This window comes from Schistocerca americana, chromosome 8 (assembly GCF_021461395.2).
Source record: "Schistocerca americana isolate TAMUIC-IGC-003095 chromosome 8, iqSchAmer2.1, whole genome shotgun sequence".
In the NCBI taxonomy this organism is placed as follows: Eukaryota; Metazoa; Arthropoda; class Insecta; order Orthoptera; family Acrididae; genus Schistocerca; species Schistocerca americana.
Genome location: NC_060126.1, coordinates 113,089,677 through 114,187,535, shown reverse-complemented (window position 1 = coordinate 114,187,535; position 1,097,859 = coordinate 113,089,677). Strand labels below are relative to the sequence as shown.

The following is a 1,097,859-nucleotide window of genomic DNA, read 5'->3' as shown; positions in this document are numbered from 1 at the left end:
TAGTTCAAAAGACAAAAAACAGAGCCAATTTCAGGTCCCACATCGTCTGTAGCAGCACTACATGAGTGAACAAGAGCTATCCTCCTCCTCCTCCTCCTCCTCCTCCTCCTCCTCAGCTTCCTCGCTTCTGTAATTCTGTCCCCATTACACTCTTATCCCGAGCTAGACAACACAGCAGTAAGGCAGTGGACTTGCTTTCAGGAAAGCAGTTGAAATACCCATCCAGATTTTTCTTTGTATCCCCAAAATCAGATATGGCAAAAGCCAGTATAGTCCCTTTGAAGACAACAGGTCCAGTTCCCTTCCCAGTCTGAGCTGTTGTGTCATTTCAAATGCGTTCGGCATTAATCCATGATCTTCCTTCCTTTTGCACCCCTTAGAACCAAGAATTCATTTACACCTCTCACAGAAGCCACAACACTGATGTTGTCCCATTACTTCAATTAATTACATTATTTTTCAGAATTACGGAGAACTGACCTCAGATAAGCATATACAAAATGTAACCAAGTGACATTTTAAAAATGAGCCCCTAAAGTACAAGTGGTGTAACTAACATTATCTTTGCGTTGAGATATTTAATGTTTTATTAGAATCGTTATACAAAAGTCAGCTAAGTATAATTTCGTGGTTTTTTTTTTTTTTTTTTTTTTACCTTAAATGTCCTCATTAAGCTTAATGTTAACTTAAATTTAAATTTTTTGAAAATTCATTAAGTTTTTGTGTGTTTACAGGTGTGTAACTGTAGTTACACCACTTGTGTCGTAGCCAGGAGGAGGATATTATTAATAACAAAAACATTCATGACAGTAAAAAATACTGTATTGATAAGTTTAATACCCTCGGTTAACATTATTTTGTACTCAATGTAACTGCTTGCATATGAGTTAGGTAGTGGGCCACTTCTTGTAGTAGTTGTGATGAACTGTGGGATTGTACGATAAAAGGTCTATCATGACAACAAAAACAATCAATTATTGACAAAACTGGTGTTATTGACAACATTATTTAAATGGATAGATAAAAAATCCACTCGCCAAGCAGTGGCAGAACATACACATAGAAGACGGTTGTAATTGGCAAGCTTTCGGAGCCAGTGGCTCCTCCTCCAGGCAGAAGGGCTGAAGAGCAAGGAAGAGCGATGAAGGGAAAGAACTGGAGAGGTCTAGGAAAAGGGGTAGATTTTGGGGAAGTCACTCAGAACCGTGAGTCAGCAGAGACTTACCGTAAAGGATGAGAAGGAAAGACTGACTGTTGGGGACTGCCATTGGCTCCGAAAGCTTGCCAATTACAACTGTATTTTATGTGTGTGTTCTGCCACTGCCTGGTGCAAAGGTCTATCATGTCATTTTTTTATTTTCCTTTGTGACCGGGAGTGGATCTCTGTAAAGCTTCTCTTGATCGATATTATGAACGTTGACAGGTTACCCATTTTTCAATGTTGGCGTAAAGTTTCACTTATAAAACAGCACATCTTCTGAAACTGTGTCCTTAAAAAGAAACGTGAATGGTTCACTCCTTTGGTACCGAATCCATTGCGTGGTTAACCACGACACAAGGTATCCCTCACTGTTGTTCCTTTTTAGTAGGTTTTCAGTAGACAAAAAGTCATTGTTGGGCATAACAGCAACACGAATTATATATGCCTATAAATGACCTGTTACCAATCATTAGTAGTGAAAATCTATTACGTCCTGCTGAAATTTTCTAAAGTGAAGTTTATGGTCCTGTTTAAGCCTTCTGTTTTCTTCTTAATCTGTTGTTTATTTGAGTTTATTGACGAAAACACCATGCTTTCACAAGTATAGTGCAGAGGATGGAAGTGGAAATTGAACTCATTGTTGAAAGTTTTACGATAAATGTGCTCTTCCACAGGTTGATTTCCTTGGCTTACAATATGGGTCTTTGGACCCATTGTATAGCAGTCATATCTTTAAATCTTCTGATAAATACTTTCTGTTTGGGTTATGGCTTCTTGTGTACTGTGATTGATAACAGGGAAATGATTAAATTTGTTCCCTTACTGGTACCATATTTTCGTCAGGGGTTTTGTTTGCAGGAATTTTCTTGCCTCATTTGTCATCACCTGGGGACTCTCCAGTATTCACTTTCTTAAGGGCTCACGTTATTCTCCTATCAGTTTTTACATACAATTTCATTTTTGCCATCAACAATCAGATTCATGTATTAGTAGTACTGTTTCCTTTTTGGCATTAGTTGTTGATTTACAACATTGTGGTGATTCTTCTTTGGCCAGGCCACATATCAATGTGTTTTGAGCAGAATAAGTTTCATTTTTCCAAGAAGACTCATAAACACTTGATCATTCTTGCTCTGAAATTCTATTTAAACATCACTTTTTTTTTTACACAGCAGCAGTTGGGATTTCTAAATTCTTTTCCAGCAACAGTTCTTGCTTTTCTTGTAGTGTAAGCTTTCCCTACATTACATTTTCTTTGTCTTTCCTCATGTTTCCACTCACTTTTCTTTCTTTTTCAACTTCTCTTTGGCTAGCCCTCTAGAACTGCTTCTGCTTCAACGCCAACACTTTGTTCGAATTTCTCATTTTCTGAAACAAAGAAATTACCATAGGTGAATCCTGTAAAATTACAAAAAAGTTGTATCGGTCATTATAATTTTCATAAAGGTACAGACAGTAGGGCTACGTGTTTTATTGAACATTTTTGTTTCCTTTTATTTACTGTTATGGTCTCATAGATACCCAGATTTACAACCTCTGCTACACACAGTAGGCTTAAATGCTGACAAGACTAGTGGTGTAACCCCATTTTTAGATTATCTGCGCATTTAATTTTTAATAATGTGACATGTTTTGGCTCTTAAAATATACTTAATATACAAATCTTTAATGTAATGAAAGCTTGTAAGCACATTGAGCTTTAAATAATTAAGAGTAATGTATAAAAAATAAAAGAAATGAACAACTCTTACCTGCAATACAGGACAGACTAAGTTTGATGATAAATACTAATCTTTGGATCCATTATCTACCAAATTACTTGGCTCACCAATATTCTCTTCATCAATGGAGTCCATGGTAAACTATACTGGACTTAAAGTAATAAAGTTCTGTAGTTTGAACAAAAAAATGTACTCTGTGTATCAACACAACTGGATTACAGTTGCACATCTAGTAGTGTAACTCCCAGTTGCACCACTTGTGTTGTCTGCTAACAGATGGAGTCATTGACTGCAAAAACGTCTGCTGCTACCTATGCAGTAGCTGGTGCTTTACAACTTAGTTTGTGCACCATCGTAAATTATTGTATATGTACTATCCAGAGCGTACAGTTTGCAGTGCTGCTCTGCAGACAGTTGTCACCTTATATACTACACCATTTCTGCAATTAACAGAACTATTTTTTTCTGAACAAGATCTTATTACTAGCTGAGAGAGGAGAGAGCACGGAGGGGGGGATATACACAACTTGTGCTTTAAGGTGCTCAAATGTAAAGCACTGCAGGTGACATGCTTAACATTTTTTGCCAGTAAAACTATGACTAAAGGAGATGCGAGAGAGAAACATAAGCAGTCATGTTCTGGAAACTTTTCTTGATTGGGCACTGAACCAATGTTTCAGACTATGGCTATTTTGGTTTGTGCACTTCTAAATAACATTTGCTTCCCCACAATATATTATTCCATTTGGCAGACTTAAAAGACAAATTCTCTTGAGGCAAACATTCAACACATCTTCATCAAAAGTTATCTTCTTACAAATTTCCTAGTAGTAAGATTCATGCCCTCAGATTCCGTAATAAGGTGCTAAAGCATGGTGATGAAAAACTGAGCTAGGCACAGAAGCTGCATTTCTTCTCAGTGCACAGTGCATTGGTATAGTGGTGCTTTTAAATATGCTGTGTGTAGACATCTTCATCATACGAAGATAAATTGCACTAGAATTATAGGTTTCATGGCTGTGCAAATAGCATTTGTTATAATGCTTCTCAAACACAAAGAGCAGTGGCAGTGTCAATATAAACATACAATATGTAGAGGGAATGAAATGACACAATTTTTTTACTATATACGTGTGTGTGTGTGTGTGTGTGTGTGTGTGTGTGTGTGTGTGTGTGTGTGTGTGTGTGCGCGTGCGTGTGTTCATCTCTTTATTTGTAAAATTCTGTACTTAATGACTATTTTAGTAATCAAATGAAAAGTAAATTTTCTGAGAAATGGATGTGTGAGCAAGAGTTGTAGCAAAACAAAGAGTAAAAACTATGGACTGATAAAGCAATAAAATATTGGAAGAATATTAAACCATTGTTTTTTTAATGTAATTGATATGCATTTTCATTCCTTTGTGCTGCTTTCCTGTTCCATGAAAATGAAGTTGACGTGTATTGTGTTCTGTAAAATCAGCCTGTTTTCCTTTTGATATATACGTAAAATGACAAAAAAGAAATTGTTGTGACCAAATATTTTAGAAGAAATCAGCTACTGAAAGAGTGAAGACAACTGCTCAGTGCATAGTAGGTGCACTATCCACTTGAGAGAAGTTTGGCACATAAACAAAAATATAAACACTGTAGCTCTGCTTATGTATTTGCATTCCTCTTCAAACTGTATACTGTTTCAGCTCATGTCTCTTAGATTTTGTGTGCACTGCGTGTGCACATGCACATTTATATTCTTCACATTGAAAGTTAATGGCATGGGTTTGACAATAATCAATCATGCATCAATGATGTTTTTTCACCTCTGCCCATACTACCGCAGTCCTGTGTCGTCCAACTTCAGCAATGTAAAGAATAACAAATAACATCATCCATAAAATAAAGAACTACCCATTCTTGGATGCTATCTCAATGTTAAAAGAAAGCCAATTGGCATGTATCATTGATAGCCAGTTCATCTTGAACTTACTTTGTGTGCAGAAAAATAACCTTGCTGAGAGGCAGTAGTACATTGAAAATAAGTTTCCTATAAAAAAGGCATACAGTTGTAGTCTGCCCAACAAGTTGAATTTCCTCCATGTGGGTCCTGATCCATTTATGTTCCAAAGCAATATGGTAGTAGGTGTTTTTTTGTTCCATAATTTGGGATCCTCCAAACAACTGGCAATTATCTGATGAGAGGTTCTGTTAGGATATAATAGTCTACGATTTTGTAGGGTGGTCTAAGTAGTGCATTATCACGGTAGTTCCAACAAATGGGGTGTATCTCACCCAGATAGTGATTTCGTTGCTCCACAGATATCAGCACCATTGCCAACAAGAGAAGCTGTTATAATGTTGACAGCAGAGTGAAGCAAAAAGATGCACTTCTGTTTCTGGTCCTACTCTGTGTACGTTGTAGTGTTGCAGGAACTTCCCTTTTTATTTATTTTGTCATCAACTGTTTTACACTCTAAATTACATCTTACATCATCTCTTCACTCCCTCCCTCCCCCCCCCCCCCCTCCCTCTCTCTCTCTCTCTCTCTCTCTCTCTCTCTCTCTCTCTCTCTCTCTCTAAAACGTGGGATTTTTCTCAAACCTCTTCTCCAATACGTCAGTTCTCCTGGCATCATTCTTCATAGGAATCTGTGTCCACTAGCACACAATAAAAATTTTAAAAGTCATAACATAATAGAATGTTGGGAGAATATGCTTGCATGCCTTATCCTAAATCATCTTATTTCACTACATCATATTGCTTGAAATCTTTCAGTTTTTTGGAATATTTCTCTGTCATCCATAGACTTTACTTCACACTCCAAAAAATACCAAATAACGTCCTCTATGCATTTGAGATTTACTTCCAGAAATTAGAGGAACTCTTTGACATGTTTAGACTACCTTTTTCAGTTGGAACTGAATGACATTTAGCCCTATTAGATATTTTCCTAAAAAGAGAGAGACTGTCCACAAAAAGCACATTGCTAAATTCTTTTGTAAAAAATGTTTTGTTTGAAGTACTAGTGCGCACTAAGTAATACTATACATTGACAATGTGGTTGAAGCAAGAGCAAGAAGTTGTCAATTAAAATTGGTGTTTTCTGTGTAATACACAATTAAGTCAGAGTTCACAGCAAAAACTTCACACAAAATATACTAAAATGTTAAAAACTACAGATGTTTTGACATTGTTGTTGTTCCATACCATACTTAATTTTGTCAGAAATTAAGAAGTAATTATGGCATGCTGTCAAGAATATTTTGTGCTTCCATGTCAGTTATCAGTTAGTCATAGCTTTTAATATTATAATTTTGTATCATCAAGTGCAGAAAAAAAAAAAAAAAAAAATACATCTCAGCCACAGGGAAAGTCCCATGGGTTGTATGTGCCACTGCCTTAGTTTTTGATGTTGCGGCACAGAAAATTGTATTACATCTTGGAACAGATTTGCACTTCTTTATCAGTTCAGTCATTGTTGGCACACAATACATGCTATCAAATCAAAAGAGATGTAACACACAAAACTGATATGAAAAGAAGTGGAAAAAGAGGAAATTACATTGGCTAACAATGCTTGCAGTACTGCCCTTCTGTGCTATCAGCATATTCTATTCTTAAGTGACACATTGTCCATAAGGTGCCTGACACTGTTTTCCTCAGGGCTAATGCATTATACTGTGTTTATGTGTGCTTTGCCCTAAGTGCTATGAAAGTCTCTGTTCTGTGCCATGTGCTGCATGCATCAGCTGATGTCATCAGGTTATTGTCAGCAAACATTTGTAGAAGAATATTCATCTTTGAAGGTGTATCAGTCATAAAGATGATCATACTTCCATACATGATGCCCCACATTTTATGCTTCATCATAACATTTAAAGCAATGAATGTGTACATAGATAACGAACTTCGTTGTCTTGGTTCATTTGTACTTAAGTTCTCAAAAATGCATTTTCTATTAATTATGTTAATGAGCTGCTGTTATGTGGAGCACATACTCTAGACCTACACCTATACTCTGTAAGCCACCACTAAGTATGTGGCAAATGGTACTCCAGGTGCAACTACCATTTCTTTTTTTTTCCTTCCTTTCCCATTCACAAATGGGGCCTAAGAAGGGGGAGGATTATAAGTAATCCCCCCAAATGGGTTCAAATTTCACTTAACAGTACAGTCATTTTACCATTACAATGTGGAAGCATTAAAAAAAAAAAAAGCCGCACACAGAACTGCGGTTTGAGGGGTCTTGGTGCTCTGTTCCTTTGTGAGCTAGGAATATGGAGTAAACAGTTTTTGGTTGAGCTCAGACCAACAGCCATTTGTATAGCCATTCAAATTTGGACTTACTGTAGCTATATTACAGTATATTAAGCAATGTTTGAAAGACAAACCAGAGCTGGTGCCAAGGCAAATTGGTTAATTCCTTTCACAAAAGGTTTTAATTAGGCTGAAATTAGTACTCTGCTAATGGCACCATTTGGATTTTATGCGCAGAAACGTGAAAAACATTTTTTTTCTGGAAGGTTTTTGGAGCCTGCCACTTCTGTAATTTAAATTTGTATGAATCTGTTCAAACTTTACACAAAAGTAGATAAATGGGTATATTCAAAACCTCACTTTTTTAATCCAGTAATCACTACCCATTGTTGAGATATGATGGTTTAAAGTGTACCTAAATATAGTATGTAAAATTCGTTGTTATGGGTGTTGAATGCATGGAAATGGTATAATGTGAATCAAATAAATAAAAAAATGTCTTCTTATGATAAATCATTCAGATTTTACATGCAAAAACATGTTTTTTGTGAGTTTTATGTGTGCCACATCTGCGTTTTAGACTTGCACAAATCAGTGCAAATTTTGTAAGACAAATACATGTAATTACTGGTTGTTCTTTTGTTCTGTGGAAGCTTTATCTATTGTCATTATATAAGCAACATGGTTCGAAAGACAATAAAAAAACCTTATACCAGATCAGTTGTCGCCAAAGTCGACAAAAATATACGTCAGTTGCCGAACTATATCAGTCTAATGTCAAAATTATGCTAGAGTGAAAGTTGGGAATCAGAATGAACTATGTCCCTATCATAGAACAAAAAAGGCAAATACGGGGTGTTCAAAAAATCTCTCCACGGTGCTGTATGAATGTTATCTGCGCATGCCATATGATTGTACGCCTTCCTGGGTTTTTCAATGAAACAATAAACGCACAACGATACTGCAGTGATATTCTGTACCCATTCATTAGAGAACTTGTGTTGAGTGAAATACTGAACGGTTATTTTCAACAAGATGGTGCAACCGCGCATACAGCTCGCGTTTCAATGTCACTGCTTGCTGAAGTTTTTGGTGATCGAATAATTTCACAGGGACTTTGGCCTCCATGATCGCCTGACCTAACACCACCTTACTTCTTCTTATGGGGTGGAGCGAAAGCAACTGTCTATAAAAACCGTCCAGAATCAATCGATGAATTGAAAACTGCAATATCCACTTTCACTGCTTATGTTACAGAAGAAATGTTACAGCTGGTGTTTGGAAACATGATTAGACGAATTGAATTGTGTATTCAACAACAGGGGGGACACTTTCAACTTTTAATGTGAAAATTTGTAACTAAAAATGAATATTCAGTAAATTAATAACTTGTATTTCACTGAGTTTCATTTCAGTATATTCACTGCAGCTGACAATCATATGGCACAGTGAAGAGACTTTTTGAACACCCCATATATCCTGGACACAGTCAGAGATGTAAAAGTACAGAACTAGCTTTTAGACTTACCTGGCAGCTTCAAAGACATGTAAACCAAAACATCTTGACATATTCACATTTTTTTATGATTTAACCCTACTTCTCCAGTGCAGTAAGCTCTCTCAGCTGCAAGGTGTTGGCACACCTGTATCTTGCAATTTATAGTCTAAAGTCCCTGATCCTAAGCCCAAAATCTGGAAGATTTGCCAGCCATAGTAAACAATGTACAACATATACAAGGTCTGTTCAAAAAATTTTGGAGCATTTGTAATTCTGCACCAATGGTGTGTTGGAGCAAAGTTCGGTTGGCATCCCTGCGCATGCTTGGGTTTAATGTGTACTTGTTTAGAAGTTTCATTGTTTTATATCTGTTAGTTATTGTTCAGTGCTGTATTGAGTAAAATGTTGTGTCGCACAGTTTACTGTTTTCGAGATGGCAGAGTTAGAGGAGCAACGTGTCTGCATTAAATTTTGCGTGAAACTCAAGAAAACCTTTACAGAGAAACGCCGGATGATGCAGGAAGCCTACGATGGTGAATGCTTAAGCCGTACTTGGTGTTACGAATGGTTGACATGATTTAAAAATGGCCAGGTTGAAGTTAAAAATATGACCCTTGTCAGGATACCCTTCAATGTCTACCAGTGATGCCCATGTGTGGAACATCAACAAAACTGTGCATGCCAATCAAAGACTGACTGTACGAGAGATTGCAGAAGAATGTAACATTTCAGTAGGAGCATGTCATAAAATCCTGACACACCATCTTGGAATACATAGTGTTGCCGCCAAGTTCATCCCACAGCTGATGAGTCAAGACCAGAAAGACCTTCGCCTCGCAATCTGTGAAGAGCTTTCATATTGTGCAAATGAGAAAGGGGTATTCCTTACGAGAATCATAACTGGTGATGAGACCTGGGTCTACTGTTATGATATTGAAACCAAGGTTCAAATCTTCCCAATTGGTCGGGAAAGGTTATCCAAGCCCACAAACAGCTTGTCAGGTCAGGTCAAATGTCAAAGCCATGCTGATAGTTTTCTTTGAGTTTGGAGGATTAGTTCATCACAAATTCATGCCATTGGGGCAAAATGTTAATTGATGGTACTATTGGGACATGTTATGATGCCTGGAAGAAAATGTGAGAAGGAAACGGCTTGAAATGTGGCGAGACAATTCATGGCTCTTGCATCACAACAATGCACCCGCACATTCATCCCTGTGTGTGTGTGACTATTGTACACAAACGAAATCGCTGTGCTGCCTCATCCTCCATACTCTACAGACCTGGCCTCTCAAACTTTTTTTTTTTTTACTTCTAATGTTGAAAGCCCCATTGAAAGGACAAACATTTGCAACGATAAACGAGATAAACGAAAATTTGCAGACGGCGCTTCGCCCGATCCAGCAAGAGGCGTATCAAGACTGCTTCCGGAAGCACATATGGCGCTGGGAGCAATGTATCAATTGCAGAGGAGAGTATTTCAAAAGAGACCATACACAATAAGTAAAAGATAAGCATAGAAAAATTTTGTGTACAAAGTCATGGAACTTTTTGAACAGACCTCATATCATTTGGCTGAAGACCATACATGTAATAGTTAAAAAAGTTTTTTGGGCTATCAAATTTCTGGGGGTGGGTTTATTTCTGTGGGAATGCCAAAACAATTTTTTGATTTCTGGGTGGTGGGGAGATAAGGTGGTTAATTTTTTCATTGTGTGAGACCTATCCTCTATTATATGTATGGTGAGAGGTGGAAAAGCAAATACACACAAATTTATACCAAAGTGACAAATGTCATGGGATAGCAATACGCACATATACAGACTGCGGCAGTATTGCGTGTAGGGGGTATGAAAGGGCAGTGCACAGACAGAACTGTTATTTGTATGCAGGTGAGTCACGTGAACAGGTTTTCAACATGATTATGGCCGCACGATGGGAATTAAGAGACTTTGAACACAGAATGATTGTTGGAGCTAGATGCATGGGAAATTCCATTTTGGAAATCATTAGGGGATTGAATATTTCAAGATCCACAGCATCAAGAGAGTGCGAGAATACGAAATTTGAGACATTACCTCTCACCACAGACAATGCTTGTGGCCTTCATTTAACAACTGAGAGCAGCAGCGTTTTCGAAGTGTTTTCAGTGCTAACAGACAAGCAACATTGTGCAAAATAACCACAGAAATCAATGTGGGACGTATAACAAATGTATCCGTTCTGACAGTGTGGCAAAATTTGGCATTAATGGGCAATGGCAGCAGATGACTGACATGAGTGCCTTTTCTGTCAGCGACCATATTGGTTGGAACCTAGATGACTGGAAAACTGTGGCTGGTCAGATGATTCCCGAATTCAGTTGGTAAGGGCTGATGGAAGTGTTTGACTGTTTACATGGAACTGATCAGTGACTGAAAATAGTAACATTCAGCTACTTCGAGACGATCTGCAGCCAAATGACGATGGAGTTTTTATGGATGACAATGTGCTGTGTCTCCAATCCACAATTGTTTGCGATTGGTTTGAACAACATTCTGTTCTGGTCAGTTCGAGCGAATGATTTGGCCACCCGGATCACCCGACACGAATCCCATCAAACATCTATGGGACATAATGGAAAGGTCAGTTTGTGCACAAAATCCTGCATTGGCAACACTTTTGCAGTTATGGATGGCTCTAGGGGCGACATGGTTCAGTATTTCTGCAGGGGAATTCCAATGATTTGTTGGCTCCAGGTCACGTTGATTAGCTGCACCATGCCAGGCTAAAGGAGGCCCAACATTGTATTAGTATCCCATGATTTTCGTCATCTCATCTCAGTGCGTGTGCTTCTAGAGTGGGATGCGTCTACTTTAATGACATGTTGTGTCATACTGCACAACGTGATAAATTACCCGCTGGATGACATGATGTTATATATCATATACAACATGACATCATGTTACCTTACTTGACATGATGCATTGCCTTAAAAGAGATGGGTACTAAAAAAAATATGAATATGTCATGATGTTTTGTTTTAAATGTCTTTGAAGCTGCCAAATACGTCAGAAAGCCAGTTCCCCGACTGCCCAGGTCAAAAAGTTTGACAAATCACTCATTTCTGAGGAATCCACGAGATCTACAAATATAACAAATAAATAAAGGGAAAGCCTCAGGCTAAGCAGATGTAGGTTCCTGTGTCACAGAGAACAATCATCACAGGTAGCAAGGCCACTGGAGAATGCTGTTAATAGTGCATATAATCTTCACACACATGCTAAAGTTCAGTCCAGAAAATGTTAAGTGCAATAATTTCAAGGAGATTATATGGGTAGGGAATGTTAGGAGCTAAATGTGGTGACATCTAGTGAACAAGTCAATATTTTTGTTACATTTATTTGCAAAATTAAGTGTTTTAACATTTTTTACATGCTCTACAAGTTTCACAGCACCCTAGGAATAAATGACGTATATAAGAAGCTAAATATCTGTGACACGACTAACTATAGATGCAACCATTTGTGTGTTAAAATATTTCTCCTACTTCCTAGTAAATCAGGACTGTACTTATGTAGAACCATTGTTCTCTCTGCTTTAATTTGTTACCAAAGTTCCGGGCAAGAATTTTGCAGTTGCTACGTACTATGTAGTGAATGCCTCCCTTTTTTTCCATTCAGAGATAGAATTTATTAAGAGCTCGGCTGTCCAATTCAATCTGTACTTAAATTTCCTAATTTATGACGTGTAAATTAAGTTTTGAAATCATTAGTCTTATGGAAGAAAAGTTTTTCAAAAACTCCTTGCTTCACAGTGTGTGTGTGTGTGTGTGTGTGTGTGTCCCATTTGACTCTTAGTGTTTCTCTCCAGTTCTCAAATTATTTACTCATACAAATGTAAGTCAAGTGCTTATTTTACCATACCTATCTCTGGTCCTCTGTGAAATGATGGCACGTAAATGTGCAGTTCTTAATAATGGCTTTATTATTTGAGATCTTTCATTAAGTTTCACTTTGAGAGAACAACCATCTTAAAATTATCAAAAGAATAATTAAGGATATAATGACAGGTATATATCTTTATGTCTAGACCTATCCTGCACCTGACTTTTCCCACTTCCACAATTTCTCCTTACATAAAAGGCTATTGAGTACTGCATGTTTTATAACAAAATCAAGTTCAAAGTTTTGACAACAATAAGTTGTTTTATTCACAACCAAAAAATCTTTATGTTCTAACAAATTGGACGGATTTTTATGTGTAGTAACATCATAAAGAATACAATACTGTCACAGCAGTTTTATACAGATGTCTGATAAGTGCATTAATTCAGTGACACCATCATTCACAAAAACACTGCACAATGTTTCAAAGATGAAGTTTAACTGAGAATTATCATAAATTTCATTTCATTTTACATATATTTACATACTCTTCACATTTATGAAAAAGAAAGACGTGTAAGTATAGTGAGTATAACAATTTTCTACAGGTCCTTTGTGAAACATTTTCATGAAAATATGTTTCTACTAGTCAATTACACATCTGAATATAAAACCTGAGCAATTACAATAATTAACCTGTTAATGTAGATATAATTTAGAACTGACATGAACAATTACAAAGTTAAGTGTTCCACCGGCTTTTAGACCTATCATTACACCCATCAGCCTTAGTCAATAGAGTGCATGGAATAAAGTTATTCTTACACCTCAGGATGTGACACACATCAGATGTGACACACATCAGACTCTAAAGTACAACAATTCATCAAATTTTGCAATGTAAAATTTTTTGAAAAACCAAGACACTGACTTTAAAAAAGTAGCCTAAAATTACTTGGACTCCACAGGAAATGATCCTAATTGTAAGAATGACCTTCCACATAGTAATAGTGACAATGACATTGTGGTTGTAAATGTTTGGCATCAGAGAAATGCCAGAGTAGAGATTGCACCATTGTTTTACTGGTCTGTATTCCATTCTCTGGTTAAAATTTAATGCTCTAGTATTTATAAATTTCTATTTCTTGTTCTTGCATTATACTGTCCGTGAAGCAAGCAGCACAATATGTTTTCTCAATTATACAGTGTTTTCTGCAAAATCAAGTAAAATTCACAATTATTTCTTTACTTGAAAAAGACTAAAGTAAAACATAAATGTCATTTATGTGCTACTTTTCCAAAGACACAATACTGGCAGTTATTGTAGCACATCACAGCATTAACCTTGCTATTGATCCCCAGCATACATTGATATAAATGATTATCTTCAATGAAATGGAAAATCGTAAACATTTCATTTAACTTTTTGGTATATCACACTCATGTTTGATCAACAAATCGTTACACACAAAAATTAGCTTGTTGTCGATTCAGATGCTACAAATCGTGAAGCATCTACCATGGAACCACCTCTGTCCCATTATACTCAATTCTCAATAAAAGTATAAATGTTAATGACACTTGTTTCACCTTTAAAGACACTCCTGTGTAGAAATTTGCGAGTTTCTTAATTTTCTGAAATATAAATACAGGATACAACTATGGCCTATATAATGTTAAAAAGACAGAATTTGTTCACCAATTATATATTGGTTTATAGGTGTAACAAGCAATATTGGTTTGTTGGCTCATTAAACTTTAATCTTCATTAATTGGCTGCTTGCCAAGTAGTTAATGTAAGTAATGTCTTGTATTTCGGTCTGGCATCAAAGTGCCCACGAAATAAAATTTTTTGATCAAACTCAACAATGTGCCAGAAAATTTAATCACTGAGATGCACTAACACTTGCTAGTCACAACATACTTTAGGCGTACACATTGTAAGGCACACACTAAGCTCATTAGAAGCTATAAGCTTACATTCTTCCAACATATACAAATGTTGTACTCCCTGTCAGTCCATGAACTCTAAAACAGGTTTATAAATGTTGCTTATTTAAAAAAATTTATTTACTGAAACAAAGTCACAGGATATACTTGTTCTTAAGTTTACATGACATAGGCTACACATTTAGTTTTCACACCATTTAAGGCCTCAAAAAATGCAGTACTGTTGCCTTAACACTGTAAAAATTGCAGTCCAGAAATCCAATAGAAATATAATTTTCCTTATATTGAAAAGATTTGTCACAAAAACAGTACCACTGCATAATACGTAATTAATTTCTCTTATTACTATGCTGTACAAAATGTTAAAAAGGCATCACCATCTAAACATTTATATCTACTGTAAAATCCTGTAACAGGTAAAATCCTGAGAGGAAATTCATACCTGAGTAATATCAAAGACACCAGTGAAACTAGAGACTTTGAAATGAACAGTTCTTTCTTTACATACTACAGAGATCAAAGAGAACCTGATGAGCAAAGATGGTATGAGGAAAGAATGCATCATCTCATGTCTGGCCCTTTATTATCAGTTGTGGCTTGACCTCAAAACCATCTGTTGCTACTGAAAAAAATACCAAAAGCTCAGATTCTCAGTTTTACATTTACATGTTCCTTTTGACTAGAATTCAATACATGAGAATCACTCAATAAATTCAGTGTAGGGAGTCCAATACACCCAAGGTTATGTATGTTACATGGGAAAATCTTTGGGACATTTAATTTTATGGTACTCAGTTGGCGACACTGCAACAAACTGAGCAAACATGGAACGATTCTAGCAGCTAATAAAGAGATATTATTTTTTTTTAAAAAAGTGCTGCTGCTGAAAGATGTTCAGCTTTTATAAATTACTGTAAACATTAGCATCTAGAGCCATTTGTCAACAATGTGCCCGGGGTATAAATATTGTGCGTTTATAAAAATGAGAAGCCAGCAGTTTAAAAGAATGTTCTTTCTTCAATGAAAACTGTCCTATTGCTGCTTCCAATTAATCATAAGATTAGTTATCCTTTTCAACAACTCACTGCATCTGCCAACGAAGTACTAGGCCTATATCCCTTACCCCTAAACAAGTGTATACCTCTTCAAAGATTAATCGAGGGCAGCCTACAAGCAGATGCAGAATTATGACACATATGCGAAAGACGTTGACAAAGCAGGTGGGAAACAGAAATTGCCAATAGGAAAAAGCTATGAATGGTGCTAAAGAGAAAAGGTAAATTTATGAAGAAGACAGTCAAAACACTGATTCAGTGCCTACAGATAACAAAACTGGTTGGGGGAGAGTTGCTTTTATCATTACGCAGTAAGAGTGAAGGGCAGAGGGGATAACAAGTAATGTAAAATTTTTCTACCTCATCAAATACCTTAAACTGCATTATTTATTCCATGAACTTCACAACTGTTGAAAAATGCAGTTTGTAAACAATGTCGATTAGGTACCACTTTGATTAAATTAGAGCTCTGTTTCTTTTTAAATACACCAGTTTCATGTAGGTGTTCAAGAAGTGTGTTACATTTTCTTTCCCTTTCTATGCAGAAATATGCAGGCATTTCATAACCCTTTTATTTAAGTGAATTGCCATAACTGAATAAAAATTGCATGTTAGCGTGGCATCTAGTAAAAAACCACTCTGAAACTAGGGTCACATGAAAAACTGTAGGAGTCAACAATGCAGTACCATATAAGCTATGAAGAACGTTTGAAATTAATATTGGTAGTGCTTCCATTGTAGATTAAGGTATATTTTTAACACTCAAAACTTCAGCAATTTACTTTTTTCTAATACGTCATAAAAGGTAGCCCTAAGTACAGTGGTCTCTCCTTAGAGATGGGAACCACAACATGCCAACATTACTTGTAAATAGAGCAAAGAACTGCATTATATCTGTATTATGAACTGAATGTCTGCTGAACTGTGGGGGTGCACAATTGAAGAATAAAATTTAATTACCCTAATGCAAATTTAATATGGTCCAAATTTAGTTCAGCAGCAGTACAAGAAACGATTCCTTACAGTATTACATTCACAGCCTTTCAAGCTCTTCCAGTATTTGATCAGAGATGTCTGTTGGGTTCTTCTTGTACTGCACAGCTCCATGTATGGCATCACGGAAAAGCTGGAAAGGAGTCAGACATTGTGTAAAGGCAAATCAACAAAAGAACAAGGGCTAATGAGCTTTAATTACCTTCACTACATTGGTCCCATCTGAAGCAGACACATAGTACAAAGGCAAGTTATTTTTCTGAGAGAAAGCAAACGACCGCTGGGTAACTTCCATATTGGCTGAAAGAATTGTTTCTTTGTGTAAATGGGTAGCTTACAACGACAACAAAATTATAATCTGTAATGTATGAATCGTACCGTCGATCTTATTTGCTGCACAAAGTACAGGTATTTGTGGCCGGTAGTAGCGTAATTCCTCATACCATTTACCAAGATTTTTGTATGTTATTTTTCTTGTTGCATCAAATACCATAATACACGCATGTGCTTGATGGTAGTATGATGGATGTAACGACTGAAACATTTCTTGACCAGCGGTGTCCCAGAAGTCTGAAAATTTGGAAAAAAGATTAGTTTTCGGCAAAATCGGTGCTCGTTGTTTGTTTGCTAAACTGTTTCACAACAAAACTCAAACTGTTCTCACCTACTGTAACAGACTCTTCGTTTACGTTCGTTTCATAACGAAACAGCGTCAGTGCGTATGTTGAGAGCTGATGCGGTTTATACTTGTCCAACAAAAATCTCTCAACCAACCTGTAGAAGAATCAACATAACAACAAGCTATTCCAACTATTTAATTAAATAAGTCATTATTTTAAAAGATTTACTTTGATTTTCCCACGGCACTGTCGCCTAAACATATTACTTTCACCCTAAAGGTGTCTTTACTGTCTTCGCCGTCATAGTCAATTTCAATATCTCCGCCACCAGCCATTCCTAAACAAATATTTCTAGCGTCGAGCGTAATCGATTGTAGATTGTAGCCTATCGAAAGTTCTGCCTGAAACTGAATGCAGTATATAGATGTCACACGTTTTATGTGCACAGTATGTTGCTTAGGTCATAAGGCAATTGATAGCATATGATATATAATTTACAATGATATTTTTGTTAATTAATGTAACCCTCCTCGGGTTAGTATAACAGCGAATGTCAAACCCAAGCAATTATCGATCCCATTTCTTTTAATTATCTTTCTTCAAACTATAATAATGACTTTTTACTGTCAGAAAGAAAATTAGACGTAAGTGATATTCCACATCAGGAACGAAACAACTGTAATTCTCTAATTTCCTGTCGCACCAGTTGTCGAACGATTCGACAGCATCAATTAATAAAGTAGCCTACAAGCAGTTCTGTAGTGGCGAATGTTTATCAAGCTGTTCTGTTTCTGCACCAATTTTCTAGATTGAAGTGAAGTGGACAGCGGAAGGAATGTTCACATATGTTTGTACTTGTAGGATTTTTTGCTTGTAAGGTTAGTAGACACCTATGAAAGCATGTCACAAAGAGAAGTGGGCGTAAAAGCGCTAGAGCACCAGGGATGTTTCACAGTTCTTCTAGCCCTTGGGACAATCACTTGTCGCGGTGTCGATGGTGTCTGTTTCCGGTGATAGGTCTGAGTAGAAGCCGGAGCGTCCTCCAGATCTTCTGTGGCTGCCAGCCTGGGAGGCAGATACGTTCTTCCCTCCCTCGCCCCCCTCGCCTGCTCACGCCGTGTATGCAAACGCTGTGAACGATAGCCAGTGGACCATCGTGTCCTCTTGATGCGTTCTATGGAAACAATCTTCTCCTTGTCATTCCACCCTAATTTGAATGTGTTGGCGGATCGTTGGAGAACTTTGTGAGGTCGAGAGGCCAAGAGTTAACCATTTACTGTCATCCCTCAGACAGACAGGTGTCGTTGTCAACGGATCCTTGTGAGCGAAGACTGATTTATTTCTCTGTATTTTTGGTGCTGTTGGCTAAATTCCTGCCATTATTCTCCATAGATGTTGGCTGAAGCTCGTTGTGGTGTCTTCATTTAGGTGGTGTCTTGATTTGTAGAAAATGAGCTGAGTCGGAAGTCTTGGTTGTTCTCCATATACCAGCCGTGCTACAGAGTAGTCCACGTCCACTTTAAAGCTGTTCACAGACCTGACAGAACCAATGGCAATGAGTCCATCCACTGCTCTCCCCTGCACATTATAGCTGCCTTCAAAGTTCTGTGAAACCTTTCCACCACCCAGTTGTTTAAGGGATGGCAACTAGTGGTTCTGATATGTGAGCAGCCACATAGGTGTAGAAGCTCATGGAACAGCAATGACTCGAAATGCTTCCATGATTTGTTGTTATCGTCTCAGGCTGGATCTCATGATCCAGCCACTGACAAAAGTTCTTGCCACTGTTTCTGTGTCTTCTCTGTGATGAGTATGGCTTCCAGCCAGTGAGCAAACCAATCACTATTAACAAATAATTTTACTGTCCAGAGCTGAGTAATGGTCACTTGAGGTCGAAACGAACATGCGTGAAACGTACTTTGGCATGTTGATGTCAATTTTGGATAGACATCTATCGCTTGATTGACCCTAGTTTCACCAATTTTTTTGATGCCCAGCCAGATCACCTTATTTGTGAGGAACCTGATAGTAGCTCTCACTCCCGAATATGCTAAGTTATGGTAAGCCTCAAATATCTGACCCCAGCACTTTTTCAGTATACATGCACTACACACTACAGGTTGTGGAATGTGTCACGCCAATACGAAGTTTATAATTTTGGCGTGTAAACATGCAAAAGGTTGAGGCTGGACATGTGCTGTACAAACAGCAAGTGTAATCGCTGTCATCCTGTTGTTGCCCCACTATGCGTGAGTGAGAACGAGACAGCTGCAATGTTTCTTATTGCGGCTGATGTGTCTCATGTCCGTGGTGAACTGAGAGATGTACTCCACCTGTCAATATTGTCTAGGCAAGCCATGTGCTATGTAAAGAAAACGATTAAAGGAGCATGGACCATGTAGATAGTGAAATGCTTGCCTTCCATGGAGCCTCTGAAGTGTTGTACCGTAGTGTAGATCACGTACAGGTCTCTATTGCACTCCACCTTTTTTGTGATCAATCTGCAAAAAAAAAAGTTAGAGGCTGCTAGGCTCCTTTTACCAACTGCTGTAATGCTGCTCATTTCTCTGGAGTCCAATTTATTCTCTGTCTGCCTAACATACACAATCAATAAAAGTTTTGCATCACCCCAGTTCCCACAACTCCTGAAGATGACAGTGGATATTGTATCACAGACACAGTCCCTTTGACTGTTCAGAGATGTCACTAAATCCGCCCAAAGATGTAAACAACCATGCATGAGGCAGGGAGTTCGACGGCTGATCAGTTCCAGTCATTCCACCAGGAAGGAGGTACATAGCTCATGTTGTCTGTAGTTGAACCATGCCTAGACGGTCAATACCGCGGTTCGATCGCGTCCGCATTGTTACTTTGTGCCATGAAGAGCTCTTAACAAGGGAAGTGTCCAGGCGCGTCGGAGTGAACCAAAGCGATGTTATTCAGACATGGAGGAGATACAGAGAGACAGGAACTGTCGTCGACATGCCTCGCTCAGGCTGCCAAAGGGCTACTACTGCTAGCTACGGATTATGGATCGGAGGAACCCTGACAGCAATGCCACCATGTTGAATAACTCTATTTGTGCAGCCACAGGACGTCAGTATTGGAATAAGGTGGGCCTCATTCCAAAGTACCGTTATCCAAGATGGCGGCGATGACGTCATCCAAGGTGGTGGCTGTGACGTCAATCAAGAGGGCGGATTTTGGCGAGAAGTTTGAATTTTGGTGGGAAAGTGCCACGTCCCCTCCCCAGCAGGATAATGCACCACACCCTGGTTATTTCTACTAAGCAAAGAAAATGGCGGGAAATAAGGACATGTCTTTATTATTTAACCAATTTCAGGCAGGTGTGTTCTCCACTGGGTCTGGACTCCAACTGTCTTAGTTCATATCAGTGCCACCAGAGGGCACTCTCCTGATGTCAGATCATGACGCAAGTACTGGTAGTCAAGATAACGGCACCCACTGTGTTCACCGCGAGCTCCAGAGCCCATGTGACTCAGTTCATATCGTGACCACCAGATGGCGCTACTGTGAAGTCGGGTGATGACACAAGATCATCTGCTCTCTCTCGCGCGAGCGTTATAGCTGGACACGCGCCGCATCAGCGGCCCGCATGCGACCAATTACATCACAGCGTCAAGCCCGCACCTTTATACTCGTGCCGGACATAGTCTTCTGTAAATTTGCTAACTAAAGTGACACCAACATCGCTCATCTAACCTATCAATTACCTAAGTACTTAATTCCATTTCAATTTTAATCATATTCAATAAATCAATGTACAATTTCAATATTCAATGATCAAATGAGAAGTTCCGCATTTTCCCACTATCAGATTCATTCATGGCCTAGCACCCTCCAACCCTAGAATACTGAACTCCTATTGACTACTCCGTTAGTCACGTGATTAGGCTTCATAGAACCTAGGACTTGGAATAAATTTTCACCAATGCCACACCCACCCGGATTTGGAATCTAACAGTTAAATTCTCCACCACGATCCTCAACCCAGCACAGCTCCCCTTACCGACCCATGTTGGTGGGCTAACGTGTACTAACATGCACTAACGTGCACTAACCTGTACTAATGTGCAAAGCGCATGATGTCATCCAAGATGGTGGGGCGAAATGGCAGGAAAACAGATCTGGACACAAGTCTCCACCACGAGATTTACTGTCCAGCTGACATAGTACACATTACTGCCATCAGATCGTACTGTCATCCCTCCTATGACCTAGTCCCAGATTGTGGTCTGTAGGGGCAGCAATTATGCTAAAATTACTCTGAAAGCGCTAGGCTGCTGGGGAGAGTAAGGAAGGAGTCCACGCTATTTACTTTCGAACATTTTATTTCGAGATCGAATATATTTATCACACTGAGGCAAAACACTCTCCATCTTATACTTGCGCTCACAATACACAGTCTGCAGACACACAAACAACTCCTAATTTGAAACTTCCCGGCAGATTAAAACTATGTGCCAGACCGAGACGCGAACTTGGGACCTTTGCCTTTCCTCACAGCTTTACTTCTGCCAGTATCTCATCTCCCACCTTCCAAACTTTACAGAAGCACTCCAGCGTACACTCCACTGCAGAGTGAATATCTCATTCTGGAAACTCCTAATTTACACAAATAATTTAAGTACAGACATTCAAAATCCTCCTAAATAATTCAGCACAGTTATGTCTAGACACTCTCAGTACTTGTAAACTGTCCAAATAACTCATAGCACAGCCTACAGACTTGCTCGCAAAATAATTCAATCAATGCGCGCAAGCACCCTCTGCAAACCCCTCTCAAGTAGAGCGCACAGATAGCTCAAGGACGTGGCGTGGCCTTCAGCTGTCAAACCACGCACAGGCCCCTGCCAAGGTCCCGCAAGCATGGGGCGGCGAGATCTCATTCATACTCCATTTCTGAGAAATTCCTACCCAGATATGTGTTCACCTAGACACATGTGCTGACGTGATGGGGCGGGAGCACAGCCGAGAGCTGCAGCCGAATGCAGGCGGAAGTTGTACGTAGGCGCCATTGATATTCGACTGGACAGGGGCGGGCTTATTTACAGTGTGCACTCCAAGCAGGACCACGCGTGTGGGGCACTCCTCGCGACCCCCACTCTAACTGCAGTCCAGCGAAGACACTGCAGAAATCCATTCCAGAATAGCAGAATATGCTTTCTCCTTAGCGATTCTAATGGACCATAACTGCCTGACGCTTCGCTGCGTGTAGCTACATACCATCGCAAGACGCATCTAGCAACGTTACTCAAGTCACATTGCTATCTAAAATAATAACCAAGTCTAACTCTAGTAAATTCCATAGTCCCTCAGAAATACTTAACGTGCGCTTTTGTGCTAGTTTTCGTCTTCTGTCAGCTTTTATGCACGAAAATTCTTGCTGTAACAGAACCTCTTTACGAAAATAACGCACAATAATGTCCAATGTAGTCTTCCTCGTGGACCTAACCCCATCACGTTATACCACCCCTTCTCTCAGCATATGCAAATGTTCGCACAGCTATATCCCAGCAGAAACGATGGAGCATTATGATTAGCTCTTATAGAGTTTATCCGACGAATTACTGACGCCGCTGGTATCGAAGGATCATCCACCTATTCTTTCGGGACCTTTCAGAGGTAAAATTATTTTGCACAGATCGCTAAAGTGCATTACAATTAAACCCTTAAACTTGTCTAAAGATCATAAAATACATACTATACTCAGAAGAACACTCGAAGCCAGGAATATATTTACCATTATAACTAGAATTAAATATTACAATTGCTCCTACAGTCTCACACCGATAGGGAAGCAACATCAGTCTTTCCTGTCATTCTACAGACATGACATTCAACGGTAATTAACTATTTTTCACTGATCACCATTTTGCACCGACTACTAAACCTCGCAAAGTTGTCTACAGATCACCAAATACATACGAGATTCGCAAGGATATTGGACCGTGAAACCGATCTCCATCTCGGCAATATATCACCGAGTACCGTATCGATCTAGTAAACATGCAATTCATATCCCCCACCATACAAAATCATCCCTTTTACATCAGCGAACCGAAGTCACTCTCAGAATTGATGTACAAAGACACACTCGTCTCCCCATCGGTACAAACGCGCTACTCTCTCTGGTCCGGATCTGCCTGCTTGCTTGCGTTTCTACAGGCATCTCCAGACTCTGGGATTACATCAACACACCTATTTTCACCATAATATTATATCGTTTTCGTCGTACTTCTCCATATCAAGCACACAGCAGTAGTCTCCCGATCGCTCACGCAACGTAATTCCGAAGATATACACTGGAAATTATTTCTCTACAAACCCGAAACTTTATCTACGTGGAGCGTGCTCTAGACCACTGAGTAACTAGAAACAAACACATTAAATATCATATTTCCATTCTCGAATACCGAAGTCTATCATGTAACAGATCCCACATCATCCATATAGTTTACAAATCAACTAAGGTCTTTCCCATGTCTAGAGAACAGGCAAACGTGTCTCCCACACACCACATTCGATCTTGTCTCAATTAAACAAACGCGCGAAATGTTCACAAACAGTCAACCGAACAATTTACATGGGAGGGAATATCACTCCATCGCAATCATACCATCTTCTCAAAGTTCCACTTGATCACGAAAGCCGCCCAGCACACACTGAGTATTAGTTCGCTATCTGGTCGTCTAGACAATGGAAAAGTTAACTCATATACATTCCTACAATCCAAGAGGCCTCTGCATTCGCACGGATGCTGCTGTTAACAGCAAACGTGAATCATTACCACCATGGACTTTGCATACATGGAATCATTTCGGAAAACCGGTCGCAATATCTTTATCATTATACGTAGAATTAAATGTTACGATCGCGCTCTCAATTGAACGGCATTCGAGAATGAGCGAGGTATCGGAAATACACCCTCTTGTCGGCAGTGGCTCTGGAAATAGCTGTACCTTCCTTATAACTGGACATACTCCCCCCCCCCCCCCCCTTTTGCTATCACAGTACTCCAAGTCACATCCTTACCTTCCCTACAACAAGGCATAGTCATCTCCTTTCCACAAACACACATACTTTATAAACCTGATGCTCAAATGCGAACATATCACCCACTCACCAATATTACTAAGTATATTACTTCGTCAATAACTGATTGCCTACCATACCAAATAATACTGATCGAAAATCAACGATGGGCATGCATCTCTCGTAAGTTCTTCTTTCGAGTCCTACCACTGTGTCCTAGAAAGAGCCGGCGAGATGTTAAAGAAAAAACCGATCCCAGCAACTACTGCATGTTACTCTCACAATCAATCATGTTTCTACAGGTCCACACAAGTACCCATATTAAAAACTATACCTGCTTTACGAATCGAGGTACGACATTACCTCTGAATGGGATGGTTTTTTCTGGACAAATACCGTGATGGTGATTGTAGAAATACGTATTATCAGCCAACGATGCAGCCTAGGGATAAAATCACTGAACTTGGCACCGAGTTATAGGCGATGTCTGAGAAGGAACACAAACAGTAGTAGTAGATGTTGTGCTGACTGAGGTCGTAAGAAGAAAAAATGTACACTAGCTTCTCAGATCTCTAGTGTTACACTATATGTTCGAAATGATGTCAATGATTTGGAATCACCTCTCACCATTCAAGCACATACATGCATCGGATTACAACCACTACTCAATCATATTCTGGATCCATTAATGGTGTTGCCTTGTCAGAACACAAGTATTAGAATTCCACAGTGATTGAATGCAAGCCTGCCAGAGATAGAATAACATTAGTGAAATTAAACACTAGACCTCACAAGCTAATTGTAGTACAGGCATATGCACTGATTTCAACAGCTGATGATGAAGTGTTAGAAGAATTTTATGAGTCTCTTTTTAATACCTACAGTCAATAACCAAAAGCGAAGTTGCCATACTGCAAGGACATTTTAATGCTAAGATAGGGAAGTGAGACTCATCGAATGAAGTACTTGGCTATCATAGTTTTAGATAAAGAAATGACCATTGATATCGACAAGTTCAGTTCTACCAGGAAAATAAGTTTGTTACATCGAATACCTGCTTCCATCACCATCCACGAAGGCTTTGTACCGGGGCCTCACCAGGTAGAACACACCAAAATGAGACTGACTATTATTTGATTGGCTTAAGACGGAGATCGTCAGTTTAAAAAATAGGACTCATCCTGGTGCTGACTGTGATTCTGCGTCTTGAACTGAGAATTAAACTGTCGAAATATAAAGGGAAACCTCCAAAAGCAAGAAGTTTAGAGAAAAAAGCTGAAAATCAAATCAAATTTTTGGGAATGGAGTCCAAGAAACATTCCCGACCTATCAGTAGGATAACATGATATCTGCAGAGAAATGGAATCTGCTGAAGAAGACACTAGTTAAAACATCTGAGGAAGTAGTCAAGGATAGGAAAGGGTGAAGAAGAAAATAACTGGCTTACTGACGAAACCATTGAGGGCAGAAAGGTATTGAAGAGGAATTACATCAATGAAAACGTAAGAGAATTGAGAAACTCCGAGACTGCAATGAGACAAGATACATATTCAATGAAATAAAGAAACTAACAAGATTCTCCAAACCAACATTCCACTAGCTGTTGATTAGTGGCGAACGTAATGCAACAAGTTGTACATGAATAAAAATGGAAAACTTCGCTGTGCAAAGACCCCAGTAGAGAAAGAACCGAATATCTTAAAAGAAGAAGTCCGAAAAGCTATAATCAAATTGAAAAACAACGAAGCACCTAGATCTGATGTTATTGCTGCTGAAATGATAAAAGAATCTTGAGATTTTGGTTTGAAGTTCATACATGAAATATGTGACAGCATATGGACTAACAGAACATGGATAGAGGTGTGGACCATGTCCACAATGGTTACCTTTCATAAGAATGAAAACGCACAGCGTTGTGAAAACTGAAGAATCATTTCATTAATGTCACATGCCAGCAAGATTCATCTAAATGTCATTCATGAACGTCTCAGAACTTCCCCAGATAAGGAAACACTGCCAGATCAAGCTGCGTTTGCGCATAATAAAGGAACACGAGAGCAGAGTCTCAATGTCAGACAGATAACTGAAAAATGTAGGGCATTCAACACCCATTGGTTCTTTGTCTCTTGGACTACAACGAAGCTTTTGACTGTGTTCGATGGAAAGAACTGTGGAGCGTGCTAGCAGAAATGGGCATTCCTGATCATGTTATTACCATTATCAGAAACCTCTACTCTGATGATAACGCAATAATCAGACTAGTTAAAGCTATTTCAAGCCGTTTTGAACTATGTAAAGGAGTTAGACAGCAGTGCATGCTATCGTTTCCATTTAATATCTACAGAGAACATGGTATGAGAAAAGGTCTTCATGGCTGGACTGGTGGGGTCCGAATTGGAGGACGAAAAATCAGTAATTTAATATTGGTTGATGACATCACACAGTGAGCAGAATCACATGTGGAAATGAAGGAACTATTGGGTGGAGTTAAAGGAGAAAACGAGAAACTTGGATTGTCAGTTAATGCTCAAAAGGCCAAGATTACAATAATTGGTAGAGGTGAGACTACCAGCTAATGATGTATTATCAGAATATAAGAAGTTCATCACTATGTCTACCTGGGCTCGGTGGTTTAGAAAAAGGGTGGTCTTATACAGGAAATATTGACATAGGATTGTTCTGGATAGGGATGCTGCATCAAAGCTGGCATTGATGTGGAAAGACCGCGCACTAACCAGACATACTAGATTGAGAGTGCTGAAATCTCTGGTGTTTCCAGTTCTCCTTGATATGGATCTCCTGAGATATGGGCAATACCTTAAGAGGATCGCAAAAGAATTGGTGCTTTTGAGATGTGGACATATAGCAGGTTGCTGACAATGTCATGGATGGACGAAAGGACCAACAAATCGATCCTTCATGAACTCGGAAGGGGGGGGGGGGGGAGAGAGAGGGGAGAATAAGTTGTCCAGTACTTGTTTCCAGCGAATCCTGCGGTTCTTTATTCACATAATTCATCGACAGGAGGATTAATTGGAAATGAAGATCATTCAAGGCACAGCCGAAGGGAAAATATTGTAGGGAAGACCACCAACAGGATGACGTTCACCGGGCATTCGTCATACCCACACCCTGCCATCGGATCGCCACATTGTGTACGTGATTCGTCACTCCACACAACGTTTTTCCACTGTTAAGTCGTCCAATGTTTACGATCCTTACACCAAGCGAGGCGTCGTTGGAATTTACCGGCTTGATGTGCGGCTTATGAGCAGCCACTCGACCATGAAATCCAAGGTTTTTCACCTCCCACCTAGCTGTCATAATACTTGCAGTGGATCCTGATGCAGTTTGGAATTCCTGTCTGATTGTCTGGATAGAAGATGTCTGCATTACGACCCTCTTCAACTGTTGGCGGTCTCTGTCAGTCAACAAACGAGGTCGGCTGTGCTATACGTGTCCCTTCACGTTTCCACTTCACTATCACATCGGAAACAGTGGACCTCGGGATGTTTAGGAGTGTGGAAATCTCACGTATAGACGTACGACACAAGTGACACCCAATCACCTGACCACATTCGAAGTCCGTGAGTTCTGCGGAGCGCCCCATTCTGCTCTCTCACGATGTCTAATGACTACAGAGGTTGCTGATACGGAGCACCTGGCAGTAGGTGGCACCACAGTGCACCTAATACGAAAAACGTATGTTTTGGGGGGGGGGGGGGGTGTCTGGATACTTTTGATCACATTATGTATGTTCAGTGGAACAGTAAGAGCTAATCGAGAAATCAACACGTAAAAATGGAATTATCAATACACTGTGTTCAAATTCTCTGTCATCAATAGAAAACTTCAGAAATGTCTGCAGATATATGGGTTTTCTTTTATGGCCAGCTGCACTAGTAATTCTCAAGCTATTTATTGGAGATACTGGAAAATTAGCTATGCTGCATAACTGCTCTTGTAATTTCAGCGAAATTGCAGTCATCTGACGCTCCTGTCCAAAAAAATTCTAAGCTTAATTCACAGATTGCAACTGATACGGCAGGCATTGAGATACCATTCATAATAATGTCACATTCTCACATTAAATCTTGTTTTACATCATGGTCATTATCATATCAGACAGCATTTATAACACCGTCTGACCCATTATGCGGTTGTGTCGTTTCGAATCACATCGTATTTGAAACTAAACTCAGTTTTCTGGGTAACGGTACGATAGCACCCTTTCATCATGATTCATTACTACAGATGACATATCGGGTCTTTGTTTGTCATACTGTGCCGAATAATGTTCTTTACTTTGTAGGCATACTTTATTCACGTAACGATTACCTACCTCCTGCCTATCATTTTCATGTTCCCTTCAGTTCTTCTGTGATTATTGTTATTGCAGTGTTGTTCCTGTTGCGAATCCGAATTTTGAATCCATCGCTTATTTTGGTTTCCTTCCTGTACTCATCACTCTTCATTGATGACTTCCATGTGAACAAACGTCAATAACACTTATTTCAAAATCATAGTGTGGCCTTGATACAGATGAAGCAGAGGAAGTTCATCGAGAGTCTTGCCGTGTGTTGACCAGAGGTGAACCAATGAAGAGTAACATCTCGCCCATGGAGAGGATAGCCCTCCGTGACTTACGAGCAGATGTGGATACAGTAGTCTTAAAATCTGACAAAGGAAACGCTACGGTCCTCATACCAAGGGATGACTATATTAATAAGATCAATGTTTTATTATACGACTCAACGTATCGCAAAATCGATAAGGATCCCAAGAGCCGAGTGGTGCGATAAACAGCAAACCTTTTATCAAATGGCTGGAGGAGGTCATCAACAGACTGAAACCAAACAGTTCAGTTCCACCTAGGCTATATGGACTGCCTAGGATCCACGAAGAAAATGTGCCGTTACGTCCAATTGTCAGTAACATTGGAGCAGTCACCTACGACTTAGCAAAATTCTTGGCATCTTTGTTCAAACCAGTGGGAGGCAAGTGTGCACATCACATAAAGAATTCTAGTGATTTTATCTGCCGACTTCAGTCACTACAGCTGCAAAGTAACGACATATTGGTCAGTCTTGATGTGGTTTCTCTTTTCACAAAGGTGCCTCTTGTGGACTCATTACACCTCATTGGCAATATGTTTGGTACAGACATTACAGCGTTGTTTGAGCACACTCTCTCCTCTACATATTTTATATTTAACAACGAATTTTACGAACAACCTGACGGTGTCGCCATGGGGAGTCCTTTGTCTCCTCTGGTGGCCAATCTTTTTATGGAATATTTTGAGGAGACTCGACTCTGCCACTTTTAAACCGAGAGTATTTTGGCGATACGTTGACGACACTTTTATAGTGTGGCTTCATGGTTTGGACCGTCTCCAAGAACTTTTACGTCATACATGAAAACATGAAGTTTACCATGGACATAGAGAAAGATGGTTGCTTGCCATTTTTAGACGTCTTGGTGGGATGTAAGAGTGATGGCACACTTGGTCACTCGCTGTACAGAAAGCCCACTCATACAGACCTGTATCTGCAAGCTACTGGTTGCCACCATCCAGCACAAACAATGGGCGTTCTCAAAACCATAATCCATCGTGCCCATACAATCTCTGATAGTCTTCAAGCGGAACTGGAACACCTGCCAAAAGTATTTCTGAAGAATGGCTTTTCAACTAGGCAAGTGAACAGAGTGATACAGACCTACAAACGACAGAACAAGGAAGAAGAAGAGGCCTTCAGGCCGACTGCTTATCTACCATTTATTGGGAATATTTCGTCACAGATAGGCAGAATATTGAGAAAGTATCAAGTCAGAGTCATCTTTCGCCCTCCTTCCAAAATTTCATCACTGGTGGGATCCGTTAAAGACGACCTGGGCCTGCGTAAATCAGGTGTTACAAGATTCCATGTGAATGCGGCAAATCATATATAGGGCAAACAACACGAACTGTGCAGGAACACATCGTGGAACACCAACGGCATACTCGTCTTCTCCAACCCACCGAGTCCGCAATCGCCGAACATTGTATTGCCACAGACCATTCCATGAATTACAACGACACAAAAATTTTAGACCATACATCAAACTTTTGGAGCTCGATTATCAATGAATCTGTGGAAATAAGATTGTCCGACAACGAGACTCTCATCAATCGAGTTAGCGGTTATCAACTAAACTCTGCTTGGAATCCTGTTATAGAGAAACTTCGTAGTCAACGTAGTTATCTGCATAAAGATGAAAATCGACCTGATATCGATATGCCAAGCTTTCACCGTGGAGGGCGCGAGGCGCAGCGCACGGAGTTGCTTTGAACGTGAACGCTGAGCAGCACATGCGCAATGTCACCTCAGTATGGCTTTAAATGGCAGAGCTCAGCGCGTACCTGCCAGTACTACTACAGTGGTGACCTAAAGATGGCCAGAAGACTCTGCGCTGAAATATCGTGGCAGGACGTTTCTGACATCCGGCAGTTCTCCCGTGTTTTTATGGAACAATCAGTATGCTGGGAAAGCTTTAAACATCACATCAAGCAGAATTATACTTTGCTAAATGCTAGTTGATAGGCATAATAAACACACTTTTTCATGCATGAGTGTTACATATTACAAATCAGAATGAAGTAATAGTTACTAATTTAGATTTTAATTAAATTTTTTGAGCATTCTTGTTCTACAGCTGTACTTAAGTCCTTCATCATTTCATTTAATCTAACTTCCTCATCAGTTTACAACATGAGTTATCAGAGCCAGAAACACTCCTATCATAATATTGGAAAGCTACAGTAAAAATCCTTCAAGTTGAACAACAACACTAAGAAATAAAAAAAAAAAAAAAGAATTGAGTACCTCAGTATTCTTTTGCATGTACAGACTAAAAAGATATATACAATATACATGGCATTAATGGAAAATGTATAATGTATTTTATTGCACAGGCACAGGCTACTTTCACAACAGTTGTCCTGAAAAATTAACCAGCTCAAGTAGATTAAATACTTCTAAATGTTGCATTGCAAATAGAATGAAATGGTCATACAAGAGAAAAGATAGACACAGATAATAATAGTGTTTAATTACATTACAAATTGTCTATATGATCAAACCATTTTTACCACTGTAGGGTGTCAGTTTTATTCCTTTAATTCATTATGAATATAAACTATATTACTGTCCAGTTTGGCCGTAGGTCGTTATCAGATGTCCACATTATAGCACCAAAAGTTCAATAAATAGGTAAGACATATTAGTGGATAACATTACACTTTGCTATTACAGTTGTTGTTTAATTTAATTAAATGATTTTAGTGATGTTTGTATCATATTTAAAAAATGTTTGTTTGTGTATGTGGGTGCACACACACACACACACACACACACACACACAAATCTCGAATGTCATAGATATCATCTTGCACATACCATTTAGCTTACAAGAACGACTTCCACAGCACGTCACGTAGGTAGCTTATTGGCTCTTGCACATTTGTTCAGCAGCGTACCATGTACTTTTCTCCACTCGTACACACAAGTAATTGTTGCAAATCATGGAAAGCAGGCATCAACCGAAGAACATGCCAAAATCTGTCGTTTTTCTGAGACAAAGTTATTGTCAGACGGCACTGCGGTCATGTGATCATACTCTTGCGTAACTATCGTTAATTCTTATTAAACTTCATTCACAGTATATATAATCATAACAGGCACAATTAGACTTTCGTTATTGCTGCTATCTTGCTATATGCTCTTATTACATCAGTGCTACACGCCAATGCTGAAAATATGAGGTCATTTTTTTTAAAAAAGGGAATAGGACCATATAGCAACAATGCAGCAATAACGAAAGTTTAATTATGTCTATGTAAGAAGTTTAATAAGAATTAACGACATGTATGCAAGACAGTGGTCACATGACTACACCTTCCTGTGGCAATAACTTGTTCTTTGCGAAATGACATGTCCTAGAATGCTCATTGGTTGATACATGTTTACCGCGATTTTTAACAGTTATGTGCGTGTATTAGTGTGGAAAAGTACACATTATGCTATTAAATGAATGTGCAAGGGCCAGTAAGCCACCTGTTAATAATGGCTTTTGCCTAAGTGACGTGTGGTGAAAGCTGTTCTTATGAGCTGATTGGTGTGAGCAAGATCGTACATGTAACATTCGATGTGTGTATGTGTGGGAACGTGTCTGTTCCTACATAAACCGAAACAAACATTTTTAAATGTGACACACATATCACCAATATTGTGTACATAATCTAAACAATAATTGTGTTACGCAAGCATAATGTTATCCACTCATATGCCTCACTTATTTACTGTACTTTTGGTACCATATTGCAGACATTTGATAGTTAAGACTGAAATTGGCCAGTAACGTAATTTATATAAATGGTGCATTAAAGGACTAAAACTGACTGCCTACTATGGTTAAAATTGTTAAAATTGTTCTGTCATTTAGACGATACATTTAGGCTATGGACTCCTACATGAAAAACTTAAAAATTGTGTTCTAAAAAATTCTAAGCAAAGTCGTCCAAGCATCGAAATGTATATATTTTCAAGGAAAAATGCGATTCTTCCTGCAACAAGATAGAATTATTTGATACACAGTAAGAAGTTACATGTAGAAAAGAAATCCCTTGAATGAGGATATTTCTTTAAAGGAAAATAATAAACTCATTAAAGATAATTTCGAAATGGCACACACTTTCAGTAAGCTTTTTTGGTTGGTTCAAATGGTTCAAATGGCTCTGAGCACTATGGGACTCAACTGCTGTGGTCATAAGTCCCCTAGAACTTAGAACTACTTAAACCTAACTAACCTAAGGACATCACACACATCCATGCCCGAGGCAGGATTCGAACCTGCGACCGTCGCGGTCGTGCGGTTCCAGACTGTAGCGCCTTTAACCGCTCGGCCACTTCGGCCGGCCTTTTTTGGTTGGAAGCTGATAATTTATGTCTGAATACTTCGAAAACAAAGTCGATAAATTATAATTCCTACTTTCTTATTAGTTTTATTCGACTTCTGTAGAACAACTACCACTGCTCCTGAATATAGTTATTTGTTTGTAACAGGAGTTTACGACACAGCGGTGTTTGGAACGCTGGGTGCAATTGCTTGATGAATTCTTGAGTGTGACCGATTGCAGGAGACACTGCAGGTGTGACACAGCGGTGTTTGGAATGCTCGTTGAAGTTGCTTGATAAATTCTTGTGTGTGACCGATTGCAGGAGACACTGCAGGTGTGGTTGCCAGCAGTCTATCGCTTATATGTGGTGTCATTGCAGCCAACGGCCGTGCTGCAATGGTAACACCAGTTCCCGTCAGATCACCGATGTTAAGTGCTGTCAGGCTTGGATAGCGCTTGGGTGGATCACCGTTCGGGTCTGCCAAGTGCTGTTGGCAAGTGGGGTGCACACAGCCCTTGTTGGGCCAACTGAGAAGCTACTTGACTGAGAAGTAGGGGCATCGCTCACGAAAACTGACAACGGCTGGGAGAGCAGTGTGCTGACACGATGCCCCTGCGTATCCGCATCCGGTGATGCCTACAAGCTGAGGATGACATGGCGGCCGGTCGTGGTTGGAACAGGTCCAACAGGTAACTGAGGACATAGGAGGCTACTCTGAGGTGAGGAATTTGGCACAAGAGAGCAATTGGTGGTGAGCTATATAAAACCTCAGAAGACAGACGAGTAAAAAATAATAACTTATTGGTGTCTGAGGGCACTATGGCCAAGTTCTGATGGTTAATACTAGGGTGTACGAAATAGCCTAAATAAAACGAATTGGAAAACTATTATTGTAATATATGAAAGAAGAATTCAAGAAGTATTTCAGAAATATAGACTGAATAGATGTACCTAACACCATTGGTGTTAATTAAAATTATAGTGTACAGAAACATAGACTGAATAGATGTACCTAACACCATTGGTGTTAATTAAAATTATAGTGTACTCTGTAAGTCAATTATAGTCTTCTGTGAAAACTTGTTTCTAAGACATTTACTGGTGGACGTCGAATCAGAGCAGTCATCAGGGCATCAAAATGTTTGTAATATCAAGAAAAAATAAGTTCCTTCAGCGATAACATAATGTACCGTTTTATATGGCCGCAAGTATACACCATTCCTTGTAGACACATTTGACGCCGGCCGAAGTGGCCGTGCGGTTAAAGGCGCTGCAGTCTGGAACCGCAAGATCGCTACGGTCGCAGGTTCGAATCCTGCCTCGGGCATGGATGTTTGTGATGTCCTTAGGTTAGTTAGGTTTAACTAGTTCTAAGTTCTAGGGGACTAATGACCTCAGCAGTTGAGTCCCATAGTGCTCAGAGCCATTTTTTTGAACACATTTGACAGTCCACACTGATATACCAACAAATGAGGCAACTAAATTTCATCTCTTTCAATCAACGGTCCTTTGAAAACTCTAGAGAACTTCTGCTTCTTTTATACAGGATCCATTGCCTTAATGTCCTACGCTTCTGATATTTCTTTCTTTTGCCTGCAGTTCATAACACAACCTTTCTGTCAGAATTAACATCTGTCCCCGAAAATGCCCCACAGTTACAAATTTGGTTACGAAATCTCTGTCTTAATATTATATAATCTGTCTGAATCCTCTCAATGTCTCCAGGTCCCTTCCACGTAGTAAACCTTCTTTCATGATTCTGAACTGTTACCAATTGTTTTATTAATTTTTTTTATTTTGCTTTCGGTAGCTAACGGCCACTTAGCCAAAGCTGTTTCAATGGTTAAATTATACCAGTCCAAATTCTGCCAGATGGCTTGCCCTCTCATTCCGTTCCCCTCGTCCATATTCACCTACCATTTTTTTCTTTTTTTCGTTTTCCCGTTACCTAATTGCAGTTCTCCATCACAATTACATTATCCTCTTTTTTAACGAACTGAGTAGTTTCTTTAAGATTCTGTGTTGACAAAAATCAGCACAAGTCCTGACTTTCCTGCCATCTCATTTCACTAATTCTCAGTATGTCTAAATTCAGCTTCCCATTTCTGTTTCTAAATTCTCCAACTTATATAGCCGATCAAGAAATCTAGACGTCCCACCTTCCGGCCTGTAGAATGCCAGATTTGTTTTTCCTAATGCCCACACCTCCCCAAGCAATCTGAATGAGAGAGTATTTTACTTTCAGAATATTTTACCCAAGATGATGCCATCGTCACTAACCAACAGAGTAGAGCAGCACGTTCTCCAGAAACATTACGGCTGTAGTTTCGCCAGGCTTTCAGATGGTGACAGTAGCAACATAGCAAGGCTACGTTGGCTAATGTACCAAGAGCAGGACAGCCTGTCACCTAGACTGTAGCCACGGAAACTTCTGAAAAGTCTGATGCCCCTCTTTAGGAATCACTAGTCTCTCTACAGATAACCCGTACCTTACGGCTACCTGCATTCCTGAGACACGCAAGCCATTCTTCTGCGTCAAGGTGTACGGTATGTAGAACCATTCGGAAGAAAGCAGAAATACAATACAGGAACTAAAACGTTATCTACAATTTGCACAGAAATCGGACTACACTTGTGAGAATCTACGGGCGTGTAAGTGAAGCAGTACTTGTGAAGGAATGGAGAAAGCTTTGTAGCGCTTCAGCGATTTTATTCAATTTGTACTTTAAACAAGTAGAAAAGGAAACCATGGGTGAATTTGGGAAGGGACTTAAAATTCAGGATGTAGAAATACAAGAATGCGAGGTTCCCTGGTGACATTTCAAATCTTCAGAGACAGCATGGGACTTGGGAACTCAAGTGATGCTGTAAGATGACTACAGTGTGGGGCAAATAAAAGTGCCCCGGAGGATTGGACGTGAATGTATGCACATAACCACACCCTGCCACATGGTCCACGCCGCTTCAGAGCGTGGTGCAGACTGTGTCAGTGTGAATGGAGCAGTGCAAAGGGAACGATGGTACCTACAGTGGAGCATCGGGTGTTTGTTGTGGAAAATTACGTGACAACAAAGTCGAGGAAACGGTGTGGTCAGTTGTTTGCGGAGTAGTTTAATGGTGTACCAGCAAAGAGTGCGTGCAAATTATCATTCCGAAAAGGCATCAGACATGACCTGTTTTGAACGACGCATGAAACGTTCCGAAACGTGCCCGCACATCGGAAAATGTAGCTGCAGTTCAGCAGAAAAAGCTTCAGAGTGTTACCAAATCAATTCGACGCCTGTCGCAAGAGAGCAGCATATCACGTCGCTCATGCGGACGGAAATTGGAAATTTGTGGTAAGATCTTCGAACTGCTAAGGTCATTGGTCCCTCAGCTTACACACTACTTAATCTAACTTAATCTAAGTTACACTAAGAACAACACGCATACCCATGCCTGAGGGACAACTCGAACCTCCGACGGAGGGAGGCGCGCGGACCGTGACAAGACGCCTCAGATCATGAGGACGAATACTTCACTTGGACCTGTACATGCATCCCTACTGAGTGTCTGTTGTTCATGCATTAAAACCAGCAGATGCTCCTCAGCGTCTCCAGTTTTGTGAGTGGCTGTTCGCTGAGATAAAAATGGATCATGGATCTGTTCTTTATATCTGACGAAGTATAATTTCATCTGAGTGGCTATGTCAACCCACAGGATCACAGTTTCTGAGCGGCGGAGAATCCTCATAACTTCCATGAAACACTATTGCATGTTCAGAACGCTGGGGTTTGGTGTGCAGTATCTGCACGCCGCATTATTTGTCCCATCTTCTTTCATCAGATGCTGACTTCGGCGCGTTACATTGCGAATATTTTGAAACCATTTGTGGTAGCATTAACGGAGAAGGAAAAGATCTCCAGTTACTTCCATGATGATGGACCAATTGCCCATACAGTTGCGAAAACCTTGGAGCACATTTAGACAATCTTCAGGCCTGATGGTGTTGTTAGCAGAGATCAGTCTGGTCGGAGCCATACCTGTCCAACTAGGTCACCTGATCTGTCGGTGTGCGATTACTTCGTGTGAGGAGCCCTCAAGTCTAAGGTGTACCGCAACAACCCTCATCGTCTTGAAGAACTGCAGCAGAACATTTCGGATGAGACTGCAGAAATTCCAGCAGTCCTGGTTCGATCCGCCTTCGGCAATTTGCTCACTAGGGCTCCAAAAGTGCCAGGAGATGAATGGTGGTCAACATCTGCTATAGTCTGGTTAGTACTGCATTTCCTTTCCTCTGCCGTGTTTCTTTGTACGCTGGGAGTGTGTTTCTCCAGGACACTCTTATTTGCCCACCTTGTATAAATAAAACTAAAATAACAGTAATGAAATGTAACCTAATTAAATCAAGCTGTTCTTAGAGAATCACATTATGAAATATGATACAAAAAGTAGGAGATCAGCTTTGCTAGTGGGACGGGAACAAAAACGTTTCTGAAAAAGAGAAATTTATTAGCATCGGAAAATAAATGTAAGTGTTAAAAAGTGTGGTGTGCGTACTGTAAGACCTTCGGTACACACACCATCAGATTATTTGACTTGTCACTCTAACGAAGTAGGCGAGAGTCAGCAATATGTCTCGTGGTCTTATCGTGGCGTGTTTATCTTCTGCCGTTAGGTCAGACGATAGAAATGCCACTTGCACGCTTAGAGAAGCAGATTGATGGTGACCAACTTTAGACAGAACTTAATTAATTTTCACACACATTTATTAAAATAATTAAAATCATAAACCTTTTTTAACTTGATTCTGGATGCTATTTACAATTGACAATCTGAAGTTCCTTTGGTCTTGGTACGTTAATCTTATTCTCACATATCTCTGATACTTGACAAAGTGTCAATGCATTTCTCTTCATGGCAATGTACAGGTATATGATAATCTTATTAGGCGCAGACTGAAACTTGACTATAGACTGGTACAGACAAATGCAGACTCGTACAGACTGGTGCAGATAAATGCAGACTGACTAATCGGAGGTCTGTACAATCATTATAATACCTCGCGCGCTCAGGTATCACTGTGCGAGTGTGATCCGCGAGGAGAAAAGGTTCTACGTTAGCAGCAGTCTCATTGGCTGCGTTACATATTAATACCCGGATCGGTGGAAGCAGAATTTGGTCCATCTCTATGACAGCGCCATCTCGTAGTGCGGAGACGGACGAGCGCTGCGGCTGCGCTGTTGTGCTTAGCGGGGCGCGCTCTAGTGGGAAAGTTGTGTACGCGCGGACTACGCGGAACTATGTACACAACAAAAAAAATTTTTTTTTTTCTGAAGTGAACTGTAGTCTTGTACAGTTTTGAAACTTGAATGATAAGTAGTTCAGAGAGGAAGAGAATTAAAGCTTTTAAAATGTAATGTTACAAAAAACAAGATGTGAAGATTGGATAAGTGATGAAGAGGCACTGAACCGAATTGAGATGAAAAGAGATTTATGGTGTGAATTGACTACAGGAAGTGATCAATTAGTGAGATTCATCCTGAGGTCTCAACAAATCGTAAATTTAATAATGGAAGGAAGTGCTGGAGGCTAAAAATTGTAGGAGGAGATCAAGACTTGACTGCAGAGGGCAGGTTCAGCTGGTTGTAGGTCGCAGTGGTCACGCAGAGATGAAGATGATTCATCAGGATAAAATAGCGTGGAGAGCTGCACTAAAACAGTCTTCCGATTTAAAACCACAACAATTCAGTTCAGTTCACTTCAGTCTCTTTCTTCACCAGGTAATTACATACATCGTATGGGTGCAGTCAATTCACTGCCATGGCTACTTACAATAAAACTTAGTTTTTTACAATCTTACAGATGAATACAATTATTTTACTTCGATATATGGAAATAATGTTACATTTTCATATTCAGATGTTCTTCAGTGTTATAGAAATTAATTGTTTCCGCTCTAATTTTAAATTATGGCCCTTTATTTTCTTTTTTGTAGCGGGTTATGTCAGTTGCACTTTTTGGTAAGGGGTTTTTTGTGGGCGCCTCTGTGAAAATCACCTCTGCTTGTTAGTTTGTACTTATGAACCTGATTGTTCAACGTTGAAAATTCCTGTAAGGTTTTCAGAAAGGACGCACATTCATAAACATATAAGCCAGGAAGCGACATTATTTTAGATTCTCTAAATATTTTCTTGCATGGTTCTCTATGGAGAACTCCTTTCATTAGTCTGATAGCACTTTTCTTAAGTTTGAAAGTTTCTTTTGCCTCACCTGTATTTCCTCAGCAGATCGCACTGTATTTAAGCGGGCAGTTTATATAAGGAACACAAACAATCATTCAGTGCTGCAACAGTCCCGAAGCATTCTTAGCAAATAACAATATTTACTTAGTTTTTTATTTAAAATGAAGAGATACCCTTCCAGCTCAAGTGTTTAGACATCCATATGTCTATAATTTTTTTGTGTGGAGGTTGTGTAATAGCGTAGTTTCTCAACTCAGCTTGTTTGCTGCTTCCTGCTTTACTTCTGATATTACTGAAATTCTTCCATTCCGCTTTGTCCTTAGTTATGACCAAAGTATTATTCCTAAACCACTTTATTGTCTGAGAGACTTTCTGTTGTAAATTATCCTCAGGGCACCCTTTTAGAAAAAGTCTTTGTCATCGGCAAACATAACTGTATCTGCTGCCATCCAATGCTTTGACGAGTTATTTACATTTAACAGGAACAACATGGGGCCCAACATGGAACCCTGGGACAACTCATAGCTATTTTTTAAATCTAAAAGATATTTCTGTCTTCTTGGCATATTTGTGCTCTTTATTGTCTGTCAGAGGGATAGGACTTGAACCATTTGAAAGATCCTATAACAATCTAGTTTCATCAGCACTAAGTCATGTCTGATTTGATCAGATGCTTCTGATAAATCTAAGGATATTCCACAGTTGTTCATTCATATCCAAAACATTCAGGACCATTTTCTTCGTCCTGTTACGCTTCACCTTTATTCTTAAGAAGTAATCGAAATGCGTCAAAACTGACTCTGGACGTATCCATGGTCTGCATTTGAGGGAAGTCCGACGCCTTAGTGTGCAGTTCCTATATCGATTTTAACCGAAGACACACCGACAGCGGCAGTTAACATGAAATAAATCTGGTGATATGATGCCACGATACACGAGACGGGAAAAACATGTCGTTAAGTATATCAGCCGGTGCCTCCAAAATGTAAACATAAACAACATTAGGGCCAGTAACGAACTTCTCGCCTCAGTCCTACCTAGTTATAGCTTGAATCAGTAAATCTGCTTCAGCGCGGTGAAAGCTTTCGGTTCTCTAGTCGGTATCTGTGTTCTGACGTAGCAGAAAGTTCAAGGAAGTGAGATAAACCAGCGATTTATTAGAAATCTCGAGGCGGCGTTGATAGTGTGGATTTCGGCGAGCGCGAAGAGTGAGTACAACCATTAGTTTGTATTTCACAGTAACCTTAACTAGAGATTGAAGGAAATATGTAACAATCCTTGAAAAGTTGCGCCGCGAAAGATGAAACACAATTTGCACACCTGCGGTTCTACGCCCACAGCTGCATTCCGTAAGTTATTTTACGGTGTATGGCGGAGGGTACTTTGAGTGCCACTGTCACTTCGCCCCTTTCTTCTTCCAGTCGCAAATGATTCACGAGACGAAAGATAGCTGGTAAGCTTCTGTGTCGGCTCGAATCTCTTTATTTTCATGATCTTTGTGTGCAATGTAGTGGTTGCCTCTTCTAGGAACGTACACTCTCGGAATTTTTACAGTAAACCGCACTGAGATGTACAACGCCTCTCTTGCAGCATTTGCCACTGGCTGAGTATCTCCATGGCGCTCTTGCGCTTACTAAATAAAACTGTGACGAAATGAGCTGCTGTTCTTTGGATCTTCTCTATTTCCTCCATCAGTACTATATGGTATGGTTTCCAGACAGACGAGCAGTATTCAAACATTGCTCGAAGGAGGGTGTCATTGGCTACTCCTTCGTGAATGGACTACACTTCTTGAGGATTTTTCCAACTAATCTATGTCCGGAATCTGCTTTATCTGTGATTAATGGTATACGGTAATTCCACTCAAAAATCGCTCCGTATAGTACTATTTTATGACTGTGTCTGTTTCCAGTGATTGCTCTGAAGGCGTGTAATCATCCAGTAATGGGCCTTTCAGTCCATGTATAAACAATATGTTAGATTTGTTTGTACTGAGGATTAACTGCCTATTCTAGCACTAAGCGTCGATCCCCCACAGGAGCTTCTCGATTCTGCTACAATTTTCTAACGCTGCGTGCTGCGACCTTTCTGCATTCAACAATATCATCCGCGAAAAGCCTCATGGAATTTCAGGCGTTACCCACCAGGTCACTGGTATACAGAGTGAACATTAATAAAACCGACAAACTGTAGGAACGATTCCTGATGGGAAATGGAGGAAAAAAGATCCTATGGACATGTGTCCGGAAATGGACGGTGCGCGTCAAACGACCCGGACTACAGTAGAGAGCTGTATCGCATCCACGTCACAATAGATGTACAAAGTTCAAAAATGGTTCAAATGGATCTGAGCACTATGGGACTTAGCATCCGAGGCCATCAGTCCCCTAGACTTAGAACTACTTAAACCTAACTAACCTAAGAACATCACACACATCCATGCCTGAGGCAGGATTCGAACCTGCGACCGTAGCAGCCATGTGGCACCGTATCGAAGCGCCTAGAACCGCTCGGCCACAGTGGCCGGCGATGTTCAAAGTGTCATGGAACTGCAGGTGATAGGGATCGTAATGATTGTCATGCAGGATACATATAATCGTACTTTGGCTTACACCACATTGGTGGGTCACTTGGCTGGAGATTGTATTAGGGTTCCTCTCAATATCCTGTGGAACCCTGTTCTCCAGATCTAGAGTACGCATAGTGTCCCGCCTCCCTGCGCGTTCGTCTGTCTGAAAGGATCCATGATCACATAAACGTCCAACAAGAACTTGATGTGTGATGTGATTGGTGCCTGAAAGGGTACTTGTACTGGTATAACCCTGCTGTCTCTCGACCGTTTCCCTCTGCTTGACCGTACACAAACACCATCTCGGTTTATTCCCGGTATGAATACCGGACCATTCCGCTGCTAACAGTACGCTACGTCAGTCACACATCTTGCGGCAGACGACAAACAAACGGCACGTGGTCAGAGGAGCTGACATTCGTTAGCGTCATCTACCATGGCAACGATACATTTCCGGACACATGTTCATAGGACCTTTTTTCCTCCATTTCCCATCAGGAATCCGTCCCTGCAGTTTGTCCGTTTTATTAATGTTCACCTTGTGTATTGTGAAAATCAATAGTTCTATATCACTCTCAACGTCTGAAGATTTCTCTGTTAATAATGACTTCCTGTACTGTGTTTGTTAGGAAGTCTGAGAGCACACAGCTGGTCTGATATTTCGTACGTTTGGATTTTCTTTAGGTGGCAGTGCATAACTGTTCCAACTCCGTCTGGAAGTCAAGAAACACTGCAACAACTATTGATTGCTTTATAGGTCTCGTGAACGAACAGAGCGTTTGGTTTCACGCGACCGTTGTTTGCGCAATCCATGCAGATTTCTACGGAGGAGATTTTCGATCTGCAGAAACGTCATAATATGCGTGCATAGAACTCTTACAACAGACCGACATCAGCGATATAGGCCTTTAGCTGTTCTACGATCCTTCATCTTGTCTAGGAAAAAATCGAGTAACGTCCAAGATATGACCATGTGCATTCGATATTTGTGTGTCATTATTTCTGTAGACTCTGCCAATTTCGATTAAAAACGCCATATTTCATTATGTTCGCACAAAGACACTATTTACTCAGTACACTACAACTACGAGTACGCTTCGTTCAAGCTTCCAACACTATTGGCTTCTGGTGGTTTTTAATGTTCTGTAAATCAATACTGTTCTTTCCATTCGAAAATAAAACTTGCTCTGATAAATACGCACCAACGGTCGCTGATCATACGCTGTCTAAAATCTATAGGAAATGCCTAACCCCTAGCAGAAAATCTGCCTTGCAATTTTGTTGATTGCTTGTATAAACGTTCCGTTTTAGCACCTAAATATCTGCATCGAATAAGTGATTCAAGACCCACTTATTGTACAGGGTGAAGCAGATAAAAATAGCCCATCTAAGTATAAAGAAAATATAGTGAAATTACAGAAACGATGAGCTGAAATGAACTTACCATTTATTAACAATGAACAGTGTAATGAAAAATATATTTGTAGAAGACGCCGAAAGTGGTCCCCTACAACATCAGTACTCAGCTCTGCACGTCTAAGCATATTTCTGTACACCCGGCGTGAAGTTCGGATATCGATGGCGGCAACTTCATGGCTGATCTTGTCTTTCAGTTACAAATGGCTCTGAGCACTATGAGACTTAACATCTGTGGTCATCAGTCCCCTAGAACTTAGAACTACTTAAACCTAACTAACCTAAGGACACCACACACATCCATGCCCGAGACAGGATTCGAACCTGCGACCGTAGCAGTCACGCGGTTCCAGACTGAAGCGCCTAGAATCGCACGGCCACACCGGCCGGCTCTTTCAGTTACAGTATTGTGTGTGTATTTGTTTCACAGACCTTGCTCTTCATGTGTCCCCACAGGAAAAAATCATATCTTATTAGATCCGGAGGACGTGGTGGCCATAAATGTTTGCTGACAATTCAGTCGTCAGTGAAGATATCATGGACTCGTTCCAGGGATACCTTATCTCGTGGCATGTTGCCCCATCTTGCTGGAAGAAGCAGTATTGTCTTTCGTATTCAGTGAGTTGAGCCCGAAAGTATCAAACGTTTCCATACATGCAACCATGTTGAGGGTAATGTCAAAAAATATCGGTACAATGATGCGCATTTCTGTTAAACCTACACCAAACGCCGATGACATTCAATGTTTGGGTTCTCTGTTGCCCAGTACTTAGTCTTCTGTGAATTCACATGACCGGAAAGATGAAACCATGCTTAATCACTCATGATGTAATGGAAAGGGTCGCTGATGTTAATCAAAGGCCGCGTGCAGTAATCTAAATGTTTATGACTGTCATCCTCCCGTGATTGCTGCACAACTGTTTCACGATAAGGCTTCAAGTTGAGTCTTTTTAATGTCCGCTGGCAATTCCTACCTACATACGCCTGCTGGGTCAATTTACGTGTAGAATTCTTTGGGCTTTGAATAGTTCTTCGGCGAATGTGTGCAATAATTTCTGATGTGAAGGAATTCCTTGTCGTTTCACATCTTGCACAGATCCGTAGGTGGTGCGTCAGTTGTTATACGGACTCTGAATTTCTCTCTTTGCTAGTAGTCCTCTATTCGGATCCTTGACCCCGACAATTTTGCGTGTTTCCTTAATTAAACCTGTTTTCAAAAATGCTTTCATAATTTCAATTCTTTCTTCTATCGAGAAAGTCATTTTTCAGACCGCAAGGAGAAACGTCTAACTTCACTGATAAACTGAAATGCTGACAGAAGAATGCTAATCGTCGATTATTGCATGAAACTGTGGATTGTTGTAGCTGTTTACTTTGCTTCTGAAGTCGAAATGATGCATTCGCATTCAAAGGGGAGGAGGGCTACTTTCAACTGCACCACCCTGTACAATTAAAGGCTGTTGTACATTTAAGTCCAATGAAGTATGCTAAATTGCTTATAGTTTAAGTTTTTGAGCTTTTGTCACCTTTTCTACATCTACATCTACATCTATACTCCGCGAGCCACCTTACGGTGTGTGGCGGAGGGTACTTATTGTACCACTATCTGATCCCCCCTTCCCTGTTCCATTCACGAATTGTGCGTGGGAAGAACGACTGCTTGTAAGTCTCCGTATTTGCTCTAATTTCTCGGATCTTTTCGTTGTGATCATTACGCGAGATATATGTGGGCGGTAGTAATATGTTGCCCATCTCTTCCCGGAATGTGCTCTCTCGTAATTTCGATAATAAACCTCTCCGTATTGCGTAACGCCTTTCTTGAAGTGTCCGCCACTGGAGCTTGTTCAGCATCTCCGTAACGCTCTCGCGCTGACTAAATGTCCCCATGACGAATCGCGCTGCTTTTCGCTGGATCATGTCTATCTCTTCTATTAATCCAACCTGGTAAGGGTCCCATACTGATGAGCAATACTCAAGAATCGGACGAACAAGCGTTTTGTAAGCTACTTCTTTCGTCGATGAGTCACATTTTCTTAGAATTCTTCCTATGAATCTCAACCTGGCGCCTGCTTTTCCCACTATTTGTTTTATGTGATCATTCCACTTCAGATCGCTCCGGATAGTAACTCCTAAGTATTTTACGGTCGTTACCGCTTCCAATGATTTACCACCTATGGCATAATCGTACTGGAATGGATTTCTGCCCCTATGTGTGCGCATTATATTACATTTATCTACGTTTAGGGAAAGCTGCCAGCTGTCGCACCATGCATTAATCCTCTGCAGGTCCTCCTGGAGTACGTACGAGTCTTCTGATGTTGCTACTTTCTTGTAGACAACCGTGTCATCTGCAAATAGCCTCACGGAGCTACCGATGTTGTCAACTAAGTCATTTATGTATATTGTAAACAATAAAGGTCCTATCACGCTTCCCTGCGGTACTCCCGAAATTACCTCTACATCTGCAGATTTTGAACCGTTAAGAATGACATGTTGTGTTCTTTCTTCTAGGAAATCCTGAATCCAATCACAAACCTGGTCTGGTATTCCGTAAGCTCGTATTTTTTTCACTAAACGTAAGTGCGGAACCGTATCAAATGCCTTCCTGAAGTCCAGGAATACGGCATCAATCTGCTCGCCAGTGTCTACGGCACTGTGAATTTCTTGGGCAAATAGGGCGAGCTGAGTTTCACATGATCTCTGTTTGCGGAATCCATGTTGGTTATGATGAAGGAGATTTGTATTATCTAAGAACGTCATAATACGAGAACACAAAACATGTTCCATTATTCTACAACAGATTGACATAAGCGAAATAGGCCTATAATTATTCGCATCTGATTTATGACCCTTCTTGAAAATGGGAACGACCTGCGCTTTCTTCCAGTCGCTAGGTACTTTACGTTCTTCCAGCGATCTACGATAAATTGCTGATAGAAAGGGAAGCAGTCTAAGATGCACTTTTATGGTTAACTGCATGTCAGGCAGATGAGAATACACTGGTGGCCGTTAAAATCACGATATCACCAAGGCGGCACGCAACAAATACCAAACCGGTGTGGACCACATGCTTCGTACAAAGACGTGATTAGCATTTATGTGCAACCGCACGAAGTAGGTAGGGTTAACATTATCTACATTCTGCATATAAGAAAAGATTACGCAGTGGGTTCCTCACTGAGAAACCTCATTTGGGTCTCAATTGTCTGTGATAAAATCGTGCTATATCTTACCTAAGAAGGAGATATGTCTACCAGAGCGCGTAGAAATTCATTGGCAGCAGCCGACATTGCTGCTCGAGTTGGTCGGAATCCCATGACTGTCACGAAATCTGTAGGTTCAGGTGGGCCATACTGGTTGCTATGAAGGATCTCAAAGTCCCCACGCGTCTAGCAACGGAGAGGAGAGGTATGTTGTTCATTTGGACGTGCAATATCATACAGCCACATCACTTACCTCGCATTGCGGAATGAGCTTCTTTGCAGCAAGACAAGTATCCACACGCTGGTCGCCATGAAAGATCTCAATGGCCCCACATGTCTAGCGCCTGAGAGGACAGACATGTTGTTCACTAGGACATGCAAGATCATACAGACACGTGTCATACCTTGAGTTAGAGAATTAGCTTGTTTGCAGCACGACATGTATCCACACAGCCAGTCCGATGGGCAGCCGCTGTGGCCGATCGATTCTAGGCGCTTCCGTTAGGAACCGCGCTGCTGCTACGGTCGCAGGTTCTAATCCTGCCTCGCGCATGGATGTGTGTGATGTCCTTATGTTAGTTAGGTTTAAGTAGTTCTAAGTCTAGGGGACTGATGACCTCAGATGTTAAGTCCCATAGTGCTTAGAGCCACTTGAACCACTTGAACCAGTCCGATGACGTTTGGAGTGCCACGGACTATCAGCAAGGTCATTATTGTTGTTGCACCTTCTCTTTCATGGATTAGCAGAGACGCAGGAGCGGTACCACGATGTCTTTGGTTCTGTGTATGGCATCACAATGGATGTACCCATGTGCAGAGGCTCCTGGCTAAATGAAAGTTTCCAGATTGTATCCCTCATCGTCATAAGGGCCGAGCACCTCACATGATAGTGTGGATTGCTCTTGGTCACTCAACACGGTTGCCTCTGGTTCGTATAGCCAGTAATTTGGGCAGTCGCTGTTACATGTATGACGTGTCCTATTTTCGATTTTCCCATGACATATCATTCACAACGTAAGACCGCATTTTGCCCTTGCTATACTGACCTAACTCGATACACCGGTTGGTAGACTTTTGCCCCCACTAACACATTTTACGTCTCTGACCCACTGAGAATACCTGGTGATGGTTTGCTGAGGGTCTTGCATAACGCCTCATGGTACCTCTATGCACTAAATTTTACATCCTGTTCAGCCCAATATCACTTACAACTGGAATACTGTGTCCCTCCTAATATTCTGTATATTTACAATGAAAAATTATTTCAAACTGCTGTCCTTCTCAGAGTCGTAATTTGAATGGCTAGCCATGCATTAAGGTGCCCAGGGGGCATAGTGAACGTTTTGGAGACGCCATTTCAGTGGAACTTGAGGACGCAAAGTGCAGAGAGTTGCAGATTGTGGCTCACGTCTGAACAAACGACGATTCTCCCTTTCTGGCAAGTACAGTTGAAATTACCGGACTTGTTCAAGGTGTTTCGACGGAGCTCACAGTCTGCAGTACCATTTCTAGAAATGAGCACGGGCCTGTCGTTTCAAGCCGATAGGAAGCACTCAACTAATAACTTTAGATGTTTTCTTTTGATGCAGGTTCTGATTTCAGAGATTTGTATCATGTTGTGGAACACGTCGTTATTCCATCAGACCGCTCTCTGCTTTATTAGACGACAACTACCTGTGTAGTCCATCTCCGCAACTAAGTGGCCAGTGCATCTGGCTGCCAGGGATTATCCCCTTCTGGAATGAGTGGAATTATTAGCTCAGACTAGATGTACTTTTCGTTTCAATTGAGCCATAGTGAGTTGAGTCTCCACAATGAAGAACATGGCAGAAGAACAAGAATACACAATAGATATTTAGAATGAAAAATGAATACTAGTATGGGTACATATCTTCCACAGAGCCCAAATTGAATGATAATCATGGATGTGGAATGAGTTAAAAAATTTTAAACATATTTTTGTTTATGAGGTAACAAACACTAAATAGGAGACTCATTTTAGAACACTTATTTAGAAAGATCGAATTACTATGCTGAATTTGTACAGAAGTCACATTGTACTAATATTTGTATTATTGTATATTTTTGTTAAAACACACACACACACACACAGACACAAACACATACAGGCACACACACACACACACACACACACACACATATATATATATATATATATATATATATATATATATATATATATATATATATAGGGTGTTACAAAAAAGTACGGCCAAACTTTCAGGAAACATTCCTCACACACAAAGAAAGAAAATATGTTATGTGGACATGTGTCCGAAAACACTTACTTTCCCTGTTAGAGCTCATTTTATTACTTCTCTTCAAATCACATTAATCATGGAATGGAAACACACAGCAACAGAACGTACCAGAGTGACTCCAAACACTTTGTTACAGGAAATGTTCAAAATGTCCTCCGTTAGCGAGGATACATGCATCCATCCTCCGTCGCATGGAATCCCTGATGCGCTGATGCAGCCCTTGAGAATGGCGTGTTGTATCACAGCCGTCCACAATACGAGCACGAAGAGTCTCTACATTTGGTACAGGGGTTGCGTAGACAAGAGCTTTCAAATACCCACATAAATGAAAGTCAAGAGGTTGAGGTCAGGAGAGCGTGGAGGCCATGGAATTGATCCGCGTCTACCAATCCATTGGTCACCAAATCTGTTGCTAAGAAGCGTACGAACACTTCGACTGAAATGTGGAGGAGCTCCATCGTGCATGAACCACATGTTGTGTCGTACTTGTAAAGGCACATGTTCTAGCAGGACAGGTAGAGTATCCCGTATGAAATCATGATAACATGCTCCATTGAGCGTAGGTGGAAGAACATGGGGCCCAATCAAGACATCACCAACAATGCCTGCCCAAATGTTCACAGAAAATCTTTGTTGATGACGTGATTGCACAATTGCATGCGGATTCTCGTCAGCCCACACATGTTGATTGTGAAAATTTACAATTTGATCACGTTGGAATGAAGCCTCATCCGTAAAGAGGACTGAAATGAGGATTGACACATTGTTGGATGAACCATTCGCAGAAGTCTACCAAGTCTACCCGTGGAGGCCGATCAGCTGCTGATAGTGCCTGCACACGCTTACATGGTACGGAAACAACTGGTTCTCCCGTAGCACTCTCCATATAGTGACGTGGTCAACGTTACCTTGTACAGCAGCAACTTCTCTGACGCTGACATTAGGGTTATCGTCAACTGCACGAAGAATTGCCTCGACCATTGCAGGTGTCCTCGTCGTCATAGGCTGGAATGTTCCGTGCTCCCTAAGACGCCGATCAATTGCTTCGAACGTCTTCCTGTCGGAACACCTTCGTTCTGGAAATCTGTCTCGATAAAAACGTACCGCGCCACGGCTATTGCCCCGTGCTAATCCATACATCAAATGGGCATCTGCCAACTCGGCATTTGTAAACAGTGCACTGACTGGAAAACCACGTTCGTGATGAACACTAACCTGTTGATGCTACGTACTGGTGTGCTTGATGCTAGTACTGTGGAGCAATGAGTCGCATGTCAACACAAGCACCGAAGTCAACATTACCTACCTTCAATCGGGCCAACTGGCGGTGAATCAAGGAAGTACAGTACATATTGACGAAACTAAAATGAGCTCTAACATGAAAATTAAGCGTTTCCGGACACATGTCCACATAACATCTTTTCTTTATTTGTGTGTGAGGAATGTTTCCTGAAAGTTTGGCCGTACCTTTTTGTAACACCATATATATATGGTGGTCCATCGATCGTGACTGGGCCAAATATCTACGAAACAAGTGTCAAACGAAAAAACTACAAAGAACGAAACTCGTCTACCTTGAAGGGGAAAACCAGATGGCGCTATGGTTGGCCCGCTAGATGGCGCTGCCATACGTCAAACGGATATCAACTGCGTTTTTTAAAAAAATAGTAACCCCCATTTTTATTAAATATTCGTGTAGTACGTAAAGAAATATGAATGTTTTAGTTGGACCACTTTTTTCGCTTTGTCATAGATGGTGCTGTAATAGTCACAAACATATGGCTCACAATTTTAGACGAACAGTTGGTAACAGGTAGGTGTTTTTAATTAAAAAACAGAACGTAGGTACGTTTGAACATTTTATTTCGGTTTTTCCAATGTGATACATGTACCTTTGTGAACTTATCATTCCTGAGAACGCATGCTGTTACAGCGTGATTACCTGTAAATACTACATTAATGCAATAAATGGTCAAAATGATGTCCGTCAACCTCAATGCATTTGGAAAAACGTGTAACAACATTCCTCTCAACAGCGAGTAGTTCGCCTTCCGTAATGTCCGCACATGCATTGACATTGCGCTGACGCATGTTGTCAGGCGTTGTCGGTGGATCACGAGAGCAAACTCATTCAACTTTCCCCACAGAAAGAAATCTGGGGACGTCAGATCCGGTGAACGCGCAGGCCGTGGTATGGTGCTTCGACGACCAAACCATTGCTCATGAAATATGCTATTCAATACCACTTCAACCGCATGCGAGCTAAGTGCCGGACATCCATCATGTTGGAAGTACATCCCCATTCTGTCATGCAGTGAAACATCTTGTAGTAACATCGGTAGAACATTACGTAGGAAATCAGCATACATTGCACCATTTAGATTACCATCGATAAAATGGGGGCCAATTATCCTTCCTCCCAAAATGCCGCACCATACATTAACCCGCTAAGGTCACTGATGTTCCACTTCTCGCAGCCATCGCGGATTTTCCGTTGCCCAATCGTACATATTATGCCGGTTTACGCTACCGTTTTTGGTGAATGACGCTTCGTCGCTAATTAGAACGCGTGCAAAAAATCTGTCATCGTCCCGTAATTTCTCTTGTGCCCAGTGGGAGAACTGTAGACGACGTTCAAAATCGTTGCCATGCAATCCCTGGTGCATAGAAATATGGTACTCGTGAAGTCGATGTTAATGTAGCATTCTCAACAACGACGTTTTTGAGATTCCCCGATTCTGGCGCAATTAGTCTGCTACTGATGCGCGGATTAGCCGCGACAGCAGCTAAAACACCTACTTGGGAATCATCATTTGTTGCAGGACATGGTTGACGTTTCACATGTGGCTGAACACTTCATGTTTCCTTAAATGCCGCGCGGGATTAGCCGAGCGGTCTAAAGCGCTGCAGTCATGGACTGTGCGACTGGCCTGGCGGAAGTTCGAGTCCTCCCTCGGGCATGTGTGTGCGTTTGTCCTTAGGATAATTTAGGTTAAGTAGTGTGTAAGCTTAGGGACTGATGACCTTAGCAGTTAAGTCCCATAGGATTTCACACACATTTGAACATTTTTTTTTTGTTTCCTTAAATAACGTAACTATCCGGCGAACGGTCCGGACACTTGGATGATGTCGTCTAGGATACCGAGCAGCATACATAGCACACGCCCGTTGAGCATTTTGATCACAATACCCATAAATCAACACGATATCGACCTTTTCCGCAATTGGTAAACAGTCCATTCTAACACGGGTAATGTATCACGAAGCAAATACCGTCCGCACTGGCCGAATGTTACGTGATACCACGTACTTATACGTTTGTGACTATTACAGCGCCATCTATCACAAAGCGAAAAAAGTGGTCCAACAAAAACATTAATATTTCTTTACGTACTACACGAATATGTAATAAAAACGCAGTTGATATCCGTTTGACCTATGGCAGCGCCATCTAGCGGGCCAACCATAGCGCCATCTGGTTTTCCCCTTCAAGCTAGACGAGTTTCGTTCTTTGTAGTTTTTTCGTTTGACACTTGTTTCGTAGATATTTGGCCCAGTCACGATCGATGAACATATATATATATATATATATATATATATATATATATATATATATATATATATATATGTGTGTGTGTGTGTCTGTGTGTCTGTGTGTGTGTGTGTGTGTGTGTGTGAGTTGATTCTTCTACGGAATTTATCAGTGGCATAGGAGGAGTTGGCACAAATAAATCCTTTAGTTCTTCTTGAACTGAATTTTGTTGCCTGTTAACTTTTTTATGGCTGTTGGAAAGTTATTGAAAATGTGTGTGCCTGACTAATTGACACCCATTTTGCACCAAAATATGTGACTCTAAATCGTTGTGAAGAGATTCAGTTAACTGACTTGTCGATTTGAAAAGACAGTACAGTTTAATGATAAATTTCGTTAAGAAATTACTATATTGAGAAGCAGTAGTTAATATCCCTAGTTACCTAAACAGGCCTTTGCAGGATGTTCTTGAGTCCACACCGCAAATAATTCTTATTACACGTTTTTGTACCCATAAAATATTAGCTTGGCTTGATGAGTTACCCCAAAAAATAATCCCATATGACATTATGCAACGAAAGTAAGCATAGTATGTCAGCATTTTCATTTTTATATTCCTATGTCCGACAATATTTATATCGCAAATAATGATTTTTTTAGGCACTTGAGCAGTTCTAGGGTGTGCTCCTCCCAGTCGAATTTATTGTCAAGCTGTAATCCCAAGAATTTAACGCTGTCCTCTTCTTCTATCTGTTTGTCATTATGTTTTGGTCCTGTACTGGTGGCAAACCTCTTGTAAGTTCTGAACTGCATGAAGTGTGTTTTTTTCAATGCATAGTGACAAAGAGTTGGCTAGGAACCATTTAGTAACATCAGTGAAAATTGCACTGGTTACTAATTATTACAATGTTTATTCATCTGAAAACAAATAAACTTGGTATCTCGTAATATTAATGATGAAAGATCACTGATATACGGTATAAAAAAAGGTAAGGGCGCTAAGATGGAACCTTGTGGGACGCCATCTGTAGTTGCCACTTGGATGATGCCTGATAACTTAGTCCATGTCTCTTTCTTAATGACAGCTTTGTTTCCTGTCAGAGATATAGGAACTGAACCGCTCTGCAGCATTTCCTATTACATCTTAATACTCTAATTTACTTGGAACGATATTGCTATTTATACAGTAAAATTCCTTTGACGAATCACAAAATATACCAGTAATTTAATGTTTAATGAGTTAAGTACATTTTCACTGCGTGTGTAGATAGTCTTCTCAATATCAGAACCCTATAGAATTTCGAACAAATATTTAGACAATATATTATTTGTTGCCAGGTGGTTAAGATGCCGACTGTATACTACTTTTCTATTTTTTTCGAGAACGCTGTCAAAACTGAAATTAGACGAAAAGTTGACGGTCTTTCTTTATCTCCTTTCTTAAACAATGGCGTCCACTCAGACTGCTGAGGAAAATTGAGGAGCTACCTGAGTGCGAAGTAGCAGCTCCAAGATCTTGGAAGCCAACATGGGCCGTGAGTGCATCTCCATACTGACCACAAATGAAGACGTAAAGCACAGGATGACATAATGGCCTGTCAACGCTGGATGACTCGTTAGCTGGTGATTATCAGAGCAACAGTGTATATACACTCCTGGAAATGGAAAATAGAACACATTGACACTGGTGTGTCAGACCCACCATACTTGCTCCGGACACTGCGAGAGGGCTGTACAAGCAATGATCACACGCACGGCACAGCGGACACACCAGCAACCGCGGTGTTGGCCGTCGAATGGCGCTAGCTGCGCAGCATTTGTGCACCGCCGCCGTCAGTGTCAGCCAGTTTGCCGTGGCATACGGAGCTCCATCGCAGTCTTTAACACTGGTAGCATGCCACGACAGCGTGGACGTGAACCGTATGTGCAGTTGACGGACTTTGAGCGAGGGCGTATAGTGGGCATGCGGGAGGCCGGGTGGACGTACCGCCGAATTGCTCAACAAGTGGGGCGTGAGGTCTCCACAGTACATCGATGTTGTCGCCAGTGGTCGGCGGAAGGTGCACGTGCCCGTCGACCTGGGACCGGACCGCAGCGACGCACGGATGCACGCCAAGACCGTAGGATCCTACGCAGTGCCGTAGGGGACCGCACCGCCACTTCCCAGCAAATTAGGGACACTGTTGCTCCTGGGGTATCGGCGAGGACCATTCGCAACCGTCTCCATGAAGCTGGGCTACGGTCCCGCACACCGTTAGGCCGTCTTCCGCTCACGCCCCAACATCGTGCAGCCCGCCTCCAGTGGTGTCGCGACAGGCGTGAATGGAGGGACGAATGGAGACGTGTCGTCTTCAGCGATGAGAGTCGCTTCTGCCTTGGTGCCAATGATGGTCGTATGCGTGTTTGGCGCCGTGCAGGTGAGCGCCACAATCAGGACTGCATACGACCGAGGCACACAGGGCCAACACCCGGCATCATGGTGTGGGGAGCGATCTCCTACACTGGCCGTACACCACTGATGATCGTCGAGGGGACACTGAATAGTGCACGGTACATCCAAACCGTCATCGAACCCATCGTTCTACCATTCCTAGACCGGCAAGGGAACTTGCTGTTCCAACAGGACAATGCACGTCCGCATGTTCCCGTGCCACCCAACGTGCTCTAGAAGGTGTAAGTCTACTACCCTGGCCAGCAAGATCTCCGGATCTGTCCCCTATTGAGCATGTTTGGGACTGGATGAAGCGTCGTCTCACGCGGTCTGCACGTCCAGCACGAACGCTGGTCCAACTGAGGCGCCAGGTGGAAATGGCATGGCAAGCCGTTCCACAGGACTACATCCAGCATCTCTACGATCGTCTCCATGGGAGAATAGCAGCCTGCATTGCTGCGAAAGGTGGATATACACTGTACTAGTGCCGACATTGTGCATGCTCTGTTGCCTGTGTCTATGTGCCTGTGGTTCTGTCAGTGTGATCATGTGATGTATCTGACTCCAGGAATGTGTCAATAAAGTTTCCCCTTCCTGGGACAATGAATTCACGGTGTTCTTATTTCAATTTCCAGGAGTGTAGTAAAGAAGGAACCTCTCCATTCGGTGTCGATAAACATAGCTGCATGGAAAGCGAACCAGCAGCAGGTGTCATGTGGACGGACTGTGATTGCGAGTCGGCCCCTATGCGCAGCCTTGAACACTTTCGCGGAAGGCATAGAATGTAATGACCCATCATAACCGCCCCACGCAATCCACAGGAGCAGCACTACCTGAAAAAAAGCATCTTCCTCCTCTTTCGGCAATGAAGGTCACTAAAATTCGATCTTAAATTGCAATCTACATTATACATCCTCTTTTCTTTTCCACATCCGGCATTCAACAACTGCTAAGACATTACAGAAGAACCACCAAACATAGTGTCTGACCAGAAGTATCCAGACACCGCCATGTAGCTGACCACTAGCTCTCAGGAGAGATGGAACTGCCAGCATAAAAGGAGGCAGGCGTACTGTCTTGTTAGGAGAGAAGCAGTAACAGCCTATTGGGTCGGTCGGGAGCGCTCGATGACTTCGAACGTCGAATATGTCATTGGATGTCACCTGCGTAACAAATTCATCACCGGCCTTTGTGGCCGAGCTGTTCTAGGCGCTTCAGTCTGGAACCGCTCGACAGCTACGGTCGCAGGTTCGAATCCTGCCTCGGGCATGGATGTGTGTGATGTCCTTAGGTTAGTTAGGTTTAAGAAGTTCTAAGTTCTAGGGGACTGATGACCTCAGATGTTAAGTCCCGTAGTGCTCAGAGCCATTTGAACCATTTGAACAAATCCATTAACGACATTTAGACCCTTCTAGAGTTGCCCAAGTCGAGTGTTGGTGGTGTGACTGTGAAGTGGAAATTACGAAGAAATAACCACGGCTAAACCAGTGATGGACAGGGACCGTCGAGCATTGCGGAGGCTGGTTGTAAGAAATCGCATGAAACAGCAGAAAAATGGTTCAAATGGCTCTGAGCACTATGGTACTTAACTTTTGACGTCATCAGTCCCCTAGAACTTAGGACTACTTAAACCTAACTAACATAAGGACACCACACACATCCATGCCCGAGGCAGGATTTGAACCTGCGACCGCAACGGTCGCGCGGTTCCAGACTGTAGCGTCTAGAACCGCTCGGCCACTCCAGCCAGCGAAACAGCAGAAAGGGTAAGTCGTTAGTTCCAAAGTGGTACCAGAAATGCAGTTAACACAGGGGCTGTGCGTAGAGAGTTAAAAAGAACGACGTACTGGTCGAGCAGCTCCTCATAAGCCACACATTTCTGTACGGTATTGCAGTGCCTGTGTCGTTCCTAATTACAATGCAATGTTCCCTCGGACATGCAGGTATGCACTGCGGCGACTGCAGCCGCTATGAAATACATTAAATGTACTCCACAGTTGCGAATATCGACAACTATCAACTATATAATGGAATGACGACAATGACAACTTGTGCTGGATCGGTCCTCGAACCCGGAATTCGCGCTTATCGCTTGCAGTCGCCTTACCATTAGGCTATTCGAGCACGACTCCTGGCCAGAACCAAACAACTATATGCCGCCAACCACGTTTCTGCAACCTGTTCTCGTATATACGTTACGTATATTCCGGTACGGGGGAGACATTTTACTAGAAAGTCGCGTGCCCGGTGTTTGCGGATAAATACGACAGTGCAGTGCCTGTGTCATTCCAAATTACGATGCAATGTTCCTTCAGACATGCATGTACCAGTACAGGTTACAGATGTGGTTGACAACATGGAAGTTTGGTGGCCGTGCGTCGTGCTCGGATAGCCTAACGGTAAGATGACCGTTTGCGACAAGCGGTAAATCCGGGTCTGAGTCCCGGTCTGTCACAGATTCTCATTGTCTTCATTCCATTACACAGCTGACGGTTGTCCATATTCGTCGCTGCGAATACATTTATTGTACACGTTTCTGTAGTCAGTGCTAAGTGGTTCTTGAGATAGTGTAAAGAGTGACACCAGTGATTCGGAGTGGTGGGTTACCTTATATCCTGTGGCAGTGCGATGGAGACGTTTGGGTTGTTGGAAAATGTTTCCAGAATGGGCTTTTCACTTTGCAGCGGAGTGTCCGCTGATATGAAACTTCCTGACAGATTAAAACTGTGTGCCGGACCGAGGCTCGAACTCGGGACCTTTGCCTTTTGCGGGCAAGTGCTCTACCAACTGAGCTACCCAAGCATGACTCACGACCAGTCCTCACAGCTTAAATTCTGCCAATACCTCGCCTCCTACCTTCCAAACTTCACAGAAGCTCTTCTGTGAACTAGCACTCCTGGAAGAAAGGATATTGCGGAGACATGGCTTAGCCACAGCCTAGGGGATGTTTCCAGGATGAGCTTTTCACTCCGCAGCGAGTTCGAGTCACGGCCCGGCACACAGTTTTAATCTGTCAGGTAGTTTCATATCAGCACACTCTCTGCTGCAGAGTGAAAAGGAGAAGATAAAGGAGATAGTAATGAAACAGTAAACTATGATGATTCTTTTGGAAAAAAACTGTTTAACTTGAATCAATGCAAATTCTAGACTAAAAACAATTAATAAATTTATTTGCTATTAACAAGTCCAGGAGAAACAAAAAGTTGGGTAACAACATTATAGATTTTTAAAATAGTGCAGTCAGCAGATAAAAAGAAACCTTTGCTTCTAAATTAGCTAAACAAAACAAAATTACAAGATTTAAGCAAACAATTTATAATTACAATAACACAGATTTCCTAAAATATCAAGAAATCGACCCATTAACAGATTGGTTAGAATTAATAGTAAACAAAAGCAAGCAGTTTGGGAAAACACCTTTTTATTCAGTTTCAACAGCTAAATTGTGGTGAAAATTAACAGATTCCTTATAAAATAGTTGTGTTGGCTTTAATGGTCTCATGCAATATGAATATTGGGATAATAAAAATACTAAAAAATTAACAGGAAAAAATACAAAAATTTGAACAAAAAATAAAGAAAAAAAGAGAAAGACTACTTAAATATAATTAACACAAATTTTAATGTCTAATGCTCATTTATTTAACATGTAATTTTCGTTTAACGTTTGGTTGATCGTTTTATTGTTTTATCATCGTTTTGAATATAATCGATCTTCATTCAACAGAAAAATATATGTTAAATCCATATGCGTTTAGAGTTTAATTGATCTTCATTTTGGGTTTAATTAATTAACCTCCACTTTTAAATTTGATTAATTTCGTCCCTGTTCCAATAAAAGAAAGCTATCATTGATCAATGTATCTTCATCTTGAATTTACTTCTAGTGGTCAATTTTCTGACCACCACTGCAAAAGGTTTTCACATAATTACAAATTAGCAATAAACAAAAGTTGAACTGGAAATTTGTCTTTATAATGTTTATAGCTATCTATTTCTCTTACTTCGCTAGAATCTCAATCGTTTTCTTCCAAGTAACATTTGTTAATTGCTTCAAGAATTTTTTTACATGTTTTATTTTCATGACATTTATTCAGATCTGTTATCTCTACAAATGCACCTTTTTCCTTACTGGAATTTTTACACAACTGTTTTTAAGTAAAATTGAATCCAAACACTCTACTTGGTATTGTACATATAGAAAACTATTTAATTTTTCTCTTGTAGGTTGGTAACACATATTATATTGTTCTAAAAGAAATCTAAAATTTAAGCATTTCTAACTTTGTCTATTTATTACTACAGTTCTTTTAAAGAGTCTGGAAAATTCTTTTTGATTTGTTTAAATCTTTTAGGAAGTAAAATCTTACCATTGGAGTTTCCGTATAAAAATGCTAAAATATTTTTAATTAAATAAATGGAAAAAACTAATTATTCCTAAAGATAATGCAACTTGGGAAATAGATGTATTTGTTTACATAACTAAGGAGACTATAAAAAAAGAATGATTTCTGCTATTATGTAGTTTTTTAGTATATAATGTACACCATAATTATTCTGCAGAAGATGGAAATTTAATTCATCATCATTATATTTCTGGAGACTATTGTATTCATAAACATGTAGCAAGTTTAGTTGGAGTTAATTTAGTATATCCACTATAGATGTTAGCTTTTTTAGACAGAGTAATATAGTTATTCCTGAGAAATTCGAAACAGTTACGATAAATACATAAAAAATTAAACAACAAATACTAATCTTTCTTGATGATTATTTAGTGTTGTGCTAATTTTATCAAGGTTAACTTTTTTCTTGTAATTTAGATCTGTATCTTTATTTCTGATTTCTTCTTCCATCTAATAACTGGAACAATAGATGTGATGTACATTTTTTAATTTAAAAATATATCTACCTTTTCCACAATATTTATCGATGGTAATGTTGGAAATAATTAGTTCTGATTCTTCTAGTTGTTTACGCCTTATTACTTTTATTTTAACTCATTTGACCCATTTTATACTATTGATTGTTTCTTTTTCTTGTTCTTTATACAATAAACTGTCTGGTTTTCGAAAATTGGACGTATTTTTAAGTAAGCTATTCTGGGGAAAGAATTTCATTTCAAACTATCTGTTTTAATTTCAAAAATCGGTTCTACCTTAGGATGATAAAAAATTTCTAATTTATACCTAGAATAATAATATGGAATACAAATAAAACCTTCTTTTTAAAGAATATTGCTGTTTTCTAAAGTTCTATAAATTTATTTTTATTGAGGCCTTTAACAAAATATACAGATTTTTTAGAATTTCATTCATCCAGTACATATACATAAACAAACTTGTGTTTATCATTTACCACAAAAGCATAAATTTTCTTTCATATATATTTAAATTTTCTAGTTCTTTTTCTCATTTAGAGATTTCTGTAAATGCAGCTAGAATAAAAAGTAGCTGAAAAAAATAGCTGAAAGTGTACTGGCTCTATTTTCTTACCTCCCTGATATTTTCCTACTAGAAGCTTTTGAAAACCATTGTGGTTTTTGGTATTATTAATATTACCCTAAGATCTATTGATAAGATCGACTAATTGTTGTTTATTAAATATAGAATAATTTTTTAAATTTTTCGTTTTACAGATTTTACGGAGATCATTTAAAGATATGTTATTCAAATCGTTATCTTTATTATTAATATTGTCCTCAAATCTAATGATAAGAGTGATTAAATTTTATTTATTAAGTATGGAGCACATTTTAATGTTTTTGAATTTCATGACATTCTCTTAAAGATTTTATGTTCTATTCGTTATTGTAATTTGTTATGATGTCTATAGTATTTGTAATAAGATCAATTATTTTTTCTTTATTAAGTCTAGAATAATCTTTTTTAATTTTTTGTTTTTGAAATTGTTCCAAGTTCTTTTATACTTTTGTATCTTAATTCTCTCTTCAGTATTTATTTTTATTAAAATATTCAATAAATTCCCATAGATCTTGTGTAATTAATTTGAATATCCATTTTCTTTACAATAATTTTTTAAATCAGCATAGCTTAATCCACATTGATCTTTAAAATAATTTTGCAAGTTTTGAAATAGCTCAGCTTTGGATTACATTTTTGTTTAGATTATATTTACATAGAAAATACTTCAGACTTTAAAAAATTACAGTGTTCATGATTGAAATGAACTTAGTGTTTTTAATTAAAATTTCAATCGATAGTATAGATAGACAGGTTTTGACATAGCTTATTTATAGAGAGACAAATTTATTAGATTTTTAATTTTTGAGTGAATGAAAATTTTGTGCATGGATATAGATAAACACAATCTCAATTAACCTATTTATAAAGAAAAATTGATTAGATTCTTAATTTTTTTAAATAAATGAAAATTCTTTTGTGGGTATAGATAAACACAATCTGAGATAACTTATGTATAAAGAAAATAGTTATTAGATTTGTATTATTTAAATGAATGAATATTTGGTTTGCATACAAATATGTATTTTTAAATTGGGGAAACGACAAAACTAAAATCTTAGTTTCAAGTCTGAGAATTTTGAAAAATTATGCTGTTTGGTACAGAAACCTCATAAACATGGTACTAATTGGTGTGTGAATACCTTTGACCAGATAATGTGCTGTATTGCAACCTAATAAATGAATTGAACCCATGTGAAAATCAGAGTACTAAGACTCTACTGTTTTGGAACTGGGATACATGTGCCACAGTCTGAATCACTTGTGAGTCAGCCAGGGAACACATGCACAGAACACACATGAGGCTGCCTCCAGTGGCACTGAATGAAGACAATTACATCAGTATGCCCTCAGCCTCATCGTCAGTTCTGCCATTGTGCACAGTCTCCATAAACATAAAGTGAGAATACGTGAGAGAAAAAGGAGATTAGCAGCCCGCTGTGTGATTGCATCTTTGTTGCTTCATTAATTCCTTCCAAAAAGTGGTTTGGGATTGTTTCTATTCCCCACTACACTATCACGAGTTGCATGAAACTCTAGAAGCTTGGTTTCTCAATTGAAACATCGTACACAGCCATTTAATTTTTTTGCACTACTGGAATATGCAGCCATTTCTATATCCTAAAGTTCAAAAGGATTCTGGTAAACTTCTTGAAGGTCTAGTATGGACTAAAAATCAGAAAATTTTTGTAAATTGCGTTTTGGGTCTGATACTGACTTGAATTTCAGCAATTTTTTGTAAATTGTATTTTGAAAGATATAGCTCAATAAAAACTGTTTTCTTTGGAAGAATTCGATAGTACCGTGAATTTCCAGATCTTCTTGGATCCAACAGAGAAAAGGATGGCAACACTTGTTCTATTCTAAAAAGAGAAAATTGTTTTTGAATTTGAAGTGGAAGATAAAAAAACCAGTTACTTTAAAGTGTATGCAAATTCGGATGCTATAGGTACAAGGAGGAATAATCTCTTTACCACATTCCAAAGCGAAAACCCAGCAGTATGTTTCGAAGATGTGCTTGTTCATACAACTGTCTCACACACTGTCTGACTGACAATGACAATGCTGCACAGAGGAATGGCCGTCACTATCAGTTTTTATATTACAGGTGTCATCAGCACTAAATTATGGGGAAAGACGACTCAATAGATGGGGTTTACATCATGAGGGGCCTACACAGGAGATCCACTAGAAAAAAATTCCTCAGATCAAATATTGCAATAGCATTCCTAAAGTGCGTCAGTTGAAACCTGGATTAAACGTACTTTGTGACTACCAAGTATAAAAAGTTGTATAATATTAATATTTAAATTTATTGAACTTGTATGTCTGATTATTATATTATGCTCTTAACAACTGTGGAACTATTTCAAATTGAATAGTTTACCAAACTAAATAAAAGCGTTTATGAAAAATTTCGTCCCAGTGACAAACGAAGACCTCTACAGTTTCAGATATTGTATTAGTTTATTAAAACCAGTCATAGAAAATGACTATAACCCACCTGAAAAAAGTTATGTATTTCGTGGTTTGAAGTACACACATATGCTTTCAAAACATGGAGGACGCTAGAAACCTATTACTTTAAAAGAATACACTCCACATATTGTGTAGTTTCCTTTTACTGAGTAATGTAGATGAAGCTGCGACAGGTAAACTGCTAGTTTATTATAAAACTTTTTGTGGGCAAGAGTCAATGAAAAATAATCTCTATGCTATACAATCTCTATGCTATATTTACATCAGTTTAGAAAACAGTTGATAAATTCCTGTAAACTGAATGTTCTACTACATGGTAGTGGTAAACGTGAGTAAACTAGAATGCATTTTGTAATAAATATAAGGTTGGAACTTTAATAGTGGCAACTATTTATTTACAGCTCGTACAAAATAGATACATGTTTCAAAGTTTTACTGACCTTCAAAGTAGTCACCAGCATTGTGTACAACCCGTTGCCAGCAATGTGGAAGTCATAGGATACTCTTAGCAGTGCCAGTTGTGTTGACAGTTTGAGCGGCGCGGTCTATTGCCTGACGAATTTGTAGCAGTTCTGAAGTGAATGCTGTGAAGTGTTTCCTTCAGTTTAGAAATCGAGTTGAACTCACGAGGGCTTAAGTCATGGGAGTGCAGTAGGTGGTATAGCACTTAGCAGCACCATCAGTCAAACAAATCACTATCAACTTGTGCTGTACATGCTTGAGCTTAAGATCACTTCAGTGTTATATAAGGGAACATACTTGTTACGTTTGAAAGATTTTTCAGGTAGCTAAATGTGTGAATGTGTTTCTTTCTGAGGAGAGTAACTCTTGAACATAGAATTGTCTGAATCCTGAATATATTGTCACAAGAGAAACTGAGTAACACAGTCACTGTAGTGTAGTGGTTATGATACTAGACGCATTCGGGGACGTGAGTTCAAAAATCACCTGAAATGTAAAATTTTAATTTCTATATTTGCTTTGCGTAGATTCTAGAAATATGTTAAAAATCAGCCCCAGTTGTCACTGGTTTTTACCCAGGTTTCAGCTAATGTAGTCTTCTTCAGAAGCATAAAATAATACATGCCAGAATAAGGCACAGTCAAACATAAAAAGCCAAAGTACCATGGTACCATGTCAAGCTACATTACTTACCTGAGGAACAACCTCGCAGCTACTTCGTGGAAAGCGGTCAGTTAGCCGCAGACGCTCCGTTGGAACATTCGAACATAGCGTCCGCAGCTAACCCATCTCTTTCCGCGAAGTGGGGCTGGGGCTGTTCCTCAGCTAATACCGTAGCGTGACATGGTACCATGGTACTTAAGCACGGTCGCTGTCGATTGTGTCTCTAGACACATAATACCTCAATTCAGCAGTCCCCAAGTGCGCCCCACTGGCAAGGGCCTCGGACTCCCATTCAAGGGCAGGTCCCTCGGGACCCTGTAGTGGCAGTGGCAGTGAAAGCGCCGGCCACACCAACCCCCTGTTGACAGCTGGAGACCTGAAAGGACTCGCCCAATCCTGTCCCCATTCATGCAGCCGATGATGTCGTGCTGACCATCTGCCCTGTGGTCACTATGACGGCCGCCGCCTGCAGCGTCTCCCCTGCTCACAGCGCTGGCGTGTGGCCTTGACTGTCTTGACTGAGTGTCAGCCCATCTGTCCATCCGCTACGTCCTCTGCAGTGTCAGCAACCTCTCTCAAAATGCCTGACATGACCCCATCAACTCAGCTACAAACAGTCTGCAAAATCCTTACAAGGAGACTTAATGCCGTGTGTATGAATGTGTTTACAACATAAATACAATGAATTATTATGAGAGACTACTCGAAGAATAAAAGAATAATAGGGTTTGTAATGCCTAAAATATAATCCTATTCTATTACAAAAATAATTTGATAATAGCCATAATTTTAAATGATTAATTTTCTTTATAACTTTAAGTAGTGGTGAAGTGTTGTACTCTATGATTGTGTAGTGTTAATTTCCCACACTCTTACATGCAATCAAAATACTAAGCTGGCTTAGACTTCACATTCACTTCAGTCATTCTCATTCCATCTAAGTCTACTACTTATTCATGCAGCCCAATCACTGTGAAAGATATACAATTAATATACTCCCAGTTTTTGGTTGTCACTAAGGTGGCACTAACGCTGAAGTATCGTGTGAATCTCAGTGAGTACCGACATCACCAATCTGCTCGCTGTCCTAAGTGGAATAAAAAAAACGCGAAATGCTCTCCTTTTGTGGAACAAACACAAAATTTTCTCAGGTGGTTGTACAAATTTTCTTCACTCCATCTCCTGAAGCAAACATAGAAGCACAAGATATTAACAACAATTGACTACCAAGCTACATATCTTCCGTTCTTCTCTTTCTCACAAATTGATGGTGTGCCTCACTCACTCTGCAAAAACATACCAAAGTGACTTGCACATTCCGTGCTCACGCCACATAGTACAAACTATCGCCACCAAGATCAACCACTCAGGTCCACACGAATATCATCACACAACAGTGCAGAAAACTACATTTGAAAGCCACAAGCGAGTAATTACAGTGAACCACAACCGCATTAGACGCGATAGCTCATCTGTGTAAGCCCACTCGAATAAAATATCCAGTTCGCGAGAAACATCATACCAATGGCGACATCCACAGTCAAAACACACCACAAATACATCGCGCCACTGGCGACAACAATAAACAGCCCACAGCGAAGACACATTGCACTCGGCAATGGTCACAAACAACAGCGAAACACACCAGAAAGTCAACACGCATTTAGCGTGAACAATACACGACCATCCAGGAAAATACCTCCAAGAATCTCGCAACTAATCTCAACGACGCCCCTCTTACACACTATACTCGAGTTAAATATACTGGGCCAGCCGGAGTGGCCGAGCGGTTCTAGGCGCTTCAGTCTAGAACCGCGCCACCTCTACGGTCGCAGGTTCAAATCCTGCCTCGGGCATGGATGTATGTGATGTCCTTAGGTTAGTTAGGCTTAAGTAAGTGTAAGTTCTAGGGGACTGATGACCTCAGATTAGTCCCATAGTGCTCAGAGCCATTTGAACCAAATATACCAGATCGTACAACAACATGTAATCCGATGGACACACAATAAACAGAAGAAATATGCTTGTAGGTGATCTCTAGGACGTTACGAGAAGAATTCCGTTCCCAATACTCTGCACTTTATTGTACTCCAAGATATAAAATTCTATCATTGTTGTGACACCTCATTTTGTCGTTCCGTGCAAACTGGAAAACTTCTGAGAGAACATATTAACTCACACGAAGTAGGACTCAAATAAACAACGAAGTTTCCATCGTCAAATCGGCACATCTCTACTCTCAACAATTGTACTTCATTCAGCTCTGGAATTACCATCTGTACATCTATGCACTTGATACATGTTACGAAGAAATACTTGTAGAGTGAAATTCTAACAATACCATCTCTTATGACCAGCAGTAATGGCAGAAGTTCCTATGCTAATTACCATGGTGAATCACAAAAAGATGCACAGAAATGATTGTTATCTTTAAAATTATTATGCCTACACAAACTTATGCTACTATACTTATGTTCGGCTGTAACCGACCCATTAAATTGTCTGTGGCTCGCTCTGCAGGTCAGTGGCGTTGGTTAGCATTTCCTCGCGCCCCTTGACCTGGGTTCGGTCCCCAAATCTCAATTTCCTCGATCGGAGCTCCATTTCCGTTTCCCCCATTGTTCAATTGCGCCCATCTTCTGTTGTTATTGAAACTGTAGCCATGGCTTTGCCATCCATTGTTTTGTGGTCCGTAGCCTTCATTCCTCCTTCCATTCCAGCCTCTGTTGCGTAGTACATAATAATTGCGGTTCCCATTCCAGTCTCTCCATTGTTCAAAATCATTGCTCCCGAAATTTCCCGACCGTGAATGATTTCCGTAAGGCGCTCCATTCCCGCATTTCCGTTCCTATTATTGTAATGGTTATATTGTAGACGCGACATATGGCCTGCGACGTATCTGTCAGACTTCCCTCTGTGTTCTCTGATATTCTCTGCTCGGAATGCGTACTCTTATTCGTAAAGTGTGTTACGGAAAGTGCTGAGCCTCACATTGCACCTGCCAGCTAACACTTGTTGATGGGCTGACGGAAGTTTGGCGTAACAATGACAAATGATCTCACCAGTAGAACATGGTACGTCAAGATACTGATTCTTGTCAATCATTGCATCAAGGAACTTGACCGGGCTTTTGTTTCCTGAACTCTCGAAATCTTTGCCAACAATCATCTCGTATTTTATGCGTTCTTGCGTCTCCTTGAACCAGTAAATACTTAGGAAGCTGTCCTCGAACTCCTGGTAACTTTCCACATGTTGCTGATATTCCACGCATTTTCTCCGCAACTGACCCTTGCAAGTGACCGCAAATGAAGTCCAGCTTGTATTTAAAGACAAATTTGGAGGTAAAGATAGGTCAAATTGCGATATATAAGTGCGTGGGTGAGTAAAATTACCCTCATCTCGGAAAATTTCGAATTTTCGGACTTGTAAGAACTGTTGAAATTCAAGTGGCGTTTCATCGACAACTTCCGCTCTTCGGAAAATAGCAGACCTCTGGAGGTCCTCGTTTGACGTCCCCTCATCTGTGCTCCCTCCCTGGCTTCGAGAAAATGCGATGTTCATCTAACATATCCTCTGCTTGCCGCTAACGGTATACAGTTATCCGCCCCGACTGAATTTGTTTCTGGTTCTGTTGCTTTCGCGCTTGACCGCATTTCAATTTGTTTCCTTAGCGCCTCCTCTAATTTCTTCTCCATGCGTGTATTGATCGCTTCCTGTTGCGCTTTGAACGAAAGGAGAGTCCGGACCTCTTCAGTCTCGCTCACTGGAGTTGCAGTTGTTACCTCCGAGCCTGTCCCTAATTTGCGCTGCTCACATTCTAATTTGTCCATGGTCGCTGAGTCGTCATTTTGCCGCTTTTCCACGCATTCGACCTTCTTGTTCAAATTGATCACCGCCTCTCGTCCTTGCAATCCTATGCGTTTACTCGCTTTCAACGCTTCAGCTGCTACTCGTCTTCTTAGCATCATGTGGAATCTTTCATTGCTTTGGTGTCTACTTTCCGTAGGTTTTCCTGGGGTTTATTTGCCCATGACTTGTGTTCCTCCCGCATCTGATTGACCTGTGCCCCGATACTTTTTACGTCCCACCTCGTTTCATTAATCTTTTCCTTCATTCCTTTTAGTCTATCTTCTCCATTCCCACTAAAAATGCCACTAGATTGAAGTCCTCTTCGTTTTCCTCATTATCGTGATCGACCGAAATCACACATGATTTCTGCGTTGTAGTTTCCGCATCATTGCGTTCTGATATCACCCTGTCTTCCCTGTCCAGATTTCTAATAAGCACATGTGCCTCGATATGTTGTGGTACGCTCACATCACACGCGATCTGACACTGCCCGTCCCCCCAAAAAAAGCCGTCTCGCTTTCGTCTCCCTGATTCCCTTGTTGTGCGACCTCGTTGTTGCTAACACTGTTCAACAGCAACGCTTCCCTACGTCCAAACTGTGCATCAATCGTTTCATTGCGCTGTTCCTCCAGGACGTATGTTTTATTTTCTGGCTCACAGTCTACTTGTCTAGGCCTACTTCTCGTTATCATTCAAATTCTCTATCAACAACAACTTTAATTATCCGTGCAACACGTGGAAAACCTATTATCTAACTCACAAGATATACGCAGTACAATGCAATGACAGTAATACACCAGATTCAAAATCAAAAACAACCAAATACAAAGCAAATACAATGGTAAGCACCACAAAAATAATACGACAACGCCGTTATCAACGACAGGAAATCGGTCGACAAATGCCACAGAAGTCGCTGACACAAATGCACTATAAATAAAACAAATAAACACATAAACAACACAATCAGAGCATTATATATCTACAACATACTAAAGAATCATATTTTTCTTAATAATGCGCACCTGTTCGGCAAGTACGCAAACTCACAGCATCAAAGAAGTGCCAAGGACCAAGATCCTGGCAGCAGTTCGCCAAATGAAAAGCTTGGTTGATAAAGTAAGAGATCCTGGGAGGGAACGCTAAATGAAAGGCTTCTACTAACGTATCTAATCTAGACTGTAATAAAAGAAAATGGGAAGGAACTGTTAATCAGAACTCAGGGAGAAGTCGTGATCTAAATCACAATAGATTTAATCATTATTAACATTACAAGACAACAAAAATGACGAACGAAATATTACACAAACATTGTTTTATTTAACAAACGCTTTCAAATAACATAGGGTCTATGTTGTACAAAGTGATCACCTGGATATCGACACATGACACTAACCAGAACACTAATCGCTTTATCTGACTTCATACACGTGAATCCGGGTTATGGCACAAAACCATGCCACCACCAAGGATCTATACTCTACTATTTAAAAAAGAAAAATATGGTTCGAAAAAATAGGGTGCTAAGGAACATATATTACAGCCCTACGCTGCAACAGCGAATACTTTACGCTCTTGCTGGTCAAGGCGGCACACCACGATGCGTACGGCGACTGAAGTCGTGGACGGCGGCAATTTGTTATTAATGGCGCATTCCCGAAAAATGTAAGTACGCGGTCTCGCGTTCGGTTAATTCGGGATGCAGGTACTTTCCCATGAGCCTCTGAAACACCGGTGGATTCCAGTATTTAGGTGGACCCGTTTGCTGGACTGCCAAGCCAATTTGACTTCGTGCCATGACTGTGTTTGACAGAATTTGTCAAATTTTTATGTTGAATTATTTTACCAATGAAAAAGTATATTTACACGCCATAAAAACGCAGTCGCTCTCTCTATTTTGTTATTTCCCGCCGAGATAATACAAGTTACCCCCTTTCTCACTAGAATAATAATTGTATTGATATGTAAAAATAATAATTTAGATGAGTTTCGGAGTAAATTACATGTAAAATTTTGATGCAAATGTGTTAGTAATTCGGTGTTCAGCTACTGTCGATGTAAAGATAAAATTAGTTGTGTGTCAGTGAACAGAAAATACAAGGGGCCTTGCTGAATGGGGAATGGGCACTGAGAGGACAAGGAGAAAAAAGATCACGTGGACACATGGTCAGAAATGCATTCCAAGGGGCGTACTTCCACTGGAATGTGGAGATAAAAGATCTTTGACGGTGACCCCAATAAGGCCATCAGGCAGTTGGTGTGCCACCGTGAAGTAAGCCAGACGACCGTGCAGAATATTCTCCACACAAGATGCCACTATCCGTATCACTAACAATGCGAGCACACCTTGTTACCTATGGACTTGCCTCTGCGGCGACAGTTTGGAGGTGTTTGTCGCACAGTCCACCACAAATTTCTGTCATTCATCCTATTCACACTGAGGCTACCTTTATGAGTGTTGGTATTGTCGGCCTTTGCAGCACCCACCTGTGGGCTATGGAATATCCCCACAGTACGGAGGCAGCGAACCATCAGCACTGGTACAGCATCAGTGTGGATTGGGGATCACTGGTTACCGCCTCGTGAGAGCAGACATCCTTCCACAATGCCTCAAAAGTGACTCATATCTACACTTCTACAGGCGACTTAGGCTCTCTGCTAAAGACGTGCCTTTGGTGATTTGAAGGGTAATGGGGCGGCAACATGAAGGTGGTCCAGTTTACTGCCCTGTTGAATATGGAGCTAAAACACTGGTGAAAATTTTTCTGGGCTGTATGGCTGTGGTCCATGGAACTCTGCTATCCCTGACGTTTTGTTCAAATCTACATTGAACATCTCAGAAGTGGTCCTGGATGTGCAGAGTCTTGCCGACTGTCTTGTCAGCAGGACTCTGCACAACCAGGAGCACCTCCGAAGATGTTCAACATAGCTTTGGACGAAATGTCAGGGATAGAAGAGTTCCACAGACCACGGCCATTCAACTCGGAAGAATTCTTGGCAGCTGAAACATCCAGTTGTGGAAGCCTTCAAATGGCTCTGAGCACTATGGGACATAGCTTCTGAAGTCATCAGTCCCCTAGAACTTAGAACTACATAAATCTAACTAACCTAAGGACATCACACACATCCATGCCTGAAGCAGGATTCGAACCTGCGACCGTTGCGGTTGTGTGGTTCCAGACTGAAGCAGTAGATTGATTTTGTATGTTCTGGGACAGTAGGACAATTTTGTAAAAAATAAAAAATCTCTCATGACAACATCACTCAAGATTTTCTTATTTTTCACAAAATCGTCCTAATCTCCCAGAACATATAAAATCAATCTACTATCCCTTTTACCTAATAATAACATAATATAATATAACAATATAATAGTTATTATAAAAAATCATTTATTTTATATACATTTTCCATGTGTGAATGTAATGTAATTAAATAAATTATATAATTAACTATTACTTAAAAAAACTTATTAAAAAAGCATTTTTAGATCATTTTCTTAGCCCCAAAAATTGACTATTTTTGACTTACGTGAAAAACGCGTTTATTAAAATTATATTAAAGTATGTAAAAAGAGCTACCCAGAAGAAATATAATAAAATAAATCAGAAATCATTTAATAAGAAACATACTAAAATTTTCAGTTTTTATTTTTTCTATCTTTCTTAAAATGTTTCTGAAATTTATATTAGCTAGAAGTTAACACTTTTATAAATTTTTTAAATATCTCATCCATTTATATAGAAGCAAATGTTAATAATTAAAATTTTTCAGTAAGTAATCTATGTTGTGCATCATATGTAAGATTCTTTTACCATATATAATTACATAAGCAAGTGTATCATTTGGAATTTTATCATTAAATGTTGCGCAAAGTTTCATAGTAGTTTTCTGTGTAGCTGCAACATCCTTTCTGTGTGTCATATTGATTACATAAATTGGATAATTATTTATAGAACTAAATGGACTAATATCAATATCTGATTTTAGTAAAGTAATTTTTTAAAAAGTCAAGAAATGCATCATATGCTTTCAGAAATTTATTTGGCGGATTAATATTCCGCATTTCTTGAGGAAAAACTTCATTTCTACCATTTTTTAAATAAATATTCGGTAGTTTGACATGATCAAATAATGACGAATCAACTAATTGATTATTTTACGATTTGTTTGAAATGTAACAAATACGAAGTACAGCATATCAAATTCTGTAGAGTTATAGTAATTTGAAATATAGTTCAAAACTGTTTTTACCAGATAATCTGGCAACTTCTTGTGTTTGAAGTTCATAAAAAGAAATAGGAATTTTCGGATTTTTTAGAATAATTTCACGTTGTTCAAGTTCATAATTTGGTTCATATTTAACAATTGGTACACGAATTTCCATAGATTCTATAACTATTTTTCCTTCTTTAGGAAGTGTATCTTTTATTTCAATTCCAGCATCATTTTTATCAGACCAACATAAAATTGTGTCTCCAGAAGATGAACTGCAAGTAAAAAAAACAGTTAAATCTCCTTACCACATAATTTCTTTATAATCTTTAAAAAATCCACCAAGTAATGATAGTGGATAAAGAACTTCATTTCTTTTACTATTTATTTTTCCTGTATTAATGATATGTCCTTCTAAACTTATTTTGTCAGTAACAGATGAAGTTAGATGAAGTAAAACAGATGAAGAAATAAAAGGATGTTCAATTCTAGATAAAAGATTATTTCTTTTCTTTCTCATTATAAAATCAAACATTTCTGCAACATAATTATCAATTAATTTTTTGTTTGATAAACTGTGCCATCATTTCCAACAATACTAAAATTCATGTACAATTGTGCATGATTTGGATGAAGCCAACCATCACCAATATTTAATTCAATTTCTGTATCTTTGTTAGGAACATTTAAATTATTTTTGGTTTTCTCATTCACAGGGGATAAATAGAATCGATAACTTTCAATTTTATTCATGTGGCAGTCTAAGATTGTGTTACCAGTTACTTATTTATTGAGGAAAAAATTTATTAGTGTCAGCAAAGCAGACTTCAGTCTGCGACTAAGATATTTCTAAAAAAACTGTTATAGTAGCACCTTTAAAGTCAATTAAATTATCATTTTCATCAGTTATAGTAACTTCTAAATCTTGAATTGTATTAAAAATAGGAACATTTACAGGATATTTTGCTTTATAAATTGGTGCACCAAATTCTGCATTATATTTAAATGAAGCAATAATATTAGTTTCTTTATGAAAATGATCATTACGTTTTACATACATTCCATCAGCAAGATTAAAATTTATATTTATTAATTCAAAAGGAATTATTTTAGGAACATCTTTAGCTACGGCTTTTTCATAAGGTAAAACAATTTGATTAGTAAAACCAAGTAAACTTCCAATTCTATCTGCTACATCCATATACAATTTTACATCACTGTCAATAACAATTCTATTTAAAATTTCATCTGCTTTACTATGTATATTTGGCTTTTTCGAATGAACAAATTTTTCTAAATTTTTAAAACTATATTGACCTATAGGACTTTCTAACGTTTCTCCATCACAATAAAGTTCATCATGTTTTGTTGTAATATTTGGTGTTAAAAAAGTTGAATAAAAACTAAGTAGTGAAACATTAGTATAACTGTCACACATTGGAACAGTTAATCTTTTTAAAAGTTTTGAAGATTTATCACTAAGTTGAAATAATCTACTCATTTACTATTGAAAAAATTATTAAATAAATGAATAAAACAGATTGGGAACCTAAAGTAAGAATTCCAGAAAAGACATCGAAACACAAACATGGTAAACTGTTACCAAATTCTATAAGATGTGCAATAATTAGGCCAAATGGTTGTGGAAAAACAACATTAATGATTGATAATTATATTTTAGCTCCAGGATGGTTGAATTGGAATAAAATTAAACATTAATATATTTATTCAAAAAGTTTGGATCAACCAAAATATCAAGAATTTATTAAACAACGTAAAAAATGGAAGATGAAGTTAACAAACAAATTGTTAGTTTTATTGAAAATAATGAAGAAATTATTCCAGTAGATCAATGTGAAGAAAATTCAGTTGTTATATATGATGACTTTATTCTAGAAAATCAAGATATTGTAAGAGAATATTTTACTAGAGGCAGACACAAAGATTTAGATTGTTTTTATTTAGCTCACACGTATTCAAAAATTCCAAAACAGTTAGTTAGAGACAATTTAAATTTTTTAAATATATTTAAACAAGATGATACAAATTTAAATCATATTTATCATGAGTTTGTTGGTGGAGTTTTGAAGTTTGAAAATTTCATAGAAATGTGTGGTAAATGTTCGAATGATGAATTTGGATTTTTCACAATAGACATGACTAGGAAACCAAATGACAGTAAGTTTGGAAATAAAATATAACATTTTATAAATCTTTAATTATTTTTATCTCTAATAAATGGCCACTTAAGAAAATGATAATACGTATCTGTTAGACCATGATGATGATGTTTTACCTAAACATATAAATGAATTTAAAGAAGCTCTTTATTACTTTAAAAAATATGAATTATCACAAAAAGTAGTATCAATTTATGGTATACATTTTACAAATTGTTGTAATCCTACATGTCGACCAGACACATATGGTTGTTATTATTGTGATAAATGTATAAGTAAAACATGTTACCTTATTAATTTTTATAAACACAAACATTATACATTAACATAAACATAAATGTTATACATAATCGTTAAACATATACGTTAATCATAAACATGAATGTAAACATAAACATAAACATTAAACATAGACATATACATTAACATAACGTTTACATATGCATAACATAATTAATGTTTTTTCTTCCTTAGTAAATGTTAATAAAGTACGATGAAAAAGTTGTTAAACATGCTAAACGAAACAGAAAGAAATCTGAAAATTTAAAAGAACAATTTAAGCTTTGGAAAAAGCAACCAAGAACAGAATATGAAAAATATAAAAAGTAAGATCAACCTGATATTGATGTAATTGAACAAGTCAAACAAGAAATCGAAGGACTAGGAGATAATGTTCTTAAAGCAATTGAAGAAAATAGCGAAGTTGAAAAACAAATGATTCCATATCGTCATCACATAGAAGATTCTGGAGATTTATCACCAATTCAAGCATTGAAAGATTGGCCTGATGATATTACTGGAAAATATGATTATACATGAAGTGAATCAGAAATTCAAGATGTATTAAATAAATACCAAGAAGAAAAAGAATCAATTAGTCATCAAAATGAAAATAAAAAGATAAATGAAACTAAAAAGATAAATGTTAGTGCAAGAATATTAAAGTACATTAATCATAGTGAAGATAAAGTTTTTGGTTTTAAAACTGTTGGCATGTTTAAATATGTTGGTAATTTACCTGTTGAATTCAGTGGAGATAAATTAAAAATTGGTGAAAAAACATACGAAGGTACAGATGGATTAGTGAGACTTCTAACTGAAAAAAAATTACTATAGATGATATGAATGACAAGTTTAATTCTGTTGATTTTTCAAATTATGCAGATATATTATATAATTCTGGAGCATTATATTCTGATAATAATCCAAGTAAAATGAGATCAAGTAAAGGTAATAAATATAAATACTTAATAAAAGAAATTGTTGATGATTATTTTCCAAACTTAAGAAGACAAACTACAAATTCTTCAGGTTTTAGTTCTCCAGAACGAAAAGGTAAAGGTTTAATTAAAAAATATACAGATAAATCAATTGAATATGTTTGGATGAATGATTTTAGACAATTAATTGATAGATTAGCAGTAATTCATGGTGAAGAATTAGCTGGAAATAAGATTTATGATAATGAAAAAGTTAGTATTGCAAAAATGTTAACAAATAAATTTAGTGATTTTATAATTGATAATCCATAAGAAATTGCATATTTAATTAGATTTTTAAATAATCTTCCACATACATTTTGGAAAAGTGATAAATATGAAAAAGGATTTGTTAATACTTTAACTGACAAATTGCCATTTCCAATGCATCTTCCTGGTTATCGATATTGTGCTCCAAGGACGAAATTAGAAGAAAGATTAGGTGATAAAGGTATAAATCCATTAGAAGAAGCTTGTAAAGAACATGATATTGCTTATAGAGATAATAAAGATTTGCAAAAAAGACATATAGCTGATAAAGAACTACAATTAGCTGCAAAATAAGAAATGTATGCAAATGATGCTTCATTTGGTGAAAAACTTGCAGCAACGGCAGTTAGAGGAATAATCTATGGAAAACGAAAATTTGATATGAGAAATAATGTTGATGAAAATGGTTGGGGATTATAAATTTAAAAAATCTCTATAAGATTTTTAACTATATAAATTAATAACTTTACAATTGACTATACTTTGCTGGCTAGTGGCAAAACTAAACCAATGTCAACTAAATTAAAGTTAAATAATGAACTATTAAATGGAATTGAACCATTTTTAACAGATGTTCAAAAAAGAAAAAAAGAAAAGAAAGTTGGTGGAAATTTGCTTGTAACATTAGCTATTCCGTTTGTTAAAAATTATTGAATACTTAACAAAAAAGAAAGCTGGTCAAGGATTAACACTACATGAAGGCGGATTTTTACAATTATTATTAGATGCATAACAGTATTTAGCAACAATTGGTTCTTTAGCTGGTGGATCTGCAGGAATTGCAAATGCAGTTATAAACAAGAAGAATGCTGATAAAGAATTAGACGAACAAAAACGACATGACTTAAAAATGGAAGAGAAAGCAGGAAGTGGATTAAAGGAAACAAAATAATTTCGAAAAAATAATTGATAAATATCCTAATGCATGAAGTAATTTTGATATAGAACATCTTACTAAACAATTAATAATTAAACACTTTCATAGTGTATATATCATTGATGAATTAGCAAGTGAGCCACTTAAATTTGAATGTGGTATAGTAAATTTAGATCCATCTGTTAATCCTGGTACACATTGGATTTGTTATTATAAAAAAAGTTGTTTTTGATTCGTTTGGGTTTATATACCAAAGCAATTAGTTGACTATCTTGGAAAAAGCGAATTATATTACAATACAAAAAGAATACAAAATTTTGATGAAATTATAATAATAATAATCAATCAATACTGGTAGACAAATCAACATTTTCATATGTACAATTAAAAGATTATGTTAAAGATTATCTTAAAACTTTTCTTGTTGATGTAAAGTTAATTATATTTGGTGGAACAATTTAAACTTTTAACTTTAATATATTTTTACCTATATAAATGGAAAATCATACCTCACATGATTATCATATTTATTGTCTGAAAGTAAAATTTCACTGACACACATAATCCGCATAGAGTAACAACTATAAATGAAAGACAAAAAATCGAAGGACTTTGTACAGTTTGTTAATCTAAAAAGAGTAAATTTGTTAAAAAAAATTGTAAGTGCTGGTGAAGGTTTAAATAATATTCGTTCTTAAGATAATTAATGAATTACATAAACCAATGAGAAAGAATTTTAAAACAATAAATGTTGTTACTTTAGGTATAGATGATTTATGGAAAGCTGATTTAGTTGAAATGGGTTCTGGTAATTTAAAAGGTATTTTTAAAATAAACAAAGGTTATAAATATTTATTAACAATAATAGATGTTTTTCTAAATATGCATTTGCTGTTCCTATTAAAGTTAAAACAGCTAAAATATAGTTGATGCTTTTAAAATTTTTTTTATAGATAGACGCCAAATAATTTACAAACAGATAATGGTAACGAATTCTATAACAAGGAATTTAAAAAATTATTAAAGTATTATATTATTAATCACTATTCAATATTTTCAGAATTAAAAGCATCTGTTGTTGAATGATTTAACAGAACACTTAAAGAAAAGATGTGGAAGAAGTTTGCTTTACAAGGAAATACTAAATAGATCAATCTAGTTAAAGATCTAATTGATGAATATAATAACAGAAAACATTCTACAATAAAAATGAAACTAATAGAAGTAAATGAAAAAAATTAAAAATAGGTAACATTGTGTCTAATGAGCAATCTACATTTAAAAAGACGTGATAAAGTTAGATTTAGTAAACTTAATGGTCTTTTTGAAATAGGTTATACAGCTAATTGGTAAATAGAAGTATTTTAAATTGAAAATGTTATTCATTCTAATCCAGTTACATATAAATTATAAGACATAAAAGGAAATTTTTATGTACAAGAACTATAGAAAACGAAATATTTCCAGATGTATATTTAGTTGAGAAAGTTTTAAGAAAGGAAGGAGATAAAGTTTATGTTAAGTGTTTTGGTTTTGATAATTCACATAACAGTTTGGTAAATAAAGATAAAGTCATTTTATAAACGTTTAGTTTAATGAAGACTAATAATATCACTAATCAATTGTTGTGTATAGTTATTCAAAATATTGAAATAGTTCTGATGACAGATAATCATCAAATTTTCTTTCATTCTTTGATAGAGATTTATTGAATTGGGATTGTAATTAAGTCTCAATATTTCTTCACAATTTGGATGTCAATTTTAGATTTTATATTGTTGTTTCTGCAAATTTTTTGTTTGTGTTCTAATGACACAATAGTTATACTTACATTCATCATAAAATAATTTTAAAACAATGAATGTGGGTCTTAAACTGTCATCAATTGTTTTAGGAACTACATGTGGTAATAAACTATTTATTTCCTCATTTATTTTACCTATTATTTCTGAAGCAGTTTGAACTGTTTCCCTCAAATTTTGAATATGATCATCTCTCATTTTAATTCTACCACCTTTTTATTGATTTATTTCTGTGTTTAATTTATTCAATTTTTATAGTTGTTGTATACAATTACTTTCTTGTTTTATTTGGTATTTATAAGCATCAATCATCTCTTTTCTAATCCTATATTCGCCATGTTTTCTAATTGATGGTAAAACTTCTTGAGTAATCCATTTTTTAAATTGTTTTGCTTCTTCTTTTTTAAATGAAAGAATAAGAGAATATAATCCAGATTCATTAAGAAATATAGTTCTTATTTCAATATAAGTTAGACCTGTCTGCCGGATGGGTCTCAAATTTTGTAATAAATTTGTATCATCTTTACCTTCTTTCTTACTAATTGTTTGATCTGTGTATTTATATTCTAATATTTCAGCAATATCTTTTGCTTTAAATCATCGATTATTTTCTTCATCAGTAATCATTAAAACTTATTTATTGTTGTATGTAAGCTTGTTGTTTAACATGTCTACAATAGATTCCAGTAAAGAGAAATATTTTTTATTAGTTTTATGAAATTCGTAGTTTGTATTAATGTAAGAATTAAATTACAAAATGAAAATAACTTTATGTATTATATTATTTTTAATTCTATTTAAATGAAGATATTTTTGTTATTGCTGTTTGTGAAAATAATAACATCTGCACCAGGCTTAGAAATGCAAAAGAATAAGGTAGCTAAATATTTAATTGATTTTGGTTACTTATATATTTCACCAAAAACAAAAATAATCCAAGTTAGTGATGAATAATTAAAGAATCATTCATGTTATTTCAACTAACACACAATCTTGAGGTTACTGGTAAATTAAGTGAAGAAACTTATGTTTTATAAACGAACCTAGATGTAGTGTAAAAGAGTCATTTGATAGTTTTACAAACAGTACAAATCAATGGAATAAAAAGAACATAAAATGGGATTATAAAGGAGCAAATATAAGAGTATTGGAATTAACAAATGCAGCTTTTAGTTTATGGCATAAATATAGTGGTATTCAATTTATTCATAATATCAATGATCCTGATATTTTAATTACAGGTAAAAGACGAATACATTTATATGAATTTAATGGTCAACATTGTCCAAAGGAGTTAGATGGAAAAGGAAATGTGTTAGGTCACGCTTTTTTTCCAAATAGGAATAATGATCCATTAGAAATACATACAGATAAAGATGAAAACTGTTACTTGGAAATTGATAAAAATTCACCAAAATATCAAACAAATCTATTCGAAGTTTTAGTACTTGAAGTTGGTCATGAATTAGGTTTAGAACATTCAGATGATTTTGAATCAATAATGTATCCTTACTATACTGGTTCACACTTAGATTTATCTCAAGATGATATTGATGCTATTAAAAGTTAATATGGAACACAAATAACAACAATAATAACAACAACAAATGCTACTACTATGTCACCTAAATCAATTGAACCAATTGAATCATTATGTGAACTTAAGAAATTTGATCACCTACTATTTGCAAATGAAATTTTGTACATTATTCATAATAAGTGGGTTCTGATTGATGAGAATAAACTGCAATTAATAACTAACTGGTTAACATTTTTACCTCAAGATTTATAAAAAATAGATGGAATATATCAAAGAAAAAGTTGTGAAAGTGTAATATTTGTTGACAATACGTTTTATATGGTAAACACATTACAATTAATTTCAGGATATGCAAAGTCAATAACTAATAGGGGATTACATAAAAGTTTTTTATTGCATGGTATAGTAAACACTTATTCAGGCAGAACATTTTTATTCTTTAACGAATATTTCTATGTAGAATTAGATGAATGTACTTTTAGATACAAATCACGAGGTACTATAACTAGAGAATTTCCAGGATTACCACCAAAAATGAATTCTGCATTTAGATACACAAATGGTTTGTTGTATTTTTTTAAAGACGATACATTCTATGAAATGAGTGAATTTACAAAACAAGGAGTTAGAGCTGGTACAACTGATTTATCTTTATTTGGAATTGATTGTCATAAAACATCTGATTTAATTTCTAAAGTAATAAATATATTGAAAGATACAGTACAAAAATTAGAGAATTTAACTTTTTTATAAATCTAATAAAAATTATTTCGTATAAATGAAGAACCAAATCTAAACGCAATCTAATGAAAAAGATACTTATGTACTGCTTGAGGTATGTGAAATAGATATTGATCGCCCTATTTGTTTAAGCGTTGAAAATAATAATCAATTTGTTAAAACGAGCTGCAATCATATTTTTCATAAAGAATGCACTGATGAATGGTTAAAGGAAAAAGAAAATTGTCCACTTTGTGGAACTAACATTAAAAACAAAGTACCAGAAAAATCTGAAGTAATTGATATTAATGCTATGTTTGATGATCAAGATGAAGCAGCTTATTATGGTTATTATGATGATGATGATTATTGGTGATGATTAATTTTAAAATAATTTATATGAATAATTTAAAATGTAAAAAAAATACTTTTTTACAATTCAAATAAATTTTTTTCTATATAGATGGACACGTTCAAGTTCAACAACATTGTTCCCCAATAACGAAATTTTGTAAATATTGTAATACACGTAAATCAATTGATAATTTCACATTACAAAAGTACACAGAAGATGGTTATAGGACTATATGTAGAACATGTTTAAATAAATATCATGTAGAAAATTATAATAAAAATCGTATTCCTTGTGTATGTGGAAAAAGTGTTGAAAAATATTATTTTAAAGAACATTTAAGACGAAATCCAAGTGAAGAACATACAAAAATGTAAAATGAAGAAAAATCTAAATCTACGATGAATAATGACGAAGTTATAAGTGAAGAAAAAAAGAAATGTAAAATTTGTCAAGAAATTAAAGACTTAAATTGTTTTTGTACAAATCCATCACATCAGGATAAACACAATAATAAATGTAAGAAATGTACTTTAGAATATATTAAGAATAAGAAAGCTTTAACTTTAAATAATAATCCTTTATGATTAATTACCTATCCATGTATTAAATGATTATCATTTTATTTACGAAAAATAATTTTTACAAATCTAATAATTGTTTTTGTAATAAATAGAAGAGCAATATGGAAAGTAACATTGCTGTTCAACTAGAACACCTTGCTAATCAACTACAACAATTCCTGTTATAAGACTTCATGAATTTTGTAGAATAAATTATTTACGAGGATATTCGAGTTTATGTAAAGCTGATTTAATTAGATTTATCATTAGTAATCATTCAATGTTTATTAGTAATCATCCTAATATTGTTAGAAGTAATACATCTGTAGTAAGTGAAAATAATACAAATATTGTTAAAAATGATACGTCTAAAGCAAGTGAAATTCATAAAAATTATTTAGGTGAAGTAAGTAAAAAATATAAAAGTTTCGTTAATATTTATATACCTGAACACAGTTCTAAGACTGCGACAGCTGCCACTCAAGAAGTAAGTGATAATCAAACAAATATTGTTGAAAAATAATAAAGCTGAATATAGTGAAAATCTTTGGAAAAAGTTACTATTTTATGATATCTATGATGTTTTTCTCACTAAAGAAGATAAACCATTAAAATGAATATTTCCATTTTATACAAATATATTTGTAAAACCAAAAAATAGAAAAAAAATTAACGATTACTGAGTTGAAAAGGCATTTCGAAGCAGATTACAAACAATAAATTTAGAAAATAATTTATATATACTTCATTCTAATCATTTCTTAAATACTGTAAAAACAAAATTTTTTTAAATTGATAAAGCCTATTTGAAAGTACATGATGGTGTAAAGATAAATTTTAATTTATTTTGTGAATAGAAACCACAAACGGCAGAAACAAATGATAAAGTTCAAGAATTTGGACAATAAACACCAAAATATACTATTTTGACAGAAAAAGATTTTAATAGAAAATTCAAATATATTTTGGAAAATATATCTAATTTTCATGCACAGGGATGTGGATGGTCATTAAATAGATTAATTTGCTAACAACTAGCAATTAACAAATATGTTCCACTGTGAGGATCATTTTATATTGATTTACCAGATAATATTAAAAATAAAGAAACATGTGTTATTGTGAAAAAATAATCAAAAATGTTTTTTATGGTCTATAAAATCAGCTTTGTTTCCTGTAGATGTACATCCAGAAAGATTAACAAAATATAAAAATGGTGGTCTTGAGCTTGAAAAAAAAACTTGAAAATATTGAATTTCCTGTACTAGTTGATCATATTCCAAAGATAGAGAAAATAATTAATGCGTCTATTAATGCTTATTCGTTTGATGATGTTGATGAAAATTATCAAGTTTATCCATTAAAAATAACAAAATCTAAAAAAGAAAAACATGTTAATCTACCTAATTTTAAGAAAGATAATAATTCACATTATTGCTATATAAAAAATTTATCTAGACTTGTATCAAGTCAAATGACTAAACATACTGAAGAAAAATTTATTTGTGATTTATGTTTACTACATGAACCATGAACCATGAACCATGGACTTTGCCATTGGTTGGGAGGCTTGCATGCCTCAGCGATACAGATGGCTGTACCGTAGGTGCAACCACAATGGAGGGGTATCTGTTGAGAGGCCAGAGAAACGCGTGGTTCCTGAAAAGGGGCAGCAGCCTTTTCAGTAGTTGCAGAGGCAACAGTCTGGATGATTGGCTGATCTGGCCTTGTAACACCAACCATAACGGCCTTCCTGTGCTGGTACTGTGAACGGTTGAAAGCAAGGGGAAACTACAGCCGTAATTTTTCCCGAGGGCATGCAGCTTTACTGTATGGTTAATGATGATGGTGTCCTCTTGGGTAAAATATTCCGGAGGTAAAATAGTCCCCCATTCGCATCTCCGGGCGGGAACTACTCAAGAGGACGTCGTTATCAGGAGAAAGAAAACTGGCGTTCTACGGATCGGAGCGTGGAATGTCAGATCCCTTAATCGGGCAGGTAGGTCAGAAAATTTAAAAAGGGAGATGGATAGGTTAAAGTTAGATATAGTGGGAATTAGTGAAGTTCGGTGGCAGGAGGAACAAGACTTTTGGTCAGGTGATTACAGGGTTATAAATACAAAATCAAATAGGGGTAATGGAGGAGTAGGTTTCATGATGAATAAAAAAATAGGACTGGGGGTTAGCTACTACAAGCAACATAGTGAACGCATTATTGTGGCCAAGATAGACACAAAGCCCATGCCTACTACAGTAGTACAAGATTATATGCCAACTAGCTTTGCAGATGATGAAGAAATTGAAGAAATGTATGAAGAGATAAAAGAAATAATTCAGGTAGTGAAGGGAGACGAAAATTTAATAGTCATGGGTGACTGGAATTCGACAGTAGGGAAAGGGAGAGAAGGAAACATAGTAGGTGAATATGGATTGGGGGGAAGAAATGGAAGAGGAAGCCGCCTTGTAGAATTTTGCACAGAGCATAACTTAATCATAGCTAACACTTGGTTCAAGAATCATAAAAGAAGGTTGTATACCTGGAAGAATCCTGGAGATACTAAAAGGTATCAGATAGATTATTTAATGGTAAGACAGAGATTTAGGAACCAGGTATTATACTGTTAGACATTTCCAGTGGCAGATGTGGACTCTGACCACAATCTATTGGTCATGAACTGTAGATTAAAACTGAAGAAACTGCAAAACGGTGAGAACTTAAGGAGATGGGACCTGGATAAACTGACTAAGCCAGAGGTTGTACAGAGTTTCAGGGTGAGCGTAAGGGAACAAATGGCAGGAATGAGGGAAAGAAATGCAGTAGAAGAAGAATGGGTTGCTTTGAGGGATGAAGTAGTGAAGACTGCAGAGGATCAAGTTGGTAAAAAGACTAGGGCTAGTAGAATTCCTTGGGTAACAGAAGAAATATTGAATTTAATTGATGAAAGGAGAAAATATAAAAATGCAGTAAATGAGGCAGGCGAAAAGGAATACAAACATCTCAAAAATGAGATCGACAGGAACTTAAAACGGCCAAGCAGGGATGGCTAGAGGATAAATGCAAGGATGTAGAGGCTTATCTCACTAGGGGTAAGATAGATACTGCCTACAGGAAAATTAAAGAGACGTTTGGAGAGAAGAGAACCACTTGTATGAACATCAAGAGCTCAGATGGAAACCCAGTTCTAAGCAAAGAAGGGAAAACAGAAAGGTGGAAGAAGTATGTAGAGGGTCTATACAATGGCGATGTACTTGAGGACAATATTATGGAAATGGAAGAGGATGTAGATGAAGATGAAAGGGGAGATATGATATTGCATCAATAGTCTGACAGGGCACTGAAAGACCTGAGTCAAAACAAGGCCGCGGGAGTAGATCACAATCCACTAGAACTACTGACGGCCTTGGGAGAGCCAGTCATGACAAAACTCTACTATGGTGAGCTAGATGTATGAGACAGGCGAAAATCCCTCAGACTTCAAGAAGAATATAATAATTCCAATCCCAATGAATGCCGGTGCTGACAGATGTGAAAATTACAGAACTATCAGTTTAACAAGTCACGGCTGCAAAACACTAACGCGAATTCTTTACAGACGAATGGAAAAACTAGTAGAAACCAACCTTGGGGAAGATCAGTTTGGATTCCATAGAAATATTCGAACACGTGAGGCAATACTGACCCTACGGCCTATCTTAGAAGCTAGTTTAAGGAAACGCAAACGTGCGTTTCTAGCATTTGTAGACTAACAGAAAGGTTTTGACAATGTCGATTGGAACACTCTCTTTCAAATTTTGAAGGTGGCAGGGTAAAATATAGGGAGCGAAAGGTTATTTACAATTTGTATAGAAACCAAATGGCTGTTATGGGAGTTGGGGGGCATGAAAGGGAGCCAGCGGTTGGGAAGGGAGTGAGACAGGGTTGTAGCCTCTCCCCGATGTTATTGAATCTGTATATTGAGCATGCAGTGAAGGAAACAAAAGAAAAGTTCGGAGTAGGTATTAAAATACATGCAGAGGAAATAAAAACTTTGAGGTTTGCCGATGACATTGTAATTCTGTCAGAGACAGCAAAGGACTTGGAAGAGCAGTTGAACGGATTGGATAGTGTCTTGAAGGGAGGATATAAGATAAAAATCAACAAAAGCAAAATGCGGATACTGGAATGTAGTTGAATTAAGTCGGTTGATGTTGAGGGTATTAGATTAGGAAATGAGACACTTAAAGTAGTAAAGGAGTTTTGCTATTTGGCGAGCAAAATAACTGATGATGGTCGAAGTAGAGAGGATATAAAATGTAGACTGGCAATGGCAAGGAAAGCATTTCTAAAGAAGAGAAATTTGTTAACATCGAGTATAGATTTAAGTGTCAGGAAGTCATTTCTGAAAGTATTTGTATGGAGTGTAGCCATGTATGGAAGTGAAACATGGATGACAAATATTTTGGATATGAAGAGAATGGAAGCTTTCGAAATGTGGTGCTACAGAAGAATGCTAAAGATTGGATGGGTAGATCATATAATTAATGAGGAGGTATTGTATAGGATTGGGGAGAAGAGAAGTTTGTGGTAAAACTTGACTAGAAGAAGGGATCGGCTGATAGGACATGTTCTGAGGCATCAAGGGATCACCAATTTAGTATTGGAGGGGAGCGTGGAGGGAATAAATCGTAGAGGGAGACCAAGAGATGAATACACCAAGCAGATTCAGAAGGATGTAGGTTGCAGTAGTTACTGGGAGATGAAGAAACTTGTACAGGATGGAGTAGCATGGAGAGCTGCATCAAACCAGCCCACAAGTCCACAACAACACAACATTTTAGTAGAAAGGAAAAAGTAGATATTCATACAACAAACTGTTTAACTAATAAACCATTAACAGTTGAAATGCCAGATGAAGGATAATCTGTAAATTTTAAAAATTATCAATTTACACAAAAAGTTCCATTTGTTATTTATGCTGATTTGGAAAGTTTACTTTTATGAATGGATAATTGCGAACCAAATCCAGAAACACCATATGCAATGAAATATCAAAAACATGAACCAAGTGGATTTTGTTACTATATATATATATATATATATATATATATATATATATATATATATGGAAATTATAAAGATTCTGTTGTTTATACAGGACCGAATTGTCATAAAAAATTTATAGAATCTATAAAACAAGGAAGTTGAAGAAATTGGTAGATTTTATTCTGAAATTGAAGAAATGAAACCACTTACACTTGATGAATATAAAACGTTTCATAAATCTACAATTTGTACACTATGTAAATGGCCTTATACAAAAAGGAATAAAAAAGTACATCATCACGATCATTTCACTGGAAAATATCTCTCTCCATTATGTAGTAATTGTAATTTAAAACTAAAACAACCTGATTTTGTACCTATTTATTTACATAATTTATCTGGTTATGATTCTCATCCTTTTGTAAAAGAACTTGGTTATGATGATAAAGAAATAGAACTAATACCAAATAATGAAAATAAATATATTAGTTTTGGTAAACACGCAAAAAAATTAAAAATGAGGTTTGTTGATACATTTAGATTTATGGCTTCTTCACTTGATAAACTTTCATCAAATTTAAGGAAAACTCAATTAAAAAAATTAAAAAGTATGTTTCTCCTGAATTGTTTAACTTACAATTACCAACAAAAGGTAAATTTTATAGGGAATTAAATGATTGTGCCGTAAGTGATGAAGACTATGAACATGCAAAATTAGTTCGGGAAAAATTCAATATTAAAAATTTTAGTGTATGTCATGATTTATATATTAAAACTGATGTATTATTGTTAAGTGATGTTTCTGAAAATTTTAGAATAACATGTATAAATACAAATAATATACATCCATCTTGGTATTTTACAGCACCAGATTTATCTTGGGATGCAATGTTAAAAATTACTGATCAAAAACTTGAAATATTATATGACTATGATATGCTTCTAATGGTTGAAAAAGGAATAAGAGGTGGAATTTCATAATGTTGTAAAAGATATGTAAAACAAATAATAAATATTTAAAAGATTATAATACAAAGAAATATCAAATTATACAATGTATCTAGGTGCAAATAATTTATATGGTTATGCTATAAACCAATATTTACCATATGGCAGATTTGAATGGGATGAACCAAATAAATTTAATTGTAGAAAAATAAGTGAAATGTCAAACAATAGTCAAGATGGATATATATTTGAAATGGAATATCCAAAAGAATTACATGATTTACATTAAGATTTACCATTAGCTCCTGAATCAAAACTTGTTCCAGGTACAAATGAAAGTAAATTAATAACTACTTTAAATAAAAAACATAATTATGTTGTACATTATAGAAATATTAAACAATATTTATCTTTAGGAATGAACTTACAAAAATACAAAGTTTTAAAATTTAAACAATCTGATTGGTTAAATAAGTATATAAATCTAAACACACAGTTAAGAACTAAAGCTACAAATGATTTTCAAAAATATTTCTATACATAAATGAATAATACTGCATTTGGTAAAAGTATGGAAAATATAAGAAATAGACAAGATATAAAATTAGTTTCAGATAGTAAAATGTGTGATAAACTTGTAGCTAAACCAAACTTTAAACATAGAACTACATTTAATGAAAATCTAGCTGCTATTCACATGAATAAAACGAAAATAATATTTAATAGACCTATTTATGTTGGATTAATTATACTTGATTTATGTAAAGAATTAATGTATGATTTTCATTATAGAGTTATGAAACCTAAATATTGGGAAAATATTGAATTATGTTATCAAGATACAGATAGTTATATTAACAATATTAGTTTTTATATGATTAATTAATGATTGATTGCTTTGATGCAAGTGATTATCTAGCAGATAATATATTTGGTATTCCACAAGTAAATAAGAAAGTTGTTGGAGAAATGAAAGATGAATGTAATGGAAAAATAATGGAAGAATTTTGTAGTTTAAGAGCAAAGATAAATGCTTATAAAGTTGGTGCCAAAATAGAAAAGAAATCTAAAGGAATTAGGAAACGTGTTGTTAAAAACAAAATACGTTCAGAAGATTATAAAGATTGTTTATTTAACAATGTAGAACAATATAGAAAATTTAATTTAATTAAAAGTGAAAAACATGAAATATATAGAATTCAAGTAAATAAAAAAGCACTAAGTCCTCATGGTAATAAAATATATGTATTGGAAAATAATACAGATACATTACCATATGGACACTACTCATTATTGAAAATGTAAAAAAATTTATATATAAATCTATTAAAATTGTTTCTATATAAATGGAGACTCTGATCAAGAAGCTTAACAATTTAAACGTCTCAAAAGAGATTAAAAAATTAGTGAGTTAAAGGTTAGTGTTTTATATGATGTTACTGGATGTGAATATTTGAAAACTAGATATGAGGAAAAAAATTGTTTGGAGCTTAATAATGAGTTTAAAATATTTTTACCAGATAGATACGCTAAATCAGTTACTAACTGGGATACACAGTTTTTTGAAGATGGACAAATGAAGCTGAAATATAAGGGAATGAAGAAACTTAAAAATAGAAATGATGAATTTCATGATATTGAATTCGTGATGTGAAATTGAAAAAAAAATTATTTTTCTAATTAATTTCATTTTATTTAAATGGACAACACTAAGCTACAGTTAAGACAGTGTAGTCAATGTATGATTAAAAAAGGTATTGAGGAATTTTATAAAGATAAATATCGAATGGGTGGACATTGTTATGTATGTAAAGAATGCTGGAAAGAACATCAGAAAATTAAAGTTACTGGTGAATGTGGTAGAACTGTAAATAAGTATCGTTAAAAAAACATTTACAAACAACAACTCATAATAATCGTATGGCTGCTGAAGCAGAAAGTAAATAATTTTATATACTTATTCTTTAATATAATTTTAAAAGACACGTTTTTCACATAAGTCAAAAATAGGACATTTTTTGGGGTTAAGAAAAAGTTACAAAAATGCTTTTTTTAAAATTTGTTTTAAAAATAATTTTAAAAGACACGTCTTTCACAGAAGTCAAAAATAGTACAAGTTTTGGGGCTAAGAAAATGATCTAATAAATGGTTTTTTTAAATGTTTTTTTTTAAAATGATAGTTAATTACCTAATTTATGTAACTGCATTACATTCACCTATGGGAAATGTATATAAAATAAATCATTTTTATTATAACTATTATGTTATTATATTATATTATATTATTATTAGGTAAAAGAGATAGTAGATTGATTTTGTATGTTCTGGGAGATTAGGACGATTTTGTGAATAATAAGAAAATCTTGAGTGACGTAGTCACAAGAGATTTTTTTATTTTTTACAGAATTTTCCTAGTGTCCCAGAACATACAAAATCAATCTACTTGAAGCGCCTAGAACCGCTTGGCCACTCTGGCCGGCCTGAAATCCTTCATTGTATGACTAAAACACTGGGACAGACAGATCACTACCACTTGCCTGGTGTGTCCGAATGTGTGCTTGCATTTATTAAAACCTACACTGTCAAAGAAGCTATGACTCCTTGTTCAGGTGAGTGAATCTCCATTGGAAAGTATTTCTGGCCAAATGTCCATGTGAGCTATTTTATTCCTCGTAGTTTCACTGATCGTTTCCTACGGTTTGTCCCCATTTAGCAAATCACTCTGTATTCGTAATTTACTGTTCTTTATAAATTTTTCGTTTCTTTTCAATTCGAGTGGTACCGCAATAGTGTATACAAGAACTGTGAACTGCTAAGCGACATAAGAATTACCATTTTATTTAATTCCAGTATTCGATAGGGAAGTTGAGATATCAATTCGTTTAATCGTGTCTTCTGGGCGCTTCACTTTTCTATCAAGCAGTTTATTTAAAGAACGACATCAGGAAGCCACTAAAAGCTACTACTGCAGCTTTCGTTAGGTGACCATCTTCAAGCCAACGATACCATTACTTCAGGAACCTTCCTTTCTTCTGACCGAAACTGGTTGTCTGTACACAAATACACATTACTGTCGCCTCCAGTGGTTTCGCGTTATCGTTCTTTAAACGCTGTTGTGTGTACAGTTATAGCAATGAACGCCTGCAGGTAGGCCACTCCTCTGCAAATGGCACTGCACTTAGCGGTCATAACACTGTTATGACAGGTGTGGACGCGACCTACGTCACTTAACGCACTAAATTGCGAGGCCCCTCTCGTGTAATCGGAATCTCGCCATTTGTGTAAACAGCACAAATCCAAAACAATAAACGAACACAACACTCTGACGAAATAGCATTGTACAGGGTGTTTATAAATGAATATCGGGGTTTTGACGCTTTATAATATTTATTACATTAAAGTTACAGTTATAAATGATGTTCAAATGAAAGAGCAACTCAAACAGTTGTGTTTGGCACCAGTGCGCATGCGCAGCGCGCAATGTTTCCGCCGCTATCCGCTGGACAGTGTACCCAAGCGCTGGATAAGCCGCAAGGGGCCCAATGACATGGCCTCCATGTTCACCCGACCTAATGCCATGCTATATTTTCCTTTGGGGCTTCATCAAGGATCGTCTGTACGTTCCTTCGCTACCAGCAGACCTCCCTGAATTAAGAAACTGGATTGAAGCAGCTGTTACTACAATCACTGAAGACACACTTATCAACGTTTGGAAAGAACCCGGCTATGTGTGCCGTGTGACAAATGATGCCCACATTGAACATTTATAAGGATCTTGGTAAAACTGTTTGAGTTGCTCTTTAATTTGTCATATCATTTATCACTGTAAGTTTAATATAATAAATATTATAAAGCATTAAAACACCGATATTCATTTATGAACACTCTGTATTTGTTGTGGCAATTTGTGATGCCGACTCTCAAACGCAGGTTGGGGCATTCTGACGAGTGACCTGTTTTTACATTGTAGATTGAAAGTATTGCTATTTGTGCATTCATTCTTTCATTTAATATGCTCACTGTTAGAGTGCACCGGCCGCGGTAGCCGATCGGTTCGAGGCGCTTCGGTCCAGAACCGCGCGACTGCTACGGTCGCAGGTTCGGATCCTGCATCGGGCATGGATGTGTCTGATGTTCTTAGGTTAGTTAGGTTTAAGTAGTTCTAAGTTCTAGGGGACTGATGACCTCAGATGTCAAGTCCCATAGTGCTCAGAGCCATTTGAACCATTTTGAACTGTTAAAGTGCCCTTCACGTGAAACACATTCGAAAGCAACGGCACACAAACACCACAACAAGTTACCTGACGCATCCCATCTAAATAGTTCTGTCTTTCAACACAACCATCAAAGATAGACAACGTCTTCACTTTCAGTCTAATAATTCAACTTACCGTAACAGCATTAGTTTATCACAGTCTCGAATGCAACTCTTTTAGCTACACTTGTGTAACATGGCAAAGACCCTCATAAAATAGTTCAGAATCAAGGTTGTGGCGAACCACGTCTGAGCACAGCAAGCGAGGATCGCCTTATTGTGTACCGAGAACGCCGTAACCCCTGCAACATATCATGCCATCCCACACCATTGGTTGGAGACTTTGGAATTACTGTCCTATCGGTCGGCTGCCGTTAACACAACGGCTGCGTATTGCGTGACCGGGAAGTACAGGCTGCTGCCGAATGGCGTCGCACTGCGTCCAGTGATAGAACGCGATTCTGCACTACTCCAGATGACCATCAACAACGAGTACGGCGGTAAGATGGCGTGAGGTCCCATTCTTCGACTGTTTTGTAGAGACAATGGTGTCGCTCCTTGCGTCACGGTTTGGGGAGCAATCGTGTATGGGATTCAGGTTACGGCCGGTAGTGATTCAGGGAACTCTGGCAGCACACATCCCGCGTCTTCATGTGTTACCTCGCGTGTAGCAGTATTGTGGTACCATTTTTCAACAGGACAACACTCGTCCACAAGTGTCACATGTTTCTATGAACTGTCAGTGTGATTTTGAGGTACACCTGTGGCCAGATCTGTCCCTGATAGAACAAACTGTAGATGCTGCATTCTGTGGCACGGCTGGGTGATAATACATTACATTAATACTTGTGCCCTAGATCATTAACATGACATTTCGTAATGATGTGGAACGTGTCAGTTTAGCATACGGTATTTTTTGAAATACTACTTTAAACCTAAAAATTCGTCTAATGAATAGAAGGAGTTGTTACGTAGAAATTATTTTAATTTGTTTTTAAATGCTATTTGCCTAGGTGTCAGACTTTTAATGTTACTTGGTAAACAACCAAAGACTTTTGTGGCAGTATAATTCACCCCTTTCTGTGCAAAAGTCAGATTTAACCCAGAAAAGTGAAGATCGTCCTTTCTTCTAGTGTTTGAGCTACGCACTTCGCTGTTATTTTTGAATTGGGATAAGTTATTAATAACAAGTATCTTAAGTTAATATACACCATGTGATCAAAAGTATCAGAACCCCCCAAAAACATACGTTTTTCATATCTACATCTACATCCATACTCCGCAAGTCACCTGACGGTGTGTGGCGGATGGTACCTTGAGTACCTCTATCGGTTCTCCCTTCTATTCCAGTCTCGTATTTTTCGTGAAAAGAAAGATTGTCGGGATGCCTTTGTGTGGGCTCTAATCTCTCTGATTTTATCCTTATGGTCTCTTCGCGAGATATACGTGGGAGGGAGCAATATACTGCTTGACTCCTCGGTAAAGGTATCTTCTCGAAACTTCAACAAAAGCCCGTACCGAGCTACTGAGCGTCTCTCTTCCACATATTATGTGCATTTTGCTGCCACCTACTGCCACGACATCGTGAGAGAGCAGAATGGGGCTCTCCTCGGAACTCACGGACTTCGAACGTAGTCAGGTAGGTGACTGGGTGTCATTTGTGTCATACGTCAGTACGCGAGATTTCCACACACCTAAACATTCCTATGTTTACTGATCCCGAAGTGAATCGGAAGCGTGAAGGGACACGTACAGCACAAAAGCGTGCAGGCCGACCTCGTCTGTTGACTGACAGACACCGCCGACAGTTGAAGAGGGTCGTAATGTGTAATAGGCACACATCTATCCAGACCATCGCACAGGAATTCCAAACTGGATCAGGATCCACCGTAAGTACTATGACAGGCGGGAGGTGAGAGAACTTGGATTTCATGGTCGAGCGGCTGCTCATAAGACACACATCACGCTGGTAAATGCCAAACGACGCCTCGCGTCGGAGCGTAAACATTGGGCGATTGAACAGTGGAAGAACGTTGTTTGGAGTGACGAACCACGGCACACAACGTGGCGTTCCGATGACAGGGTGTGGGTATGGCGAATGCCCGGTGAACGTCGTCTGCCAGCGTGTGCAGTGCCACCAGTAAAATTCGGAGGCGGTGGTGTACGGTGTGGTCGTGTTTTCCATGGAGTGGGCCTGCACTCCTTGTTGTTTTGCGTGGCACCATCACATCACAGGCCTACACTGATCCTTCCCACTGTTGAATAGCAATCTGGAATAGCGGCTGCATCTTTCAACACGATCGAGCACCTGTTCATAATGCACGGCCTGTGACGTAGTGGTTACACGACAATAACATCCCTGGCCTGCACAGAGTCCTGACCTGAATCCTATAGAACACTTTTGGGATGTTTTGCAACGCCGACTTCGTGGCAGGCCTCACCGACCGACATCTATACCTCTCTTCAGTGCAGCACTCCGTGAAGAATGGACTGCCATTCCCCAAGAAACATTCCAGCACCAAATTGAACCTATGCCTCCGGGAGTGGAAACTGTTTTAACAACACCATATTGAATTCCAGCATTACCGATGGAGGGGGGCACGGACTTTGCAGTCAGGTGGCCGGATATTTTTCATCATATAGTGAATGTATTGTGAAGGTACTGTGAATATCCCTAGTTCTTAAATAAATGTCGGTAAGGTGATCTTGGGTGGGCTCCAGCTACTATTCTGATTACTCTCTTTTGTCCAGTGAATATTTTTTCTCTTAATGATGAATTACCGCAAAATAAGATGCCCTATGAGTGAATGAAAATAGGCGTAGTAAACTAATTTACTGGTATGTTTATTACCAAAATTTACAGTAATGCTAATAGCATAAGTAGCTGAACTGAAACATTTTAGCAGATTATCAATGTGTTTCTTCCAGTTCAATTTCTCATCAATGCACACTTTCATAAATTTTGAATATTCTGCCTCAACAACAGACTTCTGTTCAAATTCTATATTTATCGATGATGTTAAGCCATTTTATTGCACAGACCTGTATATACTGTGATTTCTCAAAATCTAGTGAGTGCAGGGTACAGCTTAGTAATTTTCTGAATGACACTATTTTCAATTTCCTTAGCTAATTCTTGTTTGTTGGTTGTGATTACTATACTTGTATCATCAACTAGCTTTGCATCTTCATGAATATAGAGTGGCAAGTCAGTTATATCAAGAGGAATAAGGGACCTGTGGCAAACCGTTCTTGGTACCGCCCCAGTCAGATGACTCTGATGATTTTTGCAGACTCTCTCTACCGTTAATTTCAACCTTCTGCATTCTTCCAGTAAAATATGAATGAAACCATTTGCGCATTGTCCCACTCATGCCACAAAAGATTATCTAGAAGAATTTCATGATTCACACGGTCAGAAGTCCTTGAGAGAACACAAAAAGTCCCAATGGGTGATGCTCGATTATTCAGAGCATTTAATATTGGATCAGTGAAAACATAAATAGCATTTTCTGTTGAAAAGCCCTCTGAAAACAAAACTGACGTTTTGTTAGTGCTTCATTTTTACAAATATATGAAGCTACAATTGAATACACTACTCTGTCAAGAATTTTGGATAAAGCTGTCAGGATGAGATTGGACAGTAAAATGACAAAAGGAATGGCTGTAATATTAATTTAACTGTCTGCCCCTCATTCCCTTTCATCTGGAACACTTGGCCTCAACTGCTAATCTGCTGCTTTATCGACGTTGTACCACAGGACGTCGTTTCGCCTAGCAGCTGCTTCTCGTTGTTAAACAGCACTTTTTATGTGAGGCAACAGGGTACTAAAGACCAGAAGACAGATAGATATTGGAATATATTTATCATAAACAGAAGAAATGCGCGGTAGGCTGTTACTCCACTCGTAATATAAATCGACAATCTAACATGAACAATCTTTTGCTGCAGGCCGAGAAAATTACTCCGCCCCCACGGTTTGGTCTGACCGACGGTGGTCTTAGATTGCTGGGGAAATTGGTTTAATGTCATTTGTCGATCAATTACTTTAATAATCTGAGCAACCATGGCCTAAATCACTTGGTTCGTAATTTTACGGGCGGTTCTAATCTCCGTATATCAATTCAATCCCAGCGCCAGTATCCAGGTTGTTAAGGAGCAGTTACTACACTTGTCAGCTAACTTGCCTCAGGGGAGGATATAACGGCTATTTGACACACTTCCCAACTAAATTACTGCATTGATCCATGTGAGACGGTTGTAGCGCCATACTCGTAACTGGGCCCATACCGCCAAATTCTTTGCAGACTTGAGTTGATATTATAATCACTTAAATAACTAAATAACATCATATACCATCTCAACCTGATAGGTCTTATTTTGTTTCTTCTTCCACTTCTGGGTAATATATACTACTGGCCATTAAAATTGCTACACCAAGAAGAAATGCAGATGATAAACGCGTATTCGTTGGACAAATATATTATACTAGAACTGACATGTGATTACATTTTCACGCAATTTGAGTGCATAGACCCTGAGAAATCGCTATCCAGCACAACCACCTCTGGTCGTAATAACGGCCTTGATACGCCTGGGCATTGAGTCAAACAGAGCTTGGATGGCGTGTACAGGTACAGTTGCCCATGCATCTTCAACACGATACCACAATTCAACAAGAGTAGTGACTGGCGTATTGTAACGAGCCATCATGATGCTGTAAACAGAACCTGGATTCATCCGAAAAAATTACGTTTTGCCATTCGTGCACCCAGGTTCGTCGTTGAGTACACCATCGCAGGTGCTCCTGTCTGTGATGCAGCGTCAAGGGTAATCGCAACCATAGTCTGCGTGCTTATAGTCCATGCTGCTGCAAACGTTGTCGAACTGTTCGTGCAGTTAGTTGTTGTCTTGTAAACGTCCCCATCTGTTGACTGAGGGATCGAGACGTGGCTGCAAGATCCATTACAGCCATGCGGATAAGATGCCTGTCATCTCGACTGCTAATGACACGAGGCCGTTGGGATCCAGCACGGCGTTCCGTATTACCCTCCTGATCCCACCGATTCCATATTCTGCTAATAGTCATTGGGTCTCGACCAACGCGAGCAGCATTGTCGCGATACGATAAACCGCAATCGCGATAGGCTACAATCCGACCTTTATCAAAGGCGGAAACGTGATGGTACGCATTTCTCCTCCTTACACGAGGCATCACAACAACGTTTCACCAGGCAACGCCGGCCAACTGCTGCTTGTGTATGAGAAATCTGTTTGAAACTTTCCTCATGTCAGCACGTTGTAGGTGTTGCCACCGGCGCCAACCTTGTGTGAATGCTCTGAAAAGCTAATCATTTGCATATCACAGCATCTTCTCCCTGTCGGTTAAATTTCGCTTCTATAGCACGTCATCTTCGTGGTGTAAAAATTTTATTTGCCAATAGTGTACCTTTTTGTATCAGGTATTGTACAATGCGCTGTGCAGCACGGCTCAGACAAAGAATTCGATCATTACCTGGCATAATCCGTCCCCGGAAGCTGAGTGGTCAGCGCGACAGAATGTCAGTCCTAAGGGCCCGCGTTTGATTCCCGGCTGGGTCGGAGATTTTCTCCGCTCAGGGACAGGGTGTTGTGTTGTCCTAATCATCATCATTTCATCCCTATCGACACGCAAGTCGCCGAAGTGGCGTCCAATCGAAAGACTTGCACCCGGCGAACAGTCTACCCGACGGGAGGCCCTAATCACACGACATTTACATTTATTTACCTGGCATAGAGTCCTGTGCTCAGTTTGTCCTGAAGACAGTTTCTACAATCCTTTGAACTTTCCCTGTACCATTCGTTACACTGTGTATAAAGAATGAAACGACTGGCAGGTAGTAATAATTAAATGGTTCAAATGGCTCTGAGCGCTTTGGGACTCAACATCTTAGGTCATAAGTCCCCTAGAACTTAGAACTACTTAAACCTAACTAACCGAAGGACATCACACGCACCCATGCCCGAGGCAGGATTCGAACCCGCGGTTCCGGACTGCAGCGCCAGAACCGCACGGCCACCGCGACCGGCAATAATTAAAAGCCAAAAAGAGCAGATTCTGGATAATATAGTTTCAGAAGCGCAAAATCTTAGTCGATTCATCCGTGTAACAAACTTAACTCAAGTAATCTTGTTGTAATCTGTGAGTAATTGCGGAATAGGAATAAATAAGAGCTCGAGTATCCTCAGACTGATCGCAGTGCTATGGAGTGTGATTCACAGGATATTTTACAAAGCATTCTAAGTGTGAAAGTACTGAACGACTGCCACTTTGTTGAGCCAACAGGTTGGAGAAGGGAGGAAGGTAAATTCAGAGGTTAATGTACTGTAGACGTAGAGGTCATTCGAGATGGAGCACGATAAAACAAGGTCAGGGAAGGAAACTGGTTGTGTCTTTTACAAAGGAACCAACCTGACATTCGCTTTGATCGACTTAGTAAAGTCATGGGAAAATGTGAATCCGCATGGCCAGACAAGGGGAAAAACTCTGCTTTACCCAAATACGGGTAGGGAAGGTCAGAGAAGCCACTTGTTCATGGACTAAAGAATCAGATCAATTACAGTCCTTGGATGAAAAATATTTAAAAAATAAAACAGCTCAGAAACCCAACCGTTATGTTTGAAGACAATGGCACATGTATGAAAATACACGGGGCAAATATTCGAATGGCCTTACGCCACCACCATTGAACTCAGCAAAAGCAAATATTACAGAAATTTAACACCACCTCATCTCCGCTCTCTGACGAATAAATATCGTGTTGGTAGTTTCTTCGTAGTACTGTAGTAATTGCACTGTGTATTCCAGTATATAAATATACGAGGGGCATTCAATAAGTAATGCAACACATCTTTTTCTGAAAGTGAATTGGTTTTATTTAGGATTCCAGTACACTATGTTATTCTCCACTCTTTTGGCTACAAAACCGTGGTTTTCAACATAATTCCCGTTCAATGTAACCGCCTCACGCCATCTTCCCATGCTCGGATGGTAGCACTCTACCTGTCGACGTCAGTGCGAATGTCTTGCTGCGTCGATAACCTCCCCATCATCCACGTACTGCTTCCCGCAAAATGTTTCCTTCATTGGGCCAGACAGCTGGAAGTCATAAGGTGCGAGATCCGTGCTGTAGTGTGGTTGAGGAAGGAAAGCCCGATGAAGTTTTCTGAGCTCCTTTTGGATGTTCATACGTGTGTGAGGCCTCGTGTTGTCTTGAAGCATCGACGTCTTTGATTGTTATCCGTCAGTCACCTCGAATGAGAGTGTCCGAACGTTGCGACATTGGAGGAGTCACAGCTGTGTGCTGTCGGCTGGCACATGGGAGACCGGATAGGTTTGTGCGACCTCGCTGGGATGGTGATAGACGCATCACTCAACGATTCACCGTGCTTTTGTTCACCGGCAGATCACCACAGACATTCTGCAAGCGTCTATGAATACTAATAATATCAAACAACAATAATATGCATAATTTGTCTGTCAGAAGAAAGAATTATGTTCAAATGTGTGTGAAATCTAATGGGACTTAACTGCTAAGGTCATCAGTCCCTAAGCTTACACACTACTTAACTTAAATTATCCTAAGGACAAACACACACACCCATGCCCGCTGCACAGCCCATGACTGCAGCGCCTAGACTGCTCGGCTAATCCCGCGCGGCAATAAAGAATTACTTTTGTGGAATTTTGTTGTTTCGTACATAACTAAGTATAGTTTAGGGCAAGAATAAAATAATGCGTAAGCTTTCGCTACTCTCCGTTTCACTTTTTGTGTAAGGGGGAGTTTTCGTGCTTTTTTATTTTTTCGGATAAGTGTACAAGATCCCTATCACACGCACTAGTCTACAAACTAACTTGTGTACTGAAAATCAGACATTCGTACATTGCACACACACAACAACTCACATATTGTACACTTCTTTGACAAATGTTCGTTTGTAGTCACGCTGATTTGATATCGTCACTTTCTCAATCAACGCCTCTGTTCTGATGGCCCTTAGTTCCTTTGCGGCTACCTTTACCTGGTTATTTACTTTTCTGTTAGCATTTAAAATAGATTCAACAGAGTTCAAGTTGACACAAGTTCCCGCACAGTAAACACCCAGTTCCAAACGCAAACCGCCGTTTGTGCAAGTGATTAAATTCACTTGGTAAAGTTTACCAACAAGGTCACTTGACTGCTGTACAAAATTAGGCGCTCAGAACCATAAGGGCCAATAGCACACCGTCGTCGATTCCATATTTAAGCTACTATCAGAGAAATCAGTGAGACAGGTATTCTTGAAAGTTCATACATACAGTGTGGCCTACGGACCATATAAAGCTGACCCACCATAAGATCAAAAAAAGACTCTAAGCACTATGGGACTTAACATCTGAGATCATCAGTCCCCTAGACTTAAAACTACGTAAACCTAAGTAACCGAAGGACATCACACATATCCATGCCCGAGGCAGGATTCGAACGTGCGACCGTAGCAGCCTCGTGGTTTCGGACTGAAGCGCCTAGAACCGTTCGACCACACCGGCCGGCCTACCATAAGATCAACAGATCCCAGAAGTACGAATAAATGATGTTGTGCTTTAGGCACTTGTGGTTCTCAGCACCTCAAATGGATTTCTGTATAATAAAATCCGAAAGTTCGTATACTATAGCTCATTCAGAAGCCCACAAAATACATTTTTCTATCAGGATAACTACAACATACACTGACGCCTGATCTAATTTTACTATATAGTGAGTGAATTGGCATATTCGAGGAGTATGCTACTGTCTAGCGGGATTTCTGCCAAGCGAACGGGATAAAAGTCTGCTGCAGCCTGCTGTCACCAGGTGACACTTACGTAAACTTGTAGTTGAGTGGTGAGGACCAGCAGTGCACATTGCACGTGCAGAAGTTCCTTAAAAAGTGCACAACTGAAGATGTACTCGCGACCATGATGACAGATTTCACGGAGTCTAGAGGAGTAATAATACATGGAGCGGTAGATTAATGCCGTGTATTTCAGATTATCGTGTCAGTGTCATATTTAACAGAATTCGGAGAAATAATCAATAAGTTGGCAAGGATCAAAAGTTAGAGCGTTCAAGTGCTCTGGTGCTCTTACAAAGCAGCCGCCACCGTTTTTCGTCAAAAGAGAACTCAATGACAGCTCTCTGCGTGGAAGACACCTCCGATGCAGAAAACAAACACTTCTTCTTCTTGTTCTATCTGTAGCGCATGTTCATCTACATACATAACGCCTTAAGCCACTGTACAGTGAGTGCATGGCGGAGGCTATTCTGTACCATTGATGGTTTTTTCTTTTGTTGTACGACTCGCAGTACTTTGATCTAGGGAAGAACCAGATGCCTCTGTGCAAGCGCCTGTCTCCCTCATTTTGTCCATTCGGTCCTTATGTGAGATAACGTTGGAAGCTGCAGCATCCTTCTGCAGTGAGTCACAAATGCTGCTTCACAAAGCTTTTCCAAGTGTGTTACGCCAAATATTGTCTTCGTCTCTCCTATGATTACCACTGAAGCGTACGTAACACTTCCCACGCCCGGGTTCCCGGGTTCGATTCCCGGCGGGGTCAGGGATTTTCTCTGCCTCGTGATGGCTGGGTGTTGTGTGCTGTCCTTAGGTTAGTTAGGTTTAAGTAGTTCTAAGTTCTAGGGGACTGATGACCATAGATGTTAAGTCCCATAGTGCTCAGAGCCATTTGAACCATTTCGTACGTAACATTACTGTAACACGATGGCTTTGTTCGAACCAATCGACAACACATCTAGCATAACGCCTCCGAACGGCTAAAACCGAACTAGTGAGGATTCCAAACACTCGAGCAGTGTTCAAGAAGGGGTTGTAAAAGTATTTTGTATGTGCTTTCCTTTGTAGCTGCCAAAATTTTCCCAAAATTCTCAGATAAAGCGCAGTCGCTATTTGCCTTCCATACAGTTGATGTCAATGCTCGTTCCATTTGATCTCTATATTTAATCGACGTGTATGTTCCTTGAAATAACGATAAGTCAGCTTTGACACAAACGAAATGGCGTGGCAAATAAAATAAATAAGTAAACAGCTTCAATTTCAGTCAGCTCTGACAATACGTGGACTGAAACTTCCTGGTAGATTAAAACTGTGTGCGGGACCGGTTCTCGAATCTAAGACCTTTGCCTTTAGCGGGCCAACCACAACTCACCCCTCCTCATAGCTTTACTTCTACCACACAGATGAGGTAGTGGGAGAAGTAAGGGTGTGAGGAGCGGGCGTGAGTCGTGCTTGGATATCTCAGCTGGTAGAGAACTGTCCCGTAAAAGGCAAAGGTCGCAGGTTCGAGTCCCATTCTGGCACACAGAGTTAATCTGCTAGAAAGTTTCATATCAGCGCACACTCCGTTGTAGGTTTAGCGGTGTAAATAGAAGGTCGTTTTTACTTTTTTTATTTTCTTCCCCCCTGGCACTTTTCCTTCTCTAAGAGTGAGAATTTGTATGTGCCTGTTGAGTAAAGATGGCGGTAATGGTCGTTTGGAGTCATGGTTGTGTTGTTTGACGATAAAAGAAGAAAGTGGATGAAACCCGCTGTCGGCACATAGCCTACACCTCTCGAGTAGCACCAAGGGCCCTCGGGCTCAACGGATCACCATAGACAGCGTAATATGTTCCTCGCGTCGTGAGTCGCTGTGGCGATGTTTGGAATTTAATCGAGGTCATGGGCGCAAAGACGTGCGATTAGGAGCCACAGATCACCTCCCACCCTTCCCTTGCCGGCCAAATGCAGGTGGTGAGATATTTCTTCCACCTGTGGGATTCGAACCGGCTTACCTCCAACTCGAGCGTCAGCACCCAGGCGTGCTTTAGCGACCTCGGCTACGGCAGCGACGGTCCAACCTCGTAGCCCATTTTCGCTTTCCTTCCGAATCTTCAAATTTCCTAGTTTCTCTACCCTTTTTAAAAAGACATTTCACAATTTGTGAGAACTGGAATATTAATAATAACCTCTAGTCCAGTACTGAGGACAACTGGTGTACGAAGCGTAACAGCTGTAACGATAATCACAACAAACAGATAGTCAATAACACCGTATGGCGTTTTAATTATTCACTTCCTCCTGACGAATATTTTCCTCTTTCCCTCCCCTCGGCCCAAATAAAAGACACCTGTTCAAATCAACTACAGACTGCTAACACGCACGGCGCACTGCATCCTCAGTATGCTGTTATTTTGTCGCCTTGGTTTCGCATCTGACGCTGACGTATATTCACCAACTAGTACTTTACCCGCACCTGTGTACTCAAGTAGCAGCCACGGAAGAACGAGAAACGCATCTTCGCACATGTGTCATGTTCCATTATCAACTGATCGCTGCAGACCAAGTACTTCTCCGTCTCACACATTAATTTTAATATATATTATCCATTCTAGATCTACCTCTACGATATTACTCTGCTATTCACAATAAAGTGCCTGGCAGAGGGTTCAATGAACCACCTTCAAGCTGTCTCTCTACCGTTTCACTCTCGAACGGCACTCGGGAAAAACAAGCACTTAAATTTTTATGTGTGAGCCCTGATTTCTCTTATTTTGTCGTGATGATCATTTCTCCCTATGTAGGTGGGTGCCAACATAATGTTTTCGCAATCGGAGGAGAAAACTGATGATTGAAATTTCATGAGAAGATCCTGTCCAACGAAAAAAGCCTTTGTTTTAATGATTACCACTCCAATTCACGTATCATGTCTATGACACTATCTCCCCTACTTCGCGATAATATAAAAAGAGCCGCCCTTCTTTGAACTTTTTCGATATCATCCGTCAGTCCCACCTGATGCGGATCCCACACCGCACAGCAATACCCCAGAATAGGGCGAACAAGTGTAGTGTAAGTTCTAAATTCAGAAAAGTTCTCCAGTTTAAATACCTTGGATCACGTTTCAACAGTAAAAATATCATAATAATGTATATAAATGAAAGAATAGCCTCAGGGTCAAGATGTCTGTACTCACTAATCAACCCACTCAAAAGTAAAGCTTTGTCAGTCACCACAAAGAAGAAGATATCTGCCCCATAGTACTGTACGGTTCAGAAAGCTGGACGCTTACAAAGAATGAAAGAGAAAAACTGAATGTTTTTGAAAGAAATGTAATGAGAAAAATCTGGGGGTGCTGGAGAATGGCGTATGGAGAATTCAAAAGAACAATGAAATTTATCAGTCAATGAAGCAAGGCACTATAATCCAGAAATTAAAAAGTAGGAGACTGCAATGGGCTGGACATGTGGCCAGAATGGAAAACGACAGAATGACCAAGAAAGCATTTGAAGGAACTCTCCAGGCAACAAGACCATTGGGCCGACCTCGTACAAGGTGGAAAGATGACAGAGAAGGACATCGCAGCATTAGGAATTTCCGAGGGTGGAGAGAGGGTGCGAGACATAGAAGGCGGTGGAAACAGATCGTTGATGCAGGGCGTGGTCTACAGGGCCTGTGATCGCTGAGAAGAGAGAGAGTGTAATGTAAGTAGTAGATCTGTTGCACCTTCTAAGTGTTCTGCAAATGAATCGCAGTGTTTGGTTTGCTCTACCCACAGCATTATCTATGTGTTCGTTCCAATTTAGGTTGTTTGTAATTGTAATCTCTAAGTATTTAGTTGAATTTACAGCATTCAGATTTGTGTGACTTATCGCGTAATCGAAATTTCTTTTAGTACTCGTGTGAATAACTTCACACTTTTCTTTATTCAGGGTCAACTGACGCTTTTCGCACCGTACAGATATCTTATCTAAATCATTTTGCAATTCGTTTTGGTCATCTGATGACTTTACAAGACGGTAAAAGACAGGATAATTTGCAAACAATCTCCTATATCGTTAATACAAATCAGGACAATAGAGAGCCTATAATACTTCCTTGAGGAACGCCAGAGATTACATCTCTTTTACTACGAACTGTGACCTTTCTGAAGAGAAATCAAGAATTCAGCGGCACAACTGAGGTGATATTCCATAGGCACCCAATTTGGTTGGAAGACGTTTGTGAGGAACAGTGTCAAAAGCCTTCTGGAAATCTAAAAATATGAAATAAATTTGACATCCCCTGTTGATAGCACTCATTGCTTCATGAGTATAAAGAGCTAGTTGTGTTTCGGAAGAACGATATTTTCTGAATCCATGCTGACTATGCGTCAATAAATTGTTTCCTTCGACGTACTTCATAATGTTCGAATACACTATATGTTCTAAAACCCTACTGCAAACCGACGTTAGTGATATGGGCCTGTAATTCAACGGATTACTTCTACATCCCTTTTTGGGTATTGGTATGACTTGAGCAATTTTTCAGTCTTTAGGTACGTATCTTTCTGTGAGCTCATGGTTGTATATAATTGCTAAATATGGAGCTATTGTATCAGCATACTCTGAGAGGAACCTGACTGGTATACAATCTGGACCTGAAGCCTTGCTTTATTAAGTGGTTTAAGCTGTTTTGCGACACTGAAGATATCTACTTCTATGTTTCTCATCTTGGCAGTTGTTTTTGATTGGAATTCAGGAACATATACTTCGTCTTCTTTGGTGAAGGAGTTTCGGAAACCGTGTTTAATAACTCTACTGTAGTATCAATTTAGTGACTTCACCGTTGTTATCGAGCAATGAAGGTATTGAAACTTCCTGGCAGATTAAAACTGTGTGCTGGACCGAGACTCGAACTCGGGACCTTTGCCTTTCGCGGGCAAGTGCTCTACCGACTGAGCTACCCAAGCACGACTCACGCCCCGTCCTCACAGCTTTACTTCTGCCAGTACCTCGTCTCCTACCTTGCCCGCGAAAGGCAAAGGTCCCGAGTTCGAGTCTCGGTCCGGCACACAGTTTTAATCTGCCAGGAAGTTTCATATCAGCGCACACTCCGCTGCAGAGTGAAAATCTCATTCTAGAATGAAGGTATTAATTGCGTCTTGCCACTGGTGTGCTTAATGTATGACCAGAATCTCTTTGCGTTTTCTGCCAGATTTCGAGACAGAGTTTCGTTATGGAAATTATTAAAAGCATCTCGCGTTGAAGTACGCTCTATATTTCGAACTTCTGTAAAACTTTGTCGGTCTTGTGGATTTTGCGTTCTTTTAAATTTGGCATGCTTTTTTCTCTGCTTCTGCAACAGCGATCTGACCCGTTTTGTGTGCCATGGGGGATCAGTACCATCACTTGTTAATTTATTGCTGTCGATACTATCTCTTTGAAAATATAATTCCACAACTTCCCTACGCTTACATGAGCAGATCGGAAGGAGTGGAGGTTGTCTCTTAAAAGGGCGTTAAGAGCATATTTATCAGCTTTTTTTAAATAGATTCTTTTTGATTGTTGTAGGTGTTACGGCATTCAGCCTAGCAGCAACTACCTTGTAGTTGCAAAAGCCGTATTCGTCACGATATTATTTGTCCAGGATTATTTGTTACTAAGAGGTGAAGTATGCTTTCACAACCATTACGCTTCGAGTTGGCTCATGAACTAATTGTTCAAAATAATTTTCTGAGAAAGCATTCAGTACAATTTCGCATGTTTTATACCTGCCGTCGGCTTTAAGCGTGTAATTTTTCCAGCATATCGAGGGTAGATTAAAGTTATCACCGACTATAACTGTATGAGTTGGGTACCTATTTGAAATAGGTCTCAAGTTTTCTTTGAACTTCTCAGCAACTGTATCTTCTGAGTCGGGGAACGATCTAATTAATAGTTTAGTCCTATTGTCAAGTATAGCCTCTACCCATACTATTTCGCCGGAACTATCTACTTCAATTTCAGTGCAAGGCAGACTACTTCTGACAGCAATAAATACTCCACCACCAGCAGTATTTGATCTATCCTTTAGATAGCTTGAAAAAATTTCGGCTGAACTTATTTCCGGCTTTAGCCAGCTTTCTGTACCTATAACTATTTGAGCTTCAGTGCTTTCTATTAGCGCTTGGATTTCTGGTTCTTTCCAAACACAGCTATGACAAGTTACAGCTACAATACCGATCGTTTCTACAACTTACTTACTGTGTTTTACCTGGCCCCTTTTAGACGTACGCCTTTTCTGTGGTTCCCTGAGACCCTCTAACCTAAAAAACCGCCCTGTCCCACGCAGCCCCCGCTACCGTGTAGCAGCCTCCTGTGTGTAGTTGACTCCTGACCTATTAAGCGGAACCCGGAAACCCACCACCCGATGGCGCAAGTCAAGGAATCTGCAGCCTACACGCTCACAGAATCACCTGAGTCTCTGATTCAGACCCTCCAGTCGGCTCTGCATCAAAGGACTACAGTCGGTTGTATCGACTATGCGTTTAATTTATTGAACAGATGCTAGATCGTTTAGTGTCTCATTTTAACCCGAACGCATAAGTATCTTGCACAGGCTATTAGAAGTATCGTATACACAGTACCGCATTGTCAGTGCCTTCATGATGATGATGTTTGTGGGGCGCTCAACAGCACGGTCATCAGCGCCCGTACAAAGTCCCAGTTCTTTCACAGTCCAATTTTTTACACAGTCCAGTGTAACCACTGTCACGAATGATGATGATGATGACGAAATGATGAGACAACACAAACACCCAGTTCCCGGGCTGAGAAAATCCCCAACCCGGCCGGGAATCGAACCCAGGACCCCGTGATCCAGAGGCAGCAACGCTAGCCTCTAGACCACGAGCTGAGTACGTCAGTGGCTTGGTCTCGGTACTCAGGAAAGACTATTACGCTAGAATTCTTACCCTGCGTTATATGGTACAACAGTGCAAGCCCAACACTTACACGTGACTTACTTTATTGGTGTCCTCTACAAGTAACGACGTCTTGATATGAAAATCCTATAGCCGTTGTATCGTTGTTCGATATACCACACATTTGAATTTAGTTCAGCATTATGGCAATGTTAGAAATGCTATACAATAGGAAACTCGAGCTGTTCCAGAGATAATATTTTTGCTGTAAATTTGCGAAATATGAAAATTAAATAACTGTGTGTATGTTTGTCTGAATGATAATGTGCCGTGACAGCTGCTATGCATTATCTGGTTTTTCCTGTCTTAAGAGCGCTGAAAATAATTTTTTTTTTTTTTTTTTTTTTTTTTTTTTTTTTTTTTTTTTTTTTTTTAACCAGGCGCCTTCCCCTTTACAGGTAAAAAGTCGTCCGTGTTTATGAATTGATTCTTTCCAGATATTGTAATGGCACCTGGTTTCTCCACTCGTTGTTAGCAAAGGTAGCAATGGGATAAAGTTCGATATCCCTTTCACGACACACTTTCTTCGGCTTTTACAAGCCCACCCTAAATTAAAGTAAAAGCTTCAGGAAACCCCCCCCCCCCCCCAAAAAAAAGGCATGTAGTGAAGGTAATACCAAGCTTCTTCCGGCTATAATTTCCGTTAAGAATGAGAAGAAAATCCAGTTGTCATCATCATACATCGAAAGGAGGAACGAACTCCACAATTTTCTCAATTTACTGTATGGTTAAGACAGGAAAAGTCTAAAATACTTGTTAAAACGGTTTTTGTATTTACCCATAAACAATCTGGGGTTTAGTCCGAAGTCTTGTTTGCTGTAGCTCTTCTCGCTGGTCCACCCTGTGGAAGTCTTTTCATCTCTCTATTACTACTGCCGACCACATACATTTGAACCTACTTACTGTAGTTCAACTTGAGTCTCCCTCTACAATATTTTTACTCCACACTTTCCTCTTTCGCCAACCTGTTGAATCCACCGTGCCAAAGCATACGTCCTATAAACCAGTCTCTTGTTTTAATCAAGTTACGTCATAAATTCTTTTTATCCCCAATTCAGTTATCTAACGCAACATTTCAGAAGTATCTGATCTATTATTATGCAGGGTGAGTCACTAACTATTGCCACCAAGAATAACTCCGAAAGTATGATAGGAGCTGAAAAGTTTGTGGGACAAATTTTGCGTGGAACAACGGCGGCCATAATATGACGTTGGTTTTTTGTTGCTAGGTGGGATCACGTCAGAGATATGGAGGTCAACTTTGTTATTTTAAATTTGACGCTATAGTTTGTACTTATTTTGTGATAGCGGCTATCGAGACGAATCCAATGATGTGTAACAGTAAGGCCTTTGAAGGTCAACGAAGGTCAAAAAGATGGCATGAACGTCGATTTACAGAAGGTGCTCGAAGTGATGACCACTGATATCAATGCAGTGCTGCAATCTTCTTATCATGGATTGAGTGGTATTCCTTATCACTTCGGCACTTAGCGAATCACACGCTCTGACAATTCTATCTCGTATATCGTGCAAATAGTAAATATTCGCCGAACACGGCGTATCCATCTAGCGTGTCATTGAAATGTAAACACCATTCGACGGTTTCGCTATACAACACCAATAGGAACGGTAAGGCTAGTATCGTCGAATCACGCGAATGTGAATGATGTATTCCTTCGAAGAACAAGTCGATACGCTTCTCATTCACGGAGAATGCCAGCGAAATTCAGTGAGAGCTAGAGACTTATACACCAAAAGATATCCTCAACGTACTCACCCAACACGTCGTTCAGTTAAATATGTGTATCATAAATTGATGGCTCTGAGCACTATGGGACTCAACTGCTGTGGCTATCAGTCCCCTAGAACTTAGAACTACTTAAACCTAACTAACCTAAGGACATCACACACATCCATGCCCGAGGCAGGATTCGAACCTGCGACCGTAGCAGTCGCACGGTTCCGGACTGCGCGCCTAGAACCGCGAGACCACCGCGGCCGGCTATGATAAATTGAGAACAACTGGATCTTTAACGCATCGGAAACATATCCGGCAAAGGAAAGTTACTAACGAGGAAACGGAGATAGGTACTCTTGCCACTGTGGTTCGAGATCCGTGTGTTAGTTTGCGTCAAATCGATCACAAGGGAATCTGGCAAGAGCCAGAGTAGTGTTGTTCGTGTTCTGTATCGCTATAAATATCATCCTTACCGTATCAGCCTCCACCAACAATTAACTGGTACGGATTGTATGCGTCGCATTGAATTCAGAGGGATGACACATTTATTAATTTGATTTTATTTACTGACGAGGCTACATTCACAAACCATGGAAATGTTAATTTTCTTAACATACATATTGGGCAACTGAAAATCCACGTTGGCTGCGGCAAGTTGCACACCAAAAACCGTGGTTGGTGAATGTATGGTGTGGGATTCTGGAGGACAGAATTATAGGCCCCTATTTCATCGAAGAAAATCTTAATGATAAGAAGTACACCACATTCCTGCAAGAAACATTAAATCTGTTATTGGAAGAAATACCTTTATGAACAAGGAACAGAATGTGGTATCAACAAGATGGATGTCCGGCACATTTTTCTCTGATGGCTATAAATGAGTTGCAGAGAGAATTCCCAAATCGTTGGATTGGACACGGAAGAGATATGTAATCTCCGACTCCTTCGCCATACTTGACGCCTCTGGATTTTTTCTTGTGGGGATTCGTAAAAGACATTGTTTATAAAGACGTTCCAACTACACCTGAAGATATGTGGGAGAGAATTGTCAGAGCATGTGGTTCGATAAGTGCCGATGTGATAAGGAATACCACTCAACCCATGATAAATAAATTGCAGCACTGCATTGATACCAATGGTCATCACTTCGAACACCTGCTGCAAATGGACGTTCCTGCCACCTTCGTGACCTTCGTTGACCTTCAAAGACCTTATTGTTTCACACCATAGGATTCGTCTCGATAGCCGCTGTCAGAAAAAAGTGCCAAACTACAGCATCTCATTAAAAAAAATGACCTTCATAAAACCAACATCATATTATGGCCCCAGTTGTCCCATGCAACTTCTGCCCCACAAACTTTTCAGCTCCTATCATACTTTCGGAGTTATTCTTGGTGGCAATAGTTAGTGACTCACCCTTTATATAAACCTGTTAAAGATCACAATCGTCATAGCGTCGCTGCCTCTAGATTGTATGGTCCCAGGTTTGATTCCCAGCTGGGTCAGAGATTATCTTCGCTCAGGGAATATGTGTTTGCATTGTCCCAATCATTTCATCTCATCTTCATCACAAAGACGTGCAAGTCGCCGAAATGGCGTCAAATAGAGTGACTCGCACGAGGTTGCCGAGCAATCCTAAAGGTGGTTTCCCGGCCAGTAAAGTCGTTTCATTTCTCCATCAACATCACCTACTCTCCTTATCATCTGAACTGTTCATCGTCCACATTTCACTTACGTACAATGCTACACTACACAAATAATTCCAAAAAATATTTCCTAACACTTAACTTTATATTCGTTGTTAAAACAGTTACTTTTTTCATAAATTCTTTTCTTTCTATTACCAATTTGCATTTTATATCCTTATTACGCATGACATCCTCATTTACTTGGCTAATCAAATAGTATAAATCATTTACTACTTTCAATTTCTGATTTCCTAATCTCATTTTCTCATTTCACCTGGTTTAATTCGACTAGATCCTATCGTCCTTGTTATACTTTTGTTGATATTCATCCGATGATTTTCTGTCAGGACTCTGTACATCCTGTTCAACTTATCATACATGTCATTCATGTTTCTGACAGAATTAGCTCATTGGCTAACTCCATGAACTTTGATTCCCTTTATAAATTTCTGCTTGGTTTCCTTTACTCCTTGCTCAATGTACAGACTGTTTAACACTGGGGATAAGCTACAAATTTGTTTCACTCCCTTCTCAACTACCACTTCTCTTTTACCCTTACGCCACGGATCCTAGTGTAACTGGTCAACTTATTTCCCCCGTGAGAGGGTCGCTGATCCATCTGATTGAGTATGGGTAAACTACAACTGTGTGGTGGACCATACCTGCCTGCACTAATGGAGTGCAGGATGGCAGGTAGCAATCAGGGTAAGCAGGTAGAGGAAAGCAGCAAACCAACACACCCAGACAATGGACCTGACCACTATAAAATCGCTTCACAGAGGTGAGCAGGTCATGGCAGACCTGCTCAGCAGGGGTTTTCGGCTGGCTGGTCTGCCTGCGTTTAGCGGCCTTTAAGCTGGCCATTCATGGACTGACACAGTACGCCATTCCTCAGTTAAGTAGTGTGTAAGCCTAGGGACCGATGACCTCAGCAGTTTGGCCCCACAGAACTTACCACCACAAATTAATTTTATGTATGTTTTCCTTTTTGTTTGCTTCATTTACTACATTTATATATTTTCTCCTTCTGTCAATTAAATTCAATATCTCATGAGTTATCCAAGTTTTTCTATTGGGCCTTGCCTTTCTGGCCGTTTAATCCTCTATTGCCTCAACTACTTCATCTCTCAAAGCTACCCTATCATCTTCTCTCGAATTCCTTGCAAATGAAAGAGTTCTGGTTCTCTGGTGGGTAGACAAGGCAGTTCCGGCCACGTTCACCTTGGAAATAGGGGATTCATTTATTTATTTAGAACAGTTTACTACAGGAAAGTCGTGCCTACGTCCATAGATGGGAGACGGGTGTCAAACCCATGATCCTCAGTGCATAATGCACAACCATGAAGACGACTGCAGGTGCTACACCTAGTGTAGCACAGTAATGTGGAGACCGTGCGATACAAGAATTTCTGAGGGGGTGGGGGGTTGCGTCAGATGGTGGCGTAGCGGTCTGAACTATCTGTACTGTTAGCAAGGCATGCTGACGGTCTGCCGTGGCGTGCATCGGAAGTGGAGGCATATGGGAACGAATCCTGCCTTGTATCTGGCTTCGGGGTTCTGTTGTCGACAGGTACCTAGCGGACCAGCAACTGGGAGAACGTCATTTCGATCCATGGTCCGTCGGTGCTGTGGTCAGACCTTCAGGCAGTCCTGCAGGATGGTACGCAGAGACAACTCCTCCAGCAGATGGCAGGTGATAGCTCCATGGCAGTAGTTCACTCAACAGCAGTCGCCGATTTGATCTCACTCCCAACTGGATGGCGCTTACTCTACTTCCTGCAATGTCACTGAATTGTCCCAGGTTTCAGTAGCGCCATTGGTCATCGACCGAGTGTTTGTGCCGGTGTGGCGATATAGATTGTGATAAACAAATATTAGGCAAGCAGCCACTACCTGCTGCCTCTCTTTGGAAACTTTAGTCCTCCGAATTCCTTGCCGTGGTTGAAATTGCAATAGTCTGCTTTTCACACAGTTCATACAAGACACATTTTCACTGAGTCTTTGACTCACATAACAGAAACACGCTTGTAGCTTTGTAATGGTTTTGCTCCTTCTTCGTGTGTGCTGAGATTGTCAGTATAGGTCAACATCTGCGTGGGCAGTGAGGTCAGGAGCTGGGCAACAATGTGCTTGAGGTAGGAATAGACGATGCCTACTGTAATCGAGACTGGGGGTGCAGCTGACGTGAAAGTTCCGAATATAATGAGTTTATGCTGTTTCTTTTATGGTGCTGCCTTATATGCCCAAACAGTTGTTCCATTGGAATCTGACCGTTATGAGCAGGTAACTTGGTCCAGGGAGGCGAGACGTGTCGAGCCCAAGATGGCGTTCAGGTAGGTACCGTTTTCACTACAAGGATAAGGTCAAGTAGGTAAAACAAAGACTAGATAGTGTTCAACGATGTGGTTCCTGGTGATTGAAAAAGTTTGATTCGGATTTGGGGGTGTCCTATAATTTGCGTGGGAGGGGAAGAGTCTAATGGACCACCTCATGACTTTATGGCTTACAGATAGGTATAACTACAGGGCAATTAGCTCATTGCACTGGGCCTTACGCCTCTTCCCCACCACTTTCTTCCCCCCTTCGAAGAAGCAGCCGGCAACTGAGACAGAATGTAAGGGATCCCTTGAAGGGACAATTTACCTCCACACGTACCACAGTGGAACAAATTACGATCTGTAGTTTTATACTACATTGACAGGAACGTCATTTCGATCACCTGATAGCGTCCCAGGCATTTTGTAACGAACTACTTTGTTTTACTTTTCAGAATGTTGGAGATCGTCAGCATCAACGAATGACTGAGCTGGAACTTAGGCAGCTTGAACTTTTCTTTCTGTGCGCCTTCCTGCTGCTCTAGAGGTTTTGTAGTTACCTTCTGTACATGATCCCATACGCGCCTTAATATTTTCGCAAAATTACAGATGGTTTACAGTCCTCCAAATGGGGTGGTTTGCATAATTAGAAACGGAAAGTACGCTACTGGCCATTAAAATTGCTACACCAAGAAGAAATGCAGATGATAAACAGGTATTCATTGGACAAATATATTATACTAGAACTGACATGTGATTACATCTCCACGCAATTTGGGTGCATAGATCCTGAGAAATCAGTACACAAAACAACCACCTCTGGCTGTAATAACGGCCTTGATACGCCTCGGCATTGACTCAAACAGATCTTGGATGGCGTGTACAGGTACAGCTGCCCAAGCAACTTCAACACGATACCACAGTTCATCAAGAGTAGTGACTGGCGTATTATGACGAGCCACGTGCTCGGCCACCATTGACCAGACGGTTTCAATTGGTGAGAAATCTGGAGAATGTGCTGGCCAGGGCAGCAGTCGAACATTTTCTGTATCCAGAAAGGCCCGTACAGGACCTGCAACGTGCGGTCGTGCATTATCCTGCTAAAATGTAGGGTTTTGCAGGGATCGAATGAAGAGTAGAGCTGCGGGTCGTAAAACATCTGAAATGTAACGTCCACTGTTCAAAGCGCCGTCAATGCGAACAAGAGGTGACCGAGACGTGTAACCAATGGCACCTTATACCATCACACCAGGCGATACGCCAGTATGGCGATGACGAATACATGCCTCCAATGTGCGTTCACTGCGATGTCGTGAAACACGGATGCGACCATCGTGATGCTGTAAACAGAACCTGGATTCATCCGAAAAAATGACGATTTGCCATTCGTGCACTCTGGTTCGTCGTTGAGTACACCATCGCAGGCGCTCCTGTCTGTGATGCAGTGTCAAGGGTAAGCGCAGCCATAGTCTCCTAGCTGATAGTTCATGCTGCTGCTACGTCGTCGACTGTTCGTGCAGATGGTTGTTGTCTTGCAAACGTCCCAATCTGTTGACTCAGGAATCGATACGTGGCTGCACGATCCGTTACAGCCATGCTGATGCCTGTCATCTTGACTGCTAGTGATACGAGGTGGTTGGGATCCAGCACGGCGTTCCGTATTACCCTCCTGAACCCACCGATTCCATATTCTGCTAACAGTCATTGGATCTCGACCAACGCGAGCAGGAATGTCGCGATATGATAAACCGCAATCGCGATAGGCTACAATCCGACCTTTATCAATGACGGAAACGTGATGGTTCGCATTTCTCCTCCTTACACGAGGCATCGAAACAACGTTTCACCAGGCAACGCCGGTCAACTGCTGTTTGTGTATGAGAAATCGGTTGGAAACTTTCCTCATGTCAGCACATTGTAGGTGTCGCCACCGGCACCAACCTCGTGTGAATGCTCTGAAAAGCTTATCATTTGCATATCATAGCATCTTCTTTCTGTCGGTTAAATTTGGCGTCTGTAGCACGTCATCTTCATTGTGTAGCAATGTCACTATGGTGACTATTCGCGTACCAGCTTAACATTTAATTCTACTTTTTTCCATCAGCTTGCGGATGCAGTACACTCGCAGACACCTTCCGGCTCATAAGAGTCGACGTAACTGTTTCATCAGCTCAGAAATAAAATTAGTACCCCGATCTGTTATGATGGTTTTCTGTGCCCCTTCAAGGTCCAGTGATTAACCATCGTCTGGCCTGTTGTTTCTGCCCACTGATTTGGCGGGGTGTTCATACATACACAATGTGAAAATTAATCATTAATGGTTAAAACTTGTCGATCCAACACTGGTGTTTCCCCCATCTCAGCCTCCCATTTCCACAATATTTTGGCACCATCCAACTCAAAGGGTTTGGTCCTGTTATCGCAATAGAGGAAGTGGAGCTTAATTCCAACCAAGATTTTCAAATCAAAATACTTCCCATGTCACATATTCCTCCAACCACAACGTCACTGCGCAAAATATTAGTCAGTTCCTTAAAAGCCTGTACATCTGCCACCAAGCACTAATCTACCTCTCTGCTGCTGACATACAAGAGGTGGGGAAAAGTATGGAAGCATGTGAGAAATGAGTGCTTCAGCATAACTACAAAAGCTAATCAAGCTTGCAGGTGGCTATCTTGTATTTGACCATGAATAGCGCCCGTGAACTGCCCTCAACATGATGATGTAAGTGGCAGTCATAGTCGGAACAGTGTTCTATGTAGTTGTGAGTACATTATGTTGCTGTTAATTGAATTGTAACTTGTCAAATTGTTGGTGTTCGTATGGTAGTGCTTTCGTAACCAAAGTAGGCCAAATATTTGACATTTCAATCGGCACATAATCGAAGATTTATGCCACATACAGTTACAGGGAAAACGGAATCACCTTCTGCTAATGCACCGTGTGGAAAAAGGTATGTGTTGAATGATCATGAGAGACAGCAATGAAGAGGATTGTGATGAGAAATAGGGGGATGCCAGCTGCAAAAGTCACTACGGAACGGAATGTCACACTCACGAACCCAGTTGGCATCAAAACAACATGGAGGGAGCTCCATAGGCTGGGAAATGCAGGGCGAGCTGGAAATCCAGAATTACACATCAGTGATGCAAATGTCCATAACAGGAAAACGTGGTCTATGCAGAAATGAAAGAATGTTATTTGGTTGGATGAGTCTTGTTTGACACTGTTTCCAACTTCTGGCAGTTATACCTTGCTTTACATTTCATCTTACAAAATGGTGTCTACAGGCCATCCCAGAATCGTCTGCTGTGCTGAGATGGGATGTGGTAAATTCTCTGACTTCTGCCTGCTTGTGAGCGCCACTTTCAGCTTCGATGCGGCGTGAGCCAGCTAAGAAAAGCTCCAAAGCTACAGAAAATAACGAGTTCCCCATCTCCGCTATAAAAACAAAGAAACAAAAAAATGGTTCAAATGGTTTTGAGCACTATGGGACTTCACAAAAAAAATAGTTCAAATGGCTCTGAGCACTATGGGACTTAACTTCTAAGGTCATCAGTCCCCTAGAACTTAAAACTACTTAAACCTAACTAACCTAAGGATATCACAGACATCCATGCCCGAGGCAGGATTCGAACCTGCGACCGTAGCGGTCTCGCGGTTCCAGACTGCAGCGCCTAGAACCGCTCGGCCACCCCGACCGGTGGGACTTAACAGCTGAGGTCACCCGTCCCCTATAGCTTAGAACTACTTAAACCTAACTAACCTAAGAACATCACACACATCCATGCTCGAGGCAGGATTCGAACTTGCGATCGTAGAAGTTTCATATCAGCGCACACTCCACTGCAGAGTGAAAATCTCATTCTGGAAGCATCCCCCAGACTGTGGCTAAGCCATGTCTCCGCAATATCCTTTCTTTCAGGAGTGCTAGTTCTGCAAGGTTCGCAGGAGAGCTCCTGTAAAGTTCGGAAGGTACGTGACGAGGTACTGGCAGAAGTAAAGCTGTGAGGACAGGGCGTAAGTGCTTGGGTAGCTCAGTTGGTAGAGCACTTGCCCGCGAAAGGTAAAGGTCCCGAGTCAGAGTCTCGGTCCGGCACACTGTTTTAATCTGCCAGGAAGTTTCATATCAGCGCACACTTCGCTGCAGAGTGAAAATCTCATTCTGGAAACAGTGTTACGGCTTAAGGCCAAGGCAAATATTTTCAATGTTTAGTCTAAATAGGCTGTAACTCGGCTGAAGGCTGCATATCAACAAACCAATTTAAAGGCTTAAGGCCTAGGAAGAAGAGCTTTCAATTTGAAAAGGCTGAAAGCCTTATCTTAAAATATTTCGTGTGAAACTCGGCTGAAGGTATCATGCTAAACAATCTTATGACTTAAGGGCAAGACAAGGATTTTGAATTTTTAATTTAAAAGAGTTAAAACTCGGCTGAAGGCCACACACCTTGCAGAAAACAAAGGCCTTAAGGAAAGAGCTTCTAAATTTCATTTAAAATAAGCTAAAGGCTTTATCATAAAATGCTTCACATAAAACTCGGCTGAAGGCCACATACGAAACCCAAACAATCTCACGGATTAAAGCCGAGACAAAGAAATTTCCAATTTTTAAGCTGAAAAACTCGGCTGAAGGCCACATACAAACTAGAGAATATTTGTTACAGCTTAAGGCCTAAGAAGAAGCCTTGCAATTTTAATAAGCTAAAACTCGGCTGAAGGCCACACAGACTACATAAGAATAAAAGGGAAATCACTAAGTAAAAAACAAGAAGCGCCGCTCAGAAGGTTACAAAGGTCGGCCTGGGAAGGTAACACTAACGCACGTTTAGATGAGACAGGCAGCCAGACCGACAACCTCTTAATTGGAAGGTAACCCAACTGAAAGCCAGCCGACAAACCATCCAACAAGATCAGTTCTGCTCCACCCGACCGTCAAAACGACAACAAGATGTCAATAGCACAACGTTCTGGATACTGGTGCCCAATCCAGCCAAGTCAGAATAAACCCCGTAAACTACCAACACACCTCAGCTGTCGAACTACATGCTGTGCTTGACAGCATCAACTCAACGAGGAAAATACTCTGCCGAAAATTACGTCACCGGAACGTCAACGGCCACAAGGCAGAAGATACCGCTGGTACACTTCATTAATGAAGGTATGATTAAAATTAAGTCAAACACCACACAGGAAAACGGCTGCAACTCTAGGCGACTTCAATGCATACACGTTGTTGCTCGGAGGAATATCCTAGAAAGCGGCAACCAGCATCAAACGAAGAGATGTGATAGCAGTTGAGGCTTGATAGTAGGTTAAGTGAGCACTCAACTTTAGTGTCCAGGATCGGTGGGAGACGAACTTCGTAACCCTCGCAAGAAGCGCCTCACAACTCCAACCGGCCGTGCACGCCGCCAGCAGCTCCGGCCTGACTATGCGCCACGGAGACTTCCTCGTTGCTCTGCCCCACCGGCCGACTGCCACACAGCACACCCGGAAAACATATCCGCCACACCAAAGATAGTACAGCAGTACCAGTATCGATACATGTTGCTGCTACCACTCACGTAGAGAAGACAACAACGTTACGGTGGTAACCGAAGAAGAAATAAGACACCACTGGACTGCAACCAATGATTATTGTAAAAAACAAGGCATGATGCGAGCCAGCCACGGCTCAAATCCTCATAATGCTCACCTGAAAATTCTTTTCTCTAACCGACAACTGACCCCCACATGCATTGCGCTTCCCTTTCTCTTCCACTCCTTCCAATTGTCGTAAAGCCCCAGAATGGCACGTCCAATAGAATCACAGTAGCTACATCAACATCGTCAGCAGCACAACAACGCCACCACAGATACAGCTAATCATTGCCACTTCACTTTTTAACGAATTTAGTATGCTCTTTTTCATATTTTAATGTTTTAAAACTATTTTCAGTAGTCGGTGTCTTACAACTCCCAGAATGTGTAGGAAATCATATGCGGATACGCCTAAACATTATGACCACCACCCACCGCGGTGATGGATGCCACCTGATGGCGTTGCGGCTACGTGACACGGTAACAAAAGTATGTAAGGGGAGCAGACAAGGACGGGGGTCACCCCAGCAAAGATATGGGCTGCAAATGGGGAAATACATTGAGGTAAGCAAGACTGACAAACGCAGAACATGTGAACGAGTTGGTTCAAATGGCTCTGAGCACTATGGGACTTAACATCTGAGGTCATTAGTCCCCTTGTGAACGAGTATCGCGAAAACGGCGAAGCTGGTCGAATGTTCACGTTGACATCTACAGTATGAGGTAGAAGGACTACCACTAGGAGCTAAATGGTTGGACGTCCACGACTCTTCATAGGACGTGGGGTTCGGAGGCTTCTGCTCTTTAAAATAGGATAGACGGTGATCTGTGGCAGTTCTGCCGAAAGAGCACAATGCTGGTGCAAGCACAAGTGTTTCGGACCACGCCGTTCACCGTACATTATTGAACATGGAGCTCCGCAGCAGACCACCCCTACGTGTTCACATCTTGACCCAACATCGTCGTCAATTACGATTGCAGTGTCCACGGGCCATCGAGATTCGATCGTAGATCAATGGAATCATGTCGGCTCTTCGGGTGAATCACATTTTTGCTACAGTAGGCAGCTGGTCGTCTCCACGAACGCCATCATCGAGGCGAATGGCGGATCGAAACGTGCAACGCGTCATGGACGCAGGCTGGTGGCAGTTGTGTTATGCTATGGACAGTAGTCGAAGACACGCTGACAGCTGCAAACACCTGAGCCGTGCTCTCTCCCAACTGTGCGTTTTGGTGAACTTCCTGTCTAGCTGTGTTTGCTTTCCCGCCCTTGTCGCGGTTACGTCGTGGTTCTTCTTCCTTGCACGTGTGGCAGCACTGATGTGTATCGATATTTGCGCCGTGTTCCATCTTTGGTTTGGTGCATATAGTTTCTGGTAAGGGGGTCTGGAGTGAGTCGCTCGGTTGTTGCGGACGAGGGAAGTTCTCCACGCGGTGCAGTCGGCTGGGGCCGCTGGCAGTCCCTGGGCAGTGTCGGAGCGTGTGTGGAGCTGTCCGATCGCTACGAGCTTCGTGGTTCGCCGAATCAGGACGCCAAAGTTGAGTAGTGGTTTCAACTACCCAAGCCACGTCTATTCATGTTGTGGTGGTTCGCTTCGGTGATTTGCTGTTGGGGAGGTTTTCCAGTGAGCAACATCGAGTGGTTCTACTGCGGAGATTTAGCCGCCATGCGGTGCAATTAACTATTTTGGTCGACTACAATTTGAGTGCATCAATGGAATTTTGTCTTGTGGCTGTTAGTGTGCTGGTTACCTGCCCTGGGGGTTCTTTTGAGCGAGTTAACTATTACCGTGTTTCAAATTTAAGTGCGCGAGCGGAATTTTCTGCCTAGTGGCCGTTAGTGTTCCGGTTACCTGCCCTGGCCACTAACTTAATTTCAGGCACCGTCCTTTCCTCACCTGTTGTCGCTGTCCAACATGGTGTGTAATTTTGACAGCTAAAACGTACTACATTGTGGATTATCAGGTTTGAAAATTGCCGGTTGGGGTTCTCATGTACTGATTGATGGGAAGCAAGTTGTTGTGTAGGTCGGTCCGTGGCTGCTCCCTGGTTGGGTTCCGATGGATCAAGTATAGTTGGGCTCACCACCTGTCTCACCAAAGTGAAAGAGGGCAGACCGACCTCCATGGAGGCCTTCTGAGTGCCACAGGTGTTTAATTATCTATTGTCAGCTATTTTAAATTTTAGGCTTATGGTTATTGTTGGTTTCTTAAAATTTTGAAAATTAATTTTTAAATTTATCTTTCAAGTTTAAACACTGCGGCCTTCTGCCTTTAAAGATTATGGTAATATATTTTGAAATATTGAAGTTTGATAGTGGCCCTCAGCCACTGGTATTGCATCTTGCATATGTTGTTTCTTTAAATTATTTTACTGCTATCTTAATTGGATTTTTGTCTTGTTAAGATTTCTTGTTGGAGGCCTTCAACCGTGAAAGAGTTGCTAAATTACAATAAATGACAATTAGAAGCAGAAACTGACTTCAACCCTTGGTCCTTTCCACAATCCTATTGCCTGTTCTGCCCAGCGGGTTTAACGAGCGTTTCAACACCTGCATCCCTTAATGCTTGCGTGCGTGTCCGAGTCTCGGATCCGGAACCGTGCTACAGTGGTTTGAGGAGCATTATAGTGAACTCACATTGACGTCTCGGCGACCAAATTCGCTGATGTAAATCCTGTGGAATCCATCTGGTCGCTATCAGGCGCCATCACCGCATACGCAGATCAGTGCCCCGTTATTTACGAGAATTACGTAACCTGTGTACAAACATCTAATGCCACATAGCACCACAAACCTACCAACAAACTGTCGGATCCAAGATACGCACAATCAGTGATGTATTTCGTTCGAAAGACGGACAAACAAGCTGTTATGCAGGTGGTCGTAATGTTTTGGGCCATTAGTGTGTTGTACTACTACCAGGTGCTATGAGAGCCTTTAATATTGCACTCGGTTTCGGTTTTTACTAGGTCGCAATATAATTGCACCAAGCTATTGTGTGAAACTACCTCCAGAAAAAGATTGATAAAATTGAGAAGATAAAAATAAGGGGCGATCAAAAAGTTCCCGTTTGAGGGCATTGCTGCAGCACATAAGCTCCATAGCGCGAGTCCGATGTGGGTATAGAAGCACCGACATGTAGGCAAGGGATCAGTGTAGCATTCATATCTTTCCGACGTGCGTGCGGTAAATGCGAAAACGTGAACTATGGCGAAGTTTTTATCCAATGCGTCCAAACAGGACCAACGTACTGTGATTCTTTTCTTGTTCAACGAAGGACAAGCATCGATAGACTTCGATCGGTGGATGAAGAATGTGTACGGAGAAGCATGCCTGTCGACAACCATCGTAGTGGAACAGTGGTCCGAGGGATGTTACTGGTTCATGATAACGCACGTCCCCACATCGCAGATATCGCAACGGAGAAGTTATGTCAGCTCAAGTGGGAGACACTCAAGCACCGGTCCTATAATCCTGAACTCTCCCCATGCGATTATCACGCCTTTGGGCCCGTAAATAGGACCTTGAAGGGTCGACAATTCCACCCGGACGAGCAGCCAGTTACAGACTTCTTCAGGCAGCAAAACACGGTGTTTTATGAAATGCTGTCTTCAACTTGGAGCGTCGGTGGATGGTTGTTTCAACGCTGACTGTAATTTTGCATGATTGGCGTACGGGAAACTTTTTGATTGCCCTTACTTGTTGAATATTCTGACTAGCATGTGCATTTAACTACCTATTAATCATGGTTTATTAAGTTGCAAATCCTATCACGTCATAAAATGTCTTCTAATGTCATCTTGTAAAAATTAAAAATAAGAGTAAGTATTCAGGAAAAAAATTAAAGTAACATTTTGATAAGTCAATCAAAAATAGATAAAAACTAAGACTACGACAAATTACACTACTGGCCATTAAAATTGCTACACCAAGAAGAAATGCAAATGATAAACGGTTATTCATTGGACATATATATTATACTAGAACTGACATGTGATTACATTTTCACGCAATTTGGGCGCATAGATCCTGAGAAATCAGTACCCAGAACAACCACCTCTGGCCGTAACAGGTACAGCTGCCCATGCAACTTCAACACGATACCACAGTTCATCAAGAGTAGTAACAGGCGTATTGTGGCGAGCCAGTTGCTCGGGCACCATTCGAACATTTTCTGTATCCAGAAAGGCCCGTACAGGTCCTGCAACGTCGTGCATTATAGTGCTGAAATGTAAGGTTTGGCAGGGATCGAATGAAGGGTAGAGTCACGGGTCGTAACACATCTGAAATGTAAGTCCACTATTCAAAGTGCCATCAGTGCGAACAAGAGGTGACCGAGACGTGTAACCAATGGCATCCCATACCATCACTCCGGGTGATACGCCAGTATGGCGATGGCAATGACGAATATACGCTTCCAATGTGCGTTCTCCGCGATGTCGCCAAATATGGATACGACCATCATGATGCTGTAAACAGGACCTGGATTCATCCGAAAAAATGACGTTTCGCTATTCGTGCAGCCAGGTTCGTCGTTGAGTACACCATCGTCGACTGCTAGTGATACAAGGCCGTTGGGATCCAGCACGGCGTTCCGTATTACCCTCCTGAACCCACCGATTTCATATTCTGCTAACAGTCATTGGATCTCAACCAAAGCGTGCAGCAATGTCGCGATACGATAAACCGCAATCGCGATAGGCCACAATCCGACCTAGAGGTCGGAGACGTGATGGTACGCATTTCTCCGCCTTAAACGAGGCATCACATCAACGTTTCACCAGGCAACGCCGGTCACCTGCTGTTTGTGTATGAGAAATCTGTTGGAAACTCTCCTCATGTCAGCACGTTGTAGGTGTCGCCACCTGCGCCAACCTTGTGTGAATGCTCTGAAAAGCTAATCATTTGCACATCACAGCATCTTCTTCCTGTCAGTTAAATTTCGCATCTGTAGCACGTCATCTTCGTGGTGTAGCAATTTTAATGGCCAGTAGTGTACAAATACACTGAGGTGAAAAAAAGTCGTCTAATACCTCCCAATATCGAGTCGGACCTCCTTTTTCCCAGTGTAGAGCAGCAGCTCACCGTGGTGTTGACTCAACACGTCGTTGGAAGTCCACTGCAGAAATACTGGGTCGTACTGCCTATAGAACCACCCACAACTGCGAACGCGTTTCCAGTGCAGGATGTTGTGCACAAACTAAACTCTCGATTACGTCCCATAAATGTTCGATGGGGTTCATGTCGGCCTCAATCGCTGTGGGGGAATGAACAGCCTACCTGTCCTCGTTCAGGAGGTAAACCGTCACAAACAATGAGACGTATGAAAAACTGTCGCATCATGAACGATGTTTAAATTTATTATGTTTATGCTACTAACTCTGTTTGCAATAAATTTCACAGACAGTATCCACATATGCCGCTAAGTGCACTTACGAAATTATAACATGGTATTATACACAGTTGAGGAGATATGGCGTCATAAACACTGAGATGCGTGAAAAGCTGAGGCATCATGAATGGTGTTTAAGTTTATTACTTCTTTGTTACTAACTCTATTCACAACGTATTTCGCACACAGTATCGACATCTGCCATTGAATGTACCTACACTTGTTCACTAATACATGGATATGTTTTTTTTTCGATTTCACAGTACAAAACACAGTTCATTTTTTCGTTTTCTTTTCCAATAGACAACTGACAAAATGCACACCTGGGCAACGCCAGGTTTTGCAGCTAGTAGCCATATAATCTTTTTCATTTTTTTTTAGATATGTATGCATTTATGTTCTATGTTTGTTCTGTTAACACTTCCCACATCATAACATTTATCTGATTATGATATTTGAAACAAGCAACTAACTAAACACATGTTCAGAAAAAACAGAACACCTTGAACGATTAGAGACAGGATGTTCATATTCACTGGAAATGCACATTAGTATGTTGTGCAGATATGGTTAGCATTTCAGTCACCTCCGTTCAGCATGCATCCTGTTGTCTAGTAGGCACAGGATCCGCCATGGGCCCTGAGAACTTATTCCATGCATCGACCCCTATAAGACGCGAATGGCGTCTTGTGGTACAGGCATCCGTGCTGCATATCCCACACATTTTCGATTGGCGACAAGTCTGGTCATCTGGCGGACGAGGCCAAAAGGCTGACATCCTGTGACACCAAGAAAGCATGTGTTCGTGCAGCAACGTGAGGTTGTGCATTGTCCTGCTGAAAAATTGCATCTAGGGTGTTGTGCAGGAAGGGTGTGGCTGCAGGTCGTGGGATCTCATTCATGCAGATCACACTGGTCACAGTGGACAGGCACCGGCTATGATCTGTGGTTGTACCCAATAGCACCCAATACCTTAAGGCCTTGAGTTGCCGTTTATGTCTCGTGCGAAAGCAGTCACTGTGAGCCGCTCCCCCAGTCCGCGGCGAACCAAAATACGCCCATCATTTTCAAACGAACAGAACCTGGATTCGTCCGAAAAAACTATGTGATGCCATTCCTGCCCACAATGACGTCGTTCCATACGCCATTGCCGTCTAGCGTGCACAGTCGTCAAAGGCAGGCGGAGAAGTGGAGGACGGGACCGTAACCCTCAGTAAACGGCGATGGACGGTGTGCGATAGTGTACGATGTGTTACACTGTTGCCCCAGAGCCGAGAAGGACGCAGATTTGCCCTGCAATACCATTAGAATGAGGTATCGATCTTCTCGGTGGTTGGTCTGGGTGGTGCGGCCAGACAGATCTCGTCGTGTTCTGCGGCCTTCAGTGAACCATTCTGCACACACCCCTGGCCCTGCCGAAACGCTTAGTCCTACACGAGTAGCAATTTCCCGGATGGATGCATCACATTGTCTCATGCCAATAATGTGCCCTCTTTGAAACTCACTGATTTGACGGCATGGTTCGCACATACGTCTCCGAGGCTCCCTCCACATCTGCTCAAGTCATTAGCTTCTTTATCTTGGCAATATTGTATTTGCTACAGTTCTCTAAGTTTCTCATTCACAAGATTTGTTATGTGCTTTTCATACTTCCATTTTTCAATGTAGATACTTTTGGGTTGTTATTAAGTAATTACCTGCAGAATGTGAACTATTTACGTTGTTCTTAAAATGTTATTGAGGTGAAATTTTAAAACAGACAGAAAGCCAAGTGTAAATCCATAACATCTGTATAAGTAGTAAAGTAATAGTGTCGATTTTTTCAAAAGTCATTTTTAATATGCCCATGACTGGCAAGCAGTGTGGCAACGTTCGCCATCAGTCATCGCAATAACCTGATTTGGACAGAGTGTTGCGATGGAGGTCTTGAAAAGCTCATTGGTCTCAGCAAACCGTGCAATCAAATGAAGATGATGTGTATCACTGAAGGCTTTTTCTATTTTTTTATATTTTCCCTCCAGAAATTTTTCTGTATTTAGCCATCGTAAACGTAACTGTACGTTCTGTGGTGAGACTGAAAATATTCGATCGAATTGTGACTTTGTTTTATTATAAAAACGACCTGCTTCGGAAAAATTATATCCCCGTCTTCAAGTGTACAAAAGAAGGGAGGAAGTATACTATAAGTCCTCGTAGTGCACACAGAATTGAAAAAGTATCTATCGACGGTAATTCAGTTACAAGCGTAACGGAAAAAGTGCGACTGGGTTAGTTCAGAAAAGAGGGAACAGAAAGAGAAGTGAACTGTAGGGAAGACTCGAACTATATGAGAGAAAAACAAAGCAAGAGTTGAAAGCACTAAAGTGGAAGAGTAGAAAGAGGATGTCACGTAGTCAACTGCGAGGTGGTCGCACGCCGTGGACGCCAGACTGCATTTTGTAAGAGACGGACGTGATGATGTCGCACGGAGCGGCGCGAGAGCGCAACGTGCCGTGATCACTAAACTGGCGACCGGTATGAGGGCCCGGTAAACACCATCTAGCGGGAAAGGGAAATGAAAAGGTGCGACAGCTGGTTATTGCGAACGCTCACAAATAGTTAAAATTACAAACTAAAATTGAAATGAGTGTGAAAATATAAAAAAAAATTATAAAAGGCAGTACGTCTGTAGTTCCATAATGAAGCGATTGATAGTACAAAAAAACAGTTAGCGCTAAAGAAATTAAACTCTTATACATAAAAAAAATGCATTCAACTAGGAAATCTATAGTGATCACTTGAAATTAGCCAAGGAACTTAATTCTTGTAAGTTGGACCCTCTATATATGCACATTCTAAACATTACTAATGTCTTGAGAAACGATGTGTCACAGTCCCACGAAAGGAAGTTTGAGAAATTAGCTGTGACGTTTGCTAATTTAGAACCAGTGGAAACCCTGGAATGTAACATCCAGTTTTACAAAAAAGTGGAAAATGGGACTGATATAAGCTTCAATCATGATGAAATTTGGCTCTTGAATGCCAGCCCTTTAACATTAGACTCATGTTTAATTACAGAGCAGCCACTACTTTCGTAGCCTTCACAACTTCCGCAGTAGACCAGGCTAGGTGAGATGTTACTACCAAGAATCAAATCACTCTTAAGCTTAATAAGGCAATGCGTAACACAATACACAAGTTAAGGATTCCATGGAGGCCAATTACATACAAAAAACTGAATAATTTCTCTATGCTAGCAGTATATCCACGTGCCCTTTAGACTCGACCGCCAAGTTTCCTGCCTAAACTAAAAAAAGCTTTTAATAAGACAAATATTTTCCTAAAGTCAATTTAAAAAAAGGAAAAAAACCAACGCACCGCCAAGGAATTATTCGAATGAGATGGAAATCGGTAAATGTGGTGTACATGTGCAGACAAACAAATGATTACATTTTCAGAAAACTGGATGATTTATCCAAGAGAAATGGCTTCACGGATTGAGCAAGTCAGGTACGCGTTAGTTCACCTCTGACAACTACGCAAGCGATTACTCACCCTGTCATTCATTAACGGAGTCGTTGGATGTTCCCCTGAGTCATATCGTACCAAATTCTGTCTGATTCGCGCGTTAAAACGTCAAAATCCCAAATTGGCGTTATTGACGTCCTCAGTCTGCGAAGCTCTTTCTCTTGAATAAACCAACTTTTTTTTATTTTATTTATTTATTTTTTTATTGTAAACATCTATTTGTTTTCACGTACACATCACATCTAAGATTTACGTCCCATTCAGAAAATTCCTTCGTAGTGAGTTGTTTCTTTTGTTTTCTTTTAAGAAGTTTACACCAGAGCCTGCTGTGCTCTCTTAAAGAACAAACTACGCTAAAGCACTAGGTCCTGTTAAATAGTTACAACTTCGTGAAATACATTCAAGTGTCATACTATATTTCTGAGACATCTTCTCCAGGTTATTGCATCTTACTTATTGCATATTAGATCTATTATTTTCGCATGTTTTAAGTTGTTTTAAACACTGTATTGCCCCTCACCTTCAATCTGCCACTCTTCTTCCTCCCCCATCTACAATGATATCCCCATCCCTCTATCCATTTCCCTTCCATATCACCTTAACTATTTTTGTTTTCGGTTTTCTTTTTTTTCTCTTTCCTTCTTTTAGATTACAATTAATACTGATATTAACACGAAACTAGTAATAGTAGTGTTCTATCCCTCCATTCCCTCACCCTCTCCCCCTTTTTCCTCTTCATTGACATTTTTATACTCTTGTCTGCTTATTCTTTTTAGTCAATATTAGTAAAGTCGTCTATAATGGTCTTCTACGAATATTGCTGTATCCACCAAGAATCATCATGCTCGTTTTATACGTTCTTTTATGAATACCATTTTTCCACAAATTGTACTCATACTGCATTAGAACTGTTCATTTACTTTCAATTTAGAACTATGCAACCCTACTGCCAATTTATACTATCAATACCTTCATAGTGTCAACATAGATTTACTTTTCTTTCTTTCGGCCTCTGTCCCGCGCCAACGCGGGGTGGACCGTGTTATTACGGATTTGGCAGTGTTAGTTGCAGAGGGTGGCTGGATGCCCTTCCTAATGCCAGCCCCAACCCCAGGGACGTAAGTAGTGTACCCCAGTTGTCTACATCTAGAGTAAGTCATAAAATATTGCGAACGTCTGTGAGTCGTGTAACTGAACGTGGGGACCAGCCTGGTATTCACCTAGTGGGATGTGGAAAACCGCCTAAAAACCACATCCACGCTGACCAGCTTACCAGACCTCGCCGTATTCCAGATTCGATCCGGGGCCGGCACGTCTACATCTACATCTACATCCATACTCCGCAAGCCACCTGACGGCGTGTGGCGGAGGGTACCCTGAGTACCTCTATCGGTTCTCCCTTCTATTCCAGTCTCGTATTGTTCGTGGAAAGAAAGATTGTCGGTATGCTTCTGTGTGGGCTCTAATCTCTCTGATTTTATCGTCATGGTCTCTTCGCGAGATATTCGTAGGATGGAGCAATATACTGCTTGACTCTTCGGTGAAGGTATGTTCTCGAAACTTTAACAAAAGCCCGTACCGAGCTACTGAGCGTCTCTCCTGCAGAGTCTTCCACTGGAGTTTATCTATCATCTCCGTAACGCTATCGCGATTACTAAATGATCCTGTAACGAAGCGCGCTGCTCTCCGTTGGAACTTCTCTATCTCTTCTATCAACCCTATTTGGTACGGATCCCACACTGGTGAGCAGTCTTCAAGCAGTGGGCGAACAAGCGTACTGTAACCTACTTCCTTTGTTTTCGGATTGCGTTTACTTAGGATTCTTCCAATGAATCTCAGTCTGGCATCTGCTTTACCGACGATCAACTTTATATGATCATTCCATTTTAAATCACTCCTAATGCGTACTCCCAGATAATTTATGGAATTAACTGCTTCCAGTTGCTGACCTGCTGACGCATTAGCACTCTCGGCTACCCTGGCGGGTGTCAACATACATTTGCTATCTGTTATAATCTTTTACATTTTCACCCTCATTACAATTTTAATTTTTGGTTTTAACTTTTTGTGAGCGTTTGGGCTAGTCAGCTATCGCAACTCTTCTTTTCCTTTTCCCGCTACATGGTGTTTACCAGGCACTCATACAGGTCGCCAGTTTACTGTTCACGGCACAGTGCCCTCCCACACCATTCGGTACCACACGGTCACGTACGCCTGTTCCACAGTGCACTCTGGCGTCCACGCCATGCGATCACCTCGCAGTTGTCTACGTGAGTTCCTCTTTCTATTGTTCTGCTTTGGTGCTTTCAACTTTTACTTGGTTTTTCACTCACACAGTTCGATGCCTCCATACAATTAATTTCCCTTTTCCAAAGTGACTAACCCATTCACACTTTTTCGGTTACACTTGTAAGTGAGTAACCATCGGTAGACTTTTTTTTTTTTTTTTTTTTTTTTTTTTTTTACAGTTTCATGTATACTACACGGAATTACACTATACTTCCTTCCTTGATTCAGTTACATCTACATCTACATCCACACTCCGCAAGTCACCTGACGGAGTGAGGTGGAGGCTACCTTGAGTACCTCTATCGGTTCTCCCTTCTATTCCAGTCTCGTATTGTTCGTGGAAAGAAAGATTGTCGGTATACCTCTGTGTGGGCTCTAGTCTCTCTGACTTTATCCTCATAGTCTCTTCGCGAGATATACGTAGGGGGATCAATATATACTGCTTGACTCCTCGGTGAAGGTATGTTCTCGAAACTCCAACAAAAGCCCGTACCGAGCTACTGAGCGTCTCTCTTGCAGTCTTCCACTGGAATTTATCTATCATCTCCGTAACGCTTTCGCGATTACTAAATGATCCTGTAACGAAGCGCACTGCTGTCCGTTGGATCTTCTCTATCACTTCTATCAACCCAATCTGGTACGGACCCCACACTGGAGAGCAGTATTCAAGCAGTGGGCGAACAAGTGTACTGTAACCTACTTCCTTTGTTTTCGGATTGCATTTCCGTAGGATTCTTCCAATGAGTCTCAGTCTGACATCTGCTTTACCGACGATTAATTTTATATGGTCATTCCATTTTAAATCACTCCTAATGCCTGCTCCCAGATAATTTATGGAATTAACTGCTTCCAGTTTCTGACCTACTATATTGTAGCTAAATGATAAAGGATCTTTCTTTCTATGCATTCGCAGCACATTACACTTGTCTACATTGAGATTCAATTGCCATTCCCAGCACCATGCGTCAATTCGTTGCAGATCCTCCTGCATTTCAGTACAATTTTCCATTGTTACAACCTCTCGATATACTACAGCATCATCCGCAAAAAGCCTTAGTGAACTTCCGATGTTATCCACAAGGTCATTTATATACGTATATTGTGAATAGCAACGGTCCTGCGACACTCCCCTGTGGCAGTTAAATGGTACACTTGAAGATGGGGATATAATTTTCCACTAAACTGGTCGTGTTTATAATAAAACACAGTCACAACTGAAGCGAATACTTCATATCTCACCACACATCACGGAGCTCAGTCGCGGATGTTCTGCTAACAATATCCTATAATTGTACAGAGAAAATACATAAATGCATATTTACATAAATGAAAGTTCAAACTGTCAGTTTTTTTCCACAGTACATTTTTAACAAATATTTCACTGAGGTGAGAAAAGTCCCTAATACTGTGCTGGACCTCCTTTAGCCCGGCATTGTGCAACAAGTAGACGTGGCATGGACTCAACAAGTCACTGGGAGAAACATTGAGGCTTGCTGTCTCTATAGCCGTCTATTATTGCGAAAGTGTTGCCAGTGTAGGATTTTGTGCACGATCTGACCTCTCGATTATGTCCCATGTCGGGCGATCTGGGTGGCCACGTCGAATTGTCTAGAATACTCTTCAAACCAATGGTGAATGATTGTGGTCCGATGACATGGCGCATTGTCATCCATAAAAATTTTATCTCTGCTTGGGAGCACGAAGTTCATGAGTGGCCGCGAATGGTCTCCAAGTAGACGAACATAATAATTTCCATTCGATGTTCTGTTCAGTTGGTGCAGAGGACCCAGTCCATTCCATGCTAACACAGCCCACTCCACTACGGACCCACCACCAGCTTCCACAGTGCCTTGCCGACAACTTCGGTCCATGGCTTAGTCACATCGGCGCCATACTCGAACCTTACTATAAGCTCTTAGCAACTGAAATCGGATCTCATCTGATCAGGCCGCGGTATTCCAGTTGTCTAGAGTTCAACCGATACGATCACAAGCGCAGGAGAAGTGCTGCAAGCTATGTCCTGCTGTTTGCAAAGGCACTCGCCTCAGTCGTCTGCTGCCACAGCCCATTAATGCCAACTTTCGCAGTACTGTCCCAACGGATACGTTCGTCGTAAGTTCCACATTAATTTCTGAGGTTACTTCAAGCAGAGATGCTTGTTACCACTGGCATCCGCTGCTGTCGGTGATTAAGGGAAAGCCGTCGGCCACTGCGTTGTCCGTGGTAAGAGGTAATGCCAAGAATGTGGTATTCTCAGCACTGAATTCCATAACGATTTCCCAAACAGAATGTCCTGTGCGCGTAGCTACAACGACCATTCCGCGTCGTCCGGCCAAAATCACGTAGAAAATCTTCTCATGTGAATTATCTGAGTACAAATGACAGCTCGGCTAATGCACTGCCCTTTTATATCTCGCGTTCGCAATACTACAGCCATCTGTGTATGTGCATAACGCTATCCCATGTTTACTACCTCAGTGTCTATACTAAAAGGAGACATTTTCACGTTATCAATTCACACCGTTTCTTAAATTTAATAATAAAGGCTTCAAACAAATTAAAATATGAATATTATTAAAATTTACTGACTTCGTGCTATTTTGTTAAGAAAATTGATAATAACTTTATAAAGGCGAATGACCTTAGAGAAAACGCCGATTGAAGGAGGAAGTAACTGATACTCATCAAAGTCTCTCGATTTTAAAATAGGAAAACAAGATGTGGTTTAAATGAGCTTCTGACTTAGAATCAAACTGACAAACAGGGGAATCGTGTGTCGATTCTATACAGACGTAAAGGAAAGTTGCAACGTTTACCTAGATTTACCTAGGTTTCAGTCGGGATAACCCGACCTTCTTCAGAATAAAAGTAACTACCATTTGTCCATAGTGGACATCGTCAAGCTAGAACTACAAATCCATACATTATTGTCAGACTGTAAACTATGGACAAACGTTAGTTACTTTTATTCTGAAGAAGGTAGGGTTATCCCGATTGAAACCTAGGTAAATCTAGGTAAACGTTGCAACTGAGGCTGTTGTTTATTAAAATTAAAATTTATCTGGCAGCATTTGATGTCTAATGCTTGAGGGCATCTCTCCATGCATCGCTGTAGCAGTCCACTGTTGTATATCGGGGTTGCACAGCTTCTGTAATAGGAATTAGTTTGGCACTGTGAACTTCGCCATTCACATCATTCATACTGAATTGGCACGAAATAACTGACTATCACGTTAAAAAATAAAGTGTGTGTGTGTGTAAATCATTTATCTAATTCAACAGGCCATGAGTAATGAGGATAGTCGGTAGGTGTTTGAGGAACATAATATCAGTTTTATGTAAGAAACTGAATAATTGTTAATGACTCCAAATTTGTAAAATGTTTAATTTTTTACTGCATTTATGCCGTGCTGCTTACTCGGAAGGAAATGAATCGACAGCACTGCACTACTGCATCTCACCTAAATTACTGTTAAATGCTGTGTTTAACATTATGATGTTTTGGAATTTAAATGCGTGTTTATATATGGATGCTGAGAAATTATGCTGACATGGTATCTTGAGGGAGCTTTCCTGGTCTTTTCCAGACAGCTGTTTGTATCAAGTGAAATAATCTCTATAGTGACGTGTGAATGTATGGCGTTGATCACCTAAGATGGCTCTCAGTCGTGTGGCTGATGGAGTATACAGGTCCAATGGTCTCGGTCGGTAATGGCAGCCAACTTACTCAACCTTAGATAGGATACGACTCTGTGTTCAGAGTACCTATGTGCTGATAGGCGAAGTCAGAGCTAACACACAAGGTTAACGATCATATTAGTGTTACATGTAATTAAGTCTGTAATTGTTTAAATTTATTCATATATGCAATGAAGATATTCTTTACAAAAACCCACGGGTGGTAGCACATAAAAGCAGGAGATTATCAGTCCGAAGTAATGCAAGTATTCTGCCCTCTGTCAAAACAGCTGGTCCTGTCAGTCATTGCAACACGAGGTTTTTTTTGCGATCGATTAATGTTATACGACTACATAATCGTCTCCCGCCCGGTTAGCCCCGCGGTCTAACACGTTGCTTCCCGAGCAGGCAGGCGTACCGATCCCCGGGCGGATTAGTATCGAGGTCCAGTCTGTGGATGGTTTTTAAGACGGTTTTCCATCCACCTCGGCGAATGCAGGCTGGTTCCCCTTACTCCGTCTCAGTTACACTATCCCGGCGATTGCTGCGCAAACACTGGCTCCACGTACGCATACACCATAATTACTGAACCACGCAAACATTTGGGGTTACACTCGTCTGGTGTGAGATGTTTCCGAGCTGGGGAGTCCACTGGGGACCGAAACGCACAGTAACCCTGGGTTCTGTGTGGCGCGGCGGTGGGGTGAGTGAACTGCTGTAGCCTGTTTTGGGGTTGTGAACCACTGAGGGCTACGGCGGGGCCGAAGTCTCTCCGTCGTTTCTAAGTCCACGGTTCCATACAACACAATGCATAATCGTCTACGAAGTGTATGTGTTTACACTGACAAGAAAAGATCAGCCGTTTGACCATTTTAAGCAGAAGAAAGCACGTTTACAAAATATCAGCCCCAGCAATCGATTTCGCAGACGGAGGCCGCCTTGTGTTCATACTGCGATTTGTGCAGAAATGACGTCGGACCCGCTGGTGACCGCTCGTGTCTAAAATTAGTTTCAGCTTTTGTTTTGAATTTATGTAGAAGGGAACATATGTACAAAAGGAACTAAATCCTGAAAGAACTATATCAAACTCTTTTTTTAACTTGAATTGTTAGTCCAAGCTTTATGTTCTTGCGCGAAAATGTCAGTAATTTTCTCCTTGATGTCTGGATGGCAAATGAGGAATTTCTTCTCCATTGAAAGGACTGCAAGGGCTTTCAATCTTTTAGAGTTCGTAGTGTTCCTTAAAAATGTTTTTACTCATTTCAGTGCTGAAAAGTAATTTTTGCCTCTGTTGTTGTCACAGGAACTGTAAATGGTTTTCTTATTAGTTTCGTATAGAATACTATTTACATTATTTTCTGAGATAAATTCCAGCAGTTTAATTAATTTGCAATGTGAAATAACCCATAATTTAATACTATATGAAACTGAAATAATGCAAAAATCATTTTACATCTCACACTGGATTTTACGTGCACAAAGATTTTGCACGTATTTCAGTACTTCAATACAGTGTTCCCAGATGATAGTGGAAACATTTTGCAGCATATTTCTCCGTGCTAAGTCGCTTTATCAAGTAAATTTTCACCTCAGACTGGATTTTACCAGCATATTTTACGTGGAGTATATATCGAAAAGCTGTTCTAGGTTTTCTAAGGAACCACTGATGAACTACTTGTTCCTCCATAAAACTGCAAAAAGAACCAACCATTTTTCTCCATTTGCCAAAGCAGGAAAGAAGTTTGTAATATTCATACTTGAACTTGGACTGTGGAATAGTGATGGTAAGATGATTCTTCTCTTGGGTTGGCCAAGGGCTATCCAAAAGAATTGACCTTATTGTTCTGTCACCAATAAAATCCGAGGTATGAGGCCCGAAACAATTCCATTCTTAAGTGCGGCTTTTTGGATCACGCTAGGCAGCACATGCTCTGGCTTGATTACTAATAGTCAAGCAATAGGAATAGGTAGGAATTCGATATTGACTGAATTTTAGTAAGGTAGTTTTTTACAGCTTGCACATTTTCATGAGATTGGCTTATGGTCTGTATGTTGAAGTTCCATTTTGTAGAGGATGAACGTGAAATGCTGACGAACACAAACGTCTTGAGAAGCGACACACCACCCACGGCGCCCACAGCTCTTTTATGGGTACACGTGGGGCGCACATGCATCCCCAAGCTATTGCAGCACTTCTTCTTTTCTGGGCTGCTGTACCTTCCCCTTCCTTCCCTGTCATTCCTTTGCCTCTTCCGTTCCCTATCTTGGTGTTATTATTTATATCAGCCCAATTATCCTACTGACTTTGCTTCGCCTTGCGGCTTTAGTTGGTTTGTTTTTTGCCCTCCTTTTTGGCTTTTTTTTTTTTTGGCCCCTCTCACAGGTTTGATCTCTGCCTCTAAATCTGAAATCTTTAGTGTTTGCCAGATGGGGAAGAACCCCCTCCCTAGCATCTTTGGCGTGCGTTCCTCTCCTCCTCTTCCTCCTCTCCATTTTCCCCTCTTCCCCTTCCACCCCACAATAACCCTTTCACCTCCTGGCTAGTCACCAGCTTGGTAGCCTGTCCGTGTGGTGGGGTTGTTATGTACCATCTGGCTGAGCTCCGTGACAACACAGGGATCGCACTGCTGGTACCTGCGCTGTGAACGTCTTGTGCAAGCCTAGGAGTGGTTGCCCATCTTTTTGGGGCATCGGAACTCCTGGCAACGATGTCCTGCCAGGCGGCCTTTGCTGTGGCTGGATGGCACCTGGGAGGCGAGCCCCTGTTCAGAATGGGCGGTACCAGGGCGTACGTTTGCCACATGAAACGTGTTTAACTCTGTGGCCGCTCTTATGCGGCTGTGTCTCTTCCTAGAAATAGTTCTGTCTCAGTTTCTGTTTCTGCCTTCCCGTCCTTACCCTCCTTGGTTACCCACTGGGAGGGTGGCCAGTCCCACTGGCTTGGGCAAAGCCCTTTCCATTGTTCCTGGTCTGAGGGGGAGACTTCTTCCATCACCGAAACCATTTTCTTTGTGAAACATACTGAGGACAAGTTCGCTGAGTCGTTAAGCAAGATCAGATCTCGCTTTCTCATTATGAAGACAATTTCTGCCATTCTGGCGGCCTCTCTCTGTGCTGCAACATCCCCACGACTATCTCTCCTCATCAAGGTCCTTGACTGTCTCATCTACTTTGAAGTCCGGAAGAAGTTTCACAGACTTCACCCTGTGATTCCCTCTACCTTTGTGTCAGTTATGTCTTCTTCTCCTATCCACACGTCCTTACCCCCAACCTGCCCTCCTTCCCTTTCCTCACCCTTGGCAGCCCCCTCAAGGAATCGCTCCTTTTCCTCCTCCTCCACCTCCTTCTCAGTCAGAAAAGACGTCCTCTTCTCAGGCTCTTGCTAGGGATGAGGCTACCTCTTGGAATACCCCTTCGCAGCGTTCTCAGGATAGGAAGTCTGAACATGTCAGATGAGGAACCATGCTCTGAGGGACCCAAAGCCACCCACTCTCTGTCTAATGGTTCTAATGGTTCTGAGCACTATGGGACTTAACTTCTGAGGTCATCAGTCCCCTAGAACTTAGAACTACTTAAACCTAACTAACCTAAGGACATCACACACATCCATGCCCGAGGCAGGATTCGAACCTGCGACCGTAGCGGTCGTGCGGTTCCAGACTGTAGCGCCTAGAACCGCTCGGCCACTCCGGCCGGCCCACTCTCTGTCTGATCCCGACATCGCTGTCACCTATTCCCTTACTCATAATGCCTCCTCCCTCCCTCTGAGGGAGAAGAAGAAGCAGCGCAAGTCAAAGAATGTGGCTTCCCTGGCTTCGCCCCCTCCTCCTCATCCTGAATCAGACACAGTTTTTATGAATGTCACCCCATCCTCGTCAGTGGCAACCACTGATCCGGTGACATGACCTCCCCTCAGCTTCTATATCTCTACCCTCTACAAGATAATCCAGTGGAATTGCAACGGATATTATCTTCATCTACCAGAAATTAAACATTTCTTCTTATTTTGCATTTTGTCTCGCTCTCAGGAAATGCACTTTTATGATGACCACTCTCCAACTTTTCGAGGTTATCAGGCACTCTGTCGGAACTGTTCCAGCCCCAGGATAGTCTCTGGAGGGATCTCCACTTTGGTTTGCATCAATGTCATTAATGACAGGATCCCCCTTCACACCAACTGGAAGCAATAGCAGTAAGAGTGTGAAGGATCCCATCAATCACCATTTGTAACGTCTAACTCCCTCCCAGTAGGCCACTTCTTTATGTTAACCTGCCTGCCTTAATACAGCAACTCTCTCCCCCACACCTCCTACTCGGGGAATTCAATGCACACCAAATGTTGTGGGGGAGTGGCACTTCGATGGGTAGGGGTCTTGTAATTGACGAACTTATTACAGACTTTGTGTCACCTCAATGACGGTTCCCCTACCCATTTCAGTGCTGCTCACAGCAGATTTTCTGCTATTGATCTCATGAACTCCTCCCTTGCCCCAACAACTGCCCTACATTGATCACCTCATGATGATCTTTGTGATAGTTACCACTTTCCAGTGATTCTATCGTTGCTCTTCTGCCACCAGGCCGCCAGGCCGCCAGGCCCCCACATTGGCCTTTATATACTCCGTGACCGGAGCTTTCGTGGCCCACTTCCGATTTTTATCCGCGAGTTTTTATTCCACCTGCTTTTCTGGGTTCACATTGACACTTCCCTCAGCATCCATTGGGTGCAGGAGAACGGTATCTCACAGGGTTCTGTGTTAAGTGTCACACTGTTCCCCGTCGCCATCAATAGGCTTGTAACCTCTGTTGGGTCTGTGGTTACCCCACCGTTGTATATTGACGATTTTTGCATCTGGTGCAACTCCTACTCTATACCATCTGCTGAGTGCCGGCTCCGTCAACTGATGGACCATCTCCAAGTTTCCTCCCTCCAAAACATGGGTTATGGATTTTTGCCGTCAATCCAGAACTTTATTGATGCGACCAGCGATGTTCTACCACAGTCTCGTTTCTTGGGCCTTATTTCTGATAAAAAGCTGACATGGCTGCACCATATTCACCACATGAAGACTACATGCATGCATGCAGAAGAGTAATGCTCTCTGTCTCCTGGCTCACAATTCTTGGTGTGCAGACCATGCTATTCTTCTCCATCTTTATTGTGCTCTGGTTTTGTCCAACCTAGATTATGGTAGGCAGGTATATCACTCAGTGGCTCCTTCCACTCTGAAAATACTTGCCCTTGTTCACCATTGTGGGATGCATCTGGCTACTGGTGCCTTTCACGCTAGTCCCATTGACAGTCTCCTCGCAGAAGTGGAGATTCCCCATCTATAAATACGACAGAAGCAACTTTCTAGTTTCTTACACAATTGTCATTCGCCCATTCCTTGACCATCCCCAAATGGGGGATGTCTCCCTCCAGATACCCGCCCTCGGGTTGGACTGCTGGTTGGTAAACATCTCACTTACCCTGTCAGGATCTCCACTCACTGGAATATATCCCATGTATTTCCCTCCCCTCCCCTCCCCCATTGAATGGTGCCTAGCCCACAGATTGTGACCAGCCATGGTCTTCCAGCGTCTTGTACGTTCCATCTTTGCAGAGTTCCATGGTGCTACCATCTTCTATACTGATGGTTTTAAGACAACAGAAAAGGCAGGATACACTTTCATGTCTCCTACTGGTTTAGAACACCATTTATTGCTGGGATCATGTAGTGTGTTGACAGCAGAGCTGCTGGCCATTAACAGAGTCCTCCATTTTGTTTCTCAGGCCTTCTTTCATAGTGTTTTAATATGTACCGACTCAAAGGGCAACCCATAGACTATACATCGATGCTACTCTCGTCACCCTTTGGTCTCTGCTATCCATGGCCTTCTCTTTGTCATTGGCTGTGCTGCCTCCTCAGTTGTCTTTCTCTGGGTCCCAAGCCATGTGTGCATGCCAGGGGACGAATGGTCTTACTCTTTGACTAGAGAAGTGAATATTCCCCTCCCCCCCCCCCCCCCCCCCATTCCCTTTCATGGTTCCAGCTGCAGATATGCGGATCTACATCAAATCTATCTTAGCCCAAAAGTGGAATGACATCTGGTACATTACTGCTCTCAGTAAGGAACTCCGCAAAATCAAGGAGACTACCACGGTTTGCCGCACTTTCTTCCATTCCTCTCACAAGGAGGCCACTCTCTTATGTCATCTACACGTTGTTCCTACCAAGGTCATCCATTGCTTTCTCTTGTGTAATGAGTCACCCCCTCAAATATTGTCCATTCAATACGTATCGTAGAACAGAGACCCCTTGAGTGTGTTCAGAAACATTCGTTTTGTTATCAATGATGACGGGTACAAAGGAAGCTTTTCTATTTCCGTTCTTCTCATGGTATATTTCTAGCAGGCAGTCAATTATCTCATTCTGATTGATCTTAGGAACCATTACAGACCTGAAAAATGTTTCTAAGTGATTCCTCAAATCTGAATCTAATTTAAATCCAGAATTCACTAAAACTCTAAATACCCCTACATTTACTGAAAAGTATTTTTCAGTGTTCTCATATACAGGAGTTTGTTTCCACAACAGAATATGCAGCCTAATATACTGAATGAAATATCTCGGTTCTTTTTAACTTTTATAGGAGTATTATTCACATTGATTGAAAGATCTGTATGCTTCAGTAAGTTTCTCAATGCTTGTCGTTCCTAAAAGTGACAGTAGAACTACACTAACAATGTGCCTCTTTTGGCTTGGCAAACTTTTCAGTTTTTCCTTTAATTTTGCTTATATTTCTAAAATCGTCTTTCATCCACGTTGCATCAGCTCCAAACAGAGGAAGGAAAACTGCATTTTTTACCTCAGACTGTCTGTTTAACTATGGAAAAATGTAATAAATGTCCTTCGGAGAAGTATTAATTGCCATTGTTCCCTATCATTGTAATTCACTATTATTTACAGGGATCGCTTTAATATCACAATTCAATACACTTCCAAAACATTCTATGTGATGCGAAATATTTTCATGTGCGTACGTTCCAATGTTACGGTGTTTAGTAATGATTTTATCCTACAGGAATATTTGTACTGTCCTGGATTTATGTAGGTACTTTATTTCATTTGTCAAAACATTTAAAAACTTATCTCTGAGCTAAACATAATGCGTTCATTTGATAGTTAAGTTCCATGGATGACATTTTAGTCACATTACCCATCCCAAGGGAACAGTACTGACATTGAATATCAAGAGGGAAGTGATTTTTTCGGAATAAAAGGTAGTTTATGTGTTAATACAGAGCATAGGCTATAACCATTGCAAAGTTCATCCAAATCCATCCAGCTACTTCAGCATTAAAGAGTAACAAACACGCTAACTCAGCGAAGAAAGAAAATAATCAATTTCTAGTTCAATGCAGCATAAACTTTGTGATATTTGTATGTGTGACAACGTCATCTGCCCTCACGTGTTTGCCTGATCCGCTCATATGTCAAACTCGATTCCAACCTCACTGAGAGCCTACCACTTTCTACAAGCAAAGGCGCCACATCTCTGTGTCATAAAGCATCTGAGTAACACCATCGTGAGTCTTTAAGCATTGAGGAATGTATTGAATGAGCATTGTATTCAGTGCGTCCAATCGAATTATGTAGTATATATTAAACATTAAAAGCATTTTCACAAGTACGATGCAGTTAAAAATCAGAGTAAATAGCTTTTTCTATGAGTAATTATTGTTCCCTGTTTTCAAATCGATAAATACCTCGTACTACATAGTTTCAAAAGTAGCCTATGTGTTAATTCAGAGAGACTCCGCTGAACAGGGCCCGAAACGCGCAATGATACCGACGGACAGCCGTGTCAGCCGCAGCCAACAGGTGCCACTGAATGTGGGTATGGAGAGGCATGTGGTCAGCACACTGCTCTCCCGGCCTTTGTCGGTTTTCGTGACTGAAGCCGCTACTTCTCGATCACGTAGCTTCTCAATTAGTGTCACAAGGGCTGAGTGCACCCCGCTTGCCAACAACGATCTGAATACCTGGACGGTCATCCATCTCAGTGCTAGCCAAGCCCATCAGCAATTAACTTCGGTGATCTGACTGAAACCAGTGTTACCAATGTGGTAGGCTGTTGGCTTCTTAATTCAGGGATAAACTAATTCTGTTCCAGTTTTTTTCTAAATCTGTCCAGCCCATTCAGCGTGAAGGAGTAACAAACATACACACAAATTTTAGCATTTATGACAAATATGGGATGGCCCAAGACTTTCTTGATAACTCCTCGTTCCCAGGGCCTGTGTATTCCAAAAACTCTCGAACATCATTAACATTAAACTTAGAACGCTGCAGAGAATGGGCCAACTGCTGCGGAGATGCAGCAACTGGAGTATACTACGTCAGCATCCATACAAAAGTTCCGCTGGTGGCTTCTTGTTGCTTGGCTGGGAACAATATGATGAGAGAAAGAGCACTAGCACCTGCTCTCACGTATGGGAAGCATGTAACTTCATCTGCTACACCTGTTGCTTGAATGTTTGGATGAAGCATTACAACTTACCATTACGTTGAAGGTGGAACGCTGTGATGAGTCGCATTGACACTACAAACAGAAACTTACTAAAGGCGCCTGCCACAATGAGCCAACGAGAGTTCCACAGGGACCCTCAAAGTCTATATGCAGATGCTGCCAAGGGTGCTGGGTCTGGGCCAGTCAAAAAATTTCTATGGCAGAACAGCTTGGTGTTACGCAAATGGTGGACATTGTGAAGTCAAATGTTCAATTTCCGCGTCGATGACGACTCATATGCAATAACACTGGGCGAGCTGCTTAGTGTGCACGATGCCCCAGTGGCTTTGATGGAACAACTAGATCACTAATCTTTTTCATTGAATGCTGCCACCTGGTGAAGAGGTACTGCAAGAAAATCGTGAGACTGGAGCTGTCGCCCGAGCAATCTATCGGTGGTTGATGGGAAAAACATCGTTTCAATGTCCTGAATATCAAGGTGGAAACATGAATCTTCAGATGTGTCAAATGCCAAATCAGCGCCAACTGCAAGGTGAGAGAGAGTGCCCGCTTTATAATACTTAACTGTTGGCTTGTACACAATTTTGTACCAATAATTTTAGAGGAAAAGAGATCAACGCAGCGACCTTTGTGCTGTACATGGAGGGATTGGCTTGGAAGGGCCGAGCAATGAGGTGAGTCGCTTGTGATCCACCAACAAGTAAAATTTTCTGCCATATAATTATTAGTGGAATTTAGTTACACCACGTACGATAGTCAGAGCTTCCTCCTCAAACTGTGAGTAGTTGCACTGTGCATCGCTGAGGAGTTTGGATGCGAAGGCAATTGGCCTACCCAGTCATTCAACTTGTGTGAGAGAACAGCGCCAATCCCGAAAGAGTATGCCCCAACAGCAAGCGCGATCAGCTTAGCAGTATCAACATATAGCAAACAATGATCGCTTGATAAAGCATCTTTCAGTTTTTGAAATGCGATCTGACACTCTTTAATCCACTCATATGGCACATTTTTTCATTGAAGATGATGCAGTGGAGCTGCAAGGTTCAGAATGAACCGAATGTAATAACTTAATTTACCCAACACAGCTTGGTGTTCAGAGACATCTCTGGGTGCTGGGAAGAGCTACGTGGTGGTTAAGTGTGGCTTCAACGGGTGAATACCCTGACTGTTGATTACATTTCCTAAATATCCAGTCTCAGCCTGGAGAAAGAAGCACCTGTCTTTATTACACTTTAACCTTGCAACTAAGAACACTTCAAACGATTTCCGAAAGGAGTGTCACCCAAATAGTTCGAGGAAGAAGAAGGTGTAGCATTGAACTGTAACAAATAACGTAGAAAAATTGCAGGTACGGATGCACTGCTGAAGGGCAATCTCGAAAACTTAAATAACCTTGTGTGCGTTAAAACGTAACTGCTTTGTTATGTCATGTAAAATTATAGCTGGCCGCGTGACGGAGCGGTCCTTGGAACTTCAGTCCGGAACCACATGGCTGCTACGGTCGCAGGTTAGAATCCTGCCTCGGGCATGGATGTGTGCGCTGTCCTTTACTTAGTTAGGTTTACGTAATTCTAAGTCTAGGGGACTGATGACCTCGAATGTTAGGTCCCATAGTGCTTAGAGCCATTTGAACCATTTTTTGTAAAATTATACCCAACTTAGATTCCTGATGTTTGATTAATTGGGGTATCTGTCCACTGCAGCTTGCTCTGCGTGAATATTAGATCCTGGATTTCCCATAAGGTCAGGCAGTTTATGTCATTGGCAAGCTTCTTCTATTAAACGATGCTTCCGAAAGAAAGAAATCTGTTTTATAACTTTTTATTGTCTCTCAAGATTATTACAAAATTTGTAATAAAACTGACCCCCTCCAGCTGCTGGTGCCGAACTTTATACAGATTCTAACAATCTTAACATAGATATTTACTTTGTTTAACATGGTAATTTTCATGACTCAATTAAACGTTTTGCAGTTTTAGATGATGACTTACAGAATTTGGATTAATAAGTTATTGCAAACACTCTGGAATAACAAACAGATCGAAAGAACATCGTTAACGTTGCCAGAACACAGAAAATATAATTTAATAATAATACACAAATTACAAAACTAAATAACTAATTACAAAATTAATTTTATTACTAACATGTTTCCTTTGTATGTTCATTAATCTGAACGATAATAACAAATAGGTTCTGCTGTACTGATTTAGTAAGCAAGAGGTTTACTGTGTGTTTACATTCATTGAGTACATCTTTGACTAAAAACTGTATTTCATAACAATTTCACTTTAATTCATCATGTGTGTGCACAGAGTTCGATAACCTCATCAATTTAGCCAATTAATAACATCACAACATGTGCTCATTAAGCTTTGCTACTATACATAACGAAGTGGAATAGAATGGTTTAGTTGGCTGGGAGTTCTCATTAAGAAGCAGCCTATTCTGCTATTTTACATACACCCCCAAAGTATGGCACAGAGAAACCATGGACGAGACTTTATCATAGCATGCAAGTGTTAGGAGAAGTTGACATGGAAAATTAAAAATTCATTTGATGATCTCTCAAAAATTCACAACTAATGTAAAATTGACCTGTGGCAAGTTTCTTCATGAATGCCACAGCCATGGCAAAGGAAAAGAGTCAGTCACAGTCTGTGGATTTACTGCTCCTTTCAAATGTGCACATAAACCTTACCTGCACGAATATTTCTTCATAACCGTAAATGTGATGTGCGCTGGCTGGCTACTACATGGGAAATCACGCCACTGTCCCGCCATAATGAGACATGATCTCTGATAACGCGAGGAATGAGTCGTACTCGGCAAAACTGTGGTTTCGCGCTGTCTTTGATGCTAATTCGAGTCTCAACATTAGTAGCTCTGCCTAGGCCATCTTGAAAAATGTCACTAAATCCGTCACACAGTTCAGGATGTAGGCACGTAAGAGTTCACGGAGAGAACGTTGTCTTCAATGAGCAAACCAAATCAAAAGAGTCCATGCCAAAAATGTTTTCATTGTTACGTGAGCACAAAACCCTATACAAAATTTCACATGATAGCTTATTTTGGACATAATTTTAAGATTTTTGTCTATTTTTGCTAAGTGTTAATTGCAATACAGTTACATTTTTTGACGGATTTGGCGACTGTTTATATCATATACCATTTACGTAAGTACATCACCTGCAGTGTTCAGGTTCACATTACAATACAGACACGTACAACAGTTAAGAATAAAGAAACAACTCACCATAAACAAAGAAATAAAACAGTTACAAGACAAACAAAAATTGGATAGTCACTGAAGAAAATGAATTAGTGACACAGAAAAGCGAAAAACACTGGCCAAAGTTCGGAACTCCAAAGGGTACAATCTTGTCGCTAGTTGTTGGTTCTGAACTGGGGTGGACGCCGAGGAATACAAGGGTGTTGAAACAGAGTCTGTTACACAGCCACCTCCATCATAAAAAATCACAATAACAAAGAGACAAACTGGTAACGCTGCGAAGACTCCAAGTGAACTTCACGATTAGACTGCTGGTGTCTGCGCAGCGTCTTCTTAAGCCAGCTCGATGGTGGCGCTGTTCGCGCATGCATCAGAGGGTGTGACTACGAGCTGGCTGTGGATTGGCAGTGCAGTCACATGTGTTACTGCCAACCTCTGGACATAGAATGTCTAGCGTGGTGTAAATACTGTACAACACCAAAAACAAGATCAATCCTGAATCAACATCCAAATAACAGAGTGTGGAACAGATGTGTAGTTGTACTAAGATTTTAAATTACATTTAGCTTTTGCGCAATACTACAGATTGACAGTACTTGCATGAATCGGCTTCTTTTATGACACAATATTTGCTCATCACGGTCTCTTGGAGTATCCACAACAAGCATACCTTAACACTCAACAACTTCTAGACGAGGTAAGCTACAGTTGACTGCATTTAACATCCTTTACCCATACATGGTCCAGTCAGATCAATGTGACCGTGTCCTATGTTTAGCACCAACGTGCAATAACAACTCACAAACGACGGGTGGCAACACTACAAGTGAAGGGTATATAATGCATGTTGGGGGGATGCGGAAAATCCCAGGCAATCATTGTAGGCAAAACCACCCCGTCCTTCCATCTCCTCGACTTCTATATCACCATTTATGGCTGTCCCCCACCCTCAAGTACCTTGACGTCACCCTTGACTGTCGCCTCTCTTGAACTCCCCATCTCCAGACTATCCAAGCCAAGGCACGCTCCCGACTCCGTCTTCTCAAGCTCCTTTCTGGCCGCACACGGGGTCTGAACCCCTCCACCATCCTCCACACCTATAAATCCCTCATCTGCCCTATCCTCTGCTATGCCCACCCTGCCTGGATCTCTGCCCATCCTACCTTTTACAAATCCCTTCAAATCCTAGAACGCCATGAGCTCCGCCTCGCCTCTCGCATCTGCCTTCCTTCCCCATGCGGATCCTGTATGACATTCCATTCCCACACCTCCTCCTTTTCCTCGAACGGATACGAATCCTCTACAATTCCCGTAAACTTGATCCCCCTCACCCTCTTGTCTCTCCCCATCCTCTCCCACCATCTGCTGCCGCGCCTCTATTCCCACATCCCACCTGCTCTCCATCTCTCCACTCTCCATACCCTCGCCCAAAGTGCTTCCACCAACTCCCCCTCCATGATGACGCCCTCATCCCCTCCATCTACCCCTCCTACCAACTTTGATCCTCCCCTTCCACCCCCTTTTTCTCAAGGGCTCTCTCTCTCCCTTCCCTCCTCCCTTTCCCCCCAGGCGTCCCCTACCCCCCTACCTTCTTTCCTCCCCCTCCCATCTCCTCTGCCACTGGCATCTACACCCTCCCCTCTCCCTCCTCGCCCACCTTTTTCGCTTTGGCAGGTCCCCAGACTAGTACACGTACAGTGAACATTCGTGCGCTGGAGTTCATCGCCATCGGTTTTTTGTGTGCCATCGTGTAAATGCCTTAGTGTTTCACTGCCCATGCTCCATCGTTCACGTGTGTCATTTCAGTCGCCTATGTTTGTGTACCAGTGCGGAACGTTTTTTATTTCACTACGCCTGTGAACGGCTACATGTTTTTTACTTAGTCTGTCTACTGTTTTTTGTCCATCATTTTGTTTTGTTTTTCTATGTCTTCCTCTGTTCTACTTGTATTATCTACGGCCCAAGAGCGGCGTAGTATTTCCGCTGCTGGCCTACGTTGTATAAGGTGTTAAAATGACAATAAAGAAAAATGCGGAAACGGAGCTATTTGTCTGACGTCCAGAAGGCCATGATCATTTGCTTTCGAGCCAAGAGTGGAAGCATTTCCAAAACGGCTAAGTTGCTAAATTGTTCGTGTACAGCAGTGCCTAAAGTATACCGTGGATGGAAAAACGGTGCTATCCAAAACTAGCGCCTAGGGAGCCATGGTGCACCATGTACCATAAATGACAAGGCTTAACGATGGCTCCGGAGATGTGTATGAGCGAACAGACGTGAAAATGTTGAACAACTGTCCGCCTAGAAGAATCAAGCGGCTACTAACAATGTCTCCTCAACGACTGTTCACCGAAAGTTGCCGCGTATGGTCCTCTGCAGCGTGAGCCTGGTTCTTGCACCCGTGTCGACTGCCGTTCATTAGCGACGGAGGCCGGAATTTGCACTTCAGTATCGCAACTGGACGTCACCCAGTGTTGACAGGTGGCCTTTTTAGATGAATCACGTTTTATGCTGCATCGGACAAACGGCCATTGGCGGGTATAGTGTGAAACCTCTGAAAGCAAACAACCTGCAACAGTCGACTGAAGGGTCCAAGCCGAAGGACATTCCTCGGGTGACCTCGTCATTCTGGAAAGCACAGTGAATCAACACAAGTATACATCTATCCTTTGGGACCACGTCCATACCTAAATGTAGTTTGTTTTTCCTTCGCACGATGACACCTACCAGCAAGACCAACGCGCCTCACAGCTCACAGTGTACGAGCTTGGTTCAAAGAGCACCTGGATGAGTTTGAGTACTGTACTCCGATGGTCATCAAACACTCCGGATTTAAACCAAATCGAGAATCTGTGGGACCACCTCATTCGGGTTGTTCGCGCCAAGGCTCCTGATCCAGGAAACGTAGCACAGCTGACGATGACATTTGAGTCAGCACGGCTCCACATCCCAGCTGGCACCGTTCAGAACCTCACCAACGCTCTTCCCACACGGCTCGAAGTGGGCCGTGCTTTTGACAGGTGATTACATTGATGTGACTGGACTGTGTAACACTGTGACTCAGCTTGAACACACGAGTACCAGGAAACTAACATTACGTCTACATCTACGTGATTACTCTGCTATTCACAATAAAGTGCCTGGAAGAGGGTTGAATAAACCACTTTCAAGCTGTCTCTCTCCCGTTCCAGTCTCTAACGGCGCACGGGAAAAACGAGGTCTTAAATTTTTCTTTGCAAGCCCTGATATATCTTATTTCATCGTGATGATCATTGCTCCCTATGTAGGTGGGTGCCAACTGAATGTTTTCGCATTCGGAGGAGAAAAGTGGTGATTGAAATTTCAAGAGCGATCCCGTCCAACGAAAAACGCCTTTGTTTAAATGATTGCCACTCCAATTCACATATCATGTCTATCGCACTATCTCCACTACTTCGCGATAGTACGAAACAAACTGCCCTTCTTTACACTTTTTCGGTGTCAACCGTCAGTCCCATCTGATGCGGATCCCACACTGCACAGCAGTACTCTAGAATAGGACGGACAAGCGTGGTGTAAGCAGTCTTTTAGTAGACCTGTTGCACCTTCTAAGTGTTCTGCCAATGAATCGCAGTCTTTGGTTCGCTCCACCCAGAACATTATCTATGTTGTTTTGACCGACAATTCGCAATTTTTCGCAACACAACTTTTATTGACGTAAGTTCACAAGGTTGATGACTGAACATACAAACGAAAGGTAAGAAAAACGAAAAAAGTCTCCTAATTGAGGCAAACAAAAGTTCACTTCTGATATTCCACAAAGGTTCGTAGTAACACACCCACACCTAGTAACAGACCAATTCCGAGACGAAGATGTAATCTTCGACGGTTGCAATACACGAGATCGACATCCGGCGTGAACTTCGGGCCTGGTTCTCGCCCCTAAATAGCTGTCTCCAGCCAATCAGATTTCGGCGTGGTGATACTTCCTGCAGGCCGTGGCTCGAGCTCCCCCTGCAGTAAGTAGTGCTCGGAATGTCTGTTTCCATTATCTAGTGTGTAAATAGCCGGTGTTTAAGATTGTGCTTTTGTGTACGTCTTTGGGCATAGACAGCATCGTCCTCTGTGGTGTAATATGGGTTGGCGGCCCTCAGGGGCTACTTTGGCTCCGGTACAATATAAGTGATCGTTCAAATTTAGGTTACTTGTAATTGTAATCCCTAAGCATTTAGTTGAATTTTCAGCATTCAGGTTTGTGTGACTTATCATGTAATCGAATTTTAGCGGATTTCTTTTAGTACTCATGTGAATAACTTCACACTTTTCTTTATTCAGGGTCAATTTCCACTTTTCGGACCATACAGATATCTTACCTAAATCGTTTTGCAGTTCGTTTTGGTCATCTGATGACTTTACAAGACGGTAAATGACAGCATCATTTGCAAATAATCTAAGACGGCTACTGAGATCTTCTCCTAGATCGTTAATATAGATCAGGAACAATAGAGGGGTCTAGCTCAAAAGCACTCCGATTATGCTCCTTGCAGTCTGCTGAAGTCGTTTCTCACCTTCCTGTAATTCTGTGTGTGCGATCAGAGAAAAACACACCACTCCAAAAGCTTGTGGGCGACATGCCAGTGTTCCTCGTACTGTCCATCTCCGTCTGGTGGCGATGTTGACGTTAGCTCAGTGGGGGTCTTGGACTTGACCACCTGAAGAACTGGGAGCTCAGGCCGAGCTTCCAGCATCGACCACCAATGCAGCCCTCCGCACCCCACGATGACTGAAGGCGAGTCGCCGACAACTAATCCGGCACTTCCTTCCTGCCTTCCATTCTGCTAGAGACCAGCTGACTAGGCGCCATCATCCGTACCATTCCCCAGCACGATCACGGCGGCACAGCCTTTGGTCCCACAGTAGCCGCTTTCTGGTGGCTCCGATACTACGTAGCCAAGAACAAGATCAGTGGCGCAAGGGAACACAGCTGTGCCATAGGACCTCGCACACTCTGGAGCAGGAGTCCCGAAAGGAGTTGATAAGAGTTCTCCAGGCGTCGATTAAGAGAGTAGGGTCGAAAGGGGGTCGATTAACACCAAAGAGGATCAATTAGACTATCTAGGAAAAAATAGAATATTCCAGTAAAAATATCGTAATATATCGAAAATCGTTAAATGTAGACAATGAAAAATATCTTTTTCCCGTCTAATGTTACTCAATAGCTAGAATTTAGATATAATTTCTTCCTATTCTAAATATCTATTGCTAGCAAAAGGTGCCAACAATGTACTGTAAGAACAGGCATTTCTTTTTTATAGCTCATGTGCGAAAAAGTTGTGTGTGTTACTGCTGCTGTTTTGTTTGGCTGCAAACTTATTGTTTTCATATTAAGAATCTGATTTCAAATCCCACAATGTCGGCTAGCTATGCTAATAAGAAATGCAGATATTTTTAAGGTATTCAGAAGTAGTCGCAAAATTACAGTAAAAGGTTTCTTCATTCAAAATAATTTATAAACAGCCGACCAGTTGCAATGGGTAAAGAATTCTTTACCTAGGTTTCGACAAATACAAATTTGTCTTCTTCAGAAGGTGGCAATTTTACATTAGTAAGGACTAATGTACCATCGCCGTTTTTACAAATTTCGGCATAGATCCATTTGTCAAAAATGAAAAATAGCCCTAGAATTAGGGTTTGTCACGTAAATATAAAATAGTACAGGGATCTTGCAGAGCTCTGCAGAGCTCTTGCATTTTTGACAAATGGATCTATGCCGAAATTTGTAAAAACGGCGATGGTACATTAGTCCTTACTAATGTAAAATTGCCACCTTCTGAAGAAGACAAATTTATATTTGTCGAAACCTAGGTAAAGAATTCTTTATCCATTGCAACTGGTCGGCTGTTTATAATTTTATTACGTGGAACCGTTGCTGCTGTGCAGCTATGTTTAAAATATCAAAATAATTTGTTACATTTTCGAAGGTAACTCGGCTGGTTGGTTGATTTGGATTCGCAAATCATCAGCCCGCTATTTATGCGAATTACATGACCTGTGCGTAGACATCTAATGCCATTTCCACAAATCTAATCGGATCAGTGACACATAGAATCAGTGACGTATATGGTTCCAAAGACGGCAAAGAAGCTATTAAAGCAGGTGGCCACAATGTTTTGGCTCGTCGGTGTATATATTGTACAAAGGACTCATTATATTAAGCGTTATCGATAAGAGGAAACAGAGGGTGCTGCAGCTACACAGCGACTATACGCGATTTGCCAAAGGCACACACTTGAAGAACGACAACATAACATCGACTTGTTGTGCATTGGGATCATTATGCTGTGTTAGCCTTTCTTACAGAAATCTGTGGTAAGTGAAACTCGACATAAAAGTGTGTGGAAGAATGCTAAGAAAACGAAGATGCGCTCGACGATCGCAGAAGCCTGTGACTGTATTTGACCTGAACCTAACGAAGACACTGTCAACTCAAAAATTAATGTCCAGTACAAGAGACAGGGAAACAATAAAAGAGTCAATGACCGGACTAGAGTGGAAGACGAAATTATGTCGACTGATATGTGTATGCCGATGAAAACACAACATATCCGATCAGAGTAATTAATGGCTCCGTTAGCCTTACGAGCGCTGCGCAAGGTATCTCGTGGTCGTACTGCCACATTTAGATATCGCGACCTGCCTAATTTTCTCTCAGGGTTGTCTCGCTTAAATGGCTGCCTTCATGACAGCTATTCATATCAGCCATTTCATACGCACTGCTGGATAAAGGTCCACTCTAGACATTTCCAGGTATCACAGCGGTCATCTTTAAGCATTCATTTGTTTCTAATGTCATCTACCCACTTTCCTTTCGATTATCATCTCGTTCCTTTACTGTCCTTCGGACCGAGCGACGTGGCGCTGGACGGTCACTCTGAATGACCACGGTGAATTTCCTTTTCCGGTCGTAGCTTGTTCTCCGTCTCTAATAGTTTCGCTATCGACGGTACGTTAAACCCTAATCACATTCCTTCTGATCTCTTGGAATTCAGCAAAGAATTTTCTTGATCCCTCTACAAGCCATTCGCGTGGCTTCATGTCCCTCCCATGTCCACGTCAGGTGCAACTGCGATCTTCAGTTTGAAGACTTGTTTGATGCAGATCAACATGCTACTCTACCCGTACGAGTGTCCTCATGTATACATAACTACTGCAACCGACAACCGTTTAATTTCTACCTCAGACCACACTGAAGATTCCTAGAGGCGTCAGGACGTGTCCATTAAACAGAAACATTCTTTTAGTCATGATGTACAATGAATTTCTTTTCTTCCGATTCTATTCGGTGCCTCAGTTATTCGATCTATACATATAATCTTAAACATTTCTCTGTAGCATTGCATTTCAAATCTTCTCTTTCCTTTCTTATCTGTATTGTTTATCACCCACCTTTCAGTTCTGTGCAAGTCTACACTCTCGATAAATACCTCCAGAGAAACCTTCCTAACATATTTATATCGACGTTAGTAATTTTTTTTTCAGAAATTCTTTTCTTGCTATTGCCAGTCTGCGTTTTATATCATCTCTACATCAGCCACCATCAGTTATTTTGCTGCCTAAATAACAGAACTCATTGACTATTTTTAGTTTCTGATTTCATAATTCAATCTCCTCAGTATCACCTAATATACCCTCTTTCCTAGACCCTATCCATTCAGTTCACCTAATCACTCAAATTGTTTCTCGTCCCTGATAGAATTTCAATGTCAGCAACAAGCCTCAGTTTTTAAGTTTTTAGTTCTTCTTTGTGAACTTTAATTCCCTCCCGATACTAATCTTTCGTTTTCATTATTGCTTGTATAACGTAAAAATTGAATGACATGACGTGGGCATCCTATGGAATACAAACTGATCTTCCAAAGTTTTTCAAACTGTAAATAATTCGTGTCATTATTTTGCAACCATGACTTACTACACTGATGTTTCGGTAATAGTCACAGGTTCGGTAATAGTTACACGTTCGTTGGAATTAGGGTTATTGTATAACTCTTGTAGTCTGAAGTCATATCCCATACATCTTGCATATTAGGTGGAATAGTTGTTATGGCATCTTCTACATGGATATTCGTAACACTTCAACAACTTTGAGGGAATGTCGTCTTCTCCAGATGCCTTGTTTCAACTAAGATCTTTTATTGGTCTGTCAAATTTTTCTGGTAGTGTCATATCTCCCATCACATCTTCACATAATTCCTCTAACTATTCCATAATTGTGCACATTCCTCTAAGTACACTTTATATGTCGAGAAAGTCATTTTTACTCAGTAAACACACAGATAAATACTCATTCGTACGCACTAGGCATCATATTTTTTTGTCTGGGACATATAATCCCAGATGGGTACCGTAACAGGCAGTTCCTGCCTAATACCTAAAGAGAAGATGAAGATTAAGACATATCATCCCAGGATCAAATTAAAAATAGTCCGTATTTCTCCGCTCATGATCAAGATTTTTGGGAGATTTACATCGGTTCTAAGGCAAATGTCGGAACTGGAAAACCCGTCCCAAATACAGTGCTCCTAGCTGGGGCTGGCTCTTTTTCACCACCAACTAGCTGCGTATTTGGCTGAAAAGTCTCTTACTGTACCGTGAGTCATTACACGAAAGAACCACTCTACCCTTAGAAGTGGGGAATGAAAAATGATTTTAAGTACGCACAACAAGCGTGCGAAGGATGAAAAGCGTTAGAGACCTGTTAGTTTTATACTCCATTTGCGTTACGCGGAAATACGCCAGAGGTTTTTGACTACGTCATTCTGGGTGTGATTTCGCCTACTCGGTTTCTTAAGCTCGCCGTCACTGGTTTAGGAAGGCTGTGGGGAGGGGAATTTTACGGAGATTACATAGCTTGTTTCTTGTAGAGGCAGCCTCAGCAGGGAGAGTGGGCATTCATGCGTGGAGCTGAAGCAGGAGAGGCTCAAACCAGCCTGTACACTAACGTTTGTTAACATTGCAAGGAACGAAGGAAGGTTAGCACTTAGCGTCCCGAACATGACGCGGTCATTAGAGACGGAGCACAAAGGCGGATAGGGAAGGCAACTGGCCGTCTGCTTCTCAGCGGAATCATCCAGCATTTCGATTCACGGAAACAACGGAAAACGTACAGGGGTTGGAGAAAAACGTGGAAACACCGCAAGAAATTCATGATTGAACATAAATGCAGATTACAATGAAATGAATACCCTTAGCTGCATACAGTCGTTGATAAAAGTCAACGGGGACAGTTGAAAATGTGTGCCACAATCGGGGCTCGAACCTGGGATCTTCTGCTTACATAACAGACGCTGTATCTCTCTGAGCCACCGAGGACACGGAGGATAGCGCGACTGCAGGAACTTATCTCTCGCACGCTTCCCGGGGGACCCACATTCGCAACTTATTGTCCCGCACTATATTCATAGTGTCCCTGCGGCACTGTTTGTGCATCTGCACAGAAGAAGATGGTCAAATGTCCGAAAGAACAGATACCGCACAAACAGTGCCCGAACTCTTACGGGAATCGGCAGTAAAGCCGCGAGTAGTGAGTGTGATGGGCAGGGGCACTATGAATATAGTGCGGGACAATGTTGGGAATGTCGGTCTCACGGGAGGAGTGCCAGAAATAAGTTCCTGCAGTCACACTACCCTCTGTGTCCTCGGTGGCTTAGATAGCCGGCACGGTAGCTCAGCGTGCTCGGCCAGAGAGCTGGTTGGCCAATGTAATAAAAAAACTGAGTGGAAGGACCAACAAACGAACTTGAACGGATGTCATGTGACGTCCGCAACGACCAAACACAACGATCAACAACAAACAAACTGAAAAAAAAGAAAATAAATGGATAGAGCGTCTGCCATGCAAGCAGGAGATCGGTCGGGGCACATGTTTTCAACTGTTCCCGTTGACTTATATCAATGCCTGTATGCAGCTAAGGGTATTCATTTCATTGTAATTTCGTTCTAACGAGCTGAATGGTCACCGATTCACCGATGGTCATATATATAAATGCAGATGCTGTCCAGGAGTCCCACTGTTTTGTTTGACCACGAGTGGCACCCGTGCAATGTCCTCACTACAATGCTGGTGGTCGGAACAGTGTTCTTTGTAGTTGCGAGCGCATTATGCCGAAGCTAAGTGAAATCACACGCGTGCGAATTGTTGGTGTTCGTATGGTGGCTGAAGTGTTTGGTGTTTAAAGAGGCACGTTATCGAAAATGTATACACGGATAGCGGGAAAACATCGTCCGCTAGGTCACAAGGCGTACGATCGCGATGGACGGTCTAAAAAGGACTGTGACGAAAAATAAGAGGACGACAGCTGCAAAAGTCGCTGAAGAACTGAATGTCGGTCTCGCGAACCCTGCCAGCACCAAAACAACAGGAAGGAAGCTCCATTAAGCTAGGAATTGCGTCCCGAGCTGGTATTCCAAAACCACTCGTCAGTGATGCAAATGCTCGAAATAGGGAAACGTTGCGGCGAAGCCATAAAACCTGGCATACGGTGCAATGGAAGAAAGTCATCTGGTCGGCTGGGCTTTGTTTTACACTGTTTCCAAATTCTGGCTTTTCATGAGTGAAACATGGAGGGGGGTCGATGATGATTTGGGCAGCCGTATCGTTGTATTCCATGGGCCTCTTCTTCACGCTGCAAGAGACGGTGTCCTACCAAACGTGTATCTTCATTGTGTGCGTCGGTGGTATGATCACCTCAATGCTTTGGCCGATTTTGCCTGATTGGCACACCTATTATGGACTCTACGGCCTTCGAACGGGAACTTTTCTTCGCCCCTTAGGAGTTAGTTATTTATTTGGATGTTGTGTTGTTGTGATCTTCAGTCCTGAGACTGGTTTGATGCAGCTCTCCATGCTACTCTATCCTGTGCAGCTTTTTCATCTCCCAGTACCTACTGCAACCTACATCCTTCTGAATCTGCTTTGTGTATTCATCTCTTGGTCTCCCTCTACGATTTTTACCCTCCACGCTGCCCTCCAATACTAAATTGGTGATCCCTTGATGCCTCAGAACATGTCCTACCAGCCGATCCCTTCTTCTGGTCAAGTTGTGCCACAAACTTCTCTTCTCCCCAATCCTATTCAATACTTCCTCATTAGTTATGTGATCTACCCATCTAATCTTCAGCATTCTTCTGTAGCACCACATTTCGAAAGCTTCTATTCTCTTCTTGTCCAAACTATTTATCGTCCATGTTTCACTTCCATACATGGCTACACTCCATACGAATACTTTCAGAAATGACTTCCTGACACTTAAATCAATACTGGATGTTAACAAATTTCTCTTCTTCAGAAACGCTTTCCTTGCCATTGCCAGCCTACATTTTATATCCTCTCTACTTCGACCATCATCAGTTATTTTGCTCCCCAAATAGCAAAACTCCTTTACTACTTTAAGTGTCTCATTTCCTAATCTAATTCCCTCAGCATCACCCGACTTAATTAGACTACATTCCATTATCCTTGTTTTGCTTTTGTTGATGTTCATCTTATATCCTCCTTTCAAGACACTGTCCATTCCGTTCAACTGCTCTTCCAAGTCCTTTGCTGTCTCTGACAGAATTACAATGTCATCGGCGAACCTCAAAGTTTTTATTTCTTCCCCATGAATTTTAATACCTACTCCGAATTTTTCTTTTGTTTCCTTTACTGCTTGCTCAATATACAGATCCAATATGTTATCTCTTAACTGTCTAGACCTACGCATAATTATACATCTACAGGCTGCTCTTCTGATTTTATATGCCATGCTGCGCTATCCGTATAGTTTCCATTTCTTTTTGACTTCACCAGTTTTTTAATCATCAGAATCAACATTCTAGCTCATACTCAAATTTTACTTATCTAATTAAGACACCTGATGTCTTTCGACAGCGCTGGTCGAGCACTTTCAGTGGTCGCTTAAGGCCTTTTGAAGTCAATTTTTAAAGAAAAAATGTACACCTATAATACATTTTTCATCGTCTCTAGCTCCAGTATGATTCCACATATGGGACTGATCATTAAAAGCGCTCCCCCGCCAGATTTTTCTCTTTCATGTGCTGCTACTGGCTATTACGTAGCCTTATAGCCACTTGTTCTGTTCTTGCGGCGGGCGTGAAATAATTTACGCCCCTTCCCACTGCTGCCGTATCGCTCCCGTCACGCCACATACCGCCATGAAACCGCCATGCTCCAGGGTATCCACTCGCCCTCCTGACAGCCACGGTCTACTTCGTGGTCGGTACATGGCTACCAGCAGTGGAGGCGTAGTTGCTGTCGGCTACAACACGCCACTTCCTCGCGAATATGTCCCGACTCCCACCGTACTGCGTCGTCCGCCAAACATGCACGCATTTACCGCGCCTGTCATCCTTTTTTACTTACGTTAGTTAGTTACTTAGAGCTCATTTCATACGATCTACTTTGTCTCAAGTGACCACTCGTGACACGTGAATCTACTGCAGCGCCCCTGGTGATTTATTCCTATAAATGAGTCTAGTCTGTGTTCATTTACATGTCAACATCGAAATTGCTCTGCAGTTTGACAACTAACCTTTACGAGGGACTACACTTTTTACGAAAAAATCGAATACACGGGGTGAGCCGGAAGTTACGCAACCTAAAATTCATAGAAGTCAAATCTTTATGAATGTGCTTTCCTACATATATACGATTGCATACAGACAAGTTGTAGTTTAACGTTGACCCAAAAATCTCAAGAAGTCTTTTACCGATTTATTTTAAATATTTACACTATGCTCTTATAAATGTTCGGGCAGACATAAACACACACACACATGGTTGGAACTTTAGTAGTGGATACTATTTATTTATAGGTCGTACAAAAAAGAGACGTGTTTCAAAGTTTTACTGACCTTCAAAGAAGTTTCAAATGGTTCAAATGGCTCTGAGCACTGTGGGACTTAACTTCTGAGGTCATCAGTCCCCTAGAACTTAGAACTACTTAAACCTAACTAACCTAAGGACATCATACACATCTATGCCCGAGGCAGGATTCGAACCTGCGACCGTAGCGGTCGCGCGGTTCCATACTGAAGCGCCTAGAACCGCTCGGCTTCAGAGTAGTCATCAGCATTGTGTATAACCCGTTGCCAGCGATGTGGAAGTCGTAGGATACTCTTAGCAGTGCCAGTTGTGTTGACAGATCGAGCGGCGCGGTCTATTGCCCGACGAATTTGTAGCAGTTCTGAAGCAAATGCCGTGAAGTGTTTCCTTCAGTTTAGAAATCGAGTTGAACTCACGAGGGCTTAAGTCAGGGGAGTGCAGTAGGTGGTATAGCACTTAGCAGCCACATCAGTCAAACAAATCAGTAACAGCTTGCACTGTACGTGCTTGAGCATTGTCCTGCAAAATGATGGTCAGGTCCGTCAGAAACTGTCATCACTTCTGTCTCCATCTCACATCCTTTTCACCACAATTGTGCAGCGGCTTCGAGAAAGGGGTACGTTCACCATCAGCAGGCGTGACTGCGGTGCTCCAAGGAGACGCCGCACAGCCGAATTGGAATGGCCTTATTGCATCACGTTTCCTTTTTGTTTCTTTAGTTATTACTGACTGGAACTGTAAAACAAGTGATGGACTGGGTCACACCTAATAAACTGCTTGTAGAAGTGGTCCCGTTACCTACATGTTTTCAAATGATACGGAAACGGTACGTTTACCGGATATAGGTCCCAATTTGAAATATTATCTATTCAGTTCCCTTTACAAGTCCTACAAATTTTTAAGGGGAATTTTGGAGCACCCTGTATATAATTTATTTCAAGGAAAGATTGTTACACAAGATGTCGAAGATTTCTTGGCTGATTTGCCTCATATTTTCACATGATGCTCTAATAAATATTTTTAAATATAGATAACATAGAACTCCATATATCTATCTATACCTACTGTGTAAAGATAAGTCGTTGATTAAACGATGTTACCAAAAATCTCGAGAAGTACTTGGCCGACTTATTTCAAAATTTTCAACATGCTGCTGCTGTGGAGGATGGGTATGCAAAATAGACTGTTACTCTAATAAACGTACAGACGGACAAAGGCTACATATCTTTAAATATATATAGTATGCAAATACATATGCAACATGTAATGGACACTCGTTGTTCGTAAAAATCTCGAAAGTTCTTCACCAATTTATTTCCTATTTTATACAATACTCTAATAACTTTTCGGATGGATATAGGCTAAATATTTTTTTAATACCGTAAATGAAACACTTTCAGCAAAAATCTCGAAAAGGTCTTGACTAGTTTCTAGTTTAAAAAAAAATGGCTCTGAGCACTATGGGACTTAACATCTGAGGTCATCAGTCCCCTAGAACTTAGAACTACTTAAACCTAACTAACCTAATCCCACACATCCATGCCCGAGGCAGGATTCGAACCTGCGACCGTAGCGGTCGCGCGGTTCCAGACTGAAGCGCCTAGAACCGCTCGCCCACACCGGCCGGTAAGTTTTTAGTTTATTTCAAATTTTTGCACAATGCTCTAATAAACATTCAGAGAGACATTGGCTCCATATCTTTTAAAATATATTTAACACACAATCTGAAGAGCGAAAGAGACTGGTACAATGGCCCAATATCATGTATGGCTCCCGCCAGCACGCAGAAGTGCCGCAACACGACGTGGCATGGACCCGAATAATGAAGTAGTGATGGAGGGAACTGGCACAATGAATCGTGCAGGCCTGCCCATAAATTCGTAACAGTACGAGGGGGTGGCGAGCTCTTCAGAACAACACGTTACAAGGCACCCCAGATACGCTCAATAATGTTCATGTCTGCGGAGTTTGGTGGTCAGCGGAAATGTTTAAACTAAGAAGAGTGTTCCTGGAGCCACTCTGTAGCAATTCTGGGCGTGTGGTGTGTCGCATTGTCCTGCTGCAATTGCCGAAGTCCGTCGGAATGCACAATGGGCATGAATGGATGCAGGTGATCAGACGGAATGCTAAGGTACGTGTCACCTGTCAGAGTCGTATCTAGACGTATCAGGGGCCCCAACCACTCCAACTGCATTACAGAGCCTCCACCAGGTTGTACATTCCCCTGCTGGCATGCAGGGTCCATAGATTAATGAGGTCGTCTCCATACCCGTACACGTCTATCCGCACGATACAATTTGAAACAAGACTCGTCGGACTAGACAACATGTTTCCAGTCATCAACAAAAAAATATGTCCAATGTCGGTGTTGACGGCGAGGCGTAAACGCGCTTTGTGTCGTGCAGTCGTCAAGGGTACACAAGTGGGCCTTCGGGTCCGACTGGTTCGCACGCTGACGCTTGTTAGTGGACCAGCATTGAAATCTGTAGCAGTATGCGTAAGGGTTGCACTTCTGTCACATTGAACGATTCTCTTCAGTCTTCGTTGGTCCTATTCGTGCAGGATCCTTTTCCGGCCGCAGAGATTTCGGAGATTTGATGTTTTACGAGATTCCTCATATTCACGGTACACTCGCGAAATGATCGCACGGGAAAATCCCCACTTCTTCGCTACGTCACTTGTGTGCCGACTATAACAGCACTATCGGCATAATACGCCACTGTAGCAGCAGTAACCGAGCTAACAACTGCGCCAGTCTTATATAGGCGTTGCCGACCGCAGCACCGTATTCTGCCTGTGTACATAAATTTATTTGAACACGTATGCCTGTACCTGTTTCTTTGGCGTTTCAGTGTAAATATATACTAAATATATGAAGTGGAAACGTTGTTAGCAAAAATCTCGAAAAGTTCTTGGCCGTTTCACTTCAAACTGTTACGCTATTATCTACTAAGATTTAAAAAACTACATGGCAGATTAAAACTGTGTGCCGGACCGAGACTGGAACTCGAGATCTTTGCCTTTCGCGGGCAAGTGCTCTACCAGTCGGCTTTCAGCCGTGATACCGGGCGGACGGGCTCGGCGCGCCGGGCAGCGCTCCGCAGGTGTTGTTGTTTACCCGCTAGCGCGCGGTTGCGTCGTTGTATTGCCTTATAGTACCGGTACCGACCCGCCAAGGCGTTCTCATATCGACAAGCTACACTCAAACTAACGTTCAACGCCTCGTACACGAGACCGAAGGCCCATGAAATTGAACGGTTTCTTCGAGACATCATGCACATCGAACGGCAAGAACTGATAGGCATTCATTTGTCTATTGTATCCAGCACAGTGTACCTCAAACTGATTGACGAAGCGGCCTGTGACAGACTACTCCAACGGTCTACAAACGGCTTTCGCTTCTGTCTCGCAGACGGTAATGTGAGCGTGGTAGGAGTTGACCATGCTGGTCTTAGGGTGCGTACCGTGCGCGTCTTTGAACTACCGTTCGAAGTTCCTGCCAACCTTGTCGTAAATGCGCTGCGGCCATACGGCACTGTTCTCAGCCACACAGAGGAGAAATAGAACACATTCGAAACGTACCCAGTCCTTAACGGGGTACGACAAGTGCGCATAGATCTTGAGAAGCACGTCCCATCATATGTTTTCGTTGGTGGCTCCCACGCAATTGTTATGTATGATGGCCAACCGAGGACCTGTTCGGGCTGCGGCCAGGAGGGTCGTGTTAGAACTGAGTGTCTGCAGCGACGCCTCGTTTAGGTGCCCCGCAATGAACTTCCCCAACGATCTACGATTACCTCTCTCCCGCTAACGTATGTAGAGGCGGCGCGACATGATGTGATGGATGATCAAAACCTGCTACCTCCTCCAGCCACTGCGAACTCCGTTGGAGTGTCATCGCCGTCGACGACGCCGCAGCCAAACGGTGCAGAGTTTCCTACAGCCTCTGCCCACCGCAGCGTCGTGGGCACCCAGCCGCCGTCACTGTCGGGATCGGACACAGGGATTCTTGGTGACCGAGACCGTGTCGAGCCCCGCTCTCCAGTGGATGTCGAATCTCGGACCCGCAAGCAAAAATCACCCAAGCGACACAAGAAGAAGCGATTGTCAATTGAAGAACGGGACAGGAATGTGAAGCCGGCGGAAGACATCGACTTCGCTGACTCGCCCATAGTTGCAACGGACTCCAGTGGCATCATTCACTAGAAGGCGCCTGAAGACAATGAACACTCTCCTACATCTGGTGGCCCAGAAAACGAGACGCATTGCGTCGACTCCCAAAATGTGGGCTCCTATGAAAGCGACCAGCCACCACTGACATCACAATCCTCTCTTGGTGATTGAGCAGACGATATGGAGGCCGATGATGCACAGCAAACATAGATATCGCCACCAGAGCCCATGGCTGCCATTGAGCCCGGAGTGCTCTGCCAGTCAGGGGATCATACGGCACAGTAATGCATAGCATGCGGCTGGGTGGTTGTGTGGTGTACGAGATCACTGTGGGCTTGCACCAGCACACTGCCTCCGCCACTTGATATGTCTCAGGCCTACCGTGTGGGAACAGTCAATGTCAATGGTGTCCACTCCACTGTCAAGACCCGCATGTTACACGACATGATCAGAGCGGCAGACTTGGACATTGCACTTCTCCAGGAGGTCCGTCCCGAGCTGCGTTTAGACCTATATGGCTACACCACCTACAGCCTACCCTCAGGCGATGGCGCAGGAGGAACGGCCATCCTTCTCCGAGATGGTATAGACGCGGCGGAGGCATCGCTCTCACACTTGGCGCAGTCCGCCTCATTAACGTCTACACTCCCTCTGGCAATTCGCACCGTGGTGACAAGCATGTCTTCTATTCGGAGGAGGTGGCCCCACTTTTGCTAGGAAATATGGACCATTACATAGTGGGCGGCGATTTTAACAGTGTTCTGCGCCCCGAGGACCAGATACCGCATTACGTCCCACGCCCGGCTCTACAAGCATTGATACGTGACCTCGCGCTCCACGACACATGGCTCTTACATCATGGGAACCAGCGTGGATATACGCACTTTACCCGCCATTCTGCCAGTCGTCTGGACCAGATATACGTCTCACGTGCCATCCGCACAGCGACCCGTGTTGCAGAACTCTGGCCGACGGCGTTCACGGTTCATCTCGCGTATTCTGCGCTATCACCTTACCCCGACAACTCACAAGACGCAGCAGAGGCCCGTGGACGCTGAACATCTCACTCATCTGCATCCTACGTGAGGAAGCGTGTCGGCGAGCAGTTACTGACACGTGGCGTCGATGTATCAGGCGCCTGCCCATGTATGCTTCCACGTTGCTGTGGTGGCTGGGATGTGTCAAACCTGCACTCCGAAAGACCCTGATGGCCTATGGGCGTGACAGATCGAACTGGCAAAGGACAGCATCGGAACTTTACTATACAGCGTTACGTGAGCTGGCGACGCAACCGCCGTCTCACGAACGTCAGATGTCCGTACAACGCATCAAAGCTCGTCTACTTCGCATCAGGGCATAGCAGCTAGAAGGTGTCCGCATCCGTGGGCGAGTGCAAGACTGTATCCCCAACGAAACGGTACCAGTCTGTCACATTGTGCGCGAGAGGCGCCACCGCAAACGTCAGCTCATAACAGCGGTAAACACGGAGGAGGGCGGCCTCGCAGTGACGCAAACGGATATAGCGCACACCTTCGCCCGACACTATGGGACCTTGTACATGGAAGATCCGCGAAACGTACGTGATTATGACGAGCTGCTGCACGATTTTCCCGCCCCGAGGGACGTGGCACCCGATGATAGTCTGCTGTTGCCCATTACATCCGACGAGCTGACACCGACCTTGGCACGTGGAGCACCGAACAAGTCGCCTTGACCGGACGGTTTACCCCTGGAATTCTACCGCACTTTTTGCGACCTTATGGGCGACAAGTGGCTCCAAATGTTTCAAGATCTGATCCGCTCTGATTGCACTGTCTCCACAGAATTCACAGACTGCATCTTGATCCCAGTACCGAAACCGAATGGTGGTTGTAGGTGGCAGGACTATCGCCCACTCATACTCCTCAACAACGACTACAAGATCTTCGCCCGCATCCTCCGCGCGCGTCTCCACACCGCTATCGGGAAAGCCATCCACACCGATCAGACATGTTTAGGTGATGTCAGCAACGTTCATACGGCGTTTGGAGCATACCGCGACGTAATTGCTTTGACGGCGGCCTGCAAAATACGAGGCGCCCTTGTCGCCGTAGATTTTGACCACGCATTCGACCGCATCGACCACGCCTTTTTACGCGCAGTTTTGCAACACATGGGCCTCTCTCCGGAGTCTGCACAGGTGGTCCTTCGACTGGTCGACGGAGCGCGCTCCCGCAGATGGTCAACGGTTATCAGTCTGGTCACATTGTTGTTGGACGGTCAGTGCGACAAGGGTGCCCCCTGTCGGGTATATTATTTGCGGCAGCGCTTGAACCTGCTTTGCATGGTTTACGGCAGCGATTAACAGGCATTTTCACGCGGGACGCGACCTTTCGTTGTGGTGCATTCGCCGATGACGTGGTGTTCCTGGCCAGATCAGAGGATGAAATTCATATGGCGCTACAGTGGCTACGCCAGTACGGGGCGGTCGCTGGGAGCGTCATCAATGTGAAGAAGACAAAATACATGGATGTCGGAGGGGGGGTTTTCCCACGCAACGGCGGTGCCCTTTTACAAGGTGCCCGTACTCAAGTGTTTAGGAGTGCAATTCTATAGCAATGTTCGCCGCACTGTGGCGGCAACGTACCGCCGGCTCCTACACCAAGGTGCCCGTACTCAAGTGTTTAGGAGTGCAATTCTATAGCAATGTTCGCCGCACTGCGGCGGCAACGTACCGCCGGCTCCTACACCAGACACGTGCTCTGCTACAGGACAACAAATTGCGTTGCTTGGATGTGCTCCTCAGGACACGTTATGTTAACACCTATCTTGCCTCCAAACTGATTTTGCGCATGTCCTTCCCTTGACGGCTACGATGGCCGACAGATTTCAAGCACCTGCCTTATTTTTAAAGTCCGATACGCCACCCTGACACTGCCGCAGCGGGCGGACGGTATCGGTTTAATTCATGTATATAAACGTGCGCGATCGCTTTATCTCAACACTATTCGTCGCACGTCGACCTCTGCCCACGCCACCCTGACGGGCACCCTGATAGCGGAAGTGCCATCACACTCTCTGCTTCCCCCGGTTTCTGTAGGACACATTTCAACGGCACTGGCCCAAATCAGAGAGTTCTTGATTGACTTCAGCTACTTACGGTCAGAACTTCCAACGGCACGGATGCCCAGCACGAAAGACTATTATCGCCTCTATCAACAGCAGCAACCTATAAATGCGGTCGCCCACAGACATCCTGAAGTTGCCTGGAACACGGTGTGGCGAGCGGTACATACGCCTTTTCTACCTACGACGGCGCGTTCGTTGTGGTACGTGGTTGTGAATGGGAAGTTCGCTACTCGTCAGAGGCTACATTCCATTCATCTGACAGACGACCCCTCGTGTCCGACATGCTCAGTCGTTGACTCGGATGCACACCGTCTGACGTGTGCCGCGACCAGCGAGTGCTGGCTACTGACGCAGCGCATGCTGGCATTACTCTTGCGGCGATTGCCGGAGTTTATCTCCCCGGATGATATATTGCGCCACGACGGCGTATACTTTCCATCAACCAGGACGAACGCCGTTAAATGGCTAAAAGGCATGCCCCTTTACTGTATATTTTACGATGCTCTCAAAGGCACACTGGACTTTCGGTCCCTCTTGATGACCACACATGTAGCTTTCAGCAGCCACCCGAAGTACAGAACCCGTTTCGCAAATTATTTAGGTTCGTTATTTACGGATCCTCCTGTTCACTGGGGCGTTCCGGGTATGAGACGCTGAAAATGAAGAAGAATCCTCGAGCATATTGATCCTCTACGGACGGAATAGAGGGCAACCCCTCCCAACAGACGAGAAGACGACTCGGACGCTCAACTACGGCGGTTGTAGGATCTTTTTTGTAATGAAACAAAAATAAATCCATAAATACAAAAAAAAATTTAAAATGTTACAAAAAATTAAATAAATAAATAAATAAAACAACATAGACCAACCCACTACATCCTCTTCCTAATCTTTCGGCCCTAAAAAAAAAAAAAAATGGTAGAGCACTTGGTCCCGAGTTCGAGTCTCGGTTCGGCACACAGTTTTAATCTGCCAGGAAGTTTCATATCAGCGCACACTCCGCTGCAGAGCGAAAATCTCATTCTGGATACTAAGATTTAGGCGGACATCACTACACATTTTTAAAAACAGCGGTGTTGCAGGCAGTTTTGGGAGGAAAATGGAATGCTGCTGTGTTTGTGACTTATCAATTTACTATTAGAATACTACCCACCATGTCACGGGATCTGAATCATCAGAAACTTTGCAGTCCTACCCGTTCACAGAATAAAACTATGGGAAAGACTCTCGTTAAAGCAACTATCCTCACAGATCCAGCAGCTGGAGAAGTCTCTCCTTAACCCCTCACACTAATGAAACCAACCCATTTACTCATTCACTCTAAGTGACTTCATTTCCCAATCAAGTTTTCCTTTGCAATAAGAATAAACAATGTTCAAGGTCAGAGCGAGGGGAAGAGAAGATGGACAGAGAGAGGGATGGCGAGAAAATGGATACAGAGAGATACACCTTGGCCGTGCGAATACTTTAGTATTCGTTCGTACTTAGAAAAATTCCAAGTGAAGTGGAACTCTTAACATATGAGAAACATTAGATGACGCGCAGCACTGAACTTTAACTTATTTCGGACGTATTTTGCAAATAATATTGGATATAATGCGGGAATCCACTCGTGATTTCGCGCGTTTTAATATATTGATCGCCGTAGTGGACTTCATGTATATATGATCTGGTGAATATTTTGTGTTTAGTTTAACCGAATGGCACTCTGTTTTTCGAGTACCGGATATGGTTAAATAGTATTTGTGGAATCTGCAACCAATCTAATTATGCATTCAAGCAAACTTTACTGCATTTGAAAATTTTAATTTTTTTCATAATCATTGAATTATTCTAGGACCACAATTTTAACGACTTCATTGATTTGACTGAATAAATCATCAGTTCATTCATTTTAAATCCTTTGGTGTCACCTGCAATAGTTATTCAGTAGAATATAACCATTATTATTATTTCTTTCCTTTCTCAGACGCTATGTCTGGTTAAAAATGGAAAGTGACGCGGACCTTGATCAAGTGTGACTTCCTTTTAGCTGTACGGTATATCTTACATTGCATTTAGGAACTTTCGGGTAATTGAACATGTATCAATAATTACAAATTTCTGTAGTTGTATATATACGTTTGCATGTAGCTGTATTGCGTTGATGTACTGGTGGATATAGTGTGTTATGACTCCTGTAGTTGGTAGTATAATTGGTATAATGTCAACTTTATCCTCATGTCACATGTCCTTGACTTCCTCAGTCAGTTGGATGTATTTTTCAATTTTTTCTCCTGTTTTCTTCTGTATATTTGTTGTATTGGGTATGGATATTTGGATTAGTTGTGTTAATTTCTTCTTTTTATTGCTGAGTATGATGTCAGGTTTGTTATGTGGTGTTGTTTTATCTGTTATAATGGCTCTGTTCCAGTATAATTTGTATTCATCATTCTCCAGTACATTTTGTGATGCATACTTGTATGTGGGAACGTGTTGTTTTATTAGTTTATGTTGTATGGCAAATTGTTGATGTATTATTTTTGCTACATTGTCATGTCTTCTGGGGTATTCTGTATTTACTAGTATTGTACATCCACTTGTGATGTGATCTACTGTTTCTATTTGTTGTTTGCAAAGCCTGCATTTATCTGTTGTGGTATTGAGATCTATAATAATATGCTTGCTGCAGTATCTGGTGTTTATTGTTTGATCCTGTATTGCAATCATGTATCCTTCCGTCTCATTGTATATATTGCCTTTTCTTAGCCATGTGTTTGATGCGTCTTGATCGATGTGTGGCTGCGTTAGATGATACGGGTGCTTGCCATGTAGTGTTTTCTTTTTCCAATTTACTTTCTTCGTATCTGTTGATGTTATGTGATCTAAAGGGTTGTAGAAGTGGTTATGGAATTGCAATGGTGTAGCCGATGTATTTATATGAATGATTGCTTTGTGTATTTTGCTAGTTTCTGCTCTTTCTATGAAGAATTTTCTTAAATTGTCTACCTGTCCATAATGTAGGTTTTTTATGTCGATAAATCCCCTTCCTTCTTCCTTTCTGCTTAATGTGAATCTTTCTGTTGCTGAATGTATGTGATGTATTCTATATTTGTGGCATTGTGATCGTGTAAGTGTATTGAGTGCTTCTAGGTCTGTGTTACTCCATTTCACTACTCCAAATGAGTAGGTCAATATTGGTATAGCATAAGTATTTATAGCTTTTGTCTTGTTTCTTGCTGTCAATTCTGTTTTCAGTATTTTTGTTAGTCTTTGTCTATATTTTTCTTCATCTTCTTCTTCTTCTTCTTCTTCTTCTTCTTATTATTATTATTGCTTGGGTAATTATACTAAATAATCGCAGGTTACAGCTGTTTTTTCGCCGAATTTAGCTGGTGTGCATGAAAACAGACATGTACACCTCAACCCTATGAGTATATCGAGCCTCAAATTTAAATAGAGCCATGCATCGTCCATTGCTTGTAGTGCTTAATCTCATATCAGATTCCACGAGAAGGCACCATCATTCTTTAAGTCCCTGCAGTCAAGTATTTAGGAGAGTGGATATCAGGTAATGAGACAAATCTTGCCAATAAATACCTGATGTCCCAAACGGGAGAAGGTGTACCGCTCCTGCAAGAGCATTTTCATCTGCGAGCACCTAACCGAGAACCGTAAACTCAAACATTACAACTCAGTAATAAGGCCCACAAGATTATACGCCTCTGAACGGCCTCTTCATGAAAAAAATGTGTGTGAAATCTTATGGGACTCAACTGCTGAGGTCATCAGTCCCTAAGCTTACACACTACTTAACCTAAATTATCCTAAGGACAAACACACACACCCATGCCCGAGGGAGGACTCGAACCTCCGCCGGCACCAGCCGCACAGTCCGTGACTGCAGCGCCCTTGACCGCTCGGCTAATCCGGTGCTGCGCGTCGTCACTTGGCACCTCTCATACGACAGTATCATGTTGCCATTTTTAAACAGGACATTGCTTGTCCAGAGGTGACACTTGTATCTTTGAACTGTCTGTGTAATGTTGAAGTACTCCCCTCACCATCAAGAATCCCAGATCTGTCCCCGATGTGTGACCAGCTCCGACGTCAACTCCATCCCAATGCCAGTGTCCGGTATATCAAGGACCAGTTAAAACAGCTGGTGGGCAAACTTGCCTCAGGGTAGGAAACAACGTCTTTATGACGCCCTACCCAAACGAGTCACTGCATGTATCCGGGCCACATGGGATGCAACATCATACAGATAAGTGAGCTTTTACTGCCAAGTTCTTTGTAAACTTGCATCGACTTTATAATCACTGTAATAACATCGCAAACCTCCTGAAACCACAAAGCTTCATTCGTCTCCTCCTCCGATTCTAGGTTTTTTCACTTTTTTGTCAGACAGTGTAAATTGTATTATGATCTATGTTTTTTTTTCATTTTATTTATTTATTTGTGTATGTTTGCTTTGGTTACCGAAATCAGTAATACACTAACTGTTTGATTTTTGTCAGTAGATGCGATATCTCTACAAAAGAACAACCAGAAAATATTGGCGCATTTAATTCTCTGGTTTGCCAATTAGGTTGAATATTTCGAATCAATTATCTCGTTCTGGAAACGATGGCACGAGAAAACAACTCAGTGCTGAGATAAGACATTACACTGAGGTGACAAATTCATGGGGTACTTTCTAATGCCGTGTGGTGCTGCCCTTAGTGGATTGGAAGTCAAAAAAAAAAAAAAAAAAAAAAAAAAAAAAAAAAAAAAAAAAAAAAAAAAAAAAAAAACTGAGTCATGCTGCCTCTATAGCGAAAGTGTTACCTGTGCAAGATTTAGTGCACGAATTGACCTCTCCATTACGTTCCACACATGTTCGATGGAATTCATGTCGGGTGATCTAGGTGGCCAAATCATTCGCTGGAATTGTCCAGAATGCTCTTCAAGTCAATCGCGAACAATTGTGGCCCGATAACATGGCGCACTTTCATCCACAAAAGTTCCATTGCTCCCTGGGAATACGAGGTGCATGAATGTCTGCAAATTGTCTCCAAGTGGCCCAGCCAGAGGACCCAGTCCATTCCACGTAAACACAAGCCACACCATTAGGACCCATCACCAGCTTGCGCAGTGCCTTGTTGGCAACTTGGGCCCATGGCTTAATGGTTCTGCGACACAGTGGAACCGGACCATCAGCTGTTACCAAGTAAAACCGGGACATTTGACCAGGTCATGGTTTTCTCGTATCCATCCGATATGATCACGAGCCCAGAAAAGGCGCTGCAGGCCATGTGTTCAAAAAATGGTTCAAATGGCTCTGAGCACTATGCGACTTAACGTCTGAGGTCATCAGTCGCCTAGAACTTAGAACTAATTAAACCTAACTAACCTAAGGACATCACACACATCCATGCCCGAGGCAGGATTCGAACCTGCGACTATAGCGTTCGCTCGGTTCCAGATTGTAGCACTAAGAACCGCTCGGCCACCACGGCCGGCGCAGGGTATGTGTGCTGTTAACAAAGGCACTTGCATCGGTTGTCTGCTGCCATAGTCCATTAACGCCAAATTTCGCCGTACTGCCCTGGCGGATGCGTTCGTCGTAGGTCCCACATTGATTTTTTCGCTATTTCACACAGCGTTACTTGTCTGTTAGCACTGGCAACTCTTCGTTAACGCCACTGCTTTGTCTGTTGTGAAAGGTAATGCATGAAATGGTGTTCTCGACACAGTCTTGACACTGGATCGCGGAATACTGAATTCTCTAACGATCTCCGAAATGGAACGTCCGCTACCACTAGTTCCAACTATCATTTCGCGTTCAGAGTCTGTTAATTCCCGCCGTGCATCATAATGATGTCGGGAACGTTTTGGTGGGAATCATCTGCGTAAAACGCCGATGCTCAGTCCTTTTATCTCTTGTGTACGCGTTACTACCACCATCTGTATACGTGCATATTGCTGTCTTTTGTCACATTAGTGTACTTCAACCAAGTAAACAGGAATGACAAGTAGATGAAAGTAGGTGTTAGTTTTTGATGAGAACTTGGTAAATGCCGCTATTCGATGTACCGTGTGAGTAGAAGCTCCTGATGGATCGCAAGATGCGAACAAGCAGGTAGGTCGGGAGTTGAGCGTGGTGAAAGTTCCGTGGACTGAGAAGAAACCAGGAGAGTCAAGCGGAACGTTAAGTCCAGTCATCCAGTCTGTGACCGGAGGCAGTCCAGTCGTGATGCTGGCGCTGTGTCTTTGTTTATTGTTGAGAACTAATTGAAGTCAGTTCGTTCACAAAAGCAGCCTTATTGTATTCTTCTTAGAATTCAGTATTATTTGGTTGGCCGATATAAACGTCCGCGAGTGTGTTTGTGATATCAGCGAGTGCAGAAGAGGATGAGAAAACCGACGAACATATAAAGAAAAGCCGCGCGACTTGGCGGTCGTACGAGGTTAGTAAAGCAGTTAAACTATTGTACTTAGCCACGAGGAGGGAACCCCTACAACTACAGTCGTTAATATATCTTGTTGCGACAATGGAAGCATATTTCAGGTTTTTATCGTCTTGAGTCACTCAACAATTAGAACCAGTATTTGCCAGGCTTAACTATATTTCTTTGTACTAAATAGAGGGCACAACATCATGGCGAAGACCTAGCTAAATTCCGTGATGCCACTTATGGATAGAGAATTCAGGTTATTGACTGCTCTGAACAAATAGTCTGACGTGTTTACGCAAAATTATTTCACTCTATTCATAGCATTTCAAAAAGTAAGTTGAATACGTACAAAATGGTCGTAAGTGTACTGGGTTAGTGAAGAACATCAGAAAAGAATGCAACGTTTCAGAGAAAGTTTTACGGAGTAAAAATGAAAAAAATCGCTTGAAGTCTGACACAGTCCGTCTTGCAAAAAGTCAGGACCATTATTTGAATTGGTATCGTCGTCATCCTCACCGGCATTGTTAACAAAATCTTGCTTCAAATCACGGAAAATTTCGTCGTCTGTAAGAAAACTTGAAGCCGTGTATTTCGCTTCTTTACGTACTCAACGAATAGCTACCGGTGTCTAGCAGCTTGGGTTGGGTTGTTTTCAGGGAAGAGACCAAACTACAAGGTCATCGGTCTCATCGGATTAGGGAAGGAAGTCAGCCGTGCCCTTTCAAAGGAACCATCCCGGCATTTGCCTGGAGCGATTTAGGGAAATCGCGGAAAACCTGTATCAGGATGGCCGGACGCGGGATTGAACCGTCGTCCTCCCGAATGCGAGTCCAGTGTGCTAACCACTGCACCACCTCGCTTGGTCCCAGCAGCTTGATTTCATATTAAAAATGGCTTTTTAGAAACTACGTGTCCGCAACACAATGAAGACCGATCGAGCCCGTCAATATACATGATTTCGTATACAAAAACGAGAAAAATTTAAACCTTGTCATATGTCGAGATCGGCAGTCTACCTAAATTTTCGCTTCCCGTCAATAGACGGGATTGGTAGTCAGTGTTAATAACAGCAATAACACTTACATTTAAGCGTATTATGCCATACGAGACACCAACACAAATGTTCAATAAAAAATTTTAATGTCATTTTTCTTCTACTCATTTTGCTGGATTACACAGCCTTAATTTAACTTCGTATTTCTTATTAGAGATGTTTACCGTATGTGAGGTTGATCATATCTATAATACTCATTCTCGAATCCATGATTTTTCTGTTTGGTATTTATACTATAACAGCCGATTGGTACGAGGCACATACGCGAGTAAGTTGTCAGCACTGGAAGACAAACGAGAAAACATTCCCCCTGTGATACCCCTATAACCCTACAGTAGCCGCGCTACTTACCCCTCCACCCGTGGGGTAAGCGGTCAACTTTACTTAGATCACGGCCGAAGTCACCAACGTCAATTAAAATTAAGCATATCTTAAAATACTGCTGTCTCTGTAAGTATTTATGTTCGTTACTGGGCAGGAAAACTACACTCTCAAGAAGCTCTTAACGTTAGCAGACGTTTGTGGATCCGGCTGTTAATTGTTACATGCATATCATTATAGAACAGAACAGCAGCCGGCACAAACACTTGACTGGGGCCGCAGCAGTTTGACGACCACTGTCTTTATGGGTATACTAAGGAAGCATTCTAAATTTGCTCAGTAATTACTTAAAGCACTGAAACATAAATTTTTGTCGAAGCTGATAGGCAATCTGCAACTGGAATTAGGTGACTGGGTGACCCTTTTGTAATATGTACAGCGTAAGAGCGCTGTAATAAATGTCTGATAGGCTGCCCGCGGAATCGCAGTTTAAAGGGAGGGATTCCGATTTTACATGTAAAAAACGCGTTTTTCTGGAAGGTTTCTTGAAGCGCATCACTTCCCTACTTTAAACTTGTACGAATCGGTTCAAACTTTACACGAAAATAGATAAGTGGATAAAGTCAAAACGAAATTTTCTTATCAATAGTATTTGTCCGTTGTCGAGATACGATGCTTTAAATAGGAGCTAAATGTATCACGTGTCCGCCCATCGTGGTCTCGCGGTAGCGTTCTCGCTTCCCGAGCACGGGGTCCCGGGTTCGATTCCCGGCGGGGTCAGAAATTTTTCCTGCCTCGAGATGACTGGGTGTTGTTGTGTCGTCTTCATCATCATCATTCATCCCCATTACGGTCGGAGGAAGGCAACGGCAAACCACCTCCGTTAGGACCTTGCCTAGTAAGGCGGTGCGGGTCTCCCGCATCGTTCCCCTACGCTCTGTAAAGAAGCATGGGAAGGAAGACGAGGATTTCTGGTCAGATGAGTATCAGGTAATATCAACAGCAGCAGAAAATGCTATAACAGGTGTAGGATTCGTTATGAATAGGAAGGTAGGGCAGAGGGTGTGTTACTGTGAACAGTTCAGTGACCGGGTTGTTCTAATCAGAATCGACAGCAGACCAACACCGACAACGATAGTTTAGGTATACATGCCGACGTCGCAAGCTGAAGATGAACAGATAGAGAAAGTGTATGAGGATATTGAAAGGGTAATGCAGTATGTAAAGGGGGACGAAAATCTAATAGTCATGGGCGACTGGAATGCAGTTGTAGGGGAAGGAGTAGAAGAAAAGGTTACAGGAGAATATGGGCTTGGGACAAGGAATGAAAGAGAAGAAAGACTAATTGAGTTCTGTAACAAGTTTCAGCTAGTAATAGCGAATACCCTGTTCAAGAATCACAAGAGGAGGACGTATACTTGGAAATGGCCGGGAGATACGGAAAGATTTCAATTAGATTACATCATGGTCAGACAGAGATTCCGAAATCAGATTCTGGATTGTAAGGCGTACCCAGGAGCAGATATAGACTCAGACCACAATATAGTAGTGATGAAGAGTAGGCTGAAGTTCAAGACATTAGTCAGGCAGAATCAATACGCAAAGAAGTGGGATACGGAAGTACTAAGGAATGGCGAGATACCTTTGAAGTTCTCTAACGCTATAGATACAGCAATAAGGAATAGCGCGGTAGGCAGTACAGTTGAAGAGGAATGGAGATCTCTAAAAAGGGCCATCACAGAAGTTGGGAAGGAAAACATAGGTACAAAGAAGGTAGCTGCGAAGAAACCATGGGTAACAGAAGAAATACTTCAGTTGATTGATAAAAGGAGGAAGTACAAACATGTTCCGGGAAAATCAGGAATACAGAAATACAAATAGGAAGTGCAGGGAAGCTAAGACGAAATGGCTGCAGGAACAATGTGAAGACATCGAAAAAGATATGATTGTCGGAAGGACAGACTCAGCATACAGGAAAGTCAAAACAACCTTTGGTGACATTAAAAGCAACGGTGGTAGCATTAAGAGTGCAACCGGAATTTCACTGTTAAATGCAGAGGAGAGAGCAGATAGGTGGAAATAATACATTGAAAGCCTCTGTGAGGGTGAAGATTTGTCTGATGTGATAGAAGAAGAAACAGGAGTCGATTTAGAAGCTATAGGGGATCCAGTATTAGAATCGGAATTTAAAAGAGCTTTGGAGGACTTACGGTCAAATGAGGCAGAAGGGATAGATAACATTCCATCAGAATTTCTAAAATCATTGGGAGAAGTGGCAACAAAACGACTATTCACGTTGGTGTGTAGAATATATGAGTCTGGCTATATACCATCTGACTTTCGGAAAAGCATCATCCACACAATTCCGAAGACGGCAAGAGCTGACAAGTGCGAGAATTATCGCACAATCAGCTTAACAGCTCATGCATCGAAGCTGCTTACAAGAATATTATACAGAAGAATGGAAAAGAAAATTGAGAATGCGCTAGGTGACGATCAGTTTGGCTTTAGGAAAAGTAAAGGGACGAGAGAGGCAATTCTGACGTTACGGCTAATAATGGAAGCAAGGCTAAAGAAAAATCAAGACACTTTCATAGGATTTGCCGACCTGAAAAAAGCGTTCGACAACATAAAATGGTGCAAGCTGTTCGAGATTCTGAAAAAAGTAGGGGTAAGCTATAGGGAGAGACGGGTCATATACAATATGTACAACAACCAAGAGGGAATAATAAGAGTGGACGATCAAGAACGAAGTGCTCGTATTAAGAAGAGTGTAAGACAAGGCTGTAACCTTTCGCCCCTACTCTTCAATCTGTACATCGAGGAACCAATGATGGAAATAAAAGAAAGGTTCAGGAGTGGAATTAAAGTACAAGGGGAAAGGATATCAATGATACGATTCACTGATGACAATGCTATCCTGAGTGAAAGTGAAGAAGAATTAAATGATCTGCTGAACGGAATGAACAGTCTAAATAAATCGGGGAAAGACGAAGATAATGAGAAGTAGTAGAAATGAGAACAGCGAGAAACTTAACATCAGGATTGATGGTCACGAAGTCAATGAAGTTAAGGAATTCTGCTACCTAGGCAGTAAAATAACCAATGACGGACGGAGCAAGGAGGACATCAAAAGCAGACTCGCTATGGCAAAGAAGGCATTTCTGGCCAAGAGAAGTCTAATAATATCAAATACCGGCCTTAATTTGAGGAAGAAATTTCTGAGGATGTACGTCTGGAGTACAGCATTGTATGGTAGTGAAACATAGACTGTGGGAAAACCGGAACAGAAGAGAATCGAAGCATTTGAGATGTGGTACTATAGACGAATGTTGAAGATTAGGTGGACTGATGAGGTAAGGAATGAAGAGGTTCTACGCAGAATCAGAGAGGAAAGGAATATGTGGAAAACACTGATAAGGAGAAGGGACAGGATGATAGGACATCTGCTAAGACATGAGGGAATGACTTCCATGGTACTAGAGGGAGCTGTAGAGGGCAAAAACTGTAGAGGAAGACAGAGATTCGAATACGTCAAGCAAATAATTGAGGACGTAGGTTGCAAGTGCTACTCTGAGATGAAGAGGTTAGCACAGGAAAGGAATTCGTGGCGGCGGCATCAAACCAGTCATTAGACTGATGACAAAAAAAAAATACCATGATAATTGAAGCCAGCAATTCCATGCACAATTAAATCTTAAAATTTGCATGCATTGATGCACCTTCACATGATCGCACACTTAGAGGAAACACATGCAATGTCAAAATTCAGTAATTTGTTGTGATGCATGTTATTTTCCTTTAAAACAATGTACAACAAGCAAATTCTCCACTGACTTGGGGTATCTCGGCATGCTGGTCCGCTGTGATAGCAACTCTGGATTCGGGAGGCGACGTGGCTTGAATCCATCCGCCAGAAACCTTGAAAATGAATTTCTGTAGCTTCCCATTTTCAATTTCGGCAATGCCGCGGTTGGTCCCTTATTACAGGCCACAACCAATTCCTTCCGAATATCTTTCTTTCCAAAAAGATTCCAGTTCCCTTAAAGAGGCATCCGCTCTGCATAAATGAAAAGGCGAGCTGAACATCTCTCTGGATATCCCCGGCGCTAAAAGCGGTATGACAAATAAATAATAATCAAAATTTTCCTCATTTAAACTCATGTATTCATCTGCTGGGACATTCTTTAAGGCAGAAAATGATATTTTTCACACTGCAAAAAGTGAGAGATGTATACTTGAATGAGGAACCTGGGCAAAGTGTAAGATTGAATAATTCCGGTTTCTTTTGCATTTTCGCCACCAAGAATTGTTTTAACTTCTCTGTTGAACACAGAGTTCTTCGTTCCAAAAACCCTGCCAGTAATAATCATGGTGTACTAAAAAAATTGGGCCCGTCCTTGTGTGATCACTTCCTCAGCTCAAGTCCAAACTGAAAGAAGAAAAGTGCAAAATGATCTTGGAGTGTGAAGGGAGATTGGAACACTTTTGCTTCTTAGTGGTTTGCCAAAATGCGAGGCTCCTAAGCAAGGAAATTGTATCTCCGCTTGGTGAAAACTCCGAGATCACTGTGGAATAAAATGGTGCATCGTTCTCTATGGAAATAAATGAATAGGATTAGTCTTTTTAAGATTCTCTTTGACAGATCGGACCCCCTCCCTCTCCTCTCGGCTTTGACAAAATCCTGGCCACCTCCTTGACGATAGGGAGCTACAAGCACGGAACAAGAAGTAAGCTGCGGAGATCCACTAGAAAATAGCCAACCTCTAACGAGGGCGTACAGACACACAAACAAGTGGTGACGTGATTACTATTTGCTGTGCATTTCAGGTTAGTGGTGGGGGCAGCCGTGCGAGGGACGCTGAATGCCTTACGAGAGGAGGGGACGACTTCTCAATATAAGGCCCGCCCCTCCACACGCTCCAGAGAGACCAACCAGCGCTCGTTAGCGGCGCAGTCTGACGTCATGGGTCTCACCGGCAGCAGAGAGTGAGTACCAGGAAACACTACCGAGCCGCCCCTTCTGCTCGTTAGCTTTGCTGCCTAGTGTATTTCTAAAAATGCAACTGTAAAAGATTTTCTGCAAACGCAGTAACAAAGAGGAAATATTCTAGATCACTACAGGCCTACTCAGGACCGGTTCGAAAACATTTTTCCACACGATTGACATATCATTAGTCGTCCCCTCCCCCATTCCCTCCCTCCCTCTCTTATGCATTAACGGTAGCGCCTTGTGCTCTTTCTGAGACCATTAAAAATAAATCCAGTGACCGTGGAAGCAGATTGTTTTCGAGACTAATTATGATTCACCCTGTGCACAAATCTGAACTGTCGGACGGCAGATGTATTGTGGCGAAGGTGTCAGCCGATATTATCGGACGGACTCGGGCGATCGCGTCTGTCGACCGTTGCAGGTGCCACTGTAAACACAGCCTTAGGCTTCATGGAGGCCATCTCTTACCCTCTTCCTTGGCATTCCCGGGAGTCTCCTACCTGGGGGGATCGAATCCAGGAGCTTCCGTGGCCACTTGTCCCATCCGGGCTCACGACCAGTCCACTGCATTAGCTTGCTTCTCACGATTCATCCCGGTACAGTTCATCCCCCTCATGGTGGTGTCTTACCCTCCATTCATCCGAGTTTGAGCCCGACATCGGACTAAAGATCTTCCGCGGCACTTTGAGAAGTTTAAGAAAGTACTGCTTCCGGATGCTCCGCATCTCGCAGCCATATAGTACCATAGGTTGGATCAGCGTCTTCTATACACGAGTCCTGAATCGTCTCTGGACAGCAGCAGTTTTGTTAGGCTGTAGGAGGGTTGATTTCATGCATCGATCCTGGCACTGATCTCCGCTTCGCATGACGAGCTATCGGTGGAAAAGCACTCCTAGGTATTTAAAATCGCGGCCTCTGCGTTAGGAGCGGCCTCCCGCCCTCACTGACTCCAACTATCCAGTATCTTGACCCTCGTCGACGAGCCAGAAAGAAGCAATCCGTTTTGGCTTCATTCATGAGCAGCCCAAACTTACTGGCTGCCATCTCCAGTGCCCTGCTCGTTTGTTTCAGCTTCTCTATTTGCTGCGTAGACAGATACCATTTGCATAGGCTAAACATGCCAAAGCCTTCCCTTCGATCTACTTGTAAATTCTTTCGAAATTCTCTTTAAAGGTCACGTGTATGGTAGTTTCAAGGGAAAAACTGAACAGCAAAATATATGTCCAAATTTTGATTCCATTCGACCCTGTTTTCGCGACGCTACTGATAACCCTAGCATATCCAATTTGATGTTATTTGACTCCTGTTGTAGCTCCACTAAACTTTTGCCGAATCTAAAATTTCTCCAGTTTGTCGCCGAAAGAAAATTACGTGAATCAATTAGTTTTCTAAAGGTCCATGTTATTGTTATTAGAAATTCTTGTACCGAGATGCAGGCGCTGGAGTAACTGAGGGTGCTCCTGTGGTCTGAAGCCATTCAATGACATGAAGATCATCCACAACCAGATTTTTATAATTTTTTTATATTTATGGTACATGACGCGCATGACACATATCAATAACACAAAGCAGATAGATTCAACTCTAAAAAATTCTTTACAAAATAGACTTCGAAGTTAAGATCATTTTCAGAAGCGGCTGGATGGCTCACTCGGAAGTTCTGAAGAATGGTAAACGGGTAACCAATGAATCGCTGGTTCCAATCTCACTATGGTGTCTCTGTTTCATATTTTTCTCTGTTCGAATACCTACTTCTTTTAAACGTATAATTTAACAAATATATAATAATTAACGCATCTTTAATCACCTTTCTTCTTCTTTCTAATAACATATGGCATGCATTGTAACATAAATCCTTAATTATCGATATGTTATAAAAGAATGTTTAAATTTTTAAAAATTAAAAACTTATTAACAAATTTTTGTAAATTAAGAATTTTTATTTGCAATGAAAAGTGAAAGTTTGCATGCAAAATGTAATTTGGAGGATGATACGTATTTTTAATAAAAAAATGACAACATATATGTTAACTGGAAAATATTTTGTGAATTTTATGTATACGTGATGTAGGTATTCGAACTGAACGAATGAAATGAAACAAAAAAAGACTATAGCAAGAGTTAGGAAGAGTCGAACCAGTGATTCATTGATTATCCGATTACCATTCCCCAACGCTACACAGTGAGTCATACATCTAGTCTTTAAACCTATCTTCATCTTAGTGATTAAAATTTCCTCGGACAAGTTTAAAGTTGATTTTCTCTAGAATTTTTGAGAGTTGTATCATACGGCTTTGGATGGTCAATATTCGAGTTCTGAACTTGATGTACCTTAAATGTAAAAAATAATAAAAATGAGATTATCGTGTGGTCTGCTTGTGAGTGCCCTAGTTCCACCATTCCCAATACTCTTTTATCCGGGTCGTAATACCGACAACCCAGGAACTCGAACGTAGCAAACCAGGGAAGAAGCGGCGGGGCCGAAGTGGTGGTTAGATAAGTCCCTGCCAATTGCGCAGGCACATAAGGGGCACAAAAACTGACAAAGAAACTAGAACGAAACAAGGCTTATGAATTAACCGGTAGAGGTACGTAAGTTCTCCCTCCCCACGTGTTCCTGTCTTCTGTCTATGAGAAGAAGCCTTTTGCTCGGTCAGCGACTTAAACGCATACCGTGTCACAGTGCCAGTTCTACAATGTCGCTTCTTCCCAGTAGCTTCTTAAAAGAGATGAGCAACATCTTGAGAGCTGAAGTTTCAGCGAGCAGGAAATGTTAAAAAGGTTGTCAGGTCGAACACGGGTGAATGACTGTCAAATTTACCTGTCTTATCGACTAATTACGTTATAGCTGCTAAACTTGACTTTAGCGACATAATCAAAGAACTTGATCCATTCCGAGCACGGAAATGCAAAGTAAAATTATGATAAAAAGACACTTCTTAGAAAGTGGCATTTTCTCGACTCTTAATTATAGCACTTTCCCTTTCATTTCTCATTATTATTTTATGCAATGCTATTAATTTATGAAGACCAAATAAAATCTGTTCTTTATTACATGCCATGTTCAAACCAATGAACAGTAAAATATAGATTTTGTTTTATTTTCAATTTTTATAAAGTTCATACAATTTGTAATTTATTGATCAAAATGATACATGAAGCTGTCGTGTGCAGTATTTATCGTCAATGTCCCAGAAGGAATAATCAGTATTCGGGGATATGGTAGGAACGCTTAATCGAACTAGACAGAATAGGCGTAGAAAGAACACTGTCGAAGTCCCTTAGCTCTTCAATGAATGAGTTATTGGAATATGTGGTAAAGTGTAGTTACGTACACAAAGAAGAAATAGCACAGGAGAAACAAAAGTAAGTGTCAGGTGATATTGTTGGCTGGGTTATCCCGAAGGATAGGTTCAGTCACCTAATCGGAAACTATTTTCTTCTTTCCTCACAGTGAGTGAGGGTTCCATCTTTTGAGTATCTGTTGAGTATAATAGAAATGTGCTTAGGATGGTGGTAAGACTGGGAGAAAATGGACAGCGTGAAGCCCAGCCTGCTATTTTTGAACAGCACTAAGCGGGCTACCGAGTTTAACATCCCCAGCCGGTGATCACCATAGACGATGTCTCATGCCCTCACTCCGTGAGACGCCGTGAAATGGTGAGGAATTTAACACAGAAGATTGGCGCAAAATCTGTCGATCAGGAACTTCACGTCTCCTCGCTAACCGGCCCAATGGTTGTGGTGAAAGTGTCTTCCACCACCACGATTCGAATCAGCCAAACTAAACCAGAGTAACAACTTTATACTTCTCATCAAAACGCCTATATACATGATGAGCAACCCCAGAAAATATTTCATGCGCCTTAAGACAGACAAGCCAGCTTACATATACGCATGTGAGGCAGATGAAGTAAGTTGGGTTGCATACCTCTAAGGTGCATGAAGTATTTTCTGGGTTAGTTTTATTTTTCCAATCCTCTGCGCAGCAGTGGCTATCGATATAAAGGAAACAAAGATTTTTGGGAGACATGCAGAATATTTGAATCCTTTAAATAATATAGTTACGAGGAGTGTAATATTGTCAATAGATAATCTTATCTGCATCTATATTAATATTTAAAGAAGAAACGTTTGATAAGTTCTTCAAATTTTTACACAATACTCTGATTAACATTCGAACGGAAATAGGCTATATATTTTTGTAAATAACAACGTACATCTTTCGTGTTAAGACTGACTGTAATAAAAAAGTGCTGCGCTGTGAAAATGTACGGTTTAGTTCTCTTTCTCGCGCTTAGTTTTAACTTCTACTGCAGGGCATTTAAACCATTAGACAAATTGTTCCTGCTACATATTATTGTTCTTCAGATTTATAACTTTAAACAAATATTGTGTACACAAAAATGTGCTGTTTCTTTCCTTCTTCGTAGTCGGTTTTAACTGAAAACAGGAAAGTATATTTATAGGTTGTGATTAGAATGCTACGACACAGACTGAATCATGCAAAACTTTGTAATGATACACATTCGCAGATTATAACTACGCGGAGTAATGTCAATGAAGCCAGTACCCTTCCAGGAGCTAGAGAGGTCGATCACCCCCTCATTTTAGTTAAGTTCATTTCCTAGTCAATGTTTCATTGGCAATAGCAGTAAACAAAGCTTGAGACTAGATATTGAAATACGCTGGAATTGATTTAGGATAAGAGTGGGCAGTTGAACGTTGCCCTTCCACGAAATGATAGTTCAGAAAACCTGTTCATACTCTTACCACACAGTATTCAAACAAAACGAAAAATGTTGTACGTTCTAAAGTATGGTAACTGTACTGTGTACAAAAAAATTAAAAAAAAACTAAAAGCAATAAGTCATTTTCATTCATATTCTATATGATTTATTATAATTTCGTCTACCATACAATCAGTGGGCGAAGTCGCGCCGAGGAGCCGAAATTTTCGTCGTGAAACAATTGACTGGGATAACCCTCATTAGGACATATATCCAATTGCCACACATATTTAGCAGTTGCGAAGCACTGCGGGGTTTGCTAGTAGGAATAGTGGAAGGGGCAGTCTAATGAAAACGAAACACACGTAAAAAAGTAAGTAACTGTTTACTGTTTCAAAAGTGATCGCCCTAACTGTTATTACATTTATCACGCAGTGACACAAGACAGTCAGTGACTTCCTGAAAAAATGTTTGTGGTTGCATACAGAACCTTGACTGAAGCCCGGTGTGCATTTCTTCGTCCGACGCAAATCGACGGCCGCGAATGTCTTTCTTCATGTGTCGGAAAATATGAAAACTACATGAAGAGAGAGTGGGACTGCACGGAGGATGTTGCATGGCAGCTTATTCCCAAACTGTCACGCAACATATGTACATTGGGCATCCACTTGACCCGTTGAGCCACACCCTGCGCACTTGCGGGGCTGTCCTTCACTGTAACCAAAAACATTAATGTAAAGTGGAATATGATTCTGTAGGTCTACTTTTAGTTGTTTGATGCCATTCAGTACGGGTAACTTATGAGTTCCACCGCTTTTCTGGAATATTACTGGTCACTTCCGTGTAAGACGATATTCCTGCAATTGTGGCTTCGAATGGAAATTAAATAATCCGCGTTCTTCTTACACCAAAACTGGCATGGGTAACACTAATTGCAATAACGTTTCCGTCAGATTGTTTGAATTTACAAATTTCACCACTATATTCGACAGTTCTACCATAAAGGTCGGTATTAATCAGTTTGACATTCACAACACTACTCACGATTGACGTGCGGATACTGTAAGGCGTCAACTGATCCACAGGGTCTGGACCGACCTATAGTCATATCGCTTCCCATGGGTTCATGCGGTTTAATAGCAACTGGAGCGCAACAGATTAATGATAGGAAATGGATGGCTTTAGCAAATAGAAGACATGGGCGTTGCATCTCAAAGCAGGTAATAAAAACTGGATCATCTATGAAATGAAATAATGGCCCATATTAAGCCCAAAATATTTTAAAGTTCTCTCCTAACACATATATGAACAAAAATTAATCACAGAATTTGCTCAAGGTTGAAAACTACATAGAACTCGAAAAGTAAGAGTTGCTGAACATAAAATAGTTACGATCTAAAATCTAGATGACCTCCTAAAAGTCGGTTAGGCGAACAGAAAAGACTGGTCTCTTGCAAATCAGTTACAGAAAGACAAATTTGATCGCTTTACTGCGCCAGAGCAATGGAAATCTACTACTACATGCAAACTACATAACTGACAGAGACGTGAATCAATCCTCAGCGTCTCAAGAAAACTGCAAGATTGTTGGAATCCGTTTGACCTTAATAATGAGCCCGCAAACGATCGGCAAGCCTCGTACCCTGCAAACTGCGCAATAGAAAGTTGCGAGTGCCATCATACCCTGGTCTCTCCAACACATCACTTGCTAACTGCGGCAACGTTCCTTCTCTACGTCTGCGATGGAAATCATCTTGTCAAGATCTCCAGACAAACCTCCTCAGAAACCCTAGACGAAGTGTTCGTCGCTGGGAAACAAAAGTGTGTGAATTTCTAAGGGACCATACTGCTGAGGTCATCGGTCCCTAGGCTTACACACTACTTAAACTAACTTATGCTAAGAACATCACTCACACAATGCCCGAGGGAGGACTCGAACCTCCGGCGGGAGGGGCCGCGCAGTCCGTTACATGGCGCCTCTAACCGCGCGGTCACTCCGCGCGGCGTTCCTCGCTGAGAGTTCTCTCTACAAAGCCTTATTTTATGTATACCGCTAACTGCGAGAGGGGTTTATTTTTCTCCCATATGCGATAACGCGCATACATCATAGGAATGGGAAAAACCGATCGAATAAAAGCGATACCTGTATTTTAGATCTGCATAACTGCTATTTTTCGGATTTGTTTGGTCCTGGTTATAAAACGTGTTTTCTTTATTTTTTACTGACAACCGAGTAAAAAAAAAAAAAACGAAATATCAATTATCGATAGCAGCAGTGCTGAAATTTTTCGTTTTGTAAATAAAACCTTTTTAAAAATGAAGTAATTTTGACTCCTAAATTTTGCATTGGTTTGAAATATTACATTATTACTGAACATGGGAAAAGCGATGAGTGCGATTTTAATAACAATGACAAAAAAAAGGAGCAACACACACGTGGTATAAGAATTGGTGCAGCACAGGGGCGGTGGCAAGGGGGGGCTATGGGGGCTATAGAACCCCCCCCTCCCCCCCTCCCCCGCACCACATGGAGTATCATTTTACACTGGATAAAATGACTTTCGAAATCAGCGAATATATTACTTCAACAGATTCAATCATTTCTTTTATAATTATGAAGCAATATAGATTACACTGTATTTCAAACACATTTTAACAAAAGAATTAGAGCGGCAAATAGCTTACTGTCTAAAACAATAAATATCATTTAACTTAAAATGGACGCCTTATTATTTATTAATATACATTGGATGTATATTAATGTACCAGTTACAATAATCAAGAAAGCTAAATATGCTCTTTCAAATATCCATAAAGAGAGATTTATAGACATTGCAAATATCATTGACATATTCAGTAAAAAGAAACAGAGACAAATGAGCATGGCAATTGAGAACAAGACGGAAATATTTAGTGAATTTTGTTACAGAATTTTTTTTATATTCATGTCAAGCTCAAGTCTTTACATTCATGTCATCTTCTGTATCCAGAAAATTAATGAAAACTTATTTGTTGTAAGTTGATCTTTTTGATGGTTTATGTAATTTATAAAATCTTCCACGTTAAAATAAGTTTTTTTTACCCTGAACTCCAAAATAATTACCAAAAACTACTTTAAGCTACACTAAATTTTACCAATTTGTCGGTGGAGGACCCCAACTCTCCTTTTGTTAAGCGATATTCCATTCAACCAACCAACCTTCCTTCTTCCAGAATGGCCCCTGGTGTAGCACTGTTGAGACAATAACGTCCCTGTTGCTCCACGTGCCGTGGCTTAAGGCACGCTTGTAGTGCACTTTGCAAGTCTTTCCTCACCTGGTTTAAATGGTGGTTTCTCGCTGTCTTGCCGGACATCCGTTGCATTGCAGATTGGCACCAACCCTAGCCTGGAAAGATTATTACGAAGTGACGAAACAATGAAGCACAATGCTGTCTGCCGTTTCTATAAAATTATAAAAGAGGAAGGAAATTATGATAACAGAAAAAATTGAAAACTTAGCAACGGGCTACTCACAGTATACAATGAAAATATGAAGTACGAATAGCTGATCTGCCGACTGTGTATCGATAATGACTTTATCTGCTTTCAGCCCTTCAATAAGGACAGATTAACACGAAAAACAAAGTTTATCGACCTCAGTTTTTACCTTTTAGCAGCGACTATTCGCAATGCCCAAATAGTGGTATGATCCCCGACTGAAACATCATTTTTGAGAAGAGTTTCAAAAATTAGAACAATAAGAGAATACTGGTGATTTTTTGTATATCCAAGCACTTATCAATTTTCGAGAAAAGCAGCGAACGGTGAATGGACTACGTTTCCCTTTCTTTTTATATTTAATTTACTACTTTGATTCTATGTAACTTGAAACTGAGAGAGTCTTTGTTCGATGTCTACGTTTATTAAAGGAAATAACAGGAATAAAAATCCGAAAATCCGTTATTTTAGAAACCGGTAATTTTGAGCAATTTTAACAGTCAGGCGAAACTGGCATCGGAAAAACCGCTATGGCCGAATACCAGATGTTTCAGCGATAACCGCCATTCTAACACAGTGCTTTTCTTCGCAGCAGTCTTATTCGTAACTGTTTTCATACAACGTGGCCAACAATTTTAATTCTTTATTAATCCAAGTCGTTTGAGAAATTTGTTTGCCTACTTTGTTGACTTTCATTCCTCATTGCTTTACGTCCTTTATTAAGCCTTCCACGACTACCAATTTCGTTGCGGAAAAATACGAATAAAGAAAACCTGCTGATCACATATGAGAAGCAAACACAGGTTCTCTACTCCACAGCGAGATACTTCGGTCGCTGCCCCAGTGGCGCTTTCCTTGAACAGCGCATACGTTAAGCGACAGTCATAATAGTTATTTGTCTATATTTCTAGGAAATCGCATATATGTTGATGATAAATGCTTAATTCGCAATTATTTATGTAGGAACGGAAAACTTTATCGCAAGTGTTAAACTGTGTAGCACGTAAATCGTCTTCAACTTTAGGGGTGGTTTGCTCAAAAAAATTTAGTCTTTCATTTTAGGTTGTGAGAAGCGACCTGCCAGATATGAGCCGAATCAGTAGGCCGTGCCCGAAACCTTCACCTCTTCAGTTTACAGTGACTACAGGAATACAGTAACCATTTAATGCTGGATGCAGGAAGGTTGAGTACCTACCATGTGTGAACACCTACTGTAGGGTTTTCGACAGAAAGAGGAGAGCTTGGAATTAGAGAGATATTTCAACATCACAAATGTTCACTAAGGCAGCACCAGTCGCTAGTCGGATTTATCACGATGAAGCAGCATGCTGCTTTTACGTGTTCTTTTATTTTTCTAAATTCTCGTCTAGCAAAAAAAATGGTTCAAATGGCTCTGAGCACTATGGGACTCAACTGCTGAGGTCATTAGTCCCCTAGAACTTAAAACTAGTTAAACCTAACTAACCTAAGGACATCACAAACATCCATGCCCGAAGCAGGATTCGAACCTGCGGCCGTAGCGGTCTTGCGGTTCCAGACTGCAGCGCCTTTAACTGCACGGCCACTTCGCCCGGCTCTCGTCTAGCAGTCCTAATGTTTGTACAGGTAACAGTATTTGCTTGGAACTGCACCTGAAGCCACAACAGACAGCCTAGGCACGAGGTGCAGTTAGGCATGGTAATTTTCCGCGCACTTTCAGGAAAAAATATGTAGGAACGGAAAACTTTATCGCAAGTGTTAAACTGTGTACCACGTAATTCGTCCTCGATAAGTAGCGCTGCGAAAACTAGGTCACAGGTGCATACTCTAATCTAAGACAATATTCCACCAAACGGAGTGTGTGTGGCACAGAGTCAGCAGTGCCGTGAGAGAGATCAGTATCTATATTTACATGTTATGTATACCGCAAGGCGAAGGGTACATCGCACCAATATTACCGATTTTCTTTCTTTTCCATTTGCGCATTTGTAACGGATCTATACGTTCTTTTCTACTCGTAAACATATTGTTCTCTAATCATCTTTTATTATTTATTGCGAGTGACTGCCCATGACAACTAAGGTGCTTGACCTTTCTACAACCACATCTGACCTCGGACTCGTTGAGGAAAACAGTAATACTAGCTCTTTGAACTCTATTTTAGAATCAACGGAATTATATTACTAATGTTAACCGCTTTTGTACGACTCCGATTATCAATTGGCCGATTAGACTGGTAGCCAACAGTCTTGCCGCTGTGGTAACACCGGTTCCCGTCAGATCACCGACGTTAAGCGCTGTCGGGCTGGGCTAGCACTTGGATGGGTGACCATCCGGTCTGCCGAGCGCTGTTGGCAAGCAGGGTGCACTCAGCCCATGTGAGGTAAACTGAGGAGCTACTTGATTGAGAAGTAGCGGCTCCGGTCTCGGAAACTGACACACGGCCGGGAGAGCGGTGTGCTGATCACATGCCGCTCCGTCTCCACATCCAGTGACGCCTGTGTGCTGAGGATGACACGGCAGTCGGTCGGTGCCGATGGGCCTTCATGGCCTGTTCGGGAGGAGATCAGACTGCTGCTGGAGCGATTAGTGGACAAACTAGAGAGTAGCTGTACCCAGAAACAAATTATGCACTTCACTCTCACCTTTATTTATCGTTCTGACAAGAAAGGTTTTCGCTATAGCAAAGTGTAAGCAATTATCACTGAGACAGGAACCAGTACTAAATCACCTTGAGAAATTTATTCCAGGAAACAAATAATTCTACTCGCTAACAACGGTCGCCACGTCCTGAAAAGACAAATTTTGAAAGCAAGTCTGTTTATTAAACTTGGAACAGCTAATGAATTTACAGTTTGATAAATTTATTTAATGCTTTTTGTACCAGAACGAAATTAACAATATCTTAAATGACTGTCTTCCCAAACATTGCTTTATGAACATTTCAAGGAAAAATTGTAGTAATTGCTATTAGACTGAAGTTACTTTATTCTTGAGACTTCTGGCAAATTATTTGAAGCAAAATTTAAGCAAGGTGTGTTAAAAATGGTTCAAATGGCTCTGAGCATTATGGGACTTAACTTCTGAGGTCATCAGTCCCCTAGAACTTAGAACTACTTAAACCTAACCTAAGGACATCACACACGTCCATGTCCGAGGCAGGATTCGAACGTGAGACCGTAGCGGTCGCGCGGTTCCAGACTGTAGCGCCTAGAACCGCTCGGCAACGTGTGTTACAATGCGATCCGCTATAGTTGTGTGTCTCCACTTCCTTACTTTAATAAACATCTAAAATATTCAGTTAACTGTAGTTACTTTTCCACACACTAAATAGTAATGTTTAAGATAAAATTTAAATGAAGTAGTGATAGGCACCTGACATAAGATGATAACACTTATAGGGAATTAACTGCCAATGTATTGAACCAAAAATATAGTGATAGAAAAAAATCACAACAGCAAACAATAATTAATATAGAATTATGAAAATACATTAAGTCTAGGAAACAAATTTAAGTGATTAACTTTCCAAGATCACTGATTAATGTAAGAGCGAGATAAGCCATTGCAAATGTGAAATGCTGCTACATTAATAACTAGTGTAACCGCCAGAATGTTGAATGAAAGCATGCAAACGTGCATGCTTTGTGTTCTACAGGAGCCGTATGTCAGTTTGTGGGGTGGAGTCCCATGCCTGTTGCACTTGATCGGTCGATACACTGACGGCTAATGTTGGTTATGGATGGCGCTGGAGTTGTCATCCGATGAAGCCCCATAAGTGCTCGATTGGAGACACATCGAGCGATCGAGCAGGCCAAGGCAACATATCGACACTCTGTAGAACACGTTGGGTTAAAACAGCGCTATGTGGTCGAGCGTTATCCTGCTGGAAGACTTCCCTGGGAATGCTGTTCATGAATGGAAGATCAACAGGTAGAATCACTAGATCGTACAAATTTGCAGTCACGGTACGTGGAATAACTGCGAGAGTACTCCTTCTGTCGTGCGTAATCGCACCCCAAAGCATGACACCAGGTATAGATCCACTGTGTCTTTCCCCCAACTGGCCTACTAATCAACACGTAGACATCACTGGCACCGAGGCAGAACCATCTTTCACCAGAAAACGCAACAGATCTTCACACTGCCCGCCAGTGAGCTCTAGATTGACACCACTGGTCGCAAATGGCAGTGGTTTGGTGTCAGTGGAATTCACGCTACAGAGCGCATGGCTAGGAGCCGTTCGTGAAGTAACGGATTTTTAACAGTTTTTTGAGTCACTGTGGCGCCAAATGCTGCTCAAATTGCTGCTGAAGCACCAGTATGATGTGCCACATCCATACCCCGGACGTAATGGTCTTCCCTCTCAGTAGTGCCACGTGGTTGTCGGAGCCTGGTCTTCTCGAGACCGAGCATTCTCGTGACCACCGGTCACTCCAATCATGTACAGTCGCTTCATTCTTGCCAAGGCTTTCTGCAATATCACACAAGGAACGTATTACGTGACTTTGTTCAAACTCAGTGAGGTGGTAATAATGGCGTCTTTCTCACATTAAAAGCATAGTTGATCAATATCAACTGCCCACGTCCGATCTCAAAGGAATCTAACGCACATGGCCGTCGTAACGTATAATTAAAGCAAACATGATTTGCATCCTAGTAGCGCCACACTTAGGTGACTGGTGCGAAATTTGAATAAACATCATCTTTAAGATGTAGAAACAGGTCTAAAAACTTCCGTTTAAGTCGCGCAACTCTTTATTGGCCAGGTGGTTTTATTTTCGTCAGTGTACTCCTCATAACAACTTTTGTTGACCCAAGTTCAAATGGCTCAAATGGCTCTGAGCACTATGGGACTTAACATCTGATGTCATCAGTCCCCTAGAATTTAGAATTACTTAAACCTAAGTAACCAAAGGACAACACACACAGCAACATTCGAACCTGCGACCGTAGCGGTCGCACGGTTCCAGACTGAAGCGCCTAGAACCGCTCGACCACAGCGGCCGGCTTTAACGCAAGTCTGGTTTTGTTTTACATGAATAATGAAATAAATGATCTGTAGCTTGCCTTGACAGAAGCAGAGCAGTTCAGAAATGGGTGCAAAAATACTTGGCAGATCCTTCACGTGCCTTATTAATTCAAATGGTTCAAATGGCTCTGAGCACTATGGGACTTAACATCTATGGTCATCAGTCCCCTAGAACTTAGAACTACTTAAACCTAACTAACCTAAGGACAGCACACAACACCCAGCCATCACGAGGCAGAGAAAATCCCTGACCCCGCCGGGAATCGAACCCGGGAACCCGGGCGTGGGAAGCGAGAACGCTACCGCACGACCACGAGATGCGGGCCCTTATTAATTAGATAGATGAAAGATCCTATATGTCTGCCTTTGAGAAGAATGGTTGAAGCAATGCGGTATAATTGTCGCAACACCATGTTTACCCTGGAACCGTCTGGCATCCAGAGCTACAATTTTCATGAGTTGACCCAGTAATGCAGAAGTGCTAATTATTGATTTCTTCTGTATGTCGTACCAATGGTAGCAAACAATATTTAAAAACTTGGAGAACGCAGCACTACATGACATCATTTAACCGCTGGTAGCTGGTTACTTCCCAGAGTTAATTCTGTCTGCAGTATAAATGTAACTGTCGTGTGACTAGGCCCTCCCGTCGGGTAGACCGTTTGCCGGCTGCAAGTCTTTCGATTTGACGACACTTCGGCGACTTGGGACGCAATGATGATGATGATTAGCACAACATAACACCCAGTCCCTGAGCGGAGAAGAATCTCCGACCCAGCCGGGAATCGAACCCGGGCCCTTGGGACTGACGTTCTGTCGCTCTGACCACTCAGCTACCTGGGGCAGACGTCTGCAGCATACATTGGCGAGAGAAAAAGTGATGTGATAGCGATATGCACATATACAGATGGCGAAGTATCGCGTACACAAGGTATGGAAGGACAGTGCATAGGTGAAGCTGTCATCACTACTCAGGTGAGTCCGTGAGAAGGTATCCTACGTGATTATGGTCGCACGGCGGGAACTAAGAGACATTGAACTCGGAATGGTAATAGCAGTGAGAGACATGGGGCATTCCACTTCGGAAATCGTTAGGGAATTCAATATTCCGATATCCACAGTGACAAGAGCGAGCCGAAAACACAAAATTTCGGGCATTACCTCTCAGCACGGACAACGCATTGGCCAACGGCCTTCACTTAACGACCAAGAGCAGCGGCATTGGCGTAGATTTGTAAATGCTAACAGGCAAGCAACACTGAGTGAATTAATTGCAGAAATCAATGTGGGACGTAAGACGTACACATCTGTTAGGACAGTGCGGCAAACTCTGGCTTTAATGGGCTAACAACGCGACATCGCCTCCAGCGCCTATCCTGGGATCGTGACCATATCGGTTGGACCCTAGACGACCGGAAAACCGTGGCCTGGTCAGATGAGTTCTGATTTCAGTTGGTAGGAGCTGATGGTAGGGCTCGAGTGTGGAGCAGACACCACGAAGCCACGGACGCAAGTTATCAACAAGGCACTGTGAAGACTGGTGATGGCTCCACACTGGTGTGGGCTGTGTTTACATGTAGTCGAGTGATCGTTGACTGTTCGGCTGGTTGGAGGCTATTTGCAGTCATTCATGGACTTCACGTTCCCAAACAGCGATGTAATTTTTATGGATGACAGTGCCCCATGTTACCAGGCCAAAAGTGTCCGCGAGTGGTTTGGAGAACATTCTGGACCATTCGAGCTAATGATTTGGTCACCCAGATCGCACACCATGAGTCCGATCGGACATCTGTGGGGCATAATCTAAAGGTCAGTTCGTGCACAAACTTCCTGCACTGGCAACGCTTTCGCAGTTACGACAGCTGTAGAGGCTGCATGGCTCAGTATTTCTGCAGGGGACTTGAAACTATATTCGAGTCCATGCCACGCCGGGAGAAAGAAAACCTGACACTATAGTAGGAGGTATCCCATGACTTTTTTCACCTCAGTGTACTTGGTTCCACGTTAAACGCGTTCACAAAAAGGAAAACGATGCTCACAGGCTAACCAAGTCTCGATGTTGTCACTTGGGCAAGCATTCTGTGCGTTTGCTGTAGTGCAAAAGGCGTTCCCGAAATAGAACTACAGGGGAGAAAGATCGTCCATCTAAGGCCTAATGGCTTCGCCGTTCCTTAGACAGAGTACTACTCTTTTCGTAATAATAACATGTAGCATCCTCAGGGCTCAGATTTCCAAATATGGTTGTTTTAAATCCATAATCATATATCAGCGAAATAAATGTGCTACACACAATATGCTTCTAAAGTGGTTTAATAACGCTTCTCTCCCCATAATCATACTTAAAATCATTAATAAATCATATGACATGTCGGCAACTTCTATATTAATAATAACATAAATGTTCGTTTGTACAAAATCGCTAATATTTGGAAGTTCCTCAGCGATTGCTTTGAATTTTTGACAAAGTTACATCCAATGGCGAAATGCCGACATGTTTTTACGTACCTTCCTTATATATAAACACCAAGAAGAAATACAGATGGTAAACGGGTATTCATTGGACAAGTATATTACACTAGAACTGACATGTGATTACATTTTCACGCAACTTGGGTGCATAGATCCTGAGAAATCAGTACCCAGAACAACCACCTCTGGCCGTAATAACAGCCTTCATACACCTGGGCATTGAGTGAAACAGAGCTTGGATGGCGTGTACAGGTACAGCTGGCCATGCAGCTTCAACACAATACCACAGTTCATCAAGAGTAGTGACTGGCGTATTGTGACGAGCCAGTTGCTCGGCCACCATTGACCAGACGTTTTCAATTGGTGACAGATCTGGAGAATGTGCTGACCAGGGCAGCAGTCGAACATTTTCTGTATCCAGAAAGGCCCGTACAGGACCTGCAACATGCAGTCGTGCATTATCTTGCTGAAATGTAGGGTTTCGCAGGGATCGAATGAAGGGTAGAGCCACAAGTCGTAACACATCTGAAATGTAACGTCCACTGTACAAAGTGCCGTCAATGAGAACAAGAGGGGACCGAGACGTGTAACCAATGGCACCCCATACCATCACGCCGGATGATACGCCAGTATGGCGATGACAAATAAACGTTTCCAATGTGCATTCACCGCGATGTCGCCAAACACGGATGCGACTACCATGATGCTGTAAACAGAACCTGGATTCATACGAAAAAAAGACGTTTTGCCATTCATGCACCCAGGTTCGTCGTTGAGTACACCATTGCAGGCGCTCCTGTCAGTAATTCAGCGTCAAGGGTAATCGCAACCATGGTTCAAATGGTTCAAATGGCTCTGAGCACTATGGGACTCAACTGCTGAGGTCATTAGTCCCCTAGAACTTAGAACTAGTTAAACCTAACTAACCTAAGGACATCACAAACATCCATGCCCGAGGCAGGATTCGAACCTGCGACCGTAGCGGTCTTGCGGTTCCAGACTGCAGCGCCTTTAACCGCACGGCCACTTCGGCCGGCCCGCAACCATGGTCTCCGAGCTGATAGTCCATGCTGCTGCAAACGTCGTCGAACCGTCCGTGCGTATGGTTGTTGTCTTGCAAACGTCCCCATCTGTTGACTGAGGGATCGAGACGTGGCTGCACGATCCGTTACAGCCAAGCGGATAAGATACCTGTCATCTCGACTGCTAGTGATACGAGGCCGTTGGCATTCAGCACGGAGTTCCGTATTACCCTCCTGAACCCACCGATTCCATATTCTGCTAACAGTCACTGTGTAATGTCTCTTGCAGCGGTCTCTACGCGATATTTTCAGAAATTTTATAAATTATAGAACTCAGTACATATCTCGAAATATCTCTTCTTATCTTACCGAATATCAATGTAAAGTAGTTTCAAGCCCAATTATTCCTTGGAGCGTCCATTTACTACATGGAATAGCTTCTCTGCTATCTATGTTTTCTCTTAGGAAAAGAATGAAAGACTTCTTGCCGATTAGTCGTGAAAGAAGGAGGATGTATATGTATGTATTGTTGAGCTAGTCGCCATCTTGATAGGATTCTGTATGAGAAGGAATTTAATACATGAACTAAACTAAAGTAAGTGTGTTCGCGTATCTTTTAACTGATTATTATTGACAGTGTCTGCTTACTACGCTGTGTCGCACGGGGTCAGTGGGGAACGTCTGATTTACACTGGACGAACCTGCCGTTTTGTATGCTCAAGATATTCAGTTACTTCAAATAAATAGGCTAACACGGTCTTACCAGCAGATCTCCGGTCTTCTCCATGTGATCACCGAAAGTTAATAATTATTACAAATGTTTCCAGGAGATCGACTGACAATTTTCGTCGCACCGAGACTTCGAAATTGCTTCACTGCCTTATGGAATTTAAGTTAAGCTCAATTTAATCAGGATAGAACAGTATTGAACTGTGTGAATGTGATAAGCCTGCTTTGTGAATGAAAATTCCCTTAACATACGCATGTTTTTACTATCCTGATCAGTGAAGCTAAATCGGGCCGGTGTGAGAGAGGTTTTTAAATTTTAAATCCCACACAAAAGATATTAAAACTGGATCTCGGCCAACGCGATCAGCAATGTCGCGATGCTATAAACCGCAATCGCGATAGGTTACAATCCGACCTTAATCAACGTCGGAAACGTGAAGGTACGCATTTTTCCTCCTTACACGAGGCATCACAACAACGTTTCACCAGGCAACGCCGGTCAACTGCTGCTTGTGTATGAGAAATCGGTTGAAAACTTTCCTCATATCAGCACGTTGTAGGTGTCGCCACCTGCGCCAACCTTGTGTGAATGCTCTGAAACGCTAATTATTTGCATATCACAACATCTCCTTCCTGTGGGTTAAATTTCGCGTCTGTAGCACGTCATCTTCGTGGTGCAGCAATTTTAACGGCCAGTAGTGTATATACACAAAGGGAAAACATTGTTATCAAAAATCTCAAAATGTACCTTTCCGGTTTACTTCAAACTTTTACACATTACTGTAATAAGTTTAGACACACACGTATTCAGACACATACAGACTATATACTGTACTTTTTAATAAGTACAGAATATAGTCCACACAATAGTGAAAGTTTGTTAGCAAACAGGAAAGCTGTATTTATGGCTTTCTGGTTTATAAGTAGAATACCACAACTGAATCTGATTTTGCAATAGCAGTAAGCGAAGTTCAAGGTCAGGGAGAGGGGGGAAGAGGAGATAAGCAGAGGCGTGGGAGGAAATGGACGCAGAAAATGGTAAGGAGGGGACAGGAGAAGAGAGAGAGAGAGAGAGAGAGAGAGAGAGAGAGAGAGAGAGAGAGAGAGAGAGAAGGAAAAAGTGGGGGGAGGATAAGATGGACAGAGAGAGGGGGAGGAAGTGACAGGCAGAGAGAGGGAAGGAGGATGGACAAAGAAAGGGGAAAAAGGAGATGGATAGAGACAGGGGAGAGAAGGAGATTAGGACGTATATCCAGTTCCCATACAAGTTAGAAATGAGTGATTTCTCTTTCCTTTCTTTTCCATTTAAGCAGGCTGAGCCACAGTAAAGAGTGGCCGGGTTCAGCCATTACTTCAAAAACGTAAATGTAGCACTGTTCGCCTACGCATCAGGTAAGAGCGGAGTGACTGTCTGTCTCCGTACGTGCCGCTGTCTCTTTTATCATGTTCTTGTGATCCCTATGCAAAATATACGATGGTGGCAGCATAATTGTCGCACTGTCTTCTTTTTCTTGTGCCATTGTCCTGCAATGACACACGGTTAGCATTTTTGGGAATGTATATGGCAGGGTTAGTTTTAGGGCGTGGCTGGATGCCCTTCCTGTCTCCATCCCACTACCACCCCCACCCGGGAAGACGGGAAGGAATGTGTGCACCCCCAACTATCTGCGTGTAGTGTTGTCCACGTGAAAGTGAGCGAAAGTTTTCTAAAAGTTGTAAATGTTGCAACTTAGGCGGGTCTTTGGTACCAGCCCGTATTCATCTAGCAGGATGTTAGGTGGTTACCTAATAACTGCATCCACCCTGGCCAGCACACTACTATCGTTAATACGCAGGGTGGAATCAGTCTGGGACTGGTGTACTTCCTTCCCCCCCCCCTCCCCCCCCTCCCCGTTTCATGGAAACCAAACTATCGTCTTGTATGCGATTTGAACCCATCCAAAAATATTCTTATGTACCTGCTGTAATATTGATTTTCCATGACCGTTCCATTTAATGCAGTTTCTTTGTTTTTCTCCTAGATACACTTAAATACACTTTCAGAAAAAATCTAAATAACTGTTTAAACAATTTTAATCACAATTTGTTGTCATTTATCATGAGCACACTTGTGCAAGAATACTGGCTTATTTATTTATGGACAAACGTACATTTATATTTATTGTACATGGTCTGAGTATGACTTAATTTTATAACATTACTGTATTTAAATATTATTGTAAACTATTAGTTTAGTCCAGTAAGTGGTCAAGTTGAGTCAAATCATGTCTGTCGAACTTAAGAACCACGTGTTTTTGGTGAGGACGGCGTTCAGCAAACGGAAAAGCAGATAGCAGCGGAATACTACGGAAGTCAGAAGGAGACAGGGACCTTTTCGAATCAATAGCTCAACGGAGTGATTCGTGGCACGTTTTACATGAGTCCTGGAAGGAGGCAAATCTGTCTGTGGTAGTGAACGGTATTCAGTCATGGAGATGTTTCATTCTGGGTGGCGAATGGCTGCTACTATACTTTAACTTCTGAAGCGATTTTAATTTTCGAGAGGTTTCATTGTGTTCTAGAGTAGGCGTCTTAAGTTTCTCCATTTATATGAAGGAACTAAGTATAGACACAGGTGGAGTGTTGTGTCCTGCGGTTGGCAGAAAGAAGAACCAACAGACTGTCTGAACACTCTTCATTATAATTAAAGAAAAAAACGCTTGGCATAAACTAAGTTTTAAACGCAGGAACAAGAAAACCCACAACGCTAGTGATGACAAACCAAATAATGAGACGAGTCAATGGAAAAAAATAGTGACCAAATCTTCTCTACACAATACAAAATACAACGTGCTACTACAATGCTACAACGAGTGAATACAATCCTAGGCCGGCGTAAGTACTTGCCGGAGCTGTTCTTAGCGGTTGGTAAACACTGCCGGTCTAGGCGTACTTATAAAGCCAGGTCGGCGGAGTGCTACATGAGTCGTATGAGTTCTGATTCGTGGAACACTGTCACATGTTGTCTGGCGAAGTAGTTCCGTGTTTATTTGGAAAGTCTGTTATTGTTTCTGTCCGTTGGCGATGTTTCTCTCCACACTCCTGAAAAGGGGTCGGCAACCCTTCTTGCGTGTCTGTTGTGCGGACTCTCTAAAATAAGGGGCCGCTATGACATGGAGAATATTTAGTGTATTGTTATTACGAAATAAACTTAGTTTTCAATTATCTTTGATTAATATTTAGTTTGGGGATTTTGCTACCATTCTCATAACACTCTCAACAAAACTTTACTGCATTTGATAAGGATATTTTCTGCCTGTATTTTAAATGAATATAATAGGGCCACATCCCGCTTATTTGAGATTCCTTTCTTGAATAAATATTATTCAACATTCTCCATCGTCCACATCAATTACAGACATTAGAACAGCATCTTGTTATTAGATTGTTATGAAGTTATTCACTTAACTTTTATTTTGTATTTCTTTGTATTTCATTAACTAGCAGTTCTAGCCAATGCATAGACTATTTGCTTGCAGGATCACAGCTACAGTACAGGTTGTTATTTGCAGCGAATTAGCTATGGGGCATGAGAGCAGACGTGCGTGGCTCCACCCTATGACCACATCGAGCTTTTCTTTTTGAAGAGAGCTGTGCATAATCCCAAGAGCCTAAGGTATGAGTAACCACAAGTAAAGACGCAACTGGTTTGTTCATATGGAATGCTATTTGGAAGAGAAACTCAGTAGCAGTAACCGTTAGGTACTGTCGCTCTCAGCAGCTGAAACCAGAGAAGGTAGTGATTTTGGACACTGCAAACGGTGGGCAGTCGACGTTCTAGCTCATCCAAAACGTGTTCCACTGGGTTCGGATCGGGACTCTGGCTAGGGTTGCTACTGTCCACAAGCCATTGCCTCACTTGTGCTGCTTTAACACAGGGTGCATTGTCGTGCCGATACGATCAATCATCGTCTCCGAATTGTTCCTCCACTGTAAGCAGTGCACAATGCTATACAATGTATTCATATCTTCCTTATTTAGCACTGTCGATACCCAAGTCATAAACTTAAAGACATCCTCAGCCTAAAGGTTGCACTGAACACCTCAGTGCTTTACTGGTAATGGTCCCTTGGAGGTAGTGTCCTTGTACATTTATCCGACCTCTGAATACTTAACTAGCCAGTGATAGGAGAAGCTGCACCTACACGTGGATTCAGAGCGATGGTATAAACTGAAAAAATAAATCACTGGTAGAGGTGAAAATAGCTACAGGTGAGGGGAGAGCTCCTAGTACCTACAAAGAACTGAACCCCCAGGCGTGTCAATGTCTGACACTTACCACTTCACCAGCAATACTATGGAATTATTCTTTTTTTCTGACTGGTGTTAAGTGGCCCACCACGAATTCCTCTCCCGTGCCAACCAGTTAATCTCAAAGCGTGATTTACACCCAATTACTCAATTGTTTGTTTGATGTATTCCAATATCTGACTTCCCCTAGAGTTTATTCCCTCTACAGTCCTTCTAGTGCCATGAAAATTATTCCCAGATGGCGTAACACATGTACCATTATCATCTCCCTTCTTCTTGTCAGTGTTTTCCATACGTTTTCTTGTTCGCCGATTCTGTGAAGCAGCTCTACCAGTCCAGCCAATTTTCAGCATCCATCTACAGCATCGCATCTTAAACGCTTTGATTATCTGATTTTCCTTTTCCTTCATGATACAAAATGTGCTACCATAAAGTGCCCTGCTTAAAAGGCACATTCTCATAAACTTCTTCCTCAGATCAATGCCTATTTTGATATTAGTTGTGGGGAGGAAGGGTTTGTTTTTTTATTCAGTTACTTCACAGTTACACATATCAATTCGACACGTGACTATACCACAAAAGCTTGTAAACTACTTTGATGAGCGCCCAGAAGTAGTCAAACTTGATATAATTCACTTACATTCCCTTGTGTACATAGAGTCCAACTCTTGACCTTGAAAAGGAATAAGCAAACGACGTTGATAATTTAAGAGGTCGCTGTTTCCAAAATAACATATACTCAAAAATTAATATATTGAAAGATCCGCCTCAGTTACGAGAATTTTCTGGTCTTTACCCAGGTTTCGGCTAGAATAATCTAGCCTTCTTCGGAAGCATAAAATTACTATAACATGCCAGCGTAAGGCATAGTCAACTTAAAAAATGAAACCCTATAGTACCGTGGTACCACGTCGCATTAAAACTACTTTACTGAAGACCAGCCCCGGCATCACTTCACCACGAGGTCGGTTGGCAGCGGCAACTACGTTGGCATGTTATAGTAATTTTGTGCTTCTGAAGAAGGCTAGATTATTCTAGCCGAAACCTGGGTAAAGACCAGAAAATTCTCGCAACTGAGGCGGACCTTTCAATGTATTAGTCTATTACAGTTGCTGACGGGGCTGCAGTATATTAAAAACTCAAAAAATAGTTGTTTCGCACACGCGCACATCTTTTATAAAACACACCAGTTATTACTATTTTAACCAGCACATAGCACAGTTCACAGCCCTAAATCTCCTCAACATTCCATTTCGCGTGAATTACAAATTTTAATTATTTGCCATGCGGATCTACGTTTTAATTACACTGACGGAAAAAATTCCAACGCCAAAAATTATTAATATAGAGCAACGAAATTTCTGGAATACGTTTGTCCAGGTAACACGTTTAAGCAATTAAAATTCCAAGATCTCAGGTTAATATAAGCGCAAGATAAGCCAATGCAGATGTGAAATTCTGCGTCATTAATACCGGTGTAACCGCTATAACGTCGAATGCAAGCATACAAACATGCATGGGTTGTGTTGTACAGTTGGTGGAAGTCAGTTTGTTCATGAAGCTCCATAACTGTTCTACGTGGTCAGTCAATACAGAGACGATTAATGGTGTTTGTGAATGATGCTGGAGACGTCTTCTGACGATGTCCCATATGTGCTCCATTGGTAACGGATGTTGTGATGGAGCAGGCAAAGACAGTATGTCGACACTGTGGATCATGTTGGGTTAGAAAAGCGGTATGTGGGCGAGCTTTATCCTGTTGGAAAACACCCATTGAAATACTGTTCATCAATGGCAGCATTACCAGACTGACGTACAAAATTGTTCAAATGGCTCTGAGCACTATGGGACTTAACATCTATGGTCATCAGTCCCCCAGAACTTAGAACTTCTTAAACCTAACTAACCTAAGGACAGCACACAACACCCAGTCATCACTAGGCAAACTGACGTACAAATTTGCAATTAGAGCGTGTGAGACAACCACAAGAGTGCTCCTGTTCTTATACGAAATCGCACTCCAGCCCATAACTCCAGGTGTAGGTCCAGCGTGTTTAGCACACAGACTAGTTGCATGCCCTCACCTGGCTTCCCGCTAACCAACACAAGCTATCACTGGAACCGACGCAGAACCAGTTTTTATCAGGAAACACAACATACCACCGCCCTGCCCTCCCATGAGCTCTTGCCTGACACCACCGAAGTCTCATTTCATTTCTAAATTGTCTTACGAGTGGTCTGTTTTTGTTTATCGGTGTTTAGATGATGTACTGTGGGCACTGATCATACGTGTGCTCTCTAAATATATCGTCCCACAGACCGTACATTCTCATGACCACCGCTGCCAGCAATCCTGTACAGCCGCTACATTCCTACCATCTCTTTCTGCAATATGGCAGAAGGACCATCCAGCTTCTGACAGCCCTGTGTTGACAATGGCGTCTTTCTCACCTTAAAGGCATTCTTGACGAACGTCACCTCTCCACATCCAAACTTAAAGGTAACTTATGCTCACGGCCGTTATAACATGCATTTAAAGCAAACCTGACTTGCATTCTCATCGTGGCGCTAGTAGCGCTACTCTTATACGATTGGCGCGAAATTTGAATGGACAGTATGTTTAAGATATAGAAACACGCGTACCAACTTTCGTTTATGTCACGCAAATTCTTCTTACTGTAGTGATTTCTTTTCGTCAGAGTACTTTATCATCCAACCACTAATATCAGGACCATAATCCTCAGCAACGCGTTTCGGGAGTCAAACTCCTATCATCTGACTGTCTAAGTCAATCCAACATAAACATGCACTTCAAAGGCACAGAAGATCAAAATACAAAGAAAAGCAAAATTATTTTGACATGAAGACCACGCCTTACTTTAAAAACGGCAACACCAGAGTCTCTGCTCCGCTTTTCCCATGCATCAAATTGTTCCTTCCGTAAAGCAGTAAACACTGGTCTGCATTGACATGGGGAAGGTCTCAGGCACAGCCACCGATTCGGGCCATATCTGGTAGATCGCTTGTGTACAATCTACAATGAAAGACCCCAAGATATCTTGGCTTAACAACCAACCGTTTTCGAGTAAACCGCCCCTAAATTTCAGTCGACTCAAAATTGATGGGATCGATAGATACTTGGGAAAATCGAGCATTTTTCATTATGTACGTGGTCCACAAACAAACATGTTCCAAGAGATCGAAGAAAGAAACTTTGACTGCCAGTTATGTGCCCATAAGGTAAACTTCGTGCAACTTATGCGCCCTTGGCGTAGGAACCGAGGCATGTGTTTGAGAGCAGACAAACTGTGTTAGATTCCAAAGCGCATTCATTTGATTCTTCATTTCTATTTTTTTTCCGTTTCAAAATCTCATCGGCTGGAGTAGAATTACGTTCAGGGTTGAGTACTGCTTCGAAACGAGCTCTGATGGCCAACGAAGACATGTCTAGAGACGCCTCGGTGGGAATACCAACCTGACTGTCGCTCACCATACGGTCTGACAACCAGGAGCGACGGTCTGTGATGCCTGTTCTTTTTCTAGCAGGACCCCTTTGGCTGTCAACCACGGTGCCATAATAGGACAGCGGTACGTCGACCACATTCTGCACCCCGTTTTGTTGTCCTTCATGGCAAGCCATCACGGGCTTACATTTCAGCAAGATAATGCCTGCCCACACCAGGCAAGAGTTTTTACAGTCTATCTTCGTGGTTTTGAAACCGTGCCTTTGGCGGAAACAGCCGAATCTCTCCCCAATTGGTAATATTTGCAGCGTTGAAGGCGGGGCCCTCCAACCGGCTCGGATTTTCATGATCTAATATGGCAATGGGACAGGATCTGGCACGATATCCTTCCGAAGGACATCCAAAAATTCTGTCAATAATTGCCAACCCTAATAAATGCTTGCATAATGACCAGAGATGGGCCAATGTGTTACTGACACGCCCAGTTTGTGAAGTTCTTCTGTTGAATAAATTATCCGATTTTTCTGAAACTGTAACCATTTGTTTGTCATCACATCGACTGATCTGCGCCCCACACGGATAATTTCTTAATTTTAATGCATACCACGCATAAAATAACAATGCCTGTAAAAGCACAGGACAGCTTTCGGTAACAGTTGTCCAGACGGTGACATAAATAATTGCTGTGTGGACGAATATGTAATTTTATGTATACCACCTGCGACAATGGTTCCTTTTTCTCCCTTATGTGACAACGTGCGTCGAATGCTCGTCTTGTTTTCATACAAAGAGGCTTAAAATTTTATTTCTTCATTGATCCAAGCCATATGGGAAATTTATTTGCCTACCTTGTTATTATTCATTTAGTTGCCTTTTAAACCTATTCCTAACAATTTCGAAACGGTAGAAAATGCAAATGAGAGAAAATGAATGCTCTTGTGGGTTGAACACAGGTTTTCTGGTCCGCAGCCAAATTCTATGCTCGCTTCGCGACTTTTCTAATCATTTATTTGCATTTCAAGATAGAGATGCAGCTACTTCACACAAGCTTTACAGACACAAGAAAACATATACCCACATGCTTCTTGTGTAATCAGAACCACAAAAGATAAAGCACAATGTCTCTGATCAAACATTCGAGTGCTGAGTTACACATCTATCTGATCACTGACGTAATAAATGCGTTTTAACAAAAGTGATTAAAGGCATGTCTTAATTCTTGAAATGTTTATAATATTATCTGTAAGTACATTTAAACAATGTGGCATCCTTATTTTGTACATGACTGCATAAAAATATGAATTGGAACACTGTTTATTTGTAGAATGATTCATTAAGAATCTTAGAAAGCGTTAAAAAATCCTTTTTTGGCAGTCAGAAACAACAGAACGAATTGCACTTCAACTCAATCACAAAAGGTCTCACCAACTTCAATGTGATACTCTTGAAACATTTCATCACTAACATTGAGATTCGGCATTGAAGTTAGCGCATTTAGTAGAAAAAATGTACCTCTGTTTCACATACTCATTCGAGTTCCACTTCTCTCGATGCGTTACACAAAGACATTGCAACAGCATCCACATCATAACTTTACCAATACGTCCTGTCACACAGTCGAAGTTATGCTTTATCTGGTGGGTCTGGTGGTTCGTCCGCCAAGGATACAATATTGTTTGCTGCCCAGCCGTTTGTCGTAGCTCATGGCGTGCAACACAGTGGCTGGCACAATTTCGTCGTTCTTTCATTTTACTTCCATGTTGTTTAGTATTCGAGACAGAAGTGTACAGTTCATTACTCAGCTTATTTCCTGCTTGCCTTGTCTGTTTTGAAAAATGTACTTTTGCTGTTTTGTGTCCTCGGAATGAACATTTTGACGAGTGTCACAGTGTAAAAGTGGATCTGTGATTGAGCCACTGCCCATGAATTGTTCCAGCATAGTGCTCTTATCTGTCCAGGATTTTTAGTCGTATTTGTTTTCTGCGTTCACAGAACAGCTAGATTCACTGTGTTTCAATTTTGGTTTGCTTCCATTAGCGCTTGCTGTCGTCTGCATATGCTCTTCCACTTCCACAGGCGCAGTCTGACGTTTAGCATCAAGTATGTTATCAGAGACGCTAACGGCAACTTCGTTGATTAGGTTACTTTTCTTGCAGCATTATTCTCACAATTTCGCTGTCTTGTTCTTCGGCGATAGTTTTGTAACTTCCTCATTCACATTTCTCCCATTTTCGGGCGCTAATATGTCCATTATGGGGTCGGTTTGTTGTCGGGAGGGCATAGAAATGCATATTGCTTGTGCGTCATGCGCAGGGTTGGTTTTCATACACAACGATCGCCCTGGGACCGCATGTAAAAGGTGTGTGCTTTCATTATCCTTCTTTAGCCATTCGACTGAGATTTAACTTGCCATGCCAAAAATTACCAGACCGCACTTGTTCCTTGATATCAGAAACCGTCCTGTATAGGCTAAGCACTTTTCTGATCTTCTCGAGTCACACTTCGAACGGTAAATTAGACTCTCACAGAGTAAGTTATTAAGAGTGTGCTGTCAGATCCATCATTACGTTTAAATTTTACGTTGCAATCAGTATTCCTGACTATTCGCTAACAAACGTCGTTATTTATACATTTTTCATAAAATGAGTTGACAAAAGTCATGGGATACCTCATAGTATCATGCAGGACCTCTCTTTGCTTGGCGTCGCGCAGCAGCTCGAAGTGACATGCATGGATTCGACAAGCTGTCGGAAGACCTCTGCAGAAATATTGAACCATACTGCCTCAATTGCGAAAGTGTTGCCAGTGCAAGATTTCTGTGCATGAAATGGCCTCTCCATTATGCCCCATGAATGTTCTATGGAATTCATGTCGAGCTTTCTGGGTGGGCGAATCAATCCCTCGAACTGTCCAGAATGTTGCGAACAATTGCGGCCCTGTGACATGGCTCATTACCGTCCATAAAAATTTCGTCGTTGTTTGGGAACACGAAGTCTATGAATGGCTGCAAATGGTGTCCAGGTAGCCGAACATAATCACTTCCAGTCAATGATCGCTTCAATTGGACCAGAGGACCCAGTCCATTCCATGTAAACGCAGGTCACACCATAACGATCCATCACCGGCTGGCACAGTGTCTCGGTGACAGCTCGAGTGCATGTCTTCGTGGGGTCTGCGCCTCACTTGAGCCCTGCCATCGGCTCTTACCTACTGAAATCGGTACTCATCTGACCAGATCGCGGTTTTCTAGTCATCTTGGGTCCAACTGATGTGGTCATAAGCCCAGGAGAGGCGCTGCAGGCGATGTCTTATGTTTGCAAAGGCACTCGCGTCGACTGCTACCATAGCCCAATAACACCAAATTTCGCCGCACTGTACGAACGGATACGTGCGTCGTATGTCTCACTGATTTCTGCGGTTATTTCACACAATGCTGCCTGTCTGTTAACACTGCAATTCTAAACGCCGCTGCTCTCAATCGTTAAATGAAGGCCATCGGCCACTGTGTTGTGCGTTGTGGGAGGTAACGCCTGAAATTTGGTATTCTCTGCACACTGAACACTGTGGATCTCAGAATACTGAATTCGCTAACGATTTCCGAAATGGAATGTGTGTCTAGCTCTAACTACCATTCCGCGTTCAAAGTCTCTTAATTATCGTAGTGCGGACATAATCACGTCGCAAACCCTTCGTCACGAATCATCTGAGTATAAATGACAGTGCCGCCAATACGTGGCCCGTTTGTACCCTGTGATCGCGAGACGAACGCCATTTCTTCATGTGCTCTTGCTGTGCCATGACTTTTGCTACCTCAGTATACGTTAACAGTCACGCTGATAGCAACCTACTTTTATTGTCAGCATTATCATTCACTATTCCGCTCTCTTGCTCTCTGGCGATAGTTTCTGTGATATCCTCATTCACATTTCTCCTACGTTCAGGTCCTGATGTACCCATAATGGGGCCAAGCCACTGTAAAAGAACATTAGCGTATGTTATTACTTCCGGTTGGCTTCTTTCAGCACTTCAGTGGGCGATTGTACACGGCGTCTATGCGCACTATTTTCCTTCAGGTATTCAGAGTTGGTTTTCATACACGGCATACGCCTTGTGACCGAATACAGTAATATAAGAGGGCATGTGCTTTTATACTTCTACTTTAGCTATTCGATTGCGATTTAACTTGTCATGCCAAAAGATCTCAGTCCATACTTCTTCCCAGATACCATAAACTGTCCTATACAAGCTAAGCACTGGTCTCATGTTCTCGAGCAGCTCTTCGAACGGTAAATTAGACTCTAATAGAGCGCAAGCCAATATCTGTGTAAGTTATCAACCCTTTCAAACTCGAAATATCAAATGTAAAATTTTTTTTAATTTTCTTGTTTTCATTAGATTATAGACAAAAATTGAGACAGAACAATGAGAAAAATAGTTTTTACGTACATTGAAGGAACGAATATGGGATGGTTTCAAATGCAGCCACTGTATACTTTTGGTGGTAAGGTAAAATGTAGTTCTTCCTGCTGTTAGGCATAAGGCTACTTGACAGAGACCACACTTCCATCTGCTTCTGTGAGGTTCCTTCTTTGTGCTATAGTGTCCGCAGTGCCTTCAGCTGCCATGTATTCAAATGCTTTGCTTTTGTTTTATGTTTTTCAGGTAGAAAAACAGTTTACAACTCTCTGAAAGAAGACAAGACGACACTGATATTTTCGTTCAAAAATCAAAATCACTGTCATCAGTTAACACGTGACCTCCAATTTCACTACTACTGTCAATCTGAGTAGACATCAGAAGAAATCCTATCCAAAAGGCACGCCAGAATATCCTCTCCCTTTTCCTGTGAGAGCACATCGGGTAAACCTGGAAAACTGACAACCTGTCACAGCTACTCATGTTGGTCTTAGAGTAGGGTTGCCACATCCAGCTGGGACCTCGTCGGGACAATCTAAGATGAGGGTAAAAATGAAGTAAAAGTTTATTTAATATAATTATTTTTTCTTTAGAACACAATTACTTGGAACTTGTTGCGGCAGGAGTAGTAGTGCACCATATTTTCCCCTTTACGTATGTATAAAACTCCGTGCAAGCTTGTAGTTAAACTGGCACTGTAAAATTGATTCCACAGTTCATGGCAGCAGTCACTTCCTTTTACCGCTCCACTGGACCGACATCAGCGAAAAATCTCTTTTCACAGTTGGCATTTGCGTTCAGGTTTTTCGGTCTCCTTAAGAAAGTAAATCCGCCTTTCTTCCACGAAGTGTTTACGCTTACTTTGTTCGGACTGAAGCTTAGTTTCTAAAACGCTCTTCAGATACCTATATTCTTGAAAACAACTGTCACTTGAAATCTTCACACTATTTTTAGTCAAGTATATAACAGAGTTTTCAGTCATCACCCAATCTGAGCTTTCCAATAGCGTCATCTATTCAAAACTTGACATTTATTAAAAGAAATAGCCCATGTCTCTAAGTAATCAAATGCAATGGTACAGGAAGCCGTTGTCTTTTCCTCAAATTTCGAAATCAGATAATTTATCTTGGTAAGGGTTCTCATTCTTTAACTTCTTCAAATTCATCTTGGTTTGCATGCCAATAAAACTGGCAGTCTTCCTTTCATTGAGACATCTTTGAGTGTCGATTAATATGTCTTCTCCACGCTTTTCATTTTGTTTTCAATCAGAGCCAAGTTCGACTGCAAAAACATGAAGTAAATTTCACTGATCGGACTACTGAAAACTGGAATTATTTTAGGATCTCTCTTCGGCGTCAAAAATTGTTTTAATGGACTTCAAAGCTTAAGAATTCTCTCACCTGCGCGGATTAACGACAGACATCTTGTTTTTGAGTGAGATAGAAGAGTCTGATGATTAACATCAACGTACAAGTAGAACTCTTTCAGCTCCTCTGTCCTTTCCATGTATATTGAAAAATAATTAAATAGTCTCATGACGATTATTTCAATGTCGACAGTTAAGATTCCAGCAGCGCTCGATACAGCATTGTGACGAATGTGAACAGGGCATGCAATTTTTTCTACATTTTTTCCTGGTTCTTTTTTAATTTGGTGAAACCCATTCTGCTGGGCGCCTCGATGAAGACCTCCAAAACTGGTGCTGGTACTGTCTCCAAAAAAAAGCGATTAATTTATCTAGTCTTCAATTGTCTAGACAAAACTTTGCGATCGTCTCCGATGTTTCGTTATTCAGCGAGTCAAAGGTCAACAGCTTCTCTTGGTTTTCGTCAGTTTCAGTAAAGCATTGAACAACTAAAAGAAACATCTTTTCAGCCTTATGGTTCGATGCGTCCTGTGCCGCAAAATGAAACTTCTTGCAATTGTTTTATGCATTCGGACACGGAGTGTGGTGCGAGAATATTTTTAACAATCGCTGTAGCTTTGGTCCTGGCTGTAGATGGCTTTGTGGCGACTTTGCGGCATTCAGTTTTACGGTACATTCAAGAGAACTGAAGGACTGGTGATACTTGACAACTTTATAAGTTGTTGTTAGTTCTGCAGCAGCAACGAGCAGATATTCCAGGGTAACTTCTTTAATCATGAATGTAGAAATAGGCGTTGATGTCGATGCTACCGCGAATCTATTTGTATGATTCTTCGCAGAAATCTGGTGGCTCACATATGTCTTACCTGCCTCAGTTATTGAGATACAACAGATACAAATCGCACACAATGCTGCCTGATCCGTACGTCCTTTCTTGACAAATGACCACTCTTTTGTGTAATCATCCGGAAAGTGCCGCTTTCTCTTCCCATTCTTAGGAATTTTCCTAAGCTACGATAAGTTTATTAAGACGGTAAACAGTCGACAATAACTTTAGTCATCTAAGTACACGTCACCATACACTTCACGCCCTATATACCCGCAGTAAACACTTCAAACATTACTAACCTGCACTCCTTGTTCGTATTACTTTTGGAAAGAATCGTCTTATCAAGACGCTATTCAAATAGGAACTGTCCGATTCTTCCATGTGGCGCTCCTTAAACACACTCCTGGAAATTGAAATAAGAACACCGTGAATTCATTGTCCCAGGAAGGGGAAACTTTATTGACACATTCCTGGGGTCAGATACATCACATGATCACACTGACAGAACCACAGGCACATAGACACAGGCAACAGAGCATGCACAATGTCGGCACTAGTACAGTGTATATCCACCTTTCGCAGCAATGCAGGCTGCTATTCTCCCATGGAGACGATCGTAGAGATGCTGGATGTAGTCCTGTGGAACGGCTTGCCATGCCATTTCCACCTGGCGCCTCAGTTGGACCAGCGTTCGTGCTGGACGTGCAGACCGCGTGAGACGACGCTTCATCCAGTCCCAAGCATGCTCAATGGGGGACAGATCCGGAGATCTTGCTGGCCAGGGTAGTTGACTTACACCTTCTAGAGCACGTTGGGTGGCACGGGATACATGCGGACGTGCATTGTCCTGTTGGAACAGCAAGTTCCCTTGCCGGTCTAGGAATGGTAGAACGATGGGTTCGATGACGGTTTGGATGTACCGTGCACTATTCAGTGTCCCCTCGACGATCACCAGTGGTGTACGGCCAGTGTAGGAGATCGCTCCCCACACCATGATGCCGGGTGTTGGCCCTGTGTGCCTCGGTCGTATGCAGTCCTGATTGCGGCGCTCACCTGCACGGCGCCAAACACGCATACGACCATCATTGGCACCAAGGCAGAAGCGACTCTCATCGCTGAAGACGACACGTCTCCATTCGTCCCTCCATTCACGCCTGTCGCGACACCACTGGAGGCGGGCTGCACGATGTTGGGGCGTGAGCGGAAGACGGCCTAACGGTGTGCGGGACCGTAGCCCAGCTTCATGGAGACGGTTGCGAATGGTCCTCGCCGATACCCCAGGAGCAACAGTGTCCCTAATTTGCTGGGAAGTGGCGGTGCGGTCCCCTACGGCACTGCGTAGGATCCTACGGTCTTGGCGTGCATCCGTGCGTCGCTGCGGTCCGGTCCCAGGTCGACGGGCACGTGCACCTTCCGCCGACCACTGGCGACAACATCGATGTACTGTGGAGACCTCACGCCCCACGTGTTGAGCAGTTCGGCGGTACGTCCACCCGGCCTCCCGCATGCCCACTATACGCCCTCGCTCAAAGTCCGTCAACTGCACATACGGTTCACGTCCACGCTGTCGCGGCATGCTACCAGTGTTAAAGACTGCGATGGAGCTCCGTATGCCACGGCAAACTGGCTGACACTGACGGCGGCGGTGCACAAATGCTGCGCAGCTAGCGCCATTCGACGGCCAACATTGCGGTTCCTGGTGTGTCCGCTGTGCCGTGCGTGTGATTATTGCTTGTACAGCCCTCTCGCAGTGTCCGGAGCAAGTATGGTGGGTGTGACACACCGGTGTCAATGTGTTCTTTTTTCCATTTCCAGGAGTGTAGATCCAGTCTCGTACTACTGGAGACTTCTGGTATTTTCTCGAATAATGTCGCAAGATCTAGAAGATGTTGGCATCCTCGATACGCGATACGCAACACGCAACGCTATCTGTCAACATAAACCTGTTGACGTAAATAAAACTGAGGCTTCATTTAGGTGTTGCGCTACCAGATGGCGTTTCCTCAGTACTGTAACAGCATTTTGCAAAATCGGAACAAAATTTGGTCTTGTCGGGACAAGAAGGGCCATAACGGTGACGGTAACGATGTATCGGAACGGATGGCAACCCTACCTCAGAGCTGCAATTGTTCTAAAAGGAACCACCACAATAATCATGTAAATAAATACATAAATATTTATTGTCACAATACAGAGAGCATAAATTTGAATAGCGCAACTTTCTGTATCTAATCCATATGCAAAATATAACTTATAGAGACAAATTCAGTCAAAATTTGAAAACAGTCAGTAGTTCACCGCATACAAAAATGGTTCCTACGTTTGCTCGTCTAGCTGCTAATCAAAAGGTAAGAAGTAGTTCAAGCTGTAGTCGCTAGAGGGAAGTATCTACTGGAGCCATAACTGGTAGCTACCGTGTGTATATGCCACGAAATGAGATAATTCTAGGTGGCTTCAAACGGAACTATATCGGCCGAAAAATTAAGGTAGATTCATCTTTATGCTTACATATTATGCTACCATCAGTATTACTGACTATTCGTCACGAACTTCGTTATTTACACATTTAGTATGTACACTATTGATTGTGTAGGTAATTTGAATACCAATCACTTCTTCATCAAGCAGCTTTATAAATTCAACCGCCCATTTCCGAATATCGACGGGTGTAGGCTCTCGGTGTTCTTCACAAAACTAAATACCCATGTTCCTCTCCTTGAAGGAGACATGACGTTTTTTATTGGCCTTCGCGCTGTTCCCATGCAGCCATCTTAATAATAATGGCAATTATGACGATAGGAATGTAGGAACAACACCTCACTCAGTCCCCGAGCGAATTATCTGTCCGCCGAACTGACCTCGTAGCTACCGAGGCGGACAAAGACGTTTTACAGTTAAATCCATACTTCCGTTCAGTACAGCCGGCGCTTCGCAGTAAACTAACTCACCGGTGCAGACAGCCCAAACGTACGTCTGCGCGGCATGGCGGCCAAACACGGACTGCAGCGGAGCTTTCGTTGCACAGTTTTCCTTGTGAGTATACTAGCGGCAGTCAGTTTCTTTCCTGGATTTCTAGGAAAAATGCTCTTGTTTGTCCCATACTTGATGATACGTAATACTCTGTGTTTAATTAGCTATCGATCCCGTCAATTTGAGTTGACTGCGCGTCGTTAACTTCAGTGGTGGGTTTCTCAAGAACGGTGGGGTTTTGAGTCAAAATATCTTAGTGTTTTATTTCCGGTTGCGCAAAAGTGACCTTCCAAGTATGCGCCGAATCGGTCGGCTGTATCTGAGACCTTCCCCTTGTGAGGCATCAGCCGTTAAATAACATTCCAAAGTTGTTACACAGGACTTGGGGAGACACAGTACCAATGGTTATCTGCGAAGACCTTTCAAATATACTGTCAACCTCAAAAGAGGTCAAAAAACCATTGAAAAAGGTGTTACCATTGTCGCCCGTTTGTATACTAAGAAGGGGAACTACACCTAAGTGCACAGTTAAGCAATAACCTTAAGTATCTGAGCTATTTCAGAAAAAAACATTAACAGAGAGGTAATACTTTTATTGAACTTCTCAGAAATACAAAACATATGAAATGTGTACTCTTGCGTTCATCTGCGCTTAAGAGTATGCAAAACATGCCCAAAGAGTATGCATTTAGCAAAGGTCACAAATAACGTTATACCATCCTCAAAAGAAGAGCGTTGTTTGTACCTCCATCTCTCACACTTAATGCACTGGACTGAACTCTCTAGAACTGGCTCGTCATACTCCTCGTCACACATTGGACAGAGAATAGCTGACCTGTCTGCTGTCACTTCAGATGCAGCAGGCCTATTCCATCTGCAATGGGATGTTTCCTCAGAAGCAATGTTCTTTATGGAATAGGATGCCTCCTCAGTATTACATCGGTTGCTTTCTGTTGGTATTTCCCTCCAAAATACAGTTTTCATATGTGGAGGATATCATGACCTCCGATCGTCTGGCCTGTCGCCTCATCTTTATTGTTTATTTAGCTTTTGATAAAGACCAGACTTCTGGAGGAGGCACTACTGCTTTTGCTGTATTCTCACTTCCCACAAATCGCGATTTTCCACCTGGGTTGTCATTGGAGTTGCTGTTCAAATCTGCCTCTTGGCGTGGAGGTTCTTCTGTTTCGCCAGAATTATGGATTAGTTTTTCCTGGGGTCGATCCGTTACATTAGATAGAAGTATCTCCTCCTCCAAAAACAGGTCGAGGTTAAATGGGTGTGCACCTGTTGCACATAAGAAATTCTTCGCCTTCTGCAGAGTAGTAACTCATTCTTAGGCATTACGAAATATCACTCAGCGTAACTGCACTCCCTGGGTGGTCATGTATCCATTTTTCAGCTTCAGCTGCGTAAGCGTAAGCGGTTTTCAATGATCCAAAGAATCCATGGTCTGGGAACTGACGTTTATGACTGGAGTGTGGTGGTAGGGATAACAAAGTTACGTGATGATCTCGACAATAGCTTGAAGACTGCAATGTGACATGTTATTGTCGAGTATCAAGAGGACTAGGTCATTTTTGGTTGATCTGGCATAGTCACTGAAGTGCTTTAGCCAGTCAACGAAGAGATCGGAGTTTATGAAACCACTCTCTGCTGTCATGGAGAGAGCTCCTACTGGTACATCTTTGAAGAGCTCAGGCTTCATTCTCTTTCGTTGGAAGACTATGGCTGGAGCTATGAAGAAAACGACAGGATTCATTACACAGACAACTGTGACGGTTTAGCCTCTCTGCAGACAAAACCTTCCCAAACAAACGGGTACTTTTTTGACTTGTGTCCTTAGGGATCTTGTTAGGAACAAAAGATATTCCTGACTCATACATGTTAATAATGCAATGAGCAAAAAACGTTTCTCTTCTACTACCGGCTTCAATTAAAAAAAAAAAAAAAAAAAAAAAAAAAAAACTTTCAGTTTGGAATGTAGTGGAAACAATACTCCTGTCTTAAGATATAGCTACCGTGTGTATGCCAAGAAATGAGATAATTCTAAGTGGCTTCAAACGGAACGACATCGTCCGAAAGATTAAGGTAGATCCATGATTATGCTTACATTTTACGCTACCATCAGTGCTCCTGACTATTCGTTCACGAACTTCGTTATTTATACATTTTGTATGTACACTATTGTATAGGTAATTTGAATACCAATCACTTCTTCATCAAGCAGCTTTACAAATTCAATTGCCCATTTCCGAATAGCGAGGGGTGTAGACTCTCTCATTCCTCTGGAGTCCGAAGTGTAATATCGTACTGTTGTGACTGACAATTCGCGATTTTCACAAACACAACTTTTATTGAGGTACGTTGACAAGGTTGATGACTGAACAAGAAACGGAAGGGTAACAATAACGATCCCAGTAAAAGTCTCCTAATTTAGGCAAACAAAAGTTCACTTCTAATTTTTCACGAAGGTTCGTGGTAACATACACATCAGCAAGAGTCCAACTCAGAGACTAAGACGTAATTTTCATTGGTCGAAGTACGAGAGGTCGGCATCTGGAGTAAACTGAACTTCGGGGCTTGTTCTAGCCACTATATAGCTGCCTCCAGCCAATCAGATTTTGGCATATACTTCCTGCATGCCGTGGCTTGAGCTCCCCCTGCAGGAAGTAGTGGTCGGAATGTATATTTCCATCACCTTGTATGTAAATAGCCGGTGTTTACAATGGTGCTTTTGGTACGCGGCCGGCCGTGGTGGCCGAGCGGTTCTTGGCGCTTCAGTCCGGAACCGCGCGACTGCTACGGTCGCAGGTTCGAATCCTGCCTCGGGCGTGGATGTGTGTGATGTCCTTAGGTTAGTTAGGTTTAAGTAGTTCTAAGTTCTACGGGACTGATGACCTCAGATGTTAAGTCCAACAGTGCTCAGAGCCATTTGAACCATTTTGGTACGCCTTGGACATAGACAACGCCGTCCTCTGTGGTGTAATTTGGGTTGCCGGCCCTCAGGGGCAATCTTGGCTCCGACATTACAGGTACTTTTAGCAGATATCTTGGACCCAGTACTGTCCAGCTGCATTGTGTCCTTATTGGAGTCGTGATCCAAACTTGTTAGCCTCTGCGTAGTCATACGCCAATTGCATGAGCTGCTTCCTGCTGATACTGTAGAACCTAGCAGCAAGGTCCTTGACGTGCTTTACGAATTCTTTTTCCAGCTCATGTAACAAAAATCCTTTTTATACGTCCCAGTGCCCTAAAACAAAACAAAATCTATAATCTTAATATTTTGAACATATTCCATGTATTTCTATAACGAACGTTTAACAAAAAACCCCAAAGGCTCTGTTCTCTGTTCACAGCTTTCAGTCTTTGCCTTAAAGGAGACTCCTTCATACCAAATGCAGTGGCAGCCTTTCGCTTACCTCCACTTTCGATTTGTTGTCGGAGCAGCTCTTCAGTAAAGATGAGCTTCCTGTACTATTTTCATACATAATTTGAAGTTATTTTGAAACAAAATCACACTTCAGACTACATAACACAAGCAAGATGGTACAAATCTGCAGTTGTGTCTTCAAGGATAGGCAGAAGCAGTGCTTTGTTGATGCTCCACATTTTAGCGATTTTGACCGATATAAATTCACGCTGTAGTATTCTTCTTCGGCATGCCAGTGCAGAAATGTGCACAGAAAGAGCGAAGTGAAATATCCGTACAATGCTCACTTTTTTATGTACAAAAGCCGACTTCGGAATTTACCTTTGTGTGACACCACGTGTACAAGATTCGAGTGCCCATTTTAAGTTCTAGATTCACATATTTCACTATTCGCGTGGCTTCAGCATAATCTTTGGTTGATTGTATCAATATCCGTTTGTATTGTGATATATTGTGACATTTACCGTAGGTCTCTAGAAGAGCGTAGCGTTCCAAAGGATTGGAAAAGGGAACAGGTCATCCCCGTTTTCAAGAAGGGACGTCGAACAGATGTGCAGAACTATAGACCTATATCTCTAACGTCGATCAGTTGTAGAATTTTGGAACACGTATTATGTTCGAGTAGAATGACTTTTCTGGAGACTAGAAATCTACTCTGTAGGAATCAGCATGGGTTTCGAAAAAGACGGTCGTGTGAAACCCAGCTCGCGCTATTCGTCCACGAGACTCAGAGGGCCATATACACGGGTTCACAGGTAGATGCCGTGTTTCTTGACTTCCGCAAGGCGTTCGATACTGTTCCCCACAGTCGTTTAATGAACAAAGTAAGAGCATGTGGACTATCAGACCAGTTGTGTGATTGGATTGAGGAGTTCCTAGATAACAGAACGCAGCATGTCATTCTCAATGGAGAGAAGTCTTCCGAAGTAAGAGTGATTTCAGGTGTGCCACAGGGGAGTGTCATAGGACCGTTGCTATTCACAATATACATAAATGACCTTGTGGATGACATCGGAAGTTCACTGAGGCTTTTTTGCAGATGATGCTGTGGTGTATCGAGAGGTTGTAACAATGGAAAATTGTACTGAAATGCAGGAGGATCTGCTGCGAATTGACGCATGGTGCAGGGAATGGCAATTGAATCTCAGTGTAGACAAGTGTAATGTGCTGCGAATACATAGAAAGATAGATCCCTTATCATTTAGCTACAAAATAGCAGGTCAGCAACTGGAAGCAGTTAATTCCATACATTATCTGGGAGTACGCATTAGGAGTGATTTAAAATGGAATGATCATATAAAGTTGATCGTCGGTAAAGCAGATGCCAGACTGAGATTCATTGGAAGAATCCTAAGGAAATGCAATCCGAAAATAAAGAAAGTAGGTTACAGTACGCTTGTTCGCCCACTGCTTGAATACTGCTCAGCAGTGTGGGATCCGTACCAGATAGAGATAGAGAAGATCCAACGGAGAGCAGCGCGCTTCGTTACAGGATCATTTAGTAATCGCGAAAGCGTTACGGAGATGATAGATAAACTCTGCAGGAGAGACGCTCAGTAGCTCGGTACGGGCTTTTGTTAAAGTTTCGAGAACATACCTTCACTGAAGAGTCAAGCTGTATATTGCTCCCTCCTACGTATATCTCGCGAAGAGACCATGAGGATAAAATCAGAGAGATTAGAGCCCACACAGAAGCATACCGACAATCCTTCTTTCCACGAACAATACGAGACTGGAATAGAAGGGAGAGCCGGTAGAGGTACTCAGGGTATCTTCCGCCACACACCGTCAGGTGGCTTGCGGAGTATGGATGTAGATGTAGATTCGCGAGTGCTGCGATGAATTCGTACTGTTATAGTAAATTATGGGTTGAAATTAATTGAGCTCTTTTAAAATTTTTGAGAACACTAGGCCTGTTCTCCTTCAGAACAATCGTTCTCTCATTTCATTATACAATTACGGGACAAATAGCTTATTTCTGAAAGTTTTCGGATGCCTACGAAACTAAATTTTCGTAAGTTACCAGTACGAGTATTTTTGGACACGTAACGCATTTCGTATCAAATCAGCGTTTGTTCCGCCAAAGAATACATCGCCCCTGAATTTGATAGTCTATCAACACAAACGTACGTTTTTGAGAATTTTCGGAAGCTACCATTGTCCTGCGCATAAACTACGAGCAATTTGTAGTAAACCGACGTTGGTGATTTAATTGCTGTAGCACATATTCTAATTAACAGACTGTGCTACGTCTAGCTTTCCATTAGACAGGAGAAGTCCCATATATTATCTACATTTATCGTAAAGTAACTCAGCAGGCTTAATTTAAAGTTATTTGTTCACGAGCCAAAACGCAGCGCCACACAAATGCTGTTCTCGAACACAGGATGAGTTCGTTGATGTTCATAAGCAGCTGCCAATCGCCCTGACTATTGCCAAACTATTGGCAGCTAAGGTGAATCGGTGTGCTGGAAGAGCTCCTGAGAGTCGTTTCCCTGTGATACCGGTACCAGAGGTAGCTCAATTATTGTTCTCTCCTGCGGATCCTGTCACCTGTGCAAATGGTTCAAATGACTCTGAGCACTATGGGACTTAACATCTTAGGTCATCAGTCCCCTAGAACTTAGAACTACTTAAACCTAATCAACCTAAGGACATCACACACATCCATGCCCGAGGCAGGATTCGAACCTGCGACCGTAGCAGGACTGAAGTGCCTAGAACAGCAAGGCCACCGCAGCCGGCTCTCCTGTGCAGAAAGTACAGGGTTTGTCATTACTCGTCCACCTGACTGCGTGTGGCATATCAGTGCCAGATCTTGGCGTCCTGTACAGACTGGAAAGGGACCAGAGAGCACTCAGGATGTCGCACCGATCCTCCCTAACCTACAAATTCTAGCTGCTGTCTTTCACTGAAACTGAGCCACTGGGACTCGCTTCACCTGTTTTGGGGAAATGATTGTTCCGGTGTCAGTAGGAGGCAACCATAAAAGCGTAGGGGGTCCACTAATCGTCAGCAATTCAAACATATGGCGAATGATGGTACTCCTTAAGCCGGCGGCATAAGGAACGAGTTTGCCAACATTGACGCGGCGCTCTGCGAGTTTTCTGACGTCACTTCCTGCTATTTGTCGCTGAGGAGCCATTTCGTCACGTGAAACGCAAAATAAGTTCTGCGATATTTAGGCAATGTGCCACGTAAAGTAGAACCAATAAGAAGAGAGAATGCTCTCTACGCGACAAGTCGAAAGCAAGACGCTATGCTGTATTTGTCGTGTTCAGTAGAAGCCGATATTCAGTGGTTTTATGTTATACGTTAAACCCTACGAATATTTGCTGTTTCCAAGCACCAGCCCACGGAATGTCTCAAGAACGAATCGTTATTCGTACGATTTTTTGTAATAAAATGACGGGAAGCGTTATGTTGGTAATTGAAGAATTTTCCTTTTTAATTATTTTCGCGTTATAACTCGCGTGTTATGAGACAAAGCCATTTTAAGATCTGTTGAAGGAAGTTCCATGAAAACATGTAATTCTTGCTAGGATTTTTTATAGTTAAATGTGAACTTCGCTGCTTTTCATGAGCATTCCAAACTCTGGCACTTCAGTGCGAATGCACCTTCTTTCAGCCGTAGAATGCATTTCTCTAGCTCTGCTTGTCACAGAACCATCGTAGTATCTGGTTTAGTTCTTTCACTTGGCTCAGAACCAAAGGGCAAAGATAAGTTCTGGGGACAGTGCTGCAAATTGTGAGCTTCGTTGAAACTCGAAGCACAAGGCTGGTCTTCTCAACCTTCTTTGCCAGTCGCTGGTATGACCGAAGTATGACCTCGAAGCCCAGCCGACAGACATCACTAGGTCCAACATGCACCAGAGTCTGCAGTTAGTTGCACACTGTTTCCTCAGTGGCTCCTGGAATGGCCACTTCAACATGTTGCATGAGGCCCCCAGGCATATGCAATGAGTTCAGTTGTATGTCAGTTCCCCAATCGTACTGTAATCATTGGTGGAGATTTTATCATCCAACAATTAACTGGGACAATTACAGTTTTGTTAGTGGTGGGCGTGATAAAAAGACATCACGTGAAATTACTAAATGCCTTCTCTGAAAACTACCTAGAACAGAGAGTTAGGAGTCCTGCTCAACATATGGGACGTAATGGCAACAAACAGACCTGGCCTCTTTGAGAATGTCCACATCGAAATTGGTATGTGACCATGATGGGGTTGTGGCAACAATGATTGTTAAACTACATAGTGCAACTAAAACAAACTATATACTGTATTCAGTAAACTAGATAAAATGGTTCAAATGGCTCTGAGCACTATGGGACTTAACTTCTGAGGTCATCAGTCCCCTAGAACTTAGAACTACTTAAACCTAACTAACCTAAGGACATCACACACATCCATGCCCGTGGCAGGATTCGAACCTGTGACCGTAGCTGTCGCACGGTTCCAGACTGTAGCGCCTAGAACCGCTCTGCCACTCCGGCTGGCACTAGATAAAAAATCAGTACTGTCATATCTCAATAAGGAACTTGAAACTTTCAGCACAGGGCAGGAGCCTGTATAGAACTACGCCTCAATTTTAAAAGAATAGCTGACAATGCACAGGGTAGATATGTACCCAGTAGAACAGTTCATAATGAAAGGGAACTTGCATGACATACAGTCAATGTAAAGAAACTTCTAAAGAAACATAGATTACTGCATATTATGGATAAAACAAAGTACTGGTTTGTAGATTGAGAGATACTGAGTTAAAAGCGTTTGGCTGTCACGTGAGCAATGCGTAATGCCTTCAGTGACTACCGTACCAGACTATTGTCAAAAATATTTCACAAAACCCAAAGAAGTTCTGGTCGTATGTAAAGGCTGTTAGTGGCATTAAAATTCGTGTCCAGTACCGAGCGCATGAGACAGGAACTGAAATTGAGTGCAGCTAAGCAAAAGCTGATACGCTTAACTCAGTTTTCAAATGTCCCTTTCCAAATGAAAATCCAGAAAAATTACTCCAGTTTAATCTTCGTACCACTGAAAAGACGAATGATATAAGTATTAGTCTCAGTGGTGGTGAGAAACACGTAAAATCTTTAAAATTGAACAAAGCACCAGAGCCCTACAGAATCACTGTCAGATTCTTTACTGAGTTTGCGGCAGAGTTAGCCTCTCTTCTAACATCACTGAATATCGTATAGGTTCCCTGCGAGCAAGCAGAAGTGCTGCAACATGACGTGACATGGACTTGACTAATGTCTGAAGTTGTGCTGGAGGGATTTGACATCATGAACCCTCCAGGGCTCTCCATAAATCTGTAAGAGTACGAGGGGTGGGGATCTCTTCTGAACAGCACATTGCAAGGCATCCCGGATATGCTCAATAATGTTCATGTCTTGGGAGTTTGGTGGCCAGCAGGAGTGTTTGACTCAGAAGAGTGTTCCTGGAGCCACTCTGTAGCAATTCTGGACGTGTGGGGTCTCACACTGTCCTGCTGGAAATGCTCAAGTCCGTCGGAATGCGCAGTGTACGTGTATGAGTGCACGTGATCAGACAGGATGCGTACATACATGTTACCTGTCAGAGTATCAGGTGCCCTGCATCACTGCAACTGCACATGCCCCACACCATTACAGAGCCTCCACCATCTTGAACAGTGCCCTGCTGACATGCAGGGTCTGTGGATTCATGCAGTTGTCTCCAAGCCCACACACACCAATCCGCTCAATACAATTTGAAATGAGACTCGTCCGACCAGGCAACATGTTTCCAGTCATCAACGGTCCAATGTCAGTGTTGACAGGCCCAGGCCTAGCGTAAAGCTTTGTGTTGTGCAGTTATCAAAGGTACACGAGTGGGTCTTTGGCTCCAAAAGCCCATATCGAAGATGTTTTGTTGAATGGTTCGCACGCTGACATTTGTAAATGGCCCAGTATTGAAATCTGCAGCAATCTGCCGAAGGGTTGCACTTCCGTAATGTTGAACGATTCTCTGCAGTCGTCATTGGTCCCGCTCTTGCAGTATCTTTTTCTGGCCACAGTGATGTTGGAGATTTGATGTTTTACTGGATTCCTGATATTCATGGTTCACTCGTGAGATTGTTGTATGGGAAAATTTTCACTTAATCACTACCTTGGAGACACTGTGTCCGATCGCTCATGCGTCGACTATAACACAACATGCAAACTCACTTAAATCTTCATAACTTGCCATTATTGCAGCTGTAATCGATCTGACAACTGTGCCAGGCGCTTGTTTTATATAGGCGCTGCGCACTGTAGCCGCGCGGTCTAGGGGCACCTTATCGCGGTCCGTGTGGCTCCTCCCGTCGGAGATTTGAGTCCTCCCTCGGTCATGGGTGTGTGTGTTGTGCATAGCGTAAATTATTTTAAGTTATATTAAGTAGTGTGTAGGCTTAGGGACCGATGACCCAAGTAGTTTGGTCCCATAACACCTAACCACAAATTTCAATTTTACTTCTATAGGCGTTGCCGACCGCATTGCCATATTCTGCCTGTTTATATATGTCTGTAATTGAATATGCATTCCATTCCAGTTTCTTTGGCGCTTAGGTGTATAATCTAACGTAGATCCCTTGAACAAAAAATGGTGCCCAGTTCTTCGAAAAAGGCAGAGGTCACACCCATCTACGAGAAGGGTCACAGAAATGATCCACAAAACTACTGTCCAATATCGTTGACGATTGCTGTAGAATCTTAGAACATATTATAAGTTCAGATATAATGAAGTATCTTGAGCAGAATGACCTCCTCAGTGTCAACCAGCTTGGATTCCAAACACATTAATCATGTGAAACCCAACGTACTTTTCTCACATGACATAATAAAAGCTTTGCATCAAGGCAGTCAGGTAGATGCAGCAGCTCTTGATTTCCAAAAAGCATTTGACTCAGTATCAAACCTATGCTTATTGTCAAAAGCATGATCATATGGGATATCAAGTGAAATTTGTGACTGGATCGAGAACTTTTTGGTAGGGAGGACGCAGCATGTTTCCTTGGATGGACAGACACCGTCAGATGTAGAAGTAACTTCGTGAGTACCTTTAGGGAAGTGTGTTATGATCTTTGTTGTTCGTATTGTACATTAATGACCTTGCAAACAATATTAATAATAAACTCAGGCTTTTTGCAGATGACGCTGGTATCTATAAGTATTATGTAAAAGAAGCTGCATAAATATTCAGCTAAGTTTTGATAAGATTTCAATGATGTGCAAAGATCGGCAACTTGCTTTAAATGCTCAGAAATGTAAAATTTTGCACTTCACAAAATCAAAAACGTAGTATCCTATGACTGTAATATCAATGAGTTACTGCTGGAATTGGCCAGCTTGTACAAATACTTGGGTGTAACTACACTCCTGGAAATGGAAAAAAGAACACATTGACACCGGTGTGTCAGACCCACCATACTTGCTCCGGACACTGCGAGAGGGCTGTACAAGCAATGATCACACGCACGGCACAGCGGACACACCAGGAACCGCGGTGTTGGCCGTCGAATGGCTCTAGCTGCGCAGCATTTGTGCACCGCCGCCGTCAGTGTCAGCCAGTTTGCCGTGGCATACGGAGCTCCATCGCAGTCTTTAACACTGGTAGCACGCCGCGACAGCGTGGACGTGAACCGTATGTGCAGTTGACGGACTTTGAGCGAGGGCGTATAGTGGGCATGCGGGAGGCCGGGTGGACGTACCGCCGAACTGCTCAACACGTGGGGCGTGAGGTCTCCACAGTACATCGATGTTGTCGCCAGTGGTCGGCGGAAGGTGCACGTGCCCGTCGACCTGGGACCGGACCGCAGCGACGCACGGATGCACGCCAAGACCGTAGGATCCTACGCAGTGCCGTAGGGGACCGCACCGCCACTTCCCAGCAAATTAGGGACACTGTTGCTCCTGGGGTATCGGCGAGGACCATTCGCAACCATCTCCATGAAGCTGGGCTACGGTCCCGCACACTCGTGCAGCCCGCCTCCAGTGGTGTCGCGACAGGCGTGAATGGAGGGACGAATGGAGACGTGTCGTCTTCAGTGATGAGAGTCGCTTCTGCCTTGGTGCCAATGATGGTCGTATGCGTGTTTGGCGCTGTGCAGGTGAGCGCCGCAATCAGGACTGCATACGACCGAGGCACACAGGGCCAACACCCGGCATCATGGTGTGGGGAGCGATCTCCTACACTGGCCGTACACCACTGGTGATCGTCGAGGGGACACTGAATAGTGCACGGTACATCCAAACCGTCATCGAACCCATCGTTCTACCATTCCTAGACCGGCAAGGGAACTTGCTGTTCCAACAGGACAATGCACGTCCGCATGTATCCCGTGCCACCCAACGTGCTCTAGAAGGTGTAAGTCAACTACCCTGGCCAGCAAGATCTCCGGATCTGTCCCCCATTGAGGATGCTTGGGACTGGATGAAGCGTCGTCTCACGCGGTCTGCACGTCCAGCACGAACGCTGGTCCAACTGAGCCGCCAGGTGGAAATGGCATGGCAAGCCGTTCCACAGGACTACATCCAGCATCTCTACGATCGTCTCCATGGGAGAATAGCAGCCTGCATTGCTGCAAAAGGTGGATATACACTGTACTAGTGCCGACATTGTGCATGCTCTGTTGCCTGTGTCTATGTGCCTGTGGTTCTGTCAGTGTGATCATGTGATGTATCTGACCCCAGGAATGTGTCAATAAAGTTTCCCCTTCCTGGGACAATGAATTCACGGTGTTCTTATTTCAATTTCCAGGAGTGTATTTGTAGGGATATGAAATGCATTGATCACGTAAGTTCAATTGTGGATAAAGTAGGTGGTAGACTTCTGTTTATCAGTAGAACACTGGGGAAGTGCAGTTAGTCTACAAAGGAGATTGCTTACAAATCACATGAGAGATCAGTTGTAGAATATTGCTCAAGTATGTGAAACCCATACCAGATAGGACAAACAGGTGATATTGTATGTATACAGAGAAGGGCAGTACGAATGGTCACAGGCTTGTTTGATCCATGGGAGAGTGACACAGAGATACTGAAGGAACTGAACTGGAAGATTCTTGAAGATAGACGTAAATCATTCCGAGAATGTCTATTGCTAAAGATATTAGGTTAAGCTGACCAGTACCAAGTTACAAGTACTCATTCTGTACATAGTGTAACCAAATGGCACCAAATAAAATTCAGTCGTTCTCTACCACACAGCACAGACGAGATATACCTGGTTAAATAAAGAGTTAAGAGTGATGATTTTGGTTTGTTATATTAAGACAGTTGGACAGGAAACAACTTGTAATTCGACTTTAAAATAAAAGATTATGGTAAGAGAACATGTCACTGCTGCACAATTGATGGTCTTCTGCTCCCCATCATTGTGCTCAAAAATTTTATCCAAGACGGGACAAGATGCTACAATTGTCACTTTTGATGTACCGGTAATTGATTCAATGAACATAAAAACAAAAAATGGTTCAAATGGCTCTGAGCATTATGGGACTTAACTTCTAAGGTCATCAGTCCCCTAGAACTTAGAATTACACAAACCTAACTAACCTAAGGACATGACATACGTCCATGCCCAAGGCAGGATTCGAACCTGCGACCGTAGCGGCTGCGCAGTTCCAGACTGTAGTGCCTAGAACTGCTTGGCCAACCCGGCCAGCGAATGTTAAAACAGCAGCTAAACATTTTTGTCTATAAACATGTTACAAGCACTAAGCCTACTGACTACAGTTTACATACGAACTCTGCAAACAAAATGTTGGTGGTGCTCAGCCAATAGATTTTATGATACTGGAATTAGAGTGTTGGTTAGCACACTGTTAGTTCTCTTTGCAGTTTGTGTCAGTTATGTGCAGTAATTAAGGAAGGTCGATACGTTCAACAACTTAAAATACTGTATTGTTGTATGTCACTTTCAGTCTAGTCTGAGTTTACCAGAAACACAGGATGTCTGTGCTATACAACATCTCATTTAGCCTACATTTTCATTATAATGACACCCCCTACACTTTAGACAGATTTGTGAAGCATTGATTAGCTATTCCTGAGATAGATAAACAGTTTTTTAATTTTGTGTTTTATTATGATACCCCTAAATTAGTATAGGGAACAGTGGTTGCTACTGCCTTTTATGGTACCATAAAGAAATGTCTTCAGAGGTGTTTCTTTCAGGCCGTGACCACAAAAGTTCCCCTTTTGAAAATTTTCTCAGTCACAGTTTACAATTTTAGTTAGAATACTGTAACCAATCACAGGTCACTATGATGCCCAATTGTCATACTACATGCACAAAGTAATTGACACTTGGCACAGTGGCTGATGCAATTGACCGAAAAGGCATTTCCCATTTACATTTGCTCCCATCAGCCACCACACCAAGTGTCAACTTAGTTTTCATGAATCTTACACCCTCCTGCTGTATTATGAAAACACATCTTTAAATCAGCATTGACAGAATGATTATGCAGCAAATTTTATTTCATACATCCTTTTAAAAAGACTCTTGAATAAACAGTTTGATACAGAAATTTTCATTTGTCATTGTAGCAATGGCAGCTATTTTTGTCAAAACTGCAATGGTGAAATAAATGCAAACCTTAATATAATATCCATTTACCTTCTAAATGCTATTCAAATGACTGTAGGCCATTTTTGTCATTAAGTCTACCAGAAATTTTCATTTTTTGCTATATCCAGATATAAGGTGAACCACTGGATGATTTTTGCTATCTGACCTATACTTTTTTGGTGAGCAAAATTTAAAAAAGATTGTCATTCTTAAAAATAAATGATAGTAAGTAACCATCCAGTTCATTCAGTTTTGCATATTTTCATGTGTTCTCATATAGCTCTTGATGTCAATGTCAATAATATATTTTTGTGTCACGGATAGGAACAACAACAAAAACTTTCACAATTACAGCTTTCAGCCATTGGCCTTCATAAACTGCAGTCTCAAGCAACTTAAACCACACTGCCAGCAGCAGCGCCAGTTCATGATGGAAATGGCGACTGGGTGGTGGTAAGGAGGAGTCTGGGGTGGGGAGGGGGAGGGATAGTATGGTGGGGATGGTGGACAGTGAAACGCTACAGGTTAGACGGAGGGCAGAAGACAGATGGGGAGGTGTAATGAGGAAAGTCACGGAAAAGGAGGGAAATAAAAAGACTGTGTGGTGGTGGTATGATGGCTGTGTAGTGCTGGAATGGGAACAGGGAAGAGGCTGGATAGGTGTGGACAGTGACTAATGATGAGGGGTAATCATGCCCTGAAATGAGAAATGTCCTGTCTACTATCCTCCCACAGTGGTATTCTGCCATCCACCGAACCTACACAATATACTCATCCATCCTTACACAACCCCTGCTCCCAATCCCTTACCTCTTGACTCATAGTCCTGTAATAGACCTATACAAAGGACCTGTCCCATACATCCTCCCTCCATCACCTACTCAGTCCATCACTAACATCACTTATCCCATCAAAGGCATGGCTGCCTGTGAAGCCAGTCATGTGGTCTACAAGTTAAGCTGCAACCACTGTGCTGCATACTATGTAGGCATGACAACCAACAAGCTGTCTGTCAGCATAAATGGCCACTGATAAACTGTGGCCAAGAAACAAGTGGACCATCCTGTTGCTGAACACGCTACCAAACATGATATCCTTCATTTAAATGGCTGCTTCACAGCCTGTGCCATATGGATCCTTCCCAACAACACCATCTTTTCTGAATTGCGCAGGTGGGAACTTTCCCTGCAATATCCCATAACCCTCCTGGCCTGAACCTTTGTTAGTCACTGTCCTCACCCATCCAGCCCCTTCACTGTTCCTATTCCAGCACTACACAGCTGTCGTCCCACCACCACACCCAGTCTTTTTATTTCTCTCCTTTTCTGTGACTTCCCCCCCTCCCTCTCCACATCTCTCTTCTGCCCTCTGTCTAGCCTGCAGCACTTCACTGTCCACCACTCCCTCCATACTATCCCTCCCCCTCCCCACCCCAGCCTCCTCCTCACCCCCACCAAGTCACCACTCCCATCATGCACTGGTGCTGCTGCTTGTAGTGTGGTTTCAGTCGCCTGAGACTGTAGACGCATGTATGAGCTGCATTTGCATGAGTGTATGTGAGTGCATGGTATGTGTATTATTGATGAAGGCCAGTGGCCGAAAGCTTTAATTGCGAAAGTCTTTTTGTGGTGCCTATCTGTGACTCAGCATCTCTGCTATATGGTGAGTAGCAACTTTCCTTCTCATAATGTTGTAACATTCCATCCTGGATTTTCCATTATTGATAATAAATTTTTGTGCCATTTATTATGTTTGCTGCATAGAAGTTGAGTTATGGTCTTGCAATTTCCCATAGAATTTTTTTGGATTGTGAACCTTCTTCATTATTAGTAAAGTCTTATCATTTTCCTGTTTTTGCAGGTACGGGAAGGAGGCGGTGTTCTACATAAACGGGGAGAAGTATACTGGTAAGTACATTTTAATATCATATTGATTCCCTTTTGCATAATTCTGCTTACCCCTTCTATAAATTTCACAAATTATTATGGGCTGTCAGCTGATTAAAATCATTAGCAATGAGATTTAAGATGCTCAAAGTGAGGCCTAAATAATTCTTATGTTTCTGAACTGTTTGTGGGATATTGTTCCAGTTATAAAATAGTGTAATATACAATGGCAACCTGAGAAACTAGGTCACAGATAGGCACAACAAAAAGTCTCTCCCAATTAAAGCTTTCGGCCATTAAGGCCTTTGTCAACAATACACACACACACACACACACACACACACACACACACACACACACACACAAGCAAATGCAACTCACACACACAACTTCAGTCTCAGGCGACAGTGTGGTTTCAGTTGCGTGGGACTGCAGTCATGTGTGTGAGTTGCAATTGTGTGTGTGTGTGTGTGTGTGTGTCTGTTGCTGATGAAGGCCTTAATGCCTGCAAACTTTAATTTTGAGAGTCTTTTTGTTGTGCCTGTCTGTGACTCAGCATCTCCACTATATGGTTAGTAACAACTTTTCTTCTCACAGTTCGAGCATGTGTGAACTGTGCCATCTTGTGGACAAGTGTTTCTATTTCATTTTGTGTTACAGAGCATATTCATTCTTGCAGCAATTCTGGATATCTTGGGTTTGACCATGTCATATATCAGTCTTCTGTTTGAGAGCTGCAACTTTTTATGCAGTCATCTGAGTGAACTGGCACCAAGCACAATGGATTGTGCCTTTAGGCAGAGAGTACTGACTGTGGGTAAGAGTTGCCCCTGCAGCTTACCCCTAGTCTTACATATGTACTGGCTCCACATAAGATGGCAATCCAGCATCATGCTTAGGCACTTTCCAGTCCTAGATCAGGTTCCAGATCTTTTGGTGTCCTCCTCATGACGATTATTCTTTGGCTCTTGGCAGCATTTCTTATCGGCCTCCATTTGGTGGCCCATGTGTGTGCACCTCTCAAGTTTGTTGTAGTCTCTGCTCAGCAATGTAGCACTCACTCTCTGTGTAAACTGAGTGGAGTCACCTATTTACTGCCCTAACTATCCATGTACAGCCTTTAGAGCATCAGCAACGTAGAGGCTGTACAGCAAGAGGCTGGGAATAGAGCACTGTGGCATTCGAGCTCCTCATGTAGTATTGTATTTATGTGCTATCCCCAACACACACATGGAAGATTCTGTTTCAGAGGCAGAACTGCAAAAGGCAGATGTGTGATGCTGGAACCAACCATTACAACAATTACTGTAGCTATTGGTTGTTTGTCCAAGCGACCTGTGATTCACAGATTTGAACACCTTGGATACATTTGAGAGAATCATCCCAAGGTACTCATGATGATTCATGGTTGCCATCATCTGCTCCACCAATTGTAGCATTTGGCATGTTGTGCATCTCCAGGACATGAGTTGGTCACCTGGCAGTATGTCTTCTGTGAGATGCTGTAGCAATTTCCTGGGATAGATTCCCTTGAACACTTCAAGAGGACTGTGAGGAGACTGGCTGGTTAGTAACTGTGCACCAGTTGAGGATCCTTGCCACTCTTAAGAAATGTAACCACTCCCATACATTTCTAGATATCAGTTATAATGGGAACACAGGATGCTGTTGAAGATTTTCAGTTAGATTCAAATAACATCTATTGGCTGTTATTTCAACAGCACACTATTCAACTGATCTTGGCCTACTTTCTTGGTGTTGTGCTGACAGAGCTTCTGCTCAGCATATTATTTATAGATGGTTGTGCTGACATCGTTGTCTGCTTGAACTTAAAAAAGTCAGTACAGGCACTGTTCCTTCTGGAAAATATGGTCCCCATGTGCAGGGTTACTACTTTACATGTGGCTCCCTTACATTGTCACAGCCTTGACTGCACAGCCTGTCACAGCAAAATCTTTATAAACCTCCAGGCCCTGCTGCTGTCAGTTCTGTGCATGGCATTCATGCCATCACAGCTCTGAGGTGATGCTTATTGACTCCTACCTTGATGTAGTAGCTTCTCTGTTGCCAGAAACCTGATGTGTTGCCATTTGAAAAAAACATGTAGTTCTTCATCGTGATCATATTAAATATCTGTGGTGTCTGTTGCAAGGGAAGTTTATTGGCCTCTGCTGCACCCCTGGAGTGCCAGTCCTTGTTCTTGATCACATGAAGTCTGTGCAGTGGCAATTGCAAGGGAAGTATCATGGCTGCTGCAGTGCCCTTGGGGTATTAGTTTCGATTGTTTCAAGTACTAAATGACTAAAAGTGAAGTAATACCCCCTCAGCACCTACAGTATCCATGACCAGGTGTCATACAGAAAGTATTGTTGAAGACAGTGTCATATTTCTCTCGAATGATGCCTTGCAGCTGTGACAATTGATTGGTGAGACTGCATCATGGATGTCAGCACGTAAGACCACCAGGAGATGATCTGACATAATGGTCCAATGCATCAAAATAATGATGGAGTGATCCACTTCCTTTGGAAAGGTAGTGTCCAAGGTGTAAGAATTGCAACAGTTGTCTGGGTAGATAGTGGGGTCATGTGGTCCCAGAACTATCACATAATGTATGCAAGTCACTTGGAGTGGATGAGAGCACAAATGTTGACTTGATGTTGAAGTTCCCTGCAATGAAGAGCTTCCACCAAATGGAAAGCAACAAGGGCTGGCACTGGGTTCTGCCTGTGAAGGATGGCTGTGAAGGATGCCTGTGAAGGATGGAGTGAAAAGTTGGGAAGTCTAGGCAATTCATATCCACTGCAGAGAAAAATGTCACGTGGCAACACATTTGAAACCACCACTGCTGCCTCTCTATAAGACTCAAGCATCTGCATTTGTTGTCACTCAATATCCAAAGTCTGCTAAATGCCCCTACTAAGTATGTAGACCCAATCTTTGTTCAGATTGTTACAATTTAATGTAGTTTTTACCACATCTTTTGTAATAATATCCCAATCTGAAGACTTGCAGTTTGAACTTCAGTATGTGATGTTCCTGTTCAAGAAAAGTGGAAACGGAAGGTTGATATCACTAAGATTAGATTCAATAGTAACAATGTTAATCAAAATTATGGTTACATATTTAATGTAAGACAAGCAAAAACAAGGGTGAATGTTTGTCACTTATGTGAAGGTAGAACTGGCACTTAAAAAAGATGGTGCTGGCCCCTCTTCCACCATGATCTCATTTGGTGCTGCTGCAGACTGCTCTGCCTGAAGATAGTAAGTTCAGCTTCCCATGCATGCATCACTTCAGCCTTCCTCTAGGAGGGTGTAGATACTCTGACTCATCCATAAAAACAGAACACAGTAACAACCCTGGCATTCAGCTGATTTACTTGTGAAAAAAATATTGTTCAAAAAAACTTTTTTGCATCCACAAAAGCTTCATACTGCATACTTAGTATCCCAAGTTATAATACATATTTTAACAAGAAATTTTGTGCAGGTCAAAGTATAGTCAACAAAGATCATTGTACAATGAGATTCAATGCAAATAGTTGCAGTGAAGATCAAACAATGGAAAATCCGGAATGGAAAATAAGAATATTACGAAAAGGATACTTGCTACTCACAATATAACAGAGATGCTGAGTCGCAGATAGACACCACAAAAAGACTGTCAGAAAGTGAGCTTTCAGGCAATAAGGCCTTCTTTGTAATTTTAGACAACATAAACACATATGAACACACACACACACACACACACACACACACACACACACACACACAAACACAAACACAACTCACAACTCACACACACATGACAAGTCTCTGGCAGATGAAGCCAGACTGTGAGCACGCACTGTGTGTGTGTGTGTGTGTGTGTGTGTGTGTGTGTGTGTGTGTGTGTATGTCTAATTTCGAAGAAGGCCTTGTTGGCTGAAAGTTCCCTTTCTGACAGTCTTCTTGTTGTGGCTATCTGCAGCTCACCATCTCTGCTATATGATTAGTTTCAGCAAAGGGGAATATATCATTTGTAATTAGGAATGCTGCTCTTTATTGCAGTGGGATCACCTCAAAAGAGGTATCTCATCAACACTCGGCAGGTAACAAAATTATTGTAACATAATGGTGTTTTCTGTGGATACAAGTAGCATGTACCCTTATAACGATGCTATATTCTTGAACATTACTTAAACTAACTTAACTTGGCCTGGAGATCATTTTATGGATGAAAACAACAGTTTCCAACTTCACAAAATTTACTGACAACTGAGCTGCATACTTATCACGTTAACAAAGCACTGATTGACATACTTCACTGATCTCTTTGACTGACAAAACAACAACTCAACAACTAACCCCCAAAAACTGACCTGCTGGCAGCATCGCTGCTTTGCTTTATATAGAATTTTAACAATAAATTACAAAAAAATCCGTTATTAAATTTGTAGAATTTCAATGTTACAATTAAAATTTACAAAACGTAAAGAAACTGATGTTACAGCTGAATAAGGTAAAAATTTACAATATTAATTGATGTAATTTTTACTGTATCATCACTAGTTTTAAATATGAAAATCGATCTGTACTTTAATTATAATAATGTCTCTTGTATTATTTTAGTTATGTAATTAATTACAGTTTGGATTTGGATACTAACATTCAATGACATTACAAATGTTGTGCTTTATCTGACTGCATATAAGAAAGTTACAAATAAGGCCTCAAATTCGGAAAAGTTGGAAAATTGTGTGATGTAAACAATTGGAGAGTTAATTAGAAATGTAATTACAAAGAATATTAATTACAGAGGAGAACATAAAAATAGATAACAAATGAAAACACATCACTTGGTAATAACTTTTAAACCGTTTCTTAAGGTAAAGATGTTTTCTGTGTTTACTCATTATTCAATTCTAATTATGATAATTAGAGGTGCCAGCCATTTATGCCAACATTCCCATGGCCTTTTTACATTTGTTACTAAATATCTGTTAATTAAACTTCTCAACTAGGTTTTTGATTTTTAACCTGTACATAAGTTTGTTAATGACAACAATCCACTGACAATTATGATAATATACGTTTTTCCAGAACTTTCTATATGCTTTCACAATGAATACCAAGTGTTTTAACAAACTGGACAGAATGATATATATAAATACACACATACAAGACCTTAGGAAGCACTAAATTAGATAATTATCCAGATGCATATAAAAAAAGGTGTATCGGACATTCCATTAGAGTCTTGGGGAAGGCTGTATCGTTATACCATCATAGTGCATGAAATTTACATCACCTGAGATGGAGAAGTGGTTCATACATTTATTGCACTTTTATCAATGTCTTATACTGAAATCCATATCTTTCACTGCCTCTCCTTAAGTTGTGACAGAAGATATTATTGATGTGATCATCCTATCAGATTATCATATTATACATAATTTTTCATTTGTTATCTGATTGCAAAGGTTTGTACTAATGTTGGAATTAGAATTTAGATTGTACTTCCTTTCATTACATATTCACAGCAATATAAAAAGAACACTACACTTCACAGGCGTTCATTGTATTAATCCACACTACATAATTACTCTTTCCTATGGATTACATGGGAAGAAGACAACAATAAATTATGCATACTAACAGTTTACTATGGAAATAGAGTGGCATTCCGAGAATGCTCCCAAAGCTCCTTATTGGATATCCCATTGCCCCCAACACATGTTTCAAACATCTCCTATCCACTTGGCCCACTGATAGCCAAATTTGCTGCTCCTAGATGGCAGGTCATTCCTATAAAATAATAAGTGATTCTCTGTGGTACAATGTTCATAAAAGATATTCAGGTTAATACAAAAAAGAAGTCATCAATACCTAAGTGTCATCTTTGCCATGATGTGCAAAGATGTGCAGATGTGCAAAGACATGAGTGTTGCAGTGGCAGTAAATGCATCAGCTGGCAGGGCAGTTGCTGTAGGCAGTGGAGAAGAGGAGTTACCAGATGCAACACAGCAACGCATATGGCTAGTGCAGCTGCTGAGGCAGTCAAGGAGACCTGTGATAAAGACAATGTCCATATGTTGATAACATTGGCAGACAAAGTTCATGCAACATTCTACAGTCACATGTAGCAAACACAACTGTTGTCACAGATGGTTGCACACAGCAACAGACCACAGCAATACAGAAGGGCCAGCACATGGATATTACTTAGCAACTATATGAGCTTACAGAGCAATCTGATGTGCTGTAGAGGAGGATGTCAGTGTTATTGCAAAACAAGAGCAACTTACCTTGGTGAGGAACAAGCAACAACAGAGCTGCCAGGGCAGATTCGATGGTGTCACTGATGGATCAGCAGCAGAGCAATAAGATGCATAAAACTATGCAAACAGCCAAATGGCAACAGCAGCTAGCTGTAGGTGTGGCAGCCATTAAAAAGCAACAGGAATACCTTCAGCAAATAAGTGAGTACAGGAAGGAAACTGGCATGGTAAGTAACTTGTCAAGATTACCTGCCCCTTCAAACACTTTCCACATTAAAGACAAGACATTTGGATGCTACTACCCATTTGATTCAGCATCAGGTGCACTGTCAGCCAGAGATGGAAAAACTGCAGCCACAACCTCACAAATGCATCTCATGGCAGTGAATAAGTCACTAATAATGACATACAGAAAGTGTGAAATGGGGTTAGATTTAAGCTTCGAGCAGAGTTACTGATGAACCTTTGTAGTAGTGGAGGTGGCAGAGTCCATACAAGATGTCAGTTTTCTGTGTCAGATAAGAATAAAGGAAATATCAGTGCTGCACAAATGAGGAAGGATGGAGTATTCATCACAGATATGCCAGGATGTGAAAAAAATCAGACCATGAGTTACACACACAGTTTTGTGATGACTGGTGAAAGTGTCAGCAGCATGGTGCATATGCAAAAGGTGTTACATGATGCACTGTGCCACATTTATACAACTTCAGGTCAATGCCAATGGGCATCACCATTGAACATGGTAAAAAGAAAGATGGTGGCTGGAGACTGTGGCAACTGTCATGTGGTAAATGCTTGCACAGTGCCAGACCACTACCCAGCACCTAACACTAGGGATTTTACTAGTGTTCTAGCAGGAGTGACAATATTTAATGTAACTCACTGCAAGAACAAATACCATCAGATTCCAGTTATGGGAAAGGATATACGACAGACAGCAATAACAACACCATTCAGTTTGTTTGAGTACATGCAAATGCTGTTTAGCTTGAAGAATTTGATGCAGATGTGGCTGCAGTTTACTGATTAGGTGCAAATGGACTGCAGTGTTTTTTCATATATTTTGATGATATATTGGTGTACCCAAACTTGGTGTTGCAAGAAGAGTACCTGAGCACTGTTTCAGACAGCATCAACAACTGTAGAGAAAATAGTCCCTATCACCTCCCCATCAGACTGAACAGTGCAAGTTGGCTTTCATTCTCTGGAACAGAACCAGTTGATAGTTCCTTTAGTTCTTGAATTTTGTTATTGTTCCTAGACTTTATTTTGTGTCTCTTTATACAGTTCATGCCTAAGATTGGTAATAAAATTTATATCAATCCTGAAGCATGGTAATAATTTGGATACAACATATGAATAGTCAGGGTGTCTATAATTTCTTTAAATTATGCCCTCATTTTAACAGTGTGCTGTTTACTTAACGTAAATAGTGATTATAATCTCCTGGTTTTACAGCTGACAGCAGCCTTCCAGCCACCACATCTCTTAATTCTTTCATTCGGGATCATGCCAGTCTTAAAGGAACAAAGTATATGTGCTATGAGGGAGGCTGTGGTGCTTGTATTGTCATGATCACTGCTCTTCACCCTGTCACAAAGAAAAAACAGTCTTTTGCAGTTAATTCGGTAAGCTTTAGTCAGTGTTCAAAAAGGATTGTGTTTTCTATTCTCTTGAAAATAATACAGAAAACTCCTATTTTTTTCCCTATGCATGTGACTGATGGCAATTTATGAGTTTTCTGCATTATTAAAAATTATTATTTTTTAACCTGTAACAAGATAACTGTCAAATTTGGAGATTTAGTGCTTCCATATGCCAATGTTTGCTTACAAATATTAGTTGTAAAAGTCAGATGCTCAGGATAACAATATACTAGGAAAAAGTGCATCTACTGATAAATTGCTCAGACAGGAAGAACCATGGAACTGTTGGAAACACCAAATGTGAAAATATGCACTTAAACCTGATCACTTGTAACTAAAAAAAATTAGTTAATTGTAAAGAAAGGCACAGAATGAAGATCAGAAATGTAGATTAGATAAAATAAGTAAAAGTCTCTTAGATCTTATTGTTAGACAGGAACAGGTAAAGCAAGCTGCTGAAGTAAAGAAAGTGAGAACGGGAATGATAACCTAAATACCTTTAGTGAGATGGAGACAACTAAATTTTGAGAGCCAAGTACTTGAAAGGGAGCACAATACATGTTTGTAGACAGGAAATGTACTAAAACAGAGAATGGTTCTGATATGTCTTATTTGTCAGTAGAATGTGTTTCACATTCAAGTAAATACTACTTGTCTCTCTCTCTTATAATATGCACATACATGTTAACACACAAAAATGTAAAAGAAAAATGTGGAAAAGCACTCATCTAAAACTAACTGATGTGTAGCACATAGACACTTGTAACAGCACAGAGACTTAACTATCTTTCAAGGCTTTGCTAGGTGGTATGCTGATTCAAATCCTGGTGGTGTAAAATTTTTACTGCCAATATTTCACGAGCAAGAGGAGGATAAGTGGTGGTTTCTTGTCAACAGTATGTGTGCCAATGTTCTGGATTAAATTCCAAACCTCTCCACAGTGTCTCATGAAGTGAGGGCATGTGCTACTGTTGATGGTGACCCATGTGCTGGATGGGGATGTTAGGCTTAGGGGCTCCTTCGTACTATTTGAAAGGCTATGTGATGGCACTGACCTTCGCCCTCTCCCTTTCCCTCTCCCTTCCTTCATAGATGACAACATAAATCCAAAATTATGGTGTATATGCACTCATCAGTCATCCATTACAGTTAATTTACAAAAACAATTGCAGAGATACAAAGACATAAAACTGGAAAATAAACAGAAACTAAATGAAAGAAAAATACATCAAGATAGGCACAGCACAAGGATTGACACATGAGGTACAATAGTAAATTCATAGAAGCATAAAATATGTGATCTAAAACTTTGCATAATTGACCTGAACAGGCTTTAGACATTTGTTTGAAATTCTATCTGCTTCTAAAGAGCCTTTGATTTTTAAGGAGGCAGCAGTTGTCTTTACTTCATTTCCAGTAATGGAGTATACACTTACCCCACTTTCAGGGTTGAGAAAATTGTTTCAGAATTAATTATGCACTTTATAAGGAGCCATTGTAGCATATTTATGGAGCCATTGTAGCATATTTATGGAGCAGCAATGAATATTTTAGCAATTATCTCTTGGTTTCTAACATGTTTATGATCAATATTTAAAACAATGTCATTCTTTTTACTGGCACAATTGGACTCTGCCTCACTCTTTGTATCTCAGATTGCTCTGATTTTATTACACCATTGGTTGATTTTGGAGCTAAAATATGAACCTTTTGATTGTTGATTATTTTACTTAATATTCAACACTTTTTGCAATGATTTAAATGGGTAGGGTTACTTGGATTTTCTAATGTAAGGTAAAATACTCATTTTTCTTTACAGGACATTTTTATCACCTTTGGAATCCGAACAAATTGTATTTGGTACTGATATCTCTTTCACAATAGATGGTCACAATTTTTCAGTGGAGCAAATAATCATATTTTCAATAGTAGTACTCTGACCATCATGGTCAATGAGACCACTTAATATTTCACTAATAATGATACTGCCAACTTTCTCTTAGTTGACAAAAATGTTATTTAATAGAGTGCTTGAATTTGGAGTTAACCTGGTATCAAAATTGGCTAGTGGGATTGTTCTGTGATGCATTACGTGTTACTTCATCAAGTGGACCCTCATGTTTTTAGTGCTCCTGGCATACTTATTTCAATACTACACAGATTTGCAATGTGACAAGAGAGCGGCTGTAAACTGAAGTCAGAGATGGGTCACCTATTTTACCTGATGGCAAGTGTGGTGTGCATTTTAAAAGTTTATGTATTTTCTGAATGTCAGGTTATACTTTTCACATTTGAGATTTTAATGTGGTGGAATGGCTGAGTCATTCAATTCTAGTTTAGTGATCTTCCAGCATTTGTAACTGTTATAGTTTCAGTCCGGCCTGTTGACATCTGTCAGTTTTGTCTAAAGTCTTGAGAACCAACCAACTTCAAGTTTTTATTGTGTGGGTGAGCAAGTGCATGTGTGTGCATTTTGTGAAAACCTTTTTAATAGTTTGAGTGGAAACCTGCTGTGTATAATCACTTTAACAACACTAATCTTTAAATGTTTCTGTGAGGTGATAAAGACAGAGATCTAGAGCACCACAAATTCCCTTCCATCATTGTCAAATTTCTGAACTCAAAAACACTTGGTAATTACTCCATTACCATTGCAGGAATAAAGTTTAACAATGAAGTCAGTTCATGAAAGAGTTCATAAATCTGAAGTTAGTTGAGCTACAAATTGGATGAAAATAACTATTAAAGTGCAGAATACAATAAGAAATATGAATGGCTACCTCAGGAAAGAGTATCTACCCTAATTTTGCATTCTGTTTAACAGTTCTACATGAGCACATTTATAATTTATTTAGGATCTACTGAGATTTTCCCAAGTGCAAAACATCTCACCATGTTATACTTGCACATATTATATGTAAAATCACTCATGTACAGATCATTAAGATAAGATTAGTTTAATTACTGCATGCTCGAAGGCATTTATACAATCATTCCTTCTCCACTACATACATGAATGGGATGAGAGGAAGCCCTAATAACTGGTACAATGGAATATACCCTCTGCTGTGCACTTCACAGTGGTTTGCAGAGTATAAATGTAGATATAGATGTAGAAGACTGTGTGACATATTATCTCATGTACTGACTGGTACATATCAACTATTTAGGCTAAGATCTAGTCTGACTGTAAAGGTTCCAATCTATGCTGAAGACAGAAGGATACAATAAATTATAGATACAGAATGTGTACTTTATGTTGAAGTAAAGATATTAGTCAGAGCCATGTAGTAACCAGCATAAGTAGTACAAAAAGAATAGAGTGCTGCTCTACCTCTCACCTTATAGTGAAAACGATAAGCCACTGACAGGCACAACAAAAAGACTGCTAAATGAATAAGCTTTTGGCCAGAAAGCCTTTCCCTGAAGAAGGCAGCACACACACATACACACACACACACACACACACACACACACACACACACACATGAAAATGCAACTCACAAAATGCAACCAATGCTTTTCATGATATTGTCAATATTCTATCTTGCAATGGATTCTCTTGCTTTGAACTGCCCACACTTACAGCTAATGTATCAGTATAAATTTAAACGGGAAACACTTTTTATTGTTGTCAAGCTCTATACTCCACAAGCCATCAAACAGCCATTGAAGGGCCTACAATAACATGCTGTTCCTGATGTTGTAACACCTTTCCCCTAAGACAAAAGATTTTCAGTATTTCATATATTGTAGGAAAAAACAAAATTGAGGTCAGTAAAGCAGAATATAAAGCACTGGCATTATAAACAGCCACCCTTATTGATACTGAATATTTTTAAATGGATGTTGTAAGTTACAATGTTCTTCCAGTCTGCTTCCATTGCACTTGCAGACCCTTAAAGGCAGAGAGAAAGAACAGAAGAATCTTGACAAAGTAGTTGCTTTCCATGTGTAAACAAATTAAATCCCATAAATACCAATCTGAGGAGATCGCCACTAGTCATAAAAGGCTGTTAGCACACTTGACTAAAGTAAGCTGCAGTGGGTATTTCTGGCAGTTAATGTATAATTTGGCTCATTCCTCATTCTCAAAGGCTCTCCTTCATCATCAAATTTGTGAAACACAGTGAGTGAGTGAATGAATAAATGGTCTCATAGTGGCCATGACTGTGAGCAATTGGGTGTCTGTGTGATTCTATGTTTGAGAGTGCACATTTATATTAGACAAAGACTGGTAATTCAAAAGCTAGTAAAGGCCCTGTGTTGTTACATGTGTCTCTTTCTCACATGAATAAAGTTCCCAAGAAACAACTGCGGCTGAAATGATGACATGTTGATATATGAGGTTTGTTCAATAAGTAATGCCCCAAATTTTTTTTCTCAGAATACATTTATTGTTAAGAGTGAGAATTTGGTGACAATATACATCAACATCTCTTGTCCGTGTCCTATTTTTCTATTTAGTCTCCATCACATTCTGTGGCTGTATGCCAACTTATGGAAGAGCATGTATTCCCTGCTGGTAAAAGCTCTTGTCCTGTAGGCGCAGCTGTGTTTTCACTGCATGACTGATACTCTCATCATCTTCAAAGTGTGTTCCCTGTAGAGAATCTTTAAGAAGCTCAAAGCAATGGAAGTCCAAGGATGCGAGGTCTGGACTAGGTTGGATGAGGCAGTGATATCCAACTCAACTTGTTCCAGGGTTCTCAGACTTGTGTGTGGACATGCATTCTCGTGTTGGAGCAAGATTTCTGCTGGATTCTTGTCCAATCGAACAGGTCAGAAATGGTTCTTGAGTTTATTCAGAGTCTTCACGTATGCCTCTGAATTGATGGTTGACCCTATTGGCATCACATCCATGAGAGTGACACCATCACAATCCCAGAAGAATGCCACCATGACTTTTCCAGCAGAGGGGGTTGTCCTGAATTTCTTCTTTTGTGGTGAATGAGGATGATGCCATTCCATGGACTGTCTTTTTGTTTCTGGCACAAAGTGGTGTACCCAGCTTTCATACCCCATAATGATCCATGACAGAAAGGCCTTTCATTGGTCACAAAATGCTCCAACAATTCAGTTGAAATGGCCCTTTTTTTAATCTTGTGGTCTTCTGTGAGCATTCATGGAACCCATCATGAGCACCTCTTTAAATATCTGAGAGTCTCGATCATTGCAGATGCACTTCGAATGCTGACTGACACTTGTAGAAATAATTGTTGAGTTGTGATCCACCAGTCAGCATAAATAATGGCATCTACAGGATTTAGCATGTCTAGAGCAGTGGCTGTGACTTATCATGGCAGTGGCTTATCATGGAGCTTTGTTTCTGCATTTCTTAAGGCTGTAACTTTCTTTACCCATTGCCCAAATCTCCTCCTATCAACTGCAGCATCACCATACACTGCACACAAACATTTACGGATGTTCACCACCATTTCTTTTTCTGCACAAAAGAATTCAATAACAGCACACTGCTTGTAACATTAGTCATATGTAGATGCCATTTTGACACTGCACTATGGCTCTGCCATCTGCCAGAATGGTTCAAAACTTCACTGGTGCACAGACCAAACATCAAATGTGAAGCACCAACAAGGACATTTGGCTATGTATATTAATGACTTTTTTTAAAAAATGTAGGGCATTACGTATTGAATGACCCTCATAATTGACAAGATCATGGATGCACCACAGACAGACATCAGTTACAAATATATGTCCCCTATTATAGGAACCATTATGAAACACTGACTCAGAATGTTTCAAGAACCAGCTTTAAATGATAACTCTACAAATATACTCCAACTCCCTATATAATGCTCACGTAGGGATTGCGTGGACACAACATTAATTACAGCACACACAGAGGCATTCAAGCAATCATTCTTTCTGCGCTCCATACTGATACATGAATGGAATGGAAAGAAACCCTAATAACTGGTGCAACAGGTGTAGATGTAGATGTAGATTCTTCTTGGACGTGTATATGTACAGCAGTAACAGCAGTCTCCATAAATTATGGTAATCAAATTACATCTGATTCCAGGCTCATTTTGCTCTACTTAATATTTTCAAAGATTATTGAATAAAATTATACTAACCAAATTTTCAAGCAGAATTTCTTAACTACTTCTCAGCTTGGGTTCCATAAAGAATGGTATTCAAAAGCAGTCATATATGATGTACTGACAAGAGGTTGGTCCAATAAGACATAATGAAACCTACCCTGAAATTATTTACACAGGAAGAAGACAAAGAAAGAAACAAACTGCCAAAATTTTAAGCATTTTGTAAAAAATGTGGAAGTTACACGTTTTTGGTGTGCAAAGAACAGCTTACAACAGTGGTTTGTACAGCCTTGCTTGCCTGGCATGCGACTCAGCAAATCAGTCATGCAGCGCCATGTAATGGAGTTATACGGAGTTCACAGACACCAATTTTAAGGACCTAAAGCCTGGTTTTCAAAGGAGTGAATGGAAGAAAACACATGTGAACGAACACTTGCAGAAAATTCACTATCACTCACTTGTATATTAATAGAATCATTTATACTATTAGTTTTTAGTTTTTGGAGCTAATATCCAGCATACAGGATACAACTCTATCCTGTTAGAGCCACACTGCAAAACTTTGCTATTCAGAGAGGATTATTTTGCATGGTGAGGGCATTGTTCTTGATGGGTTATGCACAATGACACAGTGTCTCAGTTTGTATGGAACCATGACATGCATGGATATCAAGCACTTTGCATGGAATTGCATTTCCATCTCTCCTTAGCACAGGTCCAAAATTTTCCTCGTATGTTGGCTGCCATTTTTCCTGGCTTCTCATTACCATTGAGGGGAAATTTAGAAACAGAACACTAATTACTGACATTGAGCATCATCTCAAGAGGGGACATGGCTAGCGTATCCACTATGTGTGTAAGTCTAACGGTCATATTCTTTTTTTTTCCCCTAGAACAAAAGTGGTCTAGTGGCAAAGCACGTGCTTCATGATCCAGAGAATGTGGGATCAAATCCCATTCAAACCACAATTTTTTCAGGATGATTTTTAACCAAACATTCACTTCTCACAGATGGAGTGGCCATGTAAGTTCAGATTACATGTTAAATTGCAGGACTCCATTTTCTGATTAGGTAACTGGGCAAGGTTAGGGACACATAACTAGCTGCAGTGGCATCCAGTTCAAAGACCTGCAAGAGGCCTACCAGGTACACCAGACGGAATTCTCTTTTGCTCATGCTTGTTAACTTCTTCGCTCTGGTGAAAACCTGGCTTAAACTGTATTTCGGTACTGGTTTGGATTACCATGGTCGACGGTTTAACATCTGCGTGTGCTTGTATGCTGAATAAGAGAAGTAGACTTGTCTCAGCTTGATGGAATACTTTACTTATGAAACCCTGCAGTCGGAACAGACAATATTAGACTGCAACTGATAACTCGTGCGAATGCGTGAGAAAAGTTCAGTACGGTTAATTATTCCGTATCTGACACACTTGGATTTACGCTTTCACCACGGAGTAGAATGTGGAAACAGAAATCAACAATCAAAGAATAAAACGCAGAACAAATGTTGCTTTTGTATAGCGTCTCTGGTATCCAGCAGAAAAGTTTTGCAGCACTGTACTTTCAAACACCCAAGCATGTCACGGTGCTGGACAATGACAGAAGATGCCACATCAGCCCCCATGGTGGAAGCAGAGCGTCATTCCAAATAGCGTGCTGGAAAATTGACATGTCGTCCATATCTTGAGGTGCATGGTGGTGGGTCAATGGTTGCCCCCCGGCTGCGTTGGTGACAACGTTGACGGAGTGATTGCTGAGTGAGGCGGAAGTTGTGGTAGGTCAGTCATCGTTGCTTCCGGAAAGACGTACGCTGGTTTCACATGGTCAATGGAGACTGCAGTCAGTTTCCCATTGATCAAGATGTCCAAGGTCTTGCTTCCTCTGGTTATGCCACGGTGTGGGCTGGAACATAGTGGTTGGAGCGAGGGTTTAATACCTTCTGTTTGTAACATGACATGTGTGCAGGATGATAGGTCATGATGGACAAACATGGCAGAAGTCCCATGTCAGTGATGTTGCTGCGGATGGAGGCGAGCCACATGTTGTCACAGTTGGTGGAGAAATTCTGGCTGGTCACCCATAGGGTTTGGCAGAGCGTCGGTAGCCACGAATTCTCCTGGCAGGCATAATGCTTCGTCATAAACCAATTTGGCTGAAGAAGCATCCAGGTCTGGCTTCAATGTGCTTCGGAGTCCAAGTAATACCACAGGAAGTGCTTTGGTCCATGTGGTGTCATGACACATTAGAGCAGCTTTTAGGGTACAGTGCCATCGCTCTATTAAACCATTGCTGGCAGGGTGATAGCTCGTCATCCGGTGGTGAAGTGTGCCACAAAATTTTGTCAACTCTTGAAACAAATCTGACTCTAATTGTTGTCCCCTGTCCGTCGTAATGTGCAGCGTGCAACCAAAATGTGACACCCAGTGTGTGATTAAGGTGAATGTGATAGTTTCTGCCGTAACATTGTCCACTGGTGCAACTTCTGGCCATTGAGTGTACTGATCAATCACTGTAAGTACGTAACGATGACCATTGGATGATGACAGTGGGTCAACAATGTCAAGGTGGACATGTGTAAATCATGCTGTCATGATTGGAAAGCTTCCTACTGGTGAGTGGACTTTGGGGTTTATCTTGCTACGCTGGCATTTCAAGCAGCATCTCGCCCATTTGCGACAGTCCGTTTGCATTCCAAGCTACACGTAACACACTGTAACTAAGTGTGTTGTAGCTCGGATTCCTGGGTGACATAAGTTGTGCAGCGAATGGGAAGCATCCTTCCGAAATTCCAGAGGTAGGAAGGGTCTCAGCTTCGATGTGGACATGTCACAATATAGCTTTATGTCGCTTCCAGGAATGTCTACCAGCTTCAGGTCCAGCACTGGTTCACCATTTGACAAAATCACTTGTAATTCCTCATCAGCTTGCTGTGCTGCAGCGAGGTTGGCGTAATCGATCGTATTGGCAATGCTGCTGACTCTGGACAAACAATCGGCCACTACATTGTTGATCCCATACACATGACGTATATCAGTGGTAAACTGAGAAATAAACAAGAGCTGGTTGTGTTCTCTGGGGGAACAGTTCATGTTGTTCTGACGGAATGCATATCTTAGTGGCTTGTGATCCGTAAAGATAACAAAGTCACATGCTTCTAGTTGCGGTATGAAGTACTTGTCAGATTCGTAAATGGCCAGAAGTTCTCTGTCATATGTGCTCCAAAGTCTTTGTGAGGTTGTCAACTTGTGTGAAAAAAATGCGAGTGGCTGCTACATGTCACTACATTGTTGCTGCAACACAGCGCTGACTGCGGTCTGGCTAGCGTCGACTACCAGTGCTAACGTGGCAGTAGGAACTGGATGTGCCAGCAGGGCTGCGTTGGTGATGCTTTTCTTGGCCACTTCAAATGCGGCAGTCATTTCGTGAGTCCAAGTTATGGGTGCATTACCCTTGGCTTTCGGACCAGTTAGTGCTGCGACTAAATGTTCCTGTAGCTCAGCAGAGTGTGGCAAATGGCGGTGGTAAAAATTTAACATTCCGAGGAAACACTGTAGTTCCATGGCTGTAGTGGGTCTCAGAATGTGCAAAATGGCTTCCACCTTCTCAGGTAGTGGTAGAGATCCTGCCGCAGAAATTCTATGTTTGAGAAAGTCTACTTCAGGTTGACCAAAGACACATTTTGAGGTATTGAGCATGATTTCGTAGTGTTCCAATCACTTTAATACTTCGATTAGATGGTGGCAATGTTCCTCAGGTGACATCTAAAAAACGAAAATGTCATCCAAGTATGCAAACGCAAAGGGTAAACCCTGTAGCACAGAATCTATGAAGTGTTGCCATGTCTGTGCGGCATCCCTCAGTCCAAAAGTCATGAACATGCTCTCGAATAAATCAAAAGGAGTGATGGTGGCTGTCTTTGGAATGTCAAGTTCGGCTACATGTATCTGCGTGTAGGCCTTTGCACAATCTAACACAGTGAACACTACTGAACCACTCAATGTGTAATTGTAATCACACAACAAGGGTATGGGATAACGATTGAGTATTATCCAGGCATTCAGGGCTCTATAATCGCAGCACGGTCTCCATGCACCCTCCTTCTTTGGCACTAGATGTAATGGTGAGGACCAAGGGCTGTTGTAAGGCCAGATTACATCTTTGTGCAACGTACACTCAAATTCTGCCTTTGCTATTTTGAGACGATCTGGGGCTAAACATTGCGGCCTACAAGATGTAGGGGGTCCTTTAGTAGTCTCAATATAATGGACGGTATCATGTCTTACCTCCTTAGGTGCACCGGGTGGTCGCATCAGGGCTGGAAATCCTAGCAGCAGCTCCACGTACTCGCCATCCACTACCTGAATTACCTTGGCAGTATGGACAGTGGCATCTCGATGAAATCTGGAAGTTGTCAGGCCGGTGGTGTTGTTAACCAGATGAAAGTTCCTTATGTCAGGCAGCAGGTTGTAATGGGCGAGGAAGTTGGCTCTGATGACTGATTTGGCGACGTCTGCAACGGTGAAGTCCCACGCAAAAGCATGCCGCAAACCAAGGTCAAGTTCCAAGCACATCGTGCCATACGTCATATCCGGGAGTTATTAGCAGCAGTGAGGCAAATGGGCATAGACGGTCGCTTCTGATGTAGCATGGTTCGAGGAAAGATTGAGAAATCAGAACCCGTGTCTACTAAGTACTTCTAGGTGGAACGTCGGTCACTCACAAGCAGGCGCCTGGGTGTCGGACAGCAACCGGAGGGGGCGCTCACTTCTGATCGCTGCTGCCGTTTGGGTAGGCACAGGGTGTTGTACACTTACGTGCTTGCTTGCCAAACTTGTGATGGTAGAAACAGACTGTTTGTTCTGTCCCTGTCATAGTCGAGACTGTCGATGATCGGCTGCATGAGTGACGACGAAATTGATGTCGGCACCTGTTGTCCGTGACACGGTGGTGTAACAGCTCACTGATTTGCCATGATAATAAGTCCACTTTGTTGGCGAGAACATCATAATCTGTGCATGAGACAGTTGTTGGCATGCAGATGCACACCTCAGTGGTGGAGCTAACTATTGACGGCGTCATTGCCTCTTGGATCTTATCATCTAAATCGGCCACTGCATCTAAAGACGTGTCAGTCTGTGACACCAGGATTGCCTTCACTGGTGGTGGTAACCAGCTGCTCCAGATCATGTGCAGTAAGATGTCTGGGACTGTACCTGTGTCTACCTTACTCCGCAGATGATGTAGATACTGTGAAGTTTTCTTATCACCGATGTCCTCTTGGGTAAGCACCTGCCGGATTTGTTCTTCTTGCGAAGCGGACACACGCCGAATGAGTTCTGCTTTCAATTGGTCATAGCTGTTCGTTCCCAGTGGGTTAATTATGATGTCTTGAACCTCAATGGAGTACTGTTGATCATGGCGTCAACTGTGATACGCGCATAGGAAAAATTTGCTTCGACTTGCGCAAACCACAGAGATGGATTGTGCAGCCAGAAGGGAGGTAGTCGCACCACTAGACGCACCACAGAAGTATTTGTCAGCTCTGGTGGATTTGCCATCTCAATTTCTTGCAAGAACTTCTCGTAAATTCAGCGTGCATGCAGGAGATCATGTCGGGGTCACCACATTGTCGGTACCGGTTTGAATTACCACGATCGACGGTTTAACATCTGCGTGTGCTTGTAGGCTGAATGAGAGAAGTAGGCTTGTCTCAGCTTGATGGAATAATTTACTTACAAAACCCTGTTGTTGGAACAGACAATATTACACTACAACCAATAACTCATGTGAATGCGTGAGAAAAGTTCAGTACGGTAAATTATTCCATATCCGACACACTTGGATTCACGCTTTCACCACAGAGTAGAATGTGGAAACAGAAATCAGCAATCAAAGAATAAAACACAGAACAAATGTTGCTTGTGTATAGCATCTCTGGCGTCCAGTGGGAAAGTTCCGCAGCACTGTACTTTCAAACACCCGAGCATGTCACGGCACTGGACGATGACAGAAGACGCCACACTGTACATACATTTTTTGAATAACTGCATATCAACAGTTCAATTTTTGCACATGTAATTCCGATAAAAATTGCTACCAGAGAAAATAAAATCATAGCAGTTTTTGATGTCACAGATGACTTTGCAGAGTATAAATGTAGTTGTGGATGTAGAAGAATGTGTGACAGAATACCTCAAGTACTGACTAGAACATATCAACTATTTAGGCTAAGATCTAGTACTGACTGGACAGGGTCCAATTTATGCTGTTATGCTGAGGACAGAAGGATACAACAAATTACAGATACAGAATGTGTACTTTATGTTGAAGTAAAGATATTAGTCAGAGCCATGTAGTAAAAGTAGTATGAAAATGATGGACTGCTGCTCTACCTCTCACCTTATAGTGAAAATGATGAGTCACTGACAGGCACAGCAAAAAGACTGCTAAATGAATACGCTTTTGGCCAGATAGCTTCTCCTAAAGAAGGCAACACACACACACACACACACATGGAACTCTCAAAATGCAGCTTTCACACTTATGACTATTGTCTCTGGATGCCGAGGGCAGTAAACCTGCCCTTGGCAGCCAGAAACAGTGGTCATGTGTGTGAGAGTTGCATTTGTGTGAATATGAATGTGTGTGCGCATGCATATGTGAAAGTTTACTCATTTAGCCTGTCTGTGACTCAATGTTTCCACTATATGGTGAGTAGCAACCAATCTTTTTCATGATATTGTCATCATTCCATCTTGGATTCTCTTGCACTGAACTGCCCACACTTACAGTTAATGTATCAGTGTAAATTTAAGAGGGAAACACTTCTTATTGTTGTCAAGATCTTTATTCCAAAAGCCATGAACCAGCCATTGAAGGACCTACAATAACATGCTGGTCCTGATGTTGTAACACCTTTCCTCTAAGACTAAAGGTTTTCAATATTTCATTGTATTGCAGGGAAAAACAAAATGGAGGCCAGTAAAGCAGAATATAAAGCACTGGCATTATAAATAGCAGCCATAATTGTTACTGAATATTTTAAAATGGAAGTTGTAGGTTTCAAAGTTCCTCCAGTCTGTTTCCATTGTTCTTGCAGCACCCAAGAAAGACAGAGAGAAAGGACAGAAGAATGCACAAATTACAGGAACCTAAGATTACTGTTCCACTAATAAACCTAAAATGAGAAAGAGGTATCAGAAATAATGTTGTCTGATAATTTTCTGAAAAATGCTTTCCACTGTCAAAATAATTCTTTAATTAGAGGTTGAATTGCACTGATAGTTCCAGGTGGACTCCATGTTACATCTATTGATTTTTTCCTCATCCTCCACAAAAACAGAGGTGTCGTTATGTCCAGACCATGAATCCAACAAAGCAATGAATTAGTTTTTGCAGCTGGTAGGAATACATACAAAATGAAATGTTGAAAATTGTTCTTTTGCATTTTTCCTGATTTTCATATAACGATTACGAGATTTTTGCAACTAAACAGTCCATTTTTTTAATTTTTGGTCTTAATTTGCCTTATGGTTCTTGAAGACAGATATACAGCTGCAGAAACAGTAAACCGCTCATACTTACCTCTGGCATTATCGCATATGAATGTGTCTTTGCGTTTACTGATTCCATCAGTGACGAAAACATGTATGCTTGACTCCTGTTAGTGTCTCCATTTGTTATTTACATTTACTTTTTAAAAGTTAACTAGTGTCCTTAATAGTGATTATTAAAAATATACAGTCTCCTGATTTTAAACATTTGTGTTGTTGGGTTATGATTATCACAGATTTCACTACTATATGTTGCCTTCATTCTTTGATTATTGGGTTCCTTTATTATTATTATTATTTATAGAAAAAATGAACATGGATAAATTACAAAAGTTGAGTGTCTCACCCCATATTGTCATACAGTCAGTTAATAAATTATATGATATTATAATGTGATCTTGGAAAGTTTACTTTGTTAACAAGAAACAAAAACCCCATAAACATTTTTCAATCAATTTTCAGTGCCTGTTCCCAGTATTTGCATGCCATGGATGTGAAATAACAACTGTTGAAGGAATAGGCAATCAGAAGATTGGGCACCACAAAGTACAGAAGACTCTAGCTGCTTTCAGTGGTACTCAGTGTGGCTACTGCTCTCCTGGAATGGTGATGAATATGTATAGGTGAGGATGAATGTTATAAAAGATACAAAGATAAAATGTTGCTCATGTAACATGTTTAATGGATAATATACATGCAAGGAGTGTAATGAAATATTGGCTAATATTAGTCAGTTATTATTAGTAGAAAATATTCCATTGGAACTAAAAGTTTACACAAATTAACATGGTACTTTTAATTATATCAACAGAAACACACAAAACTGAGATAAGAATATGACATATGGAAATCAGTTTTTTAGTTATATTTGCAACAAATGGAGTGCCTGAAAATTGTTACAGGAATTATCACAGCCATCAGTATCATGAGTACTGCTTTCACCTACCTGTGTCCAGTGTTGCTAATACATAGCTCTCCAGTGGTGGCTGGCTTGCAGGTAACTTGTTGAGGCATGTGACACCATTGTGCCCATTGGATGGGGGCAGTAAGCCCAGCTATCCACTTGTGCTATTCAAGAGAGCAAGCCATGTGCTCATACCAGGTTTCACTCTCACCCTTCTCTCATCATACAACCCACACATAGCACCACATTACATACAGTCATTACAGTCATCAATACTCAACAGATATACTTAAGATACAAATTTCATACACCATATCAAAAGGGGTCATTGTGCCTGAAAGAAGAATACCATGTCCCATTAGGATGCTGAACCTATCCCTCAGAGTCTCCCACCCAACAATGCCATATAACTATTGCTTTCTTTTGCTCTCAGCAGCATTAATAGAGCTGACCAACAGATTATTAACAAAGGATATTTCATTGTACCATCATTAAATATCCTGTCACATCTGGAGATGCTTTCAGTGATGGCAGCAAAATGGAAACATCCCACCTTACCAAAATTATTAAATAAATCAAAAGTATGAACATCATTGCAGATTACAACTTAAAATTGGGATCCTTGCCATTTGGGGACAATGGTATTACTACCTGAGCTTCCAGGCATGACTCATAATATGCTCTTATAGATTCAGTTCTGGAAGTATTTATCTTCCTACTTTCCAAACATCACAGATGCTCATCTGCATATCTTCTAAAAGGAATATTCCCAGAGCAAGGGGTGTCATGCAGAAAAGGCTGAGTAAAAGAGATCTTTTGCTCCACAGTGGAATGTGTGCTGTAGTGAAAATTGCTGATCTTATAACTGTGTGACAGATTATGACTCAAACCTGAAACATTGCTTGTGCAATGTTCTCATTGACTGCTCTATCTGGGTATGACTCTCAACTCAGCATTGCACCTTAATTTTTGATGTTACTGCTCTGCAAGATGGAAAGCTAGCAAAGTGGAACAGATGGACTTGCTCTGCTAACACTCATAACATAAACACTATTTTTTTTATTGTCTATATACCATAGTGGTCAGAAATGCCAAAATTATTTTAAAAGATGTATTTCTGCAGTTATTGTTATTTAAAGTATGACATAACTTACATTTGGTCTGATACCATGGTAGTGACATTTTGTATAAACATATTTTGTTTGAAGAAATATTTATTAATTGAGATTTAAGCAGTGGAAAATCTGAGATGGAGGCCTCGTTCTCTCAAAATTTCAACCTTACAGATAAATGTCTGTTGCAGGATGAATATGCCTGTAAAGTAAGGTACAAGGATCATTCAGTAAGTAATGCAACACATTTTTTTCTGAAAGCAGGATGTATTTTACTCAGGTTTAATGTCAGTTCAACACAGTGGTCTTATGCCACCTTACTGGTAGAACCTGTATGCCTGCACCTACCACTCTGCTGGTTGAGACTGGAGCCAATGTCTTGCTGCCTCAGTAACCTCCCCATCATCCAGTTGAACAGTGAGATGTTTGACTGTGATCCATTGATCACCTCAAACAAGAGTATCCACATGTTCCAGTATTGCAGGAGCCACAGCAGTGTGTGGCCAGCTGGAAAACGGGAGATCAGACAGGTTTTGGCAACCTCGTTGCGATGATGACAGATGCCTCGCTCGATGACTCATCGTGCATTTGTTCACTACCAGGACTCTGTAGACATATGAATATTCGTGATGCTCTGGTTTTCTGTTAAAAGAAACTCAGTGACAGCTCTCTACATGGAACGCAGCTCCATTATAGGTATCATTTTAATGGCTACATGCAGTGCTGTCACCTTTTAGTATCTCATTGGTCCACAGAATATTCCACAATGTCCCACAACAAATTCTGAATTTTTACAACCAAAATTGGCTGTAGTCCACACATTTTTGCTTATTTGCTCTCCATATTGTGTTGTGGCATTATCTCCAGGAACAGTACACCTAAACTAAATAAATTGTTTATTCAGCCGAAGTAAGCAGTAAGAACATTGTGTAAAATAGATAGCTGTATATTTGCAGAAGCCATTTTATAGATCTCTGGAGTCTTATAGTCATTTGCAAATCATTTTATTTGGTAATGGTTTTTGTTGTTGTTAGTAAAAAAGAATCTCAATGGAACTGTAATGTACACAATCACAATAAAGACATAACAATAATTTTTGTTTAAAGTTTGCCTCCTTGTTGAGGGTTCATAATGGATTTATATAGGTCTACTCTGGTGCAAAGACATTCAGAAAGCTCTCATCAAACAGAAAGCAAGAAATTAGAAGGTATCAAAATATCTAGATTTAAGAGCTGAAAAGTTATGTTAGCTGTGTGGCTAGTAGATTTGTCATTGTAAAGCTGAATGAAAATACCAGTGTAATCAAATAAATAGTAAGTTACCAATAAGAGATAAACAACAGCTGTTTGGTATAACTGGAAAGACAGGAGTTCTTTCTTTCTAATTTACATTCAGCTGGCATAAGAGTGAATAACACAAGCAGTAAATTGATGATTTATACTTAATAAAGTATACAGATTTATTTGCTACAGTTTTCTTGTTTCTTGTCAATTATACCAGGATTCATTCATATCTTTGATGATTTCACATGATGTGATTTACATAACATGATAAACAAGTGTATGAATTCTTGTAACACACACACACACACACACACACACACACACACATACACACACACACACACACACACACACACACACACACACACACACATACACGTCCAAGAAGGACTTTCTGTTCAGAAACTTAAAATGTTTAGCAGTCTTTTCTTTGTGCCTGTCTGCAATTCAGTGCCCCCTCTATGTGGCAAGTAGCATTCTTTTCTTATCATAATATTATATTGGATTTATGATATTTCTTTGGACTGCACTTCCAATGGCAAATGTCAGTGTTTTATTAGGGATGGAGATTAGTAGCAGTAGTAGTAGAAGCTTTATTTATCCATGATCTCTTTTTACAAGGATGTAGGATTGGAAGTTTCAAACACTGTAATTCCTTGAATCAGAGTGATTTTCATGTCTGTCTCATTTATTGTAATGCTACAAGTTGGATGTTGATATTGTCTGATGCATATGTTAGCTGCTTCATTTTGCTAATCTTGGGAAGTGCATCGAACTTTGAAGAGTGACTACAGTATCTGTATTTTGGGCAGGGAGATTTGAAAATGTCTGATACATTATCATATGATGCTCTAATGTCACCATAATCTGGCAACAGATATAATCTAGTGCATTTACTAGAGTGTGAGATATTTTCTGTATTTTCAGATGTTTCTATCATGCCTGTAAGTTTAGGGTAAAGTAAAGGTGAATATGAGTTGACCTAAGTGTCACAACTAAAGTAATGATCCCTTGAGGTTTGCCTGTAGATTTTTTTTGGCCTCCTTTCAGTTTCTTTGTATGCCAATCATCCAACAGTGAATATTGGGCTACTCAATCCATCAATTTTTATAAAAGTGTACTTGATTGGTATTTTATCATTTTGTAGTTAATTTGTAGAAAATTTCCTAAGTGTAACTATAAATAGGCTTGGTAAATGATGATAAAATAAGTCTCACTCATTCATCACTAAGCACTCAGCTGCAAAGAGTAACTGTTAGCTGCCACCAGTCCGTCAGTAAGAAAATGTAAATGACTAATGTTAAAAACAACCATGTAGAGCTACACTGGAGCACCAAAGAAATTGACATAGGTATGCGTATTCAATCACAGAGATATGTAAACAGGCAGAATATGGCACTGCAGTCAGCAACACCTATATAGGAGAACAATGTCGGGTGCTGTTGTTAGATCAGTTACTGCTGCTACAACGGCAGGTTATCAAGAGTTAACCGAGTTTGAATGTGGTGTTATAGTCAGCACATGATTGATGGGACACAGCATCTCAAAGTTAGTGGTGAAATGGGGATTTTTCTGTATGACCATTTCACAAATGTACAATGATTATGAGGAATCCGGTAAAACACCAAATCTCCAACATTGCTGCATCCAGAAAAAGATCCTGCAGGAATGGGACCAATGGTGACTGAAGACAATCATTCAACATGAGAGAAGTGCATATTTGGAGCAGAAGGCCCACTTATGTACCCTTGATGATAGCATGATACAAGGCTTTATGCCTTGCCTTGACCTGTGAGCACCAACATTGGACTGCTGATGACTGGAAATATGTTGCCTGGTTAGACAAGTCTTATTTCAAACTGTATCAAGCAGATGGATGTGTATGGGTATGGAGACAACCTCATGAATCCATGGACCCTGCATGTCAGCAGGGGACTGTTCAAGCTGGTGGAGGCTCTGTAATGGTGTGGAGCATGTGCAGTTGGAGTGATATGGGACCCCTGATCATCTAGAAATGACTCTGAAAGGTTATACATAGGTAAGCATCCTGTCTGATTACCTGCATTGATTCATGTCCATTGTGCATTCTGACAGACTTGGGCAATTCCAGGAGGACAATGTGACACCTCACACATCTAGAATTGCTGCATAGTGCCTGCAACAACACTCTTCTGGGTTTAAATACTTCTGCTGTCCACCAAACTTGCCGGACATGAACATAGTTGAACATATATGGGATGCCTTGCAACGTGCTGTTCAGAAGTATCTGCATCTCCTCTTGCGGATTTATGGACAATCACACAGGATTTATGGTGTCAGTTCCCTCCAGTACTACTTCAGACATTAGTTGAGTTCATGCCATATCGTATTGCGACATTTCTGCATGCTCGTGGGGGCATACATGATATTAGGCAGATTTACCAGTTCCTTTGGCTCTGCAGTGCATTGTAAAGGGACACTCTCTTCTAGCATTACTTTTATTCAACAGAAGTTACTGATACCAAAAATTCTTTTTACCTTTTAAACAAGTTAATATTATCTCAGCTGTTTAACTAAAAGAATTTTGTATGATTTTATACATGATGTGGTATATTTCAAGTTGTAATCCATAAAAATAAATTACTTTATTTTCGTTGTTACAATTGATATGTACTAACCCTGTATTAAAATTACTTTTCTTTTAGAAACATTTAAAATTATGAATATCTGGTTCAGTTCGGAACCTCATTGCTGCTATAGTTGCAGGTTCGAATCCTGCCTCAGGTATGGATGTGTGTGATGTCCTTAGGTTAGTTAGGGTTAAGTAGTTCTAAGTCTAGGCAACTGATGACCTCAGATGTTAAGTCCCACAGTGCTTAGAGCCATTTGAACCATTTTGAACAAATATCTCACACACATAAAATTCCTATTATTAGCTGCACAATCAGACAATATTTATTGTGTTGACTTCTGGATTCATTTATAAAATAATGGTATAGATTAATAGAAAATCATTTCTCAAGAAAGTTTGTAAACTCTTTGGAATATTGTTAGTACTGCAGAATGGGTAGTAGTGGGCATGCCTCTGATGTGATTGGACGTATTTTTATTTCTGGTAATAAGAATGTAGTTTTTGGTTTCAAAGTGGAAATTGTAAAGACAATGTGATATAGAAAAATGTGAAAGAATAAGACTCAACATAAAAACAGACAATTCTTCAAAAGTTATTATGCCAATTGGTAACATGAGAACCTATAATGTCAAACATTTCAGCTTCAAGAATAAGCCCCTAGACATGAAGAACTGGAGCCAACTATGAGAAAAGAAGATTAGTGAAAAAAGTTTATTGTAAATCTTACTCCTCTCAAAGCTTATTAAAAGTGTTTATTATGAATTGAGTGACAATCAACAAATGAGGGAGGGAGAAATTACAGTATGTTGCAATCAGTAGGAGCATTTGTTATTTACTGGCCTATTTTTGATGAGTATTGGACATGTATTTATTTTATTTATTTATTTTAGTTTGCAGCATATTATCTAGTATTCTAATATAGTCCATAGTTTTTGTCTACAATTTTCTCTTTTAACTTTAAATTAAATAATAACTATACAATCATTGAAAGTACATGAAAAATTACTGTTACTGTTGTATTACTATCACTATTAACATTGATAATACTACTACCATCACCACTGGTACTAGTATTACTGCTACTACTACTACTACTACTACTACTACTGCTACTTGTGTATCTATCTCCAACATTAGCCTATTATTGTGTTGAAGCTAATTTTTTTTTATCTATTACATTCTTTACATGCTGGCTATACGATACAAGCTTCTTGTGCCTGAATAATTCCTTCTAGTATTATATTTGTGAATGTTATTAATGTTTACAATTTGTGGTTCATTGTCGACAACAGACTCCATAAAGTAAATTTTGTTTTAGCCTGTTTACCAGTTTACAATATTTCATCATTTATATTTTGTATAATCTGATTTGTGAATTGAAAAATAAAATGTTCTGTGGAGATACTCATTTGAAACCCAAACTGAGACTAAATATCTTGTTTTGAGATAGTAACAATAATATGAAAAGGGCATACTGCTGCTCACCTCATAGATGAGGTATTGTGTGGCATGCAGGCACAATCAAAAAGATTGCGAAATATTGTTCAAGTATTGGACTAAGTACTCCATCTTCTGTAGACATAACAGAGCTCACTCATATCCACACAAGCACAACTCTCACAAATGTGGGCACAGCCATCTCTGAGCACTAAGTCCAACAGTGAGTGCATCTGAGGTGAACAGCAGTCTTTGCTTAGGTGACTGGGTGGATAGCCATGGGTGGGTGTTGCACTGAAGAGGCATGAGAAGAGAGGAGGGAATAGCAGGACAGGGGTGATATAATGAGCTACTATGTGCAACACTGAGAGGCTGTGCCTTTTGCCTTCCTCCCTGTCTCCCTCCCCCAGCACAGATTCTTGATGCTGCACTGAGCAGCCCGCAATCCTGTTCTCTCGATGTCCTTGCATGCCACTACAGGCAGCACTAGCATCTTCTCTCACCACTGCCCTATTATCCCTTCCCTTGCCTGCCACAAATCACTTCTGTACATTTACTACCAATCCCAGCAAATACTGCTGGGAAGAAGAATCAAAAATTGTCATTGGTTAGTTTTGAGATGTGTCCTGCCACAAGAACTAAATTTTATGGGTGAGACAAAAAACTGGGCACTATATTCCAAAGAATTGATGGTTATCCACTCAGTATTTGCTACAGGTACATTCCGTATGAATAAAAACTCTGCACTCCATATTCCAGGGGAGGAAGGAGCCACGTGCCACCTCTTGTCTGTTCCCCTGCTTGCAGAAATCTAGGGATCTTTAAGAACACACATTCATTTACACATAACTCATGCACATATATACTGGAGGGGAAATAAGAGAAGCATCTCCAAAGGATATTGTTTGTTGCAATTGCATTGCATCTGGGCATTCCCTGGACAGCAGACAAAGACTTTCCCTAAATGGCTGATTCTCTTGCACTAAAAGTAACCGAGATATCTAACATGAAATCTAACAAACAGTACTTTTCAGAACTTAAGTTGGCTGTCATTTTTGTAGACAATAAAGGTATGTCATCATGCAAGAAATATCTTTTGCATGAACTTTGTCATGATAAGCTGCGTCATGTTCTATGTGTTCAGGAAACATGCACGGACATCTATTTGTTCCTGGAATGAAATTGGGTGCTGTATGATCACATGCATAGTACAGAAGTGCCAATGAAACCCAGTTTGCAAGTCTGCAATATGAACATAATATTTCAATTATCTCCTTGGTATTAAGTAACTATTTAGTCACCTTAAGTTATAAACCTCCTGCAACAGAATTTTCTTAGATTCCACACCAGAACTTTGCTGAAGGTAAAGCGTCCATTGTGATAGGCAACTTCAACAGCCACAGTCATTTATGTAGCTATGTACATGATGAAAAAAATGGTGAAGCAGCTCTGTCATGGACTGAAATTTTCCTTTTCACCTTTATTCACAACAACAAACCTTCTCTTTCATTCAGCACTGGAATATGAGGATGAGGCTATAACTTGGACCTTCTTTTTGTTAGAGAAAATATTTAACACACATGCACCAAAACTGTACAGCCACCAATACCAAATACACTACATAGATCAATCCCATGTAAAATTTGCCATCACTGAGACAAGAAGAGGTCCATTTTAAAAGCAGTTGCAACTTTAAGAAGGCTGAATGGGCAAAATTCTCCAGTTTATTTGATAAGAAAACTCTGAGTATTGTGCCAGTTCCTGAAGAGTATGACACTTTTGTTGACAATAATCAAGCTTCTTCAAAGGCATCATTTCCAAGGAGATGTAAAACCATCTATATCAAGGGCATTAAACCTGAAACATCCACTCTTCTTGAAGAACATTATGGGAAATATGAAAAGGGTCCTGTCAGCAAAGAAACATCAAATTTTACATAAAGTATACTTGCCTCAGTACCTGTGGCTATGAGAGATGAGTTGATTTAGTTACTGGCAGATTGCGACATGAGTGAGAGCAATTAGAATGTCTGGAGACTCCTAGGCCATCTCAGTAATGTTAACACTTAAGCAAGCATGCATGCTAATATAAAGGCAGACAAAATCGTCCAATAACTTCTGGTAAATAGAAAACCAACCCAAAATAGAAAGATAACTAAGAAACCAATAACATGGCAGAGCGACCAAGAGTAACATCCTGTCTCCACCTTTTGCTGAAGTTGAGCTACAATTAGCACTGAGTAAGTGCAAACTGGGTAAAGCAGGATTAGATGATATATGAGTAGAGCAGGTTAAGAACTTTGGTCCTGACCCAATGCATTGGATTTAATGAACAACTGGGTCCAGGACTGCAAGATCCCTAAAGTCTAGCAGAAGAATACAGTCATTGCTATTTCTAAATCAGACAGAGATCACCTAGATCCCAAAAGATAAAGGCCTGTTTCCTTGCTCTGTCACCTCTCTAAAGTACTGGAGAGGCTCATCTTTCAGAGACTGATAGGAATAATGGAGTCTTTTTGTATACCACAGCAAGCTGGCTTCAGAGGAGAAAGAAAGTGTACATCAAAGATATTATGCTTGTCATAGCATATTGAGGGTGACTTCAAGAAACAACTCATCACAAGTATTATACCATTTTTATTCAACATCTACACTAATGGTCAGCCATTGCCTGAAGCAGTGGTGTATTTACAATTTTGTTTTTGAGGGGGGGGGGGGGGGGGGGGGGGCGGGGGAGGGGCTGTGCCTTTCATTTATACAATAGCTCACATTCAAAATCAATTTTATTGGTCCATACTAATTTAATGTCCACAATTATAAAGTTTATCATTGGTTTACATTTGTTTCGTTAGAATACTAATGGCATTATGAGAATGATTTAAAACGATTTACTAAGGATATGGATTACACCAGAAAATTAATTTTATAAGTTTATGAAGTTTCAATAATTTTAATAAAACATAATCCAGTTGCTAACAGAATTTTCTGCATCAGTTCTATTAATCATCTATTTTTATAATCATGACTTGGGTTAATTTACTTTGAAGTGCATAAAATCTACTTTTGTCTGATATTTTAGTATATGCAAATAGAAAAGAATGATTAAACCATTTACTAGAAATTTAAAGTACAAAAGCAAGATGGAGGTCTCTTTGTTTTGCCATATCACTTATAGCAGTTTTGACATCAGTCCTTTCTTGTCGAGGGATTGTCATCATGGTGAACCCATTCAGATGTATCCCTTAGGTATATCTTGATTCTCTTAAGGGTGAAGAAACTGCATTAATTTGTGTCAATTGTCACTGGTAGAGCTGCCAAGAACTGTAGAAACTGAAACACACTAACATAGATTTGATGGTTGCATACAGACAAAATTTCCATTCATTTTGAGGCAATTGCTCGAGTCAACTCAGACATTGATGGAAGAGTTTCAACACAGCTGTTTTCATTGTTAAATTGGTGATTAATGGATCTGAAGCATAAAATGAAGATTCTTAACGCCATCAGTGACACCTATGTCTTCAGTTTTTCTTGGTAGAAGACAATTAAAGCTGTTAAAAGGTTTAAAATGTGTCAAGAACCAATCCTGGACTGAACTGATGAAAGCATCCAGAAATGGTATGAACACATACTTTCTAGTAACCATACACATCATCACTGCAATCCTGATTTGCACGACATGCTTTCTTGGCAGAAATGCTTGGTTACTTGATGTTAACTCCATCAGCTGAAGCTAATTCCTTGGCTTCTAAGTAAAGGTGGCAGAAAGTATCATAAACATTTTCTCTCATTGCCAGCAGTTCACTTTTGAGGTCGCTGGCAATGTTGATTAACTCTGCAAAACCTATATCTTGAAACTGAAGTTGATGGCAGATGAACTCAACCAGTCTGAACAGACCATAAAATATATCTGGGCATACAACAAAATCTCCCTTCTGATGGCTGTTACCAGAATCAAAGTGTCATGGGATAAGTTTTGTCATCAGATTCTTGAATATTCCCAAGAACTGAAACAACACAAATGGTAGATTTCAAACTCGTGACTCAAACATCAATTAATGATTAAAAGGCATCATTTAATATGTTCCTGCTCTTTGGTGGCCCAAAGAAATTAATACCATTTCCAGTGTTCCTAGCAAACTCCTGATAAGTGGACTGTTGCATGTGTTCGTGACTACCAAATGAGATTATGAGCTCCACAATGAGAACGTACAACTAAAGGTTAGTCCTGTTGTATGGATGCCTGAGCCTCATGAGCTTTTACTGACAGAGATGCTGCATCCTGTCCTCATAAAAATGACACATCAGTACCAAATTTTACCAAGTTTTCAGTTATAGACCCAGCTAATCCTTTGAAACAAATTGCAGGAAATCTTCACGAATCTTGAGATCTGGGAAAATATAACTGGCATGAAGAGAGAGTTACTCTATTCTAGCAATGTCAGCAGTTTCATCTGCAAGAACTATGAAACCTTTGCCATCATTACTGCACTGAACATCCCTTCCCAGAAGTTGGTTGTTGCTGCAACTGATGATCTGATTTTTGAGTTGGGTTCTAATGTACTTGTCATGTTTAGCAATCCCTTCCAAACTTGCTCATAGGTTTTCATCACCTTTCACATGGTATTTTAGAATAGTGCAAAATTCACCCTTGTTTTTGTCATCCTGTTTGTCAGTTTCAGTAGCCCTGAGGTCCTTATGTCCCTTAAGGTAGCCTCCTGATGTCCGCAGAGAATCATCACTTCAATGTTTTCTCTATTTTTTTCTGCCTGCTCCACTTGGCCTCGGTCCAGACAATATTTTATATCTTTTGTCTTATTCATCATTATGTGAACAAAATTTTCACTGTCATTACAGCAGCTTTATGAAGAGTGTTGCTTGCATGGATGTTGAAATATTCAAGAGCATGGTTCCACTTCAAAAACTGTGAGGTTGTCAGGGCTCCAACATTTTGGTGACTACCTTTTCACGTACCTGTCTTAGTGAAAAATGCACAGTACTTAAAGAAGGCACAACCCTCCTTGGGAGAGTATAATAACCAAAAAGATTTCTCCATCCAAATTAGGATGAACTTATTATATGGCCACTTTGAAAAATGAACGGAAATTTGTTAGTCATTTTGGGCACAAAAAGGTTTTGGAGGTCATCAACTTTTTCATTATTTGATAGCAAACAATCACTTATGTCATACTTACAGCTTGGTAGTGAATTGTCAGAGTTTGATGTGTAAAAAAAAGATAATTATTTTCTTCAGGACCCAACAAAGGGGACCTTTTCTTAGTTCTCAAAATCAAAATTTCATTATACTAGATTCAGTAACATTGGTTTTACAGACGCTGTCATATCAATAACTTAAGAACTGGCAATGCAGAGAGTAGTGTACAACACAGACTAGAACATATCTGGCTCAGTCATGTTCTGACAATGTGTCCTATATCTCTGTAGTGTTCATTGCTTCTCTTCATGTGTGGATACTGTAATATGCTGAAACTGAGCCTGTAAAATTTGTACTGTATTTAATTCACCATTGGTGTTAATATGATATGTGTTACTAGACGAAAACTGAAAACATGTAACTGAAACCATGTAACATGTTATTGTGTAATGGAGTATGTTGTTTAACCCTTTCACATACCATGGGGGTATACTTCCAACTAAAGGTATTTCTGAACAGCTTTTAAGGTATGAAACTTCCTGGCAGATTAAAACTGTGTGCCGGGCCGAGACTTGAACTCGGGACCTTTGCCTTTCAGGGGCAAGTGCTCTACCAACTGAGCTACCCAAGCACGACTCACACCCTGTCCTCACAGTTCCTGAGTCAAGTCTCAGCCCGGCACACAGTTTTAATCTGCCAGGAGGTTTCATATCAATGCACACTCTGCTGCAGAGTGAAAATCCAATTCAGCATTTAAGGTAATATGCATTACCACTTCTGTATGCACCTGGCATCTAGTGCCAGTCACCTACATCAGCTGTAGTTTCTGTTTGTTGTAAAATATAGCCTTCAGGACTGTGGTAAGTATGTATCCCACCAAACAACAGTGTTTTAATAGTTATTGGGAAGTATGGTTACCACCAAAGTAGTTTCTGGAAAGGGCTTAGGAAGTATATTTACCACAAAGTTAATGTCATTTGTGGTCATTGGGAAATCTACTTACCACTAACTTAGGGATATTCCAAATCCTTGGGAAGACATCTTACCAGCTCTTTATATGTCTAACATGTTATGGTAGTACACTGCAATAAGTGTATGAAAACTGCCATAACAATCAGTTTCTGTTTCTCATGGGGTCACTACTGTTGCCGGAGCACATTGCTCTGCTTCTGCAATATACATTATTGTGACCTATATTAGCTCATGCCTTTATTGTATGATAAATTTCAAAGGTCTGTTTTCAAATTGTAGTTAGTAAACTTCAATATTGGGAACAAATATTTTAAAATAAAGCAAAAGAAAACATAAAAACAGAAAACACTGCTCGTTATGTTCTACATGTAATGGCAGCATATAACATCTCATAAAAGGAAAGTGGAAAATTCATTTACCACCACATTTTTAATACCTCAGAAAGGTGCTGTGGTGATATATGTAGCACCATAGTTCTTGATCCTAATTTTCAAAAATAAAATTATCATAAAATAGTTATAGTCTGCTGATCATAATTATAATAGGATAGTAAAAAAATTATCTTCACTCTTTGCTGCAAAAAATGCACTAGCAAAAGAGTTAAATAAACAAGCTGTAATATTTAAAAAACTGTATTTACTATTAACCAGTTACAACTACAATAATGCCATTTGTCAGTGATTCTCTTTTGTGCAGAGATTCATTTAGAAACAGTCTGTCATTAGCATATGGTAGCAGTATACAACCTGCTTCTTCTCATACTGAAGCAGAAATGTTGTCAATTCTTGTTTTCCCCCCATATTATTATGACATTATGTACAGTTGTTTAAGAAAAACACATCTATAATTTCACATTTGGTGGAGGTGGGCTTAAGCCTGGAAAGCATCCTTCCCCCATCCCCCTTCCTGAAATATGCCCCCTTCTCTAAGCTGATGACTGTGCAATCACTGCTCAGGCTGATTGTTTTGAAAATATGAAATTAATCCTCTCTAAAGCCCTGGAAGAATTTACCACCTACCATAAAGGAAATCACTGCATGCCGAAACCTGTCAAAATTCAGACCCGTGCATTCCACCTCAGGAACAAATAAGTAGCTAAAACCCTTCAAATCATCTGAGTAGACTCTGGAACAACTGGGAGTGAGTCTGGACTGTATGTTTACAGATAAGAAACACTGCCTAAACATGAAACAGAATGTTTCTGCCAGAAACAACATAGTGTGAAAACTGACAGGTGCCACATTGGGAGCTCACATGCTCAAGATGAGAACTAGCACACATGTTAGGCATTGCACAAATCTAGCAGTGCTGGAAACTTTGATGCGCTGCATAATCATACCTGTTGCATTATGATGCCTTGCTAAGACCTACACCCACAGATAACCTCCAATGTCTTGATACCGTAGCCCCTCCTGAAATTAGACCCAAGATAGTTGATAGATCTGAAAAAGCAAGGTATGAATGTAGAAACCCACCATTTATATGGTCACCAGTCAGCAAATCCTCAGCTGAAATCAAGAAAGAACTTTTTGGACCTACCGAAGCTCCCACAGGAACACCACAGCAAGTGAGGAGAACTGGCTGGTTCCAAAGGAAAAGCTCCCTCCTGGTCATTCAGAGAAGTGAATATCATGGAAGGCTTTCAACAGACTATACTCTAGTACCATGAGATGCAAGACTAGCTTGCAGAAGTGGCTCTTTCCTGTAGAGTCAGTGTTTTGTAAATGTGGTGCTTTGTTGGCTAACAGCCATCTGCTACAGTGTTTGGCATCTCCAGCCATGTGCACCATGAGAGATCTGATGAGGGCAACATCAAATGCACTCAATGTGGCCAATTTTTGGTCAACCAATGTACAAACTACTCAATTATCTTGTATAAGGAATGTGAAATGTACTCAGCAACTGTGATATGACTTTCAAAATTATGGAGAACAGCAGTCAGCCATCCTTTCCTTTCAGGCTTTATTAAAGCAAATCTAGATTTTGGCTAGTAACTAGTCATTTTCAGTGCAGTGTTTCAGAATTTTAGTACATGCCTTAGTATGTCAGTCACTTGTTGTTTGGGCTCCTGTTACAGTTCATTGGAGAATGCTGCATAATGAAGATATCTATATACTTAGGCCTCAGGGACTGGATATGACAGTGGCCATGTTTGTGTGAGTTGAGCATGTACGAAGGTGTGTGGGTTGAGGTTGAAAGGGAGGAGATGGTCCTACATCTGTTGAAGGACTTTGTCATGTAGCTTAAAAATATTGACTAGTCTACTTTCAAAAGTGCATGTCTGTCACTCAATGCCTCATCTATGTGATGTGAATAGCTGTCCATCCAACTTGTGCTATTGTTATTCCATCCCAGGTTTTCCATTGTTTACTGAGCTTCAATACTTATGAATGTTACCATAGAAAATTCAAGTAGGGCCACATGTTTGTAATTGAACAAGCAGAATAGTGTATGAACAATTTTGTGAATTTCTATCTGTGGAGTACACTTAGTTCATTACATTTTCTGCCAAAGGTACAATAAGAAAGATGTATTTTGAACAGCTTGCTACAAGATGGAAAAGATGTTACCATGGCTGACATTGAGAACTCATTTGGTGGTAACATATGTCGATGCACAGGATATCGTCCAATCCTTGATGCTTTCAAAAGTCTTGCTAGTGATGCTCCTCCTCACCTCAAGGAGAAAGCACAGGATATTGAGGTGAGTAAATAATCATTACACTATGTGATCCATGTGTTTATAGTTTTTGCCTCTCTAATGTCGTGAATACTATTTGAATTTCAGTGTATCTTCCCTGTTAAGTTTCTCTTACTTGCAACAAAGCACTTACCATACAATTATTTGTGAACATGGACAAATACTGGGTATTTCTTTTTCTCTGTTTAATAATTGTAAATATGCCACATTAGACTCAACATTTTTCTTCTTGTCTAGGATATGTTGCAAGACAAAATGTGTCTTAAGAATGGGGAGTCCTGTTGCAAGTTGAGAGGAAAAGGAAGTGAACAATGTGGACTGCAGCTTTCCACAGAAATACCTCCACTCCATTTACAATTTCAGACAAAAGACTGGTTCAAAGTTGATCAAATATCTGAAATATTTAGTATTTTAGCAGAACGACCAGATAAAAAATACATGCTTGTTGGTGGCAATACAGCAACAGGTTAGTATAGTAGCATCATTTTGTTAATAATATTCTATCTTCAGTCACAATATTGTTATTTTCTAATTACTATCATCTTTCGTAGCTCCAAAATGCTTTGGAAAGCAGTTAAAATATAAAAATATTGTGACTGAAGATGGAATATTGTTAATAATAACGTATTAGTCATGGGGATCCCAAGAAAATCTATGTCTATGAATAACATTATTAGAATTAAAATTTTAATCTTAATTTACATATTTGTAGGGAATGTTATTGTAAGGAGTTACTTGGATTTTCCTGGAAATAATTCTGTATTGTGTATGCTTAAATGTTTTGTTTAAATATTGTGTGTATTCAATTCTGCTTGGAAGCTAATAGGTGCCTCATGACCATACTATGACTCTTCCAGGAGCATTTAAATAATGTGATCCCCACAAAACATTACAGAACATAAAACATGAACAAAAAGAGCGAATAAAGAATATCTGATAGAGTGGTAAGGTAATTACAGAACTTGACAAAGGGACGAGGGTGAAAAGCAGTTAGAGATTGATAGGACAGTTTATGTCAGACTGACTGAAGAATAGAAGCACACTCTTAAAGCTAATTATCAGCTTTGAACTCTTTTGGAAATAGGCCATCCAAGTGACCAATTGAAATATGCATTATGTTATTGTTGTGTGTGCTAAATATAAAACACTATAGTTGAAATTCATCATGTACAAATACAGGGACAGATTTTTATAAAGTAAAGGTATGAAATACTCTAACATTAGTCTTATACTGAATGCCTCTTCTAAAAGACATAAAGCATATTTTCTCTAGTGTTTATTTAGATACTTGCAATTATCTTTTAACAATGTGTAGACGGACTCAGTGCAAGCAAACGACACTCATAACATGTTTTGTGTGACACTCATTGTCAGCTGACATTGTTGATTTGTTTCTCATTACAAACAAATATAACTTTCTTTGAGTGGGATTTTATATGTGTTTCAGTAGAGTGGTTCCAAAGTAGTCAGGGTGTGATATTCAGTCTAACAACATGTATTAACTTATCTAAAAACAAAGATGATGTGACTTACCATACGAAAGCGCTCGCAGGTCAATAGACACACAAACAAACACAATCATACACACAAAATTATAGCTTTCGCAACCAACGGTTGCTTCATCAGGAAAGAGGGAAGGAGAGGGAAAGACGAAAGGATGTGGGTTATAAGGGAGAGGGTAAGGAGTCATTCCAATCCCGGGCGCGGAAAGACTTACCTTAGGGGGAAAAAAGGCCAGGTATACACTCGCACACACACCCATATCCAACCACACATACACAGGCACAAGCAGACATTTGTAAAGGCAAAGACATTCGGCAGAGATGTCAGTCGAGGCAGAAGGACAGAGGCAAAGATGTTGTTGAAAGACAGGTGAGGTATGAGCAGCGGCAACTTGAAATTAGCGGAGGTTGAGGCCTGGCGGATAACGAGAAGAGAGGATATACTGAAGGGCAAGTTCCCATCTCCGGAGTTCTGACAGGTTGGTGTTAGTGGGAAGTATCCAGATAACCCGGACGGTGTAACACTGTGCCAAGATGTGCTGGCCGTGCACCAAGGCATGTTTAGCCACGGGGTGATCCTCATTACCAACAAACACTGTCTGCCTGTGTCCATTCGTGCGAATGGACAGTTTGTTGCTGGTCATTCCCACATAGAAAGCTTCACAGTGTAGGCAGGTCAGTTGGTAAATCACGTGGGTGCTTTCACACGTGGCTCTGCCTTTGATCGTGTACACCATCCGGGTTACAGGACTGGAGTAGGTGGTGGTGGGAGGGTGCATGGGACAGGTTTTACACCGGGGGCAGTTACAAGGGTAGGAGCCAGAGGGTAGGGAAAGTGGTTTGGTGATTTCATAGGGATGAACTAAGAGGTTACAAAGGTTAGGTGGACGGCGGAAAGACACTCTTGGTGGAGTGGGGAGGATTTCATGAAGGATGGATCTCATTTCAGGGCAGGATTTGAGGAAGTCATATCCCTGCTGGAGAGCCACATTCAGAGTCTGATCCAGTCCCGCAAAGTATCCTGTCACAAGTGGGGCACTTTTGTGGTTCTTCTGTGGGAGGTTCTGGGTTTGAGGGGATGAGGAAGTGGCTCTGGTTATTTGTTTCTGTACCAGGTCGGGAGGGTAGTTGCGGGATGCGAAAGCTGTTTTCATGTTGTTGGTGTAATGGTTCAGGGATTATGGACTGGAGCAGATTCATTTGCCACAAAGACCTAGGCTGTAGGGAAGGGACCGTTTGATGTGGAATGGGTGGCAGCTGTCATAATGGAGGTACTGATGCTTGTTGGTGGGTTTGATGTAGACGGACGTGTGAAGCTGGCCATTGGACAGATGGAGGTCAACGTCAAGGAAAGTGGCATGGGATTTGGAGTAGGACCAGGTGAATCTGATGGAACCAAAGGAGTTGAGGTTGGAGAGGAAATTATGGAGTTCTTCTTCACTGTGAGTCCAGATCATGAAGATGTCATCAATAAATCTGTACCAAACTTCGGGTTGGCAGGCCTGGGTAACCAAGAAGGCTTCCTAGTAAGCGACCCATGAATAGGCTGGTGTACGAGGGGGCCATCCTGGTACCCATGGCTGTTCCCTTTAATTGTTGGTATGTCTGGCCTTCAAAAGTGAAGAAGTTGTGGGTCAGGATGAAGCTGGCTAAGGTAATGAGGAAAGAGGTTTTAGGTAGGGTGGCAGGTGATCGGCGTGAAAGGAAGTGCTCCATCGCAGCGAGGCCCTGGACATGCGGAATATTTGTGTATAAGGAAGTGGCATCAATGGTTACAAGGATGTTTCACGTGGGTAACAGATTGGGTAAGGATTCCAGGCATTCGAGAAAGTGGTTGGTGTCTTTGATGAAGGATGGGAGACTGCATGTAATGGGTTGAAGGTGTTGATCTACATATGCAGAGATACGTTCTGTGGGGGCTTGGTAACAAGCTACAATGAGGCGGCCGGGATGATTGGGTTTGTGAATTTTAGGAAGAAGGTAGAAGATAGGGGTGCGGGGGGTCGGTGGGGTCAGGAGGTTGATGGAGTCAGGTGAAAAGTTTTGTAAGGGCCCTAAAGTTCTGAGGATTCCTTGAAGCTCCACCAGGACATCAGAAATGGGATTACCTTGGCAAACTTTGTATGTGGTGTTGTCTGAAAGCTGATGCAGTCCCTCAGCCACATACGCCCGACGATCAAGTACCACGGTCATGGAACCCATGTCCGCTGGAAGAATGACGATGGATCGGTCAGCCCTCAGATCATGGATAGCTTGGGCTTCAGCAGTGGTGATGTTGGGAGTAGGATTAAGGTTTTTTTAAGAAGGATTGAGAAGCAAGGCTGGAAGTCAGAAATTCCTGGAAGGTTTGGAGAGGGTGATTTTGAGGAAGAGGAGGTGGGTCCCGCTGTGACGGAGGACGGAACTGTTCCAGACAGGGTTCAATTTGGATAGTGTCTTGGGGAGTTGGATCATTAGGAGTAGGATTAGGATAATTTTTCTTCATGCCAAAGTGATATTTCCAGCAGAGAGTACGAGTGTAGGACAGTAAATCTTTGACGAGGGCTGTTTGGTTGAATCTGGGAGGGGGGCTGAAGGTGAGGCCGTTGGATAGGACAGAGGTTTCGGATTGGGAGAGAGGTTTGGAGGAAAGGTTAACTACTGAATTGGGGTATTGTGGTTCCAGATTGTGTTGATTGGAATTTTGAGGTTTTGGAGGGAGTGGAGATGGAAGTGGGAGATTGAGTAGATCAGAGAGACTGGGTTTGTGTGCAATGAGAGGAGGTTGAGGTTTGCTGGAAAGGTTGTGAAGGGTGAGTGAGTTGCCTTTCCAGAGGTGGGAAACCAGGAGATTGGATAGTTTTTTGAGGTGGAGGGTGGCATGCTGTTCTAATTTGTGGTTGGCCTGTAGGAGGATGCTCTGAACAGCCGGTGTGGATGTGGGAGAGGAAAGATTAAGGACTTTTATTAAGGATAGGAGTTGACGGGTGTGTTCATTGGCTGAGTTGATGTGTAGGTGAAGGATTAGGTGGGTGAGGGCAATGGATTGTTCAGTTTGGAGCTGGTATAGGGACTGATGGAAAGAAGGGTTGCAGCCAGAGATGGGAACTTTGGGGGTAATGCCAAATGTCAGACAAGCCTGAGAAAATAAAATACAGGAGCGTAATCTGGCTAGGGTGAAGGCTTGTTTGCGGAGGGAATGTAAATAAAACTTAATGGGGTCGTTGTGGGGGTGTTGTGAGGGTGACATGGTATTGGAAGGTGGAAAGTGTAACATGAGGCTGAAATGAAAATTAAAATAAAAATATATGGGGAGAGATAAAGGCGAACTAGAAAGCAACTGGAGATCTGGTGTGAAAAAAGGCGAAAAAGTGTTGGTTAAAGCTGGGCTGTGTTGATCCTGTGGTGAACTTGGGTTGGTAGACAACGATGTGCATAAAGGTTAGGTGGTTGTGTTGCCACCAAAACACGTTAAAGGGTGGAGAAATTCGGGAAAATTTCGAAAAAACTACGTGTAAATGTATTAAAAGGAGTGGTTTTGTGATGGCAGATTATGAGAATGAGGCTAACAATTGTCTGACGAAGAAATAATGACGTTAAAACCTGTGGGAACCGGCTAAAAATGATCAATGATGTGGGAAAAACGCAAATGGAAATAAAGCGAAAGTTATTAGAACTAGCCGAAATGGTTGTTTAATAGGTGAAAGGAACTGTTTGTGAACTAGAAATGGTAGATTTTATAGCAGCGGTAGTGTTGGAAAAAAAAAATGGTTGTGGTTTGGAAGTGGGTTACGTATTATTGAGTATATATAGGTGGGATAAAATTGTATAGTAGATTACGGTAAAAAGGAGAAGGTGAATACAAAGTGAACCTACTGGCAAAAACAGAAAGAGAAAATAAGATGACAGAAAAGATTTCGAAATGCAACAGTGACAATAACAAACGTAATTGTTGGGTTCAAATTAATGATATGAATATAATAGAGGGAAACATTCCACGCAGGAAAAATATATCTAAAAACAAAGATGATGTGACTTACCATACGAAAGCGCTGGCAGGTCGATAGACACACAAACAAACACAATCATACACACAAAATTCAAGCTTTCGCAACCAACGGTTGCTTCATCAGGAAAGAGGGAAGGAGAGGGAACGACGAAAGGATGTGAGTTTTAAGGGAGAGGGTAAGGAGTCATTCCAATCCAGGAAGCCGAAAGACTTACCTTAGGGGGAAAAAAGGACAGGTATGCACTCGCACACACACACATATCCAACCGCACATACACAGACACAAGCAGACATTTGTAAAGGCAAAGAGATTCGGCAGAGATGTCACCGCTCAGCCACAGCTTCCCAAAGTAAGCCTGTTGGTTTGAGGCCTCCAGACTCCTCCCGCAGTTGAGGCGACTCCTCTGGAACAGCTGAGGCGCTGGGAGTCCCTGTCCACCGATGCTCCAATGACTCAACAACAGCAAACTGAGACTTCCCTAAAATTACCCAGTGCCAACTCCCCAAGACACTATCCAAATTGAACCCCGCCTGTAACAGTTCCGTCCTCCGTCACAGCGGGACCCACCTCCTCTTTCTCAAAATCACCCTCTCCAAACCTTCCAGGAATTTCTGACTTCCAGCCTTGCTTCTCAATCCTTCTTAAAAAAACTTAATCCTACTCCCAACATCACCACTGCTGAAGCCCAAGCTATCTGTGATCTGAAGGCTGACCGATCCGTCGTCATTCTTCCAGCGGACATGGGTTCCACGACCGTGGTACTTGATCATCGGGCGTATGTGGCTGAGGGACTGCATCAGCTTTCAGACAACACCACATACAAAGTTTGCCAAGGTAATCCCATTCCTGATGTCCTGGTGGAGCTTCAAGGAATCCTCAGAACCTTAGGCCCCTTACAAAACCTTTCAACTGACTCCATCAACCTCCTGACCCCACCGACCCCCTGCACCCCTATCTTCTACCTTCTTCCTAAAATTCACAAACCCAATCATCCCGGCCACCCCATTGTAGCTGGTTACCAAGCCCCCATAGAACGTATCTCTGCATATGTAGATCAACACCTTCAACCCATTACATGCAGTCTCCCATCCTTCATCAAAGACACCAATCACTTTCTCGAATGCCTGGAATCCTTACCCAATCTGTTACCCACGTGAAACATCCTTGTAACCATTGATGCCACTTCCTTATACACAAATATTCCGCACGTCCAGGGCCTCACTGCGATGGAGCACTTCCTTTCACGCTGATCACCTGCCACCCTACCTAAAACCTCTTTCCTCATTACCTCAGCCAGCTTCATCCTGACCCACAACTTCTTCACTTTTGAAGGCCAGACATACCAACAATTAAAGGGAACAGCCATGGGTACCAGGATGGCCCCCTCGTACACCAGCCTATTCATGGGTCGCTTAGAGGAAGCCTTCTTGGTTACCCAGGCCTGCCAACTCGAAGTTTGGTACAGATTTATTGATGACATCTTCATGATCTGGACTCACAGTGAAGAAGAACTCCATAATTTCCTCTCCAACCTCAACTCCTTTGGTTCCATCAGATTCACCTGGTCCTACTCCAAATCCCATGCCACTTTCCTTGACGTTGACCTCCATCTGTCCAATGGCCAGCTTCACACGTCCGTCTACATCAAACCCACCAACAAGCATCAGTACCTCCATTATGACAGCTGCCACCCATTCCACATCAAACAGTCCCTTCCCTACAGCCTAGGTCTTTGTGGCAAATGAATCTGCTCCAGTCCGTAATCCCTGAACCATTACTCCAACAACCTGAAAACAGCTTTCGCATCCCGCAACTACCCTCCCGACCTGGTACAGAAACAAATAACAAGAGCCACTTCCTCATCCCCTCAAACCCAGAACCTCCCACAGAAGAACCACAAAAGTGCTCCACTTGTGACAGGATACTTTGCGGGGCTGGATCAGACTCTGAATGTGGCTCTCCAGCAGGGATATGACTTCCTCAAATCCTGCCCTGAAATGAGATCCATCCTTCATGAAATCCTCCCCACTCCACCAAGAGTGTCTTTCCGCCGTCCACCTAACCTTCGTAACCTCTTAGTTCATCCCTATGAAATCCCCAAACCACCTTCCCTACCCTCTGGCTCCTACCCTTGTAACTGCCCCCGGTGTAAAACCTGTCCCATGCACCCTCCCACCACCACCTACTCCAGTCCTGTAACCCGGAAGGTGTACACGATCAAAGGCAGAGCCACGTGTGAAAGCACCCACGTGATTTACCAACTGACCTGCCTACACTGTGAAGCTTTCTATGTGGGAATGACCAGCAACAAACTGTCCATTCGCATGAATGGACACAGGCAGACAGTGTTTGTTGGTAATGAGGATCACCCTGTGGCTAAACATCCCTTGGTGCACGGCCAGCACATCTTGGCACAGTGTTACACCATCCGGGTTATCTAGATACTTCCCACTAACACCAACCTGTCAGAACTCCAGAGATGGGAACTCGCCCTTCAGTATATCCTCTCTTCTTGTTATCCGCCAGGCCTCAACCTCCGCTAATTTCAAGTTGCCGCTGCTCATACCTCACCTGTCTTTCAATAACATCTTTGCCTCTGTCCTTCTGCCTTGACCGACATCTCTGCCGAATGTCTTTGCCTTTACAAATGTCTGCTTGTGCCTGTGTATGTGTGGTTGGATATGGGTGTGTGTGCGAGTGTATACTTGGCCTTTTTTCCACCTAAGGTAAGTCTTTCCGCTCCTGGGATTGGAATGACTCCTTACTCTCTCCCTTAAAACCCACATCCTTTCGTCTTTCCCTCTCCTTCCCTCTTTCCTGATGAAGCAACCGTTGGTTGCGAAAGCTAGAATTTTGTGTGTATGATTGTGTTTGTTTGTGTGTCTAACAACCTGCCAACACTTTCGTATGGTAAGTCACATCATCTTTGATTTTAGATATATTTTTCCTGCGTGGAATGTTTCCCTCTATTATATTCATATCATTAACGTGTATTAACTGGGATATCTGATCATTTGGTGGTGTATGTGAGGTTTGCCATTTAATTTATGGCAAATTGTGACAATTTCTGAAGACAAAAATAAGGTATTCTATAATTCCAGAATAGAGACACTGAAATGAAATGAAATGGGGTGTGGTAGGGGCCTCCCAGTGGGTAGACCCAATTGCCTGGTGCAAGTCTTTTGAGGTGACATCACACTTTGGTGACTTGTGCATTGATAAGGATGAAATGATGATGATGAAGACAACACAAACACCCAATCCCTGAGCAGAGAAAATCTTCAACCCAGCCGGGAATCGAACCCGGGCCCCTTGGCGTGACAAGCTGGCATGCTGTCCACTCAGCTGTAGTTACATAATTGCAGTGTGATACATCACCAGCATACTGGTGATGCTGTTTGTATACAGTGTTTTGTATTGACTTCCTACAAATGCTGTATTATGCTTTTTTGTCAGTGTAGCCCTGCAATCCAAGGTTTTAAGTTTCCCTATGAAGCCCTCTCTTGTTGCATTTGACCTTGAAAATAATGTTTTCACTTGTCAAGATATTGACAGCTGTCAAAGATGTCCCCAGACTGCAGTTCTGTAAGTTGTTTGAACATCGTTACTGTTGTTCCTTGATGTTTTATCTGTTGTAACATTTCTTTATTTATTTATTTTTTTCAAGAGGGAGTATTCAAAACTGGATTTGTGTCATTAATAAATCTTTTGACATATGTTTGTCACTCCATCTTTGTCACCTTTTCCTTATGAAGGAATAACTTGACTGTAACCAGTATGGACTTAAAGTTCACTCCCAAACGTATAATAATTTAGAAACCATTTAATTTGATTACACGTGTACTCAGCACAATTTGGATCAAAAGACTATGCATTTTTGATGACATATGTGTCTGTGACAGAGTGTTGTTAAAATGAGATACTGACCTTGCCCTGTTGACATAAAGTTTCTACCACAGCTCATTTTTTCCATGACCAGGTTTACTTCTTGTTTTTTATTTTCATATTGTTTGTTTATTTTTCTCTGTACATTGAGGGGTTTCTTGAAATGTGTGTTTTTATGTTGTTTACTGACAAAAAGCATCTCCTTATTAGCATCTTCCTGTAAATTGTATGGTTTTAGTTCATTAACACTCTTAAAGTAAACTTGGCCAGAGTTTTTTGACCCATATGAGTTAATTTCCACCAACTGAAGAACGCAGTTATAACTTTTTGACAACACAGTTAGTAATTTTGTTATCTCCATATGTCTTGAATGGGACAGATATTGGTAAATGTGATGTATGTGTGCAGACGAACAAATGATTACAGTTTCAGAAAAATTAGAGGATTTATTCAAGAGAAAGAGCTCCACAAGTTGAGCAACTCAATAACAATTTGATCCAGGTTTGGTCCTTGTGCAAGCAGTTGTTCAGTTTGGCATTGCTCGATGGAGTTGTTGCAAGTTCTCATATTCTATCCATGTGGTACATTAGATCATCAAAATCTTGAGCTGGTTGGAGAGCTTTGCCCATACTGCTTCAAATGGTCTCAATTGGGGAGAAATCCAGTGAACTTACTGGTCAAGGTAGAGTTTGACAAGCATAAAGATAAGCAGTAAAAACTCTTGCCAGGTATGGTATTGCTGAAATGTAAGACCAGGAGGTCTTGCCACGAAGGGCATCAAAACAGCGGTATGTCAATGATATTCTACTACCTGTTTTGTTGCCCTTCATGGCAAACCATCCTGGACTTGTGCATTTTACCAGGATAATACCTGTGCACACACAATGAGAGTTTCTACTGCTTTTCTTTGTGCTTGCCAAAACCACCCTTGGCCAGCAAGGTCACAGGATTTCTCCCCAACTGAGAACATTTCAAATTTATGGGCAGGGCCATCCAACTACATTGAGACTTTGATGATGTGACACACCACTTGTACTGATGAACTGCTGTGGTGTAATGGTGCCACAGATGACAGCTTAAGTGGTCCTGCTATGAAAAGAAATGGCACACGATTATTCCTGGTTGTCAGGCTGTATGGTGGAAGACAGACAGGTTTGTATCCCACTGCTGCCCAGGATGGCTCCAGATATGTCTTCAGCCTGGAATCTCATTGACTGAAGAAGTTTCTTCCATTTCAAACTGAGCCCAGGTAACCAGCAAAGACATGTCAGGAGGCATCCCAGACAGTGATGGAATACCAACCTGATTGTCACCTGCCACACAGCCTGACAAGCAGGAATGATGGTTTGGGATGTCATTTCTCTTCATAGCAGAAGTGCTTTGATTGTCGTATGCAGCAACCTTCCAGGACAGCGGTATGTCAATGATATTCTACTACCTGTTTTGTTGCCCTTCATGGCAAACATCCTGGACTTGCATTTTTCCAGGATAATACCTGTGCACACACAATGAGAGTTTCTGCTGCTTTTCTTTGTGGTTGCGAAAACCTCCCTTGGCCAGCAAGGTCACAGGATTTCTCCCCAACTGAGAACATTTCAAATTTATGGGCAGGGCCATCCAACTACATTGAGACTTTGATGATGTGACACACCACTTGCACAGAATTTGGCATGTTATACCCAGGAAGGCATCCAATAAGTCTGTCAGTCAGTGCTAAGCAGAATAAATACTTGTACAAGGAGCAGAGGATGATCAATGCATTATTGACTTGCTTGATCTATGTAGCTCTATCTCTTGAATAAATCATCTAATTTTTCTGAAATTGTAGTCATTTGTTTGCCTAATTTTTATTTTGGCTGGAATCACACCCATGGTAAATTTTTTGAATAATGCTACTATCATCTGACTGTAATAATTTTTATTTTATTGTTATATGAATCAGGTTTTGGCCTTAGACAGTTTTCAAGTACAAAAACTGGAATAAACAGTAGAAGCATGATTCGAAAAAACAAGAAACAGAAATAGTGTATAAGTACCATGATTCTCTACGTTGTTTGTAAGTCAAAGGACATCAGATTTTTATGAAATAAAAGTCCTTGTTGAAAAAGCATATCTATTCATATTGGTGAGACTTGTCATTAGTAAATGTGAGAACATCTATAAAGTGCCTAAATGTATTGTAAACTTTCATTTCTGGTCCCTATAGCATAGCTGTTATACGAAACTGCTAACGAATAACAGATAACTGTTTATTGGTTAGCCAATTCACAGTGTCCAGTGGGCACAATATTTCGGTAATCAGACGTGTTGCCATCATCATGTGTGCTGATGAACTGACATTCTGAGGATGCACAGCCATGTTACATCCCCATGTCCCCTGAGCCATTGCCTCCACTATCTGTGCCCGTGGCCACACATTGGCAGTCATGGAGATGCTAGTGTTGGTGTCTGTACCACAGACAGCACTCATGTAGGTGCTCTTCCCACCTTGATCACCAGATTATTTTGTTTGATGAGATTTTCTTAATGAAACACAGTGCTGGTTCACAAGTCTCATTAAGATTATAGCTATAACCTTGGTTGATGAGGTCATCCCTGGTGAGAATCTCTATGGCCTCTCTAATGTTGCTGTCCCACTATTTGGAAGTCTATGACAAGATCCAGGCACATTTTTACTTCCTTACATTATTCTCAGGCAAACAATGTTCTGTGACTGCTGACTTGGGATATGTCAGTTGAGTGTGCCTCCCGTTTCCTCAGAAATGAACTCTGATGGTGCCCACTGTCTGTCCAATATATTTATATTTCCACATTCACATGGAATCTGGTACACGAGGGGCTTCCACACCCCAAGATCATGTTTGACACTTTCCAATAATTCTCATATTTTATTGGGCAGGCAGACAGACAGTTTTTACTCAGTGCTACTTAAATATATGTCCAATTTTTCCCGACATTGCACCAGTGTATGATATAAAGGCAGTGGCTATCTCTTCCATTGTGACTTCTTACATCTCCACAGGTTGTACCGTTGTGGTGAGGTAGAGAGTGCACCTAATCTGCCATTCTGGATACCTGTTTTTTCAGAATACAGTTCTGAGGTGTTCTAGCTCCTTGGGTAGACTCCCTGCATCTGAGGCAGTGCACACCCTGTGTACTAGTGTTTTTAGTACCCATTTCTCTGTGAGGGGTGATGGAGCTCTCTGCATGCAGATCCCAGACGGTGTACATTTTTTTCTGATATACACCATTGGCCAGAGTGTCATCAGCTCTTCTATTCACCATTACACCCAGAAATGGTAATTTTCTTTCTGCTTTGGTCTGCATAGTGAATTTGATGCTTGGATGCATGGAGTCCAAATGTGTAAAAATGTCAAGTCTCATGGGGCCAGATGATGAACATATCATCCATATAATGGAAAAAACATGTGGATTTCCACTTGGATGATTCCTGGGCTCCCTCCTTGAAGTACTCTGTATACCCCTGTTGAGAGTAGGCTGCCCATTGTGGCTCCTTATATTTGTTCACAGTATTACGCATTAAACAGAAGAAACATGGAGATCAGGACATGCCAGCAAAGGTCAATGGTCCTGTCATCAAATTTCTACCTTATAAGCTCTAGTGACTCTTATGGGGGCACCCTGATGAATAATGAAATGAGGACAGAACTCAACAGGATATCTAAGTCTTTTGCTCTGAAGTTATTGAGGTGTTTTACAAAACCCACTGAATTGCGGGCATGATGAGGACACTCACCCACATAAGGGCTTAGTATTTCCATCAGGTCTGTTGCCAGCAAATATGTTGGTGCCCTAATGCTGCTGACAATCATTGTGGATTTTGGGAGTCCATAAAGTCTTGGTAGTATGGGTCCTTGAGGACTGCCTCTGGTAAATCTGAGTCCTTAAGAAGCACTTTAGTTTTGTTCTCTATTTCCTTTCTGGGGTCAGCATTGATCTTCCTGTAGGAGTCATCATCTAGAAGGCTCTGCATCTTCTCAGTGTAGTCCTTGTGGGAAAGAACAACAGTAGCACTGCCTTTGTCAGTAGGTAAGACAACAGTCTCAGGGAACTCTCCCAGATCCCACCAGCTGCTCTCTCTCTCTGCTGATAATGTTTGACTTTGTAGGATTTGTTCTTGTCAGAACATGGTAGGTTTTCTGACATACATCTTCAGCATCTTCAGGCAGTAGTCACACAGCAACCTGTTCAACTGTGCTTGCATCACCCGTGATTTGTGTGAACTTATGGGTGGGAGCAAAATTAAATTCCTTCTCCAGAACAGAAACCGCTTCATCACTCGGCTCCTTGTCAGTCAGATTGATGACTGACTGTCTTGCATGAGGTTTGCAATGATGGTTTGTCAGACAGATGTGAGAATTGTGATGTATGATGTGCTGTGGCCTACCTATGGATGAAATTGGCTGCCACCCAGGTAACATCATCAAACCAGTCTGAGGTACAGGAAAACTAGCTGCACCTGAGATGATGTATGCCCCATGTGCTAGAGTTTTTACTATCCTATTCCTCTGTGAAGGGTGGTGGAAGCTGTCTGCTTGCAAATACTGGTCTGTCTGTGTTTTTTTCTGATACATACCATAGCTTATGGTGTCATCAGCTCTTCACTTCACCATGATGTCCAGTGTGGTGTGCATACTGTAAGACCTTCAGTACACACATCATCAGATTATTTGACTTGTCGCTATAACTAAGTAGGCGAGTGTCAGCAATATGTCTCGTGATCTTATCGTGGCATGTTTATCTTCTGCCGTTAGGTCAGATGATAGAAATGCCACTTGCATGCTTAGAGTAGCAGATTGATGGTGACCAACTTTAAACAGAACTTGATTAACTTTCACACACATTTATGAAAATAGTAACAAGCATAAACCTTATGTAACTTGATTCTGGATGCTATTTACAATTGACAATCTGAAGTTCCTTTGGTCTTGGTACATTAATCTTATTCTCACATATCTCTGGTACTTGACAAAGTGTCTATACATTTATCTTCATGGCTATGTACAGGAATATGGTAATCTTATTAGGTGCAGACTGAAACTTGCCTATAGACTGGTACAGACTAATGCAGACTGGTACAGACTGGTGCAGACAAATGCAGACTGACAAATCGGAGGTCTGTAGACTCATTATAATACCTCGCGCATTCAGGTATCACTGCAAGAGTGTGATCCATGAGGAGAAAAGGTTCTACATTAGCTGCAATCTCATTGGCTGCGTTACATATTAATATGCAGATCGGCAGAAGCAGAATTTGGTCCATCTCTAAGGCAGCGCCATCTCATAGTGCGGAGATGGACAAGTGCTGTGCCTGCGCTGTTGTGCTTAATGGGGCGCGCTCTAGTGGGAAAGTTGTGTACGTGCTGACTACGTGGAACTATGTAGACAACATCCAGGAATGGTAACTTTCCTTCTCCTTTGGTCTCCATAATGCATTTGATAGTGGGATGTACAGAGTCCAAATGTGTAAGGAAGTCAAGGCATTTGTCTCTTCCAAGGGGCCAGATGATGATTGAGTCATTCATATAATGGAAAAAACATGCAGGTTTCCATTTGGATGATGCCAAGGCTTCCTCCTCAAAGTACTCCATATACAAATTCGCAACCACAAGTGAGAGTGGGCTGCCCATTGCAACACCTTATGTTTGATTATGGTATTCTCCATTAAACAAAAATACTTCTTCCCCAGGAGCTGGAACACCTCAGAACTGCATTCCAAAAGAACAGGTACCCAGAATGGCAGTTTAGGCATGCTCTCTGTCCCACCATTACAGTACAGCCTTCGGAGATGAAAGAAGTCATGGTGGAAGAGACAGCCACTGCCTGGTGAACTATTGAGAAAAATTTGATGCATATTAAAGAAGCACTGTGTAAAAATTGTCTCTTGCACATGCAATGAAACATGAGCATTATTGGAAAGCATCACACATGAACTCAGTTTGCAGAAGACTGATGTATACCAGATTCTGTGTCAGTGTGGAAAGACATGTATTGGACAGACAATGTGCCCCATCAAAGATCATTTCCTGGGAACCAGACGCACACTCAACTGACATATCCCAACAATTCAGCAGTCACAGAGCACTGTTTGCCTGATAATATTGAGAGGGAATTAAAATGCACTCAGATCTTGTCACAGGGACAATATCATTAGAGTCCATAGAAATTCACACCAGGGATGATCTCATCAACCAAGATTGCAGCTATAATCTTAGTAATATTTGTGAACCAGCACTAAGTTTAATTAAGAAGACTCACATCAAACAAACCGATCTGATGACCGGCACAGACAGAGCACCTACATTAACACTACCACAGATGCTGATTCTAGTCCCTCCATGAATGCCAATGCAAGGCCACAGGTGTGGACAGTTGAGGGAATGGCTCACAGGGTGAGGAGGTATAAGCCAGAGGTGTGCCCTCAGGAGATCAGTTCATCAATGCATCTGTCATGCTAACCTGTATGGTCACCAAATATTGTGTGTGTTGGATGCTATGAACAAGTAGTACTCCTGTGGACTATTCAATCAACAAATGGGTTAGGAGAAACTGAAAAATCCCATCATATACCTTAACAGGAAGGATATGTGCCACAGCATGAAGAAATTCAACAATATGTGCCATCTGCTGAGTGCTCTTGCATTTCTGAAGAGATGTCATGCCATCGTGTTGTACCGAACTTTGCTAAGGTTAAGCATCACATCAATTCTGCAGCAGCCAGGAGAATTAAGAAGCAGGGCAGTCTTGCCTTGCTATGTGAGATGATGCACCTTACCCACTGGAGCCTTGAGTATAACTCTCAGGAACTATTCACACTACATTTGGAACTGCCCAGTCAATTTAATTTCTGGATCTGGGACTAGATTTATGGTGTTACCTGGTTGGCAGCTGAAGGCCACAGGGCATCAAATATCAAAATTCTCAATTCTCTCTGACAAATCATCTGTGGATGAATGTGACAGACAATAAGCTGAGTGACGATGCAGCTTCAGTTGTGATGAAGTAACTTAACTTTGCTCCCACCCGTTAGTTAAAACCAGTTGCCGACATCATCAGCACAGTTGAACAGGTTGCAGTGCAACTACCACCTGAAGTAGCTGAAGAAGTACATTGTGAAACCTACTGTGATCTGGTGAGAACAAAGCCTACAAAGTCAAACATTACCAGCAGAGAGAGGGCAGCTATTTGGCATCTGAGGGAGTACCCTGAGACTGTTGTCTTACCTGCTTTCAAAGGCAATGTTACTGTCCTTTCACAGAAGGGCTATATTGAAAAGATGCAGAGTCTGCTAGGTGACAACTTGCATAGGAAGATCAGCACTGTGCCCAAAAAGAAGGTGGAGAACAATACTAGGGCTTTTCTCAATGACTCAGATTTACCAGCAAAGATGCCAAGGAACTATTACCTTTAAGATCTGTACTGCCAGAACTTTATGGACCTCCTAAAGTCCACAAAGATGGGGCAGGATTGGGCCCTATTGTCAGCAACATTAGGGCAACTCCATATTTGCTTGCAAAATACCTGATGGAAATATTACACCCTAATGTGGGTAAATTCCCTCAATATGTCCACAATTCTGTTTATTTTGTAAAACATGTTGATAACATCAATGTGGTAAGTTTTGACGTCATTTCCTTTTTCACCAGGGTGCCTCTATAAGTGTCAGTAGAACTTATTGATCAGAATGTTGATGAGAAGTCCACTGACCTTTACAGGTAAGGCCTGATCTCCACGTTTTTTCTGTTTAATGGGGAATACTGTGAACAAATGGAAGGAGTTACAATGGGCAGCTTACTCTTGCCTATGCTCACTTATTTGTATATGGAGTACTTCGAGGACTGAAGCCTGGCATTAGAGAGGTCATAGAAATTCACATCAGAGATGACCTCATCAACTGAGATTGCAGCTATAGTCTTAGTAATGCTCAGAAATCAGCACTAAATTCACTTGAGAAGACTCTCAGCAAACAAAATTATCTGCAAGCAGGGCAGACAGAGCACCTGCATCAACACTAACACAGACATTGACACTTGCATCTCCATGAACACCAATGCATGTCCGCAGGTTCAGACTGCAGAGTGACTGGCCCATGAAGCAAGTCACCTGCATGCCTTCTGGAGCTCAGTTCATCAGTGCACCTGTCAATGGTGACATGTCTGTTGTGCCCATTAGACACAGTGAACTGGTGGTACACCCATAGACTGTTTGGTTAGTGAAACTATTCCTCTTGTTCCACTTCTACATCTACATATATACTCCGCTAGCCACCAAGCGGATTGTGGCAGAGGGCATAATTCACGTCAAAGTCATATTCCCCCCCCCCACCCCCACCCCCCTCCCCACCCATCCACCCACCCACTCACCCACCCTCTGTTCCACTCACGGATCACGTGAGGGAAAAACAACTGTCTGAACGCCTCAGTACAAGCTCTAATTTCCCTTATCCTTGAATGGTGATCACTGCGCAATTTGAAAGTTGGTGGTAATAATATATGCTCTACATCCTCAGCGGAGATCGGGTTTCAGAATTTAGTGAGCAGCCCATTCCGTTTAGTGCGCCGTCTATCTGCAAGAGTGTTCCGACTTTCTATGAGATTTGTAATGCTCCTGCAATGGCTAAATGTACCAGTCATGAATCTTGCCACTCTCCTTTGGACCTTCCCAATCTCTTGAATCAGACCCAACTGGTAAGGGTCCCATAGAGACGAGCAATACTCTAAGACTGGACAAACCAACATATTGTAAGCTATTTCCTTCGAAAAGCACTGCATCACTTCAGGATTCTACCAATAAACCCCAATCTAGAGTTTGCCCTACCAGTTACTTGTGTATTCTGATTATTCCATTTGAGATCATTTCGAATAGTCACACCCAGATACTTGACAGATGTTACCACGTCCAAAGACTGGGCATTTATTTTGCACTCATACATTAATGGGGATTTTTGCCCTGTTATACACAGTAGGTTACACTTACTAATATTGAGAGATAACTGCCAGTCATTACACCATGCATTAATTTTCTGCAAATCCTCATTGATTTATTCACTACTTTCCTGTAGACTACAGCATCATCAGCAAAGAGTCTAATGCCGCAGTCATTACCATCAGCCAGATCATTTATGTAAATCATAAAAAGCAGCGGACCTATTACCCTGTCCTGGGGCACCCCTGAAGTTACACTTGTTTCTGTTGAAGTCACCCCATTCAGGACAACGTACTGCTCCCTGTCTGTTAGAAAAATTTCCGTCCAACCACATATGTCATCAGATAGAACATAAACATGCAATTTTGGAGCAAGCAACAGTGCAGAACTGAGTCAAACATCTTTCGAAAGTTGAGAAATATGGCATCAACCTGGGAGCTGGTATCTAGAGCCTGTTGTGTATCATGCACAAAGAGGGCCAGTTGTGTCTCACATGACCACTTTTTCCAAAAACTGTGCTGGTTTCTGCAGATGAGCTTCTCAGAGTCTAGAAAGGTCATTGTGCCTGAACACAAAATATGTTCCATGATTCTACAACAGATTGATGCCAGTGAAATTGGCCGGTAATTTTGTGCATCCGATTTTCTACCCTTTTTATAGATTCTTCCAGTCCCATGGAACTTCCTGTTGTTCCATTGATCTCTGATAGGTGATGGATAAGAATGGTGCTATATTTGTAGCATAGTCACATAGTCAACATACAATCTTACAGGAATACCGTCTGGGCCAGATGCCTTCCTAGCATCTAAGGATCTTAACTGTTCTACAATACCAGATACACTAGACACTATGTCAGCCATCCTTGCATTTGTTCAATAATTGAAAGGGGGAATGGTGCTGCAGTCATCTACCGTAAACAAGTTTCTGAAAGCTAGGTTTAGAATTTCAGCCTTCTGTCTATACTCTTCAGTTACATTACCCATACTGTCAGCAAGAGAAGGTATTGAATTATTTGTAGCGTTCATAGATTTTACGTATGACCAAAAATTTTTGGGGTTATTTTCAGAATCTGCAGATAAAATATTGCTTTCAAATTCATTAAAAGACTCTCTCATTGTCTTTCTGACAGCTGCTTTCATTTCGTATAATTTCTGTTTGTCAATGGGGCAGTGACTATGTTAAAAACGACTGTAGCTGGGTAACTTCATTTACTAATACCTGATTGATCTTGTTCCCTGCAACCTTTTGCAAGATGAAGACACCTGTTTTTTCAAACCTTTTTCAAAATGTATCTGTTATCACTTGGTAAACAGGATTTTTTTATTTATATTTAAATGTATTTCTATTTTGGTGGACATTTGATTTACACACACATTCAACAAATGATCAGATTTCTAGCTGAGATACTTAACTGGTGCTGAATGAGACCCAGTCTCATGGAAACATGGTTTGTACATACTATTATTTTTACATAGTTCTCTACATGATTTTTTTTGGCAGAAGCAATCTGCAGAGTGATTCCTTGATCCTGTATCTGGCATTTTCATGAAACTGAGAACATAAGGCAATCTGTAGCATTTGAAAAATGCATCTTTCCCTAAGCACTCTTTTGCTGGACAAGTTTGAGAACCACAGTTGCATTGTTAATTTAGTTGTTGACGTTTGAAATGTGCATATGTTTATTAATGATAAAATATTGCTAAAGTATTTAAAAAGATGAGGATTAAAATGTGTGTGTCATAGTGATATCTTGTAAAATCTTTTACTTCCACCATGAAAATGCAGTCATGTGGACCCACTGGATACCTTGGTGGCACTTCAGATGATGTATTTCTTGATGTGGCTACAAACAAGTTCTTGGATAAAGTTACATTTTTGTAGTTTGGAACACCCAGGCAGCACCTGAAAACCTTCAGGTGAGAAAGCACCCAAATGTGCTGAAGCCAAACAAGCCAGATAATAGTCTCCCATAAATAAGCACAACTGTTTAAAACATTATATTCAAGAAACTTTACTAACAAATAGCTTAAAGCTGTCACTGTCTGAGTACAAATCTGCTTGTCAAATACACTGATTGTTGTTAATTGCTCTAAAGTACAGCCAAAGTAAGTAAACTGATACTAATAAAACAATCCATTTTAACAGGTGTGTACAGCAGAGATCCTGACATTGAAGTATTTATTGACATCAACAGTGTCACTGAACTCAAAAGTCACTCTGTAGGTTCAGAATTGCTCTTAGGTGCCAACATTTCACTGACTGAAACAATGAATTTGTTTTATGATCTTGCGAGATCAAATAGCCAGTTCTCCTACACAAAAGTGATTGCAGATCATATTGATTTAATCGCAAATGTTCCTGTGAGAAATGTAAGTATGTTTTATTAATTTTGCAATTTTTTGGCAATATTAATTTATTGTATACATCAATGCAATCAGTAGTTGTATTAGTCAACAATAAAGTTTGAAGTTAATATTCAGAAATTATTGTAATTTTCATTATCTTTGCAGACAGGAACATTAGCCGGTAATCTGTCAATAAAACACGCACATCCAGAATTCCCCTCTGATGTCTTTCTCTGCCTTGAAACTGCTGGTGCCCTAATTACTATAGGTATGTAAGGCTTTATTTTAATAATTACAGAAACTTAACTTTGTAGAAGCATTGTATTTGATACTGAAAAGTACTGTAAGTGAAAATTTGTATGTATCAGCAATTTCTGGAAGCTATAACAAGTAAAACATGAATCCTTTTTTTTTTTTATAGTTGAAAAATCTGGATCAGAGCAAAGTGTCAGTCCAGAAAATTTTCTGAAAGTAGATATGAACCAGAAGGTTATAAAGAATATAAAACTCCCATCTTATGATTCTTCATACTATTTCCGGAGCTATAAGGTATGATTATTTTATTTGTCTTTCCTGAAAGTATTAGCTTTTTACTATGGTGTATATTTTACATGAGGGCAGATGCAGAACCATTATTATTTTGTGCTGTTCCAGCACACACACACACACACACACACACACACACACACACATTGCGACTGTCATCTTTGGGCACTGTATCTGAGGTGAGCTGCAATCTACCTGGAATGGGTAGCTGGTATAGGGAAGAGATGTGGATCAAGGAAGGAGTGGGGGAAGATGATAGTGTTGCTTGTGGGAGTTCGCAGGGGCATAGTGGGGACATGATAGGGCTGCTAAGTGCAGGAGGCTGTGCTGGGGGAGGCCAGGTGGGGGTGGGGGGAGATACAAGTAGAGAAGAGGAGGAGACTATGTAAGTATGTTGGAATAGAGCATGTGTGCCGTATTGGAGCAGGATCACAAAAAAAGGATAAGCAGATGGAGGATAGTCAACTAGTTTGACATAGTGAGCTATGATGGCATCCCATTCTCAACCTTATCTGCCATTCGTTTGAATGATCTAAGTAAGACCTTCAAGCTCAGGCAACTGTTATTGTTTCTTATAATGTATACCACAGTCTGCTCCTTGCTCTCTCTGTGGCTGCCAGAACAGCCTCTTTGTCATGTTGAATGGGACCTCCAGTGAGTGCTCTAGGTGATATTTCTGGTCTCTTGCTGCTGTTTTCCCAAGGATTACCATAATTCATGTATATTCAAACTGTTGTTGACAAACATACCTCTATCCTTCTGGGTTTGCTTCTCTGTGACAAAGGATAAAGCATGATTCCCAAAAGGGAATGTGTGTTATGCTGACTTACTTTCAGTTTCAGTGGGAGACAACACCTCAAATGTGTTGGTTAGCAGGATGGACGCTGTACCTAGAGTTCATCCTTATTTTTGCCTCCCATGTACAGGGCCTTTGACTTACTACCTTTGGTATCTCTAGTATGTCTTAGTAGCTTGCTGAACATACCAATGTGCAACAATTTCCAACTGCTAGACAGCACTCAGAGCTATTTCCACATTATGAACAGCAATTAACTCATCCAGTGTCTAACAGCAGCATTTGCAGTGGGGCTAGACTGTAGCTAGTGCAATGTTTTACTGAACAGTAAACAAATAAATTTAAACTGAGCTTGTTGATCTTCTTTTCTGGACCTGTTATGCTACAAGTATCACATGTTCCATTTAAGAACTTAAGTTATAACACCAGAAAAAGTTAATTTTATCATAAAAAGAGAAAAACTTGGGGTAACATTTATCAATTTCATGCAGACACTTGTAACTTATGTCTTAAACATTTGTTATTGTGAAGCTATGCTGAATAGCAAACTCATATAACAATATCAGAAATAGTGACATCGGCATTTGATAGTTGACCCCTACTTTCTAAACTCTTATATACAGTTGTTCTCCCATCACACAAGTATCACCATTGCAAGGATATTGACAGTAGGCCTGTTTGTTAGCTCAAGGACAGGCATGCTATTTGTGTTACTACAAAATAAAAGTTCCATGCATCTCTCCACTTACTGCAGTGGTCGTATTGGTGTACTTCTAAATATACAAAATAAAATGATTAAGTGACAGTGAGACTTAGCCAGTTTTGGAGATGTGCTTAGCCTAATGGTTACGGCAATTCCTCATAAGAAAACTGGTTAGAGCTGAGCAGGGCTTATGCACAGAGGGTTCCCTACAAAAATAATTAATTTATATAGACCGTTCATCCATTCTGGAAATGAAGAAGCTCAACAATTTTCACCTGTTAGTAGTAGTTTATCCTGTAGTGAAGTAGAAGTGGATAGTTCCTGTGAATTATTATGGGTGGAGGTTACACTAAACAACCAAACTAGGTTAATAATTGGCTCCTTTTACCGACCTCCCGACTCAGCAGCATTAGCGGCAGAACAACTGAGAGAAAATTTGGAATACATTTCACATAAATTTTCTCAGCATGTTATAGTCTTAGGTGGAGATTTCAATTCACCAGATATAGACTGGGACACTCAGATGTTTAGGACGGGTGGTAGGGACAGAGCATCGAGTGACATTATACTGAGTGCACTATCCGAAAATTACCTCGAGCAATTAAACAGAGAACCGACTCGTGGAGATAACATCTTGGACCTACTGATAACAGACCCGAACTTTTCGACTCTGTATGTACAGAACAGGGAATCAGTGATCATAAGGCCGTTGCAGCATCCCTGAATATGGAAGTTAATAGGAATATAAAAAAAGGGAGGAAGGTTTATCTGTTTAGCAAGAGTAATAGAAGGCAGATTTCAGACTACCTAACAGATCAAAACGAAAATTTCTGTTCCGACACTGACAATGTTGAGTGTTTATGGAAAAAGTTCAAGGCAATCGTAAAATGCGTTTTAGACAGGTACGTGCCGAGTAAAACTGTGAGGGACGGGAAAAACCCACCGTGGTACAACAACAAAGTTAGGAAACTACTGCGAAAGCAAAGAGAGCTCCACTCCAAGTTTAAACGCAGCCAAAACCTCTCAGACAAACAGAAGCTAAACGATGTCAAAGTTAGCGTAAGGAGGGCTATGTGTGAAGCGTTCATTGAATTCGAAAGTAAAATTCTATGTACCGACTTGACAGAAAATCCTAGGAAGTTCTGGTCTTACGTTAAATCAGTAAGTGGCTCGAAACAGCATATGCAGACACTACGGGATGATGATGGCATTGAAACAGAGGATGACACGCGTAAAGCTGAAATACTAAACACCTTTTTCCAAAGCTGTTTCACAGAGGAAGACCGCACTGCAGTTCCTTCTCTAAATCCTCGCTCAAACGAAAAAATGGCTGACATCGAAATAAGTGTCCAAGGAATAGAAAAGCAACTGGAATCACTCAATAGAGGAAAGTCCACTGGACCTGACGGGATACCAATTCGATTCTACAAAGAGTACGCGAAAGAACTTGCCCCCCTTCTAACAGCCATGTACCACAAGTCTCTAGAGGAACGGAGGGTTCCTAATGATTGGAAAAGAGCACAGATAGTCCCAGTCTTCAAGAAGGGTTGTCGAGCTGATGCGCAAAACTATAGACCTATATCTCTTACGTCGATCTCTTGTAGAATTTTAGAACATGTTTTTTGCTCGCGTATCATGTCATTTCTGGAAACCCAGAATCTACTATGTAGGAATCAACATGGATTCCGGAAACAGTGATCGTGTGAGACCCAACTCGCCTTATTTGTTCATGAGACCCAGAAAATATTAGATACAGGCTCCCAGGTAGATGCTATTTTTCTTGACTTCCGGAAGGCGTTCGATACAGTTCCGCACTGTCGCCTGATAAACAAAGTAAGAGCCTACGGAATATCAGACCAGCTGTGTGGCTGGATTGAAGAGTTTTTAGCAAACAGAACACAGCATGTTGTTATCAATGGAGAGACGTCTACAGACGTTAAAGTAACCTCTGGCGTGCCACAGGGGAGTGTTATGGGACCATTGCTTTTCACAATATATATAAATGACCTAGTAGATAGTGTCGGAAGTTCCATGCGGCTTTTCGCGGATGATGCTGTAGTATACAGAGAAGTTGCAGCATTTGAAAATTGTAGCGAAATGCAGGAAGATCTGCAGCGGATAGGCACTTGGTGCAGGGAGTGGCAACTGACCCTTAACATAGACAAATGTAATGTATTGCGAATACATAGAAAGAAGGATCCTTTATTGTATGATTATATGATAGCGGAACAAACACTGGTAGCAGTTACGTCTGTAAAATATCTGGGAGTATGCGTGCGGAACGATTTGAAGTGGAATGATCATATAAAATTAATTGTTGGTAAGGCGGGTACCAGGTTGAGATTCATTGGGAGAGTGCTTAGAAAACGTAGTCCATCAACAAAGGAGGTGGCTTACAAAACACTCGTTCGACCTATACTTGAGTATTGCTCATCAGTGTGGGATCCGTACCAGGTCAGGTTGACGGAAGAGATAGAGAAGATCCAAAGAAGAGCGGCGCGTTTCGTTACTGGGTTATTTGGTAACCGTGATAGCGTTACGGAGATGTTTAATAAACTCAAGTGGCAGACTCTGCAAGAGAGGCGCTCTGCATCGCGGTGTAACTTGCTCGCCAGGTTTCGAGAGGGTGCGTTTCTGGATGAGGGATCGAATATATTGCTTCCCCCTACTTACACCTCCCGAGGAGATCACGAATGTAAAATTAGAGAGATTAGAGCGCGCACGGAGGCTTTCAGACAGTCGTTCTTCCCGCGAACCATACGCGACTGGAACAGGAAAGGGAGGTAATGACAGTGGCACGTAAAGTGCCCTCCGCCACACACCATTGGGTGGCTTGCGGAGTATCAATGTAGATGTAGATGTAGATGTAGAATATTGATACTGGCAAGATATTTGTCCCAGGGATTGCAACACTTTGGAGAAGGTTTTAATTTCAAGTTTGATGATAGATAACAAATGGCAAAAGAAAAATTTTTGTGTGATGTAACTGCAAATTAACAGTTTTCTGATCCTTTCCTTTACTTGTACCATGAAACCTCGATTTTTGCAAAATTTTTTGATTCTATGTCAACAGGAAGTGTTCTATAGTTTTTTAATGAATGAGTTTGGGAGAATCTAAATATGTTACTAAATGGCCATATCTTTTGACTGTGTTGACTTAAAAGCTAACAAGAACCTTTGTATGTGACATAAATTCCAACTTGATACGTGTACCCATTCCTGAGAAAAAGGGTTTTAACAATCAGACAGACAGACAAACAGGTGGACAACAAAGTGATCCTACAAGGGTTCTTTTTTTACTGATTGAGATCCGGAACCCTAAAAACAAACAAATAAAAATTTTAAGAAAAAATGAAATCCAGATTCAAGACCTGCTGTTGACACAAGGTTTCATTTGTCAGTCTGTTTACATATAAAACACTCCTGGATCTTGGTTGGCATACATGCTTTCTGCTACTATTCCCTGCAGCCATGCAGTGGAGCATTCTTATAATGGGAGAACTTCTACACAAAAGGATTCAAATATTATGAGGAGACCAATGAATGATCATAACAATTTCTGCCAACTCAGAAGGTATATTAGATTTAAATTAAAAAAAAGGGGGGGTTGGGTAGAGACAGGGGAAGGGGGGTTAAATTTCAGTTGTATAACATAACTGTGCTCATGTATACGAGGGTGAGTCAAATGAAAACCTTAAATTTGTAATAACAAATTAAAATTTCATGTCATTATCCTGTAAGTTGGTAAGCATGCTAGAAACAGCATGCAGAACGGCGTGTAGGTAACAGCATGTGCAGATGCACACATACTGTCACAGTATCAGTATAAAGATGGCCTCCCCACTTGCAACTTGCACCAGGGAGGAACAGCGTTCTGTTATTCAGTTTTTGCATAGTGAAGGTGTAAAACCTATTGAAATTCATTGACAAATGAAGGTTCAGTACGGTGATGCATGTTTGTCACAGCAGCAAGTCTACGAATGAAGTAGGAAGTTCGCAAATGGTGTGACTTCAGTGGAAGATGCTCCTCGTCCAGGTCAGACACAATGAGTTGTGACTCCACAGAACATTGCAGCAGTTGAAGCCATAGTGAAGGAAAACCACCGAGTGACACTGAATGACATTGCAGCATGCCTATAGATTAGTCACGGGTTGGCACACCACATTGTGCATGATGTGGTCCCGTTCCACAAAGTGCCTGCAAGATGGGTGCCACGGCAGCTTACTCCTGAAATGAGAGAACAACGTGTTGATACTTGTGAAGAACTTCTTTGGCGCCTTGAACAAGAAGGTGATGGCTTCCTTGCAAGCATTGTTACTGGGGATGAAACCTGGGTTTACTTCCGCCAACCAAAAATGAATAGAGCGAGCAAGGAATGGCGCCATTCCTCATCACCAAAACCAAAGAAGTTTTGAACAGGACCATCAGCAGGGAAGGTTATGCCGGCTCTCTTTTGGGACAAAAAAGGCTTCATTTTGGAGCATTACATGCCTAGAGGGACCACTATCACCAGTGCATCATACACAGATCTTCCAAAAAATCATCTGCGGCCTGCAATCAAATCAAAGCAATGTGGATTGCTGTCAGGAGGTGTCCTTTTGCAACATGACAATGTGAGGCCACACACTGCCCATAAAACAGTTGCAACAATCACAGACCTGCATTCTGAGTGTCTTCCTCATCCACCATACTCACCAGACCTTGCCCCAAGTGATTTCCATATGTTTGGACCACTCAAAGATGCAATGAGAGGAAAGAAGTTCCGTTCTGATGAAGAGGTACACCACGTGGTGCATGTGGTTGTGTTGACTATGAAAAGAATTTTTTTCTAAAGGAATTTATGCACTTAGTAAGCACTGGAGGACTTGCATTGAGTGAAGGGGAGATTATGTTGAAAAGTGATACAGCTTTGTACCACTTCTGCATGGTAAATAATATTTTAAAAAATATTTAAGGTTTTCAGTTGACTCACCCTTGTATGATTATGGAGACCATTTCAATTCTTTACTGCAGTCGCTCTGCTACTATTATTTTGAAACATTTTTATGACTTACATGAAAATTCATGTGAATTAAGCATGAACATATCTATTCAAAAAAGCAGATAAAATTCCCTTGATGCCTTCCTGAGAAACAATCTCCATTCCTTTCCAATTAACAATGTAAGTGTAGACCAGATGTGGCTTGAATTCAAAGAAATAGTATCAACAGCAATTAAGCAATTTATACCAAATACATTAACAAACAATGGAGCTGATCCTCTTTGGTACACAAAATAGATCAGAACACAGTTGCAGAAAGTAATGCAAAATCTCTAAGACTGGTGATCTTTTACAGAAGCTTGAAATTTAGCACAGATTTCAATGTGAGATGCTTATAACAACAAAACTTTGTCTCAGAACCTGGCAGAAAATTCAAAGAGATTCTGGACATATGTAAACTATGCTAGTGGCAAGACATACTCGACGCCTTCTCTGCATGATAGTAATGGAAATACCAACAATGACAGTGCTGATAAAGCACAGATACCAAACACAGCCTTCTGAAATTCCTTCATCAAAGAAGATGAAGTAAATATTCCATAATTTGAATCAAGAATAGCTGTCAATGTGAGTAACTTAGAAGTAGATATGCTCAATGTAGTTAAACAACTTAAATCACTTAATAAAAGAAAGTCTTTTGCTCCAGATTGTACAACAATCAGGTTCCTCTCAGAGTATGCTGATGCAATAGTTCCATACTGATCAACATGGAAGTAAAAAAACGGAGGGACTTATGCTGTACATTGTTTTGTAGCCAGAGTAAGTGCCATTTTAAGTAGCCCAAGACATTAGCAGATTACTGTTTATGAGTGCTTATTGTTCCTTATTTCTGCCATGTATGTGCAACAACTGTGTTAAATACTAAAAATTATAGAGCTTACATGAATAACATAGTGTCAGGATGGCAATTTCGAATGTTTTTCTGTTCATGAACATGTATTTGCTCTAGTAATAAGACACAGTCAGAGTGACATCACAAGGAAGTGCTACTGTGGTGAATTATGGGAGTATAAATGCAGTGAACCTAATGTTTTGGGCTAGATAAGATGGCAGACATCAGCATCAGTTTATGACATAATGCCACTTTTTTTTTTTTTTTTTTTTTTTTTTTTTTTTTTTTTTTTTTTTTTTTTTTTACATACATGCTTAATTACCATATAAAACTGCTCACTACATGAAAGATCCATATCTAAAGACTGAAAAGTTCCACAGGCCACATCAATATTCAAGAAAGGTAGTAGAAGTAACCCACTAACTTGCAGGCCCATATCATTAGCATTGATATTCAGCAAGATTCTGGAACATATATTGTGTTCGAACATTATGAATCACCTCAAAGAGAATGGCCTATTGAGACATAGTCAACATGGATTTAGAAAATATTGTTCTTGTGAAACACAACTAGCTCTTTACTTACATGAAATGTTGAGTGCTATTGACAAGGGATTTCGAATTGACTGAATATTTCTAGATTTCCAACAGACTTTTGACACTGTACCACACAAGCAGCTGGCAATTAAATTGCATGCTTATGGAATATCATCTCAGTTTTCTGACTGGATTCATAATTTCCTGTCAGAGAGGTCACAGTTTGTAGTAACTGACAGAATGTCACAGAGTAAAACTGAAGTGATTTCTGTCATTTCCCAAGGTAGTGTTATAGGCCATCTGCTGTTCCTTTTCTGTATAAATGATTTAGAAGATAACTTGAGCAGCCATCTTAGGTTGTTTGCAGATGATGCTGTTGTTTATCAACTAGTAAACTCATCAGAAGATCAAAACAAATTGCAAAACAATTTAGAAGAGATATCTGTATGGTGCAAAAATTGGCAGTTGACCCTAAGTAACAAAAAGTGTGAGGTATCCACATGGGAGCTAAAAGGAATCCATTAAACTTCAGTTACATGATAAATCAGTCAAATATACAGGCTGTAAATTCAGCTAAATACCTATGAATTACAAGGTGCGACAATAAAGTAATGAGATGGATGTGGAAAAAAATGTTGCTTACCGTTTTAGATAAGTTTAGTGTTGTCTCCTTCAAAGTAGTTCCCTTCTGACTGCACACACTTTTTCCAGCACTTCTGCCATTGTTGGTAACATTTCTGGAACCCATTTTCTGTAATATCCTCCACGACCCTCGTCACAGCTTTTGGACATCTTGGGTTGTTTGAAAATGGTGTCCCTTGACTGCTGTTTTGACTCTTGGTAGAAAGTCACACAGAGCCATATCTGGTGAATAAGGTGGCTGTGGTAGTCCTGAAATTTGTTTTGACTTTAAAAATTGCTGTACTGACAGAACAGTATGGGATGGTGCATTATCATGATGCAGAATCTAATTATCAACACAAATCTTTCTCATACCAAGACCTTCAGTTATTATTAGATGAAACATTTCTCGATTGATGTTCGGTTCTTCTGCAATCATTTCCACAGATAATCTTTGATAAGATTGTATGAGTTCGCACACCTTGGCAAAGTTGACATCCGTCCGTGAAGTTGATGGTCATTCACTGTGGTCTTCATCTTCAACATTCATTCTGCTTTCGCTAATCATTTTATGCCAATGAAAAACTTGAGCTCTTGACATAACCTTCTCTCCAAAAGCCTTCTGAAGCTTACCATGTTGTCGTATTTTCGCCCAATTTAACGCAAAAAGAAATGGCATACCGTTGCACAGTATTATGCAGTTTCATTTCCATGACAAGAGACAAAAACACATATTAACTTATTACAGCACAACTCATCAATGAGCAGTTGCATGAATCTGCTGCTTAGACTAGAAGCAGCTTATAGACCAAGGTCAAAGATATTGTGCCTACACAAGCCTGCAGGGATGCCACATCCTGCAAAGAAAATCAGTCTCATTACTTTATTGTCAGACCTCATACAATTGCAAACAACTTCAGTTGGAAAAAACACACAGGAAACGTTGTGGGAAGAGCAAACCAAATACTGTGTTTTATTGGCAGAACACATAGTAAATGTAACAGATCTATTAAAGAGACTGTCGCTTACACTACACTTGTCTGTACTCTTCTGCAGTACTGCTGCACAGTCTGAGATTGTTACCAAATAGGGTTAATACAGTACACTGTGAAAGTTCAAAGAAAAGCAGCACATTTTGTATAACCCAAAATAAAGAAGAGAATGTCACAGGGATGATAGAGGATTTGGGGTGGACATCATTAAAAACAAAGGTGTTTTTCATTGCAGCAGAATCTTCTCATGAAATTTCATTCACCACCTTTCTCCTCAGTATGCAAAAATATTTTGTTAATGTTGAGCTACATAGGGAGATATGATCAGCATAATAAAATAGGGGATATCAGAACTTGTACAGAAAGATGTAGGTGTTCGTTTTTTTCTGCATGCTGTTCGAAATTGAAATAATGGAGAATTATTGTGAAGGTGGTTTGATGAACCCTCTGCCAGGCACTTAAGCAGAGTATCCATGCTGATGTAGATGTAGATGTAAATAATGATACTAGAAATCTGCTGTGCTGCTTAAATGATATTAATCTGAAATTATGCTTGCTTTCTTTCCATTTTAGTTAACAGTTTTTCTTGTGGAAACTTGGATATTATACGAGGGCAGTTCAATAAGTAATGCAACACATTTTTTTTCTGAAACAGGGGTTGTTTTATTCAGCATTGAAATACACCAGGTTATTCCCCAATCTTTTAGCTACACAACACTATTTTTCAACGTAATCTCCATTCAATGTTACGGCCTTACGCCACCTTGAAATGAGGGCCTGTATGCCTGCACGGTACCATTCCACTGGTTGATGTCAGAGTCAGCGTTGTACTGCATCAATAACTTCTTCATCATCCGCGTAGTGCCTCCCACGGATTGAGTCCTTCATTGGGTCAAACATATGGAAATCCGACGGTCCGAGATCGGGGCTGTAGGGTGCATGAGGAAGAACAGTCCACTGAAGTTTTGTGAGCTCCTCTCAGGTGCGAAGACTTGTGTGAGGTCTTGCATTGTCATGAAGAAGGAGAAGTTCGTTCAGATTTTTGTGCCTACGAACACGCTGAAGTCGTTTTTTCAATTTCTGAAGAGTAGCACAATACACTTCAGAGTTGATCGTTTGACCATGGGGAAGGACATCGAACAGTATAACCCCTTCAGCGTCCCAGAAGACTGTAACCATGACTTTACCGGCTGAGGGTATGGCTTTAAACTTTTTCTTTGTAGGGGAGTGGGTGTGGCGCCACTCCATTGATTGCCGTTTTGTTTCAGGTTCGAAGTGATGAACCCATGTTTCATCGCCTGTAACAGTCTTTGACAAGAAATTGTCACCCTCAGCCACATGACGAGCAAGCAATTCCGCACAGATGGTTCTCCTTTGCTCTTTATGGTGTTCGGTTAGACAACTAGGGACCCAGCGGGAACAAACCTTTGAATATCCCAACTGGTGAACAATTGTGACACCACTACCAGCAGAGATGTCAAGTTGAGCACTGAGTTGTTTGATGGTGATCCGTCGATCATCTCGAACGAGTGTGTTCGCACGCTCCGCCATTGCAGGAGTCACAGCTGTGCACGGCCGGCCCGCATGCGGGAGATCAGACAGTCTTGCATGACCTTGCGGCGATGATGACACATGCTTTGCCCAACGACTCACCATGCTTTTGTCCACTGCCAGATCACCGTAGACATTCTGCAAGCACTTATGAATATCTGAGATGCCCTGGTTTTCCGCCAAAAGAAACTCCATCACTGCCCGTTGTTTGCAACGCACATCCGTTACAGACGCCATTTTAGCAGCTCTGTACAGCGCTGCCACCTGTCGGAAGTCAATGAAACTATACGAGACAAAGCGGGAAAGTTTGAAAATATTCCACATGAAATTTCCGGTTTTTTCAACCAAAATTGGCCGAGAAAAAAAATGTGTAGCATTACTTATTGAACTGCCCTCGTACATATGGAAAAAGACTTAATTTGCTCTGAATGAAAGGAGTCCTGACCAAGGCTGACCAAGTATGTTGTATAATTTACAAACAAGTGGAAACTTATGCAGACTATTTCAGATATAGGTATGGAAATGAAAGGAAGTACAACAATACTGCAGGGAGCAATTACTTGGAAATGTCATAGTTACCAATGCATCAGGAAACTGTCACAGAAGCATTAGTGTAATGACTCATGCTGTAAGATCAGAGCAATAACATAGCTTCAGTAGATTACAATCCAGTTAATTCATTTTGGATTATTCCTTATTATATAAAAATTATACATTGCAATATACATGCATTCTAATACGTTCAATCTCATAAACAAAATGGATATCCACTCCTATTTTAATCTTCTCATGTCACAGAAATGATAAATCACAAATAAAAACAATGAAAAATATTAAGGTCTGTTAAAATAACTGAACATTGGTATATAGAAAAGTTGCACAACTGATAAAATATGATTTAACTGAAAGTAAATTTTGAATAAGAACTCGATGATAAGAGCATGTCAGAAGATGGAATGAGGGGAAGAAGATGCTAAGAGAAACATGAAAAAAAAAAAAAAAAAAGAAAAAAACACGCCACTGAGCTTACACAGTAAAATATCAAATAATGTTGGTAGGAGTTACGAAATAATGCTATGTTTGCCATGAAACAACCCACTTAGTCATTATAGCTATTTTAATGGTGCAGGGTTGTTGTTTAATCAATTCAACTAAGTCGCTTTGAACTGATGCTTAAGTTGTAGAAGGCAGTGAAAAAAAAAAATGAAAACAAACAGAAATCCTTCCATCCTGTTGCTGCGTCAGGACTGGTATGTTACATTTCCAAATTTTCGCAGAGAACCATCCATACTGGATACATGCTATTATCATGGTGGGCAAATGGTCTGCCCGACAGGAGGCCCTAGCCACACGGCATTTCCATTTCCATTATGGTGGGCTCCCCACTCCCAAAGGCATTTTGAAGCTACTGCCAGCATGCATCCTCCTAATCCCCCTCCCCCCCCCCCTCCCCCTCTCTCAGTGGGAATCCATGTACCTCTCTATCTGTGTCCACTGTACTCAGTGAAGTACATGCTTGATTCTTGAGCTCAATGGCTTTTATACGATGTTTTTATGAAATTAATTAATGACTGTCTTCATGCTCACTCAGTCATATGAAAGTCCCAATTTATCTCTTCCAGAATACATTCCTGAAATCTTAAACAAAGGGATTACAAATGATAAAGAGGTGTAAAGGTTGTAGTTCAGGCCCACCATGTGTTCAGAGAGACATTTATATTTATCCAGAATGAGATTTTCACTCTGCAGCAGAGTGTGCACTGATATGAAACTTCCTGGAAGATTAAAACTGTGTGCCGGACCGAGACTCGAACTCGGGATCAAGTTTCATTTATATTTATCTTCCATCATGAAAGTCAATACCTTGTACAATGACCAGTGGCATCAATATTGCTAAGTGCAATTACAATTGTATTTGTAGTATGGCTCCAGTACAAAAGGTAATGATATTACATGCTTCTTCTCAATGAAGCATAGACACAGTAGAACATAGCATAGAGCTCAAACTCATGGTTTACAGCAGACAGCTACCAATCAAATAATTTTACTGCAGTCAATAAATTGGCTCACTGTCAGTATACGTATTTGATTTGCATACCTAAGAGAACATAATAACTGTTCATGTTAACTACTTATGCTGCTGTCAGTGAGTGGATGAAACTGTAAAGGGGGGAGGGGGGGAGGAGAGAGAAAGAGGGAGAGAGAGAGAGAGAGAGAGAGAGAGAGAGAGAGAGAGAGAGAGAGAGAGATATGACTGGTGAGTGAATGGGTGCTCATGTAAAGGCTACCAAAATGTAAAATGAATGTTCACTGATGACCTTGCGCTTAAAAGCCCATAAGCTGCAACACACACATAAATGAATGTTTTTTTACAGATAATGCCCCGAGCTCAGAACGCTCATGCTTATGTGAATGCAGGCTTCTTGGTTCAGCTCGACAGGACGAAAGCTGGCCACATAGTTGGCAGACCAAGAATAGTATTTGGAGGAATTAACAAAGACACAGTAAGTAACAATTCAAAATTAATGTACTATTAAGTCACATTAACTTGTATCATTATTTGGGAAACTTACTACTTAATTAATGAGGTATCTTGTACAAGAACCATTCCAACAAGCATTCAGTCCAAACACTCTGGTCATGTGAAACCCAATATGTGCTTTTCTTACATGACATCTGAAAGCCACAAACCAGCGAGTAAAGCTGGTTGCAGCATTTCTTGATTTCAGAAAAACTTTCAACTCTGTATCACAATTATGACTGTTAAAGAAAGTACTATCATATGAAGTATCAAGCAGAACTTGTGACTGGATTTCTTATTAGGGAGGCCACAGCATGTTATCTTGGATGAAGAATCTTTAATAGATGTAGAAGTGACTTCTGACATACCCCAGGGAAGTGAGTTAGGACCCTTGCTGCTCATGTTTTATATAATTAATGATATGGCAGACAATATTAATAGTATACTCAGATGTTCCACAGATTATGCAAGTACCTGTAATTAAGTAGTATCTCAAAAAAGCTTCACAAATATTGAGGTAGAATGCATAATTTACTCTGCAGGGGAGTGTGCAGTATTATGAAGACAGATTAAAACTGTGTACCAGATTGGTCTGGTACATAGTTTTAGTCTGCCAGTAAGCTTCATCCACTGAGATTGTGATAAGATTTGAAATCTTGGCAGCTTTGTTTAAATGTTCAGAAAAAATTATACCTTTCACAAAATGTGAAAAGTGATATTTTATGATTACAGTAACTTTGAATCACAACTTGAATAGTTTCAAGGGATGTGGAATGGAATGCTGACTAAGCTATACAGGGTCAGTTTATGGCCCAAGCAATGCAGTGTTTCATAATAATATAACAATAATGTCATGTGGCTAGGGCCTCCTGTCGGGTCGACCATTCGCCAGGTGCAAGTCTTTCGATTTGATGCCACTTCGGTGACTTGCACACTGATGGGGATGAAATGATGATAATTAGGACAACACAACACTCAGTCCCTGAGCAGAGAAAATCTATGACCCAGCCAGGCCCTTAGGATTGACATTCTGTTGCACTGACCATTCAGCTACCGGGGTGGACAGTGTTTCATAATGATGTGGCCTAATAATCAAAATGATTTTATTCAGAAAAAAAGAATTAGATGATATTTTTTGTATTTCTGATACAGTTTCTTCGATGGAAAGTGGAACAAACTGTAAGTAACAGAATTAAAAAGGTCCACTATTAACCTAAAAACATAGCAGAAATATTATATTTTCATTCTTTCCACACAGTTTAATAACAAACACATTTTTTACTGAAACTGGAATGATGGAATAGATCTAGTTCTTTCTGTTTTCACCAAAAGCATTTAAAGATCTCAGGAATTTCCTTAAGTAGAAATGGACTCCTGTAATATTTAGTGCTGGAATAAGAGTCAGAAATTTATTTCTGTTTCAGAGGAATTTCTGTGTAGAACTAAGAAGAGAAAACAGCCCATTTCCATGAATACTAGATTTATATTTGGGGGCAAATGATACGTCACTTGTGTGGGAAAATATTCTCAAATAGGCTGTGAAACTACGACTAGTGTTAATCCATCCATATTAATTATTATTTGAATTACTTCTAGATTACTTTTTATATAGACTGCATATTAATGGAAGATAAGGTACTTTCTAAAAAGCCGCTGGTCTTCTTCTTACAGTACTCACTTGGCATTTTTGTCAACTATTTCATACAAAACACTTATATAACTTTACAGATTTCAGAAACTATTGTCAGATCTCTACATTCTGGACAAGTTAAAATCTATTTACCATGAACATTATTGTATGCAGAATTTACATCACTCCGTAAGTTACAGAAGGAATGGCTAGTAAGGCATCGTGCCTGACGTCTGCTAGCAACCAGTTAAAGAATATTTCATTAGAAATTAAAACTCCATTGTGCACTCTAGACAGGGATGTATAGCTGATAAGGAAATTATTTTCACTTCCAGTATTTTGATTCACCATAAATTGATCATTAGATTTGCGATACTGGCATATGAATACAAGAATCTCCAATGTCCCTGAGATGCTTGCATGAGGTATTCAGTTACTTACTTCACCTTCTGTGTCACATTTCTGTAACATAAATACTGTTTTCCCCATGCCTCAGAAAATCATACCATCAAACAATACTGAAGTCAATCAAAGGTGGCAAGCCACTTCCACCCAGGATTGGGCAGTGGTGGAGGCTTGTGGCAGAGATACAACCAGTGGCAGCTCATTAAAACATTATCAACAAGTCACTTTATTACAACTTATGAAGCTACACTCAAATGTCACAGTGTGGTGGCCATGCAACAAATAGTATGAGGTGAAGTGGGAGCATGCAGCACAGTGTTGGCTGGTGTCTAACAAGCAGGTCTTGATGTATGTGGCTGGCTAGTAACACATGACCCAGTTAAGTGTGCCCTTCTGCATGCAAGTGGCACCAGCAGTTCAAGAGACTACTAGAGCACTTGTAGGGGATGATATAAATCCCAGTGGAAGTTCTCCCTCAGTCAGTGGAGCCGCCACAGTTCCCACACCAACATAGAAGAGTAAGAGATGATGATGATGATGATGATGATGTTTGGATTATGGGGCGCTCAACTGCGTGGTTATCAGAGCCCGTACAAATTCCCAACCTTTTCTCAGTCCAGTCTTGCCACATCCATGAATGATGATGAAATGATGAGGACAACACAAACACACAGTCACCTCGAGGCAGGTGAAAATCCCTGACCCTGCCGGGAATTGAACCCGGGACCCCGTGCTCAGGAAGTGAGAACGCGACCACGAGACCATGAGCTGCATATGGAGAGTAAGTGGCTATACTGCCCTGATAATGACCTGCTGCTCCCTGGGTAGGAGTCGAGCTGCTGCTGGGACAACCCTGGATTGGCCCAACAGTGAAGCAGCACCAAGTCCTGGAAGGTGGACTTGACACTAGTAAATGGTGCGATGTTTGCAGCTGGCCAGGTTTGTGGTGGCAAATTGTTTTCCCATGGTGCAGCAGCACCTGGAGTAGCCCTCTTGTGGTGGTATTTGTACTGCAGGGCTGTGAATATCTGTGCTAAAAAGTCAGAACTATTTATGATAGCAGTTCTTTGGTTGAGCAAAGAAAGATGCCACTTCTAGGCATGTTCCTGCAATATTTCTGTGGCCTGCCTGGTAGGTTCTTATCTATGACCGAGAGTTCTGAAGAAAATTTGTTTAATCAAGGTTTTCGAGAAGCCAAAGAACAACTAGGTGAAGAACTTAAACAGTGGAAAGAAAACAATGAGAGATCTTGCCTGATCTATCTTGAAATAAATAAACAGCCCCATCACTGCAACCAGCATGCCTCTATCCTGTGCCACTGGCTCCCTGCAGTTTCTGCAATGCTGTACTGCTATAGCCTTACATGTATAGAGTTGCCGGTAAAAGTGGGTGGCATCACATTATCCTCCGTCCTTTGATTGACATAGGCCCTACATCTCCATCCTGCACCAATATAAAACATAATTCAACATGCATTGACAACAATGTTCAATGCTAATAAAAATATGCACTCTGTGAATGCCAGGCAATGTGAAACACAATTTTCAATGGCTACAATTTTACCTTACAATGTTTAGTTCATTTACAATGACAAGATTACATCTTTGTTACACTAATTAACAGTCCTGACCTCTACTGATGCTAGCTGGTAGTATGATGGAAAATTCTGCTGAACAGGCTCCACAATGAGTTCAAATTTAGGTGGCAACTCTTCCTGTATCTTCTGCAACCCCATCAAGTACAGCTCTGGTGTTATCAGTACTAGATTCAGCTGTCTGTGGGCTGTCAGCTGTACAGTGAGTGGTTTCCCATATCCTTGCCTTTACCATCTGCACATCCAAAATGCTATCTGCTACTGTCTGGAACAGCTTCACAATTATGATTCTTGTATGCAACACATCTACTAAGACCTGCATAGCACCAAGATCCCAATTCATGTATTATTTAGTACCTCCTGTTCCAGGCTTTACAGCTGTGTGGTATGCTAATCTACCACTGTCTTTCCTTCACCTTTTCTGTGGTATCGTTCAGATCCATAATGTAGCTCTTGTCTATAATTGCGAATGCAGTTTTCAAGATTCTATCCCCAGCATCCAACCAACCCCTTTTCCTCCATTGTAAGACACGCTGACATGCTGCATCACATCTATCACTTACAGCATCTGCTCCTGTAACTGTGTGTAAGACTTATATAGTTTATCCATCTCCTAAAACTTCTCTGAGTACACCTCTGCCCTTTTCTTCCAATAGTAGTTGAGCAAACACATTCTCCAATTTCCTCACCTCATTTCTCATCTACCAGGCATAACAGACTAGCCTCAGTGCCCATCAGTGACTTGTAATCACATCATGTCTGGTAAACAGCACTCTGCTCTCCAGATGCTGATCCTACAGTGCTCCCACTCTGCCCTCATCACATAGTTGTAAAGCACAGCCATGACTAGAGTTCCCCTTCATCCTTATTCCCAAAGTACGGCATCCTGAGAACAAATAGTTGCTGGCTTTATTCACACTTCTCACTTCCTTGACCTGAATGCATACAGTAGCCGCTGTGTGGGCCTTGTAAAATTCTCTCGCTCACTTGTCTGCTGACTTTTTCTTACCTGCTTCTCAGTCAGTGCCCTTTGCTGAGTGGTCAGCACATCTGACAGCCACCCAGTGGATTCCTCTCCCTGCCACAGCTGCCATCAGGAAGGGTGGTAGATTGATGCCCATGGGTGTTGCTGTAGAAGGCCTGGCCAGAACAAGGTTCAGTGGAGCTGCATGGAACTGAATGCTTCACGGGGTATGGAGAGGCAGATGACTGCTGACCAGGATGGCAGAGATGAAAATTTTGGTTATGCCATAGGCAGCCATGGGCTGAAATCACAGCATACATTATGGGATCATGGTGGGTGGAGATCACCCCATGGGTCAAGATTGAGTTGCTCCAAACTCAAGGACCCTTAAGGGGCACCCAAGCAAAAGGAAGAGGTGACAACAACAATTCAACAATCATTGAAATTCATGGAAGGTGAATGCCATCCAATTATCTGAAACCAAAATGCATGGGTTGCCTGCAAGAGAAAAAGTGACCGAAATGATTTAGGACATGTGTAATATGAAAGGGAAATGAAGGAAGAAATCAAAGCCAACCACTTGGAGTCCAAAAATGCACCAAAAAAGTCTAGGTATATACTCTTTCATGGATCTACAGTGTTGGGTCAGCAAGAGAATTTCTAAGGAGGCACAGATAGATGGGCCTGACAGGCAAAATATATTCGGACAAGGTCCATGATATCACAGTCAATACTGGATCAGAACACGCGCTCCCGCATGAAGCTTTTTGCCTACAACATGACCCAACATGCAGTGTGCAGGAAATGCAGCACTCATGGCTGAATAGAAGTATGAAATGGGGCATGTCAGTGGTCCTTGTCCAAGTCCCACAGAAGAATCTCTTGGTTTAAGCGCAGCTGATTTTGCTGTAGCCAATAAGTGTGAAAATTAGACACAGAGTGTATGTCTGGTCACCTGTGTTGCACAGAATCAATGAGGAGGTGTATGGTCAGGTCCTTTTGGGTGGCATCCACAGCATTGTGTTGAGGGGAAAGATAAGATAGCCAAATTGAGCTCAAAGTCAAATGAGAGACACACCAACTCATGTTGGCGAAAATCTGGGTCAAATCCCATGGATATCAGGACAGCACATCTGTGCTAGCATGTAACACTGCTCCCTGGTATTGGATAGAATGATTAAAATCAGACAAGTGTGGTGCTCATTGTTAAGGAATGGACAGTCCAGCCAGTAAGTGATGTTTAGGGGAAGGGAGCTAAAGAGAGGCTTTCTGCACATGTGTAGTGGGTATGACACTGCTGCTAGATGGTACAGTGGTTAAAAGCTGAATTAACTCTCTGCAATGCACTGCATTGAGTTGGAATTTGGAGGTTCTTGTTTCTCTTAGGATCTTGTTTCTCATGTTTTAATTTAATGAGTCAGTATTAAGCCACAGGCAGTGATTAGTTGAAATGCCACACCTTTTTTGATAAGGGATGCAAGGTCTCAACTAAACACCATCATTGCCCCCTGTGGGCACACAGAAGGCCTCTGTTCAGCTCCCAGCTGGGAGTGATATGAATGCTATTTTCATCCAACTGTGAGAACTTTATAGCTCATGCATAATTCCTTTTCATGGCTTCAATAAATTTTGTCACTGCTGGTGTAATGTCTTGCAGAAGCAATGAGAGGGACTACCACTGTCTGATGGTGTCAAACAGTTATTTCAGTAAAATAATACACAATATTGTCTGGCAGCAAACCTGAGGTGTGTGTTTGCAACACATCCATTGGAAAGCCTAAAAAATTAATCAGATTCTGTGCTGTCTAGATACTAATCACTTGTTTAGTATAAGCACAAAACAGATTGTAGTTGTGCAAGACAAAAGTAAGAAGGTGATATTTAACCATAAACTCAATATAATTCAGAGCAAAAATAAGTAAGCTGTGCGGGATTAGCCGAGTGGTCTAGGCGCTGCAGTCATGGACTGTGAGGCTGGTCCCGGCGGAGGTTCGAGTCCTCCCTCGGGCATGGGTGTGTGTGTTTGTCCTTAGGATAATTTAGGCTAAGTAGTGTGTAAGCTTAGGGACTGATGACCTTAGCAGTTAAGTCCCATAAGATTTCACACACATTTTTTTGAGCAAAAATAAGTAAATGTTATAAAATAATAGGTGTAGTGTTCAGATTGTACTATGAACCCTAAAATTACTCTCTTTACCTCAGAGTCTAGGCTTACTTAGCACACTAAAAGCTTACATGGTAGATCATTTTCCATAATCCTGGATATGCAGTTGTATTACATTCTAACATTCATTTTCCTTTAGATACATGCTACAAAAACTGAAGAATTTCTGGAGGATAAAAATGTTTATGATAAGATGGTTCTACTCCATGCCCTGGAAATACTTGATTCTGAACTGAAACCAGACTACACACCACCAGATGCTACTCCGGAATATCGCAAACAACTAGCAGAAGGACTATTTTATAAGGTAAAAGTCTTAATTATGTTAAGTTTTTATATCATAAATACTATTGATACTATTTAACATCCAGCACTGCTGACTGAACTTTTGAGTGCTTTGATATATGGAAAACCAATCTTGACATTTTCTAACCTGTGAAACTCTGTAGTTTGTTCTCAGTATATCTCCAGAAGATGTACCTGAAAGATTCAAGAGTGGAGGCCAGTTACTGAAGAGACCACTTTCTTGTGGAAAGCAAGTATTTGAGGACAATCAGCAGTACTGGCCACTTGGAAAAGCAATGCCTAAATTGGAAGCTCTTGTTCAGTGCTCTGGTAACATATTATGAATACCACATACACAGTGATACCCACATACATATTCAGTCCACACTGCAATACCCATGTTCTGCAATACTTTCTGTGATTCACAGGTGAAGCAGAATATGTAAATGACATTCCAACAACTTCAAGAGAACTACATGGCGCTTTTGTTGTCACTACTGTGGGAAGTGGTACAATACAAAGCATAGATCCTTCTGAAGCCCTGGTATGGTTGATTTATAATCTCATATATTATTACTAAGTTAATTTTAGTTCAGTTATTTGCATATTTCATGAATTATAATGGTACCCGCATTGCAGTGAGTTGGAATACATCCATTAGTTCACAAATATAACATTTTAACAGTGAAAATATAGCTACATATTAGTTACTTACAGTTTTTAGATCTGTATCCTGGATCTATTCAGAAATTGGTCTAATGGCTGATGACCAAAGAATAATTATGGTAAGGAATATTAGATAATATGTGTAGTTAGTTCTGAAAAGTCAAATGCTTTCACACGAATTGCTGACTAACCCAAATGCAAGGGGTGTTCAATAAGCAATGTAATGTTTTTTCTTAGACAGTTTCACTTGAAAAAATTTGGAATATGTTGTGGGACTTCATGGAGTATTCCCACTCCAGCCCCTATAGTTTCACGAAGTTCCAACAGAGGGTGGCACCATACGTAGCCTTCAAAATGGCATCTGTAACGGAGATGCATTCCAAGCAAAGAGCCATCACTGAGTTTCTTTTGGCAGAAAACCAGATCATCACTAATATTCATAGGTGCTTGCAGAATGTCTATGGAGACCTGACAGTGAAAAAAGCATGGTGAATCAGTGGGTGGGGCATCTGTCATCATCACACTATGAGTGCGCAAACCTGTCCAATCTCCCCTGCACTGGCTGGCTGCGCACAGCTGTGACTCCTGCAATGTTGAAATGTGCAGAACTCTCATTCAAGGTGATCAACAGGTCACAATCAAACACATCGCTGCTGAACTGTATATCTCTGTTGATAGTGCAGCAAGACTTTGGCTCTAACCTCACCCAGTACAATGGTACCATGTGGATGCACAGGCCCTCCCAGTAAGGTAGCATAAGGCCATCACATTAAATGGAGATTGTGTTGAAAAATAGGGGTTTGCTGCTAAGAGAATGGGGGATAATAAGCTTCATTGCAATTCTAAACAAAACCAACCTGCTTTAAGGAAAAAAATGTGCTGCGTTACTTATCAAACTTCCCTTATAAGATGACATATCTATCACTTATTTACAAAAGCTACAGTGTAGTTTAGGAAATGGTGAGAAACAAAGTCTGGCACAATTTTATGAAGTGAACCCATATGGGTTTCATGAGGAAGCTGCATAAAGTCCAGTCATAGGCTATGTTGGAAGTCAGAATCATAAATACTTCAAAATTATTATAATGCTAAAGATTTAAGGTACATCCAAACAACATACTCATAAATTTAGAAGGTTTCATTGAAATATCCCCCCATGAATCATGGACCTTGCCATTGGTGGGGAGGCTTAGGTGCCTTAGTGATACAGATAGCCGTACCGTAGGTGTGACCACAATGGAGGGGTATCTGTTGAGAGACCAGACAAACATGTGGTTCCTGAAGAGGGGCAGCAGCCTTTTCAGTAGTTGCAGGAGCAACAGTCTGGATGATTGACTGATCTGGCTTCGTAACACTAACCAAAACGGCCAAGCTGTGCTGGTACTGCGAACAGCTGAAAGCAAGGGGAAACTACGGCTTTAATTTTTCTTGAGGGCATGCAGCTTTACTGTATGGTTAAATGATGATGGCACCCTCTTGGGTAAAATATTCCGGAGGTAAAATAGCCCCCATTCAGATCTCCATGTGGGGACTTCTTGGAAGGATGTTGTTATCAGGAGAAAGAAAACTGGAATTCTATGGGTCTGAGCATGGAATGTGAGATCCCTTAATTAGGCAGGTAGGTTAGAAAATTTAAAAAGGGAAATGGATAGGTTAAAGTTAGATATAGTGGGAATTAGTGAGGTTCAGTCGCAGGAGGAACAAGACTTCTGGTTAGGCGAATACAGGGTTATAAATACAAAATCAAATAGGGGTAATGCAGGAGTAGGTTTAATAATGAATAAAAAAAATAGGAATGTGGGTAAGCTACTACAAACAGCATAGTGAATGCATTATTGAGGCCAAGACAGATATGAAGCCCACACCTACCACATTAGTACAAGTTTATTTGCCAACTAGCTCCACAGATGATGAAATCTACAATGAGATAAAAGGAATTATTCAGATACTGAAGGGAGATGAAAATTTAATAATCATCAATGACTGGAATTCGATAGTAGGAACAGGAAGAGAAGAAAATGTAGTAGGTGAATATGGAATGGGGGTAAGGAATGAAAGAGGAAGCCGCCTGGTAGAATTTTACATGGAGAATTACTTAATCACAGCTAACACTTGGTTCAAGAATCATGAAAGAAGGGTGTATACATGGAAGAAGCCTGGAGATACTGGAAGGTTTCAGATAGATTATATAATGGTAAGACAGAGATTTAGGAACCAGGTTTTAAATTGTAAGACATTTCCAGGGACAGATGTGGACTCTGATCACAATCTATTGAATATGAACTGTAGATTAAAATTGAAGAAACTGCAAAAAGGTGGGAATTTTAAGGAGATGGGACCCGGATAAACTGACAGAACTGGAGGTTGTAGGGAACAATTAACAAGAATGGGGGAAAGAAATACAGTAGAAGAAGAATGAAGAGTTGGTAGCTTTGAGGGATGAAATAGTGACGGCAGCAGAGGATCAAGTAAGTAAAAAGATGAGAGCTAATAGAAATCCTTGGGTGACAGAAGAGATATTGAATTTAATTGATGAAAGGAGAAAATACAAAAATGCAGTAAATGAAGCAGGCAAAAAGGAATAGAAACATGTCAAAAATAAGACCGATAGGCAGTGCAAAATGGCTAAGCAGGGATAGCTAGAGGACAAATGTAAGGATGTAGAGGCGTATATCACTAGGGGTAAGATAGATACTGCCTACAGGAAAATTAAAGAGACCTTTGGAGAAAAGAGCACCACTTGCATGAATATCAAGAGATCAGATGGCAACCCAGTTCTAAGCAAAGAAGGGAAAGCAGAAAGGTGGAAGGAGTATATAGAGGGTCTATATAAGGGCAATGTTCTTGAGGAAAATGGAAGAGGATGTAGGTGAAGATGAAATGGGATATACGATACTGCGTGAAGAGTTTGATGGAGCACTAAAAGACCTAAGTCAAAACAAGGCTCCAGGAGTAGACAACATTCCATTAGAACTACTGATAGCCTTGGGAGAGCCAGCCCTACCAGGCGGAATACCCTCAGACTTCAATAAGAATAAATAATTCCAATCCCAAAGAAAGCAGGAGTTGACAGACGTCAAAATTACTGAACTATCAGTTTTATAAGTCACGGCTACAAAATACTAACATGAATTCCTTACAGACGAATGGAAAAACTTTTTAGAAGCTGACATGTCTGCTTGTATCTGTATGTGTGGATGGGTATGTGCGTGAGTGCGAGTGTATACCTGTCCTTTTTTCCCTCTAAGGTAAGTCTTTCCACTCCCGGGATTGGAATGACTCCTTACCCTCTCCCTTAAAACCCACTTCCTTTCGTCTTCCCCTCTCCTTCCCTCTTTCCTGATGAGGCAACAGTTTGTTGCGAAAGCTTGAATTTTGTGTGTATGTTTGTGTTTGTTTGTGTGTCTATCGACCTGCCAGCGCTTTTGTTCGGTAAGTCACCTCAACTTTGTTTTTATATATAATCTTATTATCAGTAGTATTAGTGTTCCTTTTTTGGGCAGACGGAAGAGGTGAAAGGTATTAAAAGTACAATGCTACCTCCTTCATCTTTGCAGTAAGTGGATTCCTCTTAACCTAGAGACTGAGCTTGCCCCCCTCCCTTCCTGCTGCCACCACCACCAATCACACCACCACCACCACCATCACACCACCACCACCACCACCCCTTTCCAACCTCTACCAACCTTTCCTGTTTTCCTCTCCAAAGAAGGAACATATAATTCTGAAGGCTAGAAATATCGTTTCCTGTTTAAGTGTTTCTTTTGACAGTACTGGAAGTTGTGGTTCTAGAAGGCAAGTCCAGCCAACCTTCTGTTTCTTTTGAAGTTTTTAATTTGAACAAATACACCACTTAAGAAATTGTTTGTGCATAACACCAAGGCTCCAAACATTGCTTTTGATGTTGTGGCTGAATCTTCAGAATATTCTTCCAGAATACTTATTCATAAACCCCAAGCAATGTTGGTAACTGTTGGGGGAAGACCCCAAGAGGTAATTGATTGTGATAGTTATCAAAGTATAGATATGGAAAGCAATTCTCTCGAGTACTGGCAACTGGGTAACAGCACACCTTGTTGAAAAGTGATGAGAGCAGGGTGTTGGATGAGCTGCCAAACGTAATGATGCAAATTAATGGATTTCTTACCTCTCATATTGAGTTGTCCCCTGTGACAGACACATTAGAATGTCTGGCATGAGATTAAATGTGTTTGTGAGTCTAGGCTTATTTTTTCTACAAATTAAATTATAACTTTTGTTAATGATGCTGCTGCTCATTAAGTGTTTGAAGAGACTAAACATCTAAAGTCATCAGTCTCTTTGTCATCCCCCAGGACAGAATCTATGTACTCTATCTTTCTGCATCTATGTGCAAATGTGAAAATATTTTCAAAACGTTTCCATAACATGTATGTGAAGTGGAATGTGGGTATCATTCCAGAATTTATCTATTAGAATGTGGAAAACCACTTAGAAACCACATACAGGCTGGCCATCTCACAAGTCCTCATTGTTAATCTGTGAAGGAGGTTCTATCCAGGTCAGGCTGTCTCCCCAAGTCCCAGAAATGGCTAAGACTGACTGGTGTGGAAATTACCTCACTTGTAAGGAACACCATGAACACACTGCTGTACGAGACCCAGCTTTTTCATTATTAGACCCTATGAAGCCCCAAACATTGCATATAATATAGAGCTTCTTAGGAATCCTTCCAATTTTTGGTGATACTTCTTTGACACAGCAATCTGTTTGGACCATCCAATTGTTATTGCTGCATCCTCTGATTCAAAGGTATTGATCAAAATATACACCAGTTAAGTTGTTCAAAGAACCATTATAGCAAAAAAAATGACTTGTCTCTGCTATAAATCTTCTGAAACCAAAATAGGTTGAACTGTGTTTGAAGATTCTCTGTAATTTACTGTGGTGGGAGGGCTGATGACAGCATGTTGCCTGTAGACACAGGTCTGAGTGTGCATGCTTCTGGTAATCCAAACGGTCAAAAGAACCATTTCATCTTCTCTGTTTAGGACATCCATGTAAAGTAGATACCTTTCTCTTCACCTGCATGTTGATGTCCTTAACTGGCTTTCTATGAAAGATCTTTTGCTTGAAGAGCGGATATTGTATGATCAACAAGCATGAACGTTCATATTTTATGCTACTTCATCACTGATGGATCTTGCTGATGATGTGGCTGTTGTTCATTCAAAGACCATTGAGAGAAGCCACATGCAAGTTTTAAGATTTCAACTTTCTCTATATTGTCTTCTATTCTGAAGACAATTTGATCTATGATTTAATGTGTAGATGATTTCTAACAGTTCTATAATTCTACATAGGGTTAGAATTCTATTTTTTTCTGAGAGATATTTTATTGATGTTTCATGGAATTTGTTATAGGGACCACATATAAATCTCTTCACAGATAAAAGATTTACTGTTTAAGTTTGCTTGTCAATCTTTCAGCAGTACCTTTGAATGGTATGGCACAGCATCAACAGTATAAGATCTTTATTTGAAAACTATTACATTACATGGTTCAACATTTTGGTTGCCAATTCTTGTACTCAAGGTATATAATTAACAGAATCTGGTAAATGGTTAATTGATTTATATTTTTAATCACAATCTATTTGTAATGCTCACAGAGACATTCTGAAGATAAATGAGTCTTTATAGCAAAGCATTTCCTAAACAATTTGTTTAAGGTTGCTTGTAAAACTTGTATCCTGTGTGTAGACCTGATCTTTATGATTCAGTATGTTGAGGGAAAGTTGATCCTAAAAGATACCTTATCAGGGCTGTGCATTAATCTGTGCATCTGAGACATCATCATAACTGTAAACATAAGTATTTGGTAAATATCAATATTTACATATGTTCTTGACATATTCCATAGAGAAGTCATATATGGCACTTATACTTAGTATACTGTACTGTAGTTGATTTGACTTAAGTTGATCCTTGGTTGCAGTGGGCTTGGCACAGCAGCTTTGTGCACTTATCTCAACCAGTAATTTAACACGAATTTGTAAATGTCTATAGCAATGACTCAGCATTGGCACAGATCTGTATACAGCTGTTTTCACTTGCAGCTATTTGTGTTTAGCAGTTGAAGGCTAGTAAAATTGCTGCAAGATTTCAGGTGTCTCCTAATGCCTTCACTTCTATAGTAATGTAAAACATTTTCTACCTGTGCAAATAAATCTTAGATCACTATGCAGGAGTTAGTGACCTAGTAGCAGAATTATTTTCTCCCTGTTTCATTGGTGTGAGTTCAGACTTCCAGCTACAGCATATTTGTGGATAAATATATGCTGTACTCTAGTAAATTGGCCCTTTGAAATTAGGTTATAACTTCTCCAAGCAGAAGGGATTACTGTGCTACATTACCAATCAGTGGACAAAGTTTAGTTTTTCAGCTATAAAAAAAATCTCTTTCTGAGGTAGTACTGCCTTTACTTTTGATTAATTGACAAACAGTTTACATAACGTAACTCATCTGGTATAGACTGATTAACATCTCCAGAACCCAACATCTACACCCCAATACAATTAACCTAGTTCTTTTGAATACCATCTGTTGCTCTCCTAGTTCTTGATCTCTATCTTTCAGATAGCTCCATATAAACTCTGCTCATAGCAGGCACACAGATCTGTGACAGTATCTACGTTTTGATAGTTGCCACTGATTCCACATCAAATAGCTCCTAATCTACAGCCTTAGCATTTGTAAATGCTGCATCTGCAATTAGAAGCTGGAGTTGGCTAAATACACAGATAATCTCGCTGGAGCCTGCACAGACAAATATCCTGCTCTGCTCATCCAGAAACAGAAGATGCCATTTCTTCCTGTGACACCAACTGAAGGTGAACCAGTTACTGACTGATTCTCCCATCATCACCCAGATATTGAAAGGGAAAAGCAGATAAACAGCAGCAACATCGTTTGTCAGGATTTTGAATACTTCTCATACAAAATGCTAATTCCCTCTGTACCAACCTTATCATTTTTGCACCATAAGGGGCATTCCCCAGTGGACAACTGAAATGTGATACCCATCCAGTACTCCAATACACTGCCTCCTATTGTAATCAAGCCACATGTAGTTTCTGTCTCATAAAAGGAATGACAATGTGTGAAATTAGCCACTTTATATAGCAGCAGTGTTGCAGTTACTTTGTCACAAAGAAATGATATTGTTCTGGACTTCCAGCACATCTGGAAGAAATGCCACCATCTTACCCACACTTGATAGTACTATATCATGAGTGAGTACACTTTCCCAAAAGCTGAGTGGCATACAACTATCTAAGAAAGAAATACATCTATACCTGAGACAGAATCAAGAAAGGAATATAAATGAAAAGATAAAAGCTTTAGATAAGACAGAACATTGTGTTGCAAAGCATCCACAGCAAAAATTTGTCCACTTATGTCCAATCTAACTAGTACCTAATTATATGTGACAAAATAGCTGCAAACAAAAACACACAAAAGATCAGTTTGACACACACTAATATTTACAGACAGTGCGGGTATGTAGACGCTTTGATCTGTATATAACTTTGTTAAAATGCCAACTAGTTCTAAAAATGCTTAGAGGGTGTCCAGAAAAGTTAGATAAAACATCATGTGTACCAATAAAAATTACTAAATTTATTGGCCTCAAGAAACTGAGACATCCCAAAATAAGTAATACACTGACAAAGTGGGTATTGGCTCACACAGCATCTTATATAATAGAATGTGCAAAATCTACCCTGGAGAGGAATAAAACATGTCCTAGAAACATAATCTATTAAAGGAGTCCTGTATTCTTGATATGACGAATCAAATAACAGCTGACTCAAACCAATGTTACAATAGAAAAAGAAAAGAAAGGAAGATATGGATGTACCTGGATCAAAAGGGAATGTTAACTGGTGTTTTGAATTTTACTTTTTTTATTTGTTGCCTTCTTATACATTTTAAAAAGTTATTATAGCTACTATTCCAAGCCTTAAGCACTTTAATCAGAAAAAGAAAAACCCTCTTGCATGTTTTGTTGTTATTGAGTGGCACACCCCTGTCAGTGTGATGCTTTTCACCACAGGAAGCTGGAACAAAAGTCAGTTAAGACTTAAATATTCAGAGCACCCAAGTACTATGTTCTTAATCAGTATCAGCCAGTGATCAAAGTGCCAAATCTCCATTATGAAAAAAATTTATAAATCTTAAGGCAAAATTGTTCTGTTTCTTTTTATTGTCCCTCCAACCACTCTTTACTGTATCTATATTTTCCCATCCCAGCTGACACGTTTTCTTTCTCCCACTTCCATACACTTGGAACCACTAATAAACAGTCAATCTTGCAGCATTTGCAAGATTGTGTTGCTGCGTTTCTGTTTTGTTATGAGTATGAGATTATGTGCTTACACTAAAAAAGTGGTAGCTTGAAAGTTAATTAAGTATGTGTACAGCATTACCTTTCCTAATATTTATTTACTTTTATAATGTGAAATACTGTATGTTGTTCTTTATGATGTTTCAGAGTCTACCTGGTGTTGTAGCTTATTATGATGCCAAAGATATACCAGGAAACAATGTATTTACTTCAGCAACAGTAGGACTTGTTGGAGATGAAGAGGTTAGTCAATATAAGTTTAAAAAATGTATAACATAACAAACAAAAAATAATAAACCTACAGTGTTAATGATATTGAAAGGCTTTTTTCTGCCTCCAGATATTCTGCTCTGGGACAGTAAAATTCAATGGTCAGATTGTTGGTATTATACTGGCTACATCACATAATACTGCTACTCAGGCAGCTACACTTGTCAAAATTGAGTACACATCTGTCAAGAAACCTATGATTCATTTGAGGGATGCTGCAAAATCAGGTGATCCTAACAGAGTTTTTGTAGCTGCTGAAATGACACCAACAGATACATCAAGTAAGCACTAATATCTGTTTACTTATATTCATTCTAAACATGATATATGCAGTAAGAGGTAACTATATATTATCATTTTCTTGATGAGTAATTGCTCTCTAGTTATGGGCTTGTTTTGATGATCAGCCTTGTTTTGGTGATCAGCTATGATATACAGCTTTGGAACTGTAAGGGCTCTGTGTGGACACTGAAGCAAAAATGATCACTGACCAACACAGCCAAGTAGAGTTGTGGAACCTCTGAACTTTGGACAGGCAGTTCACACTGGACAACGTGTCAGATCTGTATTGTTAAAAACTGTGTGTTGAGTTTATTTAATATAAAGCCTTGAATCCAGTCACAAAATTGATTCAATACTTGAAAAACTCATATTTTGTATACTAAATGAAAGTGCAGAACTGTACTGAATGTTTTCTGGAAATAAAGGAACACAGTACTAACCTGTACACCATTGTCTCTGTCACACTTGTTCTCATGGGTAATCAGAGTGAACTGTATTTTGTAAGATCTCTGTTTGGGGAATCCACTGATATTTATAGAGGAAATTTCCATTCTTCAAAAATGGCATAATGTGTAAGCACAAAATATGTTTTCTTTTATTTGTTATCTGAGTCATCAGTCTTCTAAGTTGTTTGATGCAGTCCATCATGAATTTTCCTCTCCTGTGACAACCTCTTCATCTCAAAGTAGCACTTGCAACCTATGTCCCCAATTATTTGCTAAATGTATTACAATCTCTGTCTTGCTCTACAGTTTTTACCCTCAACAGCTCCCAGTAATACCACATGAGTTATTCAGTGATGTCTTAGTAGATGGCCTATCATCCTGTCCATTTTTCTTGTCAGTGTTTTCCACATATTCCTTTCCTCTCTGATTCTGTGCAGAATCTCCTCATTCCTTACCCTACCAGTCAACCTAATTTCCAACATTCATCTATAGCACCACATCTCAAATGCTTTGTTTCTCTTCTGTTCCAGTTTTCCAACAGTCCATGTTTCATTAGCATATAATTCTGTGCTCCAAACATAAATTCTCAGATATTTCTTCCTCAAATTAAGCCTGTTTTTTATACTAGGAGATGTCTCTTGGCCAGGAATCCCCTTTTTGTCAGTGCTAGTCTGATTTTGATGTCCTCCTTGCTCTGTCTGTCATTGATAATTTTGCTGCCTAGGTAGCAAGAGTCCTTAACTTCAAGTACTTCATGACCATCAATCCTGATGTTAAGTTTCTCACTATTCTCATTTTTGATATTTCTCATTACTTTCATCTTTCTTTAGTTTACTTTCAATCCATATTCCATACTCTTTAGGCTGTTCATTCCATTCAGCAGAGTGTGTAATTCTTCTTCTCTTTCACTGACAGTAGCAATGTCATTAGCAAACCATATCATTGATATCCTTTCACCTTGATTTTTAATTCCACTCCTGAACCTTTCTTTTATTTCCTTCTTTGCTTCTTCACTGTATAGTTTGAACAGTCCTGTCTTACACCCTTTTTAATCCAGGCACTTTGTTCTTGGTCATCTGTTCTTTTATTATTTGTTCTTGGCTCTTATACGTGTTGTGCATCACCTGTCTCTCCCTATAGTTTACCTCTAATTTCCTCAGAATTTCAAATATCTTGCACCATTTGACATTATTGAATGCTCTTTCCTAGTCCATAAATCCTATGACAGTGTCTTTATTTTTCTTTATCCTTGCTACCATTATCAACCACAATGTCAGAATTGCCTCTATGGTATCAATGGTATAGGCCTGTGATTATATACATCTGTCTGACACCCTAATGTAAACTGTTGCTAGAAGGGGAGCAAATTTTTTTGTTTGATCTCTGCAGGATCTCACATGCATCTCACACAGTCCAGATGCCTTTCCACTTTTGAACAAGTTTTTATCTGGCATTTTGGCATTTGTATGATGATAAGGAGGAACTGTAATATGATCGTCATAGTAAAACAATTTTGGAAGATGTATTTCAGTATTTTGGTGTCATGTCATCTTCTGTTTCATACCCAATATGGTCCCTAAGCAACTAAACAGGTGATTTCCATCCTCTCACTGAATTTATGTAAGACCAAACTTCTAAGGATTTTTCTCTCAGATTGCTTGGCAAAACTGTGTTTCCAAATCATTGAAAACTTTCTGTATTGCTCTGCTTACACTCATTTAGGCTTTGTTTAGCCTTTGTTTTTTAACTGGGTTTTGACTTCAGTTAATTCTGTGATGAAGCTCCTTTTACTTTTTAGCAACTTTCCAAAATGTCTACTCAATAATGGTGAGTCTTTCCTAACCCTCACACAGCCTTTCTTAGCATATACAAGTCTAGAGTCTATTAAATAATGCTTCTGATTTTATCAATTTGTGCTCCACACCTTCATCCTCAGAGCTGAATATGTGATGTTCATTATTTAGATAAACTAAAATTGGTAAAGTGTAAATATATTTTTCAAGCTTTTGTAACATTCTTCGAAACAACTCTAATCATTAATGCAGTAACAGCCTTATAACCACAGATGCTCTCCTCTATATTAAGTGATGAAAAATTTTGGGTCTGTTAGGTACCAGGAAATTAAAGATACAGCACTCACATGTTGATTCACTCTCTGTTAAAAGTAATTTTCATATTAATGCTTTCATAAAAATTTTATATGAAACCCTAATGCCAATTTTACTTTCATGACTCTCATTATATAGCTGGCAAAGTATCACAATATTCTCAAAGTTTCCTGGGAAGTCATCTGCCACCATGGCTCATGAGGCACATGTTCTGGAAAAGCATCACATTACGATGTCTGACTCACCTTTGATGCTTACCTTCTGTTACGAAAGTAGCTACTTTATTTGAGTACTGTACATGTTTGACCTACCTACGGGCACTATACTATTCCCCACCCAATGGCAGAGATCAAAAATTACATTTATTATCAATGCTGAATTGTCTGAGCCTTAGTTTTATACATTCCACTTGGCTCCCAAACAGAGGACCATGATCAATTCTGGGCATGTGGGACGAAATCTTCTGGATAGCATAGTGAATGAATATGGGCTCCCTCCCAGCCTGTGTACTATTTCACTGAGGGGACTCCATTATCTGCCTTAGGTGTGGCTCCCAGTGGTTAACTTACCCACCCTCTGTACTTGTGTGGACCAGGGAGAAAAATCAACCACCAGTTCAACAGAATGGCTCAAATGTGTTATCAACACTGGACTGCATCTCACACCTGTTGCCAAGGCACAAGAGGCAACCACATAGCTAGTTTCCATATTTAAATTCTACACAGAGTTACACAATCTCACAACTGTCTGTCCACTATGTAAAAGTACATAAAACCATGAAAAGAAAGGTGCTAAACAAAGCAGTTAGAGACGTATTGTGAAAATACTAGCAGTTGCAACAATAAATCTACACTACGTAAATATGGTACGCATAGTCTGCACTACTTAAATATGGTACACATAAAATATAAACAATAAAAATAAAAATTAGCATTAAAATCTACTCTACATTGCTAACTCACATAAAGCTAATGATCTCAAAAGGAACAAACTATTACAACAAAATTAATAACACTGCTGAAAACAGATAAAGTACTCAAAATTGGAATGAATGAAGCCAAATAAAAAATGATACAGACATATGTCCATTCTGCAATCTATCAAAATAATTTGTCTGTAAAATTCTGTGTTTGTGTACAAATGATATTTAAAGTTAACCAAATTTGATGACTAAGTAAGCATTAATTGCTTAAAAATCAATATCATATATTAGGCAATTACTATGAGTAGATTCAAAAGAACCATAACAAGCTAAACATTAACTCAAAACTGTATGTGAGAGTCCTATTTTACAAAATAGAAGTTATTCTATTGTCATACACTATGTGATCAAAAGTATCCCACCACCTGGCTGAAAATGACTTACAAGTTTGTGGTGCCCTCTATTGATTAAATATGGAATTCAATATGGTATTGGCTGACCTTTACCCTTCATGACAACTTCCACTCTTGCAAGCATATGTTCAATCAGGTGCTAGGTTCCTTGGGGAATGGCAACCCATTCTTCACGGAGTGCTGCACTGAGGTGAGGTATTGATGTCAGTCGGTGAGGCCTGGCATGAAGTCAGTGTTCCAAAACATTGCAAAGGTGTTCTATAGGATTCTGTGCAGGCCACTCCATTACAGGGATGTTATTGTCATGTACCCACTCCACCACCGTCCGTGCATTATGAACAAGTGCTCAGTCGTGTTGAAAGATGCAATCTCCATCCCAAATTGCTCTTCAACAGTGGGAAGCAAGAAGGTTCTTAAAATATCAATGTAGGCCTGTGCTGTGATAGTGTCACGCAAAACAAGAAGGGGTGCAAGCTCCATCCATGGAAAACACGACCACACCATAACACCACCACGTTCAAATTTTATTGTCGGCTCTACACACGCTGGCAGATGACGTTCACCAGGTTTTTGCCATACCCACACCCTGCCATCAGATTGCCACATTGTGTACTGTGATTTGTCACTCCACACAACATTTTTCCACTGTTCAATAGTCCAATGTTTATGCTCCTTACACTAAGCAAGGCGTCGTTTGGCATTTATCGGCATGATGTGTGGCTAATGAGCAGCTGTCCAATCATGAAATACAAGTTTTCTCACCTCCCACCTAACTGTCATAGTACTTGAAGTGGATCCTGATGCAGTTTAGAATTCCTGCATGATGCTCTGGATAAATGTCTGCCTATTACACATTGTGACCCTCTTCAACTGTTGGAAGTCTCTGTCAGTCAACAGGTCAACTCTGTCAGTGCAGGTCGGTCAGTACACTTTTGTGCTGTACGTGTCCCTTCACATTTCCACTTCACTATCACATTGGGAACAATGGACCTATTGATGGAGTGTGGAAATCTCGAGTACAGATGTATGACACAAGTGATACCCAATTACCTGACCACGTTCGAAGTCCATGAGTTCTGTGGAGCACCCCATTCTGCTCTCTCATGATGTCTAATGACTACTGATGTCGCTCATATGGATTACCTGGCTGTAGGTCGCAGCACAATGCACCTACATCTACATCTACATCTACATCTATACTCCGCGAGCCACCTTACGGTGTGTGGCGGAGGGTACTTATTGTACCACTATCTGATCCCCCCTTCCCTGTTCCATTCACGAATTGTGCGTGGGAAGAACGACTGCATGTAAGTCTCCGTATTTGCTCTAATTTCTCGGATCTTTTCGTTGTGATCATTACGCGAGATATATGTGGGCAGTAGTAATATGTTGCCCATCTCTTCCCGGAATGTGCTCTCTCGTAATTTCGATAATAAACCTCTCCGTATTGCGTAACGCCTTTCTTGAAGTGTCCGCCACTGGAGCTTGTTTAGCATCTCCGTAACGCTCTCACGCTGACTAAATGTCCCCATGACGAATCGCGCTGCTTTTCGCTGGATCATGTCTATCTCTTCTATTAATCCAACCTGGTAAGGGTCCCATACTGATGAGCAATACTCAAGAATCGGACGAACAAGCGTTTTGTAAGCTACTTCTTTCGTCAATGAGTCACATTTTCTTAGGATTCTTCCTATGAATCTCAACCTGGCGCCTGCTTTTCCCACTATTTGTTTTATGTGATCATTCCACTTCAGATCGCTCCGGATAGTAACTCCTAAGTATTTTACGGTCGTTACCGCTTCCAATGATTTACCACCTATGGCATAATCGTACTGGAATGGATTTCTGCCCCTATGTATGCGCATTATATTACATTTATCTACATTTAGGGAAAGCTGCCAGCTGTCGCACCATGCATTAATCCTCTGCAGGTCCTCCTGGAGTACGTACGAGTCTTCTGATGTTGCTACTTTCTTGTGGACAACCGTGTCATCTGCAAATAGCCTCACGGAGCTACCGATGTTGTCAACTAAGTCATTTATGTATATTGTAAACAATAAAGGTCCTATCACGCTTCCCTGAGGTACTCCCGAAATTACCTCTACATCTGCAGATTTTGAACCGTTAAGAATGACATGTTGTGTTCTTTCTTCTAGGAAATCCTGAATCCAATCACAAACCTGGTCCGATATTCCGTAAGCTCGTATTTTTTTCACTAAACGTAAGTGCGGAACCGTATCAAATGCCTTCCTGAAGTCCAGGAATACGGCATCAATCTGCTCGCCAGTGTCTACGGCACTGTGAATTTCTTGGGCAAATAGGGCGAGCTGAGTTTCACATGATCTCTGTTTGCGGAATCCATGTTGGTTATGATGAAGGAGATTTGTATTATCTAAGAACGTCATAATACGAGAACACAAAACATGTTCCATTATTCTACAACAGATTGACGTAAGCGAAATAGGCCTATAATTATTCGCATCTGATTTATGACCCTTCTTGAAAATGGGAACGACCTGCGCTTTCTTCCAGTCGCTAGGTACTTTACGTTCTTCCAGCGATCTACGATAAATTGCTGATAGAAAGGGGGCAAGTTCTTTAGCATAATCACTGTAGAATCTTAAGGGTATCTCGGCTGGTCCTGATGCTTTTCCGCTACTAAGTGATAGCAGTTGTTTTTCAATTCCGATATCATTTATTTCAATATTTTCCATTTTGGCGTCCGTGCGACGGCTGAAGTCAGGGACCGTGTTACGATTTTCCGCAGTGAAACAGTTTCGGAACACTGAATTCAGTATTTCTGCCTTTCTTCGGTCGTCCTCTGTTTCGGTGCCATCGTGGTCAACGAGTGACTGAATAGGGGATTTAGATCCGCTTACCGATTTTACATATGACCAAAACTTTTTAGGGTTCTTGTTTAGATTGTTTGCCAATGTTTTATGTTCGAATTCGTTGAATGCTTCTCTCATTGCTCTCTTTACGCTCTTTTTCGCTTCGTTCAGCTTTTCCTTATCAGCTATGATTCGACTACTCTTAAACCTATGATGAAGCTTTCTTTGTTTCCGTAGTACCTTTCGTACATGATTGTTATACCACGGTGGATCTTTCCCCTCGCTTTGGACCTTAGTCGGTACGAACTTATCTAAGGCGTACTGGACGATGTTTCTGAATTTTTTCCATTTTTGTTCCACATCCTCTTCCTTAGAAATGAACGTTTGATGGTGGTCACTCAGATATTCTGCGATTTGTGCCCTATCACTCTTGTTAAGCAAATATATTTTCCTTCCTTTCTTGGCATTTCTTATTACACTTGTAGTCATTGATGCAACCACTGACTTATGATCACTGATACCCTCTTCTACATTCATGGAGTCGAAAAGTTCCGGTCTATTTGTTGCTATGAGGTCTAAAACGTTAGCTTCACGAGTTGGTTCTCTAACTATCTGCTCGAAGTAATTCTCGAACAAGGCAGTCAGGATAATGTCACAAGAGTCTCTGTCCCTGGCTCCAGTTCTGATTGTGTGACTATCCCATTCTATACCTGGTAGATTGAAGTCTCCCCCTATTACAATAGTATGATCACGAAACTTCTTCACGACGTTCTGCAGGTTCTCTCTGAGGCGCTCAACTACTACAGTTGCTGATGCAGGTGGTCTATAGAAGCATCCGACTATCATATCTGACCCACCTTTGATACTTAACTTAACCCAGATTATTTCACATTCGCATTCGCTAATAACTTCACTGGATATTATTGAATTCTTTACTGCTATAAATACTCCTCCATCATTGGCGTTTATCCTATCCTTGCGGTATATATTCCATTCTGTGTCTAGGATTTCGTTACTGTTCACTTCCGGTTTTAACCAACTTTCCGTTCCTAATACTATATGTGCACTATTTCCTTGAATAAGAGATACTAATTCAGGAACCTTGCCCTGGATACTCCTGCAGTTTACCAATATTACGTTAACTTTTCCTGTTTTTGGTCTCTGAGGACGGACGTTCTTTATCGACGATGATAATGTCCTCTCTGGTAAGCCGTCAGGTATTTTATCGTTTCGCCCAAGGGGGGGTCCCTCTAACCTAAAAAACCCCCGTGTGCACGCCACATGTACTCTGCTACCCTAGTAGCTGCTTCCGGTGTGTAGTGCACGCCTGACCTGTCTAGGGAGGCCCTACAGTTCTCCACCCAATAACGGAGGTCGATGAATTTGCAACCATTATAGTCGCAGAGTCGTCTGAGCCTCTGGTTTAGACCCTCCACACGGCTCCAAACCAGAGGACCGCGATCGACTCTGGGCACTATGCTGCAGATATTAAGCTCAGCTTGCACTCCGCGTGCGATGCTGGTTGTCTTCACCAAATCAGCCAGCCGCCGGAAGGAACCAAGGATGGCCTCAGAACCCAAGCGGCAGGCGTCATTCGTTCCGCCATGTACTACTATCTGCAGCCGGTCACACCCAGTGCGTTCAATAGCTGCCGGAAGGGCCTCCTCCACATTACGGATGAGACCCCCCGGCAAGCACACCGAGTGCACACTGGCATTCTTCCCCGACCTACCCGCTATTTTCCTGAGGGGCTCCATAACCCGCCTAACGTTGGAGCTCCCTATAACTAATAGGCCCGCCCTCTGTGACTGTCGGGACCTTGCCGGAGAATCGGCCACTGGCCCAACAGGCGAGGCATCCTGTGGTGGCTCGGAAACGATGTCATCACCACTAGGAAGCACCCCGTACCTCTTGGAAAGGGGTAAGGCAGCTGCCACACGGCCAGATCCCACCTTCGCCTTTCGGCCAGGCACGCGCGAGCCCACCACTGTCCGCCATTCACCCTGGAGTGATGGCTGACCGGTAAGATGCTCACTGCCGGAAGACGCAGCGACATCAGGGGTTCCATGTGATTCCAAGGCCACCGAAGTAGGCATAGGTCTCACCACAGTTGCCCCAACGCCACTACGAGCCGACGCCTGCGCCTCGAGCTCGATGAGCCTAACAGACAAAGCCTCCACCTGCCCCCGAAGAGTGGCCAATTCTCCTTGCGTCCGCTCACAACAACCACAGTCCCTACACATGACTATGTTTACCCTACTCTATACGGTGACAAATTCCCAAGATAATCTTCTGATGAGCTACTCTGATAATCAAGAAACACTCACTGAAATACGAGACGCGAAAACTACGCTAGGTTTTCCCAGAAAAACTATTTAAAAGCTAAGCGCAGCAAATAAGTACAAAAACGCTTTATACAAACAGTACTCGCTGCTGCTGGTGCTCTCGCTCTGGCTGTCACAAGACAACTGCTGATTCAAGTGACTAGTGGCTAACGGCCGCGAAACAAACAAAAGACGGTTTTAGGGCGCTTTCTGTTCTAAACGATCAAGAAAACACTAAGAAATCTAACACGAAAACTACGTAAAGTTTTATCAAGAACTGTTAGTTACTATGCAGAGCAGATAAACACAAATAGAATCCCTTCCTTAGTGGAAGGTCGTAAACAAAATGCAAAATAAACGCTTTATACAAACAGTACTCACTGCTGCTGGTGCTCTCGCTCTGGCTGTCCCTAATATGGGAAAAATGTATGTTTTTGGGTGTGTCCAGATGCTTTTGATAACATAGTGCATATTCTTCCCATATTCTTCAACAAATCATAAATGCAGAGTTCCAATGAAGTAATTAAAACACAGTGAAATGTAACAGTATGCACACTTGACAAAGGTAACATATGGTCAACCTACATAACACAGTGTAATCTACCCCTCCCCTCTTTGTTGTCGCAACTGTCTTTATGGTTAAGTCTTTTCATAAGATTCGAGAGGAGGAAGATTTACAATAAACAGTTCACTTATCTTCTTTTCTCATGCAGTAGGCTTCAGTTCTTCATGTCAAAGGGTCTGATTCTTGAAGCTGAAATTTTCACATTTTAGGTTCTCATGTTCCAATTGACGTAAATAGTTTTGAGGAATAATTGTGCAGACTTTTTCTTTTCTGATGTTTGTCTGTGTCATGTTTTACTATATGACACTGTCTTTTGAGTTTTCACATTAACAAAGCCAAAATTACATTGTTCATCTAAAATACAAAAACAAGTCTGATCATATCAGAGGTACGCCCACTACTGCCTCCTCACTCTGTGGCGATAACACTGTTACAGAGGCTTACAATTTTTCTTGACAAATGAATTTATAGTAGTTTATACTACTATTTTATAAATGAATTCAGAAATAAATATAATAAACTGTACCAGATTGTATAATTAATAACAGAAATTTTAAGTGTACATACTTTCAAATGTTTCTAAGAAAATAATTTCGACTGTACAACGAAAATAGCATAATTCTGTTCCATAGATTTTAGTTTGAAATATAAAATATTGTGTATAAAATTATATGAAATTTTGCAGAAAAACAGCTGAGATAATAGGCCTACTGACCTGTCTAAAATTCCAAAAATATTTCTGGCATTGACCTTCTGCTGAGGAAAAGTAATGCTAGAGGAGGATGTCCCTTTACAACAACATCCCCCACCCCTTCCTCATAAAATATGGAAATAATTTGTTTACAATGTTTCATGATCTACCAGTTTACCAAACGGTGTACAAAAGAGGCCAAGAGATAGAATACTGGTGTATAGAAGTGTCTGATACATAACATATTACGGAAAACATAAAAAGATATTTACTACACAAGACATAATTTATACACATATGAGGATATGGCATTCAGATTTTCAGATCTGTGGGACAGTCTGTCCAAGACAACTGCTACAAAGTGAGAACTACAACATTACAACACTAAACTATAGAGATAAGTGCTGAGACACTGTAAATTACTGGGATTACAAATTAGAACTTAGCATCTATAAAGTCACTCCTTCAAAATCTTCAAAAGAGAAGAAAAAAATTCATAGCCTAAGTGTACGATGAGTGAACTAGCTTGAAAAACTCACAATGACAGGTACAGACCAGAAGAATATACTCAAATCATGAGTAGATATATAGCACAAAATCAATCAACCGCATATATCAGAGTACGCAAGGATATGTTGACTCATGAAAGGACAAAATAATGAAAAAATATTAGGGTCTCAGCTTACGATGTGGGGACCAACCCAAGAATCCTAACCACACTGGGTACACACCAGCAAAAAATGTTTCTATGCAAAAAACTGAATGAAGTTCACAATACTACATCAATAATTTCAATCATATGTAAAGAGTAATAATAGGAAGTACCTAGCCTCAATCAATAGTTGCATGCTCTCCTTGAATATACACCCACAGTCGTGATGACCAGGGATACCCTAAACAGAGTTAAGCATGAGTTTGCCCACAACTCAGTTTCCAATAAGATACAATAATGTAGTACTCAGGATAAATACAGGTAATCAGAGTTATAAATAACTTTGAGTGATGACGTAGTTGAGTAGCTTGAGAACCAAAATCAGTGTGTGGAATCAGAAATACATACATCTTGTTATACTGTCTATACTCTTAAACATCTCCCACACTATTTGCTAATTGTTCATACAAACTAACGTATGTGTGTAGAGGCCTATAAGATTAATTTACAATATATAAAAAATATATACTAATTTAAAGTTATAATTGTATTGGTAAGTTAATTCTCCCACATGAGCAAACATACATTTATTTGGGATAACACTGTCCATATCAGTGATGACATTTTTAAACAAATAGTTTCATGAATTCTCCATGTAGGATAATTTCTTGGCTAACAATTTACAAATCTCAGTTACAACACTGATGTGGCTGACAGATACTTGAGTACATTAGCCAGCACCTATGATCTCTTGTAGGTTGTCTGGACTAGTATGGTTGCAGCCGTACATTAGTGTGGGAGTGGATCCTTCCACATCTTTCAGTTTTTTTCCTAGATTTATCCTCACACAGCCCAACAGATAGGTAATTTCCTGTCTAGCTTTCAAATTAAATCCTGAAACTTCGTTTTGTGTACTAAGTATGCTATTAAATGCATCCTTCACATCACACGGCGTATGCACTGCCTATTTATATTGAAAAAAACAAGCTCACATGGCTTATGTCAGACTGGATTAAAAAGTGTTCACATATGATACTTTAATAAACAGAGCTGAATGCAATGGAAAAAAGGAACTAGTAAAGTGACACACGCAGATATACTAAGAAACTATTCCTAGTTTTTACAATACAAGATATGAAAATTTATTACTAAATATTTAATAGGATTGTCCTGTTTCCTAATTGTAAAAGGTTCTACTCATTTAGTATCATGGCATAAATTTATCAGATTCTTAAGCACAGATTTATTACAAAACATAATTATATGGTTGTATGAGCCTGCAAAAATAGTGTATAGTTTCTTCCAGACAAGAGATCATTATGCATCCATGTTCAAAGGTCTTGTCTTCTATACTAAAAGTTAACAGTACTAGAGATTTAAACAATTTTCTTTGCTTACCAGTAGCTTCTCTTATCTTTACAATAGACATTTCCACAAAATTCTTACTATACTTGATCCTGCCTCTAAATTGTTCAGATATACTACAAATTGGACTACCTGTATCAATCAAACAGTTCCCTTCCCAATGATCAATCTTAATTTTAATATAAGGACACCCAAAACCTGAAATATTTTCTCTGTTGTCAGATACTTCATGCAAAAGATCACTTTCAATTTCATCAAATACTACATCCACACTGTCTTCACAGGATTTTATCAACTTTACTAGTTTAATAGCATTACTTTGGTTACTCATTTTGTCAGTAAACATTGAACACAATGAATGTATTCCATGGTACAACTAACATCACTTCTTACAGAAAGTACCCAAAACACCACAACACTGTCAAAAATTACACTTCCTGCTTAGATCTTCTTTCACTTCATTCCACCAATTGGGATACAAATTATGACTAACCACAACTAACTTATTTCAGAATGCACATTTATCTATGCCATCTTCGATCTTATCCCAAACAAACTTCAGACAGTTTTATCCTTTATTTCTAGGCTCACAGATAACTCACCTCTACTGTTTCAATCAATGCTACGCATGACATTAATGAACAACTGTTTTGACTGGACTGGTATTCCATGACTCACACTTACAACTTTGTATAAATCACTTACCTTACCTATATTGTAAACATCACTTACAAATAACTCTGAAACTTCATTATTCTTAAACTCTAAAAGTACCCAATACTCATCATCATCATAGTCCTCCAAAATTACTTCATCAACAACATCACTAACAATACAAGTCTCATTGTTGTCAAAGTTACTTACCTCACCTATATTCATTTGCAATAAGTCACCAGTCTCAGACATACCAATCTCAGTTACTTCACAGCTCTCATTCACATCTACATCAAAAACACCACCTAGTTCAGATTCAATACAGTCATCACCTGTTTTACATGCATCAACAACACTGTTTTTCGACCGAGAGAAGAAATCATTCGTACATACTACATCAAAATTCTCATTACTCTCATATTCTGGATTGTGATTAGCATCTATATTCCCATAATTAAATGTAGTATCCAAAAACTTGATCAAAACATAAATGAGGAATCTGATATTCCTTCTGTTCAATTTCAGACACATGTGCCATATCATTAACACTACTATTATTGTCTAATTGCATGTGTAACTTGGGGGTCCTGTGCTTGTGGACCTTCTTTAAGACAAACTGACATTTCCCAAGTACTTACTTCTGTGATTGTTTCTTTTATTAAATTGCCCATGGTTATCCCCATTATTCCTATTCTGCTGCTGTTCAAAATTTCTGTCTCTATCAACATTTTGACCCTGATGGAAGTTACCATTATCTCTGTTTCTGTAATTACTCCCATTGTGATTCCTATCATTCTGATTATTATGGTACATATTTTTTTCTACTGCCCTATCCAGCCTGTCAACATATCATATAATTGTTCAAGATAATCATCAGGTCTGTGTATTAAATCCCACTGCCATCTTTCTGGTAACCTCCTTTTAAGTGCATCTACCAAGGTCATTTTGTCAAATGGTTTCTCAAGGTATGGTAATTTTTTAAGCTGATTCTTACAAAACTTTTTCAAAGTACCATCAAGTTCCTATAATTAGGACCATTCAAAAATTCCCTTTTGAGTCTCCCCTGTTCAGCTACCAAGAAAAATTTATTTAAAAACGTTTTCTCAGAACTTTGATATGCTCCTCACTGACTTAAATTTATATTTACTGATGACAGAGCTTCACCTTCTAAGACATCTTTTGACACAAATCTGTCTCTATAGTGGTGCAGAAAATCCGCTGGATGTAAATTGTTTGATGGGAAACTTTTGATAGGAGTGTTGGACCACAGAATACCATTGTTTGCACCCAGACTTTGGTTCACATAAATTTCCTGAAATGCTGAAATTTTTTGATCTAAAACAGTTACATTAGTTTGCATATTGTTTTCAACATTTAAATTTTTTTTGTTTAAACTGACAATATTTTGTTCAATTTTTTCTGCTATGGCCTTCTTTTCAACACTGACATACTCAATATTCTTTGACTGTTTCACTGACTCAACTGCCAGCTCATTTTCCAAAACAATAAGTCTATTTTCTAAAACATCAACTTTTTCATTCATATTTTTAAGCCCCCTGCAACCTAATTTTTATCTCTGTAACTTGATTACTAAGTTGACCCATTTGATCTTGAACTTTGTCTGATTTATTGTTGTCATCTGTCTTCATTTCCTCTATTTTTCCCAAAATTAACTGCAAAATCTCAGTTTTTACAGTTTCTTTGCTGATTATGATTTCATTCAGCTCAGCCATGTCCTGAGTGGATCCTACAGCTTTCACTTCTGTCTTACTCTTACCCTTGTCCCTATTCATTTTGTTAACAAGGACACAAGTCCACAAACAAATTAAGTTCACAAATAGTTTAGGCTCCCCCCCCCCCCCCCCTGCCAACCATCCATGCTCATAGTTGTAAAGTCCTCCTTCATTCGATCTGGTCGATCATTATTGATAGTACATCATCAGTGTTGATATGATTTACTTTGCTGGGCAGCCCTCAGTTTTCTTACTTCATATGATCAGATACCCATACATACATAAACTGCAAATGACATAAAATCACCCTCCCTTCTGCACCAGACAAAACTTCATTATTAGTTAACTGGTCACAGATGATGCCTACACTTGTAATCCATCCCTCCTTCCTTTGTTGTTGCAACTATCTTTATGGTTAAGTCTTTCCATAAGATTTGATAGGAGTAAGATTTACAATCAACTTTTTACTTATCATCTTTTCTCATGCAGTTGGGTCCAGTTCTTCATATTGAAGGGTCTGATTCTTGAATCTGAAATTTTCACATTTTAGGTTATCATGTTCCAGTTAATGTAAACAATTATGAAGAATGTGTGTGCAGATTTTTTATTTTTTTGATGGTTATTTGAGTCACATTTTAGTATATGACACTGTCTTTTGAACTTTCACATTAACAAAGCCAAAATTACATTGTTTGTCTAAAATGCAAAAACATGTCTGACCACATCATAGGCATGCCCACTACAACCTCCTCACACTGTGGTAATAACAATATTCCAAATGGTTTACAATTTTTCTTGACAAATGAATTTATAGTAGTTTATACTATTTTTTATAAATGAATCCAGAAACAACCATAACAAGCTGTACCACATTGCATAATTAATAATAGAAATTTGAAGTGTGCCAAAAATTTTTTTTAATTTAAAATGTTTCTAAAAAAAATAATGTTACCTGTACATTCAGAGCTAGTACATATTGATTGTAACATCAAAAATAATATAATTCCTTTTCATAGATTTTAGCTTGAAATGTAACATATTGTGTATAAAATTATATAACATTTTTCAGAAAAATAGCTGTGATAATATTGACCTATCTAAAATTCTAGAAATTTTTCTGGCATTGACTACTCCAGTTGATGAATGGTAAAACTGCTGGAGGATGTCCTGTTGCAACAGCAATTGTCCAGTATCAAAAGCCATAGTGATCACATTATCCAAAGCCTTACCACAAACTGTCCCATTCTGGCATGTTTTAATCACCTCACTGAAACTTTGCATTTGCAATTTTGTGGCAAGTGAGGCAATAGAAACAACAGTATTTCCTTTTTTGGAAATAAAACTCTGTGAGTGCCGCCTGTGTTAACATAAATATTTTTTCAAGCAATGTGGGCTCGGTACTACTAGTGCCATGGTAGGTTTCTCTCTGCTCTACAACTCATTCACTACTCAGCACCACCAGATGTCCATGTGTTAAATATTCAAAATTATAAATAAACAAGTAATACAAATATACAACTGGACTTTGTTTCATAGACAGCATTATCATCTATGATGCATCTCATTAGAGTGTTGTGAACTACTCTATGAGTAAAATTGTTCTGAACTGTAAGCCAAATACATGCACACATCTGCCCACCCACCAACACACCCATATACAAAGACAAAAACGAAATAGGAAGAGAGGAAGGAAGTGTCAGAAAAGAAGATATACACTGTAGTTTTCATCTGTTATCTAGATGTAAGACATGGGAAAGGGGATTTTGAGATTTAAATTATAGTTGTGCCTAAATAAATAACTAACTTCATTCTATGGTAACAACTATAAGATAAAGAAATGTAATAAAAGAAAACCATTGCCTATGCTTGAAGCACATTGATAGCAGAATCTAGGGACCAGTGGCATAGCATGGTTTTAAAGGTTGCAGAGACTCTACATTTATTATAGGGAGACAAAATAGTACAATAAACAATAATTTAAACAAATGAAACAAAATGCATCAAATAAAACAACAAAAACTACAACAACAACAACTACTACTACTATTACCACTACCACTAATAATAATAATAATAATAATAACTAATTTGTTCAAGAAATTATGACACTTTTGTAGAACTCCAGCAGCAAGAGAAGAAGAACTTATATTTTCTTGTACACAAGTGCTATGCGCCTGTCTTTGCTTTCCACGTAGAAGTCTATAACTCGGTCTACAAAGATCTGATCATTGGATAGCTCTCCAAGTAGTATCTTTTCTATTCGTAATGTGCTCAAACACAACAGCTGAGTGTTGGACACGGAATTCCTTAAATAATTCTTCACTCATTTAAGAGTACTCATGCTTTGTTGACCGCTTGCTGTAGTTGCAGGTAGGGTCAAAACCAAAAGCAGGAACTTCGTCGTTTCTTCATAAACAGAGACTAAATCATTGTTGACAATGTACTTTAAGAGGATTCTTGGAGATAAGTGTTTTTTCTCATCAGCATACATGTTACACAGTTCATTGTCAAGTTGTTCTTGTTTAAAAAAAAAAAAAGGGTACTGATCTAGTAACTGATGCAGTTTCAACTTTGGGAATTCTTTTTGATAGTTCGGGAAACACTTTTCGTTCAAAAGTTCAACAAAATGAATTTGGGGAAAGTCTTGAAATCTTCTTTGTATCTGAACAATTTGCAAATCCAGTATCTCTTAAGTTAGTGCCTTGAGAGATGTCTTTTGATTGTTACAGAATGATAAGTTGCCATTCAAACACAAGCTGCATTTAATACATTCATGAATGAATGTTTCCGTTCTTAACTGTTGTAAGTTTCTCAAAACAGTTTTCATTTTGTCGTGGCAAGTAGTTATAATGACAGATTTTGACTGAAGAACATTAAAGAAATTATCAACATAAACAAAGTACGCTCGGTAGAAACGAAGCAAATAGACAAAGGTAGGATCATCCATCCGCCGTTTCATTCCCACAGCAAAGCTTAAAGATTCTGGTCCCACTGAGAGTCTGAATCATCAATTATGTAATTAAAAACGCTATATAGCTCTGAGAAATGACTAGATATTGTTGAAACTGCCCTGGAACGAAAGTTTCAGTGAGTGTTGCTTGCATGTAGCAGTTTAAATCCTTCCTCAGTTAACAATACAGTTCATTTTGATGATTTGCTGAAAAACAAATGAAATGCAGTGAGATCACTTACAAACATACGTACTTGTTGTATGATTTTGGAAGTATGTAACAGTAACAAATTCAGTTGGTGTGCGTAACAATGCATAAACACCGCACAGGGACAGAACTGCTTCACCAATTGTTGTAGTCCTCTTTCTCTGCCCGCCATTACTGAAGCGCTATCATATGTATCATATGTTTGACTAACCACTTTTCTTTCCACATTCCATTCTTTCAACACTGCATGAATAATATTTGACAAACCTGCAGCAGTTTTATCTCCAGAAACATCATAAGATCCAATGAATCTTTCCTCAATTTTGTCTGCAATACAGTATTTGAATACTATACTCATATGACTCTTGCATGACACGTCTAATGTTTCATCAGCCTGAATCGAAATGAAATTGCTGTTCTGAATTTTGGATTTTATTTTCTCATTAACTGCCAGCGTTATCATTCTATTACATCATTCTGTATATCTGAAGAAGTCCCTTTAAAGGAACTTGAAGATGATGACAGATGGTCTCGGATTAACTGCTCTCCTTGAGCTAGTAAATCTAACAATTCCAGATAGTTACCTATGAAACTTGAGGTTTTCTCTTCTCGATGGCCATGAATGGCTATTCCTTGTTTACAAAGAAATACAATTGCCTGAGTAAGATGAACCAATACTGTCCTCTTGGATGCAACTTGTTCATTGTATTTTGATGCTGTCAGACGAGCGGCTTCAGAAAGAGTGTGCTCAATTCTACTTTTGCCCAATAACTGAAATGATTCATTGTTCTGCAGGTGACATTTTGATATCTGATGCTTCGGTGCTTTCCTGTCAAAGTTCTTCATTGTGCAAATGTCCTCATTGCACCATTCCTTTTCACCACCAAACAGAAGACATATATAACAATATAATCTGTTGTTAACTACATTCGCAGTCAGCCAAGTATATTTTTCATACCAGGCTGTCTGAAAAGTGCATTTTTGTTTGGCTTCACTTAAAACTACACTGAGTATAGGAGTAGGTCGTTTATCCTTCAATTCGCACTTTTTTTCGTACGGTACATCAATGTAGAAAAAGGCATCTTTAATAAAAATTCTACAAGATGTTCAGTTGCTGGCTCACTCATGGTGGCGACAGAATGAAGTATATGCACTAAAATCACACAAGAATGACTATGAACACAAACCGCGCGACTGTTCACTTCCGTGTTAAAAGCCGGCATAAAAGCAGCAGAGACTAGTCTCGATACCTGCTAGCAAGTGCAGTGCACCGGCTTCGTGGAAGAGAGAAAGTGGAGGGGAGCCGAGAAAGCCGCCAACACACCCAGGTAAGGGAAGGGAGGCAGAGACTAAGAGCAGTCGAGTCTCAAGCAGGCAGATACACCAATACTCAGGGTGTGGCGCGGGCTACAAAACCGATGTCTTTGTGCATTTAGAGCTCTTAGCAGAAAGTTTTTAATATTTTTGTTGTGAATTACTATTGCATCTTTTTTAAAAATGAAAACAGGGGAGACTAAGTCTGAAAGTCTCCCCTCACACTACACCACTGCTTGGGACCAAAATACTAAGCCTCCTTACCTTCAAAGTTTGTCGAAACTAATTTCCAATTAGGGTTCAAATCATGCAGATGCAGTTAAGAAGTGTTTTATGTCTTCAATTTACTAACATAATATGGTTTTCAGTGGAATTCTATATTTTATAATGTACAAGAAAATGTATTTGACAAACAGTTGTTGTGCAAACATAGGTAATAACTCTTGATTAATTGAAAAAGCATCTGATTTCCCGAAGTCAATAACAAAATTGATGCATGTACTAGAAATGAGTTTCATTTCAGTACTAGCTTCCACTCAGAAGCTGCAAAATTTGTCCAGGCCTTGACCTTACTGAAGTAATTTCCACAGTATTTTAATGTCAGTCTCTGTCAAACAATACAGCCACTGAATTATATAAAGAGGGTAGCAGCCACTATATTTTATGATGATTCTTATACTGCACAGGGACACTAGCTTCTTTTCTCAGCATACATTATGAGTGCAGTATTTATTTGATCAAAAGTAAAAGAATCCTATCTTAATTACCCAAGTGTTTTGTGCAGAGCTTTCATGACCAGTGGGTATTATCATAACTGAGAAACTGGGTTTCTGCCACAGATATACCACATGGTGTTTAAAAATTGTACTCCCACGTTCTTACTGTTTTTCCTATGTAAAGTGAGTCTGCTTTGTCACCACATTGTACTGATTAACTTGATCTTACTTGTGAACAATTATATGGTTTGATTGTTCAATCATCATATCATAATTGACAGCATTATTTGGGCACTGTTTGTTGAGTTATAATGAATGATTATGTGTCTATATCTATATTTTAGGTCAAGTGTCAGTAGTTGAGAATCTTGAGTTCAATAGAATTTAAAAAACAGCAAGCAGTGATGAGCACTGGTTTAGTGCAGTTGTCAGTGATCTTAATCACCTGTTGCTTAGTATTCTTGGAGGTGTATGTCTCAGTAATGATATTATTCCCATTGTCAGTTGCATTCAGATGAATATAAATACACAATTCATTAACTTAGGAAAAATACTTTATGAAATAATTATTCTTGGTGCCATCACACTTGCTCTCTTCTTTGTAACCACAGGTTTTTAATGTTCTTCTTTTTCAGAGATTTTATTATTCATACTCTTTCTTAAAGATTGTTAACAGTTAAGCCAAGCTCAGGCAACTGCCAAAGTGTATATCATTCTGGTTTCAGAGAAGAAGAATACAAAGCATACAATTAAAGGCAGCTTTCATGTTGGAAGTCAGTACCATTTCTCCATGGAAACACAAACTGCATTATGTATACCAACAGAAGATGGAATTGATGTGTATGCACCTACACAATGGCCAAATCTGACACAAGTTGCAATATCAGAAGCCTTGAAAATTCCACAGCACAGGTAAATTAACCAACACAAATAATATTTTTACATAACATTTAAGAAATACACTGATATTTCCACCATTATGCAAATGAAATAGATTTTAGTATCTGCAGTGTTAACTTTTAAATTCATATGGTGTTTAATCATTAGCTTAGTCATATCAGTGATGCACTGTCTCAGATAAGAGTCAAAAATACTACAGTCAAATGCAATTCATTTTCTGGTTTTGTAGGAAAATGTGTGTTACATTCCTGTATGTTTATATTAGAATACAAATATTACACAGGGTAAAGTCTGAACTAAATTATAATTTATTTTCCTTTTCTTGTGCTTGTATGGAGCAATAAGATGAAATAATGATCCCCTTTAAGGGAACATGCAGAACTTCATATACAGTGACAACACTGGAGACGATTCTTTTTAAGTTAACAATTGCATAAATTTTCAATATGAATTTTTATTACTAATTACACCTCTTTGTTGTACATACAATCACATGACTTCTGTAGCATGAGTGCCTTTCATTTATCTGAAGTCATTTGGCAGAAACATCAAAATACAAAATCAGAATGGCTGAATTAAATTTCATCACAGCTCGTTTTGGATAAGAGATATAGTAACCATTTCCCTTACAAACATTTGATGTAGTTCACTTATCTTATTAATTCTGTGTTATTAGCGTAATTATTTTTATAAACAATTTATAATCGAATAAAATTCTGAAGATTTATTCATATGAACTTCCCAGACACCCTGTTGACAGATCTGTACTTTAACTTAAAACTATCTACTGATGGTGGAAAATTAAAATACAGTAGTGTTCTTGAACAACATAAATTGCATTTTTTTGTCTCCCAAATGTTTCATGATAAATAGACACTTCAACTAATTTCATCTACAGTTATTATCTTGCTTTTATCTTAATTCTGACATTATGTATTTGTTATTGCCATTGAACATGGTATTGTGATACAGATGCCTGAAGCAGTGGGAATGAGACTGATATGCTAATTTCCAAAGGTTTTCAGCAGGGGAAATGGTTTCCAGCAGGGGAAAAACACCATAGATGCAGTGAACTGTTTCATTGAGAAAATAAGTACATCATTAGACAACAGAAATAAGGTGACAGGAATGTTCTGCAACCTCACAGAGGCTTTTGATTCTGAAAACCATACATTGTTTGTCTATAAACTTGAGATGTATGGTATTAGCAGCTGTGCCCTACAGTGGCTTAAGTCATACTTATCAAACAGAAAGCAAAGAGTTAGCATTTCTTTAAATGGCATATATTATTTTTCTGACCGGAAAAAAATATCTCGGGGGTGTTTCACAAGGCTCCACATTAGGCCCAGTCCTATTTATCTTCTATGTTAATGACTTACCATTAAATATCAGCTCCTCATCAGTTCTGTTCAGAGATGACACTTCTTAGTTGAAGATCAGGATTCAGAAATAATTCCCTAATCTGTGATCCGAGCCCTCAGTACCTTAGAAACTCGGTTTTAGCTAAATTGATTGGATCTAAACATATCCAAACCTCATGTGCAATTCAAGACCAAACAGTCAAAATGTGAGCAGATTTAGATTGTTCACAACAACCAAGATATGGAAGAAGTTGACTCTGTCAAATTCTTAGGTTTAAATGTAGATAAACATTTCAGCTGGCAGGCACACATTGAATACTTAACAAACAAACTGAGCAGCTTTGCATTTGCAGTGCAAATGCAACTGACATGGACACACAAAAAGTAGCATATACAAGCTACTTTGAATCTATTATTAGGTATGGTATTGCTTTTTGGGGTAACTTGACTAACATAGTGTGACCGCTAAAAATACAGAAAAAAGTCATTTGAAATGTGCGCACTGCATATCATAAAGAATCATGTCATCCGTTATTTAGAAAACTTAAATATTAACTCTGCCATCCCTATACATACATCATATTATTATATTTTTGTACATCAGATACAAATTGAGGGAAACCATTTTGTCCATCACATTATACTAGAAACAGAGAAAAATCTATGCTCCCCACCCACCCCCTCAGACTCTATGTGCAGGGACTTCAATACATAGGAATGAAAATTTGAAGTAAATTAAAAGTGAACAAGTTGATACAGATGAATATTTAGCTCCACTTAAAAGAAAGCCATTCAGGTACTGACACACAAATGTTTTTCTCAGTGGATGAAATCATGCAGAACAAACTGGAAATTTGAGCTGGATGCAATGTGTAACATGTTCCAAGAAATATCCTTATAGTGTTGTTATTTCTTGTAGTGCTATTATTTATTAGTGTAAAAATCATTGTAACTGTGTTATAAATTTTTGACATGTCTCCTGTTCGCAAACCAAATGGATTGCAAATGTATTTCACAAGATGAACAAAACACAGTTCACAAAATAATATTGATTGTTCATATTTTTCAGTATAAATGTCAATGTCAGAAGAATTGGAGGTTGTTATGGATGTAAGATAACAAGAAATTCTCAGACAACTGCAGCTGGAGCCCTTGCAGCATATCTTCAGAAGAGACCTGTTCGCATCCATCTTCCCTTACAAAGGACAATGGAATCAATTGGAAAAAGATTTGATGTTGCTATGGATTATGAAGTAAGTAGCTTCTGCTTTTCTTGAGCTAAACAGATCTGTTGGAAATAAGAGTGCAATTTATATTAACAGAGACAGTAAACTATATTGTTTTGTCATGTAATACAATTTTTGAGAAACCCAGCCATTCAATCATTCACACACATTTCATAAATCCTAATATGGAAAATGCAGTACAGGCACACTAAGTGATTGAGTGATTTTGCCAGTGGAGAGAGGCAGCTATCATAAAACACCCATAATTGTCAATAATTTTGGTGTTTGTGTGTTACATTAAACATTAACTCTATCCTTACTTTGTACTAAAGTGACTTCAGACAAATAATTTTTTTGAAAGTCTCCAATTTTTACTGTGTTTTCATCATCAGCATCAGCTACTCACCCTTAACATACACAGCTAGATAATGGCACCCATTCAGCTGAATATGTGTCCTTGCCCACTGTCCTTTTATTGATATTACAATCCTGATTGTATTCCACTCCTGTCATTATCTTTTGTTTTCTTGTCTCCTAGAAACTCCCAGTTGCCCCCTCCCTCCCTCCCCCCCCCCTGCCCAGTTTTTGAATAGTTTTCACATTGCAATCCCATGACTCATTGTACTGAGACAAGATTGGCAAGGTACTGTTATTGTAAACACTTACTCATAATTAATTTTTTACAGTTGTCCTTGCAGTGTGTTGATTGTGCATTATTTCAGATTAATTATATTTAATTTTCAGAACAGTTTTCAAAAATTCTCTAATAAGTTCTTTCATTAGTTTAGAAGAGTATCTGCATTTTGAGAAAAGAGTGCAATATCTCTTGCCAGAGTTGTGGATTGTGATTTCTGGATCAAGACATATAGGTACAGGTGTCTACCAGCTAGGTGCAGTGATTTGTTATCAGTGGTGGATTCCTTATTTGTATGTAGGCTGGTCAGATCAACATCTTGTTTGAGACTGTAGATTTTATCCATTATGAGTTTGGTGTTATCAGGAAAGGATCTGGAGAAGGAAGACGAGGCACTATAGGAGATGAGAAATGTTGCTAAAAGCTGTGTAAGTGGGTGACAGTTATTATTAAAATTGAATAGAAATATTGGTAGATCACATAAATAATGAGGAGGTGCTGAATAGAATTGGGGAGAAGAGGAATTTGTGGCCCAACTTGACTAGAAGAAGGCATCGGTTGGTAGGACATGTTCTGAGGCATCAACGGATCACCAGTTTAGTATTGGAGGGCAGCATGGAGGGTAAAAATCAAAAAGGGAGACCAAGAGATGAATACACTAAACATATTCAGAAGGATGTAGGTTGCAGTAGGTACTTGGAGATGAAGAAGCTTGCACAGGATAGAGTAGCAGTGTCTGGACTGAAGATCACAACAGCACAACATGAATTGTTAGAAACAAAATTTGATGTGAGATTAGGGTCAGATTCCAACAATTCCTTTGGCCACATTATTCTAAGCTAGTCAGTGCTCTACATCTATGTCTACCTATATTACTAACAAAGTTTCTGCACACTTTCATTTTCTTACATCTCATTATTTCATCCCCCCTTTCATACACATTTGGGTATATAGGTCTTCCTGACAAGGGATTACCTTTTCCCCACTATCCTACCCAGTGCTCATCCCCTCCCACATATCACAGCGTGCAACATTCCTCATCCTGAGCATCCTCTGGATGTAATTTTTGTGGAGCTGTAGTCCTAGTGTATTCCTACACTACCCTTCCAACCATAGCCTTTTTCATTCCCTTCTCTCCATCTGTTGCACACTCCCCCCACCTGATACACACTAGATTATTATGCACCCCAATCAGGTTACAGCATGAGGGAATGTAACTGTTCCTACATCAGCATGTTTGAAAAGGAACACAAGTATGCAAGCTGGACTATTAGTTTCAAGTTCTTGTTTATGCTGCTATTACTGCTCAGTGCTTGTGCTATATCATGACCAATTGTTTTTATTTGAATCCTTTTAGCATATGCTAAAGCTAATTATTATATCCAAAGAACAAGTGATGTGATTTGAAACTGTGAATGCTTGTTAACATTAAAATGGTACACAAGTCACTTTTGACTATTCATCCTCAGTATTTTCTTTTGCACCTACAATTTTTGACACTTTTTATGAATAACACAGTGTAAGGCTGGTTAACTGAATTAAAGGGATGGAAGCCATTTTGGATAATGATTTTTTTGGTTAAGCCATGAACATATTACAATATTTTGTGTTGTACGTATTTTTGAATGTTTTGAAGGTCAAATGAATTCAAAAACCTCTTATAGGCTATGCTTAGGATCTTCATAAAAGTTAAAGTTACAGATCTAGGATTACAATATGTTAATATATAGTATACTGTACATCATAGTAGCACAGCACAAAAATACACACACAATGAAAAGATACTGCTACCTGAATGTACTATTGTTTGCAGTGCAGCTTTGTTTAGACTGGTGAGTCAGTAGATGGGGAATCAACTCAAGGTCAGGTGTTCATTTCTCCTCACTAACCACAGCCATGGTCACATTTTTTTTCTACCCCCCCCCCCCCCCCCCCCTTGTGATTTTTGGAATTGCTTCAAAGAATCCATGGTTTGGTTGACCCAAGTTCAGTTGGCCAGGATTTACTGCATACAGATTGGTCCTCTTCCATAGCTGAGTGGTCAACATGTAAAATACCCAGTTTCAATTGCCAGCAGTCACTGCCAGGGTTTTTCCTTGCTGAGAGGACAGGAAAATTACTATTCAGCCATGTGATGCCAATTGAGCAGCTACTTGACTGAGAGGTAGTGTGTCAAAGGTCTGGAAAGCTGAATAAGGCCAGGAGAGTGAAATGCTGACCACATGCCTATCCATACAACTCCAGATAATGCCAATGCCAGAAGATGACATGGAGGTCAGTCAGCACTGAATGATATGTCAGGATCAAAGTGTGAAGCTCATTAATTGGGTAGAAAAATGAATGTTATCTTAACAGCATCTTGTAATGCATTTACTTCAAGGTGAAAAAGCTTGCAACTATTATGTGCTGTGTAACAAAACTTATGAAGTTTTGTGGGACTAAGTAAACAGTTGCCATCCTTTCCATGTGAAACATTCCCACCCATGTAGTCTTGGCATTCGAGGAAAATGTATTTGTTCAGATGCAGACTCCTTACAGCAATACATCACCATTCTCACCTCATTCTTCACTGTATTTAATCAGCCCACCAGCCTAGTTCAAAAGCAGATTTTCTGGGCCATCACATTCAATACTGTTACTGCTGATCCCTTCAAAAAACAACATAGGAGTACAACTCATGTCACTCAGTATTATCTTGGTCTTGAATGTATTAATCAGCTACATTTTCAAGGCCATGACTTCCTAAAATCATGCACTGAAATGAGATCTGTTCTGTCCATTTTACTCACTACACCTAGAATAGCTTTTTGTCAATCCCTCAATGCCAACAATATCCTTATCAGGCCCTTCACTCCTTCTGCACCCATTTCCCTATCCTATGGTTCCCACCCTTGTGACCACACCCTGCAAGACTTTCCCTATACACCTTCCTACCACCATCACCCTCCAACTGGCAAAATATATGCCATCAAATGGAAAAACGCCTGCGAAACAACATGTCATGTACCAGCCTGTATGTAAACACTTTTTGGCTTTATGTATTGGCATGACTACCACAAAGTTAGCAAAAATGGTTCAAATGGCTCTGAGCACTATGGGACTTAACTTCTGAGGTCATCAGTCCCTTAGAACTTAGAACTACTTAAACCTAACTAACCTAAGGGCATCACACACATCCATGCCCGAGGCAGGATTCGAACCTGCGACCGTAGCAGTCGCGCGGTTCCAGTCTGTAGCACCTAGAACTTCTCGGCCACCCTGGCTGGCACCAAGTTAGCAGTCAGTATGAATAAGCATAGGCAGAGGTAACAAACAACATCCCATTGTAGAACATGCTCTAGGCTACAACATGACAATTGTGACCTCTGTGGCTGTTTCACTACATGTGCCATCTGGATTCCTCACCCGGACACCAGTTTCACAGAACTCTGCAGGTGGTAACTGGCATTGCAACTACTCACTACCATCTGGCTTTTATTTATGTTAATTTCTTTGGGCTCGGTGTTTCTTAGCTTTCTACGTCTTTTATTCTCTGGACTGTCTATTCCTCCTGCCTGCTCACGCCTCCCCCCATCCACCTCCCACTCCACTAACACATACAATGCTCTTAGTTTTCCTCTCTTATTAACTCCTGCACCACGTTTTGTCAATAATTTCTGTATTGTGCATTGCCCTATCTTCCACATTCAGGCTCTCAGGTTTTCAAATCATGTCTGGTGCAGACTCTAACAATCAGTGTCTCTTTCTCAAATAGTTTGGTAAGTCTCACCTGACCTGGGGCTCTAGCTGACTTTTCTAAGCTCTCCCCATTTCCTAAACCATGCCAGTCCTTTTCCTTCCCCCCACTTCCTACTCCTTCAGTCCTTCTGTAGAAGAAAGAGCCACTTTCACCAAAAACTTGCACATTTCTATACCTGTATAGATGTATTCTCCTGTCGCTGCTTGGTGAATAGATTTTTCATCTATCCAGTTACATTATATTTTCAAAAATTGATTAGTTTTGTTGATATGTGCTATCAGTATGCTCCTTATATCATAAACAGTGGCATTCAGGAAAGTCCATATACCTGGTGCATTAGCCAATAATTTAAAAAAGTTGATTTACTGTTTGGTCGGTGATTGTCAAGTATATTTATCACTGGTTAAAATTTAGAACTGTACTTTCAACTTCTACTTTCATACAAAGTATTAGTGCTTTCTCTTTTGTCTTAGGTTGGTGTTGATGATCAAGGCAACATAACATATGTTGAAGCCAACACATACCATAACAATGGCTCAGGCAGTAATGACCACTCAGCAGATGATTTTCTCATTCAGATGGCTAGCTGTTACAACAACAGTACATGGAAAGTTACATCTTACACTGTGAAAACTGATATCCCAGCTGCAACATGGTGTAGAGCACCAGGTTTGTCTGTATTTAATAGTAAATGGTTCAGTGGCTTGCATTGAAATATTAATTGATCATTTAACATGCACAAATTCTAATAAGAAATGGTTGTAAAATAACTGAAAAAATTGCTGTCTAAAGTAATGCCATCTGGAAGTAAACTATCGTGCTGCTCACTGCTGGTGAAAAGCTCTTGATTTCCAGCATGGTGACAATATCAGAATAGTGTAAAGTTTCAATACCTATCATCATCTTCAGCGTCAACACCCATTGAAGCTTTACAGAATCTCAAATGATCACTTGACTGGATACCCAAGAGCTTTTTGAAAAAAGATAATCATTTTCAAAGACTTCTGGAAAGGGAGAACAGTAGATACAATTTTGTATCTTATGCTTTCGTATCCTATTCTCATACCATCTGAGGAAACCAAATAGTCTCACAGATCAAGCCACTTTAAGTCTGCACACTGACTCTTTCACAGTTAACATCAGCTTATTTCACTCCAGGTATACTTCACTGCATACTGAAATATGCATCCCAGAGAGAGCACGTTGGCTGTAATTGACTCACGAATCTTAAATTGTCTTAGCAATAGAACAACATCTTCACAGAAGTAAATAAAGTTGTCTGTGATCAGTTAAAAGGATTCATAGAACTGCATTGTGCATTATCATAGGGATACAGAATTATATGTTTATTTTTTAGTACTCGGTGATGATAGTGTCCGTGCACTTGTGATTGTTTGTGTGTAGATGACAGTGGCCTTGTACATGTGAGTTATTCAAATGTGAATGTGTGTGTGTGATATATATATATATATATATATATATATATATATAAAAACAAAGATGAGGTGACTTACCGAACAAAAGCGCTGGCAGGTCGATAGACACACAAACAAACACAAACACACACACAAAATTCAAGCTTTCGCAACAAACTGTTGCCTCATCAGGAAAGAGGGAAGGAGAGGGAAAGACGAAAGGATGTGGGTTTTAAGGGAGAGGGTAAGGAGTCATTCCAATCCCGGGAGCGGAAAGACTTACCTTAGGGGGAAAAAAGGACAGGTATACACTCGCACACACGCACATATCCATCCACACATACAGACACAAGCAGACATATTTAAAGACAAAGAGTTTGGGCAGAGATGTCAGTCGAGGCAGAAGTGTAGAGGCAAAGAAGTTGTTGAAAGACAGGTGAGGTATGAGTGGCGGCAACTTGAAATTAGCGGAGATTGAGGCCTGGCGGATGACGAGAAGAGAGGATATACTGAAGGGCAAGTTCCCATCTCCGGAGTTCGGAGATGGGAACTTGCCCTTCAGTATATCCTCTCTTCTCGTCATCCGCCAGGCCTCAATCTCCGCTAATTTCAAGTTGCCGCCACTCATACCTCACCTGTCTTTCAACAACTTCTTTGCCTCTACACTTCTGCCTCGACTGACATCTCTGCCCAAACTCTTTGTCTTTAAATATGTCTGCTTGTGTCTGTATGTGTGGATGGATATGTGCGTGTGTGCGAGTGTATACCTGTCCTTTTTTCCCCCTAAGGTAAGTCTTTCCGCTCCCGGGATTGGAATGACTCCTTACCCTCTCCCTTAAAACCCACATCCTTTCGTCTTTCCCTCTCCTTCCCTCTTTCCTGATGAGGCAACAGTTTGTTGCGAAAGCTTGAATTTTGTGTGTGTGTTTGTGTTTGTTTGTGTGTCTATCGACCTGCCAGCGCTTTTGTTCGGTAAGTCACCTCATCTTTGTTTTTATATATATTTTTTCCCACGTGGAATGTTTCCTTCCATTATATATATATATATATATATATATATATATATATATATCACACACACACACACACACATACATACATATATATATATATATATATATATATATATATATATATATATATATATATATATATATATAACACACACACACACTCCTGGAAATGGAAAAAAGAACACATTGACACCGGTGTGTCAGACCCACCATACTTGCTCCGGACAATGCGAGAGGGCTGTACAAGCAATGATCACACGCACGGCACAGCGGACACACCAGGAACCGCGGTGTTGGCCGTCGAATGGCGCTAGCTGCACTGCATTTGTGCACCGCCGCCATCAGTGTCAGCCAGTTTGCCGTGGCATACGGAGCTCCATCGCAGTCTTTAACACTGGTAGCATGCCGCGACAGCATGGACGTGAACCGTATGTGCAGTTGACGGACTTTGAGCGAGGGCGTATAGTGGGCATGCGGGACGCCGGGTGGACGTACCACCGAATTGCTCAACACGTGGGGCGTGAAGTCTCCACAGTACATCGATGTTGTCGCCAGTGGTCGGCGGAAGGTGCACGTGCCCGTCGACCTGGGACCGGACCGCAGCGACGCACGGATGCACACCAAGACCGTAGGATCCTACGCAGTGCCGTAGGGGACCGCACCGCCACTTCCCAGCAAATTAGGGACACTGTTGCTCCTGGGGTATCGGCGAGGATCATTCGCAACCGTCTCCATGAAGCTGAGCTACGGTCCCGCACACCGTTAGGCTGTCTTCCGCTCACGCCCCAACATCGTGCAGCCCGCCTCCAGTGGTGTCGCGACAGGCGTGAATGGAGGGACGAATGGAGACGTGTCGTCTTCAGCGATGAGAGTCGCTTCTGCCTTGGTGCCAATGATGGTCGTATGCGTGTTTGGCGCTGTGCAGGTGAGCGCCACAATCAGGACTGCATACGACCGAGGCACACAGGGCCAACACCCGGCATCATGGTGTGGGGAGCGATCTCCTACACTGGCCGTACACCACTGGTGATCGTCGAGGGGACACTGAATAGTGCACGGTACATCCAAACCGTCATCGAACCCATCGTTCTACCATTCCTAGACCGGCAAGGGAATTTGCTGTTCCAACAGGACAATGCACGTCCGCATGTATCCCGTGCCACCCAACGTGCTCTAGAAGGTGTAAGTCAACTACCCTGGCCAGCAAGATCTCCGGATCTGTCCCCCATTGAGCATGTTTGGGACTGGATGAAGCGTCGTCTCACGCGGTCTGCACGTCCAGCACGAACGCTGGTCCAACTGAGGCGCCAGGTGGAAATGGCATGGCAAGCCGTTCCACAGGATTACATCCAGCATCTCTACGATCGTCTCCATGGGAGAATAGCAGCCTGCATTGCTGCGAAAGGTGGATATACACTGTACTAGTGCCGACATTGTGCATGCTCTGTCGCCTGTGTCTATGTGCCTGTGGTTCTGTCAGTGTGATCATGTGATGTATCTGACCCCAGGAATGTGTCAATAAAGTTTCCCCTTCCTGGGACAATGAATTCACGGTGTTCTTATTTCAATTTCCAGGAGTGTATATATATATATATATATATATATATATATATATATATACACTCCTGGAAATGGAAAAAAGAACACATTGTCACCGGTGTGTCAGACCCACCATACTTGCTCCGGACACTGCGAGAGGGCTGTACAAGCAATGATCACACGCACGGCACAGCGGACACACCAGGAACCGTGGTGTTGGCCGTCGAATGGCGCTAGCTGCGCAGCATTTGTGCACCGCCGCCGTCAGTGTCAGCCAGTTTGCTGTGGCATACGGAGCTCCATCGCAGTCTTTAACAATCAGGACTGCATACGACCGAGGCACACAGGGCCAACACCCGGCATCATGGTGTGGGGAGCGATCTCCTACACTGGCCGTACACCACTGGTGATCGTCGAGGGGACACTGAATAGTGCACGGTACATCCAAACCGTCATCGAACCCATCGTTCTACCATTCCTAGACCGGCAAGGGAATTTGCTGTTCCAACAGGACAATGCACGTCCGCATGTATCCCGTGCCACCCAACGTGCTCTAGGAGGTGTAAGTCAACTACCCTGGCCAGCAAGATCTCCGGATCTGTCCCCCATTGAGCATGTTTGGGACTGGATGAAGTGTCGTCTCACGCGGTCTGTACGTCCAGCACGAACGCTGGTCCAACTGAGGCGCCAGGTGGAAATGGCATGGCAAGCTCAAGCTGTTCCACAGGACTACGTCCAGCATCTCTACGATCATCTCCATGGGAGAATAGCAGCCTGTATTGCTGCGAAAGGTGGATATACACTGTACTAGTGCCGACATTGTGCATGCTCTGTTGCCTGTGTCTATGTGCCTGTGGTTCTGTAGTGTGATCATGTGATGTATCTGACCCCAGGAATGTGTCAATAAAGTTTCCCCTCCCTGGGACAATGAATTCACGGTGCTCTTATATCAATTTCCAGGAGTGTATATATAAACAAATAAGATGTGACTTGCCAAACGAAAGTTCTGGCAGGTCGATAGACACACAACCAAACACAAACATACACACAAAATTCTAGCTTTTGCAACCAATGGTTGCTTTGTCTGGAAAGAGGGAAGGGGAGGGAAAGACGAAAGGATGTGGGTTTTAAGGGGGGGGTAAGGAGTCATTCCAATCCCAGGAGCGGAAAGACTTACCTTAGGGGAAAAAGGGACGGGTATACACTAGCACACACACACACATATCGGTCCACACATATACAGACACAAGCAGACATATTCGTCTTTCCCTCTCCTTCCCTCTTTCCTGATGAGGCAACAGTTTGTTGCGAAAGCTTGAATTTTGTGTGTATGTTTGTGTTTGTTTGTGTGTGTCTGTCGACCTGCCAGCATTTTCATTTGGTAAGTCACATCATCTATGTTTTTAGATATATATAAACACAGATGATGTGACTTACCGAACGAAAGTGCTGGCAGGTTGATAGACACACAAACATACACATGAAATTCAAGCTTTCACAACAAACTGTTGCCTCATCAGGAAAGCGGGAAGGAGAGGGAAAGACGAAAGGATGTGGGTTTTAAGGGAGAGGGTAAGGAGTCATTCCAATCCCGGGAGCGGAAAGACTTACCTTAGGGCCAAGAAGGGGTATACACTAGCACACACACACATATCCATCCACACATATACAGACACAAGCAGACATATTTGTCTTTCCCTCTCCTTCCCTCTTTCCTGATGAGGCAACAGTTTGTTGCGAAAGCTTGAATTTTGTGTGTATGTTTGTGTTTGTTTGTGTGTGTCTGTCGACCTGCCAGCACTTTCATTTGGTAAGTCACATCATCTATGTTTTTAGATATATATAAACACAGATGATGTGACTTACCGAACAAAAGTGCTGGCAGGTTGATAGACACACAAACAAACACATGAAATTCAAGCTTTCACAACCAACTGTTGCCTCATCAGGAAAGCGGGAAGGAGAGGGAAAGACGAAAGGATGTGGGTTTTAAGGGAGAGGGTAAGGAGTCATTCCAATCCCGGGAGCGGAAAGACTTACCTTAGGGGGAAGAAGGGGTATACACTAGCACACACACACATATCCATCCACACATATACAGACACAAGCAGACATATTTGTCTTTCCCTCTCCTTCCCTCTTTCCTGATGAGGCAACAGTTTGTTGCGAAAGCTAGAATTTTGTGTGTATGTTTGTGTTTGTTTGTGTGTCTATCGACCTGCCAGCACTTTCGTTTGGTAAGTCACATCTTCTTTGTTTTTAAATATATTTTTCCCGCGTGGAATGTTTCCCTCTATTTTTTTTATATATATATATATATAAAATTATAATAGAGAGAAACATTCCACGTAGGAAAAATATATCTGAAAACAAAGATGATGTGACTTACCAAATGAAAGTGCTGACAGGTCGACAGACACACACAAACAAACACAAACATACACACAAAATTCAAGCTTTCGCAACAAACTGTTGCCTCATCAGGAAAGAGGGAAAGAGAGGGAAAGACGCAAGGATGTGGGTTTTAAGGGAGAGGGTAAGGAGTCATTCCAATCCCGGGAGCGGAAAGACTTACCTTAGGGGAAAAAGGGACGGGTATACACTAGCACACACACACACATATCCATCCACACATATACAGACACAAGCAGACATATTCATCTTTCCCTCTCCTTCCCTCTTTCCTGATGAGGCAACAGTTTGTTGCGAAAGCTTGAATTTTGTGTGTATGTTTGTGTTTGTCTGTGTGTGTCTGTCGACCTGCCAGCACTTTCATTTGGTAAGTCACATCATCTATGTTTTTAGATATATATAAACACAGATGATGTGACTTACCGAACGAAAGTGCTGGCAGGTTGATAGACACACAAACAAACACAAACATACACATGAAATTCAAGCTTTCACAATGAACTGTTGCCTCATCAGGAAAGTGGGAAGGAGAGGGAAAGACAAAAGGATGTGGGTTTTAAGGGAGAGGGTAAGGAGTCATTCCAATCCCGGGAGCGGAAAGACTTACCTTAGGGGGAAGAAGGGGTATACACTAGCACACACACACATATCCATCCACACATATACAGACACAAGCAGACATATTCGTCTTTCCCTCTCCTTCCCTCTTTCCTGATGAGGCAACAGTTTGTTGCGAAAGCTAGAATTTTGTGTGTATGTTTGTGTTTGTTTGTGTGTCTATCGACCTGCCAGCACTTTCGTTTGGTAAGTCACATCTTCTTTGTTTTTAAATATATTTTTCCCGCATGGAATGTTTCCCTCTATTATATATATATATATAAAATTATAATAGAGGGAAACATTCCACGTAGGAAAAATATATCTAAAAACAAAGATGATGTGACTTACCAAATGAAAGTGATGACAGGTCGACAGACACACACAAACAAACACAAACATACACACAAAATTCAAGCTTTCGCAACAAACTGTTGCCTCATCAGGAAAGAGGGAAAGAGAGGGAAAGACGCAAGGATGTGGGTTTTAAGGGAGAGGGTAAGGAGTCATTCCAATCCCGGCAGCGGAAAGACTTACCTTAGGGGAAAAAAGGGCGGGTATACACTAGCGCACACACACACGTATCCATCGACACATATACAGACACAAGCAGACATATTCGTCTTTCCCACTCCTTCCCTCTTTCCTGATGAGGCAACAGTTTGTTGCGAAAGCTTGAATTTCATGTGTATGTTTGTGTTTGTTTGTGTGTCTATCGACCTGCCAGCACTTTCGTTCGGTAAGTCACATCATCTATGTTTTTAGATATATATAAACACAGATGATGTGACTTACCGAACGAAAGTGCTGGCAGGTTGATAGACACACAAACAAACACAAACATACACATGAAATTCAAGCTTTCACAATGAACTGTTGCCTCATCAGGAAAGCGGGAAGGAGAGGGAAAGACGAAAGGATGTGGGTTTTAAGGGAGAGGGTAAGGAGTCATTCCAATCCCGGGAGCGGAAAGACTTACCTTAGGGGGAAGAAGGGGTATACACTAGCACACACACACATATCCATCCACACATATACAGACACAAGCAGACATATTCGTCTTTCCCTCTCCTTCCCTCTTTCCTGATGAGGCAACAGTTTGTTGCGAAAGCTAGAATTTTGTGTGTATGTTTGTGTTTGTTTGTGTGTCTATCGACCTGCCAGCACTTTCGTTTGGTAAGTCACATCTTCTTTGTTTTTAAATATATTTTTCCCACGTGGAATGTTTCCCTCTATTATATATATATATATATAAAATTATAATAGAGGGAAACATTCCACGTAGGAAAAATATATCTAAAAACAAAGATGATGTGACTTACCAAATGAAAGTGATGACAGGTCGACAGACACACACAAACAAACACAAACATACACACAAAATTCAAGCTTTCGCAACAAACTGTTGCCTCATCAGGAAAGAGGGAAAGAGAGGGAAAGACGCAAGGATGTGGGTTTTAAGGGAGAGGGTAAGGAGTCATTCCAATCCCGGCAGCGGAAAGACTTACCTTAGGGGAAAAAAGGACGGGTATACACTAGCGCACACACACACGTATCCATCGACACATATACAGACACAAGCAGACATATTCGTCTTTCCCACTCCTTCCCTCTTTCCTGATGAGGCAACAGTTTGTTGCGAAAGCTTGAATTTCATGTGTATGTTTGTGTTTGTTTGTGTGTCTATCGACCTGCCAGCACTTTCGTTCGGTAAGTCTCATCATCTGTGTTTTTAGATATATTTTTTCCGTTCAGTGTGCCTGTCTACCTTCAACCAGTCCTGTATGACATTAGTAGCAATCTATCATTTACATATTGTTGAGATTTATTTTCTGGTTATATATTCCATCAAGATAATACTAGCCTGCATCTTTAGAGAAATGGCATCTTAAAATAAGCTTTATGTTGGAGAAATAATAAACCAAAGATGTGAATACATTAGCGGAGCCTCACAATGTGAATAACTAACCATGATTACAATATTAGAGAAGGAGAGTTGCTACTCACCATATAGTGGAGATACTGAGTTGCGATAGCCACAACAAAAAGATTCACACAATTATAGTATCATTTAAATGGGAACAGGCATGCAACAACATCTAATTTTGAACAAGACCTATATCAGATATCTGATGTGATTGTAATTCTTGTGGAATCTGCTAAGTTAATTCAAAATATATTAAAAATTGATTTAAGTTCATTTTTTTGTGAAACAAAACAATAATAGCTGCATTACAGAGGGACACATGTTCAGTGCATCGTAAATACAATGTGCAAGAATAACAGAGTCATGGTTGTCTGAGTTTATGCCCTGATCTTACAATACTATGAAATTCAAAACTTTGCTTCCCATTTTGTGCTTATAATATCACAAAAAATATCTTTATCCAAAGAATGTCAAATTATGCAGATTAATCTGTCTTAATTACTAAAACAAAAACTTACAAGTCTTCTATCTTGTGAACATTTGCTGCTTTCATTATCTTGGTTTTAGATTTTACACACACCCGTCCTGCTGGTGTCAATATTTCAAAACTTATTGACTCCTAGTAACTCATCTTCAGAAATACTTATTTGACTTAATCACAGTAAACATAAGAAAACAGCTACAGATTTTCACTAGTAATAGCTCTGTTGTAATGATTGATTGCACCACTTTCAACATAACTGAAGCACATAAACACTGCAGCTAAGCAGTTGCTGAACTGAAACACTTCCCCATGAAACTCAGTTCTTCATGGTTTGTGGCCGTAAAGTGCTTGACAGTCTAACAGGGACAAACAAATCAAGTAACTGCTATAAGTATGGTACAAAAAGTCGTCTGACAAGAAGATAAAAACAAATAAGTAAAAACAAATTGTTTTAAGGTGGAAAATGTACGTAGAATGTAATGTTGTGAGTTTAAATATTTCAGGTTGTAATATGAAATTTTTATACCAGCTGCTTACTCCAATCCATCCAAAAATTATATCTGTGTGAATGATGAACTCAGTTATATGCTAAAACCAGCTTAGCTTCCACTGCTTCACTCACAAAGACTGTATGGTGTGCACATATTTTTGTTTTGTTATTCTTTAACAAAATTTTTATGTTGTTCACAATTTACAACATCATCTTAACTTTTCACACCAATTAAGAATGGTATTTTCTGAATATCTTCTGACCGAAAAGCGATTCTGATGGTTGGAGTCACAGATTTTGTTAATCTTGCCTTTTAAGATTTGTGGTTATATTTTCTTAGAAACTTTCATCTCCTAAAACACATTTCTTTGGATGTCAATCACCAATTTTCACAGATTTTGCTTCAAAAATGTTTTAATATTTGAAATATTTTCATGAAAATTTTCATTTCCTATTTCATCCCCTTAGGGATTAAATTTCCAATAACACTGAAACACCCAACTCTTCTTGTTTCCAACTGAGGAGTCAGATACGAATTTTCAGAGATTGTTTCAAAAATGCTTTTGTAATTAAATATTTCCATCATAACCTTTGTCTCCCATTGCAGCCCCTTACAGGTTGGATTTCCATGAGCACTGAAGCTTTTTCATTTTATTTTGTTTATGGATTTATATTTTTTTCTAGCCATGAAGCCAAATTGTAATTTTTAGACTTACCTTTAAAAATCTTTCATAATTAAATATTTTAATATAAATCTGTATCCCCTATTTCACCCCCTTAGGAGTATACTTTTGAAGAATCCCTTCATAAACAGTCTACAGTAAAAGATCAACTCCAAAATCCAAACTTCTATCATTAAGAGTGTGGACTGGGAAATAATGAGTCAGCCAGACAGGACATTTCCTGTTATATATAGAGATAACTTCATATTTCACTTGATACATACATTTTTGTATTCTCCTAATGCAGATCACATGGTGCAACAAGCTCTATGTAGCAGATTATGAGTTTATCTCAGAGTACAACTATCATCTGCCTCTCTTTCTGTAGAATGGCTCACAGACTCACTCAAAGTTCTAACATGTCAATCTCTTTTCTTCTTATGTCTCAAGGTGCACACATACTTTCTTGCTATGATGTGGGTCTAGCATCTTTAGCATACAGAAATGTGATAGAGAGGTGCTAATTCAGCAGCATAGAAGGAGATAGGTTAAATAAATATGCTAGCCAAACAGCACACCATGAAAAAGATATATTTAGGAAATGTGTTAACTCAGCAATATGACAGGAGAAATGAATGAAGGGAATAGAAGATGACAATTTAACAAAAGAAAGAAAAGAAAAAGGATGTGTTCATCCAACAGTATATCATATTAGCCCCTATATGACACTTAAAATTTGTGAAGCAAAATATTGAGATGGTCAATGAGATAACATTCTGAACATCTTTTGGACACTGAGAGTACTATTCAGGGAAGTGTGAACTATCCTTTCTAGTGTTATGTGATTCTACTTTATCATATGAATCTATATGATTTCTAGTAACTTGTGTAATGTCATGTGATGTTCATTGATGATTATTGTGCTTGCCACATTTCCTCTCATGCAGTACACCTTCTGATCTAATTTTTCCTAAAATTGTCTTGACCCACTGATCAGTAATACCAAATGTATGAAAAAACATAGTTTTGCATACCTTTATTACATAATTTTCAAGAATAATTGTATACTCTTATGTGCTAGTACTCCTCAACATAGTACCATCTTCCAGTCCACTACAGATTCTTTGTCTTGGAATTTCCATTATCAGCTTCCTCCGATAATCATATTTCCTATCTGTATTTTCTAAGCCATAAAATGACTCAAACAGTTTCTGGATTTGATCTAACAATATTTGGAACTACTAAAGAACAGGATACAACCTATTGGATTTGACCAATGATATCATCATTTGCCAGATATCATTTGTTACACAGGTTTAACAGCTTAGAGGAATGTTCATAAACAAAGGAATGCAGGAGAGAAAACAGATGGTAGACATATATCACAGCCAGTAGCACTTTAACCATAATGTTGAGGATATCACTATTTTGAGATGCAGTACTTCTATAAAAAATAAAGGAAAAAAAGGGATAGAACTAGCAGTAGCATAGAATACCTCACTTGACATATATATGAGTTACATCTCAAACTTCAGTCAAGCTGTGTAGGTTATTAACTGCAGTATGAGATACAAATTTAATGTATGTTGATTTCTTCATTTTCAACAGCCTTAGTATCCTAGTCTTTGGTTGAACTATATAGGTCAACTGAAGTATGGGATACAAATTTTACAGGTACTTCACCTCCACTACCACTAATAGTCTGTTCTTAGTAGATAGCAAGGCAGAAGGATCTACATACATGATATTTGTAATCAATACTTCAGTTGATCTATATAGATCAACTGAAGAATAGGATACTACTGCTAACAAAAATGAGGAAATTGTCACTTGTTACATTGTCAACCTGTATCTCACATCAACTATGAAAATGACACACATAAAATTTGTATCTCGTACTTCAGTTGACCTTTTCTTTTTTTGCCTTCGATATTAATCGTATCAACTGAAAGTTATCATAGTCTTGCTAACAATGACAAGAAAACCAACAGTAGCGAAATTTGTATCTCATCCTTTAGTTGAGTTATATAGGTCAACTGAAGAACAGAATGCTAGTACTAGCGAAAGGGAAATAACAACATTTCTAACATGCACATTCTGTACTTCAATTGACCTATGTATGTCAACTGAAGAATAGGATACCAGTGCTACCAAAGGCAAAAGATAGTGCCATACATAACATTTCTATCCTGCTCTTCAGTTGATCTATATAGGTAAATTACATCAGTGTTACACATATCACTTTTTTTGACTAACTAGCACCAGTGTCCCACACTTCAGTTGACCTCTATACGTCAACTGAAGTATGGGATACAAATTTTACCTGTGTCAGTCTTTTTGCCTTTAGTAGTGCTAGTATAGACTCGAAAAAATTGTAGTGATACTAGTGCCGGGAAAGGGAAAAAAGAGCAACAGCTGCAAAATTTGTATTCCCTATTGCAGCTGATGAAACCATACATAACATAAAACAGCGTAATACAACAATGAAATACATCAAAGTAGACAAATTCAGTGCAACAAAAAAATGAAAAACTAAACTTAGCACATGCAAGCTCCTCCACAAAAAGCCATAGCCCATGGAGAAAAACATCAACAAAATTTGATACCTACATGCACAAGAAACACAACATTCCGAAAAAACCACACACACACACACGCACACACACACACACACACACACACACACACACACACTCACACACACACACACACACATTCACATCAACAAAATGAAATTAAAAAAATCCACAGAAGAAAATTATGTAACTTAAGAAAATGAAGAATGATGGATCAACCCCGAAAAATTTAAATCAATATTTTAACCATCTGGCCAACCCACCCTTTTAAATTATCAGTTCCCCCCCCCCCCAAACCCAAAAAAAAAAAAAAAAAAAAAAAAAAAAAAAAAAAAAAAAAAAAAAAAAAAAAAAAAAAAAAAAAAAATCCCAATCTGAAGTTAACTAACAAATTTTGGACAGTAAATTTGCCCAACATGTTTAAGGAAACGCTTAAATGGGCAATATGTATTGGGTACACTGTGCCTCCATGAATATTCATCTAAATGACTCTGAAGTGTTGAAATCTGTTATTTCCCTCTTCCTACAACAGATCTTATGGCTGACCAATAACCTTCTATACTACTGGTATGAGCCCCAGTTGATGAAGATCTGAATCCAGTATTATGATTGACAACAAGATGCTGAAAACCCTTATTCCTCAAATCCCTACATGAAGAAAAACCATTGGAAATTACTATGGAACCCTCTGCAACATGATCTTCAATTAATTTCATCGAAACTTTCTTAATTCAATTAGGAACTACTTTAAAAACTATATTGTCATACTCTTGACCTGAAACTACAGCCCCCCAAACCCATAATCCTACCACACGTCCCCCCTGTTGTACTTGGTTTTGCCAAAATGAGACTCATCAATTTTGACTAACACACGGCTCCCCCAAAGGGCCCCTATACTTTAAATATTCCCCACAAACTTTCCTACTAAACGGGTACCAGTCCACAATGGAACACTCACTCTCACAACATTCTTGTGCACATAGCCACACAAGACACCTCAAACACCAGCAGTATGTAATTTTTATAATATCCCTCAAGGCCAACTTCAGTTTCTCAAACCATGTTCCTTGTCCAATTGAGCGCCATAGCCAATCCTTGCTACACATGCATATGAATGAATCATGAGTATGATGATCAGACACACAGGCTAATTGTTCACTGCACTCACAACACCAAACATAATCAGCAAGGAGACCAGACATTTGCAAAATTTGAATGGTTGCAATCATGTCTACACTCATAGCCTCCTTTAAGTCTTCCATATTCATGGGAGTAGACAAATCCATACCTAAAAAAGAAAATGAAAAACTAAAAATTCTTCTAAATGAAAAACTGTTAGTTCAAATTATCTAACTCATTAAGAATGAAATTATGTACTGGATGAATTGAAAGAACCAATTATTTAAATCGATGCAAATGAAAAAAATCTTATATAATGTTTAGTGCTGTCTTTTAGAACCACATTAATATTTTTCAATTTTCATGATGGCACTTATCCACAGCAGACAACCCGTTTATTTTCTATGGCTCAAAAGTAAACACATAATATCAATGAGTAACGTGTGATGTCATTGGTCAAAGCCTACAGGTTGTATCCCGTTCTTCACTTGACCCCAATATTTTATCTTTACATCTGCACCTTGCAGTTATTCCAAAAACTGGACCTATCAGCTTTTCTTACACTTCTTTTCCACTTTTATTAAATAAAAAAACATAAAAGTAAAAGCTTATAATGCTTTGACTGCAATTTTCCTGTCACAATTAAAGTTTGATAACAGTTTTGGTTGGTACCTGCAATAATCTTCAGATTGTTCGAAACATGAAAGAGCAGTGAATAAGTGCTGGAAAGCATCATTAGCTGCAGTCATGTGACAATATGCATTCGTAAATACCAAAACAATAGCAGTATCGATATGTAATTGAAAATGTCACCGTGAGCAAGCTGTGTTGTAGACACCGAATTTTGCAGTTTGACAAGCATACAGGAGGTTGTCCAGTTGCATGCAGGATCAAAAGCACATTATTTGCAATAATATAACAAATACTGTCAAGAGAGCAGTGTATGCAAAGGTTCCAAAAACTGACAGGTGTTCTGTAGACTGGCTTATGCAAGAATGATCCTTTGTGGCATATAACACAGTCATATTTATACAATATGTGCAAATTTAAGGATAATATGAGAACACTGCACACAACTAGTCTGACAAGACACATCAAATGTTAGTTCTTACATACCTTGTCAGACAGGTGGCATTCAACATTCTCGTATTATCCTCCAATTTGTACATATTTTATAAAGATGTGCACTTTTGGGTTGTTTGGCTACCTAGTGCAGGTCTCTTTATTGAACACTTCTTAGGTGACTTGCACATCAATGATGACGTCAACATAGCGCCCAGTCCACGATTGGATAAAATCTCCCACCCAGCCAGGAATTGCATTGTTACCTACAAAATCCAAAAGATGTGTTTTGTTGGTGCTGCACATTTTTGTGATTTTGACTGAGATAGAATCACACTGCAGTATTCTTCTTTAGAACACCAGTCTAGAAGCTGGCACAGAACTAACTAAGTGAAAAATCCATGCAATTCACAAGTTCATTTACATACAAAAGCATACTTCAGCATTTTCCTCTGTGTGAGACTGCACATACAAGATTTTTGTGCTGATTTGAAATTCTAGATTTGTATATTTTACTGTTCGTGTCACTTCTGCATAATCTTTCATTGATTGTATCAACACCCATTTGTATTTTAATATATTGTGGAAGTTTGAACATTCACGAGTGCCATGATAAACTCGTACTGTTATCATGCAGTGTTGGCTTAAACTTGTTTGTGCTCTTTTCAATCATTCCCTCATTTCATTATGTGAGAAACAGGTTATTTCTGAGAATTTTTGGCCACTCACAAAACTATACTTTCACAAGTTACTGGTACGATTTTTTTTCATATTTAACTTATTTCACAGGAAATCAGTTTTTGTGGTTCACAGTTACTGCCAAAGAATAGAACATCCCTAAATTTCATTGCATATCAACACAGACAAATGTGCATTTTTGAGAATTTTCGTAAGCTATCCCAGTGCATCATCTAATTTGTAGTAAATTGGTGTTTGTGGTTTAGTTACTGTAGCAGTTAGACTGGGATGAGGTGTACCGTGAACCTGATGCCAATTTAAAATATAATTTATTTCATGACATTTTTGTAAATGCATTTGAAAACTGCTTCCCCAAGAAAATAGTTAAATATACTCGTAAGAAACCTTGTAACAAACCATGGCTTACTAAGGGTATAAAAATATCTTGTAACCGGAAAAGGGAAATGTATCTGACAGCAAGAAAGAGTAGTGACCCAGAAACTATCAAAAATTATAAAAACTACTGTGTTATATTAAGAAAAGTTATTAAAAAATCCAGGAGTATGTGTATCATGTCTGAAATCAGCAACTCTGATAATAAAATTAAAACAATTTGGAATATTATTAAAAGAGAAACAGGTCAACCAAGAGCAGAGGAAGACAGTATTACCATCAAATTGAATGAAAACTTTACGAACAAAAAGTCAGAAGTTGAAAATATTTTTAATAATCATTTTCTAAATGTTGTGGATATAGTAGGATCCAGGTGTTCATTAGAAGATGCTAGGCTGTTAATGGAAGAGGCCATACCTATGCAATTTGATACAATTGAAATCTCACCCACTTCTCCCTCTGAAATTAGGAAAATAATAAACTTGCTTAAAAGCAAAAATTCACATGGAATTGATGGCATTTCCAGCAAAATACTAAAAGCTTGTTCTCAACAGATAAGTAAGATTCTCAGCCACCTGTGTAATAGCTCTCTGGAACAGGGCATTTTCCCTGATAGACTGAAATATGCTATTGTTATACCTTTGCATAAAAAGGGGGATAGATCTGATGTCAACAATTACCGTCCAATCTCCCTTCTAACAGTTTTATCCAAAATTTTTGAGAAAGTAATGTATTCAAGAGTAGCTTCACATATCTGTAAAAATGAAGTACTAACAAAATGTCAGTTTGGTTTCCAGAAAGGTTTTTCAACAGAAAATGCTATATATGCTTTCACCAGTCAAATTTTGAATGATCTGAATAACCGAACACCACCCATTGGGATTTTTTGTGATCTCTCAAAGGCTTTTGATTGTGTAAATTATGAAATTCTGCTAGACAAGCTCAAGTCTTGTGGCATGAGTGGGACAGTGCACAAATGGTTTAATTCGTACCTAACTGGAAGAGTGCAGAAAGTTGAAATAAGTAGTTCTCGTAACATGCAAAAATCAGCACATTCCTCAAACTGGGGAACTATCAAGAATGGGGTTCCACAAGGGTCAGTCTTGGGTCCTTTGTTGTTCTTATTATATATTAATGACTTGCCATTCTGTATTCATGAAGAGGCAAAGTTAGTTCTCTTTGCTGATGATACAAGTATAGTAATCACACCTGAGAAACAAGAATTAACTGATGAAATTGTCAATACTGTCTTTCAGAAAATTACTAAGTGGTTCCTTGTAAATGGACTCTCACTGAATTTTGATAAGACACAGTACATACAGTTCCGTACAGTGAATGGTATGACGCCATTAATAAATATAGACCTTAATCAGAAGCATATAGCTAAGGTAGAATATTCCAAATTTTTAGGTATGTCCATTGATGAGAGATTAAATTGGAAGAAACACATTGATGATCTGCTGAAACGTTTGAGTTCAGCTACTTATGCAATAAGGGTCATTGCAAATTTTGGTGATAAACATCTTAGTAAATTAGCTTACTACGCCTATTTTCACTCATTGCTTTCATATGGCATCATATTTTGGGGTAATTCATCACTGAGGGATAAAGTATTTATTGCCCAAAAGCGTGTAATCAGAATAATAGCTGGAGTCCACCCAAGATCATCCTGCAGACATTTATTTAAGGATCTAGGGATATTCACAGTAGCTTCTCAGTATATATACTCTCTTATGAAATTTGTTATTAACAACCAAACCCAATTCAAAAGTAATAGCAGTGTGCATAACTACAATACTAGGAGAAAGGACGATCTTCACTATTCAAGATTAAATCTAACTTTGGCACAGAAAGGGGTGAATTATACTGGCACTAAAGTCTTTGGTCACTTACCAAATAGTATCAAAAGTCTGACAGATAACCAACAATTATTTAAGAAGAAATTAAAAGAATTTCTGAATGACAACTCCTTCTACTCCATAGAGGAATTTTTAGGTATAAATTAAGAAAAAAAACAAAAAAAAAACAAACAAAAAAATATAAAAAAATTAAAAAAAATAAAAATAAAAAATAAAGAAAAACAAAAAAACACAAAAAAATAAAGTTGTTATATTAACTTAAGTATGTTGTTAAATTAACCTAATTATGTCATGTATTGGAAAATTCGACTCGTTCCACATCATTACGAAATATCGTATTCATGATCCATGGAACTAGTATTAATCTAATCTAATCTAATCTAGATGTTCTAAATAACATATTGTGTTACATCTAGTTTTACCAAAAGAGGAGTAGCCATATATATTATCTACATTTATCATAAATTAACATTGTTTTGAGTTTGCTAGCAACTACAATTAACCACAAAAAGTTTTAGGAAACTAGTAATTTCTTTTACAGATTTTTCTGTTGCCTTAATAGGAATCTTCTTTTGTCATTTTCTTAAATTATTATAGGGAATTAACATCTTTTAAGCTCAACAGGTTAAAAGATAATCAGCAGGCTTAATTTAAAGTTATTTGTTCACTGTTCTGCAATACATCACACCAGGTAAAATGCATGAACACAGAATGAATTGGTTGACATTTTTAAGCAGCTGGAAATCATCCTGATTGATGTCAAATGATTAGCAGATGCTGTAAGTCATTTTGGAAGAGCTCCTGAGAGTCATGTATCTGTGGTATTAATACCAAAGGTACCGCAAATACTGTCTGCTCCTGTGTATCCTGTCTCCTCTGCAGAAAGTACAGGATCTGTCATTACTCACCCAATTGACTGCATGTAGCATTTTAATGGTAGAGCTAGGCATCCTATATGAGATGGACAGGGACCAGGGATGACTCAGGGTGTTCTACTGATCCCCCTAACCAACAAGTTTGATGTGATCACTGAAACTGAAACTGAGCCACTTCACCTGTTTTGGGGAAACCTGTTTTGTCTGGTGTCAAGAGGAGGCAAATGCAAAAGTGTAGGACTCTATTAATCATCAGTAGTTCAAAGGTATCATGAATGATGGTGAATGGCAGCAGGGGACAGGAAAGGGTAGCAGGTGTGCTCAGTGTGTATGCCTGGGGGCCTCATTCAACATGTTGAAAAAGTATTCTTGCAGCCAGGGTGCAACCAGCTGCACATTGTGGCACATGTTGGAACAAATGGTGTCTGCTGTCTGGACTCTGAGGTAATACATCTGTTATTCTAGTGACTGGCAGAGAAGGTTGAGAAGACTGGCCTTGCACATGGAGTTTCAATGAAGCACACAATTTGCAATTGTCCCCAGAACTGATCATGAGCCTTTGGTTTTGAGTTGAGTAGAAGGACTGAACCAGAGAGTTCCAAGATTCTGTGACTAGTAGGCTGTGACTTCCCAGATTTATGCCATATGGCTGAGAACTATTGGGTTGCCCTAAATGGGTCAGGTATGCAACACATCAGAGGCTGCTACTCAGCTAGCTGTCTATGCATGGGGAGCACATTAGAGTTTTTTAGATTAGGTGACTCACGATCCAATTCAGATAATGACAGCTGCAGAAAACCAGGAAGTATCAGTGTAAGATCTAAAGAAATTCCTCCCACAGATGGGAGTATTAAAATCCTATTGGTTAACTGCCAAAGCATTCACAACAAAGTGCCAGAGTTTGAAGTTCTCCTGAAAAGCAGTGAAGCTCAAATAATAGTAGGTACAGATAGCTAGTTGAAACCTGAAATGAATAGCAGTGAGATTTTTGGAGAAAATTTAAGTGTATATCAAAAGGATAGGCTACTGAGAAATGCAGGTAGCTTATTTGTTGCAGTAGACAAGAAATTCAAATCCACCAAGACAGAAAATGAAGCTGCATGTGAGATTGTTTGGGCAAGACGCAGTATCAGTGGTGGACACAAAATAGCTGGATCTTTTTATCACCCATCAGACTCATCTCCTGACATATCCAAAAATTTTAGAGAAAACCTCAGTTCACTAGTATGTCAGTTCCCCAGTCATACTTAACCCATCAGTGGACATTACAGTTTTGTTATTGATGGGCATGATATGACAACCTGTGAAACATTACTACATGTGTTCTCTGGAAAGTACCTAGAACAATTAGTTAGGAACCCACCTCATGATGGAAATATATTGGATCTAATGGTAACAAATAGATCTGACACCTTCAAGGATGTCCACACTGAAACTGGTATCAGTGACCATGACACAGTTATGGCAACAGTGATTTCCAAATTACAAAGGACAACTAAAACAAGCAAAAAGCTATATATGTGCAGTAAACTACATAATGAATCAGTAGCATAATATCTCAATGAGGGACTTGACTTCAGCGACTGCTGCAGCAGAATATTGTCAAATGATCTTTCGCAAAACCTAAAGAAATTCTGGTTATATGTAAAGGCTGGTAGTGTCACCAAAGTTAGTGTCCAGTCCCTCATGAATGAGACAGGAACTGAAATTGAGGGTAGCAAAGAAAAAGCTGAAATGTTCCTTTAGAAAGAAAAATTGCCCAAGTTTGATTCTTGCACCACTAAAAAGATGAGTGAAATAAGCATTAGTGTCAGTGGTGTTGCGAAACAGCTGAGGTTATTAAAATTGGAGAAAAGCTTCAGGGCGCAATAGATTTCCTATCAGAGTCTATACTGAATTTCTAACTGAGTTAGCTTCTCTTCTACCTTTCATTTTTCATTGATCCCTTGGACACAAAGAAAAAAAACCATGCCTAATAGATAGAAGGAAGCACAGTTCACACCCACCTACAAGATGGGTAGTAGAAGTGATCCACAAGACTACCATCCAGTATCTTTGACATAAATTTGTTCTAGAATCTTAGAAACATATTCTGAGGTAAATAATAATAAGGTATCTCAAACAGAATGATCCCCTCCATGCCAACCAGCATGGATTTCGAAAACATTTATCCTGTGAAACCCAATTCACAATTTTCTCACATGACATACTGAAAGGTTTGGATCAAGGTAACCAGGTAGCTGTAGTATTTCTGGATTCCAAAAAGCATTTGAGTTGGTATTATACCTATACTTATTGTCAAAGTCATGATCATACGGGGTATCAAGTGAAATTTGTGACTGGACTGAGGTCTTTTTGTAGAGAGGATCCAGCATGTTACCTTGGATGGAGAGTTATCGTCAGATGTAGAAGTAACTTCCAGTGTGCCCCAGGGAAGTGTGTTGGGACCATCGCTGTTCATGTTGTATATTAATGATTTTGCAGACAATATTAATTGTAACCTCAGGCTTTTTGTAGATGATGCAGTTGCTTATATTGTAGAACTGCCTGAAACAAGCTGCATAAATATTCAAAATAATTAATTGGATGGAAAAAAGTTCCACTCACAAGCAGCATCAGAACACACACATAAAAGAAGGTTGTAATAAGTAACAGTACATGAACAGTAAGGGTACCAACACACTTCCCTGGGGCACGCCCGAATGTTCAAATACATTAAATTATGTGCTTCACAAAGTGAAAAAAGCATTGTACCCTGTGATTATAATATCAGTGAGTCAATATTGGACTTGGGCAACTCATACAAATACCCAGTTGTTACACTTTGGAAGGACATGAAATGGAATGGTCACTTAGGATCAGTTGTGGCTAATGCAGGTGCTAGACTTCAGTTTATTGTTAGAATACCAGGGAAGCACTATCAGTCTACAATGGAAATTGCTTACAAATCACTCTTGCAACCAGCTCTTTAATTTCCTCAAGTGTGTGTGATGCATACCAAACAGGAATAACAGAGGATACTGAAAGTATACAGAGAAGGGGAGCATGACTGGTCACAGATTTGTTTGATCCATGGGAGAGTGTCAAAGAGATCTGAAGAAACTGAATTGCCACACACTTGAAGATAGACACAAACTATCTTGAGAAAGCCTACTAACAAAGTTTCAAGAACCAGCTTTAAATTATGATTCTAGAAATGTACTACAATCCCCACAGGGGATTGTAGTACACAAATCAAGCATGAGGATAATATTAAAATAATTACAGCATGCACAGAAGTAGTGAAAATTCTGGCAAAGCATGTTGTATTGTTATTTTGCATCATTAATGACTGTTCTCGCTAGTATGTTTTCCTACTGTGCATGTGATATATACTGAATTGAAATTCAAAGCTGTGTGATAGTACACATTACATGTCAAGTACATATCCATTCATAACTTGTCATTTCTGTCTAGCTGAAAATGCAAAAAGTTCAGTTCAAAAAGCTCAAATAAACAGTAGCATGTTTCATGTGATGTCATCAAGCAATTTCAGCTAATACAGCTGGAACTCATGGCAACTTGACATTTGCTGTAAGTCACTTGTGCTTGGCATGCACTGAACTTTTAAAAATGAAAAGTATTCATTTTCAGATTCTCTTGAAGGAATAGCACTTGCTGAACAAATGATGGAACATATTGCCAAAACAATTGGGAGGAATCCAGTAGATATTAAAATCCAGAATCTTAGTCCAAGTTATGAAGAAGTTGGTAATATGATAAAATATTGGAAAACTAAAACAGAGTTTGAGGAAAGGAAGAATCGTGTGGAGCACTTCAATAAGGTATGACTTTAAAATCAACTATGCTGGAGAAGTGTGGATACCCTGTTGAATAAAACTGATTTCATTAATATTTTTAAGATATCAGTACAGTGAAATATCAATAGACTTAAGAACTTTATTTAATCTTTTTGTCATAAACAGAAAAACCGGTGGAGAAAAAGAGGTATCGCAATTGTGACAATGAGATATCTCCTGAAGATTTCTATGAATTTTCATGCTGCTGTGACAATTTATGCTGGAGATGGGACTGTTTCTGTTGCCATTGGGGGAGTTGAGTGTGGCCAGGGCATCAATACCAAGGTAAAACTAGATGATTTTTGCAAGCTATTTGTTGTAAAGAAAATCAGATAAAAGTACAAACAGAAGAATGTATAAGGTGTTTCACAATAGCTGTTACAGCCTTCTAGGTGTTGAAGAGGAGACTTAGTAGATAAAGTTTTGATGAGGAACCCATTTTTGTAAATGTAGCACTTGGATATAAAAAAAATTGAAGATCAAATACTTTATAATCCCCTCCCATCATCATTCACCCAAAAACTGGGAAGAGGGCACCATCATCATTCTCTGTCATAATTATAATATCACATACTACTTTTATCTGACTACAGCAATGGCTGCAAGAAACTGGCACATTCACAACTAGGGGGTTTGACTGTGGTGCTCTCAGGGCATGCCAAACTCTTGACTTTGAAGAGGATATCCTTTTTCATGAAGAAGAGAACCTGATGACAAGTACTAGAAACATTGCTGTGTGCACACTGTGAAGTGGTAGACTTGAAAGTGATCTAATCTTCAAGCTTATTTTACATTCAAATGGTGAATTTCTTGATATGGATTCACTGCCAAACTTTATTTATTAAGGCCCCTCTATGACAGCTAAAAGCTATTAAAAGGAATTGTAAAACACCCTGGACCATGTTATTAGGTGTAGTACATAAGCTTTTTGTAGTTTTCAAGCTTCTTGACTAATCACTGTAGTTTAAACTGTTCATAGAATATACATATAAACAACAGATAATAATTTAATCTAGTCATAAGGTCCTTGGACATAACATCAAATGTAGTTGTAGAAATGGCATAATATTCACTGATGGAAAAAAATCACAACACCAAGAAGGAGTTGTGTAACATAAATGAAAGTCAGTAGGTGCATTTGTACATCTGAAAGATGATATCTATTCATATTTCATACTACTCGCATAAGAGTGGCACTAGTAGTGCTACTATGAGAATGCAAATCATGTTTGCTTTAAATACACACTGCAAAAGTCATTAGCAATAGTTAACTTTTAGATTGGATGTGGTAGGTTGATATCAGTCAGGAACATGTTTAAGGTGACAAAGAAGCTATTATCTCTCTCACTAAGTTTGAATGAGATTGTGTAATAGCACTACAAGAAACTGGATGTTCCTTCTGTGATAGTTGATAGTTTCGAAAGACTTGACAGGAATGCAGCAATAATACATGATTGCTGGCAGAGGTGGTCGCTAGAATATGTAGTCTCAAGAAGACTGGGCTTCAGACAGCCCTGGGGCACTACTGAGAGGGAAGACAATCATATTTGGCATATGGCTTGTGCATCATATGGTATTTGCAGCAGCAATTTGAGCAGCAGTTAGCCCCACAGTGACACAATGAATTGGTACAAATTGGTTCCTGCCAGGAAAGCTACAAGTCAAATGCCTTGACCCCAAAACCCCATCTTTCTGATTTCAGTGACATCAAGCAAGAGCTCATTGGGGGCAGGGCAGAGGTGTTTTCTGATGAAAGCTGGATCTGTCTTGGTGCCAGTGATGCCCATTTCTTGGTCAGAAGGAGGTTATGAGAGCCTGTGACCAACTTGTCTGCATGCTAGACACACTGGACCTAAACTTGGAGTTGTGGTCTGGGGTGTGATTTTGTATGACTACAAGAGCACTCTCATGGTTACCCATGCACACTGAATTCAGATTTGCACCTTAATCTGGTGTTCTGACCTGCTCTGCTGCCATTCATGAATGGCATTTCAGGGCTGTTTTTCAGCAGGGTAACTCTAGCTCACATATAGCTGTTGTAATGCAACATGGTCTACAGAGTCTCAACATGTTGCCTTGGCCTACTCGATCACCAGATCTTTAGCCAATGGAGTGAATATGGGACACCATTGGACGACAACTCAAGCATCATCCAAGAACAGCATTAACCACTCCTATGTTGATTGTCAATGTGCAACAAGTGTGGTACTCCATCCCATGAACTGTAGTTCATTAATATTCACCTGATGCATAACACTCTCCCCTCAAACACCCAAATGCACACACCCATATCTATGGAGTGACTGATTGTTGATTGTCAATAGCAGTTGCCTGGGCAGATGGGGTGGGGAGGAAGTAGGGAAGGAAGTACAAGGGAGGAGGGGGAAGTGAGATAGTGTGAGGCAAGTCTTCTGACAGATGACATATGCTCTACCCTCTGGCCTTGTTTTTCAGCCACTAAGTGGTAGACATGTATAGAGGGGGAAATTGAGGAAGGAAAGGAGAGGAAGTTGGAGATGAGGAGGGAGAGAAGCTGGAAATGAGGAGGGAGACAGGGAGGAAAGAGAAACAGGGAGAGGTGTGGAAAAGTGTATGTTGGGGGGGGGGGGGGGGGGGGGAGGGCGGGGTAGGGGGAAGGTACTATAGATCTGGATGGGGAAGGTGTTGTGTGGACAGAAGAGAGGTGAGAAAAGGTAAGGTGAGGCAATGGGAAACAGGTTAGCAGTTAGGCCAGGGGGATTGCAAGGGTGCAGGATATTCTGGAGAGGCCTATGTAGGTCAGAGAAACTGATGCTGAAAGGTAACATACAAGTGGCTCACATAGTGAAGCAGCTACTGAAGTCATTTTTGTTGTGGTGTGCAGCACGATCAACAACTGGAGGGTCAAGTTTGTGGTTCACAACAGTTTGGTTGTGGCCATTCATGCGAGTAGGTTACAGTTGGTTACTTGTCATGCTCATATAGAATGTCGCATAGTAATTGTACCATAGCTGATATAAAGCATGGGTGCTTTCACTCATGACCCTTCCTTTTATAGGGTAAAAAATGCCTGTGACTGCACTGCAGTAACGGGTGGTACGAGGGTGTGTAGGATAGGTCTTGCTCCTTGGTCAACCACGAGGTAATGACATTTGGCATGCAGGATTGAAATATGGATGGACAAGGGTATACTGTAGGTTTTGTGGCTGGCACAACACTAATGTAGGTGGTGTGGGTAGGATTTTGTGTAGCATATCCCTCATTTTAGATCATGATGAGAGGTAGTTAAAGCCCTGGTGAATGGTGGTGGTTGAGTTTCTCAAGCCCAGGGTGATACTGAGTGATCAGAGGAGTGCTGGTTGGTGACTGGATAGGAGGGTTACTGGTGTCAGAGGAGAAGATGGTATGGTAGATCTATTTATGGTTCAGCTGGACAGGATTCTGTCTGTCAGTTAAGGCTGTGGTAAGGTTAGCAGCACATTTCGACATCCCCTGCTTTCCTATGCAGCCAGCATGCATGAGTGGTGAGGCTGGAAGGTAGAGACTTTTTGACGTGGATGAAATGACAGCTTCAAAGTTGAGGTTTTGTTAGAGGTTGGCACACTTGATATGAACTAACATATTTATCAATCCGTCTGAGAACAGGAGATCATCATTTAGGAAGGGGGCTCATTGACTTGAGCAAGATGGAGATGAAGTGGATTTGGAAGTAGGTGTTGAGGTTATGGAGGAAAGAATAAAGGTTGACCCTGTCATGAGCCCAGATCATGAAAATGTCATCAGTGCATCTGAACCAGGCAAAGTGTTTTATGTGTTGACTGAATAGGAAGGATTCTTCCAGATGCCCCATAAATAAGATGGCATAGAATATTGCTGTGCAAGTACTTATATCAGTACCACAAATTTGTTCATAGATTTGGCCTTTGAAAGTGAAATAATTGTGGGTCTCAATAAGATTGGCCATGAGGATTAGGAAAGAGGACATTGGGGAAGGTAGTGTTCCTTGGCCTCAAGGCCATGGACATGGGGTTGTTGGTGCATAAGAGTGTTGCAACCACAGTGACCAACAAGGAGTACAGGAACTGTGGAAAGAAAGCAAAGGAACTGAGCAGTGTCTTCAATGCAGAATGGGTGATTACAGATTATAGTTTCAAGGTGTATATGCCCTGGCGCAACAGAGAAATCCAGTAAAAACCTGGGAATTTTTTTATCCAGCAAATACCTCAGAATATTTTGAGATTTGGGGAATTCATTCTGGTTTTTAGTTAAAATTTTGTAATTTTGACTGCTAAGAACTGATACTCCAATGAAGAATTTAATTTTAGCCTGCTACCACACTATAATACTGCAGCAGTAAAACGTAAATGAAAGAGTAACATCAAAATAAAACTTTAGCTGCAAAGAAAATGTAGCATTCACAACAATGAAACTCCATGCACATACAAGTATCTGCCTACAGCAAAATATGTCAAAGGCTTTAGGACAAAGCCTACACAATACTTCATGACAACAAACTGCTTTCAATGATCATGATGTCACAACTGTTTGCATTTCTAACAGGTCACAGGAAAATATTGTGGTTTGAGATTTTCCTTTTACACAAGATGAATTATGTTAAAGTGAGAATGTGCAATGAACTTCTTAAATCAACAAGTGTTGGATTCTTTCAAAACTTAGCACTTTGAGGACCAGCCACTTAGAAAAATTTGAGGTTCAGAAGACCAGTCATTCATGCCATCATTTAAAATTTGCACAGTAATGATCACAGAAAGTATAATTCTTTTTCCAAGGAAAGTGCAAGGTGAGTTCTTGCTCAATTTCACAGATAATTGGCTTTTACATGGAAAAGTCAAAGTGCTGGATGGAACATGGATTAAAGCAGGGTACCCATGAAATGTTTGGTGCACAGCAGTGAAATTTACAGTTGTGCTTGTCAGAAATACTTAGCTGCTGCAATTTAAGCTGTGTTCTTGGTATACTGCTTAATCACATGCTCAGAAAAAAAATTCTGATGTGAAACCTTAGCTTTTCTTGATGAAAAATATCATCTAGTAGTCATATTTCACAAAGTGAGAATACATGTTACATGTCATATTTTCCCAAGGAAAGTTTTATGCCAGTGTATAAAACTTTTACCATTCAAAGGTCTGATACATTTTACAGCACTGAGGGAAACTGTATTGTCACTTATTATGGAAAAAAATGTATATTTTCTCCTGGGATATAGTGTATTTTCATGCAAAAAAAGTATTTTTAACCAGGAAATCCAGGAAAAATCCAGGATTTTTTTCTTGTCCAATTTGGCATGTCTATATTTCTGAAACTAATAAACATATACAATGAATTTTGTATTTGATGAACAGGAAACTCAAAAAGTTTTTTGGTACCTTTTCATCGGTGTTCAGTATGGCCCCCTTGAGGTGCACAGCATATGTCAATGTGGTATTCAAATTGTTCCTACACTGCAGCGAGCATGTATTGAGTCATAGCTTCCACAGCTGCTGTTATGCAATGTCTGACTCAGTTCATTTATTGTTGTTGGAAATGGAGGCACATAAACAGAGTTTTTTATAAATCCCCCACAGTAAATAATCATATACAGTCAGGTCCGGTGACCTTGGAGGGCAGTAATATAAGGCTGAGTCATTTGACCCAGTGTGACGGATCCATCATTCAGTAATCCTTTGATTTAAAAATTCTCACACTCCCAGATGACATATTCCAGAATTTGAATCAAAAACAACTGTGAACATGAGTATCTTAGGAGTAGATACCCTCAGTGCAGTGAAGCATTTTAAAGTACTTAATAAAGACAAATCTTCTGGTCCATACTGCATGCCATTTAGCTTCTTTTCACCGTACACTGATACAGTAGCCTGATGCCTAGCAATCATATATAACTGCCTGTTCAATGAATGATCCATATCAAAAGACAGAAAAATTGTGCAATACCCAAGGAGGAAATAGGCGTAATTGACTGAATTATGTACCCATATCACTGACTTGATTTGCAGCAGGATTTTGGAACGCCAGCCGGAGTGGCCGAGTGGTTCTAGGCGCTACAGTCTGGAACCGCGCCACCACTACAGTCGCAGGTTAGAATCCTGCCTCGGGCATGGATGTGTGTGACGTCCTTAAGTTAGTTGGGTTTAAGTAGTTCTAAGTTCTAGGGGACTGATAACCTCAGAAGTTAAGTCCCATAGTGCTCAGAGCCATTTGAACCATTTGATTTTGGAACATGTACTACGTTCCAGCATTATGAATTACCTCCAAAGTAACAGTCTATGGACACATAGTCAGCACAGATTCAGAAAGTGTCATTCTTTTTGTGAATCACAACTAGCTCTATATTTGAATGAAGTATGGAGGGCTGTTAGCAGGGGATCTCCTACTGATTTCGTATTTCTAAATTTCCAGAAAGCTTTAAACAGCATTCCTCTTAAGGGACTTATAATCAAATTGCATGGTTATGGTGTATTGCTTCAGTTGTGTGACTGGATTCAGAAAGGTTGCAGTACATAGTAACCAACAGAAAATCATGGAGTAAACCAGCAGTGACATCTGGTGTTCCCGAAGGAAGGGTTCTAAGCCCTCTGCTGTTCTTAATGTATATAAATGATTTAGGAGACAATGTGAGCAGACCTCTTAGATTGTCTGCAAATGATGCTGTAATTCATTGTCTAGTAGAGTCATCAAAAGATCAAAACCAATCACAAAATGACTTGGAGACAATATCTGTTGTCTCTGAATAAGCAAAAGTGTAAGGCCATCCACATGAGTACAAAAAGGAATCCATTAAATTTTGGTTATATAATAAATACACTAATTTAAAAGCTGTCAATTCAACCAAAGACCTAGGAAATACAATAACAAAGAACTTAAATTGTCACATAGACAATGCAGGGATGGCAAAGCAAGACTGTGTTATATTGGTAGAATGCTTATAATAGTCAACAGGTTTACTAAAGAGACTGCCTACACTATGCTTGTCTGTCCTCTACTAGAGCATTGCTGTGTGGTATGGGATTCTTACTAAATAGGGTTGCCAGAGGGCATTGAAAAAGTCCAGAAAAGTTCAATGAAATGAGAGAGTGTCACATATATGATAAGCGAGTTGGAGTATCAATAAGCAAAGGTAATTTTCACTATGGTGAAACTTTTCACAAAATTTTGATCACCAACTCTACTCTGAATGTGAAAATATTTTAATGTCACCAATCTACATAGGGAGAAATGATCATCATAATAAAGTAAGAGAAATCAGAGCTCATATAGAAAGATTTAAGTTTTCATTTTTCCCAGGTGCTATTAGAGAATGGAATGGGTAGGAAAATAGTCTGAAGGCAGTTTGGAGAACCCCCTGCCAGGTATTCTAGCGTGAATTGCAGAGTAGTAATGTATACGTAAGGACCTGGGGGCTGCTGGAGGTCTGATGGATTGCTGAGATGGGATCATGGTTGTAAGGTTTGTATGCAGAGGTACAGGAAAACTGACAAAGACCTTCAGCCACAACATCCATAATCACTGTGTCACCTTTGTCTGCAAGAAGAATGATTAGGCCTCTCTCTCAGTGAGCCTTGAGTAGCCGCTGGTGAAGTATCAGTGCAGTAGTGAGTCGCATATTTAGCTTTCATATTTGTTTTGTAGTTTGATTCTTAATTTCTTTCAGAGTGTTTTATGCACTTGCATATTTAATTACATAAAATCCTTGCATATTCTCATATTTGAGAGGAGTAATATTGCTTATTAATAGCTGTAGAGTATAAGTTTTTGGAGTCGTTAGATATTAGCAGTGGGATGGATAGGGTGTGTGCGTGCTGTGCGCGGGCGCAGGAGGAACTGGCCGTGGTTCACAAGCAGCTGAGCGTGCTGTTGGCCACGGTCAGCTGCCTTCAGGCTCCTGCCTTGAGGTGCAGTGATGGCGGAGGGTCTGGCGCGTCACTTGAGAAACCCCAGGTGTTGCTTGCTGCGTCCACTGCCTCAGCCGCCAAGGCACCTTCTAGTGTACCCGGCGTGTTGGGGCCGCCCTCACCTCAGAGTGAGTGGCGAACTGCAATACATTCATGTCGCTCGAGGCGGAGGGTCAATGTGGAGGCTGGCTGGCTGACTTTGCCCATTCATCTTATCAGTGGGCAAGTGGCCGCTCCTTCAGCAGGGCCCGAGCAGGCACACGGGGGCAAAGGCTTGCTGGTTATTGGGAGGTCCAATGTTAGGCGGGTGATGGAGCCCCTTAGGGAATTAGTGTACAGGGCTGGAAAGAAATTCAATGTGCACTCGGTTTGTCTGCCTGGGGGCCTCATCCAAAATGTGAAGGTGGCCTTGCCTGTGGCTATCGAGCGTACGGGGTGCAGACATCTGCAAGTAGTTGCTCCCATCGGCACCAATGATGCCTGTCACTTGCGTTCTGAGGTGATCCTCAAATCGTACAGGTGGCTGGTGGATTTAGTGAAGACCGCTGGCCCCGCACGTGGGGTGCAAGCAGAGCTCTCTATTTCCAGCATCGTTCCCAGAGTGGATCGGGGTCCTTTCGTTTGGAGCCAAGTGGAGGGCCTCAACCAGAGTCTTCGTCGACTCTGTGATGGTCTTGGCTGCAGATTTCTAGACTTGCGCTATTGGGTGGGGAATTGTAGGATGCCCCTAGACAGGTCAGGGGTGCACTACACAAAGGAAGCGGGTACTCAGATAGCAGAGTACTTGTGGCGTGCACGTGGGGGTTTTTTAAGCTAGGCAGTAGTGCAAGGTGTCCTGATGAACACTCACCAGTCGACATGTAGGCAGGGGATCAAGAGGCGCTCAGTATATATTAGCAGTAAATTTTCAGAGTGTTCAGAATAAATTTCTTGAATTTACTGCCCTCCAGGAAGCATGTGGCACACAAATTATTCTTGGGACTGAGACCTGGTTGAACCCTGAGATAGGAAGTTCTGAAATATTTAGTGAGGGTTGGAACGTATTGGAAAGACAGATTAGACACAATAGGGGGTGGTGTCTTCATTGCAGTTGACAAAAATATTGTGTCTACTGAGGTCGAAGTAGAGTGTGATTGTGAAATTATCTGGACACATTTAACAGGGCTAGGGGAAATAAAGTTAATTATGGGGTGTTATTACCAGCCACCAGGTTCCACTGTGACAGTTCTAGAATCATTCAAAGGGAGACTACATTCTGTATCGCAGAAGTACCCAGATCATACTATATTAGTCAGAGGCGACTTCAACCTACCTAGTATAGACTTGAATGTCTATGGATTCATTACAGGTGGTACAGACAAGCCATCGTGTGAATTACTTTTGAACACATTATCCAAAAACTGTGTTGATCAGCTAAATTGACAGCCAACGCGTAATGGAAATATTTTAGATTTGGTAGCCACGAACACACCAGACCACATCGACAGTGTCAGTGTAGAGACAGAGATTAGTGATCATGATGTTGTCATTACGACTATGGTTACAAAAGTTAAAAAGTCGGTCAAGAGGGCTAGGAGGGTATTCTTAATAGAAAGAGCAGATGAGCAGTTGTTTGCATCCCACTTAGTAAATGACTCAGCTTCATTTACTTCTGATATGATGGACGTGGAAGAATTATGGGCAAATTTTAAACACATTGTAAATCACGCATTGGACAAGTATGTGCCAAAAAAGTGGGTTACGGATGGAAAAGACTCACTGTGGTTTAACAGCGCAATTCGGAGAATGCTCAGGAAGCAAAGGCAGTTGCACTTGTTGTACAAGAAAGATCAGGAGAATGACAAGCAAAAGTCAGTAGAGATTCGTGCTGCTGTAAAAAGCGCAATACACAAAGCATTCAACCACTACCACCGTCATACCTTATCAAAAGATCTTGCTGAAAACCCAAGGAAATTCTGGTCTTACGTAAAATCGGTAAGCAGGTCAAAGGCTTCCATCCGGTCACTCACTGATCACTCTGGCCTGTCAATGGAAGACAGTAAAACGAAAGCTGAAATTTTAAGTTTAGCATTTGAGAAATCTTTCACACAGGAGGATCATACAAACATACCGCCATTTGAGTCTCGTACAGATTCCCATATGGAGGACATAGTGATAGACATCCCTGGGGTTGTGAAGCAGCTGAATGGGTTGAAAATAAATAAATCGCCAGGTCCTGATGGGATTCCAGTTCGGTTTTATAGAGAGTACTCTACTGCATTGGCTTGTTACTTAGCTTGCATTTATCATGAATCTCTTGCCCAACATGAAGTCCCGAGCGACTGGAATAAAGCGCAGGTGACGCCTGTATATAAGAAGGGTAGAAGGACGGAGCCTGAAAATTACAGACCAATAACCTTAACATCGGTTTGTTGCAGGATTCTCAAACATATTCTCAGTTCAAATATAATGAGTTTCCTTGAGACAGAGAAGTTGCTGTCCATGCATCAGAATGGCTTTAGAAAGCATCGCTCCTGCGAAACGCAACTCGTCCTTTTTTCACATGATATCTTGCGAACCATGGATGAAGGGTATCAGACAGATGCCATATTCCTTGACTTCCAGAAAGCATTTGACTCAGTGCCCCACTGCAGACTCCTAACTAACGTATGAGCATATGGGATTGGTTCCCAAGTATGTGAGTGGCTCGAAGACTTCTTAAGTAATAGAACTCAATACGTTGTCCTTGATGGTGAGTGTTCATTGGAGGTGAGGGCATCATCTGGAGTGCCCCAGGGAAGTGTGGTAGGTCCACTGTTGTTTTCTATCTACATAAATGGTCTTTTGGATAGGGTGGATAGCAATGTGCGGCTGTTTGCTGATGATGCTGTGGTGTACAGGAAGGTATCATAGTTGAGTGACTGTAGGAGGATACAAGATGACTTGGACAGAATTTGTGATTGGTGTAAAGAATGGCAGCTAACTCTAAATATAGATAAATGTAAATTAATGCAGATGAATAGGAAAAAGAATCCTGCAATGTTTGAATACTCCATTTGTAATGTAGTGCTTGACACAGTCACATTGATTAAATATTTGGGTGTAACGTTGCAGAGCGATATAAAGTGGGACAAGCATGTAATGGCAGTTGTGGGCAAGGCGGATAGTCGTCTTTGGTTCATTGGTGGAATTTGGAGAGGATGTGGTTCATCTGAAAAGGAGACCACTTATAAAACACTAATACGACCTATTCTTGAGTACTGCTCAAGCGTTTGGGATCCCTATCAGGTTGGATTGAGGGAGGACATAGAAGGAATTCAGAGGCGAGCTGCTAGATTTGTTACTGGTAGGTTTGATCATCACGCGAATGTTACGGAAATGCTTCAGGAACTCAGGTGGGAGTCTCTAGAGGAAAGGAGGAGTTCTTTTCATGAATCGCTACTGAGGAAATTTAGAGAACCAGCATTTGAGGCTGACTGCAGTACAATTTCACTGCCGCCAACTTACATTTTGCGGAAAGACCACAAAGATAAAATAAGAGAGATTAGGACTCATACAGAGGCATATAGGCAGTCATTTTCCCCTCGTTCTGTTTGAGAGTGGAACACGGAGAGAAGATGCTAGTTGTGGTACGAGGTACCCTCTGCCATGCACCATATGATGGTTTGCGGAGTATGTATGTAGATGTAGATTGGTTTTCATATTATAGATAGCTGTGTGTGCCATTGATGTGATATTGAACTCAATGGAGAGGGATTTAGGAAAGGAAGGTGAGGCCAGATTAGAAGTGAGAAACTTGTTAAAGGACAACTGGATGGAAAGGGTGGAGGATCATGGCTGGAGGGACCTTTGTACTGTTTTAAACATGGTTCTGTGTGAGGTGTTGGGTTACTATTGTCAATGGAGTGAGTGGTGAAGAAATGGTTGCACTATAGAAAACTAGTAAAGGAAAGTCAGGTCTGGTTGAACTTAGATTTAGGACTAATGGTGAGGGCATTAGAAAGTTCTGAGACTTCCACATATTTCAGAGTTTTGACAGGAAGGTTGATAACAGTGTTACATTATGGGTGTTCAGTGTACTTCATGGAGGATGGAGGAAATTTTGGGTATGCAGAAGGCAGAATAAGTCAGCAACGCATGATCGGGGAGCAATGTGGTATGGCAGGGAGCTTGTATTGTAGTAGTAATCTTATTCTTGACAATAGGTAATGCCATGCAATGTGGGCATAGGGCAGCAATTCTGGGACAGCTTCCACAGATGGTGGTGGGAATGCTGTAATAACTGTTGAAGGGCAAGAGTTTCTATTGCAGAAATAACATACAGGAAATTGTGGTCACTGAGTGAAAGGATTTTGTGAAGTAGATGCTGTCAAATATGGCAGGATGGGTGACAGTCCAAGATGCCAGTTTTAACAGTGAGCTTGTTAGGAGGTATACCATGTGCCAGCCAAGATTTCAGAAAGTGGACATGTGACTGGAGTTTAGCTAGGACAAAGGAAAGTTTTCAGAGTTAGCTGAGGCAGACACAGTTACAGTCCCATACACCCACACACCACCTCTTACTGCAGTGCATTCAGGCATTTCCTACTCTGTAAAAGGCAGGATCATGTGTGAAAGCACCCATGTTATATATCAGCTATGCTGCAATTACAGTGCAGCATTTCATGTGTACATGAGAAGTAACCAACTGTCTACTTGCATGAATTGCCGACATCAAATTGTTGCAAATGGCAAACTGGACCATCCAGTTGTCGAACATGCTGCATGCTACAACACAGATAATTTCAACAGCTGCTTCACTAAGCAAACCATTTGGGTAATCCTTTCCAACACTGGTTTCTCTGAACCATGCAAGTGGCAATTGTCTCTCCAGCATATCCTGTGGTCTTCCAATCATCCTGACCTAAGTGGTCTAGCAGTTAGCATTGCTGCCTCTGGGTCACTGGGTCCTGGGTTCAATTCCCAGCCAGGTTGGTGAATTTCTCTGCCCAGGGACTGTGTTTTTGTGTTGTCCACATCATTTCATCATCATCATCATTCATGACAGAGGTTGGAATGGAATGTGAAAAAAATTGGACTGTGAAAATTGGGAATTTGCGCGGGTGCTGATGACTGTGCAGTTGAGCACCCCACAAACCAAACATCATCATCATCACCCTACCTTATGTTTCTGCTAACCCACTTCCTAATGCCTCACCTTATCTCTTCTGTCCAAGCCACTCCTTCCCCATATGGATCACATAATGCTTTCTCACTTTTCTTCCCTTCACTGTGTGAGCATTCTCCCTCTCCTTTGGTCCCTCCCCCTTTCTGTTCCTCCGCTCTCACCTGTACTGCCCACTCGCTCCCCTCCTGCCCCCTCGTCTCCTGCTCTGTCTCTCCCCTCTGAACCCCTCCTTCACCTGCCATTGCAGCCCTTCCATCCCTTACCCTCTCATCCCTCCCTCCCTCTCCCTTCCCACCAGTCCCTTCCCCTCTTGTCCCTCCTTCCCCTGCCAAATGCATCCCTCTGCCTCCTGTCAGTCACTCCACCCTTCCTTCTCCCTCCTCTCTCTCCCCTCCCGCACACTCCCTCTCTTCCTGCATCCTCCTTCCCCTTCTGCACCCTGTTTCACTTCCCACACCTTTGCTCCTTTCCCACATCCCCATCTCTCCTCCTCCCATCCCTCCCTCCCCCCTCCTGTCCCTCCCTCCCCGTCCTGTTCCTCCTTCTCCATCCCTCCACATCCTGTCCCTCCCTCCACCCTCCTGTCCTTTCCTGCACCTTCCTTTGCCTCTCTCCAACCTCCTGCCCTTTCCCTCTCCCCTTTTGCAGTGTCCATTCATACAGATGGACAGATGGTTGATGATAAGCACACATAGAAGTCTATGCAGCAGTTGCAGCAGAGCTCATACATGACATAACTAAGAGGGGAGTTCAGTAAGTAATGCAACACATTTTCCTCAGCTAATTTCAGTTGAAAAAATGCAGCATTTGTTGTGGGACATCATGGAATATTCTCATTTTTGTTCCTATAGTTCTGTGAAGGTCCAACAGGTGATAGCACAGTAGCTTTCAAACTGCAATCTGTAACAGCATTTGAAGCAGAGAGCTGTTACTAAGTTTCTTTCACCAGAAAACCAGAGAATCACAAATCTTCACAGGCACTTGCAGAATCTCTATTCTGACCTGGCAGCAAACAAAGGCATGGTGAGCCATTGGGTGAGACAACTGTCATCATCACAACGAGGTCATGCTGACCTGTCCAGTCTCCAGCTATGCATGCTTGTGGATCCTGCAATGCTGGAACATGCAGACATTCTCATTTGAGGTAATCAAGGGAACACAATCAAACACTTCTGCACAACTCACTGTCTTTGTTGGTAGCATTGACACAGTCATCAGAAGCTCACAAAACTTAATTGGACTGCTCTTCCTTGTCCACCCTACATCTCCTACCTCCCACCTTCCAACTTCCATCTGTTTGCCCAATGATAGATGGACTTCATGGGAAGCAGTATATGGATACTGATGCAATGAGATGTAAGGTGGTGTAAGGCTGTTGCACCAAATGGAGGTTATGTTGATAAATGGGGTTTTGTAGCCAAAAGAGTGAAGAATAATAAAGCGTATTGGACTCCTGAATTAAACAAACCTGCTTTCAGATACAAATGTGTGTTGCATTACTTATTGAACATCTTGTATACTTTAACTTATGGGCTGGCCTCTGATGGGGTAGAATATGCCTGTGATGGGGATTGAAGTAGCGCACGCTGAGTAGATGCAAGAGGCAAAGGTATTTTGTAGACTGGTTGAGTGATGGAAAATCACACTGTGAAGGTATTGAATCTTGTCATTAGAAGTCACAGGACATAAATGCTGTCGTTTTATCAGACACCAAAGTGCTTGGGGGTGCTTTCTAGGTCAAAGGCCTTATCCAAGGCCATGGTAGTGGCAGTAGTAGTGCACATGGAACCTAAAAACAGGCCAGCAGAATCTAAATGCACATTTTCCTACACAGTATGAGCAGCTTTTTATGAGCTTAGAAGTCCATTTTCTTCAGTAAGAAAATAAGATTGCTGCTGGACTTAGAGGATACACAAAAAAATGAAATATGTATTTCACATTTTTTATCACATTTAATAAATTTATTGTTATTATACTTTATATTTGAACCATGATACCATTTTGTGTTTAATGAAGATCATTAGGGACATAAAATGTTTAAATAACATTTTAGGTTGCCCAAGTTGCTGCAAGTGCTTTGGGGATTTCAGTGGATCTTGTAAACATAAGGCCAACCACTACCTTTACATCTCCCAATGACTATGCAACAGGAGGAAGTCAAACTAGTGAATGCTGTGCATATGTAAGTAAATGCACAATTTCATGAGAAAATAATTGCCTTTGATAATTTCATTTGTATTTTTTATCTTCATATGACTAGAATTAATGTTTACAGGCAACACTGCGTGCTTGTGAGATACTGAAGCAAAGACTGGCTCCCATACGAAGAAAAATGACAAACCCAACATGGCAAGAACTTATTGCCCAAGCTTATGCAGAATTCGTAGATCTCTCTGCAAGTTTCATGATGTATGTATTCTCATTCATTTTACTAAATAGCCTGGAAAGTGCCGTATTACAATTTTGGAACTTAATTATTTATGTTTTAATGTAACAAAATATACCAGACAATATGTATGCATTAAATCTGTTTCACTTTTGATGTTAATGGAATCTTTCAGCAGCAATCTGTAGGACAGTTAATTTTTACAGTAGTTGAGGCATCTTTTTCATTTACTTTATTTTGTATTTATTTATTTTTTTACACTAAATTATTGTAAACTGATTGTATTTTGTTGTTTTACTGCAAGTTGATACCAAATTTGTAAGCTACTTTTGGTAAGGGATTATGTATGAGTCACCTGTTTCAAAACTCACAAAATATGTATTGTATTGTATTGTATTTTTTATTGGCCCTGTTGTCTACATAGCAGCTTATGCATAAGACATTGGACAAGTCAAGTTATAAATATACAGGCTGAAAGTCATTACAAGGCATACATATTTAAGGTTACAGTAATACACTTTACACGTAAGTATTTATATAACACATTTCAGAAATTTAGATATTGTTCAATGGAGTAAAAGCAGTGATGCTGTAAACATGACTTAAGAGATTTTCCAAATGTATTGACCTCAGTGATAGCTTTTATGTTTTCGGGAAGTTTGTTATAAAGCTTAACTCCCATGTGAAAAGTACCTTTTCGGCACAGTGCTGTGCTGATTTGAGTCATATGTAAGTTTCTGTTTTGTCTGGTAAAGTGCTCATGTATATCACAGTTTTTTTGCAGTCTCCAGTCCTTGCCTATTACATTTAATTTAAAGAACAAAAGGGTTTCCATAATGTATACACATGGTAATGGAGGAATACTAGATTTCTTAAACAGGAGTTTACAAGAGTCTCTAGGCTTGCACCCAAACAAGATTCTAATGGCCCTTTTTTATAGTTTAAAAGTTGTTGGACAGATAAAAAATTTACTCACTATTGGTGACAGGAGAACACACATATAAAAAGGCACTGAAATTTTGCATGCCTTCAGAGCCAGTGGCGCCTTCTTCTGGTAGAAGGGTTGAAGGTGCAGGAAGAGAGATGAGCGACAAGGTCTGGTGAGTTTGGGGGGACTTACCAGATGGTTGAGACAGTCTTTCCTTCTTATTCTATCTGGTAAGTCTTGCCTGACCTGTGCTTCTGGGTGACTTCTCTGAACTCTCCACATTCCCTAAACCTCGCCAGACCTTTTCTTTCATCTCTCTTCCTGCCCCTTCAACCCTTCTGCCAGAAGAAGGAGCTACTGGCTTCAAAATCTTGCAGATTTTAATACCTTTTTATATCTGTGTTCTCCTGCTGCCACTTTGTGAGTTGGTTTTTAAATAATTGAGTTAGGTGGGTCAGACAGAGTGAGAAGTTGTAGAGAAATATGTACCAGATGGCTGTTGATCCTGATGATCCATAGGTCACATAATTCCAAATCAAAGACAAACTCCACCATATACTATTATTTCCCATAATTTTTACATTAGTTGAGGGATCTTTTTCATTTACTTTATTTTGTATTTATTTATGTTTCTTACACTAAACTACTGTAAACTGGTTGTATTTTGTTGTTTTACTGTAAGTAGATACATAATCTTAGCAGTCTATTTTTATTTGTTTGAACATTCAGTTTGTTTCATTATTAACATTAAGGTAATTGCTATATTTCTGATTTCGTATTTGGTGTCACATGATATGAAGCTGTAACCTAATTTGCTTCATCTTGTACAAATCCCCTTTCCACATCTCCTTTTTTTCCTCTTTATATTTTTTATGCCTTTCTAATATATTTCTTGTTTTATCACAAGTTCAGGTGTCAAGACTATTTTACTCTGTGAATTCTGTAACACATTTTCATTCACAATATTGTTTCCAAATTTTGTCAGTTTCTTACCTTTTTGATGGTAATAGACTGTTATCTGATGATGGTCTTTGAAGCTAATGAAACCATGTTACATTTGGTACACATGGCTTTTACATCGATATCTACACCTTTATTCTGAAAGATCTAGATCTGTCAGCTACATTACGTATGACTTAGCCTGTGTGACCTTCCATTTCATACCTATACAAATCATTCCCCCAGATGTTTATGTGAGTTGACTAATTCCAATGGTGACTCATTGACTTTGTCGTCATAGGACACTTCATTTTAAGAAGTTGTCTATTTTTGCACCATTTTCAAATCTTATTAAGATGTGACTGAATATTAGAGCAGCCTTTTTTCAGACTGTGCTTCATTATAGATAACTGCATCATCTGCAAAATGTCTGTGGTTGCAATATTTATTGTCTGACAGCTCGTTAACATATAACATGAACACCAATGGTGCCAATACATTTCCATGGGGCACACTCGAAGGTACATCTACTTTTGCTGTTGACTCTCCATCCTAAATACCATGCTATGTCCTCCCTACCAAGAAATCCTCAATCCAGTTACAAATTTTGTTTGATACCCCATATGATCACACTTTAACACTTTACTACACTGCTTTGTGGATGTGCAAAGCAAAGTTTCAACTCTCTTTTCATAGTTATTCTTGATGTGTAATTCTGGAAACTATATTGCAGATGGAAAGAACCTGCCTCTAGACTGATGTGACAGTTCATGACATGACATTGTGTAATGCTCTGCATAGCATTGTCAGTCAGGCACACACTGCTTTTTTTATGGTGACTGTTGGTAGTTGCAAACAACTATGTGTGAAAATAAAAAATATATAGTGCTTTTGTTACCTTTGGATGAGGCTACTCTTCAGTCCAACTTGCATTTCTGCTAATAAATGCATCAGGAATGCATGAATCAACCATAGGGATGTGTGTTGTGTTCCTTGCTGTTCACGCAGTATATTAATGGTCTTGCAGACAATATTAATAGTAACCTCAAACTTTTTGCACATGATGCAGTTATCTGCAGTGAAGTAGTCTGAATGAAGCTGGCTAATATTCAGTCAGACCTGGATAAGATTTCAAAGCTGTGCAATGATTGGAAACTTGATTTAAATGTTCAAAATGTATAATTGTGCATTTTATAAAATGAAAAAAAGAACGTGGTATCCTATTATATAATATTTGTGAGTCACAATTAGAATCCGTAAATCTGTAAGCACATACAAATATAAGGGGTGTTCAAAAAGAAATGAGCCAGAGGCATAATTACAGAAGCCGGTAAGTGTATGTTAGAAGTATTGACCCTGGCTGTTGAGACACTTGTCCCTCTATGACACAAGGCAGTGAATGGCTCTCCCATAAAATTCCCAGGCTGCAATGTGAACCAGTTCCACACCTACAGCTGGATGTCATTGTCCAAGGTGAATTGTTTGCCTCTCAGAGCCTTTTTAAGGGGACCAAAAATGGAGTAATCACAGGGAGAAAGGTCTGTGCTGTATGAAACATAGCCGAGAACCTCCCATTTAAATTTCTGCAGGAGTGCTGTGACTGTGTTGGCTGTATGAGGCTTTGCATTGTCATGGAGCAGAATGACCCCACAGTGGATATTACCAGATCATTTTGATTTGATCGCTTGGCAAAGGGTGGTCAGGGTTTGCGAGTAATGCTGGGCATTCACTTTTGTCCCATGCTGCAGGAAGTGAATCAGAAGGGGTCCTGCTTGGACAAAGGAGAATGTCAGCATAACCTTTCCTGCACTCATGTGGACGTCGATGTCCAGCCGTACATGTGGAACTGGTTCACATCGAAGCCCCAGGAATTTTATGAGACAGCCATTCACTACCTTGTGTAACAGTGGGACAAGTGTCTCAACAGCCAGGGTCAATACTTCTACCATACAGGTACTGGTTTCTGTACTTATGCCTCTGGCTCATTTCTTTTTGAATGCCACTTATACTTGAGTGTAAGACTTGCTTATAAAATCACTTGTGTGTCCCATTCTACAATATTGTGAAAGTATGTGGGACCTGTACCAAACAGGACTAGCAGGAGATACTGAATGTATTCAGAGGAGGGCAGCATGAATTGTCATAGATTTGTTTGACCTTTGAGAGTGTCACTGAGATGTTGAAAGAACTGAACTGGCATACTCTTGAAGAAAGATGTAAACCATCCTGAGACAGATAACTGACAAAGTTTTAAGAATCAGCTTCAAATAATAACTCTAGGAATATACTGAAACCCCCAACAAACTACTCCCATGGGAATTGTAAGGATAAGATTAGATTAATTACAGAATACACAGAGGCATTTAAACAATCATTTTTCCTATGCTCATACATGAATGGAATGGGAAAAAGCTCTAATAATTGGTACAGCAGGTCATACCCTCTGCCATGTACTTCACAAAGGTTTGCAGAGCATAGGTGTAGATATAGAACATATAAATCTTTCTGCTTGTTTTAGTTACCATTTGTATTTTTGTAATCATTATTACTACAACTGTGTATGGCAAAGGATCCATAATCAATGTAATATTTACCCCTCTCTGTTCAAGTAGAGCAAATGTTTGTTTGTGTGGCCATCCTCCACATCAGGCACAGAAATATGTGTATTGTAAATAAAAAACTGTCCTTTCATGCTGCACTGTATTTTATTTTTGCTAGATGCATTTTGCCTTTTTCATTTTAAGGCATTATCAGTAGGATAGTTCTTCATGTTTCTGTTGGCATCTGCATTTCCTCTCATCTAGCCATACACTGGTGGTCACACTATAGCTCTATTTATGAAACATAAGCATGTTTTTAGGTACCAAACTTTTTTAATCCCACAGAAAGGGACATGTAGTGAACTAATGTAGTTCTACCTTGAAATCACAGTTTTTTTATCAAATATGTATAATTAGTGAGAGAAGACTCATAGTGTATCACAACAATATGGGCAAATGAAATGAAAAGTGGGAAAAAAAGTTTGGAACATAAAAACAGCTAATGAGCTTCACTAATTCCAGGGTCCACGCCATAACATGTGCTCTTTGTAAAGCAGTGGAAAGTCCAGGATGGAGATCTAATAGTCTACTATTAAATAAGTCTGCCTGCTTTTCAACACATATTTCACATGTTCAGTAACTGTCTATCCTAATTCATATTGTTATGTCCTTCACTCTGATAAACCCCTGGGACACAACCTCCCATAGCAGCCCTTGGGCTGGAGGGATGGCTATGATGTCAGGATGGCAGGCAGGGGAGGATTGGGACAGAGTATCAGGGGAGTAGAGGCCCAGAGAAACTTGGCTGACAAAATTAACGCTTTGTTTTACTTGCATATTTGTGTTTTGTGTTGTGTCAGAATAGTGCCCCCCCCCTCCTCCCACCCCACCCCACCCCCTCGATCTACACTCTGCATGGGGAGAGCTGGGTGACTGAAGAGATGATGATCAGCATACAGCTACCTGTCTGCAATATACATGCCCCACACTGTTGACACCTGTGCTCAATATGGGGCATGCAACCCTGTTGCAGGAGCCACACCGCAAACACCTCATGTTAGTGGTGTATGAAGATGGTGGGGCAGCTTTCTATGGCAGCCAGCACTGTGATGAATGACTGGGTCTCACCAGCCACTGAAGTGTGGTGCACGCTCCATGATGGTGGAAGATGGCTGCTGTGTGTGGGATACAACCTGCTGCCCCAGGGGCAGCAGCTTGTCTTGCTGATGGAGTGAGCCTGAGATGGCCCAGTGCCAGGACACTAAGTTTGTAAGGTGGACTTAAAGTAGGAATCTGGTACCATGATGGAGACCTGAACTTGTGACAGCTACTGGCAGATCCATGTGATCTCCTCATCTAGCATAGCTCCAAGTCTTGCTAGAACGGCTGGGCTGTGAATGAAACTGCTACCAAAATGACAGCTATTTACACAAGATAACAGTGCACCTGTTATGAAATGCACTGCATCTAGTTATGTTCTTGATAACACCACTGGAGCCCTTTTGTAGAGAAATCTCCTTGCCTGTTCTGTGAATTATCGCTGCACTTACAGGTATCACTGAGTGAGTGGGTCTCAATAATTCAACAATCCAGTTCTTACAACCAAAATGACAACCCACTGTACATGGCAGCTACTAGTAGCTGCTGCAATTCTCCACCACATATTCCCATCCAACAGATTTTCCCATAAAATGGTAGCAATGAATAAAAATCTATCCTAGTCTCCAACATGCAACACCAACAGGCAGCATTCATTCTTGTGGTAGACAGTGCCATAGGTGCTTATCTACATATTCTGAATTACTATTCAGCTGCATTTTTTGAACTCTTTTTACTCTGTTTATAAGATTTGCTACAACCTAATGCTGCAATGTCATTTAAAATATCTCAATGATCAGATATATATTTGGGGTTGAAGGGGGTTTACAAAGACCATTATTGTTTATCTGTTTATTTCATTGTTCCTTATATCCTGCAAAAAAATAATATCTTGACAAATACAAATTATAAGAAAGTCTTTTTGTTCACAGGTATCAAGGTATGGAAGAGAAGTTGGATCAATATCCTATTTATGGAGTAACAGTGGGTGAAGTAGAAGTTGATATGTTAACAGGCCAGTATGAGGTGTGCAGACATTTTTGATAACTCATGATTCATTTTTCATCATAGTTAAGTATTAAGTAGGTCTACTTAGCAAATACCCTTCATGTTTAATTTCTGTTTCCCACATAGGAAAAATACCCTCTGATGGTGTGCTGTTTTATTGCTAAATTTTTATAGGAGAATCTGATTTAGTGCAATATTCATCCTGTCTATGGCGCAGATGTAATCCTTGTAGTCTCCATGTAAATGATTTTATTACTCTGTTTTTTGCTGTATTTTTTGATGTAAGAAACTGCATAAAAAGGGACAAAAAATTAAAATATTTTAGTATGAGTAAACACTGTGCTTTGGATGTTTAATAAAAAGGTAATGAAAATGACGCTTTGTGTGTGTGTGTGGGGGGGGGGGGGGGGGGGGGTTGGTTTGTGGGTAGGGGTAAATGCAATAATAACTGAGGGTCCTTAAAACTGGCTGTCAACAGATCATAAACATCTACCAGTAATAATTACAAATTATAGAATAGTAACATTCAAAGTCAGGATTAGAATTTTATCATCTCATTGTGTACATAAATCATTAAGTTAATGTGAAGGGGACTTGTCAATGTAGGTAATATAATTGATAGATGTACAAAGTGCAAAGAAAAACCTACATTCATTTCCATTTATGAATATTAGTACCGGTACCAGTTTCTTACAGTAATCTACAAAGATTGTCGATTTATTATAAGTTTTTGTAGTCATATACTGAATGCATGGGAATATAGTTTTAATCTATGAGAAGGGTAACATGAAATTTCCTTTGTTTCTAGTATCACACTATGTTGAAAATGATGCCTTTGTATTGTTATGTATATAGATATAGAGTTCATAACTGTAAATACATCGAATACTCATTTACATGCCATAAAAAGAGGTCAGCATGAATACCTAAGCTTAATATTACATATATAACTAATAACAATTTTTTGTAGTAATAGTATCCTATTTACACTACTTACATTCACTCAAAAGGTTATTCTTTGTCTTACAACAGATGCAATGTAGCTGTTATTTATTTATTTATTATATAATGAGAACTAGTACAACTATACAACATTTGTGGTCAAATGTGCACAACAATAAACTCATGTAATTTACATCTTCAGATATAGTTCCCTAATCTATTTAATTGCTTCATTGAAGCATGGCCAGTGTCCTTTGTATGCTCAAAGGGGACAGTCAGCAACAATATGGTGGAGTGACTGTAAGGAAGCACTACAGCTACAATTTGCACAACCTGCACATTCCCACTTGTGAAGTAGATAATCGCATCTGCATTGTACAGTTTGAATCCAGTTCATGGTCCTCCATTGATGCCTGGGGAGACTGAATCCTTGTATCTGTGTGGAAGAGTTCTCAAATAGATATTTTTTTGAATACTGATGACTGCCTCCACTGGATTTTTCATGAATCATTGACTTTGTAGGAGGACCCAAGAAGGTTGTTTGTTGTATGCCATGACAGTTTCCTTGATTTCAAGCATTGGTGTTATGCTTGTGCAATATTTCATTGAATAGGTAGCTTAGAAATATTCTGAGTGCTATCCAAACATTCGGGAATACTTCAGATCTTCTTAGATCTGGTGGTGGGATTTTGCTGGAAACAGAAAGCCATAGAATGTTCATACTCTGAGTACATCTCATAAATATATGCACTGCCTCATTCGGTTGCATGTCTGTCTTCCCAGTGTGAACATTATTGATCCAGAATGAAAATCAGCACTTAGCAACAGAGTGTGAATGGGCCAAGTCTGTGGATCTTAAAACATGAGCATTAGGTTCCCATGAGGTCCCATCAATTTTCTGAAGCATGTTATTTCTCATTTTGACTTTAGCAGCCACATTTGGAAGATGCTGCATTTCAGTTAGAGTTATATCTAGTGTTATTGCTAAGTATTTTTGTTTACTACTGTATGACAAAACTTGGTTTCTGAATCCAATTTCAAATTTGCAATCTGCCCATTTGCTTAGGTGAATGCAGATATAATTGTTTTATGAGGAGTTATGTGAAGGCACCCCATTTCACCATCAGGAAAGTTGGAGCTCTGGGTGATTGTAACTGTGATAAGCAATTTTTCTAGTGTCCATGTCACTTGTGTTGGGCAGTATTGTCATTGCAAATTGAAGATTGTTTAACTTGTTTCCCAAGTAGTTTATGTAAAGAGACCATGATAAGATTCTTTCTACAATTATCCCCAGGAATTTGACAGAATTTGCTTCTCTGAGTTCTTCCTAACTTTTATGGATAATTTTAACAATATACCTTAAATGAATGAAAATTCCATTACACGTCAAGACAATGGAGTGGTAATTGAAAACTGAATCATAGCTTAACATTGGTAGCCTGTATGGAAGACTAGTTTATGGCAGAGTCCAAGCACTGTCTTTGCTATTTTGACACTTTATATCTGATGTCTAAAATTTAGCTATATCTCAGAAAACAATCCATAATTTTGGAGCTTTTCAGGGTAGCTGCATGGTCTAAGGCACCTTGCCATGGTTTGTGTGGCACATTCCATCAGAGGTTTGAGTCCTTCCTCAGGCATGAGGGTGTGTTATCTTTAGTGTAAGTTAGTTTAAGTTAGATTAAGCAGTTTGGTCCCATAGGAACTTACCACCACTATCATAATTTTGGAAGAATCTAAATTTAGGATGATATGGTAACATAGCATAATGTGAGACAGAAGATGAGATGTTTTGGTTTAAGTCTGCTTTCTGGATTAATGACCAAGACTATATGTGGTTTTAGGCACTTGGTCACACCCACTTATGCACCTATTTGGTTGCCCCCTATCCCTACCCTCAGAAATACAACACAGTTAATTATCACTCATTAAACAAATTAATTGAAAGCACATGATTTGAAAACAAAAAGTGCACAGCTATATCCAACAGCTAGATTAATGTGGCATTGAAACTGGAGCAGGACAAGAAGGTAGAGAAGTGCCAAGTACATGATAAGAAAACAAATATCAGGTGTGTTTATTCCAGTGATTTGAGTTAATGGCAAGGAGGAGGAATACACAAGAAGCATCTGAAATAAAATGTCATTACTTGCCTATGTCCTAAGTGTTCTGGAAATAGGACCAGTGGTACCAAAATAGTGACTATTTATTTAGTAGATATTTGTTATTACATTTTGCTTAAATTAATTTCTTTATAGAATATATTTTTCTTTGCAGTAAGATCTTGTTTGTTAACTTTGAAAACCTGTCACTAAAGTCAATATTTAAATTGACCTATGGATATTTTTCTATGTTTACAAATTCATTGTAAACAAATTACATTATGTCTCATGTACGAATTTATGTCTTAGCATGTATATTGATGAGCCAAAACATTATGACCATCTGCTTAATAGCTTGTTTGTCCATCTATGGAACAAACTACATCACTGATTCAGAAAGTCAGGGATCTAACAATGTGTTTGTAGGTTTTTGGAGGTTTGTGGCATTAGATGTATGTGCACGGGTCATGTAATTCACGTAAGTAATGGCTGCTGATTTGCCTATGCGGTGACGGCACCTGACAGTGACCCAGATGGGTTCCATAGTATTTACAGCAGGCTACTTTGGTCCCCAAGACATCAATTTAAGTCCACTACAATGCTCCTCAAACCACTGCAGCATGGTTCTGGCTCTGAGACATGGACAGTTACACTGCTGAAAGATGACATTGCCATCGGGGAAGACATCAAGCACGAAGTGATGCAGGTGATTTCAGTTGTCAGTTTGTATTTGATTACTACCACAGGTCCCATGGAAGTGCAGGAGAATGTCTCCCATAACATAATACTGCTATCACCAGCCTGCATCCATGGCATGCTGCACGTTTTGAGCTGCTGCTCATCTCAATGACGGTGTCTGTGGAGACAACCAGCAACCTAATGTAGCAAAAATGTGATTCACTTGAAGAGCCAATATGTTTCCATTGACTGGCAGTCAAATACTGATGCTCCTATATCCACTGCAGTTATAATTGATGATGCTGTTGGGTCAACATGTGAATCCGTAGGGATTGTCTGCTGCGGACCTGCATGTTCAACAATGTACAATGGCCCGTGTGCTCCAAAACACTTGTACATGCACCAGCATTGTCTTCTTTCAGCAGAGATACCACAGGTCATCATCTACCTTACTTTGCAGAGCAGAGAATCCTCCAAACCACACATTCTGTGGAGAGCTTTGGGTAACCAACCACTCAGTGCCTAGTATTTCTGTAGATGCCCATGACAATGGCACATTAACATTCAAGTGGCGTCACTATTTTCAACATACTGGTTCAAAGGCTCTGCATAATAACAATCATTCATTTGTCAAAGTCGTTTATCTCAACAGATTTCCTCATTTCCAGCCCATGTCTTCACTAGGGTGATTCCCTGTCTGTGTCTGCTCCTCTTGCATACTTTTGTTACTGCATCATGTGTCCATAACACCACCAGGTGGCAGCCAACGTGGCAATGGTCATAACATTTTGGCTTATCAGTGTATGTATGGCAAAGACTTAATAATGGCAGATATGAAGTTTCAGATTTTTCCTCCTTAAAGCAGGGGTTTGCCAAACTGTGTATTGCAGCTCCCAGGGGCATAATGACCTTTCAGCAATGGCATCGGGACTTTTTCATGAGAATAATAATCTGGTTTATTTTCTTTCTGAGTAAAGGAATAATGTCTACACTACCAATGATATCTACTTGGCTAGCAAGTAAGGGCTGTTACTATGATAATGTGGCAGATGGCATTTGAATTTTACTGTGCAACTTATTTGCATTTATTCAGTAAAAATCAACTTGAAAATTATTTTTGTGGAATTCAGATCATTTCTAATTACTGTTTGTCTTATGTGATTTGTGTGTCTCTATCAGAATGGTCAAATTTTTAAATATAAGTACAAAATATGATATTTCAAATGTGTCATGTGGGAACTATGATGACAGTTACTTGAACTGCAGTATTCCATGTATTACTGTTGGAAATGAAGAATGACCACAGTGTCATTTTTTCCAAAGCCCTAGCTTTTGAATGCATGCTTCCTAATAAAATGAAACAACATGTGGAGTCAAATCCTAGTAGTTTGGTAAACAAACCATGAGAACACTTTTTGCACAAGGTAAAAGAAATGACAACAAAAAACTTCACAAGTAAGCTACAGTTTGTACTACAGCACTTCTTTCATCTTTCAAAGTTTCCTACCCTGTATCAAAGAGCAAGTAACCTTCCACCATAGCTGAAGACCTTATTTCTCAACTGCTGTGGACATTGTACATCTTATGATAGATGTATCAACTGCCAAGTAACTGGCATATGTGGCTTTGCATTAGTTTTCAAAAACCCAATGTGGCAGATGGGCTTAATGATCATTTGGTTGAAAAACTTGCTCTTTGCTATTTTAGCTACATGTAACTACAATTATGTACATGTAAGCGCTACTACACTCTTTAATGGAAGAAAATAATATTAACTGGGAAAACTGTGTAGACATGTGGACAGATGGAGGTCCTAGAATGGTTGCTGCACCATGGTTTGTGAGCTGTGATCCAGAAAGAGGCTCATGCTGCTTGGGCACATACACCCTGCCTTTCATGGCATTTAATCAGTGACTGAAGTTGTAAATGTCATTAAAAGTCAGCCATTTAAGTCAAGATATTTTCAACAAATGTGCAGTAATATAGGGGCTGAGAACATTTCTCTAATTTATTACAACAGCTCTCACTGGCTTTCATGCATGAATATCACAAAAAAGGTGTATGAACTCATGAATTAAATTTGCTCTTATTTCTAGAGAAACATTTGAGTTCCAAGAAGTTCATAGGTACTGACTTTGTTTTGAGACTAACATACATTTGTAATATCTTTGAACATCGAATTGATCACTGCTTCTGGACATTCCAGAAGAAGTTGATCAACACAACAGGCGCAAAGATTCTTTCAGTACAGAACTTTTATCAACACCTGCCAATGAAGAACAAGAGCAATTTATTGATATTTCTTCAGACTGCAAACTGAAATTTAAGTTCATTTCCTAAAAAGATCATATGAGTTTTGATACATTTTGCAACACCTTACTTATGAGATAGATTGTTGAGAACAGGTAATCATACAAATGAAGTATAGATCATGAATGAAGTGGAGAAAGAGATCCAGTTTTCAATCTTGTGCCAAGATGATAATGAAGTAGCAAACTTACCTTTCTCATTGATTTCATTGCAAGAATAAGATGTAATAACTTCACTTCCATGTCTGAAAGAAAAAATGTTATTGATGATCTGCATCTGTATAAAATAACTGGAATTTTATTTGCTGGCTGCAAATTCTTCACCATCAGCTGTATTAGGTTCAGATGCACTACCTATTAGTGACAAGAAAATTTGTGCCAGAATGGAACTTTAACCTGGATTTCCCACCTATCACAGTCAGCAAATAAATTTAAAATTATTTTATGCAGCTGTGTGGATTGTCAATAATTTTTGTTCTTTCAGACATGTGAGTAAAATATTACAACCCTAGAATGGAATATGATGATAACAATGGTGGTCTCAAGTTTTAGTCCCATTCTCACTGCACGGGAATCCAATTAATAATGAGCATTAGGTGGTGAATATTGGGGGCTATGGTATAAGTAAGTAGACTGTGACATATGAAGGTTTGGATTGGTACAGGAAGCATACGCAGATAGCCAAAATGGTTGAGACAAAATCTTGTGATAAACAGGAAATCCAGGTTTGAGTTCCAGTCCAGCACAAATTTTCACATGTCACAAATAGATGGTCAACTTGCTTAAATAAGATCCTCATATTAATGTCAGGGATTTTAAATAAATGAAATGAACCAAAATTTGATTCAGATTTAAAATTACAAAGGTTGTTTAGTGATATTTTCTGAGTATTTTGATATAAAGGGGTGTATGGTTACTGGTGGCTCCTCACAGAGTGATTGCATTTAATTTGATTTCTTACCTCCATTTATCTTTGTATAAGTATTTCACTGAAAATATCTCCAGAATACAGTAAATATTGATGGTAAGTTTCATGTGTCTTATTTGGAAACAAACCTGTTCCATTTACTCACTGTTCATTCCATTGAAAACAGCATTGCCCACTTTACTCTTCGCCCTCAATCTTGTATCCAGCACTGCTTGGTCTCCCTCAGGTTTTCTGGCATTATCAGATGTACATTAACAGTTATACCATTTATGATCTACAGAATTCTTTCAGTATAAAATGTTTTCCAGTCTAATTTAAATATTGGTCAAGTTTTATATGCATGGATTGGTTTAAGATGTTTATGTTTCCATCATTTGTGCATTGAAAATATTGACACACTAATTTTATGTTGTCATTTGTTTTTTCAATTAGTTATTTGTAGATGAAACAAGATAACTCTTGAATGAATTTTTCAACCTGCAGTGGAGTTTACACTGATATGAAACTTCTGCCAGATCGAAACTATATGCTGAGCTGAGACTCAAACTCAAGAGGTTTGCCTTTGGTGGCCAAATGCTATACCATCTGAGCTACCCAAGCACAATCATAATGCATCTTCACAGATTTACTTCCATCAGTACCTCATCTCCTATCTTCCAAACTTCACAGGTCCTGAGTTTGAGTCTCAGTTTAGTTCACTGTTTTGATCTGCCAAGAAGTTTCAAGATAACTTTTACCTGTGTGACTGATTTAGAACTTTTAGATTTGAATGTTCTAGCTCTCCTTCCATATTTTAATTCTTCTTTTGTCACAAGCCTGAGTCTTCTCTTTTACACTGCCCCTTTCTTTCCAGTAGCCATCTTTGTATCCAGTTACAACTTTTTTCGTTCATTATTTGTCCATTGCTCCTCTATCTGGATCTTTCTTTACAGTATTATCCACACACTTGATCATCCACTATCATTTTCAGCAGTTGCCCTGTCTCCTTTAGCTGTATTTGTAGAATATAAAGAGTGACAGAGGAAAATGACTGCAATAAAATTAGACTGCACACAACATTTTATTTGTGATAATGACAGTATGCTGTAACAACACAGGGAGGATACCAGAAAGAAGATTTGGGGAAGCTTTATCAAGGACTGTTGTATGACATTAGCTTCTATTCTTCTTTCTTGTACTGCATTTGATTGCTTGCTTTTTAGTAATAAATGGTAGCATTGAACACATTTAACTGTATCTCATATGATACAGCAAAATGTTTTGGGAGGCAATGCCCTCATCATCAAGTCGCCAACACACAGGTCACATTACTATACTATAAGACTAAAAAAGTGTAACAACACATTTTTGGCATTCATAAAATAAAATAAAACAAATTACTCTGTATTTCCTTGTCTTGCATTAAAATAGTCTGCTTCTGTCCTTGTCTCTGTCCTGGTCATTCCAATCACACACTGCAAGTGTACAACAGGTGTCTCCATCATTTCCATGCACCAAATATGTCCACTTGATGCTTCTTCTGATGCTCCAGCACAGTTATGAGCTACTATGCCAGAGGTACCACTGTGTATGCATTGCTACTGATACAACCTCAATGCCATTCCATTGATCACATACTCTTAGTTCATTTTTGCTATTACTTCCATGCTGACCTCTAAGAGTGCTATACTATAGCTACTACATCTATGGAGCATTAGATACTCATACCTGTCAAAAACTCTGATTTCATCTGCACTTTAAGAACATTGTGATATTTCTTAATACACAAATGAGAGATAATGGAATAAATGATTAATGGCAAATCTCATATTCAGATGTGAAACAAATACTAACCAATAGATAGAGGGGCTGGCCAGTACTTACCTCAGCTCAGTACAACCGATAGATTCACAAAACAGAACAGAAAATTTACATTCCTAGCTTTCAGAACTTTGTTCCTTCATCAGGGAGGAGAGAGGGGAAAAAAGGGAAGAAGGGAAAGAGGATTCAGTTACTCACAACCCAGGTTATGAAGCAACAGGGAAAGGTAAAGAGGGAGGGTAGCAAGGATGGAGGCATGGTTGTCAGAGGGAAGCCAAAGATATTCTACTGTTAAGTACTGTGCCAGCTTCAAACCAAAGAGGATGCATACTGAAGTAGAGAGGTATATAGTATAAAGATATACACAACTATGTGGGATGAAAAGATGCGTGAGTGGCTAAAGAGGAGAGGGAAAAAGTTGAAGACTGAAGAGTAAATGAGAGTGAGGTTGGTTAACGTAGGTTCAGTCCAGGGGGATGGCAGGATGAAAGGATGTGTTGGAGTGCAAGTTCCCATCTCCGCAGTTCCGAGGGATTGGTGTTGGGTGGGAGAAGCCAAATGGCATGGACGTTGTAGCAGGTTCCTAGGTCCCTAGAATTATGCAGGACGGTATGCTCTGCTACTGGGTATTGGACATCTCCTAGGGGGACAGTTCTTCTGTGCCCATTCATGGGCTCAGCCAGTTTAGTTGTCATCATACCGATGTAAAAGGCTGTGCAGTGCAGGCATGTCAGCTGATAAATGACATGTGTTGTTTCACATGTAGCCCTGCCTTGAATTGTGTATGTTTTAGCAGTAGCGGGACTAGAGTAGGTGGTTGTGCGGGGGATGCATGGGACAGGTTTTGCAGTGGGGCTGGTTACAGGGGTAGGAAATGCTGGGTAGAGAAGGTGGTCTGGGAATATTGTAGAGTTTGACAAGGATGTTACGCGCGTTAGGGGGGTGACGAAAGGCAACTCTGGGTGGTGTGGGGAAATATTGTCAAGGGATGATCCCATTTCAGGGCTTGACTTGAGAAAGTCATATCCCTGGTGGAGTAATTTGTTGATGTATTCGAGGCCAGGATAATATTGGGTGACTACAGGGATGCTTCTGTGTGGTCTAGGGGTAGGAACATTGTTGTTGGTTTGGGAGGTATGTATTGCTCGGGTGATCTGTTTGTGGACAAGGTCTGCAGGATAGTTGCAGGAGAGGAAAGCACTGGTAAGGTTATTGGTGTAACTGTTGAGGGATTCGTCACTGGAGGAGATATGTTTGCCATGAATACCTAGGCTGTAGAGGAGGGAGCGTTTGACGTGGAATGGGTGGCAGCTATCAAAGTGAAGGTACTGTTGTTTGTTTGTGGGTTTGATGTGGACAGAGGTGTGGATGTGAGCTTCAACAAGATGAAGGTCAACATCCAGGAAGGTGGCTTGGGTTTTGGAGAAGGACCAGGTGAAATTCAGATTCAAAAAGGAGTTGAGGTTATGGAGGAAATTAAGGAGTGTTTCTTCACTATGAGTCCAGACCACAAAGATGTCATCTATAAACCTATACCAGGCCAGGGGAAGCAGCTGTTGGGTCTTCAGGAAAGCCTCCTCCATGCAGCCCATGAAGAGGTTGGCATAGGACGGAGCCATCCTGGTTCCCATGGCCATTCCCCTGATTTGTTTGTAGGTCTGTCCTTCAAAAGTGCAGTAATTATGGGTGAGGATGAAGTTGGTAAGTGTGATAAGGAATGAGGTTTTTGTAAGATCTTTGGGTGGGCGTTGGGAGAGGTAGTGTTCAAGGGCAGAGAGACCATGGGTATGTGGGATGTTTGTGTAAAGGGATGTAGCATCTATGGTGACAAGAATGGTTTCAGGTGGGGGGGGGAGTGGGAATGGATTTGAGGCGTTCTAGGAAGTGGTTTGTGTTTTTGATGTAGGACGGGAATCTGCAGGTGATAGGTTGGACGTGTTGGTCTACCAGAGCTGAGATATGTTTTGTTGGGGCTTTGAATCCTGCCACAATTGGACGGCCAAGATGGTTCTCTTTGAGGATTTTGGGTAATAGGTAGAAGGTAGGGGTATGTGGCTCAGATGGAGTGAGTAGGTCTATGGAAGCCATTGTGAGGCCTTGTGAGGGACCTTGGAATTTTAGGATTTTCTGCAGCTCAGCCAGGATGGAGGGAATGGGATCCTGGGTAACAGCTTTGTAGGTTGAGGTGTCAGAGAGTTGATGCAGTCCTTCCGCCACATACTCCACATGGTCAAGTACCACAGTTGTGGAGCCTTTATCCGCCAGGAGGATGACAATAGAGTGGTCTGTTTTCAGCTCCTTAATGACACGGGATTCAGCTGGGGTGATGTTGGGGGTTGTCAGGATGTTCTTCAAGAAGGACTGGGAGGCAACACTGGATGTGAGAAATTCCTGAAATGTCGGCAAGGGATGGTTTTGGGTTAGGGGAGGAGGATCTCTTTGGGAAGGCGGTCGAAACTGTTCTAGACAGGGTTCAACACTGGGTTTAGTATTTAGGGGCTGTGTTTGGGTGGTAAAGTAATAATTTCCAGTTGACGTTCTGGGCAGGCTTCAAAGCCCCAACAGAACGTATCTCAGCTCTGGTAGACCAACACCTCCAACCTATCACCTGCAAACTCCCATCCTACATCAAAGACACAAACCACTTCCTAGAACGCCTCAAATCCATCCCCACTCCCCTCCCATCTGCAACCTTTCTTGTCACCATAGATGCTACATCCGTTTACACAAACATCCCACATACCCATGGTCTCTCTGCCCTTGAACACTACCTCTCCCAATGCCCACCCAAAAAGCTTCCAAAAATTTTGTTCCTTATCACACTTACCAACATCATCCTCACCCATAATTACTTTTGAAGGCCAGACCTACAAACAAATCAGGGGAACAGCCATGGTAACCAGGATGGCTCTGTCCCATGCCAACCTCTTCATGGGCCGCATTTAGGAGGCTTTCCTGAAGACCCAACAGCTGCTTCCCCTGGCCTGGTGTAGGTTTATAGATGACATCTTCGTGGTCTGGGCTCATGATGAAGAAACACTCCTTAATTTCCTCCATAACCTCAACTCCTTTTTGAATCTGAATTTCACCTGGTCCTTCTCCAAAACCCAAGCCACTTTCCTGGATGTTGACCTTCATCTTGTTGAAGCTCACATCCACACCACTGTCCACATCAAACCCACAAACAAACAACAGTACCTTCACTTTGATAGCTGCCATCCATTCCACATCAAATGCTCCCTTCCCTACAGCCTAGGTATTCATGGCAAACATATCTGCTCCAGTGACGAATCCCTCAACAATTACACCAATAACCTGACCAGTGCTTTCCTCTTCCGCAACTATCCTGCAAACCTTGTCCACAAACAGATCTTCCGAGCAATACATACCTCCCAAACCAACAACAATGTTCCTACCCCCAGACCACACAGAAGCATTCCCCTTGTCACCCAATATTATCCTGGCCTCGAATACATCAACAAATTACTCCGCCAGGGATATGACTTTCTCAAGTCAAGCCCTGAAATGGGATCATCCCTTGACAATATTTCCCCACACCACCCAGAGTTGCCTTTCGTCACCCCCCTAACGCGCGTAACATCCTTGTCAAACCCTACAATATTCCCAGACCACCTCCTCTACCCAGCAGTTCCTACCCCTGTAATCGGCCCCACCGCAAAACTTGCCCCATGCATCCCCCGCACAACCACCTACTCCAGTCCCGCTACTGCTAAAACATACACAATTCAAGGCAGGGCTACATGTGAAACAACACATGTCATTTATCAGCTGACATGCCTGCACTGCACAGCCTTTTACATCGGTATGATGACAACTAAACTGGCTGAGTGCATGAACGGGCACAGAAGAACTGTCCACCTAGGAGATGTCCAATACCCAGTAGCAGAGCATGCTGTCTTGCATAATTCTAGGGACCTAGGAACCTGCTACAACATACATGCCATTTGGCTTCTCCTACCCAACACCAATCCCTCAGAACTGCGGTGATGGGAACTTGCACTCCAATACATCCCTTCATCCCGCCATCCCCCTGGACTGAACCTATGTTAACCAACCTCACTCCCATTTACTCTTCAGTCTTCAATTTTTTCTCTCTGCTCTTTAGCCCCTCACACATCTTTTCATCCTACATAGTTGTGTATATCTTTATACTATATACCTCTTTACTTCTGTATGCATCCTCTTTGGTTTGAAGCTGGCACAGTACTTAACAGTAGAATATCTTTGGCTTCCCTCTGACAACCATGCCTCCATCCTTGCTACCCTCCCTCTTTACCTTTCCCTGTTGCTTCATAACCTGGGTTGTGAGTAACTGAATCCTCTTTCCCTTCTTCCCTTTTTTCCCCTCTCTGCTGCCTGATGAAGGAACAAAGTTCCAAAAGCTAGGAATGTAAATTTTCTGTTCTGTTTTGTGAATCTATCGGTTGTACTGAGCTGAGGTAAGTACTGGCCAGGCCCTCTATCTCTTTGCTAGTATTCGTTTCACAGATAATGGAATAAGATTTTTCAATAACTTTCTGAATTTATTTTAGTGCTGGGCATTATTCAGAACTGAAAGCAAAATGAATCATTAGTTATATTCTATGTTGCTTCTTCAGCATACTACTTATAACAGAATAAATTCCTTAAGCTAAACTGAATCTCCAGATTTGTTAGAAATCATTTACAACTTCTGGTTATGTAGCTAGTGTTTTTCTTTGTTGCAACTTATAATTATCAGTTGAATTGTAAGAGTTATTTATATGTTTGATCCATGATGTTCCAGGTACTCCGTGTAGATATCTTGGAAGACGTTGGTATAAGCATGAATCCTGATATAGATGTGGGTCAAATTGAAGGTGCATTTGTTATGGGACTTGGTTATTGGCTGACGGAGTACATTGTTTATGATGAAGAAACTGGAAAAGTGCTGACAAACAGAACATGGGTAATTGTGGTTACCTATTTCCCTTGTGATTTTATGTCATGTATGACCTCTTGTTCCATCTTCCAAAAGACTACATCCCAACAGATAGTTGCATTTTGATTTTTTGTGGGAAGATGATTTGGTACCCATTATTACACATATTAATAGAAAAGTAAATTCTCATGCATTATTATTAGAACAGAACAGAATAGAGACTATATTGTCACAAAACAAGTCATATACAATCAAATGATTGGGACATAGGTGATTTGTCAATTTGAAGCTACTTTCTAATTGTAAATATACAGACTAATTTACAACTGTTTTGTAATTTTAAGTACCACAAAATGACTTAATATATTGATGTTGAAAATAAAGTAAAATTGAGAAAAATATTTACTTAAAGTAACTAAGTAGTAAGAAATAGAATAAAATTAAACATCAGGCATAGCTATTTGTGACAGTGAGTCATAAATTCTTCAACGTAGTAATAATATTTACTTGCTAAGTAAATTCTTGTGATTCATAATTTTTAAATTTTTCACAGATTTTATTTCCCAGCCTCATGCGTAATATGTTAATTTATCTTCTCCAGCAGTTTTATCCTATGAGTTGGTAACGAGATTGTTTCTTGTATCATAGTCATGATTAAACAGGTTATTTTCAAAAAGTTGAGTGTTTTGTTTAGAAAAATTAATTATTTCATAGTTATGGAGGCCAGGAACAGGCATAAGATCAAGGGCATCGAACAGGGGTCTGCATGACTGTCCTTTTTCTTCACCTGCCATGGCTCTAATGACTGTTGAGTCATCTGTGTAAAGAATTATGTCTGAATTTATGTTAGTTGGCATGTCATGTATGTAATACAAGAATAGTATTGGCCCAAGGATAGATCTTTGTGCCACACCTTGTTCTGCTTTGTTTCAACTTGAGAAGAATATCTTACTTTTTTTTCTATTACTGCTTTATGTTTCCTGTTTAATAGATAAGATGACATCCATCTCAGTGAATATTCACTAAAACCATTTTGTTATTGCATACAAAGTAGTAGTTTGTGGGCTAATGTGTCAAAAGCTTTAGTTAGATCACAAAATAGCCCCATGCTATCATTTTATTATCTAAACTACTACTAACTTTGTAATAAGTTCATTGATAGCTTGCACAGTGCAGTATCCTCTTTGGAAACAATGCTGATTGTTCTGGATAATATTATACAGATTATTAGAGTTGAGTATCTGGTTAATGCTACTCTTCCAAATATTTTGGAAAATATTGATTCCAAGGTGATTGGTCAATAATTACCCACTTCATCATGTTTGCCTTTTTTATAAATGGGTTGCATTTCAGCATATTTCAGTCTATTGGGAAAACATCCTTCCTCAAAAGATTGACTGATTATAAGGGACAGAGGATGTGCAATTTTATGGACGACTGACTGCCTTTATTAGTTTTGTAGGAATTTCATCCCAGCTTACAGAATTTAAATTCTTCAAGGACTTTATATCAACTACTTCAGAGTAGGATGTAGGGTGAATCTGAATTCAGTGGAAACAGGATACAAAACAAATTTTTATCTGTGTTGCAATATTTAAGACTGTTACTGAGCAAGTCACTGAGAATTAATCACTGATCACACTCCCCATTGACAGAGGTGAGTAAATGCCTCCATGCACTTCTCTTGTTACCATTTTCAGGCCTTTAACAAACTGTTTGTACAATTTCACCACTCTTGGGCCATTGACAGTGTTTCCTCCCCATGCTGTGCTGTCAGACTTCACATTTGAACAAGTCTAAAATTTCACATTAAAAAATTCTTTTGGCCAGCACTGAACTATAACAACAGACATAGTACAAGTAGAATGGCTATAAAAGAGATACTAATCTCAAGGCAATACTTTAGGAAGAAAAGAGGAAGTAAATGAAGATTAGAGGGGAGCTATGAAAATACAAGAAAGTTTTTACCGAGCACTGAAAGATATAAGTGGAAACAAGCCCTTGGAGTAGACAAAAACCACTCAGAATTATTGAGATCCTTGTGAGAGTCTGACATGACAGAAGTATTCCAAGTCATATGTAAGATATATGCTGACAAGTTTCATTATTACTGATTATTAATTTAACAAGTCATTATTGCAAAATAATGACACAAATTATTCACAGAAGAATGGAAGAACTATTTGACCTGGACCTCAGTGAAGATGAATTTGGGTTCCAGAGATATACAGGAACATATGAGGCAATACTGATAATATGAATCATCTTAGAAGATGGGTTAAGGAAAGGGAAACCTACATTTATAGCATTTCTAGATTTAGAGGAAGATTTTCAGAATGTTGAATGGAATACACTCTTTGAAATTCTGAAGATAGCAGTTATGAAATACAGGGAGGTAAAGGTCATTTAAACTTGAACAGATATCAGACTTTAGTTACAGGAGTTGGAAGACATGAAAAGCAAGTAGTGGCTGAGAAGGGAGTAAGACAAGGCTGTAGTCCGTTCCTGATGTTATTAAATTTGTGCACTGAGCAAGCAGAACAGGAAACAAAGCATAGTTTCTGAAAAGAAATTTAATTTCAGGCAGAAAGAATAGTAACTTTAAGGTTTATCAATGATATTGTAATTTGTGTCAGAGGTAGCAAAGGATATGGAAGAGCATTTGAATGAAATGGATGGTGTCTTCAAAGAATGTTATAAGCTGAACAACAACAACAATAGTACAACGAGATTAATGGAATGTAGTTGAACTGAATCAGGCAACACTGAAAGATTTAGATTATAAAATGCCACACCAAAAGTAGCAGATGAGTTTTACTGATGACAAAACTAGAAAGGATAAAAAATGCAGACTGACAATATCAAGAAAAATATTTATGAAAAAGAATAATTTGTTACTGTACCTCTGAATATAAGTTTAAATGTTAGGAACTTCTTTCCAAAGTTCTTTGTCTGTATTGTAACATTGTGCAGAATTGAAACATGGTAATAGGCAGTTCAGATGAGAAGAGAATAAAAGCTTTAAAAATTTGGTGCCAGAGAAGAAAGCTAAAGATTAGATGGGTGTAGCAAATAATTAATGAGATGATACTGAATCATGTTGAGTACAAAGAAATTTATGGACAAGTCCCAATAACCTGTTATGCCTTGCATTAGTAAAACATGTAACTGAGAAATAAGTAATAGATATTTCAGATTGTCTTGAATTAGGTCTCTTTTTATACATCACCTTCATTATGATTTGTACTGCACATATGAATAATTTTTGTTTATAAAAATTGCATCATACGCCAACCATTAGCAATATAGGCTGATCCCCGAAGTGCCAGCTGAAGCTGAAAATTTACTTCAGTGCCACTTGCTTCTGCCAAATTTAGTTTATAATTTATTCTTTTTTAATGTTTTTGAGCAGCAAAGTTGTAATAGTTGACTGCCTGTGGTGTTAGTCAACACATGATTGATCAACACAGATTGTCATCACACACAAGCCATGGCTACAAGCTACATTGTTAAACAGTTTCCATGTCTTTTGTAAAATATGCATTACTTTCTACATTTTCTCAGAAAAAAATGGCAGTTTTATTTTGTTTTTGATTTATCCTTCTGATTTCCTTCTCTTCATTTTGTTCAGCATTTGAATTTTAAAGTTTTTGTTTCTGAAAATCATAGCATAACAAAATTACAACTTCATTTTTTCTTTCAGAACTACAAACCACCTGGAGCTAAAGATATTCCAATTGAATTCAACATAGAACTGAAGAAGAAAGCACCCAATCCACTTGGTGTTCTTCGGTCAAAAGGTAATTTAACTTTTACAAGTGCCTTGGCCTATTGTCTGTAGAAAACATTTACATACTCTTCACTAAATAATGGTAAATAAATTTTGTCATTTTGACTTCACAGCGGTTGGTGAGCCTCCTCTGTGTATGAGTATTGTGACCTTCTTTGCTTTGCGTGAAGCTGTTCTCTCTGCCAGGAAAGATGCTGGTTCCACAGACAACTGGGTAGATATTGGTAAGTATCGCTGCACTATGATATTTCGGCTGTTCTAAAGTAACAATTGTAATGATATAGTTTGCAAGTATCAAGGTTGGCTGCTTCACTCAGACTTGTATAAATGGCATTTTAAAGTTTACTTCATTAAAAAATAACTTTTAGTCTTTGAAGAAAGCATGAACTAATCACTTGAGAATAATGAAGAAACAAAAAATTATAACTTTTACAAACCCTATAATAACATGGAAAGGATAGGTGGCTACTCATCACATAGTGGAGTTGTTGGGTTACAGACAGATACAGTGGGAAAAAGTGAGAAATATTTCAACTTTTGGATGAACTCCTTCTTTAGAAGCAGAAAACACATAAATACTAATTTGACATTTTAACTTAACAGAGGTAGGTTAACCTCCTCTGTGCATGATTACTGTGACTTTCTTTGCTTCATATGAAGTAGTTCTGTCTGCCCAAAAAGATGGTGGTTCTGTGGATGAGCTGCATCTGAAGGAGGACTTTGTCTGAAATCTGAAATATTCCTAACATTCCTTTTCATTAGGCTTGACTGTGACTCAATGCCATATCTGTGTGGTGAGTAGCAATCTATCCTTCCTGTATTGTTCTTATTCCATTTGGGACTTTCCATTATTTGAACACACCTGTAATAATTTACAGCAACATTTTGTAGTCCTCCAGTCATTACACAAAGAGGGCTCAGAGAACCTTGCACATTGTAAATACCAGGACAGTGGCAGCTCTGCAATTATGGAACTAAGTGCACGCACTGCGTGCTTGCAGGAGGAATGAATTTTTCAATAATGCAACTCATATGTTCACAATAAAACATTCTTCTAATAACAGCTCACTTGTGAATACACAGTGGTTGTTCCATCTCCACTTCAGTACTCTGCAGCATGGTCATTCTCTTGTCAAAATACAACACTCCTATGAACTAGAAACTTCTGAGGAAGTGCTTCTGTTGAAATGGAGAAACCACTGAGCCTATGGAAAGTGTAAGAAGATTACATAACATGGACTCAGTGAGATGAACACAGATACGGAGCCTTCAGTTCTCCTTTCGAAAACATGTGGCTGCCTCTCAGTCAATTTGCACCATTATTTATAGAACTTTACACAAAGGACTAATACAAAATAGTTTTTTGTGATGCAAGATATTGTTGATCATGACAGAAGCAAGTGTCCTTGCTTTTCATAAGAAACTGACCAAAACACATTTCTCATGAATGATGAAGCTCATGTTGAGTAGGGAAAAAAAGGAAATTATTTTTTACTGACTGGGTTGTAAATCCTAACTGTTGCATACATGCCCTATTACTGTCTCAGATCACTGTTTTGTGTGATATGACAGACAGAGATAAAAGATCAACATCTCTTTGAAAATGATGAGGGAACTCTAACAGTTAATTCTTGTCAGTATACAGAGGTGAAACCGACTCCTTACCTCAAAATTTCATCATAGAGTCTTTCATTGGGGGTATGGTTTCAGCAAAAATTCTGCTGGAATGTTCATGTTGGTACTTTATGAGTTGTTTCCAGGGTAGACAAGGATGACATTTTGCAGGTTACACAGACACCTAAACTGAGTGTATGTGATTACTTCTTTTGAGAGTACCTGAAATCACAAGTGTACATTAAAAAATCTCTGATAATTATCTAGCAGAAAACTGATGTTCACAAGGTAGCTATGGCCACACTGGCTAAAACCATGTTAGTGGCAGTGTCAAATTTAGTTTTCTTGGAAAATGTATAACACAATGCTGTCTTGTAATATTTATTATTACCAGTTTTCATTATTCTACATCCCCCAGATAAGAAAGAATACAATCACATCATCACATGTTGTACATGTCTTCACATACAAAGAACAACTTAAACTTAGCCAAAATGTGTAAAACAATTGTCGTAAGCTTCCAGTAATAAGGCAATGTGGATCAATGTGTGGCAAGTGATAAACTGTCTGTTGAGTAGACAGGTAGCTATGTACTGGATAGCCAGTTTATCACTTGCCGCATTGCCTTATCACTGGAAACTTATGATCACTGTTATATGCATTCTGATTATGTCTAAGTTGTTCTCCATATGTGAAGATATGTACAATATTTGATGTTATTATTGTATTCTCTCTTAGCTGGAGGATGGTGAATAATCAAAACCAGTCATAATAAATACGTATTACAAGACGGCATTGTCTCTTGCTTTTTTCTAATTATATATATGCTGTTTACTGCCATCAGAAAAACTTTTCTTCTGTTATTACAAAAATAAAACCATTAGTAGTCTAGCTCTCTAGGTGCTGTAGTTACTGTCAATCAGTGGCAGAACAAAAGCTATAACTAGAGCGGATAAGAAAGCAGAGGATATCAGCTGTCTAGTACAGTTACCAACATACTGCAAGCCACCAACTGGCACATTTTAGAGGGTAAAAATTGTACCTTTCCCCCAACCCAATTTCTAATTGAGTATCATGAGCTGGAAGAATAACTGGCAGTACGCATCCATGTAGGATCAAATTTCTTTGATGCTCATAGTCATTATGGGTGTGAGTAAGGAGGAAGCAATTTTCATCTTCGAGTTCCATATTACAAAGATTTTTCAGTTTGTGTACCTGTAACAAAAAAAACTAAACTGTTGGTAACTTCTTGCTTTCTGGCATTCCTGTTGTGTCTTTGAATGGCCCTAAAAATCCCACAAGTTCTTTCGCAATGTTGTTGTCATAACCAGTAAATTTTTCAGACACACCTCTCTACAGAAGTAGTTACATGACTTTGTCATACTGCCTTAGTATATAATGTAACATTGTAAATAAGCTGTTACACTTACTTCACTATCTTGCTTGAAGTTTGTCTGTATCAGATTCACATCACCAGTTTTCTTCAAGAAATAGCCACTATCTTTAGCAGCATTAACTCATAGAATAACCACCCCAAGCCCATCTATCAAAGAAACATTGTCTAGCATGTTTTTCTGGGCTTTGTTCAAAACATGTGTAATGCATGCATAATGCAGAAAGGATTGCAGTGCTTTGCATGTTTTAGTGCCTTCATCGGTTGCTAATGAAATCTTATTAAAATGCTGAGGATTTACTCCTAACTATTTGAATAATGTTTCCTTGATGTAGCTCTTAACAAATTCCCATACTTTTTTTTTCTTCTCAGAAAAATGATTTGTCATCAGTGCCATATTACACAGTGCCTAATCTTGATATGCAAAGTGCACATTACTAGATAGGCAACACAGTTTCTGATATCTGTCGATTCCTGAATCTGCTGCACATCCACATGCATGCATGCCTATAGCGTGGATAATGCTGGGCATCATACTCACTTATGTTTCATTGAATTCTCCTTCAGTGTTTTATACTACTATCACAGGATGGGCAAAATGTTGGAAACCTTTACATCTCTCAATTCTGAACCAGCATTTACAAATTCCTGATATAAAATGTAAAACCCTACGCCTAATGTTGTGTCTCTGGCACACATTTATAAGTACCTTTTTAATTTGTGTAGCTTTCACTGAAACTACTAATGCTTTGGGAATTACACTTAGTCATAATCTGCAGACATGCCTTCAGACGAGTGGAGGCAGATCTGTAAGACAGGAAAATAGAGCACTCGCCGCAATGCATGTAGCCAACACCTTTATCAGTCATTGATGAAAATCTTGCTTAAACATTCTTACAACCAGCATTTTTCACACTCAGGATATATTATTTCGAATCAAGTTTCACTTTCACACTCTCCTTCATCTCGCGTTTGTTCACCATGATCCTACAGTGGCTAACTGAGCAGTGCTTGGGTAACTATAGCAGACGGTCAAGCAACTTGAGTGTATAATGCTCAAATGAGCATCATGGGAATAAAGTGTGGCTGCCCCCTCAGTCCAGACTGGCTGTATTGATATCTGACAGACTTAAACGGAGCTACATGCACCAAGCTGTTCGAGTCAGTGTTAACATAGATGCAGACCTCTAATCACTATGTTGTGTTCTTGAAATTTACCTCAGATGTGAAAGTCCTATCCTACAATAAATTAAAGACAGAAGTGAGACTGTGTTGTGGAAATACTGTAAGCTTATATACCAAAACAATTGAGTGACATTTGTAGTATAAATCAAGTGGAAAATTTAAAAGATACAGTAATGTCCAACTATAGTTCTAAAATTATATCCATTTTTTTCAGCACCTCCTGCAACACCAGAGAAGATATTACTTGCTGCTATGACAGATTACAAACAGTTTGATTTGTAGGAGAATCTTGTGTACATTGATTGCAGATATAGCATTGTGCAGACACTGTGAAAATAACTTTTCTTTTGTATAACCATATTTTGTTATATAATGTACTGTTGTTTAAGTTTGTGAAACTATAGAAATTTATTGACTTAATATGTTTTTTCTTTGTATGTATGAAGGGAATAATAAATCTATCTCAAAGTCCGTCAAATAGTGAACTTCATCTTCTTCAGTATACCATTTCCTTATTTTACATATAACAACAACTTAATCATTTTAAGACATACAAACAGCCGCAGCATAATCATAAATATGCAATTAAACTTCACTATGAGATTTTTGCAAGGTAACCAAATGTAAGTTTTGAGTGAATGCCATTGTGGGCACCATTGATTTCATGAGATCAATAATGCATCGCACTCATTAGTCCACAGAACAGCTGAATACTGCCATATGGGTCCTGTACATGATTGTTATGTTTTCTAAAGGCCACTGGTATTAAAACTTCAACATAGTTTCTAGTAATCACACAGGAATGAAGGCAATGAGATATGATCAGAGGCAGCAAGTAGCAGAAGACTAGTTAGGTGGTAATTATATGAAAATGTAATATGGAAACCAAATATCTTCAGACTGTAAAAATATCTCAGAATTCATTCAGAAATGACAAGTTATTGGATGAAATTTTATAGGCAAGGAAATAAAGATAGTATGCACATAATAAAAGAATGCTGTGAATGGAAATTTAGCAGAGTATTTTGTCATGAATAATAGTTCATTACTCATGCCACCTGTTGCCATTTCAGGCAAGTGACATTGTAAGGAAAGTATGTAAGTTTAGCACAGATGAATGGGTAATCATTCTAGGGAAAATGTGAGCTGCAAATGGGTAAATCTACTGACATAAGCAAATATGACAGATTACTCCAGGGGGCTCACATCTATTTTGTGAGTATATGGATGGCCACCATGAGGCTGCAGCCTTTGCACTGATATTTCTCTTTCCATGCTGCTTGTCTGTCTTATTCTTTCTTCATGTCTACCTTTCCAGTGTAAGGTCTTCTTGGTGGTGATTTTGCTTGGATATGGTTTTTGTGTTTTGGACACTTATTTTCTTACCTTCCTGTCTTCTACATCTTCTCATTATTAATCATATGATCCCCTTGTTGAGTTAAATTTGCTACTTCTCTTCTAAATTTCACAGAAATGTAGATCATACTGGGAAGGACACCCAGTGCAGTATATGTTCTGCCTTTGTGCCTTTCTCTCCTTGCACCCTTCTTTCTTGAAGTTGTACTATGCATAAAATCCAGTACAACAGCCATTCTATTGTGGGCAAAGTCATCAACTACCTGCATGGTGGTTGCCCCATGATCATGCAGGTATTGTACTTTTGGTGCCTGAGCTGGAAACACCCCATGCAAGCCAAGGAGTACATCCCCATAAGTCTGGGGCAAAGGGACTCCAGGCAATGATTTACTGGCCAGGTAGCTGTAGTTGGATGGCACCTATTAGGAAGCCCCCTTTTAGAGTGGTTGATACCATGGCAGAAGATTTGCACATGATGTGGATTATACCTTCTTCTGCTTGTAGCTGCAAGGTCCCAGCTCTCTGAAGCTAAGACATATTACAGTGTGGCAAGGCATAACCATAAAATGTTCCCTTCCATGGCTATGCCATAGAATAGGGCTTAGAGAGAAGACGAGAAATACTCCTGCAACTATTTTTTTTTTTTTTTTATAACAGACAGGGATTTATTTTTGACTACAAAGCCTTTGTTCTCCATTGATCATCTTGAGGACAGGTTTGGGGATGTGACAATTATTTAAAAGATGAAAAGTGGCTCCATTATGCTTAAAATGTACTCCCCCAAACAGTCATCGATGCTGCTGCCTGTGACAAGCTGAATGATATTCTTGTCTCTATAACTCCCATATGAATACATATAGTACTGGTTATCATTTTCCACTGAGATCTTGTTTACAGACTGATGACAAGTTGTGTGCTAATTTGGATCAATGATCCATCATACCCATCAGGGACTAAAGAAAACAGTGTGAATACTGGAGCTTTCATTTTGGCCTTTGAAGGTGACTGTGATGAAGCAAGCTGTGATCTCTTCACTTCCTCCTGTTGTGCCATCTGCCTCCTCAAATTCATTTTATATTTATTGTTGTCTAATTACCATTAACATGCATGAGTATAATCTACATTTCCAGAAAAGAGAAGGGTTGGCCCTCAGTCTCAAGGAATATAGGACTAGGTCTACTTTGTGCTTAGTTTTGTGTATGTGATTAATTTCCCAATCTATTTTGACCATTCATAGTTAATATCTTTTGTTTTAGGATGAAATCAATGTGTTTCATGACTTAGATTCTATTATTGACCTATAAACAAATATAAATTCTGTACTAATTATAAACATTTGGAAGAAGACCTACTAGGATTCTTAAAGTATCTGTTTGGCTCTATTTGGAAATATATTAGCAAAGCCAGCACTTAATTAATTCCAAAATAATTACCAGATTTGTCAAAAGTATTGTTTGTATAACTATATCTGTTAATTTCATTAATTAAACAAATAATTAAGCCTAACCTTTGTGGTAGAAGGAACTGTTAAAAAGGAGGAGTTTTTTGATGTATTCAGTTAATTGAATGAGTTATGTTTTAATTGTAATTTCTGTAACTTAAACATAAAACAGTGTATAGTTTCAGTGCCTGCTATTGAGAGGATATATAAAGCACTGAGTTTTGGTCCCAAGACAGTCAGTCCACAGCCGATTTTCAGACAGGAAATATGTATTGGTTAGAGTAACAACAATGCATCAACTTGATGGTGGAATAAGAAATATATATTTTTTAGAGTAACAGCAATGCAACAGCTTAACATTGGAATAAGTGTAACACAAATAGGCCATGTATTAGAACAACTAATGACAATGTATGTTTAATTTATTTGAAAAATAGTGTTACACATAGTGCATTATTCTGCAAGAACTGTGAACTGTGTGATTAGGATTTTACTGCTCATAGATGTTCAGCACCAAACTTTTGTAGCAGTATGCTGATGTTGAATGCAACATATTAATGAGGCTTATCAACATTTAACAATAGTGAACTGGCCATATAACTGCGTAATATTGGGCAGATGTAAACAGTGAAAGTAAAGAACTGTGAAACGCAATTGTGCAACTGTCGGCTACATCACTTACAGTATTTAGTGTTGAACTTCCACTCCCCATTTTTCAGCCAGTATAACAATGCAGTAAATCAACACTAAGGACTATCAACAAAGAAATAAAGTAGGTGAATGTCACATATGGTGCCATTTTGGGTGAGGACTATTGTATTTGGACACAATAAACAAGGACTTGTTAACTCTGAACAGTGAACAGTGCAGTTTGAACAGAATGACTGAATTTACAGTATATGTAGCACCAGTATTACTGAAAACAGTGAAAAGACTAATTGACAGTGAAAATTAATTACAGTATTCCAAAAGTTTGATTGTGTGTGAACAAGTAACACTAGAATAACACCATAAAATTGTTGGTCGACGTTATGGGGACAGCCATTATGAAGAGAAGTCGCAGCAGCCACTCAGTGTGCCAGCTGGACTCAACCCAACTGATATAAACAAGTGGGGTTTGGACAGTTGGGAGTAACTACAGCAGCAGCAGGAGACAAGTGAATAAAAATAAGGTGATTCATAGCAAAAACCGTTTTATGTTAATGGTACATAATGAGTGGCCTTAATGAACAAGACAATGTGATGGAGGAGAATGAACAACAGGGGAGTGATGTGATTGATAATGAAGCTGTAGAGGTTAAGTTTCTAAATGAACAGAAAGACTTAATGTTGACTGATTCAGTAGATGATAGTGGTTATAAATCAAACATGACTGTAACTTTGAAAAATGGGGATGAATGTCATACTGTAGATAAGATGATAAAAGCATCATCTACAATGTGTGGTGATATGAGCAAAATGGATGAAAACAGTACTGAAGTGGGTGAAATTGTTAAGGCTAAGGAGGAAGAATCTAGTAGGGAAAGTCAGAAAAGGCAAAAGTTTATGGCAGATGGCAAAGTTTAAGCAATGTTAAGACAAATCATGAGACAGACAGCTGGGGCAAGCGTTATCACCACATAATTGCATCCAACACAGAATGTTGAACCCCCTACTTGCTTAGTTTACCTGGTTTAATCCAGAATTACCACATTCTCCCCCTTTCTGTTCCATGAATTTCTCCTACCATTTCCATGCCCATTCTAGCTATCCTCCACAGAAGCATTACTTGAGTTTCTACTGGAATTAGTTATGTTCATCCTATCTATCTGAAACTCTCTCCCTGATTTATTATTATCATCAAAATTCCTCTTATAATCTTCCACTGAGGGCTTCAGCCTCTCCACTTCATCAACATAATTCAAAAAATCACTAATATTACCCCTAGGGGCAGGTACAAGCAATGCTCTAACTTTCTCATGCAACTTAGTTACTAAACCCATAATTATTGATTCACTACCTAGCTCTTGGTCCAAATATTTCAGTTTGATTATCCAAAACCTTTCACAGTACTCTTCCTAGAGTCAAATCTCTCTGCTCCCCAAAATTCATTCCAAATTCTTTCCTGCTTCTCTTTGGACAAATATTCATCTAAAAATGCTTTCTTAAAGCTATGCCATACACACACACACACACACACACTCACACATATATATATATATATATATATATATATATATATATATATATATATATAAAAAACAAAGATGATGTGATTTTCCATTCGAAAGTGCTGGCAGGTCGATAGAAACACAAACAGACACATATATACACACAAAATTCAAGCTTTCGCAACAAACTGTTGCCTCATCAGGAAAGAGGGAAGGAGAGGGAAAGACGAAAGGATGTGGATTTTAAGGGAGAGGGTAATGAGTCATTCCAATCCCGGGAGCAGAAAGACTTACCTTAGGGGGAAAAAAGGACGGGTATACACTCGCGCGCACACACACACACATATCCATCCACACATAGTGCTGGCATGTTGATAGATAGACACACCTGTGGTGAACTTGGGTTGGTAAACAACGATGTGCACAAAGGTTAGGTGGGTGTGTTGCCCACAAAACACGTTGAAGGGTGGAGAAATTTGGGAAAATTTCGAAAAAACTACGTGTAAATGTATTAAAAGGAGTGGTTTTGTGTCTCTGTCTTATCCAAAGGCCTCACCTTCAGCCCTACTCCCAGATTCAACCAAACAGCCCTCGTCAAAGATTTACTGTTCTACACTCGTACTCTCTGCTGGAAATATCACTTTGCCACAAAGAAAAATGATCCTAATCCCACTCCCCAAGACACTATCCAAATTGAACCCTGCCTGGAACAGTTACGTCCTCCGTCACAGTGGGACCCACCTCCTCTTCCTCAAAATCACCCTCTCCAAACCTTCTAGGAATTTCTCACTTCCAGCTTTACCTCTCAATCCTTCTTAAAAAAACCTTAATCCTACTCCCAACATCACCACAGCTGAATCCCAGGCTATCCATGATCTGAAGGCTGACCGATCCATCGTCATTCTTCCGGCGGACAATGATTCCACGACCGTGGTACTTGATCGTCGGGAGTATGTGGCTGAGGGACTGCGCCAGCTTTCAGACAACACTACATACAAAGTTTACCAAGGTAATCCCATTCCTGATGTCCAGGCAGAGCTTCAAGGAATCCTCAGAACCTTAGGCCCCCTACAAAACCTTTCACCTGACTCCATCAACCTCCTGACCCCACCGACACCCCGCACCCCTACCTTCTACCTACTTCCTTAGATTCACAAACCCAATCATCCCAGCCACCCCATTGTGGCTGGTTACCAAGCCCCCATAGAATGTATCTCTGCCTATGTAGATCAACACCTTCAACCCATTACAAGCAGTCTCCCATCCTTCATCAAAGACACCAACCACTTCCTCGAACACCTGGAATCCTTACCCAATCTGTTACCCCCAGAAACCATCCTTGTAACCATTGATGCCACTTCCTTATACACAAATATTCCTCACGTCCAGGGCCTCACTGCGATGGAGCACTTCCTTTCACGCCGATCACCTGCCACCCTACCTAAAACCTCTTTCCTCATTACCTTAGCCAGCTTCATCCTGACTCACAACTTCTTCACTTTCGAAGGCCAGACATACCAACAATTAAAGGGAACAGCCATGGGTACCAGGATGGCCCCTCATATGCCAACCTATTTATGGGTCTCTTAGAGGAAGCTTTCTTGGTTACCCAGGGCTGCCAACCCAAAGCTTGGTACAGATTTATAGATGACATCTTCATGATCTGGACTCACAGTGAAGAAGAACTTCAGAATTTCCTCTCCAACCTCAACTCCTTTGGTTCCATCAGATTCACCTGGTCCTACTCCAAATCCCATGCCACTTTCCTTGATGTTGACCTCCACCTGTCCAATGGCCAGCTTCACACGTCCGTCCTCATCAAACCCACGAACAAGCAACAGTACCTCCATTATGACAGCTGCCACCCATTCCACATGAAATGGTCCCTTCCCTACAGCCTAGGTCTTTGTGGCAAACGAATCTGCTCCAGTCACGAATCCCTTAACCATAACACCAACAACCTGAAAACAGCTTTCACATCCCACAACTACCCTCCCAATCTGGTACAGAAGCAAATTACCAGAGCCACTTCCTCATCCCCTCAAACCCAGAACATCCCACAGAAGAATCCCAAAACTGCTCCACTTGTGACAAGATACTTTCCGGGACTGGATCAGTCTCTGAATGTGGCTCTCCAGCAAAGATACGACTTCCTCAAATCCTGCCCTGAAATGAGATCCATCCTTCATGAAATCCTCCCCACTCCACCAAGAGCGTCTTTCCGTCATCCACCTAACCTTCGTAACCTCTTGGTTCATCCCTATGAAATCCCCAAACCACCATCCCTACCCACTAGCTCCTACCCTTGTAACTGCCCCCAGTGTAAAACCTGTCCCATGCACCCTCCCACCACCACCTACTCCAGTCCTGTAACCTGGAAGGTATACACAAACAAAGGCAGAGCCACGTGTGAAAGCACCCACGTGATTTACCAACTGACCTGCCTACACTGTGAAGCTTTCTATGTGGGAAAGACCAGCAACAAACTGTCCATTCGCATGAATGGACACAGGCAGACAGTGTTTGTTGGTAATGAGGATCACCCTGTGGCAAAACATGCCCTGGTGCACGGCCAGCACATCTTGGCACAGTGTTACACCATCCGGGTTATCTGGATACTTCCCACTAACACCAACCTGTCAGAACTCCGGAGATGGGAACTTGCCCTTCAGTATATCCTCTCTTCCCGTTACCCACCAGGCCTCAACCTCCGCTAATTTCAAGTTGCTGCCACTCATACCTCACCTGTCATTCGACATCTTTGTCTCTGTACTTCCGCCTCGACTGACATCTGTGTGTGTGTGTATGTGTGTGTGTGTGTGTGTGTGTGTGTGTGTGTGTGTGTGTGTGTGTGTGTGCGCGCGCGCGCGTGTATACCTGTCCTTTTTTCCCCCTAAGGTAAGTCTTTCCGCTCCCGGGATTGGAATGACTCCTTACCCTCTCCCTTAAAACCCACATCCTTTCATCTTTCCCTCTCCTTCCCTCTTTCCCGATGAAGCAACCATTGGTTGCAAAAGCTTGAATTTTGTGTGTATGTTTGTGAGTCTATCAACATGCCAGCGCTTTCGTTTGGTAAGTTACATCATCTTTGTTTTTAGATATATTTTTCCCACGTGGAATGTTTCCCTCTATTATATATCTAAAAACAAAGATGATGTGACTTACCATAAAAAGCGCTGGCAGGTCGATACACCTATCGAGCTGCCAGCACTTTCATATGGTAAGTCACATCAAGATGATGTGACTTACCATACATAGGCGCTGGCAGGTCGATAGACACACAAACAAACAATATCATACACACAAAATTCGAGCTCTCACAACAAACGGTGCTTCATCAGGAAAGAGGGAAGGAGAGGGAAAGTCGAAAGGATGTGGGTTTTAAGGGAGAGGGTAAGGAGTCATTCCAATCCCGGGAGCGGAAAGACTTACCTTAGGGGGAAAAAAGGACAGGTATACACTCGCACACACACACACATATCCATCTGCACATACACAGACCAAGGACAGAGGTTTCGGATTGGGAGAGAGGTTTGGAGGAAAGGTTAACTACTGAATTGGGGTGTTGTGGTTCCAAATTGTGTTGATTGGAATTTTGAGGTTTTGGAGGTAGTGGAGATGGAAGTGGGAGATTGAGTAGATCAGAGAGACTGGGTTTGTGTGCAATGAGAGGAGGCTGAGGTTTGCTGGAAAGGTTGTAAAGGGTGAGTGAGTTGCCTTCCCGGAGGTGGAAAACCAGGAGATTGGATAGTTTTTTGAGGTGGAGGGTGGCATGTTGTTCTAATTTGAGGTTGGCTTGTAGGAGGATGCTCTGAACAGCCAGTGTGGATGTGGGAGAGGAAAGATTGAGGACTTTTATTAAGGATAGGAGTTGACGGGTGTGTTCATTGGCTGAGTTGATGTGTAGGTGAAGGACTAGGTAGGTGAGGGCAATGGATTATTCAGTTTGGAACTGGTATAGGGACTGATTGAAAGAAGGGTTGCAGCCAGAGATGTGAACTTTAAGTGTGAGGCCTTTAGGGGTAATGGCAAATGTCAGACAAGCCTGAGAAAATAAAATATGGGAGCGTAATCTGGCTAGGGCGAAGGCATGTTTGCGGAGGGAATGTAAATAAAACTTAATGGGGTCATTGTGGGGGTGTTGTGAGGGTGACATGGTATTAGAACGTGGAAAGTGTAACATGAGGCTGAAATGAGAATGAAAATAAAAATGAAAATAAAAATATATGGGGAGAGATAAAGGTCAACTAGAAAGCAACTGGAGATCTGGTGTGAAAAAAGGCGAAAAAGTGTTGGTTAAAGCTGGGCTGTGTTGATCCTGTGGTGAACCTGGGTTGGTAGACAACGATGTGCATAAAGGTTAGGTGATTGTGTTGCCACCAAAACACGTTAAAGGGTGGAGAAATTTGGGAAAATTTCGAAAAAACTACGTGTAAATGTATTAAAAGGAGTGGTTTTTTGGTGGCAGATTATGAGAATGAGGCTAACAATTGTCTGACAAAGAAATAATGACGTTAAAACCTGTGGGAAGCGGCTAAAAATGATCAATGATGTGGGAAAAACGGAAATGGAAATAAAGCGAAAGTTATTAGAACTAGCCGAAATTGTTGTTTAATAGGTGAAAGGAACTGTTTGTGAACTAGAAACGGTGGATTTTATAGCAGCGATAGTGTTGAAAGCGGAAAAAAAAATTTTTTTTGGTTATGGTTTGGAAGTGGGTTACGTATTATTGAGTATATATAGCCGGGATAAAATTGTATAGTAGATTACGGTAAAAAGGAGGAGGTGAATACAAAGTGAACCTACTGGCAAAAACAGAAAGAGAAAATAAGACGAAAGAAAAGAGTTCGAAATGCAACAGTGACAATAACACACAGAATTGTTGGGTTCAAATTAATGATATGAATATAATAGAGGGAAACATTCCACGCAGGAAAAATATATCTAAAAACAAAGATGATGTGACTTACCATACGAAAGTGCTGGCAGGTCGATAGACACACAAACAAACACAATCATACACACAAAATTCAAGCTTTCGCAGCAAACGGTTGCTTCATCAGGAAAGAGGGAAGGAGAGGGAAAGACAAAAGGATGTGGGTTTTAAGGGAGAGGGTATGGAGTCATTCCAATCCCGGGAACAGAAAGACTGTGTATGTGCGGATGGATATGTGTGTGTGTGCGCGAGTGTATACCTGTCCTTTTTTCCCCCTAAGGTAAGTCTTTCCGCTCCCGGGAGTGGAATGACTCCTTACCCTCTCCCTTAAAACCCACATCCTTTCGTCTTTCCCTCTCCTTCCCTCTTTCCTGATGAGGCAACAGTTTGTTGTGAAAGCTTGAATTTCATGTGTATGTTTGTGTGTCTATCGACCTGCCAGCACTTTCGTTCTGTGAGTCACATCATCTGTGATTATGTAACAAAGATGATGTGACTTACCAAACGAAAGTGCTGGCACGTCGATAGACACACAAACAAACACAAACATACACACAAAATACTAGCTTTCTAGAGGGTAAGGCGTCATTCCAATCCCGGGAGCAGAAAGACTTACCTTAGGGGGAAAAAAGGACGGGTATACACTCGCACACACACACATATCCACCCACACATATACGGACACAAGCAGACATATCTTGCATGTGTGTGTGTGTGTGTGTGTGTGTGTGTGTGTGTGTGTGTGTGTGTGTGTGTGTGTGTGTGTGTGTGTGTGTGTGTGTGCGCGCGCGCGAGTGTATACCCGTCCATTTTTTCCCCTAAGGTAAACCTTTCCGCTCCCAGGATTGGAATGACTCCTTACCCTCTCCCTTAAAATACAAATCCTTTTGTCTTTCCCTCTCCTTCCCTCTTTCCTGACAAAGCAACCGTTGGTTGCGAAAGCTAGTATTTTGTGTGTATGTTTGTGTTTTTTTGTGTGTCTATCGACATGCCAGCACTTTCGTTTGGTAAGTCACATCATCTTTGTTTTTAAATATATTTTTCCTATGTGGAATTTTTCCCTCTATTATATATATATATATATATATATATATATATATATATATATATATATATATATATATATATATATATAGATAGATATGTATGTATATAACCCTTAAGGCTAGAATCTCAAGCAATTTGATGGAATACAGTGAAATAATAGTTTTTCTAAGTGATAATTTTGCCTGATCAGTAATGAGAGATAAGTTTGCCTTAGCATAAGGACCTTTTAGTATGGAGTGTTTTTCAGTAGACTCAATTTTTCATTGCATAAGCAGAGCAGGTGTTTAATTATTAGATAATAAAGCAATAATGAAATAATAAAATAATGAATAATATTAGGGTCCTAATGGTTAGGGAGCCTCTCTCTCCAGTAGGGATAATTTTTGAGAACGCACTGCACTAGCTAACAAAGTAAGAAATGTAAGAAAAATAATGGAGCTGACAGGCATCATTGGGTAATGAAAAAGAAAACTACTTACAAACAAATGTGGTGTAACTATAGTGATCTATTTGTGAACTAGGCAACATTGGGTACTGAGTATATTATGCAATTCATGACACTGCATCTGGGAATGAGAGCTTAACAGAAAGAGCAATATTTTAGTGAGGTACAAGTTATACAATGCTGCATTATTGGATCTATAGGTTATCTGAAAACCTCTATTGGTATTCTGAGGAATTATGAGCTTAAAGTGGTAAGGGTAAAGTAATTTTATTAATCAACTGATAACAGAGGTGCTACAGTGATGTGAATATTCTGACAGGTTAACTATTTGGTAACATTTTGTGATTTTGTGAAGATTTAATTTTCTGGCTGAATGAGAGTAGTACTCAGAGTTGTGTGGAGAAGAATGGCAATGACTTGGTACAACTTCCATGCTCTTACTTTTGATTTGAGTAGTAATTATGTGATTGTGACTCTGTTCCTTTTTCATAATGTAGTGATTAGTAAATCTATGCTACTCCACTTCTTGAGTTTTTGCCAAAGATAAAGTACAAATTTTGGACATTACTGTGAAATGAGTTCATGAAAGGTGTGAATTTCAATCCAGAATTTGACATTTTAGTGATTTTGCAAATGGAAAAGAAACCCAAATCTTTCAAGTTTAACTAGTTTGAGACAGAGTTGTGATCTAGAGTGATGCTTCGTAGTGTAACGTGTACTTGATTTTAAATTTTTACTAATTCCCACCTTTCGTACTAGAGTCAGTTTTAGTGCTAATTACGACGATGGGTACATATAGCTCTACTCCTGTGTATGTGTATTCATAATTATTTGAAATGCTGTCCTAATGAATGTTGTAGAATCCAAATCTTTGTGTGAAAAAAATTGTCAACAGAGAGAATTTTTATAGATCAGGTCAAGAGTCGATAAATTTAAGAAGTTTACAGTTGTGTGTTTGTTGGTTTCCACATTTGGGTTTTGTGATGTACTAGAAAATTTACTTCTAACCTGAAACTTAGGTCATATAGTAACAAGAAAGTTGTGTGAAACAATGCAGAAAATGTTTTGTTTAGTTTACACAATAGGTTTCCCTTTCTTTGACCTATCTCGTATGATACATCATAGTTTCAATAGCGCCCCACTTGTTCCTGTATTTCTTCTGTACCCATACTGGTCTTCCCCAAATTCAACTTGTACCAGTTCTTCCATCTTTCTGTAAATAATTCAGTTCAGTGTTTTGCAATCATGACTTTTTAAACTGATGGTTTGGTAGTATTCACACCTGTCAGCAATTGCATTCTTTGGAAGTGGAATTATATCCTCCTTGAGGTTTGAAAGTATTTTGCCTGTCTCATATCTGGGATACCAGGTGCAATAGTGTGGTCATGGCTGGCTTTCCTGAGGAGCTCAATAATTCTGAGGGAATGTTACCTACTTCAGGCACCTTGTTTCGACTTTTATCTTTCAGTACTCCATCAAATTCTTATCACATGTCCCATGTCATCTTCATCTACATCTTCTTTCTCTTCTAAAATATTGTCTTCAAGTTCATTTCCCTTGTATAATATGGTATAGGCAGTGTATTTACTGAATAAAACTGACTGCAGTATTTGACATGATGGCCACAACATAGCCATTTATTCCTGTGTAGAACACTGGTATGTTGTGTAATTAGTGCCACTAAATGTAAGGCATATCTTAATTATTTTGAGAATCAAGTTATTTATTCCATATATTGAGTTAAAATGAGGAAGTTTCGTAACCCCCTTGATGTAGATTTCAAAGAAAGAGAGAGAGACAGAGAGAGAGAGAGAGAGAGAGAGAGAGAGAGAGAGAGAGAGAGAGGCCTGGTTTCAGATCTTATTTCTGTACCTATCCACTGCACATCACTTCCCCAGTTACTAATCTAATTACTTTCTTACAATTAATTGTTCTTGTTGTTTCATACTTCACTGTTGACTTATTAGGGCTTTGTAGCACTACCTTTCTTGAATCTTTTTCAAATTATCAAAATGTGTTTTTTGAGCTCTTCTGTATTTTGGAAAGCCAATTTTCTTCCATCCTCTCAAGATTGTGTCATTGGGACCTCCTGAGGACGGAAGAGAGTAGCTGCTGAAATATCATATAATCAGCATCACACCACATGGCTGGTCACCCAGATGGCATTCAAAGCCATTAACACTGGAAAAATCTAAAATTACTAATCAAAATGTGTGTTTACATAATAACTTTTATCTGCATTAATGTATGAAACAGTTATTTCACACTGAATGAAGTGTGGAGTTTAATGTCATTAAATCCACAGAAAAGCAGAAAAGAGGAAAGGAAGATACTGCTATGCCTTGATTCTTTATCTTCATCCTTACCTTCTGCTAGTGGCAAAATTAATAAAATTTATTTTTCTATGTGCATTTCTACAGTGCCACAAATCACAGTTTTTAGAAACAATTACTCTGTTTTAACATCTGTGGAAAAACTAATACAGGTTTGTTAGCCATATTTCTCCTATTTCCTGTGGCTATTCAAGTCACTGTCAGTAAACTTAATGCTATCTTGCAGCTCAGCTACAAGCTTTTAAGTGTAATTATCATGCAATAATATGAGAAAAAATTCACTATTTTAAAGATCAGTTTTTATTTGATTTTACATCACGAATTACACAAAGTTACTGTAATGGCAATTTTCGATATTCTTTCAAAGTTAACACTAAAAGAGGTCATATAAAATTAACAGTACTGCCATTACATTCCAGGTACTCTATACAGGTAATTCACTTAATGCCGTAAGTTAACGTGTGGCATATAAAATTTTATTGTCGAACTTTATTTTGTAGTCATTTTAAAACATATAGTGTACAATTTTTTCCCTACAAAAATAAATATTTTTTCTTCATTTTACTCCTGAAAGAGAGAGGTTTACGTATAGGAAGTTCCAATTTAACGGAGTAAAATTTTATGATATTGATTCTACGTATTACATCACAGAGCAGCTTGTTAGATTGCACATACAGCAAATGTAAAACCAAAATTCTTAAAATATGTACCTCTTGGTAATACAAAAATTCTTTAGAACATTTGAAATAGTGAATCACTATTCTCCGTACTCATCTTCCACATACAGAGCAAAATTTGTTATTCTTACTCTGACAGATTCTGTGGTTCACATATAAATTACATTCATTCTACAAAAAATTGTATACAAGAAAGAAAAACTTACTCAAAATTGATGAATTCAAATGTTGTGTAAAGTAACAGAAATATAATGAAAGAACACAAAGTGCAGTTCCTACAATATTTAGCCAAAACACAACCAGAAGATGTTGAGTGCCAATTGTACCAAATGACAGATATAAGGGTTTGTCCATTCTTAAAACAAGAGTGCTGGGTAGTACACAAAAAAACCAAGATGTTTCATAAGATAAAGGATTTTGTAACAAAGGAGCAATGCAGCTGAGAATGGATAGTAAGATCACAAGGTTAATTAGAAAAGAGAGTGAATGCTTAATAATAGTCTGTATGCCAAAAGTAGGGATACCAGGTACCCTTTTACCATCTTGTATTTTCACTTAATCAGCCATTTCATTTTATTTTTTCTAAGCAACCTATGATCTCTAAACTTTTGCTCCCTCTTCTGCTAAACTCTCATTAAATTCATACAACCTAGAACTGTGTGCCACTTTGTGCACATCTCCCTAATTTAGCATACTGTCATCTGTGAATATGTTTGGCCTTTTCATGTCTGTATAGAATTACTCAAATTATTTTTTTCTTGAAAGTGTTACCATTCTGGCAATACTCTATATTTTATCATGTCTCTATCTTACTTGCAACTGTTTACTTTCTGTCTACTATAAATTTGTCTAAATCAGAGTCAAAAGCTGCACATTTCTTTCAGTGTTTCTGACAATGCTCCCGTCCCCTTTCTTTATCTTTTTTAGTAATTCTACAACAAAAGAATCCAGAACCAAAATCAATTTGTGTAGTGTTACACATAGGTGTGCCAGCCAAGTTACTCTCAGTTTTGTTGGCCCAATAGACCTCTATACTTAAAGGGGGGAAATTAATTTTTTAATACTTATGATGAACTTGCAGGGTAAAAAAAATGTTTTGAAGACATAACTATAGCGGAACTAAGTAAAGTGTTAGAAAATTTTAACTGTATTTATTGTCTTTAAACACACTGGCAATCTTTACCTATGTGGATAACAGTATTTTATCATGCCCAACATTTGTCATCAATTAACCATATGCGAAATGTTTATCATCCTTCTTATTAAACATTGAGCAATAACTGCTAACAGCATCAATCCTTATTGTATACATCTGATGGTCTTCTTGTCTTTATTTTGCTACTTCTAAAGCTAGTGGTCTTACACAATACACTGTTTCTCTCATTCAGCTGATATGCACCTTCTAAAGTATAGGTAATACAGTTTTTAATGTATGCACAACAAATAGCTTAAATGAAGATGCTGAAACATGGAGTAAAAAAATCTGGATAGTTATATACACTTTTAATAATTTGCTTCTGCTAGTATGTGAGCACAAGAGCAATCATTTATTTTCTTCTTCCCAGAATTGAGCAAAAAATCTACATGCATCTTGCTGCAGTACATATTTTTCATAAAACAAAACTGCAATATGTCTTATTATTTTACTTGTAATGTCAGTGTTCAGCGATCAGTCATTGATACAAAGCTGTATACATGCACAAGGATCTCCACTCCATTGAGCTTTACAGATAGTCATGGATAAAACAAGTTGAAGGAGTACTTCCAAATTGTTCACATTTTGAGCTCTCTGTGGAAAACATTGTTTTCACTGCATTCACAACAGTAACAAACACAATATACCATGGAAATTAAAGCCAGTTACAAGATGAACCGACATGTTAACAATAAAAAAATTGTTCTGGTGGCAGTTCGAGCTGCCATCAAACATCCATGTACTCCCAACTGCCATTGCAGGGCTGATAATAGCGTGTAGCCACTGTCCACTGTATGAAACAGAGTCTTAATATCATTCAAAATCACAAATCTTGGGCCACAAGCCTGCTTGCTGCAGATTAGTGATCCAAAACACCCTGCGGATTCTAATTTGTTGCACCATTTTCAGGTCCTGTGAGGAATGCAGGGTTCAGAGTTTCAAATGTTTTACCATTGCCATTTGCTGGATGCCCATTTGCAGCAATGTCCTTCTTCTGCTTCTCTGAAGGCTTCACATAGTGACTCGTACCTTCCAAGTGAAGTGTTTCCTGTCGCTTGCTAGAACGCCACAAGCAGGCTGCAGCAATAAGCAGCAGAAGGGCTCCAAGAGCAATCAGACCAAATGAGATGGCTGATCTAGCAATAGGAGGAGCTGTGGCAGCAAGATTGAGCAGCTCAGTGACATCAGTTGGGAGTCCATCAACACCCTGTGGGAAATCAAACATCAGTTTGGATTGTCTTAGGCTGTTATGTCCTATCAGTGTCAATATGCTTTACAATCATATATGAAGTTTTCTAATTTTTGCAAACTCTTGATTATTGGCAAATAATTAAAAAGAGTCTGAAATTTTAAAGGTGTTAATATCATGTACTGTTTCATTTACCTAAACTGTAATTTATGTGTTTCTCCTCAGTAGATATACCATTCAGCTGTCAAATTTATTAGAAATACTGAACAACGCAGAGGGGGAGGTTTAGGCTTCTGAATAATATTACAAAAAGTTTATGTAGAACATGGAAAATATGTTCCTAGAATGCATTTGAATAATTGTTCATAATTAACACGAGCAGACTAGTCATCACATGGAATTCAAATGTACTATTTTTGCATGTATATTGTGAGGTACCAGTTGGTTAGTTAGTTAGTTAGTTAGTTGGTTGGTTGGTTGGTTGGGGTTGAAAGGACCAAACAGCAAGGTCATCAGTCCTTTGTTTCAAATGTGGTCCATTCCGACAGTATGACATCTCAGAAAAGTCAGAATGATAAAAGGGAAAAGGCTAAAAAATGTAAAAGGGCAGTCATGTTGTCAACGGTAAAAACAAAATGAGAAGTCCGCAAGAGAGTGAACCCAATGCTTTGCTAGAGGCAGGAAATATCCCACCTCTGAAGCAGCAGAGGCAAAACCACTTGCGACTTAAAAGGTGCAACCGCTAGAATGTAGAAGTGTGTATGGGAAAAGGAGACTAACCAATCCTAAAAAATGATAAAAACAGAGTAAAAGGGGAAGAAAAGAGGATCTCAGTCAGGGAGGGGAGTTGGAAATCTCCAAACACGGCCTACAGTGGGAGATGCCCCAACACCAGAGAGAGATTAAAAACCTTAAAACTGAGAATAAAAACCACTTTCACGGAGGAAACCGAGAACCAGATCAACCATCCGTGAATCGTCAGCCAACATCAAAGGTAAAGTGCGGGGGAGTCTGTACTTAGCACGCAGAGCCAAAAGAAGGGGGCATTCAACCAAAATGTGGGCTACTGACTGGAAGGCTCCATAACCACAAAGTGGGGGTGGCTTATCACGCAAAAGAAAATCATGGGTCAGCCTGGTATGGCCAATGTGGAGATGACACAGTGTGGTCGAGTCCATTCGGGAGAGGTAAAAGGAAGAATGCCACAGGCCTGGTGTCACCTTAATCACACAAAGTTTATTAGACAGGGAAGTAGTCTCCCAAGAGTTGGCCCATGATTGTGCAAAGTGGGATTTGATGTGAAGCCGTAAATCCGCTGCAGGAGAGGTTACAGAAAATGGGGGTAAGAGACTGCTCCCCCAGCCAAATGATCAGTGAGCTCATTACCCGGTATACGGTATACCCACATGGCCAGGGACCCAAAGGAAGTCAACAGAACAAGCAGCACGGTGAATATCAGTGAGATGGTCATGGATGGCAGAGACCAAGGGATGGCGAGAAAAACACCGGTCAATAGCCAAAAGGCCACTCATTGAGTTTGTACATAAAAAAATGCAGGTGTGTTGGGACTGTTTAATAAAATTGCCATCAGTTCCGCAGTTAACACCCCACATGTAGGTGGCAGCAGATGATTTTCCATTCCAACAGAGTACATGAAGGCATATCCCACATGATCAGCAGATTTAGAGCGATCAGTGTAAAAAACAACAGCATCCCAAAACTCCCATAAAATTCGGTGGAAAAAGGAACAGAACACTGTTGGGGGGATGGAATCGTTCAGACCTTGGTGGAGATCCATCCAAATTCGAGGCCGAGGAACTAACCAAGGAGGGGTGGAGAGGGGGGGGGGGGGGAGGGGAGATCACAGCTTCAACCAGAAGACTATCAACAGGGCTAGTAGGGAAGGCACCAGTGGCCAAACGGATACCACGATGGTGGACTGGATCCAGCATCTGCAGTGTGGAAGGAGCAGCCAAACCATAAACTTGACAACCATAGTCCAAGTGAGACAGAACTAGAGCATGATAAAGACAGAGAAGGAGGGAGTGGTCTGCACCCCAAGAGGCATGGGCAAGGAAGCGAAGGACACTGAGTTTACGGAAACAACCTACCTTCGGAAGTATGATACGAGGCAGCCAAGTCAGCTTATTGTCGAAAAGAAGACCCAGGAAACGAAACTGTGGGACCACAGGCAATCATTGTGCATCAAGATAGAGCTCTGGATCAGGGTGGATCGTAGTACAGCAACAGAAGTGGACCACCCACGATTTTAAAGGAGAGAACTGAAACCCATGTGAGAGGATCCATACAGAGGCACTCTGGATAGCTCCCTGGAGCTGCCGCTCTGCAGATGCCATTGGAGGAACTAACCCAAATGCAGAAATCATCCACATATAGGGCAGAGGCGACCAAAGGACCGACAGAGGCCACAAGTCCATCGATAGCAATGAGGAAAAGAAGTACACTCAAGACAGAACCCTGTGGGATGCCCGTCTCCTGGTTCCATGGAGAACTAAAAACAGTACCAACCCAAACCCTGAAAGACTGATGGAACAGGAACTGGCGGGTAAAAATCGGGAATGGGCCCACCCACTGATGAAGTGTAAGTAAGATGTGATGGTGCCAGGCCGTGTCATAGGCCTTGTGTAGGTCAAAAAATACTGCAACCAAATGGCGACGCAGGGAAAAAGCGTACCGAAATGCGGACTCCAAGCGAAGTTAATGATCGATCGGAGACTGTCCCTCTTGGAAGACACACTGGTAAGGGGACAATAGATCCTGAGATTTGAGGACCCAATTGAGCCGACAGGCCACCACCTGTTCAAGTAACTTGCAAACAACATTGGTCAGACTAATTGGCTGATAGCTGTAAACAAATAGGGGGTATTTACCAGGCTTAAGGACAGAAACCACAATGCTATCCCTCCACTGAGAAGGGAAGTCACCCTGGAGCCAGATACGGTTAAACACCCGGAGAAGATGTTGCCGTTGTGGAGCACTGAGATGTTGAAGCAGTTATGAATGGAGTCTGGGCCAGGGGCCGTATCATAAGAAGAAGAAAGTGCGGAAAGAAATTCCCATTCAGTAAAAGGTTCGTTGTAAGATTCTGACTGACAAGGGGTAAACATTAGGTGGAAGATTCGGCCCGCTGTTTCCAGTGAAGGAAAGCAGCTGGTTAGGAGTCTGACGCTGATGCCATTGTAAAATGGGTTGCAAGATGTTCTGCAAGAATCAACGGGTCCATACAAAGGCCATCTGGAAAGTGAAGGCCTGGGAGGGTGGACTGCCGATGGCAACCTTGGAGAGAGTGAAGTGTAGCCCACACCCATGACATAGGGACAGTAGAACCGAGGGAAAAAACAAATCGTTCCCAACATATCCATTTGCTCTGTTTGGTTAAATGACGGGCTTTAGCATGAAGGTAACATCAACAAAAGCAAAACGAGGATAATGGAATGTAGTCAAATTAAATCGGGTGATGCTGGGGGAATTAGATTAGGAAATGAGACACTTAAAGTAGTGAAGGAGTTTTGCTATTTAGGGAGTAAAATAACTGATTATGGTCGAAGTAGAGAGGATATAAAATGTAGACTGGCAATGGCTAGGAAAGCGTTTCTGAAGAAGAGAAATCTGTTAACATCGAGTATAGATTTAAGTGTCAGGATGTTGTTTCTGAAAGTATTTGTATGGAGTGTAGCCATGTATGGAAGTGAAACATGGATGATAACTATTTTGGACAAGAAGAGAATAGAAGCTTTCGAATTGTGGTGCTACAGAAGAATGCTGAAGATAGGGTGGGTAGATCACGTAACTAATGAGGAGGTATTGAATAGGATTTGGGAGCAGAGAAGTTTGTGGCACAACATGACTAGAAGAAGGGATCGCTTGGTAGGACATGTTTTGAGGCATCAAGGGATCACAAATTTAGCATTGGAGGGCAGCGTGGAGGGTAAAAATCGTAGAGGGAGACCAAGAGATGAATACACTAAGCAGATTCAGAGGGATGTAGGCTGCAGTAGGTACTGGGAGATGAAGAAGCTTGCACAGGATAGAGTAGCATGGCGAGCTGCATCAAACCAGTCTCAGGACTGAAGACCACAACAACAACAACAACAACAGCATGAAGGTGTTTAAAGGTAATAAGGCTGGCAACGGATGGGTGCCTCTTAACGTGTTGCAACGCTCGATGGCGATCATGGATGGCGATGGCAATGGCAATGGCAATGGCAATGGCCGTACTCCACCACGGGCCTGCTGGTGATGAAATGGTCCAGATGAGCATGGAACAGCAAGGCTAGCAGCACAAACAATCACGTCAGATACGTCACGCAGGATGTCATCAATACAACCTGACAAAGAGGGAGAAAACACGACCTGTGCAGTGTATAGAGGCCAATCAGCACATTGGAAAGACCAATGAGGTAACCAGTCCATCGGGGAGCGGAAAGGGAAAGAGAGAATCAACAGGAAATGGTCACTATCACAAAGGTCGCCGTGTGGCAACCAGTGTAATGAAGGGAGGAGAGAGAGAGAAGAAAGAGATACATCAATGGCATAAAAGGTATTATGACCGGCACTGAAATGAGTAGGGGAGTCATCATTAAGAAGCCACAAGTCGTGGTCTGTAATAAACTGGTGTATGAGAAGACCTTGTCTAGATGGAAATGCACTGCCCCACAAGGGATGATAAGCATTAAAATCCCCGAGAGGGGGGAAGGGAGGAGAAAGTTGCTGAAGAAGGGCAGTTAAGGCAGCAGGTGTAAGAGTCTTGTCAGGAGGGAGATAAATATTGCAAACCATGACCTCAGAGTCCAGGTGGACCCTAAATGTAGTTTGAAGAGGAAACCACACGCTAGCATTGTCTGTATGGACCAACGTACAAACGCCACCAGAAGCCTGCAGGGGTCCGACCCGATTTCGACAGAAACATGGAACCCAAAGAGGGTCGGTGAGTGATCATCAGTAAAATGAGATTCCTGTAGAACCACACAAGCTGCAGAGTAAGACGAAAGAAGGGATTTCAATTCCAGAAGGTGATGGTAGTATCCATTACAACTCCATTGGATAACCACAGAACAATGATTTAAATGGGGGCTGAACAGGCTAAAGTCAGTCATACCACCAGGTCACCACCTGTCACCGACAAGGAGGGGACGACATCCATGAATGACGGGTCAGAATCTGGTTGTGAAGCTGGGGATGGGACCTCTGGTGACACCAGAGGCTCTTTGTCCTGGGACTTATATTTCTTCTTCTTCTTCTTTTCTGTTTGAGATCGAGGAGGGCTGTGTGGCATAAAGGAGTCAGCTGCAGCATGATTGGGAACAGAAAGAGATCGAGTGACCTGGGGCTGACAGACCACGGATCTCATGGTCGTCGCGTGGCAGCAGACCTTTGGCCTGGAAGGTGCCGGGAAGGGGCATCCCGGGAGGGGCACCATTGACCGGCAGACGCTGAAGGAGTGGCACACTTCTCCAGCTGGGGAGGGGGAGCAGCGCCCAGAGGAGAAGGTGTGGGAGCCTCAGGGGAGGGGGGAGGGAGAAGAGGGGTCCGGGACTGGGGTAAGGAAGGGGGAGGAAGGGGTGAAGATGCAACTAAAGCATAACTAGACGTCATGGACACAGGGTGAAGACGTGCATACTTCTTACGAGCCTCAGTGTAGGTTAAACGATCAAGGGACTTATACTCCTGTATATTCTTTTCCTTCATATATACTGGGCAATCTGATGAATGTGGAGAATGATTGCCATGACTATTAACACATACAGGAGGGGGAACAGGAACTCCCCTCATGGAGTGGACGTCCATAGTCACCACAGAGAGGTGCCTGTGAACAGTGGGAAGACATTTGTTCAGAACGCAAGCACTTAAAACACCTCATAGGAGGTGGGATGTAAAGCTTCACATCACATCAATAAACCATAATCTTTACTTTCTCAGGGAGGGTATCCCCTTCATAGGCCAGGATAAAGACACAAGTATCAATGCAATTGTCCTTCAGACCCTTCTGAACAAGCCGAACAAAGTGAACACCCCACTGTCAGATTGTCACGAAGTTCCTCATCAGTTTGAAGGATGAGGTCCCTGTGAAAAATCACACCTTGAACCATATTTAGAGACTAGTGGGGGGTAATGGACACAGGAATTGTGCGAAGATGGGTACAGGCACGAAGGGCTGCAGACTGGGCAGCTGAAGCAGTTTTGATCAGCAACGTACCTGGCCGCATCTTGCTCAGGGAGTCCACTTCACCAAACTTGTCTTCAATGTGTTACTCAAAGAATAAAGGTTTGGTATTGGTGAAAGTATCCCCATCAGTCCTGGTACAAACCAGATAGCGGGTGAAAGGCTTTGCCCCTAGCTGACGGGCCTGACCCTCTTCCCAGGGGGTAGTCATGGAAGGGAAGGCCGAAGGGGCAGGAGAAGCAGCACTGGAAGAATCAGTTCCAAGCAGAGAGTCAGCCACAGAAGAACGGCCAGAGTTCTGGACCAATATGCGTTTCATTTGCATAGCATCCGCCCTGACACCACCCCCTCCGATCAGGGGCTCTCCTCACGGGCACCACCCAGCCACAGCCAGGGCCGTCTGGCATGGCGGCCATTGCCGGGAGTTCCGATGCTCCATGATGACAAGCATCCACTCCAAGGCTTGCATGAGGTGGTCACAGCTCAGGTATCAGAAGTGTGTTCCCTGTGTGTTCAGGGGGCTCAACCAAAAGGGTACATAGGGAGTGAGGTACCAGTGATTAACACAATGAATACGAGACTTGGTGACATTCAGCTGTGATCTTTATGTGGAGGGTCCAGACTTGAGCCAACACTAACAGGGCCATGTTAAAATACCAAAGCCAAGTATTATATGATGGGTGAACATAGCAGTAGGGATTATTTCTATTCAGTGCCTTCCCTGTAAAATCAACGAATTTGTTGTCGAGTTGCTATTCAGATTTTATTTTCTACTCAGATCAATTGGCCTTTATAGAGTGTCTCTTATAGAGACAAGGACATGTAAATCTGTGAAAATAGATGATGCTCTTTCTGTAACAAACATTTGATCTAAACTTTTATTGGATACTGTATCAGTACTTTTTAGGAAATACCACATGTAAGAATAATTTCTGGGTTTCTTTCAGTGAACTCTGCTATTGCTAGTAAGAAAATTATGCAGATAGATTTAACTGCAGCAAATGCTCACTGTGATATGAGCAACATTGGCACAAGTTTTTAGGAATGTTTGTGTAAAAACAATGAATACTATTGAAAAAAAGCTTGTTTTCACTGTATACGGCCAGTGGTAAATTAAGAATTCAATTGAAATGTCACCTGATAGCAGCTATCTGCATCATAATTATAAGGCCTGTGTCTTAGCAGGATGCTGTACATTGTGCCTCTCAAACCATTTATCTTTTACAATAACTATGTACATTTTTAGGGTACATCATATTCCATTAATCACAGTTTCATATTTCACACAAGTTGATTGTATTATAAAATACAAAACTGAGACACCTGATATACTTACATCTTCAAACCACATGATGGGAAACAGTATGTCTGGGAATGTGGCAACTTGCTTGATGTCTGTCACTTGGCTGACCGCCAGATTTATCTGAATTCTGGCTCGTGCACGCAGCGAAACCCCAAGGTCCTGAAAGACAATGGGGCAGTGCTTAGAAAGTTGGTGATAAACCTTAAACAAGTTGTATTTTATTAATTTTGTGGTAATTAAAGCACATTTAACATTTCCCTGAGTGGTATATGATCATTCACAATATGGCAATAAAAGTGTACTTACTGGTTGTACATCAAGGAAAAAACCATGTTTATCCTTTTCTGGCTTGCTTATGCCTTCAACGGCATCAAGAAACTTGGGATCAGCAAGGTAAAAATGTGGGAAGGACAACATGATTGGTGAATCTGAAAGGAACAGAACAGACAATAAGTACTCATTTTAAGGAATTTATTAATTAGCATGGGTTTACACTGTCAAATGTACATATTTTGTAAACATAATTTGGCATTCTCTCTCATCATCATTTTACTCTAGATAAAAAAAAAAATTAAAGCTGTATGGTGGTATTTTTCCCTGTATAATTACAAAGGCAAATAGTTTTGTAGTTTGTCTTCAAGTAAGCTCACTGTTTCCCATTCACACAGTAAAATAAGAAATTTCAAAACTTTTAAGAAAAACAGAAAATCTTGTAATGTATCAGTATTAACAACAGACAAGCAATGTTGGCATGATTTTAGATATGAAGCAACCTAACATTATAAGAGAAGGTATCCAAATAATCAACAATTTTGACAACCTGGGATAGATGATTGTCCACTTCCCTAGCCATGTAGTCAGCATGTCTGAGTACCACATGCAGGATTCTAGCTCAATTCCTGCAATGCCAAGGAATTGTCCTTGTTGTGGAGACTAGAGTGAGGTATAGTCAACTTTGTAAGGCCAGTTGTGGATCTGTATGAATGAGAAATAGCAGCTCCAAGGTTCAGAAAGCTGACAACAGCTGGGGCGGGTGGGAAGGGGGGGGGGGGGGGGTCGAATCCATGCCCCTCCACACCATGTCCCCAGGCCATTCACAGAAGATCACTTGGCAGGTGGGCAGCATTGTATAGTTTTCATTCATTTTTATTCTCTCAGGATCTAAGTGGGGAGTTTAGTTTAAGAGGTGAATAGTACACCTCCATCCAGCAGGCTGCTCTGTTGTGCTACTGATGTGAATGAATGAAATTATAGGTATACTCTGATGACCTACAAATGAAACATGAAGTAATGCACTTTAAAATTCTTGATCAGTGAATCTTCACATTATTTTGTAGTACATTTACACATTTTAGATTCCATGTTACCTCTGTTTAAGAGTAAAATATGAAAGTAAAATGATATTTTTATTTTTACCTGTTTCTTTGATTAAAAGCTAATTAAATACTCATGAAAGTGTTAACAATGAGGATAACTCTTCATCAGACTTGGCATTATCTATATTTGTCATGTGGACAGGAATTTTATTAGCAACAAAAGAGATCATATTTTTAATGAATGTTACTGCAGAAATATTTTTTGCACTTATATTCATATTTCTAAACAGAAAAGTACATACCATATTGGCACAAGCTAACATTGAACAAGCCATGTGGAGTACAGGGTGGTCCTCCCGGGCAGAAGCATTCATTTTCAGGGTTCTGTGCAACTTCTGCAAAGACATCCTGTGGAGGGGTAAAGCGATAACCCATCACTCCACCATTTGTTTCCACTTCTTTTTCAAATCTGTAAAGAATTAAACTTTTTATAAACAAAGTTACAACTCTGAAACATGCCTAATTTTCCTTTTCTTTACATTAAACAATTTACAAAGCTGAAATCACTCATTTAAAATTGGACTAATAAACTTAAATGACATACAGCTTTTGGCTGCCACTTCTGTTATGTCAGATCAAATATAGTAAAATGAAGCTTACCAAGTGAATCATTGGCTTATTTATGGGACCTAAATTTCATATGGAGATTCTTTTGACAATAATGGAAATTACAATATCAAATTGGCAAAGATGAGAAAAGGTAATCATGTATACCTGATTGATGGTTGGTTGGTTGGTTGATTTGTTGGTTTGGGGGAGGGGACCAAACAGCGAGGTCATCGGTTCCATCAGATGAGGGAAAGATGGGGAAGGAAGTCAGCTATGCCCTTTGAAATGAACCATCCTGGCATTTGCCTAAAGTGATTAGGGAAATCACAGAAAACCCTAAATCATGATAGCTGGATGTAGGTTTTGACCATTGTCCTCCCAAATGCGAGTGATTGATATGTAACAAGCTGATAACATTTTAGAGGAAGCCATTAATGTTAACTAATATTAACACTGAAATGACTAATAATTAATAATATTTCAATAAAATGTGGAAAAGCAACAGCAAACTGCTGATCTTCGTTGTTTATGATATCAGCTTTTCATGTGAACAAATTCAATGAATGCAGTGTCACTGGCATTTTCATTAGAATATGGTCACAAATTACAACATATATTAGTTTGGTCTCCCAACCCAACAACATGGTGCACCCGTAATGTGGTATTATTGACAATTTCTCGCAGCATATCCAGTAGAATCAGGGTGATATGTCATTCTGTGCTGTCCTTCAGACCAAGGAAGGTCTGGATACATTCCTGATAGACGTCATCTTTCAGATATCCCTATAACCAGAAGTCACATGGATTTAGGTCAGGGGATCTGGAAGGCCACATATGTTTAAATTGCTTAGAGATGATGCAGTCAAAACCAAAGGTTCCTTGAAGCAAATCTTTCGCCTGGCAAGTGACATGTTGTCGCTGCATCTTGCATGAAAATAGTTGTGCAGTCATGTGGAAGCAGTTGTAGGACCCCATAAGTGACAGTTATGAGCATTCACAGCACCATGCAGAGTAAAATGTGACTCATCCATCCAAAGAATATTCCCCAGCCACATATCATCCATTTACACGTATGCCAAAAAATGTAGAGCATTCATGGCATTGCAGCCTATCTTAGGGCTTATTTGGTGCACATTCTGAATCTTGCAAGGATGCCAATGTAAAGTGTGCCACAAAATCTTTTGAACTGTTGACCAGAGGACAGAGAATTCTCATGACACAGCTCAAGCACTGGCTGCTGAGTTTAGGGCATGTGCTGCACAGTTGGCTATCAACAATTGCCATTTTGGACATTCCATGTCAAGTGGTCTAATTTTTTTAAAGTACCCTGCTTGACCATCTTGGATTTTACTGAAATTTTGTATGTAGAGTACCACATGTCTCACGTGAACTTTGGTTAAGTTTTAGATTCTCCAGCCGAATACTTGTTGAGCTACAGCTGTTTCCTTTGAGCTCTAATATCTCTCTTGGTATTTTTTTAAAAACATGAAACTCAGCTAACTTCTACAACTTTTTGCACTTGATTTAATGGCAACAATAATTATTATTTCTGTGTGTGCCATGAGTAGATAAATTGTGTCAGGTTAGCCTAAAAAGTTGGCATTCTAAAGAAATTAAAAGTTCAGAGTTACATATAGATCCTTAAATAATTAGTAATAGATATCAGATTTGAAGATATAAATCTACAAGTTGTACTTTTAAAATCTATAATTTGATGTTGCCAGCTCTTTTTGTTACTTCACTAATTTAGTGTAAAGTTGACTACTTTTGCAAAAAGACTAAAAATAGAGTATTTTCAATTCCATGTTGTACAGAAGTATCTTTTAGAAACATTTCAAACCACTCATTACAAACAGGACGTTTTGAACATCCTATAAAAGTGGATTAGATTGACTAACACTGGTACACAATGTCAAAAAAAGAGGGCTAAATTTGTACAAGTCGCAGGACTTGTGCAAGTGCATTAGCAGTTTTTTTGCCACTGTGCCACCATGTTTGTTTATAGATCCCTATTATTTTGATCCCAAGTGTTCTGTGGAGTCTATTGTTTTATCTGTTGCATTTTTTGGTGATGGACAGCATCATTCTGGGAATCCATTGCAAATTCTAAACATGAACAATGCCGTATGAAACCTAGTATACAGGTTTTCAGATTCACATTAGTATTAATTTTCTAATTAGCTTAATTTGAACTGGACATCAATGAATCAATTGATAATGATTATCCTGTAGCCAGATACACTGTTGGGTGCAAATTGTCATCAAAATGCCACCACAGCTCATTTTATTCAAACAAAATTGGGCTCATTTCTCTTAGCAGCTTATCAGAAAATGAAAAATATCTTATTATTTGATGATCAAAAGTTAAGCTTAAGAACAACAACCAGTTCTGCTTGCATCACTAAGTAAAGTACCTCCACAAATATGAAATGAGCCAAAAGTCATGCTGCAATCCATTTGAAAAGCAGAATTGCTTTGACAAAGGCGGTTTGTTAGACATTACTTTAGCAATGTCCAAGGAATTAAAGTGACCAAAAGCAACATCAACTTGATTTTCTGATGATTTTGATTCCAATGCTTCAGACCATTTGGATGAAAGGTTGACTTGTTTTAGCCACTTCTACACTGAAAATATGAAAAATAAGCAGCAGAAACAAAAAATTGAATGTGAGCAAAATACAGTAGCAGAAAAAATAAGGTATCTCTGGAATGACTGAAGACATTGCACAATCTAATCACTCTGCTGAATGAAGTTTGTGTAATGATCACACTGAGCTTATCAAAGAAATGAAAGCAAAAATTGAAGTATCCAGTAGATCAACAGAAGTTCAGTTATTGACTATGGCCCCAAAATGTTGGTCAATAGAGGAAACAAGTTTGGTATTTCTGAACACAAAACAGCTTGGAAAGTTACAGCAGAAAAAGTTATTGGTGCATTACTTAATGCAAAGATTGGCAAACCACTGTCAAAGAAGGTCATTAATAGATCCAACAGTTTCAATGAAGACAACAAATACAGCAGTATGTGCCCTGGCCAACAGGACTGTGTTTTAGTTCAACTTGGTGGTATTAAAATATAAAAACAGAAGTAGTTGCTACTATGCCATCTTGAAGAACTTAACATGCCCTATCACAATAAATATGGTGCTGAAATTTGTTTCTCCAAATTCTGCAACCTCAGGCCAAAGTGGTGTGTAGCTGTTGGTGCTTCAGGCATTCATTCCATCCATGAATGCACAATACATCAGAATATTAAGCTCATGCTGGAAATTGCTAATGTTGACTAGAAAATGCTAACAGAAAAGGTAGTGTGTGATCTGAGTGCCAAGGACTGTATGATGCCTCATTGTCAAAGCTACCCTGGTGAAAATGCAGTTAAACTTTTCTTGGAAGAAATAGTCCACCACAGGGATGCAGAAGAATTTATTGAATTCAAACAGTGGGTTCACACTGACTATGAAACACTAGAAACAAATGTCTCCATAGTGGAGAACTTTATGGAAAAACCCTGAAAGACCAAAATATACTACTCCAGTGATGTCTCAGCAGCATAATATAAAAACTACAAGAACTATGTGAATTTATGCAACTGTAGAAGTGATTTCAATATTTAGGCTGAAAGGAACTTCTTTGGTACAAGCCATGGGAAATGATGGAGTTGGTGGAGTGACTAAATGGTTGGCTGCATGGGCAAGCCTCCAAAGACCTTGATCCAACCAAATATTGATGCCGAAGAATCTCTTCAACTTTTGTGATCAAAATATAAATGGAATTAAATATATTTTTGTCAGAAAAACTGAAATTGGAGAAAACAAAGTTTCAGAAGAAATTTGGTGATAAAACTGCACAACAGCTGGTATGAGAGAGCATCACCAACTTGTACCAGTTGACTCAAACTGAATTTGTACCTGCAGAATTCTGACACCACTATTCTGTATTTGAAATTACCTGACCTGTCCCCTGGTTGATATGTTGCCTGTATTTATGACAACAAATAGTTGATTGGCAATGTTGCTGAAGTTTCAGTTGAAAAAAATGTTGCATTGATCAAATTTATGCATCTGCCGGGTCGTGCTCATTTCTTTCATTGGCCAGAAAGGCAAGATGTATGTCGGATTCTGGAGCAACACCCGATTTACTTGCTTCCTGCTCTTTCAGTCACATAGTCTGGCTGGCAATATAAATTTCCAGAAACCATGCTGAAGGAAGTGGCTTGTAAATGTAACAGGATGTGAGAAAAGATTACTATCAATTGAAATCAAGCTGTGGACATTGGCTTGGGAACCATATAAGATACGAAGTTTAGGCTTGGGGTCCTATGATAAGATGCCTAATCATTGGCATGGAAACCAGGCAGACACCTACTTGAGGCTTTGGAACCATGAGTATGAAACCAAATTACAGACCTGAGAACCTGGACTAAGAAACCCACTGTACTGGTATGTAGGAAAAGCCAAGGATAACCGCTGTAAGCTCCCGCAAAAGATGTATTTTGCTATGCCGGAAGGCAAGAACAAATGATAAAGACCTCATTCAATTTTTTGTCATCTTATGTCTTGAGTTCTCGTGGAGAGAGGACATGTTTAGATATGAGATGCATGTAGTAGCTTTCACGGTATCTGAATAATAATTTCTCTCAGTGCAAAAATATGAGGCCTTTTTATTTTCTTCCGTGCACCACGAAATGGTCATGCCACACCCGCTGCCTGCAAATGAGGAGGAAGTCTGATAAAAATGAAAATTAAATTACCTACATGGTCAATCATAAGTTTTGTGGCATCTGAAGAAGAAGCACCTAACAGGAGTGTGCAGATCCTGACTACATGAAAGTAAGTTCATGTTAAAGCGGACTCAAAGGAGACGTAGTATAAAAATCCAAAATTTGGGCATTAATTGAAAATAACTGATTTCTATTAATCCCTTTATTTATGCACCCTTTCTTATTATTGCTATTTATGTGCATACATATATAAATTTGCACACCACCTGTGGCTGGTATTGCATGGCTATCGGGTGTGACCCCTTATGGCAATAGGGTTCCCAGTTCAAGTTCTGGAACTGGTAGTGACATCACCATGGACCAATGCAATAGAGTACTAATAATTTCTCAATAACAAAAGCATTAAAAGAAGTCTGTATAAAAGAAAAGTCAGACTTTGAGTATTAAAATAAAAGCTGTTGTATGGAAATGCTCTCTTTTCTTAGGGCACTGTATGCTAGTGTTATTTCATCAAATCTACTTTTCTAGGAGGTTCAAAACTACTCTATCTAATGAGAGTAGTTTTAAAATGTTTTCTAGAAGGCACTTTGGTGCAACATGGGATTGAAAGTACCCTATTTTTAGCTTTTTACCAAAATCATCAACTTTACACTGAATTTGTATAGTAACAGGAAGAGCTAGCGACATCAAATTAAAAATTTTAAAAGAAAAACTTTTAAACATGCTATGCATCAAATTTGACATCTATTACTTAATTATTTAAGGAGCTATGTAACTTGAAACTTTTAAATTTTTTATAGTGTTGATTTTTTGGCTGACTTTGATACAGTTTATCTCCTTATGGTGCACACAGAAACAATAATTATTATTACAATTAAACAGAGAGCAAAAAGTTGTACAAGCAAGCTAAGTTTCATTTTTTTATAACATACCAAGAGACATATTAGGTCTCAAAATTGGTGAAAGCTCACTGTGTTTAACCAAAGTTCATTTGAGACATGTGGTACTCTACCTACAAAATTTCAGCAAAATCCAAGATGGTCGAACAGGGAGTCCTAGACCACTTGACATGGAATGACCCATTGGTCTCCCTGCTGCACCACCTAATTCATCTGTTTCTTTAGATTTCTTGGCCATATTCTTTAGCCCATTTATTGACATGTGGCCTCCTCACAGCTGTTTCTGATGATATTCCCACAGTGCAGCACTGCTATTACTGATGTTCTGATAAAATAACTTAACTGTCAGTGCATGGTCTTTCTTCTCAGTAGTCATTTTGTTTCATATGGAAAACTTCAACCTTCGTAACCCTATATACCAAGAGTCACTTCAGAAAAGACAGCAATAAGTGTCACCTAGTGACACACAGCATACCAACATCAAAACAGAAAAAATTTAACATTCCGACTGCTTACAGTGCCACATTTTCACTTAGTGGCAGAAAGTGGATCTAAGTATTTTATTTTTTTCAGCATACTCCACAAGCCCACAAATTAAAGAACATATGATGGTTCAGCATACTACGGTGTATACAACCTGCATTGCAGAACTCTGAACATCATCAGTTTGATTATAGCCACTGGTTAAGTTGCTAAATGTATCTGCCTGTGTCTCTCTCTTACAAGGGTCATTCAAAGAAAGATGTGCAAATTAGACACACTAAGGAAAGATGGCACATCATTAGTGAAAATTAGGCAGTTGGTAACTGATGTGTGGACTGCCATTAACAATTTGAATTACATGGTCCTATCTACAATTCTGTGTATACTATCTCAGCTACACTAAAGTGGCACAATATTTACCTTTTGGTATTAATGTTTCTCCTGGCAGTTCTTTCATGCAGTGTTATGATCTAGGTAGTATGTTCTAATAGCAGATGTGTGTGCTAAGGAATCTCATTTAAACTGCCTTTGCAATATTTTCTGTCTGAATTAACTTCAGTTTTTCCTACATCTACATCTGTATCAATATCCTGCAAACCACCTTACGGTATGTGGCTGAGGGTAAATCTGGTACCACTAACTGGTACCCCTTCCCTGTTCCACTCTTAAATAGCACATGGGAAAAATGATTGCCAGTAAGCCTCTGTATTAGCTCTAATTTCTCAAATTTTCTCATTGTGGTCATTTTGCAAGACATATGTGGGAGGAAGTAATAGGTTGTCCAACACTTATCAGAAAGTACTCTCTCAACATTTCAATAGTAAACCTCTCCATGATGCATTCTCTCTCTCATGTAGAGTCTGTGACTGGAATTTATTGAGCACCTCTGGCCAGAGGATCATGTGATGAGATGTATTGCCCCTCATTGGATCTTTTCCATCTCTTCTATCAATCTTCCCTGGTAGGAGTACCAGTTTTATGGAAAGTGCTCAAATTTGTCAACCAAGTGCCTTGTAAGTCACTTATTTTCATGGATAAGTTACATTTCCTTAATATTTTCTTCTGAATCTATCCACCATCTGTTTTTCATACTATCCGTTTTATGTGATCATTCCACTTAACGACACTCTGGATAGTTACTCCTCGATTTTTAATGGTAGATACAATTTCCAACAATTTGTCATAAGTGGTGTAGTTGTTTGGTAGTATATTTCTTTTTGTATGTATGTGCAGTACGTTACATTCATATATGTTCAGGGTCAACTGCCAGACTGCACCATTCCTATGTAGATCTTTCTGCAAGTTGATACTGTCTTCTGGCATTGCTACTTTCTTTTAGACAACTGCATCATCTGTAAGTGGTATTGAAGAGCTTTTGACAGTTTCTACTAGATTATTTACACACATTTAAACAGGAACAGTCTTATCACACTTCATTGAGGTACTCCAGAAAATACCTTTACACCTGTCAATTTTGTTCCATTAAGAGTGACATGGTGAGTTCTGTCACAAGGGAGTATCTAATCCAGACACAAATTTGGTCCAATACTTGATAAGCTCATGTTTTTTTTCACTAAACAGTAATGTGGGACAGTGTAAAGTGTCTTCCTGAATTCAAAGAACACAGTATCAACATGAGTGCCCTTGTGTACAGCATTATAACCCTCATGAAGTAACAGGGCAAGCTGAGTTCCGCAAGATTTCTCTTTACAGAATTCATGTTTATTTTTATTGAGGATATTTTTAGTCTCCAAAAGCTTCATAATTCTTGAGCATAAAGCACATTCCATAATTCCATAACAGATTAACATCAATAATATAGTCCTGTAATTATGTGCATCTGTCTTATGACCCTTCTTGGAAACCAGAATGACCTGTACCTTTTTCCAGTTGCTGGGTACAATCTGTCACTCCAGTGAACTATGATAAATTGCTGTTAGAAAGGGAGGAAGTTCATTCTCATGATCTTTGTAGAATTGTACAGGTATCTGGTCATGATGGAAAGTTCATTCTCATTATCTTTGTAGAATCGTACAGGTATCTGATCCTGCTGCTTTGGCATTACCAAGTGATTGCAGTTGCTTTCCCATTCTGTGATCGATTATCTCAATACCTGTTATTTTGATGTTCATAGGATGATTGGTAGGAGAGACTACTATGATCCTCAATGGAGGAATAATTTTGGAAGATGAAATTCAGTATTTCAGCCTTTTCTGTTACCTTTTGTTTCACTGTCAGTACAGTTAATGAGTGACTGAATAGATAATTTCAAACTGCTTAACGATTTTACTTCAGACCAAAACCTCTTAGGTTTCTAAGTCAGATTGGTTGACAATATTTTACTTTCAAAGTTATTGAACACTTCTCTCATAGCACTCTTTATGCTCATTTTCACTTTGTTCAGCTTTTGTTTGTCAAGCTAGATTTTGACTTCTCTTGAATCTGTGATGAAGCTCTGTTTAGATAACAGTTTTCTAACAGGTTTACTAAAACATTGCGGGTTTCTTCCATACATGAAGACCTTGTTCAGGACATTCTTGTCCAAGGCATATTATATGATGATTTTTTTCTTCATTTATCCTTCACATAGAGGAAAAAACTGCACAAACTATATAAGCAACAATCAGTATTCGAGTGAACTTTTAAAGATTGAGGATTTATTTATGTACACTAATGGACAACAATGTTCTTGCCTTTTTTCCAGCTTTTGTGATGAAGAATTTCCTCAATTTAGTTGAAAGAAAATTCATATGCATACACAATTCAATATTTTAACATTAGAAAATGTGACACCTATAACAGTCACCATCTGTCAAGTAGCTAACTAACTTTTGAATGTGAAGTTCATTGATAATCTCATTAACATCAAATAAAATCTTAGAAGTTTTCCATAAGTTAGCTGTTTTCCTTTCAATGTGTTTCATTAATGACTGTCCTTTCTCAGTGTAGAACATAGTTAACATTATAGTGAAATCCAAAAAATTATTTTCAAAATCTGCTGATCTGTTACAAGAAATACACCTAAGGCCTATCAGAGATATACTTACTGAACTACATTTATGGAAAATATTGCCAATCTTCAGTAGCAGTGAGTACCATATGAAGGATGAAGGCAATACAGAATAACAAGTAGAACATTTTCCTTAAAACATATCTAGTGCTGTAGAAGGACCTCTTTCACTCTTGCACCAATCATAAGAATAATAAGAGTGCAACTGTAGAAAGAATGTTCACTATATGAAAAGAGTTAATGTATACTGCTTTTTTATAACTTTGGTATAAGGAATATGCTATGCACCTTTCATGTAAATTATGACCTCTGAACAGTGGTGGTGGTGGTGGTGGATAGTGTTTAATGTCCCGTCGACAATGAGGTCATTAGAGACGGAGCGCAAGCTCGGGTTAGGGAAGGATAGGGAAGGAACTCGGCCGTGCCCTTTCAAAGGAACCATCCCGGCATTTTCCTGAAATGATTTAGGGACATCACGGAAAACCTAAATCAGGATGGCTGGAGACGGGATTAAACCATCGTCCTCCCAAATGCGAGTCCAGTGTGCTAACCACTGCGCCACCTCACTCGGTCTCTGAACAGTAAGATAGGTCTCTGATGTCATTGTGGTCAATCTCTCATTTGACCTTCCTCACAGTAAAAATCATTTAATTTCATGAGCAATTGTCTCAGATACATGTTTATAGATTTTAGGTAGTGCTTCTTTCCATACTGTGACTTGTTAGTGAAGGAGCTTTACGTCTATTACTTCAATAATGTCAATAATCAGAAAAAGTGTTTATGCTGCTGTGCTTGCATAAAAAATCAGATTTCCTCTCATTTAAAGTTCACAGTCAAAACATCACTAATTAATACAATGGTTCATTTGTCCTGTTAAATGTAATTCTGATGATAGATGCCAAAATGTGTTAAGTTGTGAAATGCATGTACATAAAAAGCTATCAAATGAAACATTGTGTTATTTGTTATAGAAATTCCAGCATTAGACCATAAAGATTTATCATCATTCATTATTTGATTCCCAGCACTGGCAAAACATATAATTAAAGTGCAGGTCATACTAGTTGTGTTAGCACATGATACCAATAACAAAAATGATATTTACCTGAGAGGTAGCAGCCGACATAGATCTTTGTCATAAACATGGAGAGTTGTACTTTTTGTAATTTGTGGAGGAAAAATTGATCCATCACTACCATTAAGTCTGTTACATTCCTCAGTTTTCCAGTGCGGCAGATGAGTACGGCCATTGAATGTATCAATTAATCCATAATGTGTGATGTCATCACCACCTGTGAAGACTGTTACATTGTCCTTTGCTGTACCATTTTTCTGAAACATTTTATTACCTGTGTTAGAATAATGATAATATATTACTGGAATAATCACAAGGATTTGCAGACAGAGTAGCTACCATGTGGTTTACTATGTGGCAAGTGGTGTAATTATGCAGGTACTGATTATACAGTGGTATCATTTGGATGTACAGCAATTAATAAATATGGTTTATCCAATAGTTTTGATTTTTATTCTATATGAGATTGTGATTTGTTTCCTCTATGCCTCCCTCTTCCACGAAAGTAATATGAAGTCATGTTCTGCGCCCCCTCCCCCCCACCTCCCCCCCTCCTTCTCACTCGGCTCATGTCATGGATATGCTTTTGTTTGGATATGCACTGTTTAGAGTATAAAGTTAAAAGCAGACCAGCAGTATTTGTGAGCAGTTATTGTTGTAAGACTAACTGGTGCTTTCTAGCCACTTTTCTGCTTTTGTGTATAATGCATAAATGGAACAATTAACCTTAAAATAATTGTTTGAAAAATGCTTATCTATAAAAAAAATTGAAGTGTGAAAACTTTTAGTGTCATAAATAAAATACTCACCCCATACAGAAGTCCGAACTCTTCATATGGAAGCTTCTGTTCTTTGCTGACAACATCCTTTGCAAGTTTGAGCAAAGGGTCTTCATAACCCCAAAGTAGCTGGGCCACAGACACTTCTACAAAAGGTTTTATTTTCAAGATGTCCATTATGGAGGCCATGGCCAGTCGCAAGAAACGTGCTGCATGCTTGCTCTGAGATGTTGCACTCTGTTGCAGATAAGAGAGTAAATATGAAGTTGTTACAAACAAGAACATACCAATATAAGGCTCTGAAAGTATGTCAACTTTTAAAGTATTTTTTGTTTTACAAAAATGGAAAATTCTGAATGAACCAAACAATCAAATTATCAGTGAATGACCAGATTGGTTTTCTTTCACTTGATATTTAGCTGCATATGCAAGTTATGTCTAAGTAACTAATAGTCTATGGACTGCAAAGACAACATAAATTTTCGCCGCATTTGTTTATGCCCTAGCAACATTGCAGGGGTGAAGCAATAAAAGTTCTTGGGTGCAGTTCAGTTGTATAGCTTAAAAAGCCCGTTAATTGAAATAATGAAACATTAACAGAAATTTCATTTGTTTAAATCTGGTAAATGAAAAAGACATCACACGCTATCAGGCTATGCATATAAGAAAATTGATCATGGTGGAGAAATAATTACATAAAAGGTAAGAGTATGGTCCTCATTTGGCCTTGAGAGATAGTAATATCAGTGGTATTCTAAGTGGAGGGGTTTTATCTACTATCATTCCCATTAATCAATTAATAATTTGTATCCTGTGGATAACATCAAGAAAGGACATATGTATTCTATGGATACTACAGGATTTGGCAGTGGACATGGATGTGTTAAAGAAAATGGAAGGAAGGAAAGAAAGGAGGAAGGGTGGGTTCAACATTGTGTCAATATTGAGATCACTAGAGAGAGAGCACAAGCTCCAATTGCTTAAAGGATGGGGGAAGAAATTGATCATGCCCTTTCAAAGCGAGCACTGTGCCACCTCACAAAAAGTAGAAGGGGGCCATTTCTGTAACTTTTTACTAATCATTTGCATTTCTCTAATTATAACTGTTCTTTTATTTACTTTTCATGTAATTATATTTTACAGAAATTCTTCAACTTTAGATATGTGTCCAGCTCCAAATTATGTATTTTAACACACAACAGAAAAATCCCACACTATGCAGAACTGGCATCAGATAGTAATGGAAAACATGTTGCTAGATAGTTTTCCCCACCCATTAACATAAAAATATTGAACTAACTCCTTTTGTCCTGTGGACAAAATACTGTATATGCTGGAATATTCCAGTATATGACTACAGTCTAATAACCCTGAAATGCCTTAACTTAGAATAGATGTGCAACGCGACCTTTGTATCTTGGGGGAGAAAGGGTGGATGTAGGAACAACAGCTTTGTCGAATTTAAAAGTCTATGCTCTCAAAATAAGAGTGATCCATCTGCCAATTGTGATGAAGTTATAGTATTATTAACGTGTGCTTGAAGGTGAAAGGTGTTTATCACCATATAGCAGAGATGCTGAGTTGCACGTAGGCACAACAAAAAGACTGTCAGAACAGAAAATGAGCTTTTGGCCAACAAGGCATTCATTGGAGATTGAACACACACGAACACACACACACACACACACACACACACACACACACACACACAGAGCATTACCGACAAACAAATACAGTGTATGGCTATGGGAACTTGCATGGCACCATCCCATGCCAACCTATTCATGGACCATCTAGACGAATCTTTCCTGAACACCTAGAATCACAAATCCTGCACCTATTTCAGATTCATCGATGACATATTCATGATGTGGATTGAGGATGAGGACACCCTGTCCACATTCCTTCAGAACCTCAACACGTTCTCTCCCATTCACTTCACCTCATCTTATTCAACCAAACAAGCCACTTTCCTCAATGTTTACCTCCACATCGAAAGATGGTTACACCAGGACCTCCACCCATATGAAACCTACCAACTACTATCAATACCTCCACTTCATCAGCTGTAACCCATCCCATTCCATTCCAAGAAGTTCGTTCGATATAGCCTAGCCACCTATGGCTATAACATCTATAGTGATGAGTTGTCCCTCTGAAAATATACTGAGGGTCTCTCTAAGGCCTTTACAGACTATAATTACCCTCCAAACCTTGTACAAACTGTTGCCCCATGCCTTATCTCTCCAGTCACCCACCACCTCCCAAAGTCCCACTATCTGCCCACAGAGAAACATTCCTCTCTTTACTCAGTACTATCCAGGACTGGACAGCTGAATTACATCCTCCACCAGGGTTTTGACTACCTCTCATTGTGCCCTGAAATGATGAGCGTCCTACCAACTACCCATCCCAACCCTCCTACATTGATATTTCGTCGTCCGCCGAACCTACACAGTATATTTGTCCATCCTTACCCAACCCCTTCTCCCAATCCCTTATCTCATGGCTCATATCACTGCAGTAGACCTAGATGCAAGACCTGTCCCATACATCCTCCCACCCCCACTTACTCCAGTTTAGTCACAAGCATCACCTATCGCATCAAAGGCAGGGCTACCTGTGAAAGCAGTCAAGTGATCTACAAACTAAGCTGCATCCACTGTGCTGCATTCTATGCTGGCTTGACAACAAACAATCTTTCTGTCCATATGTTGCATGAATGGCTACTGAAACTGTGGTCAAGAAACAGCTGGACCACCCTATTACTGAGCACACCACCCAACACAACATTCTTCATTTCAATGACTGCTTCACAGCCTCTGCCACTTGGATCCTTCCCACCAACACCAGCTTTTCTGAACTGCGCAGATGGGAACTCTCCCTGCAATATATCCTATGTTCCCATAACCATTGTGGCCTCATTGTCCTTTTGCCACCTATCTCCTTCCCTGTTCCCATTTCAGTGCTGAACAGTCTTCTATTCCACCAATGCACGCAAAGTCATTTCACCTCTCTCCTTTTACTCTAACCCTCTCCCCCCTTGCTTTCCATCTAACCTCCTGACTAGTATCTGGTTACCCTACCTCTCTTCACCTCACCTATGTATGCTCCCAAAAGCAGCACTTTACTGTGCCCCACTCTACTGGGCTATCCTTCCCCCTCCCTGCCCCAGCCACCTCCTTACTCCCACCACATGGTTGCATCTCCCATCATGCACAGCCGCTTGCAGAGTGGCTTCAGCAGCCAGAGACTGTGGTCATGTGTGCGAGTCACATTTGCGTGCATATGTTTTTCTATGTTCTGTCTGCAACAAAGGCCTTGTTGGCTGAAAGCTCATTTTCTGACAGTTTTTTTGTAGTTGTGGCTGTCTGCAAATCTGCACACATTGAGTAGCAACTATCCTTTTCACAATATTTTGACATTCCATCCGGATTTTCCATTATTGAAAGGTGTTTATCTTGATACGTGCACAATACTTAAAGTTTAACTCACCAGCATGGGTATGTTGGGAACCACAACCATATCCTCCTCACTGCCAGCAGAATTCAGTTCATCAAACTTAAACACTTTGCGCTGGTTGAATGTCAAAGTGTCATTGTCATTGAATTCCAGGTTCACCTTCTCCCAGTGTTGTCTGGAAATCAAATGAAACAAACTGTAACAAGATGCTAAGAGACACAATGTCTCACAACATTATGTCTTATTGATAAGTAAACAACACAGTTAATTATGGAGTAGAGAAGGAACCAAAAAAATACAAGTTCACATATGAAATGGCAGATTCCACACAGCTAAAGAGAGGAAACAAGGAAACTTCAGTTAATAAACATCTCTGTACTGAATACTTAGAATAAGTATGATGGTTCAGAGTGTCATCTACAGCATGTTATGATTTGAAATAAGTCCAGGACAGCAATGTAAGACACTTCAGTACATGAGCCCACACTGTGATTAGCACTGCTAGCCTAGATTCAATCCATATCACTTACAATATTCAATGTAAATAACAAAACATTCTATGGATTAGACGAGCATTCAAGGAGAACAGGTTTCATTTTACTTTTAAAAATTTAACTTAATGTGTCAAGCTTTTTACATCATTTAACAAAGTGTCAGTAGTGTCTGTCCAACATAATTAAAGCTTTTTCAATGAAAATATTTCCTTAAAAACGGAACTGTGTTTTTTGGTCTATGGTGAGAAAAATTTAGTGATATAACTCTTTTGTAAATCCAACAAGTTCTAGAGTAAACACACACTTAATATGCAGATTTTTATGCTCTTGCAGCTGTTTCAATGATCCATCATATGGAAGTTATTCCTCTTTCCACTCTCTAAAGAATGGTGTATACATCACATATCGCTTTTTGGTGCTAGTTTCCAGATGACACATCATTCAGTTGGTCATAACGACAGCATAAAATCCCCACATACAGTCTACTTTTAACCTCGATATTTACTGTTAGACCAACAAAGGAATTTATGTTTTACAGATTTCCTATTTCATTGTTTCACAAAAATAAAGAAGTTCTTTACTGACTAATATTGTTACAAAAACATTGGTATTTCATTAAGCCTGTATCACTATTTTTCTGGGTGAAGAGATATTACAAATATTTTTAACAAGTCAAATGTTATTTGATACATGCCTATATATCCTAGTGGATAAATGAAAAGCTGTTCACTGATGATGCTGATTTGTACAGATAAATCAGAACACTAGGATCACATAAAAATGGAATACAGAAGATGAATGCTTAGTGAAGGGACATGCAGTTGACCCTCCAACATAAATAAATGTAACATATAGGACAGAGTTAGACAGAAATACTTGTTATTGTTTGTTAGCACAGATAACAATAATCACCGGAAAATGGTCACACTCATTAAATGCATACAGTGTGATTTAAAGTGGAATGACTACATAAAATGACCGTAGCAAATGCACATGCTAGACAGAGAATCAGTGGAAGAATACTCTATCATCGAAGGATGAAGCTTACTAGAGAGAACTGATGGAAGAAATACACAACATCAAAAGCAGGGCAATGTGAAAAGGCCACAGAGATGCTCATTCAACTCCTGTGACAGACACTTAAAATTCCAAGATTGTAATTTCCTACAAGAGTCAACCAGTGTATTGCTACCTCTCACATATACATATAACATGAGGAAAATTTGAGTTGACACTGAGTTATACTAGCAATCGTCATTTGCATTCACCATTTGCAACTGGAACAAGGAAGGAGGGAGCAAATCACTCCAAAAGCCAATGCTGGACAATGAAAACCAGTGAACCAACCATACCATACAATACACAGCTGCCAACTTGTTATGAGGTACAGAACTCACCACCCATGTTCATGTATTGCTACTCTCTGTAGATACTAGCCTAGGCACAGGAACGCACTTGTGGTTGCTCAAAACATGGAACAAATCTCTCCTGGAGTTGGTACATGTGGATGGCAAGGTAAAAATATGCCCAAAGCAGCATGAGGTTCTATACTTCCCTACATCTTGATAGTAGTGAAATTAATGTGGAGGATTGAGAATGGTAATAGTATTTTCATGTAAGGGATCATGAAACTATGGAACTGCAGGGCATATCTTAGCTATAACTACATGTTCACTCTCCCTTCAAACCTGTCAATATCATGTGCCACATCTACCATAAAACTGTTGCTAAGCTGATGTAGGGTACATTAACAAAAATTAACAATTCTATTACATCAAAGTATGCAATGCAGATGACACACATTCATGCTGCTCATAGACCAACCTTTAAGTGCAAATTTTGTGAAGAGCTCTTTATACTCTTTGTTTATGTTGTTCGGCATGGCTGTGGTGTGGTAACTGCTAGGCTTAGCAACCAGTTTCATATTTAGTTTACAGCTGGTACTGAATTACTTTATTACTGTGATACGTGCTGCTTGTCAACTTTACCTCTTTCAGGAATACAGTAGAGTGATTCTCCAGTGAGAGACATTTACAAAGAATCATACTGAGAATCTGACATGCTGTCATTTCTCTCACCAGCCAACTATACAGCAATGTACTGTCTCAAACATTTGTTTGTTTGCCGACAGCATCCTGCAAGTTACCTGTACCTTCTGGTGGACAATCCACCACTTTGCTGTTTCCAGATATTTGAGAAATGCGTTATGGTATTAGAGTGCTTGTGCCCCACCATTGTGTTGCCAGACCTAATTCACAGAGAATTGGCTCTTGGAAAGATGGTTTGAAAAATCTGTGGGAAATATGTAAAAGTGAGGACAAAAAGAAAGGAAGGATAGAGGTACATACATTTTGGAACATTAGATATGGATTTCTTTATAAAATGTTGTGAACAAAATTGGTACATTGGTGCAACTGTACTCCAAAGTACCGTACTTTTCTGTTCATTGAAAGTACCAAGTTTAGTTCAAATGGTTCAAATGGCTCTGAGCACTATGGGACTTAACATCTATGGTCATCAGTCCCCTAGAACTTAGAACTACTTAAACCTAGCTAACCTAAGGACATCACACACATCCATGCCCGAGGCAGGATTCGAACCTGCGACCGTAGCAGTTGCGCAGCTCCGGACTGAGTGCCTAGAACCGCTAGACCACCGCAGCCGGCACCAACTTTAGGCTGGTAATAAAATGTTAATGACATGTTTCAGAATAAGTCAATAAGATATTTAAATGTTAATAATCATCTTTTAATGTGAATTGTGAACAGTTAGGCTCTGTGGTCAACCTTAACCATTTTGCAGTCACATTGACTGAGGAGAGAAACAACTATCAATAAGAAACGATTATTCTTGAACAAGCCGCAAAGAAACCAGTCACATCGTTATTCTTGTACAAGCCGCAAAAAATTTAGCGTAACCTCCCAACAGAAAAATCTCGTTTAAGTTCCCAATAGAAAAAATTCTTTCCAATAATAAAATTTCAAGTTTTAATGTGACCTTCCATTAAAAACTGACTGCATATCGGGATTAATAAGTTTTGACGTCAGCAGCGCTGCGTGATGACCCTGTGAAATCATCCTGAATAAACAGAAAAATTCTTACCTCACAATGATGTCACCGGATAACGCTATCTACACTCCTGCAAATTGAAATAAGAACACCGTGAATTCATTGTCCCAGGAAGGGGAAACTTTATTGACACATTCCTGGGGTCAGATACATCACATGATCACACTGACAGAACCACAGGCACATAGACACAGGCAACAGAGCATGCACAATGTCGGCACTAGTACAGTGTATATCCACCTTTCGCAGCAATGCAGGCTGCTATTCTCCCATGGAGACGATCGTAGAGATGCTGGATGTAGTCCTGTGGAACGGCTTGCCATGCCATTTCCACCTGGCGCCTCAGTTGGACCAGCGTTCGTGCTGGACGTGCAGACCGCGTGAGACGACGCTTCATCCAGTCCCAAACATGCTCAATGGGGGACAGATTCGGAGATCTTGCTGGCCAGGGTAGTTGACTTACACCTTCTAGAGCACGTTGGGTGGCACGGGATACATGCGGACGTGCATTGTCCTGTTGGAACAGCAAGTTCCCTTGCCGGTCTAGGAATGGTAGAACGATGGGTTCGATGACGGTTTGGATGTACCGTGCACTATTCAGTGTCCCCTCGACGATCACCAGTGGTGTACGGCCAGTGTAGGAGATCGCTCCCCACACCATGACGCCGGGTGTTGGCCCTGTGTGCCTCGGTCGTATGCAGTCCTGATTGTGGCGCTCACCTGCACGGCGCCAAACACGCATACGACCATCATTGGCACCAAGGCAGAAGCGACTCTCATCGCTGAAGACGACACGTCTCCATTCGTCCCTCCATTCACGCCTGTCGCGACACCACTGGAGGCGGGCTGCACGATGTTGGGGCGTGAGCGGAAGACGGCCTAACGGTGTGCGGGACCGTAGCCCAGCTTCATGGAGACGGTTGCGAATGGTCCTCGCCGATACCCCAGGAGCAACAGTGTCCCTAATTTGCTGGGAAGTGGCGGTGCGGTCCCCTACGGCATTGCGTAGGATCCTACGGTCTTGGCGTGCATCCGTGCGTCGCTGCGGTCCGGTCCCAGGTCGACGGGCACATGCACCTTCCGCCGACCACTGGCGACAACATTGATGTACTGTGGAGACCTCACGCCCCACGTGTTGAGCAATTCGGCGGTACGTCCACCCGGCCTCCCGCATGCCCACTATACGCCCTCGCTCAAAGTCCGTCAACTGCACATACGGTTCACGTCCACGCTGTCGCGGCGTGCTACCAGTGTTAAAGACTGCGATGGAGCTCCGTATGCCACGGCAAACTGGCTGACACTGACGGCGGCGGTGCACAAATGCTGCGCAGCTAGCGCCATTCGACGGCCAACACCGCGGTTCCTGGTGTGTCCGCTGTGCCGTGCGTGTGATCATTGCTTGTACAGCCCTCTCGCAGTGTCCGGAGCAAGTATGGTGGGTCTGACACACCGGTGTCAATGTGTTCTTTTTTCCATTTCCAGGAGTGTACTTTTTCGTAATAAAGCAAATACAAAAGCTAGTAAACCGAAAGACTGGAATACCGCTAAACGCAAAGTTCAAAGAAATTAAAGAAAAGGAATAGCATTTTTAGTCATAACTTGCAATGAAAAGAGAGATAATTTATCTTTATTTAGACAGGAAAAGCAAGTTTATGTTTTATTTAAAGTGATTAATTATAAATGAAAAGTTATTCCATTTAATTCTGTAAGGCTGAGATTAACGAAATAGTTCATTGCGATAAAATTTCAGCAGAGTCAAGGATATTGTTGTGGCATGGCGCTCAGAGATCACTGATGGAGCTACTTATAGCAGTTATCGTCATTAACAACGAGATATAATTAATATTAAATTATATCTGTGGCTTGTGAACATGTTCTCCAATTTATGTAAAAATTAATAACCTTCTCACTGATTGATTCTATGTACGATTATTCGTTGAAGCGTGAAGAGAGGAGCAACTACAAGAGGCAACGGATCCAGGAGTATAAGATGAATTCTTCTGTTATATACGAAACCTACCGTTTCTGGTACCTACGTTGTTGTTAAAGTGTTTAGTTGTGTTGTCAGAGTACACAGAGTAAGCTTCTCTATAGGCTGCTGTTATCGGTAAAGTAAATACTTCACTCGTACTCCCTGTAGACTGTCACATTTAGTATTTTTCTGGTGACATATTAGCTTTGGTGGTAGTTAATCTTTCGAATCTAGTGAACCCTGATATACAGATGTGTTGTTGCTTTAATATCCAGATGGCTACCACTGATCCTATTATATCATTAAACGTGTTATTGTGTCCATCCTTTTGTAGTGGTGTTGTAGTGAGCTGTAGAGTAATTTACACTACTGGCCATTAAAATTGCTACACAAAGAAGAAATGCAGATGATAAACGGGTATTCATTGGACAAATATACTAGAACTAACATGTGATTACCCTTTCACACAATTTGGGTGCATAGACCCCGAGAAATCAGTACCCAGAACAACCACCTCTGGCCGTAATAACGGCCTTGATACGCCTCGGCATTGAGTCAAACAAAGCTGGGATGGCGTGTACAGGTACAGCTGCCCATGCAGCTTCAACACGTTACCACAGTTCATCAAGAGTAGTGACGGGAGTATTGTGACGAGCCAGTCGCTCGGCCACCATTGACCAGACGTTTTCAGTTGGTGAGAGATCTGGAGAATGTGCTGGCCAGGGCAGCAGTAGAACATTTCCTGTATCCAGAAAGTTCCGTACAGGACCTGCAACATGCGGTCGTGCATTATCCTGCTGAAATGTAGGATTTGGGTAGGGATAGAATGAAGGGTAGAGCCACGCGTCGTAACACATCTGAAATGTAACGTCCACTGTTCAAAGTGTCGTCAATGCGAACGAGAGGTGACCGAGACGTGTAAGCAATGGCACCCCATAACATCACGCCGGGTGATACGCCAGTATGGTGATGACGAATACACGCTTCCAATGTGCGTTCACCGCGATGTCGCCAGACACAGATGCGACCATCATGATGCTGTAAACAAAACCTGGATTCATCCGAAAAAATGACGTTTTGCCATTCGTGCACCCAGGTTCGTCGTTGAGTACACCATCGCAGGCGCTCCTGTCTGTGATGCAGCATCAAAGGTATCCGCAGCCATGGTCTCCGAGCTGATAGTCCATCCTGCTGCAAACGTCGTCGAACTGTTCGTGCAGATGATTGTTGTCTTGCAAACGTCCCCATCTGTTGACTCAGGGACCGAGACGTGGCTCCATGATCCGTTACAGCCATGCGGATCAGATGCCTGTCATCTCGACTGCTAGTGATACGAGGCCGTTGGGATCCAGCACGGCGTTCCGTATTACCCTCCTGAACCCACCGATTCCATATTCTGCTAACAGTCATCGGCTCTCGACCAACGCAAGCAGCAATGTCGCGATACGATAAACCGCAATCGCAATAGGCTACAATCCGACCTTTATCAAAGTCGGAAACGTGATGGTACGCATTTCTCCTCCTTACACGAGGCATCACAACAACGTTTCACCAGGAAACGCCGCTCAACTGCTGTTTGTGTATGAGAAATCGGTTGGAAACTTTCCTCATGTCAGCACGTTGTAGGTGCCGCCACCGGCGCCAACCTTGTGTGAATGCTCTGAAAAGCTAATCATTTGAATATCACAGTATCTTCTTCCTGTAGGTTAAATTTCGCGTCTGTAGCACGTCATCTTCGTGGTGTAGCAACTTTAATGATCAGTAGTGTATAGCGTGAGACGCTGATCTTGCGTGATATCGTTGTGTTAGTATAGACGATTATTTCAAGTCACACAGATTACGTCGTCGTGTGTAGGCAAAGTCTTGTCACGACAACTTCTTGCAGTATTAAGAGAGTGAGCTACACTGCCCGACGTTGCGTTTCACCTACGTGCGTACGGCAACGCTGTTCGTACAGTCTATCTCCTACGAGATAGTGGTACCTAGAGGGTGGCGCAGTACAATATACAAGCGGTTAGATAGAGAGAATGGAGGAGGAAATGGATAGAAGAGAGGGGAGGAAGTGGCTATGCACGAGTGTGGACAATGTAAAGGATAGTGGGCAGCTAAAGATGGAAAAAGGGAGGGGGAGGAAGATGCGGTCAGAGGGAGGGAGAACGAGGAGGTGGGCACACAGGCGAAGGAAATGGTGGACATTACTCCTTTACCACTAAACCTATTCGCAACGCAATTTCCAGACAATATCGACATATACTATTGAACGTACCTGCAAAATTATGTCTTTGTTCGACACAGTTCAGGAGACATGACGTCGTAAACATTGAGATTCCTGAAAGACTAGCTTCTGATTACTACTTAAACCTAATTAACCTAAGGACATCACACACATCCATGCCCGAGGCAGGATTTGAACCTGCGCCCGTAGCGGTCGCGCGATTCCAGACTGAAGCGCCTAGAACCGCTCGGTCACAACCGTCGGTGATTGCGATTCTTAAAATAAACTGGGTTACTGGTGTCCTACTAAAAGTAAAGCTGCCATCAACCTCGACATTGTGCTGGACACGGTAATGCACTAACCCATTGGTACACCCTGATCTTCCTCAAAGCTTTGAACTGAGACACAGATGCAATTTGATATTTTTCACGTTAGCAAATCAATTTGAGGTGAAAGAAACGATAAAATAATAAAGTCCTGGACCTACTGGAGAATGAACTCTGGACGTTAGGATTTGTAGTCCGAGGCTTATCCTGTGAATCACTGAACTTTTTTTTTCTTTTCATCATTTTGTGACACGATGCCAGCGACAAAAAGTTTCGTAAAGGTTTGAACTTTGTTCGATGTCACTAAGTTCTCTCATTCTCAAATACCGGATGAATGAAATCCAGATATTTGCGCGCCAAAACAGTTTCTAACACTGAAACTTGCCTTAAAAAAAAAATGGTTCTAATGGCTCTGAGCACTATGGGACTTAACATCTGAGGTGATCATCAGTCCCCTAGAACTAAGAACTACTTAAACCTAATTATCCTAAGGACATCACACACATCCATGCCCGAGACAGGATTCGAACCTGCGACCGTAGCAGCAGCGCGGTTCCGGACTGAAGAGCCTAGAAACTCTCGGCCACAGCGGCCGGCAAACTTGCCTTCGTATGCTAAACTTTTCACATAAGGTTGTACCTCTTGAGTAGATTATGAATGCATTTTAAATTTTTAAATTCGGTGAATAATTATGCGAAGTATTGAAAATCTGATTTTTGTTGCCCCTACGCTGCAACTGGTACCAGGTTTCGGGACATAGTTTCGGTAATTTAAGATTGTCAGTCCCCGATGGCGTTGGATATAATGAACTAGTGCCTCTCTGCGATAGTATTTTCTTTCAAGTTTTCTGAAATGGAGATTCGCCGGTATTTTGATCTGCTCCACCAGCCTCTCCACGTAGATTTGTTAACGCTATAACGAGAAGCTGACGCAAGCATTCACTCAGGTGCTACCACAAATTCATTTAGGGAAATTAAACAGGCGAAAGAAGTAGCACGAACTGCGGATCAAACACTACGTTAGCACGGTGTCGCCATTTGGTCGACTTTCTCGGAGAGTCCTTCATTCACGCCGCTACTGCGGGGGCTTCATCACTTCCGCGTCATTAAAGCGATCACTGTTAAGCAAGCGACACCACAGCTAATTAGCTGCTTGGTTCTCGCTGTTACACAGAGCAGCTGAAGAACCGCATCAGCGGAGACAACTACCACACTTCATTCTTGGCTACTCACTGTGTCTAGAATTCTTTGGAAAATACTCTAAGCCACTACCACAGTCCAGTTGCAGTGGGCTCTGAACAAAGTTAAAAACTCAGATCAGCTGATACATTTTTGCTGGATTCGTCAATTTCAGTTGGCTGTTTATGTAGATTATATGCAACCAATCGCCTTTTTATTTTCGAGCCACGGCAGGCTCACTATCAGTTGGATGTGTTACAGGAACATTACTTCATGGATCACATGCAGCTAGAGGGTAGCGTTGTGGCGATTGCACTGCCTGTTAGTATTCATGAATAAGTACTTCCGATTACGTTCATATTCGCCGAGGATATAATGAACTGTTCGTTTTAGTTTGTCACTATCAGTCTGTGATCCTACAGCCTATGCTTTCCACTCTCACTTTTGGTTACTGTAGCAGAAGAATTTCTCACCAAAGAACTTCATTACTGGATCGCCAGCATATGCAATAAAAGATACTCCTAACCGCTATTACAGTCCTTAGCATTTTTTTATTCAAGATTGAGCCTGCAGCTCGTTCACTTTATTTCAGAACTAAAATAATCTTTTCAGTAATGAATAGTGTGCTGCCGTGTTCACCTGAGTACTTTTTTTTTCATTTACTGCACAGTATTTCGACGAACGATGCAACAGTTTTCAATTGCTGCAAGTTTTGCTGTGATGTGTATTAGCTGACTGGACTGCAACCACACAAACAGATCACAGTTAGATAACCGTGAGAGATTGCATTGGCCCAATCCCTTGATTCTCCCACGTATGCCATTTCAGTCGGCCTACAATTTCTCCGATGACCCCACTCTTATTGCCAAAGGAAGTCCTGGAATCAGATGTGCTATTCGGAAAGGGCGAGGAGTCTTTTGTCTAAAAAAAAAAAAGAACAGAGAAACAGCCTCAAGCAAAGCCACATGCGTGAACCATATAGGAACTGTAAGAGTGCTGAGTTTTGTAATGCATCACGAACTTTCATGTAGCGGAAACAATGAGTACACTAAACCAAAGTATCCGAACACAACTATGCAATGCGAAATTGACCACAAGATGTCACCAAAGGCGGATCCGCCAATATAAAAGGACGCAGAGAGTTTGGTGTTGTCAGGAGTAACAGATCTCCGTCAGGTGAGCTCAGTGGCTCAACGTGGAATAGTACTCTCCCCCCCCCCCTTTTTTTATTTGTAGCTGCGTGGTCAGCGCAGCAGATTGTTATCTGAAGGGGCCCGGGTTCGATTCCCGGCCGGGTCGGAGATTTTCTCCGCTCGGCGACTCGGTATTGTGTTGTTCTTAAATTCATATCGTCATAACAGATACTAAATCGCCTACATGGCGTCACATGACAAGTCTAAGCCTATGTAACTTCGTATTAGGGAACGCTTGACCCTGCTGAATAATCTGCATTGTCGAACCCCTGTCGTATACTATTTCCACTGTCGAGATGGTTGTATGGGCAAGTTTCGAAAGCCACAGTAATATAAAAGAAAAGAGTCAGCTGAGTAATCAATCCATGATGGACATTTAAACTCTTCTAAACCTGCCTAAGTCGACGGTTGATGATATGATTGTGAGTGGTTACGCGAAGGAACAACCACAGTCTTAATCAAGACTAGGCAGAACTAATGGACTGGTGGACAGAGACCATCGAGTATTGAAGAGGGTAGTTGTAAAAAATCGCATGAAATCAGCGGAAGAAATCAATCGTGATTTCCAAAGGGCTAGCAGCACTCCAACTAGCACAATGACTGTGCGTAGGATGTTAGACAGAATAGGGTACAATGATCCAGCAGCTTCTCATAAGCAACGCATTTCTGTTGCCAATGTTAAGCGCCTCTTCAGGTGGTGTAATGAGCGACGTTAATGGACTGAGGATGATTGGAAACGCGTGATTTGGAGATGAATCACTCTATAACCTGTGACAATCTGACGGAACGGTTTGGCGAATGTTTGGAGAACGTTAGCTGCCTCTGTGCCTAGTGCCAACAGTGAAGAACGCCCGGGAGGGGGGTTCAATACAGGGGCGTTTTCCGCGACTGGCGCGTGGTCCGCTTATTGTGCCAAAGGAAACACTAATTGCGGAAGAATATGAATCCATTTTACGACAATGTTTACTGTTTACAGTGGAGGGACACCTCGGAGACGACGACATCAGCATGACAACGAATGCGGATGACTGGGAAAAACAAGCCCGTAATGTTCGGACACAGAATTAGTAATGTCCTACTTGACACAGTGGCGTCGTTTAAATATCTGGGCATAACGTTGCAAACCGATATGAAATGGAACGAACATGTGAGGACTGTGGTAGGGAAGGAAAATGGTCAACTTCTGTTTATTGGGAGAATTTTGGGAAAGTGTGGTTGATCTGTAAAGGAGACTGCTTATAAGGCGCTACTGCGACCTGTTCTTGAGTACTGCTATAGTGTTTGGGATCTGCAACAGGTCGGATTAAAGGAATGCATAAAAGCAATTCAAAGGAGAGCTACTAGGTTTGTTAGCGGTAGATCTAAAGAATAAGCAAGCGTTAGGGGATGCTTCGGGAATTGCAAAGGGAATCCCTGGAGGTAAGGCGATGTTTTTTTAGAGAAATACTATTGAGAAAATTTAAGGAAACAGCTTTTGAATCTTATTGCAGAAAGTTCCTACTGCCCTCAACATACATTTAGCGTAAGGGCACGAAGATAAGAGAAATTAGGGCTCATACAGAGGCATGTAGACAGTATTTTTTTCTCTGGTTCTATCTGCGAGTGGAACAGGAAGGTAAACTACTGGTAGTGGTACAGGTTACCCTCCGTCACCCACCGTGCGGTGGCTTGGGGAGTATGTATGTAGACGTAAGAAAAACATATGAGGCAATCGTTTGTGGACAATAACGTTCCTGAAATGGACTGGCCTGCCCAGAGTCCCGACTTTAACACAATGGAACGCCCTTGAAAAGAGAACTTCGACCTCGCTCCAGAACCCAGCGTTCAATATGGCTACGTTCTCTGGTTTCGGCACTTGAGAAGATTGAGCTGCCTTTCCTCCAGCAGACATTCAGACAACTCATTTAAAGTGTACCCAGGAAAGCACAAGCCGACAAAAAAGCGAAAGTTGGACACACTCCATACTGATGCCCACAGAGATGTGTCCGGATCCTTTTGATCAGACAGCGTATGTTTGGGAAAAGGAAAAAACACTGTTAGGTTAAGCATATTGCCTGAGGAGACTGCAAAGAGTATTTACAGACCTAGATCTAGTAACTACGTACATAAATGATGCAGTATTCAACAGCCATATTGCAGGCGATTTTGATATGGAGTTTAATAAACGCTATTATACTACGTGCGTTCAGCAAGTAATGCAACATTTTTCCTCGGCCAGTTTCGGTTGACAAAATGCGGACTTTTCTGTGGAAAGTCGCGGAGTACTCCAGTTTCAGCCCCTAGAGTATCAAGAAGTTCTGACAGGAGGCGACACTACACGTAGACTTCAATATGGCGTCTGTAACCTGAGATGCGCTCCTAGCGGAGACCTGTTCCTTTGGCGGGAAACCAGAGTTTCGCAGATATTCATAGGCGCTGGCAGAATGTCTACGGATACCTGGTAGCGGACAGTAGCACTGAGTTGTTGGGCGAGGCGTGTGTCATCATCGCAAGATGGCCATGCAAACCTGTATGATGTTTCTCGTGCCGGCCGGCCGCACGCAGCTGTGACTCCCGCAATGCTGGTACGTGCACATACACACACATTCGAGGTGATTGACGGATTGCAAACACCTCGCTGCTCAACTTGACGTCTCTGTTTGTAGTGCTGACACCTGTCCATCAGCTGGGTTCCTCGCCGCGCAACAGACCATAAAGAGTAACGAAGGACCATCTGTGTGGAATTGCTGCGTGTTACGAGGCTTATCGTGACAATTTTTGTCCTACATCCCCACAGGTTATGAAACAACAATCCATGAAATGGTGGCACACCACCTCTCCTCCGAAGAGAAAGTTTAAAGCCGTAGTCTCAACCGGTAAATTCATGGCGACACTCTTCTGGGACTCTGAAGGTGTTTAATGTCCTCCCTCATAGGGCAACGATCAACTCTGAAATGTACTACGCTATCCTCAGAAAACTGAAGAAACGACTCCTGCCTTTTCGTCGCCACAAAATTGCAAACGAACTTCTTCATGAAAGCGCAAGGCCTCACACAAGTCTACACACGCGAGAGGAGCCCACAGTAACTGGTGACTGGACTGTCCTTCCTCATCCACACTGTTGAACGGATGTGGCACCTTCCGACTTCGTCTGTTTGGCCCAGTGAAGGATGCATTCTACAGGAAGCAGTGCGTAGGTGAGAAGTAATTGTGTCCGGCTCTTCGAAAAGCGCGCCAAGCGGAGTGCTTTCGCTTCGCGTCTAGTGTTTGCGGTGGCGCTTTCGGTCTGGCGTGCTGTTTGGATCGCTACCGCCTTCTGGCGGGAGGTGGAGCAAATGTACGGTCGCGTGACGATCGAGGAGTACGTGCTGGGCGGTGACCGAGAGAGGTGGTGGCGCGAGCGGGGCCCTGTTTTTGGGGGTCATCAACTGCTCGCCACGTGCTTTGCCCGACCTCGTGGCTGTCAGGGGCTAAGTCTGCCTTACCCGCATGTACGTGGCTTATGAAGCTTAGAAGCCGTGGTGCAGGAGATCAGCGCGTGGGACCGTAGCTCTTCTTATCGGCCATTGAAACCACTGGCAGCGGTTGGCTCTGACCAGCATAAGGAAGTGCAACGTGTTCCCGGCGCTGTGGTGGAGTGTGAGAGGTTGAGTACTGTTTTTATGTAACAGAGTTAGTTATATATAAAAGGGGTTTTTCAAGTTCTAGTGGAGTGTATGAGTCTTCACCAGTGGTTTTGTAGGGGTCGTCCCACCACAGTTTTCGTTACGTCCACGGGAATGTGGTAATTGCTTCTTGGTCGGGCTGTTTTCATTCACACCTTGATTAGGTGATTTAGGGTCGGTGTTGTGGGTCTCTGTGGTTCGGAGTCTGTGCAGGCGCCGCCCTTGCTACGTCATCTGGTTTTGAGTAACTCGGGGAGGTGGCGGCTTGTAATGGAAGTTTTGGGGCTGATCTGCTGTGGCCCTGTAGACCACCAGTAACTATTCTGCTTATTGTGATTTGGGCCCCTTTACACTTGTCACTCCCTCACCGAGCTAAGGAAAATTTTTGGGGGGGAACTGCCTTTAATGTGAAGGTTTGTGTGCTGGCTTATTCATATTTATCTTGTAACAAATATAAGTTATGTGAATGGCGAGAGACAATTAGCTACTTAAAGATTATATATATATATATATATATATATATATATATATATATATATATATATATATATATATATATATATATATTATGACAACAGTTAAAAATTCTTTTAAAAATATCGCTACTGGCAAGTTGTTAATGTCATACCTAGTAATATCCTTTTCATAATGAAAATTGTCAAGCTATTTGAAATTGTTTTGAAATTATTTTTTAAAAAGAAATGCCAAACTTAAAAATTTATTACTGAGAAAACCTTTTAAAATAAAAGATAACCTTATCAATGTGTGTTTTTTCACCAGCACCTCCTGGCCCCTACTTCCACGATAACATTTTTGGTATAACATGTGTGCTTAAGTTGTTGTTTGTGAATCGCCCTAACTGACGGTTCAGTAGGTTATGCTGAGGCCATTGATGCAGTAAGACGTTGGTTCCGACGTGTAACTGTAGAGTGGTTTGAGGTAGGCACTTAGGCCCTCCCAGTGAGGTGACATAAGGCCGTCACACTGAAAGGAGATTACGTTGAAAAACAGGGTTTTGTAGACAAAAGAGTGAGGAATAATATGATGTACTGTAATCCTGAATGAAACCAACCTGATTTCAGAAAAAAATGTGTTGCATTACTTACCGAGCTCCCCTCATAAATCCTTCCACAAGTTTCGCGAAATGACAATGACAAGAAAAATAGAACACAATGCTTGTGAGGCCTACGGACAACCGTTCGTCCCTTGCGCCATTCGCGAACGCAACAGTAAGAGGTAGGCAGAATAGTATTGGTACGAAAAATACATTCCGCCAACATCATAAGGTGGTTTTTCGGAGATTAAATGTAGCTGTCAGCCTCGTTTCGTTACCAGAAAACGGTTCACCTTTGTTGGAGCTGACGTGTGAACTCACAAATCGTCCATCTGGTGTCTGAGACAAGGATCGTGTGAGTCGTGGCTGCAATCTCGACACGGGCAGCTCGTCCTCATGTCGGTGTTTACCTTGGGTCAGCTTGTTGGCTATTGCAACCAAGCACCAGACACAGAGAAAAAGAACATATTTCAAGGACTTTCGGAGAGCAAGAAGAGCGTTGCGTCAGAAACCGGCTCCCCAACCTGGTCACATTCCCAGCCGGATCGTAGGCACCCTATTGACGTTCCGTTGCACATCAGCTCAATGCTCGCGTCTCCATCAACCCAGAGAACGCTAGGTCAGGCACTGCGTGACATTTCCTGGTAGAAGCTGCACTCTGTTATGGTTCCGTCGCATGGAATTCTAAACAGGCTTTTTTTTTTTTTTTTTTTTTTAGACTTAGGACAGCTTGTCACCCAGTTTCGTCAAAGGGCGGAATAATGCAGACTTATTCGTCCTCGACACGTGCAGCATATTTATGGAGGGAGCATTCCGATGTGCTGAACGAAATTTTTGTCTCCAACATACATCGACTGCAAACTTCACATGACTATGATGCCACCTCACTACCTACGCGGTCAGGTTTGTCAGTAAGCGCTCTCAAGAACTTTTTTACATCATTAAATCACTGATACAGAGATCCCACACATAAGTAATGTGGATTTTGTATACAGGGTGAAAAGTATTTAAACCGACAAACTCTGGGAGATTGTAGGGGACATCAAAACAAATATTTTTCCCTAATGTCATTTTTTCCTATGAGGAGTATTTAAACCGGTAGAGGAAGATTTCTCTGGCGGCAAATTAATTGAACCAACAAACACTTTTCCATTTTTTTATGACCAAGAGACAACACATCAACACAACCCAACTTCAATTACAGTAGATTTTCAAAAATACCTCCATTGACACGTAAAAAAAGGTTACACCGTCGGATCATATTCTGTCTGACACGGGCAAAAAACCCAAGAGTATCCTGAATTGTTCCTGCTGCTGCTGCTATCCGGGCAACCAGATCCTCTTCTGATTCAAGAGGAGTTGCGTAAACAAGGTTGCCCATGTCTCTCCACACAAAAAAGGCCTGAGGGGACATATCTGTGGATCGAGCAGGCCATGGTACAGGACCACCTCTGCCAATCCACGGTTCTGGGAACCGTCGGTCCAGGAATCGACGCACACAACGACTGAAATGTGCCGGCACCCCTTCATGTTAGACCACATGTGTTGTCTTGTAGGGAGCGGGGACGGCTTCCAGCAGTTCTGGCAATGCTCTGGCAGAAAATTGTAATAGTGCCTTTCATTTAATGGCCTAGGTAGCAGATACTATCCAATTAAACAGTCCCCAACAACACCGACCCACAAATTAACGAAGAACAGTATTTGATGAGCGCTAATAACTGTGGCATGTGGGTTATCCTCACTCCAAACACGTAAATTGTGCATGTTGAAGACTCCATCACGCCCCAACGTTGCTTCATCGGTAAATAACACAGAGGATGGAAGTGTAGGATGCATCTCACACTGTTCCAGGTACTACTGCGAAAACTGTGCTCTGGGTAGATAATCAACTGGTTCCAGGTTGTGGGCACGCTGTAAGTGAAATGGACGTAACAATTGCTCTCGAAGGACTCGTCTTACATTCGTCCCCATGTTACGAGCAATTGCACGAGTGCTGATTGAAGGATCCCGCTCCACATACGGCAAGACAGGTTCCTCAAATTGCAACGTTCTTACCGTGCGGTGGCGTCCAGGCAATCTGCTAAATGATCCGGTCTCACGCAGACGTTGGTACACAGCAGCAAAGGTCGTATGATGCGGGATACGGCGATTAGGATGTTGTTGTTGGTAAACCCGCTGTACAGCTCGTCCGTTGTGGTGCGCTACGTAGCACGCACTAACCATATCAGTGTACTCACTCCAGGTGTATCGCTCCATTAGTAAACAGAGACAATGCACTACTACACTGGTGGAAAGCAGTTGCCTACAACTGAGGAGCGTAATACGCCCTCTAACAACTGAAGATCGTAATACGGCCTCCAACAACTGAAGAGCGTAATACAGCCTCCACCGATTTAAGTACTACTCATAGGAAAAAATGACATTAGGGAAAAATATTTGTTTTGATGTCCCCTACAACCTCCCAGAGTTTGTCGGTTTAGATACTTTTCACCCTGTATAAGTTTCATACATATCCTAATAATTTGCATTCTATATCTGGAATGAACTTGTCTTGAAGCTTTTAAGAGATAAGTACTAGTCCAATTCACTTGTTTGCGTCAAATTTCAGTGGTCACGTCGCAATTTTGTTGTTGTTGGTAAAGAAGAGGATAGCTGCCGCTGGTTTTACATTTTCTACTGCAGTAAGTCTAGTTTAATAAATTATCTTGCGGCAGCATTGCTAAATATCTTCCTAGCACGCCAAAGTGAAACTTTTTGAAAATAAACACAGAATAATTGAACCACGACATGCAGCAAATTAGCAATTTAGGGTGAGGTGAGGTGAGAAAAGTCATGGAATCCCTCCCAGTATCGTGTCGGTCCTCCTTTTGCCCGGCGTAGTGCAGCATGTCGACTTCGCATTGACTGAAGTAGCTGGAAATCCCTTGCAGAAATATTGAGCCATGCTGCCTTTATAGCCGAAAATAATTGCTAAAGTGTTGCCGGTGCAAAGGATATTTACACGAACAGTCATCTCTATTACGTCCCATAAATGTTTGATGGATTCATGTCGGGCGATCTGAGTGGCCCTCATTGTCCAGGATGTTCTTCAAACCAATCGCGAGCAATTGTGGCTCAGTGACATGACGCCCTGTCATGAATAAAAATTCCGTCGTTATTTGGGATCATTAAGTTCACGAATGGCTGCAAATGATCTCCAAGTAGCCATACATGAAGAGGACACAGTTCATTCCACGTTAACACAGCTCTCTCGATTTTGGAGCCACCGCCACCTTGCACAATACCCTGTCGACAACTTGGATCCATGGGTTTGTGGGGTTTGTGGCACACTAACCCTAACATCAGCTCTTACCAACTGAAATCGGGTCTCATTTGACCAGACCTCGGTTTTCCTGTCGTCTAGGGTCCAACCGATATAGTTACGAACCCAGCAGAGACGCTGCAGACGGTCATGCTTTTAGCAAAAGCACTAGCGTCGGTCGTCTGCTGTCATAGTCCATTAACGCCAAATTTAGCCGCACTATCCTAACGGACACGTTAGTCGTATACCCCATATTGATTTCTACCTTTATTTCACGCGGTATTGCTTGCCTGTTAGCACTGACAACTCTACACAAACGTCGCTACCGTCGGTCGTTGAGTGAAGGCCCACGGCCACTGCGTTGTCGTGGTGAGAGCTACTGCTACTCGTGGCACGCTCCTGACACTAAGGTTTTCCGATTACTAAATTCCCTAACGATCTCCGAAACAATCTTCCATGCGTCTACCCCCAACTACCATTCGGCGTTCAAAGTCTTAATTCCCGTCGTGCCGTCTTAACCACGTCGGAAACCTTTACACATGAATCACCTGAGAGCAAATGACAGCCCCGCCAGTGCACTGGTCTTTTATGCCTTGTGTACGCGATACTACTCGTACATAAGGTATAAAAGGCCATACCGCCATCTGTATATGTGCATATCACTATCCCATAAGTTCTTTCACGTCATTATATTATATAGTGAAAGCAAAGCAAGTAAGTTCGTATTCATGACTGGCTGGTAGCACTTAAAGAAGAACGTTTTGTCACTTGTTTCCAAGTTCCTCCAGCTGGACGCTGCTTCGGCTTTTTGCGCTCCTTTAATTTATGCCAGTAATCCTAGCGGGGTAAAAGGACGTACAGTTTAACGTGGAATCCAAACCAAGTATCATTTCCAGAGTATCTCCACATCACGAGAGGTGAAGACAGCATAAAGGCAGACTGAAAAAATCCGGTGTCTGACCGGGATATGACCTCGCGTCCTTACGGTCTCCAGGCTCTCGCTTTTATCACTAAACCATAAAGCCCGACATATTTATACTGTTTTGTGAATGTGGAACTGCACTGCCCATTGCTTCTGGTCTCAGCATTAGACTTTATTTGACGCTCGGCAACGTGCAGCGTGTGTTGTGCAGTAGGATGCTCGAGAGCCGTACTGGTCTGGCCGGTTTATCGAGTAGTGGGACTGCCTGCACGATAGTGGCACATTGTCATAATGACTGGCTCGATGGACGTTTTGTCGAACCTATAAAATAAACGTGTGCTTTGTTGCATATTCGGTAACGTACGCGTTAACCTGCGAGTGTATCACACATTTTCTGAACGTGATAGAACAGAATCCTAACAACGCTTGTAAGCTCGCTCTCTATGCGGCCCGCACATTACCTCGTGGACCTAAATAAGACCCAACAAGAGGATATTACGGGAGGACCTCAAAAAGCGGTCCGCCGAGTTTCACGTCTCCAACCGACGCTTCGATCACTTTCAGTAATTTCACATGTCCCGTATGGAACCGGTGAATTCTTTATTTGTCTAAACCTGAAAGTTACTCTTAAGTAAATCCGTGTGCAACACATCAACTGACTTCATTTTTCATCTACAGTTAAGGTGTAATAATAGGCAATATAGTGCTAATAGGAACTGCTGGTTACGTGATCATACTTGTCGTATTTATAAAAAGAAGACAGCTAGCAGAACTGCGTGTGGTGAGAGACAACATTCTCCTATGAGCTAATGGTGCAAAATTGGCTGGTAATTAAGAGGGTAAGAAAAAAAGAAAAGTCGACGGAAGCTCAAGGCGAACGTGCTACCAGTCGCAGCGCTTGTACGCTCCCTTTGCTACTCCAGAACCGCCACATTCCCAACCTCGACGACCAGTTTCAACAGCACATCGCTCGCAGTTTAGTAGATGAGTTGAAGTATGGAGGGTTGTGGAAGTTACAACTATAGAATGGTAGAAACAGTGTTGCACAATTAATTAAAACATCGACTACTAATGGCTTAATATTTCTTCTATGTACTGCATTGAATATCCGATATTCCGTGAGTAATGCCTCGCAGAAATGAACAAGGTCCCCGCTTGGACAATTTGAGCAGCCTCTCAATTTTTGCTCACTCATACAACAAATTTCCCCTTACAACTAGAATAATACTGGTTTGCTACAGCTGCCTGTAATTTTAAATCAATAGAACTGTGAAAGGAAGATGCAGGATGTCCGACACACAGGGTGAGTCCCAAACGTTTATTGCCAATATCGCACACATCTGAGAATTCTAAACTGAGAACTTTTAAATAGTCTCACCCAACAGTTCTCACCAGGCAACATCTACATCGTTACCTTGCAACTCACCCGCAAGTGTTCAGCAGAGGCTATACAAAATGACTTCCAGACTATCTTTCCAGCGCTGCACTCCCGAGTAGTATGTGAAAAATGAACACCAAAATCTTTCCGTGCGAGCTCTGATTTCTCTTGTTTTATCCCGATGGTCATTTCTCTCTATGTAGGCGGTAGTCAAAAAAAATTTGACATTCGAACTAGAAAGTTCGTGATTGAAAATTCGTAGAAATAACTCGCAAAAAAGAAAAATAGAAGAAGAGAGAAAAGTCAATACTTTTGGTGTAATGGTTGCCAACGCCATACCCTTATTATATATACTATTAACTCTCTCTCTCTCTCTCTCTCTCTCTCTCTCTCTCTCTCTCTCTCTCTCTCTCTCTCTCTCTCTCTCCCCCCTCTCTCTCCCCCTCTCCCCCCTTCTCTCTCTCTCTCTCTCTCCCCCTCTCTCTCTCCCTCTCCCCCCTCTCCCCCTCTCTCCCCCCTCTCTCCCCCCTCTCCCCCCTCTCCCCTCTCTCTCTCTCTCTCTCTCTCTCTCTCTCTCTCTCTCTCTCTCTCTCTCTCTCTCCCTCCCTCTCTCCCTCTCTCCCTCTCTCTCTCTCTCTCTCTCTCTCTCCCCCCCCCCTCCCCCATGGTAAGGATACCTTACCGTGCAGTAATCCTCCAAAAGAGAGCGGACAAGCATAGTGTGAAGTCTCTTTAGTAGATGTGTTACTTCTTCTAAATGTTTTGTCAGCAAATCGTAGTCTTCGGCTTGTCTACGCCACAATATTTCCTGTGAGATGGTTCCAGTTTAAATTGTTCATAGTAGCAACCCCTGATAATTTAACTTATTGTCTAACCAAAGATTTTTTTTTTGTTCTCACGTGAAAGAGTTCTCACATTTCATAGTTCTTATTGTTCATAGCCCATTGTCACTTTAGCTACAATGCAGATATCCTGTTTAAATCATTTTGCAATTAGTTTTTATCTTCTGATCTTTTTACTGGACAGAATCATCTACAAACCATCTAAGATAACTGTTCAGATTTTCTCCTAAATGGTTTAAAGCGAATAACAACAGCAAATAACCTATTAACGCTTAGTGTGACAGCTACAGGTGACTTCTCGTCAATTACTAGGAACTGTGACCTTTTTGCCAGGAGATCACGAATCCAGTCGCACAGCTGAGACGGTACTCCACAGGCTCGCTATCTGACTACAAGCCACTTGTGGGGAACGTTGCCAAAACTTTCTGGAAATCAACAAACATGAAAGCTACTCGAGACCTACCTTCGATACCCCTCTTTACTTCGTGTGAGTAAAAGCCAGATGTGTTTCGAAAGAACGATATTTTATGAATCTGGTTATGTGGTAATAGGTTTCTTCGAGATACTTCATTATGTTAGGACATAGTGCACGTTTCAAAATACGGTCGCTTAAGGAACAATCATCACACAGACTGATCAACGTGAAGTCATACGCAAACACTTCTGACTTTATTACTTTTTAAATTCGGTAGATGCTGTAGACGAAAACGATTGCCTGCCCTTTTTCTGTAAGTTTAGTATTTCTTCGCGCTTCTTCTACTAGAAGTTGTTCCTGGCGGGAAATTGTTTTCTGCTTCTTGACTAGTTAACTGAAGGTAGTGTCTGGCGGTATTACTGTTAGATAACAAGCTTAAGAAAGTTTGTATTATGCACTCAGTTATTTTTTCCTTTCATTTTCACTCTATCCAGAACAATGTTTGGGGCACGCCTGGTGGCAATTTTTCTGCAGATCTCGGCTACTGTGCCGTCTGCGCAAAGGAGCGGTGTTTTTCCGTACCTCAAAGTGAAAGGAGCCGATGGAAGTCGCACTGCGCAGCGTGGTCGATTCGTTAACACCATCTGTTCTCAGCCGCTGTGAAACTTTCTGTCTAGCCAGGTACGGAGGTCTTATTACTGAGGTGTGCCCTATTCTTACGATCCAAATGGTTTTCATGAGGTGCGAACAGTGTACTATCATAGTCAGACGTTAGCTTCCAGTTCGGCACCTAACGCTCTTAAGAGCAATCAGACGGGATTTATTACCGAAGATCACAAAGTCGACAAGATTTCGCATTGCAAGCATTAAATAATATGAAATCTGCGGGAGAACACGGTTTGGAATCTTATGCTAAAATGATTCGATCACTTTTATTTTATGAGAATTAAAGTTATAGTTATATATTTGGTAAAAAAATTGGCAAATGTTTGAATATACTGTAGCTGTGGTACCTACACTCTTATCGAGTAATCCAGACAAAAAATATGAAAGACTTCTTTGTTACTTCTTTCTGTTCTGACTGGCAGTTTATGACAAGCTATGTGTTATGCAGCAGCAAATCAACCCGTCATGTGGCGGATGTTGCAAGCTGTATTACCAAGTACAGTATGAAATAATAAATCGAAGTTCACTATGGAAAGCTTTGTCTTTTTTTCAGTATTTTCACTTCTGATCGGTCTGCTGCTAAGTTGCAAAGACGAAGAAACGCTGTGGAAGGAACTGGAATCAGCGATAGCATTTGAGGGTGAGGAATATTTTCAAATATGTTGTTATTAACGTTTACCCAAAACTATCTGAGCTAACAACGAATAAGGGTAGTTTATTATTTGGCCAAAAGCATATATACATATACTGGCTAGGATTTACAAAGTGTGTGTCTCGGCAAACTTTCAGACCACCATTACAACAGTCACTTGATACAACGATTGTGTAGTTTCCAGTGGCTCGTTATGGAGTAACAATATAGCTATTTAATACAGCGTTACTTGTAAGTACCTCCGGGATTTCCGAATACTGAATGAAAATTACAAGACATACAGTAAAATAGCGCTTATCAGTGAATAGAGCGTTTTTTCAAGTTTCGTTTAGTGACTGCAAGAGGCGGCAGTCTTGTCACAACATGTAGGCAAATACCGTATTGTCGCATCGAATTAGTTCGCGCCTGCAGATAGGCAACCCCAAGAACAGAGTTTCAAAGCGGGCTGCTGTCGTTGCAATTTCCCTGGCAATAAATTCCTGCCAGTGAGTTCAAGGATTTTAGAGGACGTATGCACCTTTGATGCATCACAGAGGGCGCCTATACCGAGCACCTGTAAAGTGAGTTAAAAACTTGGAGACGCTCCATTCATTGATGAGTATTTTTTTTTTTTTACGTCTTTTAGTTATCGTGCAGTCAAATGGTTCAAATGGCTCTGAGCACTATGGGACTTAACTGCTGTGGTCATCAGTCCCCTAGAACTTAGAACTACTTAAACCTAACTAACGTAAAGACATCACACACATCCATGTCCGAGGCAGGATTCGAACCTGCGACCGTAGCGGTCACGCGGTTCCAGACTGTAGCGCCTAGACCCGCACGGCCACTCCAGCCGGCTCGTGAAGTCATCATTTAAGCCCCAGAGATATTTAGGAATAACCCTGTGTCTTTGGGATAGCGAAGTCTTGTTACCAGAGGTGTAAATCTTCATCCCATCCTCATGAAGGGGCAAGGTTAGTCATCTCGTAAACTAAAATGAACAGAGATTCTGTAGTGTTTCGTGTTCCACTCTTAAATCCTAAGGCCGACGCAACATGTTGGTCAGAGGGTAAAAGCTGTGTTTAGGTAATTAGCACTTACAGAATTTCCACTGTGCGCATTTTCGGTTTGTACAGAGACGATGCGAGAAGCGTGAGCACAGGACATCGGCAATGCGCGATGCTGTCAAGAGTCTTTACCTGCTGCGGATGTGGCGTTTATACTAAAACATGATAAAGGCACTCCAATGCCGGTCTGATTCCCTGTACAATAAAACATTGTGTGGACAGTCTTTGGCGAAGATCTAAGGAAACATAGGCGAAGAAAGTACCTGTTCTTGGCTAACCAACGTAACCCTAAGGAAGTTCACTGAAGGACTGAGTTCTGATGCACAGGAATAAGCCATCAGAAGTAACGCAATGAAAGGTAAGATCGAGAAATCAGCCTTGGTCCCGAAGTGCAGACCCTACAAAGAAACAGAGGAAACAGTTAACCGTATCTCCCCTTTATTGTAGTATTCAACAATACAGTTCCTTGTTTTCTGTGTTCAGTTAGTGTAAGGCGTTTAATGAGAACAAAATTTCTCTCTTAGGTTTAAATACATGATTGGCAACAGAAAGGCGTATTTGCAGTACAGTGTGTGCAGAAGTAAAAATACTGTGAAAGAGTTTGACTGACAAATATTTTGAGCTTAAATTTAGACTTCCAGTGCAGTGCTGGCATTGATGCTCAAGTGATTACGGAAATTCTGAGAACTGTTGTAGTTAATTCTTTCAGTAGAGACAAATGAGGTGGCGCAGTGATAAGATACCGAACTCTGGGATGGCTGTTCAGATCCAGATTTAGATTTTCTACGATTTCCCGAAATCGTTTAGAAGGAACGCCGCGTTGTTTCCTTCGAAAGGGAACGTCCGATTTCCTTCGCCATCCTTCCCACTGTGAACTTGTGCTGTCGCTAATGACCTCGTTGTCGACAGAACGTTAGATCTGAACCTTATTTCAGTAAGAGATGTTAATAATCTTGTATCAAGACACACGGAATATTAGCTTAAACGAGGGTCGCAATTTGAAGGAACAGTTAAAAAAAATTGGTTCGACATGAAACTGCGTAGTTCTAAGATTAAAATTGATAAAGATTCTTATCCACAGGGGTTAATTTGTTTAAAAAATATGTAAAGCCTGAAATACACCAGACGACGACGAACCCTACCGACAAACGTTCGGATCTTGATTATGGAAGTCTGATGACTGGTTTGATGTAAGGAACCTGTGTTTAGCGACGAATTGCATTTCACGAGAGTTTGCTCGGAGCCGTCTGCAAAAGTTCGTGGAAGATGGAGAAGATGAGCCGCTGGTAATTCGCGCGATTATGTGGTTACAGCGGAGCGTGATATCAGGGACTTCGTTTTGTAATTTGAGCAACGCTGAATTTGGCGCGGTAGCTGTGTTCCGCAGCGAGATACGGTGCTGGTGGACTTCCTCTTTCTCTTTTAGGCTGACGTGGAGGGACTGGGTTACGAATGAGACTATTAAAAAGAGGCTATTGAAAATTAAGAGAGTAACTAGCAGCAACAAATATCATTTCTTAAAACTGAGTTGCAATATTCTAAGTTTTTGGAAGTAATTTCCTATAAATTTTGTTATATTTTACTAATGAACATTCTTAATCTATTAGATTTAGAGTTATTAGTCTTAATTAAGATCTTATACATATTTACTCTATAATTTATGTCTACAATAACAATTTGATAGTAAAAATAACTCTATAAGAGAAAAGGTGTGTGTCATTCTTACGCTGGCAACATTTTTGAAGTTCTGAATTCATAGCGAAATTAGTTTTTACTCATTTTTTTAAGCATATCTTACTCTAGAAATCTCAGTCTACCGTAAAATCGCATTTACTTCATTTTAACTGGCACACGTCAGCTGTGAAATACAATTAACTTTTTCGTGTATCATCCTGGGTCACTTTCCCCAGATGTTTTCTTTTTTTATGTTTTTGTCATTGTTGCAACAGTTCGCCAAACAATACTAGAGGCAAGCGGGTCGTCTGATGGGTGGGGGGTGGGGAGGAAAGCATGGTAATTGGTGTCATAGGATTTCACGCGTACTCGTATTCGGTTGCACGGAAATACAAAGTAAACTCTCGCGTGAGGAAATGCAACAGACTCTTCGAATAGATCTCGAGTAAACTTAATTTTACCAGCTTTTACGAAAGGTATCAGCTAAATCTAATCTCAGAAACACCTTTACCTTGCAATATGCATAACCTGCAGTGCTTAACCATTGTCAGATTCTTCCAGTCGGCTGCTTACCTTCATCCAGAACATTCTAAAACCTCTAAACCTTTCTGCTGAGGGCAACACTTCTTGAGTGGCGAGCCATATCGTTTGTCTGCTTTCTATCTGACCGATGATAATAATAATAATCCTTAAAATGCTTAAGAAGACCAATCAATTAAAATGTTCGAACCATAGAGTGAAATAAAGTTCATGTTCAAATTACTTACGGGAACGCAGCCGGGTCACATCGCCGAGAACCACCGATATTTCGACAGGTGCACGCCCTGTCATTTTCAGGGCAAAACTGCTGCATGTAAGCGCAGTGCAAGGGATTCCGTCGAAAGGGTCATCGTGAGAGATCAAACATGCGTTACCCTATCGACGAACCGTCCACAGGATGAGTGGCATAGTGTTGAGGTAGCACACGGCCTATGGTCTTTCTGCCTCACATAGGGAACACTTCCAACAGGAGAGAGAGAGAGAGAGAGAGAGAGAGAGAGAGAGAGAGAATTCCCTTCTATGTGGTAATTTTTCGAAATTTATGGTAAGTTTCTGTGGGACCTAACTGCTGAGATCATCGGTCCCTAGGCTTACACACTATTTAATCTAACTTAAAGTAACTTACGCTAAGGACAACGCACACACCCGTGCCCGAGGAAGGGCTAACATTCGACAGGGGGGAGGGGGGGGGGCGTTTTATATGTTTGCGCTTCTCACTGATGGCATCGTGATGGATAAAGCAGGATTGCCTAATTGTCAGGCGCGGTCCGCACGTGTTGACGTGGACGAGAACTTTGAATATTTTTCTCTCGGTTGAACACACGTAAGACAGTGTATATTCGTTCATCGGGAGAGAACAAAAAACCGAATAGTAACCGTGAGAAGCTGATCGACATTACACATAAGAATAAGACTACTGTAGATCTTGGAAATTTTCAGTTTGCGGTATTGCCTTCACATCATACATTCTCTACTTTGTTCTTTCGAATTTTCGTGACTTTTGGTTTCCGGGAAACTTTCGGTACAATTCACTTTTTAAGAGGTAAACTGCAAAGAAAAGTGGTTTTCTTCTGTTCAGATTTTTCCGTCAAGGGTATGACTACATTCATGTGGTGGCTTCGTGGAACTAACGACAACTAATTTCCTGCACTTAGGAAAACTAGCCAAATGACTTTCGAAAAGAAAGATTATCTTCCGATGGGTATTTTTAACTGAAATCCCTGATATAAATACAGGTAATTAAATATAGAAATATATATTAGCTTCAAGGACTTAAAAAAAGGTTTTGATAAAATTAACAGAAACGAATTATTGCAGCTTCTAGCAGATGACCATGTTCCCCAGCAACTTACCGATAATATGTACAAAAGTTTACAGAACAAATTAAATCGGTGTCAAAAAGAGGACAGATTATCAGAATGGGGCGGAATACTTGCAGGAGTACGACAGGGTCGCTCTTTTTTATTATTCATATGAATAAAATCATCTAAGAGTGGAGAAATGCTCACAACTTCATTCAAATCAATAGAAATACAAAACTAATTGTTTTAATTTTTGCAGCAGCTTCAGAGGATGAGATGCAACGTTCTGTACACAACTTTCAGATCACATCCGAGAAATACAGCATGGTCATTAACGCAGAAAAACAAAAACGATGACCTTCTGCGAGAAATACCCACTATAGAGTAAGATCTATTTGAAAAACAAAATTCTAGAAAGTGAACATATTCACATATTTGGGCTACAAATTATCCTTTCTGGTATAGCAGACCTAGCTGAAAAAGCCATCGGGTATACAAAAACAATGGAAGACATAATAGTATTTAAACGTTACCTAGTCCAGAACCACTCGAAAATACGCTTTTATGAAGCCTTAGCAACCCTGAGCTGCGCTACGGCGATGAAGCCTGGACAATAAAGCCAAACACTGCGAAAAGACGAACAACCTGTGAAATGATATTCTTGAGACAAACAGCTGGTTACACCAAATGAGATCACAAAAAAACGAATATCTGTTAAAGGAATTTAAAATGGAGCCCGTCACACATTATACTCCGAACTACGAGGGTAATCCCAAAAGTAAGGTCTCCTATTTTTTTTTATAAGTACAGAGACCTATTTATTTCTACAATGGTTTGCATCAGTTTACAGCTTGAACATTTAGCTATTTTTCGACATAATCACAATTTCTGTCGATGCATTTTTGTAGACGCTATGGCAGTTTTTGTATGCCCATGGCATACCAGCTCGCCGCCGTGCTGTTCAGAAAGTTCTGAACCTCTTCTTTCACCTCGTCGTCGGAGCTGAAACGCTTTCCGGCAAAACGTTCTTTTAACCTAGGGAACAGGTGATAGGCACTGGGCGCCAAGTCAGGACTATAGGGTGGGTGGGTGATTATGTTCCACTGAAACTAATGCAGGAGAGCAACGGTCTTCCGATCGATGTGTGGGCGAACTTTGTCATGGAGAATGTGTACGCCCTTGTTCAGCATTCCTCTTCTCCGTTTCTGAATTGCCCGTTTGATTTTTTTTTTCTTCTTCCAGAGTCTCACAGTACCTGTAAGCGTTAACTGTGGTCCCAGTGGGCATAAAGTCGACCAAAAATACCCCTTTCCGATCCCAGAAAACGGTTGTCATGATCTTACCGGCAGACTGTGTATGAATTTCCGCGGCTTTGGCGAAGACGGATGCCGCCACTGGCGTGATTGTTGCTTGGTCTCAGGTGTAAAGTGGTATGCCCAGGTTTCGTCACCCGTGACAACTAAGTCCAGAAAGTTGTCCTGTTCGGCTGCAAGGCGGTGAAGAAATGCGCGGGAAGCATCAACTCGTTGCCGCGTGTGGTTCTCAGTCAGCATGCGTGGCACCCATTTGCGCACACCCACCGGTAGTTCAATGTTTTCGTTAAAATTCTGTGAGCGGTGCTTCGGGAAACTTCAGGAACCAACGTGCAGAGATCTTCACGTATGCTTTGCTCAACCTTCAACACTGTCTCCTCAGAAATTGACGGTCTCCCGCTTCTTTGTTCGTCGTGAATTTCGTTCCGACCAGCTGCAAACTATCTACACCACTTGCGAACATTTTTGACATCCATGCACGACTCACTGTACACTATCATCAACTGGCGATGGATTTCATTTGACGCAGTGCCCTTTGCGTTCGAAAACCCAATAACTGCGCGCAATTCACACTTGGCGGTAACATCCAACGGGAGTTCCATTCTAAATGGCTGCCAAGCCAAGACCGAGCGCCTCAGCGCAGCGTGCGCATGTTTACACACAGCGTGTGAAGCACTCTTCATAACTCTGTGACCAACTGCCACACAGAGTTCTGTGCCTATAAAAAAATAGTAGACCTTACTTTTGGGATTACCCTCGTACTATAACGACTGGAGAAAATATTTACAGCGAATGAGTATCGAAGAAGATGCAAAAAATCTATGTCACAGTACCACGTCAGTAGTAAAGATCGGTAGGCCGAGCACCGAAAGGATGGCAGGAGAACTTGTCAACGAGACCACAACAGGCCAAGAAGCTTAATAATTGGAAAGAAAATTACGACGATAGCCGAAACTAGCACGAAAATTTCTCTCACCACTCATCTATCGGAATGACGATTATTCGATCTCTTCGCCAGAGCCAAACAATTACGACAGCTACTTCCCACCATACCACAAATAATGTATCGTTCACTAACAATATAATAGGAACTCAAACTTTAAGAGGCATGCCCAGTGACTTCTGTCCGAAGACAGGTTTGAAGCAGAATGAGATTTTCACTCTGCAGCGGAGTGTGCGCTGATATGAAACTTCCTGGCAGATTAAAACTGTGTGCCAGACCGAGACTCGAACTCGGGACCTTTGCCTTTCGCGGGCAAGTGCTCTACCAACTTAGCTACCCAAGCACGACTCAGGCCCGCCCTCACAGCTTTACTTCTGCCAGTATCTCGTCTCCTACCTTCCAAACTTTACAGAAGCTCTCCTGCGGTAGAGCACTTGCCCGCGAAAGGCAAAGGTCCCGAGGTCGAGTCTCGGTCCGGCACACAGTTTTAATCGGCCAGGAAGTTTCAATGTGGTCATTCGTTTGTATAGCAATGGAAGGAAGTTTTGCGGGATGATTAATCATTCGCTGTAGATTGTGTAGTATTCGTATGGACGTATCTGGACCCGACAGACGACCTGCTATCAGAATTTAACTGACTGTTGAGACAAATTCGAAGAAGCTGTTGTAGCGGTATGATTTCTTTTTCCTGTTTTGGGCTCTGTTTCTTGACGATGACAAACTGAAGTTCTTTTACGAGAACATATAATAACAATGCAAGGCACGCTGTGTCCGTAGTTTTATATATGACCTTTTCTGTATCAGTATGACAATGATTTTGTCCGAGAAGCTCGAACGTTTTGACGCTGGTTTTGACACAGTCAAGTGGATTTATTGGACTGCCCTATTAAAAACCACGATATGAAGTCCAGCAGAAAGTTTGTAGCATGAAGTGAAACGTTATTTGGTGGTGGTGGTGGTGGTGGTAGTGGTGGTGGAGGAGGATCTGTTGACAGGGTCGTTGCTACCATGTTTCGAGCACGCAGCTGCCACTAACTTATCTCTCTCACTCTCTCTTTCTCTCTTTCTCTCTTTCTCTCTTTCTCCTGCATCGGACTTAAGAATATATCGATGATCTAACGCAATTAGCTGCTCTATCCAGTCTGATATTCCATCCAGTCTGATATGCACTCGGAGAACAAAAGGATAAAACTTCAGGAGTTAAAACACGCAGTATTTATTTGAATTTACTAGATTGAAAGAAATGTCATGAGACCTGCCTTTTCAGTCTGGCCAAGCCATAAAACCAATACCTGGAATAGTTCAGAAGTTACTTGGGTGTGAGCTGCTGTATAAGGGAAATATGTAAGTGGTCGCACTAAAAGTGATGTATTTGGGTCTTTATTGTTTGGTATGTATTTGTTTGCCTCCATGTGCATATGGACCTCACTAGATAACAAGAAAAGGATAGGAATGATGTAAGTGCACGAAGGGGAGTGAAGTTACCTACAATAAGAAAGGCTTTCCTTTGAGCGTACCGGGAACTCTAAAACTATGAAGGAGGCAGCGGTTCGTTATTGAGGCAGTGACTAACGACAAACGACGTGTTATCTTAGCTTGTCAACATCCTATTATTCCCAGATATTACTTATCCAGTTGTGCAGTTCTCTAATATGGAGAAACTTTCGCATGTGTAGCAGTCCCCGGGGTAATCTTGTCTTTACAGTAATTTATACTTGCCATAAACATTCCAAACTGTGTGTTAAATTGAATTTCCTGCTTGTGCTGGTATAGTTACAAATACGCTACCCTGTTGTCTATTTAAATCAGTACAATATGGTGTAAAATTATTCGCGTCCGAGAACTAAAAAAAAAAAAAAATTACATTGTACGCCGAATGAGTAGTAAAGGAATTTAGAGGTTGGTTGCAGAAAATCTATTACTTCTTGCTTTTCTTATTACCCGTCACCAGGACCTCACAGCGTAGTACGGCGGTCATGCTGTGTGTCTGACATTTAGTCAGTGAGAGCTGGTGTTACGTCATAGCTTAGACGCCGCTGTGCGTTCCTTTCTGACTACTTTTCCATTGAGTAATAAACATGCGAGAAATACTTGCTTACACATAAATGCAGACGCTGGCCAAGCCTTCAGGTTGCGCTGTTGTATTTTACCAGGAACAACGTGCATTATACCGGAGCTTGAGTGAATTCGAACGTGGGCAAATTGTTGGTGCTCGTGTGGAGAGTACCACCGCAACCAAGGCAGCAGAAGTGTTTGGTGTTCCAAGAGGCACTGAGTCGTAGATTTATACCGCGCATCGGAAAATCGAAAAAACATAGCGGACTAAAATGTGTTCAGAGGGATTGTGACAGAAGGTCCTTGAAGACGAATATAATGTAAAATGAGAGGATGAAGTTGCAAAAGTCACTGCAGACCTAAAAGTCGCACTCGCCAGCCCTGTTAGCAACAAAACAACACGGAAGGAAGAATAATATAAGATTGTCTTGAAAACCATACAGGACCCGTATTTACTCATTCCGAGATGACTGTTAACCTGTTTTGGAAGCCATTGGTTTTCCTAGGCCGTATTAGATACGGTAATGTGCTGTGTTTTTGGTGTTTCCATGTTGCTGTCCAGCTGTACGCAGCTTCGGCTGTATTCACTCAACTTTGCTCCTTCTCGCGGTCAGCCACACCTGATAAAATCTTATTACAACATCCCTCTGACGTCATTTTGGTTCCCATGTTGCTTCACTATTGTTAAGGAACACTAATATATTGTATTTTTCTAGACAGAAACTGCTAAGACATCAAAATAATGGGAAAACGTAGATAATATTCATACTATAGAGTGTAACGTATATAAGATAAGAGGGAAATTCCATGCAATGGGCGGAAACGGCAAAAGAACACTCGGAACTGTATCGCATTAAGATAAGGTTTGCCCAATCGCTAGGCCTCGGCACGTTGAATGTCACGTCGAAAAAAATTAAAAATTGGACTGAAAATGAAGATAATACTGCTGTTTGGCATACTACTACCTCAAACATAATGACGTGATCCCAGTTCCAAAGAAGACAGACGTTGATAGGTGTGAATGTTATCGAACCATCAGTTTAATAAGACATAATTGTAAAAAGTCGCGTTGTCTCACGTCTGGAGAATATCGAGGCTGGTGAGTCATTCCAGTCCCGTTTTTGACAAAAATTCAAGAATGAGAAATTAAGTGTGAGGAGGTGTATCATGGAAGTGTAAAAGCCATGGTTCAAAAATGGGTCAAATGGCTCTGAGCACTATGGGACTTAACATCTGTGGTCATCAGTCCCCTAGAACTTAGAACTACTAAACATAACTAACCTAAGGACATCACACATATCCATGCCCGAGGCAGGATTCGAACCTTCGACCGTAGCGGTCACGTGGTTCCAGACTGAAGTGCCTAGAACCGCACGGCCACACCGGCCGGCTGTAAAAGCCATGAAATGATTCACCACAAACCCAACTTTTTTATTTCATGTTTCTTGAAGCACACAGCGTTGAACATGCAAATGCTACTATTTATCACCTCACGGCAAGAATTTGAGACGCAAAATGCAGCTAAAAATTGACTATAGTGAGCGTAAACTTCGCATTTGACCTCACTTGTCAAGAAGCTTTTTCCGGTCTTTGTGATTTATAATGCTTCCACTGGGACGATCGATCCTTAATGTCGACATCATATCCGTAAGACCATGTTCCATCGCCTGTTACGACACATTTACGTAATTCTGCATCGTCGTCGACCTCATCCAGCTACTTCTGAGCAACTTGCATTCACAGCTGTTTTTCGTTCGAAATTCGAGAATTTTGGGACTAAATATTTTGTCCTACGTTCCATGCCGAAAACCACTGAAAGAATTTACTGGCATGTGCCAACTGATACGCCAATATCATTAGCGATCCATATTTAGGTAAAACAGTCACCGCCACTACCAAAGCACATGTAACCTTTATGACAGCTGACAACAGACTAAATATCTGATATGGTTACTATTGTACAGACACTTGTCTGTCATGTTTATCAGCCCCTTCTTCTCCCCCCTAAAAAAATAAAATAAAAAATAAAAATAAAAAAATAAAAAATTGCGCAAACCATACTAGTACAACATACGAAACTGCAAAATTTTCTTTGGACTCATCTCGTATATTCACTTCTTAATTTCAAAGCTAACTTTCAGGCTATAAAGTATTAAAGAAATTAAGTCCCCGAAATGAGTCCATTTCTAAAATAAAATAAAAAAACCACCTTCACAACATTTATACACTTATACAGCCTTGTTCAGAATCGCAGTACTTAGTGAAATACTGTAAAGTGAAGTCGTATGGCATCATCAAAGGCTATTAGACCCTGAATCGCGGGTTCAGCCACCGAATTGGAAACGTTTTCTCTGCCCTTTGCGAAGTATGAAGACTGTTTGCTTAAGTATGTGGCTAATGTATGTATGTATGTGGGGGGGGGGGGGGTAGATAGGGGGATGGTGGGGGGAGATAGGGGGGTGGCGGGGGGGGGGGGGGGAGAAGGAAGAGCGTGAAACCCAGTACCAGCAGTTAGCCTCCTACTCTCAAAAAGCACAAATGGGGCCGTCGTCATCTGATGGACGGATCACGATCAACAGTCTCTCACGCCCTTACTTCATGGGACACAGAGGAGAGAGTTGGCACTTCAACCAAGACATTGGTGCAAATTCTAGTGATCTGAAGCTTTACGTCATCACCTCCCCTCACCCTGCCAGCCAAATACTGGCAGTGAAAATTTATTCTATCAGCAGGATTCGAACTGGTTTACCTCAGAGTCGAGCGCCACCACCTAGGCGCGCGGTAGCGACCTCGGCCACGGAGGCGTGTATGAGCTGTTAACTGTTAGTTCATAGTTCGATATTGTGTACTTACGATGGTATCGACGTTGTGATAATTTTTTCCTATTAACAGGCTTTCGCAGAGCCGTCGAAACGGACCGACCGCCGTGTCATCCTCCATCAATGGCGCCAGTGGATGCTGACCGCTCTCCCGGCCTTTGTCAGTTTTCGTGATCTGGAGCCGCTACTATTGGATCAAGTAGCTCCTCAATAGGCATCATGAGGCTGACTGCATAAAGTTCAGTTCTCCCGCCACGGAAAAATCCTTTGCAGTACCAGAAATCGAAATTGGCCCATCTGCATAGCAGTCTGGCACGCTGACCACACAGCTACTGAGGCTGCCAGGTTTTTGATGTTACAGTTCTTAAATTAACTGCACGAAACACGCTTTTCAAGGGTCATTCTGGAAATTTCTGCTATGGAATGGCTTCTTCATTGGAGGATAGTCAGTGGGTGCCGTGTTAGGAGAACACGGATTATGAGGTAAAATTTCATATCCCCAACAAGGAGTATGTGTGGATGTGTTGTGTGCAGAATGAGCTGGGATGGTATTGTGGAGCAGGAAGGTACCTCAGTCATCTTCCCGCGGCGCTCCGTCTTGTCAGTCTCCTTTGAAAGCATCATCTGTTAGCACCACACCGTGGCAATTAAAAAAATATTTAAGGAACGTTCAGTAAGTAATGGAACACATTTTTTCTCGAACGATTTCGGTTCAAAAAATGCGGTATTTGTTGTGGGACATTGTGGAATATTCCCGCTTCAGACCCTACAGTTTCATGGAGTTCCGACAGGTGTCTGCGCTAGTCCTAGGTGGCGTATGTAACGGAGATGCGTTCCGAACAGAGAGCCATCATCGAGTTTCTTTTGACAGAAAACCAGAACATCGCAGCTATTCATAGGAGTTACAAGGATGTCTACGGAGACGTGGCAGTGAATAAGGTCACGGTGAGTCGTTGGACAGATTTTCGCAGCCTGCCATCATCGCAACAACGTCGAGCAAACCTGGATCAGGGGGGCCCGGGTTCGATTCCCGGCCAGGTTGGGGACTTTCTGTGCCCGAGGACTGGGTGTTTGTGTTATCATCATCATCATCATCATCATCATCATCATCATCATCATCATTTGTGATAGTGTCTAGATTTGATTGTGAATAGAAAATGGACAGTGTAAAAACTGAGACTTTGTACAGGCGCTGATGACCGCGCAGATGAGTGCCCTACAAACCAAACACCACCACCACCACCACCACCCACCACCACCACCAGGCATAGTCCAAAAATAACAAACACAGACTTTTTAAACAAATTTGCACTGAAATGCTAAACGGGCTAAGTCCACCAAGCAAGTTTTGAAGTATTTCTATCTCTGGAAATCATTTAGTTTCTTAAAAACTAGCTTTTCTTGTAACAGAGCTATTGAAGCTGTTTTATATATGCGATTTTAATTCTTTAAATAAACTGTGTGATTGAGGGTTTCTGATAATTACTAACTTGGAACAAAGCCGAACAAACAATTACAATAATTCTGTTAGCTACTGGAACCTACTTCAGTAATACTGCGTGACGGTTCTGGTCCTCTAAAAGAAACACGCTTAACAGATGTGATTACTACAAGTAACTATTGACTACAGCAGCCTTCTCTTGGTGGTGACTTATTGTTAAGTAAATCAGCATCCTCAGAATTAAACCCTAATTTCCATTCTTCTTGTAATCCAGCGTACCACGTGTCGCTTTGTTAGAGGTTGGCAGATGGCAAGACAGCTTTCCTTTTTGGCGGGTTTCGTCCGTTCTGCGAATCGGACGCGGCGCGTAGCTTTCCGCGCCAGCCATTGCAGTACGCATGCGGACGTTAAAACACACACGGCACTTTCTCCGTCTCGACTTTGGCGCTGTCGGTCGCCGGGTGGCTTTCGCCGCTGACACCTGTTACGTCACTATCGAGGAAGGCCGAAGCGGAAACGGAGTGCGTGTACTTGCCACGTAACCCAAGCAGGGGCAACTGCACACTACAACATCCATTTCAGACGCACTGGCTACGATCGTTAATGTGAACATTTCCTGTGTTTTAGCTGCAACAGAAATATTTTTCTCGAATGCAAACTTCATGTACACTTTTGTAAGTGTCGAACCCTTTCGTCATGCACAAATACTGTCAACTGTTGGGCACCACTGTAAAAATTTCCAGAAGTCAATGCTGCAGCAGCAGCTGCTGCTGCTGCCTGTCACCACTAGAATACACGGAAGCGGTTGGTTAGCTGTATTCCACTATATAACAGATTTTTATTGTTACTTTGCTTGGAAATCAATGAATGATCAGTTTATTTACCTCAACAATGAATATTTCAAAATTAGTTATTTTACCCTACAAAAAGAAGTCAGTTGTAAAAGGATATTATTAAAACAGGAATATTTTTTGTATGAATCATTAAAGAGTCATCGAAGACATTACAATGTAGCCAGTTCTGATAGGGATATGATTGTGCCAGTACAGGCTTTGTTTCGGCACACGTGATATGGGTTCGGCGAGATTCATGGCTAATAGGACCGAGTATCATATACTGGTCGGCGAATATTGCCCAGAGCCCAAAGTAACTTCGTGTGAACCGCAAAAAAGCATATTAGGAACTTTCAGTTTTAGTGTACGTAAAAGATTTACCAAATGGGACTTATCACAAAAGGCAGTCACTGGAATGGCACCAGACGTAATCACCAAAAGAGATAAAATTCAAGGCTGCTCTCTCTTCTGGGGATGTTATGACAGTCTTTTGTGATATCTGAAGACCGAATAAACTCCAGAACAGGTCCCGACGTGTTCGGTCGGACAACAGTCCTAAAGAAACCTTGCTCCAACACAATACACGCCTACATAGAAGTCTCAGAATCCGCGGCGAACGTATCGCCAAAATGGGTTGGACATCATTGCCTCATCCACGCTATGGCCCACACCTGTTGCCCTTGGACTTCCATCTGCTTGGCCAGTGACGTATTCTCTTAATGGAACACACTTTGAGGATGATGGGAGCGTAATTCGTGCAGTGAAGACGAGACTACGAGCAAAGAACAAGAAGTTTTACCGACAGGAAATACATACTAACAAAATGCCTGCCTAAGGTCATAGAATGTGATGGGGACTAAGTAGGAAAACTGTACGTGAAAAAGAAATGTCAATTTAACAATTAAAAACAAATGTTCTGAGGAAGGAAAAAAGTGGAGCATTATTTACTGAAAGGCTTTCGGATTTAATCGAGGTGACCGTGTCAAGTAAAACTCCACTATACTGTATTCGAACATTACAGGATTGTTTTTACTACTCATTTGCATTAATTTACATTTTTTCGAAGTCATGATGCATCTTCCTACTGTCACTTGAACATGATACTGTCCCGTACAGTACAGCGTGATCAGCAAACGGGTGCAGATCGCTGATCATCCTACCAGTCTGATCGTTTACGTACGCGTATACAGAGAAAAAGAGTCGCCTTTTCACACTCCACTGTAGCACTCCTGATGATAACCTTTGCCTCCGGCGAACACTCGCCGCCAAGGACGAAGACTTCCCGAGCACCTTTCTTAGTTCAAATACTTTAGTGGTGTAAAATTGGACGAAAACTTAAAATGTGTGATAGGTGATGAGACTGGATAACAGTTGCTGAAAGTGTTCTAGAAAAGTATAATAAATCTGTAAAGAAATCGAATTTACTGAAATCGAGTTCCAGAAGTGTTCCGGTGATTTCAAAAACGCTGGTATAAATCGATATTTAACTGGGACTATCTTGAAGGGCGTAACATGGATGTAGACGAATAAATAAAATTCTTTCCAAAAAATTCAGTATTTTCTTCATGTTTTGAACAACTCATGTCAAAATTTCTAACGCTTCTACAAAAAAAATTTTTTCCCTTTTTTGTGAGGGGGCATATCATGTTATCCCCACCCCACCCCAATCTTTGACCTGCGCCTGCTTGGGAGTCCTCTGAAGACCTCTCCATCTGACATCTCCCTCCTCTGCCACAGCAACAAAACGATGACATTCTAAACGTACCACTACTAGGCACTTTAAAACTACCAATTAATCTGATTGTTAGCTACATTTGTATGCAACAAAACCAGTTTTCTACTTTTCTTTCAGTGTTCTGTCACAGTAACGGTCAACCCAGTAAACACATCAGGCAGCCGGCAGCGATGCAAGTACAGTTCCCCGTACACGTGTTCTTACCAGCGACAGCGGGGCACTGTAAACAAATTTTTCACTGTTTGTCCTGATTTCATTTATGTGCTAGTACAGACATTTGTTGTCTCATTCGTCTTAGTCCAAGCATGTAAACAAACAGGTCGAGGCCACTTGCTTGACATGAGTAATCTCTGTAGAGGATGCGGGATGTATGGCAGTACACCCCATTGATATGCTGCAGACGTTCGAATACAATGAGATGGAGATTAAGAAAAAACTGCAACACTAGTGAACTTCGGAGGCACTCTTATACCAAGGTTTACTATAATGCTGCATTTCGAGTCTGCGGAAAACCCTTTTGACGAAGTATGATAAGTGTAGATAACCATATTTTCCGCCGAACTGAATAGTCGATGAAATTTCAGGGCTGCAGCCGGATGGAAGCTTCTCCGGCTAATGTTTCTGCTGTCTAACCAGCGGTCATCTTCCACAGAAGTCTAAGACTGCCGCAGTAATTCGGTCGTTGGCTTTTTGTACTCTTTAGCAGCGACTGTCTCACAGAAAATCAGAGTAGTTTATTATCAAAGATGTTAAACGTGCGTCGTTCGGTCAGAAAAGTTCTAGATTTGTACGTAACATCAGATGACGTCTATTGACATAGCTACTTTGTTACATCATTTCTGAAACCTGCTTTAACGGAAGCTGTGGAAATGCGGGTAGTGGGGTGATTTAACTCTTCGTAATGATTTCGGAACAGTAGCCTGCTAGCAGAGGTTTTCCCACTCTCGAGTGGCTGAACGACACGTGCTTAAGAGTCCACTTTAAACAGTAGCGCTCTCTCCCCCTCCCCCTCCGCCGGCCGAAGTGGCCGTGCGGTTAAAGGCGCTGCAGTCTGGAACCGCAAGACCGCTACGGTTGCAGGTTCGAATCCTGCCTCGGGCATGGATGTTTGTGGTGTCCTTAGGTTAGTTAGGTTTAACTAGTTCTAAGTTCTAGGGGACTAATGACCTCAGCAGTTGAGTCCCATAGTGCTCAGAGCCATTTGAACCTCCCCCTCCCCCTCCCGATTGGAAAGCAGGTACTGTATGTTATGGACAATCAAGTTGCCGAACTGACTTGCAGTTAAAAAGAGACTTACACCAGGCCATTGAGCCACACGAAATAACAACAACAACAACAACTATAAATATAATAATAATAATAATAATAATAATGTAAAGGAAATCTAAAGTAAAATTTATGGTGGAAATCTCAGCACCCTTCGATATTCAAACAGGTATGAGACACGGATGTGAACGCACTCCTATTCTGTTCGTCGTCCTAAACAAGGTTATCGAACAATGGGAGAAAGAACCAGACAAACGTGGATTTTGGAAGTCATTCCTACTGGACTTTACCAAAAACAGCCTCTTAATACCATACCTCGCGTTTGCGGAGGTCGTCATCAGAAATAACTTTTGCCCTGTGTATTAGCCGAGAAGATTTTGTTCAGACGTGCCGCCGCGAAAGACTGAGGATACAAGATGTTTATTGTCATATGAGACAACATTTTATGTATTAGGAATGGTTAATCAGGATAACGTTCGGATTTGGGGCTCGGAACATCCGCCGCTCTCATTTAACATGTGATAGCCCTAAACTGAACGTCTGGTGTGGGCTAATACACGAAAGCACTGTTGGACCGTTCTTCTTTGCAGAAAATATGGGAATGGGTCAGCGTCTGGGCATAGTGGAGCAGTGGGTATAGCCTCAGATACAAGACTTGCAATCCATGACATTTCATTTCAAGAAGATAGAACACCGCCCCATTAGTTAACGGCTGTTCGCAAGTTGCTGGATACAAAATTTGCCAATCGCTGGACAGAACCGGAGGACCCACTGCCCGGCCGCCACGTTCCTCCAACATTACCCCGCTGGATTTCTTCTTATGAGACTGTGTGAAGGACCACATGTATGTGATAAAAAGTGGAGATATTCACGCGTTGAGGCGTCGTATCACTGATACGAATGGAACAGTGACAGAAGATGTTACGACGAACATGGCAAGTAACTGAACACAGATTCGATATTCTTCGTTGTACAGATGGCTTAAGCGTGAAGGTATATTGATGATTATTTTAAAAAATTCTAAAGAGATGTCTAACATATGTTTTTTTCCATGAAATGAACACCCTTAGCTGCTTACAGGCGTTGACATACGTCAACGGGGACAGATGAAAATGTGTGCCCCGACCGGGACTCGAACCCGGGATCTCCTGCTTACATGGCAGACGCTCTATCCATCTGAGCCACCGACGACACAGAGGATAGTGCGACTGCAGGGATTTGCTCTGGCACGCCTCCCGCGAAACCCACATTCTCAACGTATTGTCCCGCACTACATTCGTAGTGCCCCTGCCCATTATACTCCTTACTCGCGGCGCGTTGCCTATTCCCGTAAGAGTTCGGGCACTGTTTGATACCATCCTATAATCAACCTCCGTCCTGAGACAACAGATGGAGCACTGAAGAACACTGCATTCATGGCGTGTTTCTGAACGTTTGACTTGCACAACCCGTTCTCGCTGCTGCCGACGCCTGTGCGTCAACCGCGACCGTGAGGGCTTTCCCAACAACACAGCATTACTCGCACCTCACCTCCACTTTGCGATCGAAGGCCAGCTGCAGTCTGGTCGTCTCTTTTTTTGCCGGCTGCATGTGGATTTGTTTCATTATCAAGCTCGACGCACGCGCTATTTACATTCGAATAGTTCGACCCCCGCGAATAGCAATCTCACGGCAGGATAACAAAGTCCTGTCGGTTGCCAACGCTGATTGGAGGAACTGGCGTTACGGCGCGGTCTTAAATGCGTATTGGGCGTCTCTGTAGACTCTGCACTTGGATGTGGAAAGGTGAATAAGATGAACCTCGACGGTGGGCGTTTACAATTGTCTTCTCGAGCACAAGGCACAGGATTACAGTGTTTCAACATACAGAATGGCGCTTGTCATTTCTAGTAACTCTTGACAAGCGAATAACAAGGACTCCACGTATTAAGGCACAAATTCATTTCAGTCTGTACCCACGCCTGTTACGTCTTGACAACGTACTGGAAAACGTATGTAGTTTATTTCTTTAAGTTATGGCCAACTAGAGACCAAGTGCCAATTTCTTGTTATTTGCTTGTTTCCGTTCCTCCACGGTCACCCCCCCCCCCCCCCCCCCACCTTCCTCACACGAATTCACACCTGTTGTCTTACTGCTTCTATTTTGGAATACTTCTTGTTCACGTCACTTTCTTTTTGCAGTGACAAAAGGGTCTTATTTTATACAAGATGGCTTGAGAACACCGCTTTCTTTTTTGAAAGATCAGTGAGAAGGAAATCAACCAGGTACACAGTTCCTTAAATGAATGATTTTTCTTAACTACTGTAGGATCTACAGTCTGTTAAGTAAGGTCATTGTCTGGTTAATAAGTAGAAAAATGTATCTGACAACAAAGCAAAACATACATACACTCCTGGAAATGGAAAAAAGAACACATTGACACCGGTGTGTCAGACCCACCATACTTGCTCCGGACACTGCGAGAGGGCTGTACAAGCAATGATCACACGCACGGCACAGCGGACACAAAAGGAACCGCGGTGTTGGCCGTCGAATGGCGCTAGCTGCGCAGCATTTGTGCACCGCCGCCGTCAGTGTCAGCCAGTTTGCCGTGGCATACGGAGCTCCATCGCAGTCTTTAACACTGGTAGCATGCCGCGACAGCGTGGACGTGAACCGTATGTGCAGTTGACGGACTTTGAGCGAGGGCGTATAGTGGGCATGCGGGAGGCCGGGTGGACGTACCGCCGAATTGCTCAACACGTGGGGGCGTGAGGTCTCCCCAGTACATCGATGTTGTCGCCAGTGGTCGGCGGAAGGTGCACGTGCCCGTCGACCTGGGACCGGACCGCAGCGACTCACGGATGCATGCCAAGACCGTAGGATCCTACGCAGTGCCGTAGGGGACCGCACCGCCACTTTCCAGCAAATTAGGGACACTGTTGCTCCTGGGGTATCGGCGAGGACCATTCGCAACCGTCTCCATGAAGCTGGGCTACGGTCCCGCACACCGTTAGGCCGTCTTCCGCTCACGCCCCAACATCGTGCAGCCCGCCTCCAGTGGTGTCGCGACAGGCGTGAATGGAGGGACGAATGGAGACGTGTCGTCTTCAGCGATGAGAGTCGCTTCTGCCTTGGTGCCAATGATGGTCGTATGCGTGTTTGGCGCCGTGCAGGTGAGCGCCACAATCAGGACTGCATACGACCGAGGCACACAGGGCCAACACCCGGCATCGTGGTGTGGGGAGCGATCTCCTACACTGGCCGTACACCACTGGTGAGCGTCGAGGGGACACTGAATAGTGCACGGTACATCCAAACCGTCATCGAACCCATCGTTCTACCATTCCTAGACCGGCAAGGGAAGTTGCTGTTCCAACAGGACAATGCACGTCCGCATGTATCCCGTGCCACCCAACGTGCTCTAGAAGGTGTAAGTCAACTACCCTGGCCAGCAAGATCTCCGGATCTGTCCCCCATTGAGCATGTTTGGGACTGGATGAAGCGTCGTCTCACGCGGTCTGCACGTCCAGCACGAACGCTGGTCCAACTGAGACGCCAGGTGGAAATGGCATGGCAAGCCGTTCCACAGGACTACATCCAGCATCTCTACGATCGTCTCCATGGGAGAATAGCAGCCTGCATTGCTGCGAAAGGTGGATATACACTGTACTAGTGCCGACATTGTGCATGCTCTGTTGCCTGTGTCTATGTGCCTGTGGTTCTGTCAGTGTGATCATGTGATGTATCTGACCCCAGGAATGTGTCAATAAAGTTTCCCCTTCCTGGGACAACGAATTCACGGTGTTCTTATTTCAATTTCCAGGAGTGTACATCATATGCGAACGAAGGAAAAATGCAGTTAGAATTAATAAGACGTCCAGTCACCCGCAGAAAGTTGTATGAGAAATCAGAGCTACGATGTGACGAGGGGCCTAGACCCGGAACTAATTAATTAAAAAACAGTGTGCTTTGTTACAATTACCTTCCTTTATGAACTTCATGATATGTTTTCGTTAGCATATGGTCATGCGTACTGAATGTCGAAAAAATGTCAGTCTTAATTTCCTTAGTGTATTTTTAGAGCTCCGTACCTCAATAGGTCAGAACGGAACCTTTACAGAATCATTTTGTCGTCCGACTGAGTCACACTATTAAGAGTCCTTTTTCTCATGAAAGATAGGGATATCAAGTGGGAAATTTATGTCAGGTGCTAAGGTCTACAGTCCCTTGACGGTATAAAATATTTAAGTTTTTGAGTTAATGTAATCAAAAGATGCGACCATTTAAGCCACATATTTTAATACTGACTGGAACTTTCTCATCAAAACTAAAAGATGAATTATTTATACACGTGTCGGGTCTAGTAGTCTACCGGGAGAGGTCGCATGTTCGAATCTCAATTGGACCACGGATATTTCCGTCTTCCGTTTTAACCTAGCCTTCACCTCTCAATGTGCAGAGTCGCCTGAAACAACACGCGGTTCGAGTACACGTCAAACTGTAGGTCCCCTTTGCCCAGTTGGATAACTGGGATAGGTTAGGGACACTGAAGTCGCCGAAGTGGCGTTCAATAGAAAGACCTGCACTAGGCCACTGAGCCCCACAGAATTATTATTGTTGTTGCTGCTGCTGCTGCTGTCTAAATACAGAATTTTCTGCGGAACTCTCAAAGTGCGACTCTTAGTCGCACTTGTCCGGTATTTTTATGTTTTCGTGTATTTCAGCATTACTTATTAATTTTCAAGTTTCGTGTGGAAGGTTCAATGGATCATCGTTGCTTCGAGGAACAGTCTGTTGTCAGTTACTCATATGTACGTAAATATTTTCTAGACCAACAGATCATCATCATCATCATCATCATCATCATCATCAGAGAGAGAGAGGGAGAGAGGGAGAGAGAGAGAGAGAGAGAGAGAGAGAGAGAGATCGCTGAATTTTTGTTTTTGAGAAGCAGATTTAGCGATTCCCGATAGATTGTAACCTAACTTTACATTTGGAGCTCTGGCTTACTTAGATAACAACAATGAAATCTGTACATTCGAGAAATTCCTCATGTCCTGGCAAAACTTCAAGTACTCAAAGTCTTTAATGAGATTTTCACTCTGCAGCGGAGTGTGCGCTGATATGAAACTTCCTGACAGATTAAAACTGTGTGCCGGACCGAGACTCGAACTCGGGACCTTTGCCTTTCGCGAGGAAGTGCTCTACCAACTGAGCTACCCAAGCACGACTCACGCCCCGTCCTCACAGCTTTACTTCTGCCAGTACTTCGTCTCCTACCTTCCAAACTTTACAGAAGCTCTCCTGCGAACCTTGCAGAAGTAGCACTCCTGAAAGAAAGGATATTGCGGAGACATGGCTTAGCTCAGTTGGTAGAGCGCTTGCCCGCGAAAGGCAAATTTCCCGAGTTCGAGTCTCGGTCCGGCACACAATTTTAATCTGCCAGGAAGTTTCACTCAAAGTCTTATCAATTATGCGTCTAGAAGCGCTTTTGGATGAATAGTTCTACAGGTTGCAAATGAACAGTTGTGGCATTACGTTTAAGTGAAGGACGAGATAAGGCCGGTCGGGTGAGGGCAGCACGAGTTACGATTGGCAACTGCCGCAGGGCGACCCCTCCCCTCCCACACACACTGTGCGCCGACGTTGCAAAACAAGACGTCGCGCAACCCGCGTTACGAGACTTCGCGGTCAGCAGCTTCGTGAGCAGCCTGCTAGACTGCCACACAGCTAGACCGATACGTCACCGACCAACGCGGTCCTGTCGATTGGCCAGCGCACCGTTATTCAATCAATGAAAAAAAAAATCGCACTAATCATCAATAGGAACACACACACACACACACACACACACACATACACACACACGAAATATCCCACCCACTGAAGATGAAATTATTAATATAATTCACAACGGAAGAAAATAGATGTAAATTAAGAACTCTAATTTACACTGAGGTACTTAAACACCCTGAGCTCAGACTGAATAATATTAACTTCTGAACCTGACAAAAATCAGGTCTATTGACACACAGTCAACATTGGTTTAGAAAGCATCGTTCTTGTGAAACACAACTAGCTCTTTATTCCCATGAAGCGTTAAGTGCTATTGACGAGGGATTTCAAATCGATTCCGTAATTCTGGATTTCCGGAAGGCTTTTGACACTGTACCACACAAGCGGCTTGCAGTGAAATTGCGTGCTTAAGGAAGATCGTCTCAGTTACGTGACTGGAATTGAGATTTCTTGTCAGAGAGGTCACAGATCGTAGTGATTGACGGAAAGTCATCGAGTAAAACAGAAGTCATTTCTGGCGTTCCCCAAGGTAGTGTTATAGGCCCTTTGCTGTTCCTTATCTATATAAACGATTTGCGAGACAATCTGAGCAGCCGTCTTAGGCTGTTTGAAGATGACGCTGTCGTTTATCGACTAATTAAGTCATCAGAAGATCAAAACAAATTGCAAAATGATTTAGAAAGAAAATATCTAAATGGTGCGAGAATTGGCAGTTGACCCTAAATAACGAAAAGTGTGAGGTCATCCACATGGGTGCTAAAAGAAATTCGTTTAACTTCGGCTACACGATAAATCAGTCAAATCTAAAGGCCGTAAATTCCACTAAATACTTTGGAATTACAATTACGAACAACTTAAATTGGGAGGTTCAAATGGTTCAAATGGCTCTGAGCACTATGGGACTTTACATCTGAGGTCATCAGTCCCCTAGAACTTAGAACTACTTAAACCTAACTAACCTAAGGACATCACACACAACCATGCCCGAGGCAGGATTCGAACCTGCGACCGTAGGGGTCGCGCGATTCCAGACTGAAGCGCCTAGAACCGCTCGGCCACACCGGCCGGCTAAATTGGGAGGAACACATAAAAAATGTTGTGGGGAAGGCTAACGAAAGACTGCGTTTTACTGTCAGGACACTTAGAAAATGTAACATAGCTACTAAGGAGACTGCCTACACTACGCTTGTTCGTGCTCTTTTAGAATATTGCTGCTCGGTGTTGGATCCTTGCCAGATAGGACTGACGGAGTACACAAAAAAAGTTCAAAGAAAGGCAGCACGTTTAGTATTATCGCGAAATATAGGAGAGAGTGTCACTGAAATGATACAGGACTTGGGCTGGACATCATTAAAAGAAAGGCGTTTTTCGTTGCGACGGAATCTTCTCACGAAACTCCAACTTTCTCCTCCGAATGCAAAAATATTTTGTTGACACCGACCTACATAGGGAGGAACGGTCACAAAGATAAAATAAGGGAAATCACAGCTCGTACGGAACGATGTAGGTGTTCATTCTTTCCGCGCGCTATGCGGGATTGGAATAATAGAGAATTGTGAAGGTTGTTCGATGAACCCTCTGCCAGGCACTTACATGTGATTTGCAGAGTATCCATGTAGATGGACATGTAGGTCAGGTTACGGACACGCGTGGTTTTATGTTATTTATAACAAATTTTTCTATCCGTAATCGCACTACAATATAACAGTAACTAGACAACCAGTTTAGGTTAACCATCTCTATCTTTACAACGCTTTCACCGTAACTGATACATCAGCCGTTAGACAGTGTTTACTACCACAAAGTCAGAGTAACTTCCCAAATTATCATAAATCTGGTCAGTGCATGTCAGTCGGCTAGTAGAACCAAAGGGAGACACAATAAGCTTCAATATCCCCACAAACGTGATCTGGTCAGATTGAGGAAATTCTGACAAGTTACAGTGACGTTTTTGTGGTGGTAAACACTGATCTCTCAGGTATAAATTACAGTGAAAGTGATGTAAAGTTCGTGTAACTACTATTGTATTGTATTGTGATCAAGACTATTAAAGTAGCAATAAGTAATATATACTATTTTCAGAAGTTCAGGTCCTTACCTAGGCCCACGTTAAACATACACCTATAGATAACAAATAAAAACTTCCATTACAATATAGTTACTGTAATTTTCACATGATAATTTTTTCCCATTCAAAATTATCTCCTATATTTAATGTAGAACTATCTTATAAAGGGAAGGGTCTCAGGTACAGCCAACCGATACGGCTCATATTTGACAGATCGCTTGTGTACAACCTAAAACGAAAGATTGATATATTTAGGCTCAACACTCCCCTGTTTTTGAGGTAACCACCCCCAGAGTTAATGAAGCGTTATGGACTCAAAACTGATAAAATCTTAAAACTAATTGAAAACAGAGCATTTTTGTCATATACGAGAAGCTAATTTCCAAAAATAACATACCCAAAAAATTGAAAAATGAGAACAGGTGGCAGCAGCACTTAGAACTATTACCTTCTTATGCCAAAACGTACCATATCCGTCATATACTTGTCCCTAAGACTTGCTGTTCATGATGATGAGTGCCGGATCCAGTCTTATTTCACTTCCAAGACGTACCAGATCCTGGCAGCCAATCGTTGCTCTTCTTGGTAAGGACGTCACACAAGACAGCCAACATTTATTTACATGACACTGAATGTTTTACGGATATGTCTCGTGTTTTTGTGTTCATTGTCAGTTTTTAATTGAATTATGACGTATGATATATCAGATGAATACTTTGAATCATCAACAGAAACTCCAGAACAACAGTTACCAAACTTAACACAATTTTCTGCCGAAAGGTATCAAATCCATTTTTATTTATGCAATAACAATTAAACAGATAAACATTTAACATAAATATTTGGCGTAATGTGTCTCATCTGTCTGAGTATAGTAACAAAGGTACAAAACGTATTCTGATGCTATTGTACTTGTAAAATGATTTTGTTGCTCCTGTTAAATTAGATATTATTAGGGATTTTTACCTTTTGGAAGTGAGCTTCTTATATGGAGTCCACAAACACATATTTTCCTAGAAGGTGAGGAAAGAAACTATTGAAACTACCGCTTATCTACCCATGATATATACGCTGTTCAACTAAAGCGGCGCTGTCGTAACGATCAAGGCATCTCGCTGGACAACAGATAACCTATATTCGATTCCCTGATGTATTCACTACGTTTTCTTCATTTGTATTTTTGTCGCATCGTAGTTGGTTGTAATACGGGGGTTAATTAAATTAGTAAATCAATTAGGAATAATAAAGCAGACAAATTTCGAAACGACTCTCATTTATAAAAGATTAAAATTTGAAGCCTCGTTGTATGAAAACAATTCCGAGTAAGATTAGTGCGATGAGGAGCATTTTAACCTTCTGGAAAACCAGCGAGAATTGCGCAACCGCATGGATGCATAACGATTCACAAAATTATTCACGATCCGCTTTCGGCACAGGCGTACGTGTGGTATGCATCAAAATTAATTCTCGAAATAAAACTATATTTCAATGTAAACGAAGTTTTTTCCGCTGAATCATCTAAAGAAATGATGTAATTGCATGAAGGTGGCATTTATTTGATGTTCTTAGCGCCGCGAGTATATTTGCTTCGCATGTTATAAAAGTATCATCCACGTAGTTGCTCGAAAGAACAGCAGGCCACCTAGAATGAGAGAAAGAGCCTCTCCTAAAGAGACCACAATTAGCTTTTTAATTCCTTACTAATGTAAATCGTTTGAGAAATTTGTCTACCTCGTTGTTATTCCCGATTGGTTTACTTAGCTTATTAATTCTCCCACTACTAGCAATTTCAAAACGCAAAAAATACAAGTAAGAAAACTGCACAATTAATGTGGGAATCTAACACGGTTCTCCGCTCCCCAGTCAGATGCCTTGGTCGCTTCGCCAACGCTGCTTATGACGAATGGCGCTTACTTTACAGTACATAAGCGGCAGTCTTAATACTTTCTTTCCTCGATTCCTCGGAAAACACTGAGTGGTTATAATTAAATTTTAGGCACCCAGTATGTGTGTGGATGCCACATATGATGAAAAATGCTGAATTTTCGATTAACTATCGATACTGTCAATTTTAAGTGTATTGCGCATCATGAACTGTGGGGGGTTGGTCACACACACACACACACACACACACACACACACACACACACACACACACACACCAAAAATGTTTTGCATCACCTCTGTTCCGAGAGTTGCGGAACCTGTACAGAAAACTGGAATAGAGATTAACTTAAACTTTATTTCCGCCTTTTTTATTGCTCATGATACCACACATTGCATGTTGTACCACCATACAGCGAGACCTATAGAGGTGGTGATCCAGCCTGCTGTACACACTGGTACCTCTAATAACCAGTAGCACGTCGTCTTGCATTGATGCATGCCTATATTCGTCCTGGAATACTATCTACAAGTTTATCAATGCACTGTTATTCCATTTAGTCCCACTCCACAACGGCGATTCGGCGTAGATCCCTCAGAGTGGTTGGTGGGTCACGTCGTCTATGAACAGCCCTTTTCAACCTTTCCCAGGCATGGTCAATATGGTTAATGTCTGGAGAACATGTTGGCCACTCTAGTCGGGCAGTGCCGTTATACTGAAGGAAGTCATTCACAAGATGTGCACGATGGGGGTGCGAATTGTCGTCCATGAAGACGAATGCCTCGGCAATATGCTGCCGATATGGTTGCACTATCGGTCGGAGGATGGCATCCACGTATCGTACAGTCGTTACGGCGCCTTCCATGACCACGAGCGGCGTACGCCGGCCTCATTCGCTGGACAGTGTGTTTAAGGCGTTCAACCTGACCGGGTTGCCTCCAAACACATCTCCAACGATTGTCTGGTTGAAGGCATACGCGACACTAATCGGTGAATAGAAGGTGATGCCAGTTCTGAGCGGTCCATTCGGCATGTTGTTGGGCCCATTCTGTACCGCGCTTCATGGTGTCGTGGTTGCAAAGATGGACCTCGGCATAGACGTCGGCAGTGAAGTTCCGCAACATGCAGCCTATTTCACACAGTGAGCCGTAACACGACGTCCTGTAGCTGCACGAAAAGCATTATTCAACATGGTGGCGTTGCTGTCAGGGTTCCTCTGAGCCATAATCCGTAGGTAGCGGTCATCCACTGCATGCCTGAGCGATGGATGTCGTCGACAGTTCCTGCCTCTCTGTATCTTCTCCATGTCCGAATAACATCACTTTGGTTCACTCCGAGACGCCCGGACACATCCCCTGTTGAGAGCCCTTCCTGGCACAAAGCAACAATGCGGACGCGATCGAACCGCGGTATTGATCGTCTAGGCATAGTTAAACTACAGACAACTCGAGCCGTGATCCTCCTTCCTGGTGGAATGACTGGAACTGATCGGCTGTCAGATCCCTACCGTTTAATAGGCGCTACTCATGCATGGCTGTTTACATCTTTGGGCAGGTTTAGTGACGTCTATGCACCGTCAAAGGGACTGTGTCTGTGATACAATATCCACAGTCAACGTCTATCTTCAGGAGTTCTGGGAACCGGGGTGATGCGAAACCTTTTCTGATGTGTGCATATATTTTCTTATAATCTTTCGCTTCGGGCAGTATACGAGCGAGTTGACACAGTATGAGCAGGATCGGTTGGCCGTGTCTGAGACCTTCCCCTTAATAGCTCAAACTCTTTGCGCTCCACACTACTTGCTTACTGCGAAGCGCTTTTATGAAGTGTCAAGCGAACCTATGAGTGCTGTGATCATATCAACACACTGATGAGCACAGGCGGATGCGGGTAATTTAGAAAGTGAGCTTACATGTAGACGAAGGGTCCGAGCTCCTCCAGGATGGGCTTGTCGCCGTTGTTGAGGAAGGCGTCCGCGTTCGTCACGTTGTAGATGTACACGTGCATCACTGGGTCCACGGGCGGCTCGCGCCACCAGTCGAACGTCATCGACCCATTGCGCAGCACGATCTCCTGCAATGGAAAACAATGATACAGGCGCTATAATCATTGTTAAAGACAGTAGTGGGTCTAGGAGAAAGTTTATCTGGAAAAGATAAAGACAGGAAGGAAGGAAGGAAAGAAAGAAAGAAAGAAAGGAAGGAAGGGGCACAGACAGAAAAAAAAATCCATTTATTGACATTTAGCCATCACCATACAGCCACCTAACACATTGCCTCTCTTTCTCAATAGTTGCGCTTCGTTAGTAACTGAGAATCATACCTGCTAGATATACGCCAGCTGGACGTTTTGAAATGTGACACTTATCTGCATCACCACTCATACACTGGAAGCTTAACATATTCTCATCGTCACTTCTCTATCATTAATCTTTACCCCTGATTAATAGCCTATTCGGGTGACATTCTTTTGGCTCACTGGACCAGATCGTTCATTGTCGCAGATCTTACCTTCACAGGGAAATCACAAAGCCCTTAGATCCAGTTTCCGAGCGGTTTTTACGATGATTACAATCCAGAAACTAATTAAATGTTACATGAGTCAAGCATTGTTATTAAATAATAGAGTAGCTATTTAACATGTTTACTCCAGTAAAAAGAACAATGGGGGCACAGGTATACAGGTTGATTCGGCTGACCGTACCGCTGTCGTTTTGTGCAACCCGTAATTTAGCGTATTACATATTAGCAGAGAAGGTCAATTCTGTAGTGCTGAGACTACCGCTGAAATCGTTACCGCACATATCCACTGCGTATGGTCCTGTTGTGTAGTGTCATAACCATACTACAGAGCTGCCTGAAGCAGTGCAGACGCAGATGGCTATTCTCATACTTGCAGATGTGTTGGAATATATTAACTGTATGACATGTGAACGTTGCAAAAATGTGTGTTCCCACTTAGCATTGCAGTACGTCGTAACAAGTAAAAGCTGCAATAGGAAAAAGTATTACATTCTATGTAAGGTAATTTACGATTTTGCATGGTCCAAGTAACTTACCTGCTTCGCTTTTTGTAAGTAAATTTCATTCAATGTGCATTATTTTTGTTTAACCCATTATTTTACCTTATTTTGTCTTCACGAACGGTAAATCTTTGGAAGAAAATGACAATTACAAGTTTATTTAACATAAAGCGCATTCTTTGCTCTTCACGGTCGGCCGAAGTTCAAAATGGCTCTGAGCACTATGGGATTTAACATCTATGGTCATCAGTCCCCTAGAACCTGGAACTACTTAAACCTAACTAACCTAAGGACATCACACAACACCCAGTCATCACGAGACAGAGAAAATCCCTGACCCCGCCGGGAATCGAACCCGGGATCCCGGGCGCGGGAAGCGAGAACGCTACCGCACGACCACGAGCTGCGGACTCGGCCGAAGTTCCGCGACCTTGAGTGAGGATATTTGCGTAGAATTACATAATCACTTCTCGGAATATTACTTGCAGATTGGAGATTGGGTAAGAGGAATCCAGCAGGTAAAAGACAGATGCAGAAATTTTTCTTGTTACATAACCGCTTAAACAGTCACGTCGAAGCAGTAACTGCAACCAAATATGATTTTTAAAATAAGGAGTAGAGGCGAAGCAATTGATACCAGGTGGCAAAATCACTCTACCATGAAACAGTGTATGTTTGTTTAGCTAAAGTTTAGCTACTGCGTCAAATTTCAAATTACCTCGTATCGTTCCTGTATACACAACCGCCTTGGAACACATCATGTTTATTATTATGTACTGTACCAGAACTCGACATACCAAATGGACTGGCATTATGGCTAACGGATAACTCGCGCTGCCATAGCGGTATTACGAGTTCCTGAACAACATTGCTGACGCACTGTCCAGAAAGGCTTGGAAGGTGCCTTCTCTGACTCGACCCGCCCCCCTTATCCTTATCCCCCCCTCCCCCCTCCTGCAGTATGTCCTTGTGGTCCTGGTCTGCCCACTGTAGGAATCCTAGAAGCCAGGGAGATGTGCGCCGTCATGGGTCGACAGTCCATAACGAATATAACAATGCACCCTAGAACAGGGGAATACACTCTGCAGCAAGTGAGAGGAGGAGGAAAGTATGCAGACGAAGAGACCGAGGAACGGACGAAGATTTTATGGTCTGTCAACGCCCTCTGCAGTAGGCCTACTCAGAGTTGTGGCACAGCACCTACAGACTAGGGTGCCGTCCCATGTGGGTAATTTGATGCAAAAACTGCAACGTTGTTAATATCTAACAATTTAGTATGGTACAGATAGACATATTTCTGTGATTATCTGTCAATAATAGTAGAATTAATAGTGGTGAAGAGGGACATACACACACATAATAGTAATGAACACCAATTCCCCCCCACCCCCCCCACCCCCACCTCCCGCCACCGAAAAGATCCCGATTCTTTAATAAATCGAATTCCCAAGCATAAAAGAGCTTCAAATATCTGCTTACTTTACGAATGAGTTAAAGTTTTAAATAACTGCCTTTAATTCCCTAGAATCTTTATAGTTGAAGACATTTTAGTTTTTCACGTATCTCTATGGCTTTTCAAATGGCTCTGAACACTATGGGACTTAACATGTGTGGTCTTCAGTCCCCTAATACTTAGAACTACTTAAACCTAACTGACCTAAGGACATCACACACACCCATGACCGAGGCAGGATTCGAACCTGCGACCGTAGCGGTCACGCGGTTCCAGACTGAAGCGCCTAGAAACGCACGGCCACACCGTCCGGCCCATATCTCTATGTTTATGATGTCATACTTCTTGAATTGTGTGTTCTTATGACACATTTGCAGGTACACTCAGTGGTATGCGTAAATACTGTCTGCAAATGTGTTGCAAATAGAATCAGCAGGAACGAAGTAATAAATTAAAAGTCATCCCTTGTATTCGAGTTTTACTGCATGAACAGCGAAAACATGGTAATCGATAAACTTCCTTTCATTATTTTGTGGCGCGCGTCAGCGAGAAAAACTTTCGAAAAGGTTTGAAATTGTGTGTAAAGCCTTTTGCAAGTCGCTACGTGCTCTGATTCTGAAGTACTGGATGAATACACACTCTTTAATTTGGGCGCCGGGAGTTACGCTACCTCAATATATACTCGTATATGCTGATTCTATCTGTGCACATAAAAGGCAATGTCCTGACTGACGGATTCACTAACCGTCGTCCAGTCCAAACCGCTAAGTACAGAAGCTTGAATTTTGAAGAGGTCTTATACTGTAGTCTTCTTCTAATAAGTGATAGTTCGAAATTCGACCCCTAAGGAAGTAGAAAATGAAAGGTTTTTTGAAAATAAGTTACTATCAAGGCAATTTTGAAGCTGGAACTACGAACATTAGCATTCGGTTTCTCGGTCAAAAATAAAGTATGTGCTTCAGCGTTTTTGGAAATTCAACCACTAATGGTGTAAAATACTGGGTGAAAATGTTTTTGAAAATAAATGGGAGAAACTTTTTGAAAATAAATTATTAATAATTACTTAAAATAAATAATTTGTAAACTACATCAATAAAAATTGGTGTTTGACGTCTAAGTTAAAAATTTAAAAAAAAAAGAGTTTCAGTGTTTTCGGAAATTCAATCCCTGGTGGATAAAATAGGGACTGAAAGTTTTTATGCAACTATTTAATTACGAAATCATTTTCAAAATTATGACTTTGAAAATTTGTATTTGGCTTCAGGGTTAGAAATTTAAAAAATACGTATATTATTGTCTTTTGAAACTTCGTACCCAAATGGAGTGAAATCTAGGACGTAAGTTATGGTGAATATATTTCGTCATCGGTATATTAACACATTTTAAATCAAAATCTATTAAAATTGTTATTTCTAAGGAAGACTGTGTGTGTGTGTGTGTGTGTGTGTGTGTGTGCGTGAGGGGATGGTGTGCGCGTGCGCGTGTGGTAAAACCACAAGAACTCTAAACGCACGGTTAACAAAGACCTCTTATTCCAGCTCACACAATCGTCTTTCGGCCTGAAGTATATTAATTAGCACGAAAAATTTAGACGTTACAATTTTTTAGCAATATAAAAATTCGCTATAGATAAACATAACAATCTGTGCAGACCACACAATCCGCGCAAGCGAAGCAGCGGCGCTAAGGTAGTCTCTAATGCAGCACTTACTGTGTTAAACCTGTAACTTAAGATTAAATCCCTTAATAAGTAGATTATGACAACATTTTATATCTGTATATTCGGTCAGTGTTATGAGAAATACTGACAATCAAATTTCTGTTCCCCTGAAAGACCTTAGGCAGGCAATCTGCAAGTAGTATTGGGTGAACGTCTTCCCCCTTAAATAATATACAGATTCGTAATGGTATCTAAGATAATTTTGTCTCGGGTCTGTAGCGGATTTTATTTCAGTAAGTAATTTTTCACAGCTATAGTTTCTCTCCTTCATATAGTTAGTCACGACTAGTTTCAAGGCCGTAGCCCCATAATCAAACGCTCGTGCTGAAGTCACTCACAAGCTGTCACTGTACTGCTCGGCACACAGACGTGTCATATCGTGATACAACACTCTCAGAGGGTGCAATGTCGATTGTAAAATAAAAGGCTACCTGGTTTTAAGTAAGAGATTAGTTAAAGCCAAGAACTAGGGAGCCTACCAAAAACTGGATTTTAGTTTTGTCTGTTTACTGAAGGCGACGAAGAGAGAAGAACAAGATAACTTTCTTCCTAAGTTAGAGGTACACTATCAAAAGTATCAGGACACTCCTAAGTAATGCATATCACGAGAAGTCGACCCGCTAGTATAAAAAGGCCCAGGGAGTATAGTTTTGTGTTGTCAGTAAATAATCAGTAACAGCAGCATGGGTAGGTCAGCTAAGTTCATTGACTTCTAATGTGGAGTACTCGTTGGATTTTGCCTGAGTAACAGATTCATCATGGATATTTCAGTTTTCCTAAAGCCGCCCAAGTCGGCTGTTGGTGACGTGACTGAAGTGGGAACACGAAGGAAAACCACAGCTGATACAAGGCCAGGCAGACCTCAATTACCACCAGGCGCGGGTAGTCTAGCACTGAAGAGGGCGGTTCTAGAGTCAACGGAAGTAATCACTCGTGAATTCCAAAGTGCTACCAGGAGGCTATGCAGCGTTGGGAATTAAAAAGAATAGGGTGCGATTTTCGAGCAGCTCCTTGTAAGACAATTATTCCTGCAGTTAACTCTAACCGGCGCGTGAGGTGGTATAGAAGACGGCGCCATTGGACATTGGATGGATGGATGGATGGATGGAAACTAGTGACGGATCGTGCTATTCCAAGTGGCAGTCCGATGGAAGGGTCTGGGTATGGCGAAGGCCTTGAGAACGTTAGCTGCCACTAAGTGTAGTGCCAATAGCTAAGTACAGCAGAGGTGGTATTACGGTATGGGGTTGTTTTTCATGGTTAGGGTTTGGTCCCCTCTATATGCGCTTTAGGAAACGCTAAATGCGGAGGGATATGAACACATTTTATGGCATTGTGTAGTGTGTGCAGTAGAGCAACAGTTCGGAGATAATGACTGTATCAGCATGACAATGGAATCTGTCAAAGCAGCGTCTATGAGCCAATGGTTTGTGGACAACATTTCTGAAATGGACTGACCGTCTCAGATTCCCAGCCTGATCCGATTGGAGCACCTTTGGTGTGAGTTAGAAGTCGACTTCACCGCAAACCCTAGCGTGCAATGCCACTATCTTCTCTGGTTTTGGCTCTTGAGGAGGAATGGCTTACCATTGGTCCATCGACATTTAGACCTGAGTGAAAATGTTGCCAGCAGAGTTCAAATCGTTATTAAGGCGAGGGATGGACACACCTCACATTAATGTCTAGTAATCGGTGTCCGTATACGCTATCAGGTCGTATACTTCTCTACACTAATGAAAAAATTATTAAATATTATCACCAAGATGGAGACTTGGATTGTAGGTCCCTCGTAAGCCCACCTTCAGGAGCGGGAATACATCTCCAAGGTGAAATTAACAGTAAAAAGGTCACCTCAGCCTCTCAATCTGACATCCCACCGTTCTCCTATCAGTAACTGTTGCTGAGAACCCAGCTAGGTTTGTCACAAAATTTAGTGCCACTCCGATGACACTATTGGTTTTCTCCAGGATGGAGATTTTACATAGGACCCTGGAAGAACAGCCGCCCTCTCGCTATAGCTAGGCTTCGAAGAAACAACACGCGCTCCTGCGATCGGCATAGCCAGTGACCAAACCATATGCAGCAACAGATTAGGCGCCATGTTGGTAGAAATCGACCCGAGCGTTACAGTGGCAGAAGCTTCTTGTTAGATACTTTTGAATACATCGTGGGAGCAGACAGTGATCAATGTTATTTCTAAAACTTACTATTAAAATCAGTCTTGATCACAAAGCGTTTGCCTATCGATATTACAACAACCTCGTTGGAGAGTAGCCTGCTGCCACATCTTTGGAATGGCGTCTATACTTACCATTGCAACCAGTAGCTTCTAAATGGTTCTCCAACAGGCCCAGAGGGGGCAACCCATGTACTGTCGAAACGATTTTTATTTATCTCATATGTTTAATATTTTTAAATATTTTATCTGACGATAGCTGTTGAACCAGCCAAGTTCCATGTATTTTTATTTTTCATTCTTGTCATTGTTCTTTTAATTACGAAATTTTACGTTGTTATTTGACTTTTAACCCATTGGTTAGCGATGACATCATTCTGGCAAAAGTAGGCGGAGCCTCTAGGATGTAAGTAAGACGTGCACTGCTCTCTCTGGCAGTGATTTACCACCAGAAGGAAGCTCCTGCTCATACAGCATTTTGGTAATTCATTGCTTTATAACTTACTTTTATATAATTTTCTTTAATGTATGTAACCCTCTGATCAGACTTTGTATTTGACTTTTAGGTCTGAAGATGACCACAGGCGTGGTCGAAACCGGTTACCAGAATAAATAAATTTGTGATCAAGGCTGAATTTAATAGTAACTTCTTGTTAGAGCTGCAGCCAGCGACTCTCATAGGACGGGGCTACTCACTCACTCCTACAACCAGCAGCGCAGCAAGAGCGAGCGCATCGCAACGACCCAGAGACGCGCCCTCCTTCGCCACGTCACGTGGTGTGATCCCGTGGACACGTTGTCTCCGGAGCTGAATAAAGCTGCCCGTACAGCGGCAACAAGCCAGTGCCCCCTGAGTCTACATCAATGTATACACAGACTACCCTCTTCTTGGTAACCTATGCTGCGAGCTTGGGCACTCTGGTGTTTGACTGGACTTCTCGTAACAGCATGACAGATTTAGCCTTTATTCACGGCCTTTTAGTGATTCACAGACAGAAGTTTGTGCTCAGTGTCCAACTTTCAACCTGTACCGAACTTTTAAATAGCGTTTTTGTTCAAATAGAGAGAATGAAAGCACTGTTCCACACTTAGGAAAGGTTACCGTTTGAAGAAGCACTCCTTTCAATCGTACTGCCACCACATGAGTCTCGATAACTCGTTGGCTATTAAATTGTCAGTGAGTCACGAGATCCGGGTGATCCCGACTGCACGCAGACTAAGTTTTACCTGATGTTGGAGTGGTCATTTGCGCGCGGAAGATAAAACAAGTCAAATTGGCACTACAGCATTTTTGTTCCTATTCTCAGAGACTTAGGACTCACTCTGATTGTTAAGCGTGACAAGTAATAGGTATCGTTAAAATGCTTGATGAAATGCTTATGCCCATAGTGGGGCATCATCGAGTTAATTAAAAAGACAAGGGAACTATTCCTATTCATTTTCACCTATAGATTTAATGCTCATTAAATCCAACAAAAGCATCCCCAACTTAGTGGGGAGGAAGAAAATCCATACCGAACTCCCAAGTGTAACCATTTACCTATATCGGTGTTGTTACTACTGTAGCTACCTGAATTTTCCTTCACCAGGCCAGCAAAGGGTACGAACTGGCACTCACGGCACAGCACTTTCAGAAAGTGACGAGTGATAACAGTACTACTAACAGTTCAGTGCAAACATACACAAGTAGCAAATAAAATACTAACACCCAGTCTACCTGTTTGCTGAGGCAATGCCGGAACTGCTAGCGCGCTGTTGGGCAAACACAAAACCTTTTCGCGCTCAATAGATACCAGGCCGCGAGATCATCCCTGCTGCCACCCAGCTAGCGTCAGGTCGTGTACTGTCGCTGTATTATTTCTTGGAGACCTCTCTCTGTCTTTCCCGCCTCATTATCTAAGGCTGTTATTTATTTGTGATTCCAATTATGCGAGCAATATCTGCCGGATTTAATTTTGGATTCAAGTCCTATGAAGGAGACACTCTTTCCTGGTTGTGTCAGCTTGTTTTTATTTGTAAGTGCTTCAAGTTTGAGTACGACTTATACGAGTAGGGTTCTAAATTCTCCTCCAGTCCTACAACTACAGGTAGAGCATTAATCATGTCAGCTGTGATCAAGCAGAATGTATGGTTCAGCACTAGAAGTCAGACGAGTCCATGGGAGAGAATTTCGGACATTTCATGCCTACCGCCGGCTTTAAACATGTAATTTTGCTAACACGTCAAAGGTAGATTGAAATAACCAACAACTGTAATTATATGAGAGGGTATCTATTTGAAACAAGACTCAAATTTTGTTTGATCTGCCCTGCACCTGTATCATCTGAGTCAAGTGGACGGTAAATTGAACCAATTATTAATTTATTCTGGTTGTACAGTATAAACTCTATTCATATTAACTCTCAGGTACCAGCTACGTCAATTTCACTACAAGGTAAACTACGTCAATTTCACTACAAGGTAAACTACTACTGACAGCAATTAACACCCCACGACCAACTGTATTCAATCTATCCTTACGGAACACGGTCCTTTGTAAAAACTTCAGCTGAACTTATTTCTGAATTTGAGCTTCAGTACTTTCTGTTCGCGGCTGTTTCTTCACGAATAATTTATAGCTTATGTCACTGAATCGTTGAGATTCAGCTACTTGTTCAGTTATTTCACGTTCATTCGTATCTCTATCATTTACCAGTGCTTGGAACACAAAAATATAACTATTTCTTTAAGTAGAAAAATAATTAAAAACAAAGATTAATCTTACGGCTGGCTTTCTCGCCGCTAGAGTTGCAAGTGTAATTCCAACTGTCAGACTTTAACAATTTTCACAGCAGTGTCGCTACTATACATGTTAGACTGTGGTGTAGATGTAGAAGATTTACGTAAGACCTCTCACCGCCATACTGACTGATGCACTGTGGTACAGGCATGGAACGGTTATATGGAAGATTCACTGTCCAAATCTATGAATTATTGTATTTCTTGCCTGTTCCGCAGTATAGCCGTTACCTAGTATTCTATCACATAAATTATTTCGTGTCTATAGTTATGTCTACATTCACTCAGACTTAAATACCACTGCGGCCAAAAGTAACGCAAAATGTCAGTATTATCGTTGCTTCGCAGATCACCAGTGACGAGATACACATTAGATGTAAAACGTCGGACTCTGCTTTGGTAATATACCTGTCTCAGAAAACTATTTTTAACAATTAGTTAAGGAGCACACTCGAACCGTAAATTTTGGCGAAAACATACTTGACCTATTAGCAACAAACAATTCTGAGCAAATATGGCGCATCATTACGGCCACAGGGATTAGCTATCACAAGGATGTTGTAACGAGACCGTGTACAGTATCATAAAAATCCACCAAAAATAAAAGCGAAGTATATTTAAAAAAGGCAGATAAAATTCGCTTAACGCCTTCCTAAGACACACTCTCCATTCCTTACGGTCTGACTGCGTAAGCGGAGACCATGTGCTTTCAAATCAAAGTAGTAGTATCGACGGCAATTGAGATAGGTATATCAAATAAATTAATAAACGGTGGTACTGATCCCCCATGGTACACAAAACGGGTCAGAACACTGCTGCAGAAGCAACGAAAAATGCATGTCAAATTTAAAAGAACGGAAAACCCACAATATTGCCGAAGTTTTACAGAAGCTCGATATTTAGCGAGAAATTAAATGCGAGACGCTTATAATAGTTTTAACAAGGAAGCGTTGTCTCGAAATCTCGCCGAAAACTCAATGATATTCTGATCATGTGTATTGTACACCAGCAGCAAGACGCAATCAATTTCTTTACTGCGCGATAACAATGGTGATATCACTGATGAAGGTGCAACTAAAGCAGGGTACTAAACATGGTTGTCCGAAACTCCTTCACCGAAGAAGACAAAGAAATATTCTAGAATTTGAATCTAGAACAACTGCCAGCATGAGTAAATTAGAAATAGATATTCTCGGCGTAGCGAAGCAGATTCAGACTTGGCAATCATATACGACCACTCGCTCATCGAAAGATCGGTATCTGAAGACAAGAAAGATGCACAAGTAACACCAATATCCAAGAAAGGAAACAGGCAGGGGTAACCCGCTGAACAACAGACTCTTATCACTGACGTTGATTTGCAGTAGAATTTTTGAATGTATTCTGTGTTCGAACATTACGAATCACCACGAGCTAAACGATTTACTGACAAATAGTCAGCACGGATTCAGAAAATATTGCCCTTGTGAAACACGACTAGCTGTTTCTCATGAAGTAACGAGTGCTGCCGGCTGGTGTGGCCAAGCGGTTCTAGGCGCTGCAGTTTGGAAACGCGAGGCCACTACGGTCGCAGGTTCGAATCCTGCCTCGAGCATGGATGTGTGTGATGTCCTTAGTTTAGTTAGGTTTAAGTAGTTCTAAGCTCTGGGGCACTGATGACCTCAGATGTTGAGTCCCATAGTGCTCTGAGCCATTTTTTTAACAAGTGCTACCGACAGGGGACGTCAAATTGACTATGTTTTAATATTTCCAGAAGGCTGTTGACAATTTCTCTCAGCAGCTTTCTAATGAAATTGCATGCCTACGGAGTATCGCCTCAATTGTGCAACTGGATTCGTGAATTATTGTCAAGGTAGTTACAATTCGTAGTAACTGACGGAAAGTCATCGAGTAAAATAGAAGTAATATCAGGCGTTCCCCAAAGAAGTGTTATAGGCCCTCAGCTGTTCTTGATCTACGTAAACGGCATAGGAGACAATCTGAGCAGCCTTTTCAGATTGTCTCCTGTCATTTACCATCTTACAGTGTCACCAGATGACCAAAAGAAATTGAAAAACGATTTAGTCAAGATATCTGTGACCGGGCCAAATATCTCACGAAATAGGCATCAAACGAAAAAACTACAAATAACTGAACTCGTCTAGCTTGAAGGGGGAAACCAGATGGCGCTATGGTTGGCCCGCTAGATGCCGCTGCCATAGGTCAAACGGATATCTTCTGCGTTTTTTAAAATAGGAACCCCCATTTTTATTACATATTCTGTAGTACGTATGAAATATTAATGTTTTAGTTGGACCACTTTTTTCGCTTTGTGACAGATGGCGCTGTAATAGTCACAAACATACGGCTCACAATTTTAGACGAACAGTTGGTAACCGGTAGGTTTTTTAAATTAAAATACAGAACGTAGGTACGTTTGAACATTTTAGTGCGGTTGCTCCAATGTGATACATGTACCTTTGTAAACTTACCATTTCTGAGAACGCATGCTGTTACAGCGTGATTACCTGTAAATACCACATTAATGCAATAAATGCTCAAAATGATGTCCGTCAACCTCAATGCATTTGGCAATCCGTGTAACGACATTCCTCTCAACAGCAAGTAGTTGTCCTTCCGTAATGTTCGCACATGAACTGACAATGCGCTGACGCATGTTGTCAGGCGTTGTCGGTGGATCACGATAGCAAATATCCTTCAACTTTCCCCACAGAAAGAAATCCGGGGACGTCAGATCCGGTGAACGTGGTGCTTCGACGACCAATCCACCTGTCATGAAATACGCTATTCAATGCCGCTTCAACCGCACGCGAGCTATGTGCCGGACATCCATCATGTTGGAAGTACACCGCCATTCTGTCGTGCAGTGAAACATCGTGTAACATCGGTAGAACATTACGTAGGAAATCAGCATACATTGCACCATTTAGATTGCCATCGATAAAATGGGGGCCAATTATCCTTCCTCCCATAATGCCGCACCATACATTAACCCGCCAAGGTCGCTGATGTTCCACTTGTCGCAGCCATCGTGGATTTTCGGTTGCCCAATAGTGCTATTATGCCGGTTTACGTTACCGCTATTCGTGAATGACGCTTCGTCGCCAAACAGAACGCGTGCAAAAAATCTGTCATCGTCCCGTAATTTCTCTTGTGCCCAGTGGCACAACTGTACACGACGTTCAAAGTCGTCGCCATGCAATTCCTGGTGCACGGAAATATGGTACGGGTGCAATCGATGTTGATGTAGCATTCTCAACACCGACATTTTTGATATTCCCGATTCTCGTGCAGCTTGTCTGCTACTGATGTGCGGATTAGCCGCGAGAGCAGCTGAAACACCTACTTGGACATCATCATTTGTTGTAGGTCGTGGTTGACGTTTTACATGTGGGTGAACACTTCCCGTTTCTTTAGATAACGTAACTATCCGGCGAACGATCCGGACACTTGGATGATGTCGTCCAGGATACCGAGCAGCATACATAGCACACGCCCGTTGGGCATTTTGATCACAATAGCCATACATCAACACGATATCGTCCTTTTCCGCAATTGGTAAACGGTCCATTTTAACACGGGTAATGTATCACGAAGCAAATACCGTCCGCACTGGCGGAATGTTACGTGATACCACATACTTATACGGTTGTGACTATTACACCGCCATCTATCACAAAGCGGAAAAAGTGGTCCAACTAAAACATTCATATTTCCTCAAGTTCTACGCGAATATGTAATAAAAATGGGGGTTCCTGTTAAAAAAAACGCAGTTGATATCCGTTTGACCTATGGCAGCGCCATCTAACGGGCCAACCATAGCGCCATCTGGTTTCCTCCTTCAAGCTAGAAGAGTTTCGTTCTTTGTAGTTTTTTCGTTTGACGCTTATTTCTCGAGGTATTTGGCCCGGTCACGATCAATGGACCACCCTGTATAAAGTTGATTAATAGCCCCGCTACAACCTCACAGCAAGAGTAGTGGGCGCAAGATATACTTGCTACCTCTGCACCGAGACGAGAACATAACTTTAAGACGCGAGGGTGGTGGACATTTTAAGAACTTCAGTGTTTTGTCTTCACGTAACAGGACAACAAGGACATTCCACGTCCTGCTGCTCCAGCACGAACGGGCGACAGTTACGTGCCATCTGTGGTAACTCTGACAAGGGAACCTCCCCATCGCACCCCCCTCAGATTTAGTTGTAACTTGGCACAGTGGATAGGCCTTGATAAACTGAACACAGATCAGTTGAGAAAACAGGAAGAAGTTGTGTGGAATTGTGAAAAAATAAGCAAAATATACAAACTGAGTAGTTCATGGGCCACATAGGCAATATCAAGGAGAAAATGAGCTCAGGAGCGCCGTGGTCCCGTGGTAGAGTGAGCAGCTGCAGAAGGTTCAAGTCTTCCCACGGGTGAAAATTTTACTTTCTTTATTTTTGCATAGTTATTATCTGTCCGTTCGTTCATTGACGTCTCTGTTCACTGTAATAAGTTTAGTGTCTGTGTTTTGCGACCGCATCGCAAAACCGTGCGATTAGTAGACTAAAGGACGTGCCTCTCCAATCGGAACCGAAAACATTTGATCGCAAGGTCACAGGTCAACCGATTCCTCCACAGGAAAACACATCTGATATATTCTATACGACACTGGTGACGGCATGTGCGTCATATGACAGGAATATGTTGTCGACCCACCTAACTTGTACACTTGGCGAATGGGTAAAAAGATTCTTCTACCTTGCCCGATTTAGGTTTTCTTGTGGATGTGATAATCACTCCCAAAAAAGTGATGAAAACATAAGAGTTTGTCACATGAACTGAAAATTAAAAATTAAAGTTTTCACTCGATGGAAGATTTGAACCAAGGACCTTTCATTCCGCAGCTGCTCACGTTACCACGAGACCACGACGCTCCCGCGGTCCTAGTGTCCTTAATGTTGCCTATGTTACCATGAACTACTCAGTTTGTATACTTTGATTATTTTTTCACAGTTCCACACAACTTCTTCCTGTTTTCTCAACTGATCTGTGTTCAGTTTTTCAAGGCCTATCCACTGTGCCAACTTATAACTAAATCTGAGGGGGGTGCGATGGGGAGGTTCCCTTGTGAGTAGGGATTCCCAAAGCTAGTTCACTCTGAAGACTGACTTATGCACATGCAATTGAGAAAGTGGATATTAATATACACACGTTGTAGCGGTGGATGCACACATCAGTATATTGCTATTCGTTAGTGGGTATACGAAACTGAACTGCGCAGATTCAACATGTGTTACTGTACCTCGGTATCTTTAGATGCGTACACCAAGCGATGAGCGGTTTGATACCTCAGACAGCAGACAATGGTAGAGTTTGGGATGAGCGTCACGAAGCAGTGTAGTCCTTAAGGAGCCGCCTAGGGCTGTGGAGGAAGTGGCAGGAACCGATAACGGAACACTGCGCGATTACGCAGTAGCGTCCCGTTTGTGACGCTGTAAATTATTTTTACTGCCTCTGCCACGAGGGGGAAAGGTGTAATGACCGGCCGTTGCGACAGACCTGTGTTACTGAGCGAAATACATCACATAACTACATCGGAGCGTGGAATTTCAGATCCCTTAATCGGGCTGGTAGGTTAGAAAATTTAAAAAGGGAAATGGATAGGTTAAACTTAGATATAGTGGGAATTAGTGAAGTTCGGTGGCAGAAGGAACAAGACTTCTGGTCAGGTGAGTACAGGGTTATAAATACAAAATCAAATAGGGGTAATGCAGGAGTAGGTTTAATAATTAATAAAAAAATAGGAGTGCGGGTAAGCTACTACAAACAGCATAGTGAACGTATTATAGTGGCCAAGATAGACACGAAGCCCATGCCTACTACAGTAGTACAAGTTTATATGCCAACTAGCTCTGCAGATGACGAAGAAATTGAAGAAATGTGTGATGAGATAAAAGAAATTATTCAGGTAGTGAATTGAGACGAAAATTTAATAGTCATGGGTGACTGGAATTCGAGAGTAGCAAAAGGGAGAGAACGAAACATAGTAGGTGAATATGGATTGGGGCTAAGAAATGAAAGAGGAAGCCGTCTGGTAGAATTTTGCACAGAGCATAACTTAATCATAGCTAACACTTGGTTCAAGAATCATAAAAGAAGGTTGTATACATGGAAGAATCCTGGAGATACTAAAAGGTATCAGATAGATTATATAATGCTAAGACAGAGATTTAGGAACCAGGTTTTAAATTGTAGGACATTTCCAGGGGCAGATGTGGACTCTGACCACATTCTATTGGTTATGAACTGTAGATTGAAGCTGAAGAAATTGCAAAAAGGTGGGAATTTAAGAAGATGGGACCTGGATAAACTGACTAAACCAGAGGTTGTACAGAGTTTCAGGGAGAGCATAAGGGAACAATTGACAGGAATGGGGGAAAGAAATACAGTAGAAGACGAATGGGTAGCTCTGAGGGATGAAGCAGTGAAGGCAGCAGAGGATCAAGTAGGTAAAAAGACGAGGGGTAATAGAAATCCTTGAGTAACAGAAGATATATTGAATTGATGAAAGGAGGAAATATAAAAATGAAGTAAATGAAGCAGACAAAAAGGAATACAAACGTCTCAAAAATGAGATCGACAGGAAGTGCAAAATGGCTAAGCAGGCATGGCTAGAGGACAAATGTAAGGATGTAGAGGCTTATCTCACTAGGGGTAAGATAGATACAGCCTACAGGAAAATTAAAGAGACCTCTGGAGAAAAGAGAGCCACTTGTATGAATATCAAGAGCTCAGATGGAAACCCAGTTCTAAGCAAAGAAGGGAAAGCAGAAAGGTGGAAGGAGTATATAGAGGGTCTATACAAGGGCGATGTACTTGAGGACAATATTATGGAAATGGAAGAGGATGTAGATGAAGATGAAATGGGAGGTACGATACTGCGTGAAGTGTTTGACAGAGCACTGAAAGACCTAAGTCGAAACAAGGTCCCGGGAGTAGACAACATTCCATTAGAACTACTGACGGCCTTGGGAGAGCCAGTCCTGACAAAACTCTACCATCTGGTGAGCAAGATGTACGAGACAGGCGAAATACCCTCAGACTTCAAGAAGAATATAATTCCAGTCCCAAAGAAAGCAGGTGTTGACAGATGTGAAAATTACCGAACTATCAGTTTAATAAGTCACGGCTGCAAAATACTAACGCGAATTCTTTACAGACGAATGGAAAAACTGGTAGAAGCCGACCTCGGGGAAGACCAGTTTGGATTCCGTGGAAATGTTGGAACACGTGAGGCAATACTGACCTTAGACTTATCTTAGAAGGAAGATTAAGGAAAGGCAAACCTACGTTTCTAGCATTTGTAGACTTAGAGAAAGCTTTTAACAATGTTGACTGGAATACTCTCTTTCAAATTCTGAAGGTGGCGGGGTAAAATACAGGGAGCGAAAGTCTATTTACAATTTGTACAGAAAGCAGATGGCAGTTATAAGAGTCGAGGGGCGTGAAAGGGAAGCAGTGGTTGGGAAGGGAGTGAGACAGCAGTAAAGCAGTAAAGGAAACAAAAGAAAAATTCGGAGTAGGTATAAAAACTTTGAGGTTCACCGATGACATTGTAATTCTATCAGTGACAGCAAAGGACTTGGAAGAGCAGTTGAACGGAATGGACAGTGTCTTGAAAGGAGGATATAAGATGAACATCAACAAAAGCAAAACGAGGATAATGGAATGTACTCGAATTAAGTCGGGTGATGCTGAGGGAATTAGATTAGGAAATGAGACACTTAAAGTAGTAAATGAGTTTTGCTATTTGGGGAGCAAAATAACTGATGATGGTCGAAGTAGAGAGGATATAAAACGTAGACTGGCAATGGCTAGGAAAGCGTTTCTGAAGAAGAGAAATCTGTTAACATCGAGTATAGATTGAAGTGTCAGGAAAGTATTTGTATGGAGTGTAGCCACGTATGGAAGCGAAACATGGACAATAAATAGTTTGGACAAGAAGAGAGTAGAAGTTTTTGAAATGTGGTGCTACAGAAGAATGTTGAATATTAGGTGGATAGATCACGTAACTAATGAGGAGGTATTGAATAGGGTTGGGGAGGAGAGAAGTTTGTGGCACAACTTGACTAGAAGAAGGGATCGATTGGTAGTACATGTTCTGAGACATCAAGGGATTACAAATTTAGCATTGGAGGGCAGTGTGGAGGGTAAAAATCGTAGAGGGAGACCAAGAGATGAATACACTAAGCAGATTCAGAAGGATGTAGGTTACGGTAGGTACTGGGAGATGAAGGAGCTTGCACATGATAGATTAACATGGAGAGCTGCATCAAATCAGTCTCAGGACTGAAGACCACAACAACAACAACAACAACAACAACAACTAGTACCAATACCTTAGAATACGCTGAAGCAGACTGAATATTCTTCTTAGACGCATCAGTTTCAATGTAGTTCTACCTTTCGATGGAAGGTGTTTTACTTAATGCACTACTGTACTTGTCGCAATTATGACGATCACATGCAAGTACAAAATTGGGAAAAAGGAAAGAAATTAGAGCATAACGTCGATGTCGTCCTGCCCTACGTCAGAATGGACAAAGAATCCAGTATGGCTAGCATGGACTAGCTTAAATATCTCGTGGACAAGGCTCTTTGTGATAGACAAAAATGTCCCGGAGCAGAGTAAAACTTGTGTCTAAGAAACTATTCACTGTCGATAACATGCTGTCAGTCTTGTGCGTGTTACTTTTGTCAGCAGTGACGTGTTACTAAACTGTTATCAAAGGTAAGAGTTTCGTGTTATTACAGATCAATTGGAAAGTTGTTAATGAATAACACCCATGTTTTATGTATGTCTGACTAAGTACTGAAGCGATGTTTAATATTCTTTTGTTTCAAGTTTTTTGTATTTTATCTTTTTGTTGAGGAAACTGCATTTTCTAGCGCTAAATGTAATATCTGTACCGTTTTCTATATTTTTGATACTGCATCTGTGTACCGCGTTACAAATGAGGTTTTCGAATAAAACTAAGTACTGTTTATCATTAAGTAACGGATAGGAAGATAACTATGAGCAATAAAAAGGTTTCTTAGGTTGGCCAGTCCACTATACATCCTTACTCAGTTTTTTTAGATTATTCACCATTTCAGATAGCATTTGCAAAGAAAACAATCTTTCTGAAGGTTACGTCCGACAGGCATGCATCACATGTAATGTTCAGGTAACGTGGTCGTGGCCTTAACCGGCCAAAGCTACTAGGAAAATTACGTTTACATATGGTGGTCTACGGTAGTTTTACAACTCTATTAACATCAATAAGAGTGAAACAACATTAAGGAAATGTAGTCTAAGTAAATCAGGCGATATTGATGGAACTAGTTAGCAAACGACACACTAGGTAGGATGAGTTATGTTATTTGGCAGTAAAATAACTCATGTAGGCTGAAGTAGAGAAAATATAAAATGCAGACAGACAATAGCAAGGAAAGTCTTTCTGAAAAAGATAAATTTTTAACCTCCAATACGAATTTTAGTGTTAGGGAATCTGTTCTGAAGGTAATTGTTTTGAGTATAGCTTTGTGCAGAAGTGATGCGTGGACGATGAGTAGTTCAGACAAGAAGATAACAGAAGCTTATGAAAGGTGGTGCTACAGAAGAATAATGAAGATCAGCCGGGTAGATCAAGTAACTAACGAGGAGGTACTGAATCGAATTGGGGGAGAAGAAATTTATGGTGAAACTTGACTAAAAGAAGGCACCAACAAATGGTTTGGCACTGAAAGATAATGTGGGGTTAAAAATTATAAAGGTGACTAATGCTTGAATACGAAAAGCAGGTTCGAAACGGGCGTAGGTTGCAGTAGTTAGGAGAGATGGAGAGGCTTGCAGAGGATAGACCAGCGTGGGTAACTGCGTCAGACCAGTCATCGATCTGACGACCACTACATCAACCCTTCCAAAAATTGTTATGCCAGTTTTCTTTGCAGTTCCCTGTGCAGCTGACGACTATTATAGCCTTACTTTCATGACTGACGTGGGATGGACAAGCACACAGTCCAGAGCAACGTTTGATTTCAAGTGTACTGTTTCCCACACTCTTGTACGTGTATGTCAATGAACAACCTCGTCCCCAAGGCACAATCTCTCGTGTGTGCTGACAATCGTGCTCTGGTCGCGCAGCCCGAAAAACCAGAAGATATAGAGATGACAGAGGTTGCGACTGTAACTAATGTAAAGACTCTCAGGTGAGACTGAATCCATCAAAACATTCATAGCAACAATCCACAAACCAAAAAGAAGCTGGAAAGAATCCAGTGGATCTACACTGCCGAAAACAAACATAGCAACGTTCCAAGGTCTCAGCGTAGTTAGGTCACTCATCTTCAAAAAGACTGAGAAACTTTGGACAGAAGGTGAAGATGTTTAACAATATGTTTTGTAAATTGTCGGTTCCTGATGGAGGGTACGCTCCACAATTGTGCTGTATACGTCCATTGTGCTATGCTAATCTGAAGCTGGATACGCTTGTTTCAGTGATGCAGAGACCAGGGGAACAAACAGCCTGTTTCTGTGGTTGATGATGGCACAAGTCACAAAATGAACAGCTAGCCGGAAGCGCTGTCCAGAGCGTAACGAAAGTCGTCGGAGACCTGCACAAGTGTCCAGGGAGCGACGCAAATTTAAAAACCTTAACACAGGGAAAGTCTAGCGCACTATCAGTGGCGCGTATCGAATAGTTCAGAGTACAGCGAGAACTGCGGGACAAGTGTGGTGGCTGCAGTATTCATGGCCTGTCGCAATAGTCGATGGGCCCACGTCACATGCTTTCAAAGGCAGCAGTGCTATCTGTGGGTGCAAGCTGTGGTCCTGGTACGCAGCCTGAGTGCGTCTGATTCTTCATCCATGTAGCTGCTTGTGCTGGGCGGCCAGTCCACATCGTTTTCGGGAAACGAACTTGTGAAGTGCGGGTCCCATCACTGCGTACCAAGAAGATACACTGGGGCAAACATTATTTGCATTGTCATCAGCACTTGCCTCAAACTCAGCCCTCCTGACTCGTAGCAGGAATAGCTCAATTCAACATCAAAAGTCCCTACTAACAAGGGAAGTGATCCAGCTCTAACAGCTAAAACCCAATAAAATCTATTAAAGAAAAAAAACTGGGATATGTCTGTCTTAGTACCCACCAAGCCAATTTATCTACGAAGCTCTACATTTCTGTACCACCGATATTTATTCTACCGAAACTATATTAGGGTCAACAGCATCACAAGGACGCACTGCCAACATCTGGATTTGTTTTATTTTTTGGAGACAAAACAAACTCTTATCAGATATGTTAATTGGCAAACCGCAGGTCACATTACATAGTTCATGTTCCAACGTCCACTTTCACTTTATTAGGTACAGTCACCATTCTGTACCGAGACAGACCTGTGTTAACACACGAGTAAGAATGGCAATGATCTGGTTGAGAAGCTGATTGATCATCTACACATAGTATTAATCTTGTGTTATAACGCGGGTTAGAGGGAACACGAAGGGTTAAAGGTCAGTCTACACTTTCCGAGCGGTTAGGAGCAAATGCAGAAAGACAAACTTTTAGTGAAGGCAGGTTGAGTGCATGAATGGGCGCCAATAGGACGCTCGCAAAAGGAAACTCAAGGATACGCAGTGGGAGTCTGATTAACGTGATTTATTTGCGGTCTGCCTATTACACTGAACGCTAATTCTAAATACTAGAAACAGCAAAGAATGCTACTGGCTAAAAGAGAGAAGACAGCCTCTGAGTTCGTTGGATGGGAGCTAGCAGAAATGGCAATCACTAGCTGCGTTGTAAAGCTTGGACATTGAGAGAAGCACTCCACGCGAGAAAAAAAGGCTTCAAACCAAACTATATGTTTCCAGAGAATTTTTAAAATCTCAAACATCCATGATGTATATACGCAGCCTGAACTGACGAATGGAAGTTTATACCAAGGCCAGGATTCGAAAACAGGATCTCCTGCTCACTAAGTAGGTACACTAAACACTACGCCATTCTGGCACAGTGGCTTTGCACAACTGGACAGACTACTTTAGCACACTTCCCTTCTCAATCCAAATTCCCATTCAAGCTTGAGCCCATTTGGTATTCCCCCTAAAATCAAACAGCATTAAAGAGAGACTCCAATTGCACTGGAATAGAAACAGACTTTTCGGACCTTACCCGAGGCTTGCAATGAGCGACATGGAGTTTGCATTCAGAGTTCTGTCAGATCATTAGGGCGCAAAGACATGCGCCGCGCGGGATTAGCCGAGCGGTCTTGGGCGCTGCAGTCATGGACTGTGCGGCTGGTCCCGGCGGAGGTTTGAGTCCTCCCTCGGGCATGGGTGTGTGTGTGTGTGTGTGTTTGTCCTTAGGATAATTTAGGTCAAGTAGTGTGTAAGCTAGGGACTGATGACCTTAGCAGTTAAGTCTCATAAGATTTCACACACATCTGAACTTTTTTTTTGCAAAGGCATGCGTTCTTAAAGGATTGTCGTGGCACACTGTTTCTCCCTTCCTATAGTCGAGGCACCAATCCACCGGCACTTTGCGGGCTTCGGCCAATCTGACGAGTGGCACTGTCCCTCCACGGCCGGCCGGTGTGGCCGAGCGGTTCTAGGCGCTTGAATGGAACCGCGCGACCGCTACGGTCGCAGGTTCAAATCCTGCCTCGGGCATGTATGTGTGTGATGTCCTTAGGTTAGTTAGGTTTAAGTAGATCTAAGTTCTAGGGGACTAATGACCTCAGAAGTTAAGTCACATTGTGCTCAGAGCCATTTGAACCATTTTTGTCCCTCCACGTCACGTCTGTCCAACCAGATTCTGATTCCCTCCCTGTCTCCCACGCGGTAGGTAGGGATGTTTGTGGTCTTTACATCAACAAACTCCTAGTGGCAACAGTCATCAGCTGGAAACTAAACGTCACTGCCATTCCTACTATGGCTAGCATCATGTTTTACGTCACTTGGCTTCACCCAGAAGCCTCTCTTGAGTGGTGACCGTTGTTGTAGCAGTTACCTGTGTAAATTCACTGACGTTGCGGTTCTCATGGGCAAGTATCAAGCTTGATGCCTCGTCTAGGACGTGCCTTTTTGCAAGCGTCATCTACTGTGACGCCTTACAACAGCGTTTGGGCGGCGGATGGAGTTACCAGTTAATTCTCTAAAGTGAAACTTCCCCCTGGGACAACTGCCCAGAGCGCCTACAATTCGCACACCTATACCGTTACTGTTTACCTCTGGCAATCTAAACGCAGTCTCTTTTACTAACTCTCTGCATTGTCTCTCTGATTTCCAATGTTGCAGTGCCCTTGCCAGTTTCCAACAGCCTAAAGCTTTTCTCATGTACTGACGGTGTCATGACAGCTGTGCTTTTCTGTCTGTATGTGAAGGCCAATCTCAGGACCTATTTGAGGGATTGTGATAGGCTGATTCACAAGAAAGGTTTGTGTATACATGTTGTAAAAAGACACAAACTTTAGGGACAGGTTTCTTATACAGAAATAAGTAAAAAATGTCTAGTAAACATGGGGCATAAACTGCACATCTCAAGAGCTATGAGCAATTTTTCGATCTTTGTTACTGTGAAACATCTCGTCTGCTGAACAAGTGCTTATATCTCTTAAGATACGCGCTTTAAAGCCTTTATTTACTAGACATTTTTTCTTGTTTTCTGTAAGGAAGCTCTCCTAAAGTTTTTTTTTCTGGTCTCCCAGACAAACAGCCCAGTCGTGGGTATTTAGTGCTTCCTGTGTTAAGCTAGGACGAGTGCCTACTTAATACTACGATCATTTCAGGTTTTATATTGGAATACTACAGTAGAGATACACCGAAAACCGTATACATGATGCATTCAGTGAGTAATGCAACACATTTTTATTCTGAAAAAAGGTTGGTTTTATTCAGGATTCCAGTACACCATATTATTCCCCACTCTTTTGGCTACAAAACACTTTTTCCAACGTGATCTCAAATTAGCGCATCGGCCTTACGCCACGTTACTGGAGGGGATCTATGCCCGCATGGTACCATTCTGCTGGTCGATGTTGGAGACTACGTCTTGCTGCGTCAGTAACCTCCCCAATATTTATGCACTGCTCCCCGTGGAGTGTATCCTTCATTGGGAAGCGAGCCGGAAGGTGTTAGATCCAGGCTGTGTGGTGTATGGGTAAGGACAGTCGAATGAAGTTTTATGACTTCCTGTCTGTGCAGATACTTGTGTGACGCCTTATGTTGTCACAGAGAAGGACAAGTTCGTTCGCATTTTTGTAGTCACGAACAGGCTGATGTCATTTCTTCAGTTTCCTGAGATAGCGCAGTACACTTCAGAGTTGATCGTCGTGGCATGAGGGATGACATCAAAAAATGTGTGTGTGAGTTCCTAAGGGACCAAACTGCTGAGGTCATCGGTCCCTAGACTTACACACTACTTAAAATAACTTATGCTAAGAACACCACACACACCCATGCCCGATGGAGGACGAACCTCCGGTGGGAGGGGCCGAGCAATCAATGACATGGCGCCTCACTCCGCGCGGCGAGGGAGGACACCAAAACCCCTTTGGGGTCCCAGAAGACTGTCACCATGACTTTACCGGTTGAGGGTGCGGCTCTGAACTTTTTATTCGGAGGAGAGGTGGTGTGCCGCCACTCCATACTGCCGTTTTCTTTCTGGTTCTATATGGTGAACCCAAAACTACTTCAACCGTGTCGATAATTCGCAAAAACTTGTCACTATCAGGCTCGTAACGCGCAATCAGTTCCATATAAAATGTTGTTCGTTGCTCTTTACGGTTTCCGTTAGACGGAAAGGGATCAAGTGGGTGCACACATCTGATTACTTCAACTAGTGGAAGAGAGTGTCTGCACTACCAACAGACATATCCAGTTGTGCAGAAAGGTTTTGGATTGCGATTCGTCGTTCGCCTCGGATGAGAGTGTCCGCACGTTCCAACATTGCAGGAGTCAAAGCTGTGTGCGGCCGGCCGGCGCACGGGAGGTGGAACGGGTTTGCGCGATCTCGTTGCGAGCATGACAGATGTCTCGCCAAACAACTCCCGGTGCTTGTTTTCACTGCAAGGTCTCCACAGACCTCCTGCAAGCGTCTATGAATATCTGAAATACTCTGGTTTTCAATAATTTTTTCATAATGCGGGGCCAGTCATAATATCTTTGTTTACAGTCAGTACCGCCACCATTAGACTGTTGTTTATTTACAGTGTTACATTTACACTTACACAATCATGATTTCGGCTTCAATGTGCCATTATCAAGTGTTATACATTGCCTAAGATGGCGTACTGTCGCATTAAAATACACTATTAGACACATTGTCCAAGAGTCGATGTTTCTGGGAGAGCCTACTTGCTTTGTTTCATGGCCGAGTATACCATCTCGACTGAATGACAGTGGGCCAGAAATATCGTCTCTTAGACAATGTGTCTAATAGTGTATTTTAATGCGACAGTATGACATCATAGGCTATCTACTCTATCGCTTGAGCCCTGTCCCACAGTTACGCAGGGTCAGCCATCGTTAATCAGATTTGGCATGTTAATGTTTAAGGGGTGGCCGGATGCCCTTCCTGCCGCCACCCCGTACCACCCCCCACCACCCCCCTCAGGACGGAATTAGTGTACCCCAACTGTCTGCATCGAGTGTAATCCATGGAATAGTGCGAAAGTGTTCAGATGTCTGCCAGCCGTGTAACTGAGGCGGAACATGAGGACCAACCCGGTATTCATCTACCAGGATGTGGGAAACCGCCTAAAAACCACATCCAGGCTGGCCGGCACATCGGCTCTCGTCGTTAATCCGCCGGGCGGATTCGATCCGAGGCCGGCGCGCCTACCCGAGTCCAGGAAGCAGCGCGTTAGCTCTCTCGGCTACCCTGGCGGGTCATCGTAGCCTATGTATAACGCTTAAAACACTTGATAATGGCACTTTGAAGCCGAAATCATGATTGTGTAAGTGTAAATATAGTACTGTAAATAAAAAACAGTCTAATGGCGGTATTGAGTTTAAAGGAGCTCTGGTTTCCCGCCAAAAGAAACGCAATGGCAGCTGTCTGCAAGGAAGATACTTCCGTTACGGACCCCATTTTGGAAGCTAAGTATAGCGCCGCCACCAGTCGGAACTTCCTGAAACTAAGAGCTGATGCTTTCAGCCGAAACTGGCCGAGAAACAGATGTGTTGCATTACTTATTGAAGAACCCTCGCAGTGCATCCACGTGTTACCTTTGTGAAGTATGCATACTATGATCTGTCGCTGAGTAATAATTCATTAATACTCCACATCTGCACTTCGATGATGAGTAAAGGAAGAATGTACGACAATGCTACTTAATTTTTCAGAAAGTATCACTGTTAGTGGTACACGTGTCAACATACATAGGTTCATGGAAATATTTAGCTTTTCGTCAGATAATACCTCATTTACGACTCTTGCGAGTCTGCTGGTCTAAACTGTCCATTAAACTGTATTACTCCTTCAGCGACATTAGCTTCTATGGTGTTGACGGTCATAAACCTCGAAACATATGTAGTCTTACAAATGAATGACCCTGATGGATAGTGGAACAGCCAGAGTTCAGTACTTTAGAATTATTTTTCTTCGTTTTACCTGTTAGAGCTAGGGTATTTTCCTGTGTAAGTGTCCTTTGCATCAATACATTTAATACAGGTCATGGCGCTGCTGAAGGAGGAGTTTTATGAAGATCGTCTAAACGCTTGCACATTCACTGGAGAAAGCCTGTGTGGATCAATATAAATCCACTGCGTGCAATACGAGTGGGTGGATGAAACCAGGTTCTCCCCGAGGAGACGTCCACAGATTCGTATGGTGTAAACGCATTTCGTTATAGTGGCAATATTATACAAAGGATAGTTGCTCTCACCATATGGTGGAGATGCTCAGTTGCTGATAGGCACAACAACAAGACTGTCAGAAAGTAAACTTTCGGACAACAAAGCCTTCATTGGAAATACACATACATACACTCATGAGCACAGTCTCCAGCTGCTGAGTCCAGACTGCGAGCAGTAGCACATGGTGGGAGAAGAAACTGTGTGGTTGGGGTAAGGAAGACGGATAGCGGTGCAGGGGTTGGAGGGGGGTGGGGGACGGTAAAGTGCTGCTTGCGGGAGCTTACAGGGACGAGGTGGCGAGAGGGTAGGGCGCTAGGTGCAGTTGGGAGGTTAGACGGAGGGGGGGGGGGGGGGGGGAAGAGTCGCAGAAAAGGAGAGAAGCAAAAAGACTGAGTGCGTTGGTGGAACAGAGGACTGTATAGGGCTGGAATGGTAGCAGAGAAGGGGCTAGATGGCTAAGGACAATGACTAACGAAGGTCGAGGTCAGGAGGAACTTAGCTTGTAGATCACATGACTGGTTTCACAGATAGCCCTATCTTTGATGGGATAGGTGATGCTCGTGGCTGGACTGGAATAGGTGGAGGTGGGGGGATGTATCGGACAGGCCTTGCTTCTACGTCTGTTACAAGAGTATGAACCAAGAGGCAATGGGATGCTTTGGAAGATTTGGATCCTCTCGGAGAATTCTGGAAACTCAATGTCGTGTATTTCAATCTAAACTCAAAATCTGCCCTCGTACTATGTAATAGACCTAGTGACACAGCCCTAACCATGGCAGCATACCAACACAAAAAATAATGCTGCTGTTAATAATTCCTCAATCTCTTGTATTGGTTCAAATTGTAAGGCTGGGTTCCACCTGTTTACGTAAATTTCAAACTTTTCTTATGTTACTCTTCTCGCCTGTACGTGCGCAACTAAAGAAGAACTGGTTAGGGTTACGTGCCTCAGTAAAAACTGGATCCGTAGAGGATCGCTTTATTGTCTGTCCGTCCGACAATTAAGAATCTTTTTTTCAGGAAGGGGTAGACGTTTCAAGTTCAAATTTATGTCATATACTAAAGTCTACTGTCCCTTCGCGGCATAAAAATTTTAATCTTCTTAGTCAATGCAGTCAAAAGATACGTTCATCTATGTCAAGTGTTTTGCTACTAGAAAACTCACTCATCGAAACCTATAGAGCACTTCCTGCTGACAAGAATCGTGAATTTGGCAAGAAGCTAGGTTTTACAGTACAAGTAAAGTACGAAATCTGAAACTTGTTAAAATGTAATTGTGTCACATTGCCATTCGAACATACGTTGCGTTCATCACGTGTCAAAAGCATACAGATGGATATTACTGCAGTCAGACATAAAAGGTGATCTGTAGCCATGTTTTAGTAAGTAAATGAAAAATATTTTATTAAATGTTCTCTCTCTACATATATATAAACTTCAATCCCCTGCTCGTTTCTTTTTTTATGTGCAGGCTAGTCAGGGGAACTATTTTAAAGATTTTGATACGGTCTTTGAATTCTCGGGACCAATATCTTACTATTATCGATATCCGGAAAATATCGTTGAGATTCTCGATTCCCATGACGGATGAACTGTATATATATATTACACACACACACATTGTTAAATCTGTACGGCAGCCTCAGTGTGCGAGTCCTCCTCGCATTTGGCCAATTTATTTATTATTCCTTTGTTTTTAATGAACAGGCAGAACTGAATCTTATGATTTGTTCGGCGAACACTGCTGCTAAAAGAGCACAAAAACAGGTGGATAGTTATTAAAAGCTTATGTTCTGTTAAATTAACAAATTGTTTCCTGAATTTATGTAGTGTACTTCTTCTGACAGAAAAAATTAAATGATGTAGACAACCCTTGCAGATTACAGACCGTATACCGTGTACGGACTTTTGTACAAATACTTACGGGATAAAAACCATGACCAAAATCTCAACATTTCGTCTCAATAGCGAAAGCAGACAAGGTATGTCACAGTATTCCTTTTTGTAACTTCATCCTCTATTGACACCTTCTAAGTGGAAAGCAGTTTCTGGAAATTTATCAAGTAGATTCTCCGAAACTTTTAATGCCTCACGGGAGTATCATGTTATCTTTTTCACCGTGTAGCTCACTTGGTAACACGCTGTTATATATTCAATATGCAAGGTTCGAAGTAAGAGTATGATAAAAACCAAGTCTTGTTTCTCGTTATGTAATCGCAGCATAAGCTTTAACTACTCGAAGTTAATGTCTGACGTAATTACAGTTAGCTCTCAATTTTCGTTGTCCACTCAATATTAATTCAAAGTATTCACCTGTGCAATTTTTTAAAAAATCATTTAACGCTACTCATATTTTAATTTTAGTGAGTAACTGACATATATTGTCTTACACTTTTATCATTAGTTTCCAAGGTAATACGTAATTCTTAAGTGTTCTAAATACTAGTCACTCGAAAGAAAAATTCTTAAGCGTATGTTACTATTTGTATGCGAGAGAGATTAGACAAACAGACAGAGATAGATAGACAGAGCAGAGTGACCATAAATAAAACCAAGGGGAATGAACTTACTTTGTGGATGACCATGTTGACCCATGTCATGAAGAAAACGAAGATGACGATTCCGAAAATGAGTAGCAGCACCGAAAATGCGATGACGCACCCTGAAACAACAAGAGGAAACATTACAAATACGCTCTCATGTCATACGAGAATGACGTAAATCCAAGAAATTACAATATTTTAAGCCGAGATTAATTAAATTGTCTTTCACTGCTGCATTTCTGTCCCTCCCTCCATCCCTCTTCTCCCGCCAAATCCGCGTGGAGAATCCTAGAGGCTGCAACGGCATCAGAGGTAATGGTATTGTAATCAAATGGTAATTGGAGACAGTATTATGTCTTCAGCACATTGAGGATCTCTTGAAACCGCGTTTTAGGTACGATTTGTTGTAATAAAATAACAGGTCACTGTATATCGGTAGTTAAAGACTCCCCGTATTTGACGCTTTTAGTGTTATAACTTGTGTGCTATAACGGTATAACGTTTCAGTGCTACTGCCCAATGCTGATATAGCAAACGCGCGTCGTTTTGGGTACAATTTGTCAAATTTAAATATCAAATAATGACATTTTTAGATACAGCCGTTATACAGTGTATACCATACAACTGATGCGCTGCAGCAATGTCGAAACCAAAGCGTAGTTGACGGCGTCGTGAGCGTTACAGTGAAAGATAGCAGGTCCGCATGCAGCTACCTATGAATTTTTTCCTATCTTTTCTTTTCTAGAAGACTGGGTCTTTCATATTAATCTGCAACAGCCGATATTTTCGATACATATTATAAAAATGGATGGATGTGTATGTGTGTGTGTGTGTGTGTGTGTGTGTGTGTGTGTGTGTGTGTACGTGTGTGTTCCACATCATCATCTGAGCCACTGGACAGATTTCAACCAAACTTCGTACACATGTCCCTTACCGTCAGATAAAAATCGCTGTGGGGGTAAGAACCACCATTTGTCTATCATAGTTCGGGAGATATGACGTTATAAACAATTGGATGCGTCAAAAACTGCCGCATCATGCATGACGTATAAATTTATTACTTCTAAGTAATTCTATTCACGTATGCTGCTGAATGTACCTCAAAAATTATATCATGGCATGACACATAGATCAAGAGATATGACGTCAGAAACGAAGGTGCGTGAAAAAACTCTGTACCATCCATGAAGTTTTGATTCGTTTATGCTTTACCACTAAGACACACTTACAGTAGACCCAACTTCAGGAAATCCACGACACCCGGCAGCGCTTTTCATAGTTTTAAATTGCGAAGCGCCAACGGCTACTGGCGGAAACAGCAGCCGTCTACGGAGCTATGAAGAGGTGTTGCTGTACAGACGTTCACAAAACAGACCACGCATCAAATGTGAACGATTTACGTCATTACGATACGTGGTTTTGGTAAAGATTCACATCTCTGTCTTTAGGTATATTTTGTTTTCAGTGCCTTATTTGTGGTTTTATCATCTGACGATAACGATTTTATATTTCCCCTGACATGATGCTGTGAATACTTCGAGTACGTGACATTCCACACTAAGTGTGTGTTGTTAACATTTACAAGTTGCCACACTCGTGACAGTTTAAGGCTGTAATGTTGTGTATGTATTATTTTATTTGATTTATGATGATGCTGATAACGGTCAGACAACAAACTCGACGTATAAATAAATTATTTTACCACCAGCTCAAGACGGTAATATGACATTTTTTTCAAATATACAGAGTGGACAGTAAGAAAACCGAGAAACTGCAGGGAAATAAGTTCCTACGAACATGTGTCCGGTAAAGCATCTTCGCCACGGTAGATGGTCCTGATGAATGAAAGTATGTACGCTGCAGCCTGTGTGAGCGAGGCAGCGTACAGTAAACAGCAGAACGGTCCGGTATACATGGTATACATGTCGGGAACAAGCCGAGCTGGTGTGTGTACGGGCAAGCAGATGGAGACAGTCTGGAGGCAGCACGGCTATCACACAACATTTCCGAGCCTTATGGGGCGTTTGTGTTATGAGCCGCTTCATACGGACGAATGTGCAGGGAGGTGGCAGATTGTGCCTACACCAGATTTGGAGGAACGGGTTCTACAGGATATTGAGACGAACCCTATCACAAATTCCAGGCAAGTGGCCCGCCAACATAGTGTAAGCGGAAGTATGATTTCGTGTATCCTGCATGACAACCGTTACTATACCTATCACATGCAACGAGATCAAAGGTTATCAGAAACGGATTCCTCTCTAGGGGAAGAATTTTGTTCCGGGGCGATCTGTTTGCACGCACGCTGTCAATTTCCAGACACATGTGCAAAGGACCATTTTTCCTCAATTTCCAGTCAGGAATCCGTCCCTAAACTTTGCCGGTTTTATTGACATTCACCCCGTGTAAGAGCTGTAGGGGCACGACTTCCTGAAATTTTTTTTTACATTTTGCCTTTTAGTCAGTGAGCCTCAGAAAAGGCTTTCAGACTTCCTGCTCCCGCTACAATATCTCTGAACAGTACTGCTGACTGCTAGGATCTTCCACGCGATGCTGGAAAGCATTGGCCGATATGGGTAAGTTACACACCTTTAAGCCAGCCTAATATGTCAGTTTAAGAAGTTCAGGGAATGGTATTTTATTGTTTTATTTTGTATTGTGTTGTATGTTAACCGGGGACCTAGAAATGACGGAGAGGCTCCCCCCACGCCGCAGCTTCAGTGGTCCGCAACCCCACGACGACTACCTCAGTCCACTTCACCCCTCCGCCGCTCCACACCGAACCCAGGGATATTGTGCGGTTCGGCCCCGGTGGACACCCCCCCCCCCCCCTCCCAGAGACGTCACACACCGGACTAGTGTAACCCCTATGTTTGCGTGGTAGAGTAATGGTGGTGTACGCGTACGTGGAGAACTTGTTTGGGCAGCAATCGCCTACGTAGTGTAACTGAGGTGGAACAGGGGGAACCAGCCCGCATTTGTCGAGGCAGACGGAAAACCGGCTAAAAACCATCCACAGATTGGCCGGTTCACCAGACCTCGACGCAAATCCGCCGGGCGGATTCGTGCCAGGGATCAGGCGCTCCTTCCCCCCCGGAAAGCCATGCGTTAGACCACACGGCCAACCGGGCGAGCCAGGGAATGATAACCCGCACTCTCAGGCTGCCAGAAATTGGGTGTGGTGTACACAGTGGCGAACACGAAGATCACTCAGGCGAGCGGCCATGAAACGCCATCTCACAGGAGGGAGGGGAAGTTACTGGTTTGCAATGGTGGACCGCAAAGGCTGCGCTGTTGAGTGGTCGGGCGGAGCACTGGAAGAGCGCGGCGCTGCCGGTGGTCACGGATGTGCGGCCTCCACAAGGTCGCCGGGCCCACACCGCAGCTTCTCGCACACCTGTTCCCCGGCATCCGGCTGCTCCGCGGCTACGGGTCAGCGCCGCACCTCCACTCCCCCTGCGCTCACGTTTGCAAACCGTATTCGTGTCCGTATTCTGAGTCTCACCATCACAACCTAGATTCCGTCTTCCTACACATCCAGAAGGCGTTCGACAATATACCACTTCGTCCACTACTAATCAAGATACGTGATGTGGCTATAAAATAACGGGACTACTGCTATAAAACATTTTACTTCAAAAACATACACTACTGGCCATTAAAATTGCTACACAACGAAGATGATGTGCTACAGACGCGAAATTTAACCGACAGGAAGAAGATGCTGCGATTTGCAAATGATTAGTTTTTCAGAGCATTCACACAAGGTTCGCGCCGGTGCTGATCCCAACAACGTGCTGGCATGAGGAAAGTTTCCAGCCGATTTCTCATACACAAACAGCAGTTGACCGGCGTTGCCTGGTGAAACGTTGTTGTGTAGCCTCGTGTAAGCAGGAGAAATGCGTACCATTACGTTTCCGACTTTGATAAAGGTCGGATTGCAGCCTATTGCGATTGCGGTTTATCGAATCGCGACATTGCTGCTCGCGTTGGTCGAGATCCAATGATTGTTAGCAGAATATGAAATCGGTGGGTGTTCGGATTGCAGCCTATCGCGATTGCAGTTTATCGTATCGCGACATTGCTGCTCGCGTTGGTCGAGATCCAATGATTGTTAACAGAATATGAAATCGGTGGGTTCAGCAGGGTAATACGGAATGCCGTGCTGGATCCCAACGGCCTCGTATCACTAGCAGTCGAGATGACAGGCATCTTATCCGCATGGCTGTAACGGATCGTGCAGCCACGTCTCGATCCCTGAGTCAACAGATGGGGACGTTTGCAAGACAACAACCATCTGCACGAAGATGTCGACGACGTTTGCAGTAGCATGGACTATCAGCTCTGAGACCATGGCTGCGGTTACCCTTAACGCTCCATCACAGACAGGAGCGCCTGAGATGGTGTACTCAACAACGAACCTGGATGCACGAATGGCAAAACATCATTTTTTCCGATGAATCCAGGTTCTGTTTACAGCATCGTGATGGTCGCATCCTTGTTTGGTGACATCGCGGTGAACGCACATTGGAAGCGTGTATTCGTCATCGCCATACTGGCGTATCATCCGGCGTGATGGTATGGAGTGCCATTGGTTACACGTCTAGGTCACCTCTTGTTCGCATTAACGGCACTATGAACAGAGGACGTTACGTTTCGCATGTGTTACGACCCATGGCTCTACCCTTCATTCGATCCCTGCGAAACCCTACATTTCAGCAGGTCCTGTACGGGCCTTTCTGGATACAGAAAATGTTCGACTGCTGCTCTGGCCAGCACATTCTCCAGATCTCTCACCAATTGAAAACGTCTCGTCAATGGTAGCCGAGCAACTGGCTCATCACAATACGCCAGTCACTACTGTTGATGAACTGTGGTATCGTGTTGAAGCTGAATGGGCGGCTGTACTTGTACACGCCATCCAAGCTCTGTTTGATTCAATGCCCAGGCGTATCAAGGCCGTTATTACGGCCAGAGGTGTTGTTCTGGGTACTAATTTCTCAGGATCTATGCACCCAAATTGCGTGAAAATGTAATCACATGTCAGATCTAGTATAATATATTCGTAAAATGAATACGCGTTTATCATCTGCATTTCTTCTTGGTGTAGCATTTTTAATGGCCAGTAGTGTACACATTTACCTGTTGTCACCCTCAGTGCACTCCTATGCGTATTTTCAAATTGATAGAAACAGTGCTGGAAGTTTTCCTCTCTGAGCACTTTCACGACACGTGCCGCTCTTTCTTTCACTGCTTCAACGGACTCAAATCTTATTCCTTTTAATGCAGATTTGACCTCGGTGAATAGGTTAAAGTCAGATGGTACTAGGTCAGGCGAATAGGGTGGGTGGTCTGACACTCTAGTGCTGTACTTCGCTAGGAACCTCGTAACAGACACTGCGATATGATCCGGTGAGTTGTGTGGATGTAGAACCCATGACTTGTTCTTACTGTGTGCCGTATCACGACGAATTTTGCGCACTCAAAACTGTGTTCGATTGCATCCTCGGAATTATAATTTCCACATGTGGCAGATACTTAACTGGATAGAGAAAAGCTTTGAGTTGGTCGCCATTGTCCGGTTTATCTTCGTACCGTCTGGTATATTTTCACTGCTAAACATTTCCTCATAATTTTCCAATGTTACTCCGACAGTCGCAGTTCCCATTCATTAGGAACTGGAATTCGTTTAAAAGCTAAGGTCGTTTTACGAACTTTTCCTTCTTTTAGGACACGTGTTTGTGTGTAACTTTTATTGAGATGATAATTTCGGTCGAACATTAAAGAGTGTGAGAAATTGACAACATTAACTGGCGCCAGCTCTGATGTCGGGGAATATTTGTGAAACTATACAGCAGTTTGTAAGTGTGATCCCTTTTCTATGACGTGTAGTGCCGCGCATTTTATGTCCAAGTCCGCTAGTCCCAGTCCACCGTTATTAAAGCTAACGGTTCAGTTCTGCAGGAAAACAAACATTTCACTCTTCCATATAAACCAATACATCACGTGCTGTGTAGCCCTCTTTTTTTTTTCACCGGTAGCGCCAGAGTAACTACCATCTTTTTGCGTGTATTTGCGTATTTGTTACCTCGTTTCTTTCTGTCTTAGCTATATTTGCCGGCCGCGTGGCCGAGAGGTTCTAGGCGCTACCGTCTGGAACCGCGCGACCGCTACGGTAGCAGGTTCGAATCCTGCCTCGGGCATGGATGTGTGTGATGTCCTTAGGTTAGTTAGGTTTAAGTTCTAGGGGACTGATGACCACAGCAGTTAAGTCCCATAGTGCTCAGAGCCATTTGAACCATTTATTTTTTTAGCTATATTTCTACCAGCTAAGATCTTTTACTACCGCTCTTATTCTACGTTGTTTGGTGCGCCAAGTGAGAGCCTCCATTCTTTGCGGGCTGTTTTTTGTAATGACATCTAATACTTAGTGCTGGTTTCCCTCCACTTTGTGATCACTGAAATAATGCCACATACCCTCTGAACCAGTTAAGTTTCATTTCGTTTCCTCCTCCCCTTATGGGTACTTCATTTTTTGTGTGGATACTGGGAAAGACAGAAACTAAATAGAAGCATCTGAGTTGTACTGAAAGTCGGAGAAATTTGTGTGTTTAGAAACAAAGACGTCCTGCAGTACGTCAAAGTGAAACACTTGCCTAACAAAGACTGAATGTATATTACGACGGTATTCTTCTTGTGAACTATAATTGAAGGGATGGTTGAACGGAAAAAAAATTCACAGGGGATGGGCGTAAATATGAACGTATGTAATGCATGTCGTTTATTTGGCGTGCAGCATTTGTGTTATGACGATAATAGCTGCTACGCGACAGGACTTTATTATGACCTTAGAGCTTATGACCAAAAGAAAGGACAAAGGACGAATATTTGCTGTACGGTAAATACCCTTTATGTGTACTTGAAAAGGGTCTTTGAAAATAACGTCTGTTGAGGAGCGGCAAGTTCTTGATGAATAATTTGAAACTTCAGTAACTCTAACGGACAGAAATGGGGTCTCCATCTTGGCCTCGTCTTAAAGCGAAAGGATGAGAAGTGCTTCGTCATTCGTGGCAAGCGGACGTCGCTAACTGCGCACGCGCAAAACAAATCCAACATTTCCAGCTTTAGTGCTTCGCCAAGTGTAGATGTAAGAGCATTGTGTCGTTATGCTCCGCTGTAAATGATTTTTTTAAAGTCGAACATCAAACGTAATTTAAGATTTAAAACAAAATTACTGGTTTTTGTTTATCAACATTATATAGAAACTGAAAATAGCCACCAAAAATAAAGTAAAACGGAAATTTCAAGCTTAGGTAGCTCTGAGCGTCTCCAGTACATGGGCACAGATTGTATTACGTCACGAGAACGGTACTGAGGTAGTGGAATTACTGTACAACATTTGTCTCAGCGGGCAAAGGCAGCCGAGAGAAAGCTTTGAGCAGAGCGGCAGGAAGCTACCTTTCTTTGGCAGAACGCTCGTCGTGCATATTAAATGCAGGAAACAGGCCGTGATGACGATACTCCCAAGAACACGACGTCGGGCGCGGGAGTGAAAGTGCAAACACACTAAGCTACTCTCTGTGTCTCTCTATTTGTTCATCTCATACTAACGTTATCACGGTATCCGCAAGTCTTTCAGGTGACTATAGAGCTCACTAGTGTTCGAAGCGAGAGAAATCCGTTCTCTTTATGAGGTATCAGGTGCTACCGTAAGATTATTCTATGGTTTCTATACACACAAGTATTCATTACTTGTGGAAAGTTACAGCTGTGTGCCAGGCCGCATTATAAGCGCCTTGTTTGATGTGATTTGTTTCCTTTTTATAATTTTTAGTAAAGGCGAAGAAAAAAATATGTCGGCTTTCATGTCTTAATTTTATAATGTATGCAGTTCAGCAAAAATGTGACCGAATCATTTTAATCTACAGCAAAATCATTAACACAAGTCACATATACACTTTCATGTAAAGCATAATTACGAAATTCTTCTCATGGGCTAAGATGTATTCTGTGACAACTGTTGCAGTTCTGCCGCTTAAATTATGTGATTTACATCTAAAAGCAGTTCAGACTGTAATACAGTCATTTACGTAAGGACAGGTGTTGCAGTCCCTACCACAAAGGAAGAGAGAAATAAAATTAATCCTTTAATTTCGATCACAGGTTCGGACTCCTGATAAAATTTCGAGTAATTTGATACTAAACTCAGACTGGTCAGTTGATTACTTAACAAGTGGCCAAACTTAAATGGAGCGGTTAAAATCAAAGGGAGGTAAATGCCAAATTCACTATTCTGAGAAAATGAGCTTCAAGTCTGCATCAAATTCATTTGTCATACTGTCTACACGAACCATCATGTTGTTGTTGTGGTCTTCAGTCCTGAGACTGGTTTGATGCAGCTCTCCATGCTACTCTATCCTGTGCAAGCTTTTTCATCTCCCAGTACCTACTGCAACCTACATCCTTCTGAATCTGCTTAGTGTATTCATCTCTTGGTCTCCCCCTACGATTTTTACCCTCCACGCTGCCCTCCAATACTAAATTGGTGATCCCTTGATGCCTCAGAACATGTCCTACCAACCGACCCCTTCTTCTGGTCAAGTTGTGCCACAAACTTCTCTTCTCCCCAATCCTATTCAATACTTCCTCATTAGTTATGTGATCTACCCATCTAATCTTCAGCATTCTTCTGTAGCACCACATTTCGAAAGCTTCTATTCTCTTCTTGTCCAAACTATTTATCGTCCATGTTTCACTTCCATACATGGCTACACTCCATACGAATACTTTCAGAAATGACTTCCTGACACTTAAATCAATACTGGATGTTAACAAATTTCTCTTCTTCAGAAACGCTTTCCTTGCCATTGCCAGCCTACATTTTATATCCTCTCTACTTCTACCATCATCAGTTATTTTGCTCCCCAAATAGCAAAACTCCTTTACTACTTTAAGTGCCTCATTTCCTAATATAATGCCCTCAGCATCACCCGACTTAATTAGACTACATTCCATTATCCTTGTTTTGGTTTTGTTGATGTTCATCTTATATCCTCCTTTCAACACACTGTCCATTCCATTCAACTGTTCTTCCAAGTCCTTTGCTGTCTCTGACAGAATTACAATGTCATCGGCGAACCTCAAAGTTTTTATTTCTTCTCCATGATTTTTAATACCTACTCCGAATTTTTCTTTTGTTTCCTTTACTGCTTGCTCAATATACAGATTGAACAACATCGGGGACAGGCTACAACCCTGTCTTACTCCCTTCCCAACCACCGCTTCCCTTTCATGTCCCTCGACTCTTATAACTGCCATCTGGTTTCTGTACAAATTGTAAATAGCCTTTCGCTCCCTGTATTTTACCCCTGCCACCTTTAGAATTTGAAAGAGAGTATTCCAGTCAACATTGTCAAAAGCTTTCTCTAAGTCTACAAATGCTAGAAACGTAGGTTTGCCTTTCCTTAATCTTTCTTCTAAGATAAGTCGTAAGGTCAGTATTGCCTCACGTGTTCCAGTGTTTCTACGGAATCCAAACTGATCTTCCCCGAGGTTGGCTTCTACTAGTTTTTCCATTCGTCTGTAAAGAATTCGTGTTAGTATTTTGCAGCTGTGACTTATTAAGCTGATAGTTCGGTAATTTTCACATCTGTCAACACCTATGCAGCAGTTATTAATCAAGCCACACCCACAACACAAGTGAATTAAACTCCAAAGGTTGTGCTCAGTCAGAACTTACACCCCTGCTCCACGATGGATGTCACATACCTTGACCTCTCATTACTCACAGGCTAGGAATGACCCACAACAATGTAATACAATATTTTGTCCCATTTTCACGTCTTATATTAATCCATACTCATAACTTTTATTCATTGTACATATAATGGAGTGGATAAGGCAAATGAATTAACAATATTACACACAAATTTCCCACGAAGCTCTTACCAGCCACAAAGACCCCCCCCCCCCCCCCCATTTGCTTTTCGCACGGGAAATGTCAATTCAGAGTACCAAATAGCAACATGAGACGGCACCATAGCATCAGCAGATTGTGGCGTGGCCCTTCATTTGCTGGTGATCGCCTATAAGGTTTGGAAACAGGTTTTTGACATGTATGTCCACTCGCATCTCTTTGCATCCAAAGGCAAAACGCTTCTTATTAAGTAGTTATTCAAAAAACCGCTAGGAAGCAGTTTAAGTCACCCGAAACACCTATATGACTTTGCCACCTAATGTAAGATAGATGGGTTATTCCACTACAGTGTAGCGTACGTAGACCTCGAAATATGCGGTTTTGTCACATACACCTCTTTCCTTCTACCCCCTTCATTTATCCTTTTTATTCTGTTAAGCTAATTTTCGCAGGCTAGGAGACACCACTAAAGAGGGCCATCGGTTGGAGCAAGCAGGTGAATTTTAACGTCTCTAGTACCTTTAACAAAGAAAACGCCAGGATGACGAACTCTAGTAAGTTCCCTAGCCGTTATTTAAGATTTAAGTGGAAGCCAAGCGGTGGCATATAACTTACATCTCCCGTTCTGCGAATTCGCCCCAGAACAGGCGTCCCAAACTGGGCGTCAAAGAACGCTGCCGCTCCGCCAAGCTGAGGCCACGGGAACGGTTCTGCCCCAAAACCCTGTTATGTTGGCAACGGGAAGCTACTTGTGCTATTTGTTAACCGCGGACGTAGTCGACTGTGCGGCACGCAGTGTTACACATAGTACTGAGGGCCCCTCCCAAACTCCCCAACCTCCTCGTCTGCGGTCTCTGAACGAGGGTACATAGTGAGAGTAATCGCGCGGCAAATTCCGAAAATGCACCGCGAGATACCGGCACTGCAAATCCACATGTCGTAGGGTAGTAAGTTTGAACGTATGACCCGTGTTTTCTGTGGTAGCATTCGCTACCCATGGCTGGCTTCCTTCATTATCCTGTTTCAGTTTGATTCACTTTCTGCGCTCTCTAAGGGGACTGTTTATTCTGTAGGGCTACCTCGCACTTGTGTGCCAACTTCTGAACATATGATTTCATTAGTAGAAACTGTTAATTATCACTAATCTGTAGATTTCCTGCTGTCCCACTTCGTTTAATTCATTGCTAGGCTACGAAACACCTGTAGCAGGAGACTGAAACCAACGCCTGGCACAGATGATCAGCAAGTGGGTGGTCTGTGAGGGAGCAATGACAGCTAGTAGATCTCCTAAGGCCATTTATTCCATCATTTCCTAGTCAGCGAATAATTGATTGAACAACAGAGAACCTTCACTCCATAAGCAATTTAAATCATTTTTCAAATTATATTCTTGAGGATATAAAATGTACACTGGTGCTGTCACCTATTTTTAAATTTTTTTTAGATTATTTATTTAATGTGAAAAATTCGAAAAATCTGTTGATAGCTGTTAAGCTTCGTATCAATATTTGTAGAACGCTGCAGTTGATTGCATTTCAGCACAATAAAATGCGTTGTTAAGGAAAGTGCGCCTCTGTGGCTTTACTAGTAGATCCGAGAATACAGACAGAGACTGTCAGAGTTCTATATCCAATCAATATTGCGATTCTTTTTTCGCTAACTTGTTTCAGCCTTCATCTTTTGACGCTGATTTGTTCATGTGATAAAAGCCAAGTTGTATTGTAGTTATCAGTCCACGCAAAAGTGTAGGCCCGCTGAAAGTGACTGAGTAGGTCAGTTCAAAGGTTGGAGGAACTTAAAAGTACACCATCTCTAATACGGCCATGCCAAGTAGTAGAAGTAGAAGTAGTAGTAGTAGTAGTAGTAGTAGTACGAGGGAGAAGGAGAAAAAGAGAGAGGAAGAAAGAGAAAAAGAGAGAGGGAGGTGTGTGTGTGTGTAACCAATATACGACTTTCTTTGTCGTATGTATTTTGTTCGTTTGTTTCTTGGTAAACGCCTAGTGTTGGCTGAGAAATTAGGCACAGTCGCGCAAAGCAGAACGACAATATGTGCGTACACATTTATTGTAGGCGTCTAGTTTCTGTACTCTGTGACAGTGCTGGTCAAATTTTTTTGCTCAAGATTGTCGGGCGGAACCTCGGGCAGCATGTGTACCCGTTTCAGAACTAAGTGATAACATACAGAAAATAGTATGTTATGAGGCCCCCGCCACAGACTAGCTGCCACTCTCAGCGACCTCAAACACGAAATGGTCGTGTCTGTGAGTGGATAGTTAATTGATAAATAACAGTAATGACACTGCGTTGTATTACAACAGCCTTAATGTAATTTCATGTTTCTTGCTACAAATGTATGCCGCGTTTGAAGATGGCCATTCTCGAATCCATGTTACTTCCGTTTGAAACTTATGTCACCGCAGCTGATCGGTACGAGTCGATTACGGGGCGAATGCTTGATTCGGGCCGCATGCCGTCCATCGGCTGCAGTTTGACGACCACCGCTCTGTAATGTATACCTTTATATTATACCTTTATATTAACACAGTTTTATTTTAGCCGAAAAGATTTCGCAGAGTAATTCGTTAAACACATTTTAATTGCACATGTCTACCGAAGACACGTACCTAGTAATGCCGAGTAAGGAAAGAAAGAACCAGTAACTACAGCGCTTTAATGAGTGTTGACGATTTAGAAAAATATGTAGCTGTGTATGACGTTTTATAAAAAACCGAAATTTCGAGGAATGACTTTAGGAGACACAAGGGTGTCAGTGGGTACGCGGGATCACTTAGCAACAATGTCTGACCACCTGGTAGCACAGACCTTAGTTCAGTTGCGTCACCAACGATACGCGATAGACAAATGTGCACCGAGGTACGCTTGAGCAACGAGCAGGTTTGTGTCATAGAGGACGCTCCTATTACATGGTGTGCATTGGCTCACAGCTGGAATGCTTAGTAGCTGACATCTGTATCAAAACTGTTTTTAGTTTCTCTACATGCACTACCAGCAAACCAACGAACAGATGTATCGTCACGACAGCACGTCAATTTTTTCATTGTTATTCCATTTTTCCGAGAACTGGAAAACCGCCAATAGCGATGGGGCAAATGCAATAGCCTGATAGGAGTACACTCCAAAAATGCTTCTATCTTGATCAAATTTATTCAGCATTACTCAGTAGTAGAAAATGCACCAGGCAGTTTTGTTAGTATTCCGTCTCTAGTTACAGAAAAATCCATCAAATGTCCCTCTACTAATAGGACAATCGATAATGCAATTGGTTGCGGTGAGATGGGCCACGGAAATGAGCTTGGCAGCTCGCGAACACACATTTCAACAAGTGTCAAGCGACGTTACTTGGTTTTCTGCCACGTATGGTGACGATTAGTAAGGTAGCGTTGATGTGACATGGGAAGAGCCTCAGTAACGAGAAGTCGGTGCTGGCCGATTTATCGAGGTTCGCTTCGAGCTGCTCAGACGCAGACAGCAGCGCCGCGGCTGGTGAAGCTATGGAGCAGTTCTCCTTGGAGGCGACCCCACTCACCTCCGCGCGCCACAGCAATTAGCACTGCAGTGACGTCACATCGATCTCGCCACTCCGGGCGGCCGTCGAACCCGCGACCGCATGTACAAAATTGTGCAGCCGTCGTGCACTATATTACTCTGACACAAAACAGTCAACACTACTCGCATTACTAGCTACGTATTTATCGCTGCGTCTTTGTGCGCAGTTAATTTCGACTTTCACCTGTGATCTTACAAGTCACCCTAGACAATATATTAGTGATCCACTTAAAAGAGCCCATGGTCGTTTGGAGCGCTGGTACCAGGTGGTCATCTGACCCTCCACTGATGAAATCATTCTTGACAGTGAAGTGTGCCGGCCGAAGTGGCCGTGCGGTTAAAGGCGCTGCAGTCTGGAACCGCAAGACCGCTACGGTCGCAGGTTCGAATCCTGCCTCGGGCATGGATGTTTGTGATGTCCTTAGGTTAGTTAGGTTTAACTAGTTCTAAGTTCTAGGGGACTAATGACCTCAGCAGTTGAGTCCCATAGTGCTCAGAGCCATTTGAACCATTTGAACAGTGAAGTGTAACTCGATTGTATGGAACATATCTACATCCGTACTCCACAATCCACCTGACTGTTTGTGGCGGAAAGTACTTCTGGTACCATTACCTGATCCTTCATTCCCTGTTACATTTGCAGATGCCGCGGACGAAGAAAGATTGTCGGTAAATCTCTGTATCAGCGCCAATCTCTCGAAATTTCGTGTAGTGACCATTCCGTGACACGTATGTTGGAGGAATTAATATGTTGCCCGACTGTTCCCGGAATTCAATAGTAACACTCACCGTGATGCACACCGCGTCTCTTTTAGCGATTGCCACTAGAGTTTGTTGAGCATATCTGTAACGCTCTCGCGTCGACTTAACGTTCCACTGAAGAAACGCGCGGCTCTTCGTTGGATCTTGTCTGCCATCTATTAATCCATCCTGGTAAGGGCAATACTCAAAGAATCAGTCAAGCGAGTGTTTTGTAATCCACTTCTTTCGTGGATGAACTACATTTCCTGAATATTCTTCCTACGAATCAGCATGTTTTTCCTACTATTTGTTTTATGTGGGCGTTCCATTTAACGATACTTACTTCTTGGTATTTTACGTTACTTACTGTTCCCAGCAATATGTCACTATTAGTGTTGATTGTATAGTAGTGAATTTATTCTGCTCTGTATGTGCAATACGACTTCACTCCCTGCACCATTCATCAATCTGCTGCATGTAGTCCTGCAGTTCGTCACAGTCTACTGACGTTGCTAGCTTCTTAGTCCAACAGAAAAAATGAACATGAACTTTTTGTAGAAAATTTAATGTAGTTAAATTTTTCCCTGGGATACTGTTTCGCTGGAGGCCACGGTTTTCGATTTAATCAAGAAACACGCGTTTGAAGGTCACTCTTGTATGTTTTTATTGAATAATTCGAAAACTTCGGCCTCTAGTGAAACGCATCCCAGCACAAAATTTACTACATTAAATTTCCTACAGAAAGGTCCTCTTAATTTTTCCTGTAGGACTAATAGTTCGCTTGTAGCGACCAAGAAAATATGAAAATCTTGTACGTGGTATTCGAAAGCGTCGTGGGTTGCATAAAATCTATCAGTAGGGGCACCTGACTCTCCCTGTTTTGTGAACAGTAAAGGCTCTCTAACACTTCCTAGTAATAAAAGAAAATATGGAGATACTTAATCAGCATAAAAATGATCAGCCTATGGAACTCCTTCCCTTCAAACCTGGTAGAACCTGAATCGACACTGTTCAACCTATTGTCCGATCACCTAAGAAAATTAGAGAGATGCTGAGCGCATTAAAAAACTGCTTAGATCTCAGTGTTCCTGGAATTTTTGAAATACCTCGAAAGTAAGGTAGTAGGTAGATTAATTAGCTAATATGAACGATTTCAGAACTCTGCACGTAACACCGTCGCCTTGTGAGATACTGAGATTCAGACGAATCAGCTATTGTCGAACATAGGCTCCTAAACAAACGAACAATTACGTTTGAGGAAACTAGAATCTTATCCTATGTTACCACCTACTGGAAATATGTCAAACAAGCCGGTGAGATCAGAATGTGCAACACCTACTTTAAGGGGATAGCGACTATAATCTTAATGGTACGTGGGCACTGACGTTTGATGCTGAAAAGTGGCGGAAATCAACTGACTTATCCACCATCTAATGGAGTCAGCATAGCTACTAATGTTTCTCCATCATAGACATCGATATAATCTCTGTTAGCATGTGATGAAGTTTCAGGACTTCGTGACGTCTCTGTGGCACAGTTCGGCAGACAAAACACCACAATATCACGTAGCCTATCGCCAAAAGAGGTAACTCGTGACGATGTCACACGAAATCGTCAAAAGCTTGTATGTAACTAAAATTCTGACGCGACAAGAAATTCGTAAAACGTTAGTGTGACAGGGTCAATAAAAATACTGCCAGTTTGTGTTTACCACTAATCTGGTCTGCGCTTAGCCGCACTATTGGCTGGGGCGTGGAGTATACGTAGTTACTTGCATACAGAAATTCTTTAAATTTTCTGAGACGGTTTTCATCTTAAATAGATCGTTCACTTGCGAGGGTCGTGTTAGCACGTTTTCTATACGAGGTCTGTAAGAACAGTTCGGCCGAGTGTATAATCACCGGCCGCTTGCCATTACAGTACCGGCCTATCCCACTTCGTTGCAGCGTCCACCACGGGTGGCGTTAACAGCCGATGTTATCTGCAGCGGCAACTGCCCTTTAAACACGCCGGCCTGGGACCGTGAAGCCGGTGAGAGGTGGGGACTTCTCCCATCCCACTTCTCGTATTAGGAGCCAAACAAACTGAGCGTACAAATTACTACCATCTCCGAGTCTATACCTCAACTTAATAACGATAACAAACGCGCTTTGCGCAGTAAAACTGACCTTGTTTAGAAATAGCGCCGTTAAATAACTTTTATTCCTGACGGGTTTTCCATTGATTATGAAAAAGCATTAGGTTGTTAAGCACCAATTTTTTCTGCAAGCTAAAAGAGCCATAACAACACCTTTTGCGAGTGAGAGCTAGAAACATATAGGATTGATATCACTGAAGCAGAAAACAGAAGCGAAAGATTAATCACTGAACGTTAGTACTAACTAAATATCTTACTGCCACACACACACAGAAATTTCTGGCAATACATCGAAGAGGGAATATTTATGTAGAAATTATCTTCAGCAAGGGCATTTTTAAGAAGAAAACTCTCTATATAGGGTGTTTTAAAAATACTTTTACAAAGTTTGGTGGCAGGTTGCTTACACCAAATCAAGAAAAAAGTCTAATGAACATGGGCTCTGAAATGCATACGTTAAGAGCTATGAGCACTTGCTCAATAGAAGAGATGTGTTTCACAATAGGGAAGATTAACAAGTGCTCATAACTCTTAACGTATGAATTTCAGAGCCAATGTTTACTAGACTTTTTGTTGTTGTTTTGGTCCATACTATCACCTTTGGAAGTTACATACCAGGCAATCTTAGTAACAACAGTAGCAGTACATGTGCTCTACTGCCAGAATATCAGAAGGCTTTTGGCTTACAACCGTCGTTTCCAGACCAGTGACCCTCACCTGAAACTGATACATTTACCGTCGTCTCTCATGTACCATCACGGCATCATCCTGAATGCTGGAGTACCTTCCTCGCCTCATCGTTAACATACATGTACAGATCACAGTAATGCATACTTACGTATCTAACACGTCGACATGCCAATTAATGACAAGATGTCCGACTGAAGGCTTGAACGAGTCAATGAGCCACGTTGAAAGTAAATCACCACTTCGTTCTGAGGCGGAGATGGAGGATGCTGTAATCATTCAAGATTTTTTTCTAGGAAGAAGAAAGTATTACGTTCGTATCTTGTGTCTTTTGCTCTAGGACGCCTGTTACTGACTGCTTAGGTACGCCTTCTAAACCACTTTGCTGTATGTCAGTAAGGAGTCTAATAAAAGAAAAAGAACGAAAGTTGCGTAGAGTGGAAATGACATTTTTAAAGTGATGGATGAGTAATATCGGCATGAGGGTAGTGAAATAATTCAGTGGCGTCAAGTGAACATTTGTCCCGGACCGGGACTAACCCGTATTTCCCCCTTTACGCGAGTGGTTGCGTTAACCACTTCGGCTATTTGGACACGCTTCCCGACCGACCCAAATTCCCAGCCTGTCACGGGCTTCAAAGTCCCAGGCCGGCGTACTTCTGCAGCGTCCTCTATCCACCATCCTCATTGGTCGCAGCATTTAGCACGATTCCCGCAAGAGGTCAGACGTAGGGTGCATCCAAGACATATCGTGAAATGCCAACAAAGGCTATAGACAACATTTACGTGAGGTGTATGTTCTTTGTGACATGTCCGAAAGAACAAACACCACACATGTAACAGTAGTAATGACATTTTTAAGAATGGTGAGCTACACAAGAAAAGAAAGACAGAAACACATGTAACAGTAGTAATGACATTTTTAAGAATGGTGAGCTACACAAGTAAAGAAAGACAGAAATAAGACTAGTTACAAATATAAAGTTTAAGCGAATGTGTTGAGGCCTGTACAGGGTATGTATGATTACTAGCGAAAATACAGTCTTAATTATACAAAAATAGAAGCAAAAATGTTTCAGTTAACATGGATCCGCAAACGAACCGTCTGAGATAACTGCGCTTGTGTTGTTTCGAGCCGTAGCTGATTTTAATGTGAGATATTTTAGTAGTTAATACAAATTCATATGAAATGCCGCACGGATTTCGAAATTTGGGCCCAATGTGTTCGGAAAGTTAACATGTCAAGTTCTAACTAGGGCTGTATTTCAGACCGACTTCATTGATAGCACATAACCAACCATTCGCAACTATCTAGCAAATAGCTTACTCATGGATTCATGTCAACTGGAATGTTTTTGCTTCTATTGTATATTCTCAAACATGTCCTTCATCGCAGTTAATTATGATCCACTATGTGGCTGGAAGATCGCCAGCCGGAGTGGCCGAGCGGTTCTAGGTGCTTCAGTCTGGAACAGCGTGACCGCTACGGTCGCAGGTTCGAATCCTGCCTCGGGCATGGATGTGTGTGATGTCCTTAGGTTAGTTAGGTTTAAGTAGTTCTAAGTTCTAGGGGACTGATCACCTAAGCTGTGAAGTCCCATAGTGCTCAGAGCCATTTGCACCAACTCTCGGATGGAAATGTTCTTTTGTAAATGTTGAATATTGTACGTCAAGAGAAGAGTTTGTTAATTAGTGCATTAATTGGTGCTTTAATAGTCTATTACAGCTGTGAACTTTCAAGCACTCCTGTGGCAAAGGATTCTATTAAGTTAAGTAAATCCTTTCAATATTCATGTAATAAAGCGAACTAATAATTCTTATTTATAGTTCCGATGGGCAATATCCTAGAGGAATCAAAAATCCACAGTTATGGCTGGACGATTGTAGTTTCGTCTGGTGATACACTGTGTACACATGAAACAATGGACAATATCGGAAGCTCTAGCAGGCTGTTTGATGATGATGATGATGATGATGTGTATGGACGCCACAATGCTAGAAAATCTCAAGACCTGTGTAAAATGGTTCTGAGCACTATGGGACTTAACATCTATGGTCATCAGTCCCCTAGAACTTAGAACTACTTAAACCTAACTAACCTAAGGACATCACACAACACCCAGTCATCACGAGGCAGAGAAAATCCCGACCCCGCCGGGAATCGAACCCGGGAACCCGGGCGTGGGAAGCGAGAACGCTACCGCACGACCACGAGCTGCGGACACAAGACCTGTGTAGATCGGTGCTCAGTGCAGATAATGACATGTGACCATTGGAGTAAACAAATGCACGAAAAGAAACGAAAAGATCTATTATTATTTGGCATAACCATCGCCGGTCAATCACTTAAGCGCAATGAAGAGATGTCGAGGAGGTATGCTTCGTGAGTGGTTCAAGATGGAATGGCTGTATAAGACTACGTAACTGCATGAAATACAGGTATCAAACCGACATTCACCGGAACAATATTCTAGAGAAATACAATTCATCTGTGGCGAAGATGGATCAGAAAACACGCTTAACTCCACGGCCTACCGCCCCCACGCCGTTACGGCACGACGCGGCAGCTCTTACTGTTCAGAATGCGTGTTCCGCTAGCGGCGACGCGTGGCTGCAGCTGCCTGCGACACGCGTCACACACCGCCTCCTGCTCGTGAGGTCGAGACGGAGAACACCCACGCGCGGCGACCAGCTACTTTCACTTCGCCATAACTACTGTCGCCAAGGAACGCACGCTGATCGCAAATTGCGAGCTTCCTTTGCAACAGATGTCTCTAGTGAAACTGTTTCCGGTGCGATCGTGGCGGTGCTTTCTACAAGTATGCTGAATGTTACGACTAACAGCACGTGACCGCCAGGCATCACGAGAATTACATTATCACCTAGAGTGAAAACACAAAAAAGAAATACAGGATGGCGCAGTTGAGATTGTTAGCATTCTTCTGTCAGCATTTCAATTTATTTCACCAATGAAGTTGGACGTTTATCTTGGCACTCTGCAAAATGACTTTTTCGGAAGTGGAGCCATGACGACAGAAGGCGCTGAGGACGTCGTCCATAGTCGCATCCGCAAAGCAAATGGTACATTTGTATAACTGTGCCCTGTCTGGAGAAGTAGGAACGTCTCGAAGAAGACCAAACTCCTGCTTTTCAATAGCAATGTGAAGGCTGTTCTGTTGTATTGTTGCGAAACTTGGAAGGTGACTAACCACCTCAAAAACCAGCTCCAAGTTTTTATCAACCACTATCTGCGCCGTATTTTAAATGTGAGATGGCCAGATATAATGACAAATGAAGATCTTTGGAGGGAGACAAATCAGCAATCAATCAATAGACAAATCAAAGAAACAAAATGGACCTGGATCGGCCATACATTGAGGAAACTAGATGGAGTTATTAAGAGGATGGCTTTGAACCCTCAAGGAGCTGGAAAACGTGGTCGTCCCAAACAGACGTGGAAAACGACTATCGAGATAGAAGCTGCAGAGGATGGGAAAACCTGGAGTGAAGTGAAGAGACTTGCTAGAAATCGTACCAGATGGAGAAATTTCGTCACGGCCCTATGTTCCAGAGGGAATGACAGGAACTAAGCAAGAAAGCAAGCAAGCAAGATGGTGGATAAAAACGGGGGGGGGGGGGGGGGGAGGGCTGCTCCAATAACGAAGGTCGGCAAAGTATTTTGTGTTTCAAGAGACAAGAGACAACGTCTCTAAGATTTATACCTCGCACAGGAAAAACATCTCCTAAGTCAGAAGGTGGATGAAAGCGTGTGGTTCAAAATGGTTCAAATGGCTCTGAGCAGTATGGGACTTAATTGCTGTGGTCATCAATCCCATAGTACTAAGAACTACTTAAACCTAACTAACCTAAGGACAACACACACATCCATGCCCTAGGCAGGATTCGAACCTGCGACCGTAGCGGTCGCGCGGTTCCAGACTGTAGCGCCTAGAACCGCTCGGCCACTCCGGCCGGCACGAAAGCGTGTGTTGAGTAATAGTAACAGATGGTCGTTGAAGAGGTATGTGACGACAAATATGAGAACGATAGCTGTAAAAGCCACAGCAGAACTGAATGTTGCACCCTCTAACGCTGTCAGGACCAAAACAACACGAAGGGAGCCGGCCGAAGTGGCCGTGCGGTTAAAGGCGCTGCAGTCTGGAACCGCAAGACCGCTACGGTCGCAGGTTCGAATCCTGCCTCGGGCATGGATGTTTGTGATGTCTTTAGGTTAGTTAGGTTTAACTAGTTCTAAGGTCTAGGGGACTAATGACCTGAGAAGTTGAGTCCCATAGTGCTCAGAGCCATTTGAACCAGCCAACACGAAGGGAACACCGAAGCTGGGAACTGCAGTGCAAGCTGTAATTCCAAAACCACTCATCAGTGATGGAAGTGCCCGTAACAGCAAACCGTACAGTTGAAGCCATAAAACACGGGCTTTGGAGCAATGTAAGAAATTCAGTTTGTCGGATGAATCTTGTTGCACACCATTTTCAACGAGTTTAAGTCCCAACACTAATACATGTCGAGATTTCGATGATTTGGGCAGCCATATTGCGGTATTCCATGGGCCCCACGGTTACTCTGCAAGGTCGTATTACTGCAGAGGATTTAGTTACTATTTTGGCTGATGAGGTCCATCCCATGGTAGAATGCCTGTTCCCCAATGGTGAGTCTGTGTTCCAGGGCCCCCGTTCACACAGTTCGCGTCACCCAGGACTGGGTTTGTGAGCACGAGGATAAATTACCACGTCTCCCTTTCCACGACCGCCACCAGATCTGTTGTTATTGAACCTTTATAGCCTATTTCGGAGAGATGCGTGTGTGATCGCTGTCCACCTCCACCATCGTTTCCTGAAGTTGCCACTATTTTCCACGAAAAATGGTATGAGAGAACCTTGAAAATCGTACGGGAGCAGTCTTTCTCCATTCGGAGACGTCCGAAAGCTGTTTTGAACGCCAGCAAGTTTCCTACGCCGCATTAGGCATGGTAATGTGATGTGTTTTTGTTGTATCCATTTTTTTGTTGGCCCACTGTGTTTCATCTGAATTCACCAATACTACACATCGTCAGGAACATCTAAATTATAATACAGCTTTGCAACCAAAGCTAGTGTATTTCCACGATCATGAAGGAACGTTCTTATTTAGTAAGTAACTGATATGGCGCGCGCCGCTATCCTGTGATCTTGTTTAGAGCGCGCACTATAATCTATTATAGTTCGCTGTCCTGGTGCGGGTGGCGCTCCGGCGGCGATTTGCTATTACGTCGCTGGCGTGTGTTTGCGGTGGCCGGCGGAAAGGGAGAGGGTAGTCGGTTTCCGGGTATTGCACGGACTGTGAAGTTCGCTCTGCCTGACTTGCTGGTGACTAGCGCTATGGTTGTAGTGCCTCGCAATATGAGCAGAGTGGTCTGGGGCGGAGGCGACTCGCCGCTGTGCTGGCCATGCTGTGGTGATTAATTGGAGTCGGCATACTTTTTCTACCTGATGTGGAGGTCCGGTGGGGTGCTGTGATACTCTGGCCCGGAGACAACTAGTTGCTGAATTTTGGAGTCATCTGCCAGGTTAGGGTGTGGGCTCGGTTGGCTCGTCATATTTTCCGCTGGAAGCTCCAGCAGCGGTTTCTGAACTTCATTCTGATGTGGGACGGCGTTGTTGGAAGTTTCTGCTGTGTGTGTGTGTGTGTGTGTGTGTGTGTGTGTGTGTGGCACGTTACGACATTTGTTGGTAGGTGGTTCCTGGTATCTGCCCGGAGTTGCGTTCATGTACGGTATATTTGGCATTTTATTTGTTAGGTAAAGTCTGCCTAAGAAAGGCGGTTTTGGACGGTATATGCATAGTGAATTACTGCTGCTTGGTATATGTTGTGTTCTGGGACCTGAACAACACGATCTCGTCAATTTGGTCGTGTAACAGCATTTAGTGGCATGTTCTGTATTTTTATCTCACTGTGTTATTAACTTGGTGGAATAGTCGCGTTTGGTGTCGTTAAGGCATTTCTAAGACTGTGTTTGACTATTCATGTGCGCTTTGCTTTTATTGTTTTGTTTTAAGAAGCGAGAATTGTTTATTAAGATCTGTGTGTGTTGGCTTCCGGCACTTGTTAAGAGCGCCCGAGTTAACGGCGCCGTGGTTATCATGTGCTGTCGGGATGTTATACTGTTATTTGATTTTTGAGTTTTATTTTGTGTTGATATTATCTGTCGTGTGTTACAGAACATAAACAAGGTGCGTAAGTGATGGGCAGTTGCTGGAGGAATGTCGGGGAGCTCTCGGCGGTTTATTCGGGGGACCGTTTCTAGTTGAGAGCTCGCTCGTCTGTGATTTCGTTGGGAGTTGCCGTTGCCCTTGCCCTTTGATTGTATCAATTTTGTTATTATATTTATTGGTTGTGTGTTGCGCTTCTTTCATTTTATGTTGCCAAGCGCCATTATCTTTCTCAAAGTTTTTTTATATAAATGATCTTAAGTTGTATTGCCAAGTTAGCTTATTATTGGATTTTGTCTCTTGGGTAAACTCTAAAAGCACTATTGTAAAAGGTTCTTATATTTTATGGTGGCAAGCCGCCGTTATTGTTTTAAGGCTCTTTCTTTTAACCATTTGTTAAGTTCTGTAAGTTATATGAATTTGTTGTTATTTAAAAGAGTTTAGTATCGGCAATTTAATGAATTGTGTACAGAGTCTGCTGTTTGAATATTATTGGGTGGAACTCCTTGGACAGCTGTCCTATAAGAATACACATTACAAATACAGGACCGTAAATCCCTCTGAAATGTCATTTCCTCCTGTTTGTCTTTCACTCGGTCGCGACTTGAAATTCCGACAGTTAGCGCTCGAAGGCTGCTTACTACTGCGCACAGTACCTGGCTGGCTATTGCGTCAGTGGAAGTCTCCAGCAACAGTTACCCGCGGTGCGCAGCTATGCAGTACTGTGCTCCTCACACGAGATGTCTGCTGTCCGAGGGGACGACGGCCAAATTGGACTCATTGTTAGGTGGTAAGTGGGTCAGCGTTGGCACCAAGTTGCACCGTTGGCACCAGGTGACGCACCTGCAAGCTGCTACGGCGTCTTTTGACGTGCAAGAATGCTGTGCTAATCGCAGAAAACGAAGTTGCGTAACTACAATGTTGAGAAGTAGATGTCCCTCCAGCACTCAAAAGATGCATGAAAAATTGGGATGAAAGGGATGGAATCGAAGCGAGATGGGAAAGAGACACGGAGGAAATATCGAATTTCAACTGCACAGGGCATTGCGGCAATGCAACGACGAGAGTTGAAAATTTGTGCCGCTCCAGGTCTAACGCGGATGCTCTGCTTCTCTACAACGGTTGCGTTAACCGCCTCGGCCATCAGGACACGCTTTCGCCAGACCCATATTCCCAACTTCCCACTCGCCGCACCGCAACGAACACCGCCCATAGATTTCTGATTTACGTACGAGTTCGCTCGTTGGATGTGCATACGCACTGAAATATTTTTCATTGAGCTGTCGCGTCCATAGAATTAACAGATGTAAGTGGTGTCTGTTCTGTCGAACATGTCAGACAGGACAGGCTGAACTCGTGTCTGTAACACCAGAGACGTATTTGAGCGACCTCCAGGGCGGCACGTGCGCCACTGGCTACCTCGCCGGCCCTTGCTCGGACACTGATACCGGTCGACCTCGAGCGTGTCTGATGGCGCCCGGTCGACCTGACTGTTGCTGCTCCACGTGACTCTAGTGTGCAAACGATTTCTTTTCGCTAATTCTTACAGGATTCACACAAATTACCTGATGATGATGTGGTAATTCGGCCATTTTTGATGGTTATCCGACAGCATCTAGAGAAAAATATTCAGCTATGGAAAGATAGCGGCAGGATATGTTATACCACATAGGCTAACAGGAGGCCGCGCAAATTGGGGGCCGCCATATTCTGGGATGAAATCCATAAAATTTCAGCTAATCTGATCTTTGACAGTATTGACTGACGATGATCTACTGGTCGAAAGCGCGAACACCTTTTACAATCAAGCTATAGGAATCTACGTAGTTCCATAAACATTATATCTAGCATTATCAAAAACTTGGTTTTCTGCCCAAGTTGTTATTGCTTCTGCCTAGTCATCCACATAATGTAGAACCATTACTGTTGTACAGAGCACCTAGGGATCCTTCCAACTCGTTTTTCCAATAGTTTACTAAAAAATCCAGACAATTTTGTGTAGGACTCTAGCACGTAGGGTTTCGTACAAACTTAATTACATGAACAGATAAATCATCTGTCCCGGGAATCTAGAATTTAGACGATTTTTGTCTGTTGTCGATTTTGGCAAGATATCAAAAGATGTGACGTAAATTTGCGTATCTTTTTATTCCTTTGATGTACAAGTTGATGTACATCGAAGGGGACTGGATTTAAGGACGTGACGAATTTCAAATTGATACGCCTACCCGTTTCTGAGAAAAATTAGTCTTAACACAAAGACAATCGGATAACATGACAAAAATTTATTTTCGTGTTCTATAGTTAATTTGTAACTTTTGGATTGTTTGCTTTATTTGTACCGTGTAAAATTTCATGATTCTAGGTGAATGTGATGTCCTTAGGTTAGTTAGGTTTAAGTAGTTCTAAGTTCTAGGGGACTGATGATCTCAGATGTTAAGTCCCATAATGCTCAGAGCCATTTTTTGAACCCGGCACGAATCCGCCCTGCGGATTTGTGTCGAGGTCCGGTGAGTCGGCCAGTCTGTGGATGGTTTTTAGGCGGTTTTCCATCTGCCTCAGCGAATGCGGGCTGGTTCCCCTTGTTCCGCCTCAGTTACGCTATGTCGGCGATCGCTGTGCAAACCAGTTCTCCACGTACACGTACACCACCATTACTCTACCACGCAAACATAGGGGTTGCACTCTGGTGTGAGATGTTCCCTGGGGGGTCCACCGGGGGCCGAACCACACAATAACCCTGGGTTCGGTGTGGGGCGGTAGAGGGGTGAAGTGGAGTGCAGTAGTCGTCGTGGGGTTGCGGACCACCGTGGCTGCGGCGGGGACGGAGCCTCTCCGTCGTTTCTAGGTCCCCGGTTAACATACAAAACAATACAACTGATATAAAAATCCAGGTCCCTTCTGCAATCTTTTCCAAGTTAGTCTTTACTGCATATTATCCTATCCATCTTTCCAACTTTGTCCGGAATGCGGTGCGTTCGGTCTTCAGGAAAGAATGTATCTGCTGTCACGAGCATTTCATCAGTGAGATTTCAGTACTAAACGACCACGGTTTTATTACACTTTTGCCTCCCGCGTCCGTTATCAGAAACACGTGGGGTCGTTACCAGGAACAAGTGAAGTGCTGACTAAGGAAAACGCATCGCAATGTGAATGCTTTCAGGACAGCTGCGCATACACTATAAAGTAGTTGACCGCTTTCTCGCAAAATATTACGATAAAAATCCACGATATGATGACCGAAGTGCCCTCACTCAAAGGTGCAGTAACACCGTGGTCGGCTGATAGCTTCGACTGGCGGCCACAGGGCGCAGTGTGCTGGTCAGCCCGGACTGTCGCAAGGCGAGCGTTGCGACACGCAGCCGCGGGCGTACCTCACGCACCTTGCGTGCTTGTGTGCCTGCGAGTGCGTGCCGGGCCACGGCCGTGCCAGACACAGCAGGCAGCCTTGCACAAGGCGCAGTCTGAGGCAACAGCCGCTCTCACGGCTGTGGGAAACTGGCCACGCAGACCTGCACCGCTGGAAACAGGCGTAAGTGAGGTATCGCACGCCGTCCCACCGTGGTACCCCTAATGTAGGAGCGAGTACACAACCAGAACCAAAACAAAACCGACCACTTCACGTGGCAAAAAGAGCATACAGAGATTCAGCACAAACTTTCTCCGCTCAGGAACTGTGTCTTGTGTTGTTCTTACGTTTATAAGGTCGTAATTTAAATTCCACTGTTGAGACGCAGGATCGGCATGTCTTGAAAGCCAATAAATTAAAAAAAAAAACAGCACAAAGAAGTAGCAAATCAACAAACGGGATACAGCACTTAAGAAGAAGAGAAACCGATAATAATACAGAGACGGAGCACAAACTCGGATTGGCCAAGAATGGGGAAGAAAATCAGCCGTGCACTTTCAGAGGAATCATCCCAGCAATTGTCTCAATCACGGAAAACATAAATCTGGATGGCCAGACGTGGATTTGAGCCGTCGTTCTTCCGAATGCGACTCCAGTGCGCTAACCACAGTGTGCTGACTACAGTGCCAACTCGCTCAGTGTGCGCACACGCCATTACAAAGTGAAAATTCATTCTGAAAATAACCCCTCTCTCTCGCTCCTGATTCTAAATTGGTTCAAATGGCTCTGAGCATTATGGGACTTAACATCTGAGGTCATCAGTCCTCTAGACTTAGAACTACTTAAACTTAACTAACCTAAGGACATCACACACATCCATGCCCGAGGCAGGATTCGAACCTGCGACCGTAGCGGGCGCGCGGTTCCAGACTGAAGCGACTAGAACCGCTCGGCCACACCGGCCGGCCACTGATTCTATAAAGAATCTAAATGCCATGTATAAAACAACTTCTATGATGTCATTTCGATGGCAACTTCGCAGGTACATTCAGTAGCGCATGTAGATGTTTGCAAATTACGTTTGCGCACAGAATTACTAGGGTGACCCGTCACGAAAGTAGACACCTCAAGGTCACACCCACGTCCTGCAGTTCACAGGTGCTAAGCGCTGATTAGCCCGCTCAGTCACTTAGTATTACAGACAGTAATGAAGAAATGCAGTCAACAAATGCCAAACTGTGTTAAGCAGTTTCCCCATTACATTATTGTCAAATGCAATTTAATGGCATCACAGAAACATACGGTATCGGCACAGAAAGAATCAACGGCAGAGAGGCGGTTCACTGCTGCAAAGAGCGAGGAGTAATAGTATGAAAGGTAGACGGAAGAAAACAGAAATAGATAGTGCTGAGAAAAGTATGGACCAGCCTGCATAGGCTGTATTGTATCTGAGTGTAACTCTCCCAGATATAGTGAACATCCGGAAGGTGACAGATCTGAACTTCGTTATGTTTGACGCTCTGTGCCGAAATGAACTCTGGGAAAACCTAGCGGAGATGCTAATTCCTCTGCCAGCAAACACAAAAATGCTAGTGAGTCAGAACAATACCGACATGAATCAATTTACTGCACGTCTCCTGCAAGAATCCGATTAACTATTTCGGTCACGGAGGAGTGTGATAGCGATGGTCTCCACGTACTATTACTTTTCATATGCAAATACTCTGAAGAACAGCAGATTCAGTGGAGCGTACTGTTTCAAGTTATCGCTGCTGGCGAGATGCAGCGCAGGACAAAAACCATTGTCAATGGACCTACTTACAATTAGAGATTTCACAAATGTTCAAATGTGTGTGAAATCTCATGGGCCTTAACTGCTAAGGTCATCAGCTCCTAAGCTTACACACTACTTAACCTAAATTATCCAACCTCCGCCGGGACCAGCAGCACAGTCCATGACTCCAGCGCCCAAGACCGCTCGGCTAATTCCGCGCGGCAGAGATTTCACAACTACAGTACCCACAGCCACGTGCAAATCAATTTGTCTTCGTAGAGAACGTGGGACTAAATTTAGAAAACAAATTTTTATAGAAGACGATACTTTAAATGTTCACCTGTACGGAAGGTGAAGAACTGAAGATAATTTAAAAGCACTAACGGTGGCCGGAAAATTGCTTCAATGTAGCTACTTACAAATTACGCCATGTATTGTGGTGTGTGAAAAATTCTTTTACGTTCATTCCGATAAAACAAAAATTCGTGAAATCAGTGAAATTACAAATACCAGAGCCTACAAAATATTTTCATCGTTTCGCTTCCTATTTACGTTTCTGGATATATAAATATATTCGGCAAAAAAGAAATAGAGTAAAAGTAATACCAGCGCGCCGTCCATCAAGTCGCAAGGCAAACGACGCCATGACCTCAACATGGGCCTGCCATAGTGTCTTCAGTACAGGTTTTCCATTTCGCAGGTGTTTTTACTTGTTGATGACCGTGGCGCAAGGTCACGAAACTGCTTACTAATCCGCATTTCAGCCTGATAACTTGAGGATACTTTGTATATCTGTAGCCACTTCAATAATCACAGGACAGAAGCAGCTAAGTGAAACACGAGTACGTTGTACTGGCGTCCTGCCTCTTACAGGTTGAAATTTATTCTCATTTTACACTGCAGTACTGATGTAGAGATATCCACTACGCCAGTCGTACTGCCAATGGTTATACGAAGGTGTGCATTTGAACTTATTGAGGCAATCGCTAATTCGCGTGATTTAGTTAGAGAAACGGCGTGCCACCAAATTCGATGGAACGGGAATACAGTTAAGCTAGTCTCTACCATCATATCGCGAAAACTGAGTAAAGCAGAACAAAATGGCAGAGAGCACAGTGGGCTTAGACAGCGGAGATGCCGCGCAGACATTTCAGTTTGAGATATTCTATGACATGTAACCTGAGACTGAAGGATGATTTTTAAGATGATTGTATAAAGAGTCAGCACTTCAGAAAAAAGTAACTTATTTTGAGTTTGTTAGCTGCCAGCGCAAGTTCACTATTTATTGCTGTGCAAGGATTTCAACGTGTCCAAGAATATCTACGTGCTGGTGGTCATGGAAGACTGTCAATCATATGTTCAGTATTCTAATTAGCCCTCCCCCAATTAGAGTAGTTAAATACTATTTTACTTTTTGTGTCATTAAAAGGATCGAATTTCAGGGCACTTTTGTCATTTATAAATATTTGATAAGCATAGCCTCACTGATAAAAGAAAAATGTTCGGTAAAATTCCATTGTCACGCCTTGCACTCTTGCGTGAACTATAATTCAGTCATCTTTTTATGCAATGTAATTTACGGACAGATGCATTTTAGATTAATTTAAATAACATTCATTAAAAGTAATCTGCATCAGTAAGTGCATGTTCAAAAGTAGAGTAGCTACGCCGATTCGATATATGAATCTGTAATCGGAAGTTTACAAGTCAGCCTGTTTTCAGATTTTTAGTGAGTAATTTAGTTAATCGCAGCTTCAGTGTATAGCCGACAAATTACAGGCAACTTTCAAAGTTACCAGACTCTCCCTTCAACACCTACGTCTGTGACCCGATAGATTAAAAGAGAGGGGCGTTCACAGAGCGATAGCAAAGATGACTTGTCAACGACGCTCAAGTTAATAAATTCACTACGGAATGTATCTACTGTAACTACAGTTTATGCTGCCATACTACGTTTGATGGAGCACATGGCAACTTTTAGGCAATTACTGCAATTCTTACGTTAGCGCAGTTATTTTACTGCTGAAATTAAGATACGTTGCGGAGTTTCTACGGAACTAAACATCTTTCTATTTACATTTAGAAAAAAAATATTTTAGTTCAACGCCCCATTAAAGGCCAGGACTGTTTCAGCGAGACGACAATATACGAAGGCAATATAAAGCGTGAACCGAAACTCCACCGATAAACATTAAGAAGTCGTAGAATGGACCAAAATACACTCCTGGAAATTGAAATAAGAACACCGTGAATTCATTGTCCCAGGAAGGGGAAACTTTATTGACACATTCCTGGGGTCAGATACATCACATGATCACACTGACAGAACCACAGGCACGTAGACACAGGCAACAGAGCATGCACAATGTCGGCACTAGTCCAGTGTATATCCACCTTTCGCAGCAATGCAGGCTGCTATTCTCCCATGGAGACGATCGTAGAGATGCTGGATGTAGTCCTGTGGAACGGCTTGCCATGCCATTTCCACCTGGCGCCTCAGTTGGACCAGCGTTCGTGCTGGACGTGCAGACCGCGTGAGACGACGCTTCATCCAGTCCCAAACATGCTCAATGGGGGACAGATCCGGAGATCTTGCTGGCCAGGGTAGTTGACTTACACCTTCTAGAGCACGTTGGGTGGCACGGGATACATGCGGACGTGCATTGTCCTGTTGGAACAGCAAGTTCCCTTGCCGGTCTAGGAATGGTAGAACGATGGGTTCGATGACGGTTTGGATGTACTGTGCACTATTCAGTGTCCCCTCGACGATCACCAGTGGTGTACGGCCAGTGTAGGAGATCGCTCCCCACACCATGATGCCGGGTGTTGGCCCTGTGTGCCTCGGTCGTATGCAGTCCTGATTGTGGCGCTCACCTGCACGGCGCCAAACACGCATACGACCATCATTGGCACCAAGGCAGAAGCGACTCTCATCGCTGAAGACGACACGTCTCCATTCGTCCCTCCATTCACGCCTGTCGCGACACCACTGGAGGCGGGCTGCACGATGTTGGGGCGTGAGCGGAAGACGGCCTAACGGTGTGCGGGACCGTAGCCCAGCTTCATGGAGACGGTTGCGAATGGTCCTCGCCGATACCCCAGGAGCAACAGTGTCCCTAATTTGCTGGGAAGTGGCGGTGCGGTCCCCTACGGCACTGCGTAGGATCCTACGGTCTTGGCGTGCATCCGTGCGTCGCTGCGGTCCGGTCCCAGGTCGACGGGCACGTGCACCTTCCGCCGACCACTGGCGACAACATCGATGTACTGTGGAGACCTCACGCCCCACGCGTTGAGCAATTCGGCGGTACGTCCACCCGGCCTCCCGCATGCCCACTGTACGCCCTCGCTCAAAGTCCGTCAACTGCACATACGGTTCACGTCCACGCTGTCGCGGCATGCTACCAGTGTTAAAGACTGCGATGGAGCTCCGTATGCCACGGCAAACTGGCTGACATTGACGGCGGCGGTGCACAAATGCTGCGCAGCTAGCGCCATTCGACGGCCAACACCGCGGTTCCTGGTGTGTCCGCTGTGCCGTGCGTGTGATCATTGCTTGTACAGCCCTCTCGCAGTGTCCGGAGCAAGTATGGTGGGTCTGACACACCGGTGTCAATGTGTTCTTTTTTCCATTTCCAGGAGTGTATGAAGAAAATGTCATGAAACACGGAATCTAAAAAGCTTAAGTTAAGAGCTATGAACACTTTTTCAGCAGAAGGCATGTTTTTCACAGAAACTAAGATGACCAAGTCTTCACAGCTCTTAAGGCATGCATTTTAGAGCCCATGTTTACTGTATATTCTCTCTTCTTTCGGTCCAAACTACCACCTCTACCACCACTTAATGGTTCACCTTGTTTAATCAATCTATCATCCATCAAATATGATTTATGGAAAGCAATGAAGACACATGGCATTTGTCCCTGATGCTTCTGAACGAACGTCGAAGGTCTTTAACATTTCGCCATTATCCTCCTTTGTTACAGTTCTGTATTGAAAATCTTCGGTGTGGCAAAGCTGTGTTTATTGAACGAAAAACATTTCGTACTTCAGTTTCACATAAGCAATTTTGCATATGTAGCAATGCAGAACATATAAACATACATCACAATAGTTAAAGTTTTACAATGTTTATGAATTTTATAACAGTCCCAGATCATTATTTTGAAAACAAGAAATTTCGGTTATCGCACTTTCATTTTATTGTTTTAACACAAAGTAATTTTTAGAACTTACCTTCAAAACTTTTTCTAACCGTTGAAGAAAGTGGATAAAGTCAGCCGAGCTGCTGAAAACTTATTCTGCACGACCTACCAGTGCAAGCACTGCTGATAATGGGAGGAAAGGTATCTTCGACGGGGGAACTCATTTGTACAGATTCACATGAGGCCCAAGGACTGCCATCTCATCAATCCTGGTTACTCTGGATGCGTCACTCCGTGAGTAAATCACGACATTGACTGAAGGTTGATGACGCCGTCCCCAGAGAAGTCAAGCCTTGGTCGGCTTCACTTCCTGGAACCAGCAAGGAAATGAGACCATGACTACCAAAAGCGGAGGCCGACGTCCTATAGTCATGTTGTTTCCCGTTTCCCCAAGGGCACACGCGCAGGTGGTCACCCTTTTGCTTGCATGACATTGCTACCACACGGAGTATTTCGCAACTATGGCCAAGAGCATACTGGGGACCTGAAATAGGATGGCGCCATTCTTATTAGTTTCATGCGTAGTACGTAAGACACTTGGCTTTATTATCCTGCTGTCCTGGCTTTCTTCAAACTGATACCGAAGTTGCACGTCTGTGAGCGTAGCGCGGTAGCCTGTGAGTCTGGCTTCTAAGACCATTATTTTGGGAAAGGGGGGGTAGAAGGGAGGGGGGGGGGGACGGTTGGGACGATCGCTGCACTCCCGCGCGTCTCGTTGGGCGCCTCGGTGTCTGTGGCCGGGAACGGTCGAAGACGCAAGTGTCGAAAATAACTCAAGACTTGATGTAACAGCACGACTGTGGAGATAGTGAATGTGCCAGAGGAGAAATTTCAAGGGAAAAGAGTCATAGGCCTCACATACATTTTATGTGAGTCCCCAAGATTCGGTAACGAAGTTGTCACCATTTAGGGCTTCACGAACGGCTCTATGAAATAAAAGCGCGAACCAAAGCTTTACTTGCTGTTGTTATTAAGTTACTTGCTTGAAAACAGCCTGAATCATGTATTTAGAGACTAAGAAGACAAAAAACCGATAGGTGACACCGGCATTCTAGAATTTGACCACAGCGGTAACCGAGTCTCAACTATCCCACGTGCGTAAAATCAAAGCCATTGTCATTAGGTAATTGGTTTTCAGAAGTGAAATGACTGAAGGGACAGAAGACTTAGTAATGTAAGCCCAGTCTCGATGTACCACGCTATGATTAGTGAAGGTAGCATAGCATAGCATAGCATAGCACTCCAATCCAGCAAATGTAATGTATTGCGAATACATAGAAAAAAGGCTCCATTATTGTATGATTATATGATAGCAGAACAAACACTGGTAGCAGTTATTTCTGTAAAATATCTGGGAGTATGCGTAGAATGATTTGAAGTGGAATCATCATATAAAATTGACTGTTGGTAAGGCGGGTGCCAGGTTGAGATTCATTGGGAGAGTCCTTAGAAAATTTAGTCCATCAAGAAAGGAAGTGGCTTACAAAACACTCGTTCGACCTATACTTGAGTATTGCTCATCATCAGTGTGGGATCCGTACCAGATCGGGTTGACGGAGGAGATAGAGAAGATCCAAAGAAGAGCGGCGCGTTTCGTCACAGGGTTATTTGGTAAGCGTGATAGCGTTACGGAGATGTTTAACAAACTCAAGTGGCAGACTCTGCAAGAGAGGCGCTCTGCATCGCGGTGTAGCTTGCTGTCCAGGTTTCTGGATGAGGTATCGAATATATTGCTTCCCCCTACTTATACCTCCCGAGGAGATCACGAATGTAAAATTAGAGAGATTCGAGCGCGCACGGAGGCTTTCCGGCAGTCGTTCTTCCCACGAACCACACGCAACTGGAGCAGGAAAGGGAGGTAATGACAGTGGCACTTAAAGTGCCCTCCGCCACACCCCGTTGGGTGGCTTGCGGAGTATAAATGTAGATGTAGGGTGACACATTACACTGTAGACCGTGTTGTCTCCAGCCTGGTGAGCAAGACGGGTGTGCGTGACGCAACGCTACGTCGACTGCCGCTTTCTCTGGTCTTCCACTTCCAGGTGGCCCCCCCCGTTCCTGGAGAACACGCCGGCCCTGCCAGTTAACGCACTGAAACTTGCCGGAAGCGTGGGCAGCACCATCCTACTACATGCCAATACGACCCAGCACCACGTCGTAATAAGGTTGCTGGCGAACTGGTATGATAGCGCAACCGCCCTTGTTAGTCTTCCACATTTCTCATCAACTACCGTCCTCGCGTTATTTCTCTTTCCGCAGGCATAAGCACCTATCTCTCTTCGTGGCGGTAAAACGGATTACTTTAATCGATAATACCTTTAGTCACTTAGCAGTATTTTACAGTGCGAAGAACACACACACTGCGGGTGAAAAGTAAGAAGTTTTAGATTTTCTACCTATCGGAGAGAATCTTTAATTACATGCTGGATCATCGCCAGCACTTTAAGCGTAAGTTGGGTCGAACGCCACCACCTTAAATTTATTGTTATTTCACTCGTAAAGGCACACAACGTGAAATACTTGGAGCAATATTCTTATTGCGAAATGAGGTAGAAACAGCGTTAATTGACACCTAAACTTGAAAACCTTTGATTCAGGTAAACATGTTTTGATCGCTCACCTTGGTGCACTTCGGAAAGCAGGTCACGGACGAATCTAATGAGCGAACTCCTCTGCGGTCTAGCGCACGCCGGAGAGAATGACAGCGCAATTTTGTCCGTTCTTTTAGGAGACCCATTAAGTCTTCCACAAAATCAACCAAATTATGCCCATGAAAATATTTCGCTGGTTCTTAAATTAAGACTTCAAGAAACAAACAGATCCAGTTACCTTTGCTTTCTACCGAAAAAGATCCAGGCCTCTGACAGTTGTGTTTCAGCGAAGATAACAGGAGTCACTAGCTTTCACGCTCGCCTCCCATGTTAACAGGAAGCATCATACACAATGTGGTCATTACGCACACAGGAACTCAAGCGCAGGAAACTCAACTGTAATCGTAGGGAAAGCAACTTCATTGCTTTTATCCTGTGTGTCTGGGAGTGCTCTCTCTCATAACCCACTCCCTCCTTTCCCCTTCTCACTACCCCCTCCCACCTCCGAAACATACCTCCAGGAATTTTTTCAAATACGTTGAATATTCCGAGAATGCATTTTCACGCTGCAGCGGAGGTCGCGATGATTTCAAACTTACTGGAAGATTACAAATGTATCTCTGACCGGGAATCGAAACTGGGACTCCCGTGTTTCGCAGGCGAGTGCTCTACCGACTGAGCCTATCCAAGCACGACTCGTGACCAGCCGTCGCAGCTTTACTTCGTCTGGTGCCTCATCTCCTAGCGTCCAAACTTCGCTGAATTTGTGAGGACGGGTCGTGAGTAGAGCTTTGATGTCTCAGTCGGTAGAGCACTTGCTCGCGAAAGGCATGGGTCCCAAGTTCGACTCCGGTCTGGCACACAGTTTTAATCGCGAGGAAGCTTCACGCTCAATACTGGGTATAAATTTTATATATTTAGTGTACATATATTTTCTACACTGGAACTATTATGTATCTCGTAAGATATTTACCAATTTGACCTTACTTCCTCTTAGTACATAAAAGTTAAGCATTAGACATAGAGACAAGAGGGCTATCTCTAAGTTACAATAGGGATATGTTGTAAATTCTCTCTTGAAAATCCACAGCACGTCGAGAGCGCTGTCTCGGTAACGTTTTGAATGAGTATTCGAGGATTTAGTCTATAGGATCTAACACACAAGACCGAGAAGAAAGGAAAAAAAAAGTGTTCCACTTGTCCAAGTCTTTTGGATGAACGATCAGCGATAACCAAGTAATATGACAATTACAAATGCTTACCCCTTACATAGTAGCGCAGTGGAATATCACAGGAATCTGCAATTTTCGAACGCATTTTAGTGCTCAAATATTGTTACCACATTCGTTTATTGTGGGATTTATAAATCCCATATGTTTCATCTGACCATGAGTAGATGTCTTTACTGCAATGAATAGAACTGTCAATGCCAAAAAATTAGAAAGTACCGTTAAAACTACCAAAACAATCAAACGTCGACTAATGATACAACAAAACATAAGACACAAAAAGAGAGAGACAGGGATTCGAGAGTGGAGGTTAAACTACTCCGCCGGTTCAGATCCGTTGTAAGCAGCAAAAAATGGAAACCTCGAGGTTTGTAGAACTCCATTAGGCTCTTCTACTCAATCCTTCTGGAAGCCAGTAGGAGCTGTACGCCGTATCAGCGGCGCCCCAACGCCTCTAATACACGGAAATAATAAGAATTTCACGTTGCAGGCTGTAGTCTAGCTCTTACCTCCCTGAAATGCATGAATCGATATCAACAATTCAAAAAACGAGCCTCGAGGTACAGTGGTTAAGAACATTGCTGGTAACCAAGAAGTTGCGGGATCAAATTCAGTTCGGACCAACGATTTTTTCAGTCTGCCTTTAGCCTGCTATTTTAATAGATACAAAAAGGTGACTTATTTAAATCCGCGTGGAAAATGTTCTAATTCTTCCTGATACTTTACATTCTGTAACATTACTGATGAACATTAAAATATATCTTTGCCGCACGGTCTGTGCTGCTTCCCCCCGTCATCGGCAATCCTCAAAGTTTATATTTCTTCTGTCTCAACTTTAATTCCTATTTCAAATTTTTCTTTTGTTTCCTTTACCTCGTGGTATTACTATTTTTTTCATTATTTACTGTTGCAAATGCTAAGAAGCTTAAAGGCGGAATCATCTCATTTTCCGTCAAAATTTTCTTGAAATGTGTTATCTGTGTAAGTGCCGGGTTACGAATCCAAAGGTCTCGAGTTCGATCCCTAGTCGGTCCTACGATTTTTATCTGTCACCCATCACTTCTTCCACCTCTGGTAAAGTTTGTTGGTGTGAAAAATTCCGCGTTTCACCATAGTTCGTAACCAACGTTGAACTGTAAGTTCCCCTACAACTGACTAGCTGAGTCAGTTGGAAGGTCGGAAGAAGACGATACACCACTTTCAATAGGACCATGACTAGCAAAGCACTCTGGTGTTCAAACTGATCTTCACGTAGATGACGGCTTCAGCTTTTAACTGTGTGGATACTATAGTAGACGACATGTTTAACTACTGAAATTGTATGCATCAGAATAGTGAAGAACTGGAAATGGAGGTGTCACCAAACTTATACCCTTGCCCACAAAATCACTTGACACTAAAACGATATTAGTTCGGGCATATAAAAGTTGACCAAAAGCCCGAAACAGTGGGATGCGATGTCTTTTTCCACAGTGAGAGAGATGACTCAATGGCTAAGGCAATGGACTCGCGTTCGGGGTGATCAAGGTTCAAATCCCTGCTCAGTATCCAGGTTTAAGTAGTCTTTTTCACGTACACTGATAAGAACAAAGGGAGGTATGATTCCTTTGAGAAGGACACTGATTTATTTCAACGTTTTCCTCTTGGACGCTCTGCTCCGTCCCTACGACGTCATCGTTGAGGGGGACGTTAAACGCTGATAGCAAAGAGCTTGCAGTAGAAGCTTAACAAGTGCTCATAGCTTCTAAGAAACTTATTTTACAGTCCGCATACACTGGGCGTTTTTTCTTGTTTTGACCTGTAATACCCTTTCTCAAAATATAGAATACTTTTTGCTTCTCGTCCAGTATATGCCATTACTTCACTGATATTCGAAGTTTAAGAGCGAATTCCTTCGCTGTGCTGAGACTATTTGTCAACGTGTCTCCTTCACCACCGATGAAATTACGATCACGAGAATTGGTCTACAAAAGAATTCCAACGGCATAACAACCAAGCTGCGCGACTGTCTATTTGAGCGTTAGAGACGAGCTCGAAGAAACCACTGATAACGGCTGAATTGCGTCGCGGGCCGGCGACAAGCAGATTACTTCCAGCTCAGAAACTTTGAAATAAGCTGTCATGTCGCCTCGTTAGCCGCCAAGCACAGCAGCTGTGATATCGAGAGACAAGATTGCCACAGTGTTTGAGCAGCCGACGCGCTGAACAGAAATGCTTCGGAGAAAGCAGGTTCTCTTCCTCTGCGCTGTCAGCCGGCAGGCAGCTTTCAGTCACGACCCTTGTTCCGCGAATGCGCGCCAAGTGCTGGGAGGCACCGACAATGTGTCTGAGCTGTTTACATATTAGCAGCCGCAGCTGCTGCGTCACGCACGAAAGTCTTCCACTGCCAGCAGCTCTGGTAATGACACAGTTCCGTCGTGCCCGCTGTCATTTGTGTTCCTCCGATTCTCTACTTCGGGACTGGAAGGCTGTTCTGCTCTCGATCCTAGGACCAGGCTTTATTAATCTGTTGTTGATGTCTTCAGGCCTAGGACTGGTTCGACGATACTCTCTAGGCTACATTACCCTGTGCAAGCCTTTTCATCTCTGCAATACTATGAAGGGCCTTCAATAAGTAATGCAACAACTTATTTTCGCCGGCCGGAGTGCCCGTGCGGTTCTGGGCTCTACAGTCTGGAACCGAGCGACTGCTGCGGTCGCAGGTTCAAATCCTGCCTCGGGCATGGATGTGTGTGATGTCCTTAGGTTAGTTAGGTTTAATTAGTTCTAAGTTCTGAGCGAATGATGACCTCAGAAGTAAAGTCGCATAGTGCTCAGAGCCATTTGAACCATTTGAACAATTTCTTTTCAAATAACAGGTTGGTTTTCTTCAGGATTCCAACACAGCACATCATTCCCCACTCTAATGGATACAAAAGCCCATTTGTCTTCGTTATCTCCGTTCAATGCGCCACATCACGGGGAGGTCCTGTACGCCTGGACGATACCAGACGTCGTTTGAAGATTAGATACAGCCACACCATATATCGGAAGTTAATGAAACTATAGCGTCTGAAGCGCAAATATTCCAGGATGTCCCACAACAAATTACGCACATTTTTAATCTAAATTGGCGAAGAAAAAAGTGTGTTGAGTTACTTACTGAACGCCCCTTGTACTTCAACCTGCACCCATTTGAAACTGCTTACTATATTCATCCCTTTGTCTCCCTCTACAATTTTTCCCTACACGTCGATTACCAAATTCACGGTGCATTGGTGTCTCCCGATGTGTCCTATCAACCGATCCCTTCTTTTAGTCAAGTCGTGCCACAAAGTTCTTCTCTCACCAGTTCTTTTGAATGCCTCCTCGTTAGTTAAGCCAACTACCAATCTTCGGCAGTCTTCTGTTGCAGCACATTTCGAAAGCTTCTACTCTCTTCTTGTCTGAACTACTTACCCGCCACATTTCATGTCCATGCAGGCCTCTAGTGAAGACAAATACCTTCAGACAAGACTTCCAACACTTAAATTGGTATTAGATGTTAAATTTCTCTTTTTCAGAAATGCTGTTTTTGCTATATCCCATAAGTTACTTTGCTGCCAAAATAGCAGAACTCATTAGTTTTAGTGTGTTACTTCCTAATCAAATTCCGTCAGCATCACTCGATTGAATCCAACTATTTATAAACTGTGGTTAACAAATTTAACTGTAGAGAAGGTAAAAAAACATGATGTATTCTTATCACCAGAGGAAATATAAAATAATATATATATTTACAGGTTAAAACTGAGTGGCGAACTGGGAGTCTAACATGGCACTTTGGCCTTTGCCCGATAACTGTTCTATCTTTACTGGCTGTGAGAGTGGGTCGTGTCTCCCGCTGGGATAGCTCAGTCGGCAGAGGTAGAGAGGTCTTGCTTACAAAATGCAAACTAGTTTCAAAGTACCGTATATTACGCCGATAACTTACAATCATTTTGCAAACATCTATACGGACGCAAAGATCAGTTACTACAAGCCAACGGTGAGAAATGCGGCTGAGACGATAGGCAACAAAAAAGTGCGGAACAACTAGAATGGGAAGTAAGCAATATAGTGCCCCTAGACAGATGGGGGAAGATCGATGTGATGCGATTCTAGGCGGCCGCGGTGGCAGAGCCATTCTAGGTGCTTCAGTCCGGACCCGCGCTGCTGCTACGGTCCAGGTTCGAATCCTGCCTCGGGCATGGATGTGTGTGATGTCCTTAGGTTAGTTAGATTTAAGTAGTTCTAAGTTCTAGGGGACTGATGACCACAGATGTTAAGTCCCATAGTGCTTAGAGCCATTTGAACCATTTAATGCGATTCTCGTAATACACTACAGGCCACTAAAATTGCTACACAACGAAGATGACGTGCTACAGACGCAAATTTAACCGACAGGAAGAAGATACTGTGATATGCAAATGATTAGCTTTTCAGAGCATTAACACAATGTTGGCGCCGGTGGCGACACCTACAACGTGCTGACATGAGGAAAGATTCAAACCAATTTCTCATACACGAACAGCAGTTGACCGGCGTTGCCTGGTGAAACGTTGTTGTGATGCCTCGTGTAAGGAGGAGAAATGCGTAGTATCACGTTTCTGATTTTGATAAAGGTCGAATTGTAGCCTATCGTGATTGCGGTTTATCGTATCGCAACATTACTGCTCGCGTTGGTCGAAATCCAATGACTGTTAGCAGAATATGGAATCGGTGGGTTCAGCAGGGTAATACGGAACGCCGTGCTGGATCCCAACGGCCTCGTATCACTAGCAGTCGAGATGACAGGCATCTTATCCGCATGGCTGTAACGGATCGTGCAGCCACGTCTCGATCCCTGAGTCAACAGATGAGGTCGTTTGCAAGACAACAACCATCTGCACGAACAGTTCGACGACGTTTGCAGCAGCTCGGAGACCGTGGCTGCGGTTACCCTTGAAACTGCATCACAGACAGGAGCGCCTGCGATGGTGTGCTCAACGACGAACCTGGGTGCACGAATGGCAAAACGTCATTTTTTCGGATGAATCCAGGTTCTGTTTACAGCATCATGATTGTCGCATCCGTGTTTGGCGACATCGCGGTGAACGCACATTGGAAGCGTGTATTCGTCATCGCCATACTGGCGTATCACCAGGCGTGATGGAATGGGGATCCACTGGTTACACGTCTAGGTCACCTCTTGTTCGCATTGACGGCACTTTGAACAGTGGAAGTTACATTTCAGATGTGTTACGACCCGTGGCTCTACCCTTCATTCGATCCCTGCGAAACCCTACATTTCAGCAAGATAATGCATGACCACATGTTGCAGGTCCTGGATACAGAAAATTTTCGACTGCTGCCCTGGCCAGCACATTCTCCAGATCTCTCACCAACTGGAAACGTCTGGTCAATGGTGGCCGAGCAACTGGCTCGTCACAATATGCCAGTCACTGCTCTTGATGAACTGTGGTATCGTGTTGAAGCTACATGGACAGCTGTACCTGTACACGCCATTCAAGCTCTGTTTGACTCAATGCCCAGGCGTATCAAGGCCGTTATTACGGCCAGAGGTGGTTGTTCTGGGTACCGATTTCTCAGGACCTATGCACCGAAATTGCGTGAACATATAATCACATGTCATCTTAAGTATAATATATTTGTCCAATGAATACCCGTTAATCATCTGCATTTCTTCTTGGTGTAGCAATTTTAATGGGCAGTAGTGTACTACAGTAGTGCTATGGATAATGTCTGTCCTCAAAACGACAAACTTATCTATTAACTTGAAGTCTTGTGCTCGTGGATTATATGCTATCCAGGCATGGGACTTCGGCACAAAATGTCTCGAGATATGCACTCTCGCCAAGTAGAGTCAAATAGATCGTCTCCTGCATTTTAGCGGACCGATCATACGTTCACATTTCGTGCATGATGTATCGCTTGGTGTTCTTTGCCTCCTGTTTTGATATTACAGGTGATAGTCCGAGAGAGAGAGAGAGAGAGAGAGAGAGATAGAGAGACAGACAGAGCGCTTCACGGTCTGGCCGCCACACGTGGCCGCCAACAGCAGTGAAGCGGAGCTGGTCGCACTTTCTATGCTGGAGGTGGCCAGCTGGTGACGTAACAGGCAAGCGTGCGTCTGTGCGAGCCGGCGGATTCCCTTCCCAGGCGTGCCAACACTTGCTATTGTTCTCCCAAACGAGCACACTAACGGTCCCATAGATGAAGCGCCCCTGAGGTCTGACCAGTTGGTCTGTTTTTTTTTTTTTGTTTTTTTTTTTTTGAGAATTTTATGGCTTGCATATCTTACATTACCACCAATCCCGGTCCTAGCCTGATGTATTAATCGACAGCTCATCACCACACGCGTACCATGAAAAAAGGATAATCATTCGTAGATTAAATAAAGAAATCCAAATGGTCGCATCCACTTTCTCTTCTTATTCATCTTGTGTGTGTGTGTGTGTGTGTGTGTTTTCAGATAACACAATCAAAGAGGGGGACGTGACAGTATACTTCGTACAAATGGGCACTTGTGAGATAAGTCCTTGAACACAGGGACAATGACATAACTAAACCAAAAGCCGCAAACAATAACGCAAGAAAATATTCTTCGTTACATGCTGTATTATTCTGATCTGTAGAGAAGGAATACAAATGAATAATTAACAAAACTGTCCGGAGTATACTACATGCTGAAAAGCATATCACAGAGACCGCGCCACGCGGGATTAGCCGAGCGGTCTTAGGCGCTGCAGTCGTGGACTGTGCGGCTTGTCCCGGTGGAGGTTCGAGTCCTCCCTCTGGCGTGTGTGTGTGTGTGTGTGTGTGTGTGTGTGTGTGTGTGTGTGTGTGTGTGGTTTGTCCTTAGCGTAAGTTGGTTGTTTAAGTAGTGTGTAAGTCTAGGGACCGATGACCTCAGTAGTTTGGTCCCTTAGGAATTCACACACATTGGAACATTTTTAGACCAAGGATCTTGATGAGCGCGTATTAATGGTTAGCCTTAACCAGACGTACGCAAACATCGCAGTACCCACATCCTGCGGGACCTCACTTTGGTGAAAACTAACCCTTTTTCAGAGATGGCAGTAGACCTTTTGTGTTGGCCATCATGCTGTTGTGGGCGTGGACAGGCTACACCCCAAGGAAAGATTGATAATGTAGTGTGTGACCGAAGCATGCGAATCGCCTGTTCATGAAAGTAGAAGAAGAAAAAAGAGGAAGAATTGCCACGATAGTTGCTTCGATTACCATGGTGGCTGTGACGTAATAGCCTAATATTTTGAGGTCTGGTACTAATACTGAGACACACTAGTACTAATCTAGCGACTTAAAAGGGTGCAAATTTTAAGCTCGTCATCTACGCTTTTTCTGTGTAAGATTTGGTGTGACATCTGAAGTGTAACTCGACACAGTTACTGCCTGCAGAGTAAAAACAAAGAGCTCAAACGGGCCTCCTGAGCGCCGTCACGTTACCGATGATCGTGACAAATTAATCACTTAAACTACAGCCCCTCAGCATGCGCGTATTACACAGTGGTGCCACTGAACACAGTGTGTCCCCATTTTCTTCACACATCGAGTCACGGAGAGCAAGTCAGATACGCTACACATGCCTAACAAGTCATCGACATTATTCTGCAAAATCATAGCTAAATACACTTATAGCATGTGCTTATAATTAAAGCGCAACTAATCACGGAGGCCCAGTGTGGTCTACAATTATCGTATGACAGTGAAACTTTGTACATATGCTAATACGTTAATGCGGAATCGGTTTGCGCCGAAGGAAAGTAGTTTCAGTTTTGGCCACAAGATGCAAATCTGGCGCGGTACAGCACCTCGTCGACGTCTCTGATGCTCATGTTTAACAAATTGTCTATTCGGCGGTTAGCAATAAAATCAACATTATGCCTTTCTCATTTGGTTGACCTTTTCTGCCCACGTCTCGTTCCAAACCCATTATACATGAAAACTTTTCTGTACGTCTTTCTTGCACTCACAGCGTCAGATTTTCGTGTGGTTACCAAAACTAGAATTAATTTGTTTCCTGCATAAATCACTTCCGCGTTAACGGCTCTAATGCTCTGAGCACTATGGGACTTAACATCTGAGGCCATCAGTCCCCTAGAACTTAGGACTACTTAAACCTAACTAACCTAAGGACATCACACACATTCATGCCCGAGGCAGGATTCGAACCTGCGACCGTAGCGGTTGCGCGGTTCCATACTGAAGCACCTAGAACCGCTCGGCCACAACGGCCGGTCCGCGTTAACGCATTAGAATATCTGCCAAGTTTTGCTCTCATAAGATATAACCCACTCTCCACCTCTGGGAATAGATGCACTATAATTATAACCACTCCGTACTTTCATACATATATACAAACAAGCATAGATGCACCTTGCCTTGCATTTGGCCGAGACATCCTCGACCCCATAGTGACTATTACTAGAACAGCCAACTCTTCATGGAGAATGAAAAGTAGCTCTTCCCGTCAGTCAGAATGTCCCGTTCCTTCGTGTCGCCCTGAAGTTTCCGCATGCTATGCACTGTTCAGCGATTATCTTACACTCCAGGGCACCCCATACCAACAAGGGAGACACTCCAAGGCTGTCGCGTTCCGACAGCTACGAATATATGCTGCTAGATACTTCGAGCCGAGTTTGCTTCTAATCTACGTTCAGCGGTGCAGTGGAGTGTGGACAAATCCGTAAAACATTTATTGCTCTGTGACTGTCAACTGCAGATCGTTGTGCTGATATCTACAGCGTTCGCACTTGCGCAGTGGTTATTATTATTTGAAACTGTTTTCGACGTCGCCCCTTTTGTAGTTTCTGTTCCCAGAGACGGAGGCAGGACTCCATCAGAGGACTCAGAACACCTGCGTGCCGCACCGTTGTGCCACTGTCATTGCGACACGACCAACACACAGACCTGCGGATCAGCGGCAGCTGAGCCCTAGCTCTCCCGAGCTGTCAACTCTGCTTCTTAGTACAGTTCTTTTCGTCACAGCAAACATTTCATGACCTTTCGTTACTATTTCTTCGTCTAGCGACTTCTCCCCAGTTCCACTTGGCCTCTTTCTTCACTGGGATTTAACACTTTTGTGATAAAGGATACACGTTCAAAGTGTTCAAGTGTGTGTCAATTCCTAAGGGACCAAACTGCTGAGGTCATCGGTCTCTAGACATACACACTACTCAATCTAACTTTAAGTTATGCTACGAACAACACACACCCCCATGCCCGAGGACGGGTTCGAAGCTCGGGCGGGAGGGGCCGCGCAATCCGTGACATGGCGCCCCAGACCGCGGGGGTCACTCCGCGCGGCGGCTACATCTTCATCTATTCTCCACAAGGCAACTCATGGTGCGTGGCGCATACCACCGTCACCTTCCCAGTTTTCTGTTCCAGTAGCAAACGTTTCGCGAGAAGGAAAAGTGCTGGTAATTTCCCGTTTGAGCTTAAATCTCTCTCTTTTCACCTTCGTGGTCTTTCCGCTAGATATACGTAAGAGGACTCAATGAGTAGCTAAACGGCTCTTGGAAATTCACCTTCATGGTCTTTTCGCGGATTATACGTAGGAGAAAGCAGTAAATAGCGTGGCTGTTCTAGGGAGGTACACGCTTGGAAACAGTAAATCAGACCGTGGTGCACAAAGTCTCTCTTGTAGCGTCTGCACTGGAAACTACGAGCCTCTCCGCGATCTTTTCGCGATTACTAAACGAACTGTGGAGAAACGCGCTGGTGGTCTTCAGTTCTCTCTTTCCTCTATCAGTCCTATATGGTACGGGTCCCTCAAGGCCGAGCAACATTTATGTATCGGTCGAACGAGATTTTGTAAGTTATCTGCTTCGAAGGTGGCCTACGCTGCCTAACGATTCTTCCGCCGCATATCTCCAACACTCCCGTACTTTTGCGATAAGTTTTTTTTTTTCACTTCAGTCGCTTGGTTCGCATACTCCCACATATCTCATGGTTCTTAATTCTTAAGTGCTTCTAATGAATGTTGGCCAGCTGGACACAGAAAACTGAACAGTGTGCTTTAATCTCTTTCCTGGCGTTCATCCAACCGTATGGAGTCCGCTGTTCTTATGGTTTGGAACAAAATTCAAATTTGTGGCCGTATGCTTTTCCGTCGCCACAGTCGTCAGTTACTTGGAGGGGGGAGCTAAATTCGGAGGTGGGACGGTGGGGGGGGGGGGGGGGGGAGGGGAGGCGGGGAAGATTATGTGATCCGTATGCACGTGAAACGTGTAAACTTTGCATCAGAAAATAGAATACACAAACAGTTGAAGTACGACAGTACACAGAAAAAAAACACTGGGAACCAGCGAAATGTTTGCCCAAACGGGAGGGGAAAACCGCTTGAAAACCATACTCCAGATAACCGGTGTACCAGATCGAGGCTCGTCAGTCATTTGCACGGATTCGATCTGTGTATGGCTCACAAGTCAGCATGCTGTGGCGTTAAGTTACAAGGACTGATCGGCAGAAGGCGTTTTGATTCCGCAGGATAATCCACCCAGCATTTAGCTGAAGCGACTTACCTAAATCGATCTGCACGTGATTGGATTCAGTTTCAAATCTTACTCCTCAAAAAACGGAAACTATCACCTTAATATGTCAGCCAGGCAACGAGGTCATTCCCCCTAAAAAATGTCTGTTAGTATCAAACATTTGGTAAACGAGTTTCTAGAATTATACTTTTGGAGCACTGTATTAAATAGACGTGCATCATGGATTGTTGGAAGACTAGCAGAACAGACTTGAAGCAACTGAGATTATGTGTTATGAACTCATGTTGGAAATTAAGTACATTTAAGTAAGACGGTTCTCTCCAGAACCTGCGGAGAAAGGAATACCTGGAAAGAACTGGTAGGCTCAGGATGATAGGACATCTGTCATGACATCAGAGGATAACTTTCATGGTTCCTAAGGGAGCCACATTCTGAAGAAGGGTAAGGAAAGATTTATTAGAATGTGTAGTACTTAATAATTGATGTCGGGCTTAAATGCTACTCTGAGATGACGAGGTTGGCATAAAAGAGAAATTCGTGGTGGCGGGCCGCAGACAGAAGACGTGACAGGAAACCTCCCTTGTGATTCTGTGTTTCATCTTTCTTTGTGATCTGTGACGTTAGGCTTACTGTGCCTCTGCCTATTTAAAAATTTCTGTGTTTTCATATAACTCAACATTTTCAAATATTATCACCTGGTAATTACTCCTCAGTCGTGTCTTTCACCGGTGACTGTCTACAAATTTCCTCCGACATTAAAAGCAGTCTGACATTTTTCACTTCTTAGACACACATTTCGACATACTTCTGCTACCGAACAGACCGAAAGGAAGGTGTTTTTTCATAATCATAACATGTCCGTGTATTCAGTCTTTCATAGCGCGGCGAGTGGAAGAGGATCATCAGAGCTTACATATGCGGAAGTCTCTCCACATCCAACCATCCTGTAGCTATTGTAATGATTAATGACTGTGTTAAACCTTGACGCAGAACATTATAGATGATTATTACTCTTATATCTTAAAAGAAAAGAAAAACCATTTACAGCTTACTACCGAGCGTTGGCCGAAACGAATAATCCAGGCCACTGGTTCTGTGATCAGCAATAACTGATATCTCACGGATAGAGCATGAGGTTTCATCTTACAGTATCTCACTTCTCTTTCAGACAGTGGCCGTATCATTGACCCATTGGTTGTACTTTAGAAAAATCTGAAAGCATACTGACATTAAATGCGTCGAAATAATTAAATAATAGTTGATAATAGTTTTAGCACTATCGAATGTTATACATACTAACTTCAATAAATTAAATCACCCTACTTGCTGGAGAGAATGCTACATTAAATTATTTTTCTCATTCCATTTTGCATTACCATTTATGATTGCAGCTACAGCTAGAATGCATTCTTTCTTCTCCACATTATACATGTAAAAGTCAGTTCGTTAACCATGGTCAGCAAAAGACGGAAGAAATGCCCACGATTGAAGTGTCAAGAAAGGCCACATCAACTGTTTTAAGTCACACGCAGTTCTGTGCCAACTTACAGCAACCGAAACGAATTGCCAGCGACCATCTTGCTGATAACTAACTACGGCTGTTACGTCATTTTACGAGCTGACAAAGGTAGCCGCCGCAAACAACTACCTCCGCTTGATGAATTCCCCGGTTTGTTGGCCAAGCGCAGCTGTTCACCATTTATGCTGAGGTCAGCAAAGCGTTCCCTTTGCCCTCCCACTGCTAAACGTCGCCCATGTTACAGATATGCAGGTAATAAAGCAACTCGTCTCTCCACTATCCTGTCATATGATTCCAGAGCATCTGAGTAACACTAATGGATTGCAGTCTACATATGATCGGACAGCTTAGACCGCACGAACATGTCATTCTATGCCAGTTATAGAACTGTGGTGCTAACTGCAGCTGTCTTCAGCTCACATTACATTTTGTGCTGGTTTTATTTGCAAAAGACACACAGAAAAAAAGACATTACAGTAAAAACTAAAGAGTCATATGGCATTGTTGGCTGGGGGATCAGAGAAGTTGTTCAGACACCCAGTCGGAAAGCTTTCCTTCCTCCGCGTAGAGAATCCCCTTTCCACAGTGTGTTTCAAGTATACTGACTACTGATGTGTGTACATAGTCGTGTCATGTTACTGTTTTATGACACGCCTCTCTATGAGGCACTGTGAAGAGAACTGAAATTTATTCCACGACAACGGTACAAACGCTAGTGCTGAAAATTTCTTCAGCAAGAACGCAAGGATAGAACAGGAGAACTGATGTAAAGAAAAATCACATACCGCAGCTGCTAACAGAACGCTTCAGAACTCTACGAACATCCTAAGAAAAAGTACATCCTTCACTAAGTTGAAAATCCACTTGCCTCGACGTACTGTAATACCTGTACTATTTATGTAGGTGAAGCTTGAAGGTTTAAGAGAAAAAACAGCCGTGGCAAAAGTATTAACAATCGAAACGAAAACGTGTACGGCAATTACTGGACTTTAAATTGATGAAAATACAAGAGACTGGAAAGAACTGACAGAGCGGTACAAACACCGTAACGTTGTTACTATGGTTAAGATAAGAAGGCCGAATGGGGCCCGGCTTACAGTAAGGGTGTGGGACGATAGGCTACGAAGTATTGCGTTCTCGAAAGAAGTAGATGGCACACGGTTAAGAGAAAGACCAGCGAGTAGATGGAGGAAAACATCTGGAATGACGTAGCTTGGATGACAGTCGGCATCGAAAGGACAAACAACACATTAGGAAGTAATAACAGGTATGTCGACGTGACCTGTGGTCGACGAAACCTTGTGTAAAAGAAATAAATGAAGAATGGCGGTCTTAGGGTGGTTAGCAACTTCAATAGCGAAATACAATACGTTTGCCAGACTAGCGGCTGATATCGTTTGGACAGTTTTTATGGGTGCAAGATTTTTACAGAAACCAGCCTGCAGCTATAAAAGTCTAAGGTCAGTCCACGGAACCAACAGTTGAGAAGGGATTAAGACATGGTCGCAATATTCCCCCGTAATTATTCAATCTGTACTTTGAGAAGGCAATAAGAGAAAACAAAAAGTAATGTGGATTTTAGTTCAGGGAGAAGAAACAATGTTTGAGGTTTGCCGACGACATTGTCATTATGGTAGAGATGATAAAGGACTTTGAAGACTGAATCGATAGTCATGAAAAGAGGTTATAATGTGAACAAATAGAAGTAAAATGTCGGCAAAAGAGTGAAGTCTCATTAATTGCTATTTGGGCAGTAAAATAACTGAGGATGGTCGCACTAAAGAGGGTATAAAATGTAGAATGTCCATGGCAAGAAAGGCGTTTCTAAAGCTATTCGGGTGAAGTGTAGCGTTGAACGGAACTGAACCCTGAACGATAAACAGTTTAGACAAGAAGATGATTGAAGTTTTGGAGATATGATGATGGACAAAAACGCTGAAGATTAGATGGGCAGATCGAATAGCTAACGAGGAGCCACTGAATCGAATTGGGGGGAAAAAAATTTGTCACAAGTAAACGCATGGATCGGTTAATAGGATGTAGCAATTTGGTAATGGAAGGAAGTGTGGCGATTAAAAATCTTAGAGAAAGACTGAGGCCCGTATATGCGAGCCATGTTCAGAAAGTAATTGCACTGCCATCATAACGTGCTGCGGCTTTTTTTTTTTTCCGCGTTGGCACCGATGAGTGGTAGAGGGTGGGTGGGGCTCTGACCAAGAGCGAACATCGCACGAACATGGTAGTGTGTAAACTCACGTTTTGGTGTCCTGTTGCGTGAAAGATGTCGGTAAGACATCCCGTCAAGTGCGAACCATGTGGTGTGATCCGCTTCTTCCTGGCGAAGGAATAACACCTACCGACATTTTTTGCGAATAAAAACGGTTTACGGCAAAGCCGATACGAGAAGAACGGGCGTGGAAGTGGTGTAGGCAGTTTAGTGGAGGACGAACGTTTATGATGGACATAGGGGTGGAAGACCTTCCATTCTGTCTGATAAGTTGGTGCAAAAAATCGAGCAAACTGTTCGTGACTGATCGCCCGTGCATTAGATTTACTGCGATGTTTCCACAACTCTCCAGAACTCTTATAGAAGACACTCACAGAGACGATACGATACCGGCAATATGGGTCCAAAAGCAGCAGAGAGAGCAGCACAAGAAAAAAATCGAGTGAATAGCGCTCTCTAGGACAATATTGTGGGGTGAGGTATCTAAAGCTTGACTACTGATTAGGTGCGAAAACATTCATGACATTAGAGAACAGCGCCGGTTGAGCTCAAAATGACAAAATAAAGTTAAAATCTTCTGGAGTGTTAGGCCGCGACATATTTCCTCTAAAATAATCGACCCCTCTGCTGGAATCTGCTTCAGGATCTTCCTATGTCCACTATTGCTAGCAATAATGTACACCAGAAGATCCCAGCAAAGGGGTCGAAACGTCGATTATTTTAGAGGAAATATGAAGCGGCCTAACACCCCAGAAGAGTTTAACTTTAACGACAACGGCCACGAAAGCCTGCAGACTTACATAATAACAAAGAGTTCTGTGTCGAGGATACTTGGGCGAATATCACTGAAAATTTTAGCGGGAAGAAGGCCAGAATGTCCATAATTCTGAAAACAGAAACAGTATTTCAGTTCAAAAGAAATAGTTATGGCAACAAAACGTGTTTCCTGGAACTGTCAAATTTGCCATTATACAAGGACGATCAAAGCATTAGTGCACTATCCAGTGACAAAAACTCACCAACAGAATATTAAAATAGCAGTTAGGTTCAAAAATGGCTCTGAGCACTATGGGACTTAACATCTGAGGTCATCAGTCCCCTAGAACCTAATACTTCAATCTAACTAACCTAAGGACATCACACACATCCATGCCCGAGGCAGGAGTCGAACCTGCGACCGTAGCGGTCGCGCGGTTCCAGACTGAAGCACCTAGAACCGCTCGGCCACTCCGGCCTGTTAAAATAGCAGTTAGGAATAAAGTAAATGTATGAGAAAATTAAAAAATGCAATGTCATCTCCCAGAACCTAGCACGGAAATCGACTAGCAAATGACAGTAACAATGTGTACGAAAAAAATCCAACATAGTGGAGCACGTGGAATGCATGACGCCAACAGGTTTACAGCTCCTTTAAAAACAATATCATTGGACCCAACAGCACAAAAACAAAATGGATCTTAAGGAATTAGGATCACCAAATTTTACGGGATCAGTGTGCAATCTGAAAACTGCAAATACTAGTTTGTGAGGAAGAAGAGATAGGTATCGAACAACAGACATGGACGAAGCAACGGAAACACCAGGTTGCGCACGAGACAGTGTTGGGCTAAAATCAAGGGCGTTTTCCTAAGCGAAGGAAGAACAACACTTTACATGTGTGTTTGGTGCGGAAAGTATGATAAGTACAAATTGCCTGGTGTCTATGTCACTGGATAATAGAAGCTTCTAAAACGTGCTGCTACAGACGAATGCTGACGATTAGATGGGAAGATCACGTAACTAATGAGGAGGTACTGAATAGAACAGGGTAGAAGAGAAAATTATGGTACAACCTTACTAATAGAAGGGATGGGTTGGTTGCACATATTCCGAGGCGTCAAGGGCTCACCAATTTAGCACTGGAGGGAAGCGTGGGGAGTAAAAATTGTAGAGGGAGACCAAGAGATAAATACGGCAAGCAGATTCAGAGGGATGTGCTTGGCAATGATTACTCGGAGATCTAGAGGCTTGCGCAGGATGGAGTACCATGGAGAGCTGCATCAAACCAGTCTTTGGATCAAAGATCACAATAACAACATGAGTCATTGTTACGTCTTAAAAAAAAAATTAAATAAATAGAGGGAGTAAATGAGATTCAACATTACTGAAAGGATGATATGAAACATTAATTATATTTCGATTACTTCCTTTAATATGTTTCTTCAAAGTGTTAGATTCAGTTTCCTCTGGAAATTGTTTATTCGTACGCGCTCTCCAAATGGAAGCTAGAGGACAGTAACACCCTCAGGGCGAAACGTAACTGATAATTGCAATACGGTTATATTTTCGTTACGGAACCTAGTAACGAATCAAGAGTTTTGATTCTGACTTTTATAGTAAAATATCATGTGACTGGGGCCTCCCATCGGGTAGACCGTTCGCCGGGTGCAAGTCTTTCGATTTGACGCCATTTCGGTTACTTGCGCGTCGCTGGGGATGAAATGACGATGATTAGGACAACACAATACCCAGTTCCTGAGCGGAGAAAATCTCCGACCCAGCCGGGAACTGAAACCGAGCCCTTAGGATTGACATTCTGTTGCGCTGACCACTCAGCTACCGGGGCGGACTCTTTTATAGTGAGCATATGTATTTTGTTTCATTTATCTACTTTCTCTGACTGATTTATGTATTGCCAACTTTAAATGGTTGTCATTAAAATTTGTCACTTTTAGGGCAGCCGCAGTACAATGAACCAGTCGCTTCGAAATTAGTTACCGAAAGATAATTATGTACTGCAACTGTGACAGATTTGTGATAAACTCTTCACTATCAAAAGGACTGTACAGAAAATGCTTTATTCATCTCAGAGCTACAAGACATAGGGAGGAGGCAGACGTCACACGTTACGGCAGTCTTGAGACAATGAGTTCCTCGTACTGGCTTGGCACTTTGAATTCCATCGAGGCTGCCTGAAATCTTGATAGGCGGAATCGTGTGGTTGGGTGATGGCGATCGACGTGATGCCAACCACGTGCGGCAGGAAAAAATGCACGGACGCGTTCGGCGACACGTAGCCAGGCGCACGCAGCCGGGCTCGTACGTGGCTGGCACCGGCAGAACACGCGGCCTCCAGCCGCTCGTAAAGACGCCGGTTCGCGGCCAAAGCCCCGCCCCGCCGCAGCAAGCAAGCAATTACCGCAGAACCTATTGTTCTCCCGGCTGCAGCCGACGCACACGCCTGCCGCTGCAGTAGGAGCGGGCCGGTCTGCCACCAGCCATTCAGAAGACGAGCAGTACACAGCTGACTGTCGTAGCGCAATTACAACCGTGATTAATCCTGTTAGAAGAAGCGACATCTCGGCATTGCGCGCAGTCGTGTCGTCCAGGAGATACGAGACACAGCCAGACATGGAAGAGCGTCGAGCTGCCTACCGACAAGGTGCTAGGCTCCGATAGAGGACGCTCAAAGGGAAACCTGTACTCTGCTTCAGTCTTACGTGACGCAAATAATTCCCAAGTGGGCATCGATTCACGAAACGCGGATATAAACAGACGCACTGCTCCACACAGTATTGGCAAGTAAGTACCTCGGGACATCGTGAACGGGTTTATAGTCGCCACCGAGGAGAGTCAAACTTCCCATTCTACAAGTGATCGTAGTTATCATTCGCTGGATTCGGGACTACACCAAAGTTAAACAGACATCAGTGCAAGTGAATACTGAACAACAGCCACTCACTATCTTCATACTACAGGTATTATACGGTCTCTATTAATATACTATTTGTACCCACCCACGCTTTACTGTGGCTCAGTATGCTTACACAGAAAAGAGAGAAAAGAAAGCACACGTTTCTATTATGGCAATTTAATATACCCCCAATATCCCCCGCTTCCCTGTCTGTCCATCACTCCTTCCCATTTCTAGTCCATCTCCTCCCCCTTCTTGTCTCTGTTCATCACCTAATACCCCCTCTGTCTTCTATTCTCCCTCTCTCCATCTCCTCCTGTCCCCTCCTCCCCTCTTTCAGTCGATCTCCTCCCTCCTCTCTGTCCATATTATCCTCTTCCCCCCCTCTCTGTCTCTCAGTCCTCCACCAGCAGCCCCTTCCTCCGTCCATCTTCTCCTCCCTTCCCTCGCTCTCCGTCTCCTCCTGCCCCCTCTCCTTGTCCATCTCCCCTAACCCAATCTTTTTGAACTTAAGCCTTGTTTATTTTTATTGCAAATTCATATTCTGTAGTAGTATTGTAGTTATAAACGAATTAGCCGTAAATACAACTTTCCTTTTGTTAACAACGTTCACTCTTCTATGTTTTAGATAAATATGTATGTACATTAAAAAGTATATATACTGTTTCTGTCCAAACTTCTATAACAAGAACTTGTTAAAATCTCAAATAAATCCGAAAGATACATTTTGAGATTTTTGCTAACAATTTTTTTCCTTCACACACACACACACACACACACACACACACACACACACACACACACACACAAGTACCTAATGTGTGCCCATATTAGAATTTAACGTTTTGTCAAAATTCCAAAGCACCTGGTCAAGAACTACCGTAGAAAACGATTTTGAACCAACGAGTATTTACGTTTTTATTTAGGTAGATTATTGTAAATTCCTCATAATCTGTGTTGTCAACAATCTGCCACAAGTGTTGCCTTACCCTATTTGGTCCTGTGACAGAACTATGTAGCTGCTATGCGCAAGTAAACCAACTACTTGAGACCAAGAGCATTCGGTGAATACAACATATCGTATGCTACAAGCATGACGTTATCTGCAAAGATGTAAATTCGTGCAGTTTGGAAAAAGACTGAGAGTTTAGTGGATATGCTAAAGAAGATTAGAATTAACTGGAAGGAAAGGAGTGTGGTAAGCAATTTATATGACACACGGATAGTGGGGTCAGTGAAGTGAAGTGGAAGGAAGACAAGGATTTCTGGTCAGATGTGTATCGGGTAATATCAACAGCAGCAGAAAATGGTATAACAGGTGTAGGATTCGTTATGAATAGCAAGTTAGGGCAGAGGGTGTGTTACTGTGAACAGTTTAGTGACCGGGTTGTTCTAATCAGAATCGACAGCAGACCAACACCGACAACGATAGTTCAGGTATACATGCCGACGTCGCAAGCTGAAGATGAACAGATAGAGAAAGTGTATGAGGATATTGAAAGCGTAATGCAGTATGTAAAGGGGGACGAAAATCTAATAGTCATGGGCGACTGGAATGCAGTTGTAGGGGACGGAGTAGAAGAAAAGGTTGCAGGAGAATATGGGCTTGGGACAAGGAATGAAAGAGAAGAAAGACTAATTGAGTTCTGTAACAAGTTTCAGCTAGTAATAGCGAATACCCTGTTCAAGAATCACAAGAGGAGGAGGTATACTTGGAAAAGGCCGGGAGATACGGGAAGATTTCAATTAGATTACATCATGGTCAGACAGAGATTCCGAAATCAGATACTGGATTGTAAGGCGTACCCAGGAGCAGATATAGACTCAGATCACAATATAGTAGTGATGAAGAGTAGGCTGAAGTTCAAGACAGTCAGGAAGAATCAATACGCAAAGAAGTGGGATACGGAAGTACTAAGGAATGACGAGATACGTTTGAAGTTCTCTAACGCTATAGATACAGCAATAAGGAATAGCGCAGTAGGTAGTACAGTTGAAGAGGAATGGACATCTCTAAAAAGGCCCATCACAGAAGTTGGGAAGGAAAACATAGGTACAAAGAAGGTAGCTGCTAAGAAACCATGGGTAACAGAAGAAATACTTCAGTTGATTGATGAAAGGAGGAAGTACAAACATGTTCCGGGAAAATCAGGAATACAGAAATACAAGTCGCGGAGGAATGAAATAAATAGGAAGTGCAGGGAAGCTAAGACGAAATGGCTGCAGGAAAAATGTGAAGACATCGAAAAAGATATGATTGTCGGAAGGACAGACTCAGCATACAGGAAAGTCAAAACAACTTTTGGTGACATTAAAAGCAACGGTGGTAACATTAAGAGTGCAACGGGAATTCCACTGTTAAATGCAGAGGAGAGAGCAGATAGGTGGATAGAATACATTGAAAGCCTCTATGAGGGTGAAGATTTGTCTGATGTGATAGAAGAAGAAACAGGAGTCGATTTAGAAGAGATAGGGGATCCAGTATTAGAATCGGTATTTAAAAGAGCTTTGGAGTACTTACGGTCAAATAAGGCAGAAGGAATAGATAACATTCCATCAGAATTTCTAAAGTCATTGGGGGAAGTGGCAACAAAACGACTATTCACGTTGGTGTGTAAAATATATGAGTCTGGCGACATACCATCTGACTTTCGGAAAAGCATCATCCACACAATTCCGAAGACGGCAAGAGCTGACAAGTGCGAGAATTATCGCACAATCAGCGTAACAGCTCATGCATCGAAGCTGCTTACTAGAATAATATACAGAAGAATGGAAAAGAAAATTGAGAATGCGCTAGGTGACGATCAGTTTGGCTTTAGGAAAAGTAAAGAGACGAGAGAGGCAATTCTGACGTTACGGCTAATAATGGAAGCAAGGCTAAAGAAAAATCAATGCACTTTCATAAGATTTGTCGACCTGGAAAAAGCGTTCGACAATATAAAATGGTGCAAGCTGTTCGAGATTCTGAAAAAAGTAGGGGTAAGCCATAGGGAGAGACGGGTCATATACAATATGTACAACAACCAGGAGGGAATAATAAGAGTGGACGATCAAGAACGAAGTGCTCGTATTAAGAAGGGTGTAAGACAAGGCTGTAGCCTTTCGCCCCTACTTTTCAATCTGTACATCGAGGAAGCAATGATGGAAATGAAAGAAAGGTTCAGGAGTGGAATTAAAATACAAGGTGAAAGGATATCAATGATACGATTCGCTGATGACATTGCTATCCTGAGTGAAAGTGAAGAAGAATTAAATGATCTGCTGAACGGAATGAACAGTCTAATGAGTACACAGTATGGTTTGAGAGTAAATTGGAGAAAGACGAAGGTAATGAGAAGTAGTAGAAATGAGAACAGCGAGAAACTTAACTTCAGGATTAATGGTTACGAAGTCAATGAAGTTAAGGAATTCTGCTACCTAGGCAGTAAAATAACCAATGACGGACGGAGCAAGGAGGACATCAAAAGCAGACTCGCTATGGCAAAAAAGGCATTTCTGGCCACGAGAAGTCTACTAATATCAAATACCGGCCTTAATTTGAGGAAGAAATTTCTGAGGATGTACGTCTGGAGTACAGCATTGTTTGGTAGTGAAACATGGACTGTGGGAAAACCGGAACAGAAGAGAATCGAAGCATTTGAGATGTGGTGCTATAGACGAATGTTGAAAATTAGGTGGACTGATAAGGTAAGGAACGAAGAGGTTCTACGCAGAATCGGAGAGGAAAGGAATTTGTGGAAAACACGGATAAAGAGAAGGGACAGGATGATAGGACATCTGCTAAGACATGAGGGAATGACTTCCATGGTACTAGAGGGAGCTGTAGACAAAAACTGTAGAGGAAGACAGAGATTGGAATACGTCAAGCAAATAATTGAGGACGTAGGTTGCAAGTGCTACTCTGAGATGACGAGTTTAGCACAGGATAGTAATTCGTGGCGGGCCGCATCAAACCAGTCAGTAGACTGATGGAAAAAAAAAAACAAAAAAAACGGAGAGTGAATGTAAGATTAGGAGATGACAGAAGGAATAAAAACTGCAAGACGGGTAAGACAAGGCCGTTGCCTTTCACCTAGCCTGTCTGATATCTGTTTACATTACCGCCGGAACCTGATATCCATTAGCGAAGAATTCATCGGCGACCAGAGTTGTGTCCGCGTCAGGTGACAAGACGCTTTGGCGGCGTAAACCAGGAAGAAAGTGTGTTGTTAATGTGTTGGTGTACCCAAAGCTTTCCGATCGCTGCCGTTACTACATGCACACAGCTACTCTCTTGCTCTTTGTTATTTATCTCGTTTGCTATTGTGCTTTTGTTCGAATGCTGTCTACGATTCTTTGCTTTCACGTTTTGGATTACTCATAGTTTATTCTTCGAATTTGCGTGCGGTTTTTACCGTCGTTCAATCGGTCTGTTCGGCCACTTGTCGTTTTCTCAGGAACGACATAGCGGTACTCCATCACCTGGACAATACGTTATTAAAAAATCTGCTTCTAACAAAAAATGGTGCACCAATAGGACGCAGGACAATCAAATGTATAATGTTTAATGATGGCATGGCATTACCAATACCGAATGAAAAGCAGTTAACAGTATGTTATAAGAGCATAACACCGCCTTTGAGGAATATGGAATGAAGATACATGTGAGAAACAAAGAAAAGTGATTTTACAAGGGAAACACTGACTATAAAAGTGGAAATTTGTGATTTGTTAGCGAACATGTTGGTAAATTCAGGTACTAGGATGCAGAATAACCAGTAACATGACATGCAGTCAAGGAATAATACTAAGGATTTAAAAAACACGAGATTCTTGTCCAAGGTGCATCCTCCGGTCGCCGTGTCATCCTCTGCCTTGTAGCGTCATCCTCTGCCTTGTAGCGTCATGAGGATGCGCTGTGGAGGGGCATATGGTCAGCACACCACTTTCCCGGCCGTTTTGCAGACTTTCTAAATCGTGCAGCCGCTAGTGCTCGGTCAAGCAGGTCCTCAGTTGGCATCACAAGTCTGACTGCCCCCTTACCAGTCCTTCCCCCAAGGAAAACTCTTTGACAGCACCGGGAATCGAACCCGTGTCCTCCACTTGGCAGCCATCTATGCTGTCCACTCACCTAGAAGCGGTCTAAAATTAAGGATACCTATTAAAAAGGAAATGTTTTACAGAAGTACTATTTTTGCAGAACATTAAGTAAACAACTAAGGAAAAGGTAGTGAAGTGTTTGGTATGGAAACTGCAGCTGGTGTTCGAAGAACCCTTGTAGAGTGGAATGTATCAATAATTTTAGTAACGTTGGTGTAAGAAATTACTCATCGCTCTAAACACACGATACTTGTGACGAAAGAAGATTTGGTTAACCGAAAAAACCTTCAGGGCCAGAAAAGTGAACTGACAATCCGTTTCGTACACATAAGGGCGTCATAGACAAGATGATAACGAAGTCACGAATGTTGCTTAAATGTGTCAATGTGAATATTTGCCCTGATTAAGTTCCTTTAATTATACATCTACGTCAGCGGAACGAGATTTAATTGAGCGTTGAGCCGTGTCCTATTTGTTTTTAACGGGGCCAGTCACGGCCGATCACAGACTAACTTGACCGAATCTGGAACGACATCGGATGACATCTTTTGCTTCGCTGGCTTGAGGAAATACGCCGTTACCAGGCTGTTTCTTGGAGAACGGACAATCCGACTAATTAACTTACGTTAGCTTCAGTCACCACTGCATTAACTGAGTCATACGCCGGTCGCTATTTGGATGAACAGTCGGTAGCTGAAATCTAGTGAAAAAATGAAAGTTCTCTCGATATTAGTGTAACAAATATTTTCTTCATTCATTGAAATGTATTTGGCCGTTTAGAGTCTGGGAATTTTCTATATTTTGACAAGCGTTATGAACCGAAAAGCTGAGCTCATTAACGCTTATTATTTCTGGATACTGCTGCTAGAGGTTCTCCCGCCGGTTATGTGGGAATATCGTCGCGGGGAGAAACATTTTGGCTCAGATTTTCGGTTGTCACCACATACTCATCACAATTTGGGGCCGGCCGAAGTGGCCGTGCGGTTAAAGGCGCTGCAGTCTGGAACCGCAAGACCGCTACGGTCGCAGGTTCGAATCCTGCCTCGGGCGTGGATGTTTGTGATGTCCTTAGGTTAGTTAGGTTTAAGTAGTTCTAAGTTCTAGGGGACTAATGACCTCAGCAGTTGAGTCCCATAGTGCTCAGAGCCATTTGAGCCACAATTTGGGTTCAGCACATTCGAACGATTTTCAATGATTTTAAGTTCATGTCATTGAATCCAGATTTTATTTCAGTGTATTTAATTACGAACAACAATAAAAAATGAAGTCACAAAGTCTGGAGGTTCACCAAATACGGTGCGAGTGCGGACAATTTTATATCGAACGAACCGTGTATACTGTGAATCAGCGCAGAAAGGAGCATTAGATAGACCAAAAAAGTCTACTGTAGACGTGCATACTTCAGCAAACATTTATCGGATCATATATGAAGATAGTTCTGGCGTGGCTCAGACTAATGGTATGTGGGATAATGAATCAAAGACGCAACTGAATTAAAATTATGGACATCACTCGAAATAGAGAAACGTAGAGCATCTTGGGAGCCAGTGATAGCAAGGTTGAAACTACCAGTAACATTGTCGGTGGCTAGGGTATAAAAAAATGTCATGCGCAGCACGAGTTTCGTAACGACCAGCTGCATAGAATACAAAGTCAAGCTGCCAAATTCACATTGCTTCTACCTCGAGATTACCCCACAGCGGAACTCACTCAGGTATCCAGATACCATTAGGTTTATCTGATCGGCCACTGACTTCTACGAGGTATAGAATGTCACAGATGACGTCAGCAACCTGTACACCAAGCTGCAGCTCCCCAAAGCTACCAAGTGGCCACTCTTGCTGGAGGAATAGCATGTTCTTGTACTGTGCTGCACGGTGGCTAACAGGAAATGGAACTTCAGCTGGCTACCCTGCTAAGATGTAGATGTGCTCGCACCGTCTACCGCACCTAATCAGACCCACATATGTTATTCTGTACAGTATGGAACGCTGTCTACGGAAGGTGCATACTGAAGCAGTGCAGGGGTTCTATTGCCTGAAGAGGGTTGTGGATGTCCAACGTGCAATGCGCCGTGGAAGAGATCGCCATTTCCGTGTTCCAGAGAGAAGGACAAGGTCCAAATGAATAAAACAATGGCGTAAGATGGATTCTGTAACCGATGTGGAATATACTGAACTTTATACGGCAGATTGAACGCTGGGAAATAACCGAAGAACGAAGCCCTCAGCGATCTGCCCATCGCCTTTCCAGAAAATTAAAAATCCCGTGAACGTCTTTGCAGATAATTGTCAGACGGAAGTTAAAGTTCCATACTTGCAACCTGCAAGTGGCTCAATAGTTACGCTCGGGAGACACAGTGAGTAGGCGCAATTTCTGCACTGCTTTACTGGAAAGAATCGACGAAGGTGACGCATTTCTGACAAATCTTGTCATGTGTGATGAAGTAAATATTCATCTGAATGGGTCTATCAGTTAACAACACTTCCAATATTTCTCGGGCGCAAACATGCAGCGCATTCACAAAGAAGCTCAAGGTAGCCCGAAGATAGTAGTCTGGTGTGCTTTTGGACAGTCCATGGGAAATTTATTTCCTCTGTCTCAAGACAATAACATATTGCCAGTGAGTGTCAGTTACGGACGGTACGCAGCAATAACTGATAATTTGTTTATTCCAGCTGTAGGGACATTGCCGTCTACACACGGTATGGTTTCAGCAACAATGAGATTACACCCAGACGGCCCATAATTCAATCACTACGCTGAGAAGACACTTCCTACATCTATTACTCTTACGAATCGATCACTCCGACGGCCGTCGACTTCATCTAATCATTCAGCTACTGAATTTTTTCAGTGGAGTCATCTCGAAGTTGTTTTTACTTTTTTATTTTTTATTTATTTATTTTTTTTTTTTTTTTTTTCACGGTGGGTCCACGATTCTGATAAGTGGAAAGCGACCACCCGGTAAGAGAGAGAGGTCATTCCTCAAGAGACGATTCAGAGCATAATGAGGAACATAATCATGAATGCATCGCGAATGACGTAAAGCCTCGGTGTGATTCACTTTCTAGGAAATGGGGTTGCGTTTGGATGTTAAGTAGTGGCTGTGTATGTAGAACAGTTATCTAGAAGTTATACTGGTGTAAACGTTACGGCGTAAAGTAAAGCGCCGGCACGCTAGTCGGGAACGATAGAGAAGAGATGGCTGTGAGAAGACGTCAGTCAATCGCACGATGACTGACTCCTCTCCAGGACGACAACGCGACAACAGCGGCCCCTGTGTGAAGAGGACATAAGCGCCGCGACCGACTGGCGACGCCCAGTAGTAGCTTCAAGACTAGCGACTTGGATAGATGCGTCAAAGATCGTTACTCCGCTTGTACACACCATGTAGTAGACTTTGAATTGTTTATACTGAACAAGATTGGTTACTTCGTATGTCGCCCTTTGCTTGCGACACATATGTATACTTGCAAGTTAAGAATTGTCTCTCTTTCCTTTTGAAATAAAACTCATTAAGGGTGGTAGGACGTCAAACGTACCGACTTGGAGCAGGAGAGGCACCACAAGACATTTTAATTTTCACTGTGCATACTTTTACAAATAAATTCATAGAACTTTGTCAGCACGGCCAGGAAGGACTAGGCTTCACACTGACAGCAGTGGAAGCTCAAAAACATAACAAAATAAATTTTTTATATGTGAAATATTTTTTTCACTTACTATTTGCTGCATTTGTTGTTGTAAGTAAACTTATCTTCATAAGTAAGAGAGATTCTTTGATGAATTTTGCGCAGCATACAGAGCATACTTACGGGTGTATGACACTCTAGAATTTTCCCAATCTATTAGAAACTGTGGTAAAAATGGAGATAATTAACTATAAAATTTGAGGTTTTTAAGCATGAAGTTTAAAATGTAACTGCTCATTCAGTTTTTCAGAAATTAAATAAATTCTAGCGTTTCACACACTTTTAAGCATGGCTTGTATCTGTGCAAAATTCATCGAAGAATCTCTCTTATTTATGAAGAAAACTGTACCTATAGGAAAAAATACACCCAATATTACGTAAAAATAATGAAATTTCACACGTAAAGAAAATTATTTGTTATGTTTTTGAACTTCCACTGCTATTTGTGTGAATCTTTAATCCTTCCTGGTCATGCTGACAAAGTTTTATGAATTTATTTGTGAAACTATAGACAGTGGAATTTAAAATGTCCTGTGATCCCTCTCCTGCTCCTAGTCGGTCCGTTTGACGTGCTACTCCAGTTAATACGATTTGTTTGAATTGTTGGTCACTCGAACCGAGTACGTAGGATTCCTGGACTCCACATAGCTAACGGCAAGCACAGACACATAATATTTGACGACAAAGCTGGACGTAATAGTAAATATACATCGTATCTCATAATAACCAAATGAAAATATAGCACTACCCATGGACCAACCAGTGTGTGTTTCAGAACGAGACGTGGAAAGACACCCAAGAAGGAAAGATACTAACGACAGACTTACTGACTTCTGAAGGACAGCCTGGAGGGCTAAGCCTTCTCTGAGAATGGGGAGTAGAGGATTTCCCGCTAAGAAGATCAGTGCCCCACAGCCGTCGTTCCTACCGGAGATATTCCAAGGGATGTTTGGATGACAGCCCGTTGCATTTGAACCACCTGACGAGCCCGGATGCCCGATAACATTTTTTTAAGTTCAGTCTGTGCTTCGCAAAATACGGCACTATAGGAGAACCACAATTTTCCTCTGAATGTTTTAGTTATTCTCCAGTCATTCCGTGACATTTCCGATACACACAAGAAGCAGCGCACAGTTTCAGACAGAAAAGAATCTCAGTAAGAGGAGAAGAGTGGGAGATATGGCAACGCTTGCAGGCTGCGAGAGACGCCTCGGTATCCGACGGCGGTTATGAACCGACTCGCGTAGGCCACAGGGACGCTTGGCACGTCGCCCCACCGGCCGGGACAGCCTTGGGAGGCGGCCGCTGTCCGCTGAGCTCCCAGCACGCACGTGCAAACTGCTGCACCGGCCCAATCCGTGACATCTGCAGTCCCCTGGCACAGCGCTCATTGACGCTAATCGGAAGAGTGTGAATAACACAAACACACTGCTGTGTCACCCGAACAAGAGACAGTCAGGGCAAAAGCACCTCGGGAGCAAAGATGCGAGCTGGTGTCGGTGCCCTAGAGACTGCAACTTGGGCGAGATCAATCAGCGCCACGGGTGGCCCCGAGGATGTAGATATCGACTTCGCCTCGGCCAATTGCCAGCCGAGTACAATCCGCCAATTACTAGACGACAACGAACAGAAGCCTACTCGGAAGATACACTTGGGTTATAAAAAAGTGGAAATGAGCGTTTGGCGTCATTGGTCGGGAGGCCCCTTGCGGGGCAGGTCCGGCCGCCTTGGTGCAGGTCTTATTACATTCGACGCCACATTGGGCGACCTGCGAGCCGGATGGGGATGAAATGATGATGAAGACAACGCAACATCCGGTACCTGAGCGAAGAAAATCTCCAACCCAGTCGGGAATCTAACCCGGGCCCGTAGGACGACAATCCGTCTCGCTGACCACTCGGCTATCGGGACACTTGGGGTATAGATCAAGGTCCAGGTTTGACAGACAGGGAACGTCACATAGCGAACTCTGAGAAGTGAACAGACAGTAGTTATAATTTGCATTTGCTATGCGCTGTGAAGTTTACCTGAGACTACTTGCACTTAGCCATTCAGGGCCATCTTGGTGTCACATTTCAAGTAGTGGTGCAGACTTATTCATCAAAACACAAAGGTAAGTAGACCTTTTAACTCATTTGTGTGACTTTGTTATTGATTTGTTGGAATTTTCTAGAACCTTCGTTCTCCCATCCTGTTACCTGACCCTGGGCCACAGCTGTGTAATAGTGGCAGGGAGAAAAATTCTTAGCGGTGTACTACACCAAAAGCCATTTCATGAACTCACAAACTCGGCCTTCACAGCATTAGCGACAAGGCCTTTACAAAAGTGGCGACGAGGGTTTACGAAACACACACATCACTGTAACCAGTCACTTTCTACTTTCTCTGCATGTGTTGTTGATTTTACCTCCATCAGATTGGTTTGCCCCGACCTAAATTTTACGGTGTGCGCCGGAGCGTGCTGTGTTTAACACTGTTACTCATCCACCACCACCACCACCACCACCACCACCACCACCACCACCACCCCGTCCGCCCTCCCCACCTCTTCATTCATCAACTAATGTTGCGTTCGAAAGGTAGACTGCTGGTAAGTCCCCGCATCAGATGGAATCTCATTAAGTTTACCTTCCTTCATAGTCTTTCAGCGCAATTTACGTAGGAGGGAGCAATATCTTGAGTGGCTCCTCTGGGAAAGTAAGTGCTCTGAATTTTCACATTGAACGAAACATTGATGCACATCGTTTCCTCTTGTATCCTCTGCTACCGAACTCTGATGTCCATCGCTGTGATTGCTTCATACTTGCTAGATGAAGTTGTAACGAAACGCGTTAATCTTCTTTGGATCATTATTTCTTCTATCAGTCCTCCTGGTACGGATCCAAAGCTGGCGAGTAATATTGAAGCACTGTTCGAACGAGGGTTTTATAAGTGACAATGGTCGTAGATGGAACACAGTCTTTGAAGATTCTTCTAGTTAATCTCCGTCTGGCATCTACCTTTCTTCTGATTAGTCTTAAGTGGTCGTTCCACTTTAACTCGCTCCATTCCCACACTGCCAGATAATTAATTCATGTGACTGTGTCCATGATTGTGCGGCAATCGTTTAATCAGACAGCAAAAGATGTTTCCGACAATTTGTGCGCAATACGTTAGATTTTTTAATGTTGAGGATCGCCGCGCGGGGTAGCCGACCGGTCTTGGGCATCTTGTCACGGTCCGCGCGGCTTCCCTCGTCGGAGGTTCAAAGTCGTCCCTCGGGCGTGGGTGTGCGTCTCGTCCTTATCTTAAGTTAGTTTAAGTTAGATTAAGTAGTGTGTAAGCTTAGGGAACGATGACCTCAGCAGTTTGGTCCCATAAGACCTTACCACAGCCGGCCGGGGTGGCCAAGCGGTTCTAGGCGCTACAGTCTGAAACCGCGCGACCGCTACGGATCGGGCATGGGTGTGTGTGATGTCCTTACGGCAAAAAATAATGGCCTCCGTGTTTTGGGACCAAAAAGGCATCATTCTCAACGGAGTTCTGCCTCAAGAGGAGACCAACCAACACTGCCCAACTATATTGTGAGACAAAAATAAAAAACAAGCATCCCAAACAAATGGTTCAAATGGGTATAAACACTATGGGACTTAACATTTGAGGTCATCAGTCCCCTAGACTCAGAGCTACTTAAACCTAACTAACCTAAGGACAGCACACACATCCATGCCCGAGGCAGGATTCGAAACTGCGACCGTAGCAGCAGCGCGGTTCCGGACTGAAGCGCCTAGAACCGCTCGGCTCAGCGGCCGGTCATTGGAGAGCAGGATGGAGGTCTGTTGTGGTTTCTGTTGAAAGCTGGTTCTGTCTCTGTGCCAGAAATGGCCGTGTGGGTTAGGAGGATATGAGGAGGACAGATGAGGGCCTGCAACCAGACTGTCTGCGTTCTAAACACACTGAACCTACACCTGGAGTTGTGGTCTGGGGTGTTATTTCGTATGATACCAGGGGCACTCTTGTGGTCACCCCACGCATCCTGACTGCAAATTCGTTCGTCATTCTGATGAGTCGACGTACTGTGCTGCCATTCACAAACAGCACTCCAAGCTGTGTTTTCCTACAAGATAACGCTGGGCCACATACCGCTGATGTAACTCAACATGATCTAAAGAGTGTCGACATGTTGCCTGGATGCGCTCTATCATCAGAATACAGCATTAACCGTCCCTGTATTAACGTACAATGCATCAACTCTATCCCACGAACTGACGACATCCAGCACCTGTACAACACAATGCATGCTCGTTTGCATGCTTTCATTCAACGTTCTAGCGGTTCAGCCAGTCATCAATTTACCAGCACTTCACATTTGCAGTTGCTGATCTTGCGCTCACACTAGCCTGTGATTTTGCAATGTTGATCACTTAAATATGTTATGAAGAGAAAAGTATTTCCGAAATTTCATTACTTTTTTCTGTTGCGATTTTTTTTCTATAACCGTATATATAATTTTTCCACACATAGGCCGGCCGCGGTGGTCGTGCGGTTCTAGGCGCTCCAGTCCGGAGCCGCGCTGCTGCTACGGTCGCAGGTTCGAATCCTGCCTCGGGCATGGATGTGTGTGATGTCCTTAGATTAGTTAGGTTTAAGTAGTTCTAAGTTCTAGGGGACTGATGACCACAGCAGTTGAGTCCCATAGTGCTCAGAGCCATTTGAACCATTTGAATCCACACATAGCAAAATCAGTTGTCAACAAATTGGTTCGTCCAAAGCCACTGTCAAGACTTAAGATCTCTCCTGTTAAGAATGATGAGATGATGTCCGAAAACAATAATCGTACGATTTTATTGGCCGATAAACGACTGACGCGCCGTAGCAGCGCTGGAACAATGTCACCATGTACTAAACATGCTGGAAGAATGTGATGGTTGAGGACAGGTCGGAAAGGAGAGCGAGTGAATGAGTAGCCAGGAGATGCTGCGAGCGCCTGGCATTCCTGAGGGGTCGTAAACTGAGCGCCCGTGGCTGGGAAGACGCCGTCACGCGCCACCGAGTCGCCTCGATTCCGGTGCGTCACCGCCGCAGCGCCTCCTTTCTTCCGCTGCCCGGCCGGAGTCAATGGACTGCCAGGCGGAAGGGCACGTAGCGCGCAGCCTACCCGCTCGGCAGTAATTGCCCTCGGCCGTTGGACGGTCTGCGGCCTTAAGCTAATGAGGCGACCCACGCAGGACGTCAACTGGACGAAGCACGTGTTGTGTTTTCTCCAGACAGTAGAGCTAGGTCAGTCACTGTATCGAGCCTTTCGGCTGTTTTTCCATGAATGGCGCGCACCTGAAGAAGAATATGTGCACAGTAATAACTTTAACGTACGTGAATGCGTCTCTGCAGGTATCAGTCTCTGCATTTTTTTTATCGCGGCAGGGTGAGGACACATTCATATTATCACTTTCGTACGCATAATTCAGCCAAATCTTAAAGTTTATTTTTTGCTCTAGGGACTGCTTAAGTAATCCATCCTGCATGTGATCCTGTCATATAAAAAAAACAACTATTACTCTTTTTAGCAGGAATACAGGTTGGCCAATCACCTGCAACAAATGGTGGTATTCAAACTTCTTGCAGCGGGTTGGCTGCCCTTTGTTCCTGTTATTCTGTAACCGTTGTTGTAGTGCAGCCATGCATGTTAAAAATATTAGTACTTTGTTTACTTCTTGTAACTGAATTTTGGATTAAAATGTTACAGAATAATTATTTTATTCGGCGAAAACTAAAAAAAACTCCGTCCGGACAGGACTTGGAAGGCCGAACTGTACGACCGGCCGCCGTGTCATCCTCAGCCCACAGCCGTCACTGGATGCCGATGTGGAGGGGCATGTGGTCAGCACACCGCTCTCCAAAAGTACATTATAATTTCAAGTTTTTAATCTTTCTAAATATTTTGCGTACTTGTTAAAAGTATTACTTTATGTTAACTCCAATCTTTGTATTATATTTTCCTATGTGTGTAAAACAGACATTTGGTTTGACGTTGGGAATTTTGGCAGGTGAGAATGTAGGTTTGAGTATGGCAAGCACTGCGATGTTAGTAGTTGTTCATTGTGTAGCATGGAAAGAAGTTGTATCATGGAATGTGGTGTAAACAGTGCGAGACGTGAAGAAATTCAAGAAATATTACCTCTGGATGTTGGATTTGATTAGGAAAAACTGTTCACACAACGAATTCAGTTACAAGCCAGGAATTTTCTGAGACTAATGGAATGGTAACGTTCAACAATCGTCGAGAGCATCGAAACAAAGCTAAGTATAGTTTCCTGCTCTTTAATAATTTCGAATATATAGCGATATACTGCTAAATTTTCTAGCGCGAACGACTCTCACGAATTCTGTACAATTACTGTCTTCGTGCACATTGACAGCAGGAGCGTTAAAAAACGCATTTGAAATAGTTTTCCTCAACCCCTTCAGGCGGACTACAACTTGCCTTATAGTTCCTGTTACAACAATCGCGGCTGACCATTTACTGTTGTGTCCGCCCCCGGCAGCTGAGTGGCCAGCGCGACAGTATGTCAATCCTAAGGGCCCTGGTTCGATTCCCGGCTGGGTCGGAGATTTTCTCCGCTCAGGGACTGTATGTTGTGTTGTCCTAATCACCATCATTTCATCCCCATCGACGTGCAAATCGCAAGATTTGCCAACGGTCCTCCCGACGGGAGCCCCTTGTCACACGACATTTATATTTATTTATTGTTGTCGTATAAATTAGGGCCAAGAGGATTCCCGGTGATCTTTACGAAAAGAATCAACGCCAACATTAACAACGTTTGCCTCTTCGATAACTCTCTAATTCCATTAAAATATCGTTTCATTCGAAAGAAACTGAACATGCTTCAATATCTCTCATGCAAGTTTTAGGAGTGTTAACCACTCAACAAAGTTACGTGCCCATCTGCGTACTGTCACTGGATGGAAACCTCGTCCCGTTATGTTTAACGGGATCTGGATCTGAGTACTATGGGACTCAACTGCTGAGGTCATTAGTCCCCTAGAACTTAGAACTAGTTAAACCTAACTAACCTAAGGACATCACAAACATCCATGCCCGAGGCAGGATTCGAACCTGCGACCGTAGCGTATGTTTAACGGTTCACAAAAACAGGTGATTCTCCTTGTGCTCAATTGCGGCTTAGTGTGTAATTAAAGTCGCAAGTTCTAGAATTTAATGTGAAAATTCCGGGTTGCGCCGTGATTAGGAGTCCACGTTAAACGGTAAGCACCTCTATAACTGGTTGGGTAAGTCAGTCCATACTCCAGAGGCGGGCAAGCGTTACCACATGCAAAACGTCCTAGCTAGTAAATCAACGCTGTGTTCAAACAAAACTTGGTATTGCGGACCTCCACATATTTTAACAAAATCCGAGTACAGTACGAAGCTAAAGGTAGACGATTACAACTGGCAGCTGAAGCTGCTTCAGACGAGCCTGTTACTACCGCGATCTCGCAGGGTCACTTCCTCACGCATTTTGATAGTACACCAGTAACCCACGTACCTCAGAATCTTTGAAAAATTAGCTTTGACAACAGTTTTCATTTATATACCCGATATTGAGAACCATTTACATTTTTCTGAAAAGCTAGTTTTTCTCCTCGTACACTTTGTGGGTACCGTCAGTGATTTCTGCAAAATGTGCAGGGAATAGTTGGTAGCTAGGAAACAAAACAGCATGCCTGATACGGAAGCTTTACTGCTTGAACAACGAACATTTAGCAGCCGTTAAGCTGTTTTTCTTACTTTATTTTGTGATGCTGTATTCGAGAAAAAGTTTAGAAAAGGTGTGACGTTACGTTTATTCTTTTTGGAAGTAGCGAAGTGGTGTCATTATCGAATACTGGATGAATATAGTCTGGGTAATTTACACTAGCGAGTTAGCAACCCACTCAAAAGTAAAGCTTTGTCAATCACCACAAAGATGAAGATGTACAACACTATCATCTGCCCCATAGTACTGTACGGTTCAAAAAGCTGGATGCTTACAAAGAATGAAAGAGAAAAACTGAATGTTTTCGAAAATAAAAAAGTATTGAGAAAAATCTGGGGACCTGTGTTTGAGAACGGCGTATGGAAAATTCGAAACAACAATGAAATTTATCAGTTAATGAAGCAACCCACTATCATCCAGAAATTAAAAAGTAGCAGACTGCAATGGACTGGGCATGTGGCTAGAATGAAGAACAACAGAATCACAAAGAAAGCATTTGACGGAACTCTCCAGCCAACAAGACCATTGGACCGACCTCGTACAAGGTATAAAGGTTACAGAAGGACATCGCAGCATTAGGAATTTGCGCAGGGTGGAGAGAGGCTTTGAGAGACAGAAGGCGGTGGAAGCAGATCGTTGATACAGCGCGCGGTCTGCAGGGCCTGTGATCGCTGAAAAGAGAGGGAGGGAGAGAGGGCCTGTGATCGCTGAAGAGAGAGAGAGAGAGAGAGAGAGAGAGAGAGAGAGAGAGAGAGAGAGAGAGAGAGAGAGAGAGAGAGAGAGTTAGGCTGCTTAAAACATACAGTTTCCAACTTACTGTATTAAACTTTTAAGGTATAATTATCCTCTTCACTAGTAGATTACGAAAGCATTTTAAATTCTTAAACTTTGTCAATAATTACGAGAAATACAGACAATCATATTTCGTTGTCCGTAGAAGCCAACAGATCGGCAACCCGTAACTGTAACTGTTTAATAACACATATGTGAAATAACAGAGCGGAGGAGATTAGTGTTTAACGTCCCATCGACAGCGAGGTTATTAGGAGACGGAACAGGGAAGGATGGAGAAGTAAACCGGCCGTGCTCTTTGTAACGATATTATCCCGGCATTTGTCTTAAGCGATATGGGGAAGTCACGGAAAAACTAAAACAGGATGGCCGAACGCGGGTTTGAACAGTCTTCCTTGCGAATGTGAGTCCAGTGTGCAGCACAACGTGCTACCGCGCTCGGTGTGAAACAACGGAGTGACGCACAGTACGGCAGTGAAGTTGCGAACTGAACTGGCCAACGTGGCAAGAGAACTGTGCCCGCCGGCCACTGGTCCTTCTCAGTGATCTCGTCGATCGCCGCAAAGTAGCAATCTTCCTGAGAGAACAGTGTAGTACACCCGTCTCATCGACAACCAGCCCATGGATGCAGCCAGTTTGCCTGTGGAACTGTTTATTGAAGACGCGAAGAAATGCGCTGAGATATGGGACATCTCGCAAGGAGTACCATGATGAGATTAAGAAGAGCCACATGGTTTCAAGTGCACGCAAAGTTTTCTGAAGTTTTCACTGCGAAACTAGACTAGGAGCGAAGTTAAGTAGCCAAGCAAAAAAAAACTACGATGAGGCCCCGGAGACCACACTATGTCGACCCACCGCCCTACATTGTGGCGTCATGTGGCTGTGGTATGCAGGGGCTTGGGATCAGTACACCTCTCCCAGCGTTGTCCACGTTTAGAACTTGGAGCGGCTACCTTTCTATCAATTAGCCTCATGATGCGAGCGTAGAAGCTAAGTGGACCCCGGTCCAGTTCTCTGATCATGGAAGAGTCATTGGTAGTATTGGGAATCGAAACCGGGTCTTCTGCATGACAGCTCTCTACACCGACGAAACCGGGTCTTCTGCATGACAGCCATCTACACCGACCACTCAACCAACAGAGGAAGACGATGTAGGCAAGTACCGCAGGTAAACTATTTTGTAAGTGCTCTAGTGGATGTGGCTTGCTCGAACGTGGCCATTGAAAACTTGAAACAGTCCTGACCAGTAAATGATTTGCTAGCTAGCGAGATCGCTTTCATCTGAACGTACAAATCTCCAGTCATTAACAGTTTACCTCAGTCTGTTGTTTCAGCCGGTTCAGGGTAATCACCGCTTTACTGCATAGCCTTTCTTCTGGCCACGTCCATACTGGTTGCTTTCCAGTGTACTACTGCAGAGCGATCTGAAGTCGTAGTCAAGGACAAGCAGAATGCTATCTCCCGCCCCGAAAACGCAATAGGGAGCGACGAGTGCCGCTCTCCTAGAATGAAATCTTATACGTTTATTAAACCGAGCAGTTGTCCTGTATTTCGGACTAGTCGCGTAATTTCAGCTTTTGCCAGAGTGAGCTGAAGGCAGAGATGAACATGAGCGGTAGTCGATGGCAGGGCTGGTTGTGGATGACACGAGTGACCGCACTCCATTCCGATGCGCTGCACGTGGCGCATGTTCGTAAGCGTCAGCTCCGGTGCGTGAGGTGAACCCGTCACAACAGCTGCTCTGACTCAGCCGGGCTGAGATTAACGTTGCATATTTTATACACTCTTGAATTCTTTCATGACGTACCGTCATATCTTGGGGTTTACGTCCGACAAACGGAGAAGTGCGAAATTTTATGGTATTATCCAGCGTCCTCAGAAAACTTATGGAGTGGTGAAGCACGTCAGAGGAATAATGTATTTGATCCGGATTTCAATCCAGAGAATAATTTTTCCTTCTTGAACTTCATTTACCTTCTTCTCCTCTTTGGTTTTCCATCGTTTCTCTTCCTATACTGTTTACAATTTCAAAGTAATTAGGAATGTCTTTTTGTCCATCCTTAGCATATGTTTACACCACTGTTGGTACTTCGTTTTTGCCAGTACTGCCTCTAGCTTTTGCCGTATTGTTTCATTTCTTATACGTTTCCCTGCTCCTCCTCCTCACATATTACGTTTCGGAGCTCCGTATTTTACTTACTTTTTCTATCCAGCTTGCGCAATCTTGTACAAGTAGTGGCAAGGCCATAGTTTTATAAACGTTTGCTGTCATCCCTTTTCGAGTGTTGTTCTATTTATGGAGAGTGTCACATATATGTTTAAATCTGACTAGCTTTCTCTGAAGATCTTATTTCACAATTCAAATGGTTGAATTACAATGGCTTCTCTAATATATCATTTCACTTGCGTGTTCACCTTTTGCCCAGAACAACATTACTTTTATTTAAGCTTTTGAAATTCCATGGTCACATTTCATCTGGTTATCTGGACATTTGTACCAAATTTCAAATTTCTGTGTCTTCATGGAAGGCAATTGCGGGGTTTCTGAAAGTTGGTACTTTAATTCTGTTGCTCAGTGTAGACGACATTTTTAGGAGCCTAACCACCATGGACAAGTACTCCACCTGACATCACAACGGGTGAAAAGGGATTAAGACTAACATAATTGGCAAAATTCATGCTTTTTTGTTGCATTATTACTGCGGCGTTAACAGACATTGTTCACGAAGGGCAAGCCGATGCTGCAGCATGCCACTGGAATCCCTGACGAATTAACAGGAGGCTGTCGAAATTAAGTACCGCCGGATGGTGTCTTAGGGGGATTTTTACTTCACGACAATATCCTAGCTCATTCTGGACAGAACAGCGACGTATCAACTTCTGCAACAAATGTGTCACATAGTAGGGAAGGACTAACACTTACCAAATTCCCTTTGTTGGCAGCCAGAGGGGGGGGGGGGGGGGGGTGATAATACGATTTTCCCCAGATTCCAGTATGGGGTGGCACTTGCAAATGTTTTTACTGCACTGAGTTTTCCCGTAACGTCATGGCAACTTTAGTTCCGCAGATAAAGTCACCAGTGTGGTGATGTCCTTCAGTGTAGAGAGGGCTGACCCAAAACGCACGCACGCGCACAAAACAAAAAATGAAGACCGCCAAGCTTTCTGAAGCTGCAGCGCAGACTGACTAAAAAGCCTAAATGCTCAAATTTCTGGAGTTGCACTGAATTTGTTAAATCGAGAACAAGAAGAGTTACGGCAGTTCTGGATCTGTTACTTTTATGACTTTAGCGTGACTCTACGCAGCAGCTTCGCTGTTCTGATAGTGGGTTGGCAATGTGATTTACGGTCAGATGTACAGTGATTACGCGCAAGCTGGTGTAACAAATCGGTAACAGTTTTGTGTCAGATGATACACTTAATAGCTGTAGTAAGTATTTGTCAAAGAAACGGACTTGCCAATGTTTATTAGAGTGGGAAGAAATGAGGTTATCACCAGAAATCTAGAGTGGTTTTAGCGCAAGTTTATGACTTCCACATCTTTGAACTATTATTCTGAGAGTTTATTTCTTTGATAACATATCCGAGGACGTTGCAAGGGGACGCTTGAAGGTTCAACGGAGATCGTTAGCGTTGTATGTTTGCAGTCCAGTGGTCTCAACCAAATATGCAAGGGAATCTGAAACTCAATTTCATACTAACTTCCCTCATCTTTCGTACGCTTGTTGCGAATACTTATAAACAGTTATGCTGCTGAAGTACGATGCACTTTTCAAGCATTTTCGAGGAATCAAACTCGAACTTTTACGACGCAGTTGAATACTATACGAGTGCAGCAGCCATGGGTCAGCAGCGTTAGTGCAGTAGGGTAAGGTGGCAGATTGCAAGTCTACCTGCACTGTATTTGAGGCTGTCACTTATTTTTATCTAATCTTGCACCACACAGTAGTACTGTTTCAAACAATCTTGGATATTCGGAAAAGAACTACAGTAGTAATAAATAATAAGATAATAATAGTAATAATAATAATAATAATAATAATAAATAGCAGTAGTAATAATAATTGTTATCATTGTAGTGTATTTGTGTTATAATCCACGTGTAATTAGGAATCGTTATGACATTAACATTTATTTACAGATACTTCAAGCGCGTATCTCCAACATCACCTTGCCTATACCTGACTTGGGCTGAGTACTTTCACAGACAAGTCGAAAATTTGCTGAAGGAGCCGGAGAATGTTTAATGTTGCACGGCCAGAGATAAATACAATTCTGCGAAAATTGTATTGCATTGCTATTCACTCCCTGGTACTTTTTTCAGTTGACAATTCCGATATTAGTATATGTCGAAATATGCACGGTTTGTGTCAAAATTTATATCTGAATGACCATTCCTTTCAAATTTTAGCGAGCTGTGTTCTCCGCTACTATTAATAAAAACTGTCAAAGTGGCATTTATAACACGCGGTTGGTTGGAAGTCCAAACTGTGTTTTCTCTATGTCTACATATTCTGCAGTTCACACTACGTTCTTGGCAGACAGTTCATAGAACCACTTACAGACTACCTATACCGTTTCACTCTTTAATAACACGTAGGAAAAACCATTTAAACATTTAAGTGCGAGCTCTGATTTCTCTTACTTTACCATAATGGTCATTTCTCCTGCAGCAGTTTAGGATCAACAAAATATTTCGGCATTTTGAGGAAAAATTTGGTAATTGTAACCTCGTGAAAATACCTTGCGGCAGTGAAAAACGGCATTGTTTTGATTTTTGCCTTCGCAATACGCTTATATCCGTGACGAATTGTCCCCCCTATCTCGTGATATTACAAGCATAAGTACCATTCTTAGTACTTATTGTCTTCCGTCAGTTCAGTCTGGTAAGAAACCAACACCACGCAAGAATACTTCAGAAGAGCACCGACAAGCTTAGTGTTGTATATTTTTAGAGTCCTACTTTCATGCTTTTATGATAATCAACAAGCCAAGTCTCCCCAGCGTACCAATGATGGCCAAAAATTTTAAGTATAATACGATAACTAATTGGCGCATAAGTGTACCCATAAATAAATTATCATTTCACCACGATTCCTTATGACGCTTATTATACCTCACCAGGAATGTAGCACCACAGCTATCATCAACACTGTTTCTTAGCGAAGAAACAAGATTCGTTGTGATGATAGAAATATTTGGTGGTTAATTATAAAAAAAGGCAACGACCTTGCTGCATTGGATACACCAGTTCCCGTCAGATCACCGAAGTTAAGCACTGTCGGGTGTGGTCGGCACTTGGATGGATGACCATCAGGGCCGCCATGCGCTCTTGCCATTTTTCAGGGTGCACTCAGCCCCGTGATGCAAACTGAGGAGCTACTCGACCGAATAGTAGCGGCTCCGGTCACAGAAAACCATCATAACGAGCGGGAGAGCGGTGAGCTGACCACACGTCCCTCCTATCCGCATCCTCATCTGAGAATGACACTGCGGTCGAATGGTCCCGATGGGCCACTTGTGGCCTGAAGACGGAGGGCTATGCTATAATTAGAAAAAGAACAGGACTAGCCGGCTGCCCAACGCCACTGTTCGACGGGTGGTGCTCTTTTATTGCTTTCAACAGTATCTTAGCCTCTCCCCGATGTTATTCAATCTGTATATTGAGCAAGCAGTAAAGGAAACAAAAGAAAAATTCAGAGTAGGTATTAAAATTCATGGAGAAGAAATAAAAACTTTGAGGTTCGCCGATGACATTGTAATTCTGTCAGAGACAGCAAAGGACTTGGAAGAGCAGTTGAACGGAATGGACACTGTCTTGAAAGGAGGATATAAGATGAACATTAACAAAAGCAAAGCGAGGATAATGGAATGTAGTCAAATTAAATCGGGTGATGCTGAGGGAATTAGATTAGGAAATGAGACGGTTAAAGTAGTAAAGGAGTTTTGCTATTTGGGGAGCAAAGTAACTGATGATGGTCGAAGTAGAGAGGATATAAAATGTAGAATGGCAATGGCAAGGAAAGCGTTTCTGAAGAAGAGAAATTTAACATCGAGTTTAGATTTAAGTGTCAGGAAGTCATCTCTGAAAGTATTTGTATGGAGTGTAGCCATGTATGGAAGTGAAACATGGACGATAAATAGTTTAGACAAGAAGAGAACAAAAGCTTTCGAAATGTGGTGCTACAGAAGAATGCTGAAGATTAGATGGGTAGATCACATAACTAATGAGGAGGTATTGAATAGAATTGGGGAGAAGAGGAGTTTGTGGCACAACTTGACAAAAAGAAGGGATCGGTTGGTAGGACATGTTTTGAGGCATCAAGGGATCACAAATTTAACATTGGAGGACCGTGGAGGGTAAAACTTGTAGAGGGAGACCAAGAGATGAATACACTAAGCGGATTCAGAAGGATGTAGGTTGCAGTAAGTACTGGGAGATGAAGCTTGCACAGGATAGAGTAGCATGGAGAGCTGCATCAAACCAGTCTCAGGACTGAAGACCACAACAACACTATCTTACAACTTTTAACTTCACTTTCTAGGTAACACTTCACTTCAGAAGCAGCCTATGTACGAACTGAAGGCTTGCGGGTTTTTGCTTCCTTTGTGAGTGCAGTTCGACTGCCAGAGAGCAGTGATTTGCAGCATATGAGCTGCGACACACTAACGTTCTGGGACGACGCTAATCTGGTGACCGCCTTCAAAAGTTGTCGCTCTAATACAGCAGTGCGGACAGTTGATCCGGGTCCGCCGATTAACAATTGCTCCGCAAACAGCACTGAAATTACGCCGCGCTTGACTCAAAGATCTGGAAAACTGATCATAGCTGAGATGTGCTTAAGCGACATCGCATTGTGATGAGGAGGTGCATACTATTACACAGCAACTGAATTTTCTACAAAAATGTCATCTAAGGCACGGACAAAGACCCCTTGTTTGATTTTTTAAAAAAGCTGATGTTGTAGAATGTTTTCCATTTCAGGAAGTTTCATTCTGGGACTAATTTGGTGGTTTTCGGCAATTAACCCCGTAGCAAACCAAACGCGAATCAGACAAGTCACCGGTGACATTGTACGGTCGCATGCAGATCACGATCCTATTGTTTCAAAGTTAGGCTGGGGAATAGGAATCTACGTAAGAGCGAAACTCTGGATCACGTTCCGCGAACCTGTTTCCAAGAATAAATTACATGCGGACTATGTCCTGCTGACCACTTCTTTGTATTAAACCACTGCTACGAGCTGGACACGTTCCTTAAGGTGACTCAGGTCCTCAGAATTGGCAGCGGTCACAAGCACACGTTCGTTTCGCGAAGTCAGCACAATCAACGGAAACTCGTCGCATGTTTAAGTACTAGAGGGGATTTCCCGACTGAACCACACGACGTTAGCTGTCCTCCCTCCCCTTTTTTATGTCCTTATCTTTCGACTGATTTGATGCCGTCTTCGATCTGTAACTATGTAAATCGAGCGATTTTTTCAATTTCGCAATTGTACACAACTACTACAAAGAAAATCTGATTTGGATTCTCATAGCGGTTGTACCAGCGCCACTTTGATGCTACTGGCGCAAAATCTGATTAGACATCGTCTTTCAAGGATACAAACACGCCTACCAACTTTCGTTTACGTCGCACAACTCCTTGCGATTTTTTTCCGTTTGCATACGTTGCGATTAGAGCTATTGTTGTAGAAGGGATAAGTTCAAACGTCATGCCTAAAGCTGCGGTTTTGCTGCATGAACAACGAAATTGTAGTAAGCGATAAACTTTGAAATCATGTACAAAGTTTGTTGGAAGCTGCGAAGTGCTCTCATTTTTAAATATTGGGTGAATATAGTGTGCCTGATTTGCGCGCCATGCAATATGTTACGTCAAGTCATATATAGATTCTAACTTTGATATTAATTTGTTAACGCTTTTGCGTCACATTGTACCTCGTAGAGAGTAGATTATGACAGGATTTTAAACTTTTAAATTCAGTCATTACTGATGTGAAACACTGAAAGTGTATATATTGTTGCCCTGGAAACAGTCATATAGGCAACCTCCAACTGTGGTTGGGTGACCATTTTAAGCATTTAGCAATGTAGGTTCCATACTTAACCTCTCCAGCCGACCGCTGTGGCCGAGCAGTTCTACGCGCTTCAGTCTAGAACAGCGCTTCTGCTACAGTCGCAGGTTCGAATCCTGTCTCGGTCATGGATGTGTGTGATGTCCTTAGGTTAGTTAGGTTTAAGTAGTTCTAAGTCTAGGGGACTGATGACGTCAGATGTCCCATAGTGCTCAGCACCATTGTTGTGGTCTTGAGTCCAGAGACTGATTTGATGCAGCTCTCCATGCTACTCTATCCTGTGCAAGCTTCATCATCTCCCAGTACCTACTGCAACCTACATCCTTCTGAATCTGCTTCGTGTCTTAGAGCCATTTGAACCATTTAATCTCTCCACTTGGTTTTTAACATTCTTCGATAGCATCACTTTTCAGATGCTGCCATTTTCTCTTCCTGCTGACTTCCGATGGCCAACATTTGACTTCCAGACAAGGCGTACTCCACATGTACACTTTCAGCAATTTCTTTCTCACTTTCGTGCCAGCATCTGATACTAAGAGTGAACCGGAATGAATGCGTAGTAGAGGTGCCAGTGTTACGAAACACCGCTAATGGAGTCAGGTTGTGGGAAATGCAAGTTATGCGGGGCATAATGGCACCAGATTAGCTTCCACGTGAAGAGCGAGCCGGTAGCCTTGAACAGATAAGGCTGAGATGCGGCCGCCTCCGGAAGGCGGAAGCGAGGCCGGCTGGGAAAGGTATCCTGGAGGTCGTCCGCAGCCGGCGTACAGAATGGCGAGCGCAGGGCGCGTCCACACAACTCGGTCACGCAGCTGCTCCACTCACAGCCGACAACCGGGAATCGTCAAATTCCGCAACCTACTGTTCAGTGAGTGGCGAAGGCTGCTTGACATCGAAATGGCCAGTTGATACAGTTAACCCGGCGAGCAAGTGAGTTCCAAGTAATCCACTAAGCAATGAGGAAGTAGACGAAGCAGTCATTTGGCGAAAGATAGTGGACGAGCATTGACACTGTCTGTTCTGGTATACATTACTTTTACAGCGAAGACGGCATGTTTACGAACACACGGTCTTCGCTGTACGTCTTTTTGTCTTAAGAGCGGAGGGCCGAAAACAAGCCTTATGTGGCTGTTGTGCCGGCCAGTGTGGACGATCGGTTCTAGGCGCTTCAGTCTGGGACCGCTACGGTCGCAGGTTCGAATCCTGTCTCTGGCATGGATGTGTGGGATGTCCTTAGGTTAGTTAGGTTTGTATTGTATTTTATGTTAACCGGGGACCTAGAAACGACGGAGAGGCTCCGTCCCCGCCGCAGCCACGGTGGTCCGCAACCCCACGACGACTACCGCAGTCCACTTCACCCCTCCGCCGCCCCACAACAAACCCAGGGTTATTGTGCGGTTCGGCCCCCGGTGGACCCCCAGGGAACGTCTCACACCAGACGAGTGTAACCCCTATGTTTGCGTGATAGAGTAATGGTGGTGTACGCGTACGTGGAGAACTTGTTTGGGCAGCAATCGCCGACATAGTGTAACTGAGGCGGAATAAGTGGAACCAGCCCGCATTCGCCGTGGCAGATGAAAAACCGCCTAAAAACCTTCCACAGACTGGCCGGCTCACCGGATCTCGACACAAGTCCGCCGGGCGGATTCGTGCCGGGGACCAGGCGCTCCTTCCCGCTCAGAAAGCCGTGCGTTAGACCGTACGGCCACCCGGGCGGGCTTAGTTAGGTTTAAGTAGTTCTAAGTTCTAGGGGATTGATGACCTCAGATGTTTAGTCCCATAGTGCTCAGAGCCATTTGAACCATTTTTGTGGCTGTTGTGAGCGGTCCTAGTTCACCACTGGAGAAGTGCCTCATTCAAAATCATTTAAAACGATTCCACAAAGATTATCGTAAGACTTCCATAAGGAAGGCGACACACACACACACACACACACACACACACACACACACACACACACACACACACACACACAGTTTCGTACTTCCAGATCGGAAAAAGATAATGCGTTGTCAGTAAAGGGTTCCACAATAAGTATCTCTCATTAAAGCTAACTAAGCCCAGATAGTTTTAGGAGCAAAGTTGGCTGAAAGCGGGAGTGAATAGCAGCAAAACCATAAATTCAAACTGGAATTTACAGGGCAAAGCAGAACACTACCGATTAACTTTCAGAGGAGACGAATGGTCTTTTAAGTCTAGTAAACTTAGGCCGTAAAGGGCATGCCTCAAGAGCTATGAGCACTCTCAACTTCGCTACTGTGACATCGCTCTTCCTGAAGAAGTGCATATAGCTTATAAGGTATGGATTTTAGAGCTTATGTTTACGGGACTTTTTTTCTTGTTACCGACCATACTACCAACTCTGACAATTCGTTGGTGGATTTCTAATTCACTTTGTATAAAACCCATCGTCTTTTGTTTCTGTTCTTGGCTTAATCGAACCTGTGACACGCAACAATTCATATTACAGTCTTGTAAGTTAGCACTTTCGTCCGCCGCCCTCTTCATTTATTCATATATAAAGGGCGACCATTAATTTCAATAAAATAAGTAGAACTTTTGCACAATCCTTCATATTTCTCTATAACCATCTAATGACGATACTGTCCCGTCGACATAATTGTCAGGGAACAGTCTTTAGGTGCTGCGGATCCTATTTGACAAAAAGATTATCAATACCGCGAAAATCACACTCTTGGGCCAAACCCTATTTTACTTTTGTTTCTGTTGAACAATCGTCATCCAGCATACCAAACCAAACTTAAAAATTCGTAGAGTCAGACGCAGCTTGCCACAAAGTACAGTTAACCCATGTACGAAAGAGAGGAAATGATCGCTGATAAGCCTGCAGATAGCCTCTTAGCAAAGCGTGGGCGGCTAGTTATGGCAACACAAGGTAGTAGCCGACAGAACAAAGCCTCGTTCTACACCAGGGGTGTACCTGTGAGCCGAGTCTTTGATTCTTCAGCAGTACTCCTAGCCTACGACCCCAAACAGTAGGCGCGGACTTCGCGATAGGAAGCTAAATGTTAGCGCCATGTTTACATTCGCGCGAGAAAGCGTGTAACGAAACAGTTACCTGAAAAGAATTTAGCTAGGTGATTGTCACGCTTCTAGTTTAGTTGACGCTACTCACTAGTTCCGTAAATCTGAATTTATCATTTGTACTCGCGAAGAAAACTTGTTCTATTTGAAGTATACGCAGTTCAAAGAAAAAAGTAGCTTGAGAGGTATTTTTACACATCATACAGATTTAAAGTGCACAACGGTGTTTTATCAGCACCCCTGCACAGTTAAACGAGCATTTCTTGTTTATGGTGTTTCTCTTCTGACAAGTTTAACGCGGCCCGCAACAAATTCCTCTCCTGTGCTGACTACTTCGTGTCAGGGAAGCACTTACCCCAACGTCCTTGACCTACTGGATATGTTCCAATCTCAGTCTTTCTCTACAATTTCTATCCTCCATAGGCCCCTGAAGTTATTCTCTGATGTCCTAACCCATGTCCCTTCTTCTTGTCAAGATTTTCCACATGATTCTCTCCGTGTCGATTCTACGGAGAGCCAGCTGATTTCTTACCTTCTCCGTCCACCTAATTTTCAACACCCTTCTATAGCACCACTGCTCAAACGCTTTCTCTTTTTCGATTTTGCCTATGTTCGTGCATAGAATGTTGTGCACCTAACGTAAATTGTTAGAATTTTCTTCCTGGAACTAAAGAGGATGTTCGAGATTAGTAGAGTTATTTTGGCCAGCAATGTCCTCTTTACCTGCGCTAATTCGCTTTTCATGTCGCTCTTGTTTCGTCCGTCAAGTGTTATTTTGCTTCCGAGGTAGCAGAATTCTTCTTTATGGTACCCAGTTTTGACTAAAATGACATTGCACTGCTTATCAGAAAAGGAGAATTCATATCACTAAAATGTGTTCTCTTTATTTGACTCCTAATGACGCGCTAAGTAGCGAGGTTCTTTACCATGTAATCGAACAGTTACCGCGTTTATTTATCTTTCACTGAGACTATCGCTAGTCAAGTGCATTGGGAATCTCATTCCAAACACTATGTAGCATAAAAAAGAAAAGAGCATTCTTCTTGCGAATGCTTCAATATCTGGTATTGTTCATGGCAAAACTTTGAGACAAAGGCGTACTACATTAATATCATTTGATCTTACCTTACTGTCTTAATGAGATGTACGAGTTCTCTAACGAAAAATAGGTTAGTTGAAGGAAGTATGGTACATAAAGATCGTGCAGTTAATCAAACCCTCTTCTAGAGAGAGAGAGAGAGAGAGAGAGAGAGAGAGAGAGAATTAAATTGTTTGAATTTATTTCAGATACTGAAATATGAAACCCATAAGGCGGAAAAGGCGATGAGTATCTGCTGCTGTTTACCAGAGTCCGTGGCACGAAAATCCGTTATCGTACGCGGCTGAGAGCTGTTGCCGCTTAGTCATGTATCGTGTAAGGCTTTGCTGAAGAGCGGCATCTTTCCGTAGATCCCAATCTACATAACATTTGCTGTGTTGCTCTACAGTCATGTTCTGTAGATATCTACAGAATCGGCAACACCCGGCTAACAAAAACATATCCGTTATTTGAACATTAACTGATACATCTCTTTCTCACTGGAGGCACTTACTATCAGTGCAGTCCATTCATCCAGCACTTCCCATACAGCCTGATTTTTCAAAGTACGCTACTGGAAGATCCAAATGCACACTTGGTCACAAGTAAAGAAATTTCTCTCTGTTTGCTGCAGATCTAATCTCGTTATCAAGAGAAAGAGAGAGGGAAGCTAGCTGTACTTTCCAAGCACAAACAACAGAATTATCAGTTTCTCAATGACGCTGGGGAAACCGGAAGAATGTCAGACCCAACAGATGTTTACACACTTTGTTTCATTATACGTCACCCTGTAGCTTCGCGCCATTGAACTGACACCGACTTGACGGACTTTGGATTTGAACAGAAGGAGTTTCCCCGGTATTCTTTTCACACTTTCCGTATTGCTACCGGTCAAATCGACTCCGAACAAAACCGCCCTACAATTCACCTCTAAGGCAATATTCATATAAATGTAATATTCTGCATCTGCCAATCTGATCTTTTCATTAATTCCGACTAAAGTCTGGTGTGTCCATGTATACCGGTTTGACAAAACTGACGCAGTTCACATCACTTGCAGAATTCTGATTAGCCGTAAAATGTTAACTCGTACAGCGGATAAATTTTCGCTGTGTGAATAAAATATGGCTTGAATCAACGTCCACAGTTAGCGAATAGTGCTTCTGACAATCAAGATACATCAATGATTTAAATTCAGTGTTACCGCAAGCGCGAGCAGTTCGGCTACCGCCATTTCACTGGCTAAGCTCACGTAAATGCAGTCACGAAATTGATTAACAAAGCGGGTAATAGTCGTTACGCGTTGTGGAAATTTCGTTGCTGCCCGTAGGTGTGTGTACCGTCGTAACATAAAACAACAACAGAACAGCTCGTTAACGCTAGGGCCACGCTCATTAAAGACGAGATTGCACTAACATTTCGAAACCTCTAACACATGACTGTAGGCGGTTCTGTGCATTAGTAACGAATCGGTGACAAATGATGTCCATTGTTTCAATGTGTAGGCTTTAAAGCAAATTGAAAATCCACTGTAATTTCAAAATTCGTTTGTTTATCGCAGATTGGCAATTAAAAAGATCGAGTGGTGGTTGTCACCTTCAGCTCTGCAGCCAGGCCGTCGGTGATTTACCGTAAGTCAAACCCCAATGGATAAAGATCAGACTAAAAATTCACTTGTTAGGCGTTCGGAAACAGTGGACAAAGAGTTGTTCTGACAATATAATTTTCTTTTTCGCCAGTGTGTTCTATCGAAACATGTAGAGTTGTACCATTTTTTGCAATCTAGAAACAATAGGTTCCTATAAGACTGGCTGAAACAGGCTATTTGCGCACGTGGGAGGCAGTTAACAGCAAACCGCCAACAACAGCACAATGCATAGTAAATATTTACTATACTCAAAGCAACTTTTCAGATGATGTCTTTTCTAAGAAACGTCAGTACCTGGTCGGTGAACGTCATCGTTATTACGCATTTCATTGTACTGATACAACTTTTTTCAAATGTCTATCGAACAGATAACTGTAAAGCTGCGAATCACTTGTGTTAACCCCCCAGAACGTCTCAAAGCAATACAGAAAGTCTTAGGCCACACAAGGGACACGAAATTCACGGAATGGGAATGGTTCAAGAATGGCAGTGACACCAGTTGCGCATTCATATTCAAATTTTCTCCGCGTTTCAAACCATGGTGCAGTCAGAAGACTCTTCCAAGCATACAATTGGAATAAGGTTGAGACATGCACGTTTCTTTTCGCGCCTCTGTAGGATCGGAATGGTAGACTCTCCCACATTCAGAAGACTATCTCAACCATATCGCTCTAGGATGTTGTAAATTTGCTACACACGAAAACTGTTAAGGAAGTTACAAAAATGCTTATTTCGTTGTGAACAAATATTAAAACATTGAGGCAAAAAATATCGCGATTAACCGTTTAACAGCGTGTTACCTGCAAAAGCGGATGTAAATCTGTGGTGTTTCGAATATGACATTTCAATATTCCTATATGTATAAGTAAGCTATGAAGTTAAGATTTAACTATCTACACTAAACTTAATAAGCAATTGTAGTAGTTCTATCATTTACAGGAAATCAATTTTTTATCTAAATAAGAGCACATTGCTTTTCTAAATGTTTTAGTTTTCATAATAATGAAATGAAAAGGGAAGTTTTATGTTAGCGAGATATTTTGTTGAAGCATGTTTCTCAACTGATTTTGATAAAAGTATTCGTATCGAATGATTATTATTTTATACGTAATAAAATAGCAACTTAGCTTCGTAAATAGCTACTGATCAAATTACCTATTCCTCTAATAGTTAAATCTCGTTATTAGTTAAGCAAACGCAGATTGTATACTAAACTGGCATTTCACTTTAGCCTTCGTACAAAAGTTTGCTGACGATTCGTACGAGGCTTTGAATTTGAAATATTAGTGGTATCCTGCCTGTATTAATGTGTGAGTGTACTTTATGTTCACCCGTTAACATGGAATGCATAGCTGATAATGTTTTCCTTACTATTCTCGCTTAGCAGTCTGCAGCTCGTGGTCTTGCGGTAGCGTTCTCGCTTATCGCGCGCGGGGTCCCGGATTCGATTCGCAGCTGGGTCAGGGATTTTTTCTGCCTCGAGAGGACTGGGTGTTGTTGTGTCGTCTTCATCATCATTCATCCTCATTACTGTCGAACTTACTAACCTTACGACTTATCTTAGATGAAAGATTAAGAAAAGGCAAACCTACGTTTCTAGCATTTGTAGACTTAGAGAAAGCTTTTGACAATGTTGACTGGAATACTCTCTTTCACATTCTAAAGGTGGCAGGGGTAAAATACAGGGAGCGAAAGGCTATTTACAATTTGTACAGAAACCAGATGGCAGTTATAAGAGTCGAGGGGCATGAAAGGGAAGCAGTGGTTGGGAAAGGAGTGAGACAGGGTTTTAGCCTCTCCCCGATGTTATTCAATATGTATATTGAGCAAGCAGTAAAGGAAACAAAAGAAAAATTCGGAGTAGGTATTATAATTCACGGAGAAGAAATAAAAACTTTGAGGTCCGCCGATGACATTGTAATTCTGTCAGAGACAGCAAAGGACTTGGAAGAGCAGTTGAACGGAATGGACAGTGTCTTGAAAGGAGGATATAAGATGAACATCAACAAAAGCAAAACGAGGATAATGGAATGTAGTCAAATTAAATCGGGTGATGCTGCGGGAATTAGATTGGGAAATGAGACACTTAAAGTAGTAAAGGAGTTTTGCTATTTGGGGAGCAAAATAACTGATGATGGTCGAAGTAGAGAGAATGGCAAGGAAAGCGTTTCTGAAGAAGAGAAATTTGTTAACATCGAGTACAGATTAAGTGTCAGGAAGTCGTTTCTGAAAGTATTTGTATGGAGTGTAGCCACGTATGGAAGTGAAACATGGACGATAACCAGTTTGGACAAGAAGAGAATAGAAGCTTTCGAAATGTGGTGCTACAGAAGAATGCTGAAGATTAGATGGGTAGATCACATAACTAATGAGGAAGCATTGAATAGGATTGGGGAGAAGAGAAGTTTGTGGCACAACTTGACTAGAAGAAGGGACCGATTGGTAGGACATGTTCTGTGGCATCAAGGGATCACAAATTTAGCATTGGAGGGCAGCGTGGAGGGTAAAAATCGTAGAGGGAGACCAAGAGATGAATACACCAAGCATATTCAGAAGGATGTAGGTTGCAGTAGGTACTGGGAGATGAAGAAGCTTGCACGGGATAGAGTAGCATGGAGAGCTGCATCAAACCAGTCTCAGGACTGAAGACCACAACAACAACAACAACAACAACTGTTGAAGGAAGGCAATGGCAAACCACCTCCACTAGGACATTGCGTAGTACAGCGGTGCGGGTCTCCCACATCGTCCCCTACGCTCCACGGAGTATGGCACCTCATGATTCGTAAAATATGTCCAGTTGTTCGAATAATCGAGCAAAAATCTTATTTTTCTCGCCTTGAGAATGTGTATCAGTCTGACGAAGACCGCAGTACACTACTTGTCAGACACGGAAGTGTTAAGGCAGCTTGGCGTCACTGCGACCAAGCAGTCGGCCGAACTTATCACCTTCTGGCGATCAACGTCGGTGCCACAGTGACCGCAGCCTCGGACGCTTATTGCATATACGGAGTGCGTCTGTTCGTGGCCACGAGGTGCCCAACTAGGGCGTAACGGAAGGCGTTAGGCGGACTACCAAGGTCAGAGTGAGTACCGTGTCGGGAAGAGCGCGCGGCGCTTTCTCGCTTAGAGCGTGGGTGGTTGCCCACTTTGCCGCTGCCCCTGTGCGGCGGCGGCGAAAGCTGGACGCCTCTTACCCCGCCTGTCTCTGTCTGCGAAATCACAGCTTCACAGCTGCAACGACAGTTTCCGAAAGGTTTATCCCACATCATTGGCGGGGCATAAGTTAACATTACTCCTGAAGTCATATTGTCAATTTCTCAGTGCGTTCCGTAACACCATCGCGTAATAATAATGTAACAATAATAGTAATATGGAGAATATGAAGTAGGATTTAGAGCAAAACGATTATGCCCAGAGAAAATTTTGAAACTAATCTGAAGACCTTAAAGGAACAGTGGAAAATATCCAGTGCGTGCATCTGTTTTGTACAAATTGTGGCGCTGACGCTTTTGTCGCCTTCCACAACGTACCTAAAACTTACTAGGCATACCGCCTTAGGGAAAATAGTGACAATATTTTATTTTTTTCAGCTTTTCACACACAAATGGTACTACTACAAGCTTAAATTTAATGCCATTTCTTCAACAGATGATATGTATACGTTACATAGCAGGTCGTCAACTGAAGAGGCGCTCACGATGGGGACGTATTTACGCTACAGCTACGTGGGTAATAACACGTGGTAACCCAAATAAACCTGCCAGGAAACATTTCACGTGCCTTTAGATGGGCAACCCAATTTTAAATTAACCGCAGCTCTTGTGGCTGAGGAAGGAAGATGGGTTGCCTATCTTGAGATGAATGAAATATTTTTCGTGCCAGTTTTAGTTTTGCAACCCTGTGTAAAACTGGTGACACTTATATCGCAAATAGTAGATGAAATATAATCACAGTTTAAATGTAACTGTGGAGAAATTCTTCTGAAAGTCGAAACTGGTACAAAATTTCCTAACTACTTGTGCATGTAGCCTGTGTGAGCACCACAAGCAGGACAGACGACACGTGTCTGTGTAGCAGGTTTATTTACTAATTCTTTCACACTGGCCGTATGAGACATTTACATGCCAACAGTTTACAGAGCAGATGCAGGAAAGGCAGCTCCTAAAAAGGAGGCGTAGAGATTGGATTGCGGTGGACGATCAGCAACTGCCTCCAATATAATATTACACTTTAGTGTAATTTTAATTTATATTAGTAACAGGCTATCCCGATTCATAGTTCACAGTGTAAGTTGCTGGGACAAAAAAAAATTGATTTCCAGTATTTCACGTGAACACTGACCTAATTTAAAATGCCTTCAAATCCACTCACCATGTGGTATACCCTTACGTTCAACGTTTAACAGAGTAAGATATGCCTTAGAGCTAGGCACTGGGTGTATGTCTTTAGCAGCGTAACTCGCGGCACGCAAATACCCTGCCCACACTGAGATGACAAAAGTCATGGAATGGTGATATTCACATATACTGAGAGCGGTAGTATCGCGTACACAAGGTATAAATGGGCAGTGCGTTGGCGGAGCTGTTATGTGTACTCAGGTGATTCGTGTGAAAAGTTTTCCAACATAATTATGGCATAACGACGGAAGTTAACAGCCTTTGAACGCGGAATGGTACTTAGAGCTAAACGCTTGTTACAACCAGTTTTGCAAGTTGTTAGGAATTCAGTATTCCGACAGCCACGGTGTCACGAGCTAGGCGACAACTCTAAATTACAGGCATCACCTCTCACCGGCCGACTGGGGTGGCCGAGCGGTTCTAGGCGCTGCAGTCTGGAACCGCGCGACCGGTACGGTCGCAGGTTCGAATCCTGCCTCGGGCATGGATGTGTGTGATGTCCTTAGGTTAGTTGGGTTTAATTAGTTATAAGTTCTGGGGGACTGATGACCTCAGAAGTTAAGTCCCATAGTGCTCAGAGCCATCTGAACCATTTTGAACCTCTCACCACGATAAAAGCAGTGGGCAACTGCCTTCACTTAACGACCGAGAGAGCAGCTTGTGCACAAAGTTGTCAGTGCTAACAGATAAGCAACACCGCGTGAAATAACTGCAGAAATCAATGTGGGACATACGACGAACGTGTCCGTTGCGATAGTGCGACTAAATTTGGCGTTAATGGGATATGGCAGCAGACGACCGACGCGAGTGGCTTTCTTGTGACCATATCGGTTTGACTCTAGACTGGAGAACCGTGGCTTGGTCAGATGAATCCTGATTTCAGCTGGGAAGAGCAGATGCTAGGGTTCGACCGTGGTACAGACCCCACGAAGCCACGGACCTACGTTATCAACAAGGCACTGTGCAAGCTGGTAGTGACTGCATAATGATGTGGTCTGTTGTTTTCATGGAATGGACTGTGTCCTCGTGTCCAACTGAACCGATCATTGACCGTAAATGGTCATATTCCGCTACTTTAAGCCCATTTACTACCATTCACGGACTTCACACTCCCAAACAATGATATGATGTCACTGGGCCACAATTTTTCGCGACTGGTTTGAAGCACATTCTCGACAGTTCAAGCAAATTATTAGGCCACCCAGATCGCCCAACGTGAACCACATCGAACGTTTAGGGGACTAACCCAGGGGGCAGTTCCTGCACCGGCAGCAATTTCGCAATTACAGTCGGCTATGGAGGCAGCATGGCTCAATACCTCTGCAGAGGACTCTTAACGACTTGTTGACTCCACGCCACGTCGGGTTGCTGCACTACGCTGGGCAAAAGAAGGTCCGCCACGATAGCAGGAAATATCCTATGACTTGTCACTTCAGTGTATGGTTCAAATGGCTCTGAGCTCTATGCGACTTAACATCTGAGGTCATCAGTCCCCTAGAACTTAGAACTACTTAAACCTAACCAACCTAAGGACATCACACACATCCATGCCTGAGGCAGGATTCGAACCTGCGACCGAAGCGCCTAGAACCGCTCAACCACAACGGTCGGCACCACCTAGTGACTTCCAACGAACTTCAAAGCTTTTGTAAACCTTTTATCTCTTACACACTTATCGTCAAATATTTATAACATTAACTCATTTTAAAGTAATCAGTAATTGAAGATGATGCACACATCCGTCTGTAAATAATCAGGCGGTTGTCGAAGCAACACTCACATTACTAAGATTCGGTGTGAATAATTGTGGACGGTACTTTTAAAGGCATCTTGTTTGTTAGTTTTTTATTATAAGATTATGAACAGGAAGTTTGTGATACGTTTGTTTGCATGGTCATATTCCTCAGCAGCTGTTATTACCAATTATTAAATCTCATTCCAGTTCCTCCAATTGCATATCACCTCAGCCTTCTTCCCCCAGAAATAACATTCTAAGTACGTCACTTTTAAAAACGCTAGTTATATTAAGGAAAGCTGAAGAAATTGAACTTTTGCACAGCTATCATTTGAAGCATGAAAGTAAACTCTTGAATTTGTGAAGTATATATTTCCTCTCATTCCCATGAATTTTTGTTCTTCATGTACAGTTTTAATTTCTTGGTGTGATAATGGGGATACTGCGATAAGTGATCGTAGAACAGAAAAGTAGCTACAATCATACCAGTGGAAAGGCATGTTGATAAAATGGAATACCTGGGAGATTCTACAGAAACGCAGAAGTATCTCCTATTCTAGAAGTTTTTTTAATCTTGGGATAACGAAGGGAACTTAGCGACTGAAAAAAATGTTTAGGGGTTTGGCTCATAGTACACATTCACACAATTACAGGGCTATATAGCTGACGTCAGTCTCTTGCAGAATTATGGAAAGTGTTGTATACTCGGGAACAACGACGTTTTTGGAGACCGAAAAACTTATATAAAAATGAACACAGATTCCACAAATTCGAAATTCAGCTCATAATATGAAATACAGAGCGCTGTAGGAATCGGTCATGTTTCTTGAACTCCGGTAAGCATTTTGTTTGTTGCGCTGTTACCGATAAAGGGTCATCCCTGACGGTTCTGTAAATATAGTATACATAATCCGTTTTTACATTTCGATTGGTTCAAATGGCTGTGAGCACTACGGGACTTAACTTCTGAGGTCATCAGTCCCCTAGAACTTAGAACTACTTGGACCTAACTAACCTAATGACATCACACACATCCATACCCGAGACAGGATTCGAACCTGCGACCGCAGCGGTCGCGCGGTTCCAGACTGTAGCACCTAGAACCGCTCGGCCACTCCGGCCGGCTTACATTTCGATTCATACATAACAGAAACAGTTTTTGGTTATGAAAGTGGTGTACAGTTTACTTATAGCATTTATTACTCCTGTTTATCGAAGTTGAAGCCGACATTTTTTTTTCTCTCTGTCTCATAGGTAGCACAGGATGCAGCTGAAAAATCTTTTTTCGGCTTTTATGAACCAGCATTTATTTCGTTGTAATTTTCTTTCTGGTATAAAGTTTTTCGAAAGTGAAGTGAAGTGCAAAGTATGCGACACCCCTTTGCGAAAGAATTATCCCAGCATTCGCTTGAAGTAAACAGACGAATTTTAAACACAGGTACCCATCCCTCCTTGAAACAAGCTCGCTCTGCCTGTGCGCGATCCAAACAAGGAGCAATCGAGACTACAGGAAGTGTGTTGAACTTCAAGAAGGAAAACGCAGCTGTGTTCGAGGTCATACGTGTTGTAGAGCCTGTCATGCGTAGCAAGTGCGTTGCGCAGTTGTCCCATCTTGTCCCATCTGTTCATTGATTGAGATCGTGTACGTGAAGACTTTCTGTAAATCGGAGCGAACAGAAGAGAACAAAGCCGGACGAATATTCGCACAGAATTCTCCAGCATTCCCTACCATTCGCCTGTATCTGTAAACAAGCGTTAAGAGTGGATAGGCCAAAGAGGATAGCGTGCGAAGTCTAGGAACGCTGCGGTGGTGGTTTTTGACGTTAATAATCGCCAGTCAGGTTTCACTGGGTTCAGCACTAGTTACAACCACGATGTAAAACTGTGGATCTCATAGAGGATTAGTCTCCATGGCGAAAGCGTAGTTTTGATGAAGCAAGCACAATGGATGAAAAGAGTGTCGGCGTAGGTGTTTGAATTTGTACTCAAGTGTGAAGCACTTCGAGATGCGCACTTAAAGGCTACATTGTAGCTCCAGCCTTCTTTAGCATTACTGCTTCGGTTGACGCTTTTCAGTGGTTGAAATGGCTCTAAGCACTATGGGACTTAACATCTGAGGTCATCAGTCCCCTAGACTTAGAATTACTTAAACCTAACTAACCTAAGGACATCACACATATCCGTGCACGAGGCAGGATTCGAACCTGCGACCGCAGCAGCAGCGCGGTTCCGGACTGAAGCGCCTAGAACCGCTCGGTCACGCGGCCGGCGCTTTTCAATGGTTTCTCATACAATTCGGGGAAGGGGGGGGGGGGGGGGGGGGGGGGGAAATTTATAACCGATGAGGAACATTGACCCATATGAAGGATAACATACACACTCTGGGTATTAGCATCTGGAGGCATTTACGTTAAAATTGTTTCTCTTTTGAATAGCTGCTGTATCTTACCGATGTCTGCAGTAACATATGCGAAGCACTTTTAGGATTTTACGGAAGTACATGGAACAAAGATTATGGCGAAGTGCGATTAATGAACTATGAACATAGATACAATCTGTCACAAAAGTTACTTGATAAATTCCGCTATAAAGTTTGTTAGAAGATAGTGTCATCGCTGGAAAACTGTTTTTCTTTATTCGGGTATTATAACAACAACCTCTAAAATAACAGTGGTACATCTGTCATTAATTACAGTTACAATGAATGCAAGCAACGAAAATTATCTGAGTTTTGTGGATATTTAATTTTAATCAGCAGAATACAAATATTCGTATTTGTTTGATAGGAAGAAAATTGACACTTCCTGGCAGGTTAAAATTGTATGCCAGACCGAGACTAGAACCCGGGTCCTATGCCTTTCGAAAGCATGAATTGTGCTCTACCGACTTTTTTAATCTCATTTTGACCTATATTGTTCGTTGAATTTGTTCGGGGCGGACGTCCGATGGCACTCGTTGTGGTTCTACGTTGATCCATTCACTCAGTTTTTTTTTTTTTTTTTTAGAGAGAGTAGCTAACCCTCTGACCGAACACGCTGAGCTACTGTGCTGGCAGATTTTACAGTTCACTTGCGTTTTGAACTCACGACCCTCCGTGCAACAGTTTAGCATCATAACCACTACACCACGGTGACTGTATCCGAGTGAGCTACACGGTCAGCAGTAAAGCTGTGAGGACGGGACGACAGTCAGTCGATAGAGCACGCAAATGGCAAAGGTCCTGGGTTCGAGTCTCAGTCTGGAACAAAGGTTTAAGCTCCCAGGGGGTTTCATGTCAGTGCACACTCCGCTTAAGGGGGGCAGGACCTCAAACGCGCCGACCTCTGGAGCAGGAGAGACACGACAGGACATTTTAATTTCCACTGTCAATACTTTTACAAATAACTTCATAAAACTTTGTCGGCATGACCAGGAAGTATTGAGGATTCACACTCACAGCAGTGGAAGTTAAAAAACGTAAAAATAATTTTTTTTCACATGTGAAATTTCATCATTTTTTTCACTTACTATTGGCTGCATTTGTTGCTATAGGTACACTTTTCTTCAGAAGTAAGAGACATTCTTCGATGAATTTTGCATAGCATACAAATTACAATTGCAGGTGTATGAAACTCTAGAATTTTCCAAATCTATTAAAAAATGTGGTAAAAATGGAGATAATTAATTATAAAAGTTGAGTTTTTTCTAAACATGAAGTTTAAAATGTAGCAGCTGATTCATTTCTTCATAAATTTAATAAATTCTAGAGTTTCATCTACCTGTAAGTATGGTTTGTATGCTGTGCAAAATTCATCGAAGGATCTCTCTTACTTACGAAGAAAAGTGTACCTGTAGCAACAAAAAATGGTTCAAATGGCTCTGAGCACTATGGGACTCAACTGCTGAGGTCATTAGTCCCCTAGAACTTAGAACTAGTTAAACCTAACTAACCTAAGGACATCACAAACATCCAAGCCCGAGGCAGGATTCGAACCTGCGACCGTAGCGGTCTTGCGGTTCCAGACTGCAGCGCCTTTAACCGCACGACCACTTCGGCCGGCTGTAGCAACAAATGCAGCCAATAGTAAGTGAGAAAATGATTAAATTTCGCACGTAAAAAGATTTATCTTGTTAATGTTTTCGATCTTCCACTGCTATTAGTGCGAATCCTGAATCCGTCCTGATGACGCTGACAAAGTTTTATGAATTTATTTGTAAAACTATAGACAATGGAAATCAAAATTGTCCTGTGGTGCCTCTCCTGCTCCAAGTCGGCCCGTTTGACGTCCTACCCCACTTAAAGCGCAAATTTAATTCTACAAGGAAATTTATTTCGCTGTTATTTTAATATTAATAAATTTAAGGTTTGCGGTTACACAACAGCTTCCGCCTGAGGGAAGCATCTAATGACTATCATCTTTCTCACGTCTGCAGTTCGACTGAGTGCTTCAGACGCGAAATTGCTTTGATGATTGCCTGAAGACTGAACGGCCGAACACTGTTTGCTCGAGCTAGCCTACCGTTCACACCGGAGAGAATTTTCATTCGCAGATGCTCGTTCGCTTCTTTCCGTTCTGGTGTAAAACTGCGCTCGAGAGGAAATCTCGACGAGGGAATTCCGTGAGGTGGTGAGCGGGGACCCCGCTGGTGGCGGTAAGTGGGCCATCGCGCAGGGAGCGGCAGCGGCGGAGGCAGCGAGCGGCCGGCAGCCACCACCAACCCGGTCACGCGCCGGACGCGACCTCGCCGCCTGGCCCGAGACCAAGCCGCTACCGCATCGCCTCGTGACGTCACCACCTCGAGCTGCTCTGTGTTCCGCAGACACCGATAGCATCTGCGCGATATGTATCACAGGATCCGCCGTGCCTTACATCGGGGTCAGGTACTCAAGATGCCAATACGTTCTTCACTGACCTACATTACCCTGTGACTAAAGTTTCTGACATTGTCAGCTATAGTGTGGGAGATGCCATTAACCGCAGAGTCTAACTTCCTAAACCCTTTACTGTTTCTGCGGCGAACCTCAGTCTAAAGCTACAGTTCTCTTTAGGTGGTATCTTTAAGTCGTAGTGAACTCAAACCACGTTTGGTGCAATACAGTGGTAAGTAATGGCCGTACACGGATCGTTACGACACACTATAGATCCCACATGATACAGTTTGCCCCACCCTGTTCTGCATACCTTAACATTTCCTAAAGGGAAGGCAAGGTTTTTGTTGTGCCATTGCCCCATCGGCGCAGGGACGGCATGGTCATTGACGATTTTGTCATGGTTAGCTTAAGAAGTGGTCGGATGCCCATCTTGTCGGCGCCCTGTTGTCCCCCAGCATGGAATGTGTGTAGCTTGTAAGGTAGCTATAATTTCGCACCTTACAAGCACTCATCCACATACTTTGCCGTGATCTACAAACACAATTAGGTATCATGTGATAGGTTGTACATCGTATATATGAATATATAAAGGAGACTGACATTGTCACATACGTCTTGTAAATAATTGTTAACGCTTATTGCATGAAAGGTGACGGAGTGTGTTTATTATAAAGATGGCGTAATGAATGATTGCCTATACTAGTAGAGGTTGGAGCGCCAGTGGAAGTGAAAAGGCTGGCCGATTGAAACCCTGGGTGGAAGGCCCACACAGTAGTGTTGGTGCTGCTTAAACACAGGAAATAGCAAGATGGACGTCGTAGCACCTAAGCACTGGAGCACAAAAAAGTAGCGACTGGCCGGTGATGTAGCTGAACCGGAAGGATTATACTTCGGAAACGCTCAAAATCTTGGACGCAGGTGAGAGGAACGAAGAAGCGGTACCTCTGAAACCACGCAGGCTGGGTTATTTCCAAGGATTTTTACTCAGAAGCGTACCACTGTACGAGTATAGGTTTTTCCTTGCAAACTTTCAGCACTGGACGACAAAAGACTAAAATATGGTTAGTCGGTGTTCGGAAGAATCTTTAGAGAGGGAGAATATTCCAAGGTTTCGGAATATGATTCGTTTTCGGAATTACGAGGGTATGGAGCCAAGTCTTGCTGGGAAGCCAGATTTGGACAGACGTGGTCTGCCGTTTTGAGCTCCCGTGTGTGACTGTCGCTCAATATCAGCTTCTTGTTGGTACGGCCGGACTTGCTGTCTATGCTCTCGGGAGATTTTATAGTTAGAACGGTTAGGCACTGTACTGTTGTGAACTGATACGATTCTGGACTACGCCTGCGGGCTGGAAGTCATCGTTGAGTATGCAGCGTTCAGTGAGAGCAGTTCTTCTCCCAATACTTACGTTGAGACGTTATCTGAACTCTGTCCTTGTGGCTGGGAGTTCGCGTTTCTCGTCTGTAGAACACAGAGAGGAGAAGACAGTATTAGAGCATAGTAGTCAGAGGACCGCCTTCAGCCGCCCTACTCCTTGAAAGATTATTTTGTGGCTGGAGTTCATCCATCGTCGCAGACGTGTACGAGAACCATCACTCCGACGCATCGGACGCAGTACATGCGGTGATATTGCTAATTCCTTTGGCTTATTAGGGGTTACAAGGCTAAACAGCTGTGATTGCGTAGGATTTATTTCCACTGACGTTGCACTCCATTGTAGATCATATTTAAAAGCAGTGTCTTCTTGTGTTTGGTACATAGATGTCAATCATTTCTCATTATTTATATTAGATCGCGCAGTCATAATAAAAGGGCAGAGTTGTTCAATGGCCCAGTAATTTTAGTTATGAAATACAAACATTTGTAATTAAGATTGTTTTAATATAGAATAAATGTATAAGCAGCAACAACGTTTATCATTTAGTATAATTAGTTCCCTTAATCATTCATTTCTATTTAGGTTGGAATTTATATGTTAAAGAGCATTAAAAGATCCTAAGATCTGCTTCAGGGGGAAGTCAGACAGCGCCAGATCTTCATTTTAGCGTTTATTATTTTCCGTTGCGCACAGTCATTTAACACCCGCCTGCAGTAGCATCTTGGAACCTGAACTATCTGCGTGCAGTGTCATCCATGTGAAAGTGAGCGAAAGTCTCCTAAATATTTGCGAATCTAGTAACTGAGGCGAGACATTGTGTAAGTAGCCTGTTTGTATATTGACAACGCTATAGACTGTGTTAATATCGCTGACAGCGCTCTGCACCCTCGGCAAGAGACTCTGTGATTAAACGGACTAGCCGTTACCGAGTGGATAGGGAAGTGTATGGACATGATATTCTTAGTGGAAACTCTGTTGACAGGACATGCATTGTAACGTGAGATGAAATTGTCTATTTATAAGAAAATACTCAAGGAAGTGAATGATGATGGATGTTTAGTTGATAATGTTTCGGAAATGGAATTACTGACAGATACATAATATTTGGAACTGAATGTCACATGAATAAGGCAAAATTTTGTAAATACATTCTTTGCTCTTCAACAAAATCTTTCTTTCGCTAATCCTATGCCTCCTGGTAGTTAGAATCTTTTTATTTAGCTGGCTGCGCCGGCCGATGTGGCCGAGTGGTTCTAGGCGCTTCAGTCTGGAACCGCGCGACCGCTACGGTCGCAGGTTCTAATCCTGCCTCGGGCATGGATGTGTGTGATGTTCTTAGGTTAGTTAGGTTTAAGTAGTTCTAAGTCTAGGGGCCTTATGACCTCAGATCTTAAGTGCTTAGAGCCATTTGAACCATTATTTTTTTTTTGGTGGATGTACTTCCTCCTTGCTGTAATCGCTATCTCTCTCTCTCTCTCTCTCTCTCTCTCTCTCTCTCTCTCTCTCTCTCTCTCTCTCTATTCGTTTAGTCGGTTCCGACTCTTCGTGACCCCATGAACCAAATCACGCCACTTTTTTCCTGTCTTGGACTTTCTCCCGTAGATCTTCGAGGTTGGAACACATTGCTTCTGTGATGCCATCGATCCATCTCATCCTCTGACGTCCTCTTCTTCTATATTGCTATAGCTCATGTTATTAAGATTTTCTGTGAGGTAAGTGATTTATGAAGAAGAATGGGGTTTGCACTGTTGGGATTCGTGATTGAAATGAGTTTAGGCAATTGACATAGTTGGAGGTAGTTTCATATTTCTTTAATTTCATAGATTTTTGATTTGTATTATTGTTAGGATTTCTTGCAGTTCAGGGCCATTCTTTTGTGTTATTTATTGGAAGTCATGCTGTCAATTTATAGCAGTCAGACTGCGTTGGGCTCGTATATTGAGGGTAATAAATGGTTCAAATAGCTCTGAGCACTATGGGACTTAACATCTGAGGTCATCAGTCTCCTAGACTTAGAACTACTTAAACCTAACTAACCTAAGGACATCACACACATTCATGCCCGAGGCAGGATTAGAACCTGCGCCTAGAACCGCTCGGCCACAACGGCCGGTCTGGGGGTAATAAATGAATGGGTTAGGTTTGAGTTTTCTTTGTCGGGAAAAATTCTGTAGGACAGTGTTTAATAAAAATAATTAAAGACGTAGTTTCAGTTGGTACCAGACCGATATCCACCTAGCGGGATTTGGGAAACCGCCTAAACACCATGTCCATGCTGGCCGGTACACCGACCATCATCGTTAATCTGCCGACCAGATTCGAACTGGGACAGGCGCACCTCCCCGTCACGGAAGCGGCGCTTTAACGCGCACTGCTATTATCGTTAGCAGCCTTGATTAAGTAAATTGTGAAACAAATGTTATACTTTCGTCTTGCATTCGATCGTTCTGTAACACAAGAGTACAATAACGCTGCGAATTAAAAATACACTACGGAAGAAACAAAAAATACGGTACACGTCGTCGGTCTGGAATCTCATTGATTGCAGTACAGTTGTCTTCATTAATGATTCCAGCTTCGAACTGATCCCGATGACCATCGAAGACGTTCCTAGAGACGCCCTGGGCAGCGATAGGATACGAACCTGAGTGTCGGTCGTCATATGGCCCGGCAGCCAGGAGTGATGGTTTAGGGTGGCATTTCATTTTACAGCAGCATCCCTTTTGTCGTCATCCGAAACACCCTTACACCACAGCAATGCGCCGATGATATTCTACGCCCGTTTTCTTGCCCTCCATGACAAGCCATCCTAGTCTTACATTTCAGCAAGATAACGCCCGCCCGCACACGGCAAGAGTTTCTACAGCTTATCTTCGTGCTCACCAAACCATACATTGACCAGCTAGGTCGCCGGATATCTCGGCAGTTGAGAAAGTTTGGAGCCTTACGGGCAGGGTCCTCCAACCATCTCGATTTTGATGATCTAACTCGGCAACTGCACAGAATTTGGCACGATGTCCCTCTGGAGGACATCATGCAAATATCAAACCATGCCCAGCAACGCGAAGCCGAGTAACCGCTTGCGTAAGGGCCACAGCTGGACCAACGCATCAACGCGTTAGTAACCCGCTCGATTAATGAAACTCTTTCTCTACAATTAATCAACCAGTTTCTCTGTAACAGTAATCATTTATTTGCCTGTACATGTACGTAACATCTACAGATTTCTTTCCCATTCGCATAATTCCTTCGTGACGAGTTTCCTTTTTCTTTTCGTGGAGTGTATATGCAGTGAAAATGTTTGTAAAAATGGCCGATAAATGTATTGCCGAAATTATACGGCATTTCAGCCGCTTGAACCCACTTTAAACTATACCATTTCAGCACCTTTGGGCCACAAATTCAGCATATTCTGAAGAAAATTTCACTACGACAATTCACATGTGCACTCCACTTGTTTATGCGCAAGCCCCCTCATGCTGTTAATCATCTCTACTTTTTACTCTCGTCTCTTGAATGTACTCGCGAAATTAACTGCTCTAAACGAGGTACTATATCGTACTGCATGTAGTACTAACAACTCTGAAGTTTCTACACACAACCATTTTTCACTTTTCGAATGTGATTTTCCATATAGGTACAGAGAAGAGCTATCATTGTACTTGGCTAAGGGAATCTGTGAGCCACAGTGTTATGAGGAAGAAACAAATTATTTAAAAGTTACCTTCAGATGAGGTAAACAGTAAAGACGAACATTGCATTGCGTACTACATCTGAAGTTGCTGGTGACAAACAACAAGGTAAAGGTATGCCTTAGAAAAATTTTAAGAAAATGATACACATACAGTGTTCATATCGACAGAAGAGATGCGAAATACCCGCATTCTCCGCTTAGAGGAAGCTTGCAGAATCCCTTAGATGCATGATCATGTGTTTTTTAAACCAGCTAAATTTAGGATCAGCTCACGCAGAAGGCAAAACACACACTATGCTGGCCAAGAACGATAGTAAATAACCAAATTTCACTTATTTGTCACACACAAACATCATGAACTTTGTACATGGGTTGGGGTAGGCAGAGTAAATTTTATTGATGCCGTGCCAATCTTAGTAACCCTTGACCAGGTATTGTGAATAGGTGAGAGATTCAGGAACCTGCAGGCCACGGCAACAGTGTATACACAGTGGTCATCAAACTAATCTTTTCTGACGACTGCGCTGCTTTGATTTACCTTACTTTTAACATAAGCATTCAGAGATTCTTATACGGACTGTAACAGTTATAAAGTTTGTTCCTTTCAGACACGCTGAGCAAAGTTACTTCGGCGACACATGAACGCTAAGCAACAGTTACATAACCAAAAACACACACCCCTTCACAAGAGCCAACAGACGACAATGGCATATGAGTGAGAGGCACGTTCACAGAACTATGCGTCATTACTGTTTTGCTGCGAAGTCCTCGTCTTCATTCACACCTGTTCTAAATATACGCGACAGGCACCATTTCTGGTTCCTTACTTCTTCGCAAACCTTTCTTATGCAACGACTACATTTCATTCACACAATAACTTCTTCGAAAACTTAGATCTATGTTTCACAGCTTTCCCTATGGTCTTACCGCTTTCTTGTAAATTCTGACACATCTGCTTTATGCATACTTCAGTCCGCAGGTCACATTATCGAGATAAATATGAATATATCGTCCACTAAATCAGTTTTTGAGCAATTGCAGATGGTTTACTATTATGTGTCATTCATTAGCACTTAATCTACCAATAATTACTTTTTAACACCTTATTGCTTCGTCCCCATCCGATGAAAAAACGCGACGAGTCGCCATTCGTGCTGACGGTTCAAACATAAATCAGAATTCAATTCGGGATTGTAGTATAGAAGCGTGGAAGGGGGGAATGTTTAACCTAGGTGTTAATATGGGGAAGGGGATTCGACCAGAGTCTTGTTTGTCTCCCCTCTCTACTGTAGTGCCTTAGACCTTCATGGTGTCATAGCAAGTTCGTGATGAGTGACAGCTACACGAGGTATATAACATTTTACATTTCATGTGTTTAATTATCAACTTAACCTCAGAACCGGACAGTGAGATTCACAGAATTTTACCGCAGATAAAGGCAGTTTTCCATGTCAATGCCTATTGACAAAACTGGGAAATACGGAATAAATCTCATTGTATTTTTAAACATTTTACTATGATACAATATTTTTCGCGTCATTTCTATTGGGGCTTTTCTACTGACGTCCTTACTGAACTATTGTCGTTTATGTCTCCTGCTAATGCTGCGACATAGGCCTATTCGTACTTGCAGTACACATCAGCATGAAGCTAGGCATTGTATGTCTGCATGAAGTATTGTGTGTTAATGAGAAATTTCAACTATCCAGGGCGGCGGAGGGAGGGGGGGGGGACGTTTTCAACAACACACTCAGCTACGAGGGCTGAATACAGTTTATAAGAGATTCACGACACACGTAAACTGCACAATACTACAAGTCTACAACTATCAGTGAGGTCTTTCTTAGCTGTAATGCTACGTATTCAGCACTCCATGTGTTACAAAATACGTGCTTCCCATAAAATGGGACGCACAACAAATTTGAACGAATAATGACAGCAGTAAAGGACAAACAATTATTGAAGTTGTGGTCCGCTGTAGGGAGGATCTTAGTTCTGTAGGTTTAAACTAAGTACAAGAAAATTCTATGGTAGTTACAACAGAGCAAAATATATGACATTTGCTTGTAAAGGTCTGGTAGGGAAGAGAATGGTACTTTGCAGACAAACTGCAGAAGCAGTACGATTCTCGGTATATGTGAAGCGTCTCAGGTGAAGTTGGGGAAAAATTGTGATGCAATAGCTGAAATCAATCGCATGTAGTCTAAGCATTGCCGTTTGAAACTATTTTCAGAGCGAAAGTTTGCTGGAGCTTGACATTTTTCTTTTTGACTTCAAACAAAGAATCTTAAACTTGTAACGATTGCAGAAGATATATATTACTGTCTGATTACGGGTAAGCGGTGTCAGATTACAATGCAAGGGTCTTTGTTGAACTTGCAGTTGGTTTCAAGAATTTTTTTCTTGTCTCTTGACTTCCTTGACCCGTGTGAGAGGTATGTATTTGTGGGAAATGCGAAGCGGTACAGTGGTTCGCAGTCAACATTGAACTGAAAGATCCCCTGTAACTGGCTGGGTATATCTGCTGAAATCTCGAAGGAATGACAGTACATATCACTCTCAACAGAATCTTGAATAGTCCTGTTGTGTTCAAACGATCTTTCGAGTTGGGATCAACTTTACCTTATTGCTGCACTAGATCATGTGTTCAAACGACTTGCTCTCTAATCAGTACTGACAGTATCCAGAACACAACGTTCTGCAAATCGAGTCTAGCAATGGTGCGCAGGCAGTGATGACTATCGTCATGAATTTTCATCGGCAGCGATTGAAATAATACGGACCATTAGTTCAATAAAACGATACCTCGCTAGGTTTAGCATCTGCAGTCTCGTGGAATCAGCAGTTGTGTTTACGTACGGCAGGAACAACGATTTTACCGCTTTATTCGTCTTCGGTGAGCGATTACTTAAGCGGCAGCAACATGAGTTTCCTGCATTGCGTCAGAGGTTAGCTTGCTTCACCAGTCGCGGAATGGCTTGCGGTTAAGACCATCATTTGTCACGGGCGATCTCCCGTTCCGATTCGACGAGCTAGAGTGTTCGCAGCTCTGACCTGTTTCCGGGTGCGTCAGTTCTGCGGTGAGCCACGCACACAATTAAGGCGGTGTACAAATCTCCTACACGCCGTCAGCTTCCGGCACGCACTCGCTCAAAGGCAATTAAGTCACTTCAGCTAGTATATCGACGTGAGCATATTAGAGTGACTGGACAAATTACTGTTTGCGTGATAAAACAGACAGGAAAGTAAGTTTGCGAATATTACTTTTGAATACAACTTGATTGTACTTTTTTTTTAATTCTTTACGGCATCGAGCAATGTAGAAGAGCTATCAAAGATATACAAACAATGTATACAGTAATACGAGGATATTTCAGCGCGGAACACAGTCTCTCTTACAGAGACAACAGGATTGATTATAGGGACTCAATATTCTAGCGGGGCCAACAGGAAAAAGCCGGGACACAATTGGATGCATTCCGAACTACATGAACCAGTACGGGGAAAAGAGTTTCCAGTAACAGTCAACTCAGCCGTGATTAAGTCAATGCCCAGCGAAATCCTTTCCTCCAGTATTGTTAGTCTAGCAAAATATACTGGAGAGCGATTACGAATTTGGAAAATAAGAGAGCTTCTGACAGAATTGAAGCTGTCAGAGCAGGCCATCAGTCTTGCCTTGATAGCTCAGACGACAAGGGCATTGCCAGTAGAAGGTCCCAGGTTTGAGTCCTGTCAGCACAGTTTTAATATGCATCGGAGTTAACTACTAGATGATTCATTAGACTTTACTTCACTCATAGGGCACTGTAAACCGAATTTAACGGCAATAAATATTTGTTATACGTATTTTACGCAGTTAGTGGCATTGACGTGAGCAGTCAATACATGGAAGAATTACATTTGCTGTTTCCCTGTTACGGAGAGAGATTCGAATGTGGAAATCAATTTCTAGCTTTGTAAGTAGTCTCGTTCCATTTCAAGGCGTTTTAAAATCGAGACGAAGTTTCGTTCACCTTTCAAGAGTAGAGTACCACTCGGCTACTTTAAAGATGATTTTGGTCATAAGAAGACTGGCATTTACAAAATTCCGTGTCGTATGGGAAGGCTTACATATGCCGTTCGATTCGCACAGTTCTGGACAGGTGCGTGAACATCGCCGTTACACGAGGCTACAACAGCCTGAAAAATCAGGGGAAGTGTAATATATTTTAAGCGAGGGACACTGGATGTAATTTGACAAGACTGATAAACGTCATTACTTCCGCGTCTTGTGCAGTGTTTACAAAAGAGGCAATTTAAATTAAGTTGGCAAAAATTTTAATAAAGAAAAGAGTTTTCCTTTTAGCAGAACGTGGAACCCCGTAATATCTCGCAACGAAACAGAAAGCTCCTTGGTGCGGCCTGCCGGAGAGTTTAAAAGACACTGTCAGCGCGGTATGTCATTCATCGACTGACATGTTCTACTAGGGGCACTACCACCAGCCCATATAAAGGGCGATGGTTTACAGCTTTGGCATTATTTTTCACCACCACCACCACCACCATTTTCCTGAAGTTGGCGTACAGATGGATCACCGAAACATCGAGCCATTTTGATATCAGAATCCGCCAGCAAGCAAGAGGAAGCTACCAAGAATTATTACACCGGGAAAGGCTACGAAGTCACAGTTTCTAGCGTTAGTCTACGAACCGTAGATAGTGGATTACATAGCTACGTTCCCTAAACCTCTAACCATGCCCTTAAGGTTATGTTAAGTAACATGTAACCATATTAGGAGAACTCGTAAGAAGTGGTGTCATGAAGTAAGAATGACAAAACGGTGATGTGTATCTGTAAAAAAAAAGGCTACAAAAGGCGGTTAGTACGAATTCCGTATGAGATGGAATGCGCAAATACTTATAGAGTACTGGAAGAGTATCAGAAGGAGAAACCTGCGCAAGCAGAATGGCGCGTGGAATTTGCCACAACAGCAATGGACTGGTTCTCCTTGGCGCTCCGGCCGACTATTCCAAAGCATGCAACGGGGAGACGCAACTCAAAAGAGTCTTGAACTGCAGCTGGGATCGCTGTAGACGGAGAACAAAGACGAATGACGTGGTACTCTGGTCAGCCTTCTGAGCTCTGACAACTGTGTCAGAATCAATCTGAATAATTTCCTTGGCTTCTTTGTGAACACAACCGTGCAGATGTCCACAACTGAAGTACCTCCGCATGTTATTTGAAGTGTCGACACGTAGCGCTCCAGGTGTAGATACGACATTACCAATTCTGATAACGGTAACAGTGAAATGTCTACAGCCTCGAAGCCAAATTTTCTTCATACATTATTTCAAGAGATTCCGTCTGTATTTGTACCCCTATCAGCAATTTTCACAGACCTGAATTTCATGTCTTCTGCATACTAGCGATTGCTGGAAGGAAGACTTTAAAAAGCTCCAGTATTTTCTAATACGTCGCGCCATGTTAACTTTCAGCGAAACAAACATTTGAATGTTTAATTCTCATGAACATATGGCTACAAAATCTTTCGAGACGGAGTCTTTTGATAAAAGTTAATCGATAAACTTGTCGCGTCAAAAATTTGTAAAGAAAAATCGCAAGCTTTCGATCGCTACCTGCATCATTAGCTTTCTGGCATGTTCGGAAGTTATCATGGACTTCCTTTTGTATGTAACACTGTACTTTTGGTTTGATGTTCCTGTGGTCTCCTTTGAACGTGATGCAGGGAAACAGACGTACTTTGTGTGGATTGGGAAGGTAACCCCGTCCTCAAATTGAAGGTTGGTTTGAACGCTTTTGTGCTAGGCATGGTCCTATTGAAGGGGGATTGTCATCATTGTGCTGGAGTAAGCTGTCGCCAGCGCATTAGCCCGCAAAGACGTGGCAAGAAGACGGATAGTAGGCGCTGAATAAAGCGCGACTATCCGGAGAGGGGTCAAAGACAGACTCGCACACATAGCAACACACTGCCAACGCTCTCTCGACCGCAAGTAATAAGATCGCAGCCACTGACTGGAGGTCCTCAGTCAGTAGCACAGTCTCAGTCACCACGTCAGCCAGTCAGTGTCAGCCAGTCAGTGTCAGCCAGTCAGTGTCAGCCAGTCAGTGTCAGCCAGTCAGTGTCAGCCAGTCAGTGTCAGCCAGTCAGTGACAGCCAGTCAGTGACAGCCACGAGCTCAGTCATTGGCGCACTATCATTCTATTTTGGCGCCTGTCATTCATCGCATAGCGAGACTTATTTCACTAGCAGTGAGGCTAACGTGGGCTATTACTCACGAGCTTGTACCGCAACACATGGGCTCAAAGTTAAGCAGCTTCCTATTTATGTAAATAAAGAACCCTGTTAATACATGTGCGAAGTTGTGTTGTAGAAACATTATACTGGCCAAGAAACAACATCCTCTCCTTTGATTCCTATGGTACAAGACTCAATTTTCTTTCTCCAACCCTTACTCTGACAACCCAGCCAGTTAGAGACGGGGAAGAGCAGCTGAATGTGAACTTCGAGCAACGGTGTAGGACTCGTTATTTTACACATTAACAAGTTTATTGCCAGATTTTAAAGAAATACGACACAAGAAAATTACGGAATCGACTGGGGACCGTACGCCAGAAATTTGAGTATGTAATCAGACACTTCTCTACTGCGCCATTTAGGCATTGCTTGGTTACTGTATTTGAAATCTCCGTTCGGCCAGTTACCCTATATTACTCCTTTAGGCGAAAGCTAGTATTGTTCCTTTGAATAGGCTAAGGCCGATTTCCTGCGCCGCTTTTATCTAACTGTTCGAGCATTTCAGCCCAAATGATTAGATCGTCGACACTGAAGTTAAAAACTTGAATGAGTAATTAACTTGCATTAATAATTAAAACTTAGGGTACTATTAGCACAATAAACAATAATAAAATAGTACCGAACCCCTAAGTTTTTTCTGTTGCTCATTGTACTAGGGGTAGTCAGTTTTAATTATCACTTGTAAAAATTAAAGTTACGTAATTAGTTTTTGTTTGTATTCTGGAACACGTCTGCAGTCCTCCTACACATCGAAATAGCTGTGCCACACTGCAGTAACTGGCTGCCTGAGGAGTCAAAACAAAACAGAACCTACGACGTATGTCTTTAATCGGCAAAAGTCTTTCAGACTGTGTTCCAGTGTTTATTTTGAAAGCGTTCATGTTTCAAGTAGAATCCAGTGTTCGCCTAATTAAGTATGTCACTCCGTCATAGAACATAACCAATATTTGAGTTGCTTCACACCAAGGGCAATAAAAATGTACATTTCGCTTTTTATTGTGTGATAGGTTGTTTTCCCCAAAGAGAAATGGATTGTTTTCCCATCAGTCTTACCAGGCGACGTACGTTCGTTTCGTTGGATTCTTTGTGTGAATACCTTACATGTTGTTTACATAGCAACACTCATAAATAACCTTACAGTCACCTGTTGTCTGAAAAGGGAGAACTGTCGTGAGAGAGAGAGATGGAGAGAGAGAGAGAGAGAGAGAGAGAGAGAGAGAGAGAGAGAGAGAGAGAGTTGCGGTGAAGGGTGATCCGGCTGGCTAATGACATTGGTTCCAACACCGGTTGCGACAACTCGTTACGCGAGGAAAACTACAGCGCGGTGCAACATTTAGGGAAACAACCGAGATAGATACTTCAGAATGGAAAATTCCCTCAAGCGGCAGCTAAGTTACGTATAGCCTTTCCGGATACAAGATCTCTGTACAGAGATCGGCGATAACATCAGCACCAATCGATCCCGACACATGAAGCAAGTCACCGAGTGTAAGATATGAAGGAGCTTAACATATACCTTAGAAATAACTACTTGTACTATATTAAGGTGGAGCAAATGGAAAATGCACTGATTTGCGAAGCTCACAATGTTCGTAATAACATCCACACAAACGCCATCAAAAGGCAGTCTGTTGACATTTGGAGTTTTATATTATGGATTGAGCAACGTAATATCCACACTAGTCTAACATAAGCTTTTCAACCGAAATATTTGGAGCAAAAATTTGCTTCGACCCATAGGGCAAGTAACAATATAAAAATGACACGCTTGTAAATTGTAGCATTATGAATTAGAATACTATCATATAACAGACGTGGAACAGTGATATCTGGAATCAGAAGACATTAAGAAGTCCACTGGTGAAGGATTATAGTGTCTCGGTACATATCTGAGAAATCGCACACACTGCTGTTTTCCAATTAAGACTGGCACGTATCGCACATCCTTGTAAAACTTCTGTTTCAGGTAATACGTACCATGATTGCACAGAGAAACAGAAATCACTCAGACTGTAACGTGTAGTACGGTGTGTCAGTAGCAAGACAAAAATTATTGAACGACGACTCACTTCAGGTGTCAAACTGTTACTTGTAACGCAGTTTTATGATAGGGCAGATCTCCTTCTCTGCAGCTTATCTTGCGAGATGGTACCTACAGTGCACGGATATAAAAACAAAAATGGTTCAAATGGCTCTGTGCACTATGGGACTTCACTTCTGAGGTCATCAGTCCCCTATAACTTAGAACTACTTAAACCTAACTAACCTAAGGACATCACACACATCCATGCCCGAGGCAGGATTCGAACCTGCGAGCGTAGCGGATATAAAAACAGAAAACTGTCTTCAACATGAAGGACGTTCAAACAACTCACTGCTTTGTCGCGAATGGTCTTGTTAATGGTGAGATGCCGTTGTATTCCTCCGACATTTGAAATGTCTAACCCTACCAGTTATGGTAAACTCTTAACCGCGACGCAATTTGCAATTTTTCACATTTACTTATTATTCCCAGGATGTTAAAGAAGCGATAGCTGACAAATAATCGTAGGATCGACTGGAAGTCGGATCCCAGATCTATGGACCTTTAGTCTCACATTCTAACTAGGTTGTAACTTAAACATAATGTGAACTTCCTCTCTTCCTTTACGATGTGCCAGCAGTAAGAAAGGTCGACTCATTGTGAGATTATACTTGACTGCGAACTATATCCACAGAATTCGCAAGGATAACTCAGCAAAGTGAAACCGACATTTTTTCCTAGACAACGAAATAAGTTTCTCAAAGTCATGTCATTTCCGGGTACCTTCTGCCGACCGTAAAACGTGCCACACAGCTGTTGGAAATTGCGCTTGCGGTCTGTGGTAGCCTGAATAAGGGTAACCCTAAACAGTTGCTGCCAGACCTGTTTCAGAACAACATGAACTTACGGGGACATTGCCCTGAGGAGATTTGCGAAGCTGCCGTGATTCTGCACTTTCAGTGAGGAGGCTGCGTCTGCAGTATGTGGCAACGTACTGGGCAAACTAATGTAACTGGTAGAATGAGATTTTCACTCTGTAGCGGAGTGTGCGCTGATATGAAACTTCCTGGCAGATTAAAACTGTGTGCCCGACCGAGACTCGAACTCGGGACCTTTGCTTTTCGCGGGCAAGTGCTCTACCAACTGAGCTACCGAAGCACGACTCACGCCCGGTACTCACAGCTTTACTTCTGCCAGTACCTCGTCTCCTACCTTCCAAACTTTACAGAAGCTCTCCTGCGAACGTTGCAGAACTAGCACTCCTGAAAGAAAGGATATTGCGGAGACATGGCTAAGCCACAGCCTGGGGGATGTTTCCAGAATGAGATTTTCACTCTGCAGCGGAGTGTGCGCTGATATGAAACTTCCTGGCAGATTAAGACTGTGTGCCCGACCGAGGTACTGGCAGAAGTAAAGCTGTGAGTACCGGGCGTGAGTCGTGCTTCGGTAGCTCAGTTGGTAGAGCACTTGCCCGCGAAAGGCAAAGGCCCCGAGTTCGAGTCTCGGTCGGGCACACAGTTTTAATCTGCCAGGAAGTTTCTAATGTAACTGGTCTTTATCACAGAACTAGTAAAAAATGTTCAGAAGTGTAAAACAGTGCACTTCTCAAAACGAAGGAACTTAGTATTCTATGATTAATACTAATAAGTCTCAGCTGGAATGTTAACTCATACAAATACCTGTATGTAAAAACTTCTTGGGATATGAAATGGAAACATCACACAGGTTTAGTCAAAGGTAAAGCAGGTGGAAGACTTCGATCTCTCGATACTAGAGATATGTAAGCAATCTACAAAGAAGATTGTTTACATATCACTGGTGCCACTCATCCTATAATACTGCTCAAGCGTGTGGGACCCGTACTACACAGAAATAACAGGGGCTACTGATCGTATGCAGCTCGCTATTGTAGGATAAGATTGTATTAATTACAGCGAGTTTAGAGGCATTTAAACAGTCGCAGGCGCAGTGGAGAACTATTGGCACAAGAAAATAATATACAATGGTATGTCGGCAGATACTTAAACTTCGTTTTTAATAAGTAGATACAATGATTAATTTGGTATCCCCTTTTTTTTCTTTATTACTTTCTCTCTTTTTACTCTAATCATTTGTTGCCTATTTTACGTAGATTATAATTTAGGATTATTTTTATTGTAAGTGGATTGATAATAGATCACGTAATTACAACCAGGAATCAACGAAAAGAATTGAAAAATAGGCTCTTTGTTGTTTAGGGAATGCACATCAGTTACAGAAAATTTCTTTGTTATTACCTAAGTAACTTACTGACTGCTCAGCTGGTTAGAAATTGCATTGTAAAACTACAGTCTTCCCACTTACTAAGGGCAGTAACTAAACTACATTAAAAGTGCTTCGCATACTTTCTGTACTACTGTATTACTACTGCAGCTGCGTGGATTGTTCTCAACCATTCTCTAATGCAGTCGACAACCATAACATTTTTGCTCGCCGCGTCTTGCAGGCCCAGCTTGCAGCCTTGCCCGGCACCGTGTGCTACCGCAGCAGCGCTACTCAGTCGCTGTTTTGTTACTGGTTATTCTTCGTCTTTTAGATATCGATAAATCGAATCTGGCATTAGACTACTTTGAGACCGAGAAATTCCGCTATAAAAATAATTTTACCTGTAACGGGCAAGAAAGCGACACTTTCCTTTGACACTGGGCGATGGCTGGAAGATCTGGTGAGCAGAGGGTTGCCTCCAGCTACACATTGCAGAAACTAAATTGCAAATATCTGCCGAAACGCTAGAAGAAATACGCCTGATGACTTAAGAGAAACACGTGGTAGATGTATGAAGGTATGCACTGAACATGCATTCTTCTGGTGTCTCATGCTGTTCCCTGCGCTAACTTCTGTGCCGAGGTCTTTGACTGCTCAGTGACCTCTTGCAGCCTGAGTAGACAGCCGCATGCGCAACCGTGACTATCTCGCCAGCAGGTTGCTGCACTAAGAGCATTCCTTGGTCTGCGGGACACTACACACAAGAGCAGTCCCACTTTTTTCCAAAAACGAGATTTTGCGAATGTTGGCGACGATGTAACGGTGTTTAGGATCAGTTAAAATATGGTCACTAAATCCAGATTACTAACTTGGATATGAAGAGAACGGAGGAAGTTATTTACAGTTTCGTCGCTAGGATAACCCCGGGAATCACCTTGAGTGAGACAGGACTTATGTGCACAGAAAATAAATGACGGACAAACCTTTACTCCAACGTGACTCATCACATTTCACAGCTTGGCGTCTTACTGCAGCTTGCGCGTCGCGCTATGTGATTCGATACGAGAATTATGAGCGCTCATGACTAACAATTGCGAATTTCATCATACGCGTAGGATGTGAAACTCAATACCCTTAAAACCATTTCCTGCCCGCATCTCGTGGTCGTGCGGTAGCGTTCTCGCTTCCCACGCCCGGGTTCCCGGGTTCGATTCCCGGCGGGGTCAGGGATTTTCTCTGCCTCGTGATGGCTGGGTGTTGTGTGATGTCTTTAGGTTAGTTAGGTTTAAGTAGTTCTAAGTTCTAGGGGACTGATGACCATAGATGTTAAGTCCCATAGTGCTCAGAGCCATTTGCCAAAACCATTTCCTCAAGTAGTATGACACGATTCTCAAATGAACTCGAATAAATCGCCTTTGAAGATTAGCAGATTTGCGAGCGGCAATAAAGCATAAAACATTACTATGTTAGTAACACAGACAGCGTATGGGTTTTTTTTATTTTTTTTTACAAAAGTAACCTATTTTCCGTTACTGGTTGTGTGAACATAATGTTTGATACAGCCATGTGAAACGCCTTATTGTGAAATCAAAATTATTTAATACTGTTCAGTTTTCTGTTTCAAGTTCTGCACACTGAAAATTCACATATTCATGAGAATTAAAAATAAAAGAGTGTTATTTTTTAACCACAACTCACGAGATGCGCTCTCTCAGAGCTCGCGACAATTTTCGAACTCACTGTCACGCCGAGGTCAGTTCTGGCGGAATGCTGCTTCACTTTCCTGCCCTCCACAAATACCCAACCCTGCAATGTTTTACTGTCTGTTGCTTTATCGCCTTCTTCGTTTGTTGTCACGTGTTGGAGTTTTCTGGAGTGTGCCTTGTGAACTACGTATGTCTTCTTCAGGGCGGTACAAAATTATTTCGCAGAAACGTGTCAGTTTTGACGGTCGCAAGTATGATGAAATTGTTACTCGGTGGATGAAGCAAAATGTCAAGAAACAGACGAAAAAGATTACGATTTTGCAACAGCTGGAGATGACATTCCGCTAGAGAACAAGAGGATCACTTAGAGGAGGAACTCCCGGCCAATGGCCGATGGAGATCTTTGTGGCTCTCCAATACATAGTACAATATGAGATCAGAAGTATCCGGACACTTTCTATTGGACATTAATATGTCGTGAGTCCACCCTTCACCTTTGTGACGCCGTGAACTCTGCTGACACTTTCAATGAGCTGTCTGCATATCTGTCGTGGAATGCAGGCATTCTTTCTCAACAGCCGAATCTACACAAGGTAGAGATATTGGACGCTGTGTTCGAGAGCGAAGTCGACTAACTCCTTCCGAAGGTATTCCGTTGGGTTCCGAGCAGGACTCTCGGCAGGCCAGTCATTTCAGGAATGTATTTTTAAAAGATAAAGCGCGAGCAGCTGTTGTATGATTGTTAAATTGCACTACTGGTTTCACAAAGAGTTGTATCTTCAGGTACATCTATATAAAGAAGAACAACACATGAGGGATTTGAAAATTTAAAAAATTTAGAAATGGCAAGAACCTAGAGAGAAGAAAATACAGTGTAACGTGGTTTGCGATACATAACTGACAGAAGCAAATATTAATATAATAGTCAACATGAGATAGTTGAGCGCATTGGACGTTCCCATTAGTCCCTGTCAGATGATAATATAAAAAAAAAGACAAAATTTAAAACAGGCAGAGTGAAGAAGACGGCCATCAAATCAAGTCAGCTCTGAAAAGAACAAAATTTTACAATCAGGAGAAAGGGCTTAAAGATGAACAGTAATATTAAATATTAATAGCGATCAAGAGAAAGGACACGCTGTAAAGCACAAAAAAGCAAAATAAAGTTAGGAAAGTGATTGTCCAAAATCCATAGCCTCACAGAAGCTGCTTTATGACAGGGAGCGCTGTTGTATTGATAGTCATCGTATGTGTTCATAGCCGGCCGCCTTACTGAAATCTAGGAAGACGGAATCTGTTCCGCTACAACAGTTAGCGAGATGTCACGTATGAATCAAGCAGGCTAATGAATTTTATTTTATGCGCACTAGGCCAAGGTCCAACGCGTATTTTTGTGCTTAGGTGTTTCATGTCTTAAATCTGGAGTCATTATCATAGTCTGTGACTCTTTATAGCCCATAATGACCTCTGCAGCACTAAGAGACTAAACGTTAGGCAAAGGAAAATGCCATGGACCACCATTTAATGCCAGGAACAAAATTCACCAAGGACGTAGATCTGGCCTTGAGAGATTTCATTTCATGCATAAGACAAGCAAAATTTCACTCGAGGTTTTTTTCTTCTTAATCCGTTCTGCATCTTAGAGCTTATTTTCCCCCGGTACGTCATAATTTTTGAGATTAGAATATGCTCTAGGATAGTGCAACAAATCGACGAAGCGGTATTTGCAATTAGAAACTTCACTAAAAATATGAGCTAAATGTACGACACTTTAACACGTTATGCCTTCAAGGAAAAAAAAACAGATGTCAAGGAATAGATACTGTTCAAGTTACTCGTAAGTGATTAAAAGTTGTAACGTGAGAAGCCAGACAAGGTAACTTTCGCATGTGGCAACAAAACGTTTGTGTAGATAGCGTCGCTATCTCTCCTGGGTAGTGCAGTCGAGGTTTCTACAGCCTTACATTTTGTTGCCGTAGATGTACGGAAATTTGTTAGCGTCCAACGCATGGAGGAGATACGTCAAGGACTCATTTAAGGAAATACAATGAAAGCTCTGCACTATGGATGGTGGTGGGTACCTTGAGCTATTACAGCTCAACTCCCCAATAGAGGATGGAAAAAATAGCTATGGCTCCTAAATCGTTTCTTATTCCACTTACACGAAAAATATGTCTAAAATAATACACTATATTTATGTAACAGCTTGCAGTTAATGTTATTGTCTTCATTGATCCCTTTGAACATACCCTGAAAATTAACGCTCCATCGCCCGAATCAGCCTGTTACTTCACAAGAAACACGAATTTTTTGAAATAACTGTTCGTTCTTCAGTAGCCTGCGATCGAAAACTCTAGAAAAAGTCACCCGACGGTGTTGTACGCAGTTTCCTTTCTAGACCCAGAACACTTCTGAGTTCCTCCTGACGGAATCCCTATTAGCGTTCACTATGTTAAAAAAAAACATTTCAATTTTTAAGTAAGAAATATTCTCGTCAAACATTAATTCGTACGAGGTCTGCTATAGAAGTGCATATTGTGTGGCTATTTTACAGCACCAATCTCTCACCTTTTTTCTACCTTGTACTATACGACTACCCTGCAGTCAATCGTTACCATGGCCAGGGATCTTCCGAAATAGGCTGCGAAGTCCAAAACAGTATTTGCTTTTAGTTCAGGATCTTGGGAAGCCTAGCTCAACTGGGCGTCCCAGTGGACGTCTAAAAATTGCCTGCCAAGGCTAATAACGAAGGTAACAGGAGAAGGCAATAACAGTGCCCTATATATGGTATAAAGAAAAAACACGGTGTCACATTTACAGCATAAATGTCGTCGAGCGTTTGTGAAAGACCAGTTTTTTTTTTTTTAATTTTACAGCAATAACGATTCTTTCACTAACAAGCCTTTATGTCTCTCTGTGCCTTCTTCTACTGGTACCCGATAACCATATCTGTGACCCTCTAGTGTTGACAAACTCATGGCCAATTGTGCAAGAAAATGGCTCTGAGCACTATGCGACTTAACTTCTGAGGTCATCAGTCGCCTAGAACTTAGAACTAAGGAAACCTATCTAACCTAAGGACATCACAAACATCCATTCCCGAGGCAGGATTCGAACCTATGCCGTAGCGGTCGCGCGGTTCCGGACTGAAGCGCCTAGAACGGCTCGCCCTCATCGGCCAGCTTGTCATGGGGCTTCAAGAGATTGAAACAACAGAATGGAACAAAAGTCGCACTTGACAAGAGTAACATATGGACATTCTCTACACATTCAACGTATCCGCGATACAGTATTGCAACATCAAAAACCACAGTGATCAGATTTTTGCCACGAACTGCTCCATTCCTCTTTGTTCCGATGACGTCATTAAAACTCGATATCTGCTCTTTGATGATTAATAAGGGAACAATTCACCACAACACAGCAACTGTATTCGGAAAATATGACTCACAAGGAAACCGCACCTACTCGTCATCACCGATTTCATCCAAATTCGTGGTATTTGCAGAGTCTGGCCAAAAATGAAAGTGACTGAAGTAGGTGCTCCAGATGGCCAAGCGCTGTGGTGGTTCGGGCGAAATATGAGCCATTTACAGGTATTTTATTATAGCTACTAGGTAGCGGAAAGAATACAGAATGGAATATGACAACTATCAACCGTAGAATGGAATGAGAAAGAAAACTTGTGCCGACCGGGACTCGAACCTGGGTTTCCCACTTATCGCGAACGGTCGCCTTACCATTTGGCTATCCCTGCACGACTCACGGCCAGACCTAAACCTCCGGATATCGTAACCATGTGTCTAGGACCCATAATCGTACATCCATTCTGAATATTCCCGTATACGTCAGACATTGTATTTCAAAGTCGCTTGCGCCGTATCGGAAGATAAATACGATATTGCAGTGCCTGTTCTATTCTGCTTACGATGCAAAGTTCCTTTGGACATTCATACATTTCCAAAGGAACTTCGCATTGAAGGCGGATTAACACTGCAGTAATGTATTTTTCACAAATTTTCACTACGCTAGCAAGTGAATAAACTCCGTACTCATAGCTAGCGCTGTCTCAAATGGCCGATGGGCCGATTTTACCTACACCGGGAACCTACTGTTCACGTAAAGCTGCCAATGCTGCTCGAAGGTCAAAATGATACTAACGTAATAAGAAGTCCTATACGCTTAAATTAGAATCCGTTCTTAGAAAATCCTCGTGGACGCTGTAAGTACATTCCTTTCTTCGGAAGTTATTTACAATCACAAGTTTTCCTTTGCCTTTCCTTTTCAAGCCTTTTATCAAGATATTAACGCCAAGGGCCTTGGCGCATTGTTAACACCGGTTCCCGAAATTAGGAGCTGTCGGGCTTGTCTAGCACTTGGTTGTGTGACCGCCCGGGTCTGCCAAATGTTGTGGGCAAACGGGGTGCACTCTGCCCTTGTGAGGTCAATTGAGGAGCTACTTGACTGAGAAGTAGCGGTTCGGGTCATGAAAGCTGACAACGGCTGGGAGAGCGGTACGCTAACCACATGCCCCTTCATACACTCCTGGAAATTGAAATAAGAACACCGTGAATTCATTGTCCCAGGAAGGGGAAACTTTATTGACACATTCCTGGGGTCAGATACATCACATGATCACACTGACAGAACCACAGGCACATAGACACAGGCAACAGAGCATGCACAATGTCGGCACTAGTACAGTGTATATCCACCTTTCGCAGCAATGCAGGCTGCTATTCTCCCATGGAGACGATCGTAGAGATGCTGGATGTAGTCCTGTGGAACGGCTTGCCATGTCATTTACACCTGGCGCCTCAGTTGGACCAGCGTTCGTGCTGGACGTGCAGACCGCGTGAGACGACGCTTCATCCAGTCCCAAACATGCTCAATGGGGGACAGATCCGGAGATCTTGCTGGCCAGGGTAGTTGACTTACACCTTCTAGAGCACGTTGGATGGTACGGGATACATGCGGACGTGCATTGTCCTGTTGGAAGAGCAAGTTCCCTTGCCGGTCTAGGAATGGTAGAACGATGGGTTCGATGACGGTTTGGATGTACCGTGCACTATTCAGTGTCCCCTCGACGATCACCAGTGGTGTACGGCCAGTGTAGGAGATCGCTCCCCACACCATGATGCCGGGTGTTGGCCCTGTGTGCCTCGGTCGTATGCAGTCCTGATTGTGGCGCTCACCTGCACGGCGCCAAACACGCATACGACCATCATTGGCACCAAGGCAGAAGCGACTCTCATCGCTGGAGACGACACGTCTCCATTCGTCCCTCCATTCACGCCTGTCGCGACACCACTGGAGGCGGGCTGCACGATGTTGGGGCGTGAGCGGAAGACGGCCTAACGGTGTGCGGGACCGTAGCCCAGCTTCATGGAGACGGTTGCGAATGGTCCTCGCCGATACCCCAGGAGCAACAGTGTCCCTAATTTGCTGGGAAGTGGCGGTGCGGTCCCCTACGGCACTGCGTAGGATCCTACGTTCTTGGCGTGCATCCGTGCGTCGCTGCGGTCCGGTCCCAGGTCGACGGGCACGTGCACCTTCCGCCGACCACTGGCGACAACATCGATGTACTGTGGAGACCTCACGCCCCACGTGTTGAGCAATTCGGCGGTACGTCCACCCGGCTTCCCGCATGCCCACTATACGCCCTCGCTCAAAGTCCGTCAACTGCACATACGGTTCACGTCCACGCTGTCGCGGCATGCTACCAGTGTTAAAGACTGCGATGGAGCTCCGTATGCCACGGCAAACTGGCTGACACTGACGGCGGCGGTGCACAAATGCTGCGCAGCTAGCGCCATTCGACGGCCAACACCGCGGTTCCTGGTGTGTCCGCTGTGCCGTGCGTGTGATCATTGCTTGTACAGCCCTCTCGCAGTGTCCGGAGCAAGTATGGTGGGTCCGACACATCGGTGTCAATGTGTTCTTTTTTCCATTTCCAGGAGTGTATTTGCATCCAGCGACGCCTGTCTGATGAGGATGACACGGCGGGCGGTCGGTCGGTCCCGTTGGGTCTTTCAGGGCGTGCTCGAAACGAATTTGAGAGAGGTAGGGAATTATTATTATTTCGGTTTATTTCCAGTACAAGCAACTTAAAAATTGACAGTAAAGTTTCGGCATAGGGATTCGACCAGGCGCCCCTTGGGATTACCGTTCTCCTGTGCTCTTCCAGCTGCGGCACATGCTGCATGGAAAGAGCGTTAACATAAGTGGGCTCATGCCTCGCCTGACCCCCGCCAAAAATGAAATTTCGTTGTAACCGCTGAGCAGTCACTTTCATTTCTGGGTTCAAATGGCTCTGAGCACTATGGGACTTAACTTCTAAGGTCATCAGTCCCCTAGAACTTAGAACTACTTAAACCTAACTAACCTAAGGACATCACACACATCCATGCCCGAGGCAGGATTCGAACCTGCGACCGTAGCGGATGCGCGGTTCCAGTCTGTAGCGCCTAGAACCGCTCAGCCACTCTGTCCGGCTTCATTTCTGGGAAGGCCCCGCATGAGCTATAAATTAGGATGAAATCTGTGATGAGTAGTCGTGGTCTCTTTGAAAGTACGGCAAATGGCACCACGTACTGTTTCAAGCAAACGTTCAGTTTTTTTTCCGAATAATACAATATTTACGATCCTTGTTAATTTGCTGATCATAATGGTCCATCACATCTTTAGTGGCTTAAGCTCTTAATTTTACATTCGTCAATGTTCAGTCCTCGATAGTATACAAATCCACAAAAAATGGTAAAACAGACATTTCCGTATTTTATAGTCGGGCTAGTAAGAAATGGAGAACTGAAGTCTGTTATTTGATCCAACGAATGTCTTGATGGTCCAGCGGATGAAACAGCTGTCCTTAAACTTAGGGACTCTGGCGCGTACGAATGGACAGCTTCAAGTGAAAACATTCACCGCTGAGAGATGATATAGATATCATTCAGCCGAACAGAAGTTCGTCTTATGCCAAGGGGCAGCCCCCCCTCGTCACTGACAGTTTTTTTTTTCTTTCCTATTCCTCAGAGCAACTACCCGATTCTGAGAGGGGGCAAATTAAAGGAACGCGCAAGTCCGCGGCCAGCATTTATGTAACCTGCTTGAGACCTGTTCCCGAAGAATGTCGCAAGGCAGTTCTGACGGCAGCGGCGAGCCGCGGCAAATAAAACTAAAGGCGGGCGCTAAACACAAAACGACTAGCGAGACGGGGGAGGATAGCAAACCGGTTATAATGAGGCGCAGCCGGTGGCCCCGATACTCCGGCGCTGCGGCGCGAAGCTGCGGTCGCCAGACATCGATCGAGACCAGCAGCTACTGCCGCCGCCAATGTAGCGCCGACTGGCGGAAGGCGAACCCTTCTCAAGGTCTGCTGGCCAACATCTTGCAGCGACATTTCAAACTTGGCAAGATTCGGGTCCGAACTTTCATAAGGAACTAAGTTTTTGTTTGACGGGATTATCAACATCGACGTGCAATCTACTGATTAGTGCAAATTTTTATTATTACTAGCATCTTGATCATAGAACAGTAGGATCTTGTATAGTTATTTACACTGGTGCGAACATAAAGATTGTTACCAAATGCGAGATTAATCGTATTGGCTTTGATGCTTAGCTAGCCAATATACCTCTCTTTTCAATTTCCATAGAACAACTCCGATTCTGAGAAGAAATATTTAATCACGCAATTTTTTTAAAATATAGCAAATTCGTAACGTGTTTTTGTAAACATTCATTGATCTAATAGCTACACCGTCAAATTTCAGCCTCATTTTCAGCGTCTGCCAACTACCTTAATACTTTGAGTTGTCCGTGTCTAATGTGTCTGGCTAATGATGTTTTGATATTTGTTCTCACTTGTAGTGCACGGACCACAATTTGTACATGAAATGTATTTTTAGTTGCGAATATGGACAACCATCAGCTATATAATGGAGTGACGACTGTGAAAATTTCTGCCGAATTGGGATTAGAACCCGCTTATCGCGAGCGGTCGCCTTAGCATTAGGTTATCCGAAAGAAGATTGCGTCGTATTTCTGAACACAGGTACTGCAACATCGTATCGTACCGTAGTCACCGCAATTTGGTTTCTGAGTCAGAGTTGAGCAAATATTTATTAAAACTGGATAGGTTCACTCGCAAAAAAAAGAAAAAAAAGAAAAAAAAATCACGAGTGTAAAGTATGTGATTGTAAACCGATTTATCTGCTGATCCGGTATAAGTTTGGAGTACGGCATTATCAGAAGCAGAGAGCAATATGGAACTAAGAAGAAATGTGCATAACTTCACTATCCTCGTCACATTTCTTCGTAAAATAATGAGGGGTCGTTTCAGAATTGTATATCCCCTTTTAACAAAATAGGGGATATACAATTCTTCACGAAAACACAGCTTGTCTATTGAAATTTAGAAAAAGTTACATTGGCTGGATAAGCATCGAAAACAACACGATTAATCTCGCATATGGCACTAACCTTTATGTTCGCAGCCGTATACGTAACTGTACAAGGTCGTACTATTCTACGCTTGCTAGTTGTGAACCATTGTACCATGAACATACACAACCGTATTGGAACTGAATTGACAGATGATTAAGATGCTAGTAATACTAAAAATTTCCATTAATGAGTGTACTGCACGTTGATGTTGATAATCCCGTCAAATGAAAACTTAATTCTGTACGAAGGCTCGGACCCGAATCTCCACCTATATCTGGTCACACTTCCGTCCAAGAAATCCTCGTAACTTCTACTACTCGAATCAAAGTACCTTACCGAACAGGATGGCACCACGATTATGACACCAGACTCACAATCGGCAGAACAAGGGTTCGAATCCACGTCCGCCTCACAAAATTTAGATTTTCCGCGATTTCCCTAAATCACTTACAGGCGGAATCTGAGGCTGCCTAGAATGAAATGCAATAACGTCATGTTTGCGTTTATCATGCTCCCAGTGTCCTTCTGAGATATCGTCTTATTTAATCGCATTTTATCCAATGCAACCTCGTCTAATACATCCATTTCACGTCAGTGACTTCTGTTGCATTGGTACGTATTCCCAGTGACAGGAAAGCCTCGATTCTCCACCTTATCGTCTCCTATGGAGCTCCTCTTCTGGAATCAAAATTACCTGTCTTTATTTGGAAGTAATTGGAGGAAAACGCAAGCAACAATGATAGTCTGAATCAGTCCTAGAGACGTGGTCAGATAGCGTAACTGCGGTGTTTCTTCTACAGAAGCAGGAAATTTTGATTACAGTCCCAGCGAGGACAAAGTTTTCATCAGTCTAGTTCTTCATCGCTTCCAGAATGCTGTAATAATCAAAACTGCTGAACGTTGTTTTCAGGTGTTCTCATGGTACCTCGACAATCCGAGGTACACGCAGGTACATAAGTACAGGATAATGTAAATACATAAGGAATTGTTTGTGCGGTAAATTTCTGCGTGCAGTAAGAGATGACGTTCGCTGATTTATTTTAATGGATAAAAATATCAGTTGCTGTTTTCTTAAACACCGCAGCCGAACTTCCATTAAGTTTTGATTGATTGATTGACTAATTCATTGATCGGTGGAGGGAGATTAGAGGACTAAGCGGCGAGGTCATCTCTCCCGCAACTCAAAACTTACGTGCGTAAGATAGAGGCGTCCGCTAAAAGTGGGCGGAACTCGTAGGGGTCAAATCATAAAGCGAGGAAGCTAAAAACAAACACTGTAGAAGGCATAAAACGCTAGGCTAATTTAAAAACTGGAAAAACAGAGGGATAAAAGAGCGGTCTTTCGACGGGGAAATGATCATGGGTCCCAGACACAGAAAACACGAATAGAACACGCAACCACAACCACCCCGCCCCTGGAGGAAAGCAAAACCTTGTAACTGAAAATAAAAACCACTTTCATATAGGAACCTGAGGACCAGTTCAATCATCCGTTAATTTTCTGCTAATATTAAAGACAAGCAATCTGGAAGGCGACGTTTAGTACGAAGAGCCAAAAGAAGGGAATAGTCCACTGTTAAGTTTGGAAGGTAAGAGAAGAGGAACTGGCAGAAAAACAACTGTCAGGACGGGTCATAATTGGTTGGCCCAATTTTAGAGCACTCGTCCGCGAAAGGCAAACGTCCTGATTTCGAGTCACGGTCCGGCACACAGTTAATCTGCCAGGAAGTTTCACATCAGCGCACACTCCGCTGTAGGGTGAAAATTTATTCTAGAATATATTTTATGCGTTAATACTTTAGGATTCATGTATAAATAAGGAGTAAGTACCAGAAGGAAACGTTTGAAATAGTACAAAAAAAATCACGCACTTTACAAGGTGTCTATTCCTAGAGGCTGTTACTGAACGTATATTTTTCCGATAACAGAGCAACAGAGGATTTAGCTGAGAAATGTCTGCATGTCTCTCATTTTATCCCTTTAATCAGTTATTCAACCTGAACTAACATTTTATCTGTTAATGATGCACTATTTTTCTTGTGCTGTTGTTTTCAATCACTTAATATTTAAGTGATGTACTGACACAGCGGCAGCTTAGCTGGAATGAATAAATAAATATGTGATAAAATTTAAATTTCCTATTAACACCGTCGTCATTAAGAGGCCGAGCACTGTACGGTAGACAGGAATGGAAGTTAGGGAAGGTACGAGCATATGGAGTAGGGCACGGTGCACCATTGCTGGCTGTAAAAAGAGGTACCAGCATATGGAACAGTTTCCCAGATATGTGAGTAGCTCGAAGACTTCCTAAGTCATAGTACTCAGTACGCTGTCCTCGATGGCGAGAAGAAGGTATCGTCAGGAGTCGCCCAGGGAAAGGTGATAGCATCGCTGTTTTTCTCTATACACATACTCTATGTGATCAAAAGTATCCTGACACCCCCAAGAACGTACGTTTTTCATATTAGGTGCATTGTGCTGCCACCTACTGCCAGGTACTCCATATCAGCGACCTCAGTAGTTATTAGACCTCGTCAGAGAGCAGAATGGGAGGGGCTCCGCGAAACTCACGGACCTAGAACGTGGTCAGGTGATTGGGTGTCACTTGTGTCATACGTCTATACACGAGATTTCCACACTCCTAAACATCCCTAGGTCCACTGTTTCCGATGTGATAATGAAGTGGAAACGTGAAGGGACACGTACAGCAGAAAGACGTACAGGCCGACCTCGTTTGTTGACTTACAGAAACCACCGACTGTTGAAGAGGGTCGTAATGTGTAACTGGCAGACATCTATCCAGACCATCACACAGGAATTCCAAACTGCATCAGGATCCACTGCAAGTACTACGACAGTTGGGATGGAGATGAGAAAACTTGGATTTCATGGTCGTGCGGCTGCTCATAAGCCACATATCACGCCGGCAAATGCCAAACGACGCCTTGCTTGGTGTAAGGAGCGTAAACATTGGACGATTGAAGAGTGGAGAAACGTTGTATGGAGTGACGAACCACGGTACACAATGTGGCGACCGATGGCAAGGTATTGGTATGGCGAATGCTCGGTGAACGTCATCTGCCAGCGCATGTAGTGTCAACAGTAAAATTCGGAGGCGGTGGTGTTGCGGTGTGGTGGTGTATTTCATTGAGGGGGCTTTCACTTTTTGTTGTTTTGCGTGGCACTATCACAGCACAGGACTACACTGATGTTTTAAGCACCTTCTTGCTTCCCACAGTTGAAGAGCAATTCGGGGATGGCGACTGCATGTTTCAACAGGATCGAGCACATGTTGATAATGCACGGCCTGTGGCGGAGTGGTTACACGACAATAACATCCCTGTAATGGACTGGCCTGCACAGAGTCCTGACCTGCAACCTGTAGAATACCTTTGGGATATTTTGGAACGCCGACTTCGTGCCAGGCCTCACCGACCGACAGCGATACCTCTTCTCAGTGCAGCACTCCGTGAAGAATGGGTAGTCATTCCCCCGGAAACCTTGCCTGCGAGAGTGGAAGCTGTCATCAAAGCTAAGGGTTGGTCAACAGCATATTGAATTCCAGCGTTATCGATGGAGGGCGCCACGAACTTTTAAGTCATTTTCAGCCAGGTGTCCGGATACTTTTGATCACATAGTGTAAATGATTTGGCGGACAAGGTGGGCAGCAATCTGCGGTTGTGCGCTGATGACGCTGTGGTGTGCGGTGTGTCGAAGTTGAGTGACTGTAGGAAAATACAAGACGACTTGGACAAAAGTTCTAGTTGGTGTGGTGAATGGCAGCTAGCTAGAGAAATATGGAAAAATGTAGTAACTTCGGTTCATAGAGAGAATTTTAAGAAAGAGTCGTTCATCTGTAAAGAAGACCGCATATAGGATGATGGTGCGACCTATTCTTCAGTACTGCTAGAGTGTTTGGGATCCGTACCAGGTCGGATCGCAGGAAGACATCGAAGTAATTCAGACGCGGGCTGCTAGATTTCGAAAAACTCGTGAGTGTTACGGAGATACTTCGGGAACTTAAATGTGAATCCGTGGAGGTAAGGCGACGTTTTTTTCGTGGAAAACTATTGAAAAATATAAAAACTTGCATTTTAAGATGACTGCGGCACTGTTCTACTGCCGCCAACACATATTTCGCGTAAGGACCACAAACGCACGATACGATAAATTGGGGCTCATACGGAGGCATATAGACAGTCGTTTTCTCCTCGCTCTGTCTGCGAATGGAACAGGAGATGAAGTGACTGTTAATAGTACAGTGTACCCTCCGTCACGCACCGTACGGTAGCTTGCGGAGTGTCTGTGTAGATGTAGAAGTCTACTGTGGTCTCCCTGTTTTTTTTTATTTCTTTTTGTTTCGTCGGTGGCAGATATGGAAGCATGGTGTTGAGAACTCAATGATAAGCCGGTAACCAGATTTCGCTACTATTGTAAAATATGAGAATTTCTGGCGTTTTGAGGACGCTATTTTCAGCAATTTCTGCTCTTGATTCAAGCCCTCATTATTATCAACGTATGCATAGTATTTTTTCACTTGCTATGTTGATGCAGTTAAGGATTTTGTCCGAAATTGGAATTCTTGTCAGACTAATCTCAGGCGCAGCCGGAGATCTACGATTGATTGGAAATTTGCAGTTTTCTTGTGAAGTGGCAAAAGCGAGCAATGTGTAAAAATGGTTCAAATGGCTCTGAGCACTATGGGACTTAACATCTGGGGTCATCAGACCCCTAGAACTTAGAACTACTTAACCTAACTAAACTAAGGACATCACACACATCCATCCCCGAGGCAGCATTCGAACCTGTGACCGTAGCGGTCGCGCGGTTCCAGACTGAAGCGCCTAGAACCGCTCGGCAACACAGGCCGGCGAGGAATGTCTTAGCAAGATGTCCGAATAACGTGAAAACACGAAATGCTAGAAATGCGTTCGGTAAATGTTTCTATAAGCCACTCGAATTTCCCATGCTTTTAGACGTATTTGCTCTCAAATATTATATCAAGGTTGTCAAGTTCGAAACACAAATTTCGAATAGTTGAACAAACCGTTTAAAATGTACAGAGTGATTCCGTCATGATACAGACTTACAGAGAAGATAGAGCAGGGTCACGAAGTCTAAAGTTGTAAGCGAAAATCTTTCCTATACTTCTGGCAGTGGAGTACTTTTAGCCTGGCGTATTGTTGCTAATATTATGTGGTAGCCAACTTTCAGAGGTGTTAGTATGCACCAAAACAAGAAAAATACGTTTAGTAAACACGAACTCTAAAATGCGTATCTTAAAAGAGTTGCGAGCACACGTGCACCTTGGATACTGTCAAACATCTCTTCTACTGCAATCTCTTTGGTTTCCATCTTTTTGAAGGAGGTAGTATGGACCAAAACAAGAAAAAATGTCCAGTAAATATGGGCTCTAAAATGAGTTCCTTAAGAGCTATGGGCACTTTTCAAAGGAAGAGATATTTCACAGTAGAGAAGATCAACAAGTACTCGAAGCTATTAAGGTAAGCATTTTAGATCCCATGCCTACTTTGATTTTTTCCCTGTTTGGATCATATTACCACCTCTGAAAGTGACCTACCCTACAATCTAAGCAACAACGGTGCCGATGCATTTATTCCACTGTCAGAGACATCAGAACGATTTTCGCTTATAACTTTAGACTCAGTCATTTCGGACCAGAGTCCTTTACCTCTGAATGATACATTTAGCTTTCTAAATCATCTCTGAAATTTTGTAACATCACGGAATCACCTTATATAATATCTGATTTCCAATTGTTAATATGCATACCCAGGAATATGCGGTAAATGTGGTGTGATCGTAGACATCAAGCCACGCTAAAGATGAAACTCCGTTATCCATTCACAGTCGTTGGCTTCGCCGTCTCCACCAAACTGTCGTCCTTCAATTTAGCTAGACCTGAGGCTACATGGAGGGTGGAGACTATCATACGTTGACCGATTTTAGTTTAGAATGTTTTGTGTACTGCGCATTTTATTCTGACCTTGCAATAGTATTGCTCTTATTGCTAACTGCCCAAACAGCCGGGTGGTGGAGGCGGACGCGAAAGCGAGAGCCGCTCGGCGCAACGCAGGCACCGCCTGAACGCACATGCAGCCGGCGCCTGTGCTGTCGCTCGTTTCTGGCTGGCTTTAGTACCGCCCACGCTATTCACGGAGAAAGCGCAGCTCGCCGTGAAACACTGCGTTGTGGCGCGCGCGTCAAATCCGAGCGCGCATTTACGCGTCGGAGATTTCAGATGTTTCAAACGAATGGGACATAAATATCTCGAAATTTTGGCCCACTGGAAGTGCTAAAAGACGCAGTTAAAACCGAGGAAAGAACTACCAGCAGACTTGATATAACGCAAAATGGGCGTTACATTGACTGCTGAATTTTGTTGGCGATCACATGAATGAACATCACCAGTACTCAGTTACAGCCACGTGACTACGCTGCAGTTCACACTCAAGTTTACAGACAGACTTATATCTCGACCTTTGCACTCTCCAATAGCATGTGCTAAAAATGAACACCTAAGCTTTACTGTGCGAGCTCTGGTATCTCTTATTTCTATTCGTAGGTGCTAAAAAAATACTTCCGCATTCTCAAGAGGAAGTTCATGACTGAAATTTCGTTAAAATACCTCGCCGCAAAGAAACGCCTTTGTTTTAATGACTGCCATCCTAACTCGCTTATCATATCCACGAGACGCTCCCCTATTTTGCGGTAACGCAAAACGAGCTACCCTGCTGCACCCTTTTTCTCGACGGTCTCTGTCAATCCCATCTGGTAAAGATCGCGCAGCAGCACTGCAGAAGAGGCATAAGCGTACAGTAGGCAGTGTGTCTAGTACACTTGTTGCATCTTCTAAATGTTCTGACAATAAAATACAACTTTCAGTTCGTCTTCACCACAAATACAACTCGTTAGGCGCCTCCATTTATAATTGAAACGAAAATTAAATAATGAACCGAGAAGCAAAGAAAATGATTTGGGGACAGATTTCTGTAGTATCAACATCCGCAGCGAGAGAAAGGGAATATCTAAACTAGTGAGAGATACAAAAATCTCAATAGCGACGAGAAATTAGAGCAAATACGGAGACTTACAAGCAGTCGTTCTTCCCACGCACAATTCGTGAATGGAACAGGGAAGGGGGGATCAGATAGTGGTACAATAAGTACCCTCCGCCACACACCGTAAGGTGGCTCGCGGAGTATAGATGTAGATGTAGATGTAGATGTAGCTCTCTGCAAATCAAGTCTGCGGCTCTAACAACAAGAAAAACCTAAATATTATCTTTAACTTTCAACCCGAACAGTACTGGTATATGAAAGAGAGGCTCTTTAATCTTTAAAAAATAAAACTAATGAAAGATATTCAGTAATAAACTATAACAGTTTAATTTTCTCAGTGTTTTTATTCACAGATTCAGAGAAAATAGGAATAAAATCGTTTAATAGCATTTTCTACAAAGACAGAGAGAAAATCATTAACCCTGATGATAGCTAGCTTTAAGAGTAGCAGAAACTGTTTCCGCCCGTTACATCACAACAATCAAAAATTCTGTCTTAACTGTTACATACCCCGGAGAGTCAACAAGTAGCAATATTTTTCTGTCATATATCAGATCTCTGAGATCCACCAGCATTATGGTTTCGGGTTTGAGTATGATGCTTACGTTCCCTACCCTATTTCTACATCAGCCAACTGTTAAGGACCCGAGAGAGCGTGTTTTTAATCCGATGTTGATGAAAGAATCCTGGTGAAACAGATTGCTTATATGGCCGTGTGCGGGATATCGTTTAATTCCTTCGAGAGTGGAATGTGGAGCGCTAAGGAATATTCATAGTTTGCACACTGTAAACAGTATTAGGCATCTTTTTGTATTCAGCAGATGTCAAGGCGGTTTGAGAATTTTCCGAAGCTCGAGAGTCTAGAAGCATCAACGAATCTCTCTGTCTCTCTCAAAAATATCAAAAATGAAATTTGTTTGTGGCTACGACGATCGGTGTTTTCTAAAGCAATGGTGGTTACCATGGAGTACGTGGTTTAGCTCCGAATAGCTATGCTTGAACACAGCATATCTGTGCTTCCTAGAATTGTGTGTCAACATCTCACGACGCAATCATTTTTCTGTTGTTTAACATTATTATAAATGAAAAGCATAAAATTGTGGATGTTGTGCACTACTAAAGAACCGCAGCAGCTTATTAAGGGCATGTCCGGAATAAAGAATGTACGTAAATTTTACGAAGATTGCTAAATCAATTTGAATATAAATCATCCTTTCACAAATATAACATTCCAGGTGCCTCAGTAACGAAACGAGAGCACATACTAGCGACATGGCACAGTCACAAACACTGTTGAGAAGTTCCACACAGGCGATGCTCTGGAGAGAGAAAGAGACCTGTGCTTGAGGACGAGGCGCAGTGCAGAGCTACTTACACCACTTCCTGAGGAACGTGCTCGTCAGCTTGGAGCAGATACCGCTACGGCGTCCGCGCATCCTGGCACGATTTCTCCCCCTGCGGCCGTATACAAACTGCGGCACTCGTCAACACTACTCGGCAACGGCAACACGCGTGCTGCGTCTCAACGCGGTCTTCTGAACAGACTGCAGCAGCTGTGCTGTTCCGATCTCGGTAGCCGCCTGCGGCCGCGCGCGCACGCAGACCGACAACCCGCGTGGCAGTGAGGGATAGCAGGACCGCCGCTCCCACTGATCCTGTCTGAGCGCGCGCCGAACGTCAACTGGTGTGGCCTCCAGGTCGCCTCGCCTCCTGCGACAAGCGCGAGTTGCCGCGCCAGCCACTTGGCGGCGACACCTCTGCCGGGGAGGGAGAGGTGCCAGCAGCAGGAAGGGGAAGGCCTCCTGAGTGCCGGCGGTACTCCAAGGACGTCAGCAGACGGACGGGAGAGCAGTGGCAGGTGGACTCTGATTCTGTTCCTCCAGCGAATGCGATTGAGATCAAGATCGTACCTAGGGTATGAGCTAAGGATAAGGAGGAGGCGCTGGTGATAGAGTGGGGGTGCGGGTGGTTGTATTATATAGAACCGGGGACCTAGAAATGACCGAGAGGCTTCGTCCCTCCATAGCCCTCAGTGGTTCACAACAGGCCGCAGCAGTTCACCCATCCCACCGCCGCCCCACACCGAACCCAGGGTTATTGTGCGGTTCGGCCCCCAGTGGACTCACTCCCCCACCCCCCAACCCCACCCCAACCACACCTCCAGGAACGTCTCGTACCAGACGAATGTGATTGCAACGAAGAATTTCTAGCAAACAGAACACAGCATTCTCAATGGAGAGAAGCTTTTAGACATAAAAGCAACCTCGGGTGTACCCTGTTTCACAATATATGCATACATAGTAGATGATGTCAGATGTACCATGAGGACGGTCAGGGTGGCCGATTAGTTCTAGGCGCTACAGTCTGGAACCGCGCAACCGCTACGGTAGCAGGTTCGTATCCTGCCTCGGGCATGGATGTGTGTGATGTCCTTAGGTTAGTTAGGTTTAAGTAGTTCTAAGTTCTAGGGAACTGATGACCTCAGAAGTTAAGTCCCATAGTGCTCAGAGCCATTTGAACCATTTTTGTTGTACCATGAGTCTTTTCGCTGTTGATGCTGTTATCTACTGAGAAGTCACAACGCAACGCTGCCAATTGTAGCAACATGCAGAAGACTGTGGAGGATTGGTGCTTCATACAGGGAGTGGGTGTTGTGTACTTCCTGCTACTAATAAGGCGAGTACACCGTTCGCTTGTTACATATTTTTACGAGCTTCAAACAGGACCGACTGCAGTAATGGATAGGAACTGTGTTGTGTAGAGATGCGACCTGAGTTGGCGACCCTTGGCTCACAGCTCCAGGCTGCTTTGGCTTCTGTCACACAGCTTGAGGCTGCTGCCGAGGGGCGTCTCTGTGGGGAATCGTATGCAGGGATGCGAGGGACGTTGAGCACATCCCACGTGTCCTCCAATCAGTCCATTGCTGTGGCCACCCTGGGTACTGCCTGCACTGAGGTTGACAGCCCACCCATTGTCGAGCAGGAGATCATTCCAAAGTCTGGCTGGCAGCAAAAAACTTCCTGAGGTTTTTGGGCGTTATCTGTGGCTGACGATGTCTTTGAGCCGGATGCAGTCGTCCACCCTGTTCCAGAGGAAGCTTCTCGGCCCACAAGGTATGAGCATTCACAGAGGGTGGGAGCTCCAAAGTTAGGTGCATAATGGGGCCCCTTACGAACATGGTTGCCAAGGAGGGGAAGGAAGCCAGTATGCATTCAGTGTGCATTCCGGGGGGAGTCATTCCGGATGTGGAAAGGGTGCTTCCGAATGCCATGAAGAGTACTGGGTGCAGCCAACTGCAGGTGGTGGCTCATGTTGGTACCAATGACATGTGTCGCTTTGGATCGGAGCAGATTCTGTCTGGCTTCGGGCGGCTAGTGGAAATGGTAAAGACTGCCAGTCTTGCTTGTGAGACTAAGGCAGAGCTCACCATCTGCAGCATCGTAGACAGAACCGACTGTGGTCCTTTCGTACAGAGCCAAGTGGAGGGTCCGAATCAGAGGCTCGGGAGGTTCTGTGACCGTGTAGGCTGCAGATTCCTTGACTTGCGCCATCGGATGGTAGGTCTCCAGGTTCCGCCTAATAGGTCAGGAGTCCACTACACACAGGAGGCGGCTACACGGGTAGCGGGGGCTGTGTGGAAGGGACTGGGCGGTTTTTTAGGTTAGAGGGTCTCAGGAAACCACAGAAGGGACGTCCGTCTAAAAGTGGGCAGATAAAACACAGTAAAGCAGTTGTAGAAACGATTGGTATTGTAGTTGTAAATTCTCGTAGACCTAACAGAAAGCACTGAAACTCAAATAGTTGTAGGTACAGAGACCTGGCTAAAGCCGGGAATAAGTTCAGCCGAAATTTTTTCAAATGATCTAACAGTATTCAGAAAGGATTGATTAAATACAGTTGGTGGTGGAGTATTTATTGCTGTCAGAGGTAGTTTTCCTTGTAGCGAAATTGAAGTAGATAGTTCGTGTGAAATAGTATGGGTAGAGGTTATACCTGACAATCGGACTAAACTATTAATTGGACCGTTTTACCGACCCCCCCGACTCAGGAGATACAGTTACTGAACAGTTCAAACAAAACTTGAGTCTCATTTCAAATAAGTACCCCTCTCATACAATCATAGTCAGTGGTGACTTTAATCTACCCTCGATATGCTGGAAAAATTATACGTTTAAAGCCGGCGGCAGGCATAAAACGTCAACCGAAATTGTACTGAATGCTTTCTGAGAAAATTATTTTGAACAATTAGTTCATGAGCCCACTCGAAGAGTAAATGGTTGCGAAGCGTACTTGACATTTTAGCAACAAATAATCCTGGACAAATAGTGAGTATTGTGACGAATACAGGGATTAGCGACCACCAAGCAGTTGCTGCTAGGCTGAATAACGTAACACCTACAACCATCAAAAAGAAACGCAAAGTATATCTATTTAAAACAGTTGATAAAAATGCTCTTAACGCCTTTTTAAGAGACAGTCTTCACTCCTTCCGATATGATCATGTAAGTGTAGAAAAGATATGGAATGTTTTCAAAGAGATAGTATCGACAGCAATTGAGAGATATATACCACATAAATTAATAAGTGATGGTACTGATCCCCCATGGTACACAAAACGGGTCAGATCGTTGTTGCAGAAGCAACGAAAAAAGCATGCCAAATTTAAAAGAACGCAAAATCCCCAAGATTGACAAGGTTTTACTGAAGTTCGAAATATGACGATTACTTCAATGCGAAATGCTTTTATAATTTACACAACGAAATTCTGTCTTGAAATCTGGCAGAAAACCCAAAGAGATTCTGCTCATACATAAAGCACACCAGTGGCAAGACACAATCAATACCTTCACTGCGCGATAACAACGGTGAAGTCACTGATGACAGTGCCACTAAAGCAGAGTTATTAAACACGGTTTTCCGAAACTCATTCACCAAAGAAGACGAAGTAAATGTTCCTGAATTCCAATCAAGAACAACTGCCAAGATGAGAAACTTAGAAGTAGATATCCTCGGAGTAACGAAGCAGCTTAAATCACTTAATAAAGGCAAGGCCTCCGGTCCAGATTGTATACCAGTCAGGTTCCTCTCAGAGTATGCTGCTAAAATAGCTCCATATTTAGCAATTATATACAACCACTCGCTCACAGGAAGATCCGTACATAAATTCTGGAAAATTCCACAAGTCACACCAATACCCAAAAAGGGAAGTAGGAGTAATCTGCTGAATTACAGGCCTATATCACTAACGTCGATTTGCAGTAGGGTTTTGAAACATATACTGTATTCGAACATTATGAAGTACCTCGAAGAAAACGATTTATTGACACATAGTCAGAACGGTTTCAGAAAAATCGTTCTTGTGAAACACAACTAGCTCTTTATACTCATGAAGTAAAAAGTGCCATCGACAGGGGATGTCAAATTGATCCCATATTTTTAGATTTCCAGAAGGAACACTACAGCCCAGTGTGTTTTTAATAGCAAAGATAAGATCCAGTTATTAGCCAACAGTGGGGTATACAAAATCACCTGTTCTGATTGTGACAAATTTTACATTGGTCAGTCAGGCAGAGACATAGCAACGAGGCTGGCTGAACATGAACGCAGCTGGAGGTTGCAGAATTCAGACTCTGCATTTGCTGAGCATGTACTGAGTGAGGGTCACAGCTACCTGCCAGTGTCCCATGTACTTCACTTAGCAAACAAAGGCCATAAACTCAACCTGCTGGAAGCCCTGGAAATTAACAAACATCTTGCTCTAGGTCCAAATCTATCCTAAATGACCAGACACAACTCAACACTTCCCCTCTCCTAAACTTCATATAATCATCTTTGTTGTTCATTAGTTCCCACACTCTCTCTTCCTACATATTCCCATTTTCCTGTAGTCATTAAGTTGTTTTATTTGTTGCAGTTGTCTTTGTATTCCACATATGCTGTAGTTTCAACAGTTAAGGGTTTGCTTTTAACTTGTACTTGTATTACTCCCCTTGTAGTTGTCTCATCAAATACTGTTCATATTTTACTTTGCTCATTTATTTAATGTAAACTGGTATACAGCCACTGCTTTGATTATAATGTTAATGTTAAAATGCAGTACCACCACACTCTCAAACTGTAGATTCCCTCAAACACCTCAATTTTCCTGCATTTATTAATTTCTGTTTATCGTATTGACATGGCTTAAGTTCCTCGTGTATTCTGCATTTACATTGACAATTGTCTCTTCTTTTTTAATTGGTTGTGTATCACTCTCCATGTTTCATACCTCTTGATGCAGCCTTGCCTAGTACTAATTTTATCTTATTTCAATAGTTTTGTTTATCAATAGAAACTGTTATGTAGGCATGCTATTCTTATTTTGTGCTAAAGGTTTTCCTGTCAACTCCATTGTTATTTATGTACTGTTCAGTTTTTACTATTTCATTGCAAAGATGTTACTCACTGTATGTTTCTACTTCGCTCTAGATGCGTTACTTCTCTTCCAATGTTGCCTGCTAACATTTAACTTCTTTGGTGATAATACTGAGTAAATGCCTGAAGATGGCCTTGTAAGCCGAAAACCGGTTAGCAATAAAAATAATATTGTAGAACAAAAGCAAACTGGTGCTTTTCATTTATTATTTCCACAAGGCTTTCGACACCGTTCCTCACAAGCGTCTTCTAACCAAACTGCGTGCATATGGAGTATCGCCTCAGTTGTGCGACTGGATTCGCAATTTCCTGTCAGAGAGGCCACAGTTCGTAGTAATAGGCGGAAAGTCATCGAGTAAAACAAAAGTAATATCCGGCGTTCCCCAAGGAAGTGTTAGAGGCCCTCTGTTGTTCCTGATCTATATTAACGACATAGGAGACAATCTGAGTAGCCGTCTTAGTTTATTTGCAGATGATGCTGTCATTTACCGTCTTGTGAAGTCATCAGATAATCAAAGCGAGTTGCAAAATGATTTAGATAAAATATCTGTATGGTTTGAAAAATGGCAACTGACCCTGAATAAGGAAAAGTGTGAAGTTATTCACATGAGTACTAAATAAAATCAGCTAAATTTCGATTACCGGATAAGTCACACAAATCTGAAGGCTGTAAATTCAACTTAATACTTAGGGATTACAATTACAAATAATCTAAATTGGAACGACCACGTAGATAATATTGTGGTAGAGCAAACCAAAGACTGCGATTCACTGGCAGAACACTTAGAAGGTGCAACAGGTCTACTAAAGAGACTGCTTACACCACACTTGTCCGCCCTATTCTGGAGTATTGCTGTGCGGTGTGGGATCCGTATCAGGTGGGACTCATGGATGACATCAAAAAGGTACAAAGAAGGGCAGCTCGTTTTGTATTATCGCGAAATAGGGGAAATAGTGTCACAGACATGATATTGAATTGGAGTGGCAATAATTAAAACAAAGGCGTTTTTCGTTATGACGGGATCTTCTCATGAAATTTCGATCACCAGTTTTCTCCTCCGATTGCGAAAACATTCTGTTGGCAGCCAACTACGTAGGGAGAAATGATCAAATGGTTCAAATGGCTCAGAGCACTATGGGACTCAACTGCTGAGGTCATTAGTCCCCTAGAACTTAGAACTAGTTAAACCTAACTAACCTAAGGACATCACAAACACCCATGCCCGAGGTAGGATTCGAACCTGCGACCGTAGCGGTCTTGCGGTTCCAGACTGCAGCGCCTTTAACCGCACGGCCACTTCGGCCGGCGGAGAAATGATCATCACAATAAAATAAGAGAAATCAGGGCTCGCACAGAAAAATTTAAGTGCTCGTTTCTCCCGCGTGCCGTTCGAGAGTGGAACGGTAGAGAGACAGCTTGAAGGTGGTTCACTGAACCCTCTTCCAGGGACTTTATTGTGAACAGCAGAATAATCACGTAGATGTAGATGTAGAAATGTGTGTGAATTCCTAAAGGACCAAAGTGGGTGTTGTGTTTCACCGTAAACAAATGTAAGATATTGCCATATACAGACAGAAAGACTCTTTGTTGAATGATCACATGATTGCAGAACAATCACTGGAAGCAGTTACTTCCGTAAAATATCTCGGAGTATGCGTGCGGAGTGATTTGAAGTGGAACGACCACATAAAATTAATAGCGGATAAGGCAGGTACCACACTGAGATTCAAAATTCTCCGGGAACAAAGGACAAATCACTCGTTCCTCCAATACTTGAATATTGCTCGTCATTTTGGGATTCGTGTCAGACAAAACTGACGAGAGAAAAGAGAAGGTCCAAAGTAGTGCACGCACAGAGATGATCTACTAATTCCAGTGGCAGAAGCTGCAAGAGGCGCGTTATGTGCCATGGGCTGGTTTCCTGTTAAAGTTCAGAGAGCGTACGTTGCTAGAAGAGTGAACCAATATATTGTGACGGATATCTTGTGAAGGGTCCACGAAGATAAACTCAGAGAGACTCGACCCCACACTGAGGCTTACCGGCAACTGATCTTCCTGTGTACCCTATCCGACTGGAACGGGAAAAGGGAGATTCAAATGGTTCAAATGGCTCTGAGCACTATGGGACTCAACTGCTGAGGTCATTAGTCCCCTAGAACTTAGAACTAGTTAAACCTAACTAACCTAAGGACATCACAAACATCCATGCCCGAGGCAGGATTCGAACCTGCGACCGTAGCGGTCTTGCGGTTCCAGACTGCAGCGCCTTTAACCGCACGGCCACTTCGGCCGGCGGGAAAAGGGAGAAATGATGGCAGTACACAAAGTACCCACCGCCACACACCAAGGTGACTTACAGAGTACAGAGCTATGATTTTATTTTGTAACACATTGTGTTTCGACTCCTCCACCACTCTCCTTTCCACGAAACTAATATGAGCTTCGCATGCATACACAATAATTACTCTACCACGCCTTACAGAAGTCAAGGAGCACGGCATATATCTGAGCGCCTGTATCTGTTGCCTTCTGGGTTAGTGGGCGATCGTTCTTTTCTACAACATCGATTCAAATTTTTACCACGTCTCTACTTTTTCGTATACCTCTTCACATCTCTTACTGTTTCCGCCTTAAAATATTCTCCTAAATTCAACACTTTCCTTCCGAAAAACAATTCTTTCTGTTGTTTCTTCTGCTTTATACTGTGTATTTCTAAATATTTCTTATTTCTCGGATCCAACACCTTAATTTCTTTTCCCTGATACATTTGAAGATATCTGTTCAGCAACTGTCATTCACCATGGAGCTCTGTAGCTGTTCGAAAACATAGAATCGTTCTTTTTCTCATCGTTTCAGTTACTTTTTCTGTGTATTGATGTGTGCCGATGAACCAAAACCTTATGAGTGCAGCCCACCTCGAAACTGAATTGTGAGGGTAGTATTTAAGCGGAACAAAGACGAATGCGGACTCGTTCTACGACGATGTCCGCCTCCTTAGCTCAGTGGTCAGCGCCTCTGACTGCCATGGAGCGGACACGGGTTCGATTCCCGACCGGGTCGGAAATGTTCTCTGTTCGGGGACTGGTGTTGTCCTCATCATCATTTCGTCATCATCAGCATACAAGTCTCCCAATGTGGGGCCAATTGAAAAGACTTGCAACTAGGTGGCCGAGCTTCCGTAGATGGGGGACACCCGGCAATCAGTGCCATAAGATAATTTCGTATCATTTCTATCACGATATGGGACTCAAATGGGAAAATACACTGGCGTAAGGGTCTTGACTAAGGACAGGGCTCGGCGCCTACGAACGAGTATCTCGGAATCGTCGAAGCTGGTTGGCTCTTCACGTGTACTGTCGTGGGTATCTATGGAAAATGGTTGAAGGATGGTGAAGCCACGATCAGGCGAGAATGTATTGGATGTTCAAGCTACATCACAGGATGAGGAATTCAATAAACTTGGCCGCTCTGTACAGCAGGATAGACAGCGGTCTGTGGCATCTCTGATGACAGAGTACAGCGCAAATTGTCGAACGTGGGGCTCGGCAGCAGATGACCCCTACGTATTCCCATGTTGAGTAAACGACATTGTCAGCTACGATCACTTGGTCACGGGATCATCTAGACTGGACCGTGGGTCAACAGAAACGTGTCAGCTAGTCAGATGAATCAGGTTTCTCGTTATCCAGACCGATGATCATGTTCGGATGCGAATGGATGCTTGAAACATGCATCGCCCAACGGACGTAGGCAGGTGGGGGCAGTCTTATGTTGTGTGGTCCTTTCACATACTATTCAACTGGAACTTGTAATGTTACCTTTTCTCCGTCCGCCCCTGGTAGCTGAGTGGTCAGCGCGACGGAATGTCATACCTAACGGCCCGGCATCGATTCCCGGCTGGGTCGGAGATTTTTTCCGCTCAGGGACTGGGTGTTGTGTTGTCCTTATCATCATCATTTCATCCCCATCGACACGCAAGTCGCCGAAGTCAACTCGAAAGACTTGCACCAGGCGACCGGTCTACTCGACGGGAGGTCCTAGCCACACGGCATTTCCATCTTAGGGTATTACTTTTTGTGATTTTAAATAAGAAGGTGAAATGTTGGAGTAGGAATCGCCAGCGAAAAGTGAAAACATATAGTTGAGAAAATTAGAGGAGGGCATTGAACCTTCCGCCGTTTCTTGGAGTGTATAATAATTCTGTAAGAGAATGTTTCATTTCTCATACGAGCTTTGCTACAGTCCCAGAAGCCATTGTCCGAAAGCAGTGAACTTGCTGAAACAAAACTGTGTTACCGTTAATTGATGATTGCAAAAAAACAATTTGAATAATAATAATTACAATGAGACTTCGTTAAAGTATAGCCGGCCGGCGTGGCCGAGCGGCTGTAGGCGCTTCAGTCTGAAACCGCGCGACCGCTACGGTCGCAGTTTCGAATCCTGCCTCGGGCATGGATGTGTGTGATGTCCTTAGGTTAGTTAGGTTTAAATAGTTCTAAGTTCTAGAGGATTGATGATCTGAGACGTGCTCAGAGCCATTTAAACCATTTAAAGTATAGACTACAGATCGACTTACGAAAGTTGAACTGACAGTTCGATAGCGCACTTATGGCACTCATTCGTTGCGTCATCAAATTGATAACTTCCAACTAATTTAAAGGACTGAAAAACTATACAAAAGAATTCATTGTTACATGCCTACAGGGTCACGCGTTCAGCTAGAAAATAAAGTCGTGAGTGCTTAAAGTTACCATTATTCCACAATAAAATTCATCATGTAATGGATGATACAACCTTCTTGTAGCAATACTGGACAAAAACAAGAAAAACTGACAACCCTATTTTTTATGGAAAGAAAATCAAAATTTTCAGAGATAACTATTACATCGAAATACATTACATACTCTGAGATATATTTTTATTGCTAGTATCTTTGAGACACAATGACTTGTTACAAATTGCGGTGGGAACCAAAGGCACCGTAACAGCTGTGCATTACGTGAACATTATTGCGGACCACCTGCATCCTTTCATGCCTGATGTCGTCTCGACTCCGACAGCATCTTCCAGCAGTGTAACGGTCCGTGTCACACTGCTGGAATTGTGTTACAGTGGTTTGAGGAACGTTACAGTGAACTCACGTTCATGTCTTGGCCCACCAGATTCGCCTGATCTGAACGGATGGAAAACATCTAGGACGCGATCAGGCGCCATCTCCGCGTCAACAAACCACCAGCCCGTTATTCACGCGAATTGGGTGACGCGTGCGTAACTTCTGTTGCCTGGTACCTCCAGATGCCTCCCAAGGACTTCTTGAATCCAAAGATAAACCAATACGCTGTTAAACACGTAGCCATAATGCTTCGGACCAACAGTGTGTTTTATCATTGCTTCTTAATTTTCAGGGTTCTGTGCTTCTTATTGGACCTAAAATGTTCCTCAAGATCCTCCTCTCCAATACTTCTATTTTGTGCAACTTATAATTCGGTGTTAGACATTCTCTTGCGTGGCAGCATTCCGGTTTCGTTACCATATCGTAAATCATAAATATTTACATTTATTGATACGTACTTTTTATAACAAAAATTTGTTGTTATTCGGTATGTTCCTCCCATTTTCCGAGGCCTTCGAATTATAGCAGATTTTTCTAACCCATTTTATTAAAAGTAATCCCTCTTATACACTTGAAGCTTTTAATGTCCTCTATATGAACAATGTCAGTAAAATTTTTGGAGAATTTTTTATAATACTTATAGATTTGTTATCCTCTGCAGAAATTTCTTAAACTTGCTTCATTGGTTATCCATTTCAAAAGAATGACTTGTGTTTCTACATCCGCTAGATTTTCAGGTAGTGTAGCAAAATCATATATAAATGCAAGGCAGCTTTTGGTAATTTGTATATAATAATCTCGAAAGATAATAACGCTACCATTTTATGTGAGATACCAACAACCTACTACGTACTTAACTGAGAAAGTATAGTTTTTACAAGATTAGTACCTATTATTTTGCTGATACGTAGGTGTGATTTTGATGTTTTGTAATTTGGTGTCCAGAGTTTGTACACTTATTTAGCCACCTAAAACACTTATTTACTCTGTCTACGTAATTACATGGAAAATACGTAAAACACTTTCACGGTGTTAAAAGCTCAAACTGCCACAATTTTTTTCCAGAATAAATATTTGAAAAAAAGCATTAGAAGTATATTGGACAGTTTTGTGTTATCGATACACGCTATTTCTTAAATTTAATCATAAGAGATACATAAAATGAATGCTATTGAAACCTACAGATTGCTCTTTACTTTTAAGGAGAATAACAATCGTTTTATAAAGTCTAAAGTGTACAGTAAACAAAACAAAAAAAAGGTGACTGAGGGTGGTTGGTATGCCGTATTCATCAATGTCTGCAAATTTTCCTATCTTTGCTCTTGTTCTTCGTGCACATAAATGATCTTATGGGAAGGGTGAGCTGCAATCTGCGACTGTTCGCTGATGTATGTGTTCTAGTGTACGGGAAAATGTCATCATTAAGTGAATGTAAGAATAGACTATCCAGGATGACTTAGAATTCATATTTGATGTTGTGAATGGCAGCTTCGTGTAAATGCAGAAAAATGTAAGATAATGCAGATTAATAGGAAAAACGTCCGGAAATGTTACATTATTTCTTATCTGCTACTGGACATAGTCACGTCGACTAACTTCAATGTTGCGGATATTAAATGGAACGAGCGCATGATATCGGTTGTAAGGAAGGCCAATGGTCGAGTTCGGATTATGGGGCGTTTGGAATCCCCATCGAGTCGGATTCATGGAAAACGTCTAGGCAGTTCAGAGGTGTGTTGTTGGATTTGTTACTGGTAGATTTGAACAAAAGGTGAGCAATACAGAAAAGCTATGTGAACTCAAATGGGAATCCATGGAGGGTGCCACGCGGTCTTGGGCGTCTTGTCACTATCCGCGCGGCTCACCCCGTCTGAAGTTCAAGTCCTCCATCGGGCATGGGAGTGTGTGTTGTTCATAGAGTAAGTTAGTTTAAGTTAGGTTAAGTAGTGTGTAGGCTGAGGGACCGATGACCTCTGCAGTTTGGTCCCATAAGACTTTACCACAAATTTCCAATTTTTAGTCGCGCGGGCTAGCCGTGCGGTCTATGGCGCATTGCCACGGTTCGTGCGGCTGCCCCCGTCGGAGGATCGAGTCCTCCCTCGGGCATGGGTGTGTGTGTTGTCCTTATCCTAGGGTTAAAATGGCTCTGAGCACTATGGGACTTAACATCTGAGGTCATCAGTCCCCTAGAACTTAGAACTACTTACACCTAACTAACCTAAGGACATCGCACACATCCATGCCCGAGGCAGGATTCGAACCTGTGACCGCAGCGGTCGCGCGGTTCTAGCCTAAAGCGCCTAGAACCGTTCGGCCACGCCGTCCGGCGTACAAGAGGGACTTGAAACAAAAACTTCGTTGTTTGTTGCCTGCGATGCTTTGTGTTTATTTTTAGTTCTGGAATGAATATTGGCATAAAAACGTGGAAAACCTTTTTGCGTTTATTATTTTGAGTTTATTTAATGAGAATCTGTTTATGTAATAAAATATCTTTTACATTACTAATTGTAGGGTTTTCTGCAAAATATTTTGCTTGTTTACAGCTCAGCATTTCTCTGCCTCGTGATGACTGGGTGTGTGTGATGTCCTTAGGTTAGTTAGGATTAAGTAGTTCTAAGTTCTAGCGGACTGATGACCATAGATGTTAAGTCCCATAGTGCTCAGAGCCATTTGAAACATTTTTTTACACCTCAGCGTCGTCCTTAGAAGCTTGTGCGTTGTAGAGATAAGTTATTTCGTGAGTACAAGAAGGATTTGAAACGAAGACCTCATTGTTTGTTACTTGCGCTGCTTCGTGCGTTTATTTGTAGCGCGGATACGATTACTGACGTAAAAACGTGGAAAACCATTTTGCGTTCATTATTTGGTAGTTTATTTAAAGACAATCTGTTTATGTAACAAAATATCTTTTCCTGTCGTAACTGTAGAGCTTTCCGCAAAAATTTTTTGCTTGTTTACAGCTCAGCCTCGTCCTTTGAATTGCGTAACTTGTGATTTCTCACCTGATATGACAGAACCAGCTACTAATTAGACAGTTAGTAAAGGCAGCCGCAAATTGCAGTTCTGAGTCTGGAACGCAAGCTCTTCTGTAACGTCTTAGAGATCGTAACACACGATTTGCTTCACTTTATTGTCGGTACCTGATTTAGAGGTTTGAGTGCTTATAGTTGCGGAGAAGATACGTACTGTTTCACAACAAACAAGCTATCCAGCAGTATTATAATAATTTGGTTTCTGGCGCGTCTCTGAAACATTTCTTTCTTCATCTTCAGTGGAAATGGTCTGTTACTTTACATGTATCAGAAAAATAGGTTCTATGTCGAACTTCTTTTTTCTTTTTACGGATGATTTTACGAGCTTTCAGTTAAAGTAGTCAAACGAAATGAATGGAACTGTCTGGGACCAAGATGTTATACGCATGAAAGTATCTGAAATTTACTTTTTAGAATGTACTCTCGCAGTGATATGCGTGATATGCATCCCATCCACAATGTATTGTTCCACTGTTTGTTCTAGGGGTGTTGCATTTTTCTCTGAGACGCGGAAATAAATTTAGTTGACTTTATGGTCGTTAGATATGATTGATTTATCGTGCAACCGAAGTTTAACAGATTCCTTTTAGCACTCATATGGGTGACCTCATACTTTTCACTATTTAGGGTCAATTGCCAATCTCAGCAGCACATAGATATCTTTTCTAAATCGTTTTGCAATTTGTCTTGATCGTCTAATGACTTTACTGGACGATAAACGACAGCGTCATCTGCAAAGAAGCTAAGACGATTGTAAACAAGGTGACAGTGTGCCACTCATCGTATTTGATTTCTACAATGACCAAGCTATTACACAGTGGAAACTTTCGCTGAAAGATTGTAACTTTGCAGAGACTGAAATTCAAAAGTGGCCTCTTGTATACTAATGACAAAGCCATTCTTACAAATAATGAAAGTATTTTACAAAGGGGGCTGAAATCTATAAGACAATGAAGAAAAGGAATTGATAATTTCTAAGGGCAAGACTTAGGTGATGGCTTTTATTGGAAAATGGCCAGACGGATGTAAAGACACTACGGGATATTAAATATAATTATGACTTCGTAGGGTGAATGAAGCAGATGTGCTGTTATTTGGGTTTTCAGTTCGAAAACTGGTTTCATGGAGCTCTCCATGCTAGTATATCCTTTGCAAGCCTGTTCAACTCTGCATAACTACTGAAACGTACATCCATTTCAACCTACTTACTATAGTCAAGCGTTCGTTCTCATCTACAATTTTTAACGTCCATCCCCCTCCACTTCCCTCCGTTACTCAATTAACTATCCCTTGATGCCTCAGGATGTCTAATCAAAGTATCATACATTTCTTTTATTCCTGATTCAACTCAGAATCTTGTAATTAGATACACGATGTATCCATTTAACTGCAAGCATTCCTCCATAGCAACACATTTCAGAAAATTTTACTTGCTTCTTCTCTAAACTGTTCGCCGTTCTTTTTTTCCGCTTCCATACATTTCTACTCTGCAGACAAGTATTTTAAAAACACATTTTCTAACTTAAATTTGTATTAAATCTAACAGTCTTAGCATAGCATGACTTAAAATGTCTACGTTCCATTAACTTTGCTTTACATTTGTGTAAGCGTTTAACGGATCTTCCAAGTCTATTTTTTATTTATGACAAAATTACGATATAATCTACAAACTTTAAAATTGCCCGCCCGGCTAGCCGCGCAGTCTAACGCTCTACTTCCCGAGCGGCATGAATCCTCCCGACGGGTTAGTGTCGGAGTCCGGTGTGCCGACCAGCCTGTGGATGGTTTTCCATCTGCCTCGATGAATGCGGGCTGGTTCCTCTTATTTCGCCTCAGTTACACTGTGTCGGAGATTGCTACACAAACGCCGTTTCCACGTACGCGTACACCCTAATTATTCTACCACGCAAACATTTAAGGTTACACTCGTCTGGTATGAGACGTTCGCGGAGGGTCCACTGGGGACCAAATCGCACAATAACCCTGGGTTCGGTGTGGGACGGCGGTGGAGTGGGTGGACTGCTGTGGCCTGTTGTGGGGTTGTGAACCACTGAGGGCTACGCTGGAACAAAGCCTCTTCGTCGTTTCTAGGTCCTCGGTTTAATACAATACAATACAACTTTAAAATTACCTCTATGGAAGTGAAACATACACCACGAAAAATAAAAATAGAAATAGAGTTAATGTAGCCGAAATAGAATTTTTTTAGAAGGGTTGAAAGAGCCTGATGGCTATACCGCATAGAATGAAAGAAATGAAGACAATTTCAAAGTGTACAATATTCTGAAAACATTTAACACATAAGTGAATAAATGTACAAGCATTTGCCTGGCTGTAATAATTTGATGAGGTATGAAATAGAATGACGAAATAGGCTCAGTCATGGGTAAAGTGGATGGCAGAATTCTCTTCATTTGTCCAAACAAAATAAAAATAAAAAAAACACACTGTCCTGCCGGCCGAAGTGGCCGTGCGGTTAAAGGCGCTGCAGTCTGGAACCGCAAGACCGCTACGGTCGCAGGTTCGAATCCTGCCTCGGGCATGGATGTTTGTGATGTCCTTAGGTTAGTTAGGTTTAACTAGTTCTAAGTTCTAGGGGACTAATGACCTCAGCAGTTGAGTCCCATAGTGCTCAGAGCCATTTTTTGAACACACTGTCCGAACAATAGGCCGTGAAGGCCCAGCGGTAGCGACCGGCCGCCGTGTCATCCTCCGAGCTTAGGCATCATCTGCTGCGGATACGGAGGGACATGTGATCAGCATACCGCTGCAACTTTTTGTTAGTTAGTTCATTACTAATAAAATATTAGGAAAATGCAATTCATTTGTAAAGGCGATTGCCTACAAACGACTGCTACGAGCCATCTTAGAATACTGCTCATGTTTGTGGAGCTCATACTAAATAGGAATAAAAGGGATATAGAACATTGTGACATGACTGTCGAATATCGCTGTGTGAAACTATTTCATTGTCTGCCACTATCTGTGGTTATTGTTTTGAGAATAATGTGCATATTTGCTTGGTTGGAAACATTTGCGTGTTTCTCGCTGGGGAGGTGCGTTCCCACTATAGTTTCTAGTTCCTCTTTGTCAACAGGAGGTTGGAGGATCAAGTTTCTGGACTACTCGTCTTCTGGCCCTCTGGTGAAGACAGCACACCCTGGCTGATTTTGAGGAAATGTAGGCGTCGCAATTTCGGTAGTGCAATCCATATTCTGAGCATCTCGCAACTTGACTGTCATATAACTTGTGTTGCTTATTTTACTATAATTTTCGGTCTGTTTTTATCTCGCTAACTTGGAATTCGCTGGCTGCCCAGATGAGGAACTCTTGCTTGGTTTTCTTCGTACAGTCGTGGTGCCTCCCGCAGTGTTAACGTCATTGTTTTGTTTCTATTGAGATTTTAGAAAACTGAGCTCTCTGTCAGTTTTTGCATGAATTTTGACATCATTAAGAGCAACAGGAATCTAAGTTCTCAGAGCTGGCTATAATTTCAAAATCCCTTAATATGTCCTACAACTTAGGTGACCCACAAATTACAAATATAAGCTATTGTATACCTAAATTTTTTTGTTATCACTGTGGACTTGTTTTCGAAGCGTACAGTGACCAAATACAGCCACCAGCCGTTCGAAGTTTAAGGTAGAACCCCCCCCCCCCCTTCCTTACCACTCACTAAGTTTCAACATATACAGGGAAGGGCAGCACGAGTGGTCAGAGGTTTGATCGACACACAGATATACACCACTTAAATGCTGAAAAACCTGAACTGGTAACGTTTGAAGGCAAACACCAACTGTCCCGCTATAACAAGCCTACAAAGTTTCAGGAATCAGTATTGGTCGAGGAACATAGGGCTATACATCGAAGTGACAAAAATCATGGGATACCTCCTAACATCGTGTCAGACCACCTGCTGCCTGGCGTAGTACTGCAGAGCGACGTGGCACGGACTCAACAAGTCGTAGAAAGTCCCCTGCAGAAATATTGAGCCATGCTGCCTCTACAGTCGTCTGTAATTGCGAAAATGTTACTGGTGCAGGGTGTAGTGTTCGACAGGATTCATGCTGGGCGATCTGGGAGGCCAAATCATTCGCTCTATTGTCCAGAATGTTCTTCAAAACAATCGGGAAGAGTTGTGCCCCCGTGACATGACATTGTTTTTCGGGAACATGAAGACTATGAAAGGCAGCAAATAGTCTCCAAGTTGAGGAACATAACCATTTCCATTCAATGATCGGTTCAGTTGGGTTGAACCAGAGAGTCCAGTCCATCCCATGTAAACACAACCCACACCATTATGGAGCCGCTACCAGTTTGCTCAGTGCATTGGTTTCTTTGGGCCTGTGCCATATTCGGACCCCACCATCAGTTCTTATCAACTCAAATCGGGACCTATCGGACCAGGCCACGGTTTTCCAGTCGCCTAGGGTCCAACCGATACGGTCACGAACCCAGGAGAGGCGCTGCAGGCGATGTCGTGCTGTTAGCAATAGCTCTCGCGTCGGTCGTCTGCCGACACAGCCCACTAACGCCAAAGATTGCCGCACTGTCGTAATGGACACGTTCGTCGTGCATCCCATATTGATTTCTAAGGTCATTTCACGCAGTGTTGCTTTTATGTTAGCATTGAAAACTCTTCGCAAAGACGCTGCTCTCGGACGTTAAGTGAGGTCGTCAGCCTCTGCGTTGTCTTTTGTCAGAGGTAATGCCTGGAGTTTGGTATTTTCGGCACACTCTTAACACTGTGGATATCGGAATATGGAATGCCCCATGCGTCTAGCTCCGGGCAATGGCCTTGCCGCAGTGAATACACTGGTTCCCGTCAGATCACCGAAGTTAAGCGCTGTCGGGCGTGGCCGGCACTTGGATGGGTGACCATCCGGGCCGCCATGCCCTGTTGCCACTTTTCGGGGTGCACTCAGCCTCGTGATGCCAGTTGAGGAGCTACTCGACCGAATAGAACCGGCTCCGGTCAAAGAAAACCATCATAACGACCGGGAGAGCGGTGTGCTGACCACACGCCCCTCCTAGGCGCATCCTCAGCTGAGGATAACACGGCGGTCGGATGGTCCCTATGGGCCACATGTGGCCTGACGACGGAGTGCTAATGCGTCTAGCTCCAACTACCATTCCGCGTTCAGTGTCTGTTATTTCCGTCGTGCGGCTTCAATCACGCCGGAAATCTTCTCACTTGTATCACCTAAGTACAAATGACTGTTCTGCCAATACACTTCCCTTTTATGCCACGTGTGCGCAATGCTACCACAATCTGTATATGTCTATATCGCTATCCTATAACTTTGTCGCCTCAGAGTACTACACTCCCATACATTTCGCTTCCGTAGCGACCGCGTAGAAAAGATTAGACTACTTACAGCGCGCATTTAATGCTTGAGGTGAGGACGAAGAAAAGAAGAAGACTAACGTGGTTGCTAGCTTATTTATTGTGAAATAGTACGTACATTAGTTGCAACCTTCTCAAACAACTTTTCAAATGCTCGTTTAACCCAATTTTGTCGCATTTCGTACGTGCAAATTTTTTACATAATTTTAAATGTACGAGGAGACGAGGTAGGTGCCTATTGGGTGATTTTCCTCAGAGGGACTCGACGTGTTTAGAGAGGACGTGATTAGTGTCACGCGATCCTTCTACACAAACGCACCATCCCGCTGGCCTTGACGCTGTCCCAGAAGAACGCAATGGAGCGCAGCTACGCAGCAACCCCCTCGCTCCCAGCTAGCGGCCGCGTCGTTACGCAGACGAGCGGTCCCATTAACGTGGAATTTCGGGCCGGCTGCGCGCTGCCTTACTAGTTGTGTGCGTTCTTCCGGGAGTCGGCTCGCCGGCGCGGAAAACAGTCGCTTAATGTCGCGGCGTGTCGACGAGCGGCAGCGTTTCCGCCCGCAGTTGAGGCACCGGCGCTGACTCACCAGTACTCTGAACAACGCGCTTGGCTGCGTGAAACCACTCACTGCTGTGCGTTTGAATGCGTGAATCACGCTCTGAGTGTTACCATTCCCTTAATCACCAGGCTCGTGGCCTGTCTTGTGCAGTTATCGATCATTTTCGCCTGAAACATGCGTCAGCACACCAGTTCTGTTGTTGCTGTGATCCTCAGACTGTTCTGATGCAACTCTCGTTGCTAGTCTATGCTGTAGAAACCACTTCATCTGTATCGAAACTGAGTGTTTTCGGAGTGCTGCTGTGCGCGCTGTATACATCGCAGCACACTGAAACATTGTAAATACCGGGTGATCAAAAAGTCAGTATAAATTTGAAAACTTAATAAACCGCTGAATAATGTAGACAGAGGGGTAAAAATTGGCACACACGTTTGGAATGACATGGGGTTTTATTGGAACAAAAAAAAAAAAAAAACGAAGTTCACAAAATGTCCGACAGATGGAGCTGGACAGCAAAACTGCTACCGTGACGGGTGAGAGGTACGCCGATATGTTACAGAATCGCAGCATCCTCAGCCTGGCTGATAAACACCTGCTGGAAAGTGCGATGTATATGCAGGATGGCGCTCCACCCCATATTGCTAGACACGTGAAAGATCCCGTGCGCGCGTCGTTTGGTGATGATCGTGTGCTCAGCCGCCACTTTCGTCATGCTTGGCTTCCCCCCCCCCAGGTCCCCAGACCTCAGTCCGTGCGATTATTGGCTTTGGGGTTACCTTAACTCGCAAGTGTATCGTGATCGACCGACATCTCTAGGGATGCTGAAAGACAACATCCGACGCCAATGCCTCACCATAACTCCGGACATGCTTTACAGTGCTGTTCACAACATTATTCCTCGACTGCAGCTATTGTTGAGGAATGATGATGGACATATTGAGCATTTCCTATAAAGAATATCATCTTTGAGGAATGATGATGGACATACTGAGCATTTCCTATAAAGAACATCATCTTTGCTTTGTCTTACTTCGTTATGCTAATTTTGGCTATTCTGATCAGATGAAGCGCCATCTGTCGGACATTTTTTGAACGTTTGTATTTTTGGGTTCTAATAAAATCCCATGTCATTCCAAGCATGTGTGTCAATTTGTACCTCTCTATCTACATTATTCCGTGATTTATTCAGTTTTCAAATTTATACTGACTTTTTGATCACCCGGTATGTTCAATCATCAGTGCACTTGCGGAGCAGTATGAAAAAAATCATTGTTCAATTTTCTGCCACCAGATCAAAATGTGGAGCTGAAAGCAGTCAAAATGTGGTGTGGATGCAGGTAGACGGGAGGAATGATCAAACACATGATAAGGTGTTTTCTGGCACGTTTATTAGGATATGGTCATAAGTTAAATACGTGTTAAATATGGTCTCCTAACTCAGCAACAGGCTGCATCCGTAACACGACACGGTCGACGGTTGCTAGCAGCATATCCTGTGTAATGAGAGCGATATTTCGGCGTATGCTGAATTTCAGGTCAAGAAGAGTCCAGATACATCCTTGAGAGACAGGATTTTTCCGATAGACCCACAACCAAGAGATGATGCAATGGTTACCGAAGGTTTATCGAAGCAAATATTTCAACTGGCAAGCGACAAGTAGTGTCGCCCCATCTAGCATGAAAATAGTGGTGTGGACACGGTTTCGTTCTTGCAAAGCTACAATCACGTGTAGCACAAGAAGGTCTTTATAATGTGCAGATGCCACTGTACGCCTAACAGGCCCACGAGATGTTATCTTGTTGTTGTTGTTGAGGTCTTCAGTCCTAAGTCTGGTTTGATGCAGCTCTTCATGCTACTCTATCCTCTGCAAGCTTCCTCATCTCCCAGTACTTACTGCAACCTACATCCTTGGTTCAAATGGCTGTGAGCACTATGGGACTTAACATCTGTGGTCATCAGTCCCCTAGAACTTAGAACTACTTAAACCTAACTAACCTAAGGATATCACACACATCCATGCCCGAGGCAGGATTCGAACCTGCGACCGTAGCGGTCACGCGGTTCCAAACTGAAGCGCCTAGAACCGCACGGCCACACCGGCCGGCCTACATTCTTCTGAATCTGCTTAGTGTATTCATCTCTTGGTCTCCTTCTACGATTTTTACCCTCCACGCTTCCCTCCAATACTTCCCTCAGAACATGTCCTACGAACCGATCCCTTCTTCTAGTCAAGTTGTGCCACAAACTCCTCCTCAATTCTATTCAATACCTCCTCATTAGTTATGTGATCTACCCATCTAATTTCAGCATTCTCCTGTAGCACCACATTTCGAAAGTTTCTGTTCTCTTCTTGTCCAAACTATTTATCGTCCATGTTTCACTTCCATACATGGCTACACTCCATACAAATACTTTCAGAAACGACTTCCTGACACTTAAATCTATCTCGATGTTAACAAATTTCTCTTCTTCAGAAACGCTTTCCTTGCCACTGCCAGTCTAGATTTTATATGCTCTCTACTTCAACCATCATCAGTTATTTTGCTTCCCAAACAGCAAAACTCCTTTACTACTTTAAGTGTCTCATTTCCTAATCTAATTCCCTCAGCATCACCCGACTTAATTCGACTACAATGCATATCCTTGTTTTGCTTTTGTTGATGTTCATCTTATATCCTCCTTTCAAGACAGTGTCCATTCCGTTCAACTGCTCTTCCAAGCCCTTTGCTGTCTCTGGCAGAATTACAATGTCATCGGCGAACCTCGAAGTTTTTATTTCTTCTCCATGGATTTTAATACCTACCCCGAACTTTTCTTTTGTTTCCTTTACCGCTTGCTTAATATACAGATTGAATTACATCGAGGAGAGGCTACAACCCTGCCTCACTTCCTTCCCAACCACTGCTTCCCTTTCATGTCCCTCGACTCTTATAACTGCCATCTGGTTTCTGTTCAAATTGTAAATAGCCTTTCGCTCCCTGTATTTTACCCCTGCCACCTTCAGAATTTGAAAGAGAGTATTCCACTCAACATTGTCAAAAGCTTTCTCCAAGTCTACAAATGCTAGAAACGTAGGTTTGCATTTCATTAATCTTTCTAAGATAAGTCGTTGGGTCAGTATTGCCTCACGTGTTCCAACATTTCTATGGAATTCAAACTGATCTTCCCCGAGGTCGGCTTCTACCAGTTTTTCCATTCGTGTGTAAAGAATTCCTATTAGTACTTTGCAGCCGTGACTTATTAAAGTGATAGTTCGGTAATTTTCACATCTGTCAACACCTGCTTTCTTTGGGATTGGAATTATTATATTCTTCTTGAAGTCTGAGAGTATTTCACCTGTCTCATACATCTTGCTCGCTAAATGGTAGAGTTTTGCTAGGGCTGGCTCTCCCAAGGCTGTCAGTAGTTCTAATGGAATATTGTCTACTCCTGGGGCCTTGTTTCGACTCAGGACTTTCAGTGCTCCGTCAAACTCTTCACGCAGTATCATATCTCACATTCCATCTTCATCTACAACATCTTCCATTGCTATCTTAACTTATCGAAGAAAAACGGCCAGAGAATGGAGTTTAAGAAACCATAAACCGAGTGCAGAGGATGTTTCTGCACAACGTGTGGCGGAGGCGCATTCACAACACTGTGTGGAATAAAATGTGCCTCCCCGTCCAAAGAATATTGCCCGCCCACATGTTACCCACTTCTGTGCGTGCCAAAAAAAGGGCAAAGTCACGGCGTTGTAGCTTATGATGGGGCTTCATTTGGCGCATACTCTGAATCTTGTAGCGATTGCAGTTTAAAATGTGCTTTATAATCTTTTGAGCTGTTGACCAAAGGAGAGACAATTCCCGTGACACAGCTCGAGCACTGGCTGCGGAATTTGAGATGTGCTGGCTATAGCTGCAGCAACTTCATCAACAAGTGCATTGGGAATGGCCCGCCTCACTCTCTCTGATGCACCATCGAATTTACCTCTTTGAACAAACTCCTTGGTCATATTCTTTGGTCCATTTATTGACATGAGGGCTCTTTGCAGTTGTATCTGTCGGCGATATTCCCGCAATGCACTGCTGCTATTGCTGCCGCTCTGATAAAACAACTTTACCACCACTGTACAGTCCTGATTCTCAATAGCCATTGCGTTTCGTATGGAAATCTTCAACCTTCTTAAACCTTTGCACCAACTATCACTTCACAAAATAAATCTACGCGCGTCGCAGAGCGCCAAGCAGTATGCTGACATCAAAACGGGAAACATTTTACATTCTGACTGCTTCCAGTGCCGTATTATCACCTGATGGCAGAATGTGGGACTCATTTTTTTCATGTATACAGCTGGCACTGCAGGACTCGGAACACCCTCAATTTAATTATAATTATCCAGTACTGCAACCTACATCTGTATGTACCAGCTTGGTGTAAGCACTCTCTCGTCTCCCTCTGCATTTTTTTTCCACCTACATTTTCTTTCATTACGAAATTGACGATGTCTTGAAGCTCTGTCAACTGATCTCTCCTTTTAGTCCAGTTATGACACACAATTACCTTCCCCTAATTTCACTGGGTCCCGGGTACGATTCCCGGCCGGGTTGGGGATTTTCTCCGCTTTGGGACTAGGTGTGTGTGTTGTCCTCATCATTTCATCATCATCTCATCATCATTCGGATAGTGGCGAGAGTGTAAATGGAAAGATTGGAACGTGCACGGGCGCTGATAAGCACGATGTTGAACACCCTACAAACCAACATCATCATCATTTTCCCCTAATTCGACTCAGCATCTCTTCATTAATGATCCGGCCTACGCATTTTATCTCCAGGATTCTTCTGTAGTACCCGGTACCACAAGCTGCTATTTTCTTCTTGGCTATACTTTTTATCTCCCATGTTTCGCTTCTGTACAAAATTACATTCTAGACAAATTGCTTCAAAATATATTTTTTTAACCATTTAATTTATACTTGGTGTTAACAAGTATATCTTTTTCATAAAGGCTTTTCTTCGTACATCTACATTTATACCCTGCAAGACACCTTACGGTACATCACGGAGATTACTTCGCGCACCATTGTCATTCACGCAAATGGTTTACGGGGACACCGATTGTTGATAAGCCTCTATGGAAGTCGAAAGCCTCTGACTTTATCTCCAGGATCTATTTACGAGATATACGTAGCCGAAAGCAATATATGGTTGACTCGTCTAGGAACGTTCACTCTCTTGCAGTTTAGAAGACCTCTGTTGCAGCGTCTGCCACTTGAATTGGCCGAGCAACTTCTTGACGCTTTCGTACTTACTAATGGACTATACAGCACGGTAACACGGAGCCGAACTTCATATAGCATTCGACGTTTACAGATGGTACCTCTATTAAACGCGATTGTGTCTTTAGCTGTTGAAATAACCATGTGTGCGTAATGACGATCATTTCAGATCGCCGGAACGACTGTCTATCAGCTTGTAAGCTTGACTTCTACGTAGTCGACAAATCAGTTGTTTTTTGCTACAAACGCTTTTGAATGGTACACGTTACCTGGCGTTCACTAGAGCTCTGCTGTCGTAACTGTTGGGCACTGTACTCTTGCCTGCGAAAGGACGTCGTTTAACAAAACAGTGCACCATGCCACTTCGATATGAACATTATTAACCACCTGACTGTCCGCCCCAGTAGCTGAGTGGTCAGCGTGACGGATTGCCGTCCTCTGGGCCCGGGTTCGATTCCCGGCTGGGTCGGAGATTTTCTCCGCTCAGGGACTGGGTGTTGTGTTGTGTTCATCATCATTTCATCCCCATCCGGCGTGCAGGTCGCCCAATGTGGCGCCGAATGTAATAAGACCTGCGATATGGCGGCCGGACCTGCCCCGCGAGGGGCCTCCCGGCCAATGACGCCAAACGCTCATTTCCATTTCCACCACCTGACTAGCAGATACCCTCAGTGTTGGATAGGGAGGGTAGGTCCCGTACCATGGCTAACGCGAAACCCTGATGTCACTCCCACAGAACGTCTCCTACAGGGTTATATGAAGTCTTTGATGTATGAAACCGTGGTGAGGACTGAGGGATAAGTGGTTGGTTGGGCACAAGCTGCTCGTCTCATTACACACCAGACACCATTTAAGAGAGGGTGATAAAATGTTTTACTACTTTTTAACGAATGCTTTGATTTCAACAGTTGTTTGGAGGTTAATTTCTTGCCAGCAGCAAAGTGTTAAGTAGTCAGCAAAAGTTAATATTAATTTCTGACGACTAGTCGTTTACCTCAAAGTAAAATTGTAGTACCCTTCTCTTTCTTAAGTTGCAAGATAAAACCGGGAGGAGGATCGGGACTCACACCCACACACTTTCACGGGCAGTGGGCCAACAGCTATGCACCCCGGACGAATCCCACGAAACCACTGAAAACTACAAGAAGGGTGAGAGAAATGATTCACGAAATTATTGTTCTATATCATTAACACATAGCGAGTGGGCAAAAAAGCGGAAACACAAAAAACAGAACACATTACCATGCCTAACATGGTGGAGAAAGCCGTTGCTATTCAAAAGAGCTTCCGGTCGTCACAGAATGGAAAATTACAAGTCCTGTATGGTTTTCAAGGGGTCGTAAACCATTCTTTCTGCGAAATACTGGCAAGGTCAGGTAAAGACGATGGAGGAAGAAACTGATTACACACACTTCTCTCCAAAGTAGACCACAAAGGATTAATGGAGATCTGGTGCTTGTGGTGGCCAGAGAGTTGAGACAGTTCATTCTCGTGCTCTAAAAACTGGTCCTGGACATTGCGAGCTGTGTGAACAGGGCCTCTGTCATCTCTGAACTCAGCATCATCATTGGGGAACTTGTGTGATGAGATTCCTGATCGGCCGAAATGGTGACATAATCCTTTTCAGTAATACGACCTTACAGAGTAACGATGGGGCCCACGGGAGACCATGATACGGCTACCCAAATTATCACCGAACCCCCACTATGTTCACTCTTGGTATCAGAAGTTGGGAACAGTATGAAACAAGACTCATCCGACTAAATGACTTTCTTCCATTGCTCCATAAACAAGGTGTTATGGCTTCGGCAACACATTTTCCTGTTACGAGCATTTACGTCGCAGATGAGTGGCTCTGGAGTTACAGCAGTCCCTGCAGTTATCTGCTTATGGAGCTTCCTCCCTGTTACTTTGGTGCTGACAGGTGGGTACGCAAGTGCGCTATTCGGTTCCGCAGTGACTTTTGCAGCTGCCGTCCTCTTACTTTTCGTCACAAACGCCTTCAATGGCCGTCCGTCACGACCACTTAACACTTTCGTCTGCGTTGTGATTTAGCGGATGACGTTTTTCCGCTTTCATTGTATGCGGTATAAATATTGATACGGGACATCTTGAAACACGGAAGGACGAACCATGCGACTACCAACAATTAGCCGAATTTCGAATTGACTTAGCTCCGACGTAACGCACGTAATTTTCTGACCACGACCGACATTTTCAACGTATTGAATAAATTGCAATGGTGTCGTTCGTGATCAAACACAACAGCGCTACCTGCATTTATGTTCAGTCATACAGTTCTCGTGGTATTTCCATGTTTTTGTCCAGCCCCTATACGTTAACACTGTTTGCTTCTTCAAACACGAAAGTCTTCGGCCACCTTGGTTAAGGAAGCATCCACCACACTAGCACCAACAACTTACCAACGTTCAAATTCCCTATTTCCGTCATAATGCACTCATAACTGCAAAGAATATTGTTTTGATTACGACTGTCACTTGCAACGTATTGAAGACATTTAGCAGGTGTTGTTCGTCAACAAGTACAACATCGCAGCCTGCAGACCTGATATTTATGTTCAGTCACGCATTTCACGCGGTGTTTGCATGTTCTTGTCCAATCACTGTATATGTTTTAGAATTTTAGAACATACTCTGAGGTCAAACATAATAAGGTATAAAGAACAAAGTGAGCTCCTGGAGGCCAACCAGCATGGATTTCGAAAACTTTGTATATCTGAAACCCAACTTGTGGTTATTTCTCCCGATATTCTGGAAATCATGGATCACGGATGTCTGGTGGATACAGCATTTTGTGTCTTCTGAAAAGCATTTTACTTGGTACCACACAAAAGAATGATCATACGGTGTATCAAACGAAATTTGCGTCCGGCTTGAGGATTTGTTGGTAAGGTGGACGCAGCACGTTATCAAGGATTAAAAGTTGTTCCATTGAATGGAATTGATTCTGCTCGGCTACCTGGAGAGCATTTGCAGCCATTCATGGTCTTCATAATTTCTAACAACTATGGAACTGTCACAGGGCCACAATTGTTTGCGACTGATTTGGCGAACATTCTGAACAATGTGAGTGAATGATTTGGTCACTCAGATCGAGCGATATGGGATAATCGAGAGGTCAGATCGTGCACAAAATCGTGCATCGGCAACACTTTCACAGTTAGGGACGACTGTATAGGCGGCGTGGCCCAATATTTCTGTAGCGGATTTCCAACGACTTCCTGAGTCCATGCCACGTTCAGCTGCAGCCCTACACCGGGCAAAAGGAAGTCCGACACGATATTAAGAGGTATCCCATCACTTTTTTCGCCTCACCGTATGAGAAGCAGGTGGCCTTCTTAGGTAAATTGGTAGGATACAAAGCTTGTGCGACACATAAGTTTGTCATCCATACCAAACAAAACTAACATGGACTGTTCAACACACAAAAGAGGACTGAAAGAATGGTTACAGGCTTTTTGGACGTCACCTATCCTCCTAGCGTCTGCCACCAAAGTTTCGGGTTACAATAGTAAATTAGGAATCTGGGAATGTATTACGGCCTCCTACTTATCGCTTCGTCAATAAAGTGAAGATAAAGTTAGACTAATTACAGCCCGCACTGCGGCATTTAAGCAGTGGTTCTGTGTCTGGCTGGTAGTCTGGTGGTAAAACTCATGCCTGGGAACTGAAAAGTCAGACTGCATTTACCACAGCCTTCACCTCTTACAGATGTGAAGATACGCCAGGAATGACACGTGGTTCGAATTTCACGTTAAACTGTAGGTACTCTTTCCCCGGTTGGATTATGGCGTAGGTCAGGGGCGATCAAATCACCCAAGTGTTATACAGTTGAAAGACTTGCACCAGGTGGCTGAATATCCCTGCTGTAGGACCCCTAGTCAATGATTCTGTACGATTATATACAGCTGTCATTCTTCCCGCACTCCATACGCAGCTGGAATGGGAAGAAACTTTAATATGTGGCAAAATCTGAAATACCCTCTCCTACATCTACATGCAGTTCACAAATAATTGCCTGATAGAGGGTTCATCGAACTACCCCCAACCCTTTTCTGTACCATTCCACTCTCGAACAGCGCGCGAGGAGAGGGGGGGGGGGGGGGGCGGCGAAACAGTACCTTTTCGTGCGAGTTCTGATTTTTCTGGTTTTATTACGGTGATAATTTCTCCCTGTGAAGGTAGACACCGATAAAATATTTTCACTTTCGGAAGAGAATTTAGATATTGAAATTTCCCGTAAGTTAGTTTAATTAGTATGTAAGCCTAGGGACCGATGACCTCAGCAGTTTGGTCCCATAGTCCTTACCACAAATTCGTATTTCCAAATTTCGTAAATAGATCTCACCGAAACGATAAACACCTTTGTTTTAATGATTGCTGAGTCAAGTGGCGTATCATATCTACACGTTCACATACATCTACAGCTACGTACACACTCCGCAAGTCACCGTATCGTGAGTGGCAAGGGTACCTTGTAGCACTACTAGTGATTTTATTCTCTGTTCCCCTTGCAAACTGAGCGAGGGAAAAACGTCTATATGCCTCCGTAGTCTTAAATTCTCTTATCATATCTTCGTAACTCGTACGTCAAATGTACCTTGGCGACAGTGGAATCGTTCTGCAGTTATCCTACTGTGCAGTTCACAAAACAGTGCCAGATAGAGGGCTCATCGAATCACCTTCAAGCCATTTCTCTACGTTCCACTCCCTAAAGAGCGCGGAAAAACAGACACTTCCTAATTTTCTTAATAAAGCCTCGATATAAGAACGAAGTCGTGCCTCCAAGGATTCCCATTCGAGTTTACGAAGCATCTACGTAATGCTTGCGTGGTGATCGAACCTGCCGGTAACACTGAATTGTTTCGATGTCTTCCTTTATTTCGACGTGGTGGGAATCCCACAGACTCGAGCAGTACTCAAGACTGGGTCGCACTACATTTATACATGGTGTTACAAAAATGTACGGTCAAACTTTCAGGAAACATTCCTCACACACAAAGAAAGAAAATATGTTATGTGGACATGTGTCCGGAAACGCTTACTTTCCATGTTAGAGCTCATTTTTTTACTTCTCTTCAAATCACATTAATCATGGAATGGGAACACTCAGCAACAGAACGTACCAGCGTGACTTCAAACACTTTGTTACAGGAAATGTTCAAAATGTCCTCCGTTAGCGAGGATACAAGCATCCACCCTCCGTCGCATGGGATCCCTGATGCGCTGATGCAGCCCTAGAGAATGGTGTATTGTATCACAGCCGTCCACAATACGAGCACGAAGAGTCTCTACATTTGGTACAGGGGTTGCGTAGACAAGAGCTTTCAAATGCCCCCATAAATGAAAGTCAAGAGGGTTGAGGTCAGGAGAGCGTGGAGGCCATGGAATTGATCCGCCTCTACCAATCCATTGGTCACCAAATCTGTTGCTAAGAAGCGTACGAACACTTCGACTGAAATGTGGAGGAGCTCCATCGTGCATGAACCACATGTTGTGTCGTACTTGTAAAGGCACATGTTCTAGCAGGACAGGTAGAGTATCCCGTATGAAATCATGATAACATGCTCCATTGAGCGTAGGTGGAAGAACATGGGGCCCAATCAAGACATCACCAACAATGCCTGCCCAAATGTTCACAGAAAATCTGTGTTGATGACGTGATTGCACAATTGCGTGCGGATTCTCGTCAGCCCACAAATGTTGATTGTGAAAATTTACAATTTGATCACGTTGGAACGAAGCCTCATCCGTAAAGAGAACATTTGCTCTGAAATTGACACATTGTTGGATGAACCATTCGCAGAAGTGTACCCGTGGAGGCCAATCGGCTGCTGATAGTGCCTGCACACGCTGTACATGGTACGGAAACAACTGGTTCTCCCGTAGCACTCTCCATACAGTGATGTGGTCAACGTTACCTTGCACAGCAGCAACTTCTCTGACGCTGACATTAGGGTTATCGTCAACTGCACGAAGAATTGCCTCGTCCATTGCAGGTGTCCTCGTCGTTCTAGGTCTTCCCCAGTCGCGAGTCATAGGCTGGAATGTTCCGTGCTCCCTAAGACGCCGATCAATTGCTTCGAACGTCTTCCTGTCGGGACACCTTCATTCTGGAAATCTGTCTCGATACAAACGTACCGCGCCACAGCTATTTCCCCGTGCTAATCCATACATCAAATGGGCATCTGCCAACTCCGCATTTGTAAATATTGCACTGACTGCAAAACCGCGTTCGTGATGAACACTAACCTGTTGATGCTACGTACTGATGTGCTTGATGCTAGTACTGTAGAGCAATGAGTCGCATGTCAACACAAGCACCGAAGTCAACATTACCTTCCTTCAATTGGGCCAACTGGCGGTGAATCGAGGAAGTACAGTACATACTGACGAAACTAAAATGAGCTCTAACATGGAAATTAAGCGTTTCCGGACACATGTCCACATAACATCTTTTCTTCATTTGTGTGTGAGGAATGTTTCCTGAAAGTTTGGCCGTACCTTTTTGTAACACCCTGTATACCTGGTCTCCTTTATAGACAAGCTACACTTTCCCAAAATTCTCCTAACAAAACGAAGTAGACCATTCGCCTTCCCCATTATCCCACTTCAGCGCTAGTTCCATTTCATATCGCCTTGAAACTTTACGCCTAGTTATTTATAATTCTAATTCCTAAATATTTAGCTGAATTGACAGCCTCTGGATAGTCGCCATACACCATTTCCTCAGCGCAATAGGTCTGACGTCCAAAGATATACAGATACACGATGGTATTATCAAATGTGTAGCATATACAGATGACGTTGGGGCTTTCATCGACTATACTGCCGACAGTTATTCAATTCGCCCTTCTTTCCAGCTGTAAGAACGCGCATCTGGAGCAGTGATAACAGCCGCAAACCTGTGCTGCTTCCTCTGGGACTGTTCGCCACTGACGTCACTCGACCATGTTGTGCGAGATCTCAAGACGTTGGGCGTAGATGTAACTGCGTGCCCACAGCAATTGCAGACACGGAACTGGAGAACGCCCCTCACTTCCATAAAGGGCATTTGTGGATGTCATGCAACTCGGCGTCTAAATCTCCATCAAAAAGTGACCGTCATCAACATCCTACTTCTCTCTGATGCCTGGTATCACCCCAAGCTCTCAAGTGTGCCAAAGTTCATGTGCAGTTTATTTGCTTCTGTGAGGACAGGCAATTTTTAAGATGAGTGCATCGACCTGTGCCATAAGATCTGTCCTTCGGGTGCCTCGGACTTTTTGCGCAAGTGGTCGGCACTGCTAGTTCACCGCACAGCTCCATACAGTACAGCAACTGGGTTGGAACGACAGTAGCACTGTTCGCAGTGTATCAGTCCAGGTGTGCACAAGCACCCGTCATGGCGGCGTTCATTCCTTTTCAACTATCTTTCACCAATGACTATATCGCCAGCAGTCAGTCCGGAAGCTTTATATGACTCTGTTAAGACGAGCCCCTGTGCACAAAATTCCGCAGCTCGTGGTCTCGCGGTCACGTTTTCGCTTTCCAAGCACGGGGTCCCGGGTTCGATTCCCGGCGGGGTTAGGGATTTTCTCATGCCTCGAGATGACTGGGTGTTTGTGTTGTCCACATCATTTCATCATCATTCATGAAAGTGGCGAGACTGGACTGAGCAACGGTTGGGAATTTGTACGGGTGCTGATAACCGCGCAGTTGAGCGCCCCACAAACCAAACATCATCATCATCATCGTCCTGTGCACAAGCTGGAATCTCGGCTACCCACTCTGAACTGGCGGCGAGTGGGGACCAACGTCAAGAATCCTATACGCCATCAGGTGTGAGTGCACTTTAGAATAATTTAGTAGATAATACGATACTAACGAACGACTGATTCGCAGACAGTAACCTAATGGCCTCATCAAATTGTGGTAAGTTTAATAGGCCTAACACACGAGAGCACCGCTATGTGTTTTCTAACGTGTCAACAGTCTGGGAAATATGCCAGGTAATGGTGACATTTATCAATCGGACCACACCTGCGTTCGTGACGGTCAGTTGTGTCCTTGAGCCTGACTTTAAACCTTCTCCGAGGCCGAAACGCAACACGATGGTGTGGCTGTTAGGCCGCACGGTCTTCGCCATAATAGGCCAACAACCTTAAAATACTGTCAGTAAATAGCCCTGATCTTGCGCCCAGTGACTACCAACTGTTCCTGCACTTGAAGGAACACCTGGGCCGTCAGTGTCTTCAAGACTGTGACGAAGTCAAAACAGTGGTGATGCAGTGGTTAACAAGTCAGGCGGCAGACTTCTATGATGAGGGTATTCAAAAACTGGTACAACATTATGACAAGTGCCTCAGTATTGACGGAAATTATGTAGAAAAGTAGATTAAAGTAAAGGCATTCATGTAAAAATAAGATTACTGAGATACCCTACTAAGTCTTTTTTAATTTCAAAACGGTACTTACTTAAAAAACACGCCTCGTATTTAAATGATTAATACTGCAAGATCGCAATTGCGAGAAAAGGCATTGGAAAAGTGAAATGGTGGTACATTTATAAGCACCGTCTCTGGGGTTGTCCTTAAAGTAACCGATTTGTTACAGGTCACTGTGTCACTGTGATGCCAGCTGTTCCTCAGATTGGACCCACACGCCGAACACGATGGTCTTCCTTCTCGGTAGTGCCACTTGGCCGTCCGGAGCCCGGTATTCTTGCTACCGTACCTTCCCGCGATCACCGCTGCCAGCATTCATGTACCGTGGCTACATTCCTGCCAAGCCTTTCTTCAGTATCGCAGAAGGAACATCCAGCTTCAAATAGCCCTGTTATACGACCTCCTTTGAACTCAATGAGTGTAGATAAGGGCGTCTTTGTCGCTTTAAAGGCATTCTTAGCTAACATCAACTCACCACGTGCAATCTCAGAGTAACTAATGCTTACGACCTTTACAACGTGTATTTAAAGCAAAGTATTAGCGCCACTCTTGTGCGATTGACGCGAAATTTGAATAAAAATCATATTTCAGGTGTAGAAACACACCCACCAACTTTTGTTTATGTTGCACAGCTCCTTCTTGGTGTTGCGGTTTTTCTTCCGTCGGTGTATAAAGTCTTCCAGTTTTCCGAAGTAACCGAGTAATTACACACTGTTAGCCTCAGACATACTGAGCATATCCATTTTCTTAGAAACGCAATGGTTAAAGAAACAAATAATCTTCGAATAGCTTTTTTTTGTAACGAAATGGCAAAACAAGTTGCTGCCGCTGTTGTGTAACTGACGCACGCAACCATTTTGTTTGGCGTTTTGGTGCTGTCATATTTTGCTAGGCTACAACGCAGGTTACACTCTGGTTTGTTAGCTTGTGTAACGCAAGCGTACTTTTCATTTTTGTTTTGCTTTGAAGAGAAACTTTGCCCTGAGTTGTGTAGTGTTCTGTAGCAGCAATTTAACTCAAGGGCGATAGGTTGCCCAAAGGCCGCGGCTATGTTTTAAAAGCTGTGTCTCCATCTTTTTTACACTTACTTCCAGCAAAACAATCTGAGCGACATAGACTATCCAATATGTGACAACAACCGAACGCAACACGTTATTAAACACTAGTAGTAATCCGTAATGTGCATTAACAGACTCAAACTTTAGTTTATCTTATACATTCTAAAAATTGAAATAAAAACATATATTCTTTCAATCCGCACGTCCTTCTTTCAGTTAAAGAAGGCTGCTGAGTCCTTTCTTTCAAAACTTTTACTGGAAACAGTCTGTTAGATATTAGCATATTGCATATTTGAAAAAGAGGCTTGAGACGTGCAGATGGTCACCGGCCGGCGTGGCTGTGTGGTTCTAGGCGCTGCAGTCTGGAGCCGGGCGACCGCTACGGTGGCAGGTTCGAATCCTGCCTCGGGCATGGCTGTGTGTGATGTCCTTAGGTTAGTTAGGTTTAATTAGTTCTAAGTTCTAGACGACTGATGACCTCAGAAGCTAAGTCGCATAGTGCTCAGAGCCATTTGAACCATTTTGCAGATGGTCACAGAGTAACTATCTATTGTATTTTCTTGTTTTCTTGAGCAAAAACTAATTACTATGGTTATTACTCATGATGTCTCTTAACTTACTTTAACGTACCGAAGATAGATAAAATACGAATATTAGGATTTTTCTTGCCGCAGGAGTAGTTCGTCTTAACGTAAGCATTTTTAAAGCAAATGTCGTATTATTTTTAATATTGCAAAGATCTAGGACGTCGTTACTTTCATATTTCAATCTACTCCGGTATCCACCACGAACTGAAAATTCTCACCCAAACGAGTTGTTCCAACGTGCTTGTGCATAACCAGTAAAAACTCATTAATCAAAGATTATGTTTTCTTCGCTATGCCTGCTGTCTTATGTAACATGCATGTCCATAATCTGTCTATATATACGGGATGAATCAAGTAAAACTTGCACCGCAAATATTGCGGAAATCGAAAGTGCTACTGATGTGCTGTTTTCACAGTATCAATTGGTAGTCGGGGCTCGTATTGTTAGTCAGTAAAGAGATTGTAATAATACTTGGAAAGTGTATTTTTTGTGAAAACGTAGACTTTATAAATGGACAATGCCTGTTGACATTAACAAACTAAAAGTAGGGTAAATTAGAATTTCATAGGATTCTAGGATTCTAGTGCATGTCGTTTACGGGATATCGTATTGTGCAAATTTTCCACGCCGACAGTTGTTTGTACCATTCAAGCTGCTTAGTTGCTAGGCACGATGCTGTTGTGTTTGCATACAGTGTATTTGTGTGTTCCTTGAGTACAATGCAACTTCCTGGTCAGTTACAGTGTGGCAGTCCAAGCAGAAGGTCGTGAGCGGGCAACGCGATTTATCAATGCAGAAAAAGCCGACATGTTCGTAGTGTATGGAGGGTGCAGGAAGAATGCAATTCATTCTTGTACGGTGTACACGGCAGTATATCTCAATAGAAGTCAACCGTCTCGGCAATTATTTATCAATCTCTTCAACCAGTTATGGTCCCGGCGGAGGTTCGAGTCCTCCCTCCGGCATGGGTGTGTGTGTTTGTCCTTAGGATAATTTAGGTTAAGTAGTGTGTAAGCTTAGGGACTGATGACCTTAGCAGTTAAGTCCCATAAGATTTGACACACATTTGAACATTTCTTCAACCAGTTACGTGAAAATGGTAGTGTGAATGCTAGACAACGTAACAGAAGGCAACATCTGACGCCAGAAGAGGGGGGAAGTTAATGTTCTCGCTGCTGTTGCAATTGATCCTCACGCTAGTTCCCAAGCAATCGCCGTGGCATGAGTCAGGCAAGTGTCTTACGCAGTTTCCATCGACATAGGTTCTATTCCCTGTCTCATCTCTCACCATCAAGAACTGCATGCAAACGACTATAAGAATCGTGTTAACTTCCGTACAGGGGCGTTAAGACAGGATACTTTAAATGTTTCACATATTTTGTTTAGTGATGAAGCCAAATTTACCAAACATGACCAGGTAAACCACCGAAACATGCGCTACTGGTCTGTTGAAAATTCCCATTGGCTTCGTCAGGAAGAACGTCGGTGTCCATGGAATATAAACGTGTGATGTAGGAAAGTGAACCATCAGTTCATGGACCGAACAGTGAACGCGCATAAGTATTACAGCCTCCTAACTGATCTAGAGTTTCCCATCGTGCGCACAATTTTCGGTAATTCAAGTGCTCGGTCACAATGCCATACAAAACACTACGAGAAGCATTAGGAAAGTCATTGCGCAAGGAGGAAATCGTAAAGCGTATGTTTTCTCTCACCTTATTGTCCACTTCCTGCACCGAACTTTCATTAACGACCGAAGGACGCCCACTCCGTTGTTCATCATGCATATTTGTGGGGCCATCTTTAAATGCTCTCACCTACTTTCTTCCCATTACATCACTCATAATGCTTTCTCCGTAAACTGCACAGATCTCACGATGAATATCGATCGCTTTTAAGGCTTTAGCACTAAGAAATCTTATAACAGCCCGTACTTCACAGTCGGCGGGACTCACGATTATCGGAGGCATCTTAAACACTCAGTACACAACATAAACAAGGAAGAATCAGACTGTAATGACGTCGTGCGTAGATTAAGCTACAGGCTTTCATTTAAAAACAAAATTATTGAGATATCTTAGCACGTCTTTTTTTAATTTCAAAACAGTACTTACTTAAAAAAAACACGCCTCGTATGTTACCTAGACAAATGTTCTTTCGAAATTTCAGCACTATACATATTTTTTTGTACTGTGATTTTTTTCCGTCAGTGTAATATGTATATAGATGGAAATATAAGAGATTTAATAGGCATTCAATGTTATGTTACGACTCATAAAAACTTAACATGTATCGAAATACAAAGGTTAAAATTGCATTAGACCACACACACACACACACACACATATATATATATATATATATATATATATATATATATATATATATATAAGCTGCAGAAATTATCAGGGACTTGTACAAGAATGTGGTCTATTATTGTTGTTTTCAGAATTAATTTTATATGGTTTAAACAGTCGAAAAATGAAAGCAATAAATTCACCTAGCATTGAAATTAACACAAACACAATGCTCTAAACACAATTGACAAATGTCTCAAAACTAAGATTATTTACGTATCTATGATTTATTAAACTGATAATTCTGTAATATTCACCTCTGTGAGCACCTGCATCCTTTGGAATAGGAGTTACTACATTTTTCTTGAAATCTGACGGTATTCCGCCTGCCTGATACTCTGGCTCTCCCAAGGTTCTCAGTGGTTGTGAGTAATGTCTTCTACTCCATGTGACTTGTTTCGACTTGCCTTTACGTATTCCTTCCTCCTTTGCGCATTCCCTTCTTTAGTTAATACTGACTTATCATCTGAGTTCTTAATACTCGTACATGAGTTAACATTCTCTCTAAATGTCTCTTCAGTTTTCCTAGACGCTGCATCTATCTTTCCCATCGTCACGCGGGCTTCTACAGCCTTGCATTTCTCGTCTAACCATTTCTGCTTTGCCACTTTGCACGTCAGTCCTGAACTTCAAAACTGCACCTATCTGTCAAATTTTTTAGACGTCTTTGTTCACTTTCGCCTGCTTCATTCGATATTTTCTCCTTTTGTTAGTTTAATTCAATATATCGTGTGTTATATGAGGATTTCTACTAGGCATTATCTTTCTGCCTATTTGATTCTCTGCTACCTTCACTATTTCATTTCTCGAAGCTACTTATTCGTCTTCTGTTTTGTTCCTTATCCCTGTTTCAGTCAATCATTGCCTAATGTAAGCTTTGAAACTCTGAATGATCTCTCGTTCTTTCAACTTATCCATATCCCATCTAGTTAATTTTTTACGTTCCCGCCACTTCTTCAGTTTTCAGCTTCAGTTCATAATCAATAAATTGTGGTTAGAATCCACATCTACCCCTGGAAATGTTCTGCAGTTTGAAATGTGGTTTGGAAGTCTCTGACTTACCATTGAGTAATCTATTTGAAACCTACCACGTCTATAACCTTCTTTGATTTTTTAACTAGATATTAGCAATGGTTAATTAAACTAGGTACAAGCCGCCACAAATTTTAAGCTGCAGTCATCTGCTGTCTCTCCGAAGCGATCATCAGGTACTTTAGACAACTGCTGTCTTCACAATAAAAGCAAACAGTCTGCATCGACCAACATATCTTCATTAAAATTAATGTCTATCTGCTGGCAAGTAGCCAGTGAAAAACTGGGTAACTGAATAGCTGACAACTTCCTAGAATAAATTATGTGATTTAACGTCTTCGCGTATATTGTTTCTGTTCCTAATGAGCAGAGCTGTTGGTATGAAAGTGTAAACATACTGCTTATCAGTAGTTACTCTACGCAATCTGTGATGATTAGAAATTGTTAAGAAAAATATTGCGTGCAGTTCAAGTTTCCAGATTCACTTGAGTATGGCAGGTCAGGCACAATCAGCTGGACGAAACGTGCAGTTGGACTACAAATCGTAGTCCTGATGAAAAATGAACTCTGCATCGTGAATACTCTGCAATTAACACTTAAGTGCCTAACTGGGGAACGTCACTCCAGTCAATTTTTTCAGTTGGGAGAGAACCACTGAGTACGTCAAGAAAAAGATGCAATGATACACTTCGTAAGGACTTAATGGACAAATAAGATGATTGGGGGCACAAGAGGAAAAAATAAATCATCTCACGTTGCTGCGTTCGCTGCACTGGCCTGATACGATTTCGTAAACAGGTGTTTGTACTTAGTGTACTTTCTGTATTATCCTGTTTACCCACTGCTGCCCTTACTTATCGTTCTCTTTGCTCCACACACGTTTAGCATAATTTATACCCTTACACGTACACGGATTCGCGGAATTATTTACAGTTCTAACATTGTTGTAGTCTTTTTTTTCTGTCTGTGTGTGCAGAAACATATCAGTTGTACGCCACAATTCTTTAAACATATTTGCGGCGATTGAAGATGCAATAAAATGCATAAAACTGGAAATCTCACGGCGAAAGTTGTTTTTTAGTCAGTTACACACTAAATGAAGCAAGAAAATAATACCATAGTCTCCTCAGCTCAGGTCGTGGGAGTTACTGGTTCCTACAGCCCCTGTGTTTATTATTAGCAGCCTTTTTATATTCTTAGTACTTTATTAAAATTATTGTTGGATTCAAACTCTGAACATGTCTCTCCTGTTTTTCTTCAACTTTTGTCATACATTGTCACCGCCCAGGTCATATGTGTCATCATCTGCTCTTTCACTTCCGATATGCCATTCTAGTTTGTTGTCTCACTACAGCAATATCAGGAATGCAGTCATCTTACAAAATTTTAGTCGCATTTTTATGCTAGGTGCCCGTGAATTGTTCCATACATCATGTCAACCATTTTCGTTTTATTTCACGTATTCTTTACGTGATTTCACGATAACTCAACTAAGGCAACTAAGAAGATTAATTTGTTAAAGGATTTCATTACTGAAGTTTGTTCTCGTAAGACTGTTGTCTAAGACAGGGGTTCCCTAACTTTTCCTCTGAGAGAACATTTCGATAATCCTGGTACTTTGATGGAACACTTTTTATTTTGAAGGCTAATAAAATTGAAGCGCAGAGAACCGTAAAGGCCTAATGCACACTCTCATAGATTTTGTGATTTTAGCATGTGTGGATGCTCCTGAGATATTTTAATATTACGGTGATTCAGCTGTATCTATATCAGTAGCCTCATATTGTACATATGAACCTTCACGAAAAGCTGTCTCAACGATTTCTCGGATATTCATTTCCATATGGGCTCGAAGCGCGAAGTGTAATTTTGTTGCTCTGCACTGCTCGATTGCTCTCTAGGGTACACACGTAATTTCGTGTCTACATCATGTACCTATTAGTAATACTTCATAACCGGAAGTGTATCGGCAGTTTGATCTGATCATCAAACCACATGCTGAATGAAAATGATGGTAACGAGGGATCATAATTGTGTGTGTGTGTGTGTGTGTGTGTGTGTGTGTGTGTGTGTGTGTGTGTGTAGCATTTAGAATCTGTTCTTTATGTTCTGATTTAGTTACACTTTTGGTTCTCAGGGCCTCAATTTAAAAAAAAATAAAAAATTAATAAAAAGGAGAGAGAGAGAGAGTAGAAGAATGGGAAGCTTTGAGAGACGAAATAGTGAAGGTAGCAGAAGATCAAGTAGGTAGAAAGACGAGGGCTAATAGAAATCCTTGGGTAACAGAAGAGATATTGGATTTAATTGATGAAAGGAGAAAATACAAAAATGCAGTAAATGAAGCAGGAATACAAACGTCTCAAAAATGAGATCGACAGGAAGTGCAAAATGGCTAAGCAGGGATGGCTAGAGGACAAATGTAATGATATAGAGGCTTATCTCACTAGGGGTAAGATAGATACAGCCTACAGGAAAATTAAAGAGACCTTTGGAGAAAAGAGAACGACTTGCATGAATATCAAGAGCTCAGATGGAAACCCAGTACTAAGCAAAGAAGTGAAAGCAGAAAGGCTGAATGAGTACATAGAGGGTCTGTACAAGGGCGATGTTCTTGAGGACAATATTATAGAAATGGAAGAGAATGTAGATGAAGATGAAATAGGAGATATGATACTGCGTGAAGAGTTTGACAGTGCACTGAAAGACCTGAATCGAAACAAGGCCCCGGGAGTAGACAACATCCCATTAGAACTACTGACAGCCTTGGGAGAGCCAGTCCTGACAAAACTCTACCATCTAGTGAGCAAGAAGTATGAGACGGGCGAAATACCCTCAGACGTCAAGAAGAATATAATAATTCCAATCCTAAAGAAAGCAGATGTTGACAGATGTGAAAATTACCGAACTATCAGTTTAATAAGCCATGGCTGCAAAATACTAACACGAATTCTTTACAGACGAATGGAAAAACTGGTAGAAGCCGACGCCGGGGAAGATCAGTTTGGATTTCGTAGAAATGTTGGAACACGTGAGGCAATACTGACCCTACGACTTATCTTAGAAAATATATTAATGAAAGGCAAACCCACGTTTCTAGCATTTGTAGGCTTAGAGAAAGCTTTTGACAATGTTGAGTGGAATACTCTCTTTCACATTCCGGTGGGGTTGGGGGGGGGGGGGGGGGGCAAGGATAAAATACAGGAAGCAAAATGCTATTTACAATTTGTACAGAAACCAGATGGCAGTTATAAGAGTCGAGGGGCATAAAAGGGAAACAGTGGTTAGGAAGGGAGTGAGACAGGGTTGTAGCCTCTCAACGATGTTATTTAATCTGTATATTGAGCAAGCAGTAAAGGAAACAAAAATTCGGAGTAGGTATTAACATCCATGGAGAAGAAATAAAAACTTTAAGGTTCGCCGATGACATTGTAATTCTATCAGAGACAGCAAAGGACTTGGAAGAGCAGTTGAACGGGATGGATAGTGTCTTGAAAGGAGGATATAAGATGAACATCAACAAAAGCAAAACGAGGATAATGGAATTTAGTCGAATTAAGTCGGGTGATGCTGAGGGAATTAGATTACGAAATTAGACACTTAAAGTAGTAAAGGAGTTTTGCTATTTGGGGAGCAAAATAACTGATGATGGTCGAAGTAGAGAGGATATAAAATGTAGACTGGCAATGGCAAGGAAAGCGTTTCTGAAGAAGAGAAATTTGTTAACATCAACTATAGATGTAAGTGTCAGGAAGTCGTTTCTGAAAGTATTTGTATGGAGCGTAGCCATGTATGGATGTGAAACGTGGACGATAAATAATTTAGACAAGAAGAGAATAGAAGCTTTCGAAATGTGGTGCTACAGAAGAATGCTGAAGATCAGATGGGTAGATCACATAACTAATGAAGAGGTATTGAATAGAATAGGGGAGAAGAGAAATTTGTGGCACAACTTGACTAGAAGAAGAGATCGGCTGGTACGGCATATTCTGAGGCATCAAGGGATCACCATTTTAGTATTGGAGGGCAGCGTGGAGGGTAAAAATCGTAGAGGGAGATCAAGAGATGAATACACTAAACAGATTCAGAATGATGTTGGTTGCAGTAGGTACTGGGAGATGAAGTAGCTTGCACAGGATAGAGTAGCATGGAGAGCTGCATCAAACCAGGCTCTGGACTGAGGACCACAACAACAACAACAGTTAGTATCGTCAAAAAGCTAAAAAACGCCCTGTTATTAATGGTTTACCGCGGAGCAATTATTCACTTTCCGCGGAACGCCGTTGTTCCACCGAACAAAGTTATTGCTTTTACTATGCGTTTCAACTAAAATCGACCTTTTATCCTTGGCAGCACTCCACTGACGAATGCAGTCCGTCGCTGCCCTCTCATGGTTTATGGACTGCCGTGAATCACACTGCGTGTGACTTGGACCTCGTCTGACAGGTTCATTACTTGCTCAAGGGTGACGTGTGACTGCCAGTCGCTCTGGTACAGCTTGCTTGTGAATCATCACGATGTATCCCTTCAATGTTCAGGTCGTCTCACCAACGTCACATGCTTCCGGTTTCTGTTTATTCGTCACTATAAAGTCCATTATATAGCGTCTGCTGCAGCCAGCAACAAGTCCTTCTCATCATATTACAACGTTTCAATAATTTCATTATTTACATTACTGATTTACAAATTTAAACCCAAATGATTGGATATGCTCAGTCAGTGCTGAAGACATACATACAGAGATTGTGTAACGGTTATAAGTGCAGATATTTCTTATGTGGTACCTTAATATGTAAGCATATCAGTGTGTTGGTTGCCTTTTCATCTGTATCGAACAGTCTTCCCACAAACGACCTGCTACCCATAGGAAAATAAGCATTAATGGTTTGCTCTTGCCGCATGTAGAACGAAGACCGGCACGTTTCGGCACGGGATCGTTTAGTCGGCACGAGAGCGTTATGCTGAACAAACTCCATTTACGTTACAAGAGAGGCGTTGCGCATCACGGACAGATCTACTACTGAAATTTCTAGAGAGCGCTTTCCAGGAGGAGTCGGACAGCAAATTACTTCCCCCTACATACATCTCCCGTAATGACCATTAGGAGAAAATTCTAGAAATTAGAGCCAATACAGAGGCTTACCGACAATCATTATTCCCACGCGCTATTCGGGGGTGGAACAGGGTCGAAGGGCTCAGTTCGTTGTACGAAAAGTGCCCTCCGCCGCACACCTTAAGTGGCTTGCTGAGTGTGACGTAGATATAGATGAAGCTAGCAAGAGGCGCTAGGGGGCTGTTACACGGGCCTGGGTGCTGACGTGAAGCCAGAGACAAAACCCACCTGCCACACGGCTGGCTGCAAGACACTTCGAATGGTGTTCTAACAAAGACTCTGTTTCACTTACAATTACTCTTATTGCCTGGAGTTTTACTGGATTTCAACAGGACTACGTTATGGTCTTCTATTCTAGGGACTATTGACGGATTTGCTGGACCGTGCACTCTCTGCATTGATTTCTTGGTGTGTTCTACTATTTACGATGGCCAGGCACGGATTGGAATTGTGAACTCAAATGGTTATATTTTCTGTGTAATAAAGAGTATAAAATGTATCAGGCAAACGCTGTTTAGCTACGAGAGAGACATTAACCAGCACGGCTGCTTATCTTGAAATTTAGTTCGTTATGGAGATATAAATAGCAGTACGTCTTTTTTTAATAACAGCCTACATTTCTTTGTTCGGTAATCCACTTTCTTACCTTATCAATTAGACCACTAACTGGAAATGACAGTAAAGGTATGGAAACACAAGGAAAATGCACACTGGTTATTCAGTCAACCTTCTTCCGGTGAAGATTTATATGAAAACAATGTGCATCAACGCAGAGAATGTAGAAACGCCACTAATCTGTGGACAATGTAAGACTGCCGAACAGAAATTGCAATATCTTTTCCATATGCACAATATGGGTACGTGTAATACACTACTACAGTACTTACAACGATATGTATCAATTCTATAAGGAGTGTTCAAATAAAAAGGTATGAAAATTTGTAACAACTAAACCGTTTGAAATCTGCATATGCCACTTTGAAATAACGTAGACATCTAGGGACGAAAATGTAGTGTCTTCACCTCCCCCAAAAACCTCAAAGCTGTGCCCTCAGGTGGCAAGGTTATGCTCACTATCTTAGATGCGAGGTCTGATACTCATCGAATTCATCGATTACGAAAAAGACATTAACAATAACGTGTACTGTGAGACACTCCGTAGCCTACTCAAGTCCATCAAGAGCAAACTGCCTGGGCTGCCCACGGAGATAGTGACTCTGCTCCTTAATAATACGTGTACACACATCTCCACGGTCACACGAAATGTGATGGGTACAGCTTGATTATCCGTCCTACAGCTCGGACATGTCAGACTGTCACTTCAATGTGCCTGGTCCGCTATTTTAACAATAAATAAATAATATGTAAAAAATTTCAAAGGGAAGAGGTTCAACTCGGACGACGAACTGAAGGACACAGTGGACTGGCTCCTGTCACGACCACAGAAATTCTGGGAACAGAGGATCCTTCGGCTCGTGAAACAGTGGGATACTTGTGTTCAGGCTTCTGGTGATTGCTTTTGAATGAAGACTTTAATTATACCCACAGTGTTGTTTCGTCCCTTTTCTTTTGATCATACCCATATCTTTGCGTTGGTGTACATCGTACTCACACAGACCTTAAACTGACGGCGGTTACATGAATGTGCACTTTCCTCACGTTTTGTTTACTATCAACTCCAGCAAGTGGATGTGTGCTAGTACAGGAGAGTCAAAATTAGTTTGTGCTACGTTTTTAATAAGATCCTGTATACGTGAATGGTACACTGTGGCATGTTTCTGAACAGGTCTTGAGAAGAGAAAATGGAATAGCTTATAAAAAAAGACCTGCTGCTGTTCATATCTTCGTAAGCAACGAAGTTACAAGAAAGCCAGTCATGCTGGTTGATGTATCCCTGGTGGGTAAACAACATTTGCTTTACACATTTTTTATTTTGCCTACGGACAAAATACGGGCGAAATACTCTGCGATTTCTAGAACTGTATAATAATTCGTATTCGAAGGAAAGCAGGTGCGGGCAGGATTATCGGGCTATCAGTCATGGTTGCAAAATACTAGCACGATTTTTTTACAGAATGGAAAAACTGGTAGAATCCTACCTCGGAGAAAGTCAGTTTGGTTTCTGGAGAAATTTAGGAACACGCGAGGCACAACTGACCCTGCGACTTATCTTAGAAGATAGGCTAAAGAAAGGCAATCTACGTTTATAGCATTTGTGGACTTAGAGAAAACTGCTGAGAATTCTTCCGGGTTGTATGGCCGTGGTCCATGGAACTCTTCAATCCCTCACGTTTCGTCCAAAGACTCAGCACAACCAGGGGCACCTACGAAGATGTCTAACGAAGCCTTGAACGAAACGTCAGGGATTGGAGGGTTCCATGGACCACGGCCATACAACCCGGAAGAATTCTCAGCAGCTGAAACATCCGGTCGTGAAAGCGTTCATTGTATGATTAGAGAATACTTTTGACAATGTTTATTGGAAGACACTCTTTTAAATTATGAAGGTAACAGGGGTAAAATACAGGGAGTGAAAGGCTATCTATAACTTGTACAGAAACCAGACGACAGAATCGAGGGGCATGAAAGGAAAGCAGTTATTGAGAAAACGGTAAGACAGGGTTGTAGACTATATCCGATTTTATTCAGTCTGTACATTAAGCAAGCAGTGAAGGAAACCAAAGAAAAATTTGGAGTCGGAATTAAAGTGCAGGGAGAAGAAACAGAGACGCACAGGCTTGACCATGACATTATAAATCATTCAGAGAGAGCAAAGGACTTGGAAGAGCAGTTGACAGGATGGACATTGTCTTGAAAGGAGGATATAAGATGAACAGCAACAAAAGCAAAACAAGGATATTGGAGTGTAATCGAATTACATCAGCTTATGCCGTGGGAGGTTGACTAGATAACGAGACACTTAAAGTAGTCGATGAGTTTTGCTATTTGGGCAGCAGAAAAACTGATGGTGGCCAAAGTACAGAAGATGTAAAATGCAGACTGGCAAAGGCAAGAAAAACATTTTTTCAGAAGAGAAGTCTGTTAATATCGAGTGTTGGAGAGTCTTTTCTGAAAGTATTTGTATGGAGCGTAGCCATTTACGGAAGTGAAACGTGGACGGTAAACAATTTAGACAAAAAGAGAACAGAAGCTTTGAAATGTGGTACTGCAGAAGCTGCGAAGGAGGAGGTACTGAGCGGAAATGGGAAGAAAATAAATTTGTGGCACAACCTCACAAGCAGAAGGAATCGGTTGATAAGACACATTCTGCGACATCACGGGATCACCAGTTTAGTACTGGACGAAAGTGTGGGGCGTAAAATTCGTAGAGGGACACCAAGAGATGTACGAGTATGTATTAAGGAGGTTCAGCAGGATGTAGGTTGCGGTAGCTAGTCGGAAATGAAGAGGCTAGCACAGGACAGAGTAGCATGGAGAGCTGCATCAGACCAGTCTTCGGACTAAAATCCACAACAACAACATGGACCGAGTGGCCGTGGTGGTCTAGAGCACTACACTCCGGCCCTAGAGAGGTCCTGGGTTCAATCCTGGATAGGGCGAGGATGTTTCATCGTTCCAGTCATTCCAGGACGACCGTAAGTTCACTCATTATGCTATCAAAATGAATTCCGGTGATCTCCTCTGTTGCCAAAGGCCTTGCCGCGGTGGTAATACCAGTTCCCGTCAGACCACCGAAGTTAAGCGCTGTTGGGCTGGGCTAGCACTTGAATGGTTGAATATCCGATCTGCCGAGCGCTGTTGGCAAGTGGGTTGCAGTCAGCCCTTGTGAGTCAAACTGAAGAGCTACTTCATTGAGAAGTGGCGAATTCGGTGAGGAAAACTGACAAAAAAACGGCCGGCAGGACGATGTCCTGACCGCGTGCCCCTCCATATCCGCAACCAGTGACGCCTGTGGGCTGAGGATGACCTAAGGAAGGACATCACACACACCCATGCCCGAGACAGGATTCGAACCCGCGAGCGTAGCGGTCGCGCGGTTCCAGACTGTAGCGCCTAGAACAGCTCGGCCACCCCGGCCGGCCTTTAACATTAGTCCTGTGAATCTAAGTAAGGCATATGGTTTTCGTACTGTTTGTTTTACGTAGTCATTCAACTTAAGGCCGCTCTGAATAGTTATTCCCAGAAATTTTACAGTGGTGATTTTGTAAACATTTTGCGTGCATAATATTTTTTTAACATTTCGATTAATACAGAGTTAAGTCAGTTATGCTTACGACTGTGACGTTTTCTAAGTGTTATTTTAGGTGGTTATTTCTTCTGTTCACACCTTTGGATGACAACCGATTCTTGTTTTCAGTTCCAACAGAAGTTTCAGCCGAAAAGCACTAGATATCATTTTAAGTAGTTCAGCTTTTCTGTTAAATATATTTGATTTTACTGTGTACTTCACTTTAATTTCGTAACAGAATTATAGATGATTTAACACAAGTTCCGTTGAAGCCGGACTTGTGTTGCAGTTAGTACTTTGTTGCATGTCCTTTTGTTTTTTATGTGTTTTGTGGCTACTGCTGACTTCGCGAATGTCGTGATTATATGCTCACTTTCAAATTCTTTTCTCACTCTCTCTTTGACGTGTTTGATATTAAAGAAGTGATGTTAGGGGCAGCTGTGTAGATATATGGGGAGTCGCGTCGTTGTTGGAGAAGGAGAGGGGAGTCAAAAAGTGGTTGCAAGACAGTCTAAAGCGGTCAAGTTAGCAACAACTATCAGGACGATATGAAGACTACAATGAAAATTTCTGCAAACAATATATATAAAGAAATCCTACTTATGAATTTAGATAACATAATCAAGAAGAAAAAGACAAAACATATACAACAATCACCAAACCATGTAGGAATAGACACTGACATACAAGTCATTAGGCAAGCAGCAAGAAAAATCTCCTCGGCGTACAAGGTAACTGAAACACTCATATGACAATAAGAGAAAAGAAACAGCTCCTCAACGGTCAGACCAAGCTGCCAAACTTCTTCAATTAATGGAACGTTTACTATAATACAAAATACAACTACAGGATCTAATTTCTCTTCTTATCACATCCCATCACCCTCTTTTTCCCCCACTCACCCCTCTTGCAACTATTTTTAAATATCCCCCTTCGTCTCCAGCTCTCCCCTCTCATTCCTCACTCAGCCCAGCTGCCTCCATTAACACCACTCCTTTAAATCTGCAGACTTTGCAACAACACACACACACACACACACACACAGTGCACGCTTGCGACACTGTTTTTCTAATCTTAATAATGTATCTGATCACGGACGTGGTTGCAACGTTTGTATGAGTAAAGACATATTAAGTGGTCTAGGTGATTCTATCCACAAAAATCCACAATAACCGCAGATTCATTCACGAAATTTGTTTCCTTTATTAATAAGGAATTGTTCCACAGTGGAATTTTGGAGACGGTGTTTGCTCATGTGGGATAAGGTTAATTAATAATCTCCTTGAATAATCTGCCGGTGGAACGCTCGTTTGGAATTATTGTGTGTGGAGTGTATTGGCGAAGCAATTATTACGCATGTATCGTGGAAAACGCATGCAAGCAATGGGGCCAAATGGTTGTGGATGGAGAGCTCGGTTCTGTAATGGGCCATGTTGTGATGCATGCATTGAGATGAGTGGTCGACAATGAACAGTTACTATGAGCTGTAAGTTGTTTACGTCAATAAATAATTAAATATTCATTTTCGACTATTAGTTTCTCACTTTAATTTCACAGTATGGGATCCGCCACCACCTGTCTAATTTTCACCTTGATATTTTGAAACAAAAGAGTTAATGCGTTAATACTCACGCAAACACCTGCACAGCTCTAGCTTTCCTTCGAATGAACCTTTCAACTTACCTGTAAAGAAGGGAAGCGAATTATTAAAGCCATAGAATACGAGAAACAATAATTTTTCTCAAAAAAGAAATTTATTACAGTTCTAAGAATTAGTTACAAAGACAGCCAGAGATGACTCCTGTCTGCTTCGGCCACCATCAGTTGCTTTGCTGCCCAAAAAGCAAAACTCATCCACTACTTTCAGTGTCACATTTCCTAATCTAATTCCTTCATCATTTCATTTAATTCGGCTATATTCCATATCTTTGTGTCACTTTTGTTGCTATACTTGCTGAACTTAAGTAAAAAGCTGGTGTCTCCTTAGCTGTACTGAACAGCTGTGAATCCTTTGATATGTGACATGTTATTTGAGTACTTACACAATCTTCGAAAGAAATGTTTCAAATGGCTCTTAGCACTATGGGACTTAACATCAGAGGTCATCAGTCCCCTAGACTTAGGACTACTTAAACCTAACTAACCTAAGGACCGCACACACATCCATGCCCGATGCATGATTCGAACCTGCGACCGTAGCAGTAACGCGATTCCGGACTGAAACGCCTAGAACCGATCTGCCACAGCGGCCGGCACACAATGTGCAGTGGGTGGTTATAATTGAAGTGCAACTGCTTACAGAGGTTCAGTGTGGGCTACAATTATCGTATGGCAGAGAAACTTGATACAGATTTTAATGCAGAATCGATTTACGCTGGAAAAAATTAGTTCCAATGTTGACCACAAGGTGCAAATCTGATGCTGTGCAGTATCTCGTCAACGTCCCCACTGCTCACATTGCAAAAATTGTGAAAGCAGCGGTTAATAATAAAATCAACATTACGCCTTTCTCACTTGATTGACCTTCCTACTCACGTGCTGTTCCTAATCCATTATATACGCAAATATTTCTATACGTCTTTCTTGCATTCAGAGCGCCGTATTTGCACCTGCTGTCCAAAATTGGAACTAATTTTTTTCCAGCATAAATCAGTTCCGAATAACTCAGCAGAATATCTACCAAGTTCCGCTGCCATACGATAATTACAACCCACAGTAGAACTCTGTGAGAAGCTGCACTGCACTTATAATCGCGCGACGCTGTTTGAGTGTGTAAAAAGCGACTGATGGAATATTTGTGAGAATGAAAACCTGTCCATGAGTCAGTTTGTGACTGAGCAGTTCCTGCCCGTCCTTCAGTAGCGGTCGGCGTTCACAAGGAAGAAGCGAGGGTACTCGCTCACGGCGAGTGGGTTTCCCGAGGGTGAGCGACGATGTAAGAAGACAACTTCTAGAATAATTTTCAAACGAGATTTAAGTTAGGCTTGTGGACGACCTCTCACGGTAGTCCATCTAAAATACTTGTTCCGCCCGCTTCCATCGTCACCTCGCAATACACCTGTTCTCAAACTTTCATGTGCATAGACCAGTCTTTAAATGCAGAACACCCGACAGATTGGTTCAAATGGCTCTGAACACTATGGGACTTAACATCTGTGGTCATCAGTCCCCTAGAACTTAGAACTACTTAAACCTAACTAACCTAAGGAGATCACACACATCCATGCCCGAGGCAGGATTCGAACCTGCGACCGTAGCGGTCACGCGGTTCCAGACTGAAGCGCCTAGAACCGCACGTCCACAACTGCCGGCCCACCTGACAGAACTAGCTGATTAAAAACCTACGTAAATGTACGGAAACGAGGGTGTAACACTACCTACGTACACCAGAACTGTTGAGACGAGAACTCACTTTCAAACCATGTACCGTCGACTTTTTTTGTCATTGCGAAATGCGTGATTAAAATATCTTGCAGTCCAGGGATACTAGTTCTCACAATTTCCTCAATAGTTGTGAGAGCTTTCTTCTAGTTTTTATGTATACATTTATTTACTCCTTCACATCTCACCACCCAGTCTTCATTCTCTTTTTTTTTCAGTAGCTTTAGATGAAGGGTGGAACTAAATTCTCTTTACAGACGTTAAGGACTTAGTGGGGACCAAGAGGGTTAGGTTTAGCATAGAACTCATCTCCGGGCACGTTCTCTTTTCCCACTACATGCAAAATACCACAACAAACATTCAAATGCCCTGCATTTTCGGCGCCACTGACTAGAGCATTACGTACGCCATGGTGGTCACCTGATGGCCCACTCCCGTTACAGGTTTGTTTACGTGCCATTCAGTTGAGTTTATTATCTGCCCAGAGAGGTTTGTCGTCTTTGTTTACACTGCACTACTGTCTGGTAGTAGTACTCGTAGCCATTCACTACAGTCATTTTTAGTTTGTTGCTGTTGACCATGGGGAACCAAACGTTTGCGGAATACGTCGACATGTTACTGAATGGCGAAGCTCGGTGGAATGGGAGAGACGTTCTTCAGTTATATGTGGAGCGTTTCCCACACCTCCAGACTCCTTTCGCAGTCCCTCTTTGCTACAGTATGACCTCTGATTCACAACCCGCAGGATCGACTGTGGTGCTCCACTCGTATTTGAGAGGAAGAAGACGCGCCGACTAGTACCAGAAACATAGCAGGTATACTGAATGTGGATCAGCAAACTGTCTGGCGTATTCTGCATCAACAGTACACCCAGAAGGTGCGGGTAATGCAGCCACAGGATTTTTCATCACGATCACATTTTGTAGGTGGTTCTTGTGCCCGATTTCTCACGGCGGATCCTTTTCACAGATGAAGCAAAGTTCATCAGGGAACGTGTTCTCAGTTTCCCGAATAGTCATATATAGGCTGATAAAAACCCGCTTCAGTAGGTTTCAGAAACGACATAGTCTGGACATCTGGGCAGAGATCCTGAATGGACGTGGGCGTGGGGCATTCCTTCTTCTACCGCATCTCACGAGTGCCGCGTACTTGCGATTTCTTAGCGGCCTGCTACATAGGCTCTTGGAAGATATGTCAGTGAATTTATGTCAAAACATGTGGTTTTAGCACAATGACGCACTGCCTTATCTTTCAAGTACAGTCCAAGATCGTTGGACGAACGATTTGGGTAATAACGGATAGGTTATGGTTGTCCGATTGTTTGGCCGACTTGAACGCTCTAGACACTACCTGTGAGGTCACACGAAATCCTTGATTTTCGAGACCCCGTGGCATCCGAGGAAGACCTATTGGAGCGGGTTATGGCTGCGGCGGATACTGCGGCAGCAGACATTGGTGTCCGTGTGTACCAGACTATGGTACGTAGGTACCGTATTTGCATTAACACCGGAATTTTCATACCGAGCCCGGCTTGTAAGTGGACCAAGACAACAAGAAACAGGAGTCAGATAAAGTGTGCTGGCATTTTACGTTTAGCGGGAAAAAGGTGCGTTACTGGACATGAATTCCTACGCTAAGTTTAACTGTCTCAGATGCCCATTACCAGTCCTCCGAGTCTGTAAAAGGAATTTTGTTGGACCCTGTATGTTGACCATATATGCCGTTTAGTCGCATTAAAGTGACCACCACTCATGTTCGACGTCGACGGGCGATAATCACTCACAGACGTCATGTGACAACATTAGCAGTGGGTGATATAAAGTGTGTTTGGGGATGCGGAAATTTGTGCTGTCGTGATGCGGAAACGGAGTGATTTATCTGGTCATTGGCTTTCGGGCCAAGAAAGGAAGCATTTCCGAAACGGATAAGTTTGTGAACTGTTTGTGTGCCCCAGTGGTTAAAGTACACAGTGCGTAGTGAACTGGCGCTATCGAAAACTGGCGCCAAGGCAACTGTGGTGCACCACAGGCCATAGATGACACGGGAGAAAGAACGGCTGTGAAGATGTTCAAAAAATTCAATTGCCTCTAAGCACTATGGGACTTAACATCTGAGGTCATCAGTCCCCTAGACTTAGAACTACTTAAACCTAACTAACCTAAGGACATCACACACATTCATGCCCGAGGCAGGATTCGAATCTGCGGCCGTAGCAGCAGCGCGGTTCCGGACTGAAGCGCCTAGAACCGCTCGGCCACAGCGGCCGGCTGTGAAGATGTGTGCGGTCGAACAGACGTACAACTGTTGAGCAACTAATCACCCAGATGAAACAAGATGATATCTATAGTGCCTCCTCGAGAAGAGTTCAGCAAAAGTTGCTGCATATGGGCCGCCGCAGCAGGCGCCCAGTTCGTGCACCGAGGCTGACTGCTGTTCCTCGGCGACGAAGGCTGAAATTTACACGCCTATACCACAACTGGACGTCAGTTGAGTGGTGACAAGTGGTCTTTTCAGATGAATCATGTTTCACACTCCATCGGATAGATGTCCGTTGCCATGTGTGTCGTGAAACAGCTGAAAGCTAACACCCTGCAACGTGGAGGAAACGTTATGCTCTGGGGAACATTTACGTGGTATTCCCTGGGTGATCTAGTCATTCTGGAAGGCACCTTGGACCAGCAGACGTATGCATCTATTCTTAGGGAACGAATAGAGAAAGAAATGCAGATGGGAGACGAAGTGAACATTTGCTTCAGTTTCTGACAGAGATAAATGGCCATAAAAGCTATTTTTTGAGAGAATCTTATGAGGATTATATAAGGACGTGTTCCTGCTTTTACTTAAACGCAACAGGGTTATTGACTTGCACGTAGAGTGCGTTTTACTTTGTTTCGAAGTCGGAAAGCAGAAGTGGGGGAGTTTATGAATGAGTACGTCTAGGATTCCAGGTAAGAAAGATGCTGGGTTTGGTTTGCGATTACAATGAGATGATGCGTGGTACTGAGGAGGATGCACATTGAGAAGGCGATGAAGTGCAGGCAGACGTAGTCTATGGGCGACAAGTAACGTGTCTGGTCGCAACTATCCGAATAGATCATGAGGCACTGACATGGATAAACATGGCGATGTTGCTTCATAACGCACATGCGTATTAGTTCTAGTCCTTACAGAGTGTTCACTATGCGTGTGGTGTTGCACACTGGACCTCTTTCACCGCCTCCACGTGAAGTTTTTACCAAATACTGAAAACGATAATTTTGAGTCATTGAAGGAAGATAGCAGAAGAGCGGGAAATAATTGCCTTTTTGATCAGCCTTTAATAAACATGAATACGACTGAACATTTAAACAGCTGTCCATGAAGAACAGGAGTCAGTGGATTGAGAGAACAGGCCATCACAGGCAATCCAGTGTGTTTTTCGTATTGTCCTTTGGCATTCTGCACAATGATGGTAAGAATACAACGAAAGTAAATGAGATGTGAAGTTGATTACCAAGAAACTTGCATAGTATAGATATCATTTAACCAAATGTTAAATCTCTGTTTAAGGTTTATTAATTGATATTGACAAAGAAACTGTAAAACTGATTGTTACTACTCATATATATTATTTTTCTTACAACTCTTCACAAACTTTTCATCTGTCGCGATACAATCTACCAGATTTGCTGTATGAATGCTGTCTTGTTTTATAAATCCCCTCAGAAAATCCGCATTTTCTTCTGAATCCACAATTTTTTCTGTTAATTTTTTCTTATTCTTTGCTTTTCTCTTTGTTGTCCTATAGGAGGCCGTTATGTCTTTTTTCTCATATAATTAATCGATTGGCCACAACGCTAAGATAAACAACAAAATTTTATTTCATCGTATGCCATGGACACAGTTCTCTGATTTTTGAAAAGTACATTTCAAATTAAAGAATGAGAGAGCCCTTTCGCTTTGACGCAGCGAAAACGTGAATTACAACTCTTAAATTTCTACGTATGAAGTTGTTTCCATGTACATTTGCATTTCCGTTTTTCGTGTATAACCCGTGCTTTCTTTAGAAACGGTTGAACATTATAAAAAGTCAAAAGAACTCAGGCTACAGTAGTAAGATTGGTGGTCAGTCTTCCGTCTACTACGGAAACAATGTGTAATTCAGTGGTGTTTCGAATGCTGCCCGCTTCTCCACTGAATAAGGATTTCAGTCAGTCGTCAGGCGCTGTAATAAATTTATGAACTCAATACATGATTGGGATTTCTTCCCATACTCTTAGTATATGTAGTGAGGAAATGTCGACTCAATTTCCGTATAGTTGTCAATTTCCGCCAAAAAAATAAAAACGAGAAACCATACACACAACATTCCCGTCTCTCATCAAATTACCTTCCATTAGGAAAGTGGCTGCACTCAGCGACTGTGATGTGATTTATAAATTATAGGGCTCAGAAATCAATCGTCCTTTTTCTTTTGCAAGTTTTATTTGGCAAATGCACATTTCGGATATTGCCTAGCACCTTGAATTTGAGTATTCAAAGAACTGTGACTGACGCCTGGACAACAGGGAATTGACATGCATTGAGACTAGAAAGTAGTGCATTGATAATCGCTAGGCACTGTCCGAAACTTGGATTTGCCAAATAAAACCTGCATAAAAAAAGACGACTGATTGCTGCCTTCTATAATTTATAAATTCTCGTCATGTTAACTTCTAAGTGGAACAGATGCGTGCGATAACAATTCAACTCACCCCGCTGTTCCTGACATTAAATGTTGCTAAATGTCAAACAAGTGTAGCGAAATCTTCATAAATACGAAAAGATAATTTTTCGTATGTATTTCACTACGTCATGTCGTCGTCCTCCTCCTCCTTATGATGCATTAGGGGCTTAATCACGAATAGTAATTGAAAATAAAACATATTACACGAAATAATCATGTGACTCAATCGTATGACTTAAATAAGAAGTGGTTGTATTGTTGAGAAACTTTGTGTAACGGCTGAGCAGCCGTTATATTACGTTACTTTCGGCGTTCTGGGGGAGCAGTTAATGTCTGACTAACATTTCTCGGGCAATTGACGGAAATGTCGCTTTTACGTATTAATCTCGTGAATAAATTCTTATCAACGGCTTAAAAGTGCGAGGGATGCTGAATGAATTACGCAACACATTTTTTTTCTTAGCCAGTTTCGGTTGAAAAAATGCAATATTTGTTGTGGGACATCGTGAAATATTGACGCTTAAGCCCTCGTAGTTTCATGACGTTCCGATAGGCGGTGGCGCTATGGGTAGCATTCCAAATGGCATCTTTAACGGAGGTGCGTTCCAAGCAAAAAGCTGTCATTGAGTTCCTTTTGGCAGAAAACCAGAGTATAACATTTATTCACAGACATTTGCAGGCTGTCTACGAAGACCTGGCAGGGAACAAAAGCACGGTGAGTCGTTGGGCGAGGCGTCTGTCGTTACCGCAACAAGGCCGCGCAAACCCGTCCGATCTCCAGCGTTGTGAGCGGCCACACATAGCTGTCTCTCCCGCAGGGTTGGAAAATGTAAACTCTTTCATTCCAAATGAAAAGATAGTTAAATCAAGACCGTAATCTGCCGACAGGCGTTGATATACATCAATGGGGACAGTTGAAAATGTGTGCCCCGACCGGGACTCGAACCCGGGATCTCCTGCTTACATGGCAGACACTCTATCCATCTTTTTTATGTCAGTTTGTTCGCATTTGTTCGTTTCATCTGCTCGGGGTGGACGTTGCAAGACATCCTTTGAAGTTCGTTGTTGGTCGATTAACTCAGGTTTTTATTTATTTATTTATTTATTTATTATCACAGAGGGCAGCTAAACCTCTGACCGAACACGCTGAGCTAGCGTGCCGGTGGACACAGAGGATAGTGCGACTGCAGGGATTTATCCCTTGCACGCTCCCCGAGAGTCCCACATTCCCAATTCAATGTCCACACGCTACATTCGTAGTGCCCCTGCCCATTACACTCATTACTGCCGCAGACAATCTTACCGAATCCCGTAAGAGTTCGGGCAATGCGTGTGCATCCGCACAGAAGAAGGTCAATGGCCGGTTAGCCTTAACTATATGACGATGGTATCTGTTCCTTCGGGAATCGGTAGATTGACTGCCGCGAGTAATGAGTAAAGTGGGCAGGGGCACTACAAATGTAGTGTGTGGACAGCAAGTTGAAAGTGTGGGTCTCACGGGGAGCGTTCCAGAGATAAGTCCCTGCAGTCGCACTATCCTCTGTGTCCTCGGCGGTTCAGTCGGACAGAGCGTCTGACATGATCGGACATGTCCGAAAGAACAGATACCATCTTCATATATTCATACGACTATTCATTCCAAATGTCGATGGATTGCAATCAAACGTCTCGGTACACAACAGGACTTGTCTGTTGGTAGTGCTGACACACTCGTCCACCAGTTGCGGTATTCAAAGGCGTGGGCCGCTGGGTTCCTGTTTGCCTAACAGAAGATCATAAAGAACAGCGAAGGCTAATCTATGAGGAATTGATTGCGCGTCACGAGGCAATTTTTTTGTCGAACATCGTCACAGACGAAGAAACATTTGTAGTGCCCACTGGGTTCCTCTTTGCCTAACAAAAGATCATAAAGAACAACGAAGGCTCATCTATGAGGAGTTGATTGCGTGTCACGGGGCAATTTTTTGTCGAACATCGTCCCAGACGATGAAACATTTGTTCATCTCCTCGAACCTGAAACAAAACAGCAACGCACGGAGGAGCACCATACTACCTCCCTTTCGAAAGAAAAGTTCAAAGCCGCACCCTCAGCATGTACAGTCGTGGCAACAGTCTTCTGGGACTCTCAAGGGGTTATACTGTTGATGTCCACCCTCGTGGAGCGACGGTCAATTATGGAGTGTACTGTGATAACCTCAGGAAATTGAAGAAACAACTTCAGCATGTTCGTCGCCACAAAAACGCTAACGAATTCCTCCTTCTCCATCACAGTGCAAGGCCTCACACAAGTCTGCGCACCCGAGAGGAGCTCAAAGAACTTCACTGGACTGTTCTCCCTCATCCACCAAACAGCACGGATTTAGTACCTTCCGACTTCCATCTGACAGGTGTAATGAAGGATGCACTCCGAGGGAAGCAGTGCGAAGGTGATTGGGGTTGCGCAACAAGACGCTGGCCCCGACGTCGACCAGTAGAGTGCCGCCATGCCGTCATGCAGGCCCCTGGCGGTTAAGGTGGCACAAGGCCGTAGCACTGAACGGAGATTGTGTTGAAAGTGTTTGTAGCCAAAAGAATGGGGTATAATATACTGTATTGGAATCCTGAATAAAACCAACCTGCTTTCAGTAAAAAAAAAAAAAAAGTATTGCATTATTTCATCGACACCCCTCGAATTACACGTTGGCTACTAAAACTAGAATACATCATTAAATTTGTAGCTGATTTGGGTGTATACAGAGTCATCACACTGCCCGTGTAGATACTTGTCTTGCAAAGAAGCCCATTTCCTCACCTGATATGGTTGTACATTCCTACACGACTGAGAGAACAATATGTCTGTCCTCTCGGACGCTAGTCGCGTGGGGCCGTTGAGACACTGCATGGCATTATGACCCCCCTGAACACATCGAATCAATACTCCTACGACAGTCGTGGGATTCCGACCAACGCGAACAGCAATAGCGCCGAACAACAGACAGCAGCCGGCCGCGGTGATCTAGCGGTTCTAGACGCGCAGTCCGGAACCGCGCGACTGCTTCGGTCGCAGGTTCGAATCCTGCCTCGGGCATGGATGTGTGTGATGTCCTTAGGTTAGTTAGGTTTAAGTAGTTCTAAGTTCTAGGGGACTGATGACCACAAATGTTAAGTCCCATAGTGCTCAGAACCATTTGAACCATTTTTTTGAACAGACAGCACTGTCGATGGATCATGATCCTACTGCTGACAAGTTCCGACATGTGCCAGCAGTCGTCATTCTTCTAACAAGAAGAATGTAGATGGCGTTACCTCTGCCTGCTTTGTGCGCTGAAATAGTAATCACTTGCCTATCCAACCATGTTGCATACTACATGCCAGTTTGACGATTGTTGCATGTCGCTTTCATAGTGTCACAATTTTAATGACCAAGAGTGTAGCTGACTCATTTATGCGACTTCATGTATATGTGCGGTCTTCTAAGCCTAGTTCGTAAAACAATACTTCACCTTTTAGTGCCTTTTATGGTTAATTAAATTTTACGGGCTCTCAAGATGTTGCAGTGATGAAAATATTGAAATAATCTATGATGAAATAAAAGAAAAGAAATTATTACGATAGTTAACTCAGGTGGAAAATTAATTGTGGTGGTGTGAGGAAATCCACATGAGTCCAAAAAGGAACTCGTTAAAATTCGGTTACACGATAAATGAGTCTAATTTAAAAGCCGTAAATTCAATTAAATACCTAGGTATTACAATTACGAACAACTTAAATTGGAAGGAACACATAGAAAATGTTGTGGGGAAGGCTAAGCAAAGACTGCGTTTTATTGGCAGGACACTTATAAAATCTAATAGACTTACTATGGAGACTGCTTACACTTCGCTTGTCCGTCCTCTTTTAGAATACTGCTGCGCGGTGTGGGATCCTTACCAGACAGGACTGACGGAGTACATTGAAAAAGTTCAAAGAAAGGCAGCACATTTTGAATTAGCAAGAAATATTGGAGAGAGAGTCGCAGAAATGATACAGGATTAAAAGAAAAGCGTTTTTCGTTGCGACGGAAACTTCTCACGAAATTTCAGTCACCAACTTTCTCCTCAGAATGCGAAAAAATTTTGTTGACACCGACCTACATAGAGAGGAACGATCACCATGATAAAATAAGGGAAATCAGAGCTCGTACGGAAACACATAGGTATTCATCTTTCCGCGCGCTATACGAGATTGGAATAATAGAGAATTGTGAAGGTGGTTCGATGAACCCTCTGCCAGGCACTTAAATGTGATTTGCAGAATATCCATGTAGATGTTGACTGGAATTCTGTAGCAGAAAAAGGGCGAGAAGAGAAACTACTAGGACAACATGCACTGGTTAAAAGGCATGAAAGAGGAAGCCACCTGCTGGAGTTTTGCTCAGAGGATTAATTATCACTCTTACTCGGTTTAAGGAAAGTTCAAAGAAGGGTGGGTCTTTTTGTACTATCGTGAAATAGTGGAGATAATGCCACAGACATGATGCGTGAATTGGAGTTGCAGTCATTAAAACAATTAAAATTTCAATCAACAGTTTTCTACTCCAATTGCGAAAACATTCTGTTGGCACCCACCTACATAAGGAGAAATGATCATCGCGATAAAATAAGAGAAATCAGGGCTCGCACAGAAAAATTTAAGTGCTCATTTTTCCCACGCGCCGTTCGAGAGTGAAACGGCAGAGAGACAGCTTGAAGGTGGCTCATTGAACCCTCTGCCAGGCACTTTCTTGTGAATAGCAGAGTAATCACATAGTTGTAGATGTAGATTGAATAAACTTGCGAAAAAAAATCTCCGATCCAGCCGGGAATCGAACTCGGGCCCTTAGGATTGACATTCTGTCGCGCTGACCACTCAGCTACGGGGGCGGACATTTAGATAATAAAAATTGTATATTTGATTTTCAATTTTAATTTTAATTATTCAACATTTTACGTTGGTTTGCCCGTAATTTCAATTTCTTTAGAGAAGAAAGAGGTGCTCATGCATGTGTGTACAATAATTCTTCAAGGAACACAGCAAAGACTGAAACTGAGCACTTCAATTAAAATATGTATTTATTTCACTTTGATTTGAGGGAAAATTACTTAACGTGGAATCACGTGTACTGCATCGATTTATTCAGAGGTTTTGCGTGGTTCTGAATGGTACCTCTACTTTTAATATTGAATTATTATATAAGAAGTCGTAAATAATGATTTTTCAGAGTCGGTAAGTGCCGTAGATGCTTGGTATTTCCGTGGCAGGGTGTACTGAATTTATAAAATGGCCGTCGCCTTATTGCTCATTCCCACTTGCTTGAACATAGTTAAAAAGGCAACCCTATGCTGATTTCTGCGGTGATCGAGACGCTCGCTGTTTGGACACACAAGTTTTTTCGTGCCGATGGTCTCGACATTTAGAAATATTTTGCGCGGCAGCTCAGTGGAGACTTTGAAAAATTCGCAGTGGTCAGTACCCTGATTTATTCTGCCAGTAGTTCGGTACTATTTGCAGTCTTCACATGTCAAGCTAGTTCCGACTTAGAATGATCTTATACTGAATGACTCGAATTCTAACTTAGTCTGTACTCTTTATTTCAGCGCTGATCGACACTTAGAATCATTCCGTAATGACTAGTATTTTTTGTGTTTCGTTTAGATCTGAACTCTGAACGATTTTGAGCTGTGAACACATGTTGTGTTACCGGTTATTTTAATTACAGTATAGTTGGAATACTGTTCACTATACTGGAGGCTCGAGCAATTTAAATCCGCTTAATTTTGTTGATGAGATTAACCATTAGTCTGCATTCAATACGTGACAAAGCTGAATAAACTATTATTATTGAACTTTGAAAACTGTAGTTGGGGAACATTATCTAGATTACTGCATTTATATGCAACCTAACATTCTTTAATCTCATTTGGTAAAAGCTTTCTAAAGCCAAGATCGCTAAAAATTTCTTTATTTGCAAACAACCAGTTTCCACCGACTTTGCTGTCATCTTCAGGTCCTGAAAAATTTTTGTTACAAAATGTGTTCATTTTGGCAAATTGTCCAACTCAAAATGAGCACGTTATAACTAAAATTTCTTGAGATGACAGCAAAGTCTGTCGAAACCGATTGTTTGTAAATAAAGAAATTTTTTATGCGGTCTTGGCTTCAGAAAATTTTACCAAGTAAAACGGATGGCTCCTTCTGATTTCTCAACATGAAAACATACGATTTAATCTGATTCATACATCAGGAACACTTTCTTATTTTAGATAAGAAAAGCGCAGAGGTACTGTCAATAGCACCTGCTAAGACAACACAGAGAAAGAACCAAATAACTTTGACTTCAAAATATTTTACCTAGCAAGTAGCATTGCGTAAAATTAATAGTTGCTTTGATGTTGGTCTGTGAACAGAGGTAGTCATATAAAACACGTGTAAAACATGTAAGTTTTTTCTATTTATCTGTCCAATAAATACTTATAGCCGTTTGTAATGGTGGTATTCATTTTTAGTTGCCCTGTATTACCTGCGTAAGATTGTTACTGCATATACAAGATGTTCCATTTATCTTGACCATCCCAAGTAACAAAACAAAACAAAAAAATGTATCAAGTAAATGTTTGGCTACAACCGGGACATTAACCAGCGTCACTGCTTTTGTTGTAACTTTGCTGTTACGAAAATAGGAAAGCAATACGTCTTCTTTAGATAGCACCCTATATTTTTTATTCGGTATTCGGTTTTCTCTCCTAAAGACCTGCTCAGAATAGTATCAAAGTTTACTGTTCACGGAAACGTGACAAGACCGACTTGGGCTCCCTTGTAATAGCACACAGTGCAGAAGCACGGAGTAATGTAACTCATCCACTTGTTGTACTTGACAGTGCACAAATAAAAACAGAAGGAAATTGCACATCCGTCATCCAGTCACCTATCTTTGGTGGAAGGTTTGTGAGAACACAACTAGAGTAACGAAGACGAGAAAGAAATGCTACTAATCTTTGGAGGAGGTAAGTTAGCCGAACTGTAATCGCAATAATGTTTTCTTGTTTACAAAACGGGCCGCACAGTAAAGTATTCTTGTACTTTTAAAAGACATGATGTGTACAGTAATGGCAGTCTTCGATTAAAGACTGTCATCATTTGTGGTTGAAGGTACGCGTAATGCTACTCAGACAGAGGAACTCTACGAAGAGCAATATCCTGACAAGAATTCGCCTTCTTGACGGAAGGGTTCTGATCTTCTTGTGACATATCAGGAAACGGTAAGTTTCAAGCGAAGGCGACGCAGTCATCGTGGAACTCGCACAGACAAAGCCACCGAGGTTACTATTGTTGATATATATATATATCACACTCTAACGTGTCAGCTGTTTCATCCGTATTTCGTATACATATACCGAGAACTGCGTGGGAATGATTTCCAAACTAATGCGCATTTTGTCAGTAGGCACAGCAGCTTAGCCTATCCAGCCAGAGCCGCTTCTCCGACATCCTTTTTTGGCGATGACTGTTCCTTCTGAAACAAAGCAAAGCCAAATACAAATATAATGCATTATTCGTCCAACGAAAACACAGGATAGCTTAGGCAGATCGAGCATCGGCGTCAATAGAGAGTTAATGTCTGGTGTAGGATACTTGGCACTGCTATCTTTGGCACTTATTTCAGCAGTGGTAACTTAAACGGCAGGGCATATGCCAACTTTCTCACACGAATTATTCTTCGTCTCCTGGATGATGTTCTGCGAAAATTAGAATGTTAATGTGACACCAACTCAAAATAACTTGCGTGTACGTCGTGTTCTGAAACGGAAGGTATCCGCTGCATGGATTGCTTGGGGAGGAACAGTCAATTGGACTGTTCCTCTGGACATTTTTCTTTGTGGATACATAAAAGACGTTGTCTAACACGATATACCAACAACTCCTGAGTACATTCAGGACCATAACGTGCTTACTTGTAACTCACTTTAGCTGACAAAACTGGAAGCAGCGGTGAATTCTTTCATCCAGCGCATGGATCAGAGCATCGCTGCTCATGGTCACCACTTTCAGCACTTTTGAATTTTTTACGCATTTTTGTGCCCACAATGGATCACAGTACTCCAAAATGGTATTGAAAATCCCCGTTTCTATTCCTTATTGAGCTGAATGTTGTGTGTGCGTGGTAACTGATACGTTTTAGAACACGCCCGAGAACAGGAAGTGTATTACCGAATAAATTATACAACATCGTGTTTATGAAATACGTACCTAGGTAATAAAAAAAGTAGTCATGCTGGTTGATGTCCCCCTGGTAGCTAAACAACATTTGTTTGACTCAGATTTTATTTTGGTCCTGGACAAAAAGTTATTGGTGATGGTCAAAATAAATGGATAAATGGAGCACTATATTTCGAGAGTTCGTCTTGTTTCTACAGCACGAAAGTGAACACATCGTATAGTATAACTTTGGTGCCTAGTTCCCAGAAGGCTCAGGCCGTACTGATGAAATTCGGGCCCCAGTTATCATCGTACAGGCTGATCCACGTATAGGTAGGAAAATCGGTGCCGGTGGCTGGTCTCCCGTTTACGTGGGCGGGTTCCTCCAGGTTGCACACTACGCTGTGCCGGCAATCTTCTGGATCGCTTCCCACAGCTCGTTCGCAGCCCTGAGCCGACGTTATCGCGAGATGTTTACCCGACTGTGGAAGCACTGTCGCTTTCACGTTCCAGCCAGCACTTATGAAACTCTGCCCCCAGGAAGGCAGCTGATAGCCGCCGACCGTGGCCTGGTTTAGTCGCGCCTTCCAGAGTAAAAACAGACACAGTACAGACCAAGGACGGGTTTTATGGCACGGACTAATTGCAGTTTTAATTCACCGTGGTGGAGAAAGAAGCACTGACACTGTTTCAGGTTTTTTAACTGCACCCCGAAACGTATTAAGATATTAAAAATACATCTCTGATTTCCCACTAGTCTCATTAATTATTTATTTTTACGGCCAAGGTTTCGCTTTAGGCCGTTACCTAATGTTACTGACACAGCCACTCTTGTCCATAACAGTACAAACATAAACAGAAAATAATTTATAATCATAAAAGAAATTAATTGTTGATACCAAATATGCAAAATAATACACTCGTAATAACATCAACCTGGATTCTAGACAAATGTAGGAACATAGTAATGAATACTGACCGTGCAACTTATCCTAGAAGATAGGCTGAAGAAAGACACACCTACTTTTATAATATTTTAGACATAAAGAAAACTTTTGACACTGTTGACTGAACTACACTCTTGATGGTAGCACGGTTACAGTACAGTGTCCGAAAGACCTGTACAGAGACCAGAACATTCGAAGAACTTGGAAGGGGAGCAGTGATTGAGAAGGGAGTGAGACAGGATTGCAGTCTGTCCTCGATGTTATTCGATCTGTACAATGAGCAAGTTGTAAAGTAAATCAAGGAGAAATTTTGAACTGGAATCAAAGTTCAGAGAGAAAACATAACAACTTTGTGCTTTACAAACGACATTTTAATTCTATCAGAGACGGTAAAGGACTTGAAAGAGCTGTTGAATGGATTGGACAGGGCCTTGAAAATAAATTATAAGTTGAACAACAACAATAGTCAGGTGAGCGTTATGGAACGTAGACGAATTAAATCAAACGAAACTGAGTGTATTACGTTAGGAAACGAGACAATAAAAGTAACAGAAGAGTTTTGCTGTTTGGCCACCAAAATAACTGATGACTGCCGATGTAGGGATGATACAAAAGGCAGACTGACAACAGCAAGAAAATAATTTCTGAATTTTTTAAAGTCTAATATCAATTTAAGCGTTTGGAAGTCTTTCTGAAGGTATTTGTTTTGAGTGTAGCCTTTTATGAAAGTCAAACGTTGTCAATAGACAATTCAGACAAGAAGAAGCTCTTGAAATGTGGTGCTATAGACTCCTGAAGATGAAATGGGTACGTCGAACATCAAATGAGGAAATACCGAATCGAATTGAGAACAAAAAAATTTGTGGCACAACTTTACTTAAAGAAGGGAACAGTTGATAAGACATATCCTGGGGCATAGAGGAATAGGCAGTTTGGCCGTGAGCAGGTTCAAATAGATATAGATTATGGTAGTTAAGCAGAGAGAAAGAGGCTCACACAGGATAGACTAGCATGAAGAGCTGCATCAAAAATAGTTCAAATGGCTCTGAGCATTATGGGACTTAACATCTGAAGTCAACAGTCCCCTAGAACTTAGAACTACTTAAACCTAACTAACCTCAGGACATTACACACATCCATGCCCAAGGCATGATTAATACCCGCGACCGTAGTGGCCGTGCGGTTACAGACTGAAGCGCCTAGAACCGCTCGGCCACACCGGCCGGCAGAGCTGCATCAAACAAGTCTTCAGACAGTAGTATTATCTGGCTGATTGTATTATCTTCATAAACGGTATTAGCAAATAGTTCAATTGATGATTGTAATTTCTTTGGTATGTACGTTTGTGCCCTTACGTCAGGAATGACAGACAATAGCTTAACAGTCCGAAACCTAGGTCTTAAAAATAAATGATTAGAGAAATAAACAGCAAATAAGTGTGTTTTCCATATAATAACGGTTCACCAAGTGCTGTAAATCAACAGAAAGTATTAATATATCACGCCACAGAGAATAGCTAGAGATAAACATTTCGTTCAGGACCGAATATTTACATTCCAAACGAGGCTTGTACTGAGTGACAAAAATCGTTCATCTGCTTGTGCCGATCTAGGTATCCAAACTGATAAATGAAAAGGGTCTTGGGGATCATCTTTTATTTTCCTGCTAAGATGCACAGGAAATTTCAAATGCCATTGCAGTACAAAACACAGTTTGTCTTTCTATGAAAAAAAGGAGCGACTTGGCAAAACTAGTAACAAAAAACTACGGAAAACCTATCGCTGACTATGTATGTTACTGGAAGCTCGACTGGAAACACGTCTGAATACTCGATCGTTTAGCAGTTTCAACAAACGAGGATAATGTTTTTCGATTATTTTCATTCGAAATAACTTTATTTATTTAGCGTATGGCATTTAGACACAATTGTTATTACAATCAATATGCAAAATTGTAATAATTTGGCATTAGATATTCTTACAGTTATTACAATAGTTATACAGAATTATACAAAATTATACAAAATTACACATAATACACATGTTACAGTAGTTATACAAAGTTATAGTAGTTTGGAAGTAATTACAAACAAACATCTAATGAGTTAATATATGCAATTGATTCTGGAGTCGCCATCAGGAAATCTTCTGGAGTCCCATCATAGGCTGTCCTGGGGCAGTCTTCTATTATGTGCTGGATAGTTTGATTTTCTCCACATTGACATAGCGGCGATTCTGTCATGCCCCACTGGTAGAGGGAATAGGAGCATCTGCCATGTTTAGTTCTAATTCTGTTTAAAGTTGCCCAGGTTTTGCGTGATAAGTCAAAACCTGGAGGCTTCTGGGAGATACATGGAAGTTTGCTGATGTTCTTTAAGGACCATTCTTGGTGCCAGGCGCTGGTTATGTTGAATTCTTCCTCTGTTGCAGATGTGGCTATTGCGGTTCTGATGGGTGACCTTCTGGAGCGGAGGCGGCTTTGGGTGGCATCTTCAAAATTCTCATGGATGGGTAGATTCCAATTGCTCATTATCTTTTTGTACTCTCTTATAAGAGCGTTTGTGCGGCGTAGGTTAGGGGGTGGTATGTGGCTTAGTACTGGGAGCCATTCCACGGGTGTAGTCTTTATTACACCAGCGATCATTCTCATTGTGTTATTGAGCTGTGCATCGATTCTATGGGTGTGGGGGCTGTTTAGCCATACCGGCGCACAATATTCGGCAGCTGAGAAGACGAGACTTAAGGCTGATGTCCGTAACGTAGTAGCTGCCGCTCCCCATGTCGTTCCACAGAGCTTCTGTATAATGTTATTCCTTGTTTTTAGTTTCTCTGCTGTTTTCATTAGGTGACCTTTGAAAGAGAGTGTTCTATCGAGGGTCACACCTAGGTACTTTGGGGTTTTATTGTGGGTAAGCCATGTGGTCTCGAATTTTATTCTGAGCTCCCTCTTAGCCGCTTTATTGTTTAGGTGAAAACATGATACTTCTGTTTTGTTGGCGTAAGGTTGCAGGTGCCATTTTCGGAAATATTCACCCATCTTCTCCAAGTCAGCTGTTAGGGTCTCCTCTGCCCCTTCAAATGACTGACTTCTCGTTGCAAGGACCCAGTCATCGGCGTAGCCAAACTTCTTTGATCTTGTTTCCGGTATGTCTGCAATGTAGAGATTGAAGAGGAGTGGTGCAAGCACCGATCCTTGAGGTAGGCCATTTTTTAATTTCCTCGGTGAACTAATATCTGAACCCATGGTGACTTGGATCGTTCTGTCATTCAGCATGTTGTTTAGTAGGCGAGCTGTTAGTTTACATGGGATTATGCGGAGGAACTTATAAATCATGCCTTCTCTCCAGACTGTGTCGTAGGCAGCTGACAGGTCTATGAATGCTGCAGAGGTTTTAAGCTTTCTTTGGAACCCAGCTTCAATGTACGTCGTGAGTGAGAGAACTTGATCGACACAGCTGCGGTTTGGTCTGAAACCTGCTTGTTCGATTGGTATAGCATTGAGTATTTTCTGGCAGATTCTATTGTAGATGAGCCTTTCTAACAATTTATATATTACTGACAGTAGTGCTATGGGCCTGTAGCTCTTCGGTGAGTTTGTTGGTTTCCCTGGTTTTAAGATGGCTATTATTTTCGATCTTTTGAGGTCACTAGGCACATTACCGGTTTGGATGATGTCGGTGAAGAATCTCGCCAGCCAGAGTTTTGTGTATTTACCGCAGTGTATCAGGAGTTCTGGGTTAATGCTGTCGAGTCCTGGTGCTTTCCCTGGCTTGACCTCTTTGAGTGCTGTTTCTATTTCTTCGAGTGAGAAAGGGAGAGCGTATTCAGTTTCTGTCGCCTTATTCCTCAGATTCCTGAGTTCTCGTTTTATCTTGATCGTGTGTGCTCTGTCACTAGGGGCTCTGGACGTGGCCACTATATGAGATGCCATGGTGTTTGGGGAGACGTTTGCTGTCTGTCTTTGAATAGGTGCTCCACTTCCTAATTTCCTTAACAGGGTCCATGCTTGTCGGCTTGAAGTCTGGAAATTCAGGCTCTCCATTGCTTCTGTCCATTTACGTTGTCTTGCAGTATCAAGACTGTGGAGAAGGTCATCGGCCAGTTCTTTGTCGCCCGTCTTGAGGAAGCGCTGGTAGAGCTCGTCACTGTTTTTGGACCACCCTGGGACATACTCTCGTCGGTATCCCCTAGGGATGTGCTTCTTGGCAGTGCTTATTACTGCTCCGATGAATCTTCTATAGTTTTTATGGGTAGGTGGTATCCATCCTAGACATTTATCAAGGTCTCGAGAGTACTTTTCCCAATTTGCGTTCTTGAAATTCCATCTGGGGCAAGGCATGGAAGTCACCAGTGGGATTTGGCTGCCAATTTCAATAATGACTGGTCGGTGCTGGCTATGAGGAAAGTCGCACAGGACTTTGCGGGTAGCTGGTAGTGGTTGGTTATTTCCGTCAGTTGAGGTGAAGCATAGATCCGGGTTGTATTCCTGCTCCCAGGCAGCTGATCTGAATGCGTAACGGTCTTTCGCATCAAAGATAAGGTTAAGATTTTCATTTTCAGCCCATTTCACCAAGGTTTCACCATTAGCATCACACACCTTAGATTTCCACTGTTCGTGGTGGCTATTGAAGTCTCCCAGATAGATTGCTGGGTGAGGTTGAGCCTGAATTACTGATCTTGGCCATGGAGTGGTTGGAGGTTTATAAATATTTGTAACGGTTACGCTCCCAATTTTTACTGTGACATTATGGATTCCATCACCTGACGACGTGGAGATAAGGGAGGCATTTTCTATATCATGTCTGATGTAGGTTGCAACACCATGGGTATGGTGGTAAGTGGCACCAAGTAATTCAAATCCGGGTATTTTGCCCCTTTTCCGCAGTTGTACTTCAGTACTACAATGTGTTTCCTGAATGGCGATCAGATCAATGTTGTCTTTCTTCAGTAGTTTTGATAAGTATTGGCACTTAGAATAGCTTATGCTCTCTATGTTGAGATGGCAGATTCGGACCGTAGGTCCAAGTTTCCTTGTTGGCATATCCTTAGGAGGACGTTTTTTGTGTCTACTTGCATAGTCAGGGAACCTTTCACGGTTTGTCTGACTGCCATTATGTGCTAGCTCATTTGGCGTTACCCGGGGTGCACCACGTGGAGGCGAGCTAGCTTTAGTAGTCATAATTACTTTATTCTCTAACATACGTTGACGGGACATAAACTAAATTTAAATTTCCTGGCTCGACAAAGTTGCATAGTATTTCGTGTTTTCATGTTTTGAAATTACCACAAAACTTTTGTGCAATCAGTTGTAACACAATCGCTATGCAAAATCGATTAATATTATAACAACAGAATATCCGTGGGCTCAAAAGCGAAGTTCATGAATCAGATTCATCTAACCCACTTGAAGGCAACTGCCTTGCCGCAGTGGATACACCGGTTCCGGTTAGATCACTGAAGTTAAGCGCTGTCGGGCGTGGCTGGCACTTGGATGGGTGACCATCCAGGCCGCAAGACGCTGTTGTCATTTTTTCGGGGTTCCCTCAGCCTCGTGATGCCAATTGAGGAGCTGCTCGAACGAATAGTAGCGGCTCCGGTCAAAGAAAACGACCAGGAAAGCGGTGTGCTGACCACACGCCTCTCCTATCCGCATCCTTATTGAGGATGACACGGCGGTCGGATGGTCCCAATGGGCCACTTGTGGCCTGAAAACGGAGTGATAAAGCAGTTGACATGACGTGGCTCTCATCAGAAGACCACTAGTATAGGTGTGTTTAACGTTTCCAGATTTAAGTTAACTTATTACTTCTGTACGGTGTATACGAAAAGAGAAAGAGCTGCCACATTTATTAGAAACTTCCTTAAATTCAAGAATATCGAGAGTAATAAATTCTCCCAAGTGCAGCGTCTAGAAGCATCTGCAACAGAAGTAGAATTCTATAACAGATCCTTTACAACAGTAACTAAATACCGAACACACAAAGAAATTATAATCTGTTCGTAAATCATCTAGTAGTTCTATTGGCCTTTTGAACAGCAAAAAAAAAAAAATAAATAAATAAATAAAAATAAAAAAAAAAGATTGTGATTGCTGACGATTTTAACATATTTACTCTTGGAAACACTTTTTTTACAATTGTCGTTAGATCTAATTTCTACAGAAAACTTTCTAACTGCGATACATAAATACTCTCAGATAGCTGTTCATAATAACTTGAGACAAACCAAAGGAACAAAATCTTATAATAAAACCAATAACGGTCCATCAGACCACGACATGCAGCTCCCTGTTCTAGGTGCAAATACTGATTAGGTTAAAAAATCTACTAAATATGAGTTCAGAAGAGCTGGTAATAAACGAAGAATTATTTTAGTAAATTGCTCAAAGATATGAACTAGAGAGATGTTTACAGCACATGAGCGAAACATACGACACATTCGTTAATAAAATTATTACCTTGTTTCAAAACTGCTTTCCTCTAAAAGTAATGCAGATTAAACAGAAGTCTACAGCAAAGTTATGGGTCATTCAAGCGTTAAAGGTATCATTTAGAATAAAAGGAAACTGTATCTGTCAGCCAGGGACAGCTTTAAAGTTGATGCCTTAGCTCATAACAAAAATTACTGCAGAATATTGAGGAAAGTAATCCAAATACCTAGGAAAATCCACTGTGAGAAGAAGATATGACATCACGCAAAAAAAAAAAAAAAAAAAAAACCGGTATGCCATACAGTGAAAGAGGATATTGATAAATCTAGGAAGAAACAGGAGCAAATAGGTTTACGAGCAGATGATGCGTTGGCAACAAATGGTTATAGTGTGGCAAACCTCTTTAACAAGTGCTTTATACAAAAAAATAATGTCCTAGAATACGTGACAGTGGTATTTACAAATAACTTCAGTTGCATGAATATAAAAACTGCCTGGCAGATTAAAACTGTGTACCGCAGCAAGACTCGAACTCGAGACCTTTGCCTCTCGCGGGCGAGTGTTCTACCACCTGAGCTACCCAAGCAAGACTCAGGATCCGTCCACACAGCGTCAATTCTGCCAGCACCTCGACTCCCACCTTCCAGACTTCACAGAACCTCTCCTCACTGTAAAAAAAATTCACAATGCCCTTTATTTTATAGAGCCCATTCGCTTTCTCAGCGTGTCCCAGAACGCTTGCAGCGCTAAAAGTAACATTCGAAGAACTGTCAGAAATCTGCCCCTAGGCATTACTTTCGAAAAGAAAGGTGTTTCAGTGAATGGATCTGTAGACCAATAGTTTTTCAGTGTGTTCTTTTTTACGTGAGCCATCAGCATACAGACTGCTAAAAACTGATATACCTCGTATGTACTTATCTGTTCATTGTATTCCTCTGAATTCTCTTGACATTTTTTATGCACTACTTTTTTATAGTTCTTAGTTTCACAGGCAGTTTATCCCACTAACTGCCAGTCAAATACGGGCTCAAAACATTTACTTTCACTAAGTTCCTCACTTAGTGCACAATGAGGATTCGCTCCAGAATTATCGTAAGAAATAGCGTAATTCTGGGGTGTAAACACACCGTCTGTAAGCCACCCGTATTATTTCCGACCTTTCCCTTCTTCATCGCCTACGAATAATTTCGTCACCATTCGATAAATCACGACTTTCTCTCGATAATTCCTCGCAGTCTCCATTCTATTCGAAATCACTACTAAGATTCTGCAGCTGAGTTTTCGTTTGGAAGTATTTATTTAATTTCATCCTCGCTCAAACCTGTCGATGTCGCATTCTCACCAAACATGAAAACACAAGTATCGAATTTAGTTCCCATGGAGTGAACGTGTACAAGACCTCCGAGAGGCGCAAAGAGATCCAGTGCAACAGATGGCTGCGCCATTGAGAACGGAGCGATCGTACCGATACGGCGTCAGATACACACGACACAAAAGCGGAAACGTATCCGCAGGGCCGTAGGTTGGCACGACAATATGGCTGCCGCCATAGCGGTGCTGTTGCCGCCATTCCTCATTTTATGTGCATTAATGACGTCTCTGAGGTTACAGAGCCTTACGTAGTATTTTTTTAGTCTGAGATGACACAAATACAAATACTGCAACAAACAGCAAGTCGAGCGTAGTTTTAGGAAAAGTTGCTAGTAGCATTATCATAGGCATTAAGAAATGGTTTGAAAAGCCTCATTACATGCAATACAAAACATTTAAGAGGTTTCCACCAAGCAAATTCATAAAGTACGAAGAAGCACACATAGGTAGATGTTGAGGACGTTAAATTCCTATAATTACAACTTGATAATGAATTCAGTTGGGAGGAGCACACCATAGTACTCCTTAAACTTGTAAAAAAAAAAAAATTCTTATTTGCAATGCGAGTGTTATGAGACATAGCTTACAGAAAAATAAGAAAGTCCTTTGGTAATATTTTAGGGATAACTCTTCAAGCGAAGCAAGAGTTTTCAGAGTGAATTCACGAACATCCTGTAGCAGTGTTTTAAAGGTACTGAGTATGCTTACTAGCGCTTCTCGGTATATTATTTCCCAATGAAATTTGCTGTCAATAATATATCCATTTTTCTAACAGACAGCTCAGTTCACAAAATCAACACCAGGAATAAGAACAATCTCCATAACTACTTTGGTTCGAAAAAAGAGTCCAATATTCAGGAGCAGACATTTTCAGTAACTCGTTAGCAAGCATTAAAAGTTTAGCTACGAATAAAATTCGGTTCGAGAGGAACCTGAAAGACTTACTTGTAGCCAACTTCTTGCATTATATTGATGAACTTCTAAGCAGAACCAGTGTGGTATCGATAGCTACGATGTTACAGTATAGGTACAAGTTCTTAGGTTGGCACTACGGCACCGACACCGATGACAGCGCCCTCTAGCCGGCGCTGTGCAGCTCTACGAGCGCAGTTCCAGATTCTCCCTATTTGTTCGTTAGCTGACGACCAACCAACATTGTTTCATCTTCACAGTGGGCGAGCTACTACAGATTTTGCCTGTTAGCTTTGATACATTCGGCTTCGCACCTACGTGTTCCTCAGGACAAAGATATGTATACAAGCTAATATTGTGTTGTGATACATTAAAAACACTTTTACTTTAAAAGCTGTAACGGGACTTCTACCTCACCTGCTCCTCCTAGCTTCCTACATTCGGTCTACCCTCAGTTTTCAGGAGCAGACCCACGCGCCTCCTTCAGGCGGGATACAAAAACCAGTTGATGTACTATATGTACTGTCACTGTATTGTTTATATTAATACCACATAATGATTAGGTGATAGCATATTTTTCTTCATCTGACAAGCTTTTCTTGCTCTCTGCCAGTCTGCATCGTGTGTCCTCTTTACTTTGGCATCGTCAGTTATTTTGTTGCCCACGTATCAAAAGCACTACTTCAAGTGTCTCATCTCCCAGTCTGGTTCCCTGAGGATCCCCTGACTGAATGCGACGCACACAATAACTCTGTGAGTAACAAATGGGCGTGAAGGGGCTGCAGCGGTGCGACACCAACAGTATTACACTGTCTGACTGGAGCCGAGGCAGCGAATGCTCATAAAACATAGATTACAGCACCTGAAGTACCACGGGGCACGGTTAAGTGGGGAGTGCCTTATATAACTTTTGTAAGTAAAGATGTGCCCTCTAAAATGTCAGATGATTCTACGTTATTTCTGTTTGCTGCTGACACTAGCTTGGTAGTGAAGGATGCTGAGTACAACACAATGTATCAAATTGTGCAGTTGAAGATATAGGCCCATGGCTTGTAGAAGATAAATTGATGCTAACTCACAGTAAGACTCGGTTTCTACGGTTTCTAAAACACAATGCATCTAAAACTGACATTTTTATTACACAGGATGGGCTTATAATTAGTAAGTCGAAGTATTCAAATTTCTAGTTATTCAGATAGACAGTAAACTGTCATTGAAATCCCATGCTCAGAATCTTGTTCTAAAACTGAATGCTGCTCTGTTTACCATTAGAACAATACCTGTACTACCTAAAAATCCAACACAAAAATTAGTCACCTTTGCTTATGTTCATTCTTGTTTATGACATGCGGAATAATATTCTGCGGTAGCTCTTCCATTCACATAGGGTATCTTTGTCTCAAAAGCGGTCAGCTCGAAGTTCAGGAGTCTGCGAATTCTGATATTGGCCCCTCAATATTTCTTTTCTTCATTTTTTTGTTATGGTTTTAGGTCACAAACCTGCTACGGTCATTAGCGCCCGTTCTGTGGCTTAGGGAAGGGTAAAAAAACGAATTGGAAATCGACAGCAATGGGAGCGAAACTCAGGAAGTGGGGAAACTAAAAAACAGAAGGAAAGCTTAGAAAACCACTATAGAAGGGGGGGTTATTTTCCCCAAAAAGAGCTTCAAATGACCGACTTCATCTCACTGACACTGATAAACTCGAGGACGCAATCGGCTGAGCGCGTGTCATGTGCTAAAATGGAAGATATATCAGGCGACAGCTGTAGACGGGCGCGTAACAGAGTAAAATAGGGGCACTCAAGTAAAAGGTGTCTCACCGTCCACAGTTGAGAGCAGTGGGGACAAAGCGGGGGAGGATCGCCACTAAAACGATGTCGATGGCTGAAAAGACAGTGCCATATCCGGATTCTAGTTAAAATTACCTCCTCCCGACGACGAGTTCGGGAGGAAGAGGTCCAAGCAAGTGCTATAAAAGAGCAACACGACGACATAAAACACTCTGTAGATCGGCGAAGGGACCATGCGAACAGTAGGCTGAAGAAGAGAGACTGCAGCCTTGGCCGCTATATCGGCCGCCTCGTTTCCTCGGAGACCAACGTGTCCTGGAGTTCAGAGGAATACCACAGGGACGCCCCCCAAGTGGAGCAAGTGGGGCAGTCCTGAATCTGGTGGACCAGAGGGTGGACAGGGTCGATAGCTGTTAACAATATGAGCTTATTCCCAAAAATTTGTTGCTTTCATTCAGTTAAAACTAGGCTTAAATTCGTCTCCGTTTAGATCGCATTTCCTTGACGTGAGCAGAAAGACACGTAGTATTCTGCAGCAACCACAACAATAAAAGAATCTTAGCAGCAATCCTCGCATTTTCAAGCCTAAACTAAAGCAAAATTACCTGGATAAAATAGAGCTAATTTCTGTGTTACATTGTTGATTATGTTCGTATATGCTCGCAGTTTTTCGTCTCTATAGGATTCGTGTGCATTCTATTTTATTTACTATTTTAACGTTAATTTCATGTGTTGACTCATTATACGACCATGGAGATTCGCTCCTCAGTTTGGTTCAGCTGAACCAGACGTATAAAAAACAAACAACAACAACAAAACACAACTGGGATGTTCGCAGAAGTATTGTACGTAAAATGGAAACAGCAGCTCGGCTGACACCAGGAAGTACACCATAAATCAATCGTGCCGGGAGTACCTGAGAGATCTCATAACTAACAACGTATGAAGTTGACAAGATACAAAACAAATAATAGCTGAAGAAAAAGAAATGTTGATGAATAAAAGAAAAACAACATAGATATTAAAATGAGGAAAAAACCGCTTAAAACCTGCCTATACAGAACTGAAGGAAAGTGGACAGTGTGTAAAAATGAAAAGAAATCTGTTGAAGCATTTGAGGTATAACGCTGATGCCCATTGCTAAAACAAAGAAAGGGCGAAGATGGATTGATTGATTGATTTGGGGGATGGAACCAAAACATGAGGTCACCGTCCCATTGGATTAGGGAAGTAGGTCGCCTTGCCCTTTTACAGCAACCATCCAGGCATTTGCCTGAAGCCATTTAGGGAAACCAGGAGAACCTAAATCAGGATGGCTTGACGTGGATTTGAAGCGTCGTCCTTCCGAGTAAGAGTCCACTGTTAACCACTGCGCCACCTCGCTCAGTGACGGCGAAGTTGACATTGAAGGCGACTGAACGAGACGCCTGAATCGGTCACATAACACAGGACAATCAGTTTCAGAGCCACGAATGGCGTTTAAAAAAAATTGTCCTTCACTAAACTAGAGACTATAACCATGTTTAAGTGTAGCTAGTTAGTGATGGAACCCGACGGAGAACAGCCACACAATTGAGATCTTCGTCTTGAAGAATAAGGGCCGTTTTACTTATGCCATCTTGCAAGAGCAGTGTATGGCAGCGTGTTAGATTTCACAGGTCACCTTCTCTGTTGTTTTGAGCGTATTTCATCTCGTCCTCGAGGACCACATTTGCATTTGAGTGCACCACGGGTAAAGCAGAACAACTGTAAGCTGTTGCAGGAAAGGACAAGAGAAAAACTGGTAGAGTGGGGTTTCGCTCATACTCTGCTCCCCGGACGAGTTTTTGCGACGAGGCGCACCTGGTCCGTCGAAGGACAACCTGGGCGCCGCGTTCCTTGCTACACAGATAGGCGTAATTCCCCGTCCCGGCGAACTCAACACGCGTGATATCCTCTAACGTCGTTTATGAAGCAAGCATGTTAGTGTTTGTGTTTTACACTGAGGTTTACTGTTGGTATCGTGGCAGTCATCGGCAGAGACCTGTTTCATTGCAGGCACAAATTTCCAAAAGAAAAGAGCTGGTTTCGTTCTCCAATCTAAAATATTAAAAATAGTACAAGTTAGGATTTGAGAAGCGTTTCTCGGCTGAGAATGACACTAAAACATGAACTAAATGCGTATTACAAGGAATAAATAACTAATTAGTTCCATTTGGTACTTCATGCGTGTTGTTCAGGACATAGTGTAAACTATGAGATTTTGCTGCAAATTGTGCTTCTAGAAAATGTATGTTTTATCGAATGATTGGTTTACATCACATTGAACAATAAGCTACACCAAATAATTCAAATAATAGAAGCAGGACAGAGTTACAAAATTCTCTTTACGACGTGAACCAGTTCCGCAAGACTCAATCTCAGGTCCACAATTGTTTCACACATATTTCAATGACTTCCAATTTGATATGAAAAAGTAAATCTAGATCTTTTAAATGGAAACAGTATTTTAATCAATCCTAAGAGAAACAATTGGAAATGATAAACAGTGTTAAGAAACTGAGTGATTTTCTGCGGGTAGCCTACCATTTAACTCATAAATGCATTACATGGCATTCAGTTCAGCTCATCCAATGTGTATAATACAATGATGACTGTAGTAAGTGACCGGGAGCGCTTAAGTTGACAAGAAATTTTAAATTTATGGGGCTGCATACAAGTTTAAAATCCAAAGGAACTGGTACACCAGCTTAATATCGTATAGGGCCCTCGTGAGCATGGAGAAATGCCGCAACACGATGTGCCATGGACTTGACTAATGTCTGAAGTAGTGCTGGAGGGAACTGACATTATGAATCCTACAGGTCTGTCCACAAATCCGTACGAGGGGCTGGAGATCTCTTCTGAACAGCAAGTTGCAAGGCATCCAAGATAAGCTCAATAATGTTCATGTCTGGGGAGTTTGGCAGCCAGCCGAAGTTTTTAACTCAGAAGAATGTTCCTGGAGCCAGTCTGTAGCATTTCTGTGCGTATGGGGTGTCACATTGTCCTTCTGGAATTGCCCAAGTCCATCGGAATGCACAATGAACAAAAATGGATGCGGGTGATCAGACAGGATGCTTAAGTACGTGTCACTTATCAGAGTCGTTTCCAGACATATCAGAGGTCCCATATCACTCAAACTGCACACGTCCCACACCGTTACAGCGCCTCCACCAGCTGGAACAGTCCCCTGCTGACAGCAAGGGTCCATGGATTCATGAGGTTGTCTCCATACCTGTACACGTCTATCCGCTCGATACTATTTGAAACGAGACTCGTCCGACCAGACAACATGTTTCCAGTCATCAGCAGTCCAATGTCGGTGTTGACGTCCCCAGGCGAGGCGTAAAACTTTGTGTTGTGCAGTCATCAAGGGTATACGAGTGGGCCTTTGGCTCCGGAAGATCATATCGATGATGTTTCGTTGAATGGTTCTCACGTGACACTTGTTGATGGACCAGCACTGAAGTCAGCAGTAATTTGAGGAAGGGTTGCACTTCTGTCACGCTGAATGACTCTCTTCAGTCATTGTTGATCCAGTTCTTGCAGGATCTTTTTCCGGGAGCAGTGATGTCGGAGGATTGATGTTTTACCAGATTCCTGATATATGGTAGTACGGGTAGATCCCCACTTCATCGTTACCTCCGAGGTGCTGTGTCCCATCGCTCATGAGCCGACTGTAAAACCACGTTGGAACTCAAATCTTGATGACCTTCCATTGTAGCTGCATAACCGATCTAAAAACTGCGATAACACTTGTTGTCTTATATAGGCGGTGCTGAGCTGCCCGTTTACATATCTCTGTATTTGAATACGCATGCATATACCAGTCTCTTCAGCGCTTCATTGTAAATAAGAAAATTTTGGAAATGTGTGGTAAGGTTGTATGGGAGCAAATTGCTGAGGTCATCGGTCCCTAGGCTTACACACAAATTAAACTGACTTACGCTAAGTACAACACACATACCCATGCCTGAGGGAGGACTCGAACCTCCGACGAGGGAGCCGCGCGAACCCTGATACGGCGCCTCATACCGCGAGGCTGCCCCACACGGCAGTGTAAATGAGAATATGATGCAAAAGTCATACGCTCTTGATCTTATTCAACAGGTCTTCGCAAGATACTAAGCTGCTTTCTGCAATTGTCCACCCAGTCACATTTAGCAGCTTTGAGTAAAACAAACCATTGACAGTTCCCACTGCCGTATTTCGTATAATCTTGATATTCCTGGTGTGGGTTTCACATACCTGAGCAGCGTTCCATCCTGGAGCAACAATTTTTGTGTACCAATTACAGTTTTCCCATAACTTACTAATGCAATTAAATTTACTATGAGATTTATTTTTTCTGTTACTCCGATGATTTGAGCGTACAATCTCGTATTCACAAAATGACTGCTTAAGAGATTAAAAGTAACTCGCATCAAAAAATTTCTGAAACGTGGCCGAATTTGATCGAAACGATCATTAGTTAGCGTCAATGAAAATATTGTCGAAATACGTGAATTGTCACAATTCTTATTTTTGTGGTTCTTTCAAATCCCTTCCACATATACTTTCCAATACTCAGCATTAATCTGAAAAATAGGCAAAGCAAACTAAATGAAACATTTCTTTTAGATGATATACAAAGATACTTGGTGGTTCTAGCGAACAGCATAAAGCCTGTCCGCTAACGATCATTACACTACAAGCGTTCCGAAATCCCATTTTCAGTTACAAGTGCGTTTATGCTGATGAGCAGCAACATTATGATATTGCCCACCGTAAGATTGCATACCGCCTAGTCGTGTTATGAGCGCTTGAGAAGGAAAGTATACAGGGTGATTCTGTCATGATGTTACAAACTTTCGGGAATGATAGAGAAGGGTAAATGTATGAATTTGAGGTAAGTACCCCAGCCCGTGAACGACGACTGGAAAGGCAAAAACCAAAATCTACATAAGTTCTGCCTTAGCCTCGCGCAGCGCTCAAACTAAGAACCCCAACTTCCGAATCCTGATCATTATGTATAGAATTCCCTAATACCTTCAGATAATTTCAGCTGGTTATAGACTAGAAACGGCGCACGTAACTTGGTATCAGAAAGACCGAAAATCCTAAGTCTACCGTACAGTAATAATAAATTTCACTCACCTTACTCAAGTTTCAGAAGATATTACAACAGTTGTTCAAAACGGCGTCCCCCAGCGCGAATGTAGGCATGGCATCGTTGCAGCAAGTTCTGTCGTAAGCGTCCTAACATCTCAACGTTGTTTGAACAATGTCGCAGGCAGCGAGAATTCTTGCCAGGAGATACTCTTCAGTCCCATACACAAGACTTTTTACACGGCCCAAGAGAAGAAATCAAGTGGGGTGAGATCAGGTGAACGCACTGGCCACGGAACAGGATCTCCTCCGCCTATCCACTTTTCAGTGTCGGACCCAGGTGTTCACGTACCCTCACTCCAAAGTGAGGTGGGGTTCCATCATATTAGTACCATATCCATTCACGAATAACAAGTGGGATACGTTCCAGAAATGTGAGTAGTACTTCTCTGATAAACACCACCTACACTGTTAGATCTAAGAGGGAAGCGTGCAGAAACGGGCCTTGTACGAGGGCGTGCTGAAAAGCAATGCTTTCGAAATTTTTATCTTGTTTTCAATGTAGGTGGAGGTGTTACATGTCATGCGTATTATTCGATCGACTTCCCCGCTTGGCTGATGCAAGTTGCAACCCTCTGCCGCTCGAGGGCTCCGAACTGTACGTGCTAACATGGCGGTGTATAAAGTAATTATGTCGGTGCGTGAGAAACAGCGTGCTGTAATCGAGTTTCAAACCCCAGAAAAAGTGCCTCCAATTGAAATCCTTAGAAGAATGACAGCTGTGTACGGTGCCGATTGTATCGATATCGGTAATATCAGTAATGAAAGACGTTGGATTTTTCGCGTTGGTAATGACAGCGTGAACGGATCATAATCGCACAACTGCGCTATGGAAACTGTGTCCACGACGGGTGCCTCGAATGCTCGCTCCTGAAATGAAACAAAGAAGATTCGACATCTATCAGTAGTTTGCCTTTTGAGCGTGAGGATGATGAGCTCCTTAACAATCCTGAGACATGTGATGAAGGCGGGGTTCTTCATTTTAACCCCGGAAGCAAGAGAGCAACAATAGGGTTCCGCCACAAGGCACCACCGAGGCCAAAAAAGTTCAAGACCATGAAATCGGCAGGCAAAGTCAGGCTCACAGTGTTTTGGGATGTTCAACGTGTGGTACATTTGCAATTCATGTCCGAAGACACCACCATAAACTCTGCAACGTACTGCGAGGCCCTCAGGAAGCACGAATCCGTAGAGTTCTTCCATACATGGAGCACGTTCTCCTTCGGTGTGGCAACGCCAGGCCACACACGAGCGCTGCCACATGTGCAACAATACGATACCACCTTTGATCACTGTCATCGACCATCCACCATACAGTCCCGACTTGGCCCCAACCGATTTTCATCTACTCCCAAAACTTAAATAACGCCTTCGAGAACTTCACTTTGATAGTGATGAAGCCATGCAAGCCGGCCACGGTGGTCTAGCGGTTCTGGCGCTGCAGTCCGGAACCGCGGGACTGCTGCGGTCGCAGGTTCGAATCCTGCCTCGGGCATGGGTGTGTGTGATGTATTCAGGTTAGTTAGGTTTAAGTAGTTCTAAGTTCTAGGGGACTTATGACCTAAGTCCCATAGTGCTCAGAGCCATTTGAACCATTTTGAAGCCATGCAAGCAGAGGTGAGGTTGTGGTTCCGTCAAGGAAATCAAACATTCTACAATGTCGGTATCTCTCGATTGGGGAAATGTGTTTAAAAATCCTTAAAAGTTTTTCATTAAAAAAGCAGTCTTTATTTTTCAGCACCAACGGCTTTGTTGCAGTTGGAACACCGAATCCCGTCAGATCACCGAAGTGCTGTTGTGAGCAGGTCCTAGCCTTGGCATCCTACATCGAGGCTGGATTCCAAAAGAAACTAAAGACATCAGTGGCCTTTGTTGATCTATCAACAGCAAATGACACTGTGTGGCTAGATGGACTCCTGCTGAAGTTAATAAAGCATGTCCCAAGTAAGAAACTGACGACACTTGTGGGAAATACGTTAACCAACCGTTACTTCAAGGTTAGCGTTTGACAAAAACAGAGCAAGTCATTTACCTTGAAAAATGGGATCCCTGAAGAGTCCGTCCTAGTACCCCAACTTTTCAATCTGTACACCAGTGACATGCCAAACACTGCTAGCCCAAAGTTTTGCTATGCCGACGACCTTGCCATAGCCGTACAAACCAGCACACTTGAGGAAGGAGAAGCTATATTATGCAGAGACTTAAAAATTCCCAACACATACTACAAAGCATGGAGACTCCATCCAGATGCAGAAAAGACAGAAGTCTGCGCATTCCATCTAAACAACAGAATTGCAAACCAGCAGTTGAATGTCAGCTTCTGCCAACAAAAGGCTAGACATAATCTCCAGCCTAAATACCTTGGTGTCACACTAGATCGGTCTCTTACATATAAAAACACTTGGAAAAAACAAGCCAAAAACTAAAGACCCGAAACAACATCCTAAAGAAGCTAGTTGGTACAACATGGGGTGCCGACGCATCGACTCTACGTATTACAGTACTTTCGCTGGTGTAAGCAGTTGCCGAATACTGTGCTCCAGTGTGGCAACATGGTGCTCACACGAGGAAGCTGGACGTACACGAGGATTATTACAGGCACATTAAAATCCACCCCGATCCCATGGCTGCACACCATCAGCAACATCCCCACCACCTGAATTACGACGCCAAGAAGCAATCGATCGAGAATGAAGGTAACTACACCACCCCGACTACTCACAAGACCACTCGATTCATACAGTCTTAAACAACCCTCAATAAGACCGCTTAAAATCTCGCAAACCACTGTGGCATAATGGAAGGAACGATAAGAAGTTCGACGTTAAAGACGAGTGGCACAAGAGGTGAAATGCTGCAACAATAGCACATCGAGGTATCCAAGACTCAACTGCGTGCCCACCAGGATTTCATCTGCAGAGAAAGGAGTGGACAAGGCAGAACAGAATAAGAACTGGCCACGCCAGGTGCAACGCTATGATGCACAGGCGGGGACTCAGAGATTCTCCAGCCTGTGATTGTGGGACCCAAGAACAAACTGTTCAACATAAAGACTGTCCTCAGAGGAAGTATTCTGGGCCATATAGTGACTTTATTAATGCTACTCCCTCTGCTGTTAGTTGTCTTCAGTCATTAGATATTGAACAATGATTAAATGTATCTGCCTTTTTTAGTTTGCAATTACATCACTGGCCATTATAATTGCTACACCACGAAGATGACGTGCTACAGACGCGAAATTTAACCGACAGGAAGAAAATGCTGTGATATGCAAATGATTAGCTTTTCAGAGCATTAACACAAGGCTTGTGCTGGTGGCGACACCTACAACATGCTGACATGAGGAAATTCTCCAACCGATTTCTCATACACAAACAGCAGTTGACCGGCGTTGCCTGGTGAAACGTTGTTGTGATGCCTCGTGTAAGGAGGAGAAATGCGTACCATCACGTTTCCGACATTGATAAAGGTCGGATTGCAGCCTATCGCGAGTGCGGTTTATCGTATCGCGACATAGCTGCTCGCGTTGGTCGAGATCCAATGACTGCTAGCAGAACATGGAATCGGTGGGTTCAGGAGGGTAATACGGAACGCCGTGCTGGCACCCAACGGCCTCGTATCACTAGCAGTCCATATGACAGGCATCTTGGGGCATGGATGTAACGGATCGTGCAGCCACGTCTTGATCCCTGAGTCAATAGATGGGAACGTTTGCAAGACAACAACCATCTGCACGAACAGTTCGACGACGTTTGCAGCAGCATGGACTATCAGCTCGGAGACCATGGCTGCGGTTACCCTTGACGCTGCATCACAGACAGGAGAGCCTGCGATGGTGTACTCAACGACGAATCTGGGTGCACGAATGGCAAAACGTAATTTTTTCAGATGAATCCAGGTTCCGTTTACAGCATCATGATGGTCGCATCCGTGTTTGGCTACATCGCGGTGAACGCACATTGGAAGCGCGTATTCGTCATCCCCATACTGACGTATCACCCGGTGTGATGGTATGGGGCGCCATTGGTTACACGTCTCGGTCACCTATTGTTCGCATTGACGACACTTTGAACAGTGGACGTTACTTTTCTGATGTGTTACGACCCGTGCTCTACCCTTCATTCGACCCCTGCGAAACCCTACATTTCAGCTGGATAATGCACGACCGCATGTTTCAGGTCCTGTACGGGCCTTTCTGGATAAAGAAAATGTTCGACTGCTGCCCTGGCCAGCACATTCTCCAGATATCTCATCAATTGAAAACGTCTGGTCAATAGTGGCCTAGCAACCTGCTCGTCACAACACGCCAGTCACTACTCTTGATGAACTGTGGTATGGTGTTGAAGCTGCATGGGCAGCTGTACCTGTACGCGCCATCCAAGCTCTGTTTGTCTCAATGCCCAGGCATATCAAGGCCCTTATTACGGCCAGAGGTGGGTGTTCTGGGTACTGATTTCTCAGGATCTATGCACCCAAATTGCGTGAAAATGTACTCACATGTCAGTTCTAGTATAATATATTTGTCCCATGAATACCCATTTATCATCTGCATTTCTTCTTGATGTAGCAGTTTTCATAGCCAGTAGTGTATATCTTTCAAAGTAGTAATATTAAGTCATTAATTTTCACAGTTTAAAAATTTGTGCCAAAAAGTAAAATAAAGTATATGCAAACACTTAACTAGATATACATGTAAAATTTAACTTTATGTACTTGTCAATGTTTGCTGTCGTTGCCATACGATAAATAAAGAAATAACCGAAGCTAAGCGCCGTCCAGGTTTCCGAGTGCTATTGGTAATCGGGGTGCACTCAGCCCTTGTGAGGCCAAATGAGGAGCTACCTGTTGAGAAGTAGCGGCACCGGTCACGAAAACTGACAACGGCCGGCGGCACCTAAGAGGCTGAGGATGACACAGCGGCCCGTGGGTGCCAGTGGGCCAGGCCTGTTCGGACGGTGAATATTTGTATTACTTTTCAGCATGCCTTCGTACTTAAACATCGACTATCTCAGCCTACACGTTGACTGATAATCTGTGTTGATGGCTCTTCATAATTACAGCGTGAGGTGTCTGATTGGCCCAAACACGACTATTGCGACTGTCTAGCGTTCTGTCTATGGTGATACGGGCTTCAGCCATGAAAAGTCCATGCGCAGGAAAGAGAGGATCGACTATAAGGAGTTGCAAGAACCATTGACTGAACACGACACGAGGTCCGCAACCAAGAGGAGTCAAAGTATGCAGTTTCTATGGACGGTAGGGTTGTAGCTGCATTACCTGTGATGTTCGCCACACAGTACTGTGAAAAACATTCAGTTCACATGCAACCGATCGAGTACTAACTGCAGGCGCCTCATTTCTATGTCGAGAGACTGTGTAGCTTGTCGTCGTCCTTGGTCGTTGCACTGTGGTACCAGTTTCCCTCTTGGAACAGTTTTGGAAACATGGTGTGAGCCGGATGTTTTAAACGATGATATTTGCTCTTGTACAACCTTCACAGTTCTCTGCTGCTTCCACTTGTTTGCCCATACACGAAAACCATGTCTGCACGTTCCGTCACTGTACAACTCCATTTGCTTAGAGCTGATCGACTTTAGTACTTCAACTTATAAACACAGACCACAGGTTCCTACAGTACAGACAATGTAAGTCAGGACTGCCCAAGTCAGTAGACAGCACGCCATCCGCATTAGATTATCTGAAATATTATATTGTTACCTGAAATGCTCCTCCATGATACTGACAAGAGGGAGATTGAATTAATAATTAAATCACTAAAGACCAAAAACTCTCATGGATATGACGGGGTATCTAGCAGAATAATGAAGTATTGTTCTATGTATGTTAGCCCAATACTTAGCCATATCTGTAACTTTTCCTTTAGGAGTGGTCGGTTTCCTGACTGATTAAAGTACTCGGTAGTGAAGCCACTTTATAAAAAGGGAGACAGGGATAATGTTGACAATTATAGACCTATTTCTATGCCATCGGTGTTTGCTAAAGTTATCGAGAAGGTTGTATATACAAGGTTACTGGAGCATTTAAATGCACATAATTTGCTGTCAAATGTACAGTTTGGTTTTAGAAATGGTAATGGCTGAAAATGCTATATTCCATTTTCTCTCTGAGGTTTGGATGGATTAAATAAAAGGTTGCGAACGCTAGGTGTTTCGTTTGATTTAACGAAGGCAAAATATTACTGCAGAAGTTGGGCCATTATGGAGTAGGGGAGTAGCTTACAATTGGTTCGCCTCTTACTTTAAGAACAGAAAGCAGAAGGTAATTCTCCACAATATTGAGAGTGGTAGTGATGTTCAGTCCCAATGGGGCACCGTTAAGTGGGGCCTTCCCCAAAGGTCGGTGCTGGGGCCGCTGCTGTTTCTTATTTATATAAATGATATGTTTTGTAGTATTACAGGTGATTCAAAAATATTTCTGTTTGCTGATGACATCAACTTGGTAGTGAAGGATCTTGTGTGTAATATTGAAACAGTATAAAATTATGTAGTACATGAAAAAGTTCGTGGCTTGTGGAAAATAATTTGATGCTATACCACAGTAAGACTCAGTTTTTACAGTTTCTAGCTCACAATTCAACAAGAACCGATATTTTGATCAGACAGAATGGGCATATTATAAGCGAGATGGAACAGTTCAAGTTCCTAGGCGTTCGGATAGATAGAAAGCTGTTGTGGAAAGCCCATGTTCAGGATCTTGTTCAGAAAGTAAATGCTGCTTTATTTACCATTAGAACAGTATCTGAAATAAATGACAGTTCAACACGAAAAGTAGTCTACTTCGCATATTTTCATACGCTTATGTCGGATGGTATTATTTTTTGGGGTAATTCTTCTGATTCAAAAAGGGGATTTTTGGCTCAAAAACGGGCTGTTCGAGCTATATGTGGTGTAAGTTTGAGAACCTCTTGTCGACCGCTACTCAGTAGTCTGGGAATTCCGACATTGCCCTCACAGTATATATTTTCTTTAATGTCGTTTGTTGTTAGTAATATTAGCTTATTCCCAAGAGTTAGCAGCTTTCACTCAGTTAATACTAGGCAGAAATCAAATCTGCATGTGGAATGCACTTCCTTGACACTTGTGCAGAAAGGATTCCAGTATTCTGCTGCATCCATTTTCAATAAGCTACCACAAGAACTCAAAAATGTTAGCAGTAGCCCAAACACTTTTAAGTCTAAACTGAAGTGTTTCCTCATGGCTCACTCCTTCTATTCTGTCGAGGAGCTCCTGGAAGAGCTGAAAAATTAAGCAAATTCCAGTGTTACATTGTTGATTTTCTGTATTTAAACTTACGACTTGTCGCCTGAATATGTTTCTTATATTTCATTTTATCTGTTTCTACTATCGTGTTATAATTTCATGTATTGACTCGTTCCATGACCATGGAGACTTCTCCTTAATTTGGTCCCACGGAACAATAAATAAATAAATAAAAATAAATGAGAATCTCTACATCTAACTGTTCGTCGGGATTGCCTAAACACAATCAAGTACTGGTACACGTATTCCACTGTCAGATGTAGCAGGAGGATTTTCGCTTATAACATTCGACTCAGTCGTTTGCGCACCAGGGTCCATTACCTCAAACTGACACATTTCCCATTCTTCATCATTCTTGAAAGTTTGTAACATCATCACAGAGCAACCCTGTATAAACGGAGCAGACGCGAATGAAGAATCATTTTAGCAAATATTTGGGCAGCAAACGGGCTATTCCACTGACATAAGCACCTTTGACACAAGACAAATTTTTGTGGGCCTGACACCTCAGAAAGAGCATCTCTGAAATCGGGAAGTTGCTCGGATGTTCGCGTGTTACTGTCGTGGTAATCCTTAAAAGTGGTTGGAGGACGGTGAAACTACGAGTGAGCAACAACGTGTTGGACGTTCAAGCCTCCTCACAGTAATTGGAGGTCGGAGGTTTCAAATGTTCAAATGCGTGTGAATGCCTAAGGGACCAAACTGCTGAGGTCATCGGTCCCTATATTTACTCACTAGTTAAACTAACGTATACTAAGAACAACACAGAAACCCATACGCGAGGGAGAACTCGAACCTCCGGCGGGAGGGGCCGCGCAATCCGTGACACGGCGCCTCGAACCGCGCGGCCACTCCGCGCGGCCGGTCGGAGGTTTGGCTGCTCTGTAAAGCAGGACAGGCAGCGCTCTGTATAGAGTACAGTGCTGGTGCAGGCACGAGTGTTTCAGAGCACATCGATGAACGTACGCTGTCCAACAAAGGAAGTCACAGTAGACGACCCTTACATTTTCGCATTTTGACCCAACTACATCGTCAATTACGGCTGCCGCGAGATCGGGAACATCGAGACTGGACCATTGATCGGTGTACCGAACCATCCGGTCAGATGATTCAAGTGTCTTGTTACATCGGGTCGATGGTGTGTCTGAACACACCGTCATCCAGGTGAACGATTGCTCGAAACATTCACCGCGCCACGGAAGCAGATAGGTAGGGGCTGTATTATGCTATGAGGGATGTTCATTTGGACTTCTCTGGGACTTACGGTAGTAATCAAAGGCACCGTTACAGCCTTGGGCTACATGAACATTATTGCGAACTACTTGCATCCCTTCAACGCTCTGAAGATGATTGTAAAAAGAAACCGAAACTAGTTCAAAAATTGTTCAAATGTGTGTGAAATCTTATGGGACTTAACTGGTAAGGTCACCAGTCCCTAAGCTTACACACTACTTAACCTAAATTATCCTAAGGACAAACACACACACCCATGCCCGAGGGAGGACTCGAACCGCCGCCGGGACCAGCCGCACAGTCCAGGACTGCAGCGCCCTAAACCGCTCGGCTAATCCCGCGCAGCCAACCGAAACTAGTCATCATGTTTTAATTGTATGATGAAAATTGCTGTTTAGGTATTAAAAGCTTGTTATATTAAATTTTTTAACTTAATAAATTACATTAAGACCGCTGTCTCCTTTCAGGCGACGTCAGGCTTCACTAATTGTATAGCGTGTTCGAGTATTGGACGGATACGAATCTCAATTGTTTGTCACACGCAAGGAAAACACCAAATTTATGAGACTGTACATGGGATGTGTTAGGTGCTGTACAAACGGGATGATGACTTGCACTTCTCTCCAATTCAGAAAACAAATAGCAAAAGAGACCAATTTTTCTCTGTGTGTAATTGTTTTTTTTTTGGCGATCAGAACGTCATAAAGTTATTTCATTTATACATGTATTATTTTGAGGGATCTCTATGTTTAGACATAACATATTCATTGTAGAAAAGCGTGAAAGTTAGATATGTTTATACAACGCCGAGTCGCCTGTACACCCCCTTTAATGAAACAGCTTTGCTTTTGCTTTTTGCAACTGTGCAACGCATTTATTTTGAGATAAATTTGCTTTTTATTAACCTGTAATGAAACAGCTTTGCTTTAGCTTTTTGCATCTTTGCAACACATTTGCTTTCTTATGCAGTTTTTCGTTAGCAATTCTTGAAATTTGCAAACAACAATAGTATCCGTAAATATAAAAGGTGTAGTCACGTTAAAGTGACCATCACCTATGTTCGACGTCAACGTGCAATGACCACTCGCAGACGACTTGTGGGAGAACTAGCAGTGGAGGATGTATTGAAACGTGTCGGGAAAAATTGGTTCAAATGGCTCTGAGCACTACAGGACTTAACATCTGAGGTCATCAGTCCCCTAGAACTTAGAACTACTTAAACCTAACTAACCTAAGAACATCACACACATCCATGCCCGAGGCAGGATTCGAACCTGCGACCGTAGCAGTCGCGCGGCTCCGGACTGAGCGTCTAGAACCGCTAGACCACCGCGGCCGGCTATCCGAAATCGGCTCCGAGGCAACTGTGGAGCACAAGAGGCCACAGACGGCAGGGGTGAGCGAAGGCTGCGCAGATGTGTGCGGCTGTTTAACAACCGACTGTCCGGATGAGCCAAGAGGCTACCAGTTCAAAATACACAATGAGCCTCTGCAGCACGCACTTGGTTCATTCACCTATGCTGGCAGCTGTACATCGACGAAGAAGGCAGTAATTTGCTCGCCAGTGCCGCAACTGGAGTCCACTGAGTGACGACAGGTCGTCTTTTCAGGTGGATCACTTTTTATGCTCCGTCGGACAGACGGTCATTGACATGCGCGGTGTGAAACGTCTGAAAGCAAACGGTCGAGGCCGATGATCTGAGGAATGTTTTCGTGGCATTCCCTGGGTTATCTCGTAATTCTGAAAGGAACAATGGATCAACAGAAGCATGCATCAATCCTTGGGGACCCTACCCACCCTTACATGCAATTTGGTTTTCCTCGGCACGATGGCATCTACCAGCAGCACAACCCAACGTGACACACAGCTCGCAGTGCACGTGCGTAATTCTAAGAGGACCAGGATGACATTACCACACTCACCTGGCCACCAGAGCCCCCGGATTCAAATCAAAATCGAGAATCTGTGGGTCCACCTTGATCGGGGTGTTGGTGCCACGGATCCTCAGCTCAGAAACTTACCACAGCTGGCCAGGACAATGGAATCGGCGTGGCTCCACATCCAATCCGCGCTGCAAAAGGTGCTTATTCAGGCCTTTGACAGGTGGTCAGATTAATGTGACTGGGCAGTGAAACAGTGTCAGTATAAACTCATCATCTTCTTCACTTTCAGGGATTAGGCCAAGCGTCTGTTCTGTCTTCAGAGGCTGAGCCCATGTCATTTTGTGCCTACAAGGCTTTCTTCTTTCTCTCGGACTGTATCCCAACATTTGTTTCTTCTGGTATTCTGCTTACATGCTCTTTTCACCTATTTCCGTATATCTCTGTTGTGTTCATTATCCTTTCAACATTCAGTTCTTTTCTAATTTGTTCATTCCTGATCCGGGTTTCAATAGATGCTATTTCAGCTGCTCACGACTTAAAAATACTCTAGCACAGAAAGTGGCAGATTATGTCCCATAACAGTAACAGACCACCTCTAGATAATTCATGTAGCTCCTGCAAATAAAACAAGTTTAAGCAAAAACTGCAAGCATTGCTTGTGTGTCAGATAATCTGTCAAAAAACAGCCTAAATAAATGAAATTTTAAATCGTTCACGTAGTTAGCATATTCAGTGAAAATGGGAAAAAATTGTATGATTTTTGTAAATCGGTTGGCAGGTAGTAAATCAATGTGACGTATCACGAATATGGTGTAAAGACACCGAAAGTAACTAGTGCAGTTACAGGAAGGTTGAGAAATTTTAAAATTGTTAGACACGTCTTCGTTAATGTAGTCCAGCGCATAAGACAGATCTTCAGTTCCTAAAGCTATTTGTTTTCCTTTTTCTGGTCGCAGGAGTTATTCCCGTCTACTACTGAACAAAAAGAGGCTGTGATTACCTAGTGAGCCCTTCTCACGCGTCACCTGCTGCATCAGTGTGTGAGACCATTGGCGTCCCTCAAGGAGCCCCAAAGACGAGTGTTTCGAGTGACCTTCTTTCGTCTTTTGTATGACTTTGCTTGCGTGCATGCTGTGGTATGAATGTTCTCAGCATTGTAATACCATCAACGGAACTGCATAATAGAAGCTAATAATAATAGAACGCAGCATGGACTCGTTGTTTACACGGTGACGACAATTCCCGAACCAAGAAAACAAAATAAAACGCGACAGGAACCGAAAACTAACCATATTTGAGGCTTGGAAAAACAAAAAGATTTACCTGAGAAATTTACGTGATGATACAGAGGAGACACGAGCGTTATACAGGGTGTTTAATATGAAGTATATCGCCTAGTAATTCACAAAATAATAAGTGAAATGAACATTTATAGATTCAGGAAATTCATTACACAAGGCTTCAATAGAACAATTTATGTGCTACCTGTTTCGGTCTAAGATGTCGTCTGGAACGAAAAATTAGCCAATACAAATCACATGTAACTCATCTAGAAACATAAAATCACATTATCTGTCGAGCTCATGAATAATAGCAAGCTAGACAATGATGTTCCTGTATCAGCAATTATTGTCATACACAAGCCAAATAGCTGAGCGTATGTAGTCAGAAGTTATGAGGCTATGCCCATACCACAGATGTTCAGTTATTCGCCGGCAGCGGTGACCGAGCGGTTCTAGGAACTTCAGCCCGGAACCGCGCGACTGCTACGGTCGCAGGTTCGAATCCAGCCTCGGGCATGGATGTGTGTGATGTCCTTACGTTAGTTAGGTTTAATTAGTTCTAAGTTCTAGGCGACTGATGACCTCAGAAGTTAAGTCGCATAGTGCTCAGAGCCATTTGTCTGATTACTCTATGAATGTGTTAATGTATTAAATAATTGTCATAAACAAATTACGTAGGCTTCAGTGGCCAGAGTCAGTCGAAATAAAAGTTTTCCGGGTATGGTACCGCGCCATAATGTATAAAACTACTAGTGCTGCAACCGTGGCGGAAACATTGGTTTTTCTTCAGCACCTATGCTTGAAGAAATTGTAGTTTTTCGCTCATCTCAATGTTTATGATGTCTTACCTCGTGAACTATGCGTCATACAGTGCTATACTCTGTGAGTACACTCAGTGGTGTACGTGGTAAGGAGGGATGAGCTAAGAGTGGTGTGGCAGCTGTTGTAGGATAGCTGAAAAGGAAGGGAAATAGCGAATAAGTTAACATAACTAACAGAAGATTACTCGTATTTCTCGAAGCAAACGAAGACATTAGAAATAATGCATCAAGAAACAGAGTCCAGCTATCACAACGTCAACTAGGATGAGGTTCACTGTACTCAGCATGAACGATGGTGTTATAGCTAAGAGGCTCGAAGTGTAACTGACCTGAGTGGCTCTGCCTGCCGTCCTATATTGTGGTGGAAGAGGGCGCTCGCGGTACGGGGCTGCTGGACGTGTGGCTCAGCAGGACTGCTCTAGTGGGTCCGCCAGATCCGGCCTGACCAATATTAGTGTCAGACAGAGACATGTTATTCCATTGCCAACTGCGATGCTCATGGGCTGGTATCGATAATTTTTTTTTTTTTCATTTAATGAATTTCAATTCCCCCCGAAGGGGGCGGGCTGGCAGCAGCTTAGTATGCCGCTCTTCAGCCGACAGATTTTGTGACAAAGATCGAGAGAACAAATAATAAAAAACAGGCGATAAAATCGGAGACTTAGAGAGTAACAAGGCGAAAAGAAATCGTGGAACTTAAAACAACAACACAGGGATGATGACGCTAATAAAAATACATACGAAGCAGACAGGGAAAACAATAGACAATTAAAAAAAACACGGCGACAGTCTGGATTCTGTTCGCAAAGGACATAAAATTCACACCTAGCGACAGCATGGTTTCTGTTCGCAACACGAGAAAGACAAACAACACTGAATAGTCACTGGAACACTGCACTAAAGAGTTGGCAAATGTGACACCACAGTCGAGAGCAGGAGGGGGGAAACTGGACAGAAGATGGGAAAACAAAAAAGGGGGGGAAAGGAGAGTAAAAGCGAAGGGGATCGATAAATCGCACCACAACTGCTATAGATGGATACTACCTGCAAAATGTGTCGAGAGTGGGGTTAGTAAAAAAGAAGTAATAAATTTAAAATGTCATGGACCAGTCTGATGTAATACTGCACGAACAGCGAAAATGTGATAAATATAAAATTATTTCCTTTCATTGTTTTGTGGAGCGAGAAGGGAGAAAACGTATGGCAGAAGAAAAAAAAAGTGTGATCAATAGATGGCGCTGTATGTGTCACAATACGTAAACGAAAACACCTGTCATGCACACGACCCACTGACTGTCCGCATGCAGGATCGCGCTCTGCTTGTAAAGCTGTATTACAAGATGATGACTGTGCACACGTCGCTCTGCAGAAGTTCCGGACACTGAAAGGTTTGAAAAAAAGGCGATGGTCCGATGACTACCGTGGGTCTCGAGAAAATTATTCGGAAATTCGAAAAGACGGGTTCTTTTGCTGTGCAACCTGGTAGAAGGAGGAAACGAATTGATTCGTTAGTGGAAGAAGTGGCCACAGAAATGAAGGGGGAGACGAGTGGTGGTGTGCAAACGTGTAGTGCACGGAGAATCGCCCGAACATTGGACATACCCGTGAGCACGGTCCATAAAATCCTACGAAACATCCTTCTTTGCTATCCATTCAAAATTACCCATGTGCATGATTTGCTTCCTGTTGACTTGCCAGCAAGAGAGAGCTCTCCTTTAGAATTTCTTGCTCGCGTGGAAGTGGACAATGAGTGGCCGTGGAAGATTTTGTGGACAGACGAAACTCACTTCCATCTGACAGGGTATGTCAATAAACAGAATTGTCGAATACGGGCAACGGAAAATCCACACTCATCCTGAGAAGGTCACTGTGTGGCACAGGTTTACGGCACCATTTATCATACGGCCATAATTTTCGAAGAGTCAAGTGCTTCCAGTCGTGTTACCTGTACCGTTGCTGGTAAGCGCTATGAGTCTTTTGCGCAACCACGTCATTCCAGCTCTCCAACGGCGTGGATGTGTGGAAGGGATCATTTTTATGCAAGATGGCCATCTCCGCACATTGCAAATCCAGTTAAGCAGCTGCTGAAGCGCCATTTAGGAAATGCTAGAATTATCAGCCGCCATTTACCTACAGCCTGGCCGTCCCGATCACCCGCTCTTAATCCGTGTGACTCTGGCTGTGTTCCGATTGCAAACTTAGCTGCATTGAAGGCACACATTGCGCAACACGTTCTGAACGTGACCCCGGAAACACTTCGATCAGTTGTGGAACACGCTGTTTCTCGATTTCAACTTTTTGCAGAAAATGGTAGAGAGCATGTTGAACACGTTTTGCGACAGCCACACGGAAATTAATAATCAGATTTGATTTTTGCTGATGCTTTTTATGCAGTTTTTTGGCCTCAGGACAGTTAAAAACCGATGTGATTGAGGCTTTTTACTCGGGTTTGGCCTCAGGATAAAAACTGATTTTTCCCATCCTATATGATATGACCTTGGCGTGGTGGATGGACTTACGTAACTAACAGTATCACACCTGTACACCCATGCACACCGAGTAGTACTGTTTGTTTAACGCCAAACGTACACCTTAGGAATTGTTGTACGATTCATTTGTCATTTGTAGTCGACCACTATTAAGTTATGATGCATACCAGCGCCATCTATTGCTATATTTTGTAACTATTTATTTTTCTTCTGGTGTACGTTTTCCCCCTTCTCCGATAATATTCCGTTGCAATTTGACGTCATTCTGACCTCTGATGTTATTTCTACGGCGGTTTGAAAGTTTAGCTTTAATTATAATCACCCTGTACGTACATAGCCGTTACCTTTAATACCTGATTTATTGTGTTTAACCTTTAACATAAGATTACATCTCTTAATAATCAGATTTTTGATAGCACTTTAAATTTTTAAAGCAATCAATAATTATATCAAATACTAGATACCAAATTTTTGTTGTTACATAGGCTGTTACATAGGCAACCTCCAGATGATTATTTATCAAATATAGTTTAAATTACATGAAAACGTTTAATAAGTAAATTTAAAATCAGTAAGTTCTCCTACGTACAAAGAAGCATCTTTATTTCGAATGTACGATTGTTACGTGGTTCGCAACAGTAATTTTGATATTCACAAACGAAGGAAAACGAAGAGGTATCTGATGAAACTAACGTGTTGACCAAGGTATCAGCAACGTCTTATGAAATTTTAGGTTTTCCTGGTGTATAATGATTTTGTTAGGTTATCGTATATTCAGGCGGATGATGTCGTACAAATTGTGCGATATTTCGGTCAACTGCGATCAGTCAATAAGTGACCTTGCCGGAATATCGTCTTCCTGACTACTTTTCCGCCTCAGCATCAATACACATTCTGTATGAACTAAAGAGTGAAGTGGCACGGAGAATACCCTGAAACATCTGACTCGAAGAAAGTTGACTCGCCAGCCGCTGGGGCCGAGCGGTTCTAGGCGCTTCAGTCCGGAACAGCGCTGCTCCTACGGTCGCAAGTTCGACTCCTGCCTCGGGCATGGATGTGTGTAGGTTATTTAAGTTTAAATAGTTCTAAGTCTAGGGGACTGATGACCTCAGATGTTAAGTCTCATAGTCCTTGGAGCCATTTGAACCATTTTTTGAAAAGTTGATTCTTATTCGTGGCCGTTCCTTTGCTATACCTTGGTTTTCCTTGCTCAAAGCACGGTGTTATCGAGATAGTTTCTTATAAAGAATCGACTCCTCGTCTGATATTTGTCACAATTAACGGAACTGCGTTGCGTTCGCAGAGCTTGATGCGTAGATTTCTCAGGGAGATACAGAACTTCTGTCTGTGGCCTTAGAATCCAGCGAGCAGCAATAATCACGAGGTTTACAAGGTGATGCGCCCTGGGAAATACTGCCTGCAACAGAAAGCAATTAGACACAAGGCCGAAATGCTCTTAGTTGAGACCGTCTCGTAACTTTCCTTGATTCATCAAACCTTTTCGTACATATCTTGTTTCATATGCGGTAATGTACCCCATGAATCATGGGGTTGCCGAGGTCGGGTGGCTTGCGTGCCTCAGCGGCAAAAATAGGCATACCCTCTGTGCAACCACAACAGAGGGATATCTGTGGAGAGGCCAGACACACATGTGGTTTCTGAAGATTGCAGGAGCAGCAGTCTGGATGAGTAACTGATCTTGTCTTGTATCTTTATCAACGGGGCCTTGCTACGTTCGTACTGCAAACGGTAGAAAATAACTTCTTTTCCCCGAGGGCATGCAGCTCTATTGTGTGGTTAAATGATGGTGGCATCCTCTTGGATAAAATATTCCGGAGGTAAAATAGTCCCCATGCATATCTCAGGACGCGCATTAGTCGTAGGGATGTTGTCATAAGGAAAAACAAAACTAGCAGTTTACGAGTCGGAGCCCGGAATGTCTGAGCCCTCAATTGTGTAAATAGGTAGGGAACTTAAAAAGGGAAAGGGATAGTTTGAAGTTAGATGAAGTGCAAATTAGTGAAGTGAAGTGGTATGAAGAAAAAGACATCTCGTCAGGTGAGTACAGATTTATAAATATAAAATCAAATAGGGGTAAGGAGGGAGAATGCTAAAAATGAATACTAAAATAGGAATGTGTGTAAGCTACTACTAACAGCATAGTGAGCGCATTATCGTAGCCAACGTAGATATGAAGAAAACAGTCACCACTAAGAGTACAAGTTTATATGCCAACTAGCCCCGCATATGGTGAAGAGACTGAAAGAATGCAGGATGAGTTAAAATAAATTATTGAAATAGATAAAGGAAAGAAAACTTTAAATGTGACTGGAATTCGACAGTAGGAAGGTGGAGAGAAAGAAAAGTATTTGGAGAATATGGACTGGGGGAAAGGAATGAAAGAGGAAGCCGCCTGGTAGAATGTTGCACATAGTATCATTTAATCATCGTTAACACTTGGTTTAAGAACCACGTAAGACGATTCTACATCTGGGAGACTCCTGGAGGCACTGGAAGATTTTAGATTATTTATGTAATGCTAAGACAGGCGTTTTGAATCATAAAACACTTCAAGGGGCAGATGTGGACTCTGACCATAGGTTCCTGGTAATGAGCTGCAGATGTAAATTATAGAAAGGTAAGAAATTAAGGATGAGAGACGAGTATAAATTGAAAGAGACGACGGTTGTTGAGAGCTTAAGAGGAAGCATTAGGCAACGCTTTACTGAAACGAGGAAAGAAATAAAAAGACGACTAAGAGATAGCTGTGAGAGAAGAGATGCAGAAAACAGCATAGGATGATATAACTAAAAATACAAGACTTATTAGGAATCCTTGGATAACACAGGAGATATGGAATTTAATTAATGAAATGAGAAAATACAAAAATGCAGCAAACGAAGCAAAAAAATGAGACTGACGGAAAGGGAAAACTGTTTAAATAGAAATTTCTAGATGACGAATACAAGACTGTAGACGCTACGACAAAGATTGATACCGTTTATAGGAAAGTTAAAGAGGTCTTAAGAGAAAAGAGAATCATTTGTACAAGTGTCAAGACCACAGATAGAAAACCAGTACTATCAAAGAAGGAAGAGCTGAAAGGGGGAAGGAATATATGGAGTGTGTATACAAGGGAAATGAAGGCAATATTATAGAAAAGGAAGAAGAAATAGATGAAAATTAGATGACATATAACATACTGCGAGAAGAATGTTACACATCACTAAAAGATCTACGTCGAAACAAGGCCACTTGAGTAGACAACATTCCATCAGAATTACTGATATTTTTGGTAGGGCTGGCCATTAACAGAACTATTCTACCCGCTGTGGAAGATATATGAGATAGGTGAAATATCCTGGGACTATAATATGAATGTGGTAATTCCAATCCAAAAAAAGGGGCGCTGAGAGATGGGAATATTACCAAGCTATCACTTTAACAAGTTATGGTTACAAAACCGTGACACGAATTATTTAAAGACGAATGGAACAACTGATGCAAGCCGACCCCAGGAAGGAGCAGTTTGGGTTCCGGAAAAATATTGATCCAAAACTGACCTTACGACTTATTTTAGAAGAAAGAAAGAAAGGCAAGCCTACATTTATAGTAGTTACAGAGACGGAGAAAGCGGCTGTCAACTTTGATTGGACTACATTCTTTGAAATTCTGAGGATATCTAGGAGTAAAATACGGGATGCTTATATCTTTTAGAGAAATGAGACTGCGTTTATAGTAGAGAAAGAGAAGCTGTAGTTGAGAATAGAGCGACACAGGGTTGAAGCCTATTCCCAGTGCTATTCAGTGTTCTCATTGAGTAAGTAGCAAGGAAACCTAACAGAAATCTGGGAAATATGTCAAAGGTCTGAGAGAAGAAGTAAAAGATTTTTGAGATCTTAATTCTGTCAGAGACACCAACAGGCTTGGAAGAGCAGCTGAAGGGAGTGGATGGTGTGTTGAAAGGATGGTACAAGATGAAAATCAACAAAAGCAAAACAAGGGTAATGACATGCAGTCGAATTAAATCAGGAGATTCTGAGTGAATTAGGTTAAGAAATGAGACACTGAAAGTGATAGCTGAGTTTTGCTATTTGGTCAGCAAAACAACTTGTGATGGTTGAAGTAGAGGGGATCTAAAATGCAAAATGAGTATAGCAAGAAAATCATTCCTGAAAAAGAGCAATTTGTCAACATTAGACGTAAGTGTTAGGAAGTCTTTTCTAAAAGTATGTGTCTAGATCGTAGCCTTGTATGGAAGTGAAACGTTGACGATAAGTAGTTTAGAAAAGAAGATAATGCAAACTTTTGAAATGTAGTGCTACAGACGGATGCTGAAAACACGATTGGTAGATCTAATATGTAATGATCTGATAGTAAATTGCACTGGGGGAAAATAATGGTACAATAGAAAACATTGGACGTTTCTAAGGCATTAAGAATAGTCAGTTTGGTTATGAAGGAAAGATTCAGGCGTAAAAACTGGAGAGTGAGACCAAGGGATGAATACAGTAATCAGGTTCACGTTCAAATGGAAGTAGACTGAAGGTTGCATTACTTATTGGAAGATGAAGAGACTGATACTGGACTGACTAGCGTGGAGAGCTGCCTAAAACCAGTCTTTATTCTGAAGACTACAACAATATGCAGTAATGCAGATAATTTATTACAAACGAACAAACTTACTTTTATTACCTTTGGTTTTCTTGCTTCAGTCTGTCTTTTTTAAGCAACTAAGTGCGAAAAAGGAAATCCGAATTATGGTAACCACATTTCATATGGTTGAAAAGTAACGTAACATCTCAAAAATTACTAATTAGAAAAGTATTCTCGATGTACTTCTGTATGCTGGCCTATAGAAATTAGTCAGTAGTTAGGAAAACTGGTGCACCGTCCCATATGCTGGAAAAATTTCAGAAAACCGCGTAAAAAGTTAAGTCTGGCAATTACATACCTGCCTTTTATAATACCAACAACATATCAAAATTTGTATTAAATAATGAAGACGAATGGCAACATATGACAAAAAGTGGTGTTTATAAAATAACATGAAAGCGCTACGGTAAAGTACATGTTGGTCAATCAGGCAAGTTGTGCCGATTACGTTACTTGAACAGGACCAAGGAAGTTAGATTCAGCGTTTGACGAACATATTGTAACATAAAACCAACCGTATGATGTAGATTGCGAAATATTTCATTTCCCTAGTCAAAATACTAGAAATCAATAAACATATGACACAGAATGCAAATTAGTATTAAATGACCAAATTCAGTTTCCTTTTTTTGTTCTGTTTTAATATGATTTTTATGTAAATATTGGAGTACAACTGCAATGGCCTCAAAGGCCGAAAGCCGGTGAGCCGTGGCTGGCTCATGTTATGCGTTGGGTTAAACCTCGGTCGCTATTCTGTGATTAGTCTCCCGCGGTTATCGCAATTATGCGGTTATCCCCTCTCTCCGCGAGTGGCAACAGCGATGTGTATCCATATTCGCACCTTGTACTATCTTTGGCCTGGCGCTTCTGGTTTACAGCTGTGCTGTGTGCGACCAGTTGGTCGGTTGGCGTGGAGCAGCGAGGAAATCTCCGCGGCGCGTAGTTTAACGGGTTTGCTGGGAGCGTCTACTCGCGGTCGGAGTGTGGGGTGCTGCTCCCCTTGCTACGAAGCCCGTGGCTCACATATCCTGGACAAGAAAAATGAGTTTCGACTTAATCTACCAGCGAGTCACGACTGTTCACATTGCGTCGTTTGGATTTCGTTGTCGGCTGTTGGGACATTCCCGCGAGCAAGAGCGTGCGTTTTCAAGTTGAAAAATTTTATGCAGCCTCCGGTGGAGTTTAACTGTACTTGGTTATTCTGAATTGAAGTGTACCAGAGGAATCTTATGCCTTGTGGCCGTTAACGTTCCGGTTACCTACCCCGGCCGTTGACGTAAATTCAGCAAACGATTTGGCCACTTAGATCGTCCGACATGAATCCCATCGGACACTTACGGGACATAATCGATAGGTACGTCCGTGCACAAAAATCTGCACCGACAGCAGTTTCACGATTATGGACGGCTATAGAGGGAGCATGGTTGAATAGTTCTGTAATGGAGTTTCGAAGACTTTTCGAGTCCTTGCCACGTCGATTTGCTGGACTATGCTGGGAAAAAGGAGATACCCATGAGTTTTGTCACCACAGTGTATAGTAGCCCTGTACTTTACCATAAAATTTGAAATGTATTTGTATAAGATGTAAGATGAAATATCGGTCTGGGAGAGGAGTGCGTAACGTGCCATAAGACTGGAAAAAAGAACACATTCCGCAAGCCATTGTACAGTGCACGGTGCAGCGACTTCGCATGGCCCGCTCGGACTCCCACAGCTCTGTGAATGGAAGAGGAAGCAAGAGAGGCCAGTGAAGCTGGTGGCAGACACCCTCGGCTGCACTCTGGAGTGTCGAAGACTCCAGTGTGCGCGCAGCGCTGGACGCGGCGTGGGCGTGTCGGGGTGCTCGCCGCCTGGTGGTGGGGTCGCGACCTACATCACGCCACAGCACAGCACGGCGCACGGCGCCGGGGCCCGCGTCCCGTTACGGACCGTCTACCGGCCCCACACAGGCAGCGCTACTCGCCGGTTCCGCTTTGGGTCCGTAATTTACCTGACCACATTCCGAACACTCGGTACGCCTCGGTGTTTGAACATCGTGGCCGCCTCTGACGCGACTGCTCGAAATACAGTTTGGTTTTCTTGTTCACAGGGTCCCGCAGACCGCGGCCGGGCGAGGCTCTGTGGACATCGTCCGGCAGGGACGCTCCAGCCCTGTCTTCTATTATTAATAACTGACGGGAATGTAGCCGGGTGACGTCGTCGACAATGGACGATATTTCGACAGATGCACAGCCTGTCGTTTTCAAGCCAAAACTGCAGTTACTGGCTACAGGCTGGTATTTTCACCATCCGGCTCAGCGTGAAAGGGTACTTCGTACTATAATTTCTTAGGCTTCCGCAGCCAAAGACAGTCGACATAAAAGTTTTCTGGGTATGGTACCACGTCATAATGCCTAAAACTACTGCTTCTGCAGAAAAAAACCAACGTTTCGGGCACGGTGGCAGCGGCCTTCATCTGGGTCTACTGGTTAGGTAAGTAGTAAACTGTCACTAAATCCCATGTTCAGGAGCTTTTTCAAAGATTTATTGCTGCTATTTTTACTAGTAGAACACTATCTGAAGTAAGTGATAGTTCGACAGGAAAAGTAGTAAGCTTATTTCGCTTACGACGTATGGTACTATACTTTGGGGTAAGTCTACCCATTCTCAAATGTTATTTTTGGCTGAGAAACGGGCGGTTCGGGAAATAACTGGTGTAAGTTCGCGAACATCTTGTCGATCCCTTTTCATAAATCCAGGTATTCCGACACTGGTCTCCCAATATGTATATTCTTTAATGTCGTTTCTTGTTAACAATATCAGCTTATTCCCAAGAATTAGCAGCTTTAAATTAGTTAATACTAAGCAGAAATTCAGTCTGCATTTCGATCGCAGCTCCTTGACTGCTGTACAGAAAGGTGTGTAGTATTATGATGCATCCATTTTCAATAACCTACCACCAGAATTCAAAAATCTTAGCAGTAATCCACGCGCATTCAAGTCTTAACTGAAGAGTTTCCTCATGAGTCATTCCTCATATTATGTCGAAGTGTTTCTTGAAAAATTTAGGTAATTATCTATTAAATTGTTGATTGCGTTTATAAAACTTATAGCATAAACCATTTATTTTATCTTTTATTACTTTTTTTCTTGCAATTTCATGTAATGACACGTTCCATGATCTTGGAGGTAAGCTCCCCAATCCTACGGAACTACATGTGTAAATTAAAAAATGAAATAAAATCCAGGATCTACGCTACATGCCAGTTTTACGTTTGGTGGATGCCGTCTTGATGGTGTCGTAGCTTTAATGGCAAGCAGTGTATCACAAAACATACGTATCGATGGAACTGATAAGGCTACAATTTGTTGCCTCGTTATGTTTGTATACCACTGGAGAAATAATGCGAAGAGTATTGGAAGTGGACGTAAGGAGGGCACGAATCAGTCACATGTGTCTCACACACACTGCCCATGGCATGGAATAATGATGCCGAGGAGTCACGCAGAGAGGCATTTATCCGCATGCCGGCCGTGACTTGCGATTTTGGAGGCCAGTGACTCGGTCCCCGCGCGAGTCCTGAAGACGTAGGATCCTGTAGTAACGGTTGTGTTCCGTGTCTTCTGTGCCGACTGTTGATGCACACGAAAACTGCAACTGCTTATGTGAATATGACAGCGTCGATATTCGATTAGACGCCGAGAAGAAGAAAGAACAAAGAAAAGAATACAAAGCGGTGTAGTTGGAACTTGCCTTGCAATCTCTCTCGACAACACAGACAAAATCTACGAGCAGAGTCTAGTAGTTGTGGGTTTATAAGCAGAGCAGAAAGTGGAAGCAACGACGTGGCAGTTGCAACGTGAATTACGTCTTCCATGTCCGCAGGATTACCTCATCTTTGCCAAAACAGCAAAGTGCACGAACCTTCTTACTGCACGGCTAAAGCTTTGATCGGAGCCGATCAATCAGACCACTAGATGCATATCATTTCCTTGGTTCCATCGTGCTGTTTGAACATAAAGGCTCTTTTCTCTCGTCAGTTCTTTTAATGTGTCACCATGGAGCAGAAGTATTCAGTCATTTGTCTCGTATATTTAAAATGGATGTATTCTACCAGCAACCTACAACATAATGGTGGGATCGTAGCTAGCAGCGAGTATTCGTATTGTCCTTTCTGTGGTGCCTTTTGGTGGATTTCCATACATAATGCTGGCTGTATCTGTCTTTAGCCATTATTAAGTTCAAGTGACTTACAAATTCTCTCACTCGCAAACATTCTAAACCAGTTGTAAAGTTATTTTACTCAACTTTGTATCCTAACGTTCGGAAGTGACGCTAAATGTTCTGGCTGTATGTTTCTTTGCACTCACAATGGCTAATTTGTATATCATATCTGTTCATGGGTTATAAAAATATTTCAAACAGTTGTTCTTTGCTGATTTATCGTCTCACACCTTTACTTTGTTCACATGTTACACCACGTGTATCTTGTCTCCGTGTTTCATTATTTGATCTTGTTTCATACAAAACATGATCCAGTCTCTTAAATTGCATTTTACTCAGTGGCTAAGCTGCTCACTATGGAATTCCTACATTTATTTTCCACAGGAAATTTCAGCAGTCCAGTTAATGTGGCGCTGGTGCAGTGCTTCCAGTTGTACGACGGCGTCATCGTATTCCTTTCACCACACAAGCTCTCTACTTTCGGGTTATTAGACAGTCTAGGTAGCAGACGGCAAAAACGTCCGTCCTTTCACCAATCGAGCCTGTAATGCACGATTTTAAACACGAGGTTGCGTGACATGAGGTTTGCCGTTAACGTTCTACTTCAGTGTTCAATTGTGTTACAAACGCGTAACTCCCATCCTGTCCTCCCATTCCCTCCCCCTTCGTTACACCTTGCGTGAACTCTGCCATCTCCAGACTAAATTTCCTTAGTCAGATCGCGTTATTAATGGGTCATAATCACTGCCTGGTGGAATATTTCGGTTCGAAAAACGTGTTCTTAATCCTGTGTGATCATTCAGGCGTCGCTTTTGTAAGGAGTGGCACCATACAGGACGTATTTGTAAATTGCTTATGGTTCATTAAAAATACACTCCTGGAAATGGAAAAAAGAACACATTGACACCGGTGTGTCAGACCCACCATACTTGCTCCGGACACTGCGAGAGGTCTGTACAAGCAATGATCACACGCACGGCACAGCGGACACACCAGGAACCGCGGTGTTGGCCGTCGAATGGCGCTAGCTGCGCAGCATTTGTGCACCGCCGCCGTCAGTGTCAGCCAGTTTGCCGTGGCATACGGAGCTCCATCGCAGTCTTTAACACTGGTAGCATGCCGCGACAGCGTGGACGTGAACCGTATGTGCAGTTGACGGACTTTGAGCGAGGGCGTATAGTGGGCATGCGGGAGGCCGGGTGGACGTACCGCCGAATTGCTCAACACGTGGGGCGTGAGGTCTCCACAGTACATCGATGTTGTCGCCAGTGGTCGGCGGAAGGTGCACGTGCCCGTTGACCTGGGACCGGACCGCAGCGACGCACGGATGCACGCCAAGACCGTAGGATCCTACGCAGTGCCGTAGGGGACCGCACCGCCACTTCCCAGCAAATTAGGGACACTGTTGATCCTGGGGTATCGGCGAGGACCATTCGCAACCGTCTCCATGAAGCTGGGCTACGGTCCCGCACACCGTTAGGCCGTCTTCCGCTCACGCCCCAACATCGTGCAGCCCGCCTCCAGTGGTGTCGCGACAGGCGTGAATGGAGGGACGAATGGAGACGTGTCGTCTTCAGCGATGAGAGTCGCTTCTGCCTTGGTGCCAATGATGGTCGTAAGCGTGTTTGGCGCCGTGCAGGTGAGCGCCACAATCAGGACTGCATACGACCGAGGCACACAGGGCCAACACCCGGCATCATGGTGTGGGGAGCGATCTCCTACACTGGCCGTACACCACTGGTGATCGTCGAGGGGACACTGAATAGTGCACGGTACATCCAAACCGTCATCGAACCCATCGTTCTATCATTCCTAGACCGGCAAGGGAACTTGCTGTTCCAACAGGACAATGCACGTCCGCATGTATCCCGTGCCACCCAACGTGCTCTAGAAGGTGTAAGCCAACTACCCTGGCCAGCAAGATCTCCGGATCTGTCCCCCATTGAGCATGTTTGGGACTGGATGAAGCGTCGTCTCACGCGGTCTGCACGTCCAGCACGAACGCTGGTCCAACTGAGGCGCCAGGTGGAAATGGCGTGGCAAGCCGTTCCACAGGACTACATCCAGCATCTCTACGATCGTCTCCATGGGAGAATAGCAGCCTGCATTGCTGCGAAAGGTGGATATACACTGTACTAGTGCCGACATTGTGCATGCTCTGTTGCCTGTGTCTATGTGCCTGTGGTTTTGTCAGTGTGATCATGTGATGTATCTGACCCCAGGAATGTGTCAATAAAGTTTCCCCTTCCTGGGACAATGAATTCACGGTGTTCTTATTTCAATTTCCAGGAGTGTATTTCCTGCTGCCTTTAAATTAGTGGCACAGTGCTAAAAACACTATACAATAGTTAGAAATGTGTCCGCAGAGAAGTTTGCCAGTGTTCACAATCAATGATTAGTTGTCGAAGATGGAGCAACACTCGTTGCAGGAACTTGCGGAAAGGAACTTGATCGAAATGTATGGCGCAATGTGCGGAAAGAGGAACGAATATACTGAGAAAAGGTTCGCAACAGGCGTCGTCATAAAGGTAAGACATTCATAGCTGTGGATAAAAGCTTACGATAAGCTAGAACAGAGAGTCAATAATTGTAGGATTTGTGGAGATGGTGGGGGAGAAGATTAATTAACAAGTCATAGTGAACTTGCCCGTGGTGCTGCACTTAGAAGAATAAAGTATAGAAAGCGTTGGTGCAGCAGATATTACTCTCTTACAGTTACAAAATTGTGCAAGCTGTGGGTACAAATGGTTAGGACGCAGAGTTCCGTTGTCCCAATGTAACATATGCAATGAGGTTGGCAGTCGTCACTTCAAACATTTACAATAAGCTTAAGTTGTTACTGTTAGTTGTAACTTATTGTTTCAATACACAATTTCTGATCATTAGCTGCATATCCCAGCTCAGGAATCTCTAGTATCTCTGTAACTTTGACCATAAAAAATTGTAGAACACTGAAAGTTAATTTATTAATACTCACGAAAAAGCTTTTGCGGTTATAATTTTTCTTCGAGCGAAGCCTTCAACTTACCTGCAAAGAAGAGAAATAAATTATTAAAATCATCAAACATGAGCAAAAATTTTTCTAAAAAGAAATGAAACACATAAGAATTTTAAAATCATATATATATATATATATATATATATATATATATATATATATATATATATATATATATCCTTGCGTGCCGCAATAACTCCGAAACCTATACCTGTAGCCTCATGGGATTATGTGGTATGGTAGGCCATGAAAAGGCTTCAGGTTCGAACTGTAGGGGTTGGGTTCGAAAATATGGGTGTCAAAAGAGAGCAGCGCAGTAATCGACTTCTTATGGGAAGTCTGCAAAGCAGCTGAGAATCGAATGACGAGGTGGATGAGCCTCGCCAGAACTTTACTTATAGAACGCTGAAGAATGTACTGGAACGTTATAGAATCTTCCACAACGTTCGAAAATGTTGCATAATGTTCCAGGTTGTTCGAGAATTCATTACAGCCCAGAATGGTGTATATATAAAAGCGATGGTGAGAGGCAATATACTTTCGGAAATCGATTAGAGCTGATCAAGGAAAAGTAAAAATGATGGAAATGAAAAAAATTTAAATGAAAGTTGCTTAACGATGAGAAAACTGTTTTAAATGGATTGTTAGTATGTTATGCAATATACTGCTGAATAAAAAAATGAACTACTTTGAGAAATCCCCTAATCGTCTCCCAAGTGCGACATAGAAGTTTGAAGTTTAGCTCAAATGTGTCTCTGTAACGCTGCAAAACCGTCGCACCATGTGACATCACCTTATGGCTTAGCGACGATTCAAACAGTAAGATGTCGACATATGCGGAGAAAAAGACCAAAGCTCAGAAATTCCTGTGAGCTGTAGATGAGTTAATGATGTCACATTGGCACAAAATTTCACCACTATTCTGCCCAGCGTCGGCGTGGACATGTAGCACGAAGCGTAAGTCGTCACAGCCCATCTTTTGATGCACTTGCGATGGCGGTCAGAACGGCGACGCCCAGCGTTGAAATCGTGGATTTTTCTACATGTGGCTGAGGAAAACATTTCAGGCATACTGCCTATCAGAATCGACACGGAAAGGCCTCATGGGGTGCCATAAAGGGCGTCACTGAAGCCATCCCTTCACTTGGGCCGTTGATTGAAACATATTTTGGGACTAAAACGACAGTTCCCAGTGCGATGTGCAACATAACGACGTTCTTGACAACGTTCGACACCGCTGCCAGCCCCTGGGCGTTTCATACCTACTTTAAGAGCATCGTGGGGCTTCAACCCCACTGAATATAACCTGACTCCTTTGGAGTGTTGATGGCTGGGTGTTGTGTGATGTCCTTAGGTTAGTTAGGTTTAAGTAGTTCTAAGTTCTAGGGGACTGATGACCATAGATGTTAAGTCCCATAGTGCTCAGAGTCATTTGAACCATTTTTTTTTTTTTTGTTGAACCTTTGGAGTGTAGTACCCTGAGGTACTGTGGACGCTACCTTTGCTTGTGCCGGCACCTCGCCGTTAATAACAACACAATGAGTTCTATCAATGTTATAAAAGGAATTTGGATGTGCACCAGTACATTTAAGACGAATAATGAAGTAAGATCTTCGCATTTTAAAAAACACCTTACAATGTATGTTTTACTATGTCATGTTTATGTAAGGTCATATTCCGCTATCGCATACTTTTCTATGTTTCTATGTTTTCTATGTTCAGTACAGCGCTCGAACATGTTGTGAATTGTCTGCCTTACGCAACTGACGTCACAATCACTTGGAACATCAGGTTCAGTTTAATCAAGGCAGTTTTTTACTGAACGCTGGAGCCTTCAATATTTCGCGGTGGACCAAACACAAGTGTAACACCATATTTGTCCTAACACCGTTCTTGAGCTTGTCATACTGAATAAAATGAAAGCCGTTAGACTATGTTTTTGCGTCGAGTAATTAGATTTGGGGCTTTGTTTGTCAGTGAACGCAGATCTAACTTGATGCGGTTTGTACCCGTTTTTTCTGGACACGTTCAAATGTTTGAACTCGAAGTAGAGATAATCGTGAGCTGTGCTCTTTATGTCAAAGTCCTCATTATATTATTTGAAACTAAAGTGGTAGCACGATTTCCGGAATTTAGGTCCGCCTGTTATGCAAACAACTGTTATTTATAAATGCACAGGCATCTATGAGCACCATTTTGCAGTCATCGGTGGGTGCCTTTATTCAGTTCTGTAAAATGTAAGCACGATTTAAGAACTAATTGTTCTAACGAAATTTAGCACTAAAATACTTTATGTTTATTGTGGTTATTGCCTTATTTCCTACACTAACGTGTTCTGCAGGACCCCCTTTACAGTGTTACATACCGGAAACCTGCCATTTGTTGCGTGAAAATAGTTCGCGACTATATTTTGCGATTACTTAATTATTTTCAATGTATCTGTCCTTATATGAGCGATCCCCTGTTGTGCAAGTGCACACAGAAACACGATGTATGGTTTTTAAGAATACCACTCACAAGTTACACTTTTGCACTTCACAAAACACTGTTTATGCTTGCCGTTGTGTGTCTAGTTCTTGTCGTTGTTGGCTTGTTTACGTATCGATTGGACGCGAAATTCTATTTTTTTACCTTCTCTGGCCCTCTCTTTGTATGCGTGTTTTATCTGTTTGTGTCGACTTTTTTGTATAGTACTTTTCATGTATTGGTTACTAATCTGTTCTCCTTCTGGTAATGTGTTCTGTGCATGAAAGTTTTGTTCTATTGTAGGTTTTTGGTATAGGCTAGAACTGGATTTTAGTATTTTTTAATCTGTCTCTACTTCAGGCAGGTTCGTGGTTGTAAGCTATTAGGTGGTCAGCAAATGTGCTATGAGAGCAGTTAATCATTAAGACTCATATGAGGTGTCCTGAATATCTTCTTTTAAAGTTCCGACATGTTTGCCGTATGTGTACCGACTGACAAGAATTGCATGTAAGTTGGCAAATACCTAATCTGTTGGATGTGTCCGTTATGTCTGTGGGTGTTCCCTGTGTTTTGAGATTTTTCTTTGTTGTCTATTATGCATTCTATTTTGAAGCCACTGTTTCGTTAAAATGTTGCCCATTCTGCGAATGGTTTTGTCAGTGTTGGTGAGTATGTACTATTTGGTTTTTTATGTAGATTCTTACTCGTTTGTGTCTTGTTTGCAGTCATCTACTGTGTGTCGGGTTCTTCTGTGTTGTTCAAATGGCTCTGAGCACTATGGGACTCAACTTCCGAGGTCATCAGTCCCCTAGAACTTAGAACTACTTAAACCTAACTAACCTGAGGGCATCACACACATCCATGCCCGAGGCAGGATTCGAACCTGCGACCGTAGCGGTCGCGCGGTTCCAGACTGTATTCTGTGTTGTTGCACGAGGTCTTGTATGCATGTGACATGTTAATTTTTTGTCCTTTTGCACATTTTATGGTTCAGCTTGTTTATCATGTCAATATTGAAACCATTCTCCAATGCTGTCTGTTTTATTGTGTTTAACTTCTGAACAGTTTTCTTTGTTAATAGGTGTTCTGTTTCATCAAGGGGAGAATGAATCTGAAGCCTACTTGTTCGTGTGTCAGTGGGTGGTCTGACTGCTTGTGAATACCGATACTTGTGGTTGTGGGCTTCCATAACAGGCAGATCTGAACTCGTGTAATTTAGTCTACAATCATGGTTGCTAGTGGGACTTCAAAACCAATATGATAAAGCGCTAGTGATGGTGACAGTCTCATATATATATATATATATATATATATATATATATATATATATATATATATATATATTCTGGTAATCAGCTCCTGGCAATTAATGTGATGAAGATCACGGAAGACAGAGGTTTAACACTAACGTGATGCGGCTTTAATACAGAGAAAGATTTATTCACTCTTCAATCTGGTACTTCGTTGTTAGGAAATCGACTACAATGACAAGCAGCGAGAGACTATTCGCTACAAAATACCGTTTGCACACATTCTATATGTGTAAACATGTGGGGATTTTTGTGTCATCAGTCCTCTGAATAGTTTGATGTGGCCAGCCATGAATTCTTCTCCTGTGCAAACCTCTTCAACTCAGAGTATCACTTAACAGTCAAAGTTCTCAATTACTTGTTGGGTATATTCCAATATCAGTCTTCTCTTGCAGTTTTACCATCTACAGCTCCCTGTATTGTCATGGAAATTATTCCTTGATGTCTTAACCCAAGTCCTACTATACTATCCCTCCTTCTTGTCAATGCATTCCACATGTTCTTGCAAACATCCACTCAGTTGATAACCTCTTCGTTCCTTATGGTTTTAAAATATTTTTCTATCCACCTGATAGCGTGTTCTCCTTTGATTTCAAGTTACAAGTTACAAGTGGCAATCACCTGTTTCAGTCTTACATGCTCGTGTTAAAACTAGGGGCTTCAACTTACATCAGCTGCAATTCTACTGTGACTAAAAACAGTACATGTGTTTACGTGCTGTGCCCTGAAGAAGATCCAGAACACAGCCATACATACATACATACAAGACCACCGAGCTGCCTAGTACTCAGGAGGAAAGCTAGCCTCCAACAGAGGGCATACAAGGCAATATTTCTTTCATGCTTCCACCTTACGTCACATAAGGAGTTCCCAAGTGAATATCCATCCGTCCAACACGGATATAAACCGACACAAGGCTCCACTCAAGGCAGTATCAACATTATCGACATAGCCTTAATTAGTATATCAAGACAGCATCAGGATCGTGTCTAATGGCACCGCCAAGAAAAGCCAAACTGCACGTTCTACATGTGATCGTGGTTATCGTTCACTGGATTCGAGAAAGGACTAGAGTTAAAGACTGATCAGGACAAGTAAACACTGAACTGTCGTTTCGCACCACCTTCACACTAAAGTCTCTATTAATAAATTATAAATTGTTCCTAAGCTGTGTTGCCAGTATTGTGACCAGACAATATTACTTTGGTCCAGCCATAACTGTGCTTTTTGTGATTGCTCTGGGAGAAATCTCATCAAACAAGAAGAAATATTAGTTCACTATATTACATAAATGAATAAAAGATTTACTTAACTTTGACATACTTCTTTATCATAGGATTGTTATATAATTTACAACTGTTATTGACAAGCAAAGCATCACTCGATGCACTAATTAACAAACTGCTCTCTTGCAGTACAAATGCCATATTTACGAAAGCCTGTACATTCCATCAGAAACTTTAACTGTCACTGTCCTACACGATGATGTTGATTGCCGTAGCTGAGATCTCAAACTGGGCAGAACTCTTGCTCGCTCGGCACTATATTGACCTCAGTGTGAGGGCACTACTGTGCTGAGAGGGAGGCGCGGTCTTCAGGAGCGCCTACCACACGTCGTTGGGGGCTGCAGCGAGTCTCCGCTAGCGCCTGCGGTACTGATATACGTTGCCGACTTCCGTGTGGCACCGTGATCACTGGAGGATACCTCAGCCACCACCATCTTGCTGTAAAATTGATCCTGTAATGAGGCTATATAGCTGCAGCGCGCAACCAAGACACCTCATAACAGCGACTACTTTTGGTGGTAGGAAAGGAGTTTCCTGCCACATTTATGCATTTTTGACCAAATACATCTGGTGAATGCAACATTATGTGAATTATTTAGCTCGAAATTGTCCGTGCCGTTGCCCTCTGACACGTTTACCACTCTTCGTGAAACAACATGCACACAAAACCTAAATGTTGATGCGTGGGATACAGGAACTTCAGTGGCTATTTTTTGCGACAGGCGGATACAAAACGAGGCCCGGAGCAGTGCTGCGGCTGTGCTGACGTCGACCCCGCGCCAGGAAGTCAGGTGGCGGCCGAGCTTCAGAAGAAGTGTGGAACAACATCGCAGATCTCAGGCCGCGGTCCGAGCCGACCCCGTTACAGACTCGCTGCCTCCCGTAAAAGGCGTAGGCCTCTGCACAGTCCATTGCTAGAGGCACTCACACGTAGTACGGGGGTAGATACCTCAGTTTATGGGTTACGGCGACACGGCAGCGCGAGCATTAGTCCCGAAAACCGATCATATGCACACAAACGGTCTTACATTTTCTTGACCGGGCAAGTTTCCAGCCATGATACGCCGTCCTTGTAATCTCCTGTACATCTGTAACTGGCTAAAACAATAACCCAGCCTCGGTTACAAGTTTGCCTATCTATCGGCTTCCAGGAACAACAAAATTTGAGTTTCAGCAATTCATACATACTGAGGTGACAGAAGTGATGAGACACTTCCTAACATCGTCTCGGACCTCCTATCGTCTGGCGCACTGCAGCAGCTCGGCGTGGCATGGACTCAACAAGTCGTTGGAAGTCTTCTGCAGAAGAATTGAGCCATGCTGCCTCTATAGCCCTCCATAGTTGCGAAAGCGTTGCCGGTTCAGCATTTTGTGCACACATATACTTCTCAATTGTGTCCCATAAATGTTTGATGAGATTCACGTTGGGCGGTCTGGGTGGACATACCGCTCAATCCAGTTGTCTACAATGTTTTTCAAACCAATCGCTAACAATTGCGGCCCGTTGGCATGGCGCAAGGTCATCCATAAAAATTCTATCGTTGTTTTGGAACATGAATCCGTGAATGGCTGCAAATGGTCTTCAAGTAGCCGAACATAACCAGAACCCAGCCAATTCCATGTAAACACAGCCCATACTGTTATGGAGCCACCACCAGCGTTCACAGTACCTTGTTGACATCTTGACTCCATGGCTTGGTGGGATCGCGTCACACTCGAATCCTACCATCAGCTCTTACCAACTGAAATCTCGAATCATCTGACCAGACCACGGTTTTCCAGTCGACTAGGGCCCAAACGATATGGTCACGAGCCCTGGAGAGGTTCTGCAGGCGATGCCGTGCTGTTGGCAAACGCACTCACGTCGGTCGTCTGCTGCCGTAGCCCACTAACGCCAAATTTTGCCGCATTGACCTGATGGATACGATTGTGGTACGTCCCACATTGATTTCTGCGGTTCCTGCACGTAGTGTTGCTTGTCTATTAGCACTGACAACTCTACGCAAACTCCACTGATCTGGTAGTTAAGTAAATGTAAATGTCGGGTTGACTGATCGCCGGGTGCAAGTCTTTCGATTTGACGCCACTTCGGCGACTTGCGCGTCGATGGACAACACAACAAAAAAATGGTTCAAATGGCTCTGAGCCCTATGGGACTTAACATCTGTGGTCATCAGTCCCCTAGAACTTAGAACTACTTAAACCTAACTAACCTAAGGACATCACACACATCCATGCCCGAGGCAGGATTCGAACCTGCGACCGGAGCGGTCACGCGGTTCCAGACTGAAGCGCCTTTAACCGCACGGCCACACCGGCCGGCGACAACACAACACCCAGTCCCTGAGTGGAGAAAATCTCCTACCCAGCCAGGAATCGAATCCGGGCCCTTAGGATTGACATTCTGTCGCGCTGACCACTCAGCTACTGGGGGCCAACAGTAGTTGAGTGAAGGCTGTCGGCCACTATATTGTTCGTGGTGGGAGATAATGCCCGAAATCTGGTACTCTCGGCACACTCTTGTCACTGGGAATCTTGGAATATTGAATTCACTAACGATTTACGAAACGGAATATCCCATGCGTCTAACTCCAACTACCATTCTGCGTTCAAAGTGTGTTAATTCCCGCTTTGTGGCCATAAAAATGGTTCAAATGGTTCTGAGCACTATGGGACTTAACATCTGAGGTCATCAGTCCCCCAGAACGTAGAACTACTTAAACCGAACTAACCTAAGGACATCACACACATCCATTCCCGAGGCAGGATTCGAACCTGCGACCGTAGCAGTCCCGCGGTTCCGGACTGAAGAGCCTAAAACCGCACGGCCATCGCGGCCGGCTTTGCGGCCATAATCACGTCGGAAACCTTTTCACATGAATCACCTTAGTAGACATGACAGCTCCACCAATGATCCGCCCTTTTATACCGCCATCTGTACATGTGCATACGCTATCCCATTACTTTTTTACCTTAGTGCAATTACTGACCGAATTTAAAAATCTGAAATGTTACCGTAATCTACCCATAAATCGGTGTAGCCTTACGCTAAAGGTTTAATACAATAAGTATGAACATGATTTTTAGGCAACGTAACTCACGGCGCGCAAATTACCCAGATTATATTCATCCAGTATTGAGAATGCGAACACTTAGCGACTTCCAATATACTTTAACGATAATTTAAAACCCATTCGAAACTTTTCTGGGTTATACCCTTCACAAATTAATGAAACGAAAAAAATAGTTTATCGCATACTACGTCTTCACTGTTCATCCAGCAAATTTCAGCGTCACAAATAATGTTATATAGTTCATTACTTATTTACTACCACCTATGTTCGAACATGTATAGCAGATAGTATCCACACAAACCACGAACGTATGTGCAAAATTTTATCATTCTAATTTTATCATTTTACGACGCATATTAAATAGTTCAGAAGATATGACGTCAGCATTGAGGTGCGAGAAAAACTAGGAATTTGTGTCTTCACCCATAGAAACTTAACAAATATTTAGCACACTAACTCACTGGTTAAGTAATTAGACGCTTCAAGTTAATTCATACATGGGGCTTCGAGTCCTTAAGAAATCGGGGTGGAAGGCTTATCGACTTGTTGTAAGGCTTTCGGCCCAGTACTGCCAGATGCCAATAGCTGCATTTCTTCCCAGCTATAGATCTTCGAGGGTGCACATTTGAGGACTTGCAAGACTATTTAATGAGTGTGTCACACCCTCCACGTCATCATAATCACACAAAATGTCACTGTCATCTTGTAACTCCCAAACTCATAGGTGTCTTTACTGACACAACACCTGTTCTTAGTCTGTTGAGGGTCCTCAGGTTTCCAATGTTGGATAACTAGGCTCCTAAGCTCAGTTTCTTGTGATGGGAACCATTCGGGAGGTCCTGCGTCCGCACTGTTCATGAAGCTTCTTGTGAATTTTAATCTCACTGAAAACTTGTTCTCTGCCAAGATCATTCCATGTTTTTTTTTTTTTTTTTTTTCTTCAGTTAAGGTCTGCTTGAATTTTTCCGTGTATTCTGCTGCTGGTCGTCAAATACATGAAAAGTGGAGTAGCTATTCTATGCAGATTATTCAGTGGAGAGGCACAGGGCGTCAGAACAGTAGGGCCTGCTCCCCACTCATTGCAAGTAATCTCTTCAAAACGTTGTTCCTCGCTGCTACTTTCTTAGCAGTTTCGATGCAGTAATTTTTGTAGGTCGAAAACCTGTCAAGTAATACTCCCAGGTGATTAGGAGTGTCTGTGTGTCCCAGCTGCTGACCCTCCCAATATATTTTGAGTTTTTGTTTTGCCTGCCTAGATTTTAAGTGAAATGCATATACTTTTGTTTTTAAAGCATTTGGTCTCAACGCGTTTTGTCCCTTTAGTTGCTCTTCAGTAAGTTCAAAATTTTTGTTCCCTGCTGCAAGAGAAAAATCATCTTCGTGGAGGAAATCCTTCATATCACTGAAAATTGGTGATCATTTTTGTATAAACTCAGTAAAGTTGGTGCCAGTACGCTTCCCTGAGACAGACACTTTCTTCGTCAGGCAGTGAAATTGGATTACATTAAAAACTTACATTGGCCATACATCGATAAAATGCAGCTGTGTTATTCTAATCCAAATTACAACAACCAGTATAGCAGATTATTATAATTAAAAAATTTACAAATATGGTATTTTTTTGAAAGTATCACTTTCGCGCTTGCTTCTTTATCATAAGCCCGGCATGGCCAGGGTATTCATTTGGCCAATTTTCTATTAGAAACGTAAAAAAATGAACTGTTTATAGCGTAATCTCGAGAAATTTCATTTACATGTATTCGTGAAAACATCTTTGAAATTATGAAACTGTCGTAAAAAGAAATATGCATAACGTACAAATGTATAAGTACAGCTGCTTCGCAAGTCTGCAACGCGATTTTTTGAACGTCACTACGGCAATGCCTCTTCACAGCTCTATACATGGTTATTGTTTTCGACTAAAGCCTTTTGGCCTTTTGCGTTTCGTAGTTGGAAGCTGTCAAAAGCGCTGCCAGGGGTCAATATTTTTTAATATCTTAAAAAAATTTACCATACCAATGTATGAGTCAGGGTTGTTATTCCTTCTGGATTTATTGTTATACAGATGTCACCTGAAGCTGTGGCTTTAAAGCGGCGAAAGCGGTAGTGGTACAGTGATAAAGGACCAAAATACAGCTGAAGCAATTATTAACACGCAAGACAAGCACAAATACATCCATTTTTATAAGCTCCAATACGAGTTCCCGTATCACGTGGAATAGCTCTCTCCGACAAACACTCAGATACATCGCGTCCAATAAAGACAATTTTGGATCAACACGAGCAACATACATCATATTTTTACGGCATAATGACTTGCCTGCAGCTAGAAAGCGAATCCTGTATAACTCCTTACGTAAAGCACGGTGTGAAAAACCCGGAGACAACGCGCCATAAAATACGAAGGCTACGGTTCCATTCTGGGTCCATTACCTTGTAAATAACAGTAAGAATTCTCTCAGCAATTTTCTTCTTTCTTTATCTACCTAAATTACCGCTTCTGCAGATGGAACGATCGCGATTCTCATACCGGATCTTATTTCACTGTGCAGGTTACGCATTTCCCAGGAAGTAGATACATGTCAGCGATCATTAAATGGCCGTGTAGTATACAGCCAACGACTATATGGCAACATTTCACGTTTTAGGAGGAATCATAAGTTAATGTTACACGGATTCTACTAATTTATAGAAGTGATCAAAAAACACATTTTCTCTCAATTAATTTGTACATTCACGAAACCCATAAAATAACTCTTTCTATTATATGGCTTGCCTACTGCATTCTTAGCGTTTTGGAAACAAAAATACTGTATTGATAGGTTGAAGCTTATATCAGTGAATTATGTGTACCCTATATAATCGAAAGCATCGGGCACCTATTATTGGAAGTTAATATGTTTTGATCCCACCATTCGCCTTTATGACCATTTGAACTCCGTTGGGGACACTTTCAGTGATTTGTCTGAATGTGTCTAGAAGACTCACAGCCCATTCTTCCTCGAGAGCGGAAGCCAGAGAAGGTAGTGATTTGGATGCTAGGATCTGGAGCGAGATCTAAATTCTAACTCATCCCGGGGGAGTTCCATCGGTTTCAGATCGGGACTCTGGGCAGGTCAGCCAATTCGAGAACGTTATTGTCCACAAACCATTACCTCACAGATGCTGCTTTATGAAACAGTGCATTGTCACGTTGATACAGTCTTTGTCTCAGATCTGATCCTCTGCTTCATAAGATGTGTTCATATCCTTCTACATACTCTGACTACGAAAAACACTCCCATATCGTAAGATCACCTCCTACGCACTTCACCTTTCGCACTATGCACGGTATGTTCTCCATGCGTTCCAGACATTCGCCAAACCCAAAGTCTTCCATCGGATTGCCACGGGTATTCATCATTTCAAATTAGTTGTTTCCAGTCGTCCACTGTCCAGTGCCGTCTCTCTTTACGCCACCTCAAGCGCAGTTTAGCGCTGAACAAAGAAATATGTTCTAGATTATCCATTATTAAAGAGGACGTGGGACTGTGACGGGTAATAAACTTGTAGAAATAAGGAATACCAAAAGCCGTACTTTTTATAAAATACGTTAATTCCGCGACCAGTCTCGACATTACATTAGTGTGATCTCCTGGTCCCGATGCAGACTGCGTGGTGATATCCGACCCTCGGTGCCCTAGGACAGTGACCATTTATATTCACTGCCCTCATGGCTTTCTATTTGAACGGCGTGCTTCCAGTCGTCTAACAACTACAAGACAGTGAATATGCATGGTACCTGTCCTAATGCACCGAGGATTTTATGTCACCATTAAGTTTGCATAAGAGCCTGAAAATGATAGTAATGTAGTGTCGAAACTGGTCACTTAGTTAATATAGTTTATAAAATGTACGGCTCTTGGTATTCCTTATTCCCACAAAAAATTAAAATAAATATGTGGTTTACAAGCAGCTGTTCGACTACTCTGTCCGATTCTTTTTAACTCCCTACGCACAGTCATTGTGCTAGATGGACTGCTGGTAGCACTTTGAAACTCACGAATCATTTCTTCCACTGATTTCATGCGATTTTTTACAACCAGCCTCAGAAATTCTCGACGGACACTGTCCGTAAGTACATGAAATCTGTCTGGTCTATGTATAACCGTGGTTCTTTCTTCGCGTTCCCACTTCACAATCTCAACAACTGACCTGAGGAGTTTCAGAAGGGTTGAAATGTCCCTGATGGATCTGTTACTCGTATGACATACAATGATTAGTCCACGTTCGAATTCTGAGCTTTCCTGAGCGACCCATTCTCCTGTTTTTGCTTCTCTGTTGACGACACGATACTCCCCATCTTCATTTCTACCGCTCCAATAGAAGAAATTCCTCTTTCGTTGCAAAATGATTTAGATAAAATATCTGCATGGTGCGAAAAGTGGAAATTGACCCTGAATAAAGAAAAGTGTGAAGTTATTCACATGAGTACTAAAAGAAATCCGCTAAATTTCGATTACGCGATAAGTCACACAAATCTTAAGGCTGTAAATTCAACTAAATACTTAGGAGTTACAATTACAAATAACCGAAGTTGGAACGATCACATAGATAACGTTGTGGGTAGAGCAAACCAAAGACTACGATTCATTGGCAGAACACTTAGAAAGCGCAACAGGTCTACTAAAGAGACTGCTTACACCACGCTTGTCCGCCCTATTTCGGAGTATTACTGTGCTGTGTGGGATCCGCATCAGGTGGGAGCAAACTATTTGTAGTATCGTTCCCAGAGCCGATCGCGGTCCTCTGGTTTGGAGCCGAGTGGAAGGCTTAAACCAGAGGCTCAGACGATTCTGCGGAGATCTGGGGTGCAAATTTCTCGACCTCCGCTATCGGGTGGAGAAATGTAGGGTCCTCCTGAATAGGTCAGGCGTGCACTACACGCCGGAAGCGGCTACAAGGGTAGCGGAGTACGTGTGGAGTGGACATGTTGGTATTTTAGGTTAGAGAATTCCCTCCCTAGGCAGAACAGGGAATCAGCTATCATAAAGCGGTTACGGCATCGATGATTTCAGCCGTAAATAGAAATATTAAAAAAGGTAGGAAGATTTTTCTGTTTAGCAAAAGTGACAAAAAGCAGATTACAGAGTGCCTGACGGCTCAACACAAAAGTTTTGTCTCAAGTACAGATAGTGTTGAGGATCAGTGGACAAAGTTCAAAACCATCGTACAATACACGTTAGATGAGTATGTGCCAAGCAAGATCGTAAGGGATGGAAAAGAGCCACCGTGATACAACAACCGAGTTAGAAAACTGCTGCGGAAGCAAAGGGAACTTCACAGCAAACGTAAACATAGCCAAAGCCTTGCAGACAAATAAAAATTACGCGAAGCGAAATGTAGTGTGAGGAGGGCTATGCGAGAGGCGTTCAATGAATTCGAAAGTAAAGTTCTATGTACTGACTTGGCAGAAAATCCTAAGAAATTTTGGTCTTATGTCAAAGCGGTAGGTGGATCAAAACAAAATGTCCAGACACTCTGTGACCAAAATGGTACTGAAACAGAGGATAACAGACTAAAGGCCGAAATACTAAATGTCTTTTTCCAAAGCTGTTTCACAGAGGAAGACTGCACTGTAGTTCCTTCTCTAGATTGTCGTACAGATGACAAAATGGTAGATATCGAAATAGACGACAGAGGGATAGAGAAACAATTAAAATCGCTCAAAAGAGGAAAGGCCGCTGGACCTGATGGGATACCAGTTCGATTTTACACAGAGTACGCGAAGGAACTTGCCCCCTTTCTTGCAGCGGTGTACCGTAGGTCTCTAGAAGAGCGTAGCGTTCCAAAGGATTGGAAAAGGGCACAGGTCATCCCAGTTTTCAAGAAGGGACGTCGAACAGATGTGCAGAACTGTAGACCTATATCTCTAACGTCGATCAGCTGCAGAATTTTGGAACATGTATTATGTTCGAGTATAATGACTTTTCCGGAGACTATAAATCTACTCTGTAGGAATCAGTATGGGTTTCGAAACAGACGGTCGTGTGAAACCCAGCTCGCACAATTCGTCCACGAGACTCAGATGGCTATAGACACGGGTTCACAGGTAGATGCCGTGTTTCTTGATTTCCGCAAGGCGTTCGATACAGTTCCCCACAGTCGTTTAATGAACAAAGTAAGAGCATATGGACTATCAGACCAATTGTGTGATTCGATTGAAGAGTTCCTAGATAACAGAACGCATCATGTTATTCTCAATGGAGAGAAGTCTTCCGAAGTAAGAGTGATTTCAGGTGTGCCGCAGGGGAGTGTCGTAGGACCGTTGCTATTCACAATACACATAAATGACCTTGTGGATGACATCGGAAGTTCACTGAGACTTTTTGCAGATGATGCTGTGGTGTATCGAGAGGTTGTAACAATGGAAAATTGTACTGAAATGCAGGAGGATCTGCAGCGAATTGACGCATGGTGCAGGGAATGGCCATTGAATCTCAATGCAGACAAGTGTAACGTGCTGCGAATACATAGAAAGATAGATCCCTTATCATTTAGCTACAAAATAGCAGGTCAGCAACTGGAAGCAGTTAATTCCATAAATTATCTGGGAGTACGCATTAGGAGTGATTTAAAATGGAATGATCATATAAAGTTGATCGTCGGTAAAGCAGATGCCAGACTGAGATTCATTGGAAGAATCCTAAGGAAATGCAGTCCGAAAACAAAGGAAGTAGGTTACAGTACGCTTGTTCGCCCACTGCTTGAATACTGCTCAGCAGTGTGGGATCCGTACCAGATAGGGTTGATAGAAGAGATAGAGAAGATCCAACGGAGAGCAGCGCGCTTCGTCACAGGATCATTTAGTAATCGCGAAAGCGTTACGGAAATGATAGATAAACTCCAGTGGAAGACTCTGCAGGAGAGACGCTCAGTAGCTCGGTACGGGCTTTTGTTAAAGTTTCGAGAACATACCTTCACCGAAGAGTCAAGCAGTATATTGCTCCCTCCTACGTATATCTCGCGAAGAGCCCATGAGGATAAAATCAGAGAGATTAGGGCCCACACAGAAGCATACCGACAATCCTTCTTTCCACGAACAATACGAGACTGGAATAGAAGCGAGATCCGATAGAGGTACTCAGGGTACCCTCCGCCACACACTGTCAGGTGGCTTGCGGAGTATGGATGTAGATGTAGACTGACGGATGACATCGAAAAAATTCAAAGAACGGCGGCTCGTTTTGTACTATCGCGAAATAGAAGAGATAGTGTCACAGACATGATAGGTAAATGGGAGTGGGAACCATTAAAGCAAAGGCGTTTTTCGTTGCGACGGGATCTCCTCGTGAAATTTCAATCACTAGTTTTCTCCTCCGATTGCGAAAACATTCTATTGGCACCCATCTACATAGGGAGAAATGATCGTCACGATAAAATAAGAGAATTCAGGACTCGCACAGAAAAATTTAAGTGCTCGTTTCTCCCGCGCGCCGTTCGAAAGTGGAACGGTAGAGAGACAGCTTGAAGGTAGTTCACTGAACCCTCTGCCGGGCACTTAATTGTGAATAGCAGAGTAATCACGTAGATGTAGATGTAGAGTGAATAAATGGGGGATGGGTTATAACCCTGTCTCCCTTTCTTCTCAACCACAGCTTCCCTTTCATGCTCTTCGACTCTTGTAACTGCCGTCTGGCTTCTGTAAAAGTTGTAAATAGCCTTTCGCTCCCTGCTACTTACAGAATTACAAAGAGAATACGATACACTTAATTACATATGCAGGTTACAATTTCGTAAAAACTGCATGATGATTTCGTTTTTTTTTTTTTTTTTTTTTTTTTTTTTTTTTTTTTTCTGATGCGTGGATAATGTTGACAATAGTGGAGATTGTGTTTCAGTTTGTGTAGGTCGTGATACCGCACACACGGAGAGAATAGGTGATTTGCTTTTCTAATTAAGTTGTGCTGTATGAGCGAACTATGAGAGATTTGGATGCCACGCCCGTGGAAGTGACGAAAGAAGTTACCATTATGGAAATGCATCCTTATGATGGACACTATTTTCCTTGTTCCTTATTCAGTTATCACGGTCTGTAAAAGTAATGTGTTTTTATTGTTTGATCAGTACAAAAATAAAATTATAGTACATTTATTTATCTGATGCATGGTACCAATCAGAGAACTTATACTGGTTTTAAAAAGTCTTTCTAAATTCCTGTGGACATATATTCAAATACACATCATGCTAATTTTCTCTAGAATACTTCGCAGAGGATGAAATGAGTTTGCTTTTTGCCTCATTTCAGTTATATGCAAGGGGCGGTAAAATGAAAACAAGACAGTTGGAATTTTGTTTCAATTAATCGCTATAACTGTTAATATGTTTGTCCCACTGTGAAACAAGACGGTCAATGTCTACATGGAGAAGTGGTTGTACCCAGGCAAGCATCCCTTCGTCCGAAGCAATTCAACGAATGTCTTCCTTCAAGGCCTGAAAAAATGGAAATCGCTTGGGAAGATACCGGGATTGAACAGAGGATGTGTAAGAGCTTCACAGCGAAACTTCTGCAGCGTAGTCGACACGTCATCATGGTGCCGGAGGATAAGGTCCAACCCCACGTTTCCAAGACAGTTTCGACCACACTGCAGAATTATTTTGGGGAGCCCGTACACGTCTTCCAAAAAGTCCCTATCTTCAACAAGCGATTTCCGTATGTTTAGAACCCCTAAGAGTGACATCCGTGGCTGTCGATTTGCTTCGGACGAAGAGGTGCACGCTGGGGTAATATCGTATTTCCTCAGGCAACCGCAAATACTTTTCCATGAAGGCCCTGACCGTCTTGTCTCACAGTAGGATAATCGTATTAGCAGTTATGGCCATTAGTTTTGAAATAATTAACAGGTTACTCACTTTTTCCCAATCTTTATCGTTTCCATTCGACTGCCCCTTGTATGTTATTAAGACGACGCTGTCAATCCTACTAAGGGATTCTGCATCCCGTAACTAGCATCCCTGTATGTACACGAGCTGAGTTGGCAGGAATATGTTGCATAGATCTTTGGACTAACAGGGAGCTGGATGAGTGACATGTATTACTTGAGGCTCTTTGGATACACCCACCCATATTTTACCACAGGCATTCGATTCACGGCGGTTAAACTTCGGCATTTTAAATTTATTTCTGGCTTTCTTCTTATCGGTCGAACTGTTGTCGTCTGCCGAATGGTGAGCTGTCTAAATTTATGTTGCTGCTATTGTAATTCATGCTTAAGTGCATGGCAGAGGGTACGGTAAATAACTTCATTTTTCATTTGCATTCTGAATGAAACTGGTACGTAAGCTTTGTGAACGGGTTTGCCTCCTGTGCCTGTGTGAAATACGATAGCTACACATTGCATCGGCATCCTTGTCCATTCCATAGACAACTGCCTCCTCTCAATCGTTAGAAAGGCAGTTCGATTCTTGGAAGGTATTACTTTGAGTCATTTCTCATAGTGACTATTTTCTGTACTTGATTGAATTTCGGTGTTGATTAACAACCCTCATTGTAGACTTGCTTGTTCTGTAAAATGTACTTTTTCCAATAGAGCGAATTTATAACAATCATCACTCTCACCAAATCGACTGTTAACATGCGCTCAATTAAAACTTCTCTGTTTGTATTAAGGGAGACTTAATTGTTTATGGCTTATAATAGACGTTACTACTCGTATAATCACAAGTGCATGGCATCAACGCTTTCTGTATGGAAAACCCCATTTATGCTCAGAGTTCCCAACCGCACATTCTATAAATCATTGTCTGGGCTAAATAATCATTCTTGCAAGTATCACTTTTACTGACGATTGATAAACTGTATTGCGTTGCATCCGAAATGTGAAGGTTACATGTTGTCGCTACACAGTATAAGCAAATGCTAATTTGAATGGGCCTGCCTGTAAACCGGCTTCAAGCAAATTGCAAATATTACTGCATTACGCTGAATTTACAGGCGGCGGCTGGCCTTCAAGTGCCCAGCGAGAGAGGTGCCTCAGTGATGAGACTGGACTTGTGTTCGTCAGGACGACGGTTCAAAAGGACGTCCCGCCACACGGATTTAGGTTCTCTTCATTTCCCTAAATTGTTGCAGGGAAATTCCGGGATATTTTGTGTATTTACATTAATTAATATGCATTATCTACACTACTGGCCATTAAAATTGCTACACCAAGAAGAAATGCACATGATAAACGGGTATTCATTGGACAAATATATTATACTAGAACTGACATGTGATTACATTTTCACGCAATTTGGGTGCTGCGAAATCAGTACCCAGAACAACCACCTGTGGCCGTAATAACGGCCTTGATACGCCTGGGCATTGAGTCAAACAGAGCTTGGATAGCGTGTACAGGTACAGCTGCCCATGCAGCTTCAACACGATATCACAGGTCATCAAGTGTAGTGACTGGCGTATTGTGACGAGCCAGTTGCTCGTCCACCATTGACCAGACGTTTTCAATTGCTGAGAGCTCTGGAGAATGTGTTGGCCAGGGCAGCAGTCGAACATTTTCTGTATCCTGAAAGGCCCGTACAGGACCTGCAACATGCGGTCGTGCATTATCCCGCTGAAACGTAGGGTTTCGCAGGGATCGAATGAAGGGTAGAGCCACGGGTCGTAACACATCTGAAATGTAACGACCACTGTTCAAAGTGCCGCCATTGCGAACAAGAGCTGACCAAGACGTGTAACCAATGGCACCCCATACCATCACGCCGGGTGATAAGCCAGTATGGCGATGACGAATACACGCTTCCAATGTGCGTTCACCACGATGTAGTCAAACACGGATGCGACCATCATGATGCTGTAAACAGAACCTGAACTCATCCGAAAACTGATGTTATGCCATTCGTGCTCCTAGGTTCGTCGTTGAGTACACCATCGCAGGTGCTCCTGGCTGTGATGCAGCGTCAAGGGTAACCACAGCCATGGTCTCCGAGCTGATAGTCCATGCTGCTGCAAACGTCATCGAACTGTTCGTGCAGATGGTTGTTGTCTTGCAAACTTCCTCATCTGTTGACTCAGGGATCTAAACGTGGCTGCATGATCCGTTACAGCCATGTGGATAAGGTGCCTGTCATCTCGACTGCTAGTTATACGAGGCCGTTGGGATCCAGCACGGCGTTCCGTATTACTCTCCTGAACCCACCGATTCCATATTCTGCTAATAGTCATTGGATATCGACCAACGCGAGCAGCAATGTCGCGATACGATAAACCGCAATCGCGATAGGCTACAATTCGACCATTATCAAAGTCGGATACGTGGTGGTACGCATTTCTCCTCCTTACACGAGGCATCACAACAACGTTTCACCAGGCGACGCCGGTCAACTGCTGTTTGTGTATGAGAAATCGGTTGGAAACTTTTCTCATGTCAGCACGTTGTAGGTGTCGCCACCGGCGCCAACCTTGTGTGAATGCTCTGAAAAGCTAATCGTATGAATATCACAGCATCTTCTTCCTGTCGGTTAAATTTCACGTCTGTAGCACGTCATCTTCGTGGTGTAGCAATTTTAAAGGCCAGTAGTGTATATAATACACGTATATTTTTATAGCAACCATTGTCCATTGCATACCGTTGTGGCTGTTGACGCAGAGATTTTGTTCTGTTTTCACTAAACCACAATAGATTCCCTTCATGAGACTTACGGTGGTTAACAGTTCCAACAGTCTTGCTTAGAATTCATTGTATGTTTGTACGAAGTAACTCAGGTGAATCCCCCGTGTCTACAATAATGATTTTATTTGCGAAATACACATATACACTAAAAGATTCACTCTCGCAGTGAAACAATCGAAAGCCGCCGTTGCTGTTCGTCGCTGGCGTTAGTATTCAAATGGGTGGCACCCGTGATGGAATAGGTGTTGTGTCGAAGAATACGCAAAAATACCATCAATAATCGTTGTTCAAAAACATTTTCGGTCCCAGTTTGGTAAAGGGCCCCCTGTTTGATGATGTGGCCGCCAGATCACGACGAGAATTACCTAATCATGACACGTACCATCCGATTAGAGATCAGGATACTTTCAGAATTATTGATAATCTCGCCAGCGAGGTATCATCGAATGTCTTGCGAGATTGTCGAAGGGAAAAACAGTGATTAACAGCAGATAGCGAAAGACTTCACGCACCTATCCCACTCCGCCGGGGCGCGGAGTGGACTATCGCCGTGACGGTCGGGATCGGCCGCGTCTTGGAATAGGAGAAAGGTGCGTCACCAAGCCGGATACGACATCGCACACCGATTATGACTTGTGTAGTTAGGTTAGTATTTAAGTAGGAAGTAGCTTTCTGTAACAGTATTAAGTAGTGAACTGAAGCGAATCAAGTTCAGGACCAGCCCGGTCCCAGAGGCATGCCCACTGGAGTTACCTCGGTGGGCACACCCAGACAAAAGTAGGTTTGTATTCTCTGGCATACCTCTAACGCTGCAAGTAGTGTGGTTTGGTGGAGTAGCTAGTTACGGCAGACTTAGCGATTAAGAGTAGTTGTTGGCCTAATAAAATGGTTCAAATGGCTCTGAGCACTATGGGACATAACATCTGAGGTCATCAGTCCCCCAGATCTTAGAACAACTTAAACCTAACTAACCTAAGGACAGCACACACATCCATGCCAGAGGCAGGATTCGAACCTGTGACCGTAGTGGTCGCGCGGTTCCAGACTGAAGCACCTAGAACCGCTCGGCCACTTCGGCCGGCTGAGTTGTTGGCCATAGTGTCTGCTAACACTTCGTGTAGTAGTAGATATGCTGCAAACTATTGTATTGTATAAAAATATAACTCACTAATGTATTAGGCGGTGGATTAATGTAGTGCTAATATTGTTGTTGAAATAAAAATTTAAATAAAAAAAATTGGCGCCACACCGTCACAGCACTGACAGATGGGCAAAGCAATTCGAGGAGGCAATATGCATCTGCAAGAAGAAAGCCATAGAATGGCTACCCACCGAAAATCGAGGGTGAAAAATATTCTTACAATATGCGAAAGAAGCCCCAGGAAATCCAGAAAAATGAATGTGTAGCGTATATTGCACAAGATTTTGCAGTCAGTGGCTTACGGAAATCAAATGTTGCAGGCGCCGAAACCTGCCGATAAACAAAAACAGATAATTATCCATTGGTTTTCAAGAATGGAAGGTAGTGGATGGTGTCACAGGCAGACTTGTATTATAGGGCGATGCCACATTTCACTTAAGTGGCAAAGCGAAGAAGCGTAATCTGAGAATATTGGGTACAAAAAACCTGCATGCCTCTCCAAGACATGAACCAGATTTTCCGAAACCTAATATCTGTGCCACAACCATCGGCAGAGGCTTTGGTCGTTTCTTCTTCGCAGAATCTAACCGTAACAGGCATCCTCCACAGCGATGGGTTGGTCGCGTAGGGTCAAAAGATGTACCATTAATTTTGGTCCGCCGCGTCTCCTGACCTTACACCAATGGATTTTTTTTTTTGTAGAAATATATAAACGGTATGGTTTACACACCCATATTTCCACAGGTCTTACAGCAGCTAAGGCATTAGCTAGTATGCACGATTAGCTCCCTTTGTTGGACTACGTTGGACCGTTTCTGGAAGGAAATGCAGTAGCGGATAGGTATCTACCGTGTCACATATCATACCGAAGATCTGTCCATACGACCTATCAAAGTTACCCTTCTAGTCTATAGATGTATTTCTGAGATAAAATCATTACTGCGGTCATAGGAATATTTTATACCATTCATTTTGAATCATCCTATACTACTAACACAATTGTTCTGGAGATATCAAGTGCAGATGGATATTATCTGAAAAATTCAAAGGTTAAGGGAAAAGCAGTCATTCCAAGTGACTCGCAGGTAGCAAGGCTGTAGCAGGATTGGTACGAAACCTGACGCAAGTGAAACAACCACATGTGTTCCATACTCTCATTCATACGCTTTGTATTTGTGCAGTGACATGAAAACTGCCTGACCGAAGATTAAACAACAAAATAAAGTGTTCTAGGTTACGGCAGGCTGTCGGCCTTGCTGACACTCCGCAGTTGTTTTCACCTTTCCAACCTCCCGAAACAGGTTACACGGATTTCCAGTTCCAGACAACGTACTGTACACAGCAGCTACCCAATGGTGCCTCTAAACGATTTCCACAGTTGACTTCAGGCTTGTGTCTGTAACTATTTCTGTAAGTTTTATCATGGTTTACCATCTCTACAGAACCTGTGTGCACCGAAGGCAGAAATATATTCTGATAGCCACTGTACATAGTTTTCGAGGGGAAGCCGATATAGACCACATAAGGTATCATATGCCCGCCTATTAGCTGAAAAGATGTCACATAGAGAAAAAAACGAACAAGTAGGAGTAGACGCCGCTCTGAGGCTTCCGTACAAACGGATAATGCATCTACGGGTTTTGATGACTGAGTTTGCGAGTGTCAAAATATGAGACAAATCGCTGTATCTTTTGATTCAATTTTTTGATTCAATTTTTTATACTGTCAAGGAACCGTAGATCTTAGTGTTTGATATAAATTGCAACTTGATACCTCCACCCGTTCCTGAGAAAAAGGGGTCTTAACAGACGGACAGACAGACGAACCACAAAGTGATCTTGTAAGTGTTTCGTTTTTTACCGCTTGAGGTACAGCATCGTAAAATCGTGGAATGTAACTGGATCGGAAACGCTTAACAAACTGCAACTCAAATGTAAGCGAGTGGGTACCTGGAGGAGCCAATGGGATGACTCAGACATGCGCCAAGAAGTTTGCTCCTTCTTCCATAACATTCAAGAATATTATAAAATGCGCCGTGTCAAATGCAGAAGGGTCATTGTGAATTTCGCGACGGCAGATAATCCTTACTACTTGTGTTTGGAAAGGAAGAACATTAATCACTGGTCGGGAGGGAACTCCGTACCACATCCCGAATACAGCCTCTTCAGTTCTTACACTTACGCTCTCACACGCGTATAAGTAGTTTCAAAGCTACACAACGCGCCTGTATATAGGACAGTATTGGTGACATAACTGACAATTCTTCCACCGACATGTTGACAGAACACATGGCGGTCAGAAACAGTCTGAAAAGTTTGTAAAGGTGATGGAGGGGTGGTTTTGTTGAGCAATAACTTTTGAGATGTAATTGTTCAGATGACAATTGATACATTGCCCTGTTACCGAGCTTTTTAGCACTGAAAATAGGCAATCAAGTCGTCGCGCTCGCTCATTCGAGCAGCCTGCCAGATAGACAGGGACGACAAATTTGTTCTTCGTTTGCTTAGCTGAAACTTGAATTTGCTCGAAAGGCGACCTGATTGGCTAAATTTATGGTAAGTAAATCGGAAACGGCGAACGTCACGTATTTTTTCTCTTAACAGTTATTTCTTAGCACAGCTTACTCTACAGCACCGTTTCAAGTTTTTCAGATTGTTCCTAACCACCCTCTATAATACATATATCGGCTTAAAATTGGGACACCAAGAAGGATATCAAATAAGAAAATTTTGTTTATCATGCGTATGCAATATAGTACGTCGAAAACATGAACCGATTTGTAAATGAATGCAGGGCGCGAAATTTAGTACACAGAATTGCCTCCTCTGGGTGCAGCAAGAGCCCTAACCCGGCTGTGTTCCGGGTACCGAGTTCACCTGGACTTCTATGACAAATACGGCTCTACGTCTACGTGATTACTCTGCTATTCACAATGAAGTGCCTGGCATAGGGTTCAATGAACCACCTTCAAGCTGTCCCTCTTCCGTTCCCCTCTCGAACGGCACGCAGGAAAAACGAACACTTAAATTTTTCTGTGCGAGCCATGATTTCTCTTATTTGATCGTGATGATCATTCCTCCCTATGTAGGTGAGTGCCAACAGAATGTTTTAGCAATCGGAGGAGAAAACTGGTGATTGAAATTTCATGAGAAGATCCCGTCGCAACGAAAAACGCCTTTGTTTTAATTATTACCACTCCAGTTCACGAATCATACGGATACGTAACTCCGTGCTGCTTCACCTCTACACCTCTACGCCAGACTTCATCGGCTGTGCTGCCTGGTAAATGGAGGCATGCCAGTCTCTCGACAACCAATAACCAGACGTTTTGTTTCGACAGGAGATATGGAGAATGTGCTGACCAGGTCAACGGTCTCCAGCTAGATCACGACAGCAAGGACAACACGCGATCTTGCATTATCTTGTTGAAAGAAGAGACAGGTAGAGAGTAGCGAACGGATATCTCAGAAATGCAACGGCTGCTGTCCAAAGTACCGGCTGTACGCACCAGTGGTGATCGTGTAGTGTTCCCAGCAGCATACCACACCATCACACCAGATGATGACGAGTGCAACATGTCAACGATCGTTGTCTTCTGAGCTTCCACACACGGATACGCTCATCAATGTGCTATACACAATAGAAACGGAATGCCACTGCTGCGTCCAGCGTGTCTCTACTGGGGACTCCAGACATTGTCGCACTGACCGTGTGCTGCAAACAAGTCCATTTCCAGACTCAAGGTACATTACATGGCTTTGCTACCCTACACAGAACAGCAACCAATATTTCTGTCCTCTCTGACTCTAGTCACGTGGGTCACTGCTACTCTACAATGTGCTGAGAACGGCCCTCCTGATCCCATCTTTCCCATATTTGCATGACAGTCGTTATATCGCGAAGAACGCTGGCAGCAGTATCGTGAAGAAATAAACCACACCCTCAGTAGGCCACGATCCTGGCGTGTCGTTCGCCGACAGGTGGTGACGGGCGTTCCTTTTTAGTCGCAGAATAACACGGTCTTGTCACAAACGATAAACAATCAAACGTATTCGTTGAATGAGAATCCCACCGTGTAATATATCATTGTTAAGAGAATGTACGGAGGTATGCTGAAAAGTAATGCCTCCGAATATTTCATGTGAAAACTCTTAAAGATTTTTAACTAAAACTAACTTTATTAACATTCTATATCTTCACTCTTCGTGTGTACATATTTATTTCTCGACGTAGTCACCGTGGGAACGAATACCTTTCTCCCAACGAGAGACTAGTTTGCCAACACCATCAGTGTAGAATATTTGACTTTCTTGACGGTGCCACTGTCACTCTGCTTGCACTGTTCCATTATTATGGAAGTGAATCCTCGAGGGTGTTCTTCAGGTTTTGGAGACAGATGAAAATGGGACTGGGTCAAGTGGCGACTGTATAGAGAATGATCGATGACAGTGAAACCAAGTCGCCAGATTGTTGCAGATGTAGCAGCAGTCGTATCTGGTTTTGCACTGTCGTACTGAAGAAGCGGATGCTCGGTGTGTGGACGAATTCTTTTGCAATTAGAAACTCGATTACGTCATGCTGTTCCTCGCGTGTCCACATGGTTAAATTACACACCGTCACGTTACACATTATAATCCGGAGTCCTCTAGCGGCAGATGGTTGCAATCTGTGTCAGCTAAGCGCTAAAGTCTACCGAATAACATGCATTACATCTAGTATCCTAACCGATATTGAGAGCAGAATAAAAAATTCGGAGACAGTATCTTCCAAACGCCCTCGTAGACTGCGTTACTCTTGCATAATTCTTGCAGTTGCGTTGAAAGGCTAAGTATTTGTGCATTAACACATATTGGAGAACCGAGCGAGGTGGCGCAGTGCTTAGCACGCTCGACTCATGTTCGGGAGGACGACGGTTCAAAACCGTGTCTAGCCTTCTTAATTTAAGTCTTCCGTGATTTCCTTAAATCGCTTGAAAGGGCACGGCCGACTTCCTACCCCATTCTTCCCTTATCCAATGGTCCCATCAGCCCATATCATTCAATAAACCATGTAGGACATTTGATGCCAATATGGCGCTCTTTGCATTTCGACATCATGATATTTCAACACCTAGCGTAATAACAGAAACTGATACAAGCCACCTGGCGTGACACGAGATGACGATGTAAGAGGTGCAAGTAGTGAGCACTGCCTTGTGGAACTGTCGTGTGTTAATAGTGAGGGAGGTTGTGTGATCAGTTGTGAGCTTGCAGGATCCCTCAAACAACACCTCCAGCGAAAGATAGAACCCAATACATTGCGGCATTTCAACACTGGTGAACATTGCGAGCTTGGTTAGCAATAACAACAAAAAAGGGAGTTATACATAACACCGATAATGAGTTACTGATCTGCTTTTTTTAATTTATTTATTTGCAACATGATCCATTACAATTTTTGTAATACTACATGTATGTATTTTGTGTGTGTGTGGAGTGTAGTGCAATGTTTGTCTTGTATGATGATAAGGTTGGTGACGCCGAGATCAGGGAGCAGATGAAACCTGGTGCAGACTCATAGCCTAGACCCCACGAATAGAACCAAGGGGCCTCTACTTTAACGTCCCTATCCGACGGACGTCACCGTCAACAGTATCGCATGCCCTCACTTCATGAGACACTGCGGGGAGGTTTGGTATTTACAGAAGGGCATTGGCGCAACGACTGGCGATCAGGAACTTAATGCCACCACGTCTCCTCTCCTTGCCGGCCTAATACTGGCAGGGGAAATTTCTTCTATCACCAGGATTCGAGACCGCATACCCCCGGGTCGAGCGCCACCACACAAGGGTGCGTCAGCGACATCGGCCACGGAAGTGAGTCGATATACTGGGTGTTTATTAATTAGTTATACAAAAGTAACCTTTAATTGCAAAAAGGGTAAATTACTTACAGAAATGTTTTATACCGCACTGAATGCAGTACATCTTCAATTTTTATTACCTCATAACATCAAAAGTTTCCAACGTTCCCGCTAGGTGACATGCGCGAATGAGTTAATTCAGCAGACATCATAGAACCATCACGGAGTCATGAACTCATCATGGGGCCGCATGACGGGTGTAATGGTTTACGGTTCCTTGAATACAAATCCGCAACTACAGTTGAGAGACAATTTGGTACTAAATATATTAAGCCACCAACTCAAAGACAAACTGTTATTAATTGGTCCAATCGTTTCACATAAGACGCCAGGTCATGGCAGTTTCTAGAACAATAATTCAACAACCTTATATTCGTAGTCCGAGTAAATCAATGAGACGTGCCAGCTTAGGTTTGAATATGCCTAGTGTTACAGTGAGGAAGGTATTACAGAAACGCCTGTCAATCAAATCCTACAAACTGGGGCTCTTGTAGGCTTCAAGAGAAAGTGACAAAGAAAAAACGAAATGGACTTTGTGTACACGTGTTTAACAATGCCGCTTGAACTAGATTTTCTTACTAAAATTGTATTCAGTAATGAAGCCACCTTCCATGTCTGCGGTAAAGTGAACCAGCACAGTGTTCGGACACGGGGTGAGCAGAAACAACGTCACATAATCGAACATCTACGGGACTCGCCTAAGATTCACGTTTTTTGTGCTGTAAGTTGTAACAAGGCATTAGGTCCCTTCTTTTTTGCCGAGCCAACAGTAACGTTTGTAAAGAAAACTTGAAGATAGCCGGCCGGGGTGGCCGAGCGGTTCTAGACACTTCAGTCTGGAACCGCGCTGCTGCTACGGTCTCAGGTTCGGATCCTGCCTCGGGCATGGATGTGTGTGATGTCCTTAGGTTAGTTAGATTTCAGTAGTTCTACGTTCTAGGGGACTGATGACCTCAGATGTTAAGTCCCATAGTGCTCAGAGCCATTTGAAACATTTTGAAGCCTTTTCTGCAGGTTTCTGGAGTGTAGCCTTGTATGGAAGTGAAATTTAATCGATACTGAGGATGTACTGAAACCAACTGGGGAAAAGAGAAATTTATGGCACTACTTGGTTAAGAGAAGAGATCAGTTGGTAGGACATATCTTGAAGTATCAAGGAATTGTCGATTCGGTATTTGAGTAAAGTTGAGCGGGCAAGGGGGAGAAGGGTGAAACTGTTGTTGTTGTTGTTGTGGTCTTCAGTCCTGAGACTGGTTTGATGCAGCTCTCCATGCTACTCTATTCCGTGCAAGCTTCTTCATCTCCCAGTACATACTGCAACCTACATCCTTCTGAATCTGCTTAGTGTATTCATCTCTTGATCTCCCTCTACGATTTTTACCCTCTACGCTGCCCTCTAATGCTAAATTTGTGATCCTTTGATGCCTCAGTACTTGTTCTACCAACCGGTACCTTCTTCTTGTCAAGTTGTACCACAAATTTCTCTTCTCCCCAATTCTGTTCAATACCTCCTCATTAGTTATGTGATCTACCCATCTAATCTTCAGCATTCTTCTGTAGCACCACATTTCGAAAGCTTCTATTCTCTTCTTGTCCAAACTATTTATCGTCCAAACTGTTGAAACTGTAGAGAAGGCAAACCAAGGGATGGGATGAAAACTGTAAGCACATTCAAGTGGGTTTAGATTGCAGTAGTTACTCGGAGATGAAGTGGCTGGCACAAAACAGACTATCGTGGAGAGCTGATCCAGACTGAAGAACACAACAAAACAACTGTGCTATCGCTAAATTACGAGCAAACAAAGGCGCCGCGTACGACCGTCCATTCTATTAGTATTTGAGATCTGGCGGTGACCGGCGCAGCGCAGATTTGGGAGCTGCGAAAGTGCCCGTCCGGAAGCTCGGCGGCTTTCTTCCCGTGCAAGCTCGGCTCGCCCACGGTAGCGCCCGGCGACGACTTTCACCTGCCCGGCGCTGCCACCGTGGCCGAGCTGTGGCGCAAGAACGATGCGCAACGCTCCAAAGTCGAGGACAGTCGTCCGTGCGCGGCGCGACTACTAACAAGCTACTGCGTCACAGGATACAGAGGGACCGGGTACCTATTTCATAAAAGAAAATAATTATTTCAGCAGATTTGTTCCGAGAAATTACGTACATGGTGTCCGAAAAAGAAAGACCATTTTTTAAATACACTGCTGGCCATTAAAATTGCTACACCAAGAAGAAATACAGACGATAAATGGGTATTCATTGGACAAATATATTATACTATACATTTTCACGCAATTTCGGTGCATAGACCGTGAGAAATCAGTACCCAGAACAACCACCTCTGGCTGCAATAACGGTCTTGATACGCCTGGGCATTGAGTCAAACAGAGCTTGGATGGCGTGTACAGGTACAGCTGCCCGTGCAGCTTCAACACGATACCACACAGTTCATCCAGAGTAGTGATGGCGTATTGTGACGAGCCAGTTGCTCGGCCACCATTGACCAGAAGTTTTCAGTTGGTGAGAGGTCTGGAGAATGTGCTGGCCAGGGCAGCAGTCGGGCGTTTTCTATATCCAGAAAGGCCCGTACAAGACCTGCAACATGCGGTCGTGTACCGTCCTGCTGAAATGTAGGGTTTCGCAGGGATCGAATGAAGGGTAGAGCCACGGGTCGTAACACATCTGAAATGTAACGTCCACTGTTCAAACTGCCGTCAATGCGAACAAGAGGTGACCGAGACGTGTAACCAATGGCACCCCATACCATCACGCCGTGTGATACGCCAGTATGGAGATGACGAATACACGCTTCCAATGTGCGTTCACCGCCATGCCGCCAAACACGGATGCGACCATCACGATGCTGAACACAGAACCTGGATTCATACGAAAAAATGACGTTTTGCCATTCGTGCACCCAGGTTCGTCGTTGACTACACCATCGCAGGCGCTCCTGTCTGTGATGCAGCGTCAATGGTAACCGCAGCCATGGTCTCCGAGCTGATAGTCCATGCTGCTGCAAACGTCGTCGAACTGTTCGTGCAGATTTTTGTTGTCTTCCAAATGTCGCCATCTGTTGACTCAGGGATCGAGACGTGGCTGCACGATCCGTTGAAGCCACGCGGATAAGATGCCTGTCATCTCGATTGCTAGTGATACGAGGCCGTTGGGATCCAGCACGGCGTTCCGTATTACCTTCCTGAACCCAACGACTCCATATTCTGCTAACAGTCACTGGATCTCGATCAACGCGAGCAGCAATGTTGCGATACGACAAACTGCAATCGCGATAGGCTACAATCCGACCTTTATCAAAGTCGGAAACATGATGGTACGCATTTCTCCTCCTTACACGAGGCATCACAACAACGTTTCACCAGGCAACGCCGGTCAACTGCTGTTTGTGTATGAGAAATCGGTTGGAAACTTTCCTCATGTCAGCACGTTGTAGGTGTCGCCACTGGCGCCAACCTTGTGTGAATGCTCTGAAAAGCTAATCAAATGCATATCACAGCATCTTTTTCCTGTCGGTTAAATTTCGCGTCTGTAACACGTCATTTTCGTGGTGTAGCAATTTTAATGGCCATGTATTATTGCACACACACGGTCCAATCACGTTAACGCGATCACCTCATATGTTCGACGTCAACGTGAAAAAAGCAATCACAGAATGAAGGAGGCAGCACTAGTAGTGGAGGAGTGACAATTATTTAACTACATAAAAAAACGTAAATTAGTTGAAAATTACGGCGCGCAAATACTATATTCAACGTGGAAACGTCACTACAGATATTCGGATTTAGGTTACGACATATTCGATATTCCTGCCATCATTGGCGACGATATGGCGTAGACGAATAGCGTAATTCTGCATGACCCGCTGATGTGTCGGAACATCGACACTGTCGATGACCTCCTGAATGGCTGGTTTTCAGCTCAGGAATGGTTTTGGGGCTATTGCTGTACACCTTGTCTTTAATATAGCCCTACAAAAAGGAGCCGCATGTGTTCAGAACCGGAGAATATGGTGGCCAATCGAGGCCCATGGCAGTGTCCTCTCTGTACCCCGGAGTCAAAATACGACCTCCAAACTGCTCCTCCAGGACATCAGACACTCTCCTGCTTCGATGAGGTCGAGCTGCGTCATGCATGAACCATATCTTGTCGAAATCAGGGTCACTTTGGATCAATCAATCATCCAAAACCTTCACGTACCGTTCAGTAGTCAACAAACCGTTGAGAAATATCGCACTGATTATTCCTTGACCTGGGCATTGCATACTACAGTCACACGATGTGTGTAGAGAGACTCCTCGATCGCGAAATGCGGATTCTCTGATGCCCAAATACGCCAATTTTGTTTATTGACGAACTCACCCAAATGAAAGTGAACTTCGTCGCTAAACCAAACCTACATGCTCATACCAATTCCCATAATGACCAGCGGCCAACCGTGGAGTTTGAACGTCCTAACGCAAACCGTTCAGAAGTTATGACGATTTTATTTCATATAGGTCAATAATTGTCTCACTGTATAAAGCGTGTCGGCGGGTAGGAAGGGGGAGGGGGTCGGAAAACTGTGCATTCGCTGTTGCTGTAATGTGCAAACGGAGCGACGACTTACCTGACGTCCAAAAGGGAGTGATCATTGGCTTTCGGGTCAAGAGTGGATGCGCTTCCAGAACTGTTCTCTTGTGGCCGTGGTTATAGTACACCGTCCACGGCAAAAAGGCACAATCCAAAACCAGTGCCGAGGCAACTGTGGTGCAGCACGAGCCATAGATGACAGGGGTCAACGACAGCTGCCGAGATTTGTACGGCCGAATAGATGTGCAGTTGTTGAGCAACAGACTATCCAAATGAACCAAGGGTACACCATGAGTGTCTCCTCAATGACCATTTAACGAACGGTGCTGTATATGCACCCCCACAGCAAGCGCCTAGTTTATCCAGCCACGCTGACTGCTGACGACCGTCGAGGAGGGCTGTAATTTGCGGGCCAGTACCGCAACCGAACGTCCACTGAGTGCCGACAGGTGACCTCTTCAGATGTGCTCCATTGGGCACATGGTGGCTAGCGTGTAAGGCGTGAAACGTCTGAAATCAAATACCCTGCAACAATCGTCGGAAGGATCCATACCGGAGGAGGGAGCGTTATGTTCTGGGAAATCTTGTCGTGGCACTCTCTGGGTGATCTTGCCATTCTGGAAGGCAGAGTGGTTCAACACAAGCAAGCTTCTACCCTTGGAGACTATGCCCATTCCTATCTGCAAGCCGGCCAGTGTGGCCGAGCGGTTCTAGGCGCTACAGTCTACAACCGCGCGACCGCTACGGTCGCAGGTTCGAATCTTGCCTCTGGCATGGACGTGTGTGATGTCCTTAGGTTAGTTAGGTTTAAATAGTTCTAAGTTCAAGGGACTGATGACCTCAGATGTTCAGTCCCACAGTGCTCAGAGCCATTTGGACCTATCTGCAATTTGTTTTTCTCAGCACGATGGCGTCTATCAGCACACCAATGCGTGACACACAGCACTCCGTGTACGGGCGTGGTTGGAGGAGCACCAGGATGCAAACAGACTGTACATATTTGTCTCTTCATTTCTAGAGAGCCTCCATCTACAGTGGAGGCCGCTACAAGAGCAGCGTTTTGCAACACGGTGTGGGTTACGGTTTATGTTTCGAGAGTCCACTCTGGTAAAAGAGTCTACAAATTATCTGATTACAAATTATATCTAAGGATGTAAGCACGTATATAGTAGACACAGCTATGCGGTTTGTTGGAAATGGTAGGTTGACTCATAAAGTTTCTGTGGCTACACTTACACATGTGCTCCGTTTGTTTCCCTTCAGAATGTCTAGGCGATACTCAACTGTTCTCCATGTCAATGGCAAGATATGCCTCTATAGCATCACGTATCTGTTTGTACATCAATATCTGGCGAACTGGACACTTAACGTAACGCCACAGAAAAGGTCAAGGGGTGGGTGGTGGTGGTGGGAGGGGGGGGGGGGGGGGGGGGGGAGGGAGGGGGCTTATGAGTGGTGGACGTCGTGGCCATTATGTTGGGTCGTCTTTATCAATCGATCTGTCCAGAAAGGTTTCATCCAAGAACCGGCGACCAAATAAGCCATAGTGTGGCAGTGGAACATCTTCTCGAAAGACAGCTCGCCACTGAAATTCCTATAAGTGTGGAGCACGTAAAGTCCCCTCATCTCCAGCTAAACTGTTGCCGTAACGGTAGGCTCAGGAGAAAGGAACTGTCACATACTTGTGCTGTGCATTAAGTCACTCCACGCATTCACTTTCAGGCTGTTCCTAATTTGCTGTACAACACAATATGGGTTCTCTGACCCCCAGACCCGGATATTATGCCTCTTTACTTTCCCAGAGATCTGAAAAATCACTTTATGGGTGAAATAAACAATATTTAGATAGTCAATGTCGGCATCAATTCTTCCAGCATGTTCCTAGAACAAAGCTTGCACGAGTTTCACTTTGAATGCATGGAGACGCAGCCGTTGGCGTAAATCTTCACCACAGTCCTCTGAGGTATGCCTGTTTCTCTGGAAACAAGTTGCGTCGATTTCGACGGACTGCTTCGACGTGCTGTACATACGGTATCAACAGTGTCGTCAGTAACTCCACGTCCACCACTTCTTGCCTTGCCACCAACATTGCCAGTCGCCTTCAACTTTTCATAGCATGCTTTGATTCTCACATCTGGCGGACCTCTACCGTAGCCATTTCGGAATAGTCGCTGAACTGTAACAGGCCGACTGCATTTCATGAAATCACAAAAACACTTTGCACTTTATCTTGCATATATGCTACGTGGAACAAGATAAAAAGCATCCCGTCTTCAGGTCACAAGTGGCCCATCGGCACCATCCGACTGCCGTGTCATCCTCAGACGAGGATGCGGATAGAAGGGGCGTGTGGTCAGCACACAGCTCTCCCGTTCGTTATGATGGTTATCTGTGACCGGAGCCGCTACTATTCAGTCGAGTAGCTCCTCAATTGGCATCACGAGGCTGAGTGCACCCCAAAAAATTGCAACAGCGCATGGCAGCCCGGATGGTCACCCATCCAAGTGCCGGCAACGCCCGACAGCGCTTAACTTCGTGTAACAAGATAGACAGAAAGAAATCAGATGCTGCCAGCGCACATTTAGAACTGTATCCATAAAGACTGCATGAGTTAAACTATAATTTGAAAAAAAGCATATACATTTGGAAGTGTACTCATATTCATACAAAAAACTTCATTGCATAGCTGTATCTAGAATAGTTCATTAGAAAGAAGATTCTGTAATCAGGGAAAGACTTTGTGCGCACAATGGGTTACTTCCACCAACGTATATGTCGCGAAAAGACGATGAAGGTAGCAGTAAGTTCGTGGAATAGCTATTTGTGATAAGCCTACCTGTGAACTCGAATCTCTCTTACTGCGGAGTCGACAAATGAACCAATGTATAGGTTCTGCAAGTATGGCCTTGCATCGAAACTGCAGAATCTGAACTTACCCCCTTTACCTCTTAGGTACGGGTTATGTAGAAGTAGGTGCGGTGACGAAATTTATCTCGTTGCGTTTGATGAAATGCTCCAGAGGACGTTTAAGCGCTACCTCCGCCTCTGATTTCTGCTGCCTGTGTACGTCAGCTACTTTCATACGAGGGTCTGGATAAGTACGCAGACGACTTCAGGTATTGACTGTACGCACGGTTTGAGAAACACTGGCATCAGAAAGCGCTTCTGTACTACGAATAGGCACCTGCTTTTTCGCCTCTAAAGTTGTCTGTGAACTACCTACTTCAGTACAAGGAGGTAACGGGCGGGTGATAGGAAAACGACATGTGATAAAGAGATAAAGGGCACAACTATCGAAAGAGGTTTCCATGATGTTTTGCACCTATTTCAAATTTACACATTCTACGTGAGCTCGGTGTGTAGTATCACAGCTATAAAGTCGACACTATTTTTCGTGTTCATCAGTCTAGAGTTGTTCAGTTCACAGTGATGATAATGCGACGTGTCTCCTGCCGAAGCGAAGCAGGATTTCACTGTACGGAAACTATTTGACATCACCCTACATAAGAACGCCAGACAGCCATGAAGACACTGCTCTTCTCCTACCGTTCAGGAATGAATTAGTTAACACAGCGCCCTACTTATACAGGATGTTCGGAAATTCCCATTACAAACTTCTAGCACTTGTAGTGGGGAATGAGTACAAAATATTTTGAATAGGAACATATGTCAGGAAACGGGAGCCGTTTGAAGATATGTTTTCTAGTTATGTACGGAAGAGGATAGTCCTGGTTGAGGGAGGGGGGGCGGGGGGGGGGGGAGAGGGTTACGTCGGATCGGCTGATGTCATTTGACGTCTGTCCTACTTCTGTCACCTGTTTCGAACCTCATTCGCGTGTCTGTGAGTGTTAGAGCAACATGGCTGAGTACACATTTGCAGAATACACCGCCATGGTCCTACTGAATGGTGAAAAAAAATGGCTCTGAGCACTATGGGACTCAACTGCTGAGGTCATTAGTCCCCTAGAACTTAGAACTAGTTAAACCTAACTAACCTAAGGACATCACAAACATCCATGCCCGAGGCAGGATTCGAACCTGCGACCGTAGCGGTCTTGCGGTTCCAGACTGCAGCGCCTTTAACCGCACGGCCACTTCAGCCGGCTCTGAATGGTGAAGTTCACGGTAATGGAAGAGCTGCTCGTCGCCTTTATCAGGATCATTATACACAACCTCCCATCTACCGCATACCCTTTTCGAAACAATAACGCAACGACTTAGAAAGGGTACCTTCACCGCCAACTGGCCTGAGTGTGGTGCTCCAAGGAGAGACGCCGCACACTCGAACTGGAAGAGGCCGAACTGTATCACCGCCGGCCGCGGTGGTCTCGCGGTTAAGACGCTCAGTCCGGAACCGCGCGCCTGCTACGGTCGCAGGTTCGAATCCTGCCTCGGGCATGGATGTGTGTGGTGTCCTTAGGTTAGTTAGGTTTAAGTAGTTCTAAGTTCTAGGGGACTGATGACCGCAGATGTTAAGTCCCATAGTGCTCAGAGCCATTTGAACCATTTTTGAACTGTATCACCTTGTAGAGAACTTGTCATGAATACACTAGCAATTTATTTTACTGTTAATGAGTTAAAATGTAAAACAAGTGATATACTGGATTACGCCTAATCAGTTACTTGTAAAAGTGGTCGCATTACCAACATGTTTTCAAATAGTTGTACTACGGTAACGGTATGTTTACGGACATGGGCTCCAATTCAAATCATTTTCTACTCAGTCCCCTGTACAAGTCCTAGAAGTTTGGAATGCGTATTTCCAAACAACCTGTAGGGCTAAATACGGTTAGGGTTAGAAATTAACACATTCTGTTAATTTGATAACTAACCAAGTTTGCAATGAGTCAACGTATATGACGTTAGCGAGAGGTAGACCCAGCAACACACAATACATTCACTTTCTTTGGCTATCTTTCACATTCAAAGAATAACCCACGACATCCAGTTATGCTGCGGTTGAATGATTGACTCTCATTTTGCATATTGTACTACACAAAACAGTCTCTCTGTTTCTGTATCCGTTACGAAGAATTAAAGAATACCACGTGATATAGGGCGTCCGAAATATGTACGAAATTTTTATTCCTACATACACTGTCAATAGTGGTGTGCATGAGAGCTTTCGTGAAGTTTGGAAAATAGGAAACACGCAGCGGACACTCCGCTGGCGAGTGAAAGGTTCATTCTGGAACCTGTCAACAGTCGTTACGCCGCCCTGTTGTTAGCATTCAATCAGCCAGACCCCTCCCTCCTCCGTGATTATTTAAATAATGAGATTAGAGCTCCGTTTTAAGAAATGCTAATTTTTCACGTATCTAAATGTTGAAATCTAAACATCATGCCTGATGCTGAAGGTTTACTGCATGAACAGCGAAAATGTAGTAAACGATAAACTATTTTTCCTTTCCCTATTTTGTGTTGGTCTAAGCGAGGAAAACTTTCGTAAAGGCTTGAAATTACGTGTAAAATTTAATAGCTGTCGCGAACTGTTCACACTCAGAAACACTGGATGGATATAGCCTGCGTAATTTGCGCACCCTGAGTTACGCTGCCATAAAACATACCTATAAAATTTCTAATTTTAATACTTAGCATTGTTCAAAAAGGTTCAAAAGGCTGTGAGCACTATGGGACTTAACTTCAGAGGTCATCAGTCCCCTAGAACTAAGAACTACTTAAACCTAACCAACCTAAGGACATCACACACATCCATGCCCGAGGCAGGATTGGAACCTGCGACCGTTGTGATCGGGTGGCTCCATACTGTAGCGCCTAGAACCGCTCGGCCACCCCCGGCCGGCTGACTTATTGTGTTAAGCCTTTAACGTACGATTATACCTCTTAATAAGTAGATTATGACCGTATTAGAAATTTATAAATCCGGTCAGTAATTACAACAATTACTGTAAATCAAATTTTCGTCGCCTCTGGAAGCAATCGGGAACTGGACCGCGTGACATGGCGACGGGGCTAGCGGTTTAATATTGTGACAGCGTGTGCTGAAAAGTAATGCCTCCGCATTTTTTATGTGAAAACTATTAAAACTTTTTAAATAAAACAAACATAATTAACATTCTACATCTTTCTTCTTCATCTTTATATATCTGCAGCCCTCTGTACTAGGCGGTGCGAATTGTAGCGTGTTACATTGTGGAGTGTAACGCAACTATGTCGGCAAAGAAAGTAAGAAAAATTGGGTTTAACGCCACGTCGACATCGAGATTATTAGAGACAGAGCACAAGCTCGTATGGTGTCAAGTATGGGAAAGGAAATCGGCCGTGCCTTTCCAAAAGAACCACCCAGGCATTTAGCTAGAGTGACTCAGTGAAATCATCGAAAACCTAAATATGGGTGGCGGGATGCGGGTTTGAATCGTCGTCCTCCCGAATACAAGTCCAGTGTGCTAACCACTGGGCCACCTCGCTCGGTAACTATGTCGGTGCGTGAGAAACAGCGTGCTGTCATGCAGTTCCGAATTCGAAGCGTTGGTCCACACAAGGACCACCCTCCCCTTCAGTATGACAATGCGAGGCCACTCACGAGCGCTGTGACATCTGCAACAATCCGACGCCTTGGGTTCACTGTCAGCGATCATCCGCCGCACAGTCCCAACTTGGCCCCATTCGATTTTCATCTGTTTCCAAAACTTCAAGAACACCTTCGAGGATTCAGTGATCACAGTCTCACATGAAACGTGAGTATAGGATTCACTTACGATTCAATTACTGGAATATTTTGGGGGCTCCTCACAGGTCAATTGATAATCTGGTTTGTGAGACGATATGTATGGCCAGTATGGCTCTTTTGAAACAAGATTGCATAGATATGATGGTATTTTAGTTTTGATGTGTGAGCTGTAGTAAAATTTGCTGTTTTCAAGAGCGCGCCGCAGCGCGTAGTATGAAACAGTCGCCCTCCGTTTCTGGCGGTGGCGCCGTTGTGGCAATCGCAGCTTTGGTGTCTCCCTCTGCTGGAAGGGGGAAAGGTTGCCTGTTCACGTGCATTTAAGGGGCGCTATGAGCTCGGCAGTTGTGCAGTCTCTCAGTCAGTCGGAGGCAGTTGGTCAGCCAGGGCAGTCTGTCAGTCTGGGCGAGTCTGGTCAGTTGGTCAGCCAAGATAGTCTGGGTCTGTCTCTCGTCCGCATTGGTGAGGCGGTTAGTGTCTGTCGGTCGTCCGGAGTGCTAGTATGTGTTAGGCCGCCAGTCTGCTCGAGTTTGCTCAGGCAATGGGCATTGGCGGTTGCATCGATCGATCGTTTGGTCGGTCGCGCACTGGGACACAAGATGACTTGTCCGCCTGGAGCGTCGGCGCATGTGAGGTCGCCACGTGAGTCCAGTGGCCGCGCCGTATAGCGAGGCGTAGTGGCTTCGCGGCCGACACGAGAGCAACAGGAGTCAACCTGCGACATCGGTCTGGCCGGGGCGAGCTGCGACGCCGTGAGATGGGAGATCGGCGCGCCTTCCTGCGTCCGTTGAAGCGGCTGGCAGCGGACGGTTCGGGAGAGCGTTTTGGAGGTGCTGCGCCAGGTCTTTGCCAGAAATCGCAGTTATTAGAAGTTAAGTGATTAGTGATATGTTGGTTCATTTACTTGTTAAATTCTACTTGTGTTCTTGGTCAGTCTCTCGTCCCCAGCTTGCTCGTCTGTCCCTCGTCCGCATTTGCTAGGCAGTTAGTGTCTGTTTGTCTGTCGGTCTGCCATACGTTAGTAGCTGCTTCGGTCATGTTTGTCGGATTCGGTGTTAACGAATTTATTGCTTAAAGGCCGAATTCTTTAAATATGTTTTTGTCTTGCTTATCATCTTTCGAGGTGGTATATGTGTAATGTAGAGCATGTTGCACATTTTATGTAAGTCTGCATTTTATGGGTTTTATTTAGATAGTCATTTTAGGTTATAAGCTTGTCACCCTTCCACCGTAAGAGTCATTAAAAAAAAATAAAAAAAACAATTGCACTTTCCGTGGCAAATGATTTGAGGTTTGTACCATTTCCATTCCTCTTACGGGGTGCATAGTTTACATGTTTGTATGAGTTCCAGAATGAGATTTTAACTCTGCAGCGGAGTGAGCGCTGATATGAAACTTCCTGGCAGATTAAAACTGTGTGCCCGACCGAGGATCGAACTCGGGACCTTTGCTTTTCGCGGGCAAGTGCTCTAACATCTGAGCTACCGAAGCACGACTCACGCCCGCGAAAGGCAAAGGTCCCGAGTTCGAGTCTCGGTCGGGCACACAGTTTTAATCTGCCAGGAAGTTTCTTTGTATGAGTTGTTAAAATTTTTGTTTAAAGTAATCTGGTGTGTTGCAGATTTGCACCAGTGTACTCTTTCAGAGGTTGCTGTGAGCGGTCATGACTACGGCCGTGTTGAAAGGAAGCAGGCGAGCTTCTCAGCCCGAAGGCTCCTACTGTTAATATTGTTCTTCCTCTAAATAAAACTATAACTCGATATTTCGAGGGTGCTTTTCCGCTTATAATTTTAAATATGTTTTGAAAAAGCTTTTAGGAATAAATTCACATTTGTTGAAGGTAATTTTCCATCAGTTACTTCCTGGCAACTACTTCCACGCTCACCTAGTGTGATTAAATGTGTCAATGTTCTTGATGAATCGCCAGTAAATAAAGTAATTTCTGTAAGAAAAAGTCTAAATTTAATGTTCAATGTGGTTCAAAGACCAAGGTGTGTGTTGGTTACAATGTATTTACTCATAAGTACGAGGCTAAGTCAATTGTTATACGCGCAAAGTAGTTATAAAATTTTATTGTAATCAAATAGGAAACTTACAAGAACATCACTTTTTCGACATAGTCTCCTTGCATTTCAACGCACTTGGTCCATCGTTGTACAAACTTCCTGATGCCCTCATAAAATGTTCTCGCTTGAGCTGCCAGCCAGGAATGCATCGTTTCTTTCATTGCTTCGTCCGAGGCAAGTCGACGGCCCCTTAATGCCTGTTTGAGTGCACCAAACAAGTGATAGACAGAAGGGGCAAGATCGGGATTATATGGTGGATAATCCAATACTTCAAATTTAAGTTTCTGGAGCGTTTCAGCAGTGTGGGCAGCAGTATGTGGACGGGCATTGTCGTGCGACAACATAACACCTTTTGACAGCAATCCTCAGCGTTTGCTTCGAATTGGAGGCTTCAGCCTGGCAGTAAGCATCTCACTGTAACGTACACTGTTTATGGTTGTGCCCCTTTCCCCACAATGTTCCAGCATTGGACCTTGTGCGTCCCAAAAACCGTAAGCATCAGTTTTCCTGCGGACGGTTGGGTCCTTAACTTTTTCTTGCACGGGTAATTTGGATGTTTCCATTCCATACTCTGCCGTTTACTCTCCGGCTCGTAATAATGGATCCATGTTTCGTCACCAGTAATGATTCTGCTTAAGACGTTGTCCCCTTCGTTACCATAGCGATCCAAATGTTTTTTTCAGATATCCAAGCGCGTTTGTTTATGCAACTGTGTGATTTGTTTTGGGACCCATCTTGCACAAACTTTATGATATCCAAGTCTGTTGTGGATGATTTCGTAGGCAGAACCGTGACTAATTTGCAGACGATGTGCCACTTCGTCAATGGTTAATCGTCTGTCTCAGAGTATCATTTCACGTGAACGCTCAATGGTTTCTTCATTTGTGGCGGTAAAATGTCGTCCGGTTCCTTCTTGTGCGACCATTTCGTAATTTTTCAATCAATTCGTAGACTATGTTCCCTTAGTGTACCGTAAGTCTTCGATGTATTTCCGCCATTGATACGACCACAAAAAACGGATCACTGAACGTTGCTCTTCTTTGGAGCAAATACACAGCGGAGCAGCCATGATTACCAGCAGGGCAGCGATAACGAAACTAACCTAGCAGCTTGAAAATTGCAAAGATATAACAACAAATAAAAAAAGCATGCGTCATCAACGTAAAACGACAATACTAACAAAATAAACAAAAATAAAACTAAATTGGGGATAATAATTGACTTACTCTCGTATATGCATTTCAAATTTCGTTGTATTTTTGCCTGTTTACTTCGGTATCATACAAAAAATAGTTCAAATGGCTCTGGGCACTATTGGACTTAACTGCTGTGGTCATCAGTCCCCTAGAACTTAGAACTACTTAAACCTAATTAACCTAAGGACATCACACACATCCATGCCCGAGGCAGGATTCGAACCTGCGACCGTCGCGGTTGCGCGATTCCAGACTGTAGCACCTAAATCCGCTCGGCCACTCTGGCCGGCGGTATCATACATATGAGTACTTTTCGAGTGGCTGGCTGGTCAGGGAGTTGACGTGAACGTTGCTGCCATTAGCCTCTAGTTAGATGTTTGGTTGGTAGAACTGTGTATGTTATCCCTAGAATTGTAGCTAGATATCTTTAAATGCCGCTTTCTTTAACATGCAACTACTTTAGTCATATGTGACACATTTAGTGATTATGTACCTGTCTTCAGTTTCGCGTGGATTTGGATTACATTGCCTTAACTTAACTTTTGCTACATACGACTCGTGTCATTGCCAGTGTTTCTGTTGTAATAGTGTATCTATCGCCAACTTATAGATTGCTGTCACACGTTCACAGTTAACGTCTGCCAGAAAAACTACAAGTACTTGCGTTTTAATTGAGAGCATGGTGTGTGGCATCCTCACTGGTCAATTAATAATGTGCCTTGACTTTGACACGATTTGTATGACTGGTATTTTCGTTTAAAAAATTAATTGCTTGCTTGTAATGGCTTTTGTTTTCAATGTTATCGAAAGACGTAAGTGTGTACTGGTTGCAATGCATTTATTTATAACTATATATTATTTTAGATCTCAATTATTTCTTCGTGATCACTTATGTTTAACACACATGAGTACTTTTTGAGCGGTGTGCTACTCAGTAAGTTTTTCTGGTTTTTCATGTATACATATTGTTTAGTCATTCCTTATGATACACTGCATCCTTGCGGGCTATTTAGTACCCCTGTGTGTGATTGTTTCATGGCAGTACATGACATATAGATACATTCGCACATGAATGTTTTCATCATGAACAGTTTCCTTGTGGGTGTCTTTCATACTTTCTACATATGTTATGGTCTGAGGCGGGTCTTGCATTCGGTTTTATAACACCTCTTGGACATTCATTTTATAGGTATGATACAGTGTATGCCCCTCATCTGTGTAGAACTAAGTATTTTATACTTTGACACGACACATAGGCCATGTTCCTTCTCTTTACTTGTTTGTGAGATATTATTTCCTTCCATTTATCACTTTCTACAGTTATTTTGTCTTACAGTAGTTTATTTCAGGGTTGTGCAGATAATGTCCGATTGACCAATAAAAAGCATGAATAGTTATTTAAAAAAGTTTTTAATTGATAATATAATTGTACAATGAATTGAGTGGAAATACGTTATGGTACATTTTAGATATGCCACAATGGATTATCTGTTCGTTCTATCAAACATTCGGTGTAAATTCACTTGTAAAGTCTTGCCATTGCTTCTCATTCTGTTTTAATATGTTTCCGTGTAACTTGATTGATAAGCTGATAATGCTATCGTTACTGTTTTATGCATACAGCCCTGAAGATGGAGCTTTGAAGCGTTGAAATTGGTTGCAATAAAATAAAATAAAATCATAAGGACGGCTGTGCGTGTTATATTTTGTCACGGCCATCATCCCAAAGACCTCCTGCCAAAAGGATGGACTTACAAAAAATTCGAGGAATAACTCTCATAATGATGAAGCGATGCAAGCAGAGGTGAAGTTGCGGCTCTGTGACCAAAATCAAACATTCTACAGTGACGGTATCTACAAACCCGTTTCTCGTTGAGAGAAATGTGTTCGTCGCCAGGATGAACATGTTGAGAAATAAATATGTAGACATGAGGAATAAAGATGTAGAATGTTAATAATATTTGCTTTATTTAAAAAGCTTAAGAGCATTCACACACAAAAATCGGAAGCATTACTTTTCAGAAAGCCCTTGTATATCTCCTAGGTTGTTTGCAACAAAGTGCCTCAGGGCGCGCGATGCAGTGCTCTAAAGAGCTGCTACTGCTATCCAGGGCAGATCTTTTCGAGGGTCTGGCTGGCAATTTTTCCGCAACAGCGGCCGTTATGACCCGCTGCGCGCCTGAATGGCCAAGAAACGCCGTGGCACACTTCCTCCGCTTTCTACGGTTAACAAGACCGTCCGCTACAGCCGCTACTGCCCTTTCAATTGCGCGGCTTCACCCGATTGTTGCTCCCGTGGCTGCCTGCATACAGGGCCTCACCAAGGACGTGGCGATAGACGCTCCCGCCGAGGCTGCTGGCACAGAGGGACGCAAAGCGGGAGAACGGAGGCTAATCTGAGGCGACTGTATGACTGCAGCCCCCTCTGAACTACACGTATCCCTTCTTAATCTCAAAAAAGATTCTTCTTTAGTAACACAGCTTTCAGACTTAAGACTTAACGTCGTGCACATTGATAAGGAGAGGTGGGCTGCAGAGCGGTGCAGCAACGACCATACGAAAGCTGGACCGGAGCAGAAATGATTTGTGAACAAGTTAACACAAGTAACAGAAAATTTACTTAACTTGCATTTCTCCACACATTCGAAGAGTCATTAGAAATGATGCAACAAGAAATAGTCAAGCTCATACAATAGCAAGAATGATGAGGCTAGAGCTGCGACTGGGCGGCGTCTCTGTGGCGTCCCGTAGAATGTGCTGAGTCGCTGCCACAGGCAGTCCTATATTGTGGCGGCAGAGGGCACACTTAGTCGAGAGCCACTTGAGACATGGCTCAGCGGGCGTGTTCCATTGGATCTGTCGGACCCGCCACGATCGTTGTCGGCGCCAAACGGAAACTTGCAATTCTGTTGCTATGGTGCCTATGGAGTACTATCAACGCGTGATACCACATGTTACAATATGTAGGACAAGAAAACATCTTCGTTTACTCTACAGAATTTGGAGGTGACACAGTTATAAAAAATTTCTACGAGTTCAGCCCCCTCCCCAACCCCCAGATGAAAATCCTAGATTTGATTCTGCAGGAGAAGCATGTGCAATCTTCTACCCCTGGTGTTTCTATGTTTTGGTTTTGAGAAGACGTAAGCTCTGATCGTAGTGTCATTTTTAAGTGTCATTTCCTCCAGTTATCATCGTAAACATATAACTACCACCGAGCAAACGTCCATGGCTAACATGGCAGCAGTGCACGTGGTACGCAGCTTACAAGACCCTCCTTCGACCAATGCTTGATTATTGCAAGTCGGCCTGGGATCCATAGCAGGTAGGAGTAATATTTCATTTCAGTTCATTTATTGCATATTTAAAGAGAAGTTGGCAAGTAATAGTACATTGCTCCACATTATTAGTAAAATTTCTTTCGAACAACGAAATAAAGGCAATAACAGTGGTTCACGAAGAACATTAAATTAGTTGTAGAAAACGGAGTGTTAAAATAGTAAATGTCAGTAATTTAGAAGGAAATAATAGAAAGATAGGAAAGGGACAATCTGCAAATTTTACCGTTAAAGCACAATATAACATATAAAATATGGTTATGTTGTTGCTATTCCAGCTGTGAGAGCCTCGGCAGAAACATCGAGACTGTCCCACCTCGAGTAGCAGACAAAATTATGTTCTCTTACATTACAGAATGAAATACATCATCAGTGACTTTGAGTGTATTTATTTCTACTCTCTAAGAACTAGTATGACACATTACATCTTTTAAGTGCTTATATAGGGCATACCAAAATGGTTCAAATGGCTCTGAGCACTATGGGACTTTACTCTGAGGTCATCAGTCCCCTAGAACTTAGAACTACTTAAACCAAACTAACCTAAGGACATCACACACATCCATGCCCGAGGCAGGATTCGAACTTGCGACCGTAGCGGTCGCGCGGTTCCAGACTGACGCGCCTAGAACCGCTCGGCCACACCGGCCGGCGCCATTTCTGGTTATGGGGCCATCTCAAAAGTATCATATATACAGAGCCCATTCCAGATGTGGAGACACTGGAGCAGCATGTTCATGCTGCCTTAGACACCGTTCGTATACTGCCTGGCCTATGTGTGTGTGTGAGACAGAACATGCTACGGCAGGTGCACGCATGTGTTGAGGCACGAGGAAACCATTTTTAACACATACTGTAACTGTGGCTGCATGGTACAGCGCGGATTAGACCGCAGTCTCTCTGAAGCTATGTATGATTGGATTAATGGTCTCTAGCATGGAAACCAAGCGTTTCCTGAAATAAATTCATAGGCCACAGTCTCTGTAACAATGTGTGATAGAATTAATGATCTCTAGGAAATAAGTTCATTTGACCTGTTTTGTTCCGTATCCTCTCATCGATCAAGCCGTAGAGTTCGTACACGGTGGAAAAATTTGTTCTGTTGAGATGAAGATGCTTAATGCATTTTACTAACAGTATTGCGATCACCACATCCCAGTGACAACGTTATCACTTCCCGTGGACTACTGTCTGGAAGACGCACTAGAGAAAAAGGAAGGCGTCGAAAGCAAGCTGTCAATTAGAACTCTCTGCTCTGTTGACGGAGAGCTGCCGCCTGGCTTACACAAGGCCGGCCGGCTTCTGGTCGACAGACAGCCCACGGCTCCCAGCGCCCTGGGGCCGGCCACGCACATGACTGGCGGGCGTTTCGTAAGCGCAGGAAAATACCTACCCGCCGCTACACAGTCTTACCAACTCATGCAGAATAAGTGCCACCACCATTTTGACCTCTCAGACATATGTTCTACTTTTTGTACATTACGTTTACTATTACGTAAGTCCTAGTCATCCTTTTGCGCACAACGCACAGTCGCAATCGCTACTTTGAATGTGTCATATACGCTCTACAGAGGGGCCCAAAGAACTGTATTCACTCTTTAAAAGTCCATAACCGGCAAACTAATTGACGGAGTTGTCTCATTTTTGGTAGTGTAATAGTTTGTAGTTCCGGCAATCGCAACACAAGCTTTGTATTGCGTTGTTTTGTTTTGTCAGATGACATTCGCCAGATAGTCAGTGTTTTGTTCTTAGTTGCACCTAGTTACTGGAGTAAACATGGCTGGCGGAAGGCTTACATTCGGTGAAAGGAAGTCAGTTTTGAAGTGGTATTTTAAGTACGAAAACATTAATGAGGTTCAACGCCAATGGCGAAATGAGTATCAAACAGAGGCACCGACACGATTAAGATGCACACAAACAACGATCTGGACGACCCGTCGTGTGTTACAACAATTCACACGCTCACCACAGAAGTCTGTGAGACAGTGTGCCCTTGAAACTGGAGTAAGTCGCTCAAGTGTTCGGCGAATTTTGAAGAAAGTAAAGTGGAAGTGCTACATCCCACAATTGCTACACGCAGTGAACGAGGACGACCCAGATCGTACAATCGAGTACTGCGGGTTGTTTACTAACATGGTGCGCAACGATGAAGAGTTTGCAGAGATGACTGTGTGGTCTGATGAGGCACAATTGCATCTACTGGGCCGCCAAAAACCCGAACGTCCATGTAGACAAAGCCGTGAATTTGCCAGGAATAAATGTGTGGTGTGGGTTGTCTTACAGGGGCTTGATTGGGCCATTCTTCTTTGTTGGCACAGTGTACCTTCAGAAGCTTCAGACATCCATTTTACCTGCCATCCGAGACTTGTATGGAGACGGAAGAGTTTAGTTTCAACAAGACGGTGCCCCAGCCCACTACCAAAATCGTGTTGGGGCATATCTCGACGAAAATCTACCAGGAAGATGGATAGGCCGTAGACGTGCTGTGGAGTATCCAACACGTTCGCCAGACTTAACTCATCTAAACTTTTACCTGTGGGGCATACTAAGGACGTCGTTTATTGACACGCACATTGGATGAACTTCGAGAATCCATCGTACATTCATGTGCAAATATCCAACTGAACACGTTGCAGTCAGTAGTTGGTGCTGCAGTTCGGCGGAATCGTTTGTGTGTGGATATTAACGGTGACCATTTCAAACACCTACAGTGATATCTTTAAGTTGGACTTTAAGCTACACTATCAACAAAAAAAAAGAGACAATTCCGTCAATTAGTTTGCAAGTTATGGAATTTTAAACAGTGGATACATTTTTTGGACCCCTCTACATTTTGTCAAATGGCTGTTCATGAAGTAAAAAACTGCCTCCGTGGCCTAGGGCGCTACTGTATGCTTTTGTGGTGGCGCTTGAATCGGAGTTAAGTGCGACCGAATCCTGTTGGAGTAAAATTTTTATTCGCAGAATTTGGTGGCGAGGAAAAGAAAAGTGATAGCCTAAAGTTCCTGATAACAGGTCTGTCCAGCAAGATACTAAATCTAATTCCAGACGTCTGCGCAGAATCTCTTGAAGCAACACTTGTTACTATTGATGGTGATCTGAACGTCGGATGGGGACGTTAAGCTGGGCGAAACCCTCGGTGCTATTCGACGCCGGCCGTGGTGGCCGAGCGGTTCTAGGCGCTTCAGTCTGGTACCGCGCGACCGCTACGATCGCAAATTCGAATCCTGCCTCGGGTATGGATGTGTGTGATGTCCTTAGGTTAGTTAGGTTTAGGTAGTTCTACGCTCTAGGTGACTGATGACCTCAGATGTTACGTCCCATAGTGCTCAAAGCCATTTGAATCATTTTTTTGCTATTCGACGCTACCTGTTGGTTATAACTAAAGTGCAGCTACTTGCGGAGGTCCAGTGTGGGCTGTAATTATCTGAAACCAGCGAAACTTGGTAAACAGTCTAATGCGTTCATGGGGAACCAATTTACGCTGAAAAAAATTAGTTCAAATTTTGGCCACCAAGAGCAAATCTGGCGCTGTATCCAAGAAAAACCCGCGTCCGGCCATCCAGATTTAGATTTTCCGTAATTTCTCTGAATCGCTGCAGGCTAATGCTGGAATAGTTCCTTTGAAAGGGCATGGCCGATTTCTTTCCCCATCCTTGACACAGTTCGAGCTTGTGCTACGTCTCTGATGACCTCTGTGTCGATCTTGCTTCCTTCCTTCCTTTGAATGTAAGAAAGACGAATAGAAATGTTTCGATATGTAACGGTTTAGGAACAGGAGGTGGGCAGAAACGTCAAACTAGTGAGAAAGGCATAATGTTGATTTTATTATTAACCGCCACTTACGAAGCTTGTTCAACGTCGATGAAATGTTGTACAGTGCCAGACTTGCACCTGTTGACCAAAACTGGAACTAACTTTTTTGCTGTGTAAACCGGTCCCGCATGAACGCATCAGCAGATCTACCAAGTTATGTGCTCCCATACGGCCTCCGTGAACAGCTGCACTTCAGTTATAACCAACTGGTATGAGCCAGCACTCGGTTTCATCTTCTTCCTGCCCTCCATCCATAACAACACAAACCAGAAACTAACTTGTACAAGTACTCATGACAGAGAACCACACAACACAGATACGCGCTTGACACTTCATCCCATGTGGGAGCAAAGCAATGGAAAGCCAGCTTCGCTAGGACTTTGGCCGGCCGAAGTGGCCGAGCGGTTCTAGGCGCTACAGTCTGGAACCGCGCGACTGCTACGGTCGCAGGTTCGAATCCTGCCTCGGGGATGGATGTGTGTGATGTCCTTAGGTTATTTAGGTTTAAGTAGTTCTAAGTTATAGAGGACTGATGACCTCAGCAGTTAAGTCCCAGTGCTCAGAGCCATTTGAACCATTTAGAACTTTGACCAAGACGGCGAGAGAGGATTCCTGCGTCAGGAGCCCAGTAGTCATCCCTTGAGTGCAGGACTGTGTGTTATACTGTGCAGTACAACATCAACATCAGGGACGACGTTTCATTACGAACGCTATTCGCAACACACACCTCAAAATTTTATATCCTTGTGCGACATGTAGTTCAGAAGCTATGACGTCAAACACTAAGATGAGTGAAAAACTAGATTTTTAAAAATTTAGCGCAAATTATCCAGACTATATTCATCCATTGTTAGATAGCAAGAGCGCTTAGCGCCTTCCAACAAACTTTAAACATAATTTCCAGGTTTTTCTACGCTTTTTCATACGTCTATGGGTGAATTATTCAATTACATAATTAGGATCTTGCACCTTCATTCGTAAAGGCTTTAGATACTTCAACTATTTAACACATTAAATTATTTTTAAATTAATCAAACGCTTGAAGCTGTTTTATACATGAGGGTTCGATTCCTTAAGAAATGTATGTGGTGGGAGGAGGGGGGCCAGAGAGGGCAACCGAATACTGATAAAACGCTATTACAGAGGAGCGGTCGACCTCCTTAGGTTGTACAACACGTACAAAATTAATTCTAATTTTCTGTCGACTATGCAGAGAAAAAATTATTTCCATAGTGTGAACAAAATTAGACGGAGGAACGCGGCAGTTTTCATTTCTGCTGCTATAGGAATCAACATTGATTCGGGAAACAGCGAGAGACCCAGAAAATATTAGTTACAGGCTCCCAGGTAGATGCCATTTTCCTTGACTTCCGGAAGGCGTTCGATACAGTTCCGCAAAGTAAGAGCCTACGGAATATCAGACCAGCGGTGTGGCTGGATTGAAGAGCTTTTAGCAAACAGAACACAGCACATTGTTCTAAAAAGAAAATAGTTAAAATGGATCTGAGCACTATGGGACTTAACATCTGTGGTCATCAGTCCCCTAGAACTTAGAACTACTTAAACCTAACTAACCTAAGGACATCACACACATCCATGCCCGAGGCAGGATTCGAACCTGCGACCGTAGCAGTCGCGCGGTTCCGGACTGCGCGCCTAGATGTTGTTCTCAATGGAGAGACGTCTACAGACGTTAAAGTAACCTCTGGCATGCCACAGGGGAGTGTTATAGGTACATTGCTTTTCACAATATATATGAATGACCTAGTAGACAGTGTCGGAAGCTCCATGCGGCTTTTCGCGGATGGTGCTGTAGTATACAGAGAAGTTGCAGCATTAGAAAATTGCAGCGAAATGCAGGAAGACCTGCAGCGGATAGGCATTTGGTGCAGGGAGTGGCAACTGACCCTTAACATAGACAAATGTAATGTATTGCGAATACGTAGGAAGAAGGATTCTTTATTGTATGATTATATGATAGTGGAACAAACACTGGTAGCAGTTACTTCTGTAAAATATCTAGGAGTATGCGTACGGAACGATTTGAAGTGGAATGATCATATAAAATTAATTGTTGGTTAGGCGGGTGCCAGGTTGAGATTCATTGGGAGAGTCCTTAGAAAATGTAGTCCATCAACAAAGGAGATGGCTTACAAAACACTCGTCCGACCTATACTTGAGTATTGCTCATTAGTGTGGGATCCGTTCCAGGTCGGGTTGACAGTGGAGATAGAGAAGATCCAAAGAAGAGCAGCTCGTTTCGTCACAGTGTTATTTGGTAAGCGTGATAGCGTTACGGAGATATTTAGCAAACTCAAGTGGCAGACTCTCCAAGAGAGGCGTTCTGCTTCGCAATGTAGCTTGCTGTCCAGGTTTCGAGAGGGTATCGAATATATTGCTTCCCCCTACTTATACCTCCCGAGGAGATCACGAATGTAAAATTAGAGAGATTCGAGCGCGCACGGAGGCTTTCCGGCAGTCGTTCTTCCCGTGAACCATACGCGACTGGGAGGTAATGACAGTGGCACGTAAAGTGCCCTCCGCCACACACCGTTGGGTGCCTTGCGGAGTTTAAATGTAGATAGATAGCTAAATGCAGATAGGTTGATATTTCATTGTCCACCACTAATTTACTCCTTTCTAGCTTTCTGGCTATTTTGAGACGATTTTCTATCGTAGAAAAAGGTGCCATACTGCTTAAAGTGAGACTTTCTTTTAACTTAGGTGTTCTATTTATTTTGGTCCACACATATGCTGTCTTTTTAGTTTGGCAGCTTGACATTTTAACAAGGAGCTTACCAATAAAATAAGTGCGGCAACGATACATTCTTTTAATAAATGTCCCCACGATGAAAAAATTTACACAATGTATCTCAGACACTTAAAAATCAAAACATACAGACTGCTGTGGCATCAACGTTGGGACGCTACTCCGAAAAACATTACCAGGCAAAACGAAATGATGACCTGATCAAGTGGAAACACCGTCATTTTTACTCCCGAGATATAGGCAACGGCAGGTAGCTATAGCGTAGACTTCATATCCTCATGAGTGAACTGCTGTAACACACTAGACGACAATGTCCTGCACAGCACAAAAATTAGCCTATGACCTGCAATTTTGTTTCAGAACACACCTCGCACATTATTATTTAAACTGAAGGTGGAGGGCCGGCCGCAGTGGCCAAGCGGTTCTAGGCGCTTCAGTCTGGAACCGCGCGACCGCTACGGTCGCAGGTTCTAATCCTGCCTCGGGAATGGATGTGTGCGATGTCCTTAGGTTAGTTAGGTTTAAGTAGTTCTGAGTTATAGGGGACTGATGACCTCAGATGTTAAGTCCCATAGTTCTCAGAGCCATTTGAACCATTTTGAATGTAGAGGGGTGTGGGTGAAAGGAAAGAAAAGAAAGGGATTATTGATGTCAGACGCAACGAGACCTTATGTGGAACCAGCGGCGACGCGTGAAAATGTTTGCCAGATCGAAATTTGAACCCAGCATCTGCTGCTTGCTAGGCAACTGTGAAAGAACAGACACCACGAATTCATATAATTGATTCTCCTCGATGGTCAATGAATCCACCATCGTCAGTGCGGACGTCCTGATTCGGGAATGTCAAAGGAGCGAGCATGAAGGGTATGGATGGGGAGTGCGGATAGATGGCACTATGTGGCAGTGTTGGTCGGCCAAGAGGCACATCGAAATAGTCCACGCCGTTACAATAAGCTTTGCGTCCGGATGGCGCAGTGCTTAACGCAGTTGCTAGCAAGCAGGAGATCCTGGGTTCGAATCCTCGTCCGCCGCATCACTGTTGATTCGATTCTGCGTTAAGTCCTGTCGCAAATGACACCGATAATTTCTTTATTTTCCTTTCTCTCCCCTCCACCTTCAATTTACATAATACGTATCACAGCTGCAGAATTCGCGTGGTGTCTTTTCTGACATGTCTGAAAGAAGACACCACACATTCATATAACTCCTTGCACACTTGGACAACATTTGCAGTGTACTGTGTATAAATCCACGTTTCGTCTGCGTAAAACACTGGCAGCCTTAATTCTTATGCTTCTTTTTTATGTAAAAAAATTAATATAATGTAGGGGGCCACAGCTATGACTTGTTCTCAGGTGGTGGAGACCAGAATGTGGCAGTGAGACTCTATCGAGCGTCCAAAGGCGCTAATGAGGCATTGTTATCAGAATACATATTTATTATTGATATATACACAGTTATCTTCCTAAATGGCTGCCAGTAGCCAAGGATCAAAAGATGCTGACGCCAGAGCATCTCGCAATCTCAGCTGCTCGCGTACTTTGTACTGTGCGACGTTACAGTCGGCAAACCACAGTGGTCGGTGTTACACGTGCCGGACCTTTCCTTTCCTTTCTCCCTCCCTCCACCATCAATTAGGTATAATATATCACAGCTGCGGATTCCCCGTGGTATCTGTCCTTTCGGACACGTCCGCATTCGGTTAACTGATTCACCTAGATGGGCAATGGATCCCCCTTTTTCATTGCAGATGCACAAGTACGTCCGATCTCACAATAGTGAGCATGAAGAAAATGGACAGGGACCGCGGGTGGGTGGCTCTCGTTGGGAATGTGGGTCGGCCTTGAGGCGCAGTAGTTATCGCACCTGTGTAGTAAGCAAGATATCGCAGGTTCGAATCCCCGAACGGCACACATCTTCGCTCGTCGCCGCTGATTCCGCATAATGTCCCGATACATATCACATCACTAATTCCTTTCCTTTTCTTCCCCCAACCCCACTCCTCCTCCCCTCTTCAATTTACATACAAGGAGGCAGAAGAGATGGTATGTCATAAGGAAAAAAAGTCCTAGGTTGTACTATGGATCGAGCCTGGGCCTTTCGAAGTGTAATTTGACACTTGCCCCACTAAGTCAGCGATCCACAGATTTATTCATAATCATCACTCATAAGGCAGTAATGTGATTAGGCTTTCACAGTATTCTTTCTACGAAGCTGTGTCCGCCAGAAGATAGGGAACACAGCCTACATAGGAGAACACCGAGCTGCCTCCGATTCAGGCGCAACATAGTCAAGGTTATACTCAAGAGAGGGCGCACAAGACAAGGATTATGTTACGCATCCGACTAACGTCTCACAAATAGTTACGATATGGACATCCATGAGCTAAACGTGAATATAAGTAGACAGATGGCTCAACCCAGCGGCAGAACCTCAAGATGGTCATCGGACAATGGTCAGGCAGTGTCATGTCAATGTGTCAACGAGCGTCTCGCATTTCATCTACAGTGGCCGCCAAGAGAAGCCAAACAGCACATTTTACAAGTGACCTTAGTCATTGTTCAATGGTTTTAGGACTAAACCAGTGTTTAAACACAGAGGATAACAAGTGGACATTAGTGTTTCCACCTACAATCCTCGTCTCCAGTTAAGTATTGTAAAACTTATATCAGTAAACCGTTGGAAATTGTTGCTAATCTGTGTTGCCATCTATTTTTGCCATAGATCTTGCATATGCTATTCTCTCCTGTGACGAATGTATATAGCTGCTGCTTGCAAACAAGCTACCTGATAATAACAGCCACTTTATTGGTGGGAGGATCTCTTTCTGCCTCATTTATTTGTTTCACACAAAGTATATTTGTTGATTGCAGTAGACTGTCAACGAATATGTAAAGGGTTGAACTTCTATTCAACATGACTCATCCTCATTCAATGAATCTGGCGACTTCCAGTATGTTGCTGCGATTGTAACGGATAAAACTTTCTATGTCGGTGAGTAGGTGACAGGTATCATTCTCCACACTGTAGCGGCAGTCATATATGATAAGGACATTTTTCCATTAATTATGATTCTACTTGGATCTTCCATACTCCTCAACACAGAAGTTTGTTTCTTCACCGACGTACGCGCAGCACACGCTTACGGAACCACGAATAATTGATCCGTATGTCAGAGATAGATCAGCGATACGAAGTTCATCGTTTCACTTCTGTAAGCTTGGTAGGCAACTGCCCTTGTGGATTCGCTGGATTTCGCCCTGCAGTTAAGGCCAGACATTGGCCTTGACGTTGAGCGGTTACCCTTGATCGGTCTTGAACTGTTCTAAGGACACCACTTCCTGAGTCTCCAGAGCCTTGAAACAAACCACTAACTTACTCTGAACGCTGCTGAGATAGGCTCTGTGTGAGATCTGCAGAGAGGCAAAAGAGATTTTCTGTAGCCTTGCAAGCTTCTCCAAAGACTACGCAGTGCCTTGCAACGGAAGTGCAACAGCGGTTATTGGCTTAGTTCCCTATTTTTTTGTTATCTTTTGATCATATGTCTGTTAGAAATAGGAAGTCTTCCTTTTCGTAAGGACAGGAATATTCCGGTTTCTGAGGAGGTTTTGGTGCTCAGTAAGCGTGATTTGTTATCTTTTCTCTTTCCTTTTTGCCGTTTTGATATCAACCACAATGAAAAATTTCTAGCAAGGCCCGCCTATAATTTACAGGATATGCAGAAGAACGGAAGAAAACCCGCAGCGAACAAATGAAGTGGCACTGGGAGTATGTGCAAAAAAGAAGAGCTGTTAAGCTCGAACGAGCTCCTCAAAGTTAGGTGCAAGTAATTAAAAATTAAATGTTTACATTGCAATTACAAAAATGGCTTAAACTACACTGACCGAAAAAAGTCGCAACACCAAGAGGAGTTGTACGACATAAATGAAAGTTGGCAAGCGTGTTTCATCTGAAAGATGATGTGTGGTCAAATTTCGCGCCAGTCGCGTGGTAGTGGTACTAGTAGCGCCATTATGAGGATGCAAATCAGGTTTGCTTTAAATGCACATTGTAATGTCGTAAGCGTTTGTTGCCTTTGAGACTGGGCGTGGTAAGTTGATGTTAGTCGAGAATGGCTTTAAGGCGACAAATACGCCATTATCAAAACTTCACCGAGTATGAGCAAGGCCGTTTCAGAGAGCTACGAGAAGCTGGGTGTTCCTTCTGCGAACTTGTAGAAAGGCTTGGAAGGAATGTAGCGACTGTACATGGTTGCTGGAATTGGTGGACGCGGGAATGAAGAGTCACAAGAAGACTGGGCTACGGATGGCCACGTAGCAGTACCGACAGGGAAGCCCATCCTGTTCGGCGTATGGCTTTGGTGCATCGTACTGCATCTGCAGCAGCAATTTGAGCAGAAGTTGGCACCACACTGACACAACTAACTGTTAAAAGTCGTTTACTTCAAGGACAGCTCCGAGCCAGACACCCTGTAGCGTGCATTCCACTGTCCTCGATGGTGAGTGTTCATCGGAGGTGAAGGTGTCATCTGGAGTGCCCCAGGGAAGTGTGGTAGGTCCACTGTTGTTTTCTATTTACGTAAATGACCTTTTGGATAAGGTGGATAGCAATGTGCGGCTGTTTGTTGATGATGCTGTGGTGTACGGGATGGTGTCGTCGTTGAGTGACTGTAGGAGGATACAAGATGACTTGGACAGGATTTGTGATTGGTGTAAAGAAGGGCAGCTAACTCTAAATACAGATAAATGTAAATTAATGCAGATGAATAGGAAAAAGACTCCTGTGATGTTTGAATACTCCATTAGTAGTGTAGCGCCTGACACAGTCACGTCGATTAAATATTTGGGCGTAACATTGCAGAGCGATATGATGTGGGACAAGCAAGTAATAGCAGTTGTGGGGAAGGCGGATGGTCGTCTTCGGTTCATTGGTAGAATTTTGGGAAGATGTGGTTCATCCGTAAAGGAGACCGCTTATAGAATGCTGGTGCGACCTATTCTTGAGTACTGCTCGAGCGTTTGGGATCCCTATCACGTCGGATTGAGGGAGGACATAGAAGCAATTCAGAGGGGGGTGCTAGATGTGTTACTGGTAGGTTTGATCATCACGCGAGTGTTACGGAAATTCTTCAGGAACTCGGGTGGGAGTCTCTAGAGGAAAGGAGGCGTTCTTTTCGTGAATCGCTACTGAGGAAATTTAGAGAACCAGCATTTGAGGCTGTCTGTAGTACAATTTTACTGCCGCCAACTTATATTTCGCAGAAAGACCACAAAGATAAGATAAGAGAGATTAGAGCTCGTACAGAGGCATATAGGCAGTCATTTTTTCCCTCGTTCTGTTTGGGAGTGGAACAGGGAGATAAGATGCTAGTTGTAGTACGAGGTACCCTCCGTCACGCACAGTATGGTGGATTGCGGAGTATGTATGTAGATGTAGATGTAGACCCCACATAACCGCCATATTACACCAGTGGTGTCAAGCGAGAGCTCATTGGAGGGCGGAGTCGAAGTCTGTTGTGTTTTCCGATGAAGGCTGGTTCAGCCACAGAGCCAGTGATGGTTGTGTGTTGGACAGAAGAAAGCCAGGTGAGCGTCAGCAACCAACCTGTCTGCAACCTAGACACACTGGACACTTGGAGCTACGATCTGGAGTGCGATTTTGCGTGACAGCAGGAGCACTCTCGTGGTTATCCCACTAATCTTGCTTGTGAAATTGCGTCAGTCTGGTGATTCGACCTGTTGTGCTGCCATTCATGAACAACATTCCAGGGAGTGTTTTCCAACAGGATAACGCTCGCCCACATACTGCTGCTGTAACCCAACACGTTCTACAGTGAGTGGACATGCTGCGTTGGCCTGCCCGATCACTAGATCTATCTCCAACCGAGCAGGTCCATCGTCATCCACAAACAGCTATATTGACTGACCAAGTGCATCATCCCACAAAATTGACATCCGGCACCTGTACAACACAATGCAAGCACCTTTCATGCTTGCTTTCAATTTTATGTCGGTTACATGGGTTATTAATGTACCAGCATCTAGCGTTTGCAATGACTTATCTCGCGCTTACATCAACCTGTGATCTTACTCAAGTATGTTACCTAGAGAAACGTATCCCTAAATTTCATTACTCTATATTGATTATTTTTTGCCGTTGCGATTTTTCTCAGTCAGTGTATAAAAAAACTGATGAAGTAGCTCTATGGCCTGCCAACAAAATGCCAGTTCTTCCACAAGGAAACAGACTCGTTCCGCAAAACTGACTATTTTCATTGGTACTGAGACAGGGTGCCAAATCAGCTATCTGTGATGAGATGTCTTGAGCATTCCATCACATTCCTAATGGAAAATTTTTTACAGCTAACATCTCCTTGCGTGGGCAAATAAAACTAGGTCCGGATTGAGGCATATCTGCTGCCAATCATAAGCGGTATAACCGTCTCTATCATGTCACAATTCGCAGTAATTGACGGAAAGTCATCGAGTAAAACAGAAGTGATTTCAGGCGTTCCCCAAGGTAGTGTTATAGGCCCCTTGCTGTTCCTTATTTATATAAACGATATGGGAGACAATCTGAGCAGCCTCTCGGTTGTTTGCAGATGACGCCGCCGTTTATCGACTAATAAAGTCATCAGAAGATCAAAACAAATTGCAAAACGATTTAGAAAAAATATCTGAATGGTGCGAAAAGTGGTAGTTGACCCTAAATAACGAAAAATGTGAGGTCATCCACATGGGTGTTAAAAGGAACTCGTTAAACTTCGGTTACACGATAAATCAATCCAATCTAAAAGCCGTAAATTCAACTAAATACCTAGGTATTACAATTACGAACAACTTAAATTGGAAAGAACACGTAGAAAATGTTGTGGGGAAGGCTAACCAAAGGCTTCGTTTTATTGGCAGGACACTTAGAAAATGTAAAAGACCTACTAAGGAGACTGCCTTCACTACGCTTGTCCGTCCTCTTTTAGAATACTGGCGCGCGGTGTGGGGTCCTTACCAGATGGGACTGACGGAGTACATCGAAAAAATTCAAAGAAAGGTAGCACGTTTTGTATTATCGCGAAATATGGGAGAGAGTGTCACAGAAATGATACAGGATTTGGGCTGGAAATCATTAAAAGAAAGACGTTTTTCGTTGCGACGAAATCTTCTCACGAAATTCCAATCTCCAACTTTCTCCTCCGAATGCGAAGATATTTTGTTGACACCGACCTACATAGGGAGGAACGATCACCACGATAAAATAAGGGAAATCAGAGCTGGTACGGAAAGATATAGGTGTTCGTTCTTTCCGCGCACTATACGAGATTGGAATAATAGAGAATTGTGAAGGTGGTTCGATGAACCCTCTGCCGGGCACTTAAATGTGATTTGCAGAGTATCCATGTAGATTTAGATGTTTCCGTAGTTCCAGTGTCATGCTTCATAGAATAGGTTGATCGTTCCAGAATAATACTTTACCTTTTCTGTTTCCAGATCTGGGGCGATAAAGGTGCTACACAAAGTGGATGAGAATGACTGATATAAAACGCCAAGAACACAGAAGTCGCTCTGTAGAAAACCTTGTAAACGGCACCATAACGCATTGGCAGAACCTATGATTCACTCGACGACAACTCGCTTAGTCATAGCGAAGATCTAATTCGCGACAGAACAAGTTACTGTCTGCAAGAGACTACGTAATAGGAAACTCCAGTTTTCCGGTAATATCACCATTCTCTTCGCACTGTAGAATGCAACCATATGAAGGAATTATCACGGATTTTTTCAGCGATTGTAATCTGCACAGATACTTCTGCTTGTTTTTCTAGGAAGAGTTTCCATACCACCCCATGGATTGTTAATAAAACTACAACTGTATGTTATTTCATCTTTATCGAATGAAATACATTTTATAACAACATCATGAATCAATTTCATTTCAGAACAAATTACATCTTTTTATTTTCAGTGAAATAATTGTATCTATTGCCGGTTACAGCGAAAAAATTAAATGATGGGATGGCATTGATGGCTGTGAGACCCAACCTGGGGTCGTGCGGCCACCAAGTTGCAAGTCTTTTCAGGTGACGCCACACTAGGTGACTTGCCTGTCAATGATAAAGAAGTGATCATGAGACCCCGACCGCAAATCGAACGCAGACGCACTGCGTGGCAGTCACCAGAGCTGAGCGCTGAGCTACGAGGGCCGAATGCCAATTACAGTGGTGTTTTACTACGAACTCTTATCAGCTATTTCTACGTGTACTGTCTGCCCTTACACATTACCATCTGTTATCAACTATTACCTGCTCTGCATGCCCTCGCACATTTTTAGTGGTATAATGTATTGTCTTTCTATTTACTAACGCACTGGCTGTATGCTGTGTACATGAAACGCCAAAAACATTTTAAAAATTTCACTTACATAAATCATAGTCTTTCGTGCGCCAACAGCAATTGCAAAGCTCTTGTTAAATCCCTTTTTGGTCTCCACATTTAAGTTCCTGGACGTAAGTAGCACCTTTTTATTGTAATAGCCTGATTTTGCATGTGAAGTTCTGCTCTTTGTGTCTACTGAACTTCTGCCAGTGTTGTGATTATACTTCCTTTATTTCTCAGAGTGTTACATCATTCACTCTAATGTCTACTGCAATATTTTCGCGGCTGCATACCATAATTTTGATCCTGTTCGTGTTGTTTTTCGTGTTATACTTCCCTTTCAAGATCTAGTTCATCCTTGCCAACGTCTTTCTCTCTATGTCTCTCTCTCTCGCGGTTTCGCTAAGCGAGAGCTATGTCGTCAGCAAATCTTATCATTTTGATTTCCACTCCATTACTTTTATCCCTTCCATATCCTATTTATTTTCTCAAATCCTCTATCAGTATACAGGTTGAACATCACTGGCAGAAAGTTATACCCTTGACGCATTCTCCTTCTGCACATAGGTCTCTCTCAGTCTACAGGTTGAACAACACTGGTCGAAAGTTATATCCCCGACGCATTGCCATTCTGCACATAAGCCTCTTGCACTTCACCATTTGTGTGTATGATGCCTCTTCAGGTTTTATACAATCTGCATACCATTCGCTTCCTCAGAAATCTAGATCTGTTCTAGACGTAATCTTAATTCTAGTGCACTTTATCGAAGACTTTGTATCTACTTGTTCCTCTTCTTTTTCCTAACGATTAACCCGTATTTTCCGGGCGTCGGCGTATTGTTTTATGGTTTTGGTAGGGAATGGACAGATCCCTTCTTGTCCTCCACCCCACCCCCCATACGCCTCCCTTCCACGTTGGGCTGGAATTTGTGCACCCTGATCTGTCTGCATCTAGTGTTATTCCATATGAAAGTGTGCGAATGTTTTCTAAACGTTTGCGAGACGTAGGTACCAGCCCGATCTCTTGTAGGCGGATGTGGTAAAACGCTTAAAAACCACATCCATGCTGGTCGGCACGTCGGCCCTCGTCATTAATCCGCCGGGAGGGTTCGATGCGGGGACGGCGCATAATCCCGAATACCTGAGGAGAGGCACTAACACGCGCGGCTATCCGGGCAGGTCATTCTCTGGATCTACGAATTCAATAAATAATTGTTTTCTTACGTCCATCACTTCGTCTATAACCTGTCGCGACATGTCAAATGGTTCAAATGGCTCTAAGCACTATGGGACTTAACATCTTAGGTCATCAATCCCCTAGAACTTAGAACGACGTAAACCTAACTAACCTAAGGACATCACACACATCCATGCCCGAGGCAGGATTCGAACCTGCGACCGTAGCGGTCGCGCGGTTCCAGACTGACGCGCCTAGACGCGACATGTCCCCTGTGCTTCTATTCCGTCTACATCCTAACTAATCTTTAGCTAAATTTCGTTCCGTGTTATTGCTTATTCGATTATGCTCTGAGGTGACAAAAGGCATGTAATACCTCTTAATATCGTGTCCAATCTCCTTTTGCCCGACGTAGTGGAGAAATCAACGTGGCATGGACTCAACAAATCGTTCGAAGTCCTCTTCAAAAATATTGGGCGGTCCACACTTGCGAAAGTGTCGGCAGTACAGAATTTTGTGCACGAACTGACCTTTCGATTATGTCCCATAAATGTTCGATGCGATTCGTGTCAGACGATCTGGGTGGCCAGATCATTTGCTCGAATTGTCCAGAACGTTCTTCCAACCAATCGCGAACAATTTATTGTGACCCAGCGACACGGCACACCGACGTCCATAAAAATTTCATGAAGTCCATGAATGGCTGCCGATGGTCACCAAGAAGCCGAATATAACCATTTCCAATGAATGATCGGTTTAGTTGCACCGGAGGATCCGGTCCATTCCATGTAAACACAGCCCACACCGTTATGGAACCACCATTAGCTTTCGGAGTGCCTTGTTGACAACTTGGGTCCATAGCTTCGTGGAGTCTGCGCCACACTCGAAAGCTACCATCAGCTCTTACCACCTGAAATCGGGACTCAACTGACTAGGCCACGGCTTCAGGTCAACTAAAACCCAACCGATAGGGTCTCAAGCCCACGAGAGGCGCTGCAAATCGATGGCGCGCTGTTAGCAGTCACTCGCGTCGGTCGTCTACTGCGATAGCCCAGAAAAGCCAAATTTTTGCCATACTGTCCTGACGGATTCGTTCGTCGTACACCCGACATTGCTTTCTGCGGTTATTTCATGTAGTGTTGCTTGTCTGTTAGCACTGACAACTACACGCAAACGCCGCTGCTCTCGGTCGTTAAGTGAAGGCAGTCAGCCACTTCTTTTTCTGTTGTGAGAGGTAATGCCTGAAATTTGGTATTATTGGCACACTCTTGATACTGTGGATCTCGGAATATTCAATTCCCTACTGATTTTCGAACTGGGATGTCGCATGCATCTAGCTCCGACTATCATCCTGCGTTCAAAGTCTGTTACATAATCATGTAGGAAACGTTTCTAACAGCGATCATCTGAGTACAAATGACAGCTCCGCCAATTCATTGCCCGTTTATATCTCGTGTACTCGATTCTACCGCCTTCTGTATATGCGTCGGTATCCCATGACTTCCGTCACCTCATTCAAGATTATTCTTGTAAATATTTTCGACGTGTATGACAACAGATTCATGGTGATACGTTTTTCGGATCTTACAGCTCCAAGTTCCTCTGATATTGGGATTATGAGACACTTTTTGTAATATTCTTGAATTTCTCCAGTTTTATATATCTTCGTGATCAGTTTAAAAATATAGTCGTCTGTTTCATCACCAAATCTGTTTCATCCCTCCAGTTAATATTTGCAGCCTTATGATACTCTTCCTTTGTTAAAAAAGCTCCGAGCTGATCACCTGCTACGCTAATTTCATTTTCAAGATCCTTTGTCCCTGCTGGATTTTCGTTTAATTTTTCTGTGTATCACATTAATTTTTGACCTGCTCCTGTGCTTCCAAATATCATTTTCCCATTTTCTTTTAATTTGCTGTTACTACGTCTATTGATTCTTTTGAATTGCTTTTTAAGTAGCTCTAGAGCTTTTTCTATGTTCCATTACCCCATGCTTTCCCCTCTTTCCTTGCACTGTCTCCAATTTCTTCATCACGGTTTTCACGCATCATCTCTGAACACTTTTCTTTTTGACAGAATAGTTAAAGTTTCAGTTTGAGTTGTCATTTCTCCGATCCCCTGAATAATTATAAAGCGACATAGAGTATCAGGAACCATCACACGCCATTCAGCCTAGTTTTGTTGTCATAGATGATTATGAGCCACGTCTGCTGAGTTATATGTTTGTTTTCCGTTTTGCTCCTTTTTATTCCGTGGTATGGTGACATGCGTAGGTCAAGAGACAAATAGGTCAATTATTTCTGAAAGGCTGTTACATTTTCCGTTGGAATATACGTTTTCATCAACAACATAAATTATTTGGTAAAATTCTGAAACCTGCTGTAAAAGATGTACTTTTTTAGCACATCAGAGTTCTTGGCAAAATTGTAATCTACTGGTTACCAAATACAACACTACCTGCTGCTGAAATCGCAGTAAACTAAATAAACTTAGGCTCCTGTTTTGTGTGGCTTCTCAAGAAAGTTACATCTTTAACTCTGCGGTAAGATATTCAAAGATTTAGTAATCTATTTAACATGAGGGTTCTTACATCCTAGACGCTCGTTTAAGCCATTTTGTTTCGTATGTTTCTTCGCTAGCCGAGCTCGCAGATTTTATTTTTTGTTTCTGACCTATACTCAGAACTTTATCTCGCCAGTTTTACTTTGCGTTCATGGAAGTCTGCAGTTAATTATTATGATAACGTAATCCACTAAGAGGTATCGCGCCTCGGTTGAGGACCCACTACCACTGTCAGCTAAATTACTGGCCATCTTTCTGTTCTTTATTGCGTTGTCACTGCGAACATAACATGTTGACGACCGTCAACTCAACATCTGTTCTCTTCCTTATTGTCTTTATATTATGCGTGATAGTCTGTTGCCCTTGACTTCACATTCCTGGTCCCCATTAGGGATTTCAGTCAAATGTTCCACCTTTTCCTTACGGCTGAAACAAAACAGCAGTTGAACAAAGATCACTACATCTCCTTTTGGCAAATGAGACTATATTTCTTCAAGTTTACTCTCCCTAGATAAGCACAACTCCGATGCAACTTAGTGGACAGAAGCGCTGACATGAAACTAGTTCCATTATTAATTAACATGACTTAAGGATCTAGGAAGGCTGTCCTGGAACGCTGCAACAGGTAAAGGACGTGCTTTGTTGATGCTGCACATTGTAGCGATTTTGATCGAGGTAAACTAACGATGCAGAGTTTTTCGGCACGCCAGTGTAGAAGTGTGTACAGAACCAGCTAAGTGAAAAATATTGCAATATGCACGTTTATTTATATACAAGAGTCAACTTAGGAATGTTCCCTTGTTTGAGGCAGCGTGTACAAGATCGTGTGCCGATTTGAAGTTCTAGATTGCCATATTTAACTGTTCGCTTCGCTTCTTCGTAACCTCTCATAGATTTTATCAGTGCCGGCCGGGGTGGCCGTGCGGTTCTAGGCGCTCCAGTCTGGAGCCGAGCGGCCGCTACGGTCGCAGGTTCGAATCCTGCCTCGGGCATGGATGTGTGTGGTGTCCTTAGGTTAGTTAGGTTTAGTTAGTTCTAAGTTCTAGGCGACTGATGACCTCAGAAGTTAAGTCGCATAGTGCTCAGAGCCAGATTTTATCAGTACCCATTCGTATTGTGATATACAGTGAAATTTCGAACACTCGCGAATGCCGCGATAAAGTAGTACTGTTATCGTCAATTTTAGGCTTAAAATAAATTCTGCTTTTTTGAAACTTTTGAGGACAGTAGGTCTAGCCTCGTTCAAAACAATCTTTCTTCAGTTTCAGTGTACAATTACGTGAGAAACAGGTTAATTTCAGAATTTTCGAACGCTTGCAAAATTAGTTATGGTACGAGTGTTTTTCATACGTAATTTATTTCGTAGCAAATAGGTGTTTGTGGTTGACAGTTCGGCCAAAAAATACATCACCCCTGAACTTCATTGTACATCTACGCAAATAAACAGTTTCGGAAGCTATCTTTGTCCTTTGCATAACCTACGAGTAATTTGTACCAAATCGGCATTTGTGATTGAGTTACTGTGGCAGATTTTCTAACCAATACGTTGCGTTACATTTGGCTTACCCTTAAAGAGGAGTAGCCCTATATGTTATCTGCACTTATCGTAAATTAACTCTAAAACAGAGTTTGCTAGCCACTATAATTAACACCAAAACGTTTTAGGTAACTAATACTTTTTTCCACAGGTTTTTATGTTGCCTTAATAGAAACCTAGTTTTGTGCATCTGCTTCAATCCTTATAGGGCATTAGCAGCTTTTTAGTTCAACGGATCAAAACATGATCAGCAGGTTTAATTTACAGTTATTTGTTCACTGCCTTGTAATATACTGCACCAGCCAAAACGCAGCCCCACTGTCGTTTCTGTTCTCAAACACGGGATGAATTGGTTGGCTTTCGTGATCAGCTGGATATCGCTTTGATTACTGTCAAACGATTGGCAGCTGCTCCGAATCGGTATGTTGGAAGAGCTCGTAAGAGTCGTGTATCTGTAACACCCGTGCCGGAGATACTTCAAGTTCTATCTTCCGGCCGGGGTGGCCGAGCGGTTCTAGGCGCTACAGTCTGGAACAGCGCGACCGCTACGGTCGCAGGTTCGAATCCTGCCTCGGGCATGGATGTGTGTGATGTCCTTAGGTTAGTTAGATTTAAGCAGTTCCAAGTTGTAGGGGACTGATGACCTCAGAAGTTAAGTCCCATAGTGCTGAGAGCCATTTGAACCATTTGAACAAGCACACCGCTACGTTGGATGCCGCCTGACGGCGTTGCGGCGTGACCCAGAAACAGAAGCAAGTAATCGCAGCGGACACGAACGGGGGATCATCTTAGCGAAGATATGGGCTGCAAATGGGAAAAATCCATTGAGATAAGCGACTTTGATTAGGGAGAGATTATTGTTGTGAACGAGTCTCTCGAAAACGGCGAAGCTGGTCGAATGTTCACGTGCTACTGTCGTGAGCATCTACGGAAAGAGGTAGAAGGATAGTGAAATTACCACTAGGCGCTAAATGATTGGTCGTCTACATTTATATCTACATGGGTATTCTCCAAATCACACTTAAAAGCCTGGCAGAGGGTTCATCAAGCCGCCTTCAAAATAATTCTCTATTATTCCAAATTCGAACAGCACATGGAGAAAACAAACACCTATACCTTTTCAAGTGAGCTCTGATTTCGCTTACTTTATTATGTAGGTCGGCATCAACAAAATACTTTCGCATTCGAGGAGAAAGTTGGTGGCTGAAATTTCATGAGAAGCTTCCGCCGCTACGAGAAACGACTTTGTTTTAATGATGTCCACCCCAAATCCTATATCATGTCCGTGACACTCTCTCCCCTATTTCGCGATAATACAAAGAGTGCTGCCCTTCTCTGAACTTTCTCGATGTACTCCGTTAATCCTATCTGGTAAGGACCCCAGACCGCGCAGCAGCACTCAAAGGAGGAGGGACAAGCGTAGTGTAGACTGTCTCTTTACAGATCTGTTACATTTTCCAAGTCTTCTGCCAATAAAACCCATTCTTCGGTTTGTCTTGCCCACAACATTTTCTATGTGTTCTTTCCAATTTAAGTTGTTCGTAATTGTAATTCCTAGGTATTTAGTTGATATAAGTCCTTTAGATTTGACTGATTTATCGCGTAACCGAAATTTAACGGATTCCTTTTGGCACTCATGTGGATGACCTCACACTTTTCATTACTTAGGGTCAATTTCCAACTTTCGCACCATACAGACACCATTTATAAATCGTTTTGCAATTTCTTTTGATCTTCTGCTGACTTTACTAGACGATAAACGACAGCATCATCTACAAACAACCGAAGATGGCTGCTCAGATTGTCTCCTAAGTCATTTATATCAATAAGTAACAGCAGAGAGCTTATGACACTACCTCGGGGAACGTCAGAAGTCACTTCTGTTTTATTCGATGACTTTGCGTCAGTTCCTACGAACTGTGACGTCACTGACAGGAAATCACGAATCTAGTCAAGTACCTGAGACGAAATGCCGTAAGCACGAAATTTCACTACAAGCCACTTGTGTGGTGCAGTGTAATTTTTCAAAGAAGGTGGGTTTCGGGACTTTTCTGCTCTATAAAGTAGGATAGATGGTGATCTGTGGCCTCTCTGCCGAAATAGCATGATGCTGCTGTACGCACAAGTGTTTCGGAGCCGTTCGTCGTAAACTATTGAACATGAAGCTGTGCAGCAGACCACCCCTACGTTTTCACTTACTCCAACGACAACGTCAATTACGATTGCAGTGGGCATGGGACCATCGGGACTGGACCGCCGATCAATGGAAACGTGTCGGCTGTTCGGGTGAATAACGTTTTTGCTGCATCAGGTCGATGGTCGTCTCCACAAACGCCGTCAACAAGGTGACGGGGGCTAGAAGGCTGGTGGCAGCAGCAGTGTTATGCTATGGCAGACAGTCTCCTGTGCTTGCATGGGGCCTGTGGTAGTAATAGAAGACATGCTGACAGCTACGAAACACCTGCATCCGTTCATGCTTGATGTCGTCCCCGCTGACGATGTCATCTTTCTGCAGTATAATTGTCCGCGTCTCGGAACTGGAAGCGCGCTTCAGTGGTTTTGAGGAGCGTCATAATGAACTTACGTTGATGTCTCAGCGAGCAAATTCTCCTGATGGAAACTCTATGGAACCCATCTGTCTCACTATCGGGCGACATCACCGCGTACGCACCTCAGCATCCCGTTATTTACGCGGATTACATGATCTGTGCGTAGAAGTTTAATGCCACATACCTTCACAAACCTACCAACAGATTGTCGGATCCCTGCTTGATATGCAGAATCAGTGATGTATTTCGTTCCAAAGACCGACAAACAAGCTTCTAAGCCGGTTATCATTGTGTTCTGACTCGTCAGTGTATATTTAAGTTGTAGGAAGTCTCCTCTGAAGATATTTGTGTGGAGTGTAGCATTGTGAAATGTGAGCGATAAACTGTTCATACAGAAAGAGAATAGAAGTTTTTGATATGCGTTGCTGCAGAGAGCGACGATTAAATGAGCAGACTGAATAACTTATGACGAAGCACTGAGTCGAACTGAGAAAAATATTGTTTATAAAAGATATGAAGCGCAATAGCAACGTAATGTAAATGACAGTGTGCCATACCGGTCCCCGACAAAACTGAGTATACAATGAAACAATGATGTACACATTTAACATTCAAAATAAGAGCAATGAAGTTGCATTTTGCCAACAGTTCTTGAACCTCGTCATATTCCATATTACGCGCTTGGGGAATCGTTTTTCTTCCTTTTTTTCCCTTGTTGGCAAGAATGTTTACTCACAATACGCTTGGCAATTGCTTCTGCGATTACAATGTCTTGCTGAGTCCTCAGCCTAGCACGTCAGCCATCTGCTAATTGCATGTTCCAACTGTTAACGTATTGCATATCTGACTGGACATATGGGAACAGCTTTCATTCCCCTAAATCGATGCGGCAAATCGCGGAACTTACATCCCTTCTGACCAGTTTAATAGACTAAGTGTCTATTCCATACGAACAAGCTGCAAATTTATATCAAAATCTACATCTACGTTCACACTCTGCTAACCGTTAAGAAGTGAGCAGCAGACGGTACTTCCCGTTTTTCCACTTTTAGGATACCTTCTCGTACCATTCGAATCGCTAGCGGGAAAAAATGAGTGTCTAGATGTCTCTGTGAGAACTGTAAATTAATTTAATTTCGTCTTCATTATAACTACGGGAATTATACGTAGGGGATTGTAGTACATTCCTAGAATCATCATCTAAACCTGGTTCTTGGAACATTGTAAGTAGGCTTTCTCGGGATAGTTTACATCTATCTTCAAGTGTCTGCCACTTTAATTCTTTCAGCATCTTTGTGATACTTTCGCAAGGGTCAAACAAATCTGTCACCATTCGTGATCCTCTTCTCTGTATACGTTCTACATCTCCTATTAGCCCTATTCGGTATGGTTCCCACACAATTTAGCAATGTTCTAGGATGTGTCTCACGAGCGTTTTGAAAGCAGTGTCCTTTGTAGACTGATTGTACTTCCCCAGTATACCAGCAAGCAACCTAAGTCTCGCATCTGCCTAACCAACGGCTAATACTATGCGGTCATTTCATATCCCCGCAAATTGTAACGCTCAGATATTTGTATGAGTTGACTAATTTCAACGGTTGCTCATTGCTTTTGTAGTCATAGTATACTACAGTGTTCCGTTTTACGAAGCACACTGTTTAACATTCCTGAACATTTAATGGAAGATGGCACTCTACGTACCACTGTAAATCTTATCAAGGCCTCACTAGATATTGGTGCAGCTTTTCTGAGATAGTACTTCGTTATTGATAACTGCAAGAAGTCTGAGACTAATATTGTCTTCCAGGTCATTAATATGCTGCACCAACAGTGAATGTCTTAAAACTCTTGCTCGGAGTGTGCCTGACGTTACTTCGGCGTCTGTCGAGGACTCTTCGTGCATGATAACACTTTTCACTCTCCCTACATCTTCAGTTCAGTCATAAATTGCACCTTATATGCGATATGAACGTACGTTTCTTAATAAGCGCTGGTGTGGAACTGAGTCAGAAGTTTTCGGAAGTCAAGAAAGATGTCACCTGAGTCGAGTGCGATTTGGGTTCCGTGTGGTCTATTGTATCGCAGTCGATGCTGGTTGGCAAGGAGGAGGTCATTGTGACCCAGATGCCTCATTACGTCTGAGTCGGATTGTGTATAGTTCAGCTACATTCTCTCATGCATTCCGTGCCGGACGTTGTGGTCGCACACCTCGCCTGCCCCCCCCCCCCCTTTCCCTAAGAAATGCAACCCGAAGAAGGTGATGCCGTCCGTATGGCTTGGATGCTTCTGACTCGATTCTACTCATAGGCGTGATCACGCAATCATTTTGAACATGCTCCACTCAAAGTTTACCATGACAATGTAGATGGAAAGGAAGGACCGTATCTAATATATCGTGCATTTAAGCATTGCATATTAAGCATGAAAGAATGCACTAGTTTGAGTATCAGATTTAGCGTGTGATCAGACATGAATGGAAATAGAAGATACTAAATGATAACCAAGGAAGGCAAAAGGTTGAAGGGAGCTAGAGGGAAAATACCAGAAATATGGAGCAGCAGTGAATCGGAATGGCGTGTTAGCCAGTCTATAAGCCCCTGTTATGCAGACGGACGCCGGCGGTTGTCTTCGGATAGCGTGAATCACGCAGATCATTTACATCTCGCGACCAGTAAACGATGTACTTGATTTTCAAGAGCTCTCACTACTCCAGTAAGTGTGCGAGGCTTTCGAGCCCAACTTTCGCTAACATAGTGTCTATCACGAGATGCTTTTTGACGGACAATAACTCTTCGGACGCTAACTATTGACTGCTCCTGGAGATCGACAAAAGGGAGCATGAGAGACTCTGATGCGTCCTATTTAAAAACTGAGGCACTGCAGTAAAATAGCATACTGTAAGAGTAGGCGCTGTTTTCTATAGCCACCCTAAACTGCCGTTCATACAGAAAGCTATGTCCGTTCTGATGGAACTCTTCAGTTCTATTATGTTCCCATTACTAGGCTTGTCCTAAAAGCCAACTGTCTCTCCGGAAATGTCTCTGCCTTCCTGGCGCTCTTCTTCAAACCGAGGACCTTCTCTTACGGCTAATGCCATTTTGATGACCATCAATAATTACAGTTTGTAAGGCGCTGCATGAAAATCTGTCCCAAAATTACTCCTATACAGAGAGTTCAAAATGGTTCAAATGGCTCTGGGCACTATGGGACTTAACTTCTCAGGTCATCAGTCCCCTAGAACTTAGAACTACTTAAACCTAACTAATCTAAGGACAGCACACACATCCATGCCCGAGGCAGGATTCGAACCTGCGACCGTAGCGGTCGCTCGGCTCCAGACTGTAGCGCCTAGAACCGCTCGGCCACTCCGGCCGGCCTATACAGAGGGAATTATGATAAATAAGACATACTTTCAGTTGGCTCAACTAGGTTGAATGGCTCTGAGCACATGGGACTTAACATCTGTGGTCATCAGTCCCCTAGAACTTAGAACTACTTAAACCTAACTAACCTAAGGACATCACACACATCTATGCCCGAGGCAGGATTCGAACCTGCGACCGTACCGGTCACGCGGTTCCAGACTGAAGATCCTAGAGCCACACGGCCACACAACTAAGTTGAAGGTATTTATTTTAGTCTCAGAGCTACAGTCAAATAAAATTTGGTACACGCTGTCAAAACTGGTCAAGTATATCCAAAACGTGGACAAAAGAATGAAGTCCTACAAGAGTCGATTTCTGAGCTGTACTGCTTGTTTGTTGTTGCTGCTGTTATTGTTGCTGTTGTTGTTTATTCTGAAGGTATCTAAGTTTCAATGTTGACTTCGTTCAACGCAATATCATTGTCGATTTTTCTTTTGTGTTGTCGAAGCGCGTGATTCCTGTTAACACAGAGCAGACTTGAGATTAGCTTCTTTGCGCTGCGATGTGGTGGAATCGCATTTTGCTTTATATCCTGTTGCGACCTGTGTTTTAATTGATACCGGAATACGCAGAATCAAGCAGCACTGGTTAGTCTAGAAAAAGACAAGAGTAGACAGCCTAAAGCTCCTGCTGGACGAATTGTAGAAGAACCAAAACTTGCAGAACCAGAGCTTTCGTTCCCATCATCCTGTTACCAAAGTAAGTTATTAAAGAAAGTAATCTCGGATAATTAAATTAAACCAGATTATATCTATGCCTGGGATAGCAGCTCCTGTTTTATAATAATAAACTTCCTGAGATACCATGCCAATAAGAGATCACATGTCCAGTGCTTCAGGACTGCTACCGATTGCCAAAGTTTTCGTGTTCTGCAGGAACTGACGGTATTCTGTGACGCCGAGACCTAAGAGTACTTCACAAATATCCCTTTCCGGCAATGAATTAATTTTCTTATCAAGCTCATTTTTTGTTACGCGTTTTGTATAAGCAAAAAGTAAGACATGAACAATGCAGTATATAAAAACCACTATTTGCGCTTAATAACTGAACTTATGTTCTATTAATTCTATTTTTATTTTCTGTGTTATAAATACTGACTGCATAATTATTGGAAGTTGATTTAAACAGGATACGAAAATTTAAAGAGTAAAACTGACTTATTAAACACATAATTTACTCAAGTTCATTTAAAATAAAAACAGAAAATTAATAAACAATATTATTCGTAAAGCCCATTAGTCATGAACGTCCTGTATGATAGATGACTATACTCACAGATAAATAGAATTTTGTCGTGGGTGTTGTATGGAGGTTATATGGTGAAATATGATCTCAGTATCACATTAGATTCCAACTCTCACAATCTGATTTGAGGGGTATATTAAGAAAATGAAACACAGACATTCAGACCAATAAACACATATGATCCAATTTTCTCCTCCCGTGGACTGGGTTTTGTGCTGTCCTCATCATTTCATCATCATCATTCATGAACGTGGCGAGACTGGACTGTGTAGAGATTGAGACTTTGCACAGGCGCTGATGAGCGCGCAGTTTAGCGCCCCACAAACCAAATATCATCATCATCATCATCATCATGTTCCAATGTTTAATTATATTTTAATAGCTTTACTGATTACTAAAATTTGGCATTCAGCGTACTGTATAAGTTACAAAAGCATATTTCAATAAACACCGAAATCGTAACGTTACAAACGTAAAAACTGCTCTCCTTAAAAATCTGTAAAATGGATTTAACCCTTTTTTTCCCCGTAAACCGTTCAAGTTATCAACTTATTGAATTCCTGTCTCACTCTTATCTCGGGAACACATAAAAAATCTGGAGGTAAGTTTCTTTTTCCAAACATATTTTCAATTTATAACTTAATTTCCAAACAATATTAATAAAGTATTACACTGAGATGCAAGGATATTGTGTAACCTCCTAAGTGCTCAGACGCCGCGCGATCTTGGGCGTCTTTTCAGGGTCCGCGCGGCTCCTCCCGTCGTAGGTTCGAGTCCTTCCTCGGGCGTGTTTGTGTGTGGTCCTTAGCGTAACTTAATTTAATTTAAGTTAAGTAGTGTGTTGGCTTAGGGACCGATGGTCGGCCGATGTAGCCGAGCGGTTCTAGGCGCTTCAGTCCGGAACCGCGCTGCTGCTACGGTCGCAGGTTCGAATCCTGCCTCGGTCATGGATGTGTGCGATGTCCTTAGGATAGTTAGGTTTAGGTAGTTCTAAGTGTAGGGGACTGACGACCTCAGATGTTAAGTCCCATAGTGCTTACAGCCATTTGAACCATTTTTAGGGACCGATGACCTCAGCAGTTTGGTCCCTTAAGACTTCACACACACACACACACACACACACACACACACACACACATTTTTTGTGCTGACAGGGATAGAACAGAAGAGAAGCATTATTTATTTTGCTTTGCGTTATTATTCGGAAACACTCATCTGCAGCATACCCCGACGTCTAAATTAGGTTGAACAGTAACAATGTAGATGTGACTTGGCGAAGCCAACGAATATGATGTCGTCAGAAGAACTGCAGTTCTTCTACGGGGCAATTCGCAATTGCTGATAACAGATTTCAGTAAGTGGCTTATGTTAGCCATTATGAGACGTGATGTGTCGAGCAGACTGGTATCGTGTGTTGTTGCATCTGTATAAGCGCTGCGGCCAGAGACACGAGCAGCTGCACAGGTCCTGCTGCGTGCGTCCGACCTTCGCTGCCGACGGGTTCCTAACTTTTTTCCCGCTCAACAGCGCCACTTATTTCTGCTGACGTCGATAAACACTGATGTCGAAACCTACCTCAGGGCAGGGCTCTTCACCGTTTAAAATCCGGTTCAAATGGTTCAAATGGCTCTGAGCACTATGGGACTTAACATCTGTGGTCATCAGTCCCCTAGAACTTAGAACTACTTAAACCTAACTAACCTAAGGACATCACACACATCCATGCCCGAGGCAGGATTCGAACCTGCGACCGTATCAGTTGCGCGGCTCCGGACTGAGTGCCTAGAACCGCGAGACCACCGCGGCCGGCTTTAAAATCCGGGGTTAACTAGTTACGGCAATAAACACTGAGGTAACAAAAATCATGGAATATTTCTGAATGTCGTGTCGGGCCTCCTTTTGCCCAGGGCAGCAGCTCGAGGTGGTATCAACTCAATAAGTCGTTGGAAGTCCCCTGGATAAATATTGAGCCATCCCGCCTCTATACTCGTCTACAATTGAGGAAGTGTTGTCGGTGCAGTATTTTGTGTACTAACCGACGTGTAGAATATGTCCCGTACATTTTCGATGAGATTCGTGTCGGGCGATCTGGATGGCCACATCCTTTGCTCGAATTATCCAGAATGGTCTTCAATCCCATCGCGAACAATTGTAGCCCAGTGACGTGGCGCATTGACATCCATATAAATCCCCTCGTTTTTGGGCAACATGACGTCCATGAATGGCTGCAAATGCTCTCCAAGTAGCCGAATTTCATCATTTCCAGTCAATAATCGCTTCAGTTGGACCGGACGACCCAGTTCGTTCCATGTAAACACAATTCACACTATTGTAGAGACGCCACTAGCACAGTACCTTCTTGACAACTTTAGTCCATGGCTTCTTGGGTTCTGCGCCACACTCTGAACCTACCATCAGCTCTTACTAACTGAAACCACGGTTTTCCAGTCGTCTAGGCTCCAACCTGTATGGTCCCGAGCCGTGGAGAGGCGCTGCAGGCAATGTCGTTTTGTCAGCAAAGGCACTAGCGACGCTCGTCTACTGCCATTGCCCATTAACGCCAAATTACGCCGCACTGTCCTAAAGGATACGTACGTCGTACGTCGTACGTCCCACATACATTTCTGCTGTTACTTCATTCAGTGTTGTTTGTCTGTTGGCACTGGCAACTCTACGCCAATGCTGCTGTTCTCGGTCGTAAAGTGAAGGCCGTCGGCCGCCGCGTTGTCCGTGGTGAGAGGTAATGCCTGAAATTTGGTAGTCTCGGCATGCTCTTGACACTATGGATTTCGGAATACTGAATTCCCTATGTCCCATGCTTCTAACTCCAACTACCATTCCACGATCAGAGTCTGTTAATTCCCGTCGTCCGGCCGTAGTCACGTCGGAAACCTTTCCACATAAATCACCAGCTCTGCCAATTCACTGCCCTTCTGTACCTCGTGCACACAATGCTACCTCCACTCTTATAAGTGCACATCGCTATCCCAAGGCTTTTGTTATCTCAATGATACTTCTGCTCAAGTCTCTAAATCTCATGATATTCCGTACACGCGTCAAACCCCGCTCCGTGTGTCGCAGCTGCTAACTCACATTACCGGAATGGCGCTCGGTTTTTAAGGCAGCCTATCAGAAAATTGCTATTGCGCTATACAGGGCTATTACAAATGATTGAAGCGATTTCATAAATTCACTGTAGCTCCATTCATTGACATATGGTCACGACACACTACAGGAACTCATAAAGTTTTGTTCGGCTGAAGCCGCACTTCAGGTTTCTGCCGCCAGAGCGCTCGAGAGCGCAGTGAGACAAAATGGCGACAGGAGCCGAGAAAGCGATGTCGTGCTTGAAATGCACTCACATCAGTCAGTCATAACAGCGCAACGACACTTCAGGACGAAGTTCAACAAAGATCCACCAACTGCTAACTCCATTCGGCGATGGTATGCGCAGTTTAAAGCTTCTGGATGCCTCTGTAAGGGGAAATCAACGGGTCGGCCTGCAGTGAGCGAAGAAACGTTTGAACGCGTGCGGGCAAGTTTCACGCGTAACTCGCGGAAGTCGACGAATAAAGCAAGCAGGGAGCTAAACGTACCACAGCCGACGGTTTGGAAAATCTTTCGGAAAAGGCTAAAGCAGAAGCCTTACCGTTTACAATTGCTACAAGCCCTGAGACCCCATGACAAAGTCAAACGCTTTGAATTTTCGGTGCGGTTGCAACAGCTCATGTAAGAGGATGCGTTCAGTGCGAAACTTGTTTTCAGTGATGAAACAACATTTTTTCTTAATGGTGAAATGAACAGGCACAATGTGCGAATCTGGGCGGTAGAGAATCCTCACGCATTCGTGCAGCAAATTCGCAATTCACCAAAAGTTAACGTGTTTTGTGCAATCTCACGGTTTAAAGTTTACGGCCCCTTTTTCTTCTGCGAAAAAAACGTTACAGGACACGTGTGTCTGGACATGCTGGAAAATTGGCTCATGCCACAACTGGAGACCGACAGCGCCGACTTCATCTTTCAACAGGATGGTGCTCCACCACACTTCCATCATGATGTTCGGCATTTCTTAAACAGGAGATTGGAAAACCGATGGATCGGTCGTGGTGGAGATCATGATCAGCAATTCATGTCGTGGCCTCCACGCTCTTCCGACTTAACCCCATGCGATTTTTTTCTGTGGGGTTATGTGAAAGATTCAGTGTTTAAACCTCCTCTACCAAGAAACGTGCCAGAACTGCGAGCTTGCATCAACGATGCTTTCGAACTCATTGATGGGGACATGCTGCGCCGAGTGTGGGAGGAACTTCATTATCGGCTTGATGTCTGCCGAATCACTAAAGGGGCACATATCGAACATTTGTGAATGCCTAAAAAAACTTTTTGAGTTTTTGTATGTGTGTGCAAAGCATTGTGAAAATATCTCAAATAATAAAGTTATTGTAGAGCTGTGAAATCGCTTCAATCATTTGTAATAACCCTGTATTTTCATAGGCAAAATTTAGCTCATGAGTTGGAGAGGCTGTGTTGCGGAGTGTGGCCAAAATAAAACTGTCACAGAAAATATTTCATGCACCTGAATGCAGGCACCCCACCTTACACCATCCTTACGTGTGGCATATGATGTACGTTGGGTTGCCTATCTTACAGTGCATGAAATATTTTCCGTGTTAGTTTCATTTTCCTCGCCCTGTATAATTCTTAATCTTTATATTATGCAATAATTTCCTAGGTTAATTTCCAAACATTTCTACAATGTTTCATGTTTGATTATTGTGCGTTCATCGGGTAAAGGCATTAAGCTGGCACTGCTCACCAACTCCGCTTCCCACACATGCTATGCAAATATTCAGAAAACATTTCCTCACTTTAGATGCAGACACATAGGTTGCACTGTTTCCATTTTGGGCGTAAATAACAGACTAACGACGTAAGATGTTTAGTTGAACTCCTTAATCAGCAGCAGTGGTACGAGGGAACATTGGGGTCCCGCTCAGTGGCCGTGCCCGTTCACTTTGACTATAACTTACTTACTACTTATCTAACTGGCCATCAGGGACCTTTCAGATCACTCGTCGACCTTACATACTGCCCCCACAGATCTTATCCAGTGCACATTCCATCAAGTTTCCTGTGAACCCTAGTTGTTGAAGATCTTCACATTGATGATTGTTGATTTAACTCGCCAATAACAGTATTTCCATACTCATCCTAGCTTAAATTTGGCGATTTCCCTTTTTTCCATGACTATAAATTGTACTGAGTTGAAGACGTTTCAGGGATTCTCAGATAGTGACGGAAACAGCGAAGCGTCAATTAAATGCCCATTGTGGTTGGTTCATAACCGTTGGCGAAATTGATTGATTGAAGAACGGAAGTATACTGACGGAAGTGTAACTACAAATTACGTAAATCAATACATTCCCTGAGTGATTTCATAATTTTGTAGCTCTACTTTGTATTTAAATAAAACGTACTATTATTCCTAAACTAAGGAAATACTTTCGTCTGCCAAGTTATTTACTCGGCTCCCAAGACAACGACGTCACACCGGTCTACAGTATTTTTATTTGCCGGCCGGTGTGGCCGAGCGGTTCTAGGCGCTTCAGTCTGGAACCGCGCGACCGCTACGGTCGCAGGTTCGAATCCTGCCTCGGGCATGGATGTGTGTGATGTCTTTAGGTTAGTTAGGTTTAAGTAGTTCTAAGTTCTAGGGGACTGATGACTTCAGATGTTAAGTCCCATAGTGCTCAGAGCCGTTTGAACCATTTTAGTATTTTTATTTACATTTGCAACTGCATTGCTCTTTATTTACTATTGCTTGTTTGAATGTCCACTGGCAGAAACTGTTCCCTCCTTCTGTCATACCTCGATCGTCATTTAGATTTATCCTTATACGACAAAAGATAGTAATGAAATGTGTGTTCCGTTTTTGGCCGCGCGTTAAAGTCTCTGTCAAGCGGAGACAGATACATAAAATGTCTTTGGAAATTTCATATATACATATCAATACCGAAAGGCAGATACCAATATAGAAATTAACCGTTTGTCCTGGCAGTTTAGTTTAAGTGTCAACGGTGCGATAATATGCGACCTTTCGAAAGTGTGATATACTGAACCAGAATTTGTAAACACAACAGCAAAATAACTGATGATGGTCGAAGTAGATATAAAATGTAGACTGGCAATGGGAAGGAAAGCGTTTCTGAAGAAGAGAAATTTGTTAACATCGAGTATAGATTTAAGTGTCAGGAAGCCGTTTCTGGAAGTATTTGTATGGAGTGTGGCCATGTATGGAAGTGAAACATGGACGATGAATAGTCTGAACAAGAAGAGAATAGAAGCTTTCGAAATGTGGTGCTACAGAAGAATGCTGAAGATTAAATGGGTAGATCACATAACTAATGAGGAGGTACTGAATAGAATTGTGGAGAAGAGGAGTTTGTGGCACAACTTGGCGAGAAGAAGAGACCGGTTGGTAGGACATGTTCTGAGGCATCAGGGGATCACTAATTTAGCATTGGAGGGCAGCGTGGAGGGTAAAAAACGTAGAGGGAGACCAAGAGATGAATACACTAAGCAGGTTCAGAAGGATGTAGGTTGCAGTAAGTACTAAGAGATGAAGCAGCTTGCAGAGGATAGAGTAGCATGGAGAGCTGCATCAAACCAGTCTCAGGACTGAAGACCACAACAACAACAACAACAACTCGTGCAGACGTCATTGCTATGTCAGTCAAGGATTTTTGTTCGTTTGGTTTAAGGAATCGATTATAACTAACATGCTAACAATAAAGCAGTGTATGAAAATTCTTTGAGCAATCGAGATTGGTACTAAGAGAGTGTTGCGTAAGAGCCGTACGTTTAAATTCCTAGATTTCTCGTAGAAATCCGTTCATGAAATGTGAGAAGTTCTTCAAACTTAGGGTTTTTTTTGGTTACGAGAAGAACACAACGGCTATCAGCACGGTGGGAAATGTGTGCAATAACGGCAAGATCCCACAGAAGTGTTTTTACGCAAACGATCAGCCAAATTATGAAGTATAAAAAGTTTCTGCTCATAACAGAAATACAAATAATTTCTTTACGCAATTGTAAATAACAATACCAATACTACTATCAATGCAATTTTTAAAAATATCCCTGTAAGTTCTTTCGTAGACGCGTTATTACTCACACAATTTAAAAAATTCCTATTACCCATCAACACAGCCACTGCAGGAAATAATAGTATTACGATACGCAATATCATACTGAGTGAGCACTAAGCATGGCCGTGGCGAAACAGATAAACAAAAAGTACCTTCTTGAAACATCTTTACTCCAAAGTTGGGTTGAGATACATAGTGTTGGGACGTACTAACGTTCGCACTGCGAAAGTAAACAGCACGTAGTGCAATGGGGCCTCGCTGACGGTCGCAGTACGTAATACGCAGTGCTATACGCAGAGAGAACTGTGAGAGATCCACGCCATTTGACTTCTTTTCTATGGCTACGTGAACACCAATGTGTTCTGCCCCTGTTGGCTAAGAGGAGGAAATAGTCGCAAAAACTCTTGTAGCGCATTTTCCAAGGAACGCAGGATGCCCTGCTACGTCGAAACTGGGATTTCCGCTGAAGTTAAGGGAGTCATTTCGAACAAGTATTATAACACTGATCACAAAAATAAAAGACTTAAACAAATTGAACATTGTTTTGTTCTCAATCACATGCAATGACCTCCTGGATACTCTGTACTCATTCAAAAAGCATTGTCGACTCTTACTAGCGTAGGGGAAATATTTATTGTTAATCGGTCATCCCAACCGAGACAGCCGCGCGAGGTAGCCATGCGGTCTTAGGCGTCTTGTTACGGTTCGCGCGACTCCCCCCGTCGGAGGTTCGAGCCCTGGATGTGTGTGTGTGTTGTCCTTAGCGTAAGTTAGTTTAAGTTAGATTAAATAGTCGGTAAGCCTAGGGACCGATGACCTCAGCAGTTTTATCCCACAGTCCTTACCACAAATTTCCTGTTTCCAGCTGAGACAGGTAAAACAGTGGTTAGCACACTGAACTCGCACTTGATAGGACGACGGTTCAAAACCTCATTCCTGGCCATCCTGATATAATTCCACAATTTTCTAAATAACTAAAGGCCAGTGCCTTGTTCGTTTATTTGAAAACGGCACGGCCGATTTCTTTTCCAATTTTTCGTTAATCTGAGTTTGTGCTACGGCTCCAGTGACCTCTTTCTCGACAGGTCGTTAGACTAATCTTCCTTCCTTGGGTCATCATGACTGTCAGTTTGAGAACTGAGTTGTTGAATATCAGACATACCTTATCTGACCAGAAGTATCCCAATATCCCCACGTAATACAGCGTTGACTACCAGCTGTCACGAGACCCGCCCGTATAAAAGGCGGCAGGAAGTATCATATAGTCGGTAGAGAAGCAATAACAGAAGAGTGCCTCGAGCAGGAGAGCTCAACGACTTTGAACGTGGGTTAGTCACTGGATGTCACCAAAGTAACAAATCCGTCAGGAACATTTAATCCCTACAAATGGTGCCCAGATCGACTGTTAGTGCTGTGATTGTGAACTGAAAAAAAGGCATCTAAACGAAGACCAGGTACACCTCATGCACTGAGGGACAGGAACGTCGAGCATTGTGGATAATAGTCGTAAAATGATGGTATGAAATCAGTAGAAGGAATCACTTGTGAGTTTCAAATTGTCACCGGCAACCCATCTAGCACAATGACTTTGCGTTGTTGTTGTTGTGGTCTTCAGTCCTGAGACTGGTTTGATGCTGCTCTCCATGCTACTCTATCCTGTGCAAGCTTCTTCATCTCCCAGTACCTACTGCAACTTACATCCTTCTGAATCTGCTTAGTGTATTCATCTCTTGGTCTCCCCCTATGATTTTTACCCTCCACGCTGCCCTCCAATACTAAATTGGTGATCCCTTGATGCCTCAGAACATGTCCTACCAACCGATCCCTTCTTCTGGTCAAGTTGTGCCACAAACTTCTCTTCTCCCCAATCCTATTCAATACTTTTGTATGGAATACAAATACTTTGCGTATGGAATTAAAAAGAATCGAGCCCAATACCCGAGCAGCTCCTACAATACATTTCTGGAGTCAAAGGTAAGCGAGTCTTGAGATAATGTAAACAGCGACGCCACTGCACAACAAATGACTGGAAAACAGTGACTTCCAGAGATGAAACATGATGTAACCTGTGGCAATCCGATGGAAGCGTTTAGGTTTGGCGAGTGCCATCATGTCTATTGCCGATAGTGAAGTATGAAGGAGGTCGTGTTAGGATAGAGAGGTTTTTTTTTCGTTATTAAGGCGTGGGCCCCCACTGCGATTAACAAAACTCTAAGAGGGATTTCAGGTGTGCCGCAGGGGACTGTCGTAGGACCGTTGCTATTCACAATATACATAAATGACCTTGTGGATGACATCGGAAGTTCACTGAGGCTTTTTGCGGATGATGCTGTGGTATATCGAGAGGTTGTAACAATGGAAAATTGTACTGAAATGCAGGAGGATCTGCAGTGAATTGACGCATGGTGCAGCGAATGGCAATTGAATCTCAGTGTAGACAAGTGTAATGTGCTGCGAATACATAGAAAGATAGATTCCTTATCATTTAGCTACAAAATAGCAGGTCAGCAACTGGAAGCAGTTAATTCCCTAAATTATCTGGGAGTACGCATTAGGAGTGATTTAAAATGGAAGGATCATATAAATTTGATCATCGGTAAAGCAGATGCCAGACTGAGATTCATTGGAAGAATCCTAAGGAAATGCAATCCGAAAACAAAGGAAGTAGGTTACAATACGCTTGTCGCCCACTGCTTGAATACTACTCACCGGTGTGGGATCCGTACCAGATAGGGTTGATAGAAGGGATAGAGAAGATCCAACGGAGAGCAGCGCGCTTCGTTACAGGATCATTTAGTAATCGCGAAAGCGTTACAGAGATGATAGATAAACTCCAGTGGAAGACTCTGCAGGAGAGACGCTCAGTAGCTTGGTACGGGCTTTTGTTGAAGTTTCGAGAACATACCTTCACCGAGGAGTCAATCAGTATATTGCTCCCTTCTACGTATATCTCACGAAGAGACCATGAGGATAAAATCAGAGAGATTAGAGCCCACACAGAGGCATACCGACAATCCTTCTTTCCACGAACAATACGAGACTGGAATAGAAGGGAGAACTGATAGAGGTACTCAAGGTACCCTCCGCCACACACCGTCAGGTGGCTTGCGGAGTATGGATGTAGATGTAGATGTAGACTTTTGACGAAGAATGGGATGCCATTCCTCCACAGACATTAGGCACCTCACTCAAGCCGCGCGGTCTGAGGTGCTGCAGTCATGTACTGTGCGGCTGGTCCCTGCGGAGGTTCGAGTGCTCCCTCGGGCGTGGGTGTATGTGTTTGTCCTTAGGATAATTTAGGTTAAGTAGTGTGTAAGCTTATGGACTGATGACCTTAGCAGTTAAGTTCCATAAGATTTCACACACATTTGAACATTTTTGAACCTCACTCAAAGTGTCTCGAGCAGAGTTCAAGTCGTCATTTAAAGGGAAGAAACGGGCAGACCGTATGTTAATGTCCACTAATAGGTGTCCGGGTACTCTTCATTACAGCGTGTTTCGATTTGAATGTAGATAGTTCCAGTGTGCGAGCACTGGGGCACGACAGTCCATTCCGTGCTCGCGTCCACCGCCGACAGTCCCGCTGGACGAACACACAGCGGCGCTCCAACGCAAGGGGTGCCAACCACGCTGGCGCGCATGCGCAGTAGCTGCGGCCCTGGGCAGTGTGTCAGCAGGATACGCGACGCGTGTGACCGGCGTGCCAGCAGACGGCAATGCGACGTAACCCGGACAGCGGCCCGCACGCCTCGGCGATTGTCACGCCCGACAATTACAACACATATTTAGCGAACGCCTTCCACGATTGTTATTTGAGTCAAGGGTATGAGCGGATTGGAAGTGTTACACTGACAGAAAAGACAAACCATATTACTTGTTTGTTTACTCGTTTCAGATGCGACCACCACATTAAATTTTTAGCTCGATGTGTGTCCTTCAGTTCACCCACAAGTAAATGGTCCACTGACTGCATTTCATCGCACTCACATTCAGAACTATACGACAGGCCTAATTTATTCATCAACAAAGTGTTCTTGTCCACAATTTCCTCTGGAGTTTGAATCCCTCGATCTTATTGAGTACAAACACCAAACTTCGATTCTTATGTTCACTTACAGCCTTAGTTCTTTCCAAGGTGTCTTCGAGTCGAAACCTTAAAGTTCTCCGACGATTTTCCATAACGGTGACCTGTATTTAAGATTGTTTGTACGTCTCAGGTCTTGGTGTGTAGTGAGTTCTGGGGTGCTTAGGATTTTTCGGTATACTCTTGTGGCTAACTATGACCGCCTGGTTCCGGGAAACTGTACGTTTGCTAGAACGGGGAGCCAGACACATGTGGAGGACCTAGGTGCTCCATACATTATCCGCGTTGCCTCCTTCAGCGGAAGCCCAGGATGGATTGCCATGAAAGGCAACAAAACTGGGCGGAGAATATCGTCGCTGTGCTGTAACGGTGCCGCGGATGACAACCAAAGAGGTTCTGCGGGCCGTATGTCGGGCTCCGTCTGGTGTGTGTCCAGACACGCCGCTGGCCTGAAACCTCACTGACTGGATTAGAATTGTCTTCAGTGATGAGCTCCTCTTCCAACTGAGCCCCTATGACCAGCAAAGAGGTGTCTGTAGACGCTATGGACAGTGGTGGGATATCAACCTGACTTTCTGCCTGGGCCATTATTTTTCTGATATGCTGCCTAAACATATTAACTTCTCTCTGTGTTTGTCGAACTGACTGGAAAAGCTCACCAATAATTGTTGTTTAGCAGTCCTTTAGTAATTCAGAACAGGAAAAGTGTTCTTGAAATTACACCTAATTTGAGTTCCTAACTCTCTGTTTCATTTAAATTTCGTTCATATGTATATGAACGCTCGAACGACGTTCCCAGGGCAGTGTATACGTGTATAATATGATTGGTGTAGAGACTGTGCATCGTTTGTTACATTCCCTACTGCACTTGTTTCTTACATATTACTTGGATACTCCACACATTTTAATTCCCGGTAAAGCAGATTTGAAATGCTGTTGTTTTCCAAGGCGCGATTCGATACTATACTTCCAATACTGATAATCTGATATTTCTTACGATACCATGAAATAATCGAACACTTGATACCGATATTTATACCGCTGACGTCGAAAAGAAAGTATCGATACTTACTCAAATCAGTAACAGCGGAACGCTTCTATACGTGCCGTCGCGGGTAAGGCAAGGTAGGAAAGAGGTATGATGATGATGATGATGATGATGATGATGATGATGATTGGATTGTGGGGCGCTCAACTGCGCGGTTATCAGCGCCCGTACAAATTCCTAACCTTTTCTCAGTCCAATCTCGCCACTTACATTAATGATGATGAAATGATGAGGGCAACACAAACACCCAGTCATCTCGAGGCAGGTGAAAATCCCTGACCACGCCGGGAATCGAACCCAGGACCCCGTGCTCGGGAAGCGAGAACACGACCGCGAGACCACGAGCTGCGACGGGAAATAAGGAAGGCAGTTGAGAGTTCCTGTTCACGACTAGATCATCAGAGCCACAGAATAAGCTTTGATCTTAGTGGTACGTCGGTCGTGTCCATTTCATAGGAACCGTCAGAGCAGATGTCTTCTGTTATTTAGGAAATTCTCAGGAAACATAAATATTATGGCCGGACAAAGATGAAAAATGTGGTTCTCCGGCATGCGATTCTGGTGAAGCAGTCACGCAAGACAAGGAAGTTTTGCAACTGTGTAAAGGTTTCATCTACCGCTGAAAGTCACCTTGAGAGTTAGCGAGCAACTTTGGTCCACATGGAACACTCACTGCCCGACCTTGGGAGGCAGGTTACTCCAGAAGAGAAAAAAGATGCTAACCAAATAAAAGAACTGATTTTATTTTCAAGATATGTAAACTAGAGCCCTGACTTCGGCCATACTAAAGAGGAATTCCGTGCGGCGTACAATCTGGCTTTTTCAGAGTAGGACAATACTCCATGTAAATGCAAGCGGGCGTGTTATCTGAAATTTCTGACATAGCTTTTTCCAAGTACAGGTATTCCACATGCGATGCGCGTACTCTCCTTTAATTCATAACGTTTTAACTGTTCAAATTAAATGGTTCAAATGGCTCTGGGCACTATGCGACTTAACTTATGAGGTCATCAGTCGGCTAGAACTTAGAACTAATTAAACCTAACTAACCTAAGGACAACACACACGTCCATTCCCGAGGCAGGATTCGAACCTGCGACCGTAGCGGTCGCTCGGCTCCAGATTGCAGCGCCTAGAACCGCACGGCCACTCCGGCCGGCCTCAAATTAAATGTTTGGTGTACAGTTAAGATACGATTCCTTGATGATGTTCCAACCTTTCAGAAGTGATGGAGAAGGTAAAACGCATCAATTTGAGGTAAGGGACCCACAATCTGCAACGAACGAGTCGAAAGTCATAAGAATAAATCGTTCTGATACCTCTGGCAGTGTCTTGAAAGGAAGATATAAGATGAACATAAAAAAAAAATCAAAACGAGGCTAATGCAATGTAGCCGAATTAATTCATATGATGCTGAGGGAATTAGATTAGGAAAGTAGTAGATGAGTTTTGCTATTTGGGGAGCAAAATAACTGATGATGGTCGTAGTAGAGAGGATATAAAAATTGGCAATGGCAAGGAAAGCGTTTATGAAGAAGAGAAATTTGTTAACATCCATTGTAGATTTTTTTAAGTGTCAGGAAGACTTCTCTAAAAATGGAGTGTAGCCAGGTATCGAAATCAAACGTGGACGATAAACAGTTCAGACAAGCAGTAGAAGCTTTTGAAATGTGGTGCTACAGAAGAATGTTGAAGACTAGATGGGTAGATCACGTAACTAATGAGGAGGTACTAAACAGAATTGGGGAAAAGAGGAATTTGTGGCATAACTTGACTAGAAGAAGGGATCGCTTGGTAGAACACGTTCTGAGGCATCAAGGGATCACCACTTTAGTATTGGAGGGAAGCGGGAAGGGTAAAAATCGAAGAGGGAGACCAAGAGATGAATACACTAAGCAGATTCAGAAGGATGTAGGTTGCAGTAGGTACTAGGTGATGAAGAGGCTTGCACAGGATAGAGTAACATGGAGAACTGCATCAAACCAGTCTCTGGACCGAAGACCACAACAACAACAACAACAACCTCTGAGAGTCGACGTCTTCTGAAAGCTCTTTGCTTTCCGTATGTTGGTAGAAGGTAGTATGGACCAAAACAAAGAAAAAAGTCTAGTAAACATGGATTCTAAAATGATTATCTTAAGAGCCATGAGCACTTGTTCAGTAGAAGATATGTTTTCCACACTAGCGAAGATGAACAGGTGTTCATAGCTTTTGAGGTATGCATTTTAGACGTCATGTTTACTAGACTGTTCATCTTATTTTTTTCCATACTACTATCTCTGAAAGTACCGTACATGCAGCCCACTGTCAGAGGTATCAGAACTATTTTCCCTTTGGACTTCCGACTCGGTCGCTTGCGGACCAGAGTCCCTAACCTCAGGATGGTATATTTAGCCTTCGTCGTCATCCCTGTAATTTTGTAACATCATCAAGGATTGGCTCTATATGCAACGTCTTTTGACTCCGATGTGGTGTCACACGAGGAGTGCAATTTTTTAACATCGATCTAGGGCTCCCGTGATCGGCGCTCAACCTGCTGTGGTGTGTAGCGCTACTCTGTTTCCGAGTACTATTGTCATGTAACTATTTTGTTTCCAGAATGAGATTTTCACTCTGCAGCGGAGTGTGCGCTGATATGAAACTTCCTGGGAGAGTGAAAATCTCACTCTGGAAACATCTCCTGGGCACTGGCTAAGCCATGTCTCCGCAATATCCTTTCTTTCAGGAGTGCTAGTTCTGCAAGTTTCGCAGGAGAGCTTGTTTGATATGAACCAACTTGAGTACAAAATGACATCTTGACATACGCACTACAGGATAAAAATTCCAAACACAAACAAAATATAGAAATGGACATAAATTGGAAGGTAGGAGACGAGGTACTGGCAGAAGTAAAGCTGTGACGATGGGGCGTGAGTCGTGCTTGGTTAGCTCAGATGGTAGGGCGCTTGCCCGCGAAAGGCAGAGGTCCCGAGTTCAACTCTCGGTCCAGCACACAGTTTTAATTTGACAGGAAGTTTCAACTACTTTGTTTATACGTAACAATATTATTTGCTAAAATTCTAGCTACTTTTGTAATCAGATTCCTTTTGCCATTTTTATCTTTTTAAATGAAGAGGTCTGTTTATTTTGATTCTTTATGTGAACGCTGTTCTTCATGTCGTATTTTTAACTGACGGAGGACTAGAATAATTAGATGGCGTTGTTAATTTCGCACTTCCTGTCTTACGAATATATGAACACATACGAGAATGTACAATACACAGTTAACTGTAAGGTTGTTTCCTGCGTTTGTATATTTACTTTCATCCTGTAACACGTCATACATATTTCCCTTTATTTTACAATGGAAAAATCTTTGCATTTTATCAGTGTACTGATCACTGATGTGTTCACATGTCACGTGATTGACTATGTAACCTTCTCTATTGCATCCTCTGTAATTTTTTTACGTAGTTTTGTAGCCAGTTATTACCACTATTGACAAACTGCACCTTGCAGCATTTGCGTGAATAGCTTCATAATGTTTTAATATTAGTTGTAGTGCTATTGTTGGTATTATTTGAAGTGCTACACTTACGTATTTTTTATATTGTCGCATCTTAAACTCAAAAAAAAAAAAAAAAAAAAGACGCGCCACTCTAAGGAATTGTCCGAATGGGATGGAAATCGGTAGCTGTGATTTACGTGTACAGACAAAGAAATTATTAAAATTTCAGAAAAAATAGATGATTTATTCAAGAGAGCGAGCTTCACAAGTTGAGCAACTCAGTAATACGTTGGTCCGGCTCTGGCCCTTAAGGAAACAGTTATTCGGCTTGGCGTTGATTGGATGTCCACCTGAGAGATATCGCGTCAAATCCCGAGCTGGTTGGAGGGCCCTGCCTGTAATGCTCCAAACATTGTACACTGGGGAGAGAGGCGGCTACCCTGCTGGCCGAGGCAGGCTTCGCCAAGCACGAACACAAACAGTAGAAACCCTCGTCGTGTGCCAGCGGGCGTTATCTTGCTGAACTGTAAGCCCAGGATGGCTTGCCATGAAAGGCAACAAAACAGGGCGGAGAACGTCATTAACGTATAGCTGTGCTGTAAGGGCGCCGCGGATGACAACCAAAGGGGTCCTTATATCAAATGAAATGGCACACCGGATCATTACTCCTGGCTGTCAGGTCGTGTATTGGGGGACGGTCAGGTTGATATCCTGGTCTCTACAAAAATATTTTCGCTTCAAATAATGGCACATGAGCGAACCATAAAATTTACGTCAATTTCTATATTTTGTTTGGGTTTCGAATTTTTATCTGCTAGTGCGTATGTTAATATGTCATTTTTTACTCGAGAAGGCTCATAAACATTGGATAAGGCTGCGTTCTATCCTAACGTGTGCTTACTGTAAATAATAATTTTGTATTTAAGAAAAGCTTAATAATACACACAAAAAGTAATCATTATCTTGCGATACTACCAGTATTGATACCTTCATTCTCACTTTATCGAGGTATTGATGTAATTTTAAATATTCGCATCGGTACCAAATATCGATCTGATTTTCTTTGCTTTCCGGTTTTACAATGCCGTCATTTGTAGCTCAGAAAGATTTGTAAAAACTTCTGATTTGAGTGGACGTTAACTTAACTGAGTTTTTAAGCAGATTCGGCGCCGCCACTTTAGCTGTGTCTATTAGACTGATAAAATATTTTCTGTGATTGTCAAGTAAAAATGATGAATGTACAATTAAAAAATAAATTCACTGTCTCCAAGCAAAAATGTCATTTTTTCAGGACCAGCAAAGTAAAAAACGGAGTGGGGGTTATAGATACAGTATAGAAGGAAAACTGTGTCATTTAATACATACAATACTTAGAACCGCATTAGCTTGAAAAAGCTTACGTCAAATTGGGCATACAAAACAGAAGACGTGATGCTGTGCCGACCTTTAGAGTGGACAAACAAGAAGTCTTTGATAAATATGTGACGTCGTGTGAAGACTGTTATGACCCTGAAACGGAAGTGCAAAGTAAACAGCGGAAAGTAGCGGTGTTTTCCACGCCTAAGATAACTTTGACTGCGCTAGCCGTACGCAAGGTCATGATGCTAATGTTTGTTTTCGAATGTCAAAGGCGTTCCACTAGTGGATACTTTATGAAGAGTAGATACAGTAAAAGGCCCTTTTAAACGTGGTTTAATTACAAAATTACGTGCAGCTATTAATGGAAACTGTCGTGGGAAGATTAGGATCGATGCGATGCTTCCTGACAACAGGCGCAGAAACACCATGTATTGCAAAGGTTGGCGTTTATACAGCGGACCTTGAACAGAAGAAGCAGTAACCATATACACTGCCACCGTTTCGCAAGCGCTACAAGTTATTCCCGCCGATATAGCTCTGAGCACTTTGGGACTTAACTTCTGAGGTCATCAGTCCCCTAGAAATTCGAACTACTCAAACCTAACTAACCTAAGGATATCACACACATCCATGCCAGAGGCTTGCCCGTAGCGCCCACCAATATATAATCTGACTTTTCTAAACGGAGTTTAGAGGTTTTCGTTGGGTATTCCATACACAAGAAGCTCCAAATGTGTGGCTTTCAGACGATGAGGACTTCATTCCAGGAGAAAAGGTCGGAATATTTCTGGGAAGAGATAAGCACACAGGAGTAAATATTCGTCACCCTTTAACAGATTGCAGTGGTCGGTTTGGAGCGGTGTAGCTAGCACAGAACTCGTACCAGGTGGTCATGGGACCCTTCACAGTCGACGTAAGTCATGGCAATGAAGTGGTATGCGTACGCTGACAAAACCAGAACATTATGACCACCTATCTAATAGGTAGGGGAATAACCTGTAGCGCCTGTGAGACGGTGGCAGTGAATATGGTCACTGCTTCTTCTGTTCTTCGCAATACATGGCCTTTCTGCGCGAGTTGTCAGGAAGCATCGCATCGATCCTAATCATCCCACGATAGTTTCCATTAATAGGTAGCGGTTTAATGATGAAGTATTGAATAGAATTGGGGAGAAGAGGAGTATGTGGCACAACTTGACAAAAAGAAGGGACCGGTTAGTAGGACCTGTTCTGAGGCATCAAGGGATCACAAATTTAGCATTGGAGGGCAGCGTGGACGGTAAAAATCGTAGAGGGAGACCAAGAGATGAATACACTAAGCAGATTCAGAAGGATGTGGGTTGCAGTAAGTACTGGGAGATGAAGAAGCTTGCACACGATAGGGTAGCATGGAGAGCTGCAACAAACCAGTCTCAGGACTGAAGACCACAACAACAACAACAACAACAACAACAACAACCTAATAGCAGGTATGTCCACCTTTGGCACGGATACCAACGACGACGCCCCGTGGCATGGCAGCAGTGAGGTCGCTGGAGTTGGCAGCACATCTGAACACACAAACCACCTAATCCTCGTAAATTCCAGGGAGGGGTGCAATGATCTCTTACGTCACGTTCAATCGCTCCCAGATGTGTTGGATCGGGTTCAGATCCGGTGAGCCGTGGAGCCAGAAACTCACCACTGTTTTCCTCGAACCACTCCATCACACTCCTGGCTTTGTGTAATGGCGCATTATTTTGTTGGAAAAATGCCACTACCGTCGAGAAACACGATCGTCATGATTGGGAGTACGTGGCCTGCAGCCAACGCGCGATACTCCTCGGCCGACACGGTGCCTTGCACGAGCTGCACTGGACCCACGGATGCCCAGGTGAATGTCCCCCAGAGCATATTAGAGCTGCCGCCAGCTTGACACCATCCACATCCACATCTACATCTACATCCATACTCCGCAAACCACCTGACGGTGTGTGGCGGAGGGTATCTTGAGTACCTCTATCGGTTCTCCCTTCTATTCCAGTCTCTTATCGTTCGTGGAAAGAAGGATTGTCGGTATGCCTCTGTGTGGGCTCTAATCTCTCTGATTTTATCCTCATGGGCTCTTCGCGAGATATACGTAGGAGGGAGCAATATAATGCTTCACTCCTCGGTGAAAGTGTGTTCTCGAAACTTCAACATAAGCCCGTACCGAGCTACTGAGCGTCTCTCCTGCAGAGTCTTCCACTGGAGTTTATCTATCATCTCCGTAACGCTTTCGCGATTACTAAATAATCCTGTAACGAAGCGCGCTGCTCTCCGTTGGATCTTCTCTATCTCTTCTATTAACCCTATCTGGTACGGATCCCACACCGGTGAGTAGTATTCAAGCAGTGGGCGAACAAGCGCATTGTAACCTACATCCTTTGTTTTCGGAATGAATTTCCTTAGGATTCTTCCAATGAATCTCAGTCTGGCATCTGCTTTACCGATGATCAAATTTATATGATCCTTCCATTTTAAATCACTCCTAATGCGTACTCCCAGATAATTTATGGAATTAACTGCTTCCAGTTGCTGACCTCCTATATTGTAGCTAAATGATTAGGGATCTTTCTTTCTGTGTATTCGCAGCACATTACACTTGTCTACATTGAGATTCAATTGCCATTCCCTGCACCATACGTCAATTCGCTGCAGATCCCCCTGCATTTCAGTACAATTTTCCATAGTTACAACCTCTCGATATACCACAGCATCATCCGCAAAAAGCCTCAGTGAACTTCCCATATTATCTACAAGGTCATTTATATATATTGTGAATAGCAACGGTCCTACGACACTCCCCTGCGGCACACCTGAAATCACTCTTACTTCGGAAGACTTCTCTCCATTGAAAATGACATGCTGCGTTCAGTTATCTAGGAACTCTTCAATCCAATCACACAATTGGTCTGATAGTCCATATGCTCTTACTTTGTTCATTAAACGACTGTGGGGAATTGTATCGAACGCCTTGCGGAAGTCAAGAAACACGGCATCTACCTGGGAACCCGTGTCTATGGCGCTCTGAGTCTCGTGGACGAATAGCGCGAGCTGGGTTTCACACGACCGTCTTTTTCGAAACCCATGCTGATTCCTACAGAGTCGATTTCTAGTCTCCAGAAAAGTCATTATACTCGAACATAATAATCCCGCAGTGCAGGTGTCAAGGAGCTGTTCCCCTGGAAGACGATGGATTCGCGTCCTCCCATCGGCATGAGGAAGAAGGTATAGGGATTTATTAGACTATGCAACGCTCTGCCACTGCGCCAGTGTCCCACTGCCGATGATCGCGTACCCATTTCAGGCCCATCGTTAGGAGTGTTCGGTGCATTGTGTGTTCAGATACACTTGTACTCTGTCCAGCATTAAAGTCTGATGTTAGTTCCACCACAGTTCGCCTCCTGTACTGTTTTACCAGTCGGCCTCCGAAGTCCGACAACTGTAACGAGGGATGGCTGCACAGCCCACGACGTCTGGACGTGGTTCCATCTTGGTTTCGCCATATGTTGAAGGCACTCACCACAGCACTCCTTGGACACACGACAAGTCGTTCAGTTTTCGAAATGCTCGTGGCGAGTTTCCGCACCATCACAATCTTTCTCGGTCAAACTCGGATAGATCGCGCGCCTTACCCATTCTGCACACGGACAGCACGCTGTCAGTATAAATTTGAATAAATCACGAAATAATGTAGATAGAGAGGTAGAAATTGACACACGTGCTTGGAATGACATGGGGTTTTATTAGAACCAAAAAAATACAAACGTTCAAAAAATGTTCGACGGATGGCGCTTCATCTGATCTGAATAGCAATAATTAGCATAACAAAGTATGACAAAGTAAAGATGATGTTCTCTACAGGAAATGCTCAAATATGTCCACCATCATTCCTCAACAATAGATGTAGTCGAGGAATAATTTTGTGAACAGCACTGTGAAGCATGTCCGGAGTTATGGTGAGGCATTGGCGTCGGAAGTTGTCTTTCAGCATCCCTAGAGATGTAGATCGATCACGATACACTTGCGACTTCAGGTAACCGCAAAGCCAATAATCGCACAGACTGAGGGGTGGGGACCTGGGAGGCCAAGCATGACGAAAGTGGCGGCTGAGCACACGATCATCACCAAACGACGCGCGCAAGAGATCTTTCACGCATCTAGCAATATGGGGTGTTTTTTGGTTCTAATAAAACCCCCATGTCATTCCAAGCATGTGTGTCAATTTTTACCCCTCTATCTACATTATTCCGTGATTTATTAAGTTTTCTTATTTATACTGACTTTTTGATCACCCACTACATGCACCGTACGTGTGTCTGACTAGCAGTCATTCCTCGCCCGGTGATTCTGCTATCATCTGGTCGGGTTCATGTCGATAGAAGGTCGGTGGCTGATCAGTGCATGTGCCATTATTCCATGTTGGATTTTGGGAGAGTGATATTCTATGTCGGATTTAGAGGAAATTGTTGGAAGCCGCCATTAAGGCAGTAATCTATGTTTTATGGTATTGAAGAAAATAAATACATATAAAAGCACAAAAGGAGTATCAGGTGTGTAGAGTTCATAACCCTTAATCATTTCAAAAGAAATATTCAGCGACTATAAAGACGCAAGTCGTTCGGAAGTGTTGTGTAGTTTGATGGTGCGAACCTGCAGTTTTGCACGGTTTTAGGATTCGTCGAGAATATTTCTCCGAAGAGCTAAATAATTTCACGAACTAAAGTTGGACGCCACATTCGATTCCGTAGAGCGATAAATTATCTTTAGCAATTTCAGATGGAGAAGTTCCAGCAAGGAGACTCAACGAAACGCATATGGTATTACCATATTCTTTAACTTCAGGAGAACAGTAAGCAATAGAGACTTCATAACCACCGCAAACATAATTAAGAGGACTCAACTTAAATAAAAGTAGCAAACAGAAAAAAAAATCGCTAAACCAAACCATAAATAAAAATCAATTAGTAAAAATACGCAATCACATCAATAAAACGCTCATTAAATTATAGAGAGAATAAAAGCCGGCCGAAGTGGCCGTGCGGTTAAAGGCGCTGCAGTCTGGAACCGCAAGACCGCTACGGTCGCAGGTTCGAATCCTACCTCGGGCATGGATGTTTGTGATGTCCTTAGGTTAGTTAGGTTTAACTAGTTCTAAGTTCTAGGGGACTAATGACCTCAGCAGTTGAGTCCCATAGTGCTCAGAGCCATTTGAACCATTTGTAGAGAATAAAAATAAGAACGTTAAAATTTGTAATTACAATGATATGAACACCCTTAGCTGCTTACAGGCGTTGACATACGTCAACGGGGACAGATGAAAATGTGTGCCCCGACCGGGACTCGAACCCGGGATCTCCTGCTTACATGGCAGACGCTCTACCCATCTTTTTTTTTCTCATTTTGACCGATTTTGTTCGTTGCAACTGCTCGGGGCGGACGTCGTAAGACATCCGTTTAAGTTCGTTGTTGATCGATTAACTCAATTTTTTTATTACAGAGGGAGCTAACCCTCTGACCGAACACGTGCCGGCATCTGAGCCACCGAGGACACAGAGGATAGCGCGACTGCAGGGATTTATCTCTGGCACGCCTCCCGCGAAACCCACATTCTCAACGTCTTGTCCCGCACTACATTCGTAGTGCCCCCGCCCATTATACTCGTTACTCGCGGCGCGTTGCCGATTCCCGTAAGAGTTCGGGCACTGTTCGTGAATTCGCACAGGAGAAGAAGATGGTCAAGTCCCGGTATGTCAACGCCTGTAAGCAGCTAAGGGTGTTCATATCATTGTAATTTCATTCTAACGAGCTGCATGGTCACCGATGGTATCTGTTCTTTCGGACATGTCCAAAAGAATAGATACCATCTTAGTATATATATAGTTAAAATTTGTTATCACTCCTACAGTGATGAACAGTCTGTCACATCACCTACCAATAAAATGGCCTTGTCCTCGAGGGTTGCAATTTTATTTTCAAGCAGTGTACGAAAAAACGCCACACTACGTAAGTGGGACAAGGAAAAAGAAGACAATTTGTTTTAGTCCATTCGGTATTTGGGTCAGAAGAAAAGTTTGCCGGACAAGTATGCGGACCGTGCTGGAATGCCTCCAGCAGTGGGGCACGCTGGTGGCGGCCTGCCCAGCCAGGTAGCAACAGGCGACACGCGCCCGGCACGTGAGAGCCATCTCGGCTCGTGTCAAGGCTGGCCAGGCAGCCAAGGAGTTCGCAAGGACGCTCGCCTCGCGTCGCGTCACCGTGACTCTTCCAATTTAGGAGATAATTCGAAAAATAGTCTGCCGAGCTGTCAGAAACTACCGTACGACGGGCCATTGCGGAAAGAAGAAATCGCACGCTCACCAAAAAGCAGATATTCAGGTTAGAGACACCATATCACGAAAATCCACAACATTTTTATCAAATACTAGCTGAGTACCCGGCATTTCCCAGGCATGTCTTCATTCCAGTCTTCTACTAGTCCTTCCCCCCCTCCCCTTTCTGTCCACTCCTCTCCCCATCTGCCTCCTACTCTCCCTACTCTCTGTCTAGCTCCTCCTCCTCGTCTCGTTGTCAATCCCCTCCTTCCTCCTATCAATCTGCTTCTCCTCCCTCTATCCATCTGTTCTTTCCCCTCTGTCCATCCCCTTCTCCTCCCTCTAATTCCATATTCTCCTTCCCTCCCTTTGTCCATCTTCTCGCTCATCTCTCTGCCCATTCCCTCCTCGTCCTTTGTCGATTTTCTTCTGCCTTTCTGTCTGTTCATCTCCTCCTCCGCTTCTCTTTGCCTATCTCTTCCTCCCCCTGTCTCGGGCCATGTCCTCCTCTTTCCTTTCTCGTCCATCTCCTGCTCTCTACTCATTTCCACCTGCTGTGCCGTACAGAAATACACTCGCCAGTACAATAGTGAGTTCAACAGTTTGCTCTGGGAGAAGAAAGAGTCGATAGTGTAACACGTAGTTCACTTTCTTTCAATTTAACTTTATACATCTACATCTACATTAATACTCCGCAAGGCACTCAACAGTGTGTGGCGGAGGGCACTTTACGTGCCACTGTCATTACTTCCCTTTCCTGTTCCAGTCGCGTATGATTCGCGGGAAGAACGACTGCCGGAAAGCCTCCATGCGCGTTCGAATCTCTCTAATTTTACATTCGTGATCTCCATGGGAGATATAAGTAGGGGGAAGCAATATATTCGATACCTCATCCAGAAACGCACCCTCTCGAAACCTGGACAGCAAGCTACACCGCGATGCAGAGCGCCTCTCTTGCAGAGTCTGCCACTTGAGTTTGCTAAACATCTCCGTAACGCTATCACGCTTACCGAATAACCCTGTGACGAAACGCGCCGCTCTTCTTTGGATCTTCTCTACCTCCTCTGTCAACCCGATCTGGTACGGATCCCACACTGATGAGCAATACTCAACTATAGGTCGAACGAGTGTTTTGTAAGCCACCTCCTTTATTGATGGACTACATTTTCTAAGGACTCTCCCAATGAATCTCAGCCTGGCACCCGCCTTACCAACAATTAATTTTTTATGATCATTCCACTTCAAATCGTCCCGTACGCATTCTCCCAGATATTTTACAGAAGTAACTACTACCAGTGTTTGTTCCGCTATGACATAATCATACAATAAAGGATCCTTCTTTCTATGTATTCGCAATACATTACATTTGTCTATGTTAAGGGTCAGTTGCCACTCCCTGCACTAAGTGCCCACCCGCTGCAGAGCTTCCTGCATTTCGCTGCAGTTTTCTAATGCTGCAACTTCTCTGTATACTACAGAATCATCCGCGAAAAGCCGCGTGGAACTTCCGACACTATCCACTAGGTCATTTATATATATTGTGAAAAGCAATGGTACCATAACACTCCACTGTGGCACGCCAGAGGTTACTTTAACGCATGTAGACGTCTCTCCATTGATAACAACATGCTGTGTTCTGTTTGCTAAAAACTCTTCAATCCAGCCACACAGCTGGTCTGATATTCCGTAGGCTCTTACTTTGTTTATAAGGCGACAGTGCGGAACTGTATCGAACGCCTTCCGGAAGTCAAGAAAAATAGCACCTACCTGGGAGCATGTATCTAATATCTCATGAACAAATAAAGCGAGTTGGGTCTCACACGATCGCTGTTTCCGGAATCCATGTTGATTCCTACAGAGTAGATTCTGGGTTTCCAGAAATGAAATGATACGCGAGCAAAAAACATGTTCTAAAATTCTACAACAGATCGACGTCAGAGATTAGGTCTATAGTTTTGCGCATCTCCTCGACGACCCTTCTTGAAGACTGGGGCTACCTGTGCTCTTTCCAACTTGCGGTACACGGCTGTTAGAAGGGGGGCAAGTTCTTTCGCGTACTCTGTGTAGAGTCGAATTGGTATCCCGTCAGTGGACTTTGCTCTGTTGAGTGATTTCAGTTGCTTTTCTATTCCTTGGACACTTATTTAGATGTCAGCCATTTTTTCGTTCGTGCGAGGATTTAGAGAAGGAACTGCAGTGCGGTCTTCCTCTGTGAAACTGTGAAACAGCTTTGGAAAAAGGTGTTTAGTGTTTCAGTTTTAAGCGTGTCATCTTCTGTTTCAATGTCATCATCATCCCAGAGTGTCTGGATATGCTGTTTCGATCCACTTACTGATTTAATGTAAGACCAGAACTTCCTAGGATTTTCTGTCAAGTCGGTACATAGAATTTTACTTTCGAATTCACTGAACGCTTCACGCATAGCCCTCCTTACGCTAACTTTGACATTGTTTAGCTTCTGTTTGTCTGAGAGGTTTTGGCTGCTTTTGAAGTTGCAGTGAAGCTCTCTTTGCTTTCGCAGTAGTTTCCTAACATTGTTGTTGAACCACGGTGTGTTTTTCCAGTCTCTCACAGTTTTACTCGGCACGTACCTGTCTAAAACGCATTTTACGATTGCCTTGAACTTTTTCCATAAACACTCAACATTGTCAGTGTGTCCTGTTTACACAGGAAGGTCATGAGTGTTTACAGTCTCTGAACACTGACGTATCACTTGATGCGGACGAAATACAAGTATCTCCATCAGACTGCATTTAACAGTAACTTTCACTTAGAGTTCTGCCTACGACATTGAGTACACAGCTGGCCTGCAGTGATGTGCACTGACGGCAAAAAAAATGGCAACACCATAAAGGACTAGTGCAACATAAACGAAAGTTGGTAGGTGTGTGTTTCTACGCCTGAAAGATGATACATATTAAAATTTCGCGCCAGTCGCCACTATAAGGATGGAAATCAGGTTTGTGTAAATAAACGCTATAATGTTGGTGAGCCTTTGTTATCTTTGAGACTGGACGCGGTGAGTTGGTGGTAGTCAAGAGTGTCACTAAGACGACAAAGACGGCACTACCAACATCTCACTGAGTTTGAACGAGGCCGCGTAATAGGGCTACGAGAAGATGTATCTTCCTACTACGATATTGTAGAAAGACTTGACAGGAATGTGGCGATTGCACATGATTGTTGGCAGCAGTGGTCAGAGGAATGTACGGCCGCAAGAAGACAGCGCTCCGGACTGCCACTTAAAACCGCCAAGAGGAAAGATCATCGTGATCGGCGTATGGTTTTGGTGCATACGACTACACCTGCAGCAGCAATCTGAGCAGCAGTTGACACCGCAGTGACACAACGAACTCTTGTAAATCGGTCACTTCGAGGGTAGCTCAGAGCCAGACTTTCTATGGCGAACATTTCGCTGACGCCAAAACGTCGTCACAAAAAAGGCTTCAGTAGTATCAAGCGAGAGCTTATAGGAGGGCAGGATAGAGGTCTGTTGTGTTTTCTGATCAAAACTGCTTCTGCCTGAGTGCTAGTAATGGTCGTGTGTTGGTTAGAACAAGGTCAGTTGAGGTCCTGTAACCAAAGTATCTGTGTCCTAGAAACACTGGACCTACACCTGGGGTTATGGTCTGGGGTGCGATTTCGTATGACAGCAGGAGCACTCTCTTGCTTCTCCCGGACACGTTTACTGCAAATTTATACGTCTGTTGGTGATCCGACCTGTTGTGCAACCATTCATGAGCTGCATTCCTTGCAGTGTTTTCCAACAGTATAACGCTCGCCCACTTCCGCTGTTCTAACCCAACATACTCTACAGTGTTGACATTTTGCGTTGGCCTGCTCGATCAGCGGATCTATCTGCAGTCGAGAGCATATGGGACAACATCAGACGACAATTACAGCGTCATCCACAAACAGCATAACCGTCCTTGCATTAACGGACCAAGTGCAACAGACGTGAAACTCCATCCCACAGCCGGCTGCTGTGACCGAGCGGTCCTAGGTGCTTCAGTCTGGAACCGCGCTGCTGCTGCGGTCGCAAACCCTGCCTCGGGCATGGGTGTCTGTGGTGTCCTTAGCTTCGCTAGGTTTAAGTAGGTCTACGTTCTAGGGGACTGATGGCCTCAGATGTTAAGTCTCAAAGCGCTCGGAGCCATTTTCCATCCACAAACTGATGTCCGGCACCTGTACAATACAATGAATGCACGTTTGCATGGCTGCATTCAACATTTTGGTGATTACACCAGTTCTTAATACGCCAACAACTCACATTTTGGCTTATCTCGAGCTTGCATTAACTTGTGATCTTGCAATGCTAATCACTTACATACGTTAACTAGACAAACGTATTCCCGCAATGTCATTACTCTAAATTAATTATTTTTTGGTATTATGACTTTTTTCAGTATATTTTTGTAGGTACATTTAGCGAGATTTGTGAATACTGTCTGCAAAATGTGCTGCGAATAAAGTTAGTGGTAAGAAGTAATAAATGAAAAAGTCATTCTCCATGCGGCAGTGTTACTACATTAACTGTGAAAATGCTGTAAGTGATAAAGAATTATATTTTCATCAGTCTGTGGGGCTCGTCAGCAAGAAAAAGTTTGAATTATGTGTTAAGTTTGTAGCAAGTTTCTAAGTGCTCTCATTCTCAAATACGGGGAAATATGGGTATTCGCGCGATCGTGACTGTTCTGCTTTTTCATCCACACCGCTTTGATAGGAAGGTGGTTCATACTCCCACAGCGATGATTTCCATACAGTGAGGGTTACGTGTACCAAGTTCGGCTGAAATGTGTCCAGTGGTGTAGGAGGAGCTGTGGAACATACACACATACATGAACACGTATATCCATTTTTAAGATATGTGTGAGTACTAGCCGACCGTCCAGAGTACTTTCAAACGAGGTTGGTTGGTTGGTTTGGAGAAGGAGACCAGACAGCGTGGTCATCGGTCTCATCGGATTGGGGAAGGATGGGGAAGGAAGTCGGCCGTGCCCTTTCAGAGGAACCATCCCGGCATTTGCCTGGAGTGATTTAGGGAAATCACGGAAAACCTAAATCAGGATGGCCGGACGCGGGATTGAACCGTCGTCCTCCCGAATGCGAGTCCAGTGTCTAACCACTGCGACACCTGCAAACGAGGTCGTCTAAACACTTGAGTCGCAAGGTTGGGGTACCAAAGGGACAACTATTCCTCTCTGTTGTGCAACTTTTATACACCAGACGTCCCTCAACTAAATGAATGGCGCGAAAGGATGAGCACTACACGCTGACGACACAGCTTATTGCGCTTCGCGTCGACGGTGATAGACAAAGACAAACCACCAACGCAAAGCCGCACAGACCGACTAGAATAGCGTAGTATGTGGAGATCAAACCTAGTGCAGCAAAAATGCACCTCATACTCTTCAGCCACACAATCATTCAAATTCCGAAGGAAGCAGAGATTAAATACAGAGAGTGGAAGGTAATTCACAACCTTTACAGAAACCAGACCGTAGTTATAAGAGCTGAAGGGCATGAAGAGGAGGGTTGGGGGGGGGGGGGGGTGAGACAAGGTTGCATCCTACCACCAATGCTATTCAGTCTTTACATTTGACGAACTGTGAAAAGAAAACAAGGAGAAATTTGGAAACGTGAAATAAAAACTTTGTGGTTTGCAGCTGACATTGTAATTCTGTCGGAGGAAGTAAAGGACTTGTAAGAGCTGTTGAACGGAACGGGTAGTGACTCGAAAAGAAGTTATAGGATGAACATCAGCCAAAGTATATGAGGGGTAACGGAATGCTGTCGAAGTAAATCAGTCGATGGTGAGGTAATTAGAGTGGACAATGAGAGACTAAAAGTTGTAGACGAGTTCGTTCTTTGGGTAAAAAATTAATGATGGCCAAAGTAGAAAAGATATAAACTGCAGACTGTTAATAGTAAAAAAGTATGTCTTAAAAAACGAGAAATTTTTTAACATCTGATATAAATTCTATTGCAAAAAAACTTCAATCCAAACGTATTTGTATGGAGTATACGCTTCCACAAATTTGAAATGAAAGATGCATGATAAGCAGTTCAGAAAAGAAGAGAATGGAAGCTATAAAATGTAGTACTACTGAAGAATGCTGAAGATAAGATGGTTAGACCGAGTAACTAAATATGTGGGGAAGGGGTTGGGGGGGAACGAATTAAGGAAAAGAGAAATTGGTGGTACTACATCTACATCTAAATACACACTCCGTAAGCCATCGTAGGGTGTAATTTCTCGTATCTTATCTTCGAGATCGATACGTGAAATGTATTTTATTTGCCATTTTCTTTTAGTCTGTTATCCATATAAGACTGAATGTTGCAGTTGAAATGGCACGAATATAGCGCATAATATTTTAATATACTATGTGCGAACCGGCCAGAGTGGGCGAGCGGTTCTAGGCGCTACAGTCTGGAACTGCGCGACCGCTACGGTCGCAGGTTCGAATCCTACCTCGGGCATGGATGTGTGTGATGTCCTTAGGTTAGTTAGGTTTAAGTAGTTCTAAGTTCTAGGGGACTGATGACCTCAGAAGTTAAGTCCCATAGTGCTCAGAGCCACTATGTGCGAAATGTGTGTTGACGGCAGCAGAATCGTTCTGCAGTCAGTTCCAAATGCCGGTTCTCTAAATTTTCTCAATATTGATCCTAAAAAAGGATGTTGCCTACTCTCCAGGGATTTCCATTTGAGTTCCCAAAGCATCTCCGTAACACTGGTTACGTACTGGTAACTAATCTAGCAGCCCGCCTCTGAATTTTTTCGATGTCTTCCCTTAATCCGACCTGGTGCCGAACCCAAATACTCTACAGGTAGTAATATGTGGCACCAGCGTCCTACACTCAGCATTCTTTACAAATGAATCACACTTTTCAAAATTCTCCCAATAAACCGAAGTCGACCATTCGCCTTCTCTGCCACAGTCGTCACATGCTCGTTCCATTTCATATTGTTTGCAGCGTTATGCCCAGATATTTAAACGAAATGTCTGTGTCGAGCAGAACACTAATAATGTTGTATCCGAACATTACAGGTTTGTTTTTCCTACTTACCCGCGTTAATTTACATTTTTCTATATTCAGACGTAGCTGCCACTCATCACACCAATTATAAATTTTGTCTAAGTCATCTTCTGTCCTTCTACAGTCACGGAACTTCGACACCGTGCCATATACCACAGCATCATCAGTGAATGATCGCAGATTGTTGCCCACTTTGTCCGTCAAACCATTTGTGTGTATAGAAAACACTTCTCTGGGGAACATGTTAGGTTCTATTACTTAAGAAGTCTTCGAGCCATTCATATATCTGAAAACCTATTCCATATGCTCGTACCTTTGTTAACAGTCTGCAATGTGGCACCGTGACAAATGCTTTTCGTAAATTTAGAAATAAGGAATCTGCTTGTTTTCTTTCATCAGTTGCTCTCAGCAAATCACGTAATACCAGGGCAAGCTGAGTTTCGTAAGAGCGATGCTTTCTAAAACCGTGCTGATTCGTTGGCATAAGCTTTTCGGCCTCAAGAAAATTTATCATATTCAAACTGAGAATATGTTTATGGCTTCTGCAGCAACACGACTAAAAGAAGAAGTCGGTTGATAAGGCACATTCTAAGACATCAAGGAATCGTCAGTTTTGTAATGGAAGGAAGTGTGTGCGTGTGTTTGTGTGTGTGTGTGTGTGTGTGTGTGTGTGTGTGTGTGTGTGTGTGTGTGTGAAGGGGGGGAGGGGGGGACTTGTAGAGGGAGAACAAGGGATGAAAACAGTAAGTGTGCTTATTCAAAGACGAGAAAGCTTGCACAGGATGGACTAGTATAGAGAGTGGAGAGTTGCATAAAATCAGTCTTCAGATCGCAATAACAACAACAACACAAAACAAAATAAGAAACGAAAACCAAAAGACGCAATACTAAAAGGATGGGGGTCACGTAATCTTATCACTTACCAAAAGACACAGTCAACTTTTTAAGGATACGCCTCACCCTTGAGGAAAACTCTGTCGTGGAGGGAACATACAAAGGATAAGACAAGCGGAGCCAAAATTGGGCTACGAGATAGAACTAACGGTACAAAGACACAACAGCATATAAGACCTACCAACAAGTCGCCCAGTCCACGAATATGCCGCCCTAGTGTGGATGACAAACAGAACCAATGCTCTAAAAATTGATAACGCCTGAGAGGAAAAATGTTAGAACCGCTACAGGAATGTACTATAGGACTACAAACGAAATGATCTGCAGAAACAGCGAAACGAAACCAATAAGCAAAAATTGGCTGCAGAATACTGCAATAATAGGCGCCCACAGGCACGTGCAAAGCACATCCACGACAAAACTACTAAAAGAGCCACATTCTGAAATCAGGTACCCTAGCACCATAAAACCCTTTTCACCAAAACCCATCAAAACCTGCATAAAGGTAACAAACAGACAACAGCCAAACTGCACGTCGGAGACATAGAGGATCGCAGAGATGTTTGATGGAGGACGGAATATTACTCTAACCTTATGTTTTCGGAGTACTGTAGGTATTTCCAATATAATGCAGGTAGGCTGTAGTCTTGAACGACTCGAGCTCATCCTCTTCCTTGTTCTGCCATTTATACGAGCATGTCTATAGCGTTCTCCTTTTCTGGTGAGACGAATATCCATTTTCCACATACACAGTTCCTCGGCACAAGGAAGAGGTTGAGGATAAGACCTTCAAGACGACAGCCTACTGCCGTATGTCGGAAATGTTTCCACGAAAAGTCAAAGTGATCTTTCGTTCTCCATCAAAAACCTCGAACCTTCTGGTATTGCCCGAAGACGGCTTAGAGTTGCGCAAAACAGATGTTTATAAAATTGCGGAAAATCACCTACAAGGATTTTGTTTTTATTGTAGATGACAAAATATCTCGAAAAAGACGCATCAAACGAGAAAAAATGTTCTAGGCGTAAAGTAAAGGGGACATCTGCCTTTACTGCCAATGGCCATCTCCTAACCACCCCTCCTGTGCGGGCGGGGTCAACTTTGTATATTCAAATCGGAAGCCCCCGCCCCCCCCCCCCCCTCTATTTCATTGCATATTCGGATTCTACGCCAGAGAAATTCGTTGGTTTTACCTAAACAATTGTTTCCCATCCGTGACAGAAGGCACTGTTATCGACAAATATCAAGTTTTTGCAATTTGCAATTCCATTTGATTCTACATTTACGATTAAATATAACTTTTGCGTTCTAATGGTTGATTATTGATGATCTTGAATTTGCAAGTATGATTGTATATTACAAATGATATGACTGGACTGGCATTTCTGGCAAATAACCTACTTTTATCGTAACGTAGTTTTCTGTTTCGTACGGGGTTGATTGTGATGACTAGCTAAACCAACGGAATGCTTGATTTCGGCGGCCGTCCTCGCAGCCCGCCATCAGGGTGACAGATTTCGGTGTTCTTGGACGGATCCATGAAACGACGTGCGCATATCGTTATAATTTCCGGGTAAAGCCTCAATGTACTTCCGGGTTTAAAACAGATTTTGTGACCTGGATGCTGCCGCGTTACCACGTATTGGAGGCCAATACAGGTTGACAACCGGCCACCGGAAGCTCTGCTTTCTGCGTGCCACGGATATTCCAAGTACCGAGCTGTCGCCCTTCGCAGCATTCCACGGTCTCCAGGAACATGACCGGCAGCTAACAAGAAGTGCTTACGATCCTTCTCTGTAGTCTCACAATCGCCAATTAACAGTGTACAGTCCGCTGCGGCAGGTTTCAGAATGTTATCGGAGAAGACGACATATTTTCGGGCTTCCAGAAGCGTTGACGATACCATTTAAGTGTGGTATATTTCGATGACTAACCTGCAGTGACCTGTATATGCGTAAGTAGGACGACTAATGAACACGTACGAAACACAGATGACTAAAATATGACACTGACAGAAAAGAGACGTAGTAGAATTGACAAGAAGCGAAATGCGAAGTTGTAGAAGCAAGTGTCGCAAAAGGAAAGCTAGATGGCGCTTGTAGGAGCATCAGAGAAACTCCTGGAGATAAATGAAGCAGCTGTGTCAACATCAAGAGGCCAGACAGCAAGGAAGTATAAAGCAAAGAACAGAAGGTGTACAACTGGAATCAATATACAGGATGATTTTTACATCGTGTTCAAACTCTAGGGATTGATGAGAGGATACGGAACATAAAAGGTCTAATGAATTTATGTCCATAAATGCGTGGTTTCCATGCTCGAGACCGTTTATTCAATCATACTTTATTACAGACACTGCGTCTAATAAGCGCTGTACCAGGCAGCCACAGTTACAGTGTGCATGGTCTCCTCGTAGAGGATGGCCCTGGTCCTCATACGTTATGCCCTAGCGCCATCTCCTGCCGTAGTAATTGGTAATGTTGTTTCCGATTCACTTCTTTTGCTGACTCATCTTATAGTGGATATGATACAGCGTTGTACACAATGGTTTCGCATCCGAAACGAGAGCTTGCCGACATGATGTTTACGTACGGGAAGGCAAATGACAACGGGCGGCGGGCAGCGAGGTAGTATCAGGAGACATATACAAGAACCACAGAATTCTATGTTCGTAACAGTGTATCACTGTTTGTCTGAGACAGGATCTTTTCCGGAAGCAGGAAATCACGAAGGACCTAACCGAAATGTTCGGACACCAGACTTGGAGGAAAATGTGATTAACACTGTGGAAGGCGACCGCTGTGTCAATACCAGACAGTTGGTCCTCCAGTACAGGGTAAACCAGAGGACCGTGTGGAACATTCCCCGTGACAATTGTTACCACCCGTATCACTTACATCGTGTGCAGTGCTTACTAGCGACAGAGCTTCCTCATCGGAAGCAGTTTTATCACTGGTTTCTTGGTTTCTTCACCAAGTAACCACGATTCCGGGATTTGTGTCATCCATCCTATTCACAGATGAGGCCACCTTCAGGCGGAGTGTTTTCTTCAACGTTCATAACATCTGTTGGATAGTATGCGGAACCCCAGTGGTATGGTGACAGCGAATCATCAGCATCGGTGCAGCCGGAATGTGTGGATCGGGATGATTAGCGACCGTATTTTGGAACCAGTCTTCCCTCCACGTCAACTAACAGGCCAGAACTATCGGCGTTTCTTCCTGGTAACTTTGTCTCCCCTGCTAGAAGAAATGTCATTCATGATTCGAAGGGTTTGTTGCTGCTACATGATGGTGCTCCAGCCAGTTTCGTCGATAACGTCCGGATGCAACTCAATCGTGTGTTTCCTGGTCGATGGATCGGAGGAGGGGGTCCAGTTGCATGGCCTGCTCGTTCACCGGATCTCAACTCGTGCGATTTCTGGTTATGGAGCCATCTCAAATGTATCGTGTATGCAGCCATTCCGGTTGTGGAGACACTGGAGCAGCGTATTCATGTTGCCTTTAACACTTCAGAAGCAGCCTGCCCGATGTGAGCGTGTGAAACAGAACGCGTACACGCATGCATTGAGGCTCGTACAACTGTCGTTGCGTGGTACAGCGAGTATCGGACCGCAGTTTCTGTAACAATAATTGAATAAATGATCTCTAGCATGGAAACCATGCACTTCCGAACATGAGTTTATTAGACCTTAAGCACTCGAAGCGAAGTAGATGACACTGAGACAAGTAACTTAATTTTAGACATATGGGGCCCCAAATGTCGGGAAATACTCCAGAAATTGATGACAAATATTGAACATGTGGCGTCGCCAGATGACGTACAGCGTCGCACATCGAGGCCCACGAGAAAGACAGGCTGTGGCACGTACGTCACAGCAAGTGACACAGCAGGTCTTATGAGTGACAGCAGTCGTCTCCCGCAGAGAGTGAATAACTATTTCCGAAGACATTAACAATTCTTGATTGCATGTTTAAACACATGCACATTCTCGATAGCACAAGACAAAATTAAAATCTTTAGCGGGTACCTTTTCAATTACATATTGACTTCCCGTGTACTCTGCACAGAGCCGAGCGTTCGTGAAGTGTAGCGGACAAGCCGAATAGTGTGACGTCACAAGTTCACTACCGGTCCCGTATATCTCGTTAGCCCCGTCGCACGTGTATCGGTTGAGCCTGTCGGTCCTACCATCATCGGTAGGGGGCAGTGCTACACATCGCTTCGTCAGACTACTCTGTTTCCGTTCTTGCAGTATCCGATGTGACATGGTAGTGCTTGCGGTAGTGGCAACACAAGACTACGATGAATCGGTTTACTCACGTGAAAACACGGTAGCCTACCGGAGAGACGTGTTACATTGTTCCTTGCCAGCAAGAGTAATATCGACAAATACAACCGCTGCACGTGCGGTGACGTACTTCATATGGTGGCGTCATACGTTCAACATTTGTCCTCCACAATTGGGAGATGTCTGATATTAAATTACTTTTCTCAATGTCATCTACGTCGCTTCGGTGCCCATTAAACGTTAATAAGAATAGCCCATTACAGAAGCCCTACATAAAGAGCGGGACATTATTTTTACAGACAGGAAGGACGAAGAGGATAAACTTGAAATGGGTGATGCAATAATATCAGAACAATTTGAAAGATCATGAGTGCACCAAACACTGCAAAACATTTCCACCTGGTGCTGAATATGAAATGGGCGAAATACTCGTAAACTTGATGAAGAACATGATACTGTAAAATTCAAGAAAGCAACTGCTGACAGGTGTTGTACCGAAACATCAGTTTAGTAAATTATGGTTACAAAATATTGACTCGATTTGTCTACTAAACAATAAAACGATTAGCGAAACCGACCTTCAGGAAAAATCAGTTGGGGTTCTGGAGAAATGAAAGAACACTCATTTTAGGAGATACCCGAAGAAAACAAATGCACATTTACAGATTTTGTAAGTTTTAGGAAAATATTTTGACATCTGTGAAGAATATATTCTGTGAAATTCTTAAGATAGCATGGGTAAAATACAGGGGGCGAAAGCTTATCCACAAATTGTACAGAAACGAGGCTTCAGTTGTAATGTTCGAAAGCTGTAAGGGAAGTAAGCGAGCAGACATAGTTCTTTTGTTAGTCAATATATACTTAAAGCAAGCTGTAAATAAAGCCAGAGAGGAATTTGGAAGAGGGATTAAAGCTAAAGCAGCACAGTGCAAATCTGTCATATTTAGTCTAACAGTAGGATATTAACACCCGTTATGCTTCGAGGACATACCTCTTTTGAACATATATGAAGTAAATGAAGTGAGTTATAATCTGTACATAAACTCAGCACATCTCCAGATCATAAAAGCAGCTATATACACTATGTGATCAAAAGTATCCGCACAACTGGTTGAAAATGACTTACAAGTTCGTGACGCCCTCCATCGGCAACGCTGGAATTCAGTACGGTGTTGGCCCACCCTTAGCCTTGATGACAGCTTCCACACTCGCAAGCGTACGTTCAGTCAGGTGCTGGAAGGTTTCTCGGGGAATGGCAGCCCATTCTTCACGGAGTGCTGCACTGAGGAGAGGTATCGATGTAGGTCGGTGAGGCCTGGCACAAAGTCGGCGTTCCAACACATCCCAAAGGTGTTCGACAGGATTCGGGTCACGACTCTGTTCAAATGGTTTAAATGGCTCTAAGCACTATGGGACTTAACATCTGAGTTCTTCAGTCCCCGAGACCTAGAACTTCTTAAACCTAACTAACCTAAGGATATCACACATATCAATGCCAGAGACGGGATTCGAACCTGCGATCGTAGCAGCAGCGCGGTTCCGGACTGAAGCACCTAGAACCGCTTGGTCACAACGGCAGGCCAGGACTATTTGCAGGCCAGTCCATTACATGAATGTTATTGTCGTGTAACCACTCCACCACAGGCATTGCATTATGAACAGGTTCTCGATCGTGTTGAAAGATGCAATCGCCATCCCCGAATTGCTCTTCAACAGTGGGAAGCAAGAAGGTGCTTAAAACATCAATGTAGGCCTGTGCTGTGATAGTGTCACGCAAAACAACAAGGGGTGCAAGCACCCTCCATAAAAAACACCACCACACCATAACACCACCACCTCCGAATTTTACTGTTGGCACTACACACGCTGGCAGATGACGTTCGCCGGGCATTCGCCATACCCACACCCTGCCTTCGGATCGCCACATTGTGCACCGTGATTCGTCACTCCACGCAACATTTTTCCGCAATTCAATGTTTGCCCTCCTTACACAAAGCGAGGCGTCGTTTGGCATTTACCGGCTTGATGTGTGGCTTATGAGCAGCCGCTCGATCGTGAAATTCAAGTTTTCTCACCTCCCGCCTAACTGTCATAGTACTTGCAGTGGATCCTGATGCAGTTTGGAATTCCTGTGTGATGGTCCGGATAGATGTCTGCCTATTACACATTACTATCCTCTTCAGCTGTCGGTCAGTCAACACACGAGGTCGGGCTGTAAGCTTTTGTGCTTTACATGTCCCTTCACGGTTCCACTTCACTATCACATCGGAAACAGTGGACCTAGGGATGTTCAAGAGTGTGAAAATCTCGCGTACAGATGTACGACACAAGTGACATGCAATCGTCTAACCACGTTCAAAGTCCGTGAGTTCCGCTGAGCGTCCCATTCAGCTCTCTCACGATGTATAATGACTACTGAGGTCACTGATATGCAGTACCTGGCAATAGGTGGCAGCACAATGCACCTAATATGAAAAAATATGTTTTTGGGGGTGTCCGGATACTTTTGATCACATAGTGTATGTACAGAGACACTCCAGCACGCCACTGTATTATTATTATTATTATTATTATTATTATTATTGTTATTATTATTATTATTATTATTATTTTACATCCTACTCCAAAATGTAAAATGGCCTGTTACATTAACGATCCATTGTAAAGTCACGGACTTTGCAGCCAACTACCAGTCAATCTGGCGGTGGGGCAAAGGCAGAATCAGCTGAGAATATTCTATCAGTGGCTTGCGGAGTATATACGTGGATGCAGATGCAAACAGAGTGAGGAACTTGTGTCAACTCCTAATTGCAAAGCTTCTGTGTGAGCGTAGTTTTTCACGGCGAATATATTGCTCCAAAGTCTCTCGGGCAAGCAGACGGACTGTAACTTGGTGATGGTAATACGCTACGCCGTCGAAAACTGATTCCACGATGTCCAATCAATACGGCTGCATGCCGGAGAGGCTTCCATGTGAAGCTGCTGACGTCACTCTTTGGCATGCGGCCACTTACGACGCCTGCAGTGTTCGCAACCCGCAATACAAACGTTTCCCCACTTTGTAATCAAGATTCAAAGCAGTTATAAAGTCTACATAATGTGCTAGAAACAGATAACATACTACTGTTTCACGTCTATCACACATGCGCGTTCTTATTTTCACACTAGATTCTGAAAGATTAACGGATCTTTGTGATAGAATCAGCAGTCCGAATGTCAGAATGCAGCGGAAGACATACACTGCTGGCCACTAAAATTGCAAAACACCACTAAGACGACATGCAACGAACGTTAGTCTGGCATGAAACGAGCTACATACTCGGATATTCAAACGAGTAGCTTTTCAACTGCACAAGGTTGTGCAGTCCAGAGACTGGTTTGATGCAGCTCTCCAAGCTACTTTATCCTGTGCAAGCCTCTTCATATCCGAGTAACTACTGCGACGTACATGTTTCTGAATCTGTTTACTGTATCCATCTCTTTGTCTCCGTCTAATATTATTAACCTTCCCCCCCCCCCCCTTTCCACAGTTCCCTCCAGTACTAAATTGATGATTCATTGATGTCTCAAAATATGTCTTATCAACTGATCCATTTATTTGGTCAAGTTTCGCCACAAATTTCTTGTCTCCAAACTGAATCCCTCCGGTGTCTCCTGGTCTCTTCGATGTATACAGTCTTCTTTCTTGATTCTTAAAACAAGTGTTAGCTATGATTAAGTTATGCTCTATGCGAAATTCTACCAGGCGGCTTCCTCTTTCATTTCTTTCCCCCCAGCCCATATTCAACTACCATCTCTCCTTCCTTTTCCTATTATCGAATTCCAGTCCTCCATCACTATTAAATTTTCGTCTCCCTTAATTATCTTAATAATTTATTTTATCTCTTCACACATTTTTTCAATCTCTTCATCATCTGCCCAACTAGTTGGGTATGGGCTGCGTGTCTGTCTTGGCTAAAATAATACGACCACTACACTGTTCGCAGTAGTATACCCGTATTTCTATTTTCTTGTTCATTATTAAACCTACAGCTGCATTCCCCCTGTTTGATTTTGTGTTTATAACCCAGTATTCACCCGACCAGAAGTTCTTTTCCTCCTGCCACCGAACTTCCCCAATTCCCATGTATCAAACTTTAACCTATTCACTTCCTTTGTTAAATTTTCTGTCCTACCTGCCCGATTAAGGGATCTAACATTCCACTCTCCGACCCGTAGAACGCCAGTTTTGTTTCTCTTGATAACGACGTCCTCCTGAGTAGTTCCCGCACAGAGATCCGAATGAGGGACTATTTTATCTCCGGAATATTTTACCTAAGAAAATCCCATCATCATTTAACCATACAGTAGAGCTGCACGCCCTGGCGAAAAATTGATGCGGTAGTTTCCCCTTTCTTCCAACTGTCCGCAGTACCAGCAGAGCAAGGCCGTTTTGGTTGATGTTACAAGGCCAAATCAGTCAATCATCCTGACTGTTGCTCCTACAGCTACTGAAGTAGCTTCCGCCCCTCTTAAGAATCACGCGTCTACCTGGCCTCCCAGCAGATATCTCTCCAATGTAGTTGCACCTACGGTACGACTATCTGCATCGCTGAGGCACGTAAGCCACTTCAACGATGGCAAGGTCCATGGTTCATAAGAAGATTAATACCATCAACGAGGGGCGTTCTATAAGTGACGCAACACATTTATATCTGAAACAGAACAGTCGGCCGGCCGGTGTGGCCGAGCGGTTCTGGGCGCTTCAGTCTGGAACCGCGATACTACTACGGTCGCAGGTTCGAATCCTGCCTGGGGCATGGATGTATGTGATGTCCTTAGCTTAGTTAGGTTTAAGTAGTTATAAGTTCTAAGGGACTGATGACCTCAGATGTTAAGTCCCATAGTGCTCAGTGCTATTTGAACCAGAACAGTCGACAAACAGCACGGCTATACCAAAAGAAATTTCAAGCCCCATGGGTCATTTCAAACAGACTAACATGCAGTAAGGCGGCGGACTGTGCGTACACCACATCTGGAGGACCAGGTTGTCCAGGATATTGAGACGAACCTTAGTAGAAGCTGCAGGTAACTGGCCCGCCAACATGGTGCAGGCCAAAGTACGATTATGCGTATCCTGCACGACAGTTGCTGCTATCACTGTCACCTGCAACGAGTTCAAAGATTATCAGCAGCGGATTTCCCTCTATGGAAAGGATTTTGACGATGGTTCTTGCACCAGATCATCACAATTATGAGATTTCTGTTTTTACCGACGGAGCAACCTATACCAGAACTGGCATCATCAGTCTATATAATTGGCTCTGTGGACTACAGACAAGGCACATGGTCAAAGGAACTTTCATTCGTCGACGGCATTTACCGTGACAACGATGCATTTCCACACACAAATTCATAGAACCTTTCTTCCTTCGTTTCCAGTCAGGAATCCGTACCTACTGTTTATCGTTCTTATTAATGTTCACCCTGTACATATATTTTGCGTAGTTTATCAGATTTTAATACAATACCAAGAAGCGGTAGCTGGCTGTAGTGGCCGAGCGGTTCTAGGCGCTACAGTCTGGAACCGCGCGACCGCTACGGTCGCAGGATCGAGTCCTGCCTCGGGCATGAATGTGTATGATGTCCTTAGGTTAGTTAGGTTTAAGTAGTTCTAAGTTCTAGGGGACTGGTGACCTCAGAAGCTAAGTCCCATAGTGCTCAGAGCCATTTGAACCAAGAAGCGATGATAGGTAACTGACCGCTACATCCAATAAGTGTGGAAAAGACCCATCACAGTCACCCACACAACACTGTGCTCACGTGTGATCTTGACAACCATACCGAGGTATTCGTGTATTTTGTGTGGGTAATATTATCTCAGAATTAAATTAAAAACTGTTCCCAACGTCCAGTCTTGACCAACGGTTCCGAGAAGTTTTCCTTGGTTGTGAGACAAATTCTGGAACTAGTAAACTCCTTCCAAATATTCGTAATTGGAACCTTCTTTGCTGCCAACCAGACTGTTATTTGATTGCAAAATCGCTGACTCTACAACAGGGTATTACCCTCAGCTCATTGTACCTGGAGAATGGAGAAAAAAGAACCTATGCTATTTCTCTGCATGAGGTGCCCGCTATCAATATTAATTCATTTACTTTTTAAGCGAGAGAGGTGTTACTGTGATTAGGGCACTGTATTCGTGTCTGCGGGGAGCTGGGTTTGATTCCCGGGTACTGATGCTTACATCAGTTTCCTAAGGTTTCCCAACATCGCTTCTGGACGATATGGGACCGCAGCCGATAAACTGTCCAATTCTTGTTCATTTCGAGCTACTGCTTCGCTGCTAATGACGCCGTCGTCCATAAGTAGTTAACACTTAAATCTTATTAACACTTAAATCTTATTAATATACCGTAACTTAAATCTTCCTTCATTACGTTGTCCCATTATTCCGTGGTTGATGTATAAAATTCGGCTCGGTACCCCAGTAGTTAAAACCCACCATAATTTGGACAAATATTTGTGAAATATACGAAACCCTCTAATCACACTAAAAGTACAGTCAAAGTACTAGAGGATAATCGATCAGAAGGTCGCAACAAACAGCAAATTACTCGCCGTAGGACTATACCTCTTGCAATTAAGTACGTGATGTAATGTAATAGACTCGATAAACCGCCAACTGACATGCTGCGAGAAACAAGAAATCTGGCAGTATTTTTGTTTCCAGAATGAGATTTCGTTCTACAGCAGAGTGTGCGCTGATATGAAATTTCCTGGCAAATTAAAACTCTGTGCCAGACCGAGACTCGAACTCGGGACCTTTGCCTTTTGCGGGTAAGTGCTCTACCAACTTTTCTTTTATCTCATTTTGTTCTACACTGTTCGCTGAATTTGTTGGTGGCGGACGTCTGATGACACCCATTCAGGTTGTTCGTTGATCCGTTCATTCAGTCTTTTATTACAGAGGGTAGCTAAACCCACTGACCAAACACGCTGAGCTACCGTGCCGGCGAAAAAGTTCAAATGTGTGTAAATTCATAAGGGACCAAACTGCTGAGGTCATCGGTCCGTAGACTTACACACTACTTAAACTAACTTAAACTAAAAACAATACACACACCCATGCCGGAGGGAGGACTCGAACCTCCGGCGAGAGGGCGAACTGAGCTACCCAAGTACGACTCACGACCCCTCCTCACACCCTCAGTTCTGCCAGTACCTCGTCTCCTACCTTCCAAACTTCACAGAAGCTGTTCTGCGAACCTTGCAGACTAGCACTCCTGGAAGAAGAGCTTCTGTGAACTTTGGGAGGTAGGAGACGAGGTACTGGCAGAACTGAAGCTGTGAGGACGGATCGTGAGTCGTGCTTCGGTAGCTCAGTTGGTACAGCACTTTCCTGTGAAAAGGCAAGGGTCCCGAGTTCGAGTCTCGGTGCAGCACACAGTTTTAATCCGCCAGGAAGTTTAATATTTTTGTTTCTTATTTATTTATTTATTTATTTATTATTATCCATTTTTTTCTTCTTTGGATAGCAAAGACTGGACAACCAACAGTGGATACCAAAGAGTCATATTAACATACTTTCAATGCCCAAAGTAGAACAATAAAGTGAAGTTCAAAGTACTAGCATAAGTTCTTAATGGAAAATAAAACACTAAAAGATGAACACTGGACAGCCAGCAGTCGTTACAAGAATGTCAAGTTAACATAGGCTAGTGCAACTTTCACAATAGCACAATGACAAAAGCGTGAGCTATAAAGAAAAGTTTGTTATATGAATTAAAAAACATAAAATTACTACACAGTTTTCGAACCGGTCCACTTACAGCTGGGAATGATATCCACGGCAACTTATAATTCAAAGCTGGACAATGGCGTCGATTAGACAGATAAGTTCTTAATGCAAGGTAAAAACGCAAACAAACGTCCCAGTTTTCAAACCGGGCTAGTTCCGTGGGAGGACAAGATCCATACAACTTCTAATTCAAAGCTGAATACCAGCGTCTTTTAAACAAATCGCTTGCAAATACAACCTGCGTTTATCGAACTGGTGAAGTTCAAATGTTCAAATGTGTGTGAATTTCTAAGGGAGCAAACGGCTAAGGTCATCGGTCCCTAGACTACTTAAACTTACTTATACTAACAACATCACACACACCCATGCCCGAGAGAGGACCTGAACCTCCGGCGGGAGGGCCGCGCAGTCCGTGACATGTCGCCTCAAACCGCGGGGCCACTCAGTGGCCTCTGGTGAAGTAAAGCAGTAAATCTGACAAGACAGACACAAGCTAGCATAACTAGAAACGCAACGTACGCATATAGTCAAGAGAACATTGTATTCCCGGACAAGTCTTCCTCTGCAAAAAATGGTTCATATGGCTCTAAGCACTATGGGACTTAACGTCTGAGGTCATCAGTCCCCTAGACTTACAACTACTTAAACCTAACCAACCTAAGGACAGCACACACATCCATGTCCGAGGCAGGATTCGAACCTGCGACCGTAACAACTGCACGGTTCCGGACTGTAGCGCCTAGAACCGCGCGGCCACACTGGCCGGTCCTCCTCCGCAAAACAAAAACCAATGCATACTACTGCCTCGTAGCGAATTATACGTACCATGCGGTCAGTAAACGAACTGAATTGATCCTCGATGCTCACTACGCAAGACCACAAAACACTTCATGACAAGAAATAAAAAAATCGAACTGTTTTTAATAAAAGTCGTTACCAGACTAGTTCAGTGACATACAAATAAGATAAATACAAAAGAAAAACACACACACTACATTAAGAAGAAATCATTTTAGCAAAACGCAGCCTTTTTTTGAGAAAGACCTATCATGGCAGGAGATTTTTGATTTGTCCCTATAATGATGAAATAAAATCGAGCGGCTGAAGATTATTTAGTTACTGAGAAGAGGGAACTTATTCAATTTTTCTCACATTTTTTATTACTGAGTGCTGCGATGGAGCGTTCTATGCTTCACTTCAATGTAGCAAAATCAATTTTCTATCATTGTCTCAATTTTGATTTGCCAGTTCAAAGTTATTTAATTTCAATATTTTAAGTAAAAACCTTACAAGAGAAAACAGAAAAAAATAAAAGGAAAAGAAGGTGGCATAGTGTTTGACTATGGATGTTAAAGGTCTCGGGCCCATCCCCGTACGGTTCTAGGACTTTCATCAGTCGCTTACCACTTCTTTCGCTCTGGCAATGTTTGTTGCTGTGAAAAATTCCGAGCTGTGGCGTTTTTCGGAGTCAACATTCAACTATGAGTCTCGCTGGCACTTGGGTATTAATAAACCGCTTCAGCTGAAATTAGTCCTTTATTTTTAAATCATTGCCGGTTTCGTGGCACTAAAAGCTACATCTTCAGGTGAATATCTGCATAACGTTAAGCAGAAATGACAATCCTGAGAGATCCACTGATAATTTTCTAAAATTATTCTAAAGTTTTCAGTTTTTTAAAGAGCTATTACACACTTTTACATGAGAATATTAAAATATTTGTACTCACATAACTAAAACATTAGAGCTAAAAAGCTCGGAACTTTGTACCGAATATTCGCCGTCCGTGAAAACAAAACACCGCTAAAAGGCGATAAGTCGTTGATTACGACGGCGTTTTAAAAATAAAGCACTAAAAACAGATGAAGCGGTTTATTAATACCCAAGATGATTACTCGCAGCTGTGGTTGTCTTACCCACAAACCTACTTCCTGGGACTGTTTGGGTAAGTCCTCCACGAGGACCACCTCTAGTGAAGCGCTGTGGTGGTCAGACCAGCCATGGAATTGATTATCATTCCGATCCGGGCTAATTGGGCCCGATCGCCAGCCGTCATCCTCAACCAGTGACGTTATCGGGTTGCAGTAAGCAGAGGCGTGGGTTCACCACACCGCTCTCCCGGCCGTTGTCAGATTAGGTGACTTGGTGCCGCTACTACTCGGTCAAGTAGCTTCTGAGCTGGCATCACGAGGCTGAGAGCAATCCGTTCCAGTCTTGGCACCAAGAAAAATCTCTGGCAATACCGGGAATCGAAACCAAGTCTGGCGCAAAGCAGTCAGTCGCGCTCACCACTCAACTGCGGACGCAGACTCGATCTGGTGACAGCTTTGCATAAAACCCTGGACTGTACAGAGGCGGCAGGCATTTCAGCAGCAATGCGCCGAGTAGCACCGACTGCTGTCGGAGCGAGTGTATGGCGCGCTTCTCGAGCAATACTCCGCTAATGGCGCCTTGTTTACAGCTAGTCACGTGACCAGCTTAATGGCACCTACAGTTCCTGGTCAGAAATATCTTCGGTGTGACTTTTCCGTACTTTACGACACCTCGCTGACATTTAGCCGCACTAGGCGTAAACACTTTATGGTCGCACGTGGAATGCTCCAGTTTACAAACAACACTATCTTAACATCGATGTTACAGTACCTTCTTTCTACATCACCAGTAGAAATGATTTTACATTTTTCATGTAAACTGCATTGCACTGAATTCAAATTCATATAATTTTGATAAGAAGTGACTGTGTGCTTATCAACATTGTAAATTTTGGAGGAAGTAGCAACGACGGCGAACTTGCTACAACACCAATTACTTAAGTACCGAATGGTGTGTACAAAATATTGCCACATCCTCTGCATCCTCGGACCTAGTACAGCAGTTATAATCGCCAGCTGGCGCCATGTGCTTCACCGATTCGCCTTCATCTTTCTGCAATTTTTTATCATTTAAGTTTGCTATTCCTGGAATGTGAAACGGACAACGGGAAGAAAAGACGGCTAGAGGTCCTGGAGATGTAGTGCTATAGAAGGATGATGAAGATCAGCTGGAGAGACAAAGTAACAAATGAAGTGCTTAGAAGAGTACAGGAAACCATATCTCTGTGGAGGGACATCGAAACAAGAAGAGACAAACTCATAGGGCACATCCTGAGACACAACAACATCATTGGAACAATAGCAGAAGGAGCTATTGAGGGAAGGAATCGGCGGGGGCGACCTAGGATATCATACATGCAACAGATGGTGGATGTAACACATGCGGGAAATGAAGAAGAAGGCAGACAGAAGAGAGGAATGGCTGGCTCAAATGGTTCAAATGGCTCTGAGCACTATGGGACTTCACTTCTAAGGTCATCAGTCCCCTAGAACTTAGAACTACTTAAACCTAACTAACCTAAGGACATCACACACATCCATGCCCGAGGCAGGATTCGAACCTGCGACCGTAGCGGTCACGCGGTTCCAGACTGTAGCGCCTTTAACCGCTTGGCCACAGAGGAATGGCGCTCTGCTACAAAATAACCTCAGGGTTGAACACAAAAAGAAGAAGAAGAAACGACCTATTCAGCTCCTGTACAGTACTACAAAATAATATAACTATGGTTGCCTGACTCACACAAGATTTCATGTCTCATCTGTATACGTCCTGGGTTCTAATGATTAAGCAATCTTAGTCATATATGAGAACTTATTTCGTGTGCTCAGACCTTCGTAACAGTCTGCAGGGGGGTACTGTGCCATACGCTTTCCGTAAATCGTAAATCTCGGAAAATGGAATACGCCTGTGGCCCTTCATCCACGGTTCGCAGGATATCGCGAGTAAAAAGGATAAACTGAGTTTCGCACTAGTGGCGCGTTCTAAATCCATTCTGATTTGAGGACACAAGTTCTTCCGTCTCATGGAAATTTACTAAATACGAACTCAAAATATGATCAAAAATTCTGCAGCAAACCGATGTTAAGGACATTCAACAGTAATTTTGTCGGTCCTTTCTTTTATCCTTCTTACATACGGGAATCACCTGCGTTGTTTTTTTTTTTTTTTTTCAGTCGCATGGGACTTAGCATAGGGCGAGAAATTAGCGATAAATACAAGCTAAATAAGGGGCCAATGCTGTAAAGTACTTTCGGCAAAACCGAGTTCGGATCATCATGCGATACAAGCTAGACAGCCAAGCACTTAGCACATCATCATCAACATCATCATCATAATCAGGATTTCCTGCCAGCGAGCCGGGTAGGAACTTGGTGAGCGACATGCCTCCGTTGATTTCTGTCCTGGTATAGCTTTTATTCACACAAATTCAACCTCATATAGTGCGGACAAAATAAAACTGGCATGGATGTATTTCATGTCCCTTAAGATATGCAACCCAACCTATATCGTCCGTCCCGTATCTGAATTATGTAAGCTGGGTTGCCTACCGTAAGATTCCTGATATACGAGTGTTTCTAGGCCAATTTTGTATTTCCCACCCTACAGCAACAACTTGACTCGTAGAATGGTTCAAAGTGACGACCGCCAGACTCGATATCTGCATGACAACAGAGTATAAAATTTTGTAGCACTCTCTCAAATATCCTAGCTGTCTGTTGTATATTGAGACAGGCGCTAGGATCCTAACACCAGCTGTTCTTCAGCTTCCGCTGCGTGTTTCGTGCACCAGCGATTTCATGGAACCAGAGCGCTCATGCCGCTTATGAGATAGAGCCCTGTTTGAGAGTAAACAGGGCTCTATTATGAGAGAAAACCTGCCCTCCCAATCCAACAATGAGGATATACGTTATTCAGGTGCTTACGGCCCTTATAAGAGACACGGGCTCAAGCAATCTAAGCAGCACATCAGAAATGAACACCTGGTAACACCCCCTATTCAAATGGCTTACACGAAAATTAGGTCCTATTACGTACTTTGCGCATCGTAAATCCAACTCTAATGTAAATATACGCCTTCGGGCGTGGTGGACCTCCACCACATGTTGTGACGGAGCTGGAATTAGGTCCTTCTTGTGTATCAGTTATTTCATCGTTATTTTAGTGTGAATGACGCAGTGTGGTACTCTAAGGCGATGGAACTCTCACCGTTTTTTGCCAGTCACAAGGTTAAATGTTTAACCCGTGTAGTCCTTGTTTAAAATCTCGTTGGAAAGTTGTTTTCTTTGTACCGATAGTCCTGCTGAAGTGATCTTGGATGAAGTTATTTCATGTTCTTCATAGGCATGAAAAACTGTTAAAAAGCAGCGAGAAACGGATTGTGCCCAGTGTCTTCAGGGGGAGAAAAAACCGCTTATACCGATTAGGGCGGATTAGATTAGATTAATACTAGTTCCATGGATCATGAATACGATATTTCGTAATGATGTGGAACGAGTCAAATTTTCCAATACATGACATAATTAAGTTAATTTAACAACATACTTAAGTTAATATAATACCTTTTTTATTTTTTGTGTTTTGTTTATTTTTTATAATTTTCTGTTTGTTTTTTTCTTTTTTTTCTTAATTTATATCTAAAAATTCCTCTATGGAGTAGAAGGAGTTGTCATTCAGAAATTATTTTAATTTCTTATTAAATACTTGTTGGTTATCTGCCAGACTTTTGATATTATTTGGTAAGTGATCAAAGACTTTAGTGGCAGTATAATTCACCCCTTTCTGTGCCAAAGTTAGATTTAGTCTTGAATAGTGAAGATCATCCTTTCTCCTAGTATTGTAGTTATGCACACTGCTATTACTTTTGAACTGGGTTGGGTTGTTAATAACAAATTTCATAAGGGAGTATACATGCTGACAAGCTACTGTGAATATTCCTAGATCCTTAAATAAATGTCTGCAGGATGATCTTGGGTGGACTCCAGCTATTATTCTGATTACACGCTTTTGTGCAATAAATACTTTATTCCTCAGTGATGAATTACCCCAAAATATGATGCCATATGAAAGCAATGAGTGAAAATAGGCGTAGTAAGCTAATTTACTAAGATGTTTATCACCAAAATTTGCAATGACCCTTATTGCATAAGTAGCTGGACTCAAACGTTTCAGCAGATCATCAATGTGATTCTTCCAATTTAATCTCTCATCAATGGACACACCTAAAAATTTGGAATATTCTACCTTAGCTATATGCTTCTGATTAAGGTCTATATTTATTAATGGCGTCATACCATTCACTGTACGGAACTGTGTGTACTGTGTCTTATCAAAATTCAGTGAGAGTCCATTTACAAGGAACCACTTAGTAATTTTCTGAAAGACAGTATTGACAATTACATCAGTTAATTCTTGTTTTTCAGGTGTGATTACTATACTTGTATCATCAGCAAAGAGAACTAACTTTGCCTCTTCATGAATATAGAATGGCAAGTCATTAATATATATTAAGAACAACAAAGGACCCAAGACTGACCCTCGTGGAACCCCATTCTTGATAGTTCCCCAGTTTGAGGAATGTGCTGATCTTTGCATATTATGAGAACTGCTTATTTCAACTTTCTGCACTCGTCCACTTAGGTACAAATTGAACCATTTGTGCACTGTCCCACTCATGCCACAATATTTGAGCTTGTCTAGCAGAATTTCATGATTTACACAATCAAAAGCCTTTGAGAGATCACAAAAAATCCCAATGGGTGGTGTTCGGTTATTCAGATAATTCAAATTTTGATTTGTGAAAGCATATATTTCATTTTCGGTTGAAAAACCTTTCTGGAAACCAAACTGTCATTTTGTTAGTACTTCATTTTTACAGATATGTGAAGCTACTCTTGAATACATTACTTTCTCAAAAATTTTGGATAAAGGTGTTAGAAGGAAGATTGGACAGTAATTGTTGACATCAGATCTATCCCCCTTTTTATGCAAAGGTATAACAATAGCATATTTCAGTCTATCAGGGAAAATGCCATGTTCCAGAGAGCTATTACACAGGTGGCTGAGAATCTTACTTATTTGTTGAGAACAAGCTTTTAGTATTTTGCTGGAAATACCATCAATTCCATGTGAGTTTTTGCTTTTAAGCAAGTTTATTATTTTCCTAATTTCAGAGGGAGAAGTGGGTGAGATTTCAATTGTATCAAATTGCATAGGTATGGCCTCTTCCATTAACAGCCTAACATCTTCTAATGAACATCTGGATCCTACTATATCCACAACATTTAGAAAATGATTATTAAAAATATTTTCAACTTTTGACTTTTTGTTCGTAAAGTTTTCATTCAATTTGATGGTAATACTGTCTTCCTGTGCTCTTGGTTGACCTGTTTCTCTTTTAATAATATTCCAAATTGTTTTAATTTTATTATCAGAGTTGCTGATTTCAGACATGATACACATACTTCTGGATTTTTTTAATAACTTTTCTTGATGTAACACAGTAGTTTTTATAATGTTTGACAGTTTCTGGGTCACTACTCTTTCTTGCTGTCAGATACATTTCCCTTTTCTGGTTACAAGATATTTTTATACCCTTAGTAAGCCATGATTTGTTACAAGGTTTCTTACGAGTATATTTAACTATTTTCTTGGGGAAGCAGTTTTCAAATGCATTTACACAAATGTCATGAAATAAATTATATTTTAAATTGGCGTCAGGTTCACGGTACACCTCATCCCAGTCTAACTGCTGTAGGCTTTCCCTGAAATTTGCAATTGTTAAATCGTTGACTGAACGTTCTACTTTGGAGGACTGTTTAGTATTGCTGAATGGAGCTATGTCATATATTGTTCCTAGCTGTGCACCATGATCAGAAAGACCATTCTCAACAGGCTGAGCATTTATCTGGTTAAACTTATCTTGGTCTATAAAGAAGTTATCTATCAGTGAGCTGCTATCCTTTACCACCCTAGTAGGAAAATCAATAACGGGTGCCAAGTTGAAAGAACCGAGTAATACTTCAAGGTCATTTTTCCTATTACCCTCTTTCAGAGAATCTACATTGAAGTCCCCACAAATAATAATTTGCTTCCCCCTGTCTGACAAATAGCACAACAAGGAGTTCAAATTTCTCAGAAATAGATGAAAATTTCCTGATGGGGACCTATATACAGTTACAATTATAAATGCGCCTTTATTTAATTTAAGCTCACAGGCACATCCTTCTATATGTTTCTCTACACAAAACTTTTTTGTTTCTATACTTTTTGCACAATGATAACTTTTGACATATATGGCAACTCCTCCTTTCTCCATATTTTCTCTCATTACATTTACCTTATCCATATCAGTAACAATGTGATGCTCAGACAGGCATAGTATATCTATTTCATCCTCAGTTTCTAAATCTTATAAACAAACCAGAAGCTCATCTATTTTATTCTTTAAACTCCCAATATTTTGATGAAATATACTTACACTATTTTTAATTATACTTTTATGAGAACCTTTCCTTATTCTAACATTTGCAGTGCTCTCCTGTCTGAGTTTCTCATTGTGCTTAGGCCTAGTTCCTATACCAGTGGTCACATGGTGTTCAGAGTGGCAGATAATGTCAGCTGGGTTGGGTGACTTTAATTCATCAATGCAATTACGTAGGACTGAGGTACAACTTGGTGGAGATAAAATTTCTGGTGATTGGTGAAAATTTATAATTGACAGCTGTGATTGGTGATCCAATGTGCTAGAATTGTGCTGTTTAATTTCTTTCCTAAACTGAAGATTTGTTTCAATCCTGACCTCTCGTAGAACTTGACATCTTTCTGTCTTACCTATCCTAAAAATGGTGCTGCTCCAACACCTGTAACCACTGATATTTTACCATTCATGGCAGTGCCTCCCCACCTTAAATTTCCTGCTATTACCCCAGCCAGTTTCCCCTTCCCTTTCCTGTTGAGATGGAGGCCGTGCCTGGTATAGTCCCAGCGGTTGATGAAATATCGATATACTGATATTTTTTCCGGGAAACAGCGATATTAATAGGCGATAATTTTTCACCTATATCGAAATGTAAATATCGAGTGTCGATATTTTTTTATATTATATTTCGCAACTTTCGGTAAATATTTGTAATTGTTCTTTTGAATCTGTAATGGAACATAATTTTGCCATCACTTTGTGAAGGACTCTTACTACTTTTTGAGCTTTCATCACGTCCAGTCTTTCTCTTTGACTGTGTGAAGAAAATATAGGTGAAACAAAGAAGAAGTCCAGTTGCACTGGGGATGGCGGTGTGAATGGAATAACAAGACTTCCAAAGTGAAGAAATAGCACACCAGTTACGTTAAAAAACAATTTTTAACGCAACTGTGGTGCTACTTCTTCACATCAGCGTTCGTCAAAACCAGTTGCTGAAAATGATGAACAAAAATCTAAATGACTAGATTGGTCTTTGCAGTGGGTGGAGGCGTGTGAAGGAAAATGCTGACGTAATGGGCACTGGGCGTTACAAACAGAAACTGCAGTGTTTACATTCACCATATAATTTTGACACTACAAATGCTAGTTCCCTGGCGTTTGCAGAAAGGAAAAAACGGGGGAGTTGACATGAAGTGTTCCGGCCAAATCCGATATGTGACGGAACCGAACGATGGTCCCATCGGCCACCTTTCATTGTGCCACTTCATGCACTTATTACTGTTAATAAAGTGGTTATCGCCAAACGTGAATATGCATAGTTTTCCTTTCATTTCTTGTTCTATGGGGAAAATGCAGGCTCCTAGCTTGTTGATCTAGGAAATACCTAATAATAAATCAATACTTCAATGTACAGCTCTAAAACCGGTAGTATATTTTCAATATGTAGCCAATATTTTTTTGAACGTCGATATTTTTCCGTGATATATCTACACTTTCTCCGATATATCGACGGCTGGTAATATTTTTTTTAAAAACATCGATATATCGGATTCTCAACATGTTTAAAAATATCAACAGACCTACACCGATACGTCAGGTTTAAGAACTAACATCTGAATGTACATTCGGTTTTTTTTTCTGCAGAGTGTGTTAGATGCACAGAAAGAAAGACAGAACATAGGTAAACTGTATTCTCCTGAAATCTCGCCAATAGGCTTTTACATAACATACACCTCACGCAGATGAAATGTACCACGTTTGCGATAAGTTTTGCTTCTGTTCCTTCTCTCTAACATCTTTGAGCTCCCGTCTGACCACTTATGTAGCGTATTACGGAGTTTACTGTGTATTATTTCACGGTCCATACAAATCGTATTAAATAGAATTTGAAGTTACGCTGTTTGATTGCTGTTCATTGGTTTGGTTTGGTTTGTGGGATTGAAGGGACCAGATGCTGTTCATTGTTTTTATGAATCACACGTACAGGTAATTTGACGTATTGTTGTTAGAACATGTGAATGCTGTAACTCTACCCTGATCCTGGCAAGGTGCAGATCACAGCAGCGGGAAGAGCAATTAACTTTGCTGTAAAGTTGGATTGGATCGTTCCCTTGTAAGAGAAGTCGCAGTATTGGTATTGCCTCGCATATTCCTACGTTTCTCCGGCATCCAAACTGATCTTCCCCGAGGTCTGCTTCTACCAGTTTTTCCATTATTCTGTACATACAATGAAGAGCCAAAGACACCCTTCTAATATCGAGTGCCCCCCCCCCCCCCCCCTAGCAGCAAGTTACAAGGCATCCCAGATGTGCTGAATAATGTTCATATCTGGGGATTTTGGTGGCTAGCGGAAGTGTTTAAGCTCCCTGAAGCCGCTCTGTAGCAATTCTGGACATGTGGAGTGTCGCATTGTCCTGCTGGAATTGCCCAAGTCTGTTGGAATGCACAACTGAGATGAATGGATGTAGGTGATCAGACAGGATGCTTACGTACATGTCACCTGTCAGAGTCGTATATAGACGTGTCATGGATCCCATATCACTCCAACTGCACACGCCCCACACCATTAAAGAGCCTCCATCAGCTTGAACAGTCCCCTGCTGACATGCAGGGTCTACGGATTCCTGAGGTTGCCTCCATAGCCGTACACGTCCTACCGCTCCATATAATTTGAAACGAGACTCCTCTGACCAGGCAACATGTTTACAATCATCAACAGTCCAATGTCGGTGTTGACGGGCCCAGGTGAGGCGTAAAGCTTTGTGTCGTCCAGTCATCAAGGGTACGCGACTGGGCCTTCGGCTCCGAAAGCCCATATCGATGATGTTCCGTTGAATAGTTCGCATGCTGACACTTGTTGATGGCCCAGCACTGAAATCTGCAGCAATTTGCGGGAGGGTTGCACTTCTGTCACCTTGAACGATTCTCTTCAATCGTCGTTGGTCCGTTGTAGGATCTTTTTCCGGTCGTAGCGATGTCGGAGATTTGATGTTTTACCGGATTCTTGATATTCGTATTTCATATATACGCATATTTCAAGAGGCCGTGCTTCCGAATCCAACGACGTCCGGCAGGCGACGTATCGCGCGTGTCGCAGTCGCTTCATTACGCATGCCTCGCATCGCTCGCTGATGACGCTGCGAGTCCGGAAGCGGCGTGCGATCTCTCCGGCTCCCACCTGTGTTGCGCCGGGCGGGCCTCTTCCGCCGGAGAAAGCGGCAGCGGCTTTCTTCCGCGTCGCACCCGCGGACTTCGCGTGCCGACAAGCCCGACACACGCGGCTCGGTTTCTCCTGCCGGTCCCTCCCTCCACTAACAGGCGGTTCCCGTAAAATATTACATCAGTTCAGAGGGAAGGATCTCAAATTGATTCCACACTTCTAGATTTACGGAAGGCTTTTGACACCGTTTCTCATAAGCGGTTTGTAATCAAATTGCGTGCCTGTGGAGTATTGTCTTAGTTGTGCGACTGGATTCGGAATTTCCTATAAGAAGGGTCACCGTCCGTAGTAATTAACGGAAAGCATTCTAATGAAATAGAAGTGATACCCGGTGTCCGCAAGGAAGTGTTACAGGCCCTCTGCTGTTCCCCACCATTATGAACGATTTACGAGACAATCTGAGCAGCCCTCTTGGATTGTCGAGAGATGATCCTGACATTCACCGTCTAATAAAGTTAAAACCAATTGCAAAATGACTTAGACATGACACCAGTATGGTGCGAAGAGGGGCAACTGACTCTCAGTAACGAAAAGTGTGACGTCATCCACATGAACAATAAAATCAATCCATTAACTATCGATGACGCGTAAATTCACAGAAATCTAAAGCTGTCAGCTCAACTAAACACCTACGGATTACAATTACGAACAACTTAAACTGGAAAGATCACATCGGTAATGTTGTAGGGAAGGCAAACCATAGACTGCGTTTTATTGCCAGAACACTTAGAAGACGCAAGAGGCCTGCTAGAGAGACTGTCCACTCTACTCTTATACGTTCTCTGCTACAGTACTGCTGTGAGGTAATGGGATCCTTACCAGATAGGACTGACGGAGGACATCAAAAAAGTCCAAAGACTGGTATCGTGTTATCGCGAAATAGAGACGAGAGTGTGACGAATATGATACACGAGTTGGAGTGCCAACCACTATAACATTGGTGATTTTCGTTACAGCGAGTTCTTTCCACGAAATTTCAACCACCAAATTTCTACTCGGGACGTGAAAGTATTTTGTTGGTGCCCACGTACACAGAGAGAAATGACCATCATTGTAAAGTAAGGGAAATCAGGGTTCGCACTGAAAAATTTAACTGAGTTTTCCTCGTGCGCTGTTCGAGCGCGGAACCCTACAGAAATTGTCTGAAGATTGTTTTGCTGAACTCTCTGGCAGACACATAAGTGTCAACTGCGAAGTAGTCACCTAAATCCAGATGTGGACGAAGAAATGAAAACTTCTAGATAGAATGACGACACAGAAAGTCTGTCGGAGACGTCAAAGGTCTTACAGTTGAAAGGAATTGTTGGTGTCTTGAAAGGAAGTTATAAGATGATCAAGAAAAGTAAAACAGGGCTAATGGAATGTAGTCGAATGAAATGAGGTGTCTGAGAAAATTAGATTATGAACTGATATATTAAAAGTAGTGGATGAGATTTTCTATTTAGGAAGCAAACTAACTGACGATGGTAAAATCAAAGAGAATATAAAATGCAGATTGTTTAAAGGAGGGAAACCATTTCTCAGAAAAGGTAATTTGTTAACATTTAACATAAAGTTAAGTGGGTTGAATAACACTTAGGCGGTTTTTTGTTTTTATGAACTAGTTTTCGGCTTATTAGGCCATATTCAGATAACTACTGGCTATTGTTTACAAGATACAACGCACTTACATACTATCTTTAGTTGTGGCATTGTCTTTGGAGTTGTCAAATGGGTCTTTTGACTTTTTGTTCTGTAAAACTGTTCTTTAACATATTACATCACATTTTATGGTTTGTCAGTAAGTCGAGGGACATGAAAGGGAAGCAGTGGTTGGGAAGGGAGTAAGACAGGGTTGTAGCCTCTCCCCGATGTTGTTCAATCTGTATATTGAGCAAGCAGTAAAGGAAACAAAAGAAAAATTCGGAGTAGGTATTAAAATTCATGGAGAAGAAATAAAAACTTTGAGGTTCGCTGATGACATTGTAATTCTGTCAGAGACAGCAAAGGACTTGGAAGAGCAGTTGAATGGAATGGACAGTGTCTTGAAAGGAGGATATAAGATGAACATCAACAAAAGCAAAACAAGGATAATGGAATGTAGTCGAATTAAGTCGGGTGATGCTGAGGGAATTAGATTAGGAAATGAGGCACTTAAAGTAGTAAAGGAGTTTTGTTATTTGGGAAGCAAAATAACTGATGATGCTCGAAGTAGAGAGGATATAAAATGTAGGCTGGCAATGGCAAGGAAAGCGTTTCTGAAGAAGAGAAATTTGTTAACATCCAGTATTGATTTAAGTGTCAGGAAGTCATTTCTGAAAGTATTCGTATGGAGTGTAGCCATGTATGGAAGTGAAACATGGACAATAAATAGTTTGGACAAGAAGAGAATAGAAGCTTTCGAAATGTGGTGCAACAGAAGAATGCTGAAGATTAGATGGGTAGATCACATAACTAATGAGGAAGTATTGAATAGGATTGGGGAGAAGAGAAGTTTGTGGCACAACTTGACCAGAAGAAGGGATCGGTTGGTAGGACATGTTCTGAGGCATCAAGGGATCACCAATTTAGTATTGGAGGGCAGCGTGGAGGGTAAAAATCGTAGAGGGAGACCAAGAGATGAATACACTAAGCAGATTCAGAAGGATGTAGGTTGCAGTAGGTACTGGGAGATGAAAAAGCTTGCACAGGATAGAGTAGCATGGAGAGCTGCATCAAACCAGTCTCAGGACTGAAGACCACAACAACAGTACCATGTATGACAACAATTAGAACTCTTTAGAATACATATTAATACATATTACAATTTTGTGGTATTTGTTGTGAACAGTTGCACTGAATATTAATTGTTGGTTATACAACAGCGATGTTTTGTTTAAGGGTTATATTTTGTTATAAGAAAAATTGTGCATTGATAAATACCAAATATTGCATTGTTACAGTTGAGTTGTTTACTATTGGGACACTTTGTGGTTAGTAGCAGGTTCACTGTATTGTGTAAAGTATAAGAGTGATAATGTACTCAGTTGCAATTGGTCATTTAGGACCAGCTGGGGATTTAGGGCTAGGAGTTTGTTAATTTCAAGTGCTTCTAGTAGGCTGAGCTTTCTGCCTTTGTTGGCTATATGTAGCACTTCTGTGTGTGTCAGATATTTGTGTCCTTCTTTGAGCACATGTTCAGCAAAGGTGGAGTCTGATTTATTGAATCTCCAGCTGCGTTCTGTTCAGTCAGCCTTGTGGATATGGCCCGGCACGTTTGACCAATATACAGTTTATTGCAGTCAGTGCTGGTTATTTTGTAGACCCCACTGTTGCTTAGTTTATCTGTTTTGTCCCTGCTGTTGAATAGGAGATTAGCTGTAGTGCCTCTTACATAAAATGATGTTTTATAGTTTTGGGATTTCAGTGTTTTGACTAGTTTGTCTGATAGCTTAACTAGATATGGAATAGTACACCAGTTGGTTTTTGGTGTGGTTGTTATTGTAGAGGGGGCATAAACGTAGAGCAAAATTTTCCTTCTTTGTTTTTGTGCAGAATTTCGTCAACTAATTCAGGGTTATAGCCATTTTTATATGCAGTATATTTAATGGTGTCTACTTTGGAAATTTTGTTTTGACATTGGTATGGATGTGAGGCGATGCATCCTGGAATGGAAGGCTGCATGTTTGTGTGTTATTGGGTGTTGTAAACATGAGGGTATTACTGTGTCTGTTGTTGAGGGTTTTCTGCAAATTTGGAAAGTACGTGTATTTGTGGTGATAATTATGTTAAGGTCTAAAAAGTTAATGAATTTTTCACCTAGCTCGCGGTGAATTGTATGTTTTTGTGCTGTGAGTTTAGATGTTCTAGGAATGTGTTCAGTTGTCTGTTGGTACCTGTCCACATACATACGTATGTATGTGCGTTGTATCTTAGTCCAGAATGTTTGGTTCGTAAGCACACAAGTTCCTTGTAAACAATAGCCAGTAGTTATCTGAAGATGGCCTAATAAGCCGAAAACTAGTTCATACAAATAAAAATCAGTAGAACAAAAAACCGCCTAAGTGTTGTTCAACCCTCAGTATGGAATTGTTCCATCAAGAAGCGACGGAAGAATCCATAAATAAGAATAAAGATAAGTGTTAGTACATCTTTTCTGAAGATATTTGTCTAAAGTGTAGTTTTATACGGAGTAGGAACGCGGACGACTAGCAGTTCAGACAAGAAGAAAATAGAAACTTTCGAAATGTGCTGTTATATAAGAATGCCGAAGATCAGATGGGTAGGCTACATCGAAAACAGATGAGGAAATACTAATGGAATTGGCGGGAAAAATTTACAACGTAACTTAATTTTAAGAAGGGATCAGTTGATTGGCTGTATCCTGAGACATGAAGTAACCATCAATTTGTAAGGCGGAGAAGTGTGGCCGGGCAGTTGAGAGGGGGAGAGGGTCAAAATTGTCCAAAAGGGTATAGCTTGTAATAGCTACACAGAGATTTTAAGATTTGAACCGGATAAGCTACTGTGGAGAGCTGCATCAAACTATTCTTAGGGATGAGGACTGCAGCAACTGCCGAAAGTCACGTAACCTTTTTAACAGCTTACAATAGACTGAATATCCAATATGGCTAACACTGTGCAGATACATTTTAGGTATTTTTACCAAAACAATAACGAAACAGTCACGCGAGTTTGACATAACACGCGAAATCTTAACATTTCCGTTACTTTTTGAAAATACCGTGTATGTATTACAGGACTTTTTTCTAGTAAATATAATTCTGTCGCTGTTACAAGTAATTTCAACCACATATAGGAAGTGAATAAGCCATAGTTATGCATTCTTATCTATTCACTTTTACGGAGATACAAGCGAAGTCCATAATCAATAATAAATGTATATAAATAGGCTCCAATATATGACTTATGGAATATCCTTGGGACACCAAGCTATGAAATCTCGGTAAGCTTCCATATCTAAATAAAACGACGTTTCCTCCGCCCATTACGAGAGCTTATGATGAATCTGTAAAGAGAATAGGTCGCAAATATAGGCATGAGGAAATTTTACAGGCAAAATATATCTAAATAGTGACCACTGCAAATTTATGTATTGAACACGCGGAGATGTTTACGCCCATTGCATCTGCCCTTAACCGCTTATTGCTTCTGAACTTGGGACCTGATGGCAAACTGGTACATAATACTACATACTCTTCATCACTTTTTCTGTGTTTTCCCTTAACGCATATTTTATGATAGATGTGCTGACCATTCCTTTCAACGAACTTTCCAAGTCTTCCGTACCTTCAGCATGAATAGCTATGTTGTCTGAAACTCTTGCTATGGCAACCTATTTCCCCTACAATCTTATTCCTGTTTTGAAGTTTTACTTTACTCCCATCACTGAGTCCGTGACATGTAGGTCAAACTGAGAAGATAATAATCTGCAGTTGTACCCTCGCTCATTTTATTGCAAACGTTTCCCATATTTATCTGACAGTGTAGAAGATCTTACTCCACTTTACTTTCACGAAGGTTGTCTTTATCTTCCCAACCGCTACGAATGATTTTAGTTATTTTTCTATTTCGTTTTCCATATACATTGCGTTGCAATACTTAAGGACGAAAGAAACGTTCGCATGACGTGTCAGAGCAAAGAAACGTAGCTCGATTAAAGTTGGACCATACATAGAAGGAATTACTACGTACAGCATGGAATGTAATTGAAGGAAATGCGCCACGAGACGAACAGCAATAACACTTTTAATAAAAGCCAATAATTACTCTGAAGTCAATGCGATACGTGGTACTCCCTAATGTCCAGCAGGGGACAACCATGAATAGCACTGACTTCAATGTAATTATTGGCTTTTAATAAAAGTCTCATCTCTGTTCGTCTCATAGAGTATTTCTTGCAGTTACCTTCCGTACTATAGGCAGTTCTTTCTAGGTGCGGTCCAAGTTTCATCGACCTATGTTACGTGGCTGTTGCGCAACATGTGAAAGTTATTTTCATGCTTAAATTTCGCACACCGTTGTGTTACTATGGTCAACAACTTAAAGCATGGGCTGCCAAGGTGACTGAGCGGAAGTATTCGCATTTATTTGCGTTGTTGTCTTCGGAATTTTACATAAGATATTCATCCGAATGTTTGACGGTATATCTCCAGTCTCATAGATTCTACTTACCTACTTGAATAGTGATTTGGCTGCCACTTCCCCGAATAAATTCCCATCACAAATATAAGAAACTCCCTTGCCAAAAATAACATCCAAACATAAAGTCTTTACAACGAATAACACAAAATAAAATGGTGCATGTATTTTTGCTTATTAAAAATAAAGGTCAATATTCATGGTACTTCGACTGCATGAAGCCTCTACTTCCTTTACGATGTTAGCAAAGGAGGATAAGCTGAGTGGTTCTGTAGCGTACCGAAGGAGCAGGTGGTTTGGTAAGTGGACGGATTTGCGATAGCAAAACGTAGAAGTTGGAGTGCATGAAACAAGGGTACAGAACGCGACATGATTATCTGGAGGAAAACGAACAGAAGCTAAAGGAGGTAGGGCAATTTTATCGTAGTGCTTCTCGCAGCGGAAGATGTGTGTCGACTTGAAAAGTCGGAAGTATTGGTTAGAATATAGGCCGCAGGAAAAATGGGATACGAGGGTACTGAATTTAAATTTAGGTTTCGTAAGAGTGAAATCTTGCTTTTATGTTCTCTATGTTCATATGTTGACTAACGTTTATCAATGCATGTAAGGTGCAGGCATATAGAAAGAATAACAGTAAGGTAAAAACAATCATGCACACTTCGAAAAAAGCGAGAAAACACGTGACACAGATTCCGCGCCAACAAGGCACGTGGCGCCATCGTACGACGAAACGGGCGAACTGCTAGCGCCATCTTCGCGGCAGCACTTTCTCGCGCTGCTCTGTGCTGCTACCTAGCAACCAACTAATACACTGTTCACTACAACCACAGTTCTTTGGATGATCAAGGACACCGTTTGACAGTTTGGTAACTCATTAAGTAATTTCCTTCTGTGATATTCTCGTTACCGTTGTGTGTCACCGTGATAATCTGCTAGAGGAGAGAAGATTTTTTGTACAACATACACATTTCTAGCAATCACCTCCGTAGCCGATGGTCGACAACTGTAATATATTTTCTGAATATCAGGAAGCACAGTCGCTCAGCTGTATAGCAAACATTTACATTAAAACTTGTTTCATTCTCTCAATTTGACCGTCATAAAGTACTTGCGTAAAATCATATATTTGTGAAAAATACAATGCTGAAGGACGTTGTATCTGCTGGCACCCAGCACAATTGATTCTCAGATGAAAACATGATCGCTAACAACAATGATGTCCATTGGAAGGAGAACAAGAGGTTTGGTGTTACATATTATCTTAAAATTCGACTGTAAGAACTGCAACAAATAAGACGTAACATCTACTAAGAGCTCTGAATGAAATAAAGATATGTATTGCTTTAGTAACTGAGACGTAAAAGAAACTAATAGGGTCTAAAGACCTAGAAGACTATTCCATGATAAACAGTGAAGTCCCACGAGTTGTTACGGCCTCGGCAGAAAAAGCAATCTTAATAAATGGAAAATAGAAAAGTAAGATACACTCGTACATATGGATGAATGAAGTATCGTATCAGTAAGACTTAAAGTAGGGAGAGGTTATTTAAGTGTGGTAGGCACCTCCTCCCCAGAAAAGGGAAGAAAAGAAGATACATAATATTTTTCTGAAACGTTGCAGGAAAAGTGAACGCTTTAAACAAAAACGACTACATCATTGCTGGTGGGAACATGAATGGAAGAATTGTAAATATCCCAGCATGTGACATTATGGAAAATAATGGAGTATGTGTTTCAAATGGCAACGGGGAAACCCCTGAGAGATATCGCCTGCCTCAGTAACATCCTTATTATCAATGCCATATTTAAAGAAGTACACCACTTGATAAGAAAGAAGTATACTACTCGAGAAGAGCGAGGATGACAATCAGTAATAAATTACTTTTTGCCCATTGAGAAAACAGCCTTGGCATTTACGGATGTAATAGTACACAGTGGAGTAGAACTAAACACAGATCACTATACGCTAATGACAACAATAAACATTAAAGCCAGATGCGTGAAAACTAAATGTGATAAAAGTAGTCACAAAAAGCAGTGGACAACGTACATGCTCAAAGAAACCATTACAATGTTTTACATGGACCGAATGAATAAATATAATGACGAAACTGAGGCGAGTAAAAATTTTCAACAAGCAGAAGAGTATAACAAAACTGTAATAGGAAAAACTGTCCAGAAAGCTGTTCGATAAAAAAGGTCAAAGAAAGAAAAACAAATTAAAATGCTGGAATGATGACATAGACAAAATGATTACAGACAAAAAGGGTGCATACCTTAAACCGGCTTTTAACAGGACAACAGAAAGCACAGATGAATGCAAGATATTAATAACGGAAGTGAAGCAACTCTGCAGGTCAATTAAACAGCAGAGTTGGGGCAGATTCATTTGAGAGGACAGGAATTTTTGTATAAATAATTTATTCCTTGAATAACGTATAAAAGATACTATGAACATCAAAGTTATAAATAAGTTACAATGGTAGTGTTACTATAAGAAGGTTCGAACAAAACAGCACGAACCAGACGGAAACTTACATAAACAAATTGGAACCCCTAAAGAGAAGGAGAAAGTAATTATGCACGGTAATGGTAAGTACTCATGGATATGCTTTTGACATGAACGATCGTTCGAAGCAAAAATTCTAGCAAACATGGACTCTAAATGTATACTTCAAGAGCTGTGAGCCCTTCTCCATCTTCGACACCGTGAAACAAATCACTTCTGCTGCAAACTCTTTGTTTTCCATGTTCTGAAAAATGCCATTACGAGACAAAACAATAAAAAAAACTGTCCAGTAAAGAGGGGCACTAACGTGCACACCTTAAGAGCTATGAGCACGTGTTATCTTCGCTGCTGCGAAACACATCTCTTCTACTGAAAAAGTGCTCATGGCTCTTAACGTATGCGTTTTAGAATATATATCCAATAGAATATTTGGTCCGAAAGATTCATCCTGGGCCACTATGTAGACAGAATAGAACTGACACAAAACAGACGGTGTGCTACAAAAAATGAAAAACGGGAACACAACAAGAAGTGACAACAAAAACAGAAACTGAACAAGTATGCGTCTCCTCTTATGAACTCTCTTTATCAATAAATGCTGCAGAAGGAAAAAATTCTGAAGAGTCGTTGTAATACCTATATTTAAGAAAGGAGAGAGGAAACATTGTATTTCTTGATTTAACAATGGATATAAAATATTTTAAAAAATAATTTCACAAAGCCTCTCAGTAACTTTAGAAAATGCAAGTATGTTGTTGTAAGAGCGAACTTGGTTCAGAAAGTGGAGATCCTGTTGAGACAATACATTTGTCATCAGATAAATAATGAAAAAGCATGTAGAATTTCATAGAGAAACAAATGTGGTGACCATTGACCACGTGAAAGCCTTTTAGAATGTAGACAGGAGAATATAGTGGGAAATACTAGACAGAAGAGACATACCACACCATCTATGAAGGGTGATCCAACAAATGCAGCAATGTGGATGAGAAGTCTCCACACGTCGATTCTGTGGTAGCACTAGACTTCGGCGTTACCACAAAATGGACTGTTAAGAGCCTACAGGACCTAGAATTTCAAACTCCGCTCTCTTGGGAACTGTAGAAGGCAATTGCAATAACACCTGCAGAATAGTACGTCGGGTTCTTAGAGGTCATAATGATAAAGTCTTTTAAACCGTTATCATCACCTCAATATATTGTAAAAATATGTATCAATGAATAATGCCAATAACCTAAAGTTATCCTCAACTCAAAGGTTGATTTGAACACCGCAGTACATTGCTAGACATAGTCCTATTCGACATGGAGGGTCCTTGCCTTCCTCCTGTCTGACTTACCCAGCCAATTATAGGGGGTCCCTATAATTTAACGCCCGTCTTCGAACGACGGATTAAAATGGTATTTTTCACATTAAAATCATCGCCAAAAGGAAAAGGAGCGAAAATTTACATGGAAGAAAGTCCCAGAATGGACTGTGTATTGAGCCCGGGAATTTGAAAGTGTAATCTGATGCTTGGTCGACTTAGCCATCGAGCCGCAGATTTATTTATAATCATAATAAACACAAAAGGCAGTAATTTCAAATACTTAAGACAACACAATCCAAGGAAATACGAAAGAATATACAGTAAGTTACATGGCTAAATTTATATCCTTTGCTGAATGAATCATGTTCATCCTTTATTTGGCAGTGTTGCTCTGAAGCACCATAGAAGCAAGGGGTAATTTAGAGGAATGAATACATTCTCTGACCCAATCAACATTTACTGTCTGGGGTCCAGAGATATTTAGTACTCATAGTTGCAAAAACTGTCAGCAGCAAACTTGTGCGTTAGAGTTTTTGCTGTATAAGTGGTGCCACGTGTTTTTGAGCTTATTGTTTACTCTCTGTATCTTCTGATCCACAATACTCCTTGCATTTATTTAGTAGTAGGCATTATAAAGATGAGTTTTACAACTAAATATCTAATGGGTGTACAGTTTGGTTTATAAGAAATTGTTCACAAAAATTACATTGTTTGTAGATAACGTTGCCGATCTATGATTAATTTTTTGTTGGCAACATTGCCAATTTGTGGTCAGTTTTTACAGAAGGAAATTGATGCTCAGACCTCATATGGCAGAAGGAAAGAGCGGTACGATGTTTCCTGAAACGACATGTCAATCTACTGGTGGTCCAGAAGAAGACCTTCTAGCAGGTAACAGTCACATGGTCCTGTAAATAGGGAACCTATTCTTTCTACAAATCTGATGGCGTGATAGAAGAATCAGACAAATAGAATTAAAAAGTGACACTGTCGATTTTGAAAAAACTAATCGTGTAGTGTTAGTTACTTCGCACAGTATATCGACTAATGACAAAACTGAGAGCCAGGGGAAGGAAAAAATCATCCACAGTATATAAGTACACACTTCTTCAGATTCAACAGTTCATTTCCTTTTTAGACTGTATTAGTGACGCATCATTGTCGTACTTCAAATAGTTCATCGACTCTGCTATAGTGAACTCAATGCTGAGGGAGCCAAAGTTCTGCTCGCTTCAGCAGACCCGCTAATATAAACGGAAATGAAGAGGAGCAGCAATATTTGTGTACTAGAGGAGAAACCCGCCGTTTCCCGGCTATTTATTTACGGTTGTGCATCCACGCCGTTACCACGCAGCATCTGGCCTTGTCCTTTATGGTTGTATCTCCTGAAGTATGTGTTGTACAATAATGTAATTCTATAGGAACATTCAGCGGCATGTGTGCATACTGTCTGCAAAGTATTCTCCGAATGGAGATAGTAGCAACAAAGTAATAAATTTAAACGTCATGCACAATGCACAATGAGGCAGTTTTTCACACATCTCACTGTTTATGACGTTATATCTCCTGAACTATGTATCGTGGAACTATATAATATTGTAGGTACATACAGCATCGTATGTGGAAAAGGTCCGCAAAAATTTATTGTGAAAAAAATTAGTAACAAAGAAGTAATAAATTTAAACGTTATGCATGATGCGGTATTTTTCACGAACCTTGTTGTTCATGACATTCTACCTCCTGAATTACGTTTATTATAATGATAGAATTTTTCACTCACATTCAGTGGTACATGTGTGTCATCTCTAAGATGTGTCACGCATACAGTTAGTAGTAAAGAATGAATAAATTATAACGCCGTACCTCATGCGATACCTTTACTGCATCAACAGCGGAAAAGCAGTAAGTGATGAATATTTTTCGTTCATTATTTTGTAGGTGTTTCAGCGAGAAATTTTTTTAAATGTTTAAGATAATGCATGTCGCTAAGAGCCCTCATTCTCAAACACTGGATGAATAAAATCAGAAAATTACAGACACACACACACAGTATGTGTGGATTACTACCACTTTTCCTTTACGTTTGGGCATTGTCTAAAGTATAACTCAAACCAACTTTTTATTAATAAATACACTAAATACTCTTTACTCAACTTTCACACTTTATTTTCGTTTATATTCTGTAACTATATCGCTTTGACTGCTCACTCTTCACTGTTTGTTTTTATTCACTCACTGCACTAGTTTTTCGGTTCCTCCCGTCTCCACTGATAAGAAACTGATGTTCGAACACACAATGGGTCTTGCTACAGATTCCCCTATCAATGGCGAATTCTAGAATATATCAAAAAGGCTTCGAATAGTCCACAGTGTTCCAGAACGTTCCACAACATTCGTGAGTGTTCTGAAATGTTCCACAATAATCTGGGAAGTTCTCGAACATTCTGCAAAGTTCCCGAATGTTCCAGACTATTCCAGGATCCTTTTGGAACATTTCGGAACCTTCTGAAATGTTGTGGAATGCTCTCGAATGTTCCGGAATGTTCTCGAATACTCTCGAATGTTCTGGAATGTTTTAGAAACTTCTAGATGGCGAAACTTCAAAAGCACACTCCTCAGGTATAAACGGGAAGATTCTTCGTAGATGGGGATGCAGAGCTACCACACCACATAGCTCCCTTGATTGTAACGGGACTCGTGTCTGAGTTTTAGCGGTACGCACATTGTACACTTGTTTTATAACAAATATCGATTGCAATGAAAAATAAGACTGAAATATTACTTTGTGTTCCTGAAGTGTGTGTGAGTAGGGCAAGTACCTCTTATTGGCAATGTTGCATATTAGCAACATCTTGCTCCGTCGAAAATTAAAAATAAAAATTATAAAAATTCATATAACATTGTTTATACAACAATGCGTGATGTCCCAGGAGGAATTGTCAGTATTCGAGGATATGACAAGAACGATTCAAAGCAAAAATGTCTATTAAACATGGGCTCTAAGACGCACACTTTAAGAGCTATGAAGACTTCTCCATTTTCGACATCGTGAAACATATCTCTTTTAGTGCAAGCTCTTTGCTTTCCATTTTCTGAGAGGTTCTAGTGTGGATGAAAGCAAGAAGAAAATGTCCTGCAAACATGGGCTGTACAGTGCACACCTTAAGAGGTATGAACACTGGCTCATGTTCGCTACTTAGAAACATCTCTTCTACAGAACAAGTGATCATAGCTCTTAGAGCCCATCTTTACTAGCCTTTTTTGCTTTGAATGATCGTTCCCTTCATAAACCTGAATTTTGAACGTTCCTCATGGGGGGGGGGGGGGGGAGAGAATAATCTTGCTCTAAACAATCGGGGTTCTACATAGAACAATATTAACAAGATATGGATGACTGGGAAACATAGTGGTGTGCGTCAATGTTTTGTAGTTTTGAGATATCCAGTTGCCCTGCACCTAACATAAGCAGTCTGGTACTGTCCACAATGCTGTAAGTCAATCTTTAAAACTTTCAATAAAGTTACTCTCCATGGTTCACTGATTTTTCTACAGAATCAAACCCAAAACTTTCATTATTGAATAGGCAGCCTTTTTGACTTTGACTGCTATGTTTTTCAGTCGTCCATACGAAGTGCAACATAGAGAATAGCATGGCTCAAAGCTCGCCTATGGGGTCGACAACGATCTGCGTCCTCAAGAATCATTAACATGTTTCGAAGACTTGCAGGACACAGAATCCTCCAAAATAACCATCGAAACTTTTTAAACTCTCCTATATGAGAAGAAGTCGATTGATGCAAAATAGACAATGTGCCACATAGAACAAGTTTATGAAGCTAAGTTAGAGCACAGCGAAAATAATCAAGAATCAAAATGCTACAGGACGTTCTTCATAGCACCTAGTTGTAGCTCTGCTATTCATGTACGGCGTTCCAATCGGTTCAATTCTGCGACCACTCTTGTTCTTGCTATACCTTAGCGATCTTTCATCTTACACTGGTAAATCAGGAACGGTGCTCTCTGCTGATGATGCGAGTACCATGAGCAAGCTTAACACAGGAAACAGTCGAGCGAACAACAAATAAAAAATTCAGCGCTGTTATTGACTGGTGCTCGCTAAATTATCTGTCACTTAATTTGAAAAAAAAAGTTTGTTCTGCACAAGGTAACAATCTCTTCATAAATAACAGTGCATCCGAGAGGAACAGAAAATGGTTGTTCAAAATTCCTGGATAAGCAAATTGCTCAAAGCTTGAAATGAAAAAAGAAGAAGATTTGTCAATCGCTTGAGCATTTGCGTTACGTTTAATTGCTGCCATTGGTGATTAAAGCATAAGAATTAATTTACTTTGCGTACTTCTGATTCTTCAGTGCCATATAGAGCAACATTCTGGAGCAACTAAACAAACACACAAAGTATTCATTAAACAGAAATATGCAGAGACAAAAAAATGGTTCACATGGCTCTGAGCACTATGGGACTTAACATCTGAGGTCATCAGTCCCCTAGAACTTAGAACCACTTAAACCTAACAAACCTATGGACATCACATACATCCATGCCCGAGGCAGGATTCGAACCTGCGACCGTAGCGGTAGCGCGGTTCCAGACTGTAGCGCCTAGAACCGCTCGGCCACTCCGGCCGGCTATGCAGAGACAAACACAAATCGCCGGTGACCGTGACCAGAAAGAATGGACTGTTGATGAAGGGCAAAAAAACAAGGAAGGCTAGGGTTTGACGTCCCGTTGACATCGAGAACATTAGACGGAGCACAGACTCTGTTTCAAGGATGTCCAGTGTCCTAACCCTACGCCACCTCGCTCAATGATGAAACGCGTCGCATTGCGTACAGCAATGAATCGTGGCTCTGCACTAACCCGAATGACCGCCGCCAGCGAGTGAGGACCCAGTCTTCCAATGATTTGGAAAAAGAAAGCAGCGTTACTCCTGGTTTCATGGGGCGGAGACTCATCAGGTATGATTTCAGATCAGGCTGGTAGTGACTGAGGGAATTCTGAGGCCACAATGGTACGTCACAGACATCCAGCATCCTCTCTCATGCAATTGTATCGTGATGCCATTTTTCAACAGGATAATGCTCGCTCACACATGGCTCGTGTCTCTTTGAACTGTCTCCTTGATTGTGTTCTCCCTTGACCAGCGAGATCCCTATATCTGTCCCCGATAGGGCACGCGCGGAACCATCTCGGATGTCAAATGCGTCCCAGCGTCAGAGATATCAAGAAACAGTTACAACAGTTGTGGGCCAGCTTTATTCAGGAGAGGATACAGCTGCTTTATGATGACCTTGCTGTTTTCTTTCTTATGAAGTTTGTTGCGAGGAAGCAGAGACTATTTGAAAATAATAGCATCGTACATAAATGTGACACTAGGAACAGTAACAGTCTTTTCTATCCACAAAACATTAGTCTTTGACCACCTTTCTTGCGCATTAAAAGTGCTGGCAGGTAATGAAAGTTTTAAAAATAAAATGAAATCAATCCCACCTGACAACCCATTCTACTCCACAGATGAATTTCGGAAGAGATGATTCGAATGATTTCTTTCTGGATACGATCGGTCGCCAAATGGAAATCATAGTGAAACTCAGAGATGATTTATTTTCAGCATTTAGCTACACTTTGTATTTTTATGAAGAACGACAGTGCCTGACGACAACGTCCCTCTTCGCTTCTCCTGAATTGCCCTTCGTAGACGTTGAAGAATCACGCTGTCTGAAACTGCAGTGATAGTTCTTTTCAGTCCCTGAACGCAGGAACCGCACACTTCCTGACGGAGAAGGTTCGTTTGCATTTCTTTAGTATACTCAGTGAATGAGAATGCATCCACTGCTTGGAGTGCTCCTTTGTCTCTTCTCTACCGCAATGGACCCTTGTCACGGCCCTCTGTGACAATTTTGTCAAAAAATCTTCTGCTTCATGTTAGCGCTGGAGGAACATTAAATCGGCGCCCATATGTGTATTTTGTAACGGTAGGCCAGCATCATGGGAATCCAACTCGCACAGAATTTGCTGCATTGAAATCTCACTCACAACGGCTTGGAGATAAGACCTTGATATGTCGGGAAAAGAATAACTCAGCAGAGAAACTGTGATTTGACGATTTTCTCGCTTGATCGACTCGCTGAACAAAAGCATCGGCTGACACTAACTTGTTTCTCTTGGCGCCTGTTCGGCGTGAACTCAGAACTAAAAATTGTTACGTGACACGAACGACTGGCGCCGGCCAATGTGGCCGAGCGGTTCTAGGGGCTTCAGTCTGGAACCGCGCGACCGCTATGGTCGCAGGTTCGAATCCTGCCTCGGGCATGGATGTGTGTGATGTCCTTAGGTTAGTTTGGTTTAAGTAGTTCTAAGTTCTAGGAAACTGATGACCTCTGATGTTAAGTTCCATAGTGCTCAGAGCTATTTGAACCATTTGAGCGAACGACTGGCGCTCTAGAGACGTTTCCCAACACATCTACACAAAGCTTCATCTGATTTTCACGTTAGTTTTAATTTCGCTGCTCGTCATATCTGAAAATAAAAGTATCCCTCCAATGTATACGGGCGAGTTATACACTGAAGTGAAAAAAGTCATGAGATACCTCTTAATATCGTGTCGGACTTCCTTTTGCCCGGCGTAGTGCAGCAAAATGTTGTGGCCTGGAGTCACCAAGTCGTTGGAAGTCCCCAGTAGATAACTGCGAAAGTGTTGCCGGTGCAGGATTTTGCGCACGAACTGACCTGTCGACTACGTCTCATGTCGGGCGATTCGGGTGGCAAACCATTGCTCAAAATGTCCAGAATGTTCTTCAAAACAGTTGCGAACAGTTTCGGCCTAGCGACATGACGCATTGTCTTCCATAAGAAATCCATCGTTGTTTTGGAACATAAAGTCCATGAATAGCTCCAAATGGTCTCCAAGTAGTCGAGCATCCAGAGGACCCAGCCCATTCCATGTAAATTCAGCCCTCACCAATAGCTTGCACAGTGCCTTGTAGACAACTTGGGTCAATGGCTTTGTGGAGTCTGTGCCACACTCGAATACTGTCATCAGCTAGAATGAGATTTTCACTCTGCAGCGGAGTGTGTGCTGATATGAAACTTCCTGGCAGATTAAAACTGTGTGCCCGACCGAGACTCGAACTCGGGACCTTTGCCTTTCGCGGGCAAGTGCTCTACGATCTGACCTACCGAAGCACGACTCAGGCCCGGTACTCACAGCTTTACATCTGCCAGTATCTCGTCTCCTACCTTCCTAGCTCAGATGGTAGAGCACTTGCCCGCGAAAGGCAAAGGTCCCGAGTTCGAGCTTCAATTTTAAAACTTAATTACTCGCGACACAGCCGCAAACCGGCAAACACATATATGAGAGTCTCGCTCAAAAGCTGACATGGATTTCAGCTTTATCACGCCACCATAATGTTTGCCCATGTACACTGTGCAGGACTTTTGAGATGGCCCTTGTATTAAGACTAAAACAAAAAATGTTTATACAACTGGCAAATAAGCCGTGTTTCCGGAAAGAAAAAGTATCTCATTTATGATTCTACTGAAACTTCTACATCATGGCGAGTTGTCACGAATATGATCCACGGAACATGCAAAAAAACTAAACCAAACAACGTAAGTTTGGTTGCGAGAGGCTAGTGAGGTACATCATCGCCAACAACAGCTGAGCGCTGGGTTCATCGCTTTGAGGCCACTGCGGAATCAGCAGCTGCAGAGCCAGCGGCGCGAGGCGGTTGCGTCAGTGTGAGCGCTGGGCACGCACTGCGTCCGTTTCAGTCATGCGCTCCAAATAAAAGCATTGTTCACTGTAGACGGTCTCAATACAGCGAACCACGTCCCGATTATCGTGTCTATTCGCTCTCTCCATAGGCACTGTCGATTCAAACCTCCTGTTTCCCACTACAACTTTTCTTTAACTGAAATGAAATGAATATCAATAGGAAGTGTGTTCAAAAAGTAACAAGAAATTCATAATTTTGGGTGTTGTATTAATCCGATTCACGTGACTGTTCTCTTTGTTGGTGTGGCAAACATCTATGAAAAGTATCTGCACTGTGTTTGTAGCATCAGATATTTAGTTTCCAGTCGGCTGTGGAAAAGGATCATGTATTTTGGTAATGATGTTGTAATCTTCAGTGCGAGGAGTGGTTCGATGAAGCTCTCCAAACTACTTTGCCCTCTGCAATTCTCTTCATATCTGTGCAGCTATTGCAACGTACATCCATTGCAGTCTGTTTACTGTAGTCTCCTCTACAATTCCTTCCCCTCTGCCCCTCCCCCCCCCCCCACCCCCCCCCCCCACCCCCCCCACCCAACACACACACATACACACTTCCTTCTACTATCAAACTTACTTGATGCCTCAGGTTGAGTCCTGTCAACTGATCGCTTCTTTCAGTCACGTTATGCCATAAATGTCCCTGATCCCCCATTCGATTCAGTACCTCCCCATTAGTTACCAGGTCTACCCATATGATCTTCACCATTCTTTTGTAGCCTACATTTCAAAAAGCTTCTACTGTCTTCTTCCCTGAATTGCTTGTCGTCCATTTTTGCTTCCGTGCAAGGCTACACCCCACACAAATATCTTCAGAAAAGAGTTTCTAACACGTTTATATTCGATGTTAATAAATTTCTGTATTCACTAACGCTTTTCTTGTCATTGCCAGCCTGCGTTTTGTGTTCTCTCTCCTTCGCCCATCATAATTATATTGCTGCCCGCATAGCAAAACTTATCGACAGTAGTCATTTCTTAATCTAATTGCCTCAGAATCATGAGATTTAATTCCGCTTTCCATTCCCCTTGCTGTGTTTCAGTTAATATTCGTTTCATAACAGCTTTTCACGACACTACCCATTCTGTGTAATTGGTCCTTTGTTGTCTTTGACGGAATTTCAATGTCATCGACAAACCTTGAAGTTTTTATTTTTTCTCCCTGAACTTTTAATTCCATTTTCAAATTTCGCTTCGGCTTCCTCTGAACGCTCGATTTACAGACAGGATAATATCGATGAGATATTTCTCACTGCTGACTGCCATGCAGGGGACCCGGGTTCGATTCATCACTGAGTGTATTCCTATCAATGCTGCCGAAAACTTTCTCTAAATCGACAAATGCTATAAATGCAGGTTTGTTTCGCTTCAGCGTATCTTCTAAGATAAGCAGTAGGGCCATCGAGGGCTCGGGTGTTTCTACATTCCTCCGGAATGCTTTGATGGTATTCGTGACTATTCATTTTGTATCCAATTTTGCTATCCGAACGGAATTAAGTGCAACAAACTGTTGCTTTTGCTGAGTCTGCTATAAGTAAAATAAGGCTTTACGAGTGATATAAGCGCTTGAGAGAATGCTGTTGGAGACGACGAGTACTCTGGACGCCCCAGCATACCATCAGCCGCTGAAATCATGAAACAAGTGAAAGAAGTGATTATGAACGATCGCCGAATTACAATCAGAGTAGACGTTGCTGATGTCGGCATTTTGGCTGGCTAGTGCCACGAAATTTTTCCCTGTGTTTTCGCTATAAAAAGCATGACAGCAAAATTAGTTGCAAAGTTGGTGAATTTCGAAAAACTTGAAGAAAATGAGTACCGAAAGCCGCAATTTTATTATTTATTTTATTTGCCTACCAGTTTCGGTGTCTCATTGGCACCGTCTTCAGGCCCCTGCATAAACCGACAAAATAAAGCTTACGATAGACAACAAATCTGATACGCAACTTCAGTTGCCGTTATTTAAAATCAATTAACCATACATGTGCATCAGTAAAAAGTATAAGAAGAGAGGTCAAAGACATCAAGACGCTAAAGCAAAATGCATGACATACAAAGATTGGTCACGCTTAATATACAATGCTACCTTAATGTTACATAATAAATTAAAATTTCTCATATTGCAGTAATTAGATAAGCCTAAAAAAATAAGCTGAGTCATGTCGCACAAATAATGGTATCATATCCACTGGTCGTACTGTAACAAAATGTCCTGAAGACAAAGAACCTGTTTCTTCTTCTTCTTCTTCACGGATGGATCACTTAGGACCACGCGTAATCAACTTTTGTTGGCCTTCCTTTTCGCCCAATATTCCTTCATACGCAACGAATGGGCTAGTTTTCGTTGCGCAGACCACGTATGCCGGTTAGTTTTTCTCTCTTCTTCCTCAAAATCCCGTGTGTTTGTGATTTTTCTGATTTCATTTCTGTCATGTAGATTTGGAAACCCTAATTCCCTCAGGTCTTTTTCCGTCTGTTTGTATCAGTTCGTCTTGTAGTTTTGTTCTTTAAAAATGTATGAATTTTGTGCGTTAACCTGTTTGAGTCCATTCTTTCTAAATGACCCATGAATTGGATTCTTCTCATGCGCATTGTGTCTGTTATTTTGGAGATATTTTTATATATTTGTGCATTGGTTTTTGGATAACGCATACCATCTATAATTCTTGGTCCTAGGATTTTCCACATTATTTTACGTTCTTTCGCTTCTAATTCCCCTTTTAGTGTTCTGTGTTGAAGATTTAGTGTCTCAGATGCGTAGAGAGCTTCGGGTTTAATTACTGTTGTGTAATGACGTATTTTGCAGTTCCACGAGAGACTCTTTTTGTTGTAAAAGTTTTTTGTTGACTGAAACGCCGTCTCCATTTTCTGGACTCTTGATCTCACAGATTCCTTTTCATTACAGTTTTCTGCAATCCATTCACCTAAATATTTCAATTCTTTTACTCGAGAGATGTAGTTATTTCCAATTTTGAGATAAGAAGGTGCATCTTTGATGTCAGTCATAAATTTTGTTCTTTCAAATGAAATTTGTAATCCTACTTTTGCTGCCTGCTCTTGTAACAATTCTAGCTGCTTGCATAAGGGCCAGATGTGGCCCAACACGTTATTGACTTGCTCAGTTTGTGAAGCTCTTTCTCTTGAATAAATCATTATTTGTCTTATAAAAAATTACTTTTTCGATCTTAAGCTCATTCTTTGACCTAAGTGAATGCTTCATTTCTGGTTTTCTAGTCTTTTTAACGGATATTGTTTCAATATATAAAATATCTTCCCCCATGAACCATGGACCTTGCCGTTGGTGGGGAGGCTTGCGTGCCTCAGCGATACAGATGGCCGTACCGTAGGTGCAACCACAACGGAGGGGTATCTGTTGAGAGGCCAGACAAACATGTGGTTCCTGAAGAGGGGCAGCAGCCTTTTCAGTAGTTGCAGGGGCAACAGTCTGGATGATTGACTGATCTGGCCTTGTAACATTAACCAAAACATCCTTGCTGTGCTGGTACTGCGAACGGCTGAAAGCAAGGGGAAACTACAGCCGTAATTTTTGCCAAAGACATGCAGCTTTACTGTATGATTAAATGATGATGGCGTCCTCTTGGGTAAAATATTCCGGAGGTAAAATGGTCCCCCATTTGGATCTCCGGGCGGGGACTACTCAAGAGGACGTCGTTATCAGGAGAAAGAAAACTGGCATTCTACGGATCGGAGCGTGGAATGTCAGATCCCTTAATCGGGCAGGTAGGTTAGAAAATTTAAAAAGGGAAATGGATAGGTTAAAGTTAGATATAGTGGGAATTAGTGAAGTTCGGTGGCAGGAGGAACAAGACTTTTGGTCAGGTGATTACAGGGTTATAAATACAAAATCAAATAGGGGTAATGCAGGAGTAGGTTTAATAATGAATAAAAAAATAGGAGTGCGGGTTAGCTACTACAAACAGCATAGTGAACGCATTATTGTGGCCAAGATAGACACAAAGCCCATGCCTACTACAGTAGTACAAGTTTATATGCCAACTAGCTCTGCAGATGATGAAGAAATTGATGAAATGTATGACGAGATAAAAGAAATTATTCAGGTAGTGAAGGGAGACGAAAATTTAATAGTCATGGGTGACTGGAATTCGTCAGTAGGAAAAGGGAGAGAAGGAAACATAGTAGGTGAATATGGATTGGGGGAAAGAAATGAAAGAGGAAGCCGCCTTGTAGAATTTTGCACAGAGCATAACTTAATCATAGCTAACACTTGGTTCAAGAATCATAAAAGAAGGTTGTATACCTGGAAGAATCCTGGAGATACTAATAGGTATCAGATATATTATATAATGGTAAGACAGAGATTTAGGAACCAGGTTTTAAATTGTAAGACATTTCCAGGGGCGGATGTGGATTCTGACCACAATCTATTGGTTATGAACTGCAGATTGAAACTGAAGAATCTGCAAAAAGGTGGGAATTTAAGGAGATGGGACCTGGATAAACTGAAAGAACCAGAGGTCATAGAGAATTTCAGGGAGAGCATAAGGGAACAATTGACAGGAATGGGGGAAAGAAATACAGTACAAGAGGAATGGGTAGCTCTGAGGGATGAAGTAGTGAAGGCAGCAGAGGATCAAGTAGGTAAAAAGACGAGGGCTAATAGAAATCCTTGGGTAACAGAAGAAATATTGAATTTAATTGATGAAAGGAGAAAATATAAAAATGCAGTAAATGAAGCAGGCAAAAGGGAATACAAACGTCTCAAAAATGAGATCGACAGAAAGTGCAAAATGGCTAAGCTGGGTTGGCTAGAGGACAAATGTAAGGATGTAGAGGCTTGTCTCACTAGGGGTAAGATAGATACTGCCTACAGGAAAATTAAAGAGACCTTTGGAGAGAAGAGAACCACTTGTATGAATATCAAGAGCTCAGATGGCAACCCAGTTCTAAGCAAAGAAGGGAAGGCAGAAAGGTGGAAGGAGGGTTTATACAAGGGCGATGTACTTGAGGACAGTATTATGGAAATGGAAGAGGATGTAGATGAAGATGAAATGGGAGATAAGATACTGCGTGAAGAGTTTGACAGAGCACTGAAAGACCTGAGTCGAAACAAGGCCCCGGGAGTAGACAACATTCCATTAGAACTACTGATGGCCTTGGGAGAGCCAGTCATGACAAAACTCTACCATCTGGTGAGCAAGATGTATGAGACAGGCGAAATACCCACAGACTTCAAGAACAATATAATAATTCCAATACCAAAGAAAGCAGGTGTTCACAGATGTGAAAATTACCGAACTATCAGTTTAATAAGTCACAGCTGCAAAATACTAACGCGAATTCTTTACAGACGAATGGAAAAACTGGTAGAAGCGGACCTCGGGGAAGATCAGTTTGGATTCCGTAGAAATGTTGGAACACGTGAGGCAATACTAACCTTACGACTTATCTTAGAAGAAAGATTAAGAAAAGGCAAACCTACGTTTCTAGCATTTGTAGACTTAGAGAAAGCTTTTGACAACGTTAACTGGAATACTCTCTTTCAAATTCTGAAGGTGGCAGGGGTAAAATACAGGGAGCGAAAGGCTATTTACAATTTGAACAGAAACCAGATGGCAGTTACAAGAGTCGAGGGGCATGAAAGGGAAGCAGTGGTTGGGAAAGGAGTGAGACAGGGTTGTAGCCTCTCCCCGATGTTATTCAATCTGTATATTGAGCAAGCAGTAAAGGAAACAAAAGAAAAATTCGAAGTAGGTATTAAAATTCATGGAGAAGAAGTAAAAACTTTGAGGTTCGCCGATGACATTGTAGTTCTGTCAGAGACAGCAAAGGACTTGGAAGAGCAGTTGAACGGAATGGCCAGTGTCTTGAAAGGAGGATATAAGATGAACATCAACAAAAGCAAAACGAGGATAATGGAATGTAGTCAAATTAAATCGGGTGATGCTGATGGGATTAGATTAGGAAAGGAGACACTTAAAGTAGTAAAGGAGTTTTGCTATTTAGGGAGTAAAATAACTGATGATGGTCGAAGTAGAGAGGATATAAAATGTAGATTGGCAATGGCAAGGAAATCGTTTCTGAAGAAGAGAAATTTGTTAACATCGAGTATAGATTTAAGTGTCAGGAAGTCGTTTCTGAAAGTATTTGTATGGAGTGTAGCCATGTATGGAAGTGAAACATGGACGATAACTAGTTTGGACAAGAAGAGAATAGAAGCTTTCGAAATGTGGTGCTACAGAAGAATGCTGAAGATAAGGTGGGTAGATCACGTAACTAATGAGGAGGTATTGAATAGGATTGGGGAGAAGAGAAGTTTGTGGCACAACTTGACTAGAAGAAGGGATCGGTTGGTAGGACATGTTTTGAGGCATCAAGGGATCACAAATTTAGCATTGGAGGGCAGCGTGGAGGGTAAAAATCGTAGAGGGAGACCAAGAGATCAATACACTAAGCAGATTCAGAAGGATGTAGGTTGCAGTAGGTACTGGGAGATGAAGAAGCTTGCACAGGATAGAGTAGCATGGAGAGCTGCATCAAACCAGTCTCAGGACTGAAGACCACAACAACAACAACATATAAAATATTTAAAAATAAGGGACCTTTATCATAACATGATGAAGGAATAAGGCAAACTAATTCTAGCAGTGTAACTGAAAAGTGAGGGAAAACAACACTCCGTTAAAAAGACTAGAAAACCAGAAATGAAGCATTCACTTAGCTCAAAGGATGAGCTTAAGATCGAAAAAGTAATTTTTATAAACAAATGATGATTTATTCAAGAGGAAGAACTTCACAAACTGAGCAAGTCAATAACGTGTTGGGCCACCTCTGGCCCTTATCCAAGCAGTTATTCCTCCTGTCGTTGATTGAGGGAGTTGTTTGTTGTCCTCCTGGAGCAGGACAATTATGTCCAATTGTCGTGTTAGATAGTCAAAATCCCGAATTGGTTGGAGGACCCTGCCCAAAATGCTCCAAAAGTTCTCAACTGGGGACAGATCTGGCGACCTTGTTGGGTAGGGTCGCGATTGGAAAAAGCACAAAAACAAGCAGTAGATACTCTCGTTGTGTGAGGCGGGCATTATCTTGCTGAAATGTATGCCCAGGATGGCTTGCCATGAAGGGCAACAATGAAATGAAATGGCACCCCAGATCACCACTCCTGGTAGCCGGGCGGAATGGCGTGCGACACTCAGGTTGGTATCCCACTGTTATCGCTGGTTATCGGAGCTCAGTTCAAAAAGGCCTCATCACTGAAGACGATTCTATTCCAGTCAATGAGGCTTCAGGCCTGAGACATCCCTAGAGACACCCCAGACAGCGGGCTCAAATGGCTCTGAGCACTATCGGACTTAACTTCTAAGGTCATCAGTCCCCTAGAACTTAGAACTACTTAAACCTAACTAACCTAAGGACATCACAAACATCCATGCCCGAGGCTGGATTCGAACCTGCGACCGTAGCGGCCACGCGGTTCCAGACTGTAGCGCCTTTAACCGCTTGGCCACACCGGCCGGTCCCCAGACAGCGGTCTGGCACTTTAACCCTCAGGAGGACATCCAGAAACTCTGTCAATCAATGCCAAGCCGAATAACTGCTTGCTTAAGACCCAGAGGTGGACCAACGCGTTATTGACTTGCTCAGTTTGTGAAACTCTTCCTCTTCAACAAATCATCCAGTATTTCTGAAAGTGTACTCATTTGTTCATTTGCACATGTGTATCACAACTACCGCCGATTTCCGTAGCAATCGGATAATTCCTTCCTGATGTGGATTTTTATTTTCTTTTTTTTTTAGTTCTGCACTTCATGAACCGCAAATAATAGAAAAAAAATTGAAAAATCCGATTGCCATGTGGCATCCTTGCTAGTTGACGCCACCCTCCCTTCCGCGAAACTAATGTGAGCAACCTCATTCTCACCCCACCCCCATCCCCCAGCTACTGCAAGTAACATAATAGACAAGCGCCTCCAGTACTTACTGAAGCCGAGCCTCCGGGACGCCTTAGATCTCTGATGCAGGACACTTACCTGGAAAAATAAAGAATCTCATTATTGATGGTATTCATATCTACGATTACAATACAAATACAGTTATGAACATATTAACTACAGACAACAATCCCGTCGTTTGGGAAAGCTGAATACACTATATGTAACACGTTTCTTTTAGTGGCCATTTTTCGCAGCAGCTGTATATAAATTGAAGTTGTTTCAAAGAAAATGCCTTTTTGCATGCTGCACATCGAAATTTTTATTTTTATTTATGCACCCAGACTTGTTTCGCCTTTTTTACAAGGCATCTTCAGTGGGTATCCTGAAATATTACACGATTTGTCCATTTTTACACATAGGTTATGGTTTCACATCTAGGTTACGGATTTAAAAACAGTTCCTAAACGTTTTTTATGAAATGGAAGGTACTTACAGGTAACTTCTAATTCATTGCATCTAAGCAAACCGCTTTTTCTCATCTGACAACGAGGTTGACATCCTACAGCTCACTTTCAGTTCACTGCTTACGTTACACATCACTGTAACTGCCATCTTCGTAGTTTCGTTTGTTTTTCTAAGCGTCACCAACATTCTCAGTTTTCTCCATTCAACTGTTTTGTGAATGTGTGTGTGTGTGTGTGTGTGTGTGTGTTATAAAGGGAGAGAGATTTCTTATTTTTTTAATAAAATAAAAATTATTTATTATATTTTATTACTATTTTTAACATTTATTTATTCTTAAAAATAATAATTATTATTACTATTACATTTTCTTGTATATACTTATGAGAGGAATCAGATGTGTAATCATTTGTTGGGATTTCTGTCTATTACATGATCAATCAGTGTGAACGGTGAGTTGTTAATCATATTTACTTGGCCATTTGGTAGTTGTTTCTTTTCAGCCTTTGTTCTGCATATATGATAATTTTGCTGTAATGTTAGGAGATGTCTTTCATTATTTATTCTAATTATTTTCATATCATTTTCTCTTGTAGTAGGTTTGTGGTTATTTTCTTTCAAATGTTCTTCAAAAGTTGAGTGGCTTGTTCATATTTCCATGCTCTGATATGTTCTTTGTACCGGTGTCAAATGTTCCGCTGGTTTGCCCTATATACCTTCCAAATTTCGATGTGCAGCATGCAAAAAAGGCATTTTCTTTGAAACAACTGCAGTTTACATTAGATCTAATGCAGAGCAATATTAATGTAATATCCAGTGGACATTATACCTTGAAGAAAAACCCTTCGTGATTGACAGACTGCAGTGACAATGGGCTGTGTTGTCGGTGTGCACCCAGCCACGTTTGACAACGCTCTCTAAGGGCCAACAAAACAGGGCAGCGAGACAGCGAGTACGTGGCGCTCCAGAAAGAACCAGCAAGGGGGCCGCGTCTGCTACTCATCACCGATTTCGTTCAGATTTACGGTATATCCTGCGCTCGGACGCAAATGAAAGTAACAAAAGTGGTAGTTTCAAATGATTAAGCGTTTAGAAAATAATAGCATTTTTGGTGCGTGTCGGTCGAGGCATGAGCCATTTATGTTAGCGTAGCTTCCGGATAGCGGATGGCGCAGCGTGAAGAGTATACAACGGTGATCCGAGGGTGGTGGGATTGAGCCCCACATAGATACTTCTACATTTATTTTCAAGTTTTACGTTACTCACACTGCAATTAAAATGAAATAATGTTCCATATATTGTACTCATTAATATCTTCATAAAAGATGTGAAAAGGAAAAATAAAATAAAAGTTTGCGATTGTAAATAATTTCCAAAAAAGTATCGTACTTACACCGTCCACGGGGAATCTGCAAATAATTTTCGAAGAAATGATTGTATTTAAAGCGTACAGGACTTCGTATTTCTACAGTTTCGTTTCGACCTTCGAGCGGCCCGTGGCAGCTGCATGCGAACAATAGGCTCCCCAGTTTTTACGGCGAATATCGCCCCAGCACCTGTAGATCATCAGCTGTAAAACAAAAAGGAATCTAATTTTATACAGGACGTTCTCGTGTACGCTTTACAATCCTTTCCTGGAAATCTATTTTCAGTCACAAATTTTCTTTTGCTTTTGCTTTTCACGCCTTTAATGAAAATATTACTAAATGCAATATATTGATCGTTATGTCGGTTTATTTGCAGTATAAGTAACGTAAAAATTGACAACAAAAATATATGCATGGAAACTTGACACGTTGACCTTCCGATTGCCGATCTGAAATCTTTCCGCTTTGTCAACAGCACTCTGGAACCTACGCTAGTATAAATGGCTCATGCCTCCCCCGAATTCGCGCCAAGAATACTGCTTTTTCTAAACGCTTGACCATCTGGAGCTCCCACTTAAGTCATTTTCATTTCCAGCCGAGCCCTGGATACACCATAAATTTGAACGAAATTGGTGATGACGAGTAGACGCGGTTCCCTTGTTTGATTGGCTGGTGGCAGGCCCCTATCACTCCACTCCCTGTAGTGGTCCTCAAAAATCCGGAAGAAGTCAAAAAATTGGAATTCATTTTGATTTAGAAATTAATACAGTAACTTTCATAAATATACAAGTTTGTGAGAACTAACGCGCATGATATAATTCGTAAGGTATCGTTCTCCAATGTCGTACGAAAGTTCTTTTTGACTTTCATAAATATACAGATTTGTGAGAACTAACGTGTATGACATAATTCGTAAGGCATCGTTCTCGATCATCGTACGAAAGTTCTTCTTGAATCTCTTTTTCATGCACATTGGTCACATTGGTTGTCGAACTGACTTTGCAGTCTTCGGCACGTCTTCCAACATATTCATGTAATAGCAGCTTTATTCTCTGAACGATCCCGTTGGTTTCAGATCCTTACATTAGGAAAACGAAGAAGCAGTAAGTATTCATGGAAAATATCTGAATCACTTTCATTTTGCTGATGACATTGTCCTGGCTGTCTCTACAACGGATGAATTTCAATGAATGGAGAAACTAAATAAAGCAAATTTGAAATTAAACCTGAAAATTGATTACAATAATACAATAATGAATGAGCACACTTAAAGCGCCGGTTCCAGTCTCCGTTCGTCACACAGTTTCAATCTGCCTGGAAATATCTTCCGTACAATTGATCAACGGTACAAGCAGTGGCACCGAAACGAAAACTTACAGACAAAAGATCGACATGCTGAATTCATTCTTCGGGAATTATTTCAGTGCAGAAGATCTATATACGATTCACTCTTTCAATCATCGCACGAACGTCCGAATGACATACTGAGATTAGTGATCACGGTATAAAATGTCGGCAAAGATCAGTCAACAGAGAAAAGGCAACCGTTTCTAATGATGTACCTACACGATTCTGTATACATCATGCGAAAGAGCTTGCTCGCTTTCCAGCATCATTTAAACATAGGAAGCTGGAGGAACGAAGTTTTCTAGGGGATCAGAAAAAGCCGCAGTTCATTGCAATTTTCAAAAAGGTTCCTCGAACAAATACACACGATTATAGCGCTCAGTCACTGAGGTCAGTCTGTAGAACTATGTAACCGCCTTACGCTCGCGTTTTATGATCGTTGTGGAGCATGAAAATGTCCTCTGTAGGTGTCAGCATATTTTCCGCAAACAAAATCTTGTTAAATTCAGCTCGCTCTATTCTTCCACGAAGTACAAAAGTCAGTAAATTACTGCGCCCTAATCGACGCCATGTTCATTGACTTATGGAAGGTGCTCAGTGTGTTTTCGCACTATTGCGTATTGAACGAAGTACGAGGGCATGATCAAAAGTAATGCCACCGAATTTTTTATTCTGTTCTCAATATCGATTGAGGTATTATACGTCAAATATACTTATGGGACGACTTTCGAGCGTCGCTGACATAAGTTTCAACCCTCTGCCACTAGTTGACTCTGAATTGTAGCGTGTAACATGGCGGCATGTAACGTAACTAGGTCTCTGGATGAGAAACAGTGCGCTGACACCGAGTTTCCAATTCGAAGAGTTGGTCACACGTGGACCACCCTCTCTTTTAGTAAGACCACACACGAGCGCTGCGACATCTTGGGTTCACAGTCATCGATCATCCTCCATACATTCCCGACATGGTGTCTATCCGATTTTCATCTGTTTCCAGAACTTAAAGAATACCTTGGAGGACTTCACTTTGGCAGTGACGAAGCGGTGCTAACAGGGGTGAATTTGTGGCTCCGTCAACAAAGTTAAACATTTTACAGTTACGGCATCAACAAACTGCTCTCTCCTTGGAAGAAATCTATTTGTCGCTAGGGTTACTATGTTGAGAAATAAATATATAGATACGAAGAGTAAAGATACAGAAGTTAAATAAATTTTGTTTGATTTGAAAAAAGTTTTAGAGTTTCCCATAAAAAATTCGGAAGCATTACTTCTGAGCACGCCTTCGTACACGCTTATGGAATATCGAAGCACAAGTGTAATTCGTGAAATCTTCTCGGGTGATCAGCCGAGTAAAGGCGTCGTCTTCTCGCAACGTTTCGAGGGGTTTCGTACCCATCATCTTCAAGCGAAGTGTCGAGATGCTGTCTGCTGCACTCATCTAATACTTTCCCCTCTTTGGGGAAGTGTGAGGGGGAGTTTATAGCCTTTTGGCTTTTACTCCCCTGTGTACATGTGTGTGTGATTTTTCTATATATTTTTGGTGTCTGTGATATGTGATGAATTGTTGTGTGTATCTGGGACTTGCCTGAGGTAGGCGAGATGATTGGCGATATATGGGAAGGAACTGGATTAGGGATTGGGTATTGGGATTTTTCTCTTCGACTTAATCGTCGAAGATCGTCATAGGGCGCTTGTGTTTATCGCGGGACATGTCATACCGACCAAGGGAGTGGATGAGTGCATTTCCGGATCTGGAAGTACCTTCATAGAAGGCCCTTGCCAGATCCTGGAAACGCTCTCTCAGGAGTGGGATATCGGCTGCGGCGTGCAGGTCGTCTGTGGGGAATCCGAGAGGTAGATGCAGTGCCCTTCTGAGGGCGCGGTTTTGCAGCCTCTGGAGTTTGTCCAGGTGCTGCTTCGCCGCGTATCCCCAGACAGGGCACGCATACTCCATTACTGGCCGGATCAGGGCCTGATAAACGTTTACTGCTACTGGGCAGGGAAGGGAGCTGTTTGGGTTCAGGATAGGGTATAGGATGGACATTCTGGCGCAGACCTTCCTGTGGACCTCGTCTATGTGGGGTTTCCACGTGAGACGAGAGTCCAAGGTTACGCCAAGGTACTTGGCGGTTCTGCGCCAGGGGAGTTGGGTTCCATTTAGGTGGAGGTGGAGGGGGGGACGTTGAGGAGGTTCGCGCCTTCCGAGCCTGCGGGTAATCAGCATTGCCTGCGTCTTCTCCGAGTTGATGGTGATGCGCCAGCGACGGGCCCAGGTTTCTGTGTCATCTAAAACCCTTTGTAGCCTACGAATGACCAGGTCCTTGTTCGCATTTCTCGTGTAAAAGGCTGTGTCATCGGCGTACTGCGCGGTGTGCACCAGGGGGGCCGTTGGAGTGTCCGCAGTGTACAAGCTGTACAATACGGGCCCCAGGACCGATCCCTGTGGCACCCCAGCACGAATGCGCCTTCTGGTGGAGGTGGCAGTTTCTACTTTGACGGAGAAAGTCCTATTCGTGAGGTAGCTCTTGATTAGCTGAACTATGCTCCCTGGAAACCCTTGTGAGTACAACTTGTAGAGTAGCCCTCTATGCCATACTGAATCAAAGGCTTTGGCTACGTCTAGTAGCACTATCCCGCAGTAGCCTCTGTGGTTGAAGCCCTCTGTGGCTGCTTCAACCATTCTCATGACCTGTTGTGGGGCAGAGTGGTTCTGCCGGAATCCAAATTGGAAATCCGGCAGAGATGCTGTGTTGCGCGGTCCTATAAAGGCTCCTGGACCAGTGACTGATTCCGGGCGCCGACCAATCAGGTACCTGCGGAATCGGCCGCCGCGCCAGTGGTGGGGGGTTCGCGGCGCGGACCGGGCGTCGAGTATGACATGTCCCGCGATAAGCATAAGCGCCCTACGACGATCTTCGACGACTAAGTCGAAGAGAAAATCCCAAAACCCAATCCCTAATCCAGTTCCTTCCCATATAACACCAATCTTTTCGCCTACCTCAGGCAAGTACTAGACTCACTCACAACAAACATCACAAGTCACAGACACCAAAAACTATAGAAAAATCACACACACACGTTCACAGGGGAGTAAAAGCCGAAAGGCTACAAACTCCCCCACACACACTTCCCCAAAGAGGGGAAAGTAAAAGATGTGAGCAGCAGCGGGCGTCGAGTCCCTGCCGGTTCCTAATACGTCTGTGGCCGCTACCGTCTTCGTGCCGGAGCGTTCTCTTCTGATTTTAGTTATTGCGGGATTCCAAGCTGTACTGAGTTGGAAACCAGTGTCTCGATTGATCAGGTTGCTGTTCAACCGAATTTCTACAGCCTCTTTGAAAACTGAATCCCAAAATCCTTTAGCGTCACACAGCTTCTTCGTACCCTCAAAGAGGAACGTGTGTCCTTCGTTAAGGCTATGTTCCGCTACCGCTGATTTTTCTGTCTGACCAAGGCGTACATTTCTAATGTGTTCCGAGCGCCTCTGCGTGATGCAGCGCTGCGTTTGTCCGATGTATTTCGTACCACATTCACATTCAATACTGTATACGCCCGGAGTCTGCAGTCCTAGGTGGTCTTTGACTGAGCCAAGTATGTCCTTAATTTTACTTGGGGCATGAAAAATTGTCTTGATGTTGTGTTTCTCCAGAATGCGGGCAATCTTGGCTGTTGGCGGTCCCGCGTATGGTAGAAATGCCAGGCATCTGGTCTCATCTTCTTCTTCCGGTGTGTCTACCTTCCTGCTCTTGTGTAGGGCGCGCGAGATTTGCGTCTCATTATAACCGTTACTGCGGAAGGTCTTCCTTAGGTGTTGTAACTCTGCAGGTAGGCTGTCATCATCACAGATAGACTTGGCCCTGTGCACAAGTGTGTTAAGCACTGAGTTGCGTTGTGCTGGGTGGTGGCAACTCTGTGCATGAAGTTATAAATCCGTATGTGTCTTCTTCCTATACACAGCGTGACCCAAGTTGCCATCAGGGTGCCTCTTGATTAGAATGTCAAGGAAGGGCAAGCTTCCGTTTTCTTCCACCTCCATGGTGAATTGTATGTTGCTGTGTATGCTGTTGAGATGTCGCAGGAAGTCTTGCAGGTTCTCTCTGCCATGTGGCCACACGACAAAAGTGTCATCAACATATCTGTAGAAGGCTTTAGGTTTCAATGGGGCGGTGTCCAGGGCTATGTCTTCAAAGTGCTCCATGTAAAGATTAGCGATGCCTGGAGCTAAGGGGGACCCCATGGCTACACCATCCACTTGTTCATAAAATTTGCCTCCACACTTAAAGTAGGTGTTTGTTAACACATGACGGAACAGCTTTATTGTGTCCTCACTAAAGCGTGTTTCGAGCAGCGCTAGGGAGTCTTCCAGCGGTACTCGTGTGAAGAGTGAGGTGACGTCAAAGCTGACAAGAAGATCTTCTTTATCCAGGCGAAAGCCTTGTAGTACCTTCACAAACTCCGCCGAGTTCTTGACATGGTGCTCACAGTGACCCACGATCGGTTTGAGCAGTTGTGCTAGGTACTTGGCTAAACCATATGTCGGTGAGTTGATGGTGCTCACTATAGGTCGCAGTGGAACTCCGTCTTTGTGGATCTTAGGGAGCCGATATAGCCGTGGTGGTGCCGGTGCTCTGGGGTACAGCTTCCTGATGACGTCCTTTTCCAGTCCAGAGTCATTGAGCAAGGCGATGGTCTTGCGAGTCACGGAAGCTGTCGTGTCCTTGTCCAGTTGCTTGTAGGCAGTATCTTGTAGCAGTGAGTTTATCTTCTGCCAATAATCTTCTTTCCTCAGTATCACCGTGGCATTGCCTTTGTCAGCAGCTAGAACGACAGTGTCCTCATCCTCACGTAGGGCCTTAAGAGCCTTCCATTCAGCAGACGTTATGTTGTTCTTGGGCATTTTTGCCTTCTCCAGGACCCTGCACGTCTCTCTCCTAACTTCCTCAGCTGCCTCCGTAGGGAGGCCGCGCACGGCTTGCTCGATGCTGCTGATAATGTCTCGCTTAGGTAGTGTCCTGGGTACTGGAGCAAAGTTAAGTCCTCTCGACAACACTGATATTGTGGTCTCGTCCAGTTCTTTGCCTGCCAGATTGATGACAGTCTTGGCATTGGTTGTGTGGTCGGCATGTTGCCGGGCTCCAGACAGTCTGGTGAACTTGCCACATTGTTTTTCCGTGGCTTTTCTCTTGTGGATCTCACTGCTTGCATATGTGTTTCCATCGATCCACTCCGATGTGTGTGGTGGGAGATGGGATGCCAATCGAAGGTGTTGAGTAAGCAGCATGCTTGCGTTCTTATCTAACTCCTGCCTGGTGACCCGTATGTGATCGCGCACCAGGGTATCTCTACGTGCTCCCTGTGTGTTGATAACTAAAAAGAACGACATAACGCGATAGACGGGCATACTAGAGACACTGCCCAACACACCTGTGCAAGACTTCATCCGATTTTCACTGTGGTTTCCATTTCGCGACCGATCGATCCTTACTTTCCGAATAATCCTCGTACATCGAGGTGCGGTTTTCGCTAAGTCATAGCGGATGACATGGCAAATTTCCTGACGTTCAAAAGTATTTTTTATTGTTTACAGTTGCTGAATTACGGCACCGACTTTGTTTTTTTTCTTTTCTAATGGAACTATATACTATTTTCTATGGCATTTGAAAGACGACATAACATCTCTGGGACTTCATCAAATAGTATCAAGACAACAGCGCCGCATATCACTGTCCTGGCGTCAGTGGAAGAGGCTCCACAAATGCCTGCCCTGTTATACCAAATGTAACTCAGATATCGTTCTTGCGTTTACCTGTGCGCTTGGAGCCCATCACTCTGTGCTCTGTTTTTTGCAGCAATCGGACAACTTGCTCCTAAAGTTATTGAGACATTCATAATGCATATGACAGTCGAAAAACTGAATATCGTTTGTGGCGAATGTCACCGAACTACACTCCTGGAAATGGAAAAAAGAACACATTGACACCGGTGTGTCAGACCCACCATACTTGCTCCGGACACTGCGAGAGGGCTGTACAAGCAATGATCACACGCACGGCACAGCGGACACACCAGGAACCGCGGTGTTGGCCGTCGAATGGCGCTAGCTGCGCAGCATTTGTGCACCGCCGCCGTCAGTGTCAGCCAGTTTGCCGTGGCATACGGAGCTCCATCGCAGTCTTTAACACTGGTAGCATGCCGCGACAGCGTGGACGTGAACCGTATGTGCAGTTGACGGACTTTGAGCGAGGGCGTATAGTGGGCATGCGGGAGGCCGGGTGGACGTACCGCCGAATTGCTCAACACGTGGGGCGTGAGGTCTCCACAGTACATCGATGTTGTCGCCAGTGGTCGGCGGAAGGTGCACGTGCCCGTCGACCTGGGACCGGACCGCAGCGACGCACGGATGCACGCCAAGACCGTAGGATCCTACGCAGTGCCGTAGGGGACCGCACCGCCACTTCCCAGCAAATTAGGGACACTGTTGCTCCTGGGGTATCGGCGAGGACCATTCGCAACCGTCTCCATGAAGCTGGGCTACGGTTCCGCACACTGTTAGGCCGTCTTCCGCTCACGCCCCAACATCGTGCAGCCCGCCTCCAGTGGTGTCGCGACAGGCGTGAATGGAGGGACGAATGGAGACGTGTCGTCTTCAGCGATGAGAGTCGCTTCTGCCTTGGTGCCAATGATGGTCGTATGCGTGTTTGGCGCCGTGCAGGTGAGCGCCACAATCAGGACTGCATACAACCGAGGCACACAGGGCCAACACCTGGCATCATGGTGTGGGGAGCGATCTCCTACACTGGCCGTACACCACTGGTGATCGTCGAGGGGACACTGAATAGGGCACGGTACATCCAAACCGTCATCGAACCCATCGTTCTACCATTCCTAGACCGGCAAGGGAACTTGCTGTTCCAACAGGACAATGCACGTCCGCATGTATCCCGTGCCACCCAACGTGCTCTAGAAGGTGTAAGTCAACTACCCTGGCCAGCAAGATCTCCGGATCTGTCCCCCATTGAGCATGTTTGGGACTGGATGAAGCGTCGTCTCACGCGGTCTGCACGTCCAGCACGAACGCTGGTCCAACTGAGGCGCCAGGTGGAAATGGCATGGCAAGCCGTTCCACAGGACTACATCCAGCATCTCTACGATCGTCTCCATGGGAGAATAGCAGCCTGCATTGCTGCGAAAGGTGGATATACACTGTACTAGTGCCGAGATTGTGCATGCTCTGTTGCCTGTGTCTATGTGCCTGTGGTTCTGTCAGTGTGATCATGTGATGTATCTGACCCTAGGAATGTGTCAATAAAGTTTCCCCTTCCTGGGACAATGAATTCACGGTGTTCTTATTTCAATTTCCAGGAGTGTATTAGAGCAGCTTTGAGGTCGTATACTGAAGAGTATCCACAACGTGCTAAGCAGTCACGGTCTGTCTTCGCAAACATTGCAAAAAAGTTCTCGAAACAGGAGTGTAGAGAATAACAGACGGCAAGGAAAAAGAAGAGCAACTGATGAAAGAAATGAAGAGAATACTTTAGCAGCGGTAACACTCAACGAAAATGTGAGTTAATAGGCATCAGGGAAGTACGATACGGATTAACCAAACGGGTGATCTGCAACACTACATTCCATCACATTTCATCCTCTTCACATTTCGCTGCATCTACAGCTTTATCTCAATGACTTCCAAAATTGATTAAATTCCCTGAATGTTACCAACGAAAAGTACAAAGTAATGAGGTATCTCTATGCAAAATTTTGTTTAAGGAAGAAGCATCATTTAGAAAACATGGGCAAGTCAGTCATCTCAATATGCACTAATCGTCAGTTGAAAATCCACACCGACTCAAAGCATTCGATAAAAGCAACGCTCTTAGTCTACGTCTGGTGCCTGTTTTTGAAGACTCGCATCATTGGTCTCTGTTTTATTGGTAGGAATCTAAATACACTCAAGTGTCTCAGATTCCTAACATATGCTGCTATGGCAGTTATTGGAAGACATCCCGCTGGCCAAAAGACACCAACTGCGGTATCTGTCGTTATTCCGTCGGCCGCACTTCCAAGTACGCGCACCGTCAGTTATGCCGCCAGGTTCCCCACAGCCGCCACCGCGACACGAGGGTGTCGCCACTAACGATTACGCCGCTGCCAATGAGATGCAAGCACACCCTCTCTGGAGCTACAGCAACGGTCGTACTTAAGATCGAACATTCATGCACTGGCCCCCTTTTTGTGTGTTTTCTACTTGAATAATATTTACAGTCTTTCTTAGTGGCCAGGGCCCGACATCTTCTGAATACACATTGTATTGAAGAGTGGCAGATTTATATTATTCAGCTTATGGCTAATACAGACATATCAGGCAGTTAAATTAGATGTACATATGTACATATTGACACACAAGAAACTTAAGTTTGTCTTTACAACTGAATATCCAGTCCTTCAATCCAGCGCACTGCATCTGGAGTTGCTAGCAGGGAGTCTTCTTTAGCGCCGTGATAGGCTCGAATCCTGCATTCACTGACAATGTGGTGAACAGCCTGGTATGCAGCCCCGCAGTCACAGCCTGGATCAGGCAGCTTCTTCCACTTAAAGAGTGCATCCCTGCATCGGCCATAGTCGGTACGGATTCTGCAGAGAGTAGTCCAGGTCTTGCGTGATAGGTCGAATCCACTCGGAAGTTTAGCAACTGAGAAGATGTTATGCAGGTGCACATCTGTCACTGCTTCCCACCGACTTTTCCATTCTTCATGGGGCTTGAAATCCTTAGCAACCATGGCAGCAGCATCGCACAGAGTTGGATGGCGTGATTTCAGTCTCTTACGATTTAAAAGTGGCAGGTCGCTATACACAGGTTAGTTAGAATTCCTGGAGATCTTGTGGAATTCTCTCATAAGGGCAGTACATCTACGTCGATCGGGAGGCATTATACCGGTTAACAGTGGAAGCCAATAAACTGGAGTAGATCTGACTGCGCCAGATGTTATGCGCGTTGTCGTATTCAGCTGGTGACGTTGCTCACGTCCGTAGGTTTAACCTTAAAATACCCTACACGTGCCTCCTGGGTGGTGCTAATTGAGCAACAGTGATAACAGGCAGCCAGACTATCCATAGGATCTCCTGGCAATGACATATCAACTAAATAGCAGAAACGGTTCTTTTCAGAGCCCATTAACAAAAAACATTGGACCGACAGATTTATAAATCTTTTATGTCTGTATATACTTCTACATTCAGATCTACTGTTAGCAACTAACGCTGCAACTCGAGTAACAAACGTACGTACTATTTTTACTACTTGACATTAGATGTAGAATAAATTAATATCTGAATTATCTGTTCATGAACGGCATTCGTTACTCGCTCCTGTATCCACTAAAGAGCCACAAAGGGTGTAAAGGAACTCATAATACCAACATAACGGATATCCATTCCGCATATGTAATGGAAGACCCTCTTGAGGGAACATTTGGAGAGCATTGGAACGGTTGTTCAGAAAACGCAGAATAGTACGCACATTCACCAAACTTAACGCTTCTTCATTTTTATCTGTGGTGAAAATTAAAGCAAATGGTCTATTAGGAAACACCGACGACTCCCGAAGGCATGAAACGCCTTACAAAACAGGCCTGTGCTGCCGTTAACGCCAGATGAAATTCAACGTGCAGTGCTCACGGTCAACATTATGAGCATTTTGTATGACAGCCGCGAATAAACACACGAACCGTACCTGAGTTACGTTTTTGCTTACATTTAATATAATAGGGCAAACATTTGTGGAATCTCTTCTCGTGACGGGGAAACAATGGTTTGCGACGCTATTATCTTGATGCTGTTTGATCAAGTCCCATACACGTTATTTCATACAAACGGCTCGCTGACCTTACGTCGACCACGTCGACAAGACAGATGTCACGGTAGTGGACGTTCGCGCTGTTGCTTCCTGATTCCCTGATCCTGTGCACATGCCTACCTCCGTCGTCAACGTCCAAGCCATGCTCGTTATATAATTTGCCTCGCTTTGGTTTGACTTCCCCTTACACATAACGATCTGTGAACTGTCAACGCTTGGTCACCATCAGCATAAATAAATAGCTCAAATGGCTCTAAGCACTATGGGACTCAACATCTGAGGTCATCAGTCCCCTAGACGTAGAACTACTTAAACCTAAGAACATCACACAGATCCATGCCCGAAGCAGGATTCGAACCTGCGACCGTAGCAGCAGCGCAGTTCCGGACTGAAGCGCCTAGAACCGCACCATAAATAAATGTAACGTAATTCGCGTTAAAGAAAGATTTGTCACTGGCGATGAATCAGTGGAAATAGTCAAAATTCTAAAATATCCCTGAGTATCTGTCCGGAGCGAACTATAGACAAACAGCCGGTCAAGAAAGATTGTAGCAAAATCATATACCAGAGAAATTCCCTGAAAAACTCCTTACGAAATGAAACTCAACCTCGGCGAAAGTAGATTACAAAAATTTCGTTCCGTAGATAATTAACTATTGTTCACCAGTACAGGAGCGTCCTCACATAGTATCAAGAAATGATATAGAGAACAGTGTAGAATTTCGGTTTCGCTTAGGAAGCAGTACACAAGTATCGTTTAGTAAGCGCTGAAGTGTTACAGAGAGGCTCATCAAACTGAAGTGCCGGACATTGCAAAATTCACTGAGGTGACAGAACTGATGGGATAGACATACGCACATATACAGACGGCGGTAGTATCGCGTACACAAGGTATAAAAGGGCAGTGATTGGCGGAGCTATCGTTTGTGCTCAGGTGATTTGCTCAGGTGATTCATGTGAAAAGGTATCCGACGTGATTATGGCCGCACGACTGAAATTAACAGACGTCGAACGCTGAATGGTAGTTGGAGCTAGACGCATGGGACATTCCATTTTGCAAATCGTTACGGTTTTCAATATCCTGAGATCCGCAGTGTCAAGAGTGTGCCGAAAATACCAAATTCCATGCATTACCTCTCACCACCGACAACGCAAAAGCCGATGGCCTCCACTTAACGACCGAGAGCAGCGCCGTTTGCGTAGTGCTAATGCGCAAGCAACTCTGCATGAAACAGCCACATAAATCAATGTGGGACGTACGACGAGCGTAACCGTTAAGACATTCCGGCTATGGCAGCAGACCACTGACATCATTAGCAACTCCTCTCCTGAGCTCGTGATCATACCGGTTGAACCCTACACTACTGAAAAACGGTGGCCCCGTCGGATGAATGCCGATTTCAGTTGGTAAGAGCAGATGGTAGTGTGACATAGAACCCACGAACCCATTGACCCAAGTTGTCAACAAGGCACTGTGCAAGCTGTATTGGTGTGGTCTCAGTTTACATGGAGTGGACTGTGTCCTCTGGATGTTCGGCTACTGGGAGACTATTTTCAGCTATTCATGGATTTCATGTTCCCATATAACGATGGAATTTTTTGGGAAACTATGCGCCATGTCACTGGGCCACCATTCTTCAAATGGTTCAAATGGCTCTGAGCACTATGCGACTTAACGTCTGAGGTCATCAGTCGCCTAGAACTTAGAACTAATTAAACCTAACTAACCTAAGGACGTCACACACATCCATGCCCAAGGTAGGATTCGAACCTGCGACCGTGGCGGTCGCCCAGCTCCAGTTTGTAGCACCTAGAACCGCACGGCCACTACGGCCGGCCACACTTCTTCGCATTGGACAGTTCAAGCGAATTGTTTAGCCACCCACATCGTACGAATGAGTCCAATAGAACATATGTGGTACGTAATCGAGAGGTCAGTTCGTGTACAAAATCCTGCATCGGAGAAACTTTCACAATTATGGACGGCTATAGTGGCATGGCTCAGTATTTCTGCAGGGGACTGTCAACGACTTGTTGAGTCCATGTCATGCCGAGTAGCAGCACTACGCCGGGGAACAGGAGTTCCGACTCGATATTGGGAAGCATTGCACGACTTACGTCACCACAGTGTAGACGGACTGGGTCGTGGAGAAGTTTGCCGTTGAAATTCCGAGAAAGAGTGAGCATCATATGATTTCCCATAGTTAAGTCTCGCAAGACGACCAGTCGAGATAATTGGAAAAAATAAAGCACTTACGGCAGTCTGTTTTCCAGAAACTCATCACAAATGGAATAGGTAAGAGGGAAGTGACGGTAGTATAGAAAGTACCCTCCGCCACACACCGTAATGTGACTTGCGGAGTATTGATGCAGGTGGAAACAAGATACGGCGTCGGGGTAACAGACGCAAGTGTAAAGTCTTCCATGATCATTAAACGGTGTGCCACAAACGATAGAATATCCTGCATAATGACTACAAATGGGTGTCGTTACCGCAAGAGAAACCACGCAAAACGTTTGTAGCTCTTTGCACTGACAATGGGTGGGAGCATTTCAGTAAGACATCGAGACCGCTTTTATATACGCCGTTCGAAACTACCTTAGCCGGTGTGAAAAGCGTCACAGCATAACAGCTCTACTGTAACGGCTTTCATTGTTCTACAGCCACAGAGCTGGGGAAGCTGTAATCAGCCTTCCCACAGCACATCAAAGAAAGCAGGCGAGCCTCATTTCACGAAGGCCGTTTATGAATGTCGCGGCAGAGTAGCGGGCAACTGGGCGTTGCATCCGTTATAATCTCTGGACTTGTTTATGTTGCCAGTGCAGGCTGCCACGTATGCTTCGTGGCGCCAAAGCGTTTGTGGCATTTATTCCACATTGAGGATCAGGATGTGTTGTCGGCAAACAAGTACATTCCCTGCTAAAGCTGTGCGATGCTACAGAAAGATAGGTGGTCAAGATACATAGACCCATTGTGCGGGAAAGCTCTGACAGTACGAAACTTTGTCCTTGACCAGATGAGCTTCCATATCAGAATTGACTCCGAGATGTATAAAGTCCAGTAACAATATTTGCTGTGTACTCCAGAAGACATGGAACACAGTCTCCACAAAAGAGCGCCGAGCCACATACGATTCGGGCACAACGTAGTGAAGGTTAGACTCCAACAGAGGGCGCACACAGTAGAGATATGTTAGTCATCCGCATTATGTCACGCAAGTAGTTCCTATGTGTACTCCATCCGCCACAAATGAATATAAGCAGACACATCGCTCCACAGAGCAGGTAGTATCTCAACACTATCGCCAGGCAGAATCATGACCGTGTCTCAGCGATTATATCAGGACTCATCTAAAGCCGCCGCCAAGAAGAACCGCACTGAACATTAAGCAAGTGATGTTAGCCACCGCTCACTGGATCTAAGGCTACACCAGCGTTTAAAGACAGAGCAGCGAACGTCTAACTGAAAAAAAAGGAGAGAGAGAGAGAGAGAAGTGCAACACTCTTAGGGTCAAGAGTCATTTTATTGATAAGTTCGGTGACATGTAATCCATCATTCTAGGAGTATATGACCACAAGTTCAGACCCAATTAAATACTTACGACGTTTACAACACAAGAAAACAAGAATTCTGCTAAACATTGCTCAAGATCAGACAGGAATACTGTCCGTGAGCAATATTCTTGGTGAATGTGTATTTCCTTTAGCACTTGATAAGAACATATTATGCAACAGCTTTGACGGTTGCCAACAAGTAATTCAACGGGCGACACAAAGAATCGAAGCTGCACAAACAGATACAAGGACGTGCATAGAAAAAACTTTGCCAAATCCTGTGGAGACATCCTCCTAGTGTGTAGTGTGAGAATTTCAGTGCCCGAACTGATGTAAGCCACCTCTGCTACTATAAATGTGGTGCCTGTCGTGTTGGACGTGTCCAAAAGTACAGTGGGTTGAGGAACATGATAGTGAGATCAGTTTAATGTATTATCCATCAAGTTTGCCTAATGTGAATCTGATGGACCCCATCTGAGTCACTATAGGGTGCTATCACTGCGTGAAAAAATCAGCGGCCCGTTATTTACGGAAATTTCATGACTTGTTCTTAGACATCTTGTGCCACATATCTCCACAAGCCTACCAACAAACTCTCGAATCCATGATACGCAGAATCAGTGATGTATTGCGTTTCAAAAATGGCCCAACAAGTTGTTAAGCTGATGGTCATCAGTGTATAGGATGTTCGGAAATTACCGTTACAAGCTTCTAGGACTTGTTGAATAGGAACCCATGTCTGGCAACTTACCGTTTTCGTTCTGCGACAGTTCAGTTCAGATGTTTAACTCGTCCCGTTCTGCGTGAGGAATTGAATTAGGCGTAACGCAGTACAATTATTAGGTAACAATTCGAAAGGAAACATAACGAAACATCCCTTATCACTTAATGACATTTGTTTTTATTAATACTTCAACAATAAGTTCTCCACTACGGTATGCTATTTTGTACTGCAGTAACGCAACACTTACTGTTTAAGTGTTAACACAAATAAATGTGCTTAAGGGATAAATGGATGTTTCGTCACGTTTACTGTAGAATTATTACCTAGTAACTGTACTGCGTTACGCCTAATTCAGTTCCTCAAGCACACGTGGATGAGTTAAACATCTGAACTGAAACCGTCGTAGAACATAAACTGTACGTTTACAAGCATGGGTTCCTGTTCAAAGTGTTATGCACTTACTCACCTCTACAAGTCCTAGAAGTTTGTAACGGGAATTTCCGAACACCCTGTACAATTAAGGTGAGGAGGGCCAATGCTCTCGTCAGAGCAAATGCACTCCAAGCTCGAACTCTTGCGGGAATCGGCGAAATGCCGCGAGTAACGAGGATAATGTGCAAGGAGCACCACATCAATAGTGTGTGGATAAGCTGAGAGAGTAGTTCACGCAGCTGCAATGACCAGTGTGTCCGGATCGCATAGTGGTCAGCGCATCTGCCTAGTAAGCAGGAGACCTGGGTTTGAATCCCGATCCGGGACAAATTTTCACCTTTTCCCATTGATTTAAAGTAGTGTCCACTGGCAGCTAATGTCGGTAATTCCTCTGATTCTTGGTTTCTACAACTATGCATATCGCTCAATACCCAGTGGGAGTCATTCACCGCTTGCACACTTGCCATGTGGACGTATTGCTGACCTGTATCGGCATAGCTACGGGCAGAACACAGCGGCAGCGCTTCGCCGTGGCTCACCTGTTGCTAACATGCACTAAACCACTCCATGAAAAGTTTGCTGCCAGTATCAAAAATGGCTCAAATGGCTCTGAGCACTATGGGACTTAACATCTTTGTTCATCAGTCCCCTAGAACTTAGAACTACTTAAACCTAACCAACCTAAGGACATCACACACACCCATGCCCGAGGCAGGATTCGAACCTGCGACCGTAGCGGTCGCTCGGTTCCGGACTGCAGCGCCTAGAACCGCACGGCCACTGCGGCCGGCCTGCCAGTATCCCGTGAGTCTAAAGAAAGAAAGTTTAAAGTTTAACGTCCCGTTGACAACACGCCAATTGGAGGCGGAGTACAAGCTCGCGTAAAGAAATGATGGGGAAGAAAATCGGACGTGCTCTTTTCAAAGGAACCATCCCTGCATTTGGTTGGTGCGATTGACGGAAATGACGGAAAACCCAACTGTGGATGGTCGGACGGCAATCTGAACCGTCGTCCTCACAAATGCGAGCCCAGTGTGCTGACAAATGCGTCACCTCACTCAGTTTCTGCGAGTTTAAAAATAGTAATTAACGTTCAGAAAAAGGACGCTGACATCATCACTAATGTAATGGACATATCACCGTTTTCTCTTTAACATTAGACCATTACCTCTCGTGGTCCCCGTTTGGGATCACATACTTCAACCCACCCAGTAATGCCATCTGTGTGTCTAGGAGAAAAGTAATACTTCACGGCTTCCACAGGTTGCCGCACGTAACAGCAGACCTAAAGTAATGATGTGCATGCTTTGGGAGGGGGGGGGGGGGTGGAGGGGGAGGAGCACACTTGCTAATTTTCCGGCTTCACTCACCTCTTTTTGTCACAAATGCGTGGGTTTAAAGGCAGATCACATGTTGCAGATTGAAGCTTCTTTTTTATTTCTGATGAGCGTTAATTATGACAATGGCACTTTTTCATGTCATTAATTTGAATGGCTACAGTGGACACAAATTCACATTTGCTGATCGGAGTAAAAATTGAAAACTGTCAAAAAAATATTTTGCAGTATTAAAAAACATATTTTTCTTACTATTTGAATGTAAATGGAAAACAATAGTGGAAAAATTAAAAATTAGCAGTTACTGGGTTATTGCATGATGGAATATTCTGTGTCAGAATAGACCAACAACCTTCCCAACCCAATATCCGACGTTAAGCTTATAAAGCCTCAACGGTCAAAGATTCAAAACCCTAATTATTTTGGTTTTATTAGTTACGGATTATTTACACACAGCATAATGAAAAAGTTTACAAAAGGTTTAAAATTACGTTCAAATGTTCTTGGAAGTCTCTAAGAGATTTCATTATCAAACACTGCATGAACACTTTGTGGGTGATTTGCTCTCGTTTTAAGAAAAAGCTAGTTGTTCACGCATCTCAATAGCGAAGTAAAGTAGTTGTGTGACGTCAAGGGATGGCAGACGCCGAAGTGCAGGTTCAGCCGTCTAATTGTAAGGATTTTTCCTATCCTCCGGCGTGAAGGCACATTCCTTCGCGAACTACGAGAACTGTGTGCTTAAGTGTAATGGTGTGTGTGTGTGTGTGTGTGTGTGTGTGTGTGTGTGTGTGTGTGTGTGTGTGTGTCGTGTTCTTGTTGAAAATGACGACAGAAGGGCAGCGGAGATGTCCGAGCAGGTTGCAGTACAACACGTTCTTGCATATCATCGGGTGTAGTTGATATGTCCTTGTAGACAACGTCTTTCAGCTTTCCCCACAGAAAAAAGTCTACAGGTGTCAAATCCGAGGAACGGGCCGGCCAAGGTACGGATCCTCTGTATCCAGTACAAGATTTGAAAACAATTCGTGAAGTCACGCTGTAGTTCTTCGTGCACTATGGGCTGCACAAACGTCGTGTTGGTACCACAGGTTCCACCTACTCGGCAGAGGAACGTCTTGTAGCATGGTCTGTTAGAAGGTTGTGATACTTTTGCACGTTCAGTGTTCCGTCTATGAAAAACGGGCCTGTTAGCTGATGGCTCACCATCCCACACCACACGTTTACCCTCCATAGACGCTGACGTTCTACCTGCGAATCCAACTGGGGATTGTCAACAAACCAATCGTGCATATTTTGGCGGCCATCGCGTTAATGTGGCTTCATCAATAAACAAGATAAATTATGCATGTGACGTATCCTGTCTTAAAGTCCATGTACAGAAGTTATCACGATTCTCATAATCGTTGACATGCAGTTTTTAATGGAGAAATGTGATAAGGATTGAACCGATATCGACAGCGACTTATGCCACTTCCTCAAGCGATTGCGAGGAACTAACATGCGGTTCAACTGCAACAGCAGCAAGAACGCTAATCTCCCCCTCTTCTACCGCTTTCACGTAACTGGTTGAAGAGTTTGATAAATAACTGCCGAGATGGTTTACGGCTACTGGGACAGCTTGCCTCATACACCGTACAGGAAGAACTGCATTCTTCCTACACTCTCCATATACCATGAGAATGTTCGCTTTTTTGTTGGTAAACGCCATTGTCCCCTCACGACCTGCTGCCGCTGCATAGCCTACTCCTCTCGAAGGAGCTTAACCTCCCAATCCGACGGATGGATCATCATCAACAGTGTCGCATGCCCTCAATTCATGTGACACAGTGGAGGATATTGGCGCAAGAACTTTGTCACCAACCTTCCTGTCCCCTCTGCTGTAAAGACAAAGGACAAATCGTCAACAGCACGCGGCATAACCGTACGGTCACCCACCCAAGTACTGGCCGCTCCCGACAGCAGTCAACGTAGGAGATCTGACGAGAACCGCTGTATCCTCCTCGGCATCAGTATAAATGACATCGTATCTCCTGAACTATGTGTCGTGCAACGATATAATTTCGCAGTACGTTCAGTGGTATGTGTGGATAGTGTCTGCATAATGTCTTGCAAACGGAGTTAGTTGTAAGGATTTCGTAAATTAAAACGTCGTTCCTGATGCTGAATTTTTACTGGATGAACAGCGAAAATCCAATAAGCGATAAACGTTTTTCTTTTCGTGCTTTGGAGGGGAATGTCAGCGAAAAGTATTCCGCAAAAATTTGAAGTCTTGTGTTAAGGCCGTTGGAAATCACTAAGTGTTCTCATTCTCAAATACTGGATGAATATAGTGTGGGTAAATTGAGCGTTGTGAGCTATGCTGACTGAGGAATAAATTTAATATTTGACTTATTCTGCTACGCCTTTGAGGTAAGATTACTGTTAATGAGTAGATTATGAAAGAATTTTAAAATTTTAAATTTGGATGATAATTATATGAAATATACTAAACATCTCATTTTTGTTGCCCCTGGAAGCTGTTAGGTAGGCAACCTGCAACTTGATTCTTCCAACGTACGGTAAATGCAGTGGACCTAACTGTGGTCGAAAGTGGAGAATTTTATGAAAATAAAAATTATTGCAGGTGCTTTAATTACATTCGTGCAGTTGGTACAAGTAATTCATTTATTTTATACTGACTGGACGTGCAAGAAATTTTTTATAATTTTATAAACTTTGATTAATGTAAATTAGTTTCACAACGTGGAACTTAACAATAAAACCATGATTACAGTATGAATGGCTTCTTAATGTCTTGTTTGTTACCAGCACTCAACAGTTGTTTGAAAAGATAAATAAGAACAAGCCTCTTACATTTATTTATCTCACTATGAGATGAGTCTTGCGCTAAACTCAAAGTTTTGCGAGCGCAGTGGTGCAGTGATGAGATATGGTATTCACATCTGGGAGGTTCTAACCATACTTCTATCCAGACATGCAAGAAACCCCTTGAGTACGAGGTGGCAACTTCAGTCTTTAGTAAGGCTCATTTGAAAGTGCTGTGTTAACAATTATCACAGGAAAAATATTAGCTGCTAAGGACTCACCATCTTCATCAGGAGAGTGATAGAAAATGAATGTCCGGGAGATGCAGATCAACCTTCTATGGTCTATATGTATTACACTTCACAGAAATGGACATCGTTGACATTCAAGAAAAGTTCAAAACAACCCATTAACTTGCACCATGAACGCCGAATGAAAAGTAGCGCGCCACAGTGATCGCAAAGATTTACACCAACAAGATCGAAGGCAAACTCCTTGGAAGCTACAAACTGTCAAGGGCGTTCAGCTAGGTATCCACTCTTAAGAAATGCACACAGAATCATATTGGTGTATCGGAGTGATAAGAACTGATGGGATGTGATGGCACGCAACTGAATGCGAAACAGTGTGTCGTGGAGTTTATCGTGAAACTGGCTATCTTTTAAGGCGTAGCCGCAGATAGTGCAATAATAAGTTTTATAGGCACGGAAAAAAAACATCCAGAGGCTGAATTTGTCCAGTGGTTCCAGGTGATATTCCGTCACATACGACTCAGGCGGAATAGTTTTCTCTAAAGAAGTATGATTTTTATACACTAACCAGGAATCAAACAAAAGCAAATTATTTTGACGATCTATTGGTCAAATGCAGTGCCTATGCCACAGTTGTTCTCTTACGCCCATTTCCCCACTCTTGCTTGCTGTGCCGTAAATATTCCCTACTAGCCTTGCAGGAACACGACCGTGGGGAAAAATCGTAGGGAGCAGAGCAACTCTAACTTCTCGTAGCACAATAAATAACTTTCCAGTCAATTTACCATGCAGGTTAACAGCCGGCATAATTGTATACGAATGCATTAAGGCATTTACGCTAGTTGATCTTGATACAACTCTCTTAATACCTCTAATTTCCAGGGTTCTTTCCACGTACATTTCCTCTTCAAATCTCGACTGATCGGAGTTGAAAACAAATTCTTTGCTAAACGATAGGATAAGTTTGTTTATATCATCTACAAATCTGCGAGCCGATTCCGCAGTTTGCTGTGTATCAAGTCCGCGCTTCGTTTGAAATTTGATTATCTTACGTCTTCCAATTCTGTAGCACAGTTTTAAGTCAAATATCATGCACATCCCGTAAATTGTATTGAGCATCGAGCATCCTTGAAACGTGTAAATAGTAGTTTTTGTAACAAGTGCGCCTTGTCTTCCTCTCCACCCCCACCCCCGCGCCCACCTTTTTTTTTTTTTTTTTGCTAAGCTACACACCATCTTCCATGTACGTAATCATGTGAATTATGTGTAGTATCCGCTCTTTGGACAACGACTGTCCTTTACCACGTTTCACTGGAGACGGGGTTTGTGGCTCCCTGTCCGATAAGGATGAAGAAACTACATGGCTCGACACTTGTTAAGCACGTTTCGTCGTCAGTGTACTCCCCACGTACATTGTCCGCCTAGTCGACCGTATACATCACACATTCCACTGACTTTCTTTGCAGAAACGGCAGTATTTCGACTGGCATTTCTTTTTCACTCTGTGAAATTCCTTGGATTCCTTTCTGAAGAAATACCAACTTCGGCATCTGTTGTTGTAGATATAATGCAATGTTTGCTTTGTTTATCTCGTCGACTAAGCAGTTCAGCTACACTCCGTACCGTCTTGCTGTGCTCGCCATTGGGTACCTCTAGCCCCGCCCCCTGTTGCCACTAGCAGCCAATATTGTGGTTGCATGGTAGACAATATGTGGGGCGTCGAGTGCCGTAAACATCATTGGCCTTTTGCAGCCTCGTACTCCAGGGGTTCCTTGTTAGATTTTCCGTCATTTTCGTAGACGACTTAAGATGATGCCACGATTGTGCCTTTGATAGCGGAGGTTGATTTCCTTTCTCATCTGTCCGTCATTCCAAACTGGTCCTCTGTGGTTGATACTTCAGTCGTCGATGTAGCGTTAAAACCCCCTCTCTTTCTTCAATGAAAGTTGTCAGGTAATTAATATGCATGATACAATGAATCTAATCGTAAATCTACGTGAAAGGATTTGCAATTATTCCTTCAAAAAGAAAGGCTAAGTCTCAACAACCGTGTAATTGGATACGCTACTCAATCACCGGTGCGCTCAATTGCTGGTGGGTAAGTCACTGTCTTCAAGGAAGTCTTGAGCTACAAAAAGACGAAACCAGATTTCATCCGTGCCAGAATAATTCTGAAACGGCAAAATACCGTTACTCCTACTCCACAGCTTCTTGTTTTTACGGACATGTAAGAAAATAAGAAAGTTGCGTTTTTGTTTTGAAAACGTGCAAACAGTGAAAACCTTTCTTTTTGTTGGGAGTATTATTGTGCTACTGTGGCTACGATTGCTAAATTAGGGTGTGAGAGTAAGACCTGAAACCTATCGGTGGATACAAATTGCAATATTGGCATCCGAACGTCCCATTACGAAAGGAGACAGGAAGTTTCACTACTTGATGCTTCGCTACTGATGCTGAGTAAATGTTTAAGAAGCCCGAACAGCGAAGGTCATCAGTCCCCTACTCGCCACCCCTCCCTCCTCAACAACCTCCCCCCCCCCTCCCAAGGACAGAAGCAGTGTACCCAATCTCTCAGTGTATAGGGTAAATTCTGTGCGTAAGTGTGAGAAATTGTTCTAAATGTTTGCGTAGCGTGTATCTGAGGTTATCATGGGAACCACGTCGGTATATACTTAGCTGGGTGTGAGAAGCCGCCTAAAAATCACATCCAGGCTGTTCAACAGACTCATCGTTAATGCTCCGGGAGGACATGATCCGTGGCCGTCCCGGAAGTGATCACGTTTAACATACGCGGCTGCCTTGGCGGGTGCAGCACAGCTGGTATTTATCGGAATCATATTATACCAACGTTAGCTGTCATCATTAGTTTTACGATCATCGTACGCGTCTTTAAGAAACAGAATATTGCATGCAAATCGTGGTAAGCTATGTGTTTCATTCATACTGGTAGATAATTCAACAATAAACCGAGAAATGGCATCTCTATCTCTAATTTCAATTTCTCGCTAATGGCAACCTCATCAGGCTGCGTGCAAGTAAGCGGTGGTAAGTGCCACAAACATATCTGTCAGCAATAGCAAGGCGTGTGGTGTTCGTACCAGGAAAATGCTTTTCAGGGAAGATTTTTACGAATATGAGGATGACGTGGAAAACTACGGCTCAGATAAAGATCCTAAACATGTTCCCGAACGCAAAAGTGCTTCCAAAGCTCAACGGCTTTGGAATCAGGCAGATGTTAATACTCATTTACACAAGTAAACAGTGCTGTGTCCTCTCTTACAGCTTACGCTAATTTACATGAGAGGTTGATGGCGGAAACGTTTATATGCTGTAGTAAGGTCCTTGTTATGTTATGCTAACCGGGGACCTAGGGACGCAGTGGTCCGCAACCCCACGACGACTACCGCAGTCCACTTCACCCCTCCGCCGCCCCACACCGAACCCAGGGTTATTGTGCGATTCGGTCCCCGATGGACCCCCCTGGGAACGTCTCACGCCAGACGAGTGTAACCCCTGTGTTAGCGTGGTAGAGTAATGGTGGAATAAGGGGAACCAGCCCGCATTCGCCGAGGCAGATGGAAAACCACCTAAAAACCATCCACAGACTGGCTGGTTCACCGGACCTCGACACAAATCCTCCGGGTGGATTCGTGCCGGGGACCGGCGCTCGTCAGCAGCTCGTGGTCGTGCGGTAGCGTTCTCGCTTCCCGCGCCCGGGTTCCCGGGTTCGATTCCCGGCGGGGTCAGGGATTTTCTCTGCCTCGTGATGACTGGGTGTTGTGTGGTGTCCATAGGTTAGTTAGGTTTAAGTAATTCTAAGTTCTAGGGGACTAATGACCATAGATGTTAAGTCCCATAGTGCACAGAGCCATTTGAACCGGCGCTCCTTCTCGTCCGGAAAGCCGTGCGTTAGACCGCACGGCCAACCGGGCGGGCAGTAAGCTCCTTACTAAAATTAATTTTACATTGTGCTGAATCATGGACTAATTTTTAAGGTTGTTCTAATTATTTCTGCAAAAATTATTAATGAAAACCTTAATACCAATAACTGAAACAATTAGGACATTTTAAATTTGTTAGAGGACGTTGCACAAATGTCGTTCGTAATCAAATACAACGGCACATCTACATTTATGTTCAAGGATACATTTCTCGCGAAGTTGCCATATATTTGCCCAACCCCTGTAGCTACGCTCGCTCGGGCAGAGTTAGCAAATGTCTAGTGAGACGTCTCAACTGATAAACCAAAACATTATTACCACTGCCCACCGCGACATTGGATTCCGCCCGGTGGCGTTGCGGGCACGTGACGCGGTAACAAAAGTATGTAATCGGAGCAGACACGAACGCGGGATCACCCTAGCGAAGATATGGGCTGCAAATGAGGAATCCATTGAGATACTCGTGAACGAGTATCTCAAAAACGGCGAAGCTGGTCGAGTGTGCTACGTGCTACTGTCGTGAGCATGTATGGAAAGGTGTGTGTGTGTGGGGGGGGAGTGAAAGACAGTGTAACTGCTACTATGCGCTAAATGGTTGGACGTCCACGATCCTTCACAGAATGTGAGGTTCGGAGGTTTGCCCGCTCTGAAAAATAGGACAGATGGTGATCAGTGGCATATCGGCCAAAAAAGCACAACGTTGGTGCACGCGCAAGTGCTTAGGAGTACGCTGTTCGTCTACATTGTTGAACAATGAACCACCCTACGTGATCACATGTTGACACAACAGCATTGTCAGTTAAGATTGCAGTGGGCACGGAACGATCGGGATTCGACCGTCGATCAATGAAAACGTGTGGACTCTTCGGGTGAACCTCACTTTTGCCACACAAATGCCGTCATCGAGTTGAACGGCGGCTCGAAACGTGCAGCGCGCCGCGGTCGCAGGCCGGTGAGAGCAATGTTTGCGTTTGCATGGGACCTGTGGTAGTAATCTAAGACACACTGACAGCTGAGAACCAGCAGTATCCCTCCATGCTAGATGTCTTCCCAGACGGTGATGTCATATTTCATCAGTATAATTATCCGCGTCTCGAAACCAGAACCGTGCTACAGTGGTTTTGAGGAGCATTATCGTGAACAGTTGCCGACGTTGACGTCTCGGCGACGAAATTCGCCTGATATAAATCCTATCGAACAAAATATGTGTCGCTATCGGGTGCCATCACCGCCTACGAAAATAAGCGACCCGTTATTTACCTGTGCCTATACATCTAATGCCATATACCTCCAAAACCCTATCAACAATCTGTTGGACGTCTGATACGCACAGTGATGTATTTCATTCCGAAGACGGACAAACAAGCTATTAAGCACTATTATAATGTTTTGGGTCATCAGTATGCGACGCAAAAGTTAAAGTGCTTAACTGGCGAACACTTATAGAATGGGATAAGCGACTCTGCATTCGACATTTGGCAAGGGGATTTTTGTATTTCTTTATATTCACGGTTCGTGAAGTTCAGCATTTAAATATACCAAGACCACGTTTAATACGCTAAAATATGGAGTAAACCTTTTGGCAAGCAGTGTGGTAGAGTGCTCGCTTGCTTCCTGGTAGGCCTCGGTTCGATTCCAGGCTGAATGAAGTTTTTAAACACAGGTGCATGTTCTACGTCCATTTCAGTGAAGTGTAGAATGCATAAGGCGCACGAGACTGGTAATCACTAGATTGCGTTGGTTCCTGTCATTATTTCTTCCATTTTTTTTCAGTTCGTACAGCTAGGTCATTTAAATATAAAATTCATCTCTATATGCTAAGTAACACACCTAATAGTCATTTTTAGGAAAAATGCGGATCTTCTTATTTATATTTTTATATGATGCATAAAAATCCAGCTTTCAATACAAACAAAAACTCTTAATTATAGATACTATATAAGAGATTGTTAATCAAAATGGTATAATTCTACAAATTATATAATGTTTTTTGTCAGTTTGTGTATTTTACGCTTCATGTAAATGCTCACAGAAGATACACCTTTCACTAAAAATTTGATTCCGGCACGATTCGTACCCAGCCCTCCCTTTCCGCCCAGACCGCCCACGCCACCCCTCCTGCCCACCCAGCGAGCGGGTAGTCTACCACAGTACCACCCTGTTTGTCGAAACGTACAGGGTGTTTCACTAAATGTGTCTGCCTCTGTAAGTTACGAAGTAATAGGCGACGGAAATATTTATTGCGGTAGGTCACCATAAGAAACGTTACACTCCCTGCGGAGCTATGAACATAGTTTATTGTGTTATTACCCAAAGAGTTACAGCAAAAAGATACAATTTTTTAAATGGAACAATAGTTGCTTCTATCATGCACTGGGATCAGTAATACCATCTGTGTATACGCCAATTTAAATTACATTCGAATCACTTTTAGTTTAGGAGCTACAACCCTTCAAAGTTTCAGGGGCAGATACCACACGCTGTTCATAATTCATGGCCGTGTGGTGGGTGATGGATTTTCTGGCGGTGGGAAGCTGATTTAAATGAGATGTTCAAATGTGTGCCCATGTTCCTGAATGCACAATGTAGTGCGTCTTCTAAAGGATCTGCGGACGAGATGTAACATCGCCGGTGTCACGGAGCAACATGCGTCCTCGATGCGCCATTTTAGATCATCTGGGGATGTGGGCTCAGTGACATAAACACGAACCTTTAGATATCCCCACAAAAAGAAAGCTAATGGTGTTAAAGCGGGCGACCTTGCGGGCCATGAATGAGGACCATGGCGCCTCCAACCACCTTCCTGCAAACCAGTTGTTTAGTTCTTCCACACCAGTATGCGCAGAATGGGTTGGGTGACCATCGTACTGCATCCACATATGGAATCTCGTATGTAGACACACATGTTCAAGGAGACCACCCAAACTGTCGACTATAACTCATCTGTCAGTGTACCTGTGAAGTAGTGTGGACTGATAATTTCATCCCCAAGGATTTCACACCATACATTAATAGACCACCTACGTTGACGGTCGACAGGTCGTACCCACCTAGGATTGTCTGCGGCCCAGTAGTGCACGTTATGACGTTTCATTGCACCATAATTTGCGAACGTGGACTCATCAGAGAATATAACACCTTGCAAAGACTCGAGCGTGAGATTATGCATGGCCCATTCCCAGAATGTAACTCTCGCACGGAAATCGTTCCCATGCAGCTCCTGGGTCAGTGACAGGCGGTAAGGGTGAAACCTGTGGCCTTGTACTATACGACTCACAGATGTGAGAATGACAGCAACTGCAGCAACGGCTCGTAAACTGACATGAGGAAAAATAGCTCCAAGCACTATAGGACTTAACATCTGAGGTCATCAGTCCCCTAGACTTAGAACTACTGAAACCTAACTAACGTAAGGACATCACACACATCCATGCCCGAGGCAAGATTCAAACCTGCGATCATAGCAGTCGCGCGTTTCCAGACTGCAGCGCCTAGAACCGCTTGGCCATAACGGCCGGCTGACATGAGGATCGTGGTGTACTGCAGCTAAAACAAACAGCTCCGTCTCCTCACTTCTTGCAGTTTTTTGTCCTTTACTGCGGCGCATTAACAAGTTGCCTGTTTCCAAAAGTTGTCGTTCGGTACGTAAGAACGTAATGGCTGGCGGAGCTCTTCGTCTAGGATATCCCACGGCGTACGCCATGGCTGCTTCAGTGGCATCGTGTCGGCACTCGCCGAGCGTCAGCAACATGTCAACGTACTCGTTGTTCGTGTATGCCATCTTCAGCCGATATCAGTAGCTGTGGTGTATCGAGCCCCGTTTGTTTGTGTGGGTCCAACTGTCGGATATACGGCCATGTGCGGCCACAGTCGACAGACTAACAGAGCATCGAGGAAGCTTCTCGCTCCGAGACACCGGCGACGTTACAACTCGGCCGCACCACATTTAGAAGCATTGCTTTATGCGCAGCGTGTGTGGTATCTGCCCCTGAAACTTGAAGGGTTGTAGCTCTCAAACTGAAAGTGATAGGAATGTAATTTAAATTGGTGTATACACAGCTGGTGTTATTGATTCCAGTGCTTGATAGAAACCACTACTGTTCCATTTAAAAAAATGTATCTTTTTGCTGCAACTCTTTGAATAATAACACAATCAACTATGTTCATAGCTCCGCAGACAGTGTAACGTTTCTTATGGTGACCTACCTCAATAAATATTTCCGTCGCCTATTACTTCGTAACTTACAGAGGCAAACACATTTCATGAAACACCCTGTATGTCCCGAGTCTATCGTATTAAAGGTGGACGGAAACCTTCAAAGTCAATAACCTCGAAAAATATTGGGAGTTGCACGGAACTGCTTTGGGAGAGGTATATCTGACTTTTGACCTCGACGTACCATGAATACAACAAAATGACAAAAATCCGTTTGCCGTGTGGTCCCCTTGTGAGACTGGTGTATGTGCGGTAGATGGTATATCTCTCTGTACAGCCGGAAAGCGCGCTGGACGGCAGGGAAGGCGACGCGGTCTACATACGCCGCCGGCAGACACACTGACTGGGCCTTGCCGCTAACGTTGCGGACCACTCAGTTCCGCAAGTCTGTACTGATCGCGCCGGAACTAGGCCTCCCGGAGCTTAGGTCGCAAGCCGGAACCTCGTACTGCGTAGACCACATTACAGTCTCGAGTAGCTTCCCAGTTCAGTGGCCAGGCTGGTATTTTTAACAATTTGTCTACGTTGCAGTCCTTGAAAGTACTCAGGCTCATAAATTAAGGATAATTGCAGAATGTGGTGCCACACAACGTGGCACTACACAAAACTGGCGCTAATAGCATAGGCACAGAGGAACACGCACGACACAGGTCTGTAAGTCCACGGTATTGGTGGTAAGTTGAGAAAACCGTCCCGAAACACATGTGCTACAAAACTTCACTGTTTCCTGCGCATGTACCCCAACATCAATATGGGATATGATCACCGTGCACACGTACACAGGTCGCACAACGAATTCGAATGCTCTGGATCAGGTGGTCGAGCAGCTGTTGGGTATAGCCTCCCATTCTTGCATCAGCGCCTGTCGGAGCTCCTGAAGTATCCTAGGGGTTTGACGACGTGCGGCAATACGTCGACCGAGAGCAGCCCAGACGTGCTCGATGGGGTTTAGGTCTGGAGAACATGCAGGCTACTCCATTCACCAGACTGTTTCAAAGGTACTTCTCCACGATGGCAGCTCGGTGGGGCCGTGCGTTATCATCGATCAGGAGGAAGGTGGGACCCACTGCACCCCTGAAAAGCAGACATACTGGTGCAAAATGACGTCCCGATACACCTGACCTGTCACAGTTCCTCTGTGAAAGACATGCAGGGGTGTACGTGCACCAATCATAATCCCACCCGACACCATCAAACCACGACCAAGGACATTAAGGTGTTGGTATCTGGTTCCTGGTTCACGCCAGATGAAAACCCGGCGAGAATTACTGTTCAGACTATACGTGGACTCGCCCGTGAACATAACCTGGGACCACTGCTCCAATGACCATGAACTGTGTTCTTAACAACAGGCTTTACGGCCTCTCCTGTGACCAGGAATCAGTGGAATGCACATTGCAGGTCTCCGGGCAAATAAACCATGTCAGTCGTCTGTAGACTGTGTGTCTGGAGACAACTGTTCCAGTGGCTGCAGTAGGGTCCCGAGCAAGGCTACCTGCAGTACTCCGTGGCCGTCTCCGGGCACCGATGGTGAGATATCGGTCTTCTTGTGGTGTTGTACACTGTGGACGTCCCGTACTGTAGCGCCTGAACACGTTTCCTGTCTGCTGGAATCGTTGCCATAATCTTGAGGTCACACTTTGTGGCACACGGAGGGCCCAGGCTATGACCTGCTGCGTTTGACCAGTCTCCAGTCGCCCTAGTATCTTACCCCACATAACGCGCTCAATATGTGTTTTTTGAGCCATTTTCAACACACAGTCACCTTTAGAACCTCTGAAAACGTCTGCACACTTACTCGCTGCCCCATACTCTGACAAGCACCAACACACCTCAGCGTATGTGGACTGCTGCCAGCGCCATCGTGCGACGACCGCAGGTCAAATGAACCGCATGTTCACACTCCGAGGTGATTTAAACCCGCAAACCACCCACCAGAGCGTTGTTTCACCATGTATCAGCATTATCTACATCTACATCTACATTTATACTCCGCAAGCCACCCAACGGTGTGTGGCGGAGGGCACTTTACGTGCCACTGTCATTACCTCCCTTTCCTGTTCCAGTCGCGTATGGTTCGCGGGAAGAACGACTGTCTGAAAGCCTCCGTGCGCGCTCTAATCTAATTTTACATTCGTGATCTCCTCGGGAGGTATAAGTAGGGGGAAGCAATATATTCGATACCTCATCCAGAAACGCACCCTCTCGAAACCTGGCGAGCAAGCTACACCGCGATGCAGAGCGCCTCTCTTGCAGAGTCTGCCACTTGAGTTTATTAAACATCTCCGTAACGCTATCACGGTTACCAAATAACCCTGTGACGAAACGCGCCGCTCTTCTTTGGATCTTCTCTATCTCCTCCGTCAGACCGATCTGGTACGGATCCCACACTGATGAGCAATACTCAAGTATAGGTCGAACGAGTGTTTTGTAAGCCACCTCCTTTGTTGATGGACTACATTTTCTAAGCACTCTCCCAATGAATCTCAACCTGGTACCCGCCTTACCAACAATTAATTTTATATGATCATTCCACTTCAAATCGTTCCGCACGCATACTCCCAGATATTTTACAGAAGTAACTGCTACCAGTGTTTGTTCCGCTATCATATAATCATACAATAAAGGATCCTTCTTTCTATGTATTCGCAATACATTACATTTGTCTATGTTAAGGGACAGTTGCCACTCCCTGCACCAAGTGCCTATCCGCTGCAGATCTTCCTGCATTTCGCTACAATTTTCTAAAGCTGCAACTTCTCTGTATACTACAGCATCATCCGCGAAAAGCCGCATGGAACTTCCGACACTATCTACTAGGTCATTTATATATATTGTGAAAAGCAATGGCCCCATAACACTCCCCTGTGGCACGCCAGAGGTTACTTTAACGTCTGTAGACGTCTCTCCGTTGATAACAACATGCTGTGTTCTGTTTGCTAAAAATTCTTCAATCCAGCCACACAGCTGGTCTGATATTCCGTAGGCTCTTACTTTGCTTATCAGGCGACAGTGCGGAACTGTATCGAACGCCTTCCGGAAGTCAAGAAAAATAGCATCTACCTGGGAGCCTGTATCTAATATTTTCTGGATCTCATGAACAAATAAAGCGAGTTGGGTCTCACACGATCCCTGTTTCCGGAATCCATGTTGATTCCTACATAGTAGATTCTGGGTTTCCAAAAACGACATGATACTCGAGCAAAAAACATGTTCTAAAATTCTACAACAGATCGACGTCAGAGATATAGGTCTATAGTTTTGCGCATCTGCTCGACGACCCTTCTTGAAGACTGGGACTACCTGTGCTCTTTTCCAATCATTTGGAACCCTCCGTTCCTCTAGAGACTTGCGGTACACGGCTGTTAGAAGGGGGGCAAGTTCTTTCGCGTACTCTGTGTAGAATCGAATTGGTATCCCGTCAGGTCCAGTGGACTTTCCTCTATTGAGTGATTCCAGTTGCTTTTCTATTCCTTGGACACTTATTTCGATGTCAGCCATTTTTTCGTTTGTGCAAGGATTTAGAGAAGGAACTGCAGTGCGGTCTTCCTCTGTGAAACAGCTTTGGAAAAAGGTGTTTAGCATTATCCTTAACTTATGAGCATGAGTGTAGATATTTCGGTAACACAGCTATACACGGTGAACCATCTAAACTGATAATCTCAAATGTTTATTGAAAATCACATCGTATCATCATCAGCTGCTATGAAATACCTTTATTGTAGCTAAAACTTTAGACTCTCCCTATTCGATATCATGATTCGTCGCAATAAAAACTGGCAGTCACAAAGATTTTTCATACACCTGTCGGCGTTAAATACGACTTTCTATCTCTCTAGCGCTCTCGTTAATATTTCGTCACTTGACCATCTTTAACAGTATGTGTTATATTTATACGGGCTCTTCGGAAAGAAAGATCGGGCTGGTCTCGGAACGGAAACCACAGTGAAACTCAAAAATGTTTTATTTGCAACAGTTGGCTACACATTCCAGCTACTTCTCTACATTTTTACAAATCTTTAACATATTGCAGCGTGTCAGCAACTGTGAAATGTACAGCAAATAAACAATTTTTTTTTTTCAGCCTTCAGTTGCAAGGTAATTTTAATCGTTTACCTAGGTTTCGATTCCAGTAATGGAATGTTCTTCAGAACCTATAAATTAAACCACATACGGACATATATTACTCACTAAAATGCATTATCTGTTTAATGATTGAATATTAAAGAAATTGTGATACTTACAAAAAATTAAATTATTTTGTGAGCCAAACACTGGCCATGTCACAGAGTAAAAATTAAAACATTAAAGACGCATAATCATAAAATTATGTCAGTCAAAATTAAAACCATTAAGGCGAATGTAGACGGAGCTACGCCGGCCAAAAATCAGGACGACACGTAAGCGGCTCGAAAACTAGGCGTTGTGAGCAGTTACGCGACGAGGCTCGGCCGCGGCCAAGCGCATGCGCAAGCGCAAGCGCAGGGGCGAGAGACAAACTGTCTCAAAATTACTTAGAGCAAATATACATATAAACAAAATGTGACTAAAGCCGTCTTACAATTGGACAAACCTATCTATTGGTATAGCAACATTAAACAATTTACCTGAGAACAAACTACAAAGCCAAGGTATAATTTTTTTTTTTTCAATATTATAGTAAGAGGGCGTAGCCCCGCTACAGTAACTAAAAATTAGTGTCAAAACCATGCGTGCTAAGCCTAAAATGTCTTTAACATAAAAACGCCTTAGCAACTATGTGTCATTACCAGGCATATAACGAAATACAAATGCACACATGTACAATCGCATATATAATACAGGGACAAAACAGATAGGGAAACAGCATCGGCCATTCGAGGCGGACTGTTGGTTAACTCCACTGGAGTAAAGGTTGAAATCCTTCGAAATAACTTCTATTTTTTAATTGCAGCTGATCATTAAGTAAGTTGTCTCTATCTTAATGATCAGCTGCAATTAAAAAATATAAGTTATTTCGAAGGATTTCAACCTTTACTCCAGTGGAGTTAACCAACAGTCCGCCTCGAATGGCCGATGCTGTTTCCCTATCTGTTTTGTCCCTGTATTATATATGCGATTGTACATGTGTGTCTTTGTATTTCGTTATATGCCTGGTAATGACACATAGTTGCTAAGGCGTTTTTATGTTAAAGACATTTTAGGCTTAGCACGCATGGTTTTGACACTAATTTTTAGTTACTGTAGCGGGGCTACGCCCTCTTACTATAATATTGAAAAAAAAAAAATTATACCTTGGCTTTGTAGTTTGTTCTCAGGTAAATTGTTTAATGTTGCTATACCAATAGATAGGTTTGTCCAATTGTAAGACGGCTTTAGTCACATTTTGTTTATATGTATATTTGCTCTAAGTAATTTTGAGACAGTTTGTCTCTCGCCCCTGCGCTTGCGCTTGCGCATGCGCTTGGCCGCGGCCGAGCCTCGTCGCGTAACTGCTCACAACGCCTAGTTTTCGAGCCGCTTACGTGTCGTCCTGATTTTTGGCCGGCGTAGCTCCGTCTACATTCACCTTAATGGTTTTAATTTTGACTGACATAATTTTATGATTATGCGTCTTTAATGTTTTAATTTTTACTCTGTGACATGGCCAGTGTTTGGCTCACAAAATAATTTAATTTTTTGTAAGTATCACAATTTCTTTAATATTCAATCATTAGACAGATAATGCATTTTAGTGAGTAATATATGTCCGTATGTGGTTTAATTTATAGGTTCTGAAGAAGATTCCATTACTGGAATCGAAACCTAGGTAAACGATTAAAATTACCTTGCAACTGAAGGCTGAAAAAAAAAATGTTTATTTGCTGTACTTCTCTACATAGTCACCGCTCCGATGTAGATATCTGTCGTAGCGGTGTACCAACGTTCCAATACCCACGTGATAGAAGGCAGCCCCTTGTGCTTTCTGCCAATTCTCTTCGCTGGTCTACTGTTCATTGTCTGTGCCAAAATGTTGTCTACATAGCCAGCGGTTCACGCGAGCAGATGAACGTCAGAGGGGGCCAAGTCTGAGGTGTATGGTGGGTGATCAGTCATTTCCAATCGAAAACGCTGCAGTGGCGTCCTTATTGCCCCTGCATTTTGCGGTCGCGAACGGTGGTAAGGAATGAAATGCTTAACAAGTATGTTGTATAGAGTTGCTTGAAATCAGGCGAAACCTCGCAGCAGCCACATGTGGGCAATTGCTGACGGTACGCCACATTTAAACGTCCTGTCCGAATTTTAATACATTGCGCATTGATCTTGGCCTGTCTTCGTTTTATCCACTTGACAAACCTGTCTAAGGACATTTGATTATGCTGTTTTCTTTTAATCCCTTTCGTGTTAATGTGCCTTTTATAGTGTTGTCCTTTTTAGTTGCTGTTTTAACCTTGTGCCTCGCAGGGCATTCATAACTTAGTCTGGGCGCTAATGACTACTGTAGTTGTGCGCCCTAAAACCACAAAAAGAAAATACTTGGCGGGAGACGCTATTGTTCCCTTTACGTGCTCAGAACTGAAAAGAACAGGATGACGCGATCGACAGAGATATTAAAGACACTGCCAAACACATATGTGCAGAGCTTCATCGGATTTTCACTTTCGTTTCCATATTGCGACCTATCGGACCTTACTTACCGAATAGCCCTCGTATATACTCTTACATATAACAAACAAATGAAATTTTAATAAATGGAAAACTCGTTTTCTAAGAAATGTAAATAATGGTGTAGAGTTCCTTAGGTAACACAATAAGGGGCTGGCCAGAGTGGCCGAGCGGTTCTAGGCGCTTCAGTCTGGAACCGCGCGACCGCTACGACCGCAGGTTCGAATCCTGCCTCGGGTATGGATTTGTGTGATGTCCTTAGGTTAGTTAGGTTTAAGTAGTTCTAAGTTCTAGGGGACTGATGACCTCAGCTGTTAAGTCCCATAGTGCCTAGAGCCATTTTTGAACACAATAAGGCAATATTTTCTTTAATCGCCATAGAGTCCGTAATATTATGTCACAAGACACGAAAACATTGGTGCAATAACCAGGTAAGTCCAGTTTTCGCCAAAAATGAGATTTTAGTACTATTGATTAGTTTAAAAATTGCTCTATCTTGCGGTGCGTGGATGAGACCTGGGCATGGGACCAATTCAGAATAGTATATGGAATGGACTTGTCAATATCAGGTATTTGGAGCAAGAAACAGATATGTCATTGCAGCATACAGTAGTCAAATTTTGGCACATGACATACATCCAAACTAATGTTACTCAAGATCCATTTTTAGATTTCTATTTCACCCAAAAAATCTGTTTTGGTCTAACATTTAGAGCGCTGATAATGCCAGGTTTACTGTTTCAAAGTACAAAGTATGTACCTCGCCATAGTGCATCATTACCTCAACCTCCCTATTATGATTTCGTCACTGAGATAGCCTCAACTACGTTGGTTTTCCCTTGGTGAAAACTCTATAATGTACATCTGCCAGTTAAATGTGAGAAACATAAATATTTTATGAAGCTTGCCAAAACCCTTGTACCAGCGTCAGACGTAAAATTTTATAATAATGCAGTCTGTGACAGAACTGTTACAGATGCTACAATTAGTGAACTTCTTATTATCCTACACGTATGAGTTCTATTACAGTATCCAATTTTTGTAATTCTCCGGCTCACTATCACGTTCAGTAACCTGTAAAGTACTGTGGCGAACGTTACATTCCTAGAGCTTGTACATATTCCATGCCCAGCCCATGTAACATCTGCATCCAAGTGACTCAGTAGGAAGACAACAATTTTCTGAATGGTTGGTTGTACACAGAGATTTCATGCAATAAATTTTATTTACAGACGAGTCTACATTTAAACACAGTGGCATCATGAACACCCACAGTTCTCATACACGAGCGATGGAGAACCCACATGACACTAGGGAAACAAGATTCCAAGTTAGGCTCTCAGTGGATGCCTGGTGTGGTACGACTGATGACCTGGTGATAGGACCTGTGTTCCTTCCAAATCGCATGACAGCCGCAGCACACACACATTTCCTGATACAAGACCTACCAACATGTTTGGAACATGTGACAACAGAGCAATAACATCAAATGTTCCTCCAAGATGATGGAGCATCGATTCAATGTACCAGACAAATATCCCAGTATCTGAATAACACATCTCCTCAACGGTGGCTTTGACAGACCCATTAACAGACCTGCCAGATCACCCGTCCTAACCCCATTACACTTCTGTTTAATGGGCTGGTTAAAGATGAACCTGTATACTATGAAGGTGGATACATACGAAGATACCCACGAAGAATTCTGTTCACCACAGCGCCTATACAGCATTTCAGTAAGTAATATTCACACTTGTCTTCATAACCATTCATGGGTACATATAATTTTCAACTCACTCCAGTTCTGTAACAATCGAAAATTGGACCCATAATCATAAGACATCCTCAGTTTATATTCACTTGTGGAATCACCTCACAGATTATGTGACATTTCTCTAGAGTCACACTGTATGTATGTTATGTGAACCGGGGACCTAGAAACGACGGAGAGGCTCCGTGCCCACCGCAGCCACAGTGGTCCGCAACCCCACGACGACTACCGCAGTTCACTTCACTCCTCCGCCGCCCTCCACCAAACCCAGGGTTATTGTGCGGTTCGGCCCCCGGTGGACCCTCCAGGGAACGTCTCACACGAGTGCAACCCCTATGTTTGCGTGGTAGAGTAATGGTGGTGTGCGCGTACGTGGAGAACTTGTTTGAGCAGCAATCACCGACATAGTGTAGCTTAGGCGGAATAAGGGGGACCAGCCCGCATTTGCCGAGACAGATGGAAAACCGCCTAAAAACCATCCACAGACTGGCCAGCTCACCGGACCTCGACAAAAATCCGCCGGGCGGATTCGTGCCGGGGACCGGCGCTCCTTCCCGCCAGGAAAGCCGTGCGTTAGAACGCACAGCCAACCGGGCGGGCATTCTGTATGTACACCATCTGACAAGTGAAGCACTCAAAACGAGCGAGAGGGCGTCGATATCCCGGATATTGGCAGTGGTATGGAGCTGACATCTGATATAGTTCCACACATTTACTATTGGGGCAGATCGGGGGATCTTTCTGGCCATAAGAGCACCTCAATTTCATGCAGACAGTTCGTAGACACGTAAAATGTCCGGATGAGCATTGTCCTGTTGATAAATGGCACATGTCCAAAAGAACAGGTACCACATATATAGTTAAGGGGATGACGGCCAATGATCCCTTCAGTGCAGACGCACACCAAGCTCTGACTCTTACTGAAACCGGCGAGATACCGCGAGTAATGAGGCTAAAGAGCAGGGGCACTATCTCAGTAGTGTGCGGTCTAAGTTAAGAATTTGGGTCGGTCAAGAGGCGTGCTAGGGGAGTCCGTATGATTGAGGCGACCACTGTGTCTGGATGGCGTAGTAGTCAGCTCATCTGCCTAGTAAACAGGAGACCTGAGTTCGAATCCCTGTCTGGCACAAACATTCAACTATCCCCATTGATTAAATCAATGCCCATGGGCAGCTACTGTCTTCAATTTTTTTTGTATTTTGCGTAAGTTAGTGTCGCGAAGTCATCATACTCCCTTCTGTGTATGTACATTCGCATATTTATCAAGAGTTTAACATTAACTTTTAGATGAAAACATGTTTCTCATTTTTTACTCATCCCCCTTCTTTGTTGATCATTCCAGTGGTATTCCGACATAGGTACAAAGGAGGTAACTGCGAAGAAACAATGAGTAACAGAAGAAATACTTCAGTTGGTCGATGAAAGAAGGAAGTACAAAAATGTTCAGGGAAATTCAGGAACACAGAAATACAAGTCCCTGAGGAATGAAATAAACAGGAAGGGCACGGAAGCAAAGGTGGAATGGCTCCATAATAAACGTGAAAAAATCGATAAAGAACTGATTGTCGGAAGGACTGACTCAGCATATAGGAAAGTCAATACGACCTTCGATGAAATTAAAAGCAAGGTTGGTAACATTAGGAGTCCAAACGGAAACCCACCGTTAAATGCAGAGGAGACGGCGGGTAGATGGAAAGAGCACACTAAAGGCCTCTATGAGGGGGAAGATTTGTCTGGTGCGATATGTGAAGAAACAGGAGACGATGTAGAACAGACAGGAGATCCAATATCAGAATCAAAACTTAAAAGGGCTTTGGAGGACTTAGATCAAATAACGCAGAAGGGTTAGATAACATTCCATCTGAATTTCTAAAATCATTGAGGGAAGTGGCAACAAAACGACTGTTCACTTTGGTGCGTAGATTGTATGAGTCTGACGACATACCGTCTGACTTTCGGAAAAATATCATCCGCACAATTTATAAGACTGCAAAAGCTGACAAGTGCGATAATTATCGCACAATCAGCTTAAAAGCTCATGCATCCAAGTTCCTTACAACAATAATGTACAGAGTATGCGCTAGGTGACGATCAGTTTGGCTTTAGGAAAGGTAAAGGGACGAGAGAGGCGATTCTGACGTTGCGGTTGATAATGGAAACCAGACTACAGAAAAATCAAGACACGTTCATTAGATTTGTCGACCTGGCAAAAGCGTTCGCTAATGTAAAATTGTGCAAGACGCTCGAAATTCTGAGAAAAATAGAGGTAAGCTATAGGGAGAGACGGGGAATATACAGTATCTGCAAGAGCCAATACGAAATAATAAGAGTGGGCGACCAAGAACTAACTGCTCGGATTGAAAAGGGTGTAAGACAGGGATGTAGTCTTTCGGCCCTATTGTTCAATCTTTACATCGAAGAACCAATGGCGGAAATAAAAGAAAAAGATTCACGAGTTGGATTAAAATTCAAGGTGGAAGGATGTCAATGATACGATTAGCTGAAGACATTGCTATCCTGAGTGAAAGTGAAGAACAATTACATTATCTGCTGAACGGAATGAACAGTCTAATGAGTACAGAGTGTGGATTGAGGGTAAATTGAAGAAAGATGAAAGTAACGAGAAGTTTCAGAAATGAGAACAGTGAGAAACTTAACATCAGGACTGATGGTCAAGAAGTAGATGAGGTTAAGGAATTCTGCTGCCTAGGCAGCAACATAACCAATGACGGACGGACCCAGAAGAACATCAAAAGCAGACTAGCACTGGCAAAAAGGGCATTATTGGCCAAGAGAAGTCTACTGATGTCAAACACAGGCCTCAATTTGAGGAAGAAGTTTCTGAGAATGTACGTCTGGAGCACAGCATTGTATGGTAGTGAAACGTGGGCTGTGGGAAAACCGGTACAGAAGAGAATCGAAGCATTTGAGTTGTGGCGCTGCAGACGAATGTTTTCAATCAGGGCCGGCCACTGTGACCGAGCAGTTCTAAGCGCTTCAGCCCAGAACCGCGCGATTGCTACGGTCGCAGGTTCGAATCCTGCCTCAGGCATGGATGTCCTTCGGTTAGTTAGGTTTAAGTAGTTCTAAGTTCTAGGGGACTGATAATCTCAGATGTTAAGTCCCATAGTGCTCAGAGCCATTTGAACCTTTTTTTTTTTCAATCAGGTGGACTGATAAGGTAAGGAATGAGGAGACTCTGCACAGAATCGGGGAGGAACGGAATGTGTGGAAAACACTGACAAGGCGAAGGGATAGGGTGATAGGACATCTGTTAAGACATGAGGGAATGACTTCCATTGTACTAGAGGGAGCTATAGAGAGCAAAAACTGTAGAGAAAGAGAGAGACTGTAATACATCCAGTAAATAATTGAGGACGTAGGTTGCAAGTGCTACTCTGAGGTGAAGCGTTTGGCACAGGTGAGGAATTCGTGGCGGCCCGCACCAGATCAGAAAGAAAGCTGGAATCAGCCCAACCACGTGCTGCTCATCAAGTATTTTATGTGACGCCCATTGTCGTTTTTTCCATAACAGACGAAATGATTTTTAAAGTCGAATTTTACATGCTCTTACAATGGGACCTTTCCAAATTAGTCTAGTGCGGTATTCGTTTTGCCGACAGGGACAGTAAAACACGAAACAGCAGTGTCTTAGTAGGCGCCACTGCATGGCATTAACAGTCAGTGCGTGGCACAGCGGCACGAGTATCGCTGCTGTAGTACTGGTTCTTCTTTGTGTTTCACTGCCCTGTTGATACACATCGATAAAACGAATATCGCTCAAGACTTGGGAACGTTCTACCGAATGGGTGAGTAAAATCGCGCTTTAAAAATAATTTTGTCTGTAACGGGAAAAAATCAACGCCTTTCATCGAGACGGAGCGTCACATGAAAGACGCGATGAGCGATATTTGTTTTGGCTGACTCCAGCTATACGTTGTAAAAAAGAAACTGAAAATATCTGCCGATACATCAAAGAAAATGCGCCAGACACTGAAAGGAGAGACAGCAAAATATGCAAAAACATGTATATTTTCTAACATAATTTTTACACTTTTACTCTTTTAAATTTTCTTTTAAACCGCCGTATGTGTACGTTAATGTTCCCGTGAATGTCCTTGAACAGTTAGCTAGAACTTTGAAGATAAGTCTGTGCTTGGAAACGTACATTAGGGAACAAAATACGCTGTTGAACGACGGTCGACGGAACCACTCATTTAATTGACTATTAAGTTCACAAATTGAAGTCTCGTTCAAGAAAGAGAGGCAGAGAGAGCAGCCACAGGACGGAAGCGAGACATTTAATGGTTTCTTGTTACCAGAGAAGCAGCGGAATGTAACGAGTCTAGTTGCATAATAGCACTGCTAGGTTTCTTTTCCGCGGGCTTAATTGTTCTGCGAAAAGATAACAGAAAGGCAGTGTTTCAGGAACTGCAGCCACATAAAGGCGTAATTTAGCCGTCTTCATAAAAGGTGTCACTTTGGAGAAAATTGCCGCTTACCGCCGCAGTGGCAATAACGGAACGCCATTGTCTGAAGGCGCCACAGCACCACAGAGGAGAAAGTGGAACCAGCTCTCCCGACGCGTTTGTTAAGAGGGGAAAAACGGTCTACGAATTCAGACGTTATGCCCGTGCTTGTTACACATTCTGCTTGTCCGTACTCTTTGTAAGACTCAGGTGCAACGGCGGTCGCATCGAGCGGCAGAACAGATGCATCCACCCATCCCCTCGCCCCCCTCCCCCACCGTATCTTGCTGCCCGCGCCATACATAGACAGGGGTATCAGTTTTGTATTAGTCTCAATAAAGCCAGAATATATCGGACCATGGTGTCACATTTTCACTCTCCCTTAAGATAAAACGCAATAAAATATTCTACCATTATTGCACATAAACGAAAACTCAGAGAAATGTAAACAAATATTTGTGTGTGATACTGGTGCACTATTTAACCATAGTTTAATTTCAGTCAATGTGTAGCGCTGCCAGTGAAAGTGTAAACAGGTAAAAAAATAAATAAATTAGTGGAAAATGTGCATGCAGGCGACACTTCCAGCTGTAAGCAGAGAACAATAGGAAATGCAATCACTGATCATATTTCAGTTACATGAAACGATGTACTTTCGGAAAAATGAGCAATCATTTTTGGCAGTTACATACACGGATTTAAGATACATTAGCTAATTATGTAAGGGACATGCTCCTAGAGCCGTTTGTCGTGAAATCTCAAAACTACACACATCAAAAAAGTTTTCCATCTCCCCAGTTCCCAAAACTCCTGAAGATAGACGTTGACTGTGGATACTGTATCAAAGACACAGTCCCTTTGACTGTTCAGAGATGTCACTAAACCTGTCCAAACACGTAAACAACCATGCATGAGCAGCGTCTATTAGACGGATGGGGTCCGACAGCCGATCAGTTCCAGTCATTCCACCAGGAAGGAGGTACACGGCTTGTGTTGTCTGTCGTTCAACCAGGCCTAGTCGGTCAATACTGCGGTTCGATCGCGTCTGCATTGTCACTTTGTGCCGGAAGGGCTCTCAACCAATTGAACCAATGTGCACTCCGTGTGCATACCGGGGGGAGTCATTCCAGATGTGGGAAGGGTCCTTCCGGATGCCATGAAGGGTACAGGGTGCACCCATCTGCAGGTGGTCGCTCATGTCGGCACCAATGATGTGTGTCGCTATGGATCGGAGGAAATCCTCTCTGGCTTCCGGCGGCTATCTGATTTGGTGAAGACTGCCAGTCTCGCTAGCGGGATGAAAGCAGAGCTCACCATCTGCAGCATCGTCGACAGGACTGACTGCGAACCTTTGGTACAGAGCCGAGTGGAGGGTCTGAATCAGAGGCTGAGACGGTTCTGCGACCGTGTGGGCTGCAGATTCCTCGACTTGCGCCATAGGGTGGTGGGGTTTCGGATTCCGCTGGATAGGTCAGGAGTCCACTACACGCAACAAGCGGCTACACGGGTAGCAGGGGTTGTGTGGCGTGGGCTGGGCGGTTTTTTAGGTTAGATGGCCTTGGGCAAGTACAGAAAGGGCAACAGCCTCAACGGGTGCGGGGCAAAGTCAGGACATGCGGGGACCAAGCAGCAATCGGTATTGTAATTGTCAACTGTCGAAGCTGCGTTGGTAAAGTACCGGAACTTCAAGCGCTGATAGAAAGCACCGAAGCTGAGTTCGTTATAGGTACAGAAAGCTGGCTTAAGCCAGAGATAAATTCTGCCGAAATTTTTACAAAGGTACAGACGGTGTTTAGAAAGGATAGATTGCATGCAACCGGTGGTGGAGTGTTCGTCGCTGTTAGTAGTAGTTTATCCTGTAGTGAAGTAGAAGTGGATAGTTCCTGTGAATTATTATGGGTGGAGGTTACACTAAACAACCGAACTAGGTTAATAATTGGCTCCTTTTACCGACCTCCCGACTCAGCAGTATTAGTGGCAGAACAACTGAGAGAAAATTTGGAATACATTTCACATAAATTTTCTCAGCATGTTATAGTCTTAGGTGGAGATTTCAATTTACCAGATATAGACTGGGACACTCAGATGTTTAGGACGGGTGGTAGGGACAGAGCATCGAGTGACATTATACTGAGTGCACTATCCGATTACCTCGAGCAATTAAACAGAGAACCGACTCGTGGAGATAACATCTTGGACTTACTGATAACAAACAGACCCGAACTTTTCGACTCTGTATGTACAGAACAGGGAATCAGTGATCATAAGGCCGTTGCAGCATCCCTGAATATGGAAGTTAATAGGAATATAAAAAAAGGGAGGAAGGTTTATCTGTTTAGCAAGAGTAATAGAAGGCAGATTTCAGGCTACCTAACAGATCAAAACGAAAATTTCTGTTCCGACACTGACAATGTTCAGTGTTTATGGAAAAAGTTCAAGGCAATCGTAAAATGCGTTTTAGACAGGTACGTGCCGAGTAAAACTGTGAGGGACGGGAAAAACCCACCGTGGTACAACAACAAAGTTAGGAAACTACTGCGAAAGCAAAGAGAGCTTCACTCCAAGTTTAAACGCAGCCAAAACCTCTCAGACAAACAGAAGCTAAACGATGTCAAAGTTAGCGTAAGGAGGGCTATGCGAGAAGCGTTCAGTGAATTCGAAAGTAAAATTCTATGTACCGACTTGACAGAAAATCCTAGGAAGTTCTGGTCTTACGTTAAATCAGTAAGTGGCTCGAAACAGCATATCCAGACACTCCGGGATGATGATGGCATTGAAACAGAGGATGACACGCGTAAAGCTGAAATACTAAACACCTTTTTCCAAAGCTGTTTCACAGAGGAAGACCGCACTGCAGTTCCTTCTCTAAATCCTCGCACAAACGAAAAAATGGCTGACATCGAAATAAGTGTCCAAGGAATAGAAAAGCAACGGGAATCACTCAATGGAGGAAAGTCCACTGGACCTGACGGGATACCAATTCGATTCTACACAGAGTACGCGAAAGAACTTGCCCCCCTTCTAACAGCCGTGTACCGCAAGTCTCTAGAGGAACGGAGGGTTCCAAATGATTGGAAAAGAGCACAGGTAGTCCCAGTATACATGAAGGGTCGTCGAGCAGATGCGCAAAACTATAGACCTATATCTCTGACGTCGATCTGTTGTAGACTTTTAGAACATGTTTTTTGCTCGAGTATCATGTCGTTTTTGGAAACCCAGAATCTACTATGTAGGAATCAACATGGATTCCGGAAACAGCGATCGTGTGAGACCCAACCCCCTTTATTTGTTCATGAGACCCAGAAAATATTAGATACAGGCTCCCAGGTAGATGCTATTTGTCTTGACTTCCGGAAGGCGTTCGATACAGTTCCGCACTGTCGCCTGATAAACAAAGTAAGAGCCTACGGAATATCAGACCAGCTGTGTGGCTGGATTGAAGAGTTTTTAGCAAACAGAACACAGCATGTTGTTATCAATGGAGAGACGTCTACAGACGTTAAAGTAACCTCTGGCGTGCCACAGGGGAGTGTTATGGGACCATCGCTTTTCACAATATATATAAATGACCTAGTAGATAGTGTCGGAAGTTCCATGCGGCTTTTCGCGGATGATGCTGTAGTATACAGAGAAGTTGCAGCATTAGAAAATTGTAGCGAAATGCAGGAAGATCTGCAGCGGATAGGCACTTGGTGCAGGGAGTGGCAACTGTCCCTTAACATAGACAAAGTAATGTATTGCGAATACATAGAAAGAAGGATCCTTTATTGTATGATTATATGATAGCGGAACAAACACTGGTAGCAGTTACTTCTGTAAAATATCTGGGAGTATGCGTGCGGAACGATTTGAAGTAGAATGATCATATAAAATTAATTGTTGGTAAGGCGGGTACCAGGTTGAGATTCATTGTGAGAGTGCTTAGAAAATGCAGTCCATCAACAAAGGAGGTGGCTTACAAAACACTCGTTCGACCTATACTTGAGTATTGCTCATCAGTGTGGGATCCGTACCAGATCGGTTTGACAGAGGAGATAGAGAAGATCCAAAGAAGAGCGGCGCGTTTCGTCACAGGGTTATTTGGTAACCGTGATAGCGTTACGGAGATGTTTAATAAACTCAAGTGGCAGACTCTGCAAGAGAGGCGCTCTGCATCGCGGTGTAGATTGCTCGCCAGGTTTCGAGAGGGTGCGTTTCTGGATGAGGTATCGAATATATTGCTTCCCGCTACTTATACCTCCCGAGGAGATCACGAATGTAAAATTAGAGAGATTAGAGCGCGCACGGAGGCTTTCAGACAGTCGTTCTTCCCGCGAACCATACGCGACTGGAACAGGAAAGGGAGGTAATGACAGTGGCAGGTAAAGTGCCCTCCGCCACACACCGTTGGGTGGCTTCCGGAGTACAAATGTAGATGTAGATGTAGAACAAGGGAAGTGTCCAGGCGTCTCGAAGTGAACCAAAGCGATGTTGTTCGGACATGGAGAATATACAGAGAGACAGGAAATGTAGATGACATGCCTCGCTCAGGCCGCCCAAGGGCTACTACTGCAGTAGATGACCGCTACCTACGAATTATGGCTCGGAGGAACCCTGACAGCAACGCCACGGTGTTGAATAACGCTTTTCGTGCAGCCACTTGACATCGTGTTTCGACTCAAACTGTGTGCAATAAGCTGCATGATGCACAACTTCACTCCCGATGTCCATGTCGAGGTACATCTTTGCAACCTCGACACCATGCAGCGCGGTACAGATGGCCCAACAACATGCCGAATGAACCGCTCAGGATTGGCATCCCGTTCTCTATACCGATGAGTGTCACGTATGCCTTCAACCAGACAATCGTCGGAGAAGTGTTTGAAGGCAATCCGGTCAGGCTGAACGCCTTACACACACTGTCCAGCGAGTGCAGCAAAGAGGAGGTTCCCTGCTGTTTTGGGGTGGCATTATGTGGGGCCGGCATACGCCGTTGGTGGTCATGGAAGGCGCCGTAACGACTGTACGATACGTGAATGCAATCCTCCGACCGATAGTGAAACCACGTCCGCAGCGTATTAGCGAGGCATTCGTCATCATGGACGACAAATCGCGCCCCCATCGTGACATCTTATGAATGACTTCCTTCAGGATAATGACATTGCTCGACTAGAGTGGACAGCATGTTCTCCAGGCATGAACCCTATCGAACATGCCTGGGATAGACTGAAAAGGGCTGTTTATGGACGAAGTGACCCACCAACTGCTCTGAGAGATCTACGCCGAATCGCTGTTGAGGAGTGGGTTAATGTGGACCACCAGCGCCTTGATAGTATGCCACGACGAATACAGGCATGCATCAATGCAAGAGGACGTGCTACTGGGTACTAGAAGTACCGGTGTGTACAAAAAAATGGTTCAAATGGCTCTAGAACTTAGAACTACTTAAACCTAACTAACCTAAGGACATCAGACACATCCCTCCCCGAGGCAGGACTCGAACCTGCGACCGTAGCGGTCGCGCGGTTCCAGACTGTAGCACCTAGAACTGCTTCGCCACCCCGGCCTGCCCGGTGTGTACAGCATCTGGACCACCACCTCAGAAGGTCTCGCTGTATGGTGTTAGAACATGCACGGTGCGGTTTTCATAAGCAATAAAAAGTACGGAAATTATGTTTATGTTGATCTCTATTCGTATTTTCTGTACTGGTTCCGGAACCATCGGAAGCGAGACGATGCAAAAATTTGTTTTGATGTGTGTACTAGGCTCGTCTCCAAATTCGGGAATGCGATACACCAACATTTAAAATACGATCATCCACAGAATAATAGTTTACACGATTCACAGACAGGTGGTGCTCACGGTTTCCCTTCCTTAAGCCGTCCTCTCACAGGAGGTGAAGACGCTCAAGGACGAGGAGCTGATGACGTCAGAGCGTGGAATTCCACGATCCACTACACCGCGAATAGTGAAATAAAGAATCTGGCGTGTTAGGTTTTTGCCTTGGGGAGAGGACCGTGGCCAATGAAATGCGACATCGTTTTACGTTGCAAGAAGAAGATAGGAGCCACCATGTTGTATGGCGTTACACACCGTATTTGGTTGGTTTTCTCGTAGAATATGTGTTGTCAATATAAACTGTCTCAAAGCGTCAGCAAATTGAAGATCTCTCGAACACATTTAATAGAAGTATTAGTCCGCGGCTCGTAGTCTTGCGGTCTCGTTCTCGTTTCCCACGCACGGGGTCCCGGATTCGATTCCCGGCGGGGTCAGGGATTTTCTCTGCCTCGAGATGAGAGGGTGTTGTGTGTCTTTCATCATCATTCATCCTCATTCACTCGCAAGTCGCCGTAGTGGCGTTAAAGAACTTGTGGAGCGGTGGCCGAACCGCCCCGCGAGGGGTCTCCCGGCCACCAATCCCATACGCTTCGTTCTGTAATATATATATATATATATATATATATATAGAGAGAGAGAGAGAGAGAGAGAGAGAACGAAGTTACGAAATGAGTCTCGATCTTGACACTTATGTGATGAAGTACGTTATTTCAGAGTGTTGATAGTATATGGCTTCCGCCCAAGAAGTGAAATAGCAAAATAAAATTTTCCATATCTGGAGCAAGCGGATCCTGTACTAGATAAACGCTACAGAAGATGAATAAATAAGAAAGACTGCACTTTATGAATTGGCTGCGCCACTTCTTTTGCCTGTAACGGAATGCGGCGTTTTTAATGAGTACAATCCTTACGAACATGTCCTTGCATATAAACCAATAATAACTGCGTAACTAAATTTTTTCTGGGTGATAATTAAAACATTATTATCACCATTCGTATTAGTGTACAAATGTTTTTCGACTTTCAGATGTGTTCCTACGCTGTGAGGAGCTTTATCAAAATCGACTATCATTTAATACGATGTGATACTATCACAGACTATCGTGACGTAGATCTGGGTACGCTCTAAGTCAAGTGTTCACGTTCCACTGCTAAAAATATAGGTGGTCGACAAAAATATGGAAACACCTCCATCAGTGCGTGCTTGAACACAAATGCAGATGCTAGCGAAGCCTCCAGGTTGCACTGTTGTATTCGACCACAAACGGTACGTGTGAAATATCCTCAGTACGTTGCAAGCGTCAATCGTGGTCAGAACAGTGGTCCAAATGGTTCAAATGGCTCTGAGCACTGTGGGACTTAACATCTGACATCTGAGGTCATCAGTACCCTAGACTTAGAACTACTTAAACCTAAGGACCATATCAATACCCAAGGCAGGATTCGAACCTGCGACCGTAGCAGCAGCGCAGTTCCGGGATGAAGCGCCTAGAACCGCTCGGCCACAGCGGCCGGCGCAGCAGGAGGAATTGTCGTGTCTCCCATGGCCCCACAGTCGCCATATCTCAATATCACTGAGCCTTTGTGGCTTACTTTGGCGAGTAGGAAGCGTTATTGCTAACCATCTGCATCATCATTACCTAAATTTGCAACTATTTTGCAAAAAGAATGATATAAGATTGCCTCGAAAACCATACAGTACCTACACCGTATTAGGCCTGGTAATTTTCTGTGCTTTTTGGTGTTTCGTTTTTTCATCCATCCCCTGTACATAACGACGTCCGACTGATGCCACCTGGGGAAGGAAACTTATGGACTTAGCGTCACGTCGACCTTAAGATGCGGAGCTTTGCACAGGTTTGAGAAGGATGCCGAAGGAAATCGGCCGTGTCTTTCCGAACTTAATCTATTTTCGGAAGCAAATGTGGAAGAGCGGACGAGGATTCGAAACTTGCTCGCACCGACAGCAATTCGAGCATCTTAACCACTGTGCACCCTCTGCTGGTTCCTGCTTGTTATAAATCTCTAAACACGTCTACAGTTGCTACTGTTACGTATAGTTTGCAGAGGACTGTGTTCCAAACTGCTTTGCAACAGGGTTTGTCACTGTGTTTTCAATTTCTTTAGACAAACCCTCACTGCCCCGATTCTTTAAACGACCGAATTCCGATGAATAAAGCAGCTCCAGAGGTATCATTACCTCACAAATGAGTTACTGTGTTAAATATTTGACATTGAACATTTAAAACCTTTATGGTTAAAGGCACTAAATCCTATTTATTTTGGTTTGTTTAGTTTCGATTTATCCATTGGGTGAGCAGAGTCTGGGTCATTTGCGCTACACTTTAATCAAAGCTAGTTTTCCACGCATTCCAATGTTTATGACGTCATATCTCCTTAACTGTGTGTCGTGGAGTGATATAATTTTGCAGGTACCAGGTGACTATAGTTAAACTGACAGTGTTCCGAGTGCTGCAGTGCGGGTGGTATACATCGCAGGTGTGTCCATTAATTGGTGCGCTCGCGGAATGAACTGAAAAAAATAATAGTTTCACTTTCTCCCACCAGGTGAAAATACGGTGCTATAAGTAGTCAGGTGTGGTGTGGGTGCCGGAAAATGGGAGGAATACTCAGACACGTGATAATGGTGGTTCTGGCACATTTATTAGGATGCGGTCACAGGTTGCAACTTGTGCTCAGTACCGTCTTCCGACTGAGTAACTTGCTGCTTCCGTAATACGACATGGTCAACAGCGATATGTCGCCGTATGCTATCTTTCAGATCAGGAAGAGCCCGGATACATCCCTGACAGACATAGTCTTCTAGACATCCTCACAGTTAGAAGTCACATGGATTTAGGTCAGGGGATCTGGAAGGCCACACATCTTGAAATTGCCTAGAGATGATGTGATCGTTACTGTAGGTTAATCAAAGTAAATCTTTCACCTGACGAGCGACATCTAGCATCGCTCCATCTTGACTGAAAATATTGATGTAGACACAGTTGCATTCTTGCAAAGTAGGAATCAAGTTTTGCGCTGGGAGGTCCCTGTACGGTGCAATATAACTGAACACAACAGGACAGGAGGTGTCATCTACTCAAAGAAAAACGGACCAGGAACGAATAAGTTTGTGCACCACACAGTCACATAATCTGAATGCAGTGGATCTTCCCGCACAACAGGTGGCAGAGTAGAATCCCATATGCCATAGTTTTGTGCAATCAGAGCACCGTGCAGATTAAAATGAGCCTCATCCGTCCAAAAAATATTACACAGTCACAAGTCATCCATTTCCATGAGTGCCAAAAAACGAAGGGGAAAGTCACGGCATTGTGGGTAATCTTGGGGGCTTCATTTGGTGCAAATTCTGAAACTTATAGGGATACCACTGTAAAAAGTGCCGCAAAATCTTATGAACTGTTCACCAGATGAGAGACAATTATCGTGAAAAACCTCGAGTACTGGTTGTAGAATTTGAGGCATGTGCTGCACGGTAGGCTATAGCTACAGCAACTTCAACAACTGCCACGGGAGTGACCCGCCCCCCCTCCCCCTCCCTGTTGCACCACCTATTTCACCTATTTCTTCGCCCTTCTCATAAAACAACTTTACCAGCAGTGCACGCCCTTTCTTCTCAACAGCCATTGCTTTTTATACAGAAAACTTAAAATTTCCTAACGCTTTACACAAAATCACTTCACAACAGAAATCAACAAACGTTGCCAAGCAACACGCGGAATAATGACATAAAAAGAGGAAACATTTCGCATTGTGACTGTTTACTGCGCCATATCATCACCTGGCAAAAAAAGGGATTTTTTTTCAGCATATTTCGATGAGTGAACATTCCTACGACGGTTCAGCATCCTGTGTTGTACACAGGCAGCACTGGAGCCCTCGGAACACCGCAAGTTGAATTATAGGCATCCGGTAAATTCAGTGCTATATGCGGATACTGTCTAGTCGGCCAGAGTGGCCGAGCGGTTCTAGGCGCTACAGTCTGGAACTGCGCGACTGCTACGGTCGCAGGTTCGAATCCTGCCTCGGGCATGGATGTGGGTGATGTCCTTAGGTTAGTTAGGTTTAAATAGTTCTAAGTTCTAGGGGACTGATGACCTCAGCAGTTAAGTCCCATAGTGCTCAGAGCCATATGAACTATTTTTTGATACTGTCTACAAAATACGTTGCGACTAGAGTAAGGAGTAAGTAATAAATTTAAAAGTCCTGCCCAAAACTGAAATTGTACTGCATGAACAGCGAAAATTTTGCAAGTAATAAATTGCTGCCTCTTCATTATTTTCTAGAGGATGTCAGCAATAAAAAATATGTTTCAAAATGGTTTGAAATTATGTTTAAAGTTTGTTGGAAGTCGCCAAGTGCTCTCATACTGGATGAGTAATTTACAAAATCGCGTTACGTTATTGGTCGATATAGGTCCGCGAAGATGCCGCGCCCAGCCCACTGCAAGTGTTAGTGATCAAGTTACACTGACTCAACTATTGAAACTACCCTAGGGTTTCCTTAGGTGTTGTCCGCTGTTTGGAGTCCAGCCTAACTGTGAACAGTATACGCTGCAAGCACCTGTAGCCACCTATTTGAGGCATGTGCTGCACGGTATGCTATTGGATTTGCAAATGCAACAGTATTGGACATCGGAAAGGACAGAGATGACATTACAAAATTTGCGTGTTCACTTGCTTGCACATAAAAACGTTGAAAATGGCAGAAAACCTGGATCTGGACACTGCACAAAGTCGGAAATAAGCTCCGTACTTCAGATGTCTATCATTGTACGTGAAGAGACAGCAAAAAGACAACTTTTATACGAACTGGCAAGGCTGATTAAACAATCTTCAAGATATGAAGAATGTGATCAGTAAAATATTTATGAAAGACTTGAATGTGGTGCTGATGACGCTGGCTGTCAACTACTGACAGAGAATGAAGTAATTACCATTGACGACCAAGACCCTTATGACAACGAGGAAGAAAAAAACGGTTCAAATGGCTCTAAGCACTATGGGACTTAACATTGAGGTCATCAGTCCCTTAGACTTAGAACTACTTAAACCTAACTAACCTAAGAACATCACACACATCCATGTCTGAGGCAGGATTCGAACCTGCCACCGTAGCACAGCGCGGTTCTGGACTGAAGCTCCTAGAACCGCTCGGTCACAGCGGGCGGCCAACGAGGAAGAGTCTAGCGACAACAGTCGCACTGAAAAAGGGTCGTCTAGTGAGGAAGCGTTCCATTGCCTTGAGACGGCTATGAAGTGATTAGAACGAGAAGAATAATAAGCTACTGTACAGTTGGTGTCTTTAAAATATTTGCGCGATTTAGAGAGAAAAAGTGAGCTTTAACTCTGAAAGAAAAAGATATTTCTTTTCGTACACTGAAGGCCTACTTTAATGCCCATTTTGAATTTTTAAAACCAGGCCATGTACCCAGTTCTCTTTGTAATTTCTCATATAGAAAATGCATGTACAGTATTGTATTTAATCTGGTGTTTGTTTCATCTTCCTACGAACACATGGTGCAATATGTTTTCGTAAATGATCGGTTATCTGAAAAATCTCTGATCCGAATATCCCCGTCCCCAATCACTTGTTTCGAAAAACCGATGCTCTACTGTAGTATTGAATTTAAAGAGACTTGGATTTACATAATCTGCTCTGAAAGTTTCCCCGGCCTCGCTATTCGCCAATTTCACTTTTGCCACGCTCTGTACAACGTTACATAAATTCTCCAATTCTGGCAATGGTACTGCTGAGTACCGCATCTTCCATCTCGTACAGCAACAGTTTTTTGCGTAAGTATACTTAACTGCAAACGGAAGGGAGCCCTAGCACTTCCTCGAATGATACGGAACATTTCTGGCGAATGCCGCGCCACAACACACCACGCGGCAGTTTGCGGAACTAACGAGTACGCGGCGTAGTCTTATGTGGAGCGTGTCGTCCTTCCTACAGGCTTTTCCTCGGTTTCCCCGACCTCTGGAATCGTGTCCAGCGAGGACGATCGTACCTCTTCCAGCAACAAAGTCTCACGGCTGGTGGCATCACGAGGAGTAGGCACTGGAAGAAGACTCTGATTTCATTGGGTGATCCCAATCTATCCGAGGGTTTTTCGTTAGCATCACACATCAGACTTACACGCGCTCTGCAGGATAATTATCAAGTCCATGAAAAATTTCAAAAACTCGGTACAGAGAAATGAACAAGAACAATAAAACGAATGTTGCTGTATGTGAAAGAAAAACTCTCAATTTTTTACAGTGTTTATAAATGCTCTGTGTGTCCACCCTTCGTCTGTCGGCACACAGCTAATCGGTAGTACAATTCTGCCCATACTCGACCCAGCATACCAGGAGTAATGATAAGAACAGCTGCTATAATGTGATGTTACAAGTCTTCGAGGTTCTGTGGTAGAAGTGGAACATAAGCACGATTGTTTATATAACCCGACCGAAAATAATAAAATAAAATAAAATAAATCTAAACGCGTCAAGTCTGGTGACCATAGTGGACACTCGAGTAGTGCTAGGTCGTCACCTGCAAGACGGCCTATCCAGCGCCATGGCAACGTCTCACTGAGGTAGCCTAGAACGCAATTTTGGAAATGTGGAGGGGCGCCATCTTGTTGGAAGACGAAATCTTTGCTATCTGCTTCAAGTTGTGATGTAGATGCTACCATTGGAAGTTCTCCAGCGAAGAACAAGGGTACATAGACTGTGTTGTTCGGCACGTCGTAGAACATATTAACTTTCTCGGAATCCCGAACATTATTTCCAGTTGTATGTGGACTCTCTGTCGCCTCTATGTATATGAAAAGTGATACCACCATTAAAAAGTAATTTTCCTGCGAAGTCAACATCTACAAGGCGGTTCTGCATATCGAATGCAGAACTGCAGACGGCGCAATTTGTTGCTATGGTTTATGGATTGAAGGAACTGCAATTTGTACGACTCTTCTCGTAATCGCTTACGTAGGATTTTTCACGCTGTTGGTTGAGGGATGTTCAGTTCTGCGCTAGCTCCACAGGTAGACTTTCTGGGACTCCTCAACATCACGTCCCTTCTACGGTCCTCTGTGTTCTGTCAAGCCCAGTCGGCCCGAATGTTTTGTATCGCAAAAACAACCATCCTCCTCGAATTACTTTCGCCACTTCATTATCCTGTTTTATTCGGGCAGAGTCTTGTAATGCTCGCCACGGAAATCTCCTTGCAAATTCACTACCGAACAGCAACGGGCAAATTATGGCATATAAAATGCTTGTCTGGGTGATTCGCCGCCATTTTCAGCAAATAAGGTCAGTGGTGCCCTTGTCGATGGTTTTCAAAACTAACTATCCGGCATCACGTTGAAAAAACCTCTGAACCCTTGACTTTCACGTATCACATTGTTGCGTTATATTTAGCCATTTACCTCTCCCGTACAATTGGATGTTAGGGTTTAATTTAACAATCGAAATACACCGAAGAGCCAAAGAAACTGCTGCACCTGCCTAATATAGGGTGGGGACCCCCAGAGCACACAGACGCGCCGCAACACGACGTACCATGGACTCAACAAATTTCTGAACTTGTACTGGAGGGAAGTGACACCGTGAATTCTGCAGGACTGTCCATAAATCCGTAAGAGTATTTGGGGGTGGAGATCTCTTCTGAACAGCACGTTGCAAGGTTTCCCAGATATGCTCAATAATGTTTATGTCTGGGGAGATTGGTGGCCAGCGGGATTGTTTAAACTCAGAAGAGTGCTCCTGGAGCCACACTGTAGCAATTCTGGCCGTGTGGGATGTCGCATTGTCTTGCCGGGATTGTCAATTGCCCAAGTCCGTCGGAGTGCATAATGGATATGAATGGCTGCAGGTGATCAGACATGATGCTTACGCATGTGTCACCTATCAGAGTCGTATCTAGATGTATCACAGGCCCTATATCACACCAAATGCACACGCCTCACACCATTACAGAGCCTCCACCAGCTTGAACCGTCCTCTGCTGACATGCAGGGTCCCTGGATTCATGAGGTGGTCTCCATACCCGTGCACGTCCATCCGCTCGATACAATTTGGAACGAGAGTCGTTCGACCAGGCAACATGTTTCCAGTCATCAAGAGTCCAAAGTCGGTGTTGACGGCCCCAGACGAAGCGTAAAACTTTTTGTCGTGCAGTCATCAAGGATACACGAGTGGGCCTTCGGCACCGGAAGCCCATATCGATGATATTTCATTGAATGGTTCGCACCCTGACACTTGTTGATGGCCCAGCATTCAAATCTGCAGCAATTTGTGGAAGGGCTGCACTTCTGTCACGTTGAACGATTACCTTCAGTCTTCGTTGGTAGCGTTCTTGCAGGATCTTTTTTCGGCCGCAGCGACGTCGGAGATTTGATGTTTTACCGGATTTCTGATATTCACGGTACACTCGTGAAATGGTCGTAAGGGAAAATCCCCATTTCATCGCTACCTCGGAGATGTTGTGTCCTATCGCTCGTACGCCGACTATAACACCACGTTAAAACGCACTTAAATCTTGATAACCTGCCATTGTAGCAGCAGTAACCGATACAACAACTGCGCCAGACACTAGTTGTGTTTCATAGTCGTTGCCAACCGCAGCGGCGTATTCTGCCTGTTTACATATCTCTGTATTTGAATACGCGTGCCTGTACCAGTTTCTTTGGCGCTTAAGATTAAAATGAACTCTGATACCATAGCGGGTTAAGTTTGTTAGACACTAGTTACAAATTACATTTGGAAAAAATTACATAATGTCCATGGAGATTAAGTGATCGATAGACTACGTTCTTTTATTCTATTTTGTATCACTGTTTACAGTATTTGCTTTAATTGTAATTTCATTCTTTATATATTTATTTATCTAGTTACTTTGTAGATTTTATGTATTGTATAATGAATCGGTCTCGTCCTGTTAGCTTTTGAGAATCTGAAGAGTACCACTAGCTGGACAAATCGAATACAGTATTATGAAATGCTCATTTGATTGTATACTGTACGACAAAAATGGTTTATTAAATCACTACAATTTTTCGTCTGTTTTTCCACGTAATCCTCACCAAAATCTACGCACGTGTCGCATCTTCTTTTGAGTCTTCTTATTCTCTCAACGAATATATCTTTATCTCGATCTCGAAACCTTTTTTTGTACTGTTTTTTTACCTTTTCGTTAGCGTTGATCTTGGTGCCGCACAAAGCTCCTTTCATCCTCACCAAATAAATAAAAATTCCAACGACAACGACAGGACTGTAAGAACAATGGGTTAGGAACTACTGACTCTTTTTACAAATCACTTTAGCGTCAGTTGTGCCTCAGTGTAGTCATGAAGAAGAGGCATGCCTTTCCACTGTCATCTCCGACGTTTCCTCTTCAGTGCAGACTTCATATTGTCCTTAACCACTCCTGAGTAGTGTAGTGTGCTGCTTCTCCAAAAAATCAAAGCAAATCAGATCATGGGCACTCCAAAAGATGGTTGACATGTCCTTAACATTAGATTCTTGCATTTAAGAATTTTTTACTGATAAGCGACTCAGAGTGTTTTCACTGCATCCCTTAACGCTTGGACTCTATCTCAACATGATACTGTATATGCACGTTTTCAAAATGTTCAAATGTGTGTGAGTTCCTAAGGGACCAAACTGCTAAGGTCATCGGTCCCTAGACTTACACACTACTTAAACTAACTTATTCTAAGAACAACACACACACCCATGCCCGAGGGAGGACTCGAACCTCCGGTGGGAGGGGCCGCGCAATCCGTGACACGGCACCTCAAACCGCATGGCCACTCCGCACGGCTGCACGTTTTCATCACAGGTTAAGATACTATCCAAAAATGGATCACTTCAGTGCTCGGTGGAAATACAAAATCACTCTTCTTTGCGGTGAACGGTAAAAACTCTCTGTTGACCTACCTTGCACAAGACTTACGGTAGTTCAGTTTGTTTCGAAAGGTGGAACACGTTTTTCCAACACTTTCTTCATCTTATGCAACACTTTCTTGAACTGCAAGTCGCCAGTATCCTTGGATAAGTTAATCAATATGAGCTTACAACGTCGTGGTCGATGCTGCTACCGGAGCAGTGCTTAAAACTTTTTCATTCACTAGTAAAAACTCACACTGTTCCTGCAACAGCTGACGTACTGTTTGTTTATCAGAAAGAATATTTCTGATGGCTATACACTTTCCGAATGTAAAGTTCGAATCACAGAACGGTGTTCGCCAAAAGTACTTTCTTCGATGGGACGCGCCATTGTAGGTCTTAAGACGTTATCTTTACATAAATATTAATCGAACAAATGATTAACACCCTTCAAAAGGTTACTAACCAACACTTACAAAAGTTTCAATTCCCTGCAATAGACATTGCCCTCAGTATGCACGTTTATCGGAATTCGTGTCTGGAAATGCTCTATTTGGTTGCAAAGTAAGTTTGAAGTTCGTATCACTTCCAAATCTCTCGCTTCAGGGAACGCACAATGACCTCTCTACGTGGAAAAGGACGCCCTTTTCAAAGACAAGAGCGTGACGCGTCCATGGAGCACCATAGTCAAATGGTTCATATGGCTCTAAGCACTATGGGACTTAACATCTGAAGTCATCAGTCCCCTAGACTTATAACTACTTAAACCTTACTAAGAACATCGCACACATCCATGCCCGAGGCAGGATTCGAACCTGCGACCGTAGCAGCAGCGCGGTTCCGGACTGAGGCGCCTAGAACAGCTCGGCCACAGCGGCCGGCACCATAGTCAGTCCTAGTTTCGAAAGTCCCAGTTTCTCGTATCCATTGCTGTAGTCGGACGAAAATGATATGCGATTTCATATTTAGAAAAGGGTCTGACGACGGCGCCCTGTTCTCAGTTTGTATGGACAATGTGCAACGGGAGACTTGAAAGTGATCCGATCTGTAACTTATTTTCTGGACATGGGTTCCTTATCAAAACTTTATCCACTAAGTCCTCTGTACAGTCCATAGAAGCTTGTAATACAAATTATGAGACGCACCACATATATTTCAATCTTTTGACAAAAATATGTGACAAATTTTTAGAATAAATCGTTAAAGGTATAAGAGTGTCGTCGTGAGAAATAAAATGGTATTTAAGATAGGATGATCGTGTACACAAACGTTTGTACTTTGAAACAAATAGTAAAGGAACAAAAAGAGTGTTGCGTGGAAATCTACGTGGTTACTTAAGATTTGTAAAAATCTTTAGGTGATGTTCCAAGAGCTAAGCTTTAGGCAATGCTGAAAAACGATATTCCAGATATTTAATTGCTACATTTCAAAATCTGTGTCATAAGAAGATGTTGCTTTGGATGAGGCATTGCAGCCCTTTCCTGGCAATGGCTCTGAGCACTATGTGACTCAACTGCTGAGGTCATTAGTCCCCTAGAACTTAGAACTAGTTAAACCTAACTAACCTAAGGACATCACAAACATCCATGCCCGAGGCAGGATTCGAACCTGCGACCGTAGCGGTCTTGCGGTTCCAGACTGCAGCGCCTTTAACCGCACGGCCACTTCGGCCGGCCCTTTCCTGTCACCCACATGCTGATTTCCTTAAATGACTTGACACGTAATGCAGGGGTGAGTTCTTTAATAAGGCTACATTCAATTTCCTGCCACATCCTCGCACAATCTGCACTACGTCTTCAATCACCTCGTCATCGATGCGATGTTAATACGTAACTATCCTTCCCTCTTGGGCTAAATAAACATTATGTTCAAATGGTTCAAAGGGCTCTGAGCACTATGGGACTTAACCTCTTAGGTCATCAGTCCCCTAGGACTTAGAACTACTTAAACCTAACTAACCTAAGGACATCACGCACATCCATGCCCGAGGCAGGATTCGAACCTGCGACCGTAGCGGTCGCGCGGTTCCAGACTGTAGCGCCTAGAACCGCTCGGCCACTACGGCCGGCTAAACCATATGTACCACCATCTACATGAAACATTTGTTGCGCCTGGATAAGTCTTAGTGCCCTCACTCTGGAAGACAGCAAAACCATACTGAATACCCTAGGTATACACGTACATAATCTTTTCCACTCCGAGAGAAAATTTTTTAGAAGTTTATCTGATGGATATCTCTTTCTATATTTATAACCTCTGGAATGTCAGCCCCCGGTAGCTGAGTGGTTGCCGGCACGGCAACTCAATGTGTTCGGTCAGAGGGTTAGCTGCCCTGTGTAATAAAAAAACCTGAGTTAATGGATCAACGACGAACTGAAACGCGTGTCTTGCGACGATCCCCCCGAGCAGATACAACGAACGAAAACGAGCAAAATGGGATTTAAAAAAAAGTGGTCAGCGCGACGGAATGTCATACCTAACGGCCCGGGTTCGATTCCCGGCTGGGTCGAAGATTTTTTCCGCTCAGGGACTGGGTGTTGTGTTGTCCTTATCATCCTCATTTCATCCCCATCGACGCGCAAGTCGTCGAATTGGCGTCAACTCGAAAGACTTGCTCCAGGCGAACGGTCTACCCGACGGGAGGCCCTAGCCACACGGCATTTCCAATTAGGTAAAAATGCTGAAAAAATTCTCATGGTGCTAGTTTGTTCAAGAGGTAGCTAACATGATTGTGCTACTCAAAATACAAACATGTATAATATCCAACAGGCACTTCATCCATGTGTTTGGACAACTTACATAAGTTAAATGAAGCATTCTCAATCTAAAACAATGCAGGAATTTTTTAAACTAAGGCAATATAAGAAAATTTATTTATCTCGGTGACGCAATGCTTCGTCTTCTCGTTGAAGTTTGAAATGATATATTGAGGTGTGACGGTCACAATACTGAACAAAACGATTGCCAAAAGGAAGCGACGAATTCGCAGAATCGTCGAATTCCGGAGATGCACAGAAAAGTGGCGTAGTTGAGCCACAACAAATTTAAAACCGAAGAGTAGAAAGAGAGTACTCAGTGATGCTACAGCTTCGTGGAAGGCGAATACCGTTTCGATATCTCTTTTCGCAGAGGGTCTAATAAACATCGCGATCGCTAAGATTGTTTGGCAGCCGTCGGCTGCTGGAATCGCTCCACGACCGTCGCGGCCAGCGGCCGCTTGGAATGCGGAGCTGACGCCGGCAGCCCAGGTCTGCGTCTCACTGCTGCCGCCGCTGCTGTCTCAGCAGCGTATTTCGTCACATTGCCGAAGTGGAGCGTGGCCCACTCTTTACACTCATAAAGGCAACGCTTCAGCAGGAGGTCACACGACCTGTCAACAACTTGCTTTAAACCAACAGGTTAACTCTTAGTCTTGCAAAATCTTACACTACACAATTACAAATAAAAACAAATGACTTAGGGAAAGCTTGGGGTAAAGTGGTCTAACAAAAGAAAACTGAACCGAACTTTTGTCACTTAAACACTATGAATCTACATATTACAACGTATCACAACAAAATTAGAATGATAAATCAATACTTTCAGCTGCTGACGGGCGCTGGTATATATCAACAGGGACAGGAGAAAATATGTGCCCCGACCGGGACTCGAACCAGGAATCTCTTGCTTTTTTTTTTTTTTTTGTCTAGTCGGATGTCACATGACATCCGGACATCCGTTCAAGGTGATCGTTGATTCCTTTACTCAGTTTTTTTTTTTAATTACAGAGGGCCACCGCTGTTCTGAGCGAACACGCTGATTTACCGTGCCGGCATTTTTTTTTTTTTTTTTTTTTTTTTTATTGTTGCGTTCGGTTATTGCGGACGTCACTTGACATCTGTTCAAGTTCCTTGTTGATCCTTTCACTCAGTTTTTTTTTTTTTTTTTTTTTTTTATCACAGAGGCCAACCAGCTCTCTGACCGAACACGCTGAGCCACCGTGCACGCCTCCTGCGACACCCACATTCTCACCTTATATGTCCACACACTACATTCGTAGTGTCCCTACCCACCACACTCATTGCTCGTGGAAGACATTCTTACCAACTCCCGTAAGAGTTCGGGTAATATGCGTGCATGTCCGAAAGAACAGACACCATATCCATTTAAGTATATTACAACAAATGTTTTTAGGTGAGAAAGAACAAATATGTAGGAACTACACGTTTTTCTTTTAAGGTTTACACAATGATCACTACTCCCTACCTAAGGAGGTGATGTGGGTAGTGCCTTCGCAACAGTATACTACGTTTTTCGTTCTGATTTTCGACCATATTTTCTAGAAAACTTGGTGCCCAGGTATCTGAAATAATGCCAAGCGGCTGCAGCAGACCGTTTTCAATTGGATTTTTATACTAGGCTAAATATAACAAGACAGAGCCGCCTATAAATAATATAAATTAATTCCAAATCATCCGAAATGGATGGAATGATGGATGATAGTTTTTAATGTAAAAGGGTTTAGAAGTAAATCTGATCTGTAGTATAGTTTTTAATGTAAAAGGGTTTAGAAGTAAATCAGATCTGTAGTATTGTGCATGATATATAGAAGTAACTACCACTTATCTGGCGCCGACTGGGGTGACCGAGCGGTTCTAAGCGCTTCAGTCTGGAACCGCGCGACCGCTGTGGTCGCAGGTGCGAATCCTGCCTCGGGCATGGATGTGTGTGATGTCCTTAGGTTAGTTAGGTTTAAGTAGTTCTAAGTTCTAGGGGACTGATGACAGATGTTCAAATGGCTCTGAACACTATGGGACTTAACATCTATGGTCATCAGTCCCCTAGAACTTAGAACTACTTAAACCTAACTAACCTAAGGACAGCACACAACACCCAGCCATCACGAGGCAGAGAAAATCCCTGACCCCGCCGGGAATCGAACCCGGGAACCCGGGCGTGGGAAGCGAGAACGCTACCGCACGACCACGAGATGCGGGCACCTCAGATGTTAAGTCCATAGTGCTTAGAGCCATTCTGAACAAGTTCACTACCGGTCCCGTATATCTCGTTAGCCCCGTCGCAAGTGTATCGGTTGGGATTGTCGGTCCTGCCATCATCGGTAAGGGACAGTGGTACACATCGCTTCGTCAGACTACTCTGTTTCCGTTCTTGCAGTACCCGATGTGACATGGTAGCGCTTGCGGTAGTGGCGACACAAGACTACGATGAATCGGTTTACTCATGTGAACACCGGGTAACCTACCGGAGAGACGTGTAACATTGTTCCTTGCCAGCAAGTCCCAAAGTGCTCAGTGCCATTTGAACTTATCTGGCCACTTTTCCAGATGAATAATGTGGCCAGTTTTCCCGACCGGACGCCACGTCAATATTAGTGGTTCACAGGTGAAACTACCAAACCAAAAGAAACAACAAGGAACTGCGTCTCCAGGCCAAAAGACGTTTTCTAAATACTGATATTGTAAAAAAGTATTGCTCTATATAGAAGTGAGGTAAGAAGAATGATATAAACGAATGACTTAATTCACAAACCAGAAAAATTTTTATTAAAAAATAACGGAACAAGTTTCCTCTGACAGCAATATCAGAACTAATTTGACCACTTTTCGGCGCGCAGCAGCACTATCCAGAGAAAAAATGTGCAATGGCCACCATTCCCGCCGTGGCCACGTTCCCCCCCTCCCCCCCCCCCCCCCCCCCCCCCCAGCCACCCACCTACCCTCCCCGCTACGTGTACAAGAAGCAGAGATCAATGGGCATACACTGTATGTTCCTCCATATGTGAAGTTTCTGGGCATCCGAAAGGATAATTAGGTGAGGTGGCATCAGCATGTGCATGTATTGACCAGAAATCTCTCTTGCACTCCTGTGGTGACCTGCAGACAGGATTGCTCGCGTAGTCTGCACACTATCACCAAATTCTATCCCACGCCTTGATCTTCTGGAGGATTGCAGCTGCTGTGAAAAAAGTATATATTATAAGGAAGCGTGCAGTAAGAAAATATTGGGTAAAGTAGATAACTGAACATATCGCAGTAGCCTCTTCAGGGGCCTGACGATTCTTGCATTTGTATGTCAGTGCCTACTCTCCACAATGATATTTCTAGTTACTAACAAGAGCGAATTGGCGATGATCTCAAAAATCCGCAACCACAATACTAGAAATAGAAATAATTTCCATATACTCTAATTGTAAACGTAAAGCTCAATGCTGTGCATGTTCTACAACAAGCGACGCAAGATCGAGTTAAAATAATTTCTGTGTAGACTATGCGTCCCTCCTCAGGACTCAGAATGGAGTTTCACTTTCTGGAGCAAAAATCTCTAACAATAAATTGAACATCCCCACATATTTAACAAAAAAGTAAAGGACTATGTCATTGACTACTCCTTCCACAATTTATCAGAATACTCGGAATCAAGAATCTAAATTCTACATGACTCCAATACCGTGGTCAAAGTAAATGTTGCACATTGCCTTATTGCAACTGTCGTCTGTTTCGTGATTTCCAGATCACGATATCCGAATGAATAAATAAGTGAAAGGAAACAAGGAAGAAAAGTTGGTATCAGAGACGGAGCTCAAGCTCAGACTAGCTGTGCTCTTTCAAGGGTACCATGCCGACATTTACCTTAAGCGATTTAGGGAAATGATGGAAAACATAAATCAGGTTCACAGGACACATATTTGAACAGTCGTCCTTCTGCACGAGAGTCCATTGGGCTAACCACTGCGCCAACTCGCTCGGTCATTAATAAGCATCAGAAAAAATGTACCCCGAGACCTCAGCAAAAAATTGGTTAATTTTTGTGGAGGGGACCCAACAGCGAGGTCATCCATCCATTGTATGACGGAAGGAAATCAGCCGTGCCCTTCCAAAGGAACCATCCCAGCATTTGCCTGAAGTGAGTTAGGGAAATCACGGAAAATGTAAATCAACATAGCCGTACGCTGGTTTGAACTGTCGTCCTCGCGAATGCGAGTCCAGTGTGTTAACCACGGTGCCATCTCACTCGGTTTTAGTAAGAAGTCCTCGTGTTGTGTTGCCTACCCTACACATTATCTGTTCCTAAGGTGCTGCATAAATACGAGGTGCATTCAAGTTCTAAGGCCTCCAATTTTTTTTCTCAGGACTGGAAAGAGATAGAAACATGCGCATTGTTTTAAAATGAGGCCGCGTTCATTGTCAATACGTCCCAGAGATGGCAGCACCGTACAGCAGATGGAATTTTACCGCCAGCGGTGAGAATGAGAACTGTTTTAAATACTTAAAATGGCGACGTTTTCCTTACTTAAACAGCGTGCAATCATTCGTTTTCTGAATTTGCGTGGTGTGAAACCAATTGAAATTCATCGACAGTTGAAGGAGACATGTGGTGATGGAGTTATGGATGTGTCGAAAGTGCGTTCATGGGTGCGACAGTTTAATGAAGGCAGAACATCATGTGACAACAAACCGCAACAACCTCGGGCTCGCACAAGCCGGTCTGACGACATGATCGAGAAAGTGGAGAGAATTGTTTTGGGGGATCGCCGAATGACTGTTGAACAGATCGCCTCCAGAGTTGGCATTTCTGTGGGTTCTGTGCACACAATCCTGCATGACGACCTCAAAATGCGAAAAGTGTCATCCAGGTAGTTGCCACGAATGCTGACGGACGACCACATGGCTGCCCGTGTGGCACGTTGCCAAGCAATGTTGACGCACAACGACAGCACGAATGGGACTTTCTTTTCGTCGGTTGTGACAATGGATGAGACGTGGATGCCATTTTTCAATCCAGAAACAAAGCGCCAGTCAGCTCAATGGAAGCACACAGATTCACTGCCACCAAAAAAATTTCGGGTAACCGCCAGTGCTGAAAAAATGATGGTGTCCATGCTCTGGGACAGCGAGGGCGTAATCCTTACCCATTTCGTTCCAAAGGGCACTACGGTAACAGGTGGATCCTACGAAAATATTTTGAAGAACAAATTCCTTCCTGCACTGCAACAAAAACGTCCGGGAAGGGCTGTGCGTGTGCTGTTTCACCAAGACAACGCACCCGCACATCGAGCTAACGTTACGCAACAGTTTCTTCGTGATAACAACTTTGAAGTGATTCCTCATGCTCCCTACTCACCTGACCTGGCTTCTAGTGACTTTTGGCTTTCTCCAAAAATGAAAGACACTCTCTGTGGACGCACATTCACCAGCCATGCTGCTGTTGCCTCAGCGATATTCCAGTGGTCAAAACAGACTCCTAAAGAAGCCTTCGCCGCTGCCATGGAATGATGGCGTCAGCGATGTGAAAAATGTGTACGTCTGCAGGGCGATTACGTCGAGAAGTAACGCCAGTTTCATCGATTTCGGGTGAGTAGTTAATTAGAAAAAAAATCGGAGGCCTTAGAACTTGAATGCACCTCGTACAAAACAAATATAATTTTAAAAACAGTATAAACTGGGCCTTGTCAAACCATTACACAAATCGACACTTCCACAGCACCCTCCGGCTACCGCTCTCCCTCCCCCTCCCCCCACGTACACACTGAGGTGACAAAAATAATGGGATCGCGATATACATATATAAAGATGGCGGCAGTATCTCTTACACAAGGTATAAACGGACAGTGCATTGGCGCTTCTGTCATTTATCCTCAGGTGATTCATTTAAGAAGGTTTCCGATTTGGTTATGGCCACACGACGGGAATTAACTGACTTTTAACGCGGATGCGACAGTCCATTTCGAAAATCATTAGGGAATTCATTACCGAGATCTAAAACGTCAAGAGTGTTCCAGGAATACCAAACTTCCGGCATTACCACATACACATACAACGCAATAACCCACGGCCTTCACTAAACGACCGTGAGCAGCAGCGTTTGCGTAGAGTTGTCAGTGCTAACAGACAAGCAACACCGAGTGAAATAACCGAAGAAATCAATGTGGGGTGTTCGACGAACGTATCCGTTAGTACAGTGCCGCAAACTTTGGTGTTAATGGGCTGTGGCAGCAAACGATCGACCCGAGTGCCTCTGCTAACAGCATAATATTGCCTGTAGCGCCTCTTCTGGGCTCGACATCATATCGGTTGGACCCTAGGCGATAGAAAAAAAGGGGCTTGGTCAGATGATTCCCTATTTCAGTTGGTAAGAGCTGATGGTAGAGTTCGAGTGTGGCACAGACCCCACGAAGCTACTGACCCAAGTAGTTAATAAGGCACCGTGCAGCGTGGTGGCGGCTCCATAGCGGCGTGGACTGTGTTTACATAGAATTGACTGCGTCCTCTAGTCCAGCTGAATCGATCGTTGACTGGAAATGGTTCTGTTTGGCTACTGGGAGATCTTTCTCAGCCATTAAAGGACGCCAATAGGCCAATAGGCCATGTCACAGGGCTACATCTGTTCGGGATTTGTTCGAAGAACCTTCTGGACAGCTCGAGCAAATGTTTCGGCCACCCAGATCGCCCAACATGACTCCCATCGAACATTTATGGGACGTAATCGAGAGGTCGCCAACGGCCTTGCCGCAGTGGTAAGACCGGTTCCCGTCAGATCGAAGTTCAGCGCTGTCGGACTGGGCTAGCACTTGGATGGATGACCATCCGATGTGCCGAACGCTGTTGGCAAGCGGGGTGCACTCAGCCCTTGTGAGGCAAACTGCGGAGCTACTTGATTGAGAAGTCGCGGCTCCGGTCTCGGAAACTGATATACGGCCGGGAGAGCGGTGTACCGACCACATGCCCCTCCATATCCGTATCCAGTGACGCCTGTGGACTGAGGATGACACGGCGGCCGGTCGGTACCTTTGGGTCTTCATGGCCTGTTCGGGAGGAGTTTAGTTTACTTTTTAATCGAGAGGTCAGTACGCGCACAAAATCCTGTACCAGCAACACTTTCGCAATTATTGATGGCTATGGAGGCAGCGTGGCTTAGTATTTTTGCAGGAGACTTCCAACGCCTTTTAAAGTCCATGTGACATCGAACTGCTGCACTACGCCGGGCAAAAGGAGGTAGGACACGGTATTAGGAGGTATCCCATGACTTCCTTCACCTCAATGAATTCTTCCAGTAATGCTAAGCCCTTCGAATATATTGTCCACGACTAGATTACAGAATGCGTATTAAGGAATGTTCTAATCTCAAGATTTTCTTTCAGTTCTCATCCCCAACATTTCTCTGCGTTAATAAGGTAATGCGTTTTGGAATGAGAATACTAGTGACAGAGCTATCATTAAGAATTACCTTGTGCAAGATGAATGACACGAAACCGTGAAGCGGTAATCACTTCCAAATGCCGAAAAGCACATTGCAGCAAAAAGCTGTGTGAGAAACTGCGCCTTTATCTAAGGTAAGATCCGCAAACAGGGAAAGTTTGGCTGTCAGGAGCAACGATTCTGGAACTACCTCGTTATGATGATTACTTTCGTTACGGAATATAACTTTTCTCACGAAATGCTCAGAACTCCAAGATGCTCTCTCCTTTACACAGGCTTATAATGTATGTTGAAATTCTTTTCTCTTCTTTCTTTGGGACTAATTTACGTATTTCTGCACTATAGAATCACACTTTTCAAGTAGTCAGTTTCGAATTATTGGCAAGTCCAAAACTCGTCAACAACACTGTGTTCTGCACAGTATACTGGACTGACTACTCAGTGTAACACTGCTAACTAACACTCGGTAAATTTTGTCAGTGCTAAATAAGCAAGTGAGTGCAACTGTAGTAATATGTCTTGTTTCCTCCTGACTGTGTTTAATGTGTACCTGAAGAGAGTTCCTCCCAGCATAATCGTTTATTTTTTACAGAATATGATACCGTCTAAATCATTCCCATGTTTTTTTGACATTGACTACCCTTCTTTACCAGCCACTGTAGGAGTGCAAACGGTCGGTGGGAGTTTGTGATATTTACTGCTGAAATGAGATCGCGGGATCGAGTGTGTGATTGTGCATATACTCTGGTGGAAAAAAATCTGAACACCAAGAAGGATTTGTGCGATATTAACGAAAAGTTGGTTGGCGTGTTTCTACTTCTAAGAGATGATGTCTGTTCAAATTTCGCGCCATTCGCAGTTGTGTGGCGCTAGTAGCAGATCAGGTCTGTTTTAAATGCACGCTGTAACGGTCATGAGTATTAGTTATCTTTCAGATTGGACGTGGTGGGTTGGTGTTAGTCAAGAATGGTTTTTAGTCAACAAAGACGTCGTTAGCAACACCTCACTGAGTTTGAAAAAGGTCGTGTTACGGGTCTACGAGATGCTGGGTGTTCTTTCTCCGATACTGCAGAAAGACTTGGCAGAATGTAGCCACTCTATATTATTGCTGACAGCTGTGGTCTCGAGAATGCACGGTCGCAAGAGAACCGAGCTCCGGAAGGTCACGTGGCAGTTTCGAGAGGCTTATGGTTCAGGCGCATCGTAGTGCGTCTGCTGAGATGGCACCACAGTGACAAAAGGAACTGTTGCAAATCGATTACTTCAAAGATAGCTCCGAGACAGACGTCTTGTAACGTGCATTCAACGCGAAACCACCGCCATTTGCGACGTCAGTGGTGTCAAGCGAGACCTAATTGGAGTTATGGTCATGGGTGCGATTTCGTATGACTGCAAGAGCACTCTTGTGGTTATCTCATGCACTCTGACTGCAAATTTGTACGTCAGTTTGGTGATACGACTTGTTGTGGAGCCATTAATAAACAGCATATCAGGGGGTGTTTTCCAACACGATAACGCTTGCCCACAGACCGCTACTATAACCCATCATGCTCGACAGAGTGTCAACATATTGCTTGGGCCTGCTCAATCACCAGATGTCTCCAGTCGAGCACATATCGGACATATCGGACGACAACTCCAGTGTCATCCGCAAACAACATTTGTCTCTGTACTGGTCGACCAAGTGCAGCAGGCACGGATCTCCGTTCCACAAACTGATTTCCGGCACCTGTACAACACAATCCATGAATGTTTGTACGCGGTCACAGGGGTTATTAATGCACCATCATTCCACAATTGCAATGGTTTATCTCCAACTTACATAAATCTGTGGTCTTGTAACGTTAATCATTTAAATATGTTACCTAGACAAATGTATTTCCGACATTTCATTGTTGCACATTAACTAAAGGATTGGTGTAATAATGATTTATGTTGAAGATATTCCGGGGGGTCGGACAGGTGCTCGTGACGTCAGAGCAGTCAGGAGCTCAGAGACCGGAGCGCAGTGCAGCGTGCCATGGAGTTCCATTCATGGCGAAGCTCTATGCGTAACACAGGACCGAATTTGACTTGGAATCTTAAGGAGCCGTCATCTCGCTGCAAAGTATCGTGGAAGGCGGGGTCCCTCCGAAACGAGCAAGAAAACCACACCAAGAAGGAGAGAATCCTCGCACCGCCATATGAATTTCCTGTCCCTCCCACTCGAAATCCCATTCCTTGAACGTTGAGCAGTCCCTTGGTGCAGAAAATGTGTGCGTAAATATCGGCCAACCAGCACACAAGGCCACAGGAAGAGTAATAACTCTTTTTGCGGACAACAACTGATGAAAAAATTTAATATCTTCCACAGGCATCTCTGGCATTTATGTCACTCAAGATAATGCTTAGTTTTCCCTCTCAAGTTGCCTCCAAAGTATGCAGGTTGTATCAAAAAGATGGAGCCAAATTTTATTTCCATGTTAGAGCTCGTAATCTACATTTCTTCAAAGAACATTTAATCGTGCGGAAAAACACAGGAACAGTAGGTACCAGCCTGCCAAACGAAACCCTTTAAACATGAAATTTACTGAAAGCTCTCTTGGTTACACCTGATTAATTTTTCGTGTTCCCACTGCGAAATGCTCCGAAACCATAGCCGGCCGGAGTGGCCGTGCAGTTCTAGGCGCTACAGTCTGGAGCCGGGCGACTGCTACGGTCGCAGGTTCGAATCCTGCCTCGGGCATGGATGTGTGTGATGTCCTTAGGTTAGTTAGCTTTAATTAGTTCTAAGTTCTCGGCTACTGATGACCTCAGAAGTTAAGTCGCATAGTGCTCAGAGCCATTTGAACCGAAACCATACTTAGCGTCTAGGGACACATAAGCGCATCCAAGATTTTATAATTTGGCTGACTTGTACATGTGAGAATGACGTAGCCCTTAAACTATTTCAATGTAGGCAACCCGCTGCATAAATATGAATCGTATCAACAACAGCACTACTGCGTCATCTCGCTCGGCGGTAAGTTTCAGCTGTAGAGTTCTGGAGCTGTTTCGACAGGAAGTGATTTTCAGATTTCAGAAACTGCATGATAGAGGACTTGAAGTAAGTCTATAGTATCGGTAGTTATCAGATGAGTTGGAGCGCCGGGAAGAGGATCAATGAGATTCAATTTAACAGCACTGCAAAGCTCCACCTCTATAGTGAGACATGAAAGAAACTACTCCGAACCAGAATGGCACCGGACCCATATTGCATTATGTGAGCTCTACAAGACAGCCTAGGACACCGTTTCGTCTACGCTCGTCTAAACCAAAAGTTGTCTTGGGTCCATGTAGATTGGCCCAAACCACCTGCATGGCAACTTGAATAATACCGATAGAAAATGTATTACTGCGACACTGGCATTTCTGTTCGGTTTTAAAGCAGAATTGTTCTGCGTAGTACATGGCTCACTTTGTCTTTTACATACTCCCGCCTTGAACATCAGCCACAACGGGCATTAGCAACTGTTTGATTCAGTAAGAACTGTTATGAAGAAACAAGTTGCAACAGAAATATAATATACTGTTGTACCCTGACATGGTCAGAGTGGAGGCAGCGATCTATGGAATATTTCTAACTGTTAAAACTTTTTATGTAAAATTCATTTATTGTCCAAATCGCAATATTTTAACATTCGCTGGTTCCAGTTTCGGCCCAGCAATCAACCAGTTTCAGATCAATTAATAAATGAGTACAGGGTCTAATCACAAGATCATGGAACAAGCATGTCCGTTATTCTGATTGATAACAATGTGTCTGCATCCGCTCATATGATTAGACACTGCATTGATTTGATTAATTGATCTAAAGATGGCTGATTGCTCAGCCGAAACTAGAAACTAATGATTGTTAAAATATTTGGATCTGGACTATTAAAAGACGTTATACATTGAAGAGCCAAAGAAACAGGAATACCTGCCAAATATAGTGTTGGGCCCCCGCGAGCACGTAGAAGCGCAGCAACATGACTTGGCACGGAGTCGACGAATGTCTGACGTAGAGCTGGAGGAAACTGACACCATGAATCCTGCAGGACTGTCCACAAATCCGTAACAGTACGAGAGGGTAGAGATCTCTTCTGAACAGCACGTTACAAGGCATCCCAAATGTTCTCAATAATGTTCATGTCTGGGGTATTTCATGGCCAGCGGAAGTGTTTAAATTCAGAAGACTGTTCCTGGAGCCACTCTGTAGCAATTGTGAACGTGTGGGGTGTCGCATTGTACTACCGGCATTGCCCCAGTCTGTCGGAATGCACAAAGGGCATGAATAGATGCAGGCGATAAGACAGGATGCTTACGTACGTGGAGAATCTAGACGTATCAGGGGTCGCATATCACTCCAGTTGCACACGCCTCATACCATTACAGAGCCTCCACCAGCTTGAACAGTCCTCTGCTGACATGCAGCGACCATGCATTCATAAGATTATCTCCATGCGCGTACACATCCATCCGCTCGATACAATTTCAAACGAGAGTCGTCCCACCAGGCAACATGTTTTCATTCATCAACAGTACAATGTCGGTGTTGACGAACCCACGCGAGGCGTAAAGTTTCGTGTAGTGCAGTCATCAAGGGCGTACAAGTGGGCCTTCAGCTCCGAAAGCCCATATAGATCAAGTTTAGTTGAATGGTTCGCACGCTGACACTTGTTGATGGCTCAGCAGTGAAATCTGTAGCAATTTGCGGAAGGGTTGCAGTTCTGTCACGTTGAACGATTCTCTTCAGTCGTCATTGGTCCAGTTCGTACAGGATCTTTTTCCGGCCGCAGCTATGTCGGGGATTTGATGTTTTATCGGATTCCTGATATTCACGGTACACTCGTGAAATGGTCGTACGGGAAAATCCCCACTTCATCGCAACCTCGGAGATGTTGTGCCCCATCGCCCGTGCTCCGTGTATAATACCACGTTCAAACTCACTTAAATCTTGATAACGTACCATTGTAGCAGTTTTAACTGATCTAACATCTGCGCCTGACACTTGTTGTCTTATACAGGCGTTGTCGACCGCAGCGCTGTATTTTGCTCCGTATTTGAAAACGGATGCCTGTACCAGTTTCTTTGGCGCTTCAGTGTAATTGCTATATAACACTTTCATATAATCCTCTACGAATATATATGTCATAGAAGTTAAAAAGAAAACAGCATAATAATCATGTTTGAATCTGAAAATGGTTTGCAGTACCCATTACTTCACCAATAATGTGCATCTTGTTGGTGAATGACCAATATCGATGAATTAACATGGAAGAGAGAGAGAGACTGTGAAACGGATGGCTCGGTAGCAGAGCTGCGTAGAGGTGAGCTTGTCCCGGTTTCGCATGAGCGGCAGGCAGCACGGCCGGCGGTGGACCGTAGAGAGCACAGCCGTGGAAGCGCCGCTTCCCGGAACGCGCGTAGCTTGCCAGGGGATCTAGACCACTGGGCCCGCATGTGCAGCCAACTGGTCACCACAGCGACTTTTCCAGCACGCGCTAAAAGCTATTCTGCATGGCAAGGACTGGACGAATTACGGTCCCGAGCCGGCACCTGACAGTGTCCGGGGCGTGTTCCATCGGCTTCACGTCGGGCGAATTTGGTGCACAAGACATCAAGACGTGATTTCACTATGGCTCCTCTAAGCGCTGTAGCACAGTTCTCGCCTTGTGGCGCGGTCAGTTATATTGGTGCAAGACAAAAAGTCACGGGCGGACAAGACAATACCTCCCCCACCTGCAACCGAGGCGCGTTGCGTGTTTCGAGCAGCTGTCCGCATGGACGCTGACATACTCGGACACGATTTTGCCACTTTCGACACGTATTGTCTCCGATCTCCCTACTAAAATTTTGTACACTACTGGCCATTAAATTTCCTACACCAAAAAGAAGTGCAGATGATAAAAGGGTATTCACTGAACAAATATTATACTAGAACTGACATGTGATTACATTTTTAACGGCTTTGATACGCCTGGGCATTGAGTCAAACAGAGCTTGGATGGCGTGTACAGGTACAGCTGCCCATGCAGCTTCAACACGATGCCACAGTTCATGAAGAGTAGTGACTGGCGTATTGTGACGAGCCAGTTGCTCGGCCACCATTCACCAGAAGTTTTCAGTTGGTGAGAGATCTGGAGAATGTGCTGGCCAGGGCAACAGTCGAACATTTTGTGTATCCGGAAAGGCCCGTACAGGACCTGCAAAATGCGGTCGTGCATTATCCTACTGAAATGTAAGGTTTCGCAGGGATCGAATTAAAGGTAGAGCCACACATCTGAAATGTAACGTCCACTGTTCAAACTTTCGTCAATGCGAACAAGAGCTGACCGAGACGTGTAACCAATGGCACCCCATACCATCACGCCGGGTGATACGCCACTATGGCGATGATGAATACACGCCTCCAATGTGCGTTCACCGCGATGTCGCCAAACACGGATGCGACCATCATGATCCTGTAAACAGAACCTGGATTCATCCGAAAAAAATGACGTTTTACCATTCGTGAACCCAGGTTCGTCGTTGAGTACACCATCGCATGCGCTCCTGTCTGTGATGCAGCGTCAAGAGTAACCGCAGCGATGGTCTCCGAGCTGATAGTCCATGCTGCTGCAAACCTCGTCGAACTGTTCGTGCAGATGGTTGTTGTCTTGCAAACGTCCCCATCTGTTGACTCAGGGACCGAGACGTGGATGCACGATCCGCTACAGCCATGCTGATGAGATGCCTGTCATCTCGACTGCTAGTGTTACGAGGCCGTTGGGATCCAGCATGGGGTTCCGTATTACCCTCCTGAATCCACCGATTACATATTCTGCTAACAGTCATTGGATCTCGACCAACGCGAGCAGCAATGTCGCGATACGATAAACCGCAATCGCGATGGGCTACAATCCGACCTTTATCAGTCGATACGTGATAGTACGCATTTCTCCACCTTACACGAGGCACCACAACAACGTTTCACCAGGCAACGCCGGTCAACTGCTGTTTGTGTACGAGAAATCCGTTGGAAACTTTATGTCAGCACGTTGTAGGTGTCGAAACCGGCGCCAACCTTGTGTGAATGCTCTGAAAAGCTAATAATTTGCGTATCACAGCATCTTCTTCCTGTCGGTTAAATTTCGCGTCTGTAGCACGTCATCTTCGTGGTGTAGCAATTCTAATGGCCAGTAGTGTATCTTTATGATGTCAACTTACTCTTCATATATAGTTTTTATACAGGATTGCCAGTGAATGGGGTTGTCAATGGAACGAGAGATAAGTAAACAAAATAAAATGTGGGTGTAGAACGTCAATGAACAAAACCAAATACGGGGTGTTCAAAAAGTCTCTCCGCAGTGCCGTATGGTTGTTATCCCCGCGTGCCGTTATTATTGTTCGCCTGCCTTGGTTTTTCAACGTAACAGTAAACTCACAACGATACTCAGTGATTTTCTGTACCCATTCATAGGAGAACTTGTGTTAAGTGAAATACTGAACGGTTATTTTCAACAAGATGGCGCAACCGCGCATACAGATCGCGTCTAAATGTCACTGCTTGCTGATATTTTTGGTGATCGCATAATTTCACAAGAACTTTGGTTTCTACGATCGCCTGACCTAACATCACCTGAGTTTTTCTTCTGGGGTGCAGCGAAAGAAACTGTCTATAAAAACCGTCCAAAATCCATCGATGAATTGAAAACTGCAACATCCACTTTCACTGCTTCTCTTACAGAAGAAATGTTACAGCTTGTGTTAAGAAACATGATTAGACGAATTGAATTGTGTATTCAACAACAGGGGGAACACTTTCAACATTTAATGTGAAAATTTGTAAGTAAAAATGAATATTCAATAAATTAATAACTTGTATTTCACTGAGTTTCATTTCGGTATATCCACTGCGGCATACGGCACGCGCGGCTAACAATCATACGGCACTGCGGAAAGACTTTTTGAACACCCCGTACTTTATCATCTACGGACCCTCCAATACAGAGAGTAACAACAAGGTATGGCCAAACTTCAGGAAACGTTGGGGAAGAAAATATGTCATAAGGATATTTGTCCGGAAACGAGTTATTTCCATGTTAAATTCATTTTCTATTTCTCTTCTTCCTCACAATGAACCTCTAACCAAACTGGCATGCCCATGGAGTATCGCTTCAATTGTGCTACTCGATCCGTGATCTGTCAGGGGAAACAGAAATTACACCAGGCGCCAACCCCCCAAGGAAGTGTTATAGGCCCTCTCTAGTTCCTTATCTACATAAATGATTTATAAGACAATCTGAGCAGCCATCTTAATTATTTTTGCGGATAATGAAGTCATGTACCGTCTAGTAGAGTCATCAGAAGATCAAAACCAATTGTTAAATGACAGAGGCGATATTTGTATGGTGCGAAAAGTGGTTCAAAAATGGTTCAAATGGCTCTGAGCACTATGCGACTTAACTTCTGAGGTCATCAGTCGCCTAGAACGTAGGACTAATGAAACCTAACTAATCTAAGGACATCACACACATCCATGCCCGAGGCAGGATTCGAACCTGCGACCGTAGCGGTCGCCCGGTTCCGGACTGTAGCGCCTAGAACCGCACGGCCACTCCGACCGGCGCAAAAAGTGGCAATTGTCTCTTAATAAGGAAAAATGCGAAATCATCCACATGAGTACTAAGAGAAATCCATTAAATTTCGGTTACACGATAAATCACAGAAATCTAAAACCTGTGAATGCCACTAAATACCTGGCCACTACAATTATGAATAACTTAAACTGGAACGCTCACATAATGTTGTGGGACAGACGAACCATAGACTGGGTATAATTGCCAGAACACCTAGAGGATGCAACAGGTTTACTACAGATTCTTCCTACGCTACGCTTTTCCTTCCTCTTTTGAAGTACTGCTGCGCGGAATGTGGGACCCTTACCAGATTGGATAAAAGGAGTACGTCGAGCAAGTTTAAACAAGGGTAGTTTGTACTGTGTTATCCATAAATATAGGAAACAGTGTTACGGATGTCATTCGTGAGTTGGAGATTCAGTAATCAAAACAATGGCGTTTTCCGTTGCAGCCAGATGTCTTCTTTAAATATCCCCAACTTTTTCTTCTGATTGACAAAATATTATATTGTCATCAACCTACACAGGGATAAATGATCGTGATAATGAAATAAGAGAAATCAGGTCTCGTATGGAAAGATTTAAGTGTTCATTTTCCCCTCGCGCTTTTAGAGAGTGGAACGGTAGGAAACAGTGAAAGTGGTTCGAAGAACACTCAGCCAGGCACTTAAGTGTGAATTGCAGAGCACTGACCTAGATGTACATGTAAATCACATTAACAATGGGAAACACACAGAAACAGAGCGTACCAGTATTACATGAAGCTTTTTTATTACATGAAATGTTCAACGTAGCCTCTTGGTTGCCGTGTAAAATATTTTCCTAAATAAAATATTCAACATGCCCTCTGTTCGCAAAGATACCTGCATCAGCCCACAGTCACATTGAATCCCTGATGCTCTTATTTGTACCGGAGAACTGCTTATTGTTTCACAGCCTTCCACAATACAGCCACGAAGACGCTGTACATCTTGTACGGGGCAGTACCGTACACAGGAGCTTTCAAATGCCCCCACAAATAAAAGTCTTGTGGGTTTAGGTCCGGAGAGCGTGGAGGCCAAGGATTTGGTCCACTTCTGTCGCATTCGTGAAGGCACATGTTGCAGTGGAACTGGTAGAGTATCTTCTAAGAAAGAATGGTACGTTTCTCCGTTGAGCCTCGGTCACAAACAATGCCGGCCGAAACGTTGGCAGAGAATCTTTGTCCTCAGGTGATATTCCAGGGATAGATCAGTGCATCAGGAATTCAGTGTGACGACGGATTGATGCATGTTTCTTTGCTGTTGGATGGTCTTTTTAGTATTTCATTTAGGGCAGTGTTCCATACCTTAACCAAGACAGTATTTTAACATTTCGTGTAAGAAAACGCAATGTAGCGCTGCGACATCCTGTTTCTGTGAGCTTCCCATGATTCATGTGATTATGAAAAGTAATAGAAAACGAGCTCTAACATAGAAATAAACCGTTTGCAAATCCATGCCCACATATCATAGGTCTCAGTAAAGTATTCTGATAGTTTGGCCATTCCTTGCTTCAAAAGTAATGGAGAAGTTCATCAAAAACGGAAAAGAAGAGAAACCCAGCCCAAAACACTCGTTCTACAAACATGAAATTCGGATGAAATATTGTTTGTTTGGCGTAGGTTGAAAGGACATTGCAAAACTCAACTGTAAGGGGAGTGAAATTCATGTTCAGCTTCGTAGCTCGGTGTTCAGTGTAGTGTAAAGTATCGGTTATAGAAACATGACATTTGGCGAGAGCATTCTTTATATACCGTAGACACACATCGAGAAACTATTTTCTAACAATGGGTATTAAGTGGGTATTAAATTTCCGACCCACAGCTCGCACGTGGAGAATCAAGTGAAAATATGGGTTCCATTGTGCCATCTTAACCGAAAATAATTTAAATACTAACGAACATACACTTACTCATGGGTTAGCGATATGCACATAATTATACAGATGGCCGTAGTGTAGCGTAGACAAGGTATAAAACGGCAATGCATTGGCGGAATTGTCATTTGTACTCAGGTGACTCGTGTGAAAAAGTATCCGGCGTGATTATGGTCGCACGACGGCAATTAACAGAGTTCGAACGCGGAATTGTAGAAGGAGCTAGACGCACTGGGCATTCCATTTCGGAAATCGTTAGAGAATTCAGTATTCCGCGATCCACAGCGACAAGAGAACATTAAATTTCGTGCATTACCTGTCACCACGAACAACCCAGTGGCCGACGGCCTTCACTCGAGGGCCGAGAGCAGCGGCGTCTGCGAAGAGTTATCAGTGAAATAACTGCAGAAATAAATGTGGGACATACGACCAACTTATCCGTTAAGACAATGAGGCGAAATATGCCATTAATACGCTATGGCACCACACGACCGGTGGGAGTGCCTTTGCTAACAGCACGATGTTGCCTGCAATGCCTCTCCCGGGCTCGTGACCATGTCGGTTCGACCCTAGACGATTGGAAAACAGTGGCGTGGCCTTGTCAGATGAGTTGTGAGTTGGTAAGAACTGATGGTAGGGTTCGAGTGTGGCGCGGATTCAACGAAGCCATCGATACAAGTTTTCAACAAGACACCGTGCAAGCTGATGATGACTGCATAATGGTGTGAGATGTGTTCGCATGGCAAAGACTGCGTCCTGTGGTCCAGTTGAACCTATCACTTGACTGGAAAGATATGTTAGGCTACTTGGAAGCCATTTCCAGCCATTCATAAACTTCATGTCCCCAAAAAATGATGTGCCATGTCACCGGTTCACAACCGTTTGCGATTGGATTGAAGAACATTCTGCACAACTAGAACGAACAATTGGCCACCCAGATAGCCCGACATGATGCCCTTCGAACGTTTATGGGACATAACTGAGAGGTCAGTTTGCGCACAGAATCCTCCACCGGCAACACTTCCGCAATTATAAACGGCTATAGAGGCAGCATGGCTCAGTATTTCTGCAGGAGATTTCCAAAGAATTGTTGAGTCCACGGTACCTGAAATTACTGCACTACGCCGGGAAAAAGGAGGTCCGACACGATATTAGGAGGTTGTTGTTGTTGTGGTCTTCAGTCCAGAGACTGGTTTGATGCAGCTCTCCATGCTACTCTATCCTGTGCAAGCTTCTTCATTTCCTAGTACCTACTGCAGCCTACATCCTTCTGAATCTGGTTAGTGTATTCATCTCTTGGTCTCCCTCTACGATTTTTACTCTCCACGCTGCCCTCCATTACTAAATTGGTGATCCCTTGATGCCACAGAACATGTCCTACTAACCGATCACTTCTTTTAGTCAAGTTGTGCCACAAACTCCTCTTCCCCCCAATTCTATTCAATACCTCCTCATTAGTTATGTGGTCTACCCATCTAATCTTCAGCATTCTTCTGTAGCACCACATTTCGAAAGTTTCTATTATCTTCTTCTCTAAACTATTTATAGTCCATGTTTCACTTCCATACATGGCCACACTGCATACAAATACTTTCAGAAACGACTTCCTGACACTTAAATCAATACTCGATGTTAACAAATTTCTCTTCTTCAGAAACGCTTTCCTTGCCATTGCCTGTCTACATTTTATATCCTCTCTACTTCGACCATCATCAGTTATTTTGCTCCTCAAATAGCAAAACTCCTTTACTACTTTAAGTGTCTCATTTCCTAATCTAATTCCCTCAGCATCACCCGACTTAATTCGACTACATTCCATTATCCTCGTTTTGTTTTTGTTGATGTTCATCTTATACACTTCTTTCAAGACACTGTCCATTCCGTTCAACTGCTCTTCCAAGTCCATTGCTGTCTCTGACAGAATTACAATGTCATCGGCGAACCTCAAAGTTTTTATTTCTTCTCCATGGATTTTAATACCTACTCCGAATTTTTCTTTTGTTTTCTTCACTGCTTGCTCAATATACAGATTGAATAACATCGGGGAGAGGCTACAACCCTGTCTCACTCCCATCCCAACCACTGCTTCCCATTGACGCCCCTTAACTCTTATAACTGCCATTTGGTTTCTATACAAATTGTAAATAGCCTTTCGCTCCCTGTATTTTACCCCTGCCACCTTCAGAATTTGAAAGAGAGTATTCCAGTCAACATTGTCAAAAGCTTTCTCTAAGTCTACAAATGCTAGAAACGTAGGTTTGCCTTTCCTTAATCTAGCTTCTAAGATAAGCCGTAGGGTCAGTATTGCCGCACGTGTTCCAACATTTCTACGGAATCCAAACTGATCTTCCCCAAGGTCGGCTTCTACTAGTTTTTCCATTCGTCTGTAAAGAATTCGCTTTATTATTTTGCAGCCGTGACTTATTAAACTGATAGTTCGGTAATTTTCACATCTGTCAACACCTTCTTTCTTTGGGATTGGAATTATTATATTCTTCCTGAAGTCTGAGGGTATTTCGCCTGTCTCATACATCTTGCTCACCAGATGGTAGAGTTTTGTCAGGACTGGCTCTCCCAAGGCCGTCAGTAGTTCTAAAGGAATGTTGTCTACTCCCGGGGCCTTGTTTCGACTCAGGTCTTTCAGTGGTCTGTCAAATTCTTCACGCAGTATCGTATCTCCCATTTCGTCTTCATCTACATTCTCTCCCATTTCCATAATATTGTCCTCAAGTACATCGCCCTTGTACAGGCCGTCTGTATAGTCCTTCCACTTTTCTGCTTTCCCTTCTTTGCTTAGAACTGGGTTTCCATCTGAGCTCATGCAAGTGGTTCTCTTTTCTCCAAAAGTCTCTCTAATTTTCCTGTAGGCAGTATCTATCTTACACCTAGTGAGATATGCCCCTACATCCTTACGTTTGTCCTCTAGCCATCCCTGCTTAGGCATTTTACACTTCCTATCGATCTCGTTTTTGAGACGTTTGTATTCCTTTTTACAAACCCATATTTATTATTAATTTAAAAAATAAAAAAAAGAAACATAACACACACTCGCGCGCGAGTGCACAAACACACACACACACACACACACACACACACACACACACACACACACACATACACACACACACACACACACACACACACAGATCAAATGAAGAACATCAAACACAACAGAAACAAATGAAAACAAACACACAACAACAGTTGGCAACACTATACACCAGAAACACACATATGGCGATCATCAAATGGAAGTGAAAGTGAAACATGAGATGTGACAAATGTGAATTAAACAACAGCAGAAATCGGCCAGCTGGAGTATGAAGACTAACAAACACATCTCCAAGGACGACACACGTGTGTTAACAGCGATGGATATCGTAAGTAACACCAAACGATACATTCACAATACGGAACTTGTGTTATAAAAGTTGCTTCTAACCTAAAAATCAAGAAAAAAACATGACAAAATGTAATATAGCAGCATATTATATCTATCACATAATCAGTTTATTGTATCCATAGAAAGAAACATGTATTTCAGGCCACTGATGATGCTTCCCAAATAAAAGAAGCGAAACGCGTATGGCAAGAAACAAACTGCCTTCATTTACTTGCACAGACGGTACATACCTCCACGAATTAAGAGCAGCTAAAGTAACAGACGGAAAACAGATAAAAATGACGATCAGAAATGTTTACTAGATGTTTTGAATGTCGTTTTTCCTCTGTTCATTAAGTTGTGTTGCAACAGTCTTAATATTCTATTCCTCGCTAGAAATATGACCGCGCCTGAGGACGACCGTCTCTACAATACCCAACCAGTAATCCATGTTGCTGCCGCATCAAGATTTTTACCACAGCAGCTGATCGTTAGGAGTCTTGCACGCCCGTGGGTTGTCGGTACTGGAAGGCAAACGATAAAGCATTCCCCAACTCACATTTTCTAACCCTTCAGTGACCACGTTACTTACCCGTCTGCCCCTGGGGTAACCGGCCACGTTTACTTCGCTCACGGTCGAATTCACCAACACCAATTAAAATTAAACGAACGTTAAGTATTTTTATTTCTGAGCAGGAAAACTACGCTTAAGTTTTTGGTTTAGCCCAGACGAGACGTCGATTGAATAGCATTCGAACGTACGTCTCACTGCAGCTATGTCACAGTATATTAACCAAGGTTTGAACGACGAACCGGAGCTGAGGCCCAGGAAAATTGTGCGATTGATTAATTCCTTTTCCTAAAGATTTTAACTGGGCTGAAATTAATGCTCAGCTAAAGACACCATTCGTATGTGCACCTTTCGAATTTTACGTCCAGAAACAAATAACGAGTGTGTGAATTCCTAAGGAACCAAACTGCTGAGGTCATCGATCCCTAGACTTACACACTACTTACGCTTAGCACAACACACACACACACACACACACACACACACACACACACACACACACACCCATACACGATGGAGGACTCGAACCTGCGCTGGGAGGGGCCGAACACTCCGTTACATGGCGCCCTAGACCGCACAGCCAATCTGCGCAGCCCGTCCAGAAACAAATACCATCGTTAGTATTTTATCTTTTTACATCCCTAACTCTGGCCAGGACATATTCGCCTTTCTTGTGCTATGATAGTAGCATCTTGGTTATAAAATATGGCTGAGAACCGCTAACCGCACAGATACTTAGTTCGGGCCGACTGATGATTTAGAGTTACTTGCCACTTTTTGCTTGAAACTTTTTCAATCGGTTTTGATCTTCTGATGACTTTACGAGATGGTAAATGACATCAGCGTCTGCAAGCAAACCAAGATGGCTGCTAAAATAGTTTTATAAATCATTTACATAGATTAGAAACAGGAGAGCCCTATAACATTTCCTAGGGAAAGCCAGCTATCACTTCTTGTTTCACTCGAGTACTCTCCATATATACTGCAAACTGCGACCCCTCTGACAGGAAATGACGATTCCAATTACACAACTGAGACAATACTCATTAGGCAAGCAAACTGATTACATTTGTTTCTTTCGTTGTCCAGCACTCGCCTCTTCCGTTTGTGCCTATAATTGTAAAACACCTTGTATTAAAGCTTTCAAATGGTTCAGATGGCTCTGAGCACTATGGAACTTAACTTCTGAGGTCATTAGTCCCCTAGAACTTAGAACTGCTTAAACCTAACTAACCTAAGGACATCACACACATCCATGTACGACGAGGCAGGATTCGAACCTGCGACCGTAGCAGCAGCGCGGTTCCAGACTGTAGCGCCTAGAACCGCTCGGCCACTCCGGTCAGCCTTAAAGCTTTCCTCTACAGTGTGTGTGTGTGTGTGTGTGTGTGTGTGTGTGTGTGTGTGTGTGTGTGTGTGCGCGCGCGCACTCGCGCGTGTGGGATGTTTACCGATACATCCTCATTTATGGGGACATGTCTGCATTTTCAACGTTTAATATACTGTCCGCACACATCTTTACTATTTCTTGTAATGTCCGCATTATTTAGGTTTGGGTATTTAAGGTCGTTTAAATTTTGTTACTGTCTCGTATCGTCAACAATGTATATATTGTTTACGTCGCCTGTTGAATTATATCATTTGTTACTTCTTCAGGATAAATTTCAGACATCAGTTTAAATAAATTTTATTATGCTTTACCGGATTCGACAAATTAATTTGTCATCTTCAGAAGCTTAGTTTAGAAACAGCCAATATCTTCTTCATAGAAGGAAAATGCCGTGGTATGTTCATAAATTTGCGTATTGTTTGTGATTATTTTAATCACTGTTTGACAATTTACAATAACTGAATTACATCTACATGTCTCTTGTTAACTGCAATTGCCGGCCTCTCTGGCCGAGCGGTTCTACGCGCTTCAATCCGGAACCGCGCTGCTGCTACGCTCACAGGTTCGAATCCTGCCTCGGGCATGGATGTGTGTGACGTCCTTAGGCAAATTAGGTTTAAGTAGTTCTAAGTCTAGGGGACTAATGACCTCAGATGTTAATTGCTGATAAGCACCCAAAATAACGACTGTAATTGTAAAAAACTTTAAATAATAAGGCAAAGCAATCACAAGTCCCATAGTTCTTGGAGCCATTTAACTGGAATTTGTTATTTGCTTACAGTATATGTGTCATTGTCATAAACCGAAAATAATGTTTTGTATTGTTTACAGTTGACGTCTACGTTCCTTGGCAGTGATGATGAAAATGTTTTCATTAATTTTCAAATTTAAAATAATGCATAGCCACATATGACGGAAAACCTGAAACAAATGCACCCACAGTTGAATCGGTGAATGCGATTGCAATACAGATATTTTCACAAGCTGCGACATCGTCGCGAAAAAACAGTGACCCGTAATAAGGTTCCCTTAATTTACGTCTATGGTCACAAACTTTTGTTAACAGATTACCGGTTTCGGTCTTTAATGACCATCATCAGATCTGCTCCATAAAAACAAAGTGACGCCACTATGGCTGCAGTACATTAGGACTTTGTTTTTATGAAACAGACGTGATGATGATCATTAAAGACCGAAACCGGTAATCTGTTAACAAAAGGTTTGTGACCATAGACGTAAATTAAAGGAAACTTAATACAGATATTTAATTTTAGACATTTTAACTGTAATTTTTTAAATATTTGTATCAACAAAAGTAAATTTTGAAAAGATCTGGTCCATTGAAAGATACACATAAGAAATGGGCTGTGATGTTATGTAGGTATGTGTGATGTATATCATATTTTTATTTTTCGTTATGTACTTCACTACTGGCCATTGAAATTGCTACACCAAGAAGAAATGCAGATGATAAACGGGTATTCATTGGACAAATATATTATACTAGAACTGACGTGTGCTTACATTTTCACGCAATTTGGGTGCATAGATCCTGAGAAATCAGAACCCAGAACAACCACCTCTGGCCCTAATAACGGCCTTGATACGCCTAGACATTGAGTCAAACAGAGCTTGGATGGCGTGTACAGGTACAGCTGCCCATGCAGCTTCAACACGATACCACAGTTCATCAACAGCACTGACTGGCGTATTGTGACGAGCCAGTTGCTCGGCCACCATTGACCAGACGTTTTCAGTTGATGAGATATCTGGAGAATGTGCTGGCCAGGGCAGCAGTCGAACATTTTCTGTATCCAGAAAGGCCCGTACAGGACCTGCAACATGCGGTCGTGCATTATCCTGCTGAAATGTAGGATTTGGCAGGAATCGAATGAAGGGTAGAGCCACGGGTCGTAACAAGTCTGAAATGTAACATCCACTGTTCAAAGTGCCGTCAATGCGAACAAGAGGTGACCGAAACGTGTAACCAATGGCACCCCATACCATCACGCCGGGCAATACCCCAGTATGGCGATGATGAATACACGCTTCCAATGTGCGTTCACCGCGATGTCGCCAAACATGGATGCGACCATCATGATGCTGTAAACAGAAACTGGATTCATCCGAAAAAACGACGTTTCGCCATTCGTGCACCCAGGTTCGTCATTGAGTACACCATCGCATGCGCTCCTGTCTGTGATGCAGTGTCAAGGGTAACAGCAGCCATGGTCTCCGAGCTGATAGTCCATGCTACTGCAAACGTCGTCGAGCTGTTCGTGCAGACGGTTGTTGTCTTGGAAACGTCCCCATCTGTTGACTCAGGGGTCGAGACGTGGCAGCACGATCCGTTACAGCCATGCGGATAAGATGCCTGTCATCTCAACTGCTTGTGATACGAGGCAGCACGGCGTTCCGTATTACCCTTCTGAAACCACCGGTTCCATATTCTGCAAACAGTCATTGGATCTCGACCAACGCGAGCAGCAATGTCGCGATACGATAAACCGCAATCGCGATAGGCTACAATCCGACCGTTATCAAAGTTGGAAACGTGATGGTACGCATTTCTCCTCCTTACACGAGCCATCACAACAACGTTTCACCAGGCAACATTGGTCAACTGCTGTTTGTGTATGAGAAATCGGTTGGTAACTTTCCTCATGTCAGCACGTTGTAGGTGTCGCCACCGGCGCCAACCTTGTGTGAATGCTCTGAAACGCTAATCATTTGCATATCACAGCATCTTCTTCCTGTCGGTTAAATTTCGCGTCTGTAGCACGTCATCTTCGTGGTGTAGCAATTTTAATGGCCAGTAGTGTACGTTTAAAATATGGAAAGCGTCCTGTGTTTCCATCCTAAAATATAGATAGTGTCATCTTTTTTTTGCATTACAAGATATGTGTAACCCTGCAAGTGTGTATGTGTGTGTGTGTGTGTGTGTGTGTGTGTGTGTGTGTGTGTGATAAAGTGTTACATGCATCGGCGATCGTGCCCTGTGTTCAGCTTGACGCAAGGTTTCAGATTGTAAGTTAGCGAATCTTTGCGAACACCCATCATACGATGGGGCAGGAGTGTACAGACGTGCGTACTCTGCGAGAGGCTCGGTAGGTACTCGGAGTTCCCGCGGTCACCGGCGGTCACTGACAGTGCCCACCGCGCCGGAGGCTGCTCCAGGCCGCACTGCGCAGGCGCGCCTCTGGACCAACCGGCTAGCTCGCTGACGCACAACTTCTCGCTCGTTACAAAAGTGCGCTGGCGGAAAAGTAAAACCGAACCACCCCAAGCAACGACCCCACACGAACGATGTTTTATTCACAATATTTACTATTACAAGCGAATTGTCCACTCAGTATCATGCTAAAACTTTATTTCATTTTCTTCTTTTCGTCTGGTGTTTCCTGTCTTCAGTACTCATCCATGTGAACGTTGATCTGCTTCCTTTGTTCTTCTGTTCAAATCTATCCACTTATCTTACGTGTTCACCTAACTTGAAAACCTTCGAAATTATACGCTTTAGTCCTAAATCTAGATGGCAACTAAAAATTAATATAGCGATTACAAACGGCTATAGCTATTTAATGCGTAGTGATACAGAGATTGTAAAAGAAAATTCAAGTCGGCTTTTTGCGTACTTTATACAGGGTACCCAGGAGGAACGCTAAGTATTCATGGATATGACAAGAACGATCATCCGAAGCAAAAAGCTTCATATGGACAAATGCCCTATTTCGAAGAGTTTCCGGGATGGAACATATTTAATGTGCATTGTTGTTTGTTTTTCTGTATTATTCAATACACACCTACTCATGTACAACAGCTAGTAATCATTACAACACATGTTTTACAAAGTATCAGCTAAAATACACGTATTTGTAACACATTCGCCTCTTTAACTTTATATCGCTCATGTTGGATTGTTGCAAGGAACAGTGTCTGTTTATGACTATAAAAGTTCAAATAAAGTAATTATCTGGGTCAGTCACTCTTTATATTTTATCCCACAACGCGTTTCGGCCGACCCACATTCCCACCTAGCGCCACCACGCGTCAGTGGGCTATGAATCCACAACCATCAGTACAGACGCACATTTACGTTCGACCTCCATCGGGAATGTAGAATTAGCAAGGACAGAGGACATGTACAGGGACTGGTGCTGGTGGGAATGTAGATCGGCCGAGGAGCGTACCGAGATGTGACGCAGTTGCGATTAACACGGTATCCAGGTGGCACAGCGCGTGGTTAACGCAACTGCCTAATAAGCAGGAGATCCTGGGTTGGAGTCGCGGTGTGGTACACATTTTCACTCATCGCCACTGATTCTGCATAAAGTTCTGATGCAGCTGATATTATCAGTTCCTCTTCTTTCCTTCCTCCCCCCCCCCCCCCCACCCTCTCCAACATCTGCTCTCGTTTTTCGCTCAGCAAGCTTTACGACTATTTTCTCACTCGCAGGAAGAAGTTAACGCATGTAACGCATGAATGAATAATGAATGGCGGTAACTATCTAGAATCGAGCAAGATGGTACGTTGGCTAAGGCAATGGACTTATATTAGGACGAACGGAGTTCAGATTCCTGTCTAGTTAGTTCGGTTTAGGTTTTCCATCGTGATCGTAAACTGCTGAAGGAAAATACCAAGAGGGTTCACTGAAATGGGTACTTTCGAGTTCACTATTCAGCAATGATTCTGATTCCCTGCCCAGCCCAGATACAAGTATGGAGGAAAAGGCAGGGATATTCGGTCTTCTTATCAAGTTCGCAATTTGCTTCCGTGGAAGGCGCCGCCATATCTACAGGTATGTCACGCAAAACCCCGTGCACTAACGCGAGAGTGCGCGCAAATATCGCGTGTCTGCGCTTGTCCGGCAATTCTCGTCACTCCCTGAAGCCTTCGGTTTGTGGCATTGTTAGGAGAGGTGATTGATCTTGCCTGTGTTTACGCATTTAAAAAATGGTTCAAATGGCTCTGAGTACTATGGGACTTAACATCTGAGGTCATCAGTCCCCTACAACTTAGAACTACTTAATCCTAACCAACCTAAGGACATCACACACATCCATGCTCGAGGCAGGATTCGAACCTGCGACCGTAGCGGTCGCGCGGTTCCAGACTGACGGGCCTAGAACCGCTCGGCCATACCGGCCGGCGATTACGTATTTAGATTCGGATCGCTACCTTCACTGTTTGTACACTCTTATGAAAACTTTCACTATGCTTCTGGTTAGGCGTTCACTTCTTTACATCCACCATCATCGACCACAGGAATTTCCTCTTTGTTCCACCGCCAGTCTGGGTGATTATAAACTGTGCCCTCCCTACGCTGAGTAGGACACACAACTGGCTTCCTCCCTCATCTTTGTCCAGTCCCAGTTTATGCTCCGTTTCTAGTGACCTCGTCAACAATGGCACGCTACACAATAATCTTGTCGGCATCTAAAAGAAGCCTCAAAGAAATTCTGGATTGTCACAACAGGAATGACAGCAAAAACTAAGTAACATTTTCAAGATACTTTTTTCCATGAAAACATTACACTTTTAGCTCCTCATTACCTATCAAGAAAGAGCTACATAACAAACGCTGCGAAATGCCGCCTCCTCACGGACACAACCATTCGCCCGGCGTCTCTCAAGTCTGCGCTGCAGCACCCAGATGGCGCTCACAGACACAAAACTCCTCCTGCTCCCGTGCCGCTTCCTTCAGCACTTTGTTTCTGTCTACCGAGAGCGTGGACAGCTTTTTGTGAACACTGTCAATCACCACTACATTGCTTCTGCCTTGTACTGGTGGATAGGATAATCCTTCAGTCTATGGGCACTAAAACGGACATCCACACAGTTATGTACCAGCACTTAGACAGCCACATCAGTGCTTGCAGCCGGCCAGAGTGGCCGTGCGGTTCTAGGCGCTACAGTCTGGAACCGCGTGACCGGTACGGTCGGAGGTTCGAATCCTACCTCGGGCATGGATGTGTGTGATGTCCTTAGTTAGGTTTAAGTAGTTCTAAGTTCTAGGGGACTGATGACCACAGCAGTCAAGTCCAATAGTGCTCAGAGCTATTTGAACCTTTTTTGAAGTGCCTGCAACCAGCTCAGTACCGTACTATGAAGACTACCTTCCATTTTAGCAGTTACTGTTTACGAATAACCCGAAGCATTAACAGAGTGTCTGAACGTAACAATATAATGAGGTGATAGAAGTCATGGTGTAAGGGATTCATTGCTATTCGCTAGCGCACTTGAGCAGATGTAATTTCGATGGATTGCTTTACGCGCTGCCTGCGATATGGAATATCTATGCTACAATAGAATCGCAGGTCAGAGCAGTGTTGGCAGTAAGTCGTGTTTAGTAGCTCGCAGAGAGCACTTGAGTTATGGAGTTCGGACAGGGCAGTGCACTGGTTGACCTGTGTTGGGCCGGGCGTACAGAAAGATGGCGGTGCGCCGGCCGGGGTGGCCGAGCAGTTCTAAGCGCTACAGCTGGATCCGCGTGACCGCTACGGTCGCAGGTTCGAATCCTGCCTCGGGCATGGATGTGTGTGATGTCCTTAGGTTAGTTAGGTTTAAGTAGTTCTAAGTTCTAGGGGACTGATGACCTCAGATGTTAAGTCCCATAGTGCTCAGAGCCATTTTTGATGGCGATGCCTGAGCGATGTGGTATAAGGTAAAAAAATATATATAATATTGTTCTTTGGTGCCGCGCGTATATGTTAATGTCCCATGTATATGTTAAAATCCCATGCAGAAATGTTTCAATAATAACTTTTGTTCTGAGGAAACCTTTTGCCAGTCATTTATCTGAGTTTAAAGGTTTTACGAATTTTTCCTGTGCATACTCATGTTGATTAAGCAAGAGAAAATCAGTTGTTTTCCTACAAATGAAAATCTAGTGGCCAGCATTGCACTGGGCTGTGAAAAAAAATTCTTATAGGAGCAGATATATAGATAGCGTTATCCGGCGACATCATTGTGAGGTAAGAATTTTTCTGTTTATTCAGGATGATTTCACAGGGTCATCACGCAGCGCTGCTGACGTCAAAACTTATTAATCCCGATATGCAGTCAGTTTTTAATGGACGGTCACATTAAAACTTGAAATTTTATTATTGGAAAGAATTTTTTTCTATTGGGAACTTAAACGAGATTTTTCTGTTGGGAGGTTACACTAAATTTAAATACTATAATTATTTTTTTTCTGCTGGGAGGTTACAATGGGATACCTCCTAATATCGTATCGGATCTCCTTTTCCCCGGAGTAGTGCAGGTACTCGACGTGGCTTGGACTCAACAATTCGCTGGAAGTCCCCTGCAGAAATATTGAGCCATTCTATCTCTATAGCTGTCCATAATCGCGGAGGTGGTGCTGATGCAGAATTTTGTGCACAAATTCACCTCTCGGTTATGTCCTATAAATGTTCGATGGCATTTCGGGCGATCTGATTGATCAACATTGGCTCTAATTGTCCAGAATGTTCTTCACATCAATGGCGAACAATTGTGAGCCGGTGACATGGCGCGTCATTCATAAACATTCCATCGTACTTTGGGAACATGAAGTCCATGAATGCCTGCAAATTGTCCCCAAGTAGCCGAACATAACCACTTCCAGTCAGTGAACGGTTCATTTGGACCAGAGAGCCCAGTAGATTTCGCGGCTTCATCGGGTCTGCTCCATGCTCGAACACTACCGTCAGCTCTTACCAACTAAAATCGAGACTCATCTGAACAGACCTTCGTTTTCCTGTCGTCTAGTATCCAACCGATACGGTCACGAGCATATGATAGGCGTTGCAGGCGATGTCGTGCTGTTAGCAAAGGCAGTCACGTCGGTCATCTGTTGCCATGTTGTATTAACGCCATATTTCACGGCACTGTTCTAACGGATATGTTTGTCGTATAAAAAAATGGTTCAAATGGCTCTGAGCACTATGGGACTCAACTGCTGAGGTCATTAGTCCCCCAGAACTTAGAACTAGTTAAACCTAACTAACCTAAGGACATCACAAACATCCATGCCCGAGGCAGGATTCGAACCTGCGACCGTAGCGGTCTTGCGGTTCCAGACTGCAGCGCCTTTAACCGCACGGCCACTTCGGCCGGCATTTGTCGTACATTCCACATCGATTTCTGCGGTTTATTTCACACAGTGTTGCTTGTCTGTTTGCACTGACAACTGTATGTAAACACTGCTGCTCTCGATCGTTAAGGCCGTCGGCCACTGCACTGTCCGAGGTGTGAAGTAATGCCTGAAACCGGGTATTCTCGGAAAATTCTTGTCCATTTGCATCACAGAATATTGAATTCCCTAATGATTTTCGAAGTGGAATGTCCCATGTATCCAGCTCCGATCGCTATTCCGCATTCAAAGTTTGTTAATTTCCGTCTGCGGCCAGGATCACGTTGGAAATCTTTTCACATGAATCATCTGAGTACAAATGAGAGTTTCGCCAAATCACTGCCCTTTCAAACCGCCATTTGTATATGTGGATATCGCTATCCAATGACTTTTGCCGCCTCAGTATACAATAGACTGCCAAGAGACAGCATAGTGTTTTGATATAATTGTGGTGAAGTAGGACAGCAGGTGCTACATATTAAATTGTACCAAAGTTGCGTACCATTTTGCAAAATCCTCTTAATAAATGCTGTTTATTATTTCTTATTGCATTGCCAAATTTCTATCATAGAACGTCCATTGAAGTAAGAGCTAAGCAGCAACTGTGCAATGGCTACCTTAATGAACTTCAGCATTTTTCTGCTGCAGTGGATATTTGGGCTGAATTACTAGTAGCACTCAATTACTACATTCACAACACTCCACGAATTTGTGTTATCCAGAAACTAATTAAATTACTGCCAGAGGCCTAGTGGACAACTTGTGACAAGGTAACGGCCATGATAAATGCATGTTTTCTAATGATGACGTCTGCACATCTGTAAAACAGCTATTCTTTTTCTGACATTATTGAGAGTGAAAAAAGAATTCTTTTCTGAGCAGTCATGATTTCATTAACTGTTTCTTCGGGTGCTGTAACAGCCATCTGAGTGGCTGGATCTTGCGGCCTATCCATCTTTTTGGCAAACGGCCAACAGGCCTCATATAGCTGTCCTCCAGATTTCGGTCCTCTTTACCAGTTCTTCCTGATTTCTATAAAATATTTAAGATGCCTGTTATCTCAGGACAGGTCACAGTGTGCACAGTACATGTTACGTGCGTGTGTGTGTGTGTGTGTGTGTGTGTGTGTGAGAGAGAGAGAGAGAGAGAGAGAGAGAGAGAGAGAGAGAGACGAAAGAAAGACAGAGACACACAGAAAATAATTGCTGCTTCTTGATGCTATCAAATTCAACCTCACCTTCTGTATTGTCCTGAACATAACAATCAGTGCCTTCATGCTATTTGGCAGGCATTTACACGATGAGGAGGACGTACTTTTTTAGGTGGAACGTTTCCTCAACACGCGAAGTGCAGACTTCTACGCCGGGTTATCCATCGTTCGAGAAAATGTGTGGCATTACAAGATGAATATGTAGGAAAAGACTATCTACATTACCAAGCCTCATGGTCATCTTTTCATTTTTCTGGGAACTTCTTAGAGCTCCAGTTGTTCCACTAGACTGTACTTTGAAGGCTGTTGATGCTGAACTACCGCAGGCCACAGGGATTGGGTAGCACAGTGTAATGCAGCAGATCGGCGCTAGGCACGACAGTAAAAAAAAAAAGAACGGTAGGAAGCCGCAATTGGGAACCCGTTATTCGGACCTTACCCTATGGAAGCAGAATTGGCGCCGCAGCGATTAACGGTTTGCCTGGAGAGACGCCGCGGGCAAGTTTCCAGCAATTCTCAAGCGCGCATAGTTTTTTGCTCATTCGCGTTCAGCCGTCAGTTATGGCCTTCCGACAATCTGTCTCGAGTACTGAGGCAACTAGCGTCTCCGTTCTAAGATTACTCGATATCATTTCTGCAACAGAAACTACGAAGGGCGTTCAATAAGTAATGCAACACATTAGTTCTATTAAAGCAGGCTGGTTTTGTTCAGGATTCAGTATTATTCCCCACTCCTTTGGGTACATAACTATGTTTTTCAACATAATCTCCGTTCAATGCGACGGCCTTACGCTACTTTACTGGGAAGGCCTGTATGGTCGCGTGGTGCCACTCTCCTGGTAAATGTCCGAGCCAACGTCTTGCTGCGTGAATAACCTCCCCATCATTCGCGTACTGCTTTCCCGTGGAGTGCATCCTTCAGTGGGCCAAGTGGATGGATGTCGGAAGATGAGATCCCGGCCGGCCGTTGTGACCGAGCGGTTCTAGGCGCTTCAGTCCGGAACCACGCGGCTGCTACGGTCGCAGGTTCGAACCTTGCCTCGAGCATGGATGTGTGTGATGTTCTTAGGTTGGTTAGGTTTAAGTAGTTGTAAGTCTAGGGGACTGATGACCTCAGATATTAAGTCCATAGTACTCGGAGTCATTTGATTTTGATGAGATCCGGGCTGTAGTCCAACGACCTTTGTGAGCTCCTCTTGCGCGCGCAGACTTGTGTTAGGCCTTGCGAAGTTCATCTGCATTTTTGTGGTGACGAACACGCTGAAGACGCTTCTTCAATTTCCTGAGGATAGCATAATACACTTCGGAAATGATCGCTGCAGATCAGAGTTGGTCGGAGGACATCAAACAAATAAACCCCTTCAGAGTCCCAGTTGCCCGTCACAATTACTTTACCGTCTGAGGGTGAGTCTTTAAACTTTTTCTTCGAGGCGAAACAGTGTAGTGCCACTCTATGGATTATCGTTTTGTTTCCGGTTCGAAATGATCGCCTGTTACAATGTTCGATAAAAAATTGTCACAATCAGTCTTGTAACGTGCAAGCAATTCTGCACAGACGGTCCTTCGTTGTACTTTAGTGTCTTATGTTAGGCGACTAAGAACCAAGCGAGGACACATATTTGAGTATTCCAACTGATAAATGAGTGTGTTAGAACAACCAGTAGAGATGCCCAACTGAGCAGCGAGGTGTTTGATTGTGATCCGTTGATCACATCGAATGAGAGTATCCTTACGTTCCAACATTGCAGTAGTCACGCGGGAAATAGGACAGGTTAGCGCGACCTCCATGCGATGATGACAGACCCCTTGCCCAATGGCTTACCGTGCTTATGTTCACTGCCAGATCTCCGTATACATGCTGCAAGTGCCTATAAATTTTTCTGCCAGAAAAAAACTCAACAGCAGCAGCACATTTTCAAGTCTACGTATACAGAATGAGATTTTCATACTGCAGCGGAGTGTGCGTTGATATGAAGCTTCCTGGCAGATTAAAACTGTGTGCCGGACCGAGACTCGAACTCGGGACATTTGCCTTTCGCGGGTAAGTACTCTACGGTCCGTCACACAGTTTTAATCTGCCAGGAATGGGTAGCTCAGTTGGTAGAGCGCTTGTCCGCGAAAGACAAAGGTCCCGAGTTCGAGTCTCGGTCCGGCACACAGTTTTAATCTGCCAGGAAGTTTCAAGTCTACGTATAGGCCGCCACCTATCGGAACTTCATGGATTTATAAGGGCTGAAGCGGAAATACTCCACTATGTCCCACAATGAGTTCCGCATTTTTATCAACCGAAATTGGCCGAGAAAAAAATCTGTTGCATTACTTATTGAATGCCGCACGTACATTTTGTTATGCTCGTCTGAGTGACGTGGCAGGACGTTAATGTACTTGGACAAAGATGTGAGGTCACTGAACACGAAGTAAGATCCTGTCGACGACAAGGTTATTACAGACAGAACGCAAGCCTGTATAGACCAAGAATGTGCGAGGTAGTCAGCTGTGTCAGTTTCAAAGGAATGATTCCGGTATTTGAAGAAAGACACAGTCTAGGTTATTTTTTATGTTCGTTCGAATTATTGCATTCGACAATTGTCTCATGTCATATTCTGATCGAAAAGTAATAAGAGAGGAGAAAGGGGTAGGACAGAACAAAGGTAATTTTCATGTGACAAATTTACAGATTGAACATAAAATCTTTTCCTGACTACAGAGCTTCATTTCTAAGGAATTAGGCTGGATACAGCTATGCGTATTGTTGCAAATGGTTGCTTAATTCATAAAGGTTTTTAAAGGGACTCTTACACATTTGCTCCATTTGTTGCCCGTAAAACAACTAAGTGAAACTCAATTTCTCTCCATGTTTTTACTTACATCTCCTTCGTCACCACCTCGACGGCACGGCGAATCCGTGCCGTGAGAGTTCGCACATCAGGAAACGCAGAACAGAACACTTCATCCTTACGTAATCCCACAAAAAAAAGTCAAGAGTGGTTACGTCCAGGGTTTAATCTCGGCCGGGACGGCGTCCGCTACCTTAAGGTAACTTTTGTAATTCACTGGTGCAAGTCGGCACAGGAGATATAAGATAGTACACGTGTATTCAATCGCAACGTACCTATAATACGCCGCTGTGTCGACGCCAGTGAACGCGACAATGAGTGACCATCGTGAAATCGGAATTGTGTGTGACCCCGACAGGCCAGGAATATCCTCGCCGTCATTCGGCCACTAAATGCTTTATCAATTAATAGTGGTTACACGTTAACCATGCTGTTGCAACGCATCTGTTTGCACTTTGCGGCTGACAGCAGCTGAAAATATGACGTCATAGTCACAAAGATACAGACTTGTGCCCATATGTGTCGAGCAAAATGAGGGAGCAAAGCAATACTGCTACGGGGACAGGCCGTAGCACCTGTTGTTTATATTAAGTTCATGTGGTTCTATTGTTTTGATTACAAGAAATAACGTCTTAAAATCCTGAATTTCAGAGCAGTATTTTGTAAAAAAATTAATTCTCATTGTAAGCTTTATGACAAATTTTCAAAAATCGGAACTCGTGATTTTTATGGCAGGAGAGAGAAGGTGTTACATGGTTGAAGAGGTGCGTTCCATCATCATCATCATTTATTGCCTTATCGGGCCTTTAAGGCCTACAGCAAGAAGAACAAAAGGAAAGTAAAGACAAAAAGACTTACAAAAGTACTCTATACAGTAGTAAAAGTTACATATGTACATTACAGCTTAAAGAAAAACGAAAAAATAAACAGGGCATTCAATCAAAGGTTTAAAAGGCAAGAGGGATACATTACAGAAACAAAAAAACAAAAAAAACACACACGCAGTGTCTGTCAATTTCACGAGAGGAGGGAGCTGTTGCAGATGGCAGTCCATCTCATCCGGTCGTTGGCGTCCTCCTCCACGGCTGCTGGTTCCACTTCTTTCAGGATCGTTGTTATCCTATCCTTCCATCGAGTTCTTGGGCGTCCTCTAGGGCGTTTTCCTGTGGGTTGAGAGTGGAGGACTCTGTTTGGAAGGGATCCGTCTGCCCGTAGGATGTGGCCAAACCATTGGAGTCTCTTCTGCGCCAATATTCGTCCAATGTGTGGCTTTCCATACCGCTGGTATAAATCTTCTTTTTTTCTTCGTTCCCATTTACCTTCCATGGCATTGTAGATGGGTCCATATATCTTCCGAAGTACCTTCCTTTCAAATGCACATATTGCTTCTTCTGCTGTTGCTGATGTTGCCCAAGTTTCACAGCCGTATAAAAGTACTGGTCTCACCAGTGTCGTGTATAGGTGGATCTTGTTCTTCTGCGATATCAGCCGAGATCTGAAAAGATTGTTCAGGCTAAAGAACATGCGATTAGCATTTGTTATACGTTGCTGTACTTCTTTCGTTACTTCACTTCTATTTGTTAGTATGGAGCCCAGGTACTTGAACTCTTCAACTCGTTCGAAGGTATGCCTGTCGACATCAATGGAAGGAGGGAGATCTCGGCGGCGTGATACAACAAGATATTTAGTTTTTTCCTCGTTCACCACCAGCCCAATTTTCTCTGCATTGTGGAGGAATCGGGAAGTATCCCTGCGTACTTGCTCTAGAGTGTCGCCAAGGATCACAACATCATCAGCAAATGCCAAGATTGTGTCTGCTCCCACCATCTCCATCTCTCTGGTTCGACAAGTGTCACGGCTTACTTTTTCCAGGGCCAAATTGAATAATATTGGCGCCAATGGATCTCCTTGTCTCAATCCATTTTGTATACTGAATGATGGTGATAGTTGATTACCAAACCGCACTTGGGCCGTAGACTGAGAGTAGCAAGCAGCAATTAAGCGGATGTATTTTGATGGGATGCCAAGTTCCTCTAACGTTTCCCATAACGTGGCGCGGTCAATGCTGTCATAAGCTTGTCGAAAATCGATGAAGATGAGGTGTAGATCCTTATTGAATTCGTAGAATTTTTCTATCAACTGCCTCAGAGTAAATATGTGATCAATTGTCGATCGTCCAGCAACGAACCCACATTGATAGGTCCCTACAATTCCTTCAGCCAGTGGTTTCATGCGGTTTAGTAGCAGTGTTGTAAAAACTTTGTAGCCAATTTCAAGTAACGAAATCCCTCGGTAGTTGGATACATGAGTAGCATCTCCCTTCTTGAATATGGGACATATGATTGCTCCCTTCCATTCCTCAGGAATAACTTCTGCTTCCCAGATGGTAGAAATTAATCGTTTCAAAGCACCCACCAGTGTTTCCCCTCCCAAGCGAAGCATCTCAGCTGTGATACCACTACCTCCTGGAGCCTTGTTGTTCTTGAGTGCTTTTAGGGCAACACTGATTTCTTCCTCAGATGGTTCAGGGACTTCAACTCTGTCAAAACGGGCATCCGTCTGTGTTGTCCCTACTGGTGGGTTGTCGGGATTCAATAGGTTTTCAAAATGTTTTTTAAATAGGGTTGCTTGCTCTTCTGGCGGTACAACTTCACCCGTCTCATTCGTTAGGACCAATGTACGTTGTCTGTATGCGCCTCTGGCGAATCTTGAGGCCTGGAAAAACGAGCGTGACGACTTTGCTTCTTCGACTGCAATCAACAGACTTTTGTGGTGGTCCCGTTTCTTCTTTCTCATGAGTTGGTCCGTGTTACGCCTCGCTTCGTAGTAAGCTACCCTTGCTTCTTCCGAGAGTTGCTGTAGCCATTTTATCCTCTTCGCTGATCTAATCTCAACAGATTCTCGACATTGTTCATCGAACCAAGGTTTACTTCTTCGTTTTGCATCGCAAACTAGTTCTTCATTTGCACTTTCTAACACTGCATTCCTCAGCAGCAGCCATGCGTTCTCCACACTGGTAGGGTTCTCTGTTATTGTGAGATGTTCTGCAATTTTTTCTTGATAGCGCTGTCTCACTTCTACATCTTTCAACTTATTCTTGTCGAAGCGGACCATCATTTCAGAATTTCTTCTCCACATGGTTGAAAGTTTCAGACGTAGTTTGACTACCACTAAGAAATGGTCTGAATTCATATCTGCCCCGCGAAAGGATCTTACATGCTCGACACTACAATCATGTCTTCGGTCAACAAGAACGTGATCGATCTGGTTCATCGTACTTCCATCTGGGGATATCCAGGTTACTTTATGCACTGCTTTGCGGGGGAAGTATGTGCTTCTAACGATCATTCTCCTTGTATCGGCAAGGTTAATTAATTTGATACCATTCTTGTTGCGTTCCGGCACCAAAAATTTTAGAAATTAAGCACTGTTTCTGTCTAGTGAAAGTGGTGGTCATGGCATTGTACAGTCTCTAACGAGTCATCTGTCCGGAAAGGTTTCATTCAGGAATAGACGAACAAACAGCCCCCAGTGTGGCAATGCAATATATTGTTGAAAATATACCCTTGGTTGAAATTCCTGCAACGTATGGTTCCAACATGTCTAGGTAAACTATTGCTGTGCTGATAAGACCAGTGAAAAGGACTGGTCCAAGAACTGCGCTGTACATTAACATCCGTTTGCTTTCGAGCTGTTCTTTATTTGCTTTACCACGATATGCTGGTCCTCGGGCCCTCAGACTCGAATACTGTTCATGATTTAAGATACCATTTGCTAGAAACGGTGTAGACATCTGGAAGTGCATGCAAAACAAAATTTATGAGCAACAAACCGTATAGCAGGATCTAGCATAGTTCTATAGATATAAATTTTTGTAATCAAGGAAATACTTTATGCTCACCGTATACATGCAATTTCATTATAGGAAGAAACATCAAAACTGTTCATAACTAATTACTGTAAACCCTACTTCGGCATCAGGGCGATCTTTCAGTTCAAAAAATGGTTCAAATGGCTCTGAGCACTATGGGACTTAACATCTTAGGTCATCAGTTCCCTAGAACTTAGACCTACTTAAACCTAACTAACCTAAGAACATCACACACATCCAAGCCCGAGGCAGGATTCGAACCTGCGACCGTAGTAGCCCCGCGGTTCCGGACTGTAGCGCCTAGAACCGCACGGCCACCGCGGCCGGCTTTTCAGTTAAAACTGCAGAAGTTGTGCAAATTCAATTAGAAGTGAAGTTACGCCACATTGTCGCATAGTTGACAACATACTCTTACGCCTTCACATAATTATTTTCGCATAAAGTATTGTCTCGAATTCGCTATAATACCTGCTAATTTGATATATCTTTACATTAAACAAAATTGGAAGTTGTCTTGGAAACGGAAAATCCCTTAGCACAGAGCACTCCACACAATAATTCCAGAGAAAATTGAAAATCGGTGGCATATATGAACCTGTGTGGCTTGATGAGAATTAGACCGCCTCTTCTCCCAGAGCAGTTACCCCACCCCCTATCCTGAAAAGAATGGACCTTCCAAATATAGAACAGCTTAAAACGTTTGATTACTTTACAAATGACTTAATATGTAACGCCGTCTCAAGAAATGTACTCAGTTTCTAAGTTGACTTATTGTGTGAACCCATAAATAATTTGTACCTCTTCGAGAGCAGATTATGACATCACTTCTAAATTTTTAAATTTGGTCAGTAATTATAATGAGTCAAAACAGCTTCTTTGTCCTTCTTTGTAACGAAATACATCACTGATTCTGCGTAACAGGGATCCGACAGTTTGTAGTTAAATTTGTAGAGGTGTGTGGCATTAGATGTCTACACACAGATCATGTAATTCGCATAAATAACGGGCCGCTGATTTGCGTACGCCGCGATGGCACCTGATAGCTACCCAGGTGGGACTTACATCAGGCGAATTTGTTCGCCAAGACATAAACGTGAGGTCACTAAAATGCTTCTCAAACCACTGTAGTACTGTTCTGGCTCTGTGACTCGGACAATTATACTACTGAAAGATAACATCGCCGTCGGGGAAGACATCAAGCATGAAGAGATGCCGGTGTTTTGCCTCAGCGTGTCTTGGATTACTGCCATAGGAGCCATGCAAGCGGAGAAGAATGTCTCCCGTAGCATAATGCTGTGGTCCCGGCGGAGGTTCGAGTCCTCCCTCGGGCATGTGTGTGTTTGTCCTTAGGATAATTTAGGATAAGTAGTGTGTACGCTTAGGGACTGATGACTTTAGCAGTTAAGTCCCATAAGATTTCACACACATTTTTGAACACACACATAATGCTGCTCCCACCAGTCTGCGTCCGTAGCGTGCTGCACGTTTCGAGCCGCCGTTCATCTCGATGGCGGCGTTTGTGTAGACTACCATCGATCTTGTGTAACAAAAATGTCATTCAAGACAGTCCGGGCTCGCTAGTTAAAATTATATAGGGGTCTACCTGCTGATATGGCGAGTCCTGTCTCTGAAGCTACCACTCGATACAACCGCAGAGGCCAGTGTCATAATAACACTGACTTAGGAGAAAAGCTGAGTCGCATGGGTGACCTAATCACGCCAGAGTTGTAGCTCTGTTGTGGCTCACGTGATAGGAACCAATGCTTTAGCAAAACATGAATTTGTGGTAAGTTCTATGGGGCCAAACTGCTGAGGTCATCGGTCCCGTGGCTTACACATTACTTAATCTAACTACGCTAAGGACAACACACACACCCATGCCCGAGGGAGGAGTCAAACCTCCGACAGGGGGAGCCGTGCGAACCGTAACAGGGCGCCCTAGACCGCGCGTCTATCCCACGTGACCAGGAATGAGACCATACAAATACTACACATTTCCAGCCAGAGGCATTGCTGTTTGCTAGTTACCAGCTCTGATGGGGTCCTATGACAGTTTGTGAGTCTACATGGATCAACAAGTGATCATGTCTGGACTCTTGACACTGCTAGTTCCGACACCGCTGCGCGTGCTGTGTCGAATGCTGATAACTTAGCGCCCTCTAATCGGTAGGCCAAATGCGGACTTGCCTCGGTCGCTGCCAGCCTCCTACCCTGATGGGATACAGTTAGAGCATGAGGCCATGTAGCTGCTCAGCCGCCATTGCCTGTGCAGCAAACTCATTGCTCGCGTTGGGAGAAAGTGATGGTGTGAGCTACTGACATGTTCCACATTACGAAATGTCATACTCACGATCTATGGAACAAGTATTAATGTAATGTAGTGCCACCTCATTCACGCTGGGTAGCTCCTCAGCTGTCTCTAGTCTACATTGTGGGCTACCGTCCGCTGCTGGAGTCAGCATACTTACCGAGTCGCTACCATCATCATTTCACCAGCCGTACGAGCCTGCTAGCTGACGGGCGCCTAGTGACGCCCTGATCACTTTACTGGCCATATAGGCTTATGTCCTTGGCGTTCGCTTCTCAGAGCATCATCGCACTGTTGTCATTTACGCCAAATAATAAATGAATATTTATTAATGATGATATGTCGGATGGCTACCAGGGATCCACTCGCCACTCCATCGTTACCTGCCCAGCGTTGTGAAGTGCTGGCTTCATGATCTCTGACAACCCAGTTCCAACACCCACCATAGAGATCAACCACCAGCCGCCTCTACAACCCCGTTTGAAACTCTGGTTATTTTCTACACTGTGTATGTCACAAAACCAGCAACGTAGGCGGGAGAGCTCCTTTCACGTTTGAAAAATACGAGAGGGTTGCTGATAGAACTGAAACTGCGAGAGCTGGTCGTGAGTTATACTTGGATAGCTAAGATGGTAAGAGCATTGTTTAGCATCCAACAGTGGTTTGGATTCTCCATCTAGCCAAACTATCAATTTGGAGGAAAGGCCAGAGGTACTTCTTTCATACCATGGCTGCAGCTGACGCCCAAGGAAGGTGCCATTGCAGATGCAGGCGTGCCACCGCTGGGCCCATCCACCTACGTCATTGTGCCTGTAAATACCGCGGCTCCACACTTATCCATCACTTATCGCTATTCTCTGAAGCCTCCAGTACGCGTCATTGACTTTGGCTGTGTTTATTTTTTTATTCAGATCACTCCTTGGGCTTTTGACGCACGCATATGATGACTTTCGCTACACTCTGGACTTGTTTCTAGCTAGCAGTACGCTTTGTAAGCTCTACTACCGTTAAATCAACCACCGGAATCGCTTCACTGTTCCACCAGTCTGTGCGTCACCGCCAATGCGAATGATCATTAACTGCGTTCTACCTACGCCGGGTACGATAGGACACACAATATTTCCACCAAAGATAATGTTCTGAATTCACGAACTTTCGATCCTAAGGTGATGACTTATGTTGCGTGTGAACTGCAATAAACCATAAAATGTACAACTGTAGAATGTAAAGGTAAAGTTTGATGTTCGTACATCCATAGTTGAAATGGAGGACAGTGGGACGTCAGCTGGTATAAATGTATATTAAAAATGAAGAAATTCCTCCAGCTGTATTTAAGATGTCGATTTTATTTAGTAACTAGTTTCAACGTTGTAACAACGTCATCTTCAGGCCCGTACACTTGTTGACGTCAACTGCGTGCGGCTGATACTAGAAGTCAGTGGTGAGACACGGACGTGCTCCATGTGGAAGTTACTAACCACCTGCCACACGGAGTACGTCCGTGTCTCACCACTAACTTCTAGTATCAGCCGCACGCAGTTGACGTCAACAAGTGTATGGGCCTGAAGATGACGTTGTTACAACGTTGAAACTAGTTGCAAAATAAAATCGACATCTTAAATACAGCTGGAGGAATTTCTTCATTTTTAATATAAAGTTTAATAAGTTATTATGCTAAGTTATTATGCCATGGGCTGACGAATCTCATATTGAAACTTAACGTTTCGTTCCCATCTGCATGGAGAACATTTTCAAGGAGGTTGTAGCTTCTTGGAGTGTCTGATGCACCCCCTGGCTCGATAATAACTGAAGTGAAATTCCGTTTCCATTTGCTCCCACACACGTCGCCTGTTTTGAATACTCGAGCACAATTGGCAATTGTTAATTGCTGCCGTCTGCTGCTGCTATTGTTACACCGTGGAAGACTGGTACACATCTTCTTCAGCACCAGAATCCAGCTATCATTCACTTTCACAAACTTCTCCTTCCGATTAAAATTTTTTGGTTGTTTAGCAATTTCTATGACCTCCCTGTATTGTCTTTCATGGTATCTGCTTATGCCTGCCAGTACCTGGGTTTTATCAAAACGAATTCGGAGGTCTCCTGGCTGCAATGCAAATTCCGCAATAGCTGATCTGTCTACTTCTCCTCTCCTACAATTGCATTTGTGTTCTTCTAGTCGTTTCTCGACCGTTCTTTTGGTAGTACCGACATACACGTCCCCACAGCTACACGGAATCCTGTAAATTTCTTCTTTTTCCAGTGGTTCCCGAGCATCCTTGCCCGACTTTAAGCGCTCCTGTATTTTACAATTATATTCCTTTTCGTCAAGACCTTTCCAGTGTGGCCGGTAAGGTCTATCTTGAACTGTAGGAAAACCTAGGATTTCACAGACATCTGTACATAGCAATGCCCTGATCGTGGTTGTCTTGATGCTCTTTTTATCTCAGCAGACGAACATCCATGCTTGAGGAATATATTAGTGAGATATTCCAATTACACATCGAACAGCTTCAGTTCACAGATGTTCCTCATTCTATACGCTAACGTTCTTATAACACCTCGGTTTTGGTGTGGGTGGAGATTTTACTGGTCAGTGTGCGTGTGTACAGATTTCTCGAGCAATGTATGTCCCAAGCTAACATCATTTTTTTAAGACTAACATATCCCGAAAATGTTATCTGCTCCCTATCTCCTCTTCCATAGTAAGCTGAATCTTCAGATTAATTCCAGTGAGATGCGAATTAAAACGACGTAGTTCCTGTTCAAAAAGATTTCGGGCTTGCAGCCGGTCGTCGTAAACTTCTTTGCACGATATTTCGGCTGGACAACTACCAACCATCTTCAGGTTAGCCAAACGAGGATTGATGAAGACGTTCTCTGCTCCAGCTTATATAGTGCGCTGATAGTACTGCCGCGCATGCGTTGCAGTCGTGGAGACAGAAGGGCCACACCGCCCAGCGGCAGCGCCCTCGCAGGTGGAACTGCAGTACTCAGCTGCCCTCGGTATTGTCGCCGGCCGCAGCTATCGAAGTCTTCTGGCGTCTTCGTCTCGAGCAAATTTCGTAGATGACGGGATTCCATGCTTTATTCAATTGGTAACCACTGTCACGGTCCATTAGATTTCCCGCAATTCGCATTTCAATGGATTCTTTGATAGTGGAGTCCCAAAAAGTTATCGCTGAGGCCAAAATCGAAGTTTTGTCGTACTCCATTGAATGTCCATTAGAAAGCAAACTTACTAGGTTGCAGTAGGCGAGTGCAACGTCGATGTTCTGTACAACGCTCTTCCATTGTATGCGTTGTCTGTCCTATATAGGCCATACCACATTAACATGGTATTTTGTAAATTCCCGCCTTCCGCAGTAACAAATCATTCTTTACCGATCCCAGGAAATCCGAAATCTTAGAAGACGGACGAAAAACCACTTTCAGTCCTTCCTATTTTGAAGGAGACATTTCCGACAAAGGGAAGAAAAGTTAGGGACTTGGCTGACGCGTTCTCCTCTTTATCCACTTCCCGGTTCCTGGCTCTAGTTGAGAAGGCCCTGTTAATTTGCCGGGTCGAGTACCCATTGTCCCTGAACACCGTCCTCAAATATGCCAGTTCCTTAGGCAAATTCTCTGGATCCGACACCGTGTGTGCCCTGTGCACAAGGGTTTTAAGTACACTCATGGTCTGGGATGGGTGATGGCAACTTGAAGAATGCAAATACAAATCAATGTGAGTGGACTTACGAAAGACAGAATGTCCCACAGTGCCGTCATTCTTCCGTTTAAACAAAACATCCAGTAACGGAAGGCAGCCATCTTTCTCTAGTCCCATGGTAAATCGAATATTCTCACGGATGGAGTTAAGATGATGAAAAGACTCCATTAACTTTTCTCCTCCGTGGAACTGGCATATTTGAGTACGGTGTTCAGAGACAATGGGTACTCTATTGATTTTAAACCAGTAACATCTACGCGATGTTTGAGTTCTTTTACCTTTATTTTCATACCACAGCCGTAACTTGTGCTCAGTTACTCAGCGAAAACGATTCTAATACAAATTTTAAATTTTTACTTGCTGAATATTGAAAAACATACATTTTCAAGTCTCAAATTTACGCGTATCTTCGAATGTAGGCAAATTTTTACTCGCTGTCGCTGTGCCATTTTGGTTTTAGAATGTTTCGAAATTATAAAAAGAATCTGAAATAGGCAATGTTTCAGCATCAGTCATGAGATTAGCTATGATAGAATGCAAACAACAAGCGTTCCAGAGCAGAAAAGAAAACGCTTTAAAAAGAAATATGGATGTTCTGTGTAAAAAGGTATTTTCTAAAAAGAAAAAAAAAAAGTGGCAGATGTCAAGTTAAATCACATGATAAAAGTCCTCAAATAATGCACAGAAAGTAAGTAGGTATTTCTAAGAAGGATATTCGACATTCGACATGAAGAAGATGTGGATGCCCTGTGTCTTAGGTGTGTTAAACAATTTTCTCACAGCAATCCAGGATACTGTGTACAAGTTGTAAGCGGTGATCACAGCAGTCACGTGTTAAAAACGATATGAAAAAACTACTTTCATGACATTTTACGCTGTGAAATTACTATCGGGTATCCAGAGGAAGAATGATGAAAATTTTGGAAATACTTTTCTGTCAAAATGGTATTATGTCAATGATAAGACACTTTAAGATTGTAGTTTTTGTTATAAAGCCCTAAGAATTTGTATTAGAATATTTTTCCCTTAAACAACCAATAAGTGAATTTTATCCCTAATGAATGCAGTTTAACTCCGTGACTGTTCCTTTAGAGGGTATAGAATAACAGATACTGTCACAATAGAAATGATTGTATTTAATGCACGACCAGTTTCGGGCTAGGGCCCATTTTAGGTGGTTTTATATTCAATTACATGTTTCTCTGCTCAGTACTGGGCATCATTGTTTAAATAGAAAACAAATAATGTGATAATGACTAAGTAGATCCAATTAACACCTGGAACTTGCTAAGCGACGTGTGTTGCAAATTATTATAATACTCACATACAGCTGACGTATTAATGTCGTTTTCACATTACATGCACCACGTTTTTACAATAATATCTCAATTTTTTACACATTAACTATATTTATCCATCATAATAAGTATTGGTAATTCCATGTTATACCTTTACTGCAGCAGATGTTAATAATTTCAGAAAACAAAAAAATGGTTCAAATGGCTCTGAGCACTATGGGACTTAACATCTATGGTCATCAGTCCCCTAGAACTTAGAACTACTTAAACCTAACTAACCTAAGGACATCACACACATCCATGCCCGAGGCAGGATTCGAACCTGCGACCGTAGCAGTCGCGCGGTTCCGGACTGAGCGCCTAGAACCGCTAGACCACCGCGGCCGGCTTTCAGAAAACCACACACTCACAACACCTAATGAGTTTACACAGGAAATCACAGGTTATGATCAGAAACCTTAAAGCTAAGAAGTTCAAAGTTACACATACAAAACATAACAGATATCACATATTATGGAAATGAAGTTTTTGCACGAACCGGTAACATTTGTTATATTTCTGTGTGCGTAACATCTTAGCTCTAAGGTATTTGACCTTAACCTCTGATTTCCTATGTACGCTCATAGAAGTTGTGAGTGTGTGTGCTTCTGATGTTATTAACATCTACTGTACCAAAGGTATAACATGAACGTGTCAACATTTACCATGTATAATGTACAGTTAATATGTAAAAAAAAACCGAGATATTTTTTGTAAAAATGTGATGAATGTAATATGAAAACGACATGGATACTTCAGCTGTACGTGAGTACTATAATACTTTAAAACACACGTCGCTTAGCAACTTCCAGTTGTTCCAGATGGATCTGTTTGGTCATTATCACATTATTTGTTTTTGTATTCAAACAGTGCTCTCAAACAATGAGCAGTGAAACATCTAACTGTATGCAAAACCACGTGAAGAGGGCGCAAGTCCGTAACCGGTCGCGCATTAAATAACATTACCATCTATTGTGACTGGTAGCGGATATTATTCTACGCGCTATAAATAACCAATGATGTAGCTAAATTAAATGATAAAATCATCTGGGCCAACTTGCCTTGTCGATGGGGTAGTCAGCCCCAGATGATACTACTGCACTAAATACTTTTTTTATAAACAGGCAAACAGTGGGCAGCCTTAGTTACTCAACTGTAATGGTGCTGAAATAAAATACCAGCGTTTCCACATTAAACTGTTAATAGGAACATTTAAAGTACAAGTTGGAGAAAATGGAGAAAAAAGTGGACCAACCTGCCCCCGTCTTCCCTTTAGAAAATGACGACCGTTAATCGACGACAGGGCACACGGGAAATGCTGCGTCAAAGGAATGCCTCGCGCGCAGACGCAGCCGACAGAAAAGATAAGGACGGTGTTTCGCCGAGTGAGAGCCGTTTTGCAGCGTACACCTGAAAGCGTTCTGCAACTCTTGAGAACCCTCGACAATAGCGGGTGTCTTCCGCCACTGCTCTCTTCCACACGACGCTGCTCGCTGCTTTATGAGAGACTGTTAGCCGCGGGTGTGCTGTGATAACATCGCGACCGCAGATAGCGCCCGTCGCCCGCAGCAAGGAAGCTGGCCGTAGTTTCCACCTCATTTGCAGTTTCCTCCGACGGAGGCGTCTGGGACGGCAACCACTACTGCTTTGTAACGGCACCGACCTGTTCCCGTTTCTTCTCCCGGCTCTGCGTTTCACACTTTCAGGTAGTTCATTCCCTTTACTCCCGAATCTGTTTTGCTGTCACAATAAAGTACCATCTGATTTCAATGAGACTTCATTAGTCACTGAACACCATCGTTGAGGAGCTTTAAATCACCTGCGCATAGCAGTGTGTCTTACAAAGGCATTATGTATTGTGTATTGAACCGGGGGCCTAGAAATGACGGAGAGGCTTCATCCCGCCGTAGCCCTCAATGGTTCACAACAATCTCACAACAGGCCACAGCAGTCCACCCATCCCACCGCCGCCCTACACCGAACCCCCAGGGTTATTGTGCGGTTCGGCCCCCGTGGACCCCCCCCCCCCCCCACCTCTCGGGATTGTTTCATACCAGACAGACGAGTGTAAACCCAAATAATTGCGTGGTATAGTAATTATGGTGTACTCGTACGTGTTTTCGCAGCAATGTAACGGAGGCCGAATAAGGCGAACCAGCGCGCATACGCCGAGGCAGATGCAAAACCGCCTTAAAAACCAGCCAGAGGCTGGCCGGCACACCGGACCTCGACACTAATCCACCGCGCAGATTCGTGCCGGGGACCGGTACGCCTTCCTGTTCGGGAAGCAGCGCGTTAGACCGCGCGGCTAGAGAGTCGGGCTTACAAAGGCATAGTTTTGCAGGTACGTTCAATGATCCATGTGGATACTGATTGGAAAATGAGTTGCGAATAGACTCAGTAGTAAATAAGTACATCATGCTTGAGGCTGAAGTTTTTCAGCATGAACGGCGAAAATGTAGCAAGCGATATTTATATCTTTTATTATGCTGTGGGGGATGTCAGCGAGTAAAGTTTGTTGGAACTCGCTAAGTGTTCACATTCTCAAATACTGAACGAATATAAGAGTAATATGGTTAATTTGCACGCCATAGGTCATGCTGCTCCAAGACATATCACTGTTCCTCTCCTACAGGCTGAATCACATAAAACTTACACCGCAAATATTACGTAAATGGAAACTGCCATAGCCGCAAGTGACATGTGGCTGCGGAAAAGTGTATATAGCTGAAACGGGAGGAACTGTTAAAGGAAGCATTAAGGAACACGAACGGCACATGCGGCTAAAACAAAGTGCAAAATCGTCAGTAGCGGAACATCATGAGAACCGTGGCTCTGACATTGAGTTTAATAACGTACGTGTACTGGTTAAGGAAACAAACATTTATAGAAGAAAGGTCCGAGAAGCAGTTGTTATTTCCAAGAATGCATCTAATTTTAATAGAGAGGACGGCTATAGGGTTCCGGCATCGTGGCTCCCCGCCATCAAAGAAATGAATACGCGGCCGCGGTGTGCGAGCGACATAAACAATGCGCTGCAAGTCACTTCGGCGGAAATAATATTTTGGGTAAACATTACCCCTCTCTTCCTCTGTCCAACCGGCCGGAGTGGCCGAGCGGTTCTAGGCGCTACAGTCTGGAACCGCGCGACCGCTACGGTCGCAGGTTCGAATCCTGCCTCGGGCATGGATGTGTGTGGTGTCCTTAGGTTAGTTAGGTTTAAGTAGTTCTAAGTTCTAGGGGACTGATGACCTCAGAAGTTGAGTCCCATAGCGCTCAGAGCCATTTGAACCATTTGAACCATCTTCCTTTGTCCGTTTCGAATCTAGTCAATGATGACGACCAACCAATAGCAATAGAAGGAACTACAACCAATAACCCTTCTCCAGCATAAGTGTGGAATAGTGCCTTTCTATCCAATGACGATGGGCCACCAATAGTCTCCACAAGAGATTAGCCAACAACGCCCCTTCTGCATCAGAGCGGGAATATTAGCCTATGACTAAGGCCCATCAATGGTAGCCATATGAATTTTTAACCAATACGATCACTTCTCCAGCACGAACTCTAGAAAACTCCCCTTTATAAAAGGACGCGACACTCGTCTCTGACAGTGCGTTAACAGTAGTGGACACCAGAAGATCCTGACGGACATCCCAGCAGAGGGGTCGAAACGTCGATCATTTTAGAAGAAATATGACGCGGCCTAATAACCCAGAACATTTTAGCTTCAGTGACAACAGCCACGAAAGCCTCCAGACTTACATATAAAATGTGTATCTTAATGTGAACAGCTACCTTATGATGAACCTGTCGGTTCGAAACCCTTTCAACGCAGGGTAGCTCCTGAAACCAACGATAAACTGCTGCCCGAAAGGTAGCAACTTGTCTCGCGTGATCTGTGTAGTATGGTAGAGGTATCTCATACCGTCTAGTTGTCTTTCCTCTGTTGACCAATTTTAGTTGAAATTTTATTTCGCGAACGCTTGTCTCAGCATCAGTTATTTCCACGTTAGTGCGATCTTATTACACTACTGGCCATTAAAATTGCTACACCAAGAAGAAATGCAGATGATAAACGGGTATTCATTGAACAAATATACAATACTAGAACTGACGTGTGATTACATTTTCACGCAATTTGGGTGCATAGATCCTGAGAAATCAGTACCCAGAACAACCACCTCTGGGCGTAATAACGGCCTTGATATGCCTGCGCATTGAGTCAAACAGATCTTGGATGGCGTGTACAGGTACAGCTGCCCGTGCAGCTTCAACACGATACCACAGTTCATCAAGAGTAGTGACTGGCGTATTGTGACGAGCCAGTTGCTCGGCCACCATTGACCAGACGTTTTCAACTGGTGAGAGATCTGGAGAATGTGGTGGACAGGGCAGCAGTCGAACATTTTGTGTATCCAGAAAGGACCTGCAACATGCGGTCGTGCATTATCCTGCTGAAATGTAGGGTTTCGCAGGGATCGCATGAAGGGTAGAGCCACGGGTTGTTACACATCTGAAATGTAACGTCCACTGTTCAAAGTGCCGTCAGTGCGAACAAGAGGTGACCGATACCTGTGACCAATGGCACCCCATACCATCACGCCGGGTGATACGCCAGTATGGCGATGACGAATACACGCTTCCAACGTGCGTTCACCGCGATGTCGCCAAACACGGATGCGACCATCATGATCCTATAAACAGAACCTGGATTCGTCCGAAAAAAATGACGATTTGCCATTAGTGCACCCAGGTTCGTCGTTGAGTACACCATCGCCGGCGCTCCTGTCTGTGATGCAGCGTCAAGGGTAACTGCAGCCATGGTCTCCGAGCCGATAATCCATGCTGCTGCAAACGTCGTCGAACCGTTCGTGGGGATGGTTGTTGTCTTGCAAACGTCCCCATCTGTTGACTCGGGGATCGTGACGTGGTTGCACGATTCGTTATAGCCATGCGAATAAGATACCTGTCATCTCGACTGCTAGTGATACGAGGCCGTTGGGATCCAGCACGGAATTCCATATTACCCTCCTGAACCCGCCGATGCCATATTCTGCTAACAGTCATTGGATCTCGACCAACGCGAGCAGCAATGTCGCGACACGATAAACCGCAATCGCAATTGGCTACAATCCGACCTTTATGAAAGTCGGAAACGTGATAGTACGCATTTCTCCTCCTTACACGAGGCATCACAACAACGTTTCACCAGGCAACGCCGATCAACTGCTGTTTGTGTATGAGAAATCGGTTGGAAACTTACCTCATGTCAGCACGTTGTAGGTGTCGCCACCGGCGCCAACCTTGTGTGAATGCTCTGAAAAGCTAATCATTTGCATATCATAGCATCTTCTTCCTGTCGGTTAAATTTCGCTTCTGTAGCACATCACTTTCGTAGTGTAGCAATTTTAATGGCCAGTGGTGTACTTCACTATGCCACGTGGCAAGATTATGTGGATGGTGGCTGGAATTATATTAGGTTAGTATATAAGTTCGTAATATTTTTTGCTTTTCACGTTAGTATTCCGGTTGTTATGGGTTTATTTATCGACTATCATTTTTATTTTTAGTTTACATCTTGTCATTTGGAGCTGTGGACGCTAGAAAATAGAATGCCAAGTGAAGAAATCGGAATATTCCTGACATATTCTTCTGTTTAAGTTCAGTAGAGGGTTGGCAGAAACTTTTACGCTTTGTATGGGGATAATGCCACTGAACAGAGCAAGGGAAAGAAATGGCTTTCCCGTTTTGACATTAGTAAATCTCCACTTTCAGGAATACCTTCGGAGTTTGATGAAGATCGTTTAAACCCATTAATACAGTGTACACGAGAACGGGCAAATGTGATGCACTGTGATCATTCCACCATTGTGCGACATTTGCGTGCAATGGAGAAGGTTCAAAAGTCGAGTGTATGGTTACCGCACGCTCTAAGCCAAAATCACAGAAGTCAGCATGTGGCCATATGTGCATCTCTGCTCGTCATCAATTGGTCCGTGAACATTTCCTAGCATTCCTATCGTGTATCGTTACTGGTGACAAGAAATGGTGTCTTTATGCTAACATCAGGAAAAGCAAGAAATGGTTGGTCCCAAACAAAACAGCAACTCCCAATACAAAGACCTGCGTGCATCCACGAAAGATAATGTTATGCATTTGGTGGAACAGCAACTGTGTGGTATACTACGAATTGCAACGGTGTGGTGTACTACGAATTGCTTCGCTGAGGTGTAGTCAGCACTGGTGACATTTATTGTCAATAACTGAGACATCTTGCAGACGCAATCCAAGAACAACAACCAGGAAGACACCGTGAAGTGAGGTTACTCTACGATAACGCCTGCCCGCATTCTGTTGATCTGATTATAAGCACTATGCAGGAGTGTGGTTGGGAAGTCATTCCGCAGCCATTTTATTCACCCGATCTTGCTTCCTCAGATTTTTATGTTTCCGCTCTCTAAGGAACAACCTTCAAGGAATATCCCATCCGGATGAAAATGCGCTCCTAACACGACTCGACGAGTTCTTCATCTTAAAAACGCGCGATTTCTACAGTCGTGGGAATGAAAAGTTACCCCTACGTTGGCGACTGTTGCAAACAGTGATGGCTAAAGTCTCTCTCATGTGTATCTCTTGCGTACATCAAACTCATGGAAAAATGCTACAAAGCTATACGCCAGCCCAATACGTCGATTAAACAACGTCCCAGTGGGGGAGAGGTCAGTCGCCAGCCAATCTCACTTCTTTCATGTGGGCCACATACAAGCTGTTTTTGGTACATGCAGAACCTTGTAAAGGGTGGCTGGCTGCTAACTCTGCCCTTACTCCCTTCCCCCGCAGCATTGTGTCAGTCACAAAGCTATTCTATTCGAGCTACAGCAATGGCGCCGGATGCGATGATGCAGGAGTAGTGCCATCGGTTCGTTTTATTACGTATACGCACACGAAGGGTCTCGCATGCCCAACGTGTCTTGGCCATGTATCCACAATTACAGGGAATGAACATGCAAACTGTGAGCACTGTAGCAGGTGGAACCGCTTTCTCTCACCTTCCACCCTTTCCCCCGCTTAGCCCCTCCCCACCCACCGCAACAAATAATTATCCTGTAGCTTGCCCAGTGAGAATCTTGGAATCACACACATTTATATTTCGTAAGAGAGTACAGTTGAGCGCACTGCCCAAATATCAGTACAGTATTCACAACGCAAGAATTTCCATTACACATTTATCGCGCATGGTCGCCGTCAGTAATGGTCTAACCTCTTCATTGTTTGAGGACTTTTGTGCTAGCAGAGATAATACGTAAACTTAGTACGTCATTTTTGCATCTGATAAGTATAGCGGTTAGAACATACTTTTAGGATATGGCAAAGCACTTACAGGACTAGCCCAATAAACAGGAAAGGGCTGACTTAAATTGTGTGCAGACTTCGATCCTGTCACCTACTCGGCCTTACACAGCGGGTCGAGCTACTGTGCGAGAGCAGCCTAGTCAGTTATGCACTAGCGCTCTCTTTTGAGTTCGAATGACGGAAACTGTCTTTGGTAAACCACCACCATCTAAAGATAGGAGCATAGAGTGATAACGGCTACGGCAGTCGATCGCTTGTATACCTAACGCTCAGTTGTGCTGGCATCTCATCCATCGAGTGACGAACGCCGCAGAAACTCACTACTGCCGCTGTAGCCTTTGCGACGCAGACGGATTCGTTTCTATTCAGTCGCACCATAGGCTGCCCCTGACGCAGCAACTTCAACTCCCGGGAATTGCAGAACACTGACAACACATAAACAGGTCCATGAGCCTTCATCAGGCTCATAAAGTGGCCTCTGCTCTGCCACTTGAACGCGACAACGAAAAGCGGCGGCCAGCAGATGTGATCCTAGAGTCGCACACGACACCTTGCAGCAGCCATAAAATGGCCCGTTCCCAACTGTTTATGTCGACACTGGATGACAAGAGTCCTGCCAAAATGCCGTGTGGAAGTTACCCATACGCAGATGCTGAAACATTAAAGTGCAAACTCAAGGTTATATGGGACAACATGGGAGAGGCCTGCCTTAAAACCGGTAACTTTTGTGCTATGCACGCCGCCGTCATCTCAGACAGTTTAGAGCACCGTGTCTCATTTGAATGGGTGTCCAGCAATAGACGGCGCTCCCTTATCACCACTGCATCCAGCAGTATCACCAGCTCCAACCAACATCCACGTCATCTGCCAATGGCCCAGTAGAATTGTAAAAATGTAAAGAAGATAAATTGTCAGGTTTCTTGAACCGCTCCTCAATTGCTCTCACGAGGCTGAGCGAGCTCTGTTGCAACCGTCCCACCAAGGAAAGATCCCTGGCAGTACTGGAAATCCAACTCGGGCCTTCCTCACGGCAACCAGCAGCGAGAGTTGTAAAGGATGATTAAAAATTCAATGCCCATCAGACAGATGTTACAACAGAGCCAATAACAAACACAGGGTGCTTGACTGTTATGGAGACAAACGAAAGGGCTAGTAGAGGGCACTGAAACAAGCAACTAAAATGGCTCTGAGGACTATGGGACTTAACGTCTGAGGTCATCAGTCCCCTAGAACTTAGAACTACTTAAACCTAACTAACCTAAGGACATCACACACATCCATGCCCGAGGCAGGATTCGAACCTGCGACCGTAGCGGTCACGCGGTTCCAAACTGAAGCGCTTAGAATCGCACGGCCACACCGGCCGGCAACAAGCAACTAATTCTAATAAACAAAGGCTCAGAAACCAATGAATTTCCCGAAATGACATATTGTCACTGAGTACATGAACACTTTGTAACAGAGTCCGCAGGGAGCCAAACTGCAGATACTCACTTGGAAAGAAACACATTAAAACATATACTGTAGCTCCAAAAACACTGGTGTAGGCATGTGTATTCAAATACAGAGATTTTTAAATAGGTAGAATACGGCGCTGCTGTCAGCAACACCTATATAAGACAACAAATGTCTGGCGCGGGTTAGATCGGTTAGTGCTGCTACAATGGCAGGTTATCAACATTTAAGTGAGTTTGAACGTGGTGTTATAGTTGGCGCACGAGCGATGGCACACAGCATCACCGAGGTAGTGATGAAGTGAGGATTTTCCCGTACGACCATTTCACGAGTGTTCCGTGAATATCAGGAATCCGGTAAAACATTAATTCACCGACATCGCTGCAGCCGGAAAAAGATCGTGGAAGAACGGGACCAACGACGCCTGAAGAGAATCGTTCAATGTGACAGAAGTGCGACCCTTTCGCAAATTGCTGCAGATTTCAGTCCTTGGCAACGTGCAAGTGTCGGCGTGCGAACTATTCAAAGAATCATCATCGACAACTCGTGTACCCTTGATGACTGCACGACACCAAGTTTTACGCCTCGCCTGGGTCCGTCAACACCGACATTGGAATGTTGATGACTAGAAACACGTTGCCTGTTTGGACGACACTCGTTTCAAATTGTATCGAGCGGATGGACGTGTACGGATATGGAGACAACCTCATGAATCCATGGGTCCTGCATGTCAGCTGGGGACTGTAATGGTGTCGAGCATGTGCAGTTGGAGTGATATGGGACCCCGATACGTCTATATACCACTCTGACTGGTGACACTTACGTAAGCATCCTGTCTGGTCACCTGCATCCATTCATGTCGATTGTGCATTCCGACGGACTTGGGCAATTCCAGCAGGACAATGCGACACCCCACATGTTCAGGGTAGCTACAGAGAGGCTCCAAGAGCACTCTTCTGAGTTTAAACACTTCTGCTGGCAACCAAACTTCTCAGACATAACAATTATTAAGCATATCTGGGATGCCTTGCAATGTGCTCTTCAGAAGAGGTCTCCACCCCCTCGTACTCTTACGGATTTATGGACAGCCCTGCAGGATTCATTGTGTCAGTTCCCTATAGCACCACTTCTCACATTAGTCGAGTCCATGCCACGTCGTGTTGCGGCACTTCTGCGCGCTCATGGGGTCCTACACGATATTATGCAGGTGTTCCAGTTTCTTTCGCCCTTCAGTGTATGATCCGCGCGACCACCGTTCGTTGGAAGGCAGTCCTCACTAAGTCTGCTCATCGACACCCGTACATGTTCAAAAACCCCAGGCGAGTTCCGGACGCACTGACATCCAACGACAATGCACTCACAGAGTTCGTGAAACTGTCAACAGTTCTGGAAAACACCAAAGCTTTTAAATTCCTCCACACAAAAATGTCCAATGGGTTCAAGTCAGAGAACTCAGGGGTCATAGTATTGGCGAGGAAGTCTACAGGAAACCCGGAACTGGTGCTCTCCTCTGACAATGACCCACTCTTTTTGGGTAGTGGTCTTATTGTCAGTGTGGAACGACGCGTCCAATCTACTTTCTGAAGTCCCTACGTAATTAGTTGTTAGTTCCTTTAAGCTGTATTACTAATTACATGATTATTTGTATTTGTGCTGGTGCCGGTGGACGAGTACTTAAGGTGTCGACCTCTTGAACTCAAGTTCACGGTTTCAAACCACGGTGAGGTCAGTGGCATTTTCTTAGACTCAAAGGCCCACAGCAGGCCACAATCGTACAACAACGCAGCTTCTAAAAGTGTGCTCTTAGAAAATTTAAATCTTAGGTTTCACTTTAAAATCGTTATTAGGAGCGCAGAAGTGGATATAAAACTGGAGAGAAACTGACCTCTGTACTTCCTATATGATAAAAGAGAGACAGTCAATATTTCTCTTTTTTCCTGAAATTGCTCTTAAGTTGGATACTTTAGTAGTTTGTTAGTTCTCTGATGTTCTTTTATTGTAATTAAATGTCGCATTTTATTTATTGAACGAATTATGGCGTATTATAATTGTTGTATTGTAAACCTGAACAATGTAACATTAGAAGTTAGATTTGGTTTTTGGAGAAAGGAGGTAAGAATGAGTGACAGAAATGTGAAGGGAACGAAAGAGAGACCACCAGATACGTGGAGCCTGAGTAAAAATGAACTAGAATAACAAAATTTTGATGATTTATGTGTATTTTAAATTTTATTTTGTAGTTAGTATTGTTCTTTATTTCAAATATTAGTACTAACAAAATCAGAGAAGATGAACTGTGTCAAGCGGACAGCGATTGACAAACTCTCTATACAAATTCAAATCGCATTGTATAGCCATGAAGCGACCGAAAGGTACAGGCGTAAGACAGAATGTACAAAACACAAACCTCTGTATGAATATCAACCGATCACACTGTGATCCGAAACCAGAGACATCTTCTTGAGTAGTACAAATTCTTTAGGTACCATACGGAGCGCATCTACACTCCAGCTATGGCGAGCTACAGTCAACAAACTATGGATCACGATCTTTCCCAAGGAAGCCCTTGCATATGATGAAAATGTGAACTGAAAAAAATTGTGAAATCCTATACATTAAGGAGCGAAATAAGGACAACAAGCATACCTATGGGAAGATGGGATCTCGTTGGGAACCAAACCGATCAGTGTGGCTGCAGAGAACCACAAAATCCGTAGCCATTGTTCCCCTACCTGTCGCGTTTGGCAACCTGTACGCAGTAATATCTTCATCTGTCCTAAGATAGTGCTGTCGACTACGCACGTTTCTGGCCGGACATAATTTAATAATTTTTCGGAGGCCAATTAATGCCAAAGTTTAAAGGTAGTAGTGTATTATATCGCTTTGGTGAAGTGATGTGTCACAAGGCATCTAGGCCTAAGGCGCTGCAGTCATGGACTGTGCGGCTGGTCCCGGCAGAGGTTCGAGTCCTCCCTCGGGCATGGGTGTGTGTGTTTGTCCTTAGGATAATTTAGGTTAAGTAGTGTGTAAGCTTAGTGACTGATGACCTTAGCAGTTAAGTCCCATAAGATTTCACACACACACACAAGGCATCTACCTAACCGACCAATGATGATCACGACCATAAAAGTTTTATTTAAGTAATGAGTTAGTGTAGTATGCTGTTCGGAAGTTACTGCGTGTATTCTGCAGTCGGGACGACGATAGCAAGCTTACTGCTTTCGGACGTTACCTGCCGTTTGGGCGGTTATTTCTTGTCGTCTGATCTTGTCTTGGAAGATATGTTGCCCACCATGGAAGAAGAACTGCCGTGACAATCGCAATGACACCGAGAGAACGGAGGAAGCCGTTTTGGATGTCACTTTTCTGTTATCTCTCATTCGCCTGAGAATGAACTTCGGTTAATATCAAATGAAACTGTAATTGATACAGCTCGTTTGTCAAAAAGTACTGTATGAGGTTTTCGAGTATTATAAGAATTATCAGTAAAATGCTGTTAAAGAAGAAAGCTTCTACATCATTTCTTTGAAAATTCAAATTTGTGAGAGAGTTTTTAAGTTCCAGCACAGAAGAGGTGGCAGAGGGAGACGTAGTCTACACCAGCGGAGACATACACGGGCTTTGTTTTTTTTTTTTTTTTTCTTTTTTCGGTTTAAACACAAGAAGTTTGAATCATTAAACAACGGCTAGCGAAAGTTTATTCATGAATTTAGCACATAACATAACATACAGACTGGGTAGAACACTCCAAAGTTTTAGTATTGCTGTTAATCACTCTCTTTAATGATATCTTGATATTATTTAAGCACTCTTGTACATGTACAATTCACACCAGCAATTGCTATTGCCTTGTGTTATTATGCGGACGTAATTTGTGTGCGTACTGTACGTAGCGCTTCTGAAACTAAATAAACAAATACATTTTTTAAAAATGTTGCCTGGCGTATTGTTTAGCAGGTGTACTCACCGGCAGTGCGCAGCCTGTTGTGCATGGCTAAGGTCTGCGTCTTCTCGCACCTCGAGCACGGATAACCAACTCTGCAGAACGAGAAAACATTGTCACTATCATCAGAGAATAAACATGAAACCTACAGGGTGTGTCAAAAATGACCGGTATATTTGAAACGGCAATAAAAACTAAACGAGCAGCGATAGAAATACACCGTTTGTTGCAATATGTTTGGGACAACAGTACATTTTCAGGCAGACAAACTTTCGAAATTACAGTAGTTACAATTTTCAACAACAGATGGCGCTGCGGTCTGGGAAACTATAGTACGATATTTTCCACATATCCACCATGCGTAGCAATAATATGGCGTAGTCTCTGAATAAAATTACCCGAAACCTTTGACAACGTGTCTGGCGGAATGGCTTCACATGCAGATGAGATGTACTGCTTCAGCTGTTCAATTGTTTCTGGATTCTGGCGGTACACCTGGTCTTTCAAGTGTCCCCACAGAAAGAAGTCACAGGGGTTCATGTCTGGCGAATAGGGAGGCCAATCCACGCCGCCTCCTGTATGTTTCGGATAGCCCAAAGCAATCACACGATCATCGAAATATTCATTCAGGAAATTAAAGACGTCGGCCGTGTGATGTGGCCGGGCACCATCTTGCATAAACCACGAGGTGTTCGCAGTGTCGTCTAAGGCAGTTTGTACCGCCACAAATTCACGAAGAATGTCCAGATAGCGTGATGCAGTAATCGTTTCGGATCTGAAAAATGGGCCAATGATTCCTTTGGAAGAAATGGCGGCCCAGACCAGTACTTTTTGAGGATGCAGGGACGATGGGACTGCAACATGGGGCTTTTCGGTTCCCCATATGCGCCAGTTCTGTTTATTGACGAAGCCGTCCAGGTAAAAATAAGCTTCGTCAGTAAACCAAATGCTGCCCACATGCATATCGCCGTCATCAATCCTGTGCACTATATCGTTAGCGAATGTCTCTCGTGCAGCAATGGTAGCGGCGCTGAGGGGTTGCCGCGTTTGAATTTTGTATGGACAGAGGTGTAAACTCTGGCGCATGAGACGATACGTGGACGTTGGCGTCATTTGGACCGCAGCTGCAACACGGCGAACGGAAACCCGAGGCCGCTGTTGGATCACCTGCTGCACTAGCTGCGCGTTGCCCTCTGTGGTTGCCGTATGCGGTCGCCCTACCTTTCCAGCATGTTCATCCGTCACGTTCCCAGTCCGTTGAAATTTTTCAAACAGATCCTTTATTGTATCGCTTTTCGGTCCTTTGGTTACATTAAACCTCCGTTGAAAACTTCGTCTTGTTGCAACAACACTGTGTTCTAGGCGGTGGAATTCCAACACCAGAAAAATCGCCGGCCGCGGTGGTCTCGCGGTTAAGGCGCTCAGTCCGGAACCGCGCGACTGCTACGGTCGCAGGTTCGAATCCTGCCTCGGGCATGGATGTGTGTGCTGTCCTTTGGTTAGTTAGGTTTAAGTAGTTCTAAGTTCTAGGGGACTGATGACCACAGATGTTAAGTCCCATAGTGCTCAGAGCCAGCCAGCCAGAAAAATCCTCTGTTCTAAGGAATAAACCATGTTGTCTACAGCACACTTGCGCGTTCTGAACAGCACACGCTTACAGCAGAAGGACGACGTACAGAATGGCGCACCCACAGACTGCGTTGTCTTCTATATCTTTCACATCACTTGCAGCGCCATCTGTTGTTGAAAATTGTAACTACTGTAATTTCGAAAGTTTGTCCGCCTGAAAATGTACTGTTGTCCCAAGCATATTGCAACAAACGGTGTATTTCTATCGCTGCTCGTTTAGTTTTTATTGCCGTTTCAAATATACCAGTCATTTTTGAAACACCCTGTATAAACAATAAGAACAATGACACTCTTTTCTAATCGGCTTTTGTTCTGTATCTTGTATTTCCCTTTTTCCTTAGCATAATCTGTAAATTTTTTATCCATCTTGGTTGGCGAGCATCGCAGTTGTTCTTGTAGTTTACGCTGAAGGAAATAATGCAACCAGCCACGAGTGTTGTTGAAACGATTTTATTATACCATTACTAGTTTCGGGCCTGAGTTCATCGTCAGATGATAGAGTTGACTTCTACGCAAGTTTTACGTTTGCATCTTCTTGAAAAGCCCTCCTTTACATATTATAGGACAGCGGTTTGGTTTTCTGTTACAATCCATACTGATCAATGAACTAAACAAAACAAAATGATGGACGCATTTACGTACAAATGTAAACAAATGACGGATACATTTGTTGAGATTCGTAATTAAATGCATCCGCCATATTGTTTTTAGTTCAGTCCATTGATTAGTATGGATTGTACCCACATGAAAAAAAGTTTTGCATCACCCCAGTTCCCAGAACTCCTGAACACGTCGACTGTGGATATTGTATCACAGACACAATCCCTTTGACTGTTCACATATGTCACTAAACCCGACCAAAGATGTAAACAACCATGCATCAGCACCGCCTATTAGACGGAAGGGGTCTGACAGCCGATCAGTTCCAGTCATTCCACCAGGAAGGAGGTACACGGCCCGTGTTTAGTTCAACCTTGCCTAGACGGTCATTACCGCGGATCAGATGCGCCCGCATTGTTACTTTGTGCCAGGAAGGGCTCTCAACAAGGGTAGTGTCCAGGCGTCTCGGAGTGAACCAAGGTAACGTTGTTCGGACATGGAAGAGATACAGAGACACAGGAACTGTCGACGACATACCTCGCTCAGGCCGCCCAAGGCTACTACTGCAGTGGATGACCGCTACCTACGGATTATGGTTCGGAGGAACCCTGACAGCAACGCCACCACGTTGAATAATGCTTTTCGTTCAGCTACAGGACATCGTGTTACGTCTCAAACTGTGCGCAATAGGCTGCATGATGCGCAACTTCGCTCCCGACGCCCAGGGTGAGGTCCATCTTTGCCTCCACGACACAATGTAGCGCGGTATAGATGGGCCCAGTAACATGCCGAATGGCCCCTTCAGGACTGGCATCACGTTCTCTTCACCGATGAGTGTCGTATGCCTTTAACCAGACAATCGTCAGAGACGTGTTCGGAGGCAACCCGGTCAGACTGAACCCCTTAGACACACTGTCCAGCGAGTGCATCAACGTGAAGGTCCCAGATGTTTTGGTGTGGCATTATGTGGGGCCGACGTTCGCCGCTTGTGGTCATGGAAGGCGCCCTAACGGATGTACGATACGTCAATGCCATTCTCTCACCGATAGTGCAACCATATCGGCAGCATATTGGCGAGACATCCGTCTTCATCCGTCTTCATGGACGACAATTCGCGCCCCCATCGTGCACATCTCGTGAATGACTTCCTTCAGGATAACAACATCGCTCGACTAGAGAGGCCAGCATGTTCTCCAGATATGAAACCTATCGAAAATGCCTGGAACAGATTGAAAAGTGCTGTTTATGGACGACGTGACCCAGCAACCACTCTGAGGGATCTACGCCGAATCACCGTTGAGGGATGAGACAATCTGGACCAACAGTGTCTTGATAAACTTATGGATAGTATGCCACGACGAATACAGGCATGCATCAATGCAAGAGGACGTGCTAATGGGTATTAGAGGTACCGATATGTACAGCAATCTGGACCACCACCTCTGAACGTCTCGCTGTATGGTGGTACAACATGTAATGTGTGGTTTTCATGAGCAATAAAAAGGGCGGAACTGATGTTTATGTTGATCTCTATTCCAATTTTCTGTAGTGGTTCCGGAACTCTCGAAACTGAGGTGATGCAAAATATTTTTTGATGTGTGTAATAGAAAAGGAAACGTATCTGCCATCTTGTTTTTAGTTCTTTCACAGACTGTAAAAGAAAATCAAACCTCTGTCCTATAATATTGAAAGGAGGGCTTTTCACGAAGACACAACGTTAAACTTGCAGAGAAGTCAACGCTATCATTTGACGATGGGCTAATGCCCGAAACTAGTAATAATATAATAAAATCATCTCAAGAATAGTTGGAGCTGGTTGCAGTATTTCCTACAGTGTAATGTAACACTTTTGCCTGGTGCCTATATTCAAAGTCAAAATTACATTTTTTTTCCTTTAATATATTCTCGTCTAAGCAGCTGTACAGAATATCGCGAACGGAAACTGGCAGTCTGACAAAACGTCACTGAGTTAATAGATCTGAAACGCTGCTGTTTATAAACTTATAAGTTAGATGCACTATGACACTTATGATAGCAGGGTAATCCCAAAAATTATTTGAACGTTATTATAGCCCAAGCGTCAAAATGCTTAACTCTAGTTTACACATAAAATAGGCAGAAGATGTTGAAACACGATTACACTAAATACGGTGCGATAGAGACGCACACTCAGTTAACATAGTTACATTTACTTTGTAATAGTAACAAAAGAACCATCTATCTGTCACCTTGCTCAGAATAACTGGTCATAAAGACTAAATACTAAGACGTAATTATTAGTCAACTCTCCAGTACGCTTCGATGTATTTGTGCATTATGTTTGGGTCTATCATGTATCTATACTGTCTGGATTGCAGACGACTCAACAAATTTGTAAGTTGTCTGCAATTATAGTCACCTTATGTTTGCACAATGTTGACAAAAAACGTGTCAGTTAATCGACAACCAACTTTATGGCACTGCAGATACGCCTTTTAAACAAATGCGGATTTTGTAACACGTATACCAGTAATAAATCTAGACCGAAGAAGTTCGCTGTTCGACGTTCTAAATGTTCAAGAATACTCATGCGTCTCCATTACTTGGTACTGTATGGACTCGACAGACGTAATGCTCAGGAGTAGCACGCTTCTCTGTACTTTATCTTCTTTACACCTCTTAAACCGCGGGAAGTGTCTGGTAGACTGTACCGAAGACACACACGTGCTGAGTGCATTCCGATTCTTTGCACAAAATAAAATTGGAAAAATATGACTGGCTGTACAGCTTAGACACCATACTAGTTTTCCACACGCTAATGACAAGAGTGTGTGCAGATTGTGAAAGTAACTTACGTAACATCCTTAACACAGTAATTTTGTTCAGTCAGTAACTGTTAATATTCGTCTCTTGATATTTACAAGATGAATAATTATGCTAACTGAATGACAGAAGTAAAGTTGTTTATGATTTGGTCCACCTTGTGCAAACACAATTTTTTGTTGCCTTAGCAAAATACGTTTCACTCAAGCGATAGGACCAAATGGATTTCATCCTTGTTTCAAAATGCTGTTATTTTTGTGGTTTTCTGTGTTACTATTTAACAAAAGTGACAGTGAAAGTTTTTCACAGTGAAGATAATGGGGAAACCAGAATGTGAAAGAAAACCAACTGTAATCCAAAACATAAAAAAACACAAAAACCACAGTACAGGATAAAAAGAAATAAAATTTAAAAAAAACACTGATGGTGTTGTCACTTCAGCGTAATATGTCTGGGTAAAAGAAGAAAAAGTTCTGTTTGCTCAACGCGAAGCCCGTTAAAAAATAATTTCGTTTGCAAACAAACACGGACGCAAGGGCTTCAACATCAATATGAGTTCTAGAAGTTATGTTTACATATCTGGTCGATATCCAAGCAGCAGAATCAGTCATTATTCAAAAATTATTTTAGACTAGTATGGTTTCGTAAAAATATAAACGAAGACTTCTGTATCTTTCGCATATGCGGTTACTTCAAAATAAACGTAGACACTACCGTGACAACATGAGCAATATTATCTACTGAACAAGCTGATTATGAGCAGAAAATCGAAACTGTTTATTCACCACTTGCAGGAGACATATATTGTGAAGATACAATCTGTTGAGACTTTTTTACTTACGTTAACGCGACAAAACGCAATCATCAATCTCCGTCAGATCCCGCCACTTAAAACATGAAGCGCAACGTGACTGAGTTCTGCAGTGTTAACAATAATCTCTGGTGATTAGAGCCGTTAAAGTATTACTCTGAAAACAGTTCTCCTTCGTTTAGTATTACGTATTAAAACGTCTTCTATTTGTGAAACAAAACTGAAATGATCACGTCTGCATATTGTATGTATATTACCAAAGATGTCTACAATCCCTTTCCTTTATTTGCTCACTTGTTTTCAGGAGGAATATCCCATCTCATACTCAAAATCTGTCCTTCGAACATAAAAAAAATGGTTCAAATGCCTCTGAACGCTATGGGACTTAACTTCTATGGTCATCAGTCCCCTAGAACTTAGAACTTCTTAAACCTAACTAACCTAAGGACATCACACACATCCATGCCCGAGGCAGGATTCGAACCTGCGACCGTAGCGGTCGCGCGCTTCCGGACTGATCCAAGATGGCCGCCGAGTAAGTGACGCCAGAAACTATTTCCAGAAAGTTAAGTAATTTAGACAGGAATATAATTTAGTTTAACACCGACAACAAATTAAATACGTGCATTAGTGTATCGTTTAGTCTTGCCGTTAAAGGTTTCACTTTTTTTGGGTATTTTTTCAGAAAACACGAAAAGATCGTAACTTCGCGAAGTCGCGTTTAGGCTTAAATTTTGTAAACATGTTTGTTTCTTGTTTCTCGGTAATCTGACTAGTTTCTCGGTAACAAATAAGTAAACTACCGTAAATAGCGTATAACGTCATTGTTTTAATACAGACAGCTTAATTTTATATCAGAAACTTGCTTATATACATTTGTGAATAGGCTTAATTCTTGTAACGTCTTTTTTGATTTTCGGTAATTTAATTGATTTAGTCTAGCTAAAGTATTATTTTCGCCATGAGTGAGAAGTGCCTGACTTGCCGTAGAATTGTTAGTTCCGGGGTTTGGTGTGATGGATGCAGTAGTTTTTTTCATTGGGGGGACTGCAGTGGCGTGGGTGTCGGGAAAGTGGATCAGGCTCATCAGTGGTTATGTAGGATTTGCAGCAGAGATAGGAAGATAGTGGAACAGGAGGGGAAAATTGCTGCCCTTCAGGCTGAGCTAGATCAGGCTAGGGAAGATCTGGACAGGTTAAGGAGGGAGACGGGCAAAGAGAGGTGGGAAGTGGCAACAGGTAACAGAAGGAACAGGCCTAGAACTAAGTCTGACAGTTTTGTGGTGAATGTCAAGAATAAGTTTGACCTGTTGCTTCAGTTAGAAACTGATGAGCCTCAAGCAGAGGTAGGTGTAGACAGGACACAACAAACTTTCAACAGGAAATTGAAAAAGAATGTAGGAAAGTCATCGAAAAGCAAGAAAGTTTTGTTGTTGGGCAGTTCTCATGCCAGATGTGTAGGCCAACTTCTGCAGGAGGAATTAGGACCAGAATACCAGGTCACTAATTTTTTCAAACCAAGTGCTAGTCTGGATCAGGTGACAGAGGATTTAGGTTCACTCTGTAAAGGATTTACCAGGGAAGACACCGTGGTTATTGTGGGAGGGCCAGGGAACAGCATCGACAGAGATCCTGGGTACAGTATAGAGTGTGACCTGGTAAAGATTGCGTCGGCATCGAGACACACCAATGTTGAATTTGTATCTGTCCTGAGACGCCATGACCGGCCTCATTTGAGCTCTTCTGTTGGGAGAGATAATTTGGAGTTGGAACGGCTGCTTGGGTCGGGTGCAGGGGCTCATATTGGTGTGGTTGCTGTTGATTCTCTCAGTAGGTGGGACTATACCAGGCACGGCCTACATCTCAACAGGAAGGGGAAGGGTTAAGCTGGCTGGGGTAATAGCAGGAAATTTAAGGGGGGGAGGCACTGCCATGAATGGCAAAATACCAAGTGGTTACAGGTGTTGGAGCAGCACCTTTTATAGGATAGGTAAGACAGAAAGATGTCAAGTTCTACGAGAGGTCAGGATTGAAACAAATCTTCAGTTTAGGAAAGAAATTAAACAGCACAATTGTAGCACATTGGATCACCAATCACAGCCGTCAGTTATAAATTTTCACCAGTCACCAGAAATTTTATCTCCACTAAGTTGTATCTCAGTCCTAGGTAATTGCATTAATGAATTAAAGTCACCCAACCCAGTTGACATAATCTGCCTCTCTGAACACCATGTGACCACTGGTATAGGAACTAGGCCTAAGCACAATGAGAAACTCAGACAGGAGAGTACTGCAAATGTTAGAATAAGGAAAGGTTCTCATAAAAGTATAATTAAAAATAATGTAAGTATATTTCATCAAAATATTGGGAGTTTAAAGAATAAAATAGATGAGCTTCTGGTTTGTTTAGAAGATTTAGAAGCTGAGGATGAAATAGATATACTACGCCTGTCTGAGCATCACATTGTTACTGATATGGGCAAGGTAAATGTAATTGGATATAAGCTCTCTGCACATGTAATTAGAGAAAATATAGAGAAAGGAGGAGTTGCCATATATGTCAAAAGTTATCATTGTGCAAACAGTATAGAAACAAAAGCGTTTTGTGTAGAGAAACATATAGAAGAATGTGCCTGTGAGATTAAATTAAATAAAGGCACATTTATAATTGTAACTGTATATAGGTCCCCATCAGGAAATTTTCATCTATTTCTGAAAAATTTGGACTCCTTGTTGTGCTATCTGTCAGACAGAGGGAAGCAAATACTTCAATGTAGATTCTCTGAAAGAGGGTAATAGGAAAAATGACCTTGAAGTGTTACTCGGTTCTTTCAATTTGACACCCGTTATTGATTTTCCTACTCGGGTGGTAAAGGACAGCAGCTCACTGATAGATAACTTCTTTGTAGACCAAGATAAGTTTAAACAGATAAATGCTCAGCCTGTTGAGAATGGTCTTTCTGATCATGGTGCACAGCTAGTTACAATATATGACATAGCTCCATTCAGCAGTACTAAACAGTCCTCCAAAGTAGTACGTTCAGTCAACGATTTAACAATTGCAAATTTCAGGGAAAGCCTACAGAAGTTAGATTGGGATGAGGTGTGCCGTGAACCTGATGCCAATTTAAAATATAATTTATTTCATGACACTTTTGTAAATGCATTTGAAAACTGCTTCCCCAAGAAAATAGTTAAATATACTCGTAAGAAACCATGTAACAAACCATGGCTTACTAAGGGTATAAAAATATCTTGTAACTGGAAAAGGGAAATGTATCTGACAGCAAGAAAGAGTAGTGACCCAGAAACTATCAAACATTATAAAAACTACTGTGCTATATTAAGAAAAGTTATTAAAAAATCCAGAAGTATGTGTATCATGTCTGAAATCAGCAACTCTGATAATAAAATTAAAACAATTTGGAATATTATTAAAAGAGAAACAGGTCAACCAAGAGCACAGGAAGACAGTATGACCATCAAACTGAATGAAAACTTTACAAACAAAAAGTCAGAAGCTGAAAATATTTTTAATAATCATTTTCTAAATGTTGTGAATATAGTAGGATCCAGGTGTTCATTAGAAGATGCTAGGCTGTTAATGGAAGAGGCCATACCTATGCAATTTGATACAATTGAAATCTCACCCACTTCTCCCTCTGAAATTAGGAAAATAATAAACTTGCTTAAAAACAAAAACTCACATGGAATTGATGCTCTGGAACAGGGCATTTTCCCTGATAGACTGAAATATGCTATTGTTATACCTTTGCATAAAAAAGGGGATAGATCTGATGTCAACAATTACCGTCCGATCTCCCTTCTAACAGCTTTATCCAAAATTTTTGAGAAAGTAATGTATTCAAGAGTAGCTTCACATATCTGTAAAAAGGAAGTACTAACAAAATGTCAGTTTGGTTTCCAGAAAGGTTTTTCAACAGAAAATGCCATATATGCTCTCACTAATCAAATTTTGAATGATCTGAATAACCGAACACCACCCATTGTGATTTTTTGTGATCTCTCAAAGGCTTTTGACTGTGTAAATCATGAAATTATGCTAGACAAGCTCAAATATTGTGGCATGAGTGGGACAGTGCACAAATGGTTCAATTCGTACCTAAGTGGATGAGTGCAGAAAGTTGAAATAAGCAGTTCTCATAATATGCAAATATCAGCACATCCCTCAAACTGGGGAACTATCAAGAATGGGGTTCCACGAGGGTCAGTCTTGGGTCCTTTGTTGTTCTTAATATATATTAATGACTTGCCATTCTATGTTCATGAAGAGGCAAAGTTAGTTCTCTTTGCTGATGATACAAGTATAGTAATCACACCTGACAAACAAAAATTAACTGATGAAATTGTCCATACTGTCTTTCAGAAAATTACTAAGTGGTTCCTTGTAAATGGACTCTCACTGAATTTTGATAATACACAGTACACACAGTTCCGTACAGTGAATAGTATGATGCCATTAATAAATATAGACCTTAATCAGAAGCATATAGCTAAGGTAGAATATTCCAGATTTTTAGGTGTGTCCATTGATGAGAGATTAAATTGGAAGAAACACATTGATGATCTACTGAAACGTTTGAGTTCAGCTACTTATGCAATAAGGGTCATTGCAAATTTTGGTGATAAACATCTTAGTAAATTAGCTTACTACACCTATTTTCACTCATTGCTTTCATATGGAATCAAATTTTGGGGTAATTCATCACTGAGGAATAAAGTATTTATTGCACAAAAGCGTGTAATCTGAATAATAGCTGGAGTCCACCCAAGATCATCCTGCAGACATTTATTTAAGGATCTAGGGATATTCGCAGTAGCTTCTCAGTATATATACTCCCTTATGAAATTTGTTATTAACAACGAAACCCAATTCAAAAGTAATAGCAGTGTGCATAACTACAATACTAGGAGAAAGGATGATCTTCACTATTCAAGATTAAATCTAACTTTGGCACAGAAAGGGGTCAATTATACTGCCACTAAAGTCTTTGGTCACTTACCAAATAGTATCAAAAGTCTGACAGATAACCAACAAGTATTTAAGAAGAAATTAAAAGAATTTCTGAATGACAACTCCTTCTACTCCATAGAGGAATTTTTAGATATAAATTGAGAAAAAAAAGAAAAAAACCAAACAAAAAAATTATTTTAAAAAATTTAAAAAACAACAATAAATAAAAAAGTTGTTGTATTAACTTAATTATGTTGTTAAATTAACTTAATTATGTCATGTATTGGAAAATTTGACTCGTTCCACATCATTACGAAATATCTTATTCATGATCCATGGAACTAGTATTAATCTAATCTAATCTAATCTAGCCCCTAGAACCGCTCGGCTATCGTGGTCGGCTTCGAACATCACTCACTCTTTTCACAGCGTAGAAATATTTATGGAGTGAGCATCCAGGTGTGCAAAACTGGATTTCTGCTGTCAACGTAAGAAGGCGGCTGAAATGAAACCCTGAATTATTTGTTATTATGCAAATGAGGTAATATAGAAAAATTACACATATATTGTGGTGCTAGTAAAAATTATTATTTATTTAGCACCACAGGAAGGAAACTACGGTGAACGCTCACTTACATGTGTTTCAAAATTAGTTGCGATGGAGACGACAAACAGATAAACGAAAGTCTCTGTATGTTCATCTTTTAAGCGAGGGTTGCGGGACTCGGCTGTTCGATAGAGGATGTCAGATCACACAACCTTCAGTCGTCAATTTTCAACCTTATTTTATTTGGCAACTAGTTTCAGCGTTTTACTACGCCATCTTCAGGCCCCTGACCGACGTGTATGAGTAATCTACCTCGCTTGTGATCAAAACAGGGGTCAGCAATACTGGCATCAGTAGATGTCTAAGCCGGCCGCGGTGGTCTCGCGGTTCTAGGCGCTCAGTCCGGAACCGCGATACTGCTACGGTCGCAGGTTCGAATCCTGCCTCGGGCATGGATGTGTGTGATGTCCTTAGGTTAGTTAGGTTTAAGTAGTTCTAAGTTCTAGGGGACTGATGACCACAGATGTTAAGTCCCATAGTGCTCAGAGCCATTTGAGCCATTTTAGTAGATATCTAATTGCTGCAGGGACCACTTCAAATATCAACTGCGGACACTTAGAAGAACATTCAAACCACGCCAGTCAAAGGTGAAAACCCAAAGGCTCATTACTCCGAAATGTGTATATAATTTTTATAGAGTTTACGTTTTTGCTGTGTCCATTACGGGCACTTATTATTCTCTCCCCAGCGATAAAACTAAGGTACTTCTTTGAGAAGTGCTCTGTTCGAACAAAATGTGCAGCTCGTTGGGTTGGCTGATGACACTGTAGTTTTGGTGACTGGAGGTGGTTCTTTACATGAAGCTAACATGGGCGATACGGGATCCATATTCTTCAGCGAGATGGTTGGTTTGAGTCTGTCGACGGGGACGGTCCTCTGTCCATCGGGTGTTTCAATTACGAAGTGTTTTTAGAGCCTGGATCTACCAGATATGGTCAATCATAAGCTGCAGAGGTTTCCTCTGTGCGTCATGACTTACTTGAAGAGTTCCTGGATGGATGAGGACAGACATTGTAGCATGACGTCGAACATTAGCTGGCTCAAGCGACGCAATGTGCCGGTTCAAGTTGAAGTTGGAGTGACACATTCCAGTGGCGTAGGATCAAAGAAATCGGCTGGAAGTGTAGTTGTCATATCGAAGTCATTTCTGCAGCGTTGGTGCTATATTTTGGAATCTCATAAGAACAGAGACACATTAAAAACGTTGGAAAGTTGTCAATCCAGTCATCTGAAAGCCGAGCTCCTTATGCTGTTTCGGTGTTGCGATGCTACCGTCCAACTTTTCCGTTCGACGTGAGACGGTAAGCAATGGTTTCGGTGTGGCGTATAACTAGTATCTTTGTGAATTGAGTGAATAATTGACACTCAAATAGCCGTCCTCTGTCGGTGGTGAAGCTTTTCAGGGCTCCAGAACATGCTAAGAGAGTACTGATAACAGTTTCTGTAGAGATGTCCTTCAGTGGAACTGCCGCTGGCCAACGTGTAAACCTGTCCATCATTGTTAAGAGACAGGTGAAGCAGTGAGAGCAAGGTAATGGATACACTAGATCAAAATGCATATGCGACAAGCGACTGTCAGTTCACTGAAAACTTTACAAGCACTGTCTGTATGTTTTGAAGTTTTTGCTCGTTGATAGCGAACCATGTTTTTGCCCACAGCTTTACATCTTATTTCAATGGTGGTCAAATGAAACGTCGAATCAAGTCTACAGCACCTTTGATGTCAGGGTGAGCCAAGCCATGAAGTGTATGGAAGACTTATTGGCAGAAGGATGGAGGAACATATAGCCTGAGTTTATACGTAGAATTGTCACAAAGCAGCTGTGACCCATCTGGTAATAATATTGTTACAAACGCTAAGGAACAGGAGTTTGAACTATTCACTTTGGCCGTATCTGGGTCACTGCTTTGCGTCATTGCAATATGTTTGAATGAAACGCTGGATGGCGACAAGATGACTGCAACTTTGGAACATATACCAGCAGGTATAGTCTCTCCTCCACGAAGGTATCGAATACCAGCGGTGAGCTGACTGGAAAATTCCAGATGGCGCAACCTGCGTGTTGCTTTTTCTGGGCGCTATTTAAAGGCAAATGTTAATGGATTGTGGTATGTGGACACTGTGAATTCTCTTCCTTCCAAAAGATAATCGAAATGTTTCACTGCCGAATATGCTGCCAACAGTTCACGACCCTATGTACTATAGTTACGTGGTGTGTCAGTAGGAAACCTGAAGAAAAACACGACTGGTTCAGGTGTTCCTTCTAGCAGCTGGTGTAAAGAAGCGTCTATAGCATGGCCCGTAGCATCGACCATCAAAATTAAGGGAAGATTTGTTGAGAGATGAGCAAGCTGAGTTGCATAAGCTTGTTCTTCTTTTAATTTCTTGAACGATTTTTCCGCTTCGTCTGTCCATGTAACAAAGCGATTATCCTTCTCCTTGTTGTTCTTGCACAAGTTAAACAAAGGTAGTTGCATTTCTCCAATATTTGGTAATACACGAATGTATAGAAATTTAACACTCTTAGAAGTAGGTCCGCTACTATTTTGTGATAAGGAAAGTCCTTGGTTACTTTCACTTGTTTCTAATGGTGAAAGTTCTTGATGAGACACATAATAATACAAGAATGATATCCCTTTCTCTCCCAAACTGCATTTTCCTTCGTTAACCTTAAGATGATATTCATCAAGCCATTGAAGAAGCTGTTTCAGATGCATTATACGTTTTCATTTGATACTGAAGTACCGATAATATCATCTGACTAGGAACATACAAAAGTCAAATCATGTGAAATGCTGTGAACAGGTCGGTGGAATGTTTGCACTGCACTGCCTACACCAACTGAAAGCTACAAAAATTTGAAAATTCCAAATAATGTGGTAACAGCTGTTTTAGGCTAATCTTATGGTGCAACAGAAATGTCGTGATAAGCTCGGATGAAGTCAGTTTTAGAGAATATCTTTCTGTTAGAAAATTAGTTATTGAAATCTTGTAAGTATGTTATTGGATAACGGTCTGGTATTGTGACAGTGTTTAAAACTCTATAATCTCCACAGTGACACCATGTCCCATCGTTATTTGAAACGAGATGGAAAGGACTAAACCAGCAGCTTTAGGAAGATTGACATATGCCAAGATTGACCATCTGTTGAAACTCAAGTTTCGTTTGCGCTAATTTTTCTGGTCACGAGCGTCTGGCTCATGCATGCACTGGAGGACCTGTTGTTGTGATTGTGTTGCACATTAACTTCAGGAAAATCGTGATTAGGTTTTTCCGTGAGAATTTTAGGATATATCTTTAGCAAGTTTCGATATTTATTCTAGAGGTCAATCAAAAACAGTAAAGTGTCAATAGGTACGTCTGCAGAGGCTGTACTAGCGAAGTTTCTTGGTCAAGCAACTTTTTAGACTTAACGTCACGCAGCAGACGACAATGCATGAAGAAATCCGCTCCAATAATTAAATGAATTTTATCCATAGTGGATGCTGTTGAACTCCGTGACTGTTCCTTTATAGGGTGTAGAAAAATTTCCGCTACCAGTCACAATAAAATTTTATTTATTTGTCACATGACCGGTTTCGGGCTTGCACCCATCTTCAGGTGTTTATACATTCATGTGCATGTTTATATTCTTGAGATCACTGTATAAATACAAAAAAAAAATTATTTGCTGGTGACTAAACAGGTACAAGTGGGACAATTGTAAGTGGCAAGGCAGCATTTGTCGAAAATATATCTGTACTTACATAAAGCTGAAGCATCATTTTTATAGTTATCCTGTGATGACCGTTTTTCCACTTAGTTACACATTATCATTTTCACGTCCATATTTCAGTTTTATGAAGTTTAGCTGCATGTTTCACTATTACGATGTGCACTAGTGAAATACGCAGCATTTAAACATGTACATGAATGCATAAACACCTGAAGATGGGCGCAGGCCCAAAACCGGTCATGTGACAAATAAATAACCTTTTATTGTGACTGGTAGCGCCGGCCGGAGTGGCCGATCGGTTCTAGGTGCTACAGTCTGGAACCGCGCGACCGCTACAGTCGCAGGTTCGAATCCTGCCTCGGGCATGGATGTGTGTGATGGCCTTAGGTAGTTAGGTTTAATTAGTTCTAAGTTCTAGGGGACTGGTGACCTCAGAAGTTAAGTCCCATAGTGCTCAGAGCCATTTGAACCATTTTTGAACCTGTACGATTTGATCGACTGCAGTTGCGACTCATAGACGTTGCAGTCATACGACACCCGTTTTTTCGTTTTGTGGAATGCATAATTTTGCATTTCTAAACATTTAAACGAGTTGTCAATCTTTGTACCATTTTGAAACCTTGTCAAAACTACAGTACTTCATTATAGGTAAGTGCACCACCTGGTAAAGGCTGGATTAGTATTCAGATTATCTCCAAAGTCATTAATATACAAAATGAACAGCAATGACCTCTGCGTGCATCCCTGGGGAACCCCTGCATTTACTTCCACAATATGTCGACGACCCACCATCCAAGATAAAATTCAGTGTCCTACCTATCAAGAAATCCTGAATGCAGTTACAAATTTTGTTTGATACTTCAAACGATTGTACTTTCGATAATAAGCGCAGGTGTGGTGCTGCGTCAAATGCATCGCCGATAGCATCCCTGGCTTTGCTTTGATGATAGAGCTATCGCATGAAATTAATTCACAATACCAGACACAACATCTTTTATTTTCTTATTTGTATATTATGTGGCTTTATCAGACTGTCCATTTCACTTTATACACATGGTTTTTTTAATACAAGTGCAATATGTAGATTATAATGTAAATGGTTTTCAAATTCATCAAAATATTGATAAATCAAATGTAATATCAGCTGTTACCAGTCTGTTTAGCAAACCATGAAAAGTATAGATTCATCACTGATAACTGTGAATCCAACCCCACTCCTGGGAATTTAGGAGCGTCTTATCCCTGCGATATTTTGTTCCAATTCGTAATTCATGTGTGAACAACTTTGGCGCAAATTACTAAAGGCATACAAGAATTTTGATCCTGCTGTTAGGGGTGGTGATCCCCACTGCAGCCTTTTCCAGATAACAACCCATCTGCGAATCAAGTAATATCCTATGACTATAACATCATAGCTAAAGCAGATTCCTGTCACGGGCGCCAGTTGTCTAGATGCTGCTGTATTCTGTTAAAAGAACATGGCATTACTGATAGTAGACTTGATGAAAAACTGCTTTCCCTATTCCCAGTCAACAGGTACATTTAGCCTTGCCTGCTAATTTAATTCCGTCTTGATCGCGGCCGGCATCGGACCGCATCTGGTTGCTAAATTAAATCGTTGTAGGAGAAAACAGGGGAATTTTACAGGCCAGAAGCTCGACAGATCTGATAAATACTTGCATGTATTGGTAAAAAAAATGTAAATGCGACGTAGCCTGTTACAAGTTAATTACAACTTATCCACAGGCAGTTGATCAACTTAGCCTGAAAAGTCTTGCTGCAGGACAAAAGAAAGAAACAAATAATTGCAACATAAACGATCGTTCTGATAACACGTCCAGCTCCTGATCAGAGAAAGAGTACTCTGGGAGATCGTCAAAATGATAGTCACGGAAACTGAGGAAATTGAAGCCCGGGCTGGGACAGTACAAAGTACTATTACAAAAGCATCGATAGGTTCATCGCATCCACCGATTGAGATCCAAACCGTTGTATTTCTATGATTAACGACTGAAACAGTAGCGGTTGCATTAAAGTGAATGCGAAATAGTACTAACCCGAGCTATGGCGTCCATGGCTGCTACTAAGGACTGTAAGCATACGCAAGGACGTACAAACTGCTGCAACACCTACGCTATTGAAGATCACGAACGAACTCCAAACAAGAACTGCAAAAGACCGAGGACGATAGGAGCTCTCTCGTCAGTTTTGTTACTGTGGGCGCTGCACCTCAGTATACGCCTGCCAGGAAAAAGAGCGCAGTGGTCAACCTCAACAGGGAGAAAGTTGGGATCTGTTCCGCTCAGTAACGCATGGACTCTTGGTTCAGAGGTTGGGTTGCAGGAATGGTTGCAGTTATGTGAAAGAGTGGAACAGACTAGAGTCTCTGCGCCACGATGAAGCCGTGGCGGGACAGTCAAAGTAACAGTTCGACCAGCTTTTGTGACTAGTGGCCAATCTGGGAATTGTTATTAATAACTAGCCGAGTACCTGCCGTTGCCCTGGTACGTATATATTTCCATTCCATTACTTCATCTCCTCCCGCCCCGCTCTCGGTCATCTGCTACTCCTTCCCCTCTCTGCCTATCTTCTCCTTCCCCTCGTGTCTCATGAACTCTGTCCAGTATAGTGCTACACACTGATGTGACAGAAGTCACGGGATACCTCCTACTATCATGTCAGACGTTCTTTTGTCTGGCGTAGTGCAACAATTCGAAGTAGGATGGACTCCACAAGTTGTTGGAAGTCCCCTGCAGGAATATTGAACCATGCTGCTTCTGCAGCCGTTCATAATTGCGAAAATGTTGTCGGTACAGGATTTTGTGCAGGAACTGGGATTATGTCCCATAAATGATCGAGGGGGAGCCAGATCATTCGCTCGAATTGTCCAGAATGATCTCCAAACCAATGACGAACAATTGTGGCCCGGTGACATGGAGCATTGTCATCCATAAAATATTGTACAGAACGCGCTAAGCAGCACGGTCACCGAGGTGTAGTGCTTATGATACTAGACGGTTGCATGGAGGGTCGTGAGTTCAAAACTCACCAGAACTGTAAAATTTTAATTTCTGTATTCGGTTCGAGTACGTTGTAGAAGTATCTACAAATGTCAAGAATCATTGGATCGGAATGTTCTGAAACTGTATATATACTGCATGTGCTTTGGCCGGAGGCAGTTCCCACCGCACTCTTGTATGTGGTAGTGCTGAATAAACCTTCGTTAAGCGAAGTTAGTGTTCGTCATTCATTTATTTACACCTTCTTCTACGTGACAATATCCATCGTTGTTTGGAAACATGAAGTTCATGAAGCCTGAAAATTGACTCCAAGTAGCCGAATATAATCATTTCTAGTCAATAATCGGTTCACTTGGAGCAGAGGACCCAGTCCATTCTATGCGAACACAGCACATACCATTATGGAGCCATCACCATCTTTCTCAGTGCCTTCTTGACAACTTGGGTCCATGGCTTCGTGGGGCCTGCGCCACACTTGTACCCTACTACCAGACCTTACTAAATGATATCGGGACTCACTCGATCAGGCAGTGGTTTTCCAGTCGTCTAGGGTCCAATGGATGTGAACACGAGCCCAGGAGAGACACTGCAGGCTATACCGTGCTGCTACTGCCATAGTCCGTTACATCTAAACATCACCGCACTGTCCTAATGGATATGTTCGTCGCACGTCCCGCACTGATTTCTGCAGTTATCGCAAACGCAGCTGCAGTCGGAAGGCCGTCGGCCACTGCGATGTCCGTGATGAGAGGTAATGCGTTAAATTTGGTGTTCTCGGCACACCCTTGACACTGTGGATCCCGAAAGTTTGAATTCCGTAACGATTTCTGTAATGGAATGTCCCATACGTCCTCCTCCAACTATCATTCCCTGTTCAAAGTCTGTTACTAATAATTCCCGGTATGTGGCCATAATCACGTCGGAAACACTTTCACATGAATCGTCTGAGTACAAATGACAGCTCCGCCAATGATCTGCCCTTTTTTAACTTGTGTACGTGATACTACCGTCATCTGTTCTAAGGTTGGAGGATATTTTAGCACCTGAAATGCGATTCTTCATGACATAGAAATCGACATGGCACATACCATACTTCGGATGTAAATATCTTCATTTGCATACTGAGGAGTGCAGTGAGCAATGGACACATACGTGGCTTTCGTGTAAATGATATTAATAGTTCCTTCCTAATTTGTTTGCGCATAAATGCGTTCATTTTTGTAGTAAAACGTAGCTGAAGTGCGAAGCGCCAGTCGCTCTGGTTAGGACGCAGAAGCGCAGTATGGAAATCCACGTTAGGAAACATTAGCGAGGTACAACAAACCGACACTCACTGCAGGGAGCTAATTTAAGACAACAGTGGTTTGAGCCCTCGCCTATGCGCATTTCTAAGGCAGGTGGAGAAAACACTCTGCATCGAATCACATGATCCTGTCGTGAATGGCATGTGGGCTTCACCTGTGAAGACACCTGCCCTGGCGATACATAAACGCAACAACAAAAACTCAGACGCTGATTGAGCAAAAGTAAGACAAAGACAGGGAAGGTAACATTATCGCGACGCAGAAGTTTATTAGGAAAACTCTGATCGGCTCGAACAAGGAAGTACAGAATGTACAGTGCGCTCCCATTGACTGATACCAGTGTTGCTACAAGGCAAAGCCATGGTACTGTGGGAAAAGTTCACGAAAATATAGTCAATTACGAATGGATAATTGAGGCTCTCTTCTCTCGAGGCACTGGGACCTTAAAGACCTGCGGTGACACAGAGAGAGGTTTTTCTGTGAACATTTTTGGTTCATCAGGTTCTGCTTCAGCCATATTTGTGTTGAATTCCTCATAGATCTCCACAACGGAGCAAACGAGATGAGTAGTTCTAGTTTTCGTGTGAGAACTTTGAGGACAATATTGTGCACGTCGCCCAGCCTTGGCTAGTGTATACTAGCCATTTTGTCTTAGCCCAGGGAAACATACAGTCTTCCGCTTCACGAAAACTTATGGATTTTTCGACTGGGTAAATTCAGTCAGAGGCCAGCATAATATTATTAGGTTGACACGTACAAGACACGTTGCACGCGGCAGCCAGATATTTCCAACACTGTCGTTGCACATTTCGAAAGGTAAATGACGCACTGCTGAGATACTAACTGTTGAGGTCACTAGAGTACTTGACTTCAGAACTGCGTAAGCCTGGAGTGATAGCTAGAATTTCCTCGTGTTCGTGACTGTCACATCATCCTGTGGTTTATATTCGAATGAGGAAACATTGCCCAACTTCACTAGTTTAGTTTATATTGGCAGAGTGAATATTTCTGACGGAAATTTCGGTTGAGATTTCTACTTGCACTTTAGTCATATTTTTTCGTATTAAGTATTTTTTTTAATTTGATGACTGTACTTTTCTTGCCTTATGTTTTTAGCACGGGATCTTCCTACACTGTATAGGATTTTCTTAAGATTAACACTTTCGCAACGTGAACCCGAATGTGTATACTATTTTATGCAACAAAAAACTTCGATGTACAGGGAACAGAGTGTTTGTTTGTCCTAAAATAGAGACCTTCCTTCCCCAGCGACATATTTTGGGAACACCGACAACAGCTGTTCTTCCGATGTCTAACAGTGGGAGTATCTGTGATCTACGTACCTGGCAGGGTCTGGGTTCACAGGCTTAATACGAGGCCTGTTCAGAAAGTAAGCTCCGATTGATTGCCAAATTGAAACCACAGTGAACATCAGAAATGTTTTACTTGTAACAATTAGCTACACCTTTCAGCTACTTCTCTACGTAGTCGCCGTTCTGACTTAGACTTTTGTCATAGCGTTGTACCAACTTTTCAATAGCCTCATCATAGAAGGCAGCCGCCAGTGATTTCCGCCAATTCTCCACGCTGGCCTACACCTCGTTGTCTGTGTCAAAATGTTGTCTTCAAAGACAGCGGTTCATGTGACCAGAGATGAAACTCAGGGGGAGACAATTGCGGACTGTATTGTGGGTAATCTAACATTTCCATTTGAAAACGATGCAGGAGCATCTTCATTGCTCCTGCAGAATGCGGCTGAGAATCGTCGTGAAGACGAAACAGCACGACAGTTATGTAATGTTAGCTGCGTAGCTTCAGGCGAAATTTCTCACCAGGCCCTCGTACTTGGCGGCAGACACTATTTTCTAGACATCTTTACGCACTCACTGCGAGCTCAGAAATGAGAAGAGCGACGTGATGCTAACTGGGGTTATACTAGAGACACTACCCAACACATCTGTGCAAAGCTTTATCGAATTTTCATAGTCGTTTCCATTTCGCGACCGATCGGAGCTTACTTTCTGAACGCCCCTCGTACGTTCCTTTTCAGAGCAGTCCTTGCGCGCTAAATGGTGTGGTAGTTTACTCAAAAACCAGAGCACTCAGCACGTTAGATTGTGTACGCACATATCGCTATTACATCACTTTTGTCCCCTCAACGTTGTTTTGTAGGTACACTGAGCAGCCTACGTGGATACTGGCTGCTAAATGTGTTGCGAATAGAGTTAGTAGCAAAGAAGCAATAAATGTAAACGCCATGACGTCAGGTCCGAAGCGACAATTTTTTGCATGATCAGCGAAAATGTAGTAACCGATCAACTTTTTTCCTTTCATCATCTTGTGGGGTTTGTCAGCGAGAGCGTTTCATGAAGATTTGTAACGATAAAGTAAGCCACTGAATTCTCTGCTTCTTATATGTAACAGTAGTATGGAAGTATGGAATAAACACATTTAAGGTGTTATAACCATTGTGTTCACTAATTTGGATCGTGCCACGTGGTACAAACGAACCAAAAAAAGCATTTCCGGAAATATGATAAAGTTCGGAAGTCAAAAAGTAAACAGCTTTCTCAGAGAGAAAATGTTGTTCCCTAATTCGCCTAATATTGTTCCACTCATTATCTTGTACTACACACTTTCACAAGTAGCCTACGTTCTTCCTCAGTGTTCAAGCTATCGCCTTACCAAATTTCATCGAAATCGGGTCAACGGGTTAGTAACAATAAATGTAAACGTCACATGCATGAATGGCAGTTTCTTAAGCATGTCAGTGTTTATGCTGTCGTATACCCTGAACTATATCTCGTGCATAGTTATAACTTTCTAAATACGTTCAGTGGTATATGTGATCACTGTCTACACAATGTGTCGCGAATAGAGTTAGTAGTAAAGAAATAGTAAATTAAAACGTCATGCCTGATGTGAAAATGGACAACCAAGAGTTAGTAAGCGATAAAATTTTTTTCTTTTCATCATTTTGCGAGAAAAAAGTCTCGTAGAGGTTTGAAATTAACTTTAAAGTTTGTTGCATGTCACTAAGTGCTCTTATTCTAAAATACAGGATGAAAATGTATGGGTATTCTCGCCTTATAGCCTACACTTGTTTTTCACCTCCACCCTTTCATAGATAGGTGGTTCACACCCCCACAGCGATTCATTCCAGAGAGTAAGTGGTGTGTGTACCAAGTTCGGTAGAACTCAGTACAGTTGTGTGTTGGAAGAGATCTTGAACATACGTATACTTTTATAATATGTATGAATGCATTTTTTCGTGATCTGATTTCGTTGAAAATAGTCTATACGGTGCCCCTAGGTGCGCTGAAGTTAGCAATGAAAACCGCATAAAAATCCGTCTAGTAGTTTGGAGATTAGTGTGTTCAGGTAGACAGACAAGAATGTTTTAGTTAAATTTAAATCATGATCACTTCTTTCGTGATTCGATTTTGGTGGGCTATAGCCTATACGGTGCCCCAAACTATGCTCAGGCTACTTGCTACAACGCTATGAAAATTCGTTTGGTGATTTTGAAGATTAGCGTGTTCAAAGACAAACATACACGATGGTATTGCGGAATTATTACCGTTATAGTTTCAAACAAGGCTCGAAAAACTCCTCCGCCACCACGAGACAACAGTCCTCTGATTAGGCAAGCCTACGGTGATACCGGGGAAAATTTGTGTGACACCATCTAAATAGAGATTAATTCCATCGACATTCGGGACATTATTCGGAGCGACCCATGACATATATCAAATGACTCGTAAATTTGCGTACAATCTGTCATCGGAAATGCAAGTTATATTTTACTAGGACACTCTCTCTTTCTCAGGAAGACTGGACGTGGCGGCAGTCGCTGCCACTGCACACCTTGTGGTAGCCTAGGAAAAAGTCTCTGCTGTACTGCAGGATACTGGAAAAACGCACTCACTCTACAGAGGAGACCACTTGTAAATCGCTTGTGCGCGCCATGTTAGAATACTGTTGAAATGTGTGAGACTCACAGCGTATAGGACCGACAGGGCACATTGAAGATATACAGAGAAGGGCAGCACAAAGTTCTGTTTCATTCAAGAAAGCATCTGGCAAAAGTTTGAAGATAGGAACCATTTATCCCACAAAAGCCCATCTACAAAGTTTAAGGGTGCAGTGCTACTGAGTAAATTGTGAAAGTAAATTTCATCATTGCTTTTCACACGGAAACTTTGTTACAAAAACAAGCACACCATTGCATCGTGAACTGTACACCATGCACTATTTTTCGACGTAGTTGCCACCGACACTGAGACATTTGTCGTGGCGTGCAATCAGTTTGAAGAAACCACTCAGGTAAAACTCAGCACATTTGTCGCACAGCCTGGTCCACCTCAGCATTGGTTTGGATGCCTCCATGTAAATGAGGCGGCCTTGGTTTCTGGAGTAAAGTGGTGCACCCACCTCTCATCAAAAATGGTTCAAATGGTTCTGAGCACTGTGGGACTCAACCTCTGAGGTCATCAGTCTCCTAGAACTTAGAACTACTTAAACCTAACTAACCTAAGGACATCACACAACACCCATGCCCGAGGCAGGGTTCGAACCTGCGAGCTTAGCAGTAGCGCGGTGCCGGACTGAAGCGCCTAGAACCACTCGGCTTCCTCGGCCGGCCACCTCTCATCGCCTGTTATGGTTCTAAACAAGCTTCTACAGCACAAAGCGATCCAGCCGAATCCCATTCCTGCGCTCTTGTAATCCGGGGTCAGCTTCCTCAGCACGCTTCTTATAGATACTTTTTGGTAAGCCAACACATCGCGGAGCCCGTGACGGGCCCGGGCACGCCAATAGGCAGTGTGGACGTCACGTCTGACACTGTTATACCCCTGTCAGCTAACACCGCGTACTGTACTTTAGCAATCTTGTTTTCATTCGTGGGTGTGAAGAGACGCCCACTTCGACCTTCATCTTCCACACTGCCTTCCTTCTCTCAAGATACACACCAGCGACCAACCATTTGTCAAGCCATGACCTTTTCAGCGTACATGGTCTGTAGGCTTTGACGGTTGACAGACATGTGGCCATTCATACCGGATAATAGCTCGCATTTCCACTACGTCTGTTTGCTATCATGATTTGTACTCGAATAACCTCGGGCACGCCGGTCTGCTGCCACTCCCTCTTCTTCGGCGCTCTGCGAATGCGCCATTCCTGCGCCACTGACGACCCTTCCGTCGTTGAACCAGCAACGGCGTTTGTTTCTGTCACTTGGTGTATCATCCTCCCTTTCAAAAACAGTGACGAAACTTGTTTTCGGAACATCCCTCATGTTTGAGTAATCCAAGGATATACTGCTGAGGGAGTCATTCTTTCCGCGGTCCACACGCAACTGGAACTGGATGAAACTCAGACATGTGGTAACGCTGCCATGCACTTCACTGTGGTTTGCGGAGTACGGATGTAAAAAGAGATGCACATTCGCTGATGTCGTAACTTTTGGCCTAGCACCACACCCTTGGTCAAGAAGGCCCGTAGGACAGATGCGTACAAGTATAGACCTATATCACTGACGTCAATCTGTTGTAGAATTGTGGAATATGTTTTATGCTAACAATTATGACGTTTATGAAGAACGAAATTCTCCTCCATAAAAATCAACATGCATCACGGGAACATTTGCTGTTGAAATGTCGTGAGACGACTTTCTGCAAAGGTTGGGACGCCATATTACTTCATCCTACATACATCTCGCGAAATGGCGACAACGGGAAAATGCGAGAAATTAGAGCTAATACAGAGGCTTACCGGCAATCATTCTTCCCTCACGCCATTCGTGAGACAAGGTAGGGGGAATCAGTTAGTGGTACCAGACGTACCCTCTGCCACACACCATCAAGTGGCTGGCGGAGTATGATGTACATGTAGATGTAGATGTATTCAGCGGATAATCTCCTCGTTTGTTATCTTATCATCAATCGCTTAGACTCAGTCTCTTCCATTACTCCCACGGGCCATCAACCGCAGTGCGATACTCCAGACGTACTTTCTTAGATAGTTCATTGTCAAATTAAGGCCTAAGGCGCATGGTCAATAAAAGATGTTTTTTTCAGTCTCTGCTTTATCTATGAACACATTTCCTTTAACAGAGCTGAATGACCCTTCGTCCACATGTACGTTTTCTTTACTCATAATGTTGAACCACAAACGACCAGCGGTTTTGAAATGTACTTCTGTGAAAGCGACGATTATACCCTTTGTTATGCTGCGAAGTAAAACACAAACGAACTATTAGAAATTATTGTCATACCTCTCTTCGTCCTGAACGAGAGAGAACCAGCAGCATAAACAGGTTAGAAAACGGCGGCCATATAGATAAAACGGCAGTAAGTGGAAAACCGTCCCACTTTACGAGATACGTAAGAGATGAATCTGGCCCCACGTGGAGAACTGCAAGCCTGGACAGAAGTGTTACATAAATATCAGATTCCAATTGCAAATTCAACTTTATTTTTCATTTGTTGTTAAACTCAGATCCACATAAAAACTCTATTTGTTCTTTTTATGGTTCCCTTCCTTGCTTGGGAAAAACTGAACCCTTACAGCAATGATCGCCAAACTGCGGCCCGCGGCTGCATGCGGCACGAATCATGTATTCATCCAGCCCGCAGTTCTCAGCCATATTTTACAATAATGTGTATTTAGAAACTAAAAGCAAAATTATAAAATGTCAACTAACGCTAGCATCTTCTTAAGAGTGTAGTTTTCCTGCTCAGTAAGAAATAGAAAAACTTATAGAGACAGTAATATTTTACGATATGCTTAATTTTAATGGCTTTCGTGAATTCGGCCTTGAGCTAAGTAAAGTTGACCGCTTACCTCAGGGGCAGAGTAGTAAGAAGCGCAGACACTGCGAGGTTACAGGGTGTGAGAGGGGGAAAGGTTCATTGTCTGTCTCCCAGTGCTGACAGGTCACGGGAGTGCGCGGCTCGTATCGATCAGCTACTACGGTATCAATTTTTACACGAAGGTCACATGGATTCATGATTATGTATTACAGTGATGGTCATCTTCAAATACGATACACACACTATGTGATCAAAAGTATCCGGACACTCCAAAAACATACGTTTTTCATATTAGGTGCAATGTGCTGCCACCTAGTGCCAGGTACTCCATATGAACGACCTCAGTAATCATTAGTCATCGTGACAGCAGAATGGGGTGCTCCGCGGAACTCAAGGACTTCGAATGTGGTCAGGTGATTGGGTGTCACTTGTGTGATACGTCTACGCACGAGATTTCCACACTCCTAAACATCCCTAGGTCCACTGTTCCCGATGTAATGGTGAAGTGGAACCGTGAAGGGATACGTACAGCACAAAAGCGAACAGGCGGACCTAGTCTGTTGACTGACAGAGACCGCCGACAGTTGAAGAGGGTCGTAATGTGTAATAGTCAGACATCTATCCAGACCATCACACAGGAACTCCAAACTGCATTAGGATCCAGTGCAAGTACAGGCGAGAGGTGAGAAAACTTGGATTTCATGGTCGAGCGGCTGCTCATAAGCAACACATCACGCTGGTAAAAGCCAAACGACGCCTCGCTTGGTGTAAGGAGCATAAACATTGGACGATTGAGCAGTGGACAAATGTTGTGTGGAGAGACGAATCACGGTACACAATGTGGTTATCCGATGGCAGGGTGTGGGTATGTCGAATGTCCGGTGAACGCCATCTGCCAGTGTGTGTAGAGCCAACAGTAAAATTCAGAGGCGGTGGTGTTATGTTGAGGTCGTGTTTTTCATGGAGGGGGCTTGCACCTCTTATTGTTTTGTGTGACACTATCACAGCACAGGCCTACATTGATATTTTAAGCACCTTCTTCCTTCCCACTGTTGAAGAGCAATTTGGGGATGGCGATTGCATCTTTCAACATGATCGAGCACCTGTTCATAATACACGGCCTGTGGCGGAGTGGTTACACGACAACAACATCCCTGTAATGGACTGGCCTGCACAGGGTCCTGACCTGAACTACAGAATACCTTTGGGATGTTTTGGAACGTCGACTTTGTGCCAGGCCTCACCAACAGACATCGATACCTCTCCTCACTGCAGCACTCTGTGAAGAATGGGCTGCCATTCCCAAAGAAACCTTTCAAAAAATGGTTCAAATGGCTTTGAGTACTATGGGACTTAACTTCTGAGGTCATCAGTCCCCTAGAACCTAGAACTACTTAAACCTAACTAACCTAAGGAGATCACACACACCCATTCCCGAGACAGGATTCGAACCTGCGACCGTAGCGGTCGTGCGGTTCCAGACTGTAGCGCCTAGAACCGCTCGGCCATCCCGGCCGGCAGAAACCTTTCAGCACCTGATTGAACTATGCCTGTGAGAGTGGAAGCTGTCATCAAGGCTAAGGATGGGCTAACACAATACTGAATTCCATCATTACCGATGGAGGGTGCCACAAACTTTTTCAGCCAAATGACCAGATACTTTTGATCATATAGTGTATATGTAACAAGTCAGAGTTCAATTAAGACTGTTGTAATACAACGCAATGAGTAGAAAAAATGGCATTCAAAACATTTAACAAACATTTGTGATCGTGTCCCATACTACATAAAGATAAGTACAATTACTGTTATTCTTATTTATGGATTCTTCACTTACGTTTGGAAGCGTAAGCTGGCAGATTAAATGAATGTCGATTTCGCACCTTACATGAGCGATTTTACTCATCATAACTGGAAGGTGAATATGTCACCTGACATACTGGGGCGAAAATGAGCAGATTTGCCTATTCAAATTCTGCAGTATGCAATGCAAAGGGATGACACTTAGTCGACAGTATTAACACACCAAACGTAAATCCTGCATGTCAGTGAGCAAGAGAAAAAAAAAGCTGCTGGAGGAAACGTATTAGTTTGGGAGTTGCGACGTCACAGCCCAAGTGCAAGGGAACAACACTCTTAAAGATACCCGTGGTTAGGGACAATGAACACGCTCAGTGACTCATCAAAGAGGGCAGGTAGCGAGCGAGCGGCATGGTATGGAGAGAATTTATAGAAAACTTCGTTGGAGAATTTCCAGGTGGATACAATCAGACCAGCGGCGCAGTTGATCATGTGAAATGCTCGTGATATGGTCGTGATGTATGCGTGTAACGTTTCGGCGTCTGGAGCGGGCACAAAATGTCAGATTGGCTGAAATGAACTAGGAAGGAGTAAAGTGCCGAAATTTCGACGCAGGGTGAAGGTAAGTCCTTTGCAATTGGTAGAGGTAGTTTCCACAAGATGAAAAGAATGCTTCTATTGGTTGGAAAAAGCTGTGACGTGAAGCACAAAATAACCCAGGTGGGGGACAGTTTGCTACAAAAGACACAAGACCGAAAATTTCGTGGACTATCCTCTGAACCAGCGTCAAGTGCTGAACAGGACGCCTCACGCTCTGTACGAAGCTAAGGAAGAATTTTGTGTGAACACTGCGTTCACTTTGGCTCACATTCAGCTGGATATTAGCTGTAGCGTTGTTGAGCTCCAACAACGGAGAAACGAAACAGTCTTGTAGATAACTGTTCTTGCGAGAACTGAGAGGGCATTTAATATGCACACTGCTTCATCCATGCACGTGCATATCGCCATATTTCTAGGGATGAGTGCACATTTTTTCGCCTAACGAGAAACATAGGACAGTTTCTGCTGATAAAAGCAGCAAAGATTTTGATTAGCTTTTACAGGACTTTCAGAGGACGAGAGCAGACATGCAGCCGACAGCTCATCGCTGCTAAGGTAAATGCCACTAGCAGAAGCGTAAACTTGTTGGTTCACCAGCTTGTGTCCACTGTGAACTCGAGCTACCTTGACTAATCTTTTGCTCAGCTTGTCACAAAAAACTAACCATCCTCCGTAGACTTGACTGCCACCCTAAATAGTACCGAACTTAGAACCGGAATCGGATGATTTGTCGTAATATTGGTCAACTTCACGACGTAGCAGTAAGAATATTTTTGTGGAGAACCTTCTGGTTAAAATGTGATATTGTTGTGTTCAGAGTGATTTCGATTAAACAGGACGAAATGCGTTGTCTTCATAACTGTCCTAACATTGTCAAGTTACAACCTATGTAAATACGTGTATTTCCTTGACAATAATCCTGAATCAAAAACAATTTGTGTACAGCTAAACACCGTTGTGCTCTGTCATAGAATAAGAGTCCACTCCTTACCCCAGTCATTTGTTCTATAGACGCTAACGCATTCACAGGGTGTTTTTGCTGATGTCTGACGGTAGAGAAAAGGAGTGGAGTGACAGAGTAGAACAGTTCCACATCTAAGATTGAATAACAAGTACACTGTTTTTGACCTCCTCATTTTTGTTTATTTCGACCTAGTGTTCAGCTTATTAGGCCATCTTCAGTAAACAACTGCAGACGGCCTTATAAGCCGAAAATAGTTCGAAATGAACAAAAATGAGTATAACAAAAACAGTGTACTTGTTTTTCAACCTTAAATAACTACTACTACCAATCAATGAATCATCCGTTTACACAGACAACACATCTTCATGAAATTTCAGTGTCATAACTTTGGTCTTGTTGAGGGTGTCTGAAACAGAGAACAGCCGACGCGACGTGTTCCAAATGGTCCCGACTTTTAACGATCGATAGTTGGGGGCCGATGACCAGCTTACTGTGCCTTTAATGTAGCTAACCTACTGGGGGCTCACAACACCCTCATCTATATAGGTTAGCAATTAATAACAAGATCGATACATATGCGGCCTGAAGTGACGTCCCTTAATGTCAGTCTTGGCTCCTGAGGAAAAAAGTTTGACGAGCAACTGCCTTACAGTATCACTTGGTGGTCCGTCTGTTTGTACGTCTCTTTAGACCCCCTTTTTCTCAAGAGATGAGTAGAGGTGTTAAGTTGAAATATACGTCAAATATTAAGTTCTACGGTCTCTTGGTGGTTGTCAATGCAGTCTAAAGATACAGCCATTTATGTAACATATTTTGACACTCACGAACTCATTCATCAAAACCTGTACAAGAACTATCTATATAGATAAGTTTCTACAGAACCTCCAAAGCACGAGTCTTATACGCACTTGTCCGGTTTTTTCTTTTTTTCAGTTGATATTAGAGTTTCTCCGTGACATAAAATGTAATTCTTTCATTTGCAAACAGTCCACAAGTCACCATTTTCGGTACTTTTTGTATCTACTGTATAATTATTATGTGTGTAAGTCATATGTCATTTTTTATCCGCGTATGAGACATACAACTGTCATCTGACGCTGGCCTAAGGCGTTGAAAGCCAATTCATGAACAAATTAATGTGATTTTGCACAACATTAGGAAAGTGTTTCCTGTTTAATATCATCGTCATATTATGCAAGCAGCGAAGGAAAAATCGGATAAGGTTTCCTTTTCACTCAACGAATAAGCGACGGTTTATTGATCCGATTGGTGTAGACGACCACCTAAGTAGAGTACGGTTTACGCAAACTCCACAGACTCTGTTGCCGGAGTACGTTCCGGATGATTCCTAGGCAGCGACGGCAGGAAGGGAAGGACAGCGGGAAAGAAACCAGTGATGCAGTTCCCCAGTGAAACCTAAGCTGGGCGTGGCGGCGTTGCTATGTGACCACCGACGCTACACGACCTTCCTCCACTACGTTATTCCCAGTGGACTGGTTCAGGCCGAAGTCTAAGGCCAGTATTACACACAAGGAACTAATTGTTTCCAAGCATCATTCAGTGCTCTTGCCCACGAGGACTGGAGTCGCTAACCACGATTGACAACATAGCATCGCCTTACAAGAGCTGCAAAGTGCCTTGAAGTTGGCGGTCACTTTTCCGGCATAGTTCTAAAGGGATATTCATGATAAAAACAGATCAAGTAATGATCTGAGAATTTATTATCCGCCGAACTGTTCACATCCTTGACGATCGTCAAGCTGTAGAGTGAATAGTGGGGAGTATTTTCTACCTATATTAGACACTCCTTGTCGTAATCCATTCACATACGTAGGGAGGAAAAAATTACTACCTGTATACAATCTAATACACTGACGATTCCTGCACTAAATATATGACAGAGATAATGTGCAACCGGCTGTACCTCGAATATTGATTCTCTAGATATACCAACAAGATATCACGAGAACAACATCGATTCCTTCGACGTCTTCCTTGAGACTTGAGAATAGCCTCAAACAGTAAATAATGTTTTCAATATACAAGATGTCTCGGAAGGTATGGTCAATATTCATGGTATGACAGGAACGATCATTCGAAGCAAAAAGTGCAGTAAACATGGGCACTAAAATGCATACTTAAGAGCTATGAGCACACATTCATCTTCTACATCTACATCCATACTCCGCAAGCCACCTGACGGTGTGTAGCGGAGGGTACTTTGAGTACCTCTATCGGTTCTCCCTTCTATTCCTATCTCGTATTGTTCGTGGAAAGAAAGATTGTCGGTATGCCTCTGTGTGGGCTCTAATTTTTCTTTTTTTATTCTCATGGTCTCTTCGCGAGAGCAATATACTGCTTGACTCCTCGGTGAAGGTACGTTCTCGAAACTTCAACAAAAGCCCGTACCGAGCTACTGCTCCTGCAAAGTCTTCCACTGGAGTTTATCTGTCATCTCCGTAACGCTTTCGCGATTACTAAATGATCCTGTAACGAAGCGCGCTGCTCTCCGTTGGATTTTTTCTATCTCTTCTATCAACCCTATCTGCCACGGATCCCACACTGGTGAACAATATTCAAGCAGTGGGCGAACAAGTGTACTGTAACCTACTTCCTTTGTTTTCGGATTGCATTTCCTTAGGATTCTTCCAATGAATCTCAGTCTGGCATCTGCTTTACCGACGATCAACTTTATACGATCATTCCATTTTAAATCACTCCTAATGCCTACTTCCAGATAATTTATGGAATTAACTGCTTCCAGTTGCTGACCTGCTATATTGTAGCTAAATGATAAAGGACCTTTCTTTCTATGTATTTGCAGCACATTACACTTGTCTACATTGAGATTCAATTGCCATCCCCTGCAATTCGTTGCAGATCCTCCTGCATTTCAGTACAATTTTCCATTGTTACAACCTCTCGATGTACCACAGCATCATCCGCAAAAAGCCTCAGTGAACTTCCGATGTTATCCACAATGTCATTTTTGTATATTGTGAATAGCAACGGTCCTACGACACTTCCATGCGGCACACCTGAAATCACTTCGGAAGACTTCTCTCCATTGAGAATGACATGCTGCGTTCTGTTATCTAGGAACAATCCAATCACACAATTGGTCTGATGCTCTTACTTTGTTATATGCTCTTACTTTGTTCATTAAACGACTGTGGGGAACTGTATCGAACGCCTTGCCTTCCATAAAAGGCATCTCTTCTACTGCAAGCTCTTTGTTTTCTGTATTTTTGTTTTCGGTAATACATACAAAAACAAGAAAAAATTGTCTAGTAAACATCGGCTCTAAAAAGCTTATCTTGAGAGCTATGAGCACTTGTTCAACTTCTCTGTAAAACACATCTCTTTTACTGAACTTTACAAAACTCTTAAGATCTGCTTTTCAGCAGAGCCCATGTTTACTAGACTTTTCTGCTTGGAGTGATGGTTTCTGTCATATCCCTGAACACTGACTGTTCCACCTGATACGCCCTGTATATATACAATTTGATGGATAACACTTCAAGCTCCGTGAGGCTATTCGCCGACAAAACTGTTCTCTATACAAAGGTTGCAGAGTCAGGAGACATGTGAAATGCAGTATAACAATCGTTTATTACAGGAACTGGCAGTTGACCCTGAAAGTAAATAATGTAACGTAACCAGGCGAAGAGATCCATTAAACGACCGCATAAAACTTTTTGTAGGAAAGCATATATTAGGCTGAGTTTCATTGAAAAAATCTTAAATAAATACTATTGATCCACGACAGAAGAGGCTTCCAAAAATCGCTCTTTCAGCCAATACTTCCGTACTGCTTTTCAGTCTGTGATCCTTACCAGATAGCACTAACAGGTCTACTCTTTAGTAGACTGCTTACGCTGCGCTTGATCGCCTTCTTCTGAAGTAATGCTACGCTGAGTGTGATTCGCATCAGATAGGATAGACGGAGGACATGGAAAAAGTTCAAAGAACGGCAGTTCGTATTGTATCATCGCAAAATAAGTGAGAGAGTGCCACGGATACGGCTGCCATTAAAACAAAGGCGTTTTCTGCTGCGGCTGGACCTTATCGTGAAATTTCACTCACCAACTTTCTCCTCAGAACGTGAAAATATTTTGTTGGCGCCCACCTACATACGGAGAAATGATCATCATTATAAAATAAAGACAGATCAAAGCCAGGCACTTAACTGTGAACTGCAGGGCTATCATGTAGACACAGATGCAGATGGGGATAGAGGGCAGAAGAGACCTCAGCAAAGACCGGCGCGCTACGTCACTGCTTCTTTTGCTTAACGCGACAACCTTACGGAAAAGCTCAACGAAATCGAACAGAGACGTTGCGCGTCATAGAGAGGGTTTAGTTTTAGAATTCCGAGGCTGTGCGCTCCAATAAGAAATGTGCAACATATGATTATTTCCTCTCATATACGTCTCGCCTAAATGACTATGATGAGAAAATTAGAAAAATTGACATACTGACAGTTGTTCTTCCCGCTGTGTTGGAACTAGTCACTCGCCTTTCTTTGTTACATACTCGAGTATCTCGTACACAGATAAATTTACAACACAGTCCAATAAAATACAAATAGCAATTTTGCATTTAGTATAATTTTGGCAACATAACTAAAATGGTCTTATAAATTTATAAGCATCAAATTAAACATGAAATTTAACATAAAATTGTCCGTCCTCGGTAGCTGAATGATCAGCGCGACAGAATGTCCCGGCTGGGTAGGAGATTTTCTCCGCTCAGGGATTGAGTGTTGTGTTATCCTAATCACCATCATTTCATCCCCATCGACGCGCAAGTCGCCGAAGTGGCGTCAAATCGAAAGACTTGCACCCGGCGAACGGTCTACCCGATCGAAGGCCCTAGTCACACGACATTTTATTATCCTTCAGAAAACATAATTATTTTTATATTTTCCAAGTATGTCAAAGACGTAATCGCATTTGAAGTCATTGACGTTCAAAACTTTTATGAAAAAATTTAATGCTTCCATAACTGTTCTGAAAAATAACTTAAAATACATTTCTTACGTGAACTACTAATCATTTATAGTTTCTCTGGGAGTAAAAAGTCGATATTTTGTAAGATCTATGTAGTACAAGTTGTTTTACCACTCTTCTTACTCCACTGTTCTATTGTGGCGCTAAGAAATGGTCGGTTTGTACACGCTATAACATGATTTGTGCTGTCAAGAAGAAGTGTAATTTCTAATGTTTATTAAAACTGAGCGTCAAGACAAACTTGCCTGCAATATCTGTATTCTTTCGTAGTTCATATTTTAAAATTAAAACTCGACTTCGTCTCGCAAGAAGATGGTCCACACAACTGGACAGTGTGTCAACTAATAACTTCACGATTCAGTAAACAAGCACTACACTGAAGAGCCAAACAAACTGGTACCCCTACCTAATATCGTGTAGGGAGCTTGCGAGGACGCAGAAGTGCCGCAGCGCCACGTGGCATGAACTCGATTAATGTCTGAAGTAGTGCTGGAGGGAACCGACAAGATGAATCCTGTTGGGCTGCCCATAAATCCGCAACAGTAAGAGGGGCTCGAGATCTCTTCTGAAGAGCACGTTGTAAGGCATCCCAGCTATGCTCAATAATGTTCATGTCTGGGGGAATGTTTAAAGTCAGAAGAGTGTTCCTGGAGCCACTCTGTAGCAATTCTGGATATGTGGGGTGTCGCATTGTCGTGCTGGAATTTCCCAAATCCGTGGGAATGCACAATGGACATGAATGGATGCAGCTGATCACACAGGATGCTTATGTAGGTTTCATCTTTCGGAGACGTATCTAGACGTATCAGGAGTCCCATATCACTCCAACTGCTCACGCCTCACACCATTACAGACCCTGCACCAGCTTGAACAGTCCCCTGTTGACATGCAAGGTCCATGGATTCATGAGGTTGTCTCCATACTCGTACACGTCCATCCGTTCGATACAATTTGAAACGAGACTCGTCTGACTAGGCAACCTGTTCCCAGCCACTAACAGTCCAATGTCGGTGTTGACGAACCCACGCGAGGCGTAAAGCTTTGTGTCGTGCAGTCATCAAGGGTACACGAATGGGCCTTCGTCTCCGAAAGCCCACATCGATGATGTTTCGCTGAATGGCTCGCACGCTGACACTTGTTGATGGCCCAGCACTGAAATCTACAGCAATTTGCAGAACGGTTGCACTTCTGTCACGTTAAAAGATTCTCTTCAGTCGTCGCTGGTCCCGTTCTTGCAGGATCTTTTTCCGGCCGCAGCGATGTCGGAGATCTGATATTTTACCGAATTCCTGATATTCACGGTACACTTATGAAATTCCCCACTTCCTCGTAACCTCGGAGATGCTGTGTCCCATCGCTCGTGCGCCAACTATAACACCATGTTAAAACTCACTTAAATCTTGATAACTCTCCATTGTAGCAGCAGTAACCGTTCTAACAACTCCGCCAGACTCTTGTTGTCTTATATAGGTGTTCCGGACCGGAGCGCCGTATTCTGCCCGTTTACATATCTCTGGATTTGAATAGGTATGGCTATACGTGTTTCTTTGGCACTTTAGTGTATAAGTTAAGTAGAAACCATTAACTTTGTTTTTGTACGTGCACTTGCTCGTTCTAATATGCCTCTATTACGCAAAAATAAGGAAATTAAAATGTTGTTAAGTTTTAACACCACAAATATTGTAGTCAACAGTGGATGGAGGTGAGCAGGAAACTATGCACATTTTGCTACTGGGACAGTAGTACGAGAAATTCCCTTCACCACACACCGTATCCTGGTTTGCGGAATGTAGATGCAGAAATGTGTCTCCTACGCAGTTTTCCCAAACTGATACACCGCACTTTCTGAGAATTGCACCGTCAAGTCAAAGATTTCTTTTCCCTACCACTGACTTCGCGTTTGCATACTGTATCGTAGCGTTTCGTTGTTTTCCCTTGGTATGCACGTGATCTGCCAGGTTTCAAACGTAACCAGCAATGTTGCTACCTCCAATTGCTTCAGAATGATCCATGCGTTCTTCGGAACACATGTGCACTTTTCTTTCAGCTGCCCCTGCCATTGCCGTTTTAAGCAACACGAAATGTTATATATGGCCTTCGAAAACCACGCACAAATTTTTTTTATTCTCCCACTCGCTAAACGCAAGCTATTACACCTACCGAAAAAAATGAACAGGACCTTCTTTGTAGGAAATCAATGCAGGTAGATACGGTAACGGGATACGTTTTTGCTAGAGGCTGTGGTTTTCGAGTTACTGAAGAAAAACGCGCAAAAGTGATCTTCAAACGTACCCTCACTCCTACACTCAGCTGCCACCAGTCAGGATTTCTAGTATGTTGTTCGTAGCACCCTTTCCTATACCTGTACAAAAATTTGCGGCTGTATGAATTGTTTCCCACGTTCGACGTTTAATGGTCTTCATAGACTTGTTTTATTACATCACCGGCTTAATCGAGAGCTTACAAATTGTAAAACTGATGTTTGTGAAAAATTTTACCTAGCAATTTTGTGAATTATAACAGTACAAAATAAAAAATTACATCGTTCTTCTCTTCAAGCGTTCTGACAATGAAGTTACTATGCTTGTAAGAGTTAAGTTTGGATCGAATTGTCAACGCATTTAGTTTTAGCGTAACGTTTACAAAAGTCTTTTTTCTTTCATTAACCTAGCGGTCACGTTTAAATTAATAAGGTTAACTAAATAGCGGGCTACGCAGGTCGCATAGCAACCTAATCAAGAAATACCAAAAAAATGTCGATATCTGGAATAGTTCGCGCAGTCGGAAATTGTTGTACAGTTGTGGGAGGAAGCATACTAGAAAGACAGCTGAGCGCTGAGTGTGGGGGTGGAGGTGCGCTTGAAGGTCGCTTTTGAACGTTTCTCGTGGTACCTTGAAATCCGTGGCCTCCAGTGAAAACATTTCCGAGTAAAAAAATAAGCACATTAAATTTGCTACAAAAATGGTACTGTTCATTTTTTCTGTACGACTAACAGTTGGCGTGTAGCGAACGAGAGAATAAGAAAATCGCGCGCGCTGTTTTTGAAGGCCAGATATAACATTGCGGGTTGCATAAAAAAATGACGGTAGAGGCAGTTGAATCACTCTGTGTACAAAAAATAGTGGATGCGATATCGACGGAAGTGGAATCGCATTACGTTCGTACGAATTCAGCAGTAAGCTGTTGTAATACTTCCCTCGGCAAATCGTAAACATAAATGTAAATGTTGTGTGACTAGGGCCTCCAGTCGGATAGACCGTTCGCCGGGTGCAAGTGTTTTGATTTGACGCCACGTCGGCGACTTGCGCGGCGATGGGGATGAAATGATGATGATGAGGACAACACAACACCCAGTCCCTGAGCGGAGAAAATCTCCGACCCAGCGGGAATAAAACCCGGGCCCTTAGGACTGACATTCTGTCGCGCTCACCACTCAGCTACCTAGAGCGGACATCGTAAACTGATGAAGCACGGTGATCAGGTGGCGCGGTAATGGCACAGTAAGGTAATCGAACGGTGAGGTCGGACGCTGGGTTCACCAGCCGCTAAGCACCGCAGGCGAAGCGCTCGCACGCACCTGTTGCGGCGCCCGGTGGCTGGTCCCTGGTCTCTGGCCGTCCTTGGAAGCCGCGGCTTGTGCACTGGCGGGAGGTGCCGCTGACCGCACTGCTGAAGACTGCGGCTACCGGCAGCAGTCTACTCGCCGGGAGGGGTGTCTGCCGCGGGGTGGGGGAAGCGCGGCCCACAGCGCTGCGGACGTACACCCCTCTCTTCCACTAGCCACTCCCCTGAATCACTGCGTCTGCAAGAGGACTGTCACTCCGGCGACGAAAAAGTTCTGTCATTACGTTCCGTTTCTGCTTTACACTACTGGCCATTAACATTGCTACACCACGAAGATGACGTGCTACAGACGCGAAATTTAACCGACAGGAAGAAGATGCTGTGATATGCAAATGATTAGCTTTTCAGAGCATGCACACAAGGTCGGCGCCAGTGGCGACACCTACAACGTGCTGACACGAGGAAAGTTTACAACCGATTACTCAAACACAAACAGCAGTTGACCGGCGTTGCCTGGTGAAACGTTGTTGTGATGCCTCGTGTAAGGAGGAGAAATGTGTACCATCACGTTTCCGACTTTGATAAAGGTCGGATTGTGGCCTATCGCGATTGCGGTTTATCGTATCGCGACATTGCTGCTCCCGGTGGTCGAGATCCAATGACTGTTAGCAGAATGTGGAATCGGTGGGTTCAAGGGGGTAACACGGAACGCCGTGCTGGATCCCAACGGCCTCGTATCACTAGCACTCGAGATGACAGGAACCTTATCCGCATGGTTGTAACGGATCGTGCAGCCACGTCTCGATCCCTGAGTCAACAGACGGGGACATTTGCAAGACAACAACCATCTGCACGAACAGTTCGACGACGTTTGCAGCAGCATGGACTGTCAGCTCGGAGACCATGGTTGCGGTTCCCTTGACGCTGCATCACAGACAGGAGCGCCTGCGATGGTGTACTCAACGACAAACCTGGGTGAATGAACGCCAAAACGTCATTTTTTCGGATGAATCCAGGTTCTGTTTACAGCATCACGATGATCGCATCCGTGTTTGGCGACATCGCGTTGAAAACACATTGGAAGCGTGTATTCGTCATCGCCATACTGGCGTATCATCCGGCGTGATGGTATCGGGTGTCATTGGTAAGACGTCTCGGTCACCTCTTGTTCGCATTGACGGCACTTTGAACAGTGGACGTTACATTTCAGATGTGTTACGACCCGTGGCTCTACCCTTCATTCGAACCCTGCGAAACCCTACATTTCAGCAGGATAATGCACGACCGCATGTTGCAGGTCCTGTACGGGCCTTTCTGGATACAGAAAATGTTCGAGTGCTGCCCTGGCCAGCACATTCTCCAGATCTATCACCAATTGAAAACGTCTAGTCAATGGTGGCCGAGCAACTGACTCGTCACAATACGCCAGTCACTACTCTTGATGAACTGTGGTATCGTGTGGAAGCTACATGGGCAGCTGTACCTGTACATGCCATCCAAGATCTGTTTGACTCAATGCCCAGGCGTGTGAAGGCCGTTATTACGGCCAGAGGTGGTTGTTCTGGGTACTGATTTCTCAGGGCCAACGCAACCAAATTGCGTGAAAATGTAATCACAAAAGTTCTAGTATAATATATTTGTCCAATGAATACCCGCTTATCATCTGCATTTCCTCTTGGTGTAGCAATTTTAATGGTCAGTAGTGTATTTGCATTAGGCCGTGGTCCAAGGCATGTATCTCTGCATAATGTTTCACCTTCCAGTGCTGGAGACATCGACAAAAGCTGTTGCAGTATCAAACAAGATGATCAAGCCGATCTCTTTATAAGTATCCACGTAATGATCATTTCGTGACGTCACCTGACCGCTACCTGAAGGGAGCGAAATTTCAAAACATCGATTTATTTCATTCTGCTAAAAATGTTTTCTGGGATGCTTCCTCTTTTTTTGTATCCCAACTTCGCCCGAAACACCGTTATCGAGTTACGAGTAAACGGTGATTTTGGAAAAAGTGTCTCCGAAAACCATTCGTAGCGGGAAAACGCCGACATCGATGCCAATATGGCAGTATGTACAAAGGTTGGAACTTCAATAGTGGCAACTATTTATTTACAGCTCGTGCAAAATAGATACGTGTTTCAAAGTTTTACTGTCCATCAAAGTAGTCACCAGCATTGTGTATAACCCGTTGCCAGCGATGTGGAAGTCGTAGGATACTCTTAGCAGTGCCAGTTGTGTTGACAGTTCGAGCGGCGCGTTCTATTGCCCGATGAATTTGTAGCAGTTCTGAAGCGAACGCCGTGAAACGTTTCCTTCAGTTTAAAAATCGAGTTGAACTTACGAGGGGTTAAGTCAGGGGAATGCAGTAGGTGGTATAGCACTTAGCAGCCTCACCAGTCAAAGAAATCACTAACATGTTGCACTGTACGTGCTTGAGCATTGTCTTGCAAAATGATGGTCAGGTCCTGCAAAAAGTCATCACTTCTGTCTCTAAGCTTGTCTGAGGTTGTGTTCCGAAAATGAACAGCACAAAGACAGAAGCGATGACACTTTCTGCAGGACCTGATTATAATTTTGCAGGACAATGCTCAAGCACGTACAGTGCAAGCTGTTAGTGATTCGTTTGACTGATGGGGCTGCTAAGTGCTATACCACCTACTGCACTCCCCTGACTTTATCCCTCGTAAGTTCAACTCGATTTTTAAACTGAAGGAAACGTTTCACGGCGTTCGCTTCAGAACTGCTACAAATTCGTAGGGCAACAGTGCGCCACTCGAACTGTCAGCACAACTGGCACTGCTGAGTATCCTACGACTTCCACATCGCTGGCAACGGGTTATACACAATGCTGGTACTGCTTTGATGGTCAGTAAAACTTTGAAATACATATATACTTTGTACGAGCTGTAAATAAATAGTTGCCGTTATTAAAGTTCCAACCCTCGTCATTTCAACGACGGCCTAACAGCCATTGTGGAAATTATGAAAGTGCTCGAACTTAGATCAGGCCAGCCCGTTACAAACTTCTGAGAGCAGCGGTTTATAGAAGCTTCCAAAGAGACCCACAGAACCACAATGGCCACGAAGAAGATGCAAGAGGATCTTTTTTTTCGAGCAGGAAGGATTGGTGTAACGTCCAGGGATATCTGACTGGAGGTATCTTTAACTTAACTACAAAAATTCTAAGCCATGTCTTTAAACGAGTTTTTCTCGGAAACGTATTTTCCAAATTGGCGGGAAACATAACTTGAAAACGGTTCACACGATTTTAATCGGAATTTGATGTCATCATTCCAGAGGAACGTTCAATAAGTAATGCAACACTTTTTTTTCTGAAACCAGGTTAGTTTTATTGAGGATTCCAATACACTACATAATTCCGAATTCTGTTGGCTAATAAACCCTGTTTTTCAACATAATGTCCGTTCAATACGACGGCTTACCCCACCTTACTGTGAGGCCCCGTACCCCCGTGTGGTAGCGCTCTACTGGTCGACGCCGGAGCCAACGTCTTGCTACGTCAATAACCTCCCCATTATTCACATACTGCTTCCCGCGGAGTGCATCCTTCGTTCGTCTTTATGGTCTTCTGTTAGGTGTAGAGGAACCCAGCAAGCACACGTCTTTGAGTATCCCAACTGGCAGACGAGTGTGTCTGCAGTACCAACAGAGATGTCCAGTTGTGCAGCGAGGTGCGTGCGTTCCGTCGATCACCTCGAATGAGAGTGTCCGCACGTTCCAACATTGCAGGAGTCACAGCTGTGTTCGGCCGGCCGCTTCACGGAATATCGAACAGGTTTGCACGACCTTGTTGCGATGATGATAGACGCGTCGCCCAACGACCCGCCGAGTTTTATTTCACTGCAAGGCCTGAATAGACATTTTGCAAACGCCTGTGAATATCTGCCATACTTTGGTTTTCCGCCGAAAGAAACTCAATGACAGCTCACTGCTTGGAATGCAACTTCGTTGCAGACGACATTCTGAAGGCTACGTTTAGCGCTGCCACCTATCGGAACTTCATGAAATTATAGGAACTGAAGCGGGAATATTCCACTATGCTCCAGAACAAATTTCGCTTTTTCTGAACAGAATTCGGCATTAATTATTGAACGTCCCTTATAAATTCAGTTCTCTATTAGCGTACGTATCTTTCAAAGATCCATTTTCGGCGCACGCTTTTGTATTGACTTTGTGGGCGAAGTAAACGACTTTTTTTTCATAGGCTATATAAACTGACAGAAAATAAATAAAAAATTGGTTACACGAATTATTTTGTTACAGGTCCAGTAGGTGGGCTTCTAAAGTTCTCTCCGATGACCAATGTTCCGATTGCAACGAGTCTTTCCAGCTGGTGCAGCGTTTACAGAGAGCGTCGTCCTTTGTGGACACAAAAGTTGTCTCTTAAAGACAAAACTGTGAGGAATAAAACTATATCATCAAATTTATCATTATTTTTTATTTTGCTTGAAAAAATTACAAAAATCACCTATTTTTCGTGTGTTCAAGAACAGCTACTCATATAAGATCGCGGAGGCGTGCCGACGTATGTCGTGAAGCCTGTAGCGGGCGCCGTTTGCTTTATTTAAAACTGATTATGAGAGCCCAACTCCTCTGAGCAGCCCGCTGATGCCATCTGTCGCTCTTTCAACGAACTGGAAGAAAGCACAGAAGAAATCGTAGTGATACAGTGTTTAAACCGACAAGAAAGGTGCGGGAATATTTGGACACTGCAAACGACCTACGCCCGCCGCTTTCCACAGCTTGGCTTATTTCGTAGTGTTCTTATGCAGAGCATAGGGCTTCAACATAGCTCCGCAGTGGGCGAGGATCTTCAACTCTGCAAATGTGTTCCTCCCTTCTTGGCCTCTTCGTGCACTGTTCTCCTTCATAACGTCTCTTATCTTCATCTTCCTTGTTTTCTTTTCTCTGTGGGTTCCAACACAGAGCTTGTCTCTATATAGCATCCTGGCTTTCCCGGAGGGTATGTCCGATCCAGCTCCACTTCCTTCTCTTGATTTGGATGGCGACAGGTTCTTCTCTCATGCGATTCCAGAGGAGTTTGTTGGATGTTACATTTTGTCAAAACATTTTAAGAACCTTCCTAAGACATCTGCTGAAGAAGACTTACCAACTCTTGATAAATGTAGAGGTAACCTTTCAAGTTTCATACCCATATAGTAGCGCTGCTTTCACGTTTGTTCTAAATATTCGTAGTTTAGTTGGTATTTAAATCTCTCTTGCCCTCCGTAACGAATACAGCTGGATGAAGACACCATTCGCCTGTCGGATTCTTGTTTTGACATCGGTAGCTGTTCCTCCGTCTTCAGCAACTTCTCTCGCAAGGTGTGTGAACTTGTTTACTTTGTCAACAACTCACTGTTCACTCTCAGTTTTCTCGTATATCTTATATTGATTTTCATAATCTTTGTTTTGGCTCAACAATCTTTGTTTCATGTTCCTGCAGCTTTCATTCCATGTCAACACGGTTCTGGGAAAGGAGACACATGTCATCGGCAAAATAATGATCTCCCAAACGCTCAGTCAGTCCCCACTGCATCCCCCTCTTTATCCTTTCAACCACTTCATGCAGCACCAGTCAAAGGAACTCCAGGCTTAACTAAGCTGGGTTCAATAACTTGACGCTCCTGTATGATTCGGCGCATGTAGTTATTTTAAGTCTCTCTGATAACCTATACTATCTTATCTGGTATCACGTCCTTTTTCAAAAATTTTCGCATATGACTTCCCTTAATGAAGCCGAAGGCCTTTCAAAGTCTACAAAAAGAATGTATACACCAGTGGAGAATTTATTTGATTGTTCGATAATAACTCTAAGTGGTTTGCCACAGCAGGAGTATGTAAAATCCCTTGACAGGCTATGAAGTGTGTAAGGGAACAGATGAACAGAAGCACTAAGCTTAAGGAACCCAAAGCAACAGTCGTCTGGGCAACACTGACAAACTGGTGGCAGCAGATATACACTGGGACCAGAGGACGACCAAATCCATTTCTCCGATGTAATTACTGCATGGCAGCGAATCTTGGTAGATATTCTAGTGCGTTAATGTGGATCCGAATTATGCAGGGACAAAATTGTTTTGGCCATCAGGTGCAAATCTGGCGCTGTGAATGCAAGAAATACGTGTAGAAATGTTTCCATCTGTAATGGGTTAGAAACGGGACGTGGGCAGTAAAGGTCAAATAAATGAGAGAGGCATAATGTTGATTTTGTTATTAACCGTCACTTTATCAACATCCAATCATCACTGGGATGTAGAGAGAGGTCATAGAAATTCAGATCTACAGAAACCACTTTAGCAGAAAAGAAGATGGATTGAATTGAACAAATTATGGGCCTTGGTGCTAAATAAAGCACACAGCGCCAACTCCACATCCTACAGGCTCCATAACACGCATGTCGGCGCGACACCGCCACCCTAAACAACGGTCTGAGGACGTTAGGAGCCGACCATTGCGTGGGTACGCATAAACGGTTTGGCTTGCTGAGCTTGTTTGAAATTGTAACTGCTTTCTGAGTCATTATTGCTTCTGATGATGTTCCCAGAATGGGAAGACGAAACTTTAGGCAACGTGATATCCCTTGAGGGGATAGTGTTTAACGTCCCGTCGACAACGAGGTCATTAGAGACGGAGCGCAAGCTCGGGTGAGGGAAGGATGGGGAAGGAAATCGGCCGTGCCCTCTCAAAGGAACCATCCCGGCATTTGCCTGAAGAGATTTAGGGAAATCACGGAAAACTTAAATCAGGACGGCCGGAGAAGGGATTGAACCATCGTCCTCCCGAATGCGTGTCCAGTGTGCTAACCACTGCGCCACCTCGCTCGGTGATATCCCTTGGACCACGGCTTCATGCCGTAAGCAGATATTAACAAGGACACAAACACTGGCCCTGGAAGCCCGTCGACATTTAGGTCATTAGAGATGGAGCACAAGCTTGGACTGTGTCAAGCACGGGGAAGGAAATCGGCCACGCCATTTCAAAAGAACCATCCCGGCCTTTGCCTGGAGCGATTGAGGGAAAACACGGGTGCAGTACATGGCAACATTGCGTTACGGTTAGGCAATATTGCCAATGGGGCAGGCTGTTGCAGTTATGGTCGTACCGATGTTGACAAATCATCGATGTAGATTTCGAATTCGTCATTAGCGTACACACATCGATAGCCGATAATAATCGACTCCAGATCGATGTTTTTTACCGTCGATGTTAATTGATGAACTTATAGACGGTGATTCTGTGATAATGTTACAAACTTTCAGGAATGACGGGGAAGGGAGAAATGTATCAAGGTGAGGTAAGGAACCCTGGTCCGGAAACGACCGAGTCGAAAGATATACGAAAATCGTTCTGATACCTCTGACAGTGGAAGACATGTGTCGGTAATGGAGGGTAGGCAACTTTCAGAGGCGGTAATACGAACGAAAAGTTGCTTAGTAAACATGGGCTCTAAAATGCACACTGTAAGAACTGTGAGCCCCTGTCCATCCCCGATCCTGTGAAACACATCTCTTCTATTACACGCTCTTTGGTTCCCACATTTTTTTGAGGAGATAACGGGTGGTTATAGTTAAAGTGCAGCTACTCACAAAGGTCGAGAATGAGCTGTAATTACTGCATGGCAGCGAATCTTGGTAGATATTCTAGTGCGTTAATGTGGATCCGAATTACGCAGGGACAAAATTGTTTTGTCCATCAGGTGCAAATCTGGCGCTGTGATTGCAAGAAATACGTGTAGAAATGTTTCCATCTGTAATGGGTTAGAAACGGGACGTGGGCAGTAAAGGTCAAATAAATGAGAGAGGCATAATGTTGATTTTGTTATTAACCGTCACTTACACCGGAGACGTCGACGGGACGGTGTGTCTACCAATTTTCACTGCCGAATGCTGGTTACAGCCCACACTGGACCTCCAGGAGTGGCTGCACTTTAAATTATAACCACCCGGTAGTATGAACTAAAATATGAAAAAAAACCTAGTAATTGTGGGCTCTAAAATGCATATACCTTAAGAGCCATGAGCGCTCGTTTGTCTTCGCTACGGTGAAAGGCATGCCTTCTACTAAACCAATGCCCATAGCTCTTGAGACATGCATTTCAGAGCCCATGTTTACGAGATTTTTGTTTTACTTGTTTTGGTCCATACCTCTGAAAGTTCTGTGGCTTGGTTCTAAAAGGACCAATGTCAAGAATTCTAGTTTTAAGTTATAAGCTTCTGAATATTTTCTGTCGTTTTCTGACAACTATTAACAATATATTTGGTGCTGTTTGTTACCATCATTATAGTAAATCAGCTTAACTAAAGCTTATTTTTAAATAATAAATTTCTAGAATTTTCAGCCGGCTGGAGTGGCCGAGCGGCTGTAGGCGCTTCAGTCTGGAACAGCGCGACCGCTACGGTCGCAGGTTCGAATCCTGCCCCGGTCATGGATGTGTGTGATGTCCTTAGATTAGTTAGGCTTAAATAGTTCTAAGTTCTAGGGGACTGATGACCTCAGATGTTAAGTCCCATAGTGCTCAGAGCCATTTGAAACATTTTTCTAGAATTTTCAACTTCAAAATTGAAGGACTTAAGAGGACATTGGCCCTTTTTAACATCATGAACTCTCTTAAATTATTTGCCATTGGCCCTTTGGTATCAGTGTCAGGTACGCTGAATAACCAGAAACAGATAATTTTAAGATAAATATTTCCTTTTACTCATTAATTAAATCACTTTATTCATGCCTCAAAAATTTAATAACTGATAGCAACTGATAAATGTTCCAAAAACCACATTTTATCACTGTAAATCGTGAAAACACTGTTCGGCCTCGTTATCAGGGGGGAGGGGGGGGGGGGACTGTTTATTCACATTTCTTAATATCAGATAAATAATTTGCATACACTACGGTTGATACTAAAAGGGGAGAGAAAAAATATATCACTCGTTTCCGTCATCATCACCATCCTCATCCTCCCCTTCGTAAGATATCTGATCATCTCTTTCGTCTGACTGTGTATTAGCTCTAAGGTGATTGATGAAGTGCATGTAGAATGGACGACTGTTTACATTGATGTATCGAAGGAGATCCCTTGTCCTTTCTTTTCTGAAATGGGTATGATGGCATCAGAAATAGGTGAAAGTTTTAGCATAGGCAAACGTCGAGTATTCTTTCTGTTCAGATCTGTTGAATGGTTCTTCTAAGGAGTAACTGTGTTTGCAAGAGACAATTGCTGGCATACCTGAGTGATACTTCATCCATTTTATCTTGTTCCAGACAAAGGATACCTTTCTGTGTTAATTTTCTTTTGCAGATAATGACTTCTCTTCAAGTCTCTAAAGTTGTAGAAGTCCTTTTGTTCCAGCTCTATTGCAGTTATGGGTGGCCTTTGGGGAACCATGCATAATAATTTGGCTCAGTCTCTTGGCAGTTCTACTTCAACAGTTGTTGTTTTCTTTGTCTTCTCAATGGCTGCATGATTTGAGTCAGCTTCCAAGTGAGTATGTTCAACTACAAGAAACTTGTGGTTGATTTCCAAATGTCTTCCCTGAATCATGAATTCTTCCACCCAGAAACATGATGGTAATAAAAATAATTCTGTATTGTCCAGTAGACAAATCGCTGCAGAGGTGTACCTCAACAATTTCGTCGGCCAGTTTCATCAAATAAGCATACAGACAAGAAGCTATATCTTGCTGCCACTGTTTCATTCCAAATGTAATATACCGGAGAACATTCTTTATGTCTCTTTACATAGATGGTCAAGTTGAAGTTCGAAAGTTGTCTTTTGTAAAATGCCACACCACAGCGTAGAAAAGGAGTGAGAAGACATTTCTGCAAATCAAAGGCCAGGGTTACTACATTGGAATTCTGCTCAGCTTTCTTTTTATCACTGTCTTTCTGATCGTAAGCAGCCTGGGCTAAATCCAAATGTTGCTGTCGCTCCACTTCAACCTTACAACGTTCAGTATCATCAGTATAATTCTTGAGTAACATGACGTACTTGTCACACTTTGCACAAGTGTCAGTCTTTGGTTTGTGGAATCTAAGATTGAAACAGGTCACAGAAACTCTTCGATAACACGCTTCACTTCTTGACTTCATACCTCTGGTTTTGCAAACTTCTTGATAGAGCCGGTACATTCCTGGAATACTCAAGTCTGGAGATACATATTTTTGAGCAGAATGAGATCGAGAATAATGGCTTTCGTAGGAAGGAAACATATTAATGTGTTCCTTTATTAAATCAATGTCGTCAGATGGAACTTTAGGATGATCAGAATGTTTACCACGTCCATCTTCGGAACACACTCCTCCTTCAGAGCCCCGTCTTTTCTCCACAATTATTCTTACTTTCTTTTGTGTTAAAGAAAATGTTCTAAGGATCATATTCTGACATACTTCTACCTTAGTCTGCAAAGAAGGACTGTAAAGAAATTACTTCTTGGAATATTTTTGCCTACTTACAGTTCCTTCAGGTTTGTTCCTTAAACGCTCCACATGTTTCTTTTGCTCAGACACATTATTAGCCATGAACTGATTTTGAGCTTCTGAGGACAATTAGTAATGTACTATGAATATTTTCTCTCTCTCATCGTCATTTACTTTTCCTCCGCAATTTTTCCTGCAATTGTACGATGATTTCAGAACTTTAGCAGGTATAACTTTCCCTTTTGACGTCACATATTCCTTTCCTGCAGTTTTCAATTCTTTCCTCCGATTCTTCTCCCATAATTTTTCGTTTCGGTTTCTTTTTCTAGATGAATCCTGTGGATCACATTTATTCCTCCCCCTTTCACTGATCTTTGTTGTTTCATTGCCAGGCTGCTGTTGAATTAGATCAATTTCTTCAATCCTTGAAGATCTTTTAATTGTCTTTCGTACAGCTATATTCCCGCCGTCATTGCTTTCGCCACTACTTTCGCCACCACTTGGAACATATTCATCAGAATCTTCAAATACATCTTCTTCAGAACTTGAACTACGTCTGGCAATAATGACGAACATCATTTCCTTCTGTACAGGTACTGGAATGACTTTAAAGAAAATAAAAATGAAATAAATTTAATAGGCAGTTGATAAAATTTTAGATTGGCATTAAGTAGAGATACCAGTCAATTTATGGCGTTGTGTTGGAAAAATTAGGGATAAATGCTCCTGATACCAGTTTATTTTAGTAAACTTACCTTCAAGGCAAAGTGACGATTTCAGCGGTGACACTTCAGGTGCAGATTGTACCTCAAGCTCTTCCTTATTGCCTCTGTGAAACATGATGTTTGTGCCCACCAAGTTTTTCTAGGATCCTCCCCAATAATGCGTCAGATGGTTAGGGGAATTGTTAAATGAACAACTCTTACTTAAGTCCAGTGTCACAACACTGTTTCAATTGTTGAAACTATCTGTCAGCAAAAAAGGCCAGTGTCAACATCGGCCCTTTTTACAACAAATGTAAAATAAGAGGGAGGACCAATGTCAAGATTGGCCCTTTTATGCTGATTGGAAACTTGATAAAACACTTTGGGGCTCACATCTTAAAACCCCAGGATCTCTCATCCTATGTGGCTTAGGCATTGGCCGTTTTAACACTATGAAGAGCACGTGAAACTATATGGCGTACACCAATAAAACCAGTTTTGACAAATAATGACAATGGCCCTTTTAGAACCAAGCCAAAGAGTTGTCTACACTACAATCTTAGCAACAACAGTACCGGTACATGTATCAACTATCAGACTTTCGGTTGAAAATTTCGACTCGACCTTTTCCGGACCAGGGTCCTTTACATCATATTGGTACACTTATCCTTCTCCATCGTCCCTGAATGTTTGTAACAATATCGCGGACTCAACCTATAAAATGACGCGAAAAGCAACATCCAAATAAATCTGACATCAAATTTGTTATTCTTTTGTTAATCAATGAAAAACAACAATAATGAACATTATACATACTACACCTTTTTGTCCACAGACAGCAACAATAACATTGTTGAGACACGTCTCCCATTTAGTCTATTGCGTTTTTGACTGAGAACATTTCCTGCTATTGAGAACAGACTTTCAGAAGCTGACGATTTGGCTCAAATATTTAAGTGCCGCTTTTTGTAGCTCATAGGTAGAGGACTGATGATATGATTTCATACTTCTGATCAATCTTGTTTAAGACCAAGAAGGCATTCTGTCATATAATGACGACATTTTGATGATAAATCAGTTTCTGTTGCAGTTTGCAAGTTATTGTTTTCTTGTTCTATTTCATAATGCTCCATAAATCAAATTTGGTTTCTCCACACTGTTCAGCCAAAGCATTACGACCACAGCACCGCAGTGTTGGATGCCACCTGGTGGCACTGCGCGCACTTGCCGCAGTAACAAAAGTATGTAAGTGGACTAGACAAGGACAGGGGATCACCGTAGGGAAGATACGGGCTGCAGAAGGGGAAATTCCATTGAGGTATGCGACTTCGACGAAGGACAAATTATTATTACGCGGACCATGTGGACGAGTACCTCGGAAACGGCGAAGCTGGTCGACTCTTCATCTGCTACTGTAATGAAACTACCACTAGGCGCTAAATCGCTGGACGTCCACGACTCTTAAGAGAACGTGGGGTTCGGAAGCTTGTCTGTTCTGTAAAGTAGGGTAGATGATGATCTATCGCATGTCCGCCGAAAGAATTTAGGACTAAGCAACGTTGATACGGCTTATATGTTAACATGTTCAGCTAGTATTAAGCGCTTTTTGATTTCTGTTACGCCGTTATTTATCACATCCGCTCCGAGAGCCTGCATCGGTTGCGTTCCAGATATTTCGATATCAACATAATAGTTACTGATATTACTTTAAGGAGGTTTCACTAGTGACTACTTCTGTAGACCGTAGAATGTCACAAACATCCGCCAAATCTACAATATCCATGGCTGTTAGCATGGATGCCCCGTAAGTATGGTAGTTAACGATATTATTAATCACTGGACGCAGCTGCAAAAATCTTACAACCATATAGAACTTTAAGTCTCATCTACTTGATACTTCTTGAGTTATTTTGGGGTCTCACGCTTTTCTTAACTCGTCACCTGCAAATACTCTTTGTTTAAACCACATTATAAACCCTTTTACAGCAGTAATCAACTCAGGCAGTTTGTCAATCTATCCAGACGATTTTTTTTTTTTTTTTCAGACAAAATTAAGCACATGGGCAAAACATTATGTACGACTTTTTCTTCCAAATGTTATTTCTACTTCTCTAACCATATTGGCTCCTCCATCAGCATTTGCCAATTCATTACAAGTCTGTAGTGATATGCTCGAAATAGCGATCTTGACGATTCACAGGTACGAAGACTGGGCGTTTCCATTTAATTTACATCAAAATAATGAATGGCAATTCCCAAACAACTTCTGCACTGAAGTGTGCCTGTCCAAAAATCCATCGTGATTGTTCTGAATTTTATTTTTGAAGTAGTTCTGAGTAACTTCAAATAGGTTTTTCAGAATCCTCTTGAATGCACCTCTCGATGACACGTTGCGCAAAGATACAATGACTTACGGCAGATTTAAGGGGCTTTCATTCTCACCTATTCGAGAAGATTGTGCTTCTTTACAAGTCAAGCACACAGTTGCTTTAGACGTGTGTACACCTTTCGTTGCAGTTTTTGAAGCATATTTTCAGATATTTCGAAAACCTGAACTTGAATATTGGTCACAGACATGTTTCAGAAGTCGTGGTGTCTTTACGAGACAAATTCATAAAATGATTCGTTTATATGTCCAAAAATCTTTTGTCAGTGGCAACAAGTAGCCTTTTCTTTTTTTTTTTTTTTTTTTTTGTCAACATCAAATCTCGACATTTTGTCTTTAATACCGGTGCTATGATGTGTTGAAGAGTTCAGTATCGATACTGAAACGTCGATATTCCAGCTAAAGCATCCCTAGTTGCATGTAGTTGCCAAGGTACGGCCAAGGTGTTGCCATTATTGTCCACCAAGGGCAGAGAACACTTGGTCTGGGCAGACCATTTCTACCCCTGTCCTTGCCTGAAAATGTTACCCCCTCAGGCAGCGGTTCACACTGTAACGATACGACACGCTGCAATAAAGGTCACCTGATGTGAGGGTAAACGGTGCGACACTCCTATTCCCACAGTGGTTGATACGATACGCAGTGCCACTCGCGATGTGAATCGCCATACGACAGCACGGATCACGTTGTTTCAGTTGAAAAATAGCAATCCATTTAGCCTCTTTCTTTCCATAGTCATTCACCTTTTATAATTATTCAGTTGCATAATGAGGGAAGAAAGTAGTAGATTATATAGATGTGGATATAGCATTAACTATGAAGTGGAGGATCAAGCCGGTTTTCATTTTCTAATTAACACGCCAAGTAACTTGGTGCCGGTAAATTTTCCTTCTGAATCTGGTAGCAAGCCATGGTCTTCGTGGGAGGTGATGACAGGCTAACGGTACTCCTCAGGGTAGCTAGACAGAAGCATCCCCCTACAGTGTCCCTCTGAGAATTGCAGCCTGAACAC

General features: G+C 42.2%; 3 protein-coding genes, 3 non-coding genes and 2 pseudogenes across 8 annotated transcripts; 3 read left to right on the top strand and 5 right to left on the bottom strand.

Annotated features, from left to right (window-relative positions):
* Window positions 1-12,813: 12,813 nt before the first annotated feature.
* Window positions 12,814-17,478, bottom strand: LOC124544746 (rab-like protein 2A). 2 transcript variants are annotated; one of them, XR_006967561.1, is made up of 6 exons: window positions 17,366-17,478; window positions 17,182-17,291; window positions 16,896-17,087; window positions 16,720-16,817; window positions 16,485-16,650; window positions 12,814-13,731 (listed from the first exon to the last, which is right to left on the bottom strand). XR_006967561.1 is itself a non-coding variant. In XM_047123407.1 (5 exons), exons 1-5 carry the CDS (start codon window positions 17,470-17,472, stop codon window positions 16,558-16,560), a joined length of 600 nt encoding a protein of 199 aa, XP_046979363.1. In that variant the 5' UTR covers window positions 17,473-17,478; the 3' UTR covers window positions 12,814-16,557. The 2 variants fall into 2 exon arrangements, 1 of the variants encoding a protein (XP_046979363.1); XM_047123407.1 differs by having other exon boundaries at window positions 12,814-16,650.
* A 40,036-nt stretch (window positions 17,479-57,514) lies between these two features.
* On the bottom strand, window positions 57,515-57,589 carry Trnal-caa. Its single transcript has one exon. It is a non-coding gene; the product is annotated as a tRNA-Leu (tRNA).
* A 120,663-nt stretch (window positions 57,590-178,252) lies between these two features.
* LOC124544635 (xanthine dehydrogenase-like) lies at window positions 178,253-412,963 on the top strand. Its single transcript, XM_047123244.1, has 27 exons — window positions 178,253-178,355; window positions 229,004-229,050; window positions 236,753-236,922; window positions 251,030-251,190; window positions 266,584-266,743; window positions 266,978-267,206; window positions 287,208-287,431; window positions 287,573-287,675; window positions 287,829-287,956; window positions 301,402-301,530; window positions 308,444-308,611; window positions 308,754-308,919; window positions 309,018-309,133; window positions 317,793-317,888; window positions 317,986-318,196; window positions 338,815-339,001; window positions 341,420-341,603; window positions 346,423-346,618; window positions 368,684-368,874; window positions 369,016-369,174; window positions 383,978-384,106; window positions 384,200-384,333; window positions 390,748-390,841; window positions 404,369-404,530; window positions 408,207-408,303; window positions 408,407-408,517; window positions 412,700-412,963. The coding sequence occupies exons 1-27, from the start codon at window positions 178,333-178,335 to the stop codon at window positions 412,765-412,767; spliced, it is 3,843 nt and encodes a 1,280-aa protein (XP_046979200.1). The 5' UTR covers window positions 178,253-178,332; the 3' UTR covers window positions 412,768-412,963.
* Window positions 188,786-188,903, top strand: LOC124546065 (annotated as a pseudogene).
* On the bottom strand, window positions 263,626-263,700 carry Trnas-uga. Its single transcript has one exon. It is a non-coding gene; the product is annotated as a tRNA-Ser (tRNA).
* Window positions 412,964-426,470: 13,507 nt separating the features above from the next.
* LOC124625800 (lysosome membrane protein 2) lies at window positions 426,471-1,045,188 on the bottom strand. Of its 2 annotated transcripts, none has more exons than XM_047149260.1 (10): window positions 1,045,125-1,045,188; window positions 533,715-533,806; window positions 505,026-505,186; window positions 453,128-453,269; window positions 449,663-449,869; window positions 448,884-449,110; window positions 438,360-438,526; window positions 437,048-437,169; window positions 436,775-436,900; window positions 426,471-429,272 (listed from the first exon to the last, which is right to left on the bottom strand). In XM_047149260.1, the coding sequence occupies exons 1-10, from the start codon at window positions 1,045,147-1,045,149 to the stop codon at window positions 428,952-428,954; spliced, it is 1,590 nt and encodes a 529-aa protein (XP_047005216.1). In that variant the 5' UTR covers window positions 1,045,150-1,045,188; the 3' UTR covers window positions 426,471-428,951. The 2 variants fall into 2 exon arrangements, with proteins under 2 accessions (XP_047005216.1, XP_047005215.1); XM_047149259.1 differs by lacking the exon at window positions 1,045,125-1,045,188 and adding an exon at window positions 664,403-664,721.
* On the bottom strand, window positions 494,499-494,573 carry Trnat-ugu. Its single transcript has one exon. It is a non-coding gene; the product is annotated as a tRNA-Thr (tRNA).
* LOC124546213 lies at window positions 682,376-682,493 on the top strand (annotated as a pseudogene).
* Window positions 1,045,189-1,097,859: the final 52,671 nt, after the last annotated feature.

Coding starts and splice junctions, on each gene's coding strand:
- LOC124544635 (XM_047123244.1), top strand. CDS start 178,333: ATGGGTCTCACCGGCAGCAGAGA. Junction 384,107..384,199: donor CTAGTGAATGCTGTGCATAT/GTAAGTAAATGC, acceptor TAATGTTTACAG/GCAACACTGCGTGCTTGTGA. Junction 404,531..408,206: donor TGCTGACAAACAGAACATGG/GTAATTGTGGTT, acceptor TTTTTCTTTCAG/AACTACAAACCACCTGGAGC.
- LOC124625800 (XM_047149259.1), bottom strand. CDS start 664,463: ATGCGCGGACGCCGTAGCGGTATCTGCTCCAAGCTGACGAGCACGTTC. Junction 449,870..453,127: donor TTCCCAACATACCCATGCTG/GTGAGTTAAACT, acceptor TATCTGCAACAG/AGTGCAACATCTCAGAGCAA. Junction 437,170..438,359: donor TGTTAGCTTGTGCCAATATG/GTATGTACTTTT, acceptor TGTTCCTTTCAG/ATTCACCAATCATGTTGTCC.
- LOC124544746 (XM_047123407.1), bottom strand. CDS start 17,472: ATGGCTGGTGGCGGAGATATTGAAATTGACTATGACGGCGAAGACAGT. Junction 17,292..17,365: donor AGTGCCGTGGGAAAATCAAA/GTAAATCTTTTA, acceptor ATTCTTCTACAG/GTTGGTTGAGAGATTTTTGT. Junction 17,088..17,181: donor CGAAGAGTCTGTTACAGTAG/GTGAGAACAGTT, acceptor CCAAATTTTCAG/ACTTCTGGGACACCGCTGGT.